This window comes from Neovison vison, chromosome 11 (assembly GCF_020171115.1).
Source record: "Neovison vison isolate M4711 chromosome 11, ASM_NN_V1, whole genome shotgun sequence".
Lineage (NCBI taxonomy): Eukaryota > Metazoa > Chordata > Mammalia > Carnivora > Mustelidae > Neogale > Neogale vison.
In genome coordinates, this window is record NC_058101.1 from 96278024 (window position 1) to 97424133 (window position 1146110).

Consider the following 1146110-nt stretch of genomic DNA (forward strand, 5'->3'; position numbering starts at 1 on the left):
AAAATACTAGCAAACCAAATCCAACAATATATTAAAAAAAATCATTCCCCACAATCAAATGGAATTTAATGCTAGGCTATAAGGTGGTTCAATATTTGCAAATCAGTCAACAAAATGCATCCTTAATAAAAGAAAGGATAAGAACCATATGATCATTTCAAGCAAAAACACTTGACAAAGTACAACATGTATTCATGATTTAAAAAAAAAAAAAGCTCAACAACGTAGGTTTAGAGGGAACATTCTTCTACATAAGAAAGACCATATATGAAAAACCTGCAACTAATATCATCCTAACAGGGTGGGGAGAGGGTACTGAGAGCTTTTCCTCTATGATCAGAACAAGGAAGGAATATCCATTCTCACCCCTTTTATTCAACATAGTCTTAGAAGTCTGAGTCACAGAAATAAGACAGCAAAAAGAAATACAAGGTAAGCACATCAATAAGGAAGAAGTAAAACTTACTATTTGCAGATGACATGATACTCTATATAGACTCCATCAAAAATCTGCCAGAACTGATAAATGAGTTCAGTAAAGTTGCAGGATATAAAATCAGCACACAGAAATCTGCTACATTTCTATACGCCAATAATGAAGAAGTAGAAAGAGGAATTAAGGAATCATTCCCATTCACAATTGCAACATTAAAAATAAGATAGTTGGAAATAAATCTAACTAAAGAGGTGAAAGACCTGCCCTCTGAAAATATAAGACAGTAATGAAAGAAATTGAAAATGACATAAAGAAATAGAAAAATGTTCCATGTTCATGGATTGTAAGAACAAATATTATTAAAATGTCTATACTACCCAAAGCAAGCTACACATTTAATGCAATTCCTATCAAAACACCAACAGCATTTTTCACAGAGCTACAACAAAAAAAAAATCTTAAAATTTTCATGGAACCACAAAAGACCCCAATTAGCCAAAACAACACTGAAAAAAAAAAAAAAAAGGAGATGAGAGGTATCACATTTCCAGACTTCAAGTAATATTACAAAGCTGTACTAATCAAAAGAGTATTCTACCTGCACAAAAATAGACACACAGATCAATAGAACAGAATAGAAAGAAAACACAGAAATGGACCTACACTCACACAGTTAACCTTCAAAAAAGATCCAATGGGAAAAAGACTAGCTCTTCAACAAATGATGCTGGGAAAACTAGATAGCAATATCCAAAAAAATGAAACTGAACCACTTTCTTACACCATTTATAAGAACAAATTCAAAATGGATTTAAAAATGGGGCACCTGGATGGCTCAGTTAGTGGATCATCTGATTATTGATCTTGGGGTTGTTAGTTCAAGCCCCATGTTAGGTAGAGAGATTACTTAAAAAAATCTTTTAAAAAAATGGATTAAAAACTTAAATGTGAGACCTGAAACCACAAAAATCTTAGAAGAGAGTATAGGCAATAACCTCTTTAAAATATTCTGCAGCAACTTCTTTCTAGTTTCCTCTAGTTTCTTCTTTCCTCTCCTGAAGTAAGGGAAATAAAAGCAAAAATAAACTACTGAAATTACATTAAAATAAAATGTTTTTGCATAACAAAGGAAACAATCAGCAAATCAAAAGGCAACCTAGAAAGGGAAAAGATATTTGCAAATGACATATCGGGTAAAGGGTTAGTATCCAAAATATGTAGAGAATTTATAAAACTGAACACCCTGAAAGCAAACAATCTAATTAAAAAATGGGAAGAAAACATGAACAGACATTTTTCAAAGAAGACATACAGATGGCCAACAGACACATGAAAGCATTTTCAACATCACTCACCATCATGAAATTGCAAATCAAATCTAAAATGAGATTATCACTTCATACCTATCAGAATAGCTAAAATAAAAACCACAAGAAACAACAAGTGTTGGTGAGGATGTGGAGAAAAATGATCCCTTGTGCACTGTTGGGAAAGCAAACTGAGGTAGTCACTGTGGAAAACAATATGGAGTTCCTCAAAAAGTTAAAAATAGAACTACCCTACAATGCAGTAATTGGACTATAAGGTATATACCCCAAAATATAAAAACACTAATTTAAAAGATACATGCACCCATTTATAGCAGCATTATTTACAATAGTCTAATTATGGAAGTAGCCCATGTCCATCAATAAATGAATGGATGGAGAAGAAGTGTTGTGTATATCTATATACATATATATAGATATAATTGAATGTTATTCAGTCAAGAAAAAAAATTAAAATCTTGTCATTTGCAGGACATGGCTGGACCTAGAGAGTATAATGCTAAAGAAAATAAGTCAGAGAAAGACAAATCCTATATGATGTCACTCATATGTGGAATTTTTAAGACACAAAACAAATGAATAAAGCACAAAGGAAAAGAAAGAGAGAAAGAAAGAAACAGAAAAGAGAAAGAAAAGAAAAGAGAGAGAAAAGAAATCAAGTAACTATAAAGAACTGATATTTACTAGGGAAGTGGGTAAGGGGATGGGTGAAATGGGCAATGGATACTAAGGAAGGCAAGCCTGTCATGATGAGTGCAGGGTGATGCATGGAAATTTTTTATAACTATATATTGCACACCTGAAACTAATATAACACTGTATATTAATTTTCTGGAATTAAAATAAAGAAAAAAATTTTTATAATTTTTTAATTTTTTATTAACATGTAATATATTATTAGCCCAGGGGTACAGGTCTGTGAATCGCCGGGTTTACACACTTTATAGCACTCACCACAGCACATACCCTCCCCAATGACCATAACCTCACCACACTCTCCCTCCCTATCCTTCTCCTCCCAGCAACCCTCCGTTTATTTTGTGAGATTAAGAGTCTCTTGTGGTTTGTCTCCCTCCCGATCCCATCTTGTTTCATTTATTCCTTTCCTACCCCCAAACTCCCCATGTTGCCTCTCAACTTCCTCATATCAGGGAGATCATATGATAATTGTCTTTCCCTGATTGACTTATTTCGCTAAGCATAATACTCTCTAGTTCCATCCACCTCGTCACAAATGGCAAGATTTCATTTCTTTTGATGGCTGCATAGTATTCCATTGTATATATATTCCACATCTTATCCATTCATCTGTTGATGGACATCTAGTTCTTTCCATAGTTTGGCTATTGTAGACATTGCTGCTATAAACATTCAGATGCATGTGTCCTTTCATATCACTACATTTCGTATCTTTAGAATAAATACCCAAAAGTGCGATTAGTAGGTTGTAAGGTAACTCTATTTTTAACTTTTTGAGGAATCTCCATGTTGTTTTCCAGAATGCATACACCAGCTTGCATTTCCACCAACAGTGTAGGAGGGTTCCCCTTTCTCCACATCCTCACCAGCATCTGTCATTTTCTGACTTCTTACCTTTAGCCATTCTGACTGGTGTGAGGTGATATCTCAATGTGGTTTTGATTTGTATTTTCCTGATGCCAAGTAATGTGAAGCACTTACTCATGTGTCTGTTGGCCATCTGGATGTCTTCCAATCAATAAATGGGCAGAGGACATGAACAGACATTTCTGAAAAGAAAAAATATTTTTAAGAGCAATCATATTTGAAGAATACAATAAGTGAAATGAAAAACACATGAGAAGGAATCAACAGATAGTGGATACAGAAGAATGAATCAGCCATCTGGAAGACAGGGTAATGGAAAGTGGCCCAAGTTGAACAACAACAACAAAAAAAAATTAAAAAGGACAGATTAAGGGATCCCTTGGATGACATCAAACAAGCAAATATTAGCATTATAGGAGTATCAGAAGGTGAAAAAAGAGATAAAGGGGGCAGAAAATTTATTTGAAGAAAATATAGCTGAAAATTCTCCTAACCTGGGGAAGGAAAAACATCCAGGTTCAGGAAGCACAGACATCTCCAAACAAGATGAACCCAAGGAGGTCCATACCACAACATATGATAATTAAAATGTCAAAAGTTAAAGATAAAGAGAGAATTTAAAAGCAGCAAGAGCAAAAAAACTCATCAAGTACAAGGGAAGATCCATAAGGCAATCAGCTGATTTTTCAGCAAAAACTTTGCAGGTCAGAAGGGAGTAATGTTATATATTATTCAAAGGAAAAAACCCACAACCAAAAATATTCAACCTCACAAATTTATTCAAAACTGAAAGAAAGATAAAGAGTTTTCCAGGAAAACAAAAGTTCATGTAGTTTATCACCACTAAACCAGCCTTAAAAGAAATGTTAAAGTGGCTTCTTTAATGGAAAAGAGAAATCCATAATTAGAAGAAAATTATGAAAGGAAAAAATTTCATGAATAAAAATATACAGCAAAGGTAGTAGAGCAATCACTTGTAAGGCTAGTATTAAGGTTAAAAGACAAAGGCAATTATATTTTAAAAATCAGTTAAGTGGATTAACAAAACTAAATGATGTAAGCATAACAAGATATACACAAAATGTGGAGGGGGGTAATAAAAATGAAGTCCTTTTAGAATGTGCTCAAACCTAAATGACGGTCATCTTATTATATACTTCTATATATATTCCCCACATTATATATGAATCTCATGATAACTAACTACAAACCCAAAACTTTTAAGAGATACAAAAGTAAATATGTAAATAAATAAAGAGAAAGAAAGCCAAGCATAACACTAAATAAAGTTCTCAATCACAGGGAAAGACAGCAAGAGAAGAAAGGAACAAAGAACTACAAAAACAACCAAAAAGCAATTAACAAAATGACAGTAAGTACACAATGAATTATTTTAAATTTAAATGGTTTAAATGCTCCAATCAAAAGACATGGTGATAAAATGGATTAAAAAAAAAAAAAAGGACCCATTTATATGCTGCCTGCAAGAGACTCACTTCAGACTCAAGAGATGAACAGACTGAAAATGAAAGGATGGAAAAATATATTCCATGCCAATGGAAACCAAAAATAAAAAAGTCCAGAGATGTAATATTTATATCAAATAAAATGGACTTTAAAACAAGAGACAAAGAAGAATATTGCATAATGATAAAGGGGTCAATCCAATAAAAGGATATAACACATGAAATATTTATATACCCAACAGTGGAGCACCTTAATGCATAAAGCCAATATTAGCACATAAAGGGAGAGACTAATGGTAGTACAATAATAGTAGGAGACTTTAACACCCCACTTATATCAATGGATATATCATGCAGGCAGATAATTAATAAATAAACAGTATCTTTGAATGATGCATTAGACCAGATGGACTTAACAGATATATAAAGAACATTCCATCTAAAGACAACACATCTAAAGAATACACATTCTTTTCAAGTGCACATGGAACATTCTCCAGGATAGATCACATATTAGGCCACAGAGTAAGTATCAATAAATATAAGAAGATTGAAATAATATTGACCATCTTTTCTGACAACAATGGTATGAAACTAGAAATCAATTCAAAGAAAAGTCTTAAAAAAACACAAACAGGTGGAGACCAAACAAAATGCTACTAAACAACCAATAGGCAAATGAAAAATACCAAGGAGGAAATAAAAAAATACATGGAGACACATGAAAATAAATACACAATGATTCAAAATCTTTGGGATATAGCAAAAGCAGTTCTAAAACAGAAATTTATGGTGATAAAGGCCTACTTCAAAGAACAAGAAAAAAAATCTCAAACAATTTAACCTTATACTTAAAGTTATTAGGAAAAGAACAATCAAAACCCAAAGTTAGGGGCGCCTGGGTGGCTCAGTGGGTTAAGCCGCTGCCTTCAGCTCAGGTCATGATCTCAGGGTCCTGGGATCGAGTCCCACATTGGGCTCTCTGCTCAGCAGGGAGCCTGCTTCCTCCTCTCTCTCTCTGCTTGCCTCTCTGCCTACTTGTGATCTCTCTCTCTGTCAAATAAATAAATAAATAAAAATCTTTAAAAAAAAAAAAAAACCAAAGTTAGTAGAAGGAAAGAAATAATAAAGATCAAAGCAGAAATAAATGAAATAGAGACCAGCAAAAGAAAATACCAATTAAACCAAGAAAGGATAAAAAAAAAAATGGTAAACCTTTCACCATACTCATCAAGAAAAAAAAAAAGAGTACCCAAATAATTAAATAAAAAATGAAAGAAGTAGCAAGTAACACCATAGAGATATAATGGATTCTAAGAGCCTAATATGAAGAATTATACATTAACAAATTGCACAACCTAGAAGAAATGGATAAATTCCTAGAAATATACAATCTTTCCAAACTGAATCGAGAAGAACTAGAGAATCTGAACAATCCAATTAGTATTAACAACACTGAACTGGTAATTTAAAAACCTCCAACAAACAAAAGTCCAGGAGCAGATGGATTCATAGGTAAATTCTACTGAACATTAAAAGAAGAGTTAAGGGGTCCTTGGATGGCTCAGTGGGTTAAACATCTCTTAGTTTCAGCTTAGGTCATGGTCTTGGGATCATGGGATCAAGCACTACCACAGGCTCTAGGCTTGGTACAATCTTCTTGGGATCCTCTCTCTTCTCTTCCTCTACTCCTCCCCTTGTTAATGCATACACTCTCTCTCTTACACACACACACACACACACACACACACACAAACACACACACAAATAAATAAATAATTTTTAAAAAAAAATACAAAATAAAATAAAAAAGAGTTAATATCTATCTCCTGAAACTATTCCAAAAAAATAGAAGAAGGAAAGCTTCCAAACATGTTACATGAAGCCATCATTACTCTGATAACAAAAATCAAAGACACTAAAAGAAAGAAAAAAGAAAAAGAAAACTGAAGGCCAATTTCTCCAATGAATATAGATGCAAAAGTCTTCAGCAAAATACTAGCAAAGAGAATTAAATAATTTTTTTAAAAAAATCATTCAAAGAGATAGGATTTATTCCAGAAATGCAAGGGTTGTCCAATATCACTGTGACACATCAAACAAGAAAAAGAATTAAAACCATATGACCATCTCAATAGATGCAGAAATGGAATTTGACAAAATACAATATTTATTCATGATAGGAACGCTCACCAAAATTTTTAAAAGGAACATACCTCTACATAATAAAGGCCTTATGAAAACCCCACAACAAAAATCATCCTAAAAAGGGGGAAACTGAATGCTTTTCCTCCAACATCAGGAACAAGAAAAGAATGTCCACCTTGCCACTTCTATTCAACATAGTACTAGAAGTTATAGCCACAGCAATTAGACAATAAAAAGAAAGAAAAGACATCCAAATTGGTAAGACAGAAGTAAAACTGTCACTATTTTCAGACAGGATACTATATATAGAAAACCCTATGGACTCTACAAAAAAATTATTAGATCTGAAATAAATTCATTAAGATTGCCAGGTACAAAATTAATATACAAAAAATTTTTGCACTTCTATATTCTCATAATAGTAGCAGAAGTAGCAGAAAAAGAAATTAAGAAAACAATCCCATTTATAATTGCACCAAAAATAATAAAACATCTAGGAATAAACTTAACCTAAAGGGAAAGATCTATATTCTGAAAACTATAAAACATTGATGAAAGAAATTAAACACAAACAAATGGAAAGACATTCCATGTACAGAAGTTGGAATATCATTAAAATGTCCATACTATCCAAAGCAATCTACAGATTTAATGCAATCTCTATCAAAATACCAACAGCATTTTTCACTAACTAGAACAATTAATACTAAAATTTGTATGGAACAACAAAAGACCCTGAATAGCCAAAGAAATATTAAGGAAATGCAAAGCTGGAGGTATTCCAATCCCAGATTTCAAGTTATACTACAAAGCCGTAGTAGGTAAAACAGTGTGGTATTGGCTCAAAAATAGACACATAAATGGAACAGAATAGAGAGCCCAGAAATAAACCCATGCTTATGTGCTCAATTAATCTATGATGAAGGCAAAACATACAAGCAGGAAAAGACAGTCCCTGTAATTAATGGTGGGGGAAACTAGACAGCAAGAGAATGGCACTGGACCACTTCCTAACACCATATAAAACAAACTCAAAATGGATGAAAGACCTGAGTGCATACCTGAAGCCAAAAAATTCCTAGGTGAAGACATAGGCATTAATCACTTTGACATCAGCTATACCAACATTTTTCTAGATATGTCTTCTCAAGAAAGGGAAACAAAAGCAACAGTAACTATTGGGACTACATCAAAATGAAAAGCTTTTATACAGCAAAGGAAACCATCAACAAAATGAAAAGTTAACCTACTTTTTGTAGGGCTATACTTTTTTTTTAAAAGATTTTATTTATTTATTTGACAGAGATCACAGGTAGGCAGAGAGAGAGGGGGAGGCAGGCTCCCCACCGAGTGGAGAGCCCGATGCAGGGCTCAATCCCAGGACCCTGGGATCACGACCCAAGCTGAAGGCAGAGACCTAACCCACTGAGCCACCCAGGTAACCCCTAGGGCTACACTTCTGAATGGGAGAAGATATTCGCAAATAATATATCTAATGAGGAGTTAATATCCAAAATATACAATGAAACTATACAACTCAACACACACACACACACACACACACACACACACACATCAGACAATTCAATTAAAAAATGGGCAGAAATAAAATAGAGAACCTAAATAGACATTTTTCCCAAAGGAGACATACAGATGGTAAATAGACATATGGAAAGATGATTAACATCACTCATGATCAGGGAAATACGAATCAAAACCACAATGACATCTGTCAGAATAACTAGCATCAAAAAGACAAGAAATAACAAGTGTTGGCAAGGATGTGGAGGAAAAGGAATTCTTATACACTGTTGGTGGGAATGTAAATTGGTGCAGCCACTGTGGAAAATTGTATGGAGTCTTCAAAAAATTAAAAATAGAATTACGATATGGACCAGTAATTTCACTACAAGGTATTTACCCAAAGAAAACGAAAATACTAACATGAAAAGATACATGCACCCCTATGTTTACAGCAACTTTATTTATAACAGGCAAGATATGGAAGCAACATAAGTGCCTATTGTCAGAAGGATAGAAAAAGAAGTCATGGTGTGTATATGCATGCACACAAATACATACAAATAATGAATTATTACACCACCATGAAAAAAAATGAAATATTGCCATTTACAGCAACATGAGTGGACCTCAAGTGTGTGTGTCATGCTAAGTGAAGTAAGTCAGAGAGAAGCACCATATGATTTCATTTATGTGGGAATCAAGAAAACAAAACAAACAAACAAAGCAGAAACAGGTACATAAAAACAGAGAACAAATTGGTGGTTGCCAGAGGAAAGTTGGGTGAGGGGATGGGGAAAATGTCAGAGGAATGGGAATGGAGAGCCGGCATCAAGTCATGGAATGACTAAGCCACAGGAATGAAAGACGCAGCATAGAAGACAGAGTAAATCATATTGTAATAGTGTTGTATAGTGACAGAGAGTAGCTACATTGGTGATGAGCATAGCGTAATAGATAAAGTTGTCAAATCACTATGTCATACACTTGAAACTAATGTAACATTGTATGTCAACTATAATCCAATAAAAATACAAACACAAAATAAAACCAAACAGATTTGAGTTTGTGGATGCTGTTTTCTCAACAAAAAAGGAAATTTATTAATAAGTCGTTTAAAAAAAATAAGTGTCCAGAAAATAACACTGTAATGAACTTTACTCAGGCAAAATTTAAGAAGGGTAAGGCAAAAACAACAGCCCTCCAGACATGCCTGACCTAATACTGCTGTGACTCATAATTAAGAACCGTCATCATGGTAAGCAATTGGTTCCTGAAATCGCCTGGGAGCAGAATGGAGTTTCTGGCACTGGTGTCTTTCTCCCCAGGGGGATGCTGAGTGCCATCCAGTTCTGACTACCTCTGAAACATGCATTCTATCACCATGGCAGCAAGGCTGATCATCTCATCTTGATTAAAGAGGTTTCTTCTCTCAATCCCATGAGGGTAAATCAGCACTTCCAGACACAGGCTGAGTCATTACTTTTGGCCTCATTAACATGGTGTAGCCCTTCTGTCTGCTAACAACCAGATTTAAAACAAAACAAAACAAAAAATAGTTAACCAAATGAATTAAATTACGCAGCCAGCCAGTGAGTATTCCAGCAAGTAATTCCAAAGCCCAATTTTGCTATGGGAGAGAAGAACATGAACAAAAAAATAAAAATTGGAAAACTACACTAACCCTTTAAATGTACATGTTCTTCAAAGAGTGAGAAGCACCTTGTTGTCAGAAGAAAATATCAAAGTATGTACAGTGCATGGAAAACCAAAACCATCTTCCACTTAGTCCTGAAATACAAATAGGGTTGTGATGGTGAAGAGTTCCTGACTGAATATGCCTCTTCAGAAGAGAGCTGGAGCCAGAAGAGAGACTGTGCCCTCCTGTTGCTGAAAGGGAGGCATGAGTGGACAGGAAATAGAAACCCCAGAAATGGCTTTGTGTGGAGAGGAGCCAGTTCAGTGGTTGAGAACATTCTGAAGCAACCATGTGGCTTTTGGACCTGTAAATATGTTTTGTTAAGAGAAGGGCCATGAAGACGGTTCAGCTGTTCAATTCAAATTTACTGTTGAAGTAAGGACTCTGATTACATTTTCACAGGTTTACACACACACACACACACACACACACACACGAAAATACAGAGTTCAAACTAGAATTTTCCCTCATTTTCTCTCCTACATATATAGACAGACTACAGCACAAATACCTTACATGGAATCTAAGCACCATTTTTTTCCTGTAAATATGACACTCTAAAATTTCACAATCTTTAATATAATAATGGTGCCAGCATTCTTATGTGGAGACCCTTGCTAAGATTCTGGTTCTAAAGAGTGCATCATCTTGTAGGTTGAAATGACAGCAGAATAATTCTTCATTAGGATGAAGGTAAAGACAAATAATTTGTCAATATGTTATGAAGACCTTGAGGGATCTTTAAAGAATACAAGTGAATACAATCTATTATTAAAAACATTACAACATAGAAGAATTTAGTAAGAAGACAACAAAACTGAGGGAAAGATTCCATGCAGGATGGCATCGGGAGCTGAAATATACAGCTACACTTGTAATTGGATAGCAATTTAAGAAGTCTCCAAAGGTCAAAGATGCAATTGTGGATGGATTATAGCAAGTAAACTCTCAGGTGCTTTGAGGAAAAGTTACCATGATTTCTCAGAACAAAGCACTGGAATAAGTTCAAGAAAGAAAACAAAATAGATCCAGGCTCCAGAGACCACTAACAAAGTGAGATTTCTAAGGAAATAGTCAAATGTGAATTGTAAACTAAACAAGTGGAGGAAATGAAGAGCAAGTGACTAAACTTGGTCTGAACTGTGCTAGTCAATTGAATTTCACATTTCCTAATGCAGTCTGATTGTGCTTGGGTTGGATGGATACATGATTTTCCACAGAAAAGAACATGACAGTCATCAATTATAGAGTGCATATTAGGAAGGCAAGATTGATGGCAACATATTTGAAGAGATACAAAATCATCTTTAAAAGTCTGTGGTGCTTAAGATCTACTAACATCCCATTGTCCTTTATTCATGTTAAGGACTACTAGCAAACCTCTTTCTGAGTTCCCTGGGAAATCTACCTTAACTAGGAGATTCAGACAGATAATGGCTTAGTGTTTCCTCTCCCTCTCTCTTCCTTTTCTCACCCCTCCCTCTCTTTTTCTCCCTTTTTAAGGTTGCCTTAAATAAGGCCATCAGAGAACAGATGTTCTGACTAAATCATGGATATGAACTTTGTTTCATACTCAATCTTAGATGGAAGCATGCTTAAAGATCAAGGAAAGGAATCTCTTTTCATCATTGAGACACATTAAAGTGTCAGATTAATAATTCATTATCCAAAATTTTAATTTTGTTTCTTTATAATAAAATTGAACTATAAGCCCTAAGTGAAACAGTACAGAGAATCTGAGATATGGTCATCTTTATATCTTTTTCTTTTTAGCAGATATCTAGTTGGGGTAGTCTGGATCAACAGAATAATGATTAGAAGGTTTGATGAATCAAGTAGTATTGAATTTTTACTTTGTCAAGGATCGTTCCATAGGATAGCAAATGTTTGAGCAAAAATCAGTCCATTCACAGATTCATCCTTTGAACTTTCCAGAGTTTATATTTTTGCTCATTTGTTTGTTTTTGGCTTTCAGTCACCCTGATGTTAGATATGTGGGAACCTCTTTCTCTGAAATCTCTTGTATCTACTTTTTACCAAGGGCCATAAAATGCCACCATTCTGGATATCTTGGTCTTATGATTTCAAAGCAATACTAGAATCAATGGATTGGAGACAGGAAGGACTTATGATTATCATCATCAAGTGATCATTATCATTAATTCTTTCCCAACATCATTTCCATTCAGACATGTTCCAGGTTGAATTACCAGGAAGGCAATGATGAGATGGAGTTAGTGGCACAAGATACTTATTAAGGATCAAGATCTTTGAAGAAAAGGGGAGGAAGCAAGTCTGAACATAGGAAGAAGTCAAACTACAATGGAGTGCCAACACACCTTAGCCAAAAACAGTGGAAACTTGAACAAATGGACCCATCAGAGTGTCCCATATCAAATTGAAATAGCTGATCCTTATATTCCTTTTCCAATCAGTTACTCTATGTTGGCTGCCTCAGGAAGGGCATGAACTTGAGTGAGGTGATTCTCTGTAGCTGAGGCATACTATGAAGGAGCAGACAGTTCAGGCTGTCTGACATTCACACACACCATAAAATGGGTAGCATGACTTTTTTTAGAGGGGGTCTGGGCAGGGTTTTTCATATTTACCAAAGGAAATTTTCAAATTTCTTCTTAAAAATCACCACTTCTGGGTCACCTGGGTGACTCAGTTGGTTAAGCATCCAACTCTTGATTTCAGTTCAGGTCCTGATCTCAGGATTGTGAGACGGAGCCCTGAGTCAGGTTCTGTGCTCAGTAGGGAGTCTGCTTGAGATTCTCTCCCTGTGCCTCTCCTCCTAGCTCAGATGCTCTCTCTAAAATAAGTAAATAAGTCTTTTTAAAATAATCACCACTTTTTGTCCACACAAAAATTTATAATATATGACTATTTAGAGCAGCATTATTTATAATAGCCAGAAAGTGGAAAAACCCAAAGAGCTATCAACTAATGAGAGAATAAATACAATGTGCATCCATCCAATGGAATATTACTTGGGAATTTAAAAAAACAACAACAATGATGAAGTGTTGATAGATACCACAGCTTGGATAAATCTTAAAAACAATGTTGAGTGGGGGGCAAAAGCCAGTTATAAGAGACCACATATGGTAGCATGTCTTCTATATAACTACCTATAATAGGTAACTCTATATAAGACATAAAGAAGGTTAGTAGTAGCTTAGGACTTACGGTGGAGCTGGAGTGGGAAATGATTGCTAATGGATATGGGATGACTTTGGGGGATGATGAAAACATTCTCAACTTAGATGGTGATAATGCACAACTCTCTAAATACACTAAAACCACTGATACACTTTTAAATGGTGTCTTAAAACCAATACACTTTAAACTGGTGACTTTATGTCAATTAGATCTCAACACAAATGTTTTTTAAAAGGGTCACCCTGAAGTAAGGTAGGCAAATATACTTCCTGTTCTTTGAATTATTCAACTGATCATCATTATCATTGACATTATTATCATCATTAATATTTATAGACACTCACACCAGGCACTTTTCTAAAACCCTTTGCATCTATTATTTCTATAACAACTAGTAATTATTACCCACATTCTATTTAGGATAAAATTGAGGTTTAGAGAGAATTACATAACTCTTATAGTCCAAGACTACAGTTAGTGACAGTAGAGCTATGATTCAATTTCTTTCTGATTCCAGACTTTATTTAATAACTATGTCACTTGTGTTTTAAAAATAAATCAAAACATCTGTGTTGATTTAATGACATTGTCCTATGATGATTTTATATTTTATATGGTCTATTTTCTATGTAGTTTGAGAGTTTAAAATCATATCTTCTAATTAATCCAAATCAAACTAAATAAATTTTCATCTATTTCTCTATGTCTGGGAGATGATCACTCCCTTAAGTAAAATAATTACTGACATCTAGAGAAATTTAAGGAGAATGAGGCAATGGTACAGTGTTGTCTCTTGAAAATTACTGCTTTCTTTGCATGTGGGTATGATGAACTTAACAAGGAAACTGAGAATGGAGTGAGAGTAAAATTTAATTAGAATATTGTTGAATTTGTACAAAATTGTAGACTAGTAATTTTTTATACATATTTGCAAACTTTTCGAGACAATGCATGGTAACATTTCTTACACTATGATTTAGTATGCCAACAAGTAAGACTGCTAACCTCATGAAGTATAGTCTCAAAATAATGTGTTCTAACAACTTTACTAAGAGCCTTGAGGTTATTTATCTGTGATGCTTCTTCAGTTTGGTGGAGTTTTAACCTGCTGTAAATTTTAAAATGTGAGTTTAGAATCCATCTCTGGTGAATGCTTCCTGCCCTGGGGCAAAGTGGTATCTGAAGAATTGTGTATCTCATCAGGAGGGAGTCATTCCAATATATACACTGAGAAAGTTTATTTTTAAAATAAGAGAAATTTTGATGATAAGGTGAGTAATGATTTCTTGGATGGAAACAAATTTTATAAATTCAGAGATTTACAAAGTTATTCACTAAGTAAAGAAAAGAAAAGATACAAATTATCAATATCATGAATGAAAGTAGGGTCATTAATACTGATCCCTTGGACATCAAAAAGATAACAAAGTAAAACTATAAAAAGCCCCATGCTCACAAATTTGATAAAGAAAATGGATTAATTCTTTGAAAGGCATAAACTATCAAAACTCACACAAGGTCATTTGAATAGGTCTATATCTGCTAACGTAATTAAATAAATAATTATAAACCTACCCCCCCCAAAAGAAAGTACCAGGCCCAGATGGTTTCACTGGTAAATCCTATCGAATATTAAAGGAAAAAAAAATACAAACTCTTCACAATCTCTTTGTGAAAATACAAGCAGAGTACACACATGAGGCTAGTATAACCATAATTATAAAAATGAGATAAAGACACTATAAGAAGGAAAAACTATAACCAATACTCCTCATAAATTTAGATGTAAAAATCCTCAAAAAAATTAAATACAACAGTACTTTAAAAAATCATATAACATGAACAAGAGGAATTTATTTCAAATTTGCAAGTCTGGTTCAATATGTAAAAATTAATTAATGTAATCCATCACATTAAGAGGTAAAGAAATAGAATAATCCTATGATTGTATCAGTTACATTAAAAAAAAAAAGACAAAATTCAACACCCCTTCTTGGTAATAACTCAGCAAACTAGGAACAGAAATAGCCTTCCTTGAGTGAAGTCAGCAAGATAGTAGGGTAAGATATGAGTCTTTGTTTCCCAACAAAACCCAATAATTGTACAACTGAAAATGCATGCATGAAAACAGCCTTGGGAAAGCCCAACAGTCCAAGGAGAATCTGTGGCACTACAGCAGAGGAAAAAAGAGAGAGAGAGAGAGAAATAATGCAAAGGATTTCTGGAGCGACCAGCATAACTGAGATATCAAGAAGTGGTTGGGAACAAAGAAGGGTGGAAAATATCAGTATCAGCCATTTGTCAGGTGCCACCATGGTCCCCATTGACCCTTACAAAAACTGACATTTGCAGACTCCCCACAGGTTTTACAGCAGAGGGCTCCATAGTGTTCATTAGCATGGACCCCACTAGCCTGCTCCATGGAATACATATGCAGCTTTTGCCACTGGGGTAACTAATATCTATTATGGCAGCAGACCACTGGAGAGAGAGACATTTCTGTGTATCCCCTTTCCCCGAAGAAGGAGCCACTGTTATGCCATTCCAGGACCCTTGCCACCTCTCCCTCCTGTTACATTATGCCCAGGTCCCAAACTGCAGCTACTCTACATATACTCATGCTTCAGATAGTGAGTCAGCAGCCACCCTACAAGTACCTATGCCTAGGACATCAGAGCTCTGAAGCAAGAGAACCTGATTCCCAGAATCCTGGTCTCACTGAGGTAGCTGCATGGAAACTATGGTGCTGTTCCTTACCCAGAATCAGAACGATTGCAACAGTGACCTCAGACTCACTGGTGGGTGAAGCTCCTCCCCTACAAAAACCAGTCCATGGTAGGAAGAGGTGAATGCTCAATCAAATGTGCAGACATTAATGCAAAGACCAAGGCAAAAATGACACCACTAAAGGAATAGAATAATTTTCCAATAACAATCTTTAAAGAAAAGGATATCTATGGAAGGCTGGATGAAGAATTCAAAATAATTGTTTTAAAGGAAGCTCAGCAACCTGTAATAGTGCAGATTAAAAAAATGAGGAAAAGTTCACATGAACAAAACAAGAAGTTCAACAAAAAGATAGAAAGAAAAATTTTTTTAAAGAACCAAACAGAACTAAATTCTGGAGCTGAAGAGTAGAATGACTGGGGTGAAGTGTCATGGAGAGTATCAACAGAAGATCTGATCAAACAGAGGGGAAAAAAACCCAAGAATTTAAAGATAATTAATTTTAAATGACCAACTTAGAGGGGAAAAATGAAAAAAGAATAAAAAAGAATGAAGAAAATCTATGAGATTTATGCAACACTATTCAACAAAACACATTATGGAACTCTAAGAATTAGAAGAGAAAGAGAAAGAGATAAAAAGCATAATTAACAACAACAACAACAGCAAGAGAAAGGCTGAAAACACCTTACATTTAGGAAGAGATATGTACATGCAAGTATATGAAACTTATAGGTCCCCAAACTGAATCAAAAGAGGACTTCACCAGGACACATTATAATAAAATTGTCAAAAGTCAAAAACAAAGAGAATTTTGAAAGTATCAGGAGAAAAGAAACTCTTCACATACAATGAACTTCAAAAGTCTATCAGCTGATTTCTCAGAAGAAAATTTGCAGGCCAGGAGATAGTGAGATGATATATTCAAAGTGCTGAAAAGAAAAAAAAAAGTGCCAACCAAGAATATCTTACCTGGCAATGTTGTCCTTCCCAAATAAAGAAAAGTTAACCTTCTTAGGCAAACAAAACCTGAGGGATTTCATCACCACAAGACCGGCCTTGTAAGAAACCCTAAAGGAAGTTCTTTAAGCTGAAGAAAAAGGATGTTAAAAACATAAAGCAGATGAAAGTAGAAAACTGGTAAATATTTAGAATATTTAATACTGCCATGGTAGTGTGTGAATCACTTAACTCAACTCTAACTCTTAACTATCTTAACTCTAAGATAATTTGAGCAGGTATCAAGGTATAAAACAAAAGTATTAAAATAACTATAGCAACAATTATTTGTTAAATAAACAATATGAAAAGAAATAAGTTATGATATCAAAAACATGGGGAAGTAATCATCAAAATGGCAGCATAGGTGATACTGAACATTGTTCCCCCTCACAAGAACAGCAGCTAACATCTATTCAAGAACAAGACACTATGGAGAGAATTCTAGAATACAAGGATTAAGTCTAAAGCACCCCCTGCATCTTGGAGACCAATAAAAACTTCATTAAAAGAATAAGAGAAATCCTATGTTTCTCTCAAATCATCCCTTTCCCAGGACAGCACAGCACCATGTGAAGAGGTCTCTCTGGAGTCTCTAAACTCTCCAGTGGGAATGGAGAACCTAGGGGAATAAAGCCTCCCCCAGCATCATGAATCATTTTGTGGGAATCCTTACTCTGCAAACCTACACATTCTTCAGGAATTCCGGAAGAATATGTGAGGCCTAGTCACCATAAATCTGACTGTGATGAAGAATACAGCAACAAGCAACATGTATATCTTAGCAGACAGAGTTTATACCTGTTGTTCCCAGGTAGTAATCCCAACCAGCAGTTTTGCCCATCTGCATAACAAAATTGGGGGTACATTGTGACCAGGGAACTTGGCACAGCTTAGAACTGTCTGAATCAAATTCCCAAAGGAGTTTTGCCAGCCCTAATTCCCAATTTTCCTATGCCCAGACTACATGCTGAGTCACATCCCCACCCACTACGGAGTGCTTCCAGTATCTGACCAGAGGGCTGGTAACAACTCCTAGGAGTTATGCAGCCTACGTGCACTTGAGTCAAGAGATGTACAGAGCTTATTGCCCCCAGAACAAAGTCAGTACTGGGTGTGGAGTCTTTTGTGCCACACATGGGTAGGGGGATTAATTTAGTGATAAGACTAAGACTCTTCACAACTGGACGACCTGTTTGGAAAATTGAGAGTAGCTAGAGCATCCCCTTCTCTTCCAGCCCAGAAAAAGGGGTTGAAACATAGCTCCACTTACTGTGGAGAGTGTCTTCTGGCCCCATCTGAACAGAAATACTATAAAAAAAAAAAAAAACCTGAAAGTTGTGGGGTTAGTGGTGCTTCAGCCAAGAAAAACAGAGACTATAGTTTGCAAATTAAAGCCAGTGATCCTATTCAGCCAGGGAACTTGGGAGGAGGTCTGCTCAATTTAAGACAACAAAGAGCTTTAACAATTTTAGAGCGGTTTTTCCCATGGCATGAGAGTAGAGAACCTAATTTGTAGCCCTGATTATTACTAGGTAAGGTCTTTAGCTTGTCTGACCAGGGAAACTAACAAGAGACTGTGGGAAACTACATAGCTCATTCAAAAGTCCTATACACAGTGGAACTTGAAAAGAAAATACAGTTCATGTCTTTTCCCAGTTGAAGAGCAAAACCTGTGGCCTCTCCTATCCAAATAATTCAGTACATACTTAGGCCTCATTCAGGCTTCCAAACAAGTTGTACAGGCTATGAGCCATAGCCTGTTACCCTGCTTGGGCAGGGAAGATAATTCATAACCCCAACTACTACTGAACGTAGGATCTAGTCCTGACTATCTAGTAAGCCTGACTAGAGAACCCAGGCAACCATGGAGCCCACCATACAGCTTCACTTGGATAGGAAACCAAGCCAATAGTCATATCCAACTCTTCTCAGCCAGTGTCACAATACCCATCCCTGTCCTCAGAACTCAGATGGTAACCTCACTCAAAAACATACCATAATGATAGGCCCCACCTGTGTAAGGATGTTACCAGCAGATACACCCAGAAATCCAAACTGAGATGACTGGTAAGAAACTTTCTCTGCCAAAGCAAACTCATAAAATCTTTAAGGGGAGCCTGATGACTCAAATGAATAGATACTGACATAAGGAATAAAAGATAATTTAAAATCAGGCAAATAAGACTCTACTAAATGACACTAATAAAGACCCAATAACTGACACTAAAGAAATAGAGATCTATGAACTGTCAACAAAGAATTCCTCTGTAAGCTTAGTGAACTATAGGAGCACATGCAACTAAATAAAATTAGGAAAATAATGCACGAATAAAATGAGGAGATTGACAAGGAAATAACCATCATAAATAAATAAATAAATAAATAAATAAATAAAAACAAACCAAAACCACCCAGAAATCCTAGAGCTGAAGAATACAATAACTGAAAAATTCAGTAGTTTCAAAATAGGTTGACCATGCAGAAAAAAGAATCTGGTAACCTGGAAGATATAATTGGAAATTATCCAGTCAGAAGAATAAAAAGAATAAAAGAATAAAGAAGAGTGAAGAAAGCCTACAGGAATTATGAGACACAATGAAAAGAAACACTACTTGCATAATTCTAGAAGAAGAGAAAGAGAAAGGAATTTTTAAAGCAATAGTAGCTGAAAACTTTCCAAATCTCTGGAGAGAGAAATGGACATCTAGATCCATGAGGCCAAAAGAATCCAAAATAGGTTGAATCTGAAAAGGTCTATACCAAGACATATTATAAACTGACAGAAGTGAGAAATGCCTGGCTGGCTCAGCTAAGAGAGCTGAGAGCCAGCATGTGACTTGATTTTGTGGTCGTGAGTTCAAGCCCCATGTTGGGGGTAGAGATTACTTTAAAAATATATTTAAAAAAATAAATAAATTGACAGAAGCCAAAGATAAAGAATTTTAAGAGCATCAAGAAAAAAGGGAAGTTACATACAAGGTAACCCCCATTACATTATAAGCAGATTTCTCAACAGAAACCCTTCAGGTCAGTAGAGAATGGGATGTCATATCCAAAATACTGAAAGAAAATAACTGACAACAAACAATTCTATACACAACAAAGCAGTCCTTTAGAAATAAAGAAGGGATACAGATTTTCTTTCCCAAACAAACAAAAACTGAGGGAGTTTAGTATCACTAGGTGAATTCTATTGAAGTTAAATTGTTATTAGTTTAAAATAGGGTATTAAATGTTTACAGTATTTTGTGTAAGACTCATGGTACCAAAAGGTAGAATCTTGTGATAATTACACAAACATGATAAAGAAGTCAATGAATGCTAATACCCAAAGACATCTGTTTGTAACTATCATCAAAAAGACATGACCACTGATTGACCTATAAGCTGGATGCAGACAATACAATGCTCCTCACTCCCCTTTCTTGTCCTTTGAATATGGGTTCCACTTACCTTTCCTCTTCCCAGAGACTTTCAAAGACAGCATCTTGAGATTATGATACAGGGTTGTGAACATCTTCCCAATGTAATGACTGAAACAAGTTAAGGCCTCTTTTTAAAGTTTTAAGGTTTGGTAGGTAGCAGCAGGGATCCCTTTGTCTTGCTGACACCCCAGACAAGCCTCAAATGCAAGTTACATTTTCTTATAAAAAATTCCATCTATTTGGGAGCCTGGGTAGCTCAGTCAGTTAAGTTCTGCCTTCAAATCAGATCATGATTCTTGCGTCCTGGGAGCAAGTCCAATATCAGGTTCCCTGCTCAGTAGGAAGCTGTCTGTCAAATAAATAAATAAAATCTTTAAAAAGAAAAAAAACCTGCCATCTATCAACCTAAAAGTGGTCTACCTCTTTCTTGGTCTCTCCCTGTCCTCTATATGGGGGGGAGAACAGTTTCAGATTATATCACAGAAGCCCCTAAGTGTGTTACAAACCAACAACATCAAAACACAAGTGCAAAAAAGACAGGAGGATAAAAAACAAGGAACAAAGGAAGTATAAAACAACCAGAAAACAATTAAGAAAATGGCAATTGTAAGTTCTTATCAATAATTACTTGAAATGTAAAAGGATTCAATTCTCCAATCAAAAGACACAGAGTGGCACCTGGGTGGCTCAGTGGGTTAGGCCTCTGCCTTAGGCTCAGGTCATGATCTCAAGGTCCTGGGATGGAGCCCCACATCGGGCTCTCTGCTCAGCAGGGAGCCTGCTTCCTCGCCCCTCCGCCTGCCTCTCTGTCTACTTGTGATCTCTGTCAAATAAATAAATAAAATCTTTAAAAAAAAAAAAGACACAGAATGGCTAAATGGATAAAAAACAAGATCCCATAGCATGCTGTATACAAGATACTCACTTTAGCCTTAAAGAAACATGTAGATTGAGAAGGGGTAGGAAAAAACATTTCATGCAAGTGGAAACAAAAGAAAACAAAACAGCAGGGGGTGTTAAATTTATACCAGGCATAATAGACTTAAACTAAAAATGCCCCCCCAAAAAAGACAAAGTAGGTCATTATATAATGACAAAAGGTTCAAAATATCAAGAAAAATAACAATTATAAGTTTTTATGTGCCTAACATTAGAGCACCTAAATATACAAAACAAAAACTAACAGAACTAAAAGGAGAAATAAACAGTTTTACAATGTCAACTGGGGACTTTAATACCTCACTCTCAACAATGGATAGATCAGATCATCCAGACAATCAATAAGGAAACAGAGACTTAAATAACGCTATAGACCAAATGGACCTAATAAATACATATAAAACATCCTATCCTAGAAACATAATATACATTTTTCTCAAGAGCACATAAAACATTTTCTGGATAGACCACATGTTAGGTCACAAAACAATTTTCAGCAAATTCAAAATGATTGAAATCATACAAAATATCTTCTTTGACTACAATTTCTGAAACTAGAAATCAACAAGAAAAAAGGAAAAAAATTATGAACACATGGAAATTAAACAATTCTTGAACAATAGATTTTTAAAAAGATTAAAGTGGAAATAAAGCTTGAGACAAAGGAAATGGAAATAAAGAATAACAGAACTTGTGATATACACCAAAAGCAATCCTAAGAAGGAAGTTGATAGCAATATGCATCTTCATTGAGAAGCAAGAAAGATTCCAAATAAACAACTCTATTTCGTGCCTAGAGGCAGTAGAAAGTGAAGGAGCAGGCTAAAATTAGCAGAAGAAAGGAAATAATAAATATTAGAGCAAAAAAAAGAAATAGATTACAGAAATAAATAGAAAAAAAATGAACAAAACCAAGAATTGCTTCTTTGAAAAGACAAATGAAGTTGACATGAACAAATTAACAAAGTAGAAATAAAAAAGAAAGGACTTGCATCACAAAATTATAAATGAAAAGGGAGACATTACTACTGATCCCTGAATTTGATGAAATTCAAAAGATCCTAAGAGGCTACTATGAACAATTAAATTATATGTCAACAAACTGGACAACTAGAAGAAATTTAATACCCTCCAAAACATATAATTTATCAGTTGGTTGAATCAGAAATCAACTTACATCTCAATTTTCAAAATCAAGAAGAAATACAAAATCTGACTAGATCAATTATTAGTAAAGAGATTGAATCAGTAATCAAAAATCTCCCAAGAAAGAAAAGCCTGGAATGAGATGGTGTTACTAGTGAATTTTGGAAAGACTTGAAGAATTAAGACCAATTCTTAAAAAAACTCTTCAAAAAGCAAAAAAAAAAATGAAAGGGAGGGAACACTCCCAAACTTATTATAAGAAGCCAGTGTCATCATGAAACTGAAATCAGAAACAGACACTATTAGAAAACTATAGGCCACTATCCCTGATTAATATAGATACAAAAATTCTTAATAAAATACCAGTAAACCAAATTCAGCAGCATATTAAATAGATCACTCACCACAATTAAGCGGAATTTATCTCTGGGATGAAAAGATGGATCAACATACACAAATATATCACTGTGATACATCCCATAAAAGAATGCAAGAAAATAATCATATAATCATCTCAATAGATTCATAAGAATTATTTGGCAAAATTCAATATTTATTTATAATAAACACTCTTATCAAATTAGGCATAGAAGGAACATACTCAATATAGCAAAGGCCATATATGACAATCCTACAGCTAACATACTCAATGGTGAAAGGATGAAAGATTTTCTTTAGAAACAGGAACAAGACCTTTAAAATTGTTTACTCTCACCACTCCTATTTGACACGGTACTGAAGTCCTAGCTATAGCAATTAGGCAAAAAAAATAAGGTATCAAAATTGTAAAGGAAAAAATAAAATTGTCTCTGTTCACAAAGGACATGATTTTGTATACGGGAAGTCCTAAAGACTCTACCAAAAAACTGTTAGGTCTAATCAATGAATTCAGTAAAAGTGCAGGATACAAAATTCACGTACAAAAATCAGTAGTATTTCTATATGCTAACAATAAATTTTCTGAAAAAGAAATCCATCCCATTTACAATAACATCAAAAAGAATAAAATACTTAGAAATAAATTTAAGGAAGTGAAAGATATCTACATAAAACTAAGAAACATTGATTAAAGTAATAAAAAAAGAGATAAATAAATAAAAAGCTATCATGGATAGGAAGAATACTATTAACAAGTCTATACTACCAGAAGCAATTAATAAATTCAATGCAATCCCTATCAAGACTCTAAAGGCATTTTTAAAACAGAAATAGAAAAAAACAATCATAAATTTTATACAGAATCACTAAAGACCCTGATTAACCAAATTTATTGAAAAAGAACAAAGCAAATGTATCACACTTCCTGCTATCAAGTTATCTATAAAGTTACAATCATCAAAACAATATGGCACTGGCATAAAAACAAACAGACCAATGAAACAGAATGAAGAGCCCAGATATAAACCTGAGCATATACAGTCAACTAATATTTGAAAAGGGAGCCAAGAATAGTCAATAGAATAAAGACAATCTCTTCTATTAACAGAGCTGGGTTAATTGAATATTCACATGAATAAGAATGAAATGACCCATAAGTTATACCATCTATAAAGATTAAATCAAAATGGATTACAGACTCTAACATAAGACCCAAAACTATTAACCTTCTAGAAGAAAAGATGGGAAACAAGCTCCCTGACATGGTTCTTAGCAATGATTTTTTGGGATATGACACCTAAATCATAAGAAAACAAAAAACAAGTGGGATCACATCAAATTAAAAAACTCCCACACAGCAAAGGAAAACATCAACAAAATGAAAAGACAAGCTACAGAATGGAAAAAAAAATTACAAATTATGTCTCTGATAAAAGGTTAATAGCCAAAATATTTTTAAAACTCACTAAAATCAATAACAAACAAAAATGGGGAAAGCACCTCAATAAACACTTCTGCAAACAACATAAATGAAAAGCAAACAGACAGATGAAAAGATATTCAATGTCACTAGTCATCAGGAAAATCAAAGCAACAGTGGCTTATCACTTCACACCTGTTAGAACTGTCATTATCAAAAAGACAAGAGATAACTTCTGGTGTAGATGTGGAGAAAAGGGAATCCATGTGCACCACTGGTAGGATTGTAAATTGGTACAGCCACTATGGGAAACAGTATAGAGGAACCCCCCAAAATTAAACTAGAACTACTATAAGATTCAGTAATTCTGCTTCTGGGAATATATTCAAAGAAAGGAAACACTAACTCAAAAAGAACTTCTTAATAATGATGTTTATAATATCATTATAACAGTCAACACATGAAAATAAGTGTCTATTGGTAGATGAATGGATAAAGAATTTGTGATATATATATTCATTATATATATAATATAAAATATATTATAATTATTATAATATGATAATATATAATATAATATAAAAATATATACATAATATATATCCACTATATTTAATATATATAAATCCATTATATTTATATATATAACGGATTTTTATTCGGCCTCTTAAAAAAAAAAACAAGGAAATCCTACCCATTGTAACAACATGGGTGGAACTGAAGGTATGCTAAGTGAAGTAAGTCAGACAGAGAAAGACTATATTATCCACTTAAATGTAAAAATATAAGGAAAGGAGAAAGTAGAGATTGAACTCACAGGAAAGATCAGACTTGTTACCAGAGGTGGGGTTGTAGGAAGAAGGAATTAGAGGAAATGGTCAAAATGTACAAATTTCCAGATATGTAAGTACTAGGATGCAAAATACAAAATGATGACTATAGTGAGCCATGCTCTGTGATATATAGGAGAGTTGTTAAAAGAGAGTAAACTCTGGGTTCTCATCACAGCAGAGAATTTTTTTTGTTTTTTTAATTTCATCTATATAGAAGATAGAGGTTAGCTGATACTAATGTAATCATCCAACAATATATGTAACTCAAACTATTGTGTTATATGCCTCAAACTTACACAATGATATATAATCATTTCTCAAAAAAAGGGGGTGGATGAGTAATATGCCACATTTGAAAAAAAAATGTGGGTAGAAGAGTAAAATAGTAGTTTTTGAATGCAAAATTATCAGCTTAAAATAGACTGTTATAACTATAATAAGTTTTATATAAGGCTTATGGCATTCATAAAAAAACTACAGTAAATACACAAAACAAAGAAAAAGCAATTGAAACACATCAATACAGAAAATTAAATAACAAAGGAAGCCAGCAAGAGAGAAAGAGAGGAACAAAGAAACTAAAGGCTAGAAAGCAATTAACAAAATGGCAAAAAGTTTTAATCTATTAATAATTTACAAAGTACTAGAAGTCCTAACAATAGCAATTAGACAACAAAAACAAATAAAAGGTATTAAAATTGGCAAAGAAGTCAAACTCTCTCTCTTCTCAGATGACATGATACTTTATATGGAGAATCCAAAAGACTCCTCCCCCAAACTACTAGAACTCATACAATTCAGTAATGAGGCAGGATCATTGTACAGAAACCAGTTACTTTCTTATATACTAACAATGAAAATACAGAAAGGAAAATTAGAGAACCGATTCCATTTACTATAGCACCAAAAACCATAAGATACCTGAGAATAAACCTAACCAAAGAAGCAAAGAATCTGTACTAGAGGAACTACAGAACACACATGAAAGAAATTGAAGAAGACACAAAAAGACAGAAAAGCATTCCATGCTCATGGATTGGAAGAATAAACATAGTTAAAGTGTCTATACTGCCTAGAGCCATCTGTACTTTGAATGCCATCCCGATCAAAATTCCACCGGCATTTTTCAAAGAGCTGGAACAAACAATCCTAAAATTGGTATGAAACCAAAAGAGGCCATGAATTGCTAAGGAAATGTTGAAAAAGAAAAACAAAACTGGGGGAATCACGTTGCCTGATTTCAAGCTTTACTACAAAACAGTAATCACCAAGACAGCATGGTACTGGCACTAAAACAGACACATAGACCAGTGGAACAGAGTAGAGGGCCCAGATATGGACCCTCAACTCTATGGTCAAATAATCTTCAACAAGGCAGGAAGAAATATACAGTGGAAAAAAGACAGTCTCGTCAACAAATGATGCTGGGGAAATTGGACAGTTATGTATAAAAGAATGAAACTTGACCATTCTCTTACACTATACACAAAGATAAACTCAAAATGGATAAAAGACCTCAACATGAGGCAGGAATCCATCAGAATCCTAGAGGAGAACTCAAGCAGTAACCTCCTCAACATTGGCCACAGGAACTTTTTTCAAGATAGGTCACCTTACACCAGTTAGAATGGCCAAAATTAACAAAACAGGAAACAACATGTGTTGGAGAGGATGTAGAGAAAGGGGAACCCTCTTACACTGTTGGTGGGAATGCAAGTTGGTGCAGCCTCTTTGGAGAACAGTGTGGAGATTCCTCAAGAAATTAAAAATAGAGCTTCCCTATGACCCTGCAATTGCACTCCTGGGTATTTACCCCAAAGACACAGATGTCGTGAAAAGAAGGGCCATCTGTACCCCAATGTTTATAGCAGCAATGGCCACGGTCGCCAAACTATGGAAAGAACCAAGATGCCCTTCAACGGACGAATGGATAAGGAAGATGTGGTCCATATACACTATGGAGTATTATGCCTCCATCAGAAAGGATGAATACCCAACTTTTGTAGCAACATGGACGGGACTGGAAGAGATTATGCTGAGTGAAATAAGTCAAGCAGAGAGAGTCAATTATCATATGGTTTCACTTATTTGTGGAGCATAACAAATAGCATGGAGGACAAGGGGCGTTAGAGAGGAGTAGAGAATTTGAGTAAATTGGAAGGGAAGGTGAACCATGAGAGACTATGGACTCTGAAAAACAATCTGAGGGGTTTGAAGTGGTGGGGGTGTGGGAGGTTGCGGTACCAGGTGGTGGGTATTATAGAGGGCACGGATTGCATGGAGCACTGGATGTGGTGAAAAAATAATGAATACTGTTTTTCTGAAAATAAATAAATTGAAAAAATTAAACAAAAAATAAAATAAAACAGGATTAGGAGTAAAAAAAAAAAAAATAGGTCTCCAAAGGCAAAGGAAACAAAAGTGAAAATGAACTTTTGGGACTTCATCAAGATCAAAAGCTTCTGCACAGCAAAGGAAACAGTCAACAAAACAAGGAGGCAACCCACGGAATGGGAGAAGATATTCGCAACTGACACTATAGACAAAGGGCTGATATCCAAGATTTATAAAGAAATCCTCAAACTCAACACACACAAAACAGATAAGCATGTCAAAAAATGGGCAGAAGACATGAACAGACACTTCTCCAAAGAAGACATACAAATGGCTAATAGGCACATGAAAAAATATTCATCATCATTAGCCATCAGGGAGATTCAAATCAAAACCACATTGACATACCACCTTACACCAGGTAGAATGGTCAAAATTAAAAAACAAAACAGTAAATAACATGTGCTGGAGGGGATGTGGAGAACAGGGAACCCTTTTACACTGTTGGTGGGAATCCAAGTTGGTGAAGCTACTTTGAAAAACAGTGTGGAGATTCCTTAAGAAATTAAAAATAGAGCTTCCCTATGACCCTGCAATTGCACTACTGGGTATTTACCCCAAAAATACTGATGTAGTGAAAAGAAGGGCCATCTGTATCCCAGTGTTCATAGTGGCAATGGCCACAGTCACCAAACTGTGGAAAGAACCAAGATATCCTTCAACAGACGAATGGATAAAGATATGGTCCATATATACAGTGGAGTATTATGCCTCCATCATAAAGAATGAATACTCAACTTTGGTATCAACATGGACAGGACTGGAAGATATTATGCTGAGTGAAATAAGTTAAGTAGAGAGATTCAATTATCATATGGTTTCACTTACTTGTGGAGCATAAGGAATAACACGGAGGACATTGGGAGATGGAAAGAAGTGAGTTGGGAGAAATTGGAGGGGGAGACAAACCCCAAATTGGAGGGGGAGACAAACCCCAAAACTGTGGACTCTGAGAAACCCCAAATTGGAGGGGGAGACAAACCCCAAAACTGTGGACTCTGAAAAACAAACTGAGGGTTTTGGAGAGGAGGGGAGTGGGGGCTTGGGTGAGCCTGGTGGTGGGTATTATGGAAGGCATGTATTGCATGGAGCACTGGGTGTGGTGTAAAAACAATGAATACTGTTAGGCTGAAAAGAAATTAAAAAAATAAAAAATAAAATGCTAAAAAAGATAAATGGATTTAATTCTCCAATCAAATGACAGAGGAGCTGAATGGATTAAATAACAAGACCCGACTAATTATGTGCTACCTTCAAGAGACTCACTTCAGCTTTAAGGACACCTACAGACTGAAAGTGAAGGGACGAAAAAATATCCATACAAATGGAAACCCAAAAGAGACAGTAGCAATAATTTTATCAGACAAAATAGACTTCAAGTTCAAAATCCAATAAGACTGAGACAGTCATTATACAATGATAAAGGGTTCAATTCATTAAGAGGATGTAACCATTATAAATGCAGTTTTACCTAGTATTGGGGCACCTAAATATATTAAGTAAGGATATTGAAGCAGTGTCAAAATCTCCAAACAGAGAAAAGTCTATAATTAGAGAACTTCACTGGTGAATTCTACCAGCATTTAAAGAGTTAATACCAATCTTTTTAAAACACATTCAAAAACTGAAGTAGTAGAAACACTTCCAAATTTATTTTGCAAGTCTAGCATTACCTTAACACCACAGCCAGATAAGGACTCTAAGGAAAAAGCAAATTACAGGCCTAATATTACTGATAACCATAGATTTTTTAAAAATTCTTTTTTTTTAATATTTTATTTATTTATTTGACAGACAGAGACCACAAGGAGGCAAAGAGGCAGGCAGAGAGAGAGGAGGAAGCAGGCTCCCTGCTGAGCAGAGAGCCCGATGCAGGGCTCGATCCCAGGACGCTGGGATCATGACCTGAGCCGAAGGCAGAGGCTTTAACCCACTGAGCCACCCAGGCGCCCTTTTTAAAAAATTCTTAACAAAATACTAACAAATCAAATTCACCTCATTTGTTACACATTAAAATATCATTGGCATAATTAAGTGAGCTTTATTCCTCAGATTCAATAATGAATCAACATAAGGAAATCAATGTGATATACCACATTAACAAAATAAAGGATAAAAAAATATAAAGGATAAAAACAAAAAATCCTCTCAATAGATGCAGAAAAAAATTTTGATGGACTATAACATTGCTTTGTGATAAAGACTCTCAACAAATTAGGTAGAGATGAAATGTACCCCAACATGATAAAGGCTATTTAGACAAGTCCATAGCTAATACTATACTCAACATTAAAAAGCTGATAGCTTTTTCTCTAAGATCAAGCAGGTCCCCTCTCACCACTTTTATTCAACAGAGTACTAGAAATCCAAGCTAAAGGAATTAGGTAACAAAAAGAAATAAAAGTCCTCTAATTGGAAAGGAAGTCCTCTAAATTGGAAAGGAGGAAGTAAAATTATCTGTTTGCAGATGACATGAACTCATGTAGAGAAAAATCTAAAGACTCCACTATAAAACCCTGTTAAGACACATAAACAAATTCAGTCAAACTGCAAGATACGAAATCAATATACAGGCAAACCACATTTTACTGCATTTACCTTCCCTGTGCTTTTCAGATATCGCCCAACCCCTCTTTTCGTTTTCAAAGTAAAGGTTTGTGGCAACCCAGCTAAACAAGTCTATTGGCGCCAATTTCCAATAACATCTGCTCACTTCATGTCTCCATGTCACATTTCGGTAATTCTTACAAAATTTCAAACTTTTTTATTATTATTTTTGTTGTAGTGATCTCTGATCAGTGATCTTTGATATTCCTATTATAATTGTTTTGATGCACTATGAACTGTGGCAGTACAAGATGGTAAACCTAATCAATCAATGTTGTGTGTTCTGGCTAGTCCACTGACCAGCCTTCTCCAACCTTCTCTCTCTCCTTGGGCCTCCCTATTCACTGAGAAACAATAATACTGAAATTAAGCCAGTTAAGAACTCCACAATGGCCTCTAAGTGTTCAAGTGAAAGGAATAGTGAACCAATGCAGCAAACTTCATTTTCACCTTATTTTAAGAAATTACTATAGCCACACCAACGTTCAGCAAACACCACCCTGATTATTCAGCAGTCATCAACACCAGAGCAAGATCCTCCGCCAGCAAAAAGATACAACTTGCTGTAAGTTCAGATAATGGTTAGCATTTTTTAGCACAAAGTGTTCTTAAAATAAAGATTTTTAAACATAATGTTACTGGGGCACCTGGGTGGCTCGGTGGGTTAAAGCCTCTGCCTTCAGCTCAGGTCATGATCTCAGGGTCCTGGGATCAAGCCCTGCATCGGGCTCTGCTGAGCAGGAAGCCTGCTTCCTTCCTCTCTCTCTGCCTATTGCTCTGCCTACTTGTGATCTCTGCATGTCAAATAAATAAATAAAATCTTAAAAAAAAACATAATATTACTGGACACTTAACAAACTACAGTATAATATAAACATCTTTTTTATGTACTGGGAAAGCAAAAAATTCACTGGCTTACTTTATTGCAATACTCACTTTATTGCAGAGTTCTGAAACCAGACACATAATATTTCCAACATGTGTCTGTGCAAAAATCAGTTACATTTATATACACTAAAAACAACTTATTTGAAGACATAGAAGAATACAATCTCATTTACAAGATCAGAAAGAATAAAATACCTAAGAATAAATTTAATCAAATAGGTGAAAGATCTGTGCACTGGAAACTGTAACACACTGACTAAATAAATTGAAGACACAAATAAATGAAAGAACATCTTGTGTTCATGGATTAGAAGAATTATTATTAAAATGTTCACAATATCTAAAGTTATCTACAGATTGAACAGAAGCTATACAAATTCCAATGGCATTTTTCAGAGAAAATTTTGAAAAATCATAAAATCCATATGGCGTTACAAAAGACCCCATATAGGTAAAGCAATCTTCAACAAGAAAAACAAAGCTAAAAAAAAAAAAAAAAAGAAAAAAGAAAAACAAAGCTAGAGGCATCACACCTCCTCATTTAAAATTATATTGCAAAGCTAGAGTAATCAAAGCATGGTTTTGGTACAAAGACACAAACTGATGGAATAGAATAGAGAGCTCAGAAATAAACTCACACATATACAGTTAACTAATCACTGACAAAGATATAAGAATACACAAGAGGGAAGGGACAGTCTTCAATAAACACTATTGGGAAAACTGGATATCCACATCCAAATGAAACTAGACCATTATCTTACACCCCACAGAAAAATCAACTCAAAATGAATGAAAGACTGATCTGAAACTGTACAAGTCCTAGAAAATACGGAGAAAATTTTCTTGACATTGGGCTTAGCAATGACTTTTTGAGTTTGACAACAAGACACAGGTAACAAAAGCAAAATAAGTAAAACAAGTTAAACTACATCAAACTATACAGGTTCTGCACATTAAAGGAAACAACCAACAAAGTAAAAAGGCAACCTACAGAATGAGAATAAATATTTGGAAAGCGTCTACCCAATAAGGGGTAAATATCCAAAATACAAAAGGAAACAACTCAATAATGAAAACAAAATATTATTTAAAAATGGACAAAAGATTGTTTTTCAGAGTCCATAGTCTCTCATGGTTCACCTCCCCTTCCAATTTACCCCAACTCCCTTCTCCTCTCTAACACCCCTTGTCCTCCATGCTATTTGTTATGCTCCACAAATAAGTGAAACCATATGATAATTGACTCTCTCTGCTTGACTTATTTCACTCAGCATAATCTCTTCCAGTCCCGTCCATGTTGCTACAAAAGTTGGGTATTCATCCTTTCTGATGGAGGCATAATACTCCATAGTGTATATGGACCACATCTTCCTTATCCATTCATCTGTTGAAGGGCATCTTGGTTCTTTCCATAGTTTGGCGACCGTGGCCATTGCTGCTATAAACATTGGGGTACAGATGGCCCTTCTTTTCACGACATCTGTGTCTTTGGGGTAAATACCCAGGAGTGCAATTGCAGGGTCATAGGGAAGCTCTATTTTTAATTTCTTGAGGAATCTCCACACTGTTCTCCAAAGAGGCTGCACCAACTTGCATTCCCACCAACAGTGTAAGAGGGTTCCCCTTTCTCCACATCCCCTCCAACACATGTTGTTTCCTGTTTTGTTAATTTTGGCCATTCTAACTGGTGTAAGGTGATATCACAATGTGGTTTTAATTTGAATCTCCCTGAGGGCTAATGATGATGAATATTTTTTCATGTGTCTGATAGCCATTTGTATGTCTTGATTGGAGAAGTGTCTGTTCATATCTTCTGCCCATTTTTTGATGTGTTTGCCTGTTTCGTGTGTGTTGAGTTTGAGGAGTTCATTATAGATCCTGGATATCAACCTTTTGTCTGTACTGTCATTTGCAAATATCTTCTCCCATTCCATGGGTTGCCTCTTTGTTTTTTTGACTGTTTCCTTTGCTGTGCATAACAAATAGCATGGAGGACAAGGGGCGTTAGAGAGGAGAAGGGAATTTGGGTAAATTGGAAGGGGAGGTGAACCATGAGAGACTATGGACTCTGAAAAACAATCTGAGGGGTTTGAAGTGGTGGGGGGGGTGGGAGGTTGGGGTACCAGGTGGTGGGTATTATAGAGGGCACGGTTTGCATGGAGCACTGGGTGTGGTGAAAAAATAATGAATAATGTTTTTCTGAAAATAAATAAATCGAAAATAAATAAATGTACATTAAAAAAAACTTGAAAGTAAACAAATAATAAATAATAAATAAATAATAACATAATAAAATAAAAAAATGGACAAAAGAAAAATGACCAATAGTTACATGAATAAAAAGCTAAACATCTCCAATAATCAGGGAAATTAAAATCAAAACAACAATGAGATATCATCTCACACTTGTTAAGAGGTCTACTAACAAAAAGTCAAAAGATAGCAAGTGTTGGTGAGGATGTGGAGAATAGGGAACCCTGGTGTGCTATTGGTGAAAACATAAGTTTTACAGTTATTATGGAAAATAGTATGGAGTATCCTCAAAAAATTAAAAATATAACTACTATACAAACCTGCAATATAATGTCTGGGAATATCTCAAAAGGAAATAAAATCACTATCTTGAACAGGTATCTACATCCCACATTCACTGAAGCATTATTCACAGAAGCCAACATATGGTAACAATTTAAGTCCATCCCCGGATGAATGAGTCAAGAAAATGTAGCGTGTGTGTGTGTGTGTGTGTGTGTGTGTGTGTAATATATATATATATATATATATATATATATAATATATATACAATATATGAGTAGAATATATATATAGAATATACATATATAATATATATACAATATATATAATATATGAGTAGACTATACATACATATACAATAGAAATTACTATAAGGCCTTAATAAAGAAAAAAATCCTGCCATTTGTGAAAACATGAAGGAATTTAGAAGCAATTATGCCAAGTAAAACAAGCCAGACACAGAAAGACACAGAAAGTGCTGATATCACTTATATTTGGAATCTAGGAAAAAAGGTCATTCATAGTGACAGAGGAGAACTGTGGTTGGCAAGAGGTGGGGAGTAGAAGGAAAGGGGAAATGTTGGTCAGATGCAATAAACTTTAAGTTCTGGAGACCTAATGTACAGTCTGATGACTACTGTGAACAATAACATATTGTATACTTGAAATTTGCTAAGAGTAAATCTAAAGTGTTCTCACCACAAAGGTGGGGGATAACTATGTGAGGTGGTAGATATGTTAATTAGCTTGTGGTAATCATTTCATGATGTGTATATATGTCAAAACATTACATTGTACAATTTACATGCATACAACTTTTATTTACCATACCTCAATAAAGCTGGGATTTTTATTTAAAAAGTGGCCCTCTTGACATCTACAAAATACCAACAGCTAACATCACACTTAATAGTAAAAAACCGAACATTTCTCTCCTCAAAATTAGGCACAACACAAAGATGTCCTCTTTTGTACCTCCTACTCAATGTATTACTAGAAGTCTGAGCTAGTACAATAAGAAAATAAAAAGTGTACAGACTAGAAAGGAAGAAATAAAACTGCATTTGTTTGCAGATGACAAAATGTCATTACAGATTGCTATGTCAAAAGTTCCAAATGAAAAGAAACTCCTGGAATGAGTAACTGAATATAACAAGGTTACAGAATACAAAGTTAATATAAGAAGTTCAATTGCTTGTCTATACCCCAAGAATGAACAATTCAATGTTCAATTAAAAATAAAAATATTGTTTAAATGAGTTTTGTTCCAAGATGGTGACACAGGAAGACCTTGAATTCACCTCCTCCCTCTGTGGACACACCACATCTGTGCCTATTTATAGAGCAATACCTCCAGAAGGAGAACTGTGGGCTGACTGAACAGCTTCTGCATAGTAAAAGGTAGAGCAACCACATATAAAATTGCAAGACAGACAGCGACAGTGACAAAGGAATCTCCCACTCACCAACACTGTGAACTACAGTGCAAACGGATATATTGAGGGACCATGTGGTTTAAAAATGTGATATTTATTAGATCCAGGCTTAGAACTCCCCCAGTGGCAGGGAAGCTAGCAAAACTCTCTCCAGGTTAGAGAGGCTGGCAAGGGCTATGGTTTATGTTCCACACCCATCTTGATTGTGCAGACAGGAGCAGGGTCTGGAGGTCATAGCTAGCATATTGCCTTAGCAAGTCCAAGCCCCTAAGGCCACACCAGCCCCAGATGTGTGAAAATAAAAAATAAAATAAAATTTATATATATCACAGTTTAAAAGAGCAACTATGTGATAAAGGATCTAATCCTAGAACTCTGCTGAATGTCAGAGGAGGTGCTGGAATGCTCTTGGGTTGGAGGAACTAGCAAACACCATGGATTAAGATCCCCCTTCACCTTGACAACATGAACAGGAGAAAAGTCTGGGTCCCCTAGCTAACCTACCACTTCAGCCCCAGCCCTCAGCTGTCCCACTAAAGCAACCCCAGTGTGAGCATACCAGGAAACACCTCGTCAGCACTCACTACAGTTCTAGCCATTTTGCCAAGGTGACACAGGTGCAGAGCACCCTGAACACTCCAAGCCCATACACTTTGACTTCAGACAGCTTGCTTAGGTACCCCAGACAAAAGTACCCCATGACTCCTCACCTCTTACTTCAGCTCCAGTGATCCTGCCAGGGCACCCCCTGTGCAGAGAACTCTGTGAACCCCAGGCCCATGCCTACCTTAGTTCCAGATGCCCCACCAGGTCACCACTAAGTGGTGCCCACAATCTCCCAGCCCAGAATGTGTCCCAGCCCCAGCGGCCCTGCCAGGATGCCCCTGCATAGAACTCCCAGGACACCCCTGTGAAGAAAGCTCTGGGATCCCCTGGCTTGCAATCACTTCATTTTCAGTTGCCCAGCCAGAGCACCCTCTATATGAAGAGCCTGGGACTCCCCCAGCCTATACTTCAGCCCCAGCCATCCCACTGGGGCAGCTCCAGCATGGAGTGTTCCAGGACCCCAAGCCCATCCATCCACAGTTCCAGCCAGTTAAAGTCACCAGTCTATAAAGGGGATGATCACACATAAGACCATTATTTCAACCTTAGGATATATAGCAGTTCTGCCTAATTTATAGAAGAAAATACAGAAACTCAAGCAAAATGAGGAAGCAGAGGAATTCTCCAAATGAAGGAACAAGACAAAACCACAAGGAAAAAAACTAAATAAGGCAGAGATAAGCAATATGCCCAATAAAGAGTTTAAATTATGGTCATAAATATGCTCCCTGGACTAGATGGAAGGTAGAAGAACTCAGTGAGAACTTGAACAAAGATAGAAAATGTAAAAAAAGAACCAAACATAAATGAGGATTACAATAACTGAAATGAAAAATACACTAGAGGGAATCATCAGTGTATTAGCAGATACAGAAGAATGGATTAGTGATCTGGAAGACAGGGTAATGGAAAGTGCTCAGGCTGAACAGAAAAAAGAAAGAAAATGAAAACAAACAAACAAGGATAAGTTAAAGGATCTCACGGACAACAAATAAGCAAACATTCAAATTCTAGGGATTCCAGAAGAGGGAGAGAAAAAGGCAGAAAACTTATTTGAAGAAGTAATAGCTGAAAACTTCCCTAACCTGAAGGAAACATTCAGGTTTAAGAAGCACAGAATTTCAATCAAGACAAATCCAATAAGGTCCATACAATACATTGTAATTAAAATACCAAAACTTAAAGATAGAGTTTTAAAAGCATCAAGAAGGAAGTAAAGGCAAAGAGCTGGAGTTTTTTTTAACAGAAATTTGGCAGACCAGAAGAAAAAGGCATAATATACTCAAAATGCTGAAAGAAAAAAAACCCTACAACCAAGAGTACTGTACATGGTAAGGTTATCATTAAGAACTGAAGGACCAGACGGAGTTTCCAAGACATCAAAAGTTAAAGGAGTTCATCACCCCCAATCAGCCTTATAGAAATCTTAAAGAGATTCTTCTAAGTGAAGAGAAAAGACCATAATTAGAAGATAATTATGAATAAAAAGATGTAAAATACAGCAATATATACATAAAGTGTGAAGGGAAGGGTCTCCTTTCAGACATAAAGACACATACAGATTGAAAGTAAGAGACTGGGAAAACGATTCCAAACAAATGGAAGTCAGAGGTGGGAGGGAGGGTAATATTTGGATAAAATATACTCTAAATCAAAGTCTGTAACCAGAGACAAAGAGTAGTATTAAGTAGTAATAAAGGGGTCAATCCAACAAGGGGATATAACAATCATTAATACCTATGTACTCAACTATACCCAACATTGGAGCACCTAAATAAATAAAGCCAATATTGATAGACATAATGAGAGACACTGACAGTAGTATAATAATAAAAGGGGACTTTTAATATCCTACTTACATCAATAGGACAAGTCATCCTAGGCAGTAAATAAATAAGGAAACAGTATCTTTGAATGACACATTAGACCAGACAGATTTAACAAATATATATGGAACATTCCACCCAAAAATAACACAATACACATTCTTTTCAAGTACACACACATTCATTTTCAAGGATATATCACATATTAGGCCACAAAATAAGTCCCAATAAATTTAAAATGTCTATCACAGCACGCATCTTTTTCAACCACAATGGTATGAAACTAGAAGTCAATCACAAGGAAAAAAACTAGACAAAATACAAGCATGTGAAGCTAAACAATATGCTGCTAAAAAAAAACAATGGGTCAATGAAGAAATCAAAGAGGAATTTTTTAAAAATAAGGAAACAAATTAAAATGAAAACATAATAGCCCAAAATCTCTGGGATGCAGCAAAAGCAGTTTGAAGAGGGAAATTTATAGTGACACCAGTAGAAAGAAATAATAAGGATCAGAGCAGAAATACATGAACTAGCAAATAAAATTTAAAAAAATAGAAAAGATTAATCAAACCAAGAGCTGGTTCTTTGAAAAGATAAATAAAATTGATAAATCTTTAACCAGACTCATCAAGAAAAAGTGAGATAGGACCCAAAGAAATAAAATTAGAAGTGAAAGAGGAGAAGAAACAGCCAACACCACAGAAACATAAAGACTTAAAAGAGACTATTATGAAATTTCTATGCCATGAAATCAGACAACCTGGAGAAATCAATAAATTCCTAGAAACATAAAACCTTCCAAAACTGAATCAGGAAGTAAGTCTGAAGAGACCAAGTACTAATAAAGAAGTTAAACTGCAAGTCAAGAAACTCCCAAAAAAAGTCCAGGACCAAATAAACTCACAAGTGAATTCATCTAACCACATTTAACAATACATTAAGAAGCTCATTCCCACAATCAAGTGGGATTTATTGTGGGGATGCAAGGGTGGTTCAATATTTGCAAATCAATCAACATGATACACCACATTAATAAAACAAAGGACAAAAATCATATGGTCATCTCAATAGATGCAGATAAAGCATTTGACAAAATTCAACATCCATATATGTTAAAAAGTGGGATTAGAGGTAACATACCTCCATATAATAGAGACCATATGTGAAAAACCCACAGCTAACATCATACTCAATGGAAAAAAAAAACCCAGAGCTTTTCCTCTGAGGTCAGGAAGACAAGGATTCCACTCTCACCACTTTTATTCAACATAGTACTCTAAATCCTAGTGACAGCAATCAGACAAGAAATAAAAGGCATCCCTTTTGGTAAGGAAGAAGTTAAACTGTCACTATCTGAAGATGACATAATTCTATTCATAGAAAACCCTAAAGAATCCACCAAAAAACCTGTTAGAATTGATAAATGAATTCAGTGGAAGTTGACACAATATTAATACAGAGAAATCAGTTGCATTCCTATACAATAATAACAGCATAACATAAAGAGAAATTAAGAAAACAATTCCATTTACAATTGTGTCAAGGGAATAAACTTAACCAAGACGGCGAAAGACTTGTAATCTGAGAACTATAAAATACTGATGAAAGAAATTGAAGATGACACAAACAAATGAAAAGATATTTCATGCTCATGGATTAGAAGAATTAGTGTCATTAATATGTCCATACCATCCAAAGCAATCTAGAGATTCAAGGTAATCCCTATCAAATACAAAGAGCATTTTTCACAATAAACTAGAATAATACCAAAATTTGTTTGGAACCACAAAAGTCCCTGAATAGCCAAATCAATCTTGGAAAAGAACAAGCCAAGGGTATCACAAACCCAGATTTCAAGATATATTACAAAGTTGTAGTAATCAAAACAGTATATGGTACTGGCCCCCCAAAATACACACAGATCAATGGCACAGAAAGGAGAACTCCGAAATAAACTTATGCTTATATGGTCAATTAATCTATGACAAAGGAGGCAAAAATATACAATAGGGAAAAGACACCAATAAATGGTGTTGGGAAAACTGAACAGCTACATGCAAAAGAATGAAACTAGGCCACTTTCTGACACTATTCACAAAAATAAACTCAAAATGGAGTAGAGACCTAAATTTGAGACCTGCAACCATGAAACTCCTAAAAGAAAATATAGATAATAATCTCTTGGGCACTAGTCTAAGTATTTATGGATGTATCTCCTCAGAGAAGGGAAAGAAAAGCAAAATAAACTATCTCCCTGTCTCTCTCAAATAAATAAATAAAATATTTAAAAAAAAAATAAACTATCAAGACTATCAAAATAAAATCTTTTGTAAAACAAAGAAACTATCAACAAAACAAAAAGGCAACTGTATGGGAGAAAATATTTACAAATGGTATATCTAATAAAGGGTTAATATCCAAAATATACAAAGAAACTATACAACTCAACACGCACACAGAAAAACAAAAACAAACTTTGATACTTCAATTAAAAAATGGACAGAGGATCTGAATAGATCTTTTCCTAAAGGAGACATAATGGATGGTAAACAGACACATGGAAAGATGCTCTGGGTAATGCAAATAAAAGCCATGATGATGATCTGTCAGAATGGCTAGAATCAAAAAGACTAGAAATAACAAGTGTTAGTGAGAATGTGGAAAAAAAGAGACCCTCATACACTGTTGGTGGGAATGTAAATTGGTACAACAACTGTGGAAAGCAGTATGGAGGCTTCCTCAGAAAATTAAAAGGAGAAATACTCATAATATTCAGTAATTCCACTACTACCTATTTATCAAAAAAAAAACCCCACAAAAACACTAATTTCAAAAGATATATGCACCCCTATGTTTATTGAAGCATACTTATAAGAGCCAACATATGAAAGTGACCCACATGTTCATCAATAGATGAACTGATAAAAATGTGTCTATAAACACATGCACACAATGGAATACTACTTAGCCATAAAAAGAAATGAGATCTTGCCATTTGTGACAACATGGAGGGTATTAAGGTAAGTGATAAAAGTCAGAGGAAGACAAATACCATATGATTTCACAAATATGTAGAATCTAAAAAAACAAAACAAATGTAAAAACAAACAAAAAGCAGAAGAGACCCATAAATACAGAGAACAAACTGGTGGTTGCCAGAGGAAAGGAGAATAAGGGAATGGGCAAAATGAATGAAGGGGAGTAGGATATAAAGGCTTACAGTTATAGAATGAATCATTTACAGGGATAAAAGGGAACAGGGAATATGGTCAATGGTACTGTGATAGCACTCTATGGTGATGGTAGCTATCCTTGTGGTGAGCATAGCAGTATATAAATATATAGAGATTCATTGAATCACTATGTTGTACACATGAATCTAATGTTAACATTGTGTGTCAGCTATACTTCAATAAAAATACTGTTTACAATAGCACTAAAAAAATGACATACTAACAAAATATATGCAGAATCTATATGCAGAAAACTACAAACTGTGATGAAAAAAATAAAGATATAAATTATCAGAGAAATATTGTATGGTCTCTGATTGGGAGACTCAATATTGTTAAGATAGTTCTTCTTCCTAACTTGTTCTATAACTTCAAAGCAATCCCAATCAAAATCAGATGGTTTTGTAGACAACTGACAAAATGATTCCACAGTTTCTATGAAAAGACAAAAGACTTAGCATAGCTAACACAATATTGGAGAAGAAAAACAAAGCTGGAAGACTTACACTATCCAATTTCAGTGCATACTTTAAAACTCCAGTAACCAGGGGCGCCTGGGTGGTTCAGTGGGTTAAAGCCTCTGCCTTCTGCTCAGGTCATGATCCCAGGGTCCTGGGATTGAGCCCCACATCGGGCTCTCTGCTCAGCAGGGAGCCTGCTTCCTCCTCTCTCTCTCTGCCTGTCTCTCTGCCCACTTGTGATCTCTGTCAAATAAGTAAATAAAATCTTTTAAAAAATAAAAATAAAAAAATAAAACTCCAGTAACCAAGTAATCAGTACCAGTGTGGTATTAGTGAAAGAACAGACATACCAATCAATGGCCCGAACTAGAAAGCCAAAAAATATACCCAAAGAAATATAGTCAACAGATCTCTGACAAAGGAGCAAATGCAATTCCATGCAGAATGACTAGTGTTTTCAACAAATGATGCTAAACAATTAGATACCCAAATGAAGCAAGAACAATAGACCTTATACTTTTCACAAAGGTTAACTCAAAATACATCACAAACCTATATATTAAATGGTAAGCTATAGTAGTTCTTCTATAGCTTCTTTGAAATATAAAATTATAGAAGAAGAAAATCTACATAATGTTGGGTTTGGTGGGAATTTTTTAGATACAACACCATTTTTTTTCATGGAAGAAAAAAATGTTATGTTGAACTTCCTTCCTGTGGAAGATACTGTTAAGAGAATGAAAAGACATGTGAGACCAAAAAAAAAAAATTTGCAAAATACATGTTTGATAAAAGACTTGTATCCCAAACATACAAAAAAAAAAAAAAACAAAAACTCTTAACAGTTGACAAGAAAACAAACACATTTTAAAAATAGGTGAAAAAAATCTGAATGGACAACTCAACAAAGGCTATATACAAATGCCAAATAAATATGGAAAAATGCTTAACATTATATGTCATTAGGAAATTGCAAATTAAAACAGCAATAGAACAGCACTGCATACTCATTAGATTGGTTGAAATCCAAAACACTTAATAACCCAAATTGCTGGCAAAGATATGAAGCAACAGGAACTCTCATTCATTGCTGGTGGGAATGTAAAATGGTACCGCCACTTTAGAAGCCAATTTGACAACTTTTTTCAAAGTTAAACACAAATTTACCATACAATCCGGTAATCTCACTCCTCTGTACATTTACCCAAATGAGTGAAAATGTAGGTCTGCTCAAAAATCTGTAATAGAATGCTTACAGCAATTTTATTCAGACCTCAAACCAGAAGAAACCAAGACCTTCAAAAGGGGAATGGGTAAACTAACTGGTACATCCACACAATGGAATATTTTTTCATCAATTAATACAAGAAAGCTATCAAGTTACAAAAAGCCTTGTGTGAATCTTAAACCCATATTGATAAGTGAAAGAAACCAGTCTGAAAAGGTACATACTCTATGATTCCAGTTACAGGAGATACTGGGAAAGATTAAATTCCAGTGATGGTTTAAAAAAAATTAGTGGTTGGCAGAGATTTAGGAGTTGGGGACACTGAATATATGTTGAATATTCAATGTTCCCATTCAAAATGACACAAGTCATTTTTTCAAGGCTGTGAAAAAAATCCCATATGATATTGCGGTGGTGAATACGTGACACCACGAATTTGTCAAAACCCACCGAATTTTGCAGTATGAAGAGTGAATCTTTATACAGTTTTCTAAAATAGCGTACAGGAAATTGGGGGGATCCAAGGAAGCATACAGAATGTGATAATACAATCTAAGTGTATTACCCATGGATGAAATAGGTTCACTGAAGAGGGTGAGGGAAAATGTGCTCGCCTGGGTTACTATGTAGAAAGAGTGGAATCTGCCAGACTAAAAGCAAAAGATTATCTACTCTAATTGAGAAAGTTGCTTCCTCTGGATGTATGGATTTATAATTCTGATACCACTATACACAAACCCTGAAGGCAAACATTACATACATGGAAATGGATGGTTTGAATGGGAGGTTAAGATAAATAAGGGACAGAGAATAGAATGATCCATGTAACGGATTCCAGTTGGAGAGATGAGTATGAACTCCTATTTAGTCCACTGTAGATACAGATGGTTACATATGTTTGTAATGTATGTGTGGGTTATTATACACACATACGTTTTCTTGTTCCGTGAGCTGAGAGGGCCTGTAAGAAACAATACCCCAGGAGCAATAAGTATACCATCCTCCAATGAAAGGAACCAAGGCTCACAGAAATGGCTGGTCTCAAGGATTTGCCCACTCTCAATTTCTATCAATCATTTACCAAACTAGAAAATTGCTTAGAAAATTCTCACATCCCACAGAACAAAGTTCTATATCTCGATGGCATTCTAATTTGTTCATTTTAATTCTTAACTATTTTTAAAGAAGTTTATGTATTTCCTGGGGCTGCTGCAGCAAAGCACCATAAACTGGGTGACAACCAACAAAAATATATTGTTTCAAAGTTCTAGAAGCTAGAAGTCAACAAAGTATTGAAAGGGCTGGTTCCTTCATCCATAAGAAAGAATCTGTTTCCTGCCTCTCCCTTCCCCCACCATTTCCCGTAACCTCAGGCATTCCTTCATTGCAGATGGGTTTCCTCCCTGAGTCTTCACGTGGTTTTCCCTCCATCCTTGCTTTTTTCTGTGCTAAATTTCTTCTTTTTATAAGGACATCAGTCATATTGGCTAGGGTCCACCCTAATGACCTCATCTTACTTTGATCATCATTTCCAAATAAGTTCACATTCACAGATACTGGAGGTTGGGACTTAACATCTTTTGGGAGGACACAATACAACCCATAACAAGAAGGAAGAGAAGCGAGGTTATTGTAAATAATAGGTAAAAGTGTCTCCCACTCAAAGACAACCTTTATAAAATATTACTATCACCTGATGTCTCCTGTTAGCATTATCTTGTTTTTTGATGTTTGTGTGATTTTCTTCCCAATATTTCCCTTTTCCTGTCACTCTTTCTTTCTTCCTATACAACAAGAAAACCTAAGTACTCTATGCAGACTTTTGAGCCTTCGATGTTTTCTTCTAATTATCTAAGTTAGCTGTTGCCAACATGGATCATAATCTGGAATTATTAGTTTAGCAGAGATCACTAGGAATATGTGGTGCTTAAACCCAGTAAAGAGGGAGTGGGCTGAGGTGCCTCGGTGGCTCAGTGGGTTAAGCCTCTGCCTTGGGCTCAGGTCATGATCTCAGGGTCCTGGGATCAAGCCCCAGATGAGGATCTTTGCTCAGCAGGGAACGTGCTCCCCCCCCCCCCAGCTTGCCTCTCTGCCTACTTGTGATCTCTGTTCAAATAATAAATAAAAAGCTTAAAAAAAAAAAAAAAAAGGGAAGGGGCTAAGCCAAGAGGGAGAAATCAGCATCTGCAATGAGTGGTCGAGGAAAGGTGAGATGATTCTGAATGTTCAAGTCCATTAATCCAGACTTAAAAAATTCAGAAAGTTGATGGTAAAGCTGATAAAATTTGTATAATTATTTTTGGTTGTGATAGGATACCCCTCACCCTAGATTTTGGCTAGTATCATGGGATAAAGCAGACTCTGATTTCAAATTTATATTTTTGCCAAGGTGCCATTAGTGCAAGGAAACAGTCCTTGAGTTTACTGCTAGTAAGAGGCACAGAGCATAAATGTTAATTATACCCACCAGAAAGTTTTACCTAAAACTCCGGCATCTGAGACTTGTCAGCAGTTAGCACCTGTGGTTTGCATTTAGTAGCAACAATGATTCTAATCTGGGAGGCATGAAGCATACTGAAAACTTTGTGCTCCTTGGGGCACCTGGGTGGCTCAGTGGGTTAGGCCGCTGCCTTCCGCTCAGGTCATGATCTTGGGGTCCCGGGATCGCGTCCCACATCCGGCTCTCTGCTCAGCAGGGAGCCTGCTTCCTCCTCCCTCTCTCTCTCTGCTTGCCTCTCTGCCTGCCTCTCTGCCTACTTGTGATCTGTCTGTCAAATAAATAAATAAAATCTTTAAAAAAACAAAACAAAACTTTGTGCTCCTTTTGGAAAGGCAGGCTAGAGAAAAGGGGCATGTGTGCTTTAACTCTTCACAGATCACCCCCCACGTCTTTGTCCTTGGTACCTGTGAGCCTCTTGTGATTTATATATGCAAATGTCTAGGAGTTGCAGGCCACATGGAAGGACTGTTATTATTTAACAAATTCGGCAAGGAGTGAGTTTTTAGGCTACCTCTTTTGAAGTCCAACTGAAAGGTTCTCTTCTTTGTCATTTTAGCAGGTCCAAGAAAAAACTCTGAACTTGTTTACTTCATGCCTTTTTGCTCAATGTAGATTGTATTTCAGTGGTTTTCAGGACTGCAGTATCATGAATATTATTCCCTCTCTTTCTATCCATTCATTAAATGTACTCCTTTTATCTCTCTATATATTTACTTTATATGTAGATCTATCCCATATTGCACTCTGTTATAAGCCTTCCTGAACTATGGCACACATAAAAATCACTGAAAAATTTACTTTTTAAAATTCATGTTCAAGTTTTTACCTAAAGAAATTCTGAATCAATAGACCTGGAAGAGAAACCCACATATCTGCATCTGTAACAAGGCACCATAGGATTCTAATGCAGCTAGTCCATGGATCCCGCCTAAGCAGACAAACTAAAAAGGTAGGGACCAATTTTATTTGAAAGGATTTAGAGCATTCATGGAGGTAACCCCACATCTGCAGATATTTAACTAACCCTAGTTGCTGGCTGCTGGTTATTACATTCTAAGCACTTCTTATAGCCTACTTGCTCTACAGAAATGGTGTTTTATTTTGTTCATTAGCCACTAAAAAAACAGAATAAGGGATTGATGGATTTTCTTCCTTAGCAGTAGAAATGACCATTAATTCTTAGACAAGTTACTTAAACTTTGTCTTTGGTACATACAATTCTTCTGACTACCAACAGTTCTTACAAAGAGCTATCCTCTTCATGGTTGACCACGTACATAGGACATATAGAAATCTACCCAGGTCTCTTTTTCTGTAGTCCATCAGCTTATCACCTCTCTTCACATTGGTCTGGTGTCATTTGGGGAAGATACATTTATTTTATGGACCACCAAAATACTGTACACGAAGGAAAGTACTCAATTTGAGACCCTGAAGCATTGTTCGCTAAATAAATCTTTATACGGTAGGCCAAAAAATCCCACTGGGGTTAAGGTTTCAGTATGAACAGTCCTATCACTTCTGCAGACACTTTATCTGACTCCCTTCAGTGTAGCTTAGCACCCTGTGCTCCCCTCAGCCCTGCTCTAATGCTGGGTCATTGAGAGTTTATTTGGCTGAACCCATTGTCATTGCTCATGGAGGACAATGGGCTCATTATGCCCAAACCATCTGTGTACCCTCAACTCTTGGCAAATTGCCTGACTTAAAGTAGGTGATGAAGAAACAGTAGTCTAATGAGTGAATCAATAACACACCTCCTGGAAAAGTAGAGCTAGTTCCTCCCACAAGCTTCTAAGAAGTTTCTTAGTATCGCTAGTGGTGTCAGACCCATAGTGGAACTCCCACTGTCTACAGAATAATCCCTTATTCTGTTTTTCCCCATGTCTCAACCCTGCACTGCAGCAGTTTCACCAGATTGGTTCTAAGATTGATGGAGCAGAGAAATTTAAACAAACACATACCAGTGGAAGCTCCCACATACGAAATGTCCAAGGTAAAAGGCAAGCTTACAAATATGAAGGAAGCACGTGTGATGTACTTTTGGGGGGTGAAGGATGTTAAAGGCATCGTCACAGCTCCTGAAGATTCTGGATCTAACTCCCCCAACTAAAGTAACACTTGTAAACCACATATGTAGATTTGCCCAAGGCATTACTTTTTAAAAACACCTTTTTCCTTGTTTTTACATGTCATTTCTTAGAATACATCTGCGTTTTTATTTTTAAAATATAAATCAGACAGACGTTGGGAAAGGAAATAGGGAGGGTTCACTATTCACCATCTTCCAAGATATGCTTAGTGCATCAGGACTGTAGGATGAAACACAAAGGCATTTCTCCACTCTCACTAAGGAAGGGGGAAGAAAACCCTCTTGTTTCCCTAGCATCCTCCTGCCCCGTTCCTATCCATGCATAGCTCTTGCAGCTGATCTGTTTTCTACCTCTGATGCATCCTTGGCAGAAAAGTAAAAGACAGCATTTATAACTCACACTCCAACTGTAAATAAAACACTCTAATCTTTGAGGTATAGCAAGACAAGAAAGGATTTCTTTTGAAATCTGCAAGACTGCGACACCTGGTGGTTTAAATCTCTGATATAAAAAGAGAGCGAAAGAGAGAGAAGCCTGCAAAAGGGAAATACTGCAGAATTTGCTTTTGGGTATAGATTCTCCTCTTGATAATATAAGGAAGAGAGTCCCCCCCCCCAAAACTCTCCAGCATCTAGGCTTTCTCTGGCTTTCTAGTCACAAGAAAAAAAAAAAAGTCGGAGTAGAAAAAAGTTTCAGAGTAGAAATTTTAGGATCAGACAAGAAGAGTCTTGAATCTTGCGCAGTCTTGGGAAGGTTGTTTCAATCCTGGGAAACAATTCCCTGACACATAAAAATGAAGAAAATACATGATGTTGTCAATCTATGAGGTATCTCTAGACAGCATACATAGATAATAGAGAGATTAATGAGTAACTCATTGTAAATGTTCCACAAAAACAGACAGCATTAAATTTGAACTATGGCAACAGAGCCTCCAGCTTGGAGAATCGGTCTCCGCTTGCCTCGTTGGTCTCTATCCTTATAGAGCTTTTCTCCCCTACTTCTCCAGGTCTTTGTATAGATCTGGATTGCTGGATTTTTGAACTTCTTCTAGCACTTTGAGTCTATTAAATCAGACCCTCTGAAATTGCTGATATCTCATTTTAGATGGGGGGAAAAAGGGGCTATTTCATAGGGTTCAACCAAATATCAGTCCATTGGTTAAATGTCTTGGTCTATTGTTAGAGACTTCTTCAAGTGGGTAAACAGTTGGGTAAAATTATTTTCCACAGGCAGAAATTGGTTTTGGGTAGTTTACCTACTGAACTTAAATGGACTCTAGGATACAGGATTTAGCTTCTAAAATCTCCCCTCACAGGTGTTTTAATATAAAGCTTACAGTAATCATGTCCATTAAAAGGTTGCTTTTCTGGGTTTCACAGTAAGAATTTTATAGCAAATTATATGCTATGGTAACTGGGATTTTAAAGATAATTTTTCTACACATATTCCAAAACTGCTAATTTCTTCTCCTTCTCCTTCTTCTTCTTTTTCAACCTTCCATGAACTCAAGAAACAAAAACAGTAGTTACTGGACTGGAAATAAAAGCCTCCTAGGCAACAACATCACACAATACCAAAAAAAAAAAAAAAAAAAAATCTAATACTGGCAAAAATGGTCCCTTGGAAATAGTGGCTCATTTGTTTAGAGTTCTGTTATTAACATCTGGTAATCAGGGAGTGAGAAACGGAAAGGATGCCACAGAGAATCATTAAGAACAACACACTAGATGGAGAGCCCATTTAACTGACAAATGGTATAATGCAGTTCAGATTAAAAGCAAACAAACCTACCTCCCCAAAAAACCAACAAAACAAAAAACTCCCACAAAACCCCAAAAAGTTAAAACCACTGCTAAAGACTATGAAGACTCTGAAAAATCCTGGCAGCTTCCTGAGGTCTCTACAAAGAGAGAACCATTTCAGTATTATAGTCCCAAACCAGCAACAGATACCGAGTGTGTTCAAAAAGAACTGGGAAAATGAAAACGTGGTTCTCAGCTGGAAGGTGACAATATTTAAATGACAGATTTTAAATGCCTAGTGGATCTTAGCCTTTCCTGGCCTTACATGCACAGAAGCCTCTGCAAGGGCAGAGCTTACACATCAGACCTGACCTGAGTGCACAGCCCTATCTGGAACCTTCTGTGCGTTCCACAGACCCTTGATCCCATTCCTTTGGTTTTTTTTTTGTTTTTTTTTTTTTTTTCCCTTTCATGTACTCTGTGCAGTCTCTTACTCAAAATAACAGAATCAGTTTTTCAACTCTTCAAACTAAGTGAATCACTGCACCCACATTGAAAATTTTTCTGAACACTTGTTGAGCTCAGAAGCTGGACTGACCTTCAAGGAATTCGAGGGTGGGTTGTGCCCACGGCAAACCCAGAGTAGAGTGGGTCTCCTTCTCTGACACAGGACAGACATGGATACTTTTCTTCTTGGGACTTTGACAGGGTCATCACTGAACAAAACCACTGGAATTACAGCAGCCTTGCTTTCTTATTTTCTTCCTTATGGTTTCTAATGTTGGCAAATATGGTAATAATTGCATAGGCAATAAAGGATTCCCCACTGTGGTTATCAATATAGGGAGGAGATGACCAGAACTTTTGCTTTCACACACAAAAACAATTTAGGGATGTCCTTGGTCATTAAGAGAAGATCCAGAGATGTAGATCATATCAGCCTTGCTGAAGGAAATACTTTCAAATTATTAGATTTATCTGACTGACAAACAGAAGCTGGAAGATCAAGTCAGATTAATGTGCTCCTGAAGAAAGATTTTTTTCCCTGAATTTCACTGATAACAGCCGAATACCCTCACTCTTTCTCTGTCAGAGCCTTTTTCTGTTGTTCCTTGCTATAAACATAACTGTTTCAAAATGAAATGTAGTTAAGACAGTTATTTGACAAAATACACTTTTGTTTGGCCTGCATTCAACACTGAAATAAAACCGTCAAATCTGTTTGTATAAACATAGCCATTTTAGACAAAATCTTTTGAGATTTCTTCACAATGTTTTATCCTCCCAAACTCATTAGTTAATTTTCTAGGTGTCTTCATCCGTTCGGGTGGTTCTAACAAATTACCATAGTTTGGGTGGCTTATGAACAATAGAAATTTATTTCTCACAGTTCTGGAAGCTGGAGATGGAAGGGCAGGATGCCTACATGGTCAGTTCCTGTTGGGAGCACTCTTCCAGGTTGCAGACTGCTAAATTCTTGTTGTATCCTCATGGCAAGTGTAGAGCACGAGGCGAGCTCTTTAACATCCTCTTAGAAGGGTACCAGTTCCATTTCTGAGGGCTCTGTGCTCATCAGTGGATTGCCTCCCAAAGGCCCCCATCCCCATGTACCATCACACTGGGATTAGAGTTTCAGCATGTGAATTTGAGAGGAACACAGAAATGTAGTCCATCACGATAAGTTTTAGTCATAAACACAACCCACCAACACAGAATTGTTGCTCCGTTTGCAATACAAGGACCGAAAGAAATCCGTCTACATAAAACCACCCTCCCTCTTCCCTGCTCAGTGTGGCCTCATTTTCTTGCCACTTTGAAGTTTTTACTCAAGTGTCACCTTAGTGAGATCTTCCCTGCCTAGTTGGCTAAAAACAACAATACCATCCCTACATCCTAGTTCCTATTGTGCTTCCCTGATCTAGTCTTCTCAACAGAACCTTTACCATTGGTGTTATTAATTTTATTCATTTAATTTATTTAGGAAGGTCTCCACTTTGGCCATGAGGGAAGAGATCTGGGGTCTTATTTGCGGTCATATTCCCAGGATCTAAAGTGCAGATGCATAAAGCATAGTAAATAAGGACTTACTGAATGAAGGAAGGAGCAACCCGTTAAAAATTTGCCTTGGGAAAAAAAAATTGCCTTGAAGTTTTCTCTGAAGTCGCTTAGATATAAATGAAATTAATTTATATATCCAGGGAAAATGTATCCAAAAAGGTCGCCACAAGGCAAAACAAACATACTAAGACAAATAGTAATAATAAGTGTGAGAGGTTATTTTTAGATGTTACAAAAAAGAAAGTATGAGCTCTGTCGGAGCGGTGGCCCCGAGAATTGGCCCCTAGAATTCTGTATCAGAGAGACTAACTCTCTGAAGTGCTTTACAGTGTTTGGAACTCTACAACAATAAGTAGTGTGGATGGCCATGCTGTTACATCTGGGGGCATCTTATTGGGGATTTTTCAGGTGACTGAAGAGGTTGCTTAGGCCTGTGAATGGAAACCAAAGAATAAATTTCCCTGAGCTGCTGGCAGGCTCTACCGGCCAAGTTTCATGTTTCTGAGCTGGAGGGGCAGCTGAACAGCAAAAGATATTTCCTGTAGCTAATGAGCCCTTTGCAGGTGCTCGGCATTGCTGAGGCCTCACAAAAAGTCAACAGTGTGTCAGGGATTGCTCTGGGGAACTTTCTGGGGCCTAATTGGGCTTTTCGATATTTGTCATTAGGCACAGCAATCGGCATGTCCCCAGGTGACCTGAGTTGCCTGCTCCGTACTCATTGCTCCCTTGTTTGGCACTTGCTAGAGCAATGTTTACAATTTGTTGAGTTACAGAACAGAAAGGACAGAAGAAGATTTAGTGGGATCCGTGATGTCAGCCCACAGTTGCTATTTAACCTCACAGGAGATCTGCTTCATAAACTAGGTAGACCAGTCAACAGGAACTGGTACCAGCAGTGTCTATTCTGTCCTCTGCATGGGGGACAGGGGTACACCGCGTAACCCCCTGCCTCTGCCTTCCTTTTTCATTTGCTATAAACTTTCTTGTCCCCTTAGAGCAGGCGGGGTGGGGGGGGCAGGTAATGGGTCATCTAAATTCTATGATAGCTCATTATCCACTGATTTGGTGAAGACCATTCAGGGAGTGTTGCTTTGAAGGCAGAGTTATCAGCATAGAATGGGGCCTCTCAGCTCTTGATTCGATATCAAATTCCATTCTAACTCCATGGAAGAAAGCAAAATTTCACAGATTAACTCACTTCCTCAAAAGAAAAATAGGTTTCCAATATTTTCTTTTAAAAATGAGCATACCACAGTTTGCTACTGGAGTAGGAGGGCAAAGAACATGAAGTTTCAATTCTTGGGCTATGCAATTACAAAGCTCTGCTTCTGTCACTTATTAGGTATGTGTGTTTGGCTATGGCCCAGTTTTCTCGACTATGAAACAGGAGCAATAAAAGTACCTACGACCGGGGTTATAGAGGGAATTAAACAAAACCATGCACAAAAAGTATTTAAGACCACACTGGACACATCATCTCTCAATAAACATTCACTGTTACAATTATTTCTTGCTAACATGTTTGAAAAGAAAAACCGCCAGTTCTCTCATACAGTGTGGGGTGGAAGAGCCCGTCTTTCCCTCCTACAAATCTTTCTCTTGGGTTTTTCTTCCCATGTGTCTCCTTTAGTATTCATACAAAGCACTTCATTTCTGACATTTATGACCATGAAATGTATAGCAGATTTCCCCCCCATATCAAGCAAATCTTCACACCAGCTGGGTGCCCGACAATTTAACTCAATGAACACTGACTGCCCCACCCCTACCTGAGACGTCAAAAGGCAAGACCGGTTGTCACCTGAGCTTTTGACCCACCAGCTGTAGATGAGAACTTTCGACAACTCTCTCCTTGGGTTTAATTTACTAGAGCAGCTCACGGCACTAAAAAGAATATTTTACTTACCTTAATTATAAAAGGATATGGGAGGGTGCCGGGGGGCTCAGTCAGTTGAGTGTCAGACTCTCCATTTCAGCTCTGGTCATGATTTCATGTGTTCGATGAGCCGAGCCCTGTAGCAATCTCCATGCTGACTGTAGAGCCTGCTTGAGATTCTCTCTCTCCCTCTCTCTCTCCGTCCCTCTCCCCTTCTCTGGTCAGGTGCTCTTGCTCTCTCTCTCTAAAAAATATATGAATGAATGAATGAATGAATGAATATGGGAAAAGATACAAATGAACATCCAGATGGAAGAGATGCCTAGGGCCAGTTACCCAGAAAGGAGCAAGGAGTTGCTTCCATGCGCTCTCCAGGGACACCATTCTCTCAGCACTGCCAGTGTGTTCACCAACCTGCTTTTTATTGAGGCTTGATTACACAGGCATGATTGATTGACTCCTTGGCCATTGGTAACTGGTTTAGACTCCCGCCCCCTCTCTCCACCCCAGTGGTCAGGAGGTGGGACGGAAAGTTCCAACCCTCTAATCACATGGTTGTCTCTAATGGCAACCAGCCCTCACACTTGAGTGCTTCCCAAAAGTTGTCTCATTAGCATAATAAGGCAACTTGATCGCTCTCACCACTTGGGAATTCCCAAGCCAGAAATGGGGGTGAAGACCAAATATATATTTCTTATTATAAATCACATTACAACAGTACAACGTTATAGTTAGAAAAATGTATTAAACCCTTCTTCACATAAATATGTGATAAATTTAGAGTGTTAAATAATGTCAGAGATCCTTAAGTATCTGTACTTACGCTACGGGGAGAAGATAAAAGATGATTCTCCACAGCTCTAACTGCACTTCAGCGGCTACTGGTCAACCCTGTGTTCAACAGAAGTAACTAACAGGCTTATGTTTATTTTGCCACCTCCATCACCTTCTCCTCACCATCTGGTTCAGATGCTAATCAACACTGAAACAGTCCAGGGAAAAGAGAAGAATCAGGGAAAGGAGGAGAAATCAGAGGCCCAGGGGCTGATCTCAAGCAAAGTAAAGGCCTCGACTCAGTGACTAGGAGGAGCCCTTTCACTGCAGTGGCTCCTGGGATTGACTCCTTGGGTCTGCTTGGAGCAGTGGAGGAGCCGGTAAATGGCTCTGGGTCCAGTGGCCACTGACGTACATACAGCAGCACATTGACTATTTCTACTTTTGCAAAACGAGGGCGGTCACAAAGAGGTAAAATGATGTTAGTAAGTCTGTTTGAAAAATCCTGGGAATTGGGGCGCCCGGGTGGCTCAGTGGGTTAAAGCCTCTGCTTTCGGCTCAGGTCATGATCCCACGGTCCTGGGATGGAGCCCTATATCGGGCTCTCTGCTCAGCAGGGAGCCTGCTTCCTCCTCCTCTCTCTCTGCCTGTCTCTCTGCGTACCTGTGATCTCTATCTGTCAAATAAATAAAATCTTAAAAAGAAAAGAAAAGAAAAATCCTGGGAATTAGTTTCAGCAGCAGCATAGGGCTTCAGCTGACATGGTAACTGCTGCAGGACACAGTATACTGATAGCCGTCATCCTCCCTCCTTGTCTGCACCCCTCCAGAGCAACCCAGTTCCATACCCTGGATCAACAATTTTGGCTGAGACTGTTGGTTATATGCCAAATGCACCGTCTTCTTCTTCCAGGGTGATAGACCTCTAAGAGGCAAGCAGGTGTGGCCGTGTGACTAGGTTCTCGCCCCTGAAACATTATATGGGTGATTGTGCCACTTCCTGTTGGGAGGTTTTAACAGAGAAGCTGGGTTCTACAGGTTCCTTTCTTCCATGGCTGGTTGTAATTGTAACTGAGGCCTAGGACACGGTCTCTGAATTACCACATGAAGGAAATCTATTCAGTTACTTGAACAGCCATGCTGAACTGCTATGCAAAGGAGAAATAAAAATCTGTTTGTGTTTGACCCATTGATATGGTGGTTTAACTTATCCACTTAACCTACCCAACTCACTGCCTTGAACTCCACTGCCCAAAGTGTACTCTTTAGATTTCAACTTTTTTCTTTTGTCCAGCCCTAATACAAGACAAATTTGTCTGGGATATATAAAATGAATGCTCTCTTGGTAATTTGCTCCTTAATGAGAAGTTTCAGTGAGAGGTTTCCTGAGGAGTGATTATGACATGGGTCACAGAGGAGAGGACATATAAAAAGGAAGGAAAATATAAGAAGAAATCAAGACCCCGAAAGAGTGGGCGAGCGTGGCCTTTGTGTCCTTCACAACTTTGTGAGGAACTTGCTCCAACCAATGTAGTAGACTTGATAAGACCAAACCTTATCCTCTCCCTGCTCATAGGATCTATGGCTTCTGTCTCAGCCTGGCTCAAAAAACCAATCACACAAGTGTCTACTCTACTCTGCGGGCATATTAAAAGAAATTCCCCTCTATTTGCTCAGCACCCACGATGTATCAACCACTGTACACATGTCCAAAAGAGCTGCCATCCCCTCCAGGGCTTAATAGATCCCGATGCTTATGATTGAGCTTCCCACAGAGCAAGGTGGTGCTCACATCTGGAACTCAAGGTCACCACAGTTGGAGAATCCCACTGGATCAAGTGATGGCTGATGCTGCTTCCAAAGGAGCTTTGATCTATTAGTCTCATTTGGCTTTGGTGCTCAATTTAATAAGAGGTGATTTATTTTCCTGGCACAAATAGCCATATTCAAACTACTTCAATTTCATAGAATAGAATAGCATTACCTACTGTGTACTGGGCATTAGGCATTTGCTGGGAGCATAAACTTTCCTACTTTTTCTTTGATAGGAAGAACATTCCCCTCATGCCCACATCCCCCCATGTCTGGGAGATCTAAGTTCAGAAGAAAAGGTTGACCTCCACTGAGGCAGCAGCTAAGGGTGAAGGAGAACCACTATGAACTATGAACCACTATAGAGAAGCAAAGCACCAGGAGACTTATTCCTCTTTTCTGCTCCTGTCTGTCCTCCTCGGTCAAGGAGAGGTGTTTGAACCTCTCCTCAACAATTTGCTTTTGATTCAAGTTGGCTCCTAAAACAAAATCCTGGATCCACACCTAATCTTGGTTCTCTGCACAAAATCTTGGATCACTCCTGAGGAGTCGAGGCCAGAAACAAATAAGGCCTCTATTCATCAGTTTCCATTTATTGTAGGACTCACAGGTCCTTTTAGTGAGGTTCAGTTACCAGATCTTCCTCCGACAGGGAAGCACATGACTCCGTAATGATTTGTGTACTCCGTCCATCCCTAGGCCAAATAGGAAGACCAATGTTTTGTTTGGGAGACCAATTCATAGAGACCGAGTTTGCCTTTGCCAACAATTAACTTAACACAGGTTCACTGGGTGAATTTCACAGCCAATAGCACACAGGACGATGTCTCTTAATCCAATATGGAAACAACATGCTCCAAATCAATGATCGATTCCACTGTTGTTCCAGGCTAGGGGAGATAAAAGGAATAAAGCCCAAATTTAGTTGAGGGGTACTTTACGCAAGTAAACACCCAGCTGAGATCCCTCAGCCAACGGAGAGCTGAGGTCCAGTGCGGAAGAAAAAGTCCCTTGTCGCTCAAGCTGGTTACCAGGGAGCGAGAGCATCGGTGTTAATAGATCAGAGATTTTCCTCTCGAGGCTGCAGCACAACACTTGCTACTCTTGGTAAAACAATTGTCTATACAATGCAGGCGCCAATGCCGCAAGGTCTTCGGAGAGCTATTTAGATCAGCAAAAAACCACCTTGCCCAGACTGAACACTCCAGATAGTTCTCACAAACTCTCGGTATTTACAGTCTAAATGTCCCCTTGCCACCGTCAGTTGCTTCTTCATGTGCTTTTTATCCATAAGCCCCCAGCAGGGCCCCTCAGCCGCTGGGTCACTGAGTTATCAGTGAGAACAGATGAGATGATGCTACCCTGACACAACTTCTCTTATAGCAAAAAAACAAAAACAAAACAGCCCCCCCCTTTTTTTCTTTTTCTTGTATCAAAAAACAAAAACGAAAACAACAACAACAAAAAAAACTTTTTTCTTTTGGTATTTGTCTTAAACAAGCGGATTTGAAATCGTATCAAACCAATACACAACAGCAACAAATGCACCTTCTTGGGAGGAGTTCTTAATGTCAAAATCCTCACGATCTAGTCTTTATTCTGATGACCACTATGTCTACTCATTTAACCCCAAAGAATAAAATATATGTGAAGTGTGAGGACAATAACCACCAAGGCCTTTGTGACAGGTGATTCACCAATCCCATTTCATCTACAGAGTCTTACATTTCTAGCAATGGGGGAAAAAGCATTCTGACATGTTCCGTAGTAAGCGTGACATTGATGATTCCTCATGTTGCTAAAGAGCGAGCTCCATTTCCTAAGAATAAACAATTTTAGGTGAAAACTTTTTTGTTTTTTTTCACCATGCTTTGGCAGGTCCAGACATTTGCAGAACGCATTTCTTCCGGGACACGTTCCGTGCTACCGCATGAAAAGTCAGTCGTGAGGGCAAAGTTTTTCTACCCACCCTGGAACTGCATGGAAAAGTCAGAGAAGAAAGCCCCATTTGGGTTCTACATCTATGCCCAACCCTATTTTATTTTTACTCACCAAATAAAGCTGATATTTACCCCTGTAACTTTCCTCATCTGGATAAGAACTCAGAGGAGAAGGGATGTGACTCACCATGGCCCTCAGACCTCACTCCAATCAGAGGGATAGATAATTGAAGAAGAAGAAGATTGACTTCTTTATACATATTTCAGATTTGGTTTATAAAAATTGATTTCAAAAATTTATTTCCGAGTTTGTTGTTGATCAAGTCAGGGTCACCTGTGACCCTTACTAGAGATGATAAGGCAGTTGGGATATATGAGGCCAAAATCTCAGTTCAGAACCTCCAGTCTGTGTTGAGATAAATGGGGTAGAGGCTAAGTTTTGTTGATGTTGTATGTGTGATTCGGGGCTTATGTTGGAATTATGTAAGGAAAGGAAGAATATTCAGGCATTGATCAAATTTTCTAAATAAATATTTATGAACCACAGCAGTTCCTAATGCAATATAAAGCCCCAGGTGGAGTTTTCAGTGAAATGGGAAACCAACACAATTGTAGGGTCTCCTTTTCAAGTACAATAACTAAAAATACACAAATATCTCACTGACTTCATTATATAAATTAGTAAGGATTTCTGAAAAGTAAATAACAAAACCATAAAGTTTTGCAAATAGAAATGACTCCAATGGGTCATCAGAACGTATTGGAAAGAAAATATATTTTCTCTAAGGAGTTTTTTTTTAAATTGGAGCAGATAAAATACAAAATTTATTTTGCTTATGATTTCTTTTATTTTACAATATTTACTATTTCGTTACTTGAAAAAGTAATTTATTTTCCAGTTAGAAAGCTGGAAAACACAGAGAAAAATATTAAGCTAATTCTTGTACTCAGGTGATTATTGCCCATCTAGCCCTTTCTCCATGTGCTTGAGTGTGTAAGCATGTGAGTATGTGTGTGCATGTGTGTGTGTTTGTGTGTGTGTGTGTGTGTGATGTGAAATGATAAATTTCCTTCTGACTCAGAGCTTAGAGCTCACAGATACCCAAAGGTCAACCTTACAGGTGCCTGATTATCCCTCCATCCAGGACAGGCTGAGTTGGTGAAACCAGTTCAGCAGCTCAAGCTCATCACTTACTTTGTAAGAATCTGACAGGGAGAAAGTAGGGAAAGAGCCAGGCCTATTGAAATGGAGGGCTTTTCAGAGACTGCTGATGTCCTGTGAATTCCTCTTTCACTCCCCAGCTAAGCACATGGAGTGTTAGGGAAGCCACTGGCAAAAGTACAAACATGTCCTCCGAACTGGGGAGATTGAACTGGGAAGCCTAGAGTGGTCTCTGGGGGCAGAACAGAGAGAAGAAACAGCTCTATTCTCACAGCTCTGAATTCTTAGATATGAATAGGACAAGAATATACAGAGCCAAGTGGACAAAAACAGATGACTGGCTTTGAGTTGCCTGAGGACTCGTTATGAAGACATGGGCAGAGAGAGGCAGCCTCCAGAGCCCCATTTACCAATGGCGGTGGTTACCAAGCAGCCAGCGACGGGCTTCAGAGATGGGACCTGCAGTCAGAGGGAGAGAAGGATGGAGGCAGGGCCCCAGGCCAAATCTCACACACACACACACACACGCACACACACACACACACACCACAGAAGATCAACCTGTCCCTCTTAATCCCTCTAAGGTTTTTTCAAAACATTAGCTATGCATATATTTGTTTGTAGGTGCATTTCTCCTCTGCAAAATAACATTTTACTCCACATGCTAGTAACACTCATTTAAAATTTTCAACTATGTGTAAACACACTTTTGTATAAACACATTTATAATCACATTTTTAAGACTAGTTACAGCTTTATTTCAACAAACTCTGAAACTTGGTAAACTATATTCTATTTCCAATAACCTTTTTTCAAAAAGTTTAATTCTGATCACATGACCAGGGTCTTATTTTCTTTGCACTGTGTATTAGGACTTTGTTCCTAGACCACACAGTGGCCTTCTTAATTCTCTTGTCTGTACCCATACACTCATTCTACCCAGGACTTTCCTTATCAAATATATGCTATAGTTTTACATGGCCAAATATATTACATCCAAAACTTCACAGCTTGGCATTCAAGACTTTCTGCAGTTTAACTAAAAAAAAAAAAAATCTTTTTAGATTTGCTTCTCATCATTCCCCAAAACTTCCTCTGTCAGGAAAACTGGTCTATTCACACTCTCTGAACATCCTTTGCACGTTCTCTTCTTCCCTGCTGTACTCAGACATTTCTCCAGGCTCTTCTCCACCTTTCTAAGAATGTTAGTTGAGCATTTGATTTGAAAAGAAAAAAAAAAGGAAAGGAAAGGAAAGAAGGAGGGAAGGGAGAGAGGGAGAGAGAAATAGAAAGAGGGAAAGGGTGTGAGGGCTTGAGAGGGAATGCATTTGGGGAGAGGGGGAGCATAGCAGATTCTAGTGAAGTTGTTTTTTTTTTTTTTTTTAATTAGGCTAGAAAAAGTTTAAACACACTTATAGTCAAGGAGAGAGAAATCCATGTCCCAGAGCGACAGGACTGAGATGAGATGGGATGCCATCAAAACCACAGGTCAAGGAGGGAGATTGCTACTTTTAGAAACGTGTGGGAGGTTGAAGTATTTTGAGGACATTGATTCCACATACCTTTGTAAACAGAAAGACATCCATTTCAGAAAGACATTTTACCTAAAGTACCAAAGCTTGTATGGAAACTGATGCAAAGACCAGTTTAAAACCAAACAAAAGCCAGCAGAGCTGACCCAAGAGGCATAAAATGATTACCTGCTAGGCATAATCCCTGGCCTGAATCCAGAGGACCTGTGAGGAGAAACAACCTAGTTTTAGAGTAAGCAAGAATGTTTTCAATCCAGTGACCCCCTCAAGCAGGTGTTTCTAGATGGAAGTTACGTGGTTCTGACTTGAATTGTTTATTCCAAAATTGCTGAGAAGCTGTGTCTCCATCAAGCCGGTCGTCTGCATCCCTCAGCAGATGCAGGGGCCCTTCCACACTGGACTGGTTTTTGCAATCCTGCCTCCCTACAATAGGTATCTAATCTGGTTCTCAGAATTATTGGGGATACCAGTATGTCTAGAGATTGCTAATGAAGTTTTCAGGGTCCAAAACACCTGGGCACAATGACCTTAAAAGAGCAAAACAAAACAACTGTCATTGCAAACTTATTGAAGAATTAAACAAAGTCAGAGAATTATTCTTTTCAGAGAATTATTTTTAGGTACTTCAAAATCATTAAGGTCACTGGCAGGAAAAAGAAAATCTGCGTAAAAATGTAGGTTGGTTAAAAGACTTCAGAGCGAACTCAGCAGGGAGTCCGCTTGAGGACCTCCCTCTGCCCCTCCCCCAACTTACAGGCAGGCGCTTGTGTGCGTGTTCTCTCTCTCTCTCTCTCATATGAACGAACGAATGAATGAATGAATAAAGAAGTCTGGCCCATGGGGACAGGAAAGAACCATTCAAGGAGCAGCTTGTGTGAACTGCAGTGGGGCTGGCAGCAAAGCTGTGTGGGAGGTTTCCAGCAGCTAGGGAATCCGGGGCAGGCAGAGATCAGCTCAGAGATCACCAGTCATTGCAATGGGCACATTACAATGCTTTACAGTAACAAAGTATTGCTGAAGTACAGAGTATAGGGTACAATTGTATGGTTATATGCCCTAAAAAGCTCCCCCAAAAAGTCATTTTCTGTAAGGACAAAGCTAAACATTGCCAGCCAGATGCAACTGTTAAGATTTTATTAGACAGTTGGGTTGCCTTCCATTAAGCTGGTAGTTTTATTACATGTTGGAGCTGCTAAAACTTGGTCTCTGGTGTCAGAGCTCTCACATTCTGGCCCTATCATTCCTAGCTGTGGGCAAGTTGTTTTACCTCTCTGTCCTCACCTTGCTCATCTGCAAAATGGGAATAATAACCACATTTACCTCAACAGGAGTGCTATGTAGAGAAGACAAGCTAAAGTACTGAAAACAGTATCTGGCTCATAAGAACTCTCAAAAACCGTTAGCTATTCCTAAAAGAATAGAATAGTATGGAGACAGGTTTGGGCTTACACACACACACACACACACACTCTCTCTCTCTCTCTCTCTCTCTCTCTCTTTGCTGGTAAAGCAGAGATCTAGAAAATCAGCAACTTTTTCAGTCTCAAAGCTCCTGAACTGGGAGATTTCCGTTTAACTGTGGCAGCCGGCACTTGGAGCTGATGCGCAAATGACCGATCATCTGCTGCCCTCTAATGGCGGACTGGGGGAATTGTCTTTCTTTTTCTTCTTTTTTTTTTTTTTTTTAAGATTTTATTTATTTATTTGACAGAGATCACAAGTAGGCAGAGAGGCAGGCAGAGAGAGAGGAGGAAGTAGGCTCCCCGCTGAGCAGAGAGCCCAATGTGGGGCTCGATCCCAGGACCCCGAGATCATGACCTGAGCCGAAGGCAGAGGCTTAACCCACTGAGCCACCCAGGCGCCCCGGGAATTGTCTTTCTTGCTAGGATGGAAAGATACCACACGAACCACTTCCTTACTGGTAGAGGACTCACCAGCACGCCGCAAAGTCTCCATACATTGTTGTCTATATTGAAGTGAAAGCTAAAACTACTAGACGTTTTTATTATTTAGATTTACAAGTAACTGAAATTCTTTTCGTGCAAATAATACAAGGGATTTTCCCTCGTTATGAGTATTTACAATATTTTCCTGTTTAATTCACCTCCCTGTTTGTTTAAAATTACTTAAAGTGTTAGTTGTTTTTGTTGTGGTTGCTGCTGTTTTAACAACAGCTCATTACCAGTATCTGTTTCCACTTGGGCTTAATCATCTATATAACCGGACCCTCATGCCTGTCTTTCAAGTAGCATGTGATTTTTAAAAAAGAAGAATGAAATGAAACAGAGCCAGAGGCTACATAGTATTGGGTTAGTCTCCCTTACCTACAGGCTTGGAGAATGACTGTCACACATTTACACCTATAGAAATAAGTAAGTTGTACAGAGCTGTGGGCGTATTATGCCCCCTTCTTTGGACCTTACCTATTCACACTTATTCACATAAACATACTTGAAGACAACAACAGCATACTGGTCCCATTATGAATCTTACTGTGGATATCCAATTTGTCTCCAGTTTTTTAACTATTATTTTAAAAAGGCAAAATATTTTCCTTCCACGTGGAGTCTATCAATAAATCCTTTAAGGTAGAACTGTGGAGTCGAAGAATTTGTACATATTTAATTCTGAAAGACATTTTTTATTCCCACTGGCATGGGTGACCCATTTTCCCACACTTGAGCCAACCTTTGGTCTTAGGAAAATTGTAATTATCTCCAAATCAATACATTTAAAAATAGCACCTTAGTGTTTAAATTTATGATGTATAATTATAGCTGCTAGTGGGTTATTTTCCCACCTAAACAAGTCATTTGAATATCTTCCTATGCCTGTACAAATGGTCTTTGCTATTTTTATGTTAGTTGTTAACATATGCGATGTCTTCATATAATGAGTAAATTCATAATTTTCCATTTATCTCTTATTTTTATTTTTTCCTTGTGGAAACGTTAAATACTCAAATGTTAAATAGTCAAGTGTACAGGGCTTTCTTCCCACCCAGGCTTCTGTTTTTGTTTATTTGTTTGTCTACAGAGATCTTCCTCATTGAAGGTAGTAAACAATTGGCCTTTGCTTTCTTTATAAGTTTTACTTTTAAAAAATTATATTTAAATAATTGAGCTATCTATAATTTGTTTTTAATGAAGTAACAAAGAGGGGTTTAGTTTTATTTCTTCCTCCAAATACTTAGTCATTTGACCTAACACTATGTAGCATGGTCCACTCTTTTCTGGTCAATTTGAAAGATGACACATATTATATGGAAAATTTCTTTTTATTTTGGATCGATTTCTCTTTCTGGATTCTCCATTCTATTTCATTGTTCACGTGCGCCAGCTAGACCCCAAGACCTGACCTTTACTACTCACCTGCTTGGACCCACTGACCTTTGTCTCACATTTTTCCTTAAGCTCTTCTTTCTGTCTTATCTCTTAACTCAGGCAAAAGACCCCACAGGATGGGCATAATATCCCAGACGGAAATCAAGACGACCCTCAAACAATAATGACCGCCTGAAGAAGAGATCCTGTGGCCCAGATCGCCCAGACCGGCTTGAGCTAAATCCCCATCTCGCACCTGCGCAGATGGACCATGGAGTGAGCTGGAATGACCAACAGTTACCTTTACTTCATTATAACATTAAAATCTCTGCCTGAGGAGGAGCACAAGCCTCATTTATACAACATGCAATGTATGTATAGGCATGTTTTGTCAAAGCACCTAAACGACCCTGTGCCTCCTTCTACATACAAGGCTTTCTTATCTATTCATTCTAACCCCAAACAAAAAGTTTTCATTAGTCCTCTGGGCATTTTAAATTAATCCCTGTGATCTTATCTGCTGCAAAGTTTCCTTCGTGTGACAACTCACCTAGTATAGTTTCTATCTGTGACTCACAAAGGAGCAAACTCATGTTAGTTATATTACACTCTCACTGCTAGTAACTATACTAATATTAAATTGTTTTAGAAACTAGCTTAAAGGGGCGCCTGGGTGGCTCAGTGGCTTAAGCCGCGGCCTTCGGCTCAGGTCATGATCTCAGGGTCCTGGGATCGAGTCCCGCATCGGGCTCTCTGCTCAGCAGGGAGCCTGCTTCCTCCTCTCTCTCTCTCTCTCTGCCTGCCTCTCTGTCTACTTGTGATCTTTGTCTGTCAAATAAACAAATAAAATCTTAAAAAAAAAAAAAAAAGAAACTAGCTTAAAGTACATTTTAATATCTGGTAGGGCTAATTTGCTACATACATTCCTTTTTTTTTTTTTTTTAAGTCCCTAGAATCTTGATTAATTTCACGTGTTTGCTTTTTTGTCACATAAAGTCAAGTTAAAATCTCACAAGCAATTTTATTACAATCATAGTAGAAAATAAAGTAATGGAGAAGTGACATCTTCCCAATATTTTACAATTATATATGAGAGAGTATACGCTCATCCAACTAGCCAAGTAAAATCTTTAAGCATTTTTTAATAGGCCCTGTATGTTTCTTGTTAAATTTATAACTAGGCATTTAATCTTGTTTACTATTGTTGTAAATTACATGAACTATTTCTTCCATTTTTATTTTTAATTTGGAAATTTTCTATGTTAAGGAAATATACATATTTTCTATATTCATTTTGGAAATGGTGAGAAAAATGTTGACTAATCCTTCTTTTGGTTTTATTGTTTAGTTTTCCTACTTTACAAACATATCATCTGCCTATACTGATAATGTTTGCCTCTTCTTTTCCAATTTTCATGCTTTATTTCTTTGGATTTTTAAAATTTGCATTAATTAATACTTCCTGATTGATTCTGTATAGTTATGGAAATAACAAACTTTTTTGTTTTGCTCAGTTTTAAAATAGGAATACTCTTGGTATTCATCATTAAGCAAGATGAATTTTGTCATGAGGGGTACATATCCCCTGTTAGTGTTTTAATACATTTTTTAAAAACTCATTTTTTAAAGAAAATTCACAAAAAAGCATGAAATAAAAGTTATTTCCTATGAAGCGCAAATTTTGGGTAAAACTGCAAGTTCATTTGTGAACTAATCTTAAATGTAAATTCTTTCTAATTGTATTACATGATAAATAAAAGCAACTTCTGTTGCACATTCATTTCTCATGCTTTAAAAAAAAACTTATTTTAATGAATGTATTAATTTTGAACCTCTTATATGACAGGATTCATAAACATTCCATAACCGATATCACCTTACAAGAAACAAACCAGTTGTGTGTGGTGTGGAGTCAGAGATAAGGTTTTCTCTATTATGGCAAATTATTGCAAAAGCTGTGCTAAAATGAGCGTAACTTAAATTCTGTTAACATAAATTTATTTGAACATTTGTTAGAGAAGTGTTATTTATACATACACATAAATCCTTTGATCGCTTTAAGAAAGAATAGTTCTCTTTTGATTTTCTTAAAAGAACAGAAAAATCAAGAATGAATGATAAATTTTCACAAATGCCTCTTGGCCCTTCCTGGGAATAATTATACATTTTTTTTCTCCTTTGACTTTTCAATGTGGGTACTTATATTAACAGCTATTAGTAAGAAACCATTCTAAATCTTAGAATGAAGACAGCTTAATTTATAGTTTAATTTTCAAAATGTATGACAAATTTTATTTGCTATTTTATTTGTGGCTTTTGCATAGTTATTCCTTAGTGAAATTGGTCTGAGTTATTGTTGTTATTTTGAATGTTTTGGGAATGCATTTTGTTCAGTGTTGCTATCAATGACATATTTGCTTTGTTAAAAAAAAATTTGGGAGCTTTTTCCCTTCCAGGGCCTTATAGCAGTCTAAATGGTATTGGAATTATCTGTTTATTAATTATGTGACTGCACCTAGATCTGGAGTTCGCATGTGGGGTTAAATCTTTGGTTACTTTCTCAATTTGTTCCATGGTCATTGGATATATTAAGAGTGTTCTACAGAAACACTCTTAATTGGATATATTAAGAGTGTTCTACAGAAAAATAAAATCAATAAGACATATACAGATAGAAAGAGGTTTATCATGAGGAATTGGTTCTTGCAGTTATGGAGGCTGAGAGGTCCCAGTATCTGCTGTCTGCAAGCTGGAGCCCCAGGAAAGCCAGTATTTATATAACTATATTTATATATATATAAAACTATATATATAACTATAGTTCTAGTCCTCACTGAAAGTCATGTGAACCAGGGGGTCCATGGCTTAAGTCTCAGTACAAGTCCCGTAGCATCAGACCCAGGAGCATCAACGTCCAAAGGCAGAAGTTACATGTTCCAGCTAAAGCAAATTTTCCCTTCCTCTGCATTTTTGTTCCATTCAGGCCCTCAGTGGATTAGATGATGCACACCTGGGTTGTTGAGGGCGGGTTTTTATTACTCATCTACCCATTCAAACGCTAATCTTCTTGGAAACAGCAAGTAGAAACACCCGGAAATAATGTTGTACCAGCTTTCTAGACCTGCTTAACCCAGTTGAGTAGACACATAGAGTTATCATCCCACTGGGGTTTACCCTTGTTATCTCTTTTGTGGTAAATTTTATTAATTTCCATTTAAACGAAATCATCTCTTTCATTCAGGTTTCTACATTTGCTTACATAAAGTTAGGTAACATTTTCTTATCGCTATTTCTTCTCTGATTATCTTGCTAGAGGGGTTCTGCTCCTAATTCCAGTATGTGGGAGGTGGGGGAGGGTTTCCCATACCAACAAAGAATTCTCTGACACAAACTGGGAGTCCTACAATTCAACTCAATTCTCAAACTGTCTCCCTGGGGATAGCTTCAGATCCCATAGGCTAAGGGCTCAGTCCTACAGGACACCCCCCACACTCACACCAATCAAAAGCCCATGTGATTACTTGTGCTTCTGACCAACCAGTTATAGATTGAAGGTTTCTTCAAACTCTGGGTTTGATGAACTTACTAGAGCAGCTCACAGAACCCTGACAAACATTTTACTTACGAGGTTGCTGGTTTATTATAAAAGGGCATAATTTAGGAACGCCTAGACTGAAGAGATGCATAGGGCAAGGTGTGAGACAAGCGGTACAGAGCTTCCATGCCCTCTCTAGGTCCATCACTCTCCCAAAGTCTTTACATGTTAACCAACCTAGAAGTTCTCTGGACTCCCTCCTTTTGGGGGTTTTATGGAATCTTCATTACAAAGATATGATTGATTAAATCATTGTCCATTGGCCATTGATTGAATCTCTAGCCCCTTCTCCCCTCCCTGGAAATCAGAGGTGGAACTAAAGCTCCTCCCCTCTGTTAATGGTTGTTACCCTCTCCTCCCCTCCCCACCCCTGCAATCAGCCCCCATCCCTAGGTGCTTTCCAAAAGTCACCTCATTAACATAGACTCAGGTGTGGTGGAAAGGGGCTTGTTAAGAATAACAAAACATACATTTCACCTTACAGCTCTAAAGTCATTTCAGGAATTGAAGGTAAGAGACCAAATATCGTAACAAAGAATGTTCTCGTTGCCCAGGAAATTCCAAGGGTTTTTAGGAGCTCTGTGTAGAAATAAATGAAAAGCAAATATATATATTTATTATAAATCATAATAGTACCCTTTCCAATTTCCTTTTTTACCATTGCACATTTCTGCCTCTTTACCTCTTCTTTATTTTAGTGGCCATTATCTATCTTATCTCAAAAGAGTTCTCAGGGGCGCCCAGGTGGCTCAGTTGGTTAAGCGGCTGCCTTCAGCTCAGGTCATGATTCCAGGGTCCTGGGATCGAGCCCCACATCCCCTCATCTCTGCTGAGCAGGGAGCCTGCTTCTCTCTCTCCCCCTCTCCCTGATGCTCTGCTTACTTGTGCTCTCTCTCTAACTCTCTGTCAAATAAACAAATAAAATATTTTTTTAAAAAAAGAGTTCTCAGATGTATTTTGTATTTTTACTATTTTTCTATTCTAAATAGTACATTAATTATTGATGATTTATGTTTATCTCAATATATTTATAACATGCAGCATGCTCTCTCAAGTTTGCCACATTTCCCAATGCCTAGACAATTCATACGTTATTTTCCTGTCTGGCCACTGTAGGCATTCAAATGACGACTCTTCCATTTCAGGCTTTTGATTTCCCTGTGACCTCTGCTGAACCAGATCCATAGATTCTAATGCATGAAGTTTTTAGATTCTTCAAAGCCAGACTGAGGGTATTTGAGAAATAGAAACTGGGGAAGCATATGTAAGAGGGAAACAAGGAAAAGAAGTAGAAAAATAAGAGTGAAAGAGAGAGAAAGCACTAGTTAGATGCAAAGCCCAGATTGAAGGATATATATATATATATATATATATATATATATTTTTTTTTTTTTTTTTTTTCCTTCCCTTCCCATTCTCCTGAAAAGCATAAACTTCATTGCTACATGAAGCCAAACCCTTCCATGGCAGCTAGAAGCTCTGATTTCTGCACTCTGGGTTTCTTCAAGGCAGCAGCAGCTTCCCTGCCTTCACTTTTGGGAGAGGCAGGGAGCTCTTCCAACAATTGTATCAGTTCCTAATTGTCTCCATTAAATCCTTTCCTGCTCAGAATATCTCATGGGCTTTGCTTTTTGGACTAAACCCAAATGTTACTGGCTGAATTTTGTCCTCTCCAAATTCCTAGGCTGAAGCACTCACATCTAGTACCTCAGATTGTGAGTGCATTTGGAAATAGACCTTTAAAGAGGTGACTGCGTTAAAATGAGGCCATTTGGGTGGGCTTAATCAAGTCTGACTGGGGTTCTGACAGAAGAAGGACATTTGTATATACAAGGTGACACTGGGGATGCACTCCCAAAGAAGAAAGGCCACTTAGGACATTGCAAGGAGGTGGCTATCTGCAGGCCAAAGAGAAAGACCCCAGTAGCAAATGATCTGTTGAGACCATGAGCTCAGGTTTCTAACCTCCAGCACCATGAGAAAATAAATACCATCCTGGAGTATTTTGTCATGGCAGCCTTAGGAAACTACTAGACTAGTCTGAACAGTAACTGGATTGTTCAAACAAGTCTAAGTTGTCCCTCTGATGGTTTGAGGTGAGACAGTGTGATTGGAAAGGTGTTGAAGGTAGCAGATACTTGTGAGTCACTGGAAAAATTCACACAAGGTCCAGCTCATCCAGAAAGTGCTGCTCTACTAATGCCATGAATATTCTATCTCCTGGCCTGGATCAGAGCTGAGTTCGATCAACACCCAGAAGAAACTGGCCCGGTGTGGATGTCATGCAACGTGGCCCCTCAGTTGTTTCTGCACACCCGCGGAGAGTGCCATTCCTTTCCTCCCCACCTCTAGGCCAGCCCAGGGCCCCGCCGGCACGGATCTTTGCAGCAGCGATGCTGGACCAGTTGCCGGTAGAGAACATTCAGTAGAGGAGTTTGTCTTTATCTAATTCAGTTTTGAGGGTAAAGGCAAAAATGGAAACCCAAAATAGGGTATGTGGAGGGGACTGGAAGAAAGACTGGAAACCAGAACTGAGTTCTGAAGGCCTGCTGAGAAAGAGAAAACCTGAAGAATTCTTCCTCAGAGGAGGAAGTGCACTAAGGGGCCTGACTGACAAAAACTGTGCTGGGAGAGCCAAAGAGCAAGTGGTGAACTCTACTTTTGAATCTAGAGGCGTGATGGCCTTCAACTCCCCCATCAGGCTCACCCTTCCCAAAGAAGAGGAAGGTCACAAATAGAGGCCCCTATCTCATGGGATCCCAGGGCACGTAGGCCCCTGCAGCACCTCCAGATTAAAGGGATGACGGAGTGGACAGGCCTGCTGCCCTTCCCTGCATCAGGTATAGCGCGAGCGTTCTCAGGCGTTGTTCTCTTCTGTTTTACTGGTGAGGATTCCAGAGGGCAAACTCGCAGTCGCCCAAGTACTGCCATAGCCGGATTGATTCCCATCCAGTCTTACACTGAGATCACCTTTTTCGCCATTTTGTCATACGGCCTCCCCGAAACCCTCCAAGGGCCTACCCACTGGACATCCCCCAGGCCGAAGGGACGTGCTAACGCACGACAGATGCCACTTTCAAGTGCCCCTGCCCACCAGAGCAGCGCTGCCCATGGGATACTCACATGCACCGTCCATTCCACTCTGTGGAGCTTATTGAAAGTAAAGGAGTACTTTTGTTTTTCCCTGGGGAGTCTGAGGATAACCAAGAAAGAATAATTTGTGTGTAGGAGTTAGGAATAAAGGTTCTTCTGAAGATATTTCAAAGGTTTTCTCAAATGTTCCATTACTGCAGTGAAACCAAAGTTGTATTACGTATTTACGTGGGTGGTTTTCATTCTAAGATTGTAATTCTAGCTTTAATTAGATCAGAAACAGAAATCAGACTTTAGCTGAAGGAAAAGAGTATAATTTTTAAGCAGAGTGGCAACCGAAGACAAAGACATTTAAAATGAAAGTAAGCTGGCCATCTTTTTTCCATTATTCAAGAAAACCTTGTAGTGATGCTGGTTCTCACTAAATACTTGGTTAGATGCTCTTTATCTGTTTTATTTATGTCCTGGTCTCCTTGCCCACACCCGGACCCTCCATGCTGACATAAATGGAATCACACCACTAGGAACCAAAGTTCAAATTCCAGTCAAGCCGGTTTCAATGTGCTTAGATGTAATTTTCACCTTTTTATACCTAATTTGAGTCATTCATGAGATGTGCTTAATCATCCCTCTGTCTGGAGGGTTGGCCCCACCTTATATTTTAAATAAGTAAATTCTTAAATATGTAAAACCTCTTCGATTTCCTAACCGTGCCTTTTTGTACTGTTTTTTACAGTAAAAAATACTACAGCAGCACTAAAGGGATTTTTCAAAAAACTAAAAACCGAAACCTCTCCAAATAACAACGGATTTCAGTTTTGTGTATTTCTGCCCTTTTGTTACTTATACTGACGTATCCATTTAATGTTTAATTCTCAGGCTATGAGATACCTAACACTGCCACCCACCCCAGTGAAATGCTGTTCTCAAAGGAGGGTGTTTCCGGCACACCACTGCCTTATAAGTGAGAACTGAAAAGGGATACTCCTGCCCCGTGGGCCTTGCTGCCTTAGGAATCCCTCGTTACTCTCTCCTCATTTCCTCCCAGGCCCCAAGTCCCTGTTTTTTATTTACTAACGATTCCAAAACTAAATCTAAATCTTCTCCTTTTGCATAACAAAAACAAACGTTTTTTGAGGGCAAAGACAAACTCTGTTCCTCTCCGTGTTTAATACGGTGTTGGGCCTATAGCATATTGATCACCAAATAAAAACTACAAGGAAAGGAGGGATTTGTGTCCTTTTTGGCTTCAAATCTGTGTCATTGCTTTAGTAATTGTACCTCCTAAAATCACAGATTAAGTGGTAAAGAAGAAGAAATACTGTTGCCACATTTAACACTTGTACATTTTATTTAATTAAATCAGCCATTGTACACATTGCAGCTATGTATTGTTAGTGTTGTATTTTTTTTTCCAGTAACTAATACATGCCCTCATAGATATATTCAATTAGTGTTATCACCATGGGAACAAGATGCTGATTCATCAACTGAAAATTCACTTCTTCTCACAGTATTCAAGTTTTTTGATTACACAGCAAAAATCAAAAATCAAAAAAAGGTGAATAACCATTATGTTGTTACACAGACGTCATCTGCACTGCAAAGAACACAACAGAAATGCTTTTCTTGAGCTCCAGTGAAGGTTTTGACAAGAAGGCCATGGCGTGTCTCAAAAAGTTTCACCATTGAGCCTCTCTCATTTTGGCTGCCAAAGAAAGCTTTATTTCCTATCCAACTGCCAGAAAGTGCTAGCGTTTGAGGCTTTAAGAGATTTGGCTTGTGGGAAACCTCCCTCCCAGGAAATTTTCTCCCTTGGCAACATTACTTGAAATGATGAAGTGCCATTGTTTGTCACATTTGTTTTTGACTTTCGGAGCAATGAGTCATTTTTGCACAACAGGAAAAGACCAGATAGAATTGGAAAATGTTCAATCCCTGGAGGATAGACTCTTTTTTTTTTAAATTTCATCTTCATTGAATATACTTTTCTTTAACAAATAACTGATTCGAAATGTATACTGTTTATATGAATATATTTGTGAATATATATATATGTTAAAATGCTACACAGCTTCAACCACTAGAGGAATAAGGAATAGGACATGGAAATCACTCAGATGATTCAAGTTCCTTCTCTGAAACAAACAAAAAAGTGCACAAATGCACTTAAGAGTTTCCAAGGGAGTTTGGATTTCAAATAAATAAATCAAAAATTTTAACCAAAACCAAATTTGTAAGGATTTCTCAACCTTGTCTGCAAGCTAAAAAACAGACCCAGCAGAAGAGTGAAAAGTGCTTGCTCAGGGTCAAAAGAATGAAAACCATCAGTGTGATTAGAAGAGTTTTGACTGTGGTTTTGATTTTTAAATGCTACATGCAGGTATTAGAGAAGATATAAACCCGGAGGGGGGAAAGAAAACCACTCCAACACGGTGAAGGAGTTTAACCTTTTGCGTAGGGGGTAAATCTTGTTTCCAATGGATTATCTACAGTGCAGTGGCCAGGAGAAAGTACCACCAATAAGACAGCGTGGTTTGCTAAAGCAGCAATGAAAACTGGAAAACTACAGTAGTTATAGCTTTTAAAATACCCTGCCAATGTGTCCAAAATCTAAAAGACCTGAAGATGCTAGGATGCCACAGGATGTGGTGGCTAGCCGCTGAATACCTCACTGTTGCTTTCCTTTTGCCTTCTGCTCCCCTTCTCCCCTCCCTCGTGTGGCCGTTGGGGAATCATAAACCAAGGCTGGCCAGCACCAGCAGTAAGTGCTTAGTTAGGATAGTCCTTGAGGTTATTAACCATCTTTTACTAGGAGCAACGGCTACTCTGGAAGTTCTAAGGATGTGGTAGGTCTGAAGGGCTGCTTTTGCAGTCCAACTGTATTATCACTCGATTGTGTTAGCAATATGGTAATTAACCATTGTTCAGCAATTTCTAGAGGCCTTTTATTCCATGATGCCCAGTGTAGTTATGATAGGCAGTGGTTTTAATTTTAATATGTTGTTCATCTGAGCATTTGAGCTATATACATGGTACAAGGATATCCCTCGGAAGGACTCCCGGACATCATCACTTGAAGAGGTCTGTAGGTGAAGTTCTTCTGATCGATGGAGTTTCGTAAAGCTTGTGTAGGAGCAAAGAACGATGGAGGTGGCCAGTTCCCAGTTTAGCACAGACACAACAAAGTAGTGGATACAGCATCCAGACTGAAGGATGCTATCTTTGGTCACAAATCAGCTTACAGTTAAAGAGGACGGGGAAAAACTGAAACAGAATGCGGTGTGTATTTGCTAAAAGTGGAAGTGTCAGGGTATCCCATTAGGCTGGGGAGGTCACTCTGCTAATGAAACGGGAAGTTGCATATTGAATGAATGCATGGTTTCTGGTGTGAGGACTGGGCAGCCCCTCATTTGGCCTCTTGCTTCGAGTCCTCCTTGCAGAAATGCCGAAGGAGTTGCTGGAGGTCATGCTGGAGGTCATCTTGGTCTAGTGCTTCTGGTACATCCTCCAGGTGCTCCAAGTAAATGCGTTTTCCATGCTGGTCCTTCACCACAGCCCTCTTCTGTGTACTGGCTTTACTCATTGTTGTCCTGGAGGAAAGCAGACAAGAGAGAATTATGCTTTCTTCACTGAAACGCAGCCGCCATCTTTGGAATGGGGGTAACCATGACATAAAAGCACTTTACTGTCCTACCTATGGATACTTCCACACTAGCCATCTTTCCACATCTTTCTTTTAAACGTGACCTCTCCTGTCTGACATGAGTCATGAAATGTTTTAAAGTCTTTCGGAATAAAGAATGTTTTTTAAAACCTTAAGAACTATTTCAAGTAACTAAAACCATGCTTTAATAGGATTCTCTCCAAGAGTAACTGTATAATCATTCTTGTTTTGCTAAGGTGCCCTGATTTGAAAGAGCTTGGGTGGCATAGTTGGTTGGGCATCAAACTCTCCATTTTGGCTCAGGTTGTGATCCTGGAGTTGTGGGACTGAGCCCCGCATTGGACTCCACACTCAGAAGGCATCTGTTTGAGAATCTCTCTCCTCCCTTCTGCCTCTTCCACTCATGCTCTCTCTTTCTAAAATAAACAAATAAATCTTAAAAAAGGAAAGAAAGAAAGAAAGAGCTCGGCTCCTTCTGAAACAGGGACTCCATATGTACTTTTTGACAGGCTGAGAAAAATACTTTTTGATTTTTTAAAACATCTTAGCTGCCAGCTTAATCCTTAGAGTTGCATCCTGTTCTAGAAAAACTTTTCCATGAGTTATAGATCTTTAAAAACTGGAATCTTATTCTGTCAACCTAGAGGAAGGTGACTGCCAATGAGAGATGAGGGTCTGTCCAGGTGTCAAAACTTCATCTAGAGATGGTGGGGAAGACAGAGGAAAGAGAAAAAACACCAAGAGACAAATTCTTTCTCCATCTGCTCAGATCTCCTTGGACTTTGCCCATTTTTGGTCTTCTATGCCATTGAAGAGTCTGCTGCTTTCTTGGCTCCCTCCTGACTAGTGATTCCTTGACAAAAGGGGCTCTGATGTACTGTGATATTTTGTACTACCATTTTCCTGCATCCCTACTTGAAAATGATTATGCTGTAATCTGTACACCCTCTCTTCTTCTCACTACTTCTAAATATAATTATTCATTCCGTTACTATGTGCTGAACATTTTTATGTGCCAGGCACTATTATTAAAATGAATAAGGATAATGAATCTCAGAGATTTTAAGCAATGCTCCAAATACAAAATAACATAGTTAGTATGAAGCAGGGCCAAGACTCAAAGGTTCCAGAGCCTGAATCTGTAACCATGCTGTTACGCATCTTCACTAAAAACCACGGAAGAAATGAGCAGTGTTTGTGACTTTACCCAGCATTTTTCTTACTGATTCCTAGTGTTAAGGAGCTGGAAGTTCTGCCCTTACCATTATTCTACCTTTTAACGCTGCCATGCATTGAAGATCATCCTGATCTTTTTAAAAGACTTCTATTAGCCAAAATACTTTCAACCCTCTTTTGAGCATCTTTGTTTCCTTCTTCCTTCTTCTCGCATGTTCTCTTCTTCTCTCCCTCCCTTCAAACTTCTCTCCTTTCCTTCGACACCACACAAATTATTTTGTTTTGTTTTGCTTTAAAGATTTTATTTATTTATTTGACAGACAGAGATCACAGGTAGGCAGAGAGGCAGGCAGAGAGAGAGGAAGGGAAGCAGGCTCCCTGCCGAGCACAGAGCCCGATGCGGGGCTCAATTCCAGGATGCTGGGATTGTGACCTGAGCCGAAGGCAGAGGCTTTAACCCACTGAGCCACCGAGGCACCCCTCACATGAGTTATTTTGTATCTGAAAGCAAACTTAAATTTGTTCCTTTTTAAAAATATATATTTATTTATTTTAGAGAAAGAGAGAGCTAGGGTAAAGGCAAATGGAGAAAGAGTCCTCCAGCAGACTCCCCAGTGAGCATGGAGCCCAATGTGAAGCTTGATCCCAGGACCCTGACATCATGATCTGAGTCAGACGCTTAACTGACTGAGTCACCCAGGCACACCAAATTTGTTCCTCTTGATAACAAGATCAAATTTTGTTCCAGTGGTTGAAATTAGATTTATAACTATTCAGCACTCATAATTTGCATCTCCCAAAAGGCAAATATCTGATTATTTCTGCCAAGAGCTAAAGAAGCCTTCATTGCATTGGTGGTGGTGCTTGGCGGGGTGGGGGTGGGTAAGGGGGTGGGGGAGTGATGTTCCTGTCATAGGGCAAACTCTGGTATTTTGTGCAGATGTGTGTAGATGAATGTGTTTGTGAGTAAGCATATGCATATAACTCAAGCAGTGGAATGAATCTACTCATGTATTTAGGGGGGGCAGTGGATATGATAAAAAGTCTTCAGCAACATACAAGATAAACGTGTTATACATGACAAATACAGTTCTGGAACTAAATAGCTATAGAATTTAATTGAGTTGTCTGTATCCCTGGCTTCAAATTCACCAGCTGTAACTGAGATGACTGAGAACTTTGAATTAACTGGTCCCTAAATGTAGTCCAATTTAAAGAGCTCTTGATGCTGGGGTGTGTACATGGTTTATGTGGTTTTGTCTGAGTAACTGAATAACAGACTTAAAAGTTCAGAGTACAAAAAGCACTCTATCCTTAATTTACATAGCATTTTTAAAGTTCTCTGAGCAATTACACTCTTCAATTCTTAGCTGCTGCTGCTGCTCACATGGGATTGGAGGGTGGAATTGTGACAGAACCTTTAATTCACTGCTCCTAATTATTGTGTTCTACGGGCTAAAAATAGCTTTGTAGAGTACTATAAATGACAATCTTTTTCTTCTTTACAATGAAGTGGAAAGCACAATAGTAACTTGAGTTTCCATTGTGTCTTTTCACTGTGAAGCTGAGAGCACATTAGCTTGGTGCTGCTAGAGGGCCAGAGAGAAGGGCCAGGAGATGAGGCAAGAGGCAAGGGTGCTCGAGTTCATACATCAAATAGGTGATAGGGACAGGCTAACCAGGGAGTTTCACAGCTGGCCCCCTTTCTTAGGCACAAAAGTGAGGTGCTTACGGCTTTTATGGCACTTTCTAAACTTCGTAGAGTTCCTGGTTTCAGCATTGCTAGGTACATTCAGATTTGGGGATATCAAACTCACGCTCATGTTATTTGCCACTCACATGCGGAATCATGAAACAGCTTAAAGCTTTTGGAATGAGGTTAAAAAAAAAAAAAAGATTTTTAAAAAACCCAAAGCATGTACCACGCAGTTATGATTTGCTAAGACTGAACTGAAAGTAGCTGGTCACAAGATTAATTTGCGAGCAGCTGATTAGATTCCTCCTCATGAGCTCCAAGGCTATCAATACAAGGGAAGATCCCAGCCAGGAGGCCTCAGCGAAATGGATGCCTTGCTAAAACCCAGGGAGTGACTGTGTCACCTGGTGTCTTGTTCTCCTCAAGCCTTGCTATTACTTTCAAAGCATCCAGAGGACGCTACAGGCATGACAACTGACAGATCTACCACTTGACGAAAGTGTACGATGCAGGAAGAGTTGGAAGTTCCCAAGGGATGTTAGGGTATATGTAGGGGCTGTTTTTATTTTCTTAAAATTGGGAAAAAAAACTCCAGGTGTTAGTTGGCAAAGCATAACCCCATGCTAACCCAAACCTTTTAATGACTGATCCATCCTCTTTCAGGATTTCATTCTCTACTAAACTGGGAAAGTGCACTTTCATGTGGCTACCTGTGTAAGTCAAAGCCTAAAGGAAAAAGAAAACAGGACAAAACCCATTGTAAACCATAGACTTAAAAAGAATCTATTCCGGTACTTAATCGCTAATGAGTATAAAAAGCTATACTTGAAAGCGTAAATAAAAACAATCTCGGGATCAAATAAAAGAATTGAGTTTTATCTAAATTCCTCCCATTTGTGAGGGACATGTACTACGATGCTTCATAGATGCAGGTAAATAACGTCTGCGCTGACCGACTTCTGATTTGCTCCTCACTCCTCACCTCACCCCTTCTCTTCCCAGTGGAGACTCTACCGATCACTATAATGATTAGAGGCAAAATAAGCAACAAATGAATAAGACCCAAAGTGTACAACTCACACAATTCATCTTCTGATTATCCAAGGTCCTTAAAAGTATTTAAATAAGGTATGCCTTTCATACCTCAATGCATTCATATACAATCTCGGCGCATATTGTGGGTAAAAAAGAGGACACACGTGTAACATTTAACTTCAAAAGGGCTCAATAGCAAAAAGTGTTTTGTAGATATTTGCATAGGTCCACAATCCCTTAGTCAAACCCTTGGGGCCAGATGTGTTTCAGAACCCAGAATTTTTTTTTCTTTTTGGATTTTAGAAAGGTAATATGATACATACACTGTATGTTCCAATACCCCAGAAGGGGCCAGGGCAGTATCCTGTAATCAAACTCATACGTATATGAACAGCAAACCATACGAATATTCACTCTAGGGAGGACTAAAACTCCTTCCAAGTCCTAATAGCTCCGTATTAGTTCATATTAAATTCTGCCACCAAATTAACTTGCTACTAAGCTACAAAATTCGTTTCGGTTTCAGAATTTTTGCATTTTTGAATCCTAGTAAGGGTCTGTGGGTCTGTCACTGTGGACCCATTTCCTAGTTCCTGAAAATCAGAACTTAAATAATGACAAATACTTACTTTATTTCTAGGTTTAAAATAAAACTGAATCTTCTTTAATGTCAATCTTCAGAAATATTTGAGAATATTAGTTAGTAAAGATAATTTGCAACCTATTTATTTCTTTTTCTTATTAATTGGGAAGTTACTTCTGGGACTTCCTAGCAAGATGTACAATCATGACCTAATTCCAGAGATTCTGATTCTGATTCAGCTGAAGGGAATTCTGGTCATTTAGCTTTTTAAAAGCATTTAAGATGACACTGATGAATACCACAAGTTGTGGAAACATTACCTCATGGTACAAGTTATTCACACAGGAATTCTACTCTCTTGAATTTTTCTGCACCTTTCCATGAATACACATATGGAATGACATGATGATAACCATTTTCTTTTTAAACACAAAGCAAACATAAAATATACATACACCACACAAAAACATGAAAGTGATAATGCTTCTATACCTCTTCAAAGTCATCTTTGGCTGAAGGAAGATCAGTGGCTAAACTAGAATCACCCAGATGTTTCTCCATCCTCTCTCCATGTACCATAGTTGTTTTAACAACTTTGCTGACTCTACGGCCTTCCACTGGTTCAGCCTGAAATTGTGAGGTACTGGACAAAATGCTGGGCTCAGACAAAGTTACCTAATGAATGAAGGACACACGATACATGGTTTCTGACTGCCACAATGTCACAGTGATGAATTCTTTCATATAAAACAAACAAACAAACAAACAAATAAAAAACCCCAAAACCCTACAATGATATATACCTGTCTTCCAGAAAACAGTATTTTGGAAAAGAGAAGCAGTTACAGAAAGAAAGAAAAAGCCTGTAATCAACTGGTGATGCTTCTGTGGAAGAGTCTACGTACACAGCACCAAACTTATGAGTCACCTGAACAAAAACCCGTCAGGAAGTATTGTAAATAAGAAACCAATTGCTCAGTGCAATGCAGACATAACAGCCTGTTTATAAACTCTCTCCTCCATGTTTAAATGGTTTTGACATTAAGAAGATAAAACTAATCCCCATAGGAGAAACTCTCAAAGATATGAGAAACCAAAAAAGTAGATTTCTGGAAAAACTTTGTGCCTGATAATAACATTTTGAGGATGTGAATGAATGCAAAACAGTGATGGTGTCACAAATTACACGTCAAAGAGAGTAAATGTTTCTCAAAGAGAGTAGAATGGAAAGAAAGAAAACTAGAGGTCAGGGAATTTCTGGACCCTGACTTTAGCGACTCTGAAATGCACAAGTTTAAATATCAAATATTTATCAACAGGGCCCTACAGAGGCTGCCACGCTGTCTGTGGAACAAGTGCCACAATGCAGTTGCAAGGGACTTTCCGTGACATACTGCTTGCCAGCCGACGGAACTCTGGTCTTTTAAAATTTGACTTCTGGATTTCTATTGTTATGTATGCAACCATGAACTGAACAGAAAACAGAAATAAGAAAGACCAAACAGCGATCATGAATACAATGGCTACAAATCTCCTCGATGGTTATTTTAAAATGCCACAAAATCATGAAGAAAAAATTGAATGTACAACTGAAAGTAGGGTGCCATGTAATGGGGAGCAGTGGGGCCAATGTGGGTAAACAATGTCACCCACCTCTTCTGACTCTATTTCACACTGTCCATAAAATCACATTGGAGAATCTGATGTTCTTACCTCTGACTGTTCGGTGTCACTCTTTAATACAATGCGTTTCATGACTTTGGAATAGCCATCTCCTTCCTCAATGCTGATGGGTCCCTGGGGCGTTCCCTGCATCGTAACCTCCTCTTTCTCTGTGCCATCAGAGGACACATACCGCCTAATGACTTTCCTAGTGACCTGAAAGATATTTTATTCATGGATCTTGTTTTTGAGGGACCGTACTGGGGGACTGATACGTTTTAAGCAGGAGGTTTGAAATCAGTCACATTAGGAGGGTACCTTCTTGACCACAGTGTGTCCATGCTCATCGATGTATTCTTCTTCTGTGACTGTTTCCGGGGGTATGTCAGGCATATCATCTCCCTAAACGGTTGAGAGAAAAGGGTCACTTCTGTCTTTGGCACTGATTCTGGGAAACTCTTCCCAAGGGCTTATAATGGAAGCCATGTTAGAAAATGAAGGAAGCTACTGAGAAGCACTGCTGAGATGCCGAGTCCTGTCAAGTAGTATGTTTAAAGGAAAGAAAGAAAGAAAGAAAAAAAATAAAAGGGCGGGTGATAACATGCTTAGGCGAACTGGACCAAAGTTAGGTGTACAACAAACACACAAACAAAAATGGACAAGCGAGGTGAGGTGGGCAGAACGGAAGAAGCGCTCTCACTCTAGCTGTTTGCTCTCTCGAGGTGGGCTGCCAACATCATCAACACTGCATTGTTTTTTTAACAAACCAAACTTAGGAGAGTTAGGGATCTGCTTTTGAATGGCCATGCACTCCCTGAAGAGCATGCCGAGCCCTCATTGCTCCAGGTCTACCACTCTCTAAGGGTTATGGGGACAGAAGTGTCCCGGACGTGCAGTAACGTAACAGCTATTACCTGAATAATCACTCGTCGGCGGACAACCCTGGTAGTTACCATCGCCTCCTCATCTGAGCTGGCCTCCAGCTCACCTAATTCCTCTGTTAGCTCCTGGTGGAAGCATGGAAGCATGGTTTTGTTTAACACGCTAAGGAATGTCTTCACTACTGGTTTCTGCTTTAGTTCACACTTGTTTTCTGAAAGTCTCATTCCTGGAGGCTTTGGTGGAAAAGCCAGCAGGGCAAACAGGTGTATATAAGAAAAGAGATTTTTTGATCAATGAATGAAAAATAAATTATGGATTCTGAAAGCTGTCTGAGTGTCCATCTGTCAAAATCTGTCAGAAGAAATGTGCAGCTTGTCCACATCACTGCTTGGACTTAAACTCCTGATAAACCACCAGATGTAAACACAGAACTCAAGCAACACAAAAAAACATTTATAAGCCACTTACACTCGGGCTTTAGGCTTGGAATGATTAACTCAGAGGTATAGAAATAACTTAAGCTTGTAGCAGAACTTTCTGCAAAAAGCCACAATTTCCCAGTAGCTGTTATCTAGCCAGTGGAGCATCTCCCTGGCAACAAAAAAGGCAGCCTATGAATACTAGACTCATTTTGCCAGTCTGATGTTATGGGTCTGGCCCAGAGTCAGAGATGGAGCTGAAGACATAATTTTAGATTAGAACACATATCTCAGGAGCATTCTATCAAATCACTTTCCTAATAGGATGATTTTTTTTTTTTAAAGAAGACTCAATGAAATTTTTTTGACGTATTTTTAAATGCCTGATGTATTTCTACATGCTTTTCCACGAAAGGAAGATATGTAAAATTTTAAGCAAATTATACTTTAAAAACATTCGGGAATCTGCCACCTAGAAATATGATAAGCACGAAAAGTGACTGAAATTGGATCCTCAAGATAAGGTCATGAGAAGTTAAGAGTCAAAATAAGAAGCATCACAGAGGTAAATGGATATTCATTAAGAATAAATGGAACAGACCTGTGTAAAGTGGAATACAGAAGGACTTAGCAAAATTTATTTATGTGCATTGAAAAAAATAAATGAATTATGCAGATAATTGTTTGAAATCTATACTTCATTTAGCCACTGGATTCTTAGGCTCAATTTCATTAACTTCTAAGTCCAGATAGCATCTTTGAAACACTTCTACTAGAATTCATTTAAGCCAAGAACTTGGGAGATGAATAATTCTGTGCAAAAGTAAACTTAAAATAAAATTCCATTCATGGGATGAATTTATTATTTAAGGTAAATGCCAAAATTGGGACATAGTTCTCATTTGCTGAACCTCTCCTAATTATAGTTATGATTTTAGACAAATCCTGCTAGCAGATGTCATCCTCATAGTGAACCAAAATAAATGTAGGCCTTAAGCCCGCAGATAAGTTGTATCACTTGTTTCCCCAAAAAGTTTCAGTTCTTTTACATAACTCATTCTCTACTACTAAGACATATATTAATGCTTTAAAAACACTTTGAGGTAGAAAATGTTTTTGAATTCCGAAAGGAAAAATATATAATTTAATTTATATTAAATTACGTTTAATGCAAACAGATTCTGGGTCCTCCTTCCCTCCCTGAGAGTCATTTTGATTCAGGAGCTCTGAGGAGGGCTCAAACCCCCACCATTAATGCTGAGGGATATGAACAGTTTAGAATGCATTTTGAGAAGAAATGGTTTAAATGAATTTCTTAAGACGGTCTCCACCCTTCTTCGCAACATCAAAACTCATCAAAACTCACGTAAAGACACGTAAGGACAAAGGAAACAGTGTGACGTCAACTCTTGCCCCTGTCAGGGATTCCGATGTTCTGAATCAGCAGTAAGTTTACGTACCATGACCCTTTTCAAAGTCCTTCTTAAAACAAACATAAGGAGATCTATTTTGGAAATAATCTTTCCTTTAACAAGAAAAACTTGTTTGGGGAGGTAAACCCCACGGGACAGCCACAGTCTGCCTGCTCATCGTTTGATGGCACAGGCAGATCTACCCAGAATCTGGCTCCCACAAGATGCCGTGGCTGGCATCTACCTGAGGCCCCGTGAATCCCTCCAAATAGTCTGCACCCCTGTAGTTATCAGTTTTGAAAAGCTCTATCGGGTATCTTGTTTCATCCCAGTGTTCATTTTCCTTAGCAAAAGGTTTTTCAGTTGTAAAATTACAGCTCGTGGTCAAATAGCTAGAATTGGAATGTGTATCTTTTTTTTTTTCTAGATTCTCTGGTCCCAGGTTTTAAAAGGGATTGAGGAGTTCACATGACCCAGGTTAATTTTTTTCAGGGAAAAAAATAAGCCAGCAGAGAAATGGAAACTGGGGAAGGTTTGTAGCTTTGCTTCCTGTGGGCAAGGAAAACGAGGAGATTCTTACCTTATGGAAAGCTTCATCTTCGTTGAGCCTTTCAAGATCCTGGGGCTGGTTATTAGCAGACTCCACAATCACAAGGCTGGTTTTCTGAGAACTCTCCTCCCCATGTTCTGGGGCTTCTTCAGGTTCTTGTATGATGGGAGAGTCTCCCTGCTCACTAGATGTTGGGGTCTGGAGGTATGGCCTCTCCTCCTCAGGAGGGGTCCTAATTTCCTCAGGGGTCTTGCTGGGAGAGCCAGATACAGCCGTGGCCTTTTGAGTCTCTGATACTTCCGTCCCTGGGGTTGTCACACTGAAATGGAAAAGCCAAGCTATACCAGAAGAGTATACACATTCTTCCTACTCCCAAAGCAAGAGAATTAGAAGGAAAATGGAATTTATCTTCATGGTCCATGGAAGTTAAAATAAGTTTTGTAGATGTGGCCAAGAAATGAAATTTGAATAAAAATCATATGTAACATATCGTATAGAGTTACAGATCATTGATCTAGCATTGACAGGGAAAGATGCATTCTAAAGATAAAAGTTATCCCAAAATGTATTACCATTTCCTAATCCCTACAAAGTATATAAATTATAATTTCATCTTTTCTTTGATAACTCAAGGGGATCTTGAAGATTTGAGGAGATTTATATGAAAAAGTTCTGTAGATAATAAGGCTTTCGAGACAAGAATCAAAGTTTGGGAAAATAATTTTAAGAACCAATGTATAAGCCCCATGTTAATATCTCTATCATAATTGTAAATAAAGAGAGAGTCTTACTATACCTCTGGAAAACTGTACTACTTGATGGAGAGACCTAGTTAAAACTTTTTCTACTGATGTAATTTGGAGTTACTCCAAGGCAATCTTTGTAATCTCATTTTCTAAGTAAGAGAATTTTCTGCAAATTTCTGTCGCTCCACAGATATTAAGTGCCCAAAGTGCCTCTCTGATATGCCCTCTTTGCTTCCCACCTTTTTCTTTTTTTTCCTCTCTTCTTTCTGCTCTCCCCTAAAATCTAAAGGTGGTTGGCAGGTGGTGGCTCAGTGGAAAAAGGGATGATTTTCTTACCCATTTCACCCTCTTCTCAAGATCCAGTGACCCCAGCACAAAGCTCACTTAATGACAAGAGCAATGCTATGATGCAATCTCCTGACACACTGGTCTCAGATTTCAGGGGACGCATTTGCCTTTTGCAAGATCTGTTTTCTTCCTCTAAAGAGCAAGTGCCGTTCAAACAACTCTCTTTCTCCTTCGCTTCTAGAAAGGCCAGAACTTGAGTTCTGAGCTGCCTGCTCCGAAGTCATTTCCTTTCACTAGAAGCTCTCTGGAAAACTTCTCTTTATTCCCACTCTGACCACACCCCACCTTATTTTAATGGTCTTTCATTCTGTGTGAATCATCTGTGCTGTGTTTCCGATTCTACTCTTAGCCACCCCACCACTCTGGAGAAACATACCGAGGGCTGTTTCACCTACACTGACTTTTCACGCTCTGAACGGGCTATGGGACAACTGGCACATATCAGAGCATTTCAGTCCTGTCTGAGGGGCAGGACTCTTACAAGCAATAAGAATGAGGTTCACGTGAAATTGTATAGTTGAAACAACGCTTTCACGGGCACGTCCTTGACTTGTGACCCTCTGAGATGAATATGGTGCATATTACTCTAATTTAGAGATGTGAAAACAGAAACCAAAAGGGCTCTGGGACTTGCCCACGGTCACAGAACAGGAAGTTGGCGCAAGGAGGCCTCCCACACAATGCTGTCACAATTCTGTCTCAGATCGTTTGCTCTTTGTCTGTAGTTCTGGCCCTTGTTATCGGTGGGGTTCTTTGCAAACTATCTGAAAATAATTCACAGCAGTATATGCCTGGCACTCCTGCCACACGGGCTTGTTCCTTGGAATTGCACACGACAGGCTTTTCTTTTGAAACTCACAAGTACTCCTGCTGACACTCGAGAGATGACTCTTCAGGCCGATCTTGCATTTTCCCTGAGAAATCCTGTTGGGCTTGCTCCTTGTGAGTCTGGGGAAAGAGATCTGTTGCTGAGCTGTCCCCCTCCACTTTGAGGATGCAATCCTGAAAAGTGGAATAACCGACAGAGATGTCTTCCTCTGAGACAATGGGAGGGTGCTCGCAGGACTCGCTCTCTTTAGAAGCAACTCGCTCCTCTTTCTGCTTGTGCTGTGTGGTGCATAGGTCCTCCTGAAGGGCTGAGAACCCTGCGGGGCACAACAATTTTAATTCAGCATTTAATCGCAGCTCACTAATATTAAAGAGGTAAATATTAAAGAGTAACAATAGGTAATACATTCTAAATACTGATTAGGCATCGGGCACTGTTCTAGGTGCTTTGGAAGTATTGACTTGTATTAACAACGCTCTGGGGTGAGTACCCTTTTCACACAGCATCTCTCAAGCCAGGCTAAGGAATTTTACCATATCCAGGGCAATGAGGAGCCCCTGAAAAATTTTTGGCAGAGGTATGACTGACGTGCATCTATTTATTTATTCACTCAACAGATCTATATATTGAGTATCGACAGCATAGTAGGTACTGTTTAGGATGTTAGACATAAAGTAATGAACAAGTCCTCACTGAACTTTTATTTTTGCAGATACAAATTTATGACATATTTTAGAAGAAAAAGAAACCAGGGTAAAAGTACAGAGCAAAGAGGGCTAGTGTGTTAGATAGATTGGTCAGGAAAGAGTCCTGTTAGGAGACGATTTTGAGCAGAGGCCTGAAGTAAGTGAGGGAAACAGGTACTGAGGTATTGATGCTCTGAGACGAGAAGAGTCCACTAGAGTGGAGGTAACAAAAAGTAGCAGCGCCCCACAGCCTGAGAACACAGAGGGTGCCCAGGGAACTGCAGAGAGCCCAGGTCTCTGGGTTTTATGGAAAAGGAGAGAGATGGGAGATAGGACAAGCTTTCACTGAACAGTAACACACACCATCACTGAAATCTAGGAAAAGAAGCTACAGAAAGGAACTGAGGAAGAATAGCCAGTCAAACAGGGGGAAAAAAACACGGAAGGAGGGTATCATGGAAAGTGAATGAAGAAAATATTTTAAGAAGAGATTAATTTTTTGGTCAAATATTACTAAGGGGCACATGAGGTGAAGACTGAAAAATTACTCACTATATTTGGCAATGAGGAAATAACTGGTGAGTTTTAGGAGACTGTTTTCTGTTGGGTGGTGATGACAAAAGACTGAGTGGCATGGACTCTAGAGACAGCTCTAAAGAGGACCAGAAGACATGAAGCAGATAGAGGAAGTTTGGACTTTATTTTTGGAGAGATTTTCTATAAAATAAATGGAGAAACAGAACAATCATACAGGGAGGAATACAGGGTGAAAGGAATTGCTTTGTTTTGTTTTTTGAAGATGGGCTCTATTAAAGCATGTTTTAGTGCTGTTGAGCATGGTCTAGTTGTAGAATGCCACAGAGGACAACTAGAGCAATGAGGTCCTTAACTGGATAAAAAGGGATGAAATCCAGAAAAAAAGAAGAGATGATGGTTTTAGCAAAGCAAAGACGTTTCACAGCAGAAAGAAGGCAGAGTACAGGCACTGAGACGCACGCAGGTTGGTAGATTTGTGAAAGAAATGGACATTTCCTTCAGATGATTCTCATTTTTTCTAAGAAATATGAAGCGTGGTCATCAGTTGTGAATAAGGAGAAGAGAAATGCTGGAAGCTGGAAAGAAGAGGAAAATTCTCGGGATAAAATAGAGATGAGAGGGAAGAAGAAAGAAAGGGAGTGAGCATGTGAATAAATGAGAGTGAGAATGTGAAAAAACGAGTACTGACAAGATGGCAGGGCGAATGGCTGGAGGTCCCAGTGGGTCTGAAGAAATGTTGGTGTGGAAGTAAAAGAGGAAGTAAATGTAATGCTTCAAGTTAGGATGCTGGAGTAGTAAAGTCAGTGGTGATGATATAGTCTTGGTTGTGAGCACTGAAATGGGTAGCTAATGTAGAGTAACAGACACAAGTATCAGAAGCCATCAAGGAACTGAGACAAGGGAAAGGGACAGGTCATCCATGTTGTTATGAACTGAGTGATTGTATCCCCTTAAAATTCATATGATGAAACCATAATCCCAATGCAATAATATCTAGAGGTGCCTTTGGGCTGTAATTGGGTCATGAGGGTAGAGCCCTCAGGAACAGGATTAGTGCCCTTATAAGAAGAGGCCAAAGAGCTAGCTAGTTCTCTTTCCCCCATGTGTGGACATAGCAAGAAGACAGACATCTGTGACCCAAAGGACAGTCCTCACCAGAACCTGACTATGCTGTCATCCTGATCTCTGACTTCCATTCTCTAGAATGGTGAGAAATCAATTTCTCCTGTTTAAACCACCGAGTTCATGGCATTTTGTTATAGCAGCCCCAACTGATTAGGACAATGGTGAAAAAACAAAGAATGAGCAGTATGGGTACCTATAAAATGAGAAAAATGTGTGATCACCAAAGTCCACAGACAGCCCTCTAAAAAAAGGGAAGATGTGGTCCAGTTGCCCAAATTAACCACAGATACAACACCCACCCACAGCCACAAACTGTCTGACCTTCACTATGATCCAGTGCAATTGTCTGTTCGATTTCTGCATAGCTATGACTGATGCGCTCCTGGAGAGGCTCTGTGCAGGCCTCCATGAGATGAACAATATCCATTCGGTTGATCTTAGTGAGGCATTCGATGAGACTGGTATCTGGGATAGTAGAGAAAACTCATTTATTACTTTTGAGGGATAAGTACTGTTTTTAAGATCTCTTTCATTTAGTTGTCTTACTAAAATTTTGATATTTGTACAGGAAACAACCAAAGCTTAATTAAAGGTCTTTATAAAAAAATAAGCAAACAGAAAAGATACATGCATAGAAAGGTGGGAAAGCATTAGGCATAAGCTCTAAAATAGAATTGCCAGATATTATTCTGGGACCCACTGTCAAATTTGAATTTCAGATAAAACAAATAAATTATAAAGTATAAATATATCCCAAATATTGCATGGAGGGTACCAATACTAAAAAACTATTTGTTAACTCTCTGAAATGTAACTGGGTGTCCTCTAGTTTCATTTGCCAAATCTGGCAATCCTACCTAGGAGAATGGCAAGAGAGGAAAAGGCAAATGTAGACTGGCTATAAATAAGGGAGCTCTCTAGGTGATCTTCAGAGAGACATTAAAGGAAGTAGCAAATTTAGACTAGCGAAAAAATGAGATGAAGTAATGGTCTTTATCACCTCTCATTTGATTTGATGTGGTCAGAATATTATAAGCAAATCATTATAAAGCATATCTACGTGACATCTTTCCCTCAATTAAGTTATTTAGGAGTAAAGAGAGTAGGAGCTGAAGGCAATGCACTAATTTTCAGGAGCTGAAAACAATGACAAAGGAACAGTGTCCACTCTTGAGATTTAGAAAATTTTAGGTCTTTTTTTTTTTTTTTTTTAAGAAAATTTTAGGTCTTTCATAACATTTCTATTAGCAGCCAGAGTTTCCCCTAAACTGACATTATTCATGGGAATATAGTGTAAGAATTGTTACGCAAGATGCGTATTTTAGAAATGTCATAGCTTGCTCTCATTTGCTTACGGCAGTATTTCAGATTGACGGTATTCGTTATTTTATTGTTTTACTGAATTTATATGAAAGGGCTTGTTGAGCAAGACTTAGAGCTCAGCCTTTCGCCTAATGCTTTTCACATAGAGCTCCCCACCTACCTGTAGCCTGCCTCCCATCCCTTTCCAGCCAGTACTTCAATAGAGCATGGCTCTGGTCTTGCAGGGAGTTAGGGTTCTCAATTCGGATTTGATGAATCTGCTCCTCAGTGAAATCCAGTTCTCTTGCTAATTCTAGAAAAGAAAATATTACTCCATAAACACCAGAACTTCAGCGTCTCCACACCTGGCTCTGTGATTTTGTAAATGATGCGTTCTTTCTATTGCCGTAATAGTGTTCGTTTTCTCCTCCTGTGCATTAGAAGTGACTCTCAAGATGACTTTGTTTTTCTGTCCCTAACTGTGGAGGTTCTCCTTAAAACTAGGTATGGAATTCCTCGGGCATTCTGCTCAGCAGGGAGCCTGCTTCCCTTCCTCTCTCTCTGCCTGTCTCTCTGCCTACTTGTGAGCTCTATCAAATGAATAAATAAAAAATCTTAAAAAAAACCAAACAAACTAGGTATGGAATTGATCACATTCGCAGTGGAAACACTACATTTGAGGCCTAATTCAGGCCCATTTAATTCCAAAATGCAGACTGGACCATTAATACAGGCTTATACTCTTAACCAAGATAATGGAAAATAAATTACTGAGAACAGGAGTAACAGACCTTCTCACTTTTAATCATCATTAAATGATGTTTTAAGTACTGTAAATCCTATTTCTGGATATTTGGATAAAGACTGGCTGTGGTTATATTACACTGGTTGGATAAACTTTCTTTAATTTGATGTCACTTAAATAAAAGCTCTGGGAAGCATTAATTGACCTAAGGAAAAAGCCACAAAATTTTCCTTTAAACTCTACCATTAACATAGTACACGGACACTTATGCACTGTGGTGTGTATGTGTGTGTGTGCGCAAATAAGTACTCTTTGGATGGCAATCAGCAAATATCTTTCATAATTAAAAACATACATACCCTTTATTCAGATACTCAATTCTACTTCTAGTAACATGCCCTATAGAGATTCTCATGAAAATACATCAATGCCCTACGATATTTGTCATTAACAGGAAACAACCTAGATGTCCAGCAATAAAGGCCACTGATAAAATTATGATACTATCACACAGTAAAACTAAATAGCATTTCTGAGAATGAGATAGATGTCTATGCTGATGGAATATTTACAAGGAATACTATTGAGAAAAATTGTGCTTATTTTAAAATAGTACACCTAGATGTGGTTACTGCATATTTTTTCCTGAACACATGAGAAAGTGGAAGCAGCTATTTTTGAGGTATGAAGCTAGAAGACCAGAGGCAGGTATGAGAAACTTCTTTACACTTTCAATTTTCTACTATTCTGTATGGTTGTGGGGTTTGAATTTTCAACAAGTACATAGATACTACGTTTTATGCACAAACACACACATACTTAAGAAACAAAATAAATAATTCTGGATGTCACCTATTTAATTAGTCAATCAAGGATATTTTGATGTCCTTCCTTCCCCCTAAATCCCTCAATTAAAAAAAAAAACCTGATCAGTATTTAACAACTACTTAAATGTGTAAAAATGAGGAAATGAGAGACTATGGACTCTGGAAAACAATCTGAGGGTTTTGAAGGGGCGGGGGGGGGGAAGGTTGGGGTACCAGGTGGTGGGTATTATAGAGGGCACGGATTGCATGGAGCACTGGGTGCAGTGAAAAAATAATGAATAATGTTATGCTGAAAATAAAAAATAAAACTAAATCAAATTTAAAAAAAAAACTAAAAAAAAAAAAGTGAGGAAATGACTATTCTCTCTGCCCTGTTATTAATTATCTTTGTTAAGGATCTTAGGGATTTCTGTTCATATTGATTTTACAATTCATTTTCTTTTAATAATTTTACATACATTGCAATTTTTATACTTAAATATCCTATTTCTCAGAAAATTAGTGAAACATCTTATTCCTATGTATTTCAATATGCAACCAAAGCAAATTTAGTACTGTTCACAATGAAGATATCTGATATAAGGTATCTAAAATAAGGAGACCTGGGTTAAATCTCCAACTAAATTTTGTGACAACTGCATCTAATAATGACTCTAAAACACAGTAATCCCCTCAAAATTTGGATATCCATGGCTCCCAAAGGAGGAGAGTGACATTTGATATATTCTCAAAATCCCCCAATTTAAAATTCTATTTTTCTAAATTCCAGAGATAACAGAAGGCCTGCCTGGATTTTCTAGTTCAGAGTTTATTATTCTTTTCACTATTCCATGTGGTCTCACTCAAGGAAACAAACACTTTTTCATTGTTAATGACACTTGGCTGATGCGACTGTGTTTCTTAAACGAAGCAAGATCTGTTGAAAAAATAAGTCACACTAATTTTACCTGTCCAGCTGAAGCCAAGATGATCAGCAATATAAGCCAGCCTTTCCTCGATCCGTTCCTGCTCATCCTGTTGATCTATAGAAGGTCAAAAACAGAATGGCCAAAGAGTGTCTATGACAGGAGAGCAACCACAGTACTGATCATCCAAAGAAAGGAAGTCACTTGTCCAAATATTTGATAATAGCACAAATTAGCTATTATATTTCAAATCATTTTAAATTGTGTGTTTGTCTGATTTCTGGAATGGAATGGGGAATCAATTTAATTATAAATCATGAAAACCAACTGCTTCCATATCTCTTTAATCAAGACTAGTCACTGGACATATTATAAAAGTTGTTGATTTCTAGTAATCTCAGGACTTTCTTTTTAAAATTATCTGAGAGAATACTGCCCACCAGAAGACAGTCGTCTTGTTCATCAAAAACCAGAAAAATCATAAATAGGATGCTGAAGTAGAGTAACTGGTTAGGACCTCCTATTATTGCTTGTGGCAGCATAGATCACTTCCGGGTCATGTCTGAAAGAAATCATATCCAAGATTTATAAGAGACATAGACCATGGGTTAATCAGGCCATCCTGGGGTTTTTTTTACTCTGGCCAGAGAAATGTTCCTTGATCCTGGTGACCCTGGAAGAAGGAAGGATAAAAGCGTATATACTTGTGTCTGTTGTATCAGTAGGTATAGACGTCTTTTGTGTGAAATTTCTGTCTGCTTACTACTAGGTAAGCTTATATATTATTCCCACAAGCTGTCATTTTCCCCTTGGTTTTTAACCTCCATTAATTGATGGGCAGCATTTTAGGTATGACATTTTCCTATGACACAAATTTAAGAATAATAGTCTTTATTGCAGAGATATTGGAAGACCAGAGGCTACTTCTCAAAGCCATCTATGGTTTCCTTTTTTATAATTCAAAGGGTCATCATCTTCTCACAGTCACTTACATCATGCAAAGTTTGAGTTTTTGTTGTCTGCTGCATCTAATCAGAATATATTCTCCATTCACCTAACACTAAAACAAACAGCATGGTTTTTTGTTTTGTTTTGTTTTGTTTTTTTGCTTTATATTTGTTTGCTTTGAGTGTTCACCAGTGGTATCTGAGATCCAACCTTTTGAATCAAAAGCAGATCCACAACAATTGGGATTTCATGATAATGTGAAATCTTCTTGGGCAAATGGCTTCCTAATGATTACAAATAATTATTAAGTTGAGTACAAATTATTTTGAAATACTTAAGGGCAAGAAGAAAAAGCTATGAATCCTTACTATATGAAACAAAGCCCAACATATTCATGTGCAAAAGTGAAAGTGCCTAATTTGAGGCTAAGCCTGGGATTCCAGAACAACAAAACTCAAAGCTTGCATGGCCTGACGTGCAGCGGCTCGAGAAAGGCAAGATCACCATTGCCTGTTTATTATGTTTATGTTTTCCATAAGCATTCTCATTACTCAATCTTGAGATTGTTTTCATAGACAAGAGTACACAGAGAAAGCACGAAACACAAAGGGCTTACACAAACACAGTAACCACTACAGAAAGCTTAAAGAAAATGAGACACAAATCACCAAATAAAAGATATACAAAAAAAAAAACTATATCAAATTTATGACATGCGTAGCACAGGGAATCCCAGTGGCTGGCAAATACCTTCAGCATGGTCATGGCCATTTTCATCAGGGATGCGTTCAATCAGAGTCTCAATGGACTCATCCCAAATAGGCCTTGTGTCAAAGATGTCCTCAGGAATTGAATGCTCGGTCTCAACAGGTGGCAGATTTTCAATTACTGAAACTTCCAGGGCACTACTACTTTCATCATCAGAAACTAATTCTTGCTCCCTTTCTGACTGTGTAAGTCTATCCACTAACTTGGAAGCCTCATCACTAATCTCCTCAAAGAATTCTATGGAGTTCCTGTAAAGGTCAAAGAAATGCTCTTTACTTTCCTTCATAGGGCTCACAGCCCCCTTGCAGGAAGATGTGTTGCTTTTGCTCTTAACTGGCAATCGGGATGTAAATATCTTTGGTCTGGTGGCCCCCTCTTCTGATTCTAACTCCAGCTCCTCTGCCCTCTCTCTGTTCTCTGTTTCTGTCTCAGTGTAACTTGTAGTTTTTACTAGACATTTGGTCTCTGAGTCCAAAGCACTGGCATCAGATTCAGATTTGCTTCTACTATCTGGTGTTCTGCTTGTCATGTCCTGACCCTGAGGAGCCACTGCTTTCTGGAGAGAGGAATCTAGATGTGAAAGCTGCTGCTCTACTCTTTGGACAGGTGCCTTCACAGGGATTTTAGACTTTGGTTTTGTTTCATCCTCTTTACTTTCCTCATCCAGGCTGGGTAAAAAATCCTCAGAAAGGGAACTCTCATTCTCCACAGATGGAGGTTCTGGGGTTGATATGGGTGTAGTCCTTACAGGAATTTTGGATTTGTTTTCAGTAGAAGGCACATTCTCCATGGGTGCAGTAGGGATTTCAATTACTGATTTCTGTTCCTCTGGGGAAGAATCAGGAGAATCATCATCCCGATCTGAATGCACAGACCTGGTAACTGTGGAAAAATCTAACTGAACGTGTACAACTGATTCAGGGGAGTCAGGGCAAGATGGCTTTTTCACACTAGACTTAGGAGGCATGTCACCCATTTGTGTGGTGGGAAGGTCCTCAGCACCTTCAGAAGGAGCCTGTTCTGTTGATGTTTCAGTGGAGGTTGAATTCCCCATGTGGGTGTTGAGTTGAGCATCTGAAGCAGACTTTTCCTCTACTTCCTCACTCAGGTCATCTGGAAGTAAGTCTGCTTCATCACTCATTGTTTCTTTTGATTCTGAGAGAGCTAGTGACTCAGCTGATGTGTCCCGCTGTGGCAGCTCAGCCCCAGGACTCCCTTCCTTCATGTCTTCAGAGAGAGTCTCTTCCCTGGATTCTTGCCCAATTTGGAAAAAGTGAAAACTTTCATCGGCATAGGACCTTTTGGTCATGTCAATGGCGCCACTTCGGGTCATCTCAAACAATTTTCCTTCCTGAAAGAGAAATGGGTTTTGCTCACTGGTCGGAGTCCCCTCTTCAGTTGGGGTCCTTGCAGGAGTGGTGTCAGGGGTGGTACCCTGTGATTGTCTGTCTACCATCAAACCAAATATCTTTTGTTCTTCCTCTTTCACTCTAGCCTCAAAGGCTTCATCATCCTCACGGATTTCACTCCAGGAATCAGAATCCACATCTGTTTTTGTGATGATGACTTTGCTGATTTGGTCAGTAACAACTGCTGATGTATTTGGTACAGAAGGCTCTAAAGATGAAGGGGCTTGATCTGATCGCTGTTCCCACAAGGTGCTTTCTTGTTTGGATTCTTCTTCCATGTTTTGGCGCTCAAAGTTAGATTCTTGGATTGAAACAGTTGTACTGGAGGAGCTTATTATTACCGTGTCTTCAACAGAGGATGTGATGGTAACAGAATGCACTTCCGAAGACTGAAAACTTGTGTATCCCGCATTTGTTTGAGTTTTGCTTTCTTCACTGGAGAAAAAAGATTGGGAAGGAACATTTTCATAAGGGCTTATTATTTGAGGATCATAGATTTCATCAGGCTCAGAAGGGTCAGACACTGGAACATCCATGGACAATATATCTGTTTGAGTAGTAATTGATGAGTCTTGCATGGAAAAGTCCTTCGGTAAGCTCTCAAAGGCTTGGTCAGTTTTGATATCCTCTATTTTTGTAGCAGGAGATAGAAAGGATATGTCTTCATCTAATTGTTGTCCTTCAGATGCTGGACAGTGAGGCAAGGAGGAGGGCAAAGACGAAGAGCTTTCACTGGGGCAATCTACTTGTAGAAATGCCACTTGAGAAGCATCAAGCTCTTCTCCTTCTGTGTCTTTTTCATCAGTGTCTTGCAGAGGTATTGATTCCTCGTGGATAGCTAGCTGCTCATTGATATCCTCCCTAGGGGAGCTGTAGAGACCTGAAGATACGGGAGTGACTGAGCTGCTAGGACTCCTGGTCTCACACCCATGGCCCTCACAGACTTCTGGTTGATCAGCATCTCTGTTCAGATCATCATAAGACCTATCTGGGCCATTAGTAGAAATACTATGACTCTCTTCAGGTACATGGGATTCACAGTCTTTTTCTTCTTCTGATTTACCACACTCTTCCTGAGTATCCTCATTCATTTTGAAAGTGTATTGTTTGGAAACAATGGGTTGAAACTGTACTTCTTCAGGACTGGAATTGGAGTCTACACTGGATGGAAGTGGAGAAGGAGGCTGTACTCGAATAACTGGCTCTGGTAAGAGGCCTGTGTCACCACCGTTTTTCAGCTGTGCCAACTCAGGTTCACTCTCAGAGGAGGAAGAAGCTTTTCTGCTCTCTGATGTTACTACCACAGGGACATCGCTTTCATCCTCTACAGTCGCCGTATGTTTTGGTTCATCCGCATCTGCTGAACAGTCAGCATCTGGGTCAGAGGCTGAAGAAGATTCTTCTTGCTTGGGTTCTTTCTTGTAGTCCCTTTTCTGCTTTGCTTCTTGTTCAAGTTCGTCAAACATTTTGATTTTGGTTACCATTTTAAACATTTCCTCTTCAGGTGTAAATCTCTTTTTGTCCCCATTTTCCAAGTCATCCTCCTCTGCACATTCATGAATTACGGCTGGTTTGGGTGTGCTTACATCTGTGGCTTTGGGTGTGACCTCATAGCTAATTTCTTCCGAGCTGGGAGTGTCTGGAGAGAGGGGGCTCTTCCCAGAGCTCTCTACCAGTGATGTCTGCTCAAGACTGTCATCCTCGGCACTGCCATCTGGGTCTCGGAGCAGCCGGGACCGCACAGAGGCCACCTCTGTAAAGAGTTCTGTTTTGGCTACGGCTGCAGGAAGAGGGAAGTGACTTGGGAGAACTCCAACCTTCGTCTTTGGTTCTACCGGGCTGCTTTCTAGAGAGTCGCGGCAAGGGGATTCTTTCAGAGGACTCGGCTCCAGAGAATCCGGAGTTTTGTGTGAGGAGTTATCCTCCAGCACAGGGCTGGCTTCCAGGGAGTCTCTGTGGCTCACTGCAAATGATTCATCGGCACCAGGGCTGAGGACCTCACTGTCTCGGCTGGGGAGTGCAAGTTCTAACCCTTGGGGACTTCTGGCAACTCCCTGGGGCTTTGATTCAGTTCCTGTGCCTGTGTTTACAAAAGCATCAGGCAGTGGAGAGGCCTTTGTCTCATCTGAGGGCTCAGGGGTTGTGGATTTCTGAGCTTCAGAATCAGTGTGCGTCTTGTGGGCAGAACCAACATTCATAAGTTGACCCTCATCAGAGGATGCTTCCTCAGTCACTCCTTTGGGTGTTTCTTTTGCTAGTAACACACTACAGCTACCAAGGGAATCATCTTCTTGTCTGGGACATGTGTCTTTGGAAGGGTCTGGGGTGGCCTCCTTCAGTGAACACTCAGCTGAGAGCTCTGTGCCTTCAGTGACCACAGCACCTTGTTCTTCAGAACCATCAGTGACGTCTTTGATTGAGGGATGGTCTTTTTCCGAATGAGCTGCTGTTGGTGTTTCTAACTTGGTTGTTTCGCTTCTTTCCCCAATTTGCTCCTCACTTTTCTTTGGTGAGAAAGAAAGGCTTTCTGGGCTTGTCTCAGGGGTCTCTGCGAGGCCCTCGTGCTTATAGCTTTCTTCTGAACTAATCTGAGGGGTCCCTTCCATCAGGCTGCCACACGGAGAACCTGCCACTCCCTCAGGCTTAAGGCTCTCAGAACTGCCATCCAAAGCACCACTTTGTAAAGACAGAGCTGGAAGAAATTCATCTTTCATGTAATCTAGTGGAAATGTCGTGTTGAAAGGACTAGTAAGTACTTGATCTAAGTGAAGCTGTGCTTCTTCTGTCTCCTCAGTCCTTCGGAATTGTTGGTATTTGTCATTGTCTTCCAATTCTTGCTTAATGACGTCAGAAAAGTCAGTGGAAGTTTTCCTATCTGGGCTGATCTGGAGGTCCATGTCTGCCGGTTCATCAGTCAGCTTTTCTTTGGGAACGTTACTCTCTTTATGGCTTTCTTCTTCTGGTGCTGACTGAACAGGTTCAGGTGTTTTGTGGCTAAGGGCTTTCTCCTTCTCTACAACTAGATCTTCTCTCTTAAACCCTATGGAGGAAGCACGGACTGCTCTCTTGGATTCGTTAACTCCTGTTACCACAAATCTCTGGCCTCGTTTGATTGTCTGACTCTCTGTTTTCTGTGTTTCTCTGTGGTTTAGCACCTGCCCCTTTTCTTTTTCTACCCGAGCTTTGCCTTTCTCTTGTGGCTGCTTTTGCTTCGCTGATTTGTGCTCAAACAGTCCAGTCTTGTGTTTAGAGGGGTCCTGACCTGACTGGAAAGCTTTCATCAACTCCCGAACAGACATTGTCTCCTCGATTCGTTCTGTTTTTGAGGTGGGGGAGACAGGTGGTTGCTTTTCTGTTTTCCCAGAAGGCGACACAGGCAAGTGTTTCTCAGTTTTCCCGGAGGTTGATACAGGTGGATGCTTTTCCATTCGTCCAGCTGGTGACACAGGCAAGCGCTTTTCTGTTCTCCCAGGTGATACTGGTGCATGTTTCTCCATTCTCCCAGAGGGCGAAACAGGTGGGCGTTTGTCCATTTTACCTGAAGGTGAAACAGGTGGGTGTCTTTCTGTTTTTGTAGATGACACAGGGGAGTGCCTTTCAGTTTTTGTCGAAGGTGACACAGGCAAGTGCTTCTCGGTTTTATTTGATGACACAGGGGAGTGCCTTTCAGTTTTTGCAGAGGGTGACACAGGTGAGTGTTTCTCAGCTTTACTTGATGGTGATACCGGAGGGTGCTTCTCAGTTTTTGTAGAGGAGGAAAGAGAAGAGTGTCTCTCTGTTTTAGAGGAGGGTGATGCCGGTGTGTGCCTCTCTGACTTCAGAGAGGGTGATGCAGCTGGATGTGTTCTGTGGATTACCTTTTTTGGCACATCCTCTTTGCCTTTGACTCTGACAGGTAACTTGCTTCGACCTTTTTGTTCGTCTTCCACTCGTTTCTGAAGGGCCTTTACTTTGTCCTTTATGGAACCAATGGGAGTCTCTTCTATCAAAGGTGAAGTGGCCTTTACAGTGGGTTGGGGTTCGGGGGCTAAACCTGCATCTTCATCTAATGACTCTTCTGAACTACATTTTTTAAGTTCACTTTTTTCTGCACTACCTTGTACACTTTCCTCTTTTTGTTTCTGTTTTTCTTTTAATTTCCTTCTCACTGGCTTCTTTATTCCCAGGCTTGGTTTGTGCTGTTTCTGGGCACTCTGCGTGTCATGTGGGGGTGCATCTTTCCTTTCATTTTCAGAGCTCCTGCCAGTAGCCAGAGCGTCACGTTTCTCCCCTGCTATCCCTTGAACTGTCTGTGGTGGCTTTTCATGAGGAGACACATAGGAATTTAGATCCTCAGTAAGGTAGTTCACTAGCCCCGTTGAGTCTTTCTCTGCTTTGATGTTGCGCTCTTTATCTATTCTAACTTCTATGCATGGGTGTTCGGTGATTTCTAAAGGTGCTTTTTGCTTAGCCTCCTCTATTTCCTCATCACTGACAATCACCCACTCCTCTTCCTCTAATTCTCTCTCCGACTGAGACCTCGGCACACTGCCTTCATCTCTGGCGCAGGTTCCACTTCTCAGGATTTCATTCACTTTCTCTAAGTCCTCTTTAACTCTTTCAACAATTTCAAAAGGCTCTCCTGGCTCTTCCTCAGCAGCCTTCACCAGCTCCTTCACTTTGATAGAACCTGCCCTATCAGACACATCTGTGGTCAAGATGGCGGTCATTTTGATCAAATCTTGTTTCATCTCAGAAACTTCAGAGAGCAAGTCCGGACTGGCTAGGACAGGAACTTCATTAACCAGGTGACTTTTCAGGACAGATGTTTCTGTAGATTCTGTCTCATCATCTTTGATGTGAATGAAAAACATTGAAAGTAAAATGGAAATCAAAAAAATATATTGGCAAATGTAATCAGGACTGAAACGACACAGTGTCTTTTCCTGTTGTGGTGGGAGGGACAACAGAATGGGCCGGGAATGGTGGATCCACAAGGTCTCAGGATACAAAAGCAAAGCAAGGCTAACGGAAAAATTAAAAAAAAAAAAAAACTGAAAAGGAAAAATGAGCAGGAAATAACTTGCTTAATTTTCTCACTCATAGCACATCCACACATACAACAAAGCTATAACAAACAGCCACGACAGACAGACAGACAGACACACACACACACCATCACAGATCGAAACAAAGAACGAACGCAGTGAAATTACACAGAAATATCTCAAGATTGTTCAGATGTTACAGATCAATGTTGAAAAAAATATAAACATGGGGAAAAAAAAGGAAAAAAAGCATTAGAAATTGCAGAAAGTTGATTTCCTCTAGGAGAAAGCCAGTAGTAGCAAACTCAGAATGCCTCCTAATGATGTATATATGTTTTTTAATCATATGAAAATCCAGAATTCAGTGTTTTGTTCTGCCAATATACAATGACTATATAAAAGATGTCTGAATCAGCTGCAAACCGGCATTTCATCTAAGGAAAATTCACACCTAACAATGAAACGAATGGTCTTGTGCTAAGAGGCATGGTCCTTTCCTTGGAGCAACCTCCTGGTTTAGACACATAAAGGACAGACCAAGGAGGGAAATAAAGGAAAGGAAAGAAGAAAACAACAAAACAACAACTGTGATTAAACTTATATGTGAGTCCAAAGTTAAAATGTGATGCATGGCAATCCAAATCAGAGACAGTCACACGAGACACACGCACAGTTTATGTAAGCCAAGTTATTTCCATGCAAAGCAAAGGTGGAAGGAAACTGGTGGGAGCGGTGGCTTTGCTGAAATGCGCGGGCAGGAGGATGGTTAAGAAATTAGAACAATATGGAAACATTACTGTGGTGAAGCGTATTCCTTTCCCTACAAGTCTGTACATCAGTGCTGAATGCAGTAGTATATTTGAAGGACAGGTAGTAGGGACCTGCACCCATTCAAAGCAAAAAGGAGAAGTTGGTCAAACTCTTTTAGGATTTGCTCTTGAAAAGACTTAGGAAAGAGTTCCTTCACTAGAGCCCTTCTTTATGGATTATTTTATACCTAGATGAAGATTATTTAAGGATTATCTTTAAACTAAAAAAATGCATCTAAGTTTAAACTTTAAAAAATATTCACAACACTTAGGAGTCATTTAGGAGAATCTGTGGCATTATAGCAATATTGTAGCTTTCCCCCTTTTCTTTTTTAAGTAACTGAGCCAGCGGGATGTATTAAACTTGAATTTCTACTAGTTAGTGTTCAAGAGACAAAGGGAAGGGCCATTTAAATAGACATAGTAGTCCTGAAGAAGAAAATGGGATAATAAAATATCTTTCTTAAAAAAAGGAATTAATTAAAGCAACAATTATGTCACTTTTTTAACAAATAAGAGTCTTCTCTTGAGAGAATCGGTATTTGTTGAGGAGTAGTCACTCTGTGACTATGCATATATATATTAAAATAATTTATATTAATGCAAATTTGTTCAAGTACAAGCCAAACGAAAACATCCAGAACCTCAAATAATCTAGTCCTGAATGACGATTTAACATAAGAGCAAAGAAACTCTCAATTAAAAGCATTCTGGGGGTGCCTGAGTGCCTCAGTCCATTGAGAGGCTGCCTTCTGCTTCAGGTAATGATCCTGGAGTCCTGGGATCGAGCCCTGCCTTGGGCTTCCTGCTAAGCAGAGAGTCCGCTTCTCCCTCTGTCCTTCACCCCCTGCTCCTGCTCTCTCTTAAATAAATAAATCTTCAAAAAAAAAAAAAAAAGCCTCCTAATAACTTACACTGTACTAGGTCTTCAAAACGAACAAACAAAAAAAGTCCCAGATCATTGCATAGGGCCAGATGACCATATTAAATGTGCTTCTAAGTTTTCTCCTTTTGGGAATAGCAACCTGAAATTCAGTGAATCAAAATGAACTTTTAAGTGAATGAAAAAATAAAAATTTGTATTTTTTTCCCTAAACTCTTTGGGGGCATAGAAGCAAGAAAGAAACCTGAAAATGTTAACTTCTTCCACACAAGAAACCAATCACCAGAAATAGGTCCCAAAACTAAAATGTTAATTAATTATTACAAACCCAAAATGAGTTCTAATAGCTCCCTTAAGGTCTGTAAAAACCAGTTCTCTCTGTACTAAATTATGTTTGGGATTTGCATCATTATTTAAAATTAGCCCTATAATGGTACAATGTTGCGATTAGTAATTTCATCCAGGAGGTTTTGATTTTTGCATTCTTGGGTTTTTTTTGTTTTTGTTTTTGTTTTCCAGAAAGTTTCACAGAAGTCTGTTAGACCTCAACCCTAAAGAAGTCCGTTACACTTCACCACAGTAAGAGGTGCGAGGTGGTGGGGTGGGGGAGGCTGAGCTGTAGCTGAGAACTACTGAGACAGTATCACTTTCACAGGTGTAGCCTACAAAAATAATGAGAGCTCTCCCTAAGTCAATGTTCCTTAATATAAAAAGTGATACTGTCATGTCAGTGCTTAAAAAAAAAAAAAAATGAGATGACAATGTTATGCTAACAAAAGGACAAAAACGGTAGGGTGGGTTTCTAAACAAGCGTAACAGCAATAGCAGGGGTAACGGGTATCAAAAGAAAGTGAATGCTTAGATGAATAATCATTGCATTTTACTGCTAATTAGCTCATAAATTAGATATTTTTTGTAATTTAACTGGCCAAGCTGCTTCTCTAAATATACATTAATGATTAATAAGGACAATATAAAAATATAATTATTATAGTGGTTAGTAATGGCATCTAGCTGCATTTTAATTCATGCTTCTCTTTAGTGTAGCCAGCTTTCAAACAAACTCAATTTTATTTAAAATCTTACTTTTTTCTGATGTCATATCGATCTGAAAGAAAACATACATAAATTGAATGGTTACAAACTGCATCTGGTTTCCCCCTGATGTGCAAATAAGCTCCTATTCATGACCACACCCATGGGGAGATAACAAAAGCTAGAGAAGGTCAAAGTAATTTGCTACAGTTGTTCCTGAGAGTGTCCTTGATTTCTCATCCTAACTTTGAAAAAACAAATCTCCTTTCTAGACTTTATAGGTGGAAAGCTTTTTTAAATATGTTATTTCCAGCAAGATAGGATCGAGGGTGCGTTTAATGTTAGAAATACATGTGTATGAGGGAAAAGGCCAGGAAAAGAGTGAGGGGGTGGGGGGCGGTTAAACAGTGTCAATTTAGTTGAGAAAAAGACAGAAAGAACGAACAGCATGCCAGGGTAATACATTCTATAGGAGTTTCATTGTCATTAATTACAAGCCAAGATTCCAAATCCTGAAAAGAATACCAACTGGATCTATTGTCCTGCACAACTCCTGAAAAGTCCTCAATAGAACAATCATAAACCTAATGCAAGAAACTCACTTAAATATAGCAAAAAATGGTTTTATAATTGCACTGCTTTTCTAAGAAGGTGTGTAGGTACCATTTTGAACAGGTTTGGTAAGGGGGTCACCAACTGCAGAGAGGAAACAGTATGTAAGACAAAGAGTGGCTGGACAATAGAGGGAAAGGATGACATCTATCCTGTCACGATTACTGCATATATAGTTATATACAGCAGGACAATGAGGCTATCATCTCCCCTCTTGTCCTGCTCTGCTGCCAGGGCAGGAGTCAAAAGTCAATTCAGGGCAATTCTCTGCACTAAAAAGGCCTCACATTTTAAACTTGGTGGGTACAAGGGTACCTATTATATTTTTCTTTATATGTTTTTGTGTTCCAAATCCATCAGAATAACACTAAAAATAGAATACAAGTACATTTGAAAATCTTTACGTGCAACTAATAACAATTGCATTTGTCTATCTTAGAAACAGGAACCAATATGTACATGGGAAAGTAGACTGAATTTCTTATCATTTCTATGATGATGTTTGGGCATTCACATCTTTATAAGGGAAACAAACACAAATGTGCCTGAACTATCATAGAGGTCTTATTCAAATGGTTCTTTCTTCAAGGCAACCTCTTGAAGACTCACTTTTTTCATCCGTTATAAGACAGCACAGAACTCACAGGGCAATTTTGAGGATCAGTGTTAATGAGGTACATGGAGCACTTAATAAAGAGTCTACCTTCTAAGAAGTGCTTATTATGAGTAGAGTTCCACATTATAATATCACAATCTGATGGTTGAACTGCACACTCCTTAAAAGTTTTTAGTCTCAGTCGTTCTCAGACATTTTGGTCTTAAGACTGCTTTACACTCCTAAAAATTACTGAGGACCTTGAAGAACTTTTAGGTTTCATATATACAAGTAAATTTCCATTTTATACATTAAAACTGAGAAAATGCTAGAACCCAAGTGCACATAAGGACGCACTCCAGAGTCAGAGTGATCATGTCATCATGTCAATGTAGCCTCTGGAAAACTCCTCTATAGCTTGTGGAGACATGGGAGGCAAGAAACAAATAATGTCTTAGTAATATTTGGGGAAAAAAAAAACGTTTTGACCTCCAGGTATCGCCAAACCAACCTCTGAGAACTAAAATAATAGCTTGGCCTTCAAGAGTTAGTAGAGAAACATAAATTACTGCACAGAGACAGGGTAACAATTTACAGGGAAAGCTTTACTATTATTGAATTCAATCCATGAGATGAGAAAACAGAGGCTCAAAGAGGTTAACTAAAACTATGACCCTTCAGTTACTAAAACTGTATAACCCTTCTAAGAACACAGGTTAACTACGTGCTCTTATTAGCGGTTATAGCAAATACAGCCATCAACAAGGGACAATGTCATACAATTACCTCTTCTTCCTGTTCTTGATCTGACTCTGATTCCTTGCGGCCCCAACATGCCATGCAAGATGGGAAAAAGAGAGCAGGAAGAGTAGAGAGTATTTAGAAGAGAAGATTAAATACACTGCCAACAAACATCAACAGGCAAGCATATAGTCAGCATATTCTTGTTTTTTCTTCTGACGGTTTATAGAAGACAGGCACAAAAATTTAAAAGGATTGATTTAAATATGGAAGTCTGTAGATTCAAGAAGCAAAAAACCCCAAATCATAAGTACACTAATTTATTAGGCAAAATAACAAAAATTACAAATACACTTATTTCAGATACTAGGTTACTAGGGCCTTAAAGCTTGCTAGCTAATGGATTTGATGCGTATGTCTGGAGAAATGATGATGGTATATACCAATCATTACAGATATTGACTGAAAATGTTAAAGGTCACAAATAAGCATATGGTGAAAATATTTCCAATACACAGGCAATATTTAGGAGTTCTATTATAATAAAGAACTACTCAATTCTAAAGTTTATCTGAAGTGTATACAATGTTTGGCATTGTTTTCCTTTTCGTTTTGAGTTACGAACTGGAAATCTGTCCTGAACCATCATGGCATTAATGATATGTTTCAACTTAGAAATACAGTGTAATAATAAAGTCAATGCTTTTATAGAACACTGAAAGTTCACTGAGACCAGAGACAAAGCTCATTCATCTGTATATGTCACTCAGGTGGGCTGCCCACAGTATATATTTTGTTGTGCTTCTTATCGGGCATTCCTCTTTGGTGACTCCCAAATCTACAAACCCCAAAGTACATTTTCCATCACTGGAGTGAAATGAGATTATGTTCATTTGGGTGGACATACCTATTGCTGTATTCTAATTACTGGAGTAACACGTATGTTTACATCTACAGATAATATTTCATTTTTATCATAAAATGAGAATCTACAATGTTAAACCATGATGCTATGAGGTTTTCTCTGTGTGTCTGATCTCTATTTACAAGAATAATTGGTTAAGAAAAATAGACCATGGTGGGTAAAAAGAAGTGTCGAACATGCTTTCTTTTGTGGAGTCAAGATTTAGGGTTTTAAATATATTTCTACATCTCCTCCAGGTCTTACCTGCCATTACTTGTCCCCCTCCCCAACCTCTAGTACACACACTGACAACCACTACAGCCCCCTACAGACCACCATGGTGGGGGGTGGGGAGGAGAATGGGGTTTCCCATTGAAAAGATATTTGTTAAATTTTTTTTAAGTAATAAAAATTAAGTTATCCCCAGCATTTAATTCATTCAGTTGTTGTCTTCAACTTCATCAGAGTAAGCTAGGAATTCTGTAATGGTGAGCAGTCTGAATAGAAAGTAATATCTGTTAAAGAGAATTTGGGTCAGGAATTGATGAATTGTTCCTTTTCAACAAGGAACCTATCTCTTGTAACATGGGAGCATTTTGTACATTAATCATGTTAAAAATAGTTGAAAAATTAGTTTGATACCCCCAAATATTATGGATTACAAGATGAACAAGTATTTATTTCAGCAATAAGATTAAAAACTCATGAGGTTGCTCTGAATTTAATAATATATAATCTACCCATGAATTGGCAGTGAACAGAAGCTAATGGACTCATAATACATTGCTAGGGCCAAATGGACTAGTATCATCCCAGAAGGGCACATAAAAACAATGAAGACAAAGCCAATTTATTTTTAAAAATTAGTCCCAAATCTTAAATTCATATTTTCTCTTTCCTAGCCAATATGTATTTATAAAAAAATTTCCATCAGAGCAAATTTAATGCAAAATAAAGGAGAGCTACTTTTTGTCCTTACTTAAATGGAAAATCAAAAATTTGACAGGGAATCAAAAATGATTGCTCTACATGCTTGCATTCAGTGCTTCTGTTTGACTTATTTTAAAGGATTTGAAAATTAAATCCTATAGAGACTGAATTGCTCTACAACAGATTTGACAATACCTTTGTATAAATTGGCAGGGTGATGTTTAAGTTGCAAATAGCTTGATGCACCAGGCCTCTTGTGGATTTTGGCTCTTTCATAAATGATAGTCGCCCGCAAGGTTCCTGAGTTGTGTCGCGTACCTTGAACAAGAAAGGCATGCGTACTTCACCCACATATGATATATGCTATTTATTTTAATTAGATGATACTCAAAAGAATGAGGAAAAAATAAATTCATTTGATAATGCCAAAGATTTAGAGTTGTTCCTTTCTCTATTTCTATATTCATTTAGAATGATTTTTGAAAGAATCATTCAGCTTTTAAAAAACTGTGGTAAAAGACATAGACCATAAAATTTATCATTTCCATTTTTACACTTAGCATTTTTAAGTGTTCAATTTAGGGGCAGTAAGCACATTTACAAACTTGTGCAATCATCAAATCTTTACTGTGCAGAATTTGTCATCATCTCAAACACAACCTGTACCCATTAAATGACAGCTCCCCACACTTCTCTTCTGCCACCCTGAGTCACCTCTATTCTACTCTCTGTCTCTAAATCTGCCTCTTCCAGGTACCCTGAATGGATAGAGTTATACAATGTTTCTTCCTCCTGAGTCTGGGTTATTTTACTTAGCGTAAGATTTTCAAGCTTTAACCTGTTGCAACATATATCAGAATTTCATTCTTTAAAAGAATTGTGCTAAAATAGACGTAACATAAAACTGATCATTTCCACCATTTGTACATGCACAGTGCAGTAGCAATAAGTACATTCACACTGTTGTACAACCATCACCTCCATTCATCTTTGGAACTTCTTCATCTTCACAAACTGAAACTCTGTTTCCATTAAACAAGAATTTTCCATTCCTCCCTTCCCTCAACCCCTGGCAACCACCCTTCAATTTTCTGACTCTAGGTTTTTGACCTCTCTAGGCACCATATAAGTGGAAACAGAGTATTTGTCTTTTGTGTTTATTAATTTCACTTAGCATATATCCTCAAGGCTCATCCCTGTTACATCATGTATCAAAATGTTCTTTGTTAAGGCTCAATAATAGTCCATTATTATGTACCTATAGACCATTATTATTATGTACCTATAGACCATATTTTAACCATTCACCTGTCAATGGATATTTATGATGTTTCCACCTTTTGGCTACCGTGAATAATGCTCTTATGAACACTGGGATGCCAAGTAACTGTTCGAGTCCCTACTTTCAGTTCCTTTGGGTATCTACCTAGAAGTGGAACTGCTGGATCATATTCTTACCTAGGTTTAAATTTTTGAGGAATCATCATACTGTTTTCCACAGTGGCTGCATCATTTTGTATTCCTACCAGCAATGATCGGGGTCCCCATTTCTCCACATCCTTGTCAACATGTATTTACCATTTCATTTTATTTCATTTATAGATTTATTTTTTAACAACTGCCATCCTAATGGGTACAAAGTATCTCATTTGTGATTTGAATCTGAATTGCCTTAAATTTGAATTTCCTTGAGCATCTTTTCATATGCTTATTGGTCATCTGTTTGCCTTCTTTGGAGAAATGTCTAAGTTCTTTGCTCATTTCTGTATTTGGTTGTTTATAGAATGACTTTTGCACATCAACAATAACAAGTATTAGCTTAATAATTGAGCCATTTGAGTTAAATGGATCCTTTGCCCCTCAGCAGCTGTAGTTTAATGTGGTGATTTCTAAGAGCCTATCTTTAATCATGTAAAACAATCAAACCAGAAATGGCACAACAAAGGACTCAATAGAGATCTTGGGAAAGCTTCACAGACTAACAATTTTAAAGAGATTTACTGACATATCCTTGGAAAATCATAAGGGATTAAAACGAGTCATTGCTAACAAAATAGAGTCATTGCAGTAAAAAACTGTTGGAAACCAGCCTCCATCTTGTGAGAGTTGAGCATTAAGACTTTCAGATCAGTGAAATAAACTGTGAGAAGCAAGGGGAAAAAATGAAGAGCTGGAGAAATAGAGTACAGTATTATTACTTCCTTTGCATTTTGCCATCACACATTTTTGTCCCTTTTTATAACTGGACTCTGGAATGAAATATGTATATATCACTGCCAAACTCCTAACTTGGATTAATATTCTTAAACAGAGAAAACAAATTCACGGTGTACTAAAGTGTCTCCATAAATGTTTGTTGGATGAATTTATGAAAATATATCCAGTTCACAGCTCTATCTCAGATAACCTGTTACTAGACCAAGTGAGATCCTGGGTTCCTTCAGAGCTTTTATTACAAAGTACTGTCACTAAGGGATTCTTTTGGTCTCCACATGAAATTCATATGTTTTTAAAATTTAAGAATAAATATTTAAAAGAGATGATAGCAAAAAAAGAAAGAGAGACTTTCTGTAAAATTTGGAAAAAATGTAGCCAGTTTTTCTAATCAATGAATTGGCTATTTGTCTTAATTCTCAGCCTTGAACACCATCTATAAGTAAAAATTAAGCTTGGGTTTGAACTTCAAAAATAAAAATGGTTGGCTCTATAGGACTTTAAAATTTCACAGATATGGTTTTAAAAAATTACTTCAATGACTGAAAAGCAAATATTATCTCCTTCTAAAGGAAATTAAATCCTCACTTGATCTTAAGTTAAATGCATTAGAAAAGGCCATGTATATACTACCTTGACAAAGAGAGGAAGTCGGTTTTCTTTGAAGGCAAAAAAACTGAAGATATGATGTTGGCCACTCTTGGTTAATGGCACCAGGTTGCCAAAACAATCAACATAGATGGGTTTTCCTTCTAGTACCTGGTGAAAACAGACAAAAGTAACACAGGACGTAGAGCTATAATTATTACTTGTTATTTACATCAAAAACTGTTGGTACTACTTGGTACATCAAAGTTCTTAAAATATACATACATAATCTTTAAATTGCTGACTGGCATTTTGTCTTATCTGTGACAAAGCACGTGCTAATACTCTCTCTTCTTACTGGTACAGGAATCTTCAAATGCATGGTGGCATTTAATGTTAATGTTTTCATTTCTAACACTGTTTCATGATACCCACCCCAGCCCCCAAAACTGGTATCTCTTTGAGTCCTAAATTTAAATTTCTGATTGGGTAGTTTTTGACACTGTAATGAGTTAGGTTACTTGACCTCAATATCCAAAGGCCCACAGAAAGAAAATTCTGAAATACGAGTAAGTAATATAGAAAGCCCTGGATTTGATATATTCACATTTATACAAAGGATATGCTTCCTGACTGTTTTCTTAAGTATTAAAAATAATAAAAGCAACAAGGAAAGATTAAGATACCTAAACTATTATAGTAACTTACATACTTTACCAGTAACTTATAATTTGTCCCAAGATAATTTTAAGAGAAGCCCTTTACCTCCTCACATACACTGTGTATCCCTATATCCAAACTGGCTAAAAATGGCAGATTTTGGACCTTGACCTACTAACTGATCAAAGTGTGGACTGGTCTTTTTTTCCTTAATGGCTCTATTTATTAAATACTATTTTAAATATAATCTATTAGTAAGGGCATAAACAACAGGTTAACAGAAATTATTTTTGTAAATACAGTACCTCTACATCCCTGCTTCTGGCCACCTCAGCAAAGTTTTCTTGTTGTTCTAGGGTCTTATCCACTTTATCATCAGTCATGCAGAAACATCTCAACCTGGCTTCAATGGGGTCATGTGATTTGGCAAACACGACAAATTTGGCCATATACGGTACACAGATAATTTCCCTATACACTTGTGATGCAAAGGTAACAGATTCCTGGATTTGTCGACAATCTATCAGCCAGAACCTACAAAATGAAATAAGGTCAGTTATCTGAAATTTAAAGTACACCAATTGAATAAGAAAACAACAGTCCTCTCATTATGATCAAAATAGTCATTAAATGTTTCTTGGAAAAAGAAGGGAGAGAGGGAGAAGAGAGAAACTAAAGGAAAGAGAAAGTGAAAGAAGGAAAGGTAGAAGGATAGATAGAAAGGAAGAAGGGAGGGTGGGGAAAAGAGAAAGATTAGGTGTTTAAGATCAACTAACAAATGCTTTATTTATAATTTTCTTCCTTGGAGGATCTTCTGAGTATTGAATCTTCTCAACTATACCTCAGAGTTTTAGAATCTTCTAGCAAGTAAGCTCAGTGTCAGACATGACAAGGATCAAACTGAATTGAGAGTTTCTATTTTTCCTTGATTCCCTCTCCTATTCTTTATTTCATTTCCTGAAACCCTTTCCAGTAAAATCTACCCAGCTTTTCTTCATTCTTTTCCAACAACCTCTCCAGTTGTCAAGGTGAAATAATTCCATTTTTTAAAAATTGTTTTTGCTCCAGAACTTCTAAACATTGCTGAACATAATTCCTAGAAGAAATCATCTGTTTTGTGACCAATTTATGAGTTCTAGCCTCAGCTAAGTCTGTGACTTGCCTGGCAACTTTTTCCTCAGATATTATTTTATTCTGTTTAGTAACTTTGCTAAACCTTTAGGACACTCCTTAAGCTCTTGTCTCACCTGAGGCCCTATGAAAGGTAACTTCACTGAGAAAGCAGAGGCCACAGTGGACATTTTTTCAGTTTGGTATGTATACACACTTTCAAAGGTTGGTTCACATCCTCTTGCTCTGAAACTTTTCCCCACCACTGATCACCCTCCCTCTCTTGACTCACTTCCCATAATCTTTCACATTCCTCAGATTTTCTTACCGTTTTACTAACTCTTGTCTTCAAGTTCTTGATCCACCTCTCTTTTTTAATTGACTTTTGATAAAATATATACAAAGTTCATCATTTTAATCATTTTAAGTGTATAATTCATTGGCACGAAGTACCCTCACAATACTGACTTCTTGGTCTATCCCACGAGGCTTCCCATAAACAATGCACAATCCTGCATTACTTCTGAACCACAGACTAAATGGATCACTGTTGCACTCCCCTTTCTTTCTGCATTCTATCTCGGCACCTTGGCTCATGTTACTCTCTCTTCCACTTTCATTCTGCCCATAAGGTTCCTACATGTCTCATGAGTCACCTCTTCTAAGCATCCTCTCTATTCCAATGCAAATACCCTCCGCTGAATTCTTTAGTACCTCTGGGTACCGGTCATTCAAAACTTGCCATTGTCTTGCATTAGAATGTAGAAGCCTGAGCAGCAGATCACACTGGCACACGGAGCCCAAGACTCAATAGCTGAGCCTGAGAGGCTGAAACAACAAAAACGTGCCACCACACCCAGGTATGCCACGTGCCGTTACTGAGTTGTTCATGAATTTCTATTTTTTTCTTATATCCTTGAATAGAAATTTAAGTTTTAACTAATCTCGACTTTAATTTTCTCATCTGTAGAATGGCCACAATACCTCCTGTTCTTTTAAGTCACACAGTTGTTGCAGTAATCAAATTAAATGGGAAAATGCTTAGCTATCCATGAATCCCAATGCAAATGGGAACTGATAGTTATCAACAGATTAGTGTGTACATGATATAAAACTAGATAGCTTCAGCTTTTAAAAGATGTGTGATATGTAATTGGGTAATGCATGGGTAACGTGTGCATGTGTCTGAATGCATAAAAGTCACTGAAACCTTTCAACCATTCAAGCAAGCCATGGTGGGCTTTGTGTTTTTATTATTCTGTTGGAAAAAGTAGTTCAGGCTATTTTTTGACAGCAGGAAATTTATCTTTCCTAAGACCTTTTGGACTGGAAAAATCAGTGGTGGCTGCTAAAACCAGAGTCATGGTCACAATCCTTTCTTTTTCTTAGATTTTAATCTGACTGGTTGTCCTTTATTGTCTCATCACCATTTCATTTGCTGGAGTGTCCAGTTTAAAATATGAAAGTAAATGCAGACAATGTTAAAAAGCAGACCAAAAAGAGTCAGTTTCAAAGAACATAAGAAACAAAACAAAAGACATATCAGGCTTTTCTGGGCTGCATCACCATACCTGGCAGACACATTGGTTGTAAAGGAAACACATTCATTGACAAATGTTAAGGGCGTAGTTCCTGTAATATCTTCCCATTGTGCAGGAGTGGTTCCACCTGAAATAATATGATCATTTAAAAAAATCAGGCAAAACTCCAGACTCTGAATTGTAAAATAAAGTCTTTGTGGTTCTGGCTGTGTTCACCCATGTCATCCTATCCACCCCTCAGAATGACATATTGGGAACAACATGTCTAAAAACCACACGCTAAAAAATGACACACTGAAAACAAACAGGGAATACTACCTTCAAAGGAACTTCATTTAAGGGAGGTTCTTTGAATAACTGCCTCAGATTACCTACTAAATGTTCCACTCTCTAACTTTCTTTTTTTTTTTTAATGTTTCAAGTTTTTATTTAAATTCTATATAGTTAACACATAGTGTAGTATTAGCCTCAAATCTAGAATTTAGTGATTCATCACTTACATACAACATCCAGTGCTCATCACAAGTGCCCTTCTTAACACCCATCACCTACCTAGCCCATCCCCCAATCCCACCTCCCCTCCAGCAACCCGCAGTTTGTTCTCTATTTTTAAGATCTGACTGATATTTTGAAGCTTTTATTGTAATGCTAGGCTTTGAAGGTCATTTTAAATTGTAACAGCTGATGATTTTAAAGCAACTTCTATCAACCAAGGAGTTAATACTTTGCTAAAATAACAAAAAATCCAAATAATCTTTTGTTCCTGAACTTCATATTTTCTGGAATTATTTTTAAGAAATAAAATTTCTTCTCAATTTGCAGTGCAAGGTTGGCAAAAAAAAAAAAAAAAAAATGCTTGGAAAGTATTAAGAGCTCAGTAATCCTGCAAGGTGAGGGAACAAATGAATGAGTGCTGAAGGATGGCCTCTGTGCACAGAAAGATCACCATGGAGGCGGACATGCACTTTCATTCGACTGGGAAATTACCTTGGCATAGATAAGGATAAAATAGTCTTAAGGCACTGTAGGAGGAATGTATGTTCGAGATGAGAATAAACTGCAACACTAAAATTCCCTAAAGAAGGAAATGTGTTATCAGAGAAAGTTCATGGAAACTTATTCTAGCAGGCCTCTAAAATAGGAATTCTTAGCAGAACCATATAACAGAGCAAAACACAAAAATCTGAGCACTGTGGTTAACATGTTTTTTTAAATTAACAAATAAATGTAAGGACATGTTTCGTACAACCCCATCTGAGGATCTATGGCTGGAATAACAAGATTCGATGGTGTCTAGGCCCAGGTGGTATCTTCATTTGATCACTTACAAGGGCAGGTGTGTCACAGACATTTTTCAGTCTTATTTCTTTTGCTTCCATGCCATCATGTTGCACATTATAGAAAGGTTAATCGTATATGCATGGAACAAAAGGTATGGGAATGACACCCAGGAATGCTGATAACAACCACAAATGGGTAACTGGGAAAATGAAAATAAAGCATAAGATTTCCCTTTATACTCATTGTAGTCTGTGCATTTTAAAACCTTGTCATATTATTAAACTTACGGGATAAGGTGTCAATGGTTTGCTATCATAAGTACAGAAAAAAAAAAAACAAACACTAGTAAGAAGGTAGAATTAGAGAGCAAAATTAGGGTAAACATTCCTTTCCATATGGAGGAGAAATGAAAAAAAAAAAATGCTAACAATACCTAAACAGCCAGGGATGTTGATTATCCCTATTGACAATAGTATATTTACTGAATGCCAACACAACGTAGTTTTTGTTAAATAGGGAAATTATCAGTCCAATAATGTAGTCCTGACACAGGTTATTTGTGTGGATTTTTTCCTCTCAGCATTTATGGTGATAATATTGAGCAGAAAAAAACCAGCGTTCTAGGAATGTCTTTCTACAGTGTGGTAGTTGTCCAAAAGCTACTGCAATTTCTAACTGAAAAGACCAAAATTCAGTTAATTATTAAAAACCTTTATTTTTCCTAAGTTAGTTCAACGGATCAATGATAAAGACAAACCCATTCCTAGACAGATGCCTGAACTTCGGAGTACAATTATTCAAGATGCTATTTATTTTTCATATAAGATGAAGTCTTACATGGAAAATATAAGGTGAAGTCTTACATGAAGGTGTAAACCTTAGGCCTTGAGGTACGTAAATCTGGGTTTGAATTCCAACTCTGCTGAATATTTATGGTATGATACCAGGCAAGTTATAAAACTTCTCTCAGCCTTGGTTTCCTTTTCAATGCATAGGGTTAACACTTCCTCATAGAGACACTGTAAAGACTAAAATGCCAATGCATATAAAATTTCTAATAGTTTGGCATACAAGTTATATCTGATAAATATTAGTTCATTTTCTTTCATCTTTCACTTGCCTAGTAAACTAGAATGCTTTTCCTGAATTAATGCATATAACCTTACAGGTATCTAATGACAAAGGTAATTTAATATTTACAACAATCTGCTTCTTCTTTCAGAACTTTCTACTATCAGAGTCTTATGTGACTCACCTGTTATGCTGCATAGTAATCTTAAGGTTGGTGCATCTCCCCCAAAACCATTCAACATGACATCACTTGAAGCTTTGGGGACAGGAATGGTCATGGTAATTGGCTTGTGAAATTTTCTTCTTCTAGGTTCCAAAGTGACTATAGGGCTGAAGGTAGCTTTGTTGCCTAGAATCTTCTTAACCAGCTCACTGTGCATAGGTTGAGCCTTTTCAAAAGAAAGAAAATAGCACAGAATATCAATATGTATTGATATATATTGATACCAATATATATCAATATGTTGATATCTATGTCAAATTTCTTATTCAATGCATTGTTTCTTAGCTCAGAAATCAGTCTGGTGACTTCAAACACAGCAACTGTAAGTTTAGTACTAAGCCCTCATATAAAACTTTAGGAGACCTCCCATCTCTAAGGGAAGCTGTTGCTCACCTGTGGATCATTTGACACATTAACCATGTATTTCCCACCTGACTTTGAATCACCACATTTCCCAGCTGACTTTGAATCACTAGGGTAAAAATCCATGTTAGGTTAACTCCTATCCAACACGAGCATACCTGTAAGCCCACACGGATCCTCTTGGTCAGCGCCCCCTCTGGGAAGACGGCCTGCACCTGCGGCACCACGGTGCTGCTCAGCACGCCTCCCTCTGGGCCAATCAGGTTGCTGTCCTGTTTGATGCGCGATACCACCGCAAAATACTGTGGGAAGTCACGGGTGATGATGCGGCAGATTCGCTTCTTTTCTAGGTCTTCTGGGCTATCCAGCACTGAGACAAGAAATGACCCATCTTCATATAGCAAAGATTTCCTTCCAAAACCGTTCTAGCAAACTCCGGGGCACAGTTAATAGTAAACAAGCAAAGAAGCAAAACACCTTTTTTTTTTCAATAATAGGAAAATTTTTAAAAAGCAAGAGTATCTATCCTAACAACACCAGAAAACAAAACAAAGAAACACACACACACACCAGCAAAAAAAAAAAAAAACCTCCAGTCTTTCAAGACCTATCATCATTTAGTCTGCACGTTTTATTTGTCTGTGGAAACTAGGTCTTTCCAGGGCACTGTGAAAAGAAAAGCATCCAGTTCCAGAAGCAGTAGTGCAGGGCCCAGCACCCTCTGTAAATGAAGGGTTTTGAGGGCAAACCTGGAATGGAAACAAATCTGTCCTATTCTTGCTTCACGTGAGGGAGAGGAAATGGCTTTTGGATTCCTTTTCTTCGCAAATTTCAAAGTTAGCTCAAAACCCAGTTACTGTGGTTTTAAGAAGAAACGGCCCTTTCAGTTCTCAGGGCAAGAGTACAGGGATAAAAATCTGTCCTTTAAGGGTAAGGTTTGTGTTTGTGTGTTTATTCTAGTGAGATGGCTGTCTCTGAAAAAGTCAGATGTTTAAAAAAAAAAATCAGTGATTATGAATTCAGGGTTTGAGTATTCCTCTGAAACCATTAACTTACCAAAAATATCATCTACTGTCAGAAAGATAGGATAATGGGCTCTTTGTAAATTGCATTAGTGTAGATATCTAGGGCAATACGAAAATCGGACTAGTTTAAAAGGCAGAAAATTTGCACTAAGGGGATCACTGAATTTTCAGGAGAGTTGTGGACTGGCAAACACTAGCACATACATACAAAAGAATGTATTTTCAAGCACAGAGACATAAAAATATAAAAATCTGATCCTTTGTTTTAAAACAGGTTTTATACACCTATGGAGAGTTATACGAGTACTCAGTGAAGGACAAGACGCCAGTGCTTGTGGCAGTGTTAATGACAGTATATCTCAGAGGAAAGTATCCTAAACCTAAATGCAGACAAAGGAAATGGCTCCAAGAAACAGAAACAGCTAAATACTGCATGGAACAAGCTTTATCAGGAAGAAGTCTGATCTTTCAATCCTCCTTGTAAAGGACTGACATATGCATCTAGAGGGCATAATTTTCCATCAACCTCTTGGGTTATTCCACTTTATTCCACCTCAGCAGGATGCAGAAACAAATACTAAAGTGGCTGCTGTTCAGCTACACTTACTATTCGGAAGCCACACCTGAAGCTTCTGGCTATAGTCTACAAGCCTGGTAAACTTGACAAATTGCCAGACCACTGTGTGTCCAGTTCTGTACCGCTCTTGGCGCTTAGGCAAAGAACTTGCCCTATTTGTGTAGTTACTTAAAGTGGAACCATGGGGTGCCTGGGTGGCTCAGACAGTGAAGCACGTGCCTTCAGCTCAGGTCATGATCCTACAGTCCTGGGATGGAACCCCACATAGGGTTCCCAGCTCCCCACATAGGGAGTCTGCTTCTTCCTCTGCCTCTGCCCCTGCTCACTATTCGTTCATTCTCTCTCCCATACTCTCTCTCTCTCAAATAAATAAATAAATCTTTTTTAAAAAAAAAACAAAGTGAAACCCATCTCCTGGTATTAGGACTGGAACTAAATTTTTGTGCAGCCTAAGGAGGCCAGACAATGAGCCAAATCCCTTCAGTCACACTGAGATATTTCAACCTGTGGCTAGATGGCGCAAGCTGGATTTGGGATTTTCAGAGATCAAAGTCCCAATGGGGGGGAAAAAAAAAATTCTTAACTCTATGTGTAGGTATGTATATGAAATTCTACCCTGGCTGATGCCTTGCTTGAATTACATGTAGAAGTCTGAGTGAACTTAATTTTCGTTATCTCCTTAATAAAAAGTTTTAAAAGGAAATCATATTATCCTCTAATGCACTAAAATAACACAAAGACCACACATACCCAAGGCTCCTTCCCCTCCCTGCCCCATACACATACACACCACCCTAGGTCATCAGAAAGAAACAGATCATTTAAATTCTTCCTCTTTAGAATTCTTTTAAAATCCTTAATACGAAGTACCTTCATCCATGCCATTAAGGATTTCATTCAACTCATCTTCAGTGTATTCACAGTAATGCTCTTTCCAGCTGTCCCCGTTCTCACTGCGCAGGACCACCAGTTCCCGCTCCTTTCCTCGAAGGGCAGCAAAATGGGGGATCTCCACGATCACAGGCCTGACACAGCAAGGCAGAACATTCAGTGTGGACAAGAGCTAACCAACAGCAAGACAAGCACCTTGACTCTGTCTGTTGCAAAGTGACCTGGAATTGTTCTCTTTCTCGGGATGGGGCATAGCAGGCTGTCCTCCAGAGCCCACTGGCTAGGAGATGGTCACACAGTAGCACTCCACCTTGGGGGCACCAATCCTTAGGGACATGCTGCTACCTTAAGCCAAATAATGTTTCCCTGTGAGTGCATGTGGCATTCTGGAACTTCTCCTTTGATCAATGTAAGTATAACACATTTAACCAAAAGAAATGTGCATGCATATCCATGATGTGTGCCAGTCTCCTAAAACATTTTCTACAAGGTGCAGATGACAAAATGGTTTGAGAAGGAAAATGGCTCAAATGTTGCATAATTTGATGTGTTGTAAATGAAAAGATGTCAGGAAAGTTAACTACTCAGGAACTAAAGAGACATGCACTCATGGTTTTTTGCTTTTTTTTTTTTTTCATTCAAGAAAATAATAGGCATGTGTACACAGTGTGGCCCTAACTGAGCACCTCAGCAGACAGCCCAGTTGTGTCCCATGCCTATTAGACTCAGGATCCAGAACATGCACAGCCCTGAAGTTTTTAGGTCGCATTCACTTTCAAAATTTATAGAGGCTTTTGATTTTTCAGTCCAGGTTGCTTTGATACAGACTTCGAATTTATTATCACAACATCATAACTAGCACAGAGTACAACTAGGCAGATCTCATGCTTTAAACGAAAATGAAGGTCACAGCACTTTAAGGGAAAAGATATAAAAAACATCACTCAAAAATAAAAAGTCACATACCACAAGGGTCAGAAATGGTCCACTCAAGATAGGTTATACAGAATTTAAATCATAGGGAGGGACATGTCATGGGTACAATGACAAAAAGAGAAATCATATTGCAGAAGGAGGAGAAGAATGGGGGCCAGCAGCCATCGATTTGTTTTAAGTCACTCCTACCCAAGGAATTTGGTTCCAGGAGGCCCCAGCTGAAGGATGCGGCTGACCAAACTTTCTCCCTCATTAAGTGGGGGAGGAGCCGTTGGCAGGTGAAGTTTACTGAGTACATCCAAAGCAGCAGTGAAAGAAAGAACATAAGTAAGCTTCAGGTATTGTTTTCCACAGAACCCCGGCGTCACCGGCTGATCAACAGGGTGAAGTTTGGTTTCACACTGCGTTTGGTTCTGCCCCCTCCATTGGTCACAAAGAGCAAGGAACTGAGACCCAGAGTGTACAATGGAGGCGCGTGGAAGGAGACACTTGGGTGTTGTTGGATCTGTCCCTAGTTACGTTCACTGCCAGGGCACGAGCCAAAAAAAATAAACAAAAAATGTGCTCCACAGGAAAGACAAAGCTGTTGGGAATATAATAAAAACTCTGACTCTGTAGAGAGGGCAGATGTTTTCATGGATATTCCTCAACAGATGGGAAGTTTAGTAAAAAGCCTAAAACTATGTGGGCATAAGGGAGGGGAAAGGGCCTGGTACAGAAGATGAAAGGGATCGTTGGGCAATTACTCCAACCATACTGGCATTTCCGATGCAACCCAGAACTTCACAGGCTCCTTCTAAGTCTCTGGTCATTTAGGAGGACAAGGGAGGTGGCTTCTATAATTGGGGAATACAGACACCCCTTTTCAGGTGTGAACATAATTTGCAGCAACCTGCTAATCATTTGCTCCAAATTACAAGGCTTTAGAACGTTTCCCCAAGTTCTAAAGCAAATCCTCTCCCCCAAACGACTCTGGCAAAGAGTTCATGATTAGTAGGATTTTCTCCCAATTTTTGAGCACAAAGACTTGATACGATAAGACATAAATACAATTGATTTGTTTCAAAATATTTTGAAACTTGTCCCCCTCCAAAACTTGATCCTTTTGTTGGTTTTCAGCAGTAGCCAGTCATATCTGGGCACACTGAGACACCACTTCATGTATAATAGCAGTGGTACAAACAGAAGGAAGAAATGCCAATTCCTGCTCAAAATTGCTATAATGAGCCTGGCAGAAGTTGGTCTGGATTTTGTTGTCTTAATGAAAACTATAACTACAGAGACTGTTGGTATAATTTTAAGACTCAAGATAGCAATTTTGATAACAGAAACGACACATCAGACGGAGTACATTTTTGGATCTCTTATAAAGACAACGCTGCTTTCCAAAGATAATCATTCTGTTTCGTAACTACACAGGACTTTAAATGTATGTTTGGAATAGGGTAATACTTTTTCTTTAGGACTTTACCATGTGAGTCTCAGAATTAAGAACAACAACAACAACAAAATACCTACCATCAGTTAAAACATGATTATTCACACTGGGAGCCTAGAAGCTATTGTCCCATCCAAAGAGAGGGAATCGTAATTCACCTGAATGTCGAACTCATTAATGCCTTAAAATAAGAGGCATGTGATTGGAGTCAAGCACTGAGGTGCTACTTCCCATTTTTTAAATAATTTTGCAGGGGCCAATCTTCTTTTATAATGTTATCGACGTACCTTGTTTCATTCCATCCTAGTGATCTCATGTAGAGGACACAAGCTCATCGGTGACTAAGTGGGAGGTTTAGCAGAAACCCTTACCCAAGGAACTGAGCACCAGAAGGTCCAACTTCGATCAGGCGACTGGCCAGGCCTTCTCCTTCCACCATTGGCGGCATTGTCGCCAGTCTATGGCGTTTGACCAGACGGCAGGTGACTCGAGTTGGGGCAGTACATTTCCGAGGTGGAATAATGATACGGAGCCCGTTGTGTCTGCATCCTCGCATAGCACCACCTCGGGCATCCACCATAAAACTAACCAGGAAACTAAAAATTAAAATAGAAGATGAGCTGCGTTTTGAAATGCTGGAAGCAGACAGTCGAGCTTTGTCAAGTTAATTTTTTTCTCCTAATTCTTTGTTCTTTTTCATTTATTTGCATGGTGGCACATTATTTGTCCTTAAGAGTTCTTTCACTTTATGCTAATGCCTTTATTTCTGTTGTATCGTTGTTTTAGCCTTTGCATTCTTTTGATCTGGACCTAAAGAATTCTGCTAGTTTTTGTTGACAACGGTGATATTAAATACAAACTGAGAATTAAAGATCTGTCCAACTGACTTAGGAATTGGAATAAAATTATATAATGAACACTGATGAGTCTTCTTTCATTATAAACGCAAAGACCTCTGCTTCTGTCTAGGTGTGTCCTGAAAAATCCACATGCTGAAATAGTAAGGATGGAGTAGAGAGGAGAGATCAAACTGCAGTTTTTCTAAACTAATCCAACCTGACTTTTGAAAATTATATCTTGTCCAACCCATTTTAATATAATTCTAGGACTTAAAAAAAAGTTCCATAGACCTTCTCCCAAGACTAAGCTCATGTTCACACATCCTGCTCCAACATCATCTCACCCAGGATGCAGGCTATTAACTTACTGCATTCTCATGAAGAAGGAAAAGCAAAAATTAAATGTTTTAGATAGAATCAGCACTGGTTGACATGTACTTCCTATTTAAGAAAGCTCTCTGCCATCTTGGTCTAACTGAAGCAAAGATGAGATGGGCAGGAAGTGGGATTATAAATCCCCTCCACTCTGTGTTTTGAAGTGAGAGACCCTGGGCTCCTGCTGATGGAAGAGATCTGTGCCTCATGATTTTCCCCAAATTATAGTAAATCTCAATGTGGAAAATCCCAGCTAAAAATTTAGAAATGTAAAGGCTTCTAGCACTATTATTTTGTTATTTTACTAAGTTACTTGTTCATGCATAAAAGAACTATAATCCAAGTGACTCCTCGTTTTAAGTGTACCAAGAGAAAGGATTAGTTTTAAACTTTCATGTTATCTCCTGTGTGATGGTCTTCATGGATCCTGATAGAGTTTAGTTCGACTTCTTGTCACTCTGATAGTCTTAACACTCATTAAAGTCTTGGAGGTACTCATTTCCTCAAGGAGTGAAAATTAAACCAGGCAATCCAAGTGTTGTACACATACACACAAAGACACAAACAAACAGTGTATAGACCCTTATACAGATTAAATTATGGTCTCTCCCAATTTTCATCGCATTTGCAAGATTTTATACGCCAAACAAAGAGGAAAGCAACATACAGGTGTATTACGGATCTACTTGAGCTTAACCAGCCCAAGAACTACACCAGATTCACCACGTCTAGATATTGCATCCATGACAACATTTAAAGCATTGGGAAGATATTTTATCCAAGTAAGTTATAGGAGAGAAACACAATACATTGATGTTATTTTTAGACAAGTGATGAAAAATATGTTAGCATCTTCTTCATCGCACTACACAGAACTCATGAAGCATGCTATTCAACAGAAACCCTGTTGCTAGTAATAAAAATGGATGCAGAGGAGCCGAGTGCCTTCCTGAAGCCCGTCATGCAGAAGGAGACCATGAGAAGAGCGTCACCATCCTTCCCGCATGCAGGAGCCGGCCTAGAACTACCATTCACAGCAGCCTTCTACGTTTTTAGCATAGGGCAAAAACTGGGGAGTATAATCGATGGTTTAGTACTCAAGAGTGGATGTTTCTGGTCTTTATTAAAACACAATGAAAAAAGGTTGGTTGCTTTTCTTATTACTAGTCTAAGTAGGAATTCTTTAAAAAAATTATATTAGTTTTTTTAAAAGGTAGTATTGCTCAAAAGGATGGGAAAAAACTGATAACACTTCTCGATGAATACAAAAGTTTCTTCTCCATTTTATTTGTTTTGAATGGACTAGGCTATTAATGTCAATTTTTATAAAAGCTAGGGGCAAAGACACTGAGTTTTGATCAGGGCTGCTCGAGATGCGTTTCAGTATTTCCGACTTTCCCTAACTGTTTTTCATCTTTTGATTACTGTCACCACTGATGAACAAAACAGGGACTCAAACTCCTAAGAAATTATTATAATACATCTACTCAATTTTATCAGTCTTTCTACCTTTTGAAGGCATTTAGGAAGCTTTCACACTTATGATATATGCTATTGCATTTCCATTATATTTATTCCAGTGATGACTTATGGCCTATAAGATGTCCCCAACTAGAAGAACATGTTGAATGACTTCTAGGGGTGCATCTTCTAAAAACAAGTGAGTGACAGTAGCTATGTTCTTAGCTGTAACAGTGTTTCAATAACTACATGTTTGATTCCTTTCTCTGATTTTGTGTCACTGACTGTTCCTTTTGAAATCCTCTTTTGTTCTGGTTTACTCCATAATTTCCCTTCCCATGTCCGAGAAGTATGCAATGTTTGTTACCCTCCTATTGGTGGGTGCCCTGCATGGAACTAAGGATACTGAAAGTGAAAACGTAATGGTTCCTGCCAAGCAGCTCTTACTCAAAATTACTTTGCTTCCTGGTCAATAAGTGAATTATGACCACGTACAGGAGCCATGTAAGTAACATACTGGCTATGACCTTGTTCTTCCGATGTTCCCCCAGCACCTAGCACAATGTACATGGAGTGCATAGTACGCAGTCAATAAATAATTGCTGAATAATTGAATGAATGGAAGAACAAAAAGAGCAAGTTATAAGAGGTTGTATATATTTATCTCTAATAAAGAGAAAAGGCAGCAAAATTGAAGGTAATTTAATTGTTTGGTCTCTAGACAGCCAATCCAGTCAGAACTCATTCAAATTACTACACTGATATTTCAGCTCAAAAAATAGCAGAATCATTGGGAAGGACTACACTCAATGTTACACATTATTCTTCTACAGGTCTTTTCCTGCTCCCAAATAAGAGACCCGATATGAAAAAAAGAAAAAAAGAGAGACTCAATATGTTTATTTCCCCTGACAGATGATTGGTAGAAAATGGGAGCAACCAAAAATCAAGAGTTCAAATATAACAGAGGAAACAATTCCATTAGGAGTGAAAATTTCATGAAGAAAAAAAAATGGTTGGAAAATGAAAATAAAAGAATTTAAAGACTGAAATCTGCAAGTAGATATATTTAACTGTAAGAGTCTCAGCATCCTCTAGATCCGAAAAGTAATACCTAAATACTGCACCCAATCACAGCAAGTTGGGAAAAGCAAGGTGTCAATCTGCATAATTCAGAGAAAAGAAAAATCACATTTCCAAAGAAAATAAGCCTTTGTGTCTTTCTCAATTAACTAAAGGAACTAACAGACTAACAAAAGTGACAAGTTTTAGTAAGAGAATTGTCCTTAACCAGAGAAGAAGGGAGAGTAGAAGGAGCAGAAGGGAGATGGAGAGGAGGAAGAGGCAGTGAGAGAGAGTCAGAAGCTGGAGGGCTGAGAGGAAAGCAAAAGAGAAAGAGGTCAAGAGAGAAACAGAAAGGTTAGAGGAAAGAACTGAAAATTCATTGTCAAAATGAATAGAAAGTTCAGCAAGAAAATACTCCATAGAAATCAGACTCAAATAATGTAATTACAGAATAACAACTAACAAAAAAGCTGAATATGCAGAATTGTACACTGAAAGAATGATTTGTTTCAAATAAGAGGGAATAAGAGAAATAATGATTCAAGTGCTAATGGAATGTCTTTTAGATAAAACATGCTAGTCAATCCCAATAGTCTATAATATACAACTGGGTAAGCATTTGAACACTTCTATTAAAAACACCAGAATATCAGAAGGTTTCACAATTTGGATAGGTGGTAGAATTAGTAAGGTTATTCTGCGATGTAAAAAACAGACTGTTAAGAGACCATTTACTTTTTGGTACCACAGGAAAAAGTGCAGGGCTGGAAGCTATGAGTCATGAGATGAATCAGCTCACATACTAGAGATAATTAAGTAAATGTGATTTTCTCATATCTTCAGGAGATTATAAATGAGACAAGACAAACCTGCAAACATTTGGAGATAAATGGAATTAAAGTAAAAACATGTAATTAAATACGTCCAGAGGAAATGATATATGTAGGGACTAACTCTCAGCTTTGCTGTTTGTGAGCTTAAAGAATGAAGCCTCGTCTGTCGATGAGGGAGAATCATTATATTACCACCACTAGAGGTGCAGTGAGGATTCAACCATGCCTGGGAAAAGCATTTAGAATTCAATAATAATTCAATAAATGCTTGTTCCCATCACTTTCCTTGCCCTACACCCAGATGATTTTATGTGTTCCAAATGTCTTAAAAATTACAGTGCGATACAATACCTAAAAAAGAAAAAAACTAACTTTTATCGGATATCTAAAATGAACTGGGAACTTTGCTAAAGCAGTTTAATGTGACAGTGGAAATTTTACTAGTTTATGAACTTCACTAGTTAAGTAAGCTATAAAGGTACTATTATCACAGAGCACAAAATCCGGCAAGTACCATGCTCTCTCCTGGATGCCAGCTACCATTAAATCGATCTCTGTCTTGAATTGTTGCTGTAACATCAAGCAAGTCACTTCCTGTCTTCAAGTTCTAATTTTCTCATCCACAAAATGAGAGACTTTGGCCAAATAAACTCTGTGGTGATGTGGTGTTAAAATTCTATGTGCCATTTCCTGTTAACTCAAGTTAGGAAACCTACTGAAATGTTTCATGACTGTCAGATGCTTTGTAAGAATTTTTATTTGGAAAATAAACTGCTTTTACTCCAAGAAAAATATATTATTTTTGCTGCATGGTTAAAACAGTCAACAAACAGTTTTGGAGAAAATATGTACACACATTGCACTCAACACTGACTGAAGACTGTACAGACAAAATTTATCACAGAATATACTCAGCTTTAATTGCGTATCTTACTCTCCAAAGGAAATTCAGCAATCATGCAAAATAGAAATTCTTATTGACGTTTTTCTAAATTGTGAGAATACAGTGTTATCACAATTTAAAAAGAATAAAAAGCAAAAGCAGTCCACCATTATTATGCAGATGATTTGCCTGCAAATACACAATTTGATTAGCTAAACAGGTACATGCTTTCAGAGGAGGCAGCAGAAAACAATGATTCTGGTTTTTTGAGGACAACGTCCTCCACCCCAAAAGTTACTAATCCTTAGGTTTACTTTTAATTCGTCCAGGACCATGGGGTGGGGACAGGGAGGAGATTACAGCATTCAGAGTTAGTTATTGGGTGAAAATAGAGGGAAAAAAAAGTCTTCAGGGTGCTTCAGTGATCCACATACACATAGCAAGAGGACCTTAAATTAAATCTGATTTCTGGGTTTATGTGAGAAAACATCATGAGTTCTTTCTCCTCTGTAATTCCTTTAATTCTTTCCTCATCCTCTGAATTCCTTAGACTGAAAAACGGATGTAAAAATGCTTTGAAAAAAATTGGTTCTAGTTTGTTAAAATCACCAATTATTTATCATCCACTGTGTTCATGTACAGAGACATAATATTTAGTGTGTGTTTCAGAAAAAGTAAAAGGAAGAATACAAAATTTCCAAAAGTGGGAAATAAAAATTGTGTTATCTGTAGATGATCTGTAGCATCATGGTACATGACTGTATAATAAAAATACTAGCATCAGCAATCTGATAAGAACCTTTAAAAATAACCTTACTGAAATATAAAGAATAGATATTTTTAGAACACTGACTAGCATCACCCTATAGCACAATTTCCAAAATACCAAAAGGTTTCACTTAAAGCTGTAGTAGCAAGGAAAGGCACTATTAATAAACTTTTAGCCTTTGGGTCACCTAGAATATAGCTTAAAAAAAAAAAAACAACTAACAAACCCTGCTAAGTGACACTTAAAATCATAACCTTTAATAGAACTTTAGAATAGCTCACCCAATTTGCATAATTTCCGGAAATGGAGACCCATGGCCAAAATAGGCTTTCACAGTAGGTCTACATTAATTTTGGTGCAACCCCGCCTGATTTCCAAAGAGAGAAAAAAAAGTACCCACTTTCTTTCCACCATAGAAAAAGGGAATTCAGCAATGGCCACGCTTTGGAGAATATAAATCTGTCTCTTTCTCTGGCTAGGTATCTTCACACTAAAGCATCCTGAGATGGGGTATATGCAGAAGGAGATGGTGAAAGGGGCAGAAGGGGAGGCCACATGGTCAGAGAAGGAATTATGCAGAAGTTCACCTGCTGTTGTCACGATCAAGACATGGAGAGGAGCGGCTGCAACAGAACAGATACTTCAGCACAGAGAAGGAATGGATAAAGTGAAATATAAAGAAGGAAATCAGAAGTGACTTTCAACCGAAATATATTACTTATACACCAATACAGTATTCATTGAAAAAAAGATGGAAATACAAATGAGATATAGTTCTATGCAAATGCGGAAAGAAGAGCAAGGTATGGGGGGGTTCACGGTGACTCCCAGTTGAGGGACCTGGGGATATGATAAAATCTCTGGATTTGGATTTGTAGCCTTATTCAGTACCGGCTAGGGGAGGCCATGTGACCAAGTTTAAGGGTCTACAAGGTTACAAAACATCAAGGGTTCTTACAGTGAACATCCCAGAGTCTTCTATTTGATGGGCATAGTTTGTCTCCAAACTTTTCGCTCATACTTTTTTTAATATTTTTAAAATAACGGTAATGCCCTTTTGGGCTTCTACCAAAGAAATGCAAACAAAAGGGGCACAATTTAAAGAATAGCCTCAATCACAAACAGTAGCATTTACTCTGAGGTAGAGCAGTTAACATGAATTACCTACAGTAGGTAAAAAAAAACTATGCAAAGAGGACTTTTCTTAAGACCTTCATTCCCTGCTTTGTGCTTTGCTGTCCTCACTAATCATATTGTCTAATCCCACTTTACAGTCCTTTCATGCCTCTTCTGCCCAAGTCTGCTCTTCTGCAAAACCCTCCCTAAGTTTTCATACAATTCACTTGCATTTTCAGCACCTGACAATATACAAAAGGATACATGCTTAACAAAACACTTGTTTTGACACTTAAAAAATAATTTCCTTGGGGTGCCTGGGTGGCTCAGTTGGTTAAGTGACTGCCTTTGGTTCAGGTCATGATCCTGGAATTCCGGGATGGAGCCTGGCATAAGGCTCCCTGCTCAGCAAGGGGTCTGCTTCTCCCTCTGCCCTTCCCCCTTTCATGCACGTCATTCTCTCTCTCAAATAAATAAATAAAATCTTAAAAAATAATAATAATTTTCTTCATCCAAAGGAATTTACCTTCCTGTGCCTTAAAAAAACTAGGGTGTTTGAAATACATAAACAACTAAATTAACTGATCTAGGTATGTGATAAATATTAATACTGTAAAATGAGAAACAGTCTTGACTTTCTTGATTTTCTAAGATCAACTTCCACTGTTTGAGCCAACTGCCTTCACAGATTTTTTTAAACTGCTTTTATTTTTTTCGAGTAGCTTTAGGTTCACAGCGTAATTGTCAACACGTTTTTATGAAAAAGAAGTCCTCTAAGAGATCGCTTTCTTATGGACTTCTAGTTACTATAATATTTTGTAACATAACATCATGAAGTGGCATTTAATTGTTGGCACTTGGCTGGCATTAAGGAACTATAAAAATAACACCACTGAAATAATAACATTTAAAATGAATTACAAAACTATTACTAGAAATTGTGCCTTTCATTTGTTAATTCATTATGCACGTCTGAAATGGGAGAAGAATTTTAAAATTCAAATTCTTGCCCACGCTTATGTTGGTATGATAATGACTGGGATGCTAGAAATGACTATTGATTAGATTGTGAATCAGTGAATAATCCAAAGAACAAAACCAAAAATTTTTACTGTCAGCCTTTCTTTGGCCAGATGTTGGCTGTATATATTGGGCAGAACATATTTTTTTTTAAGCACTGATACCTACTCTTTTGTAGTCATGGACAATTAGTCATTGGAAAAATAAAATTACTAATACTGCTTATTGGTAAAAGTTGTGTCTTCAATTTCTCAAAAATCCCTTTATGGGATCAAATAGAACATTATACACAAACTCAGTAGCATGTGCATAAAAAAGCTGACTTTGTTATCTCCTCTGTCTAAAAACCATTTATTTCTTACATTTTGGGCAGATTTTGAAGTGGCTTAAAAATTCTCCAAATTAATTAAGGAAAAACTTAGTTCCTTAAAAGATACATAAAAACTACTACTTCACAGGTGTGTCATGTATAATGAACAAGCTGGAAAAAATCACTATTAGATGATATTATGATATTAATATTATGATATTATGATATCATGGTAGCTTTCAAACACCATGACACTCAAAATTCTTGTGTTTTCAACATAAGTATTCATCCCATTAGAGTCATCTGTTGCACTGTGTTCAAATTCTAGAGGCCCCGCTAGATGACAGATTACCTGATAAAAATAACAGGTTAAACGTTACTATTATAAATTGTACTATAGTGGTATTGTCATTTAGAGGATTCAGAATACATTCTGCTTAACTGATTTGGAATTGGTGAAGGATCTGGAAGATGTATATGAGGGTTGTATAAATACTAATGGCTATAATCTATTGAGCACTTACTCTTTCTAGGAAAAATGCTAATTATTTAAGAAGCATTTAATCCACAAACCTCCTCTATGAGGTTCATAATATAACAAACTCAGATGTTTTACAGAACCTGCCCAGTTTCACATACTGAGTGTCAGGGTCAGGACTGGTCTAACCCCAAAGCACACTCTTAACCACCATGTTATCTCTCTCCCACGGATCATCTTCCAACTACAGAGAGGTGTGTTTCTTAAAAGTAAGGGCTAGATCTTGCTTATCTGTTTTCCTTACTGCCCAGCACAACCTTTGGTACTTTGTAGAATTCAACAATGTGGGAAGAACAAATAAGTGAATGGAAGTGATTAAAAAAAACTTTTTTTGAAAGAACTAGGTATACGTTAATTACGTTAATTACCTAGATCTCCCCAACAATCAAAGCTTTATCAAGCAAATTTGTTACTTTCTAATGGTGTGGCAAATACACAAAACACACATATTTGGACTACTGGTGATTGTAGAAAATGCCCGTGGTAAGGCCCAAGCAACAGAGATTTGGTTGTAATTGGTTTGAGTTGGGGCCTGGGTATGTTTTTTAAAGCTCCAAGGTGATTCCAATGTACAGCCAGAGGTGAAATTATTTACAATCAGTAGTCATGTTTGAAGTTTATAAAAAATTTGGTGTATGACAGATGAAGAGTTTAAAGACCCTTATCTCAACAAGTGGTTAACTTCTAACCACTGGATACTCTTATTTCATCATTATCAACTAGAATTGCTTATGCATTTATCTAATTTTATACAATCAGTTGCCTATTGATGTACTTAAGCTGAGTATTTTATTGCCCTTCAGCAGTTAAAAGATTCTAAGAAATTCCTTTTTTAAAGTAAAGTATTTGTTTTGAAAACTGAAGGATTATCACTTAACACCTTGACTCTTGCAAATTCGGCTACTGATAATTAATCACAGTTTGCCTAAAATAATCTTGTCACTTCATAGGCTCGATATAGTCTTCAAATATTTTATTATGGTTTCTAGATTCTATTATCCTCTGATACTGTAGGTCCAAGCCTCTTTTCCCCTTAGGATGGTTGAGAAATTTAGTAGCATAATGCAATGTTATGCTTTTAGAATAATGTACAGATGTCAGATTTTAATTATTTCATTTTATATCTAAAAATATGTTAGTAAATTTGGATGAGGTTTAACTTGGTTTTTATTCCCTTGAAATGACTCTTGCATCAGGATACTGGCTTTTACTTATTTAACAAAGAAAAGAATATTATGATTAATTTCAGTATCTGTATTACTAATTTTATATTCAAGGAGCCTATAGTAGAAAATTAGACTAAAAGGTCCCAAATTTCCAGTGACAAGTATCTTTAAGTGTTTTTCTGAGAAAATATTTTAGAATAATAAAAACAAGAAAGGATCTATCTACCACTCAAAATAGTTCTGGGGATTATGGACAGTTTGGGATAGTAAGTTAAATCAAAGTATTGCACAGATAAAATAAAAGTGGGGTTTTTTAAAAAGGAAAATGACAGTGATTAAGTAAAAAAAATTTTCAAAGTTTGTATATAATAATAAAATTACTACACAGGTTGAAACTACCAAAATGTCAGGGAAAACCCAATTGTTATGAGGATTACAATTTAAAACTTAAGAAAATTATTTTCTGCATAATTGAATTCTTACACCTTACAAACCTCTTTAAGTATGTTTAAAATTATTAACTCAAAATCCTACTTTTTCATGAGTTTATATGAACAGGCAGCATTTCTTTAGTAGTGATATACATATTACCTGGATGACTTTTAGAAGGTGGCTGAGAAGCTAAGTCGTTGTCTTTTTTGACGTATCCCTACTTCAAACAGCATATGAACTCCTGTATATATTTGTGTGATTCAAACTTCCATAATCATTATTTTAAATGCACAGATATGTGAGAAAAGGTATTTATTAAACTAGTCAGTTAATCTTAGTACATAGAACTTTCTAGAAACCAAATGATCCTGTTCCTCTTTCTAAGGTGTCTTTAAGACAAAATGTGTACAGTAAGGAGGCCACTGGTTTATTCTGGTTAGTGAGCAAGCTGTCTGATGCAATTCTACTAGTTATTTTAAAACAACAGTCAGTTTTTCTATGCTGACTTCAACCTTTTTTGCTGGTTCATTTGTGTAGGTAGAGTCCACACTGGATAAAACTTTGTTATTTACAAGTTTAAACAAAGGTCACTTCCCCTGTAAGCTAGCCATCAGCTAAAGCTACTGGACAAAGCTGTTATTTTCACGCCCATCTCTTTTTACCTCTTGATCTGGATACATAATATTGATTTACTCACCCTGAATGAATAGGGCTGGAAGAAAGGGCCACGTTGTCTAAGTTCTCAGTGCCCCAGCTGAGACGGTAAGAATTCCTTTCTGCCTCCTTGGCTAGAGTTGACACCTAAATACAGAGAGCACTGGATTTAATAAAAATACTTTCCTTCACTTAAATAAAATATAATAAACTCTAAAAAGTGGTATCACAGGAAGGTGATATTACCATCTTTTCATTTAAATATATAAGACCGAGCCATTAAAACGTATCTTTTATAACACATTGCTATTTAAATTATACTAATGACATAAGACCACATTTGTGTAATCATCGTGGCAAAGAGCAGGTATTCCCATCTACTTCTCTATAGCTAACCAGCCAAAACTGATAAAAATCACATCTAAGATTAAAATATTCCATAACAATCTCTAATGGTTTTCTAATAACAGGTAACAATTTTAAACACAAGGTATATTTTCACAGGCACCTTTCACTTCCTACCTTCAATGCACCCTATCTCACTTTTTCCTTTACCAGAATTTTTAGAAAGACATTCATTTTCACTTCTAACCTCCACAGAAGAATTCAGTCTAGCTGAAGTAACAAGCAGTGTATAGATATCACTTGAGAAAAGCCCTCCAACTCTTATCCCAGCTTGTCAACTGAATTAAGACGATTTCTTTTCAGACAGAACAACTTTGTCTGGACATTTCCAGCAACAGGTACCGTCGGAAAGCTGAAACGTCAAGGTAAAAAAGGCACGTACCTGGTGACTGGGGATGACAACTGTGTCGTCAATCATGGCACTGTCCCTCAGGTAAGAGGCATGGCTCAGGGTGTGAGACCTGTCGGAACTGAAGGATCGGAGGCTGGTAGGTTGGCAGGAGGCCATGGTCATATACCAACAGCAGGAGCAGGGTTGGGAGGATGGAAGGATGAGCCGAGCAGGAGAGTGAAAAAAGCGAGCTATTAGCTAACCGTGCAACTTCCAGGGGGCCACGAATTGCAACCATAGGAGAAGGAAACACAGGTCTCTGTGTCGCCCTACCTCTCTGTCCAACAACTAAACGAACACATCTTTTGACTGGTTCCTAGCACTCAATGGCAAGGGCACAAGGGAATCCAGAAGTTAAAATCTGATACTTCTAATCTGATTTCTTTTCTTCCCAGAAATGTCTGAACCCAGCAAACTCTAGCTCACTTACTGCCAGGACCAGAGATTCACACAGGAAATTATGCCAGAATAGACTGGTTCAGTCTGTGTTAAACGTTAACCTCCCTGCAACCAAGAAAAATATGAGGAGGGGGAACGAGACCACCCTCAGAGAGCACAGAAAGAAAGCGCGGGTTTCCTCTTCGCTCATTTTCCATTCTCTGCATGCCTCATTCCCCTCCTGTCCAACTGTGAGCGACTGCCTGCGGGTGCATTCCCCTGGAAGGTACAGAGTGAAATGAACTGCGGCCAGAGGCATGCTTCCTGCGGAAGTGGAGTTCCTCTTGTTTGTCTCTGGTGTCTCCAACAACGCTATTTCAAAGGGCGGTATTGTTCCCTTTGCCCGTCCTCTGTGTGGTGAGTGAGGCACAGAGAGTGCTGGTTGCTGTGGCAATAAGACGCAAGAGCGCAAGAAACCGAGTCTAAGCACCAGCCCAGGACACAAACACATCTGTCAGCACAGAAACAAACTGCCAGAGACACAACCGAAAATGAGGCTTGGCTTCAACATGGGATTTAGGCCTTGGGAATCAAGGGTTTATATTTTGGATACATCTGAATTTCCGAGTTCTGAATTACAGATGCAAATGTGATGGGCAAAACCTGACATTTGCATAAGTGCAATTCATTCCTTCTTAATCAATTTGTACGATCAAACGACAAATAGACTGATGTCTCACAGAAGCTGTATTTTATTCGTATTGGTCCAGGAATTAAATATCCACATTCAAAATAGTAGCCCAAAGCCCATAGGGAAAAAGATATGCAAGCTTTCACAATATTTATGGAAGCAAAGTTTCATTTACTTTCAGCTAGTGGGTATTTGGCCAGTGAAGCACTGTAGAATTATGGACTAAGTGTCTGGTTAGCATATTTCTTAGTAGAAGCTAATTTCATTTTTCAAATAGACCTAATATTATAAGCTGTATACTGTCATTTTTATGAGGTGTCAATATAGCCAACTTCCACTATCTTTTAGGAAATCATCATTTGGTAGATAATTCATAATAATTGAGGGCCTTCTCCTTCCTATTCTGTTGTAGTTTTTTTTTTTTTTCAAATAAATATTTTTTAATATTTAAAGAGGGAGAAGCAGAATCCCTGCTGAGCAGAGAGCCTGATGTGGACTGGATCCTGGGACTCCATCACCTGAGCAGAAGGTGAGGTCGCCTAACCGACTGAGCCACCCAGGCACCCCTAGCTGTAGTTTCTATGTCCCCAAAACAGATCTGGAATATTAGAAGGCAAGTGACATAAATTAAAGGAGTTGACTGATCCTGTGCAAATCTTAGCTTATAATGAAATGAAATCTAAATCTAACTTGGTAACTCACAATTTTATGTTTTACAGGGTCTTAGAGAAGACTGAGGCTCCAGCAGCCAAGGCTGGGGCCACCCCAACCGCAGGGGTTTCAGTCCTGGCAGCCGATCGATATTGGGGCTGGTTTTACAGGTGTGCAGTTGGGTTTTGATGGTGCACTTCATAAACAGGCTGCAGGCTGCTAGGACTGACTCTGGCTAAACTTGAATCTCTGTCTGTGGCTTTAGGATTCAAAAATCCAAACTGTAACTTTTTACATGCAAAGCTTTTAAATTGATAGGGATGAACAGTGCAAAAGGAGCAAGAGGCACTGAGGTATAGGACTAGACATGCCCGCTCACAACAGCAAGTAGAGACCCAGTCACTGACGTAACTGCCTAGTGACATAACTGCCACCACTGCAAAGGTCTTAACTTGGAAAAAACGCAGCCAGGTCCCAACTGCCACTTTTGGGGAGAGACCATAGCTGGGTGGATGTCTGTCTCTGTAGGAATGAGGTATGAAAAAGCTTGTTTGGCTCTAAGCACAGAGCTGTATTTTGCAACCAATATGCCGATAATAAAGGTGGATTTTTGATATTTATCTACCTGATACCCAGGTCTCTCTCTCAATTGGTTTGAATCAGGAGGGGAAAATGGGTATTGGTGTTATTTTTTTGTCCTTCTTAAAGTCCCAATAGGAAAGAAAGAAAAGAAAGAGAAGGGAGAAGGAAAAAAAGAAAGAGTTGACTTACAACCAAAAAGGAGATTAGGGTAGAGAGAGAAAAATATTAGGATATGAAGACAGGGAGTGAGAAAAGTTGGGAAGAGAGGGAGCAAGGGAGAAGGGATGAGTTGGAACTATGCCTAACTATCTCTACTGCTGTGTTACTGGCTTACGGTTTACTGCCTTCTAAAATGCTAATTGAATGTTTAATCAATTTTATAGTTTCTAACTGCTCTTTTCTCTTATATATAGAATTTGCTTAAATAAATAAAGTTAGAATATTCCAGCAGTAGAGAAATTACTGTAATGAAATAATGATCAGCAGAAACATTGGGAATAAGTCAAGTCTCTGAGTAAAAAATTTTCTGTCCTGACTTAAAACATTAGAAACAAGCTTAAATATTTTATGATCCAATACATTTCTTTTTCATAAGTCAGAGGTCATCCCATTCAGTTAATAAATTCATAATAACACATATCTATAGGAGTATAAGTCTGTATGTGCTGTTCAATGAAGGACTGTGCCAAAAGTTATGGTCTTAAATTTTAATTCTCTGCACTACAGTAAACTACTTTATGGACACATAATAGGTAGTCTGTAATTTCATCAAAAATGTAATAATCACTATCTTAGTAAGCTGTGGTATTAGAGGTTCAATTAATGAAGCTTTTGAACCTTATTAAACTAGTAAATATCTAAAAATTTCAATTGCTTAATGCATGGAAAAGCTTCTGTGGCCCATTGATACTTAGCATTTTACACTAAATTTAATTTGTAAGCAATAATAAAATGAACATCAAATCTAAATAATAAGAACTTGGATATATTTTTATCAATTTACATTAAATTGTTCATATTTTTGTTCTCCTGCATTCATGTAAAATTTAGGCATCGGAATAGTTCTTCTACCATTCCAACCATACACAGACTTGGGTTCCTTTGGGGAAGCCATGCTAATGTTTTATCAACCACAAGGTGGGGCTGTGACAGTAAAAGTCAGGCCAGAGTCTTGTCACAGACTTGTATTCCGGTAATATATTCACCCTTCTAACTCAGCTATCCAATTCAATAGGTAAAAATCCTAATTTGAGAACAAATCCATAATTCTAGAATATGAGCACCTCCTGCCAACACATACACACACACACACACACACACACTACGCACATTGCACAGTGAGCAGGGAAATGTGGATGTATCCAGGAAGTGTCACAGTGTTTTCATGCTATTTAATACCTACCTGGGCATGGTACTATTGAAAGCATACCAAATAAATAACGAAAAGTAAAAATGGTTACCAAAAAAAGAAAATTCCCATTGAATTGCATAAAGAAAATTTTTTTAAAAATCAGTGAAACAAGAAATCCATGAAAATGAGATGTTGCTTATAATTCCATGTTGGAGATCATGAATACAATCTGGGGTTCTAGAAATGCTAGTGAGGACCTGGAGAACAGATCATGGTTTGTTTGTTCCATACACCATCTTTACATGCTGGTAAGTGTTCAGTTTAAGCAGAATCATCAAACCATGGACCCTGTTTTATGGAAAGTATTATTCTAAATCTTCCATAACCTAGTACTTCCAAAGAAGGAAAAAGGATCAGATCAAGAACTTAATAAAATAGACCATGCTGGATATGAAGGGTTTTTTTCCCTCTGACAGTGATATGATTATTTATAGATTATTATGACTTTGTTTAAGGCCATAAATTTCATGTTCTCCAAATTTGAAATCTTTTCCTAGAAATTTTAGTGATGCCTCAGTCTATCTGTATGTCAGAACCCAGTATATAAAAAAACCGGTCCCGTCACCAGTCCCCCCCACTCTCACCTCAAGTGGCTCCCTCTTCTGTCTCTTGACCCCAAAGACCACCCTCCATCTACATCACTGAAGCCAAAGGGTCAATCAAACATTCTTCCTCTTTTTCACCCATCCCATGAAATCCATCACCAAATCTGGCTACTTTTACCTCACAGATATGCTCTCAAATTTGTCATTTCCCAAATTCTCTCCATGATTGCTACCACTAAGGTTAAAGGTCAAGTCTTCTCTTAACAGCTTCAGCTAATATTCCTGCCATAGATTTTCAGATGCTTGTAACTGCCAGGTTTGGCCCTTTGACAATTCTCTCTAAAACTTATCCTTTTAGTGTACAGTCAGAGGGAGCCATCCAAAATGCAGACAAGCTCTCCCCTCCTTCACACTATGCTCTACCAAAACTGTGCTGTTCCTTCTCTCATATACCATGAGCCTTTGCTCATGATCTCATTAAAGCTTTTGAATGCCCTCTCCACCTTTTCCTCACCATCATTACCCATCACTTTGTCTCAGTTTGAGCCCATCTCCTCTAGAAAGCCTGGGCCCTGGGGCTTTAGCTCTACTCCGCGGGTACTACTAGCCTAGTTTCTCTCACATCTCATCAAACTATGATTTTAGCAATCAAGTCCGGTCATGTCTGTACCTCTAGCACCTACCACAAGCCAGCCCAGAAAGGTACTTAGTATATGCACACTGAATCATTAAAAAAAAAAAAAAGAAAGAAAGAAAGAAAGAAGGAAGTAGGGAAGAGGCATTGATGTTCATTGGAAAACTCCAAGAAAAATTTGTTTTTGCTAATTATCCATTTAGAATTAACTACACTTTAAGGTATATATTTCTTCGACTACAAATATGTTAACTGCAGCTTAGAATACAGCCAAGATGAAAACTGCAAACCTATGATTACTGACTAGTGAAAAACTTCACACTACACGGACAACCATATGTTAACCTAAATTGGCAGTCAATCTTTTGATGTAGTACCATGGAATGTTCTTATTCAGCTTGCCTCAAAAAATAACAAACACCAGTTGGGTAATAATCAGAAATTTTATACTGCAGAATATGACATAAACCTTTTCAGATTTGTCTATAAAACCTGTGCTCCTTCAGATTTTGCTCAGATTGCTTTTGTATTCAAGATCTTGGAGGATTTGGGTCTAATTCTTTCTTATGAAAGTCAATTTCAGGCACTTTGCTTCTGAATTTGTTTCTTTTTCATCCTTCTTCACAACGCCCTTTCAGTCACAGAATCTATACCACTAACAAAAATACCCGAAAGGTAAAATGGTCCTTTTTATTCGCCTGAGAAAAAAGTGGTAAATGATTACAAACACTATACTGAAATGTAGAGAGCTCTTTACTTATTGCTCTGCTTCTTACTAGCTGTCTGACTTTTACCGTCACTTAAACTCTCTAGCCCTCCGTTTCCTGCTCTTTAAAATGGGCACTTCAAGTTGCTCAAGGATGCAGTAAGATATAACATGCAGTACCTATTAAGTATCCTTAATTATGTCTATTTTTTAAAATTATCATCATGAAAAAGGGTTGCATTGCCCTCTGGCTGATACCAAGGGTCAGGACTAGGGGACTACCTGTCGGAGCGGGCTCCCTCCAAGCTGTACCGCAGGTAATTCATGCCATCCAGGAACTGACTGCTGGGTAGCGAGTCATCACCTAGTTCTTTCAGATCCTCCGGCCGAAGGTATTCTCCCCCATCACCTGTCATTGTGTCGTCACCTTGAAGCAATCAGAGGAAGACGGAGGAAGGATTATTTGTTGAATGTCATGTTAACTACAAAATAGGGCAAAGATTGTGGGGAAAAATGTCAGAAAAGCACTTACATCACCAAAACACCACACACCCAATAAAAAACACATGCAACCATGAAGTGCTAAAATTCAAAGAAACAATATTTGGCCCATTTTTCTATTGCTTATCAAGAAAAAAAGAAATGACCTGAATTGTAATTCTCTTAATATCAGTCAGTTTTCTTTACTCATTTCTTTGTTGCCATAGCTGGTTTATAGCTGTATTATTTAACTTATTCTACTATGTAGACTACTGAACTTCTAGACATAGTTCCAATAATTTCGTACCTAATGTCCGGCATTAACAATCTCTTCATGTCATTGGCAATATGCTAAGAAATATCTACTGCTCGGGGCACCTGGGTGGCTCAGTCGGTTAAGCATCTGCTTTCAGCTCAGGTCATGATTCCAGGGTGCTGAGATCGAGCCCTCCCTTGCGTTCCCTGCTCAATGAGGAGTCTGCTTCTCCCTCTCCCTGCCCCCCGACTCATGCTCTCTCTCGCTATCTCTATCTCGAACAAATAAACAAGATCTTAACAACAACAACAAGAAATATCTACTGCTCTAAAACAAATATGTGATATAGTATGTGGACGGATATGATTTATAAGATTAACAAGATATGCACATTAGAGAAAGAACACTAGAACGAAGTGAGCAGATTGTGACATTTCAAGAAACCTGGAATTCAATTTTAAAAATATTACTGAGCATAAAAAGGATGTTTTGTTGGAAACTAGGTGGCTTCCCAAAGGTGAACAACAGGGGAAAAAAGAGAATTAAGTAATCAGGTAGTGGCAGAAAGCAATGACTAAGTGTGCTAGTTCATATTCAGAAGCCCAAATGCTAAGGTACATTCCCTGCCTGTGATTAAGAATAGAATACTTTCACAAATATGTTTTTCAGGTAACTGAATAAGTAATATCTCATTCACAGGCATGCTATATGCCATTAACATACTGACATGGAGAAATAATACGGCTGAGAGAAACTATTTTTGATGACTCCTTGAGACATTAATGACACACTTTAAACCTGATGACCTATGTAAAGGACAATTTGAAGGACAACTTCATTCCTATAACTAAGTTAAATATTCATTATTATATTCTCATTTGTTTCAAGTAATTGTTCTAAATCAACACTAATTTATAAAGGTACAACACTAAAGAATTATAAGAAGGATATGTCTCAAAAAAAAAGAAGGATATGTCTCTGACATTTCACTGCTTATATATATGATCTTAAGATCTCAGGTATACATTAAAGGATTATTAGCTGTCTAAATTACTTAAAGCTAATGATAGGTTTAAAAAAAAAAAGACCTTCCAATAAATGGAGATATAATTTATTCACCATTTGATTTTTCTCTCAAAGTCACTGCATTCAACATTTGACACTTACAAGTCTCATCATTAAAAATATTTTCATGGCTTCTTCAGTGAAACCATCAGATTTTTACTGAGTTTTAGCAGAATGAGTTAGGTTCCACAGAGTATTAATTAAAAGTTGAGTTCTCAGAATTGGATAGACCTGACTTCAAATTTTAATTCTGTTATTTACTGGCCTGTTAATCTTCCAGAGCCTCAGTTCCCACAACCAGTAAATGGGAATGATACTAATAATCTATCTCACACAGTAGGTGTATGGATTAAATAACACAAGAATGTGTAATCAAATGCCAGATATACTAATTGCTAGCTATTGTTTTTATTAACACAAAGCGGTAAAAATGTGACACATCAATGAAAACGAGCTCAATTTCATTTATGCAAAAATATTTTTAAATGTATATATCATAAAGAAAGAAAAAAAAATTGTACTGTGTTTAAATACTCGTAAATCTGATGGCTCCAAGGAAAACGTGAGTAAAGTTTTTAAAATTCCGTTGTTTAAGGGGTGCCCGCCCACCCTTACATATATTTTCCTCTCTAAAGTGTTCCCTCATGGGGTGCCTAGGTGGCTCAGAAGGTTAAGTGTCTGCTTTCATCTAAGGTCATGATTCCTAGGCTCTGGGATTGAGTCCCCCATCTTGGGCTCCATGCTCAGTGGGGAACCTGCTTCTCCCTCTCTTCCTGCCTCTCCCCCTGCTTGTGCTCTCTCTGTCTCTCTCATTCCAATGAATTAAATCTTTTTTTAAAAAAAAAACTATTAAATAAAACAACAAAAAAAATTTTTTAACATCTCACAAAGCAAGATGTAACAATAATAGCAATCTACAGATAACACTAGGGTCAAACACAAAATGCATGATATTGGTCAACCTTAAGAACCAAAAAGATGAGAGGAGAGAGAGAGATCACTTTAGGATGGTGTGGTGGGTTCAGCAGTGTCCCCCCCGACCAAATCTCACTTCTATTTGGAATCTGAGAATGGAGCCTAACTTGGAGATAGGGCTTTTATAGATGTATCTAAGTTAAGGACTGAGGTGACATCACTTCGGATAGCTCCAATGAGACTGTTCTTTGAGACACAGGAGAAAATGCCCCTGGAAGGCAGAGATTGGAGTGATGTGTCTAGAAGCCAAGGAAAAAACACCAAGGATCACTGACAGGCACTGGACACCTGAAGACACCAGAAAGACTCTACCATAGAGTATCAGAGGTTAGTATGGTCCCACCATAAACTTTTCACTCCCAGAACTGTGAGAGGATAAATTTGAGCCACCAAGTTTGTGGTAATTTCTTGTGATATTCCTAGGAAATTCCAGTGAAGCTGGAGAAGGAGTCACTGAAGAAGGATATTAGAGATGATCATTTGTTTGGATTCAACTTTAATGGACAGAGATTGACACTACTTCAGATGAGAGGCTCATGTGTAAGGGGTCATGGAGGGCAATAAAAACAGTGAGAATGAAGGAGTAATGCACATTACTTATTTAGAGAATACTATGTGAAGTAACTTGGCAAAAGTAAATGATCGTGATGGTAAGCAATGATGAAAAGTCCAGAAAGAAAATCAGTGTCTAAATAGTGATCAAATCAAGATTAAACATTTTATTATAAGATTTGTAGGACTTAATTGTTCCTACTACTTCCTTCCTGTTATGTAATTGGTAAGTCTATATATGGCCATACTTTATGAGTCAAGTAAATTGGGGTCCCCCTTTGTTTATTTCTGGGAGAAAAAAATTCTAACATCAATTCTATGAATTGGTTTACCAAGCCACAGGCACTACCTGGTTTGCATATAAATCTAAATTATTTCCAGAAAAAAAAAAAACAGCCAACTTGTTAACATTTGGGAAGATAAACTCTACTCTTATTTATGAGAAAGTGAAAGAAATAGTTGGCTGCAGAATCTGTCATGTAATACGAGGAGGACTCATATTACATGAGGAGGAGCCCGCTGTCAAGTGTTCACAGCTGAAGTGTGACAAAAGGAGACAATGGATGGTTCCTGTACATTTCATCATAACACTCAGCCATTCTGGAGTTCTCTTGACTATCATTAGTACTCATCATTCTAGAGAACCGGTGAAGTTTGTACAAACCATTCGCACACAAACCTTTGAGTATAGAGGACACATGGGTCACATTTCTACAGGTATTTTAGTTATGTAAGTGTTATCACCCCTGAGCCCTACCATGTAACTTACTGCCATGGAGCTGAGTCAGCAAAGGTAGGGATCAACTCAAGATCCTATGAAGACGTACAGGATTACCTTTGCAGCTGCATTTTTCGTCTGCATGGTACGATATTCTCAGATTGAATTCCCATTTCTATCTTTTCCTTCCATGTCTCCACCATGTTGTCCCACCAGGACTTATATATAATCTGACTGAGCTATTAGAACGGCTCTCACACAGGGTCTACATTCCCCACCCACAACTTGATGGCATGTGCTGTGGCACAAACTATTTAATGTGTTTAAGTCTTAGTCTCCTCCTGTTCCGGTGAGCCTTTCCTCACCTGAAAAAAAAAAAAATGAGGGGGGTGCCTGGAAGGCTCAGTGGGTTAAAGCCTCTGCCTTCGGCTCAGGTCATGATCCCAGGGTCCTGGGATCGAGCCCCGCATCGGGCTCTCTGCACAGCGGGGAACCTGCTTCCTCCTCTCTCTTCTGCCTGCCTCTCTGCCTACTTGTGATCTCTGTCTGTCAAATAAATAAATATCTTTAATAAAAAAAATGAGGGGGAATCAATAGCCTAGCTTATGTGGATGCTCTGGGGATTAAATGAGACAAAGCCCCTAGCTTTGTAGATGTTTAGTAAATGTTTTCTCTTCTGTCAAAATATCTGAGCCTCCTTCCAATTTCTTCCTAATACACTCCTTTAGTATATCACTGCTGGTTTAATCTTTGTGATAATCAGATTTGTTTCCATCATTATTCAAAATGTTTAACATGTCCTCATTTCCCAGACTTTTCAGGTAAGAACTCAAACATTCACAGTGAAGTCCAGAATGTTTTAATGCATGAGCCAAACCGAATGACTGTATTATTTTGCTACTCTGTGTCTCTCTCATGCACTTTCCCCTCTCAGGGCCTTCCACACTGTGTGGAAGTGTGTCTCTAAAACCTCTAAAAGGCACTGTGTCTTGAAAACCTGTGTCACTTTCCTATAAATCTCTCAGTTTCAGCAAGTCCACGGGACTGCACTGCGTCTCTCCAACTTTAGTTTCCAAGGCAGATATGAAAAGTGGGTGACATAGTGTCTTCTGTTCTACTCCATTTAACTTCTACATTATCTCTCCATCGATATTTTGTAAAGACATGCACTGTGTTCACCTCTGATTCCCCAATGGTAGCAGTTCTAGAACTTTACACACAATAAAATCACTTTTACTATCTGTTGATTGGATTCACAGGTGGATATCCCGATTACTCTACCAAGTGAGCCTGAAAGGACAGCTGTACTTGGCTTGAACATCCTTTTGAGTATTGATAATACTCACAACTATCAAAACAAAAGAGCTATAAATTTAAAAAAAAAAAAAAGGAAGAATTGACTAATACCTTCAAAATACATGTGGCTGCACTTTGTCCTTATGAATGACAGGTTCCATGAAAATATCTGAAGCCCATAAAACATTAAATGGTTTGGCAATATGAAAGCCAAATTTCTTTATACTAATCCTTTGCACTAAAAATTACTTCACAATACTCAGATATATCCTATACATAAAAATTATTCAACTTGAATTTCTTTCTGAGGAAAAGAATGTTACTAAGTTTTTGGTTGTCTAAAAGAAGGAAAGCTTCTTCTCTCACCATAAAAGATATTCTTGATCAATAGCCAATATTCCTCTCAAAACAAGACCTTTTATCACTAAAAACTCTTAATCTCTAACAGTTTTAATAAAAGCATACAGGATATTATACCTACATATTACATTAGGCAATGAACAGGTCCAAAAACTGTTTCATATAAATGGAATTTCTTTGATCGCACTCAATACTTTGAATGCACTGGCATTGGAATTATTTAATAAGTATTTAGGAAATAAACTATTTTTAAATTAAATAATCACTTGAATTTATTTGATTTCTAAATTTAGATGTTCATGTAAGAGATCTGCTTCAAGTGATACCACATATACCTTGGCTCCTTCTTGGGAGATAGAATATTTTATATCAGTCATTTTCCCCCCTCTATGCTGAAGCTCCTCCTACATAATTTTAAGGGCTTTCATTTTTATTCCTAGTTACCTTCAAGAATCACATGATAACTATCAATTACACATATTTCTAATCACATCTACAACTTATCTTCAGCCAAGAATGATATGAAGTTTATTCAGTCATGCAGTCTAACTTAGTTTTAACAGGTTCCTGGTAGTTAAATGTCAACTTACAAAGAATTATTTTTTTCTCTAAATGTGTATTCTTAGAAGAGAGATTAGTTTTGGCAAAATTTTTATATGATGCTCATTAGGTAATTTAATTATAGTAATAGGTCTCAACAACAGCAGCAACATCATTAATAGGATAAGCAATTTATGGCTTTAAGCTTCTGAGTTAATAAAATCTACAAGCTCACGTGTATACATATACAACTCCATCCACATCACACATGCTATTTCAAAAGAAACAGGTTAGTATTAGGCATGCATATTTAAATATTAAGCAAGTTGCTTCTCTCCAGTTAAGAAAAATGAAAAGCAAAGCTTTCACTCCAATAGCTTCCTCTCAAGGTACCTGAATCACTAAGAGCTTCCCCATCAATAAAGTTGTCACCAAACTGTTTAAGGGCTGTTAAAAAAGATGATCCCACAAAAGAAAATGTGATGTGCATATATGAATGCTAAAATTAGCTGGCAAGTATTAGGAAGGAACATAAAATTGTTATAATACTTGAAATGCTAACTTTGACAATTATTAATTTACTTTTAATAACCCAGTGACCAAACATTTGCTCCTTCATGTCCTAAGCTCTCACAAAAGCCAAGATAACTCACTACCTGTTACCGAACAGTGAACGAACTAGTTCCAGATAACGACATCTCCTTGTAAAGTTTCACCTTCTGATTATATCTTGAAGAACCTAAAAATCTACTTTTACTATTTCTCAATAAAAGCAATTAACATTGAGAATAGTACTATTCTTTTCAGGCTGACTCATTTTTTTAGTTATTTTATCTCTGCAGTGAGGGATTCTCTAGTGTCTTCTATGCTTTTCTCAAACCCATCTAGTCTCCTTATGGTTGTTATTTTAAATTCTGGTTCAGGGTATTACTTAAATCTGTTTTGCTTAGATCTCTGGCTGTGCTCTCTTCTTGTTCTTTCTTTTGAGATGAGTCCCTCCATTTTGGCATTTTGTCTAGATCTCTGTCTTCTGCATTGCAGAAAGCCTGTTAAATTCCCTGCTCCTTAAAGCAATGCTGTATTAAGAAGAGATCATCCACTGTCCAGGACCTGGTGCTTCAGAGTCTTTGGTGTGTGCTGTGTGCACTCTGCTGCTGGGTTTTGGCTGCTCTTTCCCTCAGATTAGTCCTTGGCAGAGTTTCTCTTTGTCTACAGTGGGAAGCGTTTGGACCTTCTCCAGTGTGTGGCAAGTTTTAACTAGTACTATTCTTTATGGCAACAGTCTTTCAAAGACACACATTTGACCAAAAGCTGTACTATGGAAATTTGGCTACGTACCTCATTTGCTGCATTCATGATTTTTTGGCAGATTTTTTTGTTCAAGAAAAGTCAACTCCTCTAACTGAAGTAGAAGTCGGGAGCTGGAAACTCTGGTGGAGGGACAGACTTGCAGCACAACGCCCCATCCCCACCCCAGGCAGTCCCCTGTACTCCCATTAGAGCAACAGACTTCGCAACGTCTGAAATCCACTACCTTTGAAAATTTTTGTCAACTCTAAAGCTATACAGAGCATGTTTTATGATTTAAACAAATTATTATGTTGAATTAGTATGACTTACATGTTATTTTTAAACTTATCTAAGCCTCTTCTCCTCTGGAATTAAAATTTATTCTGATTATTTGAACCAACCAGAAACAGATTTCTCAATATACCACTGAGAGTATACTTCAAAGGCTTTTACTTTAAGGCATTTTAATAAAAAAAAGCATGTTAACATAATTAAAACATGTATTAATAATAATTGTATTATCAGGTAGATTTTTCTAACATATGGCCAATTTCCAGCATCTTTCCCCTTTTCCAGTCATTACTTAGTAAGACATTCAAGATAATACCCATTGAAAATGGACAAATCACTATCCTCTTTCCCCGTATGACAAAAGTAGATGCTCTGAAACAGAAGTGAACAAGTGACTTAAAATGTTAGGAGGCTGTCACCCACACTCACGGTACCAGCTTAGTCCCAGAGAAAAAGGATAGCTTGCTTGCCTGTGTGTAAGACAATGAAGACCAAATAAAAGTCTTACCTTCTTCATCAGAAACATCAAGAACCTCAGTCATCGTCTCAGGAACATTTAGCTTGTGTTTTTCAGTGATAGTCTGGGAAAAAAAATATTGATATGCAAGTTAAAATCAAACAAAAGAGAAAGCAATCACAGAGGAGGTCACGTGGATAGCATCAGCAAGCCGTAAGTCCTTGAGCATTTCATCTCCCACATGTATGTTTTGGGAGCTTATTCTCTTTCATGAAAATTCATTTGTTCTTTTGGAAGATAAATAATCATTGACTCCAGTGAAGTCATACAAGAAGTTCAAACTGAGGGTTGCTGGAGGGTGGGGAGGGTTAGGATAGGGTGGCTGGGTTATGGACATTGGGGAGGGTATGTGCTATGGTGAGTGCTGTGAAATGTGTAAGCCTGACAATTTACAGACCTGTACCCCTGGGGCAAATAATACATTATATGTTAATAAAAATAACTGATAAAAGAGTTCATTATTTTGAGTTCCTATTTGAAAAATAAATTCTTTAATGATGGCATTAATTAATCATATTGAGAAAGCAGGTTAATATTTTCAGGACTTCCCTAAAATGAACTGGGTAATGTCTCCAGAAAAGTTTTAAAAAGAAGCAATGAGCGTAGTAATTTATTAAAAACAAAGCTTTTGGAGAAGAAGTTGTAAACAATGTGCAAGACAAACTATTTGGGCAGAAAATGTGATGCATCTCTTCTGGGATCAGAGGACCAAGAGTAGAGAGTCAATCATCCTTCTGGTATTACACTGGTCTATAATTCTGGTTTGTTACTTATTCCCCTTCACAAAGGCACTCCAGAGTTGTCAAGTCCACCGCCTTCCATTCCTGATATGCAATGTAAAGTTAAGAGACCAGATTCTGGAGACTGGCTGCCTGGGTTCGAATGCTAACTTTATCATTTCTTAACAAGTTCCTTCATTTCTCTGGACCTCAATTTTCTCATTTATAAAACAGGGATAATACTGCTACTTCATAAAGTTGTTTTGAAGACTAAATGAAATAATATACATAAGAGGTCTAAGGACAGTGCTTGAAATATGTTAGCCCTCAATAAATGTCAGCTAGTATAACATCATTATTATCATTATAATTCAGTATTAAATTCCTCTTGTAACTGAAGATCCTCTGAACTTTTTAGTCATTCAGGCACTCGGGAAACATTTTGAGTGCCTACCACATGCCAGGCACTGTTTTAGACACCAGGGATACCACAATGATTAAAAAAAAAAAAATCACACTACTTTAAATACCACCTACAGACAATGAAGTCTCAAACGCCTATCTCTAGTGTCTGCACTGAAAATGTAGTAAGTGCACTGACTGGCATCATTATGGGAACTCTAAAAATCTAATCTCTCAAAATAAGTCAACTCTTCAACTAAAGTCACTAAAATACAACAGTAAATAGGTTATCTTAGGTTTTTAAGCTTTGCTACATGGATATTACAGACTTTTTTGAATGACACCAATTTCTTTTCTTTCAGAAAGCAGTAGAGAACTTCAAATAGATTTATGAGGAAATTCAACTAATCTGAAAATGTATTCACATCTACCTGTATAATATTTGTGTGTCAGGAGGGATTGATGAAATCATAATGTGATACTGCATTCTGTGAACCCTTTCAGTGGTTCCCCATTTCCTCAGAAAACAAGCAAATGGCCCAGGAGAGCAGGGTGATGTAGTAAGGAGAGGCAGGGAGACCTCCCCTCTTTCTTCATGCTACAGCCATGTTCGCAGGTCACGGTCTCTCACACCTCAAAATTTTACCAGAAATATTCTTCTCCCTTTTTCTTGGCTCATATTAGATGTAATTCCCTTGGAGAAACATTCCCCAGTCCTCCCTGATGAGTCTGTTTCACCGTGATTGCCTCCTGCTGTGTACGGTCACGACATGGGAGACACCACACCACACACAGTGGTCTGTGCCTTCTCTGCTCCCACACGAGAGTGTGAGTCATTGAAGAGTTGGTCTGTTTCCAAAGAATCTGAAATCTAGCAGGTGCTTTTCAAATATATATTGAAAAAAATCATTGATACAAAATTAGGCAAAATATATGTGAAATCCACACAACAACTAAATAGATTTTCTTTGGGGTGATAAACCAGTTCAAGAATGGGAAGAAACTGAGAAAGTAAGGGAAGTCTCATGGTCTCTGGATGAAGGCACAATTGGAGAGTAAAGTATTGAATTCAGCTTTCCCAAATGTTGATTATGATATTTAAATAATTCCATAATGTCTTATTTACTGAAAACAAACTCAACTTTAGGAAAGACAAAAGCATCCATTCAAAATTCTGGATATTAATAGCTGGTCAATAAGTATTTGTTAAACAAACTTAAGAAGGCTATTGTATCGCTTATTTTATTTTTTAAATTAATTTATTTATTTGAGGGAGAGAGAGAGTGCATGAGAGTGCATTTATTTATTTGAGGGGGGGATGGGGGCAGAGGGAGAGGAAATCTAAAGCAAACTCCACATGGAGCACAGAGCGGGATGCCAGGCTCAAACTCACATCCCTGAAACCATGATCTGAGGTGAAACCAAGGCCAGTGCTTAACCGACTGCACCACCCAGGCGCCCCCCATTTAATTATTTTAATAGTAATTAGCTTACAAATTTAACATGGATAAATTAAGACTTATGTTCCGTATCCATGGTTTTTAATTCTAGCTGCATATTAAAATCATTAGAGAAGATTTTAAAACTCCATTACTTTGATACCATGGCAGGACAATTAAGTCAGAGTCCTGCGAGTTCAGCTGTGAAACAGTTGCTCAGACGGATCTGTTGTGCAGCTCAAATCACAACCCATTTGGAAAAGTGTATAAACTGCAGAAAGTGACTTGCATTTAAAATATGGGAAAGACAGGGATGTCCTATTAAGCTATGATAATCCATTAAGCATTTTCTGAAACTCATTTTCTGAAGATCTTTTTATAAGATCTTCAGTGTAAATAAAATGATTCAAAAATGTGAAGGGATAGCTACCATATTAGACTACAGCAGGAAGTTTATTTTGCGGAGATGTTCTAGAGTATCTGCCCTTCACAGGAAACATTCCACAAGAGGATGCTTCTCTATTTGAAAATAAGTGATGGAAATATTTCTAAATGATTAAGTTATATTGCCTGATATACTTTGTTTATATTTTCGGACACTGATAATAGGACTATATTTTCTTCGAATTTCTAAGACTGGACTGGAATTTCTAAGATTGGAAATACCATTGCTTTAGTTTGGTCATTGAACACTATCAAAGTTATTACCAACAAATATTCATGGCAACAGAAAAAGTAACACACAATGATCACACTGGTCACAGATATTTTCTGTACAGATAGTAAAAATACCCTCTCTATGCAATGTAGTAAGTACAGCAAACATCTGTTCATGATGTAGTGCTTGACCTTTTAGAAGGCCATCAATAAATATTTGTTGAGTAGATGATAAATAAGTCTTCCTACTCATGAGTAACGTTATAAGAAATAAATACATCTTTTCTCTAAAGCGCAGTGAACTTTGAAAACTTGATTATCAAAATATAAATATGGTTTTACAAAAATGCATCTAAATAGTACATGGGAAACAAAGATATAATTAAATGATCCTGGGCAACTGTCTGCTACAGAATCTAAGAGTCTATAGTCAAGATTAGAAACCAATTTAAAGTTAAAATGGGTAGTGTACTATGCACAAATTTAATAGTATGTAATTAAATCAGATAATACGGCAATATAAATAGGATAGGATAGATGGAAGCCTTAATAAAGAGTTTTAATATTTATCACGATGTGGGAAAGATGTAAAAAATAAAACATGAGTCCTTAACGTGCTGTTTTGTAAATAGATATTTGGTTTGTTTTACACAACAGTGTACTTAACTGGCCTCCCCTTAGCCCACACCCCTCATCAACCATTTCCTTTGTATCACATACTCACCAAGTCACCACATCGTGGTGAGGGATCGTGGCTAATATGCCACCTACTAAGGCCCACACACAATGGCTCCCATCAGTAGGGTGACAGGCTAAATTTGGTTTTGTTCACAAACCTATTTATACCAAGGGTACATGTTAATAGAGTGTCTGTAATAACTGAAATAGTGTGTAAACATTTTTCTACAAAACCCAAAGTAAATGGTTTGGGAACCTCAACAAAGGTCAGTCACCAAAAATAATTTGTACTCAATTAGATGTGGTTAAGACAAAGCAGACGAGGAAAAAAAAAAAAAAAAAGGTATGTCAAAAGTTTAAAAAGGTTCTGCCCTGAGCGCCTGGGTGGCTCAGTGGGTTAAGCCGCTGCCTTCGGCTCGGGTCATGATCTCAGGGTCCTGGGATCGAGGCCCGCATCGGGCTCTCTGCTCAGCAGAGAGCCTGCTTCCTCCTCTCTCTCTGCCTGCCTCTCTGCCTGCTTGTGATCTCTCTCTGTCAAATAAATAAATAAAATCTTAAAAAAAAAAAAAAAAGGTTCTGCCCTCAGTATAATGTCACTTTAAGATAATATACAGGATGAATGTGGGGCACCTGGGTGGCTCAGGCGATTGTGTCTGACTCTTGATTTTGGCTCAGGTCCTTAGCTCAGGGTCATGAGATCGAGCCTGGTGACGGGCTCTGCACTCAACGCAGAATCTGCTAGAGATTCTCTCCCTTCCCACCCTGGTGCACACTCTCTAAAAAATAATACATCAATCTTTAAAACTACACACACAAACACACACACACACGATGAATACTGTCAAGATATATGTATTATAGGATATAGTATGTAATACTGCTGTTCTTTGTGCGAGAATGATCTTTTAGCCTCCTTCTAGTCAGTGGACCCATACTCAAAGAAAAGATCTTGACACCACCTCAAAAGGTGTCCGATGACTTCATGTGTATTTACTGCATTGCTATTTCTAGGATTCCCATTTTAACTGATTTATAGCATCGGATAAGATTTAAGACTTCGAATATGTACATTTTCTTTACTGTCAAAAATTTCTCCACTGTTTAAATGGTAATGTAACTATAACGTCATTTTTATTTTAGTAGTTTATTCAGCAATTTATGAGGTTATTTTTATTTCAGTAATTCTGGGTCATATCAGTGATTATATGCAACTTAAAGCATATCATTTTAAAATTATGCAAATAATACAAATACTCAATGACACTGATCAATAAGCAGAGGGAGGAGCCCCATCTCCGTCTTCCAAACTGCCTTAGGCGATTGAGTTTGGTGGCTTCTGCTGCCCGAAATGTGTCCTCTGCCCTCTGACGCCCATTCCAGCACACACACAATGAATGTGATCTGGGGAGAATGCTAAACCACCTCACAGCCCCTGCTGGGTTCCCCAAAGTAAAGTTAGAAAAGCAAAGGTTAAGGAAACAAACCACAACTCCAAAATGTCTCAAAAATTTCTGAAGTAGTGGCTTCTCCTGTACAGACTGCTGCCTTCTCCTCTCTCTACACAATGACTTTATTCATGCTGTGGGGTAAAGAACTTTGGAAGGATTAGCACAGGAAACTTTCTTTGATGGAAGAAAACTCACAGGGTTGCTCAAAGGCACACGGTGTAAATCTAGTGATGTGAGATTTGTATGTTAGTTGTGTAACTGTAATTTAACTATTATACTTACGTGGTAATAACATCAAACTAAATTTAATTTTATTAATTTTAAATAATTATTAAATTGTCTAGCATGCTATTATCAGCCCACCACCAGTGAGCAATTCCAAATTCACTTTAGAAAGTAATATTGAATTATTGCCTCCATGGAAAGAAACAAAAAGCACTATTTAGAAAGGTTGTTTTTAATAGAAAACTATTTCTATAGAAACTAGGTGAAAACACCTTTTTCACAAAATACATGTTAAACTACATTTAGTAAAGTCAAGATCAGTAATGTCAGAGTGGTTAAGAACACAGACCTTAGAATCTCACAATCTAAATTTGAATCCTAGATCTACCCTCAATGCCTGCCATATCTGTAATCACTAAATACTCAATTTTAATACCATTAATATCGTTATGGAAAAAAAAAAGTATGAATGAAAATCTCTTCCCAAAGAGAGAAAGTGCAAAGCAAGAAGGCCCACATAAGAGACAGGAGTTAAGTCCATATTTTTAATCCTTCACCGGAAACTCAATTTCACAAAACAATAAAACTCACAATTCTAAGAGCAGAATCAATTCTAAGAGAGGCAGAAAGTAAGAACAGGGCAGCATCAAAACATGTTACCAATACAATTACCCATTTAGAAAAAGTGGGTACTTGTTTAGTTAATACGGGCAATGACTTCTTACCCCAACTAAAAGCAAACATGCCATTATGTTTTATATTTGTTCGTTGGCTTTTTACCTAGAAACTTGACTTCTAAATATAAAGGTTTTTAATTGGGGAAATGCTCAGCTGGGCAGGGTAGAGAATAATAGTCACCAGAACAGAAGAAAAGCTCACAGGGAGTTCTAAAAGTAGTTTTTGTATTCCACTAAAGCTAGATGTGGCAGAGATATGACTCTATGTCTAATTTTTGAAAGGCATCTGAACTTGCTTAGTCATAGTATTTAGCAAGCTAATTGTTTCTCTTTTCAAATAGATCTATATAGTTAAAGTAATTCCCTCCAAGTAATACTTATGAGCCTGGGATCTATTTGAAACCGAACATGTAAGTTCCATAGTTTTGTGATGTTAAAGAAGAATTTATTTTCTTACAAAAGGGAAGTCCCATTCTCCACCCCACTAAACTGCAAGCTGCTGGGGGGAGGGGGGTAATGTTTTCACCACTGATGACTCTTCACCACTCAGCATAGAGCTCAGAGCATATTTTATATCCAATAAATATTGGAGGAATGATTAGTAAATGAAATGAATGGAAGAAAAGCAGGTCAAGTAGCAAAAAAGATGCAAGCTTGCCATCTAGTGGTCACTTGATAAAAATGTATGTAAATGATAACCAGAAAAGTTAATAAAGTTTACAGAAAACATATAACTTCTAAGAACAGAGGTACTTGGCCATTCTTGCCACTTCAGGCTTCACTTATCTGTGATGTTCACATTGTTTCAAAGATGCCAAATAAAGACACATATGTATAGGTTCCTAATAGGAAGATTTTCCTGGTATGAAAAAATCATACAGTAAGAAAAGGTCATTAAGATTCAGCCATATATAGCAACTCAGAAGTATAGTGATGGGTAGTGACAAGACTTGTTTTTCTCTTATATAATTTATTGAAGCCATGCCTTAAATCTTTAAAAACTATTGTGGTGTATTAGCCAAACGTCTTAAGATTCTGCTTGAGAAAACGAGCCGTACTATTCTCTCCCATCTAAATTCAGGCTATGTCTCGCAGTTCATTAATTAATCATACTCCACTCTATTAAAAATTTCATATCAAATCAACTGTATTCCATCTGCTTCAATGTCAACAGGAACTTGGTGTCAGTCTGAAGAATAAAATTTCTTTCTTTTTCCACGTATCGATCCAAAAAAACAAGTGTTCTAAAACTCTACACATATCCTTTCTTACTTAAGTAAGGCATTTACTAGAACCCCATTCAGACTTTTTATGTTGTTTTGTGATCTTACTGTCTCTGAAGAATACATCTAATGCTCCACCGTCACCCTATGTTTCTATTCTAAAAAGAGAAATTAAAGAGCTGTTGTTCTTAGAGTTCATGCTTAAGAAAAAAAGAAGTTAATAAAAAGTGCGAAAGAGAATAGCACTTCCTCTTTCAGCTGTGAGTCCCCCTGTGGGGCAGCCTCCTTTCAGTTTTGCTTTAACTGAATGGTACAAGAGCCTTAGGACTCATTAGTCCCAGAGACTTCATTCTCCCACAAGGCCATCAATGATCCCTGCTCCTCCAAAATAATCAGCAATCATATCCCAACTAGCGAAAATAAAAAATTTTAAATATATGCTCTGTCGTGATACAGATGCAGCTGACCTACTAAGTACAACCAACTCCCTTTTTCAATTAAAAAATATGATAATCAGAAATAAGAAGGAAGTAAGGAGAAACCGTTCTCATGCGAATGCATTAGGCCCAAACGTTAGCTGGGCATCAGGAGGTTATGGGTCCTTCCACAGGCTGGCCTGGCTAAGATTTGCTCTGGATGTCCTACCACTTAGCCAGAAGTAAGTGTCACACCCAACTACAGTGAAAGGGCAAGGCGGCGCCCCCCACCCCCTACCGCCAACAAAATTCAGAAATTCCCAAAAAGGAACTAAATAGTATACAATTATGTTTATATTTTACATGGATTTATGTTAAGGAAAGGAAGCCAACTCCCGCCCTCCCCCCCCCCCCGCAGCTGTGTCAATGCACTTACATCTGCATTCCTCTATGGTGTACCACACATTCACCCAAACTTCCCAAACCAAAAGCTCCACATAGTTTGTAAGCGCAAAAGTATGTGGCTTGAAAACCAAGACGGTGGAGCCCACGCCCACGAGCTCCTACTCACCGTGGTGGTGGTGGTGACCTCCTCTGTTACAACCTTCAGGGTGTCGACCACGGAGATGTAGCCCAAACGCTTAGCAATCGCCAAGGCGGTGTTGCCATTCTGAAGAGAGTGCAATGAAAGAGAAAGAGGGAGAACTGAGAGGGAGGACCGCGCTGCGAGCCAATGAGCTCACCGGCTGCTCCGCCTGAGCCAGCATTTCCTTCCAAAACCAGGCACAGCTTAGGAAAATCACTAGTTTTTACCATTACATCTGAATCTCTTTGTAACTTCTTTAGACTATGGCCCGGTCACCATGGAAACACAACAAGCTGCATCTGCCTGCTCTTCTAATAAGAAGCACTTGACGCTTTAACCCTGAGGTTGTCAAACATTCTCTACAAGATACTGCACCGTGTTTAGGAAAGGACCCCGTGAACTGCGGACGCTGCCTCCGAAAATGATTTAGCCAGTACCGAGTACCGTTACTCCCCGTCAGAGGTCAGGCCATCTGCTGCAGGTAGGACGTCACCCCAGGGAACTCGGTCACGCATTTAGCTACAGCTGTGCAGAAGCTCGCCGTGCAGCAAAATAACCCAAGCGAGCAACTCGGGCTCCAGCGCGGGCCACGGGGGACCCCGGTTTGTTTAATTGCACCGCTTAGTTTACATTTCAATGGCTCCACTTCCCGAAGAGCTTTGTCTGAGCCAAGAGCCTCGCGGGCCGGGCTCCCTTAAGAAGGCCGGGCGGGAGCAGGGGCGGGGGTGGGGGGACGGCCCTAGCGCTCACATCTGAGCACCAGCTGCGAGCAGAGCACGTTCCAGCGGCCTCGGCGCAGGGCCCCACTCTCCCGGGAGAGACGGCCGAGTCAGGCCGACTGCGCTCCCTCCCCGGGAAGCGCTGCCGGAGAAGTCACGCTGATTTCTGGAAAGCCCTTCCAGAACTCCCGGGCTTTCCAGAGTGCGGGGGCCTTATCGAAGGGGCGTGTGTCTGAACCCAGCTCAGACAAGGGGCCGCCGGGGCGGGCGAAGAGGAGGCAGCGGCGGCGGCGTGGTGCTGGGCGGCGGCGCCTGGCTTACCGCGGTGGTGGCGTTGGGCTTGGCCCCGTGCTGCAGCAGGACGTTGATGATGTGCGTGTGGCCCTGCTGGGCGGCCTGGTGCAGAGGCGTGTAGCCGTTCTGTAGGTGACGGGGGCCATGGACCCAGCATAGGTTTGCAGCAGGAGAAGGAAAGTTCGGTTAGACTTCATGTTGAATTTCTTAGTCTTACAACAAAACCGTCAAGGATGCTGTTTATTTGGAGCTCCGTATCCCCACCAACCCATGTGTCAGCAACAAACACTCCTTCTCACCTTATGGTCTGCTAAACAAAGCGAAAAGACTAGCTTATGAAATAGAAGGACTGACAAACTCGAAATCAGAGCTATTATTATATTTTAACTAATTGGCATTAAAAGTGGGTATACTGAGAGATTTATAATGAAAAAAGAACGTTATCACAATGATTTCTTCCTTAGGGTTAAGAAAGTAACGTTTTTAACAGAAATCTGAGGACTCTAATACAAATACAAATACCAAAAAAATGCTTGTTTGTCATGACTTTTTTTTTTTTTTTTTTTTTTGACAGATCACAAGTAGGCAGAGAGACAGGCAGGGGGGAGGGGAGGGGAAGCAGGCTCCCTGCCCTGCAGAGAGCCTGATGCTGGCCATCCCAGGACCCTGAGATCATGACCTGAGTCGAAGGCAGGGGCTCAACCCCCTGAGCCACCCAGGCGCCCCTATCATGACTTTTCTAATAATGAATCTTTGTGCCGGCTTTAGGGATTCTAAATTGATGGGGGTAAATCTAAATCTTCTCTTCCTTTCAGAGAGCAGCTTTGGTCAAAGAAGACCATGCTTAGAGAATGGAAGATTTCATTGGATGATGAGTGGCCCACCCTCAATTAAAAATGATTTTAAAAATGAAGTTCTTTTTAACACTCTGGTCTAAACTGGAAGTTTAGATGAAAGCTCTATAATCCATGATTTGTGAGGAACTGCTGCTGAGGTTAGTGTGAAGACAGTCTTGCTCAGAATTCTAATGGGTGGCAGGTATGGAACAGGTTGGCTGCCTATTCACATTCATTAAACAAAGGCACTGGAATCCTTGGAGGCAAACAAAACACTAATATCACTCCCTGAACATTTATTTTGTGCCAGATGCCAGGCCTTGTAGTTGTCTTTGAATCTTTATTGTCATCCTAAAAATGAGGGTGCTTGGTACATAGGTGGTGTTCTCATACACCACTATGAGTGACTAAGTGAATGAATACATGATTGAATAAATGTTTTCTTCCAATTTCAGAGAAGATGAAATGGAAAATAACAGTTAAGTAATTTCTTTGCAATTATTCTAGGTTCAGAACCTGCGTAGATGATAGCCAATGGGTATCAGACTACTTTTATTATTATCTACCCGCCTCACCCAGATAAAATTCTATCCGTTATCTGGGTTCGAAGTTCTGAGTAGCCCATTCATACCATAAACTTGTAGGAGTATATGTCCCTTTTACCTAGTGTCACTGCTGCTTCATGACCAACATGCACTTTGGCTACTCCTGCCTACATAAAGTGTCCGTCTATATACACAAGGTGCCCTGTGACTCCTTCTATGCTTTTGCTGTGGCCTTTCCATCCACGGGGATGTCCCTGTATTTGTGAGAGTCTATCAGTCTGCATGTCTTTCAGTCTGGAACATCATCAGCTCTGCCATGTCTGCTATCTCTCCCTCCAATGGCATCACCCCAGGAAACCTGGAAATAGAAGCCAATTACAGGGACCCTGAGAAACTTATCGCTATTGCAGGGTCTCTGCTCTCAAATGAGATAATCCACGCACATTTGAGAAGCATGAAGTAAGTGGCATTTTTTTTCCCCTGAAAATTCTTCTTCTCAAACCGAATTTGTTCACCTCTTCAGTAGCAACCAAGTGAATTCATTCAGCAAGCATTTACTAACCGCATGCTTTGTGCTAAGTAGGAGACACTGTGCTTATGTAAATTAATAATGCCAGAGTAGCATTCTTGCCCCTAAGAGCTCACAATTTACAGAGTTCTCAACACACAGTGTCAAGAAAGGTGCCTCCCAGGCCTGATTTAATTTAACCTTTACCCAAAACCTCCAGTGCACAAGTATATTTGCAAGGGAAGTCTGGAGCAACTCAAAAACTTTTATGCGAACATTCGACTACATTTTATCCACAGTCTTGGGCCCATTCAAGGGTCTAGGAGATCTAGACCCAGTTCTACCAAACCCCTCTAACCCTCCATTTCCTCATTAACAAATGGGAAGAGCCAAGATTTCAAATCTGGCGAAGGATTATATATGTTGTCCATAAACTTTTCTTTCACTCATCTAAAGTTCCATGAAAATGCTGACAAACATTTCACTTTTTTTCTTTCTCATTGAAGAGCTCTATGATCTTTGCAGCATATTTTATAAAGAAAATTTTCTTGTACGTGCTGACGTTCTATGCACTCTTTGCAAATTAATCATATAATCAACCAAATCTACTTTTCCTCAAGCAGATGTTTGTAGGATTTCATTTTCATTTTAAACAACTAATAGTCTCATAGAACAAGTTCACTTTTCCAGATTGTTATACCAGATCATGAATGTTTGAGGACTAAAGGCAATACATATGTTTACATTTTTATAGCAACAAATTTTTAAAACCATAGTTACATGAGATGTGAGGCAGAAAACACAAATCATTTTCCAAAAATGCCATTCTGTGTGAAAAAAATCCTGAGATGTTTATTAAAAGAACATTTTTCCATTTATATAGCTATCCATTCCCTTGAAGACATATTAAAAGTTATATTTACTTCTAAAAGCAAGTAAAATCTATAGAGTTCACTAAAAAAATAATAGCAATAATAAATAATAAATAAATAAAATAAAACCTGAAAAATTAAAATGAGATTTTTCTCTCAACCAAATGTCTATTTGAATGCATAACAAACCCCAGGTAGATAACTGATGTTCTCTAGACAATATGTCTGGCTTATAAATATTATCTCAACAATCACAACACTTAACAAAAAATCATGGTAACTTTTCAAGTTCCTCCAAAGTCTCATTGCATAGTTGCATTTATTCCTTTCAGGAGAAGATCTGGATCCCAACAGGAATGTCTTTCCTGTGTGCTTATGTGTGATCTGACACAGGAAAAAATGGTGTTGGGTGCTGATGCCTGAGAATTCTTATTAGAGCTTTTAAATAAGCTCAAAGTACAATATCATGAGAACTCAAGAATTGCTCAGAAACTAGGCAGTAGCTGCTCTTGCTAGAGTCAGATGAAATTTTTTTTTTTTAAGATTTTATTTATTTACTTGACAGAGATCAGAAGCAGGCAGAGAGACAGGCAGAGAGAGAAAGGAGGAAGCAGGCTCCCCACTGAGCAGAGAGTCTGATGCGGGGCTCAATCCCAGGACCCTGAGATCATGACCTGAGCCAAAGGCAGAGGCTTAACCCACTGAGACACCCAGGCGTCCCTCAGATGAAATTTTGAATCTCGAAGGTCAATAGTATTGTTTATAATTTAAAAAATAACTATCTTTAATTCACCTGTAAATATGGCGATGTACAGATACAATTTTGTTTCTGCTTCTAAGAGAATATAAAAAGACTGACTTCCAAAACTTCTTAATTTTCTAATCATTAGCATTTTGAATGATGACTTTGAAAACTCACACTAATTTAGTTGAGCCCACTCACAATGCTGCATTAAGAATTTCTGATACATAAACTTAAAAAAATAAGCAAACATGTGATTACATATTTCTTTGGACCAAGGAATCTGGAGCTGCAATTTATTTTATACATACTAGCAGCAGATGTATTATTCTTTTCTCTTTCCCTTGAAACAACTTGAGTGCACTGAAGTCTGGTGTTAGGTTCCAACCTTGCTTTACTAGATAGGGCCCTTCAGCTGCCACTGGGTAAAAACATTTACGATCAAGTCAACTCTGTGTTATCCTTGACAACTTCCAACCCAGACCTTACACATCATTGCCTCACTAAGCATTTCCATGTGATATCCCAAATGTAACAGAGTTGGTGGGAATGATGGGGATATAAGCTAGGGCAGCCACTGTGGAAAACAGTATGGAGGTGCCTCAAAAAATGGAAAATAGAATTACCATATGGTCTAGCAATCCCACTTCTGGGTAAGAAAACAAAAACACTTACTCAGAAAGCGTATGCACTCCCATATTCCTTAACTTCCAGCACACATATTTATTATAGCCAAGATATGCTGCAACCTAAGTACCCATCAGTGGATGAATGAATAAATAAATAAATAAAATTGCACATGCACACAAACACAATGTAATATGAGTCAGCCATAAAAAGAAATGAAATTTTGCCATTTGGGACAACATGCATGGACCTGGAGGGCATCATGCTAAGTGAGATAAGTTAGAGAAAGACACAATACTGCATGATCTCACTTATGTGTGGAATCTAAACCAAACAAAACAAAATCCAAACTCATAGATACAGAGAACAGATTGGTGGTTGCTAGAGGCAGGGGGTGGGGACTTGGGAAAAATAAGTGAAAGGTATCACAAGTTAAAAAGCCTTTTTTTAAGTGAAAGAAAACAAATTTAAATTATTAAATGATATTGGATGTCCTGTTCTCAGCTATCTCCTCTATATTTAGAGGGAGGGATCCTTCCCTCAGGGGTCAAGAGGAGGTGACCTCACTTTTTTTAAACCACATATCACATCTTTTATAATGCATCACCGATAAAAACACAAAGAGATTTAAAAGTATGTACTAATAATAAAAATATGTTTTACATGAGTATTAAAAAAAGGAAACACTTGGGACGCCTGGGTGTCTCAGTGGGTTAAGCCTCTGCCTTTGGCTCAGGTCATGATCTCAGGGTCCTGGGTTCGAGCCCCGCATCAGGCTCTCTGCTTAGCAGAGAACCTGCTTCCTCCTCTCTCTGTCTGCCTCCCTGCCTACTTGTGATCTCTCTCTCTGTCAAATAAATAAATAAAATCTTAAAAAAAAAAAAAAGGAAGCACTATTGTTATTCATAGGATGTAGTAATCAAAATGTTCAAGTAGTGTGAGAAAGCATTATAAAGTTTGTAGTTTAAGGATAGATAAGATTTAAATAAGAGAGCATCTTAGGAGAGGAAAATATTTAGTTGGGAGAAAGTGAAGCACCAAAAGGCTAGTTTAGTTGTAGGGAAGTTATGAAATGGTCATCTGGCAACCTACAATACATTGGGTCACATTATAGATGCTTAAAATCATGAAAAGGGATGACTAGATCAGAGAACTGCTCGGGAGAAGGAAGCAACAGGATTTGGTAGCATGGAATAAATGCCAGGTAGGAGAGTGAATGACCATTGATAAGATTTTAGGTATAGTGAGTTGACGTTAATGATCTGGAGTGGGATAGAAGTTAGAACAGAGCTTTGGCCGTGAGGCAGGTTGTCTCAGTTGGAATTTCAATTCTTCCAACTAATACTTCGTGACCTTAGATAAGTTATTCAAATTCACTATGTAAAATAGAGATGCTAATAGCACCTGTGAGGTTATTTAAGGATTAAATGAATTAATATATAAAAAGTCATATATAATGTATATGTGACTTCTAGCATGCACTTAATGAATATTAGTTTAAAAATTTTAAAAATGAGGGATGCCTGGGTGGCTCAGTCAGTTGAGTGCCAGACTCATGATCTCGGGGTCCTGGGATTGAGCTCCAGGTTGGGGTCCACACTCATCGGGCAGTCTGCTTGAGATTCTCTCTCTCCCTCTGCCCCTTCCCACACTAACATGCTCTCTTATTCTCTCTCTCTAATAAATGTACAAAATCTTTTTAAAATTTTTTCTAAATGAAAGACACAATCTAGGCTGTCTATCTACATTTCCTCATGCAGAAGGAGGATGTTTCAGGAAGGGGGACCAAGGCCTTAAAATAACATAAAGAATTTTCTAGATCATCAAAGTGTTCTCCCCAGCAGGCTTCTTTTTTACTGTAGTAAACTGTTAACTGGATAAGTGCTACTTCAGCTCTATAACAAAAGTAGTTCTGAAGCTAACCTACATGGCTGACAAAGGTTTGGAGAATGAAAAGTCGCAAACAACTATATAAAGCTATATTGCTTATTCAAAGTGCCTTTAAAAGAACTAAAAGGGAAAAAAATACATTTGAAGCTATGGTGAGTTAGTGAAGTATTCATATGGCTGAACCTCTTTGCTTATAGAAAAATGAAAATGAGTATAAGTATTTTATTTACCTTCGTTTTTGCATTGACATTTGCACCCTGCTTCAGAAGAAAGTTGACCATTTTCACATTTCCATAGTGACAGGCCACAATTAAAGGAGTGTAACCAAGCTATAACAAATACATAAATAGATAAATAAATAAATGCATACATACTCTAGTGGTTAATACTCAAAGGGAGAGGGATTAGGTAGAATCTCAGTAATGGCGGGAAGGGTAAAAAGTCTATTCCATTGTATAAATATTACTGAGCAGTTTATTTACACTTCCTGTGGATACAAATATGGAGAGAAGCAGATCCCTGAGCACAAGAAACTTAACACCAGCAAAGGAAATCAGACACGTGTGTGACTTCATCTGACAAAGAGCTAAGAGAAAGACACGAATAATTGGGTCTGAAAATAGAGAAGAAAAACTGAGTCTGATGAGAGGATGTGAAGGAGATTCACAAAAATATAGTTTAAAGTGGGCTTGAAAATTTTCATGGCATAGAGAAGGAAAAGCCATTTTCAAGACCAAGGGCTGGAGGCAAGCAAATACAGGAGGAAAAGAGCAAGTCATCCAGATTGCCAGAGCAATAAAGGAGAGAGGCTGACTTAAGCCAGCAAAATTAGAATCTTTTTATAAAGGGCCCTGATATCATGATCTCCACTTGGGACTTGATTCCAGCAAAAATGGAGAGCCATTATTTGTGAGTAAAAAAGAATCATAGTTCAGAATGGACTTTTGAGGAAGGGTGCTTGGACTGGGGGAAATCTGAGTGGGGGCTACTGAAAGTCATCCAAGTCAGAACCCACCACAATATAGAAAGTGATTCACTTTACCTTCGTGTGAGCATCCTGGTCAGCCCCATGCTTAGTAAGAATTTCAGCAACATTCACTTTGTCTTCCTGGGCTGCAAGGTGTAAAGAAGTGAGTCCACTCTACAGAGAGAATGGAAGCAAATGGGTACACTTGAAGAAGAAAGTGTGTTTCATCATCTATGATATTGTGTCTTGAAAAAAATCCTGGAAAATTCATAGCCTCTCCCTAGAGCCTGCAACTTTTGATCTCTAAAACAAACCCTCCAAGTTAATATGCCTTTCTGAGACATATTCTCTAAGTTAGTCAACACTTTCAACAAATTACATTTTCTTTTTTAGGTGCTTCTATTATGATGTGACACTTTAAAATAACTCAGCTAATAAGCTTCCAAACAACATTCATTTCAAATCCATCTGTGCCTCCTGCTGAATCTATTTATTCCCTTAAATAATTAATCAACCAGCTACTACTTCTACTTTTTAACCATAGAGGATTGATGGATTCTATATTTTCAGCAATAAAATATCATATCAAGGTAAAAAATGTAGAGAGTTACAGGAAATGAGCTCAGAACAGTTTTCTCCAGTACTTAATAGTATACTATTTTGAAGGTTCCTCTAACTGCTAAATAAAAAGTAACCCCATCATTTACAGATAGCACCATAAATTGGCCAGCTTTATGTATAATGTTTGGCATTTATACATCCAGTAAATATCCTGATTAATTTTATATGCAATTCAAATACAGTTAAGAACTAATACAAGATGGAAGCATAGAGGAAGGAGAGGGAAAGAGTGTTTTCTCCAATCAGTGCCACAATCTAGCAGCCTCACTACGTGTGCCCTTAACTTCCAGCACACAAAACTGAAATTGAGAGAGAATCTTTAAAACCTAAATCATTTGTGTATTTAACAGGTGTTTTCTGAGTACCTTTCATATGCGAGGAAATATTCTACATTTTTGAATATATCAGTGAACAAATGTTTCTGGCCCTATATCCCAGCTAACAGTATATTCATACCCTATTTTCTCTTCCTCTGCTACTGCTCAAATACCTAGTATATTCATCCCTCCTGTTACTCCTGCAACTGGACACTGAGTTAACTCACTTATGCTCTGAGCTGGCAACTCTCCCTTCCCCCACTCTCCCAATTCATGTTTAATTAGATTCTACCGGACCCCTTGACTGTGGCTTTGCAGAGCTGCCTTTCCACAGTCAGCCGGGTTCTTCAAAATCCATAATCTCTAGACAGGGTGTACTTCTAGAAATGGATAAGTCCTCTGATCTTTAAAAAAACATAAGTGATATGTACAGAGGGAAAAACAGTCTCCAACTTGAGAGAAGATTGTGTTTGTTTGTTTGTTTGTTTGTTTGAGGGCTTGGGGCTTTTTAATTCTTACAGTTCCGGCTGAGCTCAGCTTTGAGTTTCATAAACCATCAGGATAAGATTGAAGATATGTCCTTCTATATTAAAATGTCCTCACTTCTAAACAAATACTATGCAGCCCTAAAGTATAAACAGTATGAATATTGGGGCAAAACAGAAGATTCTTCGACATTCTGATTTTCTCCATATGAAAATAGTAAACATTAAAATGTTATTGAAGTGATTATTAAAGGACATGATCATCAAATATCTCGAAGACATTTTTAATGGCATGTCAAATATATGTGTTGTTTTCTACAATATAAGATTATAGATTAATAGCCAATATGAAAATTCTCTGTAATTTATTATGGTAAATTTCCATACCTAAATCAACTTATGAAAACTTTTCTAATAAATCAAGAAAATAGAAGATGTTGAAGGAGGTCTTTTCAAAAGAAGGAATTTGTTTCCTAAGATGCACTAGAGGGCTCTACAACTGGTTTTTATTATTACATGTGATTTGCTCTAGTGACAAATACATCACACCTCTTTTTAGAACAGCACCCCAAATCTAATATTGAAATCATTGTTATAAAGATAACATAATTACTTTGTGGTTCACAATTGAATATATTTCTTCACTGAGGAGCACTTAAGTCAAAAATATTCATTAAATATTTCCTGATTGACTGCTAAAACCCTCTCAAAGGAAGTAGTATGTTTAGAAGAATACCATCAGGGAGGACATAGTTAACTGATTCCAGATATGAATATATACTGAAAATAGCACTTCTTAAAATAAAAACAGCACTATCAGAAGCATCGCATGATCAGTTTCATGAAATATCTAGAACTTCATTCTACTCAAAATTTTCCTTGATTTGTTTATGGGTATCTGGTGTTTATTTCCAAATGAAGATTTGTTTTTAACGGACAATAAACACTTGTTTATGGATATCCTGTGTTTATTTTCAAATGAAGATTTGTTTTTAATGAACAATAAACACTGTCTGTCCCTTTCATATACTGATGCTAAGTGAAGTATTCTACAATTAGTCTCATAGTGAGAATATCCCCAGTAGGGGAAATGTCTTCCTGAATGGCATGATTTCAATGCCACAGGAAAAATCCATGCCCCAGACTTTAATAACAGCTGAGACACTGAATTTCACCACAAGGCTTCAGGATGTTCATTTCTGTTAAGATGCAAATATCTTTTGGGGAATGACTTTTTAATTAGCTCTCACTACACTTTAAAAAAAGGATCTGTGAGGACTTTTGATAGAGAACAAAGAAGTATATAATGGCAAGGGATTTACTGGAATATTTTTGAGTGATAAAGACACAGAATAGGACTCTACAGGCATTCAAGACAACCTGTCTTTTTCATAACTATTTCTAAAGGAAATAATGCTATATAACCTATTTATAACATTATGAAGACCAATTTACAACTGAGTTTCCAAAAGCACTAATTAGCTCAACAGTGAATTGTAGAAAACACAGTACTGTGTATTTGTGGAAAACCCTAAGAAACCTAAGTTTCACTAAACCGATACCGTGTGTTATAAAAAGTATTAAGAGATGTAAATGATGACCTAACTTAAAAATATAGGCTTCAATTTTAGTTTCTCCGAAGCTGACTCCAGTGGAGTATATTTAAGTATAAGATAGATACACATTAAATTGATAGGTAGGTACGCAGAGCTACAGATACATATGTAGAGAAAGACAGAGATGTATAGACAGACATATACTCGTAAAAAATCCAAATATTTCCATATTTGAATAATGTCTTTTCCCCTTATATTCCTGACTCTTATTCTATTATAGTTCAAATGCCTGCCTACAAAGGCTGAAATGAACGAGGTTCTTTATTAAAAACACTGGTTCTCTGGCCACTGCCGCCACAACCACCCAAACTAAGCTAAAGTTGGCTCAGAAATCTTTATTTTAGTGAGTTTCCTTCATGCCCCCTCCCCCTGCCCCCCAGGTGCCTCCGATGCTCAGCCCGGCTGGAGAATGCTTGGGTAGTCGCCGCGGACCAACAGCTTAGAATCCGTTGTTTGTGCCAGAGCCCAGATGAACTGTCACCTCTCTCTCTCTCTCTCTCTCTCTGTATCTCTCTCTCCCTCTCCCTTTCTCTGTCTAAAATTTGGAATTAAGACCAGCAGGTACCATGGCAAATCTGGACTGACTGCTTAAACTACAGTGATATTACCTCTTGGGATCTACAGGGTCACCTCTTTGGTCACACACACAGAGAAACAGAGAAAGTAGATCTGCAGAGAGAGGTAAATGAAACTGACTTGCAAGGAAAAAAGTCAAGATTCAAAAATGCAGCCATATAGGCTGAGTCTGCTTCTTGCTTCAGTGTGTTTTTTTTCCTCATAAGCCTCAACTGTTATTGTCCTTGAATTCTGTAAGTAATCTGTTTCCTTTAAATACATCCCTTCTTTTTGTTCCAAGTTGTCTTTGATAGGTTTCTGTTTATATTCATCTGAAAGATTCTTGGCTAAAACAAGAGGCAAAAACAGTACCTTGGTTGACATGTGGATATTGGCTCCCTTATCCAGAAGTAACGTGACCATATCCATGTGCCCCTCCTGTGAGGCCAGGTGGAGTGGGGTTACTCCTTGTTTTGTTACAATGTTAGTCTCTGCTCCATAGTTCAGGAGTGTGGAAGCTATCTGCATTTGATTCTTCTTGGCAGCAATATGTAAAGGAGTGTAGCCATTCTAGGAAAAAAAAAAAAAAAAAACCCAAACCACAAATATACATCATAAGCTTAACACCTGTCCTACTATATATCTCCAATGGAAATAAGAATCTCTAATCAATAGAAGAGTTAAAAAGTAAGTTTATAGTAAATCCAAATTCTTTCCCATTGCAAGCTCCCATCCCACAACACCCAAATCTTTACAACCAATATCACAAGACACACATTCTACTGTAAGACACGTATAGACACAAAAGCCCCAGAGCTTAACATCTCCTTCTTACAGTTTTGGTTCTTTCCCGCAGAGCAACGAAAGAACAAGCCAGGCTCCTGTCCTACATGACTGTCCTTCAAATTCCTGGAGCTAGTTTTCATATCTCCTTTTAGTCTTCTTTTCCAGGTTAAACTTCCCCAGTCCTTCAACTATTCCTGATAAAAGCCCCATTGCTATTAGACCTCTCCATTAAGGATGACCTGTTCTAGACTGATTCTCATTTGTCAATAGTGCTCTCAAATTGTGTGACTGGGAACTGAATGCTATACTTCAGATACTGCTTTAGTGGTACAGAATAAAATGGAATTCTTTCTGTGATCTTGTTATAACACTCCTGCTATAATGCTTCTGTGCAGATTGTACTTTTTATTTATTTGATAGCTATTTAGTAAGTTGGAAACATGTACCGGGAAGTGTGCTAGGTATGGGGATACCCAGGTGGGTAAGACACAATCCGTGTCTTTAAGTGGTTGCATTCTGGTGGAAAATAGAGTAAGCAACAAAATTGGCTTATATTAATCCTATCAATCAATTCAATCAAAATCCTATCAATCAAAATCCTAGATCTTCCACTTGTCTCTATGGGCTCAAAAGTAGAAATATGAGGCTACTGGTTTTATGTGGCAGTTTGTGGAGAGGACCAGAGGAATTCATACTCGGCTTACAAGAGCCAAACTTTAAACCCTATACTTAATTAAAACAAATAACAAGCAAATAGAACAAATGTTAATCTGGAACCTATATTGTTTCCTTTCCTTTCCTTTTTCAAGTCTGGTAGAATTTTCCATGAATACTGTGTAATGGAAATTAAAAACAGTGGCCTTGCCATGAACTGTGATATAATGAAGGTAAAGTCAGCATAATGATCAATTGCTTCTTGCGAATCTATCATAAGAGGTAATTTTAGGTTATGTTATTTCCTGAAATCTAACTGCAAAGGGTACCAAAAATTAAAAGAAGTTTTGAGAATTTAAATGTCTTTATACACCATCATCAAATCTCTATCCTCAATCTATCTACTTATCTTATCTTATCTAACTACTCTGCCTCCATTCCTCCAAGCAAAAATAAGCATCTTTCAGTTCAGATAAATGATATTTCTCTTTAAGATGCTGAGGAAATTTAGCAGCTCTCCTTGGAAGACTATTCATGGTCTGGTCATAGGTCCCAGATGCTCCAGATGTTCTAGAACACTTGGACCATGGGCTCTATTAAAGAATATGTAAATATTTGTGGACACTGTAAGTTTAGCATTTGAGTGGCTTTTTTGTTTTTTGTTGTTGTTGGCGTTTTGCTACAGTGTGTTTTCGTCAGTCCAAATGTCCCCCTTTCCTACATGTGGGCTCTACCAAAGTTAGGTGAGTTATCAGAGTAAATCTACCAAGGTTAGAAAGTCAGAGGCTTACGTGGAGGAGGAGAGGAGGTTTTATCAAAACAACATAAGAGAAATGTGTCCATTTTGGCAATATAAGAGACTGACTGCCCAGCAGATACTTGATCTACGAGACCTACAAGATCTACTTGATCTACAGCCCTCCTACTCCACACAGAGTAGAAGTTTTTAGAACCAAATAAACAAAAAATCCAGTGAAAACTAAGAAAAGCTTCTGGGCTTTGGTAGAAAGAAGCAAACAGGTTCTAGCTGTGGCTGGGGCAGCGGTTGCAGTGAATAGAGAGTGGAAAGTGGAGATGGAGGTTGGGAGGGGCATCTGATGGCTCAGTCAGTTAAGCAATTAAGTTAAAGATTAACAGTTAAGTTAATCTTTGGCTCCGATCATGATCCTGGGATCCAGCCCCCACATTGGGCTCCCTGCTCAGTGAGGAGTTTGCTTCTCCCTCTCCTTGTGCACCTGCTCCCTGCTGTGTGCTTGCTCTCTCTTGCTATCTATCTCAAATAAATAACTAAAATCTTTTCTTAAAAAAGTGGAGATGGGGCGGCACTTGGGTGCTGAGTGGGTTGGGCCTCTGCCTTCAGCTCAGGTCATGATCCCAGGGTCCTGGGATCGAGCCCTGCCATTGGGCTCTCCACTTCCTCGGGGAGCCTGCTTCCTCCTCTCTCTCTGCCTACTCTCTGCCTACTTGTGATCTCTGTCAAATAAATAAATCAAATCTTAAAAAAAAAAAAAAAAAGTGGAGATGGGGTTGGGGTTACAACCAACTGAAAGCCTCTTGGAGTGGCCCCAGAACTGAAGGACTCATGCTCATCAATAGGCTGGGGCAGATAAGTGGAAGATACTAGAAGAGCCTCCTGAGCACCACTGTACTATGGACCCTGGAGGAGAGGATTGCTCTACCCGGTCTTGCGGATTCTATGTGTGTACATTAAGAGTAAGGACCATACACTGTACAGGCTAGAGATCAGGGCTATATTTGTCTTTTTGGGAAAACCACACAGATTACTTTATAATTTAGGACTTCTCTCCCAAGTAGATTGAAAATCCCTTGTGGGAGGAAACAAAGTTTTACTACAATCCTTTCTTTGTACATAGGAAGAGTTCAAATAAAGTGTTGTTGGGTATTGATGAAATCTTTCATATTGATGCTGACAATGGCCAGCTTAGAGAGTTAATGAAAAAAGTACTGGCATGTTAAGGGAGTAGGTATTTTTATTCCATTGCAATAGTTGCCTAGTCTTCATTCTTTCACTTAAATTTATTGAGAATCCATAATACTATATGAGATAATTCAGGGATATGTAGATGAATATGACATGATTACTGTCCTCAAGTAGTTTATCATCTCATAGGAAGAAAGACATCAAATAAATGATAACTGACGAGCCTACTGAGAGAAAGGTATAAAGGAATAAGAATGATATACATAATTATAAATATTTGCACTCCTCTTTTGATAGTTTAAATATTTTATTGTTAGTGTATATCTGTACCAATAAAATATGCATGGATACATATATGTATAAATGTATGTATGTAGATGTATATGTGGGTATGTGTATAAGTTATGCATATTTATAATATTTTCTATTTACTTATATACAAAATACATGGTATTATATAGGGTATACTTTTTAATATAGAATACCCCATTTTATTATATGTGTATATGCATAATTTAAATAGGCATGTGAGTACATATATACATACTTATATAATAGAAGTAGAATAATTCTCTCTCCACTACTTTGGGACACAGTGGACCTAATGGTTAAGAATGCTGGTTCTATGCTGGGCACCTGGCTGGGTCAGTCAAAAGAACATGTAACTCTTGATCTCAGGGTTGTGAGTTTGAACCCCAACTTAAAAAAAGAAAGAGTAATGGTTCTAAAGTCAAACTGCTTGAGGTCAAATCTTAGCTCTATCAGGTATCAGTCATATGAGTTTGGATAAACAAATTAACCTACTCAAATCTCTCCTCTTTATCCACAAAACAGACATTATTATGATACCAATCTCACAGCATTATCATGAGATTAAGTGAGATATTGCATGCAAACTGGTAGACTATTTGGCAAAGAAATGGTAGTTGTGCTGTTTTATGATGCTATCAAACACAGCATGAGTATTTTCCCAACACAGTACTGTTTCAGTAAACCCTGGTATGTTTTCAATATATGTTTGCTGAATGAATTAATGAAAGATATAATAATTACTTTGTGTATTATATGAGGTTCATGTATATTTTCAGCGTAACAAAGGGGCAACTCAAATGGTGAGAAATGCCCTGTCCATAGGTACAAGTCTTAGGGGCACTGTCTCAGAAACTGGTGATACAGAGACATCAAGAAGGAATTCCTAGCCTAGGAACTTAAAACGATATATATTATAGTTAACATGGATGAAATGTTAGAGAAAAAAGAAAAAGATTCTTTCATATATCACAATGAAAAAAACTGCAGTCTAAAGGAATAAGCAAAAAAAAGCTATGTTATATCATAATATTCCGGTTATAGGGGAAAAGCGAAAACCTGTACTGCCTTTACTATGCTTTGTTTCTCAAAATTCAAAACGTTAGTCTCTAAGACACTAAGTCTTGGCAATAAGAGTCATCTCTACTTGTTCATAGGCACATCCCCTTGATCTATGCTGACTTTTAAAAAAATCTTAAAAGGCTTTGTAGAAGTAATGTAGAAATTAAAAAAAAAATAGTCAATACCAAAAGCTACTATCACTAGGAGTATTTGCAGTTATACCATACGGCGTATTTAAAGAGCAATTCCCTGCAAGGACCTGGAAGGAGCTAGAGAGTAGAGCGCTAAGTGGAATCAGTCAGTCAGAGAAAGACAAATGCCATTCGATTTCACTTATATGTGGAACTTAAGAAATAAAACAGACGAGCAACAGAAAAGAGAGAGAGAGAGACAAAGAAACAAACTCTTAACTATAGAGAACAAGCTGATGGTAATGGAGGGGGTGGGGGGTGGCGAGTGGGGGTGGAGGGTAAGGTGATTTAAAAAGGTATGGGGATTAGAAGGGCACTCTGTCATGATGAGCTGTGGGTAATGTACCGAAGCGTTGAACCACTATATTGTATACCTGAAACGAAGATAAAACTGTACATTAACTATATTGGAATTAAAAACAAAACAAAAAACCAAAAGCAAAAAACAGTTCCCATGTGCAGTCAGATTACAGTTCCACCCTATCTCTGTAAATCCCTCTCTGCGGTCCTCACCTTGGCTGTGGCATGAGGGGAAGCACCCTTCTCCAGTAACAGCAGTGCCACCTTCTGGTTGTCATAATGAGCAGCAACATGGAGCGGGGTAAGGCCATTCTGTAAAGGGTGTGTTTAAATTCAGCATTAATAAATTAGCGTGAGCTGCCCTGAAGCTACTAAATGCATGGAAACTGGCACAGATGAAGTCCATGTTAATTAATTAATATGGTCAATTAAAAAACCAAATCAATACTAATGATTTTCATATTAGAAACTTAGCTAAAACTGAAAATGTTTGGTGGAGCGTAAGTTGGCACAGGTTAGCTGGATATCCCCTATAAATAAAAGCCTGAAATACTATGCAAGAATTACTACATTAGGGGCACCTGGGTGGCTCAGTGGGTTAAGCCTCGCCTTCAGCTCAGGTCATGATTTCAGGGTCCTGGGATCGAGCCCCACATCAGGCTCTCTGCTCAGTGGGGAGCCTGCTTCTCCCTCTCTCTCTGCCTGCCTCTCTGCCTCCTTATGATCACTCTCTCTCTGTCAAATAAATAAATAAAATCTTAAAAAAAAAAAAGAATTACTACATTAACATTGCAAGAATTCTTCTAAATTCAGAGATGTTCTGGGCCCTGTTGTGACAAGAACATACATCAGAGACACACATCTAAATGCCTTTTAAATTAGCGTGGATGTGGACAGGTCACGGACAGATACCCCTCGTGTCTATTTGACATTGTTTCATCATTTGCCTTCATGCTCCTTTCAGAAGGGTGAGAAAAGTATCTTGAAGTACAGATCTCCGAATCTTCCAATGCGAGTGTAACTGTCATGTACTAGTAAAATCCTTTACCTTCCCTGCAGAATCTGCGGCAGCTCGGCGTTGCAAGAGAAGTTTTGCCACATCCAGGCTTCCATACTTCGCTGCTACATGCAGGGGGGTAAAACCCTTCTGAAAATGCAAGGAACAAAAGTAAAATGTAATATTTATTTTTGTGACTCCTAACAAAATCCTTTTTTTAATTTGTTAACATACTAAGCAAACTATGTTGAGTCCCTATTTGAGAAAAAATGCTAGAAGCATTAAATCTGTTAGCCATAAACAAGGACTAGAAGAAGGAAATTTAGCATGCGAGTGTTTGACTTGATAGAATGAACAAAACAAATTTTATTGTAAGGGCTTGCAAATTGAAATTTGCCTTTATATTTCAGATTTTAAGACTTTTTTTTTTTTTTTTTTGACAGAGATCACAAGTAGGCAGAGAGGAAGCCAAGGAGGAAGAAGCAGGCTCCCCAATGAGCAGAGAGCCCCATGCAGGGCTCCATGCGGGGCTCGATCCCAGGATCCTGGAATCATGACCTGAGCGAAGGCAGAGGCTTTAACCCACTGAGTCACCCAGGTGCCCCTATATGTTTCAAATTTTAAAGAGCCACTAGTGTCCCTAAAATGGCTCTGACTAGTGATTGGGGGTTGGGGTGGGGAAGGCTTATCTTTTTCCTGCTTCTAAAATTAATAGGATCGAGACAATAGCTGCCTTCTCTCCAATCCTTCTTTTCCTATCCTTTCTAATAATACCTGCGTTCCAAATTTCTTCCTTTAAATTTTAGGGTATTTCAGCAGCCATGGTAAAAAAATATACATAAATATATATTATTGTGATTCAGTTGATTTGCATTTTCTGCAAAAATAGCAAGATAAATGGTTGACAGACAAAAAGATGCTCACTGCTAAAAAGAACCTCCAGGGTGCCTGGGTGGCTCAGTGGGTTGAGCCGCTGCCTTGGTCCTGGGATCCAGCCCCACATTGGCCTCTCTCCTCAGTGGGGAGCCTGCTTCCTGCCCCCCCCCCAGCCCAGCCTGCTTCTCTGTCTACTTATGATCTCTCTCTCTCTGTGTCAAATAAATAAGTAAATAAATTTTTAAAATAAAAAATAAATAAATAAAAAGCACCTCCCATCCTGTTATCCCCTTTCCCAGAAGGCTCACACTGTATAAAAGACCAATTCCTTTTGTAAAATACACTCCACTTCTGGCAAAATGTTGAGCTGATTAACCTCAGACTTTTAAACACACCACAGTGTAAAGCTTTTTTAAAAAATGCTCTGTTACCCATGTTTATGTGTACAGATTCAATGTCTTGTGTGCCTAACCTAATGTCCTTCTCTGTCATTGGCTGGGTGTTACAAAAGCAGCCAAGTCCCTGGACTCAGATCTCAAGGATGGCACGGTTCCTACACCATGATCTCAAACCCATCCTCTTGGCCAGACAGTCTAACCACATGCTCTTCTGGCACTAAAGTGAGCATGGGAGAGTTCTAATGCTGACCGGGGCCTGTAAAACACACCAAGCAAATGTGCCTGCCGTAGGTGGTCTAAGGTATGGCTTATCCTTGGGATCGCTGAAGCCCTCATCACAATATAGAATTTCTCCCAAGAAACAATATTGCCCTTTCACAGTGTCACCACATGAATTATGTTTAATTAAGATGTTGTTTTTCTTTTTGCCTTTTTTTGAACATTTGGTACTAATCAGTCCTTGGAGAAGAGTGATTCTTTTACTTTCTCCAACTGTGGGACAACTATAGGAAGTATTTCCTCCCTTTGCCTTAGTCCATTTCAGCCAACATTTATTGTTAATGTTCTCCCTCTGCTCAGTGTACACAATGACTGGGATAACACTCTGGATGAAGTGGAATTCTTTGAGAAAAACAAAACAAAACAGACGATAAAGAAGAAAAAGAAGTGCCTGTCCTTAAAGCCCTGCCGGAATAGTGATCCAGCCCCTTTATAAATTTGGAACCTATTATTAGACAAAACTACATAGAATCTTTACTGTAGAATCACAAAATAGGGGTTGGAAAGCATCTCTTGAGTCACACATCTTCCTTCTTCCCCTGTGTTAATCTCATCAGGATTTCATTTACCCTCTGATATTTAGAAACACTCAAATAGCTTTAATGATGATGAGTCAACTCTTCATCAGAACCCCAGTGAGTTCCACTGCTGAACTGCTCAGTTTAATAGTTCCTTCCATTTAACCACCACACTTTACTATTGCTTTAGATGTATTTTCTAATTCCTAAAAATCTTTGCAAGGCACTATGCCTCACTTTCTATTCCTTTATTTTACATATCTGAATTTATTTGTCACCTTCCTCTGATGAGATGATCACACAGTCTCTTTTGGGTTGTTGTTAGCACTATCTTGTTTGTTGCCTAGTTTCTGACTTTTTCTTTAAATGACTTTTAAAATCCTTTCAACTCTTCAGAGTTCAATATTTGAACAATGGTCAATTTTTTTACATTAAAACATGTTTTATAGCCACAAGCAACCAAATCAAGTCATAATGGCTAGTGGGCTGCTCCTATTTCTAGGAGGAGAGATGCCACAACACTACTTGAGTTCATACTTCTCCCTTAGATGTAGTCCTTGTGCCTATTTGTTACGAGCAAATTGAAAATGTCTTTTAAATAATATGAATCACTGTCGTATTTATGGGAATTATTTGGCCTCACAAACACTACACTTGTTGTGAGCTTTCAACTTGTCTCATTTTTATACTCTTCTGTACTTGTCCAATTTCTTCTGCTCTGATTAGCTGAGAGTGTTCATGTTTTATTCTAAGTTGCATCCAAATAGTGAATTTCAAATAGAATGTATCAAGTAGGGAAAAAAAACATTATTCTGCCCTAGGATGAAACTTTGAACCAATAAAATACAGGCTGGTGTGTACAAAGAATATACAACTGATAAAGTGCTTTTCCAGCCCAGCTCTATTTAGACGCTGTTAATACCCAGGCAAGAATATAGCTGACAAATACTAGAGAGCAGAATGGGAATGACAGCTGATACCAGGGTTGGAAAAATGCAGAACCAAGTAAGGTGGAACCTCTAGATAGTACTAAAACTCTTAGCAAATATAGTATTGCCAATTTAATGCAATTTCCTTCCTTACTAGTTCAATGTGTTTGGGAACCTTCTATTTTTTTCCCTTTGGAATACATTACAGGAGCGCCTCAATGATCAGGGGGTTAGGCCTCTGCCTTGGGTTCAGATCATGATCTCAGGGTTCTGGGATCGAGCCCCACATAGGGCTCTCTGCTCAGCTGGGAGCCTGCTTCCCCCTCTCCCTCTGCCTGCTTCTCTGCCTACTTGTGATCTCTCTGTTAAATAAATAAAATCTTTAAAAAAAAAAAAGGAATACATTATAGATTTTCTAATGGAAAAAGAAGAGAAGTAGCCCTTGCTCTATGGAAATAATCTTAGTTAAAGCACTAGATACCTGTATTAGTAACAATAGTACTTAGAAGGATGGGCTCTAACACTCTTTGTTGAAGCTATGATATGGAATTTCACAAACCCCTTTGATAATTTAGAAAATGAATCTAAAATATTCAAATAGAAAGTAAGTCAGAGGCCTAAAGAAGACCTACCCTTCTTGATACTGTATATAGTAGAAGAGAGGAACCCTGACTCAGGATCCCCCTTAGTCCATGTTGTCAGGGAGCCATCCTCTTACCTTGGTAGCTAAGGAGTGGGCTGCTCCTGCTTCTAGGAGGACCGATGCCACATCCACCTGGCCTTCCCTGGCAGAGATGTGCAAGGGCGTGTACCCATTTGTCGTGGCTGCATCTGGATGAGCCATATGTTGTAGAAGCAGCTGGACAATTTCTGTCTTACCCAGGCGAGAGGCAATGTGCAAAGGTGTCTGTTCCTCCTACAACTCAAGTCAAGTAAAACATTAGTGCCCGAACAAGCCAGACTTCACCGAGAACATATTCCACTCAGATGTTTCCTGATGTCTTCTTGGGATCTCTAGGAACTGCTATCCAAAAGAAAATGATTACTACTCTGACCATGATTTATTTTACATTTGGTTATGGAGGTAACCTATCTGGTCACAAAAATCTTTCTTAGATTTTTTTAGTAGTATGAACTTCCATAAACTTGGTCATTGTTTCCTGAGCACATCAACATGTTACTCAACTCATTAAGGCTTCAGCCCTCATTTACACTTAAATATAAACCAATTTGTGGTTCTGAATAAGAAAGAAATCTAGTCCAGAAGGACTAAGACCTAGATTCTCATCCAAAAGCTTTCACCAAGAGACAGTATTTATTCTGGGAACCATATCAAGAGAAAAAGAATGAGGGATTCTGGGAAAACTGTTCTTACTCCACTCAAAGCCAAGGACAGAAATGCTGGTCATTTTCTTCAAGGAAAGACTGCAGATAAAGAAGATATTACAATCTGATTTTTTTTTTTTTATGTTGTTCCAGGAAACAGTGCAGATGGTTCAGGGACTTGCATCCAGGACTACAAGATGAAATGGAACTCCAGCAAGAAGCAAATGGGGTTAAGTATTTGCCACATGCTTTTCATTTAGAAACACGGAGAGGACATAGCTGGTACAAGGAATAGGGAAGATATGTTGGAGGAGGCTCAAGAAATCACCTGACTCTAATGTGTAGTCAGGAAAATATTTTCATTTCAATGTTAAGAGAACTAAGCCAAACCATTCTTTTATAAAAAAGTAAATTGAGCATAACCTTAGTGTTGAAAAAAAGGCATGTCTTTATAATGTGTTCAAGGGCATGTCATAATCAAAGTGAGGAAAAAAGAGCTGGGTCAGCTTCCTAAACTAAGAATGAATGGGAAAAAAAGATATAATAGAGTGGGGGAGAGCTTTTAAATAAATGTGTCTTAAAGTATAAGAAAAAAAAATATTCAGAGGGAGCCACAGAAGGAGATGAAATAGCATTGTATGAATTTCAGGTTATGAGAAGTAAATAATAAAGAACTATAATACAAGTGTTTAAGTAATAGAATTGGAATCTTTTTTGAAAATGCAATTTATAACCTTCCTTCATGTACCATGCATACTTGATCCTATTCTTACAGAAGACCAGAAACGAAGGCCAAAATGTATTTTTTGACCATTTTCTGGAAAACAGAGATTAAGAGGAATTAAAGTGGTTCTCCAGGATTGTTCAAGGTCACCATGCTATTAAAACAAGACTTGAATTCAGGCATTGGATTCCAAAGACACTCATTGGCCTATACATCCTACAGAAATAGACACAGTAAGTTGGCCACTGAGAAAACTAACAGAATGGGGTGACTCTCAATAGGAAAGAAGATGGAAAGCACTTTAGAAGATACAACTGTCTTTTGAAACACAACAAAGAAGAAAATAGACAAATGGGGAAAATTAAATTACAAAGATAAATGGAGAACAAAACAACAATAAAAGAACCAAAGAACCTAATAGCTATCATGAACATCTGTTGCTTCTGGGTTTCCCTTCTTGCACTTCTGCCTAATACAATTTGATAGAGGTGGGTATTGCAAATGACATAACCTAAAAGGTTTTCTTGATGAGTGAGTTGGAAAGCTGGGACAATGAGGACACCTTCATTCAGAGCTGGCAGCAGCCAACTATTTGGTTAAATTATCAACTCTTGTCCCTTGATTCTCAGACCCCAGAGCATTTAGGCACTTGATCTTGTTTGGTTTTGTTTTTAATTTTTTTAAGAAATAAACTGTCTTCCCTACTTTCTTCAACTTTTAGTATAGTCCTGAGAATAAAAAAGGGAAGAACAAATAAGTTTGGTCAGAAAGTCTTTCCACTGGTAACTAGAGATATGAGACCTTTTAAGGTTTGAGTAATTATTTCCCAGTTGAACTGCAAAAGTTGCATTTGCTGCTCCAAACTAAAGTAAATGCAAGCCAAGGCAAAGAATTGGACAAGAGCAGAAAGTAATATTCATGGAAAGGACTTTAAAAAGGGAGGGTTACCTTGATCCTCTAGGCTCTTCCATATGTAAGGGTCAATAATTCCCTCAAAATAAAGTGTTATTGACTGTGATACAGCCTGGACCAGGAAGGGCTGAGCTCTGCCTTACTCTCACAAGCTATAGTCTTCCAAAATTAGGAAGACCTGCTGAGCCCGAACTCCTTTACCAAAAGACAGAAATAGCAATAGTTTGGGCAAACTTGAAAGATTTGGTAAAAGTTCTGCTATTCATTTCTAGCTAACAGGATTCTCAGGAACCAAATCAACTGTCAGCTAACTCAAGTGATAGAGTGAATTAAGTTTCAAGTGAGTTTAAGCCTCAGGGCCCTGTGATTGCTCAATCTCTAAAGCAAATGCCAGTCCTCCATATTGTGCCAACAGAACATGGGCTCCTCAAGTAAGAGAGCTCCCCAATGGGTGGACCCCAGTAGTTCTCTCAGTCATATCCATGGAGGATCCTGGACAAGGAAGGACCTTTGTGAGAGCAAGGTCTGGGGACAAACACTGACTGACCAATGAAATTAACGCCACTGCAATCCCTGTTCTCTTAGTCTGTCCAGCAAAATCGCCTTATGGTCTTGATTTAGAAGAGGATGCAGCTCGCACTTTTAAACGAGAGACATTGTAGTAAATGATTTTTCTTTCACTATATAGTAGGAGCAGAACCATGATTACACAACCATGAGATACTATTTCTAAACCTGATTAAGGAGGATACAGATTATTCAGAGATCTTGCTCTTGGAGTTGAGTGTAGTGACTGAGTATAACTGCCGACCATCTCCCCTTTGGGAGGGAGTGAATTATGGAGCAGTGTAGTAGGTTAAGAGAGAGAGAGAGTTTCAGAAGTGCATGTATGTGGGTATGCTTGCTGGGCAACCAGAAGGTAAAACAGAAGAGATAGAGTTTCATTTTTCTGTTCAATACCCACTACACCCTTTTTCTGGGAAGAGCCCTCCCTCCTTTGGGGAAAGAGGGTACCCCCCACTACATGTGGCTCTGGAGGGGCTGCCAGTCATCTCACTCCAATTCGTGAATGGGCCACATGAATGGGCCTGGAGCCCAGGCTTGATACTATATACCTGCCATAGTGTTCAGTCCAGGTGGTAAATGTGGCTAGTTAGACTCCTGTTGTTTGTTTAGATAGGAGAAATGAGGGCTCTCTTTCCAGCCCAAAACAAGATAATGATATCTGCAGAAAAAAGCTAGGAGAAAGATACAGAATCAAGGAGGAACCCTTTTTTTTACCCTTTCTAACCCCGTGACCTCAGGAAAGGCAGCACAATTTTGGATTTGGGGACCCTAAGCCTACAACACATGGTTGCTCTGTGCTAAGATAATTCGTATTAAAATGCTTCATGAAGTATATATCACTGTACAAATGTTAACTAAATCAAAGATTTCCAGGGAAACCTAAAGGTCTAAAAAAATAGAAACTCATGGTGAAAGTAGAACTTAAAATAGAACACGTGAAAAGGAAAACCTTAGCTTCTTGCTGCTCAGTATAATTCCAGGATGGGGAACATCGCCTGTGAGTTTTTAGAAATGCAGATTTGGGGCTTCACCCCAACCTATGAGTTCCTTCCAAATTTTAACGAGATCTCCAGGTGATGTCATACACAATGACCCTTTAGTAGCATGGCTCTACCACATTATGGTAGTTTCTCCCATCAGCAACCAGAAGGATGCTATAAGGAAGAATTTTAGCTGCAACTTAGGATAGGAGGTAAAGCTGAAAAACAGAGGATCCTGACATTTGATATTTAAATAAGGAGGAATAAAAAGTTAAAGAGGTTTATTTACATATGTAGACCATCGAAAGAAAAGTAAAATGATAGAATTGGGGGCTTCTAGGTGGCTCAGTCAGTTAAGTGTCCAATTCTTGATTTTGGCTCAGGTCATGATCTCGGGGTGGTGCGACTTAGCCCCATATGGACCCTGCTTAAGATTCTCTCTCTTCTTCTCCCTCTGTCCCTCCGCACTCACACGTACTCTCTCTTAAAACAAAAACAAAAACAAAAGACACACCAGAACAATAGAATTGATGGAATGTATGTGTAAAAAAATTTTTAAATGAATAAATGTTACAATATTTCAAAGTAAAGAGTCTGTAGCCAGTACTTTGGAGGAAGGGGTTTCAAATGGTATCTAGAAAAGCATAAGGCAATAACGGGTTAAATTGATAACATAAAAAAATTGAGAAAGACACACGAAAATAAGCAAATTTCCATTAAAAATAAATTGAGAGACTATGGACTCTGAAAAACAGTCTGAGGGGTTTGAAGTGGCGGGGGGGTGGGAGGTTGGGGTACCAGGTGGTGGGTATTATAGAGGGCACAGCTTGCATGGAGCACTGGGTGTGGTGAAAAAATAATGAATACTGTTTTTCTGAAAATAAATAAATTGGGAAAAAAAAATAAATAAATAAATAAATTAATTAAAATCTGAATATAGACAAATATTAAGCTGTTTTATTTTGAAAGGTAAACAGGAAACCCTTTCATTATTAAATATGGATTATGAACATTTACCAGAAATATTATCACAATTTCTGATAAAATTGATGAAGTTCATGATACTCAGAGTACATTGATTTTTTTTAGAGTTCATCAAATAGTGAAGTTCATGATACTCAGAGTACATATATTTTTCTTTTAATTAGCTGAATGCCAGGTAACCTGGAAAGGAAATGAGAATAGGCAGAGCACATAAGTTTTTTAGGGCAATAAAACTAGTCTGCATGATAAGGATGGATACATGTCATTATACATTTGTCCAAACCTGCAGAATGTGCAACAGCAAGAGTAAACCCTAATGTATACTATCGACGTTGGGGGATTATGATGTGACTATGTGTGTCCATCAATCTTAACAATGTACCATTCTAGTGGGGAAAGCTGGTAATGCAGGAGCCTATGCACCTGTGGGATCAGAGCATATACGGGAGGTCTCTGTAACTTCCTCACAATTTGCTTTGAACCTAAAACTGCTCTTAAAAAGTCTTGGGGTCCAGGAGAAACAATAAAAATGCCATGGCTTGGAAGAATACGGTTTGAACAACAAAAGCTCTAAATAAATAACATAAAATACTGATGATGATTACCAAAGAACATAAATTACACTACTCACACATTGGATAAAAAGGCAGATAAAATCTGAAAGGACAAGATTAATGTCAAAGCTGCCCATGTTTCACTGGATTTTTCATGAAGGTCTGTGGAAAAATGCTATTAAAAAATTCATAAATTCAGAGAATGTTAAGAAAGTCTGGAAAGGAGTTTCAAGGTGTCTAAGCCCAACCTCTATATTTTAATGATAAAGACCTAGAAACACAATGACTTGCCTGAAATGACAATGTATGGGACTCTAACCAGATGCTTTCATTCCAATACAATACCATTTCCAAAAGGGAATCATGATGGCGCAATTCAAGTTAAAGTGAGTTCTAGCCCAGGTACGTCAAATATTGAAGGAGAGAAAGACTTCAGATATTCTAGGAGAATCCCAAAGATGCTAGTGCAGAAGGTAATAAAATGATGTGGGAAAGGAAACTGAAGATAGTATATTAATAAAAATTGCTAGTATATTCAGTGTAGAAGAAGAAGGTGAAAAAAGCAATTGGAAAGTGAATTAAAAAAAAAAAAAAAGGAAGGAAAAATCAACCTGTAAAGGAATAAGAAGTCAGTTAGAAACAAGAGAATCTGACTAGTAATCTCCTAGTAATCTCCAGGGCCAGAATTCTTCTATTTTGGAATAGCAGAAGAGCAGAATGTCTTAACTACGTAAAATTAGAGTAAGAAGAAAAGTAGAGCTCATTATAGAAAGGAAGAAACTAAACAGATAAAGGTACAACATTAAAACTTTGAATGTAATTTGTTTTTAAGTAACTAGTAAGTAATGTCTGGAAATTCGATTGACTTTATAGTATGAAATCAATTTTAATACTCATAGTATCTCTATAATATAGGTCATTTAAAAAAAATTCATGTAAAGAAAAAATATATGTAAAAATATTTTCATAGGTTAAAAAATTACTATGTTAGTCAATGCCACAATTTTTAGATACTAAATTATGTATTTTTTCCAAATGTTAATGTTTCTGAAATTGGGGTGCATTTCATTGTGAATATTTACGATACTATTCCCTTTTCTGCCTGAAAAAGTATTGAGATGATGCTTTCATTTACAATCAATGGCATTTCTAAATCAAGGAAATGGAGAATAGCATTCTCTCTTAAAGATGGAACTCATGCACACAATAGGAGGGAACCCCGAGCACCAGCACCTACCCTGGCTCTGGCATCGACAAGGGCACCATTTCTCAGTAGGCATCGGACCACTTCAACCTGCCCTGCCCGGGCTGCCATGTGCAATGCAGTCTCCCCACGCTGCCAGGAAACAAAGATCATTAAGTCATAAGTAAACACACTGCTTGTATGGTAAAGGATTAAAATGTGCCTTTTTGTGAAACTCAGCAATCAATCCAAAGGTTTAGGAAATCTATGAAAAGGCATAATTATTTCATAATTATTTAGTCTGGAAAAATACAGTTTTGTATCCTCTCTGTCTTCATAAGGATAAAACAAATGTTTATTTCATTTTTTTTCAGTCCGTGACAAACGAGGAACTTACCCAGACATCCAATATACCCTGAAGTTTAACTTCATAGTCGATCTGGCATAACTTAAACTGCTTTAGGTGATACGAAGTTGTCTTTTATCCTTCAAACCTAAAATCTGTCATCATCATATTTGACTACGTGATTACAACTTGATCCCATTTTAAGGAGAAACTCCTTAAAGACCAGGTCAACACAGTGCAAAAAAAATCATGTCATTTGTATCATACGTAAGTCATTCCTTTTCAGAATTCAAAATTTACTTCTGAAATAAAGTATTTCACGTTGGATTTGTCTTTGCGTTATAAGGCTGGACAATGACTGCTTACAGAAGGAATTTGATTTGCCCAGGATGTCCCTCTATTATTAATGAGCATATTCGATTATAGACAGTTATTTGAGAGAACTACCAAGAGATGAGTAAAGCATCTGTTAACAGTGTCATTTGTTGAGGTGGGCAGCATTGGGCATCAGGTTATTCCTCAAGTATCTTCGTGCCCCAACAAGATACGACACACTGACCAGGAAATGGCAGCTTAAGCTGTAGCATGGAGGATGATGATTAGATGAAAGAAATTTTGTCATTGAGAAGCCTGTTAATTACTGCCTATAAGAGAGAAGGTTTTTGTTTTTGTTTTTGTTTTAATCAACATATTTTAAAACCCCATGTAGTTCTGAAGAAGGCAGGGGTTCATTTTTCCAAATAATTTTAGGGTTATAAACAAAACAAGACATTGGAACAGGAATGATTACTTCTAGTCACCACAACCATTCTAGAAAATAAAGCCAATTTCAACCAAGTAAAGTAAACCATTCCAAATAAGCTAAATTGATCTTGAAGTTGGTTGTGGTAATTGGATACTTTTGACTAATTCCATTAAACAGTTTCTTCTGATTCCTTGCACAACTTGAGTTTGGTACATAGCTCACAGTTCATTTTTTCCTGGTATCTGAGACCCATTCCTTATGAAGTTATGAAAAATTCATTTCAAATGATTTGATTTTAAAATCACTGGATGTCTACTCTAATTTTTTTCCTTTTTGTTGATGATTCATTTATCCTCTAATGGCCTTGTATAATGGTGACATGTTTTGACTTTTGCAAAGTAAATGTATCTGGAGTGTGTTGGCTTATAAAATTACATTATTGGAATACCAATATTTGTCTTCAAACTTTGGGTATATGGCAAGATTTTTTCCTCTTTGGACAATCATGATTTCTAATTTGTTTTCTGTATCACTTAAAACCTGTCTCTAAATAGATAAGGTCTAACTACTCAACAACAAAAAGCCCTCACATTCTTACTTTAAGTCTTATAAAAGTACAGCAATTTTACTAGAAATAAAGACAAAAATAAGCTTCTTTACAAGAAGTTAAGTCAAAGAGGTGTCATGAGTTAATGAGAGATTCAAATGTTTAGTTTACAAGTCAAACTTTATCAATAATTGGTTTCAGAATGTAAAATGTTTCTAATACTTCCAATATTAGTCTTAATATTTCCAATATCCTTATTATACACTTGGAATGAGTTATTCTTATGCTATTTATACATTTGAAATAATGAATTAGATATAAAACCTAAAATATTAAACATTATAGTCAAAGAAAAGTTATATATATATCTGTATATACATACACACACGTCTCTCCGATTTAAAGCAATGGTTCTGTTCAAAATTATTTAATGACTTTGGGGTAATTGATTTTCATTATAAGTTGTCCTTACACTTTTATATTACTCTTTTTTATATATAACTATATATAAAAATGAAAGCTATATTATAATGATATAAGCTATATAGAAAGGTTATTTTAGAAATTTCCATTTCTTGATTGTTCGGCACCTCACCTTACTCAATATCCTTGTTTTCTTTATCTTAAGCTCATTCACTTTAAGTATTGGGGGAAATTTTAAATATAATATGAAGTGTGAACTTAGCCATGAGTCCATCAATTTTTATAGGAGAAAACTTCTTAAGACCTCACATTGTACTCTAAACAGCACTGAACGTGCTTAGTTTCCTACTCCCATGATTGTCAATGAATACTTTGGATTATGGATGTATTACAACTGGTAGTTCAGCTTTCTAGGTTTTAAAGTGCATTTGTGAGCTTTTCAGAAAGGAAGATTTGCGGTAATAATATCTGCACCTGATTGAGTTACTGGTACATCTCACACTTGGAGTGAATTTTGAGACAAAAACAAGACTGGCAAGAGAATGGGTACGCTCACGTCCAAAGCAGGTACTCAGTTTCATGCCCCTCTTCTCGGTTGTTAAAACAGATTTTGCCAACAGCTACATGGACTTCCACTTTGGCTGCATCAGTTGGAAAGCATCAAAGCACAACAGACAGCATTGCATTCAAAAATGCAACATGATTTTCAGGCAACACACAAAGGCTCCAAGGATGGGTACTTTGGGGTCAGGAAATGACCAACTCTGACACAGCAAGCAGGCAGTAAGTGTTCACACAGTTTCTTAATCAACCTGCTATATCCTGCTAGCTATATCCTCATGTTCTGAGAATGTACAAGTTCACAGGCATCCCAGTGCTAGAGATATTAAATTCCTCTACATGTAGGGTTGCCAGATTTAGCAAACAAAAATACAGGATGACCAATTAAATTTCAATTCCAGACAAAAAATGAATAATTATTTTAGTATAAATATGTCTCCACTATTGCACAGGACATACTTATATGAAAAAAAAATTGTCATTTATCTGAAATTCAAATTTAATTGGAAGTCCTATATTTTATCTGGCAACTCTATCTATCTATGTGGTATCTACACCCTGAAGGACATATAATACAAAAAAAAAAAAAAAAAGAACAAACAAAAACCAAAGAGGAAATATCTTGATCTTGAGAAGAGGATTATTTTAACAAGTGCCTCTCGAGTATTGGAGGGGACTGAAGAGAAGAGAAAGAATGTTTAATAGACAAATGAGAAGATAAAACAAAATGAACTTTATAATGAGTGATAGGCAAAAGATAAGTTTAATACAGCAATTACAAAATTTGGGAGTCTTCACAAACCTAGAGGATATAAATACTTTTATTGTTTTAATTGATATTTTATTTATTTTAATTTAAAAATCTACAGGTAGCCTATATTACTTTTTTTTTTTCCCAGAGGGGGAGCATAAGAATATGGAGTAAATCCATAACCATCAATGATTTGGAATTGGCCAGTTAAGAGCCAATTTAAGAGTGGCTACAGAATCCCACAACCATTTCATGTGGATTTTCTTAAAAGATTTTACAAAACTCTCCCCTCTAAAATATTAACCTAGGGGATTTCAATAAATTATCACATAGAATATACTAGTGTATTTTACTATTATAATATGATAACATAATTTAACACAATATCACCATTGCTCCTTGATCCTGAAAGCAATGAAATATGAATAAGGAAAATATAGTATTGTGAGAAAGAATACAGAGTACTTTTCTTGAAAGTTACTAGTTCATACAGCTCTCAGTTTAAAAAAAAAAAAAAGAGGTGTTCATCACTTCTGCACAGAAAAAGGATGATGCTGATTTCTTTTAAAGTTCTAAGTAGTGACTAGAAGTTCAACTCAAACCAGCATGTTTTGAAATTACTCTTATCCTTAATTGAGTAATTAAAGATTAGTGTATAATATTATTACTTTAGGATACATTAAGCTATAATTAGGGAAACAAACATGGACTATATTTCAGTTATTTAATGGTTTTATGCTCCAACTGAGAATTATATAAAGAGTGAGTATTAAATAATATTTAAACTAGATAAATTTATTTCACATGGATTTTGTCCATGTATCAGAAACTCAAGCGTAGAAACAGTGTGTAAAATGCAAAAAAATGAGAATGGGAGAACGAATACAAATGAAAATTGAAACTGAACATTCTGTTCCACAACTCAAATGGAATGATATAACAAAATTAAACAATAGTCAATCAATTGCTTTTGAAAATATGACTCAGTATTAAGCACTGATGTTTATGTGGGGAGAGTTATTTCTATTGCATACTTTAAGAAAAATCTCAATATTCCAGTGGTCCCTGTCAGCTTCAAATCCATGACTACATCTTGTATCTGCATTAAATGATCAAAGTTTAAGGGGGCAGACTCCAAGAAAATGAAAGAAATAATAAGGAAGTTGGAAGTAAAAATCCTAATATAAATTAGGTAGAGGAATTCTGGGATATCCAATAGTTATTGGCAGAATAAAAGTTGCCTGGAGACTAACATTCATTTCAAAATACAGGAAGAAGCTTCAATGGTATCATTATTTCAGGTAAGAGAGAATTCCACTCTAGCCAACAAAATCAAATCAAAATGAAAAATCAAGGTTAGAAAATGAAAAATCCCTGTAATTGAAGGAGGGAGAACTTGGTATCAAATAGAAATCCCTCCTATGGGTCTATCTCTGGTTAATCATTTGCTATGACTGACTGTGGTACTGACTTGACGTGTTAATCAAAATTACCAGGAACACAATTCACTCAAGTAACTGGAACGAGTCCTGTGGATTTTATTCCAACCAATCCTTCATTCGAAACATGTCTCGTTTTCATAAATGTATCTCAGATGCATGTTTAATCCATCTGCACCAATGAGCTGAAACAGCTTCCGCAGCTCCCATTTTGTTTCCCTAACCCACTTCTCAGCGAAGTTCTATTGAGTATTTCGGTAACCTGGGATCATGGAGACCCTGCTCAAAGCTCAGCCGCTCTCCTTGACGACATACACACCAACATCCCTACACACAGCCATCCTCTCTCTTCCTCTCGCTCTCTCTCCCTGTGGTTATTCTGACCCAAGCCATACTCACAATGTTAGTGACATCTGGAGAGGCTCCGTTCTGCAGCAGAAGGAGGACAATGTTCAAGTGGCCCATGAAGGCAGCCACATGTATTGGTGTGAGGCCAGACTGCGAAACAAAGCAACAGCAGTTTTACTCCTCTGCACCGGTGGGGGCTCTGGGGACTTCGTCAGATAAATAAGACTTGCGTGAAGAGGACAGAGGATGGGTGACAGGAAGGGGAAGAAGGAGTAAGAGAAGGAATGTTTCGTGACAAGCTGAAACATTGTTCTACCTCTGTTATAGCTTGAATTGAAGCCCCATATTTCACCAGCAGTTCCATGACTTTGATGCGGTTTTTCTTGCAGGCAATGTGCAGTGGAGTAAAACCATTCTGTGCAAAAGACAATCAAGTTAGTTGAAAACATGCAGAAACGATCCTCACACAACTCCATGCTGGCACATGGCAGGCAGTAATGTTACATCGTCACATAATGTTCACCATTTCTTCTGAGCTGTGTAGGTGCTGGGATTTGTGAGGAGAAGTGGGTGTGTGTGTTCCTGTAGGCACTGAACTTGGCTGCTATGTGGCGGGCCTGTATGCAATTCTTTTTGTGTGCTCATCGAGAAAAACAGAAGTGAAGAAAACGACATGGGCCTGCTCTGCAAAGAAGGAAAACCAGAGAGGCAATGATACTTTAGAAGTTCTAAGGTGTTTTCAGGAATACTGATGGGTCAGGTTGTGAAATGGCTTGAAGGTGCATGGAAAATAAGCATGTATTTTTCTGATGAAAGGCCATTTCTTAAAGCTACAAATTGTTGGTCTGTTTTACTTCAACTACAGGCATGACTGTCTCTACAATAAATGTTTCAGCACTGCTACCATTTTCTTCTTGGAAGGGGTGTTGCAAATTAGCAGAAATCATTATTTGCATTCATAATTTTTCGTGTTCAAAAGTTATATATCTTCCATTAAGAAGTTTTTGTAAGGAATTGCTCTATATTACCAAAACCCACTACACTGATAATATTTTACATCCGGAAGTTATATTTCTTATATTAAAAAGTTTTTATAACAAATGCCAAGCAGATACATTTTATTTTATAAAAACATGATCATTAAGTTCTTAAATATTTTCAAGAAAAGAATGGAGAATTTCAGGAATAACTGGAAGAAGATATGTCTCAGAGGCAAAGGAATGTGGAGAATTCTCTAAGACATTTTTAACTTTCCAAACTAGACAATGTGCAGGAACTGGGGATAAGTACATAAAAATTTGTTAACTAATTCCATGCTTAATCCTTATGTGTAAGTATTATATTTTTATTTGAACAATGATCCTTTGTAGAATAGTTGTATCTATTCTGCCAATTAATTATTTTGCTTATCGCAGTGGAGACTGATCATCAGTCAATATTTTTCTACACTTAGCAGTTCCCATGAAAGCATACTGTCTTACTTAACCTAATGACTTACTACTCTTCACAAGGTTTGTTAAGTCATTTCCTGTCTATGAGCTATGTAGTAAGCTGGACATAAATAGCCAAAAGTATGTGTAGCATTCAAATGATTTTTAATTATGAGACTATAATGTTTTATAAGCTATTGACCCCTACCCAGTTGAAAATGCATATTTTCTTCCTTATGAGAAAATAAGTATCCTCTCATACTTGCACATAACCTTAAAAGTATATTTGCTTCCTGGGCATTTAGGAATAAGTGGATTCCAATGGAAAATTTTCTAATAAAAATAAGATTTATTATTTAATAATTCTCACAGCATTCTCTCATTTTAAATATTGTCTGAAGACTAATTTAACCAACATTAACTATGTAAATGTATAGGGTAAAACGATTGCTTTTAGTTTGAGAATTAGGAAACAAGAGCATAAATTAGCACATGCCTAATACTTCCAATGATTATTGTTAGAATGTAAGTGAAGCAAGGAAGATTTATTCAATATTAGACCTTGGGAAATACAGAGGCTGCTCTAGGGACCACCTCGTGTAGATTCACTTGAGCAATTCCTGGAATAATGTATATAAAATGCTTCCCAGAACAGTAAAATGCTAAGCATCACTTTTACATTAGACCGTGTTTAGGGAGTGAGGTCAATAAGGAAATCCTCTAAGTGAACACTATATAGGCTTACATTTTACTCTATGTTACATGGTCAAATCTCTTCACCACTTTAAATGCCTTTTTTTTTTCAAATATAGATTAATAACATTCAACTTTTTTACACTTTTATTCTGACTCTATATCGAGGTGTTTAGAATTTATTTTATGATTTCCTATTTTTCACTTCTATTTTCCATTGACAATAGCTTATCAATCCAGAGGTTTCACATCTATCTGCAGCTCGCTAGTCGTGGAAATGTTACCTTGGTGTTTTCCTAAATCTGTCCTTGCTCCCCATCATTTAACAGCAAACTATGAAGGCATGAAGTAGGTAGGCCACTTGTGGGAGCTAATGAACTTAGCAGAATTAACTATGTATCTGAAACCATGCTTTGGCTGGTGTGCACTGGTCAATCCCTGTGGTATATTTGTCTCGATCTATATTCTGTTAATGCGAACTAGGCCAGGTTACCAGGGCTCTGGCGTTTGGATTGGCTCTCTTGTCCAGAAGGAGTTTGGTCACACGGTAGTGACCACAGTGTGCAGCAACATGGAGGGCTGTCAGGTAGTCTAGGGTGACATCGTCAACAGGTGCCTTGTGCTGTAACAGGTGCTTCACACATTCCACGTGGTCCCCCTGTGCAGCCATGTGAAGTGGAGACAGCCCATTCTGTAAGTCAAAACAAAACAAAACCAAGCCCACATTTCAGCCATGATTTCCAGGTTGTAAAACATAGCAATGTCAATTCTTGATATTTGGCATAGTGCGTGGCAGAGGAAAAAGAATAATCTCCCTTTGACATCTACATGTATGGTGGATTATGTGTGGTGCCAAGGGAAGCTAAGAGAACATTTAATTTCATAGTTATGCTATTCTTGGGCAAAAACACAAATTAATATACCTTTTATGAATGAATACATAGTATTATGTGACAATTCAGATGGATCTCACAATTATTAAGGCAATATTAGATATACAAAACAAGTGACAGCTGAGGTTCAAATTATTTGTATTCGATTCCATTCAGTTAGTCTGTCTGCAAGAGTTTCTTTACTTCTAAATGGAGGGGGGTGCAGATGAGGGAGGAGCAAGTGGGTGCATGAGGGAAAGAAAGGGGTTTCGATCATCTCTTAGATCCATGCTGCTCTGAAATTCTATGATTCCTTCTTCCTATCATGAGACATGAATTAAACTTGGAGAAAGCAGTCAGGTAAGAGCTAGAAAAGTGTGAAGCAAATGTAGACCATGTGTCCCAATTTTTAAACTTTGATGATAATATAAACTTGTCGTAAGTGATACTGCCCAAAACAGCTTTAGTCTTACTTCTTGGACAAGGTCAAGAGCAGGGACATATGACAGCGGGGTACTTCACTGAGGATTATCAGTCTAGGTGAGACTCTTGTTTTTTAAAAGTTAAATAATTAAGCTTACAAGAAAAAAATATGAAAATTAGGGAATAAACTAAGTTAGAAAATATATGCCCATTAAAGTGAGGGGAATATGGTCTTTTCTTAATAATCAATGCAAATAATGCAAATACAGCCACTAGGAAGTAATTGTTGACCAAGTATCCAGCTTGGCAGTCATTACATTCAAAGAAGCAAAAACTGTGTCTAGATAAAAAGCCAGAATCTGCCAATGGCCCAATATTTTCAACAAGGAAGGTGATTTCAACAATGAGGGAGAACTCAAATCAAATACCTTAATTGTGGTGGTTTGTGGGTGGTAGAAGTGGATGTGATTTTGAAATTATTAGCATACTTTCTTGGTTTTTGAAATACTCTTCACTCATAATTACTGCTTTTATATTAAAAAACTCAGAAAATTAACTGAGAAAGAACAGCAGGTTGATACGAAGGTATGTATGCACTGGGGGAAAGGTAGCATAAGGGCGAAGTATAGGAGAAATTCAGCCTTGGCAATGTTTGGAGGGATGGGTGGCATGTTTCTCTGATATTCCATCAATCTTCAGTGTTGTTTGATCCACTTAAAAGCTATGTGGAAAAGAAAATCTTCACCGTTTAATTCTGTGGCACATTTTACAAATATTTGCTAAGCACCTACTCAAGGCCTGATCGAGTAGTGAGGTACAACATGGAGTACCACAGCATAGGAACCCCTGTCTTCATGAAGGTCCCATTTTAGCCAGGAGTCAGACGATTCAAAAAGAATAAGAATTAAGGGCGCCTGGGTGGCTCAGTGGGTTAAGCCGCTGCCTTCGGCTCAGGTCATGATCCCAGGGTCCTGGGATCGAGTCCCTCATCGGGCTCTCTGCTCAGCCGGGAGCCTGCTTCCCTTCCTCTCTCTCTGCCTGCCTCTCTGCCTCCTTGTGATCTCTTTCTGTCAAATAAACAAATTAAAAAGAAAAAGAATAAGAATTAAAATAGTATGTTAGAAGATTACTAGTGTGAAGAGGAAAACTAAAGCACAGGATAACCAAGGGAGTTTGTGTATAGGAGTACATTATGGATAGGCTAGCCAGAAGTGGCCTCACTAAGAAGGTGATTTTTAATGAAAGATGTGATGACAGTAAGAGAGCAGGCCCTGCTGATCTGGGGGGGGAATCTTAGAGGGGGAGGAAAAGCAAAAACAGGCATGTCCTGTTGAGACCATACCCGGCATGACTGATGAAGACTAGAGAGGAGGATGCAGCTAAAGGCAGGTGAATAAGGAGGGAAACTTGGGTAAGAAACCTGCTAGTCAGACCAGAGCTTTCGACTCACACCCCGAGTGAGATGGGGGAGCTCGTGGAAGGTTTAGGAAACAGGATTACTCTGTTGCTGTGCTGAGAATATACTGAATAGGCTTAAAAGAGAAAAGGGCCGGCGGCGGGGGGGGGGGGTGGGGAGGGCAGTTAGAGCCTTTTGCAATCAATCCAGGTAGGACTGATGGTGATCAGGACCAGGGCAATGGTTATGAGACTGTTAAGAAGTTGCTGGATTATGAGATATCTTGAAGGCAGATGTGACAAGGTTTAGTGACAGGTTATGAGCAGAGAGAAGAGCCAAGAACTGCATACGGAGTTTGACCTGAGAAACTGAAAGAACGCGATGGCCATTAGTTGAGATAAGAAGACTACAAGGGAATTAGAAATAAGGTGGGGAAAATATCAGCAGCTGAGTTTCGAACTTACTAAATTGGAGATGCACAGTAGACATCTACGCAGCAATAGTGAGTTGACATCTACAATACAGAATTCTGGAGCTACAGAGTTGTGTGTCTTCAGTGTATAGAAGTATTTAAAGACGAAACTGGATGAGATTTCTTAGTGAGTACAGATAAACAAATACACAAAGAGTGAGCTCTGCGGGTTCTAACACTCTGAGACTTGGGAAGGAAGAGGGAACAGGAAAAGAGACTGAGCAGAAGTGAAGACAGAGTTTGGGTGTAATGTTCTAGAAGGCAAATTAGGAAAGGAAGGTGTTTTGAGAAGGGAGGAGCAAACAACCCTGTCAGATGATAGCAGTAGGAGAGAACATAGACTATATGAGCTGATTCCTGTAATCGGGTAGATAGGAAGACAATTGTTTCAGTGCTTGCTAAGTGAAGACAAGGAAAGAAGTCTAAGAAGACTAAAGAAAGAAAAAAGTATAGAATAATAAGGCAGCAGGGAATGAGAGTAAATACACTTGGGAAATATACCAATTGTCAGGCAGCATTAAAGGGTAAACTGAGGTAAGCAACCATGAATTTAAAGCCAGCCCAGGCAGCACAGTTGGGTGTTTCCCACCACCACACTCAGCTGCAAGAATGCGAGTTGGATTTATTCAGGGTAAAATACAGCAAGGGAGTATGACAAGGGAGTATGACTGTCAGGGTATGAATAGTTCTGTTGGGCAGAGGCGAGGGCATAAGGTGAATAAGAGACAATAAAACAATGGCTGACAGACTCAGGAGAATAAACACATTTTTGGAGTTGGGGTCCCAGAGAAAGGAGGCCGAAATCTAGAGGCAGTGTTTGCAGAGGCAGAGGTTACAAAAGAAATTCCAGACGGTTTACAGCTACCAAACTGAGAGGCCCACTAGAAAGATTACCTACTGCTCTACGATCATTAAAGTCTACATGAATTAGAATAGGGGTTGTAGAGAAGAGTCGTAATTTGCCATTTTCCAAAAATGAGGTGGAGTGACAATTAGATAGATGAATATTTGCTTCAGGGAAGAAAAACGGATGATTCAGAACTGTGAGTTTTAATGGAAGGGGAAGCATAGTCTGGCCCTAGCTGCCCATTCAATCACTCTCGGGCTAAAATGGTATCATCTCCCCCACCTGGTTAGTTCATCTTCTCTGTGTTCTCTCCTCTGAACACAGCTCTACTTTCTGTTACTATCTCCTTATCTATCATACCCGCTCAATTTTGAGCTTTTTGAACAAATATTTGAACAAATATACTGTGTGTCATTTATCTTGATAGTTATCTTGACAGTTCCTCACTGATGAGAACATTGCCTGGCACACTGTAGCTACTTACTCTGATAGCTGGATGTGTGGATGAATGAATGACTGAATAAAAGTGGATATAATCATGCAGCCACAGACATTCTATGCTAGATCCCTACATATACATGATGTTTGATATTATAAGAAGGCCTGTAAAAAAATTTCATCTAGGTAATCCCACTGGCTTCATTAGTGACATGACAATTACAGGTGAACTCTGTAGATAAGATTATTTAATAGTTTGTGGGAGAGCAAATCTGCCTATTCTCAATTCGATAGATGCTTTTCATTGGTTGTAACACAACTGGTGAAATTTTGTTGCTTCCAGTTAAATTTCAATCAGTTTACTCAACAAAACTTTCTACAGGGGTTAGCTGTGTGGCTCAGTTGGTTAAGTGTCTGCCTTTGACTCGGGTCATGATCTCAGGGTTGAGCCCCACATCGGGCTCCCTGCTCTGTGGAAAGCCTGCTTCTCCCTCTCCCTCTGCTCCTGCTTCCCCGCCACTCCCCACCCCAGCTCATGCTCTTCCTCTCTCTTGCTCACAAATAAACAAGTATATAAATAAAATCTTAAAAACAAAACAAAACAAAACCTTTCCACAGTCAATTATCTCTGCATTACTCAGCCCCAAATGTCACATTTTAAAGATAAAACTACAACACTCATGGTATAAGTCTGAGAGTGAAAATAATACATACAATTTGAAGTCACCATTTCATGGCCTGTCGGACACATCTTGAGATTAGGTTCACCTACACATATTTTAAACGTGTGGGTTGGTTTTTGCTCTAAATAATTTCAAATAAATATTCAATTAAAATATAAACTGAAAAAGATTTGCTGATGTTGGCTGTCTGATTTTTCTCAGCTTACCCTGGTAAGAGCATCGGTTGGTACCAGCCCTGTTCAGGGGCTATAGTAGAGGTGGAATACAGAGAAAATATAAGTGTCCTTCGTCTAAATTCTTGTTGTACTGAGAATCTGAGGGTTGCAGTATATCTTATTAAACAGTTCTGTGTAATTATCTTTATATTTGTGTCTCCTGATATTTTTTTGGCAACCCAAAGTATTGCTAGAAAATGGGGACTTAGGGGCACCTGGGTGGCTCAGTGGGTTAAAGCCTCTGCCTTCAGCTGAGGTCATAATCCTGGGGTCCTGGGATCAAGCCCCACGTCGAGCTCTCTGCTCAGCAGGGATACTGCTTCCCCCTCTCTCTTGCTGCCTGCCTCTCTGCCTACTGTGATCTCTGTCAAATAAATAAATAAAAATCTTCAAACACACACACACACATACACACACAAATGGGGACTTGTGCAGTAATAATGCTTGTAAAATATATCTTATAATGAAAAACTCCAACAGATCAGCTCCCAGTGGGGTTTTCCATCAGAGTTTTCTTCATGGTTGAGCATACTGATGACAAAAGACAAGAAATGCTAGATATAATGAGACATGGAGACATTATGCTTGTTTAATGGTTCTTTGTAGATTGCCTATCCTAGATTGTGCTTTCCATATCACCTACTAATCCTGAATATAATCATCCAACACCACTGGTAAGTTTTTCTTTTTACTCGTATTGCCTAAGAGATAAAGACTGCAGAGCTAAAAGATTATCTTGTATTGCTAACTGTGCTACTTTAAGACAATTTTATATGTATTTTACAGCATCTTAGAGAATCATAAAAGTAAACCTATAGAACATAAGAAATATTCTCATTTATATACAACATGCTCATTTACATTACTCATCTACATAGAATATATTCAAATGTCCACCAAATGTAGGAAGTGTAGCAGATAAAAACATAGGAAGAACCTGAAGGTATACAATCAATACATCTTAATGCATGTATTTCTTAATTTTAAATAATTTTCAAACAGTTTTATATATATTCCTCATTCCTAGCACACAATTATTGATTTACTAGAAAATCTTGACCTGATGCTTTGATTTCAAGAAGAACAGAGATTTTTAGAAGAGTGGCTTAAAGAGTTCCTTAGATCCCATCTTACTCCTAATGACCCACCTTAGTCCTTGCCAGCAAGGGAGCACCCCGTTCCAGCAGAAGCTCTACCACTTGGTCATGCCCACTCCTTGCAGCACAGTGAAGGGGTGTCAAACCATCCTGCCAAAAGAATTAAAGAATTAATCTGGAGTTAACGTTTAAAAAAAAAAAAAAAAAAGTCAAGATTGTCTTTTTTGCCGCTGCAAAGAGAAGGTTTCCTGATCTCATTCCTACTGCCTCAAGAGATCTGTAATAGAATTACTACTGGTTAAATGATAGAGAAGAGAGAGAAAACAAGACAGTGAGAGATCTCAACAGAGGGCTAAAGAGACAAAGAAATATAGGGAAGAAATGGAGAGGGAGAGGGCAAGAGAGATCTCACATGCAGAGGTTCAATGTGAAACAACATGCTGCTGGTCCTGTGTTTTCATATTCAGGAAGATGCAAAAGTGGAGTTTGCAGCAATTGTTGAACTGCAAACTCAACAAATGTAACACCTACAACGATCACAAGCAAGCCCTACTTGCTTGGAACCACAAGGCTGAGATGGTATCACTAAATTATCTTCATTTTGGTTGTCCTAACAGAACTTTTACCCTCAAATTCTTCTTAATCTGATTTGTCCATCTTTGATCTCTTGAATTTCACTATTTTTATAAATCCTCCTAAAACATTTCCTGTGGCTCATAGACATTTTTTTCACATTCTTCTAAAGGTTTCCATACAAATTTTTCAATCCAAATTACACAATTATTTCTTAGAGATGAAATTGATTATTATTAACAATAATAGCATGAAAATTGAGTCAAACAAAATTATGGCCCAACTCTATGTTGTTATTTATACAACTTTCTGACCTTGATACTTCTCAGGTAGTTTCTGATTCCAGAACAATCCTCAAATTCCTTCTGTCTCTTGGATTTTATTTCTCTTAAGGGTGGCATGGCCAGAAAGGAGAGTGGGTGGGTTGTAAGAATGGGCAAGAAGTGAGAGAGAAAATGAAATCCTGAGTACAGAAATTAGCTGAAGATTTCAAGCTTAAGGGAGAAAAAGGTTGTCCTAAGGAGAGATGTTGAAAAGGTAGGTGACAGTCAGAGAAAATGAGGGGTGGTGAGTAGTTAAGAGGACTTCAAAAGCTTCTGATTTATCCAGAACTCTAAGAGCCTATCTTTTGTCTCTGTTTCCAGGACCATCACTCTGGGTTATGCTTTCCTCCTAATAAATACAGTTCATCTGGGTTACAACTCTCTTCCCGACCCAACATTCTGGAATCTCTACGCTCGATACCGTCCCTTTACCCTCCAGATCCAAGCTCTACCTTTCTCTCCTCTGTTCCATGTCGGACAGAAAAAGCACTCTAGGTTGTAGTAGGGGGCTACCTTGCCCTCTGGCTTCTGGCTGGGAATGGGGAACACAGCAAGACAACCATTCTGTAAAAGATCTCAGCCTGGCTGTGTCTCTTCACCAAAGGTTACACTCAAGCCAAAAACAGCCTTGGCCATCCAATTCTCTCCTTTGAAGTCTTGGTACATCAACTCTAACCTTGCTGTGTTGAGATTGGTCATGAGCTCTTCTATTCCTAGCTCCCGGAAGACTATACTACCCCTCATGCCTTCCCTATCGTCCACCTACAATCTTAGAAATAAATCCTTTAATAATCTATATTCCAATGATCAAACGTGAAAGTGCTTTCTGTTTTTGGCTAGGACCTTGAGTCGAATGATACTTTGCTTTGTTAAATCTACTTAGCTAGTATTAAGATACTGAATATCCAACAGAGACCTTGCAATTTTGGATATGTAAGAAGTAGCATGAAAAGACTGCCTTTCGGGGTGGGGGATGGGAACTAATTACTGTAGTTGGGATGCCGAGTTATTTTAAAGTTCACCAGAAAGAAGCCTAAAAAAAGAAACTGTTCAGGCAAAGTGGTTGAGATGATTATGCTTTTGTATCTCGATAACGTACCTTGTGGTGGAAGTACAGTGCATTAGCTGCTATTTAAGTTATATAACTATTAGAGATAGCTTGACTTCTCAACCAGATTCTTGGAGGGGGCCTCATGGAGAACCAGAGCTTGAGAAATCCAACAACGCGAATGAAGGCATTATATGCAGTGGCCCGACATCTGGGCTCTGGAATCACAGAGACTCAGGTGTGAGTCTCAGGTCAGCCACCACGGAGGATTCTTTCTGAGGCTCGGCTTCACAGCATATAAAATGGGGTAATTTCCTTTATCCCATTTAACTTATGACCTCTTCTGAAAGATGAGGGACTCTGCCTTAAACCATCTTCAGAAAAGGGATTATTTTCTACAGAAAACATGAAAGATGCATTGTGTAATCATGTTGAAAACTTTAAATACTCAGAATTGTTGGGTTAATGTAGAGCATGAAATCAGCCATAATACCTGGCTTGCTAAAATGTAACACCTACAACGATCACGCTGCTGGGGGCAAGGGAAGCTTTCAGAGAAGAGTATGGGCCTCAGTATGGGCTGAGGCCTGTGTGACCACTCTGCTGTTGGAATGCCCCTGGGAGTTGCCTTCCAGAAGCTTTAAGAGCCCAAACAGCCACCCTGTGTTCTAAGAGATATGTATGCATTGTCCTTAAGGCTGAGATTAGCAGAATTCATAGACCAAGCAGATTAGCATATTTTATCTCTCCCATAAACAGATCCTTCCAGTTTCAATAAGACCCACATCACTTGCTTGAGAAACAGGGTAAGGGTTTGTGATTATCCTGAAGGACCAACAAAAGCCAGAGCAAAGAAGAACAAAGTGTCTTCCTCTCGGAATGCTGATCCCCTTGCCTTCTCCTCTCTTTCACAGTAAAGTTTGGAGTAATCTTTTCATCTGTTGGTACAGGGATTGCCGGCCATTCCCGGCACAGAATAATAATAGGAAAATATGGAGAACACTTAATAAATCCCTATGAACATCAAAGAGTAATAAGGATTACATTGATTCTAAATCTGATGTAATTTATCTCCCTTGTAAAGGATATAGACATTGTATCAAATTCAATTCTCCCAACATGCTCAGTGTAAACGGATCTTAGATATTTTCTATAACTACACTATCTCATTATTGCCAAAAAAAAAAAAAAACTTATCAAAATTTTGTATTCAAGGACTTTTTTACTTAATTCTTTAAATTAACTCTTAGGAATATTGATTTGTTCAATATCTTTAACTTAAATTCTTCAGACTATATTTGAAGGCTACTTCCCCCAGGAATCCCTTTCCTTGTTTTCTTTCCTTTTTTTCCGCCCCCCTCACTAGAATCAGTTCAGATCACACTATGATGCTGATAATCCTTAAAAGGTTAGATCAGTCAACAGTAGAGGGACACCACTTTTCCAGCTGGTAATCTATCGCCTGAGCTTTTTACAACCATTTCTTTCCTTATCTTTTTCCTTCCTCTGTCTCTGTTTAATTGTAGATGTATCCTGAAGTCTGTATATTAACACAGGCTCTGCTAATGACTACCCTGTGTATCCTAGGTCAAGTGACATAAGTCCTCTGAAAATCATTTTTCCCCTTGGCAGACTCATTTTCCAAATGAAGACCTCCATATTTTCCTACAAGCAGTTAACACAACCTTCGTAACGATTAGGAAGAGGAAATAAAATGATATTTGTAGAGTACTTAGCAGGGTGCCTAGAACATCACGTGCAATGATAACTGGTAGCCACTACTGTTGCTTTAATTATTGTGATTCTTTTTCCTGATAATATTGGTTTTTTGTTCATCTTTTAATGTTTTTGTATACTTGTATTGTTGCACTGCAACGTGTATTTCAATATTTTAACCTTATATGGAGTATCTCCACATTTAAATAATATATAAGATTAAAAATAAAAAAGAATAATGCTCTTAATAAAATTGGATTAATAATATCATTTTTAACTAGCTATGAAGTTTCTGTTTTAACATTAAAATGAGGTTTTTCAAACACCAGAAAAACCAGAGCTCTGGTGAAAATGTCTGTTTCACACCATATCCTAGTCAATGGTGAGAATGTCAACTAGATGCAAAATGTCTCTCAGTGGTTGACAAAGTGCTGGTAGAAGTGGGGAAAAAACAGTGGGTAAGATTTTTTTTTAATTACTCCTAATCCTCTAAATATCTTGCTTTTCTCCAGATAATGAAAGCCTTATAACTGAGAAAAATAATGAGAAGATCAAGTGGAAAATTCTTGATATAATATACTAGATTCAGAATGTTTATGACTAATATGATTGCTAAGGTAAACTGAGAACCCTATTATTAAAAAAAGAAAGAAAAATATTATTTTAAATTCCTTATATAGAAGCTCTATTTTACGACCTAAAAAGATAGTCAAAAAGTAAATGTAAAATTTTTCTATTTTAAAATATATTTTCAAAAGACAAAAGAAAAAGCTAACCAGATTCCTCTGTTTTAATAATAAAGTATTATACTTGTATTTTAGTTACAAATAGTTAATAGTAAAGTATTATACTTGTATTTTAGTTACAAACAGAATTAAAAGAATCCAACTGCTTTTAAAATCCTACTCCTTAAGAGATAAGGAAGTACTTTAACTTACATTTAAGGAATGAATGAACAGAATGTACACACGATGTATACAATTATAAAATCTGTTTTTGCTTTATAAATTCTTGAATGAAATACAATTTATTTGTATATCTAAAGGCTACACTAGATGAAATACAGCCCAAATATTCCCTTCACAGAAAGAACTAAGGCTTACATTTGATTAACTTGCTTAAGGACAATTATTTAATGGCAGAACTAGCATAAGACTCTATTTCTCTCCATATCTTAGTATTTTTTTTCCTTAGGATTCTTTTTATGAAAATGCACTATTTGGAGTTAGACTTAAATTACATATGCAAATGTTTGTAGGCCATGCAAATTAAAACATATTTTACAGAACTAAGTACCTACTGCAATGATAAAAAAAAATAAAATAAAATCAATTGCCTCAAAAGTGAATGAATATACCAGAAAAGTATTAATAAGAATAATGTGGATCCTTAAGACACTGGCCAAGATAAAATTCTGTTGCATTTACCAAGTGCTTTCTTTACACTGGTACTCTCAATTATTAGAGAGTCTCAATAGAAATAGATAAGGGAGACATTACGTTAGTAATAAACTTAAGAGAGGAAGCAAAGAAACTCTTTCCTTTAAGCATGAAGAACAAGTAGGCAGAACATGAAGCATTGTGCATAATTGTTCCAATTCTGCATACCTATAGCACAGCAGGGAAAAGGCATGCCAACAAAGCAAAGGGTAGAAATCATATAAAATTCTGATGCAAAGACAGCAGACAGTACAATAAAGATCTTGACAGACAAAGCAAACCACTTCAGAGCTCCCACATGATAATATGACATAGATGCTCTGGACCAAATGTCTTAGATAAGTGACATTATGAAAACGTTTCCCAAGGTCATTAAAAACCAGAATTTATAGGGGCACATGGGTGGCACAGTTGGTTAGGTGTCTAACTCTTGATTTTGGCTGAGGTTATGATCTCAGGGTCCTGGGATCCAGCCCTGGGGACTGGCTTGGCTCTCAGCAGAGAGTCTGCTTGAGATTCTCTCCCTCCCCTTCTGCTCCTCCCCACACTTGTGTGCATGTGCACATGCCCTCTCACTCTCAAATAAATAAAATCTTAAAAAAGAAAAAAAGAAAAGAATTTATAGCCTGGGACTGGTATAGTCCTCAGAAGCTCAAAGATGATAAGGCTTATTAAATAAAAACACTCACTATCCTTAAGATTTGCAAAGGAACTAGATTTGATGCTTAACCTTGTGACTATGAGAATATAAAGTCCCAGGATTAAACAGTGAAGATAAAATATCGCAAGGGACATATCCTATCACTATCTTTTCAGACTTCTCACACCATATACTTCAAACTGTTCACATTATAAGAATGTTTAAAGGGGCGCCTGGGTGGCTCAGTGGGTTAAAGCCTCTGCCTTCGGCTCAGGTCATGATCCCAGGGTCCTGGGATCGAGCCCCACATCGGGCTCTCTGCTCAGCGGGGAGCCTGCTTCCTCCCTCTCTCTCTCTGCCTGCCTCTCTGCCTACTTGTGATCTCTGTCTGTCAAAAAAAATAAATAATTAAATAAATCTTGTAAAAAAAAAAAAAAAAAAGAATGTTTAAAGTTTTGCTGAAGTCTGTAATTAACCAAATCTATTCCAGGGAACTAATACTGAAGTACTAACTTAATGTTTAAGGAAGTAACTACATAAAATGTCATTAACATAATAAAAAATTATGAAGAGCTAAGTAATTGACCCACTCCACTTTCAAAAAGATAAATAATATTATCTAAGAGTTAATCTTCATATAACCTTATGAGATAGGTACCAATATCAGCCCATGTTCAGAGGAAGTAATAAGTAAACTGCCAATATCCTATATCTAGTAAGTAGTAGAAGTAAATTTGAAATCAGGTAGTCTGCCTTCAGAGGCCAAACTCTGAACAATGATCTTCTCCTATCTTATCATCTATTTATTGGCAGTATATAAGACTTAGATTTATATTTTTCTTGACAAATTTGAAATGAATGAAGGGCCCTGCCTTTTATCAAACTGGAATGAGTAAAGATGCAACATGATAACCAGACATCTGCCTTGGGTGCCTGGGTGGCTCAGCTGGTTTGGCGACTTCCTTCGGCTCGGGTCATGATCCTGGAGTCTTGGGATAAAGTCCCACATTGGGCTCCCAGCTTGTCAGGGTGTCTGCTTCTCCCTTTGACCCTACCCCCCTCATCCTCTCTCCTTCTCTCATTCTCTCTAAATAAATAAAATTAAAGGAAAAAATAACCAGATGCCTTTGTTCCGTAAACATATAGCAGATCTCCTGCTCAGGTCAGTATAGGATATCACTTAAGAAAAACGTTTTAAAAATTGGAAATTAGAAGCTAAAGATTATCAACATGTATCCTTGTATTTTATGTAAAAGCCACATCCTCACAGCATAACGTAGGCTTTTGTGTTTGGGTTTTAAAAATGTAAAGATAATAATCAGAGAAACTTCAGTTCAATTTTTCATCTTTGTTACCCAAAATAACCAAGGACTTGAAAAACTGTCTCATTGAGTGCCTAGCATTCTGTTTCCCCAGCACTTTTGAACAAATATTAATTCCACTTGACAATGAGAAACCTTTAAATATTGTATGAGATTTAAATCGAATCCAAGAAAGCAATTTCCTTGAAAACACATTGCTTATATTTCAGGACTGGTATTTTAAGGTGCCTGCTTAAAGAATACAAAGAACAAAAATGGTAGGAAATTGAAAGAACAGAGACACTCACCCTAGTTTTGGCATCGATCTGACCACCACGATCCAGTAAGAGCTTCACCATGTTTGTGTTTCCCCTTTTGGAAGCCACATGCAGAGGAGTGATTCCATTCTACACCATGGAAAGACCAAACAAGAGCATGTTGGGTATGACAGGGCATGACGGTGAAGACTGTGTTAGTGGGTGTAAAGTAAGGCTAAGACCCATGTCACAATTTGATTCGAGGTTACTAAAGTTTCAGTGTCTTTTATTTTTAAGGGACAAAACAGCACACAAACCACAGAGCACTATAGTTAGAGGATGAAAAATGGAATGAAACTACATAACTTAATCTGTGACTATAACATATGTATCAAATATACACATTACTCTGTACACATTGTTAAGAGACAAAGGGAGCGCTTTGACATAAGAAAAAAATGTCAAATTCTACTTAGGACAGAGCCCTAGTCAAAGTCTATATGGTTTTTGTTACAGTATCCAGGCCCTGAATGATTCCAGGGTCTTCAAGTTTCCTTTGCTTCAATATAGAATACAAATATACATATTCAATAACCATTGGAAAAATGATTCTTAAAAACACCTTCTTCAGAATAATTCAGTATGAAAAACAACTTGAAAATAGCTCAACATAGTTTCAGTACAGAAGCCTTCTCAGGACAAAACATCATATATATGAATTAAGTTGTTTACTTTATGAGCTACCCACTGTCATCATTATGGCAAGAATATGTACCTGACTTTTTGCATGTCAAAATTTTACAAATATTCAAATATTGCATTTACTGATTTATATTAAGTACAGTGTTTTTTAATTATTATGTAAGTGAATTCTTTCCAGTGAAAGCTTACCATTAAACATATAATGCAACATGATATCTTGTTATGTATTTTGGTAAGACTACATGAGCAAACTTTCAAATCACTAAAAACATTTTTTGGTCAAATTATGTGCCCCATAATCATTAAAACACTGTATAAATTATTTATACATTTGATACTTAAGGTTCTAACAGTTTAATGATTGACTTGAGTTGCTCATTCATGATTCATGGAGTGATCTTTAAATATAACTACTCACACTGATGTCAGAATAAATATCCTCCTTAACTGCCACAAATAAATATGCTATTTATTCCACATCACTTTTTAAGTAGGTGAATCACTTTTAATTCTAGTATAACATGTCAAAAAGTATTAAAAATAACCAAATTTAAAAATATATTAAAACATACAATATGAAAAGATGTCAACTGTGGTAACATAAAGTGGGAGAAGGAAATTAAACTTTTTAAATGCAATTGAAATTGTTTCCAGCTTAAAATAAAGTGTTAAAACTATAAAATTTTATGTAAGCCCCAAGATAACCACACACAAGGAAAAAAAAAAACCAACTATACAAGTTACACAAAATAAAAGAAAAACATATCAAAGTATAATAATACCAAAAGTCAACAAATCATAAAAAGAAGATAGCAAGAGAGGAAAAGAGAGAAAAAGAGTTACAAGACAAGTAGAAAACAATTAACAAAAGGGCAATATTAAATCCTTTTTATCAATAATTAAATGTAAATGGATTAAAATTCCCGAACAGAAGACATGGAGGGAAGGGCGCCTGGGTGGCTCAGTGGGTTAAAGCCTCTGCCTTCAGCTCAGGTCGTGATCCCAGTGTCCTGGGATCGAGTCCCGCATTGGGCTCTCTGCTCAGCAGGGAGCCTGCTCCCCGAACCATACCCTCACCTGCCTCTCTGCCTACTTGTGATCTCTGTGAAATAAATAAATAAAATCTAAAATGAATAGAAGACATGGAGAGGCTGAAGGGAACAAATATTATAAAATGTCTATGCTACCCAAAGCAATCTACATATTCAATGTAATCCCTATCAAAATATGAGAAAAATGAGAGCATGTATGTGTGAACTGATACATTCTTATTTTTCACTTATTTGGTCATGATGACTTCATGTGATTCAAAGAAAAAAAAATGAAAAATCTAATAAATCCAGCAAAGATCCAGCCAAGGAAAAAGAAACAAGCTATTACTATTTTCCATTTTTACTTCAGTATAATGTCCATTCACTGCTATCTAAAATGAGAAGCTATTTTAATCCATACCCTAGCTGTAAAGTCCACAGCAGCTCCCCGATTTAGAAGAAGAGTTGCCACGTTGACATTTCCATAGTGGGCGGCAATGTGCAAAGGGGTAAAACCACTCTATGGAAAGCAAAGAAAATGACAGTCAGTAAAGCATTTCACCTCCATATGTCACAGTCCCTGAATTAGTGAAGAAAATCACATGGTAGTTGTTTACCTAGTATGTGAGCAATACCAGATAATAAATGCTTTAATAAGGCTCTTCAAATTTTAAAAGCAGGTAAATAAATACCCTGCATTTCTTGGCAACATTATCTCTAATTAGCTTAATGATTTTTCTGCTTACAAGATTTATTGTTTATACAAAACCATGTTTCTTGGGTTGGTTTAACTTTAGAGAAAAACAGAATATGATTAAACAATAAAGTTTCAGCCATTGGATTAAAGTAATTATGAGTAAAAAAATTTTCTCCAGAGAAAGACTCAAAACTATTGTTTTGTTTTGCTCAGGGTTTTTTAATAAAAGCAACAACCACAACAACAACAAACAGCATTAGTTGGCATTGTGCCTTTGGAGCTATGAAAATGTGAGAAACTCTTACAGAGGATATACTATTTGTTCCACATCATTTACACCGTCATACTTCTGTCTTCTTTAACAACTGTGCTTAGTGAGAAGAGGTTGTTACAATGAAAAAAAGTTAAAAAACGAAAACTAAACAATATACCTGGCATCAATGTTAATATCAAATAAAGAAAAAAAGTCAGCCAAACGAAATTTTGAATGTTAATTAAAACAAATTTTAACAAGATTGTTATGAAATAAAATAAGCAGATTAAATCAATTACATAGCCATTAGAGAACTGTTTGCTCTCAGAATGTTTAAAAAATGAGTCTGAAAATCTTCATGGAAGGAAAGTATACTTCCTTTCATTTCTTTTTCTGATGAAATTTACTTAGAAATTGTTGCCATTTTCACAATAGATGTATATTAACTCTTTTCATTATTAAAGTATGCAAACATGTATTCTCCCTGCTCGCCATAATTTCATCATTTTCTTTACTCAATAAAAGATGATAGGATATTGTTAATAAAGACTATTGTTACAGAACTGAATCTCAAACCCTGCAGTTCTGAAGTTATTTTGTATCAGTCCCTCTCATTTGAAATGAACTTTGATTTATATACACTGATTTTAAGAAATATTATCTAAATCACAACCATTATTTCTCTATTCATTTGATAAACAGTTTTCGGTGACTTTCCTTTTCAAATGTCCTAAATAAGCATTCAGATATCTTAGGTAATAGAAAATCCTCTGTGCGATCAGCTGAATTAGTTGCAAATAATTTCTGACTATAGAGAACCAGGACACAAAATAAGAATAGTAACTATCAGTCAAAATCCCACACTTGTGGTAAAGATAGTTTTGTGTCTATGTGATACCAAATATTCATGTCAAAATGGAGGGAAAAATCAGTTTACAACCAGACTGTTATTTTATAAAATGTCAAATTTTTGTATTTTAAGAAGTAATTGAGTAGAAGTTTTTCATTTTTATCTTGATATTTCCTGTCATCCAGACATATGCTAAATGTAAGTTTATCTTTTAAGTTACAATTTAATTCCGGGGGGGGGGGCAAGACAGTGATTGCTAGTGAATCATTTTCAAATTATTTTTCTTATTTGCAAAAATAAAGCAATTTATTGTGTGACACAGGCTCGTCAGCCATCAGTGAGGATGGCTCAGACTCTGACTTTTGACCAACCAACACAAAGCTTGTATAAGCCTCCCTGAAGAACTCTTGCCTGATTACCATGAAGGTAGGAAGCTCAGTTCACCTTTCTACAGGGGTGTCAGTGGAAGGGTTCCCCTCTTTGTCACTCTGTTGTCCTCAAAGAAATATTTCTAACTCAGTACAAATCTCCCCAAACTGCTGCTTTCAACACAATATTTAGAACCAAAATTGCTGTCAAAAATACCTCTTAAACAATCACCAAAAATCACCTAAAAATTAAAGGTATTAAAATCAGTAATTAAGATATCAATTTACATGATTCCAGTCTTGAGCAATTTCACCAAGAAATTTGGCTTTTTTTTTTTTAATCTATGTCCTAAGTTCCATGCACAGATATGGGACAGAAGAAATAATACGACTAACTCAAGTATTCGCACCTATATCACATATATTCACATCTTATCAATAGGTAAATTTTTAAATAAACAAGATATTAGTTCTAGAAATACACTACTCTCAATAAAAGTTAAATGAATGCTCAAAACCTCTCCAGGTTCACAACCCAGTGATCATAAGATGTTAGTCTAAAAGAGTCCCCTCTAAAAAGTGAAAATCAACCTACACAGTCACTTGTCTTTGAATACAGGTTTATTTTTACAATATGCTTCCAAAAATGTTTGTGTTAGTGCCTCTTTTGGCAATGGTCAAGGAGAGGCTGCTACACACACACACACACACACACACACACACACACACACACATACAAATACAGAAAAGCTTCTGCACTGAATGTTCCTGGTGATCGATGTGACTTACTCTGGTATGTGGAAAATAGATGATTTCATATCAAGTACTGTTAAGACTTAGAGAGATAAAAGCAACTGTTCTGATCATGATACTCTCAATTACCACTATTGATTATATACAAAGTAGTTAAAAAAAATATGGGAAAAAAGGGCAACTGTAAGGAGATAAAAGAATAAAACAGTGGCAAAGAAACCTGTTTAAATTTCATTTTGCTAAACTCTAGCCTGAGAAATCTCATTAAGAGAAGGTCATACTTCTTACTGGCAAAATAGTATTTAATAATAAAGCTCACTCAGAAAACACATATTAAGGAAGAGTTTCATTTAATGCTCTATTCTAATAAGCTACTTAAATAGCTACACTGATAAAATAGCTTCTGATATATGTCACATTAAATTTTTTGAATTATTCATTTCCCTTAATTATGAGAAAAGTTTTTAAATTAATTTCCTACTAATGGAAATTCCAATCATTAGTATGAATTAGTGAGCATTTATGCTAATTGGGCAAAAAACTAAAATCAATAAAATCAAGATATATTTTGGTATAACCGTAATACTGTACCTCAGTTGTCCTATTCACCATCATCTGAAGCAGTGTTGTGTGGGAAAAAGAGGGAAGATATTACACAGAGCAAAATTAAGGAAACAGTCAATCTGCTCGCTGCAGTTGGATACATTGTTTCAACATGCCAAAATACATCCTCCTGAGAAAAGACATCCATAACACTACACAAAACAATGTTATCGCTCTAAAATTCTGCTTCTATTATTTTTGATTACAAAGAGAATAAATACACAGATTTCTAAAAAAGCTGAACCTCATTTTAAAAGAAAATTATCTTAAAAATTCTTCTTGTTACTCTACCCAATAGACAGCCCCCTTCTTTTTGAAATACCTCTGGAAGTAATTTATCTCTTTCGATAACCGGAAGTAATTTTGCATTATCACCATGGCCTACTTCTTTATCATCCCCCAGGAGGAACCTGGCAGCTGAAGAGGTCCTTTCCACAAATGCGCTCAGCTTTTACCTTGGATTGTACGTCAGCATTGTGATCGTTCTGAAGCAGGAGGGCAGCGGATTTGGTGTCATCTTTCCTAGCTGCAATATGCAGAGCTGGCAGCCTCACTTTCCCTTTGGTATCATTCTCTAAGAGGATGGCCACTGCCTGGTTGTGTCCTTGCTGGAGCGCCACCGCAAGTGGCGTGAAGCCATCCTAGTAAAATGGAAGAAGAAAAAATTTTCCATTCACTTTTGGAAGCATGAGATTCAACTCTCAGCAATGCCTCTAATGTTTAAAATAATAATTGAGATAGAGAAGAAATGCAAAAGGATGAAATACTACCGTGTAGATTAAAGCATGGCTAAAATTAACAACTCAGGAAAACAGCAGACATTGGCAAGGATGCAGAGAAAGGGGAACCCTCTTACACTGCTGGTGGGAATGCAAACTGATGCAGCTACTCTGGAAACAGCATGGAGGTTCCTTAAAAAGTTAAAAACAGAGCTACCCTATGACCTAGCAATTGTACTATGAGGCATTTATCCAAAGGATACAAACCTAGTGATTCGAAGGGGAACAGGCACCCCAAAGTTTATAGCAGCAATGTCCACAATAGTCGAAATATGGAAAGAGCTCAGAGATCCATTGACAGATGAATAAATAAAGAAAAGGGGTATGTACACATGTACACACCCACACCATAGAATATCACTCAGCCATCAAAAAGAATAAAATCTTGCCATTTGCAATGATATGGATGGAACTAGAGGGTATTATGCTAAGGGAAATAAGTCAATCAGAGAAAGACAAATACCATATAATTTCACTCAGATGTGAAATTTAAGAAACAAAACAGATGAACATAGGGGAAGAGAAGGAAAAATAAAGTAAGATGAAAATAGGGAAGGAGACAATCCTTGGAAACAAACTAGGGTTGCTGGAGGAGAGGTTGGGGGGGAGATGGGATAACTGGGTGGTGGGTATTAAGGAGGGCACTTGATGTAATGAGCGCTGAGTGTTACGTGCAACTGATGAATCACTACTATATTCTACCCCTGAAACTGATTTATAAAAGTTTAAAGCAACTGACAATCAGTCATTCACCATACTATGACTGGCTTCATCAGATTGTTTTCTTAGTTTCTATTCTACATATCTTGAAAAACATCTGCATTCCCTCACAAAGCATACTGTGCATAAGAGGTGCTTAAATGTATGTTTAGAATGGGAAAATAAAAATTAGAACAACCTTAAGTAAAACCACCTTATAGAAAGGAAAAGATGGAAAGGGTAGAGATAATGGAGAACAAGTCTGATTGACAATCAAAGATATGGTAGCCAAGACAGGGAAATAAATTATGTGATAAACTATGCAAGTTACTAAATATCTCTATATTGATTGGGGAGAACGATAACTATCAATGGAATGGTCTATTGCCAATTAATTTGACAACTTTGGGATATAATGTAATCTAAAACCTTTTGGTAAGTAAGGCTAATTCATTAATTTTGCATTTAGTTGAATTTTATATTATTTAGATAATTTAGATATGTGGAGGCCAAGAAAAACAAGGCTGTACCCACCTCAAGTCTAGCCCAATTTCCAGAGAAAAATAACTCAGTTCCTTAAGCCCTAATGTCATCCTCCCCTCCGTAAACAAAACTGAAGGGCGCTGAGGTAGAAGGAAAAGTAAATAAAGTTAAATTTCTTCTAAACCCAAATCTCACTAACAGTTATGCTTGACAGCAAGAATGTGACATTCCACCAGGAAACTCCCAATTGTCTTCATGCTAGTGCCTCATTAAAGGGAAAAACGGCCTTGGCTTGATAGTAACCAGGCCTTCAATATCCTGACAGTCTTCTTTACCCTGATAGCCCTTCCGAACACCCCTTTGTCCTCACCCACCACTGAGTCCACCCCCACTCTGCTTTTAAAAACTCATTATATGTTTATAAAAAAATTAAAAAATTAAAAAACAAAACAAAACAAAAAAACTCTGACTGTAATCTGGCTCGGGGTCCAAGTCCCTACTCAGCATGCTGTGTCGGGTATACTTGGGCCCAAGCTTAATCTTGTCAAATAAACCCTCATGTGATTGCATCGGTGCTTGGCTTCTTGGTGGTCTCTCATACGCGAAAACTCTGGCACAACAGATATAAAATTATATGTGCTAGGTAAAAAAACAACAACAGATTTTTAATTCTAAACTTGGAAAACAATTAAAAACAAAAACAATAGCACAGATAATCAAAGTTATAAGAGTTTTAGGAATAGATGGATAACCATACTAAAAAAGTTGGGAGCCATGTTTTCTCTCTAGAAACAAGTATTCAGTTAATGGAAAGGTGGTAAATAAAGAGAAAACTATATATATAGGCTAGGCTCTGTTTTTGTTAAAACCTCCCTTACTCCACAAAAGCTTGAAAACAAGTCTCAGAAGTTTCCATTCATAGAAGAGATGAGGGTAATAGGATTGTACATTAACGATTGCATTTTAGGGATAACAGCAATTTATCATAATCTAACCACTCGATTTGTTTCCAACAATAATCTTTCAAAACTGTAGATTTTTGAGGTAAAATGATTTCCTATTGCACTACCACAAAAAAACTTGAATTTATTTTAATAAGAATTGAATTTTAAACAAACCCATCACATAACAGAATGGAAGAGTAAACCATGCAGTGTTATAATACTAGTAGCCTAAATTTAGAACTTTGTTTGGCACAAATTAAGCACTCTGTGAAGGAGGAAAGATATCATCATATACATATTTGATTATCCACTCTAACACTGTGATAGTTTATGTAAAAAGAGCGTGAAATTTGTTTTTTCTTAGAGACAATGCATTTGCTGACAGTACAGAACCTAATCAAAAAGTTTTTAGCCTTCAATTTCGGTAACACTCAGGAAGAAGGAAGCTAGCAAACATTTATAAAAATGGTACTGGAGGGACAGAGGATTCCCCTCAGAGAACTAAACTTTGGATGTCCACCACTATGATTTCATTCTAATCCATACTTCATGGGGGAAGGGTAAATATCTGAAATGATTTTCTCAAGTACCTCAACTAACTCTATGAAAAAGAAACCTGTATTAAAATTCAGTAGCTTCATTCTTCATCGTTTATTTACCAATGCTGATTGCTACAATTACAGGAAACTTCAAACATTTAAATAGTTATTTTCAAACATAGGTTTCATTGCCATATTGAATAATTCATAATTATCTGATTTTTCAAGTGGTCACAGTGTCTTGATTAGTATTAATTTTTACAAATTAGGTGTACTAACAGGTTAGAGTAAATGTCTTCTTTAGGCGTATTCACACATGTGAAAATGTGTCTGTAGAAGGTGTTCGGCAATACAACAAAATATGAAAACGTAATCAGCCATAAAGCCCCATAAGGATAGTAGTTTTCTACAGAATGACAGACTAAAAGGGAATGTGGAGAAGTTTATGCATATGTATGTTTCTTGATGATAGATAATAGTTTCTTGATAATAGTCAGCAGGGGGGGACTAATCAACTTAGCTTATAGATGTCATTATTTAAATATTAAAATATGAAATAAAACCAGGCATACACATGTCTAAGGTAGGATTCAAAACCTCATATGATTCACTTGCAAAAGCAGCATTTTTGTTTAGAACTCAGAGAGGGTTTTAGTTTTCTGCGAATCACAATGTAACATGGCCTCCTCTGATGCAATGTACATAAAAGGCTATTTTTGGAACCAGACTAAAATGCTCCAGAGGTCTAGACCCAAGGAGCCTTGAGACAGCTAAGACTACCAGCAAGCTGAATTTCCCCAAACCATATGCTGGAAATAATAAGGCTATATGGTGAACAGATGAACTCTGTAGTGTCAAGGTTCCTCTGGGTAAGTGATTCCGCATTCAATAAAATAAAATAAACACAGATTTCCTTATTTTGGTACATTTTTCTGTGGTCCTGATACAGACAGAAAGTCTCATACAGTTACTGAAGCTTTGCCTGAAGATATTCACATGTTATTCATTGACATAATTAGGGTCTTAGGGGGAAAAAAAATGGCCCCGAACATAAAAATCACACTGTACCATGTGTAAGAGTATAAAATCTGTATGTGCTAAATAGAGAACTTGAAATCATTTTACATTGGGTAGTTCTGTTTTCCAAACACAAGTGAAAAAGAAACATGGTCCCATTAATAGTGATTACTTGGAATTTTGTCTTTAACTAATGAGAATAAGCTGACAGAAAGTTATTGCCATTGGCTGCATAAAAAGTTTGCTGCCAGAGGGACTGGAAATAGTTTACCACGATTTCTTCCCAGACAGCAGGGTAGGAGGGAATCCATGTTTATTTCACCGAAAGCCTTAATTGTTCAGAAAGGAAACCATATTAGACATTAATAATTATCAAGTTAGTTTCTGGGTGACAAGTGTCTATCGTCATCTTTCACTTCAGGTCAGGAGATTTAAAGTTTTATCAGTGGTGGCACAGATGTGGAAAAGGAAAATCAAAGCCTGCATGATCTGGTGGAAAGGGGTGAGGAGAGGCATGGCCCAGTGGAACTCTTTTCCCTGCTCTTCTGTGTCACCCACTTCCAGCCTTCTGGGTGGCCCCTTGAGGCAATTTCTTCAAACTCAAGGGTTTAGGGAGCATCGCTAAAAAAAATCACTGTTCTAAGCAACCACTGAACTTGCTCCTTAATCTGCCGACACAAAAAAAAATGGGAAGGAAAATAAGAAAGCAAGTTCTGTTTACTGGAGGACATGCATAGATAAAGGAAAGTGATGTTCTAAGTTGGCCCATTCTAACTCCTTCTTATGTCTAGATTGCCTGAATATGTTGATACTTAATTGACTTTGAACATTTCATTTCCTTGTTGCTGTAATCACAGTCACACAACCACGTGCCATAATTTGTGCTTCAGAAAAATACGAACTCATAAAATCATGCTCACACAAATACCCATGAATCATTTCTGATCATTAAAAATTATTCCTTTAAAGAACTGAATTGGATCCTAAAAGATAAAATACCAATGAAAAGAGATCCGTAGAATTTACTGTCATCGAATTTTAGAATAATATACAAGCTCCCCAAACCCAGAGAACGGCAAATGGATGGAAACATGAGCTCATGGAAAAGCAAATTGATATGAATCCCAAATCAAGACATAAACTCATTCATCCATGTGTGCTGGGTCATTCACCCATGGTCACTGTTGTAGCTGACAAAAGCAACGTAAACATTCCTAGCATCATTTAGACAAAATAATGGAGATCCTTTGCAGGTGGATATAAAGGACATGGACACTGAGATCAGAGAATTTGAACCTGTAGGGTTGACAGTCTCACCTCAGTAGCAGTGCTCTGATTAGCTCCATTTTCAAGCAGATATTTTACAACATCAATGTGGTTCTCCTGGGCAGCCATGTATAAAGGAGTGAAGCCATTCTGAGGACAAACAATAAAAAAGACATCTTTAACCATTTGTAAAGTTTAAACTGGGGAAGAATACCAGACAAGGAAAAAGAATACTGTGGAATAAACTTTTGAAATGATGAAACATATAACCTACCTCTACAATAAAGTATACATATATTTACTACTATAAAACTAACTGCAATCAGAGTAGAACCAATTCCCACACACAGTTCCTCAAAGAATGAGTTCAAAGTGACATGGAAGCCTATTGCCCTTACTTCCTGTCTTCATTTCTGCTCTGGAGATTTACATTCCCATCACCTAACACTGTTAGAGCTAAAACTATCTAGTATCCTAATATAATCCTATAATATAATCAAATTCTCGCTATATGTAGTATATTTATAAAATATTTATATAATATCATCTGCATTTATTAATTCATAAACTATGTAAACAAACCACCATTATCTCGAATGTACACAGTTTAGCTAGCACCTTTAAATGTATAAATTGATTGCTCATTCCAGAATGTCTGTAAGTGATTGCAAATCTGACTGAAAAATTAAAAAAAAACAAAAAACAAACCTATATTTCAGTATTCCAGTTAAAGTGGGATGGTTTATCTTGTACACCTGAACTATTTTTTAAAGCTGTTCTGAAATTCTATCATTCATTAATTCTTATATTCATTTATTTAGCTATTTACTAAAATCTGACCACTGTAGCTGGGATATCACTGGGGTAACAGTAATAAGACAGACATCTGCCCTCATGAAGCATATACTATGGTAATATTATAACAATATTGTATAGTCATAGTTTTTAAAAAAAATCACTGAAATTATATAACTTGAGTTTAAAATTAAGTTTATTTTTAAAAAAAATTTTTTAAATTTATTTAACAGAGATCACAAGTAGGCAGAGAGGCAGGCGGGGTGGGGGGTGGGGAGGAAGGCTCCCCACTGAGCAGAGAGCCAGATTGGGGGGTGGGGCTCGATCCCAGGATCCTAGGATCATGACCTGAGCTGAAGGCAGAGACTTTAACCCACTGAGTCACCCATGCGCGCCTAAAATTAAGTTTAAACTGACAATTTTTTTAATCAGATCCTTTGCAATAGGTAATACCTCATGTAAAAAAAAAAATAAAGCTTTGGAAGAACAAAATACAAAACATGAAGTAATTCATAAACTCTCAAATCTAATAATTCTCTCAAAACAATGTCAGAGTCTTAAATGTTGTTGATTCCCTTAAAAATTCCACAGATTAATGAGAATAAGCAAAACACAAATGAGACTTCAGGGATTTTCAAAAACTTAAAAGGAGAAAAATAACTATTTTGAAAACTTCTTCTGTAGGCATTGCATAAGTGTGGAAACATTATTTAAAATGGCCAAGACCCAGCAAATATAAAAATCCAGAGTATACAAGTAGCACAAGAAAAGACATTTTAAATTTGATTATAAAGAAAATCTGCAGGCTTCAAGTGGAGGAGGAAATTTTAAAACTGAGAAATATTGTAAGAGGAATGAATTGACAATTTTGTAGGATTCAGGAATAACTTGCTGGCTGGATAGCATATTTTTTAAGACACAGCAAACAGGTGAAATCTTGGGTATTTTAAGAACACTGAAGAGGTGGCGGAAGGACAGAATTAGAGATTCAAAGGAAGGGAAAGCCAGTGAGGATGGTTAAAAACAATGAGTGGGTGTGGGATGGAGCTCTTTCATGACAAGTAAAAGGCAGGATGCAAAAAAAAAAAAAGAAGAAGAAGAAGAACTTTTAATAGAATAAAACAATTTGCTTACATGTTTTCCTCTGACAGAATCTTGTGTATAGATCAGGAGAAAGGGAGATGGACAGTGGTTGCCAAATCAATAGGGGAAAGAAATGTACCTTTCTTTGGCTCCTGTCCTGGGTCCTGCGCTCTAGAGAGGCCTCCTCTAGCTGAGTAGGGCTGGGGATCTAGGGGCCCAAGGGGACATGCCCACCCTGGTCCTACAGCTCCCCTGTGTCCAGACCAAACACCAGGCATGCAGCTACCCATAATCCTTGCTTATGTAGCCAACTGTGTGGTGGCAGTTCTAACTCAGACTCCATCTTTGGGTTCATTCTCTCAAGGGTCTGCTGCCATGCCCACCCTGTGACAGACTGCCTAATACTCCCCAAATCCGTCCTCATCTTAATCCCTGGAAGTTGTAAATGTTACCTTATATGGCAAAAGGAACTTTGCAGATGTGACTAAATTAAGGATCTCGAGGTGAGGAGATTATCCTGGATTGTCCAGTTGGGTATAATGGAATCATAGGGTTTTTAAAGAGGGGGAGGCAGAAGGTCAGAGAGGAGAGAAGACGCTATACGGCTGGCTTTGGAGATGGAAGGAAGGGACATGATCCATCCACATGATGCTTGTGTGGTATGGATGGAGCCAGGGATGGGCCAGGAGGAGGAACCGGCTGTAGACCCGGGTTTAGAATCCACACACCCCCAGCCACAATCCTGTGTGGAACTCCAAGGTATCCAAGAAGTCTAATTTTGGACCCGTCATGTTGTTATAAAGATATATTTGTCAATGTAGAAAGATAAGAGATACATATGTAACAGCTTGATATACAGCTTTTAATTTTAAAAAAGTGTATTGTAAGTGTCTTTTTCACTCATGTCCTGGGCTCTGGAAGTGCTAATAGTGGGCTAGTGGTAGAGAGAGAAAACGGGGGGGAATATCCTCGAACAGTACATGGGAGAGGGGAAGAAGGGCAGTGACAGACAAACATTCAGGATCTTGGTTAGAGTATACCATGAATCACATTTGTACTTTGGTACACAAGGGATTTCAGCAGTGTGTGTGTGGGGGGGATGTATATATGAAGAATGATAAAAATAATTTATTAAACTTCTGCTATCTGCCATTCACTGTGAGAGATGCTTTGAATATGTCACCTCAAATTACATTGATCATGTGTTTCTATTTGCCTGGGACTATCTAAATTTATGTATAGTATCCTGGAGTAATTATTAATAGCATCTCAGTTTGGATGATAAATTAAATGGCCTAATAGTATCTTTAATACTAAGAATAGTGCTGCAACCTTGGTACTCTTATCCGTACTTTTTTTTTTTTTTTTTTTTAAAGTAAACTCTACCCCCAGCGTGGGGCTCAAACTCATGACTCCGGTATTAAGAGTCATATGTTCCATCGACTGAGCTGGCCAGGTGTCCTTATCATCCCCATTTGGAATGAGGTTACTGACGGGGCACCTGGGTGGCTCAGTTGCTAAGCGGCAGCCTTCGGCTCAGGTCATGATCCTGGAGTCTCAGGATTGAGTCCCGCATGGGGCTCCCCACTCTCTCTCAATAATAAATCCTCTAAATCCTCTCTCTCAAATAAATAAATAAAATATATAAAATCTTTTAAAAAAATGAAATGAGGTACTGAGGCTCAGACATTTGGGTAACTTGGCCAAAATCTCAAAGCTAACAAGTGAACCGGAAGTGACAGACTGAAACCACTCATGAATAGTCTTCTTCCCTATAAAAGTTGGGACTTGATCCCACAGATGTGTGATCCTCAGCCTGGCTCTGTGACAGAATCTCCTGAGGAAACTTGTAAGAATGCTTAGGCACCACCCTGTCCCCTACTGAACTTGAGTCTCCATGTATGAAGCCAAAGCACCAGCAATTTTTTTTAAAAGCTCAGTTTTTGAAATTACCTGAAGAACACTGTTAGAGGTGATGCAGAACAACTGAATGGTTTGGGGCAGGAGGCACTGTGATCACATCTGCATTTCAGAGAGTTCACCCTGTTGAACAGAGTGGACCAAACCTACTCTGGTTTGGAGTGGTAGAAATCAAGAATGAAAGGAAGGGGATAATCAGCTTTTGTAGTATCTGGAACTGTGTATTTAAAAGATTAAGGAACAGGAGCCAAGACAACATCTTGGCTAGGTGAGGGAGGGAGCTATTTACTATTACCAAATATGTGAAGTGAGAAGGCGATAAAGATTTACCACAGGTGATAAAGATGTGGGAAATTACCCTTTCCTAACTCACTGATGCTACTTAACAAGAAAGACTTGGCTGGAGAATGTGAAACCTGCCTCTGGGTAATTGGGACAGGGCATGGCAACATGTTAACAGCATCGTACATTTTATAGGAAGGCTTTTATCTCTGCATATAAATAGGTTAACAACACAGGATTCTTGGCCTATGTTCATACATGCAGGCTCTTTCCAATGTATTATATCTGTATTCTTTCTAAAGTAGTCTGGCTGTATATAGGGACAAAAGTATATGTATTTTCTCCCTGTTGGTATAAGAAAGTCAAGGACATCTTCACCCTGGGCTGATACTTGGAAGATGCTAACGACCACAAAATCATCAGCTGTCGTAGTAGTTTCAGTGTGACCAACAGGTGCCTCTACCAACTGGTTATTAAATATTTTGAACATTATTCCTCTCCATAGCAAATTATTATTTGTCATTCATTTATATTTATTCAACAAAAATATGTTTGGTGGCTCTTTACCACCAGGCATTGGGTTTACCATAGTGATTCAGAGATGAAAGGAAAAGCCCCTGTTAATTAGGAGCTCGCAGTCCAGAGGCTGAGATGGACAAGTAATCTGTTACAGTTCAGTGAACTCACATAGAATTAGTTTCTTTAAAAAAAAAAAAAAGTTATAGAAGTGGGGTGTCTGGGTAGCTCAGTCAGTTAAGCAATCGACCCTTGATTTCACCTCAGGTCATGATCTCAGAGTCCTGAGTTCAAGCCTTGTCTTGAGCTCCATGCTGGGTGCGGCGCTTACTTGAAAAAAAGAAGAAAAGAAAAGAAAGAAAGAAAGAAAGAGGGGCACCTGGGTGGCTCAGTGGGTTAAGGCCTCTGCCTTCAGCTCGGGTCATGATCTCAGAGTCCTGAGAAAGAGCCCCACATCGGGCTCTCTTCTCGGCGGGGAGCCTGCTTCCCTTCTCTCTCTCTCTGCCTGCCTCTCTGCCTACTTGTGATCTCTGTCTGTCAAATAAATAAATAAAAATCTTTAAAAAAAGAAAAGAAAAGAAAAGAAAAGAAAAGAAAAGAAATAAAGAAAGGAGAGGGGAGGGAAAGGGAATGGGAAGGAGAGAGAGAGGAAGGGAAGGGAAAAGAAAAGAAGGAGGGAGAAGAAGGAGAAGAAAAAGAAGCTGTTACATGAGAGGTATAAAGAGAACGTTGAAGGGAAAAGAATTAAGCTGGATGAGGAAATTATATCCAAAGGAAGTCACTAGGAGTGACATTTGGGATACACGGTGAGTGATTTGTTTTGAACTGAATCACGAAAGCTGACGTTAGGCATAGAAACAGGAAAGGGATTTCAAACATCGGAAACCCCATGAGAAAACACTGAACATCTAGGGATTGGCAAATAATTCAGTGTGACTAGGAGGAGGAGGAGGCTGAGACAAGCAGGGATCAGTTCCCATGTGCCACGCTAAGGAGTCTGAATTTTATTCTGAAGCCTCGAGAATCACGGTTTTAAGCTGAAGTTTGGCATGATTACATTTTCATTTTAAGAGATGAACTGCCAGGATTGGGGAGGAATTGGAAAATAGCCAGAGTATACTCTGGAAAAGTAGAAATAAGACTTTTGTAATAATCCAGCTGAGAAGTAAGGATTAGGAATATTAATTGGATTCTGGTACTTAATAATGTGATTACATATAATTATTTATGTATTTATATTCTACTTGAAGATTAAAAGTGGTTTTACTTTATATGATTGATCATCTTTGATAAAATTTCTGATTTATTGAGAATTTATAACAGTTTTCTTCAAATCCAGAAATTATGCTGTGTTTCAAGAATTCAACTACATAAAATATTACAAAATATGCTTTTCCTGTTTTCACTAGTGATATAACTACAAACCAGTAATCAGATTTTTCCCACTGGTGAGAATTTCGTTAGGTAATTGGATTATCTGGGAAAATGGAATGTACATGAACTAATATTTATATACCTACCTATCAACTGTGGATTTATTGAAGCTTTTCAGAACATTAAAAATCAAAAATCAACCTATTGATATTTGTATGTCATTTCATAGAAATTATACAGAGACAAATAATGTCCATATGCAAAGTAATGAATGGTTTAGAATCAATGTTTTCAAAAAAAGACCAAAATTCTAAGAACTATCATCATTACCAATTTTTAATATTCTTAACTTTTCAGATTTAATTTTGTCAGCACAAATAACCTTATTCTTTTTTCTCAGACAAATGAAGATTAATTGGATGACTCAAAATGATTGATCATATAAAATTAATTTTAATCTTAACTGGAGTCAATGTTACCATTCATTTCAGAGGGCCTTTTTGATAGGGTCAAGTTTATTCTATAGTTTTTCCCCTTGGACTGGATGAGGTGTCTTAAGAGAAACAAATATAAATACAATACTGTTTCTGTCCTCATGAGCAGAAGATATAACAGAGTTCACAGAATACATGTATATAGAATTATCTGTAGCTCCATGTAATACTCTTGTATATTACATATATATGTAAAGTATATATACATATATGTAAAGTATATATTGCATATACATAAAGTACCTTTCTTCATAGTATTAATTGCTCACTCTTTAGTGCTCTGATAGCATTTTCTTTGTGCTTCTTTTGGCATTAGTATACATTGAGCCAGTTTTATATATATACAATTTTATATACTAAAGAGTAAGCAATTAATAACCTAATAACAAATCTTGAAATCTAATAACAAATCTCGTGAATAGTGAAAAACAGTAAGCAAAATTACCCAACCTGAGTAAAAGCCAATGCAGGAATGCATCTTGATGAGAATTTCTACAGGTCTAAAAATTATTTTAAAAAAATAATCAAAGATCTCTTAACCAGATAATACTATAGAAAACTGCAATTCACATTACTACCTAGGTAAGGTATACCTTAGGTAATTTCACAGATCAATCATAAGCTAAGAGAGCGGAAAGTGATTATGGAAATTTCAAATAGCATATCTCTGTACCTACTTATTGTTATTTGACTTGTTCTTACTTTTGGTCTTATGTAGCCAAAGTTATCAAGTATATTTTAATGAATAAAAGAAACTGTCCTATTTTCCTAGATGAAAATGTCATAGCTGAAAGGGAACACATCATTTTACAGTTGAGGAAATTTTAACCCAGAGATGGAGCAGACCACCAAGTGGACTGACCAGCTGCGTAGATTAAGGAGACAACAATAGATAAATGGACACAGCTGATGGAAGGATGCTTGGAAACTCTTACATTTTCCTTCTCATCTTTCAGGCCTTGAAACAAGAATCACCCTCTTGAAGAGACCTGATTCAGTGCCATAACAATGCTCAGCACATAGTAGATGTTCAATAAATATTTGTTAAATGGGCAAAGCTTAATTCCCCTTCCTTTGAATGTGGGCCAACTTAGCCAAGTCACTTGGATCAATTCACTTCCAGTGCACTGATTATGGTGGAAATATTGTGTATGACTTTGAGGCTAGGGTTTAAAAGTCATTGCTCTATTGCCTTACCCTCTTTTGGATCACCTGCTCTGGAGGTAATGAGCTGCCAAATCATGATAACATGCAAGCAGTCTATGGAGAGACTCAAGTGAGAAGGAATGGAGACCTCCCACCAACAACCAGCACCATCCTGCCAGCCTGCATCAACTTGCCTCCCACCAGCAACCAGTACCAAGGTGAAAAAACACACTGGTAGTGAATCCTCCAGCCCCAAGAAAGCCTTCAGGTGGTCAACATTTTCATCCCAACATCATGAGTGACACTGAGCCAAGATTGCATAGCTAAACCACTACTAAATTCCTGATTCACAGAAACTATTATGATAATAATGTTTATTGCTATTTTAAGCCACATATTTACAGATGATTTGTTACACAGCAACTGCTAGCTAATACATGTCCAACAAGGTCATGCATGATCTGACCATGGTCTCTCTACTGTGTCAATCATACCTCTTACCACTCATATTTTACATTGCTTCCTTTCTCTTTAGGAAAGGAATTCATATCCTAGACAGTTATTTTCAAGTAACTTTGTGAAACACAAAGACAAAGCAATGGAAGTCATGTGTTACCCTACTTTATAGTATTTTGCAATTGGATAAGATTAAGTCTTTACATTTATAAGAAGGAATGAATGCAGGATGTCTGGGGCAGGGGGGGCTCCATTGGTTAAGCATCTACCTTCAGCTCAGGTCATGATCCCAGGGTCCTGGCATTGAGTCCCACATTGGGCTCCTTGCTCAGCCAGGAGCCTGCTTCTCCCTCTGTCTGCCATTCTCCCTGCTTGTGTGCTCGTGCTCTCTCTGACAAAAAAATAAATAAAATAGTTCTAAAAAGAGAGAAGTGAGTGAAGTAGGTCACTTGTGTGTATTTGCTTAGATGGAACAATCTATAGTCTAAGAGACTCTAAAAATTACAGCTTTAAATTTTTATAATACCCTGAATCCCATGTGCCTTTTGCCAGTTTTCTAAAAGTATTACATATAACCCTCATAGCTACTAGACAACTGATCAACAAATTACATACCCAATTCCAAAAGTAGGAAATAGAAATGGTTACAGATAGCTCTGGGTTTGAACTTAGCAAAACTAGACTTCTCCTTTTGATGAAAGCTTATTGTCTTTTTGCAGGAAGCTTGGTGTCAAGATTTAGGTTTTTGCACAGGATAGAATTCTTCAGCACCCATAGCCATGACATCCTAGGAAACTCTTCATCACAAGATGAAGGCTGGCATAGGTTGGTAATTACTCCTCTAGTTACCATCCCAGACCCCATGTATCATCTTCCTCCAGTGAACTAGCATTATGAGAGATAAGGTTGGGAAGCATCCCCAAATTATCACCCAGCTTTAAGGTCAGGATGATTCAAATTATTTCCCTAAATATATCGTAAATGCACAGCTGCAAAGGATTTAAGAAAACCAATGGGTATTAATTGTAGTCACAAAAATAAAGACTATTTTGTGTACTCTGGGGGTGTACTTAGGGCAAAAGAACAAAAGATATAATTATACATTTGCTTGGTAGTGAGGAAGGCATTTTATTAATTAAAATATCATATGAATTTTCTCAGGTGATTTGAACTTGACAATTCTTTGCTAGGATTAAGATAGTACAGGTTATTTTAACCACTTTCTTCTCTCCAAAAGTCCTCTTTAATGGATTACAGCTAAACTATTAAATGACATTAAAATGACTAATGCTCTAAATCTTTTGAAGGAGGTTCAACTTTATGAAGTATTTATTATGTCATCTTGCTTTATCCCCACAACCATGCACTTCGGGTCATTTATCAGATAACGCTCCCCAATGGCAGTCATTTACCCAAGGACATCCTCACAAATGGTGCAATAGGGTCTGAACTCTGGAGAACTCCAAACCCCGTTCTCCTTCCATTCCCCTCAGCTCTTCCCTTCAACCGAGATCAAATTGTCACAGAGATCACCCGCGCTTTTACCTAGTAATTAGAGAATATGTCTTCTTCCATTTTCTCCTAAGCCATTCACTAGAGATAATCAGGGAAACTCTGACTAATGACAGTATTGTAATTATCATGAACTACTTAATGAAGAATGTCCAAATGTTCTCTTGGGTGTAAGAATTTTTCCAGTGAAATAAGTAATATATCTCTGTAAAATTCAAGGAAATGAACATTCATAGGTATTAAGAAGCATGCCTTAAGTTTCACAGTACTCAAAATGTGGAACTGGGATTTGAACACACATATAACTAATTCTAAAGCTCGTGCACTTTATACTATACTATCTTGCCATGTGCCTTAGCAATATATTTGACAGACACTATTTTATCATATCTGGGTATTGTTAGCAATCAGAAACACCACTGAAAATACTGTATTCAGTCTACCGTAATCCCTGCTTTTCGGTTCCTCATGGATAGATAACCAAGAAAATGTGAACTATTTTACCAAACATGATTTAAGATAAGTTTTCACAGACCACAATGGAAGATTATGACTTTTTGTACCATTGCCCCATAATCATATTAAGAGCAAACTTTTAATATATATTCTGACATTTTTCCAGATGAGCTTGTCTTACCAATATTTCTACCTTCACCAAGTTTAATTGTACCCTTAACAATGTTGTTACTAAGCTTTCCATGTGGAAAGTCTTCCGTTTCAATTTCCCCTCTCTAACAGAGAATTTCCCTTAATCTCCTTTTCAATGCCTGGCTCAAGTTCTCTGTGAACTTTTCCTTAACAGCATTTAGCCAATTTCCGGTTTTCCCTCTGGGATATAGTTGGTTCCATATAATTTAGTACCAAATTATATATTATCTTCTGTTATTTGACTTTGTTTTCTGTGTGTTTGTCTTGACTTTGTATGTCGTCTATACACTTTTTAAAAGCAGCTTCCTGTCTGACATTGTTTAGAATCCTCCATAGAAGGAGGGATATATCCCTCAGGAGGGATAACACTCCTGAGGACACAATAATCACCCAATAAACAGCTGCTGGCTAACAGTTTACTCTTACTTTAATTTATTCAGTTCCTGACAATTATAGAAAACTCAGATTTGTACATTTCTCCTTTATTCAAGTTTAACATTTAAAGGTACCAGGTGACTCACCACTACTGCATTCTACAAAGGAGCTGAGGTGGCTGATAATAATTTTAACTTACGCTCATATAATTCCAAAATACTGAAAGCCTTTATCTCATGTTTCACTTTGCAAAAATGAATAGATACCTCATTAAACTTTTAAGCTATAAGTGAATCATTATATTGCTTATGTCTTTGGATTTATAAACCAAAAAACAAGACATCAAATGAAACTTTTAAGTAATCATGGAAAAAGCAAATGAATTTTTAAAGTAAAGAAAATATTAAAAAGGAAGAAAGCAAGTGAATTTATTAAAATGGAATACCCAAAATATAGTAGAGGGCATCTACCCACTACCATGCCTACCCAATATCCTTTCTCTTTTTTGATAGCATCCTGGTTTTTTCCTTAAAGTATCTATGTTTCCCCCCTATAATTCCAATGGAGCTGAATTCTTCTTTTCATCTACTAGCTCCAAGCAGCGTATCAGATGACTGAAGCCAATCAACACAATCCATTCTATTGGATACAATGACTGGTTCAAGTTTGGGCAAAAGAAGTAAAATGGTCCAATCAGTCAAATTCAGGATTCTCTTTTGGAAAGCTGGGACAAGGCTCCCTTATTTTGACTCTGAACAAGAAAAAGTATGGCTGCAATCTTAGGTCCACAAAGGAGACCAGCATAGAAAAAGCTTGCATTGCAGAAATCACAGCAAAGAGAAGAGAATCTGAACCCTTAGTTAAAAGTAAGCCAGTGGGAGGAAAAAACAAACAAACAAAAATCCTGAAACAAATCAATATACTATTGGAGTTTACTTTACCTATTTTAACTTTGTATTCATGAAAGCCAAGGAAGTCCCTTTTTTGAATTACCCAAGTACAAAGTAAGTTATTTCTTGTGTGCAACTGAAGACATTCTAGTTGATACAGACATCTGTACTAAAATATAGCTTATCCTACTGTCATTTTTTTTTTAATGAAGCATTTTCCTGGTAACCTGGAATATCATAAAGTATATCATAGAAATAAAAGTATTAAAAGCAGAATTTACTCTTATGTTAAAAATGTGTTTTTCAGTAACCCTGAGATACATCTGCAGAAAAAGTATAAAATCGATTTTTAGGAATAAGATTAAACTACGAAAAAAAAAAAGCAAGTGGGTTATTTTCAGTAAAGAAATAAATTTTCTCTTCCAAGAGATGAGATGTTAAAATAATTTTTTCTATGTGAGTGGCAAACAAAATAAGGTATTCAGTAGTAGGTTTTCTTCCATTGTTATTTCTGCATATATAATGCTAACTTTCATTTGAGTTGATTGGAGTACTTTGTATTCCAATTTAAAAATTAAAACATAGTTGAGAGTATGTGGACATATAAAACACATTGACACACTCCATTAGGATTCAAGCATTTTTTTTTTAATTTTTTAAAGTAACAGTCTCCTTTTCTCTGCAAAATATTTGCTGTAAGTTTTTTCAGTCACTCAAAAGTGGTCAGAATTATAATGCTATTCTTACCTCTTACCTGATAGTAACAGGGATAACCAAAGTTTCATTCATATTATACTATACATATTATACCAACAGAAATTAAAACAAAATCAAAAGCTTCTGCACAGCAAAGGAAACAGTCAAAAAAACAAAGAGGCAACCCACGGAATGGGAGAAGATATTTGCAAATGACAGTACAGACAAAAGGTTGATATCCAGGATCTATAATGAACTCCTCAAACTCAACACACACGAAACAGGCAAACACATCAAAAAATGGGCAGAAGATATGAACAGACACTTCTCCAATCAAGACATTCAAATGGCTATCAGACACATGAAAAAATGTTCATCATCATTAGCCCTCAGGGAGATTCAGATTAAAACCACATTGAGATATCACCTTACACCAGTTAGAATGGCCAAAATTAACAAAACAGGAAACAACATGTGTTGGAGAGGATATGGAGAAAGGGGAACCCTCTTCCACTGTTGGTGGGAATACAAGTTGGTGCAGCCTCTTTGGAGAACAGTGTGGAGATTCCTCAAGAAATTAAAAATAGAGCTTCCCTATGACCCTGCAATTGCACTCCTGGGTATTTACCCCAAAGACACAGATGTCGTGAAAAGAAGGGCCATCTGTACCCCAATGTTTATAGCAGCAATGGCCACGGTCGCCAAACTATGGAAAGAACCAAGATGCCCTTCAACGGACGAATGGATAAGGAAGATGTGGTCCATATACACTATGGAGTATTATGCCTCCATCAGAAAGGATGAATACCCAACTTTTGTAGCAACATGGATGGGACTGGAAGAGATTATGCTGAGTGAAATAAGTCAAGCAGAGAGTCAATGATCATATGGTTTCACTTATTTGTGGAGCATAACAAATATCATGGAGGACAAGGGGCGTTAGAGAGGAGAAGGGAATTTGGGTAAATTGGAAGGGGAGGTGAACCATGAGAGACTATGGACTCTGAAAAACAATCTGAGGGGTTTGAAGTGGCGGGGGGGTGGGAGGTTGGGGTACCAGGTGGTGGGTATTATAGAGGGCACAGCTTGCATGGAGCACTGGGTGTGGTGAAAAAAATAATGAATACTGTTTTTCTGAAAATAAATAAATTGAAGAAGAAGAAGAAAAAAAAAAAAACAAGACCTAGCGGTATACCCAGGTTCAGTAACATTTGAGAAACAGAGAAGTTTAAGAGCAGCAAAGCCTTAGTATAGAACTTTTCCTTTATTAAGTGTGGGTTTTGCTGTGTGCTGATTTGCCCTTCTCTGAGCTCTTTTAAAAGTTAGTAGGGAGTTAGAATAGTGGGGAGACCATGAAAGGAAATAGATCCATTAAAATAAGCAGCCTCAAGTGATATATTCAACATTTAACAGCTGCTTAACACAAGTGTTAAGCTGCTTAACACAACTTAACACAAGTTCTAGTTCACAACTTGCCCAAGATATAACCTCAAAGAACAATTATTGTCAATGTAAGGATCCAAAAACTCACATAGACAACACCTGAACCACTCGGTCACATGCCCAGGCTTAGTGTCCTTTGTAGCACTTTTTAAATATATACCTTGAAATACAATTATATTCACAAAAGACTTAAGGTTATTTAAAACACTTTGTATAAAAGGGTGCCTGGGTGGCTCAGTTGGTTAAGCATCTGCCTTCGGCTTAGGTCCTGATCTCAGGGTCCCGAGATCTAGGGCTCCTTGCTCAACGGGGATCCTGATTCTTCCTTTCCCCTGCCCCTGCTCCTGCTCTCTCTTGCTCTTGCACTCTCTCTCTCTCTCTCTCTTGCTCTCACCCTGTCTCTCTCTCAAATAAATAAACACAATCCTAAAAAAAAAAAAAAAACCAACCAACCCACTTTGTATATATGTACAGTTAACATATATATATATATATCCATACTGAAGATAAGAGTCTAAGAGCTGACCTAAATAAACTTTAGCTGCAGAGGTCTAGTGGGGATAAGCAAAACCCAGAATGAGCTGGATGCAATAAAACTGAACTTTTGGATTTTACCAGCCATGGAAATAAGGAAAATATAATAGATGATGGGAACTGTCATATTTTTGAAAACCGAAACCTGCTGATTGCCATCTAGAATCTTGATTTTCATATGAGGGACAGAGAACACACAGAAGTTGGTTGTTTAGGAGTGCCTGGGTGGCTCAGTTGATTGAGCGACTGCCTTCGGCTCGGGTCATGATCCTGGAGTTCGAGGATCGAGTCCTGCATCCAGCTCCCTGCTCGCCGGGGCGTCTGCTTCTCCCTCTGACCCTCCCCCTTCTCATGCTCTCACTCATTCTCTCTCAAATAAATAAAATATTTTTTTTTTAAAAAAGAAGAAGTTGGTGGTCTAAATGTGCCTGAGGCCGTTCCTTGGAAGAGTTCTCTCAGGCACATACATACCATGGAAAGAAGCATCATGGAAAGGAGAGGCAGTTCTCAACCAGGAAAATAAGTTCTAATTAGAATCTGAGGTGGCCAGGTGGATTCACGCTGCTCCTGAAAACTGTGTGGCAGACGCATCCTTCCTGAAACAGAGGCTGCCTAACTCCAACCTAGAGGTACCTATAGCAACACTTTCCATCAGTGTTTGATCTGCTTTAAAAAAGCTGGGTGCAAAGTTCTTGATCTCAAAATAGAAAAACTACAGTTTGTACCAGAAGAATTCTGAGGGAAGATGTCACCCCTCAAAGCTCACCCATAAAAATATGTAGGCATGCCGTATACATTCTTTATCCTCCCATTAAAAATTCTAAGCGAAAATATTTTTTGATAGTTCTGCCTGGATAAATTGGCTTCAAAATGTACCCAGAAACAACCAATGAGGCTGATCTGTCAGATGTGTTTTCTGGAGCATGCCTGCCCACAACAATTGTCATGCCCACTGAGACAGAAATTATTATTATGTGTTCAGATGATGATATTTTAACAGAACTAACTGCAAAAAGGGATAGCTCTTCATTTGTGTTCTTAAGGTTTCTTCATTGCCACTGAAATGTATTCTTATCCTTTCTTGGTAGCAAGTGAATCTTTACTAAATCATATTAAGTACAGCAACAGGTTGTTTACACAGAAGCACCTTTAAAGGTCTAAAATTAGAATTTAATACATCAGGAGATAGTGCTTCCCTTTCTTGTTGTTAAAAAACAGCACTATTTGGGAAGGCTTATCTTGTCTGAGATTGCCGATGGTATCTGATAGCTTGGCCTCAGTTTCTAACTATAAAACCAGAAGGTGATAAAAAATTGGTAAACAGTTTATGAAAATTTATATTTTTTAACGATTTTCTCCATACATTGAAAGATTATGACAAATATTAGTATTAGTAATGAGATAATTTGGCCAAGAATTCCCTGCTTCTCATATAAAGTAATACAGTAAGAGGCTGGGACTTGAAATGTACTAAAAAAACATAGGGAGAGTAGCCTGGTTTAACAGCTGAAATAGAAAAAAATGAATTTTCTAAGTAAAGCAATCATTTATCTTCGCCTTCAAAATGTTTAAGAGATGAAGAACAGCTTATTCCTTTATTAAATCATATTTAAGTAAATTTGTTAAACAAATACTGGGATTAAAAACAGAAGTTATGTTAAAATAACAGAAAATAGAAAAATTATTAGGAAAGAAAACACCAAACACACACAAAAAATTGGTGCTTTTAAATTTGGATGTTTTAACGACCAAAAGTGAATAAAGTAGAGATTTCTGTTGCATCCCTAGTGGGTAGAACAGTGCTTGCCGTATGGTATGTGTTCAATGAACACAGTCATTTTTCTTTCTTGCTGTTTGCAGCAAGTGTTTTTTCTAATCATTCAGCTTCTTGCCCTTTATTCCAAACCTGTGTTACAGCAAGGACAAGTTACAGATTTCTAATCACTATTGATGAAATTTCTGTATAATCTTTTCTCTGTCACCACCTCCAGAACATAATGACTTCTCCACTCCAATGGTCAATCAGCCAGAATAACAGATTAACTAATTAAAATTCAACCCGATTTAACTTATGCTCTAAACCATGAATTACTTATTCAACAGTTTAGGCAGCTAACCCATTATATCTAATGATCAAGATAAAAGCTAACATTTATATTATATTTATTATGGACCAGGCACTGTTCTAAGCACTTCCCATGTATTAACCCATTTAATCTTTATATTTACCTTGTGCAGTATATACTAGTATCCCTGTTTTACAGATGGGAAAATAGAGTCATTGAGAGGTTAAGTAACCAACCCAGGTAACACAAATAGTAGGTAATAGGGTAAGTTTCCTAACCACAATAGAATCTCATGTGAAGTCTACATCTGTACGTGTAGTATTCCTGGATTACTTGAACATATTTTATGGCCTTCCTTTTCCTATCTTGGAATGGAATTTGCCCTCCTTCTGTGTTTGTCTCCACTTAGTGATGTCTTTATCTTGCTCTCCTGAAACGATATGCCTTTGCTGATTTGCATTTCAAGTCCAGCTGTTATTCTACTTCTTATATTACTGCTATTCATATCTTCAAGTCAACTTTTAAAGGGTTACAGTGTAAAATACTGTACCAGGTTATGTTCTGACGAATAGTTAATAAGCGTCTTGTGGACATTGTTGGTTCACCTGTGTTTTAATTCCTAAAAATCCAAAATTTTAAAGGGCTACTATTTGCAGATCAAAATATGCGTACTTTTGGTACAACTTTGTGATCTTTAAAAATCATTAAACAAAAAGTATCTCTCAATGATCTGAAAAGAACAGAAAATACAGTTGAACTTGATCATGCATGCACATTCTAATAAAGCTTTAAGCTGTGCCTCAAAAATCCAATTTTATATAGAATATTCAAAGTGCTACCATTTTTAGATGAGGAACTTAGTACTCTATCTTAGTATTAACTTTTTAAAAGAGCAATTCATTTCAACTTTTAGGCAGAAAAAAATCTTAGCCAAAGAACATGAAAGTGCAAGTCTGTGACGTGCATAGGATAGAATTATGCAGGCAGTAGGCTTTTAATAAATTAGTTAATGTAAAAATATCCAGGTTGGTTTGCAGACTCTTTTGAGTTATCTAAATGATCACATATTCTGTATAAAAGAACATTTTCGTCTTTTCCTGTTCCACTCTTATTCTTATCTTATTACATTGGCGAGGGCTTGAACACCGTGTTGATAGTATCACTGACAAGAATCCTTTCCTTGTTACTGGCTTTAATGAGAATACTTTTAATATCTTATCATTCTAAATGTTTTTGCAGCACTTTTTGTATATTTCCTCAGGAAGCAGCCTGATATTCCTAGCTGGGCAACTTCTTTAAGTTATTAAAAATAAAATTTAATCTATTAATTTGAATATATATTAAATACATCATTTAAAATAATATTAAAATACTAGGCACAGAAATATCTGTAATAGAGAACTAAAATGACCCATAAATTACTATCATTAGTCCTGAAAAGTGGTAAATGCCCAAATAAAAGATGTAGAATGGAACTTTATATTTAAAGAAAACCAACCCAGATCTATCAAGATCATCAGATGTTTTTAAAACAGCAATTTAAAGTTGTTTTTCCACACCTTCAATTTCTACACTAGATTCATGGATATATTATCTTCAATATAAACAACACTTTTTTAGCTTATGATAATCTATGTAGAATTTTCCACATTTGGGATTACCCTCTGAAAGTGTTTTCAAAAATAATACTTGGTTAAAACCATATTTTGTCAGTTGTACTTTCATTTTTACCACCCAGCATATGTATCTGAGATGAAAATTCTCATATTTTATCCATTTGTCTGAAGCTGCCTGTGTCTGTAGGTAGTCAATGTCTACATTCTAAATGTCCTCACTACTGAATTACTCTATTAAGTTACTATTGCATCGGTGTTTAGGATAATGCAATTTCATGCACCAGAAGTGACAGTGTTCCAAAAAGCAGGTGAAAAGAACCAGTCATAGGAGCTACAGATTTCATTTTTAGTAGCACTCTCTTAAGCTACATCAAGGAACTTTGTTGCCATCTTCTCTGTGCTACAGGGAGCAGAGGGCATACAGAGAGAATGCTCTTGCACAAATGAGCGATCAGTGAATCTATTAACAATGACATTCATTGAGTTCTTATGCCAGGCATTGTTCTAAGTGCTGTACATGGATTAACTAATTGAATTCTCATAACCTCTACGAGGGAGGTTCTATTATGATGATGCCCCTTTTATCATTCTCCAAACGGCATCGGGGTGATCTTTTCAAAATCCAAATTTCATCTTTTTCTACCTCCCACCTCTACCTCATACTGGGCTTAGGATAAACATTTTAAAACAAAATCCTTAATATGGCTCACAGAGTGCTGCAGGATCTGATTTTCTCTCTCAGCCTCACATATACCCCATTTCCCTTTCATGTTTCAGCTCCCAGATTTCTTTTAGGCTCTTGCCTGTGTTATTTCATTTTCCCATAGCACACTGCATCTCCTCTTTCCCTGATTTTTATGTTAATTCCTCTTTGTAAGAGAACAGTTCCTGGAGGGCATTATGCTAAGTGAAATTAACCAGACAGAGAAAGACAAATACTGCATGGTATCACTTATATATGGAATTTATTTCTTCTTCTTCTTTTTTTTTTTTTTTTTAGTTGAACTTACAGGAACAGAAAGTACAAAAATGGTTCTCAGGGGCTTGGGACGGGGCTGGGGTGGGTAGTGTGGTTGGCAGGGGGAGCGGTGGGCGGGGGGGGCGGCGGTGTGTGAGGGAAACTGGGAGAGGCTGATAAAATACACAAACTTTCAGTTTTAAGATCAGTAAGTTCCAAGACTCTAATATATAACATGATTACTATATAGTTGATAACACTGTACTGTACAACTGGAATTTGCTACAAGAGGAAAACTTAAATATTCTCATGAAAAAGGGGGGCGGGAAAGAAAGAGAGAGAAAGGGAAATAAAGGTACGTGTGAGGCCGTGAACATGTTAATTAACCTGACCTCCTCTCACAATGCATCCATTAATCAAATCATCACATTATACACTTCAAATGCCGTATAATTTTATTTGTCAATTATACTTAACTGAAGCTGGAAAAAATAGATTTTAAAAATAAAATTATCTATGAGTTTAAAAAAATATATACCAGAAATCAATTCAGCCATCACTACCCCAGGTGTCTCCCACTCCCAACCCCATCTTTGTATCGTTAGCAAATATGAGTGAGCACATGTTGAATACACAAACACCTGCTGAGTGGCGGAGTGAATGATTACTCTTAATTTTCTATTGGCAAGTTTTATTTAATTTATTTAGTGTCATGTTTTCACATTTTTGTTTTATTTTGTGATCTTTGCCTGGAAGGATCATTGCTTTGAGGTCTTCCAGCATCTTACCTGCGGTGGAACATATATGCTGTGGTAAGTGGTGCTACAAGACTATTTTAACTACTTGCTGCCAGAGTTGCTTATCCTCCATTTAAACTCTGAAGGATAGAAAAAGAAGGGTCTTCTTTATGAAATTTGAACTTGATTTCTATTAAGAGAAATGTAGAGTCATCTTAGCCACTTTAGTGTTCTCTTTATAAGTCTTACCTTTCTACAAATGTAGTTCCTTTAAAATACAATAATAGTGGACATGGATAGGCTTGTGAAGTGAGAAATAAATAGGACATCTACCATAGATATAGATTCAATGATGTTTATGTCTTACTTCATTCAAGTCTCAGGACAAACTGATAATGAGTATTCAACCTTTCCATACCACCTGTCCCCAGATAAATGAACGTGAAGACAAAATATGCATGTATTAATTTTCTTTCAAAAATGGAACATTGTTTATTTTATTGCAAATGAAAATATTATCATATCTTTTCAGGCGTGTGTATGTGTGTGTATGAAAAGACTAGAACTTTTAATGTTGAAATTCTACTAGAATGTGAGATAATAATTCCATTTTATGCAAAATTTTAAAGACATCAATTCTCATCATTTCTCTAAACATATCAGAGAATGAGGAATTGGAGAAAGCATACTTCCTTTGTTTAACTTGGAATGCTAAGCAACACAGATGCATTTGCAAATGTGTAATCACCCAATAAACTGATTTGCAGAGTCAAAAAGGTTCTGTAACACAAACATGATTAGATTTTATTAGCTCTTAGTGTCCTAAGATCTTTCTTATCCCTGGCCAAATGCAAGTACATGCTTTCACCTTAACTTCAGAAATTTATGCTACAATAATTTTCTTTCTTTCTTTTTTTTTTTTTTTAAAGATTTTATTTGACAGAGAGAGAGAAATCACAAGTAGGCAGAGAGAGAGGGGAGGAAGCAGGATCCCTGCGGAGCAGAGAGCCTGATGCGGGACTCGATCCCAGGACCTGAGATCATGACCTGAGCCGAAGGCAGAGGCTTTTACCCACTGAGCCACCCAGGCGCCCCGCTACAATACGCCTGGGTGGCTCAGTGGGTTAAGCCGCTGCCTTCGGCTCAGGTCATGATCTCCGGGTCCTGGGATCGAGTCCCGCATCGGGCTCTCTGCTCTGCAGGGAGCCTGCTTCTTCCTCTCCCTCTCTCTGCCTGCCTGTCTGCCTGCTTGTGATCTCTGTCTGTCAAATAAATAAATAAAATTAAAAAAAAAATTTTTTTTCTTAATTAAAATAACCAAGAACCTTATTAAGAAAGAACCACATGTATACATTTGGAGGAAAAAATGCTGAAAACAAAACAATTTTTTTTGAATCTGTGATTCCAGATCCCATTTTATACACTATGTGCATGTGTGTGTGCGTGCGTGTGTGTGTGTGTGTGTGTGTGTGTGTGTGTGTGACTGAACAGAATGTTCCGTTATGAGTTTTTGTTGTGAGAGCCAGGGATAGCTCCATGGCCATATGGAAGCAATTCAGTGTAATGGGTATGCTGGCCAACTGTGTAGGTTTTCTTCCTCTTCACAGCCTAATTCAAATTATTCGTAACAGTGGGTGAGGGCCAATGAAGAAAAAAATTACTGGAAACTGTATCTGCCCAAAATATTTGTCATTGCATATAGTGGGCATGCACCCATTAAATTCTACGAGTATAACTAATGATCATGTAATCTTGCAACTGGCATTAATCGTCATGGTCTAAAAATCTAAAAGCTAAAAAAAAAGTCTAATCATGTTGTGTTACTAATAGGAAAGTCTTCTTTTTCAAATGAAATTTCCAGGATTGAAAGAACAAGGAGTAGTGAACATAAATAAGCAAAAGGATTCAAGAAAAATAGAGGTAAATTTTGAGTAAAATATGGTATGAAGAAAGCCAAGTCACAATATCTTAGTTGGGCTAACTCACCAATAAAATAAAATGAAAAGAAAAAAAAGATGGTCCTAGAATCCTCATGATATTGAAACATAAGAAATTTTTTTTAAAAAAGTAGAACAATGCAAACACTGATAAGAAAAATGTATCAAAAAGATATCACAAACTAAACTTCAGGAAGTATATTTAAGCCTTCCATTGGATTAAGAATTGTGTTTGATAAAAGAACACTAAGACAATGGATGGCTGAGTGAAAAAGTTCCAACTGTGGATAGGTGTCCCAGTGTACATGAACCCCTTTTACTTGCAAAAGCCTAGCTTTTGTGGAACGTTTTTAGTTATTCCCAGCATCTGAGCAATTAGACCTGGAAAGAATGGATTGCATCTAAACAGGAACCTGGCTCCTGTGGGGGCTACATAACTCCATGAACCTCCCCCAGAAGAGGCAGAAATTGTGGAGAAAGCTTTAACCAGTGAACTCTGTAGATTATTGGAAGGAAGGTATCTATTCCAAATGGCCCTGGGTTTGTGACTCCATCACTAATGTGGTACGAGACATTAGATTTCCTGCTTGTGTCTCTGTTTTCCTTCTATCCAAATGAAAATAATTGCTGCTAATTCACATCATTGTAAAGATAAAAAGAGATTAAATAACACATAAAAAATACACTTTAAAATTAAGAGACTGAGTGTAAGGTATTACTATGGGGTTGTAATTTGGTGGCTTCTGGAATCTATCCAGACCCACTCTTACCTCCCTAGACACATACTTCCACTTAAAGAGTCTTGTGGGAATTTCTGGTCCACCCTTTCTTCTAATGAAATCACATTCTCCTTTCTCTGTATAACTATTAGGGAACTCAAGCATCCCAGGACCCACTGTATAAGGTAAAAGATAGTCAGAAAGCTATGGTTGATAAGTTTTACCGTACCCATATTCCACAATTTCACTTAAGTTTTGCTGTATGGAGATATTACAATTCTAGAATCCAGTGTGCTTATTTTATTACTGTAGTAAATAAAATATGCATGCATCACATGAACCAGCCTGCCATGTTTAAAAAATATGATATTTTTAAAGTAACTATTTTATTACAAGGGACATTCTGATTTTAATGATTTTACATTAGAAAATAAAAGTCTAAAGGAGAAATACTCTTATGTGAGAAACAAAAAGTGACATTTTATTGTAGAGAAAGTTAAAGAGGGGAAATTTCTCAGGCCAGATTTCCTTGGCATCAACAACAGAATCTCTTCATGTTTGGAACATTTTTGCAGAGCTATCACATTTATAGTTCACAGAAAACACTGAGGGGAAATCCTTCACCTCACACCTTTCACATGGATGCTACTTCAGGAAAACTGCTTACTTGCACCTTAATAGGGTTTGGACCAGAAGAAGAAAGAATGATAAAAACTGTTTTATAGGACCTGTAGGGAATGTACAAGTGTTATAGGAGCTGAGAAGCAGCTTTGCCCAGGGATGAAGATTATAAGCAAATGAGTAAATTATCTTTGTCTCAGTCTGTCATAGATAATGACAGAATAAATGAAGATCAGGAGAATGTACACAACACACTGGAGATAGTGCCAGCAGTCAATATTATTTATTGTATTGTTATTAATGTCTACAGTTAAGAATGATTGGAATACACAACAAAGCTTATTCTTACACAGGAAGAATATACATGTGTATGTTTACCCTCCAGTCATAAATGCACAAGGTATTACATCAAATTCTAAAAATGTAAAAAGAGTGAGAAAAATTACCCTCTCCCAAGAAATATATCACCTTGCAGAAACTATAGATATATATCACAGAAAGTAAACCTGAGGTAGGCAAATATCATTCAGGCAAAAAGTGCTACAAAAATTTAAACGAACTCATCACTCTGAGAGTCTTTTTAAAAATTTTTTCAAAGTTTCCTTTATAATATATAATTGGAACAATTTTTTTTTTAAAGTTGTATCTCTGGGGCTCCTGGCTGGCTCAGTTGGTTCAATATCTGACTCTTGGTTTCGGCTCAGGTCATGATCTCAGGGTGTGAGATCCAGGCCCACACCGGGCTCCAAGCTCAGTGCAGAGCCTGCTTGAGGTTCTCTCCCTCTCCCTCTGCCTCTCCTCCCACTCATGTATACTTGGTCTCTCTCTTTCCAAAATAAATAAGTAAAATCATAAATAAATAAATATAATATAAGTAAAAGTTGTATCTCTGAGTCTAATAAATTTATAGACCATAAAAGAGACAAACAAATACCAGTACAAGCAGCTAGGAAGCATCCCAGCATTACTTTTGTAAGATGGTCTACAAGATATTAATATGCCTAATAAAGATTGTAGGAGAGTAAAGATGGGTCAGAAAGCAAGCAACCATCCTCAATGTAAATAGCATTCCTGCAATCATTCTAATTTAACTTCCAGCCCCATTATTCCACCAAAGAGCTTTCATGGAAGTCTTAATGAGATCTTCATGCTACCGAATCCAGGAGAGCAAAGAACCAAGCCACGGAGCTACATAGACTGAGCAATATTTAAAATCATATGGATAATCAACTCAGTTGAGACCACACTGCTACCTCTGCTGAGCACAGAAACTTAAACATGGGTTGAGGGTTATTATATTGATCACATAATTCTACTTAAAATACGTAAATTGCTTCTGCTGGTATTCTGGAATTCTTCCTGAGTTAAGGACTCTGCCTACCAAAACTGGCACTGTGTTATGTGAAGGTAAGCCTCCCAAGGATTTTACAGTTCAGGTAGCGAATGCAGAAAAATCCACAGATGTGTACCTCTCCATAACCTATGAGCCCTGTGAATGTTTACTGAACACTTATTCCTTGGAGCTTTCCAGAGAGCTTTTTACCTTCTTGATTCAATAATCCTAGTGGTCCATTTCCAAATCGCTCAGAAGTTTGTCAAAGGTAAGGTACTATGCAGCTATCAATGCTCCTATAATAACAGAATATCCTGCATCTGCCTTGCACTATGTTCTCAGAAAGATATAGAAGGTATAATTTGAGTATAAAATTCAAAATTTATCTTGAGCATTTGGTATTCCTATGACCCTTCTCTGAGTCTCAAAAGGAAGTGTCTGTCTACCATGAGCATAATCCTATCCATCCACCTGAGGTCCACTGTCACCACGTGAGAAATCTCTATCTTAAACAAGACAGGACTAATGAGAATCAAGTATGATAAGGACTCCTATCCTTTCTCAATGGCCCTTGAAACCATGCCTTTAGACTTGTTCACACGCAGGAACAAAATAATCAACCTGTTTTATATAAATTCCTGTATCTTAATTTCAATCATCAAATTCTATTTTAAGTAATAGTATTTTTTGTTAATTGGTAGTAAAGGCCACCTAAATTCAATATAGTAAATAATGTCAGAGGGCTTATCAAATCACTAAGTCACTTAATTGTTTTTCTAAATAATTAAATAAGTTTTAATTATTAATTTTTCTCCAAAACTTTCTCACAAAATAAAATCAGTTTGAAGCTATTTGTCAGGATTCCCTATAATATGAATCTAAATTGAGCAAATTAAATACAATAGAAATAAAGATTACTTTAGTCTTTCAATGACAATATAAATCTTCCTGTAGGATCTGTTATCAACTGGCATGATTATGGCTATAAAGAACAAGCTCATTGACTCTTGAAAGCAAATGACTAATTAAATGGTTTTAGCCTGTTCTCCTTGAAAACTCTCCAAAGCATATACATTTCCACTAATCACAGTATGATAACTGATAAAACTTTTAACAAGCATTTATCTCACAGGATTTTCTACCTATCAACTTTTACGAAATCGCAATGTTCAACTAGTCATTTTGAGAAAAGTAACTAAGCTCTTTTTATAGATACTAATAGCACTAACAGTTAGCAGGTAACCTTTCCATTAAAAGGAACCTCCTATGGGCCGTCGAACTTGACCAGGCTTTCATTTCCATGCTTCCTAAATACACAAACTCTTGATTTATGCTAATAGATCTACAGTTAGTGAATCTTACCTCAAAGTCCTTATATCCAGTTTTCTCTTACATTCTCTAAAGCAGTGCTTCTCAAAGTGTTCCTGAACCAGCAGTGTCAGCATTATGTGAGAGCTTGTGAGAAATGTATTCTCAGGTCCCACTCCAGAACTGAATCAGAACCTGAGGTTGGGCCCAGAATCATGGGTTTCAACAAGCCCTGCAGGTGATTATGATGCCAGCTAATGTTTGAGAATCTTTGCTCTAGAGCAAAAAGATGTTCTCTTGCTATTCTAAAGAAAAGGTTTTAATCCCTTACTTTAGAGCAGTAAAATCTTTTGCAAGTCCTCTGTCTCCAAGACCAAGATGCCATTATACTTTATAAAATATATGGGAATTCTTTACAGATGGTAACAATTTAAAATTTTTTTTCATATAGGGGCCCCTGGCTGGTTCAGTTGGTTAATCAGCTGCCTTTAGCTCAGTTCATGACCCCAGGATCCTAGGATGGAGCCTGAAGTTAGGTTCCCTGCTCAGTGGGGAGTCAGCTTTTCCCTCTCCCTCTACCCCTCCCCTCTCGTGCACTCTCTCTCAGTCTCTCTCTCTCTTAAGTAAATAAATAAAACCTTTTGAAAATTTTTGTTCTTTTAGTGAAGTTTCTAGAATATGGCATATTTTCAATAAATGTTTAAAAAGAGAGCATATTTGGGTTTTAAAAGAAAAATGTGGTTATTTAAAGTAGTATGCTATTACAGAAATAAAAATAATGTCTTCTCTGTCATAATTTCAACAGGTTCTTCCCTATAATCAAAGTCCAAGAAAATAGGGCTGATTCTCACTTTTGCCCTGTAGTATTTGATGGGTCTAGAACTTGTGCCATTTATACCTCTAGAACCATGACTACATGATGAATGAATGAATGAACTAAACAGGTAGAGATATTTCTACACAGAGGCCTTCAAAAGCAAGCTGGTGAGATTATCCCAAAGAATAGACAGACAGGAACGGATTTATTTTGCCAATAGTCCCTGTGGCATGGCCTGTTATATCAGAAAGGCTAAAAACTTCAAAAAAGAGAGAGAAGAAATGGATTTATAAAGAAATGCACCTCATTCAAACATATACAGTTTTAAAGCGGTAGCTTAAAGTATTGTACCAAAATTGATTTTATTAAGTTGGTGGTCCATATAAGTAGAGAGAGAAATAAACTTACAGCTGACAGATTTCTATTCATTAAAAAAAAAAAAAAACAAGCACCTCAGTTTCTACATAGAAACATAATAGATACCAAAGGTAAAGCTTTGGGCAAAGCAATATTTTTTCACTCAGGAAATAGGAATCCAGTTTATTGTTATTACATGCATCATAAGGCTGTGGGTCACGAATTTTCCCTGTTTCCTTCAGGAGTTTTGTAAAGTCCATATTTGGGGTGTGAGGTAATTAGTGTGATTCCCACTTCATAGCAGATCTCCTACTGGAATGCTAATGTCCTGAGACTGTTTAAAATTTAAGGAGAGAAAATACTTTTATAGCACAACATAGAACTCACATGAATAATTCATATTTCACAGATGTCACTGTCATTGTGGAAAAAAACCACTTTATAGTCTTTTTTAATGCACTTAGAATGAGAGACCATTGTTGTCAAATTTTCAGTGATATTAAGAGGGAGATCATGATACATCAAAGAAAGAAGAACTATCATTGCATGAGTTAATAAAATAATTGGCTGAAATAAATAATAGAAGTATTTATAGTAAATCTATCTACCGCCCAACAGCTGGTTCAATGCATTAAATCAGTTTCACAGAGCCGTTCTAATTTTAATTCATTTCCACAAGAGAAAATCTGAATGGAATACCTGAGACTGGGCGTTAATATTGGCTCCTTCCTTGACAAGGACTTTGACAACTTCTGCTTGTCCGGCCAGAGACGCAATGTGAAGGGCCGTGTTTCCCTTCTGTTTTAAAGAAATGGAATAGGCAATGTCAGAGGTTTCCAAATTTTGTAGAAATCAAATGTACAGGCACTTTGAGTTTGGCTAATTAATTACTTCAAGTAGTTAAAGCCTGTCCTTCTATCAAGATAGTAGCCCACCTTGGGAAGGGATGGTTGTCTGTCATCAAAACACCGAGCCTCCCACAATCGCGTTTTCCTTTTCTAGCCTTCACAGTTCTGGGGCAGTGTTTAAGAACAGAAGACTGAGTACTTACGGAATCACATTTGGGATTTGTGCGCATGTGCGTGTGTGTGACAATTTATTGCCTATAGTAAACTTGTATTCTAACTTTTCTCTGGAATTGCCAGAGAGGTTTTGTGTTTAAATTTCCACGGGAATCCCTGTATATTGTGAGCAGGGCCAGTTTACACTTTGGCAACTATGCACGCATGAGGTGTTAGAAATCCAGGTTAACTGGCCATAATCCTAATTGATTCCAGCGCTCTTTTTGTCTCTCCCTGATCAGAGTAATGCCCCAGCTGGAGGCTCGAGGGCCTGAAGCTACTCTGCTTCTCTCACAACCATATTGTCACACTCAAGCCCTGGTCAACAGGCTTGATTCTGACTGGCTACTGGCTTTCTCCACATTAAAATTTTACCTTCCAAAGACAAGGATTTGACACCACTGATGATATTTTTAAAAAATATCTCTTGTTTCTGAAATGATGCTCCAAAGACAAGGTTCAAATATATTTTAGTAAAAGGAATATCAACCACAAAAAAAACCCAACAGCTTCTAACATATCAAACACCTTGTACAGTTCTTTAAAAAGGAGTCCAATTTCTCTACATACACACATTAGAGTGACAAAATCTAATTTCCCAATAATTCAATCCATGATTCAAACTCTTCTCCATTACAGTATAAAAGATTCTGCATATTCTCTTACCAAGTTAAATGAATATAATAAAAGATATAACAAAGCATGAAAATAACTTGTCCATTTCCACTGAGAAGATTACTACATCAATTTATATTTTTAATCAATTAATTTTAGGAAAATAGGTGTTATTGTCTATAAAGGATTATATCAATCTACTCTCTCTGTGAAAAAAGACAAAATATTAGAAACCAGGTACATAGTCTCATGTTTGATAAAACCCTAAAATGAACCAATTCCAACTTTCTACAAAGTTTAGTAATAAGAGTTGCATATCAGTTCTGTATTGTCAAGCATCTTGGTGTTCCAGCAAACCTCTGCAATGTATAACCAGAGAAAACAACTTTAAGTCATTTCCTCTGTTCCGAGGAAATAAATTCTCCCAGCACAAATATTACCTTGGTGGCAGAATCCACAGAGGAGCCTCTTCCCAGCAGCTCCTGAACCAGGCCCACGTGACCCTCCTTGGCAGCCAGGTGGAGAGCATTGAGTCCATTCTGAAAGAGAAGCAAACAAGACTTCAGAAATGGAATAATGGTTGTGAACAGTAGCTGATTTCCATGCATGGCTCTAACCCAGAAACAAGACAGACTTGGTTGTACTTTTTCTTTTTGCATTAGCTTGAGATTCGTCAGACAGACGAATTTCCAGTATTAGTGATTCACAGAGGAAAAGAGGTAAATATTCATTAGAAATGTGGATTTGGCAACTTTATCCCAGCAGACATTTTTTTTTTTAAACTAAGAAAGTATCTAAATAATTTTCTAATGAGAAAAAAAAAAAGAAGAAAAAGAGCAACTCTGTATCATTTGTTGCACCAGCCAGAAATAAAATTCTTTCCAGTTTCTAGAACACAGAGTTTAAACAAATCTTACTTTTTAACAAATGGGAAGGAAATGTCTTTTTCATAAAAAGTGATTAAAAAGCCATAGGACAATTCTAAGGTAAAACAACTCTGCAATAACAACTTTGTACTTAAAAGACATTTAGTACCATATCACTAATTTGCCTTTAGGTTTTTTCCTCCCAAATTTTATATTTTCCTTATAATATGATACTACTATAATAACTGATTCACATTTATCTAAATTCTTGAAAAATTACTCACCAGAGCACTGAAAAAACTCATTGACAATTTTACTAAATATGGTATCTACATACATTATATTGATCTCCCCCAGAAATGACTTAATCAGTCCATCTGGAATTCCCTGATCAGTACCAATGAGGTGATCTGTCATGTGGGTCCTCTCCATTCCCCAAAGGAAGATGAGGTCATCTGAATGTTAAGACCCCCTGCTTTTTCCCTAAGGGAAAGTGACCTTGCCTGGAACATTACTTTGCTCTTGCTAAGAATTTTCTTGCCCCATCTTCCTTCCTATAAAAACCTTCCATTTAGTACTACTTCTTAGAGCTTCCCAATATGTGCTAGATGGGATACTGCCCTTTTCATAACTGTTTAATAAAGCTAACTAGATCTTCAAATCTAATCGGTTGAATTTTGTTTTTTAATACATAATAGGAAACCAAATACATATACAAATTGCTGGACGACAAATTTCCTGTTTGCAGTCACTATATATCTTATACTGAACTTTTTTCTTATGGAAGGCATTCAGGCTTTTATATCTGGTTCAAAAAACAAAAAAAATCTTTGTTTTTCTCCTTTGCAAACATGGTCCTGGTTTTCAACAACATTTCACTTTGAGCAACGGATATAGTCGTCCTATCAATACAGGCATGTCATGGTTTCCATATATTACTGGCACAAAATGATAAGAATTAAAGTGCTTTCAAAATTTGTTTTTCCTAGAAAATTTAGCAAATGAATCAACAATTTAACAGAAACTTGAAAAAGACAGTTCTAGGACTCTGTTCTATCAGAATGCAAATAATGTTAACTGTCAATTATCATATGGTTTCACATATTTGTGGAGCATAACAGATAGCATGGTGGACATGGGGAGTTAGGAGAAGGGAGTTGGGGGAAATTGGAAGGGGAGGTGAACCATGAGAGACTATGGACTCTGAAAAACAATCTGAAGGGTTTTAAGTGGCAGGGGGGTGGGAGGTTGGGGGAACCAGATGGTGGGTATTAGAGAGGGCACGGATTGCATGGAGCATTGGGTGTGGTACAAAAACAATAAACACTGTTATGCTGAAAATAAATTAAAAATAAATTTTAAAAAAAGAAAAAAAAATGTTAACTATGTTAACTATATACAAATGACTCAACAAATAAAAATTATTTTCCACCTTTTCACCTGACCAAAGTTGTTTTCTGAGTTATTCAACACCCAGTCTCATTGGTAACAGGAAGTACTTAATTTAAATAGACATAGACTAATTCACAAATTGTAAACTCACTATGACACAATGAAGGGAAAGCAGTGTGATCATAGGTAGGAATTTTTTTTTTTTTTAAAGATTTTATTTACTTATTTTACAGAGATCACAAGTAGTCAGAAAGGCAGGCAGAGAGAGAGAGAGGGAAGCAGGCTCCCCGCTGAGCAGAGAGCCCGATGCGGGGCTCGATCCCAGGACCCTGAGATCATGACCTGAGCTGAAGGCAGAGGCTTAACCACTGAGCCACCCAGGTGCCCCTGCAGGTAAGAATTTTTAAGGAGATAATCAACCCAATATTTTAGACCCCTTAACTTTACTGTTATCTTATTATTCTATATATTTTTCAGCATGGCATTTGTTTAGTTTTCCTAAGTTGCGTACGGGAAGAAATGTTTTACTCTGTGTCATAAGCCATTACATAAATGTCTTTCGAGTTGAATCTGTTATTTCAGTCAGTAAGAAACAAATGTTAAAATCACTGAGAGTTGTTAGATGGCCTAACAAATTAATACCTATTCATTTTTTTTTAAATATTTTATTTATTTATTTGAGAGACAGCATTAGCACACACATGATCAGGAGGCAGAGCAGGATGGATGCAGAGGGAGAGGCCGAGAGAGACTATCAAGCAGACTCCCTGCCCAGCCTGGAGACTATCCGGGGCTCAATCTCAGCACCCGGAGATGTTGACCTGAGCTGAAACCAAGAGTGGAGTTGGATCCTCAACTGACTGAGCCACCCAGACTCCCCCTAGCAAATTTATATTTAAAGAATTTTTCATTTTCAGATGTCTATTATAAGAAGTTGTCCTTCCTTTTCCTCAATTTTTACCTCTGGTCCACCTGAAGTTTCCACTTGAGAGTTTGAAAGGAACTTTGAGACATTTAATCCCATCATTTACCTAAGACTCTGCCCACCCCATGTCTGACACAGAGTACTCCATAAATACTGTTGGATGAACGAATGAACCTAAAGAGAGTATAGAGGTAATATTTTGGTAAAGATTACATTTGCAAATAATCAAAACTATGTTTTTTAAAGATTTTGTTTATTTGAGAGAGAGAAAGAGAACAATTGGGGGTGGGGGGGCAGAGAGAGAGGGAGAAGCAGACTCCCCACTGAGCAGGGAGCCCCACTGGACGCTTAATCCCACAGAACACTGGGATCATGACCTAAGCTGAAGCAGATGCTTAACCAACTGAGTGACCCAGGCACCCCCAGAGTCAAAACTGTTTAATATATTCAAAAGGAAAAGACTGAGTTGTCCCTAGAATTTATAAGCTTTCTATAGATCAGGATTTTTGTTCAAATGGGACTAGATTTTTCTCCAAGTGATTGTTTTGGGAATATTTTTTCCAGGTGTTTGAGTCCTACCCATAGAACAACTGGATTTACTCTGTCCTGGAATTGTCATTGTCACCAGCTAGACTCCAGGTCCTGACCTTTATTGCCCACCTGCTTGTACCTACCACCTTTGTCCCATGGTTTTTTTTGAGCTCCTTTCCAGTTTATCTCTTAACTCAGGCAACTGGAAACCAAAACTACCTCTCCAGCCATGGAACTGCCCTGGCAAGACCACCAGCTGGCCAAGACCACCCAGACCAGTTTGAGCTTAACCCCTGACTCAAGCCTACACAGGTGACTTGGAGTGACCTCTAAGATGATTGTCAACCAACTTTACCTCATTATAATACTACTGTCTCCCCCCAAAGAGGAACATAAGCTTCATTTACATAACTCGCAATGTCTATATAGGTATGTTTCCTTAAGGGGCATACAGGGTCTTATGCCTGCCTCTACATATGAGGACAGGGCTTCCCTATCTAAATATTCATCCTAACCCTAAATAAAAGGAACATATTCACCCTGGCTCGGGGAAATCACAGCTTTGGAAGTTATTCTCCATGATCTCCTTATTTGCTGAAAATAAAGTTTACTTCGTGCGACAACTCCAGCTGGTGTATCTCTGACTCACTAAGGAGAGAACTCACGTTGGCTCAGTTACACTTTCTTTTTTCTAAAATCTGATGTCATATCATTCAGTAAGTTCTTACCTGAGGGGCAAACAGTTGTCTTGTTCAAATAATAAAACCTCTGCATGTATGACTTTCTGTATTGATCCACTCTTTCTTCCTTTCTTTTTTTTTAAATAATCTCTACACCCAACATGGGGCTCAAACTCATAATCCTTAGCTCAAGATTTGCATGCTCTATTGACCGAACTAGCCAGCAAGCTGCCCCCTATGTTGACCCATCCTTTAGGATGGGTCTTTAGGATAAAGAGAAACTTGAAGAAGTTCCTTTTCAAGACTGGAAGAATGGGGAATCGTTTTATTTGTTCTTCTGCAATTGTCTTTTGGTTTGGGGGAAAAAAGTATTTTTGTTAAGTTTGATACCCCATTAGAATTTTCTCATTGACTCACTTTGACTTTTTAGTAATTATTTAATCTGATGTCAATGTTTATTTAACTTAAAGGAAAAGTTTAACCTGTTAATTGAAATTCCAGTTGATGGAACATGAAGGACTTCCACCTTACGTTCCTCAGAGTCCTTTAACCACTCCAAATAGATGAAATTGAAAGAGGACTTGCATTGCCTCCATTCTGGCCTCCGTCTATACTTTCTAACTCATTAAGTTCTTTCCTGCTTATCTTTTAACGCAGGCAAAAGACTTGGTGGGCAAAGCATCCTGTGATAGGAACTGAAACTACCCCGTCAAGCAGTACAACTGCCTTGATCTGACACCAGTGAGACCCCGCATGACTGACCGCTCAACTATGATGGACGGACCTTTCCTGCCCATCTACACACCCAGCAACTTCAGTCCCACACTTCTCTTACATAAACCTAGGAATATTTTCGGCACTTGGGAGACAGTCTTTGGGACATTGGTCCACTGTCTTCTTGGTGCTGGCCTCAATGAAATAAATCCCTGCCTTATTTCACCCCCACTCATCTCTCTGCCGCTGGATTTTGTCAGGGATGATTGGCAAAGCCTGGTGTATTTGGGACACCCAAAGCCAGGTGCTCATATACCCTTGCACCCCAGTTACAAGATTTCCCAGACCAAGCCCAAGGCTTCTGAGCTGTGATCAGCTGAAAAAGGAGGACAGAAGGAAGAGAAAAATAAAGCATCTCCTCAATGTTTTTAATATTTGCCAGGGATTTCTCTCTTAGTTCCTTAATCTAGTATTTCTCAGTATCATGTCTTCCTATCCTGTCATGGAAATGTTTCACTCTGCAAATCAACAAATAATATGTATCAGGGCTCCCCTTCTCCCACCCCTCAGAGCCAGTTGTTAGACATTTACCAGCAATATCACTATTTGCATGCCAAAGTTTTAGATTTGACAGCAGTTTCATCTCAAGAACAATGTGAACTAGAAAAATGACTCCCCAATGGTCAGTTTCTCTAAGATACAATGGCCTGAATCTGACCTTCATTTAGGTCGAAATTCTATAATACGGGCAGTATGTGGGATCAGCCTACAAATCAGGTAATCTTTTTTATAAATTTTATAAAGAGAAAGCTTAGTAAATCAATTGCTCAATATATACTATGTAATGTTGCTAAATATTAAATTATGAAAATAAAGATAAATGATTTAAAAAAAAAGAGTCAAGCATTTTTAACTACTCATCAATTCGTGATTGCTTAAAATGGGTGCCTAGACTGGTTTGAAAATGATCTCAACAGTGGTATTCTGAATACAACATTCTACTCATTTAAAATAAAAATGTTCGAGAATTAAGGTGTTTAAAAGGTGTAAATTTGGGATGCCTGATCTGACTCATGGTTTTGGCTCAGGTCATGATCTGTCAGGGTTGTGAGATCAAGCCCCACACTGGGCTCTCCGCACGCTGCATGGAAACTGTTGGAGATTCTCTCTGCCTCTGCCCCTCTCCCACTAACACGCTCATGCATGTGCTCTCTCCTTTTCTCTCTCTTTCTAAAATAAGTAAATTGGGGCACCAGGGTGGCTCAGTTGGTTAAGTGTCTGCCTTCAGCTCAGGTCATGATAACAGGGTCCTGGGATCGAGCCCCATATCAGGCTCCTTGCTGAGCTTTTCCCTCCCTCTCTGCCACCCCCCTCTTGTGATCTCTCCCTCTCTGTCAAATAAGTAAATGAAATCGTTAAAAACAAATTAAAAAAAATAAAATAAATTTTAAAAATATTTTAAAAATTAAAAAAAATAAATATAAGGTGTAAAATTTTCTTCAATTCCATGACTGGTCAACTCCGATGTTTAGAGGATTTTCAATACCCTTCTCAATTTCCCTTCTGGGGTATCCTTCTCCTTTGACTCTATAGTATCCACTCAGCTAAAAGCTTTAACTTGCTTTAACTTCTTAAATAATTGGCTAGCTTTCTTCTCAATTAATGACAAAGCTGGTGCTCTAAGTTAAAAGAATTTTCCAATGAAAAAGTACCCTTTTGGGAGACACAAAGATCCTACTATATCACTGAAATATGGTTGCATTTCATTGACAACATTGTCAAGAATATGATTAAAATTTTCCATATGAGGCATTAGTTCAGAAACCAAACTGTATATAATATATAAATTGAATTCAGGATATACATGGGTCTTTTAAATTTCTGTGATACTAATACTACTGAAATTAGAGCAGTTATAAAGATACAGATGATGCCTGACATTCTAGTTATAAATGCTATAAATTTTTAATCTACCTTCTTTTAGAATGCAACCAAGTTGGGACTATCACATTATTGCTATCATATTATTGAATTAGCTGTAGGAAATAGAAGACAAGCAATTTGCTTCACGCTTAATTTTTTGGTTCCAGAATTTCTAACCAAAAATAGATTTAATTAGCAAATGAATAGTAACTGTGATCAGAAAAGGCAACTCAGCATCAACTAGACTTAAATGACAAATATTTTATCTTGTGACTATAAGCTAATATATGTTAATCATGTTTAAATGAAAAGTGATAAATAATCCCATTCAATAGTACAACTCAGCTAACTCCTAGAGAATACATTTATTTTGCAGTTAACCCATTTTGGTTAATCCCTGAAGTCGTGTTTCTAAAAAATCAAATTTCCCACAGGAGCCACACTGACAAGCTTTCACTTACCATGGTCAATTAGTAGTACTGGCCTACATTTCGAAGGATGTTATGTTGTTGTTAGAAATTCTTCACTTTGTCAGGTAAGGAAATGAGGAGATAGACAGGCCCAACAAGTCAGATGTTTTTTGTTGTTTGTTTTTTTGGGTTTTTTTAGATTTTATTTATTTATTTGAGAGAGAAAAAAATGGTGAGGAGGAGGGCCGGAGGAACTAGCAGACTCCCTGCTGAGCAGAGAGCCCGATGTGGGGCTCAATCCTAGCACTCTGACATGATGACCTCAGCCAAAGGCAGACGCTTAACCAACTGAGCCACCCGGCCATTCCTAGTCAGATCTTTTATATTTGGGAGCACATACAGAGTAGGTTCTGGGACTTTCCCAGTAGTGCTTCCTACATAAATAGTATTTGAGGCACATATCCAAAACATATTGTCAGTTTCTGCATTTATTAGAACACTGATCATGATCTTACTGAGTTATAGCCAAAGAATCTTCTGAAACAATTCATATTTAACAGAAACAATAACTATTCATTCTCAATTTTAAATTAATGTCAGGTTAGATATTCAGTTAGATCACCAGAAAACAATGCACCTGGAGTATGTTATCTCTATTCCCTACAGAAATGGCTTTTCTAACTTAGAATATATTGCTACATATTTGGTTTATATGTAAAGTGAATATAATAAATGTCCATCTGAGCAATATTTATACCCTGGTATTTATTTTATATGGGTTCTCTGGATTAACCATCATTGAGTTCGGTAACAGGAAAAAGTTTAGTAATAGGAAAAGCCTCTGTGCTTCTTTTTACTAAACTTTAATTTAGGAAAACTGCATAAATCAATTTGTTGGTTTCTTTCCAGGAAACACAGAGTAAATTCAGTATCCATCAGAATTAATTACCACAAGTTCTCTAATTCCTCTTTTTCCTTGGTTTTGCTTTTATCTTAAACTGTTTAGTTTCGTTTTTAATGATGTCACATATGAGTGTATGTGTGTACGGGTTGTGCCACCAAAACATTACTGTAAAAATTCTTCAGACCTTTTGCATCTTAAAACAGCATCATGCCAAGTGCTTCTACCGAGTTTGACTCCTTATCTCACAGTGGTCACAGACAGCAAGTATGCTTTGATTAATATGGTTGATGATTCTAATTAGCTACTTGGTGGATCAACACATCTGGAAGAAAATAGATTTAAAAAAACAGGAAAACAACACTAACTGAATGAGGCAATGGAAGAGTATCCTTGTCACTGGCTGGAAATCTTTCCTTTTAAGGTTGTTAAAAGGTTAAATGTTTCTCATCTGTATGCAACTGACTGAAATTGATTTTTTTTTCTTTCTTCCCTTCCTTTTATCTTTTATTTATTTATTTATTTATTTTGTCAGAGACAGAGGGAGAGAGAGCGAGCACAGGCAGACAGAGAGGCAGGCAGAGGCAGAGGGAGAAGCAGGCTCCCTGCCGAGCAAGGAGCCCGATGTGGGACTCGATCCCAGGACGCTGGGACCATGACCTGAGCTGAAGGCAGCTGCTTAACCAACTGAGCCACCCAGGCGTCCCTCCTTTTATCTTTCTATTTTCTTTTCTAAGACAGTGTGGTCAACTGCAGAAATAATTACATGGTGATGGGAATCAGAAATGCAGTCTGGTCCTTGCTCTGCTCCTACACTTGACCTCTTTGTCCTCTAATGATCTGATCTATAAAAATGATGATAATGATAACAACGAAAATGTGAGGACAATGATTATAAGCACAAGTTGTGTGCCACTGTTTTAACCTTTTTAAAAAAATGAATATAATTTTATTGAAGCTGCTTTGGGGGAGGATGCGTGGGTGAATAGTTGGGAGTTTTCCAAAGAGAACTGTGGAAAGGAGCCAGTCCCCAGGAGGGAGGGAGAAGATGCCTGGCCATAGACCCTATCATACACCCGATTTCTTCTCCTTCTGCTTCTTGCATACCAAGTCCAGCTTCCAGTCCTCCCACCTGCCCCCGTGCAGCGTGATGGGGCACAAGCTCACTACTTCCCATTCATCTCACACCGAGTGTGCACATGGTCTGTGCATAGTTGCTGGGCTCCTTGACAGCTGACTAACCCCTGGTCTCGCCTCAGACTTGTCGCAGATCACCTCAGCCTTCAGAAAGGATGGGAAGCAGTTGACTGTCATGCCAAGAGGTCATCATTCACCTCATTGCTCAGATCCCCAAAGAAAATGGGGAAGTCATCTGCATTCCATTCCAGCAGGCTAAGATCCTCCCCGGTGCCAAACAAATGTAGCATTTCAACTTCTCTGGCTTTCTTTCCTTTTTGTCCTTACCCAGGGTCTCTGGTACCTCCAAAGCCATGAGGCCAAGTCAAGGGGCCCAGGTCCACGGACTTAGGAATAGGAGTCCAGAAATGCACAGTGGGGGTGGTAGGCTTCCATCCCACATTCCTTCTAGTGGGAGGGACTCAGACTTCTGCTCAGGCAAAAGCACAGACAGGGCCACTGATAGGATGAGGCCAGTGACTTTAGGACCAGCTGGGTGTCTCCTTTTTTTTTTTTTAAGAGGTTTTCTTTTTATACATACAAGATACATTAATCCATTAAATTTGAGGACATAGGGGATGCCTGGGTGGCTCAGTCGTTTAAGTGGCTGCCTTTGGCTCAGGTCATGATCCTAGTATCCTGGGATGGAGTCCCGCATCGGGTTCTTTGCTCAGCAGGGAGCCTGCTTCTCTCTCCGCCTCTGCCTGCTACTCTGCCTGCTTGTGCAGTCTTTCTCTCTCTCTCTCTCTCTCTGACAAATAAATAAATAAATAAATAAAATCTTAAAAAAAAAAATTTGAGGACATAGTACAAAAAAAAAATACTTCAACTAATTCATCTGACAATGTTGTTCATATTCATGATGCCACGTTTTGTTGTTTTCTTTCCTAATAATAAAAGAGGAGACTCAGAGCTGTTGTGCTGACATATATTTGGGGGTCCCACCTCCCCACCTCACCCATACATCACCAGGGTGAACAGGAGGCGGAGAAGGAAGGAAGGAAGGCAGGCAGGCAGGCAGGCAAGGCCCACAGCAAAGTTCCATAATCTTGAATGTAAGGAGAGAGGAGGAGAGGAAAGGTGAAAAAAAAAAAAAAAGGGCAGAAAATACAAATCTGATAATACATACAGCAGAGTGAGGATGGTATGGGAATGGGACAGACATGAAGCTGAGGCATGGGGTGGGCCACTGGGGGTTGGGGGGCAGTGGATACCACCCTCCAGTCCTTTCTCTCTTTGATGTTGTTTCCATAGTTTCCAGGCTGAGAAGCCCTCTCAGAAGATGGGACTGGGAGAAGATGAGGGTCAGGGTCTCAGTTGGCTCCCCAGGTATAGCTGTTGTAGACAGACTTGTTGGTCTGGGGCTTCTGAGGGATGGAGTTCGTCTGCTATGTTGCCTGCTGCATGTCTGGCCATCCTGCTGCAGGTGATAGTAGAGGATCTGGGAGTGCAGCTGCTGATGGGGGGGGGCAGTCAGAATGTGCATAAAGGGGGTAGGTGGGAAGGCAGCAGTTGTGGTCAGATTGATGGACCCCCCCCACTTCCTAGGGCTAAAGGCAAGTTGAAGGAGGCAGCAGTCCTTTGAGGAACAACGTTTTCTTAGCCCTGAGATCACGACCTGAACCAAAGTCAAGAGTCCCATGCTCAACCAACTGAGCCACCCAGGTGCCCCAACCATACGCAAATTAATCAATCTTAAAAGGCAGATTTTTTTGTTTAGCACTTCTATTAAAATTTTATAAAGCAATTTTATAACATTATTTATAATCAGATTTTACAGTAAGCTGTATTCACCACTTCTCTAGATTTTTATGAGCTATTTTACCCATTGGCTGCTTTTCTATGATCATATAAAACTAGTGCATGAAACCCCAGGTAGAACAGATAGCCAATAAAAATTTTTATAGAGCCATTCGAGTGTTAGTTATGTTTGCTGGCACATACAGAAAAGATATAGCGTAGTCCATCTGGAAAGGTGAAGAACAGATTCAAGCAGGTACAGCTAAACATACATAAAGGCTAAATGTTTGCAACAAAATCCATTAAGCTGTTTTATATCTTAGTACAAATCCATATTCAACAAGTGTTTGCCAGGTATCCACCAAGTGCTCATCTCTAGGTGCTAGGTTCTAAGGGAGAAGCAGAGGATATGTGTCATATATTCTGATCCCAAAGAGCCCAAAATATTTATAATTAAACAACTGAAAATCATCTCTATGCTACATACATAGACTTGTCTGTGGTTTGTTTTTTTGTTTCCCTCCCCTCCCCAAATCTCTGGCTACTCTATTTTGCAAATCTTACAATTTGAGTTAAGCGTTCTCCAATCTGTATATGCATATCAGAAAACTACAACTAACTTACATAACTTCCTTAATTCTATTAAAATGTAAATATTTGGAAGGAGGCAACTGAATATATGAGTTCTTAAAAAATATTAGAAGAAAAAGATGGAGAGTAAAATGGGGACAATCAAAGGGCAATAGTAGAGAAAAGAAAGGAAAAAGTTGACCCCTAGTCTCTAAAGGGGACTCCTCTATCGGTGACATCTTAAATCAGCTTTTTTTCAAGAGGAACAAAATGCTCACATACAGAGATACAAATAATTATGAAATATGATTTATAATTTCACAGTTCCATTGGCATAAATGACATCATCAAAAGAAGTTATCTATACACGGAGAAAAAAAACTCAAAATCAAAACAACAATAACCTGTTTATATATTCCCAACCCAATTTTCACTCCTTATACCCAGCCATAATTTAGCTGTACCTTTCCTACCTCCTCCACGGTAGTTGCTCTAAACTAAGAGTACTCACTGTAATAGAATTAAAGATTCATTCCGTTTTTATGAAGATTGGGAACAGCAGAGCAACCAATGTGTCCTCTTCATCATAAACAATTTAACTGATTCTATCATGTCTTTCATTGGTCTCCAAAAGTTTCTGATTTATAAAGGAAATGAAACTATGATGATCCATGAGGAAACTTGTTTTACTAGTGAGTTATTCTCAGATCTCCAAGGCTTTCTCTTTATAATTCCAAAAATGATGAATTTTTGCTAACTGACAATGAGGCTCAGAATTTGGTAGCTCGCTGATCATTTCATAGGGAAAATGCTTAGAATAAGAATGCTTTGAAAATACCATTTTGTGATGTGCCTGGGTGGCTCAGTTGGTTAAGCATCTGCCTCAGGCTCGGGTCATGCTCTCAGCAAGGAGCCTGCTTCTCCCTCTCCCTCTGCCACTCCCCCTGCTTGTGTGCTCTCTCTCAAATAAATAAATAAATTTTTTTTAAAAAATTAAAACTTTAAAATAAAGAGAAAGAAAGTATCACTTTGTAAAATCTACTTCTAGATCTCCATGTCATCTATGATTCAGGGCCACCCAGATATCCATAGTGCTTCTGGATGGTTGCTCTGTTGTTGGCTACCAGTCTTTCCCCCTGTCCAGCCCCATCACATCTTTCTACCATATAATCCCCAAAATACAGAGAATGGATTTAAGTATGATGATGAGCTAGCCTGGAAGAAGAAGGAGTTCTGAAAATTCTTCAAAATCTTACAAGATCAAGAGGGATGAAGAGGTTATGGAGCTGAGAAATACATACTTGATGAATGAAACAATGAAAAACTTAAAATTTTAAAACATAAAGTCCAAGAAAGAAAAATAGAATGCCCTGCCGATGAGCAAGTGTTGACTTTGGGGGTTATTTTTTTCTGTTTTGTTTTGTTTCTGGTGAAACTTTCCACAATACACATGCATACATGCACACACGTGTGTGTGTCAGAGAGAGAGTATACACAGGTGCTCTAGACAGAAAACAAAACAAAACACACAAACAAAAAACTAAGCAGGTTTTGGCAAGACCCAAGACATTAGGGTATCTTGGGGAAACTAGATGTCCTTGCAGACCAAAAAAGTAAAAACCTGACGCTCACCAAGACCATTCTAAGAGAGGATTGGTTTCCATGGCATGCTTATTTGAATTTTTGGAACTTAATCATCTCTATTGTGGGCGAACGCTGCGATACCAACATGAAGGATGATGATGGTACAAGGGAAAGCTCTTTGCTTTGAGGACAGGAGCAAAGTCCATGCGAAACCGCAGGCGCATCAGGGGCTGTGGCAGGGGGCACTGGAGGCAAAGTGAAGTATGAGTTCCCAGCTTCTCTCTGGTATGAATAACATGATTTAAAGTTTCTTCATTTGGGGGTGCCTGGTTCAGTGGGTTAAGCCACTGCCTTCAGCTCAGGCCCTGATCTCAGGGTCCTCGGATCGAGTCCTGCATTGGGCTCCTTGCTCAGCAAGGAGCCTGCTTCCCTCTCTCTCTCTCTCTCTCTTTGCCTGCCTCTCTGCCTGCCTGTGATCTCTATCAAATAAATAAATAAAATCTTTAAAAAATAATAAAATAAAGTTTCTTCATTCATAAAATGGAGAAATTTCCCACTCTGCCTACTTCAGATAGTTAGTTAAAGAAGAATATAAAATAAAGTATGTTTATGCTATTTTGAATCTATAAAATAATATTCAAATGTAAAATACTATGATTTCCTGGTTAGGTGCCAAAAGTAATAAATGCATATACTCCTCACTCCTGTTTTCTAGCACTGGGTGTTGGTTAAATACGATGAGTTGAATTGACCATTTTTGAGACTGACATATAATGTTTACCTGGACTAGGGAAATTATTAATACATGAAGAATTGATTGACTTTATTGTTTTTTTTTAATTGATTGACTTTAAGAAGTATTTTCAATTCCAATGAAACCTAGGAAACAGATGGGAACCCGGTCCATTCTTAATCATCCTTGCCAATAATTCAAAGAGGTGCTATTTTTTTACTGAAAGCTTTAACTCTCCTAATTTAAATGTTTTCACAGAGTCTCATTTCTTTAGTTAATTTCTATGAGAAATACTGGACAAATTATTTCTTTCATATTTGACTTTGCATATTCTAAAGTGAAACAGCATATGAAGCTCAAAGGAAGAACACTATTTGAGCTACTTATTATGATAGTCACGGGTTAAAGGGATTTAAATATTAACTTTGAAAGTTGACAGCAAATTTTTTAAATAATAGCTAAAACTTATAACTTCTTAAGTGTCAGGCTCGGTTCTAAGCTTTTAATTGCATTAACTCACTTAACCTTAAATTGAGTGTTATGAGCTATGAACTACCTGGTGATTCTAGCTCAGAAACTATACTCTTACCCCCTACAATTATTAAAAAAAAAAAAAAAAACCAAACTATGGATCCTGCATTACAATTCTATTTAGCTTTCTTTAGACTTGAGTTTCTCATTAATTCTATTTGATATTCTGTGGAATAGGAAATATCTCAGTCTCCCATAAGAAGTCAGTAGTTAAGGAGAAAAATTATCCTCTTTCTAGACATAGAAAGTCCAAATGTGTCAAAATTAGAAAAGAATTCTATAATGCATTCTAAAATGTTATTATCATATCCATGTCAAGTTTAGCTAGTTTTAATTTTAAGTAAAAATGAAGGAAAGGGTTTAGAATGGTTGACCCCTTAAGTTTCTTACTGTAATAAAATTTTGTGGTTCTTAGATCAGATGACAAGTAATGACAGTATAATTTCCAGAAGACTTTAAAGAAAATATCCAAGAGAATAAATCTTGCCTTTGTATATTTATCACTGACTCATTTAATATTTCAATCAACTCATCTTGAAAGAGGGCATTGAAAACCTGGATTTTGGGGTGCCTGAGTGGCTCAGTCAGTTAAACAGCTGCCTCTGGCAGGTCATGATCCCAGGGTCTTGGGATCCAGCCCAGCATCAGGCTCCCTGCTCAGCAGGAAGAATCTTCTCCCTCTCCCTTTGTCTTCCAGTTTGTGCTCTCACTCTCTCCCTGCCAAATAAATAAGTAAAATCTTAAAACAAAAACCAAACCAAACCTGGATTTTCTCCCTCTAACATAGAATTTATCAAAATCAGTAAGCAAAAAGAAGTATGTATCAGAACCAATCAGTAGCTTTTTTTTTTTTTTTTTTTTTTTAATGAAATATAAGAACTTCTCAGTGCTGCAGCCTGGAGGGGATGTGCCTCCAGGGGGCAAGGATGAGACTGAAGACAGGGAAAGAGTGGCAGAATCTCAGAGGGAAGGAAAGCAAGAAGAGGGAACAGGACCTAAAAAAAGTTCCATAGCTAATACCAGTATGTGCCCTACCCTCCTACTTCTTCTTCTTCTTCTTTTTTAGATATTTTATTTTAAGTAATCTCTACACTCAACACAGGGCTTGAGCTTACAACCCTGATATTAAGATTTGTATGCTCTACTGACTGAGTCAGCCAGGTGCCTCCCCATCCTCCTACTTCGAAGGAGGCACAAGTGAAGAAACAAATTTGTACAAAATATTAAACTCAGATAAAAACATAGTACAGAATTTAAATTTAATGTAGACTAGAGAAAGCTTAAATTCAAAACAAAATAACCATTGAATATTATTCACATATTAAAACATTAACTGAACACTTACAGTATGCCAAACTGTGCTAGAAACCAAATTTACATTTCAAGGTACCCATATAAAATAAAAATCTAGTCATATTATTAGAGAATTACAATGACTTCTAATTTTCTCCCCATTTTTTATAATTTTAATTAAAAACTAGCCAAATGTGGTGTGCTGGACCCTAAAAGAACACGGGGAGAGTAAGGAAGGAGCCATCAAACAATGAAGTTGGTTTTAGGTATCTTCCAAGGAACACAGCATTACGCTGCTTTCCATAATTACAAAATGATTCCTACAAATGGCATCTCATATCAATTTCCAGTTTTCTAAGACTCACAAGCTGGCTTAGTTTATCCTCTGAGCATTCACAAAGTTAGGTTCTTTTTCCAATTTATTGCATTTGTGTTCTCTGTTTATCTTCCCGGCATGGTTTATCATGGGCGAGAATCAAATCCTATTGACCTATGTAACCTCTATATTTAACGTGGCACATAGCACAAGGAAAAGGATACCTCAGTGTTTGTGCACTGGGGGAGCTAATGAATAGTATGTACCCTATGGAGGTTAAGTAGGAGACTGCTTCATTCACCCAGTTATTCTACTCTGTTCAGGATATGTAGTCGTGCATCGACAGATCAGGTACAAATATGTCTATCTCTTAGCCTCTGGAAACACAACCAGGAAAAGTTCACTCTCTGAAGCTGAAGCTGGCTAACACGAACATGCATAAGAGGAAATTAGATCCTGAGAGAAGCACTTCATCTAAAGGGGCTTTTCTCAGTCTGGAATCCCTTGATGTGTTCTTAAGGATCTCAGGCTTCTCTGAGAATGTTTTATTTGACATTTTCATTTTAGCACCAATCAAAAAACGTAATAGAAGTATATTCTGGATCATCTGGATAATCACATTTAATTAAATATCATCTAGTAATTTCTTGGTCATGTTTATGACTGTGTCAATTGACGTCAAGTGATTACTGAAGGAACACCCAAATTTTAATGAAGTATTTCTCAAACCAAAGCATGTGGATATATTCTCAAGGTTCCAAAAAAAGGCTCCTCTCCGCTTAGAAGAAATATTGCCTTAAGACATGGTTTGTAAACATAACCTGATAAAGCTTTCCTTCCATCTAGAAAGCAGAATAGAAGTTTGAAGAGGCATGACCAGAACTTTCCTAAGTATTACACAGAATTACAAGTTCTCTGAAAGAAATAATGAAAATTCTGATTAAGTAGGAAGCAATGAACTTATTAGAACTTCCTCCAAACCTGTCCATCGGGCTGCTCTAGTCTGAGTGAAATCATCAGTTATGGCCATACGACTTAATTAAATTCCATCTAACTACAATCCACAGAGCCCTACTTTGGTCTCCTGAGTGTACCTAACACAATGGGTTTTCACACATATAATGTGAGCCCCCAGTAGTCTCCTTCTGAGATAGAGAAGTATGTTGAGCAGATAGATTATAAGGTGTACAGTACAGTGATAAGCATATTATGGACATGCAACAAAGGTAACTATTATTTGACACCATAGGTATTATTATTTCTCACTTCAAGAATGGACAATTTGAGACTCAGATTAATTTAAGTGACTGGCCAAATGTCTGGGTCCATTCATTCATTTATCATTTATTTATCAACTATAAACCGGATACATCTTGTGTGCCCATCCTCACTTGCTAGAGCTACATTCCATGAATAATCTTTAAAATCATCTTATTTGTCCCCTTCCATGTACCCTCAGTTCTCGCCTTTCTCTATCTGGACTCCACATGCTTAGCTAAGCCACATTCCTCGTCATATATGACACTCTATAAATAACTGCCTGTGAGTCCATGTCTGACTATGGCTGCAGGAAAACACACATCCATGCGAGCTGGTCCCCATCCCCCGAGCAGGTTCTCAGTGCTGCCTGGCAGTCATGCTCTGCCGCCCTTACTCTCTCCTCCACTCTCCTTTTTTTTTTTTAAAGATTTTATTTATTTATTTGACAGAGAGAGATCACAGTAGACAGAGGCAGGCAGAGAGAGAGAGGGTAGCAGGCTCCCTGCTGAGCAGGGAGCCTGATGCGGGACTCGATCCCAGGACCCTGAGATCATGACCTGAGCTGAAGGCAGCGGCTTAACCCACTGAGCCACCCAGGTGTGCCTCCTCCACTCTCCTTGATGAGTGGTAGGAAACACTCATCAGTTAATGAATCTCAACCTCTCAGTTAATGCATCTTCAACCCTCATTATTCTCCTTGTGACCTTAACCTTCATCCCTGACTCCTCTCTTTTGTGCTTATCCCACATTAAATCCACCCCAAAAATCCATCAGCTCTATCTTCAAAATGTATCCAGAACCCAACCAGGTCTTACCATCTCTCCTGCCTGTTGCCCAGGTCTAGAACATTTCATCTCTGACCTCAAGTATTACCAAAGTGTTTCCTCCTCTGCCCTTTCTCCTTTTCAGTCTGAGGGTTACTATTTAAACCTAAGTCAGCTTAGGTCACTTCTCTGCTAAAAACCCTCTAATCACTCCTCCTCTCTCTTGGAATTAAAGCCAAAGTTCTTAAAGTAGCCTACAAGGTCTTATATGATGACTTGGTGCCACTGATGGCTTTCCCTGACCTACTTCTCCTCCCCTGATCTCCTACTACTCTGGCTACCCCACCCTTCTTGGTGGACCCAGAGCACATCAGGCATGCTTCCTCCCTAGGGTTTTCTCACTGGTCAAGCCTTCTTCTAAAATATATTCCCTCCCAACAGTGCAGGGCTTCCTTGGTCAAATTCTTCAGGCATTCTTTTAACCATCCTACCTAAAATGACACACTGCTTCCCTTTCACTCCCTCTCCTTTTCCCTTGTTGTATTCTTTCCCTGCCATTTTATTACAGTTTCTCTTTTCACATACTTTACTTTTTTGTTTGGTGATTATCTCTCTTTTCTCAGGTTGTAGATTCTAAGCTATACAAGAGCAGGTTTTGGTCTCTGCTTTCACTGCACCTAGAACAGTGCCTGCCATACAGTAAACACACATCACATGTTTGAATAAATAGATGAACAAACCGTGAGCCTTAATTCAGATTGGCAGAAAGAATGTGACTATAATGTTATTATAATATCTGAGATGAATTAGGGAGAATGGACGGTCCTGGAGTTATGTATTAAAATCCATGTCTTTGGGGCTCCCTGGTGGTTCAGTCACTTAAGTGCCTGGCTTCGGCTCAGGTGATGATCCCAGGGTCCTGAGATCATGTCCCACATCAGGCTCCCTACTCAGTGGGAAGTCTGCTTCTCCCTCTCCCTCTGTCAAATAAATAAATAAAATCTTTTTTTAAAAAGTCCATGTCTTTTAGTCATAGGAAGAGAGCATTCAACAGAATTTCCATAACATAAATTGTTCTGTTTTCATCTAAACCACTGAAGGAGAATACTTCAGAAGACAGTCACAGAAATACTTTGCATGAAGCTACCTCTGGCATTTGTTAAATGAAATAAGAGTTGCACTTCAAACCTCTTCATAAATTTGTGAGACAAAATGTTTTAGAGTTAGGGACAAGTAGCTGATGAAAAGTCTCTACTGGAATTACTTTGCATTGAACAACTCTCAACACTGAAATGAAAATTCTGGGGTGCTTGGTTGGCTCAGTCAGTTGAGTGTCTGACTCTCGGTTTTGGCTCCGGTTATGACCTCAGGGTTGTGGGATTAGGCCCCACACTCTCAAAAATATTTTTGAGAGAGAATGAGAGAGCAGGGTGTGAGGGGGAGCAAACTCTGAGCTGAGCATGGAACCCAGTGTGGGGCCTAATCCCACAACCCTGAGGTCATAACCGGAGCCATGATCTCGGGGTCCTGGGAGCGAGTCCTGCATCGGGCTCTCTGTTCAGCGGGGAGCCTGCTTCCTCCTTTCTCTCTGCCTGCCTCTCTGCCTGCTTGTGATCTCTCTCTGTCAAATAAATAAATAAAATCTTTAAAAAAACAATAATAAATAAATAAATACATAAAATCTTAAAATAAAAAACACTGAAAACTTTAAGTGCTCAAAATACTGGGCAGACATTATTCAAATCTAGTCTGAATCAGCATTACTCAGTATAGAGCAAGGACCAGTATTAATGCCCTAAAGAGAATTAGAGAATAATACAGAATCCAAAAACAAAAGGGCACGTATAACCAGAACCAAACAGATGCACCACTATTTGCTTCTTCTAGATGAGAGGTCGAATGATAAATACATGACAATATTATTTGCAGATATGTCTGTGCCCCATTTAACTGGTTAAGAAACTAGATATAGTTCATTCCATAGTCCATTAATTCTAGGAGTTCAATTCTCAAGTATTCATCTTTGTTGCCTTTATAAATTCACAGACTAATATAATTGGTTTTGGTATTTTTTAAAGAAGGTCCAGACTGGGTGGATCCAAATGGCATTGGTAAAAGAGATTTTAATACCAGAAAAAATATTTAATTTAAACCAGATAAAAAGAAACTGTTACCAAATTGCTACTAAATGTGACCTTTCCTATTTGATGACACAAGCTACGGGAATACCTTTTATGATCTGTTCTGCCTATGAGAACCAGCATCACTTTTGCTAAAGCTTAGGTGGAGAATCAATATAAAAATATTATACTATTATAATAAGGATTATCATTTGCCACTATTTATTGAATGCATATTTTCCTAAGCAATTTGCAAACATCTCATTTAATGATCACAACAATCCTCTGACTCCAGTGTTGTTAATGATCCCGACTTCACATCGAGAAAACTGAGTCCTGAAAAAACTGAATGCCCAGAGTCACATAGCTGGTTAAGTGAATAAAATGAGAATTTGGATTCCAGCACCCATATTCTTAAAGTGATTTCCAAAAGTGCTTTGTGGTCTGAGTCATAACTATGTGAACATATGACAAAGTCACTGTTGGGTGTACCTTCTTGTTGGTAAAGGCCTGGGATTTTGGAACATTAATATTATTTTGAAAATGGTGCTTTGTTTGACCTTGCCTTCTGTTTCTGAGAAAGGAAGTACAGGATCTAACTGATAATTCTGAATCTTTACACTTTGGCAGTAAAGGGTCAAGACCAAAAATCAGGACACGTCAAAAACTGTTAACTTTCGGTGTCATATCTAGAAGTATGGCCAATAAATGATAAGTGATATACTTTATTTTAAAGTCACTGCAGTGAAACCAATAAATGTTATACATGGGAAAAGCACCTGAATCTTCTGAGCCTTTTATTGATTTTTAACTGGCTATACATTTTTTATGAAAAGATTATAGAGTCTATTTTTAATGTTTGCATGTTAACCTTTTTTGTAATATTATTAGACTGTGAACAAGGACTAAAATAAGAAAAGCATTAAATATACATGAGTTTCAGATAGGGAGCAAATGCTAAGATTTATTCACTCTTCTAAGTGTACAAGAGATAACAAAATAAATAAATTACTAGTTTAATCTTTTAAAGAAAACAGAAGTTAAGAGATTTGTAACTACTTAGAAAAGAAAAATGAAGACTTGAAGTTTAGTTTTTGTTTTTGTTTTTAAAAAATTGCTCTGTGCCAAAATTAAGAATTTTTCTCATATCCTTGAAATGATTAAAAGCCAAATCATATTCTTGGATTAAATTTCAAAATTCTCATGGTAGTTAAGAGATAAATTTTATAAAGAAAAATTTTTCATCCAAATTTTAGTTTAAGGAATCTCAGAACGCCAACACATGTGATATTTTTGGAAAGCTGGTGCAGCCCAGATTGCCTTTCATTGAGAAATACAGCAGGGTACAGAAAGTCCTGGTTTCTATGTTACATGCCATGATGCTCCCCAGAAACCCAGGCTTACTAGCAAAATAATGGACACTTTTTCTTCTCTTCTTTCATATGCCCTTTTAGCTTTGAGCTTTTACATATTTAAACATAGCAGTATTTTGGCTAAAGAGTTGCCTCTTTTGCCTTCCTAGTTGTTTAGAAATTATTTTCTACATTTTATTTGCATTTTAGTCATAATCCTGGTAGTGCTGCTCTTTGACTTAAAAGTTCTTTTACCTATGGGGGGCTTGGGTGGCTCAGTTGTTTGGTGGTCAGCTCTTGGTTCCAGCTCAGGTCATGATCTCATGGGTCATGAAATTGAGCCCACCATCAGGCTCTGCACTCAGTAGGGAGTCTCCTCGGGGGATTATTTCCCTCTGCCCCTCCTCCAATTTGGGTTTTTTTTTTTTTTTCCTATGTCTCTGTCTCTGTCTCTCTCTCTCTCTAATAAATAAATCTTCAAAAATATAAAAACTAGGGGTGCCTGGGTGACTCAGTGGGTTAAGCCTCTGCCTTTGGCTCAGATCATGATCTCAGGGTCCTGGAATCAAGCCCCACATTGGGCTCTTTGCTCGTTGGGGAGCCTGCCTCCCCCTCTGGCTCTGCCTGCCTCTCTATCTGCTGGTGATCTCTCTCCTTGTCAAATAGATAAATAAAATCTTTTGAAAAAGTGTACTTATAATTTAAAAAATATATATAAAAACTAAAATTAGGGCACCTGGGTGGCTCAGTGGGTTAAACCTCTGCCTTCGGCTCAGGCCATGATCTCAGGGTCCTGGATTGAGGCCCGCATCAGGCTCTCTGCTCAGTGGGGAGCCTGCTTCCACCTCCCTGCCTACTTGTGACCTCTCTCTTTCTCTCTCAAATAAATAAAATCTTTTAAATAGATAAATAAATAAAAACTAAAATTATTTTGACTATTATTATGTTAATTTAAGGATGAATCAAGTTCTTTTTACATTAACAAGGGTAGATTAAAAAAAGATCTGAGTTTCAAGATAAATGAAACTACACTATACACTCTGAAGGAGGATCCCGCTATCTTGGGACCATATCTTGCTGTGGAAAACACTAGCACATGGGAGACAGACAGATTTGCATGAACCTGGGAACATCACTTAACCACTTGCAGGTTCTGTTTCTGCATTTGTAAATTTCAGCAAATGCCTACTTCATAACATTTGTCTCTGCTGTTGATGAAGCATCACATATAAAACCCCCAGCAGAAAGCCTGATACACAGTGTCTAGTTAACATTAGTCACTTTATTTCTCTAATCTCTATTTACTCTACATTCTTGAATAATAATAAAGACCAACATCAGACAACAAGACTTACTTTATACCTAGCAAATTCAGATGATTGAGGAGACTTGATCTCATATGCTGTATGGAGTTCAATTTTAATTTTTCTGATTCTTGGTGAATTCTATATAGTAATTATAAATGTAAACCCTAAAAATTTCTTTCCATAATTTCACAATTTAATTTACCTTGCAACCCAGTGATAGAAGAGTGAGTGTGTTATTACCTTGTTTTAGAGATTAAAAAAGTGTTCATTTCTGAATTGAAATGACCTGATAAAAGTGGAAACGGAATTTAAATTTCAGTCACTGGGCTCTCAGTTTTGTGTGGTTTCATGATGCTGTGTTAGTTTTTACAAAATAAATGTTCTTCCCTTTTATAGCAACATGTTATTGGAGAATTGGCTACTATAAGAAAAATATGTTAGGCATTAAAAACTTGTTGAGGTAGCTCAAGAAGTTAGGTTGGTCTATGGAGCAGATAAAAACTGAGTATCATTTACTTTCTGTTAGCTTTAAATCAGCCAGTACTATTCACTTCCCAGTCAGCTCTGTCAAACACACACACACACACACACACACACACCAACATTTAGCACACTGTAGTGAACACTGAAGGCTACTGGACTCTTTATTCATGGCATAAAAAATCTTCGTCAAAAATAGCACAAAAATCTCAACATCCATGGAACCAAATAATATCCAAAATGTATACTATTATCTAGAGTCCTTATTGAATGAATACGATAAATGAATAATCCAAACACTTCATTTAGGCTAACAGTTTCAAACTCTTCTCATTCTAACCCATATTTTAAAACTAATTAGAGAGAAGGGGGGAAATAATTTTTATTTTATTCTGTCATCTCTTTTTTTTTGAGACAGAGAGAAAGAGAGCATGTGCATGTAAGGGTGGGGAGGGGCAAAGGGAGAGGGAGAGGATCTTAAGCAGCCTCCATGCTGGGGTGGAGACTGATGCGGGGCTCGATCTCACAACCCCAGAGATCATACCCTGAGCTGAAATCAAGTCAGATGCTTAACTGACGGAGCCACCCAAGCGCCCCTTTTCTCTTATTTCTTTATCCTACATTTTAACACTCAGTTGTCCATGAGTAAAACGCATATGGCAGAGAAGAAAAGAAACCAGAGTCTGGATTACCGGTTGATGATAAATGAGAAATAAAACATTAGTCTCGGTCAATATTCCAGCTGACAGCAGCACTGACTAACATTCGGTTGTTATTTCTGATCTATCTCCTTTGCTGCAGTCTTAGGTCTAGATACAACCATCTGAGGCTTCAGAAGCTGGTGAAGGGATGAAAATGGGCTTTTGTAAGTCTGAGTCACTGATATTTTAGTAAATGCAATAGACAGAAAAATAACCTGGGGCTCCTGGCATACATCTCTAGACCAAGAGTGTTTCTTCACTGTGTACAGAGCCATGTCCTTACCTGATTGCAGGTATTGATGTCTATGCCCCCTTTGAGATATTCCACTACTTTGTCCAGGTTGCCTGCTCTGGCAGCACGGAGGAAGCTTGCATTGCTGTCAGACTACAAGAAAGAAAGAAAGAAAGAAAAAAAAGACCTCCAGTGAATTATTGTTAAATAAGGACATACAAAAAACAGAAAAAGTCAAAAATGTTTACAATGCAAGTAAGAAAAACTTTGGCTGCAAACACTCCAATCTTGAGTTAAAAACACTGAATAATAATTCCCAGGATAGGGTGGCAACTTTGTAGTATTTCTAGAGATGTTTTTTAAAGTCAACGGGAAATACGTTCTGCTATATTAAAGATGTAAAAGAACTCAAAATAAAAATCATTACTGCTTTATTTTAAATCTTCAGCCACATTTGAAGATGAATTTACACGACTCCCAAATCCAAAGCTACCCATTCATTTTAGCTTCAGGATGCTTGTGACCTTATAGTGAGCCTAATGTCAAGTCAAAAAGGAGTTGGAAAAGTAAAAGAAATTAAAGGGACTGGCCTTCTTTTTTTTTTTCTTTTTCCTTTACCGTTTTGGTTTCTCAGATGAGTCTGAGGGAAAATGCTGAGTATGGGTCATTTGGCAGTCATCTGTCCTCATTACAAGGGAAAAACAGAAAGCTCCAAGGATGCTTTGAGGAAAGAGGATAGCACTAGTTGGCAGGTGTGGACTAGGCCAATGCAAATTTTGTGATCCCAGTGATTTTGGAAAAACAAGATTAAATTTAACCCAGCTGACACAATACCAGACGAAAATCCCTTGGTAAAGATAAGCACTTATAATGGAGTCTGCTTTTTAACTCCTCTTCTTCCCCCAGGGACTCTCAAAATCTGATCCTGGAAGAAACAGCTGAATTTTCACCACAGAATGTCCAGAGGAGAGTTGCTCCAGACCTGAAGCTACAGTCACCCAGCCGCACTCGCTCACTTGCAGAGCCTGACTTGCGAATCTTAACCCAGTAACTTTGATAAACTTTGTTAGGTCCTAGAACACTGGTGTAACTTTATATAACTCTTCCGGCGGTAGTAACTCTTCCGGCGGTATGGTATCTGACTAAAGAAGATGTGGTAACATGAAAAGGGATGTCCTGACCTACTAGGACGTGAGACACAGTTGTGACAGCTCATAATCCCGCACTCTCCCAGGAGGCTCCCCTGCCTCTCTCTCTCAAAGAATGTGTTTGGCAGGGGCTCCTGGCACACTCTTTCAGACCTATTCATTATGACTGGTGATGATGTACAGAGATAGAAATGGAAGTATTTTCTCTGGGAGTCTCAAATTGGGAATTATTTGCATATTGTTAAAATGATTTACACATGGGAAGATGGAAAGTGGTAGGACCAAATTACCTCACATTTAACCCAAATACCATAATGACATGTATTTACAAATCGGACAGATAGTGTATGAAGAGTGGAAGGTATGACTGAAATCTATACATCTGGAATTCATGCTCTGATGCTTCAGAAGTGGATCATGGTCTGGCTGCTATCTGACCGTTCTTCCCTCCCTACGAGGCCACCATGCCTCACTCTTTGTCCCTCCTGAGAGCCATGCCCATGGCAGGGTGCCCTAAGTATATCTGCAGTGCTGAAATGACTGAGTTGTGACTCATTTTAAAATGACTGCTCTATAAAATTATTTTGTGGTTTGTGGCAAATTCTAAACTCCAGGGAGATTTTCTACCTCAGGTTTCTTGCCACAGCACTTACAAGGGAAAGATAATGGTAGGCATTATGTTCTGTCAATATCTCACAGGAAACATCATTTACTGTAAAACAACTAAAGTTAAATAATATTTGGGCATACAAAGTATGACATTATTTGCCATATATAGTTTTAAAATTAGATCTATGTACTATATGTTATATATAATATTAAAAATTATGCCTAGAAACTACTGCTGTGTTGTACATGGGGCTTAATAATTACAGTTGACATTTATCATTCACTGGGGGTCAGGCACAGAGCTAAGGGAGTCAGCTAAATGTAGTATATCCTTAATATTCATGATAATATTATGAGAGAGAACCTATTCTTATGCTCATTTAATAAGTGAGGAAAAGGTTTAGAAGGTTTCCAAAGTCACCCAATTATTCAGTGGAAGATGCAAGATTTAACTTATGTTTATCAGCCCAGAGCTAGTCTTAACAGCTACTCTATCTCACCCCTCCAAAGCATCAAGGCAGAAGCTACTACAGATACCTGACCTAGGAGCTACAGGTCTGTTTCAGTTGTGAGAACCACTGTTAAGCTCTTGGTCTACATATCTGCTCTGTAAATCATACCACTTGCTAAAAAGAGTTCCTCAGCTGGAGAGAGAATTCCTGGCTGACATCCCTATCCCCACATCTCTCAGCCATCTATACACCTAGGAAATGTAAGAGCTAGGAGCGCCTGGGTAGCTCAGTGGGTTAAGCCTCTGCTTTCGGGTCAGGTCATAATCTCAGGGTCCTGGGATTGAGCACCGCATTAGGCTCTCTGCTCAGCAGGGGAGCCTACTCCGCCGCACCACACCCCCCCCCCCCGCCGCCGCCTGCCTCTCTGCCTACTTGTGATTTCTCTCCCTCTATCTCTCTCTGTCAAATAAATAAATACAATCTTTAAAAAAAAATTAAGAACTGGCTTGAGAAAAACTACTTAAAACCATAAGCATATGGGAATGAGGAAAGAGGTGGTAAAGTACACACTGCATCAAAAAAGCCAGGGGGTGCCTGAGTGGCTCAGTGGGTTAAAGCCTCTGCCCTCGGCTCAGGTTGTGATCCCTGAGTCCTGGGATGGAGCCCCGCTTTGGGCTCTCTGCTCAGCGGGAAGCCTGCTTCCTCCTCTCTCTCTTCCTGCTTCTCTGCCTGCTTGTGATCTCTGTCAAATGAATAAATAAAATCTTAAAAAAAAAAAAAGCCAGCTGACTATCTCTATCTACAAGCCTAATATGATTAAACTCAGGAACTAACATCAGGGTGCCCCTATGATTCCTTTGAAAAAAAGAATATCATGCATAAGTAGAGCTAGAGGGAGCACTTGATCCCAAAGGGTTGACGAAACCCCTGCAGACATGACTGCGGGCACTTAAAGGAAGGTGTTGGTCAGAAGGGAGCTGGAGCAGTGGGCAGTGCCCAACAGACCCTCCTAGAACCTTCCTTAGGGAATAGGCATGACATGGAAGATTGCTTTTGCCCTTATATAACTGGTTTTCATAACTGCTTTTCACTTTTCTAAAGCAAACTTCTCAAATGTAGGTGCAAGTCAAAGACTTGCATCCAATCCCTGGAATTTTAGCAAAATAAATTCCCAGTGTTCTGGAGGGTCTAGACCCAATGGAAATGTGACATCTGAGCCATCCGGCCAGGGATGCCTTCAACAATGAGTCATGGTGGCCTTTGCTATGAGTTGGATTCTTTCAGAACCCGTTAAAAAATTGGTTTTCTGGAAGTGAGAAAATGCATTATAAATGCATTTTGCAAATGCAATAAATGGAAGTGTTATTAGAAAACAGTTCCAGAACATGGGTTTCAAGAACAAAATTAAAAGGAGATTTCAAATTTTATGTACAGATATTGACATCATTTTAGATGAAAAGCATAGACCTGCATGGAAATATATATTCTTTTCCCACTTCCACACAGACACAAGCATACCATCCCTTACAATGAGGTCAATCTGTGATTAAAGCACTTGACACAAGAGCTTAAGATAAACAGTAGTCAGTCTGGTACCTTCAGTCAACACAGAGATGAAAGAGGATTCAGGGACTCAAGGTGAAAGATACAGCAACTTTTACTATACCATGTTTCCCTCTGAGTATGACTAAAGGAATTATTTCCAAATTAAGCATAACCAGGGGGAAGTATGCTTTCAAAATAGATTGTTGTCTCTTGGATCAACCAGAAGATTTCACATATAACAGCTCAATAAAGAGAAAATGAGGCAATAGCAGCTCTTTGGGGGAAAGTCTCCAACAAATGTAAAACTAACCTCTGTCGGCTCTGCTGCTTTATGTCCCTAGGACTCCCAAATCCTAAAACCAATTTTAATTATGCTTAAAAAGTCTGATTCTGGACAAAGAATTCAAGTGCTGAGCCGCACTTATTTTAATCTGCAACAGATGGATGTCATTAAAACTTGCCCCTTTTACTACCCTGGTGTGGCATCTGAAGCCAAGAAAGAAAAATTTCCTTTAAAATTCCTCTTGACACAGTTCTGTACATTTTTTGTATCAGAATGTTAGAAAAACAGAATACTTTCTTAGCACCCAGCAGGGTGGACATGAGAGGCAAGAGGAATGTGCCTTCACAGAGACACACTGTATCCTAAAGAAGTACTTCCCCAAAGTCCAGAGGCATACTCACAGGCTTCCACAAGTTTGCCACAGGGTGTTTTTTGTTTTTGTTTTTGTTTTAAGTTCTGTGCTTACATTTCAATAATAACCTAACATAAATAAAAGCATGTTCCAGGTCATCTAGACGGTTACCCTTTAAAGAATACAACCATGTAATTTGGGTATAAACCTTTGTGCTTATCATTCAGCGCATAACAAGAGAAGTAGAGATGACACATAGATGCAGATATGCAAAACGGTTTGCTGTGGGGCAGAGTATGATCAGAGAATCTGATCATTACACACGGCAGGACGGCACACATGATGAAACAAAAGAACAGCAGTCAGCAGCCATATTAAAGTGGCAAATAAACATAAGGCTCAGACGCTGTCTTTGCACGGTTCAACTCACATCAACCATTAGCAGCGAGTGTAATAGAACATCCGTGGTGAGACATTTCTCAATTCCCAATTCTCACTTTCACTGGATTACGGATGTACAAACCTGCACTGCAATACTAATTTCATCTCCAAGTAAATAGAGCTTTAAATGTTTATCAAATGGCATGCCAGTGAAACTGACATTAGTAAATTTCTCTGATAGCTTGAAGTTTTATTACTCTGAAGTGAAAAACAAAACCTTACAGGATTAATGATAGTTTGTATAACCTAGACAGAAAAGATACCCGTTATGTTATTTTCATCAAAGTCAAATTCAGAAGCATATTAAAATATAGATATCTGAGGCTAACCTCTTGATTATTAAGCCCAATATCTTATTTAGTTTTAGTCAGTTCTACCCATTCTATTTAATTGGAATCAGGGATTTGAAGAATGCTCATTTTGTGGTTTTGTTTATGCTTAATTTGTAAAACCTTCCTTTTAGTAATGGTTTAAGGGTTTTAGGAGTTTTGTGTCCTTTGCGTTTACATTTAAATTAACACTATGTAAGATAACAAACCTAGAGGTCATGAACTTGTTTTTGTACTTTGAAAGAGTAGACGACATTATTAAAGTTTGAGAAACACCAGTCAAATAGTGTAAGTCGGCCAGCAGCCTCTACTGGCCCAACCAAAGACAGCAAAGCAGAGAACTTCCTTTATTCTGGCTTACAGTAGACCCTCCACACATATTGGCTGATTAACCTCAAGGAAAGCACATTTCCCTGTGGAATTTTAATAATTTGCTTATTTTCTTAGGATGCAGCTATTCCTTTATAAAAACAGGATGGTTTATCGGCCTAGCTGAGATCCACATTTTTAGAGTAATACAAAATAAATAAAATTTATTAAAATCACTTGGGGGGAAAACCTTAATAGGAATATCATGAAATAGAGGACAGTTCTACAATTCCTTAGGTCTTGTCCTAGGAATGCTGGAAAAGTTAACTCCATGTCCACCAAATCAAGTTGTATGATAAGTCTTTGTGTATCTCAGTTTCCTTATTAAAAAATAAGGGTACTTCATAGAGTTGCTGGAAGAATTAAATAAAATTATTTGATGGCGCTTGGCCCAATGACAGGCACAGAGGACACACTGAGCTTATTTTATAATCGTGGTTTTTCTTGTAAATGATAAATGAAAATAAGAACAGCAAATCTAAGTATAGATGCATACGCATGATCTTCTTTAAATATGAAGGCTGTTGCCAGAAGACCAAAGTATTTCAAAATACTTTGATGTGTGCAGGCACAAAAGGACAAAAAGGGAACCAGAATGGTAGAGGTGTGGTCTGTTTCCAATAATAAAGATTTTACAAGGCATCCTCTTTGTGATATATCAATGCTCTTACTTAAATAACCATACTTCTGTAGGAGTGCTAGATTGTATAAATAATTGAGGTCTTCTAGTAGATCAAATTATTATCACTGTCTTGTTATAAAACAAAATTGGGGTCAATTGAGAACTGCATACTAAGTGTACTAGTAATTTTTAGAAATGATTTCACAAGTCGTCTTCCTGCAGTTAGAACACACATATGACAGGTAAAACACGACACCACAAAATTCCACTTGGTAACTTCAATTCAGCTGCCACTAACAAGAAAATCTGCTATAGACCATAAGTTTGTACACTCTAGCTCCAGCATGCAGATTAACCTACATTTTTAGTGTCATTTCAGTATGTCTTTAGATTGCTACTAAGTACAAAATACTGACAGGTCATCTAATATTCAAAGAGTGTTAATGCAACTTCCTCAGATTCTTCTTATTCCAGCAACGTATGTGCTAAGAAAATGGGTGGAAATAGAGGTGTTTTCACTGGAATATAGATATCATTTTGCTTTTAAAATATTATTTAAAATAATTATGACACATAAAATTGAGACTTGGGACCAGAATAATAACTAAGTTTAATGAAACAGAAAACTTCTACCTGAATATTTTAAGCATATATCTCATTGTACATGAGATTGTTTGAAATTACATCTTGATATAAAGACAAGGTATTTTTTTCCTTTAGTATTGCATTTGACATTGATTTTTTTAAAAGATTTTATTTATTTGTGAGAGTGAGCCCTCATAGGAGCTGGGGGTGGGTGGCGGCAGAGAGAGCAGAAGAAGCAGACTCCCCACTGAGCAGGGAGCCTGAGACAGGGCTCCATCCCAGAACCCCAGGATCATGACCCAAGCTAAAGGCAGACACTTAAATGTCTGAGCCACCCAGGCACCCCTTAACACTGATTTTTACTAGCACACTAGATAAATTATTTCACTCATAAATGCTTTCCTTAAGATTATCACTTGTAAAAAATAAGAACCAAATACAGCATACCAATTCTATCCCTTTCAAAACATTAAGGCTATTTCACAGTACTATGTGAAGATTCATAGACCCCTTGTACAACTCTTAAATTTTAAAAGAGAATAAAGCTGGAATATTATGCAGCAATAGGAATAGGAATGAATATAAACCACATCTATACATAGCCTCAACAGCTCTCATAAAAACAATGTCAAGCAAGACAAGTCAGACTTTAAAAAAAGAACATTTATATGAATCCATTTATTAAAGTTCAAAAATTGGCAAAACTAATCTATACTGTTAGGAGTTAGAATAGTAGAATGTGGGGGCACCTGGGTGGTGGAGTTGGCTAGGCAGCTGATTCTTGCTCGGGTGAATCTTGGCTGATTCTTGGTTTCTCCACATTGTGTGTGGAGTCGGCCTGAGGCTCTCCTTACCTCTTCCCTTGGCCCTCCCCACCTGTCACTCTCTCTCTCTTAAAAAAAAAAAAAAAAAAAAAAGAATAGTAGATTCTGGAAGGAGGCAGTACAACACATTGGTTGCAGATAATGTTCTAGTTCTACTTCCTAGTTCTGGGTATTGTAAATGGGTATGACAAATATCAAGATGAACATTATAATTTATGCAGTTTTGAATGTATGTTATAATTAAATAAAATGTTTACTTAAAAAAGATGGTGACATTGAAAACTAAGTTGTTTTCAACTTACATAATGGTAACAAAATCACTGAAGACTAAATAGAAGAAAACGTTAGTATTCAAAAGCAGTATCTTTTTGTCACCATGGAGACATTTTTTCTAATGCAGAATGTTCATATTATGCAAGGCTTTCATGATAATATATTTAAGGCACTACTCGGGCAAAAAAAAAAAAAAACAGTGCAGAGTACTAAAAATCCACAATTTTGTTCTTTAACTGAAAATGTTTCCTAAGTCAAATTTTAGAGCATTTTTTTATTAATTGTTATGATGTCTATGGAGCTTCGCAACTATAAAAACCTTTTGATACAATTTGATCATACATTGACTACATTCTTCCTTTAGCAGTAGTGGTTATTCCATTTTTCTAATCTTTTGTACATATCATACAAACAGTACTCCTCCGGTCTTCAAAATGCTTACTACAAATCAAAGAAGACCAGATCTGGTTCTGAGATCTCAGTTTTTAAATCTTCCAGAATAAATATAAGCAAAGTAACTTTCCACAGATAATTTTATGCCTTAAAAAATTTCTGTACACTCACTTTTCTGTGACAATTACTTTTCTGAAAATTAAACGAAATAATAATATGATGTCCTTCCTCAATGAATTAGAATTACTACACAGGAACATAAAAACCCTAAGCTAGTACAAACCATAATTCTAAACCAGAAAAGATATTTGTGATGTATACTTGATAATTATTTTATACTTCAAATTCCCTACATGATTTTGAACTTTTCACAAGTTCTTATATATGTCTATTTTTAAAAGAATTATTGAACAGAGGAAAATGAATTTCCCAGTTAATATTTTGTTACACAGAAGTCTGACTTGAAAAATGACTTTGTTTTGCTGACACTAGTTTGGCTTTAGAAAATATTTCTATATGCAGGCTCATTATTAAGATGCTTTTTATAATGAGACACATCAACACTTTCACTAAAAAGGGAACTTTTACAAATATAGGTAGAAACATTCTTTTAAATTTTTTATTTATTTATTTTTGAGAGAGAGAGAGGGAGAGAGCATGAGCACAAGTGGGTGGGGGTGGTGTGGGCAGAGGGTGAGGGAGACAAATGGATTCCCCACTGGGCTGGGAGCCAGACCCGGATCTCAATTCCAGGATGCCGAAATCATGACCTGAGCCAAAATCAAGAGTCAGACACTTAACCAACTGAGCCACCCAAGCACCTCTGGTAGGTGGAAACATTCTTAACTGCCTGTAATTCTTGTTTCCCCATTGAACTTTACGGTGAATTAAAGTAACTTCTCAAAAGGCAGAAAATCCACAGGCTTTGGCAATTCTTGCATGCCAGCGTATGTTCTGCCCATGACTGAAACACCTACAAAACTCAGACATTCCATCACTAAATACAACATGTCAATTTCTTTGGAGTTCAAATGGAAGAATGGTAAGTTTGTAGAATTCACAAGACTTACAAATCTCTACTAAGAAAATCAGAACAACAGGGAAAACAGTTTGCTGTAGCTTTAGTTCAGATGTCAGATTAAGTACCTGAGATTCATCTTAAAGACTTAATTTGAGGAGCAGTGCTGCTGAATGCTGCGGATTTTTTCAAGGGGTCAGGTAACTCTTTGGGAGGTGTCGATTACATGGACAGATTTCAGACATCACTGCCTCTGTCATGTAAGAACCTTAATGATTGCTTTAGCTAATAAACTACTGAGTGAAAGTTAATATGCCACTCTTTGAACTGGTATATTTGCAAAGTCCTGCTTTTTTCCATTCAAGATGCTGATGATGCAAAGGCAAGCAACATAGTCCACAAATCCTATACCGAATATTATAGGTTCTCCATAGTATTCCCTAATATTTTCAATAGCTAAAGTAACATGGAAATCTGCACTTGACATACCAACAATAAAAATAATGGAAACTTCGAGATCCACAATAGAAGGTGAGTAATACATACTACATCTATATACGACTGAATCCTAAACAGTTCTCTGCTATTGTTCAGGGATCTCCAGCTAGTATTAATTGCGTGTGAAGTAATGAAAAAATTAAATAGCTCATATCCCAGACCAAATCTATTTTCTAATTTCCAACTAGCTGGATATCTCTGTAAAAATGTTCTGCCAACATTAAACTCAATATGCCCCAATGAATATGGGCCAAAACATGGAAGAGCTTATCAAGCTTTTATGCAATGTTCACAAAATTTCCAAAGGAATTTCCTTTTGGACCATCACTGGTTATAAAAAGAGTAGAATTTATAAATGAATAATAACCAACTATAATAACATTTAGATCAAGAGAAAAAAAAAAAGAAAGCTTTTGATATGAGTGGGTAACAATATTAAACTCTTTAAGGAATCTTCTCCACACAAAACTCTTTTCATTCCCTGACTAATCAGCATGTTCAAATTTTACAGGACCTTTGGGGGGAAAGAAATGTTAGACTTCATCCCACTGCTGTACTTACAGATCAAGATAAATGGACCTGAATTAGGTTTTAGTCTCCCCTGAAGCCTCTTAGAACTGTCAGGATATAAAAAAACAAACCCAACCAAGTGAAAATAACTTTCATCAATTTTTTATCATCCAGGCATCCTACAGCATTAATTTACTATTGCCCTTTTGAGGTAGGCACCACATCTGTATCCCCATTTGTCTGATAATTCTTCAGACCATCTGCTCTGAAGCAGACATCACTCAAACAGAAACAGCCTCGTGACACGACACAGATGAGGTGCAGACCGCACCTCCACAGATGACACACACTAAAAACTAGACTGCTTCTTTAGCATTGAATTATTCAGGAAAAAAAAAAAAAGGTACATTCTTACAATGAAAACTTCAGAATGGCTTATTTTATAATATAACCACTATCTTAATTGCATTTTTTCCTTGTCATGGTATATATCCTTAACACAGTTTATTTTCGTGTAGCCCCATTAAGTAGTACATGGAAACATAGAAGGGCTTTGTGTTTATAGCAGCCTAGAGTACATCTGTAAGTGTCGGTCAGATTGATTTTTTTTCTAGGGAGATCACTTAATTACAGCTTAACAACCCCACACGGTGACAACCTGACTCTACTTGTTTAAATGCAGTTCTGAAATCGTTTATACTGTTTTTTAAAAAAGACCAAGTTAGACCAAATGCATCAGTTACCCAATTTAAATTTCTTATTTTCCTTTTTTTTTTACCACGTAAAATTATTACCACGTGCAATATTAACACAGAATTTTGAATTCATTACTTTCTAATATAATTTCTTGTCTCAAGACAACATATTTATTTTCTAGGAATAACAGACCCAAGAATTCTTGTTGTGCCATCCTTGGAGGTTTGGTTTTTTTTTCCCCCTTTTGGAAAAATCTTTCTAATGATTGGGTGTCAGGAATTTCAGCATGATAATTATGTTGTTTATTAGAAATAATTTGTATGTCTCTAGTCCCTTTCCTTAAACTGCTATTAAGGTCACTGTCATCTGTAAGTTGGCAAGGGCCCATCTTTCTACCATGCATATAATTTCTGAGAAGTTGTTTATCTGCCCCATTCTCTAAAGTATGTAGGACCCAAAGGGGCATGGCGTTAGCCTCTTTTGCATGTGTGTGATGATCTACATGGATACTGAGTGCCAATGATGAACTTTAGAAGGCAAAATTACAATTCAAATGAGTCAGCATTATGTGAAATGTAATATATACAATCATTTTTACACCCATTTCCTGGCCCCCATCATACTGGTTCAGTGGTAGACAGCAGAATGTCAACAAACTTTTTTTAAATTAAATTTTAAAAAATTTAAAGAAGTTGTAGAGTATCTGTAGGGCTCAATTGGTTAAGCAGCTAACTCTTGATTTCAGCTCAGGTCACAATCTCGGGGTCCTGGGACTGAGCCCCATGTCAGGGTCAGTGCTCCTCCAGGAGTCTGCTTGGAATTCTCTCTCTTTCTCTCTCTCTCTCTCTCTGATTCCCTCTCTCTAAGCTCACACATGTGTGTGTACTCTTTCTCTCAAATAAATCTTTAAAAAAAAATCTAAAGATTTTGTAATATATGCACTGTTTAAGAAGGAAATAACTTTCTTTAAAAGATTTTATTTATTTATTTATTTGAAAGAGAGAGAACACAAGCAAGGGGAGTAGAAGAGGGAGAAATAGGCTCCACGCTGAGTGGGGATCCTGATGCAGGACTCAATCCCAAGACCCTAAGTTCGTAACTTGAGCCGAAAGCAGTCATCCAACCAACTGAGCCACCCAGACACCTAAAGGAAATAACTTCTAAGTTAGACTCACTAAATGGCCTTGGTTAAATTACAGCAGGGTCTATGGTTGTACCTACCTAAATGTGTACACACTGGAAAAATCATAGCTTCAGTTTGAAAAAAGTGTAAGCAAATTAGTCAGACCACAAATTATTTTGATAACAAATAATTAAAATAGTTTAATCAGTCCTTTACAATAAATTATTTAATCAGGAATTAAATATTTTTGAAATACCTACTGTGTTCCAGGTGCTGTGTTAGATGTAAAGGATTGAATGTAGAAGAAATATGATCCACCCTCTCAAAAGATTTTAACCGACTGAGCCACCCAGGTGCCCCCCTCAAAAGATTTTAAAAGACATTTTAGCTGCAGTACAGTCCATAAATTAGAAGTGGGCAAAAATGGATGCAGGGAGATGAATTTAGGGGTAGGAGTCGAAGCAATAAATGCTTATTTTGTTTATAAACATATTACGAACTAATATGTTTGCTAACAAACATATATAGACATAGAATAGGAATGATAATATACGATTTGATAAAGTTCCTGGTAACAAGTCAGGTGGGAAACACAGCATGCACAGGGACTTGCATGCCCAAAGTCATAGTAGCATAAAAGAACATAGTATGCAAAGAACTCTAAGTAATTCAGTGCATGTGAATTACAAACAACAATTTGAAAACAAGAAACAAGTAAAATTCTAAAAGTCAGGCAGTGGCCAGACCATGAATGTTCTTGTGTGCCATAAGACTGTCACCTTTTAGATTGAGGGGCTGGGGGGAGCCAGGATCAGAATGTTGTTTTAACATGAGTTAAGGGGGCGCCTGGGTAGCTCAGTTGGTTAAGTGACTGCCTTTGGCTCAGGTCATGATCCCGGAGTCCCGGGATCAAGTCCCGCATCGGGCTCCCAGCTCCATGGGGAGTCTGCTTGTCCCTCTGACCTTCTCCCCTCTCATGCTCTCTCTCTCTCACTCATTCTCTCAAATAAATAAATAAAAATATTTTTAAAAAAATAAAATAAAGTGAGTTAAGAGGGGAAAGAGAATGGAGTTTGTGGGACAATTTGGAATACTACTGCAATCCTGACACACAGTGTTACCAGGAACAGCAATGTGAAAAAGACACAATTTGTCATATATGGGAAAGTAGCTATAAAATTTGGGGAAATCAAATTGGAGGGTTTATAGAAGAGAAGAAATTAAGGAAAACGTAGAGACATCTAGCTTTGGCAGGTAGTAAGTGACACTTCCAATCAAGAACAGGAACTTGGGAGATAGAATACCCAAAAATTGGAGAGAATACAATAGCTTGGTTTAAGACTGATTAAACTTTAAGTGCTATCCCTACATAGTTTACTACTATATATTGGAAATACAAGACTGAAAAGTCCAGGAGAGGGGCACCCAGGTGGCTCAGTCAGAAGAATATGTGACTCATGATTCCAGGGTTGTAAGTTTGAGCCCCATGTTTGGCAGAGATCACTTAAACATAAACCTTAAAAAGAAAAAGTCTAGGCATGCCTGGGTGGCTCAGTGGGCAAAAGCCTCTGCTTTCAGCTCAGGTCATGATCTCAGGGTCCTGGGATCGAGCCCCATATCACGCTCTCTGCTCAGCAGGGAGCCTGCTTCCCCCTCTTTCTCTCTGCCTGCCTCTCTGCCTACTTGTGATCTCTGTCTGTCAAATAAATAAATAAATTCTTTAAAAAAAAAAAAAAAAAGTCCAGGAGAGTCTGAACTAAAGAGCTAGGCCATAGAGTAACCTCTGGAAGATGGCCCTGGTTTTTTGTAGTGATACTGGATCTTGCTTTACTCCTTACCATTTCTGTCCATAAAAATCCTACAACTAAGAAAACCCTTTGTATTGCCTCAGGAAGTGAACAGTGTTGGCCTATCAACCTCTTGCATGAAAATCCAGGAAGAGCTAATAAACTAGAAATTGTAGTATATATGTACACAGCAGTATATATACACATAGATACATATATATGTATGGATACACATATATACATAGATACATGCATATATATATATATATATATATGAGACTAAAATAGACTTCTGTACAGGAGCTTTCTAATGAGCTCAGAATACTGGTATCATGCAGCTGACGTTTCCCCATAAGACTGGGATACAACAGAGGTATTGCTCTATCCTTAATAGATGTGACCTGCTGTAACTTTCTAAATTTACCCCCGTGCTATGAACTGCAATTGTCAAGAATGGTTTGAGTTATTCAATTCTAACTCTATGCAAGGTGTAGAGCTTATGTAATTTAAAACTGAAACATAAAACATAGGATGGAAAACTGTCTCAGAAGAGAAATGTGTTTGATTAATTACAGTACATAACACATAACAGTGGGAAAAGATTAACAAATCAAGTATTTGTAGCTTGCACCACTCTTTTTTTTTTTTCCTAAACATTTCAGCTTATACTACAAAATCCCTCTGTTGGAAATCAGTCAATAAAAACTCCTCTAGTTATTACTGAATTTCAAAGAATATCTGCACTTCTTCGGAAGCAGCTTTCAAAACAAATTCTTGATCTGTTGGTATAAGAGCATTGGCATCAACTCTAAGCAGAATTTTGAAAAGGAAACTCCTGATTTAAACATAACTAAAAACAAAAGCTGGGTTAATTCATCTGATAGAACTAAGCTTTGGTTCAGATGCCCAAGACCAAAAGAAAAATCAGGCCTAAGCCAGGTTTAATGAGAAAGAATTCTCTACTAGTTGTTTTCTATTATTTGACTTTACAAGAATTTATATTAAGTGGACCCTGTGGGCCTATTTCCCAGAGGCTCAGGACAGCTTCTTAGAACACCTTCTCAACCCACCCACTTCCCTTAAGTATTACTCTGGGGGTCCCAAAACACCCTCAGCATTCAATCATTCACCAGGGCCCCCAGCTTTCCTATTTACCTTTTCCTAACTAGCCTGGCCTTCCAGGGTAGAGGGAGCCCAACACTTAAACCACACAGTGCCCAACAAAGAGTAGCTCAATAAACATTTGTGGAAATGAAACAAAAGAAAGGAAGAAGTTCCACAAAGTTAACTTGACCAAAGAGGGGTCTGAAGCAGCACTGGTCAATATGAACTAACTAGTGGAAATTTTGCTGTATCAAGTAAATACTTGTGCAGATTTACTAAATTTTAAAACTTGGTTTCAAATCTTGATTAGCAAAATTCATACTTGTTATATTAATTTATCCAAAATTAATTCCCTAAGACTAAATTTCTTTGAGGTCTCCTTTATAATTTATCAGATATCCACCATAAATCCGAATAATGCCAAACTTTTCCTAAGAGTAAATGAATGAAGAATGATGAATAAGGATGGCTTCCATCATGTGCTCGCTTCGGCAGCACATATACTAAAAAAAAAAAAAAAAAGGATGGCTTCCATCTGTACCATTATTGGGTTTTTGGCTGAAGTCATGACAAAATTACTGTCCTCAGCAACAGACTTGATTACATAGGCTCTGGAGCTCAACATTCTCTGACTCTGACAACAATGACATTAGCAAAGAATTTTTTTAAAAAAGGAACCACTATCTTAATGTTACTGATGACACAGAACCAATAGTATTCTGTCTTTTTAGAAATAAGAAAGTCTAATTTTATTCTCCTCTGGGGGAAAAAAAGACTTTATATAAAGCACTAAATAAGCTTTTACTATTGTCAGAATTATCCAGAGAAGAGAATTGCTGACTACTCAGTATTTCTGAATGCATAATGATATACAGTAATATCTTTCAAAAACCTCAATAGTTATTGTAAGACTAATTAACTTTCTAAATAAAAAAAAGATCACTGGTTCATTGGAATTATTCTGACCAAGATACAGAGAAGTTGTTTTCTCTTAGAATTATTACACACATAAAATATACCTCATTTTGGTCACAGGAAATCTATGTATTTAATTCCACTTCTACATTCTTATATAAATACCTACCTGTGGTATAACATATAATATTAAACTGTCATATATGTATGTATATGTGTGTGTGGTATGTGTGCATGTGTGGTATGTGCATATGTATGTGTGTGTGTGTGTGTGTGTGTGTGGAGAATCATATATCCCATCTTCAGAACAAAACTATAATTGTACTTGAAGGCAGGAACCATGTCTTATAATTCTTAGAATTTCCAAAGGCTAGGTCAATGCTAAAAATATGTTAGCCAATAAAGATGACTATGTTGATAATGAAACCTTGGGAAGTATTATGGTGTATACAAAGTTTATACAAATCTGATAACAGGTAAGATAAATATAAGTTATTCTAGCTTTAGTTGCTCAAAACTTAAATTTAGAAAATTTCTAAAGGAGAATAAGGTAACTTTGAGATATATAAAAAGACAGCATTAGAACTTTCTTTTGCAAAGCTGGCATTAACCTTAGCCAAAAAGATCTTGTTCATCCAACAAAATTAACTTAGATGAAATGTCAAAACTCTTCATAAATATCAACACCATAAATACGATGTTACTGGTCCTTGACCAAGAACCAAGTGGCAGGCTACTTTTGTCTCCCTAATTAAAGGACAAGACTTGTGAAAATAAGAGATATTAAGAATTTCATTTAAAAGATGTTTACATTAGGCCATTTCTGATTAGCAACATTTGGAAGAGGAACCCAGCACCTAATGTGAAGCATGATGAGAACTGGGGTATATATTCAACTCCTGTGGCATTACTACAGGATACAATCCTCTACAGCTGGAGAAGTTCCATTTCTATTTGGTTTATTTTTCCCACATACAAAAATTGTGGGGCATTTTAGGAACAGAGTTTCTTCTACTGATAACATCTTCTCTTAAATGTAACTTAATTTAGCACTTACTACAAAGATCTAGCCTGACCTAAAATCTTTGTCTCTGGTTATGATTTCAAGTAAGATACTTGATCATACATGTTGTGACTGGGTTTACTCTGTTTTCCCTGTTTTTTAAAGATAATTGTCGAAAAGCATTACGAACAAGTGAGTCAATTCTTCAACATTTTTACCTGATTCACGTATATTTATGTCATTTTAGTGATTTCCTTATTGAAATTTATGAGCATCTCCTGCAGAATAGGGACGGACACACACCATGTTAAGATTCTACATGGCACCTGGACTCGCTTCTTCTAAATTGTCCACTTGTGAGAGAGGCAACAACATGCAGTTTGCTTTTGTGTGCGTATACTCTGTTCCTCAACCAGACTGCAAACCCCTTAAAGGAATGGACAGTACTTCATGCCTTTTGTATTTCTTTATCATGCTTTCCACTATAATATTAATGGTTACTTGTACCATATGCCAAAAACATTTATAGTCTTGTTGGGTCTCCTAAAGCACCCAGATAAGGAAACTGAGGCTCACCGCATTTAAGCCACTTGTCCATGGACTTTTGGTAATAAATGCCAGAGCTGAGCCTCGACCCCAGTCTCACTCAGGAGGCCATAATCATAACCACCAAGCATTACTGTCTCCCTACCCCCCACCCCCGACTGCAGTTTGACTGTTCACTTTTCACTGTTGACTGACTTACAAGATTACCTGTGGCTTTCTGTTTTGGGGAAAAGTTACTGAAGCTGCATTCCTGGCCCAATGATCATGTTCTGATCTCTCTTGCTGCACAGTTCCCTGTCCTGTGCTAGGCGCAGGGCCCAAAATTGGAACCATAAGGTGCCGACACCACTAGAATACCAAGATTTCTTTTCTTTAACATTGCCAACCCAGAGTCGTGACTTTTTTTTTTTTTAAGATTTTATTTATTTATCTGACAGAGAGAGAGCGTGTACACGTAAGCTAGAGAGGGAACACAAGCAGGGGGAGTGGGAGAGGGAGAAGCAGGCTCCCTGCTGAGCAGGGAGCCGGATCTCAGCACCCTGGGATCATGACCTGAGCCAAAGGCAAACACTCAATGACTGAGCCACCCAAGTACCCAAGAGTCATGACTTTTAAGGGCACTGTTACACTATTTCAAAATATTACTGCATATTCTATTTGACAAGTGAATCTACAGCAACGTTTCTATCACAGTGATCACTATTACCACACAGAGGAAGTTTTTTCAAGCTCTACAGCATGGTAACCTTCAAAGACAACATTTGTTCCTCTGTTTTTAAAGCAGCATGCAGACTTTACTAGCTCATACTGACATATTTCCCTGAGTGGGATTTAAACCTGGACTGCTTCCAACACGGATGAAACCTCTTTCAGCTGTTCTTAATTAATCACCACACCTGCTGTTTAAATGTTGATTACACCTATAAGAGAGGTTAATAGTAAATTTTACTTTCCCTGTAAAAATTAACTAGTAAAAATGTACCCGTAAAAAGGCAGTTCCTCCAGATTGATAAAAAGCTAAATAGCAGTAGGGTATCAAATAAAATAATAATTTGTTAAAAAACCTAAAAAGTAAATATATATACCGTAAAAGTATTTGTCTAAAATCATATAACTTCCTATGTTCTTTACTACCTTTCTTAATCTTATAATCTCTCTTCCCTTAAACAAAGTAGGGGGATGAATATAAAATACAAATTCTCATAGTTAGAACAATGGAAAAATAAACTTTGAAAAAAATCAGCCAGCAGCCATAATCCCAATATTCAAACTTAACAGTGCATATCTTGATGTACTTTCTTCTAGAATTTTTCTACACATACACTATAGACGTGTGCATAGATGATATTTTGCGAAGTAGGGATAGTATTACCTTATCTTCTACTTTTAAAACATTACCAAGTATTGCCTACATCATTCAAAACCTTTAAAAGATACTCCAAATCTAGGGGCACCTGGATGGCCCAGAGGGTAAAGCCTCTGCCTTCAGCTCAGATCACAATTTGAGTCCTGGGATCGAGTCCCCCATTGTGCTCTCTGCTCGGCGGGAAGCCTGCTTCCCCCTCTCTCTGCCTGCCTCTCTGCCTACTTGTGATTTCTGTCTGTCAAATAAATAAATAAAATCTTTTAAAAACAGAAGATATTCTAAATCTCATACAATAGTTTACAGGTAGATTATAATTGTTTTTAGCTTCTCCTTTGTACAACTAGTACCTTTGATTTTCATTATTGTCAAAAAGGCTATGGTAAGAGGTTTTTATGTAAGTCTTTGTGCCTGTTTTGATGATGTCCGTTGTTTAAATTCCTAAAGGTAGAATAATCATTTCAAAGACGCCAATTCTTGGTACATATTGTAATACTGCACAACTATCCTTGAGAGAGCCTGAATCAAAAGACACAGTCATACCTGACAGTGGAAGAGCCTACGTCAACACAACACACTCAGAGTTGCTTTGCTCAACTGGTATGTGTATCATTACGGTTTTGACTTATCTTTTCTATTTCCGAAGAATTTGAAAACTTAATTATATACTTAGTGCCTATTACATTTTCTGTCTTCCTTGACTTGTTTGTTCACCTTTAGGTCCTCTTACAGTTTTAAATGTCTTTTTTACTTTTAAAAACTTTATAATGACAAGTTAACATCTTGTCGTATTTGTTGCAAGTTTTTCTGAGTTTGTGATTTTCTTAATGTATCTTTTGACTTTCAGAAGTTTTAAATTTTATAAATTAAAAAGTATAAACCTCACTTTTAATTTTTATTTCATTGCTTTTGTACTCTCCAATACTGAAATCAATGAAATACTTCTCTTCATTTTCTCCTATCTTTAAAAAATTACTTTTTTTCCATTTAACTTTTAATTATCTAATTTATTTTGGTATTAAGCAAAAGTTATAATCTTACTTGAAATTTCCCACATGGGCAATATTTTCCAGTTGCTGAAAATATTTAAACCCACTTTTAACTTCCTTAAACATCTTTTTAACATTTTTCTTTTCTTGAAAAACCAGCATAACAGAGTGAGTTTAGGTCTACTTTTCTTTTTTTTTTTTTTTAAAGATTTTATTTATTTATTTGACAGAGAGAGATTACAAGCAGGCAGAGAGGCAGGCAGAGAGAGAGGAGGAAGCAGGCTCCCTGCTGAGCAGAGAGCCCGATGCGGGCCTCGATCCCAGGACCCTGAGATCTTGACCTGAGCCGAAGGCAGCGGCTTAACCCACTGAGCCACCCAGGCGCCCTAGGTCTACTTTTCAATCCTGGTTTCACCACTCACCATGAGCTCTCTGGCCCTGAGCAAGTTACTAAACTCAAACTTCAGTTTTCTGGTCTATAAAATGCATAGAATCATGTGGATTAAAGAAGGTAATATATGTAAAATCCCTAAGGAGAGTGTATTGAGGTAGCAAACACTTCACAAAAGGAAACTTTAATACTGGACTCACAGAGCTATCATCAGGAGTAAATGACATTTATGCTCAGTGGTATGCAGAGCATCATTACAGAACCTGGCAAATAATAAGAGCTAAATAAATGGTAGCTATTATTATTAATAATTAATATAGAATCCCCCCATATTCCTATATTTATTTATTTATTTCATTCTACTGTCATTTTCCACATCTAAGTCAACTTTAGGTATGGGCCAGAAAGCAACCCAGGATCAATAACTTGGCTGAAATTGTCCATGACTAGACTCTGACATGTAGCTGTGACCATAGAGGTCGCATTTTTTTTAAAAAGATTTATTTATTTGAAAGATAGAGAGTGTACATGAGTGAGCACATGCAGAGGAGTGGTGAGGGGGCAGGGCAGAGGGAGAAGGAGAGAGAAACTTTAGCAGACTCCACATTGAGTGCAGAGTCTGATAATGGAGCTCGATCTTATGTTCCCAAGATCACGACCTGAGCCAAAATGAAGAGTTGGACGCTTAACCGATTATACCACACAGGTGCCCCTATGTGGGTCACATTTTAAACAGGAATGGAAGTTAACATGTCCATCTGCATGGTTGCTTAATTCTTCAAAAAATTAATTGGTGAGTATATGTAAATTAGCACCAAAGAAAAGACTGATTTCAATCTGTATTTATATATTATATAATAATAGAGAGAGGAGGAAGGACGGGAGAAAGAGGAAGAAAGAAGGAAAGGAAGAAAGAGCATGTAGACAATGAGATTCATTATTTATTTTCTTGAAAGACACTGACTTAATACTTAATTTTACAGATATTTAAGAAATGCATATATAATTTTAAAAGTTGAAAATATATGGAATGACTATTTGACACTTCACATTAGTTGATGTACTAAGAAATTTTAATGAGACCAGAAGAACTTTGTTAATCAACTGTCATGTGCTACATGACTTTTTAGGCATAAGTGTGGAATTCAACGAGGATATTGTACTAGATATGGATCCCAGGAGAGAATCAGATCATTTGGAACAATCGTGCTATTCAATCTGGCTGCTCAAGAGTGGAATCAAATTATGATTTTTTAAAAAATTGGACACATTTGCACAACAGAGTCTTATAGAACCTCAGTGTCTAGATTTCTGACAGGAATTTACATGGTTAAACAATGAATAAAAGGATTCTATATAGGTGTAGAGTAATTACTAGCTTTTAGAAGTGGAGCTTAAATGTACTCAAAGTGCTATCATTTAAAATTCCACTGCAGGACGCCTTGGTGGCTCACTTGGTTAAGGGTCTGCCTTCAGCTCAGGTCATGATCCCAGGGTCCGGGGATCAAGTCCCGAATCAGGCTCCCCACTCTGTGGGAAACCTGCTTCTCTCTCTCCCACTCCCCCTGCTTGTGTTACCTCTTTCACTGTCTCTCCCTCTGCCAAACAAATAAAATCTTAAAAATAAATAAATAAATATAGATAAAATTCCACTGCAGTGCAATGCAAGACTTTCCTCCTTTTAAAACCATATAGGAGAACTGCAGGAGTTCATACAATATCACATATTACAGACATATAGATAAGTTTGTGAGACATTTGCTAGCAGAGCTGACTCCATTCCCATGTACCCTGTGTGGTCTTGGTTTCTGTAACTGCCACTAAATAGAATTTTGGCTGTCAGTTGGATTAACCTGGATTAGAAGAATCTTAATAAGATGTGAAGGGCTTTTATACTCTTGTTGCCCTTTTGCGCTGATGGTACATACTCAGCCCTGTTTCTTCAGGAAAAGCAACCTCTCAGAACATAAAGCAGTAGTTATCATACTTTAGTGCACTCAAGGGTTACTTAGAGATCATGCTTAATCTTGTTAAACAGATATTCTTGGCTCCCACCTCAGAGATTCTAATTCTGGAGGTCTGGAGTGGAGCTCAGCAACCTACATCACTTTAAAACGCCCCAGATGCTTCTTCTGATCTGAGCGGTTCACAGAATACACTTCGGGAGGTGCTGACATAAGGGATTAACTAGACCTTTCATTCTATGTATTTATTACACAACCCAAATACGCCTTATCCCTTATGTCATCATCAATCATTTAGTCGGTCAAAATGTTTGAAGTAGCAATGCATAGGAAGCTGAATATGATAAGCCATTTTTTTATGATAAGCCATTTTAAAAAATTATTATATATTACAGATATATGGCCAAGTTTGTAAAACATACACCTTATAGGTAGAAATTTTTTGAATGCCTGTTATTTCTGAAAATTGCCATTTTCCTTTTGTAAATCTGGGAGGAAAAAAGCTGTATGTGACAACCAGTGATCTCCAGAAAGTTAAGAGTCACAATTTTCTTTACTTCTGTTTTTTTTTTCTAATATTTTACCTATTAATTTGAGAGAGAGAGAAAGAGCATGCATACACACACACAAGCATGGGGGGGGGGGGTGAAGCAAAGAGAGAGAGAGAAGCAGATGCCCCACTGAGCAGGGAGCTAGGTTGTGGGGCTTGAATCCAGGACCCTGGGATCATGATCTAAGCAGAAGGCAGACGCTTAACCATGTGCACTTCTGTTTTACTAGAGGTCTTAGTAGATGCTTTCTAATTTCCTTTAGAAAGTCAACAACCTAGAAAGATACAATACTAAAGTAGTAAATCTAAAGAGACTTCAACTCTATTTTAAGATTTTATTTATTTATTTGACAGAGAGATCACAAGTAGGCAGAGAGGCAGGCAGAGAGAGAGAGGGAAGAAGGCTCCCCACTGAGCAGAGAGCCCCATGCGGGACTTGATCCCAGGACCCCGAGATCATGACCTGGGCCAAAGGCAGAGGCTTAAGCCACTGAGCCACCCAGGCGCCCCAACTCTATTTTTAATATATTATTTCTGCCTGGAGATTCAATTTCTTGAATTTATCCTTGATAAACTGAGAATTCTTATTTAGGCAAATTATCAATCTTAGAAATTTAATTTTAAGTACATGATATGTTTATTTAATTGAGTTGTTAACCAGACTATAGAAAATGTTAGAGTACCAGGTATGACACAAGATTATACTTCAAAGCTCCCTTTTGTAACTCGTTGATAATTAAGGTAGATAGAGAGTACCAAAAAATCTCAAAACTTAAAATGTCAGCAACATTTATAATTCATCAAAAACATTATTTCAATTCAAAATCTCTACTGTTTAAATACCTGACTTTTGCATAGCTTTTAGGTACAACTCATTAGCTCGAAGACACTACTGAAATGATTACACTTCAAATGATCATTTTAGTATTTTTACTTCTCATAAGCAAATATAAAGAAAGGCACAAAAGTATTTTATTACAGTCACAAAAGCCCACACAAATATGATATGAATGTAAGTTTTGAAAAGTCAAACACTTAAACTTCTGACAGTCAAATGTGATCTAATATGTCCCCAATTTCAAGGAGAACTTTCAAATGAAAGTGAAGGAATCAGTAAACCAGTAGATATTTCTTGTGGCATAATAAATTTTAAGTTTCACCCACTAAAAGGGCATTAAATCTAAAACAGCAATTGAAAGTGGGTAAGAAATACGGCAGATGTCTGTGTGGGAAGGAAGCAAAATACGGTTGAAAAGACAGCTCTCTCCCTGGAGTATTCTCCCTCCATCATACATGTGACCTTGAAAAAACCACTATCTACAGTGGGACTACTCTTAATAAATACAGCAGAAGAAAGACAATTAAAAATTATTACATGGTTCAATTCAGAAATTATGTTTGGTTTGGATGAGCCTCATTATAAGACAAATATAATGGAAATATTATATTAGCTATTGTTTATAATGATTCCTCTTACCACAAGGTCATCTTTCAGTGAATCTCAAACTTGCATTTTTTGTATTATTTAAGAATGCATAATAATTTAGGAAAATATATACTTTTTATATAGTAAATATGTTCCTTACAATTAATATTTCATGGCAGTAATGTGTATGCATTTGAAGTAAAGGTACATTCTTTTTTTGAGCAGAAGGTTGTAATGAAAACTTCTTAGTCACCAAGTACTTTAAATGTTTTTAGAAAAGTCCTTTTTTGGTGCCTCTATCACTGTTCCATTTTCACAGCCTCTGGTTTCATCTAGAGGCTTGCCACCTGCAGCTGGAAAATACCCACAGCGAGATCTGTAACTAGGTGATTTCCTAGTCATTAATTTATTCATATTTTCCACAAACATTTATTAAGCATCTATGAGGTGCCAGGTACTCTGTTAGGCACTGCAAAGGGAATGGACCTTCTAGTATGCAAACCACCATCTAATCACTTTTTCTAAAGCAGATTTCAATCAGTGATCATTGTTCCCTAGAATAGAATCCAAATTCTAAAGCTTGGCTTGTGGAGCTCTTGATAATTTGATCCCATGCTTACTATCCAAATTTCATGAGTTCTACACATGGTCAATAGAAACTAGGTGTGTCAAAGCTGTGGGGGTTTACATGTGGCTTCTCTATCATACCAGCATTACTATTGACTGCAACGCTGAGTTTGGGATCTGCCCATAATATTCAAGATTTGACTTTTCTGAGACCCTCTAATTGAGTTGTCACCCTTAGGTATTCCAGAACGCCCAGCGCTTTCTTACCATGTCATAGCAATATTGGGATCCTGTTCTGTGCATCTTAGATTACATTTCTTAAACCAAGATTATGTGGACCCAGTACCCGGCTTTTAGTGGATGCTCAATACATGCTTACTGAGTATAGTTTCTTTTCTTCTCTTTTCTCTTTTTTAAAAAGATGTTATTTATTTATTTACTTGACAGAGAGAGAAAGAAAGCACAAGCAGGGGGAACAGTAGAGGAAGAGGGAGAAGCAGACTTCCCATTGAGCAGGAAGCAGGCTCCCTGTTGAGCGGGGAGCCTGATACAGGGCTCAATCCCAAGACTCTGGGATCATGACCTGAGCTGAAGGCAGCTGCTTAACCACTGAGCCACCCAGGTGCCCCTGAGTATGCTTTCTTCTCAACAGGAACGAAGATTGTACTCTGCTTCCAAGATCTACTACAGACTTCTAACTTCTCCATTAGCAGAAGGGATATTCCAAATACTTAACTGGTACAGCTTAGGCACCAAACAATCTCAGTGGATGCTGGCTCTAGACCTAGAGGAAGGTGGTCCTGGAGGCTCCTTGCTGGTCCAGGCACCATTCTTTTGTTTGCTCACTTGGGGGATGGAGTGGACTGGGGAATCCTGGAAATAAGTTTCAGGTAGCCTCACTAGAAGGCACAGCTTGGTGGACCCATAGAAGGAATGGTTTAATTAGCCTTTACTGGAAGCATTTCAAGGTGTAAACAACTGGTACAGGTGTTCTGATCCATAGTGACTGAATATCAGCACTGTCCATGAGGCACTCCCCAAACACTGGCCTGCACTGGTTCTCCCCTTCTTCAGCATCTTATAGGCACTCATTTCACCACTTGCATTGTCACATAATTGCCTACTGGCCTTTAGAGTTAATTGATTACATGTGGGCAAGTTCAATCTCTAAAACTTGACTAGGAAGTTCCTAGAGGATAGAACCATGTCTTATCTTCTTTCAACATCAATCTTTAAATAAATCATCCAAAAATTACATAACCATGCTCTATATCATCTCATATTTTTTGAAATGTTTTGTCAGTAGATTTCATTATAGTCTTGGCTCTTTTAGGATTAATATCAAAACTATATGAAGAAAGCTTTCTTACAGTGGTTATAAAAAAGCTACTAAAAATAATACCCAAAGAAAATGAAAACACTAATTCAAAAAGTTATAGGTATTCACATGTTTATCACAGCATTATTTACAATAGGCAATATACAAAAACAACCCAAGGGTCCATTGGTACATGAACGAATAAAGAAGATGTAAGATATATAATTACATAATATATAATGGGATACACACACACATATATATATATAATGGACTATTACACAGCCATAAAAAAGGATGAGATCTTGCCATCCATAACAACACGGATGGATCTAGAGAGTATTCTGCTAAGTGAAGTAAATCAGAATAAGAAAGACAAATGCCATATGATTTCATTTACATGTGGAATCTAAAAAAAAAACAGAACAAAAGACTAAATGAAAAACAGAATCAGAGCTATAAATACAGAGAACAAACTGATGGTTGCCAGATGGGAGTGGGGGGTGGGAAGATGAGAAAAATGGGTGAAGGAGAATAGGAGATACAGGTTGCCAGTTGTGAAATGAAAAAGTAATGGGAATAAAGGGTACAACACAGAGAATATAGTCAATGGTACTGTAATAGCTTTGTATGGTGACAGATGGTATGCATACTTGTGGAGAGCATAGCATAACACAGAGTTGAATCACTATGTTGTACACCCAAAACTAACATAACACTGTGTGTCAATTATATTCAAATTTACAAAAATTTTTAAACTGAAAAACAAAACAACCTAACTGTGATAATAACAGATTTTTAAGTCCTTTCAGGTCTAATGTAAGAGCAACAGCATTTCAGAAGAAACCCTTAGCATATGCTCAGGAGCCTAATATCTTCATTAGGAAGGCAGATATTTCTCGTGCATTTGGAAAAGGGTCTCTGGAGGTAGAATTCTCTCATCCCTGAAGTTTGAGTGAAAGGAGGGATGCTCACAGGCACTGGGAATACTCACAACAAATGAACTGGTGGAGTCCAGTCCACCTGCCGTTGGGGGTAGGAATCTGCCCAGAAGTTTTGCCTACACTTTTATCTCCACACAAATACCTCCCTGCTGCTACAGTCCTTGCTGCACTAGAAAAGTGAAAACCAGAAATTGTAACTAGTTTGAAATGTATTTCCAAATTGCATTTCAAATAATTAGAAAAATTTACAGCATATTCAGGAATGTTGCTCAGTCTCAACGCAATCTTCTAAAACTTCTTATTATTACATTTTATATCTTTGTTAACAGAATGGTCACTTATGATTATTTTAATTTGTATCTTTACAAATAAAAAAATTATGATTACATTAATATTTAGTAACTGAAAAGTTAGCAATTGAATAATAATAGAAAAATTAAGTAATTGTTTGAATACAGCCAGACCTATTTGTTTCCTGTTTGTCCACGGCTGCTTTCTCTCTACGAGAAGTTCCTGCCCAGAGACCCAGAGACCAGGTAGCCAGCAACATCTGTAATGTTCACTCCCTATAGTTCTTTCCAGAAAAATTTAGTTGACCTGTCCTCTGAAATTTAAACATTAATTTGTATATACATTAGGAAAAAACATATTATTTGTCCAGTTATAGAACTTTAAAAATTTTTGGAATATTAGTTGTTCATCTTTTTCACTACATTTTTTAAAATTATCATAATGCCAAAATAATATTTAGTTTTCTATTTTTTAGTATAATTTTTGTGCTCGCTGTGTAATATATCTGGAAATTATTCTGGTCTGATTTTCTTTTTCTTTTTTATAAAAGGAAATATTTAAAAATCCATAAACTTATAAGTGGAATTGCAATTATGGACATACAATAGTATGGTTCAAGGAGAAATTATTTTTGGTTCCTGACTTCCAACACAATTCCTGATAATTGATTTATTCCTCATTGCTATACTTATCTATACAAATGTCAGAATATTCAAAATTCTAAGTAAAATTTATAGAAAAGAATGAAGTATTGATTTATATAAAACTCAGCAGTTTTAGTATCTCAGAAATTTATATTTTTTCATATGTTTTGTTCTGATTATGAAAAAAGTTAGAGAATTTATTAATTTGAAATATTTGGCCTAATGACATAATAAATTAGCTAAAACATTTCTAAGTTTATTTCTATGAAAAAGGTGCCAAGTACCTCTGTTTCTGTCTTCCTTCACCAAAAAATAATATTATAAAAATAAAAGTTATTAAGTTCTAAAGCTCTTAACAACTGTTTACCATTAATTGTGACAAGCATGAATGATGGAAATTGACTAAGGAGAATATCTATCTAGATGATTAGGGAAGGAGTGACTTCAGTCCTATAGTACCCATTTAACAGTAAAGAAAGATGATAGAGTTTCCTAAGTTTGGAAAACTTCAGCCAGACAAAACCACATATTTAGCTTAAGCCAACCTCTGTATTAAGAATTATTATTGTTATTATTATTATTATGGCCCCACAAAGTGATGAAATTTCTGAGTAGACTGTCACTTGAGAAGGAAGACAACAGGTGCATTTCCACCTCTACCCTAACTTTCCAAGTTATAGCAAGCATTATACGTTCCCATCTATAAAATCATTGACAGAAAAGTTTATTCATGATCAGCCTATTATGTTATTTAAGTCAGAGAAATCAGATTTTAATTTATTTTTTAAATCACCTCACATTTTTCAGGACCAGTATCTACATTAATAGAAATAGAAGGATTATAATGAAAGAATGATGTTGCTGGTGATTATTTCTTTGAAAACTGAACTGTTTTCTGAACTCTGAAGTTTTGAGTGAATTTCTCATTTCAGCCCTTGGACCTCAGAAGCATGTTGTCACTTGTTTGCCTATATTTAATTTTTAAAGCACCTATATTTTCAGACATTACATTTTTCTTAATGATGTTTAAAGAGTGAGAAAATGGAATACACTCATATAACTTAAAAATGTGGAAAGAATTATTAACTAACATTTGAAAGAATGGTTTAAATTCTAAATTAATAAAAAAAATATTCATAGAAACTACCTTTTAAAAAAGACAGTTACTTCTTAGGGACTATATTTACACATTACAACTAAGCAAACGTTGGGTCACTAAAAAGTTACCAAAAAAGTTTACCTTTTTGGGACGCCTGGGTGGCTCAGTTGGTTAAGCAGCTGCCTTCAGCTCAGGTCATGATCCCAGCGTCCTGGAATCAAGTCCTACATCGGGCTCCTTGCTCGGCAGGGAGCCTGCTTCTCCCTCTGCCTCTGCCTGCCTCTCTGTCTGCCTGTGCTCGCGCTCTCTCCCTCTCTCTGACAAATAAATAAATAAAATCTTTAAAAAAAAAAAAAGTTTACCTTTTTTACCCCACCTCAGTTCAGAAATTGCACTAGAAGCACTGCTTAGCAATCCCGAGTGACTCTCCTGGTGGATGTGGGTAATTTAACCCATAACCCAGAAGGCGAAACCTCAGCTGCGTGATTGTGAAGGCAGGTGTCCTCCCCTCCCCTTGGGACTGTTTATTCTCCTGCCTGTGGGGACTTCCATTCCCAATCCAGGAAGCACCGTCTTCTTTTTCACTACAGTGCTGACAGACTTTCTTTTCACTTCTGTTAACTGCAAACACTGCCTCAGCATGTTGTTTTATTGATAAGTTCTTAGTTTCTGTTTCAGTTTCCCTGGGGTCTGGCAGAATTTCAATGCTAGGAAATTATGAGATTCTTCCAGATCAAAGTAACAGCCAAAGAGCACCTCAGACTCCTCACCTACTTGTTCTTCTCCCCCGGAAATATCAGGTGTCACGTCCTGAGGAGGAGTACAACTCTTCTGTCTCTTTCACTCAGAAATCCTCCATAATCCTAGTCTCATGGTTTCACTCCAAATTAAATAACTTGCAATAAGGTCAAATTCCTGGGTCTGACAGATCAAAGATAAACTTTACTCTCCAACAAATTTAAAAATCAAAATATTTCAGATAGAGATTGTTGGCCCTCCCAGCTAAACATCACAACAGGCCTTTGTAACCATTCTAAGGAACATATCGTGACTATGAACTATTACAATCTGAAAGCCAGCTTCGACATTTGATTGCTCAACTTTTAAGCCTCTGCACAAAACAGTATCATCATTAGAGTGGCATTCAAAGGCCTTTTCACTGAAGTTAGTCAGATATTGGAAGTAAAATGCCTTTATGGGCTGCAACTGGGATTCCAAGTTAGCATCTGCTTTAAAAATGCCCTGTGACCTCATGGAAAATGAACTATACATGAATATATAAATAGGCCGAAGAATGTGACAGCCTGAATATAAGTGAATCGGAGCAATATTGCTCTAAGTCACTCTGCAATCAAATACATCCTTGGCTTTGCACAAAATTTCAAATGAAAACGACAGCATCACCGCTTATTTCCAAATGTCAGTTCATAGCTAAAGCCGAACTCCGAAGGCACGCACACGGGGCGCCCCATGGCCCACGAAGGGCACACAACAGCGTGCCACCGAACCAGAGGCAGCTGGGTAGTTGGATCACCTCGGTTTTACTCTGTCGCCTTCCTTCCAGGAAGTTTGGAGGTGGACCAATGAGGTCCACGGTCGAACCTTATGCCACCATCCTCCCCTCCTCCCTGTGTGGCTCAGAACTTACCCAGACCTCAAGTTCTCTGGTGTCCTCGCTGTTACAGCCATAGTAGTCTGGGGTTTTATCCAGTTCCTGCATGTGTCCTTGCGCTCTTACGCTCTTATCCGCATGACAGGACGGGCAGAGAGCTGCATTACCCATCTCAGCTCTACAGTTCCTGCTGTCACTGGGCCTGTGCTTGCCCTCTGTGGTCTGTCCAGGGCTCCCAGGGGGACGCTACTGTGGATAATGCATCCGGACGACCCTTGGCTCCTCTGCTCAGTTCCCCTACACGCCCCTCACCAGTTCTCCCCATCTGCTGGCTGGCTTGCTGGTGGCAGAGAGAACTCAAAACCCCAGCAACTGCAGGCTGCATTCAGTGACCATTTCCAATTCAGGCTCTGCCAGTCTATTTTTACACCTACCAGGCCAGCTATGCATGTCAATGGAGTGAGGGGGGTGAGCTGAGACCGAGCAGGGGAGGGGGCGGTGTTGTTTTGTTTTTCACCATGTGAGCAGCCTGTTCTACACATGGACTTAAGTTCCTGCTGTGTGAAATGTCTCTACATGGAGAATTTTTGCATTACTCGGTAAATGCCTTTGAGTCCTTTGATTTCCTCCCCCCTCTGTCTTTCTGGTGGCATGGAACACCAAATCTGTTAATGATCTCACTTTACCAGCACAACAGGTAGAAACAGTTTTCATGATTATTTAAACTAAGAGGCATACTCTCAGCTGACAGACATTATCATTTTCATGATCATTTACAGAAAACAACTGGCCATCCTTTCAGCACTTAAACTTCATCAGAAACACTTCTGTCAAAATGGCTTGTTTTACAATGATATAGATGTTCTGAATTTCACAAACTATCTACAGTTTTCCGTTATTCATGATCATGCCACAGTAGAGCAAACATTTTGATTTACTTATAATTCTTTTCAATTTTTAATACTTTGGAAATGTTCCCCCCAGGTTTATTAAAAAAAAAAAAAACTGAAAATGGCTTTCAAAAACATACATACTATCCCTGAAACCATATTACAGAGTTTTGAAAGAAGTTGTTTCCCACGGAGATGAGCACAGCAAATGCAGAGATTTTTATGAAGCCAATTATGATAAACATCAAAACTTTGTTACAGACTATTACTGATTAAATTTTATTCTCCCCATTAAGTTTCCTCTAAAACTTTATTTATATAGTGTTTTACTATTCGTCCTATCCTTCCTCATTTGATATTTGCTTTCTCTTTTCATATTTTCTAAATATATTTTAAACTACTCAATGGCAGGATAAAGATTAACATTTTGTACCATCTATCCAAGTTATATATTAAGTATTAAAAGTTAAATCTACTGAATTGAAAGCAATCCTTTGGGGAAAACAGGATGTGGAAGATATTTAGAAATTAACCACATCACATTGATAGAATAAAACTTACCTTTCCGATTTGCCATTTCTTTTAACTAAAATGTCTGTCATTATGATCATTTATTCCATAAAAACAGCATTCCTGAAATAGCCTATCACTCTATATCACTGTCCAAAACCCTTAACCAAACAAACATACACACACACACACAAAACAAACAAACAAACAAAAACAAACTCAAATCCAAGAATGGCATTTTTGGATTATTGATTCTTATAGCCCTATGCTGGGATATTTTTTTGTTTCGTTTTGTTTTGTTTTACCAATCCTATTTGAATAGCTCTTTATCCCAGAATTTATGAACCTAGAGTATGTTATTTACTGTAAAGAACCTATCCTTACATTCCAGTTTCACCGAATTTCAGTATTCCGTGAAATTATTTTTGTCTTTTAGCTATAGGTGATGACATATTTTAAAACAGTTTTTTTTTAATTTATTGACGGAACAAATAATATTATGATATAAATGGGGGCATAATTTCTCCATTCATGTGAAAGACAAGCACAATCTAAATATTTTAAATGTTAAAATTTTAATGGAGATTAAGGAGTGCACTTGTTGTGATGAGCCCGGGTGATATATGAAAGTGTTGAATCGCTATAGTGTACACCTAAAACTAATATTACCCGGCTTGTTAACCTGTTAACTAACTGGAATTTAAATAAAAACCGTAAAAAAAAAAAAAAAAAAAAAAAACCCTAGGGAAAAGTGTTAAAGGTTTAGGTGAAAGCATTCATAAAGATGAAATTTTAGTATCAGTAACAAGATCAGACTGGTATCTGAGATGTACCAAGCAAAACCTTTTGTGTTGCTGAAATTATTTTTATAAAGACTAAAATCATGATTCATCATAACATGGTAATCCCTTATCACGGTTACACATACTTGAACAATGTAACTGTTGAAATTAAGTAAGCACTGTGTATAATACTGTGTTTACAAACTCTTTCAAACAGATGTTTTAAAATTTCCTAGCCTCTTAGAGCCTTACACTGCCTTAAAAGTCATATAATAGGTGCTTCTTCGTAAATATATATGAACTATTTTATTCAGAATATAAACCAAGATTTTACCAGCTGTTAAAAGAGGTATACTTCTTTTTTTTTTAAGATTTTATTTATTTAGGGGTGCCTGGGTGGCTCAGTGGGTTAAAGCCTCTGCCTTTGGCTCAGGTCACGACCCCAGGATCCTGAGATCGAGCCCCGCATCTGGCTCTCTGCTCAGCAGGGAGCCTGCTTCCTCCTCTTTCTCTGCCTGCCTCTCTGCCTACTCGTGATCTCTTTTTGCCAGATAAATGAAGAAAATCTTTAAAAAAAAAAAAAAAAAGATTTTATTTATTTATTTATTTATTTATTTATTTGACAGAGAGAGAGAGAGATTACAAGCAGGCAGAGAGGCAGGCAGAGAGAGAGGGAGGAAGCAGGCTCCCCACCAAGCTGAGTCCGATACGGGGCTCAATCCCAGAACCCTGAGATCATGACCTGAGCCGAAGGCAGAGGCCCAAACCACTGAGCCACCCAGGTGCCCCAAGAGGTAAAACTTCTTTTTTCTCTTTTGGAATTAGTTGACTATTTTTAAAACATCAAAATTTAATATTCAACAATCTTTTCATACAGAATTGAGCAAATCCTAAAATTTCTCTGTGGCCTCATTCCTTCATTCTAGAATTGAGGTCTGAATCCCTGTACTTAACACATGTAAAAGCAATATTAACCACTCTAGCTCAAGGAAAGATGTCTGTAGGTGCTCAGTAAATAATTTTGCTGTGCTTTAACAGCATGAATTGTTTCCTGGAATCTTTCTGTCTCATTAATACATCACCCATTCTACCACCATGCCTTGGGTTTTCCTCTCTTTCAGCCAAGCAGTCAAGCATCCCTTTCGCCACCAGTCCTTGTTCATTGTCTCTTTCAAAGCTCATCTTAAAATTCACTTTCCCCTAAAAGTCTTAATTACACCTATGTTAGTTCCTTAACTTGTTCTATCTTTTTGAATAAAGTTGGGACCACTATCAGCTATTTGCTCTTTTTACAGAAGATGACTTGTCTCTCACTGACCTTCTCACAGATGTAAAATACACACAGTAGTTTAAATGTTTGCTAAGTAAATGAAAAAAGTCAGCTACAGATAGGAGCACAATTGATCATATCAATATTTAATTGCACTACACTGACCTTTTACACATTCACAGAAACAGATTTAATAATTTCAAACATTTTTACACATGACAAATCTTTAATTTCATTTTCATTTCCACATCCATAATAAACACTCTCAGTAGTCTTTGAAGAAATAATAACATTGTTTGGAGTATATTTTCCTAGAAAAGAATTTGTACTGCTTCATTTCAGAAGAAAAAAAACGTTCATAAAGTACACTGAGGACATAAACTAAAAAAGAAACATGTTAACAACAAGATACTCTTTCTAAACGACTAGTAATTAGGTTTCTACCCTCTCTCCTTTATCCCCAGAAAATCTTCCCATTGTTTCCTAATAGAAAAATGTCCTACTTACTGGATATAATAACACCCATGCTCTTTATCATTAGGGCTGCCCAAAATATGCCTCAGAGCAGTATCAAAATCTCACTACTTCAGTGAGCAAAATTTAGTGTCTAAACAAGTACGGGCTAAGGAAAGGCAATTAGACACTGCTGGGGCTCCTGTGATTGCTAAAACTTCCTATTTGCTGACCAAACAGTTAAGCTATCAGTCTAGAAGATATCATAGCTGTGAAAACAGATCTTCAACGAACAGCTTCATCCAGGCTTAGCCAATGCTCCTTTCCGCATAATCCAAAAAAAAAAAAAAGGTGAGAGAAGTTTGCAAAAGAGAGCATTGCTTCAGAGGTTAAAATATTGCTAGTTCTAGGGGCCCCTGGGTGGTTCACTCAGTTGCGTGTCCAACTCTTGGTTTTGGCTCAGGTCATGATCTCATGGATCACGATCTCATGGGTGGTAAGATCTAGCCCCCCATCAGGTTCTGTGGTCCGTGGGGAATCTGCCTGAAGATTCTCTCCCTCTGCCCTATCCCCTACTCGTGTGTGCATTCTCTCCCTCAAATAAATAAATAAATAAATAAATCTTTAAACAAATATTGCTAGTTCTATTTCCTAGTGGTTAACTAAAAGCAGCTGCCAGACAGACTTGTCACGAAAGCTTGGGTGATGTGACAACCTATATACCTAACATTTTGCCAACTAGATGGTAAGGTTAGCAAATACTGTGTAGTACTCATGCCTTAATCATGGCCCCGTAGACTTTTAGGATCTCTGTGGACATTTGACAAGGGATACACTTTCTGCCAGGGCAGAACAATGTCACCACTGTTTCTCAAAAATGCTTCAAAGTCATTAGGGCAAATTACTCAGAAAGCAAATATTTGCATGTTTGGCCACACTTCGAGCAGGATACTTGACTTTGGTGCATGATTTAGAATGTGAAATTCAAACCCCTCACGATGTGACATATTTGCAATATCCTTCTTAAATTTCCAGGCACTCTTACTGTTATTATTTCATCAGTATTGCTGTGGTTCAAATCCATCAAAAGAGAAAAGCGATTAAGGGCTGAGAACAAAGGTCAGCCTCTCATCTGTAATCTTCTGAAAGTAGCTGCTGAAGTCCCTACACAGCAAAGCTAAAAACCATTCACTGCAGTTTTAAATTTCACCTTTTAAATAAGAAGCAAAGATTATGAAATCATCAGAAAACTAACACCTTAGAGAAGAACTAACTGCATCAGTTCTCTGCTTTAACCTAAAGAGTCTAAATTTCACAGCTACTACAGAGGAATGAAAAGACCTCTGCGCTAGGAAAAACTAATCCCCGATTTGGGTTCTACCACTCATTTACCTGCATGGATTTGTGTAACCTTTCTCAAATCTGGGCTTTAGTTTTCTTTTTTTTGAAAAGAGGGAGGTCAGACTAGATGACTGCTAGGTCCCTTCCAGCTCTGAAGTTCTTTACTTCCACGCAAAAGCACTTGTTTACATCTGAACATGTACTTAACAGGTGGTAGTTGAAGCTGACCACCTATTTGGTTAGCTAGCATGAGAAAAAGAAAAAGAAAAAGAACAACTCAATATCTTGCATCACGGGTCCCTGGTTCTCTGAGCTGACTGCATTCAGTGACATTTCCATGGGACACACACAAGGGAAGATGAAAGGACCATTGTGTGAAATATGGCAAACTCTGTCAGCGTTTAGGAGCTCTTTTTCAAGGTGAGGACCCGTAAGCTCCTGCTTCACCTTTCCTGAATATTAGCCCTACTGGAAAACTAGAAACATTTTGGAAAGCTCGCCCTGCCAGTTTTCTGCATCTCACAACTATAAAACAACTTACATCTGAAAGTGATCTCATTCTCCGAACCTGATGTTATAGGACAGCTTTATAGGATTTTGCAGGACAAGTTTTTGCAAAACAACTGCATAAAATAGAAGAGATTTTAGTCTCCCTCATAGATTTCAATTTACTTGTCCTTAAAGGGCAAGTGCTGTCATATTAAAAATATTGAAGAACATTCAGTTAGGCATCTGCTTTCAGGCTCAGGTCATGATCCCAGGGTCCTGGAATCGAGCCCTGAGTTGGGCTCCCTGCTCAGCGGGGGGCCTGCTTCTCCCTCTCCCTCTGCTGTTCCCTCTGCTTATGCTCTCTCTCTCTCTCTCTGTCAAATAAATAAATAAATCTTTAAAAAAAATATTGAAGAACATATTTTGCCTGGAGTCTCTAAAGAGGCAAATCCAAAAGAATGTTTCACTCAGAACTATGGAATTTAATTTTTTTTTTCTCTCTTGCAAGTTGTAAGGGTTATTCAAGGATATATATCACACAAATGAAAAAAGCCAAGTCCACTCTCTTAATCTAAACTATCACTACAGCATCAACTGTCCTAATATGATAGTGTTACCACTTCGTATTTGGCAGATCATTAACATGTAAGATACGAAAACTGTTTAGATTATAACCCACCTCCCCTCACACTCGCCCACTACCAGCTTTTTCTTTTTCTTTTTTTCAAACCACGCTAGCCATAATTCAAAACTGATTGTTTTGGTCAAATATATTTATCTGATTAAACTAACATTTCACTACTCCTATTGTGTGCAGTGCTCGCTTCGGCAGCACATATACTAAAATTGTGTGCAGAATTCTCCAAGCCCATTCACGGGAAACCAGGGACAAATTCTTCTCACTTTGGGAATCACTGACCTGTGGAAAAAAAAAACTGGAACATTCTGTGCAGCAACAGAGACAGCATATTATTTTCTCCTGTGTTTGGACACGTTCAATAACATTTCTTTAGCTAAAAGTTAAACATGTAATGATTTTTACCAGTTGGATCTGTTATATAACTGATCAATCAGGAAAACCGTTGCATAATTTATAGATCTACCACAGATTCTCTATATTAACACGTGGCATCACTTTTCTAATTGAGGTCAGTATAAACAAGTTTGACTGTGTATGCTGTCCACAAATTAATCAAAATGAATATCGCCAAGCTATTTATGTGCCCACAAACATCAATTAACCAATTTAATTTTACATTCCTCCCAGCTATTATTTTCATTCCAGGCTGCTGCCTCTTGACTCCTAGTGTATAAAGGAGGACATTCTTTAATAAACAGTGAGAAGTTTTCTAAAAGTTACTCCACACAATGCCCGGCATAAAGCAGGCACTCCATAAATGCCCTTGACTAACATTAAAGACACTATGAGACAAGACGTGGAGGGTGTGCAGAGCAAGCCTAGAGGGCCATGTGACTTGTTCAGTGCAGTCATATTGGAGTGCATTTTGAAACACAACATGAAGAAAACAATTTAACCATTGTGTGCTCCTACTTTTTCTGGAGGAAAAAAAAAAAAAAAAAGCGTATCCACATACCACTCAGAAAATGGTTAACTACTACAGCAGGGGCTCCCCAAAAGGCTTATTTGTAGAAAAAGTGAAGGATGAAAATAAAAAAGCAGGGCAGGGTCTCCACTGCAATCTGACTTTAACAGTTACTTTCTGAAATGTAGGTCAGTATTTTAGTTTACTATCATTTCCTGGAAGTTTCCCTCTGTAACGGAAGGAGAGTGGATAGGGGTAATCTGGAAAGGATTCTGTTAAGGGGATTTTAAGATGAATGAACAGTGCACAGCACAACTGGTGATCACTTCATGGGGTAAAGTCTAGGGCCCAAAGGAACAACGTGTGAGAGGACCTAACTCTTCACAACAAGCTGACCAGTTATGCTCTACATGATGCATGCCACAGTGGTCTAGACCGATCTATCAAAATGGTCTCTCACATGCCCTGTTAGTTAGACACAATGCTTGATCATTAGGACAAGATAAATAGGAGTGCGGTCCTCATGAGAATTTATAATCAACTTGTCCAAATAATGTCTTCAGTATATAGGAAACTCCACTGCTGTGTTCAAATAAATTATCCATGACAGAGATCAGCAAATAAAAATTCATTTATCCTTTCCATTCTTCTCAAGTCTCAGTTCACTTTGTATATGGACAGTTTCCCTTTGATGGTTCCCAGGCATTAAGTTCCATATATTTATAGTCACCTTTTGTACATTTACCCTAGAGGTTCTAGAAAAATAGCGACTTTTCAAAAACTTTTTGGGTTATTAAATACAACATGAAGGCTTAAATGTTTTGATACATTTGTCATTACTGAAAAAAGGTCTTCAATTTAAAACAGAGCCCAGTTCAATGGAATCATATACTCAAATATTTTAATCTATTGGTCTCAGAGTATTTTATAATAATAACTTCCCAACAAAATAAATGCACATGTACACATGCACACACACTACACACACACACACACACACACGTATACGCCCCACTTGAAATGCAACAGGAAACACAGACATTTAAAAAACACTACTATGGGGCGCCTGGGTGGCTCAGTGGGTTAAGCCACTGCCTTCCGCTCAGGTCATGATCTCAGGGTCCTGGGATCCAGCCCCACATTGGGCTCTCTGCTCGGCAGGGTGTCTGCTTTCCCCTCTCTCTCTGTCTGCCTCTCTGCCTACTTGTGATCTCTGTCAAATAAATAAATAAAATCTTTTAAAAAATAAAATAAAATAAAATACATTGCTAGGCTGGGGCACCTGGGTGCCTCAGTTTTAAGCGGCAGCTCTTGGTTTTGGCTCAGGTCATGATCCCAGAGTCGTGAGATCCAGCCCCATGTCAGGCTCCAGGCTCTGTACGTGGTCTGCTTGATGCTCTTTCCCTCTCCCTTCCTCTTCGGCTCCCTCCCCGTCTGCCCCACGCCCCACCCCCAACACACACATCGCATACCACACTCTCTTTCTCTCAAAGAAATAAATAAAATCTTTTTTAAAAATTAATAAAATTAAATACACTGTCAGGCTATAGCCAGGCTTTTATCAATTAAGAGCAAATTCAATTTCAAACTAAATTTCTAATACTAGTTCAAACCGGAGCAGATATAAGCATTTGTCGAAATTACCAATTAAACCTGACTTATGAGGATGGTAACTGATTTCCTTGTACTACAGTAAAACATTAAACCAAGAAGTTTCTGTGATTATAAAATATGGTACTATTAGGGTTTGAAAAAAAAAAAACTACATGTTGAGTGTGCATTTAATCAAGAACTAAATTAACTATAATTACAGAATGATAGACTAAATTCAATTTGTTTCAAAGGCTGAGAAAACTTAGAGCACCAAAATAATCTGAATTTCTCTGTTCAACTGACATTTTATTTGGGTTCTATTTCAAGATTTCTCTAAAGCAAATTTATTCTATACATCTTAAAGTATAAATAATTGTTTATAATCCTTTACCTGTTATTCATGCTAGAATAAGTATCCTGATTGTATATCACTTGTTCCCCTGAATAATGGGAAATTTTTTGGTAAAGTTTTTAAATTATGTCCTACTTTTTTTGGCAGGCAGAATAATTTTATAGGCAATCAAAAACCCTGTGAATACAAAAATAAAAATATTATAAAATCAATATCATTAACTCAATTCTTCTAAAACTGTGTCATTGTGGTCTTATGTCCTCTGAACTACAATGTTATTGGCCATATGTTGTAAGGAATGAATTCCTGGCTGTGCTCTGCCAGCTGCCACTTTTAACTTTAGTATTCCAATCTGTGTAATAATGAGCTACAACAAATAGAATCTTAGGCTGATGTTTGTATATGTTAAATCTTTAGAATCATATGTTTATAAATCATGCTATGAGGTCAGCATATAATTTATCTTCTCTACAGGAAGATAAAGAAATAAAGAAGGAAGAAAGGAGGAGGGAAGGAAAGATTGTAAATATGATAAGAAAATGCAGATCTATCTCTAAAACTTAAGAAGGGCTTTTTCCTTAAGAATAGTTATTAAAAATATTTTCAATAAATATATTTTTCCTTTTTCCAGTTCTTAAGAGCTAGTATTTAAATATTCTCAGGGCTTTCCTAGGTCAATGAAGAATCTCTCTCCCACACCAATGTGTTCTCCTCAAACTTGCTCCGGGCCCTGCCTTGTCTGGCTCAACCGACTAGCACCCCTATATTCTTTGCTGCTCAAGCTGGAAATACTGATGTTTTTGACATTCCCTTTCCTATGTATCTAGGCCTAGAGACTCTGCTTTTTTTCCATCAGTCAGCCACCATTTTAGGTCAGGAGCTCATCATTTCCTGGCTAAATTATGTTAACTGTCTCCTAAATAGTTTCCTGCCTCTAGCCTAACTCTATTTCAATCCCCCACACAATAACCAGAGTGAGTTTCCCAAAGCTCACATCTATTCAGGACGCCTCCCATATTCTCCAGGATAAAAGGCAAAACCTTCGATGTGCTATACAGAGTCCTATATAACCTGGTCCTCCTCCCCCATCTCATCTTTGCCTTTTCTTTTATATTTTCTTCTGCACTTTTATAAACAACTAATCCTTCCTCTGAATCACCTCCGTCCTTCCCTCTATATTTACAAGACTTCTCTTGGAACCCTTCCTGGTCAAGAAAATGAAGAGCCAGTTGTAAACATGGAATGATCACAGTGATTGCTACTCTGAACTGTAATCATCTTTGTACATGCTTGTCTTCTTCACTAGACTATGAGCTCATGGTGGACAGACATTATATTTTATTTGTCTGTTTGTTCCTAGTACTTGTGACAGTGCCTCTAATACAGCAGACACTCATAATTGATTACTGGACAAATGATAAAAAATCTTTCTTGACACATTCAAAATGATTGTTTTTCACAAACATGTATTTCATTCATCCCATAAATATTTATTCAGTGCTCGATGCCAGGCCAGAACACGTCATTTAAATAAAAAGAGGCAAATGAGCAGTATTTCTGATGTAAACATAAATTCTTCAATAAATTTCTGAAATGGCAATCTGCAGCAATCTATTCAATTACCAGTAAATGCTCCTTTGTTTGTTCATATTACTATTCTGTCAGCTCTCGTTAGATTATGTTTTCAGATGTTTGATTTCGTCATGAAGGGGACTAGGCACCAAACTTACTCATAATCACATTATTGCAAATGGCCGCAAGAGCTACAGTGGCCATAAACCAGAAGATAGTTTATTAAGTTAGGATAAGACTATTGATCACAATAGTGGATATTGCCGATATTTCAGTCATGTCTAAAACCTACATAGAGTAATCACTGCTAAAGCCAGAGAACTGTCCCAGTTGTTCTCTAGAGGTACAAATAGATTCTCTTACAATGACTGTCTATGCACACACATACAGACATACACACAAACACACACACACTGTTACTCTTGGCTTGGCCTCTAAAGTATTAATGTTACTCTGTGGCCTCTAAGGTATTATGTGCGGTGGAAACCTCTTTTCATTCCATTCTTTCCATCTGTAGAGCTGCTCTGTGTTCTTTCGTGATTGGTTGCCATTTTTATTGATGATGATGCCCCCCCCATAGATCTCTGCCCTTATCATCACATTTAACCCTCTTCACAGACCTCACTTCCTTTTGACCATGACCTTCTCCGACATTGCTTTTTATCTATCATGCTCAATTCTTTCTCCTTCTCTCCACTGTTTTTCTTAATTTCTTCATATATTCCTTTACTTCTAACATGTTTTACTTTCAACGCAAACACTAACCTTTGGTAGACAACTACCAATAATAGAGCAAATTCATAAACACAAAAATACCTCACAGTTATCAGCCTATAGCAAGCAGTCATAGAAAAAACATGCATTTCCTGCTTTTCTTCATGATAAACAACCAAGTGTTCAGGCAGAACTCTCACTCGTTGCCACTAGCAGACATCAGTAATTCAGATATATGTTAACTGCAGTAAAGGTGCATCTTGAAGAAAAGAGCACCATAAAAATTCAAAGTCCTGCCTTCTTTTTTTAATGACATTCCACTGTTTAAAATGAGAATTTCTAGGGTCGAAATCCCTATGGAAATATCATTCACTTATGACTTCACATTTTGATAACTCATCAGACTATATGGCAAAGTTACATTCAAATTTTATTAAACACATAGGTCACGTTGTATTTGATCAAGAAGGATGTCATGACAATTTGACTTTATGCTAAATTCTTCCTAAAAAAAGAATCATCAATAAGAGTAAACGTAGCTTCCATTAACCACTGACATTTTAAAATGTCAGTTTTATTGAAATATTTTATTTCTATTTTGGTAATATTCAATTTTTGCTGCTTTGTTTTATAACCCAATATATGTCAGTTTATTATTATCCCACATTAAGATGAGGAGAGATGGATCTTTCTGTGTTATAAAGGCATCATACAGACCCCTGACCTCATTGTTCAGCAGAGGGGAAATGACATTTAAAGACCTTTATGTGCTAACTACCTTTTTGTGTCTGTAGCCAATGGTACCGCATTAGTCTTCCTTTCTTAGTTCCCTGTGTATTTCTGACCTTGGGTTTTCTCTGTGGTCCAGTGAAAAAACCAACTTTCAGGAAATTCTAGAACTACTTCCATCTGCTGTTTGATAAACTAACTTCACATTAGCCATTTGAATTTTGGGTCTGCGAGACCTACTTCATCTGTCCCCCACTCTTACAACAGATTCCTGTTGAAGATCTAGGACTTAGACATCTCCTTTGATAATATTGATTGTCAGAGATACAGGTAGTCCAGACGGTTTGAGCACTTGATAATTCTAACCATCCTGTCTTCCTATAATCTCATTAGTAGAGACCTTGTCCCCATGTAAACCATATTACAACTCTTCTGAGTCTCCCTCTACCCTCTTTGCTTTGTTTCTTGAGAGGTTGGAAATATTTCTGTGTATCTCGGTGGTATGTGATCCTATGCCTGGCGTACTTTGTGGGGTCCAGTGTCTGCAGCTAGATCTGTCCTAAAGCCAGATCCCAAATGCCCTCATGGGCTGTGTCTGGTGGAAACTGTACCACCAAACCTCAGGTTATAGCTGCAAAGTACAATGGTGCCCTGTGGAAGGATCCAATATACTTTAAATTTCAATATTTTTTAACTTACAAAATTTGTTTTCAGTTTCACATACTTAGGAAAAGGACCCATCCCTTTGTCAAATCTTATTAAAACAATTATTCCCTGAAGTACATTTGAAGTACATACTATAGTAAAACAGCAATACCATAATTTCAATACATTGGAAGTTCAGAAGACAAAAAGTAAAGAGAGAGATATTAAAACACATATAAAAATAAAATTTTGAGAAATACAGATATATATGTATATATATGCATGATGCATATATACATACACATCACCTTAAGAACAGAACTGCAAACATGGGTTTTCTCAAATAAGAACCTACTTTGAAATGAGCTCATTAGAAAAACAACAATAACAACAAACAACCCTCTAAGGAAGTTGTATTAGAATTTCTGGTCTGATAGTTGTGACATCTCAGAATATTATTCTATTTCTTTCTTTTATATGGTAGAGGCATTTTCCTAGTCAACTTTACTACTCTGTTAGGTCAAATTCTTGACCTATTTACTCCATGGCATGAAATGATAATTGAGCTCAAAGAGGAAAGAGAAGGAAAAAAAAGAAAAAGTCTTTGAACCCTTAAAGCTTTTGTCTATACATTTCACTGTCATATCTTGCCCGGATGTGTTTTTATCCCTGAGTCATCCAGGAAAATCCATGTGGTTTCACACAGAGAAACACTGCTTCTTTAGCATATGTGGAATCACAAAGATCCCTTTTAACTACTGTGCTTTGGTGTGCAGGAATGTTAGGTTTTAAACTTGGTTACAATATGCTGCTTGTTGGAACAGAAGTGTGTCTTTGGTGTTCTGTTCTACAGGTTTCTCTCCACTTGAAAATCTGTAAAATACTCTGACATGACACAATCACGTGACTGGTCTTTAAAGTCTAAATGAGCATTACACTTTAAGGCCTTGCTTTTTGCTCCTTTGGCATTACAACCATGGACATGCCTTTTAGCAGCTTTCAAATGGAGGAAAACTACACATATCAGAGGAGGGACCCTTCAAACGTTTTTACAGACCAATGGAGCACTGATCCATCTTAGAAGAAATGGAAGCTAGATGTCAGCCAGTCAGATGTAACCTACATCTGGATAACCTGTATACCTGAGTCACTAGTACACAGACACCTCATCACAGGAGCTTGAGTGACATTCATCAAAAACAGAGCAGGAAGAGAACAAGGAAAGTTAAACAAGGGAGTTTAACCCTGCTTTAGGGCAGCGGGACTTGTCATTAATATGTACTGAGTGTAAACAAGAATCAAGGTTTAGGGGAGAAACAGTGCAAATAGGAGTTAGCAGAGGATGTTGCCGGCCTGATGTAATGGACTTCATGTACTCCAGACTCATGTTTCAGGTCCTAGAAAGGTGAGAAAACTTGTATTGCAAATAGTTAAATTAATAGTTTACAAAACTATTAATTAAAGGGTTTTTGTAGTTCTTAAACATTAGTATGACTTTTAGATGCAAACACGGTGAACTAACATTTAAATATCACTGGTACAAAGAAAGATATAAAAGATATTTCTCCAGAAAATTCTTTTGTCCCCTCTTTTGTAATGTCTTGAATTTCCTTGTTAATATATGCACTTGAGAAGAGTTGATCACAAAACGTTAAGCGCTCTGGTTCTCTGTCATTCTGTAACAAGGGTTTACTTGGTACAATCTACAACATGCCCACATAAGCTTCTCTGTCTAGGTTTGATTCACAAGACTAACCTATGACAAAGTTGAGTTTAGGTCACAAAAAGAGTAATTTAATGTTTAGAATCAGTTGGGCATTTACTGTGTCTAAGGCAATGTGACATGATACAGGAAGAAAATCAGTAATCATTATTGGCTCAGCAAGCTAGTAAAATACTGTAACACCAGGGCGTGAGGCTGTTCTAGGCAGGATATTGTTCTCATCTTGTTTATTACAACAGCAAAGGGCATGGGCTTAGAAAAAGAACCTAAAGTTCCCCTAGGTAAACACATTTAGGTATCACGATATCATACAAAGATATACATACAAAGTTATCATACAAAGATTCTCATTTACAAAGAGAACACGTGTGTGATGTTAACAGGAGTACTTATGTGGTCTCCGATCAGTAGTCAAGTACTCTATGGCCCTTAAAATACCTGCTCAATTTACAATATCATTATGCACTTGATTATAACTAAGAACTTATGTCAAGAGGGAACCAACATTACATATCTAAATATTCTACCAAGCTAGATTAAGAAAGGCAAGTGAACTACTAAAGGCAGAGAAAACAGAAGGAAAAATTTTATTGAATTTGGCCATCCAGTAGCAAAGTTAATTAAAATGAGAAATGAAGGGCCCTTTTTGGAGAGACCAGGGAGTGATTCATTAGTTGTGAGAATATTATCTGTAGATGGAGAGCAGCCGCCTGCTCATGAAGATTATTAGAGAATCAAGTATGGTAAATAAAAGAGAAAGTTAGTTCTCATTGGCCAAAGTGAAAAGGATAACTCGGTCATACGTTATGCTCACTGCAGCAGAAGCAGCATATTACACAGATTCCCGTAAAGATTTCTGGTGTGTCCTAGTTACAAAAAAGAAGCAAAGAAGTAAGACAACTATCCAAGTAAGTCACGCTAAGTAGACTGAAATCTTCCACACCAGTAGGAAGATGAAAAATGCTAAATAAATGTTAGTTGTCAATGTAATTTGATATATTACATATTTAATATCACCAGCAAATAAACATACTTCCACCAAAAGAAAAGATCTTTCAAATGATCATTTTACTCAAAAAGAATTCAGGAATGAAATGAAAAATAAGAAAGGCCCTGCATCACTGTCAACATCATCTACATCAAGGGTGCAGACATGGGATTCATAAAGGCCAACTTCAGATATTGGGGGAAAAAAACTATCACGAACAAAACACTGTTCTGATACTTTTGGTTATACCTTTCAACATACTATACAGAAGTTCTTTACATGTACCATTTCCTAAAAGAGCAGACCATGCAAAACCCTGCAGAAATACATGTTTTAAAAACCCAACACAATCCTGTTTTGCATTTATAATTCCACTGTCTTTAAAATAAATCATTAAAAATATAACAATCTCTTTTTCTGAATGTGTCTGGGAGTTCAAGAGAGAGCAAAAGCTATTTTAAACTATACAAGGTGATTGTGTCTCTTAAATTTTTCCTTCTGTGATGACTTGGACACAATCAACTAAATTTCACTAAATTCTGTAGTTAAAAACAATTCACTAATAGAACACTTGATAGTTTGAACTATCAAATAGACTAGATTGCTGACCTTTGTATTAGTTACAATTTACATGATTTCCTCTAGATTTGTTAAGTGAAATTCTACTAGAAGAAAACACTTCCTTCTCCCTACTTATCTATTCATTTATTCAACTTTTTATTCCTGTTAGAAAGAACTCATAGGTCTTTATTTTATTCTATCAATTATAATGCCTTATTTTCATTATTATTTTGTTGCACAAACTTCTCTACAGCAGGTCATTGGGAGCTCCTTCAGGTGGACATGCCCTGTCATTTTCTGAGCATTTCTTTTCTTGAATTGGCCATTTCCCCGGGAAGTTTTTGGTTCCTTCCATTGGAAAATGGTATTTAGAAAAAATCTGGGTGATACATGCTCATCACTGCTGAGGCATCATTGCTGCCAGACCCTCCCAGTGGAAAGAGCTAGGAAACATATGTATGTATAGACACAACACACTTCTATATACAATTCCCTTTTATGTATACATATATATATATATGTATATGTATATATAAATTAAATAATTTAAATCTAATAATTTAAAATAAAAATTTTTAATTTAAAAAATAAATTAAAAGTTAAATTAAATTAAAATTAAATATTAAAAGCAATGAGTTTATACTGATCTTTTTTTTCCTTCTCCCACATAAAAGAATGGGGAACCTAGTAATATAATAATGAATAATAGCATTAAGCATAGTGATATCAGAAACATTTTTAGTCCTTACAACTACTTTGTGATATACATTTGTTAATTATTAGAGTTAATTATTATTAACCCAGATTGACCAAAAAGAAAACCAATTTGAGGGTCAGATCACCAGAATGTGGTAGAGCTGAACAGTATATTCTGACTTGACATTCCACACTTCTTTCCCTATACCTAACCAGAAAGATAACATTTTTATTTTTTGACCTTTTATATATACAATTTTTTTGTATTTAAGTATGACAGATATCTTCTTGCTACCTTTTCAAATTCACCATATGTAAAGCAATGCATTTTTATTTTCGAGTTATATTTGAACTTCTTTTTTGTTTCTGTCAATGACACCACCATCTTTTAAATATCATTGAAATGTGTAATCTTAAATCATGTTTATTTATCTTTTTTTTTTCCCCACTATTCCCAGTTGAGTGCTAATATCCATCCTGTTTCCCTCCCCACTGAGTTTTCCTGTGCAACTCTTCTAATCCTGCCCTGTTCCTCTCTCCTGGATTACTTCACAGCATCCTGGATAACGTCCACTTCCTTCCCATAATCTTACATTATCATATGAACTACCATTTCTTTTCTTTTTTTTTTTTTTTTTTTTGCCTTATTGAGTTTAATTACCTCTTTCTTCCTTGTGAAGTCAGCATTATTTCTAACTACCTACCAGCTCCTACCCAGCCCTTGTCACTGTGGTCAAGTCATGCCAAGCTGTTCATCAACTCCTATGTGTGTACTCAGATATTCTCTCCAGGTAAGCCAACCTTAACTATCTTCCCAAGGCCCAGCTTGAAGTTCGCAACCTCTATAAAAATAAGAAGCTGTAACACCTGATCTAGTACTGTCTTCTACATTGTCCCCATTGACATTAACCTTAAATACCTATGTAGAAGAGAAATTGCTTGAGAAAAAAATATTCTTTAACATCCACAGTCTTGATGACTCTTAATGTAAAATTTAGCGCATACTAGTTATTCATGTGATAATTCTTTGATCCAAGGGACTGCAGTATCCTGCATTATATTACAGGTGCTACATACATCAAACTTGCATTGAAAATAGAGGCAATAATTGGTGGAAAATGAAGCATGTTAATTTTTTTTATCCAGCACAAGAAGGAAGAGAACCAAACAAGTACTATCTGAAAGAGCTTCTGGTTGACTCTAAGTAGAAAATGTAATCAAAACTAGAAAGCATAATTATCTGAGTCTCTTGACTAATCAAATTTTATAGAATTTTATAGATCATTGGAGTGACTAAATCATTTCAAAAGCTCTTATACGACTCACTATGGAATACATAACTCAGAAAGATCACGTGAGAAGGCCAATTTCAGTGATGAAAGAGGAATGCATCTCAGTTATCCAGCTTCCTTCATGGCAAAATATTTCTCATATTATTTTATTACAAATTCTTCTATCTCTCCAGTGCTATTCTCTAGCAGAAAAGCCAGAAGTTCAGAAATACTGCTTTTTGTGTTAAATAACTGAGTATGAGTGGTTTATGTTATATAAAAGGCCCTTATACAATTTGATAAAGTGTTTATAGCCAGAGTCGGCATCTGCCACTTGGTCCTTTGTCATCTGCCTTCTCCCCAGTAAGGACAACTTGTGCTTACACAGATGTCTTCCCCACCACCACCCACACCCAATCTTGGAGTCCTGTCCCTCAGAACCCACACCGAAGTCCCGTGCTTTGTAGGTGACCATCCTGAACAAAAGCTTCTCAGTTCCCAAGTTACCCCTACTCTCAAGGGAGTTACTGTTTCCAGGTAAGTTGTCCCACTTACACTTTATGGGTTTCAGTTGTTTCAGAATGTGACATGGTTTAATTAAGCATTCTGGCCCAGTTGGAGGCAGGAACCATAAATAAGGAGGAAGTTTGTACTTCTGCTTCTGGAAGAACTCAGGCAGTGTCTTATTTTCACTGAGCTGTACAGTTGAATGGTGTGTGCACTGCTGAGGTTCACGTGTTTACAGCAGGCTCTGGTTCAACACAGCACCCTGCAGCACAACGGCAGCCATCATGACTGCCATTATACCTTTGTCAAATGATTAAAGACACCATGATAATATTGCTCTGTGGATTTGTAAGTCATGGTATTTATCAGTATTCAGAGGATTCACAGAAAATAAGAGAGCCACAGTAAACTTTTTTTCCGCCAAGTGACTCAAATCAGCATCTGAAATACAACAGAAAAATGACCACACACTTTCATAAGATTACTTCATTTCATACATATCCTGCCTTAACAAATTTCAGAAATTTAAAGTGCCACAACAGGAACTATCTCCTTCCATTATTTCTTCTGCCAGAGAAGAACTTATGAACACAAGGCCTACTAAAGAAAACTTACATAATACATATAGAAAATAGACAATCTCCAATCCAACTTAATGGCCCAACTAACATTTTATTCTTGTTACCTGTGAAGGTACCTATTACCCCAGGTGGTCTGAGAATCCCTTGGATGAAAGCACTGTGTCTTGGACATAGATTGAGCTCAAAAACAACATCAAAAATCCCTATTAAATAAAGAAAAACTTGGAGATTCCCCCTGAATACCTCAATCACCTCAATCATTTATAAAAATGAAAAGCAGCAAAGACACAATTAAAAATGGTGTAGTCATACAAGAAGAGAAAGAATTTAACACATCTCAGGTCCTTATCATTTTATAGCAGGAAAACTAAGGTCAGATCAATTGTTTACCTAACATCGCAGTTAGTAGATAGAATTAAACACGGGTCTCCTAAATTTATCTTTATGAGCTTTAGAAGTATCTGGTAATTCTGCATAAATATCGCTTATTATGTCAGTAAATACCTTTCTGGTATGTTGCTTATTCTTTATACCCTTACACCTTAAATCTACCTTTAATTTTGCTTAATGTCTTAAAAGCGTTGACAGCTGTACTTGGTTTCAAACACAAAAGTAATGAGTGATCTTTGTATTCATAATAAAACTAATGCAGATTCTCAGAGTTCATGTTTGTAATGTTAATATAATATTTTTTTAAAAATTTAACCTAGACCTTAAATCACTCCCCTGATATATACATAGGCATTTGGGAAAATCATCATTACTCCCATACAGACACATAAAAAGAGAGGTCATTGTCAGTCTACACTTCTGCCTTGTTTTTGTTTTTGTTTTAGATTTATTTATTTATTTGAGAGAGAGCACATGTGCAGGTCCATGCACATAGGCAGGGGGAGGGGCAGGGGGAGAGGGCGAGGAAGAGAAGCAGACTCCCTGATGAGCGCAGAAGCCTATGTGGGGCTCCCTCTCTCGATCCTGGTATCCCAACCTGAGACCAATACTTCTACTGAGGTGTTCCCCATGACATCAGCAGCATAGTTATGATATACAATAAGGGAACTCCTCTAGAAAAGGCTAGGTTGAATTGCAGTGAGGCCCTAATGGGAAAGATAAAGGGGAAACAGAAGTAGTGACTCCAACAGTACATGCTAAAAAGTCCATTCCAGAATTCTGCACAAACCGGTGGAGAATCCCTCTTTGGTGCCCTGGTGGCAGCTATGGTGAACTGGGAAGAGAGTGAGAAAGCAGTTGGTAAAATAATCACGCAAAAAACAAAAACATAAGAAACAAATAAGCAAAAAACCTGGCACTGTAAGAAGTTGATGAGTTAGAAATATATGAAGAATTAGAGGAGATAATTCCTCTATGCGTTGCTCATTCCTTCTTCTTTCCCCACATTCATGCCAATGTATATGATTTTTGATATGATACAGGAAATCTATCAAAGTCAGGTATAAGAAACAAAAAGTAGCTGTTGATGCACATGAGGAGTTCCAGAAGTGTTGACATCTCTAAAGGTTTGAGGATGCCAAGGCTGCTAAGTTACCAGTTAAATCCCTAGGACATTTGCTTGAGTTTATTCAAAATAGCAAAATCTGTTTAAGACGTAACTTTTAAATCACATTTTAGTGGCCCTCCTTCAAAAACCTAGCTGACCTAACTCTGATTTTCTTTGAGCTTAGTTAACAGAACTCAAGCACACAAGCCTCATTCCTGAAGTTTACTCCATTTCGAGCAGAGATGGTCATACACATCATGAAGCTTTACAGCTTGTCTCTTAAACACGTGGTTCTTCCTCTGTTCAGAATTAATTGGTTATTATATAGACCAATTAGTCTCATTAGACTTTAAAAAGGTTGCCAGGGTGCCTCCTATTAACAAAGGGAAAATTTTTCTCAATGGCAGTTATACTGGTAAATTTGTTATTGTTCCAAACTTAAAAATGGAACAGAGTTTAAGAGTGGGGGCCAGGGAAGGGGAGGGATAGAAATATTTATTCCAGTGGATTCTAATTCTCGTAGGAATCACGAGGGTAGCTTTAAAAATATATAGATCACAGTTTCCTTTCTCTCTTAGTCTATCCCCAAGATTCTGATTTATTATAACTAGGATGAAGCTAGAGCACTCTGATGAGATTTTCCATAACACTGTACACACTTAAAATCATGAGTCATTTCTGGAGAAAAAGGGTCACACTCAAATAGCTGATAATTCCAATAGCAATTTATGTAGAACTTCAGATTTTGGGACTTGCTTTCTTTGTACTATTCCTAATTTAATGCACAGCGTCCCTGTCACTGAGAATAAAAGTATTTTTCTTTTTTTGTGAGGAAGAAATTATTTTGAGAAATACAAATGAGAAAGGGTGACATAATGGAAAACACAAACACAAAAAGATCATTAAATATGTGAGCAGAATTCTTAACTTCCCTGTATTTTCACTGACTCCTTCAATACCTCTATAAAAAGTTTTCAGTATTCTGTACGATGTCAAAATGTGCTGGAAATATCATTACTGATGAATAAGGTAACTTATAAAATTAAAAGTTAGATAATAAAGATCACCAATGAATTAATTTGGACTTTTTTCAAGATAAAATAATTTATATGAACTCAGATTAATGTAACAAGAAAGGGGAAAATTATATTGGGCTCTGTTTAAAGATTTTAGATTCCATAAATAAATTAAACTCACTTATAGTAGCTTCTTTACATTAAGATTGTGTCTTGTAACAGTCTTCTTAAACACTTATCTCAAGCCTTGTAATTGGGTCTATTTTTGCCACAATCCTACAAAGTCACCCTAAGCTGTCACCCTAAGCTGGTTGTCACCACTCAATGGTTAAAAGAGGTTCTTTATAATTAAACTAATAAAAACCCAGGCTTACAGTACTGGCAAAGAATACCATTAAGAGTGCAGGTCATTTCTGTAAAGATAATTAATTGTTCAAGACAGGGTTTGTGAATGCAACTTAGAATGGGAAAAGAAACAGTGTTAAAGAAGAAGAAAGTGCTTTTTAAAAAAAATCATGATTCCATAAAGCCTCTAGATGTGAATAGATAGACCTAATCATATTTATTTAGACTCAATGGGAAATCAAATCAGCAAAAGCTTTGTTTTTATTTATGATAGACATTAGGACATAAGAATAGCAAATGTCCAGATAAAGCTCAAGACCTCACCAATCTACCTTATGTTAGTGTGGTTTCTGTTAGTACTGATATATTGATGAAGGGGTTGAAAGAAATCAAGACAATTTGACGTAAGTCCTAAAAAATGTTATTGGGGACGCACATGGGTGGCTCAGTCGTGAAGCGTCTGACTCTTGATTTCAGTTCAGGTCATGATCTTAGGGTTGTGAGATGAAGCCCTGCATTGGGCTTTGTGCTAGGCATGGAGCCTGCTTAAGATTCTCTCTCTCCCTCTTCCTCTGCCCCTTAAAAAATGTTATTGGGATTTGCCATTTTTGAATAGTTCTAGCATGTAATACATTATACAGGACCACATTATTATGTTGTCATTGTATTTTTAATCATATTTTATTTGGTTTGGTGCCCAGAAATCTTTGTGTACTTGGTTCTTGGCTAAGTATCATTGCTCTCAGAGTTGGCCTTCCATTTGGAATCAGGCTGCTGAGTGCCTAGCAGAAGACTCAAAGACAGGAAAGATGACTGGGCTAGACACCTTCCTCCTACACAACAGGGTTCACCACAAACCACCAGGGAAATGGCACAGTCACCCATTGTCTTCAACATTCATTTACAACTCATAATGCAATTCAAAAGTTCTAGAATACATTCCTTTCCACACTTGCAAATAACATTCTTCCATTTGACTGAAGTACACTAATTAGTAACTTTAACAAGTCTCCATCTCTTCATGTACCTCTACAACTTGGTGATAAGTGCATTGTATATACTGAACAAGTACTCTCGTTGTCATCAACTTAATAACCATGTGGACAAGGAGAATATAGTGGTGGGTGGGAGGTGGGGGAGCAGGTTTCCAAAGGTTATCCTAAAACAGTGAACCTTGTTCTCTTCAAGATAAAAATTATCAACATAAAAAATAAGAGCAAAGAACTGATCAGAACATCTTCTATGAAATTCAATAAAAAGGACTTGGAAAAAAGTTTGCTTTCTGTGTAATCCCCTACAAAATCACCTTTCTGTGTCAGCTTAAAAAAATGTGAAAATACATTTCAAGATCCTGATAAAATTGTAACAAAGAGTGATAATATACCATTGTCTATCATTGACATCAACTGCTGTATCTAAGGAGCAAATGCTGACTCTTATTAGTTGATTTTCCAAGAAATCTCATGAAATATCTTGATGCAATCATGATAGAATCATAAACTTAAATTTATAGTTTCATCTCAAACAGATCATTTAACTTATCCTCACAGTAATTAAATTCCTTTCAGTTGTAGGAAGACATTTTGAAGATGAAGAAATTGAAGCATTGGCAGATTAAATGATTTACTTATGCCCTACATTCAGTGTAGATACAAAACCAAGAAATCATTACTTCTTTTTCCCAAAGTACTTTGGACCCTGAGTTCAAATCCCAGCTCTGGCACATAATAGCTACATATGATTAAGCAAGTTCCATAAGCCTGAGTCTCAGTTTCCTTATTTGTAAAATGGCAAGAATAATCCCTAATGTATAGACCTGTTTTAGGATTAAGCAGTACAATGTGTGTAAAGTGCCGAGACAGAGCCACATTGGTTATCAATAAATATTATTCTCGGGGCACTTGGGTGGCTCAGTGGGTTAAGCCTCTGCCTTCAGCTCAGCTCATGGTCCCAGGGTCCTGGAATCGAGCCCCACATTACGTTTTCTGCTCAGCGGGGAACCTGCTTCCTCCTCTCGCTCTCTCTACCTGCCTCTCTGCCTACTTGTGATCTCTCTTTCTCTGTCAAATAAATAAAATCTTTAATAAATAAATAAATATTATTCTCTTACAACTTTATGGGGAACATGAACTCTGGCTTTTTGAACAGTATAAACTAAAATAAAAAGGAAGAACTTCTTAAGCATTACAATGCTGAGAACTGGTCATTCAAATTGCCTTCTATGACATACAATTCCAGTGAGTGCTGTAGACACTATGATGAATTGGAAAATGGTTTGTCCATGCTGAGACATGGAAAACATACCAATTGTTTGAAAATTGCTCGTTATCATAAGTTTAAATGAGACATATTATTTAAGTATAGGTTTTATTTCAAGGATGGAATTGTTTTGTTTTTTGCAGATTCTCTGAAATTATGTTTTTCCAAATTAAAAAAATAAATATGTGATTGTAGAGAGAATATATTTTTTCCAGCTGTGAGAGAGAGGGAGCAAGGGAGGACAGCTGGAAGGACTGTCGCCCCAAACAACTCCTCAGTCCCGTATTCATGACTGTAGAAAGAATATTATATTCGCAGTCACTCCCTACAACTCAGTCTTATAAGTTTGGGAGAAATCATGACTTTGGGAATCATTCTCAAGTTTAAAATTCTCAGATTCTAGTGTAAAAATAAGACAGTGGACATACAAAGAAATGACTTAATATAAGCTAATAATTAGAATAGGAATATCCTTATTCCTAGAAAAACCTAGAATGTCGGTGTACTCTTTTGAGCAAAAACAAAAAACAAAAAACTTAGTTTGCTTCAACTAATCTTAATCTTGGTCCCTTTGCTTAAAGGTAAGTTATATTCTAGCTCTATCATAGTATGACAAAACACATTTGGTACAAAATATATTTAAATATTAACTATCCAGACTATAGCTTGAAGACTGAACATTTTTATTCTAAGATAAATTCTGCCTATAATGAAGTTGAAACTACATCTCCTATTATACAAACGTAGCCATTTTTAAAAAAACCACACAAACAACAATGTGGTAGAGGGCTTATAGCAAAGCATGCAATGTGTTTCAAGTTTACAGTAATTAAAATTTATTTAAAATGTTTTATGGAGTACAAAATCATAATGCAAAGATTCTTTTAATCAACAGCAAGGTTAGAAAAGAATCCTAAAATGATATACAAATATGAAGCAGCCTAATTGATTTAATACTTAATAATTCATCTGTCAGTAAAAATCTTTTCATAATCAGCTTACATATTTTTTTCAAGCTCCATAACTGGCTCTTGTCTGCACTGGGACAAGTCTCATCTGAATTTTGCAAGTAAACAAGTTCATTAGCAAAATAATTTTTACAAACAGATATATAACTGATACTTTTAATCCTCATTACAACTGATGTATTTCTTTATAATTGTAAAATGGCAACAGCAAATAAAGTATAATTTTTAGGTCATTTTCTGGAGATGCTGTTCCAGAGTGCCACTAATGGGCAACCATCCCTTTCTCATTTCTTTATGAACTACTATTCTCCAAACCTTAAAGCATAACAGTGAGGTAAATTTTTCTTCTCTCAAACCAGAATTTAGAACTGGCTCAAGTAGTTATGGGTGGGGAGCTAAAAAATTAATCTGATACAGCTAAATATCTCAGCCACTCTTTAAGCAAGCATTTGTTGTGCTGTGTAAATACTCATAAAATACCACATGCATCTGCAGTAGAAAAAGGAAGAGGGCGGGTAGGTATGTTTTAAAAAGAGAGAGAGAGGTCAAGAACAGGAACAAATGATAACTATGCCATTATTCCTCCAACTTTCTTTGGTTCTAGCTTAATGGTATTATCTAGATGTGAAGATCAGATAATCCTGTCCTATGACCACATTATTAACCAATGATCTTGCCCACCATGTTGGATTCAAGCTAAAGCAAAGCAGCATCCAAGCAACTGAGATTATCAATAACTCTTGGCACTACTTCATTTCAGTGAGGTAGTCTTTCAATTTTAATAAAGTATAGAAAAGGGGAGAAATGAACCAGAAACAGAAACAAACCAGAGTAAGACCGAGAAATTTCCTAGGTGTATGCATGGTACTGTAACAACATAACGTTACTAGGTCACAACTGAAGGCTGAACAAACACTCCTGACCGGGAAGTAATACACTATTTTTGGGAGAACACAAGATTAAAAAAAAAGAAAGAAAGAAAAAGAAAAAGAAAAAGAAAAAAAGATACAATCACAGGAAATTGCTTCATATAGCAATGTTTCACTTGGAGGATTAGAAGCAGAACTGTAGTAGTTGTCAAAAAGGAAGCCAACTCCCACAGAAAGGGTCAATAATACTTTTGATATTATAATAAAGAATAACTGCATCCTTGAGGTAAGGCCTTCTAAAGGTCAGACATGCGATATTAAAGTTTTCCCCCAAAAGGGAAACTATACTGTCAATTTTATTTAATTATATTGCCTAATAATAGTAACTTACACTAACTAGCGATAAAATAAGTAATAAAACTGAAATAGGATAAATTCCTATGTAGTAAGGAATGTGGGTCCTAACTGAAATAGGATAAATTCCTATGTAGTAAGGAATGTGGGTCCTCAAGTGTCTTTCCGAAATGTGGCAAAAATAACATCCCCCAAAATGGAAAGGTAAACATACCTATTACTGAGGAAGGGGGGCAAAAAGGCATTGAGCATATGGATTATTAAGCATCTAGATCCGCAATGCATTCTCAACCCCGGAATTATGTTTAACAACAGCTTGTGTACAAATCACTATTTTTATGCTTTGCTAATGTAATATGCCATTTATTACATCCTGAAATTATTCAGTGACCTACTTCGTTAATTAAGACATTTACAGAGCTCTTTCCCTTTAGAACCAGACCACTGGCCAAGGGACTATTTCAGTTCCACCAGGTTGTATGATTATTTCTATTTTAAAGAAAAGAACATTTTAAAAGACAGAACATGACAGGTCCAGAGTTTAATGTAAAGAGAAACAACGTTTCTTCCCATTATTTAACCTTAGTCTTTTCGCTTAATTGCTATGAATCATAAGATTAATGATGGAAACCAGAAAATAAACGAATTAAAATTTTAAAGATGCAGGGACACAGCTCACTGCACCAGTATTCTTAGAGCAGTTTCACACAGAACAGTGTCAACCTTCAGAAGGGGGAAAGAAAAAAGAGTAAATAAAACCTGTGGTTTATTCTTAATCAGAGATCTACATCGAATATACAGTCCGTGAGAAGGCGCAGTGCTGAAGATGTAGTAGTAGAGATGAGGAACCAAAAGGGGAAAATACTTTAACCTTCCAACCATAAATCAGCCCTTTCCTTCTACTATGACAAGTGCTCAGAGTTACTTGGAGAAATAAAGCACCTGGCTCTGAGATTGAGTACCCATAACTGAGAAAAACGATGTGAAGGCTTTGCATGGTTAAAGGGAAGGAAATTTGCCCTGCTCAGGCATCTCCTCCCAATGCAGCAAATTTGGACATGAGCTATAGGCTGCAAACTGAGCTTGGAAATGGTGCAGGGGAATGATGGAGGGAAGGGAAGATGAAGTTGCCAGTTCTGAGGCTGGATGGTTCTACCCAGAGCCTCAGAGGGAAGGGGTTAAAGGGATGCTCCTCATACCTTTCTTTTCCGTTCCATACGTTCCCTGGGGATTTTCCGTTGTTTTTTTCTCTCTCTCTCAAGGTTTTTTTCCTTTTCATCCAGTTCGGCCTCTCGAACTTTTTTAATAGAAGCAGCAGCGTGAGCCATTTTGCAGAGAAAATCAGCAGAAGCAGTTACAGCAGCTCGGTTTCCACTCCCCAGCAAGCCAGGTGATTTTAGAGCTAGATGGAGATGTGATTTTGCCCACCAGGGCAATGGCTGGCAGCCAGAGCACTCACGAAATAATCCACTCCGCCCCCGAGCTAGGTCATAATCTTGCTCCAGCCTCTGCAGCACCCATAATTCACCAGAACGTGCCAAGGTCCCAGGCCAAGCCCCCCAGCAGCGCCCACCTGCACACACGCAGGCATAGGTGTGCACCCACACTCGGAAGTGGTCCCCCGGGAAGGCGGAGCACTAGACTCGGAGCTCTTGAGCAGTAGGGTGGCCGCAAGTGCCGGCAAGCATCCTACTAGTTGAAAAAGCCTTCCTTAGACACACATCACCAATTGGAACAGTCTTTGGGGACTCCTCCAGACAGTCTGTGTCTTCCGACTGGAGCCAGGAAGAGGCCACCTCTGAGGAACTGCTGGGGGTGGGGGTGCAGTTCACTGCCGCTTCCAACCACACCTCTATGCAGGGTGAGAAGAAAATGGTGCAGTCTCACTCAATGACTCGCCGCTGCTGGTGGTGCTGCTGCTGCTGTTGCTACGGCAGCTCCGCTGTAGCACATGACAGGAATTCCTGCCTTTTAAATCCCGGCCCTTCCCTCCTCCAAGGTTCATTTCAAGAAAAGAACCAACGCCGTTTTGGGAGAGGACGAGCACGGTTGGAGTTACTTGCCCCCACTAGAGCCGTACACGGGTGAGCAGTCTGGGAAGGGCTGGGAGTAGCCCGGTGCTCACCGTGTCATTTACAGACCCACGTGAGGCTGCATTAGGGAGCTGCATTAAGCCTGGAGTCGAAAGGAGCTGTCAGTGAGCACACAGCATAATCTGGGCTCAGCCAGGTTATCCCAGGAGAGAGAGGGGGCCCTCTAAAGAGGCGGAGGTTGAGAAGGGGAGAGGGGAAGCGGGCGACACCTAAGACCACTTTCCCTCATTCGAAGAGGCACAGGGGTACTCGTTATTTAGTTACCAAAGGCTTTTGTTAAACACCAAATTCACATTAAGTAATGGGATGAAGTAAAGTGGGATTAATATCTCTAGAGGTTCCTGTTTATATACCCAAAAGAGAGGCACCGTGAGGGAAGATACAACTTGGTAACTCAGAATGAACCCAGCACTTCATCTGATCCAGAAGTCAGTCAAGAAAGAAAAGAACTGCAGTGGCATGGACCAGCCTGCATGGGCACCGCGATGGTTCACAGGTCAGTTAACTTCCAGCCAGCAGAACTATTTAGTTTCTTACATACAGGAAGCATAACCCTCTCTGGTTTAAACAGCTGAGAATTCATTTCCTTTAAAAAAAAAAAATTAAAAAATATATCTATCTATCTATATCTATATAGATAGATATCAGGGGCACTTTGGTGGCTCAGTCGGTTAAGCATCTGCCTTCAGCTCAGGTCGTCATCCCAGGGTCTGTGGATGGAGCCCCGTATCAGGCCCCTTGCTTGGCGGGGAGTCTGCTTCTCCCTTTCCCTTTCCTTCTGACTGCCGGGCCCCCTGCTTATGCTTTCTCTCTCTCACTCTCTGTTAAACAAATAAATAAAATCTTAAAAAAAAAAAAATCAGCTTCTATTAACTCCCCAGTCTGGAAAATCTTGTACATTTTTGCAAGGAAACACACATAGACATTTAAGCTTCCTGGGCAGATAATATATGGATTTGGGGAGGATTCCTATATGTTCTTAACCAGGTGAGTCATTGACTGCCTCTTGATATAACATAATTGAAACATTTTCTTCTCTGAGGTGCTTGAAGATAATCAGCGGTGATGGTGTCAAAGCAGTCATTAAGAATGAAGGTGGTTCAGGGAAAGCAGTGAGCCTGGAGCACAGGGTGTTCTTAACACCATCTGGCATTTTTTCTTCTTCTAAATACTTTTTAAAAATGTTTACAACTAAGCTAATCTTTTTTGATTCATGGATGTCCTTTTAATTTTAAAAACATGTGTCCCAACAAATATGTGGCTGAGCCACAACCATAAAGTGGTTTCCCTGTTAGTGAGGGTGACTCTTTTGGGCTTCTTTTGGGACAATGCCCTTCCCCAGTCCCTTTAGAACCTCTTCATTCTATATCACAATATATTCTCCCCTCTGTAGATTTCCCAAAAGAAAGATGGAAAATCACAAGTACAACTAGAGAAGAAAGTGGGGAGTACCTGTTGTAAAAACAAAACAAACAAACAAAAAGTACAAAGAAACAACAGCAAAAAAAACACACAAAAACCAAAAACCCACATTTATTTCATTAGCCTTTAATGAGCTCAACAGACCTACTTATAAAATTGAAGAGTAAAAATTGAATTATGTTGTTTTCTAATGCCAGGGAAATTATACATTTTTAAAACTTTAATCTGATAACAACATGAAGTTTGTAGGCAGAGTTAATAGTCTTACTCCCCAAGATTCCCTCCCCCCCTTTTTTTAAGATTTTATTTATTTATTTGACAGAGAGAGACACAGTTAGAGAGGCAATACAAGTAGGAGGAGTGGGAGAGGGAGAAGCAGGTTTCCTGCTGAGCAGGGAGCCCAATGTGGGGCTAAATCCCAAGACCATGACCTGAGCCAAAGGCAGAAGCTTAAGGACTGAGCCACCCAGAGGCCCCTCTTTCTTCTTTTTTTTTCTTTCTTTTAGTAAACTCTATACCCAACTTGGGGCTCAAGCTCATTACCCTGAGATCAAGAGTTGCATGCTCTATGGGCTGACCCAGCCAGACGCCCCTCCTTCCCTTTTTCTACAACAGTGTTTGATGGCTCTTTTGTTACTTTGTCTCTTGAAGAAAAGGTAATGAATCAGGTGTTACTTTGTGAGGTGTTGGTTTGACTGACACAAATATCTCACAAAGCACGTGACTGCGAAAGCTTGAACACAATAACTATACTACTTCGCTTACACATTCTCATTATAACTTTAGACGCAATGCAAAGAAGCAAAGTCACTGTGTTTTTACAGTTAAGGACTAGAAGGCAAATAACTTGATATCTTTCCCAGGACAGTTTGCAGTGGCAGGAGGGTCAAATTTAAGTACTCTGAAATCAGCCCACCTCAGGAGAAGGAGCCCGCTCAAAAAGCCCCACCGCGGGCTCTACTACTCAAATCACAAGGCAGGAAATCTCAGATTAGTATGAATATTTTCAAATAAAAATAAAACAAACCTCTCTTAGTGGGCAGTGTTCCATTTATCTTTCCCCCCATCATAGAACACACTGCCTCCACATGAGATGGACGGCAGCACAGAATCCTCTTTGGAGCACCAGGCACATTAGACATTCCCACGCAGTGATAATGTTGTCTCTCTACGACTAACTCACTCAATAGTGAGCCGTCGAGAATATGATTTTTTAAAACCACACCTTCTTGTATATTTGTGTTGTTCAAACTTTCCTATGACTTCTATTTGATTAGAAAAGAAATCAGTGTCGGTCTTTCTGAGGGAAGAGAGCAGGGCACACTCACCAGCTGACCTCTGCACAGACAGGGCACCAGGTTCCAGTCCCAGGAGCTCCCAGCCATATAAAGGACGCGTGCACCACATTAAAGGAATCTTCCCGTCAAGCTTCCCGCAGAGATAGAATACTGGCTGAGTTTTAAACTTGTAACAAAAGCTGCTTCCTTCCACAAAGCCTCTTGGCCATCAATGGGACAAGCCTGTGTCTGCCTTCAAAGTGAAGAACACAGTGTCGTTTACATTTAAACTTGAGAGCCAGCCTAGATAGATTGCCCTTCAGAGAGGACATGCTTCATTTGAAAGACAGGAGAGAAAATGGCCATTTGCTGTCCTCAGTGTCCAGCACTTCATTGATCAGGATCCAAAGAAAATCCTCCGCAGACATTAGGCATCAGTCAGGGCATCGTTCAATAACAACTGAGGTAGCCATATGCAACTTAATCCCCCTTCTCTCTCCCAGCTTACCCAGGAGAAGCAGCTATGCAATTAAAGAGCATATATTGTCACTCTACCACAAATGGAGTGTGGGTGGTAAGTGGGAAAAGAAGCAGATGCACCCCAAAGACAGTTAAAGCATCACCTAATCGGGGGGGGGGGGTTCTGCTCACTTGAGCTATGAGCCTAGAGTTCACTCTCTTCAAGTTCAATGGTGTTTATCTAAATTTAAGGATTCATGTGTGTTGAGACTCTTGAATGGTCAGGGCAAAGTAAAGCAAATGAAACCAATGACAGCATTGATACCTCACTCCCACTTTGTTTTACCTGAAGTCAAATACAAAGGCTGATATGACAACACAAAATTAATAAAGCGGAGCTTGCTAATACTAGTCTCTCTCAATAACAGTTTCTGTAAGAAGGGGATTTGATTAAAATTAGAATATCCAAATGGCATAGTTCTTCTACTTTTTCCTGAGGAATGGAAGCAAGGACACCCCAGTTCCAAGTCAAAATAAATGGATTCTACAGTTGAAGAGGAGGATGCAGACGCGGTCTCAGGACCCCCATCTTCCAAGCTCTGGAACAAGCTCTTAATACTTCTGATGTTTCATAGAAGATTTCCAGCTAAGGGTGCCTGGGTGGCTCAGTTGGTTAGGCGGCTTCCTTCAGCTCAAGTCCCCGGATCGAGCCCTGAGGCAGGCTCCCTGCTCAGCCAGGAGTCTGCTTCTCCTCCTGCCCACCCCTCAACACTGCTCCTGCTTTCTCTCTCACTCTCAAATAGATAAAATCTTGAAAGGAAGGAAGGAAGGAAGAAAGAAAGGAAGGAGGCAGGGAGGAAGGAAGGAACTTTCCAGCTAATAACAAGGGTAGCAAAGAAGTGAAAAGATTCCCTTTGGAGATCCCTTTACATAAAGAAGAGAAAGCCACACAAGTGAAGATCATAAATAGTTAGCATTTTGTCACCATGGACTGCTGCCCTGACTCTGAGAATGGTCAGGGGATTACCAGCAGCAGCCACATCTCCAGTGAGCAGAGGGAAGGAAAAGGCACAAAGAAAGGAAAATCAAAAAAGCCACAGTTCATAAGGATAAGAGAATGACAGCCTATGTCTCCCTGCATCCCCCCAACCCCTATCCCCAGCTCCATTTGGTCATCCCCAAAGTGCAACCCAGGTGACCAAAAATGAATATGCATTAGCCTAGCCTGTGTAAACTGGAGTCAGCCTGTGTAGATGGGCTTGGATTTGTGAAATCCGTTGTGAACAACTCTTCTGACAGAAAAATCCCTTCATTGAAGCTTCTTAATCAAATTTACTTTCTCTGTGCTTACTTTGACAGGAAGTAAAGAAGTAACTTCATTCAGAAATTGGAAAAGCTTCACAAGGCTAAAATCTGTCTTCCTTTTAACTTACTATATATTATCTTAGATTGAAAGCCTGGCAATTAATATTTGCCTTTTAAAGATACTTCGTTTAAATTAAAAATTTTCTCATGGCCTCTTCACCACAGGCATCTATCTCTGGTGCCCCCTTCTAATCAAAACAGTAATTGAGGGCCTAACGTGAGCCAGTCGAGAAGCATTGGGGATCCACTAGTGGAAATGATAAAGTCTTAAAAATCCAGCTGTTTTAAGTGAATTATTTTCAGACTTCCTACAACATCAGAGTCATTTGTGTACAATCTACAGTGACTATAACTACAGATATTCAGATCTCAAATAGAAAGCTGCTTCTCAGTCTTCAAATGCTTGGCCTCAAGTTTTAAACCATTTCTGCATATCTTTAAATATCTTCTCAGGGCTGGTTTCTTCTCATAAATAAACTTCTGTTCTGAAAAACATACTGATCTCGGCCTAACGCCTCCTGAGAATTTACTGTTGTGGTTTAAAAGACATATAACTTGCCTTTTGAGTTTGTACCAGCTTTTTGTAAGAACTATGGGCATATTTCTTAGCCCTTTTATTTTGGTCAAATAAAAAAGCACTAAATTGTGGTTAAGATGTAAGCCTGTTTGTCTTGAAGATCTCTGAAGACAAGATTTGTGTGCCTTTTATCCATAAAGAAATTTTTCTTTTTATTTTAAGAATTGTATTTTTACTGAGGAATTACAGGCTAGTAGTTTTAGCATCTCAAAAGAAATAACCTTATTGGTAATGGAGAGAGAAATGAGATCAATGCTTGAAACTTTCACATTTGCATAATGTGAATTAGAAGTGCTATTGGGGTAGTGTGATAGACCCTGTTTTAATTAATTATTTACAAAAGGCAAAGATTCATTTTTCTTGATGAAGACAAAACTATTTTCTAATGGTTACCTGTTAATGTATTTATTTTAATTATTTATTTATTTTTGTTTAAATTCAAGTTAATTAACATTCAGTGCAGCACTGGCTTCAGGAGCAGAAGCCAGTGATTCATCACCCACATAAAACACCCAGTGCTCATCCCAACAAGTGCCCTCCTTCATGACCATCACCCATTTAGCCCAGCCCCACCTACCTCCCCTCCAGCAACCCTCAGTTTGTTCTCTATAGTTAAGAGTTTCTTATGGTTTGCCTTCCTCTCTGTTTAATATTATTTTCTCTTCCCTTCCCCTATGTTCATTTGTTTGGTTTCTTAAAGTCCACATATGAGTGAAATCCTATGGTATTGAGACAAAACTATTTTTAATTGTTATCGTTTATGTGACTCCAAATTTAAGCCATGTGTCTCTTAAATTTTTGTGAAATAATTTATATTTGCATATAAGGTGGTAAGTCTTGAAAGCTAGTAAATGTGGGTTTTAAATGATTGGGCTATTAATCCTATAGTTTTTATGGACCATGGATTATAGCTTTCTTACTCAGCATTCCCAACCAGTATATTAATAGCAAAAATATCTCATTATTTTTCAAAATTAACAATAGAAAGATGGCAAAATGCAAGCTTAGAATATATTCAAAGCTGAAGAAGAGCAATAAAATCAGTCACAGATGTTTCAGATCTCTAGTTTTCCAACCCAGTGCCCTTATCATTAAAACATGGCCACAAACACTTTTGGCAATTCCTACAATCAATTCTATACCCAGTAGAGTTTTTGTGCAGTGGATACAGCAATAAATATAAAAAACTTAAAAAATATGTTGTTCCAATAGCACAACCATTCAAAAAACAATCCCCCTTGTGGCTGGACTCTTGGTACCAGAAAACTGAAGTGCTAAAAAGTACTCTTGTTGTATCCATGGGTGGTTAGTAATTTTTATGATGGTATAAACATCTGGATTATCACCGCTTCCGGATGCCACCACATTTAGTTAACTATCTCCCCACCCTCCCAGCATATATACTGATACAGGAAGAGTTCCCGTGCACCATTTTCATTTCTTCACCAACAGATATAAGCTATCCCTTTTATTGGCAACCCTTGTTTAATTGACCTATAAATAAAATCTGTTGCTAGGCAGTCAATGTTTCTTGCTTTAGGCATGACCAGCACTTTTCATTTTATACCTACTCATGCAAAGTCATAGTCCATAAATATGGAAACCAAAGCATAAAATTCAATCAAACTTTCTCTGGAACCACATTTTCAAAGGTAAGGCAGAATCAAACCTTGGTGACGTGGTGTTTCTATCACCTCTAAATCAAATCAATTACTAAAAGAGGAAGCACCTACCTATACAGCATATGTTTCCAGCAAATAGAAGCCAGGTCATTCAGACCAACCCTCCCACTGAAACAAGCTAGGAATGCTGGATACAATATAAATAACTTCATAAAAGCAACAAATAGCTGACATGATAATAAGGGATTTCTGAAGGAAAATGGAACCACTGGGAGATAAACAAGCAGAGAAATTGCTTTTTTTTCCCTGAGTGTATTTTCCTAGAAAATGTGAACTTTCATTTTGAAAACATCCTAAGCAAGGGGGCAGAAATCAAAGGCCAGTGTCTATATAAGGTGTGAGGTCTAATAGGGGGAGCCTCCCTCTAATCACCTGATACCTCAAAAATCTAAACTCTTGGGCTACAGGTAGAATAATAAATAACCAGTGCTCTAGCATGTTTACAATCTGGGTTTCATTGCCTGGAGTTATAACAAAACTCAAGCCTTAAACTTAGTTTAGGGTGATCTCCAAATTATTTTTAACCAAGAGACTACAGTAAATATATATCTTCTGTGAAGGAGTGACCTTCATCCTTGGCCTCAGATTATTTTCATAAATAATTTTCCAAGTACAGTGACCAGCAAAAATTCAAAACAACCTAGCATACAGCAGAAACAACAAAACAGAGAAACAGACCCATAAAGATTTCAAATAATAGAACTATGTACGGACAAGCCACTGACAAAAAAGAGATTAGCTATAAAGGTAATTTATTTTTTTAAAAGATTTTTATTTATTTATTTGACAGAGATCACAAGTAGGCAAGAGAGGCAGGCAGAGAGAGAGGGGGAAGCAGGCTCCCTGCTGAGCAGAGAGCCCAACATGGGGCTCGATCCCAGGACCCTGGGACCATTACCTGAGCCGAAGGCAGAGGCTTAACCCACTGAGCCACCCAGGTGCCCCAAGAAGCTATATTTTTTAATAGAAAGTTTTGATAATAAATAAATCTTTTTTTTTTAAGATTTTATTTATTTATTTGACAGAGAGAGATCACAAGTAGGCAGAGAGGCAGGCAGAGAGAGAGAGAGAGGAGGAAGCAGGCTCTCTGCTGAGCAGAGAGCCCGATGCGGGACTCGATCCCAGGACCCTGAGATCATGACCTGAGCCGAAGGCAGTGGCTTAACCCACTGAGCCACCCAGGCGCCTGATAATGAATAAATCTTAAGAGAAAATTGCATCCTTAAACATTTGAGAATACAAAAAAGTCACCAAAATCTGATGAATTGGATGCATGAAAAAATACAATAGATTATATTTCACATGTTGAAAATTTTACATGAAAACAAATTTGATGGTTTACGTAGAAACTTCAGCCAATATTTAACCTAATTAATTTATTAAGATAAAAACATCTTTAGTTTTTACTGTTTCAAGTCCTGTGATACACTTAGCTCTCAGTGTCTTCACAGAAAGCAAATTAACCTTTTCTTTCCCCATTTCTGGAAAGACACAGAAGTTCTTAACCTTTACTTAACAATGTCTCCATTCCCTCTATAAACACTGAGTGATGCCCACTGCATATTAAAAGTTTGTAGTTTACAGCATTATCAACAAGAGCCAAATACAGAAAGAGCCCAAATGTTCATCAACAGATGACTGGATAAAGATGTGGTATACACCACACACATAAACACACACATACAGAGGAATATTACTCAGCCATTAAAAAAAAAGAATGAAATCTTGCCATTTGCAATAATGTGGATGGAGCTAGGGTATATTACACTAAGTAAAATGAGCCAGTCAGAGAAAGACAAATACCATGTGCTTTCATTCACAGGTGGCATTTAAGAAACAAACAGATAAACACAGAGGAAGGGAAGGAAATGTAAAATTAGATGAAAACAGAGGGGAAGGCAAACCATAAGGGACTCTATAGTTAAGAGAACAAACAGAAGGTTGCTGGAGGTGAGGTGGGTAGAGCGCTGGGCTAAATGTGTGATGGGCATTAAGGAGGGCACTTGTGATGGGCACTGGGTGATATAGTAATGATTCATATAGTAATGAATCACTAAAATTCAACTCCTGAAACCAAAGTACACTATATGTTAACTAACTAGAATTAGTTAGAATAGAATTTAAATGAATTTAAATGAAAAGTTGAAAGAAGAAGATAAAAGAAAGAAGGAAGGAAGGAAAGAAAGAAAGAAAGAAAGGGAGGAAGAAAGAAAGAAAGAAATGAAGAAAGCAAGCAAGAAAGAAGCTTTCTGAGAAAAAAAAAAAAAAAAGCTTAGAGCTTACTAGCTATTCTATACTATGTGTGCATACTTCTCCCTCCACAAAATTTTATATTTACCAAGAGCCACATATGTTTACTACCAACCTTTTTATCCCAGTCTATTTGTATTACAATAACATAATTTAAATAGGTCTCCCTACTATCTAATAAAATATGGGTGCAGCAAAGCTCTTGTTTTAAGAAAATTAATATGAATGCTTTGCAAGGACTTGATAAAGATGAATCCCTGACAAATACCACTGCTGAATTAGGAATATGGCCATACAAATGTAAACGATTGGGGGGAGGCTTTGGGAACCTCTAGAAATTCCACAATCAGATTGGTTTGCAAGTGTCTTTCAATTCTGACTCCCATTAAAAGAGAGCAAACTAGAAAGTACAGATAATACCTACCAGTACATACCATTTACTCAAAAAAGACAAAGCGAAACCCCACATGGTAGAAAACTCTTAAACAAAAGGTAATCATCCTACATTAAATCACTGGTAAAAGAATTCCAATCTACATGCTTCAAGTTAAAATAAAACATTTAAAGGATGTATGTATCATTGTTCATGATTCTTTATTTTAACTATCTCTTTTTTAAAGCCTACCTTTTTTATTTCCTATAAGCACATTACTAATATTAAATACTAAAACCAACTAAGTGTTGTTCACTGAAGGTTTTGATTTAATGTTTTACATATTCAGAATTAGTACACTAAGGCACGAGCTGAGACTTCAATGACTTCCTGTTAGGGGCTAAAGGTAGATATTCTGAAGCAGTATTCATCACTTTATATTCTAGTTAACCATCTTTTTTTAGTACGAGTCTAAAAATCAGTGAACATGGGTTTTGGTCTGAATGTTTGTGTCCCTCCCACAAAATTCATACTTTGAAATCCTAATGCAAAATGTGCTGATATTAGTAGGGAGGTCCTTTAGGAAGTGATTAGGCCGTGAGTGATATTAACACCTTCATAAAAGAGCTCACAGAGCTCCTTACCTCCTTGCCACCCAGTTAGGGGACAAGAACTCTGCCAACTGGAAGAGGTCCTAATCTCACCTGACCCCAATCTTGGACTTCCAGCCTCCAGAATTGTGAGAGAGAAAGTTCTGTTGTTTAGAAGTTACACAGGACTTGGTTATAGCAGCCTGAAGAGACAAAGACAAAATATGTGCCTGAAAGCTCCACGCTCAGTGGGGAGTCTTCAGGAAGATGCTCTCCCTCTGTCCTTCTTACCTCAAATAAATAGAAAAATCTTATAAAAAAATGTGCCTGAGAAAGTATTTGTTAACCCTATGATAACACAGCTCTTTATACTCATTTTACTTCAATGAATTCAGCACCAGTTCCGAACCAGGCCTCAACACAATAAAGGGACACCATGCAAAAGCTTTGTTTTGAATGGAAAAACAAAACAAGGAATAATTACTGTTAGACCAATAAGTAGGCATAGTTCCAAACGGATTTATTACTAACAAAATGGATTTATTACTAAGGCAAAGTGGCAATGGTCAGGAGATAGAATGCTTTTTCAATCTTATAATTAATCCCCAAAATTCAGTATTGGTAGAAGGCAAAACTGGCCCCATTACCATAATAAATAAAGAACTACATAGTCAACCAGTCCATCAATATGGCATACCAATGAAATACTGTGAAGAAAATTTGTTAAAATAAATGGTTTTTTCACTCATAAGATCAGAGATAAAGTGCTATCTTTCCTGAAACAAAACAAAAGCAAGCAAGACTACAACCTCACAGTTGTAATTACAACTAAAGAAATCCCAGTATGAGGAACTTCCATACTTGGGACATCATTCTGCTGTGTATTTTCCCTGCCGTGTCAGCATTTGGATTTTTACAGAGAGAAAAATACTTACAACTCTACCCAAGAAGAGCTGACTTTGAATTTGAAAGAATGTTGTTTTGGATAGATCAGAGCTGGGAGTTTCCATTACCCTCCACACCTCGCTGGGATTTCTGCAGAGACAGCTCCCGCCCCTTATGCAATTAGCTCCAGGCAAATCTCCCTTACATATTGATAATTTCCTTTTTTTTTTTTTTAAGATTTATTTGTCTATTTGAGAGAGAGAGAGAGGGAGAGAGAAAAAGAACGGGGCACGAGGAGGAGAGGGAAAGGAAGAGAGAGAATCCTAAGCAGACTCTGCACTGAGCACAAAGGCCTACACAGAACTCCATTTCCCGAGAATATTCGCATGACCCCGAGATCCTGACCTGAGCCAAAACCAAGAGGCCCACACTGAACGGACTGTGCCACCCAGGCGCGTCAACAATCTCCATTTTGAGAAAAGAATTTACTGCTTAAAAAAAAGAAAGAAAACAGAAGAGTGAAATAAACTATATGTTGTTTTGTGTGTAAATAGAAATTAATGGAGTTTGATAGCCCTCTGCTGGATAAAAAGATTAAATCTTGTACAGGAAAGTACTATTTGAGGAATTCTGCTTCATGAGATTTAGAGGACTACGCTAATGCTTGCCTTTATATATCTATATCTATATCTATATATATATAGTTTGTTTTGCTTAATAGATATTTTTCTGTTTTACAAAAGAGACAGGAAATATCCTTTCTGCCAAGCCATATAATGTAATATTAAACTTGAAGAATCAAATGCAGATTATAAATCCAAATATTGTGTAGGGTTTTTATCTTTAATAAAATAGAAATTAAAACAAAGCAAATAAAATCTGAGCACAAGCAAGGAATTTCTGAGTTCTCAGTTGTCACATCCCTAACTGGTATTTCTCTTAACCTCATTCTAGGCTAGATTGCTATATTTATAATTTTAAAAATTATTCATTGATGCAGTCTCCAACTGTACACTAATATGCATTAAGTCAGTTCTAGTCTTATAGACATCAGAGTAATACAGATCAGACTTTTTGTTTAGAGTAAGAAAATTTTTCAACATAATGGCAGAATCACTCCAGAATATTCAGCTCTTAATTTGGATATTAAATTTCTGAAGCATGTCAGGTCCTAGACTATGACTATCTTTACAAATATTGTTTTACAAATGAACCCTCATGCTTATATCAAACCCAACCGGAAAATCACTGATAATGGTGTTTGCAAACCTCAACAGTAAGTTTTAAAATGAATGAGTCTTGAAATAGTCTCAAGACTATTTGGATCAATTTCCGATTAATTTTACCTCACATAGGTAATCTTTTGAAAATCCTGTCTTCCTCCTGGGAATAAAAATACATTATGTGTTTATTAAAAAATTTAAAAATAAAATTAAAAAAAAAATCCTGTCTTCCTCCGTATTATTTAAAACTTTATTTTGGGGGCACCTGGGTGGCTCAGTGGGTTGGGCCGCTGCCTTCGGCTCGGGTCAGGATCTCAGGGTCCTGGAATCGAGTCCCGCATCGGGCTCTCTGCTCAGCAGGGAGCCTGCTTCCTCCTCTATCTCTCTGCCTGCCTCTCTGCCTACTTGTGATCTCTCTCTGTCAAATAAATAAATAAAATCTTTAAAAAAAAAAAACCACTTTATTTTTAACCCTCTCTTTACATGCCTAGTCTCCATCTCTGCAGCTTCCTAATCATTCCTAAGGTTTTTGCCTGGTGCACAGTCTCTTCAATTTCCCCACACTCATACACTTCCAAATTCTGCTAATCCTATCTTGAGGCAAAAAGGGATTAAGGAATTCCTTTCCAATTTGCCAGACTGTAGGATCAATTCACTTTTGCATCTCATTTTAGATAACTATGTTTATGCTTTGGTGTCAAAATGTAATCCCAAACTAGGTCGGTAAAATGCGTAAAATGCGTAGGACTTCAGAAGCGCTACCTACGGACAAGATTTGCCTGTTACCAACTGCCCATCATTCTAATGAATCTCCAAACCTCCCCTTCTGAATTTCTGTTTCCACTCTTTACCTGCCTGCTGGGGTACTGCAGTCATGTCCATTAGACCTTCTCAATCTGTTTGGATTATCACCTACTTCCTGGGGCTATTTTCTACAAACACCCAACCACCACTGACTATTTGAAGTCTAGCTATTTCCTATTTCTGCTGTTCATTGTCCTTAATTAGCCATGGCCAGGAGGGGTCCCAGGATTCTGTAACAGCACTCCAACTGGTCTTAAGGGTTAACTTGCTCCAGTCTTGGTACTCTTTGCTTGCTGGGCTTAATGGCCTTACAGACCCAAGCTGCCTGCAGCAGAACTAAACATCTTTCCTTGAGATTTGTGGACCACTGGCCTTGAAGAGTGAAGAACCAGACTTTTCCAGCAGAAAAGGCCTGATTACATTTGAAAACGGCTGCCCCAGATGACAGCTTGTCTGTTCAGGGTCATGCCAACAAAAGACCAGCCCGGGTACCTGCTTCTCCTGAACATAGGCACCCTCCCTCCCTTTTTCCACACCTGGGTGGGGAAGATGGTCTTTGAGACATGAAGCTAACATCTCCCAGGCTTCCAGCTTCCCCAATAAAGCAGCCTTTCCTTTCCTGCCATCGCTTGTCTTCTTGAGTATTGATTTTCATGTGTTGACTAGCCCAACGTGAGTTCAGAACTGGTTCTCTGTCCAGTAACAATACTACACTTTTACCAAATTATACCTTATTTTACTAATTTGAATTCACAGACTCACTTCACTTGCCTTTTTTTTTAATGACCCTACCTTCTCTTTCAGTTTTTTCTTATGTTTTTCACAATTATTTTCTTTTTCAAGGCAGCTGTCTAGATTTGTAAAGTTCTTTGTGATAATAAAGTTTTTCAAAATTTTTAAAAGGGCAAAAACCTCCTTTTCTTTTTTTCCCCCTTTTCCTAGTCCAGAATTCCCACCATGTCTCCATCAAAATCACACACACACACACACACACCCATATACAGACAGCATCTAACTTTTGAAAAAAAAAAAGGATTCTGATATTTCACTCAGAGAACAGAAACATTAGGTAGAGGTTCTACTCCCAGCTTATTACTGAAAAGAGAAACAGGGGGCACCTGGGTGGTTCAGTGGGTTAAGCCTCTGCCTTCAGCCCAGGTCATGATCTCAGGGTCTTGGGATCGAGCCCCACATCTGGCTCTCTGCAGGGCAGGGAGTCTGCTTCCCCCTCTCTCTCTGCCTGCCTCTCTGCCTACTTGTGATCTCTCTCTCTCTCAAATAAATAAATAAAATTTAAAAAGAAAAATAAGAAAAGAGAAACAGGCCAGAGAATGATAATGTGGATAAAGGAGATTCACACATCAGCCTGTTCTAACACTATCAAATACCACAGAACCCCAGATTTCTGAGATTGTTGATATTTTAAAAATTACTGCCTGGGTAAGCAGTTTGTGTATCTTCTGAGGGAAAGAATGACAGGCATGAAGAAAGAAGGGGACAAAAATAATAACTAATTTTTTTAACTTGCTAAAATTCAAATATTAGTCTTTTATTACAAAACTAGGCTTATCTTCCTCTTGTTTTAATATTTAAATAAATGTCCAGATTTGCATACATATTCCATTTCCTGAAAAGTGACTGATGGATATGTCTAATGTACATACTCTATCAACTTTGTATAGCTGACTTAAACACTCACAATAAAAGCTTCTCCTCCTAAATGTTGATGAATCATTAAAGGCACAAATAATATTCAGTAATGCATTTCCAGAGAGCCTATGTGCTTCGAAAGTACTAAGCACCTATTTTAACGGGATTTTGCTTGGTGCTAAACAGGATATTTTAGTCACTTAAAATAGATTCATGATGATGTATACTAGAGCAACTTCTGACTACTTTCAAAAGTTGTTAAAACATCACTAATATTTTCCTTTATTTCAAAAACAGACATTTTCCACTTCAAAGAACACTTTAGTCGTAGATAACACTATTTTTTGAAACAGTTGATGTTTTTGGACCATGAAGGCTATCAAACTCAGCCCATTCCTAGCCACTTATGCCTTTATTTCTTAGCATTTAATGGCAAGTCTTTTCTGTTATGAATATAAATGGCTTTTCTTATATGTTATAAAGAAATGAAATAAGTGAAAGAAGATGAAAAGTTTCAAGTCGACTTGGTATAAATGCTATCATCGTATCTGTGTTCCACACTAAGATCAATTGCATTTTGTGTTATGGATTACAGCAATACAAAAAAAAAAAAAAAAAAAAAAAAGCTCTACTTGTGATTTAATCTCATAAGGAGTAGACAAAACAAGGATATATTTACATAAGCTTAATGAAAAGTTCCCCTGGTGTCCCTACTGAATTTCAGATGTTTCAGATATTAAACAGATATTTTACAGTTGGATTTTCTAAGTAAATGAAAGCAATTAACTTAGGTAAATATAACAGGGAGGAAAAGTAATTCTGTGAAGAACAGAACAAAGTAATTATATGTTGCATGTATGCTGTATTAATTTTTTCTTCTGTCCTGTTTCATTCTTTCTGCCTTCCCTCTCTCTGCGACATCCTTTTCTTTTGGTCCAAAGAGGAGAAAACTTAAGACTTAAGGGCAAAATAACTTGGGATGTCAGTCATATAGCCAACATTAAAGGATGGTACAAAATAGTTTCACCACCTTCAAAATCCCCATGCATCATCGAGTCATTACTACTCCATCTCAGCACAGAAACCCCAGCAAACACTGATCTTTCTATTACTTCTATAGTGTCGTCTTTTCCAGAATACCATGCAGTTGGAATCAAATAATATGGAGCCCTTTCAGACTTAGTCCTTTCACTTAGCAATATGCACGTAAGATCCCTCCATGTCTTGTTGCGACTTGATAGTTCATTTCTTTTGATCACTGAAGTGTTCCACTGTATAGCTGCAACAGTTTATTTATCTGATCACATATTAAGGGACATCTTGATTGTTTCAGGTTTTGCATAATTATGACTAAAGCTGCTATAAACATGCAAGTGCAGTGTCTTTTGTAGACAGAAGTTTTCATCTCATTTGGCTAAACACCTAGGCGCATAACTGCTGGATTGCATGGTAAACTATGTTCAGCTTTGCTAAGAAACTGTCAAACTGACTTCCCAAAGAACTGCTGTGTGTATTCCCACAGTAATAAATGAGGGTCCCTGTTACTCCACATCCTTACCAGCATATGATATTATCAGTTTTTTGGAATTTAAAAATTCTAATAGGTGTACATTAATGTCTCATTGGTTTTTTTTGTAATTCTCTAAACATATAGTAATGTCCAGCATATCTTAATATGCTTTATTTGCCGTCTGTATTGTCTTTTTGAAAATACTTTTATCTTTTTTTCAAGATTTTATTTATGTGTTTGTCAGAGAGAGCATAAGCAAGGGAAGGGGCAGGCAGAGGGAGAGGCAGGCTCCCTGCTGAGCAAGGAGCCTGATGCAGGACTTGATCCCAAAACCCTGGGATTATGACCCTAGCAGAAGGCAGACATTTAACTGACTGAGCCGCCCAGACATCCCTGTACTGTCGTCTTTAGTAAAGTGTCTGTTCCATTCCTTTGTCCATTTTTCATTTGAGTTGTTTGTTTTCTTATGGTTGAATTACTTTGAAGAGTTCTTTACATATTTTTTATACAAGTCCTTTTTTCCAGGTATGTGTTCTGTAAAGATTTTTTTCCCAGTCCGCAGCGTGTCTTTTTATTCTTGTAATAGTGTCTCTTACAGAACAGAAGATTCAAATTTTAATGAAACCCTACTTATTAACTTTTGCTTTTATAGATCATGCTCTTGGTGTTATATCTAAAAGCCTAAGGTAACCTAGATTTTTTTCCATATGTTATCTTATAGAAGGTTGATGGTTTGGAGTTTTACAATTAAGTCTTGATCCATTTTGAGTTAATTTTTATGAAAAGTGTAACATTTGCATCTAGATTCATTTTTTGAATGCAGATATCCAATTATTTCAGCACCATTAAAGACTACCTTTTCTCTTGAATTACCTTTGCTCCTTTGTCAAAGATCAATTGACTATATTTGAAACAGTCTGTTTCTGAGCTCTGTATTCTGTTCCACTCACTGTGTCTATTTCCACTCCACTGTGTCTATTTGCTCACTAATACCATACTGTCTTCATTTCTGCAGCTCCTTAATAAGTCTTCAGGTTAGGGCACCTGGGTGGCTCAGTGGGTTAGAGCCTCTGCCTTCAGCTCAGGTCATAATCCCAGGGTCCTGGGATCAAGACCCACATCAGGCTCCCTGCTAAACTTCCTCCTCCCTCTCTCTCTGCCTACTTGTGATCTCTGTCTGTCAAATAAATAAATAAAATCTTAAAAAAAAAAAATAAGTCTTCAGGTTGGGTCATCTCAGTCCTTTGACTCTTATTCTTCTTTAGTATTGTGTTGGTTTTTATGGATCTTTTGCCTTTACATGTAAACTTTGTTGTTGTTTTTTTTGTTTTGTTTTGTTTTGTTTGTTTGTTTGTTTGTTTTAAATATTTTATTTATTTATTTGACAGACAGAGATCATAAGCAGGCAGAGAGGCAGGCAGAGAGAGAGGAAGAAGCAGGCTCCCTGCTGAGCAGAAAGCCCGATGCGGGGCTTGATCCAAGGACCCTGAGACCATGACCTGAGCCGAAGGTAGAGGCTTTAACCCACTGAGCCACGCAGGTTGTTGTTTTTTAAGATTTTATTTATTTATTTGACAGAGAGACACAGCAGGTGAGGGAACACAAGCAGGGGGAGTGGGAGAGGGAGAAGCAGGCTTCCTGCTGAGCTGGGAGCCTGATGCGGGGCTTGATCCCAGGACCCAGGAATCATGACCTGAGCTGAAGACAGATGCTTAACTGACTGAGCCACTCAGGCGCCCCTCTTGGCCAGTATTTTATTGAGAAATTTTACATCTATTTTCATGACAGATACTGGTCTATGGTTTCCCATTCTTGTCGTGTCTTTATCCGGTTTTGTTATCAAGGGACTGAATACTCGTCAGCAAAGCATGCCATTTGACACAATTTGGTACGAAGATCACAGTCAAGAAATCAATCACATCATATAAATAATTCTAGCACAACACAGAGAGAAAGAGTGTCTCACTTTACGCTAATCCAATGAGATAAAAAGGAAAAGGAAAAGCACAGTGGATAATTTTGTAAATAACAGAAAATCTTAGCCAGAAAAGAAATGAAAGGAGTGATAATATTTTGCCATACGGAGGGCTAAATAAAATGGCCCATGACGGCCTTAGAGGTGATTAATACCGGTTTAGCCCAAGGTGGACTGGTAGGCTGGGTGTTCCAGAGGCCTGTTTGCATGGTACCGTGGCTTAAGTCCACTTGTTTTTCCTTAATAGCTGTTCTCCCTTCTTGCTTTGATAAAATCATCACAATAAGAGTCAGGCACATGCTTGCCATAGTAAACACTGCACATTTTCCAGCCTCATCAGAAGCCAAGTGTGGTCATGTAACTATGTGATGTCCAGTAGGATTTTTTTAGAAGGACTTGCTTGGAACTTTTGGAAGTGTCCTTAAAGACAAAGCATGACTACCCCTCCCTACCTCTCTCCACTTTGCTGGACATGATGGTGAGATCTTGAACCATCGGTTCAGGCTATGAGGTAGAAGCCTCATGGTGAGGATGATAGAGCAGAAGAGAGGAGAGAATCCTGGATTTCTGACCCAGTAGAGTGTGTACCTTACCAGCCCCAGATTATTCGTGTCTCAATTTATTTTATGAGAGAGAAATGAACTCCTAAGTTATTTAAGTCACTCTTACTGTGGATCTTCACTGGTTCTAATGGCAAATCTATTATTTAATCAATTAATTCTAATTGATAAAGAGACCAGGGAGCCTTTTGGTAAAGAACTCGTCCAAATGGAAGAAGAAGCAAATCACAGGAGATTCATGCGGGAACATAAAACAGGAAGAGCTGGCTGCTGTCACAGATATTTAACTCCTTGTCAGCTCCCAAATCTTCTGCATATTTGAACTTTATGAAGAATTGGGATGGATTTTGTAAGGCACTGGGGCACAAGCTACATTACTTCAATCACCCTTCAACATAATACAATGGGGGATGAATTTCAATCATGTAACACGTATCCTTGGCACCTGAAGTGTGCAGGTGACTCAGTGGAGCCTGGAGATAGAGCAGTGGGAAGTGAAAGAAAAGGAACGATGTGTTCAGACACTCTACAGCAGCCGATGAGATGGTTCACACGACTGGTTCATAAGCACATGTTAGATGCCCCCCCCCATGCTGGAAATGCCCCCACTCCCTCCAAAAAGAAATAAAAGAGTGGTGAATGGGGCAAGAAGAGCAGGGTTTTCAGGAGACTGCAATGCTATTATGGGTCATCAAAGAAAATATGTGACCATTAAACTGACTTCATTTGTATCCACAGGTGAAGAGACCTAAGAAAATCTGGACATGGTCCAGACATGGTCTCCATCTGCCATTGTCTAAATTACAGTTAACTAATACAAACCCTCAAGGACCAAAAGTATAAAAGAACATAAATGTGAACACACATAGACAGTGAGATGTAAATAAAGATTCCAGAGTTCTGCCCGTGGCTAGCAATCAGAAGGAAGAAAGGTACTGACGGCGGCCTGGAGGGGGTGAACAGAAAAGTCTGAGAAAAAACTGAGTGTTGGTGCAGATATTCATGCCTCACTCATAACTGGTCCTGGCCAATCCAAGTATCTGAAGTTCTCTTTTTCCTATGCTGAAGGATTTGATTTTCTACAGAAGAATTGTTATTACACTTATAAAGAAAAATGCAATATCTGCTTCACTTATTCTAACCTAGACTATTTCCCTGGTTTCCCTCATTTTTTTTTTAAGATTTTATTTATTTATTTGACAGACAGAGATCACAAGTAGGCAGAGAGGCAGGCGGTGGGGTGGGTGGAAGTGGGCCCCCCGCTGAGCAGAGAGCCCTATGTGGGTCTCAATCCCAGGACCCTGGGATCATGACCCAAGCCGAAGGCAGAGGCCTAACCCACTGAGCCACCCAGGGGCCCCTGGTTTTCCTCATTTTATTTATGATTCCTCTTTCTACTGCTGTGGATGACAGACTAAAAGAGAGAAATATTAGCAAGAAAGGACATGCCAAAACATAGTATTTTAAGATCTGTAATACTTCTTGTCTCCATGCCTGTTACTAATCACAGGCAAACCTCCCAGTTACCTATATTCACCATTAAAATCACTTCACATGAACAATGCCATTGTTCTGTGGGTCCTTAATTTTTACTTATATAGGTGTAATTTCAGAGTTTCTGGAGTATTTAACCAAAATTAAAAGCCATAAAAAAAAAAAGGCACGAAAGAAAAAACAGGTAATACAATAAAGATCTATTTTGAGGAAGTATCCGCAGAGCAGAGAGAAGATAGCCAGGGAGAAGTCAGTCTCTTCTCTTAGAAAATGAAAATCAGCGTAAATCTTGCTCTAGGAAAAGGTTCTGAACAACAATCGCATGAAAGCTTCTGCTAGCATCAGAACACTTTTTCCAGACGGGAGAATCCCAAGATTAGAGGAAGACAGTTCCCACCTCCTGTGGTGGACGTTCCATTTCACCAGCCCTGCCAATTAATGCACGTGTATGATCTTAGCCAACATGGAACGGCTCTTCCCTAAACCTCACCTGTTGCTTTGAATCGAGCGGCCTTGCTATTCTTCCAAGACACCACTGGAGGCCAGTCATGCTACAGTTTGCACTCCAGCCACACCCTAGATTCTAAAATGAATAGATCCAAACTACAGTTGGAAAACAATGCTTTGGGACTACACACAAATAAATTTTGTGTATATACAAGTCTCATTTTAATGTTTAAATTCTACCCAGTAGTAAAAAATCTTTCCTGGAGAAAAAAATGGAATCTGGTTCTGATTTCAAGGAAATACCTCCATCGATCCAAAGATCACTAAATATGTTGATTATCTCGATTGTGGTGATGGTTTTACGGTTTATATATATGTCAACACATCCACTTGTACACTACACTAAATATGCACACTAAACAACTACGTCAATTATATCTTTAAAAGCTGCTAAAAAGGGGTGCCTGGGCAGCTCAGTCAGTTAAGCAGGTCATGATCCTGGGGTCCTGGGATCCAGCCCCGCATCAAGCCTGGCATAGAGCCCCCATGGGGCTCCCGGCTCAGCGGAGAGCCTGCTTCTCCCTCTCCCTCTGCCTGTCACTCTACCTACTTGTACTCTATCTCTCTTTCAAGTAAATAAATTTTTAAAAATCTTGAAAAAACAAAAAAGCTGCTTAAAAAAAAAAGATACCTGAGACCCACTGTAGCTTTAACTTTATATATATATTCATGAGAGCAATATACTGCTTTCTATGACAGTAAGTTCTTTCTGGGCCTCTTGGTGCTGAGGTAATTGTTTTAAATATATAATCAAAGGTTTTCAGTTAAATGTCCAAATGCTTAAACTTTATGTAAGTGGGATTCCCTCAAGACCATCTCTTTCCTAATGACTTAAAGTCTCTGCCTCAGAGATAAGTTGATAAGAGTTTTTACTTATTTATGAATCTAATGATTAAGCAAAATAGCATCCCTTGGTTTTTAAGAAACTATTCTTTTTAAATTACAGAGCACTTCAATAGAATATGACTTGCAGATACATTAGAATAAGCAGGAAAAAAAATGACTTTATTTAATTTGCAATCATTTCAACATCCAATTCAATTTAAGTATTTATTTAGTGTGGGACACCTGAGTGGCTCAGTCAGTTGGGCGTCTGCCTTTAGCTCAGGTCATGATCTCTGGGTCGTGCATTCAAGCCCCTTACTAGGCTCCCCACTCAGTGGGGACTCTGCTTCTTTCTCTCCCTCTGTCCCTCCCCCTTGCTCATGCTCTCTCTCTCCCTCAGATAAATAAATAAAATCTTTAAAAACAAGCAAAGATTTATTTAGTGCACTGGCCACATGTTCACCAGGAAAATTTACCATCACTAATTGAGAAAGAGAAACAAAACCAACTATGGAAGGTTCAAGAATTCTATTCATTTATGAGAGTTTCATTGTACACTGAGGTCTAACACAAACACTGGCTGAATTAATTATGAATGTGAGACAGATTTTCATCAAAGAAGAATCACAGTGAATTCCAAACACTTCTTAGTTATCATAGAGTTGATATTTTGCTACAAACTCTATCACTAAAAAAGGCAAGCAACAAATTTCAATGAATTTTCAAAAGGCAAACAATTAGGGTGAAGTCACTGCCTTTCATCCAGTGAAGATTTATGGCAAGCTTGCAATGATTCAGCCAGTGTGGTCACATAGCGACTGGACAATAAGGTGATAGAAGAGAGGACAGAAGACTTTTATCCGAAGCTTTAATAAATGTGTCGATACTATTTATATAATGAGCAGACTTTCAAATAGCAAATTATTTCTTGTAGAAATAATGAATTTGGGATTAAATAGAGAGAAAGCATATATTTGTGGCTGAAACAGTAATTTAATAACCTGGAAGATTCTGAAGCTTCTAAAATTTTCCAACATCAATGCCACAAAACAGCAGTCATCCCAAATTCCTATCACAAATTCTTATAGATTAAGATGACATATGCAGGGGCACCTGGGTGGTTCAGTCGGTTAAGCAGCTGCCTTTGGCTCAGGCATGATCCCGGGGTCTTGGGATTGAGCCCCGCATCAGGCTCCCTGCTTGGCAGGAGGCCTGCTTCTCCCTCTCCCACTCCCCCTGGTTGTGCTCTCTTTCTCACTGTGCCTCTCTCTGTCAAATAAATTGCTAAAAGTATAAAAAAATAATAAAGAGATCTAGCATATGTACAGTGACACCTGGGTGGCTTAGTCAGTTAGGCTTCTGCCTTCGGCTCAGATCATGACCCCAGGATCTGAGCCTTGGAGCCTCTGGAGCCTTGGACTCCCTGCTTCTCCCTCAGCCCTTCTCCCTGCTCATGCTCCTTTTCTCCTTCTCTCTCAATACAGAAATACAGAAATAAAATCAAATACAGAAATAAAATCTTTTTAAAAATAGCATATGCATAATTATTGTGCTTTGCCAGTTCTACAAAATCCATAGAGTAGTACTATAAGTATTTTAAAGCACTTAATATTCTAATTACCATAAAAGCCAAAAAGATTAAATGACAGGTTAAAGGTCAAAAGAATTGGGACCAGGGGCATGTGGGTGCCTCAATTTGGTAAGCAGCTGCCTTTGGCTCAGGTCGGGCTCCCTGCTCCGTGGGGAACCTGCTTCTCCCTCTACCTCTGCTGTTCTCTCTGCTTGTCCTCTCTGTCAAATAAATAAATAAATAAATAAATAAATAAATCATCTATCTTTTAAAAAAAAGAACTGCGAATAGATTACAGCTTGTCCAATCCCCATGCCAGTGTTTTTTCAACTGGGCATTTTAACTCTTGGAAAATTTTGCTGCTTTTAATTTTTCAGTTCTTTTTCTTTTTTTTTTTTAAGTTGGTTCCATGCCCAGCAAGGAGCCTAATGTGGACCTTAAACTCATGACCCTGAAATCAAGACCAGAGCCAAGATAAAAAGTCAGACTCTTAACCACCTGAGCCACCCAGGTGCCCCAATTTCTCAATTTTTAAAAGCATATCTATATTGGTACAACCACTTTGAAAAACAGTTTTGCAATATGTCATGAAGTGGAGAATGTGGAGAAAAGCACATTTATATATCTGTATAGGAAATTTAGGAAGAAATTTATTATTCAACTTGCCATATAATCTATAATATAGTACATTAGGGAAATAACTAAAATAACAACAGCAATCATTTATTAACTATATAATACATGCAGACAGTATTCTACAAACCTTACAACTATTACGTCATTTAATTCTTACAATAATACAAGGTAGGCATTATTAGTACCTCTACTTTACAGGCAACTAAACAAAGATTACAGAAATAACTTGTTCAAAATCAGTGTATAATAAGTGGTAAGAATGGAGGAAATTAAAATACAGAGAATAGTAAGTGATTTATTCGTATTTATACAACTAATTACTAATGGAATACAAAAGTTTTAGCCCAGGGCTTTTCAAATTTTAGTGCGCATCTGAATCATCTGTTGATGTAAACATAGATTCCCTGGGTCTGGGCTGGCACCTGAGATTCTGCATTTCTTTTTTTTTTTTTTTTTTTTAATTCATTTGACAGAGATCAGAAGCAGGCAGAGAGGCACACAGAGGCGGCGCGGGGCGGTGGGGAGGGGGGAGGCAGACTCCCTGTTGAGCAGAGAGCCCGATGTGGGACTCGATCCCAGGACTCTGGGATCATGACCTGAGCCGAAGGCAGAGGCTTTAACCCACTGAGCCACCCAGACACCCCAGATCCTACATTTCTTACAAGCTCTCAGGTGATGTCCATGCTCTTGGTCTATTGCCAAATTACAAATAGCAAGGATTCGTACCATTGTTTTTGCCTGTATATTAAGTTACTTCTTCTCACTATTTCTTCCTTGTGTTTACTAAGTTTAATATTTATTAAATTCCAGTCCTCACAGTCAGGAAGGAGGGCAGTTTTTCCCTCTAAGAGGTACTGTATAAAATGAAGTGTATACTAGGACAACGTAGATGGTAATCTTGTGGCCAGATACCATTCTGAAGAAATTAAAATACTCTAACCTTAATTTTTATCTTTGTACATGACCGCATTGAAAAAATAATTTTGAGAATGTACATGGGCTCTACTCAGCCATCTTAAAAGAGAAAAATAATGCTTTTTTAAAAAGATTTCTTTATTTATTTGAGAGAGAGAGAGCACAAGAGTGGGGAGGGCCAGAGGGAGAAAAAAACTCCCCACTGAGCAGGGAGCCCAGTGCGATTAGGGACTTGATCCTGGGATTCCAGGATCATGACGTGAGCCAAAGGCAGTCATTTAACTGACTGAGACACCCAGGCACCCAAAAAATGATGTTTAGAGTGGAGACACATGATTTTATTTTATAAGGAAAATCCCAATTTCCACCAATCTTTGTATTGATGGATTTTGTTTTTATATCTGTCATTACACTATCACTATAAATATTTACATTTCATACAAAATATTCCAAAAGCCCATTAATGTTTAGACTCTTGCACTTTGTAACAATGTCTAAAAACCCAGGCCTTTGGGAAATTCTTTGGACTGGATGTATGTCTGAGAAAGACAACCCAAGAGGTGGTAGAAGAGAGTGACTAAGACCAGACATGGAGATAAAACTGCCAGGGAAAAAAAAAATCCCTCTACTCTGTGAATATAGACAAATTTTATTTCCTCTCTATGCCTCAATATTCTCTTCTATGAAGTGGGGATGTCTCACAGGGATAATGACTTAATTAGTGTGGAATTCTTAAAATACTGCACATAATAAGCACTCAATAATATTAGCTATTATTACTCAAAACAAATCTGGATAATTTTCAAAACTATTCATGTTGATCTATTTCATTTCTTTGTTTCAGGAAGTTGAACTGCCACCATTTGTTAACTTTTCTTTCTAATCAATCTTAAAATTGCCAGTTGGTGTGAAAATCATTAACTGTACTCTGAGAAAAATTTAATCATGACAAACACAACTCAGAAACTTTAAAAAAAAATACAGACATCAAGTGTCACCTCTTACCAAGACTATGGCCAACCCAAAATTCGATCAAAGAATTGGACTACTATTCAGTTTGCCTAAATTTCTGAATTCAGAATTCCAGGCAATCTGGAGTTATAATTGTTTTTCTCCATTCTTTGAAGTCATTTTACAGGAATATAGAGAGCAGTCAAAATTGCAGGCTGTGTTGGATTGGAATGGATATGATGCTGAGGATGATGGATAAGCAGCATTTTTAAAGCAGCAGGTGCAATCTGTGCTGAAGTCTTACTGCCAAAACCCGGTTTTATGGTCTGGCTCATCACGGTTATTCAGAGCCTGAACAGGAGGCAGATAAATGCAACTCTTGCATTCATCTTTTCACTTTGCACCCCTATACCGGAGAATCTCCACTCGTGGTCACTGATGTACCATCGCTGTGCTGAGGGGAAACCCCCAGATTCTTTAGTTATCAAACATCAGGGTGTTTGACTCTTTTCAGCCATAATTCTGTCACTGTTTCAAACTCAAATGCCTCACACAGGCAAGCAGGCTATGCAAGTATGGAAAGTGGGGTCAAGGTGACCAGGTTGTTAATATTTTTTGACGCATCCATACATTTTTTTAAATTTGGCTATGGTTGAAGCATGATTTTACATTAGCTCCAGGTACACAGCATAGTGATTCAACAACTGGATACAGGATGCAATGCTCACATGTGCGCTGTTTTTAACACCGTCTGTCACCATGCAACGCTATTGCATGACTATACCATTGACTATATTCTGTATGCTGTACCTTTTATTCTCATGACTTCTTTGTTCCATAAACGGAAACCTGTATCTCCCAAGGTTGTTAATTTGTAAGAACTTCTTCCTAAATAAAGTCCCAGAATCTCACCCAGCCCTCCCTTAGAAAAGAAATCCCTGGAGGATCTCAGTTTTGTAGCGCCACTTAGGTTTCCCATTTTAGAACTCATTTTAACACACTGCAACAATATTTTGAGATGCCAAAAGGAATTATATTTTAGAAGAAGGAATTAGGATTGAGTTATCTGGCATTTCTGCTTTAGTCAGGATGATTCCATGTCCATGATATGATTCCACAGACTTCTTGGTGTGAGAGTGTCTCGGTTTAATACTATTAACTACCCAAAGGATGGCAAGACTTTGACTTCACACAACTTTTGCTCATTGCCTGATTCTACACACACAAGCAACAAAGCGTTTAATTTTGAAAAATCACATTTTATTACATTTCAGAAAACGAATTATGCTTCTGAGGTTTGAGGAAAATTTCTATGCCCTATGAGTTACAGATTATGTCTCAAATCTCTTTTTCCTTTATTTTTAATCTATAAAAAACCCCTTTCAACTGTAAATCCTAGCATCTTCTATAAATCTTAATAACACCTTAGCTTACAGAGGGCTCTATTTATAGGCTTTCACACTCATTTTTCTTCTTTCAAATATCTTCTTCACAATGGTAAAGTAGGACAAAATTAGAAGACACATTTAAGAATCTAAAACCTGACTTTCTAACATTTTTAAGTGCTTTGGTAATAGTGCAACATAATACAACATCTTAAAAAATTAAAAACAGAAAAGAACAGTGGCTGATTAAATATGGTCGTAGAATATTTAAAGCTCCTCCCATCAAGAGATAATCATGAGATAAAATCTATTTTCCATCTGTTAAACCTGGGTCGGTCTTATGCCTTGTTTTGACTAACAGAATGTAGGGAAGTGACACCATGAGAGTTCTAGAGTTCTAGAGCCTAGTTCTTAAGACATCTTGCAACTTCCATTTTCACCTTCTTGGAATGCTGCCCTGAGACTACTCTATAAGAAAGCCAGTGGAGCCTACTGGAGTAGGAGAGAATTGAAATTGTTATTGTTTTAAACCATTAAGTGTTGGAGTGGTTCATTATGCTGTGAAAATTAACTAGAGCAGAACTAAGGATCAGAAAGATCAAATGATGCATTTAAACAGAACTGATAGGTGACACCATGCACATTAGAGCCAGAAAGTCCTGGATTCTAATTAATGATACAATTAATGATAATAATGATAAAGAAGCCATCCAACTTCTCTGAGCCTCAGTTTGCACACTGGTGTAATACGGTGCTAACTTTGTCTAGCAATTGTAGCAGGTCAATGAACTAATGTGTTCCACTAGCAGAAGGCCCATATGCAGATAAATGTTAGTTTCCGTCCCAGCTCAGGTCATCTGACTTGTTTCAGTGTCCTGGAGACATCAAAGGTTCTTCTTTTCTAAATACCATTTTGTAAAAGATTAATATTCTGAGGTTTTTGAGATTTGTTACACGAAGTCCATTCAAATCCTAGCATCTTCTATAAATCTTAATAATGATCAAGCTTTTAGACACTTGAGGCCAATTGTCGATGGTGGTGTGCTCTAAAAGTCTTCACCTTGTATTGGTAAACACTTTCACTGCAGAGTTACGTTTGAAAATGAAGGATGATGCTAATACTAATGAAAGCCCTCTCATCGAGCCGAAAAGGCGCCTGTGAAAACTCCCAGTGACCCAATTGCGCCTCTTAGGGAGCTGCCTCCTCCTCTAGAGAACCCCACAGTCCCTGAGCTCAAGTTCTATACAGCCTGCAGTTCCCAAAACATTACTTGTTCACCATAGTACTTATTATAATGAAGAGCATCAAGGGATAGCTGACACAGCAATTCAAACATATAAAAAAAAATTCATGGTTTCTGATTTCTTACAGACAGCATACAATGCTATTCTGGGAATTCTAGAAGCATTTCAATCTTCAAAAAGAGTACCCATGAGGTTTTGCAGATGCCACCAACACTGCTGCCACCTAGCCAAGGTCAACCCACCCTGTCCTTGGACATGGCAGTCAAGGACAAGCCTCTTGGCTGCACTGCCTACAAGCTATTTGCAAAAAAAGGTTCCAAAGACAGCAGAAACCTTTGGCATTCTGAGCACAGGGACTTGGTTATAAGGATTCCATATTTCACAGAATTATTTGGGAATTTATGTGTCAAGGTAGCAATTTCACACACCATAATAGCACTAGTGGCAAGTGCACCTACAGGGGAAAATTAATTGATGAGGACTTCATCCCAAAGTGTACAGGTCCTGGTATCTTGCCCATAGCAAATACTAAACCCAATATAAATGATTCCCAATTTTTTATCTGTACTGCCAAGACTGTGTGGTTGATGGCAAGCACGTGATCTTTGGCAAAGTGAAAGAGGATATGAATATTGTAGAAGCCATGGAGTGCCTGGGGTCCAAAAATGTCGAGAACAGCAAGTTCATCATCGCTCACTGTGGACAACTCAAATAAATCTGACTTGTGCTTTATCTTAACTATCAGACCATTCCATTACTTCTGTAGCTCAAGAGAGCACACTTCCACCACCATTAATAGGCAATATCCTATAATCTTTAGGTTCTCACTGCCATTCTTTTGGGTCCACCTTTCCCTATCTCCCTCCAAGTCTAGCAGGATTGCAGTTACATCTATTATGAAATAAGAACTAAACCAAACAGAGAGTACCGATGAAACCAGTTTGAAATGAAATCTGTTGAGGTTCAGAGGATAAAATAGCACATTGGGAAAGTTTATGTTCAGCATCTAGTCTAGTGTGTGTGTATATATATATATACACACACACACATACACATAACTAGATTAGTGTGCATATATACATTTGCATATGTATATATACATATATATACACACATACACTAGATACTGAAAGTAAACTTTATTCTGAACATAAACTTTCCCAATGTGCTATTATATATATATATATATATAAAATACTATATACTACACATGCGCACACACACACACACACACACACACACATACACACACATATATACACACATATATGAATTCATTTCTAAAGGTTTCCAGCCAGGGTGGAAGATAATAAAGTAAATAAATTTTAAACAATAATAACAGTCATTCAAAATATGTGAAATCTCTTGAAAAGTAATATTACTTGACCAAGGAACTGCAGTTAAAGATATATTACTACATGTATTTCTAGAACTTATGGAAAGTCAATGTTTTTGAGGAAACTAGGAAACACATTATTTTTTAAAAATAAGTATTAACATACATATAACTTTGAGATCTTGATTTGTTTCCCAAAAACTGAAAATCAAAGTAGCTTGGGAAATGCTCTTTATTTGCTTCAACTGAGGAAATGGATAACTCCTCTCCCTTTGATGTTACTAATTGATGGTTAACAATTTCCCCTGCTTTTAAAGAGTGGCAAAAAATCATAGAGAAAAACAATGAACTTAATGCAGTGAATAAAATTTTAAACTTTTATAGAATAAAATATCTCAAATTAAAAAGGAAAAGCATGTGAAGTGTGTAAACCTGGCGATTCACAGACTGTACCCCTGGGGATAAAAGTACATTATATGTTCTTAAAAAAAATTTTTTTAATGCAAAAAAAAAAAAAAAAAAGGAAAAGCAGTCTGAAATACTTTATTGTAATGTTTGAAATTTTTTTTTTAACTTGGGAACTTCGTAATTTTGTTCTGTTTTCTAGCTTCACTTCCCATGACTCTCCAAAATAGGTTTTTAAAAATCTCACTAAACATTTTTTTAAGATGTATTATTATTATTATTTTTTTTTTCAGAGAGAGCACAAGCAAGGGGAGTGGCAGGCAAAGGGAGAAGCAGGTTCTCCACGGAGCAAGGAGACCTATGTGGAACTCAATCCCAGGACCCTGGGATCATAACCTAAGCCAAAAGCAGATGCTTAACCAACTGAGCCACCCAGGCGTCCCTCAGTAAACATTTTTTTAAATAATTTATTTTTAAGTAATCGCTACACCCAATGTGGGGCTCAAACTCACAATCCAAAGATCAAGAGTCGCACAGTCTTTCAACTGAGCTAGGAAGGTGCCCCATAAATCTCATTAAACATTTTCCAAAACCTAAAATATGCCAAGACGTTTCACAACTCGTTGGCTTTGGTGTGTGATACCCTCTACATCTAGAATGCCTTTTCTTCCCTTCTTTTCCTAGAAAATTCCTCTCACCCTCCAAACGCCATTTCAGCATCCTTGCCTCCCCGGCACAGTTAGTTATGCTGCTCAGTATGCTTTGTTCTTTTCCTCGTAATGGCACCTAATACATTTTATTGAAATTCCCTGCTTATACATATGTGGGCTGTTTGAAAACCAACTTCTGGCAGTTAAAGGCTGTTTTATTCACGTCCATATTCCTGTCACCCAACATATACCTGCCACCAACAGTGCACTCACAGTGTGATTCCTGGTGACCTCCAACCATTCTCCTTCTTGCTCTCTATGTTTCAGACTTACTGGCTCTTCTGCTCCGCATTGAGCATGCCAAGCAAGTTCCTTTCTCAAGCACATACACTTCCTGTCTCCTCTGCCAGGCATGGACTCACCCTATAGCCACAGAGGTGACCCCCTCACATTACTTAGGTCTCTGATCAAATATCACCTCCTCAGAGGAGTCTTCCTTTCTTTAGCCACTCCAGTTTATATACCCACTCCGTACTCTCTATCCTCTTCCCGGGCTTTAGTTGGCTTCATAGCATTTACTGCCATCTGACATTACTGATCTGTTGGTTATTGTGTCAAATGTCTAGCCTCCCCGCCCTCCCTCCATGGAATATAATCACCATACATGTAGGGATTTTATTTTATTCACAGCAGTTTCCCCCTGCACCTCCAACATGCCCTATCACAGGACAGGTACTTAATCAACATTTGCTAAATACATAAATGATAAATGTTCGAGTTACACTGAACTGCAACTATAGGGAAAATATCTCTCTATGAATATAAGCAAAGCATGGAACACAAAGTGATTGTGTTAAGGTAATAGAGCAATGAAACCTCTTTTCAAAGGCTCTTTAATTTTATCATGTTGATTTTTCAATAAAAATAGAAGAGTGTTTAAAAGCAAAAAAAGAAGGAAAGTCTTGAAGACTTGGCTGCCTTTTATCAACTTTTGAGACATATTTCAAAAGCAAGCAAAATGTGTTCAGGACCTGTATTAATAGAGTATAGTGGTTCTTCATGTATTCTGAAGCATTTTTATGTTAATATTAAGCATAATATATTACACCAGTCCATTCTAACCTTCTGATTAATGATTAGTCATTTAACACTGGATTAGCTCTCTGTCATATTAAAACTAAATTAACTAAATTGACTTACAAATTACAGGGGCTCAAAGTTCCTATGCTCTTGCTAGGCCTTCTCTGCTTTCCATCTTTCCCTTTCTCTCCTACAGTCTTGCAGAACTTCTCATGAACTGTTCCAGTAGATGAGAGCCTATTTCTCTTAGAAGAAAATTAGATAAAGGTTTTTATTTCATATGCAAAGTCAAAATTTGCAAACATAGATGACTTCCAGGTAAGCAATGCATGCTGCCACCAGGGATGATGGGATAAAAGAAAACAACACAGAAATCTAAGAGTTATAGATAACTATGAAAGATGAGGGCTGATACAATGAGACTAGTCATAAATAATCAACATATATATAATATTTATATACTTATGGAAAAAATACATATAATAAGTGCATCACAGCAGGTATAGGATCCTATTTCATATAAGATAGCCAGAGTCAGAACAGGGACAGAGTTAAAGAAAAGGATAAAGTTTCCAAATCAAGAAATATACACAGGTCATAATAAGTGAGGAAGTCCAGAATAAGTTCAAATTCATTATGAGTCCAACCATATTTATTATTGCATGCTGACTTTAGCGCCCAATATTTTTTATTGGTTTTATTTCCCAGTGTTTTTGACCTTCTACCCAGCTGGCCTTTAAATATTTTTTTCTGAAGTCCAGATGTGGCTATAATATTTTAGACTTATTTCTAAATTTAAGTTAAATATTTAAATGTAACTGAACTTTGTATTTTACATTTTAAAAAGCAATACATGTCCAATTGAACTCTTACTCATCCTTCCAGAATCAATTCAAATATCATCTCCTCCAGAATACCTTCTATAGCACCCATTCCATCCCCTTAAAGCCGTTAGCCTCTACTCCTAGGGCTCATACGGCTCCCTTCTTTCATCATCTTTATTCGAGTAGGAGAAGCCACTGCTTCCTCTCTGTCTATCCCTCATGAGACTGTGATCTTGGGAAAATGGACCTTATCTTTTATCTCTGTACTGAACAATTCTAGGCAATAAAAACTCAATAAAGAAGCAATGAATAAAAGGAAAAGTCAATTGTACTAAATAAAAGAATGTCTTGAAAATAGTAGAAATAGCTCTGAGTTCATTTAGAAATACACACATTGGAGCTATAGTTTTGATTGTTCCTGCCTTGTGGATTAAAAGAAAAAGGCAGGGGCACCTGGTTGGCTCAGTGGGTTAAAGCCTCTGCCTTTGGCTCAGGTCATGATCTCAGGGTCCTGGGATTGAGCCCCGCATCAGGCTTTCTGCTCAGCAGGGAGCCTGCTTCCCTTCCCCTCTCTCTGCCTGTCTCTCTGCCTACCTGTGATCTCTGTCTGTCAAGTAAATAAATAAAATCTTAAAAAAAAAAAAGAAAAGAAAAAGGCATATTTGTCCACTGTTGGAATTCTACCCTATAAATATTTAAAAGCCAATATACAAAATATGCCTGCACAGCAAAATGCAAAAAACCAGCAATGCTGATCTGTCATTTCAGTCACCTTGATGATCCTCACATTATCTGCATCTGTGCTCATGTGTATAGACTGTACAAACTGAAAAATCTACCATAATGGTTCTTTCCAGTGTCCAGATAGATACCACTATGGGTCATCCAACAGCATCATGGGGTTATAGTTCTCACTCATTTAATCTTTATACCTTTACAATCCAAAGGCTTTTGAGACAACCATTTAAACTCTATGAGTATCTTTAAAAAAAAAAAAGAAAAGAAAAAGAAAAAACCAACTCTGTGAGTATTATATTCCTTGTCTAAAAGGAGAGCTAAAAATACCTAATCTAACTTTCTCAAAGGGTCACTGAGGGGCTCAAGTGGCATAAAGACCTAGAAGTACTTGGTAAAGTATATGAGGACATAGCTATTCTTAATCACAGAAATGTATTTTAGCATCATAGAATATTTACATAATCATTATAACACAAAAGGATGTGTTGTATATATCTTCTAAATAAAACTATCATTCTGCTTAGCAATTTTATTTAAGCAACTGCAGAAAGAGGGATTTTTATCCCTTCACTTAAAAATAATCACCAGAAGAAAAAAAGGGGAACAACTGTTCTGAATTTCTGAAATCTAAGAATATCTCCTTAATCACCTAAATGGGATTCTGTTGGATGACATAGCAACCCCTCCAGTTCTAAAACCCCTCAAGTCCTAAACTTACTCAATTACGAATTACTAGTATTTACTTTCTGTTTTTTCGCTTTTTAGATTTAGTTATTTATTTTAGAGAAGGGGAGGGGGAGGAGCAGAGCGAAAGAGAGAGTCCTCAAGCAGAGTCCCCACTGAGCACAGAGCCCAACTTGGGGCTTGATCTCACTGCCCTGAGATCATGACCTGAGCCAAAATCAAGAGTTGGAGGCTCAACTAACGGAGCCACCCAGGTGCCCCCTGGTTTCCATTTTTAAAAATAGCCATATCTTCAATATCAATATTCTAAGGACAATATTCAGTTGTTGCTTGAACACAACAATCACCATCCCTCTCTGACCTTAGTAGAGAAAGGTGGCTATTCACCAGAAACTCGTGCTGCCTCTTCATGGAGCTGCATTTGGTTAGACCATAAGAGAGATTATAGAACCTAAGCAGAAGAGATACATACCCCTTTCAGGGCTGCAAAGTCCTCCTTCAGGCCTATAAAACCACCAGCACAATCCTCCATATTCTAACTTCCCCAGTTTGCAGGTGGTTATCAACCCTGAGAGACATCTCAGAAGCCCAATGTTAGAAGAAGCAGCCTCTATCAACCTGAGTTTCTGAGCAAACCAACACAAGCCCAAACCCCAACAACTGCATATAAAACATACAAAGCCTCATCCCCCCACTAGATTTCATGTGAGCCAAAACTATGCTTCTTTTGTGCTAAGTCATGAAATTGCAGGCATGTATGTTATAGCAACTATCAGGCATAACTCTTTTATCAGCTAAATTTAACATAAAATCTCAATATCCACTGGAGCTATAGTCCTAGGGGGAAAAAGAACCTCAAACAAACTGACTCAAAATACCAGATATCCAAAATCAAATATTTTAAGTTTGCTATTAGCTAGTTTCTTCAATGCCATTAAGATTTCTTAATGCCTATGGGCTAGATTTCTTGTTGTCTAAGCAACACTACCACTATAAATAAACATATCTATGTTGTGGCTTTGACCTTCAATGCCAACATGATTTTGCTTGGCCCAGACAGTATTATAGATTACACAGTGGGAACAATAATAATAATCCTGCCTTTCCACTCCTAATAGCCATGGACTTTGAGAATACAATTGAAAACCGGATGAAAGTCACTTGGGCTATTAACTGCAAGAGGAGTTGAGAAATGATAAAGACATGCATAGTCTCTTAAGAAGAGGCTCAGGGCATGTACCTGAGAGTGACTCAGATTCCTGTGCCCAAGCTGCCTAGACATATTCCCACCTTCCTAGGTGACTCTCAGACAGATTTTGTAGTTTTAAGCAAGACCACTTTTGTAAAGCCGGCTCAACATTTATAGCAGAATTTACATGATATTTTATTTCAAGAAACATAACAATGAGCACTAAATATACAAGATTTAAAAAGAGACCTGGGAATAAACTACCAAGACATCCTGCACATAATATTCATAAGATGCAAAGTATTTTAAGTCAGAATATCTCAACCATATTTTCTCTCCTTGCTTGTATAAAACTCACAACTGAAACAATTATCCACAATCGAGGAACACTCTCCTATATGTTTCAAATATTGAAGGTGAATTGGTTTTATAAACAGTCCAATGGATAAAATGGTAGAGGAAATTGTGTGTTAAAACTAAACATCTTTCATTAAGTTGTTTTTTGTTTGTTTGTTTGTTTGTTTACAGATTCCTTTTTATTTGACAGTGAGAAAGAGAGCACAAGAAGTGGCGGAGGTAGAAGGAGAAGCAGGCACCCAGCTGACCAGGGAGCCCCATGGGGGCTCGATTCCAAGACCCTGGGATCATGACGTGAACTGAAGGCAGACACATAACCAACAAAGCAACCCATGTGCCCCTTACATTAAGATTTAATAATTATGGGCATTTCATCATTAACAGTGACATAAAATTAATTATTAAATAAATTAATAAAACGTGTAACTTTCATAAAATCTAAAAATAAATGTAATCCTAAAGAAATAAGAAGTAATGCCTTCTGGTAGCAAATAAAGCTGAATTATTGTAGACGTTTGCTGCATATTTAGATGCAAAATACAAATCATGCAAATTGAAATCCAAGTTAATATAAAATGTAAAACTTTTGTATTTACATATAAGTTTTCGTGTATTATTTTTTTAGCAAATATTTATTGAGCACTTAGAATATACAGCCACTCTACTAATTGCTGGGAATACAAATAGAGTCAAGTTATTTTATGAGAAATATGATAAAAAATTTAGAATGTAATGATTGAGTTCACTTAATTATAGGTAAAAAAGATTTCCTTAAAGAAAAAAAACATCTAAGTGGAGACTTGCCATATGAGTGGCCAATTTTGCAGGTTAATAATAAATAATTCCTCCTCATCAAAAACAGCACTTTATCACTTACCATGCAAAATTATTTGAAGTCTAAACCAACAACTATTATGTATTCTCCACAAGTGATTTAAATAATTCCTTCAAGGGAAATTATTTCCCAGGGTGATTCCTATATAGAGTCATATCATCAAAACACCTTGATTCTACAGCAGAAAAGCAAAGCAAAACAAGATCCTGCAAGGAATAATCGCCATGATAGAAAAAATTTTCACAAGAATTGTCAGTGATAATGTATTTTTCATATTAAAAAATAGATCTTTCTATTAAATTATTGGCTTCTTATTACTTTTATTGCTAAATAGTTCTACATGTCATGCTGTTAGGATCAAAGTAGTTGAACTAGTGCTTAAATTAAATGCAAGCCAGCTTTATTAATTGCGAGAAATGCCCCATCATTCTAGCTGGGCATCAAGGAATGTAACCCTGGAATGGGATCATGTTTCTTTGAAGAAACTAATGACTTTTTAGAAGTATACTCCTTTCAAACTTAAAAGCAATCAATGTCCAGAGGAACTTCCCAATGATGTCAGTTAATGCTGAGTTTTTAAAATGTAAAGTGGTGAGTGGTACTAGATACATGCAGTAAAATCTTATTAATAGGACTAATTAAAAGAAAAGACATTATGAGGCATCTCTATGGCTCAGTTGGTTAACCATCTGCCTTCAGGTCAAGACATGATCTCAGATCCTGGAATGGAACCCCACATCAGGCTCCCTGCTCAGAGGGGAGTCTGCTTCTCCTTCTCTCTGCCCTTTCACCCACCCCCAGCTACAGTGTGCATGTGCACTCTCTCTCAAATAAATTAATAAAATCTTAAAAAAAAAAAGACATTCTGAGTTAGTGAAAACTCTTATTTTAAGTTTTTTTAAAAGAGAATTTCAACTTCTTTAAAACATACAAAATAAATTTCTGTAGTCTGGTAAGAATAATATATGTTTTATAAGTAATGCCTTTGGAGGGCTTAAAAACAGTTTGCTCATGTGATTTATAGATTAAAATGATTCCATACAATTTTGTTCATATGGTCAATGCATTGATAACAGATCAATGTGGGGGTTATCACACTATACCCAAAGGACTTTTCTGTGGTTCTTTTTCCTCTGCCCATCCTCTACCTTCCCATCTCTGCTATTTGTTCTCCAAATCATCCCTGGTTTCATCTCCTTTTCCATCTCCCTTTGCCTCTCTCTCCTAGGGAGATGATTCCAAATACAGTCCTAAAGAGACAAGGGTGTGAAAAAGAAAACAAAATCACCAGTCACTCTCTCACTAACTAATAGGTGCCAGAGCACAGATTTAGGAAAACTAGTGAAGCTGACCAAGCCAGTTACAGGTGTGGCAGATTTTTTTCCAAGTAGGGGAATGTCTTTCTCTCCCTTTGAAGGGATTCTAAAGGCCTTGCATGTACTCCAGGCTTGAACATTATAATACGTCAGAGTATAAAGTCACGAGATTGGTTTTCTCGTGTTGCCTCACCATAATTCATAATCATATAAAAATTGGTCATGGCTCAATTTAGACAGTGACTTTTAACTTTGATTAGAATCTAAGTCTTACAGATAGAGTTTATATTAACTGCATTGAACATATATTCTCAAAACTATATGAAAAGAAGGACTAACGAATTGTGTACTTGATAACAAAACCGCTTTCCCAAGAGTTTAAAAAGGCTGCCCGGAGCTTTTGTACTTGATTTTATTATTCCTGATTTTCAAAGTTCTCTAGTGATAAAGAGTAACAATGGAAAATACCACCATTCTAGGTTGACTGTAGAATGACAGATTCCTTTCAGAAATGAAACTGATTCCACCGCCTAACAACACACGAATCTCTTCCATAGGAAAGTAATATCAACAGTTGTGCTTCAGAGATCACCTTAAGGCCCAGATAACCCATGTACCATGTTCATCACTTTCCAAGGTCACGAAGCATCACACCCAGGTTAGTTAGAGCTACACCTTCCGAAGCAAGACGTTAAGAATGCTGGACTGGCGACTGGCTATCCTCTTAAATCAACAGTTAAAACAGCTTTGGGTTTTCATCTTTGGTTATTTTTAAATATTTTTTGCTTTAGTAAATTTGGGTATTTATGGTATACTGAGGGAAAGTCAATTAGGACAAGGACCCACGTGCAATTGAAATATTTATTTCCTCTGATCGGATCATTTTTTATGACAACACAGTGATTCAGATTAATGAAAAAGAAAGTCAACATAAATTAAAAATGGTTTTTAAAGATACACAGTTTTAATTATATTCGTCACCCCTTTAAATGCTGAGCAGTAAGAAATCCAAGGCAAATAAAGCATGATCCCTGTCCTCAAGTATCCAACATTCTAGAAGAGAAAACCAAACATAAAACACAAGTAAATGCAATTTAAAGGTGTGGAAGTTAGAAGTTCAGGAAACAATGTAAGCAGACAAAAAGCACTGGTGGCTACTTCTTGATGTATCACCCTGGGGACCCAATCTAGAAATCTGGAGTCCTCTTCACACCCAGTGTATACCTGTTGATTTCACCTCCTAAGTATTTCTTGAATCTCTCTAATCCCTGACTAATGTCCTCACTGAAGATATATCCATCTGTCATCTGGATTATAATAGCTTCCTTACATGCCTCCTGGCCTGCAGTCCCCGCAGCTGCCAACGTGACCTTTCCATAATATAAATATTATCATAATTCTGTCTTCATCAAAAATCTACTACCTAAAGGACGTGTACTTTGGCTTTTAAGGCTTTCAAAATACGTGGTGCCTACTTACCTTTCTTTGCTTACCAAGTTCCGGAAGAAAAAAAAATCATTGAATGACCTCAGGTAGGGTGTCAGGGAAAGTGTAATCAGTAAGATAGAAAAAGAATCAAAACAGTGTACTGCTGATTGTAAAATATATCAATAATATTTCTCCTTTCTCAAAAAAAGGGCAGGAATACTACTTTATAAATTCAGGAATAAAACAGCTAAAGAAAACCTAGCAGGATGGGCTCACACTTGGGTATTCTTACATTTTGACAAAGAAAAGGAAATATCCATCCACCACAAAAATTAATAAACTTTTTGAAGGCCGATTATAAAAAAAAAAAAGTGCCGACAACTCTATGGGACTTCAGCTTAATTTTAGAACAACAGTCCATAATCCATCCATGTCCAGCCAACGTCTCCAAAAGGCCGTGACCTTAAATCATGAGTAACTCAGCGCTTCAGTTCCCTTGACCTTATTTCCCCAGATGCCACTGCTACGACTGACCAGCAGCATTCAGTATATTTCATACAATCATGTCATACAGCGTTCAGTATTTCATACGATCATGTCATACAGCGTTCAGTATATTTCATACGATCATGTCATACTTCGTTCAGTATTTCATACGATCATGTCAGTATTTCATATGATCATGTCATACAGCGTTCAGTATTTCATACGATCATGTCATACAGCGTTCAGTATTTCATACGATCATTTCATACAGCGTTCAGTATTTCATACAATCATATCAGTATTTCATATGATCATGTCATCAACAATCCTCAGCAACTCTGCCTTCTGGAAGTGCTGCTCCTGCCAATGACATCACAGCTTGTCAGCTCAATATGCCACCAGCATATGGGTTCCCTTTAAGTGGTGATAATAAATAGCATCAGGCCATCCAGTCACACTCCATTTCGAGATCACATTACAAAGCGGCCGGAATCCTGGGCAAGGCAGGAGGGCTGCTGCTCACCTACTGTCTCTTTAGCATCACTATGTACAAAAGAAAAGAAAAGGTGTGGAAAAGGTGAGTATGACCGTGTAACAACTAGTATTTTAAGACTGCAGTGTAGAAACCCCTTGCATACAATATTATATAGGAGATAATCAGAGAAAGCCATTAGGATTTCTATTTTAAAGACAAACTCAACAGCAACAGCATTTTCCCAAGGTCAACCCACTAAGATGTGGCCCTTGTTTTGTCTTCCTATTTTACGTATTCATCACAGGAGCAGAAGCAGAGAGAACCATACTCAGTGATGTCTGCTTTGTATGCAGGCATATTCAAGATACCCAGGCAGGCTCACTCCTGAGAATCTTGGACTCAGGCTGTTGCTCTGTGCAACACACGGTGGGCCGGCTGCTGGCTCCGATTCAGTAGCTGGTTGTAAAAAGTGAACAACACTTGCATAGAAGCAAAGTAGAAGCAGCCTTCCTTGGAGACAGCTTGAACTCAAATAAATAGTCCATCAGTTTAAGGCATGCACAGAGATATGCACAGAGATACAGACTGAACTCACCAAGGCATGGTTTCTTTCTGCCTTTACTAATTGGATAGAAGTCCTTTCAGTGGTTATTGGTTAACAGAACTGGGCAGATGGCCCATAGAACTGAAGGGACACTAAAGGTTCACTTAGCCCATCCACCTGGGGTTTTCTGGTTTGTTTTGTCTTGTTTATTAAGTAGGCTCTAAGCCCCACGTGGGGTGTGAACTCATCACCCTGAAATCAAGAATCACATGCTCTATGGACTGAGCCAGTCAGGTCTCCCCCTTCACCACCTGCTCTAAAACAGAACCACCCTTAAAACAACCCAGACTATTTAAGTTATATTCCTTTGAATTTTTTTCCTAATTGTAAAAGTAACATAAACTCATTGAAAAGATTTCGGACTATGCAGAAAGTTACAAGAAAAAAAGTTGAAATCACCTACAGTTCAATACTCAGAAAAGGCCATTGTTGCACTGGGAAATGTTTCCATCCAAATTTTTAATGTGCTTATTTTTTTATTTTCAAAATTAACTTTCTTATATCCTGCTCTTTTTCTCGTAACATTGTATATTCAGAATCTTCATATGTTAAATATTTTTGGAAAATACCAATTTAAATGGCTGTCTTTTCCTCTCATATGGATATACCACGATATGTTTGCCCATGTTTCTACAGGTCAACAGTCAGGTCTATTACGCTACTGATAAATGATGCTACAATACCTACTTATACAAATCATTCAAGTTTCTAATTATTCCCTTAGACAAATACCTAGTGAAGGAATTACTAGGATCCCTGATACTTCAGATTTTATGATTTTTATTATGACACAAGTTGTCTTCAAGAAAGCACCAGTAATTATATAAAAGGGACCTTTCAAGCTCATTAGCTTTGAATATTATGTTTTATATTTCTATTTTAATTTGGTAACCCAAAAGTATGTAAATATTTCTGAAATATATTTTATTTTCAAAGACATACAGAGAATGAGATTCGACAACCTCCCATGACAAAACCCTGCATGACTGGTTAGAGATAAACTGCATTGGAATATAACAAAGTCTAAAATGTTACAAACACTTACTGTTGTTGTTTGATGCAACATAAAATTAGGAACAAGAGATCACCTGATATGAGACATAAAGGTAATTTAATCATCTTTTTGGTCATACCATAAATCTCACATAGAAGATATCAAGGTGTCTTACGTAAATAAAATGGTGTTTTTCTCCCTTATTTGTCAAAAAGATACTTCAAATTTGTCAACCTCAACATTTAAACTTCTGTATCTCCATATATATTACAAATTCTCTTAGCTCCATTTTACGTGGGAATGCAATGAAGTCCTTCGCTAGTCATAATTTCAAATATTCACTCATAAACTGAGCATGAGAAATGATACAAATTCCCCACTCTTCAAAATTAAAAGTTCCTGACATCAATCCATGCAGCAGATTTACAACAGGACAATTGTTCTCTAATATTTCTGAGTCCCCTGAAGCACCTCACAATAAACAATGTTTACTTCCTTTTTCTCCTTCCCTCCCACTTCTCTCCCTCTGACTTTTCCTCCTATAATGATAAGTAGCTAAGGAAAAAAAAAATCTCCAAGCGTCAGTAGTCAGATACTAATTTATAGGTTTCTATAGAAGAAGATGATGATGATGAAGGAGAAGGAGGAGAAGAACTGAATTATTCCCTACAAAAATGCAATATGATCAATAACTAAATATAATGGAGTACATATTTCAATGCTTAGAATATGAAACCCTACTGAATACAAAATCAATTTCTAATATCATTTCCTTCAGAAAGCTTACCTGATTAAGTGGCTCAATCTACAGTTAACTAAGCTTGGTAATAGACTGGCAGTTGGAATTTAAATATTACTGATATTGGAAGAAAGTCAGCAATTCCTAAGAATATAATACCTTGGAGAAATTTTTTTTCAAAATGCAATATTCTTAGCACCAACAACAGAATTTCCTGGGATGCTTGTTTCAGTGCAGATTCCTGAGCCTTCATCCAGGTTATTGAATCAGAATCTCAGCAGGGCTTGGAATATCTTTTCTGATCAACATTCTCAGATATTCTTTTGCATGCTGAAGTTCCAGAAAGGGGGCAGATGATTTCTCTTAACTAAAGCATATTATAGCTCTTGTTGCTAAATATCAACCTGAGGGTATTTAATCAGATCACTAAAGTAATACTATTTCGGGAAAAGGAATGTTTTAATAATAACTTGTAAATATATTACCTTTTCTTGGATTAGAGGCACGGCTGTAAAATAGCCATCCATAAAACATTCTGCTATTTAGAAAAACTTCTCTGGATCATTATTTACAGTTGTTTAATTCAGATTAAAGAGGTAAATAATGCTTAGACCCCCAAGGCAGACCCTCCTTCTGTGGGCTGTAGGTTTATTCTGGCACCCATATTTCCATGGGTGGAGTTTTCCAGCCCCTTGCCTTTCTTTCCCATCTGCCATATGCCACCCAAACCCATGTGCAGTGGGATGGCAGGGAAACAGCATCTTAGATCCCAGCTGGTTTTCAGAGGGGATTTTGAGGACATCCATTAGAAAAGCACAGGAAATATTACCAAGGTTTAAAGTGAAAAAATCCTTACTCAGGACGCCTGGGTGGCTCAGTCGGTTAAGCTGCTGCCTAAGGCTCAGGTCAGGATCCCAGTGTTCTGGAATCCTGTCTCGCATCGGGCTCCTTGCTCAGTGGGGAGCCTGCTTCTCTCTCCACCTCTGCCTGCCTCTCTGCCTGCTGTGCACTCGCTCTCGCCCTCTATCTCTCTCTCTCTCTCTCTCTCTGACAAATAAATAAATAAATAAAATCTTAAAAAAAAAAAGAAAAGAAAAGATCCTTACTCAAGACAAGGGGCCTGGAACTGGAGAGGACTACCAAGACAAAGTCGCAGGAATTTAAATGTATTTTCCACACTTAAGTAAATTATTACATGGGGATATACAGCACGATAAATAGAAAAAGCTATCTGATTAAATGAGATTATTGCTTGTCAATACTGTTCATTGTTCACATAGTCAACCAGAAATTTAATTGATTAAAACATAGGTCTATTTCTCTCCTTCCCTCAATGGATTATAGATAATTATGTATTTGTAATTTAGATACTAAAGTAGTGTTTCTCAGACTTTGGTGTCCATACAAAAATCTTTTTTAGAACACAAATTTTGATGCATTAGGTCTGGAGTAGGGCCCAAGATTCTATGTTCCTAACAAATTACAGATATGCTAACGCTACTGATTTGCGGACCACATACTTTCAACAGCAAGGTACTAATGCACATTTTAAAATCTATGCCCGCTCCCCCACATATTAGGTGCTTTTGATATGGTTGTTTTAGGAGTAATGTCTAGAGGGTGGAGGAAAAAAAACAAACAAACAGTGAAATACCCCACCATTTCATAAATGTATTTGAGTCACTAGCTCGCTAAAAAGACAAATCCACTGTAACTTCGATAATAGCAATAATGCATTAGTTACTTCATGTTCAAAGAACTGGCTTAAGTTTGGCCTTGCCTTTCACCTTCACCCTGCGTGCCTATCTCTAACCATCAAAATTTTACAGACTTAAAGACCATTGAACGTTCCTTTGTGAAGTTTTCCCTGATAGCCTCAATGAAATACAATTTTCCCTCCTTTTAAATTTTTATACTTTTCAAATAGACAAACGACTAGAAACAATGTCTTTTGTACATGGACTGGGACTTGGCCATTATTACCTTTTTGCTTCCCTTCAAATCAGTTATTCCTTCTCAAATCTGATTGCACATTATGGACATGAGGAGACATAGAAAAAAATACTGAGGCCATAAGACTCACCCCCAGATGAATTAGATCAAATTCTCTGGGGAGGGAGACCCAGGCATCAAATTTTTTTAAAGTCCTTCATTGGGATACTAACGTGTAGCCACAGTTAAGAATCACTATCGTAGATGGGAGGCTCTCCAAGGGTTTGCCCTATGTCTCACTCACAAACATTTATAATAGCACACTCGATTCAACTCAATAAATTTTCCTGAGGACCTTGAATATTATAGGTACTTAACTAATACATACAAGCTGCATATCTGAATTTGTCGTATTTAAATGCTGGAAAGAAAAGGAAAGCACATCAATCAAAAATTGTTATGTTTCCACAACACATTCTTTAATGATACATTGCCAATAACAGACCAAATCCCTCATGCAAAAAAAAAAAAAATTGAAGCTGCCGTTATATTCCTCAGTTCCTCTGTCATCGAAAGTTCACTCTGTAGATTAGGATTTTCCTAAAGACTGGGTCCAATTTACTTTTCTCCTCTCTTCAAATTGAATAGATTTTGCAAATCATTAATGGAATTTTCAGCAGCAACCATACTGGAAATAATCAGCTGGCATTCAAGGTAGGACACACTTTTTGCCACTGTCAAACAAAATTAATCACAGGCTTCCAGCATGCTGAGTAGAGGCGGCTTGGGCACCATTGGCTGAGGTGTTTCCATGGCCGGGCAGCAGTCGATGATCAGCAGGAGAGAGAGGCTGTTTTCAGAAAACACGGCGACGGGTTGCTTCTTTCCCTTCGTTTCTTTCTTCTTTTCAATTTCTAAGGGAGAACCTCCTGGCAATGCACCCAGGAGATTTTCTTGCCATGGAAACAAGAGAGTGGGGTGTTTTAAAAGCTGACTGTAGGAAAGAAGGCCATTCTCCTTGCTTTGTTCTGCACCAGCCTGTAGTCTTCTGCAGAGGACTCAGGGAATTATTTAAATAATTCAGGTCGAGACCTAGTTTCATCTGAATTACACAGATGATCCAGGTATACTGGGCTGCTTTGGATATGTTATCCACATATATCTGTTCTGGCATTCTTCAGTCTCATTCAGTAGAGATCTAAATTGCATATTTTCAACCAATAATAATGTTATTGACTCAATATTTAAAAAATAAATTAACCGAGCCCCACCTATGTGCCAGGTTTTGTGCAAAATTCCAAAAATTAAAAGGCGCAATCTCTGCGATACAGCTGAGAAGATAGGTCTACTAACAGCAAGACATAATTGTCATAAATCGTGTCATAGAAGCAGTTTGAGTAAAGATACTATAGTAAAGTAAAGACACCCCATAAAAAGTCTAGACACATGTTTCAGAAGCCAGAAGGGCAGGACAGGGAAAAAAAAAAAAAAAAAAACAAAAAACCCTTATTTTTTTTTGAAGTAACTGTTTTAGGGGGAAAAAAAAAGAACAGCAGAGAAGTCATCATGGTACTATCTTGCACTTATATTTTGGCTGAGTATGACATAGGCATTGTTACTGCCTAAACAACTCCCACAACTTCCCTACACAACGCAGCTGAGGTATTCTCACGCCCCATTTCCCACCCATAACTCTAAAAAAGCAGTCACAGGTGCCTTAAAATCCTGATCCTCTTTTAACTGGATATCACAAAGACCAGTCCGGTAGGATGATTCACATTTGAACACCTTAAGGGACTGACACCAGAACTCTTTAGCACTGGAAACACAGTGTCCCCCTAGAAATCCAACTTGATAAGCTGTTTGAGTTTGCTGATTTTAGGACTCCGTGGGACTGAGTCTCTGAATCCTTCCCTCTGTGCTGAAGGTGCCTAAGAAAAGGGAGCTGGTTTGAGCATGTAAGGATTATTATAAAAGCTGTTGTTTTATTGGCCTCCTTTTCTTTACCAAGTAACCCTTAGATTAGCATGAAGCAAGAGTCATTTTCTACGTATATTAATAGGGCAATGGTAAAAGGGCTGGTCAAAGTGGGTGGTTTAGCTTATAAAGTCTTGCTCAAGGTACTTGTCCTTCTGTCTGATCTCCCTGGCTGCATGGTGTTGATTTCATTCATAGTGGGGGAGGGACTAGGTATATTGTTATAGAAGCCTAGACCAGACTATAAAGCTACTTTAACAACTAAAAGAAAGAAATTAATCTTACCAGGACTAAGAAAACCAGAGTAAGAAAGAGTGAACCCATTAGTTGATCAAGAGAAGAGGAAGTCTGACTTAAGGAGAATGTGGATTTGAGTTAAGTCTGGGAAGAGTCATCTTGGCAGCCAAGGTAGGCTATCGTTCAGGTAAAACAAAGGTGTGAAATACATGGAGATTCTTACAAAGCCCTGCCTGATCCCTTCATTTGAGTAGGGAGCCATACAGTGAATCTCTGTACCACTCATTTTTTCTTCTTCTTCTTCTTCTTCTAAGTAAACTCTATTCCCAACATGGGACTTGAACTCACGATCCCAAGATAAAGAGTCACATGCTCTACTGACCACGAGGGCCTGGTGCCCCTCTCTGTACCACTCTTGAAAAATGTGTATCGTGGTCTTTATCACAGTGAACTGTAATTGCGATTTATTATCAGCTTACTATTCTGTCAGCTGACTGACTTTGAAACCATGCTATCTGCCAGTCTTGTCCCTAATCTGACTGAAAAGACATAAGGCCTAAGCTTCTGTCAGCTGCAATTTCATTTGAGGCTTTGTTTTTAAATAAATGTGAGGCAATTCAGACATGTACAGTATATAAGAGAAGGAGTCATTATTTTAGGACTATGGGATGGTTGTCATCTCAATTTAAAATGAACCCAATCTTATTCTTAGTGCTTTATCCTGCCCGTTACTTCCTTCTAAATAAATCTAACTAGACATTCTTGGCTCATAACTTCTCTGGGGTGTGATAGCCTCCTTTATCCATCACCATTACTGTCATCAAAATCTGATGTTATGATGGGTACTAAGGATTTACTAAGCAACTAAACATAAGCATTTGAAATGTCCCAAGGGCTTATTGTCTTAGACAGAAAAGATCAAGGCAGAATGGATGTTAATGACATACTTCATAAATTAATTTAATTGGTGCTTACGGGTTTTTTAAAGACTCGATGCATTTAGTGGCAGCAGTGAGTAAAATCAGGAAAGTTACACAAGGGAATGGGACTATAGGATCTCTGTGGAAGGAAATGCAGTACAGTCTGACTAAGCAGGAACGATTACTACCAGAGGACAAAAAACAGTGTTTGAGGGGCACCTGGCTGGCTTAGTCTGTGGAGCGTGCAACTCTTGATCTTAGCATTGTGAGTTCAAGCCTCACAATGGGTATAGAGATTATTTAAAAATAAAACTTATTTTTAAAAAAGTGTTTGATTGGTTGGTTCTTAAATTGTACTGATAGACTCATAGGGTAAATGCATACTTTGTCTTCCAGTGAATTTACTGATTATCTGATGTGCCCAAACCAGGAAATTAAAGTACATTTTTGTTGGGGTTCAAATTCAGAGTTACTAAACTAAGTTCAGTTAGGATTAAAAGAAAAAGTTTAAACATGGGACAATGCCATTTACACTGACTAATCTCAGAGTAAAGGATTCCACACAATCATGTGCTTAGAGAATCAACACTACCCTTCCAGTTAGGACTCATCATCTCATGACTTTGACGATGCCAAGAGTTTTTAAATGATAAAGTGACAATGTTGGCATTCTAGCAATAGAGCTGATCAACTTTGTCGAGAAGAAGAAAAAGCGTACCAAGAGAAGGGAGATGAACAAAGGAAGGTACATTTTAGTTTGGAGAATAAAAACATCACCCCTCTGAGCAGAAGGGCATGGAGAGGAGAATTTGTGTGCCAGTTCTCTGCAGTGTCCAGCCGGGGTCAGGGACAAAAGAAACAAGTGGTGTAAAGACTGAAATGTGGACTGACTCAGCACATGAGTGAAGTGACAGTGTTGACCTGGGCATCCAGCTGGGCTGGGGATGAGACCGGTTAGATCGTTCTGGTCAGGTGTCCACGCTGGGATACTGATCAGTTCACGGCATGACATAAGGCTGGGAAGCCCCCATGCCTAGAAAACAAGACGAAAGCGAGGAGACAACTCTGGCAGGAGCATTACAGCAGAGGTGAAGGCAAAAGTGAGGAGTCAGAGAAATACAGTGAATATTCACCATAAGAACAAATGATGAGTCACACGTGGCCCCAAGGTTAAAGGGAAACATTACCCTTCAAAAGTGTAGCATAAACAATGATGCAATAAAGAGATGAGCAGCGCTCCCCTTGTCCTATATGGTTGTGTGTGTCCTGTCCCTGTGCTTTAATAAAACCACCATTTTGCACCAAATAAATAAATAAATAAATAACAATATATAAAAAAATAAATAAAGGACTGACTACACCATGCAAGGCTCATGAACTTATGCTGATCTTTGTATGATCTGTGACTTGACTACAGCATGCTTTCTTCTCCCTAAGACTTGGCCAGGCGTGCCGCGGTAGCCTGAACCTGGGACCTGGAAGGCGGCCTGCTCTCATTTGGCTCACTTGACAGTTTGTGCCAATACATTTTTTAATTCTACTCTCCAGGTGGCAAGGCTGTTTTATAACAAATTGCTGGCTAATTAGGGCATAAATGTTCTTTTCTTTGTTTCTCCCTGACCTTGCTCATTCTCTGCTCGCAGATGACATGCCCTGGCCGCCAGTTCCCGCTCCTGATTTTACTCTTCCGCGATCTGCTTACATCACTCGTTACTGTCAGGACTCCAACCTTCATTTCCAGTGTGCTTCATCTGTGAGTCTGAAATCCCTTACTTGACTTTATACCTTGCTCATGTTCCCTTAAACCAAAAAGTGGTGGTTTATTTTTCGTGTATTGTCGAATTGTCTACATTTTTTTTTTTTACTCTTAGCCATGTCATTGTTCTCACTGTAATAAAAATATCCAAATATACAATCGTATGATTCATTTCTGATCATTCATTTTATCCTCATGTGATATCAAATTCTCTATCTGAAATCTGGAAAATACATTAAGGAGTTTCAAAAGGCACTTTAAAAAAAAAAAAAGATTTTATTTATTTATTTGACAGAGATCACAAGTAGGCAGAGAGGCAGGCTGGGAGGGGAGGGGGAGCAGGCTTCTGCTGAGCAGAGAGAGAGCCGGATGTGGGGCTCAATCCCAGGACCCTGGGATCATGACCTGAGCCGAAGGCAGAGGCTTTAACCTGCTGAGCAACCCAGGTGCCCCTCAAAAGGCACTTTTTAAATCCATTACTAAAATAATGTTATATATTTGTATGTGTATATAATAATATACAATTGTTTATTTTTTTCATCTTATGTTGTAAGCTGAAATTTTCCAGTTTATTTTTTATTAGTAGGCTATATGCCCAGTGTGAGGCTCAATATGGGGCTTGAACTCATAACCCTGGATTGAGACCCAAGTTGAGATCAAAAGGCAGAAATTTAACCAACTCAGCTACCCAGTTACCTCCAAATTTTCCAAGGCTTCTATGACAAGCCTATTTATGTGACATTCAGAATGTATCAAGTGGTAGAAGCAAAAAGGGTAAAATAAATTTAAAGGACTGCCAGGGATCTCCAGTATGCACAGTTTTTAAAAAGTAAATATTCTTGGAGCTCCTGGGTGGCTCAGTCAGTTAGGCATCTGCCTTTGGCTCAGATCAAGATCCCGGTGTTCTGGGATCGAGCCCCACATCAGGCTCCCTGCTCAGTGAAGATCCTGCTTCTCCCTATCCCTCTGCCTGCTACTCCCCCTGCTTGCGCAATCTGTCAAATAAATAAATAAATAAATAATCTTTTAAAAAGGTAAATATTCTCATAATAATTTCCAGCATCCCTTATATGCATATGCAACCATCCAGTATAGACATAACTAAGTGCCTCCATTTTTAAATATATTTATAATTTTTTCACTGTGTGGGTGAAATTCACACATAAGGGCAGAAAAAACTTAAAGAGCTCTATCTGCTACTCACAGGCAATTACTGGCAGGTTTGTTTTGTTGCAAACATGGGGCTGTCAAGTTTACATCTTTCCAAAACTCGGGAGAAAACAGGAAAAAGAAATAAGTATACAACGGAGATACTTTGTTTTGATTTTCTGTGGGAATAGTCTCTCAAATGATCTCTTTAGTTTGTATTCGCCCAGGAACTACATAGACCCACATCATGCTTAGAAAAGCAACTGGCATCGCTGAGTGGCCCCAGACAGACCAGTGATTGTGTGACCAGTATACGGCAGTATAGTAGTATACTATAGTATAGAAGGAGAGCAAGTGTGGTCCACCTAACCAGAGGGAAAGATGTGACCAGTTATTTTCACCATGGCCATGCAGCCTGGGTGTTGGCAAACCAGGCTGCCTTAGACATGCTTGAGGCTTTGACTCATAAAGTGTAGCCTCTGAGAAACATCTGGTCGAATCTAAGCCTGGCATTCACATGTGGGGAAATCATACCTAGAGGCAAAAAATGCACATTTTCTCTTTCCCAGTTTTCCCAGGAATTCTTCTATCTCCTTTTATTGTCCCCCTCCTAAAAACCTCTCTTAGCCTTCCCTGGCACAACTCTGTCCTCAACTGATAAGTGATTTCGTTACGTCTTGTAATTTCTACCCACGTTGCTGGTGCTTCTTAAAATTGTATCTATCCTGATCTTTCCTCCAAGTGTCACACTTCAAATGCTTACTAGACTTTTTCACCTGCATGTCCCACAGGAACCTTAGGCCCTACATGTGAAAACCCAGTACTTTTCCCTCTGAGCCTGTTCCTTCCTTACTATTAGCCATGTCAGTTCCTAGTACCACCAGCTACCAGACCACCAGAGAGGGATATCCAGGAGTCATTTTTTACTGGAGTTTCTCCAAATCTTCACCCCCATGTCTACTCAATGGCCTATTCAGACTAATTTGCCTTTATCTCTCTCTTCCTTGCCACACATCTCAGTTCATTCCCATATCATATCTCCCCAACTTTAACCACCCCCCAAATAAAATCTGCCTCCAGACTTTCCCATTCTCTGCAGTCTCCAAAGCAATGGAAAAAAAAAAAATCTGGCCATGGCACCCTACTGCTTAAAGTCTTTCAAAATCTCCTCTTCAGTTATCCGGCATATAGACCAAGCTCATTAACATGAGGTACAACATTCTTACTCCTGCCTACATCTTTAGCCTCATTTATCCTAAGTCCTACCTACTTTTCACTTTATGATCTAATGACAAAAATCTTACATGGTGTTCACTCTTGCCAAGTCCTATTCTAAGCACTTTATAGACATGAACTTGCGTAATTTTCACAGAAACCCTATTAGGCTGGTCCTGTAACTAACTCAGTTTTTATAGATGAAGAAAGGGGCACAGAGAAGAGAGTTACTTATGCACTTCAAACACGTCAGAACATGTGGTCCAGGATCAGAGTCTATGCTGTACCCCATTATGCCCTTCCTCCCTGGGTATGCAGCCCTGTTCTCACTATACCATGACATGGCTCATGGATTTCCCCCCTGCCCACCCCCGTGTCATACCTTCTGTCAGAAATGCTTCTGACACCCCTGTGCCTGGTTTTCTCCTACTTAACCTTTAAAGCTCAGCTCAAACATCATAGCCTATAGGGGCTCAGTCACCACAACTTGCAGGAGTTCCTGCCTGACCTCTTCCCCTTCCTCGCAGGGGCCACTTCTGTACTTCTATATAGGCTCTGTATATTCCCATCACTGCAGGTAGCATCTAATATAATAACTATCCATTTAGGGGCACCTGGCTGGCTGAGTTGGAAGAGTGTGTGACTCTTGACCTTAGGGTTGTAAGTTCGAGCCCCATGTGGGATGTAGAGATTACTTACATAAATAAACTTTTAAAAATGATCTACTTAATGAAGGGGACATATTCCTTGAGGAATTTTCTTTAATTGAGGCCATGGAATATGTCTCCCTCATCTTTGTATTTTGTATTTTGCACAGCAATGTCCAGCCACCAAAAGGCACTCAATAAATGTGTGCTGACTAAAGAATTAATAAGTACACGGATGAAGAAAGGGCATGGCCACCAGTAACCAAGAACCCATCCTAATAAGAGTACCACAGTAACTGAACTTCCAGTGCCTACAGAAGGAGTCCAGTAGCCTCTAAGTCAGTTTAGAAAAACCGTAAGAAGCCTGTGTGTGCGCGTGCGCGTGAGCATGCGCACTGGGTCGAGGGGAACAACATGAACCAAGGGAGGGAGCGACTAAAAATAGAAGGTATACACAGACTAAGTAAAACCAAGTACCTTTATAAGACTAATGTGTGTTAATGGGTCAATAAATCCATATATAGTTTCCTCATAATATTTTGATTTCAGCTACCTTTTTATTTCCCTTAAAGTTCTAACCTAAAAAGGCCTTAAGGTGTCATAAAATATATTCCAGATCCCAGGGAGACACCAGAGGAATGACCACAGCAAAGCACTTCTTTCCCAAATCACAGCTGAGAGACAGCTCTCCTCTGGTAGAACTCTTCTCATGAAGTATTTGATAAGTAAGTATGAGGAAGTTAGCTTTTGCATAATAACCTCACAAATAAAAACTTGGCACATCATTGGTATTGGAAGCATGGCTTGTGCTCCTTGCCCGGCTGGCCCAAGGGTCCTTCAAAGAGCAGATGAGGGGCACGTCTAATGCTGTGCCTCTCAAACTCACCACTTACATTCTCTTTCTCACCGGTAGGCTTTTTTTTTTTTTTTGGTATATTTTATTTATTTATCCAAAAGAGAGAATGAGAGAGAGAGAGAGCAAGAGAGGAGGGAGGGTCAGAGGGAGAAGAAGACTCCCTGCTGAGCAGGGAGCCCAATGTGAGAGTAAAGCTGGGACTCCAGGATCATGACCTGAGCCGAAGGCATTCACCCAACCCACGGAGCCACCTGGCACCCCTCGCTGCTAGACTTTGATTGCTCTTGAAGATGACCTCTAAGCCACAGAAAGATCACTAGGAGTCAGGGGTTGTGAAGCCTAGGCCCAGGTAACAACTTAACGTATTTTGGCCAACATGCTTGGCTTCTCTGGGTCTCAGTTTCTTCATATAAAAATAAGACATTTGAATTTGGAAATTTTAGGCTAATTTCAGCTCTATTTTAAGCTACTTGCCACTCTTACGAGTTTACATTCTTGAGGGAGGGAAGCTGAAAGGACTCCATGTTATAAAGGCTCTACCTCTGCTGTTTTCCTGTTAGGGTCCATTGACTCATGTTCTGTATTTTGCCACTGAATACGCCAAAGAAGCTGTTCCCACTTTAAGTTAAGTTTTGTCCTAGGTTCCAAACACCTAATAACATCAAAGAAGAGCCAGATCCCAAACATGTTCCAGGATATTATCCTCAGACAAACCTCTGTGGACGCTGGCATCAACAACCCTACCTTCAACAATTTCCAGAATAGGGGCGCCTGAGTGGCTCAGTTGGTTAAGTGTATGCTGTCAGCTCAGGTCGTGATCCCAGGGTCCTAGGATCGAGCCCCACACTGGGCTCCTTGCTCAGTAGAAAGCCTGCTTCTCCCTTTCCCTCTGACCTTCCCCTACCATTCCTGTGCACAAGGGCAAATTCTCTCTCTCTAATAAATAAATAAAATCTTTAAAAAACAATAATAATAATTTCCAGAATAACATCTATTGTTCACATGACACTCACCTTTGATCAGACCCTACCCTGGATTCCTGAAGGAACACGTACTCTAGATCCCTTTCCAATATAAATCCCTAACCCCAAACAACTACAGGGCTCATTTTCCTTTCCTTTCCAAGTCTCCTAGAAACTCTTGCCTGCTATTCTCTGTCACTCACATTATTCAATAAAATCTGTTTTTACTTTCTCCTCCTTGCATTCGATTTCTATCCTGCGCCAAGCCAAGGGCCCTTTTGCCTGGTCCTGTGGGACCTGCCCAACTCCACCCGGGTTCTCGGTCCCAGGCTGCCTCTATTACTTTCAAAGAAAACTAGTAATAACCAAACACCAAAGTCACCTATATTCATACACATTCTGTCACACACACATGAGAGCACATTCCTATATTTATATTGACTACAATAGCAAAATAATCATTACCTTTATTATACACACAGGATAAGTGATGTGATAGGTTTCTATAGAATTTGAGAGGTAAGGTACTTGTTTAAATTTCAAGTCTAACATTTCTTATTTGTTAGACGCTCCGCAGATGCACAAGGAAATTAATTGTCAATCGTGGCTTAGATCACAAAAGTTAACTTTTCCAAGAACCATACAAGGCTATAATTTTCACGGCAGTTTGGATTTTCTTAAACTGGGGCAGCAAGGACTAGTACTCTGTGGCAAGGACCAGTGCCACAGATTGAAGCTCTTAGAGCGAGGTGGGCAACCTGGGCTCGGGGGTGGGGGGGCGGGGAGGAGACGTCCAGTTTCGCCCATGGAGACAAAAAGGGGCTGAGGTAACCCTGTGGAATGTAGAGCCCCTCCTCCTCAATCCCAGCTGAATCCTGACCTGGTACCACCTGCTGCTATGTTATGTATGTGCTCACAGAACAACTGGCACCTGCCTACGGGAAACATAACTAAATCAGGCACAAAATCCCATCATCATGATAATCCACCCAGAGTATTCTTGAGAGAGCTTAATCTGTGCAGAGAGACGATGAGGTAGGTAGAAGGGACCTTTTTCTCCTGTGAGACTCACAGGAAAACGCAGCTGTATCATAATCATATTCTAAAGCACCTCATGTTCCTCAAGAACTAACAAGACAGAACTTCTTTCAAATAAAGAATACAGATCTTTAACACCTAAAAGCAATACAGTTTCAATTGGACAGTATTACTATAAGGTGCAAACATAATTTTCCATGGGAAGAAAGGCATTTGTGTGTATCTACTGGAAAAAAAGAGTTTGTGTCTGTGTGTATTTATAAAAAACTCAAGTTTCAGTTTAATGTTTTAGGTCAACTTAAAATAAAGCATTACTTTAAAATCATCGGAGGGGTGAGCTTTTTACCTACCACTTAAAAAAAAAAAAAGTAAATTGCCATTTGAACCATCAAATGAAATAAAGAAACGAAAGAGTATTTTCCCTTCATAATCTAAAACCTTCAATATATTTAGTTGAAAATTAGCAAGAATTAACAGCCACTGATATTTCAGCCTTACTTTTATATTTATTTTTTAGCCTTACTTTTATATTTACATGGAATTCAGTTTCATAATTTTTTTAAAAAGCAGAATTTTTTATGAGACAAAATACCACTCTCTATAATTCAGTTCTTTGACTTTCACATATGCTATTAATTTTCAAGAATTTTTAAAATTATAATATAAAAAATACCTACCTACAACTGCCAGCCAACAAAAATAATCTTCAATTAATATCATAGATTTAGATTCTATTTATCAGTCTATTTGGTCTTTTTCATCCTCTCCCAACTGAGAACGTAGCCACACAAAAACAGTTTTTTATTGTAACAAAAAGCAATTAATTTTATACTAAGAAAAGATATCTCTGCATCATTAAAGAAATACAGACCTTCACAGACACATGGAAGAAAGTGAAGTCAAGAACTACAATATATTTTTTGAGAAAGCAATATTGAAATCTACCTTTCCCAGAATTTATTTTAATAATGACAATTATCAAATGTTATCTGCAATATTGGCTGCAGTTATAATTTGAAAACTTTTACTAAATAACAACCTAATACTATTTATTTAGGAAACATGGCAAATTTTGTGGCATTTTTGTTATTATTTGGCAATATCCAAAGATAATATTTGTTATTCATACACATATATATAAATAATCACACATATTCCACTGGATATATTCATATTCAGTTTCAGAATTTCCAATTCCAAGTAGATATTATACTATAGAACTTGAATTTTGGTCAACTATAACACAGACACTTGTCATCCGTTACCTAAATTGGTATAAGCACCTCATTTCCTTGAGGTCAGTTTAGGGTCAACAGACATAATTACTTGTCATCATGGTAGGCCCAGGGAAAATAATCAAATTGGTATTGTAGAAAGAAAAGGCAATGGGCGCCTGGGTGGCTCAGTTGGTTATGCGTCTAACTTCAACTCAGGTCATGATCTCAGGGTCCTGGGATCCATCCCCATGTCAAGTTCCTCACTCAAGTGGGAGTTTGCTTGTCCCTTCCCCACTCCTTCTGCCCCTCCCTGACCTGTGTGCCCCCTCTCGCGTGCTAATAAATAAAAATCTTTTAAAAAGACAAAGTCTTCTAAAAATACAAAATTCAGGATGCCTGGGCAGCTCAGTTGGCTAAGCATCTGCCTTTGGCTTAGGTCTTGATCCCAGGGTCATGGGATCTAGTACCACATTGGGCTCACTGCTCACTGGGACGCCTGCTTCTCTCTCTCCCTCTCCCTCTGTGTGTACTTTCTCTCTCTAGCTCTTACTCTCTCTCAAATAAATAAAATCTTTAAAAAAAAGATTTAAAAAGACAAAATCCTAGTATTAAATATCTGAGCTATACAGCCTTAAAATTACTGGACAAATAGTAAATAAATGTGTACTAGACAGCTGTCATGAAACAGATGCCAAGGATCCTTCTCATATTCCAGAACATTCAATATGTTGAAAGACTTAGCCAGCTATACCCTCCTAAGTTTCAATCGCCCTGTGATATAATCATCTGTATCAGAAATATTCCAGAAGTTCCATGTTGGACCACATATACTTAGTTTATTAAATTAATCACAACTGTTCACTTCAGTAATTCATGTAGTATTGAACAAGCTCTACTTAAAAACAGGCTCTTCTGGATGTTAAAAAAAGATACTGTAAAAAGGTGATATATATTCATATAGAAGTATAGAAAGCAATAGACAGCAGATATAAAGAATATGATATGATCCAAACTCACCTATCATCTATTACCTTGAAATGAGCTTGAGAAACCATTCCAAACAGTAATAATTCCAAAAACATTACCTTTAAGGTATTAAATGGAAATGTACATGATATTTAGATTATAGACTAGGCCATTCCGGATACTCTCCACATAACCCTTGACTCCTCGGTCAGAACATGAGACGGCCATCATAAATCCTGACATATACACAGGAAAACAGTCAAATCCACATTAGGGGCAGGGAAGCCTGTTTGAACACTGGAAATTCAATTTATGACTTCCAAATTAATAATCCGACTTTGGACAAGAATCTAAAATCTGTACATGACATGAATAATTATCATTATGAAAATTTTTTATGATGATAGCAATAATGAAAACACTTTAACACCAGGTAACTATGAATTAGAGTACAGTTAAACCTATTGTTTTAAATAATCCAAAGTTTCAAAGCTATTTCCCATAGTATTGTATCTGAGACCTAGAATAGTCCAAATGTATATTTATGTGTGTATATCATTTTTCCCAAACTCTTGCCTTTGTTTTATATAGGCAACCCTCAAAATCCATCACCCAATTTTTTTTTCAAAAGAGAAAATTCTTCATTGCTCTGCAAAGGATAAATTACTTCCATTCAGCTAGTTTTCTTCATATGTGATAAATTATAAATTAAGATTTTTCAAAATAATCATCCCTTAATATTATTATCAGAAGGAAGCAATAAAGAGCCAAACTTCACTCTTCCACTGGACTCTGGCCAGTGGGTGATTCAGAAAATTGTTGCAACAATAGTTTTTTATCTTATAAGGCAGTTTGTCAAATTAAGAGTAAATTCCCAAACCACATACAACCTGCTGCTATAGCCCAAGAACCACCTTCACAAATCAGGCATGGAAGCCACTTGGGTCAGGTCAACTGGAAGAGTTTCCTGTCGGAAGATATTTCCTACCTACTCAAAAAGTAGTTTAAAATTCATATTCCTACATGAATCAGTATACGAATGCTTGATTGCCCCATGTAATAGCCCAATCACTCCTACTGATTCTTTAACAACTGGAAATAAGTCCCTGCTGTGTAATGAGATTATGAAGCACATGACAGATTAGTGACCTTTTGAATTAGGACAAACAACATGAACTCACTAACAAATTCCCCCTTATATTGAAAAGGCTAGTTAAGGGTATCAGCCATTTGACAAAAATAGTTTAAATGCAGATGGAAATATCAACATAGAAAGCTTCATTCTTCAGTGTTCCAGTGCTAAGACCAGGAACTCAAATCTGGCTTGAATATTATGAGTGCATCTGATAATTTTACTCAATGACTACACATAAAAAACGTTTTCCTGTTTGAATTTATACTTCTGTTTTGAACTATATTTGAAAAAAAATCCATCAAAATAGCATTTTGGATTCACTGACTAATCAGTGAAGGCAGATTGGGCCACTGGGTTTTGAACATAAAGAAGCCTCTATTTTTTTTAATTCTTGATCCTATTTTAATTGTCTAAAATGTTGCTCTATCATCATAGCACAGGGGTTTGGAGAAGGCAGGAAGGTCATTTTGACTTAGGGTAGCATCTTGGGTCCATCATTTAGTAGTTATATGGATTCAGTCAGGGAAGTTTTTCAATCCCTCTAGACATCAATCTCCTCCTCTTTAATATGGGATACTGCCAACTCATTGAATTATTGTGCAGATAAAACTTGATAATCTACATAGAACTCTTAGCATGATGGGTAGTGCAGAACACCATGATAAGCTCTCAATATATATTAATTATTGCTTCTTATTATTGAAAAATGTTCATCCTATTGTTATTATTATAAAATTTTCAATGAGGTAAACTATTTTTCCTAATGAGGATTTCTTCTATAGTTAAACTGTTCAGTGTACTGGAAAAAAACATAATTTATTCAAACAAGTTTGAATTAGGTTAACTTTATCACAAAGCAATAGAGAACCTCCATTTTACTTTTATTATATCATTATTGTTACTCCTCACATGGGCCTTTGGGAAAAGGCCTAGAATTCTTTTTCATATTGAGAAGAGAAGTAATTAGGGGGTAATTTTAACACATAAATCTGTGTCTATAGAATGTTCATTTTTTAAGTGTGTTCTTTTGGGGTAGTAGATTTAGATTTGTACACATCTGGCAACATTCTCCTGGACTGTATGTATCCCCTTGATCTGTTACTCTTGAGGTTAAGAATGAAGTCTATGCTTTTGAGACTAAATGAAAATAGTTGGCTTGTGTGGAATAGCAGTAGCTAGATTAGCACTATGTCCTAACTAGCTGAGCAGTTCAAACTCATTTTAACACCTCATTTTAAACACCTCAGTACATGGACCAATTCTGAGTCTCTTATTAAGTGAGTAAGAGTTACTCACTTAATATGTTACTTACTGGCATTTTATTAATGCTTTAATAAGGTGGTTTTCAAAAGTATCTAAAATCAGGAAAACAAATGGGTAATTCATAGTAAGGTTTTTCACAGTCACTACTATAAAGCAAATGACAAGGAAAGTGTTGCCAATTTCTGAGTTCTCAAAGTACAAATACAAATTTCTCAAAAAAGAATTTTACACATACACTTTATTTTGCTCCTGTCACTTGTTTTATTTTGTTCTGTACATTGTACTGGGAGAACCAAATCCCTTTGGAAGAACCTGGAGGTAAACTCTGCAATGTAAACTCTACTCTAATATCAGATTTATGTTCTCAAAATCATCAAACAACTATAGTACCTTGAAACACATACCAAAAACAAAAACAAAACTGATCTGCAGATAAGTCTTAGGTGTGAATGTATTTTATCCTACTGAATCCACAGACTCCACACATGTCTTCTGAAATGGGTAGAGGAGGAGCTACATACATAACTTAATCTTTCTCATATTGTACCACACAGGATAACAATTATCATTAGGATAGAACAGTAATCTTGACTTTCTACAGAAGGTGGGAAGCTCACATCCACACTGAAAGGCTTTTCTTCATGAGATTTAGAAGAATTATCACAACGCTATGTGTAACTAAGTTGCCTTAACTCTGTCACAGACATACATGATCATTACATGCTGTGTGACCCAGCAACGCACACATGTGTGGCATATAGCCCAATCAAAGTACTAGGACAGAAGAATGATCTATAAGAATACACCATTATAATAATAATCTCTTCACGTTCAGGCAGAACAAATTCCTATAGGCTACTTATAAAGCATATTCATTGGCCATTTATTTATGAGCTTTTGAACAGCTTTTCTACACAAACAATAATATGTGATAGATCATACAAAGTTTAAGTAACATGAACAATTAGCAAACATTTACTACAGTTCATACCAACAATATACACATTTCAAATTCTTACATAGACCTAGCCTTTTGAATCTGACTGATTCAAGAGGATATTGAAATGATTTAGTGTGACAGCTATATGGAAAAAAAACAATCATGTCACTCTAATCTGATACAGGTCAGACTGGATGTGAATAAATTACAGCAGATATTCATACTAATTTAAGAAGCCAATAGAATGAATATATCTACTACTTCTGATGGCATCTCCAAACCACTGAATGCAAAATGTCTGTACTTGTTTTATTTTTTTCCCCATTTTCATTCTAAAATACTGGGCTTTATCTCTATTGCCACTCCCCTGCTCCCACTCTTCACCCAGTGCAATGATTACAAGACAATTCTATAAAATAAAGGAGGCATCCTGCCATCACACCCTCTGAATTCAGGGCAAACATATAGAACATTTGAGAAAAGGAATCTTTAGGGATAAGTATTATGTGAAAAGAGAACTGAAATCATCACACAGAAAATATTAAATTTCTCATATAAAATTTTCATAATGTTACTATTATTTTAAAAAATTTTGGTATTTTTTTCCAGTTAGAACACCCTTATGTACACTGGCTCAACTTTCACAGAGAAATAGTTATTCTTAAAATGTTGTTAATGATCTTTAATGGTATAATAAATTACTACATTACATTAAAATATGTATAAAAGGGTATCACTTACTAGTGTTCAGTAAAACATTCTACAATGGTCCACCTTTCATCTTTAAATTCTTCAAACTTTCCAAATCAACACAGATCCTAACACTTATTTCTGTTTCCATAGTTTTATTTCTAATCTGCCCCCTTACTTTTTTCTCTTTAACCTAGAGTGTTCTCTGAAGTGGCAGTGGCTAAAATTGTTCTGATCTTATGGAGAGAACGTCCAAGGCAGCTGGAGGTAAAATAATTGACAATGAGTCACTCTAACAACCAGTGCAGATGAACCAAGACCAAGCACAGAAATGTGTGGACAGACAGCAAGTGGAAAGGAAGGAAAAGCCATGAACTTTATGTTCAAGGATCTGAAAGTCCAATAGGACCTGGTCACTCAGAACAAACTCAAAATTATGCCAGTACACAAAGTGGGCTAAGGCTAACATAGAGCAAATGTAATAATACCCAAATCAGAAAAGCCATTTTCAGCTACCGTGTACATGTAGAGTCTTAGGAGTTCTTAAGTAAGTATTCTAGACAATTACAATCCCAGGGTAACCACAGAAGTTTCTCTAAAGGTAAAGGCACAGGTTGATTATGTGTATAAGTACAAAAAGTGTCCCTACTGAATTGAGATGCCTTATTAATCTGGAGGCTTATTTATTGGAATTTATAACTGACTAAAGAAATAATTTATAAATACAAATACAAGTGGGGCAAGGCTTCGTAGATAAGTGATTAAAGAAATATATGCTATAAGAGAAGGACACAAAATAAGCCTCCCACATGAGATGGATTATAAAACGTGAGCCTAAAATTGACCAAGGCACAGAGCGTAAGGACAGGTCAGGGAGAGTTCACCCACAAAATTTATGGCTCTAAACTACAACAAATATCTCAACAGTTTCCTAATATTAAGTGTGACTTGTAATTATATGGTTGAGGTTGCCCCATTTGGGTTCCTATCTATCCTCACTCTTCACACTTAAGCATTAGCCATAATCCAAGGCTCAAGGCAATGACTCACCCACTTGTACAGCTTAATTTTTAATCAAATCACACTGATCTCTTACCTTCTCCAGGCTCCTACAGAATTTACTTTTGGCATTGCACAATATAGTACTTATAATACTTGTTAAGTATAAGTATTACATAGTACTTCTAATATTTCTGAATTGCTCATTACTTTTTTTTTTAATAGAAATGTCTCCCCAAACAGAACACAAACTCCATGAAGGTAACAATCATTATCTTTCATCCCCGAAATGCCGTAAAAGCAAATCCAGTGCTCTACACCTAGCAAACCGATACAATGTTGAATGTTCAATGTTCAATGTTCACTCAACAATTGTTGAATGAAGGGAGCTTTCCTATGGTTTAGGAGGAAACACCTAAATTAAACTGAGTTAAACAAGCTGATTCTTAAAAATTGAAGCTCACTAAGCAAACGTTAGAAATCAGGTCTTTGTCTTAGTGAGTACATCACTAACACAAATTAGTGGGTAGAAGATGATAGTTGTTTGTGAGTTAACAGAAAAACATAACTAAAAACCAAGTCTGATAAGTAAGTAGAAGCTCACCCTCTAGATTTAGGTGTATCATTAATTAGAATATATTTTACTCTCTCCTTCTGGCTTTTAAAAATTGACGCTCCACAAAGCGTTGGCAGGTATTAATGGATTTTGAAGAGGAATATTCTCTCATATGTATTTGGTCTCAAGTGTATAAAATAGTTCATTTTTTTCTATCAAAAGATGGTCTCAGGGTGCCTGGGTGTTTTGGTCAGTTAAATGTTGACTTGATTTCCCCTCAGGTCATGATCTCAGGGTTGTGAGACGGAGCCCTGTGTCTAGCTCCACACTCAGTGGGGAGTCTGCTTGAGATTCCCTCTCTCTGTCCTTCCCTCCACCATCTCTTTTCCTCTCTTTCAAATAAATACATAAATCTTAGGTGAAAAAAAAAAAAAAGATGGTCTCATTTGGTAGCAATCCCAACTCTACCCTTTCAAGTAAAAGGAAATTGAGATGGTAAGTTTATTTGTTGTGATGAATCCTGCCAGTGCCCACTGAGATAAAAATAGTGGTTTTATTTCTGCTACCAGCAGGAATTAGAACACAATACAAGCAGGAAAGAAACAAAGCTGTGGGCATATTTATACTTTAGTATGCTCTAAATTGGGACAAGATAGTAACAAATGCAGACTTAAAAATCTTAATCCTATTTCAATATGCATTCACTTGTCTCTTCAGAAACTTTATTGAGAAGGAAAAAGAAACCAGAAATACTTCAGGAAAGAGTATATGAGAAAATGTGTTCTTCCATATTTTCTTTAAATTTCTTTAAATGTTCTTTCATAGGACAATTATTGAAAATATCATACTAACAAAGTTTCCCAAGAATTAGAACAAAGTTGTGAAAGCAAGATCTTTTTATGCTAGCTTAATTAAATACACCTAAACCACATAAAGATACCTGTTTATTTATATTATCCCATTCATTGTTGTAGATTTTCAAAGTCTAGTACATGTCTGTATAGTCTGAAAGAAACATCCACACCCACGTAAAATGTAATGCGACCAAAAGGAGGGGAAAGAGGAGTCCTGATTGGAAGAATATTACGAACAGCCAGGAAAGAAATCACCCTTATGCATTATTCCCCGATCCGAGTCAGCATTTTAGAGAATGTATTCAATGGGTAAAAGACAGGAAGTAACACTGAAGGGGGAAATCCGGAGGATATCTTAGCAGATGATGAAACTGTAGGTACCTTAGAAGCTTTGCAGAAGACACAGAGGTATATCTTAGCACCTGGTTTCCATGGGAGAAATGGTTCAAAACATGTCATTTGCTGAAAAGTAGGAAAAATGCCTATCATTTCTCCAGTGCCATCCCCACATAGAGTCTGAGTCTCCAATTCCTCATCTACAAAACTGGGGTAAAAATACTCACTGAGAATTATTTCAAAGATCAAATGAGATGGTGGATGTGAAATAATTCTACGTCCCAGATGTAGAATAGAATAGGAAGGAAAGTGCTTTCTATTCTCACGTCCTTGTCATTGCTGTCTACACTTCAAAGAAATAAATCTAAGAGCCATGTAATAACCTAACACATCTCACTGAAATTAGAGATTCTTCCTTCTAAAATAACTCACTTCATGCCCGCTGACCACATTCTAAAGCAATGGTTCTAACCTCCAGTGTACATAAAATCAAGGAGTTGGAAGTCTGTTCAAATCACCAAAAGTGACTGAGCCAGTCTGAAGTGGGTCCTGAGAATTCTCTTCTTTTAGAAGGCAACCCAGGTAATTCTGGTAGCTGTGGGCAGCAGACAACACTTTACTAGTATCTAAAAAAGATCCTTGGCAATGAATATCTTAGCTATGACTTACATATGAAATTATCAGTGGAAAATCAGTATCATAAAGGTAGGTAGAAAGAGCTAGAAACAGAGACATGAAAAGAAAACTACAGAATACCAGGTTGTATGGGATTTTTCTTTCCAGTAAAAAAATCTCCATCATCTCTGACAGATGGTCATCCGAAATACCTTCAGTGATGGGGAATTGCTGTCTTCAGGCAACATGTGCTATTTTGGGTTATAAACTCATGTTTTTAAAAAAAAAAGGTAAATCATAAGTTATTTGGGAAAATTGAAGAAATGGGGCTATTTTTCAGGATGAATTGTACATGAAAGCCTTTCTAGCCTTGATTGAACGAGGTAAGGCACCAGCTAAAGTCAAAACTAATCTGACTGCAAGAAGATTTGAACACCCAAATGCTGGATCTGCTACCTGATTCCACTAAAAAAGCCATGCATTCTGTGTCTGCTGTAAAAATAAACTTTTTTTTTCTATGTCTCTCATTCACATTTCAGTGGTGCAACATTTCAGTCATACATCTGGTATCACTTTCATCTCCCTATTTAGGTAGTGGCAAGTAAACAGCAATAAAAAGATATATAACCAAAAAATGTTGCAATGCTTATGACTATTCTAAAATAACAGCCCAGAACAAAACATCTTAAGTGAATATAAAATGTGCTACAAAGCCATTTTACCACATTACTCTATTGAAAACAATAGTATTTATATTTGAATATTTATATAGGTGTTCCAACAAATGAGTGAATTGTTATTAAGCCATTTAGTTGTTTACTCGTTTAAAAGAATTCACAAGGCTTAGTGGTTTCAGATGGCTCTGTCACGTGTGATTGATGCTGGGGCATTTCCATTTTCATTTATGTAAATTATCAAAGGCTCCTACAGCTTCTTCTGGTACAAATCCACTGCCTTGTCACTGATGCAAAATTGGAAAGTGTGGGGTACTGCACTCTAATACGGTCTTGAATTATTTTAACCTAATCTACCAAAATATTGTCTGGAATAAGAAATTTTCGCCACATTGTCCAGGGTTTAGACTAGGCTAAAACCTCTCATCCAGACACCATATAGGTCTCAGTGCTTCCTTTTAGTCCAGGATTCCAGCTAAGAATTAGAGTAGTTCCCATTTCCTCTTTTCTATAGAACAGCCGCTAGAACATCCACACCAACTCTGTACCTTGGGCAATATTCGTTTGTGTGAAATCACTGGGCCTGAAGGATACTATCTGCTGAAGTAGCAGATGAAAAAGATTTCTCTGAATACTTTAGCAACAAGAATATCTGATTTATTTTCCTTGAACACTAAAGAGCATCCAGCAACAAATAAATCTCTCTCCCTCTCCAAAAGTATCTTTGTGTTCAAGCTTGAGAAAGAGAAAAGCAGCATCCAGGAGCTAACTGATACTATCCCATTGGCCTTTGTGTTCCTCTACTGAACACAAACAATGTCACAGAAGCATCATTTTTAGACAAGGCCATGCTGTGACTGGGATGGGGCAGGTCAGAAATGGCACCACCCCCTTATCATGCCTGAACACAGACAAAATATGAACACTGTCCAAGCCACAAAATACCAGACGTGCCCCTCTCCTGCTAAATGAGAGATTGCTAATGTTTTTTCTTTTTCTTTTTTTTTTTTAAACCAGCTACAGCCCAAACCCAAATCCTATGAGACCTTTCTAACTCAGTTCCTCATGATGTGCATCCTCCCTCAACGCAATGAGTTGTAACCCAACACACATTCAACCACAGGTGTGTTCCTGGTGGTCTCTGCGTGGAGGGCATTGACAAGCTCAATTACTGAAACCAGAATAGAAATTTTTTAAGAAAAGCTGGAATAATTTCCATCTTCAAGGTACTCACTAAAATCCTAATAGAAAATAAATCCCTTGAGCTTATTTTCTCACATTGTGGGTTTCGTGGTAAAAGACCCTTTAGTTCTCTCCCTCAGAGGAATTACTTTAGTGAGATGTAGAATAAACAAGTGCATTATGGCTCATCTGTTAAATATTTACTAGAGGAAGAGGCATGTTTTCAAGGCATATGATTCATCATATTAGATCAACACCCAAGCCACAGTAAACCCGGTGGTCCACAGTCCTGGGTGCTTATACAGAATCCTACAATGGATTCAATGTGAACCACTAGTAGAAAAACAGACAATTAAAGTGATATGGCACTGGCTTTGCTCAAATTCTTGCTTTTTTCAGATTTTTTTCCTTATTAGAGATGCTTATCTCTTGATTATTATTCCCTCATCAAAGCATATTTAATGGTCTAGCTTATAAATATGAAAATCCAAGATGCCTGCTGTGAAAAAAAGATGTGAAGCAGTAATCTAAAGATCTGAGTATGTTTATGTAAGTCTCAAATAATTTGTATGAGATAAAAAGTTTCCAATTATAGTATATAACTTTTGACCTTTTGAAAAATGACTACTAGCCTTTGCAAAGTATGAATATTATATCCTGCCTCTCTTAAAAATATAAACAGACTTTCCTTCTCTAGGGCTTATTCCAATAAATAATTTCCATTCAAGAAACAGTAACAACACCTAAAAGTCATTGCCATGAACTGCATATTAAATACTGCTCAAGGAATTTGATGTACATTATTTCTAATCCTCACAAAATACCAAAAGATACGTAGAATAATTCACATTTTATAGATGAGGACCTACATCAAAGAAATTAAATGATATGCTCCAAACACACTATATAAAAGGATAGAGCTCAGATTCAAACCCACTTATATCTGACTTGACAAACTGAAGGATGTTTACTTGGGTGTGCATGTGTGTGTGTATGGTGTGTATGCTTTCTTATTAGGTGAAATTACTTTTAATCCTCAATATTCACTGTGCTTTAATAGCTCTTTAGTATATTCCTCTGAATGTGTGTAAAAATTCATACACATATTCAAAACTTGCTACTAATTCCTATCCTTTCAACTGCAAGTTTGAAAAGAATGTATTCCTAAATAAATATATTTGAGAAAATATACTAAATACATATTAAAGTTATCACCTATAATGATTTCATTAGCTCTACCCCCTCAAATATTTTAAGATGGCTTTTGCCGTGTGAATTTAGGATCAACACTCAGAGCTTAAAATCTCCATGATACAGACTCCCCACCCCTTTCATAGTTCTGAGTATAATGTTTCTAATGCAGCACAGGGACTTCAGAGAGAAATTGCAGAGGAATTTGAAATGAGAGTGTGAATTCAAGCAAAAACTCCTTCTTTCTTTTTCCCTATCTCTTGCTCTCTTTTTCTTTTCTATGTGTTTTTTTTTTCCCCTTTTTAAAATGTTGATCAATTAGCTAACGCTCTACAAATAATGCCATCGAGGGCTGGAGGATCCAGAATCGTCAGGTACAAAAGGACATTCCCCCAACGTTCCTGCCTGCCCCGAATTATCCTTTGCCTTTATCAGACTGTACCACACGATCCTTATGCTATTCTTTTAAAAAATTTTATATGGGGGTATGCTTATTTTTATCAAATTACAAGGCACCATAGAAAGAGACTAATATCTTGTTTACTAATACCATGATCTTTTAAATATCAGAGGTATAATGATTTCCAATTTCTTAGATCACGAGACATGTAGGTACCAGAGACCTATAATTTCAAAGTGCAGTGCAATTTTAAAATGCATTGCATTTTGTCAAAATGAAAAATGTTCATTTGTCCATGATAATGTTTTTAACGTGCTCATTCAAGAGGCAAAGCATCTAATGTTGGAATGCATTTACATTAGGATCATCTTAGATTCTGCCCATCTTATTGCCTCAAGAAATAAATGGATTTTAGGGGAATTTATTTTTTAAAGACATCTCTGTCCGAGGTGGGGCTCATATTGCTCGGTGAGGCTGCAACAGTTTTCCAGAAGGAGTCAGGCCATAAAGAAAGAAGTGCTGGCATTGGGTGGGGCTGAATAGTTTGCATCTTTTCCCACTGTTTCTCACTGGTATCGTTTCCACGAAAATCAAGGGTGTGGGAATGTGTGCCAGGCTAAGAAATCCTACAGACTGCTTTGTGTACCCAACACCCCCAGCCCATAATATCTTTATCTTGGCCGTTTATCTTAATCAATGAAAGAGCTATCACACTATCATGTCTGGGAAAACCGTAAAGGAGCTAAACACACCAAAGAAACATCACACTGAGGATCATATTTCTCCTGTCACAACAGTCTCTTCTCCTTAGAAAGAACACACTCAGCACGGAACCAAAAGGCATTTGCTGTATGGCCATCTGAAGATCATCCCCGAGCACACATCTGGCCAAAAATCTTCCTTTTGCTTCACAATCCACCTTGCTTAACATTTGCTTTTAAACTCACTCATCCTAAAAATAAAATGACTCTTTCTGTATATAGCCAGTGAACACCAGAAGCATCCAACAGTGGCCACAAGCCTCAATAATACACATGCAGAACACACCTTATCTCTGTTCACTTCACCATGCTCTAGTCAATGTATCCATTACGAACCCTGGTTCCTTTCCTGTTCTCAGAAAGCAGCAGTCTGCACCTGCCTCTTTAAAAAGCAATGTTTGGCACTGCTATAGTCTATAGTTACTCATAATGCTCCACGGTTTCTGTAATCTCATTGACATTACACACTAACACATACACACACACATCTCTCTACAGACATTCCTAATTCCGGCCATTTACCTTTTTGGGTTTTTTTCTTCTCTGACTACCGCCGTTGAACTTCTCTCCACTGTCGCTTTTCTGAGCTGCATCTTCGTTCATCATTTTGAACAGTTTGGAAAGAAAATAGCTCTGCCATTAAACCCTGCTGCTTTCACAGACCACTAGCGAGTATGCACTTACTGGAGGAAAGCAGGAGGAGGAGGAGGGGTGGGGAAGGGGCGCGCGCTGGGAGGGTAAGGACGGTGACGTTGCCATGGCAGCAGCTGCCACAACTGTTTATCTAACTGCATTGTTAAATCTGATTCAACCAATTACCATCAGGGACCCAGGACGGCTACAATGAAGAAAGCCTTGAAAAAACAATGCCAGGGACTCGAATGATATGGGGACTCTGCTAGTTGGTTCCTGACACACCTTCAATTCGATCAGCTCTCAACCCACACACAAAACCTGCACTTAATTTTCTTCCTACAAGTACTTCAACACGGAACAGACACAATGCATGATGAGAAAACTCTTAACAGTCTCAAATGTGTTTCTGAACCTGAAGAGATACATTTCAGCCAGTGAAGATGCTACTCAAGGAAAATGATTAACTGTTAATATCCTAAAGTGCAGGTAAGAAAGTTACAGTTTTGTGATGTTATTCACTTGATTCCAAATGATACTCTTCCAAAACTCGGCTCAAGGATGACTTTTGTCATGAAGCTTTGAGAAGCTGTTCCCCATCAACCAAGTAAAACAGACCACTCCCTCCTCTGGGCCACCTCCTTCCACTGTACACTTCGGACAAGCACCTGCGACACATCTCCTAACTCCACGTTCCCATCAGGAGTTTCTTCAAGCCAGGGATAGTGAGTGTGAGTGTGTGTGTGTGTGTGTGTGCGTGCGCGCGCGCTTGGGTACACATGCTTGGGTTGGAAGGAGATCATTAAATTTCCCAGAACCAAGCATGATGCATAATATATTTAAGGCAGTTAATTAAGGTTTGTCAAATATATATGTAATATGCGGGGTAACACAAATACAAGAAACTCAAGCAGTTAAAACACTGTATAACTAATCTTAACCTAATTCTCCTTATTAACTGGTAAATAAAACACAATCCCTGCTTTCAAGGAGCTCATATATAAAGTTCCAGAATTATTCTTGATAAGAAAAGAAAACAGGGCTGGTTTTTATCACAGGAAACCCAATTTTGTCTTCTGGATCAAGGTGCCATATTTGTATATTTGTACTTATTAAATTGTGGATGCAACCAGAGCCCAGCATATTTTGTACAAATACACATGCACACACTAAACTCTCATCCCAATTCCTAGAAAACAAACTCACTGTATAATACACAGAATACTTGTATGTAAAAATAAAGTAAGGATCAACCTAATGAGATAAAGCATATAATACACTTTGAAAATGGAAGGTGCCTATGTAAATGTATTATTGCGTTGTTGATCCTACCATTATTATTACAAATATACGTAATCTTCAACCTAGAAAAATCAACCTGAAAAATGTTTCTTACATGGAAATGGCTACCAAAATTAAGAAGTCAGCTTTCCAATAAGCATGAGAAGGCAAATTACCTTCTCTCCCCACTGCTATTGGGACTGCCCTTCCTCTCTGTTTTAGTACCCCCCCCAAGACCTTTGCACACCCTCATCTAGAGTCAACCGAGTCTTTCTGCCCCTTCCTCTCTCTACCCTCCTTCTGCTTGACCAGACACACCCCACCAGTGACACCTTGGATCCCACAGCCAGGAAAGGGGCAATGGGCCTCTTTTTCTGAATCAAAACCCTAGAGGAACCTCTAGGAAGCCTCTGAAAGCCCAACTCCCACTGTTGTCAGAGCCCGCACAGAAATCCCCCACCGTATCCTCCCAATCTGCTGCTTTCCCCTCAGCCATCCCACTTATTCCTTTACCCATTCCCATGGTGCCCCACTTACTTGACCTTGCTTAGGAGCACCCTCAGCCTGGAAATTGGGTTCATTTACTCAATAAGCATCTGTCAAATGTTTACCATGTACCAGGAACTAAGCATTAGGGATAGACTGTCCTAACCACTGGGGATAGAAAGGTCAACAAAACTGGCAACGTATCTGCAATTGTGGTGCATCATTGCAATGTAAATTGCAAAGAAGTGTACTTCATATTTCAATGCTTTATGAATGAGGAACATCTGATTATGTTCAGACAGCCTCTCATAACAGTCTCTTCTCTATAAACACCCAAATACATAGTACATATTGAGGCCTCCAATTTTTTTTTAATTTTTTTTTATTTTTTTATTAACATATAATGTATTATCAGCCCCAGGGGTACAGGTCTGTGAATCGCCAGGTTTACACACTTCACAGCACTCACCATAGCACATACCCTCCCCAATGTCCATAACCCCATCACCCTCTCCCTACACCCCTCCCTCCACCCCCCTCAGTTTGTTTTGTGACATTAAGAGTCTCTTATGGTTTTTCTCCCTCCCAATCCCATCTTGTTTCATTTATTCTTTTCCTACCCCCTCAAACCCCCTCCATTGCATCTCCACTTCCTCATATCAGGGAGATCATATGATAGTTGTCTTTCTCCGATTGACTTATTTCGCTAAGCATAATACCCTCTAGTTCCATCCACGTCGTCGCAAATCAGGCCTCCAATTTTAATAATGAGCTATAAACTTCTGGATGTTTGATGTTGTTCTAAAATATCACTTAAGCTTTTATATAATATATTTCCATTACAGAGTGAAAGTACTGCACAAACACTGCACCATATAGCATACCATAGATGTCAATATCTATACTGAAAGTGTAAAGTGAAATCTCATTACATAGATAAATAAAACAGCTTCTAGTAGTGCCATGTTCATTACAGCAGTAGAAAGTAAATATCCTACATAGGAAGAATGTCAATAAGATGTCATGGTGTTGTAGATGTTTCAGTTCCACTTTTGAGACTTCCGATCAATTTTTTTGGTGCCTCCCTGTTCGATACTAACTTTGTATTCTCATAGGTCATGTGTTTGACTGGATTCTAAACTCCTTGAGGGCAGGATTTTTAAAAATATTTATTTATTAATGATTTTTTTACTTATGATTATATGATTTAATTATTATTGTTAATTTAAGATTATTTATTTATAAGATTTATTTAAGATTTATTTATTTATTGAGAGAGAGAAGAGTACGGGTGGAGGGAGAGGCCAAGGGAAAGGGAGAGAGAATCTTCAACAGATTCCCAGCTGAGCACAGAGCCTGACTTGAGGCTCGATATCATGATCCTGAGATTAGGACCTGAGCTGAAACCGAGAGTCAGTCCTTCACCCAACAGAACCACCCACACGCCCTGTGTTGAGGGCAGGATTAATGCCTATTTTCACATTCCACATGGAGCCTAAGTCACTGCACGACCCATATAATAATAGGGGTCCAAGAACTTTGAATGCAATAAAGAAACATTTTCAATATTTACCACCCAGTTTATATTTATGGTTAAATTTCCAATGGGTAAATTCTTTATTTCTTAGATTTTCTTTTTATGTACTTCCTGATATCTAGGAGCTAATGCATAATAAGATTTTTTAAAGATATTTGAGAAATTGGAGTTGCTGCTGCTAAGATAGCAATGATGATAACACCTTACATTGGTAAAGCATTTTATAATTCATATAATTTCAAGTTCCTAGGATAGAAGTCCCATGAAGCCTGAGAACTTTGTTCTCAATGAAGCATGTCAAGCACTTACGCAATACTGGCATGTGACACACCCTCAAATATTAAGTGACTTCAACAGGATTCTCACCACCACACAGGGAAAGGGTTAATATCAATCACAGTACAGGTTAATAATAACGGGTTATAAATAAAAAATAAATAATAAAGGGTTAATATCAAACACAGTACTGAGGGAGGAAGTGATTTTGGTGACTTCCCCAAGATAACAAAATTAATAAAATACAGAGCTAAAGGGAAAAATCACAGAGCTAAAGTTCTGATTCTAAGGCCACTGTTCTTTTATTAAATCATGGCTGATTTAACAAAGTGCACACTTAATCAAGTGTGGTAAGATGAGCAAAGACTAAGATGGAAAATGCCAAGAGCAGAAACCACAGTTAGATGACAGTGGCCTAAGTAGAAAAAGGAAATCTTTATTGATTTTAGGCTAAGCATATTTAATAGGCACAGAGTTTTAGACGTGACTGTATATTAATTTTAATATGCCTACTCTATTTTGTTGAACCACCAGAGTTAAAAGGATTACAAAATGTGACACATACTACTTCAAAAAAACTTGTAACATTATTTGAGTGGGAGAAAGTCCCCTGAAGTATAAGCAATTATGTCTTAGACGTAGGTTAACTTCCAAAAGTTCCTTGGTCAGTCAGAGTTGTCAGGTGTTAAAAATACAATTTTTTTTTTTACAGAAACAAAGTTATAAATAAAGGCTTGGTTCTCTAAGACCACCAAAAAAAGCCTTCAAGGGATGCCTGAGTGGCTCAGTCAGTTAAGCATCTGTCTTTAGCTCAGGTCATGGTCACACAGTCCTACGATGGAGCCCAACATCAGGCTCCTGGCTCAGTGGGGAGCCTGCTTCTCCCTTTGCCTGCTCCTCCCTCTGCTTGCACTCTCTCTCTCTCTCTCTCTCTCTGACAAATACATAAATAAAATCTTTATTTGAAAAAAAGCCCTCAAAAGGCTTTCCTATTCACTATTACTTGTGGTAGAAAATCTTAACAACAAGGCAGAGAGAGATTGAATAGTGGTTTATCAATTTCTCTTTTCCCTTAGGCCACTGTCATAGTTGAATTGTGTCCTGCAAACCACACACCCCCACAACAAAAACTACGAACACGTGTTTAAGTCTTAACTCTCAGTACCTGTGTATGTAACCTTACATGGGATTAGAGTCTCTGTAGATGTAGTCATGTTAAGATGAGGTTGTAATGGATTAGAGTGGCCTTATTCCAAGGACTGACACCCTCATAGAAAAAGAGAAGACAGAGAGACACAGAGGGAAGACAGCCATGTGGAGACCTGGGAAGAAATTGGAGAAATGTAGCTGCAAGCCAATGATGACACACTGCCAGCTAGCCACCAGAAAGAAGCTATGAGTAGGTAAGGAAAGATTCTTCTCTAAAGCCTTCAGAAGCAGTCTGGCCCTGATGACACCTTGATTTCAGACTTCTACCCTCCACAACTATGTGAATAAAGTTTTGTGATTTTTAAGCCACCCAATACTTTGTTTTAATGACCCTAGGAGAGTACAACCATATTTTCCAGCTACCTTTGCCACTGGGTGCAGCCATGTAACTTAGTTCAAGCCTGCAGACAAGACGGAAGTGTTTGCCACTTTCAGGTCTAGCTAAGAAAACCCTCCCATGAGCGATCTCTCTTTACCCATCTAATGGCTAAATACAGAGGAAATACATAATCTAGAAGGTGGAAGAGCAACAGGTAGGAAAACAGCTCGACTTCCTGAGTCACTGTGTGGAGCAGAGTTTCACTTCTTCCTATTCCCTCCTCACTGACCCTCAGTAGACCTGAGTAACTTTTTCTCATCAGTGTTTCATCACTGAGATGATGGTGTTGTTTGTTACAACAGTTAGCCTATGGGACCTAACCAGATCTACTTATGTTTTCCAGGGATTCTGGAGCTACACTCCTATTTTTGGTCGCCTATTGTGTGAACGATACTCTCAGTGCATCAAACCCTTTAGCCATGGGAAATGGAGCCAACGTCCAGGAGCAAAGGAGCTACTCTGATGAAAAAAGAATCATAAGGAATTAGAGGGGAATCAAAAGAGATGAAAAGAAAAATATTATTGATTGGGGTGGATATGAGAAAGGGGATACCTGATGGGTCCCAGGGGATCACAATCTCAAAGCAGCTTTGGTCCACTCTCCTTTTTCTCCTATCTCTCTTCCTGAATAAACTCTTTGTTTCTTTTCCTGTTTCCAAATGTCATTGCTTATGATCCAATGAGGATGAGAACATAGAATGATTGTCCATTTTACCAGCAAGCACAAAGCTTCTTGAGGTTGTCTAAAGATTCTTCTTTTTCTTTCCTTTTTTAGTACTTTTGTTATCAATGGGGAAGAATAGGAAGGAAAGGATAGAAAACAAAGGACCAACATAGTTTCTCAAAGTTCACCATAAAAAGTCCTAGTATGTGTTGGGCTGTAGATACTGTTGGGCTCAGATCCACTTCTGAATGTCAGGGCTGCTGTCTTCTGGTGCTTCTCCTGAATTGCCAGGTGTTCTGCACAGGTCTTATTCAATATGGTCTCTCTTCCACAGGAAACCTGGGTGGACTCTAATAGTTAGACCTCCTTGGAAGCTGAAGTCAGGCTTACAGGCCAGGCAGGAGATCTTCTCATTTTCCCTTCCCAGCTCTTTGCAGTTCCATCAGCAGCAGCAGCAGGAAGTACTTCCTCTCCTTCCTTGTGATCCACCTCTTCTTCTCATCTATGATTTCCCCTTCCATTGTTCATTTATTCCTTTAGTCATGCAACAGATATTTTATTGGGTGACTGACACCTATATATTAGGCCTCATGCTTAATGTTGGGGCATTAGCATAAATTAGATAATCCTTGCATTTAAAGAGCTTACAATCTAAAAGTGGGACAATCATTGAACTAGAAGTGCAGGGACTCTATTTATAGAGGAGAGTAAGTGCATGATGGAAGTATAAAACAGGGATCTCCAACCTTCTGAAAGAACAGGACACGCTTCTGAGAGGAAGTGACTCAAATACTGAGAGGATTCAAAAGATGAGTAGGAATTATCAAAGTAGAAAAGAAGGTGCAATGTGGGTTTGGAAAGAATGGGAAGAACATGGCATTGGCAGAACTGAGAAAGGCCCATGTGGTTGTACAGTAGTCAGAAGGCAGACCTGCAGTAGTGACTCCATCCTATGCCTTAAAGTATCACCAAGTGTGCCTCTCCATACACCGACTATTGCTCCAAGTAAGTATCCATGTGTGACATCTAATCATTACTATACAATCTATGAACCATGTAGCAAGATGGCCCTGTTAGCTCAGGGATGTTAAAACCAGGTAATATAGCCAGAAAAAGCAGATTTGGCGACCATATAACATATCCTCTCTAGAGTTTCAGGGAATTTGTTTAGAGATAGAAAAGCAATCCTTGCTCTGGAGATGAAAAATGCCATGACCACAAAACTGAGCACATCCCCCATGAAGAACTAGGAACACTTAAGAAGCCATACCCGGCAACTTCCCTCAGCCTAATGTCACCAAGTCCCTTGGTAAAAGTATATACTCACTGTGCTTATCCCAATAAATTTATAACACAACAAAGTATTCATATTCACAAAACCACCACTTCAGTCTTCCGTGGGACAACTCCAGGCTGCTGCAAAGTAAAAGGTGAGGCCGGCATGCGAAGTAGCAGAGGTTTACGGAGGGATCACAGAGCAGAGAGTCTAGTAAGCCATGTTAAGGGCGTGGGATTCAGACTGAAAAGCCACATGAAGCCATCTCCCATGGTTTAAGGAGAGGAGCAAAATCATAAGCTTTTGTGGTTTTGTTTATGTTTTAAAGAGTATTCTTTGTAAGGAACTATTGTGTGGGAGCCAAACAGAGAATGGGGGCGCCTGGGTGGCTCAGTGGGTTAAAGCCTCTGCCTTCGGCTCAGGTCGTAGTCCCGGGGTTCTGGGATCGAGCCCCGCGTCGGGCTCTCTGCTCGGCGGGGAGCCTGCTTCCTCCTCTCCCTCTCTGCCTGCCTCTCTGCCTACTTGTGATTTCTGTCTGTCGAATGAATGAACAGAATCTTTAAAAAAAAAAAAAAAAAAAAAAACAGAGAATGGATGTGAAGGCCTGTGTTTCAAAGGCTCTATCGGCAGTCTGGGAGGAAAAAGAGATGGTGGCAGAGTGGACAGACACACTAGTCTGTCACCATTAACGGTGTTTCATTCATAAGCCCCAGGAGAAAGTAAGAAGCAAGAAGACGGCTGTAGAGAGGCCTCCTGCCTAAACAGCAAGGAAAAGAGACTTTATCTTCATCAAAGTCTTGGATTGGGAAGAGGCCTCAAAGAAAAATTTTTGAAACCCATTTCGTTTAACAAATCAAAGAACAAAATTCAGAAAGATTAGAGATTGCTCCCAAGACTCTCGAACTAGTTAGTAGCATAGGGAGGACCACGATCATGCCACCTCACTGAGCAGCCTTTACATGTGAATAGATTTTAAAAGCCCAAGTCAAATCTTAGCTGCTATTATTTGAAATTAAGGAACCATCAGCTCCTCATAAGGTATAACAACAGACCAGGGGAAAAATAGTCCACTCCCTCAAGGAATGATTAGGAAAAAGGATCCATGTTTCTCATGTAAATATGGTATGTATCCTGACCTGGGTTGTATGGAGTTCAACAAATGTGTCATTGAGACAGATCTTAAAGCAGCAACAACAACCAATTAGGAAACTGCTTCTTTCACTTTATGCCAGTCTTATATAACGTTTGCCAAAGAGGTATTTGGTTGCAAAAGGTACCATGTCCAACCTAAAAAAGAGAAATTTTGGAACACATGACATACAATTTTAGCACCTCAATCCACCTGAGGCAGAAGATCATTAAAATTAACATAGTGATTAATTATGATCTCACTTTACATAAACATTAGCAACAATATTTTAGATCAAATGTAGTATGCCCCAGGAGAATAACAAAATGTGGGTGAGCTCAGTATGTACATGTTCCTGTCTAGGTCAGTTTTTTAGGACGTGCTGTTACCTGCTTGCTCTACTACAGGGTAGCTCTGCTCAGTCTCCAGTGATATTAGTTCTTGAAAATAGCTATTATAATTGGGTTTCCCTATAGATGCAAATGAATGGCACATTGGGGTAGGTTGTGTCCTTGACAGATATATTTTTTCTAGTGCAATTTAACTTTATTACTATAAACATTTTAAATCTTAAACCAGCTTAGATATAAGTTATGACAAGTGTTTTTTTTTTTTAGTAAGATTCCGTTGATAAATTCTGAACACAAAAATTATCTAGAGACTTCATATTTAAGTTTTACATAAATATAAATCAGATTTTAAAACCAGTATAACTGTGGTGGTAATGGGAGTGACAAAAACACAAAGATCATGATGTAGAAGGTAACCTAGAGACCATGACATCTAGCTCCTCATTTTCAACAAGTAAGAAAATGGAGCCCAACTAGGTTATGTTACTTACCCAAGGCGGTACCTACACTTAGCAACACTTTGAATAAAATTCCAAGTTTCCTCATTCCTAAACCAGTGTAGATGTCTTCTAGTGGAGGTCTCAACACCAAAATGAGCTTTATGAAGCCCTCCTTCCTCAGCAAACACACAGGCCCACTGATTGCCCAGTTGTTCTCAGAATGGGGGGAAAAAATTATACAACCCATTATATACCAGGCAATTAGAAATATCTCAGGAATTAGAAGCAGAGAGATGAATAAGACAGAATAATTTTTTTTTAGTGTTGCATAATATCCCAAGTTAAGGTGAAGGTTTGCTATAAACCTGAATTACAGTAGGAAAAGGCAAAAGAGGACTAATTGGTAGAGGAGCTTGTTTTCTCACAATGTTACCGTTTGCCAAAGAATCTCAAGAATGAGAGAAAAGCGGGGCACCTGGGTGGCTCAGTGGGTTAAAGCCTCTGCCTTCAGCTCAGGTCATGATCTCAGGGTCCTGAGATTGAGCCCCGCTTCGGACTTTCTGCTCAGCAGGGAACCTGTTTCCCCCTCTCTTCTGCCTGCCTCTCTGCCTACTTGTGTCTCCCTCTCTCTCTGCCAAATAAATAAAATCTTCAAAAAAAAAAAAAAAAGAATGAGAGAAAAGCAATGAAAATATGAAATGGAAAGCTTCAGCAAGCCTTTAAACAAGTGGATATAATCAGATAAGGCAGATGACCAATGAAGTCAGTGTGCTCTTATCATTCCTGTGAATAAATTGTTAATGAATGACCACTACTATTTCTCCCAATTTTTTTAAGTTGGCTCCACAGCCAACATAGGGCTTGAATTCACAACTCTGAGATAAAGAGTCTCATGTTCTACCAACTCAACCAGCCAGGTGCCCCTATTTCTCCCACTTTAAACAAACAAACAAGACAATTCTTTTAAAAGGTCAAAATAAAGAGTTTGTTATCTGTCAGTGCTCCCTAACTTCTAATGCCCTTTAGTCAAGGCTGATGGTATTCCAAATATTTATTACTGTTACAAACTACCTTATAAACTAAGGGTCTTACAATATTTTATTTTGCTCACAAACTCGTGGGCCAGGGATTCAGGAAAGGCTCAACGGACTTATTCATTGTGATTCATGGGCTGCCAAGTAAGGCAGCTAGGACTGGAAGATCCAGTTCTACCTCAGCATCCTCACTCACCTATCAGCTTCCTTGGTGCTCTTTGGCCCCTCTCTTTATGCGGCATCTCATGTGCTCAAGTCACTCCACATGGTATGGGCTTCCTACTGTTGAATGGTGTCAAAATGTTTGTATTCTTCCAGGACAACTAGCTTTGAAGAGGCAGGAAGCAGAAAGCACCAGGCTAGTTAAGGGCTCTGCCATATTTTATTGGTCAAAGAAGCTGCTGGGCCCAAATTCAAGCAGTTAAAAAAAAAAAAAATGGACTCACCTCTTGATGAGAGGGAGTGGACAGGTCACACTGCAGAAGAACATATGAAATGGGAGCCATCTTGGAAAATGTAATCTGCCACAGATGGCTAGCAAGTCAAGTAGGCCATGAGGGAGATGAAGTGTAAGAGCTGACTTTGCATACAATAAACACAAGGTCTTTTCCCAAATGAGCAGACTCTGCTAGCTAGAAATGCACTGCTCTGCATCCTTTTTTTTTTTTTTCCTACTAATAAGATTACCAATGTTAATTTCTAGAATGGTTAACTACCTATTACTAGGTCAAAACCTACTATGTCCTCTCAAAGCAAAGTCTCTGTTGATCTCTGAAGATGAGTTTCATGTGTATACTTTCTAAACATGAGTCATTGTATCTAATGCATTCACAGGAAGTATTGTATATTTGAAGTACAGCTTCTTTTGCACTTTTCTCTTTACTTTCACTGCGCTTCCCTTGGCCTCTCTCCTACTCTTGCACCCATTCTATCCTTTTATACAACATCACTATTATCTAAAACAATCATAAATTCTACTGTACAAAATGATTTTAAAGAGCTTACAAAGGAAATAAAAGTTTATTATAGGTTAGAACTAACTTGAACGAATGTCTAAAAAAGAGACATGCAGCGCAATCATATTCATTGTTAGCTTTAAACCCAATACCAGGAAATGGTTAAACATACATTAGAGCTGGAGGCAAGATTATTAACTTGTTAACCATGCAGTTACCACAGTCCCAAATTTAGTCTTTAGTACTGATTTGTGTAAATGTTGGGCATTATATTCAGGGCCTTAACAAAGCCTAGGCATCTGATGGGTTCCTTTTGCCATTCAGTCACGATGTCCTCTTCTGTGTAAGCCTCACATTTGGTGTTTCTAGCTTAGAAGCAAAACTAAAACAGCCAATGTTCATTTTAATTATTCAGTCTGCTTAGCTCCCAAGAACAAACTATTTGGGTCATTGATGATATGGTAATAATTGGACCTAGAAAGGGGTGTCAAATTTCAAATCAGAAGAAGAGTCTTCTTCCAGGAAGTTCTTCAAGTCACACAAGCAAAATTTCAGAACCAAAGTATGGTCAAACCATCCATTTTGGTCAGATGGACTCTCTACACAAATTACTACATAATATGTGTTTGCCAGCTTATCTTGCATAATTTTCTTTTGTAAGCATTTAGAATATAACAATAATGCTGTATTCAATGCTATATAGTTTGTAGTGGGTGAGAGCAAGTACTACTTCACGAATCTTATCAGTGAGCCCCAGGATGTTAATAGCACACTCGGATCTTAAGCTGTTCTATCTAAAACTCTAGGAATCTGAGTAAAAACTCATATACAACATTTCAAATTTCATTTATACCTAGCCAATTATCAGGTTTTTCCTGGGTCCATAAACCTCTACACCTGGAAATTATCAAGAACTATGAAGGATTTGAGATCCTACTTATAAGTGAAAAAGCTAGCCTGCTATTATTTTTATGGATACTGCCAGAAGATTCAAGACTCCTGGGTCAGAGACAAAGAACTTTATTACTCATAGCACAGCACAAAGGATGGGTGTCAGTTTTCCTTACTCCCAATTCTCACAGAACTGAGATATAGTCTGGATGGATAGGGTCCAGATGGATATCTGCATACTCAGTGGGTCGAACAGAAAAGAGGAACCCTGACTTTAGGAAACCTGAATCTCATATAGTAGGCAGTAACCATATCTGTACTTTGCTCCAGAGGGAGCCCATTACCTTTATTTTACTGGATAGTAAGCATGCCTGATCTTTGTGTCTCTAACTTCCAAGGCTGTTCACTGTACCAACATCCTTGAAAAAATAGTCTGGAACAAAGACAGTCAGTGTCTCTGCTTGCAAGATGTACAGAAATGTAAGAAGCCCACAGAAAATTCTCTCTTCAACAGGAAGTCTCAAAAAATACAGGTTATCCTGCAGTTGAAGAGATAAATGCCAAATTGCCCTTCGTGACAGTCTAAATTTAAATGGAAACTAAGCAAGATTTCCTGCAAATTCTCTGCAGTCATACATATAACGTCTGTGCAGTAAGTTTTAACAGCTTAGTTTTATCGTTTGGAAGATTTCACACATCATCTGTACTTTTGCCAGAATTATTATGGTATACAATAAGGAACAATAGTTTGAAAGTCAGTACATGGAGGTTTTAATCCCCACGTTGTCATTAACTGTCATTTGTTCACAACAAATCATCTATTTCACCTGGGCTTCATTTTCTGTCTCTCTCCCAAAGTGTGATCACTCTGCTATTTTTCTCCAAGATAGTTTTCTACACCTCTCTCTCTCTCTCTCTCTCTTTTTTTTTATTGCTAATGTCCTTGAATCTACGAACCTACGTTTAAAGGGAAAAAAATGACTCAAAGAGAATTTAGTGAGCAGATGAAATGGCCAGTGATACAGTATCAAACAGAATGTAATGTAACTGTCTTCATTTTCAATTGTCTTTTCTTTTTTCCACTAGAAAACAAATGAAACTGAAGAACTTAACTTTTCTCAAGGTCAACGAACAAAGTTGGAAAATGAGGAAAACAGAAATGCTAACATTTATGACACAAACTAGACCCGGAAAACAACTTTGGCACTAGTACAAATGCTGTGGAGTTTCACCCACCAGTCTGGACAGAAATAAAGAAGTGTCTAGTAGGCTTGAAACTGTATTCACTTTTCCCTTCTTTCTAGTCTCTCATACCCGGGAAATAAAACCTTTTGTTTCTACTTTGGAAATACATCTTATGTATTCCTTCCGTTCTTTGCCTATCACCTGGGTACCACCTCTTTTTCTCTCGTATCCTAACTATTTTAATCAGCAGGATTTGCTGTCTCATCACCTTCAGGTTTCTGCCTCAAATCTGACCTCCAGACTGTTGCACTTTCATTCTTCATAAAGCATTGTTTTCTAGTCTTCAATGTCCTCCTACTAAATTCAAACATCTGCAAGTAGTCCTCAAATTCATTTATATTTTCCTGTTTACAAGGTGGCTTATAAAAGCAGTTAGATAAAACATAACGTGAACAGAACTTTTTAAGATTTATTTATTTATTCTGAGGGGTGGGGGAGGGTGCATGAATAGAGTGAGGGCAGAGGGAGAAGGAAAGAGAAAATTCCAAGCAGACTCCTTGTTGGATGCCGAGCCCAACACGAGGATCCACCCCACAACTCTGAGATCATGACTTGAACTGAAACCAGGAGTCAGAGGCTCAACTGACTGGACTACCCAGGCACCCATGATCAGATTTTTATTAAGGAAATGTTACCAGAGCTTCTAGAAGGAGCATCAGATCCCGACTTGGTGGGTCAGTGAAGACTTCCCAGATTAAAAAAAGAAGAAATACCTATTCTTACTTTTTTCCCTTCTCCCTAAAATCTATCTAACTCAAGTCCCAAATTGACCATGGAGTTTTTTCTTTCTTTCTTTCTTCCTTTCTTTCTTTCTTTCTTTCTTTCTTTCTTTCTTTCTTTCTTTCAAGATTCATTTACTTATTTTAGAGAGAGAGCTAGAGCATGTGCTATGGGGAGAGTCAAAGGGAGAGATAAACCCAAGCACATCCAGGCTGAGCAAGGAGCCCAATCTCACCACCCTGAGATCAGACCTGGGCCGAAACCAAGAGACAGAAGCTCAACCAACTGTGCCACCCAGGCACTCTGACCATGGAGCTTTTTCTAACAACAAATGACATCGAACTTTCCTTCTCTCAAGATCACTATGCCGCTTCTGTGAACTAATCACACAAAGTAGTTAACTGCTGAATGTGCATCTGTCGTGTATGCCCAACCAAATACCTTGCAACATCAAATAAAATAAAATATCCACCAATGAATCCAGGTGATACATATACCCCCTTTGATAAGTATCTTTATATCCTATATGAAAGGCACTATTGGCATTTGTTGTTTCCTCTACAAACTCATAGCAGCTAGAACCAGAAGAGCCAATTTAAAAAAAAAAGTGGGCTGACTTACTTTGCTTAGCATAATACTTTCCAGCTCCATCCATGTCATTGCAGATGGCAAGATTTCATTTTTCCTATGATTGAATAATATTCCATTCTGCATATATGTATATATACACCACATCTTCTTTATCCATTCATCAATCAATGGGCACTTTGGCTGTTTTCTTATTTGGCTATTGTAAATAATGCTACTACAAATATCAGTCAGAGAAAGAAAAATACCATATGATTTCACTCATATGTGGAATTTAAGAAACAAAACAAACAAGCAAAAGAAAACAAAAAAAAGAGAGAAAAAGAAAGGCAAACCAAGAGACAGACTCCTAACTATATAGAACAAACCGATGGTTACCAGAAGGGAGTTGGATGAGGGATGAGTTAAGTAGGTGGTGGGGATTAAGGAGTGTAATTGTGATGAACACTGGGTGTTGTATGAAATTGCGGAATGACTATACTATACACCTGAAACTAATATCATACTGTATGCTAACTAACTGGAATTTAAATAAAACTTTTTCAAAAAGGTCGATATGAACCTAATTTAGAAAAATGGTGGTGTTTCCAATTTTGAACACATTTGGTCCTAGAAAGTATGGTAGATATGACTTGATGTGTTCCTTGATGACCAACAAAATTCCTTGTGCTCCCCAAAACAGTTTTTAATTATATCTAAGCTGCCATTTAAACATTCCTTCTATAGGAAAATGAAATTCATACCCCACTAGAGATTCCAAATACACTTCCTCATCATGATAGTGGGGAAAAGTGGAGAGAAGGATTTTCTGAGATGAAAAAGAATCAAGTAATTTACTCATTCTCTATATTTGCCCAGAAAGACTGTTAATACTCCTTCAGCAAACATTTTTGTACACATGCTCCGTGCCAGGTTCTCTTCTCCATTCTAAAGATACACAGATAATTAAGATGTGATTCTTACCCCCATGGGTATGCATGAAAAAGCATTCTCTTCTCATTGAGAACTCTCTGTTCTTCCTTCACTTTAACCTAGGAATGTTAAAACCACCCCCAGGAGATTCCTTTATATTGGCTGCAGTCTCTTCTCATCAATACTTCTTGCTGGTAGTGCTGGTCACATAGCAGGCAGTGCGTATTTCATGATCAATTGAATAGACTGCTGATAAATCAAGACCATTCACTTATTATTAGTTTAACTGGAAAACTCCATCTGGTTACACGTTAAACAAAAATACAAACAGCAGGGATTCCTCTTCTTGGCCCACCTAAAGAATATTTGTGACATAATTAAAATTGATCTTGATTCCTTCTCTTGGTATAATTTTAATCTTCAAATTTACCCCATCTTCAAGGTTTTCCTGTTCCACCACTCAACCTCAGCCTTAAGTGTTAGAGCCTCTTCCTCTTGAACTTTTTTGGTAATTCCCAGCAAATTACTCGTTATATTCTCCTAGTTAATGGTATGGCAACACACTCACAGAAAAACAGAAAAAGTAGGAAAAGAGATGATCCCCCGGATCACCCAGCGAGGTCTGAAGATGTGGCTGGCAGGAGAGGTTCAGCCAGTAAATCAAGACACATTCTTCGGGATAACTAAGACAGCTTTTCCTAAACTCAGACACATCAGGCACTCAAGGTATAGGAAGGAGACACCGTAGGAGACAGAATGAACTACGTGAACAGGTGACTACTGGAGGCTGGCAACACAGGGATCAAGTGCTAGTAACACACGGGCAGTTAGATTGTTCCTGTGTTGTTGTCTGTACCAGAACCTATGCCCTACAACAAACGGAAAATACCCACTTAATTTGCTTTTTACCATAAAGAGTCACATACCTGGCTGGACTTCTTGATAATGCTGGATGAAGATGATGACCAAACTTGAAATCAAATCCACAAACTTCTTTTTCAAAGTGTCAGTTAATGTTATTAGAGAAAGAAATCTCTCTTCTCCAATCATTTAATAAAAGCACATGATAAAAACACAAAGTTACATTTGATGTGGAGAATTTTTTGGAAGTATGTCTCTATGTTTTTAGATTTAGTTCCCTAAAGAGAGGTGTTTTCCATAACATGCCATTATTCAGACCATGAGTTTTTGGTCTGCTCTATAGGATAAGTAGTTGGGAGACACGAATCCCATTCCTGGATGGACCACAATTACAACTGCTGGCAAGTCACCTGAATCTCTACACCTTTATTTCCAGAAAGGTAAACTACAGGTATGGTTTCCAAGGTTCTTCTTGATTTTTGCCCAAGATTCTTCTAGGAACCTGTAATTCTGGTACACATTCTATCATTCTTACCTTATATAATACAGGACTGTGATGTTAACTATGAGGTTAACACAGTTAAACTGTGTGACACTGGTGGCCACATGATGTTCCTTGGATCTCGACCATGTTTCTCAATTCCAGATAATAAGTAGTTTTCCAAACACGGGAAAGTATAATCTAATTTAAATGTCCTATGTGGGCAAATAGAGGAGTACGTGTGATTCCACAAGTGTGCATGCCTATGCTTTTCCTGACAGTGGAAGCTGTTTTGTGGTATAGTGAATGTCGACTGGACCACTTTTAAAACTCTTTTCAAAACTTGGTTCTTCTGGAGGAACTCACTGTTTTCATGGATTGGAGAAGAATGTTTCACCTAGCTGACAGTAGATGTTTTCAGAAATGATGTATCTAGAACTATTAGATTGAGTTCTAATTCAGCCTAGGATCACCATCCTATCCAAAAGAAAACGCTACAGGGTGACTGTCTCTTTGGATAACACAATACAAGTAACATTTATTTAATTACAAAAGAGTACCTTCTTTCTCTTCAAGTTGATTCTTCGTTCTTTCCGTAGTATCATTGACTTTGGAAAGCAGAAGAAGCTACTTTGGGCAACATTTCTTAGTTATGTCACAGCCTGACTCATTGCTAAAATGAAGGTGGGAATAAGAAAGAGTTGGCAACAGAAAAAAGACTCAGAGACAAGAAGAACTGATATCTCATTGCTCTGGAATCCCTCTTATGCTTACACAGAAAATGGAATTCAGTTCCCCAATGAGAAACCAAACTCATACTGCAGGTTTAACATGCAAAGGTGACTTTACCTAGACTATTGTCCTTAGTGTACACCATAATCCTCTTTGAAGAGGTTCTCCTGTTTTAAATGGGAGGGGACCTGTGGCTTGAAGAGGTTACTAACCACAGCAAACCCCAGTTGGTGGTAGAGAGGGGGCTGCAATGCAGACTCTCCAGTTCCCATTTCTCCCATTTCACATTCCTCACAGTTAACCCATGCCCGTGACCCTCCACACAGTTTGTGTCCAGGTCAGAGGTTTTCCATACATGGAAACCAATTGGAAAAACGGAAAAAAAGAGAAAGAGATGAATTCACAACATTCTATGCTTTTCTCCCTCCCAAAGCTGCAGACACACGATTGAAGCTGCATATATTTTCAAATTATGTAGCCAATGAGTAGTACGGTAAATAGAACTATTAATCAGAATCAAAAATCATGCCTTGAAATATGTGTGATAGCACTAACATTCTTGCCATGGATGTTTGGGAAGCTTTGATTTCAGAAGTTCCTTATTTCCAAAGTACTCTATTGGGCTCCATAAGAGTTAAACTACAACTTGATCACATAGTAATTACATCTCACTGTGACTACCTCAAAACATGCTGTGTCTAACTTCAATAAATATAAATTTTGTTTTAGAGAAGAAAATAATAAAGAAGAAAGCACGTGTAAGTGTATGGCAGTTTTCGCATACCCTTGCATTTGATATTAAGAATTTCACTGTTTTATTCATCATGTGTTCCCCATGCTCTAAATAATGGGAGGAGGGGTGTTCAGATGGGATTTCCCAATTCTTCTTTAATGAGAGGCTTCTCTAGCTACCTCCTGCTGAATCCTGCAGTTACATCTGTCCAACTCTGATAACAAAAGAACAAAAGAACAAACCACTGGTCTACTTAAGGCTTCATCAGGGATAACACAAAGTCATCAAGTCACACCAGAATCCCAAAAAATAGAAACAAGGTGGCGGATGTGAGAGATAAAATAATATCTTTATCTTTAATTATATTTCCATGATTGAGTAAGCCTCATTTTAAGTGGCTCCTATCCCTTAGGAAGAAGTTTATAGTCAAACCATTCCAGCTTACTAATAAGCAAGAAATCAGCCCATCTGCCCATTATTCTGCAACAGTCCCCAGAGCATTCTCTCTCCTCTTAAATAAATAAATCCAAGGCAAGATGAGTGGATAGTTCAGAGAAAGATAAATATCTCTAAACGAGAAGAAATAAAGAGAAATTTTGAGCCAAATAATAAATTAATTATAAAATTGAGATTTTTTTCCAATGCATCTCTAGAGGAGACTCAAAAGTAATAATGTTACCTAATTCCTCCTTTGGTTTATTTTAATTAAAATTTACAATTTATTTCAAAGACTTTTTGGCAAACTTCAAATTACAGTCACAGAGTTGGCAGACAAGACAGTTCCAGTCATCTGCTAAGTATTTTTCAAGCAAGTAAATATCTCAAATCTTAAGGAAAAACAACCATTCATTATCTCAGTCAAGCTTTCCAGGATGGTAATTTCACTATTCTCTTTGTCTCTTCCAATATTTATTACTCTGTTAGTCACCAAAATGTCTTTCTGTTTTCACTGAACCTATTTTCCATTTATGTCAGTATAAAAAGGAAAGGATCGACCTCACCCTCACCTCCCCCCAAAAAAACAAAAAAAAAAAAAAAAAATTCCCTTCCTCTACTTAAAAGCATCTATATGACTAATTTATTAATATAATTAATATATTAATTTATCCTTTTCTTTCATTTTTCTGAATAGAACTTCTGTTTTCTTAAACCTATACTTGTGTGTGACCCCTTTTTCTTTCTTTTCTATCATTTGGAGTACATTTTAACACAACTTTAGTCCTTAAAGCACCTTGGCCATTCACAAACACGAAATTAATAAGAACCATAGTCAGCATGGTGCAGACATTTTTTAAAAATGGCAGCATATTGCTGACTAGTATTTAGCTTTTTTTCCAGATTTGTGCCCTGGTCTTTCCTTATGCTGAGTCCAATCCTATATTTGCATTATAAAGGGCACATGCTTCTCTGTATATAACTTTTATTCTGTTTGCAAAACTATTTGAATTTATTTCTATCCTTTGAGGTTTCACCGAATTTAAAAATCAAGTACAAACCTGACAGACATATTCTAGATTCTTTTTTCCAGGTCATCTGTAAAGATATCAAATCCTCAAACCCAACCCCATTACTTGACATCTCATAAGAAGAGAACTGAGCTATGGAGAACTGTGTAGGCTCTTGCTTCATGCTCCCCCTCCTTCTCAACAGTTTAGGCAGGCTAGAGATGACCACTTTGTTTAGAAAATTATCAAGTGAATCAAATATAAGCTTCTCCATTCTCTGGATAACTGGTCCCTCCCCTTATAGGTTATCTGATTATTGTTTCTACTAAGACATCAAGAATACACTCTCTTCTAATTTTCAGTTCTCCTGGCTTTGTTTTCAAAATTACCCACCTATACATCATCATCCTGTTGCCTTTTGATATTTATAATTCACATAGCACACTAGATATTATTTTTAATATGCATATTTTATCCTAGGTAATCAATATCATTATTTACTTTCATTTAAAAAAAGGGGGGGGTACCTCAGTAGCAGCTAAACGAAAAAGTCCACCACATCTTACATTTCAAGTTCAAATAGAAATGGAAAACCATGTGACTATTAATCAAACTTAAGAATAAGGCAACAGGCATCCCTCATAACACTACCTCCTTAATTTACCAGGGCATCTTGAAGGAAGGTATTTGGGCTGTCAAGATAAGCTTGTCATCCTGAAGCATGGAGGTACTGAGAAAGGCACAAGAAGGATGAGGAGAGATGCACAGGTGAGGCTCTACTTGTGTGTGTGTAATTCTGAGCAGACCACTCCAACTCATGGAGTCTCAGACCCACTAAGCACATGGTCTTGGAAGCTCCAAAGGTCCATTTTATTTTAGAGAAACTTCTGCCATATTCATTTGTAGTATCTTTTTAAAAATCCCCAAATCCCCATGTATCACAAAAATACTTGCTTTAGAATAATTTTGCTTTCTTAAAATATTATTTTCTAGGAAAAATCACAAGTAATACATAATCTACTTTCATATGTTAAAAGTGCCTGGAGTTTTTCCAATTATTCTGAAGCCAGGTTTTTATTTTCATCTTCTAAATTCACTCAGCTGTGTTGATACCAGATCTGATCAAGCCTTCAGAAGCTTGATCACATAGTAACAGAACACATAGTAACATGTTCATCTCAAGATATTAATGTATATTATTAATACATAATACTTGTGTTGACTGAGTACTTCAATCCCCTATCTGAGAAGACTGTGCATACTGGGTTCATATAAAGCAAATTATAATAATTAGATAGCCTTTGAGGGATCCCTTGCAAGCTTTGAGTTAGCAAATTGTTTTTCTCCATCATGGAAACAACACATGTTTTCTTTTGCCCTGAATAGAATGCATAGACTTCCATAAGCATCATTCTTCTCACTTATTCTAGGTTTCTTATTCTGAAATCTGCTGCAGAGCAAACATATTGTCTTGGCAGTACAAGGTTAAGTTCTGAATTAAGCCCCTAAGTAAAACTTAACAAGAGACCCCCTTACATTTGGATTGCTGTAAAATAAATCTCCAGCCTTTCTTCAAGACTCCCAACATGATTGATTATTTCTCCTTTGTGCTACTGCACATGTCTCTACTCTGGCACTTACACAATGCTCTGAAATCATTTGCTACTGTATTAATGCTGTTACTTCCTGCCTACATAATAAATACCATGAAGACAGTCACTTCAAGTATCGTAACTCCCAGTGCCTAATACAGTGCCTGGCACATTAATACATGCTTAATATATCTGTCTTTTGGATGAAAGAGAGTTAGCAAATGTTCTCTCCATTTTTCTGACTTGCAATGCCCTGGCTTACCTCTTGAACAGTACCACCTGCCTTTCTCTCTGTTCAGAACTATACCTTTCTTTGGCTCCCTCTTATGACTCCGTTGGGTCCTTTCTGAAGGTGATTTCCTAAGAAAGCCCTATCCTGTTAGATCGTTGCTTGTCCAGTCTATGCTCTCATAGTATTTTGCACTCCCCAGCCATGGCACATGTCACTCCATTCTGATTGCTTAATTGGCCATGTCTTATTGCTAAATAAAAGCTGACACATGCAAATTGTTTACTGTCACCACTAGGGCATAATCCACAGAAGAGGCTAAATAAGTGTTTGCAGGATGGATAGCTGTCAGTCTCCTACTTTAATAGCTTTACCAGAGCAGAAGAAACAAATCTGAAATTTGAAATAAACAAATGGACAAGTTAGAGAAATGCATATTTTATACCACTATAGTTTTGTTACTTGTAACATCAACAAAACAATGCCACCACATTACATGGCAACACCATAGTGTACTACAAACAAAGAAATCATTTCACCTGAAGTCACCATTTCTAAATAAACCCACTAGTCTTCCCTACTCTATCTGAGCTACAAAGAAATCATTTCACCTGAAGTCACCATTTCTAAATAAACCCACTAGTCTTCCCTACTCTATCTGAGCTATATTCCTTTTTTTTTTTTTAAGATTTTATTTATTCGACAAAGAGAAACACAGCGAGAGAGGGACACAAGCAGAGGGAATGAGAGAAGGAGAAGCAGACTTCCCACCCTGCAGGGAGCCTGAAGCAGGGCCCAGGACCCTGGGATCATGACCCAAGCCGAAGGCAGGCGCCTAACAACTGAGCCACCCAGGCGCCCCTGTATCTGAGCTATATTTCTGTCTTTTAGGGAATTACAACAAAAAGAAGACTCATTTCTATTTATCTTCTACTTGAAGAATCCCTACAGGAGATTTATGTTTAATTTTTATCATACAACAGGCTGGCAGGAATTTTAAAATTTGTGAAAACGAAAACAAACAAACAAACAAAAAAAGATAAAGCAAAATGGCTTTAAGGCACCTGGGGACATGAGCTCTTCCTTAGCTCTTGGCAACCTGATACAGTGTTAGAATCCTGGGGACATGAGCATGTTGTTCAGCTCAGGTAATGGGAGCTTCAAGAAGGGGACAGACAGAGTTCAGTAGAAGGGCTGCACGTAAACAGGTAGAGATCAGGTTCTCCGTGGTCAGCAAAAATAACCACAAAATACTCTTGGCTCAGGTTGAACCCAGAATGATATTGCTCAAAGTACAACCCACCTTTAAGGAACTAAGCCCATAGTCTGGAGACATTATTACATGCTAGAGTGATGTTCACGCCTAGGGGAGATACTATTATCTCCTGCCACCATTGAGTTAGTGAAGTTACTGAGCATTTGAATATATGCCGCATATACTGAAACAATGACTCAAAATTGTATTAACCATTCCACCCACAAGTTACCAAGAAATGTTATGTTTCAACTATTCACAACCATAGAGGAGCTCACATATGTCGCTCACAAAGCAAGTACTTACTTTCCAAGACAGCAATGACAATGAAGAGAGTGTATCACCATCCAACTTCAAGCAAGCACAGACGCTCCCCATTTATAATGCACTGTCTTCTCTGAAAGAAACGAATTCCTCCACTCTCATCCCAGTCCTTTTTCTCTTTGTATCCAAGCTCTGGGAAAAGTGGCATACCTCTGGAGCTTCCAGTTTCTCACCTCTAACTCCATTAACCTTCTCCAGTCTGGCTTCCATCCCACTCCTGCAAAGGGCCACCCTTTCCAAGGTTTCCAATAACCTCCTCTCAGCCAAATCAAATTGCTTCTTCCCTGGACTAATCATTTTATTTTTCCCTCCAAAAAGCCAGTCAGCACAGTTCACTACTATGAATAACTTCTTTCTCCTTGATTCTGCACTTCCAGACATACTCCCACCCTCTCCAGTCACTTCTGTCATTTTTCTTTGCTTCCCATTAGATCTTCTCTAACCAGATTTTACTATGTTTCACAGCTTAGCATTTGGGCCCTTTCCTATAAATAGCTGTTCTCAGGATTATCAATGTTCTCTGTTCACTGAAAATACCTCAATAGGTCAAATTTCTGCATAAAAATTCAATCCAATGAAACTTTTGATAAAAATATTTCTGATTATCTAGAGCTACCCTATGACCCAGTAATTGTACTACTGGGTATTCACCCCAAATATACAAATGTGCATGTGCACCCCAATGTTTATAGTAGCAATGTTCATAATAACCAAACTATGGAAAGAGCCTAGTGACAGATGAATAGATAAAAAAGATTTTATATATATATAAATTTTATATATATATATATTTTATATATATATGATGGAATATTATATGGAATATTATTCAGCCATCAAAAAATGAAATCTTGCCATTTACAACAATGTGGGTGGAACCAGAGGGTATTACATGAAGCATAATAAGTCAATCAGGAAGATAATTATCATACGATCTCACTGATATGTGGAAGTTAAGAAACAAGGCAAAGGATCATAGGGTAAGAGAGGAAAAAAATGAAACAAGACAATACCAGAGAAGGAAACAAAGCATAAGAGCCTCTTAATCTCAGGAAATGAACTGAGGGTTGCTGGAGGGGAGAGGGGTGGGAGGGATGTGGTGACTGGGTGATGGACCTTGGGAAGGTTATGTGTTGTGGTAAGTGCTGTGTGACGTTTAAGACTGATGAATTACAGATCTGTACCCCTGAAACAAATAATACATTATATGTTAATAATAATAACAATATATATAATAACTGTGTATATATATATTTATACGCATATACTTATATACATAAATTTCTGATTATCTGTTGTTTATCCTCAGCAGCAGTGCTTTGTTGATGCCTTCCCCCCTCCAAAGGAAGTTAGAATAGAGCTCTCTGGCACAAGAAGAAATCTTAGAGATAGTCTAGTTTTTAGAACATAGATGATGGCATTCCTTGGGCTGGAGATGGCTTCATTGTGTGGCCTCATGGTGTTTGGTTTGGCCCACACAGTTTTTTGTTTTTATCAGAACTCACTTCAGCAAAAGGCAGGAGGGGGTGCCTGAGTAGCTCAGTGGGCTAAGCGTCAGACTCTTGGTTCAGCTCAGGTCACGATCTCAGGGTCCTGAGATCAAGCCCTGCATAAGGCCCCACACTCAGTAGGGAGTTTCTCTACCCTCTGCCTCTCTCTTTCTCACCCATATATATAATTAAAAATAAAAAGTCAGGAGGTTTGATATCAAAACCCTGATTTCTTACTTTTTAAAAAAATTTTTTTAAGAGTTTATTTAAGGAATCTCTACACACAATGTGGGGCTCAAAGTCATGACCCTGAGATCAAGAGTCACATGCTCTTCAAACTGAGTCAGCCAGGCACCCTTGATTTTTTACTTCTTTTGAAAGCTCAGCTCTGGCAACATGGAGCTCACATCTCTACATGGAAACAATAAATAGAGCTAAATTACAGCAGTTCCCTTTAGAGAGGGCATTTGCTTTCCACATCTCAGGTCCCAAGTGACAGCTGCCATATGTCACAGCACTTGTGTTGGTGGGATTCGTTTTTCTTTAAGAAATTTATCTCATACTCTGTGTCTATCAAATGTCAAAGTGCAAAATGACTAAGAAACTATGTCCATCCAACTTTGTTTATTTACTTGACTTGCCTGTTCCTATTTTAATTCATATCCCTCTTCTCCTTATCTTATAAATTAGGAAATGAGCACACATAAATATGAAATCATCTATATAAAGTTCACCTTTGTATAATTTCTCACTATTTAAAATTACATAGCTATTAGTTATACCACCCATACATCCACATAGCACAAAAACTTCTTTTCCACAAAATAATTCCCTTCCCCCCAGCCTTGGGTCCCCTTAGCAATTTATATTTTCAGATTTCACACAGCAAAAGAAAGAGGTACTCATTAACCATTCACACAAGAACCCAAGAAACAACATACAAAGCTAATTACAACTGCATGAGGAGACAGCTTTATTCATTTTGAAGAAATGTAGGTATGATCAAAGAGAAGCCTTAGAAAATGTCACAGAGATTAACCTGTAGCAAAGTTTTGAATAAAAGAAACATTATACAACAGGAGTTTGGAGGTTATCCATAAAGGTACAAAAAGAAGAGAAATGTACATTTATCTGAACACAATGAAGAATACAGCTTGAAATGGGCCTGTCAGGAAATAAATATGTGAGGAAGGGTCAGCAAGAATGAAGTAATGTACATAAGAAAACCCAGGGAGACTCCCAAAATACACACACACAACTGCCTGTGCTGTCACAATTCTTACATCATGGGTGTGTGTTGTGGAGGGTGAGGGATGGGGGAGTTCATGGAGTCAGCCACTTTATAGATGCTGTCTTGTTTAAAAAAAAAAAAAACGCAATGTGATAAGAGTGGCATCTAAGGATTGATCTTGGCTGTTATGTTTAGGATAAATAGGGAAGAAGGCAGAAAAGAGCAAAGGAAAATAATGAGGGGGGGAAAGGAATAATGGGGAGTACTTTCTACAAGGATTATTAATGTCAGAATTAGGAAAAAATAGTGACTTTCAGAATTTCAGTTTTTAAATAATAATGAGAGGACATTCCAAGAGTATCAGTTGTATGCTACAAAAACCAAAAGGTACAAAACTGACATGCACATAGTTTCTAAAAATTAACACAATTAGATAAGGGGACGTATGGGATAAGGGGATGTATGGGAAATCTCTATATCTTACTCTTAATTTTAATGCGATCTAAAACTACTTAAAAAAAACTTTTTTTTTAAAAAGAAAGATTTCTTTTAGTTTAAAACCAAAAAGAAAAAAGTATGCTGGAAAAGATTAATCTTTAGCATGTTTAATGACATATTCTTCCGGGCACCTTGGGGGCTTAGCTGGTTAGGCAGCTGCCTTCAGCTCACCTCATGATCCTGGGAAAAAGCCTCACTTTCTCCAGGCTCAGTGGGGAGTCTGCTCCCCCTCTCCTTCTGCCCTGCCTATTCTCTCTCTCTCTCTCAAATAAATAAATAAAATCTTTTTAAAAATATAACATATTCTTGGGGCACCTGGGGTACTTAGTCGGTTAAGTGTCTGCCTTCAGCTCAGGTCGTGATCCTGGCATCCTAGAATCAGGTCCTGCATTGGGCTCCCTGCTCAGTGTGGAGTCTGCTTCTCCCCTCTGCTCTTCATCCAGCTTGTGGTCTCCCTCCCTCTCTCTCAAATAAATAAAATCTTTAAAAAACTCAAAAAAAAAAAAAAAAGAACACATTCTTCATACTTTTTACTACTACCACAGGACCTGAAATTTTGGGACTAACCACAATTTAGAATCAATAACCTGAATTGTAGTTATCTTCTAGCGTTAATAATTTATACGTGGGGGGCACCTGGGTGGCTCAGTGGGTTAAAGCCTCTGCCTTCAGCTCGGGTTGTGGTCCCAGGGTCCTGGGATCGAGACCCACATTGGGATCTCTGCTGGGCGGGGAACCTGCTTCCCTCTCTCTCTCTGCCTGCCTCTCTGCCTACTTGTGATCTCTATCAAATAAATAAATAAAATTTAAAAAAAAATAATTTGTACATGGCATTCACTGCATGCTCTTTGTAAGGCTGGAAAGTGGAGGTGTACTGAAATTTGTATAATGTCCTTGGAGTCTTTACCACGCAAGCTCTACAGGAGAATGGTTTGTCCTGGAGTACTTCACAATTATCAGGCTGGCGACAAACCACGTGACTACTGCTATAGTTACACAACTCCTGGCAGGGGCAGTTAGAGACGTATTCCCTTGAGTGTCTCGGGTTGTTGTTTTGGTTTTTTGTTTTTTTTTTCTCCTCTCTTTTTGTAGTGTTTCATTTGTTTGTTTTTGTAGATCAAGGAAAATGTTTGCATCCTTTTAAAAGTATTTTTTTTTAATGTGGCACATTGACAAACTACATCAAGTAGAGAAAAAAATTTAAAGGAGGAAAAGAAATCTGGAATAAAGTTTAACATGCTGTCACCTGTGTCTGTCTGAGGGTATGTCTAGTATGTCAGTAATAATTTTAAGTAAGAGTAAAATACATCAGCATCTACTACTCATTTTTTTTTTAAGAATTTATTTATTTATTTGAGACTGAGATCACAAGTAGGCAGAGAGGCAGGCAGAGAGAGAGAGGAAGCAGGCTCCCGGCGGAGCAGAGCCCAATGCGGCACTCGATTCCAGGACCCTGAGATCATGACCTGAGCCATCCAGGCGCCCACGTCTACTATTCATTATTAAACCGTACCTCTACAATGAAGGACGATGCTCTTAGGGAGGGTAAATACATAATTTCATGCTGTTAACAAATTAAAGAATTCCTTTATATCTATCTTCTTTTCTTCCTATTCTCATTCCCTGGTCTCTTTAAGCCTGATATGAACATATGCTCTGTGTTAATGCGCTGCAGTGTACATAAAGTTACTAAAATATGTCTACTCTTCATACAAAACAAATATTTTAAGTTCCATGAAGGAAGGGATTTTTATCGGTTTCCTTCCCTGTTGCCTTTCAAAATTATCTTCTTCTGAAGAAAACGTATTGATTTCCCCCCAATTATTTATCAAGCACCCACCAAGTGACAGGAACTAGGCTAGGTGCTGGAGTCCTAGCAGGGAACCAATCCAAGACCCCCACTCTTACTGAGCTTACATGCCAGTGGGCGGAGGCAGAAAACAAACAAATGAAGACAGAATACAGCCAGTAGTGATACAAAGAGGTGAGTTGATAGAGTGATGGGGCTAGGGCTCTTTTAATGAGGTGTTCAGACACAAAGTCTCTAAGAGAGTGACATTTATTCAGGGACCTGAAAGGAGTGTGGACAGCAGCTACCAGCGCGTGGGTTCACAGCACGCGGGGCAGCGGCGCAGAGTGCGCATGAGTGGAACACTGGGCCAAACCCCAGGAGGCGGAGACGAATTGGGGAGGTTGAGAGGTTGGGAGATGGAGAGGGGTGGGCTGGGGTAGTTGCACCACACGTGTAGGTCTGGGCGCTTGCTGGGTTAGATTACTGGTGGGGTTTATGAGGAACAAGAGGGGGACTTCATGATGAAATACAGAGCAGTGGGAAATGTAAGCCTGTAATCGGAATTCACCCTATTTTTTGCTCCTCATTTATGGACTCACACTCACTCCTCTTTTCCTCTCCCATCCATACTCCAAACTAGTTTTGAATATTAGACACCCCCTAGAACTATGTACAGATTTTTAAAAAATCAGTTTTAACATTTATTAACTCTGTATGATTCACATAATAGAAGGAAAATCTTCCCTTTTTCTGTAGCTTCATTGAACTAATTATGCTAACCTCTTGAAATTCAGCAGCACTGTTCCCATCAGCATGGAAAAAGCATAATGAGGCAACTTTGGCTAATTTTTCAGGACTTATTATTGCATCATCCAGTCAATGAAAGGTGATACGAAGTTTCTGCTAAAAATAGGTCATGGTTCTTATGACAGTAAAGCCACTCCCATAACTCCCGCAAGGTTAAACGAATTAGTGTCAGCCACACTGACAGAAGAAGTAGCAATTATTTTTAGTTTTTAAATGTATTTTATTTTTATTTTATTTATGTGAGAGAGTGCTTGAGAGAGAGAGAAAGAAAGCACAAAAGCAGGGGGAGGGACAGAGGGAGAGGAAGAAGCAGACTCCTGGCTGAGCAGGGAGGCCGAATGATTGGCCCTAGGACTCCATCCCTGGCTGGACTCCAAGATCATGACCCGAGCAGAATGCAGATGCTTAACTGACTGAGCCACCCAGGGGCCTCAGTTTTCAAATTTCTTTATCATGTTCAGCTCTAAATGGATGCAATACACCCTGAAATTCCACATTAAATGGATGCAATACACCCTGAAATTCCACATACAATCTGTGCCTACTTCCTGGCAATGCCTACAGATGTGACCAGGATTCTAGGCCTACTAAGTACTAGGCACTGAATAAATCTCTGGACCATTCTGTGACTCTGTGAAAAGTGAAGGGTTTGTACCCTTCCAAATGGAAACTGCCATTATACTAGAAATGAGTATCAAATACGCTATAGATAAGAAATATACAATTAAAGGATGATAGAACTTAATAGAAATAATGCCTTTCAACTTGTAGTTTGCAATCCGGTAAAATATGCACTTCATAAATGATGGAAACAATGACATTGAATTTGCCATAAATACTGATCTATAGATTTATGTGTGTTTTCAAATACATATGATGAGCAACATTGTACGTACAAATTGATAATCCGTCCTATTTTCCGTCCCCATATGGAAGAAATTCACACAAACATATATGTGTGTACACACACATTCTTTGTAGAAGCAAACTTGCTCGATCCCCTGGACAGCAGAGTCCCAAAGTTTTTATCTTATTAATAAAAAATTATCTAAACAGGAAAAAGAAAGCTGCAAATGTTTAGGAAAAAAGGAAGTGAGAGAGAACAAGAAAGCTATCCAGGGACTGCTGGCTTCAAAGTGACAAGTTTAGTGTTATATTGTTCAAGCATTACTTTAGTTATTATTGTAAATATTTTAAAACATAGTTAATTCTTAAAAGTTTTTTCTAAGTGTTTTTTCTTTTCCTTTTAGACTCCAAGTTCCTCAAAAGCTGTGACTCAAATTGCCTAATACATACTTGTATGTAACACAGATTTAGCAAACAATCATATAGGGAAAGAGGTTGCCATAAATACATAATAAAATATTTCAGCCAATAATTTATAAATACTTGTATATATTTCAGAAAGTCATCTTCTATAAAAATAAACATTTTCCAAGATAATGTTTCTTGACTTTAAAAAAATAAAATCATACAAGATAGATAAAATGGGATCCAATCCAGGAGGGGTAAGTAAAAAATACCCCAAAATTTAGCTCTCTGCTCCTCAGGAGCCTGTCTGGAATTTTTCCCTGATTCCGCTATGAATATGCTTTCTCAACTCAGTATCAATCACCAAAGGGTCTCTATATCATTTTCCCCCATACATATGGGAAGCTATTTCACCATAAAGCTGATGGGGATATTATACATTTAAAGTTTATTTTTTTTTTAAATAACAGGAATGAAACATGAAGCATCACCCAGGGTATCAATAGTTGCTTAACTGACAGCAGTACTCACTATCATCAGCATTTATACAAGGGTTATATGACTTGAAAGTTCTGAAGGCCTGAAAGAAAAGCTTCTTTTAATCATATGAGCTTCTCATAATAAATCCTTTTTATATTGCAGACTTCTAAACTTCAGTACGTATACTGGAACTATTCTTACTTAAAGCCACTGTACCTTAAAAAGAGACAATAGAAAATGAGTGGATATACTGGATTTAATCAGTGGAATAAATAGTCAGTCATTCTGGCTAACTTGGTGTCAGCTGGGTCATTAGAGAACCATGAAGCTGGTAAACAAAATTCACAAGTGCTTTCAGTGCTAGTTTTGAGTCAGGTTGGGCTGAATCATATAGGTGACTAATGATTAATGGACTGAAAACAACTTTGAAAGAGCTGCATCATTTGAACTTAATATCACAAGAGGAGAAAGAAATTTCTGATAGCCCAAATTGCCTTCATTTGAGAAATCAGGATGGTTTTAGAAAACATGCTTGGTCTCCATTACAGGCAGAAAACTATTCTGAAACTTTCCAAGGAGCTATTGAAATTCAGTGATGCCTCTACACCTGGTAGATGACAGACGATGTGTTTTTCTCTACGGAGATTTGCCTTAGGAAGTGAATTCACATCATCTTCTGTATTAAAAAACATGGTTTTAAGGAACAAAAAGAGTAGAGAAGACCTAATAGACCTCTGTCTGATACTAAATTGTATCACAATGTTCTCTTCCTCTTTTGAATAATAATTATTTATCTGGTGCTTTATTGTTTATAAATCTTATTCATATTATTTCATTTGATCCTCTCAAGAGCTTAAAGAAGTGGGTAGGTTTATACTAGCAGTGTTAAGGGAGCATTCGAAAATGTAGACACTTGCTTCTCTCCTCTCCCTAGAATTCTACCCCAATCCTTTCAGGTTCTTTACCCTCAAAATCTCACTTTTTTGCCATGAGATCATCCCTGGTGACCCTACCTAAAATTACAAATCACCCCACATGTTTCATGCTTTCTTTTTTTTTTTTAAATTATTTCCTTTGCACTCATCACTCGAATCTATGATATATTTTCTTCTCTAAAATTACTGTTCATTCACTTCCCCCATTAGAACATAGGCCTATAAAGGCACCTGCTTTTGCCCTTTTTGTCTATGTTGTTCATGGCTACATATCCAGGTTCAAGAAAAAATGTCTGGCACATATTAAGGTGCCCAGCAGGAACTGTTCAAATGAATGGAATCAGATTTCTCTCTTGTCTCTTCCTCTATATAAAGTTGTTAATAGTTCCTATCAAGTAAGGTTGTTAGGAAGATGAAATCAGCTAAGACATGTAAAGCATTTAGCACAGGGCTCCTGGATGGCTCAGCCGGTTCAGTGTTTGCCTTCAGCTCAGGTCATGATCCCAGTGTCCTGGGATTGAGACCTGCGTCAGCCTCCCTGCCCTGCTGCTCCCTTTCCCTCTGCTGCTCCCCCACCCCAAATACATAAATAAAATCTTAAAATAAAAAAATAAAGCACTTTGCACAGTACCTAGCATGTGATAAGCATAGAATCAATATAAGCCATTATTACCTCCATTTTTCAGATATGAAAACTGAGATTTAGAGAGGTTAAATGACTTTTCTAAATCATATTGCAGGTATTGCGTAGCATCTGATCAGGATCTGCTCAATTTTCTTTCCAGTATAGTTTTTAAATAGATCATTCAATACCATAAATGCTACCATCTATACGATGAACCTATTGAAAAATGCTTTGGAATAAAATGCCTCATAAAAATAGCTACCATTATTCAATGTTTACCATGAGTCAGATATTTTGCTTTACATAAATCTTTTCTGATAATACTCCTCAAGGACCCTATAGGATTGATCCTATTATTATCCTCGTGTATTGATTAAAAACAACAACAACAACTTGAGGAACAGAGATGGTAAGTAAATTGACAAAGGTCCCAGAGCTAAGAAGAGGCAGATCTGGGATCTAAGTCCTTCAGCTCCAAAGACCTTCCCCACCACACCAGAGCCACACCCAAGCTTCCCTCCACTTGACCCTGCTCTCCACTCTCTCACTGCAGAGTTCTGACCAGTATTCATCCTAGGGAAACTCTAAGAGGGTCTGGTTCTGAGTGGTTCATGGGAGAACAGAACAGTCTGTGTGACCAAAAAGCCCTGAAACATCTCACACTAAGAATCTGGTGAAAGAATGGGAATGTGCAAAGGGAAGAAGTGTTATGCTCAAAGTGCACAGGGCTCTTTGAATTCTCTCTTTGTGTATTAAAGCTTCTATTCATTGGTATGTAAGAGGGGAAAAAATCCCCTTACTCTCTGTGCTTTGAAGGGTTTTACATCATTGCTTCTCACATTCCAATAATTCAGCAGAAACAGCTGTTCTGCTGTCCTCGGCAAGAAGCCATGAACTGCTTTCCAAAGAATATGCTCCATGCCATTATTATTTATTAATTAATGTTATAGTCCTGCCTTATAATAAATGAATATCTGTGGAAAAGAGTAAAGAGAAAGAAAAATCATGTTATTTCTATTTCTTTAACCTGAAGCAATACCCTGAATTTATATTCCTATCCTCTAAATGAACTACTACGTTATTCTCTCCATTTTTCAAATAAATTCATTAAGAATCCCTCCCTGTCTTTTGGTAGAACATAAACCAGAAACATCTTATCATTAAAACTACTCATAAGCAAAAGAAAAGTAAAAGATTTCTTTGGCTCAGGGGCTCAAAAAAATAAATAAAAAAAAATCAGGGGCGCCTGGGTGGCTCAGTGGGTTAAACCTCTGCCTTCAGTTCAGGTCATGATCTCAGGGTCCTGGGATCGAGCCCCGCATGGGGCTTTCTGCTCAGCAGGGAGCTTGCTTCTCCCCCCCCCCACCGCCTGCCTCTCTGCCTACTTGAGATCTCTCTCTCTCTCTGTCAAATAAATAAAATATTTTTTAAAAAATCAAAGACAGTGAAAATGAGAAATGTCTCGCATATAAATTTTCTAAATAATGAACATTTAAAATAGAAAAATTCTACACAGCTGGTGTCAATCTAATGACTGAATGACCAGTTACACGGGCCTTCTGAATCACAGTAAGACCAATATATCTTTAATGCAATAAACAATATCCAATCTTCAAAGTTTGCTCCCTTATCTACATATCTGCACTACATTTAGTAGATGATAAGAAATGCTTCTAGTCCACACTTACTTTAGAAATAAAATCCACAATACAAATATATTCAATTATAGTAAGGAATACATACAATATTTCCCTGGATTTTTAAGAAACATTTAAAAAGGAAGAAGAAACATTAAAAAAACAGTTAAAGTAGTGATATAACTCTGCTAGGAACAGAAAAAATGTTGGGCTGCCTGGGTGGCTCAGTGGGTCAAGGGTCTGCCTTCCGCCCAGGTCATAATTCCAGGGTCCTGGGATTCAGCCGCGCAGGGCTTCCTGCCCAGCAGGAAGTCTGCTTCTCCCTCACACTCTCCCTCTGTGTTCTTTCTATCTCTGTGTTTCTCAAATAAAAAAATAAAATCCTTAAAAAAAGAAAGAAAGAAAGAAAAGAAAACAATGGGAGCTCTCTCCCTACAACATCATAATATCCAAACCCACATTCTTACAAGTACTAAAATTTGTTGAATTGTAATTTTCTCCTGTACAAAAGTATTTTTAGGCTTGAAATGGCTATGAATCTGTGTTCATAAATAACATACCTCTTACTTTCTAAGATTGAATCCATTCTTTCAAAAAAATTTAAACACATGCACAAAAATAGTTATATTTGCTCAATCGTTAAAAAGTACAATTTTGGGGACGCCTGGGTGGCTCAGTTATTAAGCATCTGCCTTCAGTTCAGCTCCCAGAACTCTGGGATGGAGCCCCACACATTGGCCTCTCTGCTCAGCAGGAAGCCTGCTTCTCCTTCTCCCACTTCCCCTGCTTGTGTTCCCTCTCTCGAAGTGTGTGTGTGTGTGTGTGTGTGTGTGTGTGTGTGTCTCTCTCTATCAAATAAATAAATAAATAAAATCTTTTTTTAAAAAGTACAATTTTTTCTGGAATAAAAATTTTTTCTGGTTTTTATGTGTGTTTTGTTTCACCGTATTTATTTCTGTCCATAAAATTAAAGGCTATACGAGATCAAATAAAATCATTTATCTGAAAGTATTTTGCTTGTAAGAACTGACTTGTACGTATCTAGGGCAGATTTTAGATACAAAAAGTGTGTTCACAAGTTTATTTACAAGTGAGGTTAAAGTAACATGTTCTCTGTGTATCTATTTCACACTGTATGTGTAGTGACAGAACTGATGGGAACTTTTAACTAGATATTATTGAGAAATACAAAATACTTTTAATGGTGATAGTTTAAAATCTAAAAAAACCTACTGACAGATCATTAACTAGTTCTTTTTATGTAAAGAGTCTGTAAGTACATGTATCTTTAAATGTTAGTATGTACACACATCTGTAGTTGCTAATTTAGATAAAAAGCTTTAAAATCCTATCATTGCTCAGGAATAAGGTGGCCACAGTGTGCCCCTAAACTGGTTGATCTGGGAGAAAGTCCAATAGTTTAGGAGATTTAGCTTCACCGTGATTCATGCAACAACTTAGATGAAAGAAATAATAGCTAATACAGAGAATTATAGAATTGAAAGGAGAAATTGATATCCTTGCAAGAATCAACAACCCAACTCTGCTCATTCGCATCCCAAGCAAATAGGGGAAATGAAAAGGATGGTTCCATCCAGAAATTAGCCCTTCAGGAAGAAAGGAAAGAATGCAGCTGCCTGACGATGGCTGAGGGACAGCCCAGGACAATCTGTGGAAACATTCCCCCAGACTCAGGCTCCTGTGATTCTGTAGGATGACAGCAAAAGAAACCACGTTGCTGCTAGAATCGGTATATTCTTTATAATTTTGCCTTGGTTGGCCCTGGCTATCGTTCCCCAAAAATCACCTCACTTACCATGTTTAGGACAAGTGGTAAAGCATCCTTTAGACCCTATGCCTAAACTAAAGTTCTGAACTGATAAGCTGTCAAATAGTAAAGAATGATTTAATTTATCTTCCATTCACATAGACTTTTCTCCTAGGAGAATGTGATCAACTCCTATGACAATGACTCAATACAATTCCTTAGAGATTTTGCTACCAAAGTTAAAACCATACATTTTGATTATAAGCTGGTGTTTTGATTGATGGTCAATGACTAAAATCCCTCAAAGTACGGCCCTTACTCCAAGATAGACTTAATTTCAAGTTTCCTCCAAGTCACAACCACTAGCTTTGCAAAATGACTTGCTGTCAAGGTGCCTGTGTTTTATATCATTAATTTTAGCCAGTTGCCTCCAGCTACAGAATACTGGTCTCATCAGTTTGAACATGCAGACACGAGACTGACTGACAACTAAAGCACCCTTTAAAAATGTAATGCACTAAACATTTCATCTTGTTATCTTCAAGGGAATTATCATCAAGAATTGTGATAAATTCTCATTGTTTTCACACATACTGCTTTGAACTTTTCTTCTTTGTATCCCATTAAGTCCACATAAGAAAGAGTGTCTCAGCAGCCCTTTGCTTTTACACCCACCACATCCAATTATTTGGAAAATGAATGTTTTCAACATCTGAGGATCGAGTCTCATGGGTCATTTGACACTGAAATAACGGTAGAGAGAAAAAGCTTTTCAAAGCAATTGGTATGGATCTCATTGCATCAGACACCTTTGGATCAGACTGTCTAGTTAACAGGAGCCTCCATAAAAACTGCATGCTGCAGCTAAAATGCAACGTTCACTTGCCAAGTTTTTCTAATCCATTTTCAAGTGCACTTGAAACAATTGGAGCATTAAAGGGCCCATATGAAAATCTTCATGTTAATGAGAGATGCAAATCCAAGGTTTGGATGGAACCCAAATAATATGGGTTTCTAAAAGATTTATAGTTGTAGCATAGTTCTTAAGTAAGAGTCCATTAACTAAATTTTAGAGTCTTCAGAAAATGTATTATAGTTCTTATTTCTGCAATGTTGGTTTTAGCTTTTTTATGATAGGTCAAAGTAGAAACGTCAGTCTCACAGAACTTTCTCTTTACAGAAAAAAAAAAAAAAAGATCAAAAACTACCATGCTTACAACAAGGTATTTACCCAAAGAACACAAAAATACTAATTCAAAGGGATATGTGCACCCCGGAGTTTATAGCAGCATTAACTACAATAGTCAAAATATGGAAATAGCCTAAGAATCCATTGATTGATGAATGGATAAAGAATATGTGATATATATAATAGACTACTAGTCAGCCACAAAAAAGAATGAAATCTTGCCATTTGCAATGACATGGAGGGAGCTAAAGAGTATTATTCTAAGTGAAATAAGTTAGAGGAAGAGAAATACCATGTGATTTCGCTCATGCAGAATTTAAGAAACAAAAACAAATGAGCAAAGGGGAACAAAAGAAAGAGACAGACAAACCAAGAAACACTCTTAACTACACAGAACCAACTGATGGTTCTCAAGAGGGAGGTGGGGGTGGTGGATGAAATAGGCAATGGGGATTAAGGAGCACACTTACTGTGATGAGCAGTGGGTGTTGTACAGAAGTGTAGAATCACTATATTGTCCACCCGAAACTAATATTACACTGCATATTCACTAACTGGAATTTAAATAAAAACTTAAAAAAAAACAAAAACTATTGTGTTCATACATGCAGCACACAGGGCTTCCCCCCTTGTTTTTTCCTATTTTTATTTTCTGTAGAGTTCATCTTGTAAACCAGAATGTTGTTTACAAAACAGAAAAGTGACCAAGTCAGAGTTTTCACACACCCAAGACATTTTTTTCTTTCTTTCCTTTTTTTTTTTTTTAAAGATTTTTATTTATTTATTTGAGAGGGAGAGAGAGAGCCCACAAGCAGGGTGGGAGGGGCAAAGGGAGAGGGAAAAGCAGACCCTTTGCCAAGCCGGGAGCCTGATGTAGGTCTGGATCCCAGGACCCCAAGATCATAACCTGAGCTGAAGGCAGATGCTTATTAACTGACTGAGCCACCCAGGTGCCCCCCCTTCAAGACATTTCTTGAAATGAATTGGGTGCTTAGAAAAATTTAACCTATATAAAATATAATGTACTCAAGGAATATGAAATAAGTTTAATATTTAGCTAAACAAAACAGAAAGATAAACTTTTGCAAAAGACAATCCAGCAGCATATATTAAGGTAAAAAAAAAAAATAGCTGCAAAGACTTTGAGACACTTTTAACCTAAAAATTAAGTACTGTTTATTTGCTGTAGGTGCCCACAAAATTTTCAGAAATTGTGTGCCCCGTTTCTCAGAATTGTCTGCCACGTATCTATACCTGCTTAGAAAAACAGTGAAGGAAACAGTAGAAAATGCTAATGGTAATACTCCTTCACCTGCTGGAGAGAAGACTCAGGCTGAGGGTATGGAGATGTGGCCCCCAAGCCCTCCAAGTTGATGGAAGGTGCGCAATCAGAGACAATCCACACTCCTCTGAGCTCAGACTCAGCAGGTCAGGGGATGACAGTAACCAAAGTAGGCTCTTTGAACCTGCCTGCCCTCACTGCTTTCCCACAGTCTCTCCACAACTAGCCTCTCTGGCAGAATGTTGTAGTAGTCACTAAAAAACCAGAATCCTTTCCTCGCTCTTATCCTGGACCCATCCTCCTTTTCTGTAATTTTCCATTCCTTAGGGTCTAAACACAGCCCTTGTAAAAAGCACAAATCTATGGTGGGGGCGATCGGTCATAGCTCTTGCCACAAGAGGTAAAGGAGGCGTGACATTAAGAGCTAATGCCTTTTGTAGCATTTTAGCCCTTTGCAGGACCAAGACGGCAGACCAGCAAAGGAAGCGAGACCTGGAGAAGAGCATGCCAGAGCAAAGAGGCAGAGGGACTCTGAAAAAGAAAAGGGACTGTTATCAAAAACAGTGTGACAATTTTACCATTTCATCAAAACTGTCTTGCATCACCATCTGGCATATGAGCTATGAGCTGAACAGAAACTTGGTAGGTGAAGAACCTACCAGAATTTGTGCTTCCTGCACATTAAAAATATTCATAAAAGATTCTAGAGGTTACACATCAGATGAGGCTTCTATCTCTCTAAGGCCTCCTGACCTCTCCTAATTGCCCTCAAAGCAATTATCATCTACTGGAGAGTTTTGAAAAGAAAAAAGCTATCTTATAAGAATTTTCTCTGATGATTCTCTTGACTGCTTCTGTATCTTTTTTTCCCCCGAAAAAGTTTGTGTGTGTTTTGCTAATACTGACTTCTAAAGACCATATTATTATCTCCTTACTTGCTTGTCTCCCCAAATGCACAAGATGCTAATCATCCAACTTTCAGCAACACTTTTTTTTTTTATTATTATGTTCAGTTAGCCACTGTATAGCACATAATTAGTTTTTGGTATAGTGTTCAATGATTCATTTGTTAAATATAACACCAATTGAGCAAGACTTTTTAAATGTATGCTGAATTGTCTTCAATCATCTAGGAAATAAACAAAAATTCACAAAAGTAAAAAACATGACAGACAAAAGAAAATATACCCAACGAGGAACTCAGAATCTGTCAGGTTTTCATGGTATTTCTAAATTCCTTTTGTGAAATGGCACCCAACATAACAATAATCATTAGACCATGTAGTCTGCACAGAAAATGGAACATGATTCAATGTGGTCTAGCAACCAATATATTTTTCATTATTCATGGGGTAAAACTAAGAGCAACAAAACTGCAGGAAGCAAAAACAAACAAACAAACACCTAACAGTACTGATTCTATGAGTGATTTTGTGAATATATTAAACCATAACATTTACCCCAACAACTAAAAATGCAGTAAATAGCATATAGAGAACTACAGGTTAGATGTTCTCAAAGTTTAGACCCATGATCAGGAAAGTAAGACCTTTCAAAATTTCAACTAGTCACAGCATTTTAGAAAATAGTCATCAGCATCTATTTAGGGCTCTGAGCTAGGTCTCTTCTCATCTTATCCTTAAACTTTATCATGACCCTGAGAACTAGGTATTATTACATCTTCTCAAAATAGGAGGAAATTAAGGCTTAAAAGAGGTTAGGGATTTGCCAAACGTTACACATTATTAGGTGCCAGGGCTATTTCTAACAATTTCTTTAAACCTGCTCCATAGAGGCGCCTGGGTGGCTCAGTGGGTTAAAGCCTCTGCCTTCGACTCAGGTCATGATCCCAGGGTCCTGGGGATCAAGCCCCACACTGGGCTCTCTGCTCAGCAGGAAGTCTGCTTTTCCTCCTCTCTCTCTGCCTGCCCCTCTACTTACTTGTGATCTCTCTCTGTCAAATAAATAAATAAAATCTTTAAAATGATCACTACCTTCTTCTCTTAAAAAAAAATTTTTTTAAACCTGCTCCATGAACAATAGAAAAAGTATTATGTGAGCCCCACTTATGGATATATTGCCCCAATCCAATCAATATGGCCAGAGTACTGGCTTATGAGAACCACATGACTGATACAGTACCAAGCACCTCATATACATTTTCTCATTTAACTTTAACTTTAAGAGAATATCTTTATTAAGAGTAACTTTAAGAGAATATCTTACACCTTCAGGTTGCTATAATAAAATACTACAGACTAGTGGCTTATAAGCAACAGAAATTTATTTCTCACAGTTATGGATGCTGAAAATCCAAGATCAGAGGGCCAGTATGGCCTCCTTCAGGTTGCAGACTGCTGACTTCTCACTGCACCCCCACATGGTCGAAGAGACAGGGGAGCATCCTGGGGTGTCTTTAATAAGGGCATGAATCCTATCCACGAGGGCCCAATCCCTCCCAAAGCTCCCACCTCCTATACCATCACCCTAGGCTTTAGCTTTTCAACATATGAATTTGGGTGGGAGAGGGACACATTCAATCTATAACACACAGTTACTTATGATTTCTAGTTATAAAGATGAGCTAACCAAGGCTTGGAGAAGTAGCTTCCCCAGAGGTACACAGCTACTAAGTGGCAAAGTCAGGACTGAACCCAGTCTGTCAGCCTGCAAAAGTTGTGCTCCTAAACCACTTTGCAATACCACCTTAACCTCTTCAAGTCTACTGGGCAGCAAATAAAGAAGTAAACTGTCTTTTATCATAACAAAAGGTGAGCTAAAGGCTTGAAGAAAAAAGTTAATACCAATGGGGTATTGGGTAGTTTCATCAGTCCTATTGTGAAGAGAAAGTGCACAGCCCTCTTTTTTTTTTCCTTGACGTCATATATTCCTAGAATTAAAGAAAATCAGATACAATGAAAATGAAAACTTACTTCTCTTGAGAAATACTTACTCCAATTCTATTTTCACCAGAACTTTCCCATTTGTAATTTGCTTCCCCAAATAGATTTATACAAAGAGGGGTGGCTCAGTCATTAAGCATCTGCCTTAGGCTCAGGTGGTGATCCCATGGTCCTGGGATCGAGTCCCACATCTGGTTCCCTGCTTGTCCGGAAGCCTGCCTCTCCCTCTCCCACTCCCCCTGCTTGTGTTCCTCCTCTTGCTACCTCCCTCTCTGTCAAATAAATAAATAAAATCTTTTTAAAAAAAAAGATTTATACAAAGAAAATAAGGTTATGTTATATTGCAGAGATGACTGGTTTATGTATCTGGAAAAGTTGTATCTTCCCTTGCAAATGGTTTAAATGGTTTATAATCCACACCCTGTGCATTGATTCATTGTGAACAAACCACTGAAGACAGTATACCCCTGGATAAACCAACAAAAACCACAAACAAGTTTCTGGACCAGCAAAACTGTGGATGAAATCACGGGCCGTGAATCCAATAGAATAGCTTAGCTTAAACAGCCACTCAGTATTCCCCAGAGCAAAGCAACGGTTTTAAAAGAGGGCTCTGGAAGTGAACTCTCAGTTTTGAGTTCTGGCTCTGATATCTAGCAGCCATGCAACCTTGGGAATCTGTCTAACTCTACTCTGCCTCAATGATCTTACCTATAGAATGGGAATAACAGGGCACCTGGGAGGCTTAGTTGGTTGAATGACTGCATTCATCTCAGGTCATGATCCTGGAGTCTAAGGATCGAGACCCGCATCAGGCTTCCCACTCAATAGGGAGTCTGCTTCTCCCTCTAACCCTCCCCTCTCTCATGCTCTCTCTCATTCTCACTTTCTTAAATAAATAAAATCTTAAAAAAAAAAAAAAAGAATGAGAATAACAGAAATCTTACAGAATTCTCATAAGTAATAGATCCTTCATATGGTATCCTAAAACTTAAGTGAATTAATAATGAAACTTTTTTTAAAAAGATATTTATTTATTTGACAGACAGAAATCACAAGGAGGCAGAGAGGCAGGCAGAGAGAGGAGGAAGCAGGCTCCCCGCTGAGCAGAGAGCCCGATGCTAGACTCGATCCCAGGACCCTGGGATCATGACCTGAGCCAAAGGCAGAGGCTTTAACCCACTGAGCAACCCAGGCATCCCAATAATGAAACTTTTATAACAGTGCCTGGCACATAGTGATTTTTCAAAAATTTTTGGTCCATAAGCACCTCAGTCTTAATTGATTAGCAAGCCATCCTATGGAATCTTCAAACATTTTCTGTTTTATTTTCATTTCTGGGTCTCTGTGAAGTGACAAATGACAGAGAATGCCACTTACAGTTTATAACTCATCCAACCACATATTCAGCCAACCTAAAACCAGTTTTTTAACCCTCCATGATCAACCTGGATAGGCCATTATTTTATTTTTTTTTAAAGATTTTATTTATTTATTTATTCGACAGAGATAGATCACAGTAGACAGAGAGGCAGGCAGAGAGAGAGAGGGAAGCAGGCGGCTCCCTGCTGAGCAGAGAGCCCAATGTGGGACTCGATCCCAGGACCCCGAGATCATGACCTGAGCTGAAGGCAGTGGCTTAACCACTGAGCCACCCAGGCGCCCACCGTTATTTTAATTCCCTAAATTGAATCAAATTCTATTTTACAAAGTTGAAATGAAAGAGTCATACAATCTCTTTCCCTCACTTGAAAGTTTAGTGACTGAAATAAGAAAAAAATTGCTGGCTTTTTGATGGTGATGGTGATGGTGATTAACAAAATCCTTAACCAAATATTTTGAATAGGACAGAGCAGTTATTTCATAAACTCAGAGGCTTTCAAATCTGGGACTAACCCCTTGACAATTTCCATGTTTTGAATGGACTTGTGAAGGAAAAAAAATGTGTTCAAAACTACAATAGGGCATACATGAAGACAGCTTTAAAGCAGTTTAAAAATCCAGGGTAAGGTTACCTTTGAAAAAGCACACTGCCAAGGAAACATGCACATGTTTTATATCTATTTATTTAGCAACCATGGATGTACACGACTTTTACCACAAGATGTTAAAAGTAGTCAGCTCTAAGAGATTTTTAACTATCTGCTTCATGCGTTCTGAACGGTCCTCATTTTAGATAAGATGTAAACTATAATTACAAAAAAACTATTTTCATTTTAGAAAAGAGAAATAGGAACACTAATAGAACTTTTTGGAGTCATCCATGTTCTGATGTATGACAGAAACACAAAATGATGCTTTTCCTCTCAAATAATCAATATGTGATCATTGATGGTGTGGCCACTTTGGGAGCCCTTGGAACGGTCAGATGGAAATGACCTTGAATTAGGTGATGTCCATGAAGTTAAAACACTTTAAAAAACAGGCTGTTAGATTACCACCCTCTTACTGTAGATTACATACTCTGAACTGATCAGAAACTGGAGTTCAGTTCATTGGGGGTATGATTCCTTCCCCAAGTATGGGATTCCTGCCTTATGCTAGCTAGGATCACTTTAAAATACCACCGAGATAAACAATGTCTTTCACTTATGAATTCCAACTGATTGCCGGGGAACTTCAAAGTCCTAGCAACACTGTTGCTATAGCAATGCAACCTGATTAGATATTCTTAGCAACCAGCCACAACTCACACCCACGGTCCCTTCATTTATTCCAAGAAGAATAATGTTGACATTCCAATTTTTTAAATATTCAGATCTCAGTGATAGACATCTACGCTTGAGAGGCCTGTGAGATCCAATGGAATAGAGTTAATAAATAATGCACCTGGGCCTTGAAGACATCCTGTAGGCATACATTAAGCATGTAGAAAAGTATATTGTACATAGTAGTAAGTAAAGAAGGATTTCATTTGGCCCTTGGAGTACGTATATGTAAATAATGGCAGAATCCTTGAATTTCATATTTTAGTAGCTAAAGTTTACACAATTTGTCTGAAAAGCATGTATTCCTTCATACTGAATTAATAAAGATGATAAAATTACATTTGCAACAACAAACAACAACAATTTGACATTTTGATTCTAAACCTCTCTTTGGAACTGGCATCACACTTGAAAAACCACAGGGACTATTGAGAAAGAGGGTACGATTTATTATAAGAGTACATAGCAGAAGTGTGGTCTTGATACCACACATGCTTAAGTCAGAGCTGATGTGAGGGGCTGCTGAGTTACTGCTCTGAAAGGAAGGATCTGTCACATTCTGAGCAGAATAAGATTTGAAGACTAAATTCTGGAGTTATCCCAAGGCTGATCTTAATCAGGAAGGTCAGATGCATGAAGGCTCAGAGAAGACAATGACAGCCCGGAAATCTGCAAATACAACCCATGCTTCTGTAATTAAATGAAGGATGCTTTTCTACAAGCACAGATCCTGAATCATTCTGTTTTGACATGGAAAATAAACCAAATACACTCTCCCCCTCCCCTGAGTGGCTACATTTTAGTGGTTAATAATCCAATCTCTCTATCTACATATGTGGTTACTTTTATAAATTGAGTAGTGAAAAGAAATTAAGGTGAAAACCAACCAGAAGCAAAGATACACTTTATTGTTGTTGTCACTGGCTTTAAAAATTATTAAATTTGAGCCCTGGGTTTGATGTTATGAAAATAATTACTCTCAGCCAAGCTATAGAGTTAGGAAGCCCTTTTGAGAGGTCTTCAATTTTGGTAAGTTACTGTAAAACATCAAATCTATATAAAAATATGCATAAAAATTTTTTGTACATCCCTTATATAACAATTCAATGCTGCCTAAGAAAATCATCAGAAATGTGTACAAATACACAGCTAGAAGAATGTTCATCCCAGTAGGCTAAAATAACAAATACTTTAAGTAGAGACAGTCTAAATATATAAAAATGTGGCTTTAATTATGATGTTTTGTACCATGAAATATCATTTCACAATCCCCCTTACCTATGATCTTAAAATCTAAAAAATGACAAAAATCAAAAGTTTATATATAACCTAAATGGCAGAAAAATCCAATCTCACTAGAACTCATCAGACACCAAAAGCTAATTGAAAGTGAGACTATTCAGAGTTATTCACTGGTCTCACACAGTGTGATTATTCTTATGCTTCACTGCAGAAATATTCATTTGTTTGATTACACAGTGCTGCTCCAGACACTGCTGAAAATGTTTCAAATAAATGTACTTAACCATAGTATTTCCAAGTTCAAAAAAATCTGAATTCTAGGGGCACCTGGCTGGCTCAGTCAATGAAACATTGACTCTTCATCTCAGCTCAGGTCTCAGTCTCAGGGTCCTGAATTCAAGCCCCACACTGGGCTTCACACACAGCCTACTTTAAAAAAATTCTGAATTCTAAAATATCACCACAAGAGTTCTCTATTAAGAATTTCAGACATTCATATTTAGTGGAAAAATACATGTTAAAAACTGTGTGGACAGCTAGTGTCCCCTCTACCTGAAATATTCTCTCTCTGACTCTTTTGTGGTCTGTCCCTTCTCATCCTTCAGATCTGAACTTACAAATTTCCTCCTGAGTTCATTCCCATCTACCACATCTAAAGAGGACCCCTTGGTTGTCCATCTCATGTGCATTTATTTCCCTCACAGCACTTACCACAACCACTGATGAACTCATTTGTTTCTTCACTTGCATATCCAGTGGCTGTCTCCCCCAACTAGTCCCAGGACAGAGACCTTATCTGTCTTGTTAACTAGAGTGCTCACAGCATCTAGCACAATGTCAGGCACCTAGTCTGTGCTCAGCATATATTTGTTGAATGAATAACTGAGTAAACAAATGAGTTTTTGTAAACATGTGTGCATTAAAAGATGAAAAAAGACCCAATTTAACAATTTGGTGGAAGTACATAGGGGTATCTTCTTTTTCCCCTTTGGGGTTTATCTTTATGTTTGAAATTTTCTGTGAGAAAATAGAGGGAACGATTTTTAAGTGATCGGTGTATTAGTGATTGAATTGATTCACATTATACCAAACACATCCCTCAAAGCACTAAAGTACCCAATCTTCCCGCTATCAAGAATTTCTTCAGTCAAGATCACAAAGAGCAGTTCTTCCAAAATGAGAAGCAGGCAAAATAAAAGTGAAAGATAAAAGTAAACCCCAGCAGAGGTTCCACATTTCTTCTTTTGCTTCCACCATGTGTAAATTATTATGTTATTTGTTCTTCTATCATAGCAAGTGTGTGTGTGTGTGTGTGTGTGTGTGTGTGTGTGTGCAATCTCTCCTAACAATGAAGCCTTGGAAAACAGGGAATCTGACAAATCTTTGGGTTCATTTATGAGGATAAGATGAGAATTAGAACCACATACCTATTTTATTAAGGCAAAACATTTCTTCAATATAAAATTAAGCATTTCCAGAAATGATTTATCACAGCGAGTTACTGTGGATTACTTTATAAAGGACATACAACAATCCAATGCTAAAAATTCCAAAACCATTCCTAAGACTTTTCTACCCTCAGGAAAGCTCCAGCACTGAGCAAGAGCATGCACCCGGCATCTCCTGACCCAACTGCAGTTTCTAGAACCATAGGGTGTTGGGAAACAGAAAAGCATGTCAGTCACATTTACATAAAACATTCTCAATATGTTTTTCTTCAACCTCCAGACATGTTTTCCGATGAACTACCTTTAAATTTCCTGGTGTTTGCAGAATTTTTGCATACTCTGTTTTGTATTTATAGTGTCTTTTCCAGATTAACAACTGGGCCCTTTGTTTTAAATTTGGAGATACCTCAACCAAAAAAAAGGGATCTGGAAAATAAACACACACCAAAGCCATAAAAATATAATAATAACTGACGTCGGGCACCTGGCTGGCTCAACCCATAGAACACGTGACTCAATCTCAGGGCTGGGAGTTCATGCCCCACATTGGGCATAAACTTACTCATAGGGATGCCTGGGTGGCTCAGTGGGTTAAAGCCTCTGCCCTCGGCTCAAGTCATGATCTCAGGGTCCTGGGATGGAGCGCCGCATCGGGCTCTCTGCTCAGCAGTGAGCCTGCTTCTTCCTCTCTCTCTCTGCCTGTCTCTCTGCCTACTTGTGATCTCTGTCAAATAAATAAATAAAATCTTAAAAAAAAAAAAACTTACCAATAAAAAAATAAAAAGAACTAATTTATATCTAAAACAGTTCAGGGGCGCCTGGGTGGCTCAGTGGGTTGAGCCTCTGCCTTCGGCTCAGGTCATGTTCTCAGGGTCCTGGGATCGAGCCCCATGTCAGGCTCTCTGCTTAGCCAGGAGCCTGCTTCCTCCTCTCTCTCTGCCTGCCTCTCTGCCTACTTGTGATCTCTGTCTGTCAAATTAAAAATAAATAAATAAATAAAATTTTTTAAAAAATAAAAAAAACAAAACAGTTCCAGATCTTCTGGACACTCGAGTTCCCAGAATACACATAAATCAAAGAACAACCTGGATTTGCCATTGTTTTGAGGAATCCACTGGACACCACATCCACCTTGTGTAGCTCTTGTTTTAATTCCAGTAGCAGCTCCAAGAAACAAAGCCAACAAACATGCTAAAACCTCACTAACCAGAACAGTGTTCTCCTTTCATTGCATCTCCACATGTTCATCATTTAAAATCTTGGGTTCAGGCACAGTGGAAGAACCAGTTCCTGACAGCCCTCCAAGTAGACGTCTGTGGGCAGGTGTGTTGTATTGTTATTTAAAACACGCTGGTTTGGACAAATTGAATTCTTTCTCTGAGGCCCCTTAAGTGAGGCAGCTGAAGATCAGCAGCTGCAAGTTTTTTGCTTTATTCCCCAGCTTGTCTTTGTTAGCTTTGGTCACTGAGCCCTTTTTCCTAATAAACAGGCTCAGTCTGTGGGGCAGCTGGACCGGATTGCTCCTATTCACCACTGAGACATGCAATACAGAATCAGAGTCCGATCTGCCGCCAGCCAGCAAGGATTGTGCTTACTTGAAGTAAGGGAGTGTCTGAAATGCTCCATAATAAAATCACTCCATGAATGATACAAAATTGAAAACGACCCCTTGGTTCAACAATTTCTGCCCTGTGATCTCCAAACAGTATTTGGATTCATTTATTCCACAGTAAGGCCCCCAATAACAAAGGCCTATTTCAGGGACCCCAACTTCGCCACAAGCGTTAATTAAACTGAAATTCTTATATCACCTACTCTATTTTGGTTTTTTTTGTAAGTGCCTTTCAAAATTTTAGCCTAAAAGTCGCTTATAATCAGAAGTCACAAATATTCTTTCTGGTATGAGAATTAAATTTCCTGTCTAAAAACTCCAATTCTAACTAAAACTAAAATAACATTTCCATTGGCATATCAAAACTAAATTCTAAGGTCAGTCATGCAAAAACAAACAGATGGTGATCATGTGAGGTTTTTCTCTAACAAATACAAGACTTACGTACAATAAACTCCACTTAACTGCTTTTAAAACACAATAAAGTGTAGCACACATTGCTTTAAGCCGTGTCCAGCGTCCTGTGCAACTGAGAAATCCTGAAATCACACCCTGCGTTTATTTTCACTAAAAACATAGTTTAAAAGGAAAAATAAGAAAATTCCATTCAGAGAAAAAAAAACGCAAAAACTTAAAAAGTGAATGGTGTGGGTACAACACTGCCAGGATAAAACTATTGTAAGAGGTAAGAATTGGGGTGCCTGGGTGGCTCCGACAGCTAAGCATCTGCCTTCGGCTCAGGTCATGATCTCCAGATCCTGAGATCGAGCCCCATGTTGGGCTCCCAGTGTAGACGGGAGTCTGCTTCTTTCTCTTCCTCTGCCTCTACCCCTGCTTGTGCACTCGCTCTCTTTCTCTCTCTTTCTCTCAAATGAGTAAATACAATCTTAAAAAAAAAAAGTAAATATTAAAACTGCACATAATGGCAGCTCCAAAAATGAAAATGTATACTGTTCCTGAAACTGGAGGCTGACAGAGATGGGCTGGAATGGGTGAACTCACTAGCCTAGATTTACATGGTCTTCAGAAGCAACATTTTGCAATTCCCAAAGGCTGCATTTTCATTTTTTTTTTGATGCCACATTACAATATGACAGTATTGTCTCATATTTAGTTGGCAATCCATTCCAATGCTGGTGCTCATTTTAGCTATCCTTGTGCTTATATAACATCATCTTATTTATTCACTTTCACCTCTGTGCTTTTGTTTTTAAAATCTTAATGCTATACTTCAAGGTACAAACTTCTTCAGCATTGATACATTCAATATGCATGTTCTGTTTGGCAACCCATGTCATTAATTAAATGCAGTGTGATTCTACATAATATTTCCTTACATCGAAGTCTTTCAGAGTTCTTTCTCTGAGGAATACTTTCCCTCTCGGATGGGGAGAATAAAACACTCTCAAGGAAGCACATGGGGAAAAAAGACATCCCCACCCATTTAGGCACATGATAGTGTGGGGATCCTATGATGGAACTATCGATTAGATACAGTTTCTCTGTGTAGTTGTCAGGTACAAGTAAATCTTTGGGGACTCATGGCCAGGGCCAGACTTAGCCACCTGCTTCTCCAGGACAGCACAGCATGTAGCCATATGTGTGAGAACTCCATTTTGAGAAGCTTAACGCTTACTATGCTCCCCAGAGGCCAAGAGGAAGGTCAAATATTTACACTAACAGCTCTACAAAACCATCAAGTCAGGTAATTCCATATAGCACATATATTTTTTATTTTTCTGATAAGCTAAAATAAGTGAACAACATTTGATCAAAGCATCTACTCTAAAAGACATAATTGACTTTTTTTTAAAAAAAAATAAGTGTTTTGGAAAAGCAATGTGTGATACATAAGCAAAATATGTTGCATCAGTAATTTCTTAAGACCATTTACTTTCGCAGGCTAAATAAAATGCTAGCATTTCAGTTTCCAAATAGAAGATACGGAGAGTAGACATTTTCCTTCTACATTTTATACTAATTGTTAGCAATTTTTAATGTCTGTAGTTTCTAGAGAAATGTATTTGTCAGATTCACCATGGATTCATGACAGTCCTGTGCATTTGAAACAAAATGGAGGGAGAACCTACACCTAAAGATGGTGAAATGATGATTTTTCTAAATCAAAATTTCCTTTAATTTTAAATTTAAAATTTTATTTACATTTTAAAATAGGAAATACCTTAACACCCCAGATATATCTGTGAATTAAATCCTCACACACAGAATTGCTGGATGAAACCATTGGATTTGTAATTTTGGTAGGCATTACCAAATTTCCCTCTATAAAAGTTGTATTCATTTACACGCCTACCAACAATCAAAGAGAAAAGACTGTTTTCCCACATCTTTTAACACAAAATGTTTTTGTATTTACTAATCTGAAAAATAATAAATGGAATCTTACTGTGTTTCAAAATGTACTATTCTTGTGCTTTTTTTCTTATGTTGAAGAGACACTTCTATTTTCTTTTCTGTTAACTATCTCCTCCTTTATTTTACCTATCTTTATTTGTTCATAGCACTTTTTCTTATTGATATGTGAGAGTCCTTTATATATTAGGTAAACTAGCCTTACGTCTGTGATATGAATTACAAATATTTTCCCCTGATTTGGAGATTATTTCTAATTTTACTTATGGTAATCTTTGCATGCAGAAATTATTTACAAGTAGTTATCAATTTATGAAACTCCTTTCTTACACTTATTGTTTTTATATCATATAGTTAGAAAGCTTTTAGTAAATGCATGCTATAGGAATGGGGTCATGGAGATGACTGCAGAGAAGAGTGTCACCTAAAGGATAAATAGGTGTCTCCCAATAGACAAAGAGGCAAACGCACTTCGGATGGAGGAGTTTGTACAGAAAAGCAGAGGCCGGAGAGAAAGCGGTGACTTGATGTATTGCAAACAGCCTCCCAGAGCAAATCTGTCAGACTCAGACAGAGTGGGAGGAGATGAGGCCGAGAAGGTGGGCAAGGGCCCCCATCACAATGAGGATTTATGTCCTGCCAGGGGGTTTGGGCTTTACAGACACTGAAGGGGTAAAAACAGATGAGGTCCAGAAAGGGACTAATTGGGTAATTAGGAAAACAGAGGTTATTTCCATTTTCAAGTTTCCTACCTTGACAAATGTCTGAATGACAAAGGTCTGAAATAAGGAGATCAAGGAATGGATTAAAGAGATGCTTAGGAAGTAGAATTTTAGGACTTCTAAATGACAGAATATGGAAAGTAAGAGAGAGGATTCCTGTTTTTGGCGTGAGCACATGCCTGGCCAGAAGGAGAGAGAGGATATAGACAAATAAAGGGAAATGAAACACACTGTTACAGTCAACATACTCATTTGGTGACATTTTTTCTCACATTCACCCCCTGAGAGCTGAGGGAGAGGACAGAAGCCTGACTGGGGAACACCAGGAAATCCCAAATATTGAGTGTCAGGTGGAGAAAGGAAATCCTTGCAAGGCTGACTGAGAAACGACCAGACTAGTAAGCGGAATTTACTCAGTGGTGTCCCAGAATCCTGTACAGAATCAAATTCATAAAGAATGCATGGTCACTAGAATCAAAGGTAAAATAATAACTTTCACCCAATCAAAAACATAGGGACATTGGAAATGTTTTGAATCTGGGGTGGAAAGGAGAAATCTTAGTTAAATATTTAGAAATCTGACACAGTCCTAGAATATTTAAGAATATATCAGCCATTGATCACAATCTTCCCTTTGGAAGTTTTGCTTTACGATTCATGTTTTTTCTTTATAATGAAGGTATTTTTATTAATAACTAATTATAAAGGTTTACATTATTATTAAGGAAAAGTGAAAGGGAGCAAGAAAATGCATTGAAAAGGAGAAAGATGTTCAACATTCATCTCAAACATGAGCTCAAAATATTGTAGAAATTATTCCTGTGTCTTTTGTAAATAATCAGAAAAGTATATATATATATATAAAAGTAGCCATTCTGGGGTGCCAGGGTGGTGCAGTTGGTTAAGCGACCAACTCTTGGTTTCAACTCAGGGTCTGGAGACTGTACCCTGCGCGGGGCTCTGTGCTCTGTCGGGAGTCTGCTTAAGAATATGTCTCCCTCTCTCTCTGTTCTTCCCACCCAGGCTCTCTCATGCTCTCAAATAAATAAATAAATAAATAAATCTTTAAAAAAATAATAAAAGTAGGCGTTCTTCTTCACGGTGATGACAATATGGGTAATGAGGAGGATGATCATGAAATCAACAATCCTAATGTCATTGTTTAGACATGAAGCCTGTAAAGAGGAGCCATGTAAAGGTACTGGGAGTTTTCCATCAGAAAGGATGAATACCCAACTTTTGTATCAACATGCACTGGACTGGAAGAGATTATGCTGAGTGAAATACATCAAACAGAGAGAGTCAATTATCATATGTTTTCACTTACTTGTGGAGCATAAGGAATAACATGGAGAACGAAAATGGAGAGGAGAAGTGACTTGGGGAATTGGAGGGGGAGACAAACCATGAGAAACTGTGGACTCTGAGAGACAAACTGAGGGTTTGGTGGGGGGTTGATTTGAGCCTGGTGGTGGGTATTAAGGAGGGCACGTATTGCGTGGAGCACTGGGTGTGCTGCATAAACAATGAATTTTGGAACACTGGCAAAAAATTAAATTAAATTAAATTTTTTTTAAAAAAGGTACTGGGAGTTTTGAGTGCATTTACTTGTTGATGTGAACCGCCTACACTTTCTCACCAGAACCTGTGGGCACACATCTAGTTTTCCTGGTTTACTCAAAATGTAACTCTAGCTAATATATTTAGTTTTTCTCAACTTCTATTCTAGTCTCAACTTCTATGGATTTTTTTCATATCATTCTACATCCCTGAAAAATTTGAAGCTCACTGATCAGATTACCTTCCTCCATAAACAACACTGGTTAGTGTAGTATGATGGGGAAAATACTGGACAATAAATTAAAAAAAAAAACACAAACTTTGGGCCACCTGGCTGGATCAGTCAGTAGAGCACCCCAGGGGTGTGAGTTCAAGCCCCATGCTCGGCACAGATCTTAACTATTTTTTTTTTAAAGGAAGGAAATATTTTTAAAGAGCAAAAAGAAAAGAAAGAAAGACAAACTTCACTCTCAATTGCACCAACTTAAATATATATTATTGAATAAGTCCCATTATCTCTCTAGAAGTCAGTCATTTCTTAGACCATCCAGATGTCACATCCCCAAATTAACTTTGCTACAATTTTTGCCAAGAAAAACCAAAAAGAATTCTCGGAGCCTTGAATAAAATTAAAGTCCACAGCAAAATACTTCATATTTGGCATTGTGACAGTTATATGTGAGCTCTTCTTTCTTTTCTTTTCTTTCTTTCCTATTTATTTATTTATTTATTTAATGAAGAGGAGGAGAAGGTGGGGATAAAGAGGAGGACTTTGATAGAAAATTTCCTACTCCTTTTGCAGTACAACATTTTAGGTACTCCCTAATGAACACTGCAGAGGAAAATGGGAGAGGTGCAATGCATGACAGGAAATTATTTTAATGTTCAAAAAGGCATAATGCACATATATGTGGCATTTTGTATAATACATGTCTAACAGTATCTAATTATTCCTAATTAATATGTATGTATTTTGTATATACATAAGTATGGAGACAAGGCTACTTTTGCTAAATTTATAGTCATTTTTCGGATTTTGGACTTTGATGTGCAATTATAATACATGTGAAGAAGAACATATACAGAAAGATTTCTCCAAATTAATTTCAAAGTGTGTTCATGTTCTGCAAGATGAAAATGAGGCATTTTTTTGAATTTTTAAAAAAGGTGCTGTAATCAAATATGTTTAGCCAATATTGTGTACTATGTGTTTATCTTAATTCAGCGACATGAACGGTTCTGAGAAATCCTACAGCAGAGGAAACTGTTCAACTTTGTTTAACACATGGTTACCAAATTTATTTAATGAGACACTCTAATTTTTTTAACCAACCTCCTTTTAATATCCCATGCACCTCTCGTGCTCTGTACAGCACCATTTGGGAAAAGTTGATCAATGCAATGTGTCACAAATACACAGCAGCCATTTATAAAATAAAAGACAGTCCCTCAAAAAACAAAAGATGAAATTAATTAAAACAAACCAAAACAAAAAGACACCCAGCACTGACTCTAAACTAGGCTTGCTGAGCACTTTTTTTCTCATTCACTAACATTTCAACCTGAAAGTCATCCTGGAAAACCCAGCAAATTCATATGATGCATGTGGCTGAGACGGAATGAAAGGCGAGGACACTTCTGGCAAATGGAACCAACTATTACAGTCGTTAAAGACCATCACTCATTTTGGGCACAAAACCTCTTCTGAATTATACCCTAAGGGCTCAGTGGGAGAGGGGAAAATTGCACCTATAAGAAGGCAGGCATAATTGACTTCTGCTCGAAAGAGTCAGTTTGCCCTTGGCTAAACAACCAAATGTACCTTGAAAGTGGCTATTATTTATTATCACTGGATTATCTAAGATTTACGAAACACTCACAATGTGTCAGACTCTGTATAAAAATATTAGTCTCAACTAACAGAGTTTGTATAATTCCAGAAGCTTTTAAGAATCAAATATGAAGAATTAAGACCATCCTATTTAGGACATGCTAAAAAGAAGACCTTTGTATAAATTGCAATTTCCCACACCCTATCTAATTAGACAAAGTAGTCAATGGCACCAATGTTTTGTGAAAACTGACCCCACAATTAGAAAATAATAGCCAAAACATTTGTGTATGCATATACTGTGGGAAAAGGACACAATGCTACATTCTCCCAAAACAGGGAATTTCTATTGAGTCTTTTTCAAGTATTTAGCTAGAAATTGGGAAAAAAAATCCAAGACAGTTGATGGAGACATCACCTCTGCATCAGAAGGGTTCTAAGTGAAGAGGTGATTGTGTCTGTTAAGCATATTTTACATCAGGAGTGTTGAGGGAGGGGGACTGCTGGAGTTGGTCTGTCAGAAATTCCATGGAACCGGGATGTACATGCAATTTGAAATCTTTACACTGCCTTACCACAGGAACATTAATTTCATCATAATTTTGACCAGTGAAAATACATGCCAGACAGAGAGACCAAACGCATTATGAAAGAACCCTAAAATTTATGTGGATTAAAATAAATGAAGTATTCTAAAGTTAAGTGAATGGCACAATAAAAGGAACTACTCCTACTGCATGCTATAAGCATAGGACATGTTTTATATGAGTATATATATATAGTATATATATACTCATATATATATATACATATATATATGTATACTATATTAATATAGTTTTATTGAGATATAATTGATGTACAATAACCTGTGTATAAAAAGCACAATTATATGAGTTTTAATGAAAGATACACCTGTAAGCTTCTACCACAATTAAAATAATGAACATTTTCATTACTTCCTGTCAAATTACAAAACTAAAACAATTTAGTAACGGGTTCAATGTCCTTTCTTCAAGGGGATACAGCACATGGATTCGGGGAGCATTGTGCCTCACAAGTAGTGACACACTCTTCTGATTGGATTTTGGATACAAGTCGGTTTTAAAGAGCGTTAGAAGAGGTCTACATAGAGAAACAGAGCATGATTAGCTAGGAAGTCAGGATTTCCTTATAAGACCAGAAAGGTCCTGTTTTCTACGTAAGGGAGACTAGACGAAGCTGAGCTGGAGGACTGTGATTGATGTGTGTCAGGTTTCCTTGACAGGGAGGCATCTGTAGTAACTGTAAACGGAGTTAGGTTTGGATTTATGACATGGGCTGGGCCACTGGAACTGCCTCCATTCTGTGGGTCCTAATATATAAATTAACCTCATCGTTCCAAGGCTTCCTCATAGCCTTTTGTAATCTGCCTCTACCTACTCTCGTCCTTATGCCCAAGAATTCACTGATCTGCTTTCTGTCACTAGGGAATAGTTTGTACTTTCTAGAATTGTATATATGTGGAATAATGCAATATGTGTTTGTTTTATGCCTGACTTGTTTCACTTAGATACTTATTTTGAGATCATCTGTGCTGTATGTATCAATAGTTTATTTTTTTTTCTTTTCTTTTTTTTCTTTTTTTTACCCATTTACTAGTTGATGAGTTGTCTCAAGTTTGGGGCTATTATAAAAAAAGCTGCTATAAATATTTGCATACTAGTCTTTGTATAGATTCATGGTTTTTTTTTGGATTCATGCTTTTCTTTATCTTGGGTGAATATTTAGGAGTGAAATGGCTAGATATGATAAATGTATGTTTAACTTTTTAAGAAACTGTCAAATTGTTCTGGACAGTAATTGTTCTATTTTACATTTCCACCAGCTGTATATGAAGTTGGAAAGGAGCTGGAATCCTTACCATACCCAGAAAAACAGATCGTCTTGTGAAAAACCCAGTTTAGGGGCACTGGGTGGCTCAATGGGTTAAAGCCTCTGCCTTCGACTCAGGTCATGATCTCAGGGTCCTGGGATCGAGTCCCGCATTGGGTTCTCTGCTCAGCAGGGAGCCTGCTTCCCCTCTCTCTCTCTGCCTGCCTCTCTGCCTACTTGTGATCTCCGTCTGTGAAATAAATAAATAAAATCTTTTAAAAAAATTAAAAACCCAGTTTATATATCACAAAGAATTTTTTTTCTAAACATTTCAAATTTTTTTACGTATAAATATAATTTGATTATGGACTCCTACATTTTCCATCTTTTAGTTATTACATACTATGTAGGGCAGAAAGTCAAGAATAAATAGCTCCTTGCTTCACTTTGACTTTCAAATTAGAATTTAGTTTGTGTGAATGCTAAAATGTTCCTCTTGAAATTCAGATTTTATAGAAATAGGCAAAGTCCTTCCACTACTGAAAGTTTATATTTACACACCAAGAATAAGGTTTGGGGAATATAAAGTATACTTAGAGGAACAAAATATAAACTTCATTCTGATAAGGTCTTTTTCAAGAAGGATGTATGATAAGGAAACGCATGACATGGAAACTCACGTCATGAGTTTCTTGCATTTGACAAGAAAGTCAAAACTTTCTTGCATTTCTTGCAAGAAATGGGAAAGATATTTAGATACTGAGGGTGGGTATGAATTGGGAAAAAGATGGGTAAGTGATATGGAGAAATGAAAATGTCTAGGAATACCAAAACAAGTATTCTGGCCTCCTACTTACAAAGCAAACCTCAGGGGAGTTGGGAGGAAAAACACCCAGCGCATCTGGGATAATCCAAGACTATTGACAGCAAGTGTTCTATTTCTCTAATCGCAGAACAGACTTCATTTCAGAGTACAGTCTCGGACCCCAGGGACCAAACAAAGTGAACAACTTGTTGAAGGCAGAGAGAAGACAACAAAGCACCAAAACTCTCCCCACCAGAGAGTTTGTATCTAGACCTCTCATTTCAACTGTGGAGGGACGAAAGGAAGGAAATACATGTTGACAGAGGGGAAATGGCACTTACTGAGAGTTGAACATCGAATTGACTGAATATCCCAAAGAGAATTTGGAGGTGACACCAAGATGTGCTGAAAGACTATTCATTGGCAATTTTTGTCTTATCCCTGACCCGTATTATTCCTTGTTCTCCCCAGCACATGTATAGAAGTATGCATAGGCACTGATACACTGTTAAGCAGGAATGGTGTTTTAAAGAAAGGCAGTATAGAAAACATGAGAAATCATTCATTGGTTTTTTATATCTATTTCCTGGTGTGTGCATGCTACACATCCTAAATATTTGTCTAATTCATTTATTTCTCTTCATTTCCACACCCGTAGTCTAAGCTACAAACATCTCTTACCCAAAATAACCCTATAGCTGTCTCCTACTAAAGTATTTCCCTGAACCAACGAATCCCTTCATAAAGAACTTTTTAAACTAATGAGACTTGTTCATGAAAACTTGTATTCTGAGTGCTGTCAAAACTTTTTTTTTTAGGGGTGCCTGGGTGGCTCAGTGGGTTAAAGCCTCTGCCTTCGGCTCAGGTCATGATCCCAGGGTCCTGGGATCGAGCCCCACATTGGGCTCTCTGCTCAGCAGGGAGCCTGCTTCACCCCTCCCCCTGACTGCCTCTCTGCCTACTTGTGATCTCTGTCAAATAAATAAATAAAATATTTTTTTAAAAAACTTTTTAAAAACTATTTATTTATTTATTTATTTTAGAGAGAGTGCAAGAGAGCATGCAGGTGGGGGAGGAACAGAGGGGAAGGGAGAGGGCAGACACAAGCAGACTCTGCACTGCTTGCCCACTGTGTGCCCCTCACCCCCACCCAATCTTACATTGGTCTCTTCTCTTTTTTTGAAGTGCCTATCACTTGAAAACATGAAATGTTGATCTATATGGGTGCATTAGAGATGATACATTGGAATCTCTCTCCTTGGAACAGACCCAAGCATGGACATGTAACTCTCAGATATACCAAGACAAGTATAAAAAAATTCCTCTTGCAAACATGCTGGACATTAAAGGACAAAGAAGTATCTGGTATTAATCACAGAATAATTACTGAGAATGGGGCATTGTCTAACATCTAAGAGAAAGGAATTTCATACATTGACTATTCGAGATTTGGATTATGCCGGCCTTCTTACGGCCTCAAAGCTATCGTTTTGGTTCAGTACCCACATTATTTTAGAAAACTGTTAGTTTACTAAAATACTGTTAATTTCAACAATGCCTATTGAGCTATGAAACTAAATGTTAAATTTCAATCTCATCTTGGAAGGGTACAGTCATAAGCTATCCAAAGTCAAAAATGTACACACATGCATGTGTACGTGAGCTTCCTTATAATTAATTAATAGCATGTATTACTTTTATGTTATTTTTTTTTTAGATTTTATTTATTTATTTGTCAGAGAGTGAGAGAGCACAGCAGAGGGAGCAGCAGAGAGAGAGAGAGGGAGAAGCAGGCTCCCCGATGAGCAGGGAGCCCAATGCAGGACTCGATCCCAGGATCCTGAGATCATGTCCTGAGCCAAAGGCAGACACCCAACCTTCTGAGCCACCCAGGCGCCCCCTGTATCACTTTCACAGTACAAAACTAAGCAGAGTAAAAAGTAATGATGTACTATATGTTGGCTAACTGAATTTAAATTTTTAAAAAACGAAGCAAGAGTATTAACAGACTACATGTCATCATTAAACCACCAAGCGCCCTGACTTCACTTCATTCCTTTTTAAAACTATATTCTTCCAAAGATGTCTGGTGAATTTCCACCATTTTTGGCGAGTTGACAAGACTATACCACAAAGCTTCAGGGTATTTTCTAAAACTATTCACTTATGTTAACATCTGGTAATCCAGAGACTTACATTATGAAAGTATAATGAGCATGTACTATACAAGGCTGCTGAGTCTTTCAGAGGCACCAGAGCTTATTTTTATCCCCAGAATCAATTAGCTACAATAAACACAAAACACTACTACAAATAGAAGGAAATTAGGTAGGTAAATGTTATTGCTAAGAGGAATCAATGAATCAATAAGACCACATGTTTTATCATATGTTTGGGTCTACACTTTCACCAATATAATAATGTAAATTGTCTTATTAAAGTTATCTATAATATGAGTTTCTGCTATCTTAGTAAGTAAGAATTTTTAACTTGGGAACTTATAACTCTTTGTATCCCAGTTTTCTCATTTAAAACATGACAACTAGATCTCTCAGGTTATCTCTAGTCCTAGTGTTGGATTTTATCTACTTGAAGAGAAAAACAACTTGGAGATAAAGCTACACATAAATTAAAATAGCATTGTAGCATTTGCTTATACAGAGTCAGCAGAATCATTCCCATGGGGCCTGGCACACCTAGAAAATCTTCTTCCTCTCATCAGTCTGTTTTAAGAACAAGACCTTTTTCCTCCCATCAGAGTATTTTTTATTTATTTGTTTGTTTGTTTATATTTACCATTTGGGTTACCCAGCAAAAGCTTATATATTGGTCTCTGGTAAAAACCGTGAGTACCTCAAAAACTCTAACCTTCAACTAACCCATCCACCTGTCCTCATGTACTCAGTTAGGCTAATACTACCTTTCCTGAATACCCAAAGGATTTCTGTTAGGTTCCAATAAGATAAGAGAGGAGAAAAGAAGACTGTAGACAATGAGGCACTGTGCATATTATAACTCTTGCTATTTAATAAAAAGAAATACCAAGATACATCCCAAATTAATCAGTCATTGCATCTCCAGGTACTATTCCATTTCCATGCCTGGAGATTGGAGGTAACTGTATTTGATTGGTCTGTAGCAAATAGTTTCCTCTCCCGCAGCGAATAAATGTATGCTGACTTCTTCTCAGCCCAATCCTTCTTTCCACTGACCTCCTAGATCCTTGCTTCTGCATCTCAAAACGTGGAATAACAAGTCTACATTAAGTCAGAAGTGGATCACCCACTGAAGGCATTTTAGTCATTATCCTGTAGGGGATACTCCTGATGTGGTCACAACGGTAACAAGTACAAAGGTCTATTGAGGACACGTGACAGCAGAGAGTTTTCTCTGTTTTGTTTAATGGTGCACCCCAGTTGTTGGAATAGTGCCTGGCATACAGTAGATGTTCAACAAATATCTACGGAACAAATTAACTGGCTTTAAGTATGCTTCCTTACCAGTTTCTAAAAGATTTCTCTCTTCACATAGCAGCCACGTACATTCAGCTACTACAACTCCACAGCGTAAACCACGGAATCCTTTTCACTAGAACACTGAGGAAATGGGAGAGTATAAACTACATCTTAATTTGGAACCCATTCCTCCTTTGTCATGCTATGTCTATCTGCTCTGGTATCTTAGTCACCGCCCCTGTTTCTTTATCCTTTGCTGTTGCATAATATTGTCACTTCCTGGAACCTGAAATACATACAAAATTCCTTGTTTTCATATATAATATATCTGTGAAGAAAGATGTTATAGAGTTTATTGTCTCAAAGTTGGACAATAGACCTGCTCGTTACAGTTGTCACCTCAGAAGCTGAGCATGACAAATAATTCCTGAATTAAATTTCTTTCTGGTACTGTCTCCCATGGGGCCATGCAATCTTGTTGGTAGGTGATAATTTTGACAGTCGTCTGGAAATTGCTGACCTGGGAGCCAGCTGGTCATTTCCACATCTCGCCACATTTAGTCAGGCATTCCATTCCCCAAAGACCTGCCTCTGACCTGAACCTGGTTAGTGCCAGAAGCAAAGGATCAAGGGTTATTGTTTCCTCTCCTGCCCCCAACAACCAGAAAAGGTGAGTTCAGCGGGCATCACCAAGCTGTACTGCCACCTGCTTCCAGCCGAGCCCTGCCCACAGCACTGGGGGAGAGGAACCTCAAGCAGAAAAGCAGATATTTGTCCTGTATGCCAACCAAGTACGAACAGGATGGGAGTATGGAATGACAGATCCACGAAGATCTTGAAATCATTAGGTAGCTGATATGTGAGAAATTGACTTAGATACGCGCAACGCATGTTGAGGTCTATCTAATGTGCGAAGGTGCAAGTTAAGTGCAATTTGAACAGAAAAGGTGGAACACGGCACAGAAAAGGTGGAACACAGCTTATCTGCAAGCGCTGAGGGCTCACACTACACAGCTCCACCTACTTCCCCACCCATTATGCTACCACTCTAGCAATTTTTGCCCGTTTGATATTTCACAAAGCTAAAACATTGGAAATGTTTAACAGTGAAATGCCTTAAAAGCACCGTGTTACTCCCTTCTGTAAAAATGTCACCTACAAAGGTATCTGTTGCAGACACAGAATAGGGGGCATCTCAGATATGCTGAAGGTTTTCCAAGCTGAACGTTACCAGGAAGATTCTTCTCCCAAGTCAAAAACACCTTTTCTTCTATGCCTGTGTTTCTTCTCCCACCTCTCAACAGTTCCCTGATGAGAGTAACGTATGAGAAAACACGCTGTTGACTACCTTTCCAGGGCTTTTATGCTCATATGGGTTACCAAAACACATGCCTTCATGTAAAACTAGCATTGTAAGTACTTCAAATTCTCTAAGTTTATATTTTTTATAGACGAAGCTTCTACTATGTTTTAAATCCTAAAATACATTTGCATGGTATACACAGGCATAACTTACTCAACCAGGAAAAGAACTGCCTCTTTATATATAGAAGTTATACACTTCTGTAAATGTAGTGCATCCGTTGTTTATAAACAGAAACGAGAGAGCTAAACTGAAGTTACTTGGATCTTGAGCCTTCTGATTCTGTTAACCTGGATGAGAGTATATCACTTTAATCAGAGCCTACGCTATCTGACTCTCAGTCCCATATAGTGCCTTCCAGGGACAGCTGTGGGCTCCACTCAGAATGTCCACTAGACAGCTTGACAATGAGACTCAAGGTAGACTTCTGTATTATTAACACAATGTGCAGATGTCCTCTAAAGCTGGTAGCTTCAAAGAGCTAGCATTAAACCAAGAAGGTCTGTATGGAATAGCAAACGTCCTCATACATCTTCAGATGAGAACCACTTCACAAATAGGAAGAATGAGGACGATGCTCAGTAAAGCCGGGCAAGAGTTCTCTTTCTGTAAAAGCCCAGATAGAAGGAAAGCACACTCCTATGAGAGCCCTGCCTAGAGCCTTTCTGCTCTCACTGCCTTGTTTTTCACCTTGATTTCATAGGAAAATGACTGGAGAGAGGCAGAGAAGAAACAGGCCGGAGTTAGAATCCTCAGTGTTGTGGCACAGATGGGTGTTGTGGAGTAGTCTAAGCTGTAATGCAAATCACTTACCTGTCAGAGCCAAACATGACACGTTTGCAGACGGCCTTGATTAACACCTAGAACCTTATCTCAGGTGGAGTGGCTCAGGCATTGAACAGTCTTTCATAAGTGAATATTTTGAGGAGGGCTCTTAGATAATTTAGTAGACAGGTTAAAGATACAAATAATTCTATCTTCTAGGAAGCAGAAATAGGAGTAGAGTCCAGTTTCAAACGACAACACTGCCATTGTTCTAAAAAGCTACATAAAAGTTTAATTGTAGAATTGAGGTCGTGGATCTATAAATATATATTCACTATACAGTGATTTCAACTTTCTGTATATTTGAACGTTTTCATAATAACATGCTGGGCAGGGTAGAGGGGAAATGGAGCTATAGAAGAGTTAGCTCACTGGGCTCCATTCATCAGGTACTACGTATGGCTACAAGAGATCCTGGTAACATGATTGCACAACTTAAATCCAGAGACTGTCTGAATGTTCTCCCCAGGGTGGGGTGCGTGAGCTCACTCTTGACTGCCACTGTGAACTTTAATAATAGTAACATCTGTGACAACATGCAGGGACCTTGAGGGCATTATGCTAAGTGAAATAAGCCAGACAGACAAAGACAAATCCCACATGGTTATCACTTATATGCAGAATCTTGAAAAAAGTCAAACTCATAGAAACCGAGAATAGAAAAGTGGTTGCCACAGGGTGGGAGATAGGGAGGGTTTGTAAAAGGAGAGGAACTTCTACATATAAAATAAATAATGTCTGAGATCTAATGTAAAAGATGGTGGCTGTAGTTAATAACACTATATAGTACAATTTGGGGCGCCTGGGTGGCTCAGTGGGTTAAAGCCTCTGCCTTCGGCTCGGGTCATGATCCCAGTGTCCTGGGATCGAGCCCCGCATCGGGCTCTCTGCTCAGCAGGGAGCCTGCTTCCCCCTCTCTCTCTGTCTGCCTCTCTGCCTGCTTGAGATCTCTCTCTCTCTGTGTCAAATAAATAAATAAAATCTTTAAAAAAAAAAAAACACTATGTAGTACAATTTAAATTTGCTAAGAGAACAGAACTTAAATGTCTTCATCAAAAAAATATAAAAATGTGAGGTGTTGGCTGTGTTAATTAACTAGATGGGAGGATCTTTTCACAACGTTATACACACATCAGATCAACATGATGTGTGCTTTAAATATCTTACAATTCTATTTTCAATTATACCTCAATAAAGCTGATTTTTTTTAGAATAGTAATCTACTAGATTTGGATAAATTTCTAAAGAGCTCTACATGTATAGTCCTCTTTATTCTTCACAGAGGCAGCCAGGAGCCTAGAATGCTAAAAATATGGATAAATTCTGTTATGTAGATTTTGTTTCATTAATTTCCATACATCTAGAATAAAATATGTGGGTTGTTCAATGTTGACCCTGAAGTGTCTAATGAATCATGGAAGCACAATGGAAGAGAGGAAATGAAAAAGATAGCTGTTCATTCTTCTTCTAGAACTCAGCACCCACTGCCTTCTATTTTATCCACCAAAATATGAAGAAAGAGGAATAGAAACACAGGAAATATATTTATAAAGGGAGTTCAATTTCTTAATTTTAGCACAGTGATGTTAGAAGTCCATGCACTTCAAATAAATAGAAATTTAATGCACCCAAATGCTAAGGGAACATAATCATTTTTGCCACTGTCTGAATAATTATTTTATGATATGCACATGTGAACTAGAAAATAAGAAAAAAACTAAGATGTTGAATAAAATGAAATATATAACAACATGAGAGAATAAAGCCATTATACTCAGAAATGCATATTATTTTGAAATTCAGTGAGACAGTTTTTCTTCAAGACAATAAAAGGGAATTTTGACTTTAAAGATGCCTAAAAATACTGCTTAGAGTTAATGAGAAAAATGAAAATGATTACTATTATTAGTCTTGTTGGGGTGGCTGAAATGCCTTATGGGCCTGGTGCACTGGTTGCCATGGTATATACTGATGCATTCTTCAAGCAGAAGATAATACAGTTCTGCAATCAGTAGCAAGGGATGAAAGAATGAATTCTACTGCACAGATTGCAAAACAGCTTTTTCATTTGGGCTCTCTCCTTCAGCTACCATAAAGAACCATACAGTGTATACTTAATGATGGGACTTTCTAGAACTGCTTACCTGAAAGCTGTAAGAAGCATGTTCTAAGTAATTTAGTTTTGAATTTGGTCAGCATTTATGTCATTTTCCCCCCATCTACGGGGACAGCTTCCAACAGAGATTGATTTATCATATTAAGAGTCACAATTCACACCCATGGTGACGTCTGCCCTCTATGAATTTTCAAAAGCCCTTTTTTAGTGCTGGCTCCCATGTTATCTGTGACTTTTCCTCTAGGACAGAGGTCCTAGAAATTGCCCTAAGATATTTCCCCAAAAGACTTTTTTAAATAATTTTTTTAAATTTCTTGTACCAATTCAAATTTATTTTTCAACAGCATAGCAACAAACTATGCTTCTGTTTTCATTTTTTAATTTTATTTATTTTTTTGAAAGAGAGAGTGAATGAGAGAGGGAGAGAAGGAGCAAGGGAAGGGGCAGAAAGAGCAGAGGGAGAGGGAGCAGTAGACTTCCTGCTGAGCAGGAACCTTAAACACCAGGATCATGACCTGAGCCAAAGGCAGACATCTAACCAACTGAGTGACCCAGGTGCTTTTTTTCCTTTTTAAAATATTAACTGACTATATTCCCCATGCTCTACCTTTCATCTCTATGATTTACTGAATCCAAAAATGCAAGTTTGTACCTATTAATGCCCTTTAATCTGCCTCACCCATACCCCTCACCATTATCACCTCTGGCAACCAACTACTTGCTCGTTCTCTGTACTTCAAAGTTAGTTGTTTATTTGTTTTGTCTTTTAGATTATACATATAAGTGAAATCACATGGTAGCTATCTTTCTCTGACTTATTTCACTTAGCATAACACCCTCCTGGTTCACCCATGTTATTGCAAATGGCAAGATCTCATTCTTCTTTGTGGCTGAATAATATTCCATTATATATACACCACGTCTTCTCTATCCATTCATCTATCAGTGTATGCTTAAGATGCTTCTATATCCTGACCATTGTAAATGATGCTGTAATAAAATATATTGATAGTTCTACATAAGATAATAATATGACTTTTCAGTGTCTGCCAAAGATGATGATCATGGTTCAAAATTTGATGTTGGAGATCTGTAACTAAAAACTAACTAAAACCTTTTCTGCCTTCAGGGGAGCCTGGGTGGCTCAGTGGGTTAAGCCTCTGCCTTTGGCTCAGGTCATGATCTCAGGGTCCTGGGATCGAGCCCCACATCGGGCTCTCTGCTCAGCAAGGAGCCTGCTTCCTCCTCTCTCTCTCTCTCTCCCTCTGCCTTCCTCTCTGCCTACTTGTGATCTCTCTCTCTCTGTGTCAAATAAATAAATAAAATATTTAAATAAAAATAAAAAATTTAAAAAGTAATTAAAAAAAAAAAACCCTTTTCCTCCTTCAGCTTCTACAGTCCATCAACTTTATGCTTGGCCTGCTGCTTCTCAATGCCCACATATCCTGCATTCTACTCCTTTTCTATCTTTCTATTTAAAATAGACACTTCTTAAAGTTTCTTCCTTTGATCAATTTTTGTCTCTGTCATCTTTCCCTCCATGACCTCATCCTTCACTGGGCTTTAAAAATGTCCTCTATGAAGATGCCTACCTCATTGTAAGGAAATGTTAGCTCCAGGCTTTCCCTTTAACATTCCTCATAACTGTACCTATATGTTTTTATAAATGAATTGTGTATTAGTCTGCTAGGGTTACTGTAACAAAGTACCACAGACAGAACAGCTTAAACAACAGAAATGTATTTTCTCAGAATATAGCAGCTAGAAGTCTGAGATCAAGGTTCCTTGTGAAGGCTTGAGGGAAGGATCTGTTTCTGGCCTCTCTCTTTGGCTTGACAATGACTGTCTCCTTTCTGTATCTTCACACCATCCTTTCTCTGTAAATATGTGTGTCCAAGTTACTTCTTTTTATAAAGACTTGTCATATTAGATTAGGGTTCAGCTTAATGGCCACATTTTAATTTAATCACCTCTGGGAACAATCTCCAAATACAATCACATTCTGAGATACTGGGGGTTAGAATACCAACATATGAATCAGTGGAAGGGGACAAATTCAGCCCATAATAAGCACTGTATGGTTATATTGTACTGAAATGGAATTTTTTAGTTAAAACTTACAAATTAATACCACTTCATACTAATTGTAGAGAATAAACTACTCAAGTGAGGTCATCCCTCTTGTCAAAGACCCACAGGAGAAGCATATCCACAGAAAAAGAATCAAGATAGGGCCCAGCTGGGAGGGAAAAAGAGATTGACTTGTCTGTCTTGGTCAAAAATCTTAAGATAGGGATGCCTTGGGTGGCTCAGTGGGTTAAAGCCTCTGCCTTCGGCTCAGATCATGATCCCAGGATCCTGGGATCGAGCCCCACATCGGGCTCTCTGCTCAGCAAGGAGCCTGCCTCCTCCTCTCTCTCTCTCTCTCTCTTTCTCTGCCTGCTTCTCTGCCTACTTGTGATCTGTCAAATAAATTTAAAAAAAAAAATCTTAAGATAAAAGATGTTAGGATTGGGATCCTGCACAGTAGGTTTGAGGATGGTCACATGGAGGAAGACCGGAGCTAGGAGAAGAAACACACCTGTAGCATGTCCCAACTAAAGAGAAGCTAGGAATACTTTTATTTTATTTATTTATTTCTGTTATTCTTAGGATTTTTAAAACGTACTCTTTATTTCAAAACCTCTCAAATGTTCAGCATTCTATAGCTTTCTCTCATTGACGGACAGTGAATATTAATAATCTCAAAACCAAAAAGTCCAGTCAAAATGAAATGAAGTAAAATTAAAACCACAGATTATAATTTGCAAAAGATGATTTACCTTTGCTTAACTCTAGCATGTCCAAACTCTTTTGACCAGAGACCTCTTTTTTGTCCCCATGGAACGATGACTGTTGTGTCACAGAACACACTGAGAAGGGCCACGTTTGGTAAAGAGTTGTTGAGATTTTTAAACTTTGTCCCAGCTGTTCTCTGAGTCAAAGTCAAAGTTTTGCTGCTTCCACAAGCATCATGTTCGCAGAGACAACTGTCAAAAGGCAGAGCAACCCTTTCACATCCCCACTCTCAGGAAAATGCATTTTATGAATATTGAAGAATAAAGATCACATCACACAACCTGGAGTCCTCTTAGTCTTGAAGTTTAAGGATTTGTTTCTAAGGAAAGGGCAGTACTTCACAATCCCAAATTCCTATCTTTAACTCAAACTTGCCTGACTTTAAATTTTGCAAGGCCTCTTTTCATGTCTTCCACCAAAGCTGATGTCCCCTAATATTCCTTCCTTAGGTATATTAGCAAAAAGATTAATCACTAGACTCTTCAACTCAAACTACCCCAAACAGAATTCACCCCCTTCTCTGAACCACCTCCTTCTTCTGATTTTATTATTCCTGCTATCAGAACCGTCATTCAATTAGCCCTCTCAGCCTGAAATTTTAGTCAGCCATTCTCTCTTCCATTTCTCATCTAATAAGGTGCTGAGTCCCGTGTATTTCACATTTGCAATGTCTCATTTTTTTAAGGATTTTTAATTTATTCATTTGACAGAGAGAGACACAGTGAGAGAGGGAACACAAGCAGGGGGAGTGGAAGAAGGAGAAACAGGCTTCCCGCAGAGCAGGGAGCCCAATTCGGGGCTCAATCCCAGGACCCTGGGATCATGACCTGAGCCGAAGGCAGACACTGAATGACTGAGCCACCCAGGCACCAAGTGCAATGTCTCTTGAATTTATCCCCTTTTTCATTCCAAGCTATCACCACAATCTCGACCCTTTATGTAAATTCTTCTGATACAAATTCTCAAATGGCCTCTTCACTGTTCTCAATCTCCATCCCACTTCCCCCTTTTGATCCTTTCTATACTTCTACTAGTTAGTTTTCATGAAGGTAACCCTGACATTTCTGTACATAAATCTTCAATATCTTGCCATTGCTTATCAAGTCAAACACAAAACTGCCATTCCACCTATATACCCACACCACAATTTCATACTCAAATTGCTTTTTCCAGCCTTACTGCTCACTCTTCTCCTACTCATGTACCAGTAAAATCTTAAGCATGCACATCTCCCCCATTTTTATCCAGAATGTCCTTCCTCCACACTCTTCGCCCACTTTTCCTTCCAGATCCATCTCAAACATTTACACTGGCTGAAGTATGCTCTAGTAAAATAATGAATACAGGTGTGCACAAGCTTCACAATCACTCATATCTTAATCAACTGAGTTCTTAATAATTTGACTCTGTCTCTTACCAGCTATAAATTCTTTAATCCTTAGTACCTTTGTCTGTAAAACTGGGGATAATAATCCTACTACATACGTTATTCATAAATATTAAAACACACACAGGGTCTCTGGCACATAATCATTATTGTATAATCATTGAAACCTTTCCTAATTTTCTCTCTTCTGAGATAATCTCTCCTGGTTAAAAATTTCACAATTAAAAAAATTCACTTTAAAGTCAGCTCTAATGACACAAATTCTGCTTTATTGTGCTAATTCCTACTATCACTCCCACCTCAACTCAAAGTACCCTGAAGAGGAAGAACTACAACACCTGCTAGCATACACTAGATCACTTAGCATGATGTCTTGACTAAAGCACTCAGCAAGTACGTTTAAATGAATCCAAGTGGCATGGCTAGTTTGCAATACTCTTCTAAAAGGCAGAAGTAGGTGTCCTTTCTTCACATACCATTCACATCCATTGTTATGCTATTATTTCCATTGTAAAAATATGGACAACTGATCCCTGGGAGGCTATAATAACTTACTAAAGGTCACATGGTTCATGAATCGCAGAGTTAAGATTTGAGCCCAATGTGAGGGCCTAACCACACACTCTGGTCTCACTAGTGTTAAAGGTCAAATGACTACATAAAATTTATATTTGTTGAAGCATTTTCAAATTGCTAAAATCACAGTCCCAGAAGCATCAAATTACTGGGTAATTTTTTTTAAGTGGATGGACACAACTCAAATGTCTATCGATGGCTGAATGAATGAACAAAATGTGGTGTATACATACAGTAGGATATTATTCAGCTTTAAAAAGGAAGGAAATTCTGACATATGTTACAACACAGATGTTAAGTGAAATTATGATAAGTGAAATACATTATGATAAGTGAAATACATGAGACACAAAAGGACAAATACCTTATAAATTCACTTATATCAAGTAACTAAAGTAATCAAATTCATAGAGATACAAAGTAGAATGGTGGTTGTCAGGGGCGGGAGAAAGGGAGAAATGAGGAGTTACTATTTAATGAATATGGAGTTTCAGTTTGGGAAGATGCAAAAACTCTAGAGCAGAAGGTGGTAATATTCGCATAGCAATGTGAATGTACTTAATGCCACTGAACTGTATACCTAAAAATGTTTAAATTGTATGTTATGCATATCTTACCACAATTTTTTAAAAAGGAAAAAATTTTCATTGCAAACTCAGAGTAGAGTGAATTTTTAAGTGAAAGCAACAAAAAACAAACTTCAAAACAACTTTATCAGAATTTTATGAAAAAATCAATTAATACTTATTGAGTGCTTAAAGAAAAATAAAGGTAGATATGGGGAGAAATCATGTTTCAAAGAAATTCAGAAAAGATATTACGGTCAATGATTAAAATTTACTTTTCAAATTCTTTATATTTTGAAATTACTATAGAACTATTCTTCAATGTCCACAAACTACTTTCTAACAAGTCTGTGCCTTATTTAAAAAGAAAAGTATGCTTTGCTATTGTTCAACCCAACAATATTTTTTAAGGAAGAAAGGTAATTGTTCATAATAAGTAACTTGAAAGCAATTTTTTTTCCATATGGAAACAGCCAAACTGACACTGTCAACTCATTTCTTTAAAGACTGCAATAAAGATGGAAGAAAGACATATGGGTACAGTCTAATTCCTACTGTTTGCACCCTTCATAAAAAGGAGTTTTTAAAATGGTTTTTAAAATATACTTGGACCTAGAATAAACTATTCTTTTAGAGGAACAAACCTCCCCTTCAAGAAAACCAAGAGTAAGAATAGAGCATAAAATCCCTGTTTTCCAGTCTTCCACATTAAACCTAACTCAACAATGACTTGCAAGGGCTTACAGCTGACAAGCCCCAGTACGAGATGCTAAGGATCCAAAAATAACTAAAACCCTCTCTCTCTGGTCTTGAAGAACTGAGCCCATGGGAGATGCGAGCAGGTATGTAAATGCATCTCCATGTTGTGGGCAGAGATTCAGGGAGGTAGACTCAATAAAAGAGACAAATTCCCAGTATGGTAGGGACACAAAGTAGTCAACTCTAAGCTGGTGATTCCGGAGCTCTCTTGAAGGGAAGAACAAAGAACAAAAGGAAATTTTAAGTGTCTCTGGATTAGAATGAGTGTCTTTAGAAAGAAGCCAATATCAGCATTAATGTCACCTTACCTTTCAACTGTCATTATGCTTCACTGTAAAATTTGTTAAGTGATTTCTTGTACTTTACTGGATGTAACACTCCGAGGCCTCTGCAGTTATTCCCACAGTGCAGATGAGCAAGGTATCTCTCAGAAAGGAAGCCAGCTCAAAATTACGCAACTAGTAAATCCAGGGCTATTTATAGTAAACTCTGAATTTCAAAACTGCTTCCTAACTAAACTTCCCACTTTTTCGCTTATAAAAGAAAGGCATAAAAACTTTGTGGATTTCAGGAAAAAAATAACATGAAATGAAGACATGTCAGGAGCACGTGTTGGCACATTAAATTTTCAAATTGAGAAATATCAACTAAATATAACTACTTAGGCATCTGAGGCTTTCTGAATAATACTGATTTTAAAAAAACCCTACTGATTGACTAGTACCAGACACAAGATTAGTCACACCCAAATGCACCCATAGATGGTACCCAGTTACCAATTTTAGAAAATTCTCTAAGAAGTAATGAATTAGAATGCTCTAATCTTATAATCTGATTGTTTAAATAAAATATCTGATAATCATGATATAGGGGAACCACCCCTGAGCCATACTACCTTATTATTGTCAACATTAAGGGACGCATTTGTGCAAAAACAAGAGAAATGAAGACTTGTAAAAGGAAATTTGCTCCCAGTACTGCTGTATATTACTTCTAAAAGAAATAAAATTTAGAGCAGTTGATGGTGTTTGCTTTCAATTCATAGTTCACATTAAATAAAACTGTCAGCCCTTCCTTTTGATTTATATCCCCCCCCCAGTTCAATTAAACCCATTTTCCCTGGATTACTGGATACACCAAACAATGGAAAATTATTTAAAGTTGTGTGTATTATTGTCCAAAATGTTAAGATTCAAAAGTGGGTTTTTTTTTGCCTTTCCAAGTTTATATTTATCTCATCTATACTTGACAATCTGAAAACTATGAACATATCACTTTATTTGAAGGAACACTAGCATCTCCAAATTTACCCTAGTCAGAAAAAAAAATCATAAGAAATAAATATCATAACCTTAGAAAAATTATGATTCCTGCTAAGTGAACATAAACCTCAATAGAATATACTCATCTTATACAAGTAGCTAAATGGAAGTTCCTAAACAGTATATTCGTGTACAAAAGATAATGTCAGTCAGATAAGTAACTTCAATTTTTCGCACTGGAAGGAAAAAAAGGTTTGAAATGAAGAAAAGCAATGCGATATATGAAAAGTGCTGGACCAGGAATGGGTAAAATCAGTTTCTAATCCAGATTAACTTTTTTTTTTAAGATTTATTTATTTGTTTGACAGAGAGGGAACAAGCAGGGGGAGTGGCCAAAAGAGGGAGAGGGAGAAGAAGGCACCCCACGGAGCAGAAAATATAAGGTGGAGCTCCACCCCAGGACCCTGATCATGACGTGGGCCAAAGGCAGCCGTTTAACCGACTGGGCAACCCAGGTGCCCCATCTAATCCAGACTTACTTTTAACTAAATGTTTCACTTTATTATCTTTAAATACAGCTAAGCCATCCAAAAATGAAAATGTTGAACTAGATCATCCTCCAAATTGCTTCTTATAGCATGCGCACTCTTCTGTTGATAACCCTGCCTCCCTATCTCAAGTAGGCAGAGACCACACCAATGTTCACTTCCTTTCTTCTTTCTACTTTTGCCACAGTTAAAACCAAGAGCTAAATTGGAAAGTGGGAGAAGAGGAACTGAAAAGGAATTTCTATGGAGAATGTGAGTTCTTCATAGAAAACTAGCTAAGGAAACTAGACCAATTTGTTTGTTAATCTCTCCAGACTTCATTATCCTCACCTATGAAGTGAAATAGTAAAATTATCCCGATAATCCATATGTAGGCCCTGATGCATAGAAAGCACTTAGTAAAGTCTATTAGTGCTGCTGTTTATACATAATGTGGAGATGAAAGGAGAAACAGGACTCATCCAGGTTCATCTCTGTCTCGCTTCCTCTTTTTTATTTTCCCTCTCTTCACATTTTATTTCTTTACAAACATTCATTTCACTCTATATAATGATCTGTATGAAATATCAGGTAGTATTTTAACTCAGTAACAAGAGAAAGTAGGCCTTTTGGATTAGCACTTTATACTGTTTTTTTCAATCCCTCCAGCTCCTTATATTGGACACAGGAAATTAACAAGGACCCCCTTGAATGCAAGACATTTTCTTGCTAAATCTGTATTGCTTTCCAATTTAGGCCCTTGTCATTGTGCTCTCACAAATGACACAATTTAACAGTGCATGGGTGGATTCTCTAGAGACTGAGAAGGTTCATGAAAATATTCATAAGAGAGGTGTGTCATTTTCCCTCAGTACTACGCACTGCACCCAATTTAGAAAGACAAACTCTCAGCAGATGGGTCTCTGGCCTCTTTCCAATACATGATTTGAATTGTTTTTCAAATACACAGCAAATCAAAAGCTGACTGATGTTGCAAATAATTTTTATGCCTCAGAGAATCAAGAGGCAAGGTCAGCGTGAGGTACTGCGTTAGTTCTTATACCTTTTAATGGCTCTTTCTATGGTGACATAAGTAGTTTGAGGCTTTCGTAAGATTACAATGAAATATTTCTTATTTTCAATTATCTATCCAGTCACGTGGACAGTGACTGACCCCTAACAATGGTGCAGTGGCCCATAAGAAACAAGTTTCTGGTTTTAATCTGGTTTCTTAATGGAGAACACAACCCATCACCCAAAGTGTGGCCTTTTAGACTGAAGGAACAGTGGTCAGAAGTGGTCCTGCATCAGCATTATTTAAGATTTCAGTCAATATTCTCAATAACGGCACAAGGAACATGCTCATTAACTCTGCATAGGAAGCCAGGCTGAGAGAAAGGCAGAGACTAGCGTCTGAGAAAATACTAATCCTTTCTCTGTGACTGTATCTAATTGGATCCTTTATCAAAAGCAACACAACAAAACTCCGCAAGGAGAGTAGAGATAAAAATCATGGGGGAGGAAAGAGAAGATAGAAAAGCAATAAACGGGTCAGAAGTTCTGAAGCCAAGACCTAACTCTGCCATCTACTAGATAAATATACTACATATATGTTTAAATCTTGAGCACATCACTTCATTTAGTCATAAATGGGGATAGAAATGCCTACCTTATTTGCTAGAGTTTTGTGAAACTCTACATCTGCTCATTTGATTTTGAAAATAAAAACATGAAAAATGTGCATTCCAGAGAAAATAACCTCAACTCTTGGTTGTCCTACTCATATCAAGTCTTACTAAGGAAATTATATTTGTGGAAGACTGATTACTACCGCCCCCCCACCCCCACCATTCACTGTTTGTGCTATCCTACTGCCAAGGCCACTACCACTCATCAACCCGTCTTTTCCAGGCCCTCCCCTGGCTTACAGTAACTCCTGTACACTGGCAACTCTCAAACACTTATCACCAGTCCCCTCTGTCCTCTGAACGTCAGTCTACCTGATATGCCCACTTAGATATCTCAAAAGCAATTTAAGTTTATTTTATAATAGTAAGAGTTAGAGCAACGATAGTAGTGGCCATGGTTAGCAAACATTTACTTCATGTCAGGCACTATGCTAAGTAGGTTTTCTTTATTTTCCTGCCCTGGCAAGACTCCTCTCCCTTTAACTTTACACTGTTGTTGACAGAATGTGAAAAGAGCCCCCTTGAACCTTGAGTGATCCTTTCATATCCCCTTGATGAAGAACCACTGCTAGAGACGCATCAAAAACGCCATCTTAAACTACTGACTCTTGAACTTAATGACCATTTCTTCTCTGTTCTCCCTCCACTGGAACTGGTTTCTCTGGGTAGATTTCAATGGTACATCCAAGGCTTCCATCATGGGGTACTCCAAGAAAATAACCCTCTGACATCTGTTATTTCACTTGCTAGATGGCTGTTTGAGGATGTGGGGATGTGTAATTCCAATTCCAATCCCAGTATGAAGCTCCCCAGGATACACGTGTCTTTTCCTGAAGAGAATTTTTTTTTCTCTGAAGGAATTGATGTATTTCTTCTTCCTCACCATAAAATCCTCTAACATTTCACATCTTCCATTCAATTTGGCTTCCACAGAACATGCAACTAAATGCAAATTTCAAATACAGCAATTACATAGGCCCCTATTGCCTATGCACTTACGTTTCACTTCCCACCTTGATTACAGTCATTTACACAAATTTTAAAAATTATTTGTCAGAAAAATTACCCCAAATTTGGAAAAAGGCTAAAGAAATTATCAGGTATGTTTTCAGGGCAGTGCTGGGGTTGACATTCTATTTAGTAGCTATTTACAGTTGAGTAGGGACAGAGGTTAACTTGCAGATTCTGTTTAGTAGAAATGCAAATAATGGCTGACCAGTAGAACCCAAAGGTTATGGTTTATTGTGCTATTGGACGTAGCCAGTTTTATAACTAATCTAGTAATCTAGTAAATTGCAATAAATCTAATAAAAACCAAATGTCATTGGATTGTTTTTTAACATTGTACTGTTTTCCTCAGCAATTAAAAAGATGAATGAGGGGCGCCTGGGTGGCTCAGTGGATTAAGCCGCTGCCTTCAGCTCAGCTCATGATCTTAGTGTCCTGGGATCGAGCCCAGCATCAGGCTCTTTGCTCAGCAGAAAGCCTGCTTCTCTCTCGCTCTACCTGACTCTCTGCCTACTTGTGATCTCTCTCTCTGTCAAATAAATAAATACAATCTTTAAAAAAAAAAAAAAAAGATGAATGAAATCTATGACATGCATTCATTTTGTATTTTCTCAAGTCAGGATTTTTCATTTTTTAAAATTATACCAGCATATTTTATGTAATCATAAATTTAAATTTCCATTTATATTTTCTCATTTTGTTATATGTATTTTTGTTGTAAGGTCACCTGAATTATTATCATTATCATTATTATCAATTTAAGTCAGATAGAAATAAATTAAAATGAGATTATATTTATATATGAAAACACCATATAAATATTTTCTCTATATATAATACATACACACACACACACACACACACACATACATATATGCCTATAGTTTAGCAGTATTGTCAAATAAAGCAATATGACAGACACTTGCATCAAAAACAGTAAGCAGAAGTAGACACCGGGCCTCTCATACTTACCACTAGTGGGATCATATTAAAGTATTATGTGAGGGCTCAGCTATGAAGAAATATGACACTCCTTATCAAGTTTAAAAGGAAGTTGCTGAATAAGTTGCTACCCGTATCTACCAAGGATAGAATAAGAAGATACGGATCACTCCACAGGGCAAAAGTTGGGTTAAATGAAAGAACCAACATTCTATAGAGAAAATGTCCTAACATATTTTTTTTTCCAATTTATTTATTTTCAGAAAAACAGTATACATTATTTTTTCACCACACCCAGTGCTCCATGCAAGCTGTGCCCTCTATAATACCCACCACCTGGTACCCCAACCTCCCACCCCCCCGCCACTTCAAACCCCTCAGATTGTTTTTCAGAGTCCATAGTCTCTCATGGTTCATATCCCCTTCCAATTTACCCAAAAGCACATACCCTCCCCAAGTCCATAACCCTACCCCCCTTCTCCCAACCCCCCTCCCCCCAGCAACCCACAGTTTGTTTCGTGAGATTAAGAGTCACTTATGGTTTGTCTCCCTCCCTATCCCATCTTGTTTCATGGATTCTTCTCCTACCCACTTAAGCCCCCATGTTGCATCACCACTTCCTCATATCAGGGAGATCATATGATATTTGTCTTTCTCCGCTTGACTTATTTCGCTAAGCATGATACGCTCTAGTTCCATCCATGTTGTCGCAAATGGCAAGATTTCGTTTCTTTTGATGGCTGCATAGTATTCCATTGTGTATATATACCACATCTTCTTGATCCATTCATCTGTTGATGGACATCTAGGTTCATTTCATCAAAATCAAAAGCTTTTGCACAGCAAAGGAAACAGTGAACAAAACCAAAAGACAACTGATAGAATGGGAGAAGATATTTGCAAATGACATATCAGATAAAGGACTAGTGTCCAAAATCTATAAAGAACTTAACAAACTCAACACCCAAAGAACAAATAATCCAATCAAGAAATGGGCAGAGGACATGAACAGACGTTTCTGCAAAGAAGACATCCAGATGGCCAACAGACACATGAAAAAGTGCTCCATATCACTCGGCATCAGGGAAATACAAATCAAAACCACAATGAGATATCACCTCACACCAGTCAGAATGGCTAAAATCAACAAGTCAGGAAATGACAGATGCTGGCGAGGATGCGGAGAAAGGGGAACCCTCCTACACTGTTGGTGGGAATGCAAGCTGGTGCAACCACTCTGGAAAACAGCATGGAGGTTCCTCAAAATGTTGAAAATAGAACTGCCCTATGACCCAGCAATTGCACTACTGGGAATTTACCCTAAAGATACAAACGTAGTGATCCAAAGGGGCACATGCACCCAAATGTTTATAGCAGCAATGTCCACAATAGCCAAACTATGGAATGTCCTAACATATTTTGAAAAACTGGCTAGATGAAGTTTGCTTGAGTTTTTCTTCTCCATACCGTTCAGTTCGTATTCTGCCTCTTCAGAGCATTACCCCGAAGCTTGCTTTTCCTCCTTACTCTTCATATCCCTTAAGCTTTCCCTTGCAGAATCTACACTTCTTGTGGAAACAGCATAAAGTGCTTGATATTAAAGTCCTGAGCAAAGGCAAAGACATGAGAAGTCAGAAAGAAAGACTGAAATGGTAAGAATTTGAGAGAGACTTGGAAGTAAGGAGGGAAATTCTTGTCAACACCTATACCTTGGATACTCCGGAAATGGTAGACTCTTCTTCAGGAGGGAAATTCTGGTCAACACCTGTACCCTGGATACTCAGGAAACCGTAGACTCTTCCTCAGGAGAAATGAGATGCAGCATATCCAAGGCAAAGAGCATTTAGTGAAGCTGAAGTAGTTCTCATTAACAGACATAGTATGGATTCACAAAAAGAACTCCAGTGCCTGAAGTCTGAGGTTTCAATGCTACCATTTATTAACTATGCGGCTTTGGGAAAATGTATCTCAGAGCCTCCATCTTCCCGTCTGTAGAATATGGATGATGGCACCTACCCTACAGCTTAAGGTGAAGATCAAACAATGCAGAGTACCCAGCATAGTTCCTAGACATACAATGTGCTAGGTAATTAATTCGATTCCATAGTTATTAAGAGGCAATTCTGAATTCAGGATGTGGAGATGGATCTGAGGCCAAGGCACAAAAAGACCCTGTTTTTCCAGGGCTTTATCACCAGTTTGAAATGATATGAACAATCAAGAAAGGTCAGTATCAGGAGGAAAATGAGCAACTAAAGAGCCAATAAAAATATTAACCTCTCTGGAATAGAATAATGCTTTAGCCTATACTAAGCTAATGAAGGAATGAAGGAATGTGTCCTGTATGGAAAAAGCATAAGATTTCTAACTTGAGATTTCTTCCCACTGTAGTAAAAGTTGCTTTAAAGGTTGTAATGGTGGTTGCTGTAGGCAACAGGGATCACAGTGTGGAAAAGATTAGGGGTGGGGGGAGGTGATGGTACTAGAGGGAATCCATCTCTGCAGAAATTCTGTATTCCCATTTCCCATTCCCATTCTCTGTTCCAAATTTGGGTGGCAGCATAAACTTAGTAGAGACAAGCATAAGAAAAAGTCTGGCCTACGGTTGCAAAAACAATTCCTCAACTTTTCTCTGGGATGGCCATCTTCTGTCAAGGGTGGCAGTCTGAGAGCTATGGTAGGAAATAGCACTGTCCAGCCAGTCCAGTGAGCCCTGTCAACGATGAAGTGATAGATATCCCAGTCAGCCCTAACCTCTGTAAGCAGAGTCTGTGGCTGAGAGGATCAATGTATCTGACCATTATTCAATAGCACTACTACCTCTCTGAATCCTGTGCAGTAATAACAATTTCAGTTCAAGAATTACACTAATCTACTATTAATTAATGTTAAATACTAATTAATGATTCATAGGGAAGACCTTCAAGTGAATCATCAACTGAAAAAGAGTTTAATGCTTTTGAAATTTACACATTCTGTAAATTTACTGAGTAAATCTCTCTGGAATAAAGAAAGCCAAAGATGGGGGGGGGGGGAGTAAGTATTATCTAATATTTTACCTACTAGCATAAGTGAATCTACTATCAACTACTAGGGAAAGATGCCTGCAGAGTAGATGAAATCGATCAGTTAGATTTTTCTTCATGGGAGACAATGGATTCCACAGCCTTCCTTGACATATCCACAAGCCTCTTTCTATTCACCTCAAGCTGAGGGGAGATGATTAAATATTAAAATAAGCAAGCTGCTATCTCTCCATGCCACCTTCACAGAGGGTTTTGTATTTAAAATCTGAGTGTGATTACAGAACAAAAATGAAGGATCTAACTACAATAAAAATCAGTATAACATCAAAAATATACTGACCTGACACTGTTTTTTTCTTTTCAAGGAGAAATATGATATCGTTAACACTTTTGATTTACTACAATTTTTGTTTTATCAGTGATCATTTTTATTTTTTCACACCTTTGGAAATGTACACATCATTTCAATAGACTTTTTCACAGATTAAAAAAAAAAAGCAAAAGCCATTATAATACTGGGTAACTTTTGTCATTTAAACTATTTTGATTATAAAAGGAAGGAGTGACTTCTGAATCTCTATACTAAATAGCGATCAAACTAGGTCTTGCAAAGGCAGGTTTCAGCTCTGGCCCGGAACTGTGTGACAATTATGGGAGAAACAGTTTAACTTTGAGAATTATTGGAGAAACAGTTTAACTTCTTTTAGCATCATTTTACTCACTTGCAAAAGGAAAGAGCTGGATTAGTCTAATCTTGACTCTTGGTTTCCAGGCCCAGGAAGACATAAGAGCTAATCCAGCCTTCCTTTGTCTCTGATAGGGGAAAGCTAAAGCCATAAACAAAAGCTTACAAATTGTATCTTCCTGGAGGGTAGAGATGACATTGCATTGACTTCCTTATTTGGAACTCAGTACAATGCCATAATATTTCAATATTTAAAATTTCTAAGTACTTCTTTCATGAGGGATTCAACTGAGGAAAAGGTCTAAATTGTCTGTAAAGAAGATATTTTCTCCTACAACTCAGAACTGTACGTGTCTTAAGAACATCACCAAATAACTATTACTCCAAAACAGCCAGCAATTTTCCCTGACATGCTACCCCCAAGCTCTCATCAAGCTTTCTTACATTTTCCTATATCTATTGGCAGTGCTTGTTCAGGCTGAAAATGAGATTTTGCCATTCCAGGAAGAGGGGGTCAGAGGGAGTCACAATTTCATTTAATAAGGTTTTATAGCATTTTATGCATTGTCAATCAAACACCACAGATCAAGTTTCTTAAATGTTTGTAAAACAACTTCATAATAGATTTTTTAAAGATTTATGTAAAACACATTATTTCTACATCTACCATCTTACCGATGGTTATGGTTTCCAGTGATACTCAAATATGGACCTCTTTAATTCTCTAAAAATCTATTCTAGGAACAAGAATGTTCACTACAACATTGAAATAGCAAAAAAAAAAAAAAAGCAACACTGATAAGAGAATATTTTCTGTGAATATTTACAAACATAAGAAATTCTTATTATATAACTAAGTTAAAATATTTATTTTTAATATGGCCACAAATTTGCTTTTAAATACTGCATATATATAATATATACGTATAAATTTATTTTAAAAACACTAGAATGAAAAAGCATCATCATTAATTTATATGATTAATGTGACTAATGTCACACTAATTTTCTCTATTTTCTATTGGTAATATGGATTACTTTTATTTTTTTAAACCTTTTATTTATTTGACAGACATTGACAGTGAGAGAGGGAATACAAGCCGGTGGAGTGGGAGAGGGAGAAGCAGGCTTCCCACTGAGCAGGGAACCCAATGTGGGGATAGATCCCAGGACTCTGGGATCATGACCTGAGCTGCAGGCAGAGCCTAATGACTGAGCCACCCAGGCACCCTATGGATTACTTTTTAATGAAAAGTGCATATGAAAAGAGTTACGCTCATACTGAATAATCAAAAATTATTTTAGTATATTTTAATTTTTTAATGAGTCATATAATCTTTTAGGAAAAAGCAGAAGGTATCATAAATTTAATCAAACATTTACAATATAATTTGGTATCACAGCAAAAGTGTTCATAAGGAAATGGAAACACATCACTGTAGTTTCTGCCTAAAGTGTTCTAACTTTAGTTGATGCAGGTAGTTAATGTATTATAATCAAAAATGTTTATAGATTTTAAGTTTTAAAAGCGTTATACTTAATGTGACACATAATCCTATTTAAATATATTAAATTTGAGTTTTTCTAAATTTGAAAGTGTCATAAAATTATTTTTGTGAATTCTGATGGCTTTGTAAAATTATTATAAGATATAGTATTGCATTGTTTCCTATAAAAGAAATATCTTAACAAATGTGATTCAAAATATCATCTAAGATAAAAGGATAGTAAAAATTGAAAATGTCATTCTTTTTGTAAATAACATAAGAATCCAGAAGAGAGTTGAATAACAATATAATGCAGGCATTAACATGGTAAGTACGATGACTATACGGGATCATAGAAGTGGTTAGAAAACATCAACATTAGTAAGTATAAATAGTTGGCTACTATAACGAATAGGGACAAAGACTAGAAAAGGGACTGTTAAAGGACAGAAATAATGAACTTTTGCTGATATGTGGGTGCTGTTACTTGCAATTTTCATTTTGCTATTTCAAAGTAACGTTAGATATTTTGAATTATAACTGTTTGTTTCTTGCAATTATCACATTCTATATAGGCATAGTTTTTCCCCATATTTTATGAAGATATTTGTATGCTATTATTCTACCTTGAAGGAAATACGTGAGAAGTTATAAATGTTTTATTATTCCCATCATATAGAGGCACCCACTGAGACCAAAAAATGTTATGGAGAGAAATAGTGACTGAATTGGAAATGCAATTCGACCTTGTTCCTTCTTTGAACATCCACTATGAAACCAAGTCCTGCTCTCTTACTGTAGCCCATTAATTATTTTTAGTTATCAGAATTTTGAACTAAATTATTTCTGTAATTTCAAGAATGATTAAAATCTAAGTAATCTTACCAAAACCTACTCAACCCAGGAACTGTAATTACCTTTGGTGCTGTGATACTTTGACTAGCAGAAGTTAAGAAGTTAAGACTAGCAGAATCTTAAGAAGTTAAGATACTTTGACTAGCAAAGTTACCTTTGGTGCTGTGATACTTTGACTAGCAGGAGTTAGGGCTCCTCATTTGCTCAGCGGGTTAAGCATCTGCCTTTGACTTGGGTCATGGTCTCAGGGTCCTAGGACCGAGCCCCGCATTGGTCTCCCCGCTCAGCAAGGAGTCTGCCTCTCCCTCTCCCTTTGCCTTTACCCTACTTGCGCTCTCTCGCTCTCTCTCAAATAAATAAATCTTTAAAAAAAAAAAAGAAGTTGAGACAATAGATGCATGAAATATATTTCGTTTCCAGAAAAGAATGTTCTTGCCTTGAATGGCACAACTATAAAGATGGAAATGTCTTTATTATCATCAAAATCATTAAAAACTAAAAGAGTACACCAAGAAAACCAATATATACTTAGAAATACACTTGGCTTTGAAAGAGAAAGTATTAAGTCAAAATACATTCTTATTGCTTTCAGAGAGAGGACAGCTTCAAATCACTTAAAAAGGTCAATCTCATCACCAAGACAACAGAGCCAGAACGTGCCACTGCCTATTAAACATTTCTCCTAGGGAATTGTCTGTGAAGCAGTATATAAAAAAAAAAAATATGATGGGAAACAAAGTAAATAATCAGGAAATATTCATCTGTTAGTTGGGGGGAAAAAAAGCAGGGGTATAAAAAGGATTTACACTTCAGCACACAAATGATTAGCAGTAACATACTAGAGATTCCCGAAGTAGTTTCCTTTCATATCACTGAGTGACTCCATATTTAAGTCCAATTAAGGTTTAGTGAAGTCATGCCATTCTCCTCTTGCCATAAATCAGTGATTCTCAAAGGCTTTTAAAAATACAGATGATGGCGGTCCTCTCCCCATAGATTCTGATTCATTAAGTTGGGATGGGGCTTAGGCACGTTTCCTTAATTAGTCCTCATTATCTATAAGGAACCAAAATTTCAGGACCACCAACTAGATTAGTGGTTTTCAACTACAGCTGTACATTGTAGGTACTTTGAAAGCTTTAGAAAAATTCGCAACCCAAGCCCCAAGCAAGATGAATTAAATCAAAATCTCTGGAGAGGGGCCCAATATCCGTATAGTTAAAAGGCCCTCAAGTCATTACAATGGGCAGACAGGGTTAAGAACGACGGCATTATTTTCACTTTCTGAAACAATTCAGTCAGCTTTGATCATTATAATTATGCCGGCAATTTTTATCTGAAGATCATCAGCACAATACCTCGCACTAATTTAAAGCGAGAAAACGGCTAACAGGAAGTTAACCAGAGACACATGGTTCAACAGGCTTAAACATGACGAAGGGAAAGGTAGCATGCTTTCATTCTGGTTATAGTATATAAGTCACAGCCTGCAGAAAGCCAATGGTATTTTCAACCTGCAATACCTACAGGTTAGCCAGGCCCAGTCTCTATGGCATTTTAAAGTATTTAGAGTCCATTAAAGAAACAGGGAACTTATTACACATACTTTTCCTTTCTTCATCTATGTTCACGAAACTTTATGTTTGTAGCTTCCAAGTAAAGAAGGGTTCTGTTTAGTAATATTTTTGAGATAGAAATGAGTAACTATCATTCTATATACCTAAAAAAAAAAAAAAAATCAAAACTTAATTCAGTTCTTTTTTTCCTATGTACACTGCAAGGAGCACATAGGAGTTTTTTTTGCTATTGTTATACTGACTTTTAGAATCCAGAGAAAGCACTTGTTTTTCTTTGCACAGAATTCGTGCAACTAGATCAGATAAACACTTTTCTGCAGGCTGTCTGCCCAGACAAGGAACTAGCTTTTGTACAGAACTGTTCTCCATGGTGACATTTTTGTAATGGAATTGTATCTGTGGCCTTATTTGTCTCCATTAAGCCCACTATTATAATAGCAGTTATTTAAATAATTTACATAAACTAAAAAATTTTAATAGGTCTTAAAAAAATAACAATGCTATAGAAGATTGACACAGAAATTCAATATTGCAAATACCTTATGTATGTGATTATTTGTGAAAGTGTCTGATGATTTAAGGCAAAGTGGCAAACCGAGAATATTGTGGACATTATGTCCTAAAAGAAAAAATGGAGCTTTCTGAACCTTGCTTTTATCTGTAAATTAGAGTGATGATACCTACTCTCAGTATCCTCCTAGGGATACTGTGAAGGTATAACGGCAAAAAGCATGGGAGAGAACTTGACAAACCATTATGTAAAATTATGTAAAATATGTAAAATAAATTAAGTAAAATAAATTACTCTTATTATAAAAATGCTATCGTTGAGGAAAACACTAGTGAAGAACCATTAATGAAGAAGAACTCACTAATTTATCATTTTATTTTTTTAATTTATTTTTATTTTAGTTCCAGTATGGTTAATATACAGTGTTATATTAGATTTATATAATATTAAAATATATATTACATTTCAGGTATACAATTTAGTGATTCAATTAACTTATTATTTTTAAAGAAAAAATTTCCAAGGTAATAGTGCTTATAGGTTTTTCTTTTTTTTATTTTATTTTTTCAGTGTTCCAAGATTCATTGTTTATTCACCTCACCCAGTGCTCCACGCAATTCATGCCCTCCTTAACACCCACGACCAACCTCACCTAAACCCCCACCCGCCTCCCCTCCAAAATCTGCAGTTTATTTCTCAGAGTCCACAGTCTCTCATGCCTCATCTCTCCCTCTGATTTACCCCAATTCACTTTTTCTTTCCTTCTCCTAATGTCCTCCAAAAATTTATCAAGATAATAGTGCTTGTATAATCAATATTCAATTGATTTAATCCTGGTCTTGAACTAAATACAATCTAATTTGGAAGGTTATGATTGCCCCAAAATTCAGGAAGAATGAAATCTTTTAAAATGAAGGATTTTTTTAAATTAATTAATAAAGGATGTTTGGGGTTCTGGTTCTTAAAATACGGCAAACAACAGAAGAAAACGAGCAGTGTTTATATTTGAGAGCCAGGAAAACTGTCAGAAAACAGAAACTTCTGGGGCAATCAGCTGGCTCAGTCAATGGAGCTTGTGACTTTTGGTCTCAGGACTGTGGGCTTCAAACCCCACCCCACGATGGATGTAGAGATGGCTTAAAAATAAAATCTTGAAAAAAATGAAAACAGAAGCATTTTATGTGTCTGGTATAATACTCATCTATTTTCTCTGCTTTTGAGAGGTTTTGGAAATTCCAGAAGAAACCAATAATATTTTTTAAAAATTACAGCAGATATTAACACTGTTACTTCTCTGGTTTTAAACCTACACTACAAGGGTGCCTCGGTGGTTCAGTGGGTTAAAGCCTCTGCCTTCAGCTCAGGTCATGATCTCAGGAACCTGGGATCAAGCCCCGTGTTGGGCTCTCTGCTCAGTAGGGAGTCTGCTTCCTCCTCTCTCTCTGCCTGCCTCTCTGCCTACTTGTGATCTCTGTCAAATAAATAAATAAAATCTTTTTTAAAAAAATAAATATATAAAAAATAAAACCCCGGGCGCCTGGGTGGCTCAGTGGGTTAAGCCACTGCCATCGGCTCAGGTCATGATCTCAGGGTCCTGGGATCGAGTCCCGCATCGGACTCTCTGCTCAGCAGGGAACCTTCTTCCCTCTCTCTCTCTCTCTGCCTGCCTCTCTGCCTACTTGTGATCTCTCTGTGTTAAATAAATAAATAAAATCTTTTAAAAAAATAAAAAATAAAAAAAAAATAAAACCCTAGTTACAGGGATCCCTGGCTGGTTCATGGGGTTGAAGGTCTGACTCATGGTTTCGGCTCATGTCAGGATGGTGGAGAGATCCAGCCCCACACTGGACTCCGTGGACAGTCTCCTTTCCTCTCCCCATACCCCAGTCTCCTCACTTTCTCTCTTCCTTTCTCTCTCTCTCTAAAATAGATAAAGCAATCTTTAAAAATAAATAAATAAATAAATAAATAAATAAGCAAACAAACAAATAAATAAAATCTACCCTACATACATTTCATCTACAGTCATCCTATCAACAACCATGGCCCAGAAGAAGGCTCTCGGACGGGCGTCTGGGTGGCCAGACGGTTAGGTGTCTGCCTTCGGCTCAGATCATGATCCCAGTGTTCTGGGATTGAGCCCTACACCAGGCTCCCTGCTCACCAGGGAGTCCGCTTCTCCCTCTCTCTCCCCACTGTCTGCCCTACTTGTGCTCTCTCAGTCTCTTTGTAAAATAAATAAAATCTTAACAAATAAATAAGAAAGCTCTCAGACAGAAATGTAGTTATTATTAGGCACTTTGTTTTTCTGGTTTCAAACTACTTGAGGGGCTTAACACTAAAACAGTCTAAGCCTTGGCCTTCAGATTGTAGGCACATTTATAATTGTTGACAGCTCTGAGACAGATTTCAAAGAAGGGGGTTCCTCAAACTAGTTCTCCTCAAGGACCAAGCAAGTAATTGGAACTGGATTTGGCAATTTTCCCAATCTTCCTGGGGTCTACTATCTAGTGTTCCTTTTACTTCTGCTCTTTGATCTCAATGCCAGCACTTGAATTGCAACACTGAGAATTACAAACACGAAAACTGTAATACGCATATATTCCTACACATGGACACATTTGAGGTAGGAATTCTGGTCAGGAAAGGCAATTACACTATAGATGGAGACTTTCTCAAATAGAAAAAAAAACATTTTCTATCTACCTATTCAATGCATGTGTCCCATAATATTTTCATGAGGTTCCAAAACTTCATTTTTTTACCTTTGTAGCAATACAATTAGAAAAACACTGATGAAAGTATTAGAGACTCAAAGATAACTTTCAAAATCCCTGTTGAGCATTCTCTTATCTTTTATCTAAAAAATTAACATCTTAAAATGAACTTTTTTTTTCCTGTAGAAAATCTGCTTCATTAGAGGTTAAGTTAGGGTTCCACTCTGCCTTTTAACCTCCCTTTTTCCCAATAAGATAACCATTATCAATGGATGGGGATAAATACTTGGCTCTACATATTAGTAATAAGTCATCATAACATGATTTTCAAGTAAAGTCAAATCAGAATACCAAACAACTGATTTTGTGTAGTATATATTAAATCTTTAAGGCAAAGGCAACATTGCAGATTCATTCACATCTGGGGAATTTAAAAGACCATTTTTTTAAAATGTATTTTAAAAAATACATAGTATGGCCAGTGTCTTTCTACCTTTAGCCATTAAATTTAACACCCGGTACGACTCTTGATCTCCAGGTTGTGAGTTCCAGCCCCCCATTGAGTGTAGAACTTACTTAAAAATGAAACCTTAAAAATAAAATAAAATAAAAAACTTAACACCCAGAGCACTCAATGTCTTTACAAACTTAATGTTCTTCATTCAATTTCTTCATCAAGACCATAGGTGGCAATGATTGCGGGATCATCCACAATGATTACCTTAAGAATGCCTAAGATTTATAAAATGGAATGGCTCTATTTGGATGGAAGAGTAGAAAAGGAATTATTTTTAATGTTTGTATATGTTTATACTAACCATTATCTCTCCTGCACAAAGTACCACAACTAGCCCACAGTAGGTGATTGATAAGCATCTATTAGGCAAATGTGTGAGTAAATTAATGCCCATATTTGCTAGAGAAAAAAAAATCATTTAGAGAACAAGATGGTATCCACATAAACTTTCCTAAATAGGGATATGAGTCCTTTGTTTCTGCTTATCCCTCAAATACTATTTATTACCAAAGATTAAAACATAAATATTGGTAATTATATATATAATGTTCTACTATGCCCAGCATTCTACTCCATACAGCATGTTTGTTTTCAATAAATAGTATTTATGACACTGTAGACTAGAATCCCATTATATCAGGCTGTATGTGTACTATGTAATAAATTGCTAATTCCTTACCTCATCAACTGTACAATAACTTCACTTTCATTTTTCTAAAAAAATTACATCAAGATGTTCTGTGGTTTAAAAGATTTTGAACCAAGAATTAAAAGACTAGGGTTTTAGTCTTCCTTGTTACTCATGTTCTCACATCTACATGCCAAATGGAAATTTAGAATATGTGATCTTTAAGTTTCTGGCCCTCTCCCTATTAAAAACTTTAACCTTGAGCATGATCATAAATTATTATAAGTTAGAGATGTTTTGTTCAATCATTAGGACTAGCTAAATCTGATGCCTAGTCCTGGGTCAGGAATGCCTCTTCTTTCATTTTAAAATCATTTTAAGATTTTATTTATTTATTTAAGAGAGAGGGGTGGGGGAGAGAAGCAGGAGAGGGACAGGAGACTCACACTGAACACGGAGTCCCACACAGGGCCCAATCCCAGGACCCTGAGATCAAGACCTGAGTCTAAATCAAGAGCTGGTCTCTTAAACCAACTGAGTCACCCAGGCGCTCCCATACCTTTTTTTATTACATAGGCAATGTGATCGTTTTAACTTAAAAAAGAAAGAAAAGAAATATATTCATACCAGAACCACTATTAATATATCGAGTATTTTCTTCCAAACAGCTTCCAAAGTTGATGCCTGTTTTTAATGAATTTTACATGATTTTATCAAAGAATGGTTTCCATCTCTTTTTTTACTTACATTGTTGTAAGTTTCCATATTAGTGTCTGGTTTTGTTAACATAATTGTAATGTAAGCAGAGTTGGTAAAACTTCATACCTCTTGCCAAAAATTTATATTTGTCACAATTATAAACATATCTGACCATACAAGGATGTTGTTGTTCGGATTTGGGGGTTTTTTTGTTTTGGTTTTTTGGTTTTTTGGTTTTGTTTTGTTTGTTTGTTTGTTTTTTGCATATTTAGGATTACTTGCTTAGGACTGATTCTTAAAGTTTACTTTTTGCTTATGTACATTTTCATCTGTTTAATATATATTTCCAAATTCTTTTCTAAAAATATCATCCCATCTTACACTCATACCAGCAAACAAACCCTATTTATAATACTGGATTTACATGCAAAAAGAAAAGATGGCCAGATAACTCTCTGAACTTTTTCATTTCTAAAATTAGCACCTTCCTCATGATCTCAGGGTTATGATTATCTAGCCCTGTGCTGGGCTCCACACTGAGCATGGAGCCAGCTTAAGATTCTCTCTCTCTTGGGGAGGGTATGTGCTATGGTGAGTGCTGTGAAGTGTGTAAACCTGGCGATTCACAGACCTGTACCCCAGGGGATAAAAATACATTATATGTTAATTTAAAAAAAAAAAAAAAGCAACTTTAAAAAAAAAAGACTCTCTCTCTCTCCTTCTCCCTCTATTCCTCCCCCTGCTTATGCATGCTCTCTCTCACTCTCTAAAAATAAAAACTAAAATATTTAAAATTAGCACCTTCCTAATTTAAGAAGACTTTGTGTTCTTTTTTTTTTTTTTCAGATTTTATTTATTTATTTGACAGAGAGAGAGATCACAAGCAGACAGAGCAGCAGGCAGAGAGAGATGGGGAAGCAGGCTCCCGGCTGAGCAGAAAGCCCAACTCGGGGCTCAATCCCAGGACCGTGAGATCACGACCCGAGCCGAAGGCAGAGGCCCAACCCACTGAGCCACTCAGGTGCCCCAAGACTTTGTGTTCTTAAAGACTATACCTATATTTCACTATTTGTATTGTTTAGAACTAAATGTTAAATGTTGAATAAAATTAAAACTATTAAGAAATCAATGGAGGATGAAAGTCAGGAATTACTCATCTAGAGAACTAAAGCCATTCCCAAAGCCACCACCTGCTTAACGGTTTAGAGTTCTTACTAGTATATTTGTATTTGAATTATATATTAGATATGAACCATCTAGATTCTTAGTGCACAATCTCTTCCATTTAAATACTTTATCTCATTGTCTCCATAGACAGTAAAAGGCATAACCAGAGTTCAAATAATATTCTGTCTTCATCCAGAAAATAATTCAATGCAAGTGCTTTTTGCCATTGTAATTCTGTAGAGGGAACTACGCTCTTCAGGGTTGACATATTACTGAACTGGCTTTTGGAAGAATGGAAAGAAGGAGAGAAGGAGGGAAGGGAAGGGAGGAGGGAGGGAGGGGAGTAGGAAGGAATAAGGGGAAAAGGAGGGAGGGAGAGGGTGGAGAGAAAGGTGGGTATCATCCAGTGAATTTAATTCCATAAATTAGTAAATTTAATTCCATAAAAAGAAACCAAATTATTCACATAGTAATAGCAATCAAATACTGAAATCTTGTTTATGTTTAAAACAAGGACTTAAGTCACTGCATTTTTTTTAATGAAGTGCCAACCTAGCCTATATTCTAGTCTTTTTTTTTTGTCTTTACATTTACACAAAAGAAGAAAAAAAAAATCTGTTCATATGACTTCGACCACCTAAAAGAAACTGAAAAATTGAGATATTTGAACAGAGCAGATAAGCTCTCTGTGGCTAGTTCTTATTTTCAAAACATATGAGATACTTACTAAACCCCCAAATGCCTGAAACCAATTTTTACCAAGGTTCAAAAGGCAAGCTTTAGTGACAAGCAAGCAAAAGAAATAGCTTCTAGCAGAATGGAGAGCCAGGGAATAATCAATGAGCGGACCTCTAGTGAATGCCAAAAGTTTAATTTCCTTAATTGGAAATTAATATCTATATGAAAGAGTCCCATGTGAGAAACTCTAATGCCAAAGCTCTGAAATTAGTGCACAATAAAATATGTAATCCTCTCCAAAAACTAACGATGGGAGTCTCCCCACAGCCATATGAGAAGACTTGGGAACAGTAAGCAGGGTGGTCCGTGCTATGAACATCTCCCCCATCGAAACTTAAGAAAAGAATTCTAGCCCTTAAGTTCCCATAGCATCAAATATCTGAATATAGCACTTTACTTCTTTCTGGAATGATGCAAAATAGGAACATATGTAGCTGAAAACAATGAAACTGTACTATTTAGTAGCTATGTTAAAAAAAAACCACAGTCCCCCAAATGGTAGGATATTTAGTTTATCAAGTTAGTCAAGGGAAACTCATATAACCAAAATCAACAAGCTGTGTTGTGTTGCATACACAATAAGGATGTGGTAAGATAAAGGATACCTGTTATGAGAAATCGGTTGAAATTATTTACTATTAAGAATAGCTATGGTGTATTCTTCTCCTAGGTATCAAAATAGTCGAAGAAGAGAAGTTACTACTATACATTAATTCTTGGATGAGAAGTTTCTCAAGTGAGGTCAAGGGTAAGCAGGGCAGGTCAAAACTGTCAGAGGAAAAAAAAGGGGGAAAGGGAAATATGGACACAAAGAAAAACAGTAAAGCCATAATAAAATATAATATCTGTGTTTTAGAAGTAGTGCAGTTGTTTCAGTCAGTATTATTTCTATCACAAATTTGGGGGAAAATTTTAATGCCAATCGTCATAATTTTTTTTTTGCTTACTTAAAAGAAAAATATTAAAAATCCCTTGTAGCATCTTAAAATAAGAGCAACTTTAAGAAATAAAAAGGAAGGGGTGCCTGGGTGGCTAAGTTGTTACGTGTCTGCCTTCGGCTCAGGTCATGATCCCAGGGTCATGGGATCCAGCCCCACATCAGGCTCCCTGCCCAGCGGGAAGCCCGCTTCTCCCTCTCCCACTCCCCCTGCTTGTGTTCCCTCTTTCACTATGTCTCTTTCTGTCAAATAAATAAACACAATCTTTAAAAGAAAGAAAGGAAAGAAAGGGAAGAAAAAAAAAAAGAAAGAAAGAGGAAAAACAGGGCTCCTGTATGACTCAATGGGTTAGGCACCTACCTTCTGCTCAGGTCATGATCCCAGGTCCTGGGATCTAGTCCTGCATCAGGCCCCCTGCTCAGTGGGAAGTCGGCTTCTCCCTCTCCCCCTCCCCCAGCTTGTGCTCCAGTGCTTGCTCTTTCTTTCTCCTTCTCTCCTTCCCTCTCTCTCTCTCACAAAAATAAATTTTAAAAATCTTTAAAAAAAAAAAAAAAAAGGAAAAACAATTATGTTTAAGGAGAAAGGTGGCATATTTTTTTTTTTAGATTTTATTTATTTACTTGACAGAGACCAGGTGCCCCGAAAGGTGGCATTTAATGATATTCTCCTGAAGCTATTTTTGTAATATTTAAACTATAAGAAGTTATATCTGCCTGAGGAATGGATAGAATATGAAACTGCATTTCTAGTTCTTTATTTACATATGCAGAGGACAGATTGGGAATGGGGGCAGGAGATTATAGAACTTTTTAGAGTCACGTTCTGGGGTCAGACACACCTGCCTGTGAACCCCATGTTCCCCACTTCTTTTATAATCTTGGGCAAGTTGTTCTACCTCTCTGGTCTGGTTTCCTTACTTGAACAATGGAGATTTATAGGGTTCTTGAGAGGATTAAATGAAAGACCACCTGCAATGTATTTAGAATATTGTTTAGCATATTTTAAATGCTCAGTCAGCCTTTCTGTAGTGACATTGTTGCTTCTGTTATCTTTATAATTATAGCTCTCCTACTCTCTCCTGACCTTGATAAAGTCTCCTTACCTTTCTGCATCCCCATTTCCCAACCTGTAAAATGAGAGTAGTAAGACCCTCCTCAACAAGTTGGTTAAGAGGATTGAGTGAGACAACATGGAGAAGCAATTCAAAAATAAAAAGATTAGGGGCATCTGGGTGGCTCAGTGGGTTAAACCTCTGCCTTGGGCTCAGGTTGTGGTCTCAGGGTCCTGGAATCAAGCCCCACATTGGGCTCTCTGCTCAGCGGGGAGCCTGCTTCCCCTTCTCTCTCTGCCTGCCTCTCTGCCTACTTGTGATCTCTGTCTGTCAAATAAATAAATAAAATCTTTTTAATAAATAAAATAAAAAGATTACATCATAAAAGTATCTCCAAGAGATATTTTGGTTTAGATCACTGTATCTGTATAGTAATAATTTTACAAAGTAATTAAGAACTTTGCATATATCTTTTATGCTTTCTTTTTCTTCTTCTTTTTAACAAGAAGCTCAAGAGCTTAAAACACACAGTAAGGAAGAAAAATCTCCATAGCTAGTGCATGTTAAGGAAGCAATTACTCTTCCTTAACATGCACTAATGGCAGATAACAATAAAACAAGCCATAATATGCTGCACAAATACAAATTAGAAACTCAAAGAATGGTTCTCTTTCATGGTTCTGCAGCAGTTTTCCTAGAACAATAAAGATAGAAGGCAAAGATAACAGCTATATTCAGGGACGGGTTGGAGCTGACTCACACAGGCTTGCAAGAGCCAAGTGTTAAATTTTCAAGAATTTTACAAGCTCATTTTTAACTGTCGTTTAAGTTATATAAAACTAAAAATTAAAGAAATCATATTAAAAATAGGAATAAATACACATTTAAAACTCTCCACTTCCTACTAACTATACTACATTTATTATATCTTACTATTAGTGATGCTTTTGAAGTTACATCTAGCATATCTGTATGGTAAAAGTACTCTATGTTGGTGTGCTACTGTGCATCTGTTCCCAGATCCATGTGCAGTGATCCGTGGTGGGAATATTTATACAATCAAAATTTACAAGTGCAATACATAAGGGCTTGATTTAGTGCTAAACCTGAGGTCAGAGTTTAATGAATACAATTTGGAAAAGGGTAAAATACAGTTATACAGTAGATCATATATAATATTTAATGATAATTGGGAAAAGAATTGATGGATTAGAATACAACTCTAGGGGTCAATTGATGATTATGCTGCAATTATAGGTTGGCAATAAACACATGAATTCAGCAAAAATCAATAAAAGCATTTTGTGGTAATCAATTAGATATACATAATTTAAATGGAGTATTTGTTGTTTTATTATTACTTGTAAACTGTGTGTTACTTTTACTTAAATTGTATGTATCCTTTTTTTTTTTTTTTAAGATTTTATTTATTTATTTGACAGATCACAAGTAGGCAGAGAGGCAGGCAGAGAGAGGAAGGGAAGCAGGCTCAATCCCAGGACCCTGGGATCATGACCTGAGCCGAAGGCAGAGGCTTTTAACCCACTAAGCCACCCAGGGGCCCCTGTGTGTATCCTTTATGTAGGTAAAATCCACCAACCTTGTTTTTTGGAGAGTCAGTTGTTAAACACTGACTATACCTCAGTATTTATTTTTTAAGCTCTTAAGTAAAAAGAGCTATATTTGGAAAAAAACAAGGTACAATCTCAAATAGTCAAAAAGTAAACTAACATAAAGACAACTATCATATGATCTCCCTGATATGAGGAAGTGGTGATGCAACATGGGGGCTTAAGTGGGTAGGAGAAGAATAAATGAAACAAGATGGGATTGGGAGGGAGACAAACCATAAGTGACTCTTAATCTCACAAAACAAACTGAGGGTTGCTGGGGGGGGTGCTGGGAGAAGGGGGGTGGGGTTATGGACATTGGGGAGGGTATGTGCTTTGGTGAGTGCTGTGAAGTGTGTAAACCTGGCGATTCACAGACCTGTACCCCTGGGGATTAAAATATATGTGTATAAAAAATAAAAAATTTAAAAAAAAAAGTAAACTAGCATTTATCCACTAGGTGGCAGTAACAAGAATTAACAAAACAGAAAACAAACTAGAAAATTTACAAAAAAAAAAAAACTAGAAAATTTACAAAGATATTACTTCGTCTGTTTCTTTTCATTTGATTCATTAAATAATATTTTAAAAGTAACTTATGACCTTTTTAAAAGCTATCTTATAAGAGCTGATTATGAAAATAACCCATGTTCAGTATAAAAAGTTCAGAAAATAAACAAGGGCATATAAAGTAAATAAAGTGACCCATAACATGACTCAAAAATCAAGTTGTGTCAATATTTTGGTATATTGTGTAAGACTATATTGAACATACTTCTTTATAATTTTATTTTTTCCAGTGTATCACATTTTTTAATGTCAAGATATATAGATGTAAAACATCATTTTCAGTGACTTCATAGTATTTTGCTAGTTGGATATACTTCAGTATATCAACTTCCTATTATTAATAGACATTACACTGGCTAATAACTGTTCCCTATTATAAATAATACTTCAATAAACAACCACATACATGTATTTTTGTGAACTTGTCTAATAATTTTCTTGGGATAAATTTCAAATTGCAGAATTACTTGACCAAAAAGGTGCACATTTGTGGCACCTGTGTGGCTCATTCAGATTACTTTTGATTCCCCCTCAGATCATGATTTCAGGTCATTAGATCCAGCCCCGTATGGGGCTCCCCACTCAACAGGTGTCGGCTTGGGACTCTCTATCTCTCTCTGTCTGCCCCTCCCCCCCCGCTTGTACACACACACATCCGCATGCTCTCTCTTTTCCTCTGATTCTCTAAATAAATTTTACAGCGTGCACATTTTTAAATGTAGTGCAAACTGTCAAGTTTTCCTGCAGAAATAATATGCTCATCTACACCTCCAGGAATGAAAATACACTATTTCACCCATGCTTGATATTTTCAGTTTTAAACCCTTTCCATTCAATGGTAATACTGCATATAATTGTTTTGATTTACTTTCTATTAATTTTTTTTTAAATCTGCAAGAACAGCATGTAATCACAGTTATATTTATTGGTCAATTGTATTTCTTCTATATTGTTGCCTATTTCTAGCCTTGTTCATTTTTCTCTATTTTTATTAAGGTTATTTTTCTTTATATAGTCAGAGTATTAATTCTTTTGCAAAGTATCTCTCCATTGTAGAATTAGTCTCTTAATTGTTAATGGTGATGCCATGGAGAGGCTTTTAATTTTTACATATCCCAGTTGAGCACGCTTTTCCTTTAAGTTTTCTTAGCTTGGACATGAAACTTAGAAAGGTCTTTCCCAGACCAAATGACAATATCTCTTTTTTTTCTAGTACTTTTATCAACTTTATCCAGCATTTCAATCTTTAATCCATCTCAGATTTTTGTGTGTGGTATTAAAATACAGATCAAAGTACATTTGTCCCAAGTGCTTAGCAAGAAATACAAATGCCATTTAGAAAAAACTTTCTCTAATATAATTGATTATTACATTTGAAAAAAGGTGAAATGAAACTCTTTAGCTTGGCTCAGGATTTAAACTATAGTCTCAATCTGAGATAATAGGTCAGCAATATCCACAAATAGTCTAAAAATAAGCAATAGACCCATCATCTTTATGAGAATTAAAAGACCATAAACCCCAGCCTATAAACATATTGGCTACTGATTCATTAGGAAGACTATCTTTGAAGAGAATTTCAGGAGAGTGCTCTGTAAGATTTTCCCTCTCTCAAGCTGTAAAGGAAAAGGAGGGACCAAAAGAACCATTCCAGCGGCACCTGGGTGGCTCAGTGGGTTAAAGTCTCTTCCTTCAGCTCAGGTCATGCTCCCAGGGTCCTGGGATCAAGCCTCACATCAGGCTCTCTGCTCAGTGGGGAGCCTGCTTCCTCCTCCCTCTCCGCCTGCTTCTCTACCTACTTGTTATCTTTAAAAAAATCTTTAATAAAATCTTTTTTAAAAAAACAAAAAAGAACCATTCTAGAGATGGTTGCAAAAAAAATTTTTAGATGGTTATAAATTTTACCTAGCTGAGGAGACAGCAATCTCTTCCTTCAAGATGAAACCAATGAAAGTAGATTTGAGCAGTTAGTTAGACTTCCCCCATCTTGACTTGACAGGCATGGCCCTAGAAAGTTGCTACCTACTAGAGCAAAGGAGCCTAACAGGAAATGGCTGGAATTATGCTGCTTAGAGCAAAAGCTCAGGGATGAGAGAAACTCCGAGAGTCGCTGGAGAAATTCCACATATAATCTTCGAAGAACTCTTATGGCCTCACAAAAGAGACAACATGTGAATACTTGAAATGAAAAGGGCATTTGATATAAGGAAAGTACCACAGACATTATGCTTTATGCTCTTTCTTCTAACCCCAGCAGATCTGAAAGTGGGCAGAGTATAGGGCAAGGAGAGTGAAAGAACAGGCCACACTCTTCCTCGTCCCCTGCCAATTCCAGCGTCAACCGGAAGTCAGACCTGAGCTGAAAGAAGACAAAGCCCTTAAAATGGATAGCGAAGCAAAGTTTTTATGTATCTGAACCAGACTTTTTATTTATTTATTTTTTAAATAATCTCCACACCCCATGTGCAGCTCCAACTCAGGACCCTGAGATCAAGAGTCCAATGCTAAAGCCAGCCAGGCACCCAAGGCTTTTTAACGTCTGAAAATGAGACCATTTGGTCACACAAGAGTGACAAAAGCTATCAGGTGACTTGAGATATCTAGGGCCAGTAAAGAGGGATGACAGAGCCTGTCTGAATGAAATGTTGGGAGAAGAATCAACGCTGTCTCCTGTGTACAACTCCTTCACTGAATCAAGCCAGTTACATACACATTTATCATATAATTGGGTTTCTTTCTGAATTTTTATTCTGACTCATTGATCTGTCTCTCTCTTCACCAGGGCCAGCTTTAATGACTAATTAATGTTACTATTAAATTGTTCAAACACAAGTAGCAAATATGTTCAACTTTAATCAAAACAGTTAAGGAGTGCCTGGGTGGTTCAGTAGGTTAAAGCCTCTGTCTTCGGCTCAGGTCATGATCTCAGGGCCCCGGGATCAAGCCCCACATAGGGCTCTCTGCTTGCAGGGAGCCTGCTTCCTCCTCTCTCTCTGCCTGCCTTTCTGCCTATTTGTGATCTCTGTCTGTTAAATAAATAAATAAAATCTTTAAAAAAAAAAAAAAACAGTTAAAATTTGTGTCAATTCTCATAAAAATGAACTATAGATAGAAAGCAGACATTTGGCTTGCCTAAGGTGATTTTTAGGAGGTAGATAAAAGGCAGCTTGCCAGCCCTTCAAACAGTCTTATTGGGTGTTAACGCCCAGTTAGCCCAGCAAATGGCACACAACAGATCCTCTGTGATAACACCCCCAACAGTTAGTTCCATCTCCCGTCTTTCCCTACTCTAATTTCTAATTTGGGCAGAAAAATGCAAAGAGGAAAATGATGATCATGGGTCTACATGTATACAACAGGAAATGCACATAATTAAATGACAAGGGGGACAGGCTCTGAGCACTTAGTGGGACCAGAAACTTTAGGTCTGTCGTAAGGTGGGCAGATACTATAAGATTCTCCAATTAGCCACAGTGTGTTCTCCAGAAAAACAGAAAAGATGGCATCTTAATTAAATTCTTTGACTTATCAAAATTGTCCTGAGTGTTGGGCTTCAACCATGATAATAACAGTAATTACTGTTTACAGAGCGCCTGCTCAGGTCTCAATGTTTTACTCACACTTGATCCTCAGAGCAATATTACGAGTTAGAAATTACAAACTCCACGTAATAAATTTTCTGAGATTCAAAACGGTTATTTAAATTGCCACGGGTGACATAGCTATTAGTGAGAGAGCCTGGACGTGAACTCAAGCAGACCTGACAGACCACCCCATGTGACCGCCATTACTTCCCACAAGCTCTCTGTCTCATTACTGTAAATCGCATTGGTTTCTTTCACTTTATAAATCTTGGACTTTTTCAGTCTAACAGCTATGTTAAATATATGCCCTTTATTTCTCTGAAAACAATAAAATGGTAACCTTCAGTTGTAAGAGTTTCCGCCATCTTCCCTCTGCAGTTTTGCTCCAGATGCCTGCATGTTTCCTTTTCCCATATTTAAGGTTATAAAAATAGAGTTAAAAAACTATAGTCATTTTTGGCATAAGTCAGAACAAACTGTAAGCAACTTATTTGATAGCAAGATACTAAAGCAAAGATTTTCATTAAAATTGGGGGCATATATCATCAGTTAATGAGCTACATAAAATGCCTAACCATAAAAAAACTACACTTCATAAAATCAGCCACTAATGGAAGGGCACCACACTAAGAATAATGGGAGTTAAACAACTGTGTAGCTATGGTTCCTACTCCCAAAGGGCATACAATATGATGTGGCTCTAACATGGATTTAATAAGCATGCAGTACCTATTGGTGAGTGAAACATTTGAGAGAAAATACCACTTTGCTGTTTCTGTGTATCATTGTTAATTGGGAAAGGTAGCTTAGAAAATGTGGGATGAGTAAAAACCTTAAGAAAGGTATAATTCTTCAACTTGAAAGAATTGATCCACTGAACATAATCACCCATGTAAGTGTATTTCAAAGGAAAGTAGATGTTTAAAGCTGAGCACCACCACTTTCCACCCAGACAACTTTGAGAAAATTACATCATCTCTTCAGGCTTCAGCTGTTTAGCTATCAAGTGGAATAATAACGCCGGCCTTATAGGATTGTTGTAAGGAGTCAACAAAATCTGTATTTGGCATTATACCTGGCACCCTTGCATAGTCAATTTTAAGAAAAAGCAGATGTTTACTATTACAAATTCCAAAATTTGTTAATCTGGCACTATTCCTGTATATAAATTATATACACAAGGTATGTAAATGATATAGACCCCATTTATTTATAAGCTAGAAACAGTGAATAAGAGACAGCTGCATCTGACTGATTGGCAATTTTACCCAATTTGCATTTTAATTCTCCCCCAAGTGCCATCTCCCTCCCTGGGTGATTTGCTTTAAGCACTCCTATAAAGGTCCATTAGCTGTCTGTACCCTGATCAAATTAGAGGTAGTCTTTAATTTACAAGAATCCTCACGGCCAGTGCCATTGACACCCTGTTCTGGCTTTTGCGGCACTTAGGGTGGGGGTAGGCTAACAGAATCCCCAAGACCGAGGCCGTACAGTCCCGCAGCACTCAGGCCCATGAAAACCCGCCCCACCCTCCACCCGCACTGCATCCCGGCATAAGGAGGCTCTTCTGCCCAGCAAGGGCTTCTTTCCAGGAAGCACTCTGTTCTTCACCTTCTGGGATATCCCTGGCTCCTGGCCTCTTAAAAAACCCTCTCCCAAGCCCAGGGAAAACAGTAACTGAGCTTCTGTAGCAAAAGGCCAGAAACCACTTCTGTGTTCTGGTAAAATTACAAGATCAGTCACTCTCCCCACCCCCCACTGCCCCCCCCCCAGGCCAGCTGATCCAGCAGCTCCAACTCTCCCCCCATCGCCGTCTCCTGAGCCACCAGGTGTTCAGGTACCATGGGATGTTCTAGTTTGTGGCCAGCTAGCAGAGTACATAGATGAGCACATGAACTTCAAGGCCGGACAAAACTGTTGTTTCTGAGCTGTGCTGCTTGGAAAATGTGACTTGACAAATGTGACTTTTACAAAGGAAATAAACTTTTCTTTAGTGGGAGTTTGCAATTAATAGATATTTCAAGAAAATAATATGTTGATTTCTTAGAGTGACTGCTATGTGGTTACCAATCAGAAATGGTAGCTATGACCCAAGGGTTTATTAAATAAGTTTTTGTGATTAGTCACTATGTCCATTTTTCCTTACCTAATTTATCACTTTTAAAATCTTGATATAAATAATATTTGGAGATATTATTTGCTCTTTTTGATGGAGTTTGGTGCAATTCCCCAATATTCCTGGCTCTCCTCCTTCTGGGTATAAGGTTGGACTACTGTTTCCTTGACTTGCTTTGGTCAATAACGTATGAGTAGAAGTAACATTTCTCTTTTCCAAGGAGAAGATTTTCACAATCAACACACATTCCACCCTGTTGATTTCCAGCACCATGGCAGACACCAATATTCCAGATGGTAGAAACTCAGCTGGCCTGTGCCCTGAATGAGGACAATGCGGTGCAGAGTCCCCACCAATGCAGGATGCACATGGGGTATGAACAAGAGATATCTCTTTGTGGTTTTTAAGTCACTAACATATACTTTATCCTAGTGCATTCTGACTGGTACACAGACGGTTAAATATTATGTAATAACTTGCATAAAACCTTGGATATAGCTCTCTCAGTCTGAAAATGTTAGCTCTCACTACAGCATTGCGTTTTTCAATAAGGTATCTTTTCCTAAAAGGTAACCAGCCCTTAGAAAGAGAGCTATCTGCATGAAATCATATGCTTCCTCAAAGGCAAGGTATCATCTTCAAAGGCCATGGGAGGCTGTGTCACCTCTCATTCCCTCAGACGTCCTCTACAAGCCAGCCGTATTTCCATTCTGTGCTATCTGCCTCAGCTCTCTTCAGTGCAAACAAGCTGTAGTTTTTTTCATTTATTTTTCTATGTTAAACCTTAACCTTGGAATCACTTCCCAATTCCCATACGTAAGCAACTACCTGCTCATCAAACCTCAGCAATCTGTCCACTAGAGATCCCCACCAAGGCAAGAAGAAATGGACATAAAAAGAAAAAATTGCGGCTTGGAAGACCCTAGACTCTTAAAATTAAGAGTACCCTTTATATGTTGTAACATTCTTTAAATGTATTTACTAAGAATAATCTCCCATATCCTCCTGGTAGAATGTTTGCATTTTTTACAAACTCCAAATTAATGGGTGATTTTATTTACCCAAGTTAAAGAAAATACTATGTTTGGCAGGTCTGTCAACTGCAAAAATTATTTCCTCAATTTACTAACTGGAAATGAAAATACTGGTGCGGTAGTCTGTGGGCGAGATCATGGTAAACAAATAGACAAGGCAGCTAATTCAACACACTATTTCTTGTCAATTAGGAAAAGGCCATAACAAAGAGATATATACCAAGACCAAACCCTACCAGAACAATGACTAAAAGTATTGTCCAGGAAGGGAAGCAGACTTAATGGCTGATTTCTATATAAATAACCTTTCTACCTCTATTCTCTAGTCCTTGCTAAGTATAAATATTAGTTCAATGGACTGAAAAAATCTCAAAATATACCTAATGTTTCTCTAGTCAAGGGCTGCCAAAACCCATTCCCATTTCATATAAAGAGTCTGAAGACATCTAAATTATATCTGACATACATATTAGGTTTGAATCCATAAACCTTGTTACTGAATACAACTCTGCTTTCCTAATTAAAAATTGTTACACAAGAATGCCAGATAACAAATTAAATTATGTTCTCTCACAGTAATCTTCTCTTTCCACCATCCCTGCTCCATCCTCCAAATGTTTACAGCAAAACAAGGTAGAGGAGAAGAAAGTTATAGTCTCCATTTTACTATTATTTTTATGAAACTTCATTAATGCTGACATTATCATCTTATATACAAAATATGCATATACAATCAAATTAGAAGGGTTTAGAGTTTGAAAGGGTCCTTGGATGCCTCATCATTATTGTGAAGATGAGGAGGCAGAATCCTACAGAAATCACATCTGGGACTGGAGTTCAGGTAATACAACTCCCAGTCAAGGGCTTCCTCCTCCATGGCACAATGGCTACGAGTGGAAGTAAACAGAAAGGAGAATAACAAGAATCTGGTTCTCCCAGAATCTCTCATTTTTTCCAGCAGTTGTTTAATCATTAGATTGTTAATTGAGGCTACCTATATTCACAAGTAGATGAAAGAAAGAAGGGAAGGAGATATGACCCTGCAATTGCACTCCTGGGTATTTACCCCAAAGATGTAGTGAAAAGAAGGGCCATCTGTACCCCAATGTTTATAGCAGCAATGGCCATGGTCGCCAAACTGTGGAAAGAAGCAAGATGCCCTTCAACGGACGAATGGATAAGGAAGATGTGGTCCATATACACTATGGAGTATTATGCCTCCATCAGAAAGGACGAATACCCAATTTTTGTAGCAACATGGACGAGACTAGAAGAGATTATGCTGAGTGAAATAAGTCAAGCAGAGAGAGTCAATTATCATATGGTTTCACTTATTTGTGGAGCATAACAAATATCATGGAGGACAAGGGGTGTTAGAGAGGAGAAGGGAGTTGGGGGAAATTGGAAGGGGAGGTGAACCATGAGAGACTATGGCCTCTGAAAAACAATCTGAGGGTTTTGAAGGGGCGGGGGGTGGGAGGTTGGGGAACCAGGTGGTGGGTATTAGAGAGGGCATGGGTTGCATGGAGCACTGGGTGTGGTGCAAAAATAATGAATACTGGTATGCTGAAAATAAATTTAAAAAAATAAAAAAAGAAGGGAGGGAGAGAATGAGAGAAGGAAAGAGGGAGAAAGAGAAGCAAAAGGGCAGAAGAGAGAAACTTTCAGTTTATGATGAGAGTATGAGAACTCCCTTTCCTTTCAGGTTTTACATTTGAGACATCAGCACCTAAAACCTAGAATGAGAATTAGCCACCTGCTAAAGCCTCTTCTTACTGCTTAAATCTATTCTGAGTTAGGGGTCCATTATGAGACTTAGGCTCTGCCCCGCCCCTGTTCACAGAAATCTGGAGAAAGGGGAGAGATTAAGGGCTATGAAAATGGTTACCAGGTTTAGCCATTTATATATTGGGCAAGTAAAATCGTGTTCAAGTTACCAGTTTGTTTTGGGGCTGATACTTCAGATTGCAGTCAGTTTTAAAAAGCACCCCCCCCCAATTTTTTTTTAAATATTTAAAAAAAGGGCGCCTGGGTGGTTCAGTGAGTTAAGCATCTGAATTCAGCTCAAGTCATGATCTCAGGAGTCCTCAGATCAAGCCCTGCATGGAGTTCCCCACTCAACAGAAAGTCTGCTTCTCCCTCTCCCTCTGCCCCTATCTCCCTGGATGACAGAGTTTGGGTACTAAAAAAAAAAAAAAAAACTAGAAGTAAATCTATTTTTAAATAACTTTATTATAATTTAACATGTTGATTATAGAAAGTAATGCTTATGCTTAGAACAGGGTCTGGCATAAATGGTAGCTATTATTATTGTTTTTATTGCTAGGCATAGTGTTTTATAGATTATTATAGACATTTATTTTTTGTTTGTTTTCTTCATTTTCCTAATTTTCTACAAATAACATCTGATTTTAGAGCTTTTTTTTAATTTTAGAGTATTTTTGAGCATATAATAGACTATTATATAAATGACCAATATAAATCTCTAAATGAAAAAAAATAAAGTATCTTAATGATACATTTAATAACTTCATGAAAAAGTAGCCAGACTCCTCTGACCATTTTTCAGCATGTGTTTTCCCCAATCTTTAAAAATGCAAAGTCTTGTCAACAACAACAGGAGGGGGTAGAAAGTATCTGTCCCTTTTTCCACTGATCTTACCTTCTTAATGGCAATACAAGTATTAAAGTCTGTGTTCCAGAACATAAATAAACCATATTCCTTGACATCAGAATTCTTGTTTTGCTATGCTTTTACCAAGACAGAACGGATGCTTCAGAGCCAAATCAATGTGCTTTAAACTGTCTGAACTAAAAATGCTGTTTTTCCATGCAAAAAAAAGTTCAAAGATTTTTAGTAGATTCCAACACTACTGGTTCCTTTATTTGAAATGTAAATACTGGGCTAGTATTGTACATAATTAAAGGCTGTGATGCCGAATGGAGTCCTACAACAGTTGTTCAACAGAGCATATGTCAGACAGCCTGAACCCCCGCACATAATACTAATGGGTGTTCTCATTTTCTGTACAATGGCAGCAGCATTTGAGAGATTCTTGAAAATCCTAATGGCGTCACTTCTCAATATAACCAAATACTGAAAGTGGTCTCGTGTCAGTTATTTTTCTTTTTAAAGTAATTAGACATTCCCTGTGTGTGTTCAGATAGAGCCACATTAGTAAATGTCACTAGATTTATGTGTTCCAAGGTAGGGCTAGTCCCATAAATGCTCTACATAATTATTGGGTGATTTCTGCAGTCTCTAGCATAGAGTATTTAAGAATGACTTGTCAGGGGACACCTGGGTGGCTCAGTCAGTTGGGCCACTGCCTTTGGCTCAGGTCATGATCCCAAGGTCCTGAGATCAAGTCCCGCAGGAGGCTCCTTGCTCGGCAGGGAGCCTGCTTCTCTCTCTGCCTCTGCCTGCCACTCTGCCTGCTTGTGCGTGCTCTCTCTCTCTCTCTCTCTCTCTCTGACAAATAAATAAATAAATAAAATCTTTAAAAAAAAAAAAGAAGAAGAAGGATGACTTGTCAGGGACACCTGGGTGGTACAGTCTGTTAAGCATCCAATTCTGGGTTACAGCTCAGGTCATCATCTCAGGGTTGGGCTCCATGCTCAGTACAGAGCAGGCTTGAGATTCTCTCTCCGTTTGCCCCTCCCACCTGTTTTCACTCTCTCTCTCTCTAAAATAAATAAATAAGGTTAAAAAAAAAAAAAAAAGAATGACTTGTCAAATGAGTATGTATCTTGCATCTCTCTACCATTTTCTTAATAGCATACTAAAGAAATTAGGGGGAAAAAATTGGTCCAGCTCACAGATAAATAACATTTGATAAGGCAGAATGCCTATAATTGTATTTTTTCTGCCTGCCGATAGGATTACAGCAAATTATTAAGGCACTGGAAACACAGGATGATTTGGTGGACACTTAGAACCTAGTAAAACTATCACCCAACATACTGAGAATCTGTATAAATAATTGACATGCAAATATAAATTTATTATAAAAACAAACAAAAGATATTGGCAAAGCTAAAATAAAAACTACCATTTAAACATAATCCAGGGGGGCTCCTGGGTGGTGCGGTCAGTTGAGCGACTGACTATTGGTTTCAGTTCAGGTCATGATCTCGGGATTGTGGGATTGAGCCCCCGTTGGGCTCCACACTCAGCTCAGAGTCTGGTTAAGACTCTCCCTCTCTCTCTCTGCCCCTCCCTCTCATGCTTTCTCTCTCGCCCCCTCCCAAATAAATAAATAAATCTTTAAAAATAAAAAAATAAACCTAATCCAGGGTCTACCAACAGGAAGTTTTCTTCCATAGGAAAACACTGCCATTTCCATTAATAAAAGCATATTATGACAGTTGAGATTTAAGTTTTCCGACAAATTTTGTTCTTTATAACAATAGGTACAACCTGTAGAGTTCTACTTAACATAGTAAGTATCATATCATATCATAATCTACTTACCAATTTTATAGAAAGGCATATTTACTTGCAAACACCTAAAAAGTCTCAGGAAGGACACATGGAAAAATAGCACTGGTGGCTTCCCAGTAAGGGAATCAGGTAACTGGAGGACAGAGATAGGGAGGGAGAATTTTCATAGTATGTCTTTTTTGTACCTTTGAATTTTGAATCATTTTAATGAATGTCCAATTTTTTTTAATTTGTTTTAAATGAATGTCCAACTGGGACACCTGTGTGACTCAGTGAGTTAAGCATCTGCCTTTGACTCAGTTCATGCTCCCAGGGTCCTGGGATCAAGTCCCTGATCAGGCTCCCTCTGCTCCACTCAGCAGGAGTCTGCTTCTCCCTCTCCTTCCAGCTCATGCTCTCCCTCTAGTTATCCATGTCACTATCTCTGTCTCTCTCTCTCAAATAAATAAATAACATCTTTAAAAATAAATAAATAAATGTCCAATTTTGAAATAAAATTTAAATTTCAAAGAATGGGTTGTTCCCTGATATTATTGTTTTTAAATTTATAGTCTCTTGTGAATTTGACTTGATTAATATGCTTACTAGCCTTCCCATTTTCTATTGACTAGCGTGCTATTTCCCAAGCATATTTAAACACTAGAGCCAAGAAGATATTCCCACAAGTCTTATTTTAGTTTTAAAAAGACATTTGTTTCAATTTCCACCAAATAGTAGCAAATGAACTTTATAGTAGGAAATAGGATAGAAAATTATAAAGTGCAAATAAAACTGACAAACTGTTTTCATATATGAATTATAGGAAATTATCCAGCAAATGGAAATATACGAATAATATATATGTTTTTATTATTTTTTTTTTTTTTAAAGAGAGAGAGCATGCATGAGACCGGGAGTTGGGGAGGTGTTTGCAGAGAGAGAATTCTAGCAGGCTCCTTGTCCAGAGCGGAGCCCAATGTGGGGCTCAATCTCACAACACTGACATCATGACCTGAGCCAAAATCAAGAGTTGGATGCTTAACGAATCCATTCAGGCACCCTATGAACAATGTTTTTAATTAAAAATTTAAAAAAGAAGTCAACTTCAACAATTCATTTAACAAATATTTATTGAATTCCTGCTATATTTGGTAGGCACTATTCTGAGTTTTGGTAGATACATTAGTGAACAAAGCAGAAAACTTATGGCATTTCCATTTCAGTGTACTAGACCACTGATGAGAGGTTAACAATATACCAGAGACTCTGAGATGGCAAAGAGACATTATATTTTACATCCATTTATTTCAGCTTTTTCCATTTATGATCTTGCTTCCTCCAATTTTTCTTTCCTAGATCACTTATCCAGAAAAAATCCACTAGGTGGCATTGTCTCATTGATCAGAATAAAAGCAACTTCCCTTGTTTCCATGGGAATGCATTCTTTGTTTCCTTTGGTTTTGTTCTTTTAACTCAACTTTTTCTGTGACCAAAAGACAGCTTAAAATATACCATTTTGGGGGGGAAATATACAAAAAAGATAAGCTGAGAGTCTGAGTTTGCTGGAGCATCTTCTAATATAACCAGACAAGCTATAAGCTATGATCTATCACTCAGTCTTACTCCAACACACGGTGGTGGACAGACACTTTACCATCAGTGACTCAAACAGTTCAGAAGAAATTGGTATCTATGAAGGAACAAGAAGTCTAGAGAAAGTTCTACAGATAATGCATTTAAGTCCTAGCTTTAGCTCCCCTTCAATACAACTTGAGAAGAGCAACCAGGGACGATTCACCTAATCACCACGAACTCTAAGTTTCTCGTTAGAAAACATAAGGAGCAATAATATATCCTTACTCACTTACAAGGGTCCCGTGAGGATCAAATGATTTAAATGATTAAAAGTTTGCTATTTTAGACACATTTCGCCAAGATATTTTGGCTTAGAGAAAATACATGACTTTTGGAATTATGAACATAGTAATTAGTATTCTTTTTTTTTTTTTTAAAGATTTTATTTATTTATTTGAGAGAGAGAGACAGTGAGAGAGAGCATGAGCGAGGAGAAGGTCAGAGAGCGAAGCAGACTCCCCATGGAGCTGGGAGCCTGATGTGGGACTCAATCCCGGGACTCCAGGATCACGCCCTGAGCCGAAGGCAGTCGTCCAACCAACTGAGCCACCCAGGCGTCCCTCTTTTTTTTTTTTTTCTTTTTTAAGATTTCATTTACTTATTTGAGAGAGAGTGGGAGAGAGCATGAGCATGGGGGCCAGTAGGGAGGGAGGAGCAGAGTGAGCATGGAGCCTGATACAGGACTCCAACCCAGGGCCCTGAGATCATGACCTAAGCCAAAAGCAGATGCTTAAGGAATTGAGCCACCCAGGCGCCCCACAGTAAATAGTATTCTTGGTTTTACTTTTTTTCATTTATGGCTTACTATGCATCATAAACTGTTTCAACTACTTTAAAATATTAAATCATTTAACAAGGTAGACACCATTATTATCCTCATTTATAGCTGAAAAATAGAGAGAGAGAGAATAACTTGCCAAAGGCCACACAGCTATCTTTCCCCAACGATCACACCAAATACACCACACCCATCGCACGAGCTGTTTGAAGAGCTGTTATAGCACTGAAAATATCATAGACAATGGAACATTTGGGGTATGCTAGGACTAAAACAGGAATTCTTTACAGAGCATAACAAAGTAATGACTATAACTGCTTCTTCATACAAGGAACTGAAACTAATCAGACCTAAAAATGCCCAAATTAAAAGAGATGAAGAACTGTGATCATTTAGTTAAAGTCTACACTCACATATTCTGGGTAGCTTTATAGTCGCTCCAACATCGAGCCCGCCTTCCAAAAGGTAAGAAATGAAATGATTTGGGGGTCACCTGCGTGGCTCAATGGGTTAAAGCCTCTGCCTTCCGCCAGGTTCATGATCCCAGGGTCCTGGGATGGAGCCCTAAATCAATATACCAGAGACTAGCAGGGAGCCTGCTTCCTCCTCTCTCTCTGCCTGCCTCTCTGCCTACTTGTGATCTCTGTCTTTCGAATAAATAATTTTTTTTTTAAATCTTTAAAAGAAAAAAAAAAAAAGAAAGGATTTTCAACACGTATCACAATGTTATCCAATCCTTCAAAGCCCTGCTCGGAAACTTGTAAGCTCTTCAAAAACAAGTTTGGATCTATTTGTTGGGAATAAAGAAAAAAACTATTGAAGTGAAAATAAATTTATCAATAAAGTACTTTGGGACATGGTCTCTGTAGAATACAGACGGTTTTGGTTTTAATTCTGGCTCCGCACTTGCCAATAAAAAAATTGGGGGAAGTTATCAGCCCCACATTTGTAAAATAGGAATAGTAATAGTACTTCCTATAGTTGCAAGAGTAAAATGACTGAATACATGCAAAATGCTTAGAGTAGGACCTAGCACATTGTAAGAGCTCAATAACTGTGAATTATTATTAGTATTATTATTGTCATTCCTACTTCTCAAATCACATAAGCACTTTATACTTGGGGGCCAAATCATCTGATATTTAGTGTCATACAATACAAAAGCTGTTCCACTCACACATCTTCAGTTAACACCGTATCAGAAACAGACCACATAATGCTCCAGAAGAAAAGCATCTACTGCTGACACAGGGTGACAGGGGTCACTGATATTGTCATTGTGAACTAATAGCAAATTAATTAGTAACAGTCTCCCTGAGACTAAGCAGTCTCAGGAAAAGTAAACTTTCTCTATTTACATCCCTGCTATTGCTGTGTCATTTTAAGATGTCAATTTCTGTATGCCTGCCTTTCTCTCTTACTATGAAGGATTATAAACTCCTTGACTCAAGGGTCTTATATATTTTTATATTTCTCATAATATTGACCAAGGAAGACCCTCAAAATGCATCTGTTGTTATCCTTTTTATGTTTATTCTATGCTTCAAAAATCGCAGAACTGAGAGGACAAGATGCCAGACAGGTGGCCTCAAAGGCAGGGAAGTGACTTTAATATCTTTTTCTCCCAAGACTGAGCTCTCTAGGAGGTGCTACAGTCCCATAACAGGTACCCAAAAACATTGACTCAAATAAGCAAATGATGATATTGTATGAGCTCTCACAGTTTGACTTTAAGATTTTTTTAACTTTTATTTCCAAAAGCAGTAAATTCTAAGTGCAAGAAAACATTTAAAATGCAATTTGGATCATGTCACTTCTCACCTAGAAATTCTAAGCTAGACCTAACAAGCACTATACGTTTTAACACGGCAACTGTATCCTTCACACACACACACATACATACACACACACACACACACACACACCTCTGACCTCAGTGTCTACACTCTCTCTCCCCTGCTCACTCTATTCCAGTCACAGTGCCCCCCCCCTTGGAATACCTAGAATTAGCCAAGCATGCTCCTATTCAAATACTTTGTCTTCACTGTTCCCTGAACATGGTATGTTCTTTCCTCCAGTATTCACATATTCACAGTTTGTTCTCTTCCTTTAGATCTGGCTCAGATGTCATCTAAGCATGAAGGAATTCCCTGTCCATCCTGTAAAAAGAACATCCTCTCCTCTGCACCCCCATTCCCTTCACTCTCATATATTTTCCGCTCTAGTACTTATGACTAACAAATATATTATCACTTATTTGTTTTCTGTCTTCTACTAGAATATAAACTTCATAAGAGCAAGAATAAAGACTCTACTAGAATACAAACTTCTTTTTTTTTTTTTAAAGATTTTATTTATTTATTTGAAAGAGAGACAGTGAGAGAGAGCATGAGCAAGGAGAAGGTCAGAGAGCGAAGCAGACTCCCCATGGAGCTGGGAGCCTGATGTGGGACTCGATCCTGGGACTCCAGGATCACGCCCTGAGCTGAAGGCAGTCGTCCAACCAACTGCGCCACCCAGGCGTCCCTAGAATACAAACTTCTTTTGCTTATTTTGTTCAGTGTTGTATCTCTAGTACCCAAAATATTACCTGGCATGTAGAAAATGCTCATGCTTTATTTATTATAAAGTAATTTGAAATCACTTTCCTAATCTGTAACTATCTGCTTAACAAATATGAAAAATAAAGACAATAAATACTGGGGAAAGGAAGGAGGTGGATTTATCATGACCTTTAATGACTGAAAAAGGAAATGTGATAATGGAATCTAATAAATACCATTGAATTGACTTAAATGTTGAAAAAGTAGAGATGTTGACTAAAAATTCAAGTAGAGAGGGATTAGGAGACCAGAAGGAGAAGGGAAAAAAATGTTAAGAGAGAGTAAAGTCTTGGATAAAATGAAAAATAAGAAAGATATAAAGCAACAGGGATCAATGAAACCACAGACAGCTGGAAGGTTTTTCACGGCTCAAGAGATTCTAACTTCCCATTTAAAGACAAAAACACCTTAGCGAGGCTCTAGAGTCGGTCTCTAGCTTCAGCTGAAAACTTTAACCACAAGAATAGTCTTATTTACAAGACAGTTACATTCTAACCGGAATCTCCCTTAAGAAGTTCTTCCAAATTCCGAACCCAAAACTTCTACTTAAACCGATCACAATTCTGCCTTCCAGAACTACACTGACTCCATTTCCACAACTCTTCAAATATTCAAAAGCCACTAATGGGGCCCAACTCCCCCACCCCTTACATAATCTTCCCTCCTCTAAGTACAATCTCCCCAGTGTCTTTGGCCATCTCGTATGACATGGTTTCCAGATGGTCATCCTCTTAGTTGATCTCCTTTACAGCTATCATAACTTTTCAGTTTGCTTCTTAAAAAATTATTTGCAAGGGATAGGCCCAAGTTAGTGATTACGTTTCCATTAATAATGTGTACTTTATTTTAGAAAATCATTTTCTGCTGTTTTCAGAGTTCTTTCACCTGAATTATATTGTTCAGTCATCATTGTAAAAAGCTTTTTCCCTTCAATTTTAAAGCTGAAAAATCTGAAAATGAAAATGAAAAATATGTTATTTAACAAATCCAAAGCTAAAGGATGTGCATCTGATATCAGAATACCTATTTCTGGCTTTGTTTTGGTTTGATTTGTTTTTGTTTTTTTTAAAGATTTTATTTATTTATTTGACAGACAGAAATCACAAGTAGGCAGAGAGGCAGGCAGAGAGAGAGGGGGAAGCAGGCTCCCCACTGAGCAGAGAGCCCGATGATGCGGGGCTCGATTCCAGGATCCTGGGACATGACCTGAGCTGAAGGCAGAGGCTTTAACCCACTGAGCCACCCAGGGACCCCTGATTTGGTTTTTTAAAAGATTTTTTTTTAATTTTTGAATAATCTCTGCACCCAGTATGGAGCTCAAACTCACAACCCCAAAATCAAGAGTCTCATGTTCTACCAACTGAGCTAGCCAGCTAGTTTTGCTTTTGAAAAACTCATTATGAACTCATTATGAAAAATTTCAGGCATACATAAAAGCAGAAAGAGATGTGTAAAATGAACATCCATATTCTTTCTCCCTAGATTTAACCATTACTAGCACTACCCTCAAACAAGTTTCTCTTATCCTTTGATAACCTATTTTAAAGAAAATTCCAGACATCCTGGTGTTTCATCACTAAATCTTGTAGTAAGCATCTTTAAAATATGAGGACATTTGCAGGATGCCTGGGTGGCTCAAAGAGTTCAGTTTCTGCCTTCAGCTCAGGTTGTGATCTCAGGGTCCTGTCAGGCTCACAGCCCCGCAGGGAGTCTGCTTCTCTCTCTCCCTCTGACACACCCACCCCCCCAGCTCATGCTCTCTCTCTCCTCTCAAATAAATGAATAAAATCTTCTAACAAAAATAAATAAAATAAAATGGGGCACCTATGTGGCTCAGTCAGTTAACCAGTTGCCTTCAGCTCAGGTCATGATCCTGGAGTCCCAGGATTGAGCCTTGAGTCAGGCTCCCTACTCAGCCGAGAATCTGCTTTTCCCTCTCCATCCACTCCTCTCCTGGCTAGTTCTCTCCCTGTCTCTCTCTCTCAAATAAATAAATTAAATCTTAAAAAAAAAATAAGTAAAATAAAATAAAATATAAGCACATTTGCTTACATAACCATGAACTGGCATCACATCTAACAAAATTAATAATTTCTTAATATTGGAGTGCCTGGCTGGCTCAATTCGTAGAGCATGTAACTCTATTTTTTTTTAAACGATTTTATTTATTTATTTATTTGACAGAGAGAGACACAGCAAGACAGGAATACAAGAGGGGTAATGGGAACACGAACAGGGAGGCTGGTATGGGGCTCAATCCCAGGACCCTGGGATCATGACCTGAGCTGAAGGGAGCTGCTTAATGACTGAGCCACCCAGGCACCCTGAGCATGTAACTCTTGATCTCAGGGTTGTAAGTTAACTTCCATGTTGGGCGGTAGAGCCTACTTAAAAAATAATAATTTCTTAATATGTAACTCTCACTCCACATTTAAATTTCCCTGTGTATATCCAAAACAACTAGATGTTTCTGCAATTAATTTGTTCATGAATTATATCCTGTAACTCCTGATCCACACTTATTTCTACTACACCATGGAAATTACAAACAAAATGGAAAAATGTATGCTTAAGGAAGTAAAGATGATAGGGGAAATGCAGTGTTGAATGATCAACTAACTGGTTATTACATTTCCTGAATATAGGGAAAAAATAGAAGAATATCAAAGATGGGGTGCCTGGGTGGCTCAGTCGTTAGCAGCTGCCTTCAGCTCAGGTCATGATCCCAGTGTCCTGGGATGGAGCCCCACACTGGGCTCCCCGCTCGGTGGGAAGCCTGCTTTTCCCTCTCAGAATCCCTCCTGCATGTATTCCCTCTCTCACTGTCTCTTTCTCTCTCAGTCAAATAAATAAGTAAAATCTTAAAAAAAAAAAAAAAAAAAAAAAAGAATATCAAAGATAACAGAATGTTGACTCCTTACATTAAATGAAGGAAAAGTATACTTGCAATCAAAGTTTTCTACTAACACATTATTATTTTCCTTTAGCTTTCCATCAGGGAAACTTTCATTTTATCTAGTATGAACTACTTTGAAAACTAATTGAGGGGTGCCTGGGTGGCTTGGTGGGTTAAGCTTCTGCCTTTACTTCAGGTCATGATCTCAGGGTTCTGGGATCAAGCCCCAGATTGGGCTCTCTGCTAGGCAGGGAGCCTGCTTCCCCCTCTCTCTCTCTGTCTGCCTCTCTGCCTACTTGTGATCTCTCTCTCTCTGTGTCAAATAAATAAATAAAATCTTAAAAAAAAACAAAAAAACTAACTGAAAGAGATTTTTAAAGAATAAAATTATATATGGCAATCTGGTAAATATTTTCAAAAAGTTTTCTTTCTCATGGGCCATAAACCATCCTACAAAATCTGATTACAAAAACTCTGAAACTTTGGATCACAAAACCTTATACCTTTGCCAGGCAAAAAGCCACACCTGCAGACAGGAGAACAAGGTTAGACTACCTAAGACTGTTTAACATTTCAGGGGCTCCTGGGTGGCTCAGATCTTGAGATCTGACTCTGCTCAAGTCACGATCTCACAGTCACGATACAGTGGTTGTGAGATTGGGCCCTGCGTCCAGATCCATACTGATCGTGGAGCCTGCCTGAGATTCTCTCCCTCTCTATCTGCTCTCCCCTCCACCAAAACAAATAATTTTTTTTAAAAAAAGACTATTCAACAGTTCAGCCAAATATTTTATCTTTATCACTCTTACCAGGCTACAGGTTAATCCCTGCACTTACTAAACGACAAATTAACACTTGTTGATCAATGAATGGTTCTTAGCAGTAGGAACACTACGGTACAAGGTATCTTTTAAAAGATACACTTTAGCAGCACCTGGGTGTCTCAGTTGGTTAAGTGGCCAACCTTGATCTCAGCTCAGGTCTTGATCTTGGGGTTGTGAGTTCAGGCCCTGCACTGGGCTCTGCACTGGGCTCTACACTGGGCATGGAGCCTACTTAAAAAAAAAAAAGAAAAGACATATTTTAAAACATCCATTTTTTAAAATAGGAATTAAACAGAAACCAGAACCTATTTATATTAAGCAGCAATTTTCCATTTTTTAGAGTCACTATTAGGTTTTATTGTTTGATTTCGTGATACCTCCCAAATATGAGTAAAAATTTATTTTGTCTGTTAAAAATGTACAATTGTTATATGACAATTAGAGATACGTGGATTGAGGCTATGAATCAGTACAGATGCTGTTTGATGGGATTATCACATGATTCTCTAATCAAGGCATCAAGACCAACCTCCAGTTATTTCAAGTGGCAGAGGAACCTTTAAGGAATTAAGCAGAAATGTTTGAACTGTACACAAAATAAGTAGCATGCAATGAAGGTTGTAATTAACTTACAACAAACATATGGCTCCTTGAATCCCTATAGATCTATGCTGTGTGTATGACAAAACGGGATCTGAGGGAAGACTAATTTTTTAGGGTGCCGACCTCTATTTCCAACCGCTAAGACTCTGGTCCCCATGGCCCTGCTCTGCATAACCACTTTGCCAGAAATGTTACCCTATCATCTGCACCCAGGCTTTTTCCCTAGCCTTACACACACTCTACAGTGGGTTTTGGTTTTTTTTTTTTAATATTATTTATTTATTTATTTATTTGACAGAGAGAGAGATCACAAGCAGGCAGAGAGGCAGGCAGAGAGAGAGGAAGGGAAGCAGGCTCCCTGTTGAGCAGAGAGCCCGATGTGGGGCTCCATCCCAGGACCCTCGGATCATGACCTGCACCGAAGGCAGAGGCTTTAACCCACTGAGCCACCCAGGTGCCCCTCTACAGTAGGTTTTTAAGTTCTTATCAGTGTAAGAGAAAAGAACTAAAGAATGTTACAATTCATCCAACTGCCTGCTTGTCCACAGCTCCGATACCCTGAATCCCCTATGTCCTATTTCAAGTGTGCTCTGACCAAACCTTGGCAGCTACTCTCAATCCTTGCTTAATTTAGTTTCCCTCCTAAAGGACATCACATTTGCAAATGTCTGGAGACCCCATTTGTTATTTCTGCATGTTGTCCTTCATCACTTAGAGCCTGTCCTTATATCTCTTTCTTACCCCATTTACAGTTCAGTGCAGCCCCCTCTCTCATACCCTAACTCCTCTGCCTGGCATTCACACATAGCGCCCCTCCACAGCACTTGAATGTTTCCAGTAAGCAGAAAATTACTATAAAAAAGTGAGCTCTCATTCTGATAAGATCTCCCACAACCAAATATTCTATTCCTCTACCGTTCTGGTACCATCCTATTCACCAACTCTAGTTTACTGGCCTGGAAGCAAAAAGTGCATTATCCTGCTAGTGGCAAGACACACCGCTCAAAGAGACTATACTTCCCCAGTCAGAGACTCTATCCCAGTCTCTTCACTGGGCAACGTCTAATTAAATGCGAACTGGGTAGGGAGATTCTTCCAACCTCCGTACAGACCACTACGTTCTGGAGGAAACAGGCCACTGCGTCAGTCCTCATTCCACAGAGAAATATCCTCAGGTTTGTGGCCATCAGAGAAAGACCTGAGGCTGTCTGTAGTGTAGATTGTGAGGGGAAGAACGGCAAAGGAAGAGCCTACCTCCTCCTCATCCTTGCAAAGGAGGAGCCTACCTCCTTTGCAAGGATGCAAGAACAATAGTTCATTGTAATCCAGACCTCATTGGTCTCGGAGTTCACCTAGGAACCAGTCATTGGAGGGTAAGAAATGGAAGATGTCTTTGGGGAAAATAAGCTCGGCCAGCTGGCTAGTGGCTACGTTGACCTGACAGAAACAAAAAAGGAAGATTAATGCAATAGCTGCACATGAACATAGTAACAGAATGAATCCAAAAAAATAAAAAATAGAAAACAGTTACAGCAAGTCTACTAGTTTAGGAGCTTCCTTCCCACAAAGCCCTTGTCATTTTGATACTTTTTCATAATCCTGAAAGCAATTTGTTTCATCATTGCAAGACCTTATTAGTATAGATATATGTCTAAGGAATAAATTGCAGGTGATTTTTTTTTTTTAAATTATAAATTGGGCTCCACATCCAGTGTGGGGCTTGAACTCACAACCTAAGATCAAGAGTCAGTGAACCATCCAGGCACTCCAGGTCAATCATTTTCAAACTAAGAAATGTGTAGTAGTATAAATCAGGGACTTCCTAAAAATACAAAGTTGACTCTGACTACCCCCCAATAAAACAACAAATAAATTTTGACGGGTTAGCACAAATTAACTTACTTCGAGATTTTGATATACATGGTTGCTCTATTTTACCTTGAACTCAATTAAAAAAAAAAAAAAACACTTAAGACTGGATAACTTAATGGGGTGCCTGGGGAGCTCAGTTAGTTAAGTGTCTGCCTTAACTCAGGTCATGATCCCAGCATCCTGGGATGGAGCCCTGTATTGGTTCTGATTCTCACTCTCCCTCTGCTCCTCCCCCTGCTCTCTTTTTCTCTCAAATGAATGAATAAAATCTTTTTTTTTAAGATTTTATTTATTTATTCGACAGAGAGAGACAGTAAGAGCAGGAACTTGACAAGCAGGAGCAATGGGAGAGGGAGAAGCTGGCTTCCCACTGAGCAGGGAGCCCAATGCGGGACTTGATCCCAGGACCTTAGGATCATGGCCCCTGTTGAAGGCAGATGCTTAACTACTGAGCCATCCAGACACTCTATGAATAAAGCTTAAAAAAAAAAAAAAGACTAGGTAACTTATTAAAAATTTATTTTCTCACAACTCCGGAAGCTAGAAATCCAAAATCAAAGTGATGGTAGAGTTGGTTTTTTTCTGAATCCTCTCTCTTTAGCTAATAGGTGGCTGTCTATTCCCTGGATTTTCACATGGCTTTCCCTCTGGATGTGTCTGGGTCCTAAACTTTTCTTTTAAGGACACCACAGTCATATTAGATTAAGGCACACACAATGACCTCATTTTCATTTATCTCTTTAAAGATCCTATCTCCAATACAGTCACATTCTGAAGTACTAGAGCTTAGCAACATACAAATTTGGAGGAAACACAATTTAATCCATAACAATTACTATGGCCAAAAAATTTTACCTGCGATATTTTAAGAAAAATGTGTATTTTCATGGTTGACAATGAAATATCTCACAGTGCTCTTGTGATCTCTATCAGAAGTGTTATTGATAGGAGAATATATTATTTTCCTATTTAGAACATACCCTAATTGTATTAGATTAGGAAAATGAAAAGTACTTGCTCTGTCAATTGCAATTATTTCCAAAGCTAGTTTGAAACACAAAAAACCCCAGTAACTGTTTTAGTCTGAAATCCAACATATTACTCTTTTCTCTATATTTGCATTATTTCAAAACTTAAATGTATTGTCATAGATGATTCTACTCTTTGGCAAATACTTTTTTCTGATATTTCCAAAAGTGTATGCATTAATTTCTTTTTTGATTTTTTTAATCAAAATGAGATTATTTTTATTAGAACGGGGCCATTAGAAAATCAGAAAATGCTTATAAACTTTATAGGTTAATGGCACAGCAAGGGCTTTCTTAAGTACAGAGAGTGTCTAGAAATAGCCTTATATTGGCTATGATCATTTGGTATGAGAAAGTTTATTGGTCTGGAAAGCAAGAGATGTTATCTCTGAATTGTTTCAACAGCAAAGTACATCTCCATATAACAGTTCAAAGAAATAAGTACAGGTTACTTATAAATTACAGTTTACATGTAACTTACATATATTTAGTCTGTTGCTATGGTAGTGAGAAATGATTCTCCAGTGGACACAGTAGAATTTATGACCATAGATTAGCAAAAGACATAAAAATGGTTATGATGTAATCAACAGCTTCAAGAGAGTTGATATTTGTCAACAAATCTGCCAGAATATGTTATTCAGAAAAAGCCAAGGTAGATGATTCTACACATTTTTTTTTTCTGTGTAATATCAGAGAAGGAATCACCAATCTATCAACATAATTTATGAACAAAGCAGTGACAGGGGCAGCTGCGTGGCTCAGTCATTGGGTGTCTGCCTTTGGCTCAGGACATGATTCTGGGGTCCAGGGATCAAGCCCCACACTGGGCTCCCTGCTTGGGGGGAAGCCTGCTTCTCCCTCTCCCACTCCCCCCACTTGTGTTCCCTCTCTCACTGTATCTCTCTCTGCCAAATAAATAAATAAGATCTTAAAGAAAAAAAAAAGCAGCAGTGACAGTCAAGGAGGATGAATATCTTATCTCTAGTATCTCTACTGGCAAGTAGTGATGAGTGAGAAAACAGCCCTGCTTGAAAGATCATAAAGTATAGCAATAACCCTGATGGGAAATCCATTCCAAAGGCAAGCCTAAGTCATGCAGATATCTATAGTTGTGAAATCATCAATTACCTTTTCAAAATCAATTACCTTTTCAAAAAGGTTAAATCCGAATTATCATTCAAATATAAGATGATACATATCAATGGCATAATGTAGCTAATTTTCTTTTGTAGCTAATTGTTTTTAAAAAGATTTTATTTATTTATTTATGTGACAGAGAGATCACAAGTAGGCAGAGAGGCAGGCAGAAAGAGAGGGGAAGGCAGGCTTCCCACTGAGCAGAGCCTGATGCGGGGCTGGATCCCCAGGACCCTGAGATCATGACCTGAGCTGAAAGCAGAGGCTTAACCCACTGAGCCACCCAGGCACCCCATAATATAGCTAATTAATGAGAAATTTATTAAATGAGTAAGATGTTAAAACTGGTTCATAGGAGAATCCAAAGAACAAAATTTTTATTATTTTTTAATTGAAGTATAGTTGATATAAAAGATAATATTAGTTTCAGGCATACAACATCTGAATACCTTCTTTGAGAAAATGCCTACTCAGATCCCCAGATCACTTTTTAATCAGATTGTTTGGCGGTTTATTTATTTGTAATATTTTGCTGTTGCGTTATATGACTTCTTTGTATATTTTGGATATTAACCCCTTATCAGATATATCATTTGCAAGTATCTTCTCCCATTTAGTAGGCTGCCTTTTCATTTGGTTGATGGTTTTCCTTGCCATGCAAAAAAATTTCAATTTGATATAAACCCAATAGTTTATTTTTGCTTTTGTTGCCCTTGTCTGAGAAGACAGTTCCCCCAAAAATATTGCTAAGACTAATGTCCAAGGATTTACTCCCTATGTTTTCTTCTAGAAGTTCTATGGTTTCAGGTCTTTAATCCATTTTGAACCTATTTCATATATGGTATAGGAAAGTGGTCCAGTTTCACTCTTTTGTATGTAGTTGTCCAGTTTTCCCAGTTATCATTTATTGAAGAGACGGTTTTTTTCCCATTGTATGTGTTCTTCCCTTTTTTGTCATGAATTAGTTGACCATATTAGCATGGGCTTATTTGGGGGCTTTCAGTTCTGTTCTATTAATATATGAGTCTATTTTTGTGCCAATATCATACTATTTTGATTGTGACAGTTTTGTAGTATAGTTTGAAATCTGGAAGTGGAATGCCTCCAGCTTTATTCTTCCATCTCAAGATTGCTTTGGCTTTTGGGGTTCCAGTGGTTCCATAAAAATTTTAGTATTATTTGTTCCAGTTCTGTAAACAGGTTGTAAAAATGCTATTGGCATTTTTATAAGGATTGCATTGAATCTGTAGGTTGGATAGCAGGGACACTTAAACAATATTAATTTTTCTAATCCACAAACACAGTATATCTCCATTTATTTGTATCACCTTTAATTCTATCATCATTTTCTTGGAGTTTTCAGACTACAGGTCTTTTATCTCCTTGATTAAATTTATTCCTAAGAATTTTCTTTTTTGATGCAATTGTAAGTGGGATTGTTTTCTTAATTTCTCTTTCTGCTAGTTTGTTATTAGTGTACAGAAATGCAACAGATTTCTTTATACTAGTTTTTTAACAGACAACTTTACCAAGTTCTTTTATTATTTCTAACAGTATTTTGGTGGAGTAGATATAGATATATATGTTATATATATATATATACATGGCATACACAGATATCAGTGTATGTACACACACACACACACACACATAGTTGTATATACATATTTGTATATGTATATAGTCATATATATAGTCATCCACAAATAGTAACAGTTTTAATTCTTCCTAACCAATCTGGATGCCTTTTATTTCTTTCTTTTGTCTGATTATCGTTGCTAGGACTTCCAGTACTATGTTGAATAAAAGTAGCAAGAGTGGACATTCTTGTCTTGTTCCTGATCTTAGAGGAAAAGCTTTCTGCTTTTTGCCTCTGAGTAAAAAGGTAAATCCAGCTGTGGGTTTGCTGAAGAGCAGACTTATATACAGACAACTATATATGCTAAATACTGAAATGATTTTCCTAATACAGGCAAAAGTGGTTAATGTTCTATATGGCAATAAAATACTATGCTTGGTTGGGGCACCTGGGTGGCTCAGTGGGTTAAAAAGCCTCTGCCTTCAGCTCAGGTCATGATCCCAGGGTCCTGGGATGGAGCCACGCATCAGGAATCTCTGCTCAGCAGGGAGCCTGCTTCCTCCTTTCTCTCTGCCTCCCTCTCTGCCTTTTCTGCGATCTCTGTCAAATAAATAAATAAAATCTTTTTAAAAAAATACTATGCTTGGGATTATATTTTCTACAGGTAAAAATGAATTGCATTCCTTCTACCAGACAAAATTTATTAGCACTTCTATTAAAAAATCATTTGCATTACTACCATTTGTCTACAAATTATATTTCTACAAAGTTGCAAAGGGCCTTGATAGATAATTAAATATGCACACCCTTATAAAAGCAGATAATTCCTGGAAGGTCTACTAGACAACACCCAGCACTCCACTGAACAAACACCCATTAATCTTGTCTGCCCATTTTCAGTCCTCGACCATTTATTCTGACATAATTGAATCAATCAATCAGCCTGATCTTTGCCCTTGTATTCCTGGAACTGCAGAACCTCAGACAATACACACAAAATCTATCAACATGTGGGTGGAGAGCTTATGACAGGAGAACATTTTTTGTGTTAGAAAAATGAATACTTTACTGATTTGAAAGAGTAGACTCTGAACTGCTCTTTCAGAGAGTAAACAAGGTGAGGACTAGCCTGATGTTTTATTTCTTTGTATCCACAGTGACTTGCACATACATTCCCAGTCATTCTCAATTTGGGCTACACATCAAAATTACTAGAGGAAGTTTTATGTTTTATTTAAATATAATTACCCTGACTCTATTGAAAATCACCAAATTCGGTGTTCCAGGCACAGAAGCCAAGTCTCTGAACTGTTTAAATGGTTCTGACGTATAGCCACAGGGAAGACACACTTTTAGTTGACTAAAAAGAAAAAGTTTAGGAAAGTTATTTCTAAACAGTGCAGAGGTCCAGAACACAAACTAAAACCTAACGTTACTTATAACTATCCTATTAAAAGTAAAGTATTAGGGCACCTGGATGACTCAGTGAGTTAAGCATCTGCCTTTAGCTCAGGTCATGATCCCTGAATGAGATGGAGTCCAGCATCCAACTCCCTGCTCAGCCGGGAGCCGGCTTTTCCCTCTGCCCTTCCCCCTGCTCACGCTCTCTCTCCCTTTCTCCCTCTCTCTCTAATAAAGAAATGAAATCTTTAAAAATAAATAAGTAAAAGCAACATACTACTATATCTTCTTTTCATGATCACTACAAACGTTCTCCCTTAGCTGACCATAGTTCCATTCAATTGTGGAAAAATGTATTGTTTACCGGGCAAGTTCAGGAAAGAAACTCATTTCATGTTGTATAACTTTAATAATTAAATTACTTATATTCTGTACCAGCTAGCTCCTCTGAGTAATCTCTCAAATTTCTTCCAAGTTTATTCTTCTTGAATAGTCCCAAAATGTTTATAGTGTACTGGCATAAGTTGACTTCATTAATTAAAAATTCCTTGTGAGATACTTATTATCACTATCTCTGGGCAGTACAAAGACAATGCCAAGTTCATACTGGCATGGATCTACCAGACTTAAGCTATGATTTTCTTCTGACCATGTGAAATTTTTCCTTCAAAACATAATTCATATAGTCAATGGGATCTACACTAGGGACATATCTTTAGTACTAATGATAAAATGAAAGTATACACATTTCTAAAAATGTCACACAATTTACTAAGGCAGATGGAAAACGGATGTTATTCATTTAAGACAGTGACTGCTATGCTTGGAACTGAAGCATTTTATGCTACTTTCAAGGTAACATAGGTATTTTTGCATTCTTTGTTCTTTTCTTCCCCATAAATTTCAGCAAAAACTAGCTTTTATCATATGCTATTGAAAATAATGATTTCCACCACTGCGATTTGCCATAACATTTGCAATAAGTAAGTTTTTTAAAGTGTAGTCCAAGGGGAACATGGGTGGCTCAGTCGTTGAGCGTCTGCTTTTGCCTCAGGTCATGATCCCAAAGTCCTGGGATCCAGCCCCCCACTGTGCTCCCTGCTCAGCAGGAAGCTTCATTCACCCTCAACCCATCCAGAGGCCTGCTTCTCCGTCTCCCACTCCCCCTGCTTCTATTCCCTCTCTCACTGTCTCTCTCTCTGTCATATAAATAGATAAAATCTTAAAAAAAAAAAAAAGTGTGGTCCTAATTATAAAAGGTAATAAATATGTAAGACAAAGTGTAAGAAAAATTTGAAATTCAAGAAAAATTTGAAGAAAAAGAATAAGTATCCAGATAAAACTGCTATTGATATATACGTGTTTATTTTGCATGTTTCTCTGCAAATAGATTATATAGGTAAGAGCATACTGAATACATTTTTTATCCTGAATTTCTAAATTAATATATAATGAGTTTTCATGTCATTAAGCTTTCTTCTTTTTTTTTAATTAACTTATATTGAATTATTTGCCACAGGGGTACAGGTCTGTGAATCATCAGGCTTACGCATTTCACAGCACTCACCATAGCAAATACCCTCCCCAGTGCCTATAACCCCCCCAACCCTCAGCAATCCTCAGTTTGTTTCATGAGATTAAGAGTCTCTTATGGTTTGTCTCCCTCCCGATCCCGTCTTATTTCATTTTTTCACTCCCTATCCCCCATGACCCCCTGCCCTGCCTCTCAACTTCCTCATATCAGGGAGATCATATGATAGTTCTCTTACTCTGATTGGCTTATTTTGCTCAGCATAATCCCCTCTAGTTCCATCCATGTCATTGCAAATGGAAAGATTTCATTTTTTGATGGCTGCATAGTATTCCATTATATATATTACACACACACACACACATATACACACCACATTTTCTTTATCCATTCATCTGACAATAGACATCTAGGTTCTTTCCATAGTTTGGCTACTGTGGACATTGCTGCTATAAACATTCAGGTGCATATGCCCCTTCAGATCACTACATTTGTATTTTTAGGGTAAATACCCAGCAGTGCGATTGCTGGGTCATAGGGTAGCTCTATTTTCATCTTTTTGAGGAACCTCCATGCTGTTTTCCAGAGTGGTTGCACCAGCCTGCATTCCCACCAACAGTGTAGGAGGGTTCCCCTTTTTCTGCATCCTCGCCACATCCTCGCCACTGGTTAATTTTAGCCATTCTGACTGGTGTGAGATGGTATTTCACTGTGGTTTTGATTTGTATTTCCCTGATGCTGAGTGAGGTTGAGCACTCTTTCATGTCTGTTGGCCATTTGGATGTCTTCTTTGCAGAAATGTCTATTCATGTCTTCTGTCCATTTTGTGATTGGATTATTTGTTCTGTGGGTGTTGAGTTTGATAGTACTTTATAGATTTTGGATACTAGTCCTTTATCTGATATGTCATTTCCAAATATCTTCTCCCATTCTGTTGGTTGTCTTTTGGTTTTGTTGACTGTTTCCTTTGCTGTGCAAAAGCTTTTGATCTTGATGAAGTCCCAGTAGTTCATTTTTGCCCTTGCTTCCCTTGCCTTTGGCAATGTTCCTAGGAAGAAGTTGCTGCGGCTGAGGTCGAAGAGGTTGCTGCCTGTGTTCTCCTCGAGAATTTTGATGGATTCATGTCTCACCTTAAGGTCTTTCATCCATTTTGAGTCTATTTTTGTGTGTGGTGTAAGGAAATGGTCCAATTTTATTGGAAATGGTCCAATTTTATTCTTCTGCATTCATGTCATTAAACTTTATTTTAAAAACTACTTTTAAATGGATGCATAATATTCCATTTCATGAATATACCATAATTTATTTAATAATTTCCTTATTATTAAATATTTTAATTATCTCCAGTTTGGGATAATTATAATAATTGTGAGCCAGCTTTTAAAAAGCTGTTTTCTTACCATGCAATAGCCATATCATGTACTAACTGTCTCAGATGAAGTGTTAGCCATCAATAAACAACTAAGATTTTTCTGGAGATGCTTCAAGAAATCTGAAAAAAATCTAAAAGAATATAAAATGTCAGTATGCACTCAGGTTTTTTAATTAATGTCAAAATTTTTGTGCAAATGAAAGCCATAATAAGGTATCACCTGACACCTGTTAGAACGGCCTTCATCAAACAGACAACAGATAACAAATGCTGGTGTGAGTGTGAAGAAAAGATAGTCTTTGTGTGCTACTAGTGGGACTGTAAATTGGTACAGCTGCTATAGAAGATATTTTTGAAAATATTTTGAGGATCCCCCAAAATTAAAAATATAATGCTATGATCCAGCAATACCACTTCTGGGAATACATCCAAAGGAAACAGAAACACTAACTCAGAAACATAACTGTACCCCCTTTTTCATAGCAGCATTATTTACAATGGCCAAGACGGAAATGACCTAAATGTCCATCAGTGGGTAAATGGATAAAGAAATTGTGATACACACACACACACACACACACACTCACATGGGACTATTATTCAGCCATAAAAATGAAACCCTACCATTTGCAACAACATATATGGACCCTGAGGGCAGTATGCTAAGTGAAATAAGTCAGATAAAGACAAATAATGTGTGAGCTCACTTATACGAAACTTGAAAAAGAAAAACAAAACTCACAGAAAAAGATACCAGACAGACTTATGGTTACCAGAAGTGGAAGGTTTGGGGAGGATGAATTAGATAAAAGTCATCAAAAGATACAAACTTCCAGTCATTAGATAAATAAGTATGAGGTATGTGATGGACAATATGATGACTATAGCTAACATTGCTATATGACATAGGAAAGTTATTAAGAGAATAAATCCTAAGAGTTCTCATCACAATGGGAAATTTTTTTTCCTTCTTTTCTTTCTATTATATCTATATGGGAAGATGGGTATTAGCCGAACCTGTTGTGGTCATCGTTTCACAATCCATATAAATCAAACCATTCATCCTGTATGTCTTAAACTTATAGTGATATATTTCAATTATTTCTCAATAAAACTGGAAAAATTAAGTTAATAAATTAATTAAATTTAAAAAATCATTTTTACATAACAACCTTTCATTTTTTATGCCAAAATTTAAAGAATTATATTTTGGGACATTCAAACAAAGGTGTGACTAAAATGTTTCACAACTGGAAGAATCATTATTTTTAAATCTGTGCTGAATTTCAGAAATCATTTCCTTTTGGTCTGAATCAAATTCCAAGAATTTGGGCGTTTCATTATATTCCTTTCCAAATTCCTCCTTTCTCTCTCTTCCAATATCTAAAGCTTAGCAACATGCCAAAAGTGAACAATCCTTTTTTATTTTTTTTTTACAACTTTACCCAAGAGATTGCTTAATGTTAATATTTTGGTTCCCATTTTGTTCAAATATCAGCAATTGGCCCTTTGAGGTATTTAAAATGAACTTTCTAATTTTAGAGCAGTCATGAACTTCTTTTGCTTGACATCCAATTCATACTTGCAAAGGACAGTCTTTTTTTCTTTTCAAAAGTATCTAGCTTGTATTATTTACCCCCAATTTCATGTATTACTTGAGCTTGCTATTTGTTGCGATTTTATTAGCTCACTGCTCATTTGAAACAATATAGCAACAATCAGCTTAATCAGCAGCAGCATTCCAAAAGTAATTCCATGTTACAGAGTTTAATATTTTAGTTAGCAGTTTAAGTACTCAAAACATACATCACTTCTACTAGAGGACCTATTTTGGCCTTTTATTTGAAAAAGCCAAGAAGTAACACTATTAAAGACAATTTGAATATAACTTTTCAATATTATCCCTTACAGCAATTATTTAAAGTGTTGGAATATAAATTTAATTTCTCTGATTTCTAGGTTAGTGCTATGTGGTAAGAGGGGTTGGCTTTGAATCTACTGCTATCAAATGCCAAAATACAAGTATGTTAAGAATAAAATAATGCATCCACCAAAGTACATTGATTAACAAAATTGCACCTCCATTTTAGAAGTATGTATCTTGTGACTTTTAAATGAATGCCTTCCTAACAATAAATTAAAGTATTATATTTTGTATGGTTAGGAAAATAATCCTAGCAGTATATAAGAAGCTTTTTCTTGGGGCGCCTGGGTAGCTCAGTCGGTTAAGCATCTGCCTTCTGCCCAGTCATGATCTCAGGGTCCTGAGATGTAGCCCACATCGGCCTCCCTGCTCAGTGGGAAGTCTGCTTCTCCCTTTCTCAAATAAACCCTTCATAATACTAGAAAAAGAGGAGACAATCTAAAGTAATTGAACCTTTAATATCTTCTCTCCCCTACAGCATCTTAGGATTTGCTAGGCTGATGTCAGTGACAATGAATATTAGACAGTCATTTTTAATTATAGCTGTTCTTCAGTGTTTGACCATACTTTAACTAAAATGCAACATCAATATTGAGCTGTCTGAATTCTTTAATGCATTAAGTCAGCATCAAACTTCAAGACCTTCATTTTAATATTCCACATACGCTCTTTATGAAACCTTTCTTCAAAATGAGTGACTCACCCCATCTCGGACTCCATCACACCAGGCTGAGCGGTTTTGGGTATTATCTCAAATATTCCCAAGCGAAAACTGCACCGTTTAATATGAACTTTAGTGTTATGAGATAACACAAAATATATATATTGGTCTCTGTCACCACTTGGTGGTGTAGAGCTCCTAAAAATCCTGGTAATGTCCCAAATGATAAGAGCACTAGGAGCATCTTCTGTTCTAATATTTGGTCTTTAACCCTTTGTATCTTCCTGATACAGAGTTCCTAAATTTCTTGGTATTTCATGGGCGACATAGTGTCTTTTGTTCCGAAGAGGTAATTTTGGTTCTTGGTGGGACTCTGAATAGGAACCAGTCACCAGAAAGACCAAGCCATTATTAGAGGCTTGGAATTTTCAGTCCCGCCCCAGAGACTGGGGAGAAGGGAATGGAGTTAATGATGGATCATCCCTATGTGATGAAGCCTCCAAAAAAAATCCCCAAAATAGGGAGTTGAGAGAACTTCCAGGTTGGTGAACACATGGAGATGCCAGGAGAGTGGCACACTGGGAGACACATGGAACCTCATGCCTGTTCCCACAAACCTTACTCTACGCATCTCTTTCATCTAAATGTTCATTCATATCATTCACATAGTCTTTTATAATAAATCAGTAAGCAGTAAGTACACTATTTCCCTGAGTTCTATGAGCTGTGCTAAAATACTAATTGAACCAGAGGAAAGAATTATGAAAATGTCCAATGTGTAGTTGGTAGGTCAGAGCACTGGCAACAACCTGGGTTTGCCACTGGCATCTGAGGCAAGATGGCAGTCTTGTAGAACAACTCCTTCATGTGTAATCTAACTGTACCTCCAAGTAAAGAAAGTCAGATTTGAGTTAAATTGTAGGACATCCAGCTAGTGTCACAGAACTTCTTGATATGGGAAAACCTCACACACATCTGGTGACTTGAAGTTATCAAGTGGGATGTTCTGTGTAAGTAGTAAAGGAGAGATACATAGGAGAAGTGAGTTTTTCCTGCTCAAGTGTCATTAAATCAAGTCGTCTTTCAATTCTTTGTATCATCTGACTACAGAGCATCAACTGAGAACACTTCAATGTTTGCCAGCGTACATCCTAGTTAGGCTAAGTTCATTGTATGTGATTTCATAGTTGGTGAATATTAAATATTAAGATAAATATTTAAGATAAATATTCTTAATATTTTATCTTAAATATGGCTATTAGTGATGGTAAAGAACCTTGTCACCAGAACTGAAGGTGGCATCATGAGTTTCTCTAGAACTCTTGGGCTACATGAAAAAGAGGACTAGGAAACAACTCAAGAAAACTCCTGAGGTTAGTACCAGGTGACTCAGTACTGCCCAGTACAGATCCACTCAAACACTGCTTTCTCTCCTCAAAACTCCCAAAGATAAGAACCAGTCTCCCCATGCACCCAACTGTCCAGTTAAAGGGAACCAAGGGTACTAGAGATTGATGCTTATGAACACTCCAAAGGTCAATCACAGTAGCCTTATAGTTTCATTAATTTTAATATTTGAACTAAAAAGGACCTTAAATATTATGCAGTTCTACTTCTTTATTTAACAACTTTGGAAACTGAGGTCCAGAGTTGTTGGTCAGTTGTTCAAGGCCACAAGATTAAACAGCACTGGAGCTGGACTAGCATGGGAGTCTCCTGACTTCCAGACCAGAGTTCTGTTCCCAGATGCCAGGTCCCAGGCAAACATGTGCAAGGACAAAGGAACTACACCTCAACTGCTGTGAGTTCTGAGCCAGACACAGCTCACGCTGTTTGACATCTAACAAGAAGCAAGTGATAAATTCTTCTTAGCTGTCATGGTAACAAACATTTAAACAAAGGAACAAATGGAGAAAAATGCAAACAATGGTAAGTAATTGTATCTCAAATTTGCTCTTAAAATTTTGATAAAAATGAGAGAAATAGTGTCTTACATTCTCAAAATACCTTACTGCTGAATCAGAGGTCACAGTAACTATAAAAAAGACAAAAGAAACCAAATGCAGAAAATGTTCTCATAAGAACATAATACACAGAATTATTCATTTGTACTAATCACCATTAAAAACACTCTGATAACATGATGTATTCAATAATAAAATAGGATTTCCTGAATATTTCTTAACCAGAAATCCCTTGAGATTTCCAAGCCAAAGGTGTAATTTAAGGTTGGATTTCTAAAATATAACATTTAACAATTTTATATGTGGCATTCAAAGCAATATTAAACAGAAAGGGAGGGGGCACCTGGGTGGCTCAGTGGATTAAAGCCTCTGCCTTCGGCTCAGGTCATGATCTCAGAGTCCTGGGATAGAGCCCCACATCTGCTCTCTGCTCAGCAGGGAACCTACTTCCTCCTCTCTCTGCCTGCCTCTCTGCCTACTTGTAATCTCTGTCTGTCAAATAAATAAATAAAATCTTAAAAAAAAAAATTTAAACAGAAAGGGAGGGAGTGCAGGTGGAATGGGAAATTCTAGATCCCTAAGTATGTGCGTATGCAATATGGGATAGCCAAAATCAAAGCAAATCTAGAAAGTAAATATGACAATTCAATTAACTAATGGAACAGACCACCCTTGATGGCAGTATTAAAATCTATACATACTATATCTTTGAGGAAAGAAAGCAAATAAATGGCTTCTCTGTGCCAATCTGCACACTACTTATAACTAAATGGTAAATCTTTCCAAAAGTCCAAGGGAATTTAAAATATTAATGCTGAAATTGCATTATTTATAACTAAAAATAATATATAATTGTTATTAGCCAAAAATCCTTGAAGATAGTTCTACTTTGTTCAGATTTTAAAAGCACAGGTCTTAAAAAAAATAAAATGCATCTTTTCTCACCAGTGTTACATTCTCTATCTTCTGCATATGTGCATAAAGTTTTGGAAACATTTATTATTTCTTAACTAATTGCTATCCAATAAGGAACACATTCTGTTTGGCTATGGAAAGGTTGTATGTATACACTGACATTTCTCACTCAAATGTTAGGAGTTTGTGTCTCTCCCCCAACAACATCAGTAACTACCAGCCTGCTAGCACATAAAATTTTATAAATATTTGTGAAAAGAAAAATGAGCTAAGTCTCCTCAACACTGGAAATGCAGATTGACTTTCTATCTTATAAAAAGTTTAGTGGGTGTTATATAGACCATATAAATCAGAGGCAGTATAAAGCAGTGAAAAACATTCTGGGCTTAGTGGTGGGGATGTGAGTTCTGTGTCTTGCTTGCTTTGCCACTAACCAGCCAGGGGCAGAACCTTAACGTCAACTGTATTTAAAATAAGATCACTGGACGATCAAATGATCAGTAAGGGCCCTTTTCAGGAGACCTAAAGTTCTATAATTTTATTATTCACTATAAACTATGGTAAACTTATTAATAGGTGCATGAGTTAATAAAACCGTATGCAGATGGACAGATTCATTGATTGAAGTGATATTTATTCTTGTCTAGACAAGAGTGTTCAATCTTCATTGATAGCAGATATTGACAATGCATTTAAAGTTCGCTTGTGTATTTCCCAACTGGAACTTTAACTTGGCCTCACTCAGCTACATTTGCATGCATTAGCAAGACACTTAGTACACTAAAGCAAACAGGGTTATTCTCCATTAGGGAAGTATTGACAAAATACTGGCTTTCTACTTATTTTTGCTAAGGGAATTAGTTTAGTAATGCACTTATTTTGTCTTAGAAAACTAAAGAGAATATTAAAAAGTCTATGCAACTCAAACCTGTAAGATTAAGGTGCATTAAAAATATTTAAATATTTATTAAAATTAGCAAATATACTAATTATCCTGTTGACCCTCATAAAATAAACTAATTGCTCTATTTCTTCACCTGAAAGTTTGGACTTCAACCAATATTAACGACTATCAATGAGTGAGCTTATGTTAAGTTTTTTAATTTATTTTAAAATATCACTTTTAAAACATAGCTAATTTTTTTTAAGAATTATTTATTTATTTGTCAGAGAGAGAGAGCACAAGCAGGGGCAGCAGCAAACAGAGAGAGAAGCAGGCTCCCCCCTGAGCAATAGGCCCCATAGGCAGCTTGATCCCAGAACCCTGGGATCATGACCTGAGCTGAAGGCAGACGCTTAACCGACTGAACCACCCAGGTGCCCCAAACATAGTTAATTCTTATAAATAAAAACATATGTATTGAAGAAATGAAACATGACTAAAACTAATGGAAGTATAAATAGAAAAATAATGATTTCTTTAATGCCATTCCCCACTCCATAGAGCTGCTACCAGTCTTCCCTGTTATCTATAAATTCATCTAACGGAAAAGATGCTTCTGCCAATTTTCGGTATGGAGCTAAAGCTAGAGGATAATATTAATATGCACATTCCAGGATACTAAAAAATTTCTACTAAAGTAGAAAGAGCTTCACTTTAATCAGCCCAAAAAGGGTTCTGCATATAAAAAAATGATTAAATTTTATTAACTATAAAGTAGAAGAAAATAGAAATTTAATAGAAAGCATAAGTAATCAGGAGTTCATTAAAGCAGAGCATATTGCCATCCCTGACTAACAGAATATAGAACTCAAATAATTATGCTGAAATGATGATATGCAAACACTAATCCCAGTTTCAGAGGTAGCCAAGAAAACAACAGCCAAGCAAGCAAACAGGTGGGAACACAGGAAAATTAATTGCCATGGAAGAACTTTAATAATTTTCAAAAGTATAAAGTAATCAGCATGAAAATTAAAGGATATAAAAAATTATTTGCAATCCAAAACCAACCTGCCAAACAACGTAAATATAGAACGTAAAATACTAAAAAGATAATAGGTAACATTATTAGTTTTAATGCCATGATTTTTTATTTTATTTGTTAGAATAATCTTCATGTTAAGAGGTTCTGAGAGAGAATGTAAATAGTGCCAAGTGATTTATGCCCTACAGAACCCTTGGAAAAAATAGTGCCAATAATATTCAAATTATTGTATTTTGCAAACGACATTCCCTTACACATGTTCCTATGTAGCTATAATGACTTCAGGCTTTGTCATTAAAACAGACCTGGGTTCAAACACCAGGGTTCAAATATCATTTAAACATCACTTTTAGCTATCGAACTTCAAGGAAATTATTTGACCTCTGTTCCTTATAATGGACATTTCAAAAGAGAATATTAATAATGATCCCTCAAAGATTAGATGTGGGGATGCAAAATAACATCCACAAAGTGCCTAACACATAAAATGCATGTGGCTCATAAAAGACCTTTGGAGCTCCTAGGTGGCTCAGTCTTTAAGTATCTGCCTTCAGCTGGGGACCTGATCCCAGGGTGCTGGGATTGGGCCTCGCATCGGGCTCCCCGCTCAGCAAGAAGCCTTCTTCTCCCTCTCCCACTCCCTCTGCTTCTGTTCCCTCTCTTACTGTCTCTCTCTCTCTGTGTCATATAAATAAAATCTTAAAAAAAAAAAAAAAAAGGCCTGCCTAATCACACCCACAGCAAAGCTGATGAAAATTACTCCATCAATTAAAGTCTCTTATCAGGGACGCCTGGGTGGCTCAGTTGGTTGGACGACTGCCTTCGGCTCAGGGCGTGATCCTGGAGTCCCGGGATCGAGTCCCACATCAGGCTCCCAGCTCCATGGGGAGTCTGCTTCGCTCTCTGACCTTCTCCCCTCTCATGCTCTCTCTCACTGTCTCTCTCTCTCAAATAAATAAATAAAATCTTTAAAAAAAAAAAAGTCTCTTATCAAATTGATTCTGTTTATTTGTGAAATAACAAACAAAACTATAAATCTTGAGCTATGACATCAAAGTGTGGTGGTAAGCATTAAAAGCATTTAGTAGAAAGGTCTGAATAATACCAGGTAGCATTCAAATAAGAAGGCACAAGAAGATTTCATTAATAAAATGTGATGCTCTTATCCTCTAATCTAACCATTGCCAAGAAACCATTTTCTGTTTTATCACTAAGGAGACTTGACTGAATTTAAAAATTCCCTCAATTTTGCTCAACAAAACCAAGATTTTTTTTATCTGCTTCTCCTAAATCTTCAGACAGGTAAAATAATATTCACTTGGACAAGAAATACATCAGTCACCATGAAGGCAATCATAGAAAACCAGCGTCTGGAATTAAATGTTGCCTTCATCCTACTCAACTACTTCCGGTCACATAGCTTACACCTGGAGTGATGCTGCCTGCAACAAATCTGGGCAGGTGACCTGATCTTCTTGTCCCTCCTTAAGTGAAAATCTGATGGTACCACTTTCCTGCTTATGCTCCTCCCGTGCTCTGCAGAATCTGGACTACTCATGCAACGAAGGCAAATCCAGTGAGTCATCTCCAGTCCCTGCGAACCCAGAGCAGCCCTCCAGCACAACTTCCCAGGTACTCCAGGCCACTGAGCTTGTCTGAGTCTTGGGAGTCCTTCTTGAGACTGCTCCAGGCAGCCACATCCAATCAATCAGATGGCCCATGAAATAACACCTATTTACCTCCTGAAGATATTGCTGGAGGCTCTGGGCAGCAGTGGACTCAGTGTCAAATCTGACTCAGAGAGGAAAGATGCTGATAGTGCCAGCCAAGCAAAGGATGTAATGCATGAGCCCCAATCTCTGCATCTTAATCCTAGTAGCCAGACAGCCCTTCTAAGGTGGATGGTGTCTCTGGATACTAGGCTGAAACCACTGGCAACCAAATTATAAAATTAGCCCCCTTTTCTTCTAGTCTCATGTTTATGTAAAAACGTCCTGGTTAATATTTGGTTCCCATATAATTTTACTTGCCTATAAATTTAGAATACCACACTCATGTTGGCACTACTATTCAAATTTATGCAATAATACACTGGAATTCTTCTGTTTTATGTAACTTTCTATAAGGTCAGTTAATGTGGCTTAACCCTAAGAAATTGCTTGGTGGGCTGACACCCTTAGTTTCTGAGCTATGAAGTCAGGATTCAATGCAGAACCATGATGAGCTCCCCAAGATCTATGTCATCTAATAATTTATCTTAACAACCAAGCAGCTGGAGTTTACTGATGATGCTACATCTTTCTCATCGGACTCTCAACATGCAATGCATGGAAGAAAAGTCCCTTGTGATTTGAGCCCCACCCTTTTTATTTTACCAATTTCACCTCCAAAATGATCAAACAAATGGTACCAACAAGAGGAGTGCTACCCATGGCGGTGGTGGTGGTGGAGGGTAGGATGTTCACTATCGAATCTGAAGTTAGGAAGCACAACCTAAAATAGGAGAGTAAGAAACCACATTGGAAGTTGGGAGCATGGAAAGCTTGTCGAACTGACCTGGATGTAAGAAGATATGGCAACTGGGTTTAGACCCAAACAAGTCATCACTAAAGAGACTGTTAGGAGCTCTTCTATTGTGATGCTTGGGTGCTCCGGCAGAAAGATGATAGCTGAAAACAGTTGTGTGACTCTTAAGCCTCACTACTCAAATCTACCTTGTGCAGAAACCCTGAGTTCTAGTAACCCTGAATTACTTGCACTTCTGGAACTGGCTTATTCCACACACACCTGTACCCTGGCACGTGCTCTTCCTTCTTGCCAGAACACAACTGGTCTTGACCCGAGACTTGCCTCCTCACTGTTCCCATAGTATGTAAAGCACTGAAATTTAAGTTGTCACTATATAATTCCTTTATGAGTATAAATTCCTTAAAAGCAAAGCCCTGTTTATGTCATCTTAATTCCACAGAAGTGCTTTTCAAGTACTTTATATATAGTAAAGAGATAGGAAATTGGATCAGTGAATCACTCATTAAAATACATTGAATAGAAATCCTGATGTTACTATAATGGTCCAAGGTACTCTTAGAGGGGCACCTGGGTGGCTCAGTCACTTAAGTGGCTGTCTTCGGCTCACGTCATGACCCCCAGGTCACCGATCAAGCCCCGCATCCAGCTCCCTGCTCAGCGGGGAGCCTGCTCCTCCTTCCTCCAACCCAGCTCGTGCTCTCTCAAATAAATAAATAAAATCTTTTTTTAAAAAAAGATATTCTCAGAAATAATCATTATCTACTCACCCAACAAAGGCGTAATCAAGATTTTTGCTTTTTATGTTTTTGTGTCAGGCTTTGTGCTGGGAATGGAAAAGATGGACGTGACTCAATCTTAACTGCTGAGATTATAGTCTTAGTGGGAAGTTAACACTTGTACTCTAGCCATATTGCTATCCAAGTGTGCCACAAAATATGTATAGATTACAAATGTTTCATTGAATTACTTAAATAGTTTAAATGCAGAAGTTTTAATTTATGCATTAGTTATATTCATCAAGTCTTTCTAGATCAATTTCTTCTGCTTCATAACTACAGGTTAGGTATAGAATTATAATGTACATCAGGGACGCCTGGGTGGCTCAGTTTGTTGAGCATCTGATCTTGACTTTGGCTCAGGTCATGATCTCAGGGTCCTGGGACTGAGCTCCAGGTCTGGCGCCACACTCAGCGCTCAATCTGCCCGAGATTATCTCTCTCTCCCTCTCCTTCTGCCCCTCCTCCTGCTCTCTCTCACTCTCTTTCTCCTAAAAATAAATAATTACATCTTTTTAAAAAATTATAATTACATCAAAGACGATTTTGATAAATAACCCCACTCACAGACCTGCTCAATAATAAAGATGCAGTAGTACACTTAGTGCATTAACCTTCAACAACCAAATCAAAGCAGATTTTTATTACTTATATTTATAAACTATTTTTTCTGCAGAATCACATCAGAACACAAAAGAACAATGGATTCATGCAACGGATTTATTAACTCAGAAACTGTAACACTTAGAATCCATAAGCTAAATGTATTGTTTGATCTCTAAAATATATTTGTAAGATAATAAGAAAAACTTTTTTGTTTTAATGAAACACACACATCAGTTTTTCTCAATGCAACAGCTAAATTCAATTAAAAACATTAAAAAGTAGGAAGAAAGAAAAAATTGGCATATACTAATTTTTGATATTCTAGATACAAAATTTGGTGATAGCAGGCAACCATCTTACTAAGTCTACTTATACTTAATAATTACACTAAGCAAAGTCATATGCATACAAAGTTGCAATGCCTAAATAATAAAGGCAAACACAAGTCTGGAACCTAACAGAAACTGAAAAATAATTTATATTATCTAGTTATAAGTTTTTAAAACCCCAAACTATTACTCAAAATACATTCCATCCAATATTTTTCTTTTTTTTTTTAAAGATTTTATTTATTTATTTGACAGAGAGAGCAAGCAGGGGGAGAGGCAGAGGAAGAGGGAGAAGCAGGCTCCCTGCAAGGCAGGGAAGCCCGATATGGGACTCAATCCCAGGACTCCGGGATCATGACCCTGCTGAAGGCAGTGGCTTAACCCACTAAGCCACCCAGGTGCCCCTCCATCTAATATTTTTCTTTGAGAATTTTAACTTACCCTTTATTTTTTAAGACTTATTTATTTATTTTTGGGGGGCGGGGAGCAGAGGGAGAGGATGAGAATCTTTCAAGCAGACTCCCCACTGAGCGCAGAGCCCAATGCAGGACTCCATCTCACGACCCTGAGATCATGACCTGAGCTGAAACCAAGAGTTGCATGCTTAGCCAACTGCACCATCCAGGCACCTATAACTTACCCTTTAAAAAAAAAATCTTTTTGGAGACTTCATGCTCTATAAGGTCTTGTGTTCTCAATAAGGATTTCATTAGTTGGGGTTTGACATTTACCACTCATTTGTATATCCCAATATGTTTACTGAGCTCCCATCGTAAGCTTTGAGACACTGAGGATCCTAAGAAAGCAAATTAGGTCCCTGTCCAGAGGAGCTATCGCTAAAAAAAAAAAACTACACAAGGAAGTGGAAAGAGCAGAAATAACTAGAGAAGAAATCAAAATCTAATTTCTGAAACTCAATTCAATTCAGGAGAAAGAGACTTATCATCTTGGGAAAATCAGAAAACATGGACCCTATATTTAGTCACACACTTTAGTCTAGAGATATTTTCCAATAGCTATTCAGAAGGAAGCAGCAGTCACTGGGACATGGCCCCCCCAGAAGCACCAGTCATTACTGTTAACCGTAGACTGCTGCATTTAACTTTCCAAAAGCAGGATTCATCTTCAAATTCACATGTTCAAGCATCCCCAATAATTTTTTTTCCTCCAATGAAGGAAACATTATGTTCTTACCTAGACTATTATTTTAGTCATGAGATAGGAATTTGAATTTTAAAAATCAGGAGGGGGACTAACTCTCTAAAGCACCTTCCATCTCTACATTTAGGAAACAGCCGGTATCATTCTTTCCAAGTCTCAATATGCATATGCTGGGACCTTTTCTCCTCCAGCTCACAGAAGGAAAATTAAGCAGGTGTGGGGGAAAAAATATCAGATTTTAGTTCATACTAGATACCTTATGCAACTATATCAAACTTCAGCCTATGCTAACTCTGTAAATGACCAGATGCAATAAAGTTAACACAAATGGACCTTTCATTACTATGTTTACATAAATCTACATACTCAGATACAGTTTGATTTCATGAATAAAATCATGAGTTTTGAAATCAAACAAGGGTAGGTTTGAAACCTAGTCATGTCACAATTAATGTGACCCAAACAAGTTATGTAACCACACCTATATCAATTTCCACTTCGACAGAATGGAAATAATAAAAATCTACCTCAAAGAATGATGCACCTGAGGTTTTCAGCAGAAAGGAGGCAATAAGGATATCATGTCTATTGAAAAGAACAGAGGTTAGGGGCTCCTGGATGGCTCCGTGGGTTGAGCAGCTGACTCCTGATTTCCACTCAGGTTATAATCTTAGGGTCCTGGGATCAAACCCTGTGTCCAGATCCGTGCTCTAAGTCTGCTTCAGATTCTCTCTCCTTCTCTCTTTCTCTCCCTCTGCTTCTCCTCCTGCGCACACATACACATTCATTCTCTCTCTCTCTCTCTTAAACAAAAAATAAATGTTAAAAAATAAAAAAAGAAAACAAAAGAAGACAGGATAAAACATCTGTGAAAGTTTCCCTAATATAAGAGAATATAAATGTAGAAAAAAATGCCTTGAAGATGCTCTTATAACTAAATAGCAAACTGTCCTGTTTTTATAAGCTTGGATCTCTTGTTAAACTCCACTCTGGGTACTGTATTATAATTTCTCTATGGTTTCCAAATAGGGTCTTCAAGTTACTGAATAAAAATAGGTACATCTATACAAGCTTATAATACATGTCTAACAAATTTACAAATAAGGGCAATACAAATGAAGGGAACAGAGGATACAAAGAGATTTTTTAAAGCAATTAAACAATTCAAGGTATTGACCTCATTTAGAATCCAAAAATCTAACTGAGGAAAATTCAAGAACATCTATTTCTTGAAATGTATTATTCAAAAATTAATCCTATTTAAGAGGCGCCTGGGTGGCTCAGTGGGTTAAAGCCTCTGCCTTTGGCTCAGGTCATGGTCCCAGGGTTCTGGGATCCAGCCCCGAATCAGGCTTTCTGCTCAGCAGGGAGCCTGCTTCCCTTCCCCTCTCTCTGCCTGCCTCTCTGCCTACCTGTGATCTCTGTCTGTCAAATAAATAAATAAAATATTTTTAAAAATAATCCCATTTAAAAATGTAGTTTTAGAAAAATAAGTAAAAGATACAAAGTAAGATCAATTTTCCAACATTATGTCATTTAGAAGGGGCTAATAATGACTTAATAAAGTTCTCATGATAGATTGGCAATCTCACTTTCTCATTCTTTCCCTCTATCTCACTTTTCCTTCCTTTCTACCACTTTTGTTTTTAGAATGATAATGATTCCACTTTTTAATTTTTCTTATTTTTTTAAAAGATATTTATTTATTTATTTGACAAAGACACAACAATAGAGTGAACAGAAGCCAGGGGAGTGGAAGAGAGAGAAGCAGGCTTCCTGCTGAGTAGGGAGCCTGATACAGGCTTGATCCCAGGTCCCTGGGATTATGATCTGCGCTCAAGCCAGACACTTAATGACTGAGCCACCCACACACCCGTGGATTGCACCTTTTTAAAGATTTTATTTATTTGAGAGAGAAAGAGCACGAGCAGGGGGAGGGGCAAAGGACTAGGGAGAAGGAGACTCCCTGAAGAGCAGGGAGCCACACGCAAGGCTGCATCAGGGCTGGATCACAGACCCCAAGATCATTAGTACAGTAATTAAATAAACATGCTTTTAGTTAACTTGCTCCAGAATGTGAACTATTTTTCTAGCTGACTCAAATAATTATTAAAATATTTTAGCTACAATTATTTTTCCTTTTTTTTACCTGAATAACTTGGCAAAAACAAATTATATAGAGACAACTTCAGCTTCGTTTCATGTCATTGACAATATAGTAAGTAAAAGAGTAGTGTTACACTTTTTAAAAATCATATTGATAATGTTGTGTTTTTCACCACAATAAAAAAAAAGTAATGAATTACCACCCATGATTCACAGAATATATGATAAAACCAGTGGCTTTTCTCAGGGGATGCTAAGATCCAGCCCCCCGGTATGGAACATCTAACTAAAATAGATTTACTAATGGAAAAATATAGTTTATTTCTCACTTGTTTAAAATATATCAAACATTTGTGTCTAAATTTTGAAAGCAAGTATAAAAACCATATTGTTGACAGGATGAGTTAATCAATCACTCTGTTGACCTGGCCTCAAATACACTCAGGCTTAAGCCAAAAAGTATATTTCCAATCAACTACACAAACATCCACTGAGAAAAGGTAAGAGAAACAGAACCACACAAAATTTAACACATCTAAAAAGCCATCAGCATTTCAGCCCATGTCATCTATGCAATCTTAAGCTGTAGGTGATTAATTATAATAAACTATTACGTGGCTAATTTAAAATGAGAATCCCTACCCCTGGGTCCTTACTTTGCCTACATATCTGATAGATCCACCCACAGTTTCCATCAAACATATGAACATAAAATTAAAAATTTTTAATATAGTGCTTCTATAATATTTTATGTTTGTTACTACTCTGCCATTATTGTTCTTCATTTTTGTCTCTTGTTAATCAAATTTCATTTATTCATTAAACCTTTCATATAGTTGATGATCTGTAACTTCACTAAATTGATTTATCTCTTACAGATTTTACTAAGCAGAAAATAGCAATAATAAAATATGAAATACTGGTCAGCTAAAGGGATATAGAAATACAAGTATAAATATATATATATACACACACACACAATCTAGGAAGCCTATAACAGCAGTGTAAGAGTTTATGCATACCTGTACTATAAGTTTTGTTTGTTTTTAAAGATTTTTATTTATTTGAGAGAGAGAGCAACAAGAGAGAGCATGAAGAACAAGGCATGGGGTAGAGGCAGAGGGAGAAGGAGACTCGCTGTTAAGCAGGGAGCCAGACATGGGGCTCAATCCCAGGACCCTGAGATCATGACCTGAGCCAAAGGCCTCTGCTTAACCAACTGAGCCATCCAGGTGCCCCTATAAAAATATTTTTAAATTAGCTATGTTCCTGAAGGATATAAAGGCCCACACATGGTCTAATATAGAATTTTAATGTAGATTTACAGGAGGTGAAACTGATGGACCCAAACCAGAACTCTACATACATGGGGGGGGGGGGGCTAATTGCTATTTTTTCCATTCACTAACAATGGCTAATGATGTATTTTGTAACCACCACTTACAATCTTTTCTATCAGATGGATGTTTTTGCAACTCCCTAATTTCAGTCCTTTTAGGGCAATGTTTACAAATAGAAACAATGTTGTGTCATTGCTACTCTTATAACAATACTACCTTAAAATTAACTCTACACTTTCTGCAAAGTCAATAGATCTCTAAGTTCCTACCCTAATTGTCTCGATAGACTTGCTACATTTTCTAGCTCTTAGTGTTCATATTCAACAACAAAAAAGAACTAATCTTCCCTTCCTCATCCATACTTAGAAATAATTGTCATGATAACCACATAAAATATGCACAGATATTTATGACAGAAATGGGTTTTTTTTCTTTCTTTCTTTGTCTTTTTGTTTTTCTAACCTTGGCCATCATTCCACCTCAGAAAAATAAATTTATTCACTCTATTTAAAAAGCTCTCTATCAAGTCAAGTATCATATAGTTTCACTTATTTGTGGAGCATAACAAATAACATGGAGGACATAGGGAGATGGAGAGGGGATGGGAGTTGGGGTAAATTGGAAGGGGAGGTGAACCATGAGAGACTATGGACTCTGAAAAACAATCTGAGGGTTTTGAAGAGGCGGTGTGGGGGGGTGGGAGGTTGGGGGAGCCAGGTAGAGGGTATTAAGGAGGGTACATATTGCATGGAGCACTGGGTGTGGTGCAAGAACAATGAATTCTGTTATGCTGAAAAGAAATTAAAAAAAAAAACACACAAAAAAGCTCTCTATCTACCCTTAAAAGTAAATTTCTCTTTGCCTATTTTAAGCCCAAATATTTTACAATACCCCAACTGTAACTGAACAATTACAAAACGTGAAAGTCAGGGATTTACATTTTAAGTAAATCAGTTTCTCTACTGTTTTGTGTGATTTAATTTTTTAAATAAAATGCTTAAAATATCTATATTTGAATTTAGAACGCACAGTCAAATTGCTTGTAATTGCTGTAATACCTTGTACTGAAAGACCAGGTCATCACACAATTCATTTACATGCATATAATCGAATATAAAACATATACTACATATTAATATTGAAATATATAGTACATTTTGTATACAGCAATATTTGCCAGAAAAATACTCTTTGTAGATAAGCTCATTATACTCTTCTGTAGCTTGTTTTTCTACAATGTAAATAATCTGAGTCAGTAAACAAGATTTGTCTCACATGGATACATACTCAGAAAGTTGGCTACATTGATTCACTCATAATGATGAAACTATAACAATAAGTAGCAAGAAAAACAAAAGATATTCAAATAGAATTTCCTTTTTGCTTAAAAGGCAAATGACAAAATAAATAAAAGTCCTCAAATTATAAACCATATGGCTTGGGCTTCTGTCAATTATGATAAATTATTTCGGGAGCACAAATGGGTATTAAAAACACTTTTGAAAAGGCTAAATATAGTTTTTTCTTTTACTGTTTTTTAAATGTTGCTTCTAAAATCTCTTAGCAATTGTCTTCCAAATATTACCCTCTTTCTAAGGTAAAAAAGACAAAAGATAATTAGTTCCTCTGGAAGTCTCTATGTTTGCTTGATTGTTCCAAGTAGAAATATGCATATTTGCAGATCTGCCAAGTTCAACCCATTTTGCTGAAGAATTCCCAGTGCGTTGGATTTTTGCCAAAAACTAAGCTTAGTTATTGAAAGTTCCTTTTTCTCCATCTGCAAAATTTCACTCTTTCCCTCTGCTGGTGGCCACAGACACCCTTTATAGATATTAGGTTTAGACATGCAATGAAACACACATTTGTTTCCTTTAAGCTTCACAACAATGAATACTTCAGTATTTCCTTATTCTAAGTATTTTACTTTAGAGCAGCTCTCAGTAACTCAAGTTCACCATTCCCTGTGGAGCTGAAGAAAGCTTTTATGGGATAGGCTCTTCCTATAAGATTTGCAACTCTTACCATTATCTGAAGAGTTCAGAAGCACTTCTAAAAGCTGTAAGCATTTTACAATGTTTTCTTTGCACCACTGAACAGCCCCAGCTGATGAAAGCAAAATGAAAGGGGCCAGATGCATGCTGAGAAGGGCATGCTCTTTTCTGTGAGATCAGTTTTTTCAGCTTTAGTTCACTGATCAGGGTAAGGTCCTGCTTTCCTTATATGCTCTGCCTGTAAGCATGTGGCCTCAGACACGAGATTGATGTGATTCATAGAAGTTTGTGGGGGTGGGGGGGGGGGAAGTCCCTCTAACTTACCCAAGAAGAACATGCTTACTCTATGGTTATTTGTGGAAAAATTTTAAACACTAAAGATATGGTTGACAACAAAAATTAACATATATTTTACTGCTGTGCCTCTGGTTAATATATGACCACTACAGTAACTGTAAAAAAGAGTTACGGGCATTGCTAGAATTACAATTAGTTTATACAAATTAAATGGGAGTATTATGGGAGCAGGAGGCAAATTTTGCTTTAAAAGAAGTAAACCATCAATGAGTTCATTACAGCAAGTTGTTCACTTGATCAGATTCCAGTCCTTTCTATAAGATCTCTGTTGTACAGAGACTGACCACAGAGTGAAGGAGTGTCTGAGAAATGTGGTACAGAAAAATTCATCATAGAGTGAATACTTACCCCCAAATTATGTTCTTTTCTTAGTACATTAGTAGTACATAGAAACATTAGTAGTACTTTGGTTTTCTGAGTCTTCGTTTTCTCTTTTTTTCACAATGAGGACAGAAAAAAGGACTTTATGCCAGCTGTAAACAGCTTTAACCAAAACCAAACATAACAAAAGAGGAAACAGAATGAAACAAACAAACCAAAAAAAAAAAAAGGTTCTATTCTCCAGTCACAAGAACTGTAAGTCAAACACAATTACGGTACTATAATGGTATTATATCAATTAAACCGAGCTTAGAAGGAGAGACTAGAGGATGCCTGGGTGGCTCAGTCATTAAGAGTCTGCCTTTGCTCAGGTCATGATCACAGGATCCTGGGATCCAGCCCGGCATCAGGCTCCCTGCTCTGCGGGAAGCCTGCTTCTCCCTCTCCCACTGACCCTGCTTGTGTTCTCTCTTTCACTGTGTGTCTCTCTGTCAAATAAATAAATAAAATCTTTTGAAAAAAATAAAAAATAAAAAAAGGAGATACTAGAAAGCTCCCATTTTGATTTGATGGTTGGTAACACTGAAATGGATTAAGATGAGCAAATGTAATTCTATCATTCTCTCAACGATATACATTATTCAGGAAAAAATACCCCAGAAAATACAGAGCTTGAGAGTTTGGAGTTATCTAAATTTAAGCAAATCATGTCATAATTTTATTGGCCAGAACAAAGGACATATATTCCATCACCATAGGAAAGGTCTCAAATATTATGTACTATTTACATGAAAAGATAAACTGGCATCACTTGAAGTGTAAAACCATTGACATTACAGGCAAACAAAAATACACATATTATCAATAATTATGTCAATGCAGGGTATTCTATTCCCTAATATCTGAAAAGATTAATCTCTGCTATTTTCTGCCAGTAGCCCTACATATTTAAGTTTGAAGTCATGACCCAGAGATCCAGAGTTGATGCTCTTCTGACCAACCCAACCACACATCCCTTTTTAAAATTTTTATTATTTATTTGAGTCCTACATATTTAAACAAGCCTTAAAAAAAAAAGTAAAAACTCAAGACTAGAAATTTGTAGTTAGCTCGTATGATGTCATACTTAACCCTTTTGTCTCATTTCCTTTTGTTCCTTGCTTCTCTAGAGCTACAACAAGATTTCAGATACTAGGAGATACATATTCTAATTTATGACTCAGGGATATATACCTGAATAGATGTCAGGGACATAATCCAGAGTCCTGAGCTCTTCTCTTTCCCCAGGAAATGAATCTTGCAATGAAAGGATAATGGGCCAGACTTCCAAAGTCAGGGATACCAGAGGGAGTCCTCAGCCAGCCAGAGTTCATCCCAGTGATCTCTATATTAAAAGCTCTTGCTGGCCTAAAGTCCCTAGTGGCCTGAGCCCTGCAGAGATAGTCCTCTAATCACACAGTTATTTAGAGGGAGGACTGTGTGGAGGCAATTAAAAAGGCAGTAGGTTTCAAGGATATAAATTCCTCTTTGGATGCTCAGACCCACTTCTTTCTCAGTAAACCACTGGAAATATTTAAGTTCTTGGGTAGCATTTTCTGGCATGGAGGACCAGGCCTTTTCTTGCTGTCTCTATCTGTTTGGAACTTTCCCTTCAAAACTTCAGCTAGTTCTTATCCCGGCTGGCTTTTGGGTCTGACTTCACTAGGCCACTTTGGCCTTGAAATAAAATTTTGGCTCTACCACATTGGGTGGTAATTTACTGTGCAAACTGGACAAGCTACTTAACTTCTATGAGCCTCTGTTTCATCAAATAGAAAACCAAGTCATAATACCAACTTTCACTGAAAAAATGAAATTACATTTTAAAAATTTTTAAAAAAATAATACCACCTTTATTGGGTTGCTAGAACTCTCAAAAATAACACAGATAAACTATTTGGTATTGTATGTGTCACATGTCATGTGTTTTGTACTGTCCCCATTAGTTTTTTAGTCTGTCTTTATAACTGTTAGCAAGTTCTACATACTTCAATTTAGCCTTCATTTGACTGTTCCCTGTATCTTATCCATGCTCTGGTTTCCAACCAGACAGGGTAACTGTTATTTTCTTATAAACATTCAATTCCATGTCTGTAAATACCATTAGCCTCAGGCAAAGTCATACCCTAAAAGAAGAGTATCATATTGGCTACTTGAACTTTTCATGGTGGCTCAAGATCAAGGCAATTAAACCCTCTCTCGCATAGTCATATGTATACCCTTTGAGGACAATAAAGAACAGCTCTACTCATGAGCTTAGTAAAGTGTTTCCCATTTACAAACTGTAGTCACCCTACCAGCAGATTTAATTAAACAGAGTGTCTGGCTTTCTCAACCCCAGATTGACAACATACTTAGAAATGGTTTTTATGGAGCATCTTTGGCCAAAATTAGTATCTGTTATCACTAAAATTAGCAATATAAGATAATTACACAATATGGATCAAAGTTGACAGTAACCTGCTTATTTTATTACAAAGAAAAAAAATATCCCCAAACCACAATTTATCCTAAGAACCTTATATTTTGATGTAATTCACTACAGTTGTGATTATCTAGAATTTTAATTTTCAATGTTCCATGGAGGTTTATTGGTGATGTCTCAGAAGACCCACCTGAAAGGGAGATAAGGAAAGGGGGAAGGAGGTGGCGAGTATAGGTGTGTCCCCGGTCCCCCATGTCTACTGGATCTAGAACAGTTCTCCTTATATCTTTGTTTACACCAAATTTTAATTTGCAAAGTCGTTTTGCAGCTAAAAAAACATTTGGAAGTCCCAGAACTAGAAGATCTCTTCAGCTTAATAAAGAGTTCTATGCCCTCAAGTAAACACTCTTAAAAATCAAAATGGGAATTTAGAGTTTCTGGGCCTGTTTAATACTTCCACAGCCTAACCTGACTGTCCAAAGGATACTTTCCAGAAGGGAAAGAATGTGCCAAGCTAATGACACCTGAGTAGGGAAAGTAGGCTCTCTTCTGTCACGGCAACCAAGACATAAGCTTTGGATTTAAAAAAAAAAAAAAAAAAAAGTAATCTTTTCTTCAAAGTCAAATAGCATTCCTAAATTTGCCATGAAAATACTGTCATTAGGAGACACATACCAAAATTCAGGACCTAAAAAAAGAACAATCACTATATTTCTTACTACTTTCCTTGAAGCAGAGCATCTCTGATTTCTAATTTTTTGAAAGTAATATTCACACATATAGTACATTTATAAATATACATGATATACATCCATGAAAATTAAGGGAAAAGACCATACTTAGATGAATGTAATTAAATTTGGTTCCATCTTATTCTATGGAAGAAGGTAATCATTTGCTAGGTTTAAATAAGTCCTTTTACCACCAAACACTTGTCACAGTCTACAAAGTTGGCTGAAGGTTGAAAAGCTTACTAATTGGAAGTTTAAGACCACTGGCAAAATTTAGAGAATCTGATAATACTACAAATTCCAAGTTATTGATACCAGCCTAGTCTATTAAGACACTCTCCAATGCAACTTTCCCTCTGTCTTACTATTCTCTACAAACACTATTTCAAACATTCCTCCTTTCCTCAGATCCTTACTATTCTAGCCATACCTTCTCCATGAAGAAAACAGAGACCATTGCTAATACTCCCTAATCTTCCCCTCACAAGTCAATGAGCCTATCCGTACCTATATACATCCTACTATCATTGCCTTAGTTATGTTGAGGTAGGTATCCTCCCACCACTTATGTGTAATTCTTTTTCCTGGGCTACCTGCTTCATCCTTTCTGCCATTCTCAAGAAACCCATACAATCAGTCTCTCCCCTTCTTCTACATCATCCCCATTAACACTTAAACATGTTCAAGACTCTTTCATCCCAACATCCCTGTCCAGCTCCTGGATTCTCTCCACTTTCATTCACACACAAAATTTTCAAAGAGCTATTGTTTTTGCTAACTCCATCTCCTCACCTCCTATTTATTCCTCAACCCACCTCCAATCTAGCTTCTGCCCCTACCATTCCACCACAGCCTCCCTTGCCAAAGTCACTAAGGATATTTATGTGGAAAAACCTAATGGGTTTATTGAAGTCTTTGTCTTTTTTGACCTGTCAGCAACATTTGACGCTTCTGTCAACCGATTAGTCTCACCTTTCTTTCAAGTATTGGAATTAGTCCTAGGGTCTTTAACACACTATAATCTCTTTAAGAATCACCCATTTGTTCCCACAGTCTTAGTTACCAACTGTGAGACAGTGATTCCCAAAATCTACCACAGATATCTCCTCTGAGTTTCTAAACTCATCTAGCCAACTGCTGACTTGGCATTTATACGTGGAAGTCTCACTGGTATCTCGTGAAGCAAATTATATCATAACATATTAATACAATAAGACAAGGTAGTATCTGCCTTTCCTGAAACTAGCCCAAGCTGATTGGTGCTCTCCTATTATCAGAATTAATAAAATTCCCTAATTCTCATTTGACACTCCAAAAAATAGCCACAAGGTAGAGAAAATTTATGCTAATTTAATGATTACCTTTAAAAGAATATAAACGTTTGGTATAAAATTATTTCCCCCACTTTTTTTCAAACTTCTTTTCAAATTAACCCTCTTCAGTGGTACCTGTCCTGAGATTTATAAAACGCTTCAGAAAATTCCCAAGCAAAATTAGAAATTTTTTAAAACCGTGATTTTATAATAAGTTGCATTGATTTCTCCTCCCTTGATATTCTCATATATCTTCTGTTTTTTGAAATGAGCTATTAACTTAGTATAAAGGGACAATACATGCTTTACTCCATCTCATGTCTCTTGCATGATTATCAATGTTCATGGCATCACACAGATCATCTAACAATTCATAATGCAACTGTTTCCCCTGTAACTAGACACGATGGTTTCTACAGTATTTCAAAGATTTCTTCTAGAAAAGAAAGTGACTTTAAAAAAATCAGATTTTCACAAACTTATGTAGGTGATAGATAACCAAGATGAGGAATTTTTATATTCTATTATTTCTCTGAGTGTAATATTTCCTTATTTCTTCATTTTCTCCCTTATTTAATTTTTTTACATAAATAGATCTGGAGAATCCTCCACCATGATTTAAATTATCCAGAATTTAAATTATCCAGAATCAAACTGGTTTACTGACAAGCTTAGAGCAATCAATTTTATGAGCAATTCTGGAGATAATGTTTTGATCACAGAGAAGAAACCATAAGCCCTTAGAAAAAAATAGATGACTATGACGCACAAATCCCAATGTTTTCATTTTCTCTATTGTGTCAAACTTTGCTCCCCACCTCCCTCTTTCCACCAGTGAATATGTGAACATAATGATCAATTCATTTATCTTTCCACTCCCAAATAATACTGACAATAATTTCCATGACTACAGAATAAAGTCATATCACATATTACATTTCTCATAATTAAAATACCATTAAAGCTATAATATCTTTAAACATCTGTTTACTTAAAAAAATTTTTTTCTCCAAAATTGCATTTACTTTCCAACCTCTGTGTCTTTTTATAGAATTCCTTTTACAGTAATATTAAAATATCAAAAGTACCTTTTGCAACATGGCTGTCATTTGAAATATCAGTTCTTCATGTCCCTGTTCAGTTACTTACCTAAAAAAACAAAAAAGGAAATATAAGTTTGAAATCATTTTAATTTGTCATTAAGAAGAGTTTTTTCATTTCTAATAAAAACAGGTTTACAGTAGGCACTAAAAAATTTACTTTATAAGAAAACTCACTCTATTATAAATGCAAAAGAGCTAAACAAAAAATATGTAAATATTTCAAGAGCTCAGAAACCTAGCAAAACAAAGTAGATGAAAAGATGTAAAAATAGCATATGTAAGAGGAACAGATTAAAGAAATTCTGAAAATGTACATCTAATCATAAGGAAATTTAAGTAACATTAGCAGATTTAATACAGTCAAGATAATCGTAAACAAGATAAAACTCTTGTGGGGTGCCTGGGTGGCTCAGTCAGTTAAGCATCTCTCTTTGGCTCAGGTCATGATCCCAGAGTCCTAGAATCCAACCCTGCATCCAGCCCCACATGGAACTCCCTATTGGGTGGGGAGCCTGTTTCTCGGTCTCCTTCTGCCCCTACTTGTGCTCACACACACTCTCTCTCTGTCAAATAAACATAGAAATAATCCTTTAAAAAAAAAAAGATGAAACTCTTGCATTCATAATTGAGATCTGTCTTTACTGATTCAAGTTCAGAATGCCAAACAACACTTTGATTGATGCTTTGGTCATATTCTATCTCATTTTTTTAAAATTTTATTTATTATTTGAAAGACGGACAGAGAGAGCACAAGCAGAGGGAGGGGCAGAAGGAAAGGGACAAGCAGACTGCCTCTGAGCATGGGGCTGAACACAGGACAGGGATCCAAGGACCCTGAGATCATGGCCTTAGCCAAAGTCAGTCACTTAACTGACTAAGCCACCCAGGCACCCCTTTGGTCATATTCTGTATGAAAGTTTACATAACCTATATTAAAACTTTTATTGTTAAAACATTACAAAACCAAACAAACAAAAAAAACCCACATTACATTGTAAATTGTAAAAACATTACAAAAAGTAAAAGAATTTAAGGAACAACAAAAATTATTCTTATTCCATTATCTGAACTCAACATTGTTCTTATTTATTCATGTTCTTTTTCCTTTAAATCTACGAATATGAATATGTATTCAGTTAAACAGGTGAATATAATCCTAGTGTGAACATTAGTATGTCTCCTTCGAAATTAGTATATCTAACACACTATAAATACAAAATATTATACTCTTCTTTATTATTATTTATAATTATTTTTCCATGTCACTGCCTAGTCTTCATACCTGTCATTTTAAAGTCTGCCAATTTACTTGCCCATTATCTTTTTAATGACATTTAAGTTACTGCCAAATTTCTATAAAAAATAATTTCAGTATAGGTGTGTGTGTGTGTGTATGTATATCCTTCTTCTATCTCTCTTCAGCTCCATTCATCCTTAGTCCTAATTTTTTTTTTTTAATTTTTAAATATTTGACTTATTGGGACACCTGGGTGGCTCAGTTGTTAAGTGTCTGCCTTTTTGGCTCAGGTCATGATCCCAGGGTTCTGGGATCAAGCTCCGTGTCAGGCTCCCTGCTTGGTGGGAAGCCTGCTTCTCCCTCTCCCAACCCCCACCCCATTCTGTTTCCTCTCTCACTGTCTCTCTCTCTGTCAAATAAATAAAGAAAATCTTAAAAAAAAAAAAAAAGATTTTTTTTTTTTAATTCTTTTATTTGATAGAGGGATAGAGAAAGCCAGAGAGCACAAGCGGGGAAATGACAGACAAAGGGAGAGGAAGAAGCAGGCTCCCCACTGAGCAGGGAACCCAATGTGGGGCTTGATCCCACGCCCCTGGGATCACAACCTGAGCCAAAGGCAGATGACTTAACCAACTGAGCCACCCACGCTTCCCTTTAGTCCTAATTTTTAATGATTCATATGTGTCCCTATATTTGGTGGGATACATCCTTCTTTGTTGCTCTTTTTTTTTTTCCAGAACAAACTTTTCAGTTGACGCCTATATATTTTCCAGTTAAAGCTTGGTATCAGTTTGTTGAGTTTAATTCCTTAAAGTCCAACCAGGGACTTACTAGGAGAGCATTCAGTCTATAAATAGATGAAATGAATTGACAACTCCAACAACTGTTTGTCATCTCATCCAATCCTTCTTCAAATCTTTCTTTTCGTCTTCCAAAAAAGCTTTCCAGTTTTCTTTGTATAGTCCATTCACACCCTTTTCTAAGCTCATTTTGAAGTATTTAATACTTTTTCCTGTAATTGTCAACAGGATATTTTTTCTTGTTTTATTTTCTCTCTGATACACATAAATCTTATTAATCCTTACTCTTTTATTTTGTGTTTATTCACTTTAGAGTTTATAAGCTCTTTAAATTTTTTGACATTTCTCTGATTACATAATAATTTCTTAAAACTATTAGGAAAATGCATCAATTTTTCCTGAGTATCCCCATTATACATGTTCATATACTTGGGCAGAGGGACTATGATATGCAGAACAATCTGGAGTTGATGACAAGGAGGACGATTAAGATGACTTCCCGAGCTACATTTCAAAAGCAGGCGTTGATCACACACAATATTCAAGTATTTTATACGTTAGATTATAGGAATCAACCTAAATAATCTTCTTGAGCAGACTTTCAGAAAGAACTTACTATACAATTATATCCTTTAGCTTCTCTCAGAAAGCTATTTTAAGGGCATTTGTGCCATATGGGAGAAAAGGTGCAAGGATGTGAACTGCCACGACAGTAAAAGAGCCTCGCACTGGAATGCCACAGGCCCGGATTGAAGGCCTAATTCTGCCCCATGCTAACTTGAAAATCGCTTAAACTCTGAGCCTCAGTTCTTCTGATGACATGAGGTTACTTGGAGGATTGGAGATGCTCCTGGCATAAATCTGGCACTCCAAAGGCGGTATTATAATTTTTTGAGAGGTTATGTTTTGACTTCATTCTAAGCATTTTACATACATCTATTCATTTAGTCACACAATAACCATGTGAAATATTATACACACTGAGTCCATGAGGAATAGGTTCAGAGTCTATAGTGAAAATGTTCACAAACGATCAGTGTCATTGTCTCCTGGATGCTAAGTTAATCTTCTCTCCATTTTAACATTCTGTCTTCTATTTTCATTCTTTTTCCCTAGTAAGATCCAGCTTTTCATCATATTCTAAAGACTTCCTTTTAATTTGTAATCATTGAAAAAGAGTTTTCCAAATTTACTTTAAAATCCAGTGAATAATGTCAGTAATTTTGAAACTGTCATTAAAAATCATCTAATCAATTTAATTCAAAATACCTTTTCCAGGGGCACCTGGGTGGCTCTGGTGGTTAAGTGTCTGCCTTCAGCTCAGGTCATGATCTCTAGGTCCTGGGATCTAGCCCCATATCAGGCTGCCAGTCTGCCTCTCCCTCTGCATCTTCTGTCCACCCCCCCACCTTGTGCTCTCTGGCTCTCTCCCTCTCTCAAATGAATAAATAAAATCTTATTTAAAAATATACCTTTTCCAACATGATCACTACTTCCTTTGACTCACCCTACAACCAGACCAAATTTCTTGATATTCCTCTTTACATACAAGCAAAATTTGATCTCATTTCCCGTCTCAATGCTTTTAGATCAACATAATTCATTTACAAACTTTATTACAAAAAACAACTGCTTGTGCTGGTTATTTTCTAGGCACCTCTGAGCACCCATCTGTTCACGTCTTCTCTCAGCCTTGCTCTTGTCCTGTGAAGCTGACCTCTAAAGACTACATCACACAAGCTTTATTGACCACTGGCTTCTATTTGGGTTTGGCCAGTGGGATGCACTGACAAGAGATCCCAAAGTGGGATCGGAGAGACACTGATCCACATTTTCTTCATATTCCCTCCCTGCTTTCAGATTCTGGCAGTGCCTGCATCCTGCTGGCACTACAGCTGCCATCAGATGAGCCCTCTTCTACCGGTTACTAACACAGTTTCCTCAACCTTGATGGTCCTTCAGGTCTAGCCTAGGTGAGAACAGTTGCCCCCTGGCCCTTCACCACCCTTTTTGGTTTCTGAACCTGACTCACTTCTCCTTAAACTGTCTCTTAATTAACGTCTCTTCAAGAATCCTGGCTGAGTGTCCCATCTACTCCTTCTCATAAGAAGGGGTAAAGGGAAATACAGAGGAAAAGTACTCTACATAGAGGCATAGAGAGAGAAAGATACTCTTGGAATAATCAGGCTTAAGAAGACCCACTGAGCCACCAGGCATCCCATCACCTCATCTTTTTTAAAAAATATTTTCTTAGGGGCGCCTGGGTGGCTCTGTGGGTTAAGCCTCTGCCTTCCACTCAGGTCATGATCCCAGGGTCCTGGGATCGAGCCCCACATTGGGTTCTCTGCTCTGCAGGGAGCCTGCTTCCCCCTCTCTCTCTGCCTGCCTCTCTGCCTTCTTGTGATCACTCTCTCTGTCAAATAAATAAATAAAATCTTTTATAAAAATTTATTAGCCTTATATCCAATAAGCATGCACCATATATCTATTTAATCAAAGAAAGGGTATTTTTTCATCATGTAATATCCAAAATTAGTTTTAAAATTTCATAGTGTTAATTTATATCTCTAAGGTTACATTCATTATATGAAAAAGACTTCAGGGATGATATTTACTTTAAGAGTCAGTCTAAAATCCATACAAAAGCACTGGCTGAAACTGCTGACCACGGAATGTTAAGATAGATGAGCATCTCCCATATCACAGCTAAACTGCATGGGGGAAAGAAACCACAAGATGAGAGATGCCTGTCCTATCATCTCTTCTTTAACTACCATTTATTAAATATCTGCAATACGTCAGAAGCTGCATTAGCCCTGTCTATATATATATATTATCTATTTAATCTTCATGACATGTAAGACAGAAATTACTATGTCCCTTTTACAGATGAGAAAACTAATCATCATAAATGTTAAGTAACTTGCCCAGGCTTTCTAAGTGTTACAGCCAGGATCTACCCATCGCAAAGATCTTTTTCATTATATCCTGTGGATTCCTTTAAGAGATTTGGTTTACTTACATTTTACTTAATATCAGGAGATTAGACAACTTTTTCATGCCGAAGTCCTGTTCTATCAAGTCAAGTTATAGCATATCACATTTGAAATGCTTAGCATTTCACAATACCCTATTTTCATGAGATGTGATCTGGCCTATGATACCATTAAGCCATTGAAATATGGTAATGTTTCCATTTTACTTAATCTTGCTTTTCAAGGAGATTAGAACTTTAACAGTCAGTAACTGACATTCATGACACAATGGGTTATGACAATATGAAAAACTCAAACACTAAAGGGTTAGAGATTTTCCTTGGAATCCCAGTGCCCAGGCCAGTGCCCCTGGATCAATGTCTGCAGAATCACTAAGGGTGCTTTTTTTTAAATTCAGAATCTTGAGCCTCACCAGTATAATTTCTCTCCTTTTTAAAGATTTTCATGAATCTCTACACATAACTTAGAACCCCAGGATCAAAAGTCACAGGATCACCAACTGTTACAGAATGGTACCCCTCACCAGTATAATTTTTAAAGAATTTACAGATTTTACAACTTCTCCAAGGTGATCCTGCTGCATATTAAAGTTTGAGAAATACGACAAGAATCACTGCCTTCTTTCAGGGGGCCCACAGACCCGCAATAACTTAGCATCATGCAGGAACTTGTTAGAGAGGTAAATGCTTGAGCCCCACCTCAGACCTTCTTCTGATTAAGAAATTCTGAAAATGGGGACCAATAATATTGTGTTTCAGCAAGCCCTCCAGGTTTGCGATGTAAGCGAAAGTTTGAGGAATACTGCCCTATGTGAAGCAATTTCCTGGATGCTTTAGTACTATTTGCATTCTCTCACTTACGGACTATTCTGGAGCCATTACAGAGCCAAGCACATCACTCTTCAGCTTCCCAGATCGCTCCCTGAACTCTCAATAACAGGCCCCAGCACATGGAGCGTTCAAAGCCTACCCTATCTCCTTCCCTCTCCTATCTTATTTGACCTACCCTATATGGGTAGGGTAAATGTTAGAGTTTGGGGGCACCTGGGTGGCTCTGACTCTTAATCTCCCCTCAGGTCATGATCTCAGGGTTGAGATCCAGCCCCGCTCTGGGCTCTGCACTCAGTGCAGAGTCTGTTGAGATTCTCTTCTTCTCCCTCTGTCCCTCCCCCTGCTTGCTCACTCTCTCTCAAATAAATAAATAAATTCTTTAAAAAAAAAAAAAAAAAAGACCAGCGTTTCAACAGATGCAGTGTCCACATTCACATAACCTATTAGGAGCTACCAAAATTATAAACAAGTATTCAAAAACTTAAGTCAAAACCATCATGTAAAATTCCCTTAGAGGGCTGCCTGGGTGGCTCAGTCAGTTAAGTGTCTGCCTTCCGCCCAGGTCATGATCCCAGGGATCCAGTCCCATGTCGGGGCTCAACAGGGAGCCTGCTTCTTCCTCTGCCTGCCACTCCCCCTGTTTGTTCTCTCTCTCTCTCTCTCTCTGACAAATAAATAAAACTTTTTTTAAAAAATCCCTTAGAATTATATATGTAACCATAGAGATCAGATAGTTAACGCAATACTCTTTTGAAAAAGTCCTCCCATGTTTCTATTTGTTTGTGCGAACAACCGTCTCCGTGCCTTACTACCAATTTAGAAAGCACAACTTTTAAGCATTCACAAGAAGTGTCCATAGAAAAGACCAATCAAGTTGAAAGAACATTGCCTCCAGGTGTCAAAAGAGAAAAAAAACCAAGTTGATAAAAACCTCACTCAATTGAAGTCCAAGGCCAATAGGCAATAACATCACAGAATATTAACTGTGGACCAAGCTGCTCTCCAGCTCTCACATTAAGGAATGCACTAACAAGGACCCTGATTCAACATCTCACACAACAATGCATAACACAACGGGAAAATCAGCATCGGGCCCTGCCTGCTGAGCAAAGTGTCCCATCTGACATTTAGAACTGGTTGCACTCAACTACTTTTAATTTCAGTCCCAACTGCAAGAGACTACCAAAGACACAGAGCTGCTGTATGAAGTCCCCGCTTCCAGCTCCTGCCGGGCCGTGCTTTTTAGCCTTTGAACAGTCTGAGCTCCACTGACAGAACACGCATTATTTCCTTTGGAAACTGAGAACCAGGTTCTTGGGCCTTTGTATACATGTTTATTCTTCTCCAAGAGAATCGAGAGCAATTTAAGTGCTCTCTTCTTCACTGTGAGCCTGTAACTTTCCCCCTTTAATGATGCAGTACCTTGTGTTTAGCTAGGTTTAAAAACGCTCTTTTCTTGGCCTCCCTCGGATCCACAATTCAATTTGATTCTCCTGACCTCTGACTATGACCAGCTTTCCTTAATGAAATATATCACGCCTCTCAATTTTCTTCTGTCAAGGCAGAGTATTTTGAGCTTTGAGGTTGGCAAAAACAAAACAAAACAAAACACTGAAAACCATTTGCAACAAATAAAATATTAACTAGACAGATACTCTCAGCATGGTATTCACATCTTTTTTTCCCCTAAACTTAATAAACCACCCAAATGAAAATAAAGACTCTCTAATTTCAATCACAGTTTTCCCTAATTTTAACAACTACTAAAATAGAATAATAGGTACAGTTGCTTTCCTACATGTTCTAGCCATTTTCTGGAATGTATGTTTCCATTCTGAGTCCCAAATGACCATCAAAAACCATAGCTGAACAACTGGGTGAATATTTAGAGGACTGTGCAGGAAACCCAGGAACTAAAAGGGATAGATCTGAAATGACTACCCAACAGACAAGGCGCAGTATCAGCAGTACACAAGGCATTATTTAAGTGACTCCTCATCTAGTTAGAGATGGCATAATTAGAGAAAAACAGAATGAATAATAATAATACCCTATCACTTATAGAGTGCTTCCAAAGTATCAATAATTGTATTGACTAACTTACATACATTATCTCAAGTATTATTTAAAACAATCCCATGAAAACATCCTCTATTTACATTCTGTAGATAAGGAAAATGAAACTCTGAAGTGAAGGGACTTGCCCAAGACCATATTGCTAATAAGCGGCTGGACTGAAAAACAAACCAAATCCGGGGCTTCCTGATGTATAAAGCCAAGGTCTTACCACAGGTGGCTTTATAAATCAAGGCAATGCAAACTAAGTGTCATATTGTGGTGACATTAAATGGCTTGATGGTGTGTGATCCTTACAGAGATGACGAAAATTAAGCTGAATTTCAGGGAAGTTAAAAGGAGAGACTAGAAAAGAAATTTGGAAGAAAGGAGAAGGAAAGGAAGAGAAAGACCCAAAGGAGGATGTAATAAGTTAATATTGGCCTAAGTAAAGATACAGAGCAAGAGCCCTCAAGGCAAGTTCAAGAGAGCAGTCTGGTTATAGTAGACTTAACATAAGAAAAAGATAAAACTGAAAGTGTAAGTTAGGCTTAAATTTTAAATATGAAGCTATGCAATTTAACCTTTATTGTCACAGTATGACAAGTCATGCTTTAGGTGTTTTAGTAAGGGAATGACAAGATCAAAATGCAGTTTTATGGAGATTCATCTAGCACATGGGCAGAATGGCTTGTCTAGGGGTTAAAAGAGATAACTAGGGGGAGGAGCAAGATGGCAGAGAAGTAGGAGACCTAAATTTCCATTGGGTCCCAGGAATTCAGCTAGATAGTTGTCGAATCATTCTGGACACCTGCAAACTCAATAGGAGATCGAAGAGAAGAATAGCAACAATTCTAGGAACAGAAAAGTGACTACTTTCTGGGAGGTAGGAGGTACAGAGAAGTGAGTCCAAGGGGATATACAGGAAGACAGATTGCGGGGTGGAAGAAGCCTCTGTCAGCTGGCTTCCAGCAAGCAATAGAGCAGCAGAGCACAATATCAGAACTTTTAGAAGCCCATGGAGGGACGTCATTCCAGAGGCTACACTGTCCCCATAGGGGACAGTGGTCTCAGGTCCCTCAGGGTCACAAAAACACTGGGGGTGCCTGAGTGTGGCAGAGCTCCCAGGTATTGGAGCAGGAAACCAGCTATAGAGACGGAGCAGAGGAGTGGGCTCTCAGCTCAGGGTTGCCATAAACCAAGATCCCTGACACCTGGGCCACTAATCTGGGAGTGGGGACCCCATAAAGGTCAGATCCAGGGAGATTCACCTCCCTCCCCCAGGGGGAGTAAAGCGGGTACATGCTGCAGGAATCTGCTGGGTATGGAAACTCCAAATGGGACCAAATGCCAGAGACAGAAACATTCGGTCACAGGCTGGGTGAGCTCGGAGTGCGACCAGAGCCCAGAGGGAGGGGAGGGATTGACTGCTTTTGTCTGAGGAGTGGGGCCTGAGCTCTCGGTTCATCCTGAGCTCTCAGCTCTTCCTGGACTGCACACTGGGAAGCCGCCATTTTCATTCTTGTCGTCCCACACTCTACAGAAAGCATTCAGGGAACAAAAGCTACCGATTGGGAACCCATGCAAATTGCAGAGCCTGGCCGCTGGCAAGGGCAGTGTGATTCCACCTCAGGCAAAGACATTTGAGAATCATGGCAACAGGCCCCCTCCCCCAGAAGATCAGCAAGAACATCCAGCAAAGACCAAGTTCACCAATCAATGAGAACTGCAAAACTTCAGAGTTGAGGGGAATACAGCACATAGAATTTGTGGCTTTTTTGCCATGATTCTTTATTCTTTCAAAGTTATTATTTCTTTTATTTTATTTTTTATTCCATTTTTTTAATGTTTCCTCTTTCCGATTTTAACCTTTTTAAACTATTTTATCTTATCAATACCTTTTAAAAATTTTTTTAATTTTCATTGTATAGCCATATTCTATCCCTTCATTGTATGTAACCCTATTGTTTGTATACATGTAAGTTTTTATTTCTTTAAAACTTTGAGATACAGTTTCTTCTAACAGATCAAAATATACCCTAAATCTAGCATATGGCTTTGTTCTAGTCTCCAGCCTGATCACATTCTCTCCTTTTTTTTTTCAATCAACTTCTTATCTTTTTGATTCCTTTTTAAAAATCTTTTTAAATTTTCATTGTTATAGTCATATTCCATCCCTCCATCAGGTTTACCCTTATTTTTGTGTATATATATACATAAAAGTTTTTCTTTATTTAACATTTTGGGAGGCAGTTTCTTCTAACAGGCCAAAGTACAACCAAAATCAGGTGTGTGGTTCTGTTGTATTCACCAGTCTATTATATATTTTTTTCTTTTTTTCTTTTCCTCCTTTCTTCTCCCCCTGGTTTTGGGTCTCTTCTGATTGGGTTAGTGTTTATTTTTCTGGGGTCATTGCTAGCCTTTTAATATTTTGTTCTCTCATTCATCTAGTCTTACCTGAGTAAAATGACAAGGCAGAAAAATTCACCTCAAAAAAAAAAAAAAAGAACAAGAGGCAGTACCAACTGCCAGGGACCTAATCAATATGGACATTAGTAATATGTTAGAACTAGAGTTCAGAATGACAACTATCAATGTGCTAGCTGGGCTCGAAAAAAGCATAAAAGATATTAGAGAATTCCTTTCTGGAGAAATAAAATACCTTTCTAGAGAAATATAAGAACTAAAATCTAACCAAGTAGAAATTTTTAAAAGCTATTTATGAGGTGCAATAAAAAATGGAGGCTCTTACTGCTAGGATAAATGAGGCAGAAGTGAGAATTAGTGATATAGAAAACCAAACGATGGAGAATAAAGAAGCTGAGAAAAAGAGAAACAACTACTGGACCACAAGGAGAGAATGTGAGAGATAAGTGATACCATAAGATGAAACAATATTGGAATAATTGGGATTCCAGGAGAAGAAGAGAGAGGGGAGCAGAGAAGGTATATTGGAGCAAATTATAATAGAGAATTTCCCTAATATGGCAAAGGGAACAAGCATCATCAAAATCCAGGAGGCACAGAGAACCCCCCCTCAAAATCAATAAAAGTAGGTCAACATCCCGTCATCTAATAGTAAAACTTATTAGTCTTAGTGACAAAGAGAAAATCCTGAAAGCTGCTCAGGACAAGAAGTCTGTAACATACAATGATAGAAATATTGATTGGCAGCAGACTTATCCATAGAGACCTGGCAGGCCAGAAAGAACTGGCATAATATATTCAGAGCACTAAATGAGAAAAATATACAGCCAAGAATACTATATCCAACTAGGCTATCATTGAAAATAGAAGGAGAGATAAAAAGCTTCCAGGACAAACAAAAACTAAAAGAATTTGGAAACACCAAACCAGCCTTACAGGAAATACTGAAAAGAGCCCTTTAACCAAAGAGAGAGCCTAAAAGTAGTAGAGCAGAAAGGAACAGAGACAATATACAGTAACAGTCACCTTATAGGCAATACAATGGCACTAAACACATATCTTTCATAGTTAGCCTGTATGTAAATGGGCTAAATGCCCCAATCAAAAGACACAGGGTATCAGAATGGATTAAAAAAAAAAAAAAAAAAAAAACCATCGATATGCTGTCTGCAAGAAACTCATTTTAGACCCAAAGACATCTCCAGATCTAAAGTAGAGTTAATACCTATTCTCCTGAAACTGTTTCCAAAAAATAGAAATGGAAGGAAAACTTCCAAACTCTTTTTATGAGCCTAGCATCACCTTGATGCCAAAACCAGACAAAGAACCCATCAAAAGGAAAATTACAGACCAATATCCCTGAAGAACACGGCTGCAAAAATTCTCACCAAAATACTAGCCAATAGGATCCAACAGTACATTAAAAGGATTATTCACCACGACCAAGTGGGATTTATTCCTGGACTGCAAGTCTGGTTCAACATCTGTAAATCAATCAGTGTGATACAATACATTAAAGAAAGAACAAGAACCATAAGATACTCTCAAGAGACACTGAAAAAGCATTTGACAAAGTACAGCATCCTTTCTTCATCAAAACTCTTCACAGTGTATGGATAGAAGAGTACATACCTCAATATCATAAAAGCCATCTATGAAAAACCCAAAGTTAATACCATTCTCAATGGGGAAAAACTAAGACCTTTCTCCTAAGGTCAGAAACACGGGAGGGCTATCCACTATCACCACTGCTATACAGCATAATACTAGAAGTCCTAGCCTCAGCAATCAGACAACAAAAAGAAATAAAAGGCATCCAAATCGGCAAAGAAGACATCAAACTCTCACTCTTTGCAGACGATATGATACTTTATGTGGAAAACCCAAAAAACTACATTCCAAAACTGCTAGAACTCAAACAGGAATTCAGTAAAATGGCAGGATATAAAATCAATGCACAGAAATCAGTTGCACATCTATACACCAACAACAAGACAGAAGAAAGAGAAACTAAGGAGTCGATCCCATTTACAATTGTACCCAAAACCATAAGATACCTAGGAATAAACTTAACCAAAGAGGCAAAGAATCTGTACTCAGAAAACTATAAAGTACTCATGAAAGAAATTGAGGAAGACACAAAGAAATGGAAAAATATTCCATGCTCATGGATTGGAAGAAACAAATATTGTGAAAATGTCTATGAGACATTTTCAGAGCAATCTACACATTTAATGAAATCCCTATTAAAATACCATCAACTTTTTTTAAAGAAATGAAACAAATAATCCTAAAATTTATATGGAACCAGATAGACCCTGAATAGCCAGAGGAATGTTGAAAAAGAAAACCAAAGTTGGTGCCATCACAATTCCAGACTTCAAGCTCTATTACATAGCTGTAATCATCAAGACAGTATGATACTGGCACAAAAAGAGACACCTAGATCAATGGAGCAGAGTAGGGAGCCCAGAAATAGACCCTCAACTCTAATCTTTAACAAAGCAGGAAAGAATGTCCAATGGAAAAAAGACACTCTCTTCAAAAAATGTGTTGGGAAAACTGACAGCCACATGCAGACAAATGAAACTGAACCATTTCCTTACACCACACACAAAAATAGACTCAAAATGGATGAAAGGCCTCAATGTGAGACACGAATCCATCAAAATCCTTGAGGAGAACACAGGCAGCAATCTCTTCAACATCAGCCGCAGCAACTTCTTCCTAGAAACATTGCCAAAGGCAAGGGAAGCAAGGGCAAAAATGAACTACTGGGACTTCATCAAGATCAAAAGCTTTTGCACAGCAAAGGAAACAGTCAAGAAAACCAAAAGACAACTGACAGAGTGGGAGAAGATACTCACAAATGGCATATCAGATAAATGGCTCGTGCCCAAAATCTGTAAAGAACTTATCAAACTCAACACCCAAAGAACAAATAATCCAATCATGAAATGGACAGAAGACATGAACAGACAATTCTGCAAAGAAGACATCTAAATGGCCAACAGACACATGAAAAAGTGCTCAACCTCACTTAACATCAGGGAAACACAAATCAAAACCACAATGAGATATCACCTCACACCAGTCGGAATGGCTAAAATTAACCAGTCAGGAAATGACAGATGCTGGCGAGGATATAGAGAAAAGAGAACCCTCCTACATTGTTGGTGAAAATGCAAGCTGGTGCAGCCACTCTGGAAAAGAGCGTGAAGGTTTCTCAAAAAGATGAAAGTAGAGCTACCCTACAATCCAGGAATCTCACTGCTGGGTATTTACCCTAAAGATACAAAGTAGTGATCTGAAGGGGCACATGCACCCGAATGTTTATAGCAGTAATGTCTGCAATAGTCAAAGTATGGAAAGAGTACAGATGTCCATCAACAGATGAATGGGTAAAGAAGATGTGGTGTATATATATGTATATACAATGGAATACTATGCAGCCATCAAGAGAAACAAAATTTTGCCCTTTGCAATGACATGGATGGAACTCAAGGGTATTATGCTAAGCGAAATAAGCCAATCAGAGAAAGAGAACTATCATATGATCTTTCTGATATAAGGAATTTAAGAGACAGGGCAGGGGGGAGGAGTCATGGGGGGAAGGGAGGGAAAAATAAAACAAGATGGGGCCAGGGAGGGAGACAAATCATAAAAGACTCTTAATCTCAGGAAACAAGCTGAAGGCTGCTGGAGGGAAAGGGGGTGGGAGGGATAGGGTGTCTGGGTGATGGACATTGGGGAGGGTATATGCTATGGTGAACACTGTGAATTGTGTAAGACTGATGAGTCACAGACCTGTACCCCTGAAGCAAATAATACATTATATGTTAATTGAAAGCAAGCAAGCAAGCACGAAAGAAAGAAAGAAAGAAAAGAAAAGAAAGAAAGGGATAACTATGATGGAAGAATGTTCTAATAAGGACTGATAATCACAAAACACCTCAAGGCTTAAGAATTAGATCCTAGCTCCTACCTATTAAATTTACATCAATTAAGTCTCTGGATTTATTGGTGAACTTCTTCCTCCCTCCCCAGGTCAAATCTAAAGCTAACTCCTGCAGAGGCTCCAGCCAAGAGAACATAAGCTTCATGTAGTCATTTTAATTGTTGACTCTCTGTGCCTAGAACAGTGCCTGACGTTGAGTAAACACTCAATAATTATTTACTGAATAAATGAATATATGAGTGAGCAAAAAGTCTCAACCATGCATATGTCTATTTCTAGGCCTAATGCTATTAAATACTTATGTAGAACAGAGAGAAAAACATAGCAGAAATACATTCCTTATGCACACTATAACTTACCCATCTTTGACATAAATCACACTCCTCTATAGGTGAATATTAAACAATGCCTCATCAAAATCAAATGCAATGTACAGGCCTTGCTAAGGTCCTGATTTGAACAAATCAACTGTAAAAAAGGCAGGTTTGAGGAATGAAGTACATTAGATATTTGATATTAAATTATATTAAAGAAGTGAGATAATGGCATGATAAAAGAAAAAATTTTACTAACCTAAGATGTAATGAAATATTTACAAGTAAATGGAATGATGTCTGGTGTTTGCTTTCAAATACTCCAGCAAAATCAAACAACAAACAAAAAAATGTGTGGTGGGAGGCAGATGAAACAAAATCAGCATGATGATGAAGATTTTTGAAGCTGAGTGGATACATGGGAATTCATTCTGCTATTCCCCTTACATTGGTCTATGTTTGAAAACTTCCATATGAGATTTTTTTAAGAGTCTTACAGAATGTGGGCTGTAAAAACAGAAACAAACACCAAAATTTTAGTCTAGGCATGGAGATGTCCACCAGACGACCTCCAAAGATGGTTTGCTCATTCATTTACTCAGCTCATGGTTATTGAGTCTACAGGGGGCTGACAGTTATTCAAAGGTGACTGGGACACTGTCCCTGTGCTCGGAGATCTCATAATCATGTAGGCGAGGCAAAGGAAAAACTAGTGTCTTCATGCCTGATGTGCAGATATGTACAAGCTACAGTGGAGACATAAGAGACATAATTAAATTTAATATTTAGGAAACACATCCTGGCCGTAGGGTGGTTAATGGATTAAGAAAAAGCAGAGGAAATGGGAATGGGAACTAAACTAGTAGCACTGAAACTAAAGAAAGAGGAATTCTGAATATAAGAAAGTTTAAGGGAGCAATAGCATTCTCGCACCACTTATAACTTACTTTTAATAATAAAATAACTGCCTTTAGGGGCACCTGGGTGGCTCCGTCATTAAGTGCCTGCCCTAAGCTCAGGTCGTGATCTCGAGTTACTAGGATCAAGTCCCACATGGGGCTCCCTGCTCGTTGAGAAGCCTGCTTCTCCCTCTCATCTGTTCCCTCTCTTTGTGTCAATAAATAAATAAATAAAATCTTTAAAAAAATAAGTAAAATAAAATAAAATAATTGTCTTTAGTAAGTGCCTACTTGGCCCCAATTCTGCAAAGAAAACCATGATTTTGATCTAGTGTTGCTCTCTCTGTGTTCCCTCTCTGTCTTTTTGTCAATAAATAAATAAAATCTTATAAAAAATAAAATAAAATAACTGTCTTTAGTAAGTGCCTACTTGGAACCCCAATTCTGCAAAGAAAGCCATGTTTTTTTATCTAGTTTTCTACAGTAATGGCTAAGAAAATAGTGTTTTTATCTGTGGGCCAAAGAAGGAAATAAAGGTAATTGTATATGCATGCTCACTATATTAGTAATTAATATAATGAGAAAAAAAATGGAGAAATATATAAATAAATAGTATAAAAATCATTTTGGACACCAGTAAAAAAAATACGTAAATACACATTAATCTATGCAATGGTTTTACTTAAATATGACTCCTTTTGCTGAACTCAATTATGTGGTATTTAGAATCTAAATGCTAGAGGAATCCAAATTAGATTATATCTAACTACTATGGTCACATCCGGATTTTGTTAAGGAAGCTACTTTCCTTTCACTGATATTAAAATAGGTGAGAGGATATTCAAGTAACTACATACCTAAGTTATCCTTTGTAATATTTCTTCCTATTTTAAGTAAAAATAATGAGCCCAAGCCCATTAGGAAAGGCTTCACAGTCCCATCAACCTGAGGAGACTAAGGCTAGAAAGATTCAGACAAGGGTAGAGAAATGCCTTTCCTTCCCTGAGCACGGTGCTCCAAAATGCTGAAAGTACCCCTGAATGGTACTTCTTCCAACATCTCTCCGATGAGAAATACAGGAGCCAGCAGTCACGATCAACAGAGCAGCAATCCTTTCACAGAGCTGACACTTCCCAGAGTGGGGGGGGAAATCATCTCCTGTTTCCTCCCTTTTTATCTCTTGATGTTTCAAAAAATTAATTGCCCTTGGAGAATGGTCTGAGGAAGTCATGAGCTTAGATATGTAGCTCTGTGTTCTTTAGACAGGAGAAGGAAAACAACTGTATTATTTCAATTGTTTTCATTACAATAAAGGCCATTTCCTCATAATAATTTCCAAATTAATTTTCAAATCTAGAATCTAGAACTTTTATTTCAAAAAACAGTCAACACTAGTTTAAAAATAGTTGGCCTCAGAGAAAGCTGACAAACAGTATTTCAGCCAGATGACTAAGGTTGGTAACATTACCCCTGACATGTGATGAGAATGGCACTTTATTCTCTCATCTTTCTCTCCAAAACATCTACTCCAATCACATCATCAGGAAAACATCAGACAAATTCCAGTGGAGGTGTACCCTACAATATACCTAATCAGTACCCAAAATTCTCAACATCACCAAAACAAGGAAAGCCTAAAGAAACTGCCAGAGACAAGAGAAGACTAAGAAGACATGAGTGTATGTCATGTAGCTTCCTTGATGGGATCCTGGAACAGAAAAGGTGCATTTGGTTAAAAACTAAGGAGAGCTTAGTAATAATATAACCAATAACTATAATTAATAATAATTTAGTATTAGCTGTAAAAAATGTACTATATTTTTGTAAGATGCTAATAATAGGTGACGGGGCACCTAAGTGGCTCAGTCAGTTAAGTGTCTGCCTTCAGCTCAGGTCATGATCCCATGATATCTGTTTTTAGACAAAAAACTGATCTAAATATGAAGTCTATGATTTTTTTTTAAAGATTTTATTTATTTATTTGACAGACAGAGATCACAAGGAGGCAGAGAGGCAGGCAGAGATGGAGGGAGAAGCAGGCTTCCCGCTGAGCAGAGAGCCCAATGTGGGGCTCGATCCCAGGACCCTGAGATCATGACCTGAGCCGAAGGCAGAGGCTTAACCTACTGAGCCACCCAGGCGCCCCCTATGAATTTTATTTTTAAAAGATTGGTTTCTCTCTTGATGAAATAAGTCAAAATATATTCTTACCTTTTTGATTTATATGTTATGCTTTATGAATTAATACTATGTTTAGATATTAAATCTCTGTTCTTTTCAGATACTTGAAAGGGATACACATATTTTCTCCATTACTCCAAAATAGATTAGCCAGTCTCAAAAAGTAAATATAGAAGGAACTAGCTCTTATATTATTCTTGGAAATAATAAGAATAAAAAGCTCTTCCAGAGACAGGAGGCCTGACACCTTCTGGAGAGGCCTTCTGCTGCTGCTAACTGAAACACTGAGCAACGGGAATTGCAGTGCGTTGGTGTGAGAGGTCCCAAACAGATGTTCAACTCATTGATCAAAAAGATGTGCAGTATGGAAAGCTGAGCATCCATCTGTCCTCTCCCACACGAAGACAGATCATCATCAGTGCATGGAAATTTTTAGGACTAGCGAGACCCTGACAAGATCATCTGCTCTAATCCCTTCATTTGCACTCATGAGGAAATTTCAAGGCCAACTCATTTCTGATAAGCAATCCCCTTAATATTTTTTTGAAATGTGGAAAGTAAAGAAACTGATCCTATGAGCTCAAAAAAATAAGCCTATTTCTTTATAATCATGTATGCAAATAGATTTTGCTTCAGACAAGTGATTTTTTTTTTCACTTGAATTCCTATTATGGAGAAGGGGCCAATGGAAAAAAGCAAGGATGAAGACATAAATCAGAAGCATTGAGCAAAGAGAGAGAGAACTGGTAGACTAGGTCAATGAACACAAGGCTTGTGGGAAACCCATGAGAGGTAAGAAACATCTGTAAGGGATGACCAGAAGTTGTGGCCATACAAAGTTTCTCAAGGCAGATATGGTTTTCATTTCACCTGAGTGAAAACCTGAATAACGAGATCTCTACAGAACTGGCCAGTTTCTCAATGACCAGTCATCAGTGAAGCTCAGGGAGAAGGCCCGGCTAGAAGAGAAATAGAACTTGTCGGATCAGCTAGAAGAGAACCGAGGGAAGGCTGCACTGGAGAAGGGAGACTGAAAAAAAGGCTTTCATGATGGAGGAATAATCTTCCCCAGCATGTCTGCACATGGTTAATAAGCTGGGATCATCCTTTCACTTGCAGGTAAATGGTTTGTTCTCCTCTACAGAACAATTTCCTATGAAGTCAGTGATGCCTCGGTGGAAGGAGCTGCTCTTAGGTTAAGTGGCCATAGCCAGGTCTCCAAGGTTTAAGACCGGGAGAAGAGCCTGATAAGGTCTCAGGTTGTTGACAGCAGAAATGACAACCAACAAAGCTGGCTGTATGAGCCCAGCATTTATAAGGTTTTTTTTTTTCCCAACCAGCCCCCTAGATGAAATCACAAACTTGACTGAAAACTCTTTACCATTTTGTATCATATGAGATTAACTAAATGAGAACTCAAAGGCTGTCTTTCTCTACCTGGAGAAAAGGGTTACCAGCACCCACACATTCACTCATACTTTCTGCAAGGAAGGAGAAGGCTCAGTGAACTGAGGTGTATCCTGTGTTCTTCAATCCTTTTTTCTACCTCTCTCTATTTTCTTCTGGTGAAGTGATTTGCACTTTGCTTCCAATGCACGTATTTTACCTCTCAGAACTGCTATTGCTTAGACAAACCAAAGAGCTTGGCAACAGATTGCATGTAGGAGAAATTCATGTTTGCGCTTGAGAATATGTCCCTGGTGAATAAACAACTTGGCTCTAAACAACTTTTTCAGACCATAGTCTATATCACATATTTTAAAAAAAAAAAAAGCTTTTGAAAGTGCATTGCAGCTCCTTCTCTTGTCGCTGCACTGTGCAAACAGCTGAGCTCTCTAAATAACCATTGGACATAAGTCGGGGCTTTACTCCCAAGTCCAGCTATCCTGCTGACCCTTCAAAGCATTCTAACGTGAGATCCTTGTGCTCTGCTGGAGTTCGGGCATAATGGCCTGGTCTGGAGCTGAAGCAGTAGGGTGACAAGAGAATGAGAACAAATGCTTCTATTATGCAGCCTTCTGGGTTGAAATGAGAGTTGAGCTCGCAGACACAACCCAATTAGTTTGCAATGCAGAGGACACAATGTGCCAACATTGAAACACACGGTTTGAATGCTTTCACTTTGACACTGACTCTCAGAGTTGAACAGTCTTCTAGCTTGTTTCTGAAATTGCTGCCGTCCAAGAAAACTATTTTTAAGCTACTCTTCATATTTTGACTTTGGAATTCATAAATACTTAGGAAAACAGACTTAATGTCTTATTTTGTTTGTTGTTGCTGCTGTTGGCATTTTTTTAAAACATAGGAGTCCTGCATTACTCTCTAGTTTGGGAACACATTTTGTATAATTTCAAAGTAAGTGAACTACACAATTGCAGTTGCTTATGAATTAAAACTGTTCCTTTGGGCTCTTATGATGATTGTATCACTTTTCTGAAAAACATAGAAGAGCCAGCATCTGCAAGGTCTGATGCTATATAAGCATGATAGTAAAACTGTGACCTCAGTGGAGCAGTTTGAAAATCTATTTAGGGGGCACCTGCGTAGTTCAGTCATTAAGCATCTATCTGCCTTCAGTTCAGGTTGTGATCCAAGGGTCCTGGGATCGAGCCCCACGTTGGGCTCCCTGCTCAGTAGGGCGTCTGTTTCTCCCTCCCTCTCTGCTCCCCTGTTCCTACCCCCTCTCTATCTCAAATAAATAAATAAAATCTTTTAAAAATAGATAAATACATTATGGGCACTGGGGTGGCTCAGTTGGTTAAGCGACTGTCTTAAGCTCAGGTCATGGTCCTGGGGTCCTGGGATCGAGTCCTGCCCCCTCAGGTGCCCACTGCTCTGTGAAGAGCCTGATTCTCCCTTTCCCTCTGCCTGCTGCTCCCCCTGCTCATGTGCTCTCTCTTTCTCTCTCTCTGTGTCAAATAAATAAGTTAAATCTTTCAATAAAATAAAAATCTATCTAATTTCCTGAAGAATAGACAATGATAGCTTTCTGTCACTATGGGGAGAAATCAATGACGTTGTTCACCTAAAAGATCATAAAATTGGTGGAGAAAATAACCCCGATCTTCATTAATAGATGTAAATTCCCTTTGCAAATTCCGCTTGGAATTTTTTTTTTTTTAATTGAAAACGGGCTTGCTACTCAAGTCTGTGAAAGAGAGGATTCAAAGTCTTTATGATCAGTTCATCGATATCTCCCTAAGTACTCCTGTACTGACGTCATCCACTGTGACATTAGGCTAATAAGCCTGTTTTTAGTACCATCTGTATCTTTGCCCAGACAAAGGGAATATGATAGCAATGATATACTAAGTAGCTCAATACTTATCACAATAAAAATCTCCATTAGGAAAACACATGTAAGAGCATTCAGGAAAACTAAATTACCTTTAGTCATTTACCAGCACATGGATGCTTCATTTCTAAGCATCTCCTTTGGGAGTGGCCTTACTAAACTATCACAAAAAATGTGTCTAATGCATCAGCATCCTGATCAGCAGTATAATTTGTTCATTAACCCTGCCAGGCATTTAGTGAATTCCTCAAAATTATCACTTTGTAGTCATGAAGACCCAGGAAAAAAAGGAATGTTATATATCAAACTTGGCATTCAGATCATGCAACTGTATCCTATATATGAGTTCTGCTGTTCTAAAGCCTATTTCACTGATGTGACTCAAAGAAACCATAGGTAAAATTGAGTATAACAAACTTCCCTCTTGTTTTCATTCCTGTGAAGTCATGCTGCACTCAGCGGTGGGATGGTGGAAAAATTGGGGCAGTGACTTCATCCAAGAGAATATCATGCTTCCAATGAAGACAGACATGAATCTTTGAACATTTGCATTTTACAGTTTTCTAAATCTAACTCTTAGGCAATTATGAACATTCTATAGCACAGTCAGAGAAAATAGTCAAGAAGATTTTATGTCAGTCAATTTCAATCTCCTTAAAAATAAAAGACTAACAGATACCTTCTATCTATGTAAATGCATAGAGTCCTCTTTCCCCACTAGACTGGATTTTTCAAAGATAGAGCCAGTGTTGTATTCACTTACTAGAGCCTATGACTTACCTGGCACATAGTAGGTGCTCAAGAAATGAAATAATTAGGTTTAGAAAAAGAATATGCTTATAGTTGTCAACTAAAAACTTTAAACTGGAACATCACAGAGCCTAGAGAGTAGGAATCAACATGACATGGTAGAAAATGTACCACCTTTGGGGTCAAACAGGCTTGTGTTTATTTATATTCTGACTTTGCCATTTCCTATCTGTGTGATGTTGAAAAAATAATCTCCATGGAGATTTTCTCTACCTCTACAAAGAGAAGAATTTGCAAGACCATTACAGAATAGAAAATATATGCAAAATGCAGAGTGACAAGTGGTAATTATTATGATAGTATGTCCTGAAGTCCTTTATAGCAAGTTAAGATTTAAAGGTGCATTATTATTTATATTCACAATAATAATAAAGTCTCACACTGGTGGGTATAATGTCCTTTTTTAAGCACCTTATAAAGGTTACCATATTAGCCTAGTCAACAACCATGTGAAGTGATATTATCTTCATTTTATACCTGAGAAAACTGAAGTTCAAATTCCTAGGCATATGCACAAGATTAGAGTTAGAATATCAGAATAAGCTCTAAGGGAAACATAAGAAAATTTTAATTAAAAAAGAAAAACTTAGGCACTTAAACAAAACATAATGAAAATGAGCATTTGAGAGATATATTATCGGTTTTAATGAATAACTTGGAAAAAATATGGATAAGATACTTAAAACGCATGAAGATTCACCCTCTCCCCCACTTTAAAGGCCATTGTCACAGCAGTATTAAGTATGTGGAGTCAAACCATTTTTTCAGAAATTGTGATTAAGCTCAAAAGCACTAAAGCCTCATATCCTATGACCTGAGGATAAAAAGAGCAATTACGTTTTAAAGTTTAAGCTCAATACACTCTTAGCATACACATCAGTCACAACCTGGACTAAATCTTCGCTGTTCTGACCACGTGAACACAGAACACCACGACTTCCTCATAGCAGCACACCCAAGGGCCAGGGCTTGAAACTAGGACAATGTCGACACTCAAAGCAAGTCCCTATCGGACGCCTGGGTGGCTCAGTTGGTTGGACGACTGCCTTCGGCTCAGGTCATGATCCCGGAGTCCCGGGATCGAGTCCCACATCGGGCTCCCAGCTCCATGCGGAGTCTGCTTCACTCTCTGACCTTCTCCTTGCTCATGCTCTCTCTCACTGTCTATCTCTCAAATAAATAAATAAATAAATAAAATATTTTAAAAAAAAAGCAAGTCCCTATCTTGTAAAGCACTTTACAGTCACAAAGAGCCATCAAATACTTGACTCCAAAATGCTGTAAGTCAGGTACTGTTATGATCCTGAAAAATTATAGCCCTCATTTGTTTTTACCAAGAACAAACATTACATAGAGGCATACACACACACACATGCAAACACATACTCTGTTCTGATCCTTATGACAGCTCCATAAAGTAAATATTATTATCTCTAGCTCCCCAATATGAAGCAGCTGAGGCAGCTTGCCCAAGGGACTTGCTCTGATAATCTAGTCTTATTTCAAGGACCAAATTTTCCTGCCATGCCAAAGCTATTTTTCTTTTCGTAGCGTACAATGTCAATAAAATCCTTGTGCAAATAACATTCATCTGAAGGCCTCTTCCATTTCTACCTCTTCCTTCCACCTGGAATCCAGAAGAATGTCACTGGCCCTGAGCTGTCCAGAACATCTCACATCCATCCCACATCCCGTCTGAGATCTTTTCCCAGGAATTCCATGCAATACTTCTCCCACACAAAGTCCCATTCTCTCACTGCCATCATCAAATTTTACCTAAGCCGTCTCTCTTCTTTTGTATCTCTTTGAAATACAGATTATCTTTGTAACACAAATGGATGCTACTGCATATTCATCTTTTTAATAAGTACTTGTTGAGGACTTATTCTGAAGCACTTCTGGAAAACGAAGGGTTTAATTCTAAGAAACAGTGAAGCTGTATTTAAGTTCGAGAAGTCTTTAGATAGTGCTCAAAATACAGTTATAAAAGTCATTATCTCTATGTATAACAATAGATAATAGCAAGTGTGTACTATTTCAATTAATATACGTGTATTACCTCATTTAAAACGCATGCTCTTATAAAATAGGTACTAATAATATTATTCTTGTTTTACATGTGAGAAAACTGAGACACAGTGGTAAGGCACTGACGAAAATCATCTGGCTGGTAAAACAGAACCAGGGTTTGAACTTGGCTCTGTCACAAGAGTGGCTACTCCTTTTGTCTCTGTTTCTGTTTTTGTTTTAAAACTAGGGCATGTATGCTCCTAATTTGCCAGGGATTATTCTGGTATAAGCCTGTTTTTCCAGAATAATTACCAGCACCCCTTTCACTCCTACACTGTGCTTCTATGAAGAATAAATTAAATTATTAACCTATTTCCAGTGAAAGAGTGATTGCTAACTGGATATGGCTGGGATAGAAAACAATAAAACAAGATTATTAATTTAGTACGTTTTGCTGAACCGGATAAACTAATTCTATAATGTATTTACTGGGACACAAAGGGAATATGAAAAGGAAGTGGGGGGGACTAGTAGCCAAAAGAAATTGATTCAAGACCAGGGTCTGCTAACCAGTCAGTTGTGTGTTATCAGGCATGTAACCTCGCTATGTCTCTGTTAATCTTATCTGTAACTTAAAAACCCTAACTCCCAGAGCTGGGGAGAAAAGCAGATAGGTATTACAAAGAAAAAGTACCTGGAACAGTAACTTGACACCTGGTAGATATAAGAGCTCAAAAACATAGCCCGTTCCCATATTCTTCAGAACACACCTTCTCTTATACTATACATGCTTTTTTCCACTGCAAATGAAAATCAGTTCTTAGAGGGATTAAACAGCCTTTGGATGGGCGCCTAACATTATAAAGCCAATAGAAATTTATAGCATTAATTCTCACTACAATCTTTATTCTTCTGAGTGATAGCATTGGGAATTATGCATGAAAACGAATCCATCTCATAACGCATTCCTTCAAGGCCACATAACATTCTATGGCCCAAGTATCTAGTCACTGTAGGTGGTCTTACCATGCAGGCTGAAGTAACAAAACCACACCATGCTCTGGATACTTATTTTTATTCTAGGATCTAAGACTTCAAAGACCAAGGAACCAAATTTTAAGACTCGTTTTGAAGGAAGAGGAGACAAAATCCCAGAGCAGCAAGGTAGAACGAAGCTCTTTCTTTTCTCCCACTGTGAAAGAACAAAACTATTTGGCAAGGAACACGATGTATGTGCTTCCTTGTACTGTGTTTAAAGGAAGAAAAAGAGGTGAGAAAGGATGGAGGGGGTCTGAATATATTGTAAACTACTCAATATTATTAGAGTAACATTTCCTAAGCCTATTTAATGTGTTTATTTCATCTTTTAAGTGGTCTTTCTTCTTAGCATGGCTCTTTAAGGTAGTAATGAGGCAAGATGTTAAAGAATGATTTGTTTTCACTTAACAAGCTAAAAAAGAAGAAATAAATTAAAAATGGCACTCAACTAAGAAAACATCACAGTTCCGCGGACCTTTGCAGCCCTGAGTCCTTGAAGAATGTGGATTCATCCAACACTGGTTAACATTACATTGTGGGGTGACTGTGCTTCTTTAAACTCAAATAACTCATGCCAATTAAATAACTCATGCAACTCCCTCTGGATTTAGTAATTCCCTAACAGCTGGGATGTGAAAGAAAGACCATAAACTCAGTTCTTTCCAAGGACAAATTAAAACATAAACCTATTGAATCATGACATGCTTTACTAGTAAATAAAACATCACGGTGTGTTTTCAGCCCTCACATTAATTTTGTAAAGTAGAAATTGGTGGTTAAAAAAATAAGAAAGAAAGGAAAACTATCAGTAACCCACGAGAAGAGAAAAAAAACATAAAAATCGAAAAAATATATAATAACCAAAAAAATCTAAAGTAGGACATCTAACATAAAGCTGAGATAAGTTTATTCTAATCTACTCAGTGTAGCTGTGCAGAATTGTGGGCTTCAGCATACCTAGAAAGATCAAGATAGGCTGTGTGGAGCATATGTGCCTAAACGTGTACCACAGTCTATAGAATTCTATTACAGATAAAACATCATGCCTCTTCACCACAAAGAGAAAAGAAGGCAAAATCTCCCATAAAAGAGACAATTATAGGCATAGTGTTCAAGTGCATTTCAAGTTTATCTTTTTGAATGAGTACTTCAAAAGAAACAGCTCTCATAGAATGCAAGAACTGTACATGAAATCATTTCCATAAAACAAGTGTTATAACCTGGAAAAAAATTTTAAGGAAAACCTCATAAATTGAGATTTCAAGGAAAAGAGAAACAGGTCATTCATAGGGGATTTAGAAATTGCAATTCACAATTTTCTAACACCACTTGATGTTAGCTAGTTGATAAATCTACATCAGTCCCAGGGACCAAAGATAATGTGCAGTTTATGCCCAGATTTCTTTTTCCACCACAATTAACAGGCCTTCCAGGAAACCACCAGAGTTAATAAGGTTCAGTGTACCCAGGTCAGCATTCTGAATCATCCTCTTCTTTGTTTGGCTGTCCTGACATGATACATGTTGGTACCACAACAACGACAGCTGACAACTGCTTTTCCCATTTGAAAAGACTTTACCATTCAACTTGGACCAAAAACATTTGTCATGTTGTAGGCAGTGGATTAGCTATAATCAAACCAAGCCAGTAGTGGTGCCAGTGCCAGATTGAAAGAATCTGGTAGAACAAAGGCTGGATTTATCTCTTTGAGCATTGCTGGTTTGTTTCTTTTTTGGGGGTGGGAGGATGAGAGGTTAGAAAACAAATAGGGCTCCCTTTCTGTATAGTCAAAAGAAAATATCAAAATTAAAATAATTCAGAGCTTACATTGCTAAAACTTCAGAGTTTACATTGCTAAAACATCCCCCCAAAAATCTGCTTTGATATTGGGTATTTATCTTAGTTATATTTTAAAAATTGCAAGCTTCTGTGTATTTTCAGAATGCAAAAAAAAAAACCCTCAAATTTTTTTTGCTTGAAAAAGACTTTATTAATTATACAAAATATCAACTCATTCTGATTCTGTGAAACATTCTCTATAACTTTATGGAACTCATTTTCCATCATCTTTAAGGATTAGATGATCTCTAGGGTCCATTTTGGCTTTAAAATATGATAACATTAAATATTCTATTAACCACTTCCACCCTCTATATAACTACACAATTCCCCACCAACTGATTTTTTTAAACTTATGAGTTGTTATCAAAGGGATAGTAAAAACACTGTCAGTATGATATGTTTAATTAACAATATAATGTACAGCTAAGGCATGCCTGGTTGGCTCAGTCGGTTAAGTATCTGACTCTCAGTTTTGGCTCAGGTCATGATCTCATAGATCGTGGGATCAAGCCCTACCTTGGGCTCCCCACTCAGTAGGGAGTATTCTTGAAGACTCTACCTCTACCCTCCTCTCACTATCTCTAAATAAATAAATCTTTCTTTAAAAATGTACGGCTGAAATCATCTTGAAAGTAAGTAACAAAGGAAAAGACTACTTACCTTAAATTTTGTTAGAAGACAGATTTTAGTTAATAGGCCTTTTATTACAAGTAAAATTTCTGAGAAAAATTATTTTAAAACTCTGAAAGCTTTTTCCCACTGAGCGTGAAGCCCAATATGGGGCTTGATCTCATAATCCTGAGATCGGGGCGCCTGGGTGACTCAGTGGGTTGAGGCCTCTGCCTGTGGCTCAGGTCATGATCCCAGGGTCCTGGGATCGAGCCCCGCGTTGGGCTCTCTGCTCAGCGGGGAGCCTGCTTCCGCCCCCCCCCCCGCCTGCATCTCTGCCTACTTGAGATCTCTCTCTGTGTCAAATAAATAAATAAAGTCTTTTAAAAAAATAAATAAATAAAGCCTTTGCCTTCAGCTCAGGTCATGATCCTAGGGTCCTGGGATCAAGTCCTGCATCTGGCTCTCTGCTCAGCAGGGAGCCTGCTTCCTCTTCTCTCTCTGCCTACTTGTGATCTCTGTCTGTCAAATAAATAAAATCTTTTTAAAAAATTAAAAAAAAAAAACCACTTTGAAAAAAAACAAAACCAACCCTGAGATCACTACCTCAGCCAAAATTAAGGGACAGAGGCTTAAACGACTAAGCGACTCAGGTACCCCAAAACCTTTCAGTTTGACAGTCAAATGGTTTAAAATAAATTATCATGAAATGATAAAATGTCTATCATATTTATCAAAGTCTGGCCCAATACTAGCCAATGGTAGACATCTAAAAAATATTTGCTGGGCAGTTACTATGTGCCAGAAATTGTTGGAAATAGAGAAGATACAAAACAGAGTTTCTATTCCCAAAGAGCTTGCATTCTAGTGAAGAAGATAGACATATATTTATATTCAATATTCTGGGATAAAAACAATAAGCAATTAATTACTTTTTCCATTTATACAAAGGGAGAAAAGACCAATCACTTTACTCTGCTAATTTGTGGAAGCCTCTATAAAAACCCATGATCCATGATAACAGAGGATTTTCCATTCATATAGATCTGTACATAGGTAAATAAAAAATACAAAAATTTCAGAAAGTGAATATTTTTTAAATAGTATAGAGAACACATACATCTTTTACTCATATATTCAAAAGTGATTACTGAGTGCTTACTATATGATTTGGGTGGGCAATTCCATTAGTGACAGAAAAGATTTAAAAAATAAAAACAGGGGTGCCTGGGTGGCTCAGTTGGTTAAGCATCTGCCTTCAGCTCACGTCATGATCTCAGGGTACTGGGATGGAGCCCTGAGTTGGGCTAGAATGTGCCTCTGTGCCCTGCTCATGCTCTCTCTGTGTCTCTGTCTCTCTCAAATAATATCTTCAAATAAAAATTTTTTAAATTAAAAACAAAAACAAAAAACCTGATCTTAACCATGAAAAGAAAATATATATGAAGGTAAATATAGTATAATATAATATAATAAGGTACCCTGGAAGAGACATAAACCAGTGAGAAGTCAAAAAAGAAATAAAATATTTCAAGTTGGAGGAATTCAGAGAAGCTTCTTGAAAAACTCCTACTGTTTGAATAGGAACTTGAAGGATGAATTAAATATAAACAACAACAACAAAGAAAAAACACGGGAAAAGACACTACAGGCTTTTTGTGGGATGGCAATATCTGGGTCATCTCAGGTACTACTGCTATTGACCAACATTTTTTTCTTGACTATGGGTCTCATTGTTCTGCTTCTTTGCATAAATAGCAATTTTTTATTGTATGGTGAACATTGTGGGTAATACATTGTAGGAAGTCTAGATTATGTCATCTTCCTGTGTGTTCAGCATTTTTTCTGAGAGGCAATGAAATTACTGACAAATCTGTTTGGTCCCATCAGAATCAGCTTTGTAGGGGCCCCTGGGTAGCTTAGATGGTTAAGCATCTGCCTTTGGCTCAGGTCACGATCTCCAGGTCCTGGGATAGAGCCCCACGTCAGGCTCCTGGCTCAGCAGGAGTCTGCTTGGGATTCTCTCTCCTCCCTTCCCTATGCCCCTCTCCCCACACACACATCTCTCTCTCGCTCGCTCTAAAATAATAAATAAATAAATCCTTTTTTTAAAAAAAATCAAAGCCATATCTTTGAAATAATAATAATAATAATAGTTCACGCTAATCAGGTGAAAGAGTCTAAAGGTACTTAAAAGAATTTGGTGGCAAGGTGGACACTTTAGGGCTAGAGGGTCTGGGAAATTATGAGGGAGACAGAGGAATTAGTTGATTTTGGATTAAAAGAACAGAAGACATTCCATGTAAAAAGAAATATGAGAAAAAAAATGCGTAAGCAATTATGAACACAACGTGTACTAACACAACATGATTAGAAGGTCTTTTTTCTCTGTGAGAAGGTAATGGTGGATAACTATAATGAGGTCTAGGTTAGGCGTTGGCAATTGAGGGTCTGAAGGCCAAGTCCAGCCTGTCACATGATTTTTATAGCCTGTGAGCTAAAAATGGTTTTAAAATTTTGAAATGGTTGAAAAAAATCTAAACAAGACTAATATTTCATGACATGTAGAAATTCAAATTTCAATGCTCACAAATAGTTTTATTGGGACACAGCCATACTGATTCATTTACACATTGCCTATGGCCACTTTTTATATAAGAGCAGAACTGAGTATAACTATATAATCCACAAAGACAAAAATGTTTACTATCTAGCACTATACACACACCAAAAAAACCCTGCAATCCCTGGTCTAAATAATAAAATTCATGATGTATTCTATTACTCACAGACTAAAAAGTTTATTAATTTAAGTCAAAATAGGCCAGTTCGTTTCATTTTTGTGGTAAGACTACTTAAGAGAATTTTAAAGGCTACAAATTTGTATTGTTGAGTATTACTTTTTTGAAAATGTGTCATCAGAATTTTAAGTTTTTCTATACTACCAAATATATTAATACATCTAAATAATATTTTCATACTCAGGGGAATTTATTAAATGAGACTACATTTGGTTGAACCTTCATTTCTTTATTTTTTACATCTCTACTGGAAAACAATCACTCTTCTATCTCTTTATCTAGAGCAATCAGCTCCATGTGTTGATAATAAATTGAAAAACTTAGCATTAAGAATCATAAAAGAGATATGGAAATCACTTAGACATTTTAAGTTCATTCAAAGTACATTTATTTACTGTTATATTGAGTAGGGCCAAAGCTGTTTGTTTGATTGCATGTTTGCAATATGTAGTTTCAAGTCCTCTTCCTTGCAATCTCCTATTCCAAAATTCAGCTTCTTTAAGTGGAGGGAAAGTATCAAGCCAAATGAGAAGCAAACTGAATACAGATCTTTCAAGATTTTTGATGAATTTCTCCATAATCTTTTTCAGTTTCCTAGCCCACCTTTATTCACCTTTATCAAGTCTTGACAAAGCATTCCAGTTTTCACAGAAATAACTTTTTTTTCAAACAGGTTTCATCTGCTTATGTAATACTTAACTAAATTTCATAATTGTAATAACAAATGAGTCAGAGGAAACATAAGTGACTGTGTAGGTGCCCAACTCCTGAGCAAACCAGGAAGTGCTCACTAGCTACATACAGCAAATCATTCAGCATATCATGGCCCCATTCAATGTGTTCTCCATGGAAAGAAGAGAGAGGTTGATCCAGACTGTGACTTTATAAGCACTTCCACTCTATTTTGTTATAGGTCAATAAAGGGTTAGATCCTTTGTAAAAAATGCTGTCACCTTCGTGGAATTTACCTGGAAATAGTTTAGGGTTCCTAACTATATTAAGTATTATCTGCTTATATTAAGGAATGAAATCAACAAAACCTAGGTTTTTTTGTTCTGTGTTTTAACCTTTTGCTTATTGGTACATGAGACCAGGTATTCTTGCTTAATTCTAATTTGGAAAATTTCATTTTGCATACAGAAATTTTTCTACATAAAGTTTCAATTAGAAATGCCATCCTGTGATTCTGATTCTAAACCAACATTCGTATTGTTCTGAACCATTGAACAGCTGCCACATTCCATTCCTAAGATCAGGTTTCCAAGCATTGAAAATTAGTAAACGTCATTCAGAATTTGAGATGGAAAGCATTTTAAACTAAATAATGAATACTTCAGCAACAAAAAAATGATTTAATTTTTTTCTTCTTTTGTAAACTGGTAATCCTGACTCTAAAATTGCTGGGAATTACTTCTGTGTATTTTTCCCTATATATGGGACTATAAAAACAATTCAAGGGTCAAAGGCTTAAAGGGAAAAACAGTCTTCATTCACAGCAGCTGATGCATTCAAATATTTAAATATTCTTTACACCTGTGTCCATCATCCCCTACATTTTTTTCTTGCTTTTAAAATATCTTTCACTGTGGACTCTGAGAAATAAACTGAGAGTTCTGGAGGGGAGGAGAGTAGGGGGTTGGGTGAGCCTGGTGATGTATTAAGGAGGACACATATTGTATGGAGCACTGGGTGTGGTGCATAAACAATGAATCTTGGAACGCTGAAAAAAAAATTAAATAAAAAAAAAAACCTACACTCTCCCCCAAAATATAAATAAATAAATAAAAATATCTTGCATTCCCCTGGTTTCCTCCTCCTCTTCAGTTACCTCTGTAAATAGTTCCAACATAAATAAAACCTCCTTAATTTATCCTATTTCAAATGTGCTTTCTGCAGGAATCCTGATTGATAATGGTGCACAATCTCCCAAAATGCCCCCACAACATATGCAAAATTGCATTGATTTAAATTAATATGACTCAAAGCACACAGAAACTCCAAGTAGGAGTCCCTCTTTTAAAGAAGAGATACTGTGATGATCACAGTAGTGAGTCCCTTTAAGTTGCTTTTTGCTCAGTTTATAGACTGGCTTCCTATTTATTGAAACTACAGACTTATTTGAAAAATAGCATTGGCAAAGGACTGATTATGCTTATACAAAAAACGACTTTAAAATACTGGAAAGACTGGAGGGGGGAATCCCAAATACCCAGAACTATTTCACATTTGCTTTAATGATAAAAGCAAAAATTAAAAGTGATTAGAGAGCTTAAACGTAATTTTTCAGAATCACCTTCATTCATTTAAGGGTTTCCTGCCTAAAATCCTAAAAACTAATTAGTTTTCCTGCCTCTGGTCCCTCAGTTTTTCAAGCCACACTTCCAACTATTACCCAACCCAAACTATAGCTTGGGCTAAGTCACTCAACCTTTTTTTTTTTTTTTAAGATTTTTTATTTATTTATTTGACAGAGAGAGAGATCACAAGTAGGCAGAGAGGCAGGCAGAGAGAGAGGGAGAAGCAGGCTCTCTACTGAGCGGAGAGCCTGATGTGAGGCTTGACCCCAGGACCCTGAGATCATGACCTGAGCTGAAGGCAGAGGCTTAACCCACTGAGCCACCCAGGTGCCCCCTTTTTTTTGTTTGTTTAAGATTTATTTATTTATTTGAGAGACAGAGAGAGGATGAAAAGGGGAGGGGCAGAAGGGGAGAGAGAAGCAGGATCCCCACGAAGCATGGAGCCTAACACAGGATAGATCCCAGGACCCCAAGGTCATGCCCTGAGCAGTAAATAAGAGTCAGAGCTCTATCTGACTGAGCCAACGATGTGCCCCAGTCACTTGATCTTCTCACTGTCATTACATAATCTCACATAAATGGTCCCCTCATGTATGTCAACTAAAACCTTAACTAGGTCTCTTGTTACAACCTGGATTTTGATGTTCTTACCTATGAGCTAGATAAGAAGCAGCCATTGTATGGTGCTCCTTTAAAGATTTTCCTGTCGAGGTTCACAGGAGGTGGGAAAAACAGAAACTACAGGCACAAAGTGCATGTCCAATAACTGACAGTTAAGAATACTTAATTCTCCAAAAAGTGTGTCCCTTTCCTGTGCCATATACTGCACCCAAACTAAAAACAGGTTATGACTGGTACTTAGGAAAACTGCAATGCTGACTCTTATAAAAACAGAATGCATCATAAATGTAGCAATATCAACCACCAAAGAGTTAAAAGCCAACCGTGCGTGTCTGTGGGTCCATGCATGTAATTAATCTTATTTTCTTACAAAACATTATTAGACAACTGAAACGCACATTGCTATGGAAAATAATGGGGTACTTAACTTCTTTAAAACTTGGAGCAATGCAGGGGCCTGGGTGGTTCAGTTGGTTAAGCATGAGACCATTGATTTCTGCTCAGGTCATGATCTCAGGGTCTTAAGATCAAGCCCCACATCAGGCTCTATGCTTGACCTGAAGCCTACTTAAAATTGGCTCTCTCTCTCTCCCTCTGCTCCACACCCCTCCACCATGCAGGTGCGCCTGCACATTTGCTCTCTCTCTCTCTCTCTTTCAATAAATAAATACATATATACATACATACATACGTACAAGCTGGAGCAATGACTATTTTGGAATGAATACATAAGAACCTACTAGACCATCCTTACCAATAATAGATCTTTATAAAGTTGCAAGGAAATTTGTAAAACTCATCCAGCTTCAGCATTTCAAGGATATATGTCAGGAAATTAATCTTAGGTAAATGACAGTGTTTCCATTTTTAAGGTTATAGTATACAATTAGATTAGCTATCCCATATTTTCTGTCATCTCATGGGTTATAAATTCTAGCTGTCACAAAACTTAATTCATACAATTCATCGTGTTCCCCACATCCACACCACCACACCACATTTTATTCTGCCTTAAGCATTTTATAAGTAGTTTATTCATCTATTTTTCATAGGTAAAATCAGCAGCAAATAGAACGAGATTACTGCAATATATATATATATATATATATATATATATATCCTTTTCATGTGGCAGAGTAATGCTTTTTTATATACTCAGAAAATCTGAATTAAAAACCAAACACAAATATCCTCACTGAGGCCTTCTGCAGTTGTGAATTTGGTATAAACCAAAGTTCATTGTAATTGCAGTAACAGAGATTTCAAAGAGTTGGGAGAAGATGAAAGATGGGAAGGTTATTTTATTTACTGCATTTCTAAAATCTCTCCACATCATGTTTCACGACTGGCTCTAATGCTTTTGGGAATTAATGACTTATAATGCTAGTGAGAGTTCTCCACATTACTTCCAACAGAATGCCCATAGCGTTGGGTGGACCACAGTAATTACAACACACAGGCCTTTACCAATGTTCATTTCTAAGGTTAATGAATCCCTAGTTTCTACCTAGTTTCTACTCTGAACTCAAATCAAAATGACATCAGAACAGCACTTGCTTTGCTTTTTATATAATTTCCAAACATAGCATGAGTTAATGAACCACTTTTGGCTAAGTAAACATTAAAAAAAAATCTTGGTACCACCATAATGACCTGTTGAACATCTGTCTTTTTCCCTTTTCCAAAACCCTTTTGGGGTGCCTGGGTGGCTCAGTGGGTTGAGCCTCTGCCTTTGACTCCAGTCATGGTCTCGGGGTCCTGGGATAGAGCCCTACATCGGGCTCTCTGCTCAGCAGGGAGCCTGCTTCCCCCACGCTCTCTGCCTGCCTCTCTGCCTACTTGTGATCTCTCTCTGTCAAACAAATAAATAAAATCTTTAAAAAACAAAACAAAACCAAAAAATCCTACTGAAAGAAAGAGCCTGGTTTTTTTATTTATAGGCAGTATGTTATGGCAACAGTCACAAATGAGAAATGTAATTGCCTCAAACTATTAACCCATAAAATCAGCCCATATGGCAAAGTCATCTTAAAGAGATAGAGTAGCAGAAGTTAAAATAAAGAGACAGTCCTCAAGATCAGTGGGATCAGGGATTTTTGTCTGTGTTGTTCACTAGTATATTCCCCTGCCCAGATTAGTGCCTGGTATCTAAAAGGATCTCAACAAATACTTGTTGAGTAAATGAGTGACAATCTGTAAAACCATTAGCAGTCTGAGACCACTTTGACCATATAAACACATCTAAAGTAAAAACGTTCTATTTCAAATTGGAATTTATCAGTAGTGGAGGAACACAAAAGGAAAAGTCATAGATACAGATGTTAGCAGGACCCTTTTTTAAAAAACCTGTTTTGTTTTGTTTTGTTTTTAATCCTTAGCAATATGTCAGTTAACTAGATGGGTCATCCTTTACAATGTATACGTATATTAAATAAACAAGGTGTGCACTATAAAGATCTTACAATTTTATATGTCAATTATACCTCAGTAAAGCTGATCTAAAAAAATTCTTACTATTTAATGACAATTTTACTGGTCCTTCCCAAATGTCATAATGTCATAGCAACAGAATATGACATTGATAATCTGTGATATATCTGGGTAGGGAATATCTCGTTCCCTCCTAGAACCAAATCTTTGTTGAATGCTAAATGAATGAAATATAGGCATGAATTAACCAGAACCCTTATTTTAGTCCTTTCTTATTATTTCTTATTTGTTTTCTTCTCTCTACAAATAATTTTTTTTTAATTTTATTTATTTATTTATTTGACAGAGAGAGATCACAAGTAGGCAGAGAGGCAGGCGGAGAGAGAGAGAGGAGGAAGCAGGCCCCCTGCTGAGCAGAGAGCCCGATGCAGGACTCGATCCCAGGACCCTGAGATCATGACCTGAGCCGAAGGCAGCGGCTTAACCCACTGAGCCACCCAGGCGCCCTCTACAAATAATTTTTTACTCTTCTCCACAACACCTTGTCTAATCCTTGCTGCTTCTTCCCATGACCTCAACATTGAGACAGTTTTTCTACTCGCATGTATTCCCACATGCATGTAAGGCTCTTGAGGACCCTGACTGTATCACCTTTTATCTTTTTTATTAATTCTTTCAATAACAGCTTAATGTTTAGCTTTTGATCTTTTGTTTATAAACACTACATTATTTTCCTCATAATCCATAAAATGGAGTTGACCAGCTATAGCCAAAACCATATCAAAATAATATAAAGATACTTTATTTATTAATATAAAGATATGTTATTTTTTAAAAGATTTTTTTTATTTATTTAACAGAGAGAGAGTGTGTGTATGTGTGTGTGAGTGTGTGAGAGAGAGACGGAACACAAACAGGGGGAGTGAGAGAGGAAGAAGTAGTCTCTCCACTGAGCAGGGAGCCCGATAAGGGGGCCGATCCCAGGATCCTGAGATCAGAACCTGAGCTGAAGGCAGAGGTTTAGCGACTGAGCCCCCCAGGCATCCCAAAGATACTTTTTTTTTTTTTTTTAAGTTATTTATTTGACAGAGAGAAATCACAAGTAGACGGAGAGGCAGGCAGAGAGAGAGAGGGAAGCAGGCTCCCTGCTGAGCAGAGAGCCCGATGCGGGACTGGATCCCAGGACCCTGAGATCATGACCTGAGCCGAAGGCAGCGGCTTAACCCACTGAGCCACCCAGGCGCCCCCCAAAGATACTTTAAAGTCGGGTATTTTCCCTAATGAGTTAAGAAAAACAAGATTTTGTCATTTTTAAGATAATGCTGAGATCTCAGTCTATTGAATTTATTACATCTTACATAAAGTCAGAAATTATGACTTTTAATTTAGGAATAATACATGGTCATTAAAATTGGTTACATAAAAATATCTGAACGATAAAAAAAAACTTTAAACCACCAACATTTTTGTGACCCACATATTGCCACCGTTCCTACTAGCCTTTTTCTCTTCTGAAAGACCATGGTTATAATCATACTGACAATATTTTTATCTCAAAATCATTTTTTCAAAAGTGAAATATAGCACAGTTTGAGAAAAAGGAAAAGATAACTTTCTAACCTTTTGTTCAAGAAAGAAACATAGGTTAGAATAAATTATGAAATGCCAAAGCATTTGATAAATTCCAAAAAATTTACTCTGTCACTGAAGGTACATGTGATATTTTATAAACAAAAACTGTGTGCAGGAAAATTCAAACCCTGGAACTCTCTGAATCCTCTAGAGTAAATGGTTCTCATTTAATTTTTCATCCATAGGGAAAACATGTATCTCATGTCTTAAAAATATTTTGTAAGTCAAATACATAAAACAATTGCAAAAAAAAAAAAAAACCTAATTAGTCTAACAATAAGTTATAAGCCATAAGATCTCATATTTGTGTATTTGACTAATTTTTATTGCCATCTAATTTGAAGAGAAATAATCCTTTGCAAGGGAGTTAGACTCAAACAGAGACATAAACATTTTCCCACTAGTTTTGTTTCTGTGATTTAAAAAAAAAAAAAAAAATCCCATAAAAACAACTGGGATTTTGGAATACAGCTGCCCTTGTTAGCATTCCAAAAATTAAAACTCCGATCTGCCCGGGCCAGGAACACTCCAGAAATGAAGCCCAGCTTTCACATGGAAGATTAGCATGTTTAAAAATGTTGCTTAGCACTGTTTTTATTGGACAAACCCATCTCTATCTCTTTATAAAATCTAAAAATAATAAGTAGATGCTAAAAAATAATGAAATTAATGTACTTTAAGGGAAAGCACTGTTTCTTAAATCTGTCAAACAGCACTGTATTAAAACTCTGTGTTCCTATTTTTGCAAGCTGAGGGCTCAGGAGTTTAATGCAGTGGCAGAGTTAACGATGGTGACTTTTACTGGGTGCTGATTATGTGCAGGATATTTTCTTTACATCCTTTATTTCCCTAGATCTTTATAACACCTGATCAGTACTGTGATCCTCACCATTGTTAGACAAGGACATTAAGGCAAAGAAATTAAAGAACTTGCTGCCTTCTGTTAAAGAGCGGTGCACTCTAGATCTCACCTAGGAGTCAACATTTGAACTCCATGCCAAGTTCTTGCAGCTCTTAATTTTTATAAGGAACCATTTTCTTTGTTACGTTCTCCACCTAGCTGTGAGTCCTGCTCCCATCCGTTCCTCTTTTTCTCTCACCATCGTTTTGTTTGCTTATTTTTAACAAAGAAGAATTATCTTAGTTCATATTTACAATAAATTATTGCCCCCATGAAAGAGCCACATTCTTTTTTTTTTTTAAACCGTGACCTACAAGAAGGTAGGTCTTTTTTTTTTTTTTTTAAAGATTTTATTTATTTATTTGACAGAGATCGCAAGCAGGCAGAGAGGCAGGCAGAGAGAGAGGGGAGGAAGCAGGCTCCCTGCGGAGCAGAGAGCCCAATGCGGGGCTCGATCCCAAGACTCTGGGATCATGACCTGAGCCGAAGGCAGAGGCTTTAACCCACTGAGCCACCCAGGCGCCCCGAAAGAGCCACATTCTAACTATTAAACCAAGTAAGAATGTGGAGCCCAATCGGGTTGTTTGGGACACTAACAAAGCCATTAAATTTTATTTAATCCTCTCAGTAACCCTGGACACAGCCCAGTTTAAACGTAAACTCAAGTAATTCAAGTAACTACCCTCAAAGCAAATAGCTATACAGTGTACAGATGAGATTTTGTACAGCTGAATTAGAAACCCACCTATTATTTACTTTGGAGTTTACGTTCTTTAGTAGGCTAAAATATGTGTGCTACCCACCACACCTGCAGTAAAGAAGATATTTAAGACAACCCTCAGTCAATGAGAATAATCACATACTTAGTTTGGGTCTCAGTCTAAAACCTAGTTAGGCAAACACACACAGACTTTGCAAGAATCCTGTATTCCTCAGAAATGGATTTAAGTTCCAAATTTTAAGGAATTCCAACCTAATGAGTACTCCATATACAACATCAACCTCTCCTTTCCCTAATAACTTATAAATCCAAGAGCTTGAGTGTAGCCCAGCTAATTAGGATTTTGTCAAACAAGAGTCCTTTTCTTTAAATCTGCGGCTTCTAACCAGATGATAAAAAGCTATTTCAGCTCAATATTTCTACTTAATTGGTTTGCACTCTCACAAGGACCTCCCAGGCCCCTCCAATAGAACCCCACATCAGAGTCTCTAGGGGGAATGCTTTACCTCTGAGGAAAGCACAGTTCTTCTAAGACTTAAGCTTGGCTTTCACGTTCACCCACTGAATTAAATGGAAGGGCTTTGCTTCTTTTAGCTTCAACTACCTTCCCTAAGCACAGCTTTGGAAACTTGTGCATGTCAAAGGAAGTTTGTTTACCGTTAGAAAAGTCCAGCAGAATTAACAGTGAAGTAATTCTTTTGTACCCTTTGGCAGCCCCTAGGGCTAGGGAATCCCAAATCACAATAGCCCCAGTCACCCAACCTTAGAAAGCAAGTCTTATATCTGAAAAACAGTCATTGTAAAATCTTTCCACTTTAAAATGTTAACTTATTATATACTGTACTGGTATTTATGAAACTCATGTAATGGAGCAGGCCCCTAATTTAGCAATCATTGCTTTGTTTTGTAAAACATATGGTGATAGACTTTTAGACCTAAAGACACCAGAAATCATTTCTTCCAACCACTTCGTTTTTTCCAGATATTTAATCTAAGGTCCAGAGGGTTCAAGTGTCGTTTTTTCCAGTTAGTAGCTGGGTGGATCCAGAGCCCAGGTCTTTTCAATTGTTTTCTAGTGCTCAAACAAAAACTTAAAACAAACAGCAACAACAAAACCAGATGCACCTAGGTGGCTTGTTCAGTCAGAAGAGCAGGTGGCTCTTGATCTTGGGGTCTTGAGTTCGAGCCCCATGTTGGGTACAGGAATTACTTAAATAAACTTTAAAAAAAAATTCCAACCACCATTTAAAAAACAAACAAACAAAGCAAATAACCTCTGATTAAAAATTTGGGTGCCATTACAATAGCCAAACTAAGGAAAGAGCCTAGATGTCTATCAACAAATAAATGGATAAAGAAGATGTGGTAGAGGGCATCTGGGTGGCTCGGTCATTAAGCATCTGCCTTCAGCTGGGGTCATGATCCCAAGGTCCTGGGATCAAGCCCCACATCGGGCTCCGGGCTCCGCTGGACACCTGCTTCTCCCTCTCCCACTCCCCCTGCTTGTGTTCCCTCTCTCACTGTGTCTTTCTCTCTGTCAAATAAATAAAAGCTTTTTTTAAAAGTTGGGAGGCAAAGTGGGGGGCTTGGGGGGGTAGGGAAGGAAAAAGTGAAACAAGACGGGATCGGGAGGGAGACAAACCATAAGAGACTCTTAATCTCACAAAACAAACTGAGGGTTGCTGGGGGTTAGGGGGATAGGGAGAGGGTGGTTGGGTTATAAACATTGGGGAAGATATGTGCTATGGTGAGTGCTGTGAAGTGTGTAAACCTGGCAATTCACAGACCTGTATGTACCCCTGGGCCTAAAAATACATTATACGTTAATAAAAAAAATTTTTAAATTAAAAAAAAAAGATGTGAGATATATATACACAATGGAATATTATGCAGCCATCAAAAAAAAACACAAAATCTTGCCATTTGCAAGACATGAATGGAACTAGAGGCTATTAAGCTAAGTGAAATAAGTCAATCAGAGAAAGACAATTATCATATGATCTCACTGATATGAGGAATTTGAGAAACGAGACAGAGGTTCATAGGGGAAAGGAGGGAAAAAATGCAACATGACAAAACCAGAGATGGAGACAAACCATAAGAGACTCTTAAATCTCAGGAAACAAACTGAGGGTTGCTGGGGGAAGTGGGGTAGGGAAAGGGTGGTTAGGTTATGGACTTTGGGGAAGGTATGTGCTATGGTGAGAGCTGTGAAGTGTGTAAGACTGATGAATCACAGACCTGTACCCTTGAAGCAAATAATACATTATCATATGTTAATAAATAAAAACAATCTTGGGTGACATTAAATGGTATATCTGGCTCCAAGACACTGTGTGGATCACAAGGTGACTGGGAAGAGAAGTTCAATAAATAGCATGTAAGCAAATAGATGTCTTATTGTGTGAATAACTGAACACTGTAAAGATAAAACATGGACACGAATCCTCCTTTCACTAGACCCATTTGCCCCCATAGGATGGACTGCATTTGCTGGTATGTACCACCCTACTAGACGGAACACCACCCTCTTATTTTGCAGAGAATGGTTGCTCTATTATTGGCAGAGCAGCAAGCAGCCAGTGCATTCATATCTGTTAGGTAGCAAACAAACATGGAAACCAGGACAAATTTAGTAAGCAGCTAAAATTTTATCTTTTCATGATTTTTTTCAAGTAACAAAGGTCATCAGTTCAAGAAAATGAATCCCTTGATGCTAGCCCTCTTAATGATCTAACTTGAAACCAGCCAGGTGAGAGAAAGCCTCAGAAAGGGCTTGGGGTCCAGGCAGGGTGGTCCCAGAGAGGCAGCAATGCAGCTGCCCTCCAAGCCTTTTGCACACATACATGCTCCTCAGCAGAGACTTTATTAAAGAGACTTCAGGCAGCAGAACAAAATTCTCTGGCTTCCAGCCATATAAGCTGGCAGCAAATAAGATGCAATGGAAAAAGGGTACAGGCTTCAGCCAAGAGAGTTCTCCTCCCCTGAGGGCTCAAGCCATCCTGGATACAAGAAGAATCCTGCTGAGGCTGGATAATCCAGAAAGACAGACATCTAACTGGGCCTACTTCTCTTTATCCTTTCCCCAAATCCAGAAAGCACAAACGAAGAGGACCAGGAGTTTCAAAGTCATGGTATTTTAATGTAAATATTGAAACAGATGATCATAATTATCTGGTGTAAAACTATAATCCTTTGAGAGAATACAACTAAGAAACAACACCAAGTTCCTTCCTTGGCTTTGCGCAGGGACTGTTCAGTCCTTGGTCAGGCATATGTGTCTGTCACTTACTTCACAAAACATCAGGGTAGGCTGTGCAATGTACACTGGCTTTAATCTACACCATGAGGACAGTTAAGTCACATTTTCCTGGTGTGGTTGCTGGCATTGGACAAACCCCAGAAGGAAACCAGACTCCCAAGCTGCCTGGGCACACACTTTGAGTATCTCCATCTCAATGTGTGCAAGAGAGGTTATTAATTAACACAAGAGGCTTCAATACCATCCATTAGGTAAATGACTGCTGTCCATGCAATGGACACTGACTGGAATCACTGAACGGACAGCTCTGGCCTGCACGGTGAGTGAGCACCTGTCTAGCCTCGCTGCATAACAACTCTGAGGCAGCTTTTGTACTTAGAACTTCATTTGTTCCTATGTCTGTCACACAGCAACGAGTTCTGGCACCTGATACAACCACAAGGTTAGGAACCCTACTACCAGGACCTCAGAACATTTGCCTCCGATGAACCTTCCATATGCTAGTGATTGCAGGAATGCAGAAGAGACAGGGGAGACCAGAGGTGATCTTCCAGGTTGGTTGACTGCCTTGCGCTTGCTCACGATCAAGTGTATGTTCATGGGACACATGCCTTTGTTGTATCAGATTATCTGGTACTAAGATGTGGACTAGACAAAAGACAACTCCCAATCATCTTTACCACTCATAGAGGCTACTATGTGTGCCAGAAAGACCTGAGAACTGTGAATGACCATACTCTCCAGAGAGATGGGCCATTGGACCCCACTACTGCCCCCATCTATCTATGTTTGTTTTCCCCAAACAGACAGGAAACTGATGGGAAATTACCCACACCATGTCCCTCTCTAGAATAAGGTACTATAAAAGTTGTCACTGCTGCATTTACTTCTATAATCCCCAGGTTTTTTAGCAAAATGATAAACTAGGAAAGAAAAGGATGATATTCAAGGGTGATGTTGGTAGCTGTACATAACTGCTGACAGGATGGGAACCCTAGAGACCTAGGGTGACCAGAGGCACAGCCTCTGATTGTTAAGTAAGCTGTGAATCACATGGGATTTTCAGTAAACAGGATTCTTCAGGCTCCTTGCTTTTGGTTTTGTTCTCAGGCCTTCTCAGTTCAACCATCAAAGATTTTTCTGCTGCTTTTTACAAGAACCCTCTTCTGTGAAGAAAAAAGAAATTATGCTGAGAATTATGCTGCCAGGGGCACCTGGGTGGCTCAGTGGGTTAAGCCTCTGCCTTCAACTCAGGTCATGATCTCACAGTCCTGGGATCAAGCCCCACATCGGGCTCTCTGCTCAGCAGGGAGCCTGCTTCCCCCTCTCTCTCTGCCTACCTCTCTGCCTACTTGTGATCTCTGTCAAATAAATAAATAAAATCTTAAAAAAAAAAAAAAAAGAATAGAAAAGAATTATGCTGCCAGTGTGGTCATTCACTGAAAATACTTGTATGTTAGTTTTTAATCCATTAGAAGTGATTGGTTAGCATTTGTAGTATGTAATCATGAACAATACTCCAGAGGAAGTTTCTTAAGCACTTCAAATATCCTTCTTACAATCTAACCCAGAAGGTTTGTTAATTAATACAAACGAGGTTGGAAATAATTTTTCCAGGGGTGCCTGGCTGGCTCAGGGCATCTGCTTTCAGCTCAGGTCATGATCCGGGGGTCCTGGGATTGAGCCCATATCGGACTCCTTGCTCTGCGGGGAGCCTGCTCCTCCCTCTCCCACTCGCCCTGCTTGTGTTCCCTCTCTCTCTGTCTTTCTCTCTGACAAATAAATAAATAAAATCTTTTTAAGAAGTGAAATAATTTTTCCTTGTAAAATGAACGGAGACTCGCTTAGGCCCCACTGCCCTATCTGGATAGCACACTCAACATTTGGAATCCCACTGGTACCCACTCACTCCCCTTCTAGGAGGGCTTGGCCACCTCATCTCCCACAAACTGAGCTGGTGCTATTATGAGAACTTCTTGTGTTTTCCTTAGAATGAGGTTTTCCTAAGAAGTTCTGGACAAGAGTGCAGCATACCTGAGGACAGAAACTGGGGCAAACTTCAGTAACAAGTTCTATAACCCTTCTAGTCGTCTCACTCATGGAGGTATTTATAAGTAGGAATTTGATCTGAGACTTGCTCTTTTATCATAAAGATTTTATGGAAGGGATCCACAGCTCCCTTAACATTAACCAATAGAAGCCACTGAGAGTACTTTCCAAAAGAACCTGAAAATTGTTGGCTGGCCAAATAGTCTGGACTGCATGCCTCCTTCAATCCAAAGGCGGGAAAGAAGATTACCTACAATATGGAGAGAAGGTCAAGACAAGAGACATTTTATTTTATTTTTTAAAAGATTTTATTTTTTTATTTGAAAGAGAGAGAGAGAAAACACAACCATCAGGGAGGAGAGGGAAAAGCAGATTCTCCAGTGATCAGGAAGCCCAACCTGGGGCTCCAATCCCAGGACCCTGGGATCATGACCTGTGCTGAAGGCAGATGCTTAATTGACTTGAGCCACCCAGGTGCCCCAAAAAGAGACATTTGAAAGGAGAAAAGAAGAGAGTAAATATTCAAAGATGTTACAGCCATAGTCCTAGACAGAATCATTTTTGCCAACCTCATCTTCTTTTCTAATTTTCCCTTTCTTTCAGTCAATACACAAACTAAGGTGGATTATGAGGATTATGAGAACGATCCTTGGAGAATAAGGGACTTTGATATTATTCCTATTACTACTATCAGATTTGCTCTTACAGATTTGCTACTATCAGATTAGACACAATTTTGGAGTGAGGCAGATCTGAGTTCAGATTTCTATCACTTGAAGTTACCTTAATTCTCTCAACTATGGTTCCTCATCCATCAATCAAAACATACCTTATAATAGCAATTTTGCAAGGTCATTGAAAGGACTTATAAAGATATTATAGAAGGAGCACCTAAAAAAAGTCTAGCACATAGTCTGTGCTCAATATATGACAGTTTTGATAGTTTTGTTACTGAGGTTATTTTTATGAATTACAATATTGTCACTCATTAGGAGCTTGTATCCATAAAAATAGGGTTTTTTCTCCTCCTAACAAAGGATCCGAGAACTGAGGAAGCAGTTATATCTATAAATAATGCATTATCTTTCCATGAAATAACAGGCATCTTCACTGCCTATAAGTAATTTACAATTCTGATTTTCTCCACCATCTGACGAGAATATGATGGGGATCAAAATATGCCACCCAAAATATGCCACTCTGGCATAAGGACTGTTTTGAACTGAAGGCAATTAAAAGGCAGCAAATGTAGAAAAGGTCTTCGCTTCCCCCCCATCTGCCTAAAAATAGGACACAAAAATCCCTTTGTGAAGGTGTTCCCCCTTCACTTGTCTATCAGGAGGAAGAAAACAGTCATTATCACTGAAGACAGAAAGACAACATTGAGATGGGTCTGCACAAGCTAAGCTTACTAAAACAACCCTTACATTCCATCATTTTCCCCATATATTTACCCTCCCACAATTTACTGTCCTCATGAGCCCAAACACCTTTTCTTTTCTTTAATCACTTCTCCATGACTTATCACCCTTTGTTAAAATGGTATAAAGGCTCTCAAGCCAAACTGCTTCTTTGAATTTTCGTTTCATTTAGGAAGGCTTCTGTGCACAAAAAAATTTAAATTTTTTAAATTTTTTTTGAAGATTTTATTTATGTATTTGACAGACAGAGATCACAAGTAGGCAGAGAAGTAGGCAGAGAGAGAGGAGGAAGCAGGCTCCCTGCTGAGCAGAGAGCCTGATGAGGGGCTCGATCCCAGGACCCCAAAATCATGACCTGAGCTGAAGGCAGAGGCTTTAATCCACTGAGCCACCCAGGCACCGCAAGATATTAAAATATTACCATCAAATAAAATGTGTATACCTTATCTGTTAAAAATCTTTTGTCAGTCCAATTTGCACATCCTAGTAAAAAAACATGAGAGAGTAGAGGACATATTTTTATCTCCCTCCCTTATAAGTGTATATATGTATTCTGAAACTAGGAACCACCTCTTCTAATTCTAGAGTAGAGAAAAGTAAATAAATAGCTCAAAAGAGCGTTTAGTGCTTTTCCTTTTGAGTTAGATCATTGCTGCTCATCTGACTGAGGAATCGGCATCCTCTGGGAGCCTGAAAAAAATACAAAATCTGAAGTTGTACCCTTGATCTATTTAATCAGAATCTGCATGTTAATAAGATTCCAAGTGATGTGTATACATACCAAAGTTTGCCCAACACTGGATCTCTCATTATCCATAACCCTCCACTTGCATATTTAACGACACTTAAAGCCTAGCCAACTCAGAGTGGTAGTGTTTTATTTTCTTTCCCATCAGTAAGAGGTGATTAAGTAAATCATTGCAGCGCAGTAACCTATTATTTCTTTTTTGGAAAAACCCACTCAGAGCCCTGTACAATGTGGAAAAGATGGAATACCCAGGGTGCCAAAATCCAGGCTAATATATTCTTGTAAACTTACAAATGACATGCAAAAGAATACTAGATGAGTATTCCCCAATGTTTTTTCAATGTGCCTATGAGCATGAGCTCTGCCCTTGGTGCTATGGCTGTTGTGGGAGAGATTATATTTTCAATAATATACGGTGACAAACTCAGAAGGTAGACTAGCTTATACATGCAAGAACTGGGGCACCCAGGTGGCTCAGTTGGTTAAGCATCTGCCCTCAGCTCAGGTCATGATCCCAAAGTTCTGGGATGGAGCCGGCATCTGGCTCCCTGCTCAGCGGGAAGCCTGCTTCTCCCTCTCCCTCTGCCTGCCACTCCCCCTCCTTGTGCTCTCTCTCCCTTCCTCTCTGTCAAATAAATAAACAAATAAATGAAATATTATATATTAAAACTAATTTTATCCACAAGTCTTTTTTAACTTTTTTTGAAACTCTTTTTCTTTTTTGAATATTGCATATTCTTTTGCATATTTTTGCATTTTCTCTCTTTAAACAGACTTTAGACAGGTTTCTGTGGGCCCTTTCCTCTGCTAAGCCTCCATTTTGGACCCCATCCTTGATGGGCTTGGATAGCCAAATTTTAGCAAGAATCCTGCTAAGATAGTTTATAAAGAATCCCTCATTCTCAATTATTTGATCAAATTCCTCATCTCTCACCCTTTATATCTGGTTACCATGGCTTATCCTCAGCAAGAATCCTGTTAAGTCAGTTTGGGAAGAATCCCCCTTCCTTGATGTCTCCTCTTAGTAATTTCCCACCCACTGACTTCCTTCTCTGTTCCTTGACTATAAATTTCCAGGTGTCTGCTGGGTTTGGAGAGCAGCTCCATCTCTCTCTCCTATTACAATCTCTCTTTCCTATTACAATGGTCTTGACACCTTTCACAACAGTCCTGAATAGTTTTCCCTGCCATTTTAGCAAGTGTCAGAATGAGTTTTTTCTCTAACAATACACTTCCTTAAAAATTCTTATTTAGAGGGGCACCTGGGTGGCTCCGTGGGTTAAAGCCTCTGCCTTCGGCTCAGGTCATGATCTCAGGGTCTTCGGATCGAGCCCTACATCAGGCTCTCTGCTTAGCAGGGAGTCTGCTTCCGCCTCCTCTCTCTCTCTCTCTCTCTCTCTCTCTGCCTATTTGTGATCTCTGTCTGTCAAATAAGTAAATAAAATCTTAAAAAAAAAATTCTTATTTAGAGGCAGCTGGGGCACAGGAAAACATTGGCAAGAAGTATAGCCTATCCACAAAGAGCTATAAAACATTGGGAACAGTTTGTTTGAATAAAATATATTTTATTAAAAGTATACTTGGGACTATTTAGCTTACCAAATGCAAATTAACTTATGCAAGGCCACAATTTCATCCAGAATGCCAGACAGGAATAGTCCAAAGAAAATCAAACATCCAAATGACACTCCAAAAACAGGAAGTCCCAAAATATTAATGATGTATTTCTGTTTGGAGTATGGATAGAAATGAACAAGCTGAATAGAGGTACAGTGATTCTGCATTAACTCATATCTTGGTCAGCCACCCACATCTAAGTGTCTCACACTGTTCATGAAACTTAAATTAAGTCCCAGAAAAGCGATTACATGAGATCTCTCATATCCCTCCAAAGGCCATCCAGATGGTAACAGGGACATAAGAACCAAAGATAGTCAGTCCAAGTCCAAAGAACTGATGTATTCCATCACATCAAGCTGTTTCATCCCCACTGAGGACATTTTTGAACAGACTTCTAAGCACTCTGAAGTCTGAATATTAGCAAAATAGGTTAAAGTAGATGCAGTCATTAAAATGTGGATCGATGAAGGGGCACCTTGGGTGGCTCAGTTGGTTGAGCGTCTGCCTTCAGCTCAGGTCATGATCCCAGGGTCCTGGGATTGAGTCCTGCATCAGGCTCCCTACTCCACAGGGAGTCTGCTTCTCCCTCTGCCTCTCCCCTGTTCTCTATCTCTCTCTCAAATAAATAAATAAAATCTTTTTAAAAATATTAATTAAATTAATTAACTAGATGCGGATAGATGATAAGACAATTTCAGAACACTTTCTTAGGGTTCTCTCTTTTTTTTTTTTTAAGATTTTATTTATTTATTTGACAGAGAGAGATCACAAGTAGACAGAGAGGCAGGCGGAGAGAGAGAGGGAAGCAGGCTCACTCCTGAGCAGAGAGCTCGATGCAGGGCTCAATCCCAGGACCCTGAGATCATGACCTGAGCCGAAGGCAGATGCTTAACCCACTGAGCCACCCAGGCGCCCCCAGCAGATGTCTAAAATTCACAAGGAATAGAGTAGAAATGCTGGTAGCACCTCAGTCTGAGCAAGCTGACAGCTGTTAAGAGAAGGCAGATGGATACAGGGCTCTGGGCTATTGGTGCTACTGCTAAGGTGAGCCCAGGAGGCAGGGCAACCCATCAGGAATTTGCACAAGGCCAGAGGTGTGTCTCTCTGGAAGATGACCCCAGGTCTATGCACTTGTTCTTAATTTTCACAAAATACGGCTGAAGGTGCTCCTGCTAATAATGCAATTTATCTACTCTAAGGTCTCTATGAGAGAAAGTAAATATTAGGAAGCTGCCTGTTCCCACATATCTAAGCCACCTCTCTCAGAGAGCTTTTTCAGTACCAAAGTTAGTACTTTGCTGTCCAGCTGCCTGAGTCCTCAGCATCTTCATTAACTTATAACTCCTGGGGAAAAGTATTATACATTAGCTCCCTAGTGAATAAAGTTTTCCACTTTAAAAATGAGGAAACTGGGTGCCTGAGTGGGTCAGTGGGTTAAGCCGCTGCCTTCGGCTCAGGTCATGATCTCAGGGTCCTGGGATCGAGGCCCGCATCAGGCTCTCTGCTCGGCGGGGAGCCTGCTTCCTCCTCTCTCCCTGCTGCCTCTCTGCCTGCTTGTGATCTCTCTCTGTCAAATAAATAAATAAAATCTTTAATAAATAAATAAATAAATAAATAAATATGAGGAAACTGTGGAAAGAATAATGAACTTGCCCAGTGTCATATAGCCAATGCAGAACCCATATTCACGGTCCATACCCAGAGAGTACACAGCATGTCTTAATCAATGTATTTGTAGGATTAAGCAAGGAAACAACAAAGTCAAACTTGTGTCATTAGGAGCTTAATATTTAGAAACAAATTAAAGTCTTTTCGCAGTTGGGCAATACGTGCTCAACCTAAGTCTCTGATAACCAATCAGAAACACAAGTAATACCGGAATGTAAGTAACCAAAATCAGATCACAGCAGCTCGTCTTTCATTTTACCCCACTCCCACACTCTCTACTCCACACTGAGTCCCATCTCAGCACAGTGGTGCTCCCTCCCCTTCTCTTTCCTCACCCCTACCCCCATCTCTGTATCATGAGTCCCAAACTGAATCAAGACACAAGTCCAATACGAACTCATAGTTTTTGTCCTGAGACCCTTCTTCCTCCTATAAACCCTGCTTTTGGGCAATTAGCTATCACATTCTCTTAAGCCAGAACTCACTGATGCCTTCCTAGAATACTACCTCTTCCAGGCAGCCATTCCATCCCGAATCATGTCGAGTTAAGCACTCATTCCCACAATATTGGTCCTATCATCTCTTCCCTGAGGCTACTATATTCTCCCAACTTGTGTCCCGATCTCGTGACCACCATCACATAAACTATGTAAACTAGGTAAAAGTGACCTCCCGAAAACATAACCTCACCAAGGAAGACACGTCAGGCCCTGTGGTTATCCGGCCTGCATTATCTAAAGTCTCCTACTCTAGGCCTTAACCATAATCAACTGCTTAAAATTCCTTAAATATGCCAGACTGGTTCTTAAATTTTTGGATCTTCATTTATGTATCTCTATTTCCAGGCACCACCTCCCCCAAATTCTGCAATCTATATAATCTACTTCCTAGTATCTCCCTCCCAGGTTTATAAGATTCTGTTAAAGAATCATTTCCTCTGGGGCGCCTGGGTGGCTCAGTCGTTAAGCCTCTGCCTTCAGCTCAGGTCATGATCCCAGGGTCCTGGGATCGAGACCCGCATTGGGCTCCCTGCTGGGTGGGAGGCCTGCTTCTCCCTCTCCTGCTCTCCCTGCTTGTGTTCCCTCTCTCGCTGGGTCTCTCTCTGTCAAATAAATAAATTAAATCTTAAAAAAAAAAAAAATCATTTCCTCAAAAATGAAATGGGACAAAACCAGAGAGGGAGACAAACCCTAAGAGACTCTTAATCTCAGGAAACAAACTGAGGGCTGCTGGGGTGGAGGTGGGTGGGAGGGATGGGGTGGCTGGGTGATGGACATTGGGGAGGGTATGTGCTATGGTGAGCTCTGTAAATTGTGTAACACTGATGAATTACAGACCTGTACCCCTGAAACAAATAATACATTATATGTTAATTTTTAAAATTAAAAAAAAAAAATCATTTCCTCTCTGGTGCCCTTCTAACCACCATCTAACATCTATAGAAGTGTCCATTTCTTCCTTTGGTTCCCCATTTTTGGCCGTTTGTAGCTCAACATTGGCCCTGTAACACTCTACTCTCCTTCTCTTACACATACACCTTCCTCCATTAGACTCTAGGCTCCTTGAGGACAGGAACTATATGTAAATCATTCCAGTATCTCCTGTAGTTATTCTATGCATGTAGTTGCGGATTTTTTTTTTTTAAGATTTTGTTTATTTATTTGACACAGAGAGAGAGAGAGATCACAAGTAGGCAGAGAGAGAGAGAGAAGGGAACAGGCTGCCTGCTGAGCAGAGAGTCCAATGCAGGACTTGATCCCAGGACTCTGGGATCATGACCTGAGCCAAAGGCAGAGGCTTTAACCCACTGAGCCACCCAGGCGCCCAGGAATTATTTTTTTTTAACTTTTTTTCTTTTTTATTAATGTATCACAGCACTCACCATAGCTGTAGTTGGGGATTATTAAACACTTGTTTACTGAATGAATGAATGAATGAATGACATTTATGAATGCTTAGGTATTTAGTTCTACACCATCTTGTGGCCGTTCCTAGAAATGGCACCTTCTCCAAAATACTAAAATCCTGTCAATTTAGAAACATTCCTAATTTCCCCTAGATTTCCCCTTATTCCCAACTGTCCAAAATACTCAGGAAGATGGAAGACTCAATTGATCAGCTAATTTTAATAGGTTTTCTTCTAGTATTAAAAGGAAAACATGTTTTAATAATTTAAATCCAAGAAAATTACAAGCTCAAGGAATCAACCTCTCTCCAGTTATTCTGTATTTTTTAAAGGGAGCAGTTTGTATGGATGTAGGTGAAACAAAAGTTTCTTTTTTTCAAAGTTCCTTTAGGGTTGCCTAGGTGGCTCAGTCAGTTAAGATTCCAATTCTTTATTTAGGCTCAGGTCATGATCTCAGAATTATGAGATTGAGCCCCGTGTTGGGCTCTGCACACAGCAGGGAGACTGTTTCTCTCCCTCTTCCTCTCCCTCTGCCTCTCCCTCAACCCATCTCCGCTGCTTGCATGTGCAGGCATGTGCGTGCTCTTCCTCTAAAATAACAAATAAACAAACAAATAAATAAATATTTTAAAAATTTTTTAAAAGGAGTTCCTTTAGGAAACTAAACTCTAGTAGGTATTTTTAGAGTGCTTATTGCCCTTTCTATCATGTGTTTTATGCTGTTGCACAAAACCAATTCAAATTTACCATTATACACATCAGACACACACTGGAGTCACTATAAATAGATAACTTATTTTATTTTCCAAGAAGTGGGGTCTACAAAATGGATTTAAATATTACATGCACTCAAATGTTTTCTTTTAAAAGCAAAGAGCCCAGATGACAATATGTCTTTTGTCCAAATGCCTGCTTAATTTCTTCCAATGCTTTCTTGATTGAGGCCATGTGTTATCTTGAGAGGTTTGTTTTTTGTTTTTTGGGTTTTTTTTTCTTTCCTGTCAGTGTTCCATTCCAATACTCTTACTTAGGATTCACCAAAGAAAAGGGTCCTATTACCCCATAAGAAATACATCAGAAGAAAAAAAAAGAAAGAAAGAAATGCATCAGAAGAATTTTAAATAGGACTCATGTAAATGTCTATTCATTTATAGAAATTTCTAACTAGGAAATATGGGAGAAATTTTGTTGTTGATGTTTTTCATAAAAGGCTCACATCTTAGCCTAGAAATTTAACTTCAAACATATTAAATAATATGCTATTCTAACTTTCTATACTGATTAATTTCATTGATTATTTACTACGAGTCTATACTATGAGTCTATACTATAGTTTATACCTGACGAGTAGGGGTATAGAGGAAGGGTGAGCAGATATTGAAGTATAGGGTTTTCTATACTTCCATAAAAATTAGTTGGAAAGATAAAGCCAAAATATGAACACTTTGAGAATTAAAAAAAAAAAAAAAAACCACACAAATTTTAAGTATACTAACAGAGATGCAGACCAGAGTACAAGGAGAGATATCTGGGAGAGATGAAAGTTGAACTGGAGATTTAGGAATATAAAAGGTCAAGAAGCTGTTCTCAGACACAGCTGTCCACTTGGGAAAAGATGCAGTAGGAATGAGCACAGCGTGTTTCAAAAACATCATCTTTCCTAAAGCATTGTTTGTATGCTGAAGTATCTTTTAAAAGAATATCATGTGATAGGGCAGTGGAGAGACACTTAAATGCCAGTTTGCATCTAGTCCAAAATGCCACAGACTTATGAACAGTCTTTAGGAAGCAAACCAGAAGCAAAAAAGAAAACTTAGATACTGTGCATATCTATTCAATGATGCTAAAGATTTGTCACAAGCTACTGGTGGCAATATTGCAGAATAAATAAAAGAAGCATTTTAAAGAAAAACAATGATATTATAATAATCAACTTTTGGCATATAAGGAAAGTCAAGTCAAAGCTGACTCAATGTTCTAGTATAACAGGAGCAGTTGGGGAGGAGGGGTGCCTTGAGGGTGGATATAGTGAACATGGATTTGAAGTGATGGTGGGATATCTGGATAAAGATATATGTGGGGAAGAGAGTAAAAGAGAAATATTCTTTCCACGCCCAATGTTTCCTCCATGTGGGCAAATGTCCCGTAGTTTAGTCCTCTTGGCCGACTCCACCTCCTCACTCACTCCTTCCTAGATGAGGGTAATTGGGGAAATTGGACATGAGTAGATAGTATTGCTCGTCCTTCTTCTCTTTATTTTGGGGTGGCAACTGTCAATAGGCAGGGCAGTCTGCTCTACCCCACCTTCAAGTTTTAAAGTGGACTAGGTCCAGTATTAGGAGGTCAGTTTTCACAACCATAAGCCACATTTTCCAGTGGTAGCTCTATTAGTGACGAAGATTTTATTTTGGTTTTATCTATTTTACTCCTCGTCTATCCCTTAATTGACTCAGATCTTGGCTGTGGAGGATGAAAGCTATTCTTTGGTCCACTAAAATTTAATAATGTCCTTTAGGTAAAGAGATCATACACAGAGAGGCTGATCTGAGAAGTATCAACATATATGGGTCTTAGTTGAAGCTGAACTTTCTAGGAGTGAGTGTAAAGAAATAGGAGCAGAAGATGGCAGGCAGACAAATGAATGACCAAAGAAGACTCACTAAAGTATTCCAATATATTTCAAGCAAAAAAGAATGGCACAATTAATGTTGGGAAATCATGCGGCAATAAGAGAAAAAAACAATCAACTCCTATTTGACAAAACTATAAAGTATGTGTAGGTAATGAGAAAAAGGAAGAAAAGGTAAAGCAAGATAGGTAGATTAGAGCCCAATTTTAGAAAAATTTAGACATTTCTAGAGAACAATGAGGAAAGCCTAAGTATTCCTAATGACTTGGACTCTTCCTTAAGAAGCATAAACCAGAGACAGCATATTTCCAGTTTGGGAAGGTAAGAGATATCAAACAAGCAGAAGAAAGAGAAATTCAGACTGGGATGATAAACCAGGTGTGTACAATGTAATAGGGGGAGGGAGAGAGCATGCATAAAGGTGACAACTATAGAGACCTGAGTGGCCTTTGGCAACTTTTAATTATAGGGTCTGAGAAAGAAATAATTGCAAGATCTCAAAGCTGTCTACCATAAAGACTGGTCATTAAATATCACTAAAAGAAATAAAAAGGTTAGCTATGACACCAAAAGCACAGGCAACAGAATAAAAAAAATAGAGAAATGGCATTATATCAAACTTAAAAACTTCTGCACATCAAAGGAAATAATCAACAGAGTGAATAAGGAACCTAGAGAAGATGAGAAAACAATTATAAATTCTGTATCTGATAAGATGTTATTATTTAGAACATCTAAGAAACTTCTACAATTCAAGAACATCAACCAAAAAATCCCAAATAATGGGTTTATATAATGAGTCTCTATAAAATGAGAAAGGACTTGAATGGACATTTCTCAAAAAGAAAAAAAAAGCATACAAATGGCCAATAAGCCCATGAAAAGATGCTCACCATCACTAGTCAATAGGAAAATGCAAATCAAAACCATATGAGATATCACTTTACACTTACCAGGATGACCACTGTGAAAAGAACAGAAAATAACAAGTGTCTGTGAGAATGAGACTTTAGAACACTTGTACGCTACTGGTGGGAATGTAAAATGGTACAAACATTACTGAAAATAGTATGGAGGCCCCTCAAAAAAAAAAAATGAAAACTAGAATTACCATATGACCCACCTTTGCGTATTTATCTAAAAGAATTCACAGTAGGACCCTGAAGAGATAATTGCATACCCATGTTCATCACAAGCCAAAGGATGGAAGTAAGCCAGCTGTCCATTTAGTGATGAATAAAGAAAATATGGTATATACACGCCACGGACTATTATGGAGCTTTAAAAAAGAAGAAAATCCTGTAGCATGCCACAACATGGATGAACTCCAAGGAACATTATGCTAAGCAAAATAAGCCAGTCATGAAAGAACAACTACAGCACAATTCCACTCCTACGAAGTAGCTAAAGTAGTCAAAGCAGAAAGAGAATGGTCAAGGTAGCTGCCAAGGGCATGGGGAAGATGCAAGAGAACATTAGTGTTTAGTGGGTGTAGAATTTCCGCGTTACAAGATGAAAAAAAAGTTCTTGAGATCTCTTACACAATAATGTGAACATACTTAACACTACTAAACCATACACTTAAAAATGGTCATGATGATATATTTAATGTCATACGGTCTTTAAGCCACATTTAAAAAAAAAAAAAAAAAGAAATAGAAGGGGAAAAAAGAAAAATCCGTTTATTCGTTTGGGGTGGAGCGGTGACATCGGGCTTGACTTGTCACGTGTAGACGCACTCTGCAACTAGTGCCAAAATGTCCTCTATAAAAACAGCAGATTATGTTATCAACTCTGAATGCCTGAATACATCAATTTGTCTTACATGTCACTTTTTTGGGACTATGCCCCACTTTAACTTTGGCCTCCATACAGATGCTCATGTAAATCCCTTCCATGGTTCAATAAACATGGACTATGAAACCACATTCTACCCTCTTGATGCCAAAACAAAACACTCCAGGATAAATGCAATTTTGCAGATTGTTCCATAGTCCCACAATTGCTATTCCATGCTCAGAACCAGAAGACTGTTCCCTCTTATTACAAAGCAGCGTATGCACATCCATCAAACTCTTGCTCCATTCCTTATGGGTGGGGTGAGTCAGAGGCAAGGAAACTGGATGACCTTTATTTTTCTACCATAAATGCATTTCAACTCAATTTGGTGCAATTTAATTTAACGTGTACTTCATGTCTATTTTTGCCAGGCACTGAGGATCAAAGGTGAGTGAGTCAAGACTCCTACCTTCAAACAGCTGAAAGTCCAGCAGGTATGACAAGCACATACATACATACATATATAATAATAAAAGATCTCTAATAGAAGCTTTATCAAATCATATGAAAACACAAACTGAGGAGAACTACTTTTTCCTGCGACGATCCCGAAAAATACAGAAGTGAGATTTTGAGAAAGAGATGGAAAGACATCTTGAAGCTCCCCTAATGGCCTGTGTACTTTATGCAGATTCTCTTATTAAATCCATTTTTCCAAGGAGAAGACTAGGACTCAAATGAGCTCTTCATCCAAGTCTGCCTAGCTCTAAAGCTACTCTTTTTTTTTTTTCTAAGATTTTATTTATTTATTTGACAGAGAGAAATCAGAAGTAGACAGAGAGGCAGGCAGAGAGAGAGAGGGGGAAGCAGGCTCCCTGCTGAGCAGAGAGCCCGATGCGGGACTCGATCCCAGGACTCTGAGATCATGACCTGAGCCGAAGGCAGCGGCTTAACCCACTGAGCCACCCAGGCACCCCAAGCTACTCTTTTAAAATATTTTTTAAGATTTTATTTATTTATTTGGCAGAGAGAGGTCACAAGTAGGCGGAGAGGCAGGCGGATAGAGAGAGAGAGGGAAGCAGGCTCCCTGCTGAGCAGAGAGCCCGACACGGGACTCGATCCCAGGACCCTGAGATCATGACCTGAGCCGAAGGCAGCAGTTTACCCCGCTGAGCCACCCAGGTGCCCCCAAGCTACTCTTTTAGATGAGTAATGATGTGCCCAGGGAAAAATAGGGAGACACTACTCATGACTGAAGGAACAAAAGTGAACACGGACCCAGGAATTCTGCCACAAGTGAGAGGAGTGATTAACGCCATGTGACTAGAGCAGAGAAGATGATGGGAATACTAGCCAAAAATACGTTTGGGGAAAGTCAGTTGGTACTGGATTGTGAAGGGCGTTCTAATATTAGCAAGTAATCTGAATTAAAATTCTGTAAACGCCAGGCACTTGGGTGGCTCAGTTAATTAGCGTCTGCCTTCAGCTCAGGTCAGGATCCCTGGGTCCTGGGATCGAGCCCCACATTGGCTCCCTGCTCGGCGGGAAACTTGTTTCTCTCTCTCCTGCTTCCCCTGTTTGTGTTCCCTCTCTTGCTGTGTCTCTCTCTATCAAGTAAATAAATAAAATCTTTAAAAAAAAAATTCTGTAGGCCAGTAATTTTAAGCCCATCCAAGGAGTTCTCCATTTTTTTTTTTTTATATCGGGAAATTTGTCATAGGATTTATTTTTTTCTGGAAATACAAAAAGGGTTCTAGTCTTAAAAATCATATTTAAAACAGATCCATAGGGGTGCCTGAGTGGCCAATGGATTAAGCCTCTGTCTTTGGCCCAGGTCATGATGTCAGGGTCCTGGGATCGAGCCCCACATTGGGCTCTCTGCTCAGCAGGGAGCCTGCTTCCCCTTCTCTCTCTGCCTGCTGCTCTGCCTACTTGTGATCTCTCTCTCTATGTCAAATAATGAATTAAGTCTTTAAAAATGAATAAACAGGGGTGCCTGGGTGGCTCAGTGGGTTAAACTGCTGCCTTCAGGGTCCTGGGATCAAGCCCCACATCGGGCTCTCTGCTCAGCAGGGAGCCTGCTTCCCCCACTCTCTCTGCCTGTCTCTCTGCCTACTTGTGATCTCTCTGTCTGTCAAATAAATAAATAAATAAATAAAATTTTTTAAAAAAATGAATAAATAAATAAACAAAGCGGACCCATAGTAGCAAATGGAGGGTCATTATAGACTTTTAAAAATGAAAATGGGGACTTTTGGTTGAAGCAGTCATTTAAGCATCCAACTCTTGATTTTGGCTTAGGTCATGATTTTAGGATTCTGAGATCCAGCCCAGTGTTGGGCTCTACATTCAGCACGGAGTCTGCTTCTCTCCCTCTCCTTCTGTCCCTCACCCTGCTCTGGTGCCTCCGAGCAGGCACACACACAGGATTTCTCTCTCTCTAAAATAAATGAATAAATCTTTAAAAAACAAACAAACAAACAAACAAAAGAGTGAGGGTCACCTGGGTAACTCAGTCAGTTAAGCATTTGCCTTCGGCTCAGGTCATGATCTCAGGGTCCTGGAATGGAGCTCCTTATCAGGCTCCCTGCTCAGCGGGAAACCTGCTTACCCCTCTCCCTATGCCTCTCCCCCTTCCCCACACTTGGGTTCTAGCTCACTCTGCTCTCTAATCAAGTAAATAAACAAACAAACAAACAAAGACAAAATCATCCCATATGTGATTTAGAAAGAATACAGTGGCTGTGTGGGAGAGAGGGTCATCTAAGGAGAAAACTCTTGGCCTGGAGGCCAGTCCAGAGCTATCAAAAATTATACAATATTGTTACCAAAAATATATATAAGACTAGGGCACTTGCTGGCTCAGTCAGTAGAGCATGTGACTCTTAATCTCAGGACTGTGAGTTTGAGGCCCACAATGGGCACAGAGATTACTTGTTAAAAAGTAGGGAAAAAAAGAAATGTGTGTGTGTGTGTGCATACGCACACACACGTAAGATAGGGCTTTTAGTGGCTAGATATACATAGTGGTAGAAGGATAGATTCAGTAATTAAAATACACAGAACTTGATGACAATTTCCTGTGAGAAATAAGACATACAGAGGAATCAAGAATGACTGACATTTTTAGTTCATACAACTGAATAATAACCATTATAATTTTATATATCAATTATGCCTCAATAAAGCTGATATTTATATTTCAACTTTTTTTTTTAAGATTTTATTTATTTATCAGAGAGAGAGAGGGAGAGCGAGCGAGCACAGGCAGACAGAATGGCAGGCAGAGGCAGAGGGAGAAGCTGGCTCCCTGCTGAGCAAGGAGCCTGATGTGGGACTCGATCCCAGGATGCTGGGATCATGACCTGAGCCGAAGGCAGCTGCTCAACCAACTGAGCCACCCAGCCGTCCCTGTATTTCTACTTTTTAAATTTTTATTTACTTATTTATTTTAGGTTTTCTTTATTTTAGAGTAAGATAGAGATAGAATGAAATAGACAGAGATAGCTGGGGGAGGGACAAAGGGAGAGAGAGAGAGAATGCCAAGCAGACTCCACATTGAGTGCAGAGCCCAACACAGGGCTCGATCCTAGGACCCCAAGATCATGATCTGAGCTGAAACCAAAAGTCAGACATTTAACCAATTGAGACACCCAGGTGCCCCTACTTTTGCCTTTTTTTTTTTTAAGATTTTATGTATTATTTGACAGAGAGAGACACACAGAGAGAGGAAACACAAGCAGGGAGTGTGGGAGAGGGAGAAGCAGGTTTCCCCCTTAGCAGGAAGCCCAGTGTGGGGCTGATCCCAGGACCCTGGGATCATGACCTGAGCTGAAGGAAGATGCTTAACGATTGAGCCATCCAAGCACCCCCCTCCCCATTTTTACTTTTTTAATATAAACTCTACACCCAGCACGAGGCTTGAACTCACAACCCCAAAATCAAGAGTCACATGTTCTATCAACTGATACAGGCAACCCAAAGCTGTTATTTTTATTTTTCGAAGATTTATCTGTTTGTTTATTTTTCTGAGATAGAGAGAGAACACAAGCTGGGAAGGGTGTGAGAGGAAGAGGGAGAAGCAGACCCCCTACTGAGCTGGGAGCCCAATGCAGGGCTCAATCCCAGGACCCAGGGATCACAAACTGAGCCACAGGCAGATGGTTAACTGACTGAGCCACCCAGGCACTCCAACACTGTTATTTCTTAAAAATACAATGAGCCATTAAAAAAAGCAGATGACCTCATAAAGTGACAAATCTATGGATCTGGAAAATCAAAGAGTAGGTCTGAAGGTATTTTAGCAGAGACCATTACTTTTGTCCCAATATCCCTTCTCTCCTTTTTCCTCATAGTTATCAAAACTGACAGTTTTACTGGGGACCCTGGGTGGAGTAATTGGTTAAGCATCTAACTCTTAATTTCAGCTCAGATCCTAATCTCAGGGCCTAAAGATCAAGCCCTACAACAGGCTCCACACCCAGCATGGAGTCCTCTTGAGTTTCTGTCTCCCTCCCACTCTGTCCTCTCCTGCCCCACACTCTTTCCCTCTCTCTCTAAATTAAATAAATAAATCTTTAAAAAAAAAAAAAAGGCTGACAGTTTTTTACAGAATACATGCCACTCACTTCCCAGCCTCCCTTGAAGCTACTTGTGGTCAAGTGACTGCTATCCTCACCAATGTAATTTGAGCAGAAATGTCATGCACAACTTCTTTATCACTTCCTTATGAGGAAAATGTTATCTTCGATTCCTGGATGTTGGAACACAGACACAATGCTATTGAGCTGCTTTTGATATTGCAGATAAGAACAACACCTTAGGGGATGGTAGAGCAATAGGAGAGAAGGTGGTGAGCTCATGGAGCACAATCGCCCATCTACCTTTTCATTACAGCAGCTCAGCCTCACTCTGACTAATGCAGGAATCATCTGTATCTTGTTGAAACCTCAGGATGAATGAGATCACGCAGGAAAAGAAGGAAAGAAAACCTGGAAGAGCACAGTTGTAAATAACAATCGCTAAAAAGTGACGAAAGTCGCATTCATGAGACTAAAAAGAAATAGCCACAGAGGTAGGAGGAGATTAAGAGAGAGGAGAACCCTTCAGACAAGAAGGCTGGTTCAGAAATGTAAACAGGGGAGGGGAATACTAGAAGGAGGACTCAAAAGAAGCTAATGGATTTGGTGACTTCTGCCAGAATAAAGTCAGTGAATTTGTAGGGCTGGATGGTCTGTTTAGAGTTAACAGGAAGGGGCACCTGGGTGGCTCAGTCGGTTAAGTGCCTGCCTTCAGCTCAGCCGAGATCCCAGGGTCCTGGGATCAAGCCCCATGTGGGGCTCCCTGCTCAGTGGGGAGCCTGCTTCTCCCTCTCTATCTGCCTTTCCCCGGCTTGTGTTCACTATCTCACTCTCTTTCTCTCTCAAATAAATAAAAAATCTGTTTAAAAAGAAAAAAAGAGTTAATAGGAATAGGAGCACCTGGGTGGCTCAGTCAAAGTCTCACTCTTGATTTCAGCTCAGGTCATGATCTCAGGTTGTAAGACTGAGCCCCAGGTTGGGCTCCTCACTGGGAGTGCAGTCTGCTTAAGATTCTCTCTGCCCTCCCCGGACTCTTAAAAAAAAAAAAAAAAAAAAGAATTAATAGGAAGGAAAGAAGCAGATACAATTGAGAAAGACCACTGTTTCAAAAAGTAAAGGGAAGAAAAAAGATGGGAAAAAAGTACTTCGCAGGTTAGGATTATAATTTCTTATACAAACTTAACAAAACCCTTAAATGTCAGTCAGTGTAAAGTGATGGTGACTCAAAATAAAGTGATGGTGACTCAATAAACCAAATAAGAAGGTTTATTTGCTATCCTAGATCTGGCTGGACACCCTTATCAGCCCTAACACCAGAAGTCAGGTCAAAGAGGTCCAAGCAAGTTTTTATCCTAACCTCAGAACCTCCAATGGTTTTTTGGTTGTTGTTTGTTTTTTTTTTTTAAAGATTTTATTTATTTATTTGAGAGAGAGACAGTGAGAGAGAGCATGAGCGAGGAGAAGGTCAGAGGGAGAAGCAGACTCCCCGTGGAGCTGGGAGCCCGATGCGGGACTCGATCCCGGAACTCCAGAATCATGACCTGAGCCAAAGGCAGTCGTCCAACCAACTGAGCCACCCAGGCATCCCCAGAACCTCCAATGTTAAGACAACATTCCAAGAAAATACCCAAGATTTAAAAATAACTATTGGGAATCCCACATTCTCATAAACTCTTTTCAGTAAATTGATGGGTGTTGACAGGTATTTCTAAACCGACACTGGGGATGCCTCTGTGACATGCTGGCAGTGTCCAGTCCACACACAAGAAGGGGAGTGAGTGTCAGTTAATTTCCCAGAAGACGTGCTATTTCCATCTATCACATCCCTCCAGTTACAACACTTCCATCCAACTTTCCCTTTCCCTAGAGAGGACTCCAGGTGCCTGCCCTTCTTTAATTGGTTTCTATTCTCACACCTTTCTTTTAAGTCATCATTTTCTGGGATAATTGGTATCTGTGAATTCTCACTAGAGTCAGTTTCCTTCTACTGAAAAGAAACTTAAATTGCAACCTAAGGAAGAAATAGAGTCTAAGTTTCACTGACTTTTCCCTTTTGTTTAACAGTTAGTCTGATTTGTTACGCTCTGTAGTATCTTATACAAAGAAAAGGCAACAAACACTTAAAGTAATGGTCACCAATATTTGAGCCCCACCTTCAGAAAAGTGATTATAAAGACTGATTACAGTGTATTTATTCTAACAATTAGGCAATTCATGTTGCATTATTCTGTACTAGTTTCTTTTCTCTGCTAGTGAAATCTTATACCCACATTAACTGCTAATTAGAGATTAGGGAAAAAAAAGTTTGATAGCTGTTTTTGCAATTTTTTTTTTTTTAGCATAATAGGAGTTCCTGAACCACTGTTTATCCCTTTCTACAGCTGTACTCCTTATTTGGTTATGCTGTGGTGATGAGGATGCTATCAGTAGAAACCAAGGGTAATATAAGAAATTCTCTCTGAAATGCACTGCTGTGTTTAGTGTAAAGATGAGTTGAATATAATATTCTTTTTATTGTTCAGTAAACTCCTTCTGATATCCCATGGGAAGAATTTTTCTCCGATCCTCACTCTAGGAACAATTATGTTTCATGTCAGCAACTGACATTAAAATTATCTAGATACTGAAAATCAAAAAATCAACTTCTTCCTAAGCTTACTATCAAATTAATGTCCTCCCCTTACAAATGCATTAGATTTTATGGCACATGTTTTCCAGAACTAGGCTCACTTCTATATCTTACTAAAAAGTAAGTGTTACTTTCTAACCCTTATCCTTCCTTGGCCTTAGTTAATCTTACCTATTATTCATTTAGCTTTTTCCATATTTTATATATATATCTATGTGAGTTTCCCCAAATGTTAATTAGGGAAGAACATAAATGGGTAGATCAACTGATGGGTGATTGTATTGTGATATTTCCAACCTGAGTTAATGCATTCATTCACTGATTGAGTCATCCATTGACAAATATTCGTTTAGTTCCTACAGAGTGGGAAGCACTAAGCCAGTCACCGCGAGGGATACAGTGATGGCCCCTACCCTTAAGAACTCTACTTTGGGGGGCACCTGGGTGGCTCAGTGGGTTAAAGCCTCTGCCTTCGGCTCAGGTCATGATCCCAGGGTCCTGGGATCGAGCCCCGCATCGGGCTCTCTGCTTCCTCCTCTCTCTCTATGCCTACTTGTGATCTGTCTGTCAAATAAATAAATAAAAATCTTTAAAAAAAAAAAAAACCTCTACTTTGGGCATATAAGCCATAACATGCATGTAACTAACAAAGTATCAGAAAATATAATTAGTGTCATAAGAAAGGGACAAAGAAAGTGCAATTAAAGTCTTTTCTTGCAGGGTGCCTGGCTGGCTCAGTCAGTACAGCATGCCACTCTTGATCTTGGGATCATGAATTCAAGCTTTACTTAAAAAATAAATAAATAAACTTGGTTGCTGGGGGGAGGGGGGTAAGGAGAGGGTGATAGGGTTATGGACATTGGGGAAGGCATGTGCTATGAAGTGTGTAAACCTGGCAATTCCAGACCTGTATCCCTGAGGCTAATAATACATTATATGCTAATAAAAATTTAAAAAAAAAATTTTTTTTTAAGCCTACTTCCAAAGCTTACTTAAAAAAAAAGTCTTATCTGGCAAAGATTGAACTGTCAACCCACGCTAAGGGCTATCTGATCACGAACCCAAAAGAGGAGGCTGAAAGTGTCTTCACACAATTGTGGGGAGCTCTGAGGTGAACCAGCATTCACTATGAAGTACAACTGTGGAGCATGTTAAAGGAAATATCTTCCCCAAATAGGAAAAGGATAAATACAATTTTTTTAAAAAGTTCATGTGTGCCAGTCCTGTGATTCTGAGATAGTCACAATAGTATATTTTTCTTCACATCTTGAAAAACATTGACATTATCTTACCCTTCAAAATAATTTTGCTTGTGCTGTCATAGTCACAAGATTTTTGCTTACATGTAATATTATTCAAATTTATTTATAGAAATATAAAGCTATTCTTAACTTTGATTCAAATTATTAAAATTGGTTGCTTTCAAATCTAAAGAAACTAAATTCAAAACAGGTAGCAGAGAAAGAAGATAAAATAGTTAAGATGCCATTTAGGAGATATTTAGAATCACCTTAAATATACCCTTTTATTTATTTTTTTCAGGGCAATATAGTAAAGTTTTAGAATGAAAGATGTACTAAGGACAACATTTCTGGGGTGCCTGGGTGGCTCAGTGGATTAAGCCTCCACCTTCAGCTCAGGTCATGATCTCAGGGTCCCTGGATCTAGCCCCACATCCAGCTCTCTGCTCAGAAGGGAGCCTGCTCTGCACCCCTCCAACCCCGCCTCCCTCTCTGCCTGCTTGTGATCTCTGTCAAATAAATAAATAAAATCTTAAGAAAAAGAGACAACATTTCCCAAACATAACACATTGGTTTCCTTGAGAAGATCATTATCAGGCATTTTTTAAAAAAGAAAGAAAAAAGAGAGAAATAAAAGGTTTCATTATAAAATACATTTGGAATCACAGACAACAGCAAGAATTTACAGGACCTTACTCATAAGCTAATGTATATTAAAGATGAAAATGGGTGGGATGGAGCATGCAATATTTTTAAATCTTATTTGATGCAGAACAATTTTTAACATGGTATCTCTTAACATTTCATGCACCACGAGAGCTTCAGTTTCGAAAATGTTTCACATCACTGTCAGGTGTTCTCAAATAAATCAAATCCAAGACCATAATGGGGCCTCTGGCATTTGGATGAAAACAAAAAGAAGAGTTGAAGGAGAAGTGCTAATTTAATATGCATTTCTTCCATACAAAATCCCTTAGCAACAAGTTGTACACCTCTACGGTAGGCTTAATAATGCCCTCTCCCCAAAGACATCCATATCTTAATTCTTGGAACCTGTGAATGTTACCACATATGGCAAAAGGGACTCTCCTGATGTGATTAAACTAAGGATTTTGAGGGACGCATGGATGGCTCAGTCATTAAGCCTCTGCCTTCGGCTCAGGTCATGATCCCACGGCCCTGGAATTGAGCCCACACATCAGGTTCCCTGCTCAGTGGGAAGCCTACTTCTCCCTCTCCCACTCCCTTTGCTTGTGTTCCTTCTCTCGCTGTGTCTCTCTCTGTCAAATAAATAAAATAAAATAAAATACAAAAAACCTATGGATTTTGAGATGGAAAAATCATCCACGTAAGATTCTTATAAGAGAAAGACAAGAAGGTCAACAAGGAAGAAGGACACATGGTGACAGAACCAGAGGTTGGAGTGACATTCTTTGGGATGCGGTCAGGAGCCAAGATATGCAGGTAACCTCTAGAATTTGGAAAGGGCAAAGAAACAAAACCTTCCTTAAAGTCTTTAGGGGAACCACAGCCCTGCCAACACCTTGGTTTCAGCCCAGTGAAATCCATTTGGGGACCTCTGATCTCCAGAATATAAAGTAATTCTTTTGTGTTGGCCACTAGATTTGTGGAAATTTGTTACAGGAGCAATAAGAAACTAATATAATCTTTGAGTAATTAAAAGTAATTACTCAGGAATCCTAACTCTATTTATCACAAGTTGAAACTATTGCTTTCTTCAGTGGAAATTTTTTTTTTTAAGATTTTATTTATTTATTTGACAGAGAGAGAGACAGCGAGAGAGGGAACACAAGCAGGGGGAATGGGAGAGGGAGAAGCAGGCTTCCTGTGGGGCAGGGAGCCCGACGCAGGGCTGGATCTCAGGACCCCAGGATCATGATCTGAGCTGAAAGCAGATGCTTAACAACTGAGCCAGACAGGCACCCCTAGGAATGTTATTTTAAAAGAAGCAGCAAGGGGCGCCTGGGTGGCTCAGTGGGTTAAGCCGCTGCCTTTGGCTCAGGTCATGATCTCAGGGTCCTGGGATCGAGTCCCACATTGGGCTCTCTGCTCAGCAGGGAGCCTGCTTCCCTTCCTCTCTCTCTGTCTGCCTCTCTGCCTACTTGTGATCAAATAAATAAATAAAATCTTTTAAAAAATAAATAAATGAATAAAATCTTTTAAAATAAATAAATAAATAATAAAATCTTTAGAAAAAAATAAAAAATAAAAAATAAAATAAAAGAAGCAGCAAGTATCTGTTGACACTGAAAATAATCTGAGATAAGGATCATTCACCTTTACTTCAAACATGTCTTTTGCTATTGAATTTTTTTACAAAAAGCACATACATTTCTCTTTTTTTATGATTTCATTTATTTTTATTTGAGAGAGAGAGAGGAAAAGAGAAAAATGAGTGGGGGGAGAGGCAAAGGAAGAAGCAGACTCATTGTAGAGCAGGGGGAACTCCATCCCAGGACCCTGAGGTCATGCCCTGAGCCCAAGGCAGATGCCTAACCGATTGAGCCACCCAGGTGCCCAGGAATCACATGCTACTTTTAATAAAAAAAAAAAAAAATTAGATTTAAACTAATGAAAATCCTTAGGGTTTGGATATTCAGTGGAGTCTACAGCAATTCCTGACTTAGGAGAGGTTTACGCATCTTTCCACAGCCAGAAATAACCGTGCCCTTCAGGAAATCTACCAGTGCTAGCACAAATAGGCAAGGGTACTGGCTGAGTGTATGCAAAAAACCTGTATCTGAGAATGATTTGGTTGGTAAGATAATGTTTTGTGGCTATAGCTCTTTCAACAAATAGAACAGAAAAAAAGGTTAAGTTGCCAGGCCACTGGAGCAAAATTTCAAAAAAAAAAAAAAAAAAAGAGAGAGAGAGAGAGAGAGAAATCTTACAGTTCATTGACTTGCTTCTGATTCAGGGTGTCTTTCGATCAGTTTATAAGCCAGGTCTCAGTCATCTGGTACAAGAAGCAATAGGTTAAATAGCTCCTGAGAAAGAATTCAAGGGGTGGCTGGGTGGCTCAGTAGTTAAGCGTCTGTCTTTGGCTCAGGACATGATCTCAGGGTTCTGGGGATCGAGCCCCACATCGGGCTCCCTGCTCAGTGGGGAACCTGCTTCTCCCTCTCCCACTTCCCCTGTTTGTGTTCCCTCTCTCACTGTGTCTCTCCATCAAATAAATAAATAAAATCTTAAAAAAAAAAAAAGAATTAAAGTTAAATAACTCTTCATGTCAGAAGTTCGAGAGCAGTTAAAATGTCTTCTTCCGGGGCACCTGGGTGGCTCAGTGGGTTAAAGCCTCTGCCTTTGGCTCAGGTCATGATTCCAGGGTCCTGGGATCGAGCCCCACATCGGGCTCTCTGCTCCCCGGTGAGCCTGCTTCCCTTCCTCTCTCTCTGCCTGCCTCTCTGCCCACTTGCAATCTCTGTCTGTCAAATAAATAAATAAAATCTTTAAAAAAAAAAAAAGTCTTCTTCCTTGTTACCATTTTTTATATTTGTTAATAATTACCATATTACTGAATACAGACACAAAAGCCTTTAAATACCCAATCTGATATTAAAATCAAATTTAAAAAACTGAGAAGTTGTTTATCCTTCTAAATAGGCCCTGCAACATTTCTTTTTTATATATCACACACTTGCTTAAAGGCTAAGATGCTGTGGGTTAGTCTCTAAAAAAAGTGCACCCAGTCTTCACTCCAAGCAGTGAAATGAAGGACCAGATCTACTGTAACATGCATCTGATTACAAAGTAACAACAAAAGAAGCACGTTATTGCTTCTCTAAAGCAGAAGAAACCAGGCTTGAAGGCATTTAAGAGGGCAGCTGTCAGGGTTTCCACAAATGTTCCTTGTGTGGCCCATGAGGGAGGATGGGTATTATTCAGTGATGAGCTGAAAGACGTCAACGCTCATGGAGAACCGTATGGAAGGTGTATACTTCTGTTCGTGCCATTTCCAGCCATGATGCTTCTGAGAGGCAGGGGCTGCCATGGTGATGAGCTTATATTCTGCTCCACACCTAACTGTTGAAATCCTGGCTCTGGTAGAGGACTTTAACTATTACATAACCTGTGTCTTCATTTGTAAAATGAAGACGGGAGGACTGGCACCTACCTCATAAATTTGTTGTTTGAATTTGATTGAATGAATTAACATATACAAAGTGCTTGAAACAGAAGCAAGGCACAGCAAGATACTGTATACGTGTTAGATCTTATAGTTCTATCTCTGCATTTTTCTCTGCTTCAATGAACCCTCACAACATTAGCTGTTAGCTGTATTCTCCCCCTTGGACTCTGTGGGAGCAAAATTACAAATCCTCTTGGGAACTAAATCCTTGGCCCTTATCCTCCCAACCTAACCCGATCATTGCCCCTCAAACCAGGGCCATGATTTTCTGAAAGAACTCATACCATTCCCAGAAGGTTTTCTACTAACCCTACGGCCTACGTCCTACAACAGAAACTCCTTCAAGCCAGGAAGGCGTTTCCCTCCTGAGGACCCTCCCAGAAGTATTAATACTGAGTAGAAAGCTCTCTCCAAAGCAAGCAACACATTGTACACTAGCTGCGACTCTTCCCATGAACCACTTGACTCCTTCGTGCTCTGGAACAATGCTTAAGACTCTTCTGATAAAAATTCAGATTCTTACGCCTATCCCAAGAGTCTTACTCAACAAGCTGAGGTAGGGCCCCAAGAGAGACCACAGAGCATACTCAGGGAACCCAGTTTGTGCCAAGCTGTGACACTGAGACCATGTCTTCCTCATCTTTGTACCTACAGCACGAGGACCAGACCAAGCACCTAATAGTCGCTTAATAAATTACTGTTGAATGAATATGTGAGAGCAGGAGAAAAAACACTTTCCTTCATAGGTTGGTAACAGCAATCCATTGTCCAGCATACAAAGAGGAGTGCAAAACTAGCAGAGAAAGATCAGAAAAATAGGCATGTTTATGAGGTTTTCCCCCTGAAGCAGTCCCAGGCACAGAGAAAAAGCAAGACAAAATTTCAACTATTACATACAAATTTTTAAGTCATTCTTCAATTAAAAGAAAATAATCTCTGTACCCAAGATGAAGAGCAGACATGAATCATTATTAAAGCTGGTCATGAAATCTGAACGAAGTCGTCATGGGTTAATCGTAAGATAATGGAAAACATAAGCAGCCTCCCTGTTCTTGATCTTTTTCCTCTGCTTTATACTATAACATTTTACTTAAGGAGTCACGTGCCATTCTGTGAGAGTTTGTGATGGTCCAAATCCTAACTAATACACCAGATAGCACTTATCTTTTTTTTTAAGATTTAATTATTTATTTAAGAGGGAGTTTGGGGGAAGGGAGAGACAGAGGGAGAGGGAGAGAGAAAATCTTAAGCAGGTTCCACGCTTAGCTCAGGGCTTGATCTCACCCTTGAAATCGTGATCCAAATTGAAATCAAGAGTCAGATGTTCTGGGGCACCTGGTTGGCTCAGAGGGTTAAAGCCTCTGCCTTCGGCTCGGGTCATGATCCCAGGGTCCTGGGATCGAACCCCACATCAGGCTCTCTGCTTAGCAGGGAGTCTGCTTCCTCCTCTCTTTCTCTCTCTGCCTGCCTCTCTGCCTACTTGTGATCTGTCAAATAAATAAATAAAATCTTTAAAAAAAAAAAAAGAGTCAGATGTTCTAAAGTTTAATGGAAAGATTAATTTGTCGGGCTGCCTGGGTGGCTCAGTGGGTTAAAGCCTCTGCCTTCGGCTCAGGTCATGGTCCCAGGGTCCTGGGATCAAGCCCCTCATCGGGCTCTCTGCTCAGCAGGGAGCCTGTATTCCACTCTCTCTCTCTGCCTGCCTCTCTCCCCACTTGTGACCTCTGTCTGTCAAATAAATAAATAAAATCTTAAAAAAAAAAAAAAAGAAAGATTAATTTGTCATGATTCCATTTAGTTTTTTGTTTTGGTTTTGTTTGTTTTTTTTTTTAGGTCATCTCCACACCCAACGTGGGGCTCAAACTCACAACCCAGTTTCAAGAGTTGCACACTCGACTGACTGAAGCAGCCAGGCACCCCAATTCTATTTCGTTTTAATTCCCACACTGAGTTTAGACAGAGCACAGGGAATAAAACAGACACAGAGTTACATCAGGCTAAACTTTTTAATCCTAAAACTGAACTGGAAACCATGGATGAGGCAGGGAGGGCAAGAGAGAAGAAACACTATTTCCACAGCTCAAAGTTAAAATGCAGTGTTGTTTGCATTCTACCTGCTTCTTTCTGGACTGAGATGACCTGAAAATTAGCATTTCTTAGTATGCAAGACTGCTTCCTAGGATAGGGAGCTGTGACCCAAAGGATTCCTGGTGAGTCTCCAGAAAGGCTAATAGCAGAATTACAGAATGACCTCTCTCAGCAAAAAGCTGAGGGCAGCTGACATCTTTTTTTTTTTTTTTAAGATTTTATTTATTTATTTGACAGGGAGAGAGCATGAGCCGGGGCGTGGCGGGGGCGGGGGGGGGGGGGAGGCAGAGGGAGAGGGAGCCGGAAGACTCAGGACTCAATCGCAGCCCCTGGGATCAAGACCTAAGCCAAAGGCAGATGTTTAACCAACTGAGCCACCTAGATACGCGGGGGCAGCTAACATCTTTTCTTCCCCCTCCCCCAAATTCCTGAAAACAAGCAGGAGAAAGAACAATCTTCATTACTAGGGGAAAAGTGAAGAAAGGGAAAAGAATAGCCCTATTTATTGAGCATCTAATTGCCAGGTACTATATAATGGACTTTGCATGTGTTATTTCATTTAATCCTCAAATACTAACAAAAAGTTCATCTTATTCAACACTCAATGTATGATAGGTACTGTACCAAGCATTTTGATAGATTATTTTATTTACTCATTAAAACAGTCAAGGAGTCAGATATTATTATTATTCCCAGTATATGAGACTTAGAAAGAAAAAGGAACTTGCCCAAGTTCCTATGATTAGTAAGAGATCCAGGGTTAAAATACAGGTCTCTCTGACTCAAACTCTCATATTTAGACTAAACTAACATGCAGAAAGTAAAAATCCAACTATTTTTCAATTAAAACATAACTCTCTTAAAATTCCATAGTTTACTCTTCACTATAAATACATAAGTATATGAGGTGGTACAGTAAGAAAAAATATTTAAATAAAGAAAGAGCAAAAGAAACATTCTAAGGGGTGCCTGCTGGCTCACTTGGTAGAGCATGTGACTCCTGGTCTTGGAGTCGTGAGTCTGAGCCCCACATCGGCAGTAGAGTTTACTTAAAAAAATTCTAAATACCCATAAATAGGGGACAAGTTAAATTATGTTATAATAAAATGCTATATGGTCTTTTAAAAGACTATATCAACTCTATTTAGACTAATCAAAAAGTTGGTGAGGGAAATGTGTTTGTTGAACAATCCCAGGTAATAAATGCAAAATGAATGAAAGAATTAGAAAATCAATTTACAACCCTTAATGGAATAATGGACTAAAGCAAACAGAATCACTGGATGCCAAAAACATTTGGTGAAACATTAATGGGAAACTTTATATAGGCAGATCAGGCTGATACCACCCAAATCCTCTGTTCAATCTTCGAATTGCTCAAAGTGAAACATGAGATGCATGAGTCTCCCAAGGTGATACAGCAAGAAACAAGAACCACTTAGAAAGAATTCTTGCCAAAATATTCAATATGAACTTCATCAAACCTCAAATACAAGGAACAGAGGAACAAGTGGAATACCACCTGGAGGAGACAGTCCAATCCAGAAAGTGGGGTCTTCTACAGCATAAAAAAAATCTAGTTTTTTAAATAAATGAATGACTTCTTCTTAAGGAAAAGAAATACTAATGTTTAAAAGAATTCTAATGGATGTCATATGTGGACCCAATTTGACTCCCTATTCAAATAAAACAACTATTAAAAGATTCTTTAGAGATCAGGGAAACTGAAAAATAGACTGGATTCTGGATTATATTAAGAATTATTGTTGTGGCGCCTGGGTGGCTCAGTCAGTTAAGTGGCTGACTTTTGTTTTCAGTTCAGGTCATGATCTCAGGGTCCTGGGATGGGGCTTTGAAGAAGGTTCCGTGGTCAGCAGGGAGTCTGCTGGCAGATTCTCTCCCTTTGCCTCTCCCTCTGCTTCTCCCCCTCCCCCTCCTCACTGGTGTGCTCTCTCTCCCTCTCTTTCTGTAAAATAAATATATAAACCTTTTTTTAAAAAGAATTACTGTTAATTTTCTGAGATGTGACAAAGGTATTGTGATTTTTTTAAGTCCTGTCTTAGAAATACATACTAAAGTATTTACGGGTAAAATTATGTGATATTTAAGATTCACTTTAAAATACTCCTGAGAAAACAGTGGAGCTATAAATGAAAACAAATTAGCAAATGTATTTTTTACTATGGAATTATTCCAACATACATAATAAAAGAGAAATAATGAATTTGCATTCATCCAACTTCAACATTTTGGCAATCTTAAAGTTGTTCCTCCTGCACATATTTTTTTCTTCTGGTATGTTTTATTTTTTTTAATATTTTATTAATTTATTTCAGAGAGAGCTTGAATGAGAGAAAGAGCAGGAGTGGAGAGGCAGAGAGAGAAGGAGAAGCAGGCTCCCCATTGAGCAGAGAGACTGATGCAGGGCTCAATCCCAGGACCCTGGGATCATGACCTGAACTAAAGGCACAGGCTTAACTGACTGAGCCACCCAGATGTCCCTCTTCAGGTAATTTTTAAAGTAAATCCCAAACATCAGACAACATATCATCTCACTCATAAATACATAAGCATGCATCTCTAATCAATAAGGAAAATCCTTTTCAATATAATTACTAGGCTATAATCACACCTAACAAAATTAATGATAAATCCCTTAATATTGTCTAATATACAGTAAGATTGTCAAAATATTTTTATGTCTATTGAGACTGGGTAATAGATACCTGTGTGTTTATTATACAATCTAATTTTATACATGTTTTAAACTATTCACAAAACATTTGTTTCCAGAAGAAGGTAACTTTGGGAGCACCAAGGTAGCTCAGTCAGTTAAGTGATTGACTCTTTTTTTTTTTTTTCCTCAGCTAATCTTTTTTTTTTTTTTTTATTTATTTTCAGTGTAACAGTATTCGTTATTTTTGCACCACACCCAGTGCTCCATGCAATCCGTGCCCTCTCCAATACCCACCACCTGGTTCCCCCATCCTCCCACCCCCCACCACCCCTTCAAACCCCTCAGATTGTTTTTCAGAGTCCATAGTCTCTCATGGTTCACCTCCCCTTCCTATTTCCCTCAACTCCCTTCTTTTCTCCATCTCCCTTTGTTCTCCATGCTATTTGTTATGCTCCACAAATAAGTGAAACCATATGATAATTGACCCTCTCTGCTTGACTTATTTCACTCAGCATAATCTCTTCCAGTCCCGTCCATGTTGCTACAAAAGTTGGAAAAATATAGAACACTTCACGAATTTGCGTGTAAGTGACTGACTCTTGATGTCAGTGTCAGGCTACACACTCAGTAGGGAATCTGCTTGGGATTCTCTCTCTCCCTTTCCCTTTGTCCTTCCCCTCACTTGCATGTGCTCTCTCTCAAATAAATCCTTAATAAAAAAATTTTTAAAAGAAGGTAACTTTGTATGTACTGATATGGAACAATACCCAAGACATACTAAGTGGAAAAAAAAAAAAAAGCAGAGTAGTATATGTAGTATGCACTACTTCTGTTTAACAAGATTATATAGGTATATGTATATAAAGTCAAGGAAAATAACCAGAAGAGACACATAGAACTAAAAACAGCAGTTTTAGGAGGGGAACAGCAGTACCAGGGAAGAAGGAAAACTTATCTGTTGTTTTGTATCTTTTGAATTTGGGATAATGTATTTTCAAAAACAATAAATCATTCACAAAAGAAAAAATAAAAATAAATAAAAAGTACAGTCCCCTGGATGCACCAGGTATCTCCAGAACTAATCATTAACTGTGATTATCAGTCACAGCTTCAGCTAATCTAACTTTTTGGTGTTCTACCAGATTTATGATGGAAAATTGCCATGATATCGGTAAAATCAGAAATCATCAGCCATCTATTCAACCCAATATTCCAGTGTTCTGGTTTGAGAGCTACTGTGGCCTAAAAGATTGCCACTTCAGGGGTGCCGGGCTGGCTCAGTGGGTTAAGCTTCTACCTTTGTCTTAGGTCATCATCTGAGGGTCCTGGGATCGAGACCTGAATCAGGCTCTCTGCTCAGAGGGGAGACTACTCCCCGCTCTGCCTGCCTCTCTATCTACTTATGATCTCTCTCTGTCAGATAAATAAATAAAATATTTTTAAAATTAAATAAATATAAATTAAAACAAAAAATAAAAGACTGCCACTTCAGTTTCCTGTCATCTGCTTTTACCTACTACTTCATGTTTGGCTTATTCTGGTTCAAACCTTCTCTAAGTCTATATTCCAAGATTTTCCTCAGTAGAGCAAAGGCTCTCTCTATTATTTTCTTTTGTAGCTCAAGCTGAAAATAAGACCATCGTTCAAAACTGTCCTATGTCCAAATGAGTCTTGCCTTACTACGTAGGTGCTACGTAGTAGTAGTAGCTGCTATTTTCTCTCCTTCCAACCTACTTGGTCTAGCTAAGTACTGATGAACTAACATATACTGTGCTAGCTATTTTTAGGGAGATTGGCCTTTTTCTAAATCAAATTTTAAATAATTTAAACAGGTTAGTGCCTAAACACAAGTATATAGTCTCTTTACAGCAACAATGTAGATTTAACTGGGGCAGCATACCGGAAGCTTATAAAGCACCAACACATCTCCTTTTAAAATATTTCTTCTAAATTTCTTCTTTTCAATCCCAAGTGGAAACAAAGCAAAAATGCACAACAAGTAGAAAACCATGGAATGTTATTCCCCATGTGAGATTTTAGAGCAATTATTTTTAGTAACATCTGAGCCAAATGTTCTTACAGAATTTAGTTTATTCTGAAATTGAATACCATACAATATCAGAATCAGGTGTTTAAAATTCTGCAGTATTATTCTATAAGTAACTTTACAACTAGAAAGAATATGTGTTCATATATGGATGTCAACAACATTTTAGTAAGCATAAAATGTACAATGTTAAGGAGCAATAGTCCTTTCTGAGCAAAACAAAATAATTCTGTGACTGCAATTTGGTACAAAATCTACTTTCAACACAGCTTCATTCTTCATTAGGGATGGTTTAATGTTTCCATTATTATAAAACCCAATGATGGGGCACCTGGGTGGCTCAGTCGGTTAAGCACCTGCCTTCAGCTCAGGTCATGATCCCAGGGTCCTAGGATGCAGCTCCTCAGATGGGGGGAGTGGTCCCTTCTCAGGAGGGGAGTCTGCTTCTCCCTCTCCCTCTCCCTCTCCCTCTGTGCACTCACTGTCTTTCTCTCTCTCTCTCTCTCTCTCTCAAATAAATAAATAAAATCTTTTTAAAATTTTTAATAAAAAATAAATAAGTAAAGTTTTTTAAACCAATGATATTAAGATATAAGGAAAAGTAATGAATTGCAGCATTGATATTCCAACATCAAGATGAGAAAAGATCGAATCCTGTGAAACTTTTGGAGCCTATTTTTTTCAATAGCACTTAAATACCACATTGAAGGGTATACTTTTAAGTGTCACAAACAAAAAACCCAGCAATGGCTATCCTCAACGACTAGCATGAAAGGATTTGTGGAATTGCTTTGCTAAAAAGCAAGACACAAGCAGTTCCGTTTGGATTACTGTAAGAAGAGTGCTCAGCATATGGCCATTGCTATTATTATTACTTACAGTACTTTCTCAAAAACCACCTTAACCTCATACAAAGGCACAAATCAAATTAAGATTAAGATTAAAGAATAAAGGGATGCCTGGGTGGCTCAGTGGTTAAAGCCTCCGCCTTCAGCTCAGGTCATGATCCCAGGGAACTGGAATTGAGCCCCACATTGGGCTCTCTGCTCAGTAGGGAGCCTGCTCCCCCCACCCCCTACCCCCCCCACCTCTGCCTGCCTCTCTGCCTACTTGTCATCTCTGTCAAATAAAAAATAAATCTCAAAAAAAATTTTTAAAAAGATTAAGGAATAAAAATCTCACAATATGTACTAAACCCAATACTGCACTTTAAATGATGGAATTTTCTTTTTGACCAAGGACAACGGATAATCTTTTCCTAAGTCATTATACACAGAACTATATTTCTACCAAATCTTCTAGAAAGTCATGTTGTAGTGGTATTTTCAAGTGCAGTGTTATACAACAGAACTTCATGACTTCTTTTGGGGCGCCTGGGTGGCTCAGTGGGTTAAGCCTCCACCTTCGGCTCAGGTCATGATCTCAGGGTCCTGGGATCAAGCCCCCATCAGGCTCTCTGCTCATCAGGGAGCCTGCTTCCCTTCCTCTCTCTCTGCCTGCCTCTCTGCCTACTTGTGATCTCTCTCTCTGTCCAAATAAATAAATAAAAATCTTAAAAAAAAAAAAAGAAGAAGAAGAAGAAGAATTTCATGACTTCTTTTCCATGCTCAAGACAAAGGACAAAAAATATGCTGAAGCCCTACATCAAACTCAAAGATCCAAAAGATAATAAATAAACACAGTTTTCATGGGGAAGCCCTTCATCTAAACAGTTTAGAGAGTTGGGTGTAAATTAAGTTTCAGAGATTGTTCTAAAAAATCATCATTAATCAAAACAGACTGGTGTGTAGGAGCTTAAATTCAGGATCAAAGAAATCAATCTATAACTTCCATTGACCCCAAACAGTAATCTCAGATTTCACATTGAAGCTGGCAAGGTTACTAGCACAGTAAACAGTAGCATCTGGCTCTCATGTGGGATGGTGTATACAATGGGCTGATCCATAACTTTAGTCTACTTTAGACATTTAGATGGATGGGCTAAGAGCCCAGTGTGTTATAATAACCCTGAAAAGCTTTTGGCTCTGGCTGTGAACACATTAGCATTAACTTAAATCTGTTGCTTTGTTTACAACAAGAGATATTCGCTTGTGCTTTCTGCCTAAATGGAACCAGTTAAAGGCATCCAAGACCTTAAAGAGTGGAATTTACAACAAGGACAGCAGCTTTTCACTGTACTGGGACTCCCCTGACCATCGTTTCTGCATTTCCTCTTAGTTAGATCCGTTTAAAATAAGTGGTATCTTTAACTGAAGTCTTTGTCTCTCCATATTAGAAATATTAACGCCCAAATTGCCTTTTCTGTTTTCTTTTTCCCCAACACAACCTGAAACTTAAAATAAGAAATCAGCCAGAGGGTTCCTTGAGGATGTCACCATTTAGAAATGTCACACATGCAGCCATTTGTTTCTGAGCTACAGAGTGGAGGCTCTTTGGAACAGTGCTCCAATTATTCTTCTTGAAACCACTCAAAGCCACCAGAACTAATTTCTTCCAATATATCACTATAGTTTAATGTTTAGAATGAAAAGACGCCCTCACTAGACCAGTAGAAACTGGTTATTACACAGTAAGGATATAACCAGAGGTCTTTGGTATTATAGCCAAGGTTTCTAAAAAATGTAATTAAACAACACCCAATCTAATGATGTTTGGTGCTTTTACAAATAGCATTAGCATAGATGAATTACATGTGACATTTATTCATATTTATACTGATTTCAAACAAATATATGAGTCTCACTCTGACCAAATCTAGACCGAGTAATTAGCAGATGGATATTCTAATACCATTATGGAAGAGCATAACATTGCATTACCTTTTAAATATTAACATACCCCTAAGCAGGCACTGTAATGTTCTATATACTCTATCATTCAATGAACAAGTATTTTTTGAAAATCTCTTTTAGGTCTAGCAGTAATCTAAAGAGAGAAAGTTAAGCTGAAATCTCTCTTTTCCTTTTTTTCAGATTTTATTTGTTTGACAGACAGAGATCACAAGTAGGCAGAGAAGCAGGCAGAGAGAGAGGAGGAAGCTGGCTCCCCGCTGAGCAGAGAGCCCGATGCGGGGCTCAATCCCAGGACCCTGGGATCATGACCTGAGCGGAAGGCAGAGGCTTTAACCCACTGAGCCACCCAGGTGCCCCTATGCTGAAATATCTCTTAAATGATTTTAAATCTGTGACCATGAACAGAGCTTGCATAAAGAAAGAACATTAATATGACTCAGAAAACACAGGAGTGCCTGGCTGGCTCAGTCAGTGGAGCACGTGACTCTTGATCTCAGGGTTGTGAGTTCGAGCCCCATGTGGATATAGAGAGTTTTTTAAAATAAAATCTTTTTTTAAAAAAAGAAAGAAAAAGAAAACTACCCAAATGGGAAGAAGCTTCTCAGTGTTACCATGGCATTTGTTTGCTATAATTGAATAATGATTTCTTTACTAATTAGAATGGTCCACATGCCCAGCAAGGCAAGATTGGAAAACTAATAATCAGGTATTTGAGGGGCGCCTGGGTGGCTCAGTGGGTTAAAGCCTCTGCCTTCGGCTCAGGTCATGATCCCAGGGTTCTGGGATGGAGCCCCGCATCGGGCTCTCTGCTCAGCAGGGAACCTGCTTCCTCCTCTCTCTCTGCCTGCCTCTCTGCCTACTTGTAATCTCTGTCAAATAAAATAAATAAAATCTTTAAAAATAATAATAATAATCAGGTATTTGAGATCTCATCACATGACCCAGAAAGAATGCACTATTCCCCTAAAAAAAATAAAAACTTGATTTTCTTTTGGGGGACTTTCCAACCTAGTCCAAGATATTCTTGGGAAAGAAAAGTGAAATTGTAGTGATTTTACTGTTCCAGTAGTACCACTGCTAAATAAAATGAAAAATAACCTAAAATTTGAAAAAGAAAGAAAAACACCTAATTTTGTAGGAAAATGCTTCCTCCTTAAGTTATGTGATTGGGAAAGGTGCACCAAGTCAGGAGAGCTGAGGTCCAGTCCTGATTCTGTCACTCATCACTTGTATAACTCAGACCAGTCTCCATTCTGTAAAATAAGGGGATAAACTCTCAGTTCTTAAGGTCTGTTCCAATTCTAAGTCCCCAACTGCATAAGCCTTCCCTAAAGAGTAGAAATCTGGGGTGTAGATGCCCCCTATGCATTAATCACAGCCTGCCAAAAACGACGATGAAGACACGAAAAAAAACAAAGACACTAGCCAGAGCTTTTGCGAGTGAGATGGGGAAATGCATAATTTTCCTCTATTTCTTTTCATACTAAGGTATTAATTTTTGAAGAAAAGAAATTCTAAAACTCCCACAAACTGGCGTCTCTACCCTGAGAAGCAGGTGATGTGTACCTACAGAGATGAGAGCTCCTTGGTTTTATAACCAAAGAATCAACATGCCAAAGCATGGGCATCAGTTCATCAGGCTTCCCTACAGAGATAGTGTGTTTGGCAGGGAGCCAAAAAAGGGGGTGTGGTCTGGGTTGGGTCAGTAAGAGGCCCTCTGAAAACATTTCCCACACTGTGCTCACCCACTCTCCTCCAGCAAGTACCAGCTGCATATCCTGTGCCTTTTGTCAGCTCTTCTGAAATGACTAACAAAATTACAAACAGTAATAAGGACCCTGCCCGGCATAAATCTAGCTTCACTCAACAATATGGAGGGAGAACAAGATGGGGTGGGGCAGGAAAGAGGGAATCTTCATTTTTCTACGGTTCCATTTTATTTGGCTTGTCCTCTGTTTCATGGGGCTCAAATGATGAATTAGAACCTTCTCTGTACTTAGTGCTTATGCAGTTCACTGGAATAAAATGGCATGTGAATAATCCATGTTCACAACACGATGGGTGGGGCAAGCCACCCATCTTTTTTTTTGTTTTGTTTTTGATGTTCTGTGACTTAAGCCATTTATTGCAAAAGCCTATAAAAAAGAATAGATCTCCTCTAAGCATCCTGTCTTTGCTTCCATCCCACCATCCTTCCTACCCAAAAGTTTCTTCAATGCCTAAATGTTTCTAGAAACAGGCTTTGCAAATCCTACAGTTTGTGCAGAGACTCAAAGAAAAGACTAGGGTTCTTCCTACAAAGAAAACAAACAAACAAAAAAGAATAAATATTTTCTGATGCTTAATGACATAGCCCAATTATTGATTTGCTTATGTCTTTCAATTAGATATCCTCCACCTTGACCTCAAACTCTGTCAAGTGTTCACAGAAAGTACCAAGGCAAATAAACAACCTCTTCTCCTAATTTTCCCTTTATAGCCCCTTCCAGTCACACATACTTTCAGTCTCTAAAACAAATTTAACGTTATATGCCCAGAAGGAACAATGAGATGTTAGTGCATGTATTCCCTTGCTCTCCAAAAAGGCCACGCCTAAACATCACGGAGGTAAGGATCTCTCCTGATGCATGAGAGTGGAAACGTGATGCTTGTTACCAGAAAAACAACAAAAAACAGGGCTTAGAAATCTGCACTGTTTGCACTTCTCACTACTCTTAAACAGAGCCTTGAACACAGGAAAAACAATTTGCTTGCTGGGAAAAGGTTAGAGAGAACTCCGTCATCCTTCCACTACTGGTACCTGTTCTACCACTTGACATGACCTAATATACAACAGACCATTAAAAAAGCAATATATTAACAGCATTTCAGTTTACCAGTAATTCCTCACATCTACATGCTTCTCACCGCTGGCTCACCCTGCTTTCTTTCCCATCACCTACTTACCCAAAGCAGGAAAGGGGGCAACTGCTAAATATTTCTCCAGCACAGGCACAGCCGATATCTTAACATAAACAGTGATTCTGACTAAGAGAGACACCACCCTCTCTCCCTTCTCCCTGCTTACCATACAGAGAACGCCAAGACCACTCCAGGGTCTGAGGATCTGAAATCCCTTCACTTTAACCAGATCTCACAAATCTATCCTACATTTGCAAAAAGAGAAAATGCAGTTCAGAAAAACACATCCCGTGGAGAACAAACCGAAATCAGGGCTGGGGGACATGTACACATCACCGCTGCCTATCCACTCCAGGATGGCATGGAAAGCCACACTACCCAGCCCAGATCCTAGGAGAGTGTTCTACAAAGGGCTTCCAGTAACCCCCATCCACACCCACACTTCCTCCCCGCTTCCAGAACGCTCTGAATAAAGATCTTCTTTAAGGACTTACTGGGAGCAGCAGCTTCTCTCTGCACTGTGCCTGTGAGTCACGCAGCAGGAGGGGCCCGGGAGCAGGGAAAATCGGAGAGCCCCCAGCTTCCCTGCAGGCTGGTGTCTATGAGACAGCAGCCCGGGAGCCGACTTTCCCATTACAGCCTCAGACTGTAATCCATGTGCTTTCGGCGGGCCAGTCCCAGCGGCCCGCAGAGAACCACATGATCTGCTCTGACATCAGATCAGCCAGACGTGACAGCCCATCCACCAGCCTCTTCTACACTCCTGGGTTGCATCATGTGGGGGCCTTTGGCTTACATTTAAGAAGGTAGAACCGAGTCAGGAATTGTTATTTTCTCACAAAATATTTTTTTGCCCGATTCCTTCTGTTTCTAACAGAAGGAAAAAAAATAAGCAAGAAAAGCACTTGGATTTGTTTGCTGCCAGCATTTATCAGATATAGGGAAGTAACTGGAGTTACACACCTAGTTCAGGAAAGATGAAAAATAAGCTACTGTCAAGACGCCAGTAACCTTGGGAGTAATTTCATCTGCAAATTGCTATTATCTCCCTCCATCTTTCTGTAGAATATATGTAATTGTATGTGTATGTGTGTGTGTGCGTGTGTGTGTGTCTATAAATCCATAAAATATTGGTGGGTTTCATGTGAATTTTATTTAAACTAGTTACCTGTGGCTTTAATTCATGGAATTTCTCAGGGAAGTAACCACTAGATTCAGTGCCATGTGTAATAATTCCACTGTGAGGAGGCTCACATTCAGTCCAACAGAAATAGACCAATAGACCTAGACAGACAGGTAAGCAGGCAGAAACTCAGAATCATCCGTACATGTCTGCATTCATTCATTCGGTAACAATTTACTGATCACCTACTAGGTACATAGCACAAAGCAGGAATATTAGATTTGGAGGCAAGGTATTTGAACAATGTACCTGGTTTCAAATAAGACTTCTTTTTATTTGGCACAGGGCTTCTAATTCTATTTCTGTGATAAGTCAAAGGAGTAATAGCTTTCTCAAGACTCCTTATAAAATGTTCTGTGTCTAATACTAAATCTGAAAGCTAGTAACAGAGCATGTTTCATCTTGGTTTCATTATTATAAATGGTAATAAATGTAACACTTAAGGTAAGAATAGCCAAACTTATTAAGCTTTTATGAAGCAAAATCATAGAGGCAGAAGCAGTGTCAGAAGTGTAATTCTTCCCTGGCCAAGAGAATTCACTTTGTCTACTTTAATTGTATAACTTCCTTTGAATTTAGTTTATCAACTGTATTTCCGATATTTATGTAGAAGCAGTATCTCTCTAACCATCTTCTAAATCCACTGAATGTCATGCACCTTGGTATTATTTACAGTGACATAAATAGGTGTTAAACACAGTAGATGTTCAACAAGTAGTAAGAAAAAATGAATTGACCTAAATAGCTTTATTCTTTCTATGGGTTATTCCCAATAGAAAACAAATGGACACTAGTTGCTTCATGGAATCTCGTATTGAATTCTTTGGTCACAAGCAACCTGAATATCTTTTCAGGAGAAAATATCACATCCTTGATACAAAACAAACAGATAACAGATAATATATATATATAATGACAGGTTATTAGTGTAATATCATATAGCTTAATAGAGCATCATTAGACTAAATTATTTCCATAACAAAAAGGATATATTGACAGACAGAGATCACAAGTAGGTAGAGAGGCAGGCAGGGGGGTGGGGAAGCAGGCTCCCCGCTGAACAGAGAGCCCAATGTGGGACTTGATCCCAGGACCCTGGGATCATGAACTGAGCCAAAGGCAGAGGCTCAACCCACTGAGCCACCCAGGCCCCCATAAGTTGTGATTATTCTCTAGGAAAGAACATATTAATAAACTAAGATACAAGAAAATAAAAATAAGGGAGGCCTGGATGGCTCAGTGTGTTAAAGCCTCTGCCTTTGGCTCAGGTCATGATTCCAGGGTCCTGGAAACGGCCCGCATCAGGTTCTCTGCTCAGCAGGGACCCTGTTTCCCTTCCTCTCTCTCTGCCTGCCTCTCTGCCTACTTGCAATCTCTGCCTGTCAAATAAATAAATAAATAATCTTAAAAAAAAAAAAAGAATACTTTTATTTATTTAAGAAATATCTTTTTGTTAAGAGTTTCTTGGCATTTTTCTTACCTTTAACTTTACAGATATAAACTTCAAACATCTTTATTTTTTTAAGATTTTATTTATTTATTTGACAGAGAGAGCACACGAGAGGGCACAAGCAGGGGGAGAAGCAGGGAAAGGGGGAAGCAGGCTCCCTGCTTAGCAGAGAGCCTGGTGAGGGACTCCATCCCAGAGGGATCATCACCTGAGCCAAAGGCAGCCACTTAACTGACTAAGCCACTGAGGCGTCCCTAACTTTGAACATTTTTAAAATAACACTCCAGGTATATGTCTGTACCAACACCCCACTTAGTGATCTTTTGCTGTTATCTCTTATTTTATTGGCTAAGTAAAGAGGGAAATTTGTCCTCACAGATAAAATGCTCCTTCCATAATCCATACAACTAATAGAAGTTTAATATTCAATTGACTATACTATTACCACTAAAACCCTAGTTCAAACTACCATCATTATTCTTCTCCTGGACTATGGCAACTGTTTCCACCCTGTCCTCCAAACAGCAAGCAGAATGTTCTTAAACTGACTCACTCTTTTACTCAAAACCCCCTCCACTGGTTTCCACCTCATTTAATTACTTGCCATGGCCTCTAAACTGCTCCAATAATATGTATAGATGTTTCTCAAGTGATTTTCCTCTCTAGTAAGTAACAGTACTTACTTACTTGACTTACTTGACATTACTTACTCCTTGACAGAGTTATTTTTAAGTAATTAACACATTTTCTGCAGTTGACTTATTTCATTACAATACATCACCAGAAACAGAATTACTGAATCAAAGGATGTGGTCCTCTTCCTACAACAGTGTTTAAGCTAGATATCTAGATCCTGTCTAAAGGCTACATCTCCCAGCCTCCCTACCAGCTAGATGTGGCCTTGTTAGCAGAATTCTACCTCTCTAGCTTAAGAGAAAATTGCTTGTCCTAGAATTCTTTCTCTCTCCTTCATGCAAGCTAGAACCCAGACTTGCCTGTGATCTAGCTTCAGTCATGTAACTTAAGCACTTAGGAAGTGGCAAAACAAGACAGTGGAAAGAACCAGGGCTCTAAATGACCCACAGAAAGCAGAGCTGCCCTTCCAGCCTGGACTACTCATGCTCAACCTGTTGTACGAGAGAAAAAAAATTTCATTTCAAGACACTTCATTTGGAATCTCTTTGTCACAATATCTTGGGCTGTATCCTAGCTAGAGCAAATCATTGCAACTTCTTAATATTGTGGTTTTATTCATATTGCCCAATTACTTAGCAGAAGGCCAAAAATCAAGTGGCATTGCCACCAATGTGTACAAGATTACATTTTTTTACTGCATTCTTGTCAATGTCAAGCTTATTTCATTCATTCATTCATTCATTCATTATAGTATTTTACTTATTTATTTGCTACAGAGTGAGAGAAAGAGAGAACACGAGTGGAGGGGAATGACTTGAGAAAGTGGCTGACTATCCAGAGGCACTCATTGACCCATTTGAGGGAGGAGAGGGAGGAGAAGGAAACTCCCCGCTGAGCAGGAAGCCCTATGTGGGGCTTAATCCCAGGACCCTGGGATCATGACCTGAGCCGAAGACAGAGGCTTAACTGACTGAGCCACCCACATGTTCCAGAAGCTTATTTCTTTTAAAGAATATCTATTAATTTGATAAAGGAAAAATAGTATATATTCTAATTTTTAGTATAAGTAAGTTGAACATGATTCAATATTTATTATACATAGGCATTCCATCCTTTGAGAATTGCTAGTTCATGTTTGCTTGTTTTTTTAAGTAGCCCCTACACCTACCATGGGGCTTAAAGTCAAACCTGAAACCAAGAGTCACACACATGCTTTAATGACGGAGCCGGCCAGGCTCCCCATTCGTGTTTTTATTTTTGTTAGAATTGTATTACTTCTCTTGTCCATTTGGTTGACCTTCATTGTTTGTCTTTCAAGTCTGATTTCGGGAAACATGTTGAAATGTTTTATTATCATCAAGTTTGTAATTTTTCTATTGAAATTTATTCTCTTGAAAGCTTTCTGAATGCCCACATTTTGAACCTAAAATACCATTTCCCACTAAAAAGAACAAGAACTCTTTGGGGAAAAGGCTGATTTCAGATCTGGAGGCAAAAAAATATATAAGGGGAGCTTAAGACATCATTTTATGCCAGGAAGTAAGGAAATTATTGAAGAGCACAGGCATCATGTCAAAGGCCATGGGAATCAATTTGAGGAGGCTCCTATGGGCCAAATTCATCTAGCTACTGTGGCTATGCAAAAAACCACACTGAACTTCATTTAAACAACACTTATTTTTTAAAAAATAATAATAAAGAAAGAACAACACTTATTATTCTCTCCAATTTTCAGTGTGGGCAGAGTTCAGTGGGTCAGCTGGTGTCCACTGTACTCAGTAGCAATTGAGCATCTCAAAAGCTAGAGGCTGAAATCTTCTGATGGTTCACTCATTCATTCACATGATTTTTGCCTGGCCTGGAAGAGATAAGGGGTGGAACAATTAGGATTCCTTAGTCATCTCTCTATATCTCTACGTTCCCTTTCCATATGCTTTCTCTCCTGCAATGTGGTGGCTTCAGGATAGTTGGATTTCACTGAAAGACCTACCCTAAGGGAGTGCCTGGGCAGAAATAATGGAGGAGGGTCAATATCACATTATAAGAAGAACATATAGGACCAAATATATTAGTGTAAACTACACTATCTGTGACAGCACTATAAAGAATATTATACCTGATTAATGAACTTGAATATATAAAAATCCTAATAATACTTTAACACAAAAAGAAAAAAAAAATTTTGCCACTAACTGGGATGAAAGTTATACCCATTCCTTACTCAAATATTGGTAAAGAGAGAGATCTAAGTATTATTTCTTTACTACATGGAACTCTATTTCAGAGCAATGCCTGGTTCCAGTTGATGAGGGGAAGCTCTTTTTTTTTTTTTTTTTTAAAGATTTTATTTATTTATTTGAGGGAGAATGAGTGAGAGAGAGCATGAGAGAGGAGAAGGTCAGCGGGAGAAGCAGACTCCCCAAGGAGCTGGGAGCCCGATGCGGGACTCGATCCTGGAAGTCCAGGATCATGACCTGAGCCGAAGGCAGATGCTCAACCAACTGAGCCACCCAGGTGCCCAAAGGGAAGCTCTTCTTGATAGCAGAATCCTAATCAGTGAATGCGAAAGGATTGACAAAATTGGAAAAATCACCATTTTGCAATCTATAACAGAATATCCGGTTCATGGGCGCCTGGGTGGCTCAGTGGGTTAAGCCGCTGCCTTCGGCTCAGGTCATGATCTCAGGGTCCTGGGATCGAGTCCCCCATCGGGCTCTCTGCGCCTGCTTCCTCCTCTCTCTCTCTGCCTGCCTCTCTGCCTACTTGTAATCTCTCTCTGTCAAATAAATAAATAAAATCTTTAAAAAAAAAAAAAAAAAGAATATCCGGTTCAGGCAAGAATCAACAATAAGTACTAAAAGCACTGAGTATAGGGAAGCCTGGCTGGTTCAGTTGGTAGAACATGTGACTCTTGATCCTGAGGTCATGAGTTCAACCCCCACACTGGGTATAAAGCTTACTTTAAAAAAAAAAAAAAGAAGAAGAAGAAGAAGAAGAAGCAGCAGCATTGAGTATAAGGTTGACAAAGGCTGGATAATAATCAGCTGCCAACTTGTCAAAAAACAGAATATTTACTTGTCTCAAGAGGAAAAATCATTAACTTCCCAATTGAGAGACGGTGGCAATTTTTACATTAACCATGAATCCAATGATGGACGATAACATCATAAAGGCAACTAGTAGTATGAGACTCCTGATATGAGACAGCATCACTCATGAAATATTCTTGACAAGAATGTTTTACCGGAAACCTCACTTGAGTCACAACTTTTAGATAGAAATGTCCAGTTTATAGGAAATATGGTGGGGAGTAAACTAAAATTTCAGTGAAAGTAACCAAACATAAATCCAAAAGGTACAATTCTACCAGAAAATTGACCCAGTCTCTCTCAACAAGAAAATATACAAGGTTCTGATTCAAGACGGCAAGATAGGAAGATACTGAACTCATTCTCCTCCTGCAGATTCGCCAAATCTATAGCTATATATGGAACACTCTCCTCTGGAAAAAAGAAAAAAAAAAAAAACTAGAAACAGGGCAGGAAGGGGTAAAAGTACCCCCCTCATAAGATAACCCACAGTTAAGAAGGAATGTGAAATAAGAGCTTCTCCCTAAAGAGTGAAGGTTTTTACTCTACATCAGATACCCCAACTTTTAAGACCAGCACCTGAGAGATTAAGCCCCCAAAACCCCTGACTTTGAAGACTAATGGGACTTGTGCCCATGAGATCCTGAAGCTACGTCAAAGTGAGGATCAGCTCTTCAAGGGCCTGTGTGCAGACTCACCCACTCCAGCCCTTTGAAAAATGCCCAGACTTTAGGTGAAAGAGATTCATTTCCTAACGTTAAAGAATTGGTCTGAGGGACAAGGGCCAGCTGAGATATTTTCTGGGGGTTGGAGGCTGGTGGGCTCCATCTTCCTGCTCTGACTCTGTACTTCTAAAACCAGCAGGTAGCATCCTTTCCCTCAGGTACCATCTAAATGCTCTACCCAGCAGGCGCCATCTTGGACATTTACCCTTTGACTTGCTAAAGCCAGAAAGGGCCTTTTCCCAGCTTCTTTCTTTCTGTTTTTGTTTTTGTTTGTTTGTTTTAATTTCCCCTTCTCCTTTTTCCTCCCCCCCTTTTTTTCTTTTTCTTTTTTTCCTTTTTTCCTCTTTTATTGATGGGTGCCAACTTTGCAATTGCCCCTCTGCTTCAATCCAACCAGTGAGTATCACCTTCACACACTCCCTCTGCTGTACTCCAGAGCACCAGTGTCTCCCAGAGGTAACTTCTACACATTTATGGTGCTCCAGTTTTTACATGTGGCGGCTTGTTTTTTTACAGCTATTCCCCCTGCCCCACCAGAGAATTCCCCTTTATGACCTGGCTGTAGAGGCCAGAAAGGCTTATGTCTTGAGTCCCACGGGACTGTCACAATCTGAGAAATATTTCTTGGCAGACTGCCACTCCCAAGGCACCACACTGATAGCAGACTAAAACATACCCCTTGCCGTTCTCTGAAAGAGGCCTATTTCTTGTCCAGGAGTTTTGGCTTCAAGGGCAGGCTTCCTGTTCAGCACATTCAAAGGAGCCTACAGTACAAAGGCTAATGAAGACAATCTTCACACTCTCCCTCTACCTCCCTTCACCTCACTGGTTATCCTCCAGAACGGAGCTTATATCTTTGTCTGATGTCATGATTACTGGTGTTGCTTTTAGGGCCACCTCTACATCACCTGGCCCTAATGACCAGCAGGGGTTATACTCCCAAGTTCCACAGGACTTTAACAAATGGAGAAAGAGCCCTTAAACAGCTACCGCCTCCAGGGCTCAGCAAGAGGCAACAAATCCAGGTGCTCAATATTTCTGTGAAAGAAGCCTGTTAGCTTCTCATCAGAGCTGCAGCCTGAAAGACGGGCTTTTAATTAAACACACATCTAAGGCTTGACCGTAAACCTCTCCAGGGACCTCAGAGGGTAGGCACGGTCCTTGCACTCTCTTCTGCCATGCTCCGGAGCACCAGCATCTCTTGCAAGGGAGCTGTTCTATGCGTTCTTTGTGTTGTATGTGTCTGTTACATGAGCCTGCTACCCCAGTTTTTATACTGCCTGGTTTTTACTGTTGCTACAGAGGGGATACCTCTGGATGGTCTGGCTCTAGGGGTGGGGGTGGGGGCCTGCATTCCTGAGTCCCAGGAGACTGTGACAATTAAAAAGGCAGTTCTTAGCAGGCTATCTCCAGGACACCGCATAGATAAAATACTAAAACACACCCCTAGCCTTTCTGTGAAAGAGGCCTACCTGCTAGTCCTGGAGCTTAGGCCTTAGGGGCAGGCTTCAGGTTGGGCACCATCTAGGTGCTACAGTGGTGCTCTCAGGGAACAACAGCAATGCAAGGCAGGGAGTGCCATCAAGGCAAAAGCCCTCTGCCTCACTACAGTTCACTGGTATCTCCCAGAAAGGAGCCCATATACTTGTCTGGACCCCTAATTTTTGCAACTGTTAAAACACCACCATTTACAACTGCATCAAAAAGAATAAAATACCTGGGATAAATTTAACCAAGACACTAAAAGACCTTTACACTTGAAAACTATAAAGTATCGATGGAAAAACTTGAAAAAGACAGTTAAATGGAAAGATACTCCATACTTACGGATTGGAAGAATTAATATAGTTAAAATGTTCGCACGACCCAAAGCAATCTACAGATTCAATGCAGTCCCTATCAAAATACCAGTGGCATTTTCCACAGAAATAAACAAAGAATCCTAAAATTTGTATGGAACCACAAAGACCCCAATTAGCCCGAAGCAGTCTTGAGAAAGAACAACAAAGCAGGAGGCATGATGCTCCCTGATTTCAAACTATATGACAAAGCTACAGTTACCAAAACTATGTTATTGGCATAAAAACACACACATACGTTAATGGAACAGAATAGAGAGTCCAGAAATAAATCCCCACATATATGGTCAATTAATTTATGACAAAGGAATTAGGATTCTTAATAGGGAAAGAACAGTTTCTTCAATAAATGGTGCTAGGAAACCTGGAAAGCCACATAAAAATATGAAACTAAACCCCGGTCTTACATCGTGTGCAAAAATTAACCAAAATGGATTACTTAAATGTAAAACGGAAGGGGCACACCTGGGTGGCTCAGTGGGTTAAGCCTCTGCCTTCGGCTCAGGTCATGATCCCAGGGTCCTGGGATCAAGCCATGCATCGGGCTCTCTGCTCAGCGGGGAGCCTGCTGCCTCTCTGTCTACTTGTGATCTCTGTCTGTCAAATAAATAAATAAAAATCTTTTTAAAAAATGTAAAACTGAAACCATAAAACTCCTACAAGCAAACGTAGGCAGTTAAGTTCGCTGATGCTGGTCTTGGCAATGATTTTTTTTTTTTGGACATAATACCAGGAACACAGGCAACAAAAGCAAAAATCAACAAGTGAGAGTACCTCAAACTAAAAAACTTCTGCACAACAAAGGCAGCCATCAACAAAATGAAAAAGCAACTTACTGAATGGGAGAACATATCTAATAACAAATCACATATCTAATAAGAGGTTAATATCCAAAATATATAAAGATCTCAATAGCATACAACTCATATAACTCAATACCCCCCCCCAAAAAAGAATCCAATGAAAAAGTTGGTAAAGTCAGGGCGCCTGGGTGGTTCAGTCCATCAGGCTGCCAACTCTTGACTTTGGCTCAGGTTATGATCTCGGGATGGGATCCAGCCCCAAGACAGACTTCATGCCCAGCACGAGTCTACTTGTCTCTCTCCTTCTGCTATTCCCCCTGCTCATGCACTTTCTCTCTCTTTCTCTAAAATAAATAAATAAAATCTTTTTTTAAAAATTGGTAGAGGCTCTGAATAGATATTTTTCCAAAGAAGAAATACAGGTACATGGAGTGGTGCTCAACATCATTAATCATCTGGAAAATGCAAATCAAAACCAAAATGAGATATTACCTCACACCTGTTGGAATGGCTTTTATCAAAAAAACAAGGAATAGCAAGTATTGGCAAGGATGTGGAGAAAAGGGAAACTCTTGTACACCGTTGGTGGGTGTGATATACCCATATGGAAAACAGTATGAAGGGTCCTCAAAAATTAAAAGTAGAGCAACCATATGATCCTACAATCCCACTTCTGGGTATTTATCTGAAGGAAATGAAATTAGAGTCTCAAAGAGATATCTGCACTCCCATGTTCATTGTAGCATTACTCACTAGAGCCAAGATATGGAAACAACCTAAAACATGGGGCTTGATCCTAGGACCTGGAGATCATGACCTGAGCAAAAAGCAGACACTCAACCATGTGAGCCACCCAGGCACCTCCAAAGTCTTCAGTTTTTAAGTAAGTGAGTTCTGGGGATCTAATGTACAACATGATAACTATAGTGAATAATACTGTATTGTCTACTTGAAATTTGCCAAAAGAATAGATCTTAGATTTTTTTTTAATTTATCCATTGGACAAACAGTAGTAGTAGACACAAGTAGGCAGAGAGGCAGGCAGAGAGAGAGCAAGGGAAGCAGGCTCCCCGCTAAGCAGAGAGCCTGATGCGGAGCTTGATCCCAGGACACTGGGATCATGACCTGAGCCGAAGGCAGAGGCTTTAACCCACTGAGCCACCCAGGCACCCCTGAATAGATATTAAGCATTCCTATCAAACATACACACAAAAGTAAGTATGAGGAAATGAATGTATTAAAACCTGTTTGTGGTTAGGTATACATAAAATAAATCATCACATTATTCACTTTAAATATATACAATTTGGGGGGACCTGGGTGGCTCAGTCGGTTAAGCATCAGTCTTTGGCTCAGGTCCTAAGATTGAGCCTTGCATGGGGCTCCCTGCTCAGCAGGAAGCCTGCTTCTCCCTCCCCCACTCCCCTGCCTATGTTCCCTCTCTTGCTGTCTCTCTCTGTGTCAAATAAATAAATTTTTAATTTATAAATTAAATATTTATAATATATAATATATATAATATATATATTTATAATATATAAATACATACATACATACAATTTTATTTGTCAATTACACATCAATAAAACTGGGGGGATGGGGCAGAATCTGTTGGCTAACTTGTTGGCCTGGCTCACTTCACTGGATTTAGGTCACCTATTATGAAAGTAGGCAACCAACAGCAATTGCTACAAATGCCTTCTGATTTCCTCCCTCCATATAAAAATGTATGAAACTTGAGGCACCTGGTTGGCTCAGAAGAGCATGCAACACTTGATCCCAGGGTCATAAGTTCGAGCCCCACATTAGGTGTAGGGGCACCTGTCTGGTTAAGCCACTGCCTTTGGCTCAGGTCATGAAACCAGGGATCAAACTGGGATCAAGCTCCACATTGGGGTTCCCTGTTCAGTGGGGAGTCTGCTTCTCCCCCTCCTTCCCACTCCTGCTCTCTCTCTCTCTCACGGTCTCTGTCTCTCTCAAATAAATACGTAAAACTTTAAAAAATGTATGCAACCTAACTATAAAATTTAATTTTTTAAAGGATACTGTAAAACTTCATTTTTAAAAGGGTTTTTTTTTTAAGATTTTATTTATTTATTTGACAGAGAGAGAGACAGTGGGAGAAGGAATACAAGCAGGGAGAGTGGAAGAGGGAGAAGCAGGCCTCACGCAGAGCAGGGAGCCCCACCCGGAGCTCGATCCCAGGACCCTAGGACCATGACCTGAGCCCAAGGCAGACACTTAATGACTGAGCAACACAGGTGCCCCTAAAACGTTTTTCTAAAAATTTAAGTAATCTCTACACCCAATGTAGGGCTCAAACTCACAGTCCAAGATCAAGAGTCACACACTCACTGACTAAGCCAGCCAGGCAGCCCTAAAATTTCATTTTTCAAAGAGCTTCTTGTTTCTCTGGCAACTGTATGTCATTCAACACCCACATGAAGCAATTATACCTGTCTTTCCTCTGACTTTTTGAAGCCTTCTTTTCCTACAAACCATGATGGTCTGACTACATCCAGCCCTCTTTTCCCTAGCTACTTCATATTCAGGGAAGATCCGGTCATTACGTCACACCCCTCCCTCAGCGCCAGGCACTTCCATGTCTCCAACCTGTTCCTCCCCGGCATTCACAGTCAAGTTCTAGATATCCATTCTTTGGATTGCTTCCTCACTATTCTGAGAGGTGAAATCGTCAGCAAAGCTGGTTGAGTACTCATGAGACGCTTTGTTTTCTGCAGAACAATTCTACCAGAAGTTATAGTGCTAGTCTCTGTGTCCATGTTTCTATTTATATTTGGAAAATATTGGCCTGTGCTCTGTCTCACCTGGCGTTCTTTACCAGAGGTTCCCTCAATCACTGCAATCTTGTTTGATTCTCCTGCTATTCATATATAATGCTCCCTAGTCTCCAAGTCCTGGATTCTTTTGGAAGAATGTAGCATCATATAATTCAGGCTATTGCCACCCACCCTCTCCTGTCATACACACATACACACATAGAAATATATACACAGAAAACAATACCAACAGTATTGCTTCTTTTGAACAAGGGATTTTTAAAAAACTGTACGATCAATGATGTATTATTGATGATTGTAGAACTTAGGTAATAGATAATGAGGCTATGCCACACATTCCCTCTCTGCTTTTGAATATATTTGGAAATCTCAATAATAAAAACATTTCTTCACTATTTGCAAAATTATCATGTCATTTATACCGAACATTCATTTTACTAAATACTGCTAAACAACATAGAGATGATTAAGACATGATCTCTATCTAGGGTTACCAAATAAAATATAGGAGGTCCACTGAGTTAAATTTGAATTTCAGAAAAACAACAAATAATGTCTGTAACTACATTCCACATGATCCTTGGAATATTCATTCTCACACATTTCTGGAGTTGAAAAGCCTGAAATCAAGGCTCAAAGGGAAAACCAGTCCCTTATCTCTTTTAGGTGGCTGCTGGCATTCCTTGGCTTATAGCCACATCATTCCAATGTTCAAGGCAAACATCTTCAAACCAAAACCATGTCTGCCCCACCTCTGCCTTGCCTTCTCTTCTGTGTTTGTGTCAAGTCTCCCTCTGCTTGTCTCTTATAAACACATCTGCGATGGCATTTAGGCCCCACCTGGATAATCCAAAATAACTGTTCCATCTCCAGATCTTTAATTTCTGCAAAGCCCCTTTTTCCAAATAAGGTGACATTTAAGCATTTCAGGAATTAGGACCTGACATCTTTGGGGGCCATAGTTCAGCCTACTAGAGGTGCCGTTATGGACATCTACCAGGGAATACTGGAGAAGCAGAGAAAGAGCTGACAGTTCTAACCTGAAAAATGGAGGAGGCAGATGTCAAGGAAAGCTTCCTAAAATAAGGGGCACCTGGTTGGCTCAGCTGGTAGAGCATGTGATTCATGATCTCAGGCTTGTGAGTTCAAGGCCCACAATGGGCATAGAGCTTATGTAAATAAACAAACGAACAAACAAATAATTTTTAAACCAAAAGGAAAAAAAGAAAGGATTCCAAAATCAACGCTGTCAGAGAATATAAACTACTAAAGCAGGAGTAATAACAACAATCAGCAACCAGACCAATCAGAACAGGAGTCCGCTATAAATAACCTCCACAGCCTACCACAGAATAACAATTGAGCTTGGTCTTGCTAAAAAGTGTAAGGCTTGGGGGCTTGTTACAGGAGAATAAATAAGACACAGCAATTGCATGACAAAAATTCTTTACAGGTGGTTTCTAATATACCACTTAGGGAGGTAAGAGGCGAAAGACTCGCCCCATGTAATCTGTGGAGTATCACCAAAGCTCCTATCTCACCTCCAAACTTTTTTTCCCTTTCTATGCGTTCTACATTGGTCTTCAAAATTTTTCCCACTCCCTCAATTATTTTTTTATCAACATAGTTTACTCAAAATTTTTACTCAATTATTTACTTAATAATTTTGATTTAATTTTTTCATGAAGTGCTTCATGCAAAAAAAAATTCTAGCATGTTAAGATGATATAAATTAACAATTCTCCTCTCCTCCAACTAATCCTACTTCCCCAAAATAAGCACATCAACAGACATATCAAGATCGTACTTACCCAGCATAGAGTATATCATTAGTTTTTGATGTAGTGTTCAACGATTCCTTAGTTGCGTGTAACACCCAGTGCTCATCACATCATGTACCCTCCTTAATACCCATCACCCGGTTACCCCACCTCCCCTTCCCCTCCCTTCTGTAACTCTCAGTTTGTTTCCTGGAGTCCAGAGCCTCTCATGGTTCATGTCCCTCTCTGATTTCTTCCCATTCGGTTTTCCCTCCCTTCCTGGGAGGTCCTCCGTGCTATTCCTTACATCACATATGAGTGAAACCATATGACAATTGTCTTTCTCTGCTTGACCTGCTTCACTCAGCATAATCCCCTCCACTTCCATCCATGTCAATGCTAATGGTGGGTATTCATTCATCCCTTCTGATGGCTGAGTAATGTTCTATTGTACTATATGCTGGCTAATTGAACATAATAATATAAATAGATAGATAAAAAGATTACAAGTTCAGATACACAAGGTGAATAAGTTCTGGAGATCTAATTCACAGCATAGTGACTATGATTAATGATACTGTACTGTATTCTTGAAACTTGTAGAATAAGAGAATAAATCTTAATTATTCTCACCAAAGGGGAGAAAAGTTAACTTTAAAAGAATATATATATATGAAACAATGGGAAGAAAAAGATCACACCTATCTATGTATACATAAATATATATGCAATTATATAAATAGGAAAGAGCAATCATTTAGCCATTGGCAGAAAATGATAATCAAAACAATGCTACCTCAACCATCATGCTCCCAAGAAGCACCAAGTCATGTACCCCTTGCTGTTACACTTTTTGGAGCCAATTCCACAGGAAATGCCTCTAATTCCTAAATTATTAATTGCATACTGATATCTTAAATGAGAATTGGCAATAAGAGCAGAAGTGAAACATCAACAATAATTTCCCTTAATCTCTCCCTAAAACTTCTACCACAGCAGCCTTCTTGGTTGTCTCACAGGCACCTCAAATATAAATTATTTAAAATTGAACTTCTCATCTTCCCAAGGAAACCGCTACTCCCTCTGTTTTCCATCTCACCTAGTCAGGGAGTCACTCTTTTCCTTCACATCCTATATCCAAAAAGTCACCAAACCCTGGAAAACAGTGCTGAAATTTATAAACTTCTCTATATTCCTGGATTAGTACAAAAAGCTCATGGTGTCCCAGATTTCCATCTTACCCTTCCTTTACTCATTCTCCACATTGCAGCTGGAGCACTTTTCAGAACATAAATTTCTTTGTGATTAACCCTTTCTTCAAACTCTATAATGAGTCCCTTTGCTCCCAGAATGCAGTCCTAAAGAGGATTCATAATACCCTAGATTAGTGAGCTCCTGCTTATCTCCCTGGCTTCATCTCACTCCCTCACAATGTGGTCTCAAACCACTCTTACCTTGTTTCCATTTTCTTAAGAATGCATGCATACCCATGCTGGGACTTTGTGCTGTTTCTTCTGAAAAAGAACTTTTCTTTTCCTTGCTCCCCTAACTCCTATTCAATGGTAGGTCTTAATGTAGTTATCAGTTCCTCCAGAAAGTCTCCCCTAATCCTCTGGGACTGCACTGGGATCTCTTTTCTGTGCTACCTCAGCATCTTCTGCTTGCTGGGCTATTAATTAACACTTAAGTAATTATAATTATCTTTCATTTGTCTTTCACTACCACTAGGCCACTGGATCAGTTTACCTCTGATTATCAGGATCTACCATAGTAATGAGTATACAATAAGATCACCACGGATAATTGTTAAATGAATGTAACTAAATAGGTACAAAAGCAATGCAAAGCCTTGGTGGCAAATGCATGTTCAGGGAGGCAGTTCAGTGCAGAGTTGGAATATAATATGACTCCACTGCAAATGTATGTTCTCCTATCCTTCTGAATTTATAGAGAAAGCAAAAGCAGTAATCTAACTGACTTCTTTGGTGCCCTACACATTTCTATCAGGACCATGAACCACTGAACAGTCTTCAGCTTTGTAGGTTCAGATGAACTGTATTATTTCACAGAGAAGTGGAAAGTCACTGAGGCCGACTTTCCCTACAGGGGTTCTGCATCTGAACACAGTACACAGAAAATGATTCGAGTGATTATTTCTCAATTCTCCCAAAGACGGCAAATAACTAGCACCATTCTAAATGAAAAGTTAATTCACTAAAGACAATGGATGTTTGGGGGCACCTGGGTGGCTCAGTGGGTTAAGCCTCTGCCTTCAGCTCGGGTCATGATCTCAGGGTCCTGGGATGGAGTCCCGAATGGGGCTCTCTGCTCAGCAGGGAGCCTGCTTCCTCCTCTCTCTCTCTGCCTGCTTCTCCATCTACTTGTCATCTCTCTCTGTCAAATAAATAAATAAATAAAATCTTTAAAAAAAAATGTGATCTATACATGCAATGGAATGTTAACAAGCCATAAAATGTAAATTCAGACACATGCTATAATATGGGTGAACCCTGAAGACAGTATGGTAAGCAAGAGAGCCAATCACAAAAGTGCAAATACTGTACGATTCCATGTAATACCAGGTATCTACAACAGTCAAATTTATAGGGACATGGAGCGCCTGGGTGGCTCAGTGGGTGAAAGCCTCTGCCTTCGGCTCAGGTCAGGATCCCAGGGGCCTGGGATCGAACCCCACATCGGGCTCTCTGCTCAGCGGGGAGCCTGCTTCCCCCTCTCTACCTACTTGTGATCTCTGTCTGTCAAATAAATAAAAATAAATTAATTAATTTAATTAAATAAAAAATTTATAGGGACAGAAAGTATAAAATAGTGGTTGCCAGTGGCTGGGGCTGAGGAGTTCTTATTTAATGGGTACAGAGTTTCAGTTTCGACATAGCAAAAAAAGTGTTAGAAATGGATGGTGGGGATGGTTGCACAGCAATGTGAAATGAATTTAATGTCTCTGAACTATACACTTAAAAATGGCTAAAATGATAAAGCTTATGATATATATTATTTTTTTTAATGTAATCTAGTTGTCCTTCCTGATCCTGTCCCTGGATCTTGACATCTGTTTTACTTTAGCAACTGTAGCTGTTGTTTATCTTTGATAAAGAAAAATAGTAGCCCACTTTACTTGAGCAGTGGGACCCTATAAGCAACTGGGGCCAATCCTGGATTACCTCACCCTGGAATACAGGACTAGTTATCACATGTCAAGTCTCCGAATAATATCCAAAGATAAGGCTGCTGGGAATTGGATTTAATTGGATGTGTGCTGTTTGCAATTAGACCTGAGATTAGGAATGGGGCACAATGGAGAATGGTAATCTTGATCCCTCTCCTATATTTGTTGGAAGGTAATGTCTACCAATAACATGGCTTCCCTAGTAGCCCAATGCTCTCTATCCCCACCTCAATTATTTTGCAGTTTAATCTGCAAAGGAATTCAGCAGAAGTAGAATTGAATTTGCAGGGAGGCAGGAAGGTAATTAAGACTTAAGCAACATGGACCAGACACTGTTATTGGTGCTTGACATTCATTATTTCATCTGATTCTCACAACAAACACTGTTATCCTCATTTTGTAGATAGCCAAATTAAGACTTAGAACAATCAGTATTTCTCAAACTCATATTACTTGCAAGTCCTAGGACTAGGATTCAAACCTAATTATTTTCTGACTCAATAGCCCAGACTCGTTTTATTATTCTGTCTCACAGAATATAGAGCCAATTTCTGACAATGGCTCTTCCTTGAAAAGAGCTCTGTTACTATGAAATCAAAAATCTATACCTAAATTCTCATGTTGACAGATAAATCAAGCTCCTGGCAGCAAGTCTATTCTTTGATGAAAGGAGTGAAGATTGATTCCCAGCTAGAATAATTAGGATGACAGAAAAAAGTGCTTCTTTCCTCTACATTTAGCACCTCCCTTGGTTCAAAAATATAAAAATTTAAAAAAAAAATTTAAGAAACAGAGCCACCAACTTTGATAAGAGAAATTAAATCTGATGCCTGAAAATCACTAAATATAAATTCAGGCTTCGAATATTATACTCCCTTACAAGCACACTAGACCTTGAAGACTTAATTATACTTAAATTGCATTTCCAGGAGTATTTGTTACGGGTTTGGTTTTACTTAAGTGGCTAAGAATAGGCAAAGCAATAAACAAATAAGGTAACTACATACTCTGCTTTTATTAATCATTTAGCCAATTAAATATCTTCCAAAAAATGATTTGATTCGTCTTCCAGGCAACAGGAGACTTGTCTATCAAAATACCATATTAATGCATAAATTCTCATAAGTGAAATCTTAGAATTCAAAGCAACTAATTTTATAAGACATCAAAGTTAGAAATCTGTACAGATAAACTATTAACTGCAAGAAAACTTTCCAGAGGAATATCGTATTCTATTTAAATAGCTTGTCTGAAAATAAAATACACTTTTGTCATAAAGTACTTTAGAGCCTTCTTTTACATTAATAAATATGTCTTCCAACGCATTGGATTGGGGTGGGAAATCAGCAGTTCGTTATTCTGTAAACCTCACAGAAGAAATATGATGATGGATGGGGGTGGGGTGGGGGGGTTGTTGCTAGTAACCCAAATGGAGGAAGTTATTTCAGATCTGTCTGAGCTTTAGTTTTCTCATCTATGAAAAATGAAATTGAATGAAATCATCTCCAAGGATATTGCAGTCTGAGTTTCTACAATTCAATTATTCAGCCATGTGATAAACCAAATTATAAAATAGTTCCTATCTAATTTTTAACAAGCAACAGCATAATAAGATAAAATTGTTAATTGTAGAGGACACCTTTAGGCAATTAACTTGAAGAGTGGAAACGTGAGTCAGGTAGACCGGACTCAGTGACCCCCAGCTCCCTGGCTGGATACAAACATGCCCATTGGGTGACCCACCTCAAATATCCATAAGCCCTGGCTGGCCAATAGGTTACTTAAACCTGGACAAGGGTACCAAAAAGGGAAAATTCCATACATTCCAATACCTCCTCACCTCCCCTTTTAACGACAGCCCCCCACCACTGCCTCATGGCTGACGGTCTCTGCTTTACTGTCCTGCCCACCACTTCCTTGCAATGCATTCCATAAGCTTCTATCTCTGCCTTGGGTGAATTCTTTCACCACCCACACTGCCTGCTGCTACTTGACTGGGTCCCCCACATTTGGTAGCCCCCATGAGATCAGAAGACTCCACATTAACAAGGGGTTTTCAGGGTAAATAAAAAATGATTAAAAACTACTTGTCTTGGGACGCCTGGGTGGCTCAGTTGGTTAAGCAGCTGCCTTTGGCTCAGGTCATGATCCCAGCGTCCTGGGATCGAGTCCCACATCAGGCTCCTTGCTCAGCTTGGAGCCTGCTTCTCCCTCTGCCTCTGCCTGCCTCTCTGTCTGCCTGTGCTCGCTCGCTCTCCCTCTCTCTCTGACAAATAAATAAATAAAATCTTTAAAAAAAAACAAAACAAACAAAAAAACCTACTTGTCTTATAACTGCTTTTCTAAGTTATTGTTTGATACTAGTATGTCTATAACAAAATTAAAATTCTTTGAAGGAAATATAAATATTATTCCAGTTTCATATCAATAATCTTGATATGAAACATCTTAACACCTTAACTTTTTGGCTCATTTGTGACTTATTTTAATTTCTTGGACAAAATGATTTAATAAATCCCATCAAAAGATATCAAATTAATTTGAAGATTTTCTTAGTTATAAAAATATTTTTAGGTTTTTAATAGTACAAATTGAAGTTCTCCTCAAAGTAAACCACATTGTTGTTTTATTTTAAAATTTTGGATCAAAAGGAATGATGAATTCATATTGTCCCCAAAAAAATCTGGTTTTGAGGTAACAGATGGTGAGTTTAAAAATAATGCTTTTTTTCCAAAGCATCTATAATAAGCATGTATCAAACTTACAATGAAAGAAAAACATAAAGAATGGCATGACATGGAACCTCCTTTATATCAGGGCAAAACTATTCTATGTCTCTACTTCCTGTTGACTCTTCATTGCTCCATGTTTCCAAATTAGTAGCAAATCAACTATCCAGTGAGGATGGCTTTGGGAGGAAGACTTTATTCTGCCCTACAGTCCTTCTAAAATGGACTTAGAATCAAACCCACGTGAGGCAGATGAACAAGAGAAAATCAAATTAAACAGTGTAGATATGGGGAATCCACACAGAAAAGAAACCTGAAGCCTGTAGAGCTAAGGAGACGGTGAGGGCCTGGGGATACAAAGGAGAGAAAGCTCATTAGCAAGAAGGTGAAAGGAAATGTTTGGAAAAACAAGGTTGCCCTATTATGCAGATGAGCTTCTGAAGTAAAGGGGAGTCTCTGCTAACTGTGCTCTTCCTGCTACAGGCTCTCCTTACCAATGTAAATTTAGGCAGCTGAGTAGGAGGCAGAGAGCTTTTCCTGTATCCACTGGGTTTTGATTACTTTTGACTCAAATCATCTTTACGCCAAATTTGCCCATCTTGGGGCAGCCTGCCCTGGGTCCCTACAATGAAACATTATATAATGTGTAGCATCTGCATGATTCTCACATATTTTGCAGCAAACCAATTTTTTTGTGCTGTAATTAGCATAAGTATTAATGTTTGTGAGGATAATAATAAATGCCAAAGACCTAAGATGATAACCACCCTCTCCTAGTAACCACTTTACAGTGATCAGAAACACTAAACAATGTAGACGACTGTTCATTTTTAGTGCTAAATGGATTCAAATTCCATCACAATATGACCTATATATAAGAATGTTTTCATGTAATTCAAATGTTTGGTTGTTATTAGGTCCAATTCTGATATCCTACTGGATGCAAAGTTTACTTCATTGTTTATTGAAAAAGGAACTATGTGTTAGAACGTGTTCAAAAACAAATGAAATGTGGTTTAAGTTCTCTAAAAGTAGTCAACAGCATTACTGACACTATGTATCTATAATTTTACTACAAATCTGTCCTTTAAAGAACCAGCAACATGACAAATATGTATGTATCTCCTTTATTTTCAGTATTGGTGAAGATTAAGGTATTTGGAAATTCTATGTAGGTAGACGCAAACACTTTTTTTTTTTAAGATTTTATTTATTTGTCACAGAGAGAGAGGGAGAGAGAGAGAGCACAGGCAGACAGAATGGCAGGCAGAGACAGAGGAAGAAGCAGGCTCCCTGCCGAGCAAGGAGCCTGATGTGGGACTCGATCCCAGGACACTGGGATCATGACCTGAGCCGAAGGCAAGCTGCTTAACCAACTGAGCCACCCAGGTGTCCCAGACACTAACATTTTCAATTTCCATGCCTAATCAAGTCTGAGCAGCTCTAGAGGTTGAAAAGGTTTTCTTTATTTCTACCTTGGTTTTCCAACACTTACGATTCTGGTTCCTTAGACGCTCCCAGAATAAGTTCAAATCTTTTTTTTTTTTATTTTCAAATGTGCACCCCTATATATGCCTCTATCCAATAATCTACAGCTTTACCCTACTACTTTTTTTTTTTTAGATTTTATTTATTTATTTGACAGATCACAAGTAGGCAGAGAGGCAGGCAGAGGTGGGCAGGGGAGCAGGCTCCCTGCTGAGCAGAGAGCCGCAGGGCTCGATCCCAGGACCCAGGGCTCCATCCCAGGACCTTGGGATCATGACCCAAGCTGAAGGCAGAGGCTTAACCCATTGAGCCACCCAGAAGCCCCTAGCCTATTCCTTTAGATTCAAGAAAACTGATCATCAGATCAAGTCTCTCCAAGTTTAAGGATTCCCCTCTACAATAGTCCTAACAGTTGGAGAACTAGCTTCTATTTAAGTACTCCAAACACAGGGTTGTTCTGTTTTGTTTGTATTTCCCCAAAATTCATATGCCAAAGGCCTAAACCCAGTGTGGCTAAGTGTAAAAACTGGCTGCTAAGGATCTGATTAAAGCTAAATAAGGTCATGAGGGTGGGGCCCTGATCCAGTATGACTGGTGTCCTCATAAGACACACTGGCCCTTCCACTCACTCCAGTGTTTTCTCTCTCTGCATATATGCACTAAGGAAAGACATGCGCATATTCATGTGAGGACACAAAAAAGGCAGCCACCTGCAAGCCAAGAAAAGAGCTCCCATTAGAAACCAAATTAGTGGGAACCTTGATCTTGATCTCCAGAACTCTGAAAAATATAATGTTCTCTTGTCTAGCGCACCTAGACCACAGTAATTTGTTCCAGCAGCCCAAGCTGACAAAGACAGCTTGCTACAGAAGGTGGCCAGATCCACTCAAACAACTCTACACGTTAGAAAGTTCTTTTTTTTTTTTTTAAAGATTTTATTTATTTATTTGACAGAGACAGATCACAAGTAGGCAGAGAGGCAGGCAGAGAGAGAGAGGAGGAAGCAGGCTCCCTGCTGAGCAGAGAGCCCGATGTGGGACTCGATCCCAGGACCCTGAGATCATGACCTGAGCTGAAGGCAGCGGCTTAACCCACTGAGCCACCCAGGCGTCCCTAGAAAGTTCTTATTTTAAGAACAAATCTGCTTTCTCCAGGATCTACCCAATAATCTAACTTCCACCTTCTGGAGATACATGGAATAAACTTAATCCCTCCTTTCAATTAAAAAAAGATTACATGAAGACTCCCAGATATTTTAAGAATTCTTTCCTGTCTCTCAGGTCCTGTCTTTCTTAGAAATGCTCCAATTTATCAAGATTCTTTAAAATATGGCAGCTAGAAAGACTTCTCAAATACTCTATAAATATGAGTAACACAGGGATGCTATACTAAGCTAAATCAGTCCTAATATATAGCATGTTCCTGAGGAAAAGCTACTCTTCATGTCTGCAAACCCTGACAAACACTTAAGAGCAAGGGAACAGTCAATGAGGCTAACTACCTCTACCCGCCCCTCACCCCACGCTACTAGAAATCTGGTGTGCTGGCTCAGAGATCAGCAAGTTAGACATCAAGATCAAGTGCTTGGAGGGTGCCTGGGTGGCTCAGTCAGTTAAGCCTCTGCCTTCAGGTCAGGATTCTGGGGTTGGCCTCCCTGCTTGGTGGGTAGCCTGCTTCTCCCTCTCCCCCTGCTTGTCCTTGTTTGCTCTCTCTTTCTCAAATAAATTTTTTTTTAATCTTTTTTTAAAAAAAGATCAGTTGGTTGGAGATCCGATATTTACAAAGAACAATGAATACATCAAGGACAGATTATTTCCATTTACCTCAAGGTCACTGTGGACAAAGAATTCATTCTTCCTTCTTATGAGTAAAAGGGTTTGTTTGTTTTTTTAAATTATCTTTCTTATGTTTAATATGTCTAAATGAGTTTTCTCTTATTCTTTTTTTCCAGAATGGCAAACTAAGTAGCCCAACACACATTTACATAAGCTGTCTCTCTTTTTTTATTTATTTATTTATTTTTTTTTAGCTGTCTCTCTTATATTGGTAGACCAAATAAGCCTAATTCTTTGGTGTTTAGGGAATTCCTTAATGAATAACTTGCTGTAACCATCGTGAAACCCTCTGATGTTGTTTCCAAGGATCAAGGGAGGGAGATCCTTGCCTTTAAGTCTGAACCCTTTGGTTCATGCCCTCTTCCACCCCTGATATTTTTTTTTCTTTCTCTCTAGCTTATTCCAACTGGTGAGCCTTTTCTTTTAAATATGTCACATCTAAATTGTTAAAAAAAAAAATATTTTGAATACCAACTGCTATGATCCAAAACACGGAGATCAAAAGCACAAATCCACTGGAGTACAAGAGAACTAGGGGGCATAAACCACATATACCTGAGGTAAATAAATCACTAGTGAGATTCAACCATTCAGTGGTCATTATTGATCTTGTTAGCCCATATTGCTTCTCTCCCCCCCCCCAAGCCCAGTATGAATTCAACCCTAAATTTAAAAAATGTAGGGCGCATGGGTGACTCCAATGGTTAAGCGCCTGCCTTCGGCTCAGGTCATGATCCCAGGGTCCTGGAATCGAGTTCCACATCAGGTTCCCTGCTCAGGGAGCCTGCTTCTCCCTCTGCTCCCCTGTTTCTGCTTCTTTGCTCACTTTCTCAAATTCAAATAAATAATTTTTAAAAAATAAATTTAATAAATGTAATTATTTTTATATTTGCATTCCTATAACCTGTTGAAAAGTCTTTCATTTCTAGGCCTTCCCCACCTCCTTGGTCTCAAATCATAACCATTTCCCTGACAGTCGTCTTACCTATTGACTTGGATGATATTCTCAGTGCTCTTCATTCAGGATCCCCAACGATTTTTTTGTTCTTTAAGACATTCTTTACTGTTTGGTTTCAATTTTTTTTTATTAACATATAATGTATTATTTGTTTTAGGGGTACAGGTCTGTGATTCATCAGTCTTACACAATTCATAGCACTCATCATTACACATACCCTCCCCATTGTCCATCACCCAGCCACCCCATCCCTCCCACTCCCCTTCACTCCAACAGTCCTCAGTTTGTTTCCTGAGATTAAGAGTCTCTTATGATTTGTCTCCCTTTCTGGTTTTGGCTCATTACATTTTTCCCTCCCTTCCCTATGATCCTCTGTCTTATTTCTCAAATTCCTCATATCAGTGAGATCATATGATAATTGTCTTTCTCTGATTGACTTACTTCACATAACATAACACCCTCTAGTTCCATCCTTGTTGTTGCAAATGACAAGATTTCAGGGTTTTTCTGATGGCTGCATAATATTACATTGTGTGTGTGTGTATCTCACCTCTTCTTTTTCCATTCATCTGGGCTCTTTCCGTAGTTTCGCTATTGTGGACACTGCTGCTATAAACATTGGAGTACAGGTACCCCTTCAAATCACTACATTTGTATCTTTGGGGTAAATACCCAGTGATGCAATTGCTGGGCCCAGAGTAGCTCTATTTTCATCTTTTTAAGGAACCTCCTTCCTGTTTTCCAGAGTGACTGCACCAGCTTGCATTCCCACCAACAGTGTAGGAGCGTTTCCCTTTCTCTACATCAAGGATCCCCAGTGATTTAGTCATCAAGTATCACCTTAGGTAATTCTGCATTTTGATCTTCATATTCTGGACATCTTGTCTACCTACCTTCTTCCTCTTATATACTTTGTGGTCTCCTAACATTTGAGGCTTTCAAAAGCTATGAGCCCCAGGCTTTGACTCCTTTAAAATTAGAAGTTTTCTTCAAGCCTCTTCTGATCTCTTTCTGAGCCTGCCATCTTAGCACAGTATAGTTGACTTCTGAACAACACTAAGGTTAGGGGTGCCCACCCTCCCACATGTAACCTTTGATTCCCCAAAACCTTAAGTACTAATAGCCTACTGTTGACTGAAAGCCTTATAGAAGATTATGTAATACAATGAGTCCATACATATTTTGTTTGTTATATCTACTATACACTGTATTCTTACAATAAAGTAAGCAAGAGAAAAGAGAGAAAAATGTTACCTAAAAAATCTTAAAGAAGGGGCGCCTGGGTGGCTCAGTGGGTTAAAGCCTCTACCTTCGGCTCAGGTCAGGATCCCAGGGTCCTGGGATCGAACCCCACATCGGGCTCTCTGCTCAGCGGGTAGCCTGCTTCCTCCTCTCTCTCTCTCTGCCTGCTTCTCTGCCTACTTGTGATCTCTGTCTGTCAAATAAATAAATAAAATCTTTAAAAAAAAAATCTTAAGAGGCACACGGGTGCCTCAGCTGGGTAAGCATTCGACTCTTGGTCTTGGCTTGGGTCATGATCTCGAGGTCGTGGGATTGAGCCCCACATCAGGCTCTATGCTTGTCCCTCTCCCTCTGCTCCTCCTATAGCTCCCACACTCTCTCTTTCTCTCTCTCTTACTCTTCCTGTCTCTGTCTCTCTCTTTCTCAATAAAGAAATAAATGTATGTCTTTTTAAAAACTCTTAAAGAGAAAACATTTAAGTACTGTACTGTACAAAATCTGCATATAAGTGGGCCCATGCCCTTCTAACCCATGTTGTTCTCACCCAGGTTAACTATATAATAACTGTAACAGAGCATCTTCTATATACAATGACTTTTTAGTGAGAGCACTACTTTACTGCAAGTAGCTATATATATTACCTTCTCTTTAGAAATGGATGTGACTTTTTTAAAACAGGCAAAAGGCACCAAACATAGACTCTATGCCCAAAACATGTTGGGGAAAATAAAGACATACCAGAGATGGCCCCTGTCCACAGAAAGTTTATACTCTACTTAAAATGATACAATATGTAATTTAAATAATAAAGAAATAAAATCAGCACATGATATGTGCTCAGTAATGATCTGCTAAAATGTCCTAGATAGAATATTTTAACAGACTACAATCTTTGGGGCAGGATTTACTTACCATTCATATTTTAGCTCAGTAGAATCAAAATATGTATAAATTCATAGAGAATACCCTACATATAAGAGAATTGGTATTAGCAAAGGCAGAGAGGTGGAAATACCTTAATCATGTCCTGGACATGACAGTCCCCAGAATCATAAAGAAAATTTTATACTTCCAACTGAAACTGCCTACACATGACAGTGATATTATTCTGTTCTTCAAACTGATTGGACCAGAGTGAGCTTGACCCACAGAGGACAACTCCAAAGCCCTAACCCATGAGGACTCTTCCTACTAAGGCAAAGGAAATTGGTCCAATCGGACTATATCCCTCCAGAATTTACATTGGAGAATGTAAAGAGCATGGAACAGGCAGGGAACAGAAGAGAGAACTCACCGAGCAGGGAGCCCCATGCGGGGCTGGATTCCAGGACCCTGGGATCATGACTTGAGCCGAAAGCAGATGCCAATCGACTGAGCCACCCTGGCGCCCCCAACGTACAGTTATTAAAGTATAACAAACACTTAGAGATCTATTCTACAGCTAACTTAATATATAGCTTTCCTTTAGAATTCACTTGTTTCGTTCCTAATCCCAATTGTGTTCTACCTTAACAACTATACTTTTGTTACTCAGGTTTCCAACACTGGGTCGAAATTGACGTCTTAATGGTGTGCCAGCAATAGAATTTGAAAATCTTTAGTCCGGGATATTGTAGTTTCGCAGCCCTTCAGGGCACTGCCCTGGACTGGAGATGCAGAAGCAAATTCATTTCCTGTCAGCCTCTCTGGGGCTAACGGGCTTTTCCGAGTGCAGTTTTCACTGCGGGCTCATGGCTGGGTGCCGGCAAGGGGCTACGGGGCACCATGCCTTCTCCTAGCACAGGTCCTGGGAGAAGAAAACCTTGAAAGATGCCCTGCAACAAGCCCCTCCTTCTGACATAACAGAAAGTCGGGAAGTCAGGCTCTCTCACAAATTGTTTATTTTCCTCCATCATCCTACTTCAGTATTCTGTGAAGGCAAGACAAGACTGATAAAGTAATCATGAAAAGGTGTGAAATTAAAGTACGTATAAATTTTTATGTAAAACAGTCATGTAGAGGGAAACCCTCTGCCCTCCAGGATTTCTGAGAAAATCTAAAAACGTCTCTCGTGCATTTGTGTAATTGAGATAATTATGTGAGTCAATGAGAAGAAAATGAGAAATCTCTGTACTATTATACCGCATTGTCAATAAGAAAAAGGTGACTGGTTTTTAATGAAAAAAAGCAGAATTATCAAAAAACTACATACTTATTCCACAGATATTATGATATGCACAGCTATAGAGAACACACCAGAACCTCACCCAAAAGTGGTCCCACAGTCCAAGAAGGAAGAACTGAAAAATGGGGGCTGTAGTTCACAAAACCGGATGATTACGGAAAACTTGCACAGGAGCAGGCTGCCGATCGCAACCAATTTGGTACAAACCAGATTCTCCTAGAGATCCAATTTTCTGCAAAGAACAAGCAATTTAAGCTTACACAGCAAGTTGGAACTCAGTGGCAAGTACTAGAGCTGCCTGTAAATGATAATGCTGAGAAGTCGGAAGTCCTGATACATTCAGTTTCCACCATACAAAAGATCAGCAAACCGGCAGATCAGCTGTGGGCAACAGAGTGCTGGTTTGCAGTCTAATGGTCAGCCATTCCCACATCCCACCCCCTCGCCTCCCGAGCACAGACAGGAACACTCTAGCTAGCAAACCTGGTATCCATTGGTAGGCTGGTATCCATTCCCAAAGAGCTGTTGCCATGCAGCCATGGCAAGGGGGCAAGCAAGGCACAGGGACCTGCTTCGGGAGAGCTGGACATAATGAGCCCTTGCAGGAGATGAACTCTGTTTTCTCTTTATCTCTTTATCCCTGTCTCCCCGGCCTCAATACATTAGGGCCTCACTGAATCAGTTGATTGTAAATCATCATATTTCAGGATTTGTGTTTAGCCAGCCCTTGCAGGAGCAAGATACTGTCAAAATTTAACTTAAATGTATTTGTGAACCAGTTTATCCCTTTGAAAGCACTTTCATATACATAGCTGGTATCTTTTTCCCCACAGTTTTGAGAGGGAGCTAAATAGTTATTATCCTGATGGATAAAAACTGACCAAGACTACGCAGGACACTTCCCCTAAAGACCCAAAAACAGGCAATAACGATGGGCCTCAAACTCTGTTACACTGTCTCCAGTGTGCTTTTCTCCAAACCTCATCTGATGAACTAGCAAATTCCAGCAAGCAAAGGAAAGAAAAGGGCTGATGATGGGGCACCTAGCGGGGCTCAGGCAGTTGAGGGTCTGCCTTCAACTCAGGCCATGACCCTGGGGTCCTAGCATGGAGTCCTGCATCGAGCTCCCTGATCAGCAGGGAGTATGCTTCTCCCTCTGCCTCACCCCTCTGCTTGTGCTCTCTCCCTCTCTCTCTCAAATAAATAAATAAAATCTGGGGAAAAAAAGAGTTGGGGTGGGGTGCAGTTGGCTGCTAACAGCCATCCTCACTCACTTGCTCTTCAGGGTCTCACTGTTAAGAGCAGGACCTTGGTCTTGGGTGCCTGGGTGGCTCAGTGGGTTAAGCCTCTGCCTTCGGCTTAGGTCATGATCTCAGGGTCCTGGGATCGAATTCCGCATCGGGTTCTCCACTCATTGGGAAACCTGCTTCCCCGCCTCTCTCTGCCTGCCTCTCTGCCTACGTGTGATCTCTGGCTGTCAAATAAATAAATAAAAACTTTAAAAAAAAAAAAAAAAAAAAGAGCAGGACCTTGGTCTTGATTGCGACCAAGATGGAGAACAACTGTTTTGACAATCCCAGAATTAGCTGTGGCCCTAGACCAGCAAAATCTTTGTTTTCACTTTGTTCTGATGAGAGCTGTTGATTGGGAATATTGGTCTGGAAGTAACAAGGCAGATCAAAAATGGATGAAGCAGTTAAATGTCCAAAAAAGTAATTTTAAACTAAGAGACTCTTTCACGGGGGTGCCTGGCTGGTTTAGTCAGTGGAGTGTGCAACCCTTAATCTTGGGGCTATAAGTTCGAGCCCCACATTGGGTGTAGCGACTGCTTAAAAAAATAAAACCTTCAAAAAAAGAAAGAAGGGCGCCTGAGTGGCTCAGATGGTTAAACCTCTGCCTTTCGCTGAGGTCATAATCCTGGGGTCCTGGGATCAAGACCCACATCAGCCTCCTGGCTCAGCGGAGTCTGCTTCTCCTTCTCCCTCTGCCTCTCTCCCTGCTCAAGCTTTCTCTCTCTCTGTATCTGTCTTAAATAAATAAATAAATCCTTTGAAAATTTTTAAAAATAAGTAAAAAAGAAAAAGAGAGATTGTCTTAGGCAATCTAAAAGGGAAAATGAATGCTTATCACTAGGTGATACACAGATATTAATATTTACCTCACTATGCTTTGATTAGAATGATTTTTTAAATGGAAACAACTTGCAGCAATAGTTAAATGATGATAGAACCATAAACCAGATTGCAGTGCTGTCAATGAAAATGAGATTTTCAAAGGCACTTAATGGCGTTGGTGGTATAGTAGTCAGCATAGCTGCCTTCCAAAGGCACTTAATGACATGGACAAATGTCCACATTGTAATACTGAGTGGAAAAGAATGTGATACAAAATTGAATCAATTATTTCATTTTCATTTTCCAAATATTGATGGGGTTCTGAACATTCTACCCTGAAATACGGTAAAGTGGCATACTGACTCTTTTAAGCTGAAGAAGGCTGAGAAATAGCAGGTGCAAGAAGGATTCTCTGACCTTCTTGGTCTCCCCAGCACAGGCCATGAGACTTTCATGTAAAAGGTGTCCTCCCTTTACCTGGAGGAAAGAAGCACCCTGTATCTCTGAAAACAGAGGGACCCCAAGAAGAATCTGAACGAACAGGCCTTGCCAAGTTTCCCCCAGCTTACTACCCTTACCTTATACCCTTTCGTTCTAGCATGTTTCTCCATGACTATACATTCTTCATCAAATCTATATAAAAACACTATAGTATATAGTATAAAAACACTCAATTTAATGGTTTCTTGAGGGCTTCATTTCCTTGTGAAGGTTCCCATCTCACATAAAACTTAAATGTGTATGTATTTTTTTCTCTTGTTAATCATTTTTTAATCCAATATGCAGGGCCCCAGCAAGCAAACTTAGAGGGTAGTAGGAAAAATAATTTTTCCTCCTCACAAAATATAGGATACTAGAAAGAAATATACCTTAATCTTCATGAAGGTTATTTCTCAAATGAGAGATCATGGGTATATTTTTTTATGGTTTTTAAATTTTTTTAAAGATTTTATTTATTTATTTATTTATTTGACAGAGAGGTAGAGAGCACAAGTAGGCAGAACGGCACAGCACACAGAGGGAAAGGGAGAAGCAGCCTCCCTGCCGAGCAGGGAGCCTGCCGGGGACTCAATCCCAAGACCCTGAGATCATGACCTGAGCCGAAGGCAGCCACTTAACAGACTGAGCCACCCAGGTGCCCCATATATATTTTTTCAAAGATTTTATTTATTTATTTGACAGAGAGAGAGAGACACAGCAAGAGAGGGAATACAAGCAGGGGGAGTGGGAGAGGGAGAAGCAGACTCCCCACAGAGCAGGAAGCCCAATGCAGGGCTCAATCCCAGGACCCTGAGATCATGACCTGAGCAGAACGCAGAAACTGAGCCATCGAGATGCTCTCACGGATATATTTTTTAAAACTAATTTCAATACTTTCCAATATTTTCATTAACGGGGCTTTTTAAATTTTTACTTTGATGAGCAAGTTCCCCACAATGTGACTTTGCACATTTCAGGCTTCTATATGCCTATTTCTGGTCAGCTGCAGCTTCCCCCTCAAAATAAAACTGTATATGGAAAAACAAAATTAACAAGAATATATTATGCCAACACTCACTGAGTTATTTTTGTTACAGATGTTATTTTTATTTCATTTTCCTTGTAATAAAAAAAATTAAAATCCATTTCAATTTTTTAGAAGCAACTCACAGAAAATCTCAGATTATAAATTTGGCTTGACATTTTTATTCCAGGAATGGACTAAAAGGACTAGCCACTGAGACCTGGATGAAGTAGATTAAACAAAGGAAGAGGGATTCTTCCAAAGATCAAACTTCCAGGATTCACAGCATTCTCTCTTTTCCCAGTTCCCCTCTGGTACTTCTTATCTAACTGCATACCTGACATGTGCATATTTAATGTGCAAATAGATGTGCATAATACGCAGATTTAATGTACAATTGTTTTTATTACGATGCAAGAGAACTGTAAGATATGACTATAGAATCTCTCACTAGCTCTTCCCTCACTTCCTTCTTAACCTGGGCAGGCCCCCAAATCCCACCATCCACCCTCTTCTCTCACTGCCTTTTTTTTTTTAAGATTTTATTTATTAATTAATTTATTTACTTACTTACTTACTTATTTTTGTAAGAGAAAGAGAGCCCAAGTAGGAGGAGCGGCAGGCAGAGGGAGAAGGAGGCTCCCCACTGAGCCAGGAGACAATGCGGGACTCAATTCTGGGACCTGGAGATCATGATCTGAGTCAAAGGCAGACACTTAACCAGCTGAGCCATCCAGGCATCCCCTCACTACCTATTTCTTTAGGCTGGTACTTTTCAAAGTGTGGTCCCCAGACACTTGGAAATTCATTAGAGCTGCAAAATCTTGGGTCCTACCCAAACTGAATCCGAAACTCCAGGAATAAGACCCAGCAATGAATTTTAGCAAGGCATTCGGGTGGCTCTGATGGATGCTGAAAAGTGGGGGAAACTACTAGTGCCAGGCAACCCCGTCCCCCACAAGGCTTCAGTCCTGTTGGCCTGCGATTATAAACCTGTATTTGCCGGGGCACTGCCTGGCTAAGTGAGTAAAGCACGTGACTCTTGATCTTGAGGTCCTGAGATCATGCTCCCATGCTAAAATCAATCAGTCTATACTTGCTGGCTTTGACCTTTCTTATAAGCTCCAGATCTGAGTTCCCATCCACCTGCTACATCTATCTGAATATCCCCACTCAAACTCAAGAAAACAGTAAGTTTCTACCTCCCCCTACTCCTCTCCCTGACCACCTCTACACTATAGCCTGCTCCTTTTCCTATTTTCCTGTATCAGTTAATACCTAACACCCAGTGTCTTAGCCCAGAAATCCTAAAAAAACATCTGTTAGTTGTCTTCTCTCATATGCCCTATTTGATTGCCAAGTCCTGATTCTACTTTAGGATGATTTCTTATGCCCTACTCTGCATTCTTTTTTTTTTTTTTAAGATTTTATTTATTTATTTGACAGACAGAGATCACAAGTAGGCAGAGAGGCAGGCAAAGACAGAGAGGGAAGCAGGCTCCCCGCTGAGCAGAGAGCCCGATGCGGGGCTCGATCCCAGGACCCTGAGATCATGACCTGAGCCGAAGGCAGCGGCTTAACCCACTGAGCCACCCAGGCGCCCCTCTACTCTGCATTCTTACCCCCAATCTCTGTGCTACAAAGAATCATTAACCAGTCTATCCATTGCTGGTTGATCCCTACAAAAATCTGTCCCCCATACTCCTTGTAGACAAAACTCATGACAGGAAGAAGCTGGTAGGAAGACTGTGCTATATATCAATAAAAATCCTATTCTGGGAACTTCAAAACATTATTTTCCTGGGACCCAAGTCTCTTGGTGACCCTCTTTCTCACAAATAATATGGAGTTATTTTTCCAAAACATCTGTCTTATCCTGTTAAATCTCTTCTCAAAAACTTTCAAAACTTCCTATTGTCTGAGGTCCCTGGCTAACTCAGCTGGTAGAGCATGCGACTCTGGATCTCAGGGTTCTGAGTTCAGCTCCCACAATGGGGGTAGAGATTACATACATATATGAAAGTCTGCTTTAAAAGGTCAAATTTCAGGGTGCCTGGGTGGCTCAATTGGTTAAGTGACCACCTTTAGCTCAGGTCATGATCCTGGAGTCCCAGGATCGAGTCCCACATAAGGCTCCCTGCTCAGCAGGGAGTCTGCTTCTCCTGCTGACTTTTCTCCTCTCTCTCTCCCTCTCTTTCAAATAAATAAATAAAATCTTTTTAAAAAATAAATAAATAAAAATAAAAGGTCAAATTTCAAAGTCCATGCATTCATTCAACAAATATTTCACCTATTACATGCTAGTTAACCCAAGAGTAAATTAACTAGGTGTTCTTCAAAATGGACTCTATTATTATTATTTTAGGCAAGATAATTCTTAATTGCTCAAGATTATTCCAAGCAGAAAAGGGAACATTTGCAACCCCGGCCTGTGACCAATATCCGCCAATAAGGCGCCATTCACTGTGACAGTTGAAAAGTGTCACACATTCCAGTTCTCCTAGAGGGCAGTACCTGACTGAGAACCGCTGACTCTGGGGAAAGATCCAGACCATGACATCACAGAACTAAGGATTTTAGGGCAGTCATGCATGTCCTGTGTATAAGACATGTCAGAAGTCCCAAAGAGGAAAAAAAATAGAAGACGAAAACTTGTTCCAGAAGGCAGAACAAACTGGTATCCAGTATTACAAGGCAAGGGTTTCAATGAGCAGAAAAAAATGTTGCAAAAAAGCACAGAAAGGACCAACACAGAAAAAATGCTTGAGATCACCAGAGGAGCAAGATAAAACAAGCTAATGATAAAACAGAGATTCCACCTGACAATTCCAAAGGGGTGACATTTCATGGACAATTGGTGTTCCCTCTCAAAAAAGCAAGGTCACAAAAAGGGTGGGGTCGGGGCAGTGAAGAGTGTTCTAAATTAAGAAACCTAAGAAACAGAACAACCAAATCAATGAATATGTGGACTTGCTTGGATCTTGCTTGGATTATTAGTAAAAGACATTTTAGGGACAACTGGGGAAATCTGAACATAGTCTGGATCTTAGAATTATCAATTTTGTTTGATGTAGTTACAAAGACAAATCTTCATGCTTTTAGAAATGTATCGATAAATATTCAAGGGTGAACAATCATCATGTCTTTAAGTACTCCAAAATGCTTCAGACAAAAGAAGATGAAGTAAATATGGAAGAATCTTTTTTTTTTTTTTTTTTTTTTTTAAGATTTCATTCATCTGTTTGACAGACAGAGATCACAAGTAGGCAGAGAGGCAAGCAAAGAGAAGGGAAAGTGTCTGCCTTTGGCTAAGGTCATCTTCCCAGGGTCCTGGGATTGAGTTCCAAATTGGGCTCGATGCTAAGTGGGGAGTCTGCTTCTCCCACTCCCTCAGCTGCTTCCCCTGCTTGTGCTCTCTCTCTCTCTCCCTCTCTCTCTCTGTGTCAAATAAATAGATAAAATCTTTTTAAAAAGAAAACTAGAACTTTATCAAGGAATATTGAAAAAACATATACATCCTCTCTGCAGATGTACACACTATGTAGAACAAGAATTTTAAAAGCTGTAGAAAATTTCCAAGGTGATCCTTATCCTGTGCCAGACCCACCACTCAGGACAACTGGTTTAGAGAGAATTGAAAAATGGGGTCAAGGAGACCAGTTGGAAAATACAAGGGAAAAAAAAAAATCATTGTGAAATATAAAGAAATACAGAAATAACTGGAATATAAGAATCAATAGGTTAGAGAGACACAGCAGAAAAAAGATCAATGGGACAAGGAACTACATACAAAGATTTTGCTAAATTTTAGTGCCTAAATATTAGGAGGATCGTGGGAAAACAAATAATTAGGAGACCCAGAAGGAGCAAATGTGGGAGTCATGTTAAAATTTAAGTATGAGGGGGTACTGGGTGGCTCAGTGGGTTCTGCCTTTGGCTCAGGTCATGACCCCAGGCTTCTGGAATCAAGCTCCTCATTGGGCTCTTTGTCTAGTGGGGAGCCTGCTTTTCCTTCTTCTTCTGTTGCTCCATATGCTCCTCCTCTGTTTCTTCCCCTGCTCTATCTCCCTCTTTCAAATAAATAAATAAAATCTTAAAAAATGAAAACATGTGAGACAACTGGGGATTGCTGATCTTTTTTTTTTTTTTTAAAGATTTTATTTATTTATTTGACAGAGATCACAAGTAGGCAGAGAGGCAGGCAGAGAGAGAGGGGGGAAGAAGGCTTCCAGTTGAGCAGAGAGCCCGATGGGATGCGGGGCTGGATTCCAGGACCCTGGGATCATGACCTGAGCAGGAGGCAGAGGCTTTAACCCACTTAAGCCACCCAGGCGCTCCTTGATTGCTGATCTTAATAAAAAAAAAAAAAGAAAGAAACATCAATAGAGAAAGGCAGAATGCAGGGAGTTGAAGAGTAAGCAGTTGATAAGGGAATAGAGATAGCAGATGTGATTTTGGTGATGAAAGGAAATGGACAGGTTGGCAGCTTCAAGAAAGGACTGTAAGCAAAACAAAACACCAGCTTTGTACCATGGTTGACAGCAAGAACTCTGGAGTCAACACTTCTTGGGTCCAATCTTTATACCGTCAAATACTAGGAACTGACTCTGAGCATATTACTTTACTGCTCTATTCCCTCTGGTTCCTTATTTATAATACGAGGTTTATAGTACTACCTCCCTCATAAAGTTGTGAGGATTAAATAAGAGACTGTAATAAAATACCAAAATAGTAAACACTCAACATTTCCTGGGATGTCTGGATGGCACAGTCAGTTAAGCATCTGCCTTCGGCTCAGGTCAGGATCCCATGCTCCTGGGATGGAGTGCAGCATCGGGCTCTCTGCTCCTTGGAGACCTTGCTTTTCCCTATGCTTCTTTCTCTCTCTCTGATGAATAAAGAAATAAATAAATAATAAAAATCTTTAAAATAAACAAACAAACAGAAACATTTTCTAAATGTTGAGTGCAAAAGACAGGTACCTTCCAGGGGTGGGGGGGAGATAAGGTATGCCGAGAGGCTCTACCTCAGAAACGTTGGCAGTTGTCACTGCTTTAAGTTAATGAGACAAATTATTTTAATAATTTGACATAAGCAAGGTTCTTCTGACATTCTTAATAGTACAAGATTCCCTGGAACTCCTGAAATTAGCTTCAGCAATCACGTATGGGCCCTCCATTAATAAGACTACTATTTTTTTTTAAGATTTTTTTATTTTGTTAGATTTTATTTATTTATTTGACAGAGAGAGAGATCACAAGTAGGCAGAAAGGCAGGCAAAGAGAGAGGAGGAAGCAGGCTTCCCGCTGAGCAGAGAGCCAGATGCAGGGATCGATCCCAGGACACTGGGATCATGACCTGAGCGGAAGGCAGAGGCTTTAACCCACTGAGCCACCCAGGCACCCCAATAAGACTACTATTGAATTAACTAACGGGAATTGAGAGAGGAGTCAAGACCAGATAGAAGATACTGGGAAATACCTCAGTGGGAGAAAAGTTTATGACTCCCAAGAGAATGGCTTCTTTAAGGGAAAATTTCCTGTTTGCCAGATAATAGATCGAGTCAAAGTAGAGAAAGAACCCCTATATTAGTGAATCCTCCCCATTCCAGAAACTTCCTTGGGTCCTGTACAGTATTACTCCTCATTGGCAGATTAAAATAGGGAAAAGGAGAGCTTTTTCATCGTGCTTAGATCTTAATGGCTATTTATAAACAAAGTGAAAAATAATATACAATATGTTTTGAAAAGTTTCAAGGATAATTTTTTTTTTAAGATTTTATTTATTTATTTGACAGACAGAGATCACAAGTAGGCAGAGACACAGGCAGAGAGAAGGAAGCAGGCCCCCTGCCGAACAGAGAGCCCGATGTGGGCCTGATCATGGCCCTCGACCCTGAGATCATGACCTGAGCCGAAGGCAAAGGATTAACCCACTGAGCCACCCAGGCGCCCCTCAAGGATAATTTTTTAAAGATTTTCTTTATTTGGGGCGCCTGGGTGGCTCATTCGTTAAGCGTCTGCCTTCAGCTCAGGTCAGGATCCCAGGATCCTACCTAGGATATAGCCCTACATTGGGGTCCCTCCTCCACCGGAAGCCTGCTTCTCCCTCTCTCACTCCCCGTGCTTGTGTCCCCCCCTACCCCACCCCCGTCTCTCTCTCTCTCTGTCAAATAAATAAAAGCTTAAAAAAAAAAAAAAAAGATTTTATTTGACAGAGAGGGAGGGAGGGAACACAAGCACACAAGCAGGGGGAGTGTGAGTGGCAGAAGCAGGCTTCCCGCTGAGCAGGGAGTGGGGTCTGATTCCAGGACCCCTGGAACATGACCTCAGCTGAAAACAGACACTATCTACTGAGCCACTGAGGTGGCCATGAAGGACAATTTATAAACAAATGAAATCACCACAGAATTTCCCATCAAAGACTCAAATGAAGACCTAACAGCTACGTAGCAAGAAGAGAAAAGTGAAAAATAAACACTGTTCACAGATTCAGAGAGAGTATCTAATGCCTTTCCTGTGAAAGACCATTTCTTCATGCCTTTATTCACCTTTCAGGCCCAGTCTCTTTTATGGATTACAGTTCTGAACTCAAGAGATTGGCAGAATCTTTTAAATTTTTTAGCACTTACTAAAAGCCTGGGTAAAATGTTACTTCTGAAAGGCCTTCCATGGTTCTGTCTCCTTACTGCCTAGTAATAATACTAACGACTTCTAGGAACAATAATAACCTAATTTGGAAGGTTGATTTTTTTTTTTTTAAAGATTTTATTTTTTTATTTGTCGGAGAGAGAGCGAGTGAGAGCAAGCACAGGCAGACAGAATGGCAGGCAGAGGCAGAGGGAGAAGCAGGCTTCCTGCCAAGCAAGGAGCCCGATGTAGGACTTGATCCCAGGACACTGAGATCATGACCTGAGCTGAAGGCAGCTGCTTAACCACCTGAGCCACCCAGGCGTCCCTGGAAGGTTGATTTAAAGTTAGCAAGGATTCTGTCTACACATGTCATTCAAGACGCAAATAAAAGTGATAAATAGTAAACTATTACTATCCTCACTTTGTGGATGAGAAATTGACACCCAGCAAGGATAATGGCAACGGCCCCGGCAGAGCTGGAGCAAGGGCCCAAACTCAGTATCAAAATTCTAGATATTGAGCCCACCACTAACAGGATGGAAACAAAGGCATTTAAAATATTGTGGGCACCTCTCTCCCACAAGTGACTGGTAATCAAAGGCTGATCTTGAGCTAGAACCAAGGTCTTTGAAAGTTTTCAACTAGATGATTCTGCCTTGAGTTTTCAAAAAGAAACCTGACCACTTTATCTGGTACTTTGTAACTCTACAATCTGATTTCTGGGACAAGGGAAAATTCCACCACACTGGCTTATCTTTTGAATGCTGTAGACACCCCTCCCAGAGGCAATACTCCCTAAGCATCACCAATCTATAGATGAAAGAAACTGTGTAAATTATCACTCCTCTTTGTATGTTCTCCATATCCTCTTGACATGATACAATTATCTTCCTGGAGAAAATTTCCATGGCCTTCAGCTCCAAACGATGCACTCCGATCTATGTACTAAAGTACCTTTTGAGAAATGTAGCACCTAGATTCTTTTTTTTCCTTAAATGCACTGAATATTCATTATGTGTTTCAACAATATTTCCAGGAGGTATTACTTTATACTAGTCCAAATTGGTACTTCCTTCCCATTAGTTGTAAGCTTCATTTTCTCGTAATTAAATGTTGACTATGCATAAAATTAACTACATCAAGTAGTATTGAGCATTTTCAAAACACTTCAGGATTTAACTGCTCATTCCTACCACTGGAGGGCACCAAAAGCCAAGAAACAGAAGAATTAAAAATAACCAATTTTCAGATTTGCTACACAATTCAACTTTGAAGTATTAAAAACAACAATAAAAAGTACAGGTTACAGTGTCAAAATATTTAGAACAACTAACTTGTGCTTAATTGTATTCTTTTCCCACTATTTTTTAAATGATTCTTCAACATTGCCACTAAATATCTGAACCTCTTACAAAGGATTCAACAGAATAATATTATCAATCCTTGTTGCAATGTCAAACTCTGCCTAACCAAATCGGTTATCTCAGTGCAGATTTGAGCTTAGTGATTTTCCCTTCATTAGCATGTATCTTTGCATCCTTTCATGTTCCCATGATTTAATCAAAAGTTAAGAAAACATTTTTTTACTTAAGTAATAAATTACAAAGAAATACTAACCCTTAGATCTCTCTGGTTTCAATCTTTCAATGACTAATCAAGTGGGACAACTGGATAAAATTACACCTATAATGCTGGAACTCTCCCTACTTTGGTAAGATCATTTCTTTTCCATTTTTTGAAAAAGATTTTATTTATTTATGAGAGAAAGAGAGGGGCATGGAGGAGCAGAGGGAGAGGGAGAAGCAAACTGCCTGCTGAGTGAAAAGCCAGGCCTTGGACTCAGTCACAGGGCCCTGAGATGATGACCTGAGCTGAAAACCAAGAGTAGGATGCTTAACCACCCAAGCACCCCAAGATGATCTCCTACCTGGAAGGTCCTTTTTCTTAGCCCAGTAATTTGAGGCCTAGCTCTCATTTTAGTCCAGCTTTCTCTAGCACCATCTCACTTTCTCACAAGAAGGAAGTAATGATTCTTTCTTCTGTGTTTCTCTGGACTCCTACAACACTTGGTGCATTTAGTGCAGTTAAATGAAGGAAAAACAATATATGTATGTATGTATGTATGTGTGTGTGTGTGTGTGTGTGTGTGTGTGTATATATATATATATATATATATATATATGGTTCCCCCTGCCATCCCCCCCTCCACCATTAGCTCTATGCTCAATGTGGGGCTCAAAGTCATGATCCAGAGATCCAGAGTTACATGCTCTGCCAACTGAGTCTGCCAGATGCCCAGGAAGGAAGTATTTCTTAACAATTTACTGCATGCCATGCACCAGAGGCTCAGTTTTTCCCTCAAAAGAGTTTATATCACAGGGTTCAAGACATGCCACTGCAAAATATGGCAACTTGAAATCTGACTATTTTAAATAGTGAATACTGAATGTGGCAAATTGACATATTGAATATTTTAAGCTTAAAGAATTTGAGAAATGGCACCGGCTTAAAGGGCTTTCTGACCATCTCCTGATAAAGGTCACAAGTCCCAGAAAAAAGGCACATTCCCATCTCTCAACTGGTGGAGGAAAAAGATAATTTTGCTCCCTTACAATAAGTAATCATTTCACAAATAAGAATAAATAAAAAATACAGTTACATGCAGAAATAGGAGTATAGTAATGAAATAAATAGCAAAGGAATATCAGTAAACATTAATAATTCATTACTGAAAGAAATACTTCCAAGCACTGTCCTTACGTTTTCCTTGAAAGATCACCTCATTTTTATTAAGTGAGTACGAACTCAGAACACCATCTTAGGCACATGGAGAAGCATACAAAAGTAAGTGGTACTATTTATAACAGAAGATATGTGAAGCCTACTGGACAAATCAATCATGTATATCCAAAATGCCAAGACATTATAAAAGCAATAGACATTCAAATGCAATGAATTTACTATAAAGAAAACACACATGTGTTCAGGGAAAAAAAAGAAGTGTTTAAAAAAGAAAACATACTGGGGAGCCTGGGTGGCTCCAATGGTTAAACATCTGCCTTTGCCTCACATCCTGATCTTAGGGTCCTGGGATTAATCAGGTATCAGGCTTCCTGCTCAGCAGAAAGCCTGCTTCTCCCTCTCACACTCCCCAAGCTTGTGTTCTGTCTCTTACTCTCTCTGTGTGTCAAATAAATAAATAATCTTTTTTTTTAAATCATATAAATGAATAAATAAATAAAGCGAACACATATTAAACCAACCTAAAGCACCTTTGATTTAATACATAAAATACGAAATCTCATTAAGTCTAGTGGAGAAAGCTTTATAAAGCTTTATAAAAATGAAATTTGAAATAGATTTTCCTCCAAGCGTCACAGCAAAGAACTAGAACTGAGGTAGGGCAGGGTGAAAAAACTAAACAGTCAGACCTTAATTTGTGGGCCTGGAAGGTAAGTTGTCAGGGTACCTGGGGGGTTCCTACTATTTTATGGAAGTTATTTCACCATCACTGTATCTCCATACCTTCATTAAAAGATGAGGAGTTCATATTCAATGGTCTTTAAGGATACTTTTAGCCCCACCATGCTGATTTGTATGGTATCAGCTACTGGAATAGAGGAGTTGAATTTAAAACACATTATAGTCAAGAAATCAACAGGCACTGGATAGCAAATGGGATGGGGAAAAAATGAAGGGAAGAGAGAAACAACATTTAGCAGATGACGAATGTAGAAGTACACAGAAAAGCATAAAGTCCTTTACAACATATGGAGCTATTACAGCCATTTTTTTTTAATATTTTATTTATTTATTAGAGAGAGAGAATGAGAGAGCACGAGCACAAGTGGGGATGGGGGAGGAGGCTGAGGGTGAAGCAGACTCCCTACCAAGCAAGGAGGCTGATGCGGAGCTCGATCCCAGGACCCTGGGGCTATGACCAGATCCAACGGCAGCCGCTTAACATACTGAGCCACCAAGGCGCCCTTATACTAACCATTATTCATCAAATATGGTTCCAGGTCTGGATGACGGGGAAAATGCTGGACTGATACTACTGAACCGAACCAAAACAAGAGAAGTTGAGGGCAGGAGAGAAAGTGGGCTTTCCTTTCACATGCTAATTGACTCACCCCCCCCCCTTTATCTACAGTATTGAGATGGAATTTACCAAGAGACCGAGCAGAGGGAATCCTCTTATTTTTCTGCAACTCCCACCTTTATTCTTATTGTCTGATAACAATTCCTAGAGAGCTAGAGATAATAGCTATTCAAACTTAGTAATTAGATCTGCTATCTTGTAAAGACTGTTCTGACAGATGTGATGTATAGTACTGTTCTCTAAAAATTACAAATAGAAAAACTAAGTAGAAAGAAATAGCATTTAAAATTTATCAGAGAACAAAATATATTTAGGTTTGTATTTCAAATTCCAGATAGACTATAAAGAGAAAAAAAAACACCTTTTTCCCAACTTACTAGCAAAACCTGTATGTAACTAAGACTCAACGTAAAACAATGAATTTTTCCCCCCAGTAATTTCTACACCCAATGTGGGGTTAGAACATGTAACCCTGAGATCAAGGGTCGCATGCTCTACCAATTAAACCAGCCAGGAACCCCAACTATGTATCCTTAAAAAGATTACACACGGCTCTTAATCAGGAAAGCTACCCCTAAATATTGCACCTTTGCATTTCTCACACTTTAAACTGAAGGAATCTCAAAAAGAGTAGGTGTAGGAAGAACTTAAGTCCTAAGTACCCCACGTGAGAGATGACCTCCCTATGGAAAGAAGCATCCCTATCTCTAAAGAGAAACGGACGCAAAAGAAATCTGAATGAACAGCCCTTGTTAAATTTCTTCAGTTTCCTACAACTACTTCATACCATTTGTCCAATCATATCTTTCCACAACTTCGTTCTTCATCAAACCTAACGTTAGGGGCGCCTGGGTGGCTCAGTGGGTTAAGCCGCTGCCTTCGTCTCGGGTCATGATCTCGGGGTCCTGGGATCGAGTCCCGCATCGGGCCCTCTGCTCGGCGGGGAGCCTGCTTCCTCCTCTCTCTCTCTCTGCCTCTCTGCCTACTTGTGATCTCTCTCTGTCAAATAAATAAATAAAATCTTTAAAAAAAAAAAAAAAAAGGAGAGGAAAAAAAAACCTAACGTTAAAACATTCATGTTTACCCAATTATTCAGTTCTTGTAAGTGCTCTCATGTTACATAAAGCTTGTATTAAATAAATTTCTGTGCTTTCTCCAGCTAATCTTTGTCGGTCTACATTTCAGACACAGCCAGGAAAACTTTGAAGAGCAAGGAAAGCTTCCTCTCCTACAAGTAACAACCCAAAATTAAGAAATCTGTTACAGGGTGCCTGGGTGGCGCAGTGGGTTAAGCTGCTGCCTTCGGCTCAGGTCATGATCTCAGGGTCCTGGGATCAAGTCCCATATCGGGCTCTCTGCTCAGCAGGGAGCCTGCTTTCTCCTCTCTCTCTCTGCCTGCCTCTCTGCCTACTTGTGATCTGTCTCTGTCAAATAAATAAATAAAATCTTTAAAAAAAAAAAAGTGTTACATTTATTTTTTCGTCACACACACCCTTTCTCCATCCACAGACTTTAATCGTGTGGTAGGACGGGATGACCACAGACACAAAAATAAGTTTCAGCCAAAAATCTAGGGGGTAAAATATAGAAAAGTGTAAGATATTCATGACTGAGAAGTTCCATAATTTCAATTTATAAGAATTCATAACTGTAAGCTGTGGATTACTGATAATTGCCCACAAGTCACCTATCATAAGCTCTGTATACCCCCAATCCTCATCTATAAAACCAAGGAAGAGAGTAGTTCACATCTCACAGGACTGATCAAAAAAATTCCTACCTGTAAAACACCTGGACCCGTGCCTGGCACATGGTAGTCCGTCAAGGTAGGCTCTCGTTCCTCCTGTTAGACAATTACTGATGAGACATGTCGCTGCCGGCAGGAGATCTCAAAAAAGTGCCAACCTCAACTGTCAGCAATGAAATTGGAACATGGGAATTACAGAAGGACATAACCACAAATGCAAAATGGGGAAATGATGAGAATTCAGTAATTGGCTTTAAAATACTACAGCAACAAAAAAATAAATAAAATAAAAAATACTATTGAGAAACAAACTAAGGGTTTTAGAGGGGACAGGGTGGGGATGGGTGAGCCTGGTGATGGATATTAAGGAGGCAAGGGATTGCAAGGCGCACTGGGTATTATATGCAAACAATTAATCATGGAACACTACATCAAAAACCAATGAGGAGTGCCTGGATGGCTCAGTGGTTTAAAGCCTCTGCCTTCGGTTCAGGTCATGATCCCAAGGTCTGGGGATGGAGCCCCGTATCAGGCTCTCTGCTCAGCAGGGAGGCTGCTTCTTCCTCTATCTCTCTGAGAGATATCTCTCTCTCTCTCTCTCTCTCGTGATCTCTGTCTGTCAAATAAATAAATAAAATCGTAAAAAAAAAAAAACTAATGATGTACTATACAGTGACTAACAACATAAAAAATGTATAACTTTTTGTTTGCTTGCTTTTTAAAGATTTTATTTATTTATTTGACAGAGAGAGACACAGGGAGAGAAGGAATACAAACGGGGGAGTGGGAGAGGGAGAAGCAGGCTTCCCGCTGAGCCGGGAACCCACTGGGAGGCTTAATCCCAGGATCCTGAGATCATGACCTGAGCTGAAGACAGACCCTTAACCACTGAGCCTCCCAGGCATACAAAAATGTATAAATTTTTAAAAAATTAAAAAATAAAATACTACAGTAACAAAAATAAAGGATGGGAGGAAAGATAGGAAAAATAGGGGTGGATGAAGCAGGTATCAAATGTTGACTACTGTTGAATCAGATCAATGGCTACAGAAAGGATTATTAAATTATTCTCTACTTCTATAAAAGCTTTAAAAGTTTCATACTAAGAAAAGGAATTTTACAAGTTAGAAAAGCGGGGGCGCCTGGGTGGCTCAGTGGGTTAAAGCCTCTGCCTTCAGCTCATTGGGCTCTCTGCTCAGTGGGGAGCTGCTTCCCTTCCTCTCTCTCTCTCTCTGCCTGCCTCTCTGCCTATTTGTGATCTGTCTGTCACATAAATAAATAAATAGATAAAAATCTTTAAAAGTTAGAAAAGCAATAAGAAGTACACCGCTCTTAAAACAACAATGTAATTGCTATTATTTATTATGGAGTCTCTTGCCAGCTTAAAAAGTTTTAATCAGTTCAACAAAGCAGTTTTATTTTTGCTGGTTTGTTCTTTAATTCTTCTGCCCTTAATCTGGGCCTTTGCTTTAAATCAAGTTCCTACATAAAACAAAACTGAACTTCCTCAATGTCAAGGGAAGTCAAGTCACTTCTATGCCTTCCTCTTGTTTGGGGTTTGTCCACACACTGAAATTTAGGATTTCCAGAAGAATAAGATGGTGACACAATCTGGGATCCCTCACCTAAGATCTAGACCACTTCTAACCATCCGTTGGCAGCCTTACCTTCCACAACGATTTTGCTCCCCCACCTGGCCCCACGCTCAGACTCTCTCTCAAACAAATAAATATACCCTTTAAAATAAATAATAATAAATAAGTAAATTAAATACAGGATTTAAATTTCATCTTTTTTTTTAAAGATTTTATTTATTTATTTGACAGACAGAGACCACAAGTAAGCAGAGAGGCAGGCAGAGAGAGAGGAAGGGAAGCAGGCTCCCCGCTGAGCAGAGAGGCCGACGTGGGGCTCCATCCCAGGACCCTGGGATCATGACCCGAGCCGAAGGCAGAGGCTTTAACCCACTGAGCCACCCAGGCGCCCCTTGAATCCCATCTTTAAGATTAACTCCAGATCGAAAATATTATCTTTTCTTAAGATTTTATTTATTTATTTATTTATTTGTTTGTTTGTTTGTGAGAGAGTGCACAAGCCCAATGGGAAGGTTGGGAAGGGCAGAGGGAAAGGGAGAAGCAGACTCCCCACTGAGCAGGGAGCCTCACCGGGGGCTCAATGCCAGGACCCTGAGATGATGAACTGAGCTGAAGCCAGACACTACATTGACTCTTCTGGGGCGCCTGGGTGGCTCAGTGGGTTAAAGCCTCTGCCTTCAGCTCAGGTCATGATCCCAGCGTCCTGTGATCGAGCCCCGCATCCGGCTCTCTGCTCAGTGGGGAGCCTGAATCCTCCTCTCTCTCTGCCTGCCTCTCAGCCTACTTGTAATCTCTGCCTGTCAAATAAATAAATAAAATCTTTAAAAATAAATAAATAAATAAATAAATAAATAAAATTGACTGTTCTGACTTCTAATCGAAAAGAGAGTGGTTTCCTCAACTGCTGATACCACTACTTGTCACCTGCACCTGACAGACTGATAGAACTTACTTCCTGTAAATTTACCGGAAAACCATATGAAAAAAGGGGCGGGGGGGGGGTTTGCTAGATTTGTCAATATGAAATAGCCTACCTTCCTACAGAATGAGTTGGAAATGTGTTCATTTTTCTCACATAGTTACTGTAACTAAAATTCAACACAGGGGCACCTGGTTTGCTCAGGTGGCTGAGCATCTGCCTTTAGCTCAGGTCATGATCTCAGGGTCCTGGGATGGAGTCCTGCTTCAAGCTCCCTGCTCACTGGGGAGTCTGCTTCTCTCTCTCTGTCTGCTCCTCCCCCACTCTGCTCCCGCTGCCTCTCTGGCTCTCAAATAAATAAATAAAAATCTTTTGAAAAAGTAAATAAGATAAAATTCAAAACATCTATGACCTGTTTTTCTTCTTAAAATTCAGATGTAATGGGGGGGAATGGAAAACTATGCATCAAAATGTTAGCAATGAGGCAGACAGTCTTTCCTTTGCTGTCCTGCCCACTGCTCCCATGAGGTGTGTTCAATAGACTTCTATCTCCTTTAAAAACAAAAACAACATAAAATGTTAACAAAGTTCATTTGGGGGTTATAAAATCTTCTATTTGCTTATTTTTTTAATTTTTATTTTTTACAATTACAAGTTATCACTTATTTTATTTCTACACTCAAATGTTTTAAGAGACAAAATATACAAAAGTATCCTCCCCCTCCCCCAACATAAGTTCCTCTTCCCAGAAGCAACAAATAATATCAGTTTCTCCAGAATCCTACAAGAAATGGTCACTCTGAAAATAAACTACTTGAACCTTGTTTTTGCAATAAGGAGGAGTGTTTTTAGGAAAATAAATAAAACCACCTATCCTAGCTTTCCTGTCTAGGCCCCTTTTGTACTGGCCGGTCACTAGATCCCATTTTAGTTTGGTGAAGGCTCTGTAGCCAGAAGCCAGTCCTGCATTCCTGACTCATTCAAGAGCTGTTTGAGCTCGCAGCAAGGAAAGCCCTTTGTTATAAGGACTGAGGGGTCTTTCTATCCTGGATATATTTCCACTCAAAGTCATTAAGAAGTCGATGACATTTTCTTTTCTTTGTTTAAAACTATCCAGAGACACAGTGACTTATTTTAACAATCACTACTAGAAAAAAAAAAAAAAATGATGTTACATAGATAATGCAGAATATTTATAAACATAGGTTGGAAAATAATAAACCAGTTAATTTGCATAAGAGGTTTGGTAATGTTAGATAAAGTTGTAAATCAAATAAGGGGGTTAAAAGAATGCTAATTAACTGCATTTTAAAATTATCATTTCACCTGTTGTGCTCCCAGTCATTTTGAATAGCAACATCTTAATTTTATTGCCTTAATATGGTCTCCCTGTCCCCCTGCATCACTACCACTCTTTGATTCCTTCTCTTTCTCCTCCCTGATCTGTTAGCAGTTAAGGGCTAGAAGGGACCTTACACATTTTCTACCTTCTCACACACAGCAAGAATTTATGGTCATTAATTGAACTACGGAATATAGATGTCAATAAAGATAGAACATAAAAAGCGTTCTAGAGTCCCAGTTTTGTTATCTATAAACTGTGGGCAAGTTTATTTCTGACCCTCAAGGGTCTGACTGTATAAAAACTAGTACTGTATTGGTATTTTTCCATTAAAATTTACTTCAAGGGCAACAGTAGACCTTAGTTCAAGGTTAAAATAGCCATTTATCTTGAAAATTTTTAAAGGCACTAACATCTGAACCCAGACTGTCTGAAGCCTAAACACAGTTGCCTAAAAATGATGTTCAGTTGCTTCCCACATCCTACCAAAACATGCTAAACTAGGAGTAAAGCTGAGAAACTGGAAATAGGAGGAAATAGGAGTAACACCAGTGGATTTCCCTGGGTGAATTCAATCAAACATTTTTAAAGATTTTATTTTATTTAAGATTTCATTTTTAAGTAATCTCTACACCCAGTGTGTGGCTGCAACTGAATCCCTGAGATCAAGAGTCGCAGGCTAAACTGACTGAGCCAGCCAGAGCCCCTACTGGTCTGAATTTGACCTTCAGGTCTGAATGGGAAGTTGAAAGTTACTTTATAGAATTGTAGAGTCCCAGAATCCCAGAATCATGGAATATTAGAACCACTGTCTCTGACCATTAGAAAAGGAATGGCACTGAGCAGAGGTCAGCAACGTTTTCCGTTAAGAACAGAATAGAAAATATTTCAGGTTTTGCCAGCCATAACGTCTGTCTGAGCTTTGCTGTCTGAACTATTCACCTGCCAGGATGTACTGCAAAAGTGACCGTGGACAGCACATAAATGAATGAGAATGCCCGTGATGCCAAAAATCTTTATGTAGGGACATTGAAATGGAATTTCATTGAATTCACCTGTGTCACAAAATATTATTCTTCTTTTGATTTTTTTCAACCATTTAAAAATGTTGAAACCATTTCTAGTTTTGTCAAAGAGCGAATACTCAATTGAATAAATTTGGATATCTTTAATTAGAAAAGGAAGATCTAAAGAATAAACTAACTGACTTTCCTGAAAGAATCATTTTAAATGGTACATTTGACTCTGTCTGGCATTTAGAAGATGTTAGGTCCATAGACAGACCTGAACGGATCCTGCATATTTTGATTACTTAAACTTCTTGAAACAGAGTTAAGGCTCTGATTTTCTCCACTGTTCTCAGTAGCAGAATAGTCCTGAATAAAAGTGTTGATAAGACAATATTGGAAGGACTACAGTCATCTATTCAACAAATATTTGTGAAGAACTTACCACCTGATCTTGGAAAATCTAGTCTCTCCTTTTTAAACTATAGAAACCAGGTTCACAGTTTAAAGGTCAGTTACATATAACATGCTAATGACCTAGAACCCAATGACCTGCCCTGGGACCACCTGAGTGAACATCCTCCAGGGCTAGCAAACACGTGGTCAGAGAGATTGAATCCCAAACGATTCAAATCACATCCATAAACCTCACTTAGGCAAAGACTAGACCAAATGATTCTAGGAATCAACTTCGAGAAATACTGAAATACATGCATGTTTCAATTATATTTAACAATAACCTTAAGATAAATACTTCTCTTATTTCAACTCAATAAACATTTATTCCACACCAGCAGCATTCTGCAGTCTTTTTTTATTAAGATTTTATTTATTTATTAAGATTTTATTTATTTATTTGACAGAGAGAGAGAGCACAAGTAGGCAGAGAGGCAGGCATAGAGAGAGGGGTAGGAAGCAGGATCCCCAGTGAGCAGAGAGCCCGATGACACAGGGCTCCTCCATTCCAGGACCCTGAGACCAAGACCTGAGCAAAGGCAGAGGCACAACCCACTGAGCCACCCAGGCGCCCCGCATTCTGCAGTCTTACAGGGTAATGAAAAAGAGTTGTTCCCGCCACAAGGCATAGACCTTGTTCAGCCATGTGACTTAAACTTTTTTTTTTTAAGATTTTATTTATTTGACAGACAGAGATCACAAGTAGGCAGAGAGAGAAAGGAGGAAAACCATGAGACTTAAAATCTTAAAAAAGTGTGAGTCACCTGGGTGACAGACAGTTTGGCATCTGCCTTTGGCTCAGGTCATGATCCCAGGGTCTTGGGATCAAGTCCCACATCAGACTCCTTGCTCAGCAGGGAGCCTGCTTCTCCCTCTGCCTCTGCCCCCTGCTCTGCTTTCTCTCTGTCTGACAAATAAATAAAATCTTTAAAAATAAAGAAAAAAGTAAATATTAGCTACTTCTAGATTTTGATGTGCTTTAAAGTTTTCTTCTTAGATTTTTCCCACTTGTGAACTATCAGGACACAAGAAGTTGAGGTAAAAAGTAAAAGACTTTTTTCCATTCTCCTCTTCTGTCAATATTTGTAGGGTAACCACTGTCATTATATTAGAAATTGTCCTTTGGGCACCTGGGATGGCTCAGTCAGTTAAGCGTCTGCCTTTGGCTCAGTTCATGATCCTGGGCACACGCACACGGGCACACACACACACACACACAAACAACAAAAATATGAGAAGGACCTAACAGGGCCCACAAGTTGACAGCTATCTCTGCATTCAATTTATAAGAAGCTTTAAACTGGCCATAGAAATGTCAAACTGGAGGGGTGCCTGGGTGGCTCTGTCATTGAGCGGCTGCCTTCTGCTCAGGTCATGATTCCAGGGTCCTGGGATCCAGCACTGCCTCTGGCTCCCTGCTCAGTGGGGAGCCTGCTTCTCCCTCTCATACTCCTCCTCACTGGGTTCCCTCTTTCACTATGTCTCTCTCTGTCAAATAAATAAATATGTTTAAGAAAAAAAAAAAAAAGAAATTTCAAACTGGAAAAGATTTTAGAAATCATCAGGAGCAAACACACTGTTTTATGACAAAAAGAAGCCCAAAGAGGTGCTGTGGCTTCAAGGCAGGCAGACCAATGTTAACTAGGGATCAATTACTCACCAGTTGGAGGACCGAATGCCCTCAAGGCCTGGTCTTCAAGCTGTTCACAGCCTCATGGAAGAAACAATCTGGGAATACTTGGAAAGCAGTTTTAACAACGTTCGTGCTATAGAAGATTGTTCAAATGTACAGAAATAAACAAAGAACAAAGTAGCAGATCCCCAATGGCCAGTTACTGCCTATCATTTCAACCCAAGTCTTTTCCCCAACCTCAAGCTCTTCCTGCTCGACCATACTGCTTCCTGGTTCCCCAAAACAATCCCAACCCCTCCCACAAAGGAAATGTAACAGTATAAAACATGACAATGCTTGCAAATATGGAGAAAACCTGCCAGCATTTGTAATGCCATATATCATTATCAGGCAACACATTAAAGGGAAGAAACAGGGGTGCCTGGGTGGCTCAGTGGGTTAAAGTCTCTGCGTTCGGCTGGGGTCGAGATCCCAGGGTCCTGGGATCAAGCCCCACATCGGGATCACTGCTCGGCGGGGAGCCTGCTTCCCTCTCTCTCTCTGCCTACTTGTGATCTCTGTCAAATAAATTTTTTTAAAAAGGGAAGACACACTCAACCTTTGATTTTAATAATACAGTGACTCAGCTAGCGCTGTGCTGGAATCAGAAAACAGAAAGGCTAGTCCTGGCTCAGCCATTAACTAGCTAAAGGACTAAGCAAATATATAAACTGGTGAGTTAGACTGGAAGGTGGCTTAAAGAGTTGCCAGTTTGGTGATTCTAAGACCTTTTATGGCAGACTTCATTGAAGTTCAAAGAAGAAAGATATCACTGGGGGCAGGAAATGCCGGGAAAACTTCGCAGAGAAGCCATGGATTAGATTAGGTCCTAAAGGATGAGAAGGATTAAGTAGCAGTGGGGGAGGGATGGAATTAGAAGTAGGGGAGGGGAAAGCTAAAGGAAACAGCTTTAGCAAAAATGTAGGGACAGGAATGCACCCAGAGATATGCTAAGGTGTGGAGGGATTTTACAGCAGATGGTAGAGATTTTATCTCTAAGGTAGGAAGTAAGGTCCATCTACATAAAGAATCCCAAGAGAATTCTTAAGTACTTAAGAAGTGGGGCAAATTTGGGGATCTTTTCTTCAGGAGTTTGCACTGAAATTTCAAGAAAGGATGTTGCACCAGAGGGGGGAGGTCTGTGAAATTCTTGTGAGTTACTTATACTCTCAGTACAAAAGAATGGGGGGAATAAAGTTTGGGGAGAGCTCTTGTGTTTTTGCCACCATTTCTAAGGATTTATCACCTGAGGGTAAATGACCATTAAAGCCAAGGCATCTTAAAAGTGCCACAACCTGACATCCACTCCTAGGAACTACGGTTTTTTTCAGGATACAGAAGTTGAAACGGAAAAGAAAATCGACTCTCCTGAGCTCTACACCTAGCTCTGTTAGGAACCTCACTCTGAGTTTCTGGTCCTCATGAAATTAACATTACTCTCTGCTCTTTACCATCTATTTCAACCCCACCAACCCTCCCTGAGAGACACCCAGAGGCTACCCACGCTGAGCTCTCCACTTACACCTAGGACACAGTTGGGACAAGGATGAAGCAGGAGAGGCGCTTTTTCTCTGGATCATTAAATTTAGGGTAACAGGCGTTTTTTGTTCATTCTGTCTGGTCTGGGAGGATGCCACACAGCCTTTCTCACCAACTCTCTTAAGGAACAGTCCCCTGGCTTGGCCTATCTTTCTCAACACACTGCCTTTATTATCTCTTTCTTTCTTTTAAAGATTTATTTATTTACTTATTAGACAGAGGTCACAAGCTGGCAGAGAGGCAGGCAGAGAGAGAGAGGAGGAAGCAGGCTCCCCACTGAGCAGACAGCCGGATGCGGGACTCGATCGGAGGACTCCAGGATCATGACCTGAGCTGAAGGCAGAGGCTTAACCCAGTGAGCCACCCAGGCGCCCGCCTTTATTATTTCATAGCAGGGCTGTTCTCAGGAACCTTTCAACGAGTCTGGTCCCTCGCTTTCCACAGGACTCTCATTCCCACTCCTTTTTTTTTTTTTTTTTTTTTTTTAATCCAGCTCCGAGAGAGAGCACTCAGGAAGGGACAAAGGGAGAGGGAGAGAAGAAGACTCTGCTAAGCCCAAAGACACACCCTGAGATCATGACCTGAGCCTAAACTAAGAATCCAGGTTCCACTGACTGAGCCCCCAAAGCCGCAAGTGCCCCCCATCCCCACCCCCATCCCCACGTCTTTTTCTAGCCCTAGGGCCTTTCCTCCTTAGGGCTCGCCATTGACTCATCAACTGCTTATCTGACCTCAGAGTGCCAGTCTCACTTCATCTGCTGAAATCTGAAAAACTGTGCAGGCAGGTGGTAGAGACCGCATTGGAGAAATCTCCAAATCCACAGATATACAGAATATATACAACTATGTGTGTATATACAAGTGAGTATGTGTGGTGTAGAAATATGACTGCAAATAATAAATCCGTAAAAAGAAGTGTGCTGAGATTCTTGTATGCACCTGTAAGTCATCCAGATGTAAATAAATACATAAATCTTTGAAAGGTAATTATTGTAAAAAAAAAAAAAGTGGACATTTTCTATTTCATGAGCTTCTGAAAAGCTTCCATTTCTCTATCTCTCCTTAATGTACAGAGGGGGAAGGGTGTCCTGCAGGCTTTCTATAACCAGTGACTCCCCCTATTAATTATTCTTCAGTTAATCTGAAGATTAACTGAATTAATAATTGAAGGAGATTTATTCCTTCAATATCTGCTTCCTTTAACGGAAAGCAAATGTTCTTACAAATGAAATAAAACCTAATAGTATCTATGCTCTATGGCATGGAAGCAAACAGGTGTGTGTACATAGTATTGATCTGTTTGGATTTTTCTCATTCATGATCACTAGGGTAATCAAAAAAGTTGGGCATGGGGCATCCTTCTTGAGATATGAAGTAAAAAACTGTGGAAGTAGGAAAATCATGTGTTAGAAGGTGCCTAAACGTGAGTAATCCTCAAATGAACACCCTTTATATTCTATGACAAATGTCAGATACAGAAATGTGCTTCCTATTACCCAGCATCATCCAGGAACAATCCTAGAAATCCAGGGCAATTCTGGAAAAATACTGCTGTGATTGTTTTCAATCTGGTGACTCTATTCAGACAATCTAGCTCACAAGCTCTGCAGGGTTGGGGACAGCTGACTTTTGGAAATGTTAGAGTAAACAGCTCATGCTTTTCAATACATTTTCTACATGTAACATTTTCTCCCTAATTCCAAAGTTTATTTTGATCCATAAATAAGTACTTTTCATTAGTATCTATGGATCTATTTTTATACCTGAACACAGTCACCCAAGACATTTTCGCAACAGAAACTTAAAATCCTCACATACATGTTACCAGTAAGATCAGTGGAGATTTTACATATGGTGATAACTACTGAAATGTGCAGCAGTCGTAAAGAATCAATTAAAGGTGATCAAGACTCATGAGTCAGCCCTATACTTTTATTTCAAAGAACATAATACACTTTTAACTGCTATTAACTAAAATGATTGCATATAATTCTTGTTTCCAGAAACTCCAAGGTATGTTTCAAGATGTTCTCCAACCAAGTGGTTTTCAATTGCCTTGTCTTAGGGGACTAGAAAGCATGTTCATATAGGAGTATCTTGCATTCATCCACTTTCAGAACATATCCAGGACAAAATAACATTGTGAGAAACATCAGGCCTAAGGGCAGCAAGAATCAGAGGAAAAACAGGAAGGTCAAACAGGAATTTGTGCGTGAAATTAACATATGCTTACAGGTTAAAGACAAAGCAAACAAGAAAAAAAGCCGATTTGAGGAAGGAAGAACTGATCATTATGCGCCAACCTTCTCTAAGGATTACTGAAACTTTGGTCCCACACATTCCTAGAAGAAATACACTGCTGCCCATTGATTATGAAGGTGTTCTCTACATTTCCACACCAGGCTCAGGTCTAGCAAGTCTGAATTAGATTCACCTTATTTCTGACTTGTGCTGCCACATTTACTCTATAAAACCCACAGTGACCATTTTAATTTGCCATCTTACAACATTACACGGTAAAGATGTTTGTGTAAAGAGGCAGATCTGATGGTAATCAAGTCCCGATTAAAAACTGGTTTTTGCTTGGGGCATGCCTTGTCGAGTGGTATGGAAATTCAAGAACATGACACTCTTCCAGAAGAGCTTTTAGTGTTATATATCATACAATATTAATCCCACAATTTCCTGATATACTGAAGATATTGAAATCATTTGGAATATGCCTTAGCAAAACAACTGCATGAAAACAGCTTTTACTACCTCTCAGTAGCTAATGGAGAACCTATATTCAATGATAATAGCCAAATCTTTCCATCAATGAAAAAAATTCACAAATACACATATGATAACATCATTAGGAACATTCTAATAGAAGTTAACCCATTGTGCTGGGATTATACAGATGACGTCGGCAGTTATCAGTATTTAAAATCATTAGCAACTTCTATTTTTATCCCACAATTAATATTTCTTTTTTCCGGGGCACCTCTGTGGCTCAGCGGGTTAAAGCCTCTGCCTTAGGTCATGATCCCAGGGTCCTGGGATCCAGCCCCATATTGGGCTCTCTGCTCAGCAGGGAGCCTGCTTCCCCCCTCCTCTCTCTCTGCCTGCCTCTCTGCCTACTTGTGATCTCTTTCTCTCTGTCAAATAAATAAAATTTTTTTAAAAGATTACTTAAAAATGAAAAATTAAAAAAAATATTTCTTTTTCCCAATCCTAAAACACTGGAGGGTTAAAGTCTATTATTTAACAACTGTTGTTACTCTGGCCTGTCACTCCTCTTCTCCCACCTTCTCGACATTCTCCGTATTAAGAGGGGAGCTGGATTCCAGTAAGTAGAACCAAAATTGAGAGAACCACGCTAAAATGTATCACTTGAGAGCAAAATCACTTCGCTTCATCATCAGCACTTGATATTTACTTTCTAATTTGAAAAATAAATCTATTCTTAAATTCAGTTTTCCTGTAAAACAAGTCTTCTTTCCCCACCCCCAACGCTCCCAGGAGAAAACAACCATCTCCCATCTCCTCAACAAAAGGTATTCACCTAATCAATTTGCGCATAAGCCCCTCATTTTCACATGCAAATATTCTTGTGTATTACCATTTTGCACATCTGAATGTGATTTTTACATTTAAAGTCCGGTGGCAAAGCTTTAGAGATCCCAGGCTGTGGTCTACGGATTAAGATTTCGTTTCTAATTATCATGTCCTTTTGGTGCTAATGTGTTTGTTCCTTATTAGTGCCACTCATTGACCTGGATGTAAGCCAGATTAAAAGAAATTCCTTTGATTTTCCTGTTTTCAAAGATACAAAAGAATTTCTCACTTTGAAAATCCCCATAGTTCGGGTGAAGAATGTATCACCTCAGGATGTTGATATCCTTTATTATAATTTATGCTCTTAGGAATTCCTTAACCTTAAAAGATCTGGTTACTGTTCCTATCTTCTTTTGGGGAGGGAGGGGTGTACTGATGCTATTAATTATACAAAATTCCCAAAATAATGTAACACATACTGAAATGCTTTTTAAAGATTTTATTAAAATGTGAATATGGTTATAAACCTAGTTATTGCTTAAAATTGGATATTTCAATATATTTGAAGTATTTACAGGAAAATACTATCGTGTCTTTTGTCATCAAACAATAGGAATAACTTTAATAACCTTCCACCAAGCTATTTGCATTATATATTATTTAAACCTATTTTAAATTATAAAAATGAACAAATTCCTTTAGATTACTATGTGTTAAGTATTTGGCTATATTTTACAAATCTTCATGTGATACTAATATTACTTAACCATAAAGAATGTACCTAATCCAAGGAATGCATCACCAGTATTTTCTAATATAAGAGAAATAATGATGCATGTCAGGAGAGGTAGCTTAGTCAAAGGGATTTTGGGGTTCCCAAGTTAACCCTGCTACTTCAAAAATCAAACAACATTTAATTTAGACTCTCCTTTACTTACATCATAGGTGAGAGGTAGCAAAGCAGTTTTAACTTAAACAAATGTGCTCTTTAAATATATTTAAAACTAATCTAATATTAATACAATTTTTCTATTTTCTTAATTTTTGTACTTGATGATCAACAAAAGCTGGTTATACATGCTAACTCAATTGTCATCCCAAATATGTGTGATCTCATCTAAGAACTTCCAAAATATCTAGGCCACTGTATAATTAAAAATTCAGTAGACTATCATAATGGTCTGAAGTGAGAAGGGGAGGGGAAGAGATTAATACTATATTGTAAAAAAGAAAAAAAAGAAAGAAAGTTTATTAGAGTTTTTATGTATGGATTTACAGTTGATGCTTATATGTTTTGAACTATGTGATAGATGAATACATGTTACTGATTTTTAAGAATTAGTCAAGGGAGAAGTAACTAATGAAGGAAGAAAAGAACTGATGCATTTGATTACCTACTTATGAATATAATGAAGAAAAGACATAATAAATGGAATCCAAGGATTCCAATCAAACTAAGAAAGAACTATTTGATCATACATGACACTTATATGAAAAGGCCTCAAGTCCCTTAGAAAGAGACCAAAACACCCATAGAAAATGACAAAGAGGGGCGCCTGGGTGGCTCAGTGGGTTAAGCCGCTGCCTTCGGCTCAGGTCATGATCTCAGGGTCCTGGGATCGAGTTCCGCATGGGACTCTCTGCTCAGCAGGGAGCCGGCTTCCTCCTCTCTCTCTCTGCCTGCCTCTCTGCCTACTTGTGATCTCTCTCTGTCAAATAAATAAATAAAATCTTTAAAAAAAAAAAGAAAAGAAAATGACAAAGACTGTGTACACTCTACAGACATTCACAAATAAGGATATAAAAATGGCCAATAAACTTACAAAAATATATTTAACCTGATAACAAATGAAGAAATGCATGTTAATCCAATGAAATTTATTTTGGCTATCAGCCTCACAAAGATGAAAAATAAGAGAAAATATCTAATATTGGCTAGCATTTGCTAAAGCAGGTACTCTCATATTCTTTAAGCAGAAAAGTAAATGTGTCATAACTACAGAGGGCAATTTGGCAATATATACTAAAATTTAAGATACACATAGTCTGACCCCAAAATTCTACATTTAGGATCTCATCCTAAGGAGATATTACAGATAACATGAAAAACTGCAAACAGAAATGTCTCAGAGTGAAATTACGCATTAAATGTAATACTCTGCAACTATTCAACAAATTAATTTGTGCTACTGTATCCAAAATATTCAATGAAAAATGTAAAATATACATCTACAAGTATTGGCTTAAGCAACAGACATGTGAAAAAGCCAGAAGAGTATATACTAAGGAAGTTATCTTTACAGAAGAGAACTATGAAAGATTTCATTTTCCTTTAATATATCTCTTTTTTTTTTTTTTTAAGATTTTATTTATTCATTTGAGAGAGAGCACAAACAAGGGGAGAGGCAGAGGGAGAGGGAGAAGCAGTCTTCCCACTGATCAGGGAGTCTTGAAGAGGGGCTCAGGACCTGGAGATCGTGACTTGAGCAGAAGGCAAATGCATAAACATTGGAGCCACCCACGTGCCCCTAATATATTTCTACAGTGTTTGAAGTTTTGTAAGTATACAGTATGCTGTAAACAGAAAATTACACATTTTTAAATAAAATTCATTACACAGAATTAAAATAAATCATGTAAATAATAACTTAGCAAATTAACAAAGTTAATCATATAAAATTCTACTATCATGGACTTGCCGAATATCAGCCAAAGAGAATTCCCTGCCCTTTCACATTTCTGTCTCAAATGGAAAGGAAAGACTGTAGAACTATCATTAAAATGACAAGACTGGGGAAGAAGCCAATTCCCTAATAACAGTGTTATTGGCCAAGCAAGGCAATGAACTGATACGGGAAAAGATTTGCTTTTACAGCCTAAGGAAGATTAAAGTTCCATATTCTTCATTCAAGGAATCCGAGTCAATATTTGAGCTTTTACCTGATATGGTAGCCCCCACAGATCTCAAAAGGAGATGTGGAATGAGGACTGAAATCCCCAAAATCTGTTATGCATTGTTGTCATTGAATTCTGGATCATCTGACATTCAATTCTTAAGAAGTTTTTTTCAATTTTACTTTTACTTTGTTCTAAGAATGAAAATATATCTGATCATGTTACCCCTCTACTTGCAAATTATTATGGGTAACCATTGTTCAAAGGATAAAGCCCAAACTCTTCCTTATCAAGACAAACAAGGCCCTTAACATTCTGGCCCCAGCCTACCTGAACCAGCCTGATCTAGGATCTCTGTTCTTCCAACTCCACACCCCACCCACACAAACACTCTTTTCAGTGAAAAGCTTAAGGAGGACACGATGCTAACATCAAGTGGATTTCATCTCCTCTATGAAGACCTTCTTCAAGTTTGTGTGGTATTTATCATAATTTTATTTAAGTGCTTAATTCTCTGTTCTAAACAGTAAACTATTCAAGTGAGGGGGCCAATACTAGCACTTAATATCTAGTACATGAAACATTGTTATATCGTAAGTATTTATGCCCATTAGTAAAAAAAAAAAATGCTTTATGAACTATTTTGAGTCCAATGTCAATTACAAAGATTTACAAACCAGCCATTTTCCGGGAAGAATAATAAAACCTAACTGGAATAGAAAACAAACCAAAAAAAAAAAAACAAAGTTAAAATTATAAAATTATATCCAGAATGAAATCTGACTATGAAGGCTTGCCCGAGACAGCTAGATGAACCCCAGCATTGCGAGAGCTGGCTGTGGCCGGTGACAGCTTAAATGGTCTGCCCCCCACATTCCCCACTCCCCATCCTAAGGGAGAGAGCACAGGCAGCCAGGATGACCACGGAAGGAAACGGAAGTGCTCTGGGTAGGACCAAGTGTAGGACTTTGGGAGAAGAAGATGTTTTATAGGAAAGTGCTTTTGGAAAAGGGGAAGTCGATTGACTCCCTATGGGGAGCACTTAGATCACTGAAGAAAAGGAAGTTGGGCTAATCTTTCTCCTGGGTATTTGTTCCTGGGTGAGAGGGAAAGCTGAATCTCTGGATACAGAAGCGCATGATAAATGATTGTTGCTAGGGAGAGAGTGGTTGTCATATGAGATAATAATCCTTCGGAGAATAATGCCTTTGCCCCTTTGGTAACAGCCATTTGTTTCTGCTTTTTCTCTTTTCTTGCCGCCTCATCAGAACCTGCACTAGAAACGCCTCCAGCTAACCACATTTAAAGGAACCCGTTTGGTGGGTGGTGAGAATTTGGAAAATAAAACAGACAAGCTAGAAATAAATAAATAATAAATAGCCAAGCTAGGAAAATCAGCCTGTAACCAAGATTTTTATTTCTTTCTTTCTTTTTTTTTTTTTCTTTTAAAGATTTTACTTACTTGTCAGAGAGAGAGAAAAAGAGGGGCAGGCAGAGTGAGAAGCAGGCTCTCTGACAAACCTGGAGCCTGATATGGAGGCCTTGATCTCAGGACTCTGGGATCATGACCTGAGCTAAAGGCAGATGCCTAACCAACAGAGCCACCCAAGCACCCCAAAATTTTTATTTCTTGAAAAGGTTTTTTTTCCATGGGGCGCATGAGTGTATCAGTCAAGTTATTTTTCTGCGTTCAGCTCATGATCCCAGGGTCCTGGGATTGAGCCCTGCATTGGGCTCCCTGCACAGCAGGCCTCTCCCATTTGCCCTGCTTGCGTTCCCTCTCTTGCTGTCTCTCTGTCAAACAGATAAATCAAATCTTTAAAAAAAAGTGTCTCACTTCAGCTCAGGTCATAATCTCAGGGTCCTGGCATGGAGCCCTGCATTAGCATCAGCGCCTGTTTCTCCCTCTCCCTCTGCCTGCCACTCCCCCTGCTTGTGCTTGCTCTCTCTGTGTCAAATAAATAAATAAAATTGTCTTTAAAAAAAAAAAAAAACCCTTTTTTAAAAAAAGGTTTATTTCCTAAGATAAATATTACCATTCACCTAACGATTCATATAAAATGTATCTTGTGCTTTCTCTCTCTGCACTATGCACTGTGCTAGACACTGGGGATAAGATGAATAAGGCATAGTCCATGCCCTCAAGGATGTGACAGATGTCACAAAAGAGAAGTGCATTAAGCTGTTGTAAGCGGCAGCTATGAAAGCCTAGAAAGATGGAGGCAGAGCACAAGGAAGGACTGACTGATTGATTCAACCTGGGAGACTCAGAAAAGGTTCCCAGAGAGGGGTGAGTGACTCTTGGGATGATTCTAGAAAGAGAAGTAGACTCCCTGGTTGACAGGGAGGGGCAAGTCTTGGGATCAAAACAAAGGAATTTAGATGAGAAACAAAAATTGCCTGGCCCATTCAGAGACCTGGGGTTTGGCTCAGGTAGGACAAGCCAGACCTTGGAGGATATTAGAAACCTTGTTAAGAATTTGGACGTTGGGGCACCTGGGTGGCTCAGTGGGTTAAGCCGCTGCCTTCGGCTCAGGTCATGATCTCGGGGTCCTGGGATCGAGTCCCGCATCGGGCTCTCTGCTCAGCAGGAAGCCTGCTTCCCTCTCTCTCTCTGCCTGCCTCTCCATCTACTTGTGATTTCTCTCTGTCAAATAAATAAATAAAATCTTAAAAAAAAAAAAAAAAGAATTTGGACGTTGTTATTTTAGTTGCTAATAAAGGGCTAATATAATAAATCTCCAGTTACTACCCGTGTTGTACAACAGATACCTTCTATTTTAGTTGCTAATAAAGAGCTAATATAAGAATTTGGACGTTGTGTTAAAGGCAATGAGGAATCGTTTAATATTTTCAAACAAAGAAATAATTCTTCATAAATCCTTATGAAATTTGAGTTTTATAAAGATCTCTCTGGTGGTAAAGGATAAGCAAGACAGTGTGAGACAGCTAATAAGAGACAAGAAAGGAAGGAAAGCAAATGAGCAGAGGGGATATGCAAGAGATAAGACCAGATCATCCTATGGGCGGGGTATTGGCAAAGATTTAATTTTAATTGATTATTTTAGTATAAAAATGTATTATATGGCTCTTCTCTCAGCCCTAAAACTATAAACTATAATCATACTTTACTGATGAATATAAAAACAAAAACAAAAAACATACTGGTGTTTTCTGGTGCTGCTGGTGCTGCCTGAGCATTAAAGCTAATTATGCAAGTGCATCTAAAGTAGACCATGTTTCTGACTCAGGGCTAATTGTTAGCCTCATGGAAATAGGTAAATAGAGAAACCACTAATTAAAAAATTAACCTGACACTTGCCTGGGCTTTCTTGGAGCTAGAAAGAATCCCCTAGGATTAACAGGGATCCAATCAATTTGGAGTATGTTGAAGTCACCACATCCTTCTGAAGAAAATACAATAACACATGCTAATACTGAAGAGATTGAAGACTGTCTTCCTAAAGTACCTATCGTTCAATAAATATGTCAAAATTGATTATTTTTTTAAAGATTTTACTTATTTATTTGATAGATGGAGACCAGAAGTAGGCAGAGAGGCACGCAGAAAGAAAGAAAAGGGAAGCACGCTCCCCACCGAGCAGAGAGCCTGATGTGGGGCTTGATCCCAGGACCCCGGGGACCACGACCTGAACCGAAGGCAGAGGCTCTAACCCACTGAACCACCCAGGTGCCCTCAAAATTGATTATTATAAACAAAATATTTACATATAAACTTAAAAATATGTTAAATATATATATATACACACACATATATATATACACCCACCAATATTTATTTAGCTTCAATTAGGTATCAGGGAAAATAAGTAGTGAAAAATGAAACACAACGCCTGTCCTTGTGGAATTTACACTTGAACATAAGAAAAGTTTATATATATATATATAAAAAGTTTATATATATATAAACTTTTTATATATATATATATATATATATATATATATTCCCATATGTTCTGAATATAAAACACTGTCATAAAAGGTAAATTAAAAAATTTCTTTCAGGGACGCCTGGGTGGCTCAGTGAGTTCAGCCTTTGCCTTCGGCACAGGTCATGATCTCAGGACCCTGGGATCGAGCCCCCCATCTGGCTTTCTGCTCAGCAGGGAGCCTGCTTCTCTCTCTATCTGCCTGACTCTCTGCCTACTTGTGATCTCTGTCAAATAAATAAATAAAATCTTTTTTTTAAAAAAAAAAGAAAATTTCTTTCATTAGCATAGCTTTTGTTATGATTGTACACAGCAATCAGATATTTCAGAAGTTACATTCATTCTGTGCCTGCCTTTCTTTCTAAATGACTTACAAATTTATTCACTTTTTCTTTAAAAGATTTTATTTATTTATTTGACAGAGAGAGACATAGCAAGAGAGGGAACATAAGCAGGGGGATGTGGGAGAGGGAGAAGCAGGCTTCCCACAGAGCAGGGAGCCCAATTGCAGGGCTCAATTCTAGGAGGACACTGGGATCATGACCTGAGCTGAAGGCAGATGCCTAACAACTGAGCCACCCAAGGGCCCCAATTCACTAATTTTTTAAAGATTTTTTTAATTTATTTTAGAGAGAGTATGTATACACAATGAGGGAGAGGGGAAACAGACTCCCCACTGCACACAGAGCCCCAACATGGGACTCCATCTCACAACCCTGAGATCCTGACCTGAGCTGAAGCCAAGAGTCAGATGTTGAACCAACTGAGCCACCCAGGCGCCATTATTCACTATTTTTAATAATGTAAAAGACATTTGTTACTTCTTTCTCATTATTAATGCAAGATGACAACTGGGGAAATACAGAAAGTATTAAGAGGAAATAAAAAAATGATTCAAACTATTATTAATGACAAACCTTGCATCTTCTTGTTCCATTTCTTTCACTCACATACTCATCAGAATGTCTGTGAACTCTGTTTCCTAAATATTCAACACTTTTCTCTATCTCCGTTGATGGCACTAATCCAAATCACTATTATCTCTTCCATGGATTACTGTACGATCTTAACTAGTCTCGCTAACACTCTTGTCCTTACTCCACCTGATCACCAAACAGTAGCAAGTGATTTTTCTTAAGATCTTATTCATTCATGTATTTATGTATTTATCTGACACAGACAGAGAGAGAGAGCATAAGCAGGAGGAAGGAAAGAGAGAAAGGCAGAAGCAGCCTTCCAGCTGAGCCAGGAGCCCGATATAGGACTCAATCCCAGCACCGTGGGATCATGACCTGAGTGGGGGGCAGAGGCTTAATTCACTGAGCCACCCAGGCACCCCAACAAGTGATTTTTTTAAAACGTAATTCAGATGATGTCACTCACCAACACAGTATCTTTTAATGTGATGACTGATGCCTAATAAGCAACTCTCTATATAAATTCATCACGACAGGGACCTTCTGTGCAACAAAATAACTGTTGCAGTGTTTCTCTACTTAATTTTTCCATGAAGTAACCCCTCCTTTCCTTTTTGAGGATTATTCTGTCTCCTTTCAATTCCTATCTCATTAATCCACATGACATGAAGTCTAAAAATGATTCAGCTGCAAGGGATCTTACAGGTCATGAACTCCAGTGGTTTTTCTTTCTTTTTTCTTTTCTTTTTCTTTTTTTTTTCTCAGAAACAGACTCTTAGGGCACCTGGGTGGCTCAGTTGGTTGGGCAACTGCCTTCAGCTCAGGTCATGATCTGGAGTCCCAGGAAGGAGTTCCACATATGGCTCCCAGCACAGCAGGGAGTCTGCTTCTCCCTCTGACTCTCCCCATCTCTCCTGCAACTCTCTCTCATTCTCTCTCTCTCAAATAAATAAATAAAATATTTTTTTAAAAAAAGATTTTGTTTATTTATTTGACAGAGAGAAGCACAGCAAGAGAGGGAACACAAACAGGGAAGTGGGAGAGGGAGAGGCAGGCTTCCCGCTGAACAGGGAGCCCACCACATGTGGGGCTGGATCCCAGGACTCTGGGATCATGACCTAAGCTGAAGGCAGACACTTAACAACTGAGCCACCCAGGCTCCCTAGATTTTGTTTTTTTTGCAGTATAACTCAAATAGCTAAATACACAGCAATCCAATATATAGAGTGAATATATAGAGTGAACTCAAACTACATATTTTCCATTCCTAAAGCAGAAATAGAGCATTAAGCCTAATCAGATCTAATCCAGCTTTCTTATCATATAGGTGGGTAGGCCTAAATTAATTAAATCCGCTCCTGTTTTATTCTAATTGATAAAAATTCCTATTTGAAGTAGGAAATTAGACAATGGTAATATTCAACAATGATATTTTTATTAAGAAATATTTTTCTGGTAACTTCTTAGCGTGCTTGAATTAAACCAGTCATTCTCTAATTTCCTCTGTTAATAAAAGAGAGGGAAACAATACAGATTTATCAGAAAAAGTTACTGGTGGGGAAGTAGGAGATATCCACCCCCCCACCCCCTACCCCGCCCTGGGGAACATCAGGACTTTGGTAATTTGGCACCAGGGTGGGGGTGGGCAGAGGTAGCTTTTAAAAGCTTGCATCCCACGCACATTTGCCTCTCTCTCTCTGGAATCACTTGGGTATTTTGCTGATAACCTCCAGGTGGAAGGGTCAATCCCTAGATTCATGAGAATCAAATGCACTCCTGTTTTGTAAGCACGTGCCCCGGCCCCACATTAGAGAGCAGTGAAGTAGTACAACCCAGCACTCCTCTTACCCATTCACACACATGCGCTAGCTTCCCCAGGCTCAGCACTGGGTTCTTTTCATCCTCCACCATGCTTAACCATTTTAAGTGTTTCCCATCATTTAATAGCAGACAAAACAGATGCCTCCTTGCCTACTGTAACTCTGCTTCTCTCCTTTCATCGAACTCCTATAGAATGTATTATTTTGACCTCCCAACTGAGAATTTTCCTGAACCCCCAGGCAAAGTTAGGGTCCCTGCTTAAATGCTGGCAGTGTATTTCTTACCATTCTCAGAGGACCCATGAAATGATGAGTTAATGAAATCCCGTGCTCTATCAAGACAAAAATCTTGTACATTTTGCTTACCTGTATGAGTGGTATCGTGGGGCCTACTACACGGCCTGGCACAGGGTAGACACTCAGTAAATGTGGGAATAATAAATGAATATAAACGAATGTTCTCTTATACACCAAAGGTAGCCAAAAGTTTATATTAGAAGAGTGGTATGGTGGTCTGCTATACTAGTGGGCCCCAACGATGGCACACCTCTTGCTCTTTACATCCTTGTGCAGTTCTGTCTTCTTTTTTTTTAAGATTTTATTTACTTGACCGAGAGGGACACCGCAAGAGAGGGAACACAAGCAGGGGGAGTGGGAGAGGGAGAAGCAGGCCTCCCGCCGAGCAGGGAGCCTGATGCGATGCGGGGCTGAATCCCAGGACCCTGGATCATGACCTGAGCCAAAGGCAAACGCCCAACAGACTGAGCCACCCAGGCACCACTGGTCCCGTCTTCTTGAATCTGACGCACTTTCACCAATAAGATACAGTGGAAGATACTCTTCCAGTAATCAAACCTAACCCTCAAGAACGCGTAGTATCTTCCTCTTTTTGTGCACTTGGAAGCTAATCCCCATGTACACAGTCCAGCTACACTGAGACCACCAAGTTAGGGGGAAACCCAAGGGAGCTCTATGTCGAGGCCACATGAAAGACCCCTGAGAACCCAGCTAACAATAAGATCCAAGGAAGTCCCCTGAGCCAGAATGAATGTCTGCTGCAACCAAACTCACAGGCAACAACCAGCAGCTTCCCACTCATGTGAAGGAGCCCTCTTAGAATCTTAGAAACAGATCATCCAAACCCAGTCAAGCTGCCCCAGCTGACACCACATGCAGAAGAGACAAGCCACTCCAACCAGTCCTATAAAAATGACAAAATCATGAACACATAAATGATCACTACAGTTTGAAGCCACTAAAAGTTGGAATGGTGGGGCACCTGGGTGGCTCAGTGGGGTAAAGCCTCTGCCTTCGGCTTGGGTCATGGTCCCAGGGTCCTGGGATGGAGCCCCACATGGGGCTCTCCGCTCAGCGGGGAGCCTGCTTCCCCCCCACCGCTCTCTGCCTGCCTCTCTGCCTGCCTCTCTGCCTACTTGTGATCTCTGTCTGTCAAATAAATAAATAAATCTTAAAAAAAAAAAATCAATCAATCAATCAAGCAGTATGACCTGTTAGAACTTTCCTCTTGGCCATGAAAAATAACTGACGTTTCTGAAGTACTTCCTAGGTGCCAGATATCATTTAATTCTCACAGCTCTGCCACAGAGATCACACCTAATTAACAGATGTGGAAACTGAGGATTAGGGGGACAACATGGCCAGTCTGAGGTCACATGGCGAGCAAGATTCAGGACCAGGATGTGAACCTACACAGTGAATCTCCAGAACCCAAGATCTTAAAAACACTAGGGGACATTCTGGAAAGAGCCACCACCACTACCCAATGGTCATAAGCATGTTAATTATGCTCCATAAATAAAGGATTGCTATCACGATCCTCTAACCACTTCTCTTTTTTTCCAGCTTCAGCCCAGCTCCCCCAGGGCTACTGAGACAATGCCCAGAATCAAGGCAAGTTAGCCCTTCACCAGTGCCGAAGAGCTGGATGACTCCTCACCCACTTTACCTCGAAAAAGGATTTGGAGAAAAAGAGTTAACCCTACCAACATTCAGCACCTATGGAAATGATGTGATTGCCAAGAAAAGCCTACGTGACTCCACCTGGTTAGTGTGCCCGAAATTTGCCTTCACGGAGAGGAAGTGACAATCTTCCACATTCTTTTGTACACCCAGTTCTCTGGACTCAGTTTCTTCATATGTAAAATAGAGAACTTTGTTATATAAATTTTGGGATTCTACTTTTTATTTCTTTTTTTTTATTTTTTTTTATTTTTTTATTTTTTTTTTTTAAAGATTTTATTTTATTTATTTGAGAGAGAGAGACAGTGAGAGAGAGCATGAGCGAGGAGAAGGTGAGAGAGCGAAGCAGACTCCCCATGGAGCTGGGAGCCTGATGTGGGACTCGATCCCAGGACTCCAGGATCACGCCCTGAGCCGGAGGCAGTCGTCCAACCAACTGCGCCACCCAGGCGTCCCTATTTTTTTTTTTTTTTTAAAGATTTTATTTATTTATTTGACAGAGAGAAATCACAAGTAGGCAGAGAGGCAGGCAGAGAGAGAGAGAGGGAAGCAGGCTCCCTGCTGAGCAGAGAGCCCGATGCGGGACTCGATCCCAGGACTCCGAGATCATGACCTGAGCCGAAGGCAGCGGCTTAACCCACTGAGCCACCCAGGTGCCCCTACTTTTTATTTCTTTAAGATATATTTAGCAGCTATGTCATTAAGTTAAGTAAATTAGGTAATTTATCAGTTTAAGTCATTAAGCTAGGTAAAAGATTCTATATATTATATAACATATATATGATTTAATATAAAGGGACTGGTGATCCCTGGGTTTATTTCTATTCTAAGACCTAAAAGAAAAGGTATAATTTGGGGGAAAACGGTAGAAATGACTCCCAAATTATCTACATTAAATCTGTCAGCAAAGCTAAAACTTGCTGAGAAAAGAATAAAAAAAGGAAAAGAAAAAAAGAAACTATGAATAAAAAATGTTACATAAGTATCCCTAATGGTCTCCACAAAAAGTATGCAAGGCCTGTAGTTAAAGCAATTCTATGTATGGGTCAGATTTGAAAGTCTGTCTTTACTCATTCAATATAAACTTATTGAACATAGTAATGAAAACTATCCTGTACTGGTCAATATAAAGGATCAGAAAATGTACACGATCACATCTTTCTGGTAGCTTAAAATCTGACAGAAAGGAAAAAAAAAAAATATATATATATATACACACACCTGTACAGATACATATATAATCAAAATCAAGGAAAATAGAAAAAAAATCAAGGAAAATAGAATATATGAAATGTCAGTCATAAAAAGACAAATACTATATGATACCACTTATACAAGATATCAAATGTAGCCAAATTCATAGAAACACAAGTAGAATGGTGGTTACTAGGGGCTGTGGTAAGGGGAAATCGGGAGCGGCTGTTTAATAGGAACAGAGTTTCAGTTTTGCAAATTGAAAAAGTTCTGGAGATCAGCTGCACCACAATATGAATATACTTAACACTACTGTACTGTAGTGGATAAGCAATGGATAAGACAGTCAATTTCACGTTAAGAATTGTTTACCACATGGGGCGCCTGGGTGGCTCAGTGGGTTAAAGCTTCTGCTTTCGGTTCAGGTCATGATCCCAGGATCTTGGGATCAGGCCCGGCATCGGGTTCTCTGCTCAGCAGGGAGCCTGCTTCCTCCTCTCTCTCTGCCTGCCTCTCTGCCTACTTGTGATCTCTCTCTGTCAAATAAATAAATAAAATCTTGGAAAAAAAAAAACATAAACAAAAACAAAGAATTGTTTACCACAATAAAAAAGAAGGGAAATAGAATATCAATACCACATGAATGGTACAGATAGTAAGTAGGGCAGGGGTTTGAGGAAATGAGAGATTCATTGCTGTTTGGTGTGAAGGTTAGTGTGACAAGGAGTGCCTCTCTGCAGGAAATAAAATTGGTGGCAGTCCTTGAAGATGACCTAAAACATTGTAGGTAGAGACTGAGAAGATTAAAGACAGAGATAATCTGGAAAGGTAGAAAAGCCACCATGTGTTGGGCGATAGGACAAGAACCACCCTGTTTTCCCATTAAGCGATATATACAGAGAAGAAATACTTAAGGAACCACAATCAAGGGAATTTTTAATTTGTTGTAGTTGGAGTTATATTTCCAATGTGCGTCATTTCTTCATAATTGAGAAAATATATGAGATTGCCCTAGGGAATGGACTTTTATTGCTTCAGTTTTAGATTGATAAGAACACATTATGATGTATTATTAGTAACAGCTAATAACAGTAATGATTTAATAAGTGTAATGCAATCTAAGGCACTTCACAAATAAACAAAAATTAAGCCAAACCGGGCAAAATGCCCAAATTACTTCCTACACACACCAACAAAGTACTATAAAATGTGAAAATGGAAAGAAATGTCTCACAGCAGTGGTGGGTATTTCGGGGTGGTGAAACAATAGAAGCCTTTCTCTGTATTATTTTTTATTCTTACCTTTTAAAAATAAGCATGAACATCTTTTCCAATAGAAAAACTTTTAATGGAACAAAGTGCCATTATAACTAAAATGACATTAGAAAATTAGATAAGTAGTCCTTGAGATCCTGAAAGAAAAATGGTGGCGATCATCTTTGATAAAGTGAAGGGACATGTTCCCTTGGTCAGATTCCTTTAAAGTTCTCAGATTACTCTCTACATCTCTGTTATCAAAAAACAAAGTGGGAATTACAGCTATCTGGTGGCAAGTAGCTTGTCTTTCATTGATTTTACATATCCCTAACAGAGTTCTTGCCAGCATACTTTCTCTGTAAGTAGCTCTTGACAATTAATAACTTTGAACACATACCATGCAAAGTCACTAAGCCATCCCTGAGATGCATTCTGGCCCTGAACTTAACTAGAAAGAGGGAACAGCAGGAATGCTCCTATCACTTACTACACTAAGTATAATGTTTTATATACTCAATAAGTTCCATCAGTGAGCCAATAGGAGGAGTTACTTTCCTCCTGAAAATAGTAGAAGATACAGCATCTTCTTGCTTTCAAAAAAAAAAAAAAATTATTTACTTGAGAGAGATGGGGAGGGGGAGTTTCAAACAGACTCCACCCTGACTACTAAGCGCACAGCACAATGCAGGGCTGGATCTCACAACCCTGAAGTCATGACCTGAGCCAAAACCAAGAGTCAGATATTTAACTGACTGCTCTTTTTTTTTTTTTAAGGTAATTTTTATGTACCATGTGGTTCGGTCTTGAACTCACGACCCCGAGATCAAGCGTCATGGTCTACTGACTAAGCCAGCCAGGCACCCGATAGCATTTCTTTTAAGGAGGATGTGTAGGTAGGCTTACATTGGAATTCACACTCTTCCCTCCTAAAGGAAAGCACTGTTATCAGTTCCTTCCAAGTCCTTCCACAGATATTCTATGTGTATATATGCATGTTACACAAACACAGAACATATATCACAAAACATAATATAAGTGGTCTTGGTTTCCTAATTTTCTAATCTCGTCCACCTCCAATATTCAACCTATACTCATAATATTAACCCTGGATGATTTGACTTGAAATTGAATGCTGAAATGAACTGAAGAAAATTTCACATATTCTTTCAACAAATGTCTAATCTGACCTAGATGCTCCATCTGTGCCACTGAACAAAACAGACAGGGTTTCTGCCTTCACAAAGCTTAAAGTCTAATTTTCAAAATCTTGATAAGCTATTAGCCTAAAACCTACTTAATCTCTGTCAAAAATAGGCACGTGTATAAAATAATAGCTAGAGAAAAACTGCCAGTGGACTCCAAGGCTTGCTCACCAGTAGAATTACAGGCTGTACATGGAGCAGACATTGAGTCTCCACTGGAACAAGTGTCAAGAGACAGAATTGGATAAGCTTCGGTTAAGCAAGAATTTTATACCTGGAAGACATCTTAAGATATAATCAAATCCAAGTTCTTTACTCCTAGATGAGGAATCTGAATCTCAGGAGGAATAATGAGTACTATCTAGAAGTAGAGGGAGACCCAGGCTCTTTCCAATACAGAGGAGCCCATAGAGTCTTGGTAAAGACCCATGTTGATGACTTCTAAGAGTACATTCCAACCTTCAAATGTGAGGCTGCATCCCGTTTTGTAGAAAACACAGCAAGGAGAGAATACTGCTTTGGGAGCAAATCAACAATAACAATGCAAAGAATTTTAGAGCCTGATTGATACAATAAAAATCCCTATTGTACTACTTATTATCTACATGACCATGGACCAATGACCTCAACTTCCCTACTCTCGGTTTCTTCATCTGTAAAGCAGGAATGATAATGATACACATTTTATAGAGTCATTGTGAGAGTAAAAAAAGTTGGTGCACACCACAGTGTGATGATAAATGGTTAAAACTCGTCTGGGGCGCACGCCTGGGTGACTCAGTTGGTTAAGCAAATGCCTTTGGCTCAGGTCATGATCCTGGAGTCCTGGGATCAAGTCCCACATCAACTCCCAGCTCCACCAGGAGTCTGCTTCTCCCTCTGACCTTCTCCCCTCTCATGCTCTCTCCCTCTCTCAAATAAATAAATAAAAATTTTTTAAAAAAAAGTGGTCTAGGGGGTAAGAGTGCTTTGTATCAATTGCATTTCCTACTGATGAGAGGTCAAGCTACCATTGTGAGGTCAATCAGCTCACAGAGTTTCTGGTATTATAACAATAGGCTCTATTGAGCTGGTCCATGGTACACCGATGCAAGTAAAGTATTCATAAAACTGGTACTTGAGGGGCGCCTGGGTGGCTCAGTGGGTTAAAACCTCTGCCTTCGGCTCAGGGCATGATCCCAGGGTGCTGGGATTGAGCCCCGCATCAAGCTCTCTGCTTGGCAGGGACCCTACTTCCTCTTTTCTCTCTCTGTCTGCCTCTCTGCCTATTTGTGATCTCTGTCTGTCAAATAAATAAATAAAGTCTTTGTAAATAAATAAATAAATAAATAAAACTGGTACTTGGTATGTGTTATATAAATAAAATGTGTAGATATTAGTTACTATACATAATAATATAAGTGACCGCATTTCCTTTGATTTTGGAGTGTTTAAATATACTTTAATTTTCAGAATAACGAAATGCACAGTGGTGTCTAGTGGGGTCCTTCCTCCCAAAAGGCCCCAAAAGAACATACAACCTAATTAAAACAGTATGCTTGCTATGCAAATGCAGCTTTAAGACAGAGTCCTCCAATGTTTCCACCCCTTCTGATCAGATTTCCACCTTTAATCCCCTTCTAGATGGAGGAGAGCCACTACAAATGCATGGATAATTCCTATTCAAATGACATTACTAATGATATATGATTTATAATTTCACAACAATTAACTGCATGTATCCCATGTGCTCTACTTACAATATCTCAATTAGTTCTTACAGCAACTATATTCGGTAGATATTATTTTCTTCTTTTTTTCTTTTTATTTATTTGACAGACAGAGATCACAAGTAGGCAGAGAGGCAGGCAGAGAGAGAGGGAGAACAGGCTCCCTGCTCAGCAGAGAGCCCGATGTGGGGCTCCATCCCAGGATCCTGAGATCATGACCTGAGCCAAAGGCAGAGGCTTAACCCACTGAGCCACCCAGGCACCCCAAAAAATATTCCTTTAAAAGAGTGATAAGAGGGCGCCTGGGTGGCTCAGTGGGTTAAGCCTCTGCCTTTGGCTCAGGTCATGATCTCAGGGTCCTGGGATCGAGCCCCTCATCGGGCTCTCTGCTCAGCGGGGAGCCTGCTTCCCTTTCTCTCTCTCTGCCTGCCTCTCTGCCTACTTGTGATCTCTCTCTCTGTCAAATAAATAAATAAATAAAATCTTTTACAAATAAATAAATAAATAAAGGACTGACAAGATGGGAGAGAGTGTGAGGTGGTGAGGGCAGTGGAGAAGAATCTCACCAACACAGTTTAGGAACTATGTACACCAATATGAACGTTCCTCTGTTAACTGCAGGAGTATACGGAGAAGAACATACATGATTTAGGTCAATATAATCATCTGCTTTCAAACAAATGACACTATGCCTACAAGTATAGAGAAATATAATACCTCTATTTTATTCATACCAAGATGCATTTATACATACTCAGTGTCATAACCGGAAATATGATCTGCCTATCCCCCCCTCCGAGGCCTCATTCTATCTCACCAGCTACAGTGGCAATCTGTCTACTCCTGGAATGTATTAAACTGGTCCTACCTTTGACCATTCTCCTTTGTTTAACATCTGTCTAAAATGCTATTCCCCCAGATGTGTGATCCCTCCTTCATATGCTTCAAAACTCCGCATGACTGTCACTCATCTGGGAGGTCTTCTCTGACCACTAATTATAAAGTAGTAATCTACACCCTCTTCACCTCTTGTGCTCCCACACCTGCCTTTGTTTTATCTCTTCCACAGACCTGATCACTACCTGATATTTTTTTTTCTTCCTTTCTTCCTTCCCTTCTTATTTTTTTGAAATCATTTTTTTAAAGATTTTATTTATTCATTTGTTTGACAGAGAGAGAAAGACAGCACAAGCAGGGGGAGCAAGAGGCAGAGGGAGAGGGAGAAACAGACACCCCCCGTTGAGCGAAGAGCCCCATGTGGAACCCTTGGATCATGACCTTGGCCAGAGACAGGCACTTAACCAACTGAGCCACTCAGGCGCCCCTTACTTATTTATTTACTTATTTATTTAAACTGTGGTAAAATATTCGTAACATAAAACTTACCATCTTAACCATTTTTAAGTGTACAGTGCATTCACATTAAGTGTAAAGTGCATTCACATTGCCACACAACTGAAACTTCACACCCATTAAACAACTTCCCATTCCACCCTCCCCACAATCCCTGACAACCACCATTCTATTTTCTGTCTCCATGAATTTCCTATATAAGTGTAATTCCTGTAAGTGTTTCTCATATAAGTATAATCATACTTGTGACTGGCTAATTTCATTCAATATAGTATTGGTTCACCCATATTGTAGCACATTTCAGAATTTCCTTCCTATTTAAGGCTGGATGTATATACCACATTTTGTTTATCCACTATTCCACTGATGGACACTTTGGTGGCTTTCACCTTTTAGCTAGAATGCATCTATGAAAATGGGTGTACAAATATCTATTCAAGTTCCTGCTTTCAACCCATTTGGTTATATACCTAGAAGTGGAATTACTGAATCATAGGGTAGTTCTTTTTTTTAATTTTCTGAGGATCCACCATACCGTTTGCCGTTTTCCACAGCAGCTGCACAATTCTACATTCCCACCAGCAGTGCATAAGGGTTCCAATTTCTCCACATCCTCACCAACACTTATTTGCTACTTTTTTTTTTTTAAGATTTTATTTATTTATTTGACACAGAGAGAGAGACAGCAAGAGAGGGAACACAAGCAAGTGGGTGGGAGATGGAGAAGGAGGCTTCCCGCTGAGTCGGGAGCCTGATGGGAAGATCAATCCCAGGAACCTGGAATCATGACCTAAGCCTAAGGCAGATGCTTAACAACTGAGCCACCCAGGTGTCCCCATTTGTGATATTTTAATAGTATCCATACTAATAGGTGTGAGGTGGTATATATGTATTTTTACATCTTTCTTTTCTTTCTGTCCTACCTGCTACAATATAAGCTCCACAAGGCCAGGGACTTCATTTTGTCACTGTTGCCTCCCAAATTCTGTAACACTGTCTGGCAGTGTTATTTGGCATATTAGGCATCAAAAAATATATATGTAGGGGTGGCTAGGTGGCTCAGTTGGTTAAGCACCTGCCTTCAGCTCAGGTTATGATTCAGGGTCCTGGGATCAAGTCCCACTTTGGGTTCCCTGCTCCACCGGGAGTCTGCTTCTCCTTCTGTGCCCTCCCGCTTCCTGCTCTCTCTTATGTACGCTTTCTTGCTCAAATAAACAAAATCTTTAAAAATATATATTAAAAAATATTTGTAGAATGAACTGATACCACACCTTAAAGATTTATTTTACATTAGCATAATTTTCCTTTTTTTTTAAGTAAGCTCTATGACCAATGTGGGGCTTGAACTCACAACTCTAAGATCAAGAGTTGCATCTTCTACCAACTGAGCCAGTCAGGTGCCCCATCCTAGTATAATTTCAAGTTGAAAATAAGAGAATTGTGATGTAGAAACTATTACATAGACCATCTCAACAGATTCACTCAGAAATTTAAGTGAAAAATTGAGACTCTTACCACTATTGAAGATAGTTTTAAATTTAAACCCAGATGTAATTTCAGTAATGTAACTCATACATCACATCAACTGAGGAATAAATTCTTTCAAAACACACCCTCAACAATTGTCAAGGACCATTTTTTTTTATTCCTGTGATCATCATCTAAACTGTGTCCTTCACTGTTAGATTCTAAAGTTATGCTCTTAGATGATAATGTTTTTGATCACCATGGAAACATTAACCACAAAGTTTATATCAAGCCCCTGTAGAGATAGCTAAATAGAAAAAACTTAGAAACTACTGTCCTTCCACTGAGGAAGAGAAATTGAACATAAGACTCAGTCTTTAAGCCTAACCACAGTAAACATCCAGTAAATTAATTGCAAATTCATAGGATCTAAAATTCAAACAAGTTCTAGCTATTTAGATATAGCATATATTGTTGGTTTGCTACCTAACACCGTTCTCTAATCTTTCCCAGCCATTCTAGAGTTGAATGATAATGTACCCAACCCCAATACACAGTATTCTATCCTTCATTCCTAAAAATTTTTCCAGGGGTGAGCCCATGATCCAGTCCTACCAATGAAATGAAAGGAGGTTTTTGCAGGATGGCTTCTAGGAAACATTTTTCTCCCTGATTAAAAAAAGAGAGAGAGAGAGAGAAAAAAAAAAAAAGACAGAGAGAGAGAGAGAGAGAGAGAGAGAGATGTAACCAGAGAAAGACCTGGCCACCCTGTGCCACCCACACCCCCCCCCCAATTTTGTTTTCTGCTTTGGACATTACATCAGGATGTGCTGGTTGAGGGGAGAAGTCATCTGGCTGGCTCAGGCAGTAAAGAATCTGAGTACAAGCCCCATGAGGGGCATAGAGATTTTAAAAATGGGCAGGGGGGTGGGGGGATGCCTGGATGGCTCTTTCTGTTAAGTGTCTGCCTTCGCCTCAGATCCTGATCCCAGGGTCCTTGGACCGAGCCCTGTGTCCGGCTTCTTGCTCAGCAGGAAACCTACTTCTCCCTCTCCCACTCCCCCCACTGTGCTCCCTTTCTAGCTTTCTCTCTCTGTCAAATAAATAAATAAAATCTTTTTTTTTTTTAAAGTAAGCAAGTAAGGAAAAAAGACATGATGTTTAGAACAGTGGCAGCCATCTTGTGATTAAGAGGAATGACATAGATTACACCCGGGGACTGAAAAACAGAGACCAGAGAGGCTTCAATCACTGATAAAATTATTGAGCCACTGAACCAACAATCCCGGAACTAATAACTTCTGGCCTCCTTGTTAGGTAAACAGTTGATTCTTTATGCCTTAAGGTAAGATTAGCTAAAACATTTTAAATGGTGTGTTTGTGTGTTTTAGGTAGATTCTCCCATTAAGCAGCTAGAATTCCAGACTATAATTCATCATTTGCAGAGAAACAGAGAGGGAGAAGGATGGGAGAGAGAGAAAGAGACTGTTAAGTGGCCCAAACTTTAAAGCTTTGGAGGCCAGAAGTAAGGATAAACTAAAAGAAAATAGAAGACCAAACACATGAGAAACTATATTACAATGTTTGCTGGAGCTGTTTCTGCTAACCTTAAAGCAATTTAGGGAATGCCACATGGTGGTAGCTGGTTAGAAATCACTCAGATAATATGTCCACAGGGTCAGGAATCTGTGGACATAAAAGTTAAGAGAGCAAATTTTTTTTTAAAGATTGTATTTTTGGGGGCGCCTGGGTGGCTCAGTAAGTTAAGCCTCTACCTTGGGCTCAGGTCATGATCCCAGAGTCCTGGGATCAAGCCCCACATCGGGCTCTCTGCTCAGCAGAGAGCCTGCTTCCCCCCCACCCCCCGTCTGTTGCTCTGCCTACTTGTGGTCTCTCTGTCAAATACATAAATAAAATATTTAAAAATAAATAAAGATTATATTTTTAAGTAATCTCTATACCCAATGTAGAGCGCAAACTTAAAACTCCAAGATGAAGAGTCACATACTCCACCAAATGAGCCAGCCAGGTGCCCCAAAATCTTTTTTTTAAACAAAATCATTTACAAAAATTAATAAAACAAAGTCTTTTTTTTTTTTTTTAAGATTGTATTTATTTATCTGACAGAGATCACAAGTAGGCAGAGAGGCAGGTAGAGAAGGAGGGAGGGGAAACAGGATCCCTGCTGAGCAGGAAGCCCAATGCAGGGCTTCCTGCTCCCAGGACCCTGAGATCACGACCTGAGCCGAAGGCAGAGGCTTTAACCCACTGAGACACCCAGGCGCCCCAAAACAAAATCTTTTAAGTGATTATTTTTTGTCCATTAAATTTAAGGACAACAAATGAAGTCCAGAAATAATGCATGCAAGATATGCAAATTCCCTCTCTGATGCTTTTCAATTTTCTTCTAGAAGAAATTCACTTTTTAAAATTATTTATTTTTAACATATAATATATTATTAGCCCCAAGGGTACAGGTATGTGAATCGCCAGGTTTACACACTTCACAGCACTCACCATAGCACATACCCTCCCCAATGTCCATAACCCCACCACCCTCTCCTTACACCAAAGAAATTCACTTTTAGAAATCATTCTAGATGCTATAAGTATAGATTAGTGTGATCCCAGGTGATTCACTTATTCAAACAATGACTTGCTTTTGATAGCTTTCTTTTTTTTAAGTAATTGCTATGCGCAATGGGGGGCTCAAATTCACAACCCAGAGATCAAGAGTTGCATGCCCTACCAACTGGGCCAGTCAGGTGCCCTTGATATCTTTTCTATTAATGCTCATAATGCCACTTCAATCACACCTGTCTATGAGTTGTTAGCTAGACACAATAAATCCTGGCATTTTCATTTCAAGATTTGCAATTTCATTGTTACTTTCCTTTTTGAAAAAGAGCAAAGCTTTAGAATCATTTTCCCTACTTTCCACTTCCCCCACACTGCAATTTGGAAGCTTACAACCTTTCTCCAGGTGTAAAAAGACACTGCCTTCCTTGGGCAGCCAAACTCACAGTCAGCTCCAGGATGATCAAGAAGTCTCCCAATATCTTTATAACAATGGCAAAGCCACTTCTTTTTTTTCTTTTTCTTTTAATATTTTATTTCTTCATTTAACAGAGAAAGAGAAAGTGAACACAAGCAGGGGGATTGGCAGTCAGAGGGAGAGGGAGAAGCAGGCTCTCTACCACGCAGGGAGCCCAATGCAGGGCTGGATCCCAGGACCCCAGGACCCCAGGATCATGACCCTGAGCCTAAGGTAGAGGCTTAACCAACTGAGCCACCCAGGCATCCCTGGCAAACCCACTTTTAATAAATACAAAGGAACTCTCAATCTTCTGTCCTACCTTTTCCTCAGCATCTGATATTTCATGTACCCAACCAATAGAGTGGCCTGGGAGCATGGGTTTTGAACTTGAGGATTTAGGGAATCTATTTTCTCAAATCAAGGAGAGAATAAAAAGAGCTCACAGATGCTGACGGGGTGGTGGTGGAGGGGAGTCCTAAATACTGACATAATTCCACAGTACATTTCAAAAAAAAAACAGTAAGTAAAACTTCGAAATCATGGGGCGCCTGGGTGGCTCACTGGGTTAAAGCCTCTGCCTTCGGCTCAGGTCATGATCTCAGGGTCCTGGGATGGAGTCCCACATCGGGCTCTCTGCTCAGCAGGGAGCCTGCTTCCCTTCCTCTCTCTCTGCCTGCCTCTCTGCCCACTTGCGATCTCTGACTGTCAAATAAATAAATAAAATCTTTAAAAAAACACAAAAACCTCAAAATCATGGACTCATTATATCCTTTATCCTTCACTAACAGTCACAGACAAATTTAAGCTCTTTTTAAGCACATTACGGGTTTTCCATTTGCCAACACAATCTCTACACAGGAAATAGCCGAGTTACCCATTACACAGTAAGGTGCTTTGAAATGCCTTAATTATTAATCATACATTATAAAACCAAACTCAATTTTTTTTTCCTTTTATCCAGCCCACATATGTGAATTTTGTGGTGTGGAGAACAAATAGTGAGATCCTTTTAGATATGTTCTGTTTGTGCTTGCTTCGGCAGCACATATACTAGATATGTTTTGTTTGAAGGACCTGCAGGATAAAGACAAGAAGGTTTACAGAAGTCAGATGAAAATTTTGAGTAAAAAGATTAGTTCCCACTAAGATAGTGATGAAAAAAAGATCTGCAAATGGGTGGGCATGCATGCTAGGAGAATGAATCATCTGGGAAGAAGTTTAAATATGTAAGAAAAAACCAAAGACAGAAAGCAGAACCCTCGGGTGCCTGGGTGTCTCAGTCTTTAAGCATCTCCCTTCAGCTCGGGTCATGATCCTGGAGTCCCAGGATCAAGCCCTGCATCAGGCTCCCTGCTCAGCGGGGAGTCTGCTTCTCCCTCTCCTTCTGCTCCCCCCACCAACTCATATGTTCTCTCGCCCGCTCTCGAGCTCTCCCTCACTCTCTCTTAAAGAAATAAGTAAAGTCTTTAAAGAAAAAAAAAGAAAGAAAGCAGAACCCTGAGAGACACTAATAATGAAATGACAAGTGAAATAAAGGAAATGGAGGAGAATAATAAAGAACTTCCTGGGAAAGCACTGGGAGGAAAATCAAGAATAAGTCATTATCATAAATAAGGCTTTTTATGAACAGGCTCTTGACTGAGTCACCAGTCTCATCTCCTGTGACCTTCTCCAAACACTCTGCTCCAAACATTCAGAACCGCTGAGAACTCTCTAGAATGCAATATGCTTCCTACTCTACACATTTGCATCTGCCATGTCCTCTGCCTGGAATTCTTTGTCTCTCTTAATCACATTCTTACTTTTCCTTCAAGCACCAGCTTCTCTTTGAGACCTTTGCTGAATTCCCCAAGTAAACTAAGGCATGTGTCCACCCACTGCCTGGGATCATACCTCCATCATCCAAATCATCACATTCTATATGTTTACTTACCACTATACTGTGAGCTCTACGAGTAGTGTTTTCACCTCTGCATTTCCAGGCCTTAACATGGCACCTGGCATGAGGAGATGGTATTACATGCTCTACTGGAGGATATAATACCTAAAAGATGTGGGTATAAATCCCTTACTCTGCCATTTACCTGACTGTGTGATCGCAAATAAACTAATGAGCCTGCTTCTTTGTCTTTAAATTGGGACCATTATTGTACCTATCTTGGGGGGGTGGGGCGGTGGCTCAGGTCATGATCCCCGGGGCCTGGGTCAGAACCTCGAATCGGGCTCCCTATTGGTGGGAAGCCTGCTTCTTCCTCTCCCACTCCCCCTGCTTGTGTTCCCTCTCTCGCTGTGTCTCTCTATGTCAATTAAGTAAATAAATAAAATCTTTAAAAATAAATACAAATAAAATATTGTACTTCTCTCATAGAGTGGATGGGAGAATGAAAGGAAAGAATGCATGTAAAGAACTTGGCTCCCACTCAGGCTCAGGAAGGATGAGCATCATACTTCCGAAGATTGGTCTCCACAGTCCTCCCTGGAAGAGTTTCAGAAGGAGGAAAGAGCAACAGAATCAAAACCACGGAGAAGTCTAGTAGCTTTAGGGCTGTTAGTTTGCTAAATTCTCAACCAAAGCATCCTTCTCTCCCCAGCAGTTTGGTTTCTTTTTACTTCACCAGGAGGCTCAATCCCACCCCAGTCTCCATAACAATGAAGACAAAAACTTGGGAGAAAGAAAGGAAACAAGCTCCTGGATAAAATAACGTCCCAGAATAGGCAAAAAGAGTATATATAAATCAAGGTCAGGATCATTATTCCTCTGAAATAGGAAGAAAGAAAGCAAGAATATGTGAAAATACTATGTTTAGAGGTAGAGGTATGTTTCTAGTCTTTTGTAATTGAAAAAGGTGACGAAAAAAGGCATTTATAAATACCACATTTTTTACTCTGAATGAAAGAATTAAACAACCCAAGCTTTTATTGAAAATAGGATTTTGGTGGGACGCCTGGGTGGCTCAGTTGGTTAAGCAGCTGCCTTCAGCTCAGGTCATGATCCCAGCGTTCTGGGATCGAGTCCCACATCGGGCTCCTTGCTCAGCGGGGAGCCTGCTTCTCCCTCTGCCTCTGCCTGCCACTCTGTCTGCCTCTGCTCGCTCTCTCCCCCTCTCTCTCTCTCTCTGATAAATAAATTAAAAATTAAAAAAAAAAAATAGGATTTTGGGAGGGGAGTGGGGGTGAGCCTGTTGGTGGGTATTAAGGAGGGCACGTATTGCATGGAGCAATGGATGTGGTGCATAAACAATGAGTTTTGGAACACTGAGAAAAATAAAATAAAATAAAGGAAAAGCAAAAAGGAAAGAAAATAGGATTTTAGGAGCACCTGAGTGGGTTGGTTGGCTAAGTGTCTGTGAGCCCATGTCAGGATCCCTGCTCAGTGGAAAGCCTGCTTCTCCCTCTCCCTCTGCTGCTCCCCCTGCTTGTGCTCTCTGTCAAATAAATAAGTAAAAATTTAAAAAAAAGGAAAATACAGACGATTTTCTTTCTTTTTCAGATTTTATTTATTTGACAGAGAGAAACACAGTGAGAGAGGGAACACAAGCAGAGGAAGTGGGAGAGGGAGAAGCAGGCTCCCCACCATGGAGGGAGCCCAATGGGGGAATCAATCCCAGAATCCTGGGATCATGTCCTGAGCCGAAGGCAGTTGCTTCATGACTGAGCCAACCAGGTGCCCCTACAGAGGATTTTCTTAGTTGGCATACAATTTTCCTTACGGAATTAGAATTCTGATTTAGTCAACAGCTCTGGTACTCTTCTACAAAGGAGCTTCTCACAATTACAAATGTGTGTGTAATTATTCTTACGAGGGGTGCCTGAGTGGCTCAGTCAGTTAAGTAGCTGCCTTTCCTTTGGCCATGATCTCAGGGTCCAGGGACCCAGCCCCACGTCAGGCTCCCTGCTCAGTGAGGAGTCTGCTTCTCCCTCCCACTCTCCTGCTCCCACTGCTTGTGCTCTCTCACTCTTGCTCTCTCTCTTTCTCATATAAATAAATAAATAATCTTTTAATTAAATAGTAATTATTGGGGTGTCTGGGTGGCTCAGTGGGTTAAAGCCTCTGCTTTCGGCTCAGGTCATGGTCTCAGGGTCCTGGGATTCAGCCTCACATCAGGCTCTCTGCTGAGCAGAAGGCCTGCTTCCCCCTCTCTCTCACTGCCTGTCTCTCTGCCTACTTGTGATCTCTGTCTGTCAAATAAATAAATAAAATCTTAAGGAAAAAAAAGTCTATGGACTTCTTCTCAAAATAAATTTTTTTTTTAAAAAGCAATTATTATTCTTAGGTGTCTACATAAACTGAGCACATCTAACAAAACTAGACAAATACTTTATAACTATCGTGGATAGGTAATCGTGTTAAATATATTGATTTACTTTGAGCTCAATGGTGCAAATTTAAAAAGCAAATTTTTTTTTAAGATTTTATTTATTTATTTGATAGATGGAGATCACAACTAGGCAGAGAAGGCTCGATCGAGCACAAGTACGCTCGATCCCAGGACCCTGGGATCATGACCTGAGCTGAAGGCAGAGGCTTTAACCCACTAAGCCACCCAAGCGCCCCAGCAAACATTTTTCTTTATGAACTAGTATTATGCAAGTGATTAATCCATATAATTTATGTTAATATAACTGTTACTTAAATTTACAAGCTCACCTAATTTGAGCAATATCATAATACTATGCATCAAATATCCGTGATTATCAGCTTATTACATGAGGCAGCACATTGGTTAAACCAAGTTAAATCCAGCTCCAGAAAGGGTTTATTTGACTTGATTTGTCTGATCCCGAAATGAACTAGCGTGAAATGACCTTAGGATATGAAAGCAAAGACAGACATCAAAAGAGAAATTCAGTATTCATAAAACCTGTGGGAAGATTTTAGTTTCATAAGCCTATTCTTCAGGTCAGAAAAAGGTCAGACAAACCCAATTTATAGTAGATCATACACTGCAGAAAAATGACATGATCATTCTACATTTATTATCATAAAAGTTGAATAAAGGTTAATGGATTTTTAAAAATTGCATTTCTAGGAGTCTAGTTTTTAATATCAAGTGGCTGGCAAGCTACCATTCACTATGAAGGAAAACTGTTGAGATAAATAACTTCTGTGTAAGACAGTGTAGAAGATTCAAGGAGACTGGTTGCTATATTAGTCTAAGTGAAATAAAGCATTTAAAAGAGAAGAAAAAAGCATTTAAAAGAACAAAATTGTTGAGGTGCCTGGTTGTCTCAGTTGGGAGGGCATGTGACTCTCAATCTTGGAGCCATGACTTTGAGCCCCATATTGGGACTCAATGTACTTTTAAAAAAAGAACATTGTTTTTAGACCTACTCAGGTAAAATAAAAGAATGTTTCTGTAATTTCAATGAAAAGAAAAGTCAAGTCCAGGGGTGCCTGAGTGGCTCGGTCGGATGAATGTCTGACTCGATTTCGGCTCAATGTCTGACTCGATTTCGGCTCAGGTCACGATCTCAGTGTCTTAGGACTGGGCCCCCTGTTGGGCAGCTCACTCAGCGGGGAGTCTGCTGCAGCTTCTCTTTCTTCTCCCTCTGCCCCTCCTCTCCTAAAATAAACAAATCAGGGAAGGGAATGGAGGGGAGGAGAGGGAAGGGAAAGGAAGGGAAGGATCTAATAGCGGGGCAGCTGCAGGGCTCAGGCAGTTAAACATCCGGCTTTTGATCTCAGGTTTATGAGTTCAAGTCCTGCATGGAGCCCCACCCTGGGCATGGAGTCTACTTAAAAAAAAAAAAAAAAAAAAAAAGATCTAGCTAGTAAGGTATAACTTAAAATATCCCTCCCATTACCTATAGCTCACCAAATAGTGGTCATGACAAAATACACATACTTAAGACAGAAGACACTGATGAGATAGATACCATTATCAGGTTAATAGGTATATCATGGTGGAAGTACTGCAGAGTAAAGTGACAGAAACAAAATGCCCCACAAATCAGATTATAAAACTTAGTACTTTAAGTAACATTAACATTTAATTTAATTTTAAAATTAAATGTCATTAGCATCAAATAAAATTAATATGCAAATAATGACAATGGCCCCAAAACAAGGAAGTTATCAATTGTGCCATACACATTTCTGGGAAAGAATATGGAATTCAGAATACGATCAGGCTGTATCTGGAAAAAACAGGACTGAGACTTCCTAGTGAGAGGCACAGAATTTCATATCAAAACCCTACAGGAGAAAAAAAAAAAAAACCCTGCTGGGTAATATTAATAACTACAGATGTGTTTAACTTATTATATCTTTTTTTAAGTTTATTTATTTTTTTAGTAATCTTCACCTCCAATGTGGAGATTGAACTTACAACTCCAAGATCAAGAGTGACCAGCCAGGCACACTTATGGTATCTTTAAATGCATGCAATTTTCTTTTCTCCTTCCTTTCTTTCTTTTTTTATTGTTACAGATTTTATTTCTTTGTCACAAGAGAGAGCGAGCAAGCAAGAGAGAGAGACAGAGAGACAGAGAGAAAGCATAAGCAGGTGGTATGGCAGGCAGAGGGAGAAGCAGACTCTCCGCTGGCCAAGAAGTACAATGCGGGACTCAATCCCAGGACCCCAGGATCATGATCTGAACCAAAGGCAGACGCTTAACTGACTGAGCCACCCAGGCATCCCAAATGCATGTACTTTTCATTTTATATTTTGAGTTCCATTATTCCCTATAATTGTTTATTACCTTCATAAATCCTACAATAAAGAACTTGGGGGTACCTCACTGGCTCAGTTGGTAGAGCGTGAGATTCTTGATCTGCAGGGTGATGATTCAAGCCCCTGTTAGGTGTAGAGCTTACTTAAAAACACAAACAAACAAAACACACCTCGTCTAAGCATTGTAATAAAAAGACATTTCCTCTAATACCTGGATATTAGTCAAGATCCTGCTGCTCAAATAAGCCAAACCAGATAATTAAATCTATTACAATATTCATTTTCTTCTGAGTGTTCTACAAGTTATTTTTGCACAAAAGGATCTTAGTTAGAACTATGATATTAAAATTATTATTGTTCAACCTTTGAAATAAATTATTCCTTCAACTAAAATCTTTACATGCAGTGACAGCTCCAGAATTTCTATTTAGTTGAGACCTAAAGGAGACAATGTGATAGGAAGACAGGGAGATTCTAAGGAAGCATGGCATGAAGTTACTTATGCAGAATGTAAACATATTGTTTTTCTTGGATTTTATATTACTGAATTTATAAAAATAGCAATGTTTCCTGAAGTGATTTTATTCACACTTTAGTTAAGACTGTGAAAATACAGCTTATCCATGATTAGGTGATGATAATGATGATGATGACAACGATGATGGAGGCAAGTATTCACTTTCTAAAGAATAAAAGACCAAATTCTACCGAATTAAAGACTTTATAATATACCAGTTATGATTCCAATTTTATCTTTTACTAATTACTCCTTCTCTCCTACTCTGTAGCCAGTCAGTTTTGAATACTATTGATTACTTTTCAATTTTTTCCAATTCCTTTTTTTAAAAAAATATTTTATTTATTTGACAGAGAGAGAGAGATCACAAGTAGGCAGAGAGAGAGGAGGAAACAGGCTCCCTACCGAGCAGAGCGCCCAATGTGGGGCTCCATCCCAGGTCCTTGGGATCATGACTTGAGCCGAAGGCAGAGGCTTTAACCCACTGAGCCACTCAGGTGCCCCAATTTTTTCCAATTTCTATGTGTCTCTTCATGCACTCATTCTAAATCTCAAATGCATTTTTACATAATGTCTACCTATCAAAATTAAATTGATTCTTCAATATACGTCTCAAAATTCAACTGCTTCACTAAACCCAATATGATTTCCTCCAACCAACATAAACATTTTTTATCTGTCCTCTTATGATGTTTTTCGTACTCTTATTTTTCTTAAAGATTTACTCACTTATTTGAGAGAGAGAGAGAAAGAAAGACTACGGCGGGGGGAGACAAAGGGAGATGATGAGAGAGAACCCCAAGCAGATTCCCCGTGGAGCTTGAGCACACATGGGGCTAGATTCCACAATCCTGAGACCACGACCTTAGCCAAAATCAAGAGTCGGATGTCTAATCCAGTCACCCCTGTAGTCTATTTTGTATTTACCGTATTTTATCTATACTATAGTAAGCTGTATATACACTGTTTGATTTCACCTTCTACGGGATTGTAACATTCTTGAGAGCAGGGGTAAATCTAAAGTCCTTCTTAGGAAGAATTTTCCAAATGAACCATAACATCTATAATGAGGGCTTGTCTTTTGAAAAATCTGAGGAAATTATCTCTTACAATGACCATGTAGGGATATATTCGAGGGAACACCTAAACTTCTCATTTTTCCTAAGATTTTATTTATTTATTTGAGAGTGAGAGAGCAAATGAGCAGGGAGAGTAGCAGAGGGTGAAGGAGAAGATGACTCATCACTGAGCAAGGAGCCCGAATCAGGGCTTGATTCCAGGATGCGGGAATCATGACCTGAGCCGAAGGCAGACGCTTCACTGACTGAGCTGCCCAGGAGCTCCTGACACCTAAACTTCTAAATTTGGTTTTTCATTTTAAGAGCAACCTTTTAATATTTCTAGTGAAAATGTAAAGGAAAGTCACATCGTTAATATATCTTCCAACAAGTGATAGTTAAAATAGAAAATGTGATTGTCGATAGCTCTTGTTTGAAAGGCAATAAAGTTCCATCGATTAAAAGCAAATAGTTACTAATCAGGGCCTTGTTCAGCCTGCCATTCGTCTGATAATCCTGAGCACATTAGGCTCTTTGTGCATCCACTTACCTAATCTGAAATCTAAAATATGGATTATCTACTTCCCAAGCTGTTACAGATATTTGTCATTAAATGATTGTCAAGAGGGGCGCCTGGGTTACTCAGCTGGCTAAACGTCTGCCTCAAGCTCAGGTCATGATCCCAGAGTCCTGGGATCAAGCCCCACATGAAGCCCCGCAGGGAGCCCTGCATCAGGAGTCTGCTTCTCCTGCAGTCCATTCACCCGCACCTCCCACTTGTGCTCTCTCTCTTTCAAATGAATAAAAATCAAATAAATTAATTAATTAATGACTGTTGGGGATTATAATGAAAGAGGGAATCTGAAAAATGAACAGAAATGGTGCTTGCTAATAGCACTCAGAAGTTTGGAGTGCCTGGGTGACTCAGTTGGTTAAGCATCAGACATTTGATTTTGGCTCAGGTCATGATCTCAGGGTTGTGATATTAAGCCCGGAGTTGGGCTCCCTGCTTAGCAGTCTCCTTGAGATTCTCTCCTCCCTCTGCCCCTCCCTTTTCCAGTGCTTGTGTGTGCTCTCTCTCTTTCTCTCTAATAAATAAATAAAGTAATAAAATCTTTTAAAAAATGACACTCTGGGGTGCCTGATCCCAGCATGGGGTTTGATTTTATATTCCTGAGATCAAGTGTCCTCTGCTCTACCGACTAAGTCAACCAGGTGTCCCTTTAGATAACTTAGATTATTAAGCTCAAGAGTGTTATTTTTTTTTTTCCTAAAGATTTTATTTATTTATTTGACAGAGAGAGAGAGAGACCGGGAGAGAGGGAACACAAGCACAGGGAGTGGGAGAGGAAGAAGCAGACTTCCCGCAGAGCAGAGAGCCTGTTGCGGGGCTTGATTTCAGGACCCTGGAATCGTGAGCTGAGTCGAAGGCAGATGCGTAACAACTGAGCCACCCAGGCATCTTTATATATAAATATTACATAAATCTTTATATATAAATATATAATTTATATATTATATATTATAATGTATAAATATATTATATATACATATATAATCCTAAAAATAAACAAAGTGATCTAAGAAGAGAATGGAGTTAAATAAACTTTTCACCAAAGTATGTATAGTCCATTATGACTCATCACAAGATTATGAGAGCTCTTTTCCGAATATGTTGGCATTTAAGCATATAACAATTAAAGATGGAGGAAACAGAAAATGATTTGCAAAATATAAAGCTTGGTTAGTAACTGTTTTTGCATTGTTGAATATAGTAATCAGAAGTGAGAGAAGGTTAAAAAAAAATAGCCACTTATCCAACAATTTTACTTTTGGGAATTTAGCTACCAATACATGTCTTCGAAAACACATTACCCTTTGGGGTGCTGGGGTGGCTCAGTGGGTTAAGCCTCTGCATTCGGCTCAGGTCATGATCTCAGGTCCTGGGATGGATCCCCACATCGGGCTCTCTGCTCAGCAGGGAGCTGGCTTCCCCCTCTGTCTCTGCCTGCCTCTCTGCCTACTTGTGATCTCTGTCAAATAAATAAATAAAATCTTTAAAACACACACACAGACACACACCACACACACACACACATTATCCTTAAACACAATGGAACAAGATTTCACTGTTGCATAATACTGAAAACAACCTAAATGTCCAATCATAGAGAAAGACTGAAATTAATTATGATAGTCATTTAATAAAACACTATGTAGCTGAATAAAAAAATGAAGTGTATGTACTAAAAATGGAGTGATGAGCAAAATAAATTTTTTTGAAAGAAGCACAGTACAAAGCAATGTGTATAGTAGGATCACATTTATGCAAACAAAAGAGGAAAAGAGGTATTTACACAGATGAATTTGTCTATAAACACAGAATATTTCTAGAAGGAATACATAAGAAGTGGTTGCTTCATGGGTAGGGGGTTGCAGAGTTTTGTTTGGAATAAGGTTTACTTAGAGTCATTAGAGTTTAATAATGGGCCTATAAGAAAGAATGATTATTATCTGCATTTTATAAATTACAAAACTAAGGCTTAGCAAAATTAAATAATTTATTTACTCAGAATTACTCAGAATAATTTATTTACTCAAAGAGCAACAGAGCAGCTATACAAGCCCGATTTCTGACTTTTATGACTACTTCTCAGGAAAATGACTTTTATGTCTGTTTCTAGCACTGTCCTGGGAAAAAGGAAGGAACTGATAGTAAGTATTTCTTGTATAACAACAATACCTAAAAGTATTTAATATTTACTAAGTGCCAAGCATTAAGCAAAATGCATTGTGCATTATGTTCATTATACTATTTAATTCCTTTTTTTTTTCCCAAAGGTTTTTATTTATTTATTTGACAGAGAGAGACATAGCGAGAGAGGGAACACAACAGGCATTGTGCGAGGAGAAGCAGGTTTCCGGTCAAACAAGGAGGCTGACTCCGGCCTCAATCCCAGAACCACGGGATCAGGACCGGAGCCGAAGGCAGATGCTTAACGACTGAGCCACCCAAGCGCCCCCCTTACTAGTTAATTCTTAAACTGATTTTATGCAATGAATACTGCTACAATCCTATGAAGTGAGGGAACTAGCCACAAATAGGTTAAGTAGTCTGCAGAAAATGAGCTTTACCCCAAATCCTTCCGCTTTCCAAGCCAGCCATGTGGGGGATAAAATGGCTCGGGAGAAGGGACCTGACTCAGAAATCTGCATGCAGTAGAGAGACAGGGTATCTACCCCCCCACCCCCGCTCCAGCTGTCATTCACATCTCAGTAAATACCTAATGTCAATAATCTACAGTCCCCCAGGCCCGGATGACATGTGTTAATATATCTTTTCCATGTGGTACCCAAAAAAAAAAAAAAAAAAATGTAATGGCTGTGCGCGCTCTCTCTCTCTCTCTCTGTTAAATGAATAAATTAAAAAAAAAAAAAAAAAGAGTTCCATGTTTACCAACAGAGAATGCCAGGCACCCCCCAATTAACTCATTAATATAATAATGTACCCATAAAATAACTTTTTTTTTTTTAAAGATTTTATTTATTTATTTGACAGAGAGAGATCACAGTAGGCAGAGAGGCAGGCAGAGAGAGAGGAAGGGAAGCAGGCCCCCTGCTGAGCAGAGAGCCCGATGCGGGACTCGATCCCAGGACCCTGAGATCATGACCTGGGCCAAAGGCAGCGGCTTAACCCACTGAGCCACCCAGGCGCCCCAAATAACTTTTTTTTAAAAGATTTTATTTATTTATTTGACAGACAGAGATCACAAGTAGGCAGAGAGGCAGGCAGAGAGAGAGGAGGAAGCAGGCTCCCTGCTGAGCAGAGAGCCCAATGCAGGGCTGGATCCCAGGACCCAGGGATCATGACCTGAGCCAAAGGCAGAGGCTTTAACCCACTGAGCCACCCAAGTGCCCCCAAATAACTCTTTTTTAAATAACTCTGAAAAACATGGAATGCTAATGTTCTATAAATTTATAGTGAATGAAGCTTAAAGTCCCAATTTATTTTTCATTCCATTGCCCATATTCAATATATATTGAGGGGCGCCTGGGTGGCTCAGTGGGTTAAGCCTCTGCCTTCGGCTCAGGTCATGATCCCAGGGTCCTGGGATCGAGCCCCGCAATATATATATATATATATTGAATACAACTAATTTAGAATTTTTTTCTTTTTTTAAAAGATATTTATTTAGAGGGTGCCTGGGTGTCTCAGTGGGTTAAAGCCTCTGCCTTCGGCTCAGGTCATGATCCCAGGATCCTGAGATGGAGCCCCGCATAGGGCTCTCTGCTCAGCAGGGAGCCTGCTTCCCTTCCACACTCTCTCTCTGCCTACTTGTGATCTCTGTCAAATAAATAAATAAAATCTTAAAAAAAAATTATATTTATTTATTCGTCAAAGAGAGAGAGAGAGAGCACAAGCAGGAGAAGCAACAGGCAGAGGGAAAGCAGGCTCCCTGATGAGCTGTGAGCCCGAAGTGGAGCTCTGTCCCAGGACCCTGGGATCAGGACCTGAGCTGAAGGCAGATGCTTAATCTACTGAGCCACCCAGGCATCCCTAGAAATTTTTTTCTAAAGTCTCTGAAAACTCTCTGTATTCATCAGGTAGGTACACAACATACTATCTTCTCATTTTCCATTTATTTTCTTCTTCTTTTTTTTAAGATTTTATTTATTTATTTGACAGACAGAAATCACAAGTAGGCAGAGAAGCAGGCAGAGAGAGAGGGGAAGGGAAGCAGGCTCCCTGCTGAGCAGAGAGCCCGATGAAGGGCTCTATCCAAAGATCCTGAGATCATGACCAGAGCTGAAGGCAGAGGCTTTACCCACTGAGCCACCCAGGTGCCCCTTCCATTTGTTTTTATGATATAGTTTTATTGTATACATTTCACTTTCATAAACAGTTTCCCACCCAGACTATAAGGACTTGCCTTAGATTTTCATGTGATGTTTAAATTGAAAATTATGTAAATAACATTTTTAAAAACTAAGCCAAAAGTATATTAATGTCATTAAGGTTTCCTAAAAACGTCATGATACATACTTTTTTTTAAATCTTTTTTTTTTTTAAAGATTTTATTTATTTATGTGACAGAGAGAGAGATCACAAGTAGGCAGAGAGGCAGGCAGAGAGAGAGAGAGGAGGAAGCAGGCTCCCTGCTGAGCAGAGAGCCCGATGCGGGACTTGATCCCAGGACTCTGAGATCATGACCTGAGCCGAAGGCAGCGGCTTAACCCACTGAGCCACCCAGGCGCCCCATGATACATACTTTTTGCTAAAATCTGAAAAACTCAAAATATCTAAAGAGGCACCTGGGTATCTCACTCTGTTAATTATCTGCCTTCAGCTCAGGTCCTAATCTTGAGGTCCTGAGATCAAGGGCCACATAAGACTCCCTGGTCAGCAGGGAGTCTGCTTCTTTATCTCCTTCTCCCTCTGCCCCTCCCACTTGCTTGTGAGCACTACATCTCTAATGAAAAAAAAAAAAAATCTAAATCCAGAAGAGAGAGTACAGAAATGGACTCATGCCAATATGTCAACTGGTTTTTTATAAAGACACAAAAGTAATTTAATAGATAGAGCATAGTCTTGGGCACCTGGGTGGCTCAGTCATTAAGCATATGCCTTCAGCTCGGGTCATGATCCCAGAGTCCTCAAATTGAGCCCCTCATGAGGCTCTCTGCTCAGTGGGAAGCCTGCTTCTCCCTCTCCCATTCCCCCTGCTTATGTTCCCTCCCTCACTGTCTGTCTGTCTCTCTCTTTCTCAAATAAATAAATAAATAAAATCTTAAAAAAAAAAAAAAAGCATAGTCTCATCAACAGATAGAGCTGAACAACTAGATAGCTGTAGGCAAAAAAAAAAAATCTTAATCTTTAAGTTAGAAAAATCAACTCAACTCAATATGTGTGATAGACCTAAATGTAAAATATTAAAACCATAAAACTTTTAAAAGAAAATATGGGAGAAAATCTTTGTGAGTTTAGATTAGGGAAAAAGCTATTAAATATAATAAAAGCACAACCTATAAAAGAAAAAACTGATCATTGGGCCTTACCAAAATTAAAAACCTTTGCTTGAGAAAGACAGAGAAAGGGCAAGAAACTAAAAAAAAAAATGTTTTCAAATCACATATCTAACAAAGAGCTTATATCCAGAACATATAAATAACTCTAAACAGTAAGAAAGCAACCCAATTTAAAAGATGGTCAAAGTATTTGGATACCAAAAAAATGTAAGGATGAGGGCGCCTAGGTGGCTCAGTGGCTTAAGCGACCCACAACCCTCTGCCTTAGCCTCAGGTCATGATCCCAGGGTCCTGGGATAGAGCCCCACATGGGGCCCCTGCTCAGAGGGGAGCCTGCTTCTCCGTCCTCCCCTGCTCCTCCTCCCGCTTGTGCTCTCTGTCTTTCTATATCTCTCTGCCAAATAAACAAAATCTTAAAAAATAAGATGTAAGGATGGCAACTAAGCTCATGAAAAACGTTCAACAACATCAGTCATCAGAGAAACACAAATTAAAATCACAGTGTGATACCTCTACACACCTGTTAGAACGACTAAAGCAAAAAAAATGGTAACACCAAATGCTGACATGGATTTCTCTCAATGAGGAACTCTCTTCATTGGGAGGAATGCAAAAACAGCACTAGCACTTTGGAAACAGTCCGGCAGTTTATATAGAGTTAAATATACACTGACCATATGATTGAGTAATCCTATTCCCAGGTATACAAATGAGAAATTAAAACTCTTATTTTGGGGTGCCTGGGTGGCTCAGTGGGTTAAGCCTCTGCTTTAGGCTCAGGTCATGATCTCTGAGTCCTGGGATAGAGGCCCACATCAGGCTCACTGCTCAGCAGGGATCCTGCTTCCCCTTCCTCTCTGCCTGCCTCTCTGCCTACTTGTGACCTCTCTCCCTCTGTCAAATAAATAAATAAAATAGTAAAAAAAAATAAAACTCTTATGTTCACATGATACCTGTACACAAATGTTTACTGGCAACTTTATTCATAATTCCTGCAATCTGGAAACAACCCAATGTCCTTCATCTATCTGAATGGCTAATCGGTGGTACAAGGGAGCACAACTCCATAATAATAAGGAACAAAACATTAATGCACACAGGAAGGTAGATGGATATTTAGAGCAGTATGCTGAAAGAAAAAAAGTCACTTTCAAAAGGTTATTATTTAGATAATCCCACTTCTATGGCATTCTGGTAACAGCAGAAATATAGGGACAGAGGACAGGCCAGTGGCTGCCAGGGGTTGGAGGATGGAAGGCCTGTTTGACTACTGGGGAAATGGCATGAGGGAATGTTTGAGGGAGATAGAATTGTTCTGTACCTAGGCTGTGGTGGTGGAAACACAACTTAAGTATTTGCCAAAACTCACAAAACTGTATAAAAAGTGAACTTTACTGTATGCAAATTTTTAAAAATTAAAAACTCTATAAACCAATTATATCATTGTATCACTATATTATTTTATTGCCTTATTTTCCATCCCCTCACTGGCTAAAGGAAATTATCCTCTTTTGGAACTCAAACATTTTACATAACATGAAAATTCAAAATGCAAATTATCTTGACAACCATAAAGAAAGAACAGAATTAATATCAGAAGCATCGAAGACCTTGGAAATAGAAGCCTACTGTTTTATTTGCTTGTCTATGCCTCCTCAAGAAGACTCTCATTAACCCAACTCATTCTTAGAATTATTTTTCTCAGGACCATCGTGGAATTAGCAAGAATAATTGGGGAGTTCTCAGGAGTAAGCACAAGCTAAATGAGGGCTTCAGTCTCTCCTCTCAGCATCCATAACACTAAAGAAATGATCTCTTAGAGAATACAGAAGCAAACGTGGAATTCAAGTTATTCTCATTTGAAGAAAAAGAGTAATGAAAATTGCTTCACCCTCCTACAGTTATTTTCAAGGTAAAGGAGACCTACAGGGCAATTTCATGAGGATGGTTACAGATAGCTCAAAGTAGCAAGAGTACCAAGATGCGCTTCCTCTATAGTCACAATGTCTGAAAATTTGAGGAGGAAAACAATAAATAATAGTGATTCTAAAACAAGGCATCATTAATTAAGACCAAGTTCTATTTTTTAAAAGATTTGTGCTTGTTTATTTGACACACAGAGACAGCGAGAGCGAGCACAAGCAGGCTGAGTATCAGGCAGTGAGAGAGGGAGAAGCCAACTCCCTTCCGAGCAGAGGGCTCTAAACGGTATTCAATCCCAGGATCCTAGGACCATGACCTGAGTCGAAGGCAGATGCCTAACAAACTGACCCACCCAGGTGCCCCAAGACCAAGTTTTAAGTCCCTGAGTTGCAGCTTAGAAGCTATGACCTTGAGCATGTAGTTTAGTTTCTCTAAACCCACAATTCTCATCTGGAAAATGTGAATAACAATACCTCCTTCATAGGACTGTTGTGAACATTGTACCTAGCTTAGCATCATGCCTGATTCATTATAAATATTGCATTATTATCATATGTGAATTCTCTAAGTTTCTAGAGCAAACAATGAAGAACACTGGTTTGCTGCCATTAATGCAATGTCACCAATGCCTACAAATCTTGGAGGATTGATCATTAAACCAGAAAGACACTGGCACCAATTATAAAGGATGTCTTACAGCTTTCCAATTTTTAAAGCAATCATTGCCTTGGAAGCTCCCATCAGAGTTCATCAGAAAGGTAGTTAAGGCCCAAAAAGATGCTAGCAAAGTATCTTAACTTCAAGATCTCAATAAATACTCATTTAATTAATTGATTTAAACTATCCGGCAAGGACCATAGAAATCATGTGGATCTCTTAATGTACATAATATACATAGACAAACTATTTAAAAACTTAGTTCCAAAACTATATTTCCTTAATCTTTTCTTTTACAAGGTAAGAAAATGAATAAAGAATAAACACAGGATGAAATCTAAGAAATTTGTCTTTCTATTGGTAACTAACTTGACTTAGATGTTTAAAGGGTAGGTGAAACTTCTGTGCCTCAGTTTTGTGTTTTTTTTTTTTTAATATTTTATTTATTTATTTGACAGAGAGAAATCACAAGTAGATGGAGAGGCAGGCAGAGAGAGAGAGAGGGAAGCAGGCTCCCTGCTGAGCAGAGAGCCCGATGCGGGACTCGATCCCAGGACCCTGAGATCATGACCTGAGCTGAAGGCAGCGGCTTAACCCACTGAGCCACCCAGGCGCCCCTGTGCCTCAGTTTTATATATAAAATAAAGATAACCCTTCTCTTCTCTTTTTTTTTTTTTTTAAGATTTTATTTATTTATTTATTTATTTGACAGAGAGAAAGATCATAAGTAGACAGAGAGGCAGGCAGAGAGAGAGGGGGAAGCAGGCTCCCTGCTGAGCAGAGAGCCCGATGGGAGGCTCTATCCCAGAACCCTGGGATCATGACCTGAGCCGAAGGCAGTGGCTTAACCCACTGAGCCACCCAGGCGCCCCAAGATAACCTTTTTCTTAAGTGGAAAAAAAGTACATATCTAGGATCTTAGGAGCCTAGGACAGAGGCTGATTACTTTTGATAGCTTTGATAACTTTTCTCTCCCTCAACATGACGAGAATGAAGTTGAAGGTCATTGTTCCTTGACCTTCTCATTTTTGGAACCTAGATTTTAACTACACTATGTAAAGGCAATGGACTGTTTTAGCTATTTCATGCTGCATCAATATTTCCCAAAAGACTAAAAAAAAAAATCTTTGTCCAAAAGATCAAGTTGTAAAATGATATATATATAGTATCTGATATATGATTCTAATAACACATTAAATAATTAAAAGAGAACAGAAATATATTAAATGAATGAAAATGTGAATCCAGTCATACAGTGACTTTTTAGATATACATAAACTTAGGTATTAGGTATTAGGGGAATGATCAAAACAAAAGCTGAGAAATAAACAGACTTAATGTTAATCTTCATTAAAAATACATATGTACAAATGCTAATGTAAGATTTTTTTTTTTTGTCCTCTTCCTTTATCTTTAGGGCATAAAATATTACTTTACACTGAACAGATATTTGTTGAATAAATGAATCTTCACATAGCATATTTTCATTGAGATTAGAAGTTAAATACACTAACTTACCAATTATATTTATAATCACCAAAAGCCTTTCTAAAATATTTTTATTTCTAAACATCATTATGTAATTAAAATTCACTCTTTTGGCCTTCCATGCTTTCTCAATTACACTTTTTCTCTCAATCATGGTTTAAAAAGAAAAAAACAGATTTTCATTCAATTCTGAATCAATCCAGAATTGAGTTGAAAAAGAATCATCAAAGAACAAGGAGAAAGATGTCTGAGAAACAGTGACACAGTTAAAATATACTGGGACTGGGGCCTAACATATTTCACCATTTGCAGGAAAACACTGTTATCCCTTCTGTTTTTTTTATTCCTAATTTGTTCAAAATCACTTGCAGGCAAACGGTGTTACTGCAGTCAGAGGTTGTCAGTATTTTTTTTCCACCTGCCTGGATGAATCAGGTAGAAAGGAATGACCAATAATTTCAGTAACCTATTTCTACATCCTATGCAAATTAATGCACCAATCACTAAGAGTGCTTCTATAAGGTCATATAAATGAAAGTCTAAACAGAGGACATCATTATATTACTTGAATGTTGCAGCATTATGTCATTTATACAGCTTCTAATTATGAGGTCCTCTAAGTAGAGTATCTACTCTGCAAAATAACAATGACCTTTCTTGCAAATTTCTTCTTATAACTATTTTCATACATACTATTTCTTAGATCAGTAGAAGTATTCTAAATATAAAATGAGATTTCATAGAGCTTTTATGAGTACATATATTCTATTTCAATTAATATGTTTGTCTTTAATGCTTAAATATACAGACATACATAGTTAGCCAAATAGATACAAAAATGATTTTTTGCATAGGATGTGCTCTCCCTTATACTGCAAATTCCAATAATTTCACCTCCATTCTTGGATGCATAAATATCACATATACAGATTTAATGAAGCATGCCACCACAATTCTTCAGGAAAAAAAAAAAAAGCTTCAACTGCAATTAAAAATGCATTGTTATAAAACTATAGTCCTGTATCCCATAAGAATTTAAAACCCTAACAATTTCATTGGGACAGAGTGCCATAAAAAAAAGTATAAATTAATTTTTAGTTATTGCATTTAAAATGCACATAAAGAAAAGTTGCCCCTAAAATAACACTACCTATACATAATAAAATGCAAATGTGGGAAAGACCTTGTCAAGTGTCAACCAAATTTTACCGTCAGATTTTCAGAAATCCTGAAGCCCCTGGTGTTCAACATTTCTACACCACCCTAAAGAAAGACCATTCTGTGGGGTATTCTCTTCCCCCCAGACAGTTTCCATCAACCAATTTTACCCTACTTCTAAACAGCAATCCAACTCTCTTTGGTAAAGAGGTTGCCTGCTTGGAGTCAGTAGGTCCTATTTTCACGCCCATGCACTACCCCAAATAGGGCAAGCAGACACTTGCATTACTACTGCCATAACCTAAAGTGGTAACGCTGTAGTTCAGACAATGACAGCAGGAAACAAAAAAACACAAAACTCTTAAGACACAAATCACAGATCACAACCAGATGGAGTACTCCCTTGTTTCAGTATTACCATACAAACAGAAAACGGGACTCATTCAAAAGCAATGTGTATTTCCCCCCTTGCAGTGTTGGGGAAAACTGTCTTTGCACACGAGAGAGCAGGAACACATGTTTTCTAGTACTGCACGTCTAACACAGATCTGCAGTTGTCGGGTGTAGCTCTGTCTCAAAGTTAACTGGTGAGTAACATCTAGACAAGGTTCCTGCTCTCCTAAGGGCGGGAAGTGAATGCTTCCAGCCGTCCCTCTTAGAGTCCTCAGGGGATTTGGGTCTGGGGTGCATTGCCACCCTGCGGGCACGGTGGGTTTCTTCTAAAACGGGCAGCTCCGCAGTAGATCATGTGACATTTGGGTGTGTGCCTCTGTGCGCGGGGGGGGGGGGGGGGGGAGCGGTGAGGATGAGTTTGCGGGGGGTGTGTGCAAAAGTTACACGTCTGTTTTTGGAAGACGTGTTTTTCCTAGGAGTCTGTCTGTCTGTCTTTTCTGTCTGTCTGTGTGTCTGTGTCTGAGTCTGTGTGTGAAGTTGGACTAAAAAAAAAAAAAAAAAGATTCAGAGAATGGTCCTGGGCCGGGCGATGCGGCCAAGTACGCCTATGTCAGCCCCACCTCTCGGTCAGCCTCTACACTGGGGCGAGGTCCCCGTCCTTGGGGGAGGAGAGGACAATGGGGTGCGCCCTCCCGCACTTTGTGCACCCACCTGACGAATCCGCGGCGGGTTCGGCGGGGTGGAGGCCCCGCCTTCCGGGGCCGGGGAGGTGGGAGAAGCCATCTTCCTGGTGCTCCGGGTTTCTTCCTCCTGTCACGCCCGGGTCTCCCGCGTCTCCCGCGACTCGTCAGCGCCGGGCCTGAGGCCCGCGGCCCCACAGGGACCCGGAGGCTCCGCAGCCGCCGCGCCGCGCGGCCCCGCCCGGGCTCCTCCGCCGCAGAGTGCAAGGAGCGGCTGCCGGCTGGGCTCGCCCTCGCGGAGTCCCGGCCGGAGCCCCCTCAAGTCTTCCCGCGCCCACCTACCTCCCAGCGGGGAAACTCGGGGCCATGGCGGGCCGGGGTCTGGCGCGACCTTGGCCGCGAGGCTGGGCGGACGGCGGCGGCTGCCCAGAGCCGCGCTCCGCGCGTGTGTCTGAATGTGCGAGCGGCGGGGCTTATTCTAGCGGCTCCGGGAGAAAGGAGGCTGCTTCCCTCGCTGCTGCCGCTATCGCCGGGAGAGCGATGAGCTCATGGACAGCTCCCAGAAATATGTCTATATGCACCACTGACTGCCGGAGTTCGGGAGGTGGGTGGGGATAAAGAGGCTCCTCCGCGGGCGCTCCCGCATCACAGGCGGACGTTCCCCCGGGAGGCCCCCGGCCTGCAGGGCACGTCCAGCTCTTCCCTGCCAATCTCCACTCTCACCCGGCTCTTTCCATTCATGCCAGACACGCATTACCAGTTCAAACTCATTCTCCCCCTCTGCATTGTGGTAGGCACGCACTCACCGCTAGCCTCCACAGACACACATTCTTTGTTCTGCCAGCCACTCTCGACTGATAAGGGAAATTAATTCATGGATTGAACAGGGTGTGGATTGCCACTGAGACTTAAATCCATGTCAGATATGGGCTGACGAAGTGCTTTAAGCCGTGTGTCATTTACTCTTTTGGGCGTTTCCCCAAGATCCAGCTTCTCCTCTCCCGTCTTCATTCACTATGACAAAACATCCTCCGGCTGCCATCCCGGGTAGTGATGGCCCCATCGTCACTAAGGTGAAGAGCATGTCCTCTGCAGTCCTGTGAAGAACGTAAAAGACAGGACCAGGTTTTGCAGAGCTCAGTCTACACAAAAACTTGTGGCAGGAGTAGTGAATCCCACACAGGGCCCAGCTTTGTTTGCATTACTGTTTCTCAGGGATACAGTTGGAGCTACCATCGACTAAGTGCAAACCACTTTCCAAGATCTGATCATTTTTTCCAATTATTGGCTCAGCTGCCCCATTGGAGTGAGCAATTATGAGCAATTCTTTCCATTGAAGTGGAAATTATGGCTTTTTGCAGATAAGGTGACCTCCTCAAGAGATTAATTGTTCCACCTCTCATACATCAAATTCCTTTCTTCTGGATGTCCATACAAACATACTCCCACCTTTAAAAAATAAACATTTTGGGCAACTGGGTGTCTCAGTTGGTTCAGTGTACAATTCTTGATCTCGGCTCAGGTCATGATCTCAGGATGCTGGAATTAAGACCCCTGGCAGGCTCTGTGGTCAGCTTGTCTCTCTCCCTCTGCTACTTCTGCCTTTAGCTCTCTCTCTATATATAATAAATAAATCAAATATTCATTTGTTTATTTATTTATTCAATTTATTTATTTATTTATTTATTTATTTGACACAGAGAGAGAGAGAGAGCAAGAGAGGGAATATAAGCAGGGGGAGTGGGAGGGGGAGAAGCAGGCTTCCAGCTGAGCAGAGAGCCTGATGTGGGGTTCCATCCCTGGACCCTGGGATCATGACCTGAGCTGAAGGCAGAGGCTTAACAAACTGAACCACCCAGGTGCCCCTCTTGTTCATTATTTTAAACACCAAGAATCCCCAGCAACTTGACCAGCGCCTGACACATTAATGTTCAGTAAGTACTCACTGAATGAATTATCTTTGTCAAGGTCATTTGGAGACTGGAGGGCCAGGATTTGAACTCTAGTTCAAATTCTAAAGCCCAAACACTACACTATAACTCAAATACTATACTGCCATTTCTCAAATGTGTGGATAATAATTATATTCATGTTCAAATTTGAAAAACTTCTCAGGAAGCATCCTAAAAAATTTTTCTCTGGGATCCTTGACTGATTCATTGATTGAGCATGTGTCTCTTAATCTTTGGGTTGTGCATTCAAGCCCCTGCTGAGAGTAGAGTTTACTTAATTAAAAAAAAAAAAAATGGGTAGTGGGGTGCTTGGTTGGGTCCTTGAAACATGCAGCTCTTTATTTTTTTTTTTAATATTTTATTTATTTATTTGACAGAGAGAAATCACAAGTAGATGGAGAGGCAGGCAGAGACAGAGAGAGAGAAGCAGGCTCCCTGCTGAGCAGAGAGCCCGATGCGGGGCTCAATCCCAGGACCCTGAGATCATGACCTGAGCGGAAGGCAGCGGCCCAACCCACTGAGCCACCCAGGCGCTTGGAAACATGCAGCTCTTGATCACAGGGCTATAAGTTTGAGTCCCACGTTGGGCGTAGAGATTGCTTAAAAATAAAATCTTTTTTTAAAAAAGTTATATAAGAGAAAATTTTATTGATGCCTGTGTGGCTCAGGAGGTTAAGCTTCTGCCTTGGACTCAGGTCATGACCCCAGGGTCCAGGAATGGAGGCCCACAATAGTCTCCTTGCTCGGCGGGGAGCCTGCTTTTCCCTCACCCTCTGCTGCCACTCCCCTTGCTTGTGTGTTCTCTCTCCCTGTCAAAGTCTTTAAAAAAAAAGAGAGAGAGAAAATACTTTTTTAAAAAACTGTTTTTATTCAATGTGATAATTTTTATGGTATCAGTGTTGCATAGTAGCGAGGATGGTGAACTAAAGTCACTTAGACCTTGATATCCTAGTTAATTAACATTTCTATACTTTAGGTTTTTTTTTTCCTTAAAGATTTTATTTATTTATTTGAGAGAGAGAGAGACAGTGAGAGAGAACATGAGAGGGAAGAAGGTCAGAGGGAGAAGCAGACTCCCCGTGGAGCTGGGAGCCCAGTGCAGGACTCTATCCTGGGACTCCAGGATCATGACCTGACCCAAAGGCAGTTACTTAACCAACTGAGCCACTCAGGCGCCTGATACTTTAGTTTTCTTATATCCGAAATGGAAATTATAATAGTACTTACTTTACAAGGTCATTGTGACTCTTAAATGAAGTAATGTATAGAAACACTCTAAACACACAATGAAAACACTCAATAATGTAGTTATTACTATTAATTTATGTAATGATCTCTACCTAAAAAATCGGAGGCGGCTGAGGATAAAGGTGGGTAAAAAGGAGGAAATGTTTTCAGAGAATAGAGGAAAATACAACGAGGCAAGTAAGAGTAATGCTAAGACTCCCGGTCCTGTGTCATGACTGAGCACATAGTAATCCAAAGCAGGGTTTTCGATCTCTAGTGGCTTAGGGTACTTAATTCAAATTAACAAAAACATGAACTTATCGATAAGTGACAGTAAAGTTTTAAGTAGATGATAGATGTGGATAGATAGATAATATAATATTATAAGTAGGATACAATTCCTTTTTTTGCTTTTATAAATCCTACCATCACTTGTCACCAGCTGCAACAGTTAAGAGGACTTCAGGAGAGGGGTGCCTGAGTGGGGCGGTCCGATAAGCGTCTGACTCATTTTCCACTCAGTCCTGATCTCAAAGTCATGATCTCAGGGTCGTGACCTCAGGGTCATGAGATCCAGCCTCCTGACAGTGTCCGGACTCAGCATGGGGCCTGCTTGGGACTCTCTCTCCTTTTCTCTCGGCCCCTCCCATGAGCTTATGCTTGTTCTCTCTCAAATAAATAAATGCATCTGAAAGAAAGAAAGAAAGAAAGAAAGAAAGAAAGAAAGAAAGAAAATAGTGCTTCAGGAAACTATCAGATAGCTCCAGTGGGTTAAGAAAAGACATCATTCATGGGGTGCCTGGGAGGCTTAGTCATTAAGCGTCTGCCTTTGGCTCAGGTCATGATCCCAGGGCCCTGGGAACGAGCCCCACATCAGGCTCCCCGCTTAGCAGGAAGCCTGCTTCTCTCTCTCCCACTCCCCCTGCTTGTGTTCCCTCTCTCTCTGTCTCTAGTTCTGTCAAATAAATAAATAATATCTTAAAAAAAAAAGAAAAGACATCATTCAGTCCTTAGAATGTAAGTATTCAAAATACAAGACAAGCATTTTCCCTTATCCATCTGTATACACAAATACTCAAAACCTGCTCTAACCTCCTCATTCCTAATCTGCATAAAGAGTCTCGCTGTCAACAGAGTCCCTCGAACTAAGAACTTCTGTGTCATTCTCAACCTCTCTACATTTCATTAACCCTGCGAATTCTAATATGGTAATATCCTACTTTTTTTTTTCCCCCATAACCATGGTATTAGTCCAGGTTAGTTCAGCTACACTTAGGGTATGGTTGTACTTTCTTAATAATGGCCCTTCAGAGATTTTTCTATTCCAGAACATCCTGCATAATTCAGAGTATCTCCCTTAAGGAAAAAAAAAAAAAATCTCCCATTTCAAAGGCCCTGATGATTTGCATTGCCCTCAGGATAAAATCTATATCCCTTTGCTTTGAAGTAAAAGCACTTCTTTTTTTTTTTTTTTTAAAGATTTTATTTATTTATTTGACAGAGAGAAATCACAAGTAGATGGAGAGGCAGGCAGAGAGAGAGAGGGAAGCAGGCTCCCTGCCGAGCAGAGAGCCTGATGCGGGACTCGATCCCAGGACCCTGAGATCAAGACCTGAGCCAAAGGCAGCAGCTTAACCCACTCAGCCACCCAGGCACCCAAAGTAAAAGCACTTCTTAATATCAATATACTTTTCTTGTGTTCAGGAAGACATTCCTAAAAATGATAGCTATAAAAAAATTTTTAAAGGAGAAGTGATAGATTTTTCTACATAAAATTGTAAAACTTCTTTATATTAAAACTCACTCTGAGGGCACCTGTGTGACTCAGTCAGTTGAGTATCTGCTTTCTGATCAAGTCAGGATCTCAGAGTCCTGGGATAGAGTTCCACATCAGGCTCTCTGCTCAGCGGGGAGTCTGCTTTTCCCTCTTGCTCTGCCCCTCCCTCTGCTCACACTCTTTCTCTCTCTCAAATGAATAAATAAAATCTTTAAGAAATAAAAAAAAATGAAACTATTATTAGTCATGAAAATATTTGTGAATATAGATTAGTGTGTAAACAGAAAATAATTAAAAGAACAGAAAATTTAAAAATAATTTAAAAACTCAAGGAAAAAATATTTACACAGTGTTTGTGGACAGAGGGAGTTAATAACCTTAATACATAGACAAGACCAGTGTCTTATCTAAGGAGAGGAAGACTTAGGAGCTCACAAAAGAATAATAATTTCCAATAAGCAGATGAAAAAAATTGTTAGACTCATTAGAAAGAAAAGAAATGCAAATTCAAATGACAAAATACTATTTTCACTTATAAATTGGCAGAGAAGAGAATTTTAAGCAATGAAAACCCCTCCAGAGCTTCAGAAAGAATAATACTTAGGCATTGAAATACAATAGAAATACAAAACAATACTGATAGAAATACAAATTGGTATGAATGTTCTGAGGAGTATCTTGTCACTCTGTACAAAAAAAGCCACAGGGGCCACAGGGGCCCCTGGGCAGCTCAGTCCATTAAGTGTCCAACTCTATTTCAGCTCAGGTCAGCTTCTCAGTGGCTTGGATCAAGCCCCACGTCAAGCAACACACTTAGCTCAGTCTGCTTGTCCCCCTCCCCCTGCTCCTACCTCCCACAAAATAAGTAAGTAAATAAAATATTTTTTTAAATGCTGTAAAGATATACAGAATTTTTGAGTTCGAAAATAATCATAAGGGTGCCTGGGTGGCTCAGTCAGGTGAGCGGCCGTCTTCTGCTACGGTCATGCCCATGGTCCTGGGATTGAGCCCCACATTGGGCTCCCTGCTCAGTGGAGAGCCTGCTTCTCCCTCTCTTTCTGCCTGCTTGTGCTCTCTCTCTCTCTCTCTCTGTCAAATAAATAAATAAAATATTGAAAAAAATCATGAACATGAGCAAAGATTTTGCATTGCAGCAGTCTTTACAATAGTAAAATCGTAAACAAATAAAGAATAACAACAACCTAGAAATCACCTAAATATCCCAAATAAGGGAATCAAGTATACACATTATGGAGCTTCCACATATAGGAATGTATAATGGAAAGCCATTCAACCATTCAAATAATACTTTAGGGAAATGTTTCTTTTTTTTAAAGGCTTTTATTTATTATTTGAGATAGGACAAGAGTGAGAGAGAGAGAGAGAGAGAGAGCACAAGTAGGCAGAGCAGCAGGCAGACGTAGAAGCACACTCCCTGCCAAGCAGAGAGCCTGATGTAGGGCTCGATCCCAAGACTTTGGGATCACGACCTGAGCCAAAGGCTGAGGCTTAACCCACTGAGCCACAAGGCGCCCCAGGCAAATTTTTAGGTATAGTAGTTTTCATAGTAAAATCCTTTCATGTTATTAGTTGTTTGCTTTTCTTTAGTGCCTTTCTTTATCTTTTCCACAACTGGCGTTTTTGAGGCTGTTTCCTTCTGCTCCTGATCCACTCTCCGTTGCTGCCTCATTCTTGTCCTTGGAAGCCTGCCCTGACTATGCCTATGCCCCCAAATGCTGGGTCCCCTCCGCCCAGAATGCCCTTACCTTTATTCTTCACGTAATATCTGTGCACCACACAAGACTTAGATCAAGAAAAAGGTCTTTCCTTACCCCCCTAGATAGACTGGAGTTTTGTTCTCAGTGCCCCTAGAGCAATTTTAGCTAGTTCTATTTTAATACTTGCACATATGTAATGTTTCTGTCTGCCCAATTACCTCCCCAACCAGACTATGAGATCTTAAACGTTAAGACTTGGTTTTATATTTTTCTGAATTTTCAGTGTATAGTATGGTTCTTCACATTTAGTAAGTGTTCTATAAAGGTTGTGATTTCAAGAAGCACAACTTGAAATAATATTGAATCATAATTTGTAACCACAGCTACCTGCCTGCTTTGAGTTTCCATCAAACTGTATGTTTGTGTGTGTGTGAGAGAGAGAGAATGTGTATATGAATGTGTAAGTCTGTATGTTTGTATAATTTGAAGAGATCATTTTATCAAACATGAAGCAAAGAAACATAACCACATAGATCTTAACTTACAGTTCTTGGGGTGCCTCGTTAGTGGAGTCAGTTAAGCATCTGACTTTTGATTTCAGCTCAGGTTATGATCTCAGTGTCATGGGATGCAGCCTTGTGATGGGCTCTGCGCTCAGTGTGGAGTCTGCTTGAGATTCTCTCTTCCCCTCCCTTTGCCCCTCCCCCACTCTTTCACATGCCCTCTCTCTAAAGTTATTTGAGAGAGACAGAGAGAGCCCATGTGCAGGGGCAGAGAGGAGGAGCAGAAGGAGAGGAAGAAGCAGGCTCCCTGCTGAGTAGGGACCCTGACTGGCGTGGGGCTGGGGGCCTTGGGATGGTGACCTGAGCCAAAGACAGATGCTTAACTGACTAAACCATCCAGGTGCACATAAATAATTAAATCTTAAGGAAAAAAAAAAAACAACCTTACAATTCTCAGTAAACAGTTAGCATTTCTCAAAGGTGTGTGCTTTGCTTCCTCAAAGAGTACAACCTCTTATGGCAATATAGAAATTTATTTTTTTTTAAAGGCTTATTTATGTATTTGACACAGAGAGAGCACAAGAAGGGAGAGTAGGAGAGCAATAAGCAGGCTCCCCGCTGAGCAGGGAACCCGATATGGGGCTTGATCCCAGGACCTGAGCCAAAAGCAGACTCTTCTTTTTTTTTTTTTTTTTTAAGATTTTATGTATTTATTTGACAGAGAGAGATCACAAGTAGGCAGAGAGGCAGGCAGAAAGAGGGGGGAAGCAGGCTCCCTGCTGAGCAGAGAGCTGATGTGGGGCTTGATCCCAGGACCCGGGGACCATGACCCAAGCCGAAGACAGAGGCTTTAATCCCGAAGGCAAACTTTTTTTTTTTTTAAAGATTTTTTTTTATTTATTTATTTGACAGACAGAGATCACAAGTAGCAGAGAGGCAGGCAGAGAGAGAGGAGGAAGCAGGCTCCCTGCAGAGCAGAGAGCCCGATGCGGGCCTCGATCCCAGGACCCTGGGATCATGACCTGAGCCGAAAGCAGAGGCTTTAACCCACTGAGCCACCCAGGCGCCCCCGAAGGCAAACTCTTAACAACTAAGCCACCCTGGCACCCCAGGAGTAAATCTTTCTCCATTCGAGGACCCTGGGATCATGGCCTGAGCCAAAGGTAGGTGCTTAACAGACTGAGCCACGCGGGTATCCCGAGATATAGAAATTTAAACATAAATTTACATGATCTTATATTTTCTTAGATACACAAAACTACCCAAATTAGTATTATATACATCATTATAAATATAAATATATTATACTTCTTTAATTAGCATTACAATCAAGCTTCAGAAAACACAGGGCTTACAATCTCTCAAATATCTAAATACCTACTGATCTCTACTCCAGAACAGAGATTACTTACCATCGTTGGGAGCATACATAGATATTTGTGCAGATCTAAAAAAAAAGGTATGCATTTTGGTGTGACAAACATGGTTTTGAGTTTGGATTCTGTAATTTATAACCTGCTGCAATTGGTACATTATCTATACATTAGATAAGTTACTTCACTAAACCTCATAGGCTGTTGTGTGTATGTGGTGGGAGTTGGAGCCTAAGTAGGATACAAATCATGTAGTGTGTCTGGAAACTCAATGACTACAAGGCTATGTTAGATGTTATTTTCTTCCTTAATCTGACATTCCCATATTTAGAATTATTCTTTTATTTCTAGGCTCTTATATGTGTCGTATATTTTATCTTTACAACTACTATAGTAAGTAGTCAGGACAGTGCTACCCTTATGTAATAAATAAGGAGAATGAGACCCAGAACTTAGATCTATGACCCAAGTCACATGCTAGTAAGATCTGTATTCAGAGCCCTTGATGAACACTTTCTGCTGAAATATACTACATTGGAGCTTTATTAAAATTCACACGTGTTTGGGGGGGCTGGGAATGAAAATCCACAGGTGTTTTCTGATTCTGACTAAAAAGTATTTTCTTTTCTTTCTACTCTGAGGCTTGATTTCCCTCTACCTGCTTCTCCCTATTTGCTAAAATAAACAGAAGACCACAAATGACATGAAATGTATGCTTCAATTTGTAACCAGACTACATCACCTAAAATGCTGAATCAACTTCCTAGGAAGTTGTGGGTACACCACTAATGTGCCATTACTCGACCCCTTCTGATGTCTATGGAAGGTGGCATTCCAGAGGATCAAATGTATGTAAGAGCACAGGGTGGATGGTTGGTAGCTGGAGCATACAAATGTCCAGTATCATTGTCCTCAGCTTACTGCCTGGCCACTGTGTTTTAATTCATTTGTAAGTATTTTCTTCTCTTCTAACCCCGTGTGTACCTGGGAAAATAAGCTAAGGACTCATCTTATTTATAAGAGAAGATAGTTTTAATGTAGTATAATTGGTGTTAAGGTGGGATTTATAGTCTAAAAGCCCCAGACCTTACTTTCCACACTACAATCTAAGGTTAAAAAAAGCCCATGTTGGGGGCACCTGGGTGGCTCAGTGGATTAAAGCCTCTGCCTTTGGCTCATGTCATGATCTCAGGGTCCTGGGATCAAGCCCCACATCGGGCTCTCTGCTCAGCGGGGAGCCTGCTTCTCCCTCTCTCTCTGCCTGCCTCTCTGCCTACTTGTGATCTCTGTCTGTCAAATAAATAAATAAAATCTTAAAAAAAAAAAAAAAAACCTATGTTGTCAACTATACTCAAATAATAATTTAAAAAAAAATTTTTTTTTAATTAAACAAACAGGGTTGCTGAAGAGGTGGAGGGAATGGGTTAAATGGGTGATGGGTATTCAGAGCACCTATTGTGGAAAGGCACTGGGTGTTGTATATAAGTGATGAATCACTAAATCCTACACCTGAGACTAATATTACACTGTATTTTATCTAACTGGAATTTAAAAAAAAACTTGGTGGCTGGTGTGTGGGTGGTTCAGTCCATTAAGTGCCCCACCTATTGATTTCAGCTCAGGTTGTGATCTCAGGGTAGTGAGCCTGAGAGGGGCTCCAGGGAGCCTGCTTAAGATTCTCTGTCTCTCTGCCCTTCCCCACGTGTGCTCACACATTCTCTTCCTCCCTCAAAAAAAAAAAAAAGAAAGAAAGAAAAAGAAAAAAAAAAACTTAAATCTTTCTACAGCTTCCAGACAAAATCGAGAACAGTACTAAATCTCTAAAGAGAATTGGGCCTCTAAAGAGAATTAAACATATTAAACCAATATATATATAAAGTCCAGAACAATCTTAAAACTAATCAACTGAAAGAACAAGAGCTTCAACTACACAAAACAAATCAATAGACTGAAATTCAGATATTCTAGCCTACAAAGATCTTGACCCAAATCCTATGTCGTATTAAATATAGGCTGAATGTTAGGAAGCTGACATCAATGATTTCACATTAGGACTCCTTTGTTTATTTCCAATTTTATTTCCTATCTTTTCCTTACATCAGTGTTTTTTTCAGCTGAATCAGTCTAATTCTTAAATTAATCCCTAAAGAGACACCTGGCTAAATCAATCAGTAGAGCATGTAATTCTTGGTCTCAGGGTCATGAGTTCAAATCCTTTACTGGGCATGGAGCCTGCTTAAAAAAAAAAAAAGATATTAATCTCCATATTTATTTCTGTCCTCTAGCTGAAGTATTATTGGATTTCCCTAGACTTCTGTAGTGACCTCATCCTTTCATTATTTATTAGCACTCATTGTCTGTAGCAATCACACAATTCTATGTGTATATAATACTTACAGTATAATACTAATTGTATAGTTGTCTATATTTTATGGATATAGTCTATTTCCCAGTTGCTATGTCATTGACATCTTGATATCAGGGGTCATGTCATACATAGACCTTTATTTCCAGAACTCAGCCTGTGTCCTAAACATAATAGGAATGAAATAAATAATTGTTGATATTTTGAAAAAGTCACCAGAGATGAAAAAATCGCTAGAAATTGGGATTTTTTTTTTTACAAAGAACTCTAAAAGGAAAGGATTATTTTTCTCATTTTCAGGTTATTTTTGGTTTCTTCAAAATAATAGGGAGTATAGAGAGACAAATATTGAAGAACTCATTGGTCTTCACTTGACAAATTATACTTGTATATATACTATTTATTCTATTGCATTACACTGATATATTAAATAACAATATACCTTATTACTTCAAATTATTCTAGATCTTTTGGCACTCATATCTACAAGTGAATCTCAGTATTTTACAAAATTTTATTAAGATTCTAAATAGTTAGGGGCGCCTGGGTGGCTCAGTGGGTTAAAGCCTCTGCCTTCGGCTCAGGTCATGATCCTGGGGTCCTGGGATCGAGCCCGACTCCTGACTCTCTGCTCAGTGGGGAGCCTGCTTTCCCCTCTCTCTGCCTTCTTCTCTTCCTACTTGTGATCTCTGTCTGTCAAATAAATAAATAAAATCTTAAAAAATGAAAAGATTCTAAATAGTTATCAAGTTGGAATCATTTTTTTTGTAAAATATTAATTATAGAAGCAATGCATGGTAAACAACATACAACATACAAACATACAGACTAAGCACATAAGTGAAAAGTAAGAATCCTTTACTTCTTGTTACTCCAGTCCCACGCCCCAATAGTCAACTACAGAAATTGTTTCTTATATTTCCTTCCAGGACTCTTAGCACACATGTCTGAAAGAATAAGTACATTTTGGGAATTATGTTATACATCTACTTCACGTGTGCTTTTTTCTCCCCCTTTTGTCTCCCAGAAGAGGCTTTTTCCCTCTTTACGATATAGCATGTTTCCGTGTCAGTACATATAAATCTACTTAGTTTTTTAAACTTTTAAATACTTCATACCTATAATCAACTTACATAACAGATATGTAATAATTAAAATAAATTATGATGAGCCTATATTGATATAATGAAACCATGAATTCTATTTTTTTTTTTAAAGATTTTATTTATTTGACAGAGAGAGATCACAAGTAAGCAGAGAGGCAGGCAGAGAGAGAGAGAGAGAGATTGGAAGGAAAGCAGGCGCCCTGCTGAGCAGAGGGCCGGTCGGAGACTCCATCCCAGGACCCTGAGATCATGACAGGAGCTGAAGGTAGAGGCTTAACCCACTGAGCCACCCATGTACCCCAAAACCATGAATTCTTGTCATTACTTTTCATTAAATTGAACCTTTTGTTTTTATAGATTTTATTTATTTATTTGACAGAGAGTGAGAGAGCACAAGCAGGCAGAGCAGCAGAGGAAGAAGGAGAAGCAGGTTCCCCACGGAATAGGAAGCCCGATGTGGGGTTGGATCCCAGGACCTTGGGATCATAACCTGAGCCGAAGGCAGTTGTTTAACCAACTGAACAACCCAGAAGCCCCTAAATTGAACTTTTTAATTGAAATAATTGTCAATTCACATGAAGTTGTAAAAAATAATACAGCAAGATCCCTTGCGCACTTTGCCCCAGTTACCTCCGTGGTAACATTCCACAAAGCTACAGATAGCATATCACAGCCACTAAGGTGCATTGATGCAATCAGCCAATCTTATTCGGATTTCCTCAGTGTTATTTGTACCCATTTGTGTATACCTGCCTGTGGGCATGCATATGTTTGTATTTAGTTCTATACAATTTTCTAACCCATTATCTCAGATATCTACCTCCACAGGCAAGATATTGAACAGTTTTGACACACAAGGATCCTTCTTCATGCTATCCTTTTATAAACAGGCCCTCCTTAACCCTTGTAACCACTAATCCATCCTCTATTTCTACAATGTTGTCATTTAAAAAATGTTTATAGGGGCATCTGTGTGGCTCAGTAGATTAAGCATCAGCCTTTAGTTCCTGTCGTGATCCCAGGGGGCCTGAGATAGAACCCCACGACAGGCTCCCTGCTCACCTGCTCAGCAGGGAGCCTGCATCTCCCTCCCCAGGGCCTCCTCCCACCTCCTGGCCTCCTGCTCTCTCTCCTCAAATAAATAAATACATCTTTTTTTTTTTTTAGATTTTATTTATTTAGATTTTATTTACTTGACAGAGCCAGAGAGTGCTAGCAGGGAGCGCAGCAGAGGGAGAGAGAGAAGCAGACTCCCTGTTAAGCAGGGAGCCCTACCCAGGGAGTGGTCCCAGGACCCTGAGATCATGACCTGAGCCGAAGGCAGACATTCAACCAACTGAACCACCCAGGTGCCCCAATAAATAAATCTTTTGAAAAATGTTATATAAGTGGCATCATACAGAATGTTGCCTTTTGAGACTGACTTTTTTTTTTTTTTAAGATTTTTATGTATTCATTTGAGAGAGAGTGAGAGAGAGCATGAGCAAGGGGGGAGGGGCAGAGGAAGAGGGAGAAGCAGGCTCCCCACTGAGCAGGGAGCCTGAAGGGGGGAAGCTTGATCCTAGAACCCCAGGAACACCACCCAAGCCCAAGGCAGATGCTTACCTGACTAAGCTACCCAGGCTCCCCTGACTCTTTTTTTTTTTTTTTTTTTTTAACAGAACATTTATTGTGTGAATCTTCCTTGTCGAAATACTTAAGGTGAACTGGGCTCTGGGCTTTAGGTGTTGTTCCTTCATGATATCTAGGCCTGAATCCGCAGAATACAGTTTCTTTTTTAAAAGATTTTATTTATTTATTTGACAGAGAGAAAGAGCGAGAGAGGGAACACAAGCAGGGGGAGAGGGGTAAGGAGAAGCAGGCTCCCAACCGAGCAGGGAGCCCAAGGCAGGGCTCCATCCCTGGACCCTGGTATCCTGCCCTGAGCTGAAGACAGATGCCCAACGACAGAGCCACCCAGGCGCCCCTGCAAAATACAATTTTTAGGTGCCTCATTCAACCTGTCCCAGTGGTATTTCGTCTTTTAGCCTTGGCACTCCAGTGACACTCCTATTCCACTTGGCAGGATAGCCACGGTGGCCCCAGGTTGACTTCTGAAGGTGGCTGATCTTAGACCACAGCAGCAGCACAACATGTGTGTCTTCGAACAACGCCATCCCAATGATGACATCCCCTTCGTCATCTCATTTCTGCAGGCAAGACCAAAGAGTTGAGGTTGACATTTACTGCTCAGAGAAATTCCCTGGAGAGTCAGCAAATTGCTGCATGCATCAGTGGTTCATTCCTTTTGATTGCAGTGTAGTAGGAGTCTTTTTTTTTTTTTTTTTTTTTTTTGAGAATTTATTTATTGGGGCGCCTGGGTGGTTCAGTGGGTTAAAACCTCTGCCTTCGGCTCAGGTCATAGTCTTAGGGTCCTGGGATGGAGCCCAGCATTGGACTCTCTGCTCAGCAGGGAGCCTGCTTCCTCCTCTCTCTCTGCTTGCCTTCTGCCTATTTGTGATCTCTTCTCTGTCAAATAAATAAATAAAATCTAAAAAAAAAAAAAGAAAAGAATTTATTTATTTATTTATTTGACAAAGACAGACAGAAAGCACAAGCAGTAAGGAACAGCAGAGGGAGAAGGAGAAGCAGGCTTCCCGAGGAGCAGGGAGACTGATGTGGGGCTCCATCCCAGGACTCTGGGATCATGACCTAAGCTGAACACAGTCTTAACCCACTGAGCCACCCAGGCGCTCCAGTGTAGTATGAGTCTTAACATCATACACAATGTGGTATTATCAGACACCACAGCACCCTCTTTCACAACACATTTTAATAAATCAAATGTAAGTGACTCTAAAAGTCCAGGATTGTGTTAAGAATTTAATATATGCCCAGTCTTGGTTTCAGGAGTGTGATAGCATGTTTATGAGTAAGGTTCTGGATGAGATACAGGACAGCCTTTCCAACAGAAAATATATGCAATTAGAAAATACCATTGTGATTGCATGCTTTCCTGTTTGGTCAGTGTGATTTGCTTTGACCTTAAGGGACAAAAACAGTAATCTTAGACTGAAAGACACCTCCAGAAAGCGTCTGACCTTCTTCTCCACTGGGATATATTCCAGTTCATCTAGGGCAGCATGCCTGGTACATAAAGAGCCAATGTGAAAATCAGCTGAGTAGGTCAAACAGGTGAAGTACTCTTTCATGGACTTGCTCTAGCGCTTGAAACAACGTCCTATTGACAGACAGGAAGTATTATTCCTCACCCCCACTCCCCAAATAGATAATAGTGACCATTGGTTTTTGCTCAGGTTCTGATCTCAGGGTCGTGAGATCAAGGCCCGCATCCAGCCGTGCATGGGGCTCGATGCTGGGCACGGAGTCTGCTTGAGTTTCTCTCTCCCTGCCCCTACCCCTTGCTCTCTATAAAATAAATAAACCTCTCTTCTCAAAAAATTTTATTTATTTATTTATTTAAAGATTTTATTTACTTATTTGACAGAGAGAGAGAGAGAGGGAGAGCACAAGGAAGGAGAGCGGCAGGCACAAGGAGAGGGACAAGCACACTCCCTGCTAAAAGGGTGCCTGATGTGGGGCTCGATCCCAGAACCCTGGGATCATGACCTGAGCCGAAGGCAGAGGCTTAACCATTCAGGTGCCCCACTCTTTTTTTTTTTTTTTTAAAGCTCTTTTCTTAAAGAAGAAAGTAGGACAGAAAATGACTTTATAAAATATTTAAGAATTCTGCCCTATGATAGAATTTCTTTTTCTAATAGATATTAGTTCTTGGTGAGGTAATGAAGGGAATAAAAGCAGAGGAAATCAAGTTAGATGTAATTTTATAGACGAGCAAATGTGCATTTGACCCTTTATGTTTTATACCAATTAAAATGTGATCCAAGAATCTGTAAATTGGAGCAGAATATTCACAGGCAACTAGGAAAATTTGAATAGCAAATTGCATTGGTTTGCACATAAATGTAACTTTGTAAAAATAGATCAGAGAGAACAGGAGAGAAAGACTAATTTACTTCAGTGACAAAATAACGTCTAGATTCCCAAACTAAACAATTATTTTCCTCTTAATGCTAAAAGTGCTTTATACATTCTTTAGCTTTTAAGATAACTACCTCTACCTCTGTTTTTTATTTTTCCAGTTTGACACATGAGCAGTTTCAGTTGATGTCCTTGAAATAGTTTCTTCACTTCCATGTATCTTTTTTTTTTTTTTATCTTTTTTTTTTATCTTTTTTTTTTTTTAAGTACAAAAGGGTATATGGAGAAAAATAATACTGAAAGACCAGGATGAAGATAAAACGTCCTTTATAGGTCAACTATTCAGACCCAGCTAGCACCCCACACAGCATGACAAAAACCAGCATCAGCTGCTTTTCTCAATGCAAACTACAGTGAAAACCAGAAATTCTGGGACTATCTGAATCTCCTTCTCTTCCACCAATCTTCCCCACATCAGTTATTGAATTCTCATACCAACTTCTTTTATAACAGTCCCTTTCTCTTTCTTCATGGTGGCCACAATTTCAGGCTCTTGACACTTTTTTTCCATTTTACTGCAAAGACTTCTTGACTACTCCGACTCTGGTCCTGTGAGATCCGGTGATCTATCCTACAGAGATCTTGCTGAAACAAAAGTCTAATCAGGTGGCGCATCAGCCTTTCAAAGGCCCTGCATAGGACTCAGGATAAAATCTAAACCCTTCAGTTTAAGGCGCAGAGCTCCTCATGGTCTGCTCCCTGCCCGTGGCTTTTGTACCATCAGCTTCCATTTTCACACGTTGCACATCGTGCACAGTGTCCTGCATATATCACGCTACATTTCTCCGTCTTGCCTTCAAACACTCTGCTCCCTGTGACTCAGATGCTCTTTCCTCACTTCTATAAAACAACGCTTGCTCAGGATCCCTCTTCTGGATTCTGTTATCCCCACCCCCACATCGATTGAATTTAAATTCCTGTTTTATGCTCTCATTTTATCTGTTACTTTTTCATTCATTCAGCAAATATTTGAGAGCCTACTATGTGCCAGGAATTATTACTGTCACTGAGCCTTGTTGATTAATGTTTCTCTCTTCCTGCTTGAATGTAAATTCCCTACATAGTGGATTCAATTTGAATAGTGTCTCGTGGTTGGATGGATGGATAAACGGAGATTTTAAAGGCTAGCTACTGTGCTCTTTATAAAGACCAAAAATGTTTTTGTATCAATTATTTTATGTAGAAATTTTCTAGGATGTATTATAACCTCCCTGCCTTCTGAAAAAATACTAGTACGGCTTGATCTTACTAAGTGACTCCTTATTACTATTCTTTGAAGTATTTAAGTTTTTTTTTAATTTTCGGTTTCATTCCTTGCTGATATGAAATGAGTTTTTGCTTGTTCCTGTTGTTGTTGATATGCCGCTTGAGACAGATGTTTTCTTCTAACACCATTCTGATGTGTTGAAGTTTATTTTTATTTATTTATTTTTTTAAACGATTTTATTTTTTCACTTGACAGAAAGAGAGAACACAAATAGGGAGACCGGCAGGCAGAGGGAGAAGCAGGTTCCTCACTGAGCAGGGAGCAGGATGTGGGGTTCCATCCCAGGACCCCAAGATCATGACCTGAGCCAAAGGCAGACACCCAACCAACTGACTGACCCCGGTACCCCTGTTTAAGTTTTGAGGACACATCATATGGGGTGCCTGGGTGGCTCAGTAGTTTAAAGCCTCTGCTTTTGGCTCAGATTAGGATTCCCAGGGTCCTGGGATCGGGCCCTATATCGGGCTCTCTGCTTAGCAGGAAGCCTGCTTCCTTCCCCTCTCTGCCTGCCTCTCTGCCTACTTGAGATCTCTCTCTATCAAATAAATAAATAAAATCTTTTTTTTTTTAAAAAGATTTTATTTATTTATTTGACAGAGAGAGAGATCACAAGCAGGCGGAGAGTCAGGCAGAGAGAGAGAGAGAGAGAAGCAGGCTCCCGCCAAGCAAAGAGCCCGATGCGGGGCTCGATCCCAGGACACCGAGATCATGACCTGAGCCGAAGGCAGCGGCTTAACCCACTGAGCCACCCAGGCGCCCCTAAATAAATAATATCTTAAAAAAAAAAAAAAGACACATCATAAAAATTGCTGTTACTGTATGCAAAATACAAATAAATATAGAATGAGGTCCTGAAGATTCTCTTTTAAGAAGTCATGAGCACTAAAGCATTGGACTTCATGACAACTATTTTAACCTACTCAGAATACCTTTCTTACTTCTAGATTCTTTGGGTTCTGGATAGCAGTGGTATTAGTGTATCAGAATCATGCCATTTTAAAAACTAAAATCCATCAAAATAGAAATTGATGTTTAAACATATACCTGTTTAGAAATAGTAGTAAGATACAGTATTGTAGGGGCACCTGGCTGGCTCGGTTGGAAGAGCATGTGACTCTTGATCTCTGGGTTGTGAGTTTAAGCCCCGCATTGGGCATGGAGTCTACTTAAAAAAGAAAAAAAAAAAAGAATAAATAAAAGATGTGGTATGGTAAAAAGACAAATTGTAAAAGCAATTTGATTTTTAAAAGTCTGGCACAGTCTATGATACTCCTCAGTATATGGTAAAATGAAAAGAGCATGAGCTTTGGGAAAAGATAACCCAGACCCAAATCTTGATTCACCCTTTGGGTAACAGATATCCTCTCTTCATTTCACCTATAATCCTGAACCTGAAAAATGGAGACAAAAATACTCTGCTTTCTATGTTGTGAATAGATTAAGATAAATAATTTAAATTATTTAAATAAAAATTTAAATAATTTAATACATTATACACTTAAAAATTTGTAAGAGAGAAGCTGTCATGCGAAGTGAAGTTACCACAACAAAATGAAAAATTCTGAAAAAGATAATAGTTGAAGAGCAATGGCTTATTGGACGTTTTCTCTTGCAGAAACAAACTTCTCCAAAATAAGATAGGCATATAGATCAGGAATTACGGAAAGTAAGCTAAAGCCTCAACAGAATGGTAGATCACTAATGTTTTACCAGGCAAATCTTGTAATCCCTTTTAAATGTATGCTATCAATCAGTGCCTCTTTCAAACAACCTTGTAACCTCTGCTTAGCTGATTCCAGCCTTGCTCAGCCTGCTGTCCTGAGATCTCCCCACCTTTACTCTGTTCGATTGGCCGTGAGCTTCAGGTCTTCCCAACAGTCTACTAGGCCCCTTTTGGAGAAGGAGATATCTGGCTTTGTTTTGTTTTTAATTCTGAGTTTGTGCTAAGTACATTATATCCATTAACTCATTTAATCTCATGGGACAGGTATTATTTTTTTTTCTTATATGTTGTCTTTATTTTTTATGGAGATATAACTGACAAATAATATTGTCTTAGCTTCTGTTGTACAACATAATGATTCAATGCTTATATATATATCGCAAAATGACCACCACAATAGGTCTAGTCACCACACATAGTTACACTTTTTTCTCGTGATGAAAACTTTTTGTAATTTACTCTCTTAGCAATTTTCAAAATATATTAACACAGTATTATTAACTATATTTGCCCTGCTGTACAGGGCAAATATATCCCCATATCTTACATCCCCATATCTTATTTTTTAACTGGAAGTTTGTAGTTTTTTTTTTTTTTTTAAGACTTTATTTTTAAGTAACCTCTACACCCAGCGTGGGGCTTGAACTTACAACCCCCAGATCACATGCTCCATGAACTGAGCCGGCCAGGTACCCCTGAAGTGTGTAGCTTTTGATCCTCTACCTACTTTGACAACTCCCACTCGCATTCCTCAAGACAGGTACTGATTTACACACATTTTACAGAGAAAAAACCTGAGGCAACCAAGTTGAAGCCTGTGTTCAGTACAGTAAGCCAATAGCACGTGTGACAATTGCGCACTTGAGACATATCTGGGGCGCCTGGCCGGCAGGGTCTGTAGAGCCTGTGGCTCTTGGTCTTGGGGTTGTGAGTTTAAGCCCTAAGTTGGGTGTGGAGCCCGTTTTTTTTTTTTTTTTTAAGAAAGAAAGAAAAATGTGGCTTATCTGAACTGAAATATAGATGACTTAGTACAAATTAAAAGAATGTAAACTCTATCATTAATACTGGTTTACATTAGTTACAAGTTGAAATAATATTTTGTGTATATTGGTGTAACTAAAATATGTTATCAAAATTAATTACATTTGTTTCTTTAACTTTCTGTAACTTGGCTGTTACAAAAATTTTTAATTACTTATGTGTCTCATAAGGGATATAGGTCTCATAAGCTTCTATGGGACAGCACTGGTTTAAGCCATTTGCTCAAGATCACTCCGTGCTCTGAATCTGCATAAAGCTCGGAATGCCTTGAAGCACATAGTAGAACTACAAATTGAGGGAATGTGAATCCTTTGGTCTTTTTTCTTCTACGTTTACTACTAATATGCTCCCATCCTGCATCTCTGCTTCCTTCTCAAGTACTTATTAAGGTGGCTCAGTTCGTTCAGCATCTGCTTTAAGGCTCCAGTTGTGATTGGGAGTCTTGGGATCAAGCCTCGTGTCAGCCGGGTGTCAGGGTCCCTGCTCAGTGGGGAGCCTGCTTCTCTCTCCCCCTTTCCACTACCACATGCTTATGCTCTCTCTCTGTGTGTGTCAAATAAATAAAAACTTCAAAAAAAATAATAAAATACATATTAAGTAAAGTAAGTCTAAAAAATCAAATAGCAGTCTCTTAGCGCATGTGGTACTGAAGTGATCCTTTTTTACTTTAACGGTTTTCAGCTGACAGTTATTTAACCTGCAATGTGTAAAAACCTGGGGTCAAGAATAGGCCTACAGGGCGCCTGGGTGGCTCAGTGGGTTAAGCCGCTGCCTTTGGCTCAGGTCATGATCTCAGGGTCCTGGGATCGAGTCCCGCATCGGGCTCTCTGCTCAGCAGGGAGCCTGCTTCCTCCTCTCTCTCTGCCTGCCTCTCTGCCTACTTGTGATTTCTCTCTGACAAATAAATAAATAAAATCTTTAAAAAAAAAAAAAAGAATAGGCCTACAGTATAACTTGGTATATTTCTGAATACAATGGACTACTTTAGTCATGGACAATAGATGGATTTGAGCCATTAGCTCAACATTTATTATGTTTAAGTTACATCTGTATTTTTTTTCTTTTTTAGAGATTTTACTTATTTTAGAGATAGGATAAGAGGGAGTGGGGGGGAGCAGTGGGAGAGGGCCAAGCAGACACTGTGCTAAGCACAGAGGCCGACGCAGGCCTTGATTCCACAACTCTGAGATTATGACCTGAGCTGAAATCAAGAGTCAGACACTGAGCCACCCAGGTTTCCCTAAATTATACCTGAATTTTCTAGCAATTATCTTAATCATGGCATCATATACTCAGAGCTGGGATGGCTTTGGGATGACTCCCTCCATGATGCTCCCTAGTAAACAGGCCAGCCAGAAATATCAAGTTGCCTCTGTATGTTAAAATTATGGTTTGGTGTACATTTTTATTTTATAATCAGTTTTGTTTTCAAGTTGATAAACATCCGTGGTCCTAAGGTGCCTGGTTGACTCAGTCAGTAAAGAACTGACCCTTTACCTCAGAGGTGGGAGTTGAAGCCCCATGTTGGGTGTGGAACCTACTTAATAAATAAATACACACATACATAGTCCTAAACTGAACAATTAAAATAACCATCATCATAATTATTATATTTATTACTTCATTAACTTATTATTTATCTATAAATAGAGATATTAATGGTACCTACCTTAGAAGATTGTTTTAGAGATTAAGAAATTTTTTTTTTTTTTAAAGGTTTATGGCAGGAGACCAGCTGATGTGTTCTATTTTTTTGGTAAAGATTTTATTTATTTATTTTATACAGTATTTTATTTTTTTATTTATTTGACAGACAGAGATCACAAGTAGGCGGAGAGGCAGGCAGAGAGAGAGGAGGAAGCAGGCTCCCCACTGCGCAGAGAGCCCAATGCGGGGCTCGATCCCAGGACCCTGGGATCATGACCTGAGCCGAAGGCAGAGCCTTTAACCCACTGAGCCACCCAGGCGCCCCGAGATTAAGAGATTTAATATGTGTAGAGAGTAAAACAGTGTTGGCACATAGTAAGTGGTCAATAAATGTTAGCCATTATTATTAAAAAGTATTATTAAACTTTGGCTCACTGGCTTATTAGTCCTCAGGACTCCTGTGAGAGAGAAGTGAGGTTCAGGAAAGTGGAAAAATTTGTCAAACTTTATACAGTGGGTGAAACAACTGGACTACAGCACAGGCCATCTAACTCAGAGCCAATGTGCTTAATTGCTATGCCGTCATTCAACAAATGCCTTTCTGTGTACATTCTTAATTGTGCAAATAATATAAGATTATCATGGAAAAAATTAAAAATACAGATAACAAGGTGAAAAAATAAAAAAACTCTTTATAATCCAATTGGTTCTGACCTAGTAACATCTTGGTTAATCCTTCTTTTTCTACTGATTTCTACTGATTTATAAAAATGCAACCTCTGGGGCACCTGCTTGGCTCAGTCTGTAGAGCACATGACTCTGAGGGTCCTGAGGTCGAGTCCCATGTTGGAGTAGAGGATAGAGATTACTAAATAAACAAACAAACAAATGCAACATCTAATTTATTTGGTTTAAATTAGTACTATATTACAAATATCTGTTTAATGCCAAATGTGATTTCACTGCTTCTTTTTACTTTATGACTGCATAGAAATCTATTACTTTAGTAAATTACGTGCACCTGGGTGGCTCATTCAGTTGAATGTCTGCCTTTGGCTCAGGTCATGATCTCTAGGTCTCCAGATGGAGTTTCATGTAGGGCTCCACGCTCAGCAGGGAGCCTGGTTCTCCCTCTGTGCCTCTCCCCTTGCTCGTTCTCTCTCTCTCGGTCACTGGGTCTTTCTCACACTCTATCTTTCTCTCTCAAATAAATAGGCTCTAAAAAAAAAGAATTCTATTACTTTAGTAAATTATTATTCAGCTTTTTATTTTTGACTATTCAGATTGGTTCTAATTTATTTCATTATAACACATATATGCTATGCTGTTATGAAAACTCTTATAGTTGAATATTCTCACTCCTCATTAATTATGGTCTTCAAATGCATTTTCAGCACTTCAAAATGTATATGTAAAAATATACATTATTAAAAATACATTATATTTTTAGATATATTTTGAAGCTTTTCTTTTTAAAATTTTACCTATTTATTTGAGAGAGTGAGAGAACAAGCACAGAGGGAGAGGAAGAAGCAGACTCCATGCTGAGCAGCCATCCCAATGTGGGGCTCTAACCCAGGACCTGGAGATCATGACCTGAGCCAAGGGCAGACACTTAAAGGACTGAGCCACCCAGGCGTCCCCATTTTGAAGCTTAAAATACATAATACAAATTTGGAAGATTTTACAAAATTGGACTCAAATGAATGATGAGTATATGAGTGGCCTTTTGAAATATATCTATAAACAGCATTCACTGATTTTTAAAATACCTTTGAATTTGATAGGTGAAATACTACATATTCTTGTATTTTTTTTTTTAAGATTTTATTGATTTATTTGACAGAGAGAGATCACAAGTAGGCAGAGAGGCAGGCAGAGAGAAGTGGAAGCAGGCTGCCCGCTGAGCAGAGAGCCTGACTCAGGGCTCGATTCCAGGACCCTGAGATCATGACCAGAGCTGAAGGCAGAGGCTTAACCCACTGAGCCACCCAGGTGCCTCGGGGTTTTTTTTGTTTTGTTTTGTTTTTTTTAATAACAAGTGAGGCTGTCCTTTGGGTGCCTTTGTTTGGGAGAGTACAGCAGAGATTTCCTCACTCATATATATGTATCTTGGTGATAATAACGATAGCTGGTTTTTGCTGAGCACATACTGTGTTTTAGGTACTATGCTAAGTAGTTTATAGACATATATGATTTTTTGTTTCTTTTCAAATTTTTATTTAAGTTCTAGTTAGTTAACATATAGTGTAATTTTGGTTTCAGGAGAATTGAGTGACTCATCACTTAGATATAACACCCAGGGCTTATCCTAACAAGTGCTCTCCTTAATACCCATCGCCCATATAGCCCTTCCATCACCCACCTCCATCAACCCTTAGTTTGTTCTCTATGATTTAGTCTCTTATGGTTTGTTTCTCTCTTTCTCTCTTTTTCCTTGTTCTAATATATTCATCTGCTTTGTTTCTTAAATTCCACCTATAAATGAACTCATATGGTATTCGTCTTTCTCTGACTGACTTATTTCACTTAGCATAATACATTCTAGTTGCATACATGTTGTTGCAAATGGCAGGAGTTCATACTTTTTGATGGCTGAGTAATATTCCATTGTAGGTCTACACCACATTTTCTTTATCAATTCATCAGTCAATGGGCACTCTGTCTCTTTCCATAGTTTGGTTATTGTTGATAATGATGCTAAAAACATTGGGGTCATGTACCTCTTTGAAGCCTTTGAAGCTCATTTTTGTATCCTTTATGTAAATACCTAGTAATGCAATTGCTAGGCTATAAGGTAGTTCTATTTTTAATAGATACTATCTTATTTAATTTTAACAACAAGCCTACTAGTTACCTGCTATTATTATTCCCATTTACAGACTAGAATACTGAAGTTTGGAGAGGTGAAGTCCATTGGCCAATGTCACAAAGCCATTGAAGTGCTGAATAATTGTGGATTATGTACCTTAATAAGGATCATAATATTCAATCCACCTCAATTGTCTGAAACAAATATATGGAGCATGCACTATGGAACCAGTGTTTCTAGGTAATTATTAAGACTGTGACAAGGAGGGGTGCCTGGGAGGCTCAGTTGTTGGGTGTCTGTCTTCAGCTCAGGGCATGATCCCAGGGGTCTGGGATCGAGCCCCACCCACATCGGGCTCCCTGCTCCACGAGAAGCCTGCTTCTCCCTCTCCCACTCCCCTGCTTGTGTTCTCTCTCTCTATCTCTTTCTCTGTCAAATAAATAAAAATCTTAAAAAAAAAAATAGATTGCAGCAAGGAGTTTGAATTCAAATTTCAGGTCCCCATCATATTCATAAAGACACAACCTCAGAAAAATATCAAGCAGTGACTACTACCATATTTCTTCTGTCATAAGCTATATCTAATTTTCAGTTTAGAGTAATGTTAATCTATCTATCTATCTATCTATCATCTATTTATTTTTTTAAGTAAGCTTTAGACCCAACATGGGGCTTTATTTCATGACTCCAAAATCAAGAGTCACATGCTCCACTGAATGAGCCAGCCAGGTGCCCCTCAAAATATATTTTTTTAATATTTTATTTATTTATTTATTTAATAGAGAGAGTGAGCACAGCAGGGGGAGTGGCAGGCAGGAAAAGGAGAAGCAGGCTCCCCACATAGCAAGGGAAACCAGATGTGGGACTCGATCCCAGGACTCTGGGATCATGACCTGAGTAATGAAGGCATTACTCAGAATATTTCTTAAATGCAATCAATCAAATATTCCTGATTTGGGGGAGCGCCTGGGTGGCTCAGTGGGTTAAGCCTCTGCCTTCAGCTCAGGTCATGATCTCAGGGTCCTGGGATCGAGCCCTGCATGGGGCTCCCTGCTCAGCGGGAAGCCTAGCTTCCTCCTCTCCCTCTGCCTGCCTTTCTGCCTTCTTGTGATCTTTCTCTCTCTGTCAAATAAATAAATAAAATCCTAAAAAAAATATATTGCTGATTTGGTATACAAGGTAAATCAGTGTACCTACATACCAGATGTCTAGCAGCTCCCATTGTACAGCTCTGCTTAGCACATCTTATAGCACTGGGACATTTTAGAACATTTTAGCTTTCAAAACTGAAGTTAAAGAAGAAATGAACTTAAAGGTACCCTTATTACTAATCTTTGAGATAATGCAGAGGGAAGAACTTACCATTAATCTTTTGATGATTAGTACTTGTTTTTTAATTTTCAAAAAATTAATTATTTAATTAATTGGTTAATTAAATATTTAAAATTAATTGGTTAATACCCAGTTAATTAAACTGGGTAGCTCAGTAGGTTGGGCATCTGCCCTTGGCTCGGGTCATGACCCTAGGGTCCTAAGGTCCTAGGCTCCAGTCCCGAGTTGGGCTCCCTGCTCAGTGAGGAGTCTGCTTCTCCCTCTGCCCCTCCCTCCTATGCTCTCTCTCACTCTCTCTCTCAAAGAAATAAAATCTTTAAACAAAAATTAATTTTGTGTATAGCAGGGAAGAAAACAAAAAAATCCCGTGCTTTAATGGAGGTAACATTCTTACCAGGGAGATGGAACGGGAGAAAGATGTTGCAAATAGAAATTATTTCAGGTTAAAGGGGCTGTGAAGAAGAAAAGGAGGGCAAAGTCACAGAAAATGCCGGAAGACTAATGGATGGGAATAGTGCTATTTTTAATACAACAGTCTGGGAAGTCCCCTCTGACATGCTGACATTTGCACAGGACTTAAATGAAGTGATGGAACAAGACTTGCAGTTATTTTGGGAAAGAGCATTTCAGGCAGAGAGAAAAGCAGGTGCAAAGGACCTTGGGCAGGAGGAAAATAGCTAATGTAGCCAGAATGGAGTGAAAAGAGGTAGAAGATGAGTTTAGAGGGAAGTGGGGTGGGGCTGGGTACAAGGGGCCGGGTGCAAAGGGCCGGATTGGCCCCTTTTGATTATTTTGATTGACATTGACTATCACTGGAGGTTTAGAGCCCAGGAGTTATGCATTCTGAGCCATAATCTTACTGCTCTATAAGGAATAGACTGTAGGCAACAAGAATGGAGTTAGGGAGGCCAGCTCAGAGGTGGTTGTACTTGTCCAGCTATGCAAGTATGGTAGATTAGACTAGAATGGTATCAGCATAGGTGACAAAAAAGGTCAGATTTGGGTTGTTTATAGAGGTAAGGCTGCCAAAATCTGAGAATGATTTGCATTTGAATGTGGATACAAGATAGCAGTTAAAGTGGCCTAAATACACAGGGCCTTGTCTTATTGCATTTATTCATGTGTTAATTATTTTATAGATTTATTTTTCCAGTATGTCTGCAGGCTGACAGAATGCCAATAAATATGCTAGATGCTAGAAAGGCAAGGCAAAAAAACCTTTCCATCTAGCATATTATTTTATTTTAAAAAAGATTTTATTTATTTATTTGACAGAGCGAGAGGTGGCAAGAGAGGGAATATAAGCACATGGAGTGGGAGAGGGAGGAAGCAGGCTTCCCCCTGAACAGGCAGCCCGATGTAGGGCTTGATCCCAGGACCCTGGGATCATGACCTGAGCTGAAGGCAGACGCTTAACTATTGAGCCACCCAGGCACCCCTTTACTGTTCTTTCATATCAAAAGTAGTACAGTTATTTTAAAAATTTTAGAAATACAGAGAGAAAGAAGTAGGAAAAACAGCTTACTCATTGTCCCACTACCCAATCATCGCTGTGGATAGACGGTAGATTTCCTTCCAGTTACTTTTTTTTTTTTTTAAGAATTTATTTACTGGGGCTCCTGGGTGGCTCAGTGGGTTAAAGCCTCTGCCTTCAGCTCAGGTCATGATCTCAGGGTCCTGGAATCGAGCCCTATGTCAGGCTCTCTGCTTGGCGGGGAGCCTGCTTCCCCCTACCCTCAACGTGCCTCTCTGCCTCCTTGTGATCTCTGTCAAATAAATAATTAATTAATTAAATAAATCTCTTTTAAAAAAGGAATTTGTTTATTTTTTTTGGCAGAGAGAGATCACAAGCTGCGGGAGTAGCAGAGGGAGAGGAGAAGCAGGGCTCCCTGCTGAGCAGAGAGCCTGATGTGGGGCTTGATTCCAGGACCTTGAGATCATAACCGGAGCCTAAGGCAGAGGCTTAACCCACTGAGCCACCCAGGCATTCCTCCAGTTGCTTTTTTAAGGCTTAGATTACTTTAATTTAAAACAAAACAAAACCTTCTTTGTACTACTATAAATACATTTTTATATCCTGTCTTGTTCATTTGACATTTTTCCAACCAGTTTTCACAAAAATACTTAAAAAAAAAAAATTTAATTTATTTGACAGAGATAGACACAGCAAGAGAGGGAACACAAGCAGGGGGAGTGGGAAACAGAGAAGCAGGTTTCCCGCTAAGCAGGACCCCGGGAGCATGACCTGAGTGGAAGACAGATACCGAACGAGTGAGCCACCTTGGCACCCCCAAAATACTTTTTTTAATAAAAATAATGTTCTGTGGAACTTATTTGAGTATCAGTATGGTTTATATTTGACTATGGTTAACCATCAGGATTTAACTAGGTTAATTTAGCAAGTTAAGTGATTGTTTTCGTCCTCCCTTAGCACCCACATTCACTGAGCACACTTTCCCAAAGAGTGGACATGTGTTTGCAGAAGTCTCCATGCTAGATTTTCCTTAACTATTCACCCATTATTTTGAGTTTCTTCAATTTTATCTTGGTGCGGCATTTGTTCCCACAGAGGCTTTCCAATTTCTTAGTTTTTCACTTTTAGTATGTTGGTAAGTCATCATACATGCATATGAACTGTAATCTTCATCTCCTTTATTAAAAAGGCAATACCTAATTGCTTTAAAAAAAAAGTCTTATAAAATAGATGAGGAAAAGGAGATACAAACACTGTAGTCCAAGGAACAACGGCAACTCCTGGAATATACCATTCTGTATCTTTTTAAAATGTGTATGTATAGTGTATACACCCCTTGCATTCCATCTGCACTTATCTGTATTGTCATTAGCAGTGAGGAAAAACCAATTTTTCATCTTGGGAAAAAAATAAAAGTTGCTTCCTTGGACTGAAGTTTCATATCCTTACAGCGTTTTTCTCAAAGGGATTTCAGAAGCCTTATCTATTCTGTTCAGGGAACAGAAAACACAAAGTGAGGGAAGGTTGATCCTGGATATAAAAGAAAATGGAAAAAATAAGTCAAGGTCGAAGAAGAACAGGTTCAGAGGCCCTGATCCTCAGCTGCTGTTGCTTCTCATCTTGCAGCTGGCCTCACGCCGAACCCCAGTGCTTGCCCTTGACTTCCCTCCTCCACCCTGCCCTTGAGGAGACACGCATTAAGATATAAGCTTAAACTTCCGCTCTCCTGTGCTAACCCTACGATGCACGTGACCATGACATAGCAGCTGGTACCAAGTGATTTCTTAGGAGTTCCAGGGATTGGCACTGCCTTACAAGACTTCCTTGTTTGGTAACATTGGTGCCTCAGTAAAGGATAGAAGAAATCCCTTGCCATAGGGATACACAATTGAAACAGTTTAATGATGTTTAATGTTCCACAGAATAATGAATATATATATATATAATGAATATATATATAATGAATATATATATATATACACACACACACACACACATATATATATATAGCCTGTATGCTTGATATTTATTTATTCTATTTTATAAAATAGATATCCTATTTTTAACACAAGTCCCACTTGTGCTGATAAAACGTGAACTTTAGGGCGCCTGAGTGGCTCAGTTGTTAAGTGTCTGCCCTGAGTCCTGGGATCAAGCTCTGCTATGGCTCCCCGCCCAACAGGATGCCTGCTTCTCCCTCTCCTACCCACCCTGCTTGTGTTCCCTCTCCAACTATCTCTCTCTTTCTCTGTGTGTCAAATAAATAAATAAAACCTTAAAAAACAAAAACAGGGGCACCTGGATGGTTCAGTGGGTTAGGCCTCTGCCTTTGGCTCGGGTCATGATCCCTGAGCCCTCGTCTGGCTCTCTGCTAAGCAGGGAGCCTGCTTCTCTTCACCCCCACCCCACCCCTGCCTCTGCCTGCCTCTCTGCCTACTTATGAGATCTGTCTGTCAAATAAATAAATAAAATATTTAAAAACAAAAACAAAAAAACCCATGAACTTTAACGGCAGATAAACTTGAAATTTCCTGACTTTGCCACTTACTAGTTGTAAGAACTTCACCAAGGATTTTTTTTTTTTAAAGATTTTATTTATTTATTTGACAGACAGAGATCACAAGCAGGCAGAGAAGCAGGCAGAGAGAGAGAGGAGGAAGCAGGCTCCCTGACGAGCAGAGAGTCTGATGTAGGGCTCTATTCTACAACCCTGGGATCATGACCTGAGCGGAAGGCAGAAGCTTTAACCCACTGAGCCACCCAGGCGCCCCTTCACCAAGGATTTTAATTCTCCAAGCTTCAATTTCCTTAGACAAAATGAGCTGATAATATCTAACTAAAAAGCTAAGTCTTGGGGTACCTGGGTGGCTCAGTAGGTTAAGCCTCTGCCTTCAGCTTAGGTCATGATCCCAGGGTCCTGGGATAGAGCCCTGCATCAGACTCTCTGCTCGTCAGGGAGACTGCTTCGCCCTCTCTCTCTGCCTGCCTCTCTGCCTACTTGTGATCTCTGTCTGTCAAATAAATAAAATCTTAAAAAAAAGAAAAGTTGTGTCTTAAATGCAAAAATATATTCAAAAAGAGGAATATATGGCCAGGCAGATAGTTTCTTAAACCTGTATTTCTTATCATAGCCAGAATGGTGTCTCATGTGTTTGCTGTTAACTGAAGAAAATCGATGAGCATGTGTAAACGTGTTCAACTCCTTGCCAGCATAGGTATCTGAGAATTTTTGCAAGGGAGAGAGAAAGCTCCTTGGTCTTTTAATGCTGCAAAATGGTGTCCAACACTGCCATTTACTTATCCCACGTTAAGGAGTCTACTTGGGTGGATGTCAAAGAAAAGGATTAAGAATTTGAAAGAGTGGCCAGTAGGACAACCAGGAATTTTCCAGCCTGCTGCCATAGGGCCTGCCCTACTGAATAGACAGCAAAGTTAATGGAGCTTCGCATTAGCCATCAACTTCAGAGAATCTTGATATAAATCTGAATTAAATAAAGAATTTAGAAAGAAAAGAGAAGAGTAATAATTGCTCTGCCAGGTCCTAGAAAGAATTTAGGACTCAAAAGGAGAGTCATGCATATAGCATTGAATGAATATGAAGACCTAAGTGTTGGTCAGCATTTCTTTTTATGATGAGTTAGCAATGATGGGTTTTCGTTAATGATGGGTTTACAGTAAGAATAATATTTCTGAAACAAGGTAATCTGAAAGTTTTCTCTTTATTTCCTATTTTACATCTTCTCACTGAAAGAGTAGTTTCGTTCTCACACCAGCAAAATTCAGGGCACTGGATGGCTCGTCTTTTCTGTAGATAGGAAAGAGAAAAAATGAAGTGTTTTTATAAAGAAGACCAGCCCCCTGCCTAAAAAATCTATTTCTGAAATTCTTTCAGAATCTCCTTATTAAATACTTATCAGAGCACCTGGGTGGCTCAGTCACTGAGTGTCTGCCTTCAACTCAGGTCGTGATCCCGGGGGCCTAGAGCCCCACATCAGACTCCCAGCTCAGCCGGAGGCCTGCTTCTCCCTCTTCCATTCCCCCTCTCTCACTGTGTCTCTCTCTGTCAAATGATTAAATAAAAATCATTTTAATAAATAAATACTTATCATAGTGCCTGTACATGTTAATTATTCAATATATGTTGACTATTTCTAATATCATTATAATACACATATTACATATTGTTGTTACTTTATCTCTACAATTTTGTCGTCCTGAAAGGCATAGTACTTTAAGATGTTTTAGACATTATTCTTCTCAAAACCCTCCAGTGGCTTCTCATCTCCCTCAGAATAAAAAGAAATGATTTTTGCTGTGATTGCTAAGGTTCTATAACACCTGCAGCCCGATGCTGGGTCTCATCTCCTGCTCCCCTCCCCCTTATTCATTCCACACTAGCCAGGCTGGCCTGCTCATCAGACCTTAATATCAGAGGTACATTCCCACCTCAGGGCCTTTGCATTTGCTCTTCCTGAGCCTGAAAGCTGATTTCTCCCTGTCTCACACTTTTTATGTCTCTGCTCAGATGTCATTTTTTCGGTGAGACCAACCTTGAGTGCCCTATTTAAAATTGCAATGTCTGCATATACACCAGCCACTTGAATTCCCTATCTCCTTTCCTGGCTTTATTCTTCATAGTGTGTATCATAATCCAACGTAGCATGCGCGTACACGCGTGTTTGTGTGTACATTTATATGTAAATCAATTTATGGATCTATTTCTTGCTATTTCCCTCCACTAGAATATAAGCTCAATAAGGGCAGATATATTATTTTATTGCTGATGCTTTAGCCCATAATAGCTGTACAATAAATATTTGCTAAATGAATAAATGAATCATATACATTGCCATTTGTCATGGAAGATCTAAGAAAATATTTTAACAAACGTACAGTCGTGAACAGAAGCATGAGAATCAGATGGACCGTACTCAAGGAGGTGAAGGACACGGAATGGACAGCCCTTCTTTTTTTTTTTTAAGATTTTATTTTTAAGTAATCTCTATACCCAGTGTGGGGCTCAAACCCACAACCCTGAGATCAAGAGTTGCTTGCTCCACTGACTGAGCCTGCCACAAGTCCTAAGAATGGGCAGTCTTGGAATCAGAAGATAAACTTGTCTACGTGATCATTTTGCAGAAGGCTAACCCTCTTTAGTGGGCCAGAAACAAGGCAGCATTAATCCAGGCAACTGAGAAAAACCCAACCCTCATTTCAGAAATTCCACTGCTGTATGAAAACCTTTTTGTGGCCATTTCTCAATTACATTAATAGATCTCTCCTTTTTTTCTAAGGGTACTAAAACCAAAGGGGGAATAAAAAAAAAAAGTACTTCAAGGGCCTAGAAAGGAATGACTGACTAAATATAGCCACATTGTACTGTAAAAAATAAAGACTGCCAGAAGTCTGCCAAAATAAAAGCCTGTCAAGAAAGCACACATTACATTCCTGGTTTCAACTTTGAGATAGGAAAGTTTAAGAAATGAAGGTTAACAATTGCCTATTTTACATATAATAATCAGGAATTTTCAACGATCAGGTATTTTTCAAAGCGTAACCTGGATATTTAAAGGCAGGGACTACGTGACTCCAGGCAAAAATATATTGTATCACACTGGAAGCTCTGTACGCCTTCCCAGCTGCCGCGAGAACATTTGTCATGTAGTGACAGCATTCTCACTTCTGAGAGCATGAACAGCCTCCAACCAGTACCATGGCCTCTGCTACAGTTTCTGGGTCTTCGAGAAATCAATTTTCAATAACATTTTCAGAGCAGAACCACATAAGGAAGGTCTTGAGTCCCCTCCTACCTTTTTACACCCAGCCAAAGAGAAGTATATAATCAGAAGAGATGACATTTCAGTGATAGGCAGTTTGGGGCCAGAGGTGTGGCGAAACCCAACACTTGTTCAGGCCTGGACACAGTCTCACAAGTGTGGGATTAAACATCAGCTTTGGATGCCAACTAAAGCACAGTCATCAAAAACGTGTTCTGGGAACTTTTGATTATAGCTCTCTCTTTCTTGGCATGGGGAAGTTGAACAGGAAGCAGTGATGGAGGGAAATTCTATTATAGAGGATGGTGGTCTTTTTTTCAGAGAGCCTTTGGGGAAGGAAAATTAAATATAAACAAAAAGGGGGTATGAAAGAGGGAAGCAGACACTACGTTCACTCATAAGGGAATACAATGTGGGCTTAAGCAAGCAGAAGCCAAATGATATGCAAAAATTTGGTGTATGAAGTAATAATACACTTCCATGTGGTTAGCATCAGATAATCATGAAAACAGTGGTCCTCAAAGTGTCAGATGCAAAATCTCAGACCTTTCCCAGACCTACTGGATCAGAAACTCTGCTGGTGGAGAGTTTTTTTTTTGTTTTTTTTAATTTTATTCATTTATTTGACAGAGAGACATCACAAGTAGGCAGAGAGGCAGGCAGAGAGAGGGGAGGAAACAGGCTCCCCGCCGAGCAGAAAGCCCGATGAGGGTCTCCATCCCAGGACCCTAGGATCGCGACCTGGGCTGAAGGCAGAGGCTTAACCCACTGAGCCACCCAGGCACCCTGCTGGTTGAGAGTTTGTTTTTTTTTTTTTTTTTTTTTAAAGATTTTATTTATTTATTTGACAGAGCGAGATCACAAGCAGGCAGAGAGGCAGGCAGAGAGAGAGGAGGAAGCAGGCTCCCTGCTGAGCAGAGAGCCCGATGTGGGCCTCGATCCCAGGACCCTGAGATCATGAGCTGAGCCGAAGGCAGCGGCTTAACCCACTGAGCCACCCAGGCGCCCTGGTTGAGAGTTTAAACAAGCCCTCCAGGTGATGCCAATGGCACCCTGAAGTTTGAGCACCACGGGATCTCGTGCCTTCGTGCACTCATTTTCCAACACTTAATGGGTGTCAGGAACCTGCTGGCCGGTCATAACTGCCAGTGTCCCGCACAGAACCCGTTCTTCATCTATTATGGTGGACTCGTGGAGGACAGGAAGGGAGGGAAGGGGGAGCATCATCACATAAATGGAAGAAGCAGAACTACTCAACTTCCATCACTCTCTCTTACTTTTTTTATTGTTTTATTATACTCAAATTTACAGAACAAAAACTAATCTCTAGGGACACCGGGGTGGCTCAGTTGGTTAGGCGGCTGCCTTTGGCTCAGGTCATGATCCCAGGGTCCTGGGATCAAGTTCCCTGTTGGGCTCCTTGCTCAGCTGGGAGACCGCTTCTCTCTCTCCCTCTGCTGCTGCTCCCCCTGCTTGTGCTCTCTCTCTGTCAAATAAATAAAATAAAATCTTAAAACAAAAAACAAAAACCTAATCTCTAACACCCTTCACATTGTAAGAAATAAATGTACATAACATTTTACTGAGACAAAGTAATCTTTATTTTTATTTTATTTTTTGTATATTTAGGCTTTAGCTTTATTAAATTGTTCGAGGCTTTTTTTTAAAAAAAGATTTTATTTATTTATTTGTCAGAGAGATAGAGCACAAGCAGGTGGAGTAGGAGGCAGAGCAGGCAGAGGGAGAAGCAGGCTCCTAGCCAAGCAAGCACCCCAATGCAAGTCTTATCCCAAGGCGCTGGGATCATAACCTGAGCCGAAGGCAGATGCTTAACCAACTGAGCCACCCAGGTGTCCCAAATTATTTGAGGCTGTTGTTTTCTTTTCTTTCTTTTTTTTTTCCCCACTTGGTTTATGTGCCCAATTCCATGTATCAGTTTAACCCATATGCTTGCTATATTTATGCCTTGCGATCTTTCTTTGAGCATAAAGCCTTTACAGTGGCTTACAAATATTAAACAATTAACTCTGACATTTATAACAAGTAGTGGCAACAGCATTTGAACTTCCCATAGAAGACAGCAGTTAGTGTACTGAGGGTTAAATTCAGCTCAAATAACAAAGAAACAAAGAATCAGCCCCAGTTCTGTAAAGACAACAATCACATGAAGTAATTTAAGGCAATTAACAAGGACCACAGTAAGAAGCACCTCAGAGCTTAAGTGATTGGGAATATGCAGTAAATAAGTGATCAGAATGGGAAAACTCCCTGGAGAAAACTTGAGTTTTGGATCAGTTCTGAGAGGAAGTGATGGATACAGATTGGCAGAGACTGGGAAAGCTATTCCAGGTTTAAAGAATGGCCTTTCCAGGGGCCCAAGAGAGGAACTAGCAAGTCATGTGCTGGGTGCTATCTGCCAATTAACTTGGCTCAAGAAGAAGGTCATGTTAGGGAATAACAAAAGATGAGGTTGGGGAGTTGACAGTGAGCCCAGAATGCTAAGCTAAGAGATATGGTAACCAGTAAACAGGGAATCTTGATAGATTCACAAATGAGGCAGTGATGTGATAAAAGCAATTTTGAAAAAAGTTGACATCTAAAATGAGCATCGATATAGAAGTAAAATCCATGAGTTATACTGTTGGCAATATAAGCCATTTAAAGCAAGAATTACTGTGCATAAGATAATATAATAATAATTTGCACTGTTAGCCTTTCTCCTGTTGTTTGTATACTTAATGTGCTTTCACGGCTCCCTGTCCTATTTCTTCCAGCATCACCGCATAAAATAGTTCTATTGTAAATGTGTGCCAGAAAGAATAGCCTTGGACTGATACCCTGAACTCGATCACGCAAAAGTAGTTCAAGTTTTCCCGAACCAATCTCAACACTGTATTTCTGAAATACATTTCTGAAGCCGCTCCACCTGCCCTGAGCTGCAAAACCTTCAATGTTCAGCCTCAGTCAAACCAGGGCAGCCCTTGCTCCCCAGAACCTTTGTGTATGCTGTCGGCTTCATTGAACGCAATTGCATCTCTACTCAACATTTCACGGCCTTTTTTTTTTTTTTTTTTAAAGATTTTATTTATTTATTTGAGAGAGAGAGACAGTGAGAGAGAGCATGAGCAAGGAGAAGGTCAGAGAGCGAAGCAGACTCCCCATGAAGCTGGGAGCCTGATGTGGGACTCGATCACGGGACTCTAGGATCACGCCCTGAGCCGAAGGCAGTCGTCCAACCAACTGAGCCACCCAGGCGTCCCTCACGGTCTTTAACTGGAGTAGAAACAAGGCTGAAAATAGCTCTTAAAAATCTTAATCTTTTAGATATGCCAAGTGTATTCAAGAAAAGGGAAAATGTGATGTTACACTGTCTGGTTCTAGCACAAACTTTTACTTTTTTAAAATTTTAATATTCTACATATATAAGAAGCTATCTGTAATTGAGCTGTAATTTTTCACTCGGGGGTCCACAGAACTCCAGGATACTCTGGTGAATTTCAATCAAAAGCAGAGCGGATGGATAACAAATCGGTGTGGGAATTTTGCCAAGGCTTGATAGCCTCGGGAGGGATGATTTCCAAGTGAAACTTTTTCAAACCCATTAAGGAGCTAGGCAGAGCAAAGTACTGAAAAGTGGAACCCATAGATTCAGTTCCAAATGTTTAAATAGCAGCACTAACTTTTTGGCCAAAATTATATTAAGTATTGAGAAATGAGGTCTGGGGTTTGGGAGAGCAAGTTATTGGAATGGTGAGAAAAAAAGGGTAATACTTCCTACCTGATGTAAACCGAAGAAAATCACCAGGCAGATTCTTTGATAGCAGATGCTTATCATTCTTACACTTCCTTCTCTGTTCTCATTGTTCCAGTACCCCTAGTATTCCTAAGGGCCTATCAGCCTTGGTGGGGTTGAGAAATATATGCATTTGCCTTAAATAACAAACCCTCCAAACTGAGGAAGGAGAGAGGGAGAAAAAGGAGTGAAGCAAAGAAAAGGAAGAAGAGGAGAGAAAGGGCAGTGTAATAATTTAATTGTATGAACAAGTCTTTTTTTTTTTAAATTTTATTTATTTATTTGACAGAGAGAGAGATCACAAGTAGGCAGAAAGGCAGGCAGAGAGAGAGGAAGGGCAGCGGGCTCCCCACTGAGCAGAGAGCCCAGCTCAGGGCTGGATCCCAGGACCCTGAGATCATGACCTGAGCCGAAGGCAGAGGTTTAACCCATGAGCCACCCAGGCACCCCTATGAGGAAGTCTTACTTGGGAAATAGGAATAAACTATTCCCAGGCTTCATTTTCTAAATTCTTTTCAGAGTGTGAACATTGAGCTACACTTGTGTGTGATTCAGCATTTAAAGATTCACTTGGTGGGGCGCCTGGATGACTCAGGGGGTTAAAGCCTCTGCCTTTGGCTTAGGTCATGGTCCCAGGGTCTGGGATGGAGCCCCGCAATGGGCTCTGTGCTCGGTGGGGAGCCTGCTTCCTCCTCTCTCTCTCTCTGCCTGCCTCTCTGCCTGCTTGTGATCTCTGTCTAATAAATTAAATTCTAATAAATTAAATTATTTGAATAAATATAAAAATAAATTAATTCAAATAAATTAAAAATAAATAAATAAATAAATAAATAAAGATCCACTTGGGGTGCCTTGTCAGCTCAGTGGGTTGTGACTCTTGACCTCAGGGCTGTGAGTTCGAGCCCCACAACTGGGTGTAGACATAACTTTAAAAAAAAGATTCACTTGTCATAGGACACGAACTTCTCATACAACACTGTCCACCGGGAAGAATAGGGACTGCTTCTAGTAATGGGAAAATTGGTTCCGTTGAACTTAAAAAATTAATTTTTCTAATGAGGCATATTCCTGGGGGATTCTTTTTCCCCTGGATAAATTTGAAAGTAGCGGTGTTTTCCTAGTGTTGGCTTTAGCACCTAACTCCAGCATCTGGGACAATTCCATTAGTCCTGTGTCTTTGGGTAAGTGATTCAATAACTCAGGGCTTCTGCTTCTCATCTGTAACATAAGGAATATTTACCTGATGATGCTTGGAATGATTATTCCAAATGCAGCCCTCCTTTCTCAGACCTACCTATCCCTGCTTCAGAAAGAATCTGACTTTTACAACCATTAATAAACGTTTAACCTGTTGAAACTATTCTACATTCAAGGGATTTTTAGTTCTTATATTACAGAAATTAAAGAAGTTTCTAAATTAATTACTTATATAGATTTAAGACTGTGAATTTTTCTTTTTTTTTTTAAGATTATATTTATTTATTTGAGAGACAGAGAGAGAGAATGAGTGGGGAGAGAGCACCCCTCCTTTATTGATTTTTTTTTTTTTAAAGATTTTATTTATTTATTTGACAGAGAGAAATCACAAGTAGTCAGAGAGGCAGGCAGAGAGAGAGAGAGGGAAGCAGGCTCCCTGCTGAGCAGAGAGCCCGATGCGGGACTCAATCCCAAGACCCTGAGACCATGACCTGAGCCGAAGGCAGCGGCTTAACCCACTGAGCCACCCAGGCGCCCCTCCTTTATTGATTCTTAATGGAACTGTGTTTTGGGGTGCCTGGGTGGCTCAGTACGTTAAGCATCGGCCTTCTGCTCCAGGTATGATCCTAGGGTCCTGAGATCAAGCCTAGCTGGCTCTCCCTGCTCAGTGAGGAGTCTGCTTCCCTTTCCCCTTTGCCCCTCCTCCTGCTTATGCTCCCTCTTCCTACCTCCTTCAAATAAACAAATAACATATTTAAAAAAAAACTGTTTTATAAGGGAAAATAAAATAAAGTAACAAAAATGAGGAATTTATACAAAGAACTAGAAAAGAAACTGAAGGCTGAAAATATAAGAATGAGAAAAGAAGAATGAATAGAAAAAATTAGGTCAAAGAAATGTGCAAAATTTGTCAAAAAAAAAGGAAGGTTACTTATGTTTGCTTATAGGTCAGTCAATAAGCATTTTTTGTTGTTCTTTCACTGTGCACGTCAAAATGATATTTATTACATTGAGACCTGAAAATTCTTTAAAAATTAAGAAATAGGGGCAGGTGGGTAACTCAAGCAGTTGTGTCTGACCCCCTAATTTCAATTTAGGTCATGATCTCAGGGTCATGAGAGGGAGCCTTTCATAAGTTTCTGTACTGGGTGTGGAGCCTCCTTAAGATTCTCTCTTGGGGTGCCTGGGTGGCTCAGTGGGTTAAGCCTCTGTTTTTGGCTCAGGTCATGATCTCAGGGTCCTAGGATGGGGCCTGCTGTGGGCTCTCTGCTCAGCGGAGAGCCTGCTTTCCTCCCCCTCCCCCCCGCCTGCCTCTCTGCCTCCTTGTGATCTCTCTGTCAAATAAATAAATTTTTAAAAAAGATTTTATCCATTCAGTTGACAGAGAGAGAAACAGCAAGAGAGGAAAAACAAGCAGGGAGAGTGGATAAGCTAGAAGCAGGCTTCCGGCTGAGCAGGGAGCCCAATGTAGGGCTGGATCCCAGAATCCTAGGATCATGATTCAAGCCAAAGGCAGTCGCCCAAGGACTGAGCCACCCAGGTGCCCCATAAATAAAAATCTTAAAAAAAAAAAAAAAAGATTCTCTCTCTTCCTCCCCCATCGCCCCTCCCCTCACCTAAAAAAATTCAAAAGTAAATTTCACAAGTACCATGGCATAGAAAGCTCACTTTTCTTGGGTACCTAGGTGGCTCGGTTTGTTAAGCATCCGCCTTTAGCTCAGGTCATGATCCCAGACTCCAGGAATGGAGGCCAGAGTCAGGCTCCCTACCCTGCAGGGGGGTCTGTTTCTCCTTCTGCTCCTCCCCCCACTTGTCCTCTCAATCTCTTGTGCTCTCTCTCAGATAAATAAAATCTTAAAAAAAAAAAAAAAAAGCTTATTTTTCTCATAGTCCTTCTTAAAAGATTATTCTATCATTTATGTAAACAATAGTTAATATCTCTTAAGTTATTGGTAATTGCAATATAAAGTAGTATCTTTAATATAGATAAAATGTCTTTGAAAAGAAAAGAATAGGGATTCAATTTTGATTCTTATAGTAATGACCAAGTGTAAAGCCCTTGCTAGATGCCAGAGTGCTCCATGCTAAGGCACAAAAAGGTAAAATAACTTAACAAAAGTAATTAGCTAGTAAGTGGTAGGATAGGGTTTTGAGTCCAGAGTCATAAAAATTATAAAATACTCCCTATATATCCTACCAAGGTTGCTGTCTATGATGGGCAATAGTCAGTAGAACCCAGGTCTACAGTTAATATGCTTCCATATGATTTCATAGATGTTGGCCTCACAAATTAAACCAATGGAGAAAGATGTCTAAATTAGTTAAAATCTGATTTAAAGAATAAATGAAAAGAATTACATTCTCGGGGCACCTGGGTGGCTCAGTGGGTTAAGGCCTCTGCCTTTGGCTCATGTCATGCTCCCAGGGTCCTGGGATCGAGCCCTGCATTGGGCTTTCTGCTCAGCAGGGAGCCTGCTTCCTCCTCTCTCTCTGCCGGCTTCTCTGCCTACTTGTGATCTTTGTCTGTCAAATAAATAAATAAATAATCCAAAAGGGAAAAAAAAGATTACATTCTTTATTTTGGCATATATTTCTTGGCAGTACTTCAAGATGGACTGGGTGTAAGAAAATGTCATTAAATAGGAATAATTTGAAGTTAATATTATATGTAAATGAATATTTCTTCAGCAATAAAAAATAGTTTATTCTTTTATAATTAAAATGAACTTAATCCATAATCTTTTATTTTCTTTAAGGGTGGACAACACAATGATTTATTTAATATATACATTGTGAAATGAAAGCTGCAATCAAGCTTTTGTGTTTTTTTTCAGATTTTATTTATTCATTTGAGAAAGATAAGAGAGCATAAGCAGGGGAAGGGGAGCAAAGGAGTGGGAGAAGTAGACCTCCTACTGAGCAGGGAGCCTGATACAGGACTGGATCCCAGGATGCCAAGAGATCATGATCCAGCCAAGGCAGATGCTTCTGAATGAGCCACCCAGGCACCCCAACCACACTCAAGTTAGTTAACACATCCATCACCTCACAACAGTTACCAATTTTTAATTTTTCTTCCCTTTTTTGTGGTGAGAACACTGAAGGTTTACTTTTATGTCACATTTCAAGTATACAATATAGTATTATTTTTTTTTTTAAGATTTATTTGAGAGAGAGAGAGAAAATGCATGAATGGGATAAAGGGGGAGGGGCAGAGGGAGAGAGAATCTCAAGCAGACTCTGCACTGAGTATATAGTGTAAGGATCTGATTTCATTCTTTTGTATGTATCTGTCCAGTTTTCCCAACATCATTTGTTGAAATGATTATACTTTACCTATTGTGTATTATTGGTGCCCTTGTAAAAATTAGTTGACTACGTGCATGGGTTTATTTCTGGACTGTCTATTCTGTTCCATTGGTCTGTGTGTTTGTTATTATGCCAGTAACATTCTTTTTTTTTTTTTAAATACTATAGCTTTGTAATATAATTTGAAAAATCAGGGAGTATAATGCCTCTAGCTTTGTTTTTTGTTTTTTTTGTTTTTTTTTTTTCTTTTTTTCCTAGCTATGTTCTTTCTTAGGATTGCTCTGGCTTTGTGTTCCCATACAAATTTTAGGCTTTTTTTTTTTTTTTCCAATTTCTGTGAAAAATGCTACTGGAATTTTGATAGGGACTGCAATGAATTTATAGATTGTAGTAAGGACTTTTTTTTTTAATTTTTAAGATTTTATTTATTTATTTGACAGGCAGAGATTACAAGTAGGCAGAGAGGCAGGCAGAGAGAGAGAGAGGAGGAAGCAGGCTTCCTGCCGAGCAGAGAGCCTGATGCGAGGCTCGATCCCAGGACCCTGGGATCATGACCTGAGCTTTAACCCACTGAGCCACCCAGGCGCCCCTAGTAAGGACATTTTAACAATTTTAATTCTTCCAATTCATAAACATAAGGCATCTTTCCATTTATTTGTGTCTTCTTGGTTTTCTTTCATCAATGTGTTACAGTTTTCAGTATATAAGTCTTTCAGCTCCTTGGTTAAATTTCTTCTGAAATATTTAATTTACTTTTTTTAATAGTAAATTCTACTGCCAGTGGGGGACTTGAGCTCACAAACTTGAGATCAAGATTTGCATGCTCTACTGACTGAGCCAGCCAGGAACCCCATGTTTTATTCTTTTTGATGCTACTGTAAATGGAAGTATGAATAGTTCATTGTTACTGAACGGAAACGCAATTGATTTTTGTGTGTTGATTTTTTATCCTTCAACTTTACTGAATTCATTTAAGGGTTTTAACAGTTTTCGGAGGAGTGTGGAGTGCTTTATATACATAAGAGTATGGCACCTTCAAACAGATAATTTTTAAGATTTATTTATGTATTCGACAGAGAGGGAGGACAAGCAGGGGGAGCAGCAGGAAGAGGGAGAGGGAGAATCAGACTCCCCACTAAGCAGATAGTCTGATGTGGGAAACGTGGGGCTTGATCCTAGGACCGTGGGACCCTGAACATGAGCTGAAGACGGATACTTGACTGAGCCACCCAGGTGCCTTGATAATTTTATTTCTTTCTTTTCTATTTGGATGCATTTTAGTTCTTTTTGTTGCCTGATTGCTTTAACTAGGACTCCCAGTGTATATAGAAGTGGTAAGGGTGGATACCTTTTTCTTGTTCCTCATCTTAAAGGAAAAGCTTTTAGCTTTTCACTGAGTATGTTGTTAGCAATGGGCTTGTCATACAAAGTGTTTATTATGTCAATATATATTCCTTCTGTACCTAGTTTGTTAAGAGTGTTATCATGAAAGATGTTGAATTGTCAAATACTTCTGCATTTCTTGAGATGACTAACATATTTTTTTTTAAGATTTTTAATTTTATTTATTTGACAGAGAGAGAAAGAAAGAGAGAGATCACAAGTAGGCAGAGAGGCAGGCAGAGGGGGAGGGGGAAGCAGGCTCCCTGCTGAGCAGAGAGCCTGATTTGGGGCTTGATCCCAGGACCCTGAGATCATGACTTAAGCAGAAGGCAGAGGCTTAACCCACTGAGCCACAGAAACGCCCCAAACATATTCTTTTTTGATGGTTCCTATGTACCAGGCACTTATCGAGGCACTGGTGAGACCTGGTTTGAAATCCCAGTTCTGTGGCATCTGGAGGGCTCAGTTGGTTTTTGGCTCAGGGCATGATCTTGGGGTCCTGGGATGGAGCCCTGAGTCCGGTTTCCTGTTCAATGGAGAGTCTGCTTCTCTCTCTTTATCTCCTCCTTCTGCCCCTCACTCACCCCCATTCATATACTCTCGCTCTCTCAAATAAATAAGATCTTAAAAAAAAAAAAGAAAAGAAATTCCAGTTTTGCCATTTACTAGCTGTGCGTTCTTAGACAAGTTTCTTAATCTCTCTGATCCTCAGTTTCTTCATCTATAAAATGTATCTCTCTCATAGTATTGTTATAAGAACGTATGACTTAGGGGCACCTGGGTGGCTCAGTCAGATGAGTGACTGCTTTTGGCTCAGGTCATGATCCTAGAGTCCTGGGATTGAGTCTCACTTTGGGCTCCCTGCTCCGTGGGGAGTCTACTTCTTCCTTTGACTCTCCACCCTCTCATGCTCTCATTCTCTCTCTCTAATAAATAAATAAAATCTTAAAAAAAGAAAGTATGACTTGAGAAATTTATAGTGCTTGCTATAGTGTCTGGCACAGTAAACACCTGTATTAGTTTTTAGTGTTAATTAATATAGAGACGTATAAATTAAATGTGAAAATCTATACCTCAGCCCACTCTGCAGATATATCTAGTTAATATTTTGGTTTATATTTGTCCATATTTTTTGTATGCATATACAAATTTTATATCTATATGTATGTATACACTTGTTTTATATAAGTCAAATCATTCTACTCTTCAACTTGTTTTTTCACCTAACTACACTTGTTTTACAGTCAGAAAGAAATGGTACCCTCTATGTATTACGTAGGATTAAATACACTATGGGGAGTGCCTGGCTGGCTCAGTCAATGGAACATGCAGCTCTTGATCTCGGGTTGTGAGTTCAAGCCCCATATTGGTTGTAGAGATAGCTTAAAAGTAAAATCTTTAAAAATATACACTTGGGGCGCCTGGGTGGCTCAGTTGGTTAAGTGTCTGTCTTCAGCTCAGGTCATGATCTTAGGGTCTTGGGCTTGAGGTCTGTGTCCAGATTCCTGCTCAGTGGAAACCTACTTCTCCCTCTCTATCTGCTCTACCCCCACCCCCTGCTCACATTCTCTTTCTCTCTCAAATAAAATAAATAAGATCTTTAAAGAATAAAATAAAATACAATATAGGTTAGGTCCCTCCTCCCACACAGTCAAAACTAAATATGGATAGGGAGATGAACTTCAGGCCACCTGGAAAATCAAAGTGGATAGTTTTTGGTTAGAGAGGATAAATATGTAATAGAGAATATGGTCCACTGTTAAACTGAAAAATCTATTTATTCATTGACACTGAGGTCAGCTTTTCTCCTTTAAAAATAATCTAAGAGAATTTTAAATATGATATATTATATCATATAATGGGTTAAAGCCTCTGCCTTCGGCTCGGGTCGTGATCCCAGGGTCCTGGGATCAAGCCCCGCATCGGGCTCTCTGTTTGGCAGGGAGCCTGCTTCCCCCCCCACCTCTCTGCCTGCCTCTCTGCCTACTTGTGATCTCTCTCTCTCTGTCAAGTAAATAAATAAAAATATTTTAAAAATAAAACAAAAAGTAAGCTCTATGCCCAATGTGGAACTTGAACTCCGAACCCTGAGAGCAAGAGGCACATGCTCCACTGACTGACCCAGCCAGGGGCCCCAGGAGGCAGTGTTTCTTTATCAGCCCACCAAAACACTAAACCCACAATTGGGAAGAAACAGCACATATGAGTATTTATTATGCTGGCATGGATAGAGAGCAACAGTTCAGGTGGTGCTCAGAAGCATGACAGATGTATTCAGAACATGAAAAATGTATACTGCCTTAAAAATGTTTAATGTTTTCCTACCTTCCAGATTCTCCTATTTCATTCTGAAGATGGCGGATAAGGTTCTATAAAGTGGAAGGCGAGGGACATGCCCTAATTACTTCAGTGTGAGACACATATGTCAACCCCTCAGCTCTTCAGTCAACCTTGTGATGAAAGCAATCCTCTTGGAGTACCAGCACACAACTTCGGCTTGCTCCTGAGAGACCTACCACCTGAGAGAGAAGATGATCCGGTGTCCAGTGGCAAACCAACTGGATGGGATTTGATTATGAGACTCCCTAGAGACTTTTTTTAGTTTTCTTTTCTTTTTTTTTTTTTTTAAAGATTTTATTTATTTATTTGACAGAGAGAGATCACAAGTAGGCAGAGAGGCAGGCAGAGAGAGAGGAGGAAGCAGGCTCCCTGCTGAGCAGAGAGCCAGATGCGGGGCTCGATCCCAGGACTCTGAGATCATGACCCGAGCGGAAGACAGCAACTCAAACCACTGAGCCACCCAGGCGCCCCTCCCTAGAGACTTTTGACCTCTCTGAGGTCCTGCCCACACATTTGTCTTTGGCTCTGGTCTAGTCAGTCATGGTCGTGGTAGCAAGGTAGTTTCTTGTCATGCAGGCCAAAAACCATATCAACTTTACAGGAGAGGGGGAAAAAAGTGCTTTCAGAATGATGTAGCAGGCTCACAGGACATGTAGGTGACGCAGCTGGTTAAGCCTACAAACCCTGGCTTTAGGTCAGGTCATGATCTAGGGTCCTGAGATGGAGCCCCACCTCAGGGGCTCAGCAGGGAGTCTGCTTAAGAGTCTCTCCATCTACCCCTGCCCCTCTCCCCATTCCTGTTCTCTCTCAAATAAATAAACAAATCTTAAAAAAAAAAAAAAAAGAGCAGTATTTAGCAGGCTTTTAGGAATTCATGGACACCCTCCATTGTATTCCAACCCTTATCTATCATGAACACTTTTAGGAATTTCTGTAAAGATTTATTTATTTATTTTAGAGAGAGATTGAGAGCATGAGTGGGAGGGGCAGAGGGAGAAGGAGGGAGCACAGATCCTGATGCAGGCCCTTGCCAGGACTCTGAGATGGTGACCTGAGCTGAATTCAAGAGTTGGTTGCTCAATCGAGTGTGCCACCCTGGTGCCTCAACACTTCTAGGAATTTAGCCTAAATACACACGTAAAGTCATAATAAATCAGAAAACCAAATGTCAAGCAATAATGAGTTGACTAATAGGTTATAGCAGGGGGCTAACCCGGCTGGCTCATGTCAGTAGAATAGTGACTCTTTTTTTTTTTTTTTTTTTTTTTGTGACTCTTGATCTCAGGGCTCTAAGTTTGAGTCCCATGTTGTGTGTAGAGATTATTTAAAAATAAATATTAAGCTATAGTAGATAACATAATTGTGTACCGAGAAGCTATTCAAAATAATGATGCTATTATTGAAAGATTCACAACTGACCAACTACCATATACCAAGAATGTGCTAGATGGTACATACTACTACCATTTATATATTCAGATTAAAAACCTGCCTTGGATGGGCATCTGGCTGGCTTAGTCGGAAGAACATGCAACTCTTCATCTTGGGGTTGTAAGTCTGAGCCTCTTGTTGGGTGTAGACATTACTTAAAATTAAAACTCTTAGAAAAAAAATAAAAATAAAAAAAAAATCAGGCAAGGGACGCCTGGGTGGCTCAGTAGGTTAAGCCTCTGCCTTCAGCTCAGGTCATGATCTCAGGGTCCTGGGATCGAGCCCCGCGTCAGGCTCTCTGCTCTGCAGGGAGCCTGCTTCCTCCTCTCTCTATGCCTGCCTCTCTGCCTACTTGTGATCTCTCTCTCTCTGTCAAATAAAACAAACAAACAAAAAATATTAAAAAAAAATTCAGTCAAGATAGTCTCTATTGTCAGGAAAAATCTTTACAGTCTATTCTTCAGTAAACATCTGAAGTTATGAAACAGTGTAATAACATGTATAAAATTTTGGTCACGACTGAGTTCAGTCGGTTATGTGTCTGCCTTTGGCTCAAGTCATTGTCTCAGGGTCTTGGGATGGAGCCCCACCTCGGGCTCCCCACTCAGCTTCTCCCTTTCCCCACCTACCTCTCCCCTGTCCCCCACTTGTGCTCTCTCTATCTCTCTCAAATAAGTAAATAAAAACTTAAAAAAAAACCCTGATGACTTCTTTTTTCTTTTTGTTCTCATATATATTTCTGTTTTTTTTTTTCCTTAGTGAATTTGTGTTATTTATGTAACTCAAATATAAAAATAGGGGAAGAATTTTTCTTAGAAAATTTTTCTTTAAATTTCTTTAAGTAGGCCTAACACGGGGCTCAAACCCATGACTCTGAGATTAAGACCCAAGCCAAGACCAAAAGTCAGATGCCCAACTGAGACATTCAGATGTCCCTTCATTTTTAAGTAGGCTCCATACCCAACCTGGAGGCTTTAACTCACAACCTCAACGTAAGGCCTGGCTGGCTTTCAGTAGAGCATTTGACTGTTGATCTCAAGGTTGTGAGTTTGAACCCCACGTAGGGTATAGAGATTACTTAAATAAATTTTAACTTTTAAAATTTAAAATTATTGGGGTTTCTGGCTGCCTTTATGGCTTTTTTTTTTTTTTTTCTTTTTAAATCTAGTGACAGGGCAAATAGAGTTGGTTTCCTTAGTAATAGCTGCTAAAGCTCCCAAACATTCTTTTCTTTTTGTTTTTTCCATTACTTTCTTTTAAAACTGTTTGGATTTCCTGAGTAATAGATATGCATACTAATTACAGTCTGATTTTATTCTAGGGAGCTTGAAAATCATGACTGTGAAAATGGCCTGATTCAAAGTTAAAACCAACAATTTTAATAGTTTAAATCAACAATTTTAAGTGGGTCACCACTTACTCCCCAAAGTTTTCAGACCATTTTCAACACTGTAATTTAAGTTCAAGGGCCAATGTCTTATTGCACAGTTGTCAACAAGGGTTCTCAAATTAAATGTGAGGATTGTATTTGAAGGATTCTTCAACTTCTATTCATATTTTTTAAATTGAATAAAATTCATGTTTATTAAAATATGCAAACAGGGGTGCCTGGGTGGCTCAGTTGGTTAATAAGGCTAACTCTTGGTTTCCGCTGGGGTCATGATCTCAGGGTACCAGAATGGGACCCGCAGAGTCAGGGCTTCATGCTCAGCACAGAGTCTTTTGGCCCTCTCCCTCTGCTGTGCCCAACCCCTTCGTTCCCTCACTGATCACAGGCACTGTCTGTCAAATAAATAAAATCTTAAAAAAAAAAAAAATGCAAACAGGACACAAAGACATAAAATAAAAAAGTCTGTCTTCCATTCTTCACCAAACGGATCAGTTATCAATTTCCTGCGTTTTATTTAAACTGTGTTTAGGGGCACCTGTGTGGCTCAGTCGGTTAAGCAGCCACCTTTGCCTTGGGTCATGATCCCAGAACCCTGGGACTGAGGCCTGCGTTGGGCTCCATGCTCAGCAGAGAGCGGGCTTCTCCCTCTCTCTCTGCCTGTCTCTCTGCCTACTTGTGTTATCTCTCTGTCAAAGAAATAAAAACCTTAAAAACAAAATGTGTTTAATATATGTAACAGCACACATATGATACATGCTTCTGTAATGTGGACACATTAATGTATTTACCCAGATGGGCTCATAATTTATGAGTGACCTTTCATCCACTTCAGTCTTAACCTTCGCAGAGCACTCAATTGCATAAATGTATGCCAACGTAAAGAACTAGTTTCTTTCTGATGATTTAGAATTTTTCCTGGAATGAGCAAACCAATGACCCAAAAGAACATCTAAACATTTGATTCTATTTATGTAAAATACAGTATCAGGTGAAACTAATCTCTGCCTCCTCCCTTTCCAGAAGGAGTAAGAGCAACTGGAAGAGGGCTCCTAGGGTGCTTATGTTTCTTGATTTGGGTGCTGTTTATCTATGAGTTCCTTTTGTAAAATTTCATTGCTCTTTACTAAACTTCAAAGTACAGTTTTGTTTTGTTTTTTTAAAGAAATCTTCACCACTCCATTTTTAAAAATTTTTTATTTTAAAGATTATTGGCTTTTTTTAGAGAGAGACAGACGGAGAGACAGAGCATGAAAGTGAGAGCAAAGGGAGGGACAGAGGGAGAGGGATAAGCAGACTCCTTGCTGAGTGGGGAGCCTGACATGGGGCTCAATTCCAGGACCCTGAGAACATGACGGGAGTTGAAGGCAGTCCCTTTTTTTTTTTAAAAAAAAATAATTTATTTATTTATTTTCAGAAAAACAATATTCATTATTTTTTCACCACACCCAGTGCTCCATGCAATCCGTGCCCTCCATAATACCCACCACCTGGTACCCCAACCTCCCACCTCCCCGCCACTTCAAACCCCTCAGATTGTTTTTCGGAGTCCATAGTCTCTCATGGTTCACCTCCCCTTCCAATTTCTCCCAACTCCATTCTCCCTGAAGGCAGTCCCTTAATTGAATCACCTAGGCACCCCCAAAGTTCAGTTTTCTATTCATGCTATACTATTAAGAAGTTGATAAGGTAGTTGTTCGTGCAATTGCTATTTATAGGACATAAACACTGGTGCATTATGCAACATAAAGTGATTAGTTAGGTTACTTCTACTGAATTTTAGCTGTGCTTTTGCATATTTAAATGACTAAATATAGAACTGTTGCAAATATATGACTAAGACATATAACCTTACACTCCCAGAGTATTGCTCCAGCATCACGGCTTCGACAGCACAGCTACAGGGAGAAACCCAACTCCTTCCTTGTATTTGGCCTCTTCCTAGTATCTGATTATAGTTTCTGTTTGTCCAACAATTTGTTGGACATATTCATGAAGAACCCCACCACCAAATACATACTAAAAAGTTTACAATTACCATCCTCACCCCAGCAGCCCACCTCCTGAAAATTCAACTCTCATCCTAACCTTTTTTTTTTTTTTTTAATTAACTGCTGTGTTTGGTTACCTAGCCTAAAATATCATAAATAGCTTTTGCTCTTCCATTTCCACCAACATTTGTATCTGATCAGTCACCAGGGATTGTCAGCTCTTCCTCTGACCCTGGCCTTGCATTCACGGCATCTTTTTTATTTTCTCTGAACTCTGTTTCTTTATGACTGAAGTATTCTAGTCGTTTTTAACCTTGATTCACTGATATCTGTGTCTTCTTTTTTCCTTCCAATAGCTGACATATTGATGCTTTTATTTTTTTTTTCAAAGATTTTATTTATTTATTTGACAGACAGAGATCACAAGTAGTCAGAGAGGAAGGCAGAGAGAGAAGAGGAAGCAGGCTCCCTGCTGAGCAGAGAGCCCGATGCGGGGCTGGATCCCAGAACCCTGAGATCATGACCTGAGCAGAAGGCAGAGGCTTAACCCACTGAGCCACCCAGGTGCCCCCCTGGTGCTTTTTTTTTATTATTGTTTTTTGTTTTGTTTTGTTTTTTTAGATTGATACTTTCTGTTATCTTTCCCTTATTTAAAACCTACAGTTGCTACAGGGCAATCTGACACTCAAAAAATTTCTACAGATGGATCCTTATCAACCTATCCTATTCTTTACGTTCTCCCATTTTCTTTTTACCAATTTTCTTCAGCTGCTGAGATTTTTTTGCTGTGTCTCAAACACACCAGGCAACTTTAGTATTTTTATACTTGCTGTCTTCTTAACTCTACTGATATAAAAGAATTAGTAGGTTAGATGGTAACAAAGGTCAGCTAACGACATTTGCCCTTTTTAAAAATGAATCCCAAACCTGTAGTCCTAGTGTGAGTATAATTGGTTGATGCAAGAATGCACTTGATTTAAGCTTGGTGATCAGAGTCTGTCTCCTCAGGAAAATGGGAATTTTAAACTGAGAGTCCATGAGCCTGAGGAACACAGTTGCTGAATCAACAGGAAACTGAAGTAGACTCTCTAAAAGGTCCTGTCAAGAAACCTATAGCTGCCTGGGTTCCTGGACTTCATGAGGCTTATTATTCATACTCTTCCTCAGATTTCACAAGTCTCTCACATATTTACAATAATTTTTTCCTTGGCTTAATCTAGTGGATTTAGTTTCTATTTCTTGCAACAAAGAATGGTAAATAAAAGGGGCAAGAGTGCCTAACTGGCTCAGTTAGTAGATACAGCATGCAACTCTTGATCTTGGGGTCATGAGTTCAAGTATCATATTGGGCATAGAGTCTCCTGAAAAAGAAAAAAAAGTAAATAATACAACTTCTCACTTGGTCTTGAACACTCATTCTTTTTTCTGTTACTTTTTCCTGTCTTGCATACTTCCGTAAACATGTTGCTGAATCCCATATGGACCTATCCTTACCCGGACAGGTGAAGAACTGAACTGGCCCGAACTGGGCAAGTTATAGCACAGCACAAAAGCTCTGTCGTTTTGAGTCCTATGCATGCCTGAGAAGTAGCATGAGAACTGTTGAGCTAAGTATGCAGGACCAGGGATACCTATAAATGAACGATTTGGAACTAACTCGGATAGTGGCCTTCTCAGATAATATGACTAGAGACAAATGGGTCCCCCCTCTCATCTGGTATTGCATAAGTACCTAGAATGCTGATTCAACTCTAAGAAAAAGAAAGAGAACCCTAAATTGGCTGAGGTTAAAAATCTTGTGGGATATAGGGGCACCTGTGTGGCTCAGTCATTAAGTGGCTGCCTTAGGCCCAGGTCATTATCCCAGGGTTCTGGGATCAAGCCCCGCATCAGGTTCTGTGCTCAGCAGGAAGCCTGTTTCTCCCTCTCATAGTCCCCCTGCTTGTGTTCCCTCTCTCATTGTGTCTCTCTGTCAAATAAATAAATAAAAATCTTAAAAAAAAAAAAAAAAGAAAAAAGAAAAGAATTTTGTGGGATGTGAGGCTTGAAATAGAGATTAAGTTGAATTTTAAGAAAATAAAGTTGTATGGGGTGCCTGGGTGGCTCAGTGGGTTAAAGCCTCTGCCTTCAGCTCAGGTCATGGTCCCAGGGTCCTGGGATCAAGCCCCGCATCGGGCTCTCTGCTCAGCAGGGAGCCTGCTTCCCTTCCTCTATCTCTGTCTGCCTCTCTGCCTATTTGTGATCTCTGTCAAATAAATAATTAAAATCTTTAAAAAAATAAAAATAAAATAAAATAAAAATTAAAAAAAAAGAAAATAAAGTTGTATTTCTTGCACACCTTAGTTTGTGGATTATACTGTAACACAAATAATGGGTTTTGTAATACTTAAGTACTGTAAGATATTCATTATTATTACTTTGGGTTATATATTATTATTTGACCATATCCATTGGCAAAATCTAATTTATCAACCATAAAATGAATTCGCTAGTTAACCCATAGAATATCAATTTTAATATATCCATCCAATTTTTGTATGTATCACTTAATTTGAAATGAGGATTAGGCAGGTGTGTGTCTGAATGGTTATTTTGTAAGTAATTCCATAAAAAGTTCTTCAAAAATAGGGGGGAAAATCCCTTAAATCCTGACATTTTTAAAGCTGTATGCCTAAATGGGGCGTAAACTCACAATCCTGAGGTCTAGAGTCACATGTTCTATGAGGTGCCCCTAACAATTTTTCTTTTAAAGATTTGAGAGAGATAGAGACAGAGCACAAGTGGGAGTGGCAAGGGAAACTCGTGCAGACTGTTGACAGCAACGCGGGGCTTGATTTCATGACCCTGGGATCCAGACCTGAGCCAAAATCAAGACTCAGGGCGCCTGTGTGGCTCAGTTGGTTGGGCGACTGCCTTTGGCTCAGGTCATGATCCTGGAGTCCTGGATCCAGTCCCCAGTTGGGCTCCCTGCTCAGCAGGGAGTCTGCTTCTCTGTCTGACCCTCCCCCTTCTCCTATTCTCTTGCTCATTCTCTCTCAAATAAATAAAATCTTTTAAAAAACAAAACAAAAACTTAAGAGTCAGTTGCTTAACTGAGTCACCCATGTGCCCCTCCCCCCACCCGCTGACATTATTTATTTATTTAAAAGATTTTATTTATTTACTTGAGAGAGAGAGAAAGACGGAGCGCACAAGCAAGGACGAGGGGCATAAGGAGAGGGAGAAGTAGGTACCCAGGAACCCCTGACAATTTTTATTGAGTTACCTCACTAGAGACTTAAGGAAATATAAATTTAGATATATTCCAATCAAAAGATAACAAAGCTTATAAAATGTATTCAAGAAATAAAACAGCTTTTACTTTCCTGGTATCAGCTATGTATTTTTGTAGAGCTATAAAAATTTTGATATGGGGTGCCTGGGTGGCTCAGTCATTAAGCTTCTGCCTTTGGCTCCCTGCATTGGGCTCCCTGCTCCTCGGAAGCCTGCTTCTCCCTCTCCCACCGCCTGCCCCCACACCCCTACCCCCGGCCTTTGGTCCCTCTCTCGCTCTTTCTCTGTCAAATAAATCAATAAAATCTTTAAAAAAAAATAAAATAAAAGTTTTGATATTCTCAGTTGAGGGGTACCTGGATGGCTCAGTCAGTTAAGCATCTGCCTTTGGCTCAGGTCATGATCCCAACGTCCCAGGATGGATCTGAGCCCTGCACTGGGCTCCCTGCTCAGTGTGGAGCCTACTTCTCCCTCTCCCTCTGCTGCTTCCCCTGCTTGTGCTCTCTTGTGTGCCCAAAAAGAAAAAAAAAGATATTCTCAATTGATTCATTGATTCTTTCAGTAACAGTAAGTCAGTGTTAGTTGTTACTGTAAATACCATCGTTGATTTCGGTTGCACTGTGGCTCCTCCAAGTCAGTGCTATCCAACTGACTATGTGAGCCACACAACTAATTTCAATTTTTCTATTAGCCACATTAAAGGTAAAACAAAAAAACGCAAGTGAAATTAATTTTAATACTATATTTTAACCCAATAAATAAAAAATATTATTTCAACATGCTATTCAGTATGAAAGCATTATCATTATTTTTCAGTATGCTCTATGCCTGCGGCATGTGGCTGGCTCAGTGGTAGCACATGAGACTCTTGAGTCTCATGAGTTCAAGCCGCATGTTATGTATAGATCTTTTTTTTTTTTTTAAACATTTTATTTATTTTTTTTGTTGGAAAGAGAGAGGGCAAAAGCACACAAGGAGGCAGAGAGGTAAGCGGAGGCGGAGAGAGAGGCAGGCTCCCTGCTGAGCAAAGAGCCCCATGTGCGCTCCATCCCAGGATCCTGGGATCATGACCTGAGCGGAAGGCAGCGGCTTAACCCACTGAGCCACCCAGGCGTCCCCAAGAACTTTTTTTTTTTTAAAGTAAACTCTACGCCCAATGTGGGGCTTCAGCTCATGACGCCAAGATCAAGAGTCACATGTTCTACAGACAAAGCCAGCCAGGAGCTCCCAAAACACAACTAAAAAAAAAAAAAAAAGATGTATTTATTTTAGAGACAGTGTATGCATGCACACATGGGGGGGCAGGGGCTGAGGGAGAGAGGAGAGAGAATCTCAAGCAAGCTGTCTGCTGAGTATGGAGCCCAACCCAGGTTCGATCTCATGACCCCGATCATGACCTGAGCTGAAATCAAGAGCCAGATGCTCAACCAACTGAGCCACCAAGGTCCCCAAGACACTTTTAAGACCAAGCCCTGGTTAGGCAAGATAAAGCAATTCTAAAACCTTTCAGTAGTTAGAATATAGTTATGATTAGAGCTTTAAGCATTGTTACAGAAGTTTTTCCTATAATGGTTGAAAAATCACAGGGTGACAAGACAACATTTAGAAATCCCTGTTTTAATTCCTCTCCTCGAAGTACTTCTTTCAATGACAACCTAGTCTGTAAATACAAATCACGACTCCAGGTTTGAATGATCTCAGACCTGGACTACTGTGGTAATTTACACAAATATTAGCTTTTTTTTGTTTGTTTTGTCACGCATGGTGTGTGGACTGTATGAATGACAAGCTTTATTGCGGTATCTTTAAATAAGTCAATAGACACATGGGGAATAAGTAAAAATGATAATGTGGACTCTTTCCTAGTGTAACTCCTTCCTATTTTTTATCCTAATTGCTCGTTATATTTTAAACTTCCCAAGGTATTTAAAAATAAAATGTGTGATTTATTTTTTAAAGAAAGGTATTACTTTAATTGAGGTTGTATTTGGCTGCAAACAAACTCACTTGTGTTAATTCAAGATTGATTCCTATTAATATGTCAATCTTCTGGGCATCAGAGAATAAGAAATGAAGACAGGACTCATAGGCCCAGACTGGGAAATAATTTCCTATTAAAAGCAAATTAAAAGATATGGCTCTGTAAAAATACAAAATATTTACATAACGACTGTATTATAAACCAAGTTGAAAGGCAAGTGTTTGAATGGAAGAAAATATTTACAAGGATATGTTAACCTAAAAAGTTTGGCAGAGGGTGCCTGGGTGGCTCAGTGTGTTAAGCCACTGCCTTTGGCTCAGGTCATGGTCTCAGGGTCCTGGGATCGAGTTCTGTATAGGGCTCTCTGCTCAGCAGGGTGCCTGCTTCCCTCTCTCTCTGCCTGCCTCTCTGCCTACTTGTGATCTGTCAAATAAATAAATAAAATCTTTAAAAAAAAAAAGTTTGGCAGATAAGTTAAGAAAAAATTATCCATCCTATAAAATCTATGAGAAGCAATTTGCTAAATATATATATATATATACATATATATGTATATATATATATTTAACACGCATGTTAAAAGTATTCAGTCTCAGAGTGATCAGGGAAATGAATATGAAGGCAGCAAATGAGATACATTTTCACCTCTCAGAACAGCAAAAAAGAAAGACTTAAAAAAAAAAATAGGACAGATTAGAACCTGTATTTTTCTCTTAAAGTAAATTCTACACCCAACATGGGACTCCAACTCCCGACCCTGAAGTCACGAGTTGCATGCCCTACTGATTGAGTCAGCCTGGCATCCCACATTCTGTATTAATGAGTCTAGGGGCACCTGGCTGGCTCAGGCAGCTTAGTGTCTGCCTTAAGCTCAGGTCATGATCCCAAAGTCCTGGGATCAAGTCCCACACATCAGGCTTCCTGCTTAGTGGGGAGTCTGCTTCTCCCTTTCCCCTTGCTACTCCCTGCTGCTCATGCTTTCTCTGTCAAATAAAAAAAAAAAAGGCTTTGGTACAAAAAAAGGAAAATGTAATTATTGGTGATGATAATTTATATACCATTTTGGACTATTTCAGACATACTATGTAAAAGATAACTGGAGTGCCTGAGTGGCTCAATTGGTTAAGTGTCTGCCTTCAGCTGGCATAGTGATCCCAGAGTTCTGGGATCAAGTCCCACATCAGGTAACTTTTTTTTTTTTTTTTTTTTTAAATTTTAAGTAGGCTCCTGGGGCTTGAACTCATGACTATGAAATTAAGAGTCATATGTTCTATGAACTGAGCCAGCCAGATGCCTTAAAAAAGATACCTGCCCCAGCAATTCCTATTCCAGAAATCTATCCTACAGATACACTCACACACATTAACAAAGGAGGACATGATATTCACTGCAGCATTGCTCTTAGTAGTAAAAAAGAGGAGACAACCACAAGTTCACAGAAATCATGGTACATAAACTACAGTCTATCACTACCATAAGATACAAAACATTGGCTGGAATGAATAAAATAAGGAATAAAGGAAGGCAGGCAGGAGGGCCAGGAAGAGAGGAGGTATAGTAGTTAAATGTGTGGTCTTTAGAGTAAGAGAAACTGAGCTTAAATCTCAGACTAGCTATGTATTACAACCTTTGATAAGTGCTTTAGGTTCAACAACTAGTAACAACAGACAATGGCCAACAAGCTAGGGGTACTGATTTAATGCAAGGTGATTAAATAAAATTAAGTTTTGCAGTTAATAAAGCACAAGAAGTTAAATGCACAAAGACAGGGACCTAAGCAGGCACTTAAAAAAAGGAATGTGAATAGGAGAATCATCAAGTATAGAAAGAAAAGTATTCCTCATGCAAGGGAATCATAACATCCACCCTTGGGGAATACCTGAAACATACATCCAGTTCAACTCAACTAAGCAGTATCTATTAAGCAATTAATATGTGCTATGTGTTAGATAAAAAGGAAATTAACTTACCCAAAAGAACAAAGGTTCACAAAAACCTTGGAAGGTCATTCAAAATTGTGACTTCCCTTTCAAGAACTATCCCAGGTCATCTGGGGCTACTTGTCAAATAATTTACATTGTATCCTAATTACGTTGGCTTGTCTGTCTTCCCCAACTGTATACTCCTCAAGGGCAGAGTACCCTACCTTTTCATTTTATCTCTAAAGTCTACAGTGTCAGTGTCTAATATATAGTAGGGGCTACATAAATATTCCTTTAATTAAATGAATTAAAGAATAAACAAAAATAAACAAACAAATGGAGTGTCTCCTTCTTCACCTTTTCTGTTTGTCCTAAGGAGTTACCTAACGAAGTATGTAACTTTACTTATTTTTGTTTACTGTCTCTATCTACTGTTCGACTATAATGCCCATGCATGAAAATTTATCTGATTTGCTTCACTAGTATCTCCCAAGTGCTAAAACTGGCCAAAGATAGTTGCTGAATGAGCACTTATATTGTTTTAAAAACTGCCATGGGGAAAATTTCTGAAATTTTGACAACCTTTCCAAAGTTATCTAAAGAGAGTCCTCACTGATCTCAACTTAATCCTTGAAACAGACATCTAACTTCTGATTATTCTGAAACATCTGAAGCATATTTGGTCATAATCCTCATAGTAAGCTTTAGCAACTATTTACAGATCTTTCTTTTCCTCCATTAGACTGTGTCTGTTAGGTTTCCTTCATGAAGAAAGAAAGGAGTCATTGGCAACTTGGTAGAATCTTTACTCGTAATAAGCTATTGTCACCCTTACTTTTGAGGCAGCCAATCTTCTCAAATCCTTGGCCCATAGAAAGTTTCCTGACTTTTTGTCTTCCACAATGCATAGAAAGGGCACCAAAATTAGGCCTACTTCTGGACAAAGCTGATGGAACTACAAACAGTTTATAGCCCAAGGAAATACACACCTTGGCTGTCTAGAGTATGTTTTTGATATTCTTTTTCTTTTTTTTTTTTTAAAGATTTTATTTATTTATTTGATAGACAGAGATCACAAGTAGGCAGAGAGGCAGGCAGAGAGAGAGGGAGGAAGCAGGCTCCCTGCTGAGCAGAGAACCCCATGTGGGGCTCAATCCCAGGACCCTGAGACCATGACCTGAGCCTAAGGCAGAGGCTTTAACCCACTGAGCCACCCAGGTGCCCCTGTTTTTGATATTCTGATAAGGGATTAAGATGCCAGTCATGAAAGACCCTGTAGGTTCAGTTCTAAGAAGGCCTTAAATATGCTAGGTCTGAGATTTTTCTGAATAAAATGATAGAGAGTTCCGTTACTCCTAAGGCTGATTCTTAGAAGATTTCTTCCTCGCCGTGTTCACAGTATCTGGTATTTTGGTTAGAGAAAATCAAATGTTTAACTTCATTTATGAGAAACAAACTCAATACTTTTAAAGGTTAACATTTTAATTGGAAACAGTTGATATGGCCCATTCAGAGGAAGCTCAGATAAGGAAAGTACAATAAACAGAATGAAATATCACACATAAGTTTCTGTATAAATCAACATGAAAAAATATTTGAAAAGGAAAAAGCAAATTACAAAATAAGAAGTATAGTGCGTCCACTGTCAAATATTTTTTTCTAAACTATGTAGTAATATTTTTGCAAATATTATTGTTTTTGTAATATAAAAACAAAATTAATATTAATGTTCAAAACATATTTACTGAATCACTTTGAGGTTGATTTGTATAAATAATTTGAGCAAATAAAATGTTTAATGAAAAACTGTGGTATACAATGTACTTGTCCGAAGAAAGTCTTATAAGTTAAAGAACAAAGGTGTTTCTTCTAATTAACATAGGATTCAGAAAAACACTATTTATTACTACCAAAATAAAATGGATTTACTACGAAAAGTTCAAGTATCCAATGAAATCTTAAGAGGTGGTCCAAAACTGCTTCTCAGTCATATTCAGAAAACCTAATATGTTTACTTGCTTGTTGAGTCTTCGCAAGTCTAATCTTTTCAGCTTTGGTGATTAACTGTGGAGAAAGAAATTAGAAATTATAAGGTATTGGATACACAAAACAAAAAGATAATTATAAGTAAAAAAAGTTTCACAACTATCAGTTTGAATAAAAATGTTTTAAAAGAGAGAAAGCTAGACAAATGAGATAAATTAAGCTTAGCCCAAATCAATTACAGAGAGAACTGTTTAGGATTGTGGTTTATTAAGTATAATAGATTTTAAATCTTAGAATTACTAAAACATTCCCACTTTCACATCACTGAGAATTAAAGCCTCTGTCTTCAGCTCAGGTCATGATCCCAGGTTTCTGGGATTGAGCCCTCCATCAGGCTCTCTGCTCAGCATGGAGCCTGCTTCCTCCTCTCTCTGCCTGCCTCTCTGCCAACTTGTGATCTCTGTCAAATAAATAAATAAATTCTTAAAAACAAACAAACAAAAAAACCCCAAACAAAACAAACAAACAAAAACCCCAAAAAACCCAGCCTCTCCATGCTGGCAAATTTTAAGCTTTTAGGCCTGGAGGAAAAGAAGGCTCAGAGAAACCTGTCTAAAGTTTGGTCAGAAAGAGAGTCTTTGGGGCACCTGGCTGGCTGGCTCAGTGGGTTAAAGCCTCTGCCTTTGGCTCAGGTCATGATCCCAGGGTCCTGGGATGGAGCTCCACATCTGGTTGCCTGCTCAGCAGGGAGCCTGCTCCCCGCTCCCCCACCAACCCCCCCCCCACTGTCTGCCTCTCTGCCTACTTGTGATCTCTGTTTGTCAAATAAATAAAATTTTTTAAAAAAGTACGTATTATTATACCCTTACATTAATACTTCAATATTTTATTTTCATTTTTAAAATTTTTAAAGAATGTTTTATTATTTATTTATTTGAGAGAGTGCGCGTGCATGCGCGCATGTACATGAGAGCATGAGAGAGGGAAGGTTCAATTGTAAATGGAAATTTACAAAATTTGTAAATTTAAAATTGTAATTTCTCTTTCTTCTGTCTTGTTGTTGGTGTAGAGAAATGCTACTGATTTCTGTGTATTGATTTTATATCCTGACACTTGACTGAATTCCTGTACAAGTTCTAGCAGTTTTGGAGTGGAGTCTTTTGGGTTTTCCACATATAGTATCGTATCATCTGTGAAGAGTGATAGTTTGACTTCTTCTTTGCTGATTTGGACGCCTTTAATTTCCTTTTGTTGTCTGATTGCTGAGGCTAGGACTTCTAGAACTATGTTGAATAGCAGTGTGATAATGGACATCCCTGTCGTGTTCCTGACCTTAGCGAAAAAGCTTTCAGTTTTTCTCCATTGAGATTGATATTTGCGGTGGGTTTTTCATAAATGGCTTTGAGAATATTGAGGTATGTGCCCTCTATCCCTACACTTTGAAGAGTTTTGATCAGGAAGGGATGCTATACTTTGTCAAATGCTTTTTCAGCAACTATTGAGAGTATCATATGGTTCTTGTTTTTGCTTTTATTGATGTGTTGTATCACATTGACTGATTTGCGGATGTTGAACCAACCTTGCAGCCCTAGAATAAATCCCACTTGGTCGTGGTAAATTATCCTTTTAATGTACTGTTGAATCCTATTGGCTAGTATTTTGGTGAGAATTTTCGCATCTGTGTTCATCAAGGATACTGGTCTATAGCTCTCTTTTTTGATGGGATTCTTGTCTGGTTTTGGGATCAAGGTGATGCTGGCCTCATAAAATGAGTTTGGAAGTTTTCCTTCCATTTCTATAGTTTGGAACAGTTTTAGGAGAATAGGAATTAGTTCTTCTTTAAATGTTTGGTAGAATTCGAGAGGGGAGGTTCAGAGGGAGAAGCAGACACCCTGCTGAGCAGGGAGCCCATGCAGGACTTGCTCAGGGACTCCAGATCATGACCTGAGCTAAAGGCAGTCCCTTAACCAACTGAGTCACTGAGGCACCCAAAAAAAGATTTTATTTTTAAGCAATTTCTCCAATCTTAAAAAAAAAATACAGATTCTAGTTAAGTACTCACTAGAGTTTCATTCAAGTGTTTGGTGACTATGGCCACTGGCAGAGAGTCACTTTAATTTATTTAATTTTTTAGCGGATTAAACTAAGAGCCTATTCATCTGAGAAGTGAGTCAAAATATAAGTTATTTATAACTTTGTTCACAGATATAGTGAATTCTGTATTTACCTGCTGAATATTTGACCACTGATAATTTGTACAGAAAAGACCTTGGTGATAAAAACATTTCAAATATGCTTTACAAGATAAGGACAAATGAGAAAAGATTCACTCTGTCTCCGGTAGCTGTTATCTAATTTTACTAATGTGCTCAGAGTGATAGGAAAGACTACAAAGGCTTGGCTTAGAAAGAATGAGTGAGACTCTATCTGGCACATATTTCCTTCATCTTAGTGATCTTTTGTGAGAACCCACATTTGATTTTTACATGAAAAATACCATATGTAAAAACTAACTTCTTCCTTCACCTACTCCTGTTTTTGTCTTTTAATTTTGTATAAACTGATTGGGGCTTAGGAAACTGTCCCCAGTCTCCCCTGCCTCATAAGCTGAAAATTAAGAAGCAAAATTTATTACCATTGCTTTTCTTTAATTCTATTTTGGACCAAGTAATGTAACATTACTGTATGTACAGTAATGTAAAGCTGTCATATGAGAAAAGTCCTAATGTCATACTTTTGGTTGGCTGCTAAATTTTTTACTAAATATTTAACTTCCTTTAATAAGGTGCTTACTCCCAGTATTCTTCCTTCTCTTCAAGGCTTCTGCAGTTTCTGCTGCCTGTGCCTGGAAAGCTATGCCTTTGAAGTCTCCTGCTTGCTTGTTCCACTTTCCTAAGGTTTGTGTTCATGTCACTTTCAGAGAACTTCCCAGACAACCTCACCCGATGGAAAACTATCTCATGATACCCTTTGATTATTCTTTTTTTTTTTTTTAATATTTTATTTAACAGACAGAGATCACAAGTAGGCGGAGAGTCAGACAGAGAGAGAGAGGAGGAAGCAGGTTCCCTGCCGAGCAGAGAGCCCGACACGGGGCTCGATCCCAGGACCCCGGGATCATGACCTGAGCCGAAGGCAGAGGCTTTAACCCACTGAGCCACCCAGGCGCCCCCCCCACTTTGATTATTCTACACAGCACCTGTCATCACCTGACCTAAACCGGTCATATGCAAAGTTCATGAAACCAGGGCATTTTGCTACTGTTGGCTCTATCTCCAGTTCCTAGAATAGTGGGTAAAAAAAAATGAGCAATCAAAAAATATTAATTAAATGAATTATCAAAAAAGTCAATTGACATACTAATTGTTTCCTCTGAAAAGTCCTGTACAATACACACTTTGTATAGTACCTTATTTTCAAGTTGTGATAGAAGCCAACTAGCTACTTTTATAGTTTCAACCAGGATCCTGTACTATTTATGAAACAAATCATGCTAAGAAAAAGCCTGGTGGTACAACAGATAAATGAGATCAGAAAACAACTTTCCAACTGAGTAACAGAGCTACACATTATGTTCCAACACAATTTATAAAACTCCCTAGTCAGTGTTTATTTCCTTGCCTTGAATTAAGTTTATGGAGGTCAGATCTCTCAAGGAAACAAAATGACTAATTACTACTTTTAAAAACATATACAACTTAAATGAAACTTCACACCAATTAGAAGGATAACTATTATTTAACAAAGTGATTTCATTTTAGTTGTGAGCTCTAGATCAATGATTTGAACATTTAAATAATTTCAAGCAGGCTTTGAAATTAACACCTCATAGACCTGAAAGAGTCTCTGGGGCTGGGTGTAAGGGGTGTGAGAGAGACAAGGCCTTCCCACCTCTCAGCAAATTCAGTCTGTATTCATGCAAACAGAATTAACAAAGACCATTAGGAAACCTCCCCCCTAATAATCTTATATTCCAGTGAATCCTAGGAAATGCAACGCTGATGAAAAAGGACTAGATTTTTATATAATAAAACAAATAGAATTAGAATCCCAAATCAACAGGGGTGCCTGGGTGGCTCAGTGGGTTAAAGACTCTGCCTTCAGCTCGGGTCATGATCTCAGGGTCCTGGGATCGAGCCCCACATCAGGCTCTCTGCTCCTCAGGGAGCCTGCTTCCTCCTCTCTCTCTGCCTGCCTCTCTGCCTACTTGTGATTCTGTCTGTCAAATAAATAAATAAAATCTTAAAAGAAAAAAAAAAAATCCCAAATCAACAAACCTAAAATACAGGAAGGATGATGGTAAGTGCTAATGATTCATAGAAGAATGCGAAACTTTTCATATTTTTATCTCATAATAGGCATTTTAAAATTTTGGTAAGAGTTATTAGTTTTTATGTGTCCTAATTTGTCCTAAGTACTTACAGATGTACTAATCTTTACACATATAATAATTTCTTTTATTTATTTGTTTTAAAAAATATTTTATTTCTTTGTCAGAGAAAGAGCGAGAGAGCGAGAGTGTGTGCACACACGCATTCACAAGCAGGCAGAGGCAGAGAGAGAAGCAGGCTCCCCACTGAGCGAGAAGCCTTATGTAGGACTTGATCCCAGGACCCTGGGATCATGACCTGAGCTGAAGGCAGCAGCTTCACGGACTGAGCCACCCAGGCATCCTCTAATAATTTGTTTAAAAGAATAAACCTTAGAGCTCACAAGCAACAGTAGTATGACAAATTACTGTCATTTAAAACAAAATTACTGATAGTTTTGCTTCAAATTATTTAATGTATTTAAGTTTGCTTCACTTCTTGACTATTCTAGAGAAAAATGAATAAAGCTTATCATTGCTATAGCAAACCTTACGCATAAAGTTTCCCAATATTATCTGTGGAGGATCATAACTTTAAAAACTACACTCTTGGGCCTCCTGTGCGGCTCAGTGGGTTAAAGCCTCTGCCTTCAGCTCAGGTTATGATCCCAGGGTCCTGGGATGGAGCCCCACATCAGGATCTCTGCTCAACGGGGAGCCTGCTTCCCCCCTCCCTCTCTCTGACTACCTGTGCTCTCTGTCAAATATATATATATGAAATATTTAAAACAACAACAACCCCCCGCCAAAACCCTACACTTTCAAATACATCGTGTTTTACCATTAAGACAATCTTTAAATAATAATTTACAACTAAACTACAAAACACAGCAGCTAGAAATATTGTTTAAATTAAATTGCCACCACTTTTACAATAAAGAAAGGAAAACAAGAAGACTCTAAATTATGTATCCTTATGGGTAAAATAACTCTAATTTATGTATTTCAAGGTCCAGAAAAACAAGTATTCTCTCACAATCTAAAATACAGTAAATATCATATAAATCATTATTGTGTCTAGCAAAATCAAAGTTATTTTAAGGCTACACTTTCAGAGAACATTCAACTGAATGTTGAACTTAGGCTACCGAAAAATAACAATGACAACAAAAACCGAAAAATGAATTACCTTCTCAGTGCCTCTTTTCTTTTCACGAGGCTGATTAAGTTTTGCCTGCCTATCTACCAAAATCTTCTGCCAATACCTTTGCTCATGGTCACCTTAAAAACAAACAAAAACAATTATCACTGATACATATGAAGAAACATATTCAAGTCATTAATCACATTTCAGTAAAAAGAACTGTAGTTGTCTGATTATATATTTAATACCACTTTATGCAAATTAGAATATGAAAATTAAACCAATTTTCCTAGGAAACTAAGAAAATAGAATACAATCACCCTTCAGTAAGAATTACTTAAAAAGAAGATTCTATGAGTTTTTACCAGAAAGGATCTCGAGGTTCCAGCAGTGTTTCTTTTTAATTTCTGTATATGCGTTTATTACAGCTTGCGCATCCTCAGGAGTTTTAAATCTAGCGTGGCACTCTGTATCCCCTTCTAGCAAATCAACATAAACAACTTCTGAGATTGCTGCCAATGTATCCTGCATTAAAATTTAGAAATACTTTAAATAAATAATAAAAATGTTTCACAACAATCCTAAAATTATTCCCATGGTTGTGCCAGAATGTATGTAGTTTAGAAGTCAGCCATATACAATTTAAAACGAGTAACTATCCTACATTAAACATTTCTTCTAAAATACATACAAATATTTTCTTTTAATGATTTTTTGTTTTTAACGAATCTCTACTCCTTGCATGGGGCTTGAACTCAAATCCCTAAGATCAACAGTTGTACACTCCACTGACTGAGCCAGCCAGGCACCGTAAAACACATAGATACTCTTAAAAACTGATCTAAACAAAAGTGGGAACTCTAATCATAACTTTCTTTTAATTAAGCACAATCCTAAAATATTAACTAGAATGGGAACACTGCATAAGGACAATATATTTGTAGAGCAGAGTATCAAGTAATTTCTGCCAATCCCCAAACAAAAAAAAAGGTTGCAAGTCTTGGTGTAGTTACAATAATGAATAGAATCAAAAACCAAAAAATCCACAATGGATTGGTGGACAAGGTGTTTACACTCATCTGTACAAAATCACTCATGACCTAAAATGTATGAAATGAACATTCAACTTTTTCGAATTCACGAAAAAAAACTTTCCTGGGAACACACAAAAATCCTACGTTCCGGAGCAGATCTATGGTAATACAGCTCAAAAGTTCATACTTTATGATGAAATACCTAAAAGGTCTCCTCTGAACTAGTAGTCAGGCAGCAAGGAATAGTTCTATCTATAATGCCTGCTGTGAGGGCAAATTAACAAGATTCCTGCATTTCTAATCATTTTTCCCCAGCACGTTTTGAGGTGTAAACAATGCAATTATGCAGGAATGTTACATAAGTCTTCATTCATCAACTTCCATTCAGAAAGCTAACGAAATTACTGGAGGTTCCCAGCTTAAAAAAAAGTGTTTTACCCATCTGGATTCCTTTCCTTTTGACGCAAATTTCAAGCCACAAGGAATTTAGATTACTTTTATATATTGGTTTTTAAGGTCTGAATTACAGGAAAAACCGGAGTAATATGTGAAAATATTATTTGATCATAAAATTAGAAAAGTTTATTAGTTAATAATAAAGAATAAGCAGTAAAAACCTACAAAGCCAGGAACTAAGTCTTAACTCATCCCTACTATTAGCATACTGCCCATCAAAATAGGCACATAATAAATGATTGCTAATTTAATGAAGAAATAAGATAACTGGAGAGAAATATACTTGCCAATTCTTCCCATTTCCTATATACTCTAGTACTCAATTTAAACAGAACACAAGACAAATAACTGGTATCAAGTTGATGAAATCTGAATGTGTTAAATGGTAATAATAAGTTTTGTAACTGATTTATCAGATAGATAAATTATATAATTATGAATTATAGTAATAATTCAAAAGGTATTTATGATATACACATTATAACTTTGGCTAATCTCTGGATTAAAAACCCTTCTTTAAAAGACAAATTAGCCTGGTAATCACAAGGGCAAGTCAGACAGCAGTAACCACCATGTAATTCAGTTTTTGTTCCAGGAAAATATAAGGAACTGCTAACCTGTTTTTATGATTTTGATGATAACAAATGATTTTGATATACTTACTATTTAGATAATAGAAAGGTTATTGATGAATATAAAGTCTATGATAATTATTCCAAATAGCAAACTTTGCCTAATTTTACTTTTAAATCTTTTGCAAATTGACTAGCCACAGCATCATTTACATCCTCAATTTTTAAGCCTTCTGACCTGAAATTCTATATTGCTACCATACTCTGAAATTCAAGTTGGTAATACCAACTTGGGATTTGCCAAATACCTCATCAATATTGTAAACAGAAACTAAATTTATGTGTTAGTGATAAGGATGTTACAGGATAGAAACAGGATTCCAGATAAAGAGTGTTTACAAGATAATTACAGTGAGCAACCTCATTTATGCAAGTTAAAAACTGTGACTAGTAAGAGTCTATGTAAAATGTAAACATACTACATGATGATGCATTTCAGTGTAACAATTTCAAATATATCTGCTATGCCAAAGGACATTTTACACAGAATTTGTCAGTAAGAAAAAAATATTGTATTTGTACAGAAAGGTTTTCAAAAATAAAATACAAGCTTTGCACAGTGAGTATCATAGCCAATGAGGTTTATCTGAGGCGCGATAAAAAATAAATTCAAAAATAAAATACAGAAGTAAAAAAAGATTGCAGAGCAGTAGATATAATAATTTGTAAATTACATAAAACTTTGCATACGTATGCAAAATTTTTGTAGCTTTTCAATATATTTTAACTCTCCTGTAACTGTTTCACATTTTTAAAACAGCACAGACTGAAAGTAATAACAACATTAAAAAAAATAAAATTAACAAGTGTTCTTTTCTCCAGAAAAATTCTGCATTTCTCCCAGGAACAAATTTCAATTTCCAAGAAGACTAACAGACAAAAAGAGTTTATGTTAAGTTAAAAATAAGCATGTTTAACTCTTTTATATGAAAATAGTTCTGACTTTTTTTAGATCACAAAATCTTTCAGAACCTACTTAAAGCTAAGAGCTCTAATGAAAACAAATTACAAACTCTTTAGTTTGCTTCAAAAATCAAATAATAGCAGATGATTAAAAGTTAAAATAATTTCAGATGAACTGTAATGTTGAACAAATCTTTAAAAGGTTTGGCAGGAAGTATTTTCTAAAACCCTTTTTCTCTGAAAACAGACAATGTCCCATAAAGAAATAATATTATGACAGCATCTTACTATTTTTATTCTTAAAAGAATATTAAGAACTTAAAAGTTATAATGTCTACAGTAAGGTTTGCTCATTCAACTATACAATAATCAACCATTAAGGGCACCAAGAAAAATAAGCACAAAGTGCAGTTCTATAGAAGGATGTTTCAAATGTACTCATTGCAAATCTAATCCACTGAAGAATTTCAATTTCAGACTTCAGATTTTGCTTCAAGTCAAACACAAGAGTTACTGTGGAATCAAATCCTCCAAGTATTATTCCACATAGGAATATATTCTATTTTGATTTGCTTTGTTTTCTATAATGCAAAACATTTTCACAGGGGTACATTTTAAAGAGGAAAGCACAACAACTACCCTTGACACACAAAAGCATTACCCTGACTTGTTTCCTGCCAGGTAGAGGCTCAGTGCTAACGATCTTCACAATCACGCCACTCACAAACTGTGGTCCTGCTGCATTAACCTTTTCCTGAGGACAACCCTCTTCACTGTTTGCTGTTGATTTGAAAAGGAAAGACCAGAAATAAGCCTCTTACACTTAATTTAATACTTAGTATGCCCACTTGAAAACAACAATGATTTCTTAGGCTGATGTAAATAATTTAAATTTACTTAATTTAAATTTAACTGTAAAGTAATTAGGGTAATTGCCATACTGCTTATTGCAGACTACCATGAAATAAAATACCAAAACTTTTATCACTCTAATTGCAAAGTGCTTTTAGAGGAACACTTGTAAAACCTTAAACAAACAAAAAAAACCGCCCCCTTTCCCTTACCTGAATAAAGTACTTTACTTAATAAAGAAATAAAAAGAGAACACGTAAAATAATCTATAAACATTATGATTAAAATGTGAAAATTTGTATTTTCAACTTAAAAGAATTCAAACTATATCTTAATATATTAGGTAAAAATTACACATGAGAAATTACAATTATTGTTGCTACAAACTAGCTCAATTCATAAACTAGTTACTCATTACTAAATCTGATTCAGAATGCAAATTTAAATCATTAAGAAAGATTTTTTAGTCATCTCTACACCCAATGTAGGTCTCAAACACATGACCCTGAGATCAAGAGTGGCATGATCTTGTGGGCCAGCCAGGGGCCCCGAAAAAGCAGATTTTATAACAACCACTTCAAATATTCTTATGAAAAGCTTAAACAGCACATTTGGACACGACAAATCAGTAATTGTTCTAATAGTTACGACTGCATTTTTAAGTTTTAAAAAATTAAGATTTAGCCTATAATAAATCAGAATTAGTATGTTAGTATATAAATACAATATAATGCTACAAAAACTATCATAGTGCTTGTTTACTTTTTTCATTTTTTATCTCAGATGTAGTAGGTACTCCATTTGTTTCCATTTTTGACTCCAACTTTATCTGGGATATTGTTTTTTTTAAGGAAGCCATGCTGGCCTTTTGCAGTGCTAAATACTCTTTTTTCAAATCCATCCATTCGCTCCTGTAATGAAAAGAATGTACTTTTGAAGTAGTGAACAGAGATGAGCAAATAAAAATATCTAAATATATATTCACAGTGTCTTGTAACCACTCCTTCTAACTTTTCCTTCTTTAAACACATAACATTCAAATTACTTCTTGAGTTCCAAGTGATCCAGGAAATATGAAAAGGGGAGTTTCCCCTGATCCAACATTCAGATTAAATGTTTTAAATTTGGCAATTTTAATTCTTGAATACGCTTCAAATGTTTTTATTTATGAAAATAAATGCTTTGAATTAATTAAATAGCAACAATTTGTCATCTCTGAGGGAATAATGGCTGATTGTAATTTAAAGATTATTTGTTAAACTGGTTCCAATTTGAGAGATAACAATCCTTAGTATTTACTTGAATCAAAAGGAATTTCTAAGAAGAAAAAAACACCCCATGGAAGCATTTTATTTATTTACATACATTTAACATGTAGATGTTTCTTCAAACAGCTAGAGCTCCTCCAGATAGAAACACAATGCCTCTCCAAGGCTCCACAGGAGCACTCATTGTTACTCTAATCTAGGCCATCAAACAAGCAGATAGGGGATTTTTTTTTTTTTTTTAAAGAGGAGGATATCTCGTGGTAATGGTCTTAGCAGTTATTATTGACATCTGTATACTTCAAAAAAAAAAAAAAAAGTATCCAGACCCACCCAGGATCATACATTCCCTGAGAGCTGATACATTAGAATAACAAAAACCTCTTGTAATGATTCTCTGAGATAAAAAGGCAAAAGGAATTCAGCAGTTAAGAATAGTATAAATACAAGTGCCTGAAGTCCTTGCCTTTTAACCTTCAAGAGGATAGATGCGGCCAGAGTACAAGCCTGGAAAACTAGGAAACACTTTCCTCTCAAAGGTATAGTATTTTACATTTTTTTTACTTTGGCTTTCATTCCTTCATTGAATTGGACTCCCTTTAACCTAAACATGGAAATACTTTCTTTTATTTTTAAAATAGTAAGTGCTTCCATGTTTTCGTATAAGTGAACCCAAATTATGCCTCCGAATATAATACGGCAAATTGGTTAATTTATATAGAGTCCAAGGGGATTCCCCTCTGCTTTAACATGGGGGTACCTGCTGTGTAAAACAAAAAGTAAGTGCTTCCATGTTTCAGTGGAGGTGTCTCCAAACGGACACAATTTTAAAACCTTAACTTTACAGGTTCAGGATTCAAATGTTTTTCAAGACCGGGCTCCCCACCACTTAAACGTGGATGTACTTGCTTTGAAACTAAAAAAGTAAGTGCTTCCATGTTTTAGTGATGGTAAGTCTTACTTTTCCATTTTTTGTATTTAGGGTAAACTTCATGGACTTGCCTATCTGGGTATATTGGAGTCTGTTAAGGAACGCCCTCTACTTTAACATGGAGGCACTTGCTGTGACATGGTAAAAATAAGTGCTTCCATGTTTTAGTGTGGTGGTTTCTTTTTAATCCTCAATTGCGTTGAATGTATAATCTGCAGATCTTGGCTACATGCCATGACTGTTGCTAATATGCAACTCTGTTCAATATAAATTGGAATTGCACTTTAGCAATGGTGATGGAGAGCGTCAATTTTCAACAGAACTGTAATCTCCTTACTTTGAAAGGACCCTTAACGGTATAACCTCTTCTCCCATTTTGTGCCTCTCTTTATGTTTTTTCTTATGCTTCCTTTTTGCTTTTAAAAGGGATCCATCTTTTACATCTCCCGTATCCTTCTCCTCTTCAGTAGAGACTTCCAAGTCTTAAAATATCAAAAAAACATAGACATAAGTAAGTTTAACAAAACAAGTTTTCCTTTAGGTTATTTACACCTTATGGCTTCTGGTACCTTTGTTCTCTTTGGAAGTTTCTGTATCTTTTTTAATATTGTCTTTCTGATTTGTTTTCTTTACTTTTGGTTTGGGAGTTGGGTATTCTGCTTCAGAGATACTTCTCTTCCTCTTCCCTGTTCTGACTACAGGTAAGCTGGAAACTTCCTGTCTTTCCCGTTTTTTCTTTTTTTTTGAGGGCGGCTTTTGAGGTTCAGTTGTCTCTACTTCTGATCCCTCAGACGTTGTCCTAGATCTTTTCATTTTACTGTCGCTCTCCTTAGTTGTTTCCATATTTGAATCTTTGGTCTGCATATTGTCTTCCTTCTTCATTCGGCCTTTCTTCTTCTTCTTCTTTTTCTTTTCTTCTGTAATAATATAATTCTCATTTTCCTACAAGTACATTTACTCGTACTTTTACATTTACATTTACTTTATTAATGTTAAATTTAATTACCTGATACACTAAGCCCAGGAATAGGCTTATTTTTTACTGTTTTAGGAAATATACCCGGTTTTCTTGGTGCTTCTTCTGGTGGGTTGTTAAGAAACTGAAAAATCAATACATTAAAACCATTTAATCTTGTTACTATTTAAAACAATTGCTAATTTTTTTGCCTTTCTTTTTTAGGTTCTGGACCTACCTCAATAGCTTTTGCTGCTTGTTCTTTTGTTTCAAATTCCACAAAGGCAAATCCCTTTGGATCTCCAGTAGATTTATAATGTGGTATGCTTATATAAACAACATTGCCACATTTCCCAAATACTCTTTCAATCCAGCTGTGATTAACATTTTTGGGAAGTAATTCCTGTAGTAAATTAGAAGCAATATTAAATACAAATACTGTCTCGAGGTCAATAAATTTTTTCACTCCTAATATAAAAATGTGTTTTGTCATTTGTGATTGCTAGCTTTGAGCTTTTCTTACCACATACACTGTCCGTTCATCCTCGTCCTTTGGTCGTTCACCCAGTGGCTTTTTTCTCCTTATTCTGGTGCCTTCTAAGTCCAGCTTTGAAATGAGTATATGAGGTTAATAATAAACTAATTTATTGGTAAAATAAGTTTAACAATTTTTAACTTACCTCTACAATAGATGAACAATTCTTACCTCTACAACAGATGAACTTTTTAGTGCTCTGGCTATTAACTTTCCATCTGTGGTCAATTTTTTCATTTTGTTGAAAGACACGAGGAGTGATATGTCAACATCTAACAAAAGTTAATGTAAATATAAATAAATTCTAAACTGGGGGTCAAATGCATTTATGTATTAAAAACTGCCTTTATAATTAAAAAATTATAAATTTTTCTTTGGACTCCATAAAATACCTTCTATGAATTAAATTACACAGATGAATTAAACCTATAAACGTTGTACGTAGTAACTTCTTAGCCCAGTGTTTGCCTCAAAACTTGACCTCAGTGTCAGGTGCTAGGAGCTCCGTCACAAAAATTTAAAAATTAACTATTTTAAGGCTAAACGGAGCTTTTCACGTGGAAATGTAAAACCATGTACAAAATATGACTGTCAGTTAAATAGTACATAGTATGGTAGTACCACATTGTATTATTACATATCATTTAGGGGTAGAGTACATAAATAAAAAACGGTTCCATTGTATATAGTGAAGGCAAGTAAACTTACAACCATCTCTGGACTTTTCTATTTGCTCTCGAAGAAATCTATCCTTGTGAAGATTTGCATCTCCAAACCAGAAGTCTACTTGCTTAGCAATATCTGCAAGCACTTGCTTAACTCGGGACCTTTTCTTTTTTTCTACTTCTTTTTTCTTTTCAGTACTTTCTTCCATTGATTTCTCTTGATTTCCACTTTCATTTTCCATCCCTGTTAACTGAAAAAGAAAAAGGCCAATATTTAAGTCTCAAGTGATAATTCAGATTGGCATTTAAATTGCCTGAGGGCTCAACGACGTGGGCTGGCTGAGGACAAAATCTGGGGTAACACCTGAAATTAGCTCTGAAAATTTTCATTGGCCTTGTGGTTTTTAAATTTTTTGATCGAATTTATTTTCTTACTTATTTGCTTTTAATTGGCCTTTGTTTTTACTTTTAAATTATTTTTAACCTCATACATCATAAATTCTATCTTTACTTTTTAATGCACTTTATCTCTGCAAACTCCTCAAAAAAGGGTCTTATTTTTAAATACAGTCTCCAGGGGCCCCTGGGTGGCTCGGTCGCTAAGCACATGAGCAGGGGCAGGGGCGGAGGGAGAAGCTGGCATCCCCACTTAGCAAGAAGCCAGATGCATCAAGACCTACAAGCCCCAAGGTTTTATTTTTTAAGTAAACTCTGTACTCAAAGTGCACCTTGCATTTACAACCATCCCAAGGTAAGTCCCTCGCTCTACTGACTGAGGCAGCCAGGTGCCCTTAACTTAATTTCTGTTCACTAGAAGCAGAATTCAAATGGTAAGCTACAGGACTGGCTTTTTCTTTTCCATGGGACCTTCCCTTTCCAATGTTTTATTTCCTGGACAGCAATTCCCAAGCCCGCCCTTCCTTAAGTCACCTTACACGCCTCTTTGTTCCCTCAGCTCCAGCGATACTGGTGTTTGGCTTATCCTAAAATTTGGCTTGCCGATCTTCAACTGAGGGCCTTCTGGATTTGCTGTTTTCACTTACGCCTAAATAACATGGCTTACTCCCCCACTTGCTGCCGTCTTATTCAGGTGTCACCTCAATGAAGTCTCCTACCACAGCCATATTTAAAACTGCAAATTTCCAGACAAATTAGCCTTATTTTTTCCCCATTGCACTTATCTTTTAACATTATTAGACAATTTTATTCTTTTTCCTTCCTAGAATTTAGTATTAATAAAATTGGGTTTCTGTTTTGTTTACGATGCATTCCCATTCCATGGCACAGAATAGTCGCTCAAAAATTTATTGAATAGTTGTGTCATCTTCATTGCACTGCTAAAGGTACATACACAAAAATAAGCGAATGATCAAAGGCTTAACATAGGGCATGGGATGGTGCGGGCCTGTCTGAGAAAAACACCTAAACATGGTTTTCCCATACTGTATTTCCCAGGCTCCTGTGATAGGGTATTCTTGGACACAGGAGAGTTAAGATGTACAGGGAGAGTTTTTTTCCGACTTTTTTTTGTTACACCCCGGTGGGAGCCACTCTTAGTTGGTATGCAGGCCTTGGACCTATGCAACAAGAATGACACTGGAGATAGGTGGGAAACAGGGGCTAAGGCTTTTACATATCAAGGTGACCTAAAACACTTGGGCCCTTATCACACATGCTGTGATAGGTAAGGGGGGGAAAAGAAGATGTAGATTAATTGCGGAGTTTGGTTAAGTGCTGGGTCTGGACTCCAGATGACATGAAGATGCCGTTCCTATTATCCCTTCTGCCTTGTATCCTCCTTCTTCTGCCTTTTTTTTTCTTTTTAAATATTTTATTTATTTGTCATATTCATCAAGGAGAGAGAGAGAGTGCGCGCACACACAAGCAGGGAGAATGGGCAGGCAGAAGTAGAAGCAGCCTCTCAGCTGAGCAAGGAGCCTGATGGGGAACTTGATTCCAGGACTCTGGGATCATGACCGGAGCAGAAGGCAGTCCCTGGACCCACTGAACCACCCAGGGGTTCCTGCCTTATATCTTTCTTTAACACTCAATACACATAATATCAAAGCCTATTTGTATCTGTTCACCCTGTCAGAATCAGTTACTCCAGCAGCAACCCTGCAGAGATTAACAGAAACAGAAAATGTTTCAAAGCGACATCCAGTTAAGAGAGTACAAAGCCATTAAGGCATTTTACTTCAAATCTTCAACTAAACATGCACTGTCACCAAAATCAACCAAAGAGTATTTTGGCACTTTTAAAACAGGCTGCAGTTGGGGCGCCTGGGTGGCTCAGCGGGTTAAAGCGCCACTGCCTTTGGCTCGGGTCATGATCCCGGGGTCCTGGGATCGAGCCCCGCATCGGGCTCTCTGCTCAGCGGGGAGCCTGCTTCTTCCTCTCTCTCTGCCTGCCTCTCTGCCTACTTGTGATCTCTGCCTGTCAAATAAATAAAATCTTAAAAAAAAAACAAAAAAAAACCAGGCTGCAGTAGATTAACAAAGTGCCAATTTTGAAAACATGCAAGTAAAGATGTATTTATTGAGATGCATATAAAATGGAGCTACTCTGAATTAATCACTCAAAAAAGCAATTAGGTGTCATTTAGTGCTGAATAACCACATTCCTCACCCCATATTCTCCCTTTAACCCATCCTGTCAGGCTTCCCTTTCTAACATTTCTAGGGAAACTGAAAACAATGATCTCCACGGATTACTGGATCTCTTAGCAGCAACTGCAGTTAAACTCTGTCCGTGAAGACATTTTCATTTGGCTTCCAAGAGAGTTCCCCTCCTTCTCAATTTCCTTTTCTGGACAATTCTACTTTGCTCTACCCTTATAAGCTCCCCACAATTGCATTCAGTCCTGGGCTCCCTTCTTAACTCCACAAATATCTTTTCTGAGAGTCTCCGGCTTTAAGCTCCTCAGCTACATGCTCATGTTTCATGAATCTGTATTTCCCAGTGCTGACTTCCCCCATTAGCTCCCCCAATTCCAATACTCAATTGTCCATTTGACATCTCCACTTATTTACCTTAAGTATTTCTTTTATAAGAAAATGACACAATTGAACTCTCAAATTTTAACAAACCTATTTTTGCCTTGTTGTCCCATCTCAGAACACACCAATCACAATATTGCGGAGCCCAAAATTCTGAAATCCTTTTCCTCATATGCCACAACAAATCCAGCCAGGTGCCCTTAACTTAATTTCTGTTCACTAGAAGCAGAATTCAAATGGTAAGCTACAGGACTGGCTTTTTCTTTTCCATGGGACCTTCCCTTTCCAATGTTTTACTTCCTGGACAGCAATTCCCAAGCCCGCCCTTCCTTGAGTCACCTTGCACGCCTCTTTGTTCCCTCAGCTCTTTTGTTAGCTCTTTTGCTGGCTCTACCTTTATAAAATCTATTCTTAATAAGAATATTTTTTATTTCTTTTATTACAACCTCTTGGTCCACACTATTATTGCGTCTTGCCTGAACTACTGCAAGAACAGTGTAACTTGTGCTTGTGCCTAATCTTCTTCCATTATCATCAATTCTCCAGATAGTAGTCAGAATAATCATTAAATATGTAAATCAGGGCATGTCAATCTCTGGGACAAAATCCTTCAAAGATTTCTTATCATACTCAAAATCCAAGTCCTTACTCTGGTCTATTCGGCACTATTCCATCTGGTCTTACAATTCTTCCCAACAGGCTCACTCTAACTATGATATACTATTCCTTAAACATGCTAAGGCCATTCCCATTTCAAGGCCTTCACTTTCGCAGTTCTCTTTACCCTCTCGGCTACATCTGTAGGGATTACTTCTCTGTTCATTCAGGTCTCTATAAATGTCATTTTCTCAGGGATTATTTCTCTGTTCATTCAGGTCTCTATAAATGTCATTTTCTCAAAGAGGCCTTTCTTTCACTCAATCTAAAACATTTCTGCCCTGACAATCTTAACCCTACCCATTCCTGTCACCACTTTGTATCCTTGTATCCTACCTGTAATTATAATTTTACTGTCTAACACACTAGAATGCAAAAACCATGAAGGCAAGTACTTTAGCTTGATCCACAACCAAAACATTTGTTAAATAATGTATTTAAAAGGATCTCATACAGCAAAGTGTTATGCATTTCAAGTTTTTTTTTTTTTTTGAGATTTTATATCTTCATTTGAGAGAGAGAAAGAGTGCACAAGTAGGGAGGAGGGGCAGAGAGGGAAGCAGATTCCCTGCTGAGCCCTTTGCCCCACTTGGGGTTTGTTCCCAGATGGAGGTTCACGGCCTGAGCAGAAGGCTGACCATCTGAGCCACCTAGGCACCCTAGCATTTCAAGTTCTTTCGAAAGACGTAGGTTTATAAATAAAATAAAATGGAAGCTACAAATTATCAATACAGCAAGATCCAGTGCTAACTTTTCCTTTTGCAAAAACTCCAAATCATAAAGGACAGACTACCAGCTTTCAAATTCCTTTCCTTGTTAGAACCGCCATCTAAGGAAATAGAGGATGGAACTGCAGAAGTGCAGAAAGTAAAAATTTTCCCGAAATCAGTTTTTTCATCATTCTCATCTCAGAGATTTTCCTTCATACCCTCACCTAAGGATTATTTTTGTGACTTGGAAAATTAAGTTCTAAAACTCTTGCCTCGTGTACCTAACATGTTTGCAATTTGTGATTTTAAGAAATATATTCTGCAGATAATCAAATATACCTTCATACATATATAAGAGGAAGATACTGATTAACACAAAGCAACAATTATGGCACAATTTAACTTTCCAATGCAAAGGCTCTGGGGGGTGGGGGAGTCAGGAAGTTACTTTTGTTAGTCAAGATTCTCTAAATCTACTTTCTCACACACTTGATAAAATGTAACATTATTACCATTTTATCATTTATCAATCTGTCACTAAGTCCTACCAATTCAACTTCTGGAATGGCTTTTATCTCCTTCCAATATTTTCCACGACTGTCACTGTAATATGGGAATAGTTTATAAACACTTCTAGGGTCGTTTATCCTTCTCATAAGCTATGTAACTTGTCTAAAACACAGATCTAATTTTATGATTTTAATGTTAAAACTTTCAAGATTAAAAATTCCTCAGCGCCTATTTATAACATAATATGTAAGTCTAAAAAACAGATCAAGGACATCTAACTGGCTTTTAAACAGGGGCCTTATTTTTTATTTATTTATTTTCTAAAGATCTTATTTATTTATTTGACAGAGAGCTCACAAGTAGGAAGAGCAGCAGGCAGTGGGGAGAAGCAGGCTCCCGGGCTCCCCGCTGAGCAGAGAGACCAAAGCCAGCCCTATCCTAGGACCTGAGCCACCCAGGCGCCCCTAAACAGGGGATTTAAAGAAATAATAAAAGTACTGTGTAAAAATGCCAGTTACTAGTTACTTTACATATATTGTTTTAAATCCTCACAATTACAATTAGGTGGTGTCTTCCAACTTTTTTTTTTTTTACAGAGACTTAAAGATTAACTGGACAAAACTAGCTGAGTTAAAAACAAGCTCAGGTAAGCAAATAAACTCTGCTAAGTTTGACTCCCTCATATTTGCCTACCTTTTAGTAGAACCTTTTACAGCCTGTCATGATGCATTCTATGTTCTGACTCACAGATATTCTTAACCTAAAGTCCATGGAATTTTGGGTGAGTTTCAAACATTCCTGTGAATTCTGTGAAACTGTTAAAAGATAAATTTTAAACAAAGGCATTTAAATATAAATTGATTTAAAATGAATACATGTCAGATATTTTATTTAAGTAATTAATCATGGAACTAGTTTAAGTGTTGCAAACTGGTTTGGGGAGGGGGCACTTAGCTTGCTCAGTCAGTAGAACATGAGACTCAGTCCCAGGGCAGTGAGTTCAAGACCCAAAATGGGTGTGAGGCCTAGTTAAAATAAATAATTAATAATTTAAAAAATATTCCATTAAAAAACTATCAAGAACACTGAAAGAAATTCGTTAATAGGTGCAAAACTGGCTAGAGCAATAACTGCAAAATTAATTAATTAATTGCAAGACTACTTTCCATTATAATCATTTCCCACAACTGACACAAATGTAAAGTAACTCAAAGACAATGAAAGATAACCTGGAAGAGTGAGCTAGACAAGATATCCAGTATCTCGTTTTTTGGCCGTTTCAAGGTGTTTCACAATTTCCCAACAAAATTACATGTATAATGTCTTGACATGTGTATGTATGCACCTTCCTGGGAAGCTCATCCACAGCCTTCATCATTTTTAGAGGAAATGATGTGTCAAAAACGTTAAGTCATTGTTCCAGTCATGGCTGACCATTCAACGGTACCAGAACACCCTTGCCTGTATGCCTTTGCTTTTTTGAATGTCTTGTCTTACTTGCCTTAAATACCCCTATTCAATTTTCAAGGCCCACGTGAAATGGAATCTTACATGAAGCTTTCCACCACCATGTCTCCCCTAATTTGTCTCCTTATCCATTTTCCCTCAGGCACATTTTTTGGGGCGCTCAGTACACTCCGCTTGACACTTAAAATTTGTTAGCTCCCTTCCGTACCTGGATTTTCGATTCTCTGATGACAAAAACTAGAATCCTGAAAAAGAAAATGACTAACTGTAAAACAAGTCCTCACATTCGCTATCTTTTGGCCGCCAAGGCTCAGATCAACGAAGGCAATTTCACCAGGCTCAGATCAACGAAGGCAATTTCACCCTGGCCTGTGGCCGACCTGGGACCCATCCTTTCCCAAAGGGGCCGCCAAAAGCCGGGCGGGCCCCCAATCTCCCATCGCCGGACAATACGCGCCCCCCGCCTCTGAAAACTGGAATTACAAGGGCTGCCAAAGGACTTCTGCGCGTGCGCATAGAGAACTAGGCCAAGCAAACTGATGGGTTTGTGGGAGGGGACGAAGTAAAAGGGACGAAAGATGATAAAATGAACTGGGTTAGAAAGGACTCAGAGGAACTGAAACCTCAGTCAACCCTTGGGACACTATCTACGGTCTACCTGAAACTTACTCGGTTCAATTCCCAAAATACGGGGCCGGTGATTCCGTCCTTCACCTTTGTCGCCTCCAGATGCTTATAGTCCTGATTTCCGCGTCATAGGGTGAGCGACACCGCTCTCCGGTACGCCTAGGAAAAGACCAGCACGGAGACTGTGCGTCCGTCGTTTACGTCACAGGCGTGAGCTGGCGCAGAGGGCGGTGCGTCGGATTACCCGGCTGGCCAAATAGGCTGGCAGACAATGAAAAGTTTGATTGGCGGTTTAAAAACGCCAGTTCTGGTGGGCGGGCTGAGAGGTGGGTCCTGATCTGGTGTGGTCCCGGTTTAATGACGTCACAGACTTTCGCCGGGGAAATTCGAAAGTGGATTTTATGGACAGGTGAAGTCAGTTGTTTCCGCCGGGTGAGGGTGGCTAGGGAAAGGGATTTGAGCGAGAGGCGGCGTCGCAATTTAGGGCAAAAGGTTGAAAGACTCTATTCCGCCAGAAGCGGACCTTTGCTGGTGCTATATGGAACCAGGTTTGGATAGTGGCAGTCACAGCCTGCTCGGAATCTCTGTTAAATTGTGCCCTCGTCTTTACCGCTTTTCCCAGCCTCTGCTTTGCAGTTCCAGCGTAAGTGTAAAGACCAGAGAGGGTTTTGGTTTTTGCATTTAGGACTGACAGAGGGTTAAGTCTCTGTGCCTTCTGGTTACATATTATCATGGTAATTATTTCGGCAAATGAAATGTGGGCTTGTCTTATTTTGGGTGAATGGCTTCTTAACAGGATCTTGGATTGGAGACTCTGGAACTTTTAAATCTATGAACCGTTTAGAGATTCTAAAGGCCCTGCTTGTTCCCAAACAAAAAGACCAAAAACATCTCGTAGTTAAAAGGAGGAATGGCTCATATATTATTGAGAACACCGAATTTTATATATGAATGTATAAAGCAACGTAAGGACGTATGGGAATATATATGTTGGGGGGGGTATGTGTGCGTGTTTGTGGTTATATAATTACCAGAGCATCTGAGGGCTCTATACTGCCTTAAAAACTATGTACATTAAACTTTCACATGTTGGAGGTGGGTCAGCAACACTTGATGTGGCTAGATGAAGACGTTCAGAAATTTTTTTTATATTTGCACTTCACTTAAATATGTCATTTGTTAGCTAATGCCGTATTTCCTAGTTGATGTAAAAAAAAGGGGGGGGGCTGTTGACTCTACTTCGAATGTAGGAATTAGGCCTCTTCTAAATATTTAAAAATGAAGTTAGCCTTTTTTTTTTTAAAGCTAGTCTTTGTTTTGTTATAATCTAATTTACCACTTATGAGGGTATTGATCTTCACAATCCCTTTTAAATTGTAAGTCCTGAAGTATTAACTCTAATTTAGGAAAACAATGGGGATTTATCTTGCAGTTCCTAAAATAGATTATAAGTAAACTTAAATTAGTAAACACTGGATTACTCATCTGTATTTTGTGGTGATAATATTTACTCTTCAGGATTCTGAGATTGACAAATATGTATATAATATAGTCCAATTTTTGCCTGACATGCTAGGTACTCAATAAATAGTCATGTCATATTTGTGAGTTGGAGCACCACAATTTAGACTACTTAGTTTTAAAAATTTCTCATTCATCTTCTTCTTTTTTTAAAAAAAGAAAACTCTATGCCCTCCATGGAGCTTGAACTCATGGCCTGGAAATCAAGAGTTGCATGCTCTGGCGACTTAGCCAGCCAGGGGCCTCTAGGCTACTTAGTTTGAATTCTGAATCTGCCATTTACTTATTTTGTGTTCTTGAGTCAATTACTTACTATTATGTACCTAAGTTTCCTTTCTTGTAAAATAAATGTAAAAAATAGTATCTATACCATAAAATTGTGAGCATTAAAGCATGTTAAGTGTCCAGCATAAAGTTACACTGAATAAGTGATAACTATTATTAAAGAGATCTCATATCAATAACTGCCACATGCCAAGCACTGTACACCTTGTAATCTCATACAGATGTAAAATGTCCAACACATTCAGTATTGGGAGCAAGTTGCTCTAAAAGCAGTAGTGAATGATGTATTTTGCTGGACATCTGTTATTTTCTTGGCATTCATTAGGCATTTAGCAATTCCTTTGGGCTTGAGTAGAGGGATATGGGAGTTTTATCTCTGGAAGGCAGTGCCTCTCTCTGTAGGCCTGTATCCTGTCCTGTGAACTATGTTATGGGTCAAGTATTCATCTCTCATTTGCCTAATCTTTTATTTCTCCTATCTCAGCAACCAGTGTAATCTTTGTAAAACACAAGTCAGATTATGTAATCTTATTCTTAAAACTGTACCCTTTGCACTTTCATAGAATAAAGTTTATACAGCTCAGCATAGCATAGAAGTTCCTCTGACTCCTATTATTGCTCATTTTTTTCAGTCTTCTCTCTCACTGTTCGTCTTAAGTATACCCCTTAATTGTACTGAGTTCCTTGGTCATGCCTTGCTCTGTCTTTTACAGGCCCTTGTATATATTGATTCTTGTTTGGAAATACATTCTTGGCATCTTCTTTCGGTTATGGTTATTTCAGCTTATAGCTTAAATATTTATGTTCTTCCAGAAACCTTATTTGATGCCGTAGACCCAGTTGGGTGCCCCTCCTGTGCTTATTTCTGACATGTTTTATTGTAATGACTTTTTATCAACCTGCTGTCCTGGAAATTCCTTGGTTAGAAATAGTATTTGTTCATTTTAATACCTCAACCCAACAATGTCTGGCAAATACTAAAGCAAGTACTAAATAAATACATGTAATTTATAAATAATATGTATGTGGTTTTTCTTATATGTATGAAGAGGGAATTGAATCCAGAATTGCAAATAATAGTTTTATTTAATCATCCTAGGTCTTTAGCCCTCTGTTCTCAAACTTGAGCATATATCCCTATCACCTGCAGGCATGTTAAAACGAAGCACTGGGTCCAACCTCAGACCTTCTGATTTAAAAGTTCAAGGATAGGACCCAGGAACTTGAATTTCTAACTACTTACTAGATGATGCTGATGCTGTTGGTTCAGGGATCATACCTTTGGAACCACGCCTTTAGAAAAAAAGATTTTTTCTTTGTCATCTCTATTTACTTCTTCAATTCACCATCAGTAATTTTAGATTTCCAAATTTGCCCACAGTAACAGTTTTATCCAGTAGCATAGGATAAATACAGTCCTTATAGTAGTGATAGTGAAAAGATTATTCCTTACAGAGGAAATTTGTGTATTAGGTCCTGGATACTGTGATTTTCTTGACTTTAAGATATAAAAGGGAACATTAAGAACACAAGGGGGCCATCTTGTGGTGGCCATAGCAATTCAGAAAATGGAAAGTTGAAGCTCTGTATAAGAAACTCAAATGTGGGGGAAGAGGGATCATTTTCTGATCCATGTTGTGGCACTTGGAAAAAAACTTAGCATACTACTAATTATTTTATACATTTTACTTGGCTGTCTTTTTACTTGGAAAATTCTTTTTCCACTAGGTGGGATCACTCTTTTATTATGTAACTAGTATCAGATGATTTGGTAATCACATAGTCTTAGAACTCTTAGATTTCTGTGTCAAGAGTTTGTGGGAAACAGTTGTATTTGATACTCTTTTCATCGGGGTTGAATATTCTTTGTCTATTTTCATTTTAGGTTGTATAAATAATTGAATAAGCACCATTATTTTTTGGACCTGACTGGTGTATAATTTCAGAAGAAATAATGGAAAACCAGGAATTTATTGTGAGTCTTACAGTTTTCACTATTTCCTTTTTTCTTTTTTTTTAAGTCCCCTATTTTAAAATTTTTTTAAGATTTTATTTTCAAGTAATCTCTATACCCAGTGTGGCTTGAACTCACAACCCTGAGATTAAGAGTTGCATACTCCACTGACTGAGCCCCCAGGCAGGCTCCCCACTATTTCCTTTTTTCTTTCTTCCTTCCACATTTCACAGATGTCTTGCTGGGGTTGACAGATTTAACAAAAAACAAAAACCCCCAAACCTAAAAGCAGGACTCTTAGGTAAATTTACCAAATTTACCTTAAATATTTTTTAAAAAGATTTTATTTATTTATTTGACAGAGATTACAAGTAGGCAGAGAGGCAGGCAGAGAGCCTGATGCGGTGCTCCATTCCAGGACCCTGGGATCACGACCTGAGCCGAAGGCAGAGGCTTTAACCCACTGAGCCACCCAGGTGCCCCTGTAACAGACATTTTAAAAATATTTATTAATTCATTAAAAAAACCCCATTACATTTAACATAAATTACTTTTTAAAAATGGAAATAGGTATATTTTCCAAAACAACAACAGAAAAAAACACATTGAAAAGAGTAGCATTGCTATACATTTTTTTTGCAAGTCCTCTTAGCATTTGATTTAATAGACCGCTAGATTCTCAGATCTGCCTCTGCATTTAGTCTGAAATTGAATTTTGCAACATTATACATACATAACCCTGGGAGACCACTATGCATGTCTGAAGAAATAAGAGTGAAAAGGCAAATAACATCACGGAAACAATTTTGATTTCAAGAACCTTGAAAAAGTCTTGGGAACCTCTAAGAATCTCTAGACTACATTTTGAGCACAGATCATGACTTCTGTGTAACCCAACAAATTTTTTCCTTGCCACTGACGACTGAAAAGCTCAAAATGATTTTTGTTGTTCAGTTAACTTTTCAGTTTTCTCCTTAGATTTTACTTCTTTCAACCCTGCCTTGCCTTTTACTACCGAGTTTCTTTTTTTAAGATTGATTTTTTTTTTTTAAATTTAAAATAACCATAAACTCTATGCCCAGTATGGAGCTTGAACTCAAAACCCTGAGATCAGAGTCCCATGCTTTACCAACTGAGTGGGGCAGGATCCTTAATGTTTTGTTTTTATCGTTATGGTATCTTTTACTTTAATAAAGGATGTCTAAATATTTTTTACATATAGGAAGGGTATAAGAATATGCAACACTAAATACATGTAAGTAGAAACCATTTCTTTTGTCCTTTTGGAAATAAGGTACTGTATACTCATCAAAAGATGAAGAAGTCAAAAGTATGGCAAGATGGAATTCTGAAGATCACTCACTTAGGAAACAAAGTAAGTACAAAGCAGTTGACTCAAAAGCCAGATTTTTGCCTTTTGATTGAATATTAAGAAGACTCTGTAGATGGTAAAATGTTGGCTATGTCCATAAGCTGATATGGTATGAAAACAGAAGTTGTCAAATAATTGCCACATTACGGTGATTAATTTGTTAAAATTAAAATTTGTAAAAGTTCAGTAAATAGTATTTACTTTGTTTTGATTTTTAAAATTTGAAATGGATTATCTGTAAAGTTTTTAGGTATTTTGAAACATTTTTATCTTTGCAGAAAATAAGAGTTTAATGGTACAAAAAATCTTTTAAAATATATTTCAAATACTGTAATGCTCAGAGTGAGATGGTGCATATAGAGTTTGACACACCGTTTTAGGAAAGCTGCCAATTTCCAAAAATTTTGTAGAGTTCTTCTATTTTCACACTTTCTTTGAATCTTACTTTGGTTATGATATGATCCTGTCAGTCTTGAGAGAATTATTTACCTGGGTGATCTTTCACTTTACTAGATATGGTGATCCTGCTTTATGTGCTTTTTTCTCATCCCAAGTATCTCTATCTGCCGAATTGTAATTTTCTCTTACTAGTTCTTATGACCTTATGCAACACTCTTGGCTGTTCCATTCTTCATAATAATTCTTTGTTTGACTTTTGTGACACCACATTTTCCTGAGGTTGCTTACTGATATCTAAGTATTTTCTGTGGGCTCATTCTCTTCTCCAACTTTGAAGTTTTCTTTAGAACTCAGCCATATATGTACTTACACAGAAGTATATAAAGAAATGTAAATCTTTCTTTTTAAAGGTTTTATTTATTTTTTTTGAGAGAGAGTGAGAGACAGCACGAGGTTGGGGAGTAGACAGAGAGGGAGAAGCAGACCCCCAACTGAGCAGGAGCCTGGTCTCTCCCAGGACCCTCGGATCATGATCTGAGCCAAACACAAATGCTTAACTCACTGAGCCACTCAGATCCCCAAATCTGTGTGTTTGTTTGTGTGTGTGTGTATGAAGAGAAAGGGAAAAAAGAAATTTATTCTAGGGAATTGGGTCATGTGATTGTGGAGGCTAACAAGTGCCAAGATCTGTGGTTGGTAAGATGGAGACCCAACAAAGCCAATTTGTAGTTTCAGTATAAATGATGGGAGGTTTGAGACCCAGGAAGAGGCAGTGTTTCTGATTGAATCAAAAGGAAGAATACTTATGTCCCAGCTTAGGGACAGTCAGGCAGGAGTTTTCTCTTACTCAGTCCTTACACTGATTGGATAAGGCCCACCCACTTAGGGAGAGCTATCTGCTCCATTTACTTATTATTTTTATTGAGGTATAATTGACATTTAACATAATATTAGTTTCAAGTATACAACATAATGACTTGATATTTGTATGCATTGCAAAATGATCCCAGTAGGTGTAGTCACCATCTGTCACCATACATAGTTAACAATATTTTTTCTTTTATTTTTTGTAATAAGGACTTTTTTTTTTTTTTTAAAGATTTTATTTATTTATTTGACAGAGAGAGATTACAAGTAGGCAGAGAGGCAGGCAGAGAGAGAGAGGAGGAAGCAGGCTCCCTGCTGAGCAGAGAGCCGGATGCGGGACTCGATCCCAGGACCCTGAGATCATGACCCGAGCCGAAGGCAGCGGCTTAACCCACTGAGCCACCCAGGCGCCCCTGTCATAAGGACTTTTAAGATGTACTCTTAGCAACTTTTATTTTTTATTTATTTATTTATTTTTTTAGTATTTTATTTTATTTATTTGACAGAGAGAGATCACAAGTAGGCAGAGAGAGAGAGAGAGGAGGAAGCAGGCTCCCTGCTGAGCAGAGAGCCCGATGCGGGACTCGATCCCAGGACCCTGAGATCATGACCTGAGCCGAAGGCAGCGGCTTAACCCACTGAGCCACGCAGGCGCCCCTCTTAGCAACTTTTAAATATGCAATGCAGTGGGGCACTGGATGGCTCAGTCAGTTGAACAGCTGCCTTTGGCTTGGGTCATGATCCCAGGGTCCTGGGATCGAGTCCTGCGTTGGGCTCCCTGCTCAGTTGGGAGCCCACTTCTCCATCTTCCTCTGCCTGCTGCTCCCCCTACTTGTGCATGCTCTCTCTCTGTCAAGTAAGTAAAATCTTTAAAAAAAAATATGTAATATAGTATTATTAATTATGGTCATCAGGCTATACATTGTTTATTTTATAACTAGAGTTTTGTATCTTTTGACTCTCTTCATCTATTTAGCAATGCCCCCAGTGCCACTCTCCCCCAGATCGATTTTTTAAAAGAACTTAAATTGTCATCTGCCAGGCATGCTATAAATGTGTCAACTTAGTCTACATAACTCCACTTTTAGAGTACTATTTTTGTATATATTTTACTGAGGTTGAAACTGAGACACAGAAAGATAAAGTAGCTTGTCCATAGATCTCACAGCTAGAGAGTGGAGGAGTCATAATTAACCCTAGCCTTTTTGGCTACAGAGCCCATATCCTAACCAGTCTATTATAGTTTCTCTTAATACTACAAAACTGAAAGAACAACTTTATTAGCCCTACTCCTCAGCAGTTATAGATCTCCATATTCTTGTTTATTTTTATTTTATTTTATTTAGGGATTCCTAGGTGGCTCAGTAGGTTAAGTGTTTGCCTTCGGCTTAGGTCATGATCCCAGTGTCCTGGGATCAAGCCTGGTGTTGGGCTTCTTGCTCATCAGGAAGCCTGCTTCTCCCTTTGCCTCTTTTGCCACTGCCCTTACCCCTGCTCATGCTTGCACTCTCTCTCAGACAAATAAGTAAATAAAATTTTTTAAAGAATTAAATTTTATTTAAATTCAATTAATTGACATAGTGTATTATTAGTTTCAGAGGTAGAGTTCAGTGATTTGTCAGTTACATATAACACCCAGTGCTCATTACATCACGTGCCCTCCTTAATGCCCGTCACCCAGTTACCCCATTTTCCCACCTGCCTCCCCTCCAGCAGCCCTCAGTTTTGTTTCCTATAGTCAGGAGTCTTTTGGGGCGCCTGGGTAGCTTAGTTGGTTAAACATCTGCCTTCAGCTCAGGTCATGATCCCAGAACCCTGGGATCAATCCCCATGTCGGGCTGTCAGCTCAGCAGAAAGTCTGCTTCTCCCTCTCCCTCTGCTGCTCCCCCTGCTTGTGCTCTCATTCTCTCTGTCAAATAAATAAACAAAATCTTTTTTTTTAAAAGATTTTATTTATTTATTTGACGCAGAGAGAGAGAGATCACAAGTAGGCAGAGAGGCAGGTGGGGTCGGGGGGAAGCACACTCCTTGCTGAGCTGGATCCCAGGGTCCTGAAATCATGACCTGAGCCGAAGGCAGAGGCTTAACCCATTGAGCCACCCAGGAGCCCCTAAATAAATAAAATCTTCAAAAAAAAAAGTCTCTTATAGTTTGCCTCTCTCTCTCTGATTTCATCTTATTTTATTTTTGTCTCCCTTCCCCTGTGATCCTGTGTTTTGTTTCTTAAATTCCACATGAGTGAAATCATATGATAATTGTCTTTCTCTGATGGACTTACTCCATATTCTGTTCTTACTCTATGTGTCTATCACTGTGAAGTTAGCAATAGGAGCAGCTTTTCAATGTAGAAAGGCTACTTATTTGTGAATTAACAATTAAAACAGAAAAAGAAAAACTAGTTTTGCTTTAAGACTTCAAGTTCAGGGCGCCTGGGTGGCTCAGTGGGTTAAGCCGCTGCCTTCGGCTCAGGTCATGATCTCAGGGTCCTGGGATCGAGTCCCGCATCGGGCTCTCTGCTCAGCAGGGAGCCTGCTTCCTCCTCTCTCTCTCTGTCTGCCTCTCTGCCCACTTGTAATCTCTCTCTGTCAGATAAAATAAATAAAATCTTTAAAAAAAAAAAAAAGACTTCAAGTTCAATTTATAAATCCAATTACTTCAGTTTAACTTTCAGTGGGCTTAGTGTTCAGTCAACTTAAGTTGAATAAGCTAATACTCTTTTTAAAAAATATTTATTTGAGAGTGAGCTTGCAGAGGAAGAGAGAGAGCATGAGTAGGGGGTGGGTAGAGGGAGAGGGAGAAGTGGGCTCCCAGCTCAGCAGGGAGCCCAATGTGGCACTCAATCCCAAGACCCTGGGATCAGGACCTGAGCTGAAGGCAGACACATAGCCAACTGAACCACCCAGGTGCCCCACTAGATACTTTTTAAAAATTATTATTTTATTAATATATTTTTTTGAGAGAGTGAGAGAGAGAGAGCGTTGTGAGCATGAGTGGATCAGAGGGAGAGGGAGAGGGAGTGAGAATCCCAAGCAGGCTGCACACCCAGTGCAGAGCTTGATGCAGGGCCCCATATCACGATCCTGAGATCACGAACTGAGCCAAAAGCAAAGTCAGGTGTTCAACTGACCGAGCCATCCGGTTGCCCCAAGCTAGATACTTTTAATAATCAAAATATCAACAAACATAACATTTTAAATATTTTAAATTTATAAATTTATTTGATTTTTTTTTCCAAAGATTTTATTTTTAAATAATCTTCATTCACAATATGGGGCTTGAACTTGCAAACCTGAGATCAAGAGTCAAATGCCCCTACCAAACCAGCCAGGTGCTACCCTGCCCCCTCCTTTTATTTATTTATTTTTTAAGGTTTTATTTATTTGACAGAGAGACACAGCGAGAGAGAAGCACAAGGCGGGGGAGTGGGAGAGGGAAAAGCAGGCTTCCCACCAAGCAGGGAGCCTGATGGGGAGCTCAATCTCAGGACCCTCGGATCATGACCCGAGCCGAAAGCAGATGTTTAAAAACTGAGCCACCCAGATGCTCATGTCCCCTCCTTTTAAAATAATCTCTACATCCAACTTGGAACTCGAACTCACAATTCCAAGATCAAGAGTTGCATGTTGTATTGACAGAGCCAGACAGCTGCCTCTAAGTTTCTTTCTTTAGCATTTTAGTTTCCCTAACAAACAAAACCTCCTAATTAAATCCTTCTAAGATTTTTTTAAAAGATTTGTTTATTTTATATATATGTATAGATATAGAGAATGCATGCACTCGTGCAAATGAGGCAAGGTGCAGGAGAGGGAAAATCTGAGGCAGGCCTTGCCCTGAGTGCAGAATCCAACTCAGGACATGATCCCATGACCTTGAGATCATGACCTGAGCCAAAATGAGGAGTTGGATTCCTAGCCAAATGAGGTACCCAGGCACCCCAACATTAAGATTTTGAGTTCTATTTTTAACTTAATGAATTTACAGTGTAATAGGAACATCTAAGTAATTGGCTTCAGACACCTGGAACTCAGGAAGGTTCTGGGCTACTAATACTGATTGGGAGTATGTGGCATTTAGATGATATTTGAAGCTTCTGGAGTGGATTCATACATTTATTTTTTTAACAGAAATAAATGTATGAATCCTTTAACCTGTTAGGGGTTACATACTATTCTAGGGGATACAGAGGAAACAACATGTGAACCCCGATATTTCGACTTCGTAGAAATATCATGGAGGTTACAAACCAGTAAACTAAATGAATATGTTTGTCTAGTGGGTTAGGCAGACAACAAGGAGTAGAGTGAGCAAGGATGAAAATGGAGATCAGGGGGATTATGTAGGCCTTATTGGTCATTGTAAGAGCTTTTGTTCTTATTCTTTGGGAGCTGTGGAGACATTGGGAGGATTTGAGCAGAAGAATGATATGGTCTGGTTTGTGTAGATGATATCACTCAAGAATGGAGTATAGAGGAGTGCCTGGGTGGCTCAGTCCATTAAGCATCCAACTCTTGATCCTACCTCAGGTCTCACTCTCAGGTTTGTGAGTTTAAGTTCTGCTTTGGGCTCCACACTTAGTGTGGAGCCTACTTAAAAGACAAAAATGGAGAATATAGAATATAAAGAATAGAGGGGAAAAGATAGAGCCTTTGTAAACACTGATCTTTTAAATAGCTATATTGAGATATAATTCACATGGTTTTCAGTTCACCCCTTTAAAGTATTCAGTTCATTGTTTCTTTGTATATTCACAGAATTTTGGAACCATTACTATAACATAATTTTAGAACATTTGTAACCCCCAAAAGAGATCCTATACCTGGTAATGGTTACTCCTTGGTACCACCTCCCAGTCCTAAGCAACTACTAGTATACTTACTGTCTCAGTAGATTTGGCTATTCTGGACTTCTCACATAAATGGAATTGTACAATATGTAGTCTTTCATTGGATGACTTCTTTCATTTAGCGTGTTTTCAAGGTTCATTCATGTTGAAGCATGCTTCAGTACTTTATTCCTTTTATTGCTCAGTAATAGTCTATTGTGTGGATATATCACATTTTATTTATCTATTCCTCAATTGATACACATTTGAGTTGTTTCCTCTTTTTGGCTGTTATGACTAATGCTGCTATGAACATTTGTGTGCAAATTTTTGTGAACATGTAGGTTTTCATTTCTCTGCATATGTAGAGTGGAGTGGACTTGCTGGATCACATGGCATCTCTCTCTTTATCTTTTTAAGGAACTGCCAAACTATTCTTCAAAGTGATGGAAACAGCAATATTTAAGGGACTAGTGGAGAAACTGCTATAAAAAATGGCTAAGTACACAAGGAGAAAGCCAGAAAATTATAATTACCTTAACTTCCTTTTTCTCCCTTATAGCTTCCATTCAACAAATTTTATTCCTTATGCTTTATACAAGTCTCTTATCCCAATGCTGATGACTTATTTCAAGCACTGATCATCTCCCCTTATCCTCCATGCCCCATCTTTTTTTTCTTTTTAAGATTTTATTTATTAATTTGAGAGAGAGAGAGCACGTGCACGCACACAGAGGGAGAAGCAGACTCCCTGCTAAGCAGAGAGCCCAGCTCTGGGCTCCATCCCAGGGCCCTGGGATCATGACCTGAGCCAAAGGTAGATGCTTAACCAACTGAGCCATTCAGGCACCCCATTTACTCATCTTGCTTCCTGTTTTGCCCTCTTAGGCATTCCAATTCTCTTTTCTTCCAAGTTCGATTCCAGGATCCTCCTTAAATGGAAGGATTTAGAGATTAAATCCTAAATTAATTTTAGGATTAATAAGATTATTAATCTATTAATAATAATAGATTAAATCCTAAATTAATTTTAGGATTAATCTCTCCGGGTAGAGATTAAGTTCATGAATTTCTGATGCATAACCTTTGCTGTCTTCCACTGACTGAAGAGTTGCTTAGGAAATATTTGAAATAGATGTACTTTCTAATGCAAAACAAAGAGGGTAATTCTTTCATTTTAAGATTCACTTATATAACCATGTTTGACTTGCTATTGAAGATGTTTAAGAAAAGCAGAATTATTTATTTTTTAACATTTATTTTGTTTTGATATAGGCAATTTTATATGATGACAAAGGAGGATGTTTGGACAGTATATTTCTTAAGTGCCTTGAGGTATTTTAATGTTTCTATCTTATTTTTAAGTTACTTAAATCTCTGTATTTAACTTAAAAAAAATCTCTTTACTTCCTTTATGAATATTGTTGAAGAGTATAGTCATGGTATTAATGGTATTAATTATAGCTAGTACTTCTTTAACATTTATTATTAGCCACCTCTGTGGTAAAAACTTTTAGATATTGTTTCATTTAATCTTTAGACAATTCTTGTGTTTTTTTTTAGATTGGGAGTACAGTACTGAAAGATTCAGTTACTTCCCCATATTCATAGAATTGCAGTGGTAGGGCTGGGATCTGGACCCCAGAAACTGACTCTGTAACCTAATTGTATTACATGGTCTCGATAGGCTGAGAATTATAATGGGTAATATTTTCAGAAATTATTCCTATATATAATATTTTCTCAAATATTCTGTTTTTCCTTTTGGAGAAAGAAAAGGAACTAAAGGCATATTTTAGTGTAAAGAATAAGGATATTAAAGTTTGGTCATTCTGGGTTCATATCCCACTTTTCGATGCTTCCTAGCTAACCTAGCTTCTCTTGTGTCTAAATTTTGTACTGTAAAACATAGACCATAGGATAGACTTTACTGTATTGGTCTAAAAATTAGAAATAATTTATATGAACTGCAGTTTAATATGGTCATTTTAAAAGTGTTAAAGTGTATATTCTTATTGTGTTGATTTTGGCCATGGTGTTAAATTTTAAAAAAAAATTTTTGTGGAATTAATAGTGGTTGTGGTATTTCCGTATTTACCAAAAGAGTCTATAAAAAGCACTATCTTAGTAGATGGTTAATTGGGTCTAACTGCTGTTGTTATTATTTCATTTTAAATTATTTCATTAGGAAAGACTAAGCATATTATCTGTGATAATACACAGATTTCGTGTATTACCAACTAGGCTGATAATCTTATTTTTTTTTAAAGATTTTATTTATTTGAGAGGGAGAGAAAGAGTGAGCAGGAGAGAGAGAGACCATGAGCAGTGGGGAGAGGCACAGGGAGACGCAGATTCCTCACTAAGCAAGGGAGCCTGATGTTGGGCTCCATTCTAGGACCCTGGGATCATGACCTAAGTCAAAGGCAGATACTCAACCGACTGAGCCACCCAGGATACCTGATAGCTTTAATTTTGCTATATTATTATCCTTTTTTATGCTTATTGATAGTTAACTAGTCTATAATAATAAATGAAGATTTAAATATTGATTCATATGTTTAATAACTATTTATTATCTTTTGTGCCTTGCTAGTGCTAATGACTTACTAGAACACATGAACAAATAATTAGATGTATGTGATTTTAAATTTATTTCTTAAAATTTATTCTTTTAAAATTTAGGTGAAGCCTGGAGATGACCTAGAAAGTGATCGATACTTAATCACAGTTGAGGAGGTTAAAGTTGCTGGAAACATAGCTGTTAAACAGGATGTCATTAAGGAAGCATCAGAGTTAAATCCAAGGAGATTAATATCCTCTGGCCGGTCCCTTGGATGTCAGCCTGCTGGTCTAAAAAGAAAGTTTACTGTAAGTTTCTCTGTTGAAAATAGTAAATCAGTATATATTTCTAATATTATTTCAAGAAGTAGTGAATTTGAAACTATTGTACTCTATCATTAAAATGGTATTTCATAATAAATGTTTAGGTAGTGAGGAAGTAAACCCTAATTAGAAAACTCTTAATACAAATGAGTATTTACATTTTAATCTTGCAAATTTTATATATTTATTACTTTACCTTGCAAAATAGACACATTCCTTTTTCTTTTCTTTCCTTTTCTTTTTTTCCCTTTTTTAAAAAAGCCAGTCCATTTCAAAGTTTCTTTATAGATAACGGAACAGCTAATAATTGTTTTAATATTTTTAGGGTTTTCGAGGACCACGTCAAGTGCCAAAGAAAATGATTATTACAGAAAATGGTGAATCCACAGAGTCCATTGAGGCTAAGAAACCTGGCCCTATTTTTCTTTCTCCCTTCTATAGCACACCTCCTTTGTTTTCTATTGCTGGCAAGAAAGATATAAATAATATGCCAAGCGGCCCTGAGAACAGTGTCACTTACAAAGACAGAGAGACAAATGGCTTACATTTTTCTTCGGTTGTCTCTACTCCATCCTTCAAGAATAACCCAGAAATGAAATGTGAAGAAAATTATTTTTGCTCTCCTGTCTATTCTGTAAATAAATATTTAGATTCTGCACTGACCAGTGAGAACTTAAAAAAAGATGGTTTGACCTCTCACTGTTTAGGAGTTTCACAAAACATCAGAAGCAAAGCACAGATATTAGCTCTTCTGAAGTCCAAATCAACTGGTACATTTGAAGAACTAAATTCTGGGACTACAGAATATCTACCTCAGATACAACTACAAGGAAGTGTAAACATTCCTATTAAACCAAAGTGCATAGTTGAACAAGAAGAGTGTGCTGAGACGAAAAGCACAGACAATTCACACCACCAGCATCAATCAGAAAATACCATGAGAAATAAAAGCCGATGGGCCATGTATTTATCCTCCCAGAGCTCACCTGTACATTCTTCTAGTGAAGATGGAAATAATATAGAAAGGAAACCAAAGGCCCAGGGAGACAATACAAATTTAGATTTGAAAGACCTTTTGGTACAAGAAAGGATACAGGTCTCTGAAACATGTGCTGAAAAGGGTAAAAAGTATAATGAAGTCAAGCCAGTAGATGATAGTGATCAGTTATTGGATCAGGAAGTAAAATTGGAAATTCCTTCATTCTGTAAAAGCAACAGCTTACCAGTTACTTGTAGCAGTGTGGAGTGTGATGGCTTATTATCAGAATATGACATTAAAAAGATTAATAAGATACCTGTTAGTCAAAATGACCAGATGTGTTTAAAAGGATCAACTCTCAGTAGAGAAAATGCTCAGGAGGTAAAGAAGTATGAACGGCCAATCTCATTCCTGCCAGAATCTGGACATCTGCAAACTGAGTCTTCTATAGCTAACAATTCTAGGATCTCTGATGACTTTACCAACGTGCTTTCTAAAAGTAATACTGATATTGGAAATCATAACAGTATTCCTGAACCTATGAGTAATGTAACACAGCCACTTGTGGAGGTGAGTTTTAATCTGAACAATTTTGAAACCAGCGACACTGAGGAGGAATCACAGGAAGACAACAAAATTTCCCAGGATTCAGAGGGTTGGGTAAAGGAAACTTTGGTTAATGACAGCAGTTCAAGTGTTCAGAAGAGATGTGAAGATACAAGCTGTAAGAAAGTTGGCAGTGAACATTTGTCTCTTTTAACATCTATTGGGGATAAACGTACAGAGACATTTCCTATTAAGGAGACTCTGCTGTCAGAGTTTTGTGATAAAGCTTGCGTAGGTGTTGACAGAGAACCTTGGAAAACTGGAAACGTTAGAAAAGAAATAGAAGAGTGTAGTGATCTATTAAGCAGTTTTGACTCCTCTTTAGAGGGGACTGATGATGTATCTCTAGATAATAATGAAAATGCTAATAAATCTATTCAAAAAGTCAGAATTAACTATGATAATGCTTCACTACAGAATAAATCTAAAGATATAAGCTCAAATATACATATTCCTTGTTTAAACATAGCCACTGATCAGACTCCTAAAAACAGCCCATTCTCAGAACAGGCTGAGCCTCAGCCTTTTATTATGGGAAGTAACTTAGACAAAAATGATGAATGGCTTTTACTGTCAACGTCAAGCAGCGACATCAGTATCCAAGAATTAAATGTTAATCATAATCACTCTGAAGAATGTGTTGCTCTTGATAAATCAAGTACCCAAGTTTCTAATTCTTTGTTTTACCCTCTGGGAAAAAAGCATCCTATTTCCAAAGACCTGGAAGCATATATTCCTGAATCTGAAGATTTGCGAAGGATTAGAAGTTTAGACCATGACCATGTTGAAGTAGAAACTGATGGAGAAAGCAAACAATATTGCAGTAGTCCTAGAAATCCTTCAGAACTCTCTGGATTAGTAAATAACATTTCCATTTTAAAGTCATTGTCTGAACACAGTACGGCTTTAGAAGGCTTGGAAATATTGAAAAAGAAAAGTACTACCTTTAAACAACAAGAAACTCTGAGCCAGATGACTGATGAACCAGATAACAATCCTGAAGGTTAGATTGGCATGTTCGTTTTGGATTGTTTTCTGTATAGCTCAGAGGTTGGAAAGTATTTGCTTTGGAGGCTACATTAAAGAATTACATAGTAAATTTTTTAAAAATTTGTTTTTTTTAAAGAGAAAAAGAGTGTGCCTGGGGAAGAGTGTGAGCAGGGGAAGGGGCAGAGGAAGAAGGAGAGAGAGAACCTTAAGCAGGTTACATGCCCAGCACAGAGCCTGATGCAGGGCTTGATCTCATGACCCTGAGGTCATGACTTGAACCAAAGACGTTTTGTCTACTGAGCCACCCAGGTGCTGAAGAATTAGATAGTATTTAAATAAGCAATATGTGTACTTGGTAAAATCAATTCTAATAGAGGATAAAATGGTGAAAAGTAAATCACCTTTCTAGTATAGTACCTCAGTGCACTCCTAAGAATTAGCTAGTTTCCTTCCAGGGTATCCTTCTGGAAATAAGCATATACAGGCACATATAAGCAAGTATGTATGTGAATATCCATTCCTATCATACATTTTTAAAAAAATATTTTATTTATTTATTTGACAGAGATCACAAGTAGGCAGAGAGGCAGAGGGGAGGAAGGGAGGGGAGAAGCAGGCTCCCTTGCTGAGCAGAGAGCCCAATGTGGGGCTCGATCCCAGGCCCCTGGGATCATGACCTGAGCCGAAGGCAGAGGGTTTAACCCACTGAGCCACCCAGGTGCCCCCAATCAGACATTTTTGAACATGTGTTAGGAGATACTTTTTAAAAAATAATCATTAGTTCATATTGATCTCTCTAATTCCAGTTCTTAAACACTGGGTTCTTCCTGTCTTCCTCAATTCACAATTGTATTTCTTTACTACCAAAATGAGAAGGGGCTCTGGTTCCCAACAACATTAGTACGTTTACTTCCTCAATTCTATAATACGCATCAAATGGCTTCCAAATTTTTACACTAGTATTACTACTAACAAAAAACTTTTACAAATGTGTAAAGTTCACAGATCCTTTTTTTTTTTTTAAGATTTTATTTGAGAGAGAGTAAGAAAGAGCCTGAATGGGGGGGAGGGGAGAGTGAGAAGCAGACTCCCAACTGAGCATGAAGCCCAGTGTGGGGCCCCATCCCAGGATCCCAAGATCATGACCTGAGCTGAAGGCAGATACCTAACTGAGGTACCCAGGCACCCCTCTTTTGGTTTGTTTTTGCAATATATCCTACTGAAAATACATAGAGTATTAAGTTCAAAAGTTACTTGGGTGGGACATCTAGGTGGCTCAGTTGGTTGAGCATCCAACTCTTGGTTTCGGCTCAGATCATGATCTTAGGGTGGTGGAATTGAGCCTCACATGCAGTTCTGTGCTTGGTGGAGAGTCTCAGGTTCCTTCTCTGTCCCTCCCCTGCTCATGTACATACACAGGTGTACTCTCTCTCTCTCTCAAATAAATATCTTTAAAAAGTTACTTGGGTTATTCTCTTTAGTGTGGTTATGTTATAATTTGATGTAAATATAGTTAAATTCACTGTTTATATTCAGTATGAGGACTTTTTTGCCTATCCTTGTTGATTTATTTTTATTTCTGATTATGTAAAATATTAATCTAGTTCAGGAAACAAAGCTGTATAAAAACATAAACTCAGACGCCTTCCTTGTGCCTTTCATCCTGTTCTTACCTACCTGCTAGACAGAGCCAATATGTCATACCTGTGTTTCTTTTTGCAAAAAGAAATGCTCTGTATTTACATTCTTGTTCCCTCCCTATTCAACAAAAGATAATGTACTCTCTATATTCTTTAGTATCTTTTCACTTAATATATCCTGAAGTTTGCTTCATATCAATTCATAAGACACATCCTCATTTTTTGTTTATATCTGTGTAATATTCCACTGTGTGTATGAGCCATCATTATGCAACCTGTCTCTAATACTTTGCTATTACAAATGATGTGATATTAATTAGCTCTCCGTGTGTGTGTGTGCATATTGTTTGAGGTGTGTCTTCAGGACAAATTCCTAGCCGCAGGGTTGCCGGGTAAATGTGTGACTTTATTAGATACTTCAAAATTCCCTCCATGTCTTATCCCCACCAGTAATGTATGAGAGTACTTGTTTCTCCACAGTCTTGCCAGTGTGTTGCCAAGCTTTGGAATTTTTGCTAATCTGTTAAATGAGAAATGGCATTTCAGTGTATTTGAATTTGTATTTCTCTTACTACAAGTGAAATTTAACATCTTTTCATATGTTTAAGCAACATTTGTACATCTTTTTTCATGAACTCTCACCTTTTTGTCCAGATGTTTAATGGCTGTTGGTATTTTTATTCTCATTTATTTTTAAGAGTTTTTTTTCTTAATATATTGGGGATACTAACCCTTTATTGGTGATGTGTGTTGCAGATACTCTCTTTTATATGTCACTGGTCTTTTGACTTTGCTTATGGTATGTTGCCAATAGCATTTTTAAAAAAAGAAAACCAATATAGAACACATTAGTAAATATCAATATTAAACACATATAAATGTGAGTGAACAATGTACTTGGAGATTCTCAAAAGTTAAAACTGAATTCTTTTTTTAAAAAATTGAATTCGTACTTAAATATCTCAAGGGATTCCTGAGAAAGATAAGTTTAATGGCAATTGATAGTTTATTTTCCAAAAAATTAAAAAGGAAAAACATTTTCATGAAAAATAAGTAGGGGCAGATGAAATTATGTAATATATAAGGATATAGATTCCTATTATGAATATATAGGAATTATAGAATTAAGCTTTAGGAAATCTTTTTTCTCATCAAGTTGGAAAGAGGATTATGGTTGAGTCTCATTATTTGCAGTAGTTATGTTCTATTGAATCAGCACAAACACAGGGCACTTGGGTGGCTCAGCTGGTTAGGCAACTGCCTTTGGCTTAGGTCATGATTCCAGGGTTCTGGGATCAAGCCCCACATTGGGTTCCTTGCTCAGTGGGGAGCCTGCTTCTTCTCCTTCTGCCTGCTATTGCATCTGCTTGTGCTCCATCTCTCTGTCAAATAAATAAATAAAATATTGAATCAACACAAACACTGAATTAGTGAAAAATGAGTCATTGTTTTTAGGGGTATTTTCCATCAAACCTCTGGTAACAGCACTTTTATCAATTGATCAAAATCTTGTTTTTATGAGTGTTTCTATTTAAAGGCATTAATTAATGTTGATCCGTTAACATTGAACTCATGGTTGACTATACAATGAGTGATTCCTGGAAAAAACTTCCCTAAACACACGTTTTCTCCGTAAAGGACATCACAGCCTTCTTGCACTTAGGAACACTAGACAGTATGCTTAGGGAACATTTGAAATAGCAAAGTCACTTACAAGAAGCCCCAAAGTGTAAAAAATGTACTAAATAGACCACAAAAAGGATACTTGTTCATAGTGTGAGAGCTCAAGGAAGCAGAGTATCACCTTGTTCTACCTCAGCTGGGAATGTATGTCAGGAAACTCATTTTTTGTAGCTCTGGATGTCCACAACCCCAAAAACACAGGGTACAGATTTCAGGGTTCCAAATAAATTTTAGTAAGTAGGTTGGACCTGTGAGTAATGAGGATTGACTATTTGTTTTCTGATATCATAGATTTCTCTAGAAAGGAGTAAGTTGGTTTTCTTGTGACACTGAGAAACTTGAATCTATTTATTGGAATATAACAATTGACTCCATGGAGTAAGAATCGGTTTTACCATCAATTTAGGATATGTGAAAGTGTTACGATTTTTTTCCTGTAGATTTCCTGAAGTTTTTGTGGGATGATTGAATATATCTTCGAAGTGTTCATTTAGGGGTACCTGGTTGTCTCAGTGGGTTAAAGCCTCTGCCTTCAGCTCAGGTCATGATTCCTGTGTCCTGGGATTGAGCCCCACATCGGGCTGTCTGCTCAGCAGGGAGCCTGCTTCCTCCTCTCTCTCTGCCTGCCTCTCTGCCTGCTTGTGATCTCTGTCAAATAAATAATAAATAAAATATTTGAAAAAAAAAAAAGAAATGTTCATTTAGAGTTTTATTCTTGAGTGAATGCAGTAAAGGAAAACACATCTATTTTCACCAAGTGCCTTTTTATTTATTTATTTATTTTAGGATTTTATTTATTTATTTGACAGAGACAGAGAGGGAATACAAGCAGGGGGAGTGGGAGCTGGAGAAGCAGGCCTCCCGCAGAAAAGGGAGCCCCATGTGCTTGGGGCTCAATCCCAGGGCCCTGGGATCTTGACCTGAGCAGAAGGCAGATGCTTAATGACTAAGCCACCCAGACATCCCCAAATGCCTTTTTATTTTTTTATTTTTATTTTTTTATTATTTTTTAAAGATTTTATTTATTTTTTTGACAGAGATCACAAGCAGGCAGAGAGGCAGGCAGAGAGAGAGGAAGGGAAGCAGGCTCCCCACTGAGCAGAGAGCCCAATGTGGGACTTGATCCCAGGATCCTGGGATCATGACCTGAGCCGAAGGCAGAGGCTTTAACCCACTGATCCACCCAGCTCCCCCGCCCCCCACCCCGCGCCAAATGCCTTTTTAAAGCCTATTTTAGAAATAGCATCAGGTTCCAAAATCCACTTACTTTAATTTCATTTAATTCTGAATTTTAACAGGAAAATAATGAAACCAGAAATGACAATGAACTAAAAATGAAGTTTACACTAGATTTAGCTATGATTTTTTTTTACAGTAAAGTTTTTTTAAATTTAAATAATCTCTACACCCAACAAGAAGCTTGAACTTGTGACCTTGAGATTAAGAGTTGTATGCTCAGGGCACCTGGGTAGCTCAGCCTTTGGGCATTTGCCTTCTGCTCAGGTCTTGGTCCCAGGGTCCTGGGATCCAACCCCGCACTGGGCTCCCTGCTCAGCAGGAAACCTGCTTCTCCCTCTCACAATCCCCTTGCTCATGTTCCCTCTCGCTGTGTTTCTCTCTGTCAAATAAATGAATAAAATCTTAAAAAAAAAAAAAGGTGCATGCTCCCCCAACTGAGCCAGCCAAGTGCCTCTGATTATCTTTTTTTACAATTATAATCAATCTTTCTTTCTAATAATCACTTTAAAATTATAGTCTTCTTGGTGACTTTAGGAGAAATTGAAATGATTGAATATGTACCTTTTTCTTTAAGGAAAAAAAATCCCATTTTTAAACATACTCAGGTGGTATGGCTTGGCCATCTTCTCCTCTTTTCTATTCTGCAGACTTGCCAACTCTCCTGTTGGCAGGAGACTCTTTTTATATGTGTTAGGACTTTTGTCTGAACATCTTTACCTCTGGCATAGCTGGTAGCTTTTTCGTGTATTCAGATCTCAATTTAGATGTCACTTCGTGTGAGAGAACTTTCCATTCATCCTATCTAACATTATTCTCTGTCATATCAACCTTTGTTATGAAGCCCTTTTGTATCATAATCTGAATTTATCTTTTTTTTTTTTTTTTAAATCTTCTGTGTCCTTCCTTTTTTAAGAAACTATTGTTTCCTTAGTGCCTGGCACAATGTACTTAGAAGATAATTGAAGGTTTTTTTCTCAAACCAAAGTCAAATGCATTTAAGATAGACTCAGAAATAGCATTAAGTGCTTTTTTCTCATCTGTGTTTGCACATAGCAGCAGTGTAATGGTCTTAGCTTTATTCTAACAGTTAATATTTAATTTTTAGCATTTTTTAGTACAGGTTATTGGCTGTAGAGTTGGTATTTTTCAATTAGTTTGAATAAAGAAAAAAGGAAGCATTCCTACTATTAAAAAGTAACCAAAAATTTTTCTTTTTTGAATTAAAAAAATCAATATTTTCATATTTCTTACTTTTTTTTTTAAGATTTAAAAAAAGATTTTGTTTATTTGACAGAGAGAGAGAGAGCACAAGCAGGGGGAAGGGCAGAGGGAGACGGAGAAGCAGGCTCTCTGCTCAGCAGGGAGTCTGATGGGCTCAACCCCAGGACCTGCAATCATGACCTGAGTCAAAGGCGAATGCTTAACTGCCTGAGCCACGCAGGCAGCCCTTTTTCTTGAATTTTTGTCTTGAAAATGTTTGACTACACATATACTACATAGATATACAGAGGGAATAGTCATTAAATCCTGAAATATCCAAAGTCCAGATTCAACAATTATCAAGAATACCTCATCTTCAAGTTTAAGTTATATTCCTGCTTTCATTCAGTTTTATAAGTAAGGGTTGTTTTTTAAAAAAGATTTTATTTATTTATTTGACAGAGAGAGACACAGCGAAAGAGGGAACACAGGGAGGAGGACTTGGAAAGGAAAAGCAGGCTTCCTGCCGAGCAGGGAGCCTGATGTGGGGTTCGATCCCAGGACACTGTGATCATAACCTCAGCCGAAGGCAGATGCCCAATGACTGAGCCACTGTGGGTTTTGTTTTTGTTTTTGTTTTTGTTTTTTTAATTTTATTATTTTTAAGTAACCTCTGTACCCAATGTGGGGTTCAAACCTACAACCCTGAGATCAGTCACATGCTACACTGACTGAGCCAGCCAGGCTCCCCTAGAAATAAGTTTTTAAAAAGTTTAAAACACTATATATGAGATGAATAAAATAGTTTTATTTTATGTGTTATAGTTAGGAAACCATTGACTGCAGGAGTTTTACAAGCTTTACCAAAGTTGCCTCATCTGAACCAGGATTCTCAACAGGTACATTTTTCCCCTATATTCTTTTATTGTGATATAGAATGTTCTGTACTGTTCTTTATGATGAGACTGCAGTTATATTCCCAAGATATCTTATCTCATGCCCGCCTCCAACTTGTATCTCAGTAATTATTTTCATTATATCCTTGGGGGGAAAAGAGTCTAGCAGTTCCATTTATTAAGTAGTGAGTAGTATTAAGCAATTTAGTAAGTAAGTATTATGTCCTACTAATTTAGTAAGCTTTTTAATTTTTTTCTGTTTAATTGGTATTGTTGACATATAATGTTGTATTGGTTTAAGGTGTACAACATAATGATTTAACATATGTATATATTGTGAATATATATGATTATTGTAAGCCTTTTATCTTATCTTATTTTATTTTACTTTTTAAGTAGGCTCTTCACCCAGCTCAGAATCCAGTGAGGGGTTTGAGCTCATGACCCTGAGGTCAAGACCTGAGCTGAGGTCAAGAGCTGAGCTGAGATCAAGTGTTGGTACTTAACTGACTGAGCCATCCAGGGGCAGTCCCTCATTCCGCTTTTTTTTTTTTTTTTTAAAGTGGGCTCCACCCTGCACAGAGCCCAATGTAAGCATTTTACTTTTAAATATACACCATTGCTAATGGAATGTTTGCACTTGTTGGGCATACATTAGAACCTTAGAATAGATTAGTTTTCTTGTTCACATTGATTTTTGCATGGTAATTGATTTTCATCATAGCAGTTTCTAAAAACTCAATTTTACAAAGATAAAATGCCATTGAAAGAGATGGCATAAGATCTGCTGTTGAACTGAACTACCTTGAGTTAACAGTTCATTCAATGATCAACAGATGCCAAGTGATAACTGTAATTCCCTTTAAATTTATTTAAATTTTAAAATTTTAATAATTTTTTAAAGATTTTATTTGAGAGACAGAGCTAGAGAGAGCTAGAGAAAGCATGAATGGTGTGGAGGGGCAGAGGATGAGGAAGAAGCATACTCTGTGCTAAGCAGGGAGCCTGAAGCAGGGCATGATGCAAGACCCTGGAATCATGCCCTGAGCTGAAGGTAGCCCCCTAAACCACCTGAGCCACCAGGCACCCAAATTCTTATAATTTTTAAAAAGATTTTATTTATTTATTTGAGAGACAGAGAGAGGGAGGGAGAGAGAGAGAGAAAATGCACACAAGCCAGGGGAGGAACAGAGGGGTAAAGAGAGGAGAGAGAGAATCTTTTAAGCAGACTCTGTTGAGTGCAAAGCCCATTGAAGGGCTCAATCTCCCAAACATTGAGATCATGACCTGAGCCAAAACCAAGATTTGGATGCTCAACCCACTGACCCATCCAGACACCCCGTCCCTTAAATTTAAAACATTTTGTGCAGCCCCTGTTGAGTTCACTGTGGTACCCCAAAGTACCTTGTTGAGCAGTTTAGGAACTATGGTAATACTATAAAAATTATGGTACTTATTAGAATACATTGATATGCTAGAATAAGTCCTCTAAATTAGTGTTTCTTCTTGGGGATGTTTAACGTATTAGAGGGATATTCATTATATGGCACTGCTCTTTCTAAAAGACGTGTTTGAAACAAAAGAAAGTGAAATGTTTCCTTTGCCCCCATTTTGTATCTTACTCTATTTTCCATGTTACTGTTTTTTTTCCTCCTTTTTTAAATACAGAAAAAATGAAGAAAAAAAAAACTCACCCTATCACTGATAGGTAATTATTATTAATGTTTACAACATTTTAGGCCCATTTTCAAAAATATGGTTAGATTGTTGTGTGTGTAAACAGTTTTCTCTCTTTTCCCCTTAATATTTTATGTTTCTTACCTTCTTAAGATACCTCTTAAATATATCTTCTACTTATTTATTTGTTTAGTTAATTTTTTACCTGCTTGGTGAGTTAGCTTATTATTGTCTTTATCTGAAAAATCTTCACAGAAAATTATGATTTGGTTTATTAGCTCTTAGCAGGCTGCTCCTGAGCTCTAAGGAAGCTTGCATTCCTCTGAGCTACCTAGTTTTTCTTCTTGGGCAAGGGACATTTGGGGATGGTTCCACCTCATCTTTTTAAATTAACTTCTTTCTTAGGCTTCTTCTAGACTGGATTGTCTCATATAGCAGCATGAGCTTTCTTAACTTATCTCCGTCATGTCTGGAGTTACATTGTTGTTTTTGTATTGAGAGAGCTATTTATTGTAAGCATCTTCATCTTCTTCCATTAGTAATGCATATCATCTGCAATGTTCTGACCCATGATGAGCTTCTGATGTACTTCTGCATTGAATTCCTTGCTTTCTGAATCATAACTAGGAAATCATTTGGTAATGTGAGAGATAGACAAGCCTCCATTCACAGCTCCCGTGAGAACCCCAAAACTTTATTTTCAGGAGTAGTTCTGGCAAACTCTGCATTCAGATAGCAAGCAGGTGAAAGTACCAGGTTGACCATCAGTGTTTGTCACCTCCACTTCGGCTTCAGAGATCTTGTCTACGTAAAATCTCTTGAGAAGCCTGTGGGTCAACAGCAGGCCAGTATAATATGCTGTGGTATAATTTGTCAGGCCAGCCTTCACACCATACTCTGGAGTTCATGAGCTTACGCTGCACAACTATCATATCTCCTTCTATGTGGGTGTGAGTAATCTGACAAATGAGATCTCTTTTTGGTTACACAGAGTTTCATCCTGTAGTGAGGTGTGTTGTGTTTATTTTTATCCTGAATTACCAAGTGTTTGTGAGCATAGTAATCAGTTTTATCCTCTTGTCATCTTCGAAATTTCACTTGGTATCTCTTAAAGTAAGACTTATTCTTTTTTTTTCAATTTATTTATTTTTAGAAAAACAGTATTCATTATTTTTTCACCACACCCAGTGCTCCATGCAATCCGTGCCCTCTATAATACCCACCACCTGGTACCCCAACCTCCCACCCCCCCGCCACTTCAAACCCCTCAGATTGTTTTTCAGAGTCCATAGTCTCTCGTGGTTCACCTCCCTATCCAATTTACCCCAACTCCCTTCTTCTCTCTAACACCCCTTGTCCTCCATGCTATTTGTTATGCTCCACAAATAAGTGAAACCATATGATAATTGACTCTCTCTGCTTGAAGGTAAGACTTATTCTTGACAATTTTAACAAATGCCATCCTGCAGAACAGAGACCACGTTAGCCACTTAATCACAGATCAGCAGTTTAATATCTTTTAGAGGTTACTTACCATCCCATCCTATGGATAGTCTGTGCTTTGGATAAGCAGTGCCCTATTTTGAAGATTTAAATTATTTCTAGCATTTTTCTAGGATAAATAAAACTTCAGCAAATGTTTTTGCACATAAATCATTGTTTACATTTTGAGTTATTTCCTTAGATTTGAGTCCCACATGTGGAATTGATGATAACTTGAAAGGCTAAGAACAATTTTTTTTTCTTTTAAGATTTATTTATTTGACAGAGAGAGGTCACAAGTAGGCAGAGAGGCAGGCACAGAGAGAAGGGGGAAAAAGGCACCCTGCTGAGCAGAGAGCCTGATGCAGGTCTCGATCCCAGGACCCTGAGATCATGACCTGAGCTGAAGGCAGAGGCTTAACCCACTGGGCCATCCAGGTGCCCCTAAGAACAATTTTCTTGATTTATATTGTCAAATCTAAAACTCTTCCTCTTTTGTAGTATGAATATTTATTTCACTTCACATTCACCAGTACTAAGATATTTTCAATGCTGGGACATGTAGGTGGCTTGGTTCCTTGGACATCCAACTCTTGATTTCGGCTTAGGTTGTGATCTTGGGATCGTGGGGTCAAGTCCAGCATTGGGCTCTGCTCTGTGTGAGGGCTGTTTTGAGATTCTCTCTCTTTTCCTCCTCCCTTCCCCTCAGTCTCATACTCTCTCTTCCTCTCTAATAAATAAGTAAATCTTTTTTTAAGATTTTATTTATTCATTTGAGAGAGAGAGAGAGAGCATGAGCGGGGGGAGAAGCAGAGGCAGAGGGAATGGGAGAAGCAGACTCCCTGCTGAGCCAGGAGCCCAACTTGGGGCTCCATCCCAGGGCCCTGGGATCATGATCCTAGCCAAAGGCAGATGCCTCATCATTTGAGCCACCCAGGTGCCCTAATAAAACTTAAAAAAAAAAAGATATTTTTAATTCTTGCTAAGTCAGAATAATATTTAATTAATATATAGTTTTTGTTCCTTTGATTATTAGTGATAGTGTTATTTTTTATTTTTAAATTTTTATTCTTTTTTCTTCTATTTTTTATGTCTAATAGAAATTTATATTTTATTTTATAACTTACTAGTACCTTTTAGTTATTCTGTTTATATTCTTTTCCTAAGATCATAAAAGAAAATGAAGTTGAACCAAGTGAACCACTTCAGTCTTGGCAGGTGAGTTAATTTTTAAAATATAAAGTAGCCAGAACTTATAGTTATATTTATAGATATGGCATATAATTTTATATTGTAAGTTTTTTTTTTAAGATTTTATTTATTGACAGAGATCACAAGTAGGCAGAGAAGCAGGCAGAGAGAGAGGAGGGAAGCAGGCTCCCTGCTAAGCAGAGAGCCCAATGTGGGGCTTGATCCTAGGACCTTGGGATCATGACCTGACCTGAGCCGAAGGCAGAGGCTTTAACCCACTGAGCCACCCAGGCGCCCCTGTCAGTTTCAATATCATTTGTAAACTTATTTAGATGAGCCTGCTGTCTTGTACAAATATCCTGGTGTGGTCAGTCGGATTTGGTTAAGAAACAAATCTGTTATCACAAATAAGTTTTTTTCTTTTAAGATTTTATTTATTTTTTTTATTATTATTATTTTTTAAAGATTTTATTTATTTATTTGACAGACAGAGATTAAAAGCAGGCAGAGAGGCAGGCAGAGAGAGAGGAGGAAGCAGGCTCTCTGCTGAGCAGAGAGCCCGATGCGGGGCTCGATCCCAGGACCCTGCGATCATGACCTGAGCCGAAGACAGCGGCTTAACCCACTGAGCCACCCAGGCGCCCCAAGATTTTATTTTATTTATTTATTTATTTATTTATTTGACAGAGAGAGATCACAAGTAGGCAGAGAGGCAGGCGGTGTTGGGGAGAGGGGAAGCAGGCTCCTGAGCAGGGAGCCTGAGTCGGGGCTCTATCCCAGGACCCGGAGATCATGACCTGAGCCGAAGGCAGAGGCTTAACCCACTGAGCCACCCAGGCACCCCCATAAATAAGTTTGTAAACTTGTAATGATTACTTAATTCAAGAATTGTAATTGATAATTATAGCTATACCTGTAACTCTGTTGCCTTAAAGAAAAGAAAACAAAACAAATAAAATTCATATAGGGGTGGCTCAATCATTTTTTATCCTTATATAATAAAATCAAATGTATAAAATAATAATGAACAACCACATATTTAGCTTAGAAACGATCACATTCTTAATTCTTTTCTTCACTTGAAAAAATAGGGTTTAAACCTTTTCAAGGGCAGTTATCACAAAATATAAACTGCAAATAACACTGTCATTCTCCACAATGAGTTGCTATTTATTTTTATTTTTATTTTTTAAAGGTGTTATTTATTTATTAGAGAGGAAGAGAGTGGGAGCATGAGCAGGGGGAGCAGCAGGAGAAGCAGACTCCCCATTGAGCAGGGGGACTGACTTGGGGATTGATCCCAGGACTCTGGGATCATGACCTCAGCTGAAGGCAAACACTTAGCCAACTGAGCCACCCCAGCATCCCTATGAGTTGCCATTTAAAATAAATATCATATATTTTAAAAAATCTGTTGTAATCTCATAGGAATGAAAAAGATCTTATAATCTTTTGTAAAAAAATTTTTTTATTTCAGTCTTTTTAGCATTAATATAGGAGTATATTTGCCTTTTTGTAATACCTTTCATACTATAACTTTCTGAAGCAACCTCTTCATGTTCATTAGTGATAGAAAAACTTTCAGCGGGCGTCTTAGTGGCTCAGTGGGTTAAGCCTTTGCCTTTGGCTCAGGTCATGATCCCAGCTTCCAGGGATCAAGCCCTGCATCTGGCTCTCTGCTCAGTAGTAAGCCTGCTTCCCCCATCTCTTTGCCTACCTCTCTGCCTACTTGTGATCGCTCTCTCTCTGTCAAATAAATAAATAAAATCCTAAAAAAAAAAAAAAAGAAGAAAAACTTTCAAAATTTAAAGTTAGGGTACTCTTTAAGGATATACTTAATGGCACTGCTATTTTATTTCTGCTAATTTAATTTCTATAATTAGCTAAAATAGCAACAGAAGAGAGGGTGCTATGCTAATTGGTTTTTTAAACTCACTATATTTGAAAATTCTTTTTTTTTATATTTGAAAATTCGAATTCTAAAATATGAGTTGAATGTTTTCAAGAACTACTTGGTTGACAGATGTGCTAAATATATTATGTTATTAATGGAAGGTAACTATTATTTGAAGAAATGCACTACCTCTTGTCTATTGAGGAATTGTTTTCTCTATACTTTTTAAACATAAAAATTATTTCTGTTAAATTCCTTTTCAAAATCTCATTCATAGTAGAAATTATGATTATATAGTTCTTGATGAACTAAAAATGACTATTTGTTCTTGTCTATATTTTGTGTTTTTATGGTTGCTAGGAAATGGTTTATCTTTTTATCTTATTTTTAATGTAGGCTTCATGCCCAAAGTGGGCTAGAACTCACGACCCTGAGATTAAGAGTCACATGCTCTACTGGGGCACCTAGGTGCCAGTCAGTTAAATGGCAGACTCTGGATTTTGGTTTAGGTTGTGATCCCAGGGTACTTGGATCAAACTCTTGGTGTCGGGCTCCATGCTCAATGGGGAGCCTGCTTAAGGATTCTCTCTCTCCTCCTCCTGCCCCTCCCCTCACTTTTGCACTCTCTCTAAAATAAATAAATCTAAAAAAAAAAAGAGAGGCACTTGCTTTACTGGCTGAGCCAGCCAGGTGCTCAGATTTCATTCTTCCTTTTTTTTTTTTTTTTTTTAATTTTATTTATTTATTTGAGAAAGAGAGAGAGAGAACGTGAGCGCGGTGAGGGACAGAGGGAGAAGCAGACTCCCTGCTGACTAGAGAGCCTGATGTGGGGCTCAATCCCAAGACCCCGGGATCATGACCTGAGCTGAAGGCAGACGCTTAACTAGTTGAGCCACCCAGGTGCCCCTGATTCATTCTTTAAATTGATAACGCTTTTTTACAATTTTTCCTCTTTTGGTTTCAAACTAATTTTTGAATTAAATAATCTGCATTAACATTAAGTATTAGGTTAGATGGGTGATTATTAGGTGTGCAATATTTTTTTTTAGTGTTAAAATATTCAACTATGGGCTCCTGGGTGGTTCAGTTGGTTAAGTGTCTGCCTTCAGCCAGGGTCATGATCCCAGGGTCCTGGGATCGAGCCCCACATTGGGCTCCCTGCTTGGCAGGGATCCTTCTTCTCCCTCTCCCTCTGCCTGCCACTCTGGCTGCTTGTGCTCTCTCTGTCTCTCTGTCAAATAAATAAATAAAATACAATCTTAGAAAAAATCAACTATAATTTTAGAATTAGGATTGCTTGGGTGGCTTAGTTGGTTAAATGTCTGACTCTTGATTTCAGCTCTGGTCCTGATCTCAGGGCTATGAGACTGAGCCCTGAGGTTGAGGCTTGGTGGGGACTCCGCCCAAGATTTTCTCTCTCCTGAGGCACCTGGGTGGCTCAGTTAGTTAAGTGTTGGTTAAGTCTCAGGTCCCAGGGCATGCTCCCTGTTCAGTGGGGATTCTGCCTCTTCCTCTCTCTTTGCCCCTCCCACCACTCATATGCACAAGTATGCTCTCTCTCTCTCTCTCAAATAAATAAAATCTTAAAAATGATTCTCTTTCCTTCTGCCCCTTCCTCTTGTGTGCACATGTGTTCCCTCTCTCTCTCCAAATAAGTAAATTTAGAAAGATTTTATTTATTTGATGGAGAGAGAAAGAGAGGGAGAGAGAGCGCACAAGCAGGGGGAACAGCAGGCTCCCCAGTGAGCAAAGAGCCAGACACAGGGTTCGTGACCTGAGCCGAAGATAGATGCTTAAATGACTGAGCCACCCAGGCTCCCCTCAAAATAAATAAATTAAAAAAAAATTAGGATTAGAATTTTTTATTGCTGAGTTTTAAAATTACTTAGCATAGTACCTTACCTGCTAGAGAACTTGCTTGCCAGAGGTAGCTTGTTATATGTTTGTATGTAAGATTGTATTGTTATATGTTTGTATGTAAGATTGTATCAGAAGTAAGATTGAAATGGCAAGTGTACTTTGAAATAGCAAGCTTTAAGTTTTGGGAGTATTTTCCAATAAAACTCATGAGCAGCCTACAAAACTCTACTAGCTAACACACTTACTGATATTTTATTCTAGATCTTTTCCTTGGGAGATGGAGAAACTGCTTTTCTAGATGTTATCCCTAAACAATTAGAGAGAAAAACCTGTGACCCTAAGGTAAAATTTGTGAATAACTTTGATTTTCTAATCCACTGCCTTTTCCTGCGGTTTTTATACCACTCTCAGAGTTTTCATAGGCAGAAAGTTAATGAGCATAGTGAATTAACCTGATTTTAGGAACAAGAAAAACTAATGACTGGTACCCCTTGTTTGACTTGAGCCTTTTCTCTTTACTAGTGAGCTAATAATGCGTCATGCATATATATGATGCATACCCTAGAAATTGGAAGATAAATAAGCTGTAAATAATGAATGTTTTGCAGAGAACAAAATGAAGATCTTTATAGCCTTCTACATATAGGCTACTTTACCACTCCTACTTCTGTAAAAGTATATATAACCCAAGTTCTATCTAGTGCCATCTACTCCATATCAAAAATTTGCAGAGAAAGTAGCATATAAATACTTGGACTTTATAAATACTGATTTTATTCCTAATACCCAACAGACCTTTAAAGGAGATCTACATAGAAGCATAGAGAATAAGGTGTCTGTTGCTTGTGGAGAATGTGTATTCTCCATCAAACAAATTAGAAATATACAGAGTCTAACAGGTGAGACTTTTTTAGTTGAACTGTGTATGTTTGAAAATTTAGAATATTTTCAACAAAAGTTCTTTATAAGGGATATTTAGATTTGATTTTCCTTTCAAATGTGTGATTTAGAATCTTCATTTTTAAATAAGTGAATATTCAGATTATTTACTATCATAATTTTGTTAATTTATCAGTTAGAAATAAATTCTATTAGCAATCTTAATTTTTTCTTAAAGATTTTATTTATTTATTTGACAGAGAGATCACAAGTAGGCAGAGAAACAGGGAGAAGCAGGCTCCTCATGGAGCAGAGAGCCTGATGTGGGGCTTGATCCCAGGACCCTGGGATCATGACCTGAGCTGAAGGCAGAGACTCAACCCACTGAGCCACCCAGGTGCTCCAAGCAATCTTAATTTTCCACTTTCTGGGTAGATTTGTCACCCAGTGAGGAATAAAAATCCTAGAACCCCTCAAGAGGGCAGTAGAGAAAGCTATTTGAAGACTGAGAGCAGATCAGGTCTCTGAGGACATGACAATACCTCTCTGAAGTACACGCCTGTATTGGCATCATATTCTTAGGACTTTGTTCTCAGAGCAATCGGATCAGATCTTCTGGGAGGCAGAGAGCCCACCATCCCTCTTCTGGGAAGCCTGATAGTTTACAAAATGCCTGAACAAAGGAAAATGCTTTCTGTATTTCTTTCCTTACTTCCTATTACATATTTATTGACTGCTTCCGATATGCCAAGCATGGTGTTAAATGCACGTGATACCCTGATGAAAGCAACAGGTTTCTCCCCTCAAGAAGTTTATAGTACAGTTAGGATATAGATGAAAAGAAACTTCATTATAGTATAATGTGGTAAGTCTATAATGGAAAGTTGTATAATGTACATGGCACGCATAGAGAAAGGACCAAATGTATTTTGTGGTTTAATTACTCCATTATAACTATAGCTTTTGTGCTCCTTATAAAAAATGCATATTTATTAATGTTGAACTTGAATTCAATTAAATCAATAACCAAATTGTGTTTTACAATTAGCATGTGTTAGGATAATAGGAGTTTTTCTGGTTTTCAGTATTATTCACCAAATAATTATTTACATTAATACTTAATAAGAAAGCTAAATTGTGATTTATTTCCTGTGTGTATATATATACATTGTGACTATATATCAATATGTACTTATTGCAATACTCATTTTTAATAATTTATTTGTAGCCTGTTGAGTTTCAAGGGCACCAAGTGAAAGGATCAGCTACTAGTGCTCTGATGGTCAGAGGACACAGCTCACAGCTAGAATGCGGTCAGTTTCCAGATAGTATTGAGTATGAAAACTACAGGACAGACACTTGTTTATTGACACCAAAATTGACTAGTGCTTGTATGCAGATTGATTTCTTGCAGGTAAAAATATTTTTTATAGTTGCACCTTGCCAAATCATTGTCTTTATATCAATACTAAATTTTATGAAGAGATATTTAAATCTTTGAACAAATAAAAATTATCCTTACCCCCACTTCTGTAAAGCATGACACTATGCACCTCTCAATTGCTACCAAATAGAGTTCATAAGAGAATGATATGCATATATTCAAAACAGTGTCTGGTCAAGAGATTAACATTTTTTTTTCCCCAAAGATTTTATCTATTTATTTGACAGAGAGAGAGCACAGCAGGCAGAGTGGCAGGCAGAGAGAGGCAGGGAAGCAGGCTACCTACCCATCAAGCAGAGAGTCTAATGCGGGGCTCGATCCCAGGACCCTGAGACCATGACCGAGCTGCAGGCAGAGGCTTAACCCACTGAGCCACCCAGGCGCACCTATAAGATATATTTTAAGGCAAAATAACCAGGCCTACCTAAGTGTGGCAGATTGCACATAGTAGTCTCTAAACCTCAAAAAATATTCTGTATTTCATCAAATTCCCAGGTACTATCACTGATTAAAAGAAGCATCATTATGGGGTACCTGGGTGGCTCAGTCAGTCAAGCATCTGGCTTCAGCTCAGATCATAATCCCAGGATCCTGGGATCAAATCCCCCATCCATCTCTCTGCTCAGCGGGGAGCCTTCTTCTCCCTCTGCCTCTGCTGCTCCCCCTACTTGTGCTCTCTCACTCTCTCTGTGTCAAATAAATAAATAAATACATAATTTTTTTTTTTAAGATTTTACTTATTTATTTGACAGAGAATACAAGTAGGCAGAGAGGCAGGCAGAGGGAGAGGGAGAAGCAGACTCCCCGCGGGGCAGGGAACCCGATGGGGGGCTTGATCCCAGGCCCGTGGGATCATAACCTGAGCCGAAGGCAGCCACTTAACCACTGAGCCACCCAGGCACCCCAATAAATAAAATCTTAAAAATCTTAAAAAAAAATTAAAAATCTTTAAAAAAATGAAAAAATAAAAGCAGCATTATATACTACTAATAAAGAAGAGCGGTTAACATTATACTGTGCTTCATCATTTTGACTTTTTTATTAAAAACTTTTTTATTGTGGTGGGGCGCCTGGGTGGCTCAGTTGGTTAAGCATCTGACTCTTGATCTCAAGGTTGTGAGTTTGAGCTTCATGTTGGGCTGTGCGCTTGGTGTGGGGCCTACTTAAAAACAAAAAAAACTTTTATTATGGTTAAAAAAATCATAAAATTTATAATCTTACCTATTTTTATGTGTACAGTTAAGTAATGTGAAATGTATTTACAATGTCGTGAAGCAGATCTCTAGAACTTTTTCACTTCCACTTAGATTTTTGATGTTTTGCTTGTTGTAAGAAGTCTTGGATTTATTTGGGTGTAGATATTTTAATGATATATCACACTGCTTTGCCTCCTTGCCCTCTCTGAATGCAATACTCTTTTGTTCAGTGGCAAATGATAATGTTATCCTTTTGAAGATGTTTAAATGGCAAAATTACATAACAAGTAATGTTAATGCAGACTCATGCTTAAGTGATTATTGTATGAACAGTATGACTAACTTGCATATGGTTTCACTTGCATAGCAATGCCAGCAGTGTTAGGACTATTGCCAGTGGTATAGGGATGTAACAAGGTCATCACTGTTAGGGTGCATCCTTTATCTCAGTGATGTTAAGATATAAGAAATGTGAATGTAAGCATTGATGATATATAATGTATTCTGCTTTCCCTGAATTGACTTCATAGCGTACTGCTTCTGTTCTTCTGTGTCTCAAATTATAACCACAAACTATATGTGTGTGTGTGTGTGTGTGTGAGTGTGAGCGCGCATATAGGGAGGTAGATAAAGATATAGATATGTACACACACACACTTTATCTTTTTACTAAATAAACTGATGAATGGATCTCTGTTTTGTAGTTCCCAGATGAAGAAAACTTTCCAAAAGGAGGTATTGGCTTTCATATTGAAGATAATTTTCAAGTGAGAGCTGAGTCTAATAAGAACTCAATTGAAAATGACTGTAAGTAAATTCTAAGTAAAATATAACATTAAAAATTTATTTGACATTGAACAGACTGTTACATAAAAATCCATGCTTTTTTTTCTTCACAGTTATTTTAGATTTCTCTCCTAAAAATTCAGAACGTTCATATCATTATTTGGATTATAATTTTAAATCAGCAGAGAAGACTTCATGGGAAGGAAATAAGGTATAATGTAGGGAGAATTTTAATGGTTGAGAGTAAAAAATCTTGGTAATCTTGGGAAGCCTGGGTGACTTAGTCAGTGAAGTGGCTGACTCTTGATTTCCACTCAGGTCATGATCTCAGGGTCCTGGGATTGGGCCGAGTCAGGTGCCACACTTGGCTTGGCAGGGAGTCTGCTATAGAGATTCTCTCTCCTCTCCTACCACCTCTCCCCCTGCTCATGCATGCTCTCTCTCTCTCTCTCTCAAATAAATAAACAAATCTTTAAAAACAAATCTTGGAAGAAATGAATCCTGCAAAAACTAAAAAGATAAAAATCTTAGGATTTTTTTTAAGCATGATCAAGAAAGTTTACCAAAAATCAACATTATTTTAGTGATAAAACATCAGTATAGTTTGTTAGAATAAATAAGAAGGGAGAGCATGCACATGCCATGCAGATATCTGGAGCATTCCAGGTACAAGGAATAGCAAGTGTAGAGGTTTTGAGGCAGGGGAATGCTGGCCAATTTATAGAATAACAAGGAGATAGCCTTGGAATGAATGAATGAATAAATGAATGAATGAAGGGGAGAGTAGTAGGAAGTTAGATCAAAGTGAAAGTAAGGGGCTGATCTTACAGGGGTGCTGCACAGGACATTTTCAGAACCTTCTTGTACTTTGAGAGAGTTTGGGAACCATTAGAGTTTTAATGAGAGGAAATCAGAATCTGACCCATTTCAAATAAATCCAATAGTTTTTATTATTTATTTATTTAAAAGATTTTATTTATTTATTTGACACAGAGAGAGAGAGAGAGAGAGAGAGCAGAAACAGGGTGAGGGGCAAAGGGAGGAGCAGGCTACCTGGGGAGCCCAATGTGGGACTTGATCCCAGGACCGTGGGATCCTGACCTGAGCCCAAGGTAGACACTTAACTGACTGAGCCTCCCACTGACTGAACAACATAAATCCAATAGTTTTTAATGTTCTATATTTTACTTTTTATGATTATTATTGACTTTAATGAGTTTATTCTATCCTGCCCCTTTGGGAAGAATCTTTGCCCTGCTATAACTCTACATAATGTGCTTGAAAGCATTATCTTTATAATGTAGATTACTAGAATTCATTCAAACTATAGGGAAAAAAGTGTAATAACATTTTGGTCAGTAGTCTTGTTTTTTCTTTCTGAATAGGCGATATCACCAGAACAAAAGATCTCTACATTAAACCCTGTTTCTACTTTTACTTTGAACTCAAGAAATGAAGACTTTGTGCTGGAATTCTCTGAGGAGTCCCTGAAAGAAAGAACTTTACCTGGTGACCTTTACTTCCTCAGCTTAGTTACTATCAAAGTGCTCTAATACCTCTCTGTGTAAAATGAAGTTTTTTATTTGAGCAATTGTTATTAAACTAAAAGTATCTTAGAACCAGATTCTATGTCGTATCCCTCAAGCCTTCCCTTTTTCTATTCCAGATGGCTCTTACTTCCAAATACGGTATTTCCTTCTAACTTGCAGGTTCCTTCTTTCTTCTTTCATTTTCTCATTATGGACCTCTGAAATTGTCTTCTGTCATTATGGTTCTTCTCACAGCTCTAACTCCAGAGCCAGGCCCCTCTAATTGCCCATTCCCCTTCCAGGGGAACAGTTCATTGTCAATGTCTCATCTACACCATTGGTTGACTTTGTTCTAACCTCTTTCTTTCCTCTGATTTGCTTAGGGGTCTCTTCAGCTGCTGCTTCCGCAGTTGCATTTTCAGGTCTCTCTTTTTTTTACTCCTACCTATGAGTAAATTCCTACTTTGTGATAAGTAGAGTATGTTCTGTAGGATTCTTTCCCTTAACTTTTCTTTTTCTCTCTCTTTTCTTATAATTTCACCAGCGGATCTGCACCTGATTCCAAAGCTGTGTTGGGTAAGGGGTGAAGTTGTAGGTAATTTTTTTGGTCATGAGTGGATGATACAAAAAAGAAAAACTTTGTAATGTGAATGAGTAGTTGTGTTGGAAAAGGTTTAGGTGGGTATGGTTAGTAGAGAGAGTATGGGAGGAGTGGGTATCCAAACAGGTGAGGTGACAATGAAATAATAGATAATTTTCACAGTTAAGCCATAGGTCTTTCTTTATTTTTTAAAATTTTTATTTTTTGATTTTTTATTCAAGTATAATTAACATGTAGTATTTAATTAGCTTCAGGTGTAGAATACAATGATGCAACAATTTTATACATTTCTCAATGCCTGTTGAGATAAGTGTGCTCTTAATCTTCTTTATCTATTTCACTCCTTCCCCCACCCACCTCCCCTCTAGCAACTACCAGTTTATTCTCTGTATTTAAGAATCTGTTTTTGTTTATCTTTTTTTTTGTTTGTTTATCTTTTTTTATCTTTGTTTTTTTTTCTTAAATTCCACATATGGATGAAATCATATGGTATTTGTCTTTCTCTGACTTATTTTGCTTAGTATTATACCCTCTAGGTCCATCTATGTTGTTGGAAATGGCAAGAACGCATTCTTTTTCTTGGCCAAGTAATATTCCATTCTGTGTGTCTCTGTGTGTGTGTGTAAGTGTACCGCATCTTCTTTATCCATTCATTCACTATTTCCATATCTTGGCTATTGAAATTAATGCAGTAGACATGGGGATGTATATATCTTTTCAAATTAGTGTTTTCATTTTCTTTGGGTAAATATCCAGTAGTGGAATTATTGTATTACGTGGTAATTCTATTTTTAATTTTTTGAGGACCTCCATACTGTTTTCCACTGTGGCTGCACCAACTTGCATTCTCACCAACAGTGCATTGGGTTCTTTTTCTCCACATCCTTGCCAACACTTGTTATTTCTTGTCTTTTCTTATTTTGGACATTCTGACAGATGTAAAGTAATATCTCATTGTGGTTTTAATTTGCACTTCCCTGATGATGAGTGATGTTGAACATTTTTTCATGTGTCTGTTGGTCATCAGTATGTCTTTGGAAACATGTCTATTCAGGGATGTCTAGATGGCTGTCAATAAAGCAGTGGACTCTTGACTTCGCCTCAGGTGATAATCTCAAGGTCCTGATATCAAGCTGAATCAGGCTCCATGCTCAGCAGGGAGTCTGCTTAAGGATTCTATCTTCTCCCACTGCCCCCCTCCCCAGCTCGTGCTTGTACACATGCTCGTGCACACTCTCTTTCTTTATCTAAGATAAATAAATTTAAAAGAAAAAAAGAAAATGTATATTCAGATCCTTTGCCCACTTTAATGGAGTTACTTGTGGTTTTTTGGTGTTGTGTTGTAGAAGTTCTTTGTATCTTTTGGATATTTACCTTTTGTCTGATAATAGCATTTGCAAATATCTTCTTCCATTCTATAGATTGCCTTTTTCTTTTGTTGATGATTTCCTCTGCTGTCCAAAAGCTTTTTTTATAGTGTCGTCCCAGTAGTTTTTAATTTTGTTTTTGTTTCTCTTACCAGAAGAGACATATGTAGAAACATATTTCTTGGCAAATGTCAAAGAAATTACTGCCTATGTTGACTTCTTTAGGAGTTTTATGATTTTAGGTCTCACACATGTGTCTTTTAATCCATTTTGAGTTAATTTTTTTTTAATGGTGTAAGAAAGTGATCCAGTTTTATTCTTTTACATGTAGCTGTCTGGTTTTCCCAGCACCAGCTGTTGAAGAGATTTTCCCCATTGTATATTCTTGCCTCCTTTGTTGTAGATTAATTGACCATGTAAGCGTGGAATTATTTCTGAACTATTATTGGCTTTCATTGATCTGTATGTCTATTTTTATGCCAATCTTTTACTCTTTAATGAAGTTTTAACTTTTCTGTCAATGTTGCTGATTGGCTTCTTAGAATTATAATCTAACATTATAGAAGAATATCATTGGCTCACCTATTGCTGTACTACCTTTCCAAGTGATCACTATAGTTTATTTCCAACAAATAATAAGTCTGTCAGGAAGGCACATTATCATAAAATAGGAAACCATAGGATTGTCAGATAAAAACTTTAAGCTTATATATTTCCTATGTAGTAGTATTCATTCACTTATTTATTCTATAAATATTTATCATTGCTTTTTACATTTTCAGGAGTATGTCTATTACTAACACTGCTCACCGAAGGAATTCCAAAATTCAGCCAAAATCCGCCATTACATGAGTTTACCAGAGTTGAACTCTTATCACATACCAACAGATCAGAATAAAGCTAAATATCTTTGTAACCCTGAAAGTGAACATATTAATTCATGAGTGTAGTAAATAAAAAGGAGGAATGTAAAGTTGAGAACAAACAATTAGTTCTGGGTTTTTGTCCTGACTCTGCCAATCAGTAGTCATGTTACCTCTAGGTCTTGGTAGTCTCATCTATAAAATGAGTACAATAAATCCCTTCTTGGCTATAAAGTACTCTGAAAACTTAAGTGCTATGTAAATATAATCTAGTGACTGGTGGTGGAAGGGAAGCTTTAGCTAAGGGGGAAAAGAAAAAAGAGAAGAATTGCAAGTTCATCAACCTTAAGAAAGTTTGAGTCTCTTAACTTTGAAATCTAAAATCATTAAAATACTTATATTATGAAAGTGGAAATAAAATTATGGATTTTTTTTCAAGGCAAGTTGGTACTTTTTCTTTTTTATACAGATAGCTACTGGTTTTTAGAGCCTAGGTGGTGACTGTAATACATTTTTTATTTAATCAGCTTTTTTTTTTTCTCCAGTTATCAAAAAATCCAGTTCTCTGGAGAATAAGAACTTTCAAAAGCTTCCATTAGTAAGTAGAACCCGAGTTCCGCTTATTACCTTGCCACCTGCTGAAAGGTCACCTGATTTAGATTCTTGTTCATACGTGATCAACTGTGACAAGCAAGAATCTTCTGGTCCCCCCCCCATATTCAACTTATGTGAAGAATCAGGAGTTCGTTCTTTTAGCTTTGCACTTGAGGACCAAAGTGAAACTTCCTTCTTTAAAGAATCTAGAGAAGTGACTCCAGGGGACATTTTACTTCTCAATAATATATCTACTCAAAGCAAGTGGCTGAAATATCAGAACATACCCCAGTGCAACTTGACTACTCCAAACGGAGTCGATATGACAGTAACAAATGGCTTTTCTCCTGAGATTATTCCTGGGATGTATTTTAGTGACACAGGTGAAAGACAGAATGATACTGTGAATGAAATCTCTTTAGACTCTATGCATTTGCAAATGTTAAAAGGCATGCTCCATCAGCAGCAGCAGGATTTTAGCAGTCAAGATTTGGTTTCTAGAAAGAAAGCACTCTGTTTGAATATAAAGCAGACTTCCAAGATTGAAAATATTCAAAACATTTTAGGAGAGTCTGCCTGCTACATCTACAGTGTAACAGATTTACAGGTGAGAAAGTGTACCGATGTATCTTGGTGCATTTTTTCCAATAGTTATTGTCTGAATTTTATTTTATTTTTTTAAAGATTATTTATTTGACAGACAGAGATCACAAGTAGGCAGAGAGAGGGGGGAAGCAGATTCCCTGCTGAGCAGAGAGCCCAATGAGGGGCTCAATCCCAGGACCCTGGGATCATGACCTGAGGCAAAGGCAGAGGCTTTAACTCACTGAGCCACCCAGGTGCCCCTGTTGTCTGAATTTTAACAAAAGAATTACCAAAATCATATCGAGCAATGATTTTACTCCTGGAGCTGATGGCTTTTTTGTTTTTTCCTTTTTTGAGTTTTCCAGAACTCTAGGTATAATCATGTCTTCTTTGACTTAAAATCTTTCCTGGTAGTTGTGAACATAAAGTGAACTTAAATATTTGAAAGTGTCTGGTGTAGTATCTGGCACATAATGACTAGTTAATAAATACAGCTTCAACTATTTCCACTTTGATTACTGTTCTTACTGTGATTGTTCTGATTTTTCACTATGAGTTCAGTTTTGCCAATCAGACCATAGTTAATGTAAAGTTAGATCTTATTATGTATTGATTTTGCACAATTACTGTAGTTGTAACCGGAAATTGAAACATACAGTGTTGTTCTTATTAGCAAAGTTTTTCCTAGCAAAAACTAAAAACTTATTAAGGGACAGAAACATTTATTCTTATTTATATGATTAAAATTGCCATGCATAGCCATTCTTGCTTGCTATATTCCCTGTCTCATTTAGAATTAACAAATGATTTTCAAGAATTCTGAAAATTAAAAGAAAAATGTGTTTGTTTTACATATCTACAGAAAATAACTTTCTTATTAATAAACAGTATTTTTCTGGAGTTGTTATAATAACTTGAATTATTCAATTTCAGGAGATAAATGGCTCTGAGCTATGCTTCCCAAGTGGACAGAAAATAAAATCTGCTTATCTTCCCCAAAGGCAAATTCAAATACCAGCTGTTTTTCAGTCTCCTGCTCATTATAAGCAGATTTTTACATCTTGTCTCATAGGTATGACTGTTATTTTTCTATTTTATTATGATTGATTGCTGCTTAATATAAGTAGTATAGCTATAGAAAGCATAATATTTTATACTGTGAATTTTCATATTAAATTCTCTACTTGAGATTTGTTATTTTCCATATGTTTCCTCCAGTTTTCAATAGTAACATATATGCTAGTTTAAGGTCAAATTGAGTTTCATTAAGAGGGAAATGACGGTATTATCTTTTTCAAGTTATAATTTTTCATGTTTTTTGAACTAGAGGTGTTACAAGTGGTTTTGTTAAGAAATTTTAAACATGATGTATGATAAGTTTTTTTTTTCATTTTTAAGATTTTGTTTATTTATTTGACAGTGAGAGAGGAAGCACAAGCAGGGGGAGTGGGAAAAAGAGAAGCAGGTTTCTCGCTGAGCAGGGAGTCTGATGTGGGGCTTTATCCCAGGGTCCTCAGATCATGATCTGAGCCGAAGGCATACCTTTAACTGACTGAGCCATCCAGACACCCCAGCATGATTAGTTTCGATAGTTCTTTTGGTTGTACAAGGACAAAACTTACCTTTGAAAAAATGGATATTAGCATTAGATTATAGATTACTCTGTTAAAAGGCTTTTTTGAATTTAGCTAACAATTTCTTGAGGAATCTCCACACTGTTCTCCAAAGAGGCTGCACCAACTTGCATTCCCACCAACAGTGTAAGAGGGTTCCCCTTTCTCCACATCCTCTCCAACACATGTTGTTTCCTGTTTTGTTAATTTTGGCCATTCTAACTGGTGTAAGGTGATATCTCAATGTGGTTTTAATTTGAATCTCCCTGAGGGCTAATGATGATGAACATTTTTTCATGTGTCTGATAGCCATTTGTATGTCTTGATTGGAGAAGTGTCTGTTCATATCTTCTGCCCATTTTTTGATGTGTTTGCCTGTTTCATGTGTGTTGAGTTTGAGGAGTTCATTACAGATCCTGGATATCAGCCTTTTGTCTGTACTGTCATTTGCAAATATCTTCTCCCATTCCGTGGGTTGCCTCTTTGTTTTTTTGACTGTTTCCTTTGCTGTGCAGAAGCTTTTGATTTTGATGAAGTCCCAAAAGTTTATTTTCGCTTTTGTTTCCTTTGCCTTTGGAGACATATCTTGAAAGAAGTTGCTGTGGCTGATATCAAAGAGATTACTGCCTATGTTCTCCTCTAGGATTCTGATGGATTCCTGTCTCACGTTGAGGTCTTTTATCCATTTTGAGTTTATCTTTGTGTACGGTGTAAGAGAATGGTCGAGTTTCATTCTTCTACATATAGCTGTCCAGTTTTCCCAGCACCATTTATTGAAGAGACTTTTTTCCACTGTATATTTTTTCCTGTTTTGTCGAAGATTAATTGACCATAGAGTTGAGGGTCCATATCTGGGCTCTCTGCTCTGTTCCACTGGTCTATGTGTCTGTTTTTATGCCAGTACCATGCTGTCTTGGTGATCACAGCTTTGTAATAAAGCTTGAAATCAGGTAACGTGATGCCGCCAGCTTTATTTTTGTTTTTCAACATTTCCTAACAGTGGACATGATACAAACAATTATTTTATATTTTATTTTCATCTGTACTTTTTTCTTTCTTTCTTTCTTTTTTTTTTTTTTTTTGGTAGAACATCTAAATATATTGCTGTTTGGCTTGGCACAGAGGTTACACAAAGCTCTTTCAACAGTTGACATATCATTTTACACATCATTAAAGGGAGAGAAACTGAAAAATGTAGAAAGTAATGTGCCATTCTGCCATCATCATCAACCTGCAAAACTTGTAATGGTTAAAAAGGATGGTCCAAATAAGGTATTGTTGCCTCTTCTTGCCTATTGCCCATTGCCCCACCAACTACTTGTAAAAAGTTTAGGTACCTACTGCTTTATGACAAGTTTAAAGAGCAAGTCTTGATTAGGAGCCACTTGAGGTGTTAGTAACTAACAGACAGTAAATTCCCAGGAAATTTTTATTGAAAGATTATCTGTGTTCTAGGATGCAAAAGTGTGAGTTAAGATCATCCTTCACATTGCTTAGGAACTTACTACATAGTGGTGGATGGAGAAAGAAATATAAAAAGAAATTTTGTATAATAGTGTAATTGATACAGTAGGAGGCATATGCCCAAATTACAGTTATAGCACTGAGAAAGGAGTATGTCCCAATCTGAGGTCTTAGAGAATGCAGAGATGAGCCTGAAAGAAGTGAAAGTTTAAGTAGTTTATTATGTGATCCCCAGTACAAGTAACAGATAAGGCCTTAGGAATATAAAAGCATAGTGGTTTTATTTGTATTGCTGATAATGTATTATAGTTGGAGAAATCAAGCTAATGTTTATGTATTGCATATATATATTTAGATGTAAATTCAGTTGTCAAAAGCAAGAATTCATAGATATAACTACAGAATAAAATATTATAGAACCATCAAAAGTCTTTTTTTCTTTTTAAGATAATTTGATGACGTTGTTGTCATGTGTCCAGTATGTTGTGTATAAAGGTTAAGTTATGGAGTAGAAAATACATCATTATCCATCATTATCTGAGTTTTATTATTTTAAAAAACAGTATACTGTGTATATTTTTGTGTGCATATGCACACACTTATGTGAGTGACAAAAAAGGCCAAAAGAGATGCACAAGATATTTCTTGTAGTTCTTTCTGGTTTTCTATAGTGAACATTTTAAATTGGGAAAACAATAAATTTTGTTTTCAAATAAGCTTATATTCTCAGAATAATGTAATTTTTTGATGAGGAGAAAATAAATGGAAAAGTAGGTGGTTTTAAATTTTAGTGTGTTGTTTAAATTGATATTAATAAGAAGATTAACTTGTATAATAAATAATTTATTAAAGTACATTAATGCCAAACAATGTTTTATATAAGTCTTGACAAATACAGTACAAAAACAGTAAAATATAAAATTTTTCTTCCTAAATTATAATATCTTTTTCCTCTTAGGGCCGTCTCTTTTATACCTGTGATGGACCCAAAGCTGAACAATGTAAATTTTTCAAGTGGCTTGAAGAAGTGACCCCAGGATATTTAACACAAGAAGACTCTCTACCTACCATGGTTTTAAGTGATATAAAGAGTATTGGCCTATACTTAAGAAGTCAAAAGATACCTCTCTTTGAGGAATGCCAACTTTTGGTGAGGTACGTTTCTTGGTACCAAATAATGCCTGTAATTATATCAGAAGATAATAACCTCACATGATTGTCATCAGTTTTTTTTTGTTGTTGTTGTTGTTTTTTAAAGACTTATTTATTTATTTTAGAGAGAGAGTGAGACAGACAGCAAATTGGGGGTATGGGAGAGGGAGAGGGAATCTCAAGCAGACTCCCTGCTGAGCACAGAGTCCAATGTGGAGCTTATTCCCACAACCCTGAGATCAGGACCTGAGCTGAAATCAAGAGTTGCACGCTTAACCACTGAGCCACCGAGGGGCCCTTATTGTCATCAGTTTTAAAAGAGATTGAGATAGGAAAAATATTTAAAAGTATCTAAAACCTCAGTCTTTCTAACTGTAAAATGGGAATAATTTTCTAAAGCTATTTTTGACCCCCTCTAAACATCAAGCAGTGTCAGCAATATGAAGGTGACTGGCAGGCATGCTATTTTTCCAAACATTTTTTTTTTTTTTTTTTAGGATTTTATTTATTTACTTGTCAGAGAGAGAGAGAGAGAGACAGTGCGAGCGAGCACAGGCAGACAGAGCGGCAGGCAGAGGCAGAGGGAGAAGCAAGCTTCCCACCAAGCTAAGAGCCCGATGTGGGACTCGATCCCAGGACACTGGGATCATGACCTGAGCCGAAGGCAGCTGCTTAACCAACTGAGCCACCCAGGTGTCCCTTTCCAAGCATTTTTATATACGGACACAATCCTAAGGGAAACCCTGCTTAACAGACCACAAGAATAATTTTTATCAGAGCTGGATAATAGTGGTCATTCACTCATTCACAAGGCTGAACTAGGTAGTTTTGTAGGATAATAGAATGCTACGTTTTGGAAAAATGTTTTATAGAAGTAGCTATAATGAACATTTGCATGGTAATTTAATAACATCTCTGGGGGGGTTTATACATGCTGTGCCCTCTTCTAAGTACTTTGCATATGTTATTTCATTTAATCATCACAATAACTTAGAAAATATGGAAATAATGGGGATAATATATTATAGTTATCAAAACTGAGGTACTCTATCTTTTATATACTTCATGGATACTTTTCCTATCTCAGTCTCTTTTTAAACTGTTGATAATTCCGTGATGGTTGCTATTATCTTCCTTTGACACAATATTTTTTAATTTCGTGTACATGTATAAAAGTATATAAACATATACTCACCCTGGTTCTTTCCTTTTAATGTTGTATTTTAAAGATGAAAAGAAGGGGCACCTGGGTGGCTCTGTCGTTAAGCATCTGACTTCGGCTAAGGTCATGATCCCAGGGTCCTGGGATCAAGCCCCTGCTCAGTGGGGAGCCTGTTTTTCCCTCTCCTGCTTTCCCTAGCTTGTATTCCCTCTCACTGCCTCTCTCTCTCTGTCCAATAAATAAGTAAACTCTTAAAAAAAAAGTTAAAGATGAAAAGAAAAAGATCTGTAACTTTAAACTTCCACTTGTAAACTAAGTCCTGGGATTATAATATACAGTATGGTAACTATATTATATATATAATACATAAATATGTATTACATATTTAAAAGTTGCTGAAAGAGTAGATCTTAAAAGTGCTCATCTTGGGCACCTGGGTGACTCAATCAGTTAAGCATCCAGCTCTTGATTTTGGCTCATGTCCTGATCTCAGGGTTATGAGATCGAGCCCCACATTTGGCTCTGTGCTCAGCGAGGAGTCTGCTTGAGAGTCCCTCTCCCTCTGCCCCTTCTCATTGTCAAATACATAAATAAATCTTTTTTAAAAAGCGCTCATCACAAGGAGAACAATTTGTAAATCTGTGTGGTGATGGATGTTAACTAGCCTTATTGTGGTGATCGTTTCACAATATATGCATATATCGAAACATTTTATTGTATACCTGAAATGACTATAATGTTATATGACAATTGTATCTCAGTAAAAAATTTGTCCCTTAATACTTAAATTCACTTTTACTTTTTATTCATTTTTCAGAAAAGGATTTGATTTTCAAAGAAAACAGTATGGCAAACTAAAGAAGTTTACTACTGTAAATCCTGAATTTTATAGTGAACCTAAAAGCAAACTTTATCTTAAGCTGAGTCGGAAGGAAAATTCTTCAAATTATAGCAAAAGTAAGTTGATTGATCATGTTGGTGACTATGTCTAGCCTTGCATCTTCGTTACATAACAGCTCTGTAAATTCTTTCTATTAAAGAGGTTTTATAAAATACTGCTTAATAATAGCATGTATTATGAATTATTATATAATAAATTGGACCATTTCTAAAAAGCATTTTTTAAAATTTTAGTTTTTTAAAAAAAACCTTACTAAAGACTCCCCAAATCTATTTAATTTTGTTTAAAAATTATACTAGCTTCTCGGCATTATATAAGTATATATTTCTTCTGACTGAAGGAATGTTGATTTGTTGATTGCATTCTAGCAGAAACTTCATGTTGCTTACCAATAACAAAACTATTTAAGATAGGCTACTTTGAATAGCACTAATTTAAACCCATAAATTTTAGGTTAATATGGATTTATTTCCCATCCTTGAACATAACTACCTTTTTAAAAATGACTACAAACTTGTCCAAGGTAATTTAATTACATTTATTTCATGTTTCCCTTTTAGCATTTTCTGGATTTTTCTCTTATTAATATATATCATCAAAAACTGTTTTGAATGTAGGTCTTTGTATGGTAAGCCTGCTAATAAGCCTTGAATACTTGAGAATATTTTTATTACACATTCATATTCGAACGATAGTTTTGCTACATTTAGAATTCTAGGTTATAAGTTCTTTTCATTTAATATTTAGACCTATGGAAGCAGCAATTTTATATGTTTTAACCAAGTATTAATATACTTGGTTACGTTCTTGCTGTTGAAAATCTGATGCCATTATGATTCTTACTCCTTTATAGTTATTTGCTCTTTTTGGTTGGAAGCTTTAGAATTTTAATTTTCTCTCTAACTTTTATAGTCTTATATTCCCCTATAATGTGTCTACATGTGAATTTTTCCATTTTCTCCTCTTGGGCACATTGTTGGCCTTTTAAATATAAAGTCTTCTATCTCTAAACTCATCCAGTATATGCATTAAATATGTATAGCTTTTTGTATGTCAGTCATCTCTCCATAGGGTGTGTGTGTGTGTGTGTGTGTGTTTGTTTTAAATACTGGGGCGCCTGGGTGGCTCAGTGGGTTAGGCCGCTGCCTTCGGCTCAGGTCATGATCTCAGGGTCCTGGGATCGAGTCCCGCATTGGGCTCTCTGCTCAGCAGGGAACCTGTTTCCTCCTCTCTCTCTCTCTGCCTGCCTCTCTGCCTACTTGTGATCTCTCTCTGTCAAATAAATAAATAAAATCTTTAAAAATAAATAAATACATACATACATACATACAGAAGTCAGGGCATCTGGGTGGCTCAGTCGGTTAAGTGTCCGCTTTCAGCTCAAGTCATGATCCTAGGGTCCTGGGATGGAGCCCCATGTGGGGCTCCCTGCTCAGTGGGGAACCTGCTTCTCCCTCTTGCCCTTGCTTGTGCTCTCTCTGCCCTCTCTCTCTCTTTCAAATGAAAAAATAAAAATCTTAAAAAAAATACTAAAGTCTTTTATCTTTTCTATTTTTTAAATTCTGGGAAATTGATTTCCATTATTTCTTCAGATAATCTTCACTTTATTTTTATTTCTCTTCTAGAACTTTTATTATTCCAATATTAGCATCTCTGACTCTCTAAACATTTCTTTTATATTGTTTGGGCTTTTGTCCTTTCTTCTTTCTGGGAAATATACTCAATATGGTCTTCTAAATTGCTTTGTTATTCCTCAAAAGTATCTATTCTGCTATTTATCCCATCAGTTATAACTTTATTTTAACTACCATGTTTTTCAGCCTAATAGTTTTGTTTGTTTCTTTCTCATTATTTTCTTGGTCATAGTTTGCATTGTTACTATCATCTCTTATCTCTTATAAAAAAAGTCTCTTTTCAGGATAAATTTAAATTCTTTGTCCATCTGTTCTGGTATTTCCTTTTCTGTAGGTCTCTGTAATCCAGTATGTTTTTTTTTGAAGTCTTTGTTCTCCTTAAATGTCTCATTATTTTGGCCTTTAAACTAATTTTCCCCTTGTGTATCAGCTGCTCTTTCTGTCATTGCCTATGGGTGAAGGCTGACCCCAGTATGGTCAGCTTCAATGAGGTTAGGGAGTTGGGTTTCGTCCCAGATTTGCCATTTACTGTCCTTGTATCTGTGGATAATATATTTAACTTTTCGGGCCTCATTCTTCCTTCATCAATAAAATGGTGATAATAATAACATCTATTTGATATTTAAAATGTCTTTTGACCCAGAATATAATATGTATTACTGTGTGGGGTTTTTGTTATTATTGTTTTTAAGATTTTATTTTTTTAAATCCTCTCAACACCCAACGTGGGGTTCAAACATACAACCCTAAGATCAAGAGTCACATGCTCCACCAAACCAGCCAAGTGCCCCTGGCTTATTTTTATTTTATTAAAAAAAAAAAAAAATTCCCCTAGGTACATAACCTGTCAATAGATTCTGGTCTATTTACCTATTTCTGGTGGCAGTAGTTAGTGGGTATGCTGCCCTGTTTCTCTATCTTGAAGTCCTTCTGGCAGTCTTGGTTTGTTTTTTTTTTAATTTTAATTTTATTTTTATTTTTTATAAACATATAATATATTTTTATCCCCAGGGGTACAGGTCTATGAATCACCAGGTTTACATACTTCACAGCACTCACCATAGCACATACCCTCCCCAATGTCCATAACCCCACCACCGTTCTCCCAACCCCCTCCCCCCAGCTGGCAGTCTTGTTTTAGCCAAAGACTAAATTAGCCTCAGAACAAATGCTGGAGTCAACTGCTCTAAGAGTGACAGGATTATGCCATCATCCATTAATTAATGTCCCAGCTGACCTTCAGTACTCACAATTCCTCTTTGTCCCCTTGGTGGTGAGGTTGGGGTTATCCTGAGAATCGGCTGGGAAAATTCTTCCTCTTTCCCCAATCCCAGAATTCCTTTCTGTCATCTATAAAGAATCAGGAGTTTCCTGGCTTTGTAAGATTTTGATCATCATCCTTTCTCATTCTCTTTGTGGCTTCTATAAGAATCTCAGGTCTCTGAAGTAGACATGCCATTCCCACTGGCTCTTTTCTAACATTGTATTGGATTTGTATTTCAAATTTTTCCTGTCATTTCAGTGGGATATGGAGAGAAAGGAAAGGCAAACAATTTTTTTTTTTTTTTTTTTTGGTCAACTCTCTTGAATTGGAGATCTTTTTAAGTTATGGTGATGGTTGGATTAAATAAATATTAGCAAATAAGGAATAAATTATTTCTATGTTACCTCAGTTGGCCATTTTTTTGTTTCGTTTTTTGAGAGAGAGAGAACAAGAGAAGGCAGAGGGAGAGGAAGTGCGAGAATTTTAAGGAGGCTCCAAGCCCAGTGAAGAGCCCCAGGTGAGGCTCCATCTCACTACCCTGAGATCATGGCCTGAGCTGAAATCCAGAGTCAGATCCTTAACTGCCTGAGCCACCCAGGTGCCTGGCAAATATTTTTTAAAAAATTAGATATATAATATACTATATATTATATATCTAATTTATATATTTTTCTAAAGCATAAACATTTTCTAAAACAATAGTTCTGTGGGGATATTGATGAAAGTCAATGTAAAGAAAATGAATTCTGTGGCTAAATAAATTTGGAAAATGCTGCATTAAGCAAATAACCTTAACTAAGATTTTTCAGAACCTAAAATATGCTGATATGCATTGGACTTTCCAAGATGGGAATGTAGCCCAATAAATCATCTTTTCTGATGCGGTTGAGACTTGTGACTTGTCAGTTAATTTTCAAAGTTGGTTTAACTAAGGGATTATAATAAATAATGCACATGAACATTAAACATTGAAACGTAAAATATTTGAATATATTTTTATTTAATCATCTTTTCACGAAGAATTAAGGCTTTTGTTTAGACTGTTTTTTTTTTTTTAAAGATTTTATTTATTTATTTGACAGAGAACACAAGTAGGCAGAGAGGCAGGCAGAGAAAGCAGGCTCTGCATTGAGCAGAGAGCCTGATGCGGGGCTCGATCCCGGGACCCTGGGATCATGACCTGGGCTGAAGGCAGAAGCTTTAACCCACTGAGCCACCCAGGCGCCCCTAGACTGGGTGTTTTGATTGGTGATCTTTTTTTATCTTGTATAAACCATACCCACAAATACACCACCCATAAAGAATTACCATTCAGAATTCTTAAACATGGGGCAAGAACTTGTGAAGAAATCTAAGTGGAGAGTGATTCAAATTTTTTCAATTTCTTTTCTAAGCTTTTACATTTGTCTCAATATATTTGAGTCAAAAGCAGTTTTTCTTGTGTATTTTGTGACTTTTTAAAGTAAATCCTTAAGTCTTTCTGAATTATTTAATTTTCTTAAAGCAACAATTATTTTTCTTCATATTCATAATGATTCAAATAATACCTGATTAAGTTATAATATTTTAACTGGTATAAATAAGTTTTAGAACAAATAAAATTGACTCTTTGTAAGTATCAGCTCAACTGGTGGTAGAAATGATGTACAGGTATCGTGGGAAATAGCCTACTAGGGGTACTCAATATGCTGTGGAGATGGCATGTTATACAGAAAGAAGAACATTAATTAATCTAGAGCATCTGTTAAGTAGAAGCTGTTAAGAGAACTTGTCTTCTGTCCACAGATTGCCAACTTTATTTGAGCATGAAAACCATTACATGGCAGAGCATCTTTTTAGACTCATGTTCTTCCTTGGGAAAGTCTGATATAGCTATAAAGTTGTTTTATAAGAAAGATGAGTTAGATGTTATGTTACTTTATATACATTGTTTTTTAATATAATCATAAAATAACTTAAAAAAATATAAAAGTAATTGCATTAAAACATGAAAATAAAATGTCACTTATTCAGGTTTTAGTTTGGTAGAATCTGGTAGATAATAGCCAATTTTGTTTTTTGAGAAATATTATGACCAAGCATGTAAGAAATCCAAAGTACTTTTGAATTGAGCGTAGTTCTGAGTTCTTTAAAAAATGTTTATCTTTACAGATGATCTTTGGGTGGTATCAAAAACCCTGGACTTTGAATTGGATACTTTTATTGCATGTAGTGCTTTCTTTGGGCCATCATCTATCAATGAAGTGGAGCTTCTACCTTTGAAAGGTTATTTCCCTTCTAACTGGCCCACTAATGGTAAGTGTTATCATGCCCATATTAATTTATATTAAAAGAAGAGTGATAGACATAAGACACATTGTAAGCAAGGATGCTAACTTTGTGTGGGATTATTTGATTAAGGCAAACAAAAAGCCAGCCACCTCGGGGCACCTGGTGGCTCAGTTGGGTAAGTGTCTGACCTTTGATTTCAGCTCAGGCCATGTTCTCAGAGTTGTCAGCGTGGGGTTCTGCACTGGGCTTGGAGCCTGCTTAAGATTTTCTCTCTCCCTCTCCCTTTGTTCCTCCCCCAACCCTCTCCCCAGCTCATGCACGCTTTCTTCAAAAAAGGAAAAAGTATCAATTTCTATTTCCTACTATTGGATGCAATGTGTTCCTGAAAATAGGTATGAAAGTTTGAATATATATTTTTGCAGTTCAGGTGTCACAGAGCTAACAATATAATAAAATCTTGAACCCTCACTTAAGTATTTTGTTGAATTTTTTTTTTTTTAAGATTAATCCATTTATTATTTGAGAGAGAGAGAGGTGTGGGGGGCATTGGAAAAGGGAGAGAGAATCTCAAGCAGACTCCACGCTGAGCATGGAGCCCAGTGCAGAGCTTGATCTCATGACCGGGAGACCAAGACCCTCAGCTGAAATCAAGAGTTGGATACTTAACTGACTGTGCCACCCAAGCGCCCCTTAAGTTGATTTTTATATAACTAATTTTTAAAAATATAAACATTAAAAAAAAAAAGAATTTTCTCAAGTAATTTCTCATATCAAGTTCTGATTCTCTTGGTTTTTTAATTCTTTTGGCTTATTTTTCTAATAGGGTACATTTAGTAAACACATCATTTATTTTTACATTGAGAAGGTCTTTTAGATTTTGTAGGGATTTTCCTAGCAGTGGAACAGGAAGGTATGATTTTTGAGAAATTTTTAATAAGATAGTAGGCTACTAGCCTCATTATTATTATTATTATTATTATTATTTTAATAAAGGAAGTTTTAGTGGGCTGTCCAGTTCAAAGAATCTGTAGATTTCTCTACAGAGATCAGATATATCCTGATCTCTGGAATAATTCCTCATGGTTCAATTTGGTCTATAATTAGAGACACAACATTTAATGATTCATTTCAAATATTTTTTAAAAAGTTTTTTAGGAAAGATTTTATTTGTGAGATTTATTTATTTATGAGAGAGCACAAGCAGTGGGAGTGGCATGCAGAGGGAGAAGCAGGTTCCCCGCTGAGTAAGGAGCCCAATTTGGGACTACATGGAACTTAGTCCCAGGACCCTGGGATCATGACCTGAGCTGAAGGCAGATGCTTAATCAACTGAGCCACCCAGCCGTCCCTATTTCAAGTTTTTTTTTAAGATTTTATTTATGTGACAGACAGAGAACACAAGTAGGCAGAGAGAGAGAGAGGAAGGGAAGCAGGTTTCCTGCTGAGCAGACAGCCTGATGTGGGGCTTGATCCCAGGACCTGAGACCATGACCTTAGACCATGACCTGAGCTGAAGGCAGAGGCTTAACCCATTGAGCCACCCAGGCACCCCCCTATTTTAAGTATTTTGTATACATTTTTAACTTTTGATTTTTTTCAAGAACTGAAAAAGCTAGTCAACTAGCTTGAGTCCAGTAAAAGTCTAATTGTGTAAATATTTATTACTTAATTTGTCACTTTCGTATGCATATTTTCATATTTGTTGCAGTTGTTCCCCTGTATCAGTCTTCTGACTTTATGCTTTCTGTATTTTCCTATAAAATAGCTGAAGAAATGAAAGAAAATGTTCAGAAATTACACAAATCCTACTATACAGCACAAGATGGTATGCTAGTTAGTTGGAACTGTTGAGCAATGTTACCATGCACTAACTCAGAACAGTTGTTCTTGCTCATTAGCTAATGTATAGAAGGCTAAATTTGATTTAACTTATGCAATTTATGAATACCCATATAAAATGTATGTATAAGCAGTGTTATAATTTAATGGATGAAAGGACCTCCACAGGTACTTAAGGGTTTATTTTATGTCATGTGATTAATTCAGTAGCTGAGCTCTAAGTTAAATGAACATTTGGGGAGAGGGGAGGGCAGAGGAAGAGGCAGAGAGCGAATCCTAAGCAAGCTTCACTCTCAGCACAGAGCCTGACACAGGGATCGAGCCTAGAATGTTGAGATCACAACCAGAGCTGAAATCAAGAGTCAGATGCATAACCAATTGAGCCACCCAACTGAACGTTTTGATAGTTTTTTTATGACCCATTTTTAAAAATATTAAATGTTTATTTTCTCTACAGTGGTGGTCCATGCATTGTTGGTTTGTAATGCTAGCACAGAGCTGACCACTTTGAAAAACATTCAGGACAACTTTAATCCAGCTACTCTACCTCTAACACAGTATTTGTTAACAATGTAAGTCATTATTTTACCTTTGGGTCATTGGTATTCCAAAGTGTGACTAAACGTGAATATGAAAATGCAGTCAAAGTCCAGTACATAAATTTTTGCCAGTACTTTTTTTTTTTTTAATATTTTATTTATTTATTTGATAGAGAGAGACCACAAGTAGGCAGAGAGACAGGCAGAGAGGGAGGGAAGAAGCAGGCTCCCCGCCGAGCAGAGAGCCCGAGGTGGGGCTCCATCCCAGGACCCCGAGATCATGACCTGAGCCGAAGGCAGAGGCTTTAACCCACTGAGCCACCCAGGCGCCCCGCCAGTACTATTTTTATTATCTTTCAGAGACCATGAGATTACTGCTTGTCAGTAGTTAAAAATAAAAACTCATAAAATAAAAACTAATAAAAATTTTTTCTGTTTGTCAAGGAATAATATATTAAGGATCTTTTGAATGTTGATTTTTTTATGCTTTTGTATTTTTATGCCACAAATTATTAAATATCTGAAAGAATCCTTTTATAGTTTGAATTCAGTAACGTATATCGATACTAACTTTATTCTTGACATAACCTATAACTTCTAATTTCTCAAGAACCATTCCCCCTTTTTAAGATACTGAAAGTGATAGTCTATTAAATTCACTAAAATGGTAGATAAAGTCTAGTTTCTAATTTGGAATTTTATGATCTCTCTTGTGGTATTTCATTTTTCTCACCATAATGAAGTTCTAGGTAAATAATTAAAATCTTTCTGTTCCATTATGTTATTATCTTTTTTCCTTTTTAAATATTTTTTGTTTATTTATTTGACAGAGAGAGACAGTGAGAAAGGAACACAAGCAGGGGAAGTAGGAGAGGGTGAAGCTGGCTTTCTGCTTAGCAGGGAGCCCGACGTGGGGCTCAATCCCAGGACACTGGAATCATGACCTGAGCCAAAGGCAGACACTTAATGATTGATCCACCCAAGCATCCTATCTTCATTATTTAATCTTTGAAATGAATTCATTCTTTATAGAAATAGAAATAAAAACAATTTATTTATTGTAGTATTACCTAAAATAGAGGCCATATTAATTATCTAAGTCAGCCTTATATAGTGGAACCTTGGGTTTAAAATCAGTCCACTACTTATTATCTGTGTGCGTTTTGGGAAAAAAAATTAATATTTCTGTATCTCTATTTGGGGTGGTTACTTCCTAATGTTGTTTTTAAGATTATGTCCAATAATATGTAAAATGCTTAGCATAGTGCCTGTACATATTTGGTCATCAACAAATGTTAGTTCTCTTCTCTTTCCCCCCGCTTCAGATTGGGACATATATCCATTTGTACCTTTAAGAAAAGGTTCTTTGTGATGCATATGCAGTGAAGGTTAAGCTGTGAATAGGTTTATTTATTTCAAAAACCCCTTATTTTCCTTTTTAATCTTTTTCTCTTTTTTGCTGCCTTTTACTAGGTCTTCATCAACTACAGTTAGCAACAAGAGAGTCAATAAGAGAAATTTTATCCCACCAGCCTTCTCAAACGTCAGCACAAAATTTGAACTTCTCAGCCTAGAAGCAACATTGAGGTTAGCTAGTGCATTAATTCAGGCACACAATTTAAATAAGGATCAAGCTACAGCTTTAATTCAGATAGCTCAAATGATGGCATCCCATGAAAATGTTGAAGAAGTGAAGGAACTGCAAATCCATACCCTCCCTATCACGATTATACATGGTAAGAAGCAAGAAAGATAATAGTTCTAGTAAATAAACTGTTATATAAGCTTTTGTAACTTAGTCTGTTTGTAATTTCCTAGTCAGACAAGATACCAGAAAAACTCTACATAGATTATTGTGAATCTGAACCTACTTTAGTAAACTATTAGATAAGAGTAGAAGTGACCACCCTGAAAGGGAGAATAGGCAGCATATCTAATGAATGAGTAGCATTATATACTCATTATTTATAGCATCCAGATGTGATCTAGGTATCCATGTGTTGTACTATCAGAGTGAACTTCAACTCTGAGCAGCAAAGCCTTTTCTTAATTCCTAGTCAGCTCACTCTTTCATCCTCCCCCAGCAGCTATTCCAAGCCTTCATTCTTTTTTTTTTAAAAGATTTTATTTATTTATTTGACATTTTATTTATTTATTATTTTTTTAAAGATTTTATTTATTTATTTGACAGACAGAGATCACAAGTAGGCAGAGAGAGAGGAGGAAGCAGGCTTCCCACTGAGCAGAGAGCTCGATACGGGGCTTGATCCCAGAACCCTGGGATCATGACCTGAGCTGAAGACAGAGGCTTTAACCCACTGAACCACCCAGGCGCCCCCTAAACCTTCATTCTTATATGAAGAATATAAGGGGCATCCTCCTTGCCCTTGCCCCCACTCTCTTCTTCCCCCCCCACCTCCCCCACTCTCTTCTGAAACTGATTTTTCTCTAAAACAGGAAACGGAGCTTATAACAGAAACTCCTGTCAATATCCTGCTCTTCTTCTCCAATTTACCTAAGTTTGAATCTATTTTTAACCTCGTTTGGTTCTGTCCCAGTAAGGGAGCTTTACTTTCCCCCTCTTAGAACTAATCATTCTATCCAGATTCTGTCACTCCTTTGGCTCATTTCCTCTCACAGACCTCCACTGAGCTGTTTTGTGCTACTTTGAGGATTTGTATCACACCACCCTGTTGACCAAGCTTAGATATCTGGGAGTCATCCTTGATTACTCTTTCTCCCTAGAAGAAGTGCCTCTCTTAATCCTCCTCCTACTCTTTGTTTATCTTCCCTCATCATATCAGTTACTGAGATGTTTCCCTTCTAGTGTCTACCTTTCTTTCATACCAGTTTTCTTCTCTCCAGATCACTTGCATCCCCTTAAGCCCAGCCTTCATCATACCTTCATATATACTGGTTAAGAGAGTGGGCTCTTGAGCTAGAATCCTGGATTTATATCCTGGCTGTTTTATTTATTAGTTGTATGATCTTGGGTAGGTTACTTATCTTTTTAATTTCCTGCCTTGTACCATGGAGTTGATAATAGCGTTGATCTCTTTAGACTGGAAGATTAAATGACTTAACTGATTAGTAAAGGGTTTAGGCACTCAGGAAAGGGAGGCATTCAGGGAAGTTAGCATGTATTAAAGTATTTTAACAACATTGTAGCAATTATTGTCCTACAGTTTTCTAATTGATCTACCTTTAGTTTTACCTTTTGTGATTATTTTCACTCAAGTAGTTTTTACAAAATACAATCTGCCCAAGTCAGTTCTGTTGCTTGAAATCCTCCAGGGACTGTCCCTGGCCTACAAGACAAAATGAACTTTTTAGCCATACCATGCAGAACTCTTGTGATTTATCCTCCTGCCTATCTTGTCAGCCTCATCTCTTGCCTATTTGCAATAGCCTCTATAGAAATAGGTAGCATCTACATACTTTGTCATGCTTTTGCCTAGAGTGACCTTTCTTTTTTTTTTTTTTTTTTGAAAAGCACTTGTTAGCATTTAATGAACCTCTCCCCACGGGGTTTCAGGCTACTAGAACACAGGCGCCCCCGACACCCTTGATCTTCTCCTCTGCTCTTCTACTGAAGAATTTGGCCTTCACGATGACAGGCTGTTTTGGGAGTTTCCCCTTTCCCAAAACTTTGTAGTAGCCGGATCGCACCACATCAATGATAGGAGCAGCTCCAGTCTTGTTTTTGGCGGCATTTACTCGTGTCTGCTCACTGACTAAGGTCCACAGTTTATCAAGGTTGACAGTTGGCAGGCGAGAATTCTACCACTGAACCACCAATGCCAAGGTTGACAGTTGGGCAGAAGCTCTGGTTCCTCTTTAAGTGGTAATGTCTCATACCAACTTTTCCAAAGTAACCTGGGTGATATTTGTCGAAGTTGATCCTGTGGTGATGCATGCCACCAGCATTACCCCGGCCTCCTGGGTGCTTCCGGTGCTTGCCGATGCGGCCGTGGCCGTGGCTCAGGTGGCCCCGAAGTTTCCGGGTCTTCCTCAGTCTGGAAGGCATGTCGGCAGCCCAGACAGAAAAGGGCTAGAGTGACCTTTCTTTAAGCAGTCTAGATATCTTATGCTGAAAGACTTAGTTCTGTACTTCTTATTTTTAGGAAACATTCCCATCTCCACCAAAGCAGAAAGAAATGTTCTTTTATACATACCATAAATTTTTAAATGGCAAAAGAAGAAATGTTCTTTTTTACTTACACTACTTTATCATTGTTCCTTTACTTTGTCTAGGGTCTCATTAAATATGGAAGTCTTTGGTTATCTATCTACTTATGCCCTCTGCTAAGCACATAGTGGTAACTCAATGAATGTTTTTTGAACAAATTAATTTAAACAAAGGAGAAAGGAAGGCAGATGGATGAAATGTTTCTTGTGCTTTCAGAAATTTATTTATAGTATTGCCTTTATTTTTTTCTCCTTCCTTCAAAATAATTAGGTGTTTTTGGAGCAGGAAAGAGTTATTTGCTGGCAGTGGTGATTTTGTTTTTTGTACAGCTGTTTGAAAAGAGTGAAGTTCCTACAGTTGGAAACGCAAGACCATGGAAACTTCTCATTTCTTCTTCCACTAATGTAGCTGTGGACAGAGTACTTCTTGGGTACGTATGACTAGTATATTTAAATAGCTAATTGGGGTGCCTGGGTGGCTCAGTGGGTTAAGGCCTCTGTCTTCAGCAGAGATCCCAGGGTCCTGGGATTGAGCCCCGAATCTGCTCTCTGCTCATTGGGGAGCTTGCTTCCTCCTCTCTCTCTCTGCCTGCCTCTCTGCCTGCCTGTGATCTCTGTCAAATGAATAAATAAAATCTTTAAGAAAATAAATAGCTAATATTTTATTATTTTATTCTATTTTAAAATTTTAAAAGTTTTATTTATTTAAGTAACTCTGCCTCTAGCATGGGGCTTGAACTCAGGACGCCAAGATCAAGAGTCACATGTTCCTCCAACTGAGCCAACCAGGAGGCCCTAAGTAGTTAGTATTTTAGGTTATTGTTGAGAGAGACAATCCACCATGGGCCCTGAGTGTCCATGCATATTTTTGCTGGGCATGTCAAAAATTCAAGGCCTTAGTCTCTGACTGAGAGAGCATCAATGAAAGAGTAATAAACTAACTTACTAGGTTGTAAATATGATAAAATCAAATACCAAACCTGACCATGTTGGTACAAGGACAGGATACTCACTAAAAATTAAGCTTGGTCATGTAGGGCTAAAGGGTATATTGTTGAGGGAGGCAATCTTCCCTGGGACCCTGAGCATCCCTCCTGGGATGTTAAGGATGCAAAGCCCTGACCACGATTACCCAAGACATTTCTCAGTGTTATGTTTGCAGCAAGCAGCCTTGATTGACAAGGTAGTGTCTCCCTCCAAGACAAAGAGCAGATTTGCTTACTGATTGTTATAAGAAGAGTGGCTCTCCGAGTTCAGTGTTTCTTTTCTGCAGCTCAACACAATGCATGTGTAAGAATCTATCTGGACCTTCTGTGTCTTTCCACTGGACTTGGGGACCAAGGGATACCAGTGCATATTTGTGGTTGCTTATGCTGTTACCAGTGCCATGAATAAAAGTCATTTGTTCCTGACTCAAGAACCTTGGAAGTGGGCTAAAATTGCTGAACCAACTTATAGGTCGTTCTTAAATGCCCGTCTGTATGAACCTATAATAGTAAAATAGCTGATCAGTTTAGTCAAATTAATTTTTTATTTTAGTAATAGGGATCTAAGGAAGGCAATCATAATCTGTCTTGCAGGTATAAAATTTTTGTCATTGTGTAAAATTTTATTGAAAATGCAAAGACAGGAGCACTGTGTGGCTCAGTCAATTAAGCAGTTAAGTATCTGATTCTTAATTCTGGCTCAGGTCATGATCTCAGGGTCATGAGATCAAGCCCTGTCTTGGGCTCTGCCCTAAATGTAGAATCTGCTTGTTCTTCTCCCTCCTTCTGCCCCTCTCCCTAGTCACGCATCCTCTCTCTCCCTTTCTCTTTCTCTCTAAAATAAATACGATACTTAAAAAAATTTTTTTTAAATGCAAAGAAAATATTACATATTTTACCAAAATCCCAATAACTTATTGACATAATTTTGACATAAATGACAAAGTTTGATTAGAAGAAAGAACTCATTTTAAAATGTGTAGGCTTTTTAAAAATTAACTTTTATAATTACATAAATGAATGCTTAAGGTGGAAAATATGCAGACTATACAGATAATATATTTCTTTACAGATTTTTAAGGCATACACAAATACTCATTTATTTTCCATACTTAGCATTCAACATAATGTAGTATTTTGTGTCCTGTTTTTTTCACATAAAGTATTGGGGCGCCTGGGTAGCCCAGTTTGTTAAATGTCTGTCCCTTGGTTTCAGCTCAGTGTTGTGGGATCCAACCCCACATGGGGACTCTGAGCTCAGTGCAGAGTCTGCTTCAGATTTTTTCTCTCTCTCCCTCTGCCCCTCCTCTGCTCTCACACGCTCTTGCTCACTCTCTAAAATGAATAAATAAAATCTTTTAAAAAAGATTATTTATGTTATTGCATCTTTTTAGAAAAAACAATTTTTCTCAACTTTGTCATATGCAATGCAATGATATGCTTATACTTTAATTAAGCAATTTTTTTAAAGTTATATTTAAGTAATCTCTACATCTAACATGGGGCTTGAACTCAGGACCCCGAGATCAAGAGTCCCACGTTTCTCCGACTAAGCCAGCCAGGAACTCCTAATCAAGCAATTTTTGATTGGTAAACTTTTTTTAGATTTTTGCCATTTTAAATAATATTGCAGTAAAGATCCTTAAATATTAATCTGTCTCCATTTCTGATTCTTTCCTTAAAGAAAAGTCTCAGGCCTAGAATAAAAGATGTAAATTTTATTTTTTTAAGATTTATTGATTTATTTGAGAGAGTGAGAGAGAGCACACACATTTTGCATACAGGGGGGTGAGGAAGATGCAGAGAAAGGGAGAAAATGAATTTTAAGCAGGCTCCACACTGAGCAAGGAGTGAGGAGCCTGATGTGGGGCTCAATCCCATGGCCCTGAGATCATAACCTGAGCTGAAATCAACAGTCAGCACTTAACTGACTGAGTCACTCAAGTGCCCATAATTTTTTTTTTTTTTTTTTTTTTTTTAAAATCTCACAACCCTGAGATCAAGAGTTGCTTGCTTACTGACTGAGCCAGCCAGGCACCACAAGATGTAAATATTTTCTAAGCTTCCTAATTTATTTTTCAAAATTGTCCTTCAGAAAGGATCTGCCAGTGTACAGTCTTCTAAGTAATCTAAAACAGAGATTGAATACATTTCTTTTTCTTTTTTTTAAGATTTTATTTATTTATTTGAGAGAGAGCATGAGAGGAGAGAGGTCAGCAGGAGAAGCAGACTCCCTGCCGAGCAGGGAGCCTGATGTGGGACTCGATCCTAGGACTCCAGGATCATGACCTGAGACGAAGGCAGTTGCTCAACCAACTGAGCCACCCAGGCGCCCTGAGTACATTTCTTGATTCAAGAAAATGAGGAGTTACTTGGGGGCTAAACAGGAAAAAGCTTTAGACTGCTCAGCTTGAGATGAAAATTTAACTGTAGTCTGTTAGAAAAGTTAGAAAAATCATAAAGTTAGAATGAAGAAGGAAGGTAAGTACTGAATACTAAAACATTTAGGAGAAATTCTCCAATGTTTAAGCCTTTGATAAGGACCTGAGAAATATGGATCTATAATTAGGATATATACCTCAACTGCATATAGGCTAGACTCACACATTAAAATAACATTTAGCAATACATTTGGACAATGTACTGTGGCAGTAATGGACAGGATGGGACAAAGAGTTTCTTGGGAAGAAATAAAATTACTTTTTTTTTTTTTAAAGATTTTATGTATTTTAGAGAGAAAGAGAATGTGTGAGGTGGGGGGAGGAGCAGAGGGAGAGAGACAGACAGATTTCAGCTAAGTGCAGAGCCTGAGGTAAGGCTCATCTCATAACCTTGAGATCATGACCTGAGCCCAAAGCAAGAGGATGCTTAACTGACAGAGTGAACGAGGTACCCTCAAAAAACATACTTTTTACCCTATTTTAGTGGTATGATGAGGATACTGCATACTCTGTTATCACAGAATTAACACAAATTGCATTGAAAAAATGTAATCTGTGTTTTGAGACTGACTGTCAAGATGAGGACTATGAAATATGCAGAAGTTGCAATTTATCCATGTATTGACATTAAACAAACTGCTTCCAAATTATTTAGGAAAACTATGTGTGGAAAGCTATACTTTATTTAGCTTTCTAGCACTTTAAATTCCCATTTGAGGTGACAGAAGATGTTGTAGGGAACTGGATATTCATTGAGATCCCTACTCTGTTCCTAGCCTAGAGCCAGAGCTCTAAGATAAATGAGACGGAAAGGTAGGTGAGAGTGGCTTCTACACAAAGCCCTAATTGGGGATGATGTATGTAGAAGAATGATCATAGCTTTCGAAGGTAGACAGACTTGCCTAGGCTGAATCATGGCTGACTCTACTTATTAGCTCTGTGGCCTCAGCAAAGTACCTCATCTTTGGAGTCCTCATCTATAGAATGAGTACTATCATGCAGAGCTGTAATGAGTATTAAATGAGATAATGTATGTAAAAGTAGGGCACGCATTCCTAATAAATGCTGATGCTAAGTATATGGTAGCTATTTTCCATATTATTATGTCAGAGACAGTTTTATTTGTGATAAATACTAACATCAGTATTTTCTTTTCTTTTTCTTTTTTTTTTTTTTTTTAAAGATTTTATTTATTTATTTGAGAGAGAGAGAGACAGTGAGAGAGAGCACGAGCGAGGAGAAGGTCAGAGAGCGAGGCAGACTCCCCATGGAGCTGGGAGCCCGATGCGGGACTCGATCCCGGGACTCCAGGACCACGCCCTGAGCCGAAGGCAGTCGTCCAACCAACTGAGCCACCCAGGCGTCCCTTTTTTTTTTTTTTTTTTTTTAAAGATTTTATTTATTTATTTGAGAGAGAGAGAGACAGTGAGAGAGTCTTTTTCTTTTTTTTTTTTTTTAAATTTAATTTACTTATTTGACAGACAGAGATCACAAGGAGGCAGAGAGGCAGGCAGAGAGAGAGGAAGGGAAGCGGGCTCCCCACTGAACAGGGAGCACAGTGTGGGGCTCGATCCCAGGACCCTGAGATCAGGATCTGAGCCAAAGGCAGAGGCTTAACCCACTGAGCCACCCAGGTGCCCCAACATCAGTATTTTAGAAACATTTAATGAACCTTCAGTATAATTTAAAAATTCTTTATAAAATGCATTATATTAAAAAGTTTTTAGCTACATTGCATTTACCGCATTTAGTCACATCAGGTTGAATTCTATAACTATAAAATACACTGTTACACAAAAATAATTTTAATAACATAAATATTAGGTGAAACTTTGCTTTATAAATTCTTCTAAATAATCAGAATCTATTTGATCTTGTTTTCTTTCAAGGCTTCTCAGTCTTGGCTTTGAAAAGTTTGTCAGAGTTGGGAGTGTCAGGAAGATTGCCAAGCCAGTTTTACCTTATAGGTAAGAACACTGATTTTCAAAAGTCAGAGTGCTCAAAGAAGTATAATAATTTTATATAATTTTAAGTTTGGTTTTTGTAAAAGAGTGGAGAAAGCTTTATCTTTTTTGTTGTCATTGTTAACTTAGAAAATCTCTATTTTACTTTTTTCTAATGTTGTGAAAATGGGATAAAGAGGGATATTCCTAACCCCAGAAACAAATAATACATTATATGTTAATTTGGAAAAAAGAGAGGGGTATTCTTTTATGTAATTCTTTTTTTAGTTTGCATGCTGGCTCAGAAAGTGAAAATGAACAACTGAAAGAACTACATGCACTAATGAAAGAAGACTTGACTCCTCTGGAAAGGGTCTATGTCAGAAAAAGTATTGAACAGCATAAACTGGGGACCAATAAAACCCTGCTGAAGCAGGTAAGTTTGTTTCTTAATTTGTATATACTACTCAGAATTCTTTTATTCCTGTTAATGAAGAATATTTTATTTAAGTAAAACAGTGATAGTTTAGAGTCAAATTAAAAGTATGTGTATGTCTATCCAGTGCATGTTTTATCTTATTGCAAAACATTCTTCAAATTTGTGAACAGATCCAACCATGAATGAGATATCCTTTCTCCTCTTCTGTATTTGTATATCTTTTTATAAGCTCAAAGAGGAAAGAGAAGAAATGGGAATAGATTTCCTGGCAAGTTAAATGAAATTTGGGTTTTTTCTAGGTGAAATGGGGAAGGAAAAGAAGGTCTGACCCTGTGCAAAATTTGTCTTTAATGCCTTCCTAGAAAGCCAAGCCTTTCAGGGTTTGTCTATATCTGAGAATCTAGGAGGTTCATATACTTTCTTCTAAGTTTTAGAAGCCAAGACTGGACACACAGGATCTCAAGCTGTAACAAGTAGCCACAGCCCTTTATCACCTTTTGATCTGGGCAGCTTCCTTCAGCTGGTAGCTGAAGAGAAAGAAGTCAGTCAGTAGCCTCCTCCAGTGAAAGGAGAGCATGAGGAAAAGAAAGAGAAAGGGAAGAAAAGAGGGTTGTTGACTTCTTGGACCATGTAGACATTGGTTACTTTATGCAAGAGATTCAGAAAAATCAGCATACTTGGGTCCCCATATTGTGTAGCTATTTCAGTAGTAATGCTGCTTAACAAACAAAATCTCAATACTTTAAGATAACAAAATTATGACTCTAAAGGTCAGTTGGCAAGGCCCAGCTTGAGGCTTTGGTTCAGATCTCTTATTCTGAGAACAACTGCCGATGGTATGATGGTCTTCTGACAGATGGCAGAAGTTCAAGAAGGAAGCCTAGATCACACAAATACATTTAAAACTTTTGTTCATGTCATGTCTGCTAATACTCCATTTGCTGCAACAAGTCATATGGCCAAGCCTAACATTTAGTGGGACAGGGAAATATACTCCCCCTATCTCTCTCTGGTGGAAATATACTCCCCCTATCTCTCTCTCTCTGCAAAGTCACATGGTAAAGGGTATGGATATGTAATACTCTCACAGGGAGGGAGGGAGAAATTGCAAATAATAACCAATCTACAAGTTTTGGTTATAGAAGTCCTCAGAAGACTTCAGACTAGCTTTCTGTTACTTTGAGTTATAGAGTTAACTCCTTCCTTTTCCCCAGCTAAATCCAGAAGGGCTTATTTTGACTGGGTTCAATTCATGCAAATTAGTCATTTATGTAAATTATCATTTTACTCGCTTATCCAACATAATATTGATATGTAAGAATGATCATTAATGATTTCTTTGATAATTTTCTTTTTTCTTTGATAATTTTCTATGTGAAAGCCCAGATAGCATAGTCTATTGCTCATTGGTATTATCTGTTTACAAATGAAAACTCTTTTATTTATTTATTTTTAAAGATTTATGTATTTTGCTTTTTTTTAAAAAGATTTTATTTATTTATTTGACAGACAGAGATCACAAGTAGGCAGAGAGGCAGGCAGAGAGGGAGAAGCAGACTCCCCGCTGAGTAGAGACCCCGAGGCGGGGCTCGATCCCAGGACCCTAAGATCATGACCTGAGCCAAAGGCAGAGGCTTTTTTTTTTTTTTTAAGATTTTATTTATTTATTTGACAGAGATCACAAATAGGGAGAGAGAGAGAGGAGGAAGCAGGTTCCCCGCTCAGCAGAGAGCCCGATGTGGGGCTCGGTCCCAGGACCCCGGGATCCTGACCTGAACCAAAGGCAGAGACTTTAACCCACTGAGCCACCCAGGCACCCCAAGAGTTATGTATTTTAAAGAGAGAGTGCATACATGTCTGCATGCACATGTGTGTGAGGGGAGGGGCAGAGGGAGAGAGTCTTTAAGCAGACTCCCTGCGGAGTTTGGAGCTTGATACAGGGCTCGATCTCATGACCCATGAGATCATGACCTGAGCTGAAACCAAGAGTCAGATTTACAACTGACTGAGCCACCCAGGTGCCCCAGTGAAAACTCTTTTAAAGGAAACATTTTTTAAAAAGTTTTGTCTAACAGGGAACCTGGGTGGCTCAGTGCATTAAAGCCTCTGCTCAGGTCATGATCCCAGGGTCCTGGGATTGAACCGTGCATTGGCCTCTCTGCTCAGCAGGGAGCCTGCTTCCCCACCCTCTCCTATCTGCCTACTTTTCTGCCTACTTGTGATTTCTGTCTGTCAAATAAATAAATAAAATCTTTTAAAAAAAATTTTTTTTGTCTAGCAAATTTCCAAGCTCCAATTAGGCATTCAGAGCTAGTACATTTCTAAAGTGATGTGTCTTTACAATAAAATTAAATTTTAAAAATGCTTCATAGTTTAATTGCTATTTTCTAGATCAGTAATAAAATTTCTTCTGTGATTAGAATCTTAGCAATATAACAAATTAAAGATAGAAATCATATAATATTTTAAAGAAACCTTAGTTCTTTAGGTTTTTGTACTAGATATTTCTTTAAAAAAAATTGCTTCCTGGTTCACAACTTTCAGGTTCTTAGTCTAAGGTTGTCTTTATCAGGTATAGTTTCCAGAAATTAAATAATGAATGATATTTGAAAGTGATAACATGAGCAGTGTATACTGCTATAGTGGTGTCTTCTGCTGGATCATATTAAAAGAGCTGACTAAAAAGTATGGAGTTTTTTTTTTTTTTTTTAAGATTTTTTTTGTTTATTTATTTGACAGATCACAAGTAGGCAGAGAGGCAGGCAGAGAGAGAGAGGAGGAAGCAGAGAGCCCAATGTGGGACTCAATCCCAGGACCCTGGGATCATGACCCAAGCCGAAAGCAGAGGCTTTAACCCACTGAGCCACCCAGGCGCCCCAAGTATGGAGTTTCTAACATAAATGTGGCTTCATGATTTTGTTCTTGTTTTTTTTTTTTTAAAGATTTCACTCATTTATTTGACAGAGAGATCACAAGCAGGCAGAGAGGCAGGCAGAGAGAGAGAGAAGGAAGCAGGCTCCCAGCCGAGCAGAGAGCCCGATACGGGGCTCGATCCCAGGACTCTGCGATCATGACCTGAGCCAAAGGCAGCGGCTTAACCCACTGAGCCACCCAGGTGCCCCTTGTTCTTGTTTTTAACAAAAGGAAAATCTAACTGACAGAGCTAATATATGTGATAAATGTTATTATTAATGTATATAATGTATATAATATTTCTTGTTTTATGGGATCTATGGAGGTAGTATTTAATTTGTAAAGCATATTTTTGTCAGTCACGTTTGTTGACAAAAAATATGGTCCATTTTTGTGGACTGCCCTTGCTACTAAGAAGTGGAATTATAGAGGCGCCTGGGTGGCTCAGTCCTTAACTGTCTGCCTTCCGCTCAGGTCATGATCCCAGGATCCTGGGATCGATCCCTGCGTCGTCAGGCTCCCTGCTCACGGGCTCCCTGCTCAGTGGGAAGCCTGCTTCTCCCTTTTCCCACTCCCCCTGCTTGTATTCCCTCTCACTATCTCTCTCCCTGTCAAATAAATAAATAAAATCTTAAAAAAAAAAAAAAAAAGGAAATGGAATTATTCTCCAGATTGTTAAGAGGGGAAAAAAAATTATATATGCATGTGTGTATGTGTGTATGAGTGAGTGAGTGAGTGTGTGTGTGTGTGTGTGTGTGTATGTATGTAGCTATTAGACTACAGGGGCAATTGACCACAGCTAGTCAGAAAATTCAGTGATTTTCCTTTTGTTTATATTTAGTTCCAGAGATTAAATGTTAGCTTTTTTAAATTAGGCTTTTTGCCTTGAGAATAATGGTTTTCTGCTATAATATTTGAGAATTATAAGATTCAAATATGCTTACAGACCACAAGTACACTTTAATTTACTGTTGTTTAGAAATAGACATTTTTACTTTCTAAAATAAGTCAAAATCCTAACATGCTTGAAGGTAAAGCAAAGTACAGTTCATTAGCGTGTTCAGTGCTCTTTGTGGAGAACTTTGGCCTGTATTGATAATAGTAATGGATGATGTGTTTATCCAGCTTCCTCTAGAAGGATGACATATATGTCATCCTTAATATTTTTAAAATCCTTGATAATATAATACCTTCATAGTAAATATCAAAGTGTGCCTTTTATTTGTTCTTGTTAAGGGACTTGTGACTTAAGTAGCCTTTGTTCTGTGATTTCCATTTCCTATGTGGAAATAATAAAAATGTGGAGGTAAAGTGACTTGTGATTCTTGATTGCCAGTAATTAAATTCGGACAGCTCATTTCTGATTTTAACTTTACAAGTTCTTTGGTAAATTCATTATCTTGTTTTCTCAAAAAGTTGTTAATTAATAATATTCTTGTTGTAATAAAGGTACGAGTAGTTGGAGTTACCTGTGCAGCCTGCCCGTTCCCATGCATGAATGATCTTAAATTTCCTGTAGTTGTGCTGGATGAGTGTAGTCAGATAACTGAACCGGCCTCTCTCCTTCCTATTGCAAGGTAACCTAAACATTTCTGAAAAACACAGATTTCACAATTATTTCAAATAATTTCTCACTTCAAACTCTTACCAAACTTGTGTGAAAATTCTTAGTAATTTAGGTACTAAACTCATTTAAAAGAATGCAGAAGATAATTTGGGGGGATTTGGTTAATGTGTCAAGATTTTGTTAGATCACAGTTGAGACATTTGGATCATGTAATTCTTTTTTTGAAGTTTTAACTTTAACTCCAGTTAGTTAACATACAGTATAATATTAGTTTCAGGTGTAAAATATAGTGATTCAGCACTTCCGTGTAACACCCTGTGCTCATCGCAAGTGCCTCCTTAATCCCCATCATCTGTTTAGCCCTCTCCTCCCAGCCCACCTGCAACCGGCCTCCCCTCTGGTAACCATTGGTTTGTGCTCTATAACGAAAAGTCCGTTTCTTGATTTGTCTCTTTCTTATTTTTTCCCTTTGTTTGTTTTATTTCTTAAATTCCACATATGAATGAAATCATATGGTATTCCTCTTTCTCTGATTGACTTACTTTTCTTAGCATTGTACCCTCTAGTCCATCTATATTGTATATGTATCTACATATACATCCATCTGTTGTATATGTAGATACCACTTATTTATCCATTCATCAGTTGATGGACATTTGGGCAGCTTCCATATCTTGGCTATTATAAATAATGCCGCTATAAACATAAGGGTGTATTATCCCTTTGAATTAGTGTTTTTGTATTCTTTGAGCAAATACCCAGTAGTGCAATTGCTAGATCATAGGGTAGTTCTGCTTTTAATTTTTTGAGGGACCTCCACGGTTTTCCACAGTGGCTGTACTAGTTTGCATTCCCACCCACAGTGCAAGAAGGTTCTTCTTTCTCCACATTCTCACCAGTTTCACTGTTTCTTACGTTGATTTTAACCATTCTAATAGGTATGAGGTGGTATCTCATTATAGTTTTGATTTGTATCTCCCTGGTGATAGATCACATAATTTTTTTTGAAGATTTATTTATTTGAGGGGTGGGGTGCCTGGGTGGCTCAGTCGTTAAACATATGCCTTGGGCTCAGGTCCTGGGATGGAGCCCTGCATGGGGCTCCCTGCTCAGTGGGAAGCCTGCTTCTCCCTCTCCCACTCATCCTGCTTGTGTTCCTGCTCTCATTGTGTCTCTCTCTGTCAAACAAACAAATAAATAAAATCAATCTTAAAAAGGAAGAGAGAACATAAGTGGGGCTAGGGAAAAGAGAGGAAGAGAGCAGATTCTCCGTTAAGCACAGAGCCTGACACAGGGCTTGATCTCAGGACCCCAGGATGAGGACCTGAGCCGAAATCAAGAGTGAGACACTTTTCCACCTGAGTCACCCAGGCACCCCAGATTACATAATTTTCAAAGCCTTGATAGCTCTCGTGCTAGGATTCTACTAGGACTTTACAGATTTCCCAGCTAGATTAAAGGTTCCATTTTAGTCCTACTTTGAGAACCTAAGCTATTGAAGAATGTTAACTTAATTTGTTAAAATTCCAGTGTTTAGGTTCTGAAAATTATATTATGAAAGGATATAAAGTATATAAAGAAAAATAAGTTAAAAATTCGTGTACTAAAATTTAGAAGACTATGACATCTTCTAAGCTGTATCAGCTAATTGAAACATTATGCTTTTAAAACATTTCTAATTGAGGGATCCTAAAGGTGATAGAGAAAGTGCTAAACTTGGACCCCGTAGACCTGAGTTCTAGTCCTTGCTCTATCCGTGCTTAATGAGGGAGCAGGGTACCAATTAGTATGTTTTCCCTGGGACTTGGAGGTCCTTCATTGTAGGAATTTTAGTTTAAACTGGGACAGTCCTGGGCAAACCAGGGTGAGTTGGTCACCCTACTCAGGAGCCAGGAATGGAGGAACAGTAAGGCGTTGCATGGAGGATAGAGGAGTAATACTTTGGAGCACCTACTGTATATTAAGCACATTATATACTTCGCTAAGTCCTTACAACCGTTTTGCAAGGTATTAATACGTCCAGTTACCAGTCAGAATACTGAAGCTTGGAGAAGTTGAATAACTTGTGTCCACAGAATACAATAGAGCTGAGATTTGGATATAGACTTTTCTACGAAAACCAGACATTTTCCCATGATATCCTACCTCTATTTAGAAAGACATTAGCCCCAGGAGCCTAATTTACTTCATCTCTAAAACAAGAGTTTAAGCCAAATGACTTTTAAGAAAGCCTCGGAGTTTACAGGATTTAAAAGTCATTGTTTCAAAATGTGTTCTGCAAAATGCTAATTCCATGCAGAGGCAGGCAGACATTTAGCAAGTTTTTTTTTTTTTTGAAAGATTTATTTATTTATTTATTCCTCAGACAGAGGTCACAAGTAGGCAGAGGCTGGCAGAGAGAGAGAGAGGAGGAAGCAGGCTTCCTGCTGAGTAGAAAGCCAGATGCGGGGCTCCATCCCAGAACCCTGGGATCATGACCTGAGCCAAAGGCAGAGGCTTAAACCCACTGAGCCACCCAGGTGCCCCATTTAGGGAGTTTTATGTGGAAAAAAGTTGTAAAGGAGTTTTAACTGAATAACTTCAAATCCTTTTAATACATTTATTAGCATTATCAAGCCTTGTTGGTTACCAGAACTTCTTTTTTTTTTTTTTTTTTTAAAGATTTTTTTATTTTTGAGTAATCTCTATACCCAGTATGGGGCTCGAACTCAAAACCCTGAGATCAAGAGTCACATATTCTACTGACTGAGCAAGCTAGGTACCCCAGTTCCTAGAACTCTTTGTGATATTCCAGTTCTTTGAAATACATGTTAGAAAATCATGCAATAAGGGGCATGTGGGCGGCACCGTTGGTGAAGTCTCTGACTCTTGGTTTGGGCCTAAGGTCATTATCTCAGGGTCATGAGATAGAGCCCCGTTGAGCCTCACTGGGCTCTGGGCTCAATGAGGAGTCTGCTTAAGTTTCTCCCACTCTCCTCCTCCGCCTCTGCTCCCCCACCCCTGCCCTTTCTCTCTCTCTCTCAGATAAATTAATCTTAAAAAAAAAAATAGTGCAATAAGTGATATCAATGCATCCTTTTTTGTTGTTGCTTAGATTAACTTTTGGAATTCTGTTTTTAGGTTTGAGTGTGAAAAGCTGATTCTTGTTGGAGATCCCAAACAGCTTCCTCCTACTATTCAGGGTTCTGATGCAGCTCATGAAAAAGGATTGGAACAAACTCTTTTTGATCGGCTTTGCTTAATGGTACTACTGCTGACTTCATACAAAATTATAATTTATTGATTATACACTGTGTAGATTGATAGATAATGAAAATATTAGAACTACCCCCATGCCCTAAAATAATTTTAACTGTAATTGTTTAGAAAGTACCCCTCTTAAAGATAAGTAGAACCCTGTAATTTGAATGCCCTTTTATAAAATTAATCTTTTCCCCATGTACTTTAGTAGTGGGTAGTAAATGCATTGCTTTTGCTCTAAAATTTAAAAAACTCTATAATGTCTCTATTATCCCTGTCCCCTATTGTAGAGCTGTTGCAGAGTGCTGCTTCACATTTAAAAGAATTTTAAAAATTAATTATTAATATATTTTTAAATTGAGGTAACATTCACATAACATAAAATTAACCATTTTAAACTAAATAAGTCAGTGACATTTAGTACATTCACAATCCTGTGTAATGACCTCTCTCTAGTTTCAACATATTTTTATCCCCCCAAGATAAAATCCCATACTCCTTGAACAGTTACTGTCCATTTCCTCCTTCTTCCAGCCCTGGCAACCACCAGTCCATTTTTAGTCTACATAGATTTATCTCTTCAGGGGATTTTATATCATACAGTCTTACAACTTTCGTATCATACAATTTGGAATTTATACAATATGTGACCTTTTGTGCCTGGCTTCTGTCACTTAGCAGTGTTGTTGAGGTTCATCCACACTGTAGCATATGTCCGTACTATATTACATTTTTTAAAAGTACATTCATAACGTAGTGCAGCCATTGCCCTGCTCATTTCTAGAACTTTTTCATTATCCCAACAGAAACTTTGTACCCATTATTTAATATGCTTCTTTCCTGAGCTGATAACCTCTATTCTACTTTCTTTCTCTATGAATTTGCCTACTCTGGGTGTTTATATAAGTAGAATCATACAATATTTATCCATTTGTGTTTGGCTTATTTACTTAGCATAATACATTCAAGGTTCATCTGGTATGTGTCAGAATTTCATTCTTTGTTAAGGCCAAATAATATTCCATTATGTGTAATACCACATCTTATTTATTCACTCATCTATGGATGGATACGTGGGTTGTTTCTATCTTTCAGCTACTGTGAATAATGGTGTTATAAACATTGGTATATAAATACCTATTCAAGTCTTTGCTTTCAGTTCTTTTGATTATGTACCCAGAAGTGTTACTACTGGGTCATACAATAATTTCATGGTTTTTTAAAATCCATTTTCTTTTTTAAGTCTTTATTCAAATCCAGTTAGTTAAAATACACATGTACTGTATAGTAATTCCCCACTTCCATACAACACAAAGTACTTCTCACAAGTGCCCTCCTTACTCCCCACCACCTATTTAACACATCCCACTATCCACCCCCCCTCTAATAGCCATCAGTTTGTTCTCTGTAGTTGAGTCTGTTTCTTGGTTTGCCTCTTTCTTTCCCCTTTGCTTGTTTTGTTACTTAAATTCCACAGATGAGTGAAATCAAATGGTATTTATCTTTCTCTGACTTATTTTGCTTAGCATTATACTCTCTAGTTCCATCCCTGTCATTGTAAATGGGAAGGTTCCATTCTTTTGTGTGTGTGTGTGTGACTGAGTAATAATATTCCATTGTGTGTGTGTGTGTGTGTATCTATATACCTATATATATCTATATATATCTATATATACCTATATCACATTTTCTTTTTCCATTCATCAGTCAGTTGACACTTGTGTTATTTCCATAGTTTGGTTATTGTAGATAATGCTGCTGTAAACATCAGGGTGCATGTATGCCTTTGAATTCGTGTTTTTGTATTTTTATATTTTGCATTTGTATTTTATTTGTATTATATTTGTATTTTGTATTTGTATTTTATTGTATTATATTTGTATTTTGTATTGGATTGAAGTGCAAATACCCTGGATCACATAGTAGTTCTATTTTTAACTTTTTGAGGAATGTCCATACAGTTTTTCAGGGTGGCTGCATCGGTTTGCATTCCCAGTGTAAGAAGTTTCTCCATTCTCCACATCCTTGATAATTTTGTGTTTAACTTTTTGAGGAACTGCCAAACTGTTTTCCATATCAGCTATACCATTTACATTCCCTACAGGAATTTCTCAACAAAATGTTCCAGTTTCTCCACATCTTCACCAATATTTGTTTTTTTTTGTTTTATATTTTTGGGGCTTTTTAAATAATAGCTCTCCTAATAGATGTGAAGAAGCTCTCTCATTGTGGTTTCCCTAATGAATAAGGACATTAAGCATTTTTGCATGTGCTTATCTTTGGAAAAATGTTTATTGAAATATTTTGCCCAATTTTTAATTGGGATGTTTGTTTTTTTGATGTTGAGTTGTGTATGTTCTTTATATTTTCTGGATATTAAACCCTTATTTGCAAATGCTTTCTTCCATTCTTAGGTAGTCTTTGTTTTCTTGACAATATTTTTTTTTCTTTTTTTTTTTTTTTTTGAGAGAACTTGTATGAGCAAGTCAATTGGGGGGTAGGCAGAGGGACAGAGAATCTGAAGTAGGCTCCAGGCCACTGTGGAGTTTGACATGGGGTGCAATCTCATGACCCTGAGATCATAACCTGACCCCAAATCAAGAGGTGGATGCTTAACCAACTAAGCCATCCAAGTGCCCCTTGACAGTATCCTTAGATGCACAAAAGTGTGTAATTTTGATGAAGTCCAATTTGTCTATTTTTTCCTTATGTCACTTATGATTTTGGTGTCATAGCCATGAAATTGTTGCCCAGTCCAGTGTCATACTGACTTCCCCCAGTGTTTTCTTCTAAGAATGTTACAGTTTCGGCTCTTACATGTAATTCTTTTAGCCCTTTTGAGTTAATTTTTGTAGATGGTATATAAGGTACAGATCAACTTTTTCTTTTCCTTGCAGATATCCTGTTTTCCCAGCACCATTTGTTGAAAAAACAGTCCTTTCCCCATTGAATGGTTTTGGCACCCTTGTTAAAAATCAGTTGACTTTGTGTGGGTTTATTTCTAAATCCTCCATTCTATTTGATTGGTGCATATGATTTAATTACTTTTTTATGGCTGAATAATGTTTCATTGTATGAATATACCATAATTTTTGTACCTATTCATTATTACTATTGTTTTGATGCAATAATCTAAATCGAGCTATTTTAAAAGCAGAAGATTAAAATATGACCCAAAAGAGTTATAGAAAATCTGTTGTCGAAAGAAAAACATTATCATTGTTGCTAGTTTATTATTAATTAATTTTCATTGTTGCTAGCTTATTCTTTTTCAAAGATTTTATTTATTTATTTGAGAGAGTGAGAGAGAGACAGCGTGCACAAGCTGGGGCAGGGTCAGGGAAAGAGGGAGAAGCAGACCCCCTGATGTGGGACACTATCCCAGAACCCCAGGATCATGACCTGAGCTGGAGGCAGACACTTCAACAACTGAGCCTCCCAGGCACCCCTATTCTTGCTAGTTTAAATTGCATTTAGGGGGTTATTTTGCTGTTTGAACTTCCAATAATCTGTACTTTCTTAGCAGAGGAGAAAAACTGAAATGAAACTAGAAAAAATTAAATCTCAAATAAATATTTCTTTATCCATAAGAGAGTTTTTCTAAAAGATCCTCTAACAGATTTTATACAGATGGATTAATTTCTTTGCTCTAAACGATAGAGATACTAGTGCTGTCATGGTTTACCCTTTTTTTTTTTCCAATTTATTTATTTTCAGAAATGGTTTACCCTTTTTTTATCCCTTCCCATGTTCCTATCTTTGTTTATCCTTTCCCATGTTCCTATCTTTGTTAGTTATTACATCATTATTCTTTTTGTTTTATAATCATAATTTGTACAGCTATTTAGAATCAGTTTTATATTTAAAAAATTCAGTACCTTTTTATTCATCTGGGTGCCTTGGACTTCATCATCATTTTTTTTTTTTTTCCCAGAATGGCTCATTGATGCCTACTTTCCTGAGTTCTTTTTGTTTCAAATGTCTATTTCCTTTAAATGTAAATGGCACCTTGGCTTATTGAATTGTTGCTATTACTGTGAATTTTGGGGCCAAACTGATTATTTTCCCCTTGTAATGATTTATATTTTCTACTTGGATGCAAGAACTATTTTTATAACCTTAAAGTTGATAAACTTACTACAGTATATCTTAGGTGGAGCTTTCTGTAACTAATCACTCTGTAATATAAGTTATCTCAAAGTGGAAATTCTTTTCGTTCTTTGTTTCAGGAAAGGTTTTTGTTTCACCTGTTGAATTCTCTGTCAGTAGCTTGTCTGTGCAGCCTGCTATAACAAAATACCGTATACTGGGTGGCTTAACCAACAGATTTATTTCTCACAGTTCTGGAGTTTGGGAAGGCCAAGGTCAAGGTACCTTCAGATTTGGTTCCTGATAAGAACTCTGTTCTTGGCTGTATCCTCACATGGTGGAAAGAAAGAAAACTCTGGCCTCTTCCTCTTATAAGGAGACTAATCTTATCATGAGAACCTCATCCTCATGCTCATCTAAACCTAATTACCTTCCAAAGGCCCCACCTCCAAATTCCATAACTTTGGGGTTCAACGCTGCAACATAGGAATTGGGGTGGGGAACACATTGAGTCTAAAACAGAGGTTCCCCAGTTATTCTGATATTGGGTATCTTTATCTGTCTTCCATTTATGTTACCTTAATTTCTTTTTTTTTTTCCTTCAGATTTTATTTATTTATTTATTTGACAGAGAGAGACCCAGCAAGAGAGGGAACCTGTTCTTTAATGTTACCATTTAGAAATTAGTTTTTTTCTTTATGATTGAAATTTCCCTTTTAATCTTATCTTTTCATCATCTCGCCTTTGAGATTTTGTTTCACTCGATTATATTCTAAAGCTTTTATACTTGAGGAAAATTTTCTTCTGTTTCTTGGTTGTATTTTGTCTAGGCTGGGCTCTATACATATTGTTTGCATTGTCTTCCTTTATTTTGTTAATTTTGGGGGAGAAGCCATCATATGTTTGCATAGTTGCCATTCCTACTTGATTTCTTGATGTTCATCTTTAAGTAGCTCTCTCAGATTTGTATTCTCTACTTTTGTAGTATCCTGAAAATATGATGGTAGGGAAGTGGAGTAGGAGTGAGACTGGAATAGAACTAAATAAGAATGTGTAATGTCTTTTTTAGCTTACATGTGCTCTCTCAATTCTAAGGTTTTGTTAAATATCCTGTCCCAGTATTCACTCCACATGGTTGGAGGTATTGTCCTTTCCCAGATGAGGACTATTCTTGGATTTCACGTGTCCTCTCAGTTTGATGTTTAGTCCTCAGAGCCTTCACTTCCGCTAAAAACTGTCCATTTCACTTTCTCTGTTTCATTATTATTCTTAGAAGTCATTTCTATTTTATGACTTCTAGAGGAGTTAGGAATCTCACTACACAGATGGTTCCTGACTTACAATGTTTTTACCTACCAATTTCAACTTTATGATGGTGTGAAAGTGATAAATTTAGTAGAGACTATACTCTGAATCTTGAATTTTGATCTTTACTCAGGCTAGCAATATGTGTCAAGATCCTTTCTCATGTTGCTGGGCCTCAGCTCTCAATCATGATCCTAAAAATAAACAACTGATACATGTAAGAATCATTCTGCACCCATACAACCATTCTGTTTTTCACTTTCAGTACAGTATTAAATTACAAGAAATATCCGACACTTCTTTATAAATCAGGCTTTGTGATAGGTGATTTAGCCCAACTGTATGCTAATGTAAGTATTCTAAGCATGTTTAAGATAGGCTAGGCTAAGCTATGATGTTCCACAGGGTAGATGTATTAAACGCATCTTGACTAATGATATTTTCAACTTCTGATGGGTTTATCAGGATGTTACGGCATCATAAGTCAAGGAAGATCTGCATTGCATTTCTTCCTTCCACTTAAATTTTGTTTCTTTCTTGGTGACAGGAACCTTTTAACGTTTATGACATTGGGATGGCTATAAACGTTTGTTGCCTGCCTACTGTATTTTTTCTTTGCTGTTGTTTTTAGTTATTTTGTTATTTTAGTGTTTTTGTTGTCCCTTTAGATATTAGAGAATGGATTCTGCAAGGCAGTTTTATTCTACTTTCTTCAGAAGTTTCCCCATACACTGAGTTTCAAGTTGATTTAAGTTTTGAGTTGAGTTGTACTTAATTTGTGAAGACTCAAGCTTTCAGTGGTCTTGAGCTTTTAATTGTAACTGAATTGAATTGCATAACTTTCTACCGCTTCCATAATGTCAGTGTCCAGATTCTTTTGAATCAGACCTTTCCAGTGGCTTCTTAATAATCTTAATTAAAAAATTATTTAGATTCTTAAAACATTTTTGAATAGGTAACATTGTCACATGATTTGGGATTTGAATTTAAGAGGAACCAGAAAGTACAGTGAAGACTTCTACTCCTGTCCCCCAGCCACTCAGTTTCTCTCCCACAAAGCAACTGTCACCTTTGCTTGTACCCTTCTAGTGATAATTTATGTCAGTGTAAGCAAATACATAAAGTATTTTCCCTCTGTTTTAACAAATGCTAGCATAGTATGCATGCTGTTATGCTCTTTGCTCTTTCGCTTATTTGTTGTCGATGACTTTTAAAATATGAAGTAGATTTTTAGAGGGGATTTTAAAAGGGTAAATAAAGGACTTAAAAGTGATTTATTTACAGAATAAAATGGAATAGAATTTACAAAATGGAATATATAAAACAGTTAAGGTGAATTAACTTGATCCATATAGATAGTGCTCATAAACGTAGTGGATATTGAGAGAAGCAAGGTGCAAAGTGTTACATAGTGTAAAACTCAATTTATGTGAATTTCAAAAGCATAACAAATAATATGTATTAATCATAGGTATATGCCTTTGTAGTAAACATATAGAACTTCCATGGGAATGCCATAAGATATTGATTCAGAAAAAAGATAGATACCACATATTAATGCATACATAATGTTAGTTTGAAGCTATTTCTGGAGAAGCTGGTAGAGGAAATGAGGTGGGAGCTTTAGCTATATATGTCACATTTTATATCTTAACAAAAGAGAGATCTGAGGCAACAAGGACTAAATACTAATGTCACATCTGTGTAGTACATACATGAGTATTATATTGCTTTGCTTTTCTGTATATTTGAACTACCTCAGAATTAATTAAAAGAAATAAAAATAATATCTATTAATCATGATAAAAAGTATAGAAACTACAGAAAATTAAAGGGTTAAAAAAAAACCAACAAAACTGTAATAATCTCACTGCCTCCAAGAGAAAATCCTTTGTAATATTTTAGTAGTGTTCCTTCCAGCCTTTATCTTTGGGGTATATGCTTATATCAGATAAATGTATATATATATAAACTATAAAAATACATATATTTGATATGTGCAAACACACATTGGAATATCATGCAGCCATAAAAAAGGAAATCCTGCCATTTGTAACAACATGGATGTACCTTGAGAACATTATGGTAAGTGAAATAAATCTGAGAGAGACCAGTAATAAATATCATTTATTTGTAGAATCTAAAAAAGCTGGGGCACCTGGGTGGCTCAGTGGGTTAAAGCCTTTGCCTTCGGCTCAGGTCATGATCCCAGGGTCTTGGGATCGAGCCCCGCATCTGACTCTCTGCTCTGCGGAGAGCCTACTTTCTCCTCTCTCTCTGCCTGCCTCTCTGCCTACTTGTGATCTCTGTCAGATAAATAAATAAAAATATTTAAAAAAAATAAAAATAAAAATAAAAAAGCTGGTACAAACAGAGTAGAATGATGGTTACCTGGAACTGGAAGGTAGAGAGGTAGGAAACGGGTCATGTTGGTCAAAGGGTACAAATTTCTAGTTACAGGGTATGAATAAGTTCTAGGGATCTAATTAACAGCATGTTGATTATAGTTAATAATACTATATTACATACTTGAAAGTTGCCAAGAGAATATATGTTAAATATTCTCACTATAAAAAAAGAAATGGTATCTATGTGCTGTGATGGAGCTGTTAGCTAACACTGTGGGTGGTAATCAGTTTGTAATATATGTGTATCAAGTCAGCTCCTGGTACACCTTCAACTTACCCAATGTTATATGTCAATTATATCACAATAAAGCTGGAAAAAAATATTTTCTAACATAGTTGAGACCATACTATATAGTTTCTATCCTAACTTTTTTAAACTTTGCATTATAATAAATCATTTCCCTGTGTTACTAACTAGCTTTGTAATCATCACTGTTGTCATAAATATGTTTAATCACCAAATAGGTAATGTGGATATACCATAATTTAGTCATTTCTCTAACATTGTTTCTAGTTCTAAAGCATGGTCCTTTGAGCATTTTTTTTTAAAAGTAGACTTCATGACCACCCTCAGGCTTGAAATCACAACCCCAAGATTAAGAGTAGCATGCTACACCCATGTGCCCACTGATTCAGACTCATCCACATATTTAGGCCCTAAATAGTACGGAGGATTGGATTTTTACTTACTATTTTTCTCCCATAAAACATACCTTCTTGGGTGCCTGTATGGCTCAGTCAGTTAAGGATTTGCCTTCCACTCAGGTCATGATCCCAGGGTCCTGAGATCAAGCACCACATCAGGTTCTCAAGTCTGCTTCTCCCTCTGCCTCTGCCTCCCTCTCTCTTTCTCACTCCCTCTCTGTCTCTCATGAATAAATAAAATCTTAAAAAAAAAAACCTTGTCTATGTGACCATTACTCCTACCTTTTACTATGTGTTTTTATTACTAGAGTACCTTGTATTATTTAAAATGTTCAAACAGTGCTACGGAACATTTTGCAAAGAAAGAGTATGCTCCAGAGACCCCTAAAGTACATGGAATGTGTATTTTATGATACATTAACAAAATTGAAAACCTTATTTGAAGATTCAAAATGAAAGATGGCTTGTACCCAAGGAGGAAAATTCATAAATGAGTTATCAACAACACTTTCTAATTTTTTTTGAAGATTCTCTTTTAATTTAGTGTCTGCCCTACTCTGCATAAATTATAAAAGCATAATGTTAGGTGCCATACTTATTAGGTAATGATTTAAAGATTTGACATGTTTTATACTTTATAATTTTGTGGTATAATAATAGTTTGCTGTGAAAATATCTTTAGTAATTAAGAAAACTGTATTTGTAGTCTGTTTCATCATGGTTGTAATTCACTTGCTAAAAGCACAATATGGTGATACTTTTCAATTTTAAAATATTATTTTTTTCCTTAAGGAAAAAAAATGCTTCAATTTTCTATTTTTCTGCATTTAAATTTCTTAGGGGCATAAGCCAGTTCTGTTGAGAACCCAATACCGTTGTCACCCTGTGATCAGTGCTATCTCTAATGATCTGTTTTATGAAGGAAACCTCATGAATGGCATTTCAGAAACAGAGAGGAGCCCTTTATTGGAATGGCTCCCAACCCTGTGTTTCTATAACGTTAAAGGACTGGAACAGGTAAATGACATTAATGTTAATGAGAGTCAACATGGTTTAGTTTCCTGCTTTAATTTTATTGTTGTTGTTTATATGGTTTTCTTGGTCTTTCCATAGGCTTTCTGGGAAATATAATTTAGGATCTGTTTCTTATTCCAGATTGAAAGAGATAACAGCTTTCATAATGTGGCAGAAGCTGCTTTTACACTCAAACTGATTCAATCACTGATTGCAAGTGGAATAGCGGGCTCTATGATTGGGGTGATAACATTATACAAATCCCAGATGTACAAGGTTTGTATTACATATTATGATACTTAAATATTATAATTTTATGTTATAATATTTGATATTACATTTGTAGTGGTTGGTTTTGGTTAAAAACAATTTTGGGACTGTAGTTAACATATTAAAAAAATTCTGATTTTTATCTGGTCTGGCTTTTTTTCTGTATAATTAAATGTAAATCTAACAAGGCTTAATTAAATTCAGTTTACAGCTGTTGGGGCAAAAATGCAAATAAACAAATTAGAGGGAAGAAAATACAGTGTATGCTTTGTGTTTTGGGACAGATGGGATTCAATCTTTGTTTTCCAAAATGTTCTTTCATTATCATTTCATTTTATTAATCAAAGATAGATACCAGATATTAATGTACGCATAAGCCAATTACTTCTAAATAGTTTTTGCTTTTTTAAAAAAATATTTTTCATCTGTTTCACTATTTATCAACTCTGAATTAGCATATCTAGATGAATTCCCCAGCAATAGATAAATCAACACTTTTGATTTTGTTGCCTAACTTATATTGTCCTCTCGTTATTTATGTATCATTTTAGAAACTACTAAATCTTTGTGAGTCGTAAAAAAGAAAATGAAAATTATCCACTACCAGTTAAATAAAAAGGGGTGCTGTCAATAGGTTCAGGTCTTAAGTTCTTCATAGTCCCTGCCCTGAATGATCTCTTTCTTCTTTCCTCCATAGCTTTGTCATTTACTCAGTGCTACGGACTTTGACCATCCTGATATTAAAGCTGTGCAGGTATCCACCGTAGATGCTTTTCAGGGAGCTGAAAAGGAGATCATTATTCTGTCCTGTGTAAGGACAAGACAAGTAGGATTTATTGATTCAGAAAAAAGAATGAATGTTGCATTGACCAGAGGAAGGAGGCATTTATTGATCGTGGGAAATTTAGCCTGTTTACGGAAAAATCGACTCTGGGGACGTGTGATCCAACACTGTGAAGGTAAAATAAAAATATGTTTAATTCAAGCATTTTGAATTGAAACTGACTTTTGAGTCAGCGCTTAGAGTGGTTCAGATAGGAAAGCTCTGGATTTGCCACTGTGGGAGATAACTAAAAGAATAGGGGACCACTATGAAATACTGTTGTCTCATGTTTTGTATCATCTTTTTAAGGAAGGGAAGATGGATTACAACATGCAAGCCAGTATGAATCACAGCTGAACCATCTTCTTAAAGATTATTTTGAAAAACAAGCAGAAGAAAAACAGAAGAAAAAGAATGAAAAAGATAAATCTAAAGATAAATCTCATTCACAAAAAGACATGGTATAGATAATTTGTATTTATATGAATTCCAAATTCATTTTACACTATATAGTTTCTATATTTTTTAATTATCCTAAAACCTGTTATCAAAAACCTTTAAAGTATTTAAATAACATTAAATAACCACATGTAAAAAAACTGCTCTTAAAAAATACATATATTTAGATAGGCAGATATTGAAGGTAATATAAAATCTTACTAATAAAAAGATATTTCTTTCTAAAATTATGGCTTCTGTCTGCTAAAGGAATAAATTTCATAGAGGACATAGAAAAGGTTTCCTGGGGAATACCAGTATTACTTCAAAAATAAATAAATATCTCAACACTTGATCTTAGCCAAAAGGCCGAGAAGCGATTAAAAAAATAAATATCTCAAAAACTCATCTATTAGAACATGGCTACACAATTATATCAAAACACTCCTTTCTGAACCATAGCTCTATCAGAATTTTTTTTGAAGATTTTATTTATTTATTTGACAGAGGGAGAGAGATCACAAGTAGGCAGAGCAGCAGGCAGAAAGGGGGAAGCAGGCTCCCTGCTGAGCAGAAAGTCCGACATGGGGCTCAATTCTAGGACCCTGAGATCATCACCTGGGCCGAAGGCAGAGGCTTAACCAACTGAGCCATCCAGGCGCCCCCAGAATATTTTTTAAAATTTATTTTTCTTAATTTTTTTACTATTTTTAAAAATATACAATGTATTATTTTTTTCAGGTGTACAGGTATGTGATTCATCAGTCTTATGTAATACCCATTCCCCTCCAGCAACCCTGTTTGTTTCCTATGATTAAGAGTCTCTTATGTTTTATCTCCTTCTCTGGTTTCATCTTGTTTCTTTTTTTTCTCTCTTCCCCTATGATCCTCTGCCTTGTTTCTTAAATTCTACATATCAGTGAGGTCATATGATAATTTTCTTTCTCTGACTGACTTATTTTGCTTAGCATAATACCCTCCAGTTCCATCCACATCATTGCAAATGGCAAGATTTTATTTTATTTTATTTTAAAGATTTTATTTATTCATTTGAGAGAGAGAGCACAGCAGGGTAAGAGGGAGAGGGCGGAGACTCTCTCTGAGTAGGGAGCCCAATGAAGAACTTGATCCTGGGACCCTGGGATTATAACCTGAGCCCAAAGCAGATGCCTAACCATCTGAGGCACCCAGGCATCCCAAGGTTTTTTTTAAATTTTTTGATGGCTACATAATATTCCATTGTGTATATATACCACATCTTCTTTATCCATTTATCTGTTGATGGACATCTGGGCTCTTTCCATAGTTTGGCTATTGTAGACATTGCTGCTATAAACACTGGGGGACAGGTGCCCCTTTGGTCACTACATTTGTATCTTTGGGATAAATACCCAGTAGTGCAATTGCTGGGTCATATTTCCAACTTTTAAAGGAACCTCTGTACTGTTTTCCAGAGAGGCTGCACCAGCTTGCATTCCCACAAAGAGTGTAGGGGAGGGTTCCTCTTTCTTCACATCCTCACCAACATCTATTGTTTCCTGACTTGTTAATTTTAGCCATTCTGGACTGGTATAAGGTGGTATCTCTTTGTGGTTTTGTTTGTATTTCTCTGATGCTTAGTGATGTTGAGCACTTTTTCATATGTCTGTTAGCCATTTGGATGTCTTCTTTGGAGAAATGTCTGTTCATGTTTTCTGCCCATTTCTTGACTAGATTATTTGTTCTTTGGGTGTTGAGTTTGATAAGTTCTTTATAGATTTTGGATACTAGCCCTTTAATATGTTATTTGCAAATATCTTCTCTCATTCTGTCGGTTGTCTTTTGGTTTTGTTGACTCTTTCCTTTGCTGTGCAAAAGCTGCTGCCTGTGTTCTCCTCTAGGATTTTGATGGATTCTTGTCTCACATTGAGGTCTTTCATCCATTTTGAGTCTATTTTTTGTGTATGGTATAAGAAAATGATCCAGTTTCATTCTTCTGCATATGGCTGTCCAATTTTCCCAATACCATTTGTTGAAGAGACTGTCTTTTTTCCATGGAATATTCTTTCCTGCTTTGTTGAAGATTAATTGACCATAGAGTGAGGGTCTATTTCTGGGCTGTCTATTCTGTTCCTTTGATCTATGTGTCTGTTTTTGTGCCATATCATACTGTCTTGATGATTAAAGCTTTGTAATGGAGCTTGAAGTCTAGAATTGTGATGACACAAGTTTTGGTTTTCTTTTTGAACATTCTTTTGGCTATTCAGGGTTTTTTCTGGTTCCATACAAACTTTAGGATTATTTGTTCCAGTTCTGTGGAAAAAAGCTGATGATATTTTGATAGGAATTGCACTGGATGTGTAGATTGCTCTAGATTGCATAGACATTTTCACATTATTTGTTCTTCCAATCCATGAGCATGGAATGCTTTTCCATTTCTTTATGTGTTCCTCAGTTTCTTTTGTGAGTACTCTATAGTTTTCTGAGTATAGATTCTTTACCTCTTTGGTTAGATTTATTTTTAGGTATTTTATGATTTTTGGTGCAATTGTAAATGGGATTGACTCTTTAATTTCTCTTTCTTCTGTCTTGTTGGTGTATAGAAATGCAATGATTTCTGTGCATTGATTTTATATCCTGCCACTTACTGAATTCCTGTATGAGTTCCAGCAGTTTTGGGGCAGGGGCTTTTGAGTTTTCCATATGGAATTTCATATCATCTGCAAAGCCTGAGAGTTTGACTTTTTTGCTAATTTGGATGCCTTTTATTTCTTTTTGTTGTCTGATTGCTGAGGCTAGGACTTCCAGTACTGTGTTGAATAGCAGTGGTGACATCCCTGTCATGTTCCTGACCTCAGGGGAAAATCTCTCATTTTTTCCCCATAGAGAATGATAATTTGCTGTGGGTTTTTCATAGATGGCTTTTATGATATTGAGGTATGTACCCTCTGTCCCTACATTGTGAAGAGTTTTAATCAAGAAAGGCTGCTGTACTTTGTCAAATGCTTTTTTTGTATCTATTGAGAGGAACATGCAGTTCTTGTCCTTCTATCAGAATCTTTTAAAAATAAATATATATGATGCCCTGTTATTTTATAAGTAAATATGTATTCACAGTAAAACTTTCTAGAAGTACAAAAAGAAGAAGACAAACACTAGAAACTCACTCCTGAAGTTAGCAGTGCCCAGTACCAGGCCATGGTATAGCCAGCACCATACCCAGCACCGTACCTGATATAGCAGGTGCTCAATAAGTATCTGTTGGATGAGTAAACAAATGAAAGAGAGAATACTTTTGGCTCATGCCCTTCTAGTCTCTTTCCTGCGCATTTATTTACATGGTAGCATTGGCATATAGACTGTAATGGATAGATTATATAATGGATTTTAATTTTTTAAAATTTTGAAGTATTTTTTAATAACACATATATAGAAAAGTGCATAAATTACAAGTATACAGTTAAGTGAATTTTCACAAAGTGAATACATCTTTGTAACCAGCACTTGGGTCATAGAACATAAATCAACATCAAGGAAGCCCCTTTGTGTACCCTTACTGCTACTACACTGTCATCCTCAGGATATCTGAACTTCTGAAAACATAGAAAATTGTAATGTGTGTTATCATGTGCAGACTTTTCAACTTTATAGAAATGGAATCACATTATGCTTTTATACCTGATTTATTAAATATTCTCATGAGATGCCTTCCCATGTTTGAATATTGATAGTTTTTAATATTCTCATTCCTTTTGATATTCCATTCTAAAAATAATTACAGTTCTACAGTTCACTTATTTTTTTTTTTTAAGATTTTTTCTTATTTTTATGAGAGAAAGAGAGAGAGGAAAGGGGGAGAGAGCTCACCAGCCAGGGAAGGAAGTGGCAGAGGGAATAGCAGACTCCCTACTGAGCAGGTAGTCAGCTGCAGGACTTGATCCCAGGACCCCAGAATCATGACTTGAGCTGAAGGCAGATGCTTAAAAACCTTTAAAAAATGTGCAACATTTAAGTGAGCTTATAAAGTATTTGTCTTTCTCTGACTTATTTTACTTAGCATTATGCCTTCAAGGTCCATCTATGTTGTCATGAATGATAGGGTTTCTCATTTTTTGTGGCTGAATCCATTCTGAATTAATTTTTGTGAGTCTTGTAAGATATGTTTCCAGTTTTCTTCTTTTATATGTGAACATCCAGTTATTCCAGCACCATTTATTGAAGAGATTGGCTCTCCCTTATCGGTATTCTTTGCTCCCTTGTCAGTTATTTTCTGTATATGCTAAGGTTTATTTCTGGGCTCTTGATTCTGTTCCATTGGTCTAATTGTCTGTTTTTATGCCAGTACCATACTGTTTTGATGACTACAACTTTATAGTATAGCTTGAAATTAGGAAGTGTGATGCCTCTTGCTTGGTTCTTTCTTAGGAATTCTTTGGCCATTTGGGGTCTTTTGTGGTTCCATATAAGTTGTAGGAGTGTTTTTTCTACTTTGATTAAAAAAAAAATACCATTGGAATCTTGATAGGGATTGCATTGGATCTATGGATGGCTTTAAGTAAGTTTTGACATTTTGACAGTATTAATTTTTCCAACCTATGAACACCTTTCCATTTATTTGTTCTTTGATTTCTTTCATTAGTGTCTTGTACTTTTCAGAGTAGAGATCTTTTACCTCCCTAGTTAAATTTGTTCCTAAGTATTTCATTGTTTTTGATGCTATAATAAGTGAAATAAATTTCTTTGTTTCCTTTTTCAGGAAATTTAGTATTAGTGTATAGAAACACTACTGATTTTTGTATGTTAATTTTGTATTCTGCAGCTTTACTGAATTTATTGATTAGATTGAAGGGGTTTTTTTTTTGAGTCTTTAGAATTTCTGTATATCATGTATATTTCATGATATACATGATTAATATACAATTTCATGTATATCATGTTGTTACATGCAACACAGACAGTTTTGCTTCTTTCCAACTCCAATATCTTTTCTTGCCTGACTCTGCTAGCTGGACTTCAGTACCATGTTGAATAGGAGTGATAATAGGAGACACCCTTGTCTTTTTCCTGATCTTAGAGGAAAAGCTTTCTACTTTCATCTTAGATTATGACATTAGCTGTGGGCTTGTCATATATAGCCTTTATTATGTTGAAATATGTTCCTCTATGCCTAATTTGTTAAGAGTTTATTGTGAATGGATATTGAATTTTTCCATATGCTTTTTCTGCATAATCTCTATTGAGATTATCATATGATTCTTTTCTTTCATTCTATTATTGTAGTGTATCACATTGGTTTGTATATGTTGAATCCTCTTTGCATTATAAGAATAAATCCCACTTGATCATGGTAAATGATCCATTTAGTGTGCATTTAAATTAGGAAAACAATGCATGAATAAAACAAGAAGTTCAACAAATAAATAGGCACCCTCTGAAACAAAAACAAAGCAGAAGTCTAGGGTTAAAAAATAGAACTGAAGAATTTAGTAGAGAGTTTCAAAAGTAGACTTAGCCAAGCCAAAGAAAGAATTTGTGACATAGAGGACACTGAAAGGCATATTGAAAATTATCCATCAGAGGAGCAAAAACTAAAAAAGAATGAAAAAGAGTGAAGAAAGCCTATGGGAATTATGAGACACAATGAAAAGAAACAATATTTGCATTATGGGAATTCCAGAAGGAGAAAGAAAGAGAAAAGGACAGAAACTACATTTAAAGCAATCAGAGACCCTGAGGAGAGAAATGGACTTTCAGATCCATGAGACACAAAGGATCCCAAATAGGTTGAACCCAAATGAGCTACACTGAGATACATTGTAATTAAGTTGTCAAACGTCAAAGACAATTTTAAATGCAGCAAGAGAAAAGAGAGAAGTTACATACCAGGGAACTTCTGGTATAAGACTTTTGACAAATTTCTGAACAGGAACTTTACTGGCCATGAGAAAATGAGATGACATGTTCAAAATATGCAAAGAAAAGACCTAGCAATCAAGAATTTTATACCCAAAAAGTCTTTCAGACACAAAAGGGTAAAGGGATGCCTAGGAGGCTCAGTCACTTAAGCATTGAACTCATGATCTTGGTTCATGTCGTGATCTCAGGTCATGGGATCGAGCCCCATATTGGGCTCCATGCTCAGCATGGAGTCTGCTTTGGGTTCTCTCTCTCCCTCTTTCTCTACCCTTTCCACTCCTCTGCTCTCTCTCTCAAATAGATAAATAAATTATAAAAAAAAAAAAGGAAATGAAGGAATAGTTTCCTGAACAAACAAAAGCTCAGAGGCTTTATTAGCACCAGACCTGTTACAAGAAATCCTAAAGGGAGTTCTTTGAGCAAAAATAAAAGAATGCTAATTAACACCATAATAACAGGTAATATAAATCTCACCAATAATGGTGAATATATAGTTATAGTTAGATTCTGCAATATAGTAATAATGGTGCATAATTCACTTAACAATCCTCATTTAGAAGTTTAAAAAATTGGAGGTAGTCTTTATTTATTGGATGGTTATTGCTATTTCCTTGTCAAATCTCTTGTTTTTTTTAATGCATTGTTTTCCTAATTCTGTTTAGTTGTCTGTATTTTCTTGTAGTTCACTGAACTTTCTTAAGAAGATTATTTGAATTCTTTGACAATTTATATACTTCCATTTCTTTAGGGTTAATTATTGGAACTTTATTAATTTTTTTTGGAACTTTATTAATTTTCTTTAGTGCTGTCATATTTACCTGATTTTTCAAGATTTTTTTTTTTTCATGATCCTTGATTCCTTATGTTGGCACCTGTATATTTGAGTAATCAGGCTCCTCTTCTAGTCTTTACAGATCTGCTTTGGCAGAAATAATTCTTCACCAGTCAGCTCTGTTTGGATTTCTTAATATTATCCTTGAGCAAGTGGGGCATACTCTGGTCTACTTTTGGATGAAGTAAGTGTTTGAGCACTGAGAATTTGGTGAGGCTTGTGCCACTGGCTGAGAACAATTGAATAAAATGGCTGGCTTGGCTCCCTACCTAAGTAAGACTGTAGGATGGTCTCCGCAGATGCCTGGATTTTCAGGTTAGGCTTACTACATGTTTGAGACTCAGTGTTATAGCACTGTGAGTTAGCTTCCTCGCTCTAGCAGGGCAACAGGACAGGATCCAGGCCCTCTACTGCTCATTGTTTAGCAACCCAAATCGGGCCAGTCTGTACACTGAATTGCCTAGTCAGGTGAGGCCACTGGTTTTTCTCTGCGGATGGGGGGAAGCCTGGGCTGTGCTTTCTGTTCCAGTTCCAGAGTAAGTAGTGCTGTTGAATGGACTATGTAGTTTCCTATATGTTAGGTTCTTTGGTCAGATGGGCTGAAGGCTGTACTTAGCAATGGATGTGGCTACGAATTAGATGCCCACATGCTGTGGGAGAAGCAGCTTTAAAGCTGTTTGTTGTCTTAAGCCAACCTACATTCAAAGTTCCCTGACTGAACAGGGCCACTGGCTTTGCTTGTCAATGTTGGCTCTGCTACATACCTCTTGGTTTGAGTGTTGCTGTGCCACACAGTTACCAGGAGTTTCTAGGAGTTGTCACCAACCCTGCTACTGAGATGGGGTCAAAACACACAGTTCACAGGGATGAGGCTTTGTTGAAGGTGGGAGGGGGAGGGGCTTCTTCAGGTTACTCTGAATTTCCTGAGCAGGTTCTCTCTTTGAGAGATGCCAGGATTTACCTTCAATATTGGCTATGAATTAATCCCTCTTCTTATGTGTAGTGTGAGGACACTTCATTCCCAGTACTGGCTTTGTTCTGGGAGCAGTCAGCTCTGCCCGCCCACTTCTTTGCTCTATGGCTGTTGGACCATACAGATTCTAGGAGTTGTTGCCACTGCTTCTGGTAAGATGGGGCCAGAAGACATTCCACCAGTGGGCTGTGATTCAGCTCTTTGGCCAGGGCTTGGGGGAAGCCCAGCTTTAGGGCTGGCAGAACTCATGTGAGGGGCAACTCATGTGAGGTGGCTCAGTTGGTTAAGCAACTGCCTTCAGCTCAGGTCTTGATCCCAGGATCCTGGGATGGAGCCCCATGTTGGGCTCTCTGCTCTTTGGGAAGCCTGTTTCTCCCTCTTTCACTCCTCCCCCTGCTTGTGTTCCCTCTTTTGCTGTGTCTCTTTCTCTGTCAAATAAATAAATAAAATCTTGAAGGAGAAGGGGAAGGGGAAAAGGAAAGGGAAGGAGAACTTGTGTGAGGAACCAAATCAGGCAATCTGTAAACTGCAGAGTTCCCTGGTCAGAGTGTGGTCTGGTCTTGGTTCTACAAATGAGCAAAACTCCTGGTTGGGATGACGACTTGGGCACTATAGGTATGGACTCAGTTTGCCTGTGCTGGTTGTTGTAAGCCCCTCTCCCCTTTGTCAGATTCCCAGTGGCTGGGCCCTGCAAATTCCCCTGCAATCCCCATGGTGTGAGATCAAAGCGGAGACTCTCTTAAAATGACCCACAATACTGGGGATGATGGGTTGTCCCACGGGTGTCTTTTCCTCCCTGGAAGCTTCAGAGGCTCAGGGAAGACCTCTTCATGTGGTACAAGGCATGCTTTCAGCCTTACCTTTATGTTCTAGGACTCTCAGTGGTGTCTTATTCTTGAACAGTTGTTCTTTTTGTGAGGGGAGGCAAAGTCAGGACCAACCTCTATCACCAACTTGTTGATGTCACCTTTAAGAATTTTTGTATTATGAAAAGAATACATTCTCTTTGTAGAAAGTTTGGAAAATACAAAGAATATACAATAGAAAACTAAAAGCACCTAGGAATCCACTACCCAGAGATCACAATCTTTGCTAACATGTATATAATGTTAGGATGTTACCCATATAGTTAGGATGTTAACCCATTTGCTGTATGGTTTTTGACATTAACAAAGTACCATTTATTTATTCTCTATGGAAAAATAGCAAGGGCTTGATTATAATTAACAGCAATGAAGTGTTTGTTTTTGCCAACTCAAAAAATATGTCAGTGACCCAAGTCACTAAATACTCATTAAAAAAAAATTTTTTTTAAGATTTTATTTATTTATTTGACAGACAGAGATCACAAGTAGGCAGAGAGGGAGGGAGGGAGGAAGCAGGCTCCCCACTGAGCAGAGAGACCAATGCAAGGCTCGATTCCAGGACCCTGAGATCATGACCTGAGCTGAAGGCAGAGGCTTTAACCCACTGAGCCACCCAGGTGCCCCACTAAATACTCATTTAAAGATGAAGAAAATTGCTTACTTGAATTATTTTACAATAAAAAATGACCAACCCACTTCTATGAACTATTCTTTTATGTTTGGGAGGAAAAAGAGCCAGCGAACAAATAAAATGTTTCATAACTCGCCCAGTCTTGTCCCAAATGTGGTATTGATTATGACAGCAATTGCATTTTTAAGCATTCATCCAAACTCTGAAGAAATGAGATTGCTGATTTCTCTTTGAAGGTCTCTGAAGGTCTACATTGCTACTAGAGGATCTAGTTTGCTACTTAATGCAAGAAAGTGATTATCATCAAAAAAATTTAAGAGCTGAGCTTGTGATTCTAAAAATTCTTATTTTCAAAAGTTGATTTAGAAATAATATTTCATATTCTGCTCTGCTGCTGACCCCTGTCCTTAGAAATATACATTTTAGTATTTGAGTCACTTGTGAAAAAGCACAAGTTAAAATCTGAGATTATGAAGTCCAGCTTAAAACTTCACAGTAAAATGTAACTTTTATTAAGTTTCTTTAATATTTGAACAAAACAAATGTTTGCTTTGGCAATGCCAATGCAAACCCCAAATGCTGCATGCTCTTGACTGTGGTTTAATTTAAAGGCAGCTGTGAAATAGCTTTATACTAATTTGATTTTTTTATATTAAATAAGAATGAAATGGAAATTGGTGATTTACTCGACAGATATTGGACCTTGACAACTAAATAATTATTCTAAAAACATTAGCTCAATGTTGATTTGAAATGCCTGCTTTGTAATTAGTCATGAGTGAAATGTGTGTTTAGCTCAAGTTGTGTCTTTGGTTTATATTAGCATGAGTTGATTATAAAGTAAAGGAAATATATAATCCAAATATCTCTGCAAGCCTCTGAGTTCTTTTCACCCTGAAATAATATTTAGGTTGATATCTTTTAACTCTTCTGTTAGTCTCTTAATTATTGACTTTTATTCCTATTCTTCTTTCTAAACAGGCAAATCTGGTCCTGATACTAGAGTAAATGAGGGTGTGTGTGTGTGTGTGTGTGTGTGTGTGTGTGTGTGAAAAATCAGGAAGTGGTCAACTTTCAGGTTGAAGAGCCAGTAAAGAGAAGACTTCCTAAGTGAGAGTCTTAGGTCACCTCTTTTGAAACAAAAATTTTGAGTACATTTTTTTATTGGCTGAATTATGGATTTGTGGCTTTGGGGAATAGAAAGAATTGTTTGGTTCAATTGAAGTCAGTGTACTCATTGAGCATCTGTGGCTGGTCCTATATTCAATGGAGAGCAGTCTGGTTCAATATTCTGGAACACATATGGGCAACTTGTTTCATTTGACAGCCCAAGCACGGAGTAGAGATGAAGTAGTTATACACACCACTCTGCTCCTACGTGGGACAAGCTAAAACTCTCCCTGATAGAGAAATTTGACAGAATTCTTGAGGTAAGAAAATCAGCCGCTTTGACCCTTCTTTTGGAGGGTATGCTTCTAAATAAACCAAGAACTATCATGGCCATAATGATGTTGGGAGCTCAGATACATGATTTCCTACATTTTCAGGTTCCTTATCCCTAGAGTCAGTATCAGGCTTTGGGGTGTGAGGTAGAGGCCAAATATTTGAAGACCAGGTAAGGCACTGAGAAATAGAAGAGAGCTGGTTGTGTGTGGAGAGGGGTAACCAGTAGGGAAGACACATGGTTAACAAATTCTGCAGCATGAAAAGATGCCAGATCTTTCATCATAGATGAGTTAGGGTGTGTTTGTGTGGACACATGTGTATGCCAGAAGACATCTCCAAGTGTCTGTGACTCTTTTTAGGTATCACAGGCCCTACCAGTGTTTTGAATGGATAGCGATGTCCTTCCAGACCCCATGGAAATATCGCATGAGTACAAAATCAGAGCATCAGGCAAAGTGTAATGAACAGCATTTGAGGGTAACGGCTGAATCTAGACATTATTGTAAAAGACTTGCTTTCATGTGCCAAGCATACTGCCTAAGCAAGCTGACTAAATATAAGGGAGTAAGGACAGAGTAAAGAACATATTGCAAAGGAACTACATTCATAACTGTAGTGTCAGTGGCTCTTCAGAACCATAGTTTGCGTTTCTAATTAGGGACCAGCACCAGAACAATAGGTGCTCAGTGTTTAACCATTGAGTAATCGAAAATCTGGAATGTCCAGGTGATGTATTTTCCTTTCTTGTTTTTAAACATTTTCTTCTATGTTTTTAAACAAATCAAACTGAGCCTATTTATCTTACCATCTAATATTTGTTTATATATATATATATATGTGCCTAATTTATATACTTGAAGCATACATACGTCACTTTGTATTCTGTTTTTATTCATTATGTTTTCCTTTTCCTTCTTTCTTTTGTTACTTTAAAATATATTTTTGAATAGGTAATGACATGCACATGACTCAATATTCAAGAGGAACAAAAGGGAGTAGAGTGAAAAGTTTGCCTCCTCCTTGTATCCCCCAGCTACCCAGTTTCCTTCCACAGAGTCATTCAGTATTATAAGGTTCTTGTATTTCTTTCCAGAAATATTTTATTAACATAAAAGTAAATAAATACCAATGGTGTTACCCTTTTACACGATAGTCTACTATACACACTTTCTTGTACCTTGCCTTTTTCACTGAATGATATTACCTTAGAGCTCATTCCATATTGTCTATACTTTTAAAAATTGCTCAGAATTTATCATCACCCTAAATGACTCCAGTCTCCAACTGGCCACAGCCTCTCCTTCACTTCCCCAATATGTACTTCCTGGCTTCATCATGATTTCTCACCTCCTATTTCCTTACTGGTCTGCCAATCTATTGGTCTCTTTTGATCTTTTCCTGTCTGCCCAGACAACATCGTGTTTAATTACGTTCAACTGCCTTGGTGCATTGACTCTTTGCTGCAGTTTTTTTTCTACCTGATAAAACTCTAACCATGGATTGATTACTCCAAACATCCTTTTCCATATCTCACACCTGGGCTGCTGGGTGCTCTAGAGAAAATTATACTAATGTGCAGCTGGGTGCCAGAACACATTTATGATAACTGATCTCACAGATCCCATGTGCCCAGAAGTTCATGTCCCTAATCAGCTCTTCAACTCATTGTCTCCAGTCATTCTTCCACCAGAATGATTTCTCTAACATACAACAATCGCATGAAATCAATCCGTCCCCACCCATGTTACCACTGATCTACTCTGTCTCTATAGATTAGTTTTGCCTGCTTAAAGCTTCATAGAAATCAACTCATACAGAAGCTACTCTTTCAACTCTTTTTACTCAACATGTTTTTGAGGTATATACATGTTATTATGTATATCAGCATCCCTTTTAATTATGAGTGATATTCTATGAACATACAGTATTTGTTGTTTTAAACCTGTTCACTGGTCCTTCACATCTGAGATAATTTCACCTTCTGTATTTTCTCTGTTTTTTTTTTTTTTTTTTTCTTTTCTGAAACTTGCCAGTTAGATGACGGACTCTTGGACTGATCCTCTAAGTATTTTATCCTTAAATGTTGTCTATATCTTTGACTTTGCCCCCTGCCCCACACTCAAGGAGATTCCTTAGAATTTATCTTTTGTTGTTTTAGTTATTTTTTAATTTTTTAAAATTTATTTATCTCTATCCCCAAGTTGAGGCTGAAACCTATGACCCCAAGATCAAGAACCACATGCTTTTCTGATGGAGCCAGTTGAGTGCCCCTCTTTTGTTGTTTTAAATGACTTTTTTAGAGCAGTTAGGCTTACAACAAAATTGAAAAGGAGGTGTAGATATTTCCCAGATAACCTTCCTCGCATTGTCAACATCACTTGCCAGAATGGTACCTTTTTTTTTTTTTTAACCAAGGATGAATCTACATGGACATGTCATAATCACCCAAATTTATAGTTTACAATAGGGTTTATTCTTGGTGTTGTACTTCTAATTCTATGGGTTTGGACAAATAATATAATGACATATATTCATTATCATACAGAATATTTTCACTGCCCTAAAAATCCTCTGTGCTCTGCCTATTCATCTCCCCAACCCTAGCAACCACAGATCTTTGATCTTTTTTATAGTTTTGCCTTTTCCAAAATGCTATATAATTATGTACTCTTTATTTTGGCTTCTTTCTCTTAGTAATATGCATTTGAAATTCCTTCATGTCTTTTCAGGCTTGATAGCTCATTTCTTTTTAGCACCGAATAATATTCCATTGTTTGGATGCACCACAAGTCATTTATCTATTTACCTACTGAAGGACATCTTGGTTACTTCCAAGTTTTGGCAATTATGAATAAAGCTGCTATAAACAGTGTGTTCAGTTTTTTGTTTGGACATGTTTTCAACTCCTTTGGATAAATACTCAGCAGTGTGATTGCTGGATCATATAGTAAGAGCATATTTAGTTGTTGTTGCTGTTGTTTTTAAGATTTTATTTATTTATTTGAGAGCAAGAACATGAGAAAGCACAAGCAGGGGGAGCGGGAGGGGCAAAGGGAGAGGCAGATACAGGTTCCCCACTGAGCAGGGAGCCTAAGGTGGGGCTCAATCCCAGGACTCAGATCATGACCTGAGCGGAAGACAGACACTTAGTTGACTGAACCACCCAGGCTCCCCCATATTTAGTTTTATAAGAAACTACCGAACTCTCTTCCAAAGTGGCTATACTCGTTTGCATTCCCATCAGCAATGAATGAGAGTTCTTGTTGCTCCGTATTCTCACCAGCATTTGGTGGTGTTGGTGTTCTGGATTTGGGCCATTTTGTAGATGTGTAGTGATATCTCATTGTTGTTTTAATTCACATTACACTGGTGACATATGGTGTGGAGCATCTTCTATGAGTTCTGGAAGATTGTATCTTTCAAGGAATTGGCCCATTTAAAAGAGATCTGTGATGTTTTCGCTTTCATTTCTGATATTAGTAGTTTGTGTCCCCCATCTTTTTCTCTTAGTCTGCATAGAAGCTTATCCATTTTATTGATCTTTTCAAAGAGTCATCTTTTGGTTTAATTTATTTACCCTACTGACTTTCTCTTTGGAATTTCATTGATTTCTATTCTAATTCTTCTCATATTTTTTCTGCTTGCTTTGGATTTAATTCTTTTTCTAGTTTCCTAGGGTGGAAACTTAAGTTATTGATTTTAGCTCTTTCTTATCTAATATGTGCGTTCAGTGCTATAAATTTCCTTAAAGCACTGTTTTTGCTGCATCCCACAAATTTTAATATGTTTTTATTTTCATTTAGTTCAAAATATTTCTCTTGAGATTTCTTCTCTGACCCATATGTTATATAGAAGTGTGTTGTTTAGGGGAACCTGGGTGGCTTAGTTGGTTGAGCATCCAACTCTTGATTGTGCTGGGGTCATGATCTCAGGATCATGAGATTGAGTCCCAAGTCAGGCTTCATGCTCAGCCAGAGTCTGCCTGAGATTCTCACTCTCCCTCTCTCTGTGTCCCTCATGTATACACATGTACATGCTTTCTCTCTCTCTCTCAAATAAATAAAATCTGGGGGAAAAAAAGGTGTTGTTTATTCTCCATATATTTTGGGATTCTTCTCTTATCTTTCCGTTTCTGGTTTAATGCCATTGTGGTCTAAGAACAAACATTGTATGATTTTGTACTTCTTAATGTTTTATGCTATGGTGTTTTATGGTCCAGAATCTGCTCTAGCTTGATGAACTTTTCATGTGAGACAAATGTATATTCTATTGCTGAATAAAGTAGTCTAGAGATGTTGATTATATCCAATTTATCGATGGTGTTGTTGAATTCAACTATGTTCTTACTGATTTTCTGCCTGCAGAATCTGTCTATTCCTGAGGGAGGAGGGTATTGAAGTCTCTAATTATAATAATAGTTTCATCTATTTCTCCTTAGAGTTCTATCAGTTTTTGCTTTCCTTAAGTTGATGCTCTGTTGTTAGTGCATACACATTAAGGATTGTTATGTCTTTTGGAGAACTGACCCCTTTGTCATTATATAATGCTCTCCTTTATCCCTGATAACTTTCATTACTTTTAAGTCTGTTTTGTCTGAACTTAATATAGCTGCTCCCACTTTCTTTTGATTAGTATTAATATGGTACATTTTTCTCCTTTCACTTATTTTTAATCTATATTTATCTATATTCAAAGTGGTTTTCCAGCAAACAATATACAGTTGTGTTGTGTTTTTAGATCCACTCTTACAAACCCTGTTTTTTAATTAGTGCATTTAGTTAGACCACTGACATTCAAAATGTGATTGTTGATATAGTTGGATTAATATCTAACATATATATTATTGTCGTTGTCCTTTATCTTTATTCCTATTTTTGTCTTCTTGTCTTTTTATACCTGTTTTTGGTTTTAGTTGAACATTTTATATGACTCCATTTTTTCCTCCTTATTATATCAGGTATTCTTTTTTTTTTTTTTTGTTCTAGTAATTGCCCTAGAGTTTGCAATATATATTTACAACCAATCCAAATCCATTTTCAAATAACACTATACCAACCCTAAGGTAGTACAAGTACCTTATAATAATAAAATAATCCTAATTCCTTTCTCCCTGCCTTATATCTTTGCTTTTATTCATTTCACTTATATATAAGCAGACATAAGCATATATATACACATAAGTATACATAACTGAATACATTGTTGTTATTATTAGCTTGAACAAATTGTTACCTGTTAGCTCAATTAAAAATAAGAACAATAAAGGATTTCATTTTACCTTCATTTATTCCTTAGTCGATGCTTATCTACTTTATGTAGATCTGAGTTTCTAAACTGTATTATTTTCCTTCTCTCTAAAGAATTTCTTTTAACATTTCTGATCAGGCAGGCCTACTGGCAAAAAATCCTCCAATTTTTGTTTTTCTGAGAAAGTCTTTTTTTCGCCTTCACTTTTTATTAAAGGATAACTTCTCAGGGAACAGGATTTTAGGCGGGTGGGGCTTTTTTGTGTGTACACTTTTTCTTTTTCCTTTTGAGAGAGAGAGAGAGAGAGAGAAAGAGAGAGCAAGTGAGCAGGGGAAGGATGGGGCAGAGGGAAAGAGAGAATCTTAAGCCTGCTTCACACCCAGCATGGAGCTCGATGCTGGGCTCAGTCTCACAACCCTGAGATCACAACCTGAGCAGAAATCAGGAGTTGGGAGCTCAACTGACTGAGCTATCAGACACCCCAATTGCACTCCACCCTCTTCTTGCTTACAGGGTTTCTGACAAGTCAGCTGTAATTCCTGCCTTTGTCCTTCTACTGGTAAGGTGTGCCCCACCCCACCTCCTTTTAGGATTTTTAAAAATCTTTAATTTTCTGTAATTTGAAAGTTATAGGCCTATGTGGGTTTTTTGGGGGGAGGGTGGAGTATTTATCCTGCTTGGTATTCTCTGAGGTTTCTGGATCTGTGGCTGGTGTCTGGTATCAATTCGGGGGGAAATTTCGGTCATTATTGTTTCAAATAGTTCTTTTGTTCATTTCTCAAGGAAAGGGTGTAGGTTTGGAGTCCTCAAGTGTGAATACACAGTGTGACAGATCTACTCTGTGCCTGGGATCCTGACTTTTAATTAATATGTGCCTTTGGGTAATAATTTCCTTGTTTGTGAAAATGGTCACAACAATAATGTCCTCCTTGGGATTTGTGTGAGCACTAGATGAAATAATATATTTCAAGTTGCTACCTGGTACAAGGCCTAGCTCATTGTAAGTCTGCCACCCCTCTACAAGAAGTATTTTCTAATTTCTCAGTTTCCATCAAGTATCAGCCAGAAAACACTCTCTCTTTTTTTGGCTGTTCACTGCAACGTAAAAATATGGAGTAAGATGAAATGGAGAAAAAACTGCAAAAGAAATAATTCCATTAGAAGACAATTTTATCAAGATCACTGATATTGATCTGACACAGCCTTGGCACAGCTATAAACTACATACTATGTAATCAATACTGACTGACAAAAAGAAAGAGGAGGAAAAGTGACTAATAGCCCTCATCTCTGTGAATGCTATGTTAACTTAAATTTTGACTTGGTTCTCTACAATGATTAAATTTACTCTATGTTCTCTAGATAGATTTCTTTCTCCATAAATTTCCAATTACCAAATTCTGATTGAAATCACTAGGTATTCTTTCTTGGCCAAATGCTTAGAACGAAGAAATGTATTACTGACTTATTAGACTGTAGGCATTTTATTTAATATGTTTTATGTATTATTTTATTTTTATTTTTTTAGAGGGGGAGTGAAGGGCAGAGGGGGAGGGAGAGAATCTTAAGCACACCTACACCCAGCATGGAGTCCAACATGGGGCTTAATCCCACACCCTGTATCATGACCTGAGCTGAAATCAAGAGTCAGAGGCTTAACTGATAAGCCATCCACGTACCCCAAAAGTCTGTATATCTTATTTGATTTCATTTTATTTTATGAGAAGAAGAAAAATCATTTTGAGCTATTGGAATAAGAGGGAAGGAAAAAGCTGTTATTTTAATAAGACATTACTTCTTAATTAGCTTATTTTGAACAAAAGAATTGTTTCCAAGCATCGCTGTGGGGGAAGGTAAGCACTGTTGATGCCTATTTCATGATACTGGGACCAAAGGAATATTCATTCAGAGAAGAAACCAAACACTATGTGATTCTTTGGGAGCAGCTAGCAATTTATCCCAATGACCAATGCAGTTAGCCCTAAAACATTCCCTTAAGCCTTCCAATGACTCATTTCCTGAGAAAGTGTTGATCTCAAATTCAGTATAACTACAAAAGGCAAAGGAGGTCTCCAGAGGCCAGTGGTTTGTAAATAACAATTTCTGATTATAAATGTTCCCAAATTTACCTGTAAAACACAAAGAAGGAAACACTACCCAATGGCGCAAAAAAACTGCACTATAAATATTTTTCTCTCCAGGATGTATGTGTTTGTATTTCCCTGCAATTATCCAGATATACATGTTGTCTACAAATTGGAGTTAATACTAAGCATTACATCATTAAATTTTAATGATTAAATATCTGTCCAAAATATTATAAATTCTGCATGACATTTCATTATTGTGACAATAATATAACTTATTAATCAGACTCTATTATTGGTAAATATCGGCAAGCTTATAAGACTCACAGGTGAAGTGTAAAAGTATAAGTCCTTAAGTTATCATTGACACTTGGAAATGCACAATTTGCCTGACAAAGTTAAGGGCAAGTAAATTATAGTGGGAAAGGAAAAAAAATGGGGAGCAGAAATAGGAATTTGGGCACCTGAATACAGAGAATGGGGCTTAAGGCAACTGGCCCCATGTGCCTCATAGCCCCTTCTCCCCTCATGCGTGATAGCTGGGTAAAATGTGTATAGAATATCAATTTGGAAGAGAAAAACATACCAGGGGAATGACAAGCAATCTGAGAAGGAATCTGGCAAGTGGCTCTGTGTGTGTGAGGAGAAACATTGATCTACACACATTACATAATACACAGACACAGCATATGCCTGGTAAGTGCGTATGAAGTCCTTTTAACAGTCTGGAACCCAAGCCTTTCCCTTAGTCTATTGCATCTTGGCATCACTTCTAGCTGTTGAATAGAGAAATCCTCAAAAGTCTTGGGGCCTAGGCCCCCTTATTCTCAAACTTGGCTGCTATCAACTGCTGGGGCGGGGGGTGTCTTGTTTGTTTATTTCGACTCCGAGGCCCACACCGCTGACGATTTTGAGTCTGATGGTTCGAAGCAGCCGTACCAAGCGTTTGTAACACGAGTCCAGATGGAAGAATCTAGAGGATGAACCGCGAGGAACTGCTAAGTGATACCCAGCCCAAAGTCGTGTTTGCAGCCGGCGGACCAGGGGCTCCGTCGTAGTCCCCCGTGGTCCCGCCAGGGGGCGCCAGGACCCCGTCGCGCACCCAGCTCTCCGGGACCAGCCGCGCGACCTGCAAACTCTAGGTGTGACAGGATGGGAGAATGACCCCCGGGGGCGCGGCCGGCGGTAGGGGGCGCCTTCCTCAAACCCATCGGCGTTCGGGTTCCCTCGGATATCACCCTCGAGTGAGATCTTGTTTTGTGTTTTGTTTTAAAAGCCTCCCGGTACTGCTTGGAGGCGTAAATGAGAGACGGTGGGAGGGGTGGGAGGGGGAAATGGAGAAAAAAGGCGCTGGGGGACTGAATGCCTTCTTTAAATTACTGCTGACACCTCGGTTCCAGGCCCCTAAAATCTCAATCAACAATCCATTAGAACTCAACAGGAGTAAAACGAAATCCTCGTTTAAGTGTATTTATCCGATCTCCTTTCTCTCTTTCAAATGCAAAATCCATTTCAGCATATGCCCCCTTCTTTCTCCGGCCTTTCTCTCAAGACTGGCAGCCCATACCACTCTTGTAAATATGAAAGATGCTAATCATATGACATATCACGTCTCCGTCGGAGCCGGAATAAAGCCTTCAGATTTGGGATCATTGCCTCCAGACAACAGCTTCATCAGCCGGAAAGTTGGGTTTTTTCTCCTTTCCTTCAACTCTCAATCCCTTCTTTGTTTGGAGGAAAATGCAGCCGACTCGAGCCACCCAGGCCATATGGTTCACTCTGTATTTTCTTAGTTGAATTCTGTATTGTTTCTGTGACTTGCTAAGTTTTTTTGGAAGTGCGTATAAAGACATAGAAGAGCTACTTGTGCAGGGAGCGCTGCCCGGGCGCGCCGCGGCCGCCCCCTCCCGGCCTGGAGACCGGGCCGTCGCCGCTCGGCGCAGCGCGGTGTCAGCGGTGGCATTATCACACTGACGTGACCAACCACCGAGCCGGCCGCAGCTGTCTGGTTCGCTCGCCGGGCGTACCCCGCGTCTCGCACGGCGCCTGGCACACAGTAGGCGCTCGAGAACTATTTGGGGGAATGAAAGCATGAATAACATCAGCTACAAGGCTCGACCCCGAAGGTGCTGGGTTCTTAAAATATACCATGGGTCTCTGCAAAACAAACAAAACGTAGCCTCGCTCTCTCCTGACACTATTACCCTGTCTTACTGTCTATATAACACAAGGTCTCCTGACTTAATTTTTTTTTCTTTTTTTACCTGCTAATTTGAATGCAAGCTTTACGGTGTAGGAATCGCGTCTTGGGCGTCGCATTGTTCCCAGAGGTTGATACAGTACTTGGCACACATTGGGTGCTCGTTAAGTGTATTTTGAACGTAGGAGGGAGGGATGATTGCATGAGTGGTTTAAAGTGGGAAGCTGATACCCTATTCCCCAAAGATACGATTAAAGAAACTCCTAAAGATGCAAATCTATTTACCGCAATCTCCCCCTTTTCATCTATATCAGTCACAATAAAGAATACGTTTCTTTCCAGAAGAGAATTCGGTGTTGGAGGGGTTTTGTTTTTTCTTTAGCGGGGAAAGGAGAGGGGGAAAAATCAGCTTTCAGATCTTTATCCATTGCTCTGAATAAGTTTTGTGTTTTCCAGGTTTGGTACTGTCCGTGCTGGGGAGCAGGCTGCCAAATTTCCTTTCTCTCAGTCTAACTCCTTATACAAACCCCAAAGGGCCCTTTCACCAAATCATTAAATTCTACAGAGGTGGTCAAGCTCGCACTGCTTTTCATGAAACGGAGAAAGAAAAGGGTCCTTGAAGTTTAGAAGATGCCCAAGGAAAACTCCTTGAATGACATCAAAAGAATGAGTTTCCATAGCTGTTGAAGCACGAGGGCCGTGTATCCGCACAAAGGGGGACCGGGGCACCGGGACGGGCCCAACGCTCTGTCCCAGGACAATTGGGTCACTGAAATAGGGAATTAATTACCATTGGAGAGTGGGCAGCCCATTCACCACTGGCTGAGTTTTATTAAACGCCAATATAAATAACAAAACAACTCTTGTGGCTGCACTATTCCTACACGCCAAAGGAAGGATTATGCTGGGGATTAACATCTTAAAGTCTATGAGACTTTCTGACTCAAGGCTCGGAGCTGGTAATCGTGTTTGTCTCCTGGTTCAGCGATTAGTGCTCTCTTTCTTGCACTTTCCCCTGGATAGCCAATGTCCCTTTTTGCAGGCACAGGGGGCTAGGGTGGGGGAGCCTTCTTTCACTAGTGGGCCCCCAAGGCCCCCATTCACAGGCCGGCTGTTCTTTTCCCCTTACCTGAGGAAAACAATCAGAAAGCTGGCGGGGATTGGCAAAATCTTCTAACAGTGATTTCCTTCCTTCTGGGAAAGAAGATGGGCACTTGGGTCGCATCAGGGATGAAGAGAAGCCTGCAGGGCGCTGCCTTTCCAGAGCCCGCAGACAGAGGGTAGGGCCGGGGCGGAAGAAGGGGAGCCTCACGGCACTTGCTGGGCAGAGTTCGTCACCACCAAGACGGCCTTGTGCGTCAAGATCGGTTTCCTGAATATTGGGTTTGAGACACCAAAGCACTTTGTGCGGGCTTGGGGCAAGGATCTCGGCAGCGGGGCTCCGGGGCAGGGGGACGGTGTTCCTCGCCTGGCATCCGGTGTCGTGGATGTCTCGGCGGTACGCGCGCACGGAAGGGGGAAGGGCTGGCGCGGTGAAGCTCGCAACTCTCCCGGACTAGGCTGACGCGGAATCCTCCCCGGACGCGATCCGAGGGGGAAACCAGGGCAGACCGAGAATTCCGTGCAGGGGTCCACGATGAAGATGGGGCGTGAGTTTACACAGCTACTTCTGCGGGCTTCCTTGGCTCCCCGGAAGAGGACCGCCAAAAAATCCCAGCCCACCCTACCTCCCAGCGCTCGTTAGCACGAATAATGAACTCTGGCATTGCAAGGAGTCCTCGGCGGGGAAAGCTAATCTCTCCCAGTCCGGCTCCCCCGGCTCTGGAAACTGCGTTGGTAGCCCCCCAGGGAAAAACTAAGGATGTTCAGGATTGGCTAACTTTGTACTCGCCATCTTTCCGCCTTTCTGAGAGCTCACTCGGAGGGTCGGGACTCAGGGTACAAACCCCTCTTGGCAGGCATGTCATCCTGTCCTTTAACCAGAGAGTAGACGCACCCTCTCCTTGCAAGCAGGGTGATTTACTGGGAACTGGGGGCAGGCCCGTTGCGCAGGCAAACTTTCCGTCTACTATTCTCTGGGAACAGCCCCCCCCGCCCCGCGCCCCGCCGCGGCCTCGCCACCCCCCTCACTCCCATTCACCTGCCGCAGCAAGAGTTTGGGGAGGAGACCAATTGTCCTCTTTGGCCACTTGTGAGGTCGAAGTGTGGATGGGATGTAGCCTATGGCCCCACAGCAACACCTACCCTAAACTTTAGGGCTTTTGGGTCGCCTTAAAGTTCAAGCTTCTTAGAAGCAACAAAGACTTTCTAAAGATCTCCACCCTTTCACCCCTCCCCTTACTTCACTTTTCTCTGGCTACACGCATTCGACCCCCTTTCTTTCGAAGGCTTAGGGATGAGTTTAAATCATTGTGCTCCCATTTCTTGATAACTGCCTGCTTTGAGCTTTTGTTCTCTTAAAGTAGGATTGCACACTGAAAGAGGGCTGAAGATGAACAGTTTGACCCTTCAGGACAGTTCACGCAGTGGACAGGAGCGGCCCTCGGTCACCAACCTCACTGATGCTATTCACACTCTCCCCTCCCCCTTCGCATAACATTTCAGCCTCGTTTCATCTGGACAATCTTTTAGACCACACAAGTGCCTCTTGAATTTATTTAGGTTAAAAGAGTGCTAGAAGAGTCCAGCTAAGGATGTTCCGCGTTGGTAACGTCCTCGCAAATCTGAGTACAAATCGAAATTTCTTTCTTTCAGCAAAACCCAACAAAATGTTGAACAAATAGAATTCTGCAACTGTGTACGAACGGCCGGCTTCTGAATTTCACTAGCGTTGTTAGACTGTTCTTGGGCTGTTTCTTTTCTTTTTAAAAATAATATTCTTCATAGTGAGAAATATTTCCAGAAGTGTTCTATTACTGAATGCTTTTCTCAAAAGCTATAATACAAATATACAATTAAAATTCTTAGAATTCCAAGATGATCTAAAGGGTAATTTTTTGGAAACTCTTGTAGTTTGCACAGTAAAGAAGCCCTTATTTCAAAGATAAAATTCTGTAATGCCCATGATATCTTTATATTTACATGGATTAGAGGTTGATTGATGTCAGTGTTTGAACATGTGTACAACCTTAAGTTTCTTGGCACAATTTTCCCTTTCGAAGGAAATATTTGTAATCATAAATGTGAAATCTATCCTAACAATATTTTATTTTTCTAAATATCTGCATAGGACACACTTAAATATGCATTATCAACTTCTCGTAGACAGTATAGGAAGTTTGGATTTTGACAATAGAAAACATGTACCCTTTTGGTGCATCATAAAAACATAAAATCATGGGAGAACATAAAAACTGGGGGGGTCATACACCCAAATGCTGTTAACAATCAACTAAAGAAATGCATTGTGTTTCACTCAAACTAAGCACTAGACCCAGCTTGATCTCCGTGTCTGTTCAGTTATACAAGACTGATCAGTCTTTCCTTTAAGCCTCTTCTAAACTGGTTTCTGATTCTGTTCCCCCCCCCCAGTATCTTTTTATCAGATTAAACCAGCACTTCTAGCCAAACTAAAATATTAAAACAACTGTCAAAGGAGGTACCTTTCTACTGATACTAAAATAAACCTTTCTTTGTTTTCTGTTACATTGGCATCCACTGCAGTCTTGAAGGCTTTCTTTTAGGGGGACTGTGAAGAGTATCTACATGTTTGTTTGGGATCAGCGAGCAACACCTGGGAAATAATGCTAAGGTGTACATGCAACCACATTAGGCACTTCTGGTAACTTTTACTAGGAACACATCTTCTGCTTGATCCAACTCTTTCATGAAATTCTGATTCTACAGGTTCATGATTTAGAACCAGAGACCCAAAGAAGTGCCAGAGAGGCAAATGCTGTATGTTGGAGACTGAACGTGTCTCTCCCTTCTTGATAATTTTTTGCACTTCTCACAAATGAAATCAAGCTCCTCAGAAAACATGGAGGAGGTAACCTGGAGGAAATAATGCTTTTAAATTTAGGGAACTTATTTTTCAAAAGGAGGGAGAGGCAAAACACAAATATGAGTGAGGAAAGTGAAAATCGTGGCAGTTTTAAAATCATTTTGAGACAGAAGGAAGTCTGGAGTTTGTAGAGCTGAGCTGGGCAAAAGTCTCTTTCGTGGGATTCTAATTTTCATTTTCTTTACTTTGTGCTTTCCAATCCTGCTTACCCCTGCAGAAAATATCAAACAAATTAAAACCATGCCAAAACACTGACAACCACTTTCATCATGCCCTTTTCTCAAATAAACTTGTTTCCAATTCCTACAGACCGAATGAGACAGAGACCCGCAGACAATTATCTTTTTGTCTCGCCACTTTTCAACGCCCAACATTCCAAATGCTCCTTGCTTAAACTTAATTTGCAAAAGGGATCTTAATGGAGTCCTCTCCCATCGACCAGAGTCCAGATCCATCGCCACTACTCAGCATAGTCTACTGCCCGGCCCAGCACACACTTCTGAGGACTCGGCGCCGTCTCTCAGAAAAGTCCGCTGCGTCAACAGGAGGGTGGGCGTGAGCGCAGGGAGGAGGAGAGAGGGAGGGCTGACAAGCAATGTAGAACAAGTTTCCTCCGAAGCCCAGCCACCGTCAGTTCTATTTTCCCGTTGAAAAGCCGGGAGTATGGGAAGGACGGGCCCCCTGTCCCTACAACGCCCCCCAGCGCGGAGCAGAGGTCACGGAAATGTCAGCGCGGCCCAGGCGCCCGCGGGAGCGGCAGGTCGGCCGCTCCTCCCACTCCGCTCGCTGCCACCATCGCGGGGAGTCACCTGGTTGTCTGGCCCTGCGGTAAACAGGGGTTAAACCCCCCCCCAAAAAAAACCAAAACAAAACAAACAAAACGTCTGTCAGTTCCCGGAGACCCAGTTTGTCACAGGTAAAATGAGGAGAGTCCTTTCAGCTCTAACACGTGAGCGCTTTTATTCTCACGTCCTCTTAAAGCCCATCAACCGCTCCCACACTCGATCTCTCTCCTTCTACGAGACGCCCTCGATGAACCCGCCACCGTCCTCTTCCTTCACCCTCGCACTCTAGTCTCTCTGGAACCTACGTGCCCACCACGTGCCCACAATCGCCACCCCTACTGCATATTCCCCCCTTAACCAAATGACTGCGTTTTTAAAACCATTTCCTATTTGATACAGCTCCTAAAAGGCTTTGCCAAGAAGCATCCGGCAGCACCAGAAGGTAGCTGCTTTCCCCGGCATTCTGACCCCCATTAACTAATTCCTCGGATCCCGAGGTCCGGGAGCTGAAAGGCGGGGCAGTGCCGGGTACTGCGCGAGAGCGCGCGCCGGGGCGGGGGTGGGGGGCGGGGGTGCGGTCGCAAGGACGGGGGCGGGGGCGGTAGCCTGGGTCTCCCCAACGGCCCCCGGCGCCCCGGCCCCTAATGAGCGGCTGAAAGGGAGCGGGCTCCGGTGCGCGTGGCTCGCAGGCCTCCCGGAGTCCGGAGCGCCGTGATTGGCCAGCTGCGCCTCGCGACCTCCATTCATTAATAAATTAGCGGCACGCTCCAGCCGAGCGCGAGCCACCAATCACAATGGGCAGCGGCGGCGACAACAGCCGCAGCTTGAGCTGAAGCCGCCACCGCGGCTTCAGCCGCTCCGACCGCAGCCTCGAGCTCCAACAGGAGATTTAGAACCATTTTATGCTGATTAGATCAAGGGGGAAAAGAGGCGGGGGCGATGGGAGGAGGAGGATGGATGGCGGGGCCGAGGAGGGGGGAAGTGGGTGAAGAAAGAGAAAGAAATGAATGATGATAATGCAATGAAAAGAATAAGCCGGGGGAGGGAAAAGCGGGGGAGACGGGGGAGTCGCCACAAGGGGAGGAGGAGGCGGCGGCCCGGGGTTGGGGGGGGGAGCTGGGGGCCCTGGGGGCAGATCTGATTGTTTTCTTGGTGGTATATAAGGGGTTTTAAGGAGAGTCGTGTGCCAGACACGCAGCCACTGAACCACAAGCAGCTTCGCTTTAACTGGAGTGCCCGGGAGTCGCGTGCCAGGAGCCGCACGGCCGAGGACTGACTGACAGACAGACACGCACCACCACCACAACACACGAGACCCAGGCAGATCGCCGCGGCCGCCGGGGCTCCTGGCAAACTCGTCCGTCGGACCGGTCCCCAGCGGAGCCGCACCGGAGCCGCCGTTTTCAAGCGAGGAGGAGGACGCAGCGCTGCGCTCCCGGCGGCGCGGAGAATCGCTTCAGCACACGCCAAAGTACTAGCGACCCTGAGACTCATTTAGGGAGCGAACTACGTAAGTATCCTCCCTGTGCCTTCCAGCTTGCCCGAGTGTTTCCGGCACCCGGTTTCACCACGTCCGAATGCCCTTTGCTCGCGTACAATCTGTCCCGGGGGTCGCGGTCCTTTTCCGGACTTCCACACATCCCTGAGGTCTGCCCGCCTAGTGCGGGGGGGGGGGCGGTTGGCTGGCGGCGGGATCACAACGAGGGGCTGTCAAAGAGTTTGGAGAGCACTGGCGGGGTTTCCTCCCTAACTACGTTCTTCCTTGGCGCGGTTCCGAACCAGTCCTCGCGGGTGCGCGCAGGACTACTTCCCACTGACACCGAGAACGTGCCTCGGCCTCTGTATTTACAGCTCGTTTGGTTCTTTCTCCCTCCCCGCTGTCTTCGGTAGGATGTTTGTCAAATCTGAGACCTTGGAGTTGAAGGAGGAAGAGGACGTGCTGGTGCTGCTCGGCTCGGCCTCCCCCGCCTCTGCCGCCCTCACCCCGTTGTCGTCCAGCGCCGACGAGGAGGAGGAGGAGGAGCTGGGCGCGTCGGGCGGGGCGCGCCGGCAGCGCGGAGCCGAGGTCGGGCCCGGCGGGCTGGGCGGCTCTCCGGCCGGAGCCGAGGGCTGCCGGCCCGCGCGGCTGCTGGGTCTGGTTCATGAGTGCAAGCGGCGCCCCTCCAGGGCGCGAGCCGTTTCCCGCGGCGCCAAGACGGCCGAGACGGTGCAGCGCATCAAGAAGACCCGTAGACTGAAGGCCAACAACCGTGAGCGCAACCGCATGCACAACCTCAATGCCGCGCTGGACGCGCTGCGCGAGGTCCTCCCCACGTTTCCCGAGGACGCCAAGCTCACCAAGATCGAGACCCTGCGCTTCGCCCACAATTACATCTGGGCGCTCACCGAGACCCTGCGCCTGGCAGACCACTGCGGGGGCGGCGGCGGAGGCCTGCCGGGGGCGCTCTTTTCCGAGACTGTGTTGCTCAGCCCGGGAGGCGCTAGCGCCTCCCTGAGCAGCAGCGGAGACAGCCCGTCGCCTGCCTCCACCTGGAGCTGCACCAACAGCCCAGCGCCGTCCTCTTCGGCGTCCTCCAACTCCACCTCCCCCTACAGCTGCACTTTATCTCCTGCCAGCCCGGCGGGTTCTGACATGGACTATTGGCAGCCCCCACCTCCCGAAAAGCACCGCTACGCACCTCACCTCCCCGTAGTCAGGGACTGTATCTAGAACTGCCCTCCTTGCTACCCGCACCAGGCCTTAGTAGGTTCCCGTTCTTGTCCCTGACCAAGCCCTCCTCCCACCCCTCTCCTGTCCCCACTTCTATATGCCCTGGAAACCATCTCACTTTACGGGGCAGATGTAGGCATTCTGAATCCTGGGTTGTTCCTGCATTCCTTGGCTAAGGGTTTCCTTCCTTCAGATGGTCTCTAATTTATTGACGGTGTGATGGAGCTCATTGTCAAAGAGGATGGTAGAATTGGGGGGGGGCGTTTCTACGGCTAGAAAGATGCTGGAAAGCGACGAAGGTGGCATGTCTAAAGAGTTTGCAGAGTGGACTGACGCTCCTCCCCCTCTCTGTAACACCAGAGGGACTCGGAGCGGTTCGTGTGAATCTCCCAGGGGGAATGCAACTGGTTCCTCTGATCTCTTCACCTTTGCTTCTACATAGAGATGTTAATGTCGAGTAGAAACAAATGTATCTTAGCATCTGAATGATTTTACCGGTAATAATATTATCCACAGATTTGCAATGGCTGGCATCTGCTTTATTCCCATTGCTGTCTGCGGGCTGTGGGAATTTCACCTGTCAAACCAAACTTTCCCTCTCTGATGTGCACTTTGTTCTGTTTCCCAGATTCGTCACAATGCCTATTGTCACGTTCTTCTCTTTCCTTTTTCTTCTCCATTTTGCCATCTGTCTCTTATGATTTATAAGGGGAAAAAAAGTTGTTTTGTTAGAGGGCCAGGTTAGAAGTCATTGTATAATTTGTAGGCTTTGTAATGATTGAATGCAAGCGTGGAAATTTAGGCTGAACTCTCTATCAAAAGGAAAAATGTGGAGGAAGAGGGAAAAATCGGGAGGGAGGATTGTTTCATGCATTATTTATCTCGACCTTTTAGGGGAGAAGGAACTCCCCCATTCTTTCAAGAGATTAAAAATAAATCAACAGACTGAAAACCTGAGCAGACACGGAGCATTATCAGGATCAGCCACACACGTGTTCCCTTCTATTTATTATAAAGAAAATTTTCATGGGAAAAGTATGTATTTTTTTGTATATTTTACAGAGTTTATTCTAGTATGTATTTACACCTTGAACAAAAATTGTTCTTGTGATTAAACTATAAATAAAATATATAATTTTCATAATTTTTGTGTGCTGTATTCTAACTTTTCCCTGCTTTTGTGGTTTTTAGAAGAATGTGTTGTGCTTTTCTGAAATTCTCCTTGTAGCAGATTGAGATAGAGTAGTTGTATTTTTCATCAGTGTTTGTGTGTAGAATTTCACTGACATATAAAATCTAAGAGATCGCAAGAAGCTGAGTCATATTTGAGACACTAATACTGACATCAGAGTTAACTGCATACAAACAAAACTTGATTTTTAAGAGACAACAAGATCAGTAAAAAAGGGGGATAAAGTTAGAAGATAATTAAATCATGATAAGTTCCAAAGTTTAGAAACTTTGATGTAAAAAAAAAAAATAGTGGAGCTGAAGTTTCTTGTTAGAATGTGTAGAAATGTGTTCTTACACTTTGAGTTTCAATTATCACCTGTAAATTGTAGGGACTGGACAGTGATTTCCAAGGTCCCTTCCAACTCTAACATTTATGATGTATTTATCCTTCGTTATTGGAAGCTGATTTTGTATTAGCCATTTTAACAAACTTGTTGGTTTTAAATGCAAACTCCTGGAGAAAATATATTCAGAGTGAGCTGGGATAAAATTGTGTCTGTGGGAAATAGCTAAGCTTTCCATTTTTGTTAAAATAATCACATAGTCAAAACTTCTTCAGAGGGAAAGCAAAAATGGTTTCCTAATCTCCCAAACACATAGCTCTACAACTTGTACTTCAATTTCCAAAGCAGAAATGAATAGCACCATGGGTCAAAGATGACCAAGTGAAGGTTGATCACATCCTAGGGTTAAGCCCCTTCCTTGGTGGAGGGTGTCCACTGGAGGACACAAGCTTTAAAAAAAAAAAAAATCAGCTTAGCAAAGAAATGTTGGTTGCTCATGCCTCCCTGCAGCCTTCCCCCCTCCCACCCCTGCACTGCCATGAACTTCATATGTGCTTCTGGTTTGGGCTAAATCTTCCACTCCTCTGCATTAAGCAATGATAATTTCTCCTGAGATAACTATCTGAAACCACTCCTCCTCTTTATCCAAGTACAAAATTTTAAGTGTTTAATATATTAATAACCATTTTTTTTAAAATCAAAGAAAGAACCAAGACAAGGGTTTGCTTTGTCTTGATTTCATAGCTGGATATAAAAGAGACTTGTTGGAAAACTCTTCTAATTTAAAGATCTTGTTATTCCTAGCCTCACTTCATGACGTGATATGAGAAGGCAATGCTATATCTTTTATATTCACATTTATGTTTCTAATATTTAAAAAGCTAAGCCAGGAAGTAAGACAATTTTAGTAGGGTAGTTTTAAAACATGAGTTTTAATACCAAATAATTGTTCTAGTGATGATGCTTATGACGATATATGGTGCTTCTTTTGGAAATTTGCCAAAGAAACATGTCATGGCACAGGTCCGTAGAGACAAACCCCCAGGGGGCAGTTAGGCTCCCAAGACTATGGAAAACCTCAGTTGGTGGGGTGATCCCGTAAACGGGTGACCCTAATTGTTTAGTTGGAGAGGCATGGATGGCGAGACAGTCCAGTAACCGCAGCTTTGAGTAAGCGCAGTACAGCGAACAACTGAGCCCTCTATTTAGCTGAATCGAGGAGCCACCCGTACACAGGACCCGAGACACGTTCAGCAGGAGCTTGTGGGTCCCCACACACATCCGCAGCATGTCATACACGGGGGGAATTCCGTCTACCATTTGTAACCTATACTCAGGCTCTCCCTTCCTCCTGTAGAGCAGACCTTATTTTACACTAAATCGGTGCAATGATTTTCGACTGCGCCCAATCTCTTTTCGCGGTTACGGATCATCTTTCTGCCTCATTTCGCGCTGGATGTCGCGCAGCAGCTTCCACAGCCCGTGGGCTGAAGCCCAGCCGTCTTTTCCCCTCCTCTGTAAGAATGAGAATTACAGGGTTGAGGCCGCTGCTTCTGCAGTGGGGATTAGAGTCGCTCTTGTATTTTTTCCATTTCCTGTCCACGTTGTGACCACGACAGGAGGAGCTCGGTCTGCACCGAGCGGGCTGGTGGGCGGCTGAGCAGCCATTCCCTCTTTGGCAGCTCTCTGGGGGCGAACGTTTCAAACAAGGCCAAGGAGACGTTCTTCCAATGACAGCCCCACACCGCCAGAGTTGCTAGATCTTTCCAGTGCCTGCGAGTGCGCTGCGTGTGTTTACCTAAGGGCTGAGAGGTGCGACGGTCTGTCCTGTCCTCTTTGGAAACTTCGCTTCGACGCCGTCAGGGTTCCCGCACTGGTTGATTTATTTGTTCTGAACTGCCCCAGGCCTTGTTACCGGACTAATTTTTCCTTCACCCGATTTTAAATAAATCCAGCTGAGGGCCAACAAGGAGGAAAAAAAGCAGCAGAGAGACGGTCTGTTAACTGCTGGGCCCACCGCGGGACCCCGGCCCAAGCTCAGCAGAGGCGGTAGTGGGGAGCAGGGTTGAGGAGCCCGGAGTCCGGCCGCACCTGAGCAGGGGTCGGGTGGGCGCCCTCCCGGGCTGAGCCTTGCAGGCCGGGCTGAGGCGAGGGCAGCAGGCGGCCTTGTCCCGCAGAGAGCGAGGGTCCAGTCGGTCCTTCCCTGAGTTTAGCCCGATTACGCATGAAGGACATCTGGGCCCGAGGCCCGCTGTAGCTGCGCACACCAGCCGGTCCAGGGGGCAGGGGCTCCTGGCTGCGGCAGGCCAGACCTGCGGGAGAGGCTGGGAGCTGTGAGCCCCCCACCCGCCTCGCCCTCCGCTTGCAGTTCGCCGGGTGCACCCCCTGCATTGCACAGCCTTGGGCAGGTTGTGACTTCTGGGCACCGACACCTGGAACCCGTTAAAAGCGCCTCCTCCTCGTGCTCGGCCTCCCCCCGCCCCTCGCACCCCCTCGGCACTAGGGCTCCCAGGCGAGCTTTGAATGTATTAATTAAATAAAGCAGGCAGCCCTTGAATCGAACCGATGCAGGGCGCTCCCGGGAGCGTGAAAGTCCTGGCCTCCGAATCTGCAAAAGAAAATGTGTGAAAAGAGAATTAGTGAAATTAGGTTAGACCAATAAAACGTGAGGGCTCCGGCAACCCCCCCTTCCCGCTCCCCCAGCCTGGGGCTAGAAGGGCTATCTGGTCTGATCTATTGTTTCCCTCCCTGGCAGGGGGTTCATTGTGTGATAAATAATTCCCCTTCCATTTTATTCCTTAAAAAAGGGGGGTATTTGCATAATCACTGCTTTGATGTGGCCAGAATTCGGAGGCTTGGTCTCCCCAAGTCTACTATTGGTAGCGAAGCAACAAAGCTCAATCCAGATCTTTCACTTCGCTAACAGTGTGTGGGGCAAATTGTCAGAACGGCAGCGTTAAGCTCCTTTTTTAAAGGATCCATTTTAATGATGAAACCTAAGGAATGTCAAAAAATGGGGGGTGAAAACCGAGGGTTCTCACCCCCCCCCACTTCTCCCTGTCCTTTAGGGTTCATTGTTCTCGGCAGTTTTTCCTCAAAGTCTTTGGGGGTGTGTGTTGGGGGGATGCACCTTCCTTAGGGCCGCCCCCACGTGGCACGCAGTGGGCACTCGCAAGGTCCGCCCGGGTAGGGAGGAGCGAGGACTGCAGGAGGGGTTCTTTTGCACCCCCCCACCCCACTTTCACGGTTTTCTTTTCTCAGTTTGGTTTATCCAGCCTGGATGAGCTCCTCTTACGGAGGACGCTGAAGTGAGTTTGCTCTTTAGTCCCCGAATCGAATCCGAGGGGGTCTCCTGGGAACGCAACTTGGGGGCAGTTTCAGATGGTCCCCGATGGGAAAGAGGAGCAAAGAAATTCAGTCATCCGGAAAGCAGAACGGGAAAGCCAGTGCGGCCGAAGCTATTATTTCCCTGCAAGGTGGCGTGAGTTGGGAGGATGGAGTGGGAAAGGGTCCTGATGGTGTGCGCACTACAACAAACTACAACTCCCCCCACCACCCCTCCTCTTGGTGCCAGGGCTGGAGGAGGAGGGAGGGCGATGGGAGTGCTCCTGTCTGCCTTCGCTCACACCCGCCTTCTCCAGCCGCTCAAAGCGCGAAGAGGGGAAAGTCAACTTGGATTATTGACTAGGAACACCCGGTGAAAGGCCGGGGCTCCCTGAGCACCCGGACAGGCGCCAGCTCTGCGCTCCAGCCTGGGTAGGTCTCACCTGCGGGAGAGACGCTCAGCCTCCTGGGATCTGAGCGCTGGAATCTCGCAGGGGTGGGGGTGGGGAATGCAGGCGGGAAAGTGGGATCCGCAGAGCTTTCCTCTCCCTCTTTAGCCCCCGCCTCTCACCGAGCTGACTCCCCGCCATTTTTCAGGTGTTCTACAAGCTTTTGGACACAGAGCTTCACCGGTGGTTAGCTCATCATCAGTTCTCTTTTTATTTATTTTTCCCTTTTACTTTTCAATACTGTAACTGTGTAAGCATTAGGATTTCATGTCAAGATTCTCACGAAACAAAAATCGTATTACTTAAGAAAGAAAAGGACTTAGGATCTAAGTAAGGTTCCTCCCCAAAGAAGCATACTTTTAACTTTGATTGGACTTTGGGGAAAGTGCTTTAGATTCACGTTCGATGGTACCCTCTGTAGATAGTAGTGTACATTGAATTCCAGGGATGTAGGAAATCAAGATACAAAAAGTTAAATTTATTTCAAGGACCCATCTCCGAGGGAGGCCGTTTGGACTGTAACCCGGGTTTCAAAAATTCAGAAACGAGTGTATTTCTTCTCTGATCACGTTGAATTACAGAGCAGGCGGGGTCACCAACATCTTTCTTCATCTCTCCTTTCTTTCTGATGATTCCATCATCACCTTCTCTCCTTTCTCTTCACTCCGGTGCCTGGAGGCACACCTGGAGATGTTCAACCCTGGAGTAAAGAATCAAAACTTTCACCTATTTTATTTGATCTAGAAACAATGAAGTGAAAGTGCTGGAGTCCATGTAAAATGGAAACTGGAACCTTCAACAGAAGCAGAGAGGACTCAGGCTGGTTTCCATGGCAGCAGCTTGCAATAAAGCCTAATTCCTTGTGACAAAGAGGTCATCTTCCTTTTCAAACGTGTTTATGATCCCTTTGTGCATTGTATTTTGGCATAAAAGCTTCTCCGCATGGTCAGGGCTCTGCAGGCAGCTCTATGACTCTCAAGGGGGTTTATTGCCTCCTTGGTCTAAGAAAAGCAGAAAGAAACCCAACTAGTGCCAGTGTGACAAAAGAGTAACCCCACAGGCTTGCTGTTGCTTTCTCTCTGTAATACATAAATCTTGGTATGCACTAAATAATTAAAAATGAGGGATTCTGGGTATAACTTGAATTTGATTTTGTGTTTTTTAACCTTTTGTATCTACTGAAACACCACATCCAAACAAATACAAGAAAACTCATCGAGTGTGAGGATATGGTTCATTTTTTTCTTGACTTGCTTTCCAGATAATTTCAGAAAAGAAATCAAATGCTGTTAAAACCTTGAACATACCTTTGAAACTATGTGGAGGAAAGTCTAGCCATAACTTTAGATAAGTATGGTATTAATGCATTCATACTTCTTTTCATATCACAGTGCTGAGAACATGATCAAAGAAATTTTTTAAAAATCAAACGAATTTTATTTTCTTTAACTCTCAAACTGCCATGGCAGGAACTTGGAAACAGGCAAGGAGGAAGACATGATTTTGCTGGTGGAGCAGTAAAACATCCTGATGCCCTGAGTTCAAACCTAGTGTTTCTCTTGAGTTGGAAGAAAATGAGTCACCATGTCCAATGCAGTGGATGTGCACAGGCAAGCCTTTACTGAGCTCTTGTTGACATTTGCAAAAGAAATTCCTATCCTTTTCAGGGGAACTGAAGAGTCCATCCGACAATGTCTTCAGTCTGGGAAGTTCAGAAAGACTTCAGTGAAAATGAGGTGGTTTTTGTTTTTGCTTTTTGTGTGTGTGTGTGATCAAATAATTTTAAAAAGGCTTCAGTTCTACTTGAGTAAAACTGTTCTAGAAATGTAGACTATTCTGCTCTCCTATACTGGGGAGAGATTTCTAGACTTCCCAGAGCTTTTTCAAAGTCAAAGTCTTCTGAACAATAGCATATGAAACTGACCTGATGCAGGCCAGTGGTTCCCTCCACACCTTCAGGTTGCTCTGAATCTCTTGGACACTCACGTCTTCCATAACACCTGTAAGATGATAATGATGCTAAGACATTACAAAACAGGCTGGAGCAAACTTCTAGGGTGGAACATGCTGGGTATAGCTCTCCAGGTAATTGCTGCTTCTGTATCTTTCTACCTAAAAGAGACCAGAATTCAATTTTCTTCAAGGGCTCCCTTTTTCTACCCCTGCAAATTAAGTGATATTATAAGACCCCTTGTAGGGGACTAGAAGGAAATTGTTCATAAACATTAGGCTTCTCAACTTTTTGGTATTCACAATACTGTTTTGAATTTTAGATTTTTTTTTTTTTAGATTTTATTTACTTACTTGTCAGAGAGAGAGAGAGAGAGAGAGCACAGGCAGAGGGAGAAGCAGGCTCCCTGCCTAGCAAGGATCCTGATGCAGAACTGGATCCCAGGACACTGGGATCACGACCCAAGCCAAAGGCAGCTGCTTAACCGACTGAGCCACCCAGGCATCCTAGAATTTTTTTTTTTTTTTTAATTTTAGAAATTTTGGTAGTATATTTGAAGGGATTAGGAGTCTCAAAGCAACATTAAACAAGGCAGCTACGGATTATTCCACAGAGCATCCTCACTGCTTCTCACAGAAACTGTAACATTCCCAGCTGCACCCTTCAACATTGTATCATTGTTTGAGGAGAACTATTTTTGTCCTGACAGTGCCTCCGGCATACACTGGCCACTATTGCTGCCTGTTCCAGGAAACACAGTTTCAGTGGTACTATCTTCACACTACTCTGCAACTCTTTTTTTTTTTTTTTTTAATTTTTTTTTTTAAATTTTTTTTTAAATTTTTTTTTTTAAAGATTTTATTTATTTATTTGAGAGAGAGAGAGACAGTGAGAGAGAGCACGAGCGAGGAGAAGGTCAGAGAGCGAAGCAGACTCCCCATGGAGCTGGGAGCCTGATGCGGGACTAGATCCCGGGACTCGATCCCGGGACTCCAGGATCACGCCCTGAGCCGAAGGCAGTCGTCCAACCAACTGAGCCACCCAGGCGTCCCATACTCTGCAACTCTTATTTAAAGCCTGTCATTTCATTTCCTTCCATCTGACAAAACACTGCTGCCAGATATCGTGGAGGATGTGCCTAGTCTCCACCAATAACTGATGTCCAAGCCCTACTGTTAACTCATGCTCTAGCCCTACTGGGCATGCTCAGGCCTTTTACGACTGGCTGCACCCTCACCCCCTCCCCCACCCTCTCTATCTTCCTCTTCTTTTGAGATGGTGAGGACAAAATATTAAAGCTGGTTTGGCTTTTGAGTGATCATATAAAGAACAGTGGTCCTCAAGAGTCACCTGAATTCACAGTGGGTATTGAGTAAGGGAGGAAAACTTGTGAGTTAAAAGCCACTAGGAAAGGCTTCTGGTGGCTCAGTTTGGCGTCTGACTCTTGATTTCAGCTCAGAGCTCTGATGGAGCCCCATCGAGGTCTCCATGCTGGGCAGAGGGCCTGCTTCAGGATCTCTCCTCCCTTTGCTTCTCCCTCCCCCTGCACACCTGCTCTCTCTCTCTCAAATAAATATACATTAAGAATAAATAAATAGATAGATAGATAGATAGATAGATAAGTAAATAAATGCCACCAGGACTTGGTCGTTATTATTGTATCATAACAGCCCACTCTGATTAAAATGGGTGTATGTTTATTTGAGACCTGTATAATTTATTTGTAGCAAGAAAAATGCTTTTAGCTGACTAAAATTTGGTGGCTTATCTCTGAAAAATTTGAAGATTTTCTTTTTCTTATTTTAAAGGTTTTTTTTTTTTTTTAAAGGATCTTATTTATTTCACAGAGAGAGACACAGCAAAAGCCCCATGATCCCAGGACCCTGGGATCATGACATGAGCCAAGGCACCTGCTTAACAACAGAGTCACACAGGCACCCCTATTTTAAATATTTTGTTTATTTATTTGAGAGAGAGAGAGAGAGAGCACAATCGGGGGAGCTGCAGAGGGAGAGGCAGAAGCAGACTCCCCACCAAGCAAGGACCTGATCAGGCCCAGGACCCTGAGGTTATGACTTGAGCTGAAAGCAGATGCTTAACCTGCTGAGCCACCCAGGCACCCTGAAGATTCTCTTATAAAAGCCATTTTAATTTTAATTTTGGGTCATGCAGAAAAGTTTTCATTCCTTGGACTCTGCAGACTAAAAGTGATTTTAAAAATCACCTTAACCATTTTGTAAGTGTACAGTCTAATAGTTTCATGTATATTCACGTGGTTGTGCAAGTACCCTCCAGAACTTCTCATTTTGCAAAACTGAAACTCTGTAGCCAATAAACAACAACTTCCCATTTTCCTTACTCTGACAGCCACTATTCTTTCTCTTTCCATGAATCGGACTACTCGACATACCTATGTAATAAAAGCTGTTTTCATTTTTGAAGCATGTGTTGTCCCCGACCCCACTTTTCTCTATCTCATTTTAATAAACTTTAATTTTATTTTTCCACACTGCTGATGTAAAAGTGAACATTGTATAAAGTTCTATCATTTACCACACCTGCCTTTTCTGCTGTGTTGTGGGAAATAATTAATGATATGGAGCTGTACTCTCCTTTGTGTAATGTTGGCTGATTGAGGGCAATTTTGCAAGAGGGTACCCATTAACGGGGTAACTGCCCCTCTTGAATGAAGCCACCTATTCTTGAGAGAGCCCTGAAGGTGATTATGTTTTTGTCTCATTCTATCCAGAATGTGATTCGTGTGGTTTGATAAGTTCTGGAGGTTCCTTTGAAGAGGAGAGTGATTCCTGGGACACTATGGATAAAACTCACTGTGATAACGTCTTTTGATCCTATTGTACCCAACCCTATAAGGGGACACATGGTTAAACAAACATGTTTAACGGGAGTACTGTAATTAACTTATTAACTCAGAGTATATGTGATGAGGCTTTTCCATTTTGGAGAAGCCAGAGCTCTGGATTGAGTCAAGAGGCAGTATTCCTGGGGAGAGTTCTTTTCTGTTACTGAGTGACTACATGACCATGAGTAAGTCCCTTAGCCTGAGTTGCCTGTGGTAAGACGGGGTATGTCCAAAGCCTCTTCTTGCTCCTATTTTCAAAGATGTTATGAGAGATAATAGATTTGCTTTTAGAAACACTTTTGGACACACCCTAACAGTTTTATCTTGATAGGTTTTTAGAAAGATTTACTTTAAAAAGAGCCAGATTGATTTCCAAAAATAGATGGGGGAACCAAATTTTAAGATGCCTTTAATAAATGTGTCTTTGAAAATGGAAACTAGAGGCTTGAGGAAGACAACTGAGAAGTCCCTCAAGCTGGGCTAGTATTTAACATCGATGCATAAGACTTGCCACGCACCTTGAATCCAATCTTGTGTTTCATTCAGCACTTACACCGAACAGAAGCCAGTCATTTTAGGTGGGGGAGAAAAGCAAACCTTTCAAAAAGATTGCTGTCTTTTAAGCTGCTTCCAGGCAGAGGATGACTATTTCTTTTATTCAGAGACTCATATTCCTTCATCTGCCTTCTTTATTTCTCATCTTTAAAGGCGTCTCTTGATTTGGCCATCATGGATCTATAAACACATCCCACAAGTAATTTAAAATTGTTCTTCTTGGGGCAAAAACAGATTAAGTCTCAGGTCCCGATGAATAGCTCTGCTCTCGCCATTTTAATAAAGAAGAGTTGGACCAGGGCTGATGGCATATTTACCTTCATGAGCTAAGGAAAAAAAAGGGAGGGGGGAGAGAAAAAGAAAAAAAAAAAAGTTAATTACTGCTCCGAGCAAGTTAGTCTGGCTGTCCTGAGCTGTCTTTTATTAGTTGTCCCCTTCATTAATTTCCCTCACTGGATTTGCTGCTAATAGCTGCCTGGTCCCAGTCAGCTCAAAGCCGCATCTGTGCCATTGAGTAGAAAAGTAGGAGCCTGGCCAAAGGGGGGTAGAGATGGTGTGAGGGAGACGCTATTTACAAATCAACTCTTATTAACATGATGGTCTGGTTTGCTGAAGAGGGGAGAAGGCAGGCCTCAGAGGAGAGGTAGTGGAACCTGAAGGAGCCAGCCTCAAGCCTGGCAACTGGGATTTTTACTTCCCTCCTGTGAGCTAGCATTCACCTAGCACCGACTTACCCATCCTGACTTTTCTTACACTTATCACCAACAAGTAATGTATTTTGTGTTTTGCTTACATTGTCTTCCTTCATTAGAATACAAGCTCCAGGAGGACAAGTGTGTGTGTGTGTGTGTGTGTGTGTGTGCACACGCATGCGCGCTTTGTTCAGTGTTATCTCCATTACCTGTAACGCTGCCTCCCACATAGTAGGAGCTCAATAAATATTTGTCATGCTAATGCTGATGAAGTAATTTTTGTAGACAAAGAACAGTCAGTTCTAAATCTCTTATTTACATGCATACTCAATGAAGATACATCTCTGTGTCCCTCTTTCTTTTTCTTTGATAAGAAGAAAGTAGTTTTTCTCAAATGTTAACCTTTCCCCCAACCTCTGTCATAGATGTGGTCATAAATGGATCTGCCTAAATAAAAATTTTTCTTCCTCATACAGTAGTTCATCTTTTCTTTCTTTCTTTCTTTCTTTCTTTTTTTTTTTTAAGATTTTATTTATTTATTTGACAGAGAGAGAGAGATCACAAGTAGGCAGAGAGAGAGGAGGAAGCAGGCTCCCTGCTGAGCAGAGAGCCCGATCGTGGGGCTCAATCCCAGGACCCTGGGATCATGACCTGAGCCGAAGGCAGAGGCTTAACCCACTGAGCCACCCAGGTGCCCCAAGTAGTTCATCTTTTCAAGCTGCATCTAGGATCTTCCAGAGCTGAGAAAAGCATACTTGCAACAATACTGTGAAGTATTGTGGATGTGGTACAAGTTAGGGGGTCAGAATATATTCCTTTTTTTAAAAAAAGATTTATTTATTTATTTGAGAGAAAGAGAGAGCATGAGCAAGGGCAGAGAGAGAGGGAGAAGCAGTCACCCTTGCTGAGCAGGGAGCCCGATGTGGAGCTCAGTCCTGGGACCCTGGGATCATGACCCGAGTTTAAGGCAGACACCCAACACAGTGAGCCACCTGGGGGTCCCCCCCAAACTAAACTGACTCTGATGCAGCCAGTTTGGCACTAGTCTGGGATGGGCATTCAGGAACCGAGGAGTAAGACAATGAATACAAATATGAAGGATTATTTCCAGATGGCCTTGGTTAAGCTACGTGCATATAATTTGGGAGGGGTCTTTGGTAAGAGGCTTGAATTAGCTATGGTCATGCTTCCCATGTACATTATTCCTGGGAAAGTCTGCCTTAAGCAAAACTGGGGAGAGGTAAATTGTCCATAATATTTTAGTAGATGAAAATGTCAAGTTATAGAATATTATGTATGGAATCATCCAATCTTTTTTTTATTTTATTTTTATTTTTTTTTATTAAATTTTTTTTTTAAGATTTTATTTTATTTATTTGAGAGAGAGAGACAGTGAGAGAGAGAATGAGCGAGGAGAAGGTCAGAGAGCGAAGCAGACTCCCCATGGAGCTGGGAGCCTGATGTGGGACTCGATCCCGGGACTCCAGGATCACGCCCTGAGCCGGAGGCAGTTGTTTAACCAACTGCGCCACCCAGGCGTCCCTCTTTTTTTTTTTTTTTAATGGAGAACTCTTTTTATTCACATGTGTTCCACAGCCTTCCAGCTAAGAGTACATCGGGGCTAGGCAAATGGCACAAGAATATAGCCCAGGAGCCCCAGCCATCCAAAAAAACAGAACAGTTTCTAAATCTCCTTATGCTCCCCAGTTAAGGGAGACCACTAGAACACACCTGGCACTTGGCATTTGAGGATTTAGCCTTTACAGTTCCATCATCTGGGAATGAGTCCAAGGGTTCAAGACGTATTTGAAACCTAAGTGCTATGAGCCTGGAGTGTGGACAAGTCACCGAGCTGATGAAGAACAGACCCACTGTCAACACAGCCTTGCTATCTTCTACCTGTCTTCACAGGTCGGGAGACTACTTGGAACTATAACCACACATCTAAAAAGTCACAAAGGATCAGATGATGTACTGCCCATGAATGTCAAGGGGAACTGGAAATCAACTGGCTCCATACATAGACAAGTTTGTTTCAGGAAAAGGGACCAAAGCACAGAAGTAGAGGATAAGAACAGTTTCAGATGATAACCATACCCTCACGATAATATACCCTCTATGCGGATCTACCTATTATGGTCACAAGCACCCTACATCAAGCATACACAAAAAGGACATGACATACACCTTAGCAAAGGGAAGGCACACAAGTTGAGTAGGTGACTAGAAAGCAATGAGGGAGAACTACACTTAAAAAAAAATTCCAAGTTACTTTCAACAGTAATGTGTTTCCAGAACAAGAAAATGGTTTTTTGTTTGTCTGTTTTTTAAGAGCACAAGGACAGCGATTTTTTTTTTTAAGATTTTACTTATTTATTTGACAGAGATCACAAGTAGGCAGAGAGGCAGGCAGAGAGAGAGGAGGAAGCAGGCTCCCTACTGAGCAGAGAGCCTGATGTACGGCTCGATCCCAGGACCCTGAGATCATGACCTGAGCCAAAGGCAGAGGCTTTAACCCACTGAGCCACCCAGGTGCCCCCAAGAAAATGTTTTTAATGACATTCTATACCCCTTCTTTACCAACTGCAAGCTATCACGCCCCTTTCCAAAACTTCTGACCACACAGGTACACATTCACATCCTGTGCTTTGGATCTGCCCCTCAGGCCATTTTAGCCAGCCATTTCTCCAGGTCCTGGATGTCGGTGGAGTCAGCATCCCCTCTTCATATCCTTGGCACTGAACTCCAGGAACTCTGCTTGAGGGGCAACTGTGAGAACTGTAATTCTTTGCCTTTCCTTCTCAGCTGAGCGGGAGAGGGCAAGTAGGTGGGGGTGGGGTGGGTGGGGCAGTGCTGGAACTGTCCAGTGTGCTGAGGACAGCAGAACAAGTGGCTAGAAGGCCGAGTTCTTTCTCAAGCTGCTGCAGAATTAACTTTGTGGATAGTAATGCCTTGCTCAATGCAGGCATGGAGTCATCCAATCTAAATTAAAATATCAACATCTATATCCACTTGTTTTTACAAACATGGAAAACCATATGAAGGAATATGCACCAAATAATAACGGTAGCCGTAGAGGAGTGGGATTGGATTGGTGGAGTAAGGGAGGCCCTTTTCCTTCATACTATATACAATAGGGTATAAAATTTTCTAAGTTTGTATCACCCCGGTAATTAAAAATAACCAATGAACACATGAAATATGGTCAAGACAAGCCACCTAAAGTTCTGTCAGAGTGTATGTTTGGCACTCACCAGTTTGGGGTATGACTCCTTTCTTTAAACCAGGCTTTACTTTGCTTTAACAATAAACAAAGGGGTAGCAATTTCAGGACACCAAGGGAACTGGAGACTGTCCTGGGGTAAATTGCTGCCCTTTTATTTACTGCCTCTCAGTAGATTAATCCAATCAGTTTCAGCTCCTTCCTTGGGAAATTTCTTTCTTTCTTATCTATCTAAGCAAATCCAATTGGGTTTGCCCTTAACCTGGCATCTGCTTCAAAGTCACCTTAAAGTCATCTTAATGCTTCTGCTCAGACAAATAAGATTGACAATGGAAACATCTAATCCTCACTTCATTTCTTTGTTTGAGTCAAGGTGACACTTGGTTCTTTTTCGGTAGCAACATTAAATCGTAAGCTGGTATAACTTCTGAAGAAAAATTACCCAAAGGAACTTGACAAACATTCCATTTTATTTGTTGTTGTGTTGTAAAAATTTTTTTTTTTCTTTCTGAGAAAGATGCACACTGATCACGGTGTGACTTAAGTGAAAATAGTTTACAGGGCGCCTGGGTGACTCAGTGGGTTAAAGCCTCTGCCTTCGGCTCAGGGCATGATCTCAGGGTCCTGGGATCGAGTCCAGCATCGGGCTCTCTGCTCAGCAGGAAGTCTGCTTCCCCATCTCTCTCTACCTGCCTCTCTGCCTACTTGTGATTTCTGTCTGTCAAATAAATAAATAAAATAATAAAAAAAAGAAAATCGTTTACAATGTGTTATTTCATTTTTAAAAAAGATTTTATTTATTTATTTGAGAGAGAGAGATGGGCAGGATGGGCAGAGGGAGAAACAGACTCTCTGATAAACAGGGAGCCCGATGCGGGGCTTGATTCCAGGACTTCAAGATCAGGACCTGACCCAAAGGTGGACGCTTTGACTGAGCCACCAAGGCACCCCTATTTCATTTCTTTAAAGATTTATTTTTTTGAGAGAGAGGCAGGACGTGCACACGAGTGGGAAGAAGGAAGAGCTGAGTGTAGAGTCCCGTGCAGAGCTCTATCTCACCACACTGAGATCATGACCTGAGCTCAAAGTCAAGAGTCGGTTGCTTAATAGACTGAGCCACCCACGTGCCCCTGTTATTTTATTTTTTTTATGCAAAGAAGGAAAAGCCATTGAATATACTTTGTTGTATTAAGGGGACTTTAGGCCTATGGAGGGTAATTTGACCAAAGATCTCCCAGGAGAAAGTGACCACGTATTCAAAACTTCTGGTGTGCTTAAGGTTCCTGATCAGTTGATGATTTGAAAATAAAGCAGGAGCATGTGTCAGAAGAAGGTTCTAACAATGGTCTTTTGCTGAGGCAATGGATAGAGGGGAGAGTGAGAATTCCTACAAGCTGAAAAAAGGTCTATCTCTCAAAATATTCAAGGTCTAACAAAAGACCCTCTTGCCTATACTATACTAATGGTTAATGGTTTGATGATCAAAAGGAATATATTGAAAGAAAAAGCACAGTATTTGTAATGAAAGGGTTGGGTTTGGGTTCGAGCTCTCTGTGTAATTTTGAGTAAGTTCTTTAGTTTTTCTGAACTCTTGGTTCCACACCTGTAAACTATATTTCCAATCACAGGATATTTAGACTATTTCCATTTTTTCTTTAGTTTACACATTACTATAGTAAATAAGAGCCTTATAACTAAACTACGTGGGGGCATTAATTTTCTTAAAGTGGAAGAGTGCACAGGAATAAGACATCATGTGTCTTTTTATTCATGTTGACATATCCTCCCAATATATCATTAGATTTAAAGGAGCAGTTTACAATAATGTGTGTAAAATTATCACATAATAGGTAAAATAACAGCTATGTTTCATCATGAACGTACCCCATGTGAAGGCAGTTGCTAAGTTTTTTACATGGATTATTGTGTAAAAACCTCATAATAACCCTTTGTTGTAGGCACTATTATTTTTGTTTTATAGACAAAGACATTAAAACTTTAAATATTAATAGTAATCTCTTTGGATTATGAATATTTAAAAATTTATAACTTTCATTTATTTGATATTTTCTATTTTTCAACATTGAACACATATTACTTTTTTATTTTGGTAAAATATAACATAAAATCTACCATTTTTAAAAAAGTTTTTATTTATTTAATTACGAGAGAGACAGTGAGAGAGAGCATGAGAGGGGAGAAGGTCAGAGGGAGAAGCAGACTCCCCATGAGTTGGGAGTCCAATGTGGGACTTGATCCTGGGACTCCAGGATCATGACCTGAGCCAAAGGCAGTTGTTTAACCAACTGAGCCACCCTGGCGCCCTAAAACCTACCATTTTAACCACTTTCAAGTACAACTAGCAGCATTAAATACCCTCACAATATGGTGCAACCAACCCCACTACCCACTTCCAGAACTTGTTCATTATCTAAACAGAAATTCAGTTAAATTCCCATTAAACACAGTTAAATTCCCACTCTTTTAAATCTTTAAAACAAAGCCAGAAAGGCATAATCTCTATTTCCTTAGCGGCTGATGGCGGAGGTACTTTGTACCAGATGAACCATACCAGAACATGGTGACTTTCCTCTTAGTGTCAGGTCTCTAACCTGTTAAAGAAATTGAATGTACATCTTACAAACTACCCACAAAAACAAGCAAACAAAAAGACAAAACAGAAGAAAATACCAGGCACAGTTAGTTTTTACCCATGAGTTCTTCCAAACATTTAAGGAAGAAATAACACCAAGTCCACACAAATGTATCCAGAAAATAAAAGAGACTGGAATAATTCTCAGCACATTCTATGAGACAGGGATTGCCCTGATAAAAAACCAGACAAAGACATTATAATAAAAGAAAATTTATCTTATTAGATAGCTAGTTTTTATAGCTTAGTTTATTAAGTACTAACTTATTTTGTTTATTAGATAAATAATTAAGGGGGCGCCTTGGTGGTTTAGTCATTAAGCATCTGCCTGCTGCTCAGGTCATGATTCCAGGGTCCTGGGATTGAGTCCCGCATCTAGCTCCCTGCTCCGCAGGAAGTCTACTTCTCCCTCTCCCACTTCCCCCTGCTTGTGTTCCCTCTCTCGCTGTGTCTCTCTCTGTCAAATAAATAAACAAAAATCTTAAAAAAAAAAAGTCTCAAATTTTAGTAAATTGAATCTAACAATATATATAAAAAATACATCAGGATCAAGTAAGGTTTATCCCAAGGGTGCAAAAATTGGCTCAACTTTTGAGTATTCACCAATGTAATTCACCTTATTAAGAAACTAAAAAAGGAAATTCATATGACTAATAATTGCAGAAAAAAGCCTTTGACAAAATTCAACATTAATTCCTCAGAAATGTAATTCACCAGGGGCGCCTGGGTGGCTCAGTGGGTTAAGCCTCTGCCTTCAGCTCCAGTCATGATCTCAGGGTCCTGGGATCGAGCCCCACATCGGGATCTCTGCTCAGTAGGGAGCCTGTTTCCTCCTCTCTCTCTGCCTGCGTCTCTGACTACTTGTGATCTCTGTCAAATAAATAAATAAAATCTTAAAAAAAAAAAGAAATCTAATTCACCATATTAAGAAATTAAAAAAGAAAATCCATATGACTAATAATTGCAGAAAAAACTATTGACAAAATTCAACATTAATTCATCAGAAATGTTCCCAGAAAACTAGGACTAGAAAGACATTATGTTGGCAACCCAGTAAAGGACCTCAACAAAAAACCTACAGTTATTATAGTTAGTGATAAAAGGCTATATGTTTTCCTTTTAAGATTGGGAACAAAGCAGGGATGCTTACTCTCACCACTTCTATTCAATACTGTACTGGTGTTCCTAGTCAGTGCTAATGGTTAAAGGTAGAAATTCAAGGCATAAAGATTAGAAAGGAAGTAAAATACCACTAATCACTATTGACAAGATTACCTATTTACAAAAAAGCTACTAGAACCAAGAGAATTGAGTATGACCAGAGGAGAGAAGAACATTCTACAGAAGTCAATTATATATCTTTTAAAATTTATTTTTATTATATATACTTTTAGTAATCTCTACACCCAATATGGGGCTTGAACTCACACCCCGATATCAAGAGTTTCATGGTTCACTGACTGAGCAAGCCAGTCACCCCTCTTTTTCTCTTTTTGAGATGAGAACACTTAAGAATTACTCTTAGTAAATTTTAAATATACATATTGTACTATTAACTATAGTCACTATGTTGTACATTAGATCTTCAGAACCTACTCATCTTATAACTTGTACACTTTTGTCAACATTTCCCCACTTCTCCTACCCCTTAAGCTCCTGGCATCCACCATTCTACACTCGGTTTTTATGAAATTAACCTTTTTTTAAAGACTCCACATGTAAGTGATCACTGTACAACATTTGTCTTTGTCTGGTTTATTTTAGTTAGTGTAATGTCCTCCCGTTTCATTTATGTTGTCCCAAATGGCAGGATTTTCTTGAATAATATTGCATTTTCTGTCTCAGATCTTCTTTATCCATTCACCAGTAGACGGAAATTTAGGTTGTTGCCATATCTTCACTATTGTGAATAATGCTGCATGGAGAAGGGAGTGCAGATATCTTTTTGAGATACTGGTTTCATTTCCTTTGGATATATACCCGGATGTGGGGTTGCTTGATCATATAGCAATTCCATTTTAAATTTTTTTGAGGAGCTTCCATACTTCTCTATAATGGCTGCACCAATTTACAGTTCTACCAACAGTGTACAAGGGTTTCTTTTTCTTCACATCCCCACCAACACTTGGTATCTCTTGACTTTTTGACCCTAGCCATACTAAATGGTATGAAATGATATTTTGGTTTGATTTGCATTTCTCTGATGATTAGTAATATTGAGCATCTTTTCATATACTCATTGGCCATTTGTGTAAGTTCTTCAGAGAAATGTTTAGTCAGTTCTTCTGCTCATTTAAAAATAGCATTTATTGGGGCACCTGGGTGGCTCAGTGGGTTGGGCCTCTGCCTTCCACTCAGGTCATGATCTCAGGGACCTGGGATAGAGCCCCGAATTTGATTCTCTGCTCAGCGGGGAGCCTGCTTCCTCCTTCTCTCTGCTTGCCTCTCTGCCTACTTGTGATCTGTCTGTCAAATAAATAAATAAAATATTTAAAAAAGCATTTTTTTAACTTTTTTGTTTGTTTGTTGTTTTTGTTATTGAGTTGTATGAGTCCCTTATATATTTTGGATATTAACCATTTATTGAATATATGGTTGGCAAATATTTTCTCCCATTCACTAGGTTACCTTTTCTTTTTTTTTTTTCTTAAATATTTAATTTATTTATTTGACAGAGAAAGCAAGAGAGCACAAGCAGGCAGAGCAGCAGAGGGAGAGGGAGAAGCAGGCTCCCTAACGAGCAGGGAGCCCAATGTGGGGCTTGATCCCAGGACCCTGGGATCATGATCTGAGCCTAAGGCAGATGCTTAACGACTGAGCCACCCAGGTGCCCCAGGTAACCTTTTCATTTTGTTGATTTTTCCCCCTTTCTGCTTTAGTATGATGTAGCCCACTTGCTTATTTTTGCTTTTGTTGCCTGTACTTTGGGTTTCTTATCCAAAAATATCATTGCCAAGACCAATTTCAAGAAACTTTTACCATAGTTTTTTTTTTCTAGGAGTTTTATGGTTTCAAATCTTACATTGATGGCTTTTAAAATCTATTTCAAGTTAATTTTGGGGAGTGGAATAAGATAGGGGTCCAGTTTCATTCTTTTGAAGGTGGATATCCAGTTTTTCCAAAACCATTTATTGAATAGACTATCCTTCTTCCAGTGTGTATGCTTGGTACCACTGTTAAAGAGTAGTTGACTGTATTTTATTTCTGCACTTTTTATTCTGTTCCATGGCCTATGTGTTTGTTTATGTGGTACTGACATAAAATCATAAAATGGTACCATACCCTTGATTACTATGATTATGTAATATAGTTTGAAATTGGGAAATGTGATGTCTCCAACTGTGTTCTTCTTTTCAAGATTGCTTTGGGTATTTGGGGTCTTTTATGATTCCAGAAAAAATTTAGGAATTTTTTTCTATGTCTATGAAAAATGGCATTGGAATTTTCATAGAGATTGCATTGAATCTATAGATTAATTTTGATAGTATGGACATTTTAACAATACTAATTCTTCCAATCTAAAGAACATAAGGTATCTTCCCATTTATCTGAGCCTTCAATTTCTTCATCAGTGTCTTACAGCTTTCAAAATACAAATTTTTTACCTCCTTAGTCAGATTTATTCCTAAGTATTTTATTTTTTGATGCTATAGTAAATGAGATTCCTTTCTTACTTTCTCTTTTAGATAACTTATATCTCCGTTGAACTTCTCCCTTTATTCATGCAATGTTTTACTGAGTTCACAGCATTATCTCTCTACCCATTGAGTTACATTCATTGAGCTTCCTAAAACAATCATTTTGAATTCTTTATCAGGCAATTCGTAGATCTCCATTTCTTTTGGGTGAGTTGCTAGAAGATTATTGTGTTCCTTTGGTGGTGTTGTATTTCCTTGATTTTTCAGTTTCCTTGAAGCCTTACATTGCTTTTTTCACTTTTGAAGGAGCCAGTACCTCTTCAGACTTCACTGACAGGTTTTTGGACAGAGATACCTTCACATGTTAGTCCAGCTAGGATTCTGAAGTGGTTTCAGACATCCTCTGTGGGTATACCCACTCCACACTTTCTGCTTTTCTTGGGGGAAATAACTAGGATTGTATACCTTCTCTCAATCCTGCAAAACCAGGCTAGGTGCTGAGGGTCTCCTGTTTTCTCCTGGGGCAGTGCTCTGAAATGCTTGTGAGTTAGGAGCGAGAGGAGTGTAGGGTTATGCATGGGGAACATTAGGAATGGATGTGGGAGCAATTGGGGGCCCCATATTTGAGGCATCCACAGTTTTTGGTGAGTGGGTTTCTTAATGGAGTTTGTGAATAGGTTAGTAGACAGAAGAACCATGAAGCCATTAGTAGGATCTCGTTAATGAGTTCAGAGCCCTGGCTGCTATACTCTTAAGTTCTTCCAATCCCTTAGGCTTGCAAATCACCTCAGTAATTTGGGTGCAGTGAGAAAGAAGTGGGTGTCTTGGGTAGCATACTGCATAGCTAGGAAAGCCAGGCTCTCAGTCACATATTTTCAGTTTTCCCTGTGGGAGAAACCATGCCTGCAGAGGGGTCTCCTGACATTGAGCCATCCTGCCTGGGGTGAGAGTGACGGAAGCAACGTGGTACTGTTTCTCCTACCCTCTTCAATGCATCTATTCTCAGACTCGTCTGCTATAATGGTGTGCAACTCCTCTCCTGGGCTCCTGAACTCCTATGAAAGGACTTTTGTCTGTGGGTGACTGTCAAAATCGGTGCACTGTGGTTGAAGGTAGAAGGGTTGAAGGCAGAGAACATCTACTTTGCCATCTTGCTGATGGCACTTCAATTATGCTGCCATGAACTATTAAAGAACATTTGGAATTTGAAATAAGTAAATAATACTTTGTGCAATAGCATAAAAATGTCAACTACTCAAAGATAAATATAGCAAAATATGGATAAGATGTGCATGATGCAAACTAGAAAACATTTATGGGAACATTAAAGAGGACTTAAATAAATGGAGAAATGTATGGTATTCATGGAACAGAAGATTCTATGTTGTTACAGTAGTTAATTTTCCCCTATTGTGATCAGCCTGCAGCCGCAAAATTTGGATGTTAAGACTAATGATGCCACAAATGCACCAAAAGAGTGTGAAGAGAGTACCACTCACGTAAGAAAACTTTCTGGGGAGAACAAGACAGGCTTCCAGATATGTCTAAAATGGCTTGAAAGAATGGACTTAGATTTTTATGGTGTTTAGAAGGTGGGGCTGGTTAAGAACCTTTTCTATAAGTTGGAATTTGCATACTTTTAGTTTCCTGCTGGTGTCAAAGGAGAAAGGACCTGGGGTTTCTGGTCACTTGACAAGATGGGGGGCAAAAAGGTAAGAAAGAGTGGTGGGGCTTCCAGATGCCAACAATCAAACTTCAGTCAGTTAAGCAACTTGATTTGGCTAAGGTCATGATCTAAGGGTCATGGGATCAAGCCCCATATGTCGGGCTCTGTGCTCAGTGGGGAGTCTGCAAGAGATTCTCTCTCTCTCTGTGTCTCCTTCTGCCCCTTCCCCAGCTCTCTCTTCCTAAAATAAATAAATAAATCTTAAAAAAAAATAAAAAATTGAGTCACTATTTTAGATTCCCAATTTGATCTATAGACTCAATACTAATTCTAATCAAAATCCTTCATTACCTCTAATAATAATCTTTTTTTCTTAAGTCTACTTTGTTTAATATTAATATAGCTAATACAGCTTTCTTTTGATTAATGTTTGGTGGTGAATTCCCCCAACCCCTATGTTTTCACTATTAATGATATGGTTTGGCTTAAATCTATCATCTTTCTAGTTGTTTTCTGTTTGTTCTCATTTTTCCTCTTTTTCTGTCTTGTTTTTTTTTAAATTTTTTTATTTTTTATAAACATATAATATATTTTTATCCCCAGGGGTACAGGTCTGTGAATCGTCAGGTTTACACACTTCACAGCACTCACCATAGCACATACCCTCCCCAATGTCCATAACCCCATCCCTTTCTCCCAACCCCCCTCCCCCCTGCAACCCTCAGTTTGTTTTGTGAGATTAAGAGTCACTTATGGTTTGTCTCTCTCCCAATCCCATCTTGTTTCATTTATTCTTCTCCTACCCCCTTAACCCCCCATGTTGCATCACCACTTCCTCATATCAGGGAGATCATATGATAGTTGTCTTTCTCCGATTGACTTATTTCGCTAAGCATGATACCCTCTAGTTCCATCCACGTTGTCGCAAATGGCAAGATTTCATTTCTTTTGATGGCTGCATAGTATTCCATTGTGTATATAAACCACATCTTCTTTTTTTTTTTTTTTTAAGATTTTATTTATTTATTTGACAGAGACAGATCACAAGTAGGCAGAGAGGCAGGCAGAGAGAGAGAGGAGGAAGCAGGCTCCCTGCTGAGCAGAGAGCCCGATGCAGGACTTGATCCCAGGACCCTGAGATCATGACCTGAGCCGAAGGCAGCGGCTTAACCCACTGAGCCACCCAGGCGCCCCAAACCACATCTTCTTTATCCATTCATCTGTTGATGGACATCTAGGTTCTTTCCATAGTTTGGCTATTGTAGACATTGCTGCTATAAACATTCGGGTGCATATGTCCCTTCGGATCACTATGTTTGTATCTTTAGGGTAAATACCCAGTAGTGCAATTGCTGGGTCATCGGGTAGTTCTATTTTCAACATTTTGAGGAACCTCCATGCTGTTTTCCAGAGTGGTTGCACCAGCTTGCATTCCCACCAACAGTGTAGGAGGGTTCCCCTTTCTCTGCATCCTCGCCAGCATCTGTCATTTCCTGACTTGTTAATTTTAGCCATTCTGACTGGTGTGAGGTGATCTCTCATTGTGGTTTTGATTTGTATTTCCCTGATGCCCAGTGATGTGAAACACTTTTTCATGTGTCTGTTGGCCATCTGGATGTCTTCTTTGCAGAAGTTTATAAAGAACTTAGCAAACTCAACACCCAAAGAACAAATAATCCAATCAAGAAATGGGCAGACATGAACAGAGACTTCTGTCTTGTTTTTGATTTATTTTTTTTTTATTTTTTTAAAGATTTTATTTATTTGTGAGAGAGACAGTGAGAGAGAGCATGAGCGAGGAGAAGGTCAGAGAGCGAAGCAGACTCCCCATGGAGCTGGGAGCCTGATGTGGGACTCGATCCCGGGACTCCAGGATCACGCCCTGAGCCGAAGGCAGTCGTCCAACCAACTGAGCCACCCAGGCGTCCCTTGTTTTTGATTTATTTTTATGATTCTTTTTTATCTTTGCTATTGATTGGTAACTATATTCTCATTTGGACTTTTTCACAATGCTTAATCTAGAGCTTACAATATCTGCCATGAGCTTATCACCGTCTAGCTTCAAATAATATAACTTCATTTTATGTATAAAAAACTTATAATATTTGTTATATCTACTATTACCTACCCTTTGTGTTATCATAATACATTGCTATAATTTTTGCTCTACACAATTATCTTTTTAAGTGACTGAAAATAAGAAAATCATCCTTTACATATACACTTATATTTATTTATTTCTCCTTAATTAATTGATTGTAAATATTTCTGCCACTCTTCTTTAGTTTTTATAGATTCCTGAGGAAATTCTTCAAACATTTCTTATAGCACAGTTTTGCTTGTGAAGAAATCCTTCAGAGGTTTATTTGAAAACCTCTGTCTTCATTTTTACCTTTAACTATTTTTAAAGAATTTTATTTATTTGAGAGAGAGAAAGAGAGAATGAGAGGGAGGAGGAGCAGAGAGAGAGAGGAAGAAGCAGACTCCCCGTTGAGCAGGGAGTCAGACATGGGGCTGGATCCCAGGACTCTGGGATCATGACCGGAGCTGAAAGCCAGAGGCTTTAACCCATTGAGCCACCCAGACACCACTTGTCTTCATTTTTAAAAGAGATTTTCATCAGTACTTCAAATATGTTTCTCCATTGTCTTCTGACCTGTCTAGTTTACAACAAGAAACCTTCTATACTTCTTATCCCTGTTCTTCTGTATGTTATAATGTAATACCCCCTTCATAACTCAGACTACTGGCTGCTTTCAAGATTTTCTCTGCATTTTTTGGTTTCAGCACTTTGACTATAGTATCTAAGTGTGGCTTCTTTTGGTATTTATGTTTTTGGGGAATTCTCTGGGTTTTTGGCCTATACAATTTTGTTTTTTATTAATTTTGTAAGTTTCGTAGAAATTACCTCTTCAACATTTCTTCTGCCATATTCTCTAATGACTTCTTTTTCTGGAAATCCAATTACATGTATGTTAGTTTTTTTGATATTGTTACACAGCTCTTGGTAGCTTTACTCATTTTTTTTAACTCTTTTTATTTCAGTTTATATAATATATACTGATCTATCTTCAAATTTACTGGCTCTTTTTTAGTTGTGCTCAGTCTGCTGATAGCACATCTAGGGAATTCTTCAACCCTGATAATGTGTTTCTATTTTTCTTTATGTAAAATTTCCATTGACTTGAAAAAAAAATAGTTTTTACGTCTCTGCTGAGATTCCCTCTCTGTTCTCATATATGCTATCAACTTTGTTATTAAATCTTTTAAATATTAATCATAGTGATTTAAAAATCTCTGACTGATACTTCCACCATCTGAGTCATGTCTGATGACTAGTTCTGTTGACTGTTTTACCTGTTAACAGTGGGGTTTTTTTTATGCTGTTCAAAATTTCATATCATTTCAATGAAGTCTTGACATCATTTGTAGAAGAGTAATATAAGCTGAATAACATTTAAAAGTAATATAAGCTTGAATAACATTTTAATCTGAACATGGACATGCCTCTCTGTGTCTGATTCTCAGGGACAGGGTTTTATCAGTATTTGCCTGCTGAATTCTGATTTGTAGGTCATGGATAGAAAAGAGTTTCTTATCCATTCCCAGAAATAGTACACCTATCCTTATACTAGAGCAGGATACTGACTCCAAGACTTTTCCTATTTTTGCCTATGGGCATAAGGCTTTTGCTTTTATTCAGCCCCTGGAAAAAAATAGGTCTGCCCCTTCCTTCAGTAGGCTCAGGCTTTTTTGCTTTTTCTGAGAGAATGACCCAGCTGGCTGGGTGGGTTTGTCATCCGTTTGCCACAGTGATGGCCCCAAATTTCCTATATGCCTGTACCACTGATCACCTCCTCCATGTCTACTCTGTCCCTAGTTTTTCTCATGAGACCCCAGTGGAAAAGAACTTGTGAATTAGGGCAATGCCCCCTTGTGTCTTCAACTCCCAGCTTTTCCAAACCGATATACTTATCCTTTAAGACTTCAGTAAATTTTTAGTTAATTTCTCCTTACTAACTTGTATGATGGTCATCTCTTTCTTTTATGTTTTGCCAAAAGTAAAAGAGTTTGTGTTTCCTGTCTCTCCTTGGAGAGGCTTGCAATTATTTGGGATTTAATTTATTTGATTGCCTTGTAACCTCAGCCCTCATATGGGCTCAAGAACAGTTTGTAGATTTTCTAGCTTTTTTTGGCTGCTAAGGTGGGAAGGCACCATGTCTCTCTTCTGGTATTCTACATCCTAAATAGAAGCAAACTCTGGAAATATAAACTTGAAAGACAGAGGGAGTCAGTCAGGGGCAAAACACCAGGGCAAAAATTTACTAACACCTGCTGTGGGGCCACTGCCTGCTCCAGCTCTTGGATTTTCACATGCAACTACTTCTCTTACTATCTCACATGTAAAGAGTGTCTGTTCCTTGCAATTAAAAACTTTAAAACTTGTATGAAACTCCACATCTCAAAATCAGGAGAACCCAATGCACATCGTGTGTGTGGTAGGGAGGATTTTAGAGATGGCCTCCCAAGGTTCCCACATCTTGGTTAGTCAAAATACTTTTCTAGGCAATGCTCTAAAGAGATTTTGCAGATGTAAAATCCCCAGGCAGTTGATCTTAAGATCTGAAGATTATCAAGGTAAGCTTGACTCACTCAGGTGACTCAATTTTAAGCAGAAAGTTTTTCTATAGCTGGTAGCAAGAGAAGTCAGAGAGATTTGAAGCATGAGAAGGATTTCGGTGCACTGTTTTTGACTTTGAAGGTGGAGGGGGCTCTGTGCAAGGACTGGAGAGTGGCGGCAAGTAGCTGGGAGCATCCCCTAGCCAGAAGCCAGCAAGGAGATGGGGACCGCAGTTCTTACAGCTGCAAGGAACAGAATTCTGCCAGTAACAAGAATGAGGCTGGAAAAGGGACTTAAGCTCCAGATGAGAACACAGCTAGCTGACACATTGATTTTAACCTTGTGAGCTCCTGAACAGAGATCTTAGCGACACCAGTTTGGATTTCTGACCCACAGAACTGTGAGATAGCGCGCTGTGTTGTTTTAAGGTGCTCCATTTGTGGTAATTGGCTACACAGCAATAGAAAAATGAATATGTGTTGATTTCAGGTGACTGGAACCCTCCCAAAGCTTCGAAGTGCTTCAGCCCTGTTCATAAACTATTTTGTGACGTTACTGGAAGAGGAGGCCTTTGGAAACACATGTTTTCCTAATCAGGATGTAAGACTCATGATGTTGAAGGGACTTACAGCAGAGACTGAAGCATGGAAAATACAGAAACACCACTTGGATGACTAGCAAGGTAACGACACAGAAAGCAGACTCGATCAGTAAACAAGGATTAGAGCAACGAGCATTCAAGTAGGAGTAGCTTTTGCTCAAGAGGAAAGCAAGACTTTGCTTTTGTGCATAACTCTGACTCCACTTTGGTTTAGAAAATGAAAATATGGTGGTAGATAATAATGATGATAAAACAACAGCAACAACAACCATCGATGGAGTATTTACTCTGCACCAGACACAGCTGCAGTGACGTCACATGTGCTTTTTCTGATCTTAAAATCTTGAGTTTGATGCTGTTAGTCTTCTTTTAACCCTTGCATGGGGATGATGAAGATTGACCCTGAGGTTAATCAGGAAAAAGTCAGGAAACAGTGGCAGCATTTTGATACAGCAAGATTAAGTGTCTGTTACAGTTTTATAATGTGCCCTTAATCTTAATGATGTTTATCTGCTCTAAAGAAGGAGGTAAATTCTTTAATTCATGCACCTTGAAAAATACCCTTCTTAGTGCATTTAAAAACAGATGGTTTCTGAGCCAGGACCAATAAATTAGACCTTCTGTATGTCTAAGATAATTCATGCTTTATCTAAAGCCTATCATATAATACATGTAATGTGAATTAGCAATGTTTATTGATTATCTTTTTTTTAAGCAATCTCCTATTCCCAGTGTGGGGCTTTAGCTCACGACCCTGAGATCAAGAGTTGCATGCTTTACTGACTGAGCCAGTCAGGTTCCCCAATTAATCATCTTAAAAAATTAGATTACTAACACATTTTGGCTACACAGTGGTAGAGTACGCGTAATGATAATTATGCCTTATCACTAAGGTCCAAGAGCAGATGGTAATCAATTCTCCAGAGTTGTCTAATTAGCAGATACATAAAATAATAGTAAAAATCAACATTAATAAATACAAGGAATCATTAATTTTTGCCAATTTTAATTTGCAACCCACAGATAGTTTAATTTTCTTAATTAAATAAGTACTAAAATCAAAATCATGAAAAGTAAGAGGGGACCTAATCTCCTTAAAGGATGGGGCAAACATTTTTACTTTTGCATGCAGACAAAAAAAAAAAAACAAACCAACCCTAAAACAAATAACAAATAAACAAACAACCCCCCCCAAGAGCTAATCCATTTTCCACGCTCATTATCATTCAGATGAGTCTTTTGTAAGACAAAGATGTCAGCAGAGCTTTTTCAGTGTCTGAGAACGCCTTTCTTATTTGGATTGTACAAATAAAGAGGACCCTCTGGATCTAATTAAGAGATTTTTCACCTGCCATCATTCATTCAGTTCACAAACATTTATGGAACACGTGCTATGTGTATGGTGCAACATTAAATACTGTATTCCGCCACGAGTTATGCCACAATGGGCCAATCATAAAACTACACTCTTTCTTTTTTTTTTTTTTAAGAGTTTATTTATTCATCTGACGGAGAGAGAGAGAGCACAAGCACGGGGAGAGGCAGAAGCAAGCTCCCGGCAAAGCAGGAGAAGCCAGATATGGGACTCGATTCCAGGACTCTGAGATCTCGACACGAGCTGAAGGCTGTGACTTAACCAAATGAGCCACCCAGGCGTCCCATAAAACTAAACTCTTCATTAATCTTGTGATTTTTAATGGTTTACTTCTTTCATTCAGCAAGGCCTGATTAACAACCACGTGCAGGTCTAGGCCTTGGCGTTGATGAAGGGACTACTCCATTTCTGCTTTCACATGCTCATAATCTGATAGGGGAGGCAGATTCGTAAATGAGAAGTTCCTGGGCAACAGAGGTCCCACCTCAAAGGTTTGTGATGGTATAATGGAACCTCTTGGGGTGTGTGTGTGTGAGCGTGAGGAGAAAGGAGGAACCTGTTTGGGCATGATTTAATTTGAAATCATACGAACTTGCCAATATCAGATGATTTTGACTTCAAAAACAGCAACTTGATACGGTTTCAATGATATTTCAAGATGAAGTGGTAATGATGAATGAACATCAGTAAACACACGAACAGACTGTAATTCTGTTGTCATCGGTGCTGTTATTTGCATTTTCCACTCCCCAACCTGATCAGAAATGACTTGTCCCTAGGATGAGGACCGGTCCCGAGTCTGGGGGAGAATCTGGGGTTACACACAGGGAAGAGGTCTTGGCTGCCAAAGTTGGTGAGAGTGGGAGGGGAAAATGGATTCTTCCAGACGGCCCTGGGGAAAGAGCGTGGATATAATGATGCTAAAGCTCTATCCTTTACTGAACACCAAAATGTGCTGGCTACGGTGCTAAATCCTTCACAAGCATGGTCTCTAGTCCTCCCGACAGCATCCCTAGCTGTGTCTTTTTATACCTATTTCACATACAGGAACTCTGAGGCCACTCTCTGGTGCACAGCAGAGCTAGGGCATGTTCCCGTGATTTCCCTGCCCCCTGCTCTTCCAGGAGGCCTCATGAGAGTGACTGCAAGTAGAACCAGAAGGGACTGAGCACAAGCTGATTTTTTTTAAAAAGAAGATTTTATTTATTTGACAGAGAGAGAGAGAGAGAAATAAGCAAAGCAGCAGGCAGAGGGAGAGAGAGAAGCAGACTCTCTACTGAGCAGGGAACCCAAAGCCGGGCTCAATCCCAGGACCCTGAGATCATGACCTGAGCCGAAGGCAGAGGCTCAACGCACTTAGCCACCCAGGTGCCCCCAAAGGCAGCCTCTTAACCAACTGAGCCACACAGGTGCCCCACGAGTTGATGTCTAAGTATTGCCCAGAAGAGGAAAGACCAGACGGTAGGTATAGCCTCATGAATAACTTCAGTGTCACAAGTCCTTGCTTTTTAATTTGTATGTTTTTGGTCTTAGGGAGGTAGAAAGGGGCAGGCAGGAGGAGGCAGGAGAGGGGGATGGGAGTGTAGAAAATGAAGCTTGATGGTTTGGGAAGAAAAGGGAAGGCAGGCTGCTCTTCCCTCTCACCGCCCTGGCAAGCAACCAGCTGGCTCTGTCACTTAACTCTTTGTTTACCATGGCAAGGACAAAGCACAGTCTGCTCAGTGAAGTCTTTCCTGACAACAGTTACCTAGCAGGGGGAGAAAACTGTGGGGACATCATTCGATGAAAACATTTTTCTTGATTTATTGTCCGAAAAAATGTGCATAGAGAGGAATACATTGTCAGGAAAATGCAAAACCAAAACTTGAAGTGTGTTGCTAAAGGAGTGCTCTCGGCTGGGAGATTTGAAAGTAGACAGCGTTTCCATCACTCTGTGATGGCGGTCCAGTTGAGAGTCTGCGGTTCCCTGTGGCCTTGTCATCTCGAAGCCACCCAGCACACTACAATGCTTAGTGGGAACAATGCCTCAGGAGGCCCACGCGACCCATGAGTACAGCATCTCATCTATTATCCAAGTGGCCTATTCTAGAAACCATCTTTTGGGTGTGTCTTTTCATTTGTTTCTTCTGTCCCACATGCTGAGAGTGATGACAAGGGTCATTTCTAGTTAATGTTGTGGACAGTGCACTCAGAGTGACCTTTCCAACTGAGAAGCAGCTATTCACACTCCGGATTTTTAAACAGTTTTCTCAAAAAGAAAAAAAAAAAAAAGAAAAGAAAAGAAGAAGTGAGTGTATTTCCCTACAGATCACACGTTTGAATTTAGACTTAGGTACCTCTCCGAGGCTTACCTCTTTCCATAAGAAACATGATTTTGTTAAGAGTTTGAAAGAGAAAAATCACTGTAGGGTTATTTTGCAGGGGCAGAAGGGAAGATGTTTTCAGCAAGAGTGGAATAGATCATTAATCCTTCCAATGGAAAACACTATAATAAATATGCAAACCTCTTAGTAAGGTCCCTTCTCTCCTCTAGCATTTGCACAACTCAGCTATGCCAAATTATAAAATGCTTCCTGAAAATGATATTTTCTTCATAACTTGAACTTCAACATTTGTAGAACATTAACTTTCCTCAAGTATCTTTTTCAGTTTATGTTTTAAAAACACTTAAGTTATACTCTGGTCGGTAAATGTTCAGAGCATGGCATTTGGGGCACCTTTTCAAAAACAGTCAAGGCAGGAAAACAGTTGACATAGACCAAGGGATCAAGCACTTAATTCATCCTGGTCTGTACTGAAACTTAATTTTTAGGTTACTGATGACAATGTCTGGCATTCTCCTGACATTCAGGACATCTGGGAGCTGTCTGCCTCTGAGTTGTCAGTTGCCATGTAGCCACTGAACAACAACAACAAACTTGTTATCGGCCTCTATAAGATGAATCTGAAGCAATTAGTTTTTTTCTTCTTCTTCTTTTTCTTCTTCTTCTTCTTCTTTTTTCAATTTTATTTATATATTTGACAGAGAGAGACCACAAGTCAGGGGAGAGGGAGAGGGAGAAGGAGAAGCAGGCTTCCTGGTGAGCAGAGAGCCCCATGTGGGGCTTCGATGCCTGATATCATGACCTGAGCCGAAGGAAGATGCTTAACAACTGAGCTACCCAGGTGCCCCAACACTCTTCTGTTTTATTGCATTTTTCCCCTCCCTTCTGGTTACCAAGTGTTGAGTGTTTTTTAAAAAAAAAAAAAAAAAAAAAGCTGGTACTTGGCAATGTAAGGTTTTAGAGATGTCAAGTTTAGTTCACCTTTCTCTGAGATCACACGGTCTCCAGATTCCTAGGAAGCATCTTTGTTGAGTGCCTGTCCTTGCTCAGCTCAGCCCCGTGTAGAGGCTGTGCGGCTGGGAGGGAGGGGCAAGAGGAGATGGGGGGGAGGGATGACTTAGGTCTATTTTGAAGTAGGTGGTCTGGTGCTTGTCTGAAAGTCCTAGGGCTCTGATATTTTAAACTGGCTTTGTCAGGACAGTTGATGCCTTCGAGTCTTTGCACAAGCATGTTTCAAAGGCTCCTGGGCTCCGTTGCTTTTACCCTTTATTTACACCCACTGAAGGCTCTTGCTAAGTTGTCTATGGTGGGGCAAAGAGGACAGCCACTCAGATGGATGCCTGGGTGCGGGTCCGGCCTGGCCTGGCTCAGCTCGTGCTCCAATATGCCCCGCAGGCTGGGGAAGGCTACAGCTGGCCAGAGGCTCCTGTCCCTCATCCACCACCCTCTCCAGTGCAGGTGGCTCCATGACTGCTGTCCCGCCCAAGGGAACGTTGCACATGATCCAGGTGCTCGGCCCAGAGAGAATGTTCCCTATTGAAAGCACATGGGGAATACAGCCCCTCAAAGCCAGTCGCTGTGTGTCCTTCTGTTATTTGGAAAAGACCATGTCAAATGTCTAACAAAAGTGTTTAAACAGTCCTTCTCCTTTCTGGTGATTTGTGTAGGAAAAGAAGGTTAAATCTGGTCTCTGTCCTTGGCAGAGAAAACGTACACATTTCCGGGACTCTCGTTTGTTTTTACAGAACACTTACAGAACATACATCCAGCTGGTGATAGATGAGTGACGTTTGAAAATTAGTTAGAAATAACAGAATAGGGCATTCTTTGATTCTGAATCCCTTCAACTAGAAAAATGGTCTGTATTTTAAGAAGGCATTTCCTAAAATTCTCCAGAACCTGAAAGGAAACACAGGATTCTTTCTCTTTAACCTGTGTCATTTACAGTGTTAAGGTCTAAATGGCCAAACATGTATTAAAGTTTAAAATTATTTTAAGTTTTAAAAAATATTTCCTGAGGAAGAAATGGAGTCTTTGTACATTCATTTTCATTAATGCACTTATTTAATCTAAAATTAAGCACTTTGATACTTATTTTTGTCTGCCCCCTTTTGAAAATTACTTTGTAAAAACAAATATCACACATATGGATTCAATTATTGAAAAAGATGCTATTTTCTGAGATATGATAAATACTTGCCTGGGCTTGGTAAACTACAGCTGTCCATTGTGAGCTCATTTCTGAAGGAGATTCATTTAAAATTTTATTACTGTGTAGATCACACAATGGAATAACAGTGTTAATAACTTGATACTGTAGCTGCAGGATTTGCAACTTACTCTTATGAAGCAAACTGCCCCCAGGCCAGCGGCTGCTCATTTATTTCACTATATTTAAATCAATTGAAGAGGCAGTCAGACAGTAAATTGTGTGTGTGTGTCTCTGGTCATAAAATTGGCATCTCAAACTGTAAAGTCTTCTGCAAAGATTTAACAGCTCCCCCTTTCGGGACGGACTCTTTTTTGTCCCGTCTTCTGCGGGGAAGGTGGAGATGTAAATAACATTCTTTTTCTGTCTTCTTGTTCAATTCTCTTTTACCACCGTACAGTGGGGTCCAACTTTTCCAGCTTCTGTAAAGCTCCCACTTACTGCTTGAGGGGGATTCTTTTGTCTGAGTAGCGGAACAAGATAACCGACTTAATCTTCCTAGTAACACGTGACTCGCCATGTATCATTTTAATCTGCAAAACACTAGGGCTGAGTCGTGTCACATGCTGATTTTACTTTTCTATGAGAAAGTGACTCCCTGGTTCAATGATGGATTGCTTGTTCTCTTTAAACAACAGTCAAGATGGTGAATGCCCCGGGGTGATAGACAGAGTGTGCAATGGGAATGGGGGCAAAGCTGATGGCCCGGTTCAAGTTCACCTGACAAAGCTGGAGCAGTCTGCAAGCAGCATTCGAGAAAGGATTATTCACACTGGCATTATCGTTTTGAATGCATTTTTCTCCTTGCGCAGCTGCAAAGCCCCCTCACACTGAAGGTTTATGCACCATAATAAAGAGATTTATTTTTTTTCTCTCTCACTCTTGCTTCTTACACTTTACACCTAGTTTCTTCTGAACGGTTCGGCCAGAGGACGTCTGTATAACCAAACTACACAGAACAAACATCATCTCCAAAACAATAGCAGCGCCAAAAGACAGCCACAAAAGCCTGCTAATTCTGATGTCTGAAGGGAGAAAAATTAAGTCTCTCTTTAAGTTGAACCCAACACCTGAAACTCAGCTTTTTATACATTGTCATTTGACCCTACACGTGAAAGATTAAAATAAAAATTATTTATTCAATTTAGAAACACAATAATGAAGTTTTTCTAGAAGTTAGTTGAAAATATCCCAGTGGCCACATTGGCCACGTTGCTGTGAGAAAAAAGCATTAAAGAATAGGAGTGGGGGAAGAAATGAGAAAAGCTTAAACATAAGGAAGCAAAATTATTTTCTTTATAAATTAGAAGTTGAACTGAGTATATTCTGTTTGTCTTTCTTTCCCCCCAACTTTCCACCCCTCTGTCCACCCACTTATCCACCCATATCCTACCTTGTTATAGAACGGCTTCCTAAAGTCTGGAGAGCTCAGACATTCTTCTGTAATTAAGACATAATCCTTATTAGCCTCTTGCCTTACGTAGCAAGAGATGGTTAGCTAATAAGCAGTTACTGAGCATTTAAAATGCATAGAATTAGCATTTACTTATTCATTCAATTATTTAAACAAAAATGAACTAAGCACCAACTGTTAAGCAGACAGTAATAGAAGCAAGTGCTGGGGGTACAAAGGGCTCCGTTTAGGCTGGTGAAATAGAATGACCTCCAAGCCAGCCTCTAGTGAGCCCTGATATCCATGCCCTTTTGGTCTCCTCCCACATGGTAAGACAGTGATCTGGGTAACCCCTCGTATGTAGAAGTGATGGTATGTCACTTCTGAGGTTACGTTATAAAAGACGTGGTGACTTCTGTCTCTCTCTCTCCCCCCCTTGGATTTTTCACTCTGATTGAAGCCACCTGCCATGTTGTGCTACAGACAGGCCCACGTAGAGAGGAACTGAGGCCTCTGGCCAGCAGCCAGCAAGGAAGACACCTCCTAACAGTCACAGGAGAGAGCTTGGAGGCAGAAGCGCCAGTCCCAGTCAAGCCTTCAGATGACTGCAGCCCCAGCTGATATTGTGATGGAAACTTAAGGAGACTCTGAGTCACACTATCCGGCAAAGCCACTCTCCGGTTTCTGATCTGTGGAAACTTCAAGCTAATAGCCTTTTATAATCTTCTGTGTATAATAATCCTTTCTTATTCACAGCCTCCAAGTTTTGGGTTAATTTGTCAAGCAGCAATGAGAAATAAATATAATAATAAAAATAAAAATAAATAAGAAATAAAATAATAGATAATTATAATCCAACTGTAATGTAGATAATATGATATAAGTGTATAATAGCTTCCACGATAACCATGCAGTAAGAGTTGAACAATTTTTTGGGGACATCAACAGAGGGATACTTTAGGTTGTGGAGAAAAAGAGGATGGGAGTAAAGGATTTTTTTAGAAAGTGTTCGTTGACTGAGTCTTCAAGGATGAGAGAACATAGGAGGTGACTGTCCTGTAGGCATAAGAAAAGCACGAAAACAGTCATCAAGGGAAAAAATAGCCTGTAGTGGGGTGGGAGGAAGCAGGTTGACCTCAAACTGAAACCATTAGCAGTTCAGTGTGTCTAGAGAGTACATTCCAAGACTAAGAGGCATGATGGTCTGAGGAGAAAGATAGGCCCTATATGCTCATCTGATAATATGTACTTTGTATGAAAAAAATTAAGATTTAAAATTAAAATTTAAAATTTAAATTTCATAAAATATATCTTTTGATATAAGTGGTACATGCTTATTCTAAAAACTTGGAAAATATAGATGACAAAGAAAAAAGATAAAAAAATAAAAAATAAAAGTAAAGTCCACTACCATAAATTCACTAGCTAGGGAAAAATACTATAGCCATTTCCATATATTATGTATTACCTTTTCTACTTACATACACATATGTACTGATATTGGGATCAATACTATAAATGCTTTTTTTTTTTTTTTACTTTAAAATTTATATGCAGGTGCTTAGTTGGCTCAGTTGGTTGATCATCTGCCCTTGGCTCGAGTCATGATCCTGGAAGCCTGGGATTGAGCCCTGCGTGGGCTTCCTGCTCAGTGCGAAGCCTGCATCTTTCTCTCCTTCTGTATGCCGTCCCCCTGCTTGTGCTCTTCCTCTGTGTCAAATAAGTAAATAAAATCCTTAAAAAACTTATATGCAATTATTTTTTTTAAAAGATTTTATTTATTTGTTTGACAGACAGAGATCACAAGTAGGCAGAGAAGCAGGCAGAGAGAGAGGGGGGAAGCAGGCTCCCTGCTGAGCAGAGAGCCCGTGGTGGGGCTCGATCCCACGACCCTGAGATCATGACCTGAGCCAAAGGCAGAGGCTTAACCCACTGAGCCACCCAGGTGCCCCTGCAATTATTTTTGAACACATATAATTTCAATGGATGAATAACATTTGTGGATGAATTATATAATACTATTCCCCTACTCTTGAAATTTTAAATTATTTCATTTTTTTTACTATCATGAGTAAAAGTTATGATGGGCACACTTGTATTTGTTCACATTTCTGATTATTTCCTCATTAGAGATTCATAGAAGAATTAGTGGGTCCAAGAATGGACACCATATAATGTTAAATCCCTTTCCATAAAGACTACTGTAATGCACATTCCTATCATTAGTGATAACAGAATTTCTTCCAACCTTTCCAGAATTGAGTATTACCCCTTAACATACTCGCAATTTGATGAGTGAAAATAGTATTTCCTTTTTATGAATCCTCTGTTCACATCCTTTCTCTATTCTTTTACCCCTTATATGTATTTTATGGTGGGAATTAAAGCAAGTTAATGATATGGTAATATTTGTATTTAAGAGAGATCACCAGTGTCTCCGAGGAGGATGTGGGGCAACAATGAAGTCAGAGATCACACAGATTTTGATTAAGGTTCTGGTCATGGCGACAGAGATGGAACTGTATTCAAGAGAGTTGGATCGAAGGATGCAGTATAGACTACCCAGACAGTACTATTATATGTATTCACGTCCTCAATATTGCACTCTAGTAGTCTGTCTTCTCATCTGTTACCATGAATACATGATCCATGCTGTGGTCTAATACCATCCCTTCCATTTGTGTGCTGGATTCTACTCCCTCTTGCCTTCTCAAAGGCAGTGCACCCACAATTTTCCATTCTCTTTCCCCGGTATCATCATTTTCTCAATTTTCTTTTTAAAGATTTTATTTATTTATTTGACAGACAGAGATCACAAGTAGGCAGAGAGGCAGGCAGAGAAAGAGAGAAAGAGAGAGAGAGGAGGAAGCAGGCTCACTGCTGAGCAGAGAGCCTGTTGTGGGGCTCAACCCCAGGACTCTGGGATCATGACCTGAGCCAAACGCAGAGGCTTTTTTTTTTTTTTTTTAAGATTTTATTTATTTATTTGACAGACAGAGAACACAAGTAGGCAGAGAGGCAGGCAGAGAGAGAGAGAGAGAGGAGGAAGCAGGCTCCCTGCTGAGCAGAGAGTCCGATGCGGGGTTCGATTCCAGGACCCTGAGATCATGACCCGAGCCAAAGGCAGAGGCTTTAACCCACTGAGGCACCCAGACACCCCTCATTTCCCCATTTTAAAAAAAGATTTTATTTATTTATTTGACAGGGAGAGACACACACACACAGGAGAGAGGAAACACAAACAGGGGGAGTGCTAGAAGGAGAAGCAGGCTTCCCGCTGAGCAAGGAGCCCAATATGGGCTCAATCCCAGGACCCTGGGATCACGACCTGAGCTGAAGGCAGACGCTTAACAACTGAACCACCCAGGCACCCCATTCCCTCATTTTCTTCTGTAACTCTCCCATTGGTATTCTGTGACTTCTCCATCTCTATAAAAATATCCTGTATCTCTCTTAATTCCACTTCCCCCACTACCCACCACCCCATTTCTTTGTTCTCCACTGAAGCATATCTTGCACAGTATTCCATATGCTCTTTCTCCATTTCTTTTCCTCTCTTCTCACTTAAACTCTCCTGTTTGTGTAGATGCACCGTAAAGTAACCCCCGATGAACCACACCACTGTAGTTCCTTCTCTCTGATGGTGGGTAGAAGTTGTGAGTTGCTTCTGTCCAACAGACTCTTGATTAAGTGATGTTGCATAAAATTCACTCTGCTTCCTGGGAAGAAGGGAGATGACCTTCCGCTGGTCTTGAAGGAGTTCAGCTGATGAGATGGCCTGTGAGGGGATCACATGTCAGGAAGGCGCAAGGATCTCCAGGAGCTGAGCTGGGCCTCCAGCTAACAGCTTGCAAAAAAGTGGGGATGTCAGTCCTAGAACTGTAAGGAGAGGAGTTTTGAAACAAGTTGGTAAACTTGGAAGTGCACTCTTCCCCTGCCAAACCTCCAGATAAGAATATAGTCTGGCCAGCCCCTTGATCGCAGCCTTGGGAGCCATTGCACAGAGGACCAGCTAAGCTGTGCCCAGACTTCTGACCAACAAAAACTGTGAGATAATAAATGTGTGTTGTTTTAAGCTGATAAGTTGTGGTAATTAGTTATGCAGCAATAAAAAACGATTGTGTCTTTCCATTTGGGCCTTCACCCCCAATATTCAACTATATGTGCTCACACCGAGGTTACTAGTAAATAGTTTAATTCACAGTACTCTTCTTATCTATAAGCAGTATTTGACACAACTGATCATGTTCTTCTTGATTCGTTTTCTTCACTTAACCGAGAGGATTCTATCTCATTCTCTTTTCCTCTTTTAGAACCCCCACCACATGATGGTGGACCTCTCCTTCTTTCCCCCAAATCTCATAGTCTTTCTTTTGTATTTTCCATCCCTTTATCTTTCTGCTGCATTTTGGCTGATCTCTTCACATTTACCTTGCATTTTAGTAATTCTTTCTTGAGTGATGCCTGGTTTGCTGTTTGACCTTTCTATTAAATGTTAAATATCAATGACTATATTTTTCATTTCCTATAAAGCCAATCTGGCTCATTTTTAATGCTTCTGGTCTTTTTTGTATTTATACAAACCTTAAAAATATTTTTTAAAAACACCCTAGCACTGGGTATTTATTGTTGCTTTTATACAAAATATAAATGAATAAAAACATTAAATAAATGTGTAGCCACATTAAAGGGAATGATAACCAACACTTTCTGGGCAGTGATTAACTCTCGTATCGAAGAGGAGGTGAAGATTAGGGAAAGGTCCTTTGGAGTCTTCAACATTAGTATTACATTTACTCTCTTAAGCCAGGTGTTGGGTATATTAATGTTGGTATAAATAAATAACAATTTAAAGAGATTTTTAAAATGTAATTTTCTGTGAATTCTCCTCAGTTGAAATATTTCTCCTCTTTATGATATAGAACATGCATTGTTTTATAACCTTCCCTCCTCTCATAGCCTGATGTTGCTAGCCTCATCTCATTCAATGGATAGCCTAGACTTTTGACATCACAAAGAAAAGGGAGCTCCAACACAGGCTTTACGTTTTTCATCAACTTCCTTCTTTATCACCTCCGATTTCCAATTTCTTCACCCATTGTTGTTACATCCTTTTTTTGTGTGTTGATAGAGACACCCATATTTCTTTGTTATGTCAACATCCTGACCTTTATTTCTGAATTTATCTTCTACTAGCAGGGTTAACAAACCTTTCCTATAAAGGCCCAGATAGTGCATATCTTTGACTTTGTAGGACACAGACTCTGACACAACTGCTCATCTTTGCCATTGTAACACAAGGTCAGCCACAGAGAATATGTAACTGAGTGAGTGTGGCCGTGTTCCAATTACATTTGGAATGTTGGTGGCAGGGTCTGACCCAGGGGCCACAGTTTGCTGATCTCTATTCTGCAATATCCAGAAGGCCACTCTGTCAACCAGTTACTTGTTTTTGCTGTCAGCTCTCTATCCTCGTTATCCTCAGGCCCTCAGCCAGGACATATTCTATTTCTTCTTGATTTTTCTGTGGGATTTTACATTGTTGACCGTTCCTTCTTACATTCTTTTCTGAGTAGCTTAGTTGATACAAATCATAGTCTTTATCATCTCTATCCACCCATTCTTTGGATAATCCATGGTAGTTCTTCTTTTTATGACCTTCTAGTTTAAAAAAATTGTGGACACTTAAAAATATATACAAAAGGAAAAAGAGTAATATAATGAAGCCCGATGTATCCTTAGGCCTGCTTCAACATTATCAAGAAAGAACCAAGTTTTTCTTACTTCCGCCTTCACTTTTTTTTTTGTCTTTAGTATTGTTTTAAGATATCACCTCACTAATTTTATCTAACACTCAGTAAACACTAAAAATCCCTAATTGTGTCCAAAGTGTTATCATTGATTCATTGTCCCACTTTTGGTGATACAATTGGTTGAGGTAAAAGTAACATCAGCCTGATTCTTCCATTATAAAGCTCCTCATCAACTATTCCCCTAGTAGTATTCAAGTTATCCATGATTTTCGCCCAGGTCCATTATTTCAATAAGGGATGTTTGGTGATTTCCTAATTCCATCATTCCTTCTATGTTCATTAGCTGGAATTCTTCTATAATGTTTTAGAGGGGAAACTCCTTTGTATTTCTCCTTTACTCACATACACTAGCACCACATTCACAGTACTTCTGAAACCAGTGGTGTGGATTTTCTCCCCACACTAATTCTCTGACACCAGCTGGATGTGCTATCATTCAGTTCATGTCTAGGACACCCTACCTCGAATTAGCATCAGGTCCCACAGGCTAAGGGCTCCGTCTCCCAAGAATCCCTCACCTCGGACAGTAATTGCAGTCTTACTTCTTATGGTGTTTCCTGTACTTCTTAGGGAATGGCTGCTCATTGAGGTTCTAATGACCTCCTCCTCGGGTCTGATACTATGCTAGAGTGACTCGCAGGGGTCAGGGAAACACTAAGTTATTCACTAGTTTATTGTATGAAAGAAATATAAGAACCTCAGCTGGGAGAGATGCGTAGGGCAGGGTATGGGGGAGTGACACCGACAGAGCTTACTGCCCTCTGTGGCTGCACCTCCCTCCCAGGACCTCCATGTCGTTCAGCACCTGGGCCGCTCTCGGAATTGGTAATTCAGGGATTTTTACAGGGGCTCCATTATGTAGACATGATTAATCATTAATTCAATTGCTAGGCCTTCTCCCTTTCTAGGAGGATGGGAGGTGAGGCTGAACGTTCCAAGCTTCTGATCATGACGCGGTCTTGCTGGTGACCAGAAGGTATCTAGGAGCTCATCAAGTTTGCCTCATTAAAACAAAAGAAACTCTTATCACTCAAGATTTCAAGGGATTTAGGAGCTGGTGCTCTTATCACTTTGGGAATTAGAAGACTTTTAGAAGCCTTGTGCCAGAAACCAGGGTCAGACATCAATGTATTTACTTTTAATTTTTTTCACAAAGGATGCATAGGGTTTGGATAGTAAGCAAATTTGTTTTGTTCCTTTTCTCAAATGGAAAAAGTTAAGTGCCTCACTGTTAATTATAATATTGCTGTTTTTAAAAAAAGATTTTATTTATTTATTTGACAAGGAGAGAGAGATCACAAGTAGACAGAGAGGCAGGCAGAGAGAGGGAGGGAGAGGCAGGCTTCCTGCCGAGCAGAGAGCCCGATGTGGGGCTCGATCCCAGGACCTTGAGATCATGACTTAAGCCAAAGGCAGAGGCTTAACCCACTGAGCCACTCAGGTGTCCCATGATATTGCTGGTTTTTTTTTTTTAAGTTTAAAAAATCCCTTTATCAGATTTAGAAAGCTTTCCTTTATGCTTAGTTTGCAGAGAGCTTTCTATCGTGAAATGATTTTCATTTTACTAAATGCCCTTTTTTTGCATCTTTGGGAATGATACAAGTTTTCCTCTTTGTTAATAGGATGAAGCTTTTTCCATTTCTTTAAGAAACTTTTGTTGGTTTGGGTTGTTCAGGAAGCAGATGCCTGAAAGGGATTAGACACACGAGATATTTGTTGGGAGAAATGACTCTAAAGGCCAAGGGGTGGGAAGAGGGATATGCAGGTGCGGTACCAATGAAAGGACAGGGCAAAGGAGGACTGGGAGGGAAGAGAGTCAAACGGCAACAGAGTGTTAAGAAGGTTTTTCTCAGGCCACTGGGAAGATGTTGTGTACAGCCATCTGTCGGAAGTATTCGGAGCCTGGATTTCCTGGCGTTTCTGAGTCACTGGCTGAGAGCATGCGGGGCTGTGGGGGGCGGTACATGACTTCACTGTGATCTGGAGGGCTCAGAGCTGGAGTGTGGGTCAACCGCACCCCCACAGCAGGAGCTCTATACGGTTCTCACCTCCACAGCGCAGCTGTGGACGGACTTGCCCTGTAACCCAAACTGGGAAAGTTCTATCAAGTACGTAGAAACCGCACATACGGGGAGGTCTGAATCATACCAGATCGGCCACCAAGACTTGCTGAAGTAATACCTCAGAATGAGGGAAAGTTAGACTGAATAGTGGAGGAGGAAAAGAGTGAAAATCAGCTACGTCCCCAAAGACTAACGTCGGTAAGGGAATACCTCACCAGTATCTTTTTTCTAAATTTCTTTTAAACAAGACTGTGGATAAACTGCTCCCCTCACGCGTGTGAAGAAGCAGATCTGTGAGGCGCAAGGAGTGGACTGTCGCCTCTTACAACGCTCCATTCTTCCCTCAGACCTTTTGTAAATGTAAACGTACTAGAAACATACTCTAAAAATAAAGAAATTCGTGGGAGGAGGATCTACATAGAACCTAGAACCTAGAAACCATAAAATAAAAGATGAATGAATTCAACTGTATAAAGTAAATTCTGTAAGGAAAAAAAAATTCATATGAAGTTAAATGTCAGAAGACAAACAGAAAACAACAGGAACTCATATCACAATGTCCTGAACTCTTTTTTTTTTTTAAGAGTTCTTTTTTTAAATTTTATTTATTTATTTGACAGAGAGAGATAACAAGTAGGCAGAAAGAGGGTGAAGCAGACTCCCTGCTGGGCAGAGAGTCCTATGTGGGGCTCAATCCCAGGACCCAGAGATCATGACCTGAGCTGAAGGCAGCGGCTTAACCCAGTGAACCACCCAGGCATCCTGTCCTGAACTCTTTAATATATATGGAAAACTCCTATATCGATAGGAGAAACACCCATAGTAACCATCGTTCATAGATACTGACCAGAAAACTCCAAAATCTCAATGGCTTGAGCCACAAAAATTTATTTCTCATCTGTTTTGTGTCCATGATGGGTCTGGTGGGGACTTTTTCAGGTTGCCCCCACTGCAGGGCTTAACGCTGATAAGGAGATACCTCCTGACATATTCTGCTAGTTGTAGAGGAAGGAAAGTAACTCCGCTTGCACTGGCAATTAAATAAGGGCCTGAAATTGATATTCAACAATTCGTCTCACATCATTGGCTAGAATTAGTCCCATCATCCTGCCTAAGCCCAAGCAGATGGGCTGTGCCATACTGTGTGTGCCTGGAAAGAGGACAGGGCCCCACACAGGTAAGCAGCACTAAGCCTATCCCATCACCACGCCTGGGAGTCTATGAATTATTTGGTTTCTCAACTGAAGGTCTTGTCAGAGAAAGACGATGGCATATTTCATTACATTTCACATGCTGGTGATTAAAAAAGTAAAAAATTCCTTTCTTTCCAAAATTGGTTGTGACATCATTCTGATCAACAGAGTGAATCTGGGGATCTGTCAGATAGATGAGCCCTTTTCCATTACCAGTCACCCAACCTAAAAAAGAAATACATATGTCTGAGAATCAAATCCTTTATAAAGGTCAGTAAAGTATTTCTGAAAAATAAAATGTATTTATTTAGAGAGATACTTTAAAAACTTGGTTATACTGAAGTTTATGTTTAATAAGTTTCTGTTAAGGGATTCGGTATTGTGTATTCCAATTACTGGTTTAAGAAGGGAAACTGAACATTGGACAATTACATTTGTCAAATATGACATACTAGACCACCAATTTTCAAGGAATTAGAGAGCAAAAAAATGCACTTAGTTTAATTATGGAGATAACAATATATTGAACATTTCATGATTCGTAAGTTGCTTTATTGCTTAACCCATTAATTCATCTGTTCATTTAGCAAATATTTATCGAGCATACACACTATACAAGACAATGTTTTGAGTACTGGGGATTAAGCAATAAGTAAAAAATCACTATACTTATTGAGCTCACGTTCTGGTGAAGTGGGACAGATTAATAAGCAATATAAATAAGTAAAATACATAATATGCCAGAGAGTGATGATAAATGCTATGGAAGGGCGATAGAGAAAATCTTAGAGAATGGTCATAGAATCATTACTAAAAACAGTTATAAGAAACCTCATTTATCATTTAAATGAAGAGTATTGGTTAATAATTCCGGTAAATAAAATACTAGATGAACTGAAATAAAATTAAAATGTAAATGCAGAGATTTTTTTAAAAAGTCAGATTCAAGTGCACACAACTTTCTATTTCATAATGACCCCATTATGAAACCTAATGTCACACTTGTAATAAAGGTAAAGGGCTGAAGAAAAGAGCGAGTGGAAAGTCTTTCCACATATTAAAGCATGCAATATTAAAAAACCTACATCATTCAAATATACTTAAATGAAATAAAAAAATGGATTTGCTCTAGAATTGAGCCCAGCAGAATGGGAGCCAGATCTCACTGATTTTGTGACACTTTAGACCCTTGTAGACGCTTTTGACATTTTTTCCAGACATCATTTGCTACATACAGTAAAATCAATTAATTGAATTATAAATAGCGGTCTATTTAGGCCCTGAACAGTCTATTAAATTAAATAATGACTGGAAGAGCTAGTTACAAGACCTCAGGTTTACATATGAATAACACTAAAAATATAAAAATCCCAATTTCACATACCTTGTAAATCGACTACAACATCTTTATGATTAGAATACTCGTAGGAAAAATGGCCATAAGCCAATCCATATTCTGTGGCTTTGTATTCTGTTTTAACCACTTTTGTGTTATTTGATAACTTCACAAATTCTCCCAGTATGTAAGGTTCCACACTGATACATCCCTTTATTGTCTTGCCTTCCAAAATCTGAAAAATAGAAATGGGAGACCATAATGACTAGGAAGGCCACAGGCTTTGGGCTTGGGTAGACCTCACTTTGAACCTAGACTTTGCCGCTTAGGAACTCTGTTACTTCCGGAGGTTTTGGTCTGCTCATCTGTAACGCAGATACTGTAATAATAACCACTTTATAGCATTGTTAAAAAAAATTAAATGAGAAAAATGCATGTAAAGTGCCTAACATTTTATGTGGCATATAATGGAACCTAAAATAATTTTTATTCTTTTATTAAAATACTCACATAAAAATGAGGCCATGAAGTGACCTACTGTAGGAAGCTAGCTTGTCATGCAGATAAATCATGGCCTGGAATGCTGGGCTGGAATAGCAGTTTAAACATTTGTGGGTATAATCTCTTTTGTCAAGTTGTTTCAAAGGTTCGAGTTGATGTGTTAAATGCCTGGCATAGTGCTTGACATAAAGAAAGTGAAAAATGGATGGTAGCTGTAATTGGTAGTAACAAAATGTGGGTCAAAAAATGTCTTTGGCCAATGTAAAAAAAAAAAAAATTCTTTAGGTATGAATGAGCCAAGGATCCAACATATTTGGAAAGGTAGGATATTCTTAACCCAAATAAGAGAAAAGTCAGTGGAGATGGATGGTTGTCTTTCTATATTTAAAGAGATAGCTTAGTGAAAACAGATTGGGCTCAATGACCCCAGAAGGTGGAGTTGCAATTCATAGGTAAGAAATCAGACGAAGACACCTTTGGGCTAGATCTAAGAACTTCCTAACAAGTAGAATTGTTTGAAAGTGAAAAGGGAATAATTATTTTTCCTTACTAAAGGTGTTTAAACTATGACTTGGTAATTCCTTGGCTGCCAGGGGTGGGGACTAACAGATGTAAAACAGTGAATTCATGCATCAGGTTGTTGAGGGGACAATTTGTACTCCATATCATCTTCAGGGTCCTTCCTCTCTCAAAGTACACAAAGAAAGGATACTAAAAAAGCTCACTCGACCATGTGGGACCAGATACCAGACTTAACAGGGTGACTTGGAAGATCCAAATTATGTATTCAGGATCTAGAAGTTCATAGTTCTTACACATCTCCCTAAGTAGATGAAGAAGATGAAGCAGTTGAGGGAGTCTGGTAACTGAGTTTATTAGACGTTACCAAATATGTACGTATAGACCTGTTGAACAAAACACTTGCCCTCTTTAATCTTACCAGTAATATTGTGGATGGGATATAGAATATCTGTGTTGGAATCTTTTGTTCATGAAGTCTCTTGTTAAATTCCGTCACGTAGTGCTGTGCGGTCATTTGCCGTTCCACATCAGTGAAGTGGTGCCACAGCCCCTTCTGCTCCTTATACTCTTTCCCAACATATCTATGACCAGAGGAAGAAACCATACAAAAGAAATGCAAAAGTGATCTTATCACAGAGGAAGAGAGCAGAGATGAAAGGAGAGATGCAAAAATTCTTGAAAGACATTACTCTTTCTTTACCTTGGACAGTCAATATTAACTATCCTTTCTTATTTCATGACTCAAATAATTTTGTAAGAGCCTCCTGAACATGAGAACATAATTCACGTTGGCTGATGGTGATGGCTAATGTTATGTGCTATCTTGACTTGGCCATAGGTTGTCCTGATATTTGATCAACCATAATTCTGGCTGTTTGGGTGAGGTTGTTTTGGGATACATTGCACACTTAAATCAACAGACTAAGTAAAGCAGATTGCTCTCCCTCATGTGGATGGGCCTAATCTAATCAGCTGAAGGACAAAAAAATAGAATGAAAAGAATGACTTTCTCCCAAGTGAAGAGGATTCTGCCTGTCACACTGCCTTTGAGCTGGGACACTGGTCTTTTCCTGCCTTTGGACTTGAACTGAAACATCAGCTCTTCCTGGTCTTGAGCCTGCTGGCCTTTGACCTGGAAATACACCATTAGCTCTCCTGGGTCTCCAGCTGGCCAACTGCAGAGCTTGAGGTATCCTGGCCTCTATCAATACGCAAGCCAAATCCTGACAACTCTCTGTCTATATGTGTATATATCTTCTTGGTTTTGTTTTCCTGAAGAACACTTTCTGATACACTGCCCCAGGACGATGGTGATTATAGAGCAAGTGTCCAGTTACTGTAGCAGTTGGCCAGCCCCCCATGGTGAGTCTAGGGAGCCAGGATGGACACTGGGAAGTGCAGGCTCTGCAATCAGATCTTTTACTACCTGCACCGTGGCCTTAAACAGGTCGGTTAATCAATCTGAAGTCTTCCCCTATCCCTTTCTTTTGTGATTACTTCCTCTGTACAAATACTTGTTTCCATCATCACCTGTTATGTGTGTAGTCCTGTGCTAGTCCTGAATGTTTTGAAGAAAGTGTGACATAGGATTTGTCTATTTCAAGGCCTTATGCATAGACTGGAGACAACATATGAGGGCAGTAAATGATTAAGTGTTGAAAGGAGCAAAACAGTAACTATCACACTTTACTGGAGTTTATACTTGCTATAAGTCAGTGTGAATTTATGAGGAATTTGCATGTGTCCATAGTGACCTCCAAAAATCAAAGAGAATTGTCAGTTATAGACCTCAACTAGAGAAAATACTCTCCAGAAATTACTAAGTCCACCACCAAAAAAAATGAAATCTTACCATTTGTAACGATATGGATAGCACTAGAGGGTATTACGCTAAGCGAAATAAGTCAATCAGAGGGAGACAATTATCATATGATCTCACCGATATGAGGAATTTGAGAAACAAGATAGAGGATCATTGGGGAAGGAAGGAAAAAATGAAATAAGATGAAACCAGACAGGGAGACAAACCATAAGAGACTCTTAATCTCAGGAAACAAACTGAGGGCTGCTGGGGTGGAGGCGGGTGGGAGGGATGGGGTGGCTGGGTGATGGACACTGGGGAAGATATGTGCTATGGTGAGTGCTCTGAAGTGTGTAAGACTGATGAATCACAGATCTGTACCGCTGAAACAAATAATACATTATATGTTAACAACAACAAAAAAATTACTGAGTCCAATAGGATTATGAAATCCAAGTTGGCTGAAGCTTTGGCCATTCAGACCCCTGGGGTTCAGAAGGGAAATCTGAGGGGCACCTGGGTCGCTCAGTTGGTTAAGTGTCCAACTCTTAATTTTGGCTCACGTCATGATCTCGGGGTCCTGAGATCAAGCCTGGTGATGGGCTCTGCACTCAATGCAGAATAAACTCGAGATATTCTCTCTCCCTCTTTCTCTGCCCTTTTCCCTGCTCACACACTCTCTCGAAAATAAATAAATAAAATCTTAAAAAAAAAAAAAAAAAAAAGACAACCAGACAGTGGAGGCTGCAGAGGAGGAACCTTTAAGGCTTCAGAAAGCAGCCAGCAGAGGAGCAGCTGCTGTAACAGGGGTAATCCAGCGTTTCTGCTATGGACAGACCGGTCGCTCCACCTGCAGTAGCTTTGAATCCGTTCAAAACTTGGAGCAAACCCTGGTACTGGAACCGTTCCCAAACATTCTATCAGAGGACCTCCAGCCCTAGGTACAGGATCATCAATCTGGGGACAGAGGTCCATTCTTTCTGGCATCTTTTGCCATTTTGCTGGGATCATTTTTCTTCAGTAATGATTTGTTAGCAGTAAACTCTTTTTTCTTTGACAGCTTTTAAGATTATTTCTTTATCCTTGGTGTTCTAAAGTTTCACTGCTATGTAGCTAGAAGTAGATTTATGATTGCCTGTCTGCCTTCCTTCCTAGTTTCTTCCCTCCTTTTCTATCCTATTTAGGATTTACTATGACTCCTGTATTTGAAGATTAATGTGTTTTGGCAATTCTGGGAAATTATCAGGTAGTATCTATTTAAATATTAATTCTTTTCTATTTGATCTGTTATCTTTTTCAGATCAGATATTTGTTGGATCCTCTCTTTTCATCTTTCACATTTCTTATTCTCTCTTTCATTTCCCTTTTCAGATCCTCTATGACACATCCTGCTGTATTAATTTCTTAGGGCTACTATAACCAAGAGCCATAAATCGAGTGACTTAAACAACAGAAATGGATTCTCTCACAGTTCTGGAGCCTGGAAGTCCAAGAACAAGATGTCGGCAGGGCCATGTTCCCTTTGAAGCCCCTAGAGAGGGATGTTCTCCAGTCCTCCCTCCTGGCTTCTGGTGGTTTCTGCTCTGTGGCAACATAACTACAATCTGACATGCATTCTCCTTGTGCAGGTCTATCTCCAAATTTCCTTTTTATAAGAATACCAGTCAGAGTGGATGAGTGGCCCACCCTATTCCAAAATGACCTCATCTTATCTAAGTATATCTGCAATGACTCTTTTTCAATAAGATCACAGTCTGAAGTCCTATGACTTCGACATATGAATTTGAGGTTGGAGGTACAGAGCTGTTAAAAAACTCATTCAACCCATAACAAACGGGTTCATCGCTTGGATGTGTGATGTGGGGCAAGTTTCTTAACATCTCTATGCCTCAGTTCCCTCATCTGTAAAATGGTGATAATAATATTTGTCTCATAGTGTTTTGGGATGATCAATTAAATTAGTATATAAGTTAGTTAAAATAAGGCTTGACACATATATACTTGGTAAGTAGATGTACTTATTCCTATTATTATTATTATTATCATTATCATCAACAACCTTTCAAGAAATATACTTCCATTGTTTAAGAATCACCCAATTTCTCACTCTCTCTCATTTCTTCTCTTCCTATTTATTTCTCACATTATTTGGATTTGGATAAAGAACAGGGTCCACCTTAAAACTCTTGGCTTATAGGTCTTCTTAAATCCACAGATGATGTAAAATTAGGCCTCAAACCTAATGGGGACCACTTGTGGTGACTATTTCTCAGGTGAGTTTTTGCTTGAAGTTGTCATGCAGAACTAAGGCCAAACAAAAAATTTTCCAGGTGTTTACCTCACTGGGATTTTTTAAAAAATGAAGATTTATATATTTATTTGAGAGGGAGAGAGAGCCAGAGGAGGGGCAGATGGAGAGGGAAAATCTCCAGCAGACTGCTTGATGAACAAGAAAATAGACATGGGGCTATGTCTCATGACCCTGAGATCAATCATGACGTCAGCCAAAATCAAGAGTTGGACACTTAAGAAGCTGAGCCACCCAGGAGCCTGGGGTTTTTTTGTTTGTTTATTTGTTTTGTTTTTTATTTTACGTATGTTTAAAAATTTTTTTAAAGATTTTATTATTTATTTGACAGACAAAGATCACAGAGAGGCAGACAGAGAGAGAGGAGGAAGCAGGCTCCCTGCTGAGCAGAAAGTCCGATTTGGGGCTCAATCCCAGGACCCTGGGACCATGACCTGAGCCAAAGGCAGAGGTTTTAAATCACTGAGCCACCCAGGTGCACCTGGTTGTTTTTTTTTGTTTTTTTTTTTAAGATAAGTTTCTCCTTAAAGATGTAGCCATTCCTGCATTCCTGTTTTATATGGATGATCTCTAAACACTCCCTTACGCGTGTAACTTTGGTCACTAGTTGCCACCTCATCCTACCCCACTCAGAATGTCTACAGGAGGTGTCTTAAGGACTCAGTATGCACGTATACCTCCAAAAATGCTTCATCCCTAGCCTCAAAGGAGTTTCCTACCTTTTTTGAAGACTCGTTTATTTACATGTAAGTGTAGTTTTCAGAGTTGACTTCTTGCCAGCATTTTTGGTGGGAGTGTTTGAGGCTCTCTGTCCTGCCATACAGTCAGAAACTCCTTTTTCCTTATCTGTACAGTGGGGATAACAATGTCTCCCTGAGAGGTTTGACATCATGTACATATATATAAAATGGCTGACATAATGTTGTTCAGTGTGTGGTAACTACTATCAGTTAATGAGGAGAAAGGAGTAGGGATCTGAAAATATACATTGTGGCCAACTTTTCTGACTCTTTCAAAATCTCATAAGTGATTAAGTAACAGAAAGTCATAATTAGTCCATTTTACATTAGAAGTATAGATGTTTTAAAGAAATACCTCCCCAGAGTTTCTTCCTGATGAAGATGATGAACCCAAAAAGCATTTCTTTGTCTGCCTTTCTTCTTCACATTCAGGTAGTCCCCCAAATATACAATAGTTTCTTGGGCTGTCCATAGTTCTGATTTTTTAGAGTATTTTAATAAAAGCGCATCTGAAAAAAAAGAGAAGATAAAAATGGATGTTATTTTCAAAGTTTGTTACAATTTATGAATAAAGTTGACTCAAAATTGCCTGAAATCTTCAGTTTCCTTAAACATTTTCTCAAATTTCATCCTCTTCTATGACTACTACTGCAAAGTTAGTGAAGTACAATAAACCAAAGCTTTGCAAATGTAACGAAGATTCACAAAATCTTTTGCTTGGATGGTGAGGGATTAAGATAAGGCCAGAGTTTTTGTCTGAAAATAGTGGGAAAGAAAGTCTTTTTAAGCAGCAAAGCCCCAGAGGCCATCTTGGAAGAGTGATATATGCTTGCATTTTCTTCTAATTATCTGGAGGACCTGGGACCTACGACTGGTACCAGACCATATAGATAGAAATAAATGAAGTAACTTCCCCTCAGAGACTCCTGGCAACTCCAGAAACCATGGTTATCTATTAAAGTGCACCTTAATTTTCTCTTACTTGTTCTGTTTAAGCTGGGAAAGTCCAGGAATTACTTGACAAAATATAGCTACTATACAATTCGATTCTACTCAATTGAAGAAGGAAAAGATAAGAAGGAAAAGCAAAAAACTGTCTCCACCTTAAGGAAAGGCAGAACAGGGCAAGTAAGAAAGCATTTCTTTGAGTGAAAAGACATGAACTCTGAGAAGAAATGCAACATTTTGGGATCCCAGTTGAAATGATGTGAACAAGGACCTCCTGCATCTAGGTCGTGATAATGGGTGAAGGTACAGGTGACTCAGGAGAGAAAAATACTTCAAGTAAGATAAACTCATGGGTCTGGGACTGGGGCGGGAGATGGCTGGAGGCTGGGGAAGATAGTGGACAGGGTTGGGTAACTCAGTCAGAGAAGCTGGGGATGGAAACAGAAGGCGAGCTGCTTGCACACATCCATAGGAAAGACAGTAAATTGGGGGAACCAAGACGGAGGAATGTATAACTTGATTTGTGCTTCCTCTGTTTTTCTTATCTGTACACTGGGGATAATAATATTCCCCTACTGGGTCTGAGATCACGTACATGTGGCTTTTTACCCACAAACTGGCACATAGGCGTAACAATAAAGGGTTGCCTAAATCTAAGAAATGTGATTCTGAACCTACAGAATCCCTAGAAAGGGAATAGTGAATAGGGAGACACTACTAAGGTAGCGTTTCACTTCTTTTTGTGAAAACTGATCTGTATCTTAGTGTGACTTCAAGGCAGCAGGAAAAGCACTGGAATACTTTGAACAGAAGTGACTGACATTGTCTTTATAAATAAAACTTACTGAAGAGCTCTTAAGGGCGCCTGGGTGGCCCATTTGGTTAAGTGACTGCCTTTGGCTCCGGTCATAATCCTGGAATCCTGGAATCAAGTCCTGCAGCAGGCTCCCTGCTTGGCAGGGAGTCTGCTTCTCCCTCTGACTCTCCCTCTTCTCATGCTCTATCTTTCCCATTTTCTCTTTCAAATAAATAAAAAAAAATTTTTTTTAAGAGTTCTTAAAAATACTGATGCCTGGATCCAAACTGCAGACTCATTAGATTGGACACTCTGGGGTGAGGCACTGGAAATTTTAAAAAGATCCCCCACCCCTAGGGATTCTTATATGATGACAAGATTGAAAACTACTACTTTATTGATTGACTGATTGATTGATTATATGAGAGAGAGAGATAAAGAGAGAGAGTAAGTGAGTGGAGAGAAGGGTAGAGGGAGAGGGAGAGAGAGAATCCTCTAGCAGACTTCCCACTGAGCAAGGACCTAGGACCCTGAAATTAGGACCTGAGCTGAAATCAAGAGTTAGACACTTAACCAACCACCTAGGCTTCCCAAGAACTATTACTATAGTATCCAGTGCTTAGCAATCCAGAGTTTGTCTCTTTTCTCTCATTCAAATAATTCTTCAGTATCTTAGAGGGTGCTACGATATGATCTTCGGGGCTAAGAGAGGAACCTTCTTTTGTCTCCTTCCCCGCCTCTCCACCACTTCTAAGCTGTAATAGACACATTGACTCCCTGCTATGGTAAGTGACACTGGGCTGTTCCATATGCAAGAAGGAATTGCTGATTGCAATAGTAGAGGGCACTTGCTCAACCCACTGGCTGGAAGAAAACTTGTGGACAGGTGTGAAAATCTCTGCCCTGCATAAGTGATGTTTAACTAGGTCAAACTCTGCCCCCTAGAATCTGAATGGGGAAAACAGAAATCAGCTGGTTGGTAATGAGAATCCATGGAAAAGACAAGATGCTGAGCTTTTTTAAACCCCGACTGTCCCTTGGTCCTGTAAGATTCTTGTCTCCCTTACTGCCTTGTGTGTCTTCACAGCAAGTCCCTAACATATGAGGTGGCCTGAATAAGCCTCTAGTCTTTGTGACCATTAGTGTCCACCACACTAAGAGTGAGGGAAACCCCCAAAGTACATATTTTTCTGTATATTCACAAAGTGTAAGAGGGGTCTGTGTCTTTCATGAGTTTTAAGTGATCTACACATCAAGCTCTTCAGAGGACCCCAACCGTACACAGAGGCTTCCTGAGGCTCTACCTACCAAAAAGGTTGTACTCACTGTGTGCTTGGTGGAGTTGATTGGGCTTAAAAACTCCTGTATTCTCCAGTCTCTGTAGCAGCCACTCATGCCTCACCCCTGCCAAGAGTTTTTCAAAGTCATCAGGGTGCAGGGTTCGAGCCTCTAGGATCTCTTGCCTTATCATTCCTGGCAATGAAACAAAAGAACTTCCACTGGAATTCAGAAAGGACCACGGGGTTTCCCTCTCAGAAGAACCGCTGGAAAATGCAGGTGATTTCAACCACCATGGCGAGGATGAGCTGGAGCTCTGGCTGCAGTTTAGTGTGTTTCCTGGTTTGTTTCCTTCCTCTGTGGTAGTGCAGTCCTTGCTAAAATCAGGGAAGGCGATGGTACTGCTTACAGATGGACCGGTGGTCTCAGCCCCCTGATCATATGGCTGCCTCAGAGCACATAGGCTAGAAGAGCCACGCCCACTGGTGGGGTGAACGTCTTTGTTGTCCAGCAGCTGGCCCTCCTCATCCACTGTGGAGGCATCAGGGTCAATGTTCTGCTCTTTGACTGAGCTGCCTCTCTTTTCTGAGTCAGGATTTTGCACAGGCCAATGAAGAGTGGAAGAGCTACATACTGTCACAGAACTTTTGCCCAGAGACACCTTCATGGCTATGTGAGAGTGTAAGGGCATATCCTCTTCTTTTTCCTCTGTTTCTCCTTCTGGGTCAATCCAGGAGGAGCTATCTTTGAATGTAGGGCCTGTGCCTCTTTTGATTTCTTCCCCATGCCTGTCTTCATCATCGCAGTTGATTTCTGGAAGCTCAGTTAGTTCAAAGCTTTCTTCTCGGACCAAAGGGCATGTGGCTATGTTCTTGGGTGGATCAGAATCAGAAGAGGACAAAGAAGCAGAACCAACCGAGGGACTGGGATGAGCAGAAGTGTTTCTGGATCCCATGTTTCTGACTTTCTGCACACCATCTGAAGCTCCTTCTAACAGCCCTGCACCAGAGGCCAAGAATATGTCTGTTGTGTTATGAGGACAGAAGGTTGTTAAGGGCATGTGTTTGTGTTGCTGACTTTGAGAAGACTCTAAACTGTCATCCTTGGACACTTGGAGAGAGAGACCATGAAGTTCTGAAGACAGTGGATGTACAGCTCTGCTTTCCTCATTGATCTCTAGCTCTTCAGACAGGGCAGTGGAACACTGAGTATCCACAAGATGTTCTTCTTTGCAAGGCTCTTTTCTGGTTGGCCTATCATCTATATAATTCACTTCCTCCCAGCTTGTAGAAGAACTAGCCCCTGATAACTTGCTCCAACTACTAGAGCAATGGCTGTCACTCAGAGACTTGTCCAAAACAGCTCCTTCACCGTGGTTGTGGTCTGGTGACTCAGTCTCAGCCTCTACATCTTGATCCAAGGAGACTCGAAATGCATCAGAATGGGTCCAGTTTTTCCCTCTCATCCTCCTGAGTGTCTCCTGACTATTCTTAGCCATCTGGGAGGACGATATTACCACGGCTTTTTGAAAATGTGATTTGTCTTCGGTAGTACTCACAGTATCTATGTTTCTCGTCTCTGTTTTTAGAGTAGTGATACAGACTCTGGTTTTTGCATCTTTCTGTTGATTTTTGTTGTTTCCACAAGAGCTTTCAAATACTTCACACACTGAAGTGTGGTGCTGTGAATAGGCTCCAAGGATTTTTTGGAAATCCACGTGCCCATGCAAGATGGGTTTAGCCAACCCATGCTTGAAACTCTCTGGAACATAAGACTTGTCATCTAAATTTGAGAAGCCTTGAATTTGTAAACGATCCTTCACCTGGGTGATAATAGACAAGATCTGCTGAGAGAGAGCTTCTCTCTCCTGACTTCCAGAGGAAGTACTGAAACTGTACAGTTTTCCCATAGCTTCATTACAGAGCTGATTGGCTACGCGGACCATCTCCGTCTCCCCGTAGAGTCTTTGATGCACTGTGGTCAGGCCAAAAGCAGCTTTGAGAAGACTATGAAGCTCTTGTTTTCCAGTGGCTGGTTCATCATATCTCTTGGTGAGGAGGCCAATTTCGAAGGCCTCTTTGGCTTCATACAGATATGAATTTTTCATTTCTGGAGGACAGTCATCAGAACGACTATAGGACAATAAACATGTGCCACGGATGTTCTGAGAAAAATACCAAATACAAAATCAGACATTGAATTAGAAACTGGAATTGAATCAGGAAAAACTTAATTCCTGGAGGACAGTCATTCGAAGTGTTGTAGGAAAATAAACACACGCCGCAGATATTCTAAGGAAAATATACAATCAAGTCTTGAGTCAAGGACCCAAAGTATTTTTTTGGTGAATCGGGAGAAGGGACTGGGTTGTATGTGACTGGTTGGCATCAGGGGGTAAGAAATTAGCTCGAGCTACCATCTTGCTATAGGCCTGATACTTCTTTTATTTTCAAGTTTGTTTGTTTATTTATTTATTTATTTATTTTAGTAATCTCTATACCCAAGGTGGAGTTCAAATTCATGACCCAGTGATCAAGAGTTGCACGCTACTCTGACTGAACCAGCCAGGAGACTCAGGCCTGACATTTTTGATCAAAGATTATAAAGTTGTTGTTGCTGTTACTTCTGTTGTTAGTTTTAGCAAAGAGACTCTATGCATGGGACATGAACATAGTAATTTTCTCTGTGTAAATAAGGCTACCATATACAAAGGCACCATTTATTTAATAGTAGTCAAAACCATACAGTAGCAGCTTCCAAAGCCCTCTGTGCACCAGGGCAGTATTTCAAAATGAAAGATTTCTGGTATACCCGTCCCAGAGATTTGCGTTTAGTGGATCTCGGGTGGATCAGGAATGTGCATTTTGAAAAGACTCCTTGGGCAATTCTTTTTTTTTTTTTAAGGATTTTATTTATTTACTTGACAGGCAGAGGTCACAAGTAGGCAGAGAGAGAGAGAGGGAGAAGAGGGAAAAGGTTTCTCTCCAAGCAGAAAGCCCGATTTGGGGCTCGATCCCAGGACCCTGAGATCATGACCTGAGCCGAAGGCAGAGGCTCAACCCACTGAGCCATCCAGGCATCCCTCCTTGGGCAATTCTGATGTGCTTGGGAACTCTTGGTCTAAGGCAGACAACATTATACCCTCAGGCTGAATTAATTCCACCTTCATCAGGATGTTACTACTCTGACTGATAAAACCCTTCCATACACAAGGCCTGATCATAATTATCTAATGATGTGCACAAAGCCCACTTTGGGTTAGACTTTTCCCTCTCGCTGGTTACTTCCCTCACTGGGCAGAGGTTGGTGGGGGGGGCTGCCCCCTGCTTACCACTGCTGAGAGCACAAAGAGGGGTGTGTAGGGACTGAAGGCAGTGGCCAGTTTGCAGGCTTCTGCAGCTGAGAGCAAATGGTGGTCAAACTCCTTCAGCAAACCCTATGAGAAAATAGGAGATGAAACAACGTATTGACAATCATTTATCCATTAGCAAAATGCAGCCTATGAAATTCCTTTGCTTTTGTTTCAGGATTCTGAGCGACACTCTGCCCCTCATCACAACTATTTCAGAACAGTGCCAAGAAAGAGTAAAGTGGCTCAAAAGACCCGAGGGTTTGAGTGCCCTCTCCCCCAGCACCCACACACAATCCCGTCACAAACCCTTTGCTCCCCAGAGAGGGCCTAACGTGTGCCAAAACTCACAATGCCTGCCTGTACAAAATAACCGACACAAGTTTCTCTGGAGGATCGTGCAAGTCTTTGTTCTCAGAATCTGCATATCTTGCAGTCAGATTAGCTGATGATTTCTGCGCTGTTCTTGGCAAAGAGCCTTTTAATGTATGATTTCACAGCAATTAAGACTCGTTCATTTTTCCTAGAAATACTGTTCTAGGCATGAAGGAGACAGCAGACAGTTAGACTGTAATAACCTCACTTCCTACTGAGGGGAGGGGATTAGTCAATACACAAAACAAGTAAGATGCATAGTGTCTGACATGGTGATAAGTGTTCCAGAGAAAAATAAAGCCGGAAGGGGTCACAAGGAGTTCAGGGTGGGGAGGAAATTTGCAATTTTTAAAAAATTTAATAATCTTTTTTTTTTTTTTTTTTTTAAGTAAGCTCTATCCCCACTGTGGGTCTTGAACTCAGACTCTGAGATCAGGAGTCAAATACTCAGCCAGGTACCCTGGTAGTTTATAATTTTAAACAATCATCAAAGATAACTTTGCTGAACAAGGGATATAACCATTTTCTTGTGTGTTGGTGTGACAGCAAAAGCAACATTTTGCTAAGACTCAGATTGCCAGCAGCAAGCTGTGTGTGTTACATTACTATTAAATACAGTTACTATTTATTGTCACTTTAGTATTTAATAAAAATAGTAATCTTCATGTAATATTAAAACTCTCAGTACCAGTGCTGAGCAGGAGAGCAGTTCAGTGTCTATGCTAATGTTCTAGACTGGCCAGAAACCTTGGTTCTTCTCCTAGTATTCTTTTTTACTGGGTGTGCAAACTATAGAGCTCATTTAGTTTCTCTGGACCTCAGTTTTTTTCCCTCTAAAATGGGAATAATACATTTTGCTCTATCCATCTTATGGGGTTTTATGTAGCTCCTACATATTGAGTTGTAAAGGAATACATAAATATTAGTAATCATTGCTATTAAGGATAAGAACCTTGACAAGTGACTGAGGCTCAGATTTGAACAGAGGCTCAGAAGAGTTTTAAAATGATTACCCCTTAGGGGCACCTGGCTGGCTCAGTCAGTAGGACATGCAGCTCTTGATCTCAGGGTTTTAATTTCAAGCCCCAGGTTTTATTTTATTTAATGAAATAAAATCTTTAAAACTGTTACCGTTTTACCTTATCACTGGCATGGCCCAAGTGTGGAAGTGGAATTCTGTGATGATTTGGAAGATCAGTGGGATTCAAAGCATTTATCGCCCCGATGATATTTAATATTCATTCATTCACTCGTCATTTTTTTTTAGTGACCTTGTATGTCCATTACTGTGCTAGATGCTAAGATCATATAGCCAAAGAGGACACCATAGAAATTGTCCCCAGGATTGTTCACGTAACTCGAAGTGGGGAGACACTTGTGCTCCCTGATGCCTGGAGTGAGAACGAGATTGATGCACTGAGCACCAAAAATGTTGGCAGTTTTGTTTGGGGAGGCCACTCTGCACCCCGGTTGTGACATGTGATAATTACCAAGTTAATCTGCGGATTGTTTTTAAACTTTTCATAATCGTTTTTGCTCATGGAAACAAAGATGTCTGCCAGTATACCTAGTGATGTGGAAATACCCTGTAGGAAACAAACAAACAAAACACAGATTAGGAATTCGTGGTCAATCTCGGCTCTCCTCTCAGGGCCTGAAGGCAACAGTCAGTTCTCCACATGAACTACTGTGGCTGCTCTTCTTATTCTTACTGGGATTGTTATTCCGACAGTGGAAATACTTCTAAACAGACGCCACAGGGCTCGAAAGATCATCACATCCTGAAGACACAGACCTAAGGTGAGCACAACTGTTTCCTAGTTGAGCTTTACTGCACTCTCAACCCTAACTTCTCCAGACTGCTAGGCCTAACGAATTGGCTCAAGTCAGAGTCCTTGTGTCCCATTCTGTCTGTGTCGTAGACGGACTGTAGGCAGCGGCACTGCTGATGACAGCTCAGGGAAATGAGATGGCCCATTGCTCCAGTTAACAAGGAAAACATTCCCACAGACGCACAGAGAAGGAGAACATCAAGTAGGAAAGCCAGTGTTGCCTCTCGATTTCCTGGATAAAAATGCCCCAGAAACAAATGGAGCATGGAATGGAAGCCTGTCCACTGACACAAGGAAAATGACTTTACATATAAGCAACGTGGCCACCCCAACTTTGCTGTGGAATCTGGTAAAGGCTAAGTCCATGCTCAAATAAAGAGATGAATGGGTCATAGAAATAAATAGATAGATAGATAGAAATGAATGCAGAAACTCTAAATACATGCCAGGAGTCTAGCTGTGAGTGGGGGCAGGGCAAGACACAAGAGGAAGGTAACCAAATGTCCCTGGTCCTATGCCCTTGCAGAATCAATAAAAACAGAACCAATAAACTTGACAAATGATACACTGAATTGTGCCATAAGGAGATAGTCACTTAAAGACAAATGTAGGAAAATAAAGAAATAAGCACTAGATACATCACCTTTCTATCTGGCTGGGGAAGTGTCAAATATCCTATGATGGAGGTCCAGATTAGCTCTGCTGCTTCATACCACATCCCTGGAAAAAGAGGGGAAACGGGACAAACTGCCAGTATCTGTGTATTGTGAAAGAAAATACCTTTGATGAACGGACACTGGGGAGGGTATGTGCTATGATGAGTGCTGTGAATTCTGTAAGACTGATGAATCATAGACCTGTACCCCTGAAACAAATAATACATCATATGCTAATAATAAAAAAAGAAAATACCTTTGAAAATTAATACAGAAAGAAGACTCATTGGCTCCTGTTAGGAAAACTTGAGATTGAATTATATTGATAGCAATCAGCAGATAACAATCTGCTGGAAAAACAGCAACCTATATTTCCAGTTAGTTTAATACAGATAATTCTTCCCTTTCACAGAGAAACAGTAAAAATTATAAATTATATATATATATTATATAAATTATATATATAATTTTTACTGTTGATTTTATGTATATAAAATCAATTCCATTATTTATAAGAAAACTAATTACCATTCTATGTTAAAAATTTTCAAACACTTGGGGTGCCTGGGTGGCTCAGTCATTAACTGTCTGCTTTCAGCTCAGGTCATGATCCCAGGGTCCTGGACTGAGCCCCTCATTGGGCTTCCTGCTCAGCAAGAAGCCTGTTACTCCCTCTCCACTCCCCCTGCTTGTGTTGCCTCTTTGCTGTGTCTATCTCTGTCAAATAAATAAAATCTTTAAAAAATTTATTTTTTTCAAACACTTTAGTTTGCAAATTTATTTGAGCACCTGCAGCTCCTTCTTATTCTTCCTTTTTGATGTTTTTTTAAAGTTTTCTGCATTTAGGTGAGGAAAGGGCTTTGGGATAGGCTAAGAAGCCCACAGGGCCCCCAGGGGCTCCTTCCTCCCTCCTAGCAAATCTCCTTCCCTCCTCTCTCCAGCCTATAGCAGAGCTTCTGCCCTGTGCCCCTCCCTCCTCAAACCCCTCCTTGAGACCACACCCCCAAACCCCCATGTTCAGGTTGCTCTGTCTGTGGGGACAGTGCTAGAAGCCCTCTCCTGGACTATGGCAGAGTGCTCAGGCTTGCTGGGCTCTAAACAGCAGGGGAGCGGCCATGCATTTTAAAGCACAGTTAGCATTCTATAAATTTTGTTTGACAAGCTCAGGAATGCCCTTGGAGGAATGCATGGGTAAGGCGTCAGGGTGGTGTAGAATAAGGTGTCACTCTAGCACATGGAGGCCTGTAGAACTGAAAAGCAGGGGCCAGAAATAACACGGAGAACCCTAGGGCTCACATCACATTATACAACTACGTATTTCTTGAACAAAACTCAACAGAAAATATTTTGTTCTATTAATGTTCATAACACTCCTGGGATCTTAAATGTCATTTTCTTCTCAGTAAGGAAACTCAGCAAAGTAGGGATTAGCAATGGTAACCAGAACCAGATACATGAAGAAAATTCCACGGTAAACTCTCGCAGCCAGCCTTTCTGTAAATGAGCCCCGAGAGGTTCGAATGTTTGATGACCATACCTAGCTTTTGCAGAATTTGCCCTCTGATCTGTATACAGACTGACTGCACCAGGATCTTGTCACTTTCATTTCTGTACAGCCAGGTACCTACGACAAAAGAGGAAAAAAATAAACATAAATAAATAAACTTATGTTTATTTATTATTTTTTTATTATATGTATTTAACTTATTAAATAAACAAATATATTTATATTTTAGATAGATAGATAGTTTTAGCTTTGAATGATCAAGGAAATAGCCTGGTGAAATGAAAGTATTTTCACAGAAGCCATCATGAGCACATGCAATCCAGATTCAAGAGATGATCTTTTCTCTGCATTTAGGGAAAGGTCCCAAGTCCTGGCTGTAACCTATAAGGCTTCACAGAAATGAACTCCTGTCTGGTCTCCAACTCTCCCAACTGACTATGTCCTGCCACACTGACTTCGTTTGTGTGCCGTATCATGGGGGCTGTCTCTTGCTGTTACCTCTGCCTGGGGTCTGCTTCCCTCTGGTTCCTGGGGAGGCCAGCTCCTCCTTCCAGTCCACCCAAAATTGGTTTGGAGGTCGAGACTGATGGCTGCACATGCACTCCGAGGAGGTATGAAAAGGTTTTGTATTCATATAAGGAGCCTTTCTGAGGAGAGTAGGCAGGCACCCAAGCTGGTCCATTGGACATGAGTACAGAGGGGTGAGTGGCTTTGGATTTTATTGTGATTAGGGTGTGGGGGGCTGGGGTAAAATCTCCTACAAGCTATGCTTGGTTTACTGATGAGTTGGTTTAAAACAAACCAAAAAATAACACCCCCACATGCCAGCCTGCCCAGTTGTGGGACAACAGGGTTGGGGGTAGGCTGGGGCCTGAAAACTCTCAGTGGTCAAACACCAAAAATAGAGTCAAAATCATTATTACACCCTCCTTGGTTCTGTGTCACATCACCTGCTCTGTTTTCTCCCCAGCTTTTAATCCCAGTGTGTGTGTGTGTGTATGTGTGTATGTGTGTGTGTGTGTGTGTGTGTGTGCGCGGTGTGGAAGATGGGAAGTATGCATACCATAGATTAGTGATGGTGGCCACAAATGAGGGGTGTATGGCCCATATCTGTATTCCAAAGTGCCTCCCCACTGGAAACGTCTCTAAGTTTCAAGGAGCTTGGGAACCTTGGATCCAGGCACACTGGAATTAAAAGTCTACTGGAAGTTTTGTTCAACTTAGTGGGAAACTTGTTGAATTTAATGCCCAGAAATTCACGCAAGATATCTGAAGGTTTAAATGATTTGTTACCCAACTTCCAGGTAGTTCTGGAGATGTCTAGCGTACAGTAACTATGAGGTCATTCAGTTCCTTTTAAACTAGAGCTCCGGCAGGACCGCCGGTGACAGTCGTCGTAAGATAGGAAAGCACCTTACCTGTCGCTCCGTTGTTGCTTATTAGACTGCTCAGGATATACTCTGCTTTTAGAAGTTTCCCTGAAAAAGAAGCCACCAAATGCTACACAATTAGTTCTGAACACATGCCTTCAATACTACTAGTAGTTTATGCTTTAAGATGAACACATTATAACAGGGAACATAACCTGTCTTGAAAACATTCTATTTTAACATTTTAAGTCAGGAGTGACGGGATGGCTGATAGTTAAGTGATGGACTCTTGATTTCGGCTCAGGTCATGATCTCAGGGTCGTGAGATGGAGCCCAGCGTTAGTCTCCCTGTTCAGCAGGGAGTCTGCTGTAGATTCTCCCTCTCCCTCTGCCCCTCCCCTGCTCTCTCTCTAGAATAAATAAATAAATATTTTTAAAAAATAAAAATAAAATTTAAAATCAATAACTACATCATGCACTAAAGTGAACAGAAAGGATGAGGTTTCCAGGAATTGGTAAGGTGGGAAATTGTACAGTATCTGAAATGGCAATTAGATTTACACACACTCATACACATATACACTCATTCATACAGAATAAGGTTTGGGAAGTAAAGGCAAACCCTTGTAAAATGTTATGTCTTCTTTTTGTGGATGACTTTGAAAGAAAAGAAAGAATGAATGAAGGAGAGAAAGAGAAGGAAAGGAATGAGGGAAGGAAAGAAAAAGAAAAGCACATTCTGAAATCATGACTTATTGTCTGATTAAAATTTATTCATACCAAAGTGTTTAGAAAGAGAGCAATAACATAAAATACTTGTGTAAATGAATTTTACAAAAAAAAAAATTTCTTCGTCTCCTCCTCCTTCTTTTTAATTTACTCGGCAGGGAGAGACACAACTAGAGAGGGAACGCAAGCGGGGGAGTGAGAGAGGGAGCAGCAGGCTTCCCGCCGAGCAGGGAGTCAGATGCAGGGCTTGATCCCAGGACCCTGGGATCATGACATGAGCTGAAGGCAGACGCTTAATGACTGAGGCACCAGGCATCCAGGTATCTTTCTTCTTAAAAGTTATATTTTCTAATTAGGTTTTTTAAAAGGATTTATTTATTTACTTGAAAGAGAGAGAGAGAGAGTGCACATGAGCAGGGGAAGGCAGAGAAGAAGAGGGAGAATCTTTAGCCGACTCTCCACTGAGTGGCGAGCCCTCACCTGGGGCTTGATTCCAGGACCCTGAGATTACAACCTGAGTGGAAATCAAGACTCGGTTGCTTAACTAACTATGTCACCCAGGTGCCCCTCTAATTAGGTTTTGCTGATAGCTAAGGGTGGGTATTTTTTTTTTTAAAGATTTATTTATTTATTTGACAGAGAGAGATCACAAGTAGGCAGAGAGGCAGGCAGAGAGAGAGAGGAGGAAGCAGGCTCCCCGCTGAGCAGAGAGCCCGATGTGGGACTCGATCCCAGGACCTTGAGATCATGACCTGAGCCGAAGGCAGCGGCTTAACCCACTGAGCCACCCAGGCGCCCTAAGGGTGGGTATTTTTAAAATATATTGATTCATTATCACCAAACTTGCTGAATGTCTTAATTCTAATCATCTGTGTATTTCTTGAAGTTTTCTATGTGGGCAATCGTACTTTCTAAAAATCCTGATAACTGTGTTTACTCATTTCTAATCTTTGTAGCTCTTATTTCTTTTTCTTTTTTCATTGCAACGGGAGGACTTCTTGGTCAGTATCAAATTGAAGTGACAACAAGATATGTTTTTTTTCTTTACTTGATCTTAAAAGGAACATTTCTAGTTTTTCATCAGTAGTTTTGCCAAGGTTTTTTTTTTTTTGTTTTTAATTTTATTTATTTATTTGACAGATAAAGATCACAAGTAGATGGAGAGGCAGGCAAAGAGAGAGAGGAGGAAGCAGGCTCCCTTTTGAGCGGAGAGGCCGATGTGGGGCTCGATCCCAGGAACCCGGGAACATGACCTGAGCTGAAGGCAGAGGCTTTAACCCACTGAGCCACCCAGGTGCCCCCAGTTTTGCCAAGGTTTTTGAATGCTTCCTTTTACTAGGTTAAGAAGTCTCCTCTTGTGCAGCTACCAGCTGATGGTCGTTCAGCTCCAAATTCACCCTTCATTGCCTGCTTTGCAATAATGGGAAGGGACCTTGTAAATAGTTCTCCTTTGTCAGCTTTTTCATTAGAGGGTGTGGAGAGATACCACAAGGGGAGGCTGCTTCTCTTCCTGATTTAGTGTGCAGTTCTTGCCGGGCTCCCCCAGTGCGTGTCACTTCTCCAGTACCTGCCCCGCACCGCATTCCTGGCTTCTCCTGTGCCCGAGTCCTCCAACACAGGTGGCTTCCCCAGCGCTTTGCTCCTCAGTGTGCAGAGGTCAACAGGGCCCAGCGGCCAGCAGCTGCCTGCAGCATCCTCTCAGGTGATTTTGCAGTGGAGTGGGGTCAAGGAAGGACCTCCCCCTGAATGTTCACTGCTGGTATTCCATAAAGGCAGCTGTGTGGTGAGTTCCAGAGTGTGTTTCTGTGGGTGGCTTCCCCAAGCACCCAAGAAGGTGGATTTCCGGGGAGTTCTGCTGGCATGGAACCTCCTTGACTTCTCTGCCGTCCTGTGAGCCATGGCTGTGCCTTCTCCGCCGTCCTGTGAGCCATGGCTGTGCCTTCTCCAACAAGGTCTGGATCATAGTCCCGGTATGCCTGGCTGTGGGGTTTGGAAATTTTTCTTATTCTCTCAGTACAAGGGATAGCAGCTGTTCCTTATAACTGCTTATCCTGTATTCTTCAGAGTTCTCTTTACCACTTAATAGTAATCACTCATCAATCCCCTGACATAGCTAATTACTCTTTATATTAAACTCTCCTTGTTCAAATTACTGTGTTGTTTCTGTCTCCTGAGTAGAACCTGACCAAGAACATCTCCAACTCTAGTTTGTATTTTCAACCTGCACAAGATGTAAATTTTGTAAAACACTTCTTACATCAATTTCAGTGAACACATAGTTTTCTTGTTTATTCGGTCCAAGAGGTGAACTGAATGAATCAGTTATTACATTATTATTGTTGTTGTTATTGTTATTATTATTGTTATTTAGTAAGCTCTACCCACAAAGGGGCTTGAATGCATGACTGAGAGATCAAGAGTCACTTGTTTGCTCTACCAACTGAGCTACCCAAGTACCCTTGAATGAATCAACTTTTAAATAATCAACCTTTCTTATACATCTAGAATAAGCCTTCCTTGCCTGTACTGTATTATCATTAACTTAATACAGTGTTGGTCAATTTGATAATATTATAAGATTTTTTGCATCTGATAAATTATGTAAGTGATACTACTATAAAATTTCCTTTTATTTTTATCTTAATTAGTTCGCATTTCCATTTACCAATTCTTTATTTATCATTGTTTTTTGAATCTCCTCTTCCATCCTTATGGATTCAACTTTTTCTTTAACAAAATACATTCATTAATGTGTGTGTGTGTGTGTGAGAGAGAGAGAGAGACTGGGAGAAAAATGTCTTGAGAATAATAAATAATTATAGTCTTTGTCTGAAAATGTCTATTTTGTCCTTACTTTTTAAAAAAATTTTTTAATTTTTATTTTTTTTATAAACATATAATGTATTTTTATCCCCAGGGGTACAGGTCTGTGAATCGCCCGGTTTACACACTTCACAGCACTCACCAAAGCACATACCCTCCCCAATGTCTGTAACCCCACCCCACTTCTCCCAACCTCCCTCCCCCCTGCAACCCTCAGTTTGTTTTGTGAGATTAAGAGTCACTTATGGTTTGTCTCCCTCCCAATCCCATCTTGTTTCATTTATTCTTCTCCTACACCCTTAAGCCCCCATGTTGCATCACCACTTCCTCATATCAGGGAGATCATATGATAGTTGTCTTTGTCCGCTTGACTTATTTCGCTAAGCATGATACGCTCTAGTTCCATCCATGTTGTCGCAAATGGCAAGATTTCATTTCTTTTGATGGCTGCATAGTATTCCGTTGTGTATATATACCACATCTTCTTTATCCATTCATCTGTTGATGGACATCTAGGTTCTTTCCATAGTTTGGCTATTGTGGACCTTACTTTTGAATGATAACTTTGCTGAGTATAAAATTCTAGGTTAAAAGCTATTTCCTCTCAAAAAAAATTTTTTTTTTGGTAGATTCCATTGCTTTCTGGAATCTGTTGTTCCTGATAAAATGCTTTATGTGAGTCTAAATATAGTTCCCATATACATAATCTGTCTTTTCTCTCTGTTTCCTTTAAGATTTTCTCACTGTTTGATTTTCTGTAGTTTCACCACACCATGTCTAGGTGATTTAAAAAAAAAAAAAAGTTTGCTCAAGATTGGATTCACCTCTTCAATGCAAAGACCTGTTTTTCTCCAATTTCAGTCAGTCCTCTCAGAAGTCCTATTAAACTTATGTGCTTTTTTCATTCTATTCTCCAAGTTTTAAGATTCCTCTTTCATATTTTCATCCACCTATCTCTATATGCTTCATTCTCAGTATTTTCCTTAAATATAATTTCCAACGCCATCACGCTCTCTCCTTCTGTTAGATCTGCTGCAGGAATGCATTTCAGGATGGTCAGTTAGGGGGTTAGAATACCCGAGAAACTGGCCCAGAATTATCTTTATTGGAAGGCTGTTACCACTCATCTGTAACAGGTGGGCACATATTTAGAATCTTTGAATTGCCCCTTTAAAAAAAATTATTTATTTATTTTTAAAGATTTTATTTATTTACTTGAGAGAGAGAGTGAGCCCACACATGAGAGAGCACAAGTGGGGGGGTGGGGCAGAGGGAGAGGGAGAAGCAGGGAGCTCAGCTCAGCAGGGAGCCTCACATGGGACTTGATCCCAGGACCCCAGAATCATGAATTAAGCTGAAAGTAGACACTTAATCAACTGAGCCACCCAGATGCCTCCTCTTTTTTCTTTCCTTCTTTCTTTCTTTCTTTCCTTTCCTTTTCTTCTCTCTCTCTCTCTTTCTTTCTTTTTTTCTTTCAAGATTTTATTTATTTATTCATTTGAGAGAGAAAGAGCATGAGCAGGGGGAGGGGCAGAGGAAGAAGGACAAGCAGACTCTGCACTGAGTGGAGGGGCTCCGCTTGAGGCTCGATTCCACACCTCTGAAATCATGACCTGAGCTGAAATCAAGAGTTAGATGCTTAACTGACAGAGCTACCCAGACCGCCCTGGAGAGTCCTTTGCTAGTCAAGCAAGGTCTGGAAAACAGCAGCATCAGTGTTGTCTGGGAGCTGATTAGAAATGTCGAATCTGAGGCTCTGCCACATACCTACTGAATTAGGATCTGCACATTTTTAAAAAGAGATTTATTTATTTTAGAGAGACTGAGAGAGAGGGAGTACACATGTGCATGAGGTGGGGGGGGCAGGGCAGAGGGAGAGAGAGAGAATCCTCAAGCAGACTCCCTGAAGAGTGTGAAGCCTGATGTAGGGTTCCATCCTGGCACCCTGAGATCATGATGGCTCAGGTCCTACGTACAACTACTGAGCCACCCAGGTGCACTGGGTCTGCATTTTTAACAAGAAATTCCAAGGGTTGATGAAGTTTGGGAAGTACTGCTATAATGAGACTTTTTTTTAGGTTTTATTTATTTAAGTACTCTCTATACCCAATGTGGGGCTTGAACTCACACCCCCCAGATTAAGAGCCATCTGACCGAGTCAGCTATTTGTGACTTTTCATCACTGGTCTGAGAGGAGATGAAGTGAAAAATGGAGAGTGAGCATTTAGTAATTTCTATATCTTTTGCCCAAGTAATTTTATGACTCTTCAATCTAATAATAAATACTTTGGACTTAACAGTTGTATGTATTTTTGTTTTTATTTCATTTTACTAATGATCTATTTTATTGTATTCACTCAGTTTAAGGAGTTTGTTTGGCAGCTGCTATCTGTATTGGCACTTGAAATTCGAGAAGCTTAGCCACCAACTAGGAGAGCTGCTGGATGTTTGGCTCTCTCTAGCCTTCCTCATGTGGTTACATTCTTGTGGCCTGCAGGTACAAAAGAGGAACTGAGAAGCTGTGCTTGCTTTTAAGCAATTCCCTATTAATTACTAAACTTTCTGACAACCACACTGCTTTTTAATTTCAATTGCTGTTTTTTAAAATTTCTTTTTTTAAAAGATATATTTATTTATTTTAGAGAATATGCACATGTGATTGAGGGGAGGGGCAGAGGGAGAGAATGAATCTCAAGCAGACTCGGCACTGAGCGTGGAGCCCGACAAGGGGTTCGATCTCATAACCCTGAGATCATGACCTGAGCAGAAACCAAGAGTCAGCCACTTCATTGACTGAGTTGCCTGTATCTTTAAATTTCTGAAAAATCTCTTTAGTTCTTTTTCAAAGGGTGAATTCATTTTCTTTTCCTGTTACATTCCGTTCTTCAAACATGCTGTTTTTTAAACTGTATGAATCTTTCAGGTTGTTCTATTTTTATGTTTTGTTTTGGAGGGCCATTTTTCCTATTTGTTGTACATACTGCTCTTCTCTCACGTGTTTCATTTCCTTTTGTTGCTTATACGGTTTAACCAAGGGCATCTTCAGCAAGGATTATTGTCCTGTGGGATTCCTATGCCCTTGGAGTGTTGATGTTTCTCTGGAATATAGTTCCATACTTGATATTCTGCTGGGCCCCAAAAATGTCAGTGCTGAACTAGTTTTTTGTTAATTATTTGGAGGGATTCCCTCCCTTGTGGATAGAGTAAATTCAGACTCTTCACACACATCTGACATAGTCTTGGGGTTTTTTGTTTATTTGGGGAGATTTTTTGGGGCCTTTACCCCAGAGCTTGGATAGAGAGCAAGCTTCCTTGCCACTTCTCTGCGTAAGCTGGTGGAGCTGGTCAGTCACCTCTCATAGCTGGAATTTAAGAATTCCCGCTTTGTGCAAATATTTCACTCCTCATGTAGTCCCGTGGACCTGTCTCTTGCCCCTACATGGGGTTTAAAATGACAATCCCTTCCCTTTGGACCATATCCAAGTGTAAACGCTTCTGTCCAGAGTCATGAGCAGTGGACGACTGTTTTAACTTTGAACAGTTTCTACATTTCCGGCACTTAAAAAAAAATTCACAATATCTGTGTAATAGGAGATTATATGCTTGCTTAATCCTCCATGTGAAAGAACTAAAAATTTGAACCTTTATCTCTAATTATGGCTTAAAAGGATTATTCTCCTTGCTGGGCAGGCCCAGGATGTCTTCTGTTGTGTATGAAATCCATGTTGAATGCCCCGACCTTAGGCGTGTGTTTTGGGTAGATACCAGGAAGGGCTGAGTCAAAGGGGTAACAGTGTGACTGTGCTATCCCCTCAAATTACCTTCATTCCTCTTCCTTATTTCTCATAATATCTTATCATCCTCTCCTTTCTCTATCCCAGGAGTCCCAAATGCTGAGAATGGAGACCTCTTCTCCTATTACTTTCTTTATCAGGACACCACCACTGCTCTAAGGCCTCGTCTCTCTCTTACTGTATGGGGAAGCCTAAGAGTTGTTTGGGAGGGGGCGAGTGGCACAGTCAGTTGATCATCTGATTTGATTTCGGCTCACGTCGTGATCTCAGGGTTGTGAGATGGAGCCCTGCATTAAGCTCCGAGCTCAGCGTGGAGTCTGCTTGAGTTTTTCCTCTCCCCTTAACTGCCACTGTTGCGCTCTCTCTCTCTCTCTCTCTCTCTGAAGTAAATTAGAAAAATAAAAGAGTTGTTTGGGGGAGAAGTTCACAAAAATCACTTAACTCTGAGGCTGTGTTTGTTTTCTTGTGGCTCTTTTGGTAGTATCTTTGAGGAAAAGACAACCCAACCGCTGGGGACTAAGATTTCGGATTTTATCTTAGACATAGGCGAGGTAGTAGCAGAGGAGCATACGGCTCATGAGGATATCTAGGCTTAGTTGTTATCACATTTACAAGCATGAGAGAAACAACACAACAGACAAGTGAAAAGATCAGTTTGGCTGTGCAAAAAAGCAAAGCTATCAACACCCACTTACCGCTTGACCTCAATTTCCATGTCACACTATAGCAAATCCATATATCATAAAATAGGCCACATCGACTCTATTGCAAGTTCGAACTGAAGAGAGCCAATGCTAGAACTCTGCCTGCGCACGTCTGGCCTCCATCATTCTGTTCTCCCTCCAGAGCACCCTGCACACACACCATGACCATCTGATGCCATCCCAAAGAAGATGACTTGTCAGGTTTCCCTCATACCCCAAACAGGATAAACTCCGAACACTGTAAAATGTCCGAAATCAGGGATATCGGAAGGAAGAAAGTTTTCCCAAGTTCAACTCTGTCCCTGCGGTTACTCTAGAAAAGTAATAAACACGGACACAATTTATGCACAGCTGCAAGAACTTGAAAGTGAATGAAGTTGGGCTTTTGAAAAGTAAACCTTCACAAGCCCATTTCCCTCATGCCCTTTTATCTCTGTCCCTCTCTGCATCCAACAATTGTCCCATTTAGTATAGTCAGTACAGTTCCTTTTCAAAGGAAATGGAGTAAAGATATTTTAACCCCTTGAAGACCAGACTTATAAAATCAATTTTAAAAAAAGAGCCAGTCCTGTTTCTGGGAAGGGCAGATTTGCCTTCTACTTTTGTCCTGTATTCTTTCACTCTTAGAAATGAGGATGTCAGGCTACACATTTCTCAACCTCATGGTTATCAGTAATTTAAATAATTCAAAAATTCTATAGAAGTAAACGTCACTGTAATACATAGCAGGCCCTTTCTCCCTCCAGCCCCCCTCTACAGTACTTCCTAAGTTAGAATGTCAGCCTCATTTTTCATTTCATTCAAAGTGACAGAAGGAAAAAAAAAAGATACTTTAGGGCCTAATCAGGTACTGTACCGGTGTCCCCAGTGATGGAAAAAACCCTCGGATTACTTCGGTGGGTTTGTCAGCTCTATTGTCAGCATAGTCAAGTGGCTGGAGACAGGAGAACTAAGAGAAAATAGTCGAATTTTAATCTGCTTTTTAAAGGCTCTTGGTCAGAAGTATAGCAATTCAGATACCCCTGTTTGAAAGCAGCAGGACAGATTTGTTAGAAGACAAAAGCCCCAATTAGTATTTTCCACACCCTTTCACAATTTTCTCTACCGCTTTTGGCTCTGAAACCCTTTATGCCAGGGCCTTTGTGCCGGCAGGAGGCGGGTGGAAGGGCACCTCCGAGGCCGGGGGCGGGGAGAGCCCGCGGCTTGCAGAGCCCGCCCGCCCGGTGCCCGCCGGAGTCAGGGAGCCCCGGAGGGAAGGCGAGCCCCGGCCGGCCGACCCCGGGGCGCCGGGCTGGGGGTGGGGCGCGGGAGGGGAGCCTACCTGAGTTGACCGAGAGTCGGGCCTGGCGGATGACCACCTGCGGGGCAATTGGCGTTGCGGGCCGCAGCCTGTGGAGCCCCTTGGCGACCTGCAGGAGTTCGCCCGAGACGTCGAGCCCGTACAGGAAGCGGTCGCTTAAGAACACGATGGCAGCGGCGGTGGCACAGTCGCGGGCGACGATGGAGGCTTTCAGGGACGCCTGCGGGGACATCCCGGGACGTGACGAACCGCACGGAGGCCGCGCCCCGCACGAGAAGGCCGCCCGGGGACCAAGCTTAGTCTTCTAGGTTTTTGTTTTTCTTTTCTTTTCCTTCCTTTCCTTTTCCTTTCTCCTTACTTGCTTGCTTCCTCCCTTCCTTTTCTTTCCTCCCTCCTTCCTTCCTCCCCTTTTCTTTCTTTCAGTCAAAACAAGAACAACAAAACCTAGAACTAGGGGAAGAAACCTACTTTATTGGGCCGCTGAACGGAAAGAAAAAATAAATAAGGAAAATCCAAGTCAATTGTGAGATAAAACCATTCTTTCATTTCGTTTTCCCCACTACATTTCTAAAACTCTACAAGTGATAAATGCATATTTCCTGTCATTAGAAAATTCAAACAACATCAGGTAAAAATGAAAAGTGTCCCTTAGTTTCCTGACTCTTTACCTGATGTTTTCCCCTCCTCCTCCTCCCCAATCTCATTCTCATTCTTCCTCATCATGATTTCAGGGCGATCCTTCTAGAAACTTCTACCCTCTTGTGTTTATTTAGACATTAATTGGTTCCTTGTCTTGCCTTGCTCTCTCCCCCTTTCCCTCTTTTTCCCTCTCATAAATGAGATTACACTAGACCTATTGTCATGCTGGTTGCTTCTTTCAGTCATCTTAGCATCTAGAAGAACGTTATGCATCAGTTCATAACACTCTGCTTCACTTACTGCCTACATTTTAATTAAGAAGAAATACAGAATTTTAGGAAATATTTTAAATTTATCTTGTATTTAGTTAATGAATAAAACAAGAAAAAGTAGAAAACAGGCATGGAATGAAATTGTAACATAGAGTGAGAAGTAGAGATAAGCAAGGCAGACTTGAATAGGAAAACATCTTCTTTTGATCTCCAAGGTGTTATACTCAAGATATTCAAAGTCATGGAGCCTATGGCACAAATGAGCTTCCCACTCGGTAGTACTTTCTCCATTTGCTAAAGTAAATCAAGCAGTGCTTTCTGAGCATATTGGTTCACATAGGAAGCCCAAGAAAGCATTGCTCATGTTCCTAGCACAATGTTACTACACAAAGCACTGCTTTCTTCACTACGTAATCCTAAGTACTAACAATTATTGAGTAAAATTAGATGTGGGGCATGGTGCTAAGTGCATTACATGTACTAATTCACTCACTCTTTACAACAATCCTAAGAGGCAGATTCTATTAATACCCCCATTTTACAGATGGGAAACCTAAGACTCATAGAGGTTAAGTAACATGGCCACCATCACATGATCCGTGACTAAGAGGGGAGATTTGAACACAGGAAGTCTAGGTCCAAATCCCACATGTTGAAGTCCCGTGTTGTACTGACTTTATTTTAGGAAAACAGGAATTGGATATCAATTATCTGATACTTACAGTAATGCCAGTAAATACCAAATACGTAATCAGTCTTGTTACAGTTGCTGGTCTGAGCATTATTTACTTTATCGAACTGAAACTAAAAGACAATGTATTCAAATTGGTAGAGAGCAACCTCTGCTTTTCAAAATCTGCCTGGCACTGTTCTTTTCGGTTTTAATTTGATACTTGTGTATCTCAAGTAAAACTGGCCTAAACTTTTATATTTGGCCCATTCCAGAGTTCTATCGATGGTGCTGATAGGAGGATTTGAGGTTTGGTATACTTGTGTGCTGTCTATAGCACTGTCGGTAGAACATAACATATATTTATAGGTTTTCATCCATCAGGCAATGGCTACCAATAACCACCACAATAACCCCTCTATTTTCACAGAGATGCTTTCTTAACTCGTTAAGATTTTTAAGCTATCACTGTGTTTATTAAGTCTAGAAAGTGATCATTTGCATTTGTATTTATCCTTTCGTTCAAACTGATCACTGTTCTCATTGTGATAGAGATGCCAATTATTTAGGCAGGGGTGGGGGTGGGGGTGGGGATAGTTCTTCTCTCTTCTTGGTGTTTCCTTCCATGTGAAGGGAGCTGGCTTACTGTAGCACTCCTGGTCTCTACTTCTTGACTCACTCTGCCCCAGGGGAGGTGGAATGACTAATATGACTGGTAAATTTGGGAAGAAGAAACTGGCATGTCTGGCTTAGCTCTTCTCTTTTGTTCCTTGGGGTTGGGGTGTCTAAGGGAAACAGGATACTCTGCTTTTGTGTATCAAAAGTCTTATCTAGAAAGCCACACTATATGTGGGGTTCTGCTTGCCCTTATAATCCCTGTGGGATTATTAATGGGGATGTCTACATAATTCTGGGATTCAGCTAGCAGACCTCCTGTGGTCTAATAATGAAGTTGTATCTTTCAATTTTGCCTTTATCAGAATTAATGGTAATGTTTAACCTCTTGTCTTCTAACTCTTGATATATTTCTCAATTTGCTCAGAATCCAGGAGGAAAAGAATCCTAGATCCTAAGATCCCAAAGTTAATCATGGCCTAATATGTAATAATGTAATAATCCTTTCTAAGGAAAACTAAGCTGACCACAGTTAACTGCTTTTGAATCTGGCATGTATTTTGCTACTTGACCTTGACCTTGACTCCATTTCCCTACCCCACCACCAGCTCAAAGCTAAATTAAGAGTACTCATCAGATCCCTGGTCTCATGACTCTACGGCCTCGCTTGAAAAAAATGAACTTTAAAATCTGAACTAAAAAATATAGAAAGAATGGTAGGGTAGAAAGAAGCAGAAAATAGAATGTAGCTAAGTCACACTTATGGGCAACCGCAGACTGAAGATGGAAGAATGATGGCTCTGGATCCAAATGCACCTGTCATGAGTGCCATTCTTAGAGTTCCAGGCCTCCTTGATTGTTCTGTTATGCTTTCATAATGATGTACACCCTATTTTGTGAATTTGTTTGAGTGAACCTTTGTTCCTTCTAATAAAAAAAAACAAAAAACAAAAAACTAAAACTGAAGTGTTCAAAACTTCTATTGAGAATTGTCAAATTTTAAAATAAGAACTAGTCAGTCGGGCGCCTGGGTGGCTCAGTGGGTTAAGCCGCTGCCTTCGGCTCAGGTCATGATCCCAGGGTCCTGGGATCGAGCCCTGCATCGGGCTCTTTGCTCAGCAGGGAGCCTGCTTCCTCTCCTCTCTCTATCTGTCTCTCTGCCTACTTGTGATCTCTGTGAAATAAATAAATAAAATCTTAAAAAAAAAAAGAACTAGTCAGTCAATTGACATTCATAAACTGTAAATTCAAGTGGAAAGGAAAATTTATGGTTTTATGTATGCCTGGCTCTGTTCACTAAGGCTGGTCTCTGGTCAAGAGTCCTTCCTATGCTAAATACACATGACACAGTACTTCAGTTTGCAACCTCAGCTGTTATCTGCAGAACTTGTAGCCTCCTCCACTACTAGGCTTCCTAAAACTTGTGCTTGGAAAGAGCAATGCTACTGCTGTCACTCTGCTCGTCGTGACCGTGTCTCTTGCAGGGTTCGCAGCAAACCACAGTGGGTTCCCTCTCTTTCAGGTTGCACTTTGTGTGATGGTCAGTTCTGCTCTCCCTTCTCACAGGTGCCCCACTTCGGTTTCCAGGTAACCATATACCTACTTGGGATGCAATGCTTAGTGACAGGCTATTTTCTAGAGGTGATTCTCGATCCTTATCTCTCTGATAAAAATGGGTTCCATTATTGTAGCACCATCTAGTTCATGAAAAACATTCACAGACATTATCACATTTAAATTTATAGTAACTATAACATCTAAGTAAGGTAAGGAGACTGAAGTTGAGAGGTTAAGTGACTTGCCAAATTTACAAAGCCCAAGGGGTGCCTAGTTGGCTCAGTGGGTTAAAGCCTGTGCCTTTAGCTCAGGTCATGATCCCAAGATTCTGGGATTGAGCCCCAACACTGGGCTCTCTGTTCAGCAGGGAACCTGCTTCCCCCTTTTGTCTCTCTGCCTACTTGTGATCTCTGTCTGTCAAGTAAATAAAATCTTTAAAAAAAAAAAAAATTTACAGGGGCACCTGGGTGGCTCAGTGGGTTAAAGCCTCTGCCTTCGGCTCAGGTCATGATCCCAGGATCCTGTGATCGAGCCCCACATGGGGCTCTCTGCTCAGCAGGGAGCCTGCTTCCCACTCTCTCTCTGCCTGCCTCTCTGCCTACTTGTGATCTTTGTCTGTCAAATAAATAAATAAAATCTTTAAAAAAAAAAATTTACAAAGCCCAAAGGGTGCCTGGTTGGCTCAGTGGGTTAAAGCCTGTGCCTTTAGCTCAGGTCATGATCCCAGGATTCTGGGATCGAGCCCCTACACTGGGCTCTCTGTTCAGCAGGGAGCCTGCTTCCCCCTTTGTCTCTCTGCCTACTTGTGATCTCTGTCTGTCAAGTAAATAAAATCTTAAAAAAAAAAATTTACAAAGCCCAATGGGTCAGGGTCAGGCAGGAACCCAAGTCTATATCTTTTTAAAGTAAATTTTCTTATTGTGGTAAACAACGCATAACATAAAATTTACCATCCTCACCATTTTCAAGTGTACAGTTCAGTAGTGTTTAGTATATTGTTGTGGAATAGATCTCAGAACTTTTCCATCTTGCGAATATGGAAGTCTTTCCCGGTCAGACAACTCCCTTGCCCCACCACAACCCAGTCCCTGGTAATTACCATTTTACTTTTTATTTCTATGACTTTGATTATTATAGGTAGTTCAAGTAAGTGGAATCATATAGTATTTGTCTTTTTGTGACTGTGTCTTTTTGTGATAATTTAGCATAGTGTCCTCAAGTTTCATCCAGGCTGTAGCATGTGACAAAATTCCCTTCCTTTTTAAAGCTGAATTATTCCATTGTACGTATATGCCAAACTTTGTTTATCCATTCATCTGTTGATGGACATGTGGGTTGCTCTAACATGTTGGCTATTGTGAATAGTGCTGCTAAGGACATGCACATGACAATATCTCTTCAAGATCTTGCTTCCAATTATTGTGGCTATATATCCAGGAGTGAAATATATGGATCATAGTGTAATTCTAGTTTCGATTTTTTTTTTTTTTTTAGGAAGCTCCAGACTGTCTTCCTTAGAGAAGGAATTTTACAATCCCAACAGTGAACAGAGTTCTAACTTCTCCATATCCTTGGCCAACACTTGAGGGACACAAGTGTATTAAGGGTCAATTTTCTTCCACTTTCTCCCTATGGTCTGATCAAGGTGATTTTGCTCAGTGACTAATTGGGACATAGAAAGCTGGGTATCTGGAGCAAGGGCTAAACTTGTCACTCACTGAATCCAAGCTGTTTCTAAAGAACCCATATCCCTTATTATGATGAGCAAATTCTGAAAGAGACAAAAAAAAAATTGAAAAGAACATTCTTCTTATGAATTTAAAAGTAAGGGAACAAAAAGAAGACTTTATAGGAGATGGCCTTTAATTTCAGTGTTTTGAAATTCTCTAGTAAAAGTTGGTACCATGAGAGCAAATGATGAGTTGGTGATTACCTGGAAATTATACCCACAAACATTCTTCACACTGAGCTGCAAAGACACTTTGCAAGTTCAGTGGAAACTTCTATGAAGAGGTCTTCCTGACGTGAGATGATTGAGCTTCTAGGTGTCTGGGTAGGCCAAGGGGGCCGGAGTTCACAGAGAGGGCTGCACAAAGCAAGAAGTCCAGAGATCTGAAGAGGGCTTCTTGGATTTTCAGCAGAGCTCATGCATGGAAAGACACCACCCAAAGCTGGAGAAAGAACCACCTGAAAGGATTAGTGGAAACAGTTCCCAGGCTTCATGTAGGACTTGCATTTCCACCAACAAGAAAGGAAAATCTTGTTGTTCACATGGCATGGGGTAGAGTATTCCAAAAGGCATCACTTCAATGGTGAGACAAAATCAGAATAAGGTGGCTCTTGGGCCACTCTAAAAGTTTAGAAGCAAGCTTGAAAAAGATCAAACAATTTCCTAACTTGATTGAGTCCCAAAACAAAGCTCAAGGCTATTTATAGGCTCACAGAGTACCCACCATCCTATGTGGTGAAATTCACAATGTCTGGCATCCAGTCAAAAATTACCAGGCATGAAAAGAAGCCCATATTGCAGAGAAAAATAAATCAACAGAAGCTGACCTCAAAATGAGTTATTATAACTGTATTTCATCAGTTCCAGAAGATAGAGTAAAAGGTGGAATTAAAAACACGGGAGGGAGATGTAAAAATGATCCAAATCTAATATGTAGAGACTAAAGAATACATCATGTCAGAAATGAAAACACAGATATCTGAGTTTGTTTCCTAGCTGCCATTCGTTTGCCATGGCAAGTTACTTAAACTCTCCGACTCTCAATGGTTTCATCTGTGAAATGTGGATGTCTATTTGCAGTGCTGTTTTGAATTAGAGGAAATGTGAGTTGAGTGCTCAGCACAGAGTGGGTTGCTTAAAAAATGACAGGGAGCCCGGTGGGGGGAAATAGGGAAAAGAAGTCAGTTCATGCATTCCTACTCTCCTGCACGACAAAATCTCAAGAAAAGACAGGCTCTGGAAATAAATGTCAGTGGACTTTTCAAACAGAGTAGAAAGGAAATAATAGATCATGTGTATAACCTCTATAAGGCTTATTTCAGAAAATGGCTCAGCATCTAATTTCTTTTATGCTCTTTCTTCTCTCCACCAACTCTGAGGAGCGATGTTACTAGAAACTGAGAAAGAAGAAGGAAAATGAGCAGGCTTTATGGCAGTTGGTGAGGGAAAGCTGGTTCCTGAAAGGGGGTCCTCTCAGCACGTGCGAGTTGCTTTTGGCTGTCGCCAATGGAGGAATCCCTCCCCGAGCACCTGTAAACTGATGCTGCAAACACCCTATTCTACATCCTGCATGAACACGCCATATATTTGAGCAGAGAACATTGCCTAATCTATTTTTCCCCCTTCTACTCTTAATAGATTGGAGCACAAAAGCCTGAGAGAGGGTGACCTGCCAGACAAAGGCCCTTTGAGTTCCTTGGAAAAGTAGACTTGGAGGAGGATGGAAGGAATCCAAGTGGCCCTATTATTTCCACTTGCACTAATTAGACATTTTTCTGTCAGCTATTGAGCACTGCTGAGAGGCCAAACTCACTGAATTCATTTCTAAAGTGTTTACAGAAGTTTGCATCTGTTTGTGTCTCTTCAGGAGGAAAATAAGCACTTCAATAGCATTGTGGAAAATCTAAACGAAGCATCCTATTCTGGAGGACCTGGCATCCCCACAGCTGCATAATTTAACTCTGCTCAGTGCCGAACCTCTCGCATCTCTCTCCAAAACCTAACGATGCAAAATGCGGAGAAGTCAACTCAGGAGAATCTTTTCTTTCTTGCCATTGTCTTCTCTCTCCCTCTTTTGAAACAGCGGCCTGCTGTGCTCTACATACAGATCGAGGTGGGTATCATTCCTGCGGCCCCTCTCTCGCGTTCCTACCAGCACTCTGAGAAATTAATACCCACTTTCATTTGCTGCCAAGTGAGGGGATAGTAAATTCCTCTGCAGCCACGCAGAATACATCACCATCCTGGGAATCTCCCCCAAATGTACACCCGGGGAGCACTCTGACTTCAGAAGGAGGGAATGAAAGGAGGCCAGAGTGTGTGGCAGGGAAGGACACTAAAAGAGAGTTTCCCTACGTGGTAAAATGTGCCTGGGTTATGCACAATTAGATTAACATGAAAGAGAGTCCCTCCCCCCACCCCCACTCCCCAAAAAAGAAAGAAAAAGAAAACAACACAAAAACCCTAACCCAAGGCCTACATGGGCAGTGCCTTTGAAATGCATATTGGTCTACATGGAATTTGATTCAGGATTCTTTTGTTTGGGTTTGTAGGCCTATGACTGACCTGCCATCACAGAGGACTCAAAAATATGATCTTTTTAGACAATCTCGCAGCAACAGAGTTTTAGTGTTGGAATCAACACAGGATAACTCAAGAAAAAAACAAAAAACAAAAAACCAAACCCGAGCAGGAATTCTATCCCTTTGTCTTCTCTCAGCCTGACGGTAAAGGCTGTCAGATTGCCCACATCGCCACCAAATTGTGTTTTTCTTGTCGACTGATCATGTTGTGATACAATATATGGGTGTAGATGAGAGAGTGTCTGGATTTCTAGAGACAGGCTTGCGCGCGCATGTGTGTGTGCGCACGCAACAACCCCACAGTTGTTTTCTCACATCTGCTTCAGAATGGAAATACGGGGTTCTAATTGAGTTTATGGCACAAAGGGAACTTCATGGCTAGAAAGCTGAGTCAGGTGGTAAAGGAATTAAACTCCACAATGAGATTTCAATACACAGATGATTGAAAAAATGCTAAAGAGCCTTTGCTAAGGGCTTTCGCTGAACAGCAGCAAGGAAAAGTGTGTGCCGTTTTCATGGTTCCTTGCATTAGTGTTAGCCCCTCCCGATGCCGAGCATCAAGTTTGGGTCCCAGCTATGGGTTCAAAGCCGGATACGTTCTCGGCAATGACAATGGCAGCTGTTCTCTAGGGGGGCTGGGTGAGGGGACTCAGAACTGAAGCCATCTGGCATTGCAATTGGCAGGAACAGTGTAAAGGGAAATTATTGTTGCATAGCAAATTGGGAGGTTGGAAGAAGGCAGGGGAAAGTGGGGGATGATGTCCTGAGGTGAAGAATTAGCAGAATAAACAGATGAGAAGTGGTGATGCCTGCATAGTTATACATCAGCAATAAAAGCAGAGTTAAGAGGAGAAGCCACGGAACTGGACTACTCAAGGTCAATGGAAGACCAAGCATGCCATGCTCTGTATTCATCCATCCACTGAAATGTGGAGAGGGAGGAAGAGAACAAAACTTGAACTTTCCTAAGGTTTATGCCAAAGGCCGGTTAACATTTCGTCAGCCCTTCTTTGTTTTACCAGTGGAACATGCAGATTCAAACCCTTTTGGAAAATAGTTGGGTATCTTTTTCTTTATATACCTAAAGATAACGTTTCAATCATCTCTACCTGTTTTTCATCCTCTCTCTCTCTCAGATCTACCATAGATGGAGTTGGCTATCTTTTAAAAGAAAAAGAAAGCAGTTTCAAAAGAGAGAACCACCTCTCCAGGATCCTGTGAATCTCACAGTCCCTGGGAGCCAGGGACCCGCATGCCTTAGCCTCTTCCAGGTTGCTATGGCCACCATGACTCCAGTCATCCTTGGTCATTTCAACGTCTACATCGATGATTTCTTCAGGACCCCAGTCTCTCTTGCCACAGCCTCCGTACCTCAGGGATCTTGTTCTACACCCAGCCTTAGTCCCTATGACTCCCATAGAAACACCCTAGAACTTGCCATTTTGGCAGCAACACAGTCTGAATCTCAACTTGACCACTTGAGTCTCTGAGCTTTCTCTTGTCTTCTAGCTGCCTTTCTCAGGAGGTCAACTCCTACAATTCTGCCACCTTACAGGGACAACCATGTAATCCATTAACCCCACTATTTTTTGCTATGCTACCAGTCTCTTCATGTTCTCACTCGATTCTTTAAATTCCCATGGTGCAGAAATATAGGGACTTTTAAAAAACCATTCTTGACTCCTTTGTCACTTTCTGCTTCTGTCTTGTTTGTTTGGAAATTCCAATCATATTTATTGTTAAGGGAAAATGTTGGCCTCACATTAAAATCACCTAGTTGGACTTTAAAAAGCTCAGATGTCCAGATGGCACCCCAGACCAGTTAAATTGGACTCTCTGCAAGCGTACCCAACCATCGATTTCTTTTAATATCCCCAGGTGATTCCAAAGTGCAGGTGTAGCTGCAACCCCCCAGGGCTATCCTGTTAGCCTTTCCCCATCCCTCATTTCCTCCTTTCCACTAAAGAGGGAATGAACTATCTAATGGAAGGGGTATACCTGCCTCAGACCTTCCTCTCCCATCTTTTCTTTTTTTGTTTTTTAAAAAATTTTTATTTATTTGAGAAAGAGTGCATGCGCACGAGAAAGAGAGAGAGAGAGAATTTATCAGCCCACTGTCTGAATACCTAAGGCTACATTCTCCTATCCATTTTAGAATAATGAAGATTGCTCTTCTGTATCTATCTTTCAGATGGTTCTGAACACAGAAGGTGATGATGAATATTATTTATTGTCATTGACAATCCCCGTATTATATCTCCTTCTCTGCCTAACCCAAGCTTCAGCCCAAGCAACTGAATGTGGCTGGAGAAAAACACACAACCATGACACTTTAAATTTATGGCCATAACTTTAAGTTGGCCTTCAGCACAGTCCAACAGTCCAGCTACGCTCACACTATCTGCTCTCTTCTTTTTTTCTTTTGATTTTTTATTCCTCAAAAAAGGTTTTTTGTTTTTTTTTGTTTTTTTTAGCTTCCTGACTCTGTGCTTGTACCTTCATGGCTTTCACAGCGATTTTCTGCTCCTTGGTAAGGAAAGCGCGCTTGATCCTGTCACAAACACACTTGGCACACATGGAACCACCGTAGGCCCTGCTGACGTGTTTCTTTGTTTTAGACAACCTCATAAGCACTTTCGATCTCACCGCACAAACTCCTCGATGTCGGCCTGTGCACGCGTCACACACAGATTTTGGTGCTTTCCCAACCTTCTTGGTATAAAGGCAAATGATCCTGTTGCCATGGGTTCAGGGCAGTCTAGTTTTGTTAGAGGCTGTATTGTGGGACAGCCTACGACAGTAGGTCAAACGCTGGACCATTCTGAATGCCTATTGACACCATCCCCCTTTCTGTTCTCTTCTCAAGCTTCCACACTTTCACGGACAACCTGGCTTCTTATTTCACTGAGCAAACAGTTAATGAGAAGCAACCTTCCTCATCCTCTTATCCAGATCTACCAGCCCTCTTGCTGGGAAGCCCATGTTCCCACCTATACTCCGGCAGGTTTAAGGTCAACCTCCCACTCAGTTCTATCCTTTCCTCTTTGCTTAAGGACAATGCCTGTAAACACCCTCTTTCTCTTTCTGTATCATTCATTTCCTCATCTCTACTGCATCATTCTCATCAGTATATAAACCTAGCATCTTCCATCTTTGAGAAATTTTTCTTTATCCACACAGCTTTGTCTTTGTCTGTTCAGGATGTTGCCATAACGTAAAATGCCATGAACTGGGTGGCATAAACTCTGTTATAAACAATAGAAATTTATTTCTCCCAGTTCTGGAGTCTGGGAAGTCAAAGAGCAAGGTGTCAGCAAATCCTGTTGGCTGTGCCTTAAAACTACATACAAATGTCTACAATATTTATTATTGATGCTAATGTCATGGTTATTTGTGGTGACAAAAAAATGTTAGCGAAGCCTGAGAAATTGGAATCCTTATTCCTTCTTTTTTGACTATGAAAATGTCTATAAAACCATAGCAAAATTATTTTCTTAGAGGTCTTTTCACTGGAAATAAATATAAAATGAAAAGCAAAATCAAAAGTCTATATTATTTGATGTAACACTTGGCTGTGGACAGAAAACTGATTTGGGGCCCATGAGCTTAATCTCAAAAATGAGGGGGAACTCATCATTACAATACACTCCATTAATAGGGGAAAACTTTGCACATGAAGCTTTATAATGTAGCAAATGATTCCTGGCATATGATTTACTGAGAATTCATTCATTCACCCAACAAAATATTTATTGAGCATCTCCTAGATGCATCTTATGGGCATTGGATATACAATAATAAGAAAAACAGATATGGTGTTATCTGATCCATAAACATTCTGAAGATGCAAATTCCCAGCTAAATGGATTGGTTGGCTTTTAAAAGCATATAAATGTCAGAGTTAAAAACAAAAATTTAATATTTAGACCACAAGTTTAGCATTACAATCTGACTCAACACATTGATCACAAGTCCAAAACTTGGTCCCTAGAAGAAGGGTTATTTGATGAAGAAGATGCCTTCTTCTCCCAAGTCCTAACCACCTTGGCATTCCATATTATCCACTTACTTAATCCTCCAATCTATGAAGTAGATACTGTTACTATTATCACTATAGCTGATGACATGATGACAAACTAATAAGGGGGCTTGGATTCAAACCCAAGCAGTCTAGCTACCAACTCAGCTTCCTTAGCCCCTACCTATGCTGTCTTAATTTTATCAAGATTGTCATTGTCATTGTTACCAAAACCATATACTAGAGTAGTGGCATATATAGTACAAAGAGAACTGTTTGAACCTCATTGTCCCTAGGGCTTTTTACTGGTTCTTAAAGTATTAATTATCACTGAAAGGATTGAAAGTTGACTTGTGTCTGTTGCGACCTTAGAGAAACAAATGGATTGAATCGTCACTTTAGAATCTTACAGTCCAAGAGAATTACATTCACATAAGTGCTGCAGAAATAAATATTCAATCAGCAAGGGTTAACCTTGCTTTAATAAAACCTTATTAAGAAAAAAACTTCAGATTACTGTACTAGGAAATATCAACGTAAGGAATGGTTATTTATGTCACAAAGTAGTTTTCATGATTCACTATAATATTCTTAAATAATGAACTTCTATTATATATTTAAAATATAATTCAATTACAAATAATGTTATTAATAACAAATAAGATGCTTAAGAAGGGGAACGAAATAGTAGGACTTAAACCAGGTGGTACATTAGTAAATAGTGATGTTTTGTTAATATAGATTCTTGGGTCTCAATAGAGACTGAAAATCAGAATCTCTGGGTATATTTTATAGTATTTTTTTATTTTTAAAATTTTTTATTTTTTATAAACATATAATATATTTTTATCCCCAGGGGTACAGGTCTGTGAATCGCCAGGTTTACACACTTCACAGCACTCACCAAAGCACATACCCTCCCCAATGTCCATAACCCCACTTCCCTTCTTCCAACCTCCCTCCCCCCAGCAGCCCTCAGTTTGTTTTGTGAGATTAAAAGTCACTTATGGTTTGTCTCCCTCCCAATCCCATCTTGTTTCATTTATTCTTCTCCTACCCACTTAAACCCCCATGTTGCATCACCACTTCCTCATATCAGGGAGATCATATAATAGTTGTCTTTCTCTGCTTGACTTATTTCGCTGAGCATGATACGCTCTAGTTCCATCCACATTGTTGCAAATGGCAAGATTTCATTTCTTTTGATGGCTGCATAGTATTCCATTGTGTATATATACCACATCTTCTTTATCCATTCATCTGTTGATGGACATCTAGGTTTCTGGGTATATTTTAAAGAAGTGGCTTTTCCTCCCACCCCCAACTCTCACACACACATCCCAGATAATCTTGATTCAGTCAGCTCATTAAGCAGCATTTGAAATCTCTGGCATAAACCATTAAAGTCATAAATAGGTGTCAGTAATGTACATTTTAAGCATATCAGGCAAAGATACAGTCTTCCACAAAGAGTGAAGGGAAGCTGTCACATTCTTGTGCTCAAAGTAATAAAATGAGAAAGCTACTGAGAGAGAAGATTAGGAGTCTAACCTCTAAGCAAGATTTCTTAAAATGTTATGTTAGTCACCATACAGTACTTCATTAATTTTTGATGCAGTGTTCCACGATTCATTGTTTGCGTATAACACCCAGTGCTCCATGCAATACGTGCCCTCCTTAATACCCATCACTGGGCCAACCCATCCCCTGTCCTCCTCCCCTCTAAAACCCCAAGTTTGTTTCTCAGAGTCCACAGTCTCTCATGGTTTGTGTCCCCCTCTAATTCCCCCGCTTCATTTTTCCCTTCCTTCTCCTAATGTCCTCCATGCAATTCCTTATGTTCCACAAGTAAGTGAAGCCATATGATAATTGACTTTCTCTAAGCAAGACGTTTTAGGGTTCTACCTGACAATGACTCCAGAAAGCCCAGAGATTTCAATTTCATATAAGTGTCAGTGGGACTAATTCATGCCCAGTATGATAAGTTTTCAATAACCATGAAAGAAACAGATTTTGCTTCCAGTCTTTAATGGTGAATAAATATAAAAAGTTTGAGAATGAGTTGGTAATACTTCCAAAATGTGACAGATTACACATACGTATAGAAAAGAAGATGTCGTGAAAAGAAGGGCCATCTGTACCCCCATGTTTATAGCAGCAATGGCCACAGTCGCCAAACTATGGAAAGAACCAAGATGCCCTTCAACGGATGAATGGATAAGGAAGATGTGGTCCATATACACTATGGAGTATTATGCCTCCATCAGAAAGGACGAATATCCAACTTTTGTAGCAACATGGACGGGACTGGAAGAGATTATGCTGAGTGAAATCAGTCAAGCAGAGAGAGTCAATTATCATATGGTTTCACTCATTTGTGGAGCATAACCAATAGCATGGAGGACAAGGGGCGTTAGAGAGTAGTAGGGAATTTGGGTAAATTGGAAGGGGAGGTGAACCATGAGAGACTATGGACTCTGAAAAACAGTCTGAGGGGTTTGAAGTGGCGGGGGGGTGGGAGGTTGGGGTACCAGGTGGTGGGTATTATAGAGGGCACAGCTTGCATGGAGCACTGGGTGTGGTGAAAAAATAATGAATACTGTTTTTCTGAAAATAAATAAATTGGGAAAAAAAAAAAAGAAAAGAAGCCAACTTGTTGAGGCTATTCTCAAGAGGGAACTACTCACCTCAGTTGCTTTAGGGAGATACTGCAGGAAAAGGCAAAGGGGGGCCTTTTAGTATACCGAGGCACTATCTAATTTGGGGCAATTCATTTAACTTTTTAATTTCAACTTTCTTATATGTAAATAAGGATAACAATACTACATAGACTACTGAGAAAATATATGTAAACTGCTCAATAGTAGCTGCTTAAGAAACAATATCTCATTATTTTCAGAGTGGATTGGGGGTAGATCTATGGAATCAGTCTCTCAGATCTCAAAATAGAATGAAAATTGCAAAAAGATTCCACTGAAATTTACCGGTAAGAAAGAAATTAAGCTTACTGACATTTTAAAAAATGGATGGACACCCGCTCCTTACTTTGCCTGTATGTCAGATGGCCACTCATCATGGATTGTGCTTGAGGAAGCCCTCATCTTGGAGGGGCCAGCAGTGAGAACACTGAACTCAGTCTTCAGTTGCTCCTGTTGCAGTTTATGTCCACCTGGTTAAGTAGATTGACAGACTGTACTGTCACAACTCATAGATACTTTGGAACAATCCGTAATGAGAGGGGGAAAGACTATGGACATCTCAAGGCAAAGTTCTTTAAAGAATTGTCATGTTTAAAGAGTTTAGACATTTTCTTTTATAAACAGACAAGTTCTCCAAAATCTCCCACCTTTCCTGTGATGAGTGGTCGACAATAGTATGCTATCCAACCAGAATTTTGAAAAAAAAAAATTTCAGGTATTGGGGACTGGAAATGTTTTCATCACTGGGATCTTCATGCCAAAAATAAAACATCACATAGAGATAACTCACACAAATGGGAAACTTTTAACCTGTTTAAAAATTTTCCACATGAAGAGTTTTACATCCTTTGTTAAAAGAAGAATATCTTCTGATTAACTTGCAAAAAGACACAATTGATACTAGAGAAGGTAGAAATTCATAGCTGAATTTCAACAAATGATTCTTCAGGGTTGGTGGATGGATTATGTGAGTGTCACGAATTAGCTGACCTCTTTTATTTGGGATCTTCCTATCTTGGAAGCCTAATTTTTTTCAACTATGACAGCCATTAAAAGTAAGGGTTGAAAAAACCCGTCCTAGCCATATCTTCACGACACAGTGCTAAGATCTGAAAAATGAATTAAACATACTTGATTATAATTTTAACAAGGACCAAAAGGTTCTCATGCCAATAATGCAATTTAAGAAAATTATTCTAAATTAGTCACTTAATCTTAGTGTTCTTCTTAAATTTCTAAAATATATATAACATAGTAAGGCATAGTAGAAGCATATAATTTATTAAATGCTAAAAAGTTTTTACTGAAGGGATAAGCATAAAAAAAATCAAAGGCAACTGATTCAGAATAAATTTATCAGTGGGATCATGCAAGTCTTTCATTTGTGGGATACAAATACATCCTAAAAAAGAAGGGGCTAATTCCAAATACCTGTGAAATTTCTTGAGCCTAAACATTTCATAGTGTCTGCCCTTGAGACTGAGGCAAGTGGGTTTAATAAGCTGAGCAGGTGATTGCACGTGATGACAGGAAGATGGCAGGCAGAGGGAGGTGGCACAAAGGGGAGGACTGGGTTGTGTCTCAGCCTAGCCACATTGTAGTGTGGGCTAGGAGAGGCTTTTGAGCTCCCTGAGCCAATCACTTCATCTGGAAAATGGGCATAGTCCAATTTACTTTCCAAGGTTTTCATCAGGAGTGTATGTTGTGAAGAACGTATCCTATGGAATCATGTGAAATTGCCACGATTTGGTATTTGTTGACATAAAAAGACATAGCCTTTTTTTTTTTTTAAGATTTTATTTATTTATTAGAGAGAGAGAGGGAGAGAGAGCAAGCACAGGCAGACAGAATGGCAGACAAAGGGAGAGGGAGAAGCAGGCTCCCTGCCAAGCAAGGAGCCCGATGTGGGACTCGATCCCAGGACGCTGGGATCATGACCTGAGCCGAAGGCAGCTGCTTAACCAACTGAGCCACCCAGGCATCCCAAGACATAGCCTTTAAATGGATATAAACAGTGTCAGATATATGAAGATGTATTTTCCAAGATAATATTATTGTTGAAGCTCCTTATTTATTTCACATGCGCGACTTAGGTAATGTTATTCTTACTTGTTGACAGGACTGAATAAACACACCCCAAGGGTTTATCCCTTTCTGAAAATCATTGCTTTCTTCTGTCTGCCCCGCGCAGCAACCTCTTCCTTTCCTGCGTTTTGAACCGGGCTGTTCTGCCTGCTCATCTTAGTCAGATCAACTCCTCCAAGACTTGGCTCAGCCTCTGGGTCTCATTATGGGGAGACATGAAACTCATGCCACAGGGTTAGCCCTCATCAAAGGGATAACTCACATGCCTGATTCTGTGGCAACCAGAGTTTCGTTGGTAGAATTTTAAAAACAAGTCATCGTTTTAATTTATCTTCCATTGAAACTTGAAAGTACCGTATTAAAAGGGGCAGTTTTTGGCACAGTTTTAGAGCAGGGCTTAAATCCTTGGCGATTTTAATCATACTCTATCTTAAAGTCTGAAACTTCATAGGCCTTGGTGCTAATATTTATCTTCCAAGGGCGCCTAATTTTCATTCATTAAATGAAATTTATTTTTGATAAATCTGAACATTGTGTCTGACTGGTTTTCAAAAGAAGGACTATGATGTTCTGTAGAAGAAACTAAAGTTTTGAGTGTTGACAATTGGAAATGATAAAATCTCTGTCTTAATTGATTCTGCTCTGAGTACAAAAGTCCAATTGTGTGAACAGAGGGGATGCAAGGCAGGTGACAGGGCAGCGGGAGGGATAGGAAGGAGCAGGGAAAGTCTGGCTCAATCCTGCAACAGGTCCGTGTGAAGAATGGAGCTGTGCAGACACAGGGAGGACACATCAGGCTCAGGACCAGGATGCCTGGGTGCTGTGTCTTGTGGCTCCCACGGACTGGTTCTGTACCCTGTACCCTGTGAGGAGCCACTTCTTTCTCTGGGTTTCAGTTCCCCATCTACCAAAGGATGGGCTTGAAATAGATGACCTGTAAATTTTCCTCCAGCATTGACGTTCTAGCATTTGATACAGAAATAACTTGTGTCTGTGAATACGAATTATATAGATATATACACACCATATTCCATATGTGTTGGCCCACAGGTGTATGCATTTAAAACGACCTCTAGAAGCAAAGCAGGAGCAGAATGATACTTAGCTAATAGCAGGCCATCACGTGGGCAGAGAAGATTCCGAAATAAGAATAGTCCTAACTTTATCAGTGAAAGATGTCTTGTCTGAGTCACTTAAATAATGGCTTTAGCTTGCTCATTGTTAAGATAGAAGCAATGTGGCATTTATATTTGCTCTGAAGGAGGTGGTGCAGTGTAGCCTTACTACCTCTACTTAGGTTTTTCTGAACATTTGACCCCATCTAGATTTAAAGGTAACTGATCAACGGATATGCTTCTCTCTCTCCCCTTCCTTTTTTGTAATGGTAAGAGATGTTGATTGTGAAGAATCATATATATATATATGTGTATATATATATATAAAGAACAAAAGTAACTAGTTATCGCACCCCTTTAATGAGCATGATCATCCAAATTTATTTCGATTTATTTAGATTCTGTTGTTCAGGATTACTAGTAGGTACTTTTGTAAGAGGTACATTTACAAATCTTTTGTTTACATTAACTGAGATATCCCCCAGGGACTTAAGCAAGGAAAAAGTGTCAGATCGCCCTTTTAGAAAGATGGTTTTGGTTGCAGTATGGAGTACAGCTGGTGAGCTATGGGGATTATGGATACTGTCTGCCAATCCATCTCTGTGTCTCCCCCTCCGAGCTCATGGTAGAATTGTGCTTCCCTGCCTTCTTGAAGTGAAGTGTGACTACATGGTTTAATTTGACCTATGGTCACCACCAAAACCACCTTAAAGTGACCTATGGTCATTTCTGCATGCACGTATTTAAAAGCACTGTACAATTCATCATTTCCCCTTCCTCCTGCCATGGCAACCAGCAATATTCTAAATAGTAGATATTCCATCAAGCTGGGTCCCTGAGGGAGAGTGACATAGAGTGACAAGAGAGCAGATAGCACTCTTTTCCACCCCCTCCCCTCAGATGGATGTACAGCAAGATGAAGAAACAAACTTGGATTGCTTCAAATCTCTAAGATTTTGGCACTTCTTTTTTCTGCAGCATAACCTCACTATCCTTATTTATGAGGATAAATAAGGAGAGGGGTTGGCTATAGGTAGGGAGAGGGGTTGGCTGTAATCTAGGAAGGAGATGTTATGGTCTGAACCATTATCATTGCAGTAGGGTTGGAGAAAGGAAGACACATTTGAGAGCTATGTAAGAGGAAATGGGGGGCTTGATAATCAATAAGATATTGATATTGGTTGAAGGGGAAGACAGAACTAAAAATGATTCCTAGGTCTTGATTGGGGTTATTCATATTTGGCGTTGGCTGCAGTTTGGCTCTAACTCTGAGACTCTGCTCCATGTATCTTGCCCTTTTCAGGATCCAGGCTGAGGGAATAGCCACTATCTTGTTTGTGAAGCGAAGGAAAACTTCCAATGGCTGAACGACACCAGGGCTTATAAAGTTTCTGCTTGGGACTGGCATATGTCACTTCTAGTCATATTTCATTGGCTAAAACAGGTCATATGGCCAAGTCTGTAAGAATTAGAATATGAGGGCACCTGGGTGGCTCAGTTGGTTAAGTATCTGGCTTTGGGTCGGGTCATGATCCCAGGATCATGATCCCGTGGTCTTGGGATCAGCACCAGCATCAGGCTCCCTGCTCAACTGGAAGACTGCTTCTCCCTCTGCCTCTGCTCCCTCCACCCACTATGCTTGCTCTCTCAAATAAATAAATAAAATCTTTAAAAAAAATAAAGAGGAGAATTAGAAGAATACATATTGAGCACCTGCCACACATTAGGTGGTCAATAAATGGGAAGAACCTTTCCCACAAGTGGGTCATTTGACAAAGGGCTGGCTGCCCCGTCTTTTCATTTGGGTAGTTTTCCCAGGACATGAACTAGGTCTCTTATTTCTTTTGCATTTCTCTGTGTTCTATACATATCAAATGTCTGGTACATGTTAATACTCAATAAAGTATTTTTCTGAATAAATGAATGAATGTGTAGCTTGCATTCATTTTGCTTTATACACCCTGATGAAAAAGATCTCAGCTATCAAAACCCCAAAGCACATAGTTAAAGATGAAAATTTCATTTGGAAAAAAATCACTTGCTGAAAGAATCATAAACCCCAAATCACCTATTACTGCTTTTGAAGTTTCTATTTGTAATATGAAAACTGGCCCCTGAAATGAATGTGTTTTAAATTATTTTTAAGAACTTTTTTTAAAAAAAGATTTTATTCATTTATTTGGCAGAGAGAGCATGAGAGAGCACAAGCAGGCAGAGCAAGAGAGGGAGAGGGAGAAGCAGCTCCTCACTGAGCAGGGAGCCCAATGTGGGGTTTGATCCCAGGACCCTGGGATCATGACTCAAGCCAAAGGCAGTCCTTTAACCAACTGAGCCACCCAGGCACCCAGTTTTAAGAACCTTTTTAAGGGTGCCTGGGGGGCTCAGTCGTTGAGATCTGCCTTCAGCTCAGGTCAAGATCCAAGGGTCTGGGGATCAGCCATGCATCAGGCTGAAGCAGGAAGCCTGCCTCTCCCTCTCCCACTCCTCCTCCCCCTCCCCCTAGTTGTCTGTCAAATAAAGATAAAATCTTTAAAAACAAACAAAAAAACACAAAAAAATCTCTTACCCCAGAGCTGCTTTAAGGAGGGGAATTTTATTTCTCCTAAGGATAGCGTGTCACTTTACCTAATCCTCATACCATGTATCTTTCTTCAACTTGGCTTTTCATTTCCTAATAAATTTATACTTATCTGTTTCTAAAGACTCTTTTGCCCCTCTGCCCCTAGGTTGATCACACTAGACATTTTAAAACATTTCCCCATAATATTGTAATGACCAACTCTTCTATTTATTTGTGCTTACTTATGTTTTAATTTTTGGTTCATTAGTACTTAAGTAGTTTAAAAATAAAAATATCAACAAGTTGAAGGCACCAAGATTATCTGAAGAGACATATTAGAAAAATATTCTGGAAGCTAAATATATCAAACTTTATTCAACCACAAAGGTTTTTCACCCATGATAGCATAAGAAAACAACTAATCATTTATTATTATTGCTATTACTATTATTATTATTATTATTATTTTTGATCTCTCTTCAAATTACTGCAAGGTAGCACAGATACTTCAAAAAATACTTGTGGAATAAAGCTTATCAGATTACCCATTTTCATGGTTATACAGTTGAGAAGAAAATGGAATAAATATCCTCATTCTGAGACTGTTTTATCTCCTTGGACTTGACTTTTAGCCAACCTCTAAAAATTACCGCGCATCTCTTTGCAGAGGCACCACACTAAATTTAGGTTCCCTCCCTCCACAGAAACAAAACTGGGGAGAGGACAGCTCCTCACCAAGATCAGGACCCCCAGATCTGCTGCCGGGAAGGCTCAAAACCAGGGCCTATCCAACAATTTGTCTTAGTCTGGCAACTCAGCCTGCTCTCCACTGTCACACATGTGCAAATCCAAACACACCCTTTATCTCCCTTTTAAAAGCCTTATTTTCATATTTTTTTTAATTATGTGAAATCATCCTTTTTTTGGAGTGTAAAAGTTACTGGAAAAATGACAAAATGTGGCATCTCCGCTGAGGCTGGTGCCTTCATTCCCTGGCATCTCCGAAGCAAGGGTAGATTTACTAGTCAGAACTCTACTGTGCCTGCCTAAAAGCAAGCTAGACAGAAGCGAACGGTAAATGCCTTCAATACTTTTTGAAAAAAATCCATCAAAGGTTTTGTTGAATGATATTTATAAGGGCCTTACTGTTCTCTTTCAAAAACTGAAATGCCCTTCTCCGACACTCGAAAAAAATCGCCTGTGCTTTTCATCTTTCCGTCTTAGAGTGTAAACATTGTTTTGAGTGAAAAGAGCTGAAGGAGCGCTTACTTTGCCTTGAAATTTTATTTTTAAATAAGAGAGGGAGAAAATCCTTTTTCTGACTAATACTAATAATACGGGTCAAAGTGTCAGGCGATATACAATTAAATGGAAAACAAAAAAGGTTCCCCCTCTTTTTCCCACAGCACAATGGCACTGGAATATAAATTACCAATGAAGATGAAATAATACTTCAAAGCCTGTAGGGCAGGGCAGTGCAGTGTTTACAAAGTATTTTCTAGGGCATGATGAGACATTAAAGATGATGGTAACCCATGGACTTGGGGGTGTTGCTGAATAGTCTTAAACTAGCATGAGGTAGGATTGTAGGTCCCTGTAGCCTGTGACCCCATGATATGCTTTGTTTCACGGGGCAGCTGCAGTTATCAACAGATGTTTCAGCAATAAATAATTGGTATCATCTCGGAAAAGACCCATCTACCTGGGGAGAGGGCATAATACCAAAAACACTGCCCAGCTATTACAGCCACATTAATCTCCCATCTCTCCAGGTTTCTCGGGGAGCGTACTGCAGGTGTTTTTCCTGGGAGAGAGTGAACAAACTCTCTCAAGTCAGCGAGCTTTGTGTGGAGTGTAAAGGAGGTTGGCCTCTGCCATAAATTTCTGTCTGTGGCCACACACCAAAGGAGAAAAGATTGGGGGTGGGGGAGGAGGAGGGGGGTGCACGGGGAGGGAGGAAATGGGGGAGGCTGAGGAGACCAGAAAGCAAAGCATGAAACACATATAACTTTTCTTGATTAAGTTCAGCCCAAGAGAGTAACATTATAAATGACCCTTAATTTCACCAACCCAGGCACTCAGCGAAATTCTATGCTTAACTTTGACCTGTTATTTGTGGAATTAAGTTTAATTAAATTAAACTTAACAGGGTTTACACTCTAAGTGTAATGCGAATTTTAAAAATAGAGGGGAAGCTTTTTATGGGAAGGGTTCATTTCAAGGCAAAGAAAACCATGGCAAGTTTAGATTTGTGAAAAAAATTGTAAGAAGAACTAACTTGGCTGAAAAGACAAGGTCAGTAGCCTTTGACTAATTTTTTATGTAAGAACAGAAGCTCATAATTAATTGATTATTAAAACATGGCCATCCAGCTTCAGTAGAGTATAATACTGAAATCAAGGGTAACGCGACAACAAATCATGGAATTCTTTTGACAAGCTAAGGTATCAAAAGTCGCAGGAGTTCACAGGGTGCTATAGTTCTCCGTATTTACAAAACAGAGTGGGTTAGTAATTGTGCACTTGGGGTTTGATACAATAGGAAAGCATCCAAGGAGTCTTGGGGAGGTGTGGTTACTTAATTTATAGTTTGATGGGGGGAGCTAAAGAAAATGATGCTCAGAGTTCAAAAAGCTCCCAGGTTAAATGCATCAGGGGCTAAAGAAGCCTAATGGATGCATTCTTGGAGCTGCCTCTCGTGATCTTGGGAGCTGGACACAAACATCTTAATTCCTGATGTCTCTGTTTCCCCCAACTGTGACATCCATGCAGTATACAGAGGGAAAGTAGAAGGAATAATAAATGGGGCCTTAAAACAGTCTAAAGACTATGAGTAGTTTGTCTCCCAACTCATTTTCATCCTCAAATGCAGCAAGACCACATTTTCAAAAGACCATCTTCAGTTTTTCAGTAAAGTCACTTCAGCTATGCATGCAGCGAAGGGGGATCTGGAGGTTGTGGGACGGACTGAGAGGCGTAAAACTTTGGCTATGGTGATGTGCTGTGTTTCCCTCTCAGCCTGTGTTTGAAATTCAGAGGGACTTTCTAAGCCCCAAACGTCAAAGCAGCAGGGGTCCTACCATCTGTGAAGCTATCCTGTTCTTACCTTCCCTAGAAAACTTGAAAGTTCCATACCACGGGCTGCCCAATCACACAAGGCTTTCCCAGTAGGTAAACAACTACTGGCTTTTCAGGAATTGGTCCCAGTCCAAACAAGTTCCTGGAATTGATGGGAAGGAGACTGCTTTTATTTATTTTTTTTTAAAGGATTTTATTTATTTGACAGACAGAGATCACAAGTAGGCAGAGAGGCAGGTAGAGAGAGAGGAAGGAAAGCAGGCTCCCCGATGAGCAGAGAGCCCGATGCGGGGCTCCATCCCAGGACCCTGGGATCATGACCTGAGCTGTAGGCAGAGGCTTTATCCCAGGACCCTAGGATCATGACCTAAGCTGAAGGCAGAGGCTTTAACCCACTGAGCCCTCCAGGGACCCCAGGAGACTGCTTTTATCGTAGGTCTCCTGCAGTCTTTACTTTGGAGTCCCTTTTACCCCCTACCATGTCGCTTCTCCCTTCACATCCCTGGTCAGGCTCTCTGACTTTCCCCTTTGCTCTTTATCCTATTCTTTTTTTTAGAACACTGGTTCTCACACTCTAGCACGCACGTGAATCACCTAGAGGGCTTGTCTAATGCTCATTGCTAGACTCTCAGCCCCAGAGCTTCTGACTTGGTAAGACTAGGGTGGGGCCCAAGAGTCTGAATATCCCACAAATTTCTAGGTAATCTAGTGCTGCTGCTATGAGGTCTCATTTTCAGCATCACTGCTGAAGAACTGCCCTGTTCAATAAAATAGTAGCCCTATCCACATGGATCTATTTATACAGAAATTGATTTTTTAAAAAAATTAAATAATATGAAAAAGGTTCAGTTCTGCAATCATACTTGCCACATCTCAAGTACTGGAAAGCCATAGGTGGCCAAGGCCTTATGTATCGGTCAGCAGAGATATGGAACATTTCCATCATTGCAGGAAGCTCTGCTGGAGAGCCTGCGTCTTGCCTTATGGTTAACAAGTTTCAGGAAATCTATCTGTGCTTTCAAGTTCTTCACTTGGGGCTTCCTGAGGGAGAACTGGCATTGAGGTGAAAAAGGAGTAGCTCCACCATCACTGGTCCGTTCCCCTGGGCACATTCATCTCCCTGCCCCTTAATTTCCTCCTCTGTAAAATGGAGATGACAATGGTGATAATCACGGGAAGGCCATTCTGAGAATTAACTGCGCATGCATTTGTTTGTGCATGTGCAAACAGTTTGTAAAATCTACAGTTTTACACTAATGGTAGTTATTATTCCATTCCACTTTTCCACCTATACCAAGACTGCCAATTTAAAATCCTGACTCATCCCTGCATTCTTTCTAAGTATTCCCTTTTCTTGGCCTGCAGTTCTCAGTCTACTTAATCCCAGTCTGTTTGTTTATTTTTGGGAGGAGAGGTGTGGGAAAAGTGAGGGTTTTGTTATTTTATTAAGCCTCCAAAGATGCCATTAAATGTATGTGGATCAGGGACTCTTCCCCAGATTTCTGTTTTGATCGGCGAAGACAGTATCTATATACTTATTTTGGGATGACCCCAAAACACATTCTAATGTAAACTGCTGAAATAAAGAGTTTAGGATATTATCATTGTTTGTAATGCCTGGTCTCCAGACAAATAACTATTTTTATATGAGGAAAAAAAAAAACATATAAGCTAATAGACTCTCTTCCTTGTCAGTGCTACCCAAAAGAACAATGACACTCCCTGGAGCATCCCCAGAACTTAAGTCAGAAAGCTGAGCTCAAATCCGAGTTCACATGCTATTTGTGAGGTCTTCTTCTATCCGAGGTAAAGATATTAGTTTGACTAATTTCCAATAAGTGAGTTGAGGAATAAGCAAATCAAGGACTTTGCTTTGATGCCTCCTGAACAGACTGCATCGTGAGGGGATAAGCAAGTGAGGAGGATCCCGGGTTTGGGGGGACAGGGAGGGACATGGCAGAGAGCAAGTCACATTGATGAAATAGTGGTGACCTCATTTTCTTTCCAAGCTACTCCACTTTAAAAAAGGAGCATTTCAAAATAAAAACGTTACGAGACATGGTAGAACCAAAACTGCCCCTCCTGGTCTACCAAGGATATAATAAATATTTCAGGATGACAGGTTTCTCCCTGGACCCCCGACCACCCTTCTTCACTTTTACTTGACTCGGCTTTCCAGCGGAAGGTCTCATAGGCAGGCAATGCTTTCTAAAAGCTATTTCCCCCACATTAGTCAATCTGGCAGAGCCGACCATAAGGGTAGGGGCTGTCTTATGCCTCAAAGAAATTTAATCTATTAGACCACTTAGAGGCTAAATACCTGGCTTGGGGGTGTCAGAGGAACAGGTGGTGTGGTTCTCCCTACCAGTAACTGCTGCAACCCGGCGCCAATCACATCCTGCAGGTTTGTTTTGTCCTCTGGGCCCACGGCTTGTTTGTACTGCCACTTTTCAGGCACGAAGGGCCACTTCATTTCCTTTGCCTCCTGGATCAGGGTCCTCAAGTCGCCGGGGAGTGAAGCTGAAAAGGTCAGAGTTCAGGTAAGGAAATTGCAGTCAAAGAAAAGGCTGTTGAGTTACCAATGTTATGATGAAGCACCTCAGTGGCAAAGAAACATTTTTCCTACCTCTTGCTGGCTGGTGGAAAGCTGGGGGTTCTGACTCAAAGAATAATAGCGCAAAGCTATCTGTCAGGGGTGGCCCTGGTCTACTTTGCCCTTCAGGTAAATTGGGGTAGTCAGGCATTAAGAAAGGTTTTTAGCAGGAAGTAAAGCACTTCAGTGACTATCTCTGCGTGAAGAACCAGAGAAAGGAATGAAGGAAATATTATTTTCCCTGTAAAATGAGAAAGGGACCGAGAGGGACTGACATCTGGGACTTGTGGCAGCTGGGTAAGGCAGAGAGTCAATTTGTACAACCTCTTTTTACTTCTCTAAGACATTGCATACTTTCACTATGGACTACAGTTGAATAGAGGTGATTGGTACAAAAAACCCAAATGAAATTTGAAGTAGTACCAATTTATTGTGAAATGGCCCTGTTTCACATGAGTAGACAAGTGCCATATCTTCCTGGGCACCAAGCCTCATTATGGAGCTCCGCGATCTCCTATCCAAACTTAGAAAACCCCAAACTCTGGAAACTGGAATGTTTTTTCGTAAGTTTGGCACCCTAACCAGACTTGAACTGACTGGGAGCTCTTTATGGTCTTGTTTGTCTTATTTAGTGAGATTAGCCAAAAGTTGTGCTGCAAAAATTTTAATGTTTGACTCTAGATGCTGCCCCTGCTTCTGCTGGAGTGTGAATGTAACAGATGGTCCCTGCACCATACTACCTTCCTAACATTTGAAAAATTCTGGATGCTGAAGCCCGTGTGAAGCCCCAGCATTCAGGATTATGGACCTGATTACACGACTGATAGTTAGAAAGCTCGAGGTGCTTATCTTACAGACATTTCACACTCAAAAGTGTCTAAAGCTGGGGGCGCGTGGGTGGCTCAGATTGTTAAGCATCTGCCTTCGGCTCAGGTCATGATCTCCATCCAGGTCCTGGGACTGGCCCCCGCATCGGCCTCCCTGCTCAGTGGGGTATCTGCTTCTCCCTCTCCCACTGCCTCTCCCCTCTTCTTGTGTTCTCTCTCTCAAATAAATAATGAATAAATAAAATCTTTTTTAAAAAAGTATCTAGAGCTGAACTCACCATCTTTTTTTCTAAATCTGTTTCTCTATTCTTTATTTTGATGACTGCTACGACCATTCACTGAGTCACCCAAGAATAAAACCTAGAAATCAGGATAGACTTTTTGCTTTTTCTTCCCCTCTCAACCTAACCAGTTATCAAATTCTGTAGATCCTAAATTCCTCCTTTCCATTATCGGTAACTCTTGTCTGAACCACTGTTTCCTACCTTGCCCCATCCATTCCAACTTCCGCGGTGCTGATCCCCATTTTGCTTAAATACAAAATAGACCAGGCCATTGCCCTGAATATAATTCTTTAATGGTTTTGTACATCTCGTCCTCACATTTGCATTTCCCTCCCCCAATCCTTTCATGATCAAGCTCAGGCTGACTGGCTTCAGCGCAAACGTGACCACTTCTCATCAGCCTGCCATGACCACCCTGCGGAATTTAAAGGTCCGTCCAGAGTGCTCCCAAACCCCAAAATGCATGGCCTTTCAGTATTCATCCCATTGCTCTGTGAGCTCCTGAAGAGAGGCATCCTGTCTTACCACCATTGAAATCACATCATGATGGTTAAAAGAAGGATTGGTCTTATGTCTACATGAGACATGCTACATAGGACAAAAGAGATATGACAGAGAGAATAAAAAACAAAAGGAAGAGGAAGGAAACCTAACTCTGCCCTAGGCCACAATGCCCTTCTGTGTCCTTGCCACCAACTGCACAAATGTAAAAAAGACCGCTGATGGGGAAACATTGCTTGGCATTGAGGAGATATCAAATGGGCCACACCAGTGAGTAATCCGTGCAGACTACTGAGAATGATTTACAAATATCCCACTGCAATCATTGCTCTTTGATTCAGCAACCCAGAACTACTGAGCACCAGTGTGTGGTAGCACTCCTCCAAAGGAAGCACAGCCATGGCATAAGGGATTCATGTGGTCATGATCTGCTAGAAAGCCCAGCCCTCTGATGGCCAGAAGTGTTCCAATAGGGGCGCCTGGGTGGCTCAGTGGGTTAAAGCCTCTGCCTTTGGCTCAGGTCATGATCCCAGGGTCCCGGGATCGAGCCCCACATTGGGCTCTCTGCTCAGTGGGGAGCCTGCTTCCTCCTCTTTTCTCTCTCTACCTGTCTCTCTGCCTACTTGTGATCTCTCTGTCTGTCAAATAAATAAATAAAATCTTAAAAAAAAAAGGTGTTCCAATATACATGTAGAGAAAAATTAATTTATTTATTCCTTCCTTCTTTCCTTCCTCCCTTCCCTTCCCTTCCTTCTCTTCTTCTCCCCCCTCCCTCACTTCCTTCCTTCCTTTCTTCTTTCTTCTTTCAATATTGTATTTATTTGAGAGAGACAGAGTGTGAAAAGGGGCAGAAGAAGAGGGAGAGAGAATCTGATGCAGACTCTACACTGAGCAAGAGGCTGATGCAGGCCTTGATCCCATGAAAGCAAGATTGCGACCTGAACTGAAACCAAGAGTCTGCCACTTAACCGACTGAGCCACCCAGCTGCCCCTAAAGAAAGTTTCTTAAATGATATATGTAAAGAGTTGGGAATAGGGTGATTGCTAAGTCCCGTTCACTTAGGACAGTCCTGTGTGGCCCTAGAGTATTTATTTGTAGTGTTCCTTCTCACACTGAAGTGTCCCATTTGACTGATCAATTATTTGGAAATTCTGTCTGTGAGTATCAAATTCAGGAGGCAAATGAGTAGTTAAATGACAATAGGAAGTTGATTTCTGGACTCAAAGAGTTTTACCATACATTGGCACAGAATCATTTAAATATTTTCAATTTTTTTCATGATGACAGAGAAAATCTGTTCTACACAACTCATTTTTGCCTTTCCCTCACCAGCCTCTCCCTGAGGATCATGCCAGAGCATGGACAGTCTAGTGTGCCAGCAAAGTCAGTGATGCCTCTGAAGTACATTTTTAAAATATATCTGTGTTTAGATTTCAGTTCCTTCTCTATTTCTGAGGAAGTTGCTGGGGTAGTCTCCCATGCTGACAAGGACAATTTCTTTTTCTTTTCCTTTTTTTTTTTTTAAGACTTGATTTATTTATTTGACATAGAGAGAGAGAATGATAGAGAGGGAGAAGTGGCTTTCGGCGGAGCAGAGAACTCCATGCAGGACTTGATCCTAGGACCCTCGGATCATGATTTGAGCTGAAGGCAGATGCTTTATGACCTCGCCACCCAGGTGCCCCTGAGAAGAACAATTTCTGAGGGAAGAGGATAGGACTGAGAGGAGGAAGAGAAAGAATAAAATCACAATGATCATGTTCAAGTCCTCTGACTAGTCCTGTTGCCATAGGTGACCCTGTACTAATGTCTTTCCCTTGGAGTACACGCAAGCAATGACTTTGGGGATAGCACAACCTGCCCACAAGTGTCACTCAGAAACCACCTGCTAAGGGAAGGACTCTGTGTCAGACTACACTCAGTTGTACTGATGGTGCGTGGGGGGACCCCACAGCTTGCCTCTGTGGGGATCGATTAATGCTGAAATTGTCAATGGCTCAGCATAGGTCTCCTCCCCCATGGACATATCAGATTCAGCCAAGCACAGCAGCCGGCTCCTAATGGAGCAGTACCCTCTTCTGCCTCTTGATCGCTTCCTTCTCCAAGCAGCTTACCTGAAGGGCCGGTGCTAATCGAGTGATTTTTGTGGCCCTGTTTGCCTTATCTGGAACTAAACTGATTATTTCTCCTATTCTGTGCCACTTGGGAAGAAAAAGAAGAAAATGCTACCCAACTGGGAACTCTGAGTTTTCACGAGGGAGAACACAAAGCTAGCGGAATTTGGGCTGAGTAGACAAAGGACATGCCATGTAGTGAAAGGACCAGAGGAAAAACCTCAGTAGACAGAACACAGCACACTGCCCCTGGGAAGAACTGCAGCACGTTCTGGAGGCGCTGAGTACCCGCCGCTCCCTGACAAGGGGCTAACACCTGCCAGTGTGTGGTCAGGCTGATGGACACCTATAACCAGCAAGCAAAAGCACACAGAGTGTATGCGGCTAGTAAATAAGGAAATCACATAAACTAAGGAGCACAAAAGACAGATTATAAAAATTTAAGACATCTACAGGTCCCTAAAAGTGCCTCTGTATAAAATGTGTGTGCCTATATACAAGAATATGGGGGAAAGGCTTCTCCAGAACATTTTCCCATTACATAACATCAAAAACAAAAGAGATGGGGAGTGTGCACTATATGTGGTCTTCTTATTTCTGCAAGGAATAGCAAGTCTCTAAAAATACAAAGAAAAATATTAAAAGCACACAAAAGGGACACATTTATAGAAATGGAGAAACATTTATTCAAATGCTAAAAAGAAATCTAAGGAAAGAAGCTTCTCTCTCCAAAACTGGCTATGGAAGAAGTAAGAAATACTTTAGCTTTCTAGATTTTGTGATAGAAACTTCCCAAACAATGACCTATCTAAAACTGTGAGTGGCATAAACTATGAAATGAGCAAAAGGCCAATTCAATTCTGATAGTGATGCAATCAGTATTTATCAGTGTGAGAGGATTTATTTTACAAACAGCATGTGAGTGCAGCATGAGAAATGTATTGATAATTAAAAAAGAGAGAGAGAGAGAGATTGGACCAATGAGATGACATATTTAGGGAAACCACAGAAGCCTATGGAAACTGATGAGGCACAAAAGCCTCGTTTGAAAAAAAAAGTATGTGCCACCATTCAGAAGTTGCTTCAATTTTTTAATAATTGAAATTTACGTGCACCGGTCCACTTGCACCCTTTGTTCTTCTTGAACTACACTGTTTTCTTGTAGCCTCATGTTTACTGAAGCCTAAAATTAGAACTGACAGCAATTCACTGCAACAAAGTGGGCTTCCTCCCCTGCCCGTCCGCCTGCAGCCCATGTCCCATTCATGCCCTAGAAATCCACTCATCTCTCGGTGGTCATCTGCCAAGAGAAGAAAAATAGGGCAGAGATGAAAACACGTCGTTCAGGCAGGGGAGTTGAGAGCGGACCTGCTGGCTTCTCCCTTCCCCCAGTGCCTCCCGTCAGGACCTCACCTCTGCACTGCTGGTCCTCGCTCTTGGCCTCCTCCGACACATCTGACGCCTCCAACAGGAGCTGGTCCAGCACTTGCTTGCACTCTTGCAGTAGTGTAGCTACTGCTTTTTGATTATTCATGACGATTACTCTTCCTCAACGATGAGTCAAGTGTCCCTGCGTCTATGGTGATCAATTACCCAGAAGAAGACATCGATTCTCAATAAAAGAGCCCCGTCAAGGCGGAGGTACCTGGTGAACAAAAGCGGGAAAAAGATGATTAACTGAAGCATCATCAATTATCTGTAAGGCTCAAGCAGGGAGGGATAATAGGGCAAACACATGAAAATACATGACAGCCCCTGAGGACTTTATTAGGGGAGTGTGTGAAATTACTGCAGGGCCTGGTCGGGATGGGCAGCACCTCGAAGGCATCAGAGAGCAGAAGGGAGAGGCTCCTGGTACAGACCTTGGTTACCCGCAGTGATGTCAGCGGAATCCCACGAAGCCAAATGAAGTGAATATACCCTATGATTTATGTATCTTCCGCATACTTTACATTGGTGCCTCTGGATCCCAGTGGCACCACACTTTCTGTCTCTCTGGAAGTCTACAGGAAGCATCTGGCTGACAGTTCTAATATTCAGTTACAAACACATGGTGATATGAAGTTTACCACTCTCATAACCCGGTACTGATTTCCCCTGTGAAGTATTCTTCATGGTACTTAGTATCACATAATTTGGACCAAGATAGGCAAAGGCAGATGCCAAATTTAAAGCTCTTCACAGCCAGGCACTTTGCCAAATAAGATAGAGAAATGATATCTCAGAAAACCCAATTTCCTACATCTATCATATGGGTGAATTTATCATATGGATGGATGAATCTACTTGTATTGCTACTTAACATATGTACAGTTGAGAGTTTTCATATGCAAATTTGAATATACTGTAATGATCTATGGCAGTCAAGGTAATTTCAAGAACAAAATAAATGACAAACAGTACAAAAATGCCTGGCAAAGTTACTAGATTAACTAGTAACTAGATTAACAAATTAACCGGAAAGTTACTAGATTAACAAATCTTTTTGTCTGTCTTCCCTTTATTAAAGAATATACATCGGAAACAAAACAAACTTCCTTTTGTTTTGTTTACAATGAACAAATAAAACAAAGGAACTCTTTCTGAGTTGGCCAGGATGGATTGCAGAGCTGCTGTCTGGTTTAGACACTCTTATAGGCACACAGAATTTTATTACCAAAGCAAGAGAGTTTGAAAGGGGAGAAAGCAACAGATAATTGGATGGCCCCAGTCCCTTTTTCTCCTAGCTTATACATGCAATGAAGTAATCATCAAAAACATTAAAGCAGTGAATTATTATAGGCTTTGGGATTAACAAGGCCTCACTTTAAGAAGCTAGTTTTGAATTTAAATAGCAAGAAAAAAAATTTTTTTCCTACTCTAAGACTCAAGAGGAATACAGAATGAAAGATGAGCTAATTCTATAATCTACACATTTCATTTTTCATTCTAACCTGACTGGTATAGTTCATATGCTTTGGATTTTAAAATACACACATATTCTTTACACAGACAAACTGCCAAAGCAAAGTTTTCAGATGTTACAGGCTTGTTTCATTAAAATAATCTGGTGTTGTTGGTAAAGAACACAAGTGGAGTACTTGAATACAAAATTCTTATTACTTGAGAGTATTCACAGGTGAGATTGTGAGGAATTAGTTACTGGAAGCATTTAAGCATAACTATAAATTAAGTTGCTCTTCTGTTTAATATGTTTCAGAAAGTATTCCTGCATGGTTTAAATTGCTGGACTAAATGGTTTTCAGTGTCCCTTTTAGCTCAAGTGTTTTTAAGTCAATGTTGTGTAGTAAGAGCTGGCCATTAGCTTGCCTTTCTACGAAAGGAATCAAGAAATAAGGGCTAGTCAGAGAGCTAATTAGTGGACTAGCATGAGGAAGAGGCCGTGTAGCAAAGGCAATTCTAGTCCCAGCATTCCTGAAAAAGGGATATGTGGCTAGAATGGGAGGTTAGTATGAAGACTGAGAAATGCAGTTAGCTATGGGTGAATAGGACACATTCACTTTTCTTCAAATAAAAACAAGAAGGGGGTTCTCTTTGCTAGGATCATTTTTAGACCTCCTGTAGGAAGAGGGATATAAGAAGAAAATATGAAGAGTTCATGCACAAAGAAATAAAACTACTGTACTATAATTTTAATAGCATATCACTCCTTTGTCTAAAGGCTTATAGTAAGATCTTACTGGTGCCATATCATCCTCTTAAGGTAGAAAGTCATCTTTTGTTATATTAACAAATTGAAATAAATTTTAATTTCTCTGTTTCTGTAAATGTTTAAACAGAAATAGCATGGAGAAATGAAAATCATACTTGGATATAGGAAAACTGTTACACATGAAAGTGTTCAATGGATATTTGTGACTAATTCAACTTCATTCTCTGTCATTAACTATTTGAGAGACCTCTGAGATGCACTTTTGAGACTCATTTTTCATAACTTTATTTTATGGGGGTTAAGTGGGAATAATTGCTAATATCTTTCCAGGTCTTCAATTACACACTTAGCAGCCTGTCTGTTGCTGTAGAATATCTGATACTTATTTACTAAATAATTCCTGTCTCTTTTGAGAACACTTAAGTATAGTATCTTTATGTATACTTTTCTCTGTGGCTTAGAAATGTTGGCTTGAATCTTAGAGGTTGATTACTAAATAAATATAACTCTGCTTTTGTTCCCTCACTTGAAACCCTGATGCCTAATGCCCAGGATCATAAATCTCTTCCTTTTGTCTAAGTGCTGTGAAAGAGAGATGAGCTATGTGGTTCTGTGAGGACAAACATTAGGACGGACCTAATAATTTGGGTAAAACGAGAGCAGGTGAATGGGGGATTCCCTGAGGATGTGATGTTGGAATTAAACTCTGTAAGAAGAACAGGGCTTAATGAAGTTAAAATGGAGAGGAATGGACCTAAGTAGAACGAAATATAGAGGAAATGAGAGAAGGCTAAATTAGTTGAAACAGGGATTAAAGGAGAAAGTTAGTATGAGGTGAGTTTGGAGAGGTAAGCAAGGGCTTTTCAAGGCCCTGTATACCAGGTAAGGAGTTTTGTGTTTACCCTAAAAGTCATAGGAAACTACTGGTAGCAGGAGAAACATGACCCCAGATTTGCATCTGGAAAAAGTTCATTCTGTTTTGGCTGTAGTGTGTCCTGGGGGCAGAGAGAAGAAGGGGATTGCTGGTAGACCAGTCAGACATTTATTGCCAACAATTTAGGTAAAAAAATATCATCAATTTGGACCAGAGTCATAGGGATTTGGAAAACTGCACAAATTTGATGGCCGTTTAGAGAGTAAATGCAGTATTGCTGTTGGATGGATACGAATGGTCTTAAAAACGAGTCCCAAGTTTCTACTTCACCAAAGTTCAAAGTTGAATGGACAAGACATAAATACATCCTAGATTTTGTACTTCTAGCAATAAAGATAGTAAGAAAGATAAGTCCTACTGTCAGGAATAAGTAATTAGATTTGAACCAATAAAGTATTTCTTTAAAAAAAAAGGAGATATTTTTTGAGATAATTAATGTTTAGTACTTGTGACTATCCAAAATGTACTGAGGATATTCTTTATACTTTTTTTTGAAAGTTATAACATTTTCTCTTTTCCCTGCAGAATTCAGGAGAGACAATAGGATGAAAATACTGTAACATGAGAAACACTTTAGAATCCAACCATCTGTCCAGACTTGTATGGTTCATTGTTAAGCATAACAGAGGCTGGAGCCTAGGAAATTTTCCTTCAGGCAATAGTCCTGCTGGAAATTTTGGTCAGCTTCCTTTATAAAAGAATCATTTTCAATTTCAACACATTTCAATTTTTGCTCCCTGAACTGTGGCATTCTGTGAGCTGTATGTATTTCTAAATTGAATCATGTTAGTTTCCCTCTATTTTTTGTAATATATTGATCATTTTTTTCTATTTTGACATCCCCCTATATATTTTTTTCTAAAAATTAAATAGAGAGAGGCCAGAAAAAGCAATAGGACATACAGATGCCTCTAGAATAACACTAGATACTGAACAAAGTTAGAATCTAAGGCACACATGCACACACATAGCCAAATTGTCATGTGCTCATACATTCCGTGTTTGATTTTGATACACATGTACTTTATTTCTGTTGGTGATGTAGAATTTAACTGAGTGGCTGAGTTATAATTGACAAATAGCCATCATTAAGAGTCAGCAAATCAGCAGACTATTCAAAGCCCCATTTCTTTTGGCATTTGTGAGTCTTTTTCTTCGGACAATTAATACTAAGTTAATGGGGGTAAATCAGGGAAAATAAAAGAATTCCAAATGTATTCCGTGGTCTACTGGCTGCCACCTCTGTAATAATCCACTGGCCAACCAGTCATAGTCCTTAAGCTAGAAGATGTGGGGAAGTATAAAGAAATAGAAAAGATGGCCTATATTGCCAAGAAGTCGATAATAAAATTATAAGACATAAATACATTTAAAATGAACTACACAAGGCACACTAAACACGACTATATTCTAAAAGCTCAGTTTAAAATATCTTTGTTGTAATTCAGTTTATGATTGGTTAGCTTCATAAACAAAGCCACAGAGCTCATTTAATTCATAAGTACATGAATAATTATGCAAAATACACCTTTTCATCTACATTCTAAATCATCTATTGTATTGTTTCTATGAGAAAATATTTTCTGCCCTCCAGCATAGAACAAGAATGTGTTTCTCCAGTCCATCACTAGCAATGACAATCCAGCTTTTTACACCCTTTCACCCTTCCCTGAGCAATCCCACACACCAACTTTGACCATAGTGCCTCTGGTACTAGTTGGTGCAAGGGGGGAGACAAAAGGAGAAAGAGAAGTTTGACTGGAGTATAAGACAACCGTGCAGCTTAGATAGATATGTCTGGGTAACGGCCATTTTTAGCATTTTAAAACTGAATAAAAAGGGAGACGAGAAGGCGGCTTCTAAGTCATCAAAACCTGAAAGAGTAGGTAGACTTCTATTTCTAGCAGTATGGAAGGCTATACACCCTCACCAACATTCTCACTGAAGACAGGCGAAAATGCTGGAGAAGCACTTTAACACCTCTAAAATGTGTCAATAAAACGATAAGAAAGGAAGGTCTACTCAGAAAACATAAACCAAGTAAAAGCTGGAACCCAGAAAATTAACCAACACAGAAACTAGCCTTTGCCTCAAGAAAAATTATAAGCACTCTAAGCCGAAACTTTGGTTTTCGCTATCCAAGAGTGTGGGAAGATGGGAAATAAAACCCAAGGCCCACCTAAGATGGGACATATAAGAGGAAACTGTTCCTTTGCATAAAACTGATGTCCTAAAAGGTTGAATTGTCAGTGTAGGAGGAGCTAAAAATAAATCCCCATCCTCTCCTGCCACCTCCCAGGAAATCGGCCTGTGGCAAAACCTGCTGCTTTCTGGGAGAGAATGAAATTTTTTGCCTGTGAGAATTTGAAGCCGCAAGATCCACAGAACTTCTACCTGATAATTACTTTAAAATAAGTTATTTAAAAATAACCCTAAGTTTTCAGGAGGACACACCCTACTTACCACATAATGACATCCCTACCTAGACCTCATGCAAATTCTGAAATTAACTGTGTTTATTGAAAACATGTCAAATACCTAGTCATGTTTTTCATTCATTCTTTAGATTTTATACAACGTTTTTCAAGATCTCCAGAGATAAATAATACTCTAACACTATGTTTGCTATTTAAAATAGCTATAGCAAATAAAAGGTAATTTTATACCTTTGTACACATTTCCATGAAATGTGAATTTCATGAAAAAAAAAAAAAAAGGTCCTAGGTTGGTAGTTTGGTAGTTTTCTCAGGCAATCAGTGGAATGAAACATAATCTTCTCTAAAGGAATCTGACTTCAAACTAAGCGTCAAAGATTTCCACCTATAAAATACCAAGAAATATGAGTATGCATGTTTAAAGATCTGAAAGAGTATGTTGAGTGTATGAATTAAGAGCAAAAAACTATATAAAGGGGGTGCCTGGGTGGCTTAGTCGGTTAAAGCCTCTGCCTTTGGCTCAGGTCATGATCCCAGGGTCCTGGGATCGAGCCCCACATTGGGCTGTCTGCTGAGCAGGGAGCCTGCTTCTCCACCCCCACTCCTGTCTGCCTCTCTGCTTTCTTGTGATCTCTGTCAAATAAATAAATAAAGCTCTTAAAAAAAAAAAACTATAAAAAGGCACAGGCAGATTGAAAAAGAATCAAATAGAATTTCTATAAAAGAAAAAATAATAATTAAAAATATAAAATTCCATGGATTAGATAGATTTGATAAAAATGCCAGCTCTGGTTGAAGATAAAATTTTTAAACTGGTTGATGAATCAGAACACTTCATCTAAAACACAACAAAAGGGGGCGCCTGGGTGGCTCACTGGGTTGAGCCTCTGCCTTCGGCTCCGGTCATGACCTCAGGGTCCTGGGATGGGCCCTGCATCAGGTTCTCTGCTCAGCAGAGAGCCTGCTTCCCTTCCTCTCTCTCTGCCTGCCTCTCTGCCTACTTGTGATCTCTCTGTCAAATAAATAAAATCTTTAAAACACAACAAAAGAAGACAGAAAGATGGAAAATACAAAAGAGAAGTTAAGAAGCGGAAAGAATTAGGGCACCTGGGTAGCTAAGTTGTTAAGTGTCTGTCTTCAGCTCAGGTCACAATACTGGGGTCTTGGGATTGAGCCCTGGATTGTGCTCCCTATTCAGTGGGGAGTCTGCTTCTCCCTCTCCCCCTCCCCTGCCTGTGTTCCTTCTTTCACTATATCTCTCTTAGTCATATAAATAAATAAAATCTTAAAAAAAAAAAAAAGAAACAAAGGATTGATAGGAAAGCTCTAGAACATGTCTCATTGGAATCCTAGAAGGGAAGAAGAGAGGGAAGCAAAAGACATGTTTGGAGAGATAAGGACCAAGGACAGGCGAAAGAAAGTAATTAAAATACCCATAATCTTCAGGCAGGTTAAATAAATAAATAAAAATCTATATGTAGTAATATCATAGCAAAACTAGGGAACACCAATGGCATACAGAAGATCTTCAAAGTAGCCAGAGAGAAAAGACAGAATACCTTCAAAGAAACAACAATGAATTTATAGCTACCTACTGAAAAGCAACAATGGAAACTAGAAGATAGTAAGAGGATATCTTCAATATGCTGGGGGAAAAACCTGAAAAATAAAAACATTTTAAAATTAACATAACAGATTCTTACTAACCAAGTCTCTAAAGTATATGCTTAGATACAAGGAAAGTGATCACAGATGAAAGGTCTGAGATTCAAGTAAAAATAATAAACAACAAAAATGGTGAATTGTTGGCTAAATGTAAATACTGATTGTATAAAGCTACAACAAAAACAATGAGATAAAAAAATAGAAAAATACACATACAAACATAAGGAGCATATATATCAGGAGGACAGTGATTTATGTTAAAGTGTTTTAAGATCTTGGAATTGGTAGAAGGAACAGGGATATTAACTTTATGATAAAAATTTCTAAGATAATCCTTAAAAAATTGAAATAAAACATACAACTTTCAAGCTGGTAGAAGGCAAAAAATGAAAAGAAACAAAGCAATTCAAAAGAAGGCAAAAGGGGTGCCTTGATAGCTCAGATGTTTGAGTGTCTGACTCTTGGTTTTAGCACAGGTCATGTACTTGAGATGGGGTCCCACAGTGGGCTCCATGCTCAGTGCAGAGTCTGTTATCTCTCTTCCTCTCCTCCTTCCCCTGCTCACATGTTCTCAATCTCTCTCAAATAAATAAATAAAAATTTTAAAAAGAATTTATTTATTTATTTATTTGGGAAAAGGGCAGGGAGAGAGAGAGGGAATACAAAGTAGACTCTGTGATGAGCTCAGAGCCCACTGCAGCAGGGCTCCATTCCACAACTGAGAGATCATGACTTGAGCTGAAACCAAGAGTCAGATGCTTAACAAACTGAGCAACCCAGGTGTCCCAGGATAAATTTAAAATACAAAATATGATGGTAGAAATAAATTAAAATATATTAGTATTTCAAACAAATATAAGTGAATTAAATGTTACAGTAAAAACATAAAGATAGACTTGATTTAAAAAATAGCTACATGGATTTACTTAAAACATAAGAATTAAAAAAGGCTAAAAGTAATAAGATAGAAAAAAGATATATTAGAAAAATACTAACTAAAAGAAAGTATAGTTACATTAATATCAGACAAAATAGACTTTAAGGAAAAAAGCACTAATAAAGATAAAAAAGCCACTTTACAGTGATACATGGTTCAGTTCACCAGGAAGGTATAGCAAGCAATTCTAAACTTGTATGCATCTGGAAGCATACCTTTTACTATATATGAAACAAAAAAGTGAAAGAACAATGGAGAAAATATGCAAATACATAATCATAGTGGGAAAATTTAATACACTCCTCTTAGAAACTAATAAATTAAGCAGACTAAAAAAATTGTTAATGATATCATTGATTTGATCAACACAATTAACAAACTTGATCTAATAGATATTTATGAAATTGCAGAATATACATTGTTTTCAAGCATGCCTGGAACATTTATAAGAATTTAATACCTACAGCCATGAGACAAATCTCAACAAATATCAAAAGTTTAACAGTATACATATGACACTGTATGACCAAAAGGCAATTAAGCTGTTAATCAATAACAAAAAAAAATGTTCATATAGATGGAAATTAAGAAATATACTTCTAAATAACTTGCAGGTCAAAGAAAGAATCATTATGAAATTTAGAGAATATAACAATGCAATGATAAATACTACATCTTAAAATGTGGAATTCAGTCAAAGTGGAACATAGATGAAAATTGATAGCCAAAATACTTAGAAATAAAGAATGCTGGAAAATTCAAGAGTTAAACTTGAATAACCAAAAGTAAGAAAAAAAATAAATGAAAAAAGTAGAAGAAAGGAAATAAAAATAAGAACAGAGATTAATGGAATAAAAAACATATTCAATAGGAAGCTCAACAAAATAAAGTTCTTTCAAGGGACCACCGAAATTGATAAACTGCTGGCAAAACTGATCAAGAGATGGAAAACAAACAAATAGAAGTAGGAATAAAAATCTTAGAAGGGGGTGTGACAGATGGTATGGAGATTTTTAAGAAGTTAATAAGAGAATATGGAAACTTTTTTACTGATAAATTTGAAAATAATAAAATGGGTAATTCCTAGAAAAGTATAAGTTACTTAAAAGAAACCAAGAGAAACAGAAAACCTGTATGGTCCTAAAATCTTAAAGAATTGTAACTGTTAGTTGAAAAATCTTCTTACAAGGAAAACACCAGGAACATACCGTTTAAAAAGATTTTACCATTCAATGAGCCAATAAATCCTATCTTATGCAAAATATCTTTTAAATCAGCAACAAGTGACTAGAAGACATAATTTAATAAAAATACACCATTTACCAGGGTATAAAATATGTAAGGTATAATAAAAAATAATATATGTGTATATATAAATGAAGTAACTTAATAATTCTAATAATACATATGCAAGACTTCTGGAGAAAAATTATAAAACTTACGTCTTTAAAAGGCATTAATAAAAATCTAAATACATGAAGAGATATTCTATGGTAGTGGCCTGGAAAATGCAATATTATTAGACACCAATTTTTCCAAAATTTATCTATATCTTTATGCAGTTCCAATCAAAATTGCTACAGCTCTATGTGTGTTTGTGTGTCAACTTGACCAAATGATTCTAAAATTTATGTGGAAGGACAATGCTCAAGAATAATCAAAGTACTTCTAATGAAAAATAACAAGGGAGGAGGCAGAGTGTCATAACAGATTCCAATAACTAATACAATATTATATTAAATGATTTAAATGTTACTGGCACTAGAGTAGGCAAATTGAGCTTCTAAATAAAATAGAATCCAGTAAGAGACATGTTTATATAGGGAAATTTGGTTTACTATACTAACTTAGTATATGGCATTGAGCTAATTGGTTATTTTTTTTTTTATCAATACTAGTTAAAGACTTACATGTTAAAGACAAAAGTATGCAACTTTTTATTTATTTATTTATTTTTAAAGATTTTATTTATTTATTTGACAGAGAGAGAGATCACAAGCAGGCAGAGAGGCAGGCAGAGAGAGAGGAGGAAGCAGGCTCCCTGCTGAGCAGAGAGCCGGATGCGGGCTCGATCCCAGGACCCTGAGATCATGACCTGAGCCGAAGGCAGCGGCTTAACCACTGAGCCACCCAGGCGCCCAGTATGCAACTTTTTTAAAAAAGATTTTATTTATGTATTTGACAGACAGAGATCACAAGTAGGCAGAGAGGCAGGCAGAGGGGTGGGGGGAAGTAGGCTCCCTGCTGAGCAGAGAGCCTGATGGGGGGCTCAATCCCAGGACTCTGGGATCATGACTGCAGCAGAAGGCAGAAGCTTTAACCCACTGAGCCACCCAGGCACCCCTAAGTATGCAACTTATAAAGGAGAATATCTTTTTAAATTTATTTTTATTTTTATTTATTCATTTTTACATTTTAATTTAATTTTTTTTCAATGTTCCAAGATTCATTGTCTATATGCCATACCCAGTGTCCATGCAATACGTGCCTTCTTTAATACCCACCACCAGGCTCACTCACCCCTCCCACCCTGCTCCCTTCCAAAACCCTCAGTTCCACAGTCTCTCATGGTTCGTCTCCTGCTCCGATTTCCCTCCTAATGTCCTCCATGTTATTCCTTATGCTCCACAAATAAGTGAAACCATATGATAATTGACTTTCTCTGCTTGACTTATTTCACTCAGCACAATCTTCAATCCTATCCATGTTGATACAAAAGTTGGGTATTCATCCTTTCTGATGGCTATGTAATATTCCATTGTATATATGGACTACATCTTCTTTTTTAAAAAGAAAATATATTGGGGCGCCTGGGTGGCTCAGTGGGTTAAGCCGCTGCCTTTGGCTCGGGTCATGATCCCAGCGTCCTGGGATTGAGTCCCGCATCGGGCTCTCTGCTCAGTAGGGAGACTGCTTCCCTCTATCTCTCTCTCTGCCTGCCTCTCTGTCTACTTGTGATCTCTGTCTGTCAAATAAGTAAATAAAATCTTAAAAAAAAAAATTTATTAACATATAATGTATTATTAGCCCCAGGGGTACGGGTCTGTGAATCACCAGGTTTACACACTTCACAGCACTCACCATAGCACATACCTTCCCCAATGTCCATAATCCAACCACCCTCTCCCTACCAGCCTACCCCCAGCAACCCTCAGTTTGTTTTGTGAGATTGAGAGTCTCTTATGGTTTGTTTCCCGCCCAATTCCATCTTGTTTAATTTATTCTTTTCCTACCCCGCAAACCCCCCATGTTGCCTCTCAACTTCCTTATATAAAGGAGCTCATATGATAATTGTCTTTCTCTGATTGACTTATTTTGCTAAGCATAATACCCTCTAGTTCCACCCACATCGTCACAAATGCCAAGATTTCATTTCTTTTGATGGCTGCGTAGTATTCCATTGTATATATGCACCACATCTTCTTTATCTATTTATCTCGTTGATGGACATCTAGATTCTTTCCATAGTTTGGCTATTGTGGACATTGCTGCTATAAACATTTGGCTGCACTTGTCCCTTCAGATCACTACATTAGTATCTTTAGGGTAAATGACACCATAAAGTGAAAAGACAAGTCATAAACTGGGAGAAAGTATTTTGTAATGTATATAAACTGACAGCAGATTTCTATTCTGAATATATAAAGAATTCCTATAAGTCAATGAAAAAAAGGACCAATCACACAGTAGAAAAAAAAATGAGCAAACAGACATTTCACACAAGAGAAAGCACTGATGGCCAATGAACATGTGAAATGTGTCCAACCTCATTAGTAATCAGGAAATACAAATTCAAACCATAAACATTCACAATTTCTTGACTGGGAAAAAATTTAAGTTGGGTAACAGTCATCAAAAACAGTGTTACTTCCCTTCACCACTGCTGAAAACTACAGTTTGGCATTATTCAGTAAAATAAAAAATGCACACAGTGGGTACACTATGACCCAGTGTTCACTCTTAGGCTTGTACTCTAGTTTAGAGAAAATCTTGGACCAGAGTCTAGGAAATATAGACACGTTCACAATGACACAGTTTGTAATAGTAAACAAACAAAAGGAAACAATCCAAATGTCTCTCCACAGGAAAACAGATTAACAAACTGAAGTGTATTTATGCACTGAGATAGAATAAGTAAATAAATGAATGAATTATAGTTACATGTAGCAATATACAAATGAAACTTAGAAATATAGTAAAGCAAGTCACAGAAGAATACATGCATAACATTTAAAACGTTTATAGCTAAAAAATATAATATTATAGGATACAAATATATATGGTAAAATTACAAAGAAAAGAAAGGGAATGATAAGCTAAAAATTCACAACAGTGGGTTTATGGAGCAGAGAGTGAAGATTTGAGGGAAGTGTATGAACACAGGAGACTTCAAAGAAAGTGGTATGTTTTTGACTTAGATTAATCTGTGAGCATCTATCATGTTCTGGCTATATTACACCTATTTTAAAATGTTTTGATATTGATTTGACATTCAATGAAAAAATTAAAAAGAGGAGGGTACCTGGGTGGCTTAGTTAGTTAAGCGTCTGCCTTCAGCTCAAGTCATGATCCCAGGGTCCTGAGATGGAATCCCACATTGGGCTCTGTGCTCAGCACAGGGTCTGCTTCTCCCTCTACCCCTACCCTCTGTTTGTGATCTTTCTTTCAAGCTCTCTCTCTCTCTCTCTCAAATAAACAAATAAAATCTTTTTAAAAAATTAAAAATAGGAAAACAGAAACTCAAGTCTAGGAGTACTGCACAGGTAAAAATGTCAGTTTTTGCCTTCACGGTTGGAGCAAGTGATTCCACTGAGGACAGCAAAGGAGCCTTTCTGAGCAGGGAGGGGCACTTGCCCTGGGACTTCTCAAGGTGGTAGGGTTTGGAACAGCTAGAGAGAGAGATAAGGAAAAGAAATCTAGTTGGAGAGTGACAGGACAAGAGACTTTGAGGAGGAGATCCTCATCTCGTATTAAGGATCCATGAGTTAGCAGAAACTATTGAAATAATGATGAGACAGGCAGTTGGAAACATTAGTTTAACAAACCCTAGATGGCTAAGAAATTTGATTCTCCTTTTCTTTTCACTTACAAAGAAAATGAAGGAGTGTGCTGTGATTTAAAAAAGAAAGGGGGGGAGGGAATTCTATACGTGACAGAGAAGTTCTTTCCAATGGCTCTATCAAGACTTCCAGCCTGAGGGCCACACCTTGTTCGAATGGGAGACTGGAGGCCTCCGCCACCCCTTCTCTCCAAGTTGTCTCTGTCTCTCTCGTCCTTGTGCCCCACCCCCTCCAGCTCCCAGCTGCTGAAGGTGTTTATCAAACTTGACTGCACAGGAAAGTGCAGTCAGAGTGTTCCGGGTCACCAATGGGTTACCTGCTGGCCTCGGGAAGAAAGAGGAGGGGGAAAAAAAGGTCATCATCATGGGGCCTGTTGCTCATAGTCCCCAGCTACAGTTACCCACTCCATCAGCCGTGGTGACATCTGACGAATTATGAGCCTGGCCCCCATAGCTGGAAGAGCAACAACATCTCAGGTCAAGGTGAGCCAAACCTGCCATCTGGTCCTATTCAATTCTGCACTTGCAAATAGGACTTCCAGGAAGAGTTTTCTTTATATTTTTGCACCCCAAATGAGAGAAGAACTGCCACCTGTACTGACTCCGTATGTCCCCAAACCCAGAGCGGCCACAACACTGGTGGGCAATCATAGAGTAGGAAAAAATTATTTTACAAACTTGGGAGGATCTTCAACCTGCCAAGTAGACTCTCAGAGCCAGGTATCATCCACCCAAACTCTAGGTGAAGAATCTGAGGCAGGAGGAGGTCGAGTAACGTGCCCAAAGTCCCAAGCAAAGATCAGGGTAAGAATTCAGGGTTTCTGACTTGTCCTCAAAACACACCTACCTTCTCATGAAATAGATACCAGGGTTCTAGAGAAAAACACAGCAAGGAAAAATTCACTGGAGAAGAAATAAGGGCACTGGGTGGCTCAGTGGGTTAAGCCTCTGCCTTTGGCTCAGGTCATGGTCCTAGGGTCCTGGGATTGAGCCCTGCATCGGGCTCTCTGCACAGCGGGGAACCTGCTTCCCCCCTCTCTCTCTGGCTGCCTCTCTGCCTACTTGCGATCTCTATTGAATAAATGAAGAAAAATCTAAAAAAAAAAAAGAAGAAGAAGAAGAAGAAATGGTGTAGACTCGATTGCTAATGTAGTGTGTGGTTTGGTGGACGAGGCAACAGAAATGCCCCATTTCACAGTCAGAAGGGCAAACCTGCTGGGTGTCTCCGGTGTCTCTCCAATGAAGGGGAAGGAAAGAACTGATGAGGTCTAAGTGGTGATTGCATGGTTTTCATAGCTAACTTACAGGTTTATAAAATAACATGTACTGCATTGGCAGCCTGGTCCAAAATTAGCTTTTAGCTAATGAAGGAAGATTTACCAGTGTACAACTAATACAAAAACATTAAAAATAAGTAAATCAAAGTACAAAAACTGCTAGGACTATGAAGCGTTACATGCTTGATGAAAGCCAGCAAATGTGGGGACTAAGGTTACTTCCGCAACAAAATATTTTCAAATCTGTATTCATAATTCTCACAGCCAGGAGAGCTATTTGGCAAACAGCCATGCAGATTTTGAGTTAGAGGTAGCCCACAAAGGAGTAGTCTGTCTCAAGACGAAAGGGATGAGGGGGCTGCGAAATCATAGGAACAGCAAAATGAAGATGTGTTCTTTCACTGTCGGAGCCGTAAGTAGAGAGCCAAGAACAAGGGCGGTTAGGGTTCTTGGATTTAAATGTCTGTTCTGCTGCTTGTTAGCTGAGCAGCCTTACACAAGTAAGGTCTCAGCTTCCATCTGCAAAACAGGGTAATAATAGGACCAATCTCACAGAGTTTTATTGGATCGAATTATATTGTAACATTGTATGATACAACTATGTAAATATAATATGTATGTAAAACACAAGGAGAATCACCTAGCATGTAATAAGTGCTCCGAAGTTATCAGTTATTATTATCAATAACATTTTCAGGAAATAAAAGTTCGTTTTCTTAAAGGGCCCCCTAATTTTTCTTTATCTTATTTGGATTCGATTTCCTTATTTACTTAATTAGCATTTATGTTTTTAAGAAAGAAAATTGCTTCGCAATACAACGTTTTCAGATTCTTAATATTTTTCTCAGTATCAAGTCTTACAATAATGGGATTCTTCCTTAAGTAATTCGCCAGATCCACCCTCAATTAACGAATAAAAATCTGTTAGAGAATTGAAATATTATGACCAGTTAGACATTTTCAGGAAGAAAGATGTGAGTTTTATTTGCTTAAAAAAAAAAAAAACAAAACTCTTAAAGCCCAGCCAACTCGGTTTAATCAGCTGTTTGCCTCCAGCACTCAGCCTTTCTTTCCTCTGTCTGAGGCGGCAGGCAAGTGAGCCCTGAAGTGGCTCAGGGAGAGAGCATCCATCGGATTACAGATCAGACAGAAACACCCGCAACCCCACATCTTCTTCTTCACTCCGAGATACACACAAAGCCCTTTATTTATTTTTTACTTAAAATGTCAAAGGCGTCGGGGTGGGGGTGGGCTTCTGGATTGGGGATTGGCAGCCCACACTCCGGGCCTGACATAATCAAAGTCCGCCATGTGGCTGTGTGATTCACACAGCGTGTGCATGTCACCAGCCACCGATGGGTCTTGGCAGGGAGCCTCCTACTGGCCTGGGAACAAACGCGTCTTACATTTTCTCGAGTGGCAAGAGACTGCTGAGGGACAAACGCTGGGACATCCACATGCTTTGAGGGCACAGAGGCAAAAGTCGCATTGAGTGAGGCAGACATCCACACCCCGAACTACTTCCACACAGTGATAACCAATACAGCCCAGGGGCAAGGAGCTCTGTAGTAGTTGACCGCAGGGTTTTACCACTCCGGTGTGATCTTAAGCGGAGAAAGATATCTATAAAGAAAGGGTGGCACGTTTAATTTTTTGTTTACTTACCTCTTCACAGCTCCTATGCATCCTACGTTGTATACAAATTACAAAGTCCTTAATTAACACGGGTCATTTTAGGAGCCAGAAAGACTATTAAAAAACTAGATCTACTTCTGCTCTCTGTAACCTGCAGACAGCTTTGAGGCCCTCCCTTCTTCAGGCTGACTTGGAAAAATGAAAACAGTTTTAGAATTTCAGGATTCTCCACTTTCTAGAAGAGCTCTGTTCCTGGGGAAAATACTGCTCCATCACGGAGCAAATGTGCACAGGGCATCAGTCACCTGATGTGGGGGATAACTTCATTGTTTTTGGACTACTCCACTCACTTTCTTTGGTAGTTCCTCAACAGAAGAGCTCACATTTTCTCTTCTCTCTAATGAGGAGGGTGGAGATCCGAGACTTAGTGTTAATTGTATTCGTTGCTTTTAGCTAATGAAGGAAGATTTACCAGTGTACAACTAATAGAAAAACATTAAAAATAAGTAAATCAAAGTAAGCAAGTGAAACACATTAGTTTTTACACAGCCTTTTACCAGGAAAAATTAACCATCTGTTTCCTACTGTTTCCTTAATGTTTGGTTTTCATAGCTAACTTACAGGTTTATAAAATAACATGTACTGCATTGGCAAACTCTGAATGGTAGTTAAGCATATGCTGAGTATCCATTATATCTTGCATTTGATACTTCTGAAGGTTGCCCAGAAACAGAATAGAGAACCCTCAAAGACAGCCTTATTGGGGAAGGAAAATAAGTATATAATTTAGCTTACAAAAAATTCCAAAGCATTATTCTAACCAATGAGGATGAGTTTACTTACACTTAGACAAGTTGGAGAATCCATTCTATCCTTTCCACTATTACAGAAGCAAAGGCATTCATATCAAATCTTGTTGAAAGGAAATAGGAGAATTATCTTACTTTTGTAAGATTACAAGGAGGAAGATAGCTAGTAACATGGTCCCCATTTGAAGAAACAGAAGTTCAATCGTTTGTCCAAGTTCAGATGGCAACTCACTGGGATTATCTGCAGGTGTTAGACACAAGCTTTTAAATATCCAATCCACTGTGGTTTTATGTGAGACCACTCTGTGTCCCTGGGTTTTCTGGGAGAAGAAACCAATAACCACACTAAAAAACAGGATGCACTACTTTGGTAGAATATGGATTCTATGACAGAAACGTCTATTCCAGGCTGTATAAAGAAACAACTCTTGGGTTGATTCTCAAATTTTAAAGCACTGAAATAATAATGACTGTGTTTTTTTTCTGGGGGAAACTATCCTAATTTTGACCTTATTCAAGCTGCAGTATAATTCCAGAGGGACCAATGAAGGGGAAGGAAAGAACTGATGAGGTCTAAGTGGTGATTGCATTTATAGATTAATCCTGACAGGGAGCAAATACATCTCTTCCCAGGAGGCCCCAGTAGAGTCAACTAAGAAGTGGGGCCATTATTTATGAGCACGGTGGATTCTTCCCATTACAATAAACATTTTAATTACTTTAAGTGAAACATTCTTTTTAGTGGTGGTAAGCTTCAAAATTAAGTACTGTATAGTCATTTTTTGATAATTTCAACTATGTAGGCAACCCTCTCTTATTCTTTACATTGTTTCACACAGCAATTTGTCTTACCCTAAAACCAAAACGGGAAAATAGTATAGGTTTATAAAAAGACATTTCACTTACCAAAACCTGCAAGACCCCACATGGGGAAAGAATGGGCCAAATGAGTGGTTGGCAGCATGGCCCCGGAGTAATTTCATTTCCATCCGTTATATATAGTGGCTTTCCATGTATAATTTCATTTGAAGCTAATAAGTTTGGAAAACACTTATCCAAATGAATCAATGAAGGTGGGGTAAGACTAAAATAATGATGCAATTTTTATTTTCAAATAAAACAAATTTTCATTCTAGGAAGGTATTACCATATACCACAAAACCTATCGACCACATAAATCAGCAATAAAACTTGCTACAAAAAAGTACTCATGAAATTCTTACATCATGGGAGCAAAATAGCCAATTTTGTAACACTGAAGCCAAATAATCCATTCCCTTAAAAAAAGGAGGGCCCTCCATTTTCTCACTGATTACATTAAGTTGCAATAAATGATATTAAGGCATTAGTGTTAATTTTTGAGGTGAGATAATGGTACTGTGGTTATGTTAAAAAGGAGTTTGTTTTAAAAAAAAGGGAAAAAAGAAAAGGAGTTCATATCATCTCTTAGTATTATTAAATATTAAATATTTACAGATGAAATTGCATGAAGTCTGAGATTTGGTTCAAAATAATTTGGGGCATGGAGGTGGGGAGGAAGTGAGGGTATAAATTAGGCAAGACTGGCTCCAGATTGTTACATGTTGAAGCTGAATAAAATATGTCAGATTTCTTATACTGCCCCCCTACTTTAATACGTTTGAAATTTCTAATAGTAAGAAAAATTAAGATTCTGTTTCAAGGACTCCAAGCAAAAAGAAATGGTCTTAATAAACTCTGAGAAACAGAAAAGGACCGTTCTGAAATTATTTTAAATCTGCCTACTCCCAGGTTTAGAGAGTGAACAAAACTGGGCTTTAGCCCCCCTAATGTGAACTCTTTTCTGGAAAGTGAAGCCACTGCTTCATCTGATTCTGTAATTAAGTCCAGACTATGACTATGTATATTGGAAGTGTTTGCTTAATGAGTTATCAGCAACACATATTTTTAATCTGTCTGTTCCACCTATATTTTCCTCATATAATCTAGGCTTCTCTGCTGCACTTTCCAGTTAGCAGTATGTCCTCAGAAATCACAACCCAATTTAATATTATCTTAAGTAAAATATAAACAAAAAGTTAAATGTGTGCAAAAATAATCATACCCACTACTTCAAAGCCATGAGCACGGGTAAATGAGCATTGTCTACAAAAACAAGAGAAGCACGCCCCCTATTAACACCATCTTGGGAAATCACAGGCTACTCCTGAATGAGGAGAGAAGCCAAGCCTGATTTTAACAGAACTATGTAACACACTTCTATTATTCTACTTTCTACAGAATTAAAAAGTTAAACACCTTAAAACAAAAATTCTGAACCGTAGAAAGAAAATCTCCAACTTCATCTCTGTTTCATTTTTTTTTAATGTGAAAAAGTAATCTGATGATGTGAATGCCTAGAGTTTTTAAATTAAGTTAACTAATACTTTTAATATACAGTTTACTGTCACAGACCCCACCAAAAGGCAGGATGGAAAGGGAAATTATCATTGGTTGAATACTTTCTATACTTTAGGTACTATGGGAGATACTTCAGACACAAAACCTTATAGTGTAGGCTTTATTATTCCCACTTTAGGGTTGAGAAAGTTGAGGTCATGGAGGTTAAGTAACTTACCCAAGGTCACATACTACATAAAAAGCATATTCAGACTTTCCAGAAGATTTTGACAGGATGGATGTTTTTAAAACCATTTGCCTGCCAGCTTACTGACACAGTCCTGAATATTTCAAAATGTACAGAAAGATAGGATAAATGGAAGTCCTTTCAGTACTCTTAGATTCTGTAATAAAATAATTCTGTAAATATATATGTGTATATACATATTATTCTACCACTGTAATGATGAATCAATTTCTACCCAGCCTGGTCCAAAAAAGTTAATCAAAATCCTAAATTTCCTCTGAACAGACTACAAAGAGACAACTGATAAGTCAGGGACAAATTCATTTGGTCACTCCTACTATTTTCATGTTGGAAAGACAATTGCTTACAACTGAATTCTCCTCAGACTCCCAGCCAGAACACGCTCTCCTGTCACACTCCATCTTCAGCAAGTGGAGGGGAGTTTTGTCTCATAACAGATCATTAAAGACATAGCAGTACCACTTGCTAGGATTTCTCTCTCTTTTACATCTTATAAAAGAAGAAACTTTAGTTTAAAGCTTAGATTTTTTTTTTCTTTTTCTAAAGCTGGGTATACCAGTTGGCATCGGCTGTATTAAAATCAGGAGAAACCTCAATCAAAAAGCCCCTCTCGGAAGGCAGGCTTTCTTGTTAATATGCACCAACATGAAAGGCTTTCTTTTCATGCTATACAACTACAGTGTGTGTAAATTGCAGGGGGCTCATTGGCATAAATCTCGGCTGCGACCTCTGAGGTAAACTGGATTTACATTACTTTCTGACAAGAATTAAATGAAGGCCTTGTGGATATATGAACAGCCTTCTAGGCTGCAACAGATGGGCATGAATGTGCTCCCTAGGAAAACTATCAGTGACATCTGTGTCCTCCAAATTCTGGTGGTCTCAGCCAATTAACAGGGGGGAAGAAGGGGTGGGGGTTGGGAGGCCGCTGCACAGCCCCCAGCCAAGACCAAGGCAGAAGTGTTTGTGTTTGGAGATGGGATCAGGCTGGCCCTGGCCCGCAGCAGTGAGGTTAGCACTTATTGTTATCATTCAAATGGAGAATGTGGCTTACAAGCTATTTGTATACCACAGTGAGGATAATATGATTTTTCTCATTTGACCAGAGGAGAGGGCTCTCTCTTGCAGCTGGTATCATATTTCAGGACAATCTATTTACTCCGGTTTCTTCTGAGGCAGGCTGTTGGTGTTGCTGCCTGCCAGTTTATGTGGTACGTTCACGTGTCACAAAGCCGGTGAACTCTACGACAAAACAGAGATCTTTCTCTAAGACATTCTTGCTCAAGAAGTACTCCTTTCCTCCTCCAAAGTGGCCTTTCCTGATTTCACAAGCAAGTCAAAACTAAGGTTTCCTGGTTACAATGAAGTCAAGAGAAATGACATCAGAGGTCTGTAATGAAGTGTGGAGGGTTCGTTGAAAAGACAGCACAAGGAACCACGAACCCCACTGTCTGAATTGATCAGATTTTGGCATGTCAGCCCCTCTGTGTTTGACACGCAGGCAGAAGGAAACCTGGATCAACCCCCTGGCCTTCTCCTCTCCTGCTTTCTCTTCCCATTTTCTTGGGTTGTCTGGAGCAGGGGACCAGGACGGGGGAGCTGAAGGATGGGAAGGACAACAGAACTAACATTTACTTGTTCGGGAACAGCAGATAGTCCAGATCTATGTCTTCTAGGCCCTAGCATTAAGAACAGAGGCTTTATATCCAAAATACGCTAGTCTGGGTCTACTACCCACAGAGGCTTTGTATCCAAAATACCCTAGTCTGGGTCTACTACCCCTTGCTGGATATGAGATAGTGGGCAAGTTACTTAACCTCTCTGAGCCTCAGTTTCTTTCTGAAAATCGAGTCAATAATAGTATCTACCTCTTAATAAGGATGAAATAACCTAACACATGGAAAACGCTTCTGACATTGCTTTGCCGGCTATTTGTATCCTGACTTCATGGAGAGGAGTATTATGGGCCTAAGGGTAGAGTCCCAACCCTCTAAACTAGTTTCTAAATGAAAGACATTATGTTCTACTAGTCTTTAGAAATTCAGAAAACTGACTTTTCAAAATAAACAACTTTTATTGCTTTTAGGAACCTAAGGTCATGCTTTCAAATTACCTATTTCTTTTAATGTGTAAAGTTTTAAAATCATGCTTTGCTCAAATGAACTTCCTGATTATCAAAAGCATCAGGATATCTCTACATTAGAAAACAGTTGGCCAAAAGGCTAATAAAATATTACATTTAGACAAAAAAAGAAAAAAGAAATTAAGCTGTTTAACTCTCTTTTCCTAGTTGCAGAAATGGAAGTGAGTAGCTTCTTCTGTCCTATATTGAAGTTATTATATGTGAAGTGTTAGAAGACAATGGTTAACCACGATAGTTCAGATGTAAACTATTTAATTCTTTGTCCTAGGTGTTGTTTAAAACACAATAATTCCACACTGCAATTGTTAGAACAACCACCACCACACAAAGAGGGCAAAAAGGGCAAGAAGACTTTCTAAACAAGACCAACTACTATGGAAGCTGTAAATTCTCCTCTTGCTAGGTTTTTAAAGTAAATTTTCACATATGGATTCTTATCCTCTTATTTCCTGCTATGAATAATGATTCAGTTTTAAGAATTATAGCAAGCTGAGCCTCAGCACAATGTAAGATTGCTTGTAGGGGAAGCCAAAGCATTGGTCCATAAAGAAGTCACTTGCTCTGTCTCTATTACTCATACACGGGCTTTTGAAACTCATGTAGTCAGTGGTGAGAAGGGAAAAAACTCAGACATAATTTTTATAAAAATTGTGAAGTTTTGATCTTCATTAGGTTATAACACCAAATATAATTTTGTCTTATCAGTTGGTGCTGATATCTTTGCATTGAGTGAGAAACAGCAGAAGGGCCTTTGTCCGCACAGGGATTCAGAAGAGAATCGACACTAAACAAAAGCACCTGTTGTTTCGTTCTTGTAATGGCCTTAGAAGTGACCAGTTGGCTGCATTTTCCTCACACTCCTCCTTAGGCTTTTCCCAACACTACCATCTCACACATCATGACTGGACGTAAAAGGAGAATAATTGAGGAGAAGATCAATAAATTTAAAGGCTCTTTAAGGAAAGACATAATGAATTTGGTACAGCACATATTTTTAGATCAAAGATGCCTTTGAAGTGACAAAACCCTAATCCATAAACTACTGAAGCACTTCCTTTCTCTCCCAAACTGCTTGTTGTCAAATAAAATGGAAGTTAAGGAAATTATCTTTATCTGAAAATGGCCAAAAGAAGCCATCACCTAATGACAGCCTTGTCACAAGCGACAATTGGGGAAATTGTCAGGACGGCAAGGCCTAACAAGCAGAGGAGTGGGCTTGCTGTTTGCACTAATCTGGCCATGTAGTCCCCACACACAATCCCAGTCAGCTTGCTGTGTGAAACAGCTAAGGCTTTGTCAGTGGTAGCAGCGCCTGGAAAGAGCACTCTTTCATGAATATGTATTACCGTTCCTCCTCGGTGTCTACAGAGACAAACCCTTCAAAACTGAGGTATAAAACACATGCACACACGCACACGTGCACACACATATACACACCACTGACCAACAAAAACCAAGAGAACCTAAGCTATAGTGAGTGTAGTGAAATGCTCGTACTAAGGAAAGAGCACATAGGCACCCGGTTCCTTGTGTTTCCTGGGATCTTTATTTCCCAGCAGTTGAAATGAAATTCTTTAGTGGCCTTTCAATCTCTGGTAACCATGTGTATGGATTCCAAGTTGTGTCACACAGTTACATGCAAATCACACACCTTCATGAATTCACCTTCCCAATGTCAGATATGTTCTGAAATTCGAAACATGTGAGAATAATTTTAATATTAATTGAATGTGTGTGCAGCTTTAAGAGACTGATCAAGCCTCATACTGGCTTCCTATAAGGCAGTAAAAACAACGGATGGAAAATTATGATAAAGACACAGTATATTTCAACAGTGAGCAGCAGGACACTATGCAGAAAAAAATTTTAAGGTGAAATGGGTGAGGGGAACCTGCTCTGTCAAGCCCATTGTAGACCTACAGTAGTATTTAAAAAATAGTGTTTAAAAAACCCATATTATGTATATATCCCTTTCTACAAATATGAATTATTTCACACCCATCTCTGAGCATAGATCTATCAAGATATTTTTGAATGACTGAATTTTGGTTTTTCCACTGATATTAAAATTAAATTAAATTAAATTAAATATATGTATATATTTTAATTCACTTTTTATATAAGCAGATACATAAGGCAGACAAGTGGAAGGTCGTTCCTTTTCTACTTCTGATGATAAAGTTTGTTTTCCCACTGTGCAAGAGACAAAGCTCAGTTTTGAGGGTTTTCCATATTACGCAATGTTTGCCTTGGACATTTACATTTCATTAGCATATTCTACTCTACATGAAACCCAGCATTGAATGCTCCCAGCCGCTAAAGCTAATCCTCTTTAAAGAGCTACAGGCTATATTACATGTGGCCACAGCAGCCGCTGTGCCATCGCTGCCTCACTTTGAAGACGATGAACAGAGTTCTCTTGTACGTCTGTCTTGTACCCAGCCTCATAAACCACTGCTTTCTGTGCTGTGAAATCCTTCTGTTTTCATCAAGGACAATTATGAGGAGGGCTGAAATCCATGTTACCACTCTGAAAGCTGGACTGCACTTGAAGAGGAGATATTATGCTGATTTCACTTTCTCCTAAGTGTCTGTCCACAATCTTTTCAACTAAGATTAAAATGAACTGTATCTAAGTATTTGGGGTCCTTTGATTAGGATCAAATGCTAACCACATCTTCTGTCTAGGGAATCTGATCCTGAGTAATCAGGGGAGAGAGACTCAGTGATGGCAAAGGTCTTTTTTCCTTTACCTTATTTTTATAGAATCACATTTAGATGTTACAGGATAACATTTAGGTGCAATAATTTGTAGGTCACTTCTACAGATGAAGATGATTCGGCTGATGATACCCAACTAAACAGCAGATAGATAATCCAGTATCCAATTTCAGTGAAATATAACAAGCAGTAAAAATTGTACAACATTGCAGAAAATGTATGTAATTTTTTATCTAAAGCAATGGAAAACAAATGAATTCCGTTAGTCTACTGCTGGTATTCCCTTACTAATGCATGAATTTTCTTTTTTTAAAAGGAAAGTGCTATGCTAGAAACCAAATGGATTTTATCTGTTTTCCTTATTTTATGATAATTAATTTGTAAAAAATATAATTGGTTTATAAATTATAATTTTGAAAATAATTATCTCATAAAAATTGCTATTGAGGATGTTCATTATACTGGTTAGTGTTATTTTTGTTTAAAGTCCCACATAATAAATTCTCCTATGATTAAAGCAGGAGATACTCAGATTTTCATATTAAATGGATACATTTCTTTTTATTGGATTATGAGGATTGAAACCTCATCACATAGTCCCTTTTCACCTTTACTTCCAGGAAACTCAGAGTCAAATTTTGTAAACAGTTCCACGGGTGTCCTCCACTTAGATAATCTTGTATGAATCATCTAACCCAGGCCCTTCATTATTTGGTCTACATTATTTACCCTTAGTTTGATAGTTCTAGGCACAACTATGGGTTTCATAATAGGTAATTTCAAATAATTTTGAACATGTATACAAGTTAAAATATATTTCACAATAGGATTCCTTATTCAATTCGGCCATTTTCTTCATGAGCATATGCTAGAAAGGCTTTATGGCAAATGGAAAGAACTCAGGGTCTGGAGTTAAGGAGGCCTGATGTGTCACACACTTACTACGTGGCAGGAATTACTCGCCAGCTTCTCTGAGGTGACTAAGCTATGAGACAGGTGACCAATTATTTCTCTTGCTGTGAGCCCCTTGGGCACTTACAGACAGTAGAAAGAAACTTAGCTACATGTTGTTTGCACTTAAATCCTGGCACCAACCAAATTCGGACTGAAGTCTTATTTATAATTAGTATAATTCTCTGCTTATTTTTCTATCTCAGTCATTTCCAAGGTAAAATGTCCTCTGAAGGATTTTATGTCAATCATCTAGATATTAGCGAACACTCTTCCTAGGTAGTGTGCCTCTTCTATGTCTGTGCCACTTTAAAAGTTATTAAAGCTTCTGTTTTGCGTGATTCTTATTCTCTCACATCTTCTCCTGACTGTCTGTTTTTTATCACCTTCTTCTCATACTTCTAATTTAAACAAGGTAAGAAATAAGTAAAGATAGAGGTGTATTTAAAGTTGCTTATTATATTTTATTCAAAAAGTGTCTTCCAAAAAAAAACCCACTAAGTATAATTATACGTAAGCATTAAAAAGGCATAAAATAGTTTATTAATCAAAAGTATTTAAAATGCAAACCCTTCTGCTCTTATTCAAAATATATACTTAAATGTGTGTAACTATTGAGCACTGACAAAAATTAATAAACTTCACAAACCCCCAATAGGAAACTTCACAAACCCCCAATAGGAAAAATTATTTGGCCATAATGCATAAAAGTTCTAAATTACTAACAAAGAATTAGATTTTATAATTGATCTGCTTGGATTTTTCAATAGCACTTGCAACTCATCTTACTGTCTTTTTCAAATATATTTCCAAACTTAAAGGATGCAAACAAAACTATGCCCAGAAAAAAATGCATAGCTTGATAACTTTTTATAACAAAAACGAAGAAGTACAAACTGTGCTTTCATACTAAGCAAGTGGAAAGGGAGTTAACAAACTAAGTCTTAGGGGAGTAGGAGGAATGAATAAACATAAAAATTTTTTAAATAAGGATTTATGAAATAGCACATAAATCGAAATAGTAGCTATTTGAAAAAGCCAATTAATTGACTTTCACGAAAATCTAATGGAAAAAAAGAAGAGATAATAATTTCAGAATGGGAAAAGTAAACACCACCATGATTAAGATTTTAGAAGCATAAGAAACTACCACTGGGTGCCTGGTTGGCTCAGTCAGTGACCTGCGCAGCTCTTGATCTTGAGGTTGTGAGTTCGAACCCCATGTTGGGTGTAGAGATTACTTACAAATAAAATCTTTAAAAAGACAGAGAGAGACTATAATGTACAAATCCTTGGAAAAAATGTGAACATTTGTTTACAGTGTATATTTTCTAGGATAATTTTGATATACTTCTAAAATTGAAGAAAAATCTAAGATTTAATTAAGACTGAGTAAAAAAACTTACCTAGTATTTCTAAGAAAGCTGCCAGGCTCAGATGTATAGTCAATTCTGACCCAATTTTTTAGAAATATGTAATTTCTAGGAACTTATATTATTACAGAGGATAGAAAAATATGAAAGACATTCCCAGTTCATTGTATAAGGTTGAGATAATACTATAATTAGTGCCTGACCAAGATAATGAAAAAATATATAACTATGGTAGACATAGTTGTTGCCTACCTCTATCTCCAAAATACAAAATGTCAAGTAATAATATTACTAAGAAGGGGATTCAAGCTATAAGTGGAAAGAAAATTTTACTGAGGTGAATAGAAGAACTAAGAACCAAATAGTTGCCTTAATATTTTAATGATGTGATTCTCTCCAAAACCATCTACAGCCTTAATAAACTTAATAAAAAATAATGACAAGATAAATTTAGACCCAGTAAATACTTAACAACCACTTCTCTGGTGGGGGGGGCGGGAAGCCATGGTTTGTAGCATTTGCCAATTTCTGTGGTGTAAATATTCCTACCATAGACGATTTTAAGCTATCAGAGTAGGATCACCAGAAATAGCGTTAGGAAGAGATACATGTTCAGTAGCACACCACTATGTAGTGTGTCCACCAAGCAAATGCAATAGACGTAGGAAATTTCAAAACATAGATAATAGTAAAATACTGTAAAATAATTAAGAAATAAGTTTTGTCTTTGTATTTAAATAACTTAGTAATTTTAGGTTTAAATATTTAGTTTTGGTGGTTGTATTTAATAAATGGTCCAAAAAATTCCTGAAAATTTAATAATTGGTTCTCATAAATCCCAGTATGAGACAACCCCAGCAGACTACCAAGAGGGGTCATGAAGAGTTCCTAATAGAAGGGGGACTAGAAAAAAAAAATAGAGCTTTAAGAAAATTAACAGGATGGCAGAGAGTTTTTGCTTCTTTTCAAGTTTTATGACTTCCATTCCAAATATTTTTATAATGTTCCCAATCATATCTCAGCTGTCATTATATCACTAGCAATAAAGCTGGCATAAAGAAACACATATAATTGCTTTTTCTTCATGAGATTATATTCGCTATTGTCAAAAAGGCAGAAAATAACAGCAGTTGGCAAGGATGTAGAGAAACAGGAGCCCACATACTGTTAGTGGACATACAAAACGTATAGCCACAGGCGCCTGGGAGGCTCAGTGGGTTAAGCCGCTGCCTTCAGCTCAGGTCATGATCTCAGGGTCCTGGGATAGAGTCCCGCATCGGGCTCTGCTCAGCAGGGAGCCTGCTTCCTCCTCTCTCTCTCTGCCTGCCTCTCTGCCTACTTGTGATCTCTCTCTGTCAAATAAATAAATAAAATCTTAAAAAAAAAAAAGTATAGCCACTTTGGAAAATAGTTTGACAGTTTCTTAAAAAGTTATACATAAATTTACCACGAAACCCTGTAATTCCACTCCTAAGTGTTGACCCAAAAGAAATCAAAACATATGTCACCTAAAGACTTGCCCACACATGTTCATAGCAGCACTATTTATAATGGCCCCAAAGTAGAAACAACCCAATGTCCATCAGCTGATGAATGGATAGACACAATGTAATGCCCATGACATGAAATATTTGGCAATAAAAAAGAACTTGCTACCACATGGATGAACTTCAAAAACATGCTTAGTGAAAGAAGTCAGACCCCAAAGACCAAGTATTTTATTATTTCATTTATTAGAAATTTTAAGAAAAGGCAAATCAAGAGAGGTAGAAAGTAGATTTAATAGAGTGGGAATGAGGCTGGGGAATGTAAGTGTAAATATAAAGTGTAAATGAGCATAAGGAATCATATTTGGGTGATTAAGATATTCTATAACTGGATTCTGATATTTGCACAGCTTGGTAAACTTATTTTTAAAAACTTTAATTGTACACTTAAAATAAGTTATTTTATGGCATATAAATTATATCTAAGTAAAGATGTTATAAATTTAGTTAAATTTCATTCATTTATTTTTGATCATCCTTATTTACACAAAAGGCAAAGGATACTCATTCAAGGAGATAATTAAATAACTTGCAGTTAAAGCTTTTTTTTTTTACCTTAGAATTTATACTTACAAATATAGTTTCTGTCTGCCTGTCTCTGATTCAAAACTGAAAGATGTTTACCTGAATCTCATTTTACCCACTCTATGAGTGAATCTTCTTTCCATTATCCAGGGTAATTCTTTTTCTTCTCTATAGTATATGGTTGTTCATTTGATTACTTTTCTGCTGGGGAAACTAGGCCTAAAAGGAACAAATGAAAACCTAGACTTTTTTTTTTTTTTAACATTAATTTATTTGAGAGAGAGAGTACATACAAGAACATATGTGTGTCCAAGGGGGGGGCAGAGGGAGAGAATCTTCAAGCAGACTTCCCTCTGAGTGCAGAGCCTCACACAGGGGCTCAATCTAAGGACCCATGAGACCTGAACAGAAACTGAGAGTCCAAAGCTTAATTGACTGAGCCACCCAGGCACCCTCAAGGCCCAGAGTTTTGATTCATTCATCTGTTTACTCACTTCCATTTATTCAACAAATATTTACTGAGCATCTACTATGTGCCACAATTCTAGGTACTAAGGATACAGCAGTAAACAAAAGAAGCCTTAATAGTTTTCAGAGATGGACTCAAGTTAAGGGCCTGGATTTATTGTTTGATTGTTTTTATTTTTCCAAAATGCAGAGCTACATGAAAAGTTTATAGCAAAGAACTATAAACAGTAAACACTTTCTCTACCTATTCAGGTTGAATAAAGATCCCAAGAGCTCATCAAAGATGTTTGACTGACCGTCTGTGAAAACCTTGTATCTATCACCCTCAGAAGTCCAAAAAAAACAAAACAAAACAAAACAAAAAACTGGAATTGTTGGAGGAAAACCTGTTTCTAGAATCTTCTTAGATTTAATTAGGTCAAGCTTTCCCTTATCCAGATGAAATGGCATGTTAATATTGAGATTATATTAAGTCATTGAAAATTATAAGAAACTATATTTTTGCCTCTTGAATATGTGGCTTTAATATATTATATTCACTACGCAGCTCTCCCAAAGCTGAGATTCTGAGACTCACCCTCATACTGATATTACCTTCTGTCCTACCTCAAATAGAACCCCAATAAGTTCACTCCTTTCTGCCCAAAAAGGCACCAGCTTCCACTCCAGCTAAAACCATCCAATATTCCAGGAGGCCAGTACCCCCCAACCATCCCATATACCTTAAAAGTAGTAACACCCATCTTTTGAAGAATGAAAAGAAACTTAACCATCTGGATTATTTTTTCCTTTCAGACAAAACTACATCTCAGTGTTTAAGATGACAACAACACACCCCCTAAAGCAAATGGTTGTTTTCTCCTGATTCTTACTATAACTTTTATGATGACTCCCCTGCCTCTCTCTGGAATGTGACAAGATTGGCAAAAGCAAATGCAAAGATCTTCATTATCCAGTATGCCTTCCTGGTTCTAGCAGGAACTATATGCAAGAAATAAAGATTTAGAAAACTAATTATCCCAAGATTTTTTCTTATCCAACTTATAGCGGAGTAATCAGATCCAAAGGGAGCCTATAGCACAGGAGTTCGGTTAAACATAGGAAAGCCTCTGAGTTACTTGGTTTAAAATAATAAGAAATATTCAAACTCATCCCGACTTTCCACTCTGACATATATAGCCGCTGTTAATATACTAAAATTCCTATATATCCAGAACCAAGCTGATCACTTTCTGAAACATAATATCCTCAAGGCTTATGCTATCTGAATCACTGTTTTAATACTTACCAATTTTTTTTTTTAGATTATTTATTTATTTATTTGACAGATAGAGATCACAGGTAGGCAGAGAGGCAGGCAGGCAGAGAGAGAGGAGGAAGCAGGCTCCCTGCAGAGCAGAGAGCCCGTCGTGGGGCTCGATCCCAGGACCCTGGGATCATGACCAATACTTGCCAATTTTAACAATGGTCTTCACAAAGCTTCAACTGTTGGCAGTTTGGACTGGGAACACTGTTTTCTTTTGGGACTGTGATAAGCAGCTAAAGCAGTACTTAGAGGAAAATTTGTTCCATATCCTAATTGTGATGTTAGTTATTACACAGATCTATAGATACATTAAAATTACAAAATAAAGGCTAAATAAAAGATCAACTTTACTGTATATCAAGTTAAAAAGTAAAAAATAAAGACAATATATGCTGTTTACTCAAAAAAAGGAAGGAAGGAAGGACGGAAGGAAGGAAATATAAAACAAATAAAAGGAAAAGGGAAAAAAAAGAATCAAGGAGCTTCATTGTCTTACTTCTTGGAACTATGGGGCTGAGGCAGCTAAGTATTAGGAGAGTCTGACCAGGTTATGCCTAGAGGAGACAGCATATATATCAAAAGACTTGTATGATTTCTAGTTTATATAGCAGAAGACAGGAGAATATGTGTGAAAATGAATTCCAAAATACTAGACTAAGGAGGAAAAAAGCAACATAGCTCCTTTGGATCAAAATTATTACATGGGTACCTTTACCAGAGATTCTGGGTTCACTGTGCTAGTTGTACTAGGTGGGATTTGTTATCACATTTTGGTCAGAAAGTAACAAATACATAAGATGCCTTGGTAAGACACGTATCTGACTGAGAATAAGAGATAAATTACATGGAAGTTCAGAGATCTACCAATTCATTGATGTTTTTGGGAGTCTAGAGATCTGGAATATTTAGAGGTATCCCTTCCAAAGTGAAAGATAATTTGCTGCATCTTGTACCCAGTTCCATGAAGAAAGAGGCACACACATTTGGTGGGCTTTTAGCATTATAGAGGCAAAATAATATTACACCGGTGTTGTTCCTTCCCATTTATTAAATAAACCATAAGGCTCTATATGTAAGGAAGGCCAAGAGCAAAAGAATATTCTTCAGCAGTTCAGTTTAAAGAATAAGCCACTCTAACTACTTAGATCTTGTGACTCAGAAAATCAACTGTGTACAAAATATCTATAACAGATCATTGAGCCTATGAAATTCCCCAGTAAGAAAATCATAACACTGCCACATAATTGAAAGCAAAGCCATGTTTCTCTGACAAGTAACTATTTTCCTTGGGAAACATCTCCTGATTTTCGTTGTTGGATTCTGGTGAAGACTGAATATCTGGCCATGGGAAATGAACTAGTTTTGAGATCTGAGCTGTCTTCCAAATTAGATGCTATTTGATTGACCTGTTCTCAAAATTGGAGGTGAGGAGCAGCTCTCCATCCTCAACTTGCAATGGCATATACAAGAGCAGACTCAAGAAAGTTCTAAAAGCACAAGAAAGTTTCACGAGCAAATGACTCCAACTCTCATGGCACCTCATCCTCCTATATGCCATCTCTCCCTACACCTATTAACTTAGCCTTAAGGGATTTCCCTATAGGGAGGGAAGAAAGATTCGAGATTGAGCTAGTAATGATTATGCATATAATACACTGGAATCAGCCATAAATAAATTGATAATAGCACTAGAGCTCTTCACACTGTTGGTCACAAATGACAAGTAGAAGATAAATGTTTATAATAAGCAGAACTTTGAGAAGCAGATCAAACAGCATACTTTATCTAGAAGGGAAGATCATCAGAATGAAGATTTGTACATAGAACCTAAAGGTTTGGTTTGATGAGGAAGTTGAAAGGAAGAATAATTGGACTACAAGAAGGTCTAGGCCAGAGGTATGCTCATGGACCTCTCAAAATAGGTTGATGGTGTGAGAATGCTTGTGCCTCATGTGAAAGCTCACCAATGGACAGAGAAGACTTTCCAGAAGCAGATGGGCAAGAAGGCCAGGACTGCAAATGTCAGCTGTCCTCTTTCCCCAGCCTCATGAGTATTACTCAATGGGTTTGGGAACAGAGTGGCCATGGTGACAGAGAGGGAAGTTATTCATGGGTTCAGTCTCATGAACTTCCCCTCACAAGGCAGACCTGGCCACCACCACCACTGAATGCTTACCAGGAGCAGAGACCTACGCTGAGCCCTGCAGACAGTTCCAAATGTGTGTGATGTGGGTGGCATGGTCAGCCGCCTAGTTACTGATTATACTGAACCCCTTTCACTATGGACTTGGTAGCAATTTTTCTCACTAGAATGGGTATTTGTTCTGGATATAGATTTGACTTTCCTGCTATGCTTCTATTAGCAATGTCTTCTGTGGACTCACTAAAGGCTTAATTCATCAATGGTAATCCATGTAACATGGTTTGTGGTCAGGATGGTATAGGCCATTTCCCACAGGATTCACTGGTCTTATCATAACCCAGGAGCAGCTGGGCTTTTAGAGCAAAGCAATAGTCTATTGAAGACTCAGTTACAAAGCCAGCTGGAGGACATCTTATGAGGTGGGGGTCCTGGTCTAGAGAAAATGGTATATGCTTTAAATCAATAACCAATATATGGTGTTGTTTCACCCAAGCGCAGATTACACAGGTCCAGAAAGTGCAGGGAAGTAGAAGAAGAACCTTCCATACTACCCTCCTCCTCCTTACTGAGCGTAGGCATTAAGGAAGTTATAGATAGTGCCTCACAATTAGTTGCAAACATGGGGACTGTAGTCAATATTTGTATTTTCTTGCTTGAGTGGTAGTTGTATGTGTGCATACATTAACCCCTTCTCCCCCTCTCCTTGTCATCTACTATGTTGTTTGGTATATTGTTGATGGTTACCTTTAGAGCTTTGTCTATGAATTACATGTATGTAGCTTTTGCAAAACATTATTAAATGTCTTCTTTCCTCATTTAAGCGTCCATGCAATAAACTCTTTGTAGAATTAAGCTCCAAGAATAAGTCTCCATTTCCAGATAATTCTACAAACTTCCTTTTACTGGCTGATGAGACTGTATAATCCAGCATGTTTCTTTCTTGAACTAGTTGCCAGGAAGCTCAGAGTTTCCAATTAGCTCCATTGTCATGATTCTTTAGCATCAGGTTTTCAGCACATTGCTTTGAAACCTTTCTTTTAAATGGTTTCTGCTTTAACTTTTTCTACTCTGGTTTATGTACATTTGAATAGTGCACATCACTTCAATTCCTTTTTAGATGTACCTAAGTAAATACATAAGTAAATAAATAAACAAACCCTGCCATTCACAAAGCAATTCGAGACTTCCCAGAGCAGCAGTTCAGGCCCACAATGGCCCACTCATTCAGTCAGCATTTACTGAGTGCTCACCATGTGCAGGCATGACTGTCCTACACTCTCCATCACCATGTATGGTCCTCATGTCCTACGCCATCCCTGTTATTTCCTGTGAGATGCCCCATGGTAAACTCCATGGTAACATTTTGGGATAATGTGTGGCTCCTCTTATTTCCACTGTCTTTCAGAACCTGTTTCTGTTTGTTCTTTGCTCCCACCTTCCAGGAGATGGCTTTCACCAGTGGACCTTTAAATCCAAATCTACTCTTAGATAAGATCTTACAAGTTCTAAACTTCCTGATAACTTCTCTTTCTACCATATCTTAGAGCACCTGCAACTTTTTAGAAGCTTTCAGAAGCTACTGGAAAACCAGAACAGTCCCATCCTAAAAGTTAAGAACTTTCTTTATTTTGAAATGAACGCAGATGTTAAGTAGATGGGATTGGGTAAGGGATTATGTAAGCTCGACACAAACACTGTAATCTCTAAAGGGATGGTTTCTCTCCCAGAGATGGTAAAATAGCATGTTAGTTTATAAATCAACCTCTTGAGAGTTTGGTTAGTAAAAATAAATGTATTGGGATGGACATAATCTACTGCTGTTCTCTCTTTTTTTCTATACTTTTGGAATAATATTTGTCTATCATAGGTACAATTCCTCATGGATGGTAGGCTTGTTTTCCTCTTTTTTTCCCCTAAATTGATCTTTCTTCTATCCTGCCTTCTCTTGTTCTTCCAAAGCCATATACTTATTCTTTAATCCATTCAACATTTTCATAAGTACCTACTATGTGCCTGACACAGTCTGCTTAATAATATGGTATAGATGAATATGGTATAGATTATGGAGTTCAGAAGTACACAATTGTGGGGAGGCCAATGTGTGACCAATAATTTCAACCTTATGATAAATGACAGGACAGAGGCACCACAGAAGTCTAAAGATGTCCCTTCACCTTCACCTGACCCACAAGCTGAGAGGCACTTTGGGGACAGTGATCCTTTTATAAGGTGGCAAAAGGTCATCAATCTATCATGTTGGGTGAGTTACTAGGCTTTTACACAACTGAAAGAACGAACAAAACATCTCAAGCCACTGCATGAGTAACCACAGTTTTGGAAAGTCACATGAATTTTCCCACAAATTCACATATTATATGTAGTTGTGATCTGGTAAAACTAGTAAATATGATAAAACTAGTACCCCAGGGTAGAATTTTAAGTAAGAAAATATGTTTCTCAAGCAGGGCACATAGATATGTAAAGTACTACAAAGCTCCCTTAGGACTCCTGAATGCCCAGTGTGGTACTCCATAGAAATCTCCATCAGCCAGTGAGATGATGTCAATAAAGGATGGTAATTGGTCCCTAAAGGATTGCCTTGGGAAGTGTACAGAACAAATGCTCAAGAGTGGCAATAAAGAAGCAAGGGAGGATATAATTATTCATATAGATCAAAAGATGTGGATACTTTGGACATGTACAATGAGTTCAGATAATTAAAATGTTACATATGGATATTCTGAGAGGGTAACATTTCTGTATTCCTCAAGAGACTTTAAGAAATCTATTTATGTCCCCTACATGATACTCTGTTCTCTTGTATCAGTGACTAGTAGCCAGTGTGAATGCTGAACCAAAACATTTCTTTCAGAAACTAACAGTCTTGTCCCTCAACAGCACATATGATTGATGATAGACTCACTTGGACAAATAGATGGACAGTCCATTTAGAAGAAGGAACAGAATGTGTCAGCAAAGAATTCTCTTGGCTTGGTGTAGTGTGCAGCCTTTATTAATGTATCAATTTTACTTAGGCCTTCCTTTAACAAAACAAAAACCATTGCTTTCTTCTCTAGGTAGTCATTCTTTAGTATTCACCCTATCCAAGTTCGCCATCTACAGGTCATAGAGTTCGCAACTGCTTTTAAGGTCAGAAGATTGCATGTGAGAATTCACACGTGCCTCCTATTTAGGGACTTTCTTCTTCTCCTCCTTCTTCCTTTTTTAAAGGAAGTTTATACTTCTAACTGTTGATTGATACCAAAATCAAGGGTTGTTTACTGTACATCTACCATCTTGTTAAGATGTTTACTCGTCTCTTTTCCATTTCTCTATCATGTAGAGATTTATGTTACAAAAACAATAGCGAAGAGCTATTAATCATATGTTTTAGTGCCATGTTTCTTTCTTCAGCTTCAAAAATATCAATCTCCCTTTTGTTCAACAAAAAAGCAACACACTCTTCACTAATGCTTGAATTACTAAGCAATAGCAATCCTAATCATCCCTACCGTACACTGAGCACTTAGCTTGGTACCATTGGCCAAGAAACTTACAGACATTATCTAACTTAATATTTATAGCAAATATAGGAATTACTATTCTCATCTTGTACATGGGAAATCTGAAGTTATAAGCATTTGGACAGCTTAACCCAGGGCATAGAGCTAAGCTAGTAAGTTGGATAAATGATTTTGGAGATCTGTCTCACTTCCAATGTTCTTGGCAAACCCACCAAACTACCTCCAAGTATTTTTTTTTAAAGATTTTATTTATTTATCTGACACAGAGAGAGAGAGAGCGCACACCAGCAGGAGGAAGGGCGGAGGGAGAGGGAAGCGCAGACTCCCCACTGAGCAGGGAGCCAGATGCTGGCCTCCATCCCAGGACACTGGAATCATGATCTGAGCCAAAAGCAGATGCTTAAACAACTGAGCCACCCAGGCGCCCCTGCCTCCAGGTATTTTATTTTTCTATTTTTCAAACTGAGAATGAATGGCTTTTTTCAACTACCTCCCTCCCACTTTAGAGGTTTATATGTGCCCTCCCAAATAGGCATTTTCTCCCTGCTACTTCAGTGAGTGGGAAAGAATAACTTTTCTTCTCCACGTGCTACACAATAATTAAGAGTACAACCAGAAGCTGTAAAGAAGTCTCCTGCATCACCAAGTTTAGTCCAACAGAATTCCAGAAGTTGAGGTGAAGCTGTGACCTGCTACTCCTTCTCCCGGAACTTAGGTTGGCAGGTGTCTCCAGGTCATGCCTAATCTTCCCTGTGGACCTTAAAGTCACATTCAATCAATAATGCCTAAGTCCTGGCCCTTTTTACAAAAGGATCCTCAAGTTGAAGTTTCTGGAGTTTTTCTTCAGAGGTTACTTTTTTTTTTTTAATGTTTTAAAAAAATCTTTTTTAGTAACCTCTACAGCCAACATGGGGCTCAAACCCATGATCCCAAGATTAGGAGACACATGCCTCTCTGAATGACCCAGCCAGGTGCCATGAGAAGTTGCGTTTTTAAGAAAGATCGTCAAGCTCTATTTTTAGAGGTAATCCTCTATTTTCAGGTGAATTTGAGTTTCTATTCTTTTCTTTGTCCCAAAAATGTGAGGTACACTTAAGCAAAGCAAAGGCATGATTACTTCTGGAATTTAGTGATTTCTGGACAAGTCATCAAGATTTCTGATGTGCATGGGCGAACCACAGCTCCCTGGGGATGAGAAGACTTTAAAATCTAATATTCTAAAAATCTAATATAAATCTAATAAAAATCTAATATAACATCTTATATTCAGAGATTCTTAGGTTTAATTTAACGGCAAGGAATATAACATGCCCAAACTAACTTTAGCAGAAAGGGGAATTTATTGGATAGACACAGGGATCTCTCGTGGACATAAGGACAGGAAATGCAGATAGTCCTCTTGAGGGATTATAGTCAGGAATGGAAAACTGTTGGGAGCAAAAGTAATCTCTCTCCCTCTCTCTCTCTTTCTCTCCCCCTCCAGAGTCTGTTTTATTCATTCCAGCAAGACTTACTGGGAGCCTACTATGTATCAGATACCACACCAGGTTGTAAGAGTATAGAAGCAAACAGAACATACAAGGTCTGTTCTATTCTTCTCTATAGGTCATCCTTATTTGATCCACTTACCATGGCTTTACATGACCTCCTGATTGAAATCCTCAACAGAAACTAACTAGATCTCAACATCCTTAGCTCAAAGACAAAATTTTAGTACAACGCAACCTAGTGAATGGGAGAAGATATTTGCAAATGATATATCTGGTAAGGGGTAAATATCCAAAATATATAAAGAACTTATACAACTCAATACCAAAAAAAAAAAAAAAAAACCCCACAAACAATTCAGTTAAAAAATGGGAAGAGATCCTAAATAGACATTTTTCCAAAGAAGACATCCAGATGGCCAAGACACACGAAAAGATGCTCAGCATCATTAATCATCAGGAAAATGCAAATCAAACCACAATGAGATACCACCTCATACCAGTCAGAATGGCTAGGATCAAAAAGACAAGAAATAGGGACGCCTGGGTGGCGCAGTTGGTTGGACGACTGCCTTCGGCTCAGGGCGTGATCCTGGAGTCCCGGGATCGAGTCCCACATCGGGCTCCCAGCTCCATGGGGAGTCTGCTTCACTCTCTGACCTTCTCCTCGCTCATGCTCTCTCTCACTGTCTCTCTCTCTCAAATAAATAAATAAAATCTTTAAAAAAAAAAAGACAAGAAATAACAAGTATTGATGAAGATGTGGAGAAAAGGGATGCTTTGTCGGTGGGAATGTAAATTGGTGCTACTACTGTGGAAAACATATGGCAGTTTTTCAAAAATTAAAATTGAGGGGCACCTGGGTGGCTCAGTGGGTTAAGCCTCTGCCTTCGGCTCAGGTCATGGTCTCAGGGTCCTGGGATCAAGCCCCACATCAGGCTCTCTGCTCAGCTGGGAGCCTGCTTCCCCCACTCTTTCTGCCTGCCTCTCTGCCTGCTTACGATTTCTCACTCTGTCAAATAAGCAAAATCTTTAAAAAAAAAATTGAAATACCATATGATCTAATAATTCACTACTGGGTATTTACCCAAAGAAAATGAAAACACTAATGCATAAAGATATATGTACTCCTGTGTCTACTGGCAGTGATATTTACAATAGCCAAGATATGGAAGCAACCCAAGTGTCCACTGATAGATGAATGGATAAAGAAGTTGTGGTATATGTAACAGAATATTACTCAGCCATAAAAAAGAATGAGATCTTGCCATTTGCAACAAAAGATGGACCGGGTAGGTATTATGCTAAGAGAAAAAGTCAGATAGAAAAAGACAAATGCCCAATGATTTCACTTATATGTGCAATCCAGAAAAAAACAAAACAAATAAAATCAAACTCTTAAATACAGAGGAAAAAGTGGTGGTTTCCAGAGGGCAATGGGTGGATGGGGGGGTGGGAAAAATAGATAAATGGAATTAAGAGGTACAAACTTCCAGCTATAAAATAAATGAGTCATAGAGATGAAAATACAGTATAGGGAATTCAGTCAATAATACTGTAATCACTTGGTATGGTGACAGATGGTAGCTACACATATTGTGGCAAGCACTAAGGAATATGTAGAATTATTGAATCAATACCTTGTATACCTGAAACTAATATAATGTTGTATGTTAATTATTCTTCAATTAAAAAAAGAATCATGGGGTTTTAAGATATTTCATTTGTTTCTCTGCAACTTTCGAAGCGAGTATTTAATTCTGATCAAATTCATTAGCGTAATCTACTTTGATTTGTATTTCAATTCACCATTTTAAGAAATGTGTGCTAACATTTCCTAAATGAGCATAGTATCTAAACTTTTTTTTTTTAAAGATTTTATTTATTTATTTGACGGAGAGAGATCACAAGTAGGCAGAGAGGCAGGCAGAGAGAGAGAGAGGAGGAAGCAGGCTCCCTGCTGAGCAGAGAGCCCGATGTGGGGCTCGATCCCAGGACACTGAGATCATGACCCGAGCCGAAGGCAGAGGCCTTAACCCACTGAGCCACCCAAGTGCCCCAGTATCTAAACTTTTAATGAAGTTTAGTGTGTGGCAAGACACTGCAGATACAAATGACTGTAGTTACTGTAATACTAATAGCAAGCTACAGGAATTGTCTTAGGTTGTTGGGACTTAATCTGATTGCTTTGTACATGAGTCCTTCCCACTTCCCATGATGTAAAGTTTTTAGAAATTTTATTTGTTATAAAGTCATGTGGTCTTAGTTCTCATTCCTCTTTCTGACTTTTCCTCCTAATCAGATCTGAAATCTAGAACTGTTCCCTTAGGGATTCACTCTTTTTGACTTTTTAAATTCCTCTGTGGTTTCGCTTCTTCTCACTAATTAATTAATTTGATTCAACAAATATTTATTAAGTCCCTCTGATGCACTAAGATAACCAAAAGTCTTATTCTTACAGAATGTTTTTGGGAGAGGCCTTCCACCATGGTCTGTGGGCATCACTACAAGTTCTTGCTGAGTTTGTCAAGAATACCCACCAAATTCCTCCTCTCCTGGGCAGTTAATCAAGTTTGTATTTGTAGCTACCTTGAGGGATGAGGTAATGTCTCCCTGTGGAACAAGAACAGGTTTGTTATAAAAGCAGTAGCTTCCTCAAGATCCATGTTCATTGGCTGCAACACAAACCTACCCACATTTACCTAGACTGCTCAGTGTCACTCCTTGGAGACTTGGAGGACATGAGAAACTGATGTCTACATGATGCTCATGCTTCTTGCTGTGCTCTTGAATAATAACATCCTCTGTCTTTGACCCAAGAGTCTCATGTCTTTTGTCAGTATCATGAAACAGTAGCAGGTCAATTTTTTAACTTTAAAGATAGTTAAATAAAATCCCAGAGCTTGAAACTTAATCTTAATTTCCAGGAATTTCTTCACTTCTAAAAAAACTCCCTTACAAAGTGAAATTTTATGTAATGCTCTAAAAATCTGCCTTAACTGAAGTAGGACAGAGACAAGAATGTCAACCATATTTGATGTAAATTTGCTTTTTTTAACTTCCTATAGTTTCCCAAATGTGTAGCCTGCATATTAAAAATATCGTGTTCTTCACAATTCTTAAAAAAAAAAATTAAGGTTTGTGGGGTACCTGGGTGGCTCAGTCATTTAAACATCTGCCTCCAGCTCAGGTCACGATCTTGGGGTCCTGGGATCAAGCCTCATGTCAAGTGCCCTGCTCAGAGGAGAGCCTGTTTCTCCCTCTCCCTCTGCCTGCCATTCTGCCTACTTGTGTTCTCTATATCTCTGTCAAATAAATAAATAAAATCTTGGGAAAAATTAAGGTTTGTGAAACTTGCCTTCCAACAATGCAGATTAACCGAAATTTCTAGGACTTCTCCTATGTGTCAGGTCCTACAGGGGATATAAAGATCAATAAGACATAGTTTCAACAGTTTCAGGCCTCAGGGCTTAATAGAGATGACAAACACAAATGTGTATTTCAAATATAAGAGTGACGGGGATCAGGTATAGCTGACGTCCAAGCAAAGAATGGATGAAAAATGGGGACAGGGAGAGTCAGTTAAGCTAGTGTTTTGTTTGTTTGTTTGTTTGTTTTAAAAGATTTTATTTATTTATTTGACAGACAAAGATCACAAGTAGGCAGAGAGGCAGAAAGAGAGGGGGAAGCAGGCTCCCTGCTGAGCAGAGAGCCCAATGGAGGGCTCGATCCCAGGACCCTGGGATCATGACCTGAGCTGAAGGCAGAGACTTAACCCACTGAGCCACCCAGGTGTCCCTAAGCTAGTGTTTGTTAAGAAGGCCAGATATGAACTAAACTGAAGAATGGCTAGGACTCCAACAAATGGAGAAAATGGGAGAGGCAGGGTCTGGGGAAAAGGAGAGTGGTACAAAGAGATGCATTTCAGATGGATGGGGTGGGGTGGGAAGCAAAGAGCAAGAGAAAGGGCCTCACAGATCATGATCAGAATCAGCTGGTAGGTAGTCTAGGGTGCATGGAGCACTACTGAGAGATGATGAGTTCAGATCAGTCTGTTTGATGTACCCATGAATCCTGTAGAGAAATGAAGCTCTCTGTAAGAGGTGGGAAATGTGAGTCAAACTAAGGAGAAAGATTAGGACTGAAGAGGAATTTGGGGTGCATCCACAAGGGAAGGGTTTGGCAATAATAGAAGTCATTACATTAGATTAAAAGAAGCAAAGGTAGAATCTGAAGAAGACGTGGCCTTTTAGAGAATGCCTCTACCCAGGAGCCAGATAGTGATATAACGGCCTCCAAAGAAACAGCTAGAAATGTGAGAACAAAGAACAGTGGAGACATGACAATGGGCAGCAAGTTCCACAGGAAGACCCAGAGTAGCCACTAAGAAGAGGTAACTAGATCAAGTGATGGGAAAGTTCTCGTTGATCACATAAATAGACACTTCAGAAGAGGGAAGACCAGAAGAAATGGATGCTCAAGTGTCAAACAAGGAAGTGAAAGGGATAAATATAGACTCCTACTTTGAGAAGCACTGCTGTTAAGGGAAGGAGAAAGATGGAATACGGTCTCAGGAGAAATGAATATCTCATAAGAATCATTAGATTTGAACATGTGTGTAGGCCAAGAAGGTGTCAGAAGGCAAAAAAAAAAAAAAAAAAAAAAAGGAGAGAAAAGGGAAGAAAGAAAGAAAGAAAGAAAGAGGAACAGAGAGAGAAAGAAAAGAAAAAAAGATGAAAGAGGGAATATGAATGAGAAAAATCACAAGACAAGTTAAAAAGGGGTTGGTTTAAGAGGTCAGAGGGAGAACATTGTCTCTGTGAGGCAGAAGGGAAGAAGAAAATTTGAGAGTTAAATGTAGATAACCCAATATCCTAAGTCAGACAGATGGAGATCTGCGAAGTAGGGCGGGAGGAGTGAGTTTAGCTTGAAAAGGGGGATCCTGGGTTGAAAAAGGGACTGTACAGAATTAGAAAGACAATCAATTAAGGATGAATAAAAGAATCAGTGAGGGCCCAGCCATGGTTCATCAGTAATGGCTCCCATCAGAGTCAGCTGAGGGGCTGGCTGTCTCAGTCAACCCACATCTGGAAAGGGTATACCATGGAGGGAAGGAACATAAAAAAAGTCGAAAGTGCGTTTAAAAATATCGATAACCTTTTGAGCCAATGGGTCCCTGCTCAGAGAAAGGCTGGAAGGCCTGCAAGTGGGCTCATAGCCTGGGAAAACTGGAAATCTGGGATGTCAGAGATGCCAATGAAGATGAATGAAAAAGAGGAGGTAGGGGATTCTATTTGAATAAATGTTCTCCAGGTTTGGGACCTAGGATTTAGAGCGGATCAAGTGAGGACAGATTATCAGTTGCAGTTGGAGCCAACCTGATGACTGACATGGTGTTTAATCAAATTCAGGCCACCAGAGAAGGCTCACGGCATTTTATGACACTTAATTGACAGTGTTTTATTGCCGTATATCAACTACCCAAAAACTCTTACGCAATGATATTTTTATCAATATGTAAATTCCTCCTTACCCCCTTTATTTATTGTTAAGGGAAATACATAATAAAAATTGGTATTAGGAACTTCAAGTGAGTTGTTCTTAAGTCCTATTTTAAATTTTATTTAATTTCCAATTTTGAGAATGAAAGTAAACTAGTTTACTTGGGACCCTGTGGTAGCTTGGTTTTCATTTTTTTTCCTCAGTTGTAAAACTAGGAATTAATTGTGGTTTTGCTTAATGTTTTTCTTCCCCACTATAATATATGCTGCAATAGGGCAGGGCCTATGTGTTTTATTCCCTTTTATAGCCTGGAGTAATTCCTGGCACATATGAGGTACTCAAAATATATTTGTTTTCAGTAATTGATTGTAAGAGGAGCTATTTACTGAATCTCTTAGTTGCTTAATCCTATGCCTTGCTTACCATATATTTGATAAATTGGAAATATTTCTTTTTATTTCAGGAGTATCTGCAATGTTCAATAAGATTCCTTTTATTGTCTTTGTAAACTATTAAATTCTCTGCCTATGCTCTTGAACAAGAAATAACATGTTTACTTTTAATCCATCCTCTAATCTTTTCCCTTCTGATGTAAAATTTTCAGAATATGCCTCAGCGTTAATAGTCATCAATCTTAACAGAAATTTCCACAAAACTACTACTCTGTTGCATTATAAGGACATCATCTGATGTTCTGAAAATTCTGTGACAATATTTATGTCATAGTCTCTGGCTCAGAAAATAAATCAGTTAATTAAGATGTCAGCCCAAACGGATGTTTAGGTCATTTACAGGATGGGCATAACTGCCTCTGCAATTTAAGGGCCTGTTCGTTCTTTGTAGTGCCTCACTGCCGCCCTCTTCTGGTCACACATAACAGCACAGGCGCAAGAGATTCCACTTTTAACCGGATGTTTATCTTTGCTTATTAATGAAAACAAATGTGGCTCTACAAAACGAAAAAGAACCAAATAAATTACAAGACTTAGTAATGACCAAGACAATGAAAAACTTTTGTGAAACATTAAAATAGTGTTGCATATTACTTACCTGACCATTTCTGACCTTTTCTGAACCGTATTTCAGAAAAAAGTCCATTAATCTTTTGAATTTTATTATAGAAAAAGATTCTCGAATCCATTTTCTCAAAATCTATGTTTCAATATAACAGCGATAAAAATTTCAGTTATATTATCCATGTAGGAAGAGTTTGCTAACAGAATGTTAACAGTGTAAATTGCGTTGCAGGCTATGTGTAAACTGCTTGGGAGAAAAAAACAAATATTAAACTATTAGTGTTTTAGAATGACTAAATATTTAAGATGAGTTCTGATAATTATCAGTACAATCTCTTACAAAGAGAATTCATTACTTATTTATAAAATGCTGAATGAGTCCTTCACTTGTAAACAATGCAGTGGTTCTGAACATATATATGAACTGAAGCTTTTGTATATGCTGTTCTCTTGATTCTCGCGATACATCCTACAGTCCATGAATTCTGCCATCTTCTTATAAATATGGTCTCTACTCTCCTAGTCTCTTCTATTGTTATCTGGACGGGGTCCTCTCCATCTCTAGTTGGCACCGTTAGCCTCCAGACGGGTTGTCCTGCCACCTGTCTCTTCCCATGTTTCTACACTCTGTACTTCACATGCTGTCAGATAGCTTTTTAAAATCATAATTAACCTTGTCACTCCCCTGCTTAAAAATATCTGCTGACTTGATGTTGCCTATCAAATCAAGTGCAAGCATCTGAACTTGGCATGGAGAATCCAGTCTGCCGTGCCTAGCACAGCTGCAACACAGCATAGCTTCTGGCCTGAGTACCCCGGAAGCGTGGCCCCCAGCACTCTGTATTTGACTCTGTGGCAGAACTGTTCACAAGGCTCTGTCATTTGCCAGTTACCTACTCGTCTCCCAAGAGACTGACTCCTGAGGGTGGTCAGTGTCACACTCATTCTCTTTCAAGTCTTGGGGGCACAGCTGGAGCTACCTGTGGGACTAGCACACAGTAGAAGCTCAGTGCAGGTTTGTGAATGGATGGATCAGTGAATGCTGCTCTCCCCATTGTAGCTAATGAAACTCTCAGGTTTGAAGTCTTAAATTATAATGCTATTTCTCTAAAGCCCTTGTTGACTCCCTTCCAGCACAATTAATAGCTATAACAGCGTTCTGGTCATGTTACATTTTGCTGTATGTATTTTCTCTTGTTCAAGGTTGTAAGTGCCTAACGGCAACCAGGGAGAGGGAAAAGGGCATGAGCTTTGGAAGCAGTTAGCCCTGAGCTGTGTCCCAGCCCTGCCACTTACTCTGTGTCACCTCCGATGGGTGGCTTCAGCCTTTCTGAAATGAACATTATTTTCCCCATCTCTAAACAGGATTAATACCACTTCCCCCATTAGATTAAGGCAAACACTAAAACAGAAAGTGAAAACTCATGACACGTACTAGATTTTCACAAAATTTTAGTATTTGTTCCCTTCCGCTGAGGGTGAAGACCGAATTTATGTCTAGGTTTCCAGGGCTTGAAAAACTATAAAGACTCAGTAAAGTTTGCTAAGTAAATAAATGAATCCCAGAATTGTAGTTGGTCAAAAATAATATAAGAATTACAATGTTGAATCAAATTTTTCCCTCTTCTATGTTTATAGTATCTAATGCATATACAAGTCACATAATTTGAGGTATAAATTTTTCTAATCTTTCAGTTATACTTTCATTTGTACATTTTCCTTTATGTAATCATTGTAAAGTATGTTTACAAAGTATTTAAATTTTAAAAAGTTATGGTTATTTATTTTTATTTATTTTTTATTTTTTTCAAGAGGGGGGAGGGGCAGAGGGAGAAGGAGAAAGAGAATCTTAAGCAGGCGCCACATCCTTTGCAGGCCCAGATGCTAGCCTTGATCTCACAGCCCTGAGATCGGGACCTGAGCTGGAATCAAGAGTCGATCACTTAACTAAGCCATTTAGGTGCCCTAAGAAGTAATGTTTATTTTTAATAATAAGATAAATAAAATGTGAAGGAAGAAAAGCAGAATATAACATTGCCCACACAGTGTGATAGCTGTTATGTTTAAAAAAAAGTCAATGAAGATCAATAAAGTTTTTTCCAGAGATAGAAAAAAATCCATCCTAAAATTCATATAAAATCTCAAAAAATGCTGAATAGCCAAATAGCCAAAACAATGTTGAAAAAGAAGAACAATGTTGGAGATCTCTCACTTCCTAATTCTAAAACTTTCTACAAAGCTACACGTATCAAAACAGTGTCGTACTGGCATAAAGACAGATACCCAGACCAATGAAATAGCAGAGATAGCCCAGAAATAAACCTTCATTACATGGTCAAATGATTTGAAAAGGATGTCAAGACCATTCAATGGGGGAAAGAACAATCTTTTCAATAAATGGCATTGGAAAAACTGGATATGCATGTGCAAAAGAATAAAGTTGGACCCTTACCTTACACCATTTAAAAAACCAACTCGGGGCACCTGGGTGGTTCAGTGGGTTAAAGCCTCTGCCTTTGGCTCAGGTCATGATCCCAGGGTGCTGGGATCGAGTCTCATATCAGGCTCTCTGCTCAGCAGGGAGCCTGCTTCCCCTCCTCTCTCTGCCTACTTGTGATCTCTGTCAAATAAATAAATAAAAATCTTAAAAAAAAAACTTAATTACATAGAGCCTAAAACTATAAAAGCCTTAGGAAAAAAAAAGAGGAAAATCCTTATGATACTGAATTTTGTAGTGATTTCTTGGTATGATCTCAAAAGCACAGATAAGAAACAAACAAACAAACAAAACCCCAAATAAATTGAACTACACAAAATTTTAAAAACTTCTGTGCATCAAAGGTCATTTTAAACAGAGTGAAAAGGAAACCCATGGAATAGAAAAATATTTGCCAATCATATACCTGATAAAGAGTTAATATCCAGAATATATGAAGAATTCATACCACTCAACAGTAAAAATACAAACAACCTAATTTAATCAATAGCAAAGGGCTTGAATAGACATTTCTTGAAAGAAGATATACAAATGGTCAATAAGCACATGAAAAGATGCTCATTATCACTAATAGGGAATGCAAATAAAAAATCATGATGAGAAACCACTTCACACCCACAGGGATGGCTACATGACAGAAAGAAATAAAGAAAGAGAAAGAAAGAAAGAAAGAAAGAAAGAAAGAAAGAACGTATTGGCCAGGATATGGAAAATTGGAATCTTAGCACACTGTTGGTGGGAACAGAAAATGGTATAACTGCTATGGAAGACATGGTATTTCCAGAAAAATTAAAAATAGAATTATCATATGATCCAGGAATCCCACTTCTGAGAACATGTTCAAAATAACCCGAAGCAGGAACTTTCAGGGACATATGAATCCCATGTTCATAACAGCACTACTTACAGTAACCGAAAGGCAGAAGGAACTTATGCCCCCATCAACAGATGAATAAACAAAATGTGGTATATATATAAATGGAATATTATTCAGCCTTAAAAAGGAAATTTTGACACATGCTATTTGAGGACATTATACAAAGTGAAATAAGCCAGTTACTAAAAGACAAATATTGCACGATGCTACTTCCATGAGGGTACCTCGAGTCATCAAATTCATAGTGACAGACAGTAGAATGGTGTTTGCAAGGGTAGAGTGAAGGGAGGGAATTAGAGACTATGGTTTGATGGTACAGAGTTTCAGTTTTGCAAGATGAAAAGAATTCTGTGGATAGATGGGAGTGAAGGGGCACGAGAGTGTGACTGTAAATTAGCACCACTCTACGGTACACTTAAAATGATTATGATGGCAAACTTTATCTGCACCTCACCATAATTTTTAAAAATGGCAGAAACATAATCAGAAAAAACTACACCAAAATATTAAGAGTCTTGGCTCTCAGTGATACTTTTCAATTATTTTCCTCTTCTTTTCATAATTTCTACAATGACTATGTGTAGCTATATAATTAGGAAAAGGAGTTAATTCAAAAGCTTCATATGAAAACACCCAAAATAGATTTTCATAGATTCTGATCCATTTCTAATTTAGAACTTCCCAGTTTAAAATAATTTCGAACACAGAGGACTTCATTCTAAGAAGAGAATGAACAGAATAAGGGATAATCTCTACTCTTTATTTCCTGTATTGTGTCATAGGCATTGTTGCATGACTGCTCCTTGAAACATCTAGATAAGAGCATAGAGGAAACTCATGTTCCTGAGTCCCAAGCTTCTCTCTTGAAATTTTCAGATGCATATTTCCAACTGTTTATTGGATATCTGCCCTTGGATACCCAGTAAGCGTCACATTCTCAACATGTCCACTTTAAACTCCAAACAGGTCTCAGCTAAGATCTCTACCTTTCCGAGAAAGTGAAATGAAAGGCCAGGTCTTAGTTGAGCTGTGCATTCAGAACAGCTGAATGGGAGCAGATAGGGTGACCTGAAGGGATATATATATATTTTTTCTTACAATTTTTTATTTAAATTCTAGTTAGTTAACATACAGTGCAGTATTGGTTTCAGGAATAGAATTCAGTGATTCACCACTTACATACAATACCCAGTGTTCATCATAACAAGTGCCCTCCTTCATACCCATCGCTCTTCTAGTCCATCCCCCGACCCACTGCCTTACATCAACCCTGTTTGTTCTCTACCATTAAGAGTCTCTTATGGTTTGTCCCCCCCACCACACTCTTTTCTTTTCCTGCCTCCCTGAAGGGATATATCTTTTGGAGAAAACTTGGCCAGGGGGAACTCCCTAATTCCTTCATGTTCCCTCAGACTTTCACACATGGTATATGTGCAGCTGTGGTCAAAAGATTGTCCTTGACAACTGTGATCTGGGGAAAGACCGTGTTGAGATACTGTAAGACTTCTGTAATCTATGCTGCATAATAATTAGTGCTTTTCTTTTCTTTCACTGTAACTTGCTTTTTCATACATGGCAGCTTCTGGCTTGCAAGTGAAAGGTATTACCAGTCTACTGGATGTCTTCCAATAGACTCCGTCGTGAAGTATTTAAGTCATGAAAATCTTGAAGATTGTACCATAGTGGTCTCTGATGTATTTTTAACCATCTAAGCCACCACCTCTGATGTATTTTTAAAGATCCAAACTTTTTTTTTTTTTTTTTTTTAGGATTTTATTTATTTATTTGACAGAAGGAGATCACAAGCAGGCAGAGAGGCAGGCAGAGAGAGAAGAAAGGAAGCAGGCTCCCCGCTGAGCAGACAGCCTGATGCGGGCCTCGATCCCAGGACCCTGGGATCATGACCCGAGCTGAAGGCAGAGGCTTTAACCCACTGAGCGACCCAGGTGCCCCTGAAGATCTAGATTTTTTGAAACATTTCATTATAATGAGCACAAAATGATGTTATTTTAAAATGTGGAGAAAAAAATGTGGTAAAAAGGAAAATAAGAATTACCCAAAGTACCACTAAGACAGAAGCATTATAAACATTTTGATATCATTATTTCTTTGCATATTTATATGTTTATATAAATATTTCATTATATATATATCTTCATATTTATAATAAAGTATTTAAAAGTGTAATTTTTCAAAATTAAACTAAGTATTCCTTGACAATTACTGAGCAGTCTGATTTTTGCCTCTCAATTGAGGTAGCTAGGTGTAGTCAGAAGTGATTTAACCAAACACTGTGACACTGTACATATATTAGTGGCACTTCCTTTCCACTCAAGTCTTATGGTTAACTTAGGGATGCTTTTTGCATGTATTATCTTCTGCTTTTCTTTCAGCCTTACTTTAGAACTAGACAGTCTCACCTCTCTGCCTCCCTCTTTAATCCCACCTAACACAAATGATGAATCCCAGTAACCAAACTTCGTCAGTGGTGTATTCACCTTTATCACACCTTATCTAAGGAAAAGGTCCCTCATATTGTGTCTAGGACAGGCATGATGCAGATAGAGCAGGATGGAAGAGACTGAAGTAGGGCCAGAACCTCCTTGAAGGGTGGATGCACTATAGCTACTATAGACACAGATGATGAAAATCTTGTCTGACAAGTATGTCATCTCACACAGAAGAGCTATTATCAGATTAAAAAAAAAAAACCAAATTAGAAGACACATTTGGCAGGGTTCACAACTTGTCAAATGTCAAATGTCTCAACCTTCTACTGCCTCTAGTTGAGTAGACATCATTATGTGTGTGTGGGAAAGCAGATGTAATTCTTCAGTGTTGAGTTGATGGATTTTTAAAAAAAATTTAATTCTGGAGAAAAACTATGTCCTTTGTGAGCTAGAGAGCTTCAAGTTGTGGTAAGTCTCATTTAAACAAAAGAAATAGGGCAGAGAAGTAGGAATCCATGAAATTTTACTTATATAGCAAATCCATATTGGGTATCTACAATGTGTCATGCATTGGGCTAGGTAATAGGAATTCAGAGATAAAAGGTACAGACATAGTTTTCCAAAATGGTTACTGCAAAAAAGTTCTGTGGTAGAAGAATGCTCTGGGCCCTTGGAAATATCTTGTCCAACAGGACAAAGGCTAGAGGCTGAGGAGATCAGGATATACTGTGTGATCTTGAGGGCCTAAACCAGGAATACGCAGATACAGGTAGTTTCCAAAGACATTTAAGAAATGGAATCAATGTCACTTCAAAATTGATTAGATATTATTGATTAAGAAATAAGGGATCTAGGAGAGCCCCAAGTGTTTAGCTTGAGCAAGTACATGGCTTTTAGTGCCAGATATCAATATAAAAAAATATTCCTGAAGGTGGTAAATAAATCCAGTGTTGAAAATGTTTGATGTGAGATGCCTGTGGGATGTAGAGTACAGATACTTACTAATAGAAGTTTACACCTGGATGTGAGTCCAGAACTCTGGAAGAAGAACCGCAGGACCTTTAGTGAAAACTGGTACAAGTGTAGCAATAGGCATTCATCCAATGTAAACACGCAAGAGAGAGAGGAGGCAGAGAGCACAATGCAGTATATGATGTGGGCAGAGAAAGAGCATATAAAAAGGAAGTGCAGCCAGAGAAGTAGGAAAGAAGTCAGAAATACACGGTGATATGGAAACCAAAAAAGAAAATTCACACAAGTCAACAGTGTCAAAATTGCAAAGACAGAGAAAGATGAAGTCTAAAAATCACCTTTGGATTTGAGTAAAGTAATGAGAGGTCATTTTACCGAGTGGATATATACTTAAAGAATATGCTTCCAGAAGTCCTGAAGGAGGGGTGTCTGGGTGGCTCAGTCATTAAGCATCTGCCTTTGGCTCAGGTCATGATCCCTGAGTCCTGGGATTGAGCCCCACATTGGGCTCCCTGCTCTGCAGGAAGCCTGCCTCCCCCCTCTCCCACGCCCCCTGCTTGTATTCCCACTCTCCCTGTGTCTCTCTCTGTCAATAAATAAACAAAATCTTTAAAAAAAAAAAAAAAGTCCTGAAGGAGAGCTACAAAGATGAAGTGCTTTACCTCATCAACATTGAGAGGCTGGAGCCTGCAGCCTGGAATTGACCGTGTATTTCCGTCTGCTTCTTAGCTACCTGGCAAGCTGTGCCTTTAGAAGCTCTACCTAGTTCCTGGTGTCCTCCACCCACCTCTCTGGCCCACTGGGGAAGAGGGGAGGTGGGAGGTGGCAGGGGGAATCTGGGCTCAAAAGGCTTCAAATGTTTCTTATTAAAGAACCTACAACTTTTGGAGATGTGAATCAAACCTGGTTGAGTAATATCTTGGAAGAGATGCTATTCACTCACATTTTATTATCCCTCACAATAATACAGGGCAGGATTTAGGGAAGCAAATTTCCAGGTAGGGATACAGTTGTCTTGGAAAATGATGAGCTGCAGCATCCAAACTATAATCAGAAATTAAATTCTTCTGAAAAAGTGGTCAAATAAAAAGACATGTGATGAGGACCAAAGCGCTTTCTTTTTTATAGAAAAGAAAAGCACTTATGAACAGACAAGCACTTTGTTGAAATTTTTTCATATTTTTTTAGTGCTTATAATGCACTCTTGGGGAATGTATCACAGTAACTAGATATGCTACGTTAAGATTCTAAGCGAAGTTTCCTGGGCAAGCCAACGACACAATATACTTTGAGGGGTGCTAGGAGTCTATGCAAAGATATGGCAACAGTGAATGTTAAGTATAACACATATAGACATAAATGTACAACTCCAGCTTATGGGAATCCAAAAGAATGAGAAACTAGGAAATTATTAGCATGCATATCATGTAAGTTTTCCATGCCTCCTTTCCTTCCTTTTTTCCTTTCTTCAAAAGAATAAGTTGACTGCAGTAAAAACCATGGTTGAGACTGAAGCAATCAATGCAAGAAAAATCAACTGAGAATAGTGTTTCAATGGGTATGTCCATCTATGTTCTCTGACTCTGCTATGCCCATTCTCTCTAGCACTGAGACTCAATCCTCTCTTTTTCAGACAGCTAGTTATCTGTATGCCAAATAAAGGAAAGGGAAGATTTATCTTTCAAAGACTACACAGTTGTTTTTAACTAGGCAGCAGCATAGTTTTATTTAACACATTCTATTAGTTATGTCAAAAAGAAATACAAGTATGTCATATAATATATATAATATATGTTATATACTATGTTATATATGTTATATATATTATATATTACTATTTTATACAGTAATATGAAAAGTCAATATAAAAATAAATATACAGACATAGATAAAGGGAAAGGAACAATTATTTTATCACTGTAAGACAACAACCAAACTTTTAGAATATTTGTGAATTCATATCTTTCTATATTTTGTACATGAATTGTGTAGTTCTAAGTATAATAGTTAATTGATCCTGAGTCTGTTTTTCACTCAGTATTTTCTATGCTGGTACTATTCTTCACCTTGTTTTACAGATATACCATAGCCCTCCCCCCCCATCCTTGGGGGATACATTCCAAGACCATGGACGTCTGAAGCCATACTGAACCCAATATAAACCGTATTTTTTTCCCATATATACATACATAAAGTATGTATTTATAAATTAGGCACAGGAAGAGATTAACAGCAATAATAATAAAACAGTAATAACAACATACTGTAATAAAACATATGTGAATGTAGTATCTCTCTCAAAATACCTTATTGTACAGGCATACCTTTTTTTGAGAGAGAGAGAGAGACAGAGATAGAGACAGAGATAGCAAGAGAAAGAGAGAGAGAGAGAACACGCACACACAAGTATGGAGAAGAAGGAGAAGCAGGCTCTCTGCCCAGCAGGGAGCTCAATGCAGGGCTCGATCCCAGGATCCTGGGATCACAACCTGAGTCGAAGGCACATGTTTAACAGACTGAGCCACCCGGGCACTCCTGTACAGGCATACTTTGAAGATATTTTGGGTTCAGTTCTAGACTACCACCATAAAGTGAACACTGCAATAAAGTGAGTCAAATAAATGTTTTTGATTTCCCTGTACATATAAAAGTTACGTTTACACTATGCTTTAGTCTGTTAAGTGTGGAATAGCATTATGTCTAAAAAATGTACATAGCTTAATGAAAAAATACTTTATTGCTAGGAAATGCTAATCATCATCTGAGCTTCCGTAAGTTGTTGTAATCACTCATCACAGATCACCATAGCACACATAACAATAACAACAAAGTTGGAAGCATTTGAGAGAATTACCAAAATGTGACGTTGAGACATGAAGTGAGCAAATGTTCTTGGACAAATAGCACTGGCAGACTTGCCCCATGCAAGGTTGCCGTAAACCTTTTGTTTATAAAAAGCTCAGTGTCCGTAAAGTGCAATAAAGCAATCACAATAAAAAGGGATATGCCTATACTGTACTCACCGTTCTTCTCTTGTGGTGGTATGAGCTGATAAAATGCCTGTGTGAGGAGATGAAGTCAGGTGAACGATGCAGGCATGTGACGAAGCGTCAGAAAAGATCATTTGCTTCTGGTGGTGGTTGACTGCGGGAAACCGAGACAGTGCAAAACCATGGATAAATGAGGGACTACTGTACTATAATTTGCTTGATCTTTCCCTTTTGTTAGAATGCTTATAATTTGTTGTTACCATAAATACCTTTATAATAAACATCTTTGTGAATTTTCTCCATTAAGAATTATATCCTCCCTAGAATGGATTCCCTAAAAGAAATGACTAATATGATCATTTTTAGAGAGACCATTGGCATACTTCATGATACATTAATGACCCTTGACCTAGATGATGCTCATGGTTCCCTCCTCCTCTCCCACCCTTTAGCCCACACCACCCCTCTCTGCCCTGCAAAGATATCGGGGTAAACAGGCAGAATAGAACTCTAGTGCTTATTTGGGGTTGATTCACCCTCTCTCCAATTATTATTATTTTTTTAGATTTATTTATTTTAGACAGAGAGAGAAAGCTGGGGGAAAGGGCAAAGGGAGAGGGAGAGAATCCTAAGCAGGCTCCATGCTGAGTGCAGAGCCCAGGCCTGTCCCATGACCCTGAGATCAAGACCTGAGTGGAAATCAAGAATTGGTTGCTCAAATGACTGAGCCACCCAGATCCCCTAACCTCTCTATGATTCTTGTTTCAAAAAATACTGGTTACCTTCTATATTCCTTCATTTTATGGCAATTCATGAGGACTGAAGATACAATAAAATGATAAAGCATTTTTTATCAACTATTTGTACATCTGTAATTATGAAATTTAACAGATTGTTATTATTAATTGAGCTGTGTAATCAAGGATCAGTGAGGTTCAAGTTTCTACAGTGATTCAGAAAATATCCACTTAATTAAACACATTCGTTCAGTATTTCCAAAACTTTAGCCATTTACATTCCACCTTCATTATTTTTACCACATCTGCATATTACCTGTGAGAGTAATTCCTCATTTCCTTAAAATCAGTAGTAAACACCTCACTTTCTTTTCACTTAACATCTTCCTGAGCAATAATATTCATTAAATCATAAATTTTATGAGCTAATTATTTGGTCTTTAAAAGTATTTATTTATTTACTTATTTACTTATTTAGAGAGAGCACATGCAAGCAGGGGGATGGGGCAGAGACAGAAGGAAAGAGAGAATCACAAGCAGACTCTGCCCTGAGTACAGAGCCTAACTCCAGGATTCATCCCACCACCCTGAGAACATGACCTGAGCCGAAATCAAGAGTCAGATGCTTAACTGACTGAGCCACCTAGATGTCCTGAGCTAATTATAGTTTTAATTCACATTAAACCAAAGATAAAACTCAAATTTTCGAAGTTTGGATGTGTGCCAGCTGAAATCAGTAGTTTGTACACCATACTTTGAGAAAACTGTATTAATGTATAACTGATATTAAAGCTATAATCATCTCTTTCTGTTCCTTACACATACAATGGTGGCACCAGATAATATTCTTACTTTTTAATTTGTCTATCTCACAGAACTCTAGAAACACAGGAAACCACAATACCCTGCAAAAATTGATATCACTGTCAATAACAAGAAACAGACTCCCCTATATAGAGAGGCAACAGATACAATAACAAAAATATGGCATGACTTTACATCAAAAGTTTGAATGCACATTCCTATGAAAATTCTCCAAAACTTAGGTGCTTAAAATTTCAGGAAAGCATTTTCAATGAACATTTTATGCTGAAAAAGCCATCATCTTTTGAAATAGATTAAGGGACAGTAAAAGTAGTCAGTGTACTATGTTCAGGGAAAAGGGTCAGTGAAATTCTTTTGGAATGGGAGGAACCACAGAGTTTCAGAAAATATTTTCAAGTGAATACACTTATTCTTAAAGAAAATTCCAGGTTCTAAACCTAAATTTAGATCCCATAGGACTCAAGGGGAGATTGTTAGAGCTTAATATGTCAGGTATGCTCATTATACAGTATTATTTCATGTGAGGTTTTATAACATCCATCATGATTTACATATGGCTCTAAAATTATATATATATACATGTATATATATATTTAAAGTAATTATTGGCTCCTTTCTGGAAAGGAATCTATTTAAAGCCCCCTCCCCAGCCAATGTTACAGACAAAACTCATAGGTGTTTCTACCTGGCCCTCACTCTCTGTTTTTCCTATGTCATGGTACCCTTTATTCTCAGAAAACAGACCCCACTACAAAACATACTCTTCTCTGGCCTGACCACAATGCACATCCTGGACAAGCCCTGGAGAGAACTCCTGGAGATACCTGTCACCTCCCGCTCTACCTGGCCAAGAGTCATTTCACACACACCCCGCCCGCATGGGCATAGCTGAAACCCTCACACATTCTTTAAAATCCCTCAAAAAGCCCAATCTAACAGAAACTCAGGCTGACATCTCTCTTGATGTCTGGCCCTTGTCTTCCCTTGGAGAGTGAATAAACTGTCTCCTGCCTGTTGCTCTACTCTTTGTACATTTTTTTGCTGCCCCCATCACCAGCTACTCTAACATTACTCATGCCAGTGAAAGATACTATAAAATTCTGGTGTCTTGTTAGGGAAGAACTTGAATTCCTTCAACTCCAATTCAAAAGATATTTGAAGTGGAAAGTAAAATTATTGCCAGAATACTTTTAAGCGCTTTGTTTCTCTCGAGGCTGCAAGTTGACGGAGTTTGGAAGGGGGAGGTGGAAAGAGAGAAGTAAATGATTTTGGTCACTGGATATAAAGACTTGACTTGGCATTTGTTTAGGTCTGGTGTGTTTCTCAGGTGGTAAGTGAACCTACACCCAGCCCGACCCAAAATTGTGCTCACCACACCTGTAATCTGCTGACACCCCATGGTGACAGGGCTGCACAGCTCCCGTAGTACAATTACAAATGCTCTATATAGTTCAATACTAAAAATGTATTCAAGGCAAAGGAGGAAACAGGAGAAACAAAGGAGCGTGGAGACTATGCTGAAGTATCATGTGTAGACTTGAACAGCAGCAGTGATTATGTGTAAGGAATTTAAAAGGTTCTTAACAATTAAGTATCAGCCAAAAGCAGAGATTGCTTCTCATAAAAGCACTCCCTGCACTAAGTAAAAAGAAAAGAAAAGGCAGAGGGAGTTAGAAGCAAATATTACAGTGGTGCCATTATGTTGCCACATAAATCCCGTCCTTTCTGCCCACCTTCAAGTCCCAAACTATTCTAAAGCTCATAATTTGTGGCTTTCCAAATAAGTCTTAGGGCCCTAATTCCAAATGATAAAATTTGTTAATGAAAAGACTCCTTTGCATAAAGCATGAAGTAATTTAATTTTTCTAGCTGCTTTCTGTCTATATAATGCTTCACCACACCCAGAATTCCCGTCGGTTCTTCCCAAACGAAAAGAGTAATTCTCCACTCTTACTGTTTCCTGGCAAAATCACTGAGGTCATCGTACAAGTGATAGTTTCTGTTTTTATGATTACCTACGTACTCCAGGCAAAAGTCCTGGGGTTAATTTTTCATGTAAGTAATCCCACCTCTCTCTCTCTCTCTCTCTCTTTTTTTTTTAAGGTTTTATTTACTTATTCGACAGAGAGAGAGAGGACGAGAGCAAGAAGAGGGAGAGGCAGGCAGAGGCAGAAGCAGGCTGCCCGCTGAACAGGGAAATCTAATGTGAGGCTTGACCCCAGGACCCTGGGATCATGACCTCAGCCAAAGGCAGCCGCTTAACAGACTGGGCCACCCAGGTGTCCCAATCCCATCTCTTTTAATGCTTTAATCAAACACCTCAATTCGTGACAAAGCCAGATGTTCAATAGCAAGCTACCTGACATAGGGACTTTGTTAGTAAAACCTTCTATAAAAAACAAAGCAAAACAAAACAAAAAACCTTCTAAAAAACGGGTTCCTTTTTTCTTTCCCCAGTAACTGAAGTTTGTTGCTCCTTCCCCTTCCCAACCCTCACCCCCTTTCTGTGGCATTTTTTGGAAGTGCAAGTACTCTTAGAGCTTTAAAGTTATTGAATGTAGACAAGATCAGGAAGTAGGAACAAGGTCACAGTTCAGAAAAAATACTTTCTTATACATTATGCCATCTTTGGTATCTATATCTACTGTATTTTGTCATTTAAAGGCGGATACTCACCTTTGTCTCGAAGAAGAGGATAAACATTTTTAAGACCAGCAAATCTGACTCAGAAAAAGGTTAATTTTAGTGCAATATCCCTGAAATACACTGTTTCTCATAAACAGCCTCGGTTTCAGGAAGTAGGAATTTGAAAGAAATAGTCTGTCACTGTCCCAGAATCTGATTGTGTAATTCAACTCTGGGACTTCCAGCTGTTTTGCACCGTAAGACACACCCCTTTAGGGATGGCTTTGGTGAGAGGTATTCTGGGAGTTGTATTACTACCGAGAAGTTTCCTCTTTTAAACAAAGTGCAAGGAAACTCCTTATTTGAATGAAGTCAGGATGGAGTCAGTTGCCTGAGGGCCAAGGAAAAAGAAGGTCAGTAAGAAACAATGAACATGACGTTGTTTTTGATCTATTATCAAAAAACAAACTCATGTTAGGACTCCATTTCAAAGTGGGGGTGGTGAACAGTACTAAAAGATGCTGGGAAGTGACAAAGGATGAGGACACGAAGTGTCCACTGGCTTGGCAAGTAGGTCAAAGATAGCTTTAACAAGTACAAATTCAGTAAAGTGGTGGCAGAAAGCAGGTGGAATATTTTTAAATCCTAAGAAGATAACTAAGTAGCGTATAAAGAGAATCTTTCCATCTTGGATTAGATAAGTCTTTCCATCCTAGGTTACACAAAGTGTGCACGTGGAGCCCGTGTTCAGAAGGGGTTACTCTTCTGAAGTTACTTCTGGGTTGGAGCAAGATGATCTGAAGACTAACTTTATCCTTTTATTATATCCTATAATTAAATATATAATAAACTTGAGGGCCACCAACAGCAAGGAATAGTGATATTTCTATGGTGTTAATGGCCAGAGTATTACTCTGGAACTTTTTCCCCTGAATTATGTACTTAGTTGGCAGCACAATTATGGTAAACATAAACAGAAAACTAGAGATGGAGGCCAGATGGAGAACTTATTCCAGGTATGGCATTTCTCTAAGGCTATGTTTTCTTTTTTAAATGAGAAAATAAGGGGCTCCTGGGTGGCTCAGAGGGTTAAGCCTCTGCCTTCAACTCAGGTCATGATCCCAGGGTCCTGGGATCAAGCCCCGCATCAGCCTCTCTGCTCAGCGGGGAGCCTGCTTCCCCCTCTCTTTCTCTGCCTGCCTCTCTACTTGTGATCTCTCTCTGTCAAATAAATAAAACCTTTTAAAAAAATGAGAAAATAAAAGTATTGTGTTATACATTATTTAATGTATAGCTTCTTATATCTCAGTAGTATAAAATGTTATTTGCTAGAATGCTAGTGATTCTTTAGATTTTAAAAATTAATAAGAAGCACTAACAAATGTAATGTAAATACGTAAGTATAATGAAGGAGAGGTGAGGTTTTTGGGTTTTGTTTTATTTTTTTCCTAAAAATTATACCAGTGAGGAGTACTATATGACAAAGTTTAGATTCAACAAGGGAAAGATTAAGTTGTTTGGTTTAAAAGCCATGTGATAGGTAGAAATTATGCACCCCCCCCAAAACTGACCTTTTTTTCCTTGCTTACAAAGCCTCTAGATCTCATAATGGGTTATTAGGACTGGATCTACTGGGGATTCTCATAATCCACTGAGCTCCTCTAACAAAAAAACTCTATTAGTAGACTGTTCTATTGTTACATTAAAAAACTACCACAAATTTAGCAGCATAAAGCAGCACCCATTAAAAAAACCGTTCCACAGACAAAACATAAAATATTTGTAAATGAAGATATGTTTTATTTTATTTATTTTTTTAAAAGATTTTTTTTTTTTTGAGAGAGAGAGAGAGAGAGAGAGGACATGCACATACACATGCACACAAGCAGTAGGAGGAAGAGGGATGAAGAGATTCCCTGCTCACCAAGGAGCCTGATTCACTGATCGATCTTACTGCCCTGAGACCAAGACCTAAGCCAAAATCAAGAATGGGTGCCCAACCAACTGAGCCACCCAGGGGCTCCATGAAGATACATTTTTAGATGTCAGTAAATGGTATCATAACTAAAAGATGGATGTTATATAATATTTAAAAATTTAGAAGAAAAAATAATAAAGGTTCTATGATATAGAAAAACAAGCAAAAACCCCCAGCACCCATCTGTTATTTCTGTTCCCAGCAGTCAGAAGTCTGGGCACATTATAGTTGAGAATGTTGCAATCCTAATATGAGGCTTGGGTCTCCTTCTAAGCTCATTCCGATTGTTGGCAGAATTCTAGTTGTAGGACTGAGGTCCTCATTTTCTTGCTAGCTGTTGTCCAGGGACCGCTCTTACCTCTTAGATACCACCAGTAGTTACTTGCCACGTGGTCTCCATAGGCAGTTCCTGGCTAACATGGGCATATGTCTCTGCCTTCCTGGAGGGCTCAGTCCCTTTTAAGGATTTATGTGATTAGGTCCAGCCTTGCTAGATAATTTCCCTTTGGATTATCTCAAAGACAAATGATTAGAAACCTAATCGTAGGAGTGATATCCCACCATAGTCATAGGTTCTGTCCACACTCAAAGGCTGGAGGTTATATAAATTATGTACACCAGTGGGTGGGTATGTTGGGGGCTATCTTACCACAGAACTTTCCCACAACTACCTCCAGGGAGAAGCAGAACAGACGGCCCCAAACAGGCTGACTCCTCCTCCTTCACCTTCCAGGCTCTAATTTTCATCTCACCATCTGACCACTCTCTTGAGAACCTGAATTCTATTGTAGTCTTCTATCTTATGAGAAATACTGAGGCATTAGAGCATTGAAACCCGTCTCCTGGGAGATTCCTCTTACTTGGTTCTTCTTTTAAAAGCTGATTTTTTTTGAGTGTGTAACCACAATGCATGAAAATAAGAAAAATGCTGAACAGCGTGAAAAAGTACATAATGAAAAATATCTCCCCACATGGATCTTCTGCATTATCTCCCCCAAATACTTCTTCTCAGATTAATTATTCTGTTCTTTGGATTTCTTTGCAGATAGTTCATTCATTTACAGACAGGTTTTTTTTGTTTGTTGTTTTTTCTACAAATGGCAGCATCTTTGTTCAGCACTTTGGTTTTTTTCTTTAGTAGTGCATCTGGCAGATCTTTCCACATAGATCTAAGTTGTTCAAGTTAATTGTAGTCACGTGACTCCAGCAATAGGGAGGAGGAAGAGAAGTCCACACTAGCTTTCCTTTGTCCCAATCCCAATACTTCGGGCTTCCACTTGTCTCCCATTTAGAGAATAATGGAAAAAGAGTTAAATGAGGAACTTCAAGTAATTTTGAGTATTTTCACCAGTTAGTAGAAAACATCAGCCATGAAATGAGGCACTCCGGAGCTGAGTTATCCCAAATCTGAGCATCTGAGCTGAGCCGTGGAGACTTGGATGAATGTGTATCCAATGGGCATAGAGTGCATTGAACAGAAGGTGGGTTTCATATAATCCAATTACTAGCAAGCAACACAAACAAGCAACACTTTTCTTTTTTTTTTTTCCTATAAGGTATGATTGTATTATCACAAATTAGCTTCCACTGTTTTTGATCTTAAGTGAAATACAATAGGCTTTCAGGTATATCTGCTTAATTACGGGCTACTGAAAATATCCAAAAACTACTTTTGAGAATCTTTCCATGGAAAAATATCTTTCCATGGAATCTTTCCATGGAAAAATATACTAGATTGTGGGCATTTTATGTTATTTTTACACTAAATGATTCATCACTGATATTTCAAATAGTAAATACCTCTTTTTTTGTATCAACAAAATACCTGCCTACTGTTTTCCTCTGTTTTGCCTTGATAAACAATCCTAGCCTGACTTTTGGGGTATTCACTTCTCTGAAGGGTTCCTTTTAATCTCTTCCTAAATCCGTAGCCTAGGAATACTTACTTAAAGGGAACAGAAAACTGAAATGATATTCAGCATCTTAAATTTTGGCAATTGTTTCATTTCATTTTCTTTATTAATATTATTAATAACATCCACTACACCAGTCCTTTATAGCTTTTAAAGCATTTCCAAGTTTTACTTAGTTTTAAAGGCTGGAGATCAGAAACTCCAGTTCTGATAATATTATTTTATTGTATAGGTATATCGGCATTGACAAGTTACATATCTTACCTTCTACATGCTCTAATGTTCTTCAGAAGATACTCTGGCTATCCCCACTCCAGAGAAGAGATAATAAATGTTGATGATTAACAAACAAAATTGCAGCCTTACAGGAAATCAGCCTCATATGTAATTGTACTCCACCTTCCCCAGGCTTACCGTTCCTGATCACATCTAACTGAGAGGTCAAAATTTAACCCCACAGAATCTCTTTATCAGATGGGGAAGCAGCAAGTATTAATCTCATTTTATTGTCAAGGAAACTGACCTGCAAAGAGCAACTGTTCTACAAGGCAGGGCTAGAATCCAGACAGATAAACGGCTTCCTTCTGACACCTACCAGGATTGGCGGGTAGAGTCCCACGCTCTGACGTTAAGTGGGCCCGTTCCATGTCAGTCACGTCCTTCCTCCTGTCTTCTCCGTGTTCTACTCCTTACTGAGTTTCACTCTTATCCTGCTCTTGACACGTACTGTCTTGAGGTTCTCTTCACTTTTAGTTCATTTCAAGCCTTCTCCCTGAGACAGGAAAAATACTATTACCTATTTCACTGGAGGCTATAAAGGACTCCTGGGACGTTAAGTGTTTCTCAATGTACCTTGTACCAGTCTGTACCTGTGGAACCCCAAAGCCTGGATGTTGAGTGAGGGTACCGTCGGGTGGTTGGGGCGGGAGAGGAAGCCCCTGGAGTGGTCTGGGGCAAGGTGAGGGCATCATGGGTAGCCACGGGCTCATTTGGAGCTCTGGGGCACGTTCAAATCCCGTCTTTGCTCTTGCTCACACTTAGCCACTCTCAAGGCCACAGTTCATCACCTGTAAGGGGGACCTACCCTCCCTACTGTGAGGATTAAATGAGATAATACAAGCCGTGCACCTGGCTAATTTAGGAAGTAAGTTCAACTCCCCGCCTGCCCCTAGCCGGTCCCAGGCCTCCACTGGAAATGGGGAAGCGGAAGGGCGGGGAGAGGCGAGGGGTCCTCAACTTTGAAGTGGTTCTGTTTCGTTTTCAAAAATCTAGCTCACTAGCCACAACCTCTTCGGAGGGGCCTCTTGTTTGGGGCGGTGAGGTCCCCACCAGTTTACTGCGCCTCGGACCTGGCCTGGAAGCGTAGCAAGGTGGTCGGGGTCTGGGCTTCGCGTGGATACGGCGTCTGCAGCCGCAGGCACCTGGCAGAGTTGGGAGGGTGCGCACGCGGGGCTTGCGTCCGGGCTTTATGAAGCCTTCGGGGCCGGCTAGGGGGCGCAGTCAGCCGGGAGCGGGAGGAGGGTGGCGCGCGCCGGACGACCCGTGGCCCGCAGCTGCCCGCTCGCCGGGTTCGCGCGCGTCTGCGCCCCTCGGTTCCCCTGCTCGGCCCCGCCCCCTCGGCTCCCTCCCGCCCTGTCCCTCCCCCAGGAGCAGCGGCGCGGCCGGCTGGCGCTTGCTAGTGTGGCTGAGGGCTCGGGGCGGTGGGCGGGGACCGTCTCCTGACTCCGGCCTCGGCGGGGTGGCCTCCATTAGTGTCGCGCGGAACCCCGAAAGCGAAGCCGCTCTGGGGAGTTAGTGCACCGACTCCCGGGCCCCAAGGTACTTGGCAGGCTGCGGGCTGGGGGTGAAGTGGGGAGGGTGTCTTGTCTGTTCATCGCCGCAGAGGGAAGCTTTGTCCCCGAGTCTTTCGCGGGGCTCGGTGGAAAGTCACACCTACTGCTCCTGCGGGCTCAGCGCACGGCGCGCTCGAACAATTCGATGAGGCACGGCCCCAGCTTTATAAAATGCGGGGGGGGGGGCGTACTGAAAGGAAATACCAGAAATGGGATGCGTTTTCTTTATAATTTTCCATGTGCTTTGCAAGAGTTCTGTTTGTTTTCCTAATCAGAGAACAAAGAATTCCATTTATCAAGCGGAGCTCACAGAGCAATTGTGCGTGGACCCCTCGGCGTCCCCCAGGGGACTTTTCCGCGGGGCTTCGGGTTCCCTGGAACTCCGGTTCTCTGCCGAGGGTTCTTCTGGACCTGCCCTTCTTGCCTCAGTGGAAAATAGAGTAATCTCCTGTTTTCTGGGACTTTCCCCAGCTTTCAGATTGAAAGGAGGAATTTCGCAAAGCCTCCGGAAGCCAGAACCCACGCTGTACCCCGTAGCGGATGTCCACTGTCACCAAGAAGCTGGACTCTGCAGATCTGATTAGGGTAACAGGTTAACCAGGTCGAGTTGGAGAAGGAGGACCCTGTCTCAGAAGCAAAAGTGAGCTCTCTTAAGGTTTTCCTCTTGCTTTTTTTGGTTTTCACCACCTCTTTTGAGAAACCTATTCTTTAAGAATTGCTTCTGCTGAACAGTAGTAGAGTTCACAGATGTCTTCGAAGACACACTGGGGGGTGAGGACCGGCGAGGGAGGTTCGTCGCAGGGATAACCCTGCCTTTGGCTGTGCTTCGGGTTTCTCTTTCCTCTTGTTAGCTCAGTGTTGGGTGTTGGTGAGGGAGAGGGCCTTTTAAAAAGGCTACTTGCAATGACCGATGACATACTTTCTCTTGAGATTATCCATCCATAGGATGGGAGCTGAGGAGGGATGAAAATAAAACTGTTAGAATACCTTGCTTATTAAGGTATTCTATGGCCCAGAACAAACTCCATTATTTCACTGCAGCTCACCTTATAAAACAAACTTAAAGCATGAGAATCCTCTTGGCATGCATGACCACCCAGGGGCACCAAATTTCTGTTAAACTGCTTGGACACCTGGCTCCTCCTTTGAGCAGAAATTTCTTTTTGTTCATGACAGTTGAGGTCCAAACAGCCTTTTTGCAATGTCAGGTAGTATGTCTCTTTACTGGCTTTGCCCAACTTTGGGAGGGATAGCTGGTGTGTGTTGTGTGTGTGTCTGTGTGTGTGTGTGAGAGAGAAAGAGAGAGGGGCAGGGGTGGGAGTGTGGGAGTGTGAGCAGGTCCCTAGAGACTGTATTTTTGCTCATAACACCTCTATACATATCTATTTTTATTTCCTTTGAGAGGAGTCAGAAGGCAACCTCAGAGTCTAACCCTTAGGCAACCTCAGAGTCTAACCCTTCTTTTGACAGCTCAGAGACTCCCAGGTAAGTATGTATACTTCTTCCTGTCCAGCAAAGGAGAGGTTTACTCTTCTGACACTCAAGAATGGGGCCCTCACCTGATGTATTATGCTTTCTGTGATAAAGTTCTTGATAGCAGGGCTCATTTGCTCATTTTCATTTCTATATATTTATTGTGGTTCATTTGTGAATATAGATGTTACTGTGTATCACCACAGTGTTTTAGAACTTTTTCTTTAAGCTCTATATCCATCATGGAGTGAGAACTCATGACCCTGAGATCAGGAGTTGCATGCTCTGCTGACTGAGACAGCCAGGCAAACCATGCTTAATAATTTTTTTTTTAAAGATTTATTTATTTATTTGACAGAAAGAGATCACAAGTAGGCAGAGAGGCAGGCAAAGAGAGAGAGAGAGAGGGAAGCAGGCTCCCTACTGAGCAGAGAGCCCCCTGAGGAACTTGATCCCAGGACCCTGAGATCATGACCTGAGCCGAAGGCAGCGGCTTAACCCACTGAGCCACCCAGGCACCCCCTGTTTTATAATTTTTTATGCCAGTTATCATCACAGTTAGCCCCTTTAATATTTAGCTAATCTCCACTTCCATTTAATTCCATAAGAATCAGATGGCTTGTAATTTTGTAAAGAAATTATTTGTTAAATGTTTGATTAGACATTAAGTACACATGGTATATAATTTCAAAGGTATAGAATGTGCAATGAAAAGTCTCCTTTCCACCTCTGACCCCAGGTTCCCTCCAGAGATAACTACTTTTATGACTATATAAGCTCATTGTTTTTCTATCTTTGACAACTTATGCCAGGCATTTCAAAAAGCTGCTTTTGAGCATTTGCACATTAGTAAGTTTTTTTTTTTTTTTTTAAAGATCTACCATGGCACCTGGGTCGCTCAGTCAGTTAAGCGTCTGCCTTTGGTTCAGGTCATGATCCCAGCCAGGATCCTGGTGCATTGGGCTCCCTGCTCAGTGGGGCATCTGCTTCTCCTTCTGCCCCTCCACCTGCTCATGCTCTCTCTCTCACTCATTCTCTCTCTCAAATAAATAAATAAGATCTAAAAAAAAAAAAAACAACAACAAAAAACACAAAACCCTCCAATTTATTTTAGTTTACTTTAGGGTTTTTGTTAGTTTCAGTCTTTCCTGTCTTTCTACTGACCACTCAGAAATGGCAGAGATACAGGCCACTTGGTAGAGGGAGCTTGCCACTCTAGAAATGAACAAATAAATTACTTTCTCAGTTCCTTGAACTGAGAGACCATGATTTATTCAACTTTGGAGCTCCACAAACAACCCACCACAATTCCTAGTGAGTACTGGGTCCCTGCAAATAGACATACAAGCAGACTTAGGGATAACTAGTACTCTCAGTAACCTCCTGCTTCAAAGCCTCTTTCTCCTATGAGGCAGCAGTAACAGCACATATCCCTCCCAAACACTAGAATCTAAATTGGTGTCTTGCTGGTTTTAGTACACTTCCATGGCCGTCCTCTCTACAGATTAACTGCTATCGTTTGTGGAGTAACTGGTAACAGGGAGCAGTTATTTGTTGTGGGTCAGTGAGGTTGTATTTCTTTTCTGTTTGAATCCTGCCTTTGATACTGGCTTTGTGGCCTGGGCTACTCAGCTAAACCCTCTGAGACTTAGCTCCCTCATCTGTGAAGGGTGATTGGTAGGGTTATTCTGAAGATGAGACAGTATGTGTAAATGGCTAGCATGGTACCTGGCACGTGGAGGGCATACAGTAAGAAGTTAACCCTGTTAACTGTCAGGGTCTAGGGTCGTTTCGTACTTTCACTGGAGAGGTGGGTGGATGTCAGCCCAGGCAATATTAGGGCTCAGGAACAAATGACTTTAAACCAAGATTTGATTTCGTGCTCATATTACACAACCTTTTTGGCTCTGTCTTTGGCCCTTCTCCCCTCTGGGATAGAAGCTGAGCTGCTCTGGGGGACGGCTGAGGTGGCAGAGGCCAAGAATATTGGTGGAACTACACAGTGGCTTTTAAAGCTTCTGCTTGCAAAGAAGCTTCTATGTCACTTCCATTCATGTTTCATTAATATGGTTGTCACTGCAGTGGGAAGTATCATCTCTCTGAAGGGGCAAGGCCTGGTAGGGAGGGGCAGCAAATATTTGACAGTAGTATGTCTACCTCAATATTTTTGGAAAGTCACATCGTGATCCTAAAATTTGTCAAACCCTAAGAATTGATTCACACCAAGAAACTAGTAGCCATTGATTTGATAAACCAGATGCCAATTTTTCCCCCTTGCAGTGAATAATATGCCTACCCTGAGAACCAGGCACAAGAGCTTGTATGGGGCAAACTTTCCTTGGTAGATTTGCTCAAAAGCATGAATTCTAAGCTAATTCGTTATAGGAAGAACACAAAACAAAATTTGGGTGTTACCAAAAGATTGTACCCAGAATACACAGTGGTTTTTTTTTTTTTTTTTTAAAGATTTTATTTATTTATTTGTCAGGGAGAGAGAAGGAGAGAGAGCAAGCACAGGCAGACAGAGTGGCAGGCAGAGTCAGAGGGAGAAGCAGGCTCCCTGCGGAGCAAGGAGCCTGATGTGGGACTCGATCCCAGGACGCTGGGATCATGACCTGAGCCGAAGGCAGCTGCTTAACCAACTGAGCCACCCAGGCGTCCCTACACAGTGGTTTTTAATCCAGTTCTCCCTTTGGAACTGTTATTGTCCGAAGTCCCAAGAACGAACCAGAATGATGGTGGTGTGTCCTAGACCAGGCTGAGATCACTGACAGATTCTTGCCCCTCCTTTTTAGGTTCTTTACTTGTTAACAAGTAAAAAAATTTCTTAAAAAAAAAAAAAAGATTTTATTTATTTGACAGACAGAGATCACAAGTAGGCAGAGAGGCAGGCAGAGAGAAAGCAGGGGAAGCAGGCTCCCTGCCGAGCAGAGAGCCCGATGTGGGGCTCCATCCCAGGGTTGCTGGAGGGGAGGTGGGTGGAAAGAAGATAACTGGGTAATAGGCATTAAGGAGGGCACTTGACATAAATGAGCAATGGGTGTTATATACAAATGATGAATCACTAAATTTTCTCCCTGAAACTAATAATACAGTATATGTTAACTAAATTGAATTTAAATAAAGAATTTAATAATAGAAAAAAATAGCGCCATAGCTGCAAAACAGGAGGAAAGATTGTATTTTAGAAATAAATAGCAGCAAGTGTAGAAAGAAAAGGAAAGCCTTTTGGTTTTATTTTTTTAAGCAGCATAATAATTCTGATACCAACATCTAATATAGATGACAAACAAAACCACAAATCAACTTCACTTAAGATCATTGATTTCCAAACCTAAACAGTTTTTAAGGAATGCAGGGAACAGTCAGCATCACTCTGTTGATGTAATTTATCACCATGCTGGATTAAAGGAATTCTCCGTAGAAATTCAAATATAAGGTCTATGTATATGTGTGGATATGGAAACAAAATTACTAATTTAAGAATGCAAGGTCTAGAACTAAATACAGTTTGTTCCTGTTTGTGTCAGAAAAAATTTTCTCTATGTGTAGAACTATGTGTGTATGTGTGTATGAGCACACACATAGTTATGTTTATTGTATAAAGAAAATTTCTGTAAGGATAAGAGCAACTTTTACAGTGGTTGACTCTAGAAGGATTAGGGTGGAGGGAAGATACTCTAAAAATCTTTTTTTTTTTTTAACCATATCAGTTTTTAAATTGTGTGCATTTAATTCTTTTAAAATAAATTAGTTTTAAAATGGCAGTTCTGTGTCAGAATAATCTCTCCAAGAGTTTGGTAATTAATTCTCCGGTCCTGTTATACTGCTTTATTCCACTGATTATCAAAGGTGCATGTAGGCAAGTGTAGATGGGGGGCACCACAGGGCCAAGAGCTCTAGAGAGATTTAGCTCTTAATAGCAGTTAGAATGTGACTCATGACAGTTTGTTCAGTCATTAGGGAGCAATTGATAAAAATAAATAATTCCAGTAGAGTGTGTGTACATCTTTTTTACCTGTTCATCTATCAGTGGACACTTAGCTTGCTTCCCTATCTTAGCTAAGTACTTATTATATTTAACCCTTTACCTACTAGAAATATAAGTATGTAAATAACAAATGTTGCAATTGTTCATAATTTTTAAATTTCTTTAATCAGGTTTTATAATTCATAACATCTAATTCCAATTTAATTAATAAACTGTAGGTTTTCTTTATGTGTATATCCTCTGAGGGCATTCAAAACAAGGGGATTATTTATTCCTGGTTTTTAAAATATAGCTGTCATATTTTCTATGGGCCAAGTCACTATATTTAAATGAGAATGGAACTGAAGTTTCTTTATGTCCCTATCAAATAACTTTATTATTAACAAGTGTTTCTTGTTATTGTCTAGATTTTGTGTATGGTCTGTTGTCAAACTAGAAGAGAAAAAGAGATAGAAAAAGTAATAGGGGTGCCTAGGTGGCTCAGTTGGTTAAGCGACTGCCTTCGGCTCAGGTCATGATCCTGGAGTCCTGGGATCGATTCCCACATCAGGATCCCTGCTCACCAGGGGGTCTGCTTCTCCCTCTGACCCTTCACCTTCTCATGCTCTCTCTCTCTCACTCTCATTCTCTCTCTCTCAAATAAATAAATAAAATCTTAAAAAAAAAAAAGTAATACACCAGATCTCATGGGACTCAGTATACAATTTCACTATGTGCTAATTAATTGAGTATTCTATGTATTATCTTTTCTTTTTAGCGTAGTTTATTCTTTTAATTTTCTAATTTTTTTATAAGCATATAATGTATTATTAGCCCCAGGGATACAAATCTGTGAATTGCCAGGTTTACACACTTCACAGCACTCACCATAGCCTATGTATTATTTTCTCAAAGTCTAAATAAATCCCTATCAGATTTTCATCAAAATATTAGAATTAAAGATTTCAGTGCTTAAAAAATGGGAGTGTACTAACATGCTGGTTTGATTCTTGCAGGCAAGTCATATCCCGAGAGGCATCATGTCCAATTTCGAAGATGCTGATACGGAAGAGACAGTGACTTGTCTCCAGATAACTGTTTACCATCCTGGCCAGCAGCAAAGTGGAGTATTCCAATCAATAAGGTTTTATAACCGAGATAAACTTCCTTCCAGCGAAGTGGTGAAATTTGGCCGAAATTCCAACATCTGTCATTATACCTTTCAGGACAAACAGGTTTCCCGAGTTCAGTTTTCTCTGCAGCTGTTTAAAAAGTTTGATAGTTCAGTTCTCTCTTTTGAAATTAAAAACATGAGTAAGAAGACCAGTCTGCTTGTGGACAACAAGGAGCTGCGCTACCTAAATAAAATAGACCTGCCTTACAAGTGCATGGTCAGATTTGGTGAGTATCAGTTCCTGATCGAGAAGGAAGATGGAGAGTCATTAGAGTTTTTTGAGACTCAATTTATTTTGTCTCCAAGATCACTCTTGCAAGAAAACAACTGGCCACTCCAGAAGCCCATACCTGAGTATGGTTGTTACTCATCCTGCCTCACCCAAAACACTTCTCCTACAGAAATGGATGAAAATGAACTGTGAACACGGAGGGCTGAGAGGAGAATCATGAAGGATGAAGAAATCTATAGACATTTTATGGATACTTCACAGTTTATTAGTATATTACAGTCATCTGTTGTCAAATTTGGCATCTCTTATTATCATTTTGAAGTCTTTAAATTGTATTAGTCATCAGTTAAGTCATTTGTTACATACCTAGATGTATTTTGGAATTACTGTGTATTATTAAGAATTATTAAGCATATTTAAGTGTATATCTGTGAGGGTTAATGTACAAGAAGTATCCGTGCTGATGAAGGGATAGTGTTCTCAGTAGGATTATTTTCTTTTTATGCTTGCTTTTAGTCCTGTGTTTTGTTTTGTAAGGAACAGTCTCTTGGTTTGGTCATATTATTTCACAAGTAGCCGTTTTTCAAGGTCAAGGCTGTGGGTGTGTTGTTACTGGTGGTTTAGCCTGTTGGTACCTGCAGTACTAGAGTACTAGCCTAATGTGTTTTGGAGAACTGTCAGTGCATCATTGTGGTTTTAGTATAGGAAGCCCTATCTGAGCAATAATACCTTTTCTATGATTTCCTTTCTGTAGAATAATAGTGTTTATTCCCAAAAATAGAATTTTCCTTGTATATATTCAGTATCTAAAACCAGTATTTTGGACATTTTAATGAACCACTGCTGTGTTTAGGATTCTTTTTCAGTTTTCTTACCAAACATTGACTTTTATGTACCATTCATTTTTAAATTCCATGAATTTGAAATTTTAACAACATTCATGCATATAATAAAGTCAAAGTTTAATTCTGTAACCATGTTCTTTGAAACTCATTCTGGAGAAGGGAAAGAACTGTTCTTAGACTGCTTACTCTAAGGAAGGAGTGCCAGAGGCCTCAGGCAGAGGCTGTGACTGGGGATTAAGATGGCTCTAGCTGGGGGCGCCTGGGTGGCTCAGTGGGTTAAGCTGCTACCTTCTGCTCAGGTCATGATCCTGGGGTCCTGGGATCGAGCCCCACGTTGGGCTCTCTGCTCAGCCGGGAGCCTGCTTCCTTCTCTCTCTCTCTCTGCCTGCCTCTCTGCCTGCTTGTGATCTCTCTCTGTCAAATAAATAAATAAAATCTTTAAAAAAAAAAAAAAAAAAGATGGCTCTAGCTGTGCCCCTCTGCGTATTGGCTCCAAATCTCCATACATCACTCCATGTGGTGGCACATGGCCATCGGTAGTTCCTGTGATACACATTCTTTGGTTTCCTGCGTCCATCTTTTTTTTTTTTTTTTTTAAAGATTTTATTTATTTATTCAACAGAGAGAGATCACAAGTAGGCAGAGAGGCAGGCAGAGAAAGAGAGGAGGAAGCAGGCTCCCTGCCGAGCAGAGAGCCCGATATGGGACTCGATCCCAGGACCCTGAGATCATGACCCGAGCCGAAGGCAGCGGCTTAACCCACTGGGCCACCCAGGCGCCCCTCCTGCGTCCATCTTAAATCTGCTTCTTTTGCCAGTTTCTCTACCCCTGACCTCTAAATATCAACACTTAGTTGGGCTGCTCTGCCAATATGCTGCACCAGGGTGATCTTACCTAGTATAATGACTTAAAATACCATTTACTTATTAATGACTTCTAAACTTGGACCTCGACCTGTTCTCTGAACTACAGACATATGCATCCCATCACCTTTTGATGTCTTGATATAAATTCCTCATAAACACCTCAAATTTAACTTCCAAAACAGAACTCTTAATTTCCTTCACCTTTCTAAATCTGTTCCTTCCACTACAATTGTCAAGTTGGAAACCAAAGTTATTGTGAAGTGTAGTTGCTAGGATGGCTGTCATATTTCCAGATTTAACCAGCTGGGAGAGAATAAACTCAAATAGACTTAATTACTTCCACATACCCACAAAAGCAAGGTCAGCATGAAGTCAGTGTTCCACATCCCTGGTCCCTAGGGCTATCCCTTAGACATTGGACCAGGGAGGCCAAATGACACCTAAATGGAGGGCAGCTCTGTTGTTTAAGAGCCAACTCTAAACTCCAGCCTATTAGCCTACATCTGTAGTGAAGGGAGTGAGGTGGAAATCTCTGCTTCACTAGAACCAGGAAGTGAGATGAGAAGTTGCCTCATGGCAGCCTTCTGCAAGATAGGGGAGCAGATAATAAATGGCTTTGTCCCATCTCCTGGAAGACTGCCTATCTTGCCATGTTCTGGGAAGGACCACAGGGCTTTGTTAAGATTTCAGTAGGAGTGTGGTTGAGTGTTGCTATACAGATGTGCAGCGAGCAAGGTAGCCAGAGCACCATGCTAGATGCATTATCCTACAGTTCTCTTGGATTCTCTTGGATTCCAGCTCTACTTTTGCCCCCATCTAGCCTATCAGAAAATCTTGTTAACTCTACCTCTGAAGTTTACCAGCTCTGCATTCCTATCACAATTATCAACCCAAGTCACATCATGTCTCATGGCAAGTATCACACATACACTCTTGTCCTCTTATAACCCTTTCTCTACACAGCAGCTAGCGGAATTTTTAAAAAATGCAAATTGGATCACAGTCCACTCTGGCTTACAGAAAGTCAGTGGCTTTATACATCAAATAAAATTAACTGTTAACCATAGTCTATAAAACCTTACATGATCTGGCCCTTAAATACCCCACCAATATCATATATTATTCTACCTCATGATGCTTCAGTCCCCGTGACCTTTTCATTCTCAGAACATACCAAACGTTCTCCTACACCTCACGAATTTTATAAACATGCTTTTGATATACAGGCTTTTTACTTGGCTGGTTCCTGCTCAACAGTTAGGTCTCAGCTCAAATAACATCTCAGAGAAGACTTTCTTGAACTACCAAAGCAGTCACTTGGTCCCCAGCTATCCTGCATCCTATCATCTATTTTCTAACTGTGATCTGTTGTTTTCTTATTTACGTGTTTCCTTGTTATTGTCTTGTCTCTCTCATCAGAATGTAGGCAAGAGCTTGGGCACTGTAAGTCTTTTTACTACTCTGTCCCCAACAAGCTATCAGACTCCGTAGATTCTCAAATATCTGCTGAATAAAAAAATGTTATTTCCAGTTTTTTTGTAAATACATAAAACAAGAAAATTAATGTTTTCTAAGCAGTTAAAACACAAACATTTTCAAATTTAGTTCCATCCTGCTTTCCTAACTCACTCCTTTTTGTCTTCACAGCAGATTTAATAAATTATACCTAAGGAGACATAATTAGGTTATGTTTTTAGACTAAAACTAGTAATGATCAAATAATTTACTATTTTTAAATGTAAAAATGTGTTTATTCACAATCCTTGAGAAGTTACCATTCCTTCAAAAAATTTTTTATGAACAAAATGCCAAGAAAAATTACAATAGTAGCTTATGCCAAACCAAAAATATACATCTGATGTATACAAACTTTAAAAAGCATAACACAGGCAATGTGAATATAGATTACCTTTAAAATATTTCCAATGACAAAGCTACAACTTAAATTATGTTAAGATAGTCATAAATAATAGTATTACCTAATATATTTACATATTTAAAGCATCAAATTTATTTCTATGAGATAAAAAGAAGATGAAACTATAGATGTCATTGCCTAGCAGTTCAAATATTGAAAGGGCCACATGATTTTTTTTTTTTTTAAGTACAGCAAGAACTTTAAGTTACTATTTATATCTGGACCTTCCTATATTTTTGAGAACATGCACTGTCATCGCTGCAAGAAAAAAAGAAAAAAAAAACACCAAGGAAAAATCAGAAAAGAGTTTGCTTACTAAAATCATATTCAATCCTCAGCAAAATTAAGACAAGCAATTAGGGAGTGCTTTATAGCCTTGGCCTTTCAAAGTGAGACACACACTTTAGGGAAAAGAAGAGTTCACTGTATATCACAAGTGCAGTTATTTATACTGATATGCTTAGTTCCATCCCATTAAAGTACCTTGTATTACAAGGCAAAAGAAAGCTTAATAAAATCAATGAATCCTTTCACCCCAGAAAGGATTTTATTTCGAAATACCCGTATTGCCTTTTTAGGTTTTCCTTTCTTAAAAATCATGCACAGAGAATATGTTCTGTGTAAAATCTTTCTAAGACCATTCATTGGAAATATAGAATTTAAAAAAATGACACCTAGAAATTTAATATATCAATTAACTTAAAGTCAATATTCATTGATAGTGGCAGCATGTAAAAGGAAGTGAAGACCTAAATATATGTATTTTCTTAAATATTACTTTTGACTACTAGCTTCAAGTGTCTGAACTCTGAAAGCCTATTTGAACATCTCATATCCTTTGTTCAGACTGAATCAACATTATTATACTACAAAATGCAGTTAAGTGTAGAAAAAAACTGGTATTTCAGCATTTCTTTAGGGTCATCAACTTAATTGTGCTTACTATTAGATAATAAAATTTAAATAAGTCACAGGAATAAATAATGATGGAAAAGGGAACACTTATAAATCTGTTCTGGCAGTCCCTCCTCATGCTCCCTTCACATCTGCTGAGAATTAACACAAAATGCCTTAATATTTTCATAGTTAACTACTGAAATAGGCTTAAGAAAGCATTCAAAGTAAAACTAATAAAGCTATTTTAAAAAGTGAAGATCTACAAATAGTAAACACGAATGCTATAAAGAAGAGTTAAAATAAATTTAACTGATAACATGACAGAACCATTATATTGTTTTTGAAAAGCAGAAGGCAGATGATGAAATTGCACTTAATTCTGAAGCAACTCAGATATAGCCTATCATTCCTATTCCTTTGTAATAAGCATTTACAACATGTTTTCTTATCTCCCTCTTACAAAAAGGCTCAGCACAATCACTGATACATTCTAGTTGGTTTTTAACATTTGGTCACAACTGATAAACAGTGTCATACAATTTTACCCTATCGTTTCTGTTGATCTGCATCAGACTGCTTTATGCCAGAATCAGACAGTTCTAATACAGGATTTACAAATCCAGAATACTCGGAATTGCCATTATCATCCATTTCAGCACTAACAAAGTCATTCTCCCACTCCAGTCCATTGGAATCATCAGAGGCTGATGTAGGATTACTTCCAGTCTTCTTGCTGCTATACTTAAGTGCTGCTCGGAGAATGTCTTCCTCTGTTCTGGAACGTTCTCTCATAGGAAGCATGCGATTCATTCCTGTTATTTGGAAGGAGTTATTAGAAATCTCAGTGAACATTTTAAAGGCTATATTAAAAGACATGATGGTTTAATAATGTAGTTTTTGTTTAATAATCAGACTTGATTTGTAAATTTACTTAAAGAGTCAGTCCTATGGAGGCCTTATGTTATGGGAAGGTTTCTGGTGGGTTCTGTCTTCTACATAGTCTAGTTTAGTAACTGTGTTAATGACTTTAATAATAACCTTGAAAGTCATGTTATCTACAAATCTAATTAGCATACGGATAGTCTGGATGACAGAATCAGGAATTAAAAGATCTGAAAGGCTTTAGATCAAACTGAACAAGATGCTACAATAAAAATATATTTTATTAAAGTCTGCTGATTGGGATCCAGATAGGAAATAACGTAAGTACAGGATTGTGGTAACACTGGCTGAGAAGAAGACTTAATTAAGTTAATGCAATCTTTGGTAAAGTTATTCAAGCTTCCTGTATCTCTGTTTCTTTATGATAAAAAAAAAAATGGGTCAATTAGAGGACTAAGGTATTCCATCCCAAAATTCTATGAAATATTTCATGCTTACTATTCTTCTTAAAGTCCTACATTCTGTAATTGGTTCTTCATTTTCATGGATTACATAGTTCTTAAAGTGAAAATGAAAATTTGAGCCTTATTCAGTGAAATGGCCTTTAAAAAAAAAAAATCCACATTTGAGGGGCGCCTGGGTGGCTCAGTGGGTTAAGCCTCTGCCTTCGGCTCAGGTCATGATCTCAGGGTCCTGGGATCAAGCCCCCAATCGGGCTCTCTGCTCAGCAGGGAGCCTGCTTCTCCCTCTCTCTCTGCCTGCCTCTCAGCCTACTTGTGATCTCTCTCTCTCTGTCAAATAAATAAATAAAATCTTAAAAAAAAATCCACATTAGAGGCCTTGCTATCTGTCACACCTGTACTGGTGTTTTATATAAGTTTCATTTCATCCTCACAACATTCATATGTTTATTTGTCCAATATTTACTAACTTCTTATTATGTGCCAGGCATTTTTAGACCCTGGGTATACAACGGTGAATAATCATCCTTTAAAGTAAGCTTATTATTCCCTTTTTATGATGAACAAACTGCAGCTTAAAGAGAGTAAGAAATCTACCTAAAATACTACAGCTAGGAAAACATACCAGCTAAAATTAAAACCTATGTTCATGTTAAAGCTATTGTACTACACAAAAAACTCCTAACAAATGGCCAAATTTATAATGAACCAAAAGATAAAATTTTGGCTTTAGGTTGACCACAAGGGGGCAGTAATTCTCCTTACTGAGTAATATAAAATGGGTGGATTACAGAAACATTAAAGTGAAAAATTAACATTATTTTTAAAAGCTCAAGAAACACTAAGGATTACACTATTTTCTAAACCATTTATCAAAAAATGATAATCATTAATAAGTAAGAGACCAAGAAATTTTTATATCGATTTTTTAAGGCCTTGCACTCCCTTCAATATAAAGTAAAATACCAAGTAGATTTCTATAGGCTAACATGGATTAAAATGTAAGGTAAAACTGTGAATATAAAATACCTTCTTCATCTTCCCACTCTAGATCGAGGGATGTGCTATCATCATTTCCACTTGATTTAGTTTTGGTCATTAAATCACAACTGCTTTCTGTATTTGGTGTCAGAACTGTGGCATCTGATGAGAGTCCTAGGATATACACCAAATATAATGTGGTCATTATACTATACCACAAATGTGGTCATTTGTACTCTTTTATCACAATCATTTGTTCTGTAATATTATCTATAATATTATTATAATGATATAATTTATAATATTTATAATATATACCAAGTATATATTAATTTATAATAATATATTATTATTATTATTCCTTTTAATATTTTAAGAAACAATTATTAAAATCATCACACTGGTAAGTTTTTGTTAGGAACAACATAGCTCTTTTTTTCCCTTTTTTTTCTTTTCTTTTTTTTTTTGCCATACGGCACGATAAACATGCAAATTTAAATGAATTATACACTTTTCCAATACAATGAACTCTAGGTAACAGTCAGTTACAAAGAGGAACAAAAAATAAATGAAAAAATAAAAAAGAAAGAAATCTGTTTTCCAAAATGAAACACTACTATGCTTCCATTACTGGAAGTACGGGAGTTCTGACTTTTGAAACTTAGAGAAAAACACTTCGATCTTACAACTCAATTTGTAGTAAGTAAAATAAGTACACTTTTGTACTACTTCTTCCCACCTTCCCTTTTTCTGGGAGGCAGAGAGGTAAATCCTCTGGGGGGTATCACAGTAGAAATGGAAAAATGAGTGTTTGACTCTCCATCAAGATCTACAGTAATAGCCTGAGATTTTTCTTTGCTCCAACTCCTTTTTAAAAAAGAAAGATAGGGGGTGACTGGGTGGCTTGGTCGGTTGAGCATCCAATTCTTGATTTCAGCCCAGGTCTTGATCTTGGGGTCACAAATTTAGGCCCCCTGTTGTGCTCCATGCTGGGCGTGGAGCCTACTTAAAAAAATAAATAAAATAAAATAAAAAAAAAGAAAATTGTATAATTGTATAATTAAACTGTATATTAAAATTGTATAATTAAGGACTAGTTAACTGACCTATCCGGAAAATACAAATTTAGAGGGCAGAAAGTTCTATCGAAACAGAGTCAAGATCTCCAATTATCTGTTTACAGTGGCATGAAGTTAAAAAGTATGCATATATTTTAAAAGACTTACTACTACTTCGAAAAACTTCATACTGTGACTTTATATTTCTCAAACAAGATTCAAAGTCATCTTCTGGTCCTGAACTGTAAGTAAAATAAAAGAAATATATTCGTAATAGATGCAACATAATGCATGCTTAAGTTAATTTATGGCATTTTAGTCTGAAGGTCTATCCCACACAAATTTATAATTACTATACAATTAGAGTAACCTAATGAAAATGGGTCTTAATTTTCTTAATGCTAGCAGTAAATTGAAAATGATAAGATTTTGGTTAACACTGAAGTCAATGTTTAGTAGTAAGCCCATCTTCATAATTTATAATAATGAATCATGAACAAGGTTCTTTTAATGAGTGGAAAATATGACTCTGGAATGTGTCTTCTAAAAAACGATCACATATAAACCTTATTGTAAGAGAGATGTGCTTAGGAAAACACAAGCAAGGCAAGAGGTAAGAAATTTATCCAAAAGCATTCAGTGTATTACTGCATCATTTTCTACATAGAAGATACGACCACTCTTAAAAATGCAATGAAATCAATTCAATTAAATAATGATCACTTTCCAATGTAAGAAAGCAAATTTTCTCAGTATTCTTACAAGATAGTGTCTATGTTTTTTAGGGAACACACAAACATAATATGTATACAAACACCCAGAGCTGAACTGTACTCTCTTTGGAAATTACATTTTCTACCGCAAAGGGAAGTAGTATGTTTCACTATTTACCTCTGATATTCTCCATTGTTTGAAGGATGGTATCGCTGCACAACTCTCTGCCTTTCTTGCTTTGGAAACATAATGCAATACAAAATCACTCTCTGTTGCAAAATTATACTTTAAAAAATCATTCATGCAACACCAAAATATATTTTTTCTAGTTCCTAAAAAAACCTTTAAAAGTTATTCTACTTTAAGTCTTTTTCCTTAAATGTATCACTGTTCATTTCTATATCCTCTTATTTATGGTTGCAATTTCTCCCGATCTTTCAGTGTATGATCGTTAAGGGTCAGAATATTTATAATGTTATTAAAAACTAACTTTTAAACAGATATATATTGGTGTATTGAACATTCTTTTTACCCCTAAGAACTTCTAATAACTGGAAGGATGAATGGTAAGAAAAAAAACAGTTAAAACAGTAGATGAAGTTCTATTTTGGCCGGAATTAAGTAGCAAAAGAACTAAAGATCTACAAGAACTGGCTAAGCTGACTGAGAAATAATAAAAACAAAGGATTTAGAAGACCTGTCAGATAGTTAAGGCTCTGACAGTTATTAGCTATGTGCCCATGGCACATAATTTACTTTCTGTTTTTTTTTCATCTGTAAATTATAGATGGCTATAATACTGCCCAAGCAAACTCACAGAGCTATAGTGAAAATCAGATGAACTTTCATATATCTGTGTATCTTTTCTGTGCCAGTGGATGTGCACAGAGTGCTATATGTTCCTGCATCAGTATTTAGTCAGGGAAGAAAAAACTCAGAGAATTCGGGAAAAACTCAGAGGACCCAAATAGATTCTGCATATGGAATGCTTTTGTCTTTAAAAGGTGAGCAGTAGAGGATTTATTATAGTAAAAAGTGTTATACAAATTATAACCGGAAAAATATTTTCATTTCTTAGTAGAAGGGAGTTAATTTTTAAACTTCTCCACTAGTTAGAACTTACTAAAAAAAACACCCCCCCCCACTCTCCCATATAATCTAATTAGTCTGCTGAAACAGATTAATCAAAATGACAGGGGAGCAGGGGGAGAATGAGAGGGAGAAAAAGGGCGCAGGTCACATATAAACTCATAGCTGTATGACACGATTTTTCAGTTTCTCTAAGCTACAATAATTATAATGTGACATGATCTTTGTACTACTTCAGTTAATGTTACAGTAGAGAGTTCACATAGGCAAGATATGGAGGAAGATACTAAGTAGGATAACTGGCTTAACACTGTTGTTCTTGAATGCTGGCTCTACCATTTATTAACTAGGATTTTATTAAGCAAGTTATTTAACATCTCTGTCCTTTGACTTCCCCATCTATAAAATGAGGATTGAAAATGTTACCTGCTAGGATTGTTGCGAGTATTAAACAAAGTAAAACATGTAAACTAACTAAAAGAGTAATACCGTAAGTGCCTGTTATTAATAATGGTCTGGCATTATAGTAATGCCGTATAAGCATGTAGCATGGTGAGATATAATAAATCTATTGCTTTCTCTGATAATATGCCAAAGATTTCTCAAGACTCAAACCCCAAATCTCCCAAAGACACAAGAATAAAGACAAGAAATATACAATATTTGAAAAAGAGACAAATTGCCCAGCTTACCAGATTCAAAGAAGTATAAGAAATTGCAGTAGTTCAAGGAATTGTTTAAAAAAATACTCACAAAAATAAACTAAAAAATGCTGCAGAAATTATGTTTAAAGAGTAGTTTTACAATGTTTCCACCTAAGAGTATATTTATTTTTCCAAAAGAATACTGGATTTTGGAAAACTACATTTCATCTTTGGGATAAACAAGAATTAGCTTCAGCTAATTTAAACCGAAACAACATTCAGTATCAAGCACATACTTTGATGTTATTTCTAGTTTTTAAATACAAGCTAATTTGTCTTTAAAATTCCTAAGAGTATATACATAAATACATTCGTTTTTCAACAAGAAGCCCTTGATTCTAGGATGGGGAAAGAATCTCAACTAGGATTTATCAGAGAAAATCAGGAGAAAAGTAGCCCTAATATATGTTGGGGTCTTTTCCCCTCACCTCCAAGAGCTTTCGCTGCTTTGCTGCCCTGGCTGCTTCACGCTGTGCAGCGTATAAAGCTTCTTCTTCTAGTCTTAACTTCTCTTCTTGTAAGGCTAACTGTACATGAACAAAACAGTAAGGATTAACAAAAATCAGAACCTGTCTAACTGCTCTAAAAATAAAATGTTTGTTTGTAAAATTAAAAATAAATTATTAAAAAAATAAATGATCTCTACAAAGCATAATAGAATCAAAATTTTTGTGATTTCTCATTTCAATTTCTCCTTTTATAAAATAATTCCAATGATATCAAACATATTATTGAACTCTTTAGAAGTTGAATTATGAAGTAGTAGCATTTAATTTGCAGAAATACAAAACTGTCTTCCTTTAGAATATGCAGTGATCTTCATTCTCAACAATTCTTCCAATGCCTATCACCCTGACTAGTTTAATGGTTTTGGCTTTTGTAAGTCTAAGGTCTTTAAACTAAGGCCAATCATATCACCATTTATCAAAGTGAAGTAAGCTTTCACGAAGTTCATGTCTCATTGATGTACATGTGTTCTGAATTTTATTTCTATCCAGTTAATCAAAAGTTACTTTCAAATTTAAGTTCTTGCCATTCATAATAGCATACTAACTGCTTTAGTGATAATCCATTGCATGTCATATCAAACTTAAAAAAATTTCAACAATTTTTCTCTTTAGCCTAATATTAGCATCTATTGCATTGCTTAAATGAATGCTGCTGAAATCACTAGTTAATACTTAAAAGATTATTCTTAAATCTATAATAGAATATGACTAATTCCATTTAGTAAATAGCAAAACTATAATTACAGACCATTCCTATAAACACATTAAAGTAAGTATAACATTTATGATTATAGTTTATGGTTCACTTACTAAGAATAAACAAGTTAAGACAAACAAAAAGACTTAAAAAATATTTACTGTTAAACAGACTTTTTAAAAGTTGTTTTTAAACATAAGAATACATGTATCTCGTCAGAGTCTCTATTTGTGAATTAAGAAGTTAGTTTTTAAAAGAACATATTATCTTCATTTTTTGCAGCATATGATTTCTGATAAATTAAACTGAAATAAAACAAACTATAATAGACTAAAATTTTTTTTAATTTTAAATAATCTTCATCTGTATAATATCTAAATATAGATCCAGTGACTGTTCATAAGGACCATATTAATTAATGAAAACTTTCTCCATAACATAAACAGAGGTCTTATGATAACATATACTTAAGCAACATAAAAATACTATTTACCTCTTTTTGAATTTTCATATCAAGATCTTTCTGTTTTTCAGCAATAGAATCATAATGCCTCTCTCTTAGGTTGACAATTTCTTCCTCAGTAAGAGGCCTACAGAAAAAAAAATGAGGGAGAAAAAAGACAGAAAAAAAAAATTTTTGGTGAGAACAAGTCCAAATAAAACACTGATCAACCAGAAAAATACTAAAATTGTATTGTCAAAAAAGTATTAAAGTAACTTGATGCTATAACTTTAATGGTTAAGAGTAAAAAGGTATACCTTTTAACACTGGCTATAATTTGGTATATACATTGAACATGATGATATATCATCAGAGTATTTTTCAGTACTATAACCACTTTTAAGAAATGCAGACTACATTTATCACTTTGGCTCTGCTTCAGCCATCTGACCATATCCCAAAATGTTCACCAAAAAGTATAAACTTCAGTACACTATGCTCTGATGGCCCTCTTACCATTCTGGAACTCTTAACACACATACACACTACCCTCCTCCTGTTTATCCTGCTCAGTAGCTCTGGCTACTCCAGGGTCTTGATCCTTCCATTTTCTCCCTGTCTACGTATCCTAATTACCTTGCCACGCTTCACATACAACCAATGTGGACACCATGGCAAATCTGAAGTACTTTCTTACCAACATACTCACCTTCTTGCAATCCTATCATGATACCTCATTCACCCAGCTTATTTTCTGACCTTGGATGAATTCCATGATTAGCCCTTTCTCCTGACAGCTGCTAGAGAAAATCTAAATTAGCAATAACCCTTTTCTTGGACATGGTCAACTCCTTCTCACACCTTAAGCTAACTACTTAAAATCTTCAAGTACTCTAAGTTCCTCATTCAAGCTCTTTTCTCTTAGAAGTCAATTCCATCCCATTCTGAGACATGGGGAGCACCAACCAGCAACTCCTTCAACTTCTTTCTCCTCCTCCTCTTACCTAAAGTCAATCTTTATTTCCCCCTCCATCCTCTGAAGAAGTGGCATTGCTTAACTTGTTCAAGGTCATCTGCTACACGTATACTCTTGATTCATTCACCACTGATACCACCCTTCCTCTCTGACTCCACGGAATTCTCTGGGACATTGCTCTAACAATTAGCCCCTCTCTTTCATCTTAACCTACTCTTTTTTTTTCTGTCTTCACCTCTCTTCCTTTTGAAGGGAAGTGGGAAGAAAGAAAGAAAGGAGAAAAGAGAGGAAAACCTTCATTTGACTGTATTTATCTTTAGATTTTTTTTATTTTTATTTATTTGACAGACAGAGATCACAAGCAGGCAGAAAGGCAGGCAGAGAGAGAGGAGGAAGCAGGCTCCCCGCTGAGCAGAGAGCCCGATGTGGGGCTCGATCCCAGGACCCTGAGATCATGACCTGAGCTGAAGGCAGAGGCTTTAACCCACTGAGCCACCCAGGCGCCCCTGTATTTATCTTTAGCTACACCCTCTCTCCTTCCCATTTCTGCTAAAACTCATGAAACTGAATGTATACTGCTAACGCATCTAGCATTTATTGTGTCAAGTTCTCTCCCATGCACTTTACACATATTAACTAATTTTAATCCTCACACCAACACTATCAGTTAGATATAGAGATAATACACATGAGGGAAATGAGATGAAGAAAGATTATGTCCAAGAAAGTCACATAATATGTGACAAACCTCGGATCTGAAACCAAGTAGTCTAGCTCCTTGCTCTTAAATACTATGCTTATCTTACCTTCTCTGTCCTTACCTCCCACTCTCTCATTACTTCATGGCAGTCTAGCTTTGCTTTCCTCCCCAGTAACTCTAGCAAAGGTGGCTTCTATGTTGCCAAATACAGTAGACACTTTTTTTTTTTAAAAGATTATTTATTTATTTATTTGACAGAGAGTCGAAGCAGGCAAAGAGGTAGGCAGAGAGAGGGGGAAGCAGGCTCCCTACTAGCAGAGAGCCTGATACGGGGCTTGATCCCAGGACCCTGAGGTCACGACCTAAGGCAAAAGCAGAGGCCTAATCCACTGAGCCACCCAGGCACCCTCCAGTAGACACCTTTAAGTCCTCATCTTCTTACTTCAGTTTGATGCAACAGTGATGGCCATTCTCTCCATTCCTTCTGTTGGCCAGTCATCTCTATGACTTCCCTGGGTTTTCTATACTCTCGTACTTCTTTTTGCTTACTTAGTCTTGGTTGTCTTCAGAATCCTCTTATAGTATTTGCTTATTCAATTCTCAGACTGCTACTCTCCCTCCATGCTCCAGGCACCTCACTTCCTCCTGTTCTCAATCTCAGGTAGGTTAACTTGATAATTATGGTTTTAACCACCAGTATAAGCTAATGTCCCCTACTTCTGTTCCTCTAGCCCTTTCTGCCTATGTTTTTTTTTTTTTTTTTTAGGTATAACAAATAAAACTTTAAGCATTCAGTTCATTAAGTTTTGACAATTGCATACACTTGTGTAACTGCCACACAAAGCAAGATACAAACATACACATCCCTCCACAAAGTTCTTTTGTGCCTCTTTTCATTCAACCCACTTTGTTGTTGCAATTTCTTCTGTCTGAAATGCTCTCCTCCACTGGTTAGTTCTCATGAGCTAACACTTCCAGGATCAACCTAAGTGTCATCTCCTTAAAAAAGTCTACATGGACACACCTCTTCTCACACATTTTGGGCAAATGTTCTCTCTTTTAGGTTTTCCTTGCATATTTTATAACTGCTATTTAATCTCTTTTTCCATCTTATGGTGAAATTAGTCATTTACACGAACTACCTCCCAGACCAGGATATTCTTTCTTCTAATGTAGAGAAGCACGTTTGACTTTTTAATTCCAGTGCCTAGCGCAGTGCCACATAATTGCCTAATAAATGTATGCTAAACTAAAAAAGGTAAAGAATATGCATTCAAAATATGAAACAGTGTATGAAAATATTCTCTTGATATGAAGAACTCTCCAGTTAAAGACAGATGGTACTTTTTCAAGTAGCTCATATAATTTCAAAAGAATCTAAAAAGGTTGCTTAAATAAATTAGAATATACAGGTTCTAGTTAACCTATTAGTAAAACAAGTTTTAGAATGTCATGAGGAAGGAAAAGGGGGTTAATATTTTAAAAATTCAAGGAAATGTATTTATTTTTATTAGTTTTTCTTTAACTAAAAAATACATGACTTAGGTTCAATAGGAAAGCACTAGGTACTTATGTACATTAAATTCCTTAATGTTCAAAATAATACTTTGAGATATTATTTGCCTCAAACTTATAGAAGGAGAAAACTAAAGTCCTGAATTGTAAACTATTCAATGCCTCAAAGCAAGCAAATAACAGCGTCGATTCTTAGCTTCTCATGGTTCACACAGACATTGTTTAAAAAATAAAAAGCCTTACCTATGACTGCTTCCTGGGCTTTCCCCCTGTGCAAAAATTAAACAAAGAAATTTCACTTGCTGAATGTTACGTAAGGCAAGTCAACAAAATTTTTACTTAATCAAAATATTTCCTGTTTATTTTTATCACAGTAAATAAATTCTATTATTAAAACTATCTTTAAAAGCTTTAAAATTTTACTATTTCTTAAGAGCAAATTTCATATCCAGCTAAATTATATAACAATTAATTGGGGGGCGCCTGGGTGGCTCAGTGGGTTAAAGCTTCTGCCTTCGGCTCAGGTCACGATCTCAGGGTCCTAGGATCGAGCCCCGCATTGGGCTTTCTACTCAGCAGGGAGCCTGCTTCCTCCTGTCTCTCTACCTGCCTCTCTGCCTACTTGAGATCTCTCTCTCTCTCTCTAATAAATAAATAAAATCTTTAAAGAAAAAAAAATTAGGAAATGTCCAATAATTAAATTTTTTTAAAGATTTATTTATTTATTTATTTGACAAAGAGAGAGAGAATAAGACAGAAAGAGAGAGAGAGCGAGTGCACAAGTAGGCAGAGCAGCAGGCAGAGGGAGAAGCAGGCTCTCCACTGAGCAGGGAGCTTGATGCAGGGCTCGAGCCCAGAACCCTGGGATCATGACCTGAGCTGAAGGCAGCCACTTAACCGACTGAGTTACTGAAGCACCTCTCTTAATTTTTTCTAACTAATATATATTCTGTACCAAATGAACTTCTGGGGTCAGGATAGTATTAGACAAGATATCGTCTATGACTTCATCACCTACAGTTACCCTCATTATTTATAAATTCCATATTTGCAAATTGACCTATGTAACATCAAAATTAATAATCCCCATGCTTTTGTGATCAGCAAATGCATATTCCCAGTGGAGGTAGAACATGGTGATGCTCTGCCTTCTCGTTTCAGTTCTCATACTGTCCTCTTTACAGACTATTAAGGACCATATTTTTTGTATGTTTGTGCTTCTTTGTTGGTGATTCCACTATTTAAAATGACCCCCCTGTGTGGTGTTGAAGTGCTATCTTATGTTCCTTGTCCCAAGGAGGCTGAAGCAAGCCTTAGGGAGAAAATGAGTGTGTTAGACAGACTTCAGGTATGACTTATAGTGCTGCTGGCCTTGAGTTCAAAGTTAATGAATCAATAATATATATTAAAATAAGTTGTCTAACAGACACATGAAACAAGGTTATTTACTGATTGGTTTATGAAAATATGACTAAAAGCTTACAGGAATCTCTCTATTTCCCCTGAGAGTAATGTTCCAGTTGGTATTCACTAATTCAGCACTTATGGCAACTTTATAGGACATAACTACCATAAATAATGGGAATCAATTGTTTTTCTTTTTTTTTTTTTTTAACATGGTTATGAAAATTACCTATAGTTTTTTTTTTTCCTCCAAAGTAAATCATAACTACTTCCAAGACTGATTTGGATTTATGTATCTTTCTTACACACTTAAGCTATTTATATGTGATAGTTAAAATATATGGCCAAGTAACAGCAGGAATAAAACTCCAAATGATAAGGAATAGCACTATAAAACAAGACGATGTTCAATTAAAGCAAACTCAAAATATGACACGAAAGAGGAAAAGACTGGTTAGTAAAAATGAAAGCAAACAAAAAACTCAACCAAACAAAAAACACCTTAGGAAAATACATGGAACTATAATCTTTTATTTGTTTGTTTGTTTGTTTTGTTAAAGATTTTATTTATTTGACAGACACAGACCACAAGTAGGCAGAGAGGCAGGCAGAGAGAGAGGAGAAAGCAGGCTCCCCATTGAGCAGAGAGCCAGGACCCTGGGATCATGACCTGAGCCGAAGGCAGAGACTTTAACCCACTGAGCCACCCAGGAGCCCCATGGAACCATATTCTTTTAAAAAGCAGTGTGATGCTGGGATGAACCGTAATAAAGACTGAAGAAGCTCTTACATTTAGCACTTCTGAAGTTTAGAAACTTTAAAAATACTACATTAAGTGTTTGCTTATACTAGTTCTAAAAAATATATGGAATTAAAGTAACCTTTGAAATGGGAAAAAAACTAGGTTCTAGGAAACATTAAAATATTTGGCAGAAATTTTACTGGGAAACAAAAGGCCAAGTTTTCCAGTGTGTTCTACCAGATGATAATAAACATGTATTATGGTTTTTAAAAAGAATTTACACCCAAATTAATTTGGGAAATGCTAAGTGAAATAGGTTTAGATAATTTTCTTAACAGTTTCTTTAATAGTTCTTCTTAGAAGCTTTAATATGCTAATTTACATTCTGAGACAAGTATTCTTCCATACACACCATACACACTGTGGGAAACATTGGGCTAAAGAATAATTTAAATTTGTGTGATACGTTTTCCTCTTTCATTAGGAAATAAAAGTGATAAAAAGTCAGAGCTTGCAGTGTTCTTCCAGTAGAACTCATTTTGGAGTTGTATAGAGCAGGCCCAATGGGGACTAAGTAACCTGTACAAATTCATACAATTAGTTCAGTTAAGTTGAAACTTAGCTCATAGACTAAAACTCTTCTAACTACAACCAGGGCATCAGAAATACACACTACATTTCATAATTCTAAACCATACTTTCTCCCTATTTTCATATATCTGTACTTGAAATGCATTTTATATTTCAGTTTAGATGAGATGAAATAACATCAACAAAAAGAATCAACAAAAAGAATAACTGTTAAAAAATATAATGACTAAAGTCAGAAAGTGATTGTAGAATGGACATGTATAAATTCTGCCCTGAGAAATCTATGAAAACTATGGTTAAAAAATGTATCTACCCTGGATTGCTGAGGAATTTTACTTACCTAATGTCAAGAGGTTAGAAATAGCTCTTTTTAAAGTTGCTGGAATTCTACAGCATGCTTTAAAATATATTTTATATATTTATATAATATATATTTTCTATATAAAATATTAAAATCATTTTAAGTATGTCTATATAACACATTACATATATAAAACACATGAAACTAATACATAAAACTATATACATATCATATATATAGCATTATATACATTATATTAAGAAAATTATGAATTATATACTAATATAAATTAGTAAAAGGACATAGTAAGGACTAAAAAGACAAAATAAAAACCAAAAGATAAAAATTCTAAAATAAAGACAGTAAAATAAACATTTCAAAAATAATTGCTAGAATTAATGAGATGACTCATGAGAACAAATATGGGTTTTGTACTACTGTGGAAATACTTACTTCATCACTTTCTACTAGATTCTCAAACTGAAAGAACAAGAAAGTAAGTGTTAGAAGGGATATTTGTATAAGGTACATATCTCAGAAAAAACTGTCACTTTTTTTAACTTTGAAAATAATATACCTTTCTATTTTTACAATATTTGAGTCATGCGTCCCTTTATACATGAGTTCATTTGAAATATCCAATAATCCAGTAAGATAGCCAAGATAAGCATATACTACTATTTATGATTTTATGTGGAAAAAAAGGAGAATTACAGCAATTTTCTTCATCAATCAGAAACTTTTTAAAATTTATAAACTAAAACTTTCACCTGAATTATTTCATATGGGTTTTTTAAACCCACACTACCAGTTTCCATTTGAGCTCTGAACAAATTAAATGTCGTAAGGAGAATTTACTCAAGAAACAGGGACTTCAAAGATACCCAAATAAGAATTTATCTTATAATGTTTATTATTTATTCATCTACGCATTCATTTAACTATTTACTAAATATCTACCAGATCGTAGTCACTACTCCCAAATACAGTGTCTTTCTACATAAAGGAATGTAAACAATTAGATGATGATGTGATAAACAGGAGTATGTCAAATGATTGGATGAAAGTTATTACTACTAAATTATATTACAAATATATGTACATTTTAAATATAAATAATTTGCTAAATAGCCACTGAAAGAAAAGTTTTATTGTTAACATTGTTTTATTACTTAAAGATCAAGAAAACAATGAATTCAAAAGGTTTAGAAAGACAAGAATTTAAAGAGATGGCAAAAATTTTTCAAATCATCTTGAACTTTTTTTATTTGAGATTTAAAAAAAACCTAGTTTCTGATTTATATGCTTCTTTATTTAATATAGAAGGCAGTAAAGTACAGTGTTCAACCTTTGAAGCCAGGCAGATTGGGACTAGAATTAGGTTCTGCCACTTAAGGGGCTGTGTAACAAAGCCTAACTTCTTCATCACCTGTCTAACTAAGCCTCTGATTCTCATCCCTAAAATGGGATGACTGCCACCTGTTCAACGCAACTGTATCAAGAATTATGTTGATGACATTTATAACCTATATGGTGAAGTAGGTAATACATAGCAGGAGCTGACTAGATTCTATTATCATACTTTATATACACAGAATAAGCAACTAAGTGACTCGAATCGTAAAATTGCTTAAAATTAGCTTTCTGCTTTGATCCTGCTACACCTCTCTACTAGGGCAGACCAACCGTCTATCTCTAGAGTCACTGCCTATTGAGTCATTATAACTGCAAGAAGAGTACCTCCTCTCTGAATTGTGTAGAGTGAAAAAGGAAAAAAAAAAAAAAAACCCACCACTTCTTAAGTAGAAACAGCAATTCTATTGGAAGAACAAACCCTTAATCCACAAACTTTTCTCTATTTACCCCTCCTTTCATCACCCCAATTCCTTCCCTCTTAGCTAGCATCAATAATACTGAAATATAAAAAGTCCATACTAAATTTAATGAAAAGAAAAATGTCCCTCCTGTCCTCCTGAAGGTATTTTTATCTAATCAGATTCATGACGCTACTCACCTCTATAGTTAAGTGCTCACCTCTTGAGCATGTTCTAAAATACTTGGATCTGGGAAGAAAAACAGAAAAACTTTACAAAACTATAATTAATCCCAAAACTGAGCCAATACAGTAGCATAAAAACATTTCCATAAAAACATTTTTGAGAGTTTCAAACTAAGTTATGAGTTTAGAAGTATTCAACCAATATTTTTCCACTAATCCTAATATTTACTAAACCTGTAATAATAAATTTGTTGTATTTACTACACAGAACAGAATATAATTAAGTTTTAAAATGTATCTCATTATTTTTACTGCATCAAGGAAAGCATCATGTTAAAATACCAATGTGTTAAATAATATGTAAGAGTATGTTTCCAATTTTCTTAAACATTTGCAAAACAATAAAAATCTGAAAATATATATGCCAATATGCTAAGAGTGGTTATCTCCAGATGCTGGGATCCCATGTTTATATAAAGCTAGGTGCTTTCTATTCTTTCCATGCCCATACAAATTTTAATCATTCTCTTCCATGCCTATTAGCGAAATTTACATGTAATCAAATGAGAACCTTTGTTATAGCTGCTCCAAAGACATGTATGCCCTCTATTAACTATATGTCCTCTATTATAGTAAGAAAGTTGGTTGTAGGGCAGAAGCACCCAAATTTCTTTTGTACTAGAAGTGCCAGGAGACTATAAGACTTTAACTTAAAATGTGGTTCCTGTTATACTGCTTAAATTAAGAGGAAAGGACTTCCATGCTCCCACAGAGATCAAAAGTCACATATGAGGGTTCCTGATGTGTCAGGATCCTTGGACAGGAAGTACCCCCTTAAGAGATCAGAAGAATCCTGGATTAGGACAGTTCAGAATGCTTTGTGAGTATTATGTGTATATGTTTGTATGGAGGGGCATATAGGTTTACTGAAAGAGAATGTTATATTATCATGATTAAATTTTTATTATTATAAAGAACAGAAAGAACAATGAAATCACAGGCCCCATTTTTAGTACAATCTTTGCTAACAAATGCAAAACAGTTTTATTGCCCATTAAGAGATCATTAATAAAAACAAGAGGATTTGGTAATGTCATTTCCCAGATTTAATAATCTATAGAACATTACTAGTATTAAAAAAATACCCTTAATTCTCTAAGCATCTAGTTGTCCCATTAGTCTATTTTCCCTATTTCTGAAACAAAAACAGAAATGAGTTGAGCTTTTGAATAGCACTGTGTTCTAGCATTTGGATTCATGCTTAAAATACTGTATGCTCTCTCCTATAACCACTACTCTCTTTCCTGAATGAAGAAGTTGTCTCTGATTAGTCAATTTTTCCCTCCAGATTTACTGAGTTAGATGTAGCTGGATAATGAAATAAAATTCAGTAACACTAAGTATCTCAGTATAAACCATCAGTGTGACTTTACTGCTGAAGCAAAACCTAAAGCCGAGTGGTACATTGTCCAAACCAAAGGAAGTAACTACTGCACTACACTATATTAGATGGAAAAGCACTATGTTCTATTCCAATTATACACAGATACATGACTAAACTTAGAATTCCAAGGTGTTGGCTGTGGTAAATGTCTCACTTTTCTGCCCCTTTTATTAACATCTAACTATAGTGAGGATGATCATGCTCTTGCATGACTGACTTTCTGATTATCTGACCAAACGAGACCATAGCCAACCCCCAGACCTCATTTGATTGATTCAGGGTTATACAGAAACTAAGCAGACAGACAGTATTTTCCTCAGAGCTCTAGGATGGTGCTAGGAGTTAAGCTTCTGAAAATCTGCAAAGAGAGGACTGAAATCAATCAAATGAATGTTCTGACAGTGCTGAAGTCATCCCTAATAATCAGTTACATCCCCAATCTGCCCATGATCTGGCAGTAGATAAGAAACCTAGTATTCTTATAAGAAATTCTACCTTTTGCCCAAGGTTGTTTGATCTAGATTTCCATCTCACAGCCAAAGTCCCGACTAATAAATAAACATGAGTCTATACAATAGAATGGCAAAAGAGCAAATTAGTAGGAAAAAACCTACTAAAACCAAAACAATGAAAATGGAAGGTAAACAGAAAAGCAAAATACGTGAAAAAAACATTTAAGCTTTCCTTTTTTAGAGAGATTAGATTGTGACCTTATTATTCACAAAGGGCACATATTGGCTACTAGTATCATAAATGCCAAGATTATATTAATAGATTAAAGTAAATACTCAATTTGGCAAACTCAGAGGCAACATTTTTTATTAGAAGAGCTTTATCCTGGGATTTATCTGAAAGGAAGTCGAGAAATATTGTGATACACATTTTAAAAAGTAATTGGAAAGCCAGCTGTTTGAAAGCAGCATTTTAGATTTCACAGAACTCTCCATTACTTAAGCAGTAAATGAAAGAAATTATATGTGTTGCCGAAGCGAGCACTAAATGAAAGAAACTAAAACTAAAATCTTTTCATATCATTGGATCCTTAAAATCCTAATACATTTGGAATAAAACTTTCTCATTGTTTCCTGTAATAAACTGCCCTGATATTTTGTATTTTCTACCTCACAGTTTTATTCTAGAGTAAGGAGTGAGACTCCTGGCAATCCTCCTCTACTTCTGGGTATAGATGAGAATACAAGTGAAAGGTAAGTAGAACAACGGGGGTGGGGGGGTAGGGAGTACTTGTTTATTAAATGTGGCCTCAAGCGTTTACATTTTTATTTCATAAATATTTATTGAATACCTAACTAAGTGCCTGGCACAGCTCTAAAGTGCTGGCAATACGGCTGTCAATAAAACAGGCAAAGAACCTGCCGCCTTGCAGCTAACATTCTTGGGAATGAATAACAATAAGTACATAAATGATCAGGTGGTGAGAAATGCCATGAAAAAATAAATACCTCGGAGTACGCAAAGACAGCAACCAGGAGAGGGAGGTTATTTTACATAGGGTGGTCAGGGCAAGTCTTTCTGTTAAAGAAAAACTGGAACAAAGACTCCCAAGGCGATGACAAAGCCAGCCAGCTAGATAAATGGAAGAAAAGAATTCTGAGCAGAAGAAAGACAAACAAAAGCTCGGAGGCAAAATTGTGCTTGGCATACTCCAAATGAGCGGGGGACCTGAATGGCTGGAATAGAGGAGAAAGAGATAGGGTCTGGGAAACAGCCAGGGTCTTTGGTCCTTTGTTGGCCATGGAGAGGGTTTTGGAGTTTCTTCTCAGTAGCTGAGAATTCACAAAAGATATTTTGGTCTTTGGCATTCACCTTTTTTTTTTTTTTTTTTTTTTTAGCTTTTATTATGAAAATTTTGAAATATACAATAAAGTAGAGAGGAAAGCATCATAAACCTCCTCGTACCCATCACCCTACTTAAAAAATTACCATTTTCCTAGTCTTATTACTACAACTCCCTTCTTTTGTTTTGGTAGAGTATCTTAAAGCAAATCCCAGACATGTATGTTATCTTACCCTTACATCAGTTACTACCTCTATTTGTTAAGAACATTTTTGTCAACCTAACCATATTACCATCTAACAAAATTAAAAATCGTATCTTAACATCACCTAATAGCCAGTCTATATTTCAACCTCCCTTTCTTTTTATAAATGATTTGGTCATATCAGATTTCCAACAAGGTCTACCTACTGCATCTGCTTGTTAGGCCCCGTCTAAGTCTCTTTTAAAGTCTGTAACAGCCCTCCTTACTGTGCCATCACCTTTCTTCATGCCCCAATTTCTTGGAGAAATTGTGTCATTTGTCCTGTAGAATTTCTTACTTCTTAGGTTTGGCTGACTTTTTCCCTCTTGGTGTTGTTTGCCTCCTCTATTCTCTGTATTTCCTATGTACCGGCAATTTGATTTAAATTGAGGGCAGTTTTTTAGGGCAAGAACGCTTCCTATGTGGTACCTGATACAGAACCAAATTATGAGGGATTTTATTTTTGTCTGCCTTACTTTTACTGACTCCAAGAATGATTCGTAGGTTCAGGTATCGTCAGCCTAATTCATCTATTATAAAGCTTCCCATCAACATTTTACCAAATGGTTTCAGCATCCACTACTAATCACTGCTTAGCTCCATTATTTCATGAGAAGGTACAAAATCATGACTTTAAACCTACCATTCTTTAAGAATTTATTAGCTGTATAAGCATTTCACTGGAAGATCCTAAACAGATGATCTAAGTTTTAAGAGGCCAATTAGGAATCTTTTGTAATAGCACAACAGAGAAATGATGGTAGCTTGGATGGATCATCAAGTTGAAGTCCTAAGAAGCAGTTCTGAAGAAAAGACGGACAGAATTTGCTAATGAATTAGTTGTAGGAATATATGTAAAAAGGAAGACTCTCCTAAGTTTTTGTCCCGAACAACCAGAAGAATGAGAAGTTGCCATTTACTGAGATGAAAAAAGCTAGGAAAGGAGAGGCCTGGTGTTTTTAGATGCCTTGAGCTTGACATCCACACATAGTTAGAGTTCTCTAGAACTCTAGATGAGAGTTCGCTATTCAAATTCCAAGCCTAGCACATTAAGATAAACATCAGTCCAAAATGCCCTTGTATTATCTATAATTAACGCTGGGGCTACTTCTCAATTCCTGATCTTTAAGAACACCATTCTTTTCTTCTTGGCTTCAAACCCAGGAAATTCATCTTTGTTTTCTTTTCCTATCTCAAGGAAGGTTTCCTATAAACAAAGATGCAATGCCAGAAATTCTTCCTCTCCCATACATCTGCTTCATGTTATTACTAATGCATACACATGGCTATTATTTTTAAGAATTTTACTTCCAATCCTATGGAGATATAGACGTATAGCTTATTCCTGGGAAAGGAGGAAGAATGAGTTATTTCCCCAAAAGTGAAATACCAAGAAACAAAAATTAAAACTATAAAAGCAATATACCATTAATGCACCTGCTATCTTGACAAGCTAAATTACCTTAAAGAAATAGAATAGCCCTTGGGTTCGGAGACTTTAACAGAAGTAGTTAACATCTAAAAGAAGCATATGTTAAAGTAGAGGAAATGGAAGTACAGGAAACAGAGAAACAGATGTTAGCAGAGTTAATCCAAAGCCTGAATGTAGAGGAGTCCCTGGTCCAAGGAACTGATCAGTCTGGCTCCAGTGGTAGGTTGTGCTCCCGGATAACAGGTTATTTGAACTGCCTAACTTTTTCGAAATCTGTACTCACTAAGAGCTTCCACCCCATTATTCTTCACTCACAGTGAAAGAATGTCCTTATCTGAAGATAAAAGTACTATGCAATTCCTGGACAGTTATATCTCATACTTTTAATTACCAAATATGCCTTCTGGTTTTTTCTGTTTGACCCAATAAAGCTGAGGGCAAGAGCCTGGGACAAGGAGAAATCACCAATGTGATTGTTCAAACAAAATTGCTATGTGTTAATCAAACAACAAAGCTAGCCATAGGAAAAAATCACAGGACTTGTTTTATCCAGGCCTTCCAAGTCCTGTGCAGTAATATTTCATTATAGTACATAGGTCCTAGTTGATAATATTTTCCTCAAAAATGAAGTTTTAGTTGTATATAACTGGCACCATTAAAAAAGAACAGAGGAAAATGAGAGAAAAAAGAAACTGGATCAGTTTAAAACCAGATTCGATATCAACTAATTAAACTACATTTACAACAACCTTTGATCAAAGTTAAATATTAGAAGATAAACAAAATGATTAAAAGTAGTAATCTGGGTGGCTCAGTCAGTTAAGTGGCTGCCTCAGTTCATGATCCCAGTGTCCTGGGATCGAGTACCACATCGGGCTCCCTGCTCAGCGGAGAGCTTGCTTCTGCCTCTCCCCCTGCCTGCTGCTCTGCCTACTTGTACTCTCTCTCTCTCAAATAAATAAAAATAAAATCTTAAAAAAAAAAAAAGTAGCAATGTCTATTCTAAAGGCCTGACTCTTGGTTACTGTTACTTGGTTTAGAGAAACAGCACTTTGCTTTCTTCAATTTGAAAAAAAATGTTTTATTGACTCGAAGCTTCCTGGTATACATAATGTTACAAAAACCAAAGTATAACAAGCTATTACTGTAATGGAGATCAAAGAGCAATTTACATTTATTCAGTACCTACAACAGGCTATTATAAAGTATTATGGACTTAGGGTTTTTTTTTTTTTAATGAACTTAGTTTTTATATGTATTTTTATATACATTTCCTCTCCACAATAATTCTATGAGATATTATAATCTTATGGATCTGAACTGTTCAATATGATAGCCATTAGCCAGGTGTGGCTATTGAGCAGTTAAAATGTGGCTAGTCTGAATTAAGAATTCAGTCTGACTTATTTGTGGAGCATAACAAATAGCATGGAGGACAAGGGGAGATGGAGAGGAGAAGGGAGTTGAGGGAAATTGGAAGGGGAGGTGAACCATGAGAGACTATGGACTCTGAAAAACAATCTGAGGGTTTTGAAGGGGTGGGGGGTGGGAGGTTGGGGGAACCAGGTGGTGGGTATTAGAGAGGGCAAGGATTGCATGGAGCACTGGATGTGGTGCAAAAAACAATGAATACTCTCATGCTGAAAAAATAAATAAATTAAAAAAAAAAAAGAATTCAGTCTGAATATTTCAAATAGATACTGGATTTTTGAAGACTTAGTACCAAACCAAAAAAACCAAACCAAACCAAAATAAAAAATAAAATGATCTAACTCCAATAACTAAGCTCTTTTCAACATATATCCATGATCAAACACAAACATGATTTAGATCTTCCTCAATTCCTCCTCCAAGTTCAACTGATCATATTCTTCAGTTGAAAACACTGATGTGCATGTTCCAATACTGTGTGCAGCTGAGAATCTAAACGTATGCTGATTTTATACATAACACTGCTTACAATATATGCTTTTAGCATTCATAAAGCATTTGTTCTATTATTCATAAAAAGTTCTTCACTAAATATTAGGAGTAAATAAACCTGCTGACATTTAAAATTATAAGAAAATCAGGTCTAATACTTTCATTAACTTCTTCAGAATCTAAAAATAAAGAATAGCCATCCTACTTTTGTAGACCTATTGTTAGCATATAAATGGGTCATGTTGTACAAAGTTCCCTAAACGTCACTAAAAAATTTGAAGTAAATCAGTACAAAACAATTTAAGATTTTTCATTATGCAAATATAACTGCTTAAAAATAAAAATAGGCAGCTAAAAACCATATTATCTGCTTTCATATTTGTAACTCTTGACTAAAGCTATTGAATCTCAAAGAATCTTAATTTGATTCATTTGTAATAACAAAACTCCAAGAGAGAACTCCCAAGCTTATACAGACCAGAGATTTTTGGAGGAGTGAATGTTGGAAGTATCAGAGAAAACAACATGAGAAAATGGCAACAGTAAATCTAGGAATGGCATCCATTCCTACCTTGGGACAAAAATCGATTATTAAGTTATTATTACTGACAGGAAACTGAAGTACACCTCTGAGAGCTGAAATAAGAAAAGGAAAAAAAGTGAGTCCCTGAAATAGACACAATAAACAAAAATACCTCCAATAATACATATTTAGTTCTAACAGCTGTTTTAATAATCTGCCATTCTTATACTTTGGCATGTAACAGTCACCTTCTTAAAAAATGAAGATTCCTGAGCTCCCCATCAGGTTGATTTCCAGAGCCTGGGTAATATATTCTGTTCTACTCATCTATTCATCTAGCCTTGGACCATTCAACAGGGTTTTGGTTATTAGAACATATCTGATAAGGCAAGTTGCTTTCCTCAAAACTTGCAGGCTATTTTTGGTTTCTTTGTTCTTTCATAAAATTTGTTGGAATCAGTTTGTTAAGTTCAGTGCAACTGCTGGAATTGCACTCAATTCTCATCTTTCTACCCATAAACATGTCACTATCCTCCATCTGTTTTTTGTTTTTAAATGCTATTTTGATTTTACACATCTACTACTGACTTATTCCTAGTTTATTTTTCACTGCTAACATGGAAAATAATTTTTAAAATATGTATTATTTGTTGCTAGAATATAGGAATACAATAAAATTTTAGTGTAAATATTAGACAGCATTCACATTAACAGACAGGGAAAAATATCTGACAATACCAAGTGTTAGAAAGTAAAACAATGTAAACCACTGTTGGTAAAAGTATAAGCTGGTAAAATTACTTTGAAAAGTTTGATATTTTCCATTAAGTTTGAAGATATATGTCAGCTATGACAAAGCTATTCCATTCCTGGGTACAGATACCTAAAGAATCTCTCATACACACATACAAAGAGTCATTTATAAGAATGTTAACTGAAGTAGTGATAGCAAAAAAACCTCAAGATAATCTACATGCTCATCAACAAGAGAATGGATAAATTAATGATAGCCTATTTATACAATGACATACTACACAGGAGCATAAATGAATGAATGAACCAGAACTGCATGTATGAAAGTGGAAATTCTGAATAAATACTCCAGGTAAAATCAATACCCTCAGTAAAAGAACTAATCAATCAATGTTTACTATATTCAGAATGACTACAGGGGAATAAAAACACCACTTTTCCCTTCAAGCTGGGAGTAAATTTAGGTCCACATAAGAAGCTGCTCCTCCAAAGAATGAATGGGTCAACCAGGAAATTAAAGAAGAATTGAAAAAAATCATGGAAAAAAATGATAATGTAAATACAACGGTTCAAAATCTGTGGGACACAACAAAGGCAGTCCTGAGAGGAAAATATATAGCGGTACAAGCTTTTCTCAAGAAACAAGAAAGGTCTCAGGTACACAACCTAACCCGACACCTAAAGGAGCTGGAGAAAGAACAAGAAAGTAACCCTAAGCCCAGCAGGAGAAGAGAAATCATAAAGATCAGAGCAGAAATCAATGAAATAGAAACCAAAAAAACAATAGAACAAATCAACGAAACTAGGAGCTGGTTCTTTGAAAGAATTAATAAAATTGATAAACCCCTGGCCAGACTTATCAAAAAGAAAAGAGAAAGGACCCAAATAAATAAAATCACAAATGAAAGAGGAGAGATCACAACTAACACCAAAGAAATACAAACTATTATAAGAACATACTATGAACAACTCTACGCCAACAAATTTGACAATCTGGAAGAAATGGATGTATTCCTAGAAACATATAAACTACCAAAATTGAACCAGGAAGAAATAGAAAGCCTGAACAGACCCATAACCAGTAAGGAGATTGAAACAGTCATCAAAAATCTCCAAACAAACAAAAGCCCAGGGCCAGACGGCTTCCCGGGGGAATTCTACCAAACATTTAAAGACGAACTAATTCCTATTCTCCTGAAACTGTTCCAAAAAACAGAAATGGAAGGAAAACTCCCAAACTCATTTTATGAGGCCAGCATCACCTTGATCCCAAAACCAGACAAGGATCCCATCAAAAAAGAGAGCTATAGACCAATATCCTTGAGGAACACAGATGCGAAAATTCTCCCCAAAATACTAGCCAATAGGATTCAACAGTACATTAAAAGGATTATTCACCACGACCAAGTGGGATTTATCCCAGGGCTGCAAGGTTGGTTCAACATCCGCAAATCAATCAATGTGATACAACACATCAATAAAAGAAAGAACAAGAACCATATGATACTCTCAATAGATGCTGAAAAAGCATTTGACAAAGTACAGCATCCCTTCCTGATCAAAACTCTTCAAAGTGTAGGGATAGAGGGCACATACCTCAATATCATCAAAGCCATCTATGAAAAACCCACCGCAAATATCATTCTCAATGGAGAAAAACTGAAAGCTTTTCCACTAAGGTCAGGAACACGGCAGGGATGTCCATTATCACCACTGCTATTCAACATAGTACTAGAAGTCCTAGCCTCAGCAATCAGACAACAAAAGGAAATTAAAGGCATCCAAATCGGCAAAGAAGAAGTCAAATTATCACTCTTCGCAGATGATATGATACTCTATGTGGAAAACCCAAAAGACTCCACTCCAAAACTGCTAGAACTTGTACAGGAATTCAGTCAAGTGTCAGGATATAAAATCAATGCACAGAAATCAGTTGCATTTCTCTACACCAACAACAAGACAGAAGAAAGAGAAATTAAGGAGTCAATCCCATTTACAATTGCACCCCAAACCATAAGATACCTAGGAATAAACCTAACCAAAGAGGCACAGAATCTATACTCAGAAAACTATAAAGTACTCATGAAAGAAATTGAGGAAGACACAAATAAATGGAAAAATGTCCCATGCTCCTGGATTGGAAGAATAAATATTGTGAAAATGTCTATGCTACCTAAAGCAATCTATACATTTAATGCAATTCCTATCAAAGTACCATCCATCTTTTTCAAAGAAATGGAGCAAATAATTTTAAAATTTATATGGAACCAGAAAAGACCTCCAATAGCCAAAGGGATATTGAAAAAGAAAGCCAAAGTTGGTGGCATCACAATTCCGGACTTCAAGCTCTATTACAAAGCTGTCATCATCAAGACAGCATGGTACTGGCACAAGAACAGACACACAGATCAATAGAACAGAATAGAGAGCCCAGAAATAGACCCTCAACTCTATGCTCAACTAATCTTTGACAAAGCAGGAAAGAATGTCCAATGGAAAAAAGACAGCCTCTTTAATAAATGGTGTTGGGAAAATTGGACAGCCACGTGCAGAAAAATGAAATTGGACCATTTCCTTACACCACATACAAAAATAAACTCAAAATGGATTAAGGACCTCAATGTGAGAAAGGAATCCATCAAAATCCTTGAGGAGAACACAGGCAGCAACCTCTTCGACCTCAGCCGCAGCAACATCTTCCTAGGAACATCGCCAAAGGCAAGGGAAGCAAAGGCAAAAATGAACTATTGGGATTTCATCAAGATCAAAAGCTTTTGCATGGCAAAGGAAACAGTTAACAAAATCAAAAGACAACTGACAGAATGGGAGAAGATATTTGCAAATGACATATCAGATAAAGGACTAGTGTCCGAAATCTATAAAGAACTTAACAAACTCAACACCCAAAGAACAAATAATCCAATCAAGAAATGGGCAGAGGACATGAACAGACTTTTCTGCAAAGAAGACATCCAGATGGCCAACAGATACATGAAAAAGTGCTCCATATCACTCGGCATCAGGGAAATACAAATCAAAACCACAATGAGATATCACCTCACACCAGTCAGAATGGCTAAAATCAACAAGTCAGGAAATGACAGATGCTGGCGAGGATGTGGAGAAAGTGGAACCCTCCTACACTGTTGGTGGGAATGCAAGCTGGTGCAACCACTCTGGAAAACAGCATGGAGGTTCCTCAAAATGTTGAAAATAGAACTGCCCTATGACCCAGCAATTGCACTACTGGGTATTTACCCTAAAGATACAAACGTAGTGATCCAAAGGGGCACGTGCACCCGAATGTTTATAGCAGCAATGTCCACAATAGCCAAACTATGGAAAGAACCTAGATGTCCATCAACAGATGAATGGATAAAGAAGATGTGGTATATATACACAATGGAATACTATGCAGCCATCAAAAGAAACGAAATCTTGCCATTTGCGACAACATGGATGGAACTAGAGCGTATCATGCTTAGCGAAATAAGTCAAGCGAAGAAAGACAACTATCATATGATCTCCCTGATATGAGGAAGTGGTGATGCAACATGGGGGCTTAAGTGGGTAGGAGAAGAATCCATGAAACAAGATGGGATAGGGAGGGAGACAAACCATAAGTGACTCTTAATCTCACGAAACAAACTGTGGGTTGCTGGGGGGAGGGGGGTTAGGAGAAGGGGGGTAGGGTTATGGACATTGGGGAGGGTATGTGTTTTTGGGTAAATTGGAAGGGGAGGTGAACCATGAGAGACTATGGACTCTGAAAAACAATCTGAGGGGTTTGAAGTGGCGGGGGGGTGGAAGGTTGGGGTACCAGGTGGTGGGTATTATAGAGGGCACGGCTTGCATGGAGCACTGGGTGTGGTGAAAAAATAATGAATACTGTTTTACTGAAAATAAATAAATTGGAAAAGAAAAAGAAGAAAAAAGAAGAAGAAAAAAAAAAAGAAAGAAAGAAATATACATTTGCAACCAAAAAAAAAAAAAAAAAGAAGCTGCTCCTCCAAGTGTCAGGAACCATGTGACTCCTAGAGAAATGAGTAGAGATAAATGCATAAAGAATAATGGAATACATGAATAATGTTTGCAATTAAATTTGAGTCTAGGGATTATAGTGGAGTCAGTGAGAGAAATTGATAGATTAAAAAACATTTAGAACATGAAAATCATCTGGATGGGGAAAGGATTGGAAAAATGGTATGATGGAGAGGAGATCAGAATCTTAATAGGGACATAGTATGAAAGCAGGAGTCAAGAATGAAGGTGTGAGAGGAAAAAAAAAAATGTGACAAATCCAAAGTGTGAGACTTAAATGCCAGGGGTGAAAATAAAGAACCAAGTGATATGAGAAGCTGGAAGAGTCCTCTAGGAATACACAGTATCACAAAAAGTAAAGCTTAACTGTAAAGAAAATGATTAAAGTCACAACATGTGTGCATTTAATTTTTATGAATTCAGCCATAAGCCTTGAAGGTAAAGGGGAAGTTTGAAATAATGTGGGCAACAATCCATTGTTCTATTTAAGATCATATATCTTCAGGTGTATAATTATGGTGAAAACTGAGCTGCTGAAAAAAAGTGGCTCCAAAAACAATGATTTGAAGAAAATAGTAGGTCATTTTTCTTATCCCATAACAGTCTAGAACTCCCCAAAGTCATCCATGGACATTCATTTGTACATAATACTTATATCCCTTATGTCTCTAAACAAAGTTTCTGTATATTTATTCTACTACTGCCAAAAAAGTGAAAGTGGACTCAAACATGTAAAGGATATTAAAGAGGGAGAAAAGATAAGCTAACATACTTTGAATGATGGTGGCACATAAAAAACTTAGACAAGTGGGACACCTGGGTGGCTCAGTTGCTTAAGCTTCGGACTCTTGATTTCAACTCAGGTCATGATCTTCAGAGCTGTGGGATCAAGGTCTGCGATAGCTCCACACTCAGCAGGGAGTCTGCTTGAGCTTCTCTGTCCATCTCCCTCTCCCCTCCCCACTGAGGGCTCGGCTCGCTCTCTCTCTCTAATAAATAAATCTTTTAAAAGAATTTTGGAGAGTTTAAAAGTAAATGTATTACACAAATGAAGATTCTTGTATAGATCTTTATCAATGTTATCAAAAGCAGATATCAACACAATCTTTTATTAATAAATCAGTCTCATAAAGAGTAGACCAAAAGTGCAGTTTTTTATGCTATTACATGTTATTTTGCAGAGCAGATATTCTTTTACCCCAAAGTGACTTAACTAAAAGATAACTGAAAATTTTTCACAAATCCTACATTGGCATTGTTCCTTTTTTTCATACACTTCTATATGTTAGAATAAAATAGCAAAGTCTTTCCCTACATCTTCTGTTTAACATTATAAATAAATAATGAAGAACAGTGGTAAATTGTTTCAAAGGAGATTAAAAATTAAAAGCTTCCCAAGACTTTTTCTTCTGAACAGAAGATTGGAAAGGTTACAAATCAGATGTCTCTCAGACTATTACAATAAAGATGATAGACATATCATTTTTCAATTATTATCAAATACTTCAATGAAGGTTTAAAAATTCAAATCTCAAGGGATGATCCATCAATAGATTTTCCAGGTGGGGAGAGTGTCAACATAGGTGATTTTTTTAATTTAAAGATTTTATTTGACAGAGAGAGAGTGTACAAGCAGGGGGAGAAGCAGACAGAGAGAAGCAGGCTCCTTGTTGAGCAGAGAACCTAATGCAGGACTCAATCTCAGGACCTTGGAATCATGACTTAAGCCACAGACAGATGCTTAACTGATTTTAAAATAAAGTAATAATATTTACTGTTTATTAAGTCCCTCATTAATGAGGGCAAATTTAGGAAGAATGGATGTTCAGAAAATTTATTTTATGCCTTGGAAAGGAAAGACAACTCTTTCTGTTACACATGTTTAAGACAGAAAACATGGGTTAAAAAGGTCATTGCCTTTTTTTTTTTTAAATTTTTAATGGCAATAGTTAACACAAGTGTTATATTAGTTTCAGGTATACAATATAGTTATTACACAATTCCATACATCGCCCAGTGCCCATCAGGATAAGTGCCCTTATGAATCCCCACCACTTAGGTCACCCATACCCCCACCCACCTCCCCTCTGGTAACCATGTTTGTTCTCTATAGTTAAAAGAGTCTGTTTCTTGTTTTGTCTTTTTTCCCCCTTTGCTTGTTTTTTATATTCCACATGAGTGAAATCTTATGGCATTTGCCTTTCTCGGACTGCCTTACTTCAATTACCATTATACTCTATAATCCCACACATATTGTTGCAAATAAAAAAATTACATTCTTTTATATGGCTGAATATATACACCACATCTTCTTTATCCATTCATCTATAGATGGACACTTGGACTGTTTCCACGACTTTGCTATAGTAAATAATGTTGCTACAAACATAGGGGCGCATATATCTCTTTGAATTAGTGTTTTTATATTTTTTTGAGTAGTTACCTAGTAGTGCTGGATTGTAGGGTAGTTCTATTTTTACCTTTTTAAGAAACTTCCACATTGTTTTTCTTGGTGGCTGCACCAGTTTGCATTCCCACCAACACTGCATGAGGGTTCCTTTTTCTCCACATCCTCACCAAACTGTTGCTTCTTGTGTTGTTGATTTTAGCCATTCTAATGGTGTGAGGTGATCTCTCATTGTAGTTTTGCAGTCTCAGTTTATTTTTGCTTTCTTTCTTCTATATGTGGCTGTCCAATTTTCCCAGCATCACTTGTTGAAGAGACTGTCCTTTTTCCATTGGATATTCTTTCCTGTTTTGTCAATGATTAGTTGACCATAGAGCTGAAGGTCCATTTCTGGGGCCTCTATTCTGTTCCACGGATCTATGTGTCTGTTTTGTGCCAGTACCATACTGTCTTCATGATTACAGCTTTGTAATTTAACGTGAGGTCTGGAATTGTGATGCCCCCAGCTTTGCTTTTCAAGGTTGTGTTGGCTATTCAGGGCTTTTTATGGTTCCATACAAAGTTTAGGATTATTTGTTCTAGTTCTGTGAAAAATGCTGTTGGTCTTTTAATAGTGATGGCATTAAATGTGTAAATTGCTTTAGGTAGTAAAGCATTTTAACGATATTTGTTCTTCTAATCCATGAGCATAGAATATCTTTCCATTTCTTTGGTTCTTTTTTTTAATTTTTGAAATTATTTATTTTTCATAAACATGTATTTTTATCCCCAGGGATACAGGTCTGTGAATTGTCAGGTTTACACACTTCACAGCACTCACCATAGCACATACCCTCCCCAATGTCCCAACCCCCCTCCCCTGCAGCAACCCTCAGTTTGTTTTGTGAGATTAAGAGTCACTTATGGTTTGTCTCCATCCCGATCCCATCTTGTTTCATTTATTCTACTCCTACCCCCTTAACCCCCCATGTTGCATCTCCACTTCTCATATCAGGGAGATCATATGATATTTGTCTTTCTCTGACTTATTTCGCTAAGCATGATACCCTCTAGTTCCATCCATGTTGTCGCAAATGGAAAGATTTCGTTTCTTTTGATGGCTGCATAGTATTCCATTGTGTATATATACCACATCTTCTTTATCCATTCATCATCTTCTTGAATTTCTTTCACCAGTGCTTTATAGTTTTTAGAGTACAGGTCTTTCATACTTTATTATTTTTGGTGCAATTGTAAATGGGACTGTTTTTCTTAATTTATCTTTTTGCTGCTTCATTATTAGTATCCAGAAATGCACCAGATTTCTGTACATTGATTTTGTATCCCAAGACTTTACTGAATTCATTTATCTGTTCCAGCTTTTTGGTGAAGTCTTTAAGATTTTCTTTATATAGTATCATGTCATATACAAATAGTGCAAGTTTTACTTCTTCCTTACCAATTTAGAGTCTTTTTAATACTTTTTATTGTCTGATTTCTGTGGCTATGACTTCCAGTACTATGTGGTATTGTCTTGTTCCTGACCATTGGGGAAAAGCTCTGTTTTCTCCAATGAGTATGTTATTTGTTGTGGGTTTTTCATATATGGCCTTTATTAATATATATAACATATATATTAACATACATAACATATATGAGGTATGTTCCCTCTCACTCTACTTTGTTAAAGGTTTTTATCATGAATGGATGTTGTACTTTGTGAAATGCCTTTTCTGCATCTATGAAACGACCACATGGTTTTTATCCTTTCTCCCCTTGATGTGATACATCGTGACAATTGATTTCTGAATATTGAACCACCCTTGCAACCCAGGAATAAATCTCATGATTGTGGTGAATGATTTTTTTAATGTATTGTTGAATTCAGTTTGCTATTATTTTGTTGAGGGCTTTTGCATCTATGTTAATCAGAGATACTGGCGTATAGTTCTCTTTTTTGGTGGCACCTTTGTCTGGTTTTGCTATCCTGTTAATGCTGGCCTCATAGAATGAATCTGTAAATTTTTTCCGGCTAATTTGAGAAGCAATTTATGTAGTATATAGCATATTGGGGATATGGCAAGTGAAAGAATGGCAGAAAATACTTTCACTGATCTTCCCTGCCTATGCTGCCAAGTTCATGTGAGCAGGAAGTAAAATCTACAATTTTAAATTGTATACTCTAAGACAAATATAATTAGAAAACACAATTAGTAAATGGTAAAATGGATATGGTTATCTTGTTGGGAGTTTGTTTGTTTGTTTGGAGAGACCATGCATGTGGAGGGTGGGGGGACAGATTGAGAGGGAGAAAAAGAATCTGATGGGGCTCAATCCCACAACCCTGAGATCATGACCTGAGCCAAAATTAAGAGTCACATGCCCTTGTCAGGAGTTTATTTTTGTCAGGAGTTTATCTCTGATACTCTCTATGAAGGTATCATTTATCAAAAAAGTTAAGATATGGGGTGCCTGGGTGGCTCAGTGGGTTAAGCCGCTGCCTTCGGCTCGGGTCATGATCTCAGGGTCCTGGGATCGAGTCCCGCATCGGGCTCTTTGCTCAGCAGGGAGCCTGCTTCCCTCTCTCTCTCTCTGCCTGCCTCTCTGTCTACTTGTGATTTCTCTCTGTCAAATAAATAAATAAAATCTTTAAAAAACAAGAAAAGTTAAGATATTAAGGTTTATGAATGAGTTAACTTTTTTGAAATTAGAATAGATTCATTGTTTTTTCAATGTTATTCTCACTTATTTGTATTCTAAAATGATTTTCTGAACAAGAGAACAAAAAGTGAGATTACACTCTTCACCCCCAAACACAGAAGCTGCATAAAATCCCAAGTATACAAATGGATGTTATGTTGCACATCTGAATGCCATGGAACTTATCACTTAACTCTTTTTTTAATGTTTGGTGGAATTGCCCTGTGAAGCTGTCTGGTCCCTGGACTTTTGTTTTTTAGGAGTTTTATTTTATTACTGATTAATTTTTTCCCTGGTAATTGGTCTGTTCAAATTCACTATTTCTTCCTGCTTCAGCTTTCGTAAATTATACATTTCCAGAAATTTATCCATCTCTTCTGGCTTTGGGTAGAAATTTATCTATCTCTTCTGGCTTCAGGCCCCAATTTGTTGGCATATAATTTTTCATAATATTCTCTTATAATTGTTTGTATTTCTGTTAATTCTCCTCTCTCATTTGTGATTTTGTTTGAGTCCTTTTTCTTGATAAGTCTAGCTAAAGGCCTATCAATTTTTTTGATTTTTTTCAAAGAACCATCTCCTGGTTTCAGTGATCTGTTCTTTTGTTATGGTTGTTAAGTTTCTACATCATTTATTTCTACAGATTTTTATTAATCCTTTGTGTTGGTTTGGGGTTTTGTTTGTTCTTTTTCTAGCTCCTTTAGGTGCAAGGTTAGGTTGCTTATTTGAGATTTTTCTTGCTTCTTGAGGTAGGCCTATATTGCTATAAACTTCCCTCTTAGAACAGCTTTTGCGGCATCTCAGAGGTTTTGGACCGTCATGTTTTCATTTTCATTTGTTTCCATGTAATTTTTAAAATTTCTTCTTTGATTTCTTGCTTCGCTCATCCACTGTTTAGTAGCATGCTATTTAACCTTCACATATTTATGGTCTTTCCAGACTTTTTCTTGTGGTTGATTTCTAGGTTTATAGCACTGTGTCCAAAAAAGATACATGGTATAAAGGTCACTGCTATTTAAAGGGGCCTGAATTAGAAGAAACTAGTAACCAGAAGGGACCTTAGAAATCTTTTGGTTCTTTCTCATCCATCCTCTGTAATCTGTGTGCAGCATCTGAAATTGCTGACCACCTTCTTCTTTTAGAAACTGTTGCTACTTACGTATCTATGATATTGAACTTTCTAATTCTAAGTGAAGTTCCCTGGATTACTGAATGACAGACATATATAGCTTTGTAGCTAAAATACAGAAGTGAATAAAAGCTGACCCATATATCCAAGAGGCTTAGGATCTAAAGGGGGTAGATACACGGGTAAATTAACAACTACATTAACAACTCAGCACACTCTGAGTGGCATATGTTCAAATGAGGGGTATCAAAAATCAGATGGAGGAGGAATTAGCCAGGCCCCAAGTAGTGAGAAAAAATGTTTCAGGGAGTAGTAGGTACCAAAAGCAAGGGGGAATGAAAAGAGCAAGATACATTTAAGAAACATACTCATTAATTCTGTGAACAAGTATTTATTGCCTAAATACTACATATTAGGCATATAACTTAGAGCTTAGTGTTCAATGGTCAGCAAAAACAAGCATGGACTGCTTCCCTTACACTGAAAGCAGAAAACAGATATTAATTAATCACACTATTTTAGGTTTCATAAAAACCTGAAGAAGTGCTCAAAAGAAAAGGAAGATGATTCCATGATGGTATAAGGACTTATCCCCTGAGAGTAGGAGGTGGTTTGGGAAGACTTCTGTGAGAAATAATCCTTGAGCTGGCATCTAAAGATGAGAGAAGTTACATAAGTAAAAAGAGAAGAAATTGATTCAAGGAAGAATGTGACACACGAGGGCCACCCCTCCCCCAAAAGGAAGGCAAGGAATAGATAATACAAAGCCTTGAAACCTAGTTAAAGATTTCAGTGTTTATTCTAAAAGTACAATAAGCCACTGAAGAATTTTAAGTTGTGTTTGTATTATGGATTTGCATGAGATTACTTTGACTCCAAAATACAGGACCAATTAAAATAGATCAAGAATAGATGTCGGGGGACGCCTGGGTGGCTCAGTTGGTTGGACGACTGCCTTCGGCTCAGGGCGTGATCCTGGAGTCCCGGGATCGAGTCCCACATCAGGCTCCCAGCTCCATGGGGAGTCTGCTTTGCTCTCTGACCTTCTCCTCGCTCATGCTCTCTCTCACTGTCTCTCTCTCTCAAATAAATAAATAAAATCTTTAAAAAAAAAAAAAAAGAATAGATGTCGGTACATGTGAGTAGTCTACTCACTCAGTCAACAAATATTTATTTAGTGCCCAATACTGGCAAGCACTATTGCTATACTGGATTCATAGGAATAAACAAAAGTTTTTGACTTCATGAAATTTATACCATATTAAAGCGGAACAGACAACAGTTTACAAAGTCATGGAGTGGTAAGTGCTATGACGGACTAAAGCAGTGTCAGAAAATGATGAATGAAGAAGAGTGCTATTTTAACAGAGGTTACTGGAAATCTAAGCAAGCTATGAGGACAGCTTGGACTAATGTGGCAGGGGTGAGAGAAATGGGTAGTCTGAAAAACTAGGAGGTACAAAAAAAAATCTGGTTTTGGGGATGGACTAAGAAATGTGGGAACAGAGTTAAAAGATGCTCCTAGATTAGTGACGACATGCACGCTATGCTTTAAGGAAAGTATAGTACAAGAAGAGTCTAATTCAGTTTTGAATGACTCCAACATTTAATGACTGAAGTGATGAAAATGAACATTCACAGAAGATAGAGAAGACAGATCAACTTAAATCCACTATCCAGGGAGGCAGACAGAAAATATGGTAAGTATGAAATTACAGGAGTGAAGGGAGAGCCAACAGCAATAAATGCAGCTAAAAAATCATGTACAATAAGGATTACTAATATCCACTGGATTATGATGGCTGTTTTGATCTTATGCTGGTAGTGGGCCACAATGCCTGCAGCAGCAGGGATAATGAGCGTTAGCTTGCCTTGACTGAGTAAGAGGGGCGCCTGGGTGGCTCAGTGGATTGAAGCTTCTGCCTTCAGCTCAGGTCATGATCTTAGGGTCCTGGTCGAGGCCCGCATCAGGCTCTCCGCTCAGCTTGCTTCCCTTCCTCTCTCTCTCTACCTGCCTCTCTGCCTACTTGTGATCTCTATCAAATAAATAAAACACTTAAAAAAAAAGAAACAAGAGAAGAATGTGTTTAAAAAAAAAAAAAAAAAGACTGAGTAAGAAGTGAGCAAATGGAGATACCAAGACAATTCTTTAGTTTGTTAAAGGGAAAGTAAGGTTTAGTGTTTCTTTTTGGTTTTCAGATTAGAAAGACATCAGCTCAAAAAGGTATCAGCAAGAGGGTAGAGCTACAAATATATAGAAGATGAAAGGATCTGTATGAAGGCAGGGAAGATGTAGAAGTTGGAAAGATGTAGAGGCCATTCAGAACCTTAACAGCCTGGATTTGGAGGGTGACTGAAAGGGAGGAGTTTAACATGATTCTCAGGTTCCTGATTTAGGTGGTTATACATTGTTTACCACTCACAAGGTAGGGCACAAAGTAGCAGAAATGGTTGGTGCTTTACAAAAGAAAAAAAATGAGGAAAGGCCTATGAGAAGGAAAGAAAGATGAGGATGGCTTTGTAAACTGATTTTGAAGTTACGTTTGATACCCAAATGGAAATACTGAGTGGGCAATATGATATTTCAGAGCTAACACTGACATGACCAGGCTCATTAGTATGCCCATAATAGGTAAAGACATGTGTTTTCATGCCATTGCCCAGGAAAAGTACATTAAAGAAGAAAAAAATATATTAAGGAAGAATAGAGTAAGGTTCACAACACAGCTCTGGGAAGTCTTTAAGGTAAAATAAAGAATACTCAGAAAATTCACATCCATTTAAATCTATTATAGTTTTCCTTCCTAATTTCTGAAATTTCAAAAGAAACATCTTATACTTGTATATTTTTCAAAGCTGACAAAGATGTAAAAAAGTAAACTGAATCTCTCAATAATGACACTACTGATTACCATTTTAGCAACATATATTATGATAAAACATTAAATGCTCACTGGTTCTCTATATGATTTTTTAAAGTAAATCAACATTAAACTGGTAGGTTTTATGTTTAACTCTGTGAATGAGTGACATTTTTGCCAAAGTTAGACAAACATCTAAAAGAAAAAGAAGGATAAGAGAAAACTCTGTTTTCTAAATCTTCCAAGTTCAAAAATAATACTCTCTGGCTATTCATTCAACAAACATGAGACACTGAGAGCAGAGGCAATAAAGATAAAGCATAGTCCCTGACCTTGAGGAGCTCTTAACCCTCTACCAAGGAAGATACTAAAAGTCAGCGAACTGTGGTCCATGGGCCAAATCTGGCCCAGTGCCTATTTCTGAAAGGCAAAGTTTTATTTTAACAGTCACATGCATTTGTTTATATATTGCCTGTGTTTCTACACTAATACAGCAAAGTACAGCAATTGCAACAAAGCTGCAACCTTACGGCCTGCAAAGCCTAAAATATATATTATCTGTCTCATTACAGAAAAAGCTTGCCAATCTGTTATAAAACAGATTTAAGTCTATAGAAAATATTATTTCCTCAGGGAGACAATATTGTCTCAGGGGGCTAGAGCGGGTTTCATAGAAAAAGCAATGGATAAGTTAAAGCTCACGAAGAATAGGAAATGAAGAAATATCACAAAGGCAAGGATGAGAGAACATTGTATTTTAGGAAAACAGGAATGCGTATAGCCCATCTAGTATATAGCATATTGGGATATGGCAAGTGAAAGAATGGCAGAAAATACTTTCACTTTCCTGGCTATGCTGCCAAGTTCATGTGAGCAGGAAGTAAAATCTACAATTTTAATTGTATACTCTAAGACAAATATAATTAGAAAACACAATTAGTAAATGGTAAAATGGATATGGTTATCTTGTCGGGAGTTTGTTTGTTTGTTTGGAGAGACCATGCATGTGGAGGGTGGGGGGACAGATTGAGAGGGAGAAAAAGAATCTGATGGGGCTCAATCCCACAACCCTGAGATCATGACCTGAGCCGAAATTAACAGTCACATGCCCTTGTCAGTTTATTTTTGTCAGGAGTTTATTTTTGATAATCTCTATGAAGATATCATTTATCAAAAAAGTTAAGATATTAAGGTTTATGAATGAGTTAAATTTTTTGAAATTAGAATAGATTCATTGTTTTCTTTTCACTTATTCTCACTTATTTGTATTCTAAAATGATTTTCTGAACAAGAGAACAAAGAGTGAGATTACACTCTTCACCCCCAAACACAGAAGCTGCATAAAATCCCGAGCATACAAATGAATGTTATGTTGCACATCTGAATACCATGAATGGTATAAGTACCTGAATACTTATCATCTGTCACAGAAGGGAAAAAAGACTGAGGAAGTTACCTGCAGGAAATGGGACACAGACAAAGTGGCTTAAGCAAGGGCATGGTATGATCCAATATGGGTTTTAGAAAGCCTAACTCCAGTGACAGAAGGGGAAGATGGGACTGAAGTATGAGAGATACAAGAGCGGAGAACAGTTAAGAAGGGGAAACCTGGTGATTTGAAAGACAAGGTTTATGGCACAAACACCAACAAAGGAAATGGGTTCAGTATGTATTAAGGAGAGACTAACTTAGCAGATAAGAGAGGGGTACAGGACTATGAAGTTGAGTTAGTAGCTTGGAAAACTATGAATGTAGCTGGTAAGGGAATGAGAGAATACACGAAGCAGAGGAAGAAGAAATCTTGAGGGAGAGAAATACCTATTCTAGATATTTCTTAGGTATTTTAGATTGGTTGATTTGAGACTTCGTATATACAAGTGTATCCAGTGTATTCAGTTGGCAACTGAAAATATAGTGCTGAACCTTTGAAAGGAGGTCTGTTTATTTATTTAAAGATTTATTTATTTGATGGAGAGAGAGAGCACAGTGGGGGGAGCAGCAAACAGAGGGAGAGGGAGAAGCAGGCTTGCCCAGTGCAAGGAGTCCAACGCAGGGCTCAATCCCCCAGGACCCTGGGATCATGACCTGAGCCAAAGGCAGATGTTTATCAACTGAGCCACCCAGGCGCCTCAAGAGGTTTGTTTTTCAGAAATGAGATTTGGAAGTCACAGTAGTTGAAATCATAGGAATGGATAAAATTTCTTCAGGCTTGGGTATACGTGTGAAGAGAACTAAATAAAGCGAAGACAAGACAGAAAAATGTTGTATTTAATAGGCAGATAGAGTAAGAACTAGTCAGGAGATAAACAGGAAAATAATAAAAGTAATGTTGCCAAGGTCAAATGCATAGTTTCAAGAAAAGAACAGTTTTATCACACAGAATAAAGTCAAATTTTTCAGAAGTACGCACACATTACCTACAAAATAAAAAGCCACAAGCCATTAGAAGTTAAGGGTAAAGGCTCTGAATTCAGAGTGACCTGGAATCAATCCCAGTTCAGCTGTCTTGAGCAAGGTAAACCTTTCAGTTTTTAATCTATGATCTATGTAATAGTACTTATCTTCCTCACAGGATTGTGGTGAGGAATAAATGAGATAATGTAAAGTACTTATAACAGAGCCAGCACATATAGGAAGTAATTGAATGTTGGCAGCTATTACTAAAATATTTCTTACCAGGAAAGAAAATAGCAAATCACCGTAAACTACCGCCTGAAGGCAACTTTGCTACTGGAGCCAAAAAGCCAACAAATGTTAATATCAAGGATATAAAACATGATCATACATTTATATAAATCTATAGTACATTTTAACTGGAATCACTGTGTGGAATTATATGGCAAGATAAAAATGAGAAAATACAACAAAACATAAATGGGTCTTCAATTTGAGGGAAAAAAAACACCGAAATTATCTATACAAGATTTCTAGTACTGCCCAAGAACCAACCAGTAGGTGGAGCCCTCTAGACCATGTTGGTAAACAAAACTCCCTGTAGTAGAAAAGGATGACTCCTTAGCAGAGGAAGAAGAAATCTTGAGGGAGAGAAATACCTATTCTAGATATTTCTTAGGTATTTTCGATAGGTTGCTTATTTTGACTATTGACAGATATTCTAGAATATAAAATCTAGAATACTCTAATATTTTATAAACTAAAACATTAGTAATTCTGATTTTGAAACTGGATAGTGAAAACTGAGTGATCTGACTTTTGAGATGCCTTTGAGAAATCTGTCAGGCTAAGGCCCTATATCATAAAGCACCCTTGTGATGTCTGGCTTAAAACAGTCTAAGAAAGCCCAGGATTATTCTACCTGCGGCCACTATAGTGATAAATATAAATCAGATCAAGTCTTTGTGATCACCCCTCAATATTTTGTCCTTAGATAAACTATTAGTTAACTCTCTAGACATACACTTAAAAGAAAATCAGAATTCCCAGGTGATTAAAAAAGAAAAAGAAAAGCAACTAAAATGAGGTAAAGTTTAACTTTATTCTGTAAATAATGAACTATATCCACCTGTCTCTGCTTGCTTACTGGAGGCTCCTAAAACAATGTGAAAAGTAATGTAAAACAATAAGTTATTCAGAATATTCAAGTAAGGAAACTGTCTACACCTATGTTTATGGACTGAAATCAACAGTACCAATATCACCATTATAAGGTTTTAGATACAGTGTCCACACCCACAGACATTCACTGCTTCAACAAGATTTGTTTTTTTAAGTTTTGCCCATAACAGAAGAATATAGATCCAACTATTATGTTTTTATGGCATATCTACAGACAATTAATACACTAATTCACTGATCTCTCCAAACCCCTTCCCTATGCTACCAACCTCACCTGCTCTGGGAATAAAATCTACAATTTTAATGTTACCCTCTAAGGAAAACTTAATTAGTCAAATCACAAAGAAATAACAAAACAAAAATCCCAGATACCCCATTGTACTCACAAATCAAAAACAAGTGATTTTTGTCTACCCAATTAGAGTATAGGACCCGATTTCCACAATTAGAATTGAATATGCTACAACACAACCACAAATAAAATATTAACAAAGCCAGAGACTTTGTGGCATCTCCTCCTTAGGCAAACCTATTTAAGCATACTTGACTACACAGGTACACCTGCACACAAAAATTAGAAGTAAATTAGATGATTCCCTCTGATATGATAAAAACAGCTGTTACGTTCCCCTTTGACAGTAACAGCCCTTAAGTCAGGGAAAACAAAATACTAAACTAGGCACAAAATCTTTAATTCCTTACTTCTCCATTCAGGGATACTTAATATATAATTTTGGCTACTTTGTATGAGAGAGGTGATTCAATGAACACCAGGAATCTGTGCCTGATGAACCAATGAGTGAATCATATATAAGGTCTCTATCACCAAAAGATCCAGATTATAAATCATGTGGCTCCAGTTTATGTATTCTGAACACATTATGACCTGCTAATGTTGGTTAAATGAGGGAGATCTGAAAACTTAGCAATCTGTTCTATAAAGTGCAGTCTTACTCTGTACAGAAAGTGGCTTCGTTCAGATTTTTTATTCTAAGTTTGAATTCCTGGGACGTATTTTACAACAAAGCCAACTTCAAAGGAATTTGTTCAATTTTTTTTCAATACCCTAAGAGATTAAAAAAAAATACAAACACAAAAAATGGATTATGAAATTCTATTATCTTATGGATGGTGTGGGTTGAAAAACCTACCCGTGTCAGTTTTACATATACCATTTTTAATAAAGAGAAGTAAGGTTCAGAAGGACTGTTACTTCTCTAGGATTACAGAGATTATGGGTAGCACTCAAGAGTACAGCATTCCTCTGGAAATAACCAAAATATTAATACGGAAAAGCTACACACTGCTTCTCTTATTATCAACACTAGGAATCCGAAAGCCCACTGGAATCCCAGCAATTCGGCAAGTCTTCGCACACTGTCAAAGAGTTATTCAGTGTCTGCAACCTTACTTATTTGACTACAGCATCCCAATGCCTTTTACTAAAATTCCCTCTGAGGCATCAACTTTTTGGAGCCAGATTCTCAGCGGCTCCATCAGCGCAAAGGGAGGGTCAAAATACAGAGCTACAACCTTTGGCATCAAGCCCAAACTCAACGTAGGGTGTGTCCGGGTTGTTGTGGAGCCCGTTCCACTGCCCTTTCGTGGGAGCGTGCCTCATGCTTCCCAGAGGTGATGCCCTCCATGGCTCTTACCCCGCGTGACAGCGCGATCGGAGGGAGCCTTGCAGGAGGCGGCAAGAGCGACGCCCGCCCCCTTCTCTAGCTTTCCCTGGGAGGCCCCCCCTCGACCAGGGCCTCCACTATGACCACCAGCTCAACGCCCGTTAGGTGGTGAGGGCAGAGGGGCTCCCGGCCTACTCTCAGCCGTCGCAGTTCAGACAGTGAAGAGGGTTCCCCGCGAGGGCCGAAAGGGAGGAGCCAGAAGGAGCCCGGCCCTTCCCCCAGCGGGCTTACCCTCCACCGCCTCCTACACGTTGCAGCCGCCCCGCTTCCTTGCGGAGGAGCCCGAAGCACTGCGTCCAGCAGCAGTTCCCCATCGCATGCCGCCCAGGCGCCGCTTCTCCTCCTCCTCCCTCTCAAAGCCCACACTCAGGCCCGGCAGCCGCATCCGCGCGGCACGAGCCGAATGAGGCTTCGGGGACCAAGGGCGGGCCAGCTGGAGCGCGACGGCGTGAGGGGCTGAGGTGACAGGAGGGACAGGCGCTCGGAACAAAGGCAGCGGTTACTCCACGGGCCACCGAGTCGGGGCCGCTTGAGGGAGGAGTGTGAGGCTGCGGGATTTGGACTCCCTCGCCGTCCTCATGGCCCCTCGCTCGCCTCGGGACCCCAATCTAGCTAAAGTGACCGCCTCCAGCCCCCGAAAGAAGCCAGTCCGCGCGCGTCGCGCGCCCAAACCCCGCCCTCCCGTGCGCCCGGGCCGACGCCTCGCGGCCGGCGCTGCCACACCCCCGGCCTCTCCCGGGCCCCAATAGGGCGCGCTCCCTTTGCGGCCCCGCCTCCTCCGGCCACTCGTTCTTACGTCACTTCCACAAGCTCGTTTGTCCGCAGCTTCTACTTTGTGGTTAGTCCGATTCCTGGTTGCAGTTGTTTCGTTGGACCTTGACCGGACTAGCAACCTCCTTTTCTCCTAGCATTTCCCGCCTCTGGCTGCCGACTATTTCCGTGTGTCGCAACGGTCAAGGCTCAGGCTTCGAACTTTGTACCAAAGCCTTGTGAGCGGCTTACTTAGAGCCCAAGGCCGAGAGTCATCGGGTATGAGAAGGGGCACTTCTTTGTGTAATGTGTGCTTAGGTTTTGCTAATACCGCACCGTAGGTGTCAAGGGACTGATTGAAGTTTTGAACGCACCCCCACATTTTTCTCTTCCGGTCTCTACTTTGCGTTTCTATCTCTGTATTGTCAGTATTGTAAAGAAACTTTTTAATGGCGACCTACTGGCATCTTTTTTGTTTTGTTTTGTTTAAAATCAAACCTTCGAATAATTTCGGATAGGTGGTTGTCATCCAGAGGAAGTAAAAGGCTAGAGTTTTTCAGGGACACCAGCCTTTCCGATCCAAGCGTGCTGTAGTAGATGGGAAGAGATGGCTACTCAGACGCGGCTTGGTTTACATCATCAAGTGCTCCTGTAAAACTCGATTTTTGTAGTTGGCTTTAAAATCGAGTATAAGGGGGGAAAATCGGATATAAGGGGTGGCTTAATAAGCGCATAGTCCTTAGGATAAAATGCCTTTTTTTTTTTTTAACTGTGTCTTTTTATAACCAGTTGTAATTTAACCTAGGACAGTTGTTACATTTTAGAAAATTGTTATTAATGAAAGAATGTTCTTGAGCTAGTCATTTTCTTGTTTCCTGAAATCTAGGCCCAACTGGGTTTCAGTCTTAGCACTGCTACAAAAATAATTTTGACCGTATTTGGGTCTTAGTAGTTTTTGGAACCAAGTGCATAAGAATGTTTAGCCCAGTAGTCTGCAATCAGTGCATGTTAGTGAAACGACTGAATAACTTCCTAAATAGCACCTATATTTTCTATCCCTTCTTCAGCCCCTAAAGTCAAGCAAATATATTCTGAAATAATCTTTAAAATTCAACTATAAAGAAAGCTGTGGAATACTATTCAACAACAAAAGGGACATACTATTGGTATAACACACATATTAAATAAATCTGCAGGAAGTTATATAGAATTGAAAAGCCAGTCTGAAAAGCTTTCATATTGTATAATTCCATTTATATAACGTTCCAGAAATGACAAAATTATGGGAACCGTGAGTAGATTACATGATTGCCAGGGGTCAGAGAGCAAGGAGTGGAATCTTGTGATGGAAAATATGTATCTGGGTTGTGTCAAAGTCAGTATCTTCTTTGTGATATTACATTACAGTTTTGCAAGATGTTACCATTGGGGAAAACTGGGTAAAGGGTATATGTGGTGATTTCACTATTATTTTTCACAATTGCATGGGACACCACAATTATGGACAATTGATGGATACTTTTTGCTGTAGGCGTTCTTATAAACCTCTGTTAAAAGAAGATCTATGTGAATGATCCTCAGAATCAGTACAAATGATTAAAACATTTAAAATTGACTTAATTAATTAAAAAATTGACTTAACTAATCAAAACAATGCAAATTAAAACACAAAGAGAAGTCATTGTTCACTTGTCAGGTCAACAAAAATTTACAAATAAAATGTTCAGTTTTTGCAAGGGGACAATGAAATAGTATTCTCCTGAACTGGGGCTAGTGAAACTCATTCTGAAAAATCATTTGGAAATAATTTGTCAAGAGCCAGAAACAAACTTAATACTCAGTAATTGAAAGATGGTTAAATTTGCTGGTATGGTCTTATAATATTACATAACCATCTGAAATACATTTTGAAAAAACTGTAATAGCCTGGCAAATGCTGCTGAATAATGTCAAAATTCAGGATAGAAAGTTATATATTGTGTGTTCCAAATCATGTTTAAAACAAAGCATATACATTCTTAAATACATATATACTTTCTTTCTTAAATATATTCCTAGGGGAAAATAAAAGTTATTTGGTAAATAACAATATTAATAATATTGCATCAAGAATGTGGATTTGCGGGGTGCCTGGGTGGCAATGTGCATTGTACTCAGAGACACGACCAGCTAATGAAGCTCATCGCATACCCAAAAGTCACTGAATCACTGGTGATTCAGCCAAGAAATTAAGTAATTTCCTCTTGACTTTCCCTTTTCTCTTTAAGCACATCTTTGCATGTCTATGTTCTTGGAAAAATCACTTAAATGTTTTATTGAGCTATTTAGTTATTCAAATGTAAAGTAAAAGACCATTGCAGAAATAAAGGCATTTGAGAGCAGCAATTTTTAAAAAGAGCTAAACTACTCTGCATAACAACACAAAGGTTTGCATTATAGGCAGAGTTAGTTCACTTGGGACTTTTTTTGGAGAAATATTTGGCTTTTACATATGAAATTTGGCTATGATGTGCTTGCAAAGTGTTATTCTTATGGAATTATGTTCGTCGTTGAGCCATGGTTTACCACTTAGTTACTGCAGTCAGCCAGCCTTAGTGCACCTAAATTTTCACTTTATAATGTACATAAATATGTACAAAAGAACTAGGCAATTCTGGATCAACTCAAACCTGGACTGGATTATAGTACTTTCACATATTACTTAAGACTTAATATATAAGACTTTAAGAACCATAATGATACTGGATTATTATATTATGAAGAGAATGTTCTACTTGTGTTTTTAAGGCCAATACTTATAGTTGGCAGGGGTGAGGTCTCCCCATAAATCAGTGAATAATCTTATATTCAATCATCCTGAAAAGAGGCAGATCATGGGACAGACAATGCCTGAGAGATGGAGAATTCCTTCCTCCCTGTAGGTCACACTTTCTTAGAGCCTGACTTCATAAAGTGGTGTAAAGTATGCCTGAGTGCATGTCGAAGAGGTAGAATTTTTAAAAACTTAGTGTTTTTCATAGGAAGCTAAATATACAGCTATAAAAAATAAAATAACTTATTGATGACATCTCCTTTAATCTGAGGACAATAAAAAAACAGCTAATATTTATATTATACTTAGGGTATTATAGGTAATTCTAATGTGGTATATACAGTACATTATGGAAATTAAAGTATAATCATATTATACTAAGCAGTGGTTTTTAATATTATGCTAAGCTCTTGATTAAATAATCATAGCACCTGCTAGCAAAAGAGAAAGTGTTTTGCTGAGTCCAGTTCTAGCGTTGGAAAGTAGGGCTAGGAAGGGTAGGAGACAGGAAGCAAATTTGTTATTATTGTTGTGATCTGGGTTAGAAAAAAAAATACTATTTTTCTTTTTTTTTTTTAAAGATTTTATTTATTTATTTGACAGAGAGAAATCACAAGTAGATGGAGAGGCAGGCAGAGAGAGAGAGGGAAGCAGGCTCCCTGCCAAACAGAGAGCCCGATGCGGGACTCGATCCCAGGACCCTGAGATCATGACCTGAGCCGAAGGCAGCGGCTTAAGCCACTGAGCCACCCAGGCACCCCCAAAAAATACTATTTTTCTGTTAAGGAATTGGGATTTACAATAACCTTAGTCTTGGAACCCCAGGGTAAGAAATTAACATAAGAAGTGGTTTTTAGGTATTGATACTTGAGATTTGTTGTAAAGCAAAAACATTCACTGGAGGATAGGAGGGGGCACACATACTTTCCATCTAGCTTGCACAGGATTTCCATAGATAAAAAAGAAGCACTGAAAATGAGCCTGCAATCACATATTACAAACAAACTACCATGGTACAAAGCAGACACATGGAATAGCAGAGAAAAAGAAAAAACAACATAGGTTTTATAGACCAAATATAAACAAGCAGTCAGACACTATAAAATAAGCATGTTTAAAATAGTTAATGTCATAAAAAGGAAAACAAGGAAATATGAAAGAAAAGTTAATTAAAGCAACTAATAGAAATGGGGGGGGGAAAGACACTGAAATTAAACATTAATGATTTCTGCTTCCAGTTAAAATATAGGACGTGAAAGGCACATGGTAACAAAAACATTAACAAAATTAAATTTTATGAGATCAGCAAAGTACAATAAATAGAAGAATGCCTAAATGAACTAATACTCAGGAAGAAATGAGATATTCATAAATGAACAAATTCATACTTGGGAGTAAGGCAGCTAATCAAAATATGGGCTATTGAAGAATTGGCCCACCAAAGATGGAGATCAGGAAAAGCCAACTAAGCTTTAGACAGCAGTGTGGGTTTGTGGGAGACACTGAAATCTGGAGGTAGACTATAGCAGATTGAGTTTTCAAAATGGCCTCCACCATATATTCCATCCTACATTCTCTTTTCTACAATGTGACATTGACATCCTCCCATCAAGTAGTAGTGTCCATGATCCCTCTAGAATCTGGTCAGGTTTCAACAACGGTGGAAACAATTGTGACTTTTGAGGCTGAATCATAAAGGTGATACAGTTCTCTCTGACCTTTTTGGGGCACATGATTTTGCAACCTTGAGTGCAATGGAAGGAGTCCATGTGTGATATGATGTGTGGGGATGGTCTGGTCATCCCAAGTGGAGTTCCCAGGCAATAGTTGATACCAACCAGCAGGCCTGTAATTAGACCATCTCAAGATAATTCTTGTTCCTTGCCATTGGCTTACCTCCAGCCAGGTCCACATAATAATTTTTATTTTTTTAAATTTCAAGTAGGCTCCATACCCACTATGGAGTTCAACGTGGGGCTAGAACTTCCAGTCCTAAAAGACCTGAGCAGAGGTCAAGAATCAGACACTTAACTGACTGAGCCACCCAGGCACCTCCATAATAAAATATTTTTATTTCAAATATTACTTTTTTTTAAAGACTTTATTTATTTGAGAGAGAGGAAGAGCAGACTGGGGGGAAAGGCAGAGGGAGAGAGACAGACAGACTCCCTGATGAGCAGGGAGTCAGACGCAGGGCTCAATCCCAGGACCCTAGGATCATGACCTGTGCTGAAGGCAGGTGGTTAACTGACTGAGCCAGCCAGACACCCCTCAAGTATTATCATTTTGTTTCAACTGAAATATCTTCATTTCAAATGTTTCAACTGTTAAATTTAGTGTAATAGATAACCAGAATAAGCTCCAGATTTGAAAATAAATTATTTTGAAAATTCTCTCTCCACATGCCACTCACATCCAAATATTGCCAAGAAAGCTGCATTGGAGGAAAGGCTGGACAACCAGAATAAACTGTACATTTCTCTGCATCCTTGCAATGTTTGGATTATGAATCCTGCTGGAGTTGAATCTGAAGATGAGCCAAAATTACCTGAAAGTAACATGACCTCCTCCAAGCTCAAATACTTAAAAAAAAAAAAAAATCATTATTATCAAAGACTAATAACAGTTGAGTTTAAAATATATATATATATGGCTTGACTGTGTGCAACATGACTCTTGGAAGAATCTGAATTATCATTCTTACCCTACCTGAGGAAAGGGTTTATGCTCTGGGAAGAATCAAACCAGAACAAAAGTTATGCTTTAGCTTCACTGTTGTATTACATATAATCTCTATAAATTAATTTTTTAACGGGCATGAAAATAAAAATGGAACCCATAATCAAGAAAAAGACAACAATAAAAGTAGACCTAGAGAAGATAACCCGTTTATTAGACTTTATAGAGAACTTTAGTACAACCACTATAAATACTGAAAGCATATATCAGGAAATATGGATGTAATAGGTTAAATATGTGGTATTTAAGGAAAGAAGTAGAAACATCAGGAAGAAGCAAACAAATTTTAGAACTTAAAATTTTTTTGAAAAATACAGTATCAGAAATAAAAACTTATCAGTGCCTGTGTGGCTCAGTCGATTAAGCATCTGCCTTCGGCTTAGGTCATAGTCGCAGAGTCCTGGGATCAAGCCCCACATGGGGCTCCTAGCTCAGCTGGGAGCCTGCTTCTCCCCCTGCCTGCAGTTCTTCCTGCTTGTGCTTGCTCTCTGTCTCTCTTGCTCACTCTCACTGTCAAATAAAAATCTTTTTAAAAATTATCAGTTGGGGTTAACAGCAGGT

The 1146110-nt window shown here is 38.3% G+C and overlaps 8 protein-coding genes, 1 long non-coding RNA gene and 3 pseudogenes across 64 annotated transcripts; 5 read left to right on the plus strand and 7 right to left on the minus strand.

Moving 5' to 3' along the window:
- Nucleotides 1-71249: 71249 nt before the first annotated feature.
- On the minus strand, nt 71250-726389 carry ANK2 (ankyrin 2). 50 transcript variants are annotated; one of them, XM_044224185.1, is made up of 50 exons: nt 627226-627392; nt 545826-545886; nt 267231-267332; nt 243119-243217; nt 241702-241800; nt 214421-214519; nt 209098-209283; nt 208631-208654; nt 205540-205638; nt 203437-203535; nt 196140-196238; nt 190139-190336; nt 187839-187937; nt 187574-187672; nt 182417-182515; nt 175851-176048; nt 172184-172282; nt 171349-171447; nt 166264-166461; nt 162373-162471; nt 161561-161659; nt 155338-155436; nt 154283-154381; nt 145819-145891; nt 137770-137914; nt 135594-135605; nt 131881-131983; nt 131137-131240; nt 126445-126480; nt 120004-120228; nt 118384-118482; nt 117238-117392; nt 114924-115135; nt 114364-114568; nt 111858-111954; nt 109482-109710; nt 108562-108687; nt 105910-106032; nt 103926-103958; nt 101984-102005; nt 92752-99009; nt 91096-91170; nt 88758-88889; nt 87596-87739; nt 84957-85242; nt 83034-83322; nt 80059-80142; nt 79792-79956; nt 78571-78753; nt 71250-73514 (listed from the first exon to the last, which is right to left on the minus strand). In XM_044224185.1, exons 2-50 carry the CDS (start codon nt 545844-545846, stop codon nt 73500-73502), a joined length of 12042 nt encoding a protein of 4013 aa, XP_044080120.1. In that variant the 5' UTR covers nt 545847-545886; nt 627226-627392; the 3' UTR covers nt 71250-73499. The 50 variants fall into 50 exon arrangements, with proteins under 50 accessions (XP_044080120.1, XP_044080157.1, XP_044080115.1 ...); XM_044224222.1 differs by lacking the exons at nt 135594-135605; nt 545826-545886; nt 627226-627392 and adding exons at nt 77095-77186; nt 80655-80747; nt 297799-298192; XM_044224180.1 differs by lacking the exons at nt 545826-545886; nt 627226-627392 and adding an exon at nt 726197-726389.
- On the plus strand, nt 154397-177587 carry LOC122889239. Its single transcript, XR_006380860.1, has 3 exons — nt 154397-154778; nt 176612-176687; nt 177234-177587. It is a non-coding gene; the product is annotated as an uncharacterized LOC122889239 (long non-coding RNA).
- Nucleotides 354707-355220, plus strand: LOC122889647 (annotated as a pseudogene).
- Nucleotides 726390-784771: 58382 nt separating the features above from the next.
- Nucleotides 784772-806147, minus strand: LARP7 (La ribonucleoprotein 7, transcriptional regulator). 2 transcript variants are annotated; one of them, XM_044224224.1, is made up of 14 exons: nt 805988-806147; nt 799018-799225; nt 798481-798581; nt 798298-798381; nt 798013-798177; nt 797826-797919; nt 797389-797736; nt 797157-797301; nt 795386-795534; nt 794433-794551; nt 791112-791271; nt 790792-790883; nt 788493-788575; nt 785336-785371 (listed from the first exon to the last, which is right to left on the minus strand). In XM_044224224.1, the coding sequence occupies exons 2-14, from the start codon at nt 799214-799216 to the stop codon at nt 785368-785370; spliced, it is 1743 nt and encodes a 580-aa protein (XP_044080159.1). In that variant the 5' UTR covers nt 799217-799225; nt 805988-806147; the 3' UTR covers nt 785336-785367. The 2 variants fall into 2 exon arrangements, with proteins under 2 accessions (XP_044080160.1, XP_044080159.1); XM_044224225.1 differs by lacking the exon at nt 788493-788575 and having other exon boundaries at nt 784772-785371.
- A 190-nt stretch (nt 806148-806337) lies between these two features.
- Nucleotides 806338-889809, plus strand: ZGRF1 (zinc finger GRF-type containing 1). Its single transcript, XM_044224226.1, has 30 exons — nt 806338-806588; nt 809637-809726; nt 811000-811080; nt 818441-818500; nt 819851-820036; nt 820377-822639; nt 829214-829287; nt 833611-833661; nt 837650-837730; nt 839496-839681; nt 841612-841714; nt 841807-841904; nt 843079-843202; nt 846599-846651; nt 848166-848304; nt 849933-850117; nt 851268-851464; nt 853441-853580; nt 858574-858717; nt 860990-861104; nt 862545-862807; nt 865531-865690; nt 870576-870653; nt 870918-871065; nt 875431-875558; nt 878669-878792; nt 888076-888252; nt 888391-888525; nt 889217-889478; nt 889652-889809. Exons 2-30 carry the CDS (start codon nt 809706-809708, stop codon nt 889807-889809), a joined length of 5934 nt encoding a protein of 1977 aa, XP_044080161.1. The 5' UTR covers nt 806338-806588; nt 809637-809705.
- Nucleotides 831236-832423, minus strand: LOC122889243 (annotated as a pseudogene).
- Nucleotides 864579-865116, minus strand: LOC122889244 (60S ribosomal protein L27a-like). Its single transcript, XM_044224228.1, has 2 exons — nt 864883-865116; nt 864579-864851 (listed from the first exon to the last, which is right to left on the minus strand). The coding sequence occupies exons 1-2, from the start codon at nt 865096-865098 to the stop codon at nt 864603-864605; spliced, it is 465 nt and encodes a 154-aa protein (XP_044080163.1). The 5' UTR covers nt 865099-865116; the 3' UTR covers nt 864579-864602.
- A 26827-nt stretch (nt 889810-916636) lies between the features above and the next one.
- NEUROG2 (neurogenin 2) lies at nt 916637-917455 on the plus strand. The gene has a single exon (XM_044225902.1). It carries the CDS (start codon nt 916637-916639, stop codon nt 917453-917455), a length of 819 nt encoding a protein of 272 aa, XP_044081837.1.
- Nucleotides 917456-961075: 43620 nt separating this feature from the next.
- On the minus strand, nt 961076-1080117 carry ALPK1 (alpha kinase 1). Of its 3 annotated transcripts, XM_044224229.1 has the most exons (15): nt 1079945-1080117; nt 1075740-1075860; nt 1021599-1021830; nt 1016231-1016385; nt 990269-990467; nt 980946-981005; nt 979558-979644; nt 978008-978084; nt 977023-977118; nt 975140-975244; nt 971857-973972; nt 969142-969295; nt 964356-964518; nt 962963-963149; nt 961076-961803 (listed from the first exon to the last, which is right to left on the minus strand). In XM_044224229.1, exons 3-15 carry the CDS (start codon nt 1021717-1021719, stop codon nt 961604-961606), a joined length of 3720 nt encoding a protein of 1239 aa, XP_044080164.1. In that variant the 5' UTR covers nt 1021720-1021830; nt 1075740-1075860; nt 1079945-1080117; the 3' UTR covers nt 961076-961603. The 3 variants fall into 3 exon arrangements, with proteins under 3 accessions (XP_044080164.1, XP_044080166.1, XP_044080165.1); XM_044224231.1 differs by lacking the exon at nt 977023-977118; XM_044224230.1 differs by lacking the exons at nt 1075740-1075860; nt 1079945-1080117 and adding an exon at nt 1028802-1028834.
- Nucleotides 1000673-1001156, minus strand: LOC122889246 (annotated as a pseudogene).
- Nucleotides 1080118-1085495: 5378 nt separating the features above from the next.
- TIFA (TRAF interacting protein with forkhead associated domain) lies at nt 1085496-1093439 on the plus strand. Of its 3 annotated transcripts, XM_044225904.1 has the most exons (3): nt 1085496-1085602; nt 1086088-1086256; nt 1092076-1093439. In XM_044225904.1, exon 3 carries the CDS (start codon nt 1092100-1092102, stop codon nt 1092655-1092657), a length of 558 nt encoding a protein of 185 aa, XP_044081839.1. In that variant the 5' UTR covers nt 1085496-1085602; nt 1086088-1086256; nt 1092076-1092099; the 3' UTR covers nt 1092658-1093439. The 3 variants fall into 3 exon arrangements, with proteins under 3 accessions (XP_044081839.1, XP_044081840.1, XP_044081841.1); XM_044225905.1 differs by lacking the exon at nt 1086088-1086256; XM_044225906.1 differs by lacking the exons at nt 1085496-1085602; nt 1086088-1086256 and adding an exon at nt 1086263-1086271.
- Nucleotides 1093440-1095905: 2466 nt separating this feature from the next.
- AP1AR (adaptor related protein complex 1 associated regulatory protein) lies at nt 1095906-1139898 on the minus strand. Of its 2 annotated transcripts, XM_044224232.1 has the most exons (10): nt 1139480-1139897; nt 1112772-1112820; nt 1111211-1111237; nt 1107963-1107988; nt 1104580-1104676; nt 1103309-1103407; nt 1101265-1101323; nt 1100542-1100615; nt 1099364-1099489; nt 1095906-1097803 (listed from the first exon to the last, which is right to left on the minus strand). In XM_044224232.1, the coding sequence occupies exons 1-10, from the start codon at nt 1139560-1139562 to the stop codon at nt 1097538-1097540; spliced, it is 906 nt and encodes a 301-aa protein (XP_044080167.1). In that variant the 5' UTR covers nt 1139563-1139897; the 3' UTR covers nt 1095906-1097537. The 2 variants fall into 2 exon arrangements, with proteins under 2 accessions (XP_044080167.1, XP_044080168.1); XM_044224233.1 differs by lacking the exon at nt 1103309-1103407 and having other exon boundaries at nt 1139480-1139898.
- Nucleotides 1139899-1146110: the final 6212 nt, after the last annotated feature.

Coding starts and splice junctions, on each gene's coding strand:
- ALPK1 (XM_044224229.1), bottom strand. CDS start 1,021,719: ATGAATAATCAAAAAGCAGTAGCTACACTACTGCAAGAGTGCAAGCAA. Junction 981,006..990,268: donor CCGACTCTCGGTCAACTCAG/GTAGGCTCCCCT, acceptor CTTCTTTTTCAG/GGAAACTTCTAAAAGCAGAG. Junction 969,296..971,856: donor TCAACTCCACCAAGCACACA/GTGAGTACAACC, acceptor CTTTTTTTTCAG/ATGCGCTTTTATTAAAATAC.
- ANK2 (XM_044224222.1), bottom strand. CDS start 297,933: ATGGGTAATGCAGCTCTCTGCCCGTCCTGTCATGCGGATAAGAGCGTA. Junction 88,890..91,095: donor TCTTGGCTTCAGCTGGACAG/GTAAAATTAGTG, acceptor TTTCTTTTCTAG/AATTAGCAAGAGAACTGGAT. Junction 80,748..83,033: donor AAGATGAAGCTTTCCATAAG/GTAAGAATCTCC, acceptor TGCTTCCACCAG/GAGCTAACAGAGGAATTAGG.
- LARP7 (XM_044224224.1), bottom strand. CDS start 799,216: ATGGAAAATGAAAGTGGAAATCAAGAGAAATCAATGGAAGAAAGTACT. Junction 798,178..798,297: donor ATGAACGGACAGTGTATGTG/GTAAGAAAAGCT, acceptor AATTTACTACAG/GAATTACTTCCCAAAAATGT. Junction 790,884..791,111: donor GAACCTCGAGATCCTTTCTG/GTAAAAACTCAT, acceptor TTTGTTTTTAAG/GTGACCATGAGCAAAGGTAT.
- LOC122889244 (XM_044224228.1), bottom strand. CDS start 865,098: ATGCCTTCCAGACTGAGGAAGACCCGGAAACTTCGGGGCCACCTGAGC. Junction 864,852..864,882: donor ACCAGAGCTTCTGCCCAACT/GTCAACCTTGGC, acceptor GTTCAGTGGTAG/AATTCTCGCCTGCCAACTGT.
- AP1AR (XM_044224232.1), bottom strand. CDS start 1,139,562: ATGGGGAACTGCTGCTGGACGCAGTGCTTCGGGCTCCTCCGCAAGGAA. Junction 1,100,616..1,101,264: donor AACAATGGAGAATATCAGAG/GTAAATAGTGAA, acceptor TTTTACTTACAG/TTCAGGACCAGAAGATGACT. Junction 1,097,804..1,099,363: donor AGAGTGGGAAGATGAAGAAG/GTATTTTATATT, acceptor TCCAAATAACAG/GAATGAATCGCATGCTTCCT.
- ZGRF1 (XM_044224226.1), top strand. CDS start 809,706: ATGGAAAACCAGGAATTTATT. Junction 837,731..839,495: donor GAAAAACCTGTGACCCTAAG/GTAAAATTTGTG, acceptor ATTTATTTGTAG/CCTGTTGAGTTTCAAGGGCA. Junction 850,118..851,267: donor AAAAGGATGGTCCAAATAAG/GTATTGTTGCCT, acceptor TTTTCCTCTTAG/GGCCGTCTCTTTTATACCTG.
- NEUROG2 (XM_044225902.1), top strand. CDS start 916,637: ATGTTTGTCAAATCTGAGACCTTGGAGTTGAAGGAGGAAGAGGACGTG.
- TIFA (XM_044225904.1), top strand. CDS start 1,092,100: ATGTCCAATTTCGAAGATGCTGATACGGAAGAGACAGTGACTTGTCTC.